This window comes from Oryzias latipes, chromosome 3 (assembly GCF_053564925.1).
Source record: "Oryzias latipes strain Hd-rR chromosome 3, Olatipes_Hd-rR_3.1".
NCBI classification, from domain to species: Eukaryota; Metazoa; Chordata; class Actinopteri; order Beloniformes; family Adrianichthyidae; genus Oryzias; species Oryzias latipes.
The window spans coordinates 8,310,574-9,464,006 of NC_136239.1; the positions used below are offsets into that span (position 1 = coordinate 8,310,574).

Below are 1,153,433 nucleotides of genomic sequence, written 5' to 3' on the forward strand. Positions count from 1 at the left end.
ATTTACTAGCTGCATGGACAGATAATTTGACTTATTTCTAGACAATTTCTACTAAAAAAATACATTTTTCTAGAATTAAGATGGTTGTTTTTTGCAGTGCAGGAGACTGCCTTAGAAAAGTGGGAAACTCTGTGAAACACAATGCATCGCACTGCCCTGGTAACCTTCAGAAAGAGGACCACAAAGACGCACGACTGGTTTTAAGCAAAGTCCTCTGTGATAATTCCAGTCATATAAGCCAAGTGTGCCGTCTTGGCAGAATACAATTGGCCACCAAGCCAGAGGAACCTACAAATTCTTAGGGCTATTTGGAGCAAGGCTCAACCGGTTGCCAGACACTGTGCAAACGAATATTGGCAGCAGCTCAGCAACAACATCCAGAAAACATCCATATCAGGGAACACAAGAGGCATGTACGACAGCATCAAGAAAGTGCTGGGCCCTAATCAGAGCAAAACAGCACGCCTCAAGACATCAACTAGAGAAATAATCTCCGACAAGCAACAACAGCTGGGGAGATGGGTGGAATACTACTCCGACCTCTACTCCAGATGGAACACGGTGACCTCCACAGCATTAGAAGCCATTGAATCCCTGCCAACCATGGAATAACTTGATGCAGAGCCAACAGTAAAAGAGCTCAGCAAGGCTGTTGATAAACTGGCCTCAAGAAAATCCCCAGGCAGCGACGGGATTCCTCCAGTCCTACTCAATAAGTTCAAGTGTTCCCTATTGCACCCTCTTCACGAAGTGCTCTGTCAGTGATAGAAAGAAGCAGCTTTACCGCAGGATATGCAGGAAGCCAAGATCATCACCCTCTACAAGAATAAGAGCCGGAAAAGTGTTTGCAACAACTACAGAGGCATCTGCCTTCTTAGCATCATAGGTAAAGTACACTGAACAAAAATATAAACGCAATACTTTTGTTATTGCTCCCATTTTTTATGGTATGAACTCAAAGATGCGAAATATTTTCCACATACACAAAATAACCACTTCTCTGAAATATTTACAAATCTGTCTAAATATGTGATAGTGAGCACTTCTCCTTTGCCAAGAAAATCCATCCCACCTCACAGGTGTGCCATATCAAGATGCTGATTAGACAGCATAATTATTGCACAGGTGTGCCTTAGACTGGCCACAAGAAGTGGCCACTCTGAAATCTTCAGTTTTGTTTTATTGGGGGGGGTCAGGGGGCCCAGACAACCAGTCAGTATCTGGTGTGACCACCATTTGCCTCATGGAGTGCGACACATCTCCTTCACATAGAGTTGATCTGGTTGTCTATTGTGGTTGTGGGGTTATGGTATGGGCAGGCATATGTTATGGGCGAAGAACACAGGTGCATTTCATTGATGGCCTTTTGAATGCACAGAGATACCGTGACGAGATCCTGGGGCCCATTGTTGTGCCGTACATCCAACAACATCACCTCATTTTGCAGCATGATAATGCACGGCCCCATGTTGCAAGGATCTGTACACAATTCTTGGAAGCTGAAAACATCCCAGTTCTTACATGGCCAGCATACTCACCGGACATGTCACCCATTGAGCATGTTTGGGATGCTCTGGATCGGTGTATATGACAGCGTGTTCCAGTTCCTGCCAATATCCAGCAACTTCGCACAGCCATTGAAGAAGAGTGGACCAACTTTTCAAAATCCTCACAAGATTGGCTGCCCACCAGAACTTCAGAGTTTGATCGAATCCTTCCACAGACATGAAGGGGAGAGAACAGTGCAGTTTAACGACAGTAGCTTCGAGCCTTTCAGCGCCAAGCAAGGCTCCATTGCGCTCCATTCCTATTTCACCTTCACTCCAGTCACAAGCCAACATGCTGTGTGACATGGAGTGGTGATATCATGCACCACGAATGCAGCAAAACAGAGGGAGAATGTACAGGCAGCAAGACCGGCCACTATACCTGCACTGACTGTTGCAGGAACCCAGCCAGGGAGGCAGTCTCAGGCAGGAATGCGCGAAAGCCAGCTCATTCCCATTTTATAAGTTGCCTGGTGCTCATTAGCAGCACCAGGATGGCTACACCTGGGAGCTTGATTAATTCATCCTGCCACACATAATAAGATCAACAAAACAATGGAAACATCACAACAAAAACAAAACAAGTAAAGCTAAGTTAGTTAAGAATCATGTCTAATCTGTTTAAAAGTGCAGTGATGTATGTCTTGAGCAATGGACATTTGACATGTGTTTATGAAGGCCAAAAATGCAGGTTCTTGAACACACATTTAGCACAAGACGTTCACACCGAATAAGCAGGGTGCGGCTTCTTTTCCTGTTTCCGCCACCAACAATATGAAGACGCAAGGTGCAAAATCACGCCAATCATGCTCCAGGCTTTTTCTTTCACTGCTCGATTCCGATACATGAAAGGCTTGGGCTTAATCAAAAGTCTTCCCCTACTCCTACGACTTCTCCCTAGCCCTCCAATTGTAGGGGCATTTGGAGGAGTACAGTTGTTTGAAAACGTTTTTTTAAGGAGCTGCCAAGCCCTCTGGCGCAAGGCTGTTCCGCACGGCGTAGAGAACGCTTTTCTTCACAAGGGTGTGCTCCGATGCACAGAAGTTTACATTTAAGTAAGTAATGACTTTTTGTTTTAGTGTGACTTTTTAAAGTTATAAAACTGATGTTATTTATTTCCAAGCGCTAGCAGCTCCGTGCTAATGTGGCTGACCAGTGACTCTTGATTCAATTCAATTCAATCCAATTTTATTTCCATAGCCCAAATTCAAAACAACAGTCGTCTCAATGGGCTTCGTACTGGTAATTGTGAAGTAAACATATAATCAAAAGGAACATAAATGCATAGAATTCATTAGGAGAATACTAAACTTAACTAACTAAAAAGACTAAACTAAACTGGGCGTCCCTCTCTTAGACCCTCTTTCGCAGTAAGGAAAAACTCCTAAAAAAATGGATTCCGGAAGAAACCTTAGGGGTGCACATGAAGGAGGGATCCGGCGATGAACCAGAACTCATAGAGAAGAATTAACTTATCTAATTCTACAACTACATATTTAAAAACCAGCATATGAGCTTCATCCAGATGAAGTTGGGGGACGGCTGGGGGCGAGAGACGAGCCAGAGGCAGGATCAACAGCAAAGTGTAGAAGCAGTATAGAGGCAAGCCAGAGACGAGCTACTTGGTCAGGTACAGGAGCACTGGACTCTGGAAGCACTCCCACGGAGGGGAGTGGGAAAGAGGGACAGTACATAAATCGCATTGCACCAAACAGAGGCATGGAAAACTAAATGATAAATAATGATCAAGAATAGAGGTGTTTGGAGAGCAGAAGTAGAAGAGAATAGAGGACAGAACCCCAGTGCACCATACTTTCCCCAGCCTCAAACTTCTAGCAGCCTACTAACAACTTTATTGTTATTGTTAAGTTTAATTTAGACTGTGCTTTTACAAATCCTAGGAACCACAAGCAGTCCTGCATTTTGTAAGCAAAGTGTTCTGTTTGGGTGGTAAGGCACTATGAGGTCTTTGATATAGGATAGGGTCATACCATGTAGGGCCTTTTAGGTTTGCAAGAGGATTTTGAACTTAATTCTAGATTATTATTCTAGATTAGTATTCTGGAATATGCAAAACAAAAACACAGATGAGTTCAGATTCTCAAAGATATTTATCACACTAATGTCCAAAAGTAACATTCCTGCCACCTGTCAATGTGAATCTTTTCATGCTAACATTCTGTTAGCTTTTAGTCTACTGGCTGTGATGCTTTAATGACCAACTCCAATTAAAATTGTGTTTTTAAAAAGTTCTTTAGCATTTTTCTGAAAATGGAGAACATTTATAAAATAATTTAAGACTAAAGCTTCATTTTTCTTTATTCAAATAATGATGGATCAGGAGCAGAAAAGGTAAACAAAAAGGTTCCCGCTCCTTCCAATCAGGAGTCCCAGGCAGCTTTAAGTTGCACAAACATGTAAAAACTGCACAATTTCCTCTGACTGCATCTACTCTACATAAATCCATTTCAGATCTTGACAGATGAGTTTTCATGGTTTCAACAGTTGTACTGGCTCATAACTATTAAGGTTACACAACTTAAATATAATTTTGTAGTTGATTCAACTATAAAGTATTAAGCTCTATCAACATTTATTCAAATTTAACTCAACAGTGCTCAATATTTTAAAGCTTATTTGTGTCCATCACTCAAAAATTTTAGGAGCCCTGAAGTATCGTCCTGACGTCATCAAGTTCTGGTGGGAGGGTTTTTCGTCTTCTCAACGTTAGCTCAGGTGGCCATGTTGGACTTACCGAATGCGAGTATGCGACGTTTGAAATTGAAAGTTGAGCATTTTATTTTTCTGCAATGCGTTGTGATTTCGTCCCGCTTCAAGATGCTCCCAACCTCTATTTTTTTCCATCAGCCTCATCGATGTTGTTTTCCTCAGCGGCGTCTTGTCTTCAGCCCTGATTTAATTTGGTAAGTATCATTCACGGTTTATTTTGAATGAAATGCTTTAAAAATGCTCTTATATATTAACGGAAATGTGGTTTACTGTTGTTTAAACATACGTGTTACGATAATTTTCTTCAAAAATAATTCTTCATAAAAACTCCCTTTAGCAGAAAAGTAGAAAACATTGTTTTTATTACAAATAAATAAAAGGGATAAGTGAGGTCGAAAAACAGAATGATTGTTGTCGTTTTGGAATTAAAAACACTAGAAAAATTGCTAAATGACAAAAGTATTGAGTCAATGGCTCTATAGATTTTGAACCAAGCCTTATAAGAAAAAAAACATAACATTTGAAAAAAGCTGCCATTCTATTGATTTAGTGAAAAAACATGTATTTTCAGGCCTAAACTGCTCTAATATTAGTTTTGCACATGTGGTTTAAAAAACTAGGGACTTCCTTTATGATATTGCAGTCTTTTTCATGAAAACATAGACAACATGTCTTCTTTTTTGATGCAGGCAATATGCATTGCAAAACTACATTATGTTGCCACTGATGGTGTTGATGCAGAAGAAGGGAAATATCAAACAGTTTCACCCTGTTTTCAAATCAGTTCAGCTTTTTCACTTCCCTGAGTTTCTTACAACCCACTGTTGCTAATCATTTCAAGGTTATTACAAAGCACGAATGCAATCACACAGAGGTAATCACAGTGCCAGTCTTGCTTTTTAATCCCTAAACAAAATCTGAAACGGCAAATGACTCCCTGCAATAAAACACCCTGAAAAGTGTAGCACGCCACTGCCTGAGAGCATGAAGGCCAAATTCATATTAACAGTAACAAGATTGGGAAACTTCAGTGACAAAATTGGATTAAAAGTGTTCAAATGGCTTTTACTATCTGAGATAGGATTTGCTATAGTTTTATTGTTTGTTAATCAATAGTTCAGAAATTGGATATATTGCGGGCCGTTAAAAATAAATAAACAGAAAACAAAAAATTTAAATAAATTTTAAATAAAAAAGAAGTGCGTTATGCAGAACAGCCAATCAAAAATCCCATGACACATACAGCATGTGAGCATGTGGGACAGGGATTGCCAAAATGCATGATTTTATGAGTGGTTTTTGCATGCTTTGCTGTATTTTCTTTCATAAACTTTTTATTCCATTTTTTTTTATTGAGTTTTTAAGAAACATTAACGTACAGAGCATAATTTCAAAAAGAAAGCGTGTTCGAACGACAACACAGCTCTGGGCTCCCTCCCAACCCAGACACAGAATATTCCCATATCCAGGTCATGCGTATACACACTCTTTCACACACATGCACACATACACACAGGACATAATAGAGATCCAGTCTCTACTCATGTTCACATGTACAAGCACACACACAAAAAAGGGGGGGGGGGGGGGTATTTGTATGATTGTTGAATTTGAATTTGAAATGCTCACATCTGAAGGGAGAACAAACAAAAAGATGATAAGATACGATTATGATGTTAAGATAAGATAAGACACAGAGAAAAAAAAGGTCAATAATAAAAATTGTGTGTGTGTGTGTGTGTGGGTGGGGGGGGGGGGGGTCAGTCAGTTTCTGCCTCTGGGAGTAATGTAAGTGTATCTGCCAGCCAGTGATAAAAATGGATGCCATGTCTCTTTAAACTTACTCAGAGATCCTTTGAGTGAGAACCTCAGCTTTTCCAGTTTAAGGTTTCTGCAGGTCCTTTACCCAGTAGTCATGTGAGGGGGGGTCAGAGAGCTTCCATCTAAGCAGAATCAATCGTCTGGCCAACAAGGTAGTGAATGCCAGAGCACATGTGCAAGGTACAAAGAGCTTCATATCAACCGCAAAAACCAAAGATAGCAGACACTGGATTAGGCAGTAGTGTTGTTCCACATGCCTGGCTGAGCGTGTTAAAAACATGTGCCCAGAAACTTCTTCATTTGGAACAGGCCCAAAACATATGGGTATGGTTTGCTGGCGAGTGTCCACAATGGTTGCACTAATCAGAGACGGATGTGTAAATTCTGGATAGTTTTGCATTTGTGTAATGTAAAATACTTTGCACTGGATCAAGACATGTCGGGCACATATAGAGGACGAATGTGTTCACTTTAAGGCTGTGTCCCATTGTTGTTCAGATAAAGTCACCTGTAATTCCTCTTCCCAGGTGGTTTTCATGAAGGAAATTGACTTACTGACTATTGTATCAATCATTCCAGTTAGAACTGAAATACAATTCTTCTGCTGTAGGTCCACCTCCAATAAGGTATCTAAAAAGGTTTCAGGGGGGTGGTTAGGGTAATGAGGGAATTGTTTCTTTACAAAATCTCTTGCCTAGAGGAAATGGAAAAAATCTGAGCCAGGCAACTTATACCTGGCTGAAAGATTAGCAAAGGTTGGGAAGATATCATTAGTATATAGGTCCTTAACTTTGTTAAGTCCTTTGCTATGCCAAATTTTAAATACCGCATCAGTGAGGGGGGGGGGGGGGGGTGAAATTACAATTCTTTAGGGGAGATAGTATTGAAGGACCATGCAGACTTGATGTTTTCTGTCCAGATGGCAACCGTTTCCTTTACAATTATGTTGTTTTAACAAGAGATTATGTCAATGGAAATTGCGAGCAGAGAACTGAGGGCAGTGAGTAAGGACCAGATCCCTTCTCCATTTGCACCCAGAGAGGCAGGGAGGTATCATTATCACACATCCAGTATAGGAGCTTCTGTATATTTGCTGCCCAGTAATATTGTCCAAAGTTGGAGAGGCCAAGACCTCCTTTGTTCTTAGGTGACTGTAATACAGATTTGCAGACTCTAGGTGTTTTCCCACTCCATAGGAAGTGAGAGATTCGTTTTTCCAGCTTGTCGAAAAAAGCTTTGATAATTAGTATAGGGATGTGCTGGATGAGATACAAGAATTTAGGAAGGATAGTCATTTTGATGAGATTCACCCGCCCAATCAGTGACAGAGATAAAACTGACCAACGATCAATGTCTTCCCCAATTATCTCCAAAAGGGATTCAAAGTTGCATCTTTTCATCTCGGTAGTGGAAGAAGATATATTCATTCATTCATTCTTTTTCTATACAATTTTGTCCCTTCTGGGGTCATGGGGCTGCCGGAGCCTATCCCGGCCACTTGTGGGCGAAGGCAGGGGACACCCTGGACAGGTCACCAGTCTGTCGCAGGGTACAATGTCCAACAATCACACATCCATTCACTCTCAGAGCCATACCTATGGTCAATTTAGAGTTGCCAATCAACCTATGAAGCATGTTTTTGGACGGTGGGAGGAAGCCAGAGATCCTGGAGAGAACCCACGCATGCACAGGGAGAACATGCAAACTCCACACAGAAAGGTCCCCCATTGATGTTGTTTTTCATGTCCCCCAGCCGGGTCTTGAACCGGGGGCCTTCTTGCTGTGAGGCAAGAGCGCTAACCACTGCGCCACCGTGCAGGAAGATATAATCAGTATCAGAGAATCAGAGATACTTTATTGATCCCACACGTGGGAAATTTGTTTGTCACCATAGCAACTGACAGCAGAGGGGAAAAAAGACTTAGAATTAAGTTAAAAAAAAGCAAGAACAAGAAAATGTAGCATAAATACAGACATCAAGGTATTATAATTTAAAAAGCTATTTACAGAACAGTGCAAGTAAAAAGATGTGCAAAAGAAATGTGCAAAATAGAAAACAACTAAATAAAGAGATAATAAAAAAATGTGCAAAGGTTATCTTTTGCATTGTGAGTTAAAATAAATAAATATATATCTGCCTAAATATTTAAAGCCAGTTTCCACTCGTTTAAAGGGGGCTACTGAATGAGGCATCTCTCTGGCTGGGGGCTTTAAAGGAAATTGTTCACTTTTCTGTTATTAACCTTACAACCCTAAAAGTGATCAGCATTGATCCAAAATGTCCAATAGTACGGGTAGAGAGTTCAGTGGGTCAGAAATATAAAGGAGAACATCGTCTGCACACAAACAGATAGCAAGCGGCTCTATCAAGATGGCAAATAGCGCAGGCGAAAGAGGGCATCCCTGTCTCGTACCCCTCCTGAGAGGAAAGGGAGGTGATAGTTATTTGTCCAAACTGATGCCATTGGAGACGAGTAAAGCAGCTTGACCCACTCAATAAAGTCATTGCCCAGGCCAAACCTGTGCATTGCTTCATATAGAAAGGTCCACTCAACGCCATCAAAAGCCTTCTCTGCATCAACTGACACTATGACTTCTGGTGCTAAGCGGCAAGGTGAATGGATAATGTTCAAGAGCCGTCTGGTGTTATGGTAAGAGTGGCGCCCAGTCATGAAGCCTGTCTGGTCTAGAGAGATTAATTTTGGCAACACCTGTTGAAGACGAGAGGCAAGAACTTTAGAAAGGATTTTAAAAACTACAATAAGCAGCGAGATGGGCCTGTAGCTACTGCAAAGGAGGGGATCTTTATCTTTTTGTAGAATCAAGAAAATGCTTGCTTCAAACAGAGTATTTGGAAGAGATGATTTCAAAAAGGCCTCATTGTACATTTCTTTTAAGACTGGTGCCAGAAGATCTGAATCGGCTTTAAAACTCAACAGAGAAGCCATCTGGACCGGGTGATTTACCTGAATTTAAAGATTTGATGGCTAGTTAAATTTCAACTATTGTGATCGATTCCCCCAAGCTTTTTGCATTCTCCTCATCTATCTGTGCGAATTCCGTCATTTGAAACATCTCTTGAGCGCTAGGTGGTGAGTTGGAAGTGTATAGCTTAGAGTAGAAGTTTGCAAATGCTTCATTTATTTCCCTGCGATCGGAAATGATTTCGCCCAAATCATGCTTGATATTAATTTGAAAGTTGCTTTAGCCCGAGCTTGATGGGCCAAATGTTTCCCCGCTTTATCACCGGATTCAAAAAAATTCTGTCTAGTCTTCACCAGCTGAGTCATAGCCGCTGTGGTGGTTATCAAATTAAGATTGGTCTGAAGTTTCACTCGTTCAGTATAGAGATTGGGATTTGGGTTAGATGAGTGTTTACTGTCAATATCTTTAATATTATTTAGTAAGTTGGTCTTTTGAGATGACTCCTCTTTTTTCAATTTGGAAACAAAGCTTATAAGCTGACCCTTCATGTAGGCCTTGTGTGTCTCCAAGAGAATGCCTGGGCGGATGACTGAAGAAGAGATGAACTTGTCTTGATGTTCGGAATGAACTGTGGTGGCAGGTGCGATGATGCGCCCAGGATCCCCCCGGGCCATAACCCGCCGGCGCACATCAGGGGGGCGGCGGACAGTGAAGACCGGATTCCCGTCCACAAACCGGGCGGGTGGAGGGGGCAAGGAAAGAGGGCACAAAGGACTGGGTACCACAGGCTTGAGGCGGGAAACGTGGAAAACAGGATGAACCCTCATAGAGCGTGGCAGGTGTAGTCTGACACTGGCAGGATTGATGATCGAATCCACAACAAAAGGTCCTATGTAGTGGGGGTCAATTTCCGTGACTCAGTGCGAAGCAGAAGGTCTTGGGTAGACAGCCAAACCTTCTGTCCAGGAGAGTAAACAGGGGCTGGGGAACGACGCCTGTCAGCAGTGGTCATGGCACGTTGGGAAGCATGGAGCAGTGACTGCCTAGTTGCAGGCCAGACCCTGTGACAACGGCCGACATGAGCCACCACAGAGGGAACTGCCAAGTAAGCCTTTTCAGAGGGGAACAGAGGAGGCTGATAGCCCAAGGAGGCTTCGAACCAGAAGACAAGCTGGATGTGGCGCCCAATCCCTGGTAAAAACATTTCCACACCTGGGAAGTGAATTGGGGGCCTCGATCCGAAACAATATCTGAGGGGATACCATGGAGACAAAACACATAGTCTACAAGGCATCTGGCAGTCTCCGTAGCTGTGGGCAGTTTGGGCAAAACTATGAAGTGATCAGCCTTAGAAAACCTGTCCACAATGACGGTGGATGATGGTGTTGCCTTTAGAAGTCGGGAGTCCGGCAACAAAGTCTAATGCAATATGAGTCCAAGGCCTAGAAGGGATGGGAAGTGAATTGAAAAAAGACCAGCGGGAGCCTGATGAGTTGGTTTACTGGTGGCGCAAATGGTACAGGCAGCAACGAATTCCTTAGTGTCAGCGATCATGGAGGGCCACCAGAAATCGCGTTTGACTTGGAGCAGAGTGCAACGGAAACCAGGATGGCAAGAAAACCTTGAGGCATGGACCCAGGTCAAGACCTGTGACCAGACCGACGCTGTAACGTATTGGTGATCTGCTGGTCAATGTCTGGGGTCCGGATCAGTGGCCAGGGCTTGTTGGATAACGGTCCTGATCTCCCAGGAGAGGCTAGCTAGCACACAAGAGGAAGAGAGGATTGGAACAGAGGGGATGACGGGGTCTTCGGAGGTACAGTATGTAAACAGGAGAGAGCGTCTGGTTTAATATTGCGTGACACTGGGCGAAAGGAAACAGTGAAGTTGACTCTGCTGAAGAACAAGGCCCAACAAGCCTGACGAGGATTGAGTCTCTTGGCTGTACTGATGTATTCAAGGTTCTTGTGGTCTGTCCAGACTAGGAAGGGATGTTCTGCACCCATCAACCAGTGGCGCCATTCTTTTAGAGCCAATTTAATGGCCGGCAACTCCCTATTCCCTACATCGTAATTACGTTCAGGAGCTGACAGTTTACGGGAAAGGAAGGCGCATGGGTGGAGCTTCCCATTATCAAGTGCGTTGGGAGAGGACCACTCCCGCCCCAGTGTCAGAGGCATCCACTTCCACCACAAACTGTCGGGAAGGATCGGCCTGAGCCAATACAGGTGTTGACGTGAACCGGTTCTTGAGGAGGTTAAAAGCATCCACACTAGTCAATGGACATGCTATGGTACTATATTTACGCGTAAAACGCCGATAAAAATTGGCAATCCCGAGAAACCTCTGAAGGTCTTTTTGTGACTTAGGTCGAGGCCATTCCTTAATGGCAGAGACCTTAGCAGGATCCATGATTACATGAACCTTTTCATTGACGAACCCCAAGAACGAGACTTTGAAGACATGAAACTCACATTTCTCAGCCTTAATATAGAGTTCATTCTCCAGGAGTCTTTGGAGAACCTGATGAACATGCTGAACATGTGATTCCAGAGAGGGGGAGTAGACTAGAATGTCATCCAAGTAGACAAACACAAATCGGTTAGGGAAATCTCTTAACACATCGTTTACCAGGGCCTGAAATACTGCTGGAGCATTGGTTAACCCAAACGGCATAACCAGATATTCAAAGTGACCTAAGGAGGTGTTGAAACCCGTCTTTCATTCATCCCCCTCCCGAACACGCACGAGGTGAAAGGCGTTACGGAGGTCTAGTTTGGTAAACATTGAAGCACCTTGGAGATATTCAAAAGCAAACAACGCTAAGGGGTATTTGTTCTTAATAGTAATGTTATTGAGTTGACGGTAATCAATGCAGGGACAAAGTGTTTTGTCCTTCTTTTCTACAAAGAAGAAGCCAGCTGCCAGGGGAGAAGAAGATGGTCTGATTATGCCGGCAGCTAGGGACTCTTTGATATTTTGTTCCATGGCTTTTAGTTCGGGTTTGGAAAGACTGAAAAGCCGGGAGGAGGGTAGGGTTGCACCCGGGAGCAATATTGTAGGGTCTGTGAGGTGAAAGGGCCGAAGCGTCTCTCCTTCAGGGGGGGTCTGGTGGCAAACTAGTAGTCTGCAGATCAGGAAGGGCGAAACGCAGACAGGTAGAGTGACAATAGGGACTCCAACTCAGAATACAGTTAGACTGCCAGTCAATGTGAGGGTTGTGTAAACAAAGCCAAGGGCGACCCAAAATGATCTGGCAGGAAGTGGCCTGAAAAACATAGAACTGGAGGGTTTCATGATGGTTGCCAGAAAAACATTGAGTCACTGGATTAATTTAAGAGGTTGTCCATTAGCTCCACTAGCCTTTAAGCAGGGATCCAGGGGATGAGTGTAAGCCCGGCTTCAATGGCTAAATCTTTATTAATGAAATTTCCCTCAGCCCCAGAGTCAATGAGAGCGACAACTGAACATGACCAGGAACCTGAAAGGGAGACAAAAAATTCAGTACTTGACAAGGATTGGGGAACAGCACCAGTACCCTTCAGTGTCTCCATAATCACTGAAGGGCCCTCTCTTTTGGCTTGAGGGGGCAGACTACCACTTGATGATCTTTGTTTCCACAGTAGAAACATTCTCCTCTTGTCCAATGCTCCTGTCTTTCCTTAGGTGCTAAACATGTTCTTCCTAGCCACATCGGCTCCTCAGGGGTTAATGCATGGGCCGCAAATTCGGCCAGAGGAAGGCTGGAAGGGGGCATGGCCGGACGTGGCATGGTTCTCGGGAAGGCTGGTAGGGACTTGTAGTACCGAGAACTGCGGCGCTCAATGAGGCGATAATCGATCCTGATTGAGAGAGTGATTAAAGAGAGTGAAAACATGCCGCCGGTGTGTGTGGCCTGCCTTCTGTCCCTTATTGGTGTTTGTATGATTCTGATCTTTTTGATAAGCTTTACACATATGACAACCTCCCTACTGGTATATGAACGACAGTCGCTTCTGGATTTCCAGTCTTTAATGAACGTTTTGGATTCACATCATTCCGGTGGATAAACATCTTTACCACTGTTTCTGGAGGGAATTCCAGCATTCCTCTGCCGCTCTTCCGCCGGGGCCCCTTCACCGTGGAAAAGACGCCACCGTCGTCCCGGTAAAAGAAGCGGCAAAATCGTGTACCTAAAGACTTGTTTAGGTCGTTTTACTGGACACACAAAGGCAAAGCTTCCTGCGCTTAAAAGTTTTTGCCCATCACGCCGCTCGCTGGAGCCTGCGATCAGCTTGCTGACACCTGTCATCGGTTTCGAGGAGCTGTCAAACGCTCGCAGGGCCTGCTCCCTCTGTCCTTTGCCGCCGAGGAATCAACCCCCGCAATCTACGACCTCTGTGCCAAGATGTTAGGGGATCCCGGCGGTCTGGGCCTTTAAGAATCACCATTGACACACTCAGGTTTGCGCTACTCGGGGTCCATTTCAAACAAGTCGTTTAATTTGAATGATACTTTCACATTAGAGTGATTGGACTTCCTGTGCCTCACGGAGACATGTCAGCGGGAGACGGACCACATCGCCCTGAACGAACTGTGCCCCCCCGACTGCTCCGCGCTGAGCACCCCCCACCTCTGGACAGGGTGGGGTTGGACTGGCTCTCATCCATCGGGACCTTTTCCCCAGCACCAAACTTAACTACGACTCGTTTGGCTCATTCGAACTTCAGATCATCAAGGTTGGATCTAACCCCCTGTTTTATTGCATTATAATTTACTGACCTCCTGGCCCTGCACGAGTTTTCTTGGATGAGTTTGCTGAGTTTTTATCTAGTATTATCATATTTGATAAAGTGCTTTTAGTGGGTGATTTTAATATTCATATTGATGATTCTTCTTGTGTTTTTGCATCAGAATTATCCATTTTAACTGAGTTATTTAATTGTATTCAGCATGTTACAGGTCCCACCCATATCAAAGGTCACACTTTGGACCTGATCTTTTCTCTAGGCATAGATATCGATCAGCTCTGTGTGAAAGACAGTCATGTAAGTAACCACAGTTGGATCTCTTTTAATATGACATTCCCTCTTCCACCCTCTCAGTCTCCTCTTATATCTCACCATCGTGTTCTAGGTCAGAATGTTGCTGATGGTTTTATTGACCTGTTTGACATGAATTCTTTTAAAAGTTTTTATGATATTGATTCTTTTATGCACTCTTTTAATTGTCATTGTGAGTCGATTTTGAACGAGGTTGCTCCAGTCAGATTGAAAATTGCCTCTTCTAAAATGGCTTTCCATGGATAAATCAAGAAATCCGCTGCTCCAGAAGGCTTTGTCGCAAGGTGGAGCGTTAATGGAAATCAAATAATTTGGAAATACACAGGTTGCATCTTAAAGATCTGATCTGTGCTCTAAATGAAATGATAAGACTGGCCAGATCAGCTTACTTTTCCAAACGTATTTCTACAAATAGGAAAAATTTTAAGGTTGTATTCAACACTCTAGATTCTCTAGTTGCACCTTGTGCCTCTAAATTCCCAAAGCTTTCTCAGCCTGACTGCAGTTTATTTCTTTAAGGTTTCTTTGCTAAGGTTTTGGATGTTGGAACAAACATCCCTCCTTTAGCCAGTATTCGGCTCTATCAGAGCCTTCATAGTTTGCAGTCTTGGTCTAATTTCTCTCCTGTGACAGTGGAGGATGTTCATTCTCTGCTGAAAAGGATCAAACCCTCATCCTAACCTCTTGACACAATTCCCACCTGTCTTTCTGAAAGTGTTCCAGAGTATAGGTTCTACTGTTGTTAACCTCATTAATCTTTCTTTGACTTCAGGATTAGTCCCTAAGCTCTTTAAGCATGCTTTAATAAATCCAGTTCTGAAAAAGCCCAATTTAGACCAGTCGGATCCAAAAAATTTCAGACCAATCTCAAAGCTTCCTTTTCTTTCTAAAATCTTGGAGAAAGTGGTCGCTGTCCAACTAAATATGTATCTGGAAGGACACAATATATCAGATTCTTTTCAGTCTGGCTTTAAGAAGAACCATTCCACAAAGACTGCTCTCCTAAGAGTTTCAAATGATGTGCTTATGGCAGCTGATTCAGGCCAGTATACTGTCCTCGTGCTTTTAGACTTGAAATCTGCTTTTGACACTGTGGATCATAACATTTTAATTGAATGTCTTCACATGACTACGGTCTCTCTGGGTCAGTTTTAAATTGGTTTATATTGTATCTTAGTGGAAGCACTTTTGATTAGGCCGTCGGTTTCTTCAAGCTCTGAAATTAAAAAAATAACTTGTGGCGTTCCCCAGGGTTCTGTATTTGGTCCTATTTTATTCATTATATATATGATTCCTCTCTGGAAACTTATTAATAAATTCAGCCACATCTCATATCATTTCTATGCAGACGATATCCCGCTCTACTGTTCTTTCACGGAAAATGATTACTACAAACTACAAAATTTGCTGAATTGCTTAACGAGCATTAAAACATGGCTGAACAGTAATCATTTAGTCCTAAATACCCAGAAAAACCGAGACGCTGATTTTTGCCCCTGAACATAAAATCCCTTCCATCAGACAACACCTTGGGTCTCTGAGCTCCTCCGTCCAGTCAAGCCTCAGAAATCTGATTGCAATCTGAACTGCAATCTGGGTGTTGTTGACAGTTCTATGTCCCTGGAAGGTCACTCAAAAAAGATGGTAAAAAACTGTTTTTATCATCTGAGGAACGTGGCAAAATTAAAAAGTATTTTGTTTCGATATGACCTGTAAACAATCATCCACGCTTTTATTTCCTCTCGTTTAGATTATTGCAACTCTCTTTTTACCTGTTTTAGCAAACTTTCACTAAACCGTCTTCAGCTTGTCCAAAACTCTGCAGCGAGGCTTTTAACAGGAACCAGTAATCGGACACACGTCACTCCTCTGTTGTCTGCTTTAGATTGGTTACTTGTCAAATTTCAAATTGAATTTAAAATACTACTTTTAGGTTTTAGAGCAGGGGTGTCCAAATCCAGGCCTCAAGGGCCGGCGTCCTGCTGGTTTTACAGAAACTCTGCCTCATCTGCTGTTGATTACCTGGATCAACTGTGTTTAGCAAATAAGAATCTTCAACAGCAGGTTGATTGGAAAACATATAGGACACCGGCTCTTGAGGCTTGGAATTGGACACCCCTGCTTTAGAGCCTTGCATGGTAAAGCTCCGACGTAATTATCTGACCTTTTAACCACATACTCTTCGGCCAGATCCTTGAGGTCTTCCAACCAGAATATTTTAAACATTCCAAAAACCCGCTTTAAGACTAGAGGAGATCTGTCATCTCAAGCCGCTGGTTCTCGTTTTTGGAACTCCCTCCCACTGTCGTTGCGTCAGATCGACTCCGTTGAGTGTTTTAAATCTAAGGTAAAGAAACGTTTTTATTCAGGAGAGCTTTTAGTTAATTTTATTCCTTGTTTTACCACGTTTTAATGTGTTTTATTATTATTATTATTATTATTATTTTATTTTATTACTTTTTGGTGTTCTTATATGATTTTATGCTCTTTGTAATGCACTTTGTGATTCGTTCCGGGAAAAGTGCTATAGAAATAAAGATATTCTATTCTATGGAGTGATATGACATTTATTTAGATACATACGTAAATTTGAGTTGTATAAACAATTATTGAGTTTTATAGACGTAAGAAATTAAGTTGAATAAATTTAACTCAATTACTTGTTACCAATAAGTAATTCATTTAAGTTGGCAAAATTGGATGAGTCACACGGAAAATCGAAACAAGATCAGAAACTCGTGCGTTTACTTTGTCTGTTCTTCTACTACAAGAAGAAACTCTTTCTTTTGATGATGCAGCCGTGTTATTTTTTTGATGGATGTACAATCTTCATACGCCGTCATTAAAACCTCAGATTCCGTCTCACTGAAATGTAGCGCTTTCTTTTTCCTTTTTCGTTTCCATGGTGACTCCAGAAATCGGCGATCCATTGAGAATCTATAATAATAAATATAATCTACCTGCTGTGCACGTCCATTAACCCAGTGTTACGAAATCGAGCGTAATTACGCCAACTCATATCCGGTCTTTTGGAACCGACATACCCAGAGTAAGCAAGTTCAGGCGGATTTCAGCCAGAGTTCAGGCTTAAAGTCAGGGTAGTTTAAACATGCTTCCTGGAATATCCCCCAGGGGATTCCTGTCTAGCTTCATTTTCAAGCACCAAGGAACGAAAGCTGCAATACAGTGATTCTAGAAGATCTATGACTTCCCTATTGTTAGGGTCAAATCTAGATAACTCAACAAGAAATGATAATAAAATTCGAGTATACTCATCAAGCTGCCTATAAAGTCTCTCCCGTGTGAAATCGTTGGGATCCTGCCTTTGGAAAGACTCGATAAATTGTAGGGCACTAATGAAAAAACGTTCCACCTCTTCTTCATTGCTTCTGGATGTAAAAAATATTGATACAAATAAAAAAGAAAAAAAGAGGGCCAAACGAGCAGACATTATAGAACACTGCCACTATCCGCCTTGGTGTTTAACAGCAGTAAACACGGATTTGCGTGGTCAAATTGGCCCCTCTTCAATTTTTAATGCACTCGTATTCGCAGCGTTACGACAACTGAGTCCTGTTGAATGGACGGAGACGTCCCCGTGGCATACCAGAATGCATTGCGTATGAGCCACAATGCTTTGCGGTTGAATTATTTGAAGATGGCGGACGGTTGCGCAAAAAAGAGGACTTAAAAATGTAAGTATATTAAAAAGTACCAAGTGTCTTTTGTAAAACATATTTGTAAATATGTAATATGACACTTGTAATATGTTATATTCCTCAATCGACAACCTACATTGTTTTGAAGCTCATCAATTTCGGTTATGCTAAAGCTAACGCTAACGCGAATTAGCGTCGAAGGCTCAAACAAACGCTGTTGATATTACATCAAAAAGCAGTGAGTTTTAACCGTAGTCATAGGTTTTTAACACATTTTTTAAATGCTCGGCAAGCTCGTGCCGGATGGGAGTAAGAGATCACACTGATGTTGTGAGGTGGAACCCTTTTAGGTGTTTTAGTTGCATGCTTTTGTGTGTGTTTTTCTTGCTGTTGTTCCACCTCACTAACATTAACTCCCAGACTGGACACACCTGAGACTGGACGCACCTGGGTGTCCAATCAGCAAATTGGCCATCCTATTTAACAACTGGCAGTGAGAGGAGGGAGAGCAGAGACGCCGGCTGTGGGTGACAACAGAGGCAGACGACACTGGAGCCGGTGGTGTAACCAGCCGAATGGGTTTTCCCCAGCAAAAGGGTGCTACAAAGCGACATGTACTCAGAGGCAGGGCGAGGAGCTCTGCCGGAGTGTGAGTACCGCCCTCCTGTCTAATGGCACCCCAAAGCAACATAAAGTTTGGCTCGGTCTTCTTCAAAGTACGTGGATACTGGCAGGATCTGTTTTTATATTGCAGGTGGCTGTTTTAAGGACTAACCTGCTGCACCTTTGAGTGGACAGTGGTGGCTCAGGAAGACCAAGAGAGGACTGTGGCCACCTGCAGGATCTGCCTCCCCTGGTGTTTTATGGACAGTTTTTCCATTCATTTTTATTTTTGTCAAAACATTTTTGTAGGGTTCTCTTTTATTGGTTTTAATTGCTTTTTTTAATCCTTTTTAAACAAAGGATTTTATTTGTCGTGGTTTTAAGTGTTTTACTGGGCTTGCTGTGATTCGCATGGTTTTTACTTGATTAAATTGCAATTGAACCCTTAATTCCTTTCTGGCGTTTGCTGTGTGGTGCTCTTCCCCTGGTCCTGAACCTTTTGCAGTATTCATTTAGTAGGCCCCCCTATTTGGCAAGGGTGGGGGCCGACACTTGATCAGATTTGTATTTATTTATCATTAAACTGAAATTGTTGTCATGTTGGGGTAAATGTTTTTGTTGAAAGAGAGGAGACAGGAGAGGAGGAAAGAGCAAGAAGGGACGAAGAGCGACAGGAGAGTCTGTTAAGCTTACATAAGTTGACAACATTGTTTAAAAAAATGTAACGTCATCGTTGTTTTTGCAATTTGTTTAATAAATGCAAGAACAAAAAGGAATTATTTACATGTATTATTTAAATCTGAGCCATTTTTAACAATCTCACAAGGATTTTCACATAAATATCAAATGAACAGATTTACAATTTCGTTTTATATGTTAACATTTACTTTTCTACATGTTAACAATAATTGTGGTCCTCCAGAGTCATGTGTGTCACAGTTGGAGCTGAAAGGAAAGCAGAGATTTTTCCTCGCAGACAGACGCCACTTTGCTTGTCCTGCATGTTCCTGGTGTCGTCCTGCTGTGGCCCAACATCTGTGGCTCCAAGCAGTCCCCTTCGCTGATGCGCAGATTGTGCAGAATTGAACTGCAGGCAATGATTTTCATTGCAACGGTTGGTTTTACTTCCAGTGCCCCCAGAAATATTGCTCTCCTCCTCATCTTTATCATGCCAAATGCTCTCTCTCCACCACAGAGCGTCTTCTGGAGTGGTGCTGTTTGTAACGGGCCTCAACCACATTCCTCATGGGTTCCCTGTAGGGTGTCAGCAGCATGATGGGATGTGCGATGCAGAGATACCCACCATCACCCAAAAAGATCCGTGGGTAATGTTTGATTTACAAAAATTGGGCTTTTACGTAGAACCCGTGAATCATGGATTGATCCAGGATTCCCAACAAAAATATCTATAAATTTGGCATTAGAGTCACATGGAGCCTGCATCTGAATGGAATAAAAAAGCTTCCTCTTAAAATAACAAGCTGCATTTTCCTTTAGGGGCTTTATTCTTATGTGGCAGCCATCGATGCTCCACACAACCTTTTGGAAGGGGGAAGACCAAGCGAGCTGCTCAAAATCAGAGGTAACTAATGGCAGTTCATTCCCACTGGGAAGCTGGATGACCCTGCTCATCAGCTTGAGGATGTGGTCTGCTGTCCTGTGGACAATGTCCCTCACAGTGGACCGTGTCATGTCAAAGGCCCTGGCTACTACACTGTAAGATGTGCCACACGCCAGCCAGAAAAAAAAAATACCAGGACCTCAGTCTCCTGTGACCCCCCAGAGTGTGAGGAACTCGAAGCTGCTCCACCAGATGCTCGATGGTCCTGCGGGTCAACCGAAAATCTGGTCTTATGTCTGACTGACCGTTAGCGTAAAGGGCCAGGACAGACACCCTTATGTTGGCAAAGCAGTAGAGACGTGGAAGACCCTGTAAAATGCAACATTATTTCATTGAGGAAATTAATTCTAATTTTTGACTGTTTCTATTTATTTTGATGTCTTACATTTTAGTTTATGAAGTATTTATGAATGCTGGAAAATCTCATGTTTTTTTTTTTTTTTTTGGCTGGGTTTATGGATTTTCATTTAAATTTTTAAAAATGAAAGTATTTGTATAAAACAAGTAATATGGTTTGACTCTAAATAAAAAATACTAAACTTTGAACTCACAAGTGTTTCATATAATTAGACTATACAACTCATAATCCAATGTTAGAAAAATGTTAAACTCTTACCCAGCAGACTGTGTAACCTTGAGCACGATTAGTAACAAATAATTAAGTTTAACTAAAAAAAAAATTAAGTTTAGCTCACAAGTTGTTCTTGTCTGGCCTGGGCATCCAGAGGAAATCTTCTGAGACCTCTGCTTCTCCTTGCCGCCCTGTGATGCTACCTATCTGCTCGTTTTCTATTTGATCTCACAAAAAACGGTTGAATTATTGCCAGGAACACAGGCAAATTCATATTCAAAGCCATTTTCAGTAAGGTGTAAGAAAACTACAGAAAAAAATGCCTCCTCGCAAGAGCCCGTAAATCGTTCAGCGGCACAAAAATAAAAAATAAATATTGGCATGGACTAATAACTTGGTTTATTTATGAACAAATACATTAAATCAACACCAATGTGTTTGTAATTTAATTATTTATAAATCGGCCACGTTTTCCATGTTTAGAACACAGCAGATTTGTAAATAGTCTTCGTAAAATGTTCATATTTATTATGTCTTTACTTTAACAAATTGGTGTCATTCTCCGCGTTAAATAGAAGTAGTTCGCCTCCAGACCAGGTGGTGGCAGTAATGCGCCACTTTGTTTTCGTGTCAAGCGCCTTATGAAATACACCCGAAAGAAAAAAGTAGTGAGCATGGGTGTCCGAATTGCTTTTAAAATTCACAGAACTATATAGAGTACTATATGGTGCTGCACTATATAGGGTTTTAGTAGTTAGGGATTAGGGTAGGAATTCGGACACAGCCCATGTTTTGACAGCTGTGTACTAAACGGGGTACTATCTCCAGTTACGGTATAATCCGGAAAAGATTCCAGGACGTTTCGCAACTGTAGCTGCAATTACAGGCGCATTGTTTACCCTTTTCTAAGCCTTTAAGTATGACGATTCATTGTAAGTGTCATCTGCACATCTATCTCAGAACATGGATGTGTTGGTGGAGCAGTCCGCTGAGCCCGCTCATGATGACGCAGAGTGGACTCTGGAAGTCGAAAATAAAAATGTATACCCAGACCCAGACCATGTTTTCCCTCAGGTGCAAACAATCTCTGCCTTAGCCAGTCTAATATAGTTTAAAGTTGTTACTTTGGTCCGAGTTGTTTTAGGCTGCTTATACACATCACCAGAGCAACACTTTTGACTGCCGTTAAATCTTGCGATAATCAGCCCACTTCCGTTTCTACTAAAATGCCTTCCGTTTCTATCCAAATTTTCAGTAGTATGTGTGAGAGGATTTTCGATAGTGTGTGTGTGAGAGGATTTTCGATAGTGTGTGTGTGAGAGGATTTCAGTAGTGTGTGTGAGAGGATTTTCGATAGTGTGTGTGAGAGGATTTTCGATAGTGTGTGTGAGAGGGTTTACGATAGTGTGTGTGAGAGGATTTCGGTAGTGTGTGTGAGAGGATTTATGATAGTATGTGTGAGAGGATTTTCGGTAGTGTGTGTGAGAGGATTTCGGTAGTGTGTGTAAGAGGATTTTCACATGTGTATGTGAGAGATTTCACATGTGCATGTGAGATATTTCACGTGTATGTGAATGAAAATATTTTCAGTTTTATGTATACAAGCATTTCACTGGTGTGTGTGCAAGATTTCACTAGTGTGTATGAGAGATTTCATATGTGTTTATGAATGCTAATTCGGAAAAACGTCGACCTCATATGTATCTGCTATGATTTTGTGTTGTTCAAAATTAAACGTTACTCCGGATAAGTATAGCAGATCCTCTAGCCTTAGCATTGAATTTTGAATGATATATTTGGGTAATCCAGTTTCTTTTTAAACCCATTACTTCTTTTTTACGCAGGTGGGTCTCCTGGAGAAAAATACTGTCACCTTTCAGCTGTTGCAAATGAGTTAAGACATTGTTGGATTGAATTGGAGTTCCGACACCTCTCACATTCCAAGATATAAATTAGCCATAGTGTTAGCCATACCTTATGATGTGTTGACTTGCCTTTAAACAAGTCTGTGATATTCCGGCACTGGAAAATGAAAGATAAAAGAAAAGAAAAAAATGCAACATACACACAAACCCAGACATACTGGCACTGACACTGGACCTGGATCACCTTAGAAAAAAAATAAAACATCTTCAGTGTCCATTGCACTGCGGGGCGGGGCTTTCACCCAGCCTTATAAACATAGCAAAATAGTAAAGGGAAGAGACAAACTGAAAAAGGGCTTCCTGTCAATAAAGACTCACTAAAGTGATTAAGGATATATTACTGTATGCAGATGCAATCCAATAAAAAGAGAAGAGAGAGAGAAATAAATAAAAAATAAACATCCTCCAGAATGTAAATTATGTATATATGTCAAGGCAAGAAACTTTACTGTTAAATGAACAAATTGCAAAACGCAGAACTTGTGAAATAATACACCATTTGTAAAGTAGGGACCGAAAATCTCCTGAAAAAACAGTCAAAGTTTCTTAGCTAGCTGGCTGGTGCAGTTTAATGTGGTTGTTGGCGTCTTCGGGTGAAGTTAGCCGCTTCCAGTCCCCCTCTTTGGTCATAGGGAAAAGCCTGTAGTGGAGACTGGGCCTGAGGCCCAAGTTGTACAGCTCTTTCTTTACTCCACGATAGGCAGAACGTTCCTCAAGGACCTCTGGGCAGTAGTCTTCCACAATGTGAAGAGGCGAGTCCTCGTACCGCAGTTTCCCTCTCTGCTCTCGAGCCTTTCGCACCAAGAGCTCGCGGTCTGGTAATTGTGAAAGCATGCTACCACGGCCCGGGGCCTAGCAGCAGGCCCCGGCTTAGGCAGCAGCACGCGATGAGCTCTGTCCAACTCCGGAGCAGTTTTCAGGACTTCTTTACCAAACACCTCCAGCATAATTTCTGAGAAGAATGTAGTGGGGCGAGGTCCTTCTGCATTTTCAGGGATCCCGATTATTCAAACGTTGCGGCGGCTCCTGCTCTCAAAGTCAACAAGCTTCGCCTTTAGCTTAGCATTATCCTCCATCACCACCGCTAGCTTTGCTTCCATGTCGTGTATATCCTTGCGTGAATCGGTGGCCGCGTCTTCCAGCGAGGAGAGTCTTTGATGGTGGTCTTCAATAGCAGACTGGATGTTATCAAACTTTGATTCCAGCCATGCAATGGAGTCATTGAAATCCGCTGAAAAAGACGCTCTGTGGTCTTCTAGTATAGCTTTTAGCATAGCCATGACAGGATCGTTGATGGTATCATCCTTGTTTTGTTGTTCTGTTCGCGATCTTGTTGTCATTTTTTTTAGTCAGAGGTTGTTTAGAAAATATTGAGTCACAGTTCCCTGCACTTATTTTAGTGGAGAGTGAGAAATTTAAAGCAGGGCTCCAGACTGCGACCAAATGGTCACATTTTGCAACCAAAATTTGAGAGTGTGCGACTAAATTTTACATCCAGTCGCACATGTGCTACCAGTAAATTTGCCTCCCCCACCCTTCGTATTTTTAATACACCAAACGTAGAAGGGGCACGTCAATGATCAATTAAATAATCAATGAGACGCGAGCCCACACGCACGCAGGCAGACACACACACCCGCACACATATTCATGAAACGCGAGCACACACTCGCGTGATACCTGTCTGTGAGTGGCTAAAATGCGTGTAGGGGGAGGGGCCTAGAAATATTCGCGAAGGAATATGGGAAGGAAACAGAGACAAATATCATCACAACCTGATATGTGCGCACGTCTGAGCTATGAGCAAACAAACTATTGATTCGTTCTTCCGACCTGCGACTAGTGTACCAGGGCCAGAGTCTACAGCAGGGGTCTTAAACTCGCGGCCCCCAAGATGATATTTTGCGGCCCCCGCCTTAATATGAAAGTTCAATTTTAATGCGGCCCGCCAGTTTGTATGAATGACACTTTTTCCTTGTCGTGCGCGGAGCTGACCAACCAATCACAGTGGGGTATATGACTCTTGGGGGGCGTGACAATGACAGGGTTTGAAAGCAGGAAACCTGACAGCCCCCTCCCCGGACCACATTAAGGAGTTCCATACTTTCCTTTAGAACGTATTTATTCGCTCGTAATTTTATAAATACATGCAGTCAGAGCTGAACTTTTCTCTGGGTCGCACAGACCCGGAGGAACGTTTAGGGTTTTGGTTAAGCGCGCGGCGGCGTGTAACCCCCGACCACAAACGGTTTATACACGGCTGTTAGGGCAGCTCACCGCTCCCGCGGGAGTCGGGTCAGCTGAGGAGAATAAATGTCCCACACCCACATGCGTGACAGCTAACGGGGCTTGAACTTTAAATATGTGCGAATGACAAAATTTAGTCTTAGACACACTGAAAACACGTTGGGGAAAATGCAACGATAGACGTGTTTAAGATGAACCAGCGCCGCACCTGGATCGTTGGGGAGACCAGGCAGGGGGGGTGGGGGGTGAAGGCGAATGAAGGACAACAGGAAATTGGAGTTGTCCTTACCATTCAATTTAGTTTTATGGCTTTGATTGCTACTTATTTGAATGTTTTGTAATGTATGTAGCCTTTTTTTAATCAATTGGTATTTTAAATTATTTTGATTGATCACTGAACTACAAAAATCATCAGGACACATGTCCCATAATGCATTGTTTTGTAGTCATCAGGGCAGCTTTCAGTCAGTGCAGTACTAAATTTCCAGCTGCGTTCGCTCAGGCTGGGGCCTTGCTCCCGCCCCTTTCTTGTGATTGATTGACAGGAGATGTTTGAGCAAAAACAAAAATATACGTCACACACCAGGTGATCTGTGCAGCGTTGAGTCCACCTGGGTGATCTCAAACACGCTTATTGTGCATATTGGCTGCACTTATTTGGTGTCACCATCATACATTTCCATCCGTTTTCTTTACTTATTTGTACTGTCATGACAGCGATGCTTTTGTCAGTTTACCTTGTTGTTGCATCTTCAAAAGTGCAGATTAAAATGTGACACTGAATTAGAAACAGCACATTGTAATTTTTGCATATATTATTAAAGTATTTATTAGTAATACAGTGGAAATTAGTAGATTTGGTTAGCATGTTGATTTACGGTATGCGCCCCTAAATTTTCTGGTTGTGCCCCTAAAATTTTCAGTTGGGGGCCACTGTGCTCCTAGTGAAAAAAGTTAGTCTGGAGCCCTGTAAAGGTAAAAGTGATTAAGGCAGGAGCCCAAACGCATCGGTTATTCCATCACTGTGGCCATCTACCCCCCCCTTCTATCACAAACTTTTTGCATGATGCGAGTGGACATGCCCCTTTGATGAGTAGCACCTGACCCTGATTAAGAGGAAATATAAGGAACCAGAGGAAGAAAACACAGAACGTCCCTCTCCGGAAGCAGGGCACCGGGGAGCTATTGGGCATGCGGGTCCCGGGAGCGATTGGACTTCTGGGGTTGCCAGATCTGCAATGCAATCTACACTCAAGGTCAGGACCTTGCCTGTTGTGTTAGTAAGCAAAGCAACACTGCAGACTGGTTGTAATAAGTAAGAAGGCTGGTGGCAGACTGGTTTTTCCATGCAGGGGTCTCAGCGCGTTAGAGGAAGGCCTGCCAGAAGTGACTCGGCGAAGGAGTGTGTGACCCTGGATACATGCAGAGGCAGACGGGGGGCTCTGCCTTCCGTGTGAGTAAATGAAAGTGTAGCCACGCTCCTCAGGATAGCCTATGGCAGCTTTGGTAGCTTCTGGTACTGGCAGGTGCTTTTGCCTGCAGGTCCTGATGCATGTGACGGAAGAGATTTCTGACCATCAACTGGAACAGCCGGCTCTGGGGACGAAGTCCGGCTGGGCGAGGACGTTCTTCGGTCAAGATTTGTGACTCTTAATTTAAGCTGCTTTAAATCTTGTGTTTGTAACTATTTCTTGGACTTTTTTACTCTAAAAATGGGACCCCATTCTTCCCTGCTTGACACTCAGCATCAAGGGGTTGGATTGTGGGGGTTAATCCACCAAATGGTTTTCTGAGCACCCATCCCCTGGGGGAGCTCACTGCTGCAAAACCATTAATAAAATGTTAACAAAGTTAATTGATACAATTGCAAAGCTTATAAGCAGTTTAGTAATATGGATTTTGAAGACAATGGTCTGACTTTAGATGTTAATAAATCTTATTAACACTTTCAGGTATTTGCAAGACATCCATAATGCTAATAAATATCTTACTAGCATCTGACACATTAATAAAGCCTATTAAATTGTTAAGTTAGTCAATATAACTTATTATATGAACACTTAGGCTTGTGTCAGACATCTATAATGCTAATAAATATCTTACTGGAACCCCAAACAATAATAATACTTCTTAATTTGTTAACAAAGGTTGTTAATAAATCTTATTAAGCTTATTAACACTGACAGATTTGTTAGGCACCTATAATATCAATAAATGCATCATCAGCATCTTAAAAACATTCTAATAATAATGCTTGTAAATGTGTTAACTAAGTAATTTAATAAACCTTATTAGACTTATTGTACTAATAAATGTCTTACTAACACCCTATAAATTAATTTATAATGCATGTTAGCGTGGGAACAAAGCTTGTTAAGGAATAACTTTTATACACTTAATATAAAGTGTTACCCAATTTTCAGCTTAGTGGGTCATTAATCCGTCTTGGAGGCACGGGGCTGCTGGAGCCTTTACACTTTTGGCCAGCAGCAGTTAACACACTGGGGAGGTCGTAAAACTATATCCAAAAAAAGAAATTGTTTATTGTGGTACGTTATCGTAAAAATCAGATGAGTTTCGGCCATGGGTTCTCAATTATGGTCCTTGGGATGTTCCACAATGTTTGTTTACCACTATAACTTTATTAGCAAGATCGAGTGATTTTAGAAATGATTGATTGAGATCAATTATTACGATCATCAGCACGATCAATAATGCATCGGGCCAAGTAAGAAACTATGGCTTTCCTTTAATATTTATGGATTAAAAATACATTCCAAAAAGCACTGCCAGAACATTTACAGAAATATTTTATTGCTTATCTCCTTCTTCCACACCACTGCTGTTACTCTTTGATTTTCAGATCACACATCCCAAGAGCGTAGGTGATAAGTCCATATTTTCCTCCATGAAAAAACTCAGTAAGCCCCGTTCAAGAAGTCCTAGATATTTCTGATATCAGGGCAGGACATACCTGCTGTGAATGACAGTTGACTGGCTGGTGTGACCAGTAGGATGGCAGGGTCTTATCGGGAAGCTGTCATTCCCAGGGAGAAAGCAGCACTCCTTTAATTACGATTAATCCAGGTAGAAGCCAGCCAGTCATATCGCAGATGTCACACTGGGTAACTAAATGTGGTTGTCAGACATGACTTGTGTTGGAATCTAAGGGTGCATTTCTGTTCAAACCACTGAGCTGTCACCATGTTTATCAGAGTCCAATGCAGTGTGACTGCTGGAAAGAGAGGGAAGAAAAATACCTCAAACAAGAAAGGGAAACTGACATCATTAAGAACAATTCTATTTTACTGGGATGCAGTCCAAATACCAGATTTACCATGAAGATAATAATAGTGAAAACTGTGATTTTTTACCCCTATTGCTTCATGGGTTTGCCTTGAAAAAACAATATCTTGTGAAAAAGGAAAGCTTGAGAGATAGAATTTAATTTTAACAGAGAAAGGCAGAACCAGAACTGTAAAGATTTAAAAAAAACTTAATTGCATTTCATTGAAAGAAATAAGTATTTACACCGACCCGTACTTTGTGGCAAAATCCTTTAGCAAACACCGAGGTTAGAGGTTTCCTGTAGTTGATTATCAGGTTTCTGCACATTTCAGGAGGAATTTTGGTCCACTCTTCTGTGGTGTGGTTTGAGTGTGGTCCACTCACTCTGCCAATGACTTCAAATGATCATTAAGATTTGGTGGCTGCTGCTTGAAACTCTGACCTTCAGCTTTATCTATACATTTTCTATAGCAGTGTTTTTCAACTGGTGTTCCGCGGCACACTAGTGTGCCGTGGGAGATGGTCAGGTGTGCCGTGGGAAATTACCCATTTTCACTGATCTAAAAACATTTACCATCTCCAGGATATCAGCTCTGTGTTCATCCAAACAGGTCCTGATAAAACACTGAGTAGTTAGGAATATGAAAGATCGTAAAATAATTTTTTCTTTGTGTTTATTTGATTCTATTAAATACATTTTGATAAGAATGACGGTGATTTAGCTGCAGCTACAGCTGTTTTCGGAAAAGTCCCGCCCCTTTAACTGTCTCCACCAATCATTCTTGGAGGCTTAATCCTATGTCATCAGTCTGATCAAGCAGAAGTGGTTAAAGTCTACTGTGACGGTGTAGCACCTAGGGCTGTGACGATAACCGCATCACCGCACTTTTTTTACGCACTTTTTTTTTTTTTTTTTTTACGTTTTGCATATGGTGCGTGTTTGGAACTATAATAAACACATTCATCTTTGCTGATAATTTCCTTTTTCTGCTAGTCCTGTGTTCAGACTTTCTTTCTTTCAGACTGTTGTCTCCTTTTCTCCCACGGCGCTCGTGCTCTCAGTGTCTGCCTTCGCGCTGCACGTGGCACGCGGCTCCGTTTACACAAACAGGCGCGTGCTTTCAGAAGCAAACATCCTTATTCTACAACAGAAGTTTCCGTCTCGTGAGGGAATACGACACATTTACTGCTTTCTAATTATTAATTTCCATTGTATTCATTTCCATTACAAGCTGCGTGCGTTCCTAAGTGCGCGACACGGCCGCCCACCGGAGGATTTTGTGTTGGGGGGGGGGGTGTTACTGTCCTCCTTCAATCCGTAACACCAAACATGAACGCGCGCTGTTAGATTTCCATGAAAATCACTACATGTTTTGTTTGGGAACTATTTTTTGCAGCGTAACGTTACGTGTCTATATAAACAAAAGCGGAGCCTCCTGCCCCGCCTTCTTCATGGGTGTAAGGCTTCATGGCAACCGGAGAGGTGACAAAGTGTCTGCAGTCTGTTTATTACTGGGCAATAAATAATATTCTGAGAAGATGTCTGTACCAGAGAGCACAGGTGAAACTTGTGTGCAGCTCCAGAGCGGTCCGCTGCAGAAGAATCAACACACACCCCCAACACACGTGTGCGCACCTTCCTCCTATTCCTACACAAGACGCTCCGCGCTCACACACAGTCAATCTACAACACCTATAGTAAGTTCACAAGTTAGATATGTAGTTGTTAGTTGTTGTCATTTGTTGTCATTGTTAACAAAGAATAGTACGTTGTAACTGTATTTATTTCCGATGCGGCCGCCGGGGGATTTTGTGTTTTTTTTTTTTTGGGGGGGGCTGCGGTTAACCGCGACACCGCGCCCCCTGGTGGTTCATCACCGCGGTGATGAAAAATTCGACACCGTCACAGCTCTAGTAGCACCATCAGCTGCTGCGTTCGCACACACACATGCACACGTGCGCAAACACACCCATGTGCGCATTGACACGCATACAGTGACACACGGACCTGCAAACACGTCATTCATTTACGTTGACTTACCTTTTTCTTTTGATCCCTGTTCCCCTACAGGTGGCCCTGGGTGCACACTGGGTTGCCGACTGTTTATCCTCACGCATACACGTACACAAAGCTCACACGCCACCATCATTAGAGTTCGTTTGTTTACCCGGAAGTAGTCACCGACACACCGGTTTATTTGACGCATCGGTCATTTGTATTTTATTTTAAAGGAGATTGATTTGATCCTTTGTAATTAAGAGATGATGTTTTTTTGGATGAAACTTTTTATTTCTGTATGTTTACTTATGTTTTGCAGAACAATGTAAAACTCCTTATTTTTGGACTAATGAAGAGCCACGCTTATGATTTAAAAAGAGGAACTGTTACAGGAAACAGGGAGTTGAATAGAGGAAGTCACATGCTGATGTGTCCTTGTGTTCTGTTCTATTAATGTTGGCCTGTTCCTGAAATTAAAACCCAGAAACTCTCACTTTGGCTCCTCTGCCTTTATTTCCCTGAGGGACCCATGACATAATTGGTGTCAGAAGTGGGATTTGCAGATGGCCGGCCACAAAATGGTGAGACACAAAGGTCTGCGTTCCCAGAAGGAAGAGATGGATGCAACATCAGACACAGTCCCTCCTTCGTTCCATTCATCCTCGGAGGAAGAGGAGGTGGATCCTGGTGCCTCTGCTGGTTCTTCAGGCCCGACCAAAGGCTCAAAAAGCAACTTGGCCGCCATGATAAGAGACTTTCTTCACGGACAGAATCAGCGAGAAGACCGCTTCATTGCTGCACTCCAAGGTTTGCAAGCCTCTATTTCCCAGTAAGAGCGCCATTCTGGTTGGCGGCAGAACGCCAGTCCCCATGCCGCTGTACCAAGCTCATCCACAGTGAGTAGCCACAGTGAGGTGTTGGATCTGCCAACACCAGCTGCAACGTCCCATCCACGGCATCCAGTGGCACAGTAGGACTCCAGCTGGTCAGACCAACCGCAGGGCGGCGCCAGTCTACAGTCACCTGATTGGAGACCTTACATGGAGCCAAAGGTCACTCAATATTAGACAGGTGAGGACATAGAAGATTATCTGCTACGCTGTTAATGGATTGTCAGAACATGGAGATGGCCAGATGATGGGGCATGTCGCCTGGTACCACTGCTGTCCGGGAAGGTGGTGGAGGCCTACACGGCAATGGACGAGCAGCAAGCCCACATCTACAAAGACCTGAAAGAAGCACTCCTGGTGAATTTGACATCTCAATTTGACATCTCGCCAGAGACTTATCATCAGCAATTCCGGTCTGTTGTGGTGCCATCCGGGGAGAATCCAACCGAGATGTACCACCGACTGGAGGGCCACTATGCGCTGGATCCGACCAGAGCAACACACGAAGGATCAGATCGGGGAGATCATCATTCTGGAGCAGCTGCTGCGTGTGCTTCCAAACAGCGGTGGCGCTGTTTCCTGTGACGTCATTTCCGGGTGAGCTATTCCCAGTACTAGTCGTGTCTGACTGCTGTCCTCTTGTTTGGCATTAGCTTGACTACTATTGCTTACTCTAAGGGTTATCTGGGTTAAAATTCACATCTAGTACCTTTTATTAGCGAATACACCACTGTTAAACCGCTTGCTGTTCACTTTCTATTTTTGCTAAATAAACCACTTCTCTTTACCTAAACACCGCTAGCCTTAGCTTAGAACCTAGCATGGCCACCACTCTTTCCACCTCTCCTCCTCTCTCCTGCCCCATGTGCCATATGTTTAGTGATGATCCTGCCTCCTTTAGTGAATATAGCGGTAGGTGTGTTAAGTGTAGTCTTTTTTTTTTTTAACTCTTTATTTAAAGATTTTCAATTTTTTATAGAAACACACATACATAAAAAAAAACAGCTTTAAAACTGTACAGTCGTAGAAGGTGAAATAAGTAAGAACCAAGTATATACATATATACGTACATATACAGATCTATACAAATGAGAGTAACATTAAACCTGCCAACCAGTGGCATGTGAAACACAGCTTGCTTATAGATTCCCTTAGTAAATTTTTTATAAAACAGACAACAACAAAAACCCAAATAAGTCAACGAAATAGACCAAAAATAACAAATGTTACGACATATATAAGTCAGAAATGGTCCATATATATATATATATATATATATATATATATTTGTATAAATACACAAACATACTCTTATAGGGAAAATAAACAACAACAAAACAGAACAAAAACACACTTAAATACACATACACTGCAGCTCCCTCTTAAAATCGCTGATCTATTCTTTAAAACCCCTTACCTCATGTAAATGGCAGACCCTCAATATATGTTATGAAAGGTGCCCACATTTTATAATATTTGCCCGTTGAGCCCTGTATATTATACCTAAGGTATTCCATTTGTAAACACATCATGGCTTCTCTCACCCATTGGACAAAGGAAGGGGGCTGTTCATCCTTCCACTTCACTAGAATTAGTCTACGTGCCAGGAGAGATAGAAAAGCTATTGCGTTCGTTTGATATGAATTTAGTCCATCTGTATTCGGGAGAGCACCAAACACTGTTGTGAATGGATTGGGATCTATTTTCCTCCCACACAGATTTGAAAATGTTTTAAAAACAGAATCCCAGATCTTATCTAAGGCAGTGCATGACCAAAACATGTGACTCATCGTAGCAGGTGAATGGTTACATCTTGGGCATCGATCGTCACTGCTGTTGTATATCCTTGCCAGCTTAGCCTTCGTTAAGTATTAGCGATGAAAAACTTTGAATTGTGTCAAACTGTGTCTAATGCAGATGGATGTTGAATGTATGAGGGTAAATCTTGTGTTTCAGATTTCCTCTGGAATCTCAGAATTCAGGTCTTGCTCCCAGGAGTTTTTCAACTGACTTAGTGATGTAGTGTCAATGTGATGTAGTTGGTTATATATTTGCGAGATCTGACCTCTGGTGGTGGGTTGAGATTGCAGGCAATTTTCGAGAGTACCGGGGAGTGGTTGTATTGGATAACTAGTAAAGTGTTTCCCTGCAAAACTGCGGACCTGTAGGTATCTAAAAAAATGAGACTTGGGGATATCAAAATTTTTACAGATGCTTTCAAAAGACATAAATGAACCATCAACAAATAAATCAGTAAAAAGGACTACTCCTTTTTTATGCTATGTTTTAAAACCAAAATCATTTAGGGCAGGTGGGAAAAATGGATTAGAGGAGATTGGTGAGTAAATGAGAGTCCGCTTAAACCCAAAGTGGCGACGACATTGGAACCAGATCTTAAGGGTGTTTATAATCACTGGGTTTCTGAAGCTAATTTTTTCAGTTATTGGCAATGAGGCACACATAAATGACACTGGTGACGCGGGGAGATCAGAGGTGATTTCCATGGTGGACCAAAGGGGTCCTCTGTTTTCTTTAAAAGTGCGGAGCCAAATTGATAGTTTTATAATATTTGCTGACCAGTAATAATATTTAAAATTTGGCAAGCCAAAACCACCTTCAGATTTAGAACGTTGCAATGTGGACCTACGTATTCTTGGGCATTTTTTATTCCATATAAATGAAGATATGAGTCCATCTAACTTCATAAAGAACACCTTAGGGAGAAAAAGGGGAATCATCTGGAAAAAATACATAAATTTAGGCAGAACTGCCATTTTGATCGTGTTAATTCGCCCTGCTAGAGAAACTGGTATAGCTGACCATCTGGCCAGATCTGCCTTTGTTTTCTCCAAAAGTGAGGAAAAGTTGTATTTAAAAAGAGTATTATAATTATTAGTAATTTGAATTCCAAGATAAGCCAATGATTTATTTTCCACTGTAAGTGGAAATTTTGAATAATCCAAGTCTCTTGCCAGTTGGTTAATAGGAAAAAGGATACTTTTTCCTAAATTCAGTTTGTACCCTGATAAAGATCCAAAGGAGCTAAGTAATTCTAACATCCTCGGAATAGACTCCTCTGGGTTCGTAATGTATAAAAGTAAGTCGTCAGCATACAATGAAGTTTTGTGTACCTCTCCACCCCGACTAATCCCATTAATTCCCTTGTCTGTTCGTAGGGCTATTGCCAGCGGCTCAATTGCAAAATCAAAAAGTAGTGGGCTCAACGGGCATCCCTGACGGGTGCCTCTATGTAAGGCGAAATACTCAGAGACGGTACTATTAGTGCGAACAGATGAGAGGGGCATTGAATACAAAGTTTTAATCCAGGATATGAACCCTGAACCAAAGCCAAACTTGCGCAGTACAGCCAGCAGATATCCCCACTCCACACAGTCGAAGGCCTTCTCAGCATCAAGTGAGACAATTAGCTCTGGAGAATCAACTGAGTGGGCGGAATATAAAATATTAAACAAACGCCTGGTGTTAAAATATGACTGGCGGCCAGCAATAAAGCCTGTCTGGTCTTCGTGAATAACACTGGGGGCTATTTTTTCCAGGCGAAGCGCTAGGACTTTGGTTAAAATCTTGTAGTCCACATTAAGTAGACTAATTGGTCGATATGATTCGCACTTCTGGGGGTCCCGGCCTTTTTTTAAGATTACTGAAATCGTGGCTTGGGATAATGTTTGAGGCAGTTTAGACGATGCATGAATTTCTGCAAACATCATGCAGAGTAGAGAGGCAAGTTTGTTAGAAAACACCTTGTAAAAGTCTGATGGAAATCCATCAGGAGCTGGAGCTTTGCCCTTCTGTAATGAACCAATTGCCGTCAATATTTCAGCCACAGAAATATGTCTCTCAAGTGTCTGTTGTTGATCTGATTCCATCGAAGGAATATTTAGTTTTTCCAAAAAAGCTTCAATTTCATCGGAATTACATGTACTTTGACTGGCATAGAGACTTTGATAGTAGTTCTTAAAAGCTGTATTAATTTGTTTGGGGTCCGTCACTATTTGAGTTGAGTCCGTTTTGATCTCTGTTATTGAATGATTAGAAATTGATTGTCGCAACTGGTGTGAGAGCAATCTGCTTGGTTTTTCCCCATGCTCATATACTTTTTGCCTTGTTCTGAGTAGTAACTTCTCTGTTGCTTTAATTGATAATGTTTCAAATTCAGATTGCAGCAAAAGCTTTTGTTTGTATAAATCAGGTGTTGGGTTGCTGGCATACTGCACGTCCAGATTTGCTATGAGCTTGGTTTATTCCCTAAGTCTCTCACCACACTTTTTGTTCTTTTGAGCTGTAAAAGAGATTATTTGCCCGCGTAAATATGCTTTAAGAGACTCCCATATTAGAGTTTTAGAAACATCGGGTGTGTCGTTTATTTCCAAAAAGAGATCAATGTGGGAGGAAATATATTTGCAAAATTCTTCATCTGATAACAAGGTTGAGTCAAATCTCCATACCCGTTGTTGCGGGGCATGAGCCGTGGGAAATGAAAGGTCTAATTGTACAGGAGCATGGTCCGAAATAACAATAGCATGATATTTACAATTAGTGATCCGAGAAGTAAAAATATTATCTACCAAAAAGTAATCGATCCTTGAGTATGAATGATGTACTGGAGAAAAGAAAGAGTAATGTTTTGCTGATGGCTCAATAATACGCAGCGGGTCAGAGACACCATAGTTTTGAATGAATGTGTTGAGAACAGAAACTGATTTAGGTATCGCTGCTGACTGACGTGTGCTTGATCTGTCAAGAATCGGATCAAGAACTAAGTTCAGATCTCCACCCATAATGAGGTGATGAGTGTCTAAACCTGTCAACTTGGCAATAAGCCTTGTGAAAAATTGTGGGTTGTCCCAATTAGGGGCATAGACATTAACCAAAAGAACAGGGGTGTTATACAATTTACCAGCCACAATAACAAAACGACCATTAGCATCCTGAATCACATTTGTACAGACAAATGAAAGTTTTTTTCTAATAAGTATGGCAACCCCTCTTGCCTTTGTGTCAAAAGCAGAGTGATGTGTCTGTGAAAAAAAGCTGTGTGTTAACTTATGAGCATCAGCGGAACGCAGATGCGTTTCCTGGAGAAAGACTATATCTGGTTTGAAACTCAGCAAATGTGTAAAGACTCTCCTCCGTTTGACCAGATTATTAAGCCCCTTTACGTTCCATGTAATAAATGTCACTGAGTTGGGCCCCACTGTTTGCCTTAGATTAGTAAGTTTACTTAGGTTTCATCCTCTCGGAAAGGTGCACACCCACACAAGGATGAGGTATATATATTTGGAGCTGTAACAAAAACAAAACAAAATCTACAAACCAAAAAATTAACACACATATTAAACACAATAAACCCGAATCTCCCCCCCTCCCCCCCAATGAGCTGGTGTACCATGTAAACCTGTCCAACCACTATATTCACCAACCACAATGCTCATTACAGAAAATACCTAGGATACAAAATATTCCCGTCTAACAGAATCTAAACTAAAATGTAACAAACCTCCCTCTCCAGAACACTCTCCTTCATTTTTCTCAGTCTTCCTGCTGGTTGTTCTGCATCAGATGTTTCTGGGTGTAGTCTTTGGCTGCAGCGGGATCTAGGAATATTTTCTCACCCAAGCTTGAAGAAATTCTCAGCCTCGCAGGGTACAGCATCCCATATTTCACACCCTGGCATCCTCGCAGCAGCTCTTTAACCTCTTTAAAGGCTCCTCTTCTCTTTGCCACTGTGGCTGGAAGATCAGGAAAAATAAGGATCTTGTTGCCATCATACTCCAGAGACTCTTTCCTAGCAGCTCTGCGAAGCACATCCAGCTTTTCTTGATAGTAGTGAAACTTCACTATCAGTGGCCGGGGTTGCTTTCCTTTGGCCGGGGTAGACTGCAGGCTGCGGTGCGCTCTATCCAGCGTGGGGGCCGAATCCATGCCCAAAACATCCTGAAGTAGCTTAGCCACCGAGTCAACAGGCCGCGTGCCAACTTCAAACTGCTCCTTTACCCCGAGAATGCGAATATTGCAGCGGCGTTGCCTTCCCTCCAGGTCCTCTGTCTTCTCCATCAGGGCCGTCACAGTAGCTTTTAAGCGGCACATTTCTTCCTCCATGTTCACCACTCTGTCGGAGTAGTTGTTTGTAGCATTCTCCAAGCTAGCTATCTGGGCCCGATTTTCTGCAATGCTAGCATCCAGTGGACTTAGCTTAGCATTAAATTTGCTTCTCAGACCTTCGAGTTGATCTTTGAAATCCCGTCGGAGCGACTCCATATTTTCGTTTAGCATTTGGCATTTAGATTAAATTTTGATATCCAGCGTAGCAATCTTAGCCAGTACTGTTTTCTCCGAGTTCGTGATAGCATCCATTAGCTTAGCTGTATCCGACGAGCCGGGGCTGCTCTCGGTAGCTTTGGCAGCCTCTAACTTTTTGGTGCTTCTTGATCCAGACATCATGAATGAACGTCTTCTGTTCGGTCTGAGAGAGCGTTTCTGGAGAAGGTGAATCAGTTCAGGACGATAGATGTTTAGTATTTAACCGAAAAATCGGGTATTTCTGCGGAGCCACAAGGCTTAACGTCTTCACATGTCGTTGCTCAAACCACGCCCCTGTTAAGTGTAGTCTTGTGTTAGACTTGGAGGCCAGGCTGGAGCAGCTTCCACTGTGCGCAGCTCCGCACAGTGGAAGCTAAGCCGGCTAGCCAGGTCGTTACTCGTAGCGCGGGCCGCACTACCAGGGCTAACTTAGTTAGCACCCCAGCGCCCTCCCAACAGCCGGGAGACAGTCAGGGGTTTGTACCGGTTGGGAGGAAACATAGTGCTAAACGCAAAGATTTAGAGCATCCGAGACTCCACGTTAGTAATAGGTTCTCCCCCCTCAGCGACACACCCGCTGAACACTCAACTCTGGTTATAGGCTCTTCTGAAGTTAGAAACGTGGAGCTCCCAGCGGCTACAGTCAGGTGTTATCCGGGGGCCAGAGTTGGTGACATCGAGGCGAACCTTAGGATGTTAGCTCAGAGTAAGTCCAGGTTCCGTCGAGTCGTGATTCACGCAGGCGGTAATGATGCCCGACGGAGACAATCAGAGGTGGTTAAGTTAAACGTAGCTTCGGTGTGTAAACTGGCTAAGACGATGTCCGACACTGTAATTTGCTCTGGTCCCCTGCCGAACTTAGTCAGTGATGAAATGTACAGCCGCTTTTCATCATTTAACCGCTGGCTTTCTAGATGGGGCCCAGAAAACGGCGTTGGTTTTGTGGATAACTGGAGCGCGTTTTGGGGGAAGCCCGGTCTCATGCGGAGAGACGGCGTCCATCCTACTCGGGACGGTGCCGCTCTTCTTTCTAGAAACATTTCTGCTAGCCTTAGTCTGTTAACCTGACAATCCAGAGACGAGACCCGGGCGCAGAGCAGCAATGTAAAACGCTCCTCTGAGCCTCCCTTAGGTTTAGTGCCGGTGCAAAACCCATGCAGGGAAAGTCAAGCAGGTTCGAGCTTTAGCTTATGTGCTGAAAGACAAATGAAAGGAGCGCGTCATAGAAACCTTAAAGTGACAGACAGCAGTTCTCACAAGCAGAATTATGATGTAATTAAATGCGGTTTATTAAACATTCGATCCATTTCCTCCAAGTACCTCTTAGTAAAATGAGTTAATCACTGATAACAACCTCAGTCTTTTAGCCTTAACAGAAACTTGGCTCCAACAGGATGACTATGTTAGATTGAATGAAGCAACCCCCCCCACTTATGCTAACTATCAGAAATCCAGGATTTCAGGGAAAGGAGGTGGTTTGGCAGTAATATCGCAGTCTAGCTTACTTCTCAGCCCTAAAGTTAAAAATGCTTATAATTCATAATTCAAACAGGAAAACTCGAAAACCTGTTTTACTCATAATTATTTATCGCCCCCCCCCCCCCCCCGGCCCATATTCAGAAATTTTAACTGAGTTTTCTGACTTCCTATCGACTATTGTCTTAGATTCTGATCAAATTATAATATTAGGGGATTTTAATATTCATGTTGATGACCCCAGTGACTGCCTAGGAAAGGCTTTTGCAGCTTTATTAGATGATGTTGGTTTCACCCAAAGTGTGAATGAACCCACTCACTGTCATAAGCACACCCTGGATCTTGTTCTAACCCATGGTATAGAGATCAGCCAGCTGAGTGTCCTTCCTCTTAACCCAATCATTTCTGATCACTTTATGATTACCTTCCAGTTTACACTGGAACATCCTTCTGCCCCAGTGAATAAGAAACAGCTTAGAAGAACCTTAACTGACCGTTCTGTGTCTGAGTTTAAACACACAGTTCAGCCAGTACTTAGTGATATTCTGAGAAAATACTCTGAGTCCAGCTCCCATAGCATCAGTCCTAGTATAAATTACCACTTTGTTAATGAGGCCTTACAAGCCCTCAGGAGTACACTCGATGTTGTTGCCCCCTTGAAACCTAATTTCGTTAGACAAAACCGAGTAGCACCGTGGTTAAACGCTGAAACTCGTTCTATTAAACAAGAAACCCGTAAGTTGGAAAGAGAATGGCGCCGCTCCGGTTCAGAGCAGTCTCTGGATATCTGGAAACATAGCCTATTAAATTATAAAAAAGCTCTGCGTAGAGCTAGAAGCCAGTACTTTTCAACCTTAATATCAGAGAATGGAAACAACCCAAGATTTCTTTTTAGCACTATTGCTAAATTAACTCGCAGTCAGAGCTCAGTAGAACCACATGTTCCTGTTTCTCTCAGCTCTGATGATTTTCTTACAATTTTCGATAGTAAAATCTCAAATATTAGACATAAGTTAAATCAAGTTATTCCTACTATCAGCCCAGAACAGGCTGAAGCGGTAGAAATGGAGGCATCCATAGAAACCTCTGTAACATTAGACTGCTTCACTATTGTGGATCAAGCGGAAATAACATCAATTATTACGTCCTCCAAATCCTCAACGTGTCTGTTAGACCCAATTCCCACTAGACTTTTTAAAGAAACTTTTCCCCTAATTAATGATCCCATATTAACAATGATAAATGCCTCTCTGGAAACGGGTTACGTGCCACAGTCTTTTAAATATGCAGTTGTTAAACCTCTTCTGAAAAAGCCCAGTTTGGATCCTAGCATCTTGGCCAACTATAGACCAATATCAAACCTCCCCTTTATTTCTAAAATCCTAGAAAGAGTTGTAGTTAAGCAGCTTTACTGCCACCTACAGGACAACAGCCACTTTGAAGACTTTCAGTCGGGGTTTAGACCTCACCACAGTACGGAAACTGCACTAGTTAGAGTCTCTAATGACTTGTTATTGGCCTCAGAAAAGGGTCTACTTTCTATTCTGGTCCTGTTGGACCTCAGTGCAGCCTTTGACACTATCGACCACGGTATTTTACTCCATAGACTAGAGCAGGACATAGGGACCAGAGGATCTGCTCTCCAGTGGTTTAAATCCTATCTGTCCGATAGGTATCAGTTCGTTAATGTAAATGGCCATTCCTCTCAGTGCACTCGAGTCAACTATGGAGTCCCACAGGGCTCAGTCTTGGGACCGATCCTGTTTACGCTTTATATGCTACCCCTAGGAAACATAATCAGGAAACACAGCATTAATTTTCATTGTTATGCCGACGATACACAGTTGTATTTATCCAGGAAGCCTGACCAGAATGACCAGATAGAGAAACTGAACGCCTGCATCAGTGACATCAAGACCTGGATGACAATTAATTACCTCCTCTTGAACTCAGAAAAAACTGAGGTCATTATACTAGGTCCTAAAAAACTCAGAGATACTCTGTCTGCTCAGATAGTCTCCCTGGATGGCATAAGTATAGCCCCTAATTCCACAGTTAGAAACCTTGGGGTTTTATTTGACCAGGATTTATCATTTAAGGCTCACATATCTCAGGCGTGTAGAACTGCCTTTTTTCACCTGCGGAATATTGCTAAGATCAGAAATATACTTTCTAAGAGTGATGCTGAAAAACTCATCCATGCATTTGTTACGTCGAGGCTGGATTACTGTAACACCTTGTTATCAGCGTGTCCTAAGAGTTCCTTAAGAAGTTTCCAGCTTGTTCAGAACGCAGCAGCAAGATTGTTAGCAGGAATTAGCAGAAGAGATCACATCACTCCTGTGTTAGTTTCGCTCCATTGGCTCCCAGTTGATTCAAAAATCAAGTTCAAGATCCTCCTGTTAACCTATAAGGCCTTACATGGAATGGCCCCGTCCTATATTAAGGACCTCATAGTCCCTTACTATCCAATGAGAACACTTCGCTCGCAAAATGGAGGACTGCTTGTGGTTCCTAGAATTAGTAAAAGTACGGTTGGAGGTAGAGCGTTAAGCCACCAAGCCCCTGTCTTATGGAATAAACTCCCAGCTCATGTAAGAGAGGCCGACTCAGTTTCTACATTCAAAGTTAGACTGAAAACATTCCTCTTTGGACAGGCTTATTGTCAGACTAGTTAGTATTTAGAGATTATTTAACTTAATGTTAATTTGTTTAAATTAAACTTAATAACTATTTCTTTTAAAAGGCTGCTAGAAGTTGAAGCTGGGGTAACTATGGTGCACTGGGGTTCTGTCCTCTTTTCTTTTCTACTTCTACGCTTCCTCTCCTCTATTCTTGATCATAATTTATCATTTAGTTCTCCATGCCTCTGTTTGGTACAGTGCGATTCATGTATTGTCCCTCTTTTCCTCTCCCCTCCTGGGGAGTGGGAGTGCTTCCAGACTCCAGTTGGCTCATCCGTGCTCCTGTTCCTGACCGTTTACCTCGCCTTTGCTCCCGCTCCTACACCTGGCTGTGGATCCTGCCTCTGGCTCATCTCTGGCTCATCTCTGCTCTGTACCTGACCGAGTACCTCGTCTCTGCTCCTGCTCCTACACCTGGCTGTGGTTCCTGTCTCCGGCTCGACTCGCGCCTTTGACTGTCCCCACAACCACGGCTGGATGAAGCTCGTCTACTGGACGTTTATATATGTAGTTGTAAATTTAGATAAGTTAATTCTTCTCTAAGAGTTCTGGTAAATCGCCTGTCCGTCCTGGGGGAGGATCCCTCCTTCATGTGGGCACCCCTGAGGTTTCTTCGTTTTTTCCGGAATCCGTTTTTTTTGGGAGATTTTCCTTACCGCGAAGGGGGGTCTAAGGGCAGGGATGCCAGTATAGCTTAGTCAGTTTGTTAGTTCATTTTTAGTATTTTCCTATTGAACTACTTGTATTCGTGATCCTTTTGAGTTCATGTTTTACTTTGAAGCCCATCGAGACGACTGTTGTTGTGATTTTGGGCTATACAAATTAAAATTGAATTGATTTGAATTGAATTGAGGACGTGGGTGAAGGAGCATGAACCAGAGGATGCTGCCCGGCTTGCACTGTAGTATCTCAACACTCGACGAGGGGTGTCTATAAGGCTGCCGGGGGGGGGGGGGGGGGGGGGGGGATCAGCGTCATCCAAGTCAAGCCGCTCCATCGAGACCTGCACAGAGAGACTTCCTTGTTAAACGTCTTGAAACCATAACAAGCACACAAACAGTTTTTAAATCGTTTCACTTAACTTTTATTACATCTTTTAGAAAAAACAGCTGCAACTTCCAGCTTTTTCTGCCACAATTATCACAAAAATGGAGGGGCTGTGGATCAATACAGACCATGAGTATTTAGTTCTCCATGCCTCTGTTTGGTACAGTGCGATTCATGTATTGTCCCTATTTTCCTCTCCCCTCCTGGGGAGTGGGAGTGCTTCCAGACTCCTGTTGGCTCATCCGTGCTCCTGTTCCTGACTGTGTACCTTGCCTTTGCTCCCGCTCCTACACCTGGCTGTGGATCCTGCCTCTGGCTCATCTCTGGCTCGTCTCTGGTCTGTACCTGACCGAGTACCTCGTCTCTGCTCCTGCTCCTACACCTGGATGTGGTTCCTGTCTCCGGCTCGACTCGCGCCTTTGACTGTCCCCCCAACCACAGCTGGATGAAGCTCGTCTGCTGGACTTTATATATGTAGTTGTAGATTTAGATAAGTTAATTCTTCTCTAAGAGTTCTGGTAAATCGCCTGTCCGTCCTGGGGGAGGATCCCTCCTTCATGTGGGCACCCCTGAGGTTTCTTCGTTTTTTCCGGAATTTGTTTTTTTTGGGAGTTTTTCCAGGGGGGGGTCTAAGGGCAGGGATGCCAGTACAGCTTAGTCAGTCTGTTGGTTCATTTTAGTATTTTCCTATTGAACTCTTTGTATTCGTGATCCTTTTGAGTTCATGTTTTACTTCAAAGCCCATCGAGACGACTGTTGTTGTGATTTTGGGCTATACAAATAAAATTGAATTGAATTGAATTGAATTACATGAAATCTTTCCACCTTTATCCACCTTTGTCATGGTAGGGAGAACACATCAATGCAAGGGTGGGGTCATCTAAGATAACACAAGGGTTAAAACAGTTTTTGCTTCATCATCTGGACAAAAACAAGCAGTAAGTGGTGAACTTTCTCTCTGAACTGATGATTTATTCAACCCATCGGAAAGATCAACATATATATATATCGCTTTATATCGTGTGACAAATAGATCTTTTTCTGTGAGCAAATCGATCCAAATTGGGAAAAAAAAACAAGAATTAAGAACTAAAAAATGGTGACTATTTATTTCTTTTGTAAGTGACCATGGTATAGGCGGGTTAATGGCCTTCGAAATATGCATCATAATTTTTTAACGCACTTCGTTCACGGAGGACGGTTCAGGCTTCCACGGCGTGCGTTAAAAAGTGATAATGCATACTTCGGGCATTGACCCTTACATATATTTATGACAGTATGAAATGACCACAAACTCCCTAGCATCTTAAAGCTTGTGTTTTAAGCTGTAGTGCAGAGATATAGTGATCAACCTCAAGATTACATGTTCATGGGTTGAAGTGTCCTTGGGCAAGACACCAAACCTCACGTTGCTCCTGTTGATTTCTATGGAAGCGATTATGTAGCATAAATAAAAAGCAAAGTCAAAACCAGAAATGCTTTTTCATTTTCAAAATGAAAAAGCATTTTTTGACTCAAAAATATAATGAAAAAGCAATCCACCAAAATGCTTTTTCATTTCCTTCCTCAACACAGCTTATTCTGTCACTTAATTAAAATGATAAATAAAATGGTATTTGACATTTCATTTTCAAGACGTTCTCTGGTAAATGTGTACCAAAATTCACTTAGAAATGTCTAATTTCTAAATGCTTTTTAATTTTCAAAATGTAGCTGCTTTTTCTGACTCAAAATTAAAAAGAAAAAGCAATATTTCAAAATGCTTTTTCATTTTATACCTAAAACCGCTTATTCTGTGTCATAATTAAAACGAAAATGCAAAGAGGGGATTGCATTTGCATTTTAACATCCACCCCGCGCACCTTGTCACAATATTCATTTTGAAAAAGCATTAGCAGAAGGGAGGCGGGGCGATGACGTCACTGCTTTTTCCGTGTGTCCGGCTGCTGACTGACGCACACACACGCACCAGGAGCAGACTGTGTTAGCGGCAGAGAAGAGGGTTTTGTGATGGTTGTGAACTTCTGATGAGTTTCCACAGCTTCTCAGGACTAAGTAGCTGCATGTCCGCCTTCTGCGGTCCTCCTCCTGACGCACCGCGGACAAGCTTTTTTCTTCGGACCGCCAGCTGCCTTCGCATAGCGAAGCGCGAAGCTCCCAACGAAATTCACCGCGAAGCTGCAGATAAATTTGTAAATATGTGGGAATCAGTCTTTATTTTGTTCTGGACACCACTGGAAACACAAATTCATATGATGGTTTCTCAGATCGCCGCAGCATTTCCGCCTTCAGCGATCGTCGGGAGCTTCGCGCTCCGCTATGCGAAGGCAGCTGGCTGTCCGAAGAACAAAGCTTGTCCGCGGTGCGTCAGGAGGAGGACCGCAGAAGGCGGACATGCAGCTACTTAGTCCTGAGAAGCTGTGGAAACTCATCAGAAGTTCACAACCATCACAAAACCCTCTTCTCTGCCGCTAACACAGTCTGCTCCTGGTGCGTGTGTGTGCGTCAGTCAGCAGCCGGACACACGGAAAAAGCAGTGACGTCATCGCCCCGCCTCCCTTCTGCTAATGCTTTTTCGAAATGAATATTGTGACAAGGTGCGCGGGGTGGATGTTAAAATGCAAATGCAATCCCCTCTTTGCATTTTCGTTTTAATTATGACACAGAATAAGCGGTTTTAGGTATAAAATGAAAAAGCATTTTGAAATATTGCTTTTTCTTTTTAATTTTGAGTCAGAAAAAGCAGCTACATTTTGAAAATTAAAAAGCATTTAGAAATTAGACATTTCTAAGTGAATTTTGGTACACATTTACCAGAGAACGTCTTGAAAATGAAATGTCAAATACCATTTTATTTATCATTTTAATTAAGTGACAGAATAAGCTGTGTTGAGGAAGGAAATGAAAAAGCATTTTGGTGGTTTGCTTTTTCATTATATTTTTGAGTCAAAAAATGCAGCTTCATTTTGAAAATGAAAAAGCATTTCTGGTTTTGACTTTGCTTTTTATTTGTGCTACATAATCGCTTCCATAGATAACAGGTTGGCACCAGTGTTAGAAAGTGGAGCTGCCATCAGTGTGTGAATGTGTGTGTGGGTAAATGGGACAGTGACTGGAAAACACTTTGGGCCTTAAAATAAGGTAGAAAAGTGATACATCAGTATATGCCATTTATCATTTAGTCAGGAACTCTATGTATGGACTTCGTGCTTAGACTTATTTGATACACAGTGGGCCATTGTTTGTTGTGGGAGTTATTTTCCAAATATTACCTGCAAAAAGAAAACATCTACAAAGTAGTCATCTCTTTTGCTTACAATTATATGTATGCTTCAAGGCTGTAAAACTCCTCACTACACCAAATACACTTTTCTCAGACAGACATGAACATTTTCACACTTTTCTCTCTCAAAGTTTAAATCTTCATAGAAAAAAAGTCCAGAATTATAGAAGGAAAATAAAATCTGCTAGAAATTAAAGATTTCTGTAAATCTGGAAAACTTTCCATTTTCTTTACTGTAGGTCACAAGAGGCAGGGCACAGAAGAGATTGATTGACAGTGGATCTTTTTTCAGATTATATTTGTATGTATATTTATTTTCCATATTAACAAAACATAACCTTCTCCAGCATTCAAGATGTAGCATCTGACCAACTGCACCAAACTACTGGAAAATATTCAGTACTTAACAGAAACAAGCTCCCCCCCAAACACACACACACACAAAAGAAAAAAGAAGACAATTTCAATCAGGCACTGAAACGTTCAGTCCACTCTCAGTGATACAATGAGGTTGCTTTTTAGAAAATAATTTCACAATAACACCAACTGTCAACCTGCAACACTCACTAACCTCAAACATGTAGATTTTAAACCTGTTTTCTTGAGTTTGAATCACAGGAGTTTTCTTCTTCACAGTAATAGAATTAATAGAATTAAATTAAATTAAACGGGGACCCTCCTCCTCTACTTTCTGTATTCAAATGAGCCACACATACTCTGGAATCAATAAGACATTGTTTTGTGGGAAACCCTGCTCTTCAACTCTACAGCAAAGTGTAGCTATTTACGGATCTAATGCAAATATTTTCTTGTTAATATCAGTGTGATAACATTCAGTCAATAGCAGTCAAGAAAATACTTTTTCTTGCAACTTGATCAGCAAGCCTGACCTTGTATTGGGTTCAATAAAATTAGCCTGGTAGTGGGTGGTCTGCTGCTGCATGGGAATAGCACAAACTGACCAGCCTTTTTTAGATTGTTTAGTCTCTAACCAACACTGCTGGGAGTGGCTTATCTGAAGACTTGCCAAACTGTTTTCTGATAATTGTCTTGTCAGCAAGAATGCTTTCCAATGCAAGCAGCAGAATAAAATCTTATTCCTCTGGAGCTGCTGTGGAAAACTGGAGTCAATTAATTTCTCCTCAGTTGGGGTCCCTCTTCTTCTACAAGGTGAACATTTCCTCCAAAGAAAAACATACTTACAATACCTAATAAAAGTTAGGATTTTTTATCTTTATTATGACCATGGAGCTTGATGGGGTAAATCAACGCAATAAATCTTCCCTTGAAAAATCCTTGTTAACCCTAGTCCTTATTTAAATGTCCATAACTACCTTCTTTGATTCGATGGTATCTCTGCACATTGGTTATGCATGTCCTTTCTTCCTTAATTGATTTGCTTGTAAACAGCCTATTAGTGCGAAGATTGCTTTAGGATTCAATACACTCATCTCATTAGAGTAGAAATTCATTAGGGCTGATTAATATAAAGTCTGAATGCAAATGATTATCCATGTTGGGATGCAAAGAAGTCCACTCTATTGAAAAATGTAATCAAGTTTTCATAATGATGGAAGAAACAATGCATTTAGGACCTTCATCGAACCCTGGAAAAATATACCATCGTTTCCATCAGCTGCTGTCCATCTGCGTGCTGTTTCCTGGGTATCACACATCGGAAGGCCAGTGGGCAGTGACAAAGTTTCAATGCCATCTGGACTCACACCATTCATGTCCTGGCAGCTGGCTGTCTCATGCCTAGATTATTTTTATCGACTGGCTTGTGGTAATAATGGTAATTGGTTTTAATTAGAGGTTCCGTACTTTTAAACACCTTTCTATTCCCTTCCTTTATCCCCGAACTAAACTGTTTCTCTACAGCAGAAAGGACATGTTGTCAAAGATCTTCATTAAAGAAATTAGTTCACATTTTGTCATGTTGTACATACACAAAATGCTCTAAAACCATAAACTGTTGATTAAACTGAAAGTGTGACCCATAGTAAGATGTTGTATAAATGTGTATAAAGGTTTGTATCTAAAATAACACAGAAGAGAATAGGACTGACTGGAAAGGACTTTACAGTTGTGAAGTGCTTATGCAATTAATTCAGCTGATTCTGTCACAGAAAAAACAGCTTTGCACTGGAAATAGGGATTTACATTATTATGGGAATCACATGAATTTGACAAAGAATTGATCATCATGTCATCTTTTTGATCAAATACTCTTGTGGCTAAAAAGCAACCCTTTACGTTATTAAAGAGTTGGATATCTGTGCAAAGCCGCTATGAAAAGCTGCATTTCTCCACATCAGTATCACCTAGCTCGCATTGAGTAGGATGGGAAAGAACCTGCAACCTGCAACTTTCTTTTTGTTGTGTTTGCAGCCGTTTTCATCATCACTCGCGTCGTGATCTGCCCTGTCGGGATCGTTTTTTTGACCCCGATATTCCCGATGGCCAGCTACAGCCGGTCAAGAGCGCGTCATATAGTGTTGCCGGCGAGATCTCCGGTGTTTAATGGTTAATAGAAATCATAATTATTCCTTTTTAAGTGCTGTGATATTTTGATTAGCAGGTGGTGAACAGAGTGGACGGAGTAAAATCTATTTGGTGTCTGTCCAAACTGTAGGCTTCATTTTCCCTGTGCAAAATTCAATGGGTTGATGTCAAACATATAGTCTTACTCTTTCCATTGATTCGTCTTCTATCTCCCCTCCCCTCAGGTGAAGAGTCTGGGTGTCATCCTAGATAGCTCATTATCTTTTCAGTCCCACATCAATAACATTACTCGGTCAGCACATTTCCATTTACGTAACATTAATCGTCTACGCCCCTCTCTCACTGTCTCCTCTGCGTCTATCCTGGTTCACAGTCTGGTCACTTCCCGTTTAGATTATTGCAATTCCCTCCTCTTTGATCTCCCCCAAAAAACCCTTAATAAGCTCCAACTGGTCCAGAACTCAGCTGCCCGCATCATCTCCAGAACACCCTCCTTGAGTCACATCACCCCGGTTCTCGACCAGCTGCACTGGCTCCCCATAGCCTCCAGAATCCAATTAAAACTCCTCCTGTTCACCTTTAAGTGAGCCTGTCCGGTATGATGGCGCCTGTGTTTGGCTGTTCCGCTGCCGGCAGGAGTCTATCCCGTAAAACTACGGTGTTGTTTTTTTTTGTGCTCCTTGTTTTATTCGGTTTTAATGATGTTTTAGCTGCTTTAGTCTACGATCGACTCACTCTCCTGTCTATCGGATTCGCGACGATCGGCAAAGATACTTCTTCTCCCCGCGTTGGCGTTCTCCGTTCCCTGCTCCCGCCGCTTCCAACCGGCGTCCTGACGGTGGGCCTGCAGGAGCTTCGCAGACCACAGAGGAGGAGGAGAGGGAAAAGAGCCGGGGTCCAAGTAAAGATCAGGCTGCAATGGAAGCGCGGAGTATCCAGTAAACGACGTCGAGCGTTTCTGGCCAGCTGTTTCCGGACGACTCCCTCCGTTCTAGAGGTTTTTCCCGAGTCCCAGCTCGATCATGCAGGGCCCACGTTCCTCAGGCCGTGCCACCCGAGGTATGTCCATCCAAACTCTTCAACTGCTTGGCCTCCTCTTCCCGCGGTGTATGGGTTATCCGATAGTCCGGGATCAAACCAAGGTTATTATAGTTAACGAAAACGAACGAAAAAACTAAAACTAGAACTGAAAAAACATTTTCGTTAACTGAAATAAAAATAAAAACCAGAGTTTTAAAAAAAAGGAAAACTAACTAAAACTGTTTGTTGTGTGTATAAAACGAACTGAAACTAAATAATATTGACCCCAAAAAATCCTTAGTTTTCGTCTTTGTTAATACATAAGTCTTTTGGGTTGAAATAAAATATTTACTTCACGCTGCTAGTTTTACTGTGTATTTGACCCCTACGGCATCACGTTGTCTGTGACGTCACATGATGTCTGTCAGACACTGCCGGCTAGCGTGGTCATAGACATTTACATGAGCGTGATGGCTGCATTAAAAGTTGGGAGAAAGCGGGAGAGTCCTATTTGGGACTTTTTTGGATATAACAGCATCAAAAACAAAAGCAAGTGCCTTGTAGTCGAAGCAGGAGACAACATTTGTGGAACGCTCCTCAAAGGGAAAAACCCTACGAAAAGTACATTTAAAAAGCGCACACAAAAACGCAAATCAACACTACCTACAAGCTAGCCTGTCGCCAGCCCTCCCCCGAAAAAGAAGCAAGAGCAGGTAACGTAATGCTGTTGTCGGCTGTTGTATTTTAATTTAAGGATGGTTGTCCTTGTGTCCTCTGAATAATAAGTGTTTCAAAATGTATCTTTGATTTTTTATTATACAATACTTATTCTGGTGATTTATAATCATGCACCTGACAAGTATCCTAATTTACAAAAAAAAAATGAAAAAACTAAAACTAACACTAAAACTAATAAAAACTAAACTAAAACGAATCAATTTCAAAAAATAAAAACTAATAAAAACTAGTAAAGCTGCCTCTAAAAACTAATTAAAACTAAATAAATTTAAAAACAAAAATTCAAAACGAAATAAAAACTAAAACTAATAAAAAATCCGAAACTATTATAACCTTCGATCAAACCCCCTCTACCTGCGCCCTCTGCCGCGGGTCGTCAGTGAAACAACTAGGGCCCCCGCCCCTTTGAGCTTGGCACTCCTCAATGCTCGATCCGTGGCAAACAAGACGTTTTTATTAAATGAGCTCATCGTTTCCAGAAACTTGGACCTAATGTTTTTAACGGAAACCTGGCAACGGAATTCTGACCACTCGTCTCTTATCGAACTCTGCCCGGCTGGGTACTCCTTCATCGGCCGGCCCCGGCGATCGGGGCCGGCCGATGAAGGCATGTAATGAGTGTATTGATGAAGGCATCTCGTCTGTCGCTCCTCGAACATTGGACAGTTTTCATCGTTTGAACTGCAGCTGATCAAAGTTGGGGACAAGATGCCTCTACATTGTGCCGTTGTCTACCGCCCACCTGGACCCAACAGTCTGTTTTTAAAGGAGTTCAGCGATTTCTTATCCTCCACTATGAAGCTGCCCAGTCTTATTATAGTAGGTGATTTTAACATACACATTGATGATGACTCTGACCTCTTTGCCAGAGGTTTTATCAGCGTCATGGACTCTTTTAACTTTACTCAACATGTGTCTGGGTCCACACATGCCAAAGGTCGCACTCTCTACCTTGTTTTTACATTAGGAGTACATATTGATAGTATCTTATCCGAAGACATTTTTATTTCTGATCATCACTGTATTTTTTTTAACTTGTCTTTTACTCTGTCGCTGCAGCCTGCGCGCAGAGAAATTAGTTCTCGCTTCCTAAACTCCTCCTCAGCCGATGTGTTTTCTGAAGCTTTTTACTTGGTTTTATCTTCAGGCACCGATGTTAATCTTTTAGTAGATCATTTTAACAGATACTGTGTGTCCATTCTAGACGACATCTGTCCTATTAAAACTAAACTAGCCCCTGTTATAAAGGCATCCCCTTGGCTAAATGACAGTATTCGTCACCTTAAGCGGTCGTGCAGAAAAGCCGAACGTCTTTGGAAAAAAAACCACCTAGCTGTACATTTGCTTCATCTGAAGGACCTTCTAGTCTACTTTAACAGTGCTGTCAGGGATGCGAGGTCAGTTTACTTCGCTAATCTTATCTCTAAAAGTAGAGGTAATACCAAGGTGTTATTTGACACCATTAGTAGCATTGTCACGCCCATTCTACCTGCTGCCCCCATTTGTTCGAACAATGATTGTGATAGGTTTTTATCTTTTTTTATCGGAAAAGTCAGATCAGTCAAAGGTTCTCTGCGTCCTGCAGCTGGGGCTGCTTCGGTCCCTAGCCCAGCACGGTCTGTAATTTTAGATAAGTTTCTACCTATCTCTTTATCTGAGCTAGTCAGCTTAGTTAGTAAAATAAAGATATCCTCCTGCTCTGTTGATGTGTTGCCCACATCTCTCTTTAAGGAAGTTTTTCAGTCTATTGGCCCCTGCGTCCTGACAATAATAAACTCATCTCTGCTGTCTGGACAATTCCCTGACTACTTCAAGAAAGCCGTCATTCGTCCTCTTCTTAAAAAACCTGAGCTTGATCCGTCCTCTCTCAGCAGCTACAGACCCATCTCCAACCTTCCATTTATTTCTAAAATTTTAGAAAAAGTTGTTGCCACACAGCTCACGGCTGCTTTGGAGAGTCACGGGATCCCCGATCAGTTTCAGTCAGGTTTTCGTAAAGCTCACTCTACGGAGACAGCCCTTCTTAGAGTCACGAATCTTATGTAGGTTTTTCCAAATTCAAATCCTTCTCAGCATTACTTAGCTGTGGTGTACCACAAGGGTCTGTCTTGGGACCATTATTGTTTAACTTATATCTGCTGCCTTTACAGCATATTTTAAGTTCTTTTAAGGATCTTTCTTATCATTTTTACGCCGATGATATTCAATTATATGTGTCTTTTAAACCACAGGATGTTGTTAAAATACAGACTCTACTCAAGTGTCTGGACTCTGTCAGGAGCTGGATGAGTGACAACTTTCTTCAACTAAATGAATCTAAAACCGAAGTCCTCGTCTGCGCTCCGGACAAATGCCTGCCTCAGATAGTCGAGAGCCTTGGTCCACTCGCATCTTTTATTAAACCCTCTGTGAGGAACCTCGGTGTTATTTTAGATCCTGTTTTATCTCTCGACTGTCATATTAACTCACTTGTTCGTTCCTGTTTTTATCATATGAAGAATATTGCTAAACTGAGTCATATTCTGTCACACTCAGAAATGGAGATGCTCATCCATGCTTTTATTTCAACACGCCTCGACTATTGCAACTCCATTTTCACATGTTTAAATGAAAAATCTCTGGAACGGCTTCAAGTTGTCCAGAACGCTGCTGCTAGGCTCTTAACAAAATCCTCTAAGTACTCACATGTCACCCCCTTGCTGAACCAGCTTCATTGGCTCCCCATCCGTTACCGAGTGCATTTTAAAATCCTGGTGCTAACATACAGAGCTTTGAAGAGCCAAGCACCGGTTTACATAACAAACCTCCTACTGCCTTACACTCCAAACAGGTCCCTGAGATCTTGTGACCAGGGTCTGCTGGTTGTTCCAAGAACTCGGCTGAAAACAAAAGGTGACAGAGCCTTCGCAGCAGTCGCTCCATCTCTCTGGAATTCCCTCCCCCTTAGCCTCAGATCTGTGGACTCAGTACTTTCTTTTAAAAAGCAGCTCAAAACATATCTTTTTAAAATGGCGTTCTCTTAACCTTGTCTTATTTCTTTATGTGTTTTACATTGTGTGTTTCGTGATTTTATGTTTACTGTAAAGCACTTTGTGATTCTATATCTTGAAAGGTGCTATACAAATAAAGCTTATTATTATTATTATTATTTAAGGCCCTCCATAACCTGGCCCCTCCTTATCTCTCCCACCTCCTCCATTTCAAAATCCCCTCTCATTCTCTTCGGTCCTCTCCCTTTGTTCAGCTCTCAGTTCCTCCGGCCCGCCTCGTCACCACGGGAAGCCGAGCTTTCAGCTGCTCTGCTCCCAAACTCTGGAATTCCCTCCCTCCTAATCTTAGTAACATAGACTCTCTTCCAACTTTCAGATCGAAACTCAAAACTCATCTGTTTATTTCTGCCTTCCCATCCTGATTCACTTTTGTCTTTATTATTTATTGTGCTTTTAATGTCCATTTTTAACCTTTGTTTTGTAAAGTGTCCTTGAGTTTCTTGAAAGGCGCTTTAAATAAAATGGATTATCATTTTTATTATTAATATTATTGTTATCTGTCCAGAGTTTATTTTTCTCTGACAAAACAATGCCTTCTTCTTTTACTGCCTAGCTACTGTATATAGCCACATGGAAGACCAAGTCTGGGTCCCCTTGTACTGGTCCAAGGCTCGGATAAAGTACAGGATTGTGTCAGGAGGAGCATCTGGCGTAAAAATCTTGGAGGCGCGCGCTTTTCAGTCGCCGCTGCTTTATTTTACTGGAGTTTTTTTAACCAGCCCCGTTACCACCATAATGCTGTCATGACACAAGTGGAAGGAGAGATACTCTCCCCCTCCATCCACTGCTGCTCCTTCTTTAAACACTGACAACAGTGTGGCAAGCCGGGGGTGTGACCCGCCTTTAGCCCCTAAGACTCATGGGAAATGGGGAATCGCGGATGTAAATTTCCTCATTATAACTGAGGGATGTAATGCTGATTATATGGTTACTGTTTGTAATTTTATGTATGATACCTAGATTGTAAATAAGTAAAAAAAAAAAACAATAAAAAAAACCATAACTGAGGAACTTATGAACAGAATATAGGTCCATGCTGTTTGGCGGATGTGGGTGTAGTCAAACACATGAGCTGATTCAATGCTTTTTGCTCCTACAATGTGCCAATGAATGACAGTAAGTCTGGGAGTCAGGACGTGATTTGTCAGGCTGAGCATATTGGGTGATGCATGCGGCTTGTATACTGACGCGGCTTGTGTATGTACTAAAGCAGTTAAATACGTGAAAATGGGTGGGTGCGGCTTGTAATCGGTTGCGCTCTATAGTCCTGAAATTACGGTATCTTTTTTTCTCTTCTGTAGAGAGCCACTTCAGGCTGTCATTCCCCTTTTCAAGCAAACTGTTAGGAAAAGACAAGACATTAGGATGGGCAGCAGGTGGGAGGCAGGTTCTTGGAAAGATCAATGCAATTTGCAAAGTACCTTACACACAATTTCAGGGTTGGATTGTTTCCAGCAGGGTAGCTGGTGAAGTTTAAAAGTCATGACTTAACCAAACTGACAAAATCTATGTCTTTTTAACCTTACTGTCAGTGAAGCCAGAAGCCAACTGTAAGAAAATCAAGCTTAACACAGATCATCGTCATGTGGGCAACTGAAAACAGATCTTAATCATTTGGCAATTTATCTAGATATTTTGGTGCAATTCTATAAAATAACCCTTTTTATTTCCCTTCTGCTTTACTGCAAGGCCACATAATTTTAGTTTCTTTGTGTTTTTCTGCTGTACATTAGCCAGTGTGGATGTGTGAAGATAAGATTAAATGACATATACTTCGGGTTTTTTTGTGTTTAAGTGCCAAATAAAACTGAATAAAAGAGACATAGATAAATGATTGTGTACATTGGATCTGAAGCATTGATTATACGGCAGAAGAGTTTAGATGAAATCCACCAATAAGCTAATTAACAAGCGAATGTTGCTTAAAATTTTACCCTTAAAAAAGTAAATTTGGTCAAGTGTTAACTTTAAGAATGAAAACTATTTATTTATGTGTTTATTATGAAGCAGCAGTCCGATTTTTGTGGGTTCTGGAATTATAAGAGGTGAGTCTAAGCCCCTCCCCATCCTCTCAACCTGCTTTTTATCCATCTGTTCACATCCTCTGCAGTTGCGAGTTGGTTATTAAGTAGGGGCACTCTAGCGCACATTTCATTAACTTTACGTGGAAATAGATGGTTTTAGTCTAAAAAAAACTGTGAAGGCCCACATTGCCCATAGGAAAAACCGTCACTGCTAAAGGGTAATACAGAGATGAGAAAGTCATACAATTACGCACTCTTATTCCAGCGAGAAATCCGAAACCAACTGAATATTTTTTTTTACTCTAAAAGAGACCAGAGTCCCCCATAAATAGATAAACAAATTCTAAAGTTTCTTTTATCTCACAGGTGTCATGGCTAGCGGGAAAAACAGACCCAAACGCTGGAAACCGGAAGAATACACAGGCGAGTAGATGATGGGTTATGAGTTTTAATGTTCGGTTCTAGGTTTTGTAGATGTTTGGGTGGAGTAGTCACGTCCGAGAGATTCCCACGAAGATGATTGAATGTGTCTGCAGCCCGTGGCGTCACTGGTGGATTAGCTTGAATCGGCGGCGGTTGGTGCGGCTTGAGTCGGCAGAGGCTCGTTGGTGTGACCGGGAGAATTCTGAGGCTTGGTTCCAGAAGCGAAGATGACTCAGGCGCCCACTCGTAGTAACGGATTCCTGTGGACAGACGGAGAACAGAGACTTAGGCGAGAGCTTGACAGCAGTAGCTGTGAGCGAGGTGACCATACTAAGCACCATAGAGGAGCAACGATCTGGCACTGGAGACTGGTCCTGGATCCCCTTAAGAAGGCAGGCGGCTGATGAGGTGAGTGGACGCAGCTGTGATGAGTCAGGAGCCAAGCAGAGAGGGGAGGGGGAGGAGTCTGACAGAGGCACCATGACAACAGGCTTTTTTTTCTTGTCACTCAATGTTTAGATCATTTCAGCGACAAATCTTCGAAAATCAGCCACAGGTTTGATGTAAAAATTCCGTTTTTGTCATGGTGCCTCTGTCAGACTCCTCCCCCTCCCAGCTCTGCGCTGCTCCTGACTCACAGCTGTGACTACTCACCTCATCAAGACACCTGCTTCTTAAGGAGACCCAGCTCCAGCATTCTACGCCAGTTCTTTAACCCTGATGATGCCTAATCTCTTTGAGATCCACGGCTGGCTCCCCTTGTCTTGCCTTGTCTTGTCTTGTCTTGTCTTGTCTTGTCTTGTCTTGGTAGTTGGGTGCTGAAACTTTTTTCTTCAAGGATTTGTGAACCTCACTGGTGTCCATGGATTACATGAAATCTTTCCACCTTTATCCACCTTTGTCATGGTAGGGAGGACACGTCAATGCAAGGGTGGGGTCATCTAAGATTGCACAAGGGTTAAAGGTGCTACATATTTACACATCATTTTTTAGAGACATTTGTAATCAGTTGTGTTTGTTGGTGTTGTACACTGACCAAAAATATAAACGCAACACTTTTTTTATTGCTTCCATTTTTTATGGTATGAACTCCATCCATCCATCCATCCATTTTCCTCCGCTTATCCGGGACCGGGTCGCGGGGGCAGCAGACTGAGCAGAGATGCCCAGACTTCCCTCACCCCAGCCACTTCCTCCAGCTCCTCTGGGGGGACCCCGAGGCGTTCCCAGGCCAGCCGAGAGACGTAGTCTCTCCAGCGTGTCCTGGGTCTTCCCTGGGGCCTCCGCCCAGTGGGACATGCCCGGAACACCTCTCCAGGGAGGCGTCCAGGGAGCATCCGGACTAGATGCCCGAGCCACCTCAGCTGGCTCCTTTCGATGTGGAGGAGAAGCGGTTCTACTCCGAGCTCCCCGCGGGTGACCGAGCTTCTCACCCTATCTCCAAGGGAGCGCCCAGCCACCCTACGGAGGAAGCTCATTTCAGCCGCTTGTATTCGGGACCTCGTTCTTTCGGTCATGACCCATAGCTCATGACCATAGGTGAGTATTGGAACGTAGATCGACCGGTAAATTGAGAGCTTTGCTTTTCGGCTCAGCTCTCTCTTCACCACGACGGATCGATAGAGCGACCGCATAACTACGGACGCCGCTCCGATCCGCCTGTCAATCTCACGCTCCGATCTTCCCTCACTCATGAACAAGACCCCAAGGTATTTAAACTCCTCCACCTGGGGCAAGGACACCCCACCGACCGAGAGATGGCAAACTACCTTTCTCCGGTCAAGGAGCATGGCCTCAGATTTAGCGGTGCTGACCCTCATCCCAGCCGCTTCACACTCGGCCGCAAACCGCCCCAATGCATGCTGGAGGTCCCGGTTCGATGAAGCCAACAGGACAACATCATCTGCAAAAAGCAGAGAGGAAATCCTGTGGTCCCCAAACCAGATCCCTTCCGGCCCCTGGCTGCGCCTAGAAATTCTGTCCATAAAAACTATGAACAGAACCGGTGATAAAGGGCAGCCCTGCCAGAGTCCAACGTGGACTGGGAAAAGGTCTGACTTACTGCCGGCTATGCGAACCAAGCTCCTACTCCGGTCATACAGAGACCGGACAGCCCTCAGTAAGGCTCCCCGGACCCCATACTCCCAGAGCACCCCCCACAGGATGCCACGGGGGACGCGGTCGAAAGCCTTCTCCAAATCCACAAAACACATATCGACTGGATGAGCGAACTCCCACAATCCCTCCAGCACCCTAGATAGGGTGTAGAGCTGGTCCACTGTTCCACGACCAGAACGGAAACCGCACTGTTGTTCCTGAATCCGAGGTTCGACTATCGGACGGACTCTCCTCTCCAGTACCCTGGCATAGACTTTCCCAGGGAGGCTGAGGAGTGTAATTCCCCTATGGTTGGAACACACCCTCCAGTCCCCCTTCTTAAAGAGGGGAACCACCACCCCTGTCTGCCAGTCCAGTGGTACGGTTCCCGACCGCCACGCGATGCTGCTGGTATGAACTCAAAGATGTGAAACATTTTCCACATACACATAACCAGCTCTCTGAAATATTGTTCACAAATCTGTCTAAATCTATGATAGTGAGCACTTATCCTTTGCCAAGACAATCCATCCCACCTCGCAGGTGTGCCATATCAAGATGCTGATTAGACAGCATGATTATTGCACAGGTGTGCCTTAGACTGGCCACAAGAAAAGGCCACTCTGAAATCTTCAGTTGTATCACACAGCACAATGCCACAGATGTCGCAAGTTTTGAGGGAGCATGCAATTGGCATGCTGATAGCAGGAATGTCCACCAGAGCTGTTGCTAGGGAATTGAATGTCCATTTCTCCACCATAAGCCGTCTCCAAAGGCGTTTCCGAGAATTTGGCAGCAAATCCAACCGGCCTCACAACCGCAGACCAAGTGTAACCACACCAGCCCAAGACCTCCACATCCAGCATGTCCACCTCCAAGATCGTCTGAGACCAGCCACTCGGACAGCTGTTGAAACAATCGGTTTGCATAACCACAGAATTTCTGCACAAACTGTCAGAAACCCTCTCAGGGAAGCTCATCTGCATGCTCGTCGTCCTCATCGAAGTCTCGACATCACTCCAGTTCGTCGTCGTAACCGACTTGAGTGGGCAAATCCTCACATGTGATGGCGTCTGGCACGTTGGAGAGGTGTTCTCTTCACAGATGAATCCCGGTTTACACTGTTCAGGGCAGATGGCAGACAGCGTGTGTGGCGTCGTGTGGGTGAGCGGTTTTCTGATGTCAATGTTGTGGATCGAGTAGCCCATGGTGGTGGTGGGGTTATGGTATGGGCAGGCATATGTTATGGGCGAAGAACACAGGTGCATTTCATCGATGGCATTTTGAATGCACAGAGATACCGTGACGAGATCCTGGGGCCCATTGTTGTGCTGTACATCCAACAACATCACCTTGTGTTGCAGCATGATAATGCACGGCCCCATGTTGCAAGGATCTGTACACAATTCTTGGAGGCTGAAAGCATCCCAGTTCTTGCATGGCCAGCATACTCACCAGACATGTCACCCATTGAGCATGTTTGGGATGCTCTGGATCGGCGTGTACGACAGCGTGTTCCAGTTCCTGCCAATATCCAGCAACTTCGCACAGCCATTGAAGAGGAGTGGACCAACATTCCACAGGCCACAATAGACAACCTGATCAACTCTGTGTGAAGGAGATGTGTCGCACTTCATGAGGCAAATGGTGGTCACACCAAATACTGACTGGTTGTCTGAGTCCCCTGACCCCCTCAATAAAACAAAACTGAAGATTTCAGAGTGGCCTTTTCTTGTGGCCAGTCTAAGGCACACCTGTGCAATAATCATGCTGTCTAATCAGCATCTTGATATGGCAAACCTGTGAGGTGGGATGGATTGTCTTGGCAAAGGAGAAGTGCTCACTATCACAGATTTAGACAGATTTGTGAACAATATTTCAGAGAACTGATTATGTGTATGTGGAAAATGTTTCACATCTTTGAGTTCATACCATAAAAAATGGGAGCAATAACAAAAGTGTTGTGTTTATATTTTTGGTCAGTGTAGTTTAATTTCATTGGAAGTATAGAAAGAAAAAGAATTTGCAGCATTGATAAAAAAAGGTTAGAGAGAAAATTATTGTCTTATGTTACATCTGTAAGAGTCCAGTGAGGTTGTGTTTTGTTTCGCGTCGCCGCAACCACCTGCTTTGCACAAGGGAAGCGTTGAGACGTTGCATTCAATAATTCAACATCCAAGTCACGGCCTCACGACCACAACCTAATCTTCCAATACCGCACAGACATCTGCAACAGGCTTCAATGTTAACAGGAATTCGTAATTTTTCTACACAATTTCCAAGTATTTGAATTCCTATTTTCACCAAAAGGAGGTGCTGTAGGCATGATCAATTAATTCACTTAATTTTTTTCCTCAGCCACCATTTCCATCACACATTTCCATCACACATGCTACCTGCAACCCCCCCTCCCCCAACCTGCCCCAAAGATCTGTGAAGGAGATGTGGTTAAACAGTTTCAGAAGCAGAAGATCAGGAATGCTCCAGGACCTGATGGAGTGTCTCCATCCTGACTGAAAGTCTGCGCTGTTCAGCTACTTGTTTGTTCTTGTTTATGTCATTTTAAAAAACATAGTAAAAACGATTTTTATGTGGTTTTGTTTAGAGATGAAGGTGCTTATCTATGCTTTATTTCATGTTAATTTGATTATTGCAACTGTATGTTTACATGTTTAGGTAAAGAATGTGTTGAACAGCTTCATGTTGTCTAGTGATGTAAGTTTTTAACCTAATTAAACCTAAACATGCCAGCCTTTTACTAATCCAGTTGATATGGTTCTCCATCTATGTCTAAGGCTATGTTCACATTGCAGGGCTTAATGCTCCAATTCCGATTTTTTTTGCAAGGCCGTTCATATTTCCAATTAAATGCAAACTTTTTGATCTCCTGTGTGACCGTGAAATGACCCAAAAGTGACTCGCATGAGCAGAGGAGTACTCAACCATGTTAACCATGGATGTCGAAAACAGTGTTAAACAGTATTAAATTCATTTTCACGAAGGAACCAGCACAATTACAATCCTCTCATTTTAAGAAGGCATTGGAGCCAGGATCGTCTGTACCCACTGTTGTGGAATGGGGATGTGTATGTGCTGGGGCCGCGCGCGTGTGGGTAGGAGAGAGGAGAAAGCGTGTGCAGCGCAGGAGGGAGTGAGAGGGTGCAGAAGAAGTGTGTTGGGGGCGCGCATTCATGTCGTGTGTTACGGAGGAAGGAGAATGGTAATAAAAGAAGGTTTCCCCCAGAATAAATGCTATTGACTCTTTATTAACCTGCTCTGGAGAATCTGAGGGTCCGAACGAGGAAGTGAGCCCCTTCTGTCCCCCGCGCTTCTGACCACCGTTGGAAAGGGAAAAAAAAGTCATCGCGGCAAAGGTTCAACACAGACCGGTCCGTGAAAATCTTGTCTGATGCTAAACTGGACCAGGCCCTGAAAAAGGTTGGAGAGTACTGGTCTACAGCATGTCCCATTCTAAATGCAAAGGGACAAGTTCAAAAACAAAACAATGTAACTATTTGATTGTGACAGGAAATTAATAATGTGATAAGTCTTGTAAGACTTTACTTCAGAGCACATGTTCTTTACCTGTTGCTAATAAAGAACAATTGGGTTTAAAATATAATTCACGATAACCTTAAAATCATTATTTATTTAACTATTCATTGAGTAAAGTTTATCTGGTTGCAGGGACAGTAGTCTAAGAAGAGATAACCAGGCCCCCGTCTCCATAGAAATGTCACTGGCTTCTTTTGCTGTAGAGGAACAATGGCGCCACATAAGGCTCTATATTTAAGGGAGTGCCTAGCCACTCTATCATCAGTCACGTGTATCTGTGATGTTATCTTTTTCTATCATTTTGTCAAAGCTATTGACCATAGGTTAGGGTAGGAACAAAAGCAAACTAGTAAATTGCTAACTTTGTCTTCTTTGCTTTGACTAATCGAAAGAACAACTGCCACATTTCTGCAGCCCCTGTATCTATCTCCCCATCAATTGATCTATTTTATTTCATCAATTTTAAAGTTATCTTAATGGTTTACAAACGTTTTCATTCTCTTGGGCCTTCTCTTGCGGACCCTGTGGTCCTCTGCGATTAGCCTCTTAGTTTTTCCTAAGGTGAGGACCGAAACACATGGTAAGGCCTTGTTCCACCATTATGGTTTTTGCCTGTGGAATAGCCAACCGAAGAGCCTCAGGGCCACAGAGACTGGAGTTCAGAAGACTGTTATTCCAACAAAAATACCAGCTAAAGCTCGTCTTTAGCGGTGTAGCTTTCATTGGGATCCGGTGTCAGACTGTGGAACAAGTGAACAAAACAATGAAGCTCAAAGACGCGAGTCTGTCTGCCATCGCACTACATGCCCCATGATGCATTTGGTTAAAGTGACAACATCTCAGCGTACAATGAGTCTTCTCTGTTAAACGTCTTGAAACCACAGTGAACACACAAACAGTTTTTAAATCTTCTTGATGAAATCAGAGGTCAACAGTTTAGTTCTCTTTCAAGGTTTGTGTTTACTAATGACAGCCAAACATCCCAGAGTTTGGTCGAAGTCATTCTTTTAACACTTATTTTAAACGTCTGGATTATTTAATATGTTAAACTTAAGAAAAAGTAGTAACAACATTTAAGAAACAGGATTAAGATAAAGTAGTCAACAGTCACATTTAAACTAAATTCAAACAATTTAATCATCTAAAAAGAAATAAAACAGTTTTGTTAAAGTTTTCAAAGACTTCATCTTTGATTAAGACAAGAGAAAAACTTCTAAAACTTCAACATGTTCACTTTTTGTGTATATAGCTACAGAAAACATGAATATAATGTTAGTCTTTTTGTGTAAATTTTATCAAACATATTGTGATCATTCAGTTGTTCAACAATTACAGTTGCATTTGCACTAACATTGAAATAAATAAACAAAAATGCATGTGAGATTACAGAGGGACTGTACATCAATACAGACTATGAGTTTCTCCTTTTTTCAATTTTTGGATGTGTGCTGTGGGATTTTTGTCAAGGATAAAGTGTGCCTTGGCTCAAGAAAGGTTGAAAAACACTGAGTTAAACCAGCAAAGTAAATTAATCAAAAGAAAAACCTGTAGTTCCTAAACTGGACTCCCTCTGGCACTTTGCTGTGCATAGAAATTCTGTCTATAATTTTTTTAAAGAGCCTGGCCACAGATGGCACACCTGCCAGAGTTGAACATAAACTAGAAACAGGTTTGACTTACCGTACTTCTGGCGATACAGACAAGGCTTTGTTGTAAAGAGACTCGACACCAATGTTTAGCCATGGACTCCCCAGCCCTACTACAGGGCTCTTTTGAAAATGACTTAGGGGCCATAGTCTCTTCCCTCTGACTAGCAGGAGTTGTTGTGAGGGGGGTGGGTGCTTGTACTCTTAAGATGCGTTCACCCCGACACGATAAGCACTGCAAATTTGCGTCGGCCACCTCTCGGCCACCGTAAGGCAAATTCTCTGCTCGCCGCCTGTCCAAAAAATGTGTTCCTGAGCTTGGAGCGGTGTCTGTTTCATTATTCAATGAATGGAAAACACGGATTATGTTGACAGATCAGTTTTATTTATTATGAAGAGTTCTACAAAACACGTCTGTAATCACGTCTCCATGTCTGGGTTCATGAGATCATTAAAAGATTCTCGTGAAAGGTACTAAGAGCTTCACTCTTGCAGCGAAAGCGGTGTCTGTATGACAGCCACTTCCACTGTGTTTCTGTGTCTCTGTGATCCAGTTTGAATGCTCGCTGTCCCCCATTAACCCGAGAGGGGAAAAAAAATTAGCTGACCTTTTTTTCATTACTGTCTCTATGAAAATAAGAAAAATATCACAAAGTTCAGAAGGTCCGAGCAACCTGCCTTCCCGCCTTCGTCCGACAGTAGCCGTGACAGGCTCCGGCAACCCAGCGACCCCAGTGGGTTGGAAAAATGGATAGAAGTTCAGGACAAAAGCACACGCATTTGATGTGTAGTCTACCCGCTAATTGATAGATTGGAAACGTCACGTGCCCAGAGCTGAGTCCCTTATTGGTAGATGGTGACCTGGTCAAAATTCAGATATTCGAACTCTGGCCACCTTGCCCAAATCGCACTGCGCTGCTCAACTATAGCTGCTGCTAGACATCCGCGTTGAGCCCACTGCTTGAAACACGGCGCAGGACCTAAGATCTTGTCTGAACTATTGACTTAACATTGAAACTTGCTGCCTCTGCTGCGCTAATCGTGTTCGGTGTGAACGCAGATTTAGAGAGCTCTCTTATTATTAGGGCCTACACTGAGGCCCTAGGTATGAGGGGTTGTACTTATAATAAAAGAACCCTTTCATCATAAGTCCTTATTGGCACGCTCTCAATCGAAATTTGTGGAACATTAATATTCATTCACTTAAATTGTTTCATTTTTAAACTAACACACTACAATGTAATATTGCTAACCAGATGAATTGATTACTGCAACAAAATCATTACTGGGTATTTGATAAAAATGTCATGGAGCTCAGCAAACTTGTTTTTCATGGGCCCAGACAACCTAAAATCTGGCCACGGTTCTACTGTGTTTGCTCCTACCCCTCCGACTCTCGAGTCTCCCTTTTTCTTCTTCCAGTGTTTTCTCTCTGTAGTCTACAAACAATGTAATGGGGACACCCTGTGAAACAGAGATAATATGCCACAGGCATCGACCTGTTTGTGAGGGTTTGTGTATTTTGGTTAAAACAAGTAGAGTCTGTGTCACAGCTCAGGTTTCTTGCATGATAATTGAAAGAAGATTTAGAAAGTTTTACTTTAGAATACATAAAGCATTGCGTGCAGCAATAATCACACATCACTAATTTTTATTTGACTTGACCAAATTAATTTTACTACTTTTTCTAGTTGAATCAGAGGAGGCACTGCCTCACCTGCTTTCCTGACTGCATATCACTGTGAATTTGCTTTTTTTTGTGTCCTTTTTTGAAAATTGCGTGACAAACTGGAATTACTATATATTTAACCCTTGTGCTATCTTAGATGACCCCACCCTTACATTGAAGGGTTTTCCCTTCCATGACAAAGGTGGATAAAGGTGTAAAGATTTCATGTAATCCATGGACACCATTGAAGATCACAAATCATTGAAAATAAAAAGGTTCAGCGCACTGTCTAGTGGGTCTAGATGACCCAACTCCCAATGTTAGAGTGCAGGATAGCACAAGGGTTACTCGTTCAAAAGTGGATTGAAGCCCTTTAGTACTTTGATTTTCAGTGTTGCAATAACATAGACCTCTTGAAAAGCAAAAGTGGCGTCTCATGCTCTCAAATAGCAACAATTTTATGTGGAAATGACATAACCTCTTATGTCTTTGATCATTTTTTTTATCCTGCCTTATACCATGGTCCAGTTGAATACTCGATTCTGATTGGCTGCTGGGTATGCATTAAAACCTGATAACCGCACGGTGAAGAAAGAAGTTCGACAAGCTAGCTTAAATGTTTTGCATCACTTCGCCGGCTTCTTTAAAACAACCTTTTGCGTCATCATCTGGACAAAAACAAGCAGTAAGAGGTGAACTTTCTCTCTGAACTGATGCTTTATTCAAGCCATCAGGACGATAAGCATATATATATCGCTGAAACTGACTGCAGCGGTAGTGCTGCGCGACGCGGACTATATGTTACGTGATGCGGCGCATCGCATCACTTCAGCATTTCCACATATAGTCGCATTTCTTTTTGTGAGAAATGCGATCCAAATTGAAAAAAAAAACAAGAATTAAAGCTACAAGTAGCATTTAGCGGGCCCGAGCACGTGCGACCGCATGGCACGAGCGACCGCCCTGTGAGCAACGCCCTGCTCGAGCCATTCTCGTCGTTTTTTCTTGTCCATTCTGGAGCTCCAAGCTATTGTTAACACGACAGCAGCCTGGGGGGGGGGGGGGGGGGGGGGGGGGGCTGTAATCTGTTGCCTTAAGGGACAAAGACTTTTGCATGTAGCATGAAAAAAATTCAAGCAATGATGATAATTGCTATCACTGTCCCTAAGGATGAGAACAATAGAACTCATTCAATTTCCACTACAATGTCTAGATGAGTGTCAGCTATGTCTGATAACTTGGCCAATTAGCTGGACCGGGATCTTGCAAAGTGCAGGTGGTTAACGTCCAGTGTGATGAGTCTGTGGACGGCAACAGTACAGCATAGCTTTTGGTTTCCACAAGAGAAGAACTCCTGACACATCTGCCCTAACAGACAACTACAAGAGGAGTTGAAATGTATAACACGGTGAAGGAGTTTTTGTGCAGAAAAAGGTACAATTAGAAAAGCTGGTAGCAGTGACTGCAGATGGGACTCCTGCTATGATCAATAGACAAACAGGTTTCATCACTCACTGTAAAGCTGACCCAGACTTTCCAAAATGTCTGCATTACTGCTGCGTCATTCCCCAGCAGGTCTTATGTGCAGAAGTGATTGGCTCTGGACATATAATGACTCTTATTCTGAAAATCGTAAACAACCTCAGCTGCAAAGCAAAACAGCACAGGATTTTTAAGGTGCTATTGGAGGAGATGTCTGTTGAATATGGTGAATATGAACATTGTGAATCTGAACTTGTATTCTTGACTGACATTACTGGAAAACTAAACCACTTGATCTGCGAGCTGCAAGACAATGGCAAAACAATTTTTTTTTGACCAGCCTGCCTGAGCCAGTGTTTTTCTTGTGGGGATCTTTTCTGCCAGGGCTTGTCAGCTTGGTCAGTGGATGTTGCTGCAGTTGTCTACCTTGCTGGGACAGCTGGAGTTAAACACAGCAGCTCACGGCTCTGAAGTGGACCCCGTTGCTGTCCCAGTCTGGATGGGCACTGTGGCGATGTTCCAATGGCCAGGCTGGCTCCTGGTATAAAGAGATTCCCAAATACCATTTCCTAACCGCAGAGCCAAGGATGTGTTTACATGTTTAGGTCAAAAATGTGATGGACAGCTTCATGTTGTCTAAACATGCCACCCTGTTATTAATCCAGTTGATATGGTTCTCCATCTGTGTCTAGGTGATAGAAAAGCATTTTTTTTATATTTAGAGCTCTAAGCAAACAAACAGTTGTCTATATAAAAGAGCTTTTACAATTGTGCACTTTTAGCAGGTCTCTGAGTTCATGTGAACAATGTATGGTGGATTTTCACAGACCTTGTTTAAAACTGAAGGTGAGAGAGACTTAGAGAAATGGCTTCATTGTTCTGGAGTTCTTTGTTTCATCCACAGAAAAGTAGAATTGGTGATTGATTTTGAAAAGCTGCTGAAAAAAGTATCTTTTTCAAATTGCAATTTCTAACTTGGGTTTTACATTTTGTGTTCCATTTTTTGTGCTTTAATTGGGAAGCATTTGTTATTTGTTTGGTGTTTTTAAGGTTCTGCAAATATACACATCATTTTTTAGAGACATTTGTTATCAGTTGTGTTTGTTGATTTGTAGTTTAATTTCATTGGATGTATAGATGTCGTGTGGGGGGGAGGCTCGAGAGCAGGTAGGACCCAGGCGCAGAGACGGGAGGCAAACGGGTTCAGGGCAAGTGGGTTTATTTAACTAACAAAAAGCGCTGCAGAGCAGGATGACAAAACTAAAAACAAAAACTTACTGTGGCATGGCAAGGGACATGGCCGCCAGACAAGAAGACGTGATCAACATGAGCAGAAGTTAATGGACCAGCACAGGAGGAAGGCAGAGACAAGACTTATATACAGACAGGGCAGACAAGACACAGGTGAACACGATTAGGGCAGATGGGGACCAAAGGAAGTAAAACTCAAGAAACATGACAAGACAGGAAACCTTTCAAAATAAAACAGGAAACAGAACCAAACAAGACAGAACAAGAACTAAAGCGAAAAAAAAGACAACAAACTGAAACCATGACAATAGAAAGGAAAAGAAGTTCAAACATTGATTATAAAAAAGGATATAAGAGATAAAAAAAAAGAAAAAGGAAAAGAAAAAAGATAAAATATTGATTTAATTGCATTTTGAATGAATAAAAAACAATGATTAATAGAATCAGAATCAGAATCAGGAATCAGAAAAAGTTTTATTGCCAGGTTCAGTAGAGCGCACTTTACAAAACGAGGAATTTGACTTGGTGTATAGTGCAATTAAGAATAAGTTAAAAATTAAGTTAACAACAACAACACACTATATACAGTAGAGTAAGGTGAATTAAAGTGGGAGCACAGATGGGCTGGGATGGTGGGGCCTGTAAGTGGCACCGACAGTCCTTTGGTGGGCGGGGGGGGGAGAGGGGGTCACCTGGGGGAGTTGGGGTTCTGTTCAGCAGGCTGGCTGCAGTGGGGAAGAAGCTGTTCTTGTGGCGCGAGGTCCTGGTCCTGATGGACCGGAGCCTCTTGCCAGAAGGGAGGGGCCGAAAGAGATTATGTCCTGGATGAGAGGGGTTGGCTACAATCCTGGCTGCCCGCCTCCAGGTCCTGGAGATGTGCAGCTCCTGGAGAGACGGGAGGTGGCAGCCGATCACCTTCTCTGCTGAGTGGATGACGCGTTGCAGCTTGGCCTTGTCTCTGGCCGTGGCCGCAGCGAACCAGACTGTAATGGAGGACGTGAGGGTGGATTCGATGATGGCGGTGTAAAAGTCTACCAGCATCTTTTCAGGGAGGTGAAACTTCTTCAGCTGCCTCAGGAAGTACATCCTCTGCTGGACCTTCTTAGTGATGGAGCTGATGTTCTGCTCCCACTTGAGGTCCTGGCTGATGATGGTTCCCAGGAAGCAGAAGGACTCCACAGAGGTCACCGGGGAGTCACAGAGGATGACAGGGGGGAGGGGGGCTGGGGCCTTCCTGAAGTCCACTGTCATCTCCACTGTCTTCAGAGCATTAAGCTCCAGGTTGTTAGCGCTGCACTATGACACCAGCCTGGCTATTTCACTCCTGTAGGCCGACTCATCTCCGTCAGAGATGAGGCCGATGAGTGTGGTGTCGTCAGCAAACTTCAGGAGTTTGACAGACAGGTGACCAGCTGTGCAGCTGTTTGTGTACAGGGAGAGTAACAGGGGTGAAAGGACACAGCCCTGGGGGGATCCGGTGCTTGTGGTCCGAGTATCTGAGACGAGCTTCCCCAGCCTCACTTACTGCTGTCTGTCCGTCAGGAAGTCTGTGATCCACCTGCAGGTGGAGTCAGGCACATTCATCTTGGAGAGTTTTTAATACTAAAGATGTATGAAAGACATACCGAAAAAATATGTCTTTCAGTGTTTAACTGGCTGTCTTTGGATTATGCATGCCTGAATAATGGTCATTCTTACTCCTCATCTCTCTGTTCACTGCTTGCTAATTTACATAGCAGGGGTCCCAGCAGGAGGGGGCGGGGTTGTAACACGACTCCTTCAGCAGAGCCAGGCTGAGAGAGGCTTTGACATGTAAGATGTTAGATGTTAGAATGCCAGATGTTAGAATGACCAGTTCATTTTATATCTATGAAAATATTCAGGTAGCTATGGGACATGTTCAGCTATAGGTGTGTGAAAATTGGTGTCGATTGTTGAAACATAAGTTACCATAAAAAAATGTTTGTTTGGAGTCTAGACAGATTTAACACAGGTTTTTGGATGAAAAAGGATTTTTTATAAATCATCTGTTACACTTTTAAGTCTGAAAAAAATATGGAAGGCAGCAAACACAGATCCCTACCGTTTTTAATTTTTTTGTGCTGATATTTGAAAGATAAGTTATGCCAAAAAATAGGTGTTTGCAGTTTTGCCTAAAAAGACGTTTTCGGACCTTTTTGGATCAAATGTTGTCTAAAAGTTCACCTGTAACTTCAATCATTCTGAATTTTTTTAGGAAAACTAAACCACTTCAACTGTGATCTGCAAGGCAATGGTAAAACTATATTTTTTATGGAACAGCCTGCAGGGTTTCTTGTGGGGATCTTTTCTGCCAGGGCTTGCCGGCTTGGTCGGTGGTTGTTGCTGTTACCAATCCAGTTGATATGGTTCTCCATCTGTGTCTAAGTGATATAATCAGAATCAGAATCGTTTATTGTCATTGTACATGGGGATACAATGAAATTGCAGCAGCCTTGGAGTGAAGGAGTTACATAAAATAAAAATAAAAATAGAATAGAAAAAGAAATACTGTATTTACAACTCTTAACAAAAAATGAACAATATGGACAGAAACTGTTAAATATTAAATATTTGTGAATAAAATAGAAAGGAATTACATGAGTTGCTGTGAGCACAGCTTAATAAATATCAAGTTATTGCACAGTGACCCGGTTAGACAGTCAGGATATTGCACGCATTGTAGTAAAATTAGAGTGAGGTGTGGTTGGTGGACGTATGTGCATTCCGTATGATAATTGCCTATGGAAAAAAGCTGTTTCTTAGTCTGTTTGTCCTGGTTCTGATGGACCTGTACCTCCTTCCAGAGGGCAGCAGTTCAAACAGAGGGAAAGCAGAATGGGTGGAGTTAGTGGTGATGCTAGTCACTCTGCTGAGGCAGCAAGACTGGTAAATGTCCTTCAGTGAGGGGAGGGGGCAGCCGATGATCCTCTGCGCTGTCTTTACCACTCTCTGGAGGCTCTGCCGTTCTGCTTCAGTGCAGTGGGAAAACCACACTTTGATGCCATAGGACAGAATGCTCTCAATGGTTGAGCGGTAGAACGTTACCAGCAGCTCCTTGCTGACGTCGTTCCTCCTAAGTTTTCTCAGGAAGTGCAGGCGTTGCTGGGCCTTCCTGATGACAGTCATGGTGTTGTTAGACCATGTGAGGTCAGCAGAGATGGTGGTGACCAGGAGGGTGAAGCTGTGGACCCTCTCCACACAGTTTCCATCGATGTAGAGTGGGGGTGGATCTGTTCTGTTTTTTCTGAAGTCCAGGATGATCTCCTTGGTCTTGGTGGTGTTCAGGATGAGGTTATTAGCCTGACACCACCTTGAGAGTTTCAGGACTTCGTCTCTGTAGGCCGTCTCGTCGTCCCCAGAGATCAGCCCCACAATTTTGGAGCACATTCATATGTTTTGTTTGTAAAAAAAAAAAGATAAAATATTAAGTTAATTGCATTTTACATGACTAGAAAAGCAATGATTATTCATAAAAATCTATGAAAGACATACAAAACAAATGAAAAAGCAGTCTGCCCTCCCTCTTGTGTCTAAACTATTGTCACCTCACTTCTGGGTTAGTTAGCATATAAACAGGCAGCTGGTGTGTGTGTGTGGGGGGGGGGGGGGGGGGGGTGAAATTTGACTCCAGCAACAGGGCGGATTGAGGAGCAGGCAGAGCATGAGGAAAAGACTGAAGCATGTAAGAGGAAATGACATCCTACAGTTGACCAGTTCATTTTATATCTGTAAAGAATATTCAAGAAGCATTTAGACATGTTCAGCTATATGCGTGTGAAACTTGGTGTGGATATTTGAAGCATAAGTAATTTTAAAACACACTTGTTTGGAGTCCAGACGGAAAAAGCACAGGTTTTGGGATGAATCAGGATTTTTTTAAAATCATCTGTTTCACCTGGACTTCTGAAAAAAATATGGAAGGCAGCAAACACAGATCCCTACATTTAAAAAAATAAATGGTGTTGATATATGATGATTAAGTTATGAAAAAAAATAGGTGTTTGTAGTTTTGCCTAAAAAGACGTTTTCGGACCTTTTTGGATGTAATGCTCTCTAAGATGTCACCTGTAACTTCAATCATTCTGAATTTTTTTAGGAAGCAGTAGCACATAAATGCCTATGAAAGTTGAATTCTTGGTGCTGATAACCTAAACAGAATTTATGCTAAAAATCTTTGTTCAGTCCAAAATTTCATTAAAAAAATCAAGTGATGAAGTTTCTCGTAGACCCTATAGTGTTACATATCAAAGCTGGAGGTTATTAAAGGCATCTAATTCTGAAATCTCAGCTTCCTGAGACAAACGGCTGATTTATAATAAATTTCTATTATTTGGGTGCACATAATCGACCACTTCCTGTTACGCAGGCACCGTCAGATGTACACCCATGAAACTTTACATGATGAGAGAGGACCCTTCTGAGTATCTCCAGTTTTAATTTCATGCACATCGGACAAAGCAAAGAGAAAATACAGGGCAGAATGTGCCCAATGCAATAACTAGGTGGCGCTATAGAGCTCGTCCAAGATTGTCATATCCATGGGTTCAGAATAGAAGCTTCATCATATCCATTGAATTTCAGTGAGATTGGACAAGGAATGTGCACGTGAGAGCAACTTTTGTGTGCATAGCGAGATGCCCAACTTTGCCGCTCTGTCACGACCACACCCCCGCATTGAAAGTTATGGTTTTTTGTCAGAGTAAACTTCAATGGCTTTTCAACAGGTGGACGTCATTTTCAGGTGTGTCGGCTCATCCTACTCAGAGCAGTGATGCTCCAAGTAAAACATGTCATTTCATCTTGCCAGCAGGTGGCGCTACACTTTTTCCAGATTTTTTCACTGCAGATGTGTTCAGAGTCAGACTACAATCATGCACAACAATTTTGGATCAGATTGGATTATGCATGGCTGAGTAATGGCCATTTTTCTTTTCATGGCGTGTTTTCGAAACGACCTCCAATTTTGACGCGCCGCCATGGTCACAAACATCCATAAAAACTTAAAAGCTTTGCAATTTAACATCGGACATGTGTCTAGTTTACAAAACCAAAGTTTGGAGTCATTACTCTCAAATCTCTAGGAGGAGTTCGTTCTAGAGCGAGGCCTGCAAATGACCAAAATACAGCAAAAATGACATATTGTCATCAAAATATCAGACTTCCTGTGCGACTGACAGCTTGGTCCCAAGAGACTTTTTTGTAGGTTTCTATCCGATGAACATGCCCTGTTAAAATCAGGTTTGTACTATAAAGCATATGGAGGTGCTTGCGAAAACAAATTTTGCAGGTGGCGCTATCGAGCCATTTTTGTTTACCTATGCCGTTCTCCTATAAAATATGAAATTTTTCGCGACTCCTGATGTGTATACAAAATTTGGTGAGTTTTGGGGTATGTTAAAGGCCTCAAAAAGGCGACGGAAAAGTCGGAAGAATAATAATAATAATAATTAAAGCTACAAGTAGCATTTAGCGGGCCCGAGCACGTGCGACCGCATGGCACGAGCGACCGCCCCGTGAGCAACGCCCTGCTCGAGCCATTCTCGTCGTTTTTTCTTGTCCATTCTGGAGCTCCAAGCTATTGTTAATACGACAGCAGCCTGGGGGGGGGGGGGGGGGGGGGGCTGTAATCTGTTGCCTTAAGGGACAAAGACTTTTGCATATAGCATGAAAAAAATTCAAGCAATGATGATAATTGCTATCACTGTCCCTAAGGATGAGAACAATAGAACTCATTCAATTTCCACTACAATGTCTAGATGAGTGTCAGCTGTGTCTGATAACTTGGCCAATTAGCTGGACCGGGATCTTGCAAAGTGCAGGTGGTTAACGTCCAGTGTGATGAGTCTGTGGACGGCAACAGTACAGCATAGCTTTTGGTTTCCACAAGAGAAGAACTCCTGACACATCTGCCCTAACAGACAATTACAAGAGGAGTTGAAATGTATAACACGGTGAAGGAGTTTTTGTGCAGAAAAAGGTACAATTAGAAAAGCTGGTAGCAGTGACTGCAGATGGGACTCCTGCTATGATCAATAGACAAACAGGTTTCATCACTCACTGTAAAGCTGACCCAGACTTTCCAAAATGTCTGCATTACTGCTGCGTCATTCACCAGCAGGCCTTATGTGCAGAAGTGATTGGCTCTGGACATATAATGACTCTTATTCTGAAAATCGTAAACAACCTCAGCTGCAAAGCTAAACAGCACAGGATTTTTAAGGTGCTATTGGAGGAGATGTCTGTTGAATATGGTGAATATGAACATTGTGAATCTGAACTTGCATTCTTGACTGACATTACTGGAAAACTAAACCACTTGATCTGCGAGCTGCAAGACAATGGCAAAACTATTTTTTTTTGACCAGCCTGCCTGAGCCAGTGTTTTTCTTGTGGGGATCTTTTCTGCCAGGGCTTGTCAGCTTGGTCAGTGGATGTTGCTGCAGTTGTCTACCTTGCTGGGACAGCTGGAGTTAAACACAGCAGCTCACGGCTCTGAAGTGGACCCCGTTGCTGTCCCAGTCTGGATGGGCACTGTGGCGATGTTCCAATGGCCAGGCTGGCTCCTGGTATAAAGAGATTCCCAAATACCATTTCCTAACTGCAGAGCCAAGGATGTGTTTACATGTTTAGGTCAAAAATGTGATGGACAGCTTCATGTTGTCTAAACATGCCACCCTGTTATTAATCCAGTTGATATGGTTCTCCATCTGTGTCTAGGTGATAGAAAAGCATTTTTTTTTATATTTACAGCTCTAAGCAAACAAACAGTTGTCTATATAAAAGAGCTTTTACAATTGTGCACTTTTAGCAGGTCTCTGAGTTCATGTGACCAATGTATGGTGGATTTTCACAGACCTTGTTTAAAACTGAAGGTGAGAGAGACTTAGAGAAATGGCTTCATTGTTCTGGAGTTCTTTGTTTCATCCACAGAAGAGTAGAATTGGTGATTGATTTTGAAAAGCTGCTGAAAAAAGTATCTTTTTCAAATTGCAATTTCTAACTTGGGTTTTACATTTTGTGTTCCATTTTTTGTGCTTTAATTGGGAAGCATTTGTTATTTGTTTGGTGTTTTTAAGGTTCTGCAAATATACACATCATTTTTTAGAGACATTTGTTATCAGTTGTGTTTGTTGATTTGTAGTTTAATTTCATTGGATGTATAGATGTCGTGTGGGGGGGAGGCTCGAGAGCAGGTAGGACCCAGGCGCAGAGACGGGAGGCAAACGGGTTCAGGGCAAGTGGGTTTATTTAACTAACAAAAAGCGCTGCAGAGCAGGATGACAAAACTAAAAACAAAAACTTACTGTGGCATGGCAAGGGACATGGACGCCAGACAAGAAGACGTGATCAACATGAGCAGAAGTTAATGGACCAGCACAGGAGGAAGGCAGAGACAAGACTTATATACAGACAGGGCAGACAAGACACAGGTGAACACGATTAGGGCAGATGGGGACCAAAGGAAGTAAAACTCAAGAAACATGACAAGACAGGAAACCTTTCAAAATAAAACAGGAAACAGAACCAAACAAGACAGAACAAGAACTAAAGCGAAAAAAAAGACAACAAACTGAAACCATGACAATAGAAAGGAAAAGAAGTTCAAACATTGATTATAAAAAAGGATATAAGAGATAAAAAAAAAAGAAAAAGGAAAAGAAAAAAGATAAAATATTGATTTAATTGCATTTTGAATGAATAAAAAACAATGATTAATAGAATCAGAATCAGAATCAGGAATCAGAAAAAGTTTTATTGCCAGGTTCAGTAGAGCGCACTTTACAAAACGAGGAATTTGACTTGGTGTATAGTGCAATTAAGAATAAGTTAAAAATTAAGTTAACAACAACAACACACTATATACAGTAGAGTAAGGTGAATTAAAGTGGGAGCACAGATGGGCTGGGATGGTGGGGCCTGTAAGTGGCACCGACAGTCCTTTGGTGGGCGGGGGGGGAGGGGGGGTCACCTGGGGGAGTTGGGGTTCTGTTCAGCAGGCTGGCTGCAGTGGGGAAGAAGCTGTTCTTGTGGCGCGAGGTCCTGGTCCTGATGGACCGGAGCCTCTTGCCAGAAGGGAGGGGCCGAAAGAGATTATGTCCTGGATGAGAGGGGTTGGCTACAATCCTGGCTGCCCGCCTCCAGGTCCTGGAGATGTGCAGCTCCTGGAGAGACGGGAGGTGGCAGCCGATCACCTTCTCTGCTGAGTGGATGACGCGTTGCAGCTTGGCCTTGTCTCTGGCCGTGGCCGCAGCGAACCAGACTGTGATGGAGGACGTGAGGGTGGATTCGATGATGGCGGTGTAAAAGTCTACCAGCATCTTTTCAGGGAGGTGAAACTTCTTCAGCTGCCTCAGGAAGTACATCCTCTGCTGGACCTTCTTAGTGATGGAGCTGATGTTCTGCTCCCACTTGAGGTCCTGGCTGATGATGGTTCCCAGGAAGCAGAAGGACTCCACAGAGGTCACCGGGGAGTCACAGAGGATGACAGGGGGGAGGGGGGCTGGGGCCTTCCTGAAGTCCACTGTCATCTCCACTGTCTTCAGAGCATTAAGCTCCAGGTTGTTAGCGCTGCACTATGACACCAGCCTGGCTATTTCACTCCTGTAGGCCGACTCATCTCCGTCAGAGATGAGGCCGATGAGTGTGGTGTCGTCAGCAAACTTCAGGAGTTTGACAGACAGGTGACCAGCTGTGCAGCTGTTTGTGTACAGGGAGAGTAACAGGGGTGAAAGGACACAGCCCTGGGGGGTTCCGGTGCTTGTGGTCCGAGTATCTGAGACGAGCTTCCCCAGCCTCACATACTGCTGTCTGTCCGTCAGGAAGTCTGTGATCCACCTGCAGGTGGAGTCAGGCACATTCATCTTGGAGAGTTTTTAATACTAAAGATGTATGAAAGACATACCGAAAAAATATGTCTTTCAGTGTTTAACTGGCTGTCTTTGGATTATGCATGCCTGAGTAATGACCATTCTTACTCCTCATCTCTCTGTTCACTGCTTGCTAATTTACATAGCAGGGGTCCCAGCAGGAGGGGGCGGGGTTGTAACACGACTCCTTCAGCAGAGCCAGGCTGAGAGAGGCTTTGACATGTAAGATGTTAGATGTTAGAATGCCAGATGTTAGAATGACCAGTTCATTTTATATCTATGAAAATATTCAGGGAGCTATGGGACATGTTCAGCTTTAGGTCTGTGAAAATTGGTGTCGATTGTTGAAACATAAGTTACCATAAAAAAATGTTTGTTTGGAGTCTAGACAGATTTAACACAGGTTTTTGGATGAAAAGGATTTTTTATAAATCATCTGTTACACTTTTAAGTCTGAAAAAAATATGGAAGGCAGCAAACACAGATCCCTACCGTTTTTAATTTTTTTGTGCTGATATTTGAAAGATAAGTTATGCAAAAAAATAGGTGTTTGCAGTTTTGCCTAAAAAGACGTTTTCTGACCTTTTTGGATGTAATGCTCTCTAAGATGTCACCTGTAACTTCAATCATTCTGAATTTTTTTAGGAAGCAGTAGCACATAAATGCCTATGAAAGTTGAATTCTTGGTGCTGATAACCTAAACAGAATTTATGCTAAAAATCTTTGTTCAGTCCAAAATTGTATAGGAAAAAAAGAGGTATGAAGTTTCTCATAGACCCTATTGTGTTACATATCAAAGCTGGAGGTTATTAAAGGCATCTAATTCTGAAATCTCAGCTTCCTGAGACAAACGGCTGATTTATAATAAATTTCTATTATTTGGGTGCACATAATCGACCACTTCCTGTTACGCAGGCACCGTCAGGTGTACACCCATGAAACTTCAGATTATGAGAGAGGACCCTTCTGAGTATCTCCAGTTTTAATTTCATGCACATCGGACAAAGCAAAGAGAAAATACAGGGCAGAATGTGCCCCATACAATAACTAGGTGGCGCTATAGAGCTCGTCCAAAGTTGTCATATCCATGGGTTCAGAATGGAAGCTTCATCATATCCATTGAAATTCAGTGAGATTGGACAAGGAATGGGCACATGAGAGCAACATTTGTGTGCATGGCGAGACGCCCAACTTTGCCGCTCTGTCAAGACCACACCCCTGCGTTGAAAGATATGTTTTTTATCAGAGTAAACTTCAATGGTTTTTCAACAGGTGGACGTCATTTTGAGGTGTGTCGGCTCATCCTACTTGGAGCAGTGATGCTCCAAGTAAAACATGTCATTTCCTGTTGTCAGCAGGTGGCGCTACACCTTTTCCGTATTCTTCCACTCCAGATGTGTTCAGAGTCGGACTACAATCATGCATACCAATTTGGGATCAAATTGGATTATGCATGGCTGAGTAATGGCCATTTTTCTTTTCATGGCGTGATTTCGAAACGCCTTCGAATTTTGACGTGCCGCCACGGTCACAAACAACCATAAAAACTTAAAAGCTTCGCAATTTAACATCAGACATGTGTCTAGTTTACAAAACCAAAGTTTGGAGTCATTGTTCACAAATCTCTAGGAGGAGTTCGTTCTAGAACGAGGCCTGCAAATGACCAAAACACAGCAAAAATGACATATTGACATCAATATAGCAGACTTCCTGTGCAACTGACAGCTTGGTCCCAAGAGACTTTTTTGTAGGTTTCCATCTGATGAACATGTCCTGTAAATATCAAGCTTGTATGTTAAAGAACATGGCGGGGCTCGCGAAAACAAACATTGTAGGTGGCGCTATTGAGTCATTTTTGTGCACCCATGCGAGAGCTGTATATCTAAGGTGGAGATATGTAAGAGACATCTCATTCTGAAATCTCAGCCTAGTGATACAAACGGTTGATTTTTTATGAATTTTTAATTATCTGACTGCAACGCAATCAACCACTTCCTGTTTGGCGGTGGCTTGCGCAAGCACCGTCAGGTGTACGCCCATGAAACTTTAAACAATGAGAGAAGACCCTTGTGAGTATCTCCTGTTGTAATTTTATGAACGTCTGACAAAGCACAGAGAAGAGAAAGGTCAAAATGTGACAAAAAATGTATTTGTTTATATCTAGGTGGCGCTATGGAGCTCGTCCAAGATTGTCATATCCATGGTTTCAGAATGGAAGCTTCATCATATCCATTGAAATTCAGTGAGATTGGACAAGGAATGTGCACGTGAGAGCAACTTTTGTGTGCATGGCGAGACGCCCAACTTCGCCGCTCTGTCACGACCACACCCCCGCATTGAAAGTTATGGCTTTTTGTCAGAGTAAACTTCAATGGCTTTTTAACAGGTGGATATCATTTTGAGGTGTGTCGGCTCATCCTACTTGGAGCAGTGATGCTCCAAGTCAAACATGTCATTTCCTCTTGCCAGCAGGTGGCGCTACACCTGTTCCGGATTCTTCCACTGCAGATGTGTTCAGAGTCAGACTGCAATCATGCACATAAATTTTGGATCAAATTGGATTATGCATAGCTGAATAATGGCCATTTTTCTTTTCATGGCGTGTTTTCAAAATGACCTCGAATTTTGACGCGCCGCCACGGTCACAAACAACCGTAAAAACTTAAAAGCTTTGCAATTTAACATCGGACATGTGTCTAGTTTACAAAACCAAAGTTTGGAGTCATTATTCATAAATCTCTAGGAGGAGTTCGTTCTAGAACGAGACCTGCAAATGTCCAAAATGCAGCAAAAATGACATATTGACATCAATATAGCAGACTTCCTGTGCAACTGACAGCTTGGTCCCAAGAGACTTTTTTGTAGGTTTCCATCTGATGGACATTCCTTGAAAAAATCAAGCTTGTATGTCAAAGCCTGTGGCGGGGCTCGCCAAAACAAATTTTGTAGGTGGCGCTATCGAGCCATTTTTGTGCACCCATGTCAGTCTCCCATAAAATATAAAATTTTTCGCGACTCCTGATGTGTGTGCGAAATTTGGTGAGTTTTGGGGTATGTTAAAGGCCTCAAAAAGGCGACTGTTCCGTCGGAAGAAAAATAATAATAATAATTAAAGCTACAAGTAGCATTTAGCGGGCCCGAGCACGTGCCACCGCCTGGCACGAGCGACCGCCCCGTGAGCAACGCCCTGCTCGAGCCATTCTCGTTGTTTTTTCTTGTCCATTCTGGAGCTCCAAGATAATGTTAATATGACAGCAGCCTGTGGGGGGGGGGGGGGGGGGGGGGGACTGTAATCTGTTTCCTTAAAGGACAAAGACTTATGCATATAGCATGAAAAAAATTCTTAAATCTAAGCCTCGTTTAGACCTGCTCAATTTCTCATCAAGTAGAAGAAGGTTTTTATCAGATTAAGAAACAAGCAATGATGATAATTGCTATTACTGTTCCTAAGAATGAGAACAATAGAACTCATTCAATTTCCACTACAATGTCTAGATGAGTGTCAGCTATGTCTGATAACTTGGCCAATTAGCTGGACCGGGATCTTGCAAAGTGCAGAGGGTTTACGTCCAGTGTGATGAGTCTGTGGACGGCAACAGTACAGCATAGCCTTTGGTGTCCACAAGAGAAGAACTCCTGACACATCTGCCCTAACAGACAACTACAAGAGGAGTTGAAATGTATAACACGGTGAAGGAGTTTTTGTGCAGAAAAAGGTACCATTAGAAAAGCCAGTAGCAGTGACTGCAGACAGGTTTCATCACTCACTGTAAGCTGTAAAGCTGACGCAGACTTTCCAAAATGTCTGCATTACTGCTGCGTCATTCACCAGTAGGCCTTATGTGCAGAAGTGATTGGCTCTGGACACATAATGACTCCTATTGTGAAAATCATAAAAAAAAACCTCAGCTGCAAAGCAAAACAGAACAGGATTTTTAAGGTGCTATTGGTGGAGATATCTGCTGAATATGGTGAATATGAATATGGTGAATCTGAACTTGTATTCTTGACTGACATTACTGGAAAACTAAACCACTTGATCTGCGAGCTGCAAGACAATGGCAAAACTATATTTTTTTATTGACCAGCCTGCCTGAGCCAGTGTTTTTCTTGTGGGGATCTTTTCTGCCAGGGCTTGCCAGCTTGGTCAGTGGATGTTGCTGCAGTTGTCTCCCTTGCTGGGACAGCTGGAGTTAAACATAGCAGCCTCACGGCTGTGAAGTGGACCCCGTTGCTGTCCCAGTCTGGGTGGGCACTGTGGTGATGTTCCTATGGCCAGGCTGGCTCCTGGTATGAAGAGATTCCCAAATACCGTTTCCTAACCGCAGAGCCAAGCATGTGTTTACATGTTTAGGTCAAAAATGTGATGAACAGCTTCATGTTGTCTATTGATGTAAGTTTAAACCTAAACATGTTTCCCTGTTACTAATCCAGTTGATATGGTTCTCCATCTGTGTCTAGGTGATAGAAAAGCATTTTTTTATATTTAGAGCTCCAAGCAAACAAACAGTTGTCTATATAAGAGCTTTTACAATTGTGGACTTTTAGCAGGTCTCTGAATACATGTGACCAATGTATAATGGATTTTCACAGACTTTGTTTAAAACTGAAGGTGACAGAGACTTTGGAGAAGTGGCTACATTATTCTGGACTTCTTTGTTTCATCCACAGAAGAGTAAAATATGTGATTGATTTTGAAAAGCTGCTGAAAAATGTATCTTTTTAAAATTGCAATTTCTAATTTGGGTTTTACATTTTGTGTTCCATTTTTTGTGATTTTATTAGAAAGATTTGTTATTTATTTGGTGTTTAAAGGTGGTACATATTGTATATACACAATCTTCTTAGAGACATTTGCTATATGTTGTGTTTGTTGTCATTGTAGTTTAATTTTATTGGATGTATTGAAAGGAAATGAAAAGAAGTTGCAGCATTGATTAAAAAAAGCATAAAAGAGACATTTACTGTCTGATGTTACATCTGTAGGAGTGTACTGAGGCTGGGTTTTGTTTTGGAGCACATTCATATGTTTTGTTTGTAAAAAAAAAAAAAAAAAGATAAAATATAAAGTTAATTGTATTTTGGATGAATAAAAAAGCAATGATTAGTGCTAAGGATGTATAAAAGACAAACAAAACAAAGGAAATTGCTGTAATTTAGTGTTGAACTAGGCTTTCTAACTGTTCTACTTTCTGTCTGCCACTCCTGGCTAATTTACATGTGAGCACACAGCCGGGGGTTGGGGGGGGGGGCTAACTCCACTCCTGCAGCAGGGGAGACTGATGAAAAGCTTGAGGATGTAAGATTGAATAAATAAAATCCTAGAGTTGACCAGTTCATTTTATAAATGTAAATATTTTTTATTTTGGTGCTGATAAACTAAACAGAAGTTATGATAAAAATATTTGCTTGAGTCAAAATGTCCCAAAATTTGCTTTTAGCACAATAGGGTGATTAAGGTGGTTAAATGTTTCTCGTACGTATAGTGCTGCTTTTCAAACGTGGAGCTTTGTAGGACGCATCTAATTCTGAAATCTCAGCTTCCTGAGACAAACGGCTGATTTCCTATAAAGCTTGATTATATGACTGCAACGGAATCGACCACTTCCTGTTTGGCAGTGCCTTACGCAGGCACCGTCAGATGTGCAGCCATGAAACTTGAGATGATGAGAGAAAAGCCTTCTGAGTATCTCCAGTTTTAATTTCATGCACATCGGAAAAAGCACATAGAAAATACAGGGCAGAATGTGCCCCATGCAATAACTAGGTGGCGCTATAGAGCTCGTCCAAAGTTGTCATATCCATGGGTTCAGAATGGAAGCTTCATCATATCCATTGAAATTCAGTGAGATTGGACAAGGAATGTGCACATGAGAGCAACATTTGTCTGCATGGCGAGACGCCCAACTTTGCCGCTCTGTCAAGACCACACCCCCGCATTGAAAGTTATGGCTTTTTATCAGAGTAAACTTCAATGGTTTTTCAACAGGTGGAGGTCATTTTGAGGTGTGTCGGCTCATCCTACTTGGAGCAGTGATGCTCCAAGTAAAACATGTCATTTCCTGTTGCCAACAGGTGGCGCTACACCTGTTTCGGATTTTTCGACTGCAGATGTGTTCAAAGTCAGACTACAATCATGCACAACAAATTTGGATCAGATTAGATTATTTATGGCTGAGTAATGGCCATTTTTCTTTTCATGGCGTGATTTCGAAACGACCTCAAATTTTGACGCGCCGCCACGGTCACAAACAACCGTAAAAACTTAAAAGCTTCGCAATTTAATATTGGACATGTGTTTAGTTTACAAAACCAAAGTTTGGAGTCATTGTTCAAAAATCTCTAGGAGGAGTTCGTTCTAGAACGAGGCTTGCAAATGACCAAAATACACCAAAAATGACATATTGACACCAATATAGCAGACTTCCTGTGCAACTGACAGCTTGGTACCAAGAGACTTTTTTGTAGGTTTTCATCTGATGAACATGTCCTGTAAAAATCAAGCTTGTATGTTAAAGAACATGGCGGGGCTCTCAAAAACAAACATGGTAGGTGGCGCTATTGAGCCGTTTTTGTTCACCCATACAAGTGCTGTATATCTAAGTTGGAGATATTTATGAGGCATCTCATTCTGAAATCTCAGCCTCGTGATACAAACGGCTGATTTTTTATGAATTTTTAATTATCTGACTGCAACGCAATCAACCACTTCCTGTTTGGTGGTGGCTTGCGCAGGCACCGTCAGGTGTACACCCATGAAACTTTAGACGATGAGAGAAGACCCTTATGAGTATCTCCTGTTGTAATTTTATGAATGTCGGACAAAGCACAGAGAAAAGATAGGTCAGAATGTGACATAAAATGTATTTGTCAATATCTAGGTGGCGCTATGGAGTTCGTCCAAGATTGTCATATCCATTGGTTCAGAATGAAAGCCTCATCACCTCTATTGAATTTCAGTGAGATTGGACAAGGAATGTGCACGTGAGAGCAACTTTTGTGTGCATGGCGAGACGCCCAACTTCACCGCTCTGTCACGACCACACCCCCGCATTGAAAGTTATGGCTTTTTATCAGAGTAAACTTCAATGGCTTTTCAACAGGTGGACATCATTTTGAGGTGTGTCGGCTCATCCTACTCGGAGCAGTGATGCTCCAAGTAAAACATGTCATTTCCTTTTGCCAGCAGGTGGCGCTACACCTGTTCTGGATTTTTCCACTTCTGATGTGGTCAGGGTCAGACTACAATCATGCATATCAATTTTGGATCAGATTGGATTTTGCATGGCTGAGTAATGGCCATTTTTCTTTTCATGGCGTGTCTTCAATATGACCTCCATTTTCGACGCGCCGCCACGGTCACAAACATCCGTAAAAACTTAAAAGCTTCGCAATTTAACATCGGACATGTGTCTAGTTTACAAAACCAAAGTTTGGAGTCATTACTCCAAAATCTCTAGGAGGAGTTCGTTCTAGAGCGAGGCCTGCAAATGTCCAAAATGAAGCAAAAATGACATATTGACCTCAATATATCAGACTTCCTGTGCGAGTGACAGGTGGGTCCTTTCAGACTTTTTTGTAGGTCTCCATCTGAAGAACATGCCCTGTAAAATTCAAGCTTGTACGTTAAAGCGTATGCGGGGCGTCGGGACAAAAGTCACTGTAGGTGGCGCTATCGAGCCGTTTTTGTGCGCCCATGCCAATCTCCTATAAAATACGAAATTTTTCGCGACTCCTGATGTGTGTGCCAAATTTGGTGAGTTTTGGGGTATGTTAAAGGCCTCAAAAAGGCGACTCTTCCGGTAGAATAATAATAATAATAATAATTAAAGCTACAAGTAGCATTTAGCGGGCCCGAGCACGTGCCACCGCCTGGCACGAGCGACCGCCCCGTGAGCAACGCCCTGTTCGAGCCATTCTCGTCGTTTTTTCTTGTCCATTCTGGAGCTCCAAGCTAATGTTAATATGACAGCAGCCTGTGGGGGGGGGGGGACTATAATCTGTTGCCTTAAGGGACAAAGACTTATGCATATAGCATTAAAAAAAAATTCTTAGATCTAAGCCTCGTTTAGACCTGCTCATTTTCTCATCAAGTAGAAGAAGGTTTTTATCAGATTAAGAAACAAGCAATGATGATAATTGCTATCACTGTCCCTAAGGATGAGAACAATAGAACTCATTCAATTTTCACTACAATGTCTAGATGAGTGTCAGCTATGTCTGATAACTTGGCGAATTAGCTGGACCGGGATCTTACAAAGTGCAGGTGGTTTAACGTCCAGTGTGATGAGTCTGTGGACGGCAACAGTACAGCATAGCTTTTGGTTTCCACAAGAGAAGAATTCCTGACACATCTGCCCTAACAGACAACAACAAGAGGAGTTGAAATGTATAACACGGTGAAGGAGTTTTTGTGCAGAAAAAGGTACCATTAGAAAAGCTGGTAGCCATACCTGCAGACGGGGCTCCTGCTATGATTGACCGACAAACAGGTTTCATCACTCACTGTAAAGCTGACCAAGACTTTCCAAAATGTCTGCATTACTGCTGCTTCTTTCACCAGTAGGCCTTATGTGCAGAAGTGATTGGCTCTGGACATATAATGACTCCTATTGTGAAAATCATAAAAAACCTCAGCTGCAAAGCAAAACAGAACAGGATTTTTAAGGTGCTATTGGTGGAGATATCTGCTGAATATGGTGAATCTGAATATGGTGAATCTGAACTTGTATTCTTGACTGACATTACTGGAAAACTAAACCACTTGATCTGCGAGCTGCAAGACATTGGCAAAACTATATTTTTTTATTGACCAGCCTGCCTGAGCCAGTGTTTTTCTTGTGGGGATCTTTTCTGCCAGGGCTTGCCAGCTTGGTCAGTGGATGTTGCTGCAGTTGTCTCCCTTGCTGGGACAGCTGGAGTTAAACACAGCAGCGTCACGGCTGTGAAGTGGACCCCGTTGCTGTCCCAGTCTGGATGGGCACTGTGGTGATGTTCCAATGGCCAGGCTGGCTCCTGGTATGAAGAGATTCCCAAGTACCATTTCCTAACCGCAGAGCCAAGGATGTGTTTACATGTTTAGGTCAAAAATGTGATGAACAGCTTCATGTTGTCTATTGATGTAAGTTTAAACCTAAACATGTTTCCCTGTTACTAATCCAGTTGATATGGTTCTCCATCTGTGTCTAGGTGATAGAAAAGCATTTTTTTATATTTAGAGCTCCAAGCAAACAAACAGTTGTCTATATAAGAGCTTTTACAATTGTGGACTTTTAGCAGGTCTCTGAATACATGTGACCAATGTATGGTGGATTTTCACAGACTTTGTTTAAAACTGAAGGTGACAGAGACTTTGGAGAAGTGGCTACATTGCTCTGGACTTCTTTGTTTCATCCACAGAAGAGTAAAATATGTGATTGATTTTGAAAAGCTGCTGAAAAATGTATCTTTTTAAAATTGCAATTTCTAATTTGGGTTTTACATTTTGTGTTCCATTTTTTGTGATTGTATTAGAAAGATTTGTTATTTATTTGGTGTTTAAAGGTGGTACATATTGTATATACACAATCTTCTTAGAGACATTTGCTATATGTTGTGTTTGTTGTCGTTGTAGTTTAATTTCTTTGGATGTATTGAAAGGAAATGAAAAGAAGTTGCAGCATTGATTAAAAAAGCATAAAAGAGACATTTACTGTCTGATGTTACATCTGTAGGAGTGTACTGAGGCTGGGTTTTGTTTTGGAGCACATTCATATATTTTGTTTGTAAAAAAAAAAAAGATAAAATATAAAGTTAATTGTATTTTGGATGAATAAAAAAGCAATGATTAGTGCTAAGGATGTATAAAAGACAAACAAAACAAAGGAAATTGCTGTAATTTAGTGTTGAACTAGGCTTTCTAACTGTTCTACTTTCTGTCTGCCACTCCTGGCTAATTTACATGTGAGCACACAGCCGGGGGTTGGGGGGGGGGGGCTAACTCCACTCCTGCAGCAGGGGAGACTGATGAAAAGCTTGAGGATGTAAGATTGAATAAATAAAATCCTAGAGTTGACCAGTTCATTTTATAAATGTAAATATTTTTTATTTTGGTGCTGATAAACTAAACAGAAGTTATGATAAAAATATTTGCTTGAGTCAAAATGTCCAAAAATTTGCTTTCAGCACAATAGGGTGATTAAGGTGGTTAAATGTTTCTCGTACGTATAGTGCTGCTTTTCAAACATGGAGCTTTGTAGGACGCATCTAATTCTGAAATCTCAGCTTCCTGAGACAAACGGCTGATTTCCTATGAAGCTTGATTATATGATCATGCTTCATGATCATTTATGAACATATATAGCTCGTCCAAAATTGTCATATCCATGGGTTCAGAATGGAAGTTTCATCAAATCTATTTAATTTCAGTGAGATCAGACAAGGAATGTGAACGTGAGAGCAACATTTGTGCATGGCGAGATACCCAACTTCGCCGCTCTGTCACGACCACACCCCCGCGTTGAAAGATTTGTTTTTCATCAGAGTAAACTTCAATGGTTTTTCAACAGGTGGACGTCATTTTGAGGTGTGTTTGCTCATCCTACTTGGAGCAGTGATGCTCCAAGTAAAACATGTCATTTCCTGTTGCCAACAGGTGGCGCTACACCTGTTTCGGATTTTTCCACTGCAAATGTGTTCAAAGTCAGACTACAATCATGCACAACAAATTTGGATCAGATTAGATTATTTATGGCTGAGTAATGGCCATTTTTCTTTTCATGGCGTGATTTCGAAACGACCTCAAATTTTGACGCGCCGCCACGGTCACAAACAACCGTAAAAACTTAAAAGCTTCGCAATTTAAGATCGGACATGTGTTTAGTTTACAAAACCAAAGTTTGGAGTCATTGTTCAAAAATCTCTTTTCTCTAGGAGGAGTTCATTCTAAAAGGAGGCCTGCAAATGACCAAAATACAGAAAAAATGACATATTGACACCAATATAGCAGACTTCCTGTGCAACTGACAGCTTGGTACCAAGAGACTTTTTTGTAGTTTTGCATTTGATGAACATGTCCTGTAAATATCAAGCTTGTATGTTAAAGAACATGGCGGGGCTCGCGAAAACAAACATTGTAGGTGGCGCTATTGAGCCGTTTTTATGCACCCATGCGAGTGCTGTATATCTAAAATGGAGATATGTAAGAGGCATCTTATTCTGAAATCTCAGCGTCGTGATACAAACGGCTGATTTTTTATGAATTTTTAATTATCTGACTGCAACGCAATCAACCACTTCCTGTTTGGTGGTGGCTTGCGCAATCATTGTCAGGTGTAAACCCATGAAACTTTAAACGATGAGAGAAGACCCTTGTGAGTATCTCCTGTTGTAATTTTATGAACATCGGACAAAGCACTGAGAAAATACAGGGCAGAATGTGCCCCATGCAATAACTAGGTGGCGCTATAGAGCTCGTCCAAACTTGTCATATCCATGGGTTCAGAATTGAAGCTTCATCATATCCATTTATTTTCAGTGAGATCGGACAAGGAATGTGCACGTGAGAGCAACATTTGTGTGCATGGCGAGACGCCCAACTTCGCCGCTCTGTCACGACCACACCCCCGCTTTGAAAGATTTGGTTTTTTATCAGAGTAAACTTCAATGGATTTTTAACAGGTGGATGTCATTTTGAGGTGCGTTTGCTCATCCTACTTGGAGCAGTGATGCTCCAAGTAACACATGTCATTTCCTGTTGCCAACAGGTGGCGCTACACTTATTCCATATTTTTCCACTGCAGATTTGTTCAGAGTCAGACTACAATCATGCACATAAATTTTGGATCAGATTGGATTATGCATGGCTGAGTTATGGCCATTCTTCTTTTCATGGCGTGTTTTCGAAACGACCTCCAATTTTGACGCGCAGCCACGGTCACAAACAACCGTAAAAACTTAAAAGCTTCGCAATTTAACATCGGACATGTGTTTAGTTTACAAAACCAAAGTTTGGAGTCATTATTCACAAATCTCTAGGAGGAGTTCGTTCTAGAAGGAGGCCTGCAAATGACCAAAATACAGCAAAAATGACATATTGACACCAATATAGCAGACTTCCTGTGCAACTGACAGCTTGGTACCAAGAGACTTTTTTGTAGGTTTTCATCTGATGAACATGTCCTGTAAATATCAAGCTTGTATGTTAAAGAACATGGCGGGGCTCGCGAAAACAAACATTGTAGGTGGCGCTATTGAGCCGTTTTTGTGCACCCGTGCGAGTGCTGTATATATAAGTTGGAGATATGTATGGGGGAATTTCATTCTGAAATCTCATCCTCGTCAGAAAAACGGCTGATTTTTTATGAATTTTTAATTATCTGACTGCAACGCAATCAACCACTTCCTGTTTGGCGGTGGCTTGTGCAGGCACCGTCAGGTGTACACCCATGAAACTTTACACAATGAGAGAAAACCCTTGTGAGTATCTCCTGTTGTAATTTTATGAACATCGGACAAAGCACAGAGAAAAGACAGGTCAGAATGTGACATAAAATGTATTTGTCAATATCTAGGTGGCGCTATAGAGCTCGTCCAAGATTGTCATATCCATTGGTTCAGAATGGAAGCCTCATCACCTCCATCGAATTTCAGTGAGATTGGACAAGGAATGTGCACGTGAGAGCAACTTTTGTGTGCACGGCGAGGCGCCCAACTTCGCCGCTCTGTCACGACCACACCCCCGCATTGAAAGTTATGGCTTTTTATCAGAGTAAACTTCAATGGCTTTTCAACAGGTGGACATCATTTTGAGGTTTGTCGGCTCATCCTACTTGGAGCAGTGATGCTCCAAGTCAAACATGTCATTTCCTCTTGCCAGCAGGTGGCGCTACACTTTTTCCAGATTCTTTCACTGCAGATGTGTTCAGAGTCAGACTAAAATCATGCATATCAATTTTGGATCAGATTGGATTATACATGGCTGAGTAATGGCCATTTTCCGTTTCATGGCGTGTTTTCGAAATGACCTCCAAGTTCGACGCGCCGCCACGGTCACAAACATCCGTAAAAACTTAAAAGCTTCGCAATTTAACATCAGACATGGGTATAGTTTACAAAACCAAAGTTTGGAGTCATTATTCATAAATCTCTAGGAGGAGTTCGTTCTAGAAGGAGGCCTACAAATGCCCAAAATAGAGCAAAAATGACATATTGACACCAATATAGCAGACTTCCTGTGCGACTGACAGCTTGGTACCAGGAGACTTTTTTGTAGGTTTCCATCTGATGAACATGTCCTGAAAAAATCAAGCTTGTATGTTAAAGCATATGCGGGGGCTCGGGACAAATGTCACTGTAGGTGGCGCTGTCGAGCCGTTTTTGTGCGCCCATGCCAATCTCCTGTAAAATACGAAATTTTTCGCGACTCCTGATGTGTGTGCCAAATTTGGTGAGTTTTGGGGTATGTTAAAGGCCTCAAAAAGGCGACTCTTCCGTCGGAAGAAAAAGAATAATAATAATTAAAGCTACAAGTAGCATTTAGCGGGCCCGAGCACGTGCGACCGCATGGCACGAGCGACCGCCCCGTGAGCAACGCCCTGCTCGAGCCATTCTCGTCGTTTTTTCTTGTCCATTCTGGAGCTCCAAGCTATTGTTAATACGACAGCAGCCTGGGGGGGGGGGGGGGCTGTAATCTGTTGCCTTAAGGGACAAAGACTTTTGCATATAGCATGAAAAAAATTCAAGCAATGATGATAATTGCTATCACTGTCCCTAAGGATGAGAACAATAGAACTCATTCAATTTCCACTACAATGTCTAGATGAGTGTCAGCTATGTCTGATAACTTGGCCAATTAGCTGGACCGGGATCTTGCAAAGTGCAGGTGGTTAACGTCCAGTGTAATGAGTCTGTGGACGGCAACAGTACAGCATAGCTTTTGGTTTCCACAAGAGAAGAACTCCTGACACATCTGCCCTAACAGACAACTACAAGAGGAGTTGAAATGTATAACACGGTGAAGGAGTTTTTGTGCAGAAAAAGGTACAATTAGAAAAGCTGGTAGCAGTGACTGCAGATGGGACTCCTGCTATGATCAATAGACAAACAGGTTTCATCACTCACTGTAAAGCTGACCCAGACTTTCCAAAATGTCTGCATTACTGCTGCGTCATTCACCAGCAGGCCTTATGTGCAGAAGTGATTGGCTCTGGACATATAATGACTCTTATTCTGAAAATCGTAAACAACCTCAGCTGCAAAGCAAAACAGCACAGGATTTTTAAGGTGCTATTGGAGGAGATGTCTGTTGAATATGGTGAATATGAACATTGTGAATCTGAACTTGCATTCTTGACTGACATTACTGGAAAACTAAACCACTTGATCTGCGAGCTGCAAGACAATGGCAAAACTATTTTTTTTTGACCAGCCTGCCTGAGCCAGTGTTTTTCTTGTGGGGATCTTTTCTGCCAGGGCTTGTCAGCTTGGTCAGTGGATGTTGCTGCAGTTGTCTCCCTTGCTGGGACAGCTGGAGTTAAACACAGCAGCTCACGGCTCTGAAGTGGACCCCGTTGCTGTCCCAGTCTGGATGGGCACTGTGGCGATGTTCCAATGGCCAGGCTGGCTCCTGGTATAAAGAGATTCCCAAATACCATTTCCTAACCGCAGAGCCAAGGATGTGTTTACATGTTTAGGTCAAAAATGTGATGGACAGCTTCATTTTGTCTAAACATGCCACCCTGTTATTAATCCAGTTGATATGGTTCTCCATCTGTGTCTAGGTGATAGAAAAGCATTTTTTTTTATATTTACAGCTCTAAGCAAACAAACAGTTGTCTATATAAAAGAGCTTTTACAATTGTGCACTTTTAGCAGGTCTCTGAGTTCATGTGACCAATGTATGGTGGATTTTCACAGACCTTGTTTAAAACTGAAGGTGAGAGAGACTTAGAGAAATGGCTTCATTGTTCTGGAGTTCTTTGTTTCATCCACAGAAGAGTAGAATTGGTGATTGATTTTGAAAAGCTGATGAAAAAAGTATCTTTTCAAATTGCAATTTCTAACTTGGGTTTTACATTTTGTGTTCCATTTTTGTGCTTTATTTGGGAAGCATTTGTTATTTGTTTGGTGTTTTTAAGGTTCTGCAAATATACACATCATTTTTTAGAGACATTTGTTATCAGTTGTGTTTGTTGATTTGTAGTTTAATTTCATTGGATGTATAGATGTCGTGTGGGGGGGGGGCTCGACAGCAGGTAGGACCCAGGCGCAGAGACGGGAGGCAAACGGGTTCAGGGCAAGTGGGTTTATTTAACTAACAAAAAGCGCTGCAGAGCAGGATGACAAAACTAAAAACAAAAACTTACTGTGGCATGGCAAGGGACATGGACGCCAGACAAGAAGACGTGATCAACATGAGCAGAAGTTAATGGACCAGCACAGGAGGAAGGCAGAGACAAGACTTATATACAGACAGGGCAGACAAGACACAGGTGAACACGATTAGGGCAGATGGGGACCAAAGGAAGTAAAACTCAAGAAACATGACAAGACAGGAAACCTTTCAAAATAAAACAGGAAACAGAACCAAACAAGACAGAACAAGAACTAAAGCGAAAAAAAAGACAACAAACTGAAACCATGACAATAGAAAGGAAAAGAAGTTCAAACATTGATTATAAAAAAGGATATAAGAGATAAAAAAAAAGAAAAAGGAAAAGAAAAAAGATAAAATATTGATTTAATTGCATTTTGAATGAATAAAAAACAATGATTAATAGAATCAGAAATCAGAAAAAGTTTTATTGCCAGGTTCAGTAGAGCGCACTTTACAAAACGAGGAATTTGACTTGGTGTATAGTGCAATTAAGAATAAGTTAAAAATTAAGTTAACAACAACAACACACTATATACAGTAGAGTAAGGTGAATTAAAGTGGGAGCACAGATGGGCTGGGATGGTGGGGCCTGTAAGTGGCACCGACAGTCCTTTGGTGGGCGGGAGGGGGGGTCACCTGGGGGAGTTGGGGTACTGTTCAGCAGGCTGACTGCAGTGGGGAAGAAGCTGTTCTTGTGGCGCGAGGTCCTGGTCCTGATGGACCGGAGCCTCTTGCCAGAAGGGAGGGGCCGAAAGAGATTATGTCCTGGATGAGAGGGGTTGGCTACAATCCTGGCTGCCCGCCTCCAGGTCCTGGAGATGTGCAGCTCCTGGAGAGACGGGAGGTGGCAGCCGATCACCTTCTCTGCTGAGTGGATGACGCGTTGCAGCTTGGCCTTGTCTCTGGCCGTGGCCGCAGCGAACCAGACTGTGATGGAGGACGTGAGGGTGGATTCGATGATGGCGGTGTAAAAGTCTACCAGCATCTTTTCAGGGAGGTGAAACTTCTTCAGCTGCCTCAGGAAGTACATCCTCTGCTGGACCTTCTTAGTGATGGAGCTGATGTTCTGCTCCCACTTGAGGTCCTGGCTGATGATGGTTCCCAGGAAGCAGAAGGACTCCACAGAGGTCACCGGGGAGTCACAGAGGATGACAGGGGGGAGGGGGGCTGGGGCCTTCCTCAAGTCCACTGTCATCTCCACTGTCTTCAGAGCATTAAGCTCCAGGTTGTTAGCGCTGCACTATGACACCAGCCTGGCTATTTCACTCCTGTAGGCCGACTCATCTCCGTCAGAGATGAGGCCGATGAGTGTGGTGTCGTCAGCAAACTTCAGGAGTTTGACAGACAGGTGACCAGCTGTGCAGCTGTTTGTGTACAGGGAGAGTAACAGGGGTGAAAGGACACAGCCCTGGGGGGAATCCGGTGCTTGTGGTCCGAGTATCTGAGACGAGCTTCCCCAGCCTCACATACTGCTGTCTGTCCGTCAGGAAGTCTGTGATCCACCTGCAGGTGGAGTCAGGCACATTCATCTTGGAGAGTTTTTAATACTAAGTCTAGACAGATTTAACACAGGTTTTTGGATGAAAAAGGATTTTTTATAAATCATCTGTTACACTTTTAAGTCTGAAAAAAATATGGAAGGCAGCAAACACAGATCCCTACCGTTTTTAATTTTTTTGTGCTGATATTTGAAAGATAAGTTATGCAAAAAAATAGGTGTTTGCAGTTTTGCCTAAAAAGACGTTTTCGGACCTTTTTGGATCAAATGTTGTCTAAAAGTTCACCTGTAACTTCAATCATTCTGAATTTTTTTAGGAAAACTAAACCACTTCAACTGTGATCTGCAAGGCAATGGTAAAACTATATTTTTTATGGAACAGCCTGCAGTGTTTCTTGTGGGGATCTTTTCTGCCAGGGCTTGCCGGCTTGGTCGGTGGTTGTTGCTGTTACCAATCCAGTTGATATGGTTCTCCATCTGTGTCTAAGTGATATAATCAGAATCAGAATCGTTTATTGTCATTGTACATGGGGATACAATGAAATTGCAGCAGCCTTGGAGTGAAGGAGTTACATAAAATAAAAATAAAAATAGAATAGAAAAAGAAATACTGTATTTACAACTCTTAACAAAAAATGAACAATATGGACAGAAACTGTTAAATATTAAATATTTGTGAATAAAATAGAATGGAATTACATGAGTTGCTGTGAGCACAGCTTAATAAATATCAAGTTATTGCACAGTGACCTGGTTAGACAGTCAGGATATTGCACGCATTGTAGTAAAATTAGAGTGAGGTGTGGTTGGTGGACGTATGTGCATTCCGTATGATAATTGCCTGTGGAAAAAAGCTGTTTCTTAGTCTGTTTGTCCTGGTTCAGATGGACCTGTACCTCCTTCCAGAGGGCAGCAGTTCAAACAGAGGGAAAGCAGAATGGGTGGAGTTAGTGGTGATGCTAGTCACTCTGCTGAGGCAGCGAGACTGGTAAATGTCCTTCAGTGAGGGGAGGGGGCAGCCGATGATCCTCTGCGCTGTCTTTACCATTCTCTGGAGACTCTGCCGTTCTGCTTCAGTGCAGTGGGAAAACCACACTGTGATGCCATAGGACAGAATGCTCTCAATGGTTGAGCGGTAGAACGTTACCAGCAGCTCCTGGCTGACGTCGTTCCTCCTAAGTTTTCTCAGGAAGTGCAGGCGTTGCTGGGCCTTCCTGATGACAGTCATGGTGTTGTTAGACCATGTGAGGTCAGCAGAGATGGTGGTGCCCAGGAGGGTGAAGCTGTGGACCCTCTCCACACAGTTTCCATCGATGTAGAGTGGGGGTGGATCTGTTCTGTTTTTTCTGAAGTCCAGGATGATCTCCTTGGTCTTGGTGGTGTTCAGGATGAGGTTATTAGCCTGACACCACCTTGAGAGTTTCAGGACTTCGTCTCTGTAGGCCGTCTCGTCGTCCCCAGAGATCAGCCCCACCACAGTAGTGTCGTCTGCAAACTTCACCACGGTGTTGCTGGTGTGGGCTGGTCTGCAGTCTGCTGTGTACAGTGTATACAGCAGAGGACTCAGCACACATCCCTGTGTGGAGCCTGTGCTCAGCGTCCGGGTGGAGGAGAGGTGGGGGTCAAGTTTGACTGTCTGTGGTCTGTTTGTCAGGAAGTCCTTGATCCACGAGCAGGTGAGTGGGTGGAGTCCTAGTTCAGACAGTTTGTTGACCAGAATGTCAGGAATGATTGTGTTAAAGGCTGAGCTATAGTCCACAAAGAGCATCCTGGCGTAGGTGTCTCTGTGTTCCAGGTGGCTCAGCGCAGTGTGGAGGGTGATGGAAATGGCATCATCCGTTGATCTGTTTGCTTTGTAAGCAAACTGGTGGGGGACGAAGATTGGAGGGAGGGAGTCTTTGATGTGTCCCAGGAGCAGCCGCTCCAGACACTTTGTGATGACAGCAGTGAGTGCAACTGGGCAGAAGTCCGTGAGGAAGGCTGTGGATGAGGACTTTTTGGGTATCGGGATGATAGTGGATGACTTCAGGCAAGCAGGGATGAAAGCCTGAGCTAGCGACAGGTTGAAGATTTTTGTGAAGACCTGGGAGAGTTGATCGGCGCAGGCCCGCAGAACCTTTCCGGGAACTCCATCAGGTCCCGCCGCTTTCCTGGGGTTTACCCTGCTGAACATCCGTGCCATCCGTGCCACGTCCATAAAGGCATTGTTTTTATATTTAGAGCTCTAAGCAACCAAACAGTTGTCTATATAAAAGAGCTTTTACAATTGTGCACTTTTAGCAGGCTGAAAAAATTATCTTTTTAAAATTGCCATTTCAAATTTGGGTTTTAAATTTTGTGTTCCATTTTTCTGTGCTTGTATTGGAAGGATTTGTTATTATTTTGTTTAAAAGTGCTACATATTGTATATACACATAATTTATTTAGAGAAATTTGCTATACGTTGTGTTTTTTGGTTTTGTAGTTTAATTTCATTGGATTTATATTAAGGAAAAGAAGTTGCAGCATTGATTAAAAAAGGATAAAAGAGACATTTACTGTCTAAGTCTTATGTTACATCTGTAGAACTGTACTGAGAGTTGGGTTTTGTTTTGGAGCACATTCATATGTTTTGTTTGTAAAAAAAAAAGATAAAATATTAGGTTAATTGCATTTTACATGACTAGAAAAGCAATGATTATTCATAAAAATCTATGAAAGACATACAAAACAAATGAAAAAGCAGTCTGCCCTCCCTCTTGTGTCTAAACTCTTGTCACCTCACTGCTGGGTTAGTTAGCATATGAACTGGCAGCTGGTGTGTGTGTGGGGGGGGGGGGGGGGGGGGGGTGAAATTTGACTCCAGCAACAGGGATGATTGAGGAGCAGGCTGCAGCATGAGGAAAAGACTTAAGCATGTAAGAGGAAATGACATCCTACAGTTGACCAGTTCATTTTATATCTGTAAAGAATATTCAAGAAGCATTTAGACATGTTCAGCTATATGCGTGTGAAACTTGGTGTGGATATTTGAAGCATAAGTAATTTTAAAACACACTTGTTTGGAGTCCAGACGGAAAAAGCACAGGTTTTGGGATGAATCAGGATTTTTTTAAAATCATCTGTTTCACCTGGACTTCTGAAAAAAATATGGAAGGCAGCAAACACAGATCCCTACATTTAAAAAAATAAATGGTGTTGATATATGATGATTAAGTTATGAAAAAAAATAGGTGTTTGTAGTTTTGCCTAAAAAGACGTTTTCGGACCTTTTTGGATGTAATGCTCTCTAAGATGTCACCTGTAACTTCAATCATTCTGAATTTTTTTAGGAAGCAGTAGCACATAAATGCCTATGAAAGTTGAATTCCTGGTGCTGATAACCTAAACAGAATTTATGCTAAAAATCTTTGTTCAGTCCAAAATTTCATTAAAAAAATCAAGTGATGAAGTTTCTCGTAGACCCTATAGTGTTACATATCAAAGCTGGAGGTTATTAAAGGCATCTAATTCTGAAATCTCAGCTTCCTGAGACAAACGGCTGATTTATAATAAATTTCTATTATTTGGGTGCACATAATCGACCACTTCCTGTTACGCAGGCACCGTCAGGTGTACACCCATGAAACTTTACATGATGAGAGAGGACCCTTCTGAGTATCTCCAGTTTTAATTTCATGCACATCGGACAAAGCAAAGAGAAAATACAGGGCAGAATGTGCCCAATGCAATAACTAGGTGGCGCTATAGAGCTCGTCCAAGATTGTCATATCCATGGGTTCAGAATAGAAGCTTCTTCATATCCATTGAATTTCAGTGAGATTGGACAAGGAATGTGCACGTGAGAGCAACTTTTGTGTGCATAGCGAGATGCCCAACTTTGCAGCTCTGTCACGACCACACCCCCGCATTGAAAGTTATGGTTTTTTGTCAGAGTAAACTTCAATGGCTTTTCAACAGGTGGACGTCATTTTCAGGTGTGTCGGCTCATCCTACTCGGAGTAGTGATGCTCCAAGTAAAACATGTCATTTCCTCTTGCCAGCAGGTGGCGCTACACTTTTTCCAGATTTTTTCACTGCAGATGTGTTCAGAGTCAGACTACAATCATGCACATCAATTTTGGATCAGATTGGATTATGCATGGCTGAGTAATGGCCATTTTTCTTTTCATGGCGTGTTTTCGAAACGACCTCCAATTTTGACGCGCCGCCATGGTCACAAACATCCATAAAAACTTAAAAGCTTTGCAATTTAACATCGGACATGTGTCTAGTTTACAAAACCAAAGTTTGGAGTCATTACTCTCAAATCTCTAGGAGGAGTTCGTTCTAGAGCGAGGCCTGCAAATGACCAAAATACAGCAAAAATGACATATTGTCATCAAAATATCAGACTTCCTGTGCGACTGACAGCTTGGTCCCAAGAGACTTTTTTGTAGGTTTCTATCCGATGAACATGCCCTGTTAAAATCAGGTTTGTACTATAAAGCATATGGAGGTGCTCGCGAAAACAAATTTTGCAGGTGGCGCTATCGAGCCATTTTTGTTTACCTATGCCGTTCTCCTAGAAAATATGAAATTTTTCGCGACTCCTGATGTGTATACAAAATTTGGTGAGTTTTGGGGTATGTTAAAGGCCTCAAAAAGGCGACGGAAAAGTCGGAAGAATAATAATAATAATAATAATAATTAAAGCTACAAGTAGCATTTAGCGGGCCCGAGCACGTGCGACCGCATGGCACGAGCGACCGCCCCGTGAGCAACGCCCTGCTCGAGCCATTCTCGTCGTTTTTTCTTGTCCATTCTGGAGCTCCAAGCTATTGTTAATACGACAGCAGCCTGGGGGGGGGGGGGGGGGGGGGGGCTGTAATCTGTTGCCTTAAGGGACAAAGACTTTTGCATATAGCATGAAAAAAATTCAAGCAATGATGATAATTGCTATCACTGTCCCTAAGGATGAGAACAATAGAACTCATTCAATTTCCACTACAATGTCTAGATGAGTGTCAGCTATGTCTGATAACTTGGCCAATTAGCTGGACCGGGATCTTGCAAAGTGCAGGTGGTTAACGTCCAGTGTAATGAGTCTGTGGACGGCAACAGTACAGCATAGCTTTTGGTTTCCACAAGAGAAGAACTCCTGACACATCTGCCCTAACAGACAACTACAAGAGGAGTTGAAATGTATAACACGGTGAAGGAGTTTTTGTGCAGAAAAAGGTACAATTAGAAAAGCTGGTAGCAGTGACTGCAGATGGGACTCCTGCTATGATCAATAGACAAACAGGTTTCATCACTCACTGTAAAGCTGACCCAGACTTTCCAAAATGTCTGCATTACTGCTGCGTCATTCACCAGCAGGCCTTATGTGCAGAAGTGATTGGCTCTGGACATATAATGACTCTTATTCTGAAAATCGTAAACAACCTCAGCTGCAAAGCAAAACAGCACAGGATTTTTAAGGTGCTATTGGAGGAGATGTCTGTTGAATATGGTGAATATGAACATTGTGAATCTGAACTTGCATTCTTGACTGACATTACTGGAAAACTAAACCACTTGATCTGCGAGCTGCAAGACAATGGCAAAACTATTTTTTTTTGACCAGCCTGCCTGAGCCAGTGTTTTTCTTGTGGGGATCTTTTCTGCCAGGGCTTGTCAGCTTGGTCAGTGGATGTTGCTGCAGTTGTCTCCCTTGCTGGGACAGCTGGAGTTAAACACAGCAGCTCACGGCTCTGAAGTGGACCCCGTTGCTGTCCCAGTCTGGATGGGCACTGTGGCGATGTTCCAATGGCCAGGCTGGCTCCTGGTATAAAGAGATTCCCAAATACCATTTCCTAACCGCAGAGCCAAGGATGTGTTTACATGTTTAGGTCAAAAATGTGATGGACAGCTTCATGTTGTCTAAACATGCCACCCTGTTATTAATCCAGTTGATATGGTTCTCCATCTGTGTCTAGGTGATAGAAAAGCATTTTTTTTTATATTTACAGCTCTAAGCAAACAAACAGTTGTCTATATAAAAGAGCTTTTACAATTGTGCACTTTTAGCAGGTCTCTGAGTTCATGTGACCAATGTATGGTGGATTTTCACAGACCTTGTTTAAAACTGAAGGTGAGAGAGACTTAGAGAAATGGCTTCATTGTTCTGGAGTTCTTTGTTTCATCCACAGAAGAGTAGAATTGGTGATTGATTTTGAAAAGCTGCTGAAAAAAGTATCTTTTCAAATTGCAATTTCTAACTTGGGTTTTACATTTTGTGTTCCATTTTTTGTGCTTTATTTGGGAAGCATTTGTTATTTGTTTGGTGTTTTTAAGGTTCTGCAAATATACACATCATTTTTTAGAGACATTTGTTATCAGTTGTGTTTGTTGATTTGTAGTTTAATTTCATTGGATGTATAGATGTCGTGTGGGGGGGGGGCTCGACAGCAGGTAGGACCCAGGCGCAGAGACGGGAGGCAAACGGGTTCAGGGCAAGTGGGTTTATTTAACTAACAAAAAGCGCTGCAGAGCAGGATGACAAAACTAAAAACAAAAACTTACTGTGGCATGGCAAGGGACATGGACGCCAGACAAGAAGACGTGATCAACATGAGCAGAAGTTAATGGACCAGCACAGGAGGAAGGCAGAGACAAGACTTATATACAGACAGGGCAGACAAGACACAGGTGAACACGATTAGGGCAGATGGGGACCAAAGGAAGTAAAACTCAAGAAACATGACAAGACAGGAAACCTTTCAAAATAAAACAGGAAACAGAACCAAACAAGACAGAACAAGAACTAAAGCGGAAAAAAAGACAACAAACTGAAACCATGACAATAGAAAGGAAAAGAAGTTCAAACATTGATTATAAAAAAGGATATAAGAGATAAAAAAAAAGAAAAAGGAAAAGAAAAAAGATAAAATATTGATTTAATTGCATTTTGAATGAATAAAAAACAATGATTAATAGAATCAGAAATCAGAAAAAGTTTTATTGCCAGGTTCAGTAGAGCGCACTTTACAAAACGAGGAATTTGACTTGGTGTATAGTGCAATTAAGAATAAGTTAAAAATTAAGTTAACAACAACAACACACTATATACAGTAGAGTAAGGTGAATTAAAGTGGGAGCACAGATGGGCTGGGATGGTGGGGCCTGTAAGTGGCACCGACAGTCCTTTGGTGGGCGGGGGGGGGGGAGGGGGGGTCACCTGGGGGAGTTGGGGTACTGTTCAGCAGGCTGACTGCAGTGGGGAAGAAGCTGTTCTTGTGGCGCGAGGTCCTGGTCCTGATGGACCGGAGCCTCTTGCCAGAAGGGAGGGGCCGAAAGAGATTATGTCCTGGATGAGAGGGGTTGGCTACAATCCTGGCTGCCCGCCTCCAGGTCCTGGAGATGTGCAGCTCCTGGAGAGACGGGAGGTGGCAGCCGATCACCTTCTCTGCTGAGTGGATGACGCGTTGCAGCTTGGCCTTGTCTCTGGCCGTGGCCGCAGCGAACCAGACTGTGATGGAGGACGTGAGGGTGGATTCGATGATGGCGGTGTAAAAGTCTACCAGCATCTTTTCAGGGAGGTGAAACTTCTTCAGCTGCCTCAGGAAGTACATCCTCTGCTGGACCTTCTTAGTGATGGAGCTGATGTTCTGCTCCCACTTGAGGTCCTGGCTGATGATGGTTCCCAGGAAGCAGAAGGACTCCACAGAGGTCACCGGGGAGTCACAGAGGATGACAGGGGGGAGGGGGGCTGGGGCCTTCCTGAAGTCCACTGTCATCTCCACTGTCTTCAGAGCATTAAGCTCCAGGTTGTTAGCGCTGCACTATGACACCAGCCTGGCTATTTCACTCCTGTAGGCCGACTCATCTCCGTCAGAGATGAGGCCGATGAGTGTGGTGTCGTCAGCAAACTTCAGGAGTTTGACAGACAGGTGACCAGCTGTGCAGCTGTTTGTGTACAGGGAGAGTAACAGGGGTGAAAGGACACAGCCCTGGGGGGATCCGGTGCTTGTGGTCCGAGTATCTGAGACGAGCTTCCCCAGCCTCACAGACTGCTGTCTGTCCGTCAGGAAGTCTGTGATCCACCTGCAGGTGGAGTCAGGCACATTCATCTTGCAGAGTTTTTAATACTAAGTCTAGACAGATTTAACACAGGTTTTTGGATGAAAAAGGATTTTTTATAAATCATCTGTTACACTTTTAAGTCTGAAAAAAATATGGAAGGCAGCAAACACAGATCCCTACCGTTTTTAATTTTTTTGTGCTGATATTTGAAAGATAAGTTATGCAAAAAAATAGGTGTTTGCAGTTTTGCCTAAAAAGACGTTTTCGGACCTTTTTGGATCAAATGTTGTCTAAAAGTTCACCTGTAACTTCAATCATTCTGAATTTTTTTAGGAAAACTAAACCACTTCAACTGTGATCTGCAAGGCAATGGTAAAACTATATTTTTTATGGAACAGCCTGCAGTGTTTCTTGTGGGGATCTTTTCTGCCAGGGCTTGCCGGCTTGGTCGGTGGTTGTTGCTGTTACCAATCCAGTTGATATGGTTCTCCATCTGTGTCTAAGTGATATAATCAGAATCAGAATCGTTTATTGTCATTGTACATGGGGATACAATGAAATTGCAGCAGCCTTGGAGTGAAGGAGTTACATAAAATAAAAATAAAAATAGAATAGAAAAAGAAATACTGTATTTACAACTCTTAACAAAAAATGAACAATATGGACAGAAACTGTTAAATATTAAATATTTGTGAATAAAATAGAATGGAATTACATGAGTTGCTGTGAGCACAGCTTAATAAATATCAAGTTATTGCACAGTGACCTGGTTAGACAGTCAGGATATTGCACGCATTGTAGTAAAATTAGAGTGAGGTGTGGTTGGTGGACGTATGTGCATTCCGTATGATAATTGCCTGTGGAAAAAAGCTGTTTCTTAGTCTGTTTGTCCTGGTTCAGATGGACCTGTACTTCTTTCCAGAGGGCAGCAGTTCAAACAGAGGGAAAGCAGAATGGGTGGAGTTAGTGGTGATGCTAGTCACTCTGCTGAGGCAGCGAGACTGGTAAATGTCCTTCAGTGAGGGGAGGGGGCAGCCGATGATCCTCTGCGCTGTCTTTACCATTCTCTGGAGACTCTGCCGTTCTGCTTCAGTGCAGTGGGAAAACCACACTGTGATGCCATAGGACAGAATGCTCTCAATGGTTGAGCGGTAGAACGTTACCAGCAGCTCCTGGCTGACGTCGTTCCTCCTAAGTTTTCTCAGGAAGTGCAGGCGTTGCTGGGCCTTCCCGATGACAGTCATGGTGTTGTTAGACCATGTGAGGTCAGCAGAGATGGTGGTGCCCAGGAGGGTGAAGCTGTGGACCCTCTCCACACAGTTTCCATCGATGTAGAGTGGGGGTGGATCTGTTCTGTTTTTTCTGAAGTCCAGGATGATCTCCTTGGTCTTGGTGGTGTTCAGGATGAGGTTATTAGCCTGACACCACCTTGAGAGTTTCAGGACTTCGTCTCTGTAGGCCGTCTCGTCGTCCCCAGAGATCAGCCCCACCACAGTAGTGTCGTCTGCAAACTTCACCACGGTGTTGCTGGTGTGGGCTGGTCTGCAGTCTGCTGTGTACAGTGTATACAGCAGAGGACTCAGCACACATCCCTGTGTGGAGCCTGTGCTCAGCGTCCGGGTGGAGGAGAGGTGGGGGTCAAGTTTGACTGTCTGTGGTCTGTTTGTCAGGAAGTCCTTGATCCACGAGCAGGTGAGTGGGTGGAGTCCTAGTTCAGACAGTTTGTTGACCAGAATGTCAGGAATGATTGTGTTAAAGGCTGAGCTATAGTCCACAAAGAGCATCCTGGCGTAGGTGTCTCTGTGTTCCAGGTGGCTCAGCGCAGTGTGGAGGGTGATGGAAATGGCATCATCCGTTGATCTGTTTGCTTTGTAAGCAAACTGGTGGGGGACGAAGATTGGAGGGAGGGAGTCTTTGATGTGTCCCAGGAGCAGCCGCTCCAGACACTTTGTGATGACAGCAGTGAGTGCAACTGGGCGGAAGTCCGTGAGGAAGGCTGTGGATGAGGACTTTTTGGGTATCGGGATGATAGTGGATGACTTCAGGCAAGCAGGGATGAAAGCCTGAGCTAGCGACAGGTTGAAGATTTTTGTGAAGACCTGGGAGAGTTGATCGGCGCAGGCCCGCAGAACCTTTCCGGGAACTCCATCAGGTCCCGCCGCTTTCCTGGGGTTTACCCTGCTGAACATCCGTGCCATCCGTGCCACGTCCATAAAGGCATTGTTTTTATATTTAGAGCTCTAAGCAACCAAACAGTTGTCTATATAAAAGAGCTTTTACAATTGTGCACTTTTAGCAGGCTGAAAAAATTATCTTTTTAAAATTGCCATTTCAAATTTGGGTTTTAAATTTTGTGTTCCATTTTTCTGTGCTTGTATTGGAAGGATTTGTTATTATTTTGTTTAAAAGTGCTACATATTGTATATACACATAATTTATTTTGAGAAATTTGCTATACGTTGTGTTTTTTGGTTTTGTAGTTTAATTTCATTGGATTTATATTAAGGAAAAGAAGTTGCAGCATTGATTAAAAAAGGATAAAAGAGACATTTACTGTCTAAGTCTTATGTTACATCTGTAGAACTGTACTGAGAGTTGGGTTTTGTTTTGGAGCACATTCATATGTTTTGTTTGTAAAAAAAAAAGATAAAATATTAGGTTAATTGCATTTTACATGACTAGAAAAGCAATGATTATTCATAAAAATCTATGAAAGACATACAAAACAAATGAAAAAGCAGTCTGCCCTCCCTCTTGTGTCTAAACTCTTGTCACCTCACTTCTGGGTTAGTTAGCATATGAACTGGCAGCTGGTGTGTGTGTGTGTGTGTGTGGGGGGGGGGGGGGTGAAATTTGACTCCAGCAACAGGGATGATTGAGGAGCAGGCTGCAGCATGAGGAAAAGACTTAAGAATGTAAGAGGAAATGACATCCTACAGTTGACCAGTTCATTTTATATCTGTAAAGAATATTCAAGAAGCATTTAAACATGTTCAGCTATATGCGTGTGAAACTTGGTGTGGATATTTGAAGCATAAGTAATTTTAAAACACACTTGTTTGGAGTCCAGACGGAAAAAGCACAGGTTTTGGGATGAATCAGGATTTTTTTAAAATCATCTGTTTCACCTGGACTTCTGAAAAAAATATGGAAGGCAGCAAACACAGATCCCTACATTTAAAAAAATAAATGGTGTTGATATATGATGATTAAGTTATGAAAAAAAATAGGTGTTTGTAGTTTTGCCTAAAAAGACGTTTTCGGACCTTTTTGGATGTAATGCTCTCTAAGATGTCACCTGTAACTTCAATCATTCTGAATTTTTTTAGGAAGCAGTAGCACATAAATGCCTATGAAAGTTGAATTCTTGGTGCTGATAACCTAAACAGAATTTATGCTAAAAATCTTTGTTCAGTCCAAAATTTCATTAAAAAAATCAAGTGATGAAGTTTCTCGTAGACCCTATAGTGTTACATATCAAAGCTGGAGGTTATTAAAGGCATCTAATTCTGAAATCTCAGCTTCCTGAGACAAACGGCTGATTTATAATAAATTTCTATTATTTGGGTGCACATAATCGACCACTTCCTGTTACGCAGGCACCGTCAGGTGTACACCCATGAAACTTTACATGATGAGAGAGGACCCTTCTGAGTATCTCCAGTTTTAATTTCATGCACATCGGACAAAGCAAAGAGAAAATACAGGGCAGAATGTGCCCAATGCAATAACTAGGTGGCGCTATAGAGCTCGTCCAAGATTGTCATATCCATGGGTTCAGAATAGAAGCTTCATCATATCCATTGAATTTCAGTGAGATTGGACAAGGAATGTGCACGTGAGAGCAACTTTTGTGTGCATAGCGAGATGCCCAACTTTGCAGCTCTGTCACGACCACACCCCCGCATTGAAAGTTATGGTTTTTTGTCAGAGTAAACTTCAATGGCTTTTCAACAGGTGGACGTCATTTTCAGGTGTGTCGGCTCATCCTACTCGGAGTAGTGATGCTCCAAGTAAAACATGTCATTTCCTCTTGCCAGCAGGTGGCGCTACACTTTTTCCAGATTTTTTCACTGCAGATGTGTTCAGAGTCAGACTACAATCATGCACATCAATTTTGGATCAGATTGGATTATGCATGGCTGAGTAATGGCCATTTTTCTTTTCATGGCGTGTTTTCGAAACGACCTCCAATTTTGACGCGCCGCCATGGTCACAAACATCCTTAAAAACTTAAAAGCTTTGCAATTTAACATCGGACATGTGTCTAGTTTACAAAACCAAAGTTTGGAGTCATTACTCTCAAATCTCTAGGAGGAGTTCGTTCTAGAGCGAGGCCTGCGAATGACCAAAATACAGCAAAAATGACATATTGTCATCAAAATATCAGACTTCCTGTGCGACTGACAGCTTGGTCCCAAGAGACTTTTTTGTAGGTTTCTATCCGATGAACATGCCCTGTTAAAATCAGGTTTGTACTATAAAGCATATGGAGGTGCTCGCGTAAACAAATTTTGCAGGTGGCGCTATCGAGCCATTTTTGTTTACCTATGCCGTTCTCCTATAAAATATGAAATTTTTCGCGACTCCTGATGTGTATACAAAATTTGGTGAGTTTTGGGGTATGTTAAAGGCCTCAAAAAGGCGACTCTTCCGTCGGAAGAAAAAGAATAATAATAATAATAATAATAATAACTCTAACAGATACAATAGGGTCCTTGCACTCCGTGCTCGGGCCCTAATAATAATAATAATAATAATAACTCTAACAGATACAATAGGGTCCTTGCACTCCGTGCTCGGGCCCTAATAATAATAATAATAATAAACATTCGAATTACAATAGGGTCCTTGCACTCCGTGCTCGGGCCCTAATTAAAGCTACAAGTAGCATTTAGCGGGCCCGAGCACGTGCGACCGCATGGCACGAGCGACCGCCCCGTGAGCAACGCCCTGCTCGAGCCATTCTCGTCGTTTTTTCTTGTCCATTCTGGAGCTCCAAGCTAATGTTAATACGACAGCAGCCTGGGGGGGGGGGGGGGGGGGGGGCTGTAATCTGTTGCCTTAAGGGACAAAGACTTTTGCATATAGCATGAAAAAAATTCAAGCAATGATGATAATTGCTATCACTGTCCCTAAGGATGAGAACAATAGAACTCATTCAATTTCCACTACAATGTCTAGATGAGTGTCAGCTATGTCTGATAACTTGGCCAATTAGCTGGACCGGGATCTTGCAAAGTGCAGGTGGTTAACGTCCAGTGTGATGAGTCTGTGGACGGCAACAGTACAGCATAGCTTTTGGTTTCCACAAGAGAAGAACTCCTGACACATCTGCCCTAACAGACAACTACAAGAGGAGTTGAAATGTATAACACGGTGAAGGAGTTTTTGTGCAGAAAAAGGTACAATTAGAAAAGCTGGTAGCAGTGACTGCAGATGGGACTCCTGCTATGATCAATAGACAAACAGGTTTCATCACTCACTGTAAAGCTGACCCAGACTTTCCAAAATGTCTGCATTACTGCTGCGTCATTCACCAGCAGGCCTTATGTGCAGAAGTGATTGGCTCTGGACATATAATGACTCTTATTCTGAAAATCGTAAACAACCTCAGCTGCAAAGCAAAACAGCACAGGATTTTTAAGGTGCTATTGGAGGAGATGTCTGTTGAATATGGTGAATATGAACATTGTGAATCTGAACTTGCATTCTTGACTGACATTACTGGAAAACTAAACCACTTGATCTGCGAGCTGCAAGACAATGGCAAAACTATTTTTTTTTTGACCAGCCTGCCTGAGCCAGTGTTTTTCTTGTGGGGATCTTTTCTGCCAGGGCTTGTCAGCTTGGTCAGTGGATGTTGCTGCAGTTGTTTCCCTTGCTGGGACAGCTGGAGTTAAACACAGCAGCTCACGGCTCTGAAGTGGACCCCGTTGCTGTCCCAGTCTGGATGGGCACTGTGGCGATGTTCCAATGGCCAGGCTGGCTCCTGGTATAAAGAGATTCCCAAATACCATTTCCTAACCGCAGAGCCAAGGATGTGTTTACATGTTTAGGTCAAAAATGTGATGGACAGCTTCATGTTGTCTTTTGATGTAAGTTTAAACCTAAACATGCCACCCTGTTATTAATCCAGTTGATATGGTTCTCCATCTGTGTCTAGGTGATAGAAAAGCATTTTTTTTTATATTTAGAGCTCTAAGCAAACAAACAGTTGTCTATATAAAAGAGCTTTTACAATTGTGCACTTTTAGCAGGTCTCTGAGTTCATGTGACCAATGTATGGTGGATTTTCACAGACCTTGTTTAAAACTGAAGGTGAGAGAGACTTAGAGAAATGGCTTCATTGTTCTGGAGTTCTTTGTTCATCCACAGAAGAGTAGAATTGGTGATTGATTTTGAAAAGCTGCTGAAAAAAGTATCTTTTTCAAATTGCAATTTCTAACTTGGGTTTTACATTTTGTGTTCCATTTTTTGTGCTTTAATTGGGAAGCATTTGTTATTTGTTTGGTGTTTTTAAGGTTCTGCAAATATACACATCATTTTTTAGAGACATTTGTTATCAGTTGTGTTTGTTGATTTGTAGTTTAATTTCATTGGATGTATAGATGTCGTGTGGGGGGGAGGCTCGAGAGCAGGTAGGACCCAGGCGCAGAGACGGGAGGCAAACGGGTTCAGGGCAAGTGGGTTTATTTAACTAACAAAAAGCGCTGCAGAGCAGGATGACAAAACTAAAAACAAAAACTTACTGTGGCATGGCAAGGGACATGGACGCCAGACAAGAAGACGTGATCAACATGAGCAGAAGTTAATGGACCAGCACAGGAGGAAGGGAGAGACAAGACTTATATACAGACAGGGCAGACAAGACACAGGTGAACACGATTAGGGCAGATGGGGACCAAAGGAAGTAAAACTCAAGAAACATGACAAGACAGGAAACCTTTCAAAATAAAACAGGAAACAGAACCAAACAAGACAAAACAAGAACTAAAGCGAAAAACAAGACAACAAACTGAAACCATGACAATAGAAAGGAAAAGAAGTTCAAACATTGATTATAAAAAAGGATATAAGAGATAAAAAAAAAGAAAAAGGAAAAGAAAAAAGATAAAATATTGATTTAATTGCATTTTGAATGAATAAAAAACAATGATTAATAGAATCAGAATCAGAATCAGAAATCAGAAAAAGTTTTATTGCCAGGTTCAGTAGAGCGCACTTTACAAAACGAGGAATTTGACTTGGTGTATAGTGCAATTAAGAATAAGTTAAAAATTAAGTTAACAACAACAACACACTATATACAGTAGAGTAAGGTGACTTAAAGTGGGAGCACAGATGGGCTGGGATGGTGGGGCCTGTAAGTGGCACCGACAGTCCTTTGGTGGGCGGGGGGGAGGGGGGGTCACCTGGGGGAGTTGGGGTACTGTTCAGCAGGCTGACTGCAGTGGGGAAGAAGCTGTTCTTGTGGCGCGAGGTCCTGGTCCTGATGGACCGGAGCCTCTTGCCAGAAGGGAGGGGCCGAAAGAGATTATGTCCTGGATGAGAGGGGTTGGCTACAATCCTGGCTGCCCGCCTCCAGGTCCTGGAGATGTGCAGCTCCTGGAGAGACGGGAGGTGGCAGCCGATCACCTTCTCTGCTGAGTGGATGACGCGTTGCAGCTTGGCCTTGTCTCTGGCCGTGGCCGCAGCGAACCAGACTGTGATGGAGGACGTGAGGGTGGATTCGATGATGGCATCGTAGAAGTCTACCAGCATCTTTTCAGGGAGGTGAAACTTCTTCAGCTGCCTCAGGAAGTACATCCTCTGCTGGACCTTCTTAGTGATGGAGCTGATGTTCTGCTCCCACTTGAGGTCCTGGCTGATGATGGTTCCCAGGAAGCAGAAGGACTCCACAGAGGTCACCGGGGAGTCACAGAGGATGACAGGGGGGAGGGGGGCTGGGGCCTTCCTGAAGTCCACTGTCATCTCCACTGTCTTCAGAGCATTAAGCTCCAGGTTGTTAGCGCTGCACTATGACACCAGCCTGGCTATTTCACTCCTGTAGGCCAACTCATCTCCGTCAGAGATGAGGCCGATGAGTGTGGTGTCGTCAGCAAACTTCAGGAGTTTGACAGACAGGTGACCAGCTGTGCAGCTGTTTGTGTACAGGGAGAGTAACAGGGGTGAAAGGACACAGCCCTGGGGGGATCCAGTGCTTGTGGTCCGAGTATCTGAGACGAGCTTCCCCAGCCTCACATACTGCTGTCTGTCCGTCAGGAAGTCTGTGATCCACCTGCAGGTGGAGTCAGGCACATTCATCTTGGAGAGTTTTTAATACTAAAGATGTATGAAAGACATACCGAAAAATATGTCTTTCAGTGTTTAACTGGCTGTCTTTGGATTATGCATGCCTGAGTAATGGCCATTCTTACTCCTCATCTCTCTGTTCACTGCTTGCTAATTTACATAGCAGGGGTCCCAGCAGGAGGGGGCGGGGTTGTAACACGACTCCTTCAGCAGAGCCAGGCTGAGAGAGGCTTTGACATGTAAGATGTTAGATGTTAGAATGCTAGATGTTAGAATGACCAGTTCATTGTATATCTATGAAAATATTCAGGGAGCTATGGGACATGTTCAGCTATAGGTGTGTGAAAATTGGTGTCGATTGTTGAAACATAAGTTACCATAAAAAAATGTTTGTTTGGAGTCTAGACAGATTTAACACAGGTTTTTGGATGAAAAAGGATTTTTTATAAATCATCTGTTACACTTTTAAGTCTGAAAAAAATATGGAAGGCAGCAAACACAGATCTCTACCGTTTTTAATTTGTTTGTGCTGATATTTGAAAGATAAGTTATGCAAAAAAATAGGTGTTTGCAGTTTTGCCTAAAAAGACGTTTTCGGACCTTTTTGGATCAAATGTTGTCTAAAAGTTCACCTGTAACTTCAATCATTCTGAATTTTTTTAGGAAAACTAAACCACTTCAACTGTGATCTGCAAGGCAATGGTAAAACTATATTTTTTATGGAACAGCCTGCAGTGTTTCTTGTGGGGATCTTTTCTGCCAGGGCTTGCCGGCTTGGTCGGTGGTTGTTGCTGTTACCAATCCAGTTGATATGGTTCTCCATCTGTGTCTAAGTGATATAATCAGAATCAGAATCGTTTATTGTCATTGTACATGGGGATACAATGAAATTGCAGCAGCCTTGGAGTGAAGGAGTTACATAAAATAAAAATAAAAATAGAATAGAAAAAGAAATACTGTATTTACAACTCTTAACAAAAAATGAACAATATGGACAGAAACTGTTAAATATTAAATATTTGTGAATAAAATAGAAAGGAATTACATGAGTTGCTGTGAGCACAGCTTAATAAATATCAAGTTATTGCACAGTGACCCGGTTAGACAGTCAGGATATTGCACGCATTGTAGTAAAATTAGAGTGAGGTGTGGTTGGTGGACGTATGTGCATTCCGTATGATAATTGCCTATGGAAAAAAGCTGTTTCTTAGTCTGTTTGTCCTGGTTCTGATGGACCTGTACCTCCTTCCAGAGGGCAGCAGTTCAAACAGAGGGAAAGCAGAATGGGTGGAGTTAGTGGTGATGCTAGTCACTCTGCTGATGCAGCGAGACTGGTAAATGTCCTTCAGTGAGGGGAGGGGGCAGCCGATGATCCTCTGCGCTGTCTTTACCACTCTCTGGAGACTCTGCCGTTCTGCTTCAGTGCAGTGGGAAAACCACACTGTGATGCCATAGGACAGAATGCTCTCAATGGTTGAGCGGTAGAACGTTACCAGCAGCTCCTGGCTGACGTCGTTCCTCCTAAGTTTTCTCAGGAAGTGCAGGCGTTGCTGGGCCTTCCTGATGACAGTCATGGTGTTGTTAGACCATGTGAGGTCAGCAGAGATGGTGGTGCCCAGGAGGGTGAAGCTGTGGACCCTCTCCACACAGTTTCCATCGATGTAGAGTGGGGGTGGATCTGTTCTGTTCTGCAAACTGGTGGGGGACGAAGATTGGAGGGAGGGAGTCTTTGATGTGTCCCAGGAGCAGCCGCTCCAGACACTTTGTGATTACAGCAGTGAGTGCAACTGGGCGGAAGTCCGTGAGGAAGGCTGTGGATGAGGACTTTTTGGGTATCGGGATGATAGTGGATGACTTCAGGCAAGCAGGGATGAAAGCCTGAGCTAGCGACAGGTTGAAGATTTTTGTGAAGACCTGGGAGAGTTGATCGGCGCAGGCCCGCAGAACCTTTCCGGGAACTCCATCAGGTCCCGCCGCTTTCCTGGGGTTTACCCTGCTGAACATCCGTGCCATCCGTGCCACGTCCATAAAGGCATTGTTTTTATATTTAGAGCTCTAAGCAACCAAACAGTTGTCTATATAAAAGAGCTTTTACAATTGTGCACTTTTAGCAGGCTGAAAAAATTATCTTTTTAAAATTGCCATTTCAAATTTGGGTTTTAAATTTTGTGTTCCATTTTTCTGTGCTTGTATTGGAAGGATTTGTTATTATTTTGTTTAAAAGTGCTACATATTGTATATACACATAATTTATTTAGAGAAATTTGCTATAGGTTGTGTTTTTTGGTTTTGTAGTTTAATTTCATTGGATTTATATTAAGGAAAAGAAGTTGCAGCATTGATTAAAAAAGGATAAAAGAGACATTTACTGTCTAAGTCTTATGTTACATCTGTAGAACTGTACTGAGAGTTGGGTTTTGTTTTGGAGCACATTCATATGTTTTGTTTGTAAAAAAAAAAAGATAAAATATTAAGTTAATTGCATTTTACATGACTAGAAAAGCAATGATTATTCATAAAAATCTATGAAAGACATACAAAACAAATGAAAAAGCAGTCTGCCCTCCCTCTTGTGTCTAAACTATTGTCACCTCACTTCTGGGTTAGTTAGCATATAAACAGGCAGCTGGTGTTTGTGTGTGTGGGGGGGGGGGGGGTGAAATTTGACTCCAGCAACAGGAAAGATTGAGGAGCAGGCTGCAGCATGAGAAAAAGACTGAACCATGTAAGAGGAAATGACATCCTACAGTTGACCAGTTCATTTTATATCTGTAAAGAATATTCAAGAAGCATTTAGACATGTTCAACTATATGCGTGTTAAACTTGGTGTGGATATTTGAAGCATAAGTAATTTTAAAACACACTTGTTTGGAGTCCAGACGGAAAAAGCACAGGTTTTGGGATGAATCAGGATTTTTTTAAAATCATCTGTTTCACCTGGACTTCTGAAAAAAATATGGAAGGCAGCAAACACAGATCCCTACATTTAAAAAAATAAATGGTGTTGATATATGATGATTAAGTTATGAAAAAAAATAGGTGTTTGTAGTTTTGCCTAAAAAGACGTTTTCGGACCTTTTTGGATGAAATGTTCTCTAAAAGTTCACCTGTAACTTCAATCATTCTGAATTTTTTTAGGAAGCAGTAGCACATAAATGCCTATGAAAGTTGAATTCTTGGTGCTGATAACCTAAACAGAATTTATGCTAAAAATCTTTGTTCAGTCCAAAATTTCATTAAAAAAATCAAGTGATGAAGTTTCTCGTAGACCCTATAGTGTTACATATCAAAGCTGGAGGTTATTAAAGGCATCTAATTCTGAAATCTCAGCTTCCTGAGACAAACGGCTGATTTATAATAAATTTCTATTATTTGGGTGCACATAATCGACCACTTCCTGTTACGCAGGCACCGTCAGGTGTACACCCATGAAACTTTACATGATGAGAGAGGACCCTTCTGAGTATCTCCAGTTTTAATTTCATGCACATCGGACAAAGCAAAGAGAAAATACAGGGCAGAATGTGCCCAATGCAATAACTAGGTGGCGCTATAGAGCTCGTCCAAGATTGTCATATCCATGGGTTCAGAATAGAAGCTTCATCATATCCATTGAATTTCAGTGAGATTGGACAAGGAATGTGCACGTGAGAGCAACTTTTGTGTGCATAGCGAGATGCCCAACTTTGCCGCTCTGTCACGACCACACCCCCGCATTGAAAGTTATGGTTTTTTGTCAGAGTAAACTTCAATGGCTTTTCAACAGGTGGACGTCATTTTCAGGTGTGTCGGCTCATCCTACTCGGAGTAGTGATGCTCCAAGTAAAACATGTCATTTCCTCTTGCCAGCAGGTGGCGCTACACTTTTTCCAGGTTTTTTCACTGCAGATGTGTTCAGAGTCAGACTACAATCATGCACATCAATTTTGGATCAGATTGGATTATGCATGGCTGAGTAATGGCCATTTTTCTTTTCATGGCGTGTTTTCGAAACGACCTCCAATTTTGACGCGCCGCCATGGTCACAAACATCCATAAAAACTTAAAAGCTTTGCAATTTAACATCGGACATGTGTATAGTTTACAAAACCAAAGTTTGGAGTCATTACTCTCAAATCTCTAGGAGGAGTTCGTTCTAGAGCGAGGCCTGCGAATGACCAAAATACAGCAAAAATGACATATTGTCATCAAAATATCAGACTTCCTGTGCGACTGACAGCTTGGTCCCAAGAGACTTTTTTGTAGGTTTCTATCCGATGAACATGCCCTGTTAAAATCAGGTTTGTACTATAAAGCATATGGAGGTGCTCGCGAAAACAAATTTTGCAGGTGGCGCTATCGAGCCATTTTTGTTTACCTATGCCGTTCTCCTATAAAATATGAAATTTTTCGCGACTCCTGATGTGTATACAAAATTTGGTGAGTTTTGGGGTATGTTAAAGGCCTCAAAAAGGCGACGGAAAAGTCGGAAGAATAATAATAATAATAATTAAAGCTACAAGTAGCATTTAGCGGGCCCGAGCACGTGCCACCGCCTGGCACGAGCGACCGCCCCGTGAGCAACGCCCTGCTCGAGCCATTCTCGTTGTTTTTTTCTTGTCCATTCTGGAGCTCCAAGATAATGTTAATATGACAGCAGCCTGTGGGGGGGGGGGGGGGGGGACTGTAATCTGTTTCCTTAAAGGACAAAGACTTATGCATATATTGTGAAAAAAATTCTTAAATCTAAGCCTCGTTTAGACCTGCTCAATTTCTCATCAAGTAGAAGAAGGTTTTTTTCAGATTAAGAAACAAGCAATGATGATAATTGCTATCACTGTTCCTAAGAATGAGAACAATAGAACTCATTCAATTTCCACTACAATGTCTAGATGAGTGTCAGCTATGTCTGATAACTTGGCCAATTAGCTGGACCGGGATCTTGCAAAGTGCAGAGGGTTTACGTCCAGTGTGATGAGTCTGTGGACGGCAACAGTACAGCATAGCCTTTGGTTTCCACAAGAGAAGAACTCCTGACACATCTGCCCTAACAGACAACTACAAGAGGAGTTGAAATGTATAACACGGTGAAGGAGTTTTTGTGCAGAAAAAGGTACCATTAGAAAAGCCAGTAGCAGTGACTGCAGACAGGTTTCATCACTCACTGTAAGCTGTAAAGCTGACCCAGACTTTCCAAAATGTCTGCATTACTGCTGCGTCATTCACCAGTAGGCCTTATGTGCAGAAGTGATTGGCTCTGGACACATAATGACTCCTATTGTGAAAATCATAAAAAAAACCTCAGCTGCAAAGCAAAACAGAACAGGATTTTTAAGGTGCTATTGGTGGAGATATCTGCTGAATATGGTGAATATGAATATGGTGAATCTGAACTTATATTCTTGACTGACATTACTGGAAAACTAAACCACTTGATCTGCGAGCTGCAAGACATTGGCAAAACTATATTTTTTTATTGACCAGCCTGCCTGAGCCAGTGTTTTTCTTGTGGGGATCTTTTCTGCCAGGGCTTGCCGGCTTGGTCAGTGGATGTTGCTGCAGTTGTCTCCCTTGCTGGGACAGCTGGAGTTAAACATAGCAGCTCACGGCTCTGAAGTGGACCCCGTTGCTGTCCCAGTCTGGATGGGCACTGTGGTGATGTTCCAATGTTCAGGCTGGCTCCTGGTATGAAGAGATTCCCAATTACCATTTCCTAACCGCAGAGCCAAGGATGTGTTTACATGTTTAGGTCAAAAATGTGATGAACAGCTTCATGTTGTCTATTGATGTAAGTTTAAACCTAAACATGCCACCCTGTAACTAATCCAGTTGTTGTGGTTCTCCACCTGTGTCTAGGTGATAGAAAAGCATTTTTTTATATTTAGAGCTCTAAGCAAACAAACAGTTGTCTATATAAAAGAGCTTTTACAATTGTGCACTTTTAGCATGTCTCTGAATACATGTGACCAATGTATAATGGATTTTCACAGACTTTGTTTAAAACTGAAGGTGACAGAGACTTTGGAGAAGTGGCTACATTATTCTGGACTTCTTTGTTTCATCCACAGAATAGTAAAATATGTGATTGATTTTGAAAAGCTGCTGAAAAATGTATCTTTTTAAAATTGCAATTTCTAATTTGGGTTTTACATTTTGTGTTCCATTTTTTGTGATTTTATTAGAAAGATTTGTTATTTATTCGGTGTTTAAAGGTGGTACATATTGTATATACACAATCTTCTTAGAGACATTTGCTATATGTTGTGTTTGTTGTCATTGTAGTTTAATTTTATTGGATGTATTGAAAGGAAATGAAAAGAAGTTGCAGCATTGATTAAAAAAAGCATAAAAGAGACATTTACTGTCTGATGTTACATCTGTAGGAGTGTACTGAGGCTGGGTTTTGTTTTGGAGCACATTCATATATTTTGTTTGTGAAAAAAAAAAAGATAAAATATAAAGTTAATTGTATTTTGGATGAATAAAAAAGCAATGATTAGTGCTAAGGATGTATAAAAGACAAACAAAACAAAGGAAATTGCTGTATTTTAGTGTTGAACTTGGCTTTCTAACTGTTCTACTTTCTGTCTGCCACTCCTGGCTAATTTACATGTGAGCACACAGCCGGGGGGGGGGGGGGGGGGGGGGCTAACTCCACTCCTGCAGCAGGGGAGACTGATGAAAAGCTTGAGGATGTAAGATTGAATAAATAAAATCCTAGAGTTGACCAGTTCATTTTATAAATGTAAATATTTTTTATTTTGGTGCTGATAAACTAAACAGATGTTATGATAAAAATATTTGCTTGAGTAAAAATGTCCAAAAATTTGCTTTCAGCACAATAGGGTGATTAAGGTGGTTAAATGTTTCTCGTACGTATAGTGCTGCTTTTCAAACGTGGAGCTTTGTAAGACGCATCTAATTCTGAAATCTCAGCTTCCTGAGACAAACGGCTGATTTCCTATGAAGCTTGATTATATGATCATGCTTCATGATCATTTATGAACATATATAGCTCGTCCAAAATTGTCATATCCATGGGTTCAGAATGGAAGTTTCATCAAATCTATTTAATTTCAGTGAGATCAGACAAGGAATGTGAACGTGAGAGCAACATTTGTGCATGGCGAGATACCCAACTTCGCCGCTCTGTCACGACCACATCCCCGCGTTGAAAGATTTGTTTTTCATCAGAGTAAACTTCAATGGTTTTTCAACAGGTGGACGTCATTTTGAGGTGTGTTTGCTCATCCTACTTGGAGCAGTAAAGCTCCAAGTAAAACATGTCATTTCCTGTTGCCAACAGGTGGCGCTACACCTGTTTCGGATTTTTCCACTGCAGATGTGTTCAAAGTCAGACTACAATAATGCACAACAAATTTGGATCAGATTAGATTATTTATGGCTGAGTAATGGCCATTTTTCTTTTCATGGCGTGATTTCGAAACGACCTCAAATTTTGACGCGCCGCCACGGTCACAAACAACCGTAAAAACTTAAAAGCTTCGCAATTTAAGATCGGACATGTGTTTAGTTTACAAAACCAAAGTTTGGAGTCATTGTTCAAAAATCTCTAGGAGGAGTTCGTTCCAGAACGAGGCCTGCAAATGACCAAAATACACCAAAAATGACATATTGACATCAATATAGCAGACTTCCTGTGCGACTGACAGCTTGGTCCCAAGAGACTTTTTTGTAGGTTTCCATCTGATGAACATGTCCTGTAAATATCAAGCTTGTATGTTAAAGAACATGGCGGGGCTCTCAAAAACAAACATGGTAGGTGGCGCTATTGAGCCGTTTCTTGTTCACCCATGCAAGTGCTGTGTATCTAAGTTGGAGATATGTAAGAGGCCTCTCATTCTGAAATCTCAGCCTCGTGATACAAACGGCTGATTTTTTATGATTTTTTAATTATCTGACTGCAACGCAATCAACCACTTCCTGTTTGGTGGTGGCTTGCGCAATCATTGTCAGGTGTAAACCCATGAAACTTTAAACGATGAGAGAAGACCCTTGTGAGTATCTCCTGTTGTAATTTTATGAACATCGGACAAAGCACTGAGAAAATACAGGGCAGAATGTGCCCCATGCAATAACTAGGTGGCGCTATAGAGCTCGTCCAAACTTGTCATATCCATGGGTTCAGAATTGAAGCTTCATCATATCCATTTATTTTCAGTGAGATCGGACAAGGAATGTGCACGTGAGAGCAACATTTGTGTGCATGGCGAGACGCCCAACTTCGCCGCTCTGTCACGACCACACCCCCGCTTTGAAAGATTTGGTTTTTTATCAGAGTAAACTTCAATGGATTTTTAACAGGTGGATGTCATTTTGAGGTGCGTTTGCTCATCCTACTTGGAGCAGTGATGCTCCAAGTAACACATGTCATTTCCTGTTGCCAACAGGTGGCGCTACACTTATTCCATATTTTTCCACTGCAGATGTGTTCAGAGTCAGACTAAAATCATGCATATCAATTTTGGATCAGATTGGATTATACATGGCTGAGTAATGGCCATTTTCCGTTTCATGGCGTGTTTTCGAAACGACCTCCAATTTTGACGCGCAGCCACGGTCACAAACAACCGTAAAAACTTAAAAGCTTCGCAATTTAACATCGGACATGTGTTTAGTTTACAAAACCAAAGTTTGGAGTCATTATTCACAAATCTCTAGGAGGAGTTCGTTCTAGAAGGAGGCCTGCAAATGACCAAAATACAGCAAAAATGACATATTGACACCAATATAACAGACTTCCTGTGCAACTGACAGCTTGGTACCAAGAGACTTTTTTGTAGGTTTTCATCTGATGAACATGTCCTGTAAATATCAAGCTTGTATGTTAAAGAACATGGCGGGGCTCGCGAAAACAAACATTGTAGGTGGCGCTATTGAGCCGTTTTTGTGCACCCGTGCGAGTGCTGTATATATAAGTTGGAGATATGTATGGGGGAATTTCATTCTGAAATCTCATCCTCGTCAGAAAAACGGCTGATTTTTTATGAATTTTTAATTATCTGACTGCAACGCAATCAACCACTTCCTGTTTGGCGGTGGCTTGCGCAGGCACCGTCAGGTGTACACCCATGAAACTTTACACAATGAGAGAAAACCGTTGTGAGTATCTCCTGTTGTAATTTTATGAACATCGGACAAAGCACAGAGAAAAGACAGGTCAGAATGTGACATAAAATGTATTTGTCAATATCTAGGTGGCGCTATAGAGCTCGTCCAAGATTGTCATATCCATTGGTTCAGAATGGAAGCCTCATCACCTCCATCGAATTTCAGTGAGATTGGACAAGGAATGTGCACGTGAGAGCAACTTTTGTGTGCACGGCGAGGCGCCCAACTTCGCCGCTCTGTCACGACCACACCCCCGCATTGAAAGTTATGGCTTTTTATCAGAGTAAACTTCAATGGCTTTTCAACAGGTGGACATCATTTTGAGGTTTGTCGGCTCATCCTACTTGGAGCAGTGATGCTCCAAGTCAAACATGTCATTTCCTCTTGCCAGCAGGTGGCGCTACACTTTTTCCAGATTCTTTCACTGCAGATGTGTTCAGAGTCAGACTAAAATCATGCATATCAATTTTGGATCAGATTGGATTATACATGGCTGAGTAATGGCCATTTTCCGTTTCATGGCGTGTTTTCGAAATGACCTCCAAGTTCGACGCGCCGCCACGGTCACAAACATCCGTAAAAACTTAAAAGCTTCGCAATTTAACATCAGACATGGGTCTAGTTTACAAAACCAAAGTTTGGAGTCATTATTCATAAATCTCTAGGAGGAGTTCGTTCTAGAAGGAGGCCTACAAATGCCCAAAATAGAGCAAAAATGACATATTGACACCAATATAGCAGACTTCCTGTGCGACTGACAGCTTGGTACCAAGAGACTTTTTTGTAGGTTTCCATCTGATGAACATGTCCTGAAAAAATCAAGCTTGTATGTTAAAGCATATGCGGGGGCTCGGGACAAATGTCACTGTAGGTGGCGCTGTCGAGCCGTTTTTGTGCGCCCATGCCAATCTCCTGTAAAATACGAAATTTTTCGCGACTCCTGATGTGTGTGCCAAATTTGGTGAGTTTTGGGGTATGTTAAAGGCCTCAAAAAGGCGACTCTTCCGTCGGAAGAAAAAGAATAATAATAATAATAATTAAAGCTACAAGTAGCATTTAGCGGGCCCGAGCACGTGCCACCGCCTGGCACGAGCGACCGCCCCGTGAGCAACGCCCTGCTCGAGCCATTCTCGTTGTTTTTTCTTGTCCATTCTGGAGCTCCAAGATAATGTTAATATGACAGCAGCCTGTGGGGGGGGGGGGGGGGGGGACTGTAATCTGTTTCCTTAAAGGACAAAGACTTATGCATATAGCATGAAAAAAATTCTTAAATCTAAGCCTCGTTTAGACCTGCTCAATTTCTCATCAAGTAGAAGAAGGTTTTTATCAGATTAAGAAACAAGCAATGATGATAATTGCTATTACTGTTCCTAAGAATGAGAACAATAGAACTCATTCAATTTCCACTACAATGTCTAGATGAGTGTCAGCTATGTCTGATAACTTGGCCAATTAGCTGGACCGGGATCTTGCAAAGTGCAGAGGGTTTACGTCCAGTGTGATGAGTCTGTGGACGGCAACAGTACAGCATAGCCTTTGGTGTCCACAAGAGAAGAACTCCTGACACATCTGCCCTAACAGACAACTACAAGAGGAGTTGAAATGTATAACACGGTGAAGGAGTTTTTGTGCAGAAAAAGGTACCATTAGAAAAGCCAGTAGCAGTGACTGCAGACAGGTTTCATCACTCACTGTAAGCTGTAAAGCTGACGCAGACTTTCCAAAATGTCTGCATTACTGCTGCGTCATTCACCAGTAGGCCTTATGTGCAGAAGTGATTGGCTCTGGACACATAATGACTCCTATTGTGAAAATCATAAAAAAAAACCTCAGCTGCAAAGCAAAACAGAACAGGATTTTTAAGGTGCTATTGGTGGAGATATCTGCTGAATATGGTGAATATGAATATGGTGAATCTGAACTTGTATTCTTGACTGACATTACTGGAAAACTAAACCACTTGATCTGCGAGCTGCAAGACAATGGCAAAACTATATTTTTTTATTGACCAGCCTGCCTGAGCCAGTGTTTTTCTTGTGGGGATCTTTTCTGCCAGGGCTTTCCAGCTTGGTCAGTGGATGTTGCTGCAGTTGTCTCCCTTGCTGGGACAGCTGGAGTTAAACATAGCAGCCTCACGGCTGTGAAGTGGACCCCGTTGCTGTCCCAGTCTGGGTGGGCACTGTGGTGATGTTCCTATGGCCAGGCTGGCTCCTGGTATGAAGAGATTCCCAAATACCGTTTCCTAACCGCAGAGCCAAGCATGTGTTTACATGTTTAGGTCAAAAATGTGATGAACAGCTTCATGTTGTCTATTGATGTAAGTTTAAACCTAAACATGTTTCCCTGTTACTAATCCAGTTGATATGGTTCTCCATCTGTGTCTAGGTGATAGAAAAGCATTTTTTTATATTTAGAGCTCCAAGCAAACAAACAGTTGTCTATATAAGAGCTTTTACAATTGTGGACTTTTAGCAGGTCTCTGAATACATGTGACCAATGTATAATGGATTTTCACAGACTTTGTTTAAAACTGAAGGTGACAGAGACTTTGGAGAAGTGGCTACATTATTCTGGACTTCTTTGTTTCATCCACAGAAGAGTAAAATATGTGATTGATTTTGAAAAGCTGCTGAAAAATGTATCTTTTTAAAATTGCAATTTCTAATTTGGGTTTTACATTTTGTGTTCCATTTTTTGTGATTTTATTAGAAAGATTTGTTATTTATTTGGTGTTTAAAGGTGGTACATATTGTATATACACAATCTTCTTAGAGACATTTGCTATATGTTGTGTTTGTTGTCATTGTAGTTTAATTTTATTGGATGTATTGAAAGGAAATGAAAAGAAGTTGCAGCATTGATTAAAAAAAGCATAAAAGAGACATTTACTGTCTGATGTTACATCTGTAGGAGTGTACTGAGGCTGGGTTTTGTTTTGGAGCACATTCATATGTTTTGTTTGTAAAAAAAAAAAAAAAAAGATAAAATATAAAGTTAATTGTATTTTGGATGAATAAAAAAGCAATGATTAGTGCTAAGGATGTATAAAAGACAAACAAAACAAAGGAAATTGCTGTAATTTAGTGTTGAACTAGGCTTTCTAACTGTTCTACTTTCTGTCTGCCACTCCTGGCTAATTTACATGTGAGCACACAGCCGGGGGTTGGGGGGGGGGGCTAACTCCACTCCTGCAGCAGGGGAGACTGATGAAAAGCTTGAGGATGTAAGATTGAATAAATAAAATCCTAGAGTTGACCAGTTCATTTTATAAATGTAAATATTTTTTATTTTGGTGCTGATAAACTAAACAGAAGTTATGATAAAAATATTTGCTTGAGTCAAAATGTCCCAAAATTTGCTTTTAGCACAATAGGGTGATTAAGGTGGTTAAATGTTTCTCGTACGTATAGTGCTGCTTTTCAAACGTGGAGCTTTGTAGGACGCATCTAATTCTGAAATCTCAGCTTCCTGAGACAAACGGCTGATTTCCTATAAAGCTTGATTATATGACTGCAACGGAATCGACCACTTCCTGTTTGGCAGTGCCTTACGCAGGCACCGTCAGATGTGCAGCCATGAAACTTGAGATGATGAGAGAAAAGCCTTCTGAGTATCTCCAGTTTTAATTTCATGCACATCGGAAAAAGCACATAGAAAATACAGGGCAGAATGTGCCCCATGCAATAACTAGGTGGCGCTATAGAGCTCGTCCAAAGTTGTCATATCCATGGGTTCAGAATGGAAGCTTCATCATATCCATTGAAATTCAGTGAGATTGGACAAGGAATGTGCACATGAGAGCAACATTTGTCTGCATGGCGAGACGCCCAACTTTGCCGCTCTGTCAAGACCACACCCCCGCATTGAAAGTTATGGCTTTTTATCAGAGTAAACTTCAATGGTTTTTCAACAGGTGGAGGTCATTTTGAGGTGTGTCGGCTCATCCTACTTGGAGCAGTGATGCTCCAAGTAAAACATGTCATTTCCTGTTGCCAACAGGTGGCGCTACACCTGTTTCGGATTTTTCGACTGCAGATGTGTTCAAAGTCAGACTACAATCATGCACAACAAATTTGGATCAGATTAGATTATTTATGGCTGAGTAATGGCCATTTTTCTTTTCATGGCGTGATTTCGAAACGACCTCAAATTTTGACGCGCCGCCACGGTCACAAACAACCGTAAAAACTTAAAAGCTTCGCAATTTAATATTGGACATGTGTTTAGTTTACAAAACCAAAGTTTGGAGTCATTGTTCAAAAATCTCTAGGAGGAGTTCGTTCTAGAACGAGGCTTGCAAATGACCAAAATACACCAAAAATGACATATTGACACCAATATAGCAGACTTCCTGTGCAACTGACAGCTTGGTACCAAGAGACTTTTTTGTAGGTTTTCATCTGATGAACATGTCCTGTAAAAATCAAGCTTGTATGTTAAAGAACATGGCGGGGCTCTCAAAAACAAACATGGTAGGTGGCGCTATTGAGCCGTTTTTGTTCACCCATACAAGTGCTGTATATCTAAGTTGGAGATATTTATGAGGCATCTCATTCTGAAATCTCAGCCTCGTGATACAAACGGCTGATTTTTTATGAATTTTTAATTATCTGACTGCAACGCAATCAACCACTTCCTGTTTGGTGGTGGCTTGCGCAGGCACCGTCAGGTGTACACCCATGAAACTTTAGACGATGAGAGAAGACCCTTATGAGTATCTCCTGTTGTAATTTTATGAATGTCGGACAAAGCACAGAGAAAAGATAGGTCAGAATGTGACATAAAATGTATTTGTCAATATCTAGGTGGCGCTATGGAGTTCGTCCAAGATTGTCATATCCATTGGTTCAGAATGAAAGCCTCATCACCTCTATTGAATTTCAGTGAGATTGGACAAGGAATGTGCACGTGAGAGCAACTTTTGTGTGCATGGCGAGACGCCCAACTTCACCGCTCTGTCACGACCACACCCCCGCATTGAAAGTTATGGCTTTTTATCAGAGTAAACTTCAATGGCTTTTCAACAGGTGGACATCATTTTGAGGTGTGTCGGCTCATCCTACTCGGAGCAGTGATGCTCCAAGTAAAACATGTCATTTCCTTTTGCCAGCAGGTGGCGCTACACCTGTTCTGGATTTTTCCACTTCTGATGTGGTCAGGGTCAGACTACAATCATGCATATCAATTTTGGATCAGATTGGATTTTGCATGGCTGAGTAATGGCCATTTTTCTTTTCATGGCGTGTCTTCAATATGACCTCCATTTTCGACGCGCCGCCACGGTCACAAACATCCGTAAAAACTTAAAAGCTTCGCAATTTAACATCGGACATGTGTCTAGTTTACAAAACCAAAGTTTGGAGTCATTACTCCAAAATCTCTAGGAGGAGTTCGTTCTAGAGCGAGGCCTGCAAATGTCCAAAATGAAGCAAAAATGACATATTGACCTCAATATATCAGACTTCCTGTGCGAGTGACAGGTGGGTCCTTTCAGACTTTTTTGTAGGTCTCCATCTGAAGAACATGCCCTGTAAAATTCAAGCTTGTACGTTAAAGCGTATGCGGGGCGTCGGGACAAAAGTCACTGTAGGTGGCGCTATCGAGCCGTTTTTGTGCGCCCATGCCAATCTCCTATAAAATACGAAATTTTTCGCGACTCCTGATGTGTGTGCCAAATTTGGTGAGTTTTGGGGTATGTTAAAGGCCTCAAAAAGGCGACTCTTCCGGTAGAATAATAATAATAATAATAATAATAATAATAATAATAATAAACATTCGAATTACAATAGGGTCCTTGCACTCCGTGCTCGGGCCCTAATAATTAAAGCTACAAGTAGCATTTAGCGGGCCCGAGCACGTGCCACCGCCTGGCACGAGCGACCGCCCCGTGAGCAACGCCCTGCTCGAGCCATTCTCGTTGTTTTTTTCTTGTCCATTCTGGAGCTCCAAGATAATGTTAATATGACAGCAGCCTGTGGGGGGGGGGGGGGGGGGGACTGTAATCTGTTTCCTTAAAGGACAAAGACTTATGCATATATTGTGAAAAAAATTCTTAAATCTAAGCCTCGTTTAGACCTGCTCAATTTCTCATCAAGTAGAAGAAGGTTTTTTTCAGATTAAGAAACAAGCAATGATGATAATTGCTATCACTGTTCCTAAGAATGAGAACAATAGAACTCATTCAATTTCCACTACAATGTCTAGATGAGTGTCAGCTATGTCTGATAACTTGGCCAATTAGCTGGACCGGGATCTTGCAAAGTGCAGAGGGTTTACGTCCAGTGTGATGAGTCTGTGGACGGCAACAGTACAGCATAGCCTTTGGTTTCCACAAGAGAAGAACTCCTGACACATCTGCCCTAACAGACAACTACAAGAGGAGTTGAAATGTATAACACGGTGAAGGAGTTTTTGTGCAGAAAAAGGTACCATTAGAAAAGCCAGTAGCAGTGACTGCAGACAGGTTTCATCACTCACTGTAAGCTGTAAAGCTGACCCAGACTTTCCAAAATGTCTGCATTACTGCTGCGTCATTCACCAGTAGGCCTTATGTGCAGAAGTGATTGGCTCTGGACACATAATGACTCCTATTGTGAAAATCATAAAAAAAACCTCAGCTGCAAAGCAAAACAGAACAGGATTTTTAAGGTGCTATTGGTGGAGATATCTGCTGAATATGGTGAATATGAATATGGTGAATCTGAACTTATATTCTTGACTGACATTACTGGAAAACTAAACCACTTGATCTGCGAGCTGCAAGACATTGGCAAAACTATATTTTTTTATTGACCAGCCTGCCTGAGCCAGTGTTTTTCTTGTGGGGATCTTTTCTGCCAGGGCTTGCCGGCTTGGTCAGTGGATGTTGCTGCAGTTGTCTCCCTTGCTGGGACAGCTGGAGTTAAACATAGCAGCTCACGGCTCTGAAGTGGACCCCGTTGCTGTCCCAGTCTGGATGGGCACTGTGGTGATGTTCCAATGTTCAGGCTGGCTCCTGGTATGAAGAGATTCCCAATTACCATTTCCTAACCGCAGAGCCAAGGATGTGTTTACATGTTTAGGTCAAAAATGTGATGAACAGCTTCATGTTGTCTATTGATGTAAGTTTAAACCTAAACATGCCACCCTGTAACTAATCCAGTTGTTGTGGTTCTCCACCTGTGTCTAGGTGATAGAAAAGCATTTTTTTATATTTAGAGCTCTAAGCAAACAAACAGTTGTCTATATAAAAGAGCTTTTACAATTGTGCACTTTTAGCATGTCTCTGAATACATGTGACCAATGTATAATGGATTTTCACAGACTTTGTTTAAAACTGAAGGTGACAGAGACTTTGGAGAAGTGGCTACATTATTCTGGACTTCTTTGTTTCATCCACAGAATAGTAAAATATGTGATTGATTTTGAAAAGCTGCTGAAAAATGTATCTTTTTAAAATTGCAATTTCTAATTTGGGTTTTACATTTTGTGTTCCATTTTTTGTGATTTTATTAGAAAGATTTGTTATTTATTCGGTGTTTAAAGGTGGTACATATTGTATATACACAATCTTCTTAGAGACATTTGCTATATGTTGTGTTTGTTGTCATTGTAGTTTAATTTTATTGGATGTATTGAAAGGAAATGAAAAGAAGTTGCAGCATTGATTAAAAAAAGCATAAAAGAGACATTTACTGTCTGATGTTACATCTGTAGGAGTGTACTGAGGCTGGGTTTTGTTTTGGAGCACATTCATATATTTTGTTTGTGAAAAAAAAAAAGATAAAATATAAAGTTAATTGTATTTTGGATGAATAAAAAAGCAATGATTAGTGCTAAGGATGTATAAAAGACAAACAAAACAAAGGAAATTGCTGTATTTTAGTGTTGAACTTGGCTTTCTAACTGTTCTACTTTCTGTCTGCCACTCCTGGCTAATTTACATGTGAGCACACAGCCGGGGGGGGGGGGGGGGGGGGCTAACTCCACTCCTGCAGCAGGGGAGACTGATGAAAAGCTTGAGGATGTAAGATTGAATAAATAAAATCCTAGAGTTGACCAGTTCATTTTATAAATGTAAATATTTTTTATTTTGGTGCTGATAAACTAAACAGATGTTATGATAAAAATATTTGCTTGAGTAAAAATGTCCAAAAATTTGCTTTCAGCACAATAGGGTGATTAAGGTGGTTAAATGTTTCTCGTACGTATAGTGCTGCTTTTCAAACGTGGAGCTTTGTAAGACGCATCTAATTCTGAAATCTCAGCTTCCTGAGACAAACGGCTGATTTCCTATGAAGCTTGATTATATGATCATGCTTCATGATCATTTATGAACATATATAGCTCGTCCAAAATTGTCATATCCATGGGTTCAGAATGGAAGTTTCATCAAATCTATTTAATTTCAGTGAGATCAGACAAGGAATGTGAACGTGAGAGCAACATTTGTGCATGGCGAGATACCCAACTTCGCCGCTCTGTCACGACCACATCCCCGCGTTGAAAGATTTGTTTTTCATCAGAGTAAACTTCAATGGTTTTTCAACAGGTGGACGTCATTTTGAGGTGTGTTTGCTCATCCTACTTGGAGCAGTAAAGCTCCAAGTAAAACATGTCATTTCCTGTTGCCAACAGGTGGCGCTACACCTGTTTCGGATTTTTCCACTGCAGATGTGTTCAAAGTCAGACTACAATAATGCACAACAAATTTGGATCAGATTAGATTATTTATGGCTGAGTAATGGCCATTTTTCTTTTCATGGCGTGATTTCGAAACGACCTCAAATTTTGACGCGCCGCCACGGTCACAAACAACCGTAAAAACTTAAAAGCTTCGCAATTTAAGATCGGACATGTGTTTAGTTTACAAAACCAAAGTTTGGAGTCATTGTTCAAAAATCTCTAGGAGGAGTTCGTTCCAGAACGAGGCCTGCAAATGACCAAAATACACCAAAAATGACATATTGACATCAATATAGCAGACTTCCTGTGCGACTGACAGCTTGGTCCCAAGAGACTTTTTTGTAGGTTTCCATCTGATGAACATGTCCTGTAAATATCAAGCTTGTATGTTAAAGAACATGGCGGGGCTCTCAAAAACAAACATGGTAGGTGGCGCTATTGAGCCGTTTCTTGTTCACCCATGCAAGTGCTGTGTATCTAAGTTGGAGATATGTAAGAGGCCTCTCATTCTGAAATCTCAGCCTCGTGATACAAACGGCTGATTTTTTATGATTTTTTAATTATCTGACTGCAACGCAATCAACCACTTCCTGTTTGGTGGTGGCTTGCGCAATCATTGTCAGGTGTAAACCCATGAAACTTTAAACGATGAGAGAAGACCCTTGTGAGTATCTCCTGTTGTAATTTTATGAACATCGGACAAAGCACTGAGAAAATACAGGGCAGAATGTGCCCCATGCAATAACTAGGTGGCGCTATAGAGCTCGTCCAAACTTGTCATATCCATGGGTTCAGAATTGAAGCTTCATCATATCCATTTATTTTCAGTGAGATCGGACAAGGAATGTGCACGTGAGAGCAACATTTGTGTGCATGGCGAGACGCCCAACTTCGCCGCTCTGTCACGACCACACCCCCGCTTTGAAAGATTTGGTTTTTTATCAGAGTAAACTTCAATGGATTTTTAACAGGTGGATGTCATTTTGAGGTGCGTTTGCTCATCCTACTTGGAGCAGTGATGCTCCAAGTAACACATGTCATTTCCTGTTGCCAACAGGTGGCGCTACACTTATTCCATATTTTTCCACTGCAGATGTGTTCAGAGTCAGACTAAAATCATGCATATCAATTTTGGATCAGATTGGATTATACATGGCTGAGTAATGGCCATTTTCCGTTTCATGGCGTGTTTTCGAAACGACCTCCAATTTTGACGCGCAGCCACGGTCACAAACAACCGTAAAAACTTAAAAGCTTCGCAATTTAACATCGGACATGTGTTTAGTTTACAAAACCAAAGTTTGGAGTCATTATTCACAAATCTCTAGGAGGAGTTCGTTCTAGAAGGAGGCCTGCAAATGACCAAAATACAGCAAAAATGACATATTGACACCAATATAACAGACTTCCTGTGCAACTGACAGCTTGGTACCAAGAGACTTTTTTGTAGGTTTTCATCTGATGAACATGTCCTGTAAATATCAAGCTTGTATGTTAAAGAACATGGCGGGGCTCGCGAAAACAAACATTGTAGGTGGCGCTATTGAGCCGTTTTTGTGCACCCGTGCGAGTGCTGTATATATAAGTTGGAGATATGTATGGGGGAATTTCATTCTGAAATCTCATCCTCGTCAGAAAAACGGCTGATTTTTTATGAATTTTTAATTATCTGACTGCAACGCAATCAACCACTTCCTGTTTGGCGGTGGCTTGCGCAGGCACCGTCAGGTGTACACCCATGAAACTTTACACAATGAGAGAAAACCGTTGTGAGTATCTCCTGTTGTAATTTTATGAACATCGGACAAAGCACAGAGAAAAGACAGGTCAGAATGTGACATAAAATGTATTTGTCAATATCTAGGTGGCGCTATAGAGCTCGTCCAAGATTGTCATATCCATTGGTTCAGAATGGAAGCCTCATCACCTCCATCGAATTTCAGTGAGATTGGACAAGGAATGTGCACGTGAGAGCAACTTTTGTGTGCACGGCGAGGCGCCCAACTTCGCCGCTCTGTCACGACCACACCCCCGCATTGAAAGTTATGGCTTTTTATCAGAGTAAACTTCAATGGCTTTTCAACAGGTGGACATCATTTTGAGGTTTGTCGGCTCATCCTACTTGGAGCAGTGATGCTCCAAGTCAAACATGTCATTTCCTCTTGCCAGCAGGTGGCGCTACACTTTTTCCAGATTCTTTCACTGCAGATGTGTTCAGAGTCAGACTAAAATCATGCATATCAATTTTGGATCAGATTGGATTATACATGGCTGAGTAATGGCCATTTTCCGTTTCATGGCGTGTTTTCGAAATGACCTCCAAGTTCGACGCGCCGCCACGGTCACAAACATCCGTAAAAACTTAAAAGCTTCGCAATTTAACATCAGACATGGGTCTAGTTTACAAAACCAAAGTTTGGAGTCATTATTCATAAATCTCTAGGAGGAGTTCGTTCTAGAAGGAGGCCTACAAATGCCCAAAATAGAGCAAAAATGACATATTGACACCAATATAGCAGACTTCCTGTGCGACTGACAGCTTGGTACCAAGAGACTTTTTTGTAGGTTTCCATCTGATGAACATGTCCTGAAAAAATCAAGCTTGTATGTTAAAGCATATGCGGGGGCTCGGGACAAATGTCACTGTAGGTGGCGCTGTCGAGCCGTTTTTGTGCGCCCATGCCAATCTCCTGTAAAATACGAAATTTTTCGCGACTCCTGATGTGTGTGCCAAATTTGGTGAGTTTTGGGGTATGTTAAAGGCCTCAAAAAGGCGACTCTTCCGTCGGAAGAAAAAGAATAATAATAATAATAATAATTAAAGCTACAAGTAGCATTTAGCGGGCCCGAGCACGTGCGACCGCATGGCACGAGCGACCGCCCCGTGAGCAACGCCCTGCTCGAGCCATTCTCGTCGTTTTTTCTTGTCCATTCTGGAGCTCCAAGCTATTGTTAATACGACAGCAGCCTGGGGGGGGGGGGGGGGTGGGGGGCTGTAATTTGTTGCCTTAAGGGACAAAGACTTTTGCATATAGCATGAAAAAAATTCAAGCAATGATGATAATTGCTATCACTGTCCCTAAGGATGAGAACAATAGAACTCATTCAATTTCCACTACAATGTCTAGATGAGTGTCAGCTATGTCTGATAACTTGGCCAATTAGCTAGACCGGGATCTTGCAAAGTGCAGGTGGTTAACGTCCAGTGTAATGAGTCTGTGGACGGCAACAGTACAGCATAGCTTTTGGTTTCCACAAGAGAAGAACTCCTGACACATCTGCCCTAACAGACAACTACAAGAGGAGTTGAAATGTATAACACGGTGAAGGAGTTTTTGTGCAGAAAAAGGTACAATTAGAAAAGCTGGTAGCAGTGACTGCAGATGGGACTCCTGCTATGATCAATTGATCAATAGACAAACAGGTTTCATCACTCACTGTAAAGCTGACCCAGACTTTCCAAAATGTCTGCATTACTGCTGCGTCATTCACCAGCAGGCCTTATGTGCAGAAGTGATTGGCTCTGGACATATAATGACTCTTATTCTGAAAATCGTAAACAACCTCAGCTGCAAAGCAAAACAGCACAGGATTTTTAAGGTGCTATTGGAGGAGATGTCTGTTGAATATGGTGAATATGAACATTGTGAATCTGAACTTGCATTCTTGACTGACATTACTGGAAAACTAAACCACTTGATCTGCGAGCTGCAAGACAATGGCAAAACTATTTTTTTTGACCAGCCTGCCTGAGCCAGTGTTTTTCTTGTGGGGATCTTTTCTGCCAGGGCTTGTCAGCTTGGTCAGTGGATGTTGCTGCAGTTGTCTCCCTTGCTGGGACAGCTGGAGTTAAACACAGCAGCTCACGGCTCTGAAGTGGACCCCGTTGCTGTCCCAGTCTGGATGGGCACTGTGGCGATGTTCCAATGGCCAGGCTGGCTCCTGGTATAAAGAGATTCCCAAATACCATTTCCTAACCGCAGAGCCAAGGATGTGTTTACATGTTTAGGTCAAAAATGTGATGGACAGCTTCATGTTGTCTAAACATGCCACCCTGTTATTAATCCAGTTGATATGGTTCTCCATCTGTGTCTAGGTGATAGAAAAGCATTTTTTTTTATATTTACAGCTCTAAGCAAACAAACAGTTGTCTATATAAAAGAGCTTTTACAATTGTGCACTTTTAGCAGGTCTCTGAGTTCATGTGACCAATGTATGGTGGATTTTCACAGACCTTGTTTAAAACTGAAGGTGAGAGAGACTTAGAGAAATGGCTTCATTGTTCTGGAGTTCTTTGTTTCATCCACAGAAGAGTAGAATTGGTGATTGATTTTGAAAAGCTGCTGAAAAAAGTATCTTTTCAAATTGCAATTTCTAACTTGGGTTTTACATTTTGTGTTCCATTTTTTGTGCTTTATTTGGGAAGCATTTGTTATTTGTTTGGTGTTTTTAAGGTTCTGCAAATATACACATCATTTTTTAGAGACATTTGTTATCAGTTGTGTTTGTTGATTTGTAGTTTAATTTCATTGGATGTATAGATGTCGTGTGGGGGGGAGGCTCGACAGCAGGTAGGACCCAGGCGCAGAGACGGGAGGCAAACGGGTTCAGGGCAAGTGGGTTTATTTAACTAACAAAAAGCGCTGCAGAGCAGGATGACAAAACTAAAAACAAAAACTTACTGTGGCATGGCAAGGGACATGGACGCTAGACAAGAAGACGTGATCAACATGAGCAGAAGTTAATGGACCAGCACAGGAGGAAGGCAGAGACAAGACTTATATACAGACAGGGCAGACAAGACACAGGTGAACACGATTAGGGCAGATGGGGACCAAAGGAAGTAAAACTCAAAAACATGACAAGACAGGAAACCTTTCAAAATAAAACAGGTAACAGAACCAAACAAGACAGAACAAGAACTAAAGCGAAAAAAAAGACAACAAACTGAAACCATGACAATAGAAAGGAAAAGAAGTTCAAACATTGATTATAAAAAAGGATATAAGAGATAAAAAAAAGAAAAAGGAAAAGAAAAAAGATAAAATATTGATTTAATTGCATTTTGAATGAATAAAAAACAATGATTAATAGAATCAGAAATCAGAAAAAGTTTTATTGCCAGGTTCAGTAGAGCGCACTTTACAAAACGAGGAATTTGACTTGGTGTATAGTGCAATTAAGAATAAGTTAAAAATTAAGTTAACAACAACAACACACTATATACAGTAGAGTAAGGTGAATTAAAGTGGGAGCACAGATGGGCTGGGATGGTGGGGCCTGTAAGTGGCACCGACAGTCCTTTGGTGGGCGGGGGGGGGGGGGGGGGGAGGGGGGGTCACCTGGGGGAGTTGGGGTACTGTTCAGCAGGCTGACTGCAGCGGGGAAGAAGCTGTTCTTGTGGCGCGAGGTCCTGGTCCTGATGGACCGGAGCCTCTTGCCAGAAGGGAGGGGCCGAAAGAGATTATGTCCTGGATGAGAGGGGTTGGCTACAATCCTGGCTGCCCGCCTCCAGGTCCTGGAGATGTGCAGCTCCTGGAGAGACGGGAGGTGGCAGCCGATCACCTTCTCTGCTGAGTGGATGACGCGTTGCAGCTTGGCCTTGTCTCTGGCCGTGGCCGCAGCGAACCAGACTGTGATGGAGGACGTGAGGGTGGATTCGATGATGGCGGTGTAAAAGTCTACCAGCATCTTTTCAGGGAGGTGAAACTTCTTCAGCTGCCTCAGGAAGTACATCCTCTGCTGGACCTTCTTAGTGATGGAGCTGATGTTCTGCTCCCACTTGAGGTCCTGGCTGATGATGGTTCCCAGGAAGCAGAAGGACTCCACAGAGGTCACCGGGGAGTCACAGAGGATGACAGGGGGGAGGGGGGCTGGGGCCTTCCTGAAGTCCACTGTCATCTCCACTGTCTTCAGAGCATTAAGCTCCAGGTTGTTAGCGCTGCACTATGACACCAGCCTGGCTATTTCACTCCTGTAGGCCGACTCATCTCCGTCAGAGATGAGGCCGATGAGTGTGGTGTCGTCAGCAAACTTCAGGAGTTTGACAGACAGGTGACCAGCTGTGCAGCTGTTTGTGTACAGGGAGAGTAACAGGGGTGAAAGGACACAGCCCTGGGGGGATCCGGTGCTTGTGGTCCGAGTATCTGAGACGAGCTTCCCCAGCCTCACATACTGCTGTCTGTCCGTCAGGAAGTCTGTGATCCACCTGCAGGTGGAGTCAGGCACATTCATCTTGGAGAGTTTTTAATACTAAGTCTAGACAGATTTAACACAGGTTTTTGGATGAAAAAGGATTTTTTATAAATCATCTGTTACACTTTTAAGTCTGAAAAAAATATGGAAGGCAGCAAACACAGATCCCTACCGTTTTTAATTTTTTTGTGCTGATATTTGAAAGATAAGTTATGCAAAAAAATAGGTGTTTGCAGTTTTGCCTAAAAAGACGTTTTCGGACCTTTTTGGATCAAATGTTGTCTAAAAGTTCACCTGTAACTTCAATCATTCTGAATTTTTTTAGGAAAACTAAACCACTTCAACTGTGATCTGCAAGGCAATGGTAAAACTATATTTTTTATGGAACAGCCTGCAGTGTTTCTTGTGGGGATCTTTTCTGCCAGGGCTTGCCGGCTTGGTCGGTGGTTGTTGCTGTTACCAATCCAGTTGATATGGTTCTCCATCTGTGTCTAAGTGATATAATCAGAATCAGAATCGTTTATTGTCATTGTACATGGGGATACAATGAAATTGCAGCAGCCTTGGAGTGAAGGAGTTACATAAAATAAAAATAAAAATAGAATAGAAAAAGAAATACTGTATTTACAACTCTTAACAAAAAATGAACAATATGGACAGAAACTGTTAAATATTAAATATTTGTGAATAAAATAGAAAGGAATTACATGAGTTGCTGTGAGCACAGCTTAATAAATATCAAGTTATTGCACAGTGACCCGGTTAGACAGTCAGGATATTGCACGCATTGTAGTAAAATTAGAGTGAGGTGTGGTTGGTGGACGTATGTGCATTCCGTATGATAATTGCCTATGGAAAAAAGCTGTTTCTTAGTCTGTTTGTCCTGGTTCTGATGGACCTGTACCTCCTTCCAGAGGGCAGCAGTTCAAACAGAGGGAAAGCAGAATGGGTGGAGTTAGTGGTGATGCTAGTCACTCTGCTGATGCAGCGAGACTGGTAAATGTCCTTCAGTGAGGGGAGGGGGCAGCCGATGATCCTCTGCGCTGTCTTTACCACTCTCTGGAGACTCTGCCGTTCTGCTTCAGTGCAGTGGGAAAACCACACTGTGATGCCATAGGACAGAATGCTCTCAATGGTTGAGCGGTAGAACGTTACCAGCAGCTCCTGGCTGACGTCGTTCCTCCTAAGTTTTCTCAGGAAGTGCAGGCGTTGCTGGGCCTTCCTGATGACAGTCATGGTGTTGTTAGACCATGTGAGGTCAGCAGAGATGGTGGTGCCCAGGAGGGTGAAGCTGTGGACCCTCTCCACACAGTTTCCATCGATGTAGAGTGGGGGTGGATCTGTTCTGTTCTGCAAACTGGTGGGGGACGAAGATTGGAGGGAGGGAGTCTTTGATGTGTCCCAGGAGCAGCCGCTCCAGACACTTTGTGATTACAGCAGTGAGTGCAACTGGGCGGAAGTCCGTGAGGAAGGCTGTGGATGAGGACTTTTTGGGTATCGGGATGATAGTGGATGACTTCAGGCAAGCAGGGATGAAAGCCTGAGCTAGCGACAGGTTGAAGATTTTTGTGAAGACCTGGGAGAGTTGATCGGCGCAGGCCCGCAGAACCTTTCCGGGAACTCCATCAGGTCCCGCCGCTTTCCTGGGGTTTACCCTGCTGAACATCCGTGCCATCCGTGCCACGTCCATAAAGGCATTGTTTTTATATTTAGAGCTCTAAGCAACCAAACAGTTGTCTATATAAAAGAGCTTTTACAATTGTGCACTTTTAGCAGGCTGAAAAAATTATCTTTTTAAAATTGCCATTTCAAATTTGGGTTTTAAATTTTGTGTTCCATTTTTCTGTGCTTGTATTGGAAGGATTTGTTATTATTTTGTTTAAAAGTGCTACATATTGTATATACACATAATTTATTTAGAGAAATTTGCTATAGGTTGTGTTTTTTGGTTTTGTAGTTTAATTTCATTGGATTTATATTAAGGAAAAGAAGTTGCAGCATTGATTAAAAAAGGATAAAAGAGACATTTACTGTCTAAGTCTTATGTTACATCTGTAGAACTGTACTGAGAGTTGGGTTTTGTTTTGGAGCACATTCATATGTTTTGTTTGTAAAAAAAAAAAGATAAAATATTAAGTTAATTGCATTTTACATGACTAGAAAAGCAATGATTATTCATAAAAATCTATGAAAGACATACAAAACAAATGAAAAAGCAGTCTGCCCTCCCTCTTGTGTCTAAACTATTGTCACCTCACTTCTGGGTTAGTTAGCATATAAACAGGCAGCTGGTGTGTGTGTGTGTGGGGGGGGGGGGGGGTGAAATTTGACTCCAGCAACAGGAAAGATTGAGGAGCAGGCTGCAGCATGAGGAAAAGACTGAACCATGTAAGAGGAAATGACATCCTACAGTTGACCAGTTCATTTTATATCTGTAAAGAATATTCAAGAAGCATTTAGACATGTTCAGCTATATGCGTGTTAAACTTGGTGTGGATATTTGAAGCATAAGTAATTTTAAAACACACTTGTTTGGAGTCCAGACGGAAAAAGCACAGGTTTTGGGATGAATCAGGATTTTTTTAAAATCATCTGTTTCACCTGGACTTCTGAAAAAAATATGGAAGGCAGCAAACACAGATCCCTACATTTAAAAAAATAAATGGTGTTGATATATGATGATTAAGTTATGAAAAAAAATAGGTGTTTGTAGTTTTGCCTAAAAAGACGTTTTCGGACCTTTTTGGATGAAATGTTCTCTAAAAGTTCACCTGTAACTTCAATCATTCTGAATTTTTTTAGGAAGCAGTAGCACATAAATGGCTATGAAAGTTGAATTCTTGGTGCTGATAACCTAAACAGAATTTATGCTAAAAATCTTTGTTCAGTCCAAAATTTCATTAAAAAAATCAAGTGATGAAGTTTCTCGTAGACCCTATAGTGTTACATATCAAAGCTGGAGGTTATTAAAGGCATCTAATTCTGAAATCTCAGCTTCCTGAGACAAACGGCTGATTTATAATAAATTTCTATTATTTGGGTGCACATAATCGACCACTTCCTGTTACGCAGGCACCGTCAGGTGTACACCCATGAAACTTTACATGATGAGAGAGGACCCTTCTGAGTATCTCCAGTTTTAATTTCATGCACATCGGACAAAGCAAAGAGAAAATACAGGGCAGAATGTGCCCAATGCAATAACTAGGTGGCGCTATAGAGCTCGTCCAAGATTGTCATATCCATGGGTTCAGAATAGAAGCTTCATCATATCCATTGAATTTCAGTGAGATTGGACAAGGAATGTGCACGTGAGAGCAACTTTTGTGTGCATAGCGAGATGCCCAACTTTGCCGCTCTGTCACGACCACACCCCCGCATTGAAAGTTATGGTTTTTTGTCAGAGTAAACTTCAATGGCTTTTCAACAGGTGGACGTCATTTTCAGGTGTGTCGGCTCATCCTACTCGGAGTAGTGATGCTCCAAGTAAAACATGTCATTTCCTCTTGCCAGCAGGTGGCGCTACACTTTTTCCAGGTTTTTTCACTGCAGATGTGTTCAGAGTCAGACTACAATCATGCACATCAATTTTGGATCAGATTGGATTATGCATGGCTGAGTAATGGCCATTTTTCTTTTCATGGCGTGTTTTCGAAACGACCTCCAATTTTGACGCGCCGCCATGGTCACAAACATCCATAAAAACTTAAAAGCTTTGCAATTTAACATCGGACATGTGTATAGTTTACAAAACCAAAGTTTGGAGTCATTACTCTCAAATCTCTAGGAGGAGTTCGTTCTAGAGCGAGGCCTGCGAATGACCAAAATACAGCAAAAATGACATATTGTCATCAAAATATCAGACTTCCTGTGCGACTGACAGCTTGGTCCCAAGAGACTTTTTTGTAGGTTTCTATCCGATGAACATGCCCTGTTAAAATCAGGTTTGTACTATAAAGCATATGGAGGTGCTCGCGAAAACAAATTTTGCAGGTGGCGCTATCGAGCCATTTTTGTTTACCTATGCCGTTCTCCTATAAAATATGAAATTTTTCGCGACTCCTGATGTGTATACAAAATTTGGTGAGTTTTGGGGTATGTTAAAGGCCTCAAAAAGGCGACGGAAAAGTCGGAAGAATAATAATAATAATAATAATTAAAGCTACAAGTAGCATTTAGCGGGCCCGAGCACGTGCGACCGCATGGCACGAGCGACCGCCCCGTGAGCAACGCCCTGCTCGAGCCATTCTCGTCGTTTTTTCTTGTCCATTCTGGAGCTCCAAGCTATTGTTAATACGACAGCAGCCTGGGGGGGGGGGGGGGGGGGGGCTGTAATCTGTTGCCTTAAGGGACAAAGACTTTTGCATATAGCATGAAAAAAATTCAAGCAATGATGATAATTGCTATCACTGTCCCTAAGGATGAGAACAATAGAACTCATTCAATTTCCACTACAATGTCTAGATGAGTGTCAGCTATGTCTGATAACTTGGCCAATTAGCTGGACCGGGATCTTGCAAAGTGCAGGTGGTTAACGTCCAGTGTGATGAGTCTGTGGACGGCAACAGTACAGCATAGCTTTTGGTTTCCACAAGAGAAGAACTCCTGACACATCTGCCCTAACAGACAACTACAAGAGGAGTTGAAATGTATAACACGGTGAAGGAGTTTTTGTGCAGAAAAAAGGTACAATTAGAAAAGCTGGTAGCAGTGACTGCAGATGGGACTCCTGCTATGATCAATAGACAAACAGGTTTCATCACTCACTGTAAAGCTGACCCAGACTTTCCAAAATGTCTGCATTACTGCTGCGTCATTCACCAGCAGGCCTTATGTGCAGAAGTGATTGGCTCTGGACATATAATGACTCTTATTCTGAAAATCGTAAACAACCTCAGCTGCAAAGCAAAACAGCACAGGATTTTTAAGGTGCTATTGGAGGAGATGTCTGTTGAATATGGTGAATATGAACATTGTGAATCTGAACTTGCATTCTTGACTGACATTACTGGAAAACTAAACCACTTGATCTGCGAGCTGCAAGACAATGGCAAAACTATTTTTTTTTGACCAGCCTGCCTGAGCCAGTGTTTTTCTTGTGGGGATCTTTTCTGCCAGGGCTTGTCAGCTTGGTCAGTGGATGTTGCTGCAGTTGTCTCCCTTGCTGGGACAGCTGGAGTTAAACACAGCAGCTCACGGCTCTGAAGTGGACCCCGTTGCTGTCCCAGTCTGGATGGGCACTGTGGCGATGTTCCAATGGCCAGGCTGGCTCCTGGTATAAAGAGATTCCCAAATACCATTTCCTAACCGCAGAGCCAAGGATGTGTTTGCATGTTTAGGTCAAAAATGTGATGGACAGCTTCATGTTGTCTAAACATGCCACCCTGTTATTAATCCAGTTGATATGGTTCTCCATCTGTGTCTAGGTGATAGAAAAGCATTTTTTTTTATATTTACAGCTCTAAGCAAACAAACAGTTGTCTATATAAAAGAGCTTTTACAATTGTGCACTTTTAGCAGGTCTCTGAGTTCATGTGACCAATGTATGGTGGATTTTCACAGACCTTGTTTAAAACTGAAGGTGAGAGAGACTTAGAGAAATGGCTTCATTGTTCTGGAGTACTTTGTTTCATCCACAGAAGAGTAGAATTGGTGATTGATTTTGAAAAGCTGCTGAAAAAAGTATCTTTTTCAAATTGCAATTTCTAACTTGGGTTTTACATTTTGTGTTCCATTTTTTGTGCTTTAATTGGGAAGCATTTGTTATTTGTTTGGTGTTTTTAAGGTTCTGCAAATATACACATCATTTTTTAGAGACATTTGTTATCAGTTGTGTTTGTTGATTTGTAGTTTAATTTCATTGGATGTATAGATGTCGTGTGGGGGGGAGGCTCGAGAGCAGGTAGGACCCAGGCGCAGAGACGGGAGGCAAACGGGTTCAGGGCAAGTGGATTTATTTAACTAACAAAAAGCGCTGCAGAGCAGGATGACAAAACTAAAAACAAAAACTTACTGTGGCATGGCAAGGGACATGGACGCTAGACAAGAAGACGTGATCAACATGAGCAGAAGTTAATGGACCAGCACAGGAGGAAGGCAGAGACAAGACTTATATACAGACAGGGCAGACAAGACACAGGTGAACACGATTAGGGCAGATGGGGACCAAAGGAAGTAAAACTCAAGAAACATGACAAGACAGGAAACCTTTCAAAATAAAACAGGAAACAGAACCAAACAAGGCAGAACAAGAACTAAAGCGAAAAACAAGACAACAAACTGAAACCATGACAATAGAAAGGAAAAGAAGTTCAAACATTGATTATAAAAAAGGATATAAGAGATAAAAAAAAAGAAAAAGGAAAAGAAAAAAGATAAAATATTGATTTAATTGCATTTTGAATGAATAAAAAACAATGATTAATAGAATCAGAATCAGAATCAGAAATCAGAAAAAGTTTTATTGCCAGGTTCAGTAGAGCGCACTTTACAAAACGAGGAATTTGACTTGGTGTATAGTGCAATTAAGAATAAGTTAAAAATTAAGTTAACAACAACAACACACTATATACAGTAGAGTAAGGTGAAGTAAAGTGGGAGCACAGATGGGCTGGGATGGTGGGGCCTGTAAGTGTCACCGACAGTCCTTTGGTGGGCGGGGGGGGTCACCTGGGGGAGTTGGGGTTCTGTTCAGCAGGCTGGCTGCAGTGGGGAAGAAGCTGTTCTTGTGGCGCGAGGTCCTGGTCCTGATGGACCGGAGCCTCTTGCCAGAAGGGAGGGGCCGAAAGAGATTATGTCCTGGATGAGAGGGGTTGGCTACAATCCTGGCTGCCCGCCTCCAGGTCCTGGAGATGTGCAGCTCCTGGAGAGACGGGAGGTGGCAGCCGATCACCTTCTCTGCTGAGTGGATGACGCGTTGCAGCTTGGCCTTGTCTCTGGCCGTGGCCGCAGCGAACCAGACTGTGATGGAGGACGTGAGGGTGGATTCGATGATGGCGGTGTAAAAGTCTACCAGCATCTTTTCAGGGAGGTGAAACTTCTTCAGCTGCCTCAGGAAGTACATCCTCTGCTGGACCTTCTTAGTGATGGAGCTGATGTTCTGCTCCCACTTGAGGTCCTGGCTGATGATGGTTCCCAGGAAGCAGAAGGACTCCACAGAGGTCACCGGGGAGTCACAGAGGATGACAGGGGGGAGGGGGGCTGGGGCCTTCCTGAAGTCCACTGTCATCTCCACTGTCTTCAGAGCATTAAGCTCCAGGTTGTTAGCGCTGCACTATGACACCAGCCTGGCTATTTCACTCCTGTAGGCCGACTCATCTCCGTCAGAGATGAGGCCGATGAGTGTGGTGTCGTCAGCAAACTTCAGGAGTTTGACAGACAGGTGACCAGCTGTGCAGCTGTTTGTGTACAGGGAGAGTAACAGGGGTGAAAGGACACAGCCCTGGGGGGATCGGGTGCTTGTGGTCCGAGTATCTGAGACGAGCTTCCCCAGCCTCACATACTGCTGTCTGTCCGTCAGGAAGTCTGTGATCCACCTGCAGGTGGAGTCAGGCTGTGTACAGTGTGTACAGCAGAGGACTCAGCACACATCCCTGTGTGGAGCCTGTGCTCAGCGTCGGTGGAGGAGAGGTGGGGGTCAAGTTTGACTGTCTGTGGTCTGTTTGTCAGGAAGTCCTTGATCCACGAGCAGGTGAGTGGGTGGAGTCCTAGTTCAGACAGTTTGTTGACCAGAATGTCAGGAATGATTGTGTTAAAGGCTGAGCTATAGTCCACAAAGAGCATCCTGGCGTAGGTGTCTCTGTGTTCCAGGTGGCTCAGCGCAGTGTGGAGGGTGATGGAAATGGCATCATCCGTTGATCTGTTTGCTTTGTAAGCAAACTGGTGGGGGACGAAGATTGGAGGGAGGGAGTCTTTGATGTGTCCCAGGAGCAGCCGCTCCAGACACTTTGTGATGACAGCAGTGAGTGCAACTGGGCGGAAGTCCGTGAGGAAGGCTGTGGATGAGGACTTTTTGGGTATCGGGATGATAGTGGATGACTTCAGGCAAGCAGGGATGAAAGCCTGAGCTAGCGACAGGTTGAAGATTTTTGTGAAGACCTGAGAGAGTTGATCGGCGCAGGCCCGCAGAACCTTTCCGGGAACTCCATCAGGTCCCGCCGCTTTCCTGGGGTTTACCCTGCTGAACATCCGTGCCATCCGTGCCACGTCCATAAAGGCATTGTTTTTATATTTAGAGCTCTAAGCAACCAAACAGTTGTCTATATAAAAGAGCTTTTACAATTGTGCACTTTTAGCAGGCTGAAAAAATTATCTTTTTAAAATTGCCATTTCAAATTTGGGTTTTAAATTTTGTGTTCCATTTTTCTGTGCTTGTATTGGAAGGATTTGTTATTATTTTGTTTAAAAGTGCTACATATTGTATATACACATAATTTATTTAGAGAAATTTGCTATACGTTGTGTTTTTTGGTTTTGTAGTTTAATTTCATTGGATTTATATTAAGGAAAAGAAGTTGCAGCATTGATTAAAAAAGGATAAAAGAGACATTTACTGTCTAAGTCTTATGTTACATCTGTAGAACTGTACTGAGAGTTGGGTTTTGTTTTGGAGCACATTCATATGTTTTGTTTGTAAAAAAAAAAAGATAAAATATTAAGTTTATTGCATTTTACATGACTAGAAAAGCAATGATTATTCATAAAAATCTATGAAAGACATACAAAACAAATGAAAAAGCAGTCTGCCCTCCCTCTTGTGTCTAAACTCTTGTCACCTCACCTCTGGGTTAGTTAGCATACGAACAGGCAGCTGGTGTGTGTGTGTGTGGGGGGGTGTGTGTGAAATTTGACTCCAGCAACAGGTCAGATTGAGGAGCAGGCTGCAGCATAAGGAAAAAACTGAAGCATGTAAGAGGAAATGACATCCTACAGTTGACCAGTTCATTTTATATCTGTAAAGAATATTCAATAAGCATTTAGACATGTTCAGCTATAGGCGTGTGAAACTTGGTGTGGATATTTGAAGCATAAGTAATTTTAAAACACACTTGTTTGGAGTCCAGACGGAAAAAGCACAGGTTTTGGGATGAATCAGGATTTTTTTAAAATCATCTGTTTCACCTGGACTTCTGAAAAAAATATGGAAGGCAGCAAACACAGATCCCTACATTTAAAAAAATAAATGGTGTTGATATATGATGATTAAGTTATGAAAAAAAATAGGTGTTTGTAGTTTTGCCTAAAAAGACGTTTTCGGACCTTTTTGGATGAAATGTTGAATAAAAGTTCACCTGTAACTTCAATAATTCTGAATTTTTTTAGGAAGCAGTAGCACATAAATGCCTATGAAAGTTGAATTCTTGGTGCTGATAACCTAAACAGAATTTATGCTAAAAATCTTTGTTCAGTCCAAAATTTCATTAAAAAAATCAAGTGATGAAGTTTCTCGTAGACCCTATAGTGTTACATATCAAAGCTGGAGGTTATTAAAGGCATCTAATTCTGAAATCTCAGCTTCCTGAGACAAACGGCTGATTTATAATAAATTTCTATTATTTGGGTGCACATAATCGACCACTTCCTGTTACGCAGGCACCGTCAGGTGTACACCCATGAAACTTTACATGATGAGAGAGGACCCTTCTGAGTATCTCCAGTTTTAATTTCATGCACATCGGACAAAGCAAAGAGAAAATACAGGGCAGAATGTGCCCAATGCAATAACTAGGTGGCGCTATAGAGCTCGTCCAAGATTGTCATATCCATGGGTTCAGAATAGAAGCTTCATCATATCCATTGAATTTCAGTGAGATTGGACAAGGAATGTGCACGTGAGAGCAACTTTTGTGTGCATGGCGAGACGCCCAACTTTGCCGCTCTGTCACGACCACACCCCCGCATTGAAAGTTATGGTTTTTTGTCAGAGTAAACTTCAATGGCTTTTCAACAGGTGGACGTCATTTTCAGGTGTGTCGGCTCATCCTACTCGGAGTAGTGATGCTCCAAGTAAAACATGTCATTTCCTCTTGCCAGCAGGTGGCGCTACACTTTTTCCAGATTCTTTCACTGCAGATGTGTTCAGAGTCAGACTACAATCATGCACATCAATTTTGGATCAGATTGGATTATGCATGGCTGAGTAATGGCCATTTTTCTTTTCATGGCGTGTTTTCGAAACAAGGTCGAATTTCTACGCGCCGCCACGGTCACAAACTTCTGTAAAAACTTAAAAGCTTTGCAATTTAACATCGGACATGTGTTTAGTTTACAAAACCAAAGTTTGGAGTCATTATTCACAAATCTCTAGGAGGAGTTCGTTCTAGAAGGAGGCCTGCAAATGTCCAAAATAGAGCAAAAATGACATATTGACATCAATATAGCAGACTTCCTGTGCGACTGACAGCTTGGTACCTACAGACTTTTTTGTAGGTTTCCATCTGATGAACATGCCCTGAAAAAATCAAGCTTGTATGTCAAAGCATATGCGGGGGCTCGGGACAAATGTCACTGTAGGTGGCGCTGTCGAGCCGTTTTTGTGCGCCCATGCCAATCTCCTGTAAAATACGAAATTTTTCGCGACTCCTGATGTGTGTGCCAAATTTGGTGAGTTTTGGGGTATGTTAAAGGCCTCAAAAAGGCGACTCTTCCGTCGGAAGAAAAAGAATAATAATAATAATTAAAGCTACAAGTAGCATTTAGCGGGCCCGAGCACGTGCGACCGCATGGCACGAGCGACCGCCCCGTGAGCAACGCCCTGCTCGAGCCATTCTCGTCGTTTTTTCTTGTCCATTCTGGAGCTCCAAGCTATTGTTAATACGACAGCAGCCTGGGGGGGGGGGGGGGGGGGGGCTGTAATCTGTTGCCTTAAGGGACAAAGAATTTTGCATATAGCATGAAAAAAATTCAAGCAATGATGATAATTGCTATCACTGTCCCTAAGGATGAGAACAATAGAACTCATTCAATTTCCACTACAATGTCTAGATGAGTGTCAGCTATGTCTGATAACTTGGCCAATTAGCTGGACCGGGATCTTGCAAAGTGCAGGTGGTTAACGTCCAGTGTAATGAGTCTGTGGACGGCAACAGTACAGCATAGCTTTTGGTTTCCACAAGAGAAGAACTCCTGACACATCTGCCCTAACAGACAACTACAAGAGGAGTTGAAATGTATAACACGGTGAAGGAGTTTTTGTGCAGAAAAAGGTACAATTAGAAAAGCTGGTAGCAGTGACTGCAGATGGGACTCCTGCTATGACCAATAGACAAACAGGTTTCATCACTCACTGTAAAGCTGACCCAGACTTTCCAAAATGTCTGCATTACTGCTGCGTCATTCACCAGCAGGCCTTATGTGCAGAAGTGATTGGCTCTGGACATATAATGACTCTTATTCTGAAAATCGTAAACAACCTCAGCTGCAAAGCAAAACAGCACAGGATTTTTAAGGTGCTATTGGAGGAGATGTCTGTTGAATATGGTGAATATGAACATTGTGAATCTGAACTTGCATTCTTGACTGACATTACTGGAAAACTAAACCACTTGATCTGCGAGCTGCAACACAATGGCAAAACTATTTTTTTTTGACCAGCCTGCCTGAGCCAGTGTTTTTCTTGTGGGGATCTTTTCTGCCAGGGCTTGTCAGCTTGGTCAGTGGATGTTGCTGCAGTTGTCTCCCTTGCTGGGACAGCTGGAGTTAAACACAGCAGCTCACGGCTCTGAAGTGGACCCCGTTGCTGTCCCAGTCTGGATGGGCACTGTGGCGATGTTCCAATGGCCAGGCTGGCTCCTGGTATAAAGAGATTCCCAAATACCATTTCCTAACCGCAGAGCCAAGGATGTGTTTACATGTTTAGGTCAAAAATGTGATGGACAGCTTCATGTTGTCTAAACATGCCACCCTGTTATTAATCCAGTTGATATGGTTCTCCATCTGTGTCTAGGTGATAGAAAAGCATTTTTTTTTTATATTTAGAGCTCTAAGCAAACAAACAGTTGTCTATATAAAAGAGCTTTTACAATTGTGCACTTTTAGCAGGTCTCTGAGTTCATGTGACCAATGTATGGTGGATTTTCACAGACCTTGTTTAAAACTGAAGGTGAGAGAGACTTAGAGAAATGGCTTCATTGTTCTGGAGTTCTTTGTTTCATCCACAGAAGAGTAGAATTGGTGATTGATTTTGAAAAGCTGCTGAAAAAAGTATCTTTTCAAATTGCAATTTCTAACTTGGGTTTTACATTTTGTGTTCCATTTTTTGTGCTTTATTTGGGAAGCATTTGTTATTTGTTTGGTGTTTTTAAGGTTCTGCAAATATACACATCATTTTTTAGAGACATTTGTTATCAGTTGTGTTTGTTGATTTGTAGTTTAATTTCATTGGATGTATAGATGTCGTGTGGGGGGGAGGCTCGACAGCAGGTAGGACCCAGGCGCAGAGACGGGAGGCAAACGGGTTCAGGGCAAGTGGGTTTATTTAACTAACAAAAAGCGCTGCAGAGCAGGATGACAAAACTAAAAACAAAAACTTACTGTGGCATGGCAAGGGACATGGACGCCAGACAAGAAGACGTGATCAACATGAGCAGAAGTTAATGGACCAGCACAGGAGGAAGGCAGAGACAAGACTTATATACAGACAGGGCAGACAAGACACAGGTGAACACGATTAGGGCAGATGGGGACCAAAGGAAGTAAAACTCAAAAACATGACAAGACAGGAAACCTTTCAAAATAAAACAGGAAACAGAACCAAACAAGACAGAACAAGAACTAAAGCGAAAAAAAAGACAACAAACTGAAACCATGACAATAGAAAGGAAAAGAAGTTCAAACATTGATTATAAAAAAGGATATAAGAGATAAAAAAAAAGAAAAAGGAAAAGAAAAAAGATAAAATATTGATTTAATTGCATTTTGAATGAATAAAAAACAATGATTAATAGAATCAGAAATCAGAAAAAGTTTTATTGCCAGGTTCAGTAGAGCGCACTTTACAAAACGAGGAATTTGACTTGGTGTATAGTGCAATTAAGAATAAGTTAAAAATTAAGTTAACAACAACAACACACTATATACAGTAGAGTAAGGTGAATTAAAGTGGGAGCACAGATGGGCTGGGATGGTGGGGCCTGTAAGTGGCACCGACAGTCCTTTGGTGGGCGGGGGGGGGAGGGGGGGGTCACCTGGGGGAGTTGGGGTTCTGTTCAGCAGGCTGACTCTAGTGGGGAAGAAGCTGTTCTTGTGGCGCGAGGTCCTGGTCCTGATGGACCGGAGCCTCTTGCCAGAAGGGAGGGGCCGAAAGAGATTATGTCCTGGATGAGAGGGGTTGGCTACAATCCTGGCTGCCCGCCTCCAGGTCCTGGAGATGTGCAGCTCCTGGAGAGACGGGAGGTGGCAGCCGATCACCTTCTCTGCTGAGTGGATGACGCGTTGCAGCTTGGCCTTGTCTCTGGCCGTGGCCGCAGCGAACCAGACTGTGATGGAGGACGTGAGGGTGGATTCGATGATGGCGGTGTAAAAGTCTACCAGCATCTTTTCAGGGAGGTGAAACTTCTTCAGCTGCCTCAGGAAGTACATCCTCTGCTGGACCTTCTTAGTGATGGAGCTGATGTTCTGCTCCCACTTGAGGTCCTGGCTGATGATGGTTCCCAGGAAGCAGAAGGACTCCACAGAGGTCACCGGGGAGTCACAGAGGATGACAGGGGGGAGGGGGGCTGGGGCCTTCCTGAAGTCCACTGTCATCTCCACTGTCTTCAGAGCATTAAGCTCCAGGTTGTTAGCGCTGCACTATGACACCAGCCTGGCTATTTCACTCCTGTAGGCCGACTCATCTCCGTCAGAGATGAGGCCGATGAGTGTGGTGTCGTCAGCAAACTTCAGGAGTTTGACAGACAGGTGACCAGCTGTGCAGCTGTTTTTGTACAGGGAGAGTAACAGGGGTGAAAGGACACAGCCCTGGGGGGATCCGGTGCTTGTGGTCCGAGTATCTGAGACGAGCTTCCCCAGCCTCACATACTGCTGTCTGTCCGTCAGGAAGTCTGTGATCCACCTGCAGGTGGAGTCAGGCACATTCATCTTGGAGAGTTTTTAATACTAAGTCTAGACAGATTTAACACAGGTTTTTGGATGAAAAAGGATTTTTTATAAATCATCTGTTACACTTTTAAGTCTGAAAAAAATATGGAAGGCAGCAAACACAGATCCCTACCGTTTTTAATTTTTTTGTGCTGATATTTGAAAGATAAGTTATGCAAAAAAATAGGTGTTTGCAGTTTTGCCTAAAAAGACGTTTTCGGACCTTTTTGGATCAAATGTTGTCTAAAAGTTCACCTGTAACTTCAATCATTCTGAATTTTTTTAGGAAAACTAAACCACTTCAACTGTGATCTGCAAGGCAATGGTAAAACTATATTTTTTATGGAACAGCCTGCAGTGTTTCTTGTGGGGATCTTTTCTGCCAGGGCTTGCCGGCTTGGTCGGTGGTTGTTGCTGTTACCAATCCAGTTGATATGGTTCTCCATCTGTGTCTAAGTGATATAATCAGAATCAGAATCGTTTATTGTCATTGTACATGGGGATACAATGAAATTGCAGCAGCCTTGGAGTGAAGGAGTTACATAAAATAAAAATAAAAATAGAATAGAAAAAGAAATACTGTATTTACAACTCTTAACAAAAAATGAACAATATGGACAGAAACTGTTAAATATTAAATATTTGTGAATAAAATAGAATGGAATTACATGAGTTGCTGTGAGCACAGCTTAATAAATATCAAGTTATTGCACAGTGACCCGGTTAGACAGTCAGGATATTGCACGCATTGTAGTAAAATTAGAGTGAGGTGTGGTTGGTGGACGTATGTGCATTCCGTATGATAATTGCCTGTGGAAAAAAGCTGTTTCTTAGTCTGTTTGTCCTGGTTCTGATGGACCTGTACCTCCTTCCAGAGGGCAGCAGTTCAAACAGAGGGAAAGCAGAATGGGTGGAGTTAGTGGTGATGCTAGTCACTCTGCTGAGGCAGCGAGACTGGTAAATGTCCTTCAGTGAGGGGAGGGGGCAGCCGATGATCCTCTGCGCTGTCTTTACCACTCTCTGGAGACTCTGCCGTTCTGCTTCAGTGCAGTGGGAAAACCACACTGTGATGCCATAGGACAGAATGCTCTCAATGGTTGAGCGGTAGAACGCTACCAGCAGCTCCTGGCTGACGTCGTTCCTCCTAAGTTTTCTCAGGAAGTGCAGGCGTTGCTGGGCCTTCCTGATGACAGTCATGGTGTTGTTAGACCCTGTGAGGTCAGCAGAGATGGTGGTGCCCAGGAGGGTGAAGCTGTGGACCCTCTCCACACAGTTTCCATCGATGTAGAGTGGGGGTGGATCTGTTCTGTTTTTTCTGAAGTCCAGGATGATCTCCTTGGTCTTGGTGGTGTTCAGGATGAGGTTATTAGCCTGACACCACCTTGAGAGTTTCAGGACTTCGTCTCTGTAGGCCGTCTCGTCGTCCCCAGAGATCAGCCCCACCACAGTAGTGTCGTCTGCAAACTTCACCACGGTGTTGCTGGTGTGGGCTGGTCTGCAGTCTGCTGTGTACAGTGTATACAGCAGAGGACTCAGCATACATCCCTGTGTGGAGCCTGTGCTCAGCGTCCGGGTGGAGGAGAGGTGGGGGTCAAGTTTGACTGTCTGTGGTCTGTTTGTCAGGAAGTCCTTGATCCACGAGCAGGTGAGTGGGTGGAGTCCTAGTTCAGACAGTTTGTTGACCAGAATGTCAGGAATGATTGTGTTAAAGGCTGAGCTATAGTCCACAAAGAGCATCCTGGCGTAGGTGTCTCTGTGTTCCAGGTGGCTCAGCGCAGTGTGGAGGGTGATGGAAATGGCATCATCCGTTGATCTGTTTGCTTTGTAAGCAAACTGGTGGGGGACGAAGATTGGAGGGAGGGAGTCTTTGATGTGTCCCAGGAGCAGCCGCTCCAGACACTTTGTGATGACAGCAGTGAGTGCAACTGGGCGGAAGTCCGTGAGGAAGGCTGTGGATGAGGACTTTTTGGGTATCGGGATGATAGTGGATGACTTCAGGCAAGCAGGGATGAAAGCCTGAGCTAGCGACAGGTTGAAGATTTTTGTGAAGACCTGGGAGAGTTGATCGGCGCAGGCCCGCAGAACCTTTCCGGGAACTCCATCAGGTCCCGCCGCTTTCCTGGGGTTTACCCTGCTGAACATCCATGCCATCCGTGCCACGTCCATAAAGGCATTGTTTTTATATTTAGAGCTCTAAGCAACCAAACAGTTGTCTATATAAAAGAGCTTTTACAATTGTGCACTTTTAGCAGGCTGAAAAAATTATCTTTTTAAAATTGCCATTTCAAATTTGGGTTTTAAATTTTGTGTTCCATTTTTCTGTGCTTGTATTGGAAGGATTTGTTATTATTTTGTTTAAAAGTGCTACATATTGTATATACACATAATTTATTTAGAGAAATTTGCTATAGGTTGTGTTTTTTGGTTTTGTAGTTTAATTTCATTGGATTTATATTAAGGAAAAGAAGTTGCAGCATTGATTAAAAAAGGATAAAAGAGACATTTACTGTCTAAGTCTTATGTTACATCTGTAGAACTGTACTGAGAGTTGGGTTTTGTTTTGGAGCACATTCATATGTTTTGTTTGTAAAAAAAAAAGATAAAATATTAGGTTAATTGCATTTTACATGACTAGAAAAGCAATGATTATTCATAAAAATCTATGAAAGACATACAAAACAAATGAAAAAGCAGTCTGCCCTCCCTCTTGTGTCTAAACTCTTGTCACCTCACTTCTGGGTTAGTTAGCATATGAACTGGCAGCTGGTGTGTGTGTGTGGGGGGGGGGGGGGGGGGGTGAAATTTGACTCCAGCAACAGGGATGATTGAGGAGCAGGCTGCAGCATGAGGAAAAGACTTAAGCATGTAAGAGGAAATGACATCCTACAGTTGACCAGTTCATTTTATATCTGTAAAGAATATTCAAGAAGCATTTAGACATGTTCAGCCATATGCGTGTGAAACTTGGTGTGGATATTTGAAGCATAAGTAATTTTAAAACACACTTGTTTGGAGTCCAGACGGAAAAAGCACAGGTTTTGGGATGAATCAGGATTTTTTTAAAATCATCTGTTTCACCTGGACTTCTGAAAAAAATATGGAAGGCAGCAAACACAGATCCCTACATTTAAAAAAATAAATGGTGTTGATATATGATGATTAAGTTATGAAAAAAAATAGGTGTTTGTAGTTTTGCCTAAAAAGACGTTTTCGGACCTTTTTGGATGTAATGCTCTCTAAGATGTCACCTGTAACTTCAATCATTCTGAATTTTTTTAGGAAGCAGTAGCACATAAATGCCTATGAAAGTTGAATTCTTGGTGCTGATAACCTAAACAGAATTTATGCTAAAAATCTTTGTTCAGTCCAAAATTTCATTAAAAAAATCAAGTGATGAAGTTTCTCGTAGACCCTATTGTGTTACATATCAAAGCTGGAGGTTATTAAAGGCATCTAATTCTGAAATCTCAGCTTCCTGAGACAAACGGCTGATTTATAATAAATTTCTATTATTTGGGTGCACATAATCGACCACTTCCTGTTACGCAGGCACCGTCAGGTGTACACCCATGAAACTTTACATGATGAGAGAGGACCCTTCTGAGTATCTCCAGTTTTAATTTCATGCACATCGGACAAAGCAAAGAGAAAATACAGGGCAGAATGTGCCCAATGCAATAACTAGGTGGCGCTATAGAGCTCGTCCAAGATTGTCATATCCATGGGTTCAGAATAGAAGCTTCATCATATCCATTGAATTTCAGTGAGATTGGACAAGGAATGTGCACGTGAGAGCAACTTTTGTGTGCATAGCGAGATGCCCAACTTTGCCGCTCTGTCACGACCACACCCCCGCATTGAAAGTTATGGTTTTTTGTCAGAGTAAACTTCAATGGCTTTTCAACAGGTGGACGTCATTTTCAGGTGTGTCGGCTCATCCTACTCGGAGTAGTGATGATCCAAGTAAAACATGTCATTTCCTCTTGCCAGCAGGTGGCGCTACACTTTTTCCAGATTTTTTCACTGCAGATGTGTTCAGAGTCAGACTACAATCATGCACATCAATTTTGGATCAGATTGGATTATGCATGGCTGAGTAATGGCCATTTTTCTTTTCATGGCGTGTTTTCGAAACGACCTCCAATTTTGACGCGCCGCCATGGTCACAAACATCCATAAAAACTTAAAAGCTTTGCAATTTAACATCGGACATGTGTCTAGTTTACAAAACCAAAGTTTGGAGTCATTACTCTCAAATCTCTAGGAGGAGTTCGTTCTAGAGCGAGGCCTGCAAATGACCAAAATACAGCAAAAATGACATATTGTCATCAAAATATCAGACTTCCTGTGCGACTGACAGCTTGGTCCCAAGAGACTTTTTTGTAGGTTTCTATCCGATGAACATGCCCTGTTAAAATCAGGTTTGTACTATAAAGCATATGGAGGTGCTCGCGAAAACAAATTTTGCAGGTGGCGCTATTGAGCCATTTTTGTTTACCTATGCCGTTCTCCTATAAAATATGAAATTTTTCGCGACTCCTGATGTGTATACAAAATTTGGTGAGTTTTGGGGTATGTTAAAGGCCTCAAAAAGGCGACGGAAAAGTCGGAAGAATAATAATAATAATAATAATAATAATAATAAACCTAACAGATACAATAGGGTCCTTGCACTCCGTGCTCGGGCCCTAATAACTCTTACAGATACAATAGGGTCCTTGCACTCCGTGCTCGGGCCCTAATAATAATAATAAACCTAACAGATACAATAGGGTCCTTGCACTCCGTGCTCGGGCCCTAATTAAAGCTACAAGTAGCATTTAGCGGGCCCGAGCACGTGCGACCGCATGGCACGAGCGACCGCCCCGTGAGCAACGCCCTGCTCGAGCCATTCTCGTCGTTTTTTCTTGTCCATTCTGGAGCTCCAAGCTATTGTTAATACGACAGCAGCCTGGGGGGGGGGGGGGGGGTGGGGGGCTGTAATTTGTTGCCTTAAGGGACAAAGACTTTTGCATATAGCATGAAAAAAATTCAAGCAATGATGATAATTGCTATCACTGTCCCTAAGGATGAGAACAATAGAACTCATTCAATTTCCACTACAATGTCTAGATGAGTGTCAGCTATGTCTGATAACTTGGCCAATTAGCTAGACCGGGATCTTGCAAAGTGCAGGTGGTTAACGTCCAGTGTAATGAGTCTGTGGACGGCAACAGTACAGCATAGCTTTTGGTTTCCACAAGAGAAGAACTCCTGACACATCTGCCCTAACAGACAACTACAAGAGGAGTTGAAATGTATAACACGGTGAAGGAGTTTTTGTGCAGAAAAAGGTACAATTAGAAAAGCTGGTAGCAGTGACTGCAGATGGGACTCCTGCTATGATCAATTGATCAATAGACAAACAGGTTTCATCACTCACTGTAAAGCTGACCCAGACTTTCCAAAATGTCTGCATTACTGCTGCGTCATTCACCAGCAGGCCTTATGTGCAGAAGTGATTGGCTCTGGACATATAATGACTCTTATTCTGAAAATCGTAAACAACCTCAGCTGCAAAGCAAAACAGCACAGGATTTTTAAGGTGCTATTGGAGGAGATGTCTGTTGAATATGGTGAATATGAACATTGTGAATCTGAACTTGCATTCTTGACTGACATTACTGGAAAACTAAACCACTTGATCTGCGAGCTGCAAGACAATGGCAAAACTATTTTTTTTGACCAGCCTGCCTGAGCCAGTGTTTTTCTTGTGGGGATCTTTTCTGCCAGGGCTTGTCAGCTTGGTCAGTGGATGTTGCTGCAGTTGTCTCCCTTGCTGGGACAGCTGGAGTTAAACACAGCAGCTCACGGCTCTGAAGTGGACCCCGTTGCTGTCCCAGTCTGGATGGGCACTGTGGCGATGTTCCAATGGCCAGGCTGGCTCCTGGTATAAAGAGATTCCCAAATACCATTTCCTAACCGCAGAGCCAAGGATGTGTTTACATGTTTAGGTCAAAAATGTGATGGACAGCTTCATGTTGTCTAAACATGCCACCCTGTTATTAATCCAGTTGATATGGTTCTCCATCTGTGTCTAGGTGATAGAAAAGCATTTTTTTTTATATTTACAGCTCTAAGCAAACAAACAGTTGTCTATATAAAAGAGCTTTTACAATTGTGCACTTTTAGCAGGTCTCTGAGTTCATGTGACCAATGTATGGTGGATTTTCACAGACCTTGTTTAAAACTGAAGGTGAGAGAGACTTAGAGAAATGGCTTCATTGTTCTGGAGTTCTTTGTTTCATCCACAGAAGAGTAGAATTGGTGATTGATTTTGAAAAGCTGCTGAAAAAAGTATCTTTTCAAATTGCAATTTCTAACTTGGGTTTTACATTTTGTGTTCCATTTTTTGTGCTTTATTTGGGAAGCATTTGTTATTTGTTTGGTGTTTTTAAGGTTCTGCAAATATACACATCATTTTTTAGAGACATTTGTTATCAGTTGTGTTTGTTGATTTGTAGTTTAATTTCATTGGATGTATAGATGTCGTGTGGGGGGGAGGCTCGACAGCAGGTAGGACCCAGGCGCAGAGACGGGAGGCAAACGGGTTCAGGGCAAGTGGGTTTATTTAACTAACAAAAAGCGCTGCAGAGCAGGATGACAAAACTAAAAACAAAAACTTACTGTGGCATGGCAAGGGACATGGACGCTAGACAAGAAGACGTGATCAACATGAGCAGAAGTTAATGGACCAGCACAGGAGGAAGGCAGAGACAAGACTTATATACAGACAGGGCAGACAAGACACAGGTGAACACGATTAGGGCAGATGGGGACCAAAGGAAGTAAAACTCAAAAACATGACAAGACAGGAAACCTTTCAAAATAAAACAGGTAACAGAACCAAACAAGACAGAACAAGAACTAAAGCGAAAAAAAAGACAACAAACTGAAACCATGACAATAGAAAGGAAAAGAAGTTCAAACATTGATTATAAAAAAGGATATAAGAGATAAAAAAAAGAAAAAGGAAAAGAAAAAAGATAAAATATTGATTTAATTGCATTTTGAATGAATAAAAAACAATGATTAATAGAATCAGAAATCAGAAAAAGTTTTATTGCCAGGTTCAGTAGAGCGCACTTTACAAAACGAGGAATTTGACTTGGTGTATAGTGCAATTAAGAATAAGTTAAAAATTAAGTTAACAACAACAACACACTATATACAGTAGAGTAAGGTGAATTAAAGTGGGAGCACAGATGGGCTGGGATGGTGGGGCCTGTAAGTGGCACCGACAGTCCTTTGGTGGGCGGGGGGGGGGGGGGGGGAGGGGGGGTCACCTGGGGGAGTTGGGGTACTGTTCAGCAGGCTGACTGCAGCGGGGAAGAAGCTGTTCTTGTGGCGCGAGGTCCTGGTCCTGATGGACCGGAGCCTCTTGCCAGAAGGGAGGGGCCGAAAGAGATTATGTCCTGGATGAGAGGGGTTGGCTACAATCCTGGCTGCCCGCCTCCAGGTCCTGGAGATGTGCAGCTCCTGGAGAGACGGGAGGTGGCAGCCGATCACCTTCTCTGCTGAGTGGATGACGCGTTGCAGCTTGGCCTTGTCTCTGGCCGTGGCCGCAGCGAACCAGACTGTGATGGAGGACGTGAGGGTGGATTCGATGATGGCGGTGTAAAAGTCTACCAGCATCTTTTCAGGGAGGTGAAACTTCTTCAGCTGCCTCAGGAAGTACATCCTCTGCTGGACCTTCTTAGTGATGGAGCTGATGTTCTGCTCCCACTTGAGGTCCTGGCTGATGATGGTTCCCAGGAAGCAGAAGGACTCCACAGAGGTCACCGGGGAGTCACAGAGGATGACAGGGGGGAGGGGGGCTGGGGCCTTCCTGAAGTCCACTGTCATCTCCACTGTCTTCAGAGCATTAAGCTCCAGGTTGTTAGCGCTGCACTATGACACCAGCCTGGCTATTTCACTCCTGTAGGCCGACTCATCTCCGTCAGAGATGAGGCCGATGAGTGTGGTGTCGTCAGCAAACTTCAGGAGTTTGACAGACAGGTGACCAGCTGTGCAGCTGTTTGTGTACAGGGAGAGTAACAGGGGTGAAAGGACACAGCCCTGGGGGGATCCGGTGCTTGTGGTCCGAGTATCTGAGACGAGCTTCCCCAGCCTCACATACTGCTGTCTGTCCGTCAGGAAGTCTGTGATCCACCTGCAGGTGGAGTCAGGCACATTCATCTTGGAGAGTTTTTAATACTAAGTCTAGACAGATTTAACACAGGTTTTTGGATGAAAAAGGATTTTTTATAAATCATCTGTTACACTTTTAAGTCTGAAAAAAATATGGAAGGCAGCAAACACAGATCCCTACCGTTTTTAATTTTTTTGTGCTGATATTTGAAAGATAAGTTATGCAAAAAAATAGGTGTTTGCAGTTTTGCCTAAAAAGACGTTTTCGGACCTTTTTGGATCAAATGTTGTCTAAAAGTTCACCTGTAACTTCAATCATTCTGAATTTTTTTAGGAAAACTAAACCACTTCAACTGTGATCTGCAAGGCAATGGTAAAACTATATTTTTTATGGAACAGCCTGCAGTGTTTCTTGTGGGGATCTTTTCTGCCAGGGCTTGCCGGCTTGGTCGGTGGTTGTTGCTGTTACCAATCCAGTTGATATGGTTCTCCATCTGTGTCTAAGTGATATAATCAGAATCAGAATCGTTTATTGTCATTGTACATGGGGATACAATGAAATTGCAGCAGCCTTGGAGTGAAGGAGTTACATAAAATAAAAATAAAAATAGAATAGAAAAAGAAATACTGTATTTACAACTCTTAACAAAAAATGAACAATATGGACAGAAACTGTTAAATATTAAATATTTGTGAATAAAATAGAAAGGAATTACATGAGTTGCTGTGAGCACAGCTTAATAAATATCAAGTTATTGCACAGTGACCCGGTTAGACAGTCAGGATATTGCACGCATTGTAGTAAAATTAGAGTGAGGTGTGGTTGGTGGACGTATGTGCATTCCGTATGATAATTGCCTATGGAAAAAAGCTGTTTCTTAGTCTGTTTGTCCTGGTTCTGATGGACCTGTACCTCCTTCCAGAGGGCAGCAGTTCAAACAGAGGGAAAGCAGAATGGGTGGAGTTAGTGGTGATGCTAGTCACTCTGCTGATGCAGCGAGACTGGTAAATGTCCTTCAGTGAGGGGAGGGGGCAGCCGATGATCCTCTGCGCTGTCTTTACCACTCTCTGGAGACTCTGCCGTTCTGCTTCAGTGCAGTGGGAAAACCACACTGTGATGCCATAGGACAGAATGCTCTCAATGGTTGAGCGGTAGAACGTTACCAGCAGCTCCTGGCTGACGTCGTTCCTCCTAAGTTTTCTCAGGAAGTGCAGGCGTTGCTGGGCCTTCCTGATGACAGTCATGGTGTTGTTAGACCATGTGAGGTCAGCAGAGATGGTGGTGCCCAGGAGGGTGAAGCTGTGGACCCTCTCCACACAGTTTCCATCGATGTAGAGTGGGGGTGGATCTGTTCTGTTCTGCAAACTGGTGGGGGACGAAGATTGGAGGGAGGGAGTCTTTGATGTGTCCCAGGAGCAGCCGCTCCAGACACTTTGTGATTACAGCAGTGAGTGCAACTGGGCGGAAGTCCGTGAGGAAGGCTGTGGATGAGGACTTTTTGGGTATCGGGATGATAGTGGATGACTTCAGGCAAGCAGGGATGAAAGCCTGAGCTAGCGACAGGTTGAAGATTTTTGTGAAGACCTGGGAGAGTTGATCGGCGCAGGCCCGCAGAACCTTTCCGGGAACTCCATCAGGTCCCGCCGCTTTCCTGGGGTTTACCCTGCTGAACATCCGTGCCATCCGTGCCACGTCCATAAAGGCATTGTTTTTATATTTAGAGCTCTAAGCAACCAAACAGTTGTCTATATAAAAGAGCTTTTACAATTGTGCACTTTTAGCAGGCTGAAAAAATTATCTTTTTAAAATTGCCATTTCAAATTTGGGTTTTAAATTTTGTGTTCCATTTTTCTGTGCTTGTATTGGAAGGATTTGTTATTATTTTGTTTAAAAGTGCTACATATTGTATATACACATAATTTATTTAGAGAAATTTGCTATAGGTTGTGTTTTTTGGTTTTGTAGTTTAATTTCATTGGATTTATATTAAGGAAAAGAAGTTGCAGCATTGATTAAAAAAGGATAAAAGAGACATTTACTGTCTAAGTCTTATGTTACATCTGTAGAACTGTACTGAGAGTTGGGTTTTGTTTTGGAGCACATTCATATGTTTTGTTTGTAAAAAAAAAAAGATAAAATATTAAGTTAATTGCATTTTACATGACTAGAAAAGCAATGATTATTCATAAAAATCTATGAAAGACATACAAAACAAATGAAAAAGCAGTCTGCCCTCCCTCTTGTGTCTAAACTATTGTCACCTCACTTCTGGGTTAGTTAGCATATAAACAGGCAGCTGGTGTGTGTGTGTGTGGGGGGGGGGGGGGGGGGGGTGAAATTTGACTCCAGCAACAGGAAAGATTGAGGAGCAGGCTGCAGCATGAGGAAAAGACTTAAGAATGTAAGAGGAAATGACATCCTACAGTTGACCAGTTCATTTTATATCTGTAAAGAATATTCAAGAAGCATTTAGACATGTTCAGCTATATGCGTGTTAAACTTGGTGTGGATATTTGAAGCATAAGTAATTTTAAAACACACTTGTTTGGAGTCCAGACGGAAAAAGCACAGGTTTTGGGATGAATCAGGATTTTTTTAAAATCATCTGTTTCACCTGGACTTCTGAAAAAAATATGGAAGGCAGCAAACACAGATCCCTACATTTAAAAAAATAAATGGTGTTGATATATGATGATTAAGTTATGAAAAAAAATAGGTGTTTGTAGTTTTGCCTAAAAAGACGTTTTCGGACCTTTTTGGATGAAATGTTCTCTAAAAGTTCACCTGTAACTTCAATCATTCTGAATTTTTTTAGGAAGCAGTAGCACATAAATGGCTATGAAAGTTGAATTCTTGGTGCTGATAACCTAAACAGAATTTATGCTAAAAATCTTTGTTCAGTCCAAAATTTCATTAAAAAAATCAAGTGATGAAGTTTCTCGTAGACCCTATAGTGTTACATATCAAAGCTGGAGGTTATTAAAGGCATCTAATTCTGAAATCTCAGCTTCCTGAGACAAACGGCTGATTTATAATAAATTTCTATTATTTGGGTGCACATAATCGACCACTTCCTGTTACGCAGGCACCGTCAGGTGTACACCCATGAAACTTTACATGATGAGAGAGGACCCTTCTGAGTATCTCCAGTTTTAATTTCATGCACATCGGACAAAGCAAAGAGAAAATACAGGGCAGAATGTGCCCAATGCAATAACTAGGTGGCGCTATAGAGCTCGTCCAAGATTGTCATATCCATGGGTTCAGAATAGAAGCTTCATCATATCCATTGAATTTCAGTGAGATTGGACAAGGAATGTGCACGTGAGAGCAACTTTTGTGTGCATAGCGAGATGCCCAACTTTGCCGCTCTGTCACGACCACACCCCCGCATTGAAAGTTATGGTTTTTTGTCAGAGTAAACTTCAATGGCTTTTCAACAGGTGGACGTCATTTTCAGGTGTGTCGGCTCATCCTACTCGGAGTAGTGATGCTCCAAGTAAAACATGTCATTTCCTCTTGCCAGCAGGTGGCGCTACACTTTTTCCAGGTTTTTTCACTGCAGATGTGTTCAGAGTCAGACTACAATCATGCACATCAATTTTGGATCAGATTGGATTATGCATGGCTGAGTAATGGCCATTTTTCTTTTCATGGCGTGTTTTCGAAACGACCTCCAATTTTGACGCGCCGCCATGGTCACAAACATCCATAAAAACTTAAAAGCTTTGCAATTTAACATCGGACATGTGTATAGTTTACAAAACCAAAGTTTGGAGTCATTACTCTCAAATCTCTAGGAGGAGTTCGTTCTAGAGCGAGGCCTGCGAATGACCAAAATACAGCAAAAATGACATATTGTCATCAAAATATCAGACTTCCTGTGCGACTGACAGCTTGGTCCCAAGAGACTTTTTTGTAGGTTTCTATCCGATGAACATGCCCTGTTAAAATCAGGTTTGTACTATAAAGCATATGGAGGTGCTCGCGAAAACAAATTTTGCAGGTGGCGCTATCGAGCCATTTTTGTTTACCTATGCCGTTCTCCTATAAAATATGAAATTTTTCGCGACTCCTGATGTGTATACAAAATTTGGTGAGTTTTGGGGTATGTTAAAGGCCTCAAAAAGGCGACGGAAAAGTCGGAATAATAATAATAATAATAATAATAATAATAATTAAAGCTACAAGTAGCATTTAGCGGGCCCGAGCACGTGCGACCGCATGGCACGAGCGACCGCCCCGTGAGCAACGCCCTGCTCGAGCCATTCTCGTCGTTTTTTCTTGTCCATTCTGGAGCTCCAAGCTATTGTTAATACGACAGCAGCCTGGGGGGGGGGGGGGGGGGGGGGGGCTGTAATCTGTTGCCTTAAGGGACAAAGACTTTTGCATATAGCATGAAAAAAATTCAAGCAATGATGATAATTGCTATCACTGTCCCTAAGGATGAGAACAATAGAACTCATTCAATTTCCACTACAATGTCTAGATGAGTGTCAGCTATGTCTGATAACTTGGCCAATTAGCTGGACCGGGATCTTGCAAAGTGCAGGTGGTTAACGTCCAGTGTAATGAGTCTGTGGACGGCAACAGTACAGCATAGCTTTTGGTTTCCACAAGAGAAGAACTCCTGACACATCTGCCCTAACAGACAACTACAAGAGGAGTTGAAATGTATAACACGGTGAAGGAGTTTTTGTGCAGAAAAAGGTACAATTAGAAAAGCTGGTAGCAGTGACTGCAGATGGGACTCCTGCTATGATCAATAGACAAACAGGTTTCATCACTCACTGTAAAGCTGACCCAGACTTTCCAAAATGTCTGCATTACTGCTGCGTCATTCACCAGCAGGCCTTATGTGCAGAAGTGATTGGCTCTGGACATATAATGACTCTTATTCTGAAAATCGTAAACAACCTCAGCTGCAAAGCAAAACAGCACAGGATTTTTAAGGTGCTATTGGAGGAGATGTCTGTTGAATATGGTGAATATGAACATTGTGAATCTGAACTTGCATTCTTGACTGACATTACTGGAAAACTAAACCACTTGATCTGCGAGCTGCAAGACAATGGCAAAACTATTTTTTTTTGACCAGCCTGCCTGAGCCAGTGTTTTTCTTGTGGGGATCTTTTCTGCCAGGGCTTGTCAGCTTGGTCAGTGGATGTTGCTGCAGTTGTCTCCCTTGCTGGGACAGCTGGAGTTAAACACAGCAGCTCACGGCTCTGAAGTGGACCCCGTTGCTGTCCCAGTCTGGATGGGCACTGTGGCGATGTTCCAATGGCCAGGCTGGCTCCTGGTATAAAGAGATTCCCAAATACCATTTCCTAACCGCAGAGCCAAGGATGTGTTTACATGTTTAGGTCAAAAATGTGATGGACAGCTTCATTTTGTCTAAACATGCCACCCTGTTATTAATCCAGTTGATATGGTTCTCCATCTGTGTCTAGGTGATAGAAAAGCATTTTTTTTTATATTTACAGCTCTAAGCAAACAAACAGTTGTCTATATAAAAGAGCTTTTACAATTGTGCACTTTTAGCAGGTCTCTGAGTTCATGTGACCAATGTATGGTGGATTTTCACAGACCTTGTTTAAAACTGAAGGTGAGAGAGACTTAGAAAAATGGCTTCATTGTTCTGGAGTTCTTTGTTTCATCCACAGAAGAGTAGAATTGGTGATTGATTTTGAAAAGCTGCTGAAAAAAGTATCTTTTCAAATTGCAATTTCTAACTTGGGTTTTACATTTTGTGTTCCATTTTTTGTGCTTTATTTGGGAAGCATTTGTTATTTGTTTGGTGTTTTTAAGGTTCTGCAAATATACACATCATTTTTTAGAGACATTTGTTATCAGTTGTGTTTGTTGATTTGTAGTTTAATTTCATTGGATGTATAGATGTCGTGTGGGGGGGAGGCTCGACAGCAGGTAGGACCCAGGCGCAGAGACGGGAGGCAAACGGGTTCAGGGCAAGTGGGTTTATTTAACTAACAAAAAGCGCTGCAGAGCAGGATGACAAAACTAAAAACAAAAACTTACTGTGGCATGGCAAGGGACATGGACGCCAGACAAGAAGACGTGATCAACATGAGCAGAAGTTAATGGACCAGCACAGGAGGAAGGCAGAGACAAGACTTATATACAGACAGGGCAGACAAGACACAGGTGAACACGATTAGGGCAGATGGGGACCAAAGGAAGTAAAACTCAAAAACATGACAAGACAGGAAACCTTTCAAAATAAAACAGGAAACAGAACCAAACAAGACAGAACAAGAACTAAAGCGAAAAAAAAGACAACAAACTGAAACCATGACAATAGAAAGGAAAAGAAGTTCAAACATTGATTATAAAAAAGGATATAAGAGATAAAAAAAAAGAAAAAGGAAAAGAAAAAAGATAAAATATTGATTTAATTGCATTTTGAATGAATAAAAAACAATGATTAATAGAATCAGAAATCAGAAAAAGTTTTATTGCCAGGTTCAGTAGAGCGCACTTTACAAAACGAGGAATTTGACTTGGTGTATAGTGCAATTAAGAATAAGTTAAAAATTAAGTTAACAACAACAACACACTATATACAGTAGAGTAAGGTGAATTAAAGTGGGAGCACAGATGGGCTGGGATGGTGGGGCCTGTAAGTGGCACCGACAGTCCTTTGGTGGGCGGGAGGGGGGGTCACCTGGGGGAGTTGGGGTACTGTTCAGCAGGCTGACTGCAGTGGGGAAGAAGCTGTTCTTGTGGCGCGAGGTCCTGGTCCTGATGGACCGGAGCCTCTTGCCAGAAGGGAGGGGCCGAAAGAGATTATGTCCTGGATGAGAGGGGTTGGCTACAATCCTGGCTGCCCGCCTCCAGGTCCTGGAGATGTGCAGCTCCTGGAGAGACGGGAGGTGGCAGCCGATCACCTTCTCTGCTGAGTGGATGACGCGTTGCAGCTTGGCCTTGTCTCTGGCCGTGGCCGCAGCGAACCAGACTGTGATGGAGGACGTGAGGGTGGATTCGATGATGGCGGTGTAAAAGTCTACCAGCATCTTTTCAGGGAGGTGAAACTTCTTCAGCTGCCTCAGGAAGTACATCCTCTGCTGGACCTTCTTAGTGATGGAGCTGATGTTCTGCTCCCACTTGAGGTCCTGGCTGATGATGGTTCCCAGGAAGCAGAAGGACTCCACAGAGGTCACCGGGGAGTCACAGAGGATGACAGGGGGGAGGGGGGCTGGGGCCTTCCTGAAGTCCACTGTCATCTCCACTGTCTTCAGAGCATTAAGCTCCAGGTTGTTAGCGCTGCACTATGACACCAGCCTGGCTATTTCACTCCTGTAGGCCGACTCATCTCCGTCAGAGATGAGGCCGATGAGTGTGGTGTCGTCAGCAAACTTCAGGAGTTTGACAGACAGGTGACCAGCTGTGCAGCTGTTTGTGTACAGGGAGAGTAACAGGGGTGAAAGGACACAGCCCTGGGGGGATCCGGTGCTTGTGGTCCGAGTATCTGAGACGAGCTTCCCCAGCCTCACATACTGCTGTCTGTCCGTCAGGAAGTCTGTGATCCACCTGCAGGTGGAGTCAGGCACATTCATCTTGGAGAGTTTTTAATACTAAGTCTAGACAGATTTAACACAGGTTTTTGGATGAAAAAGGATTTTTTATAAATCATCTGTTACACTTTTAAGTCTGAAAAAAATATGGAAGGCAGCAAACACAGATCCCTACCGTTTTTAATTTTTTTGTGCTGATATTTGAAAGATAAGTTATGCAAAAAAATAGGTGTTTGCAGTTTTGCCTAAAAAGACGTTTTCGGACCTTTTTGGATCAAATGTTGTCTAAAAGTTCACCTGTAACTTCAATCATTCTGAATTTTTTTAGGAAAACTAAACCACTTCAACTGTGATCTGCAAGGCAATGGTAAAACTATATTTTTTATGGAACAGCCTGCAGTGTTTCTTGTGGGGATCTTTTCTGCCAGGGCTTGCCGGCTTGGTCGGTGGTTGTTGCTGTTACCAATCCAGTTGATATGGTTCTCCATCTGTGTCTAAGTGATATAATCAGAATCAGAATCGTTTATTGTCATTGTACATGGGGATACAATGAAATTGCAGCAGCCTTGGAGTGAAGGAGTTACATAAAATAAAAATAAAAATAGAATAGAAAAAGAAATACTGTATTTACAACTCTTAACAAAAAATGAACAATATGGACAGAAACTGTTAAATATTAAATATTTGTGAATAAAATAGAATGGAATTACATGAGTTGCTGTGAGCACAGCTTAATAAATATCAAGTTATTGCACAGTGACCCGGTTAGACAGTCAGGATATTGCACGCATTGTAGTAAAATTAGAGTGAGGTGTGGTTGGTGGACGTATGTGCATTCCGTATGATAATTGCCTGTGGAAAAAAGCTGTTTCTTAGTCTGTTTGTCCTGGTTCAGATGGACCTGTACCTCCTTCCAGAGGGCAGCAGTTCAAACAGAGGGAAAGCAGAATGGGTGGAGTTAGTGGTGATGCTAGTCACTCTGCTGAGGCAGCGAGACTGGTAAATGTCCTTCAGTGAGGGGAGGGGGCAGCCGATGATCCTCTGCGCTGTCTTTACCATTCTCTGGAGACTCTGCCGTTCTGCTTCAGTGCAGTGGGAAAACCACACTGTGATGCCATAGGACAGAATGCTCTCAATGGTTGAGCGGTAGAACGTTACCAGCAGCTCCTGGCTGACGTCGTTCCTCCTAAGTTTTCTCAGGAAGTGCAGGCGTTGCTGGGCCTTCCTGATGACAGTCATGGTGTTGTTAGACCATGTGAGGTCAGCAGAGATGGTGGTGCCCAGGAGGGTGAAGCTGTGGACCCTCTCCACACAGTTTCCATCGATGTAGAGTGGGGGTGGATCTGTTCTGTTTTTTCTGAAGTCCAGGATGATCTCCTTGGTCTTGGTGGTGTTCAGGATGAGGTTATTAGCCTGACACCACCTTGAGAGTTTCAGGACTTCGTCTCTGTAGGCCGTCTCGTCGTCCCCAGAGATCAGCCCCACCACAGTAGTGTCGTCTGCAAACTTCACCACGGTGTTGCTGGTGTGGGCTGGTCTGCAGTCTGCTGTGTACAGTGTATACAGCAGAGGACTCAGCACACATCCCTGTGTGGAGCCTGTGCTCAGCGTCCGGGTGGAGGAGAGGTGGGGGTCAAGTTTGACTGTCTGTGGTCTGTTTGTCAGGAAGTCCTTGATCCACGAGCAGGTGAGTGGGTGGAGTCCTAGTTCAGACAGTTTGTTGACCAGAATGTCAGGAATGATTGTGTTAAAGGCTGAGCTATAGTCCACAAAGAGCATCCTGGCGTAGGTGTCTCTGTGTTCCAGGTGGCTCAGCGCAGTGTGGAGGGTGATGGAAATGGCATCATCCGTTGATCTGTTTGCTTTGTAAGCAAACTGGTGGGGGACGAAGATTGGAGGGAGGGAGTCTTTGATGTGTCCCAGGAGCAGCCGCTCCAGACACTTTGTGATGACAGCAGTGAGTGCAACTGGGCGGAAGTCCGTGAGGAAGGCTGTGGATGAGGACTTTTTGGGTATCGGGATGATAGTGGATGACTTCAGGCAAGCAGGGATGAAAGCCTGAGCTAGCGACAGGTTGAAGATTTTTGTGAAGACCTGGGAGAGTTGATCGGCGCAGGCCCGCAGAACCTTTCCGGGAACTCCATCAGGTCCCGCCGCTTTCCTGGGGTTTACCCTGCTGAACATCCGTGCCATCCGTGCCACGTCCATAAAGGCATTGTTTTTATATTTAGAGCTCTAAGCAACCAAACAGTTGTCTATATAAAAGAGCTTTTACAATTGTGCACTTTTAGCAGGCTGAAAAAATTATCTTTTTAAAATTGCCATTTCAAATTTGGGTTTTAAATTTTGTGTTCCATTTTTCTGTGCTTGTATTGGAAGGATTTGTTATTATTTTGTTTAAAAGTGCTACATATTGTATATACACATAATTTATTTAGAGAAATTTGCTATAGGTTGTGTTTTTTGGTTTTGTAGTTTAATTTCATTGGATTTATATTAAGGAAAAAAAGTTGCAGCATTGATTAAAAAAGGATAAAAGAGACATTTACTGTCTAAGTCTTATGTTACATCTGTAGAACTGTACTGAGAGTTGGGTTTTGTTTTGGAGCACATTCATATGTTTTGTTTGTAAAAAAAAAAGATAAAATATTAGGTTAATTTCATTTTACATGACTAGAAAAGCAATGATTATTCATAAAAATCTATGAAAGACATACAAAACAAATGAAAAAGCAGTCTGCCCTCCCTCTTGTGTCTAAACTCTTGTCACCTCACTTCTGGGTTAGTTAGCATATGAACTGGCAGCTGGTGTGTGTGTGTGTGGGGGGGGGGGGGGGTGTGAAATTTGACTCCAGCAAGAGGGATGATTGAGGAGCAGGCTGCAGCATGAGGAAAAGACTTAAGCATGTAAGAGGAAATGACATCCTACAGTTGACCAGTTCATTTTATATCTGTAAAGAATATTCAAGAAGCATTTAGACATGTTCAGCTATATGCGTGTGAAACTTGGTGTGGATATTTGAAGCATAAGTAATTTTAAAACACACTTGTTTGGAGTCCAGACGGAAAAAGCACAGGTTTTGGGATGAATCAGGATTTTTTTAAAATCATCTGTTTCACCTGGACTTCTGAAAAAAATATGGAAGGCAGCAAACACAGATCCCTACATTTAAAAAAATAAATGGTGTTGATATATGATGATTAAGTTATGAAAAAAAATAGGTGTTTGCAGTTTTGCCTAAAAAGACGTTTTCGGACCTTTTTGGATGTAATGCTCTCTAAGATGTCACCTGTAACTTCAATCATTCTGAATTTTTTTAGGAAGCAGTAGCACATAAATGCCTATGAAAGTTGAATTCTTGGTGCTGATAACCTAAACAGAATTTATGCTAAAAATCTTTGTTCAGTCCAAAATTTCATTAAAAAAATCAAGTGATGAAGTTTCTCGTAGACCCTATAGTGTTACATATCAAAGCTGGAGGTTATTAAAGGCATCTAATTCTGAAATCTCAGCTTCCTGAGACAAACGGCTGATTTATAATAAATTTCTATTATTTGGGTGCACATAATCGACCACTTCCTGTTACGCAGGCACCGTCAGGTGTACACCCATGAAACTTTACATGATGAGAGAGGACCCTTCTGAGTATCTCCAGTTTTAATTTCATGCACATCGGACAAAGCAAAGAGAAAATACAGGGCAGAATGTGCCCAATGCAATAACTAGGTGGCGCTATAGAGCTCGTCCAAGATTGTCATATCCATGGGTTCAGAATAGAAGCTTCATCATATCCATTGAATTTCAGTGAGATTGGACAAGGAATGTGCACGTGAGAGCAACTTTTGTGTGCATAGCGAGATGCCCAACTTTGCCGCTCTGTCACGACCACACCCCCGCATTGAAAGTTATGGTTTTTTGTCAGAGTAAACTTCAATGGCTTTTCAACAGGTGGACGTCATTTTCAGGTGTGTCGGCTCATCCTACTCGGAGTAGTGATGCTCCAAGTAAAACATGTCATTTCCTCTTGCCAGCAGGTGGCGCTACACTTTTTCCAGATTTTTTCACTGCAGATGTGTTCAGAGTCAGACTACAATCATGCACATCAATTTTGGATCAGATTGGATTATGCATGGCTGAGTAATGGCCATTTTTCTTTTCATGGCGTGTTTTCGAAACGACCTCCAATTTTGACGCGCCGCCATGGTCACAAACATCCATAAAAACTTAAAAGCTTTGCAATTTAACATCGGACATGTGTCTAGTTTACAAAACCAAAGTTTGGAGTCATTACTCTCAAATCTCTAGGAGGAGTTCGTTCTAGAGCGAGGCCTGCAAATGACCAAAATACAGCAAAAATGACATATTGTCATCAAAATATCAGACTTCCTGTGCGACTGACAGCTTGGTCCCAAGAGACTTTTTTGTAGGTTTCTATCCGATGAACATGCCCTGTTAAAATCAGGTTTGTACTATAAAGCATATGGAGGTGCTCGCGAAAACAAATTTTGCAGGTGGCGCTATCGAGCCATTTTTGTTTACCTATGCCGGTCTCCTATAAAATATGAAATTTTTCGCGACTCCTGATGTGTATACAAAATTTGGTGAGTTTTGGGGTATGTTAAAGGCCTCAAAAAGGCGACGGAAAAGTCGGAAGAATAATAATAATAATAATAATAATAATAATAAACCTAACAGATACAATAGGGTCCTTGCACTCCGTGCTCGGGCCCTAATAATTAAAGCTACAAGTAGCATTTAGCGGGCCCGAGCACGTGCGACCGCATGGCACGAGCGACCGCCCCGTGAGCAACGCCCTGCTCGAGCCATTCTCGTCGTTTTTTCTTGTCCATTCTGGAGCTCCAAGCTATTGTTAATACGACAGCAGCCTGGGGGGGGGGGGGGGGGGGGGGGCTGTAATCTGTTGCCTTAAGGGACAAAGACTTTTGCATATAGCATGAAAAAAATTCAAGCAATGATGATAATTGCTATCACTGTCCCTAAGGATGAGAACAATAGAACTCATTCAATTTCCACTACAATGTCTAGATGAGTGTCAGCTATGTCTGATAACTTGGCCAATTAGCTGGACCGGGATCTTGCAAAGTGCAGGTGGTTAACGTCCAGTGTAATGAGTCTGTGGACGGCAACAGTACAGCATAGCTTTTGGTTTCCACAAGAGAAGAACTCCTGACACATCTGCCCTAACAGACAACTACAAGAGGAGTTGAAATGTATAACACGGTGAAGGAGTTTTTGTGCAGAAAAAGGTACAATTAGAAAAGCTGGTAGCAGTGACTGCAGATGGGACTCCTGCTATGATCAATAGACAAACAGGTTTCATCACTCACTGTAAAGCTGACCCAGACTTTCCAAAATGTCTGCATTACTGCTGCGTCATTCACCAGCAGGCCTTATGTGCAGAAGTGATTGGCTCTGGACATATAATGACTCTTATTCTGAAAATCGTAAACAACCTCAGCTGCAAAGCAAAACAGCACAGGATTTTTAAGGTGCTATTGGAGGAGATGTCTGTTGAATATGGTGAATATGAACATTGTGAATCTGAACTTGCATTCTTGACTGACTTCTTCCACTTTCGGCTTCTCCCATCAGGGGTCGCCACAGCGAACAAGTCGCATGGTAAATTTGGCAATGTTTTACGCCGGATGCCCTTCCTGACGCAACCTTCTCAAACCGGGCTTGGAACCGGCAGAGGTAGAGAAGGGAACAGGGAGCAGCCCGGAGTCGAACCCAGGTTTCACGGATGGAAGGCGCCGCAAACCAGCACGAGCTAAACTGGCATTCTTGACTGACATTACTGGAAAACTAAACCACTTGATCTGCGAGCCTCAAGACAATGGCAAAACTATTTTTTTTTGACCAGCCTGCCTTAGCCAGTGTTTTTCTTGTGGGGATCTTTTCTGCCAGGGCTTGTCAGCTTGGTCAGTGGATGTTGCTGCAGTTGTCTCCCTTGCTGGGACAGCTGGAGTTAAACACAGCAGCTCACGGCTCTGAAGTGGACCCCGTTGCTGTCCCAGTCTGGATGGGCACTGTGGCGATGTTCCAATGGCCAGGCTGGCTCCTGGTATAAAGAGATTCCCAAATACCATTTCCTAACCACAGAGCCAAGGATGTGTTTACATGTTTAGGTCAAAAATGTGATGGACAGCTTCATGTTGTCTAAACATGCCACCCTGTTATTAATCCAGTTGATATGGTTCTCCATCTGTGTCTAGGTGATAGAAAAGCATTTTTTTTTATATTTACAGCTCTAAGCAAACAAACAGTTGTCTATATAAAAGAGCTTTTACAATTGTGCACTTTTAGCAGGTCTCTGAGTTCATGTGACCAATGTATGGTGGATTTTCACAGACCTTGTTTAAAACTGAAGGTGAGAGAGACTTAGAGAAATGGCTTCATTGTTCTGGAGTTCTTTGTTTCATCCACAGAAGAGTAGAATTGGTGATTGATTTTGAAAAGCTGCTGAAAAAAGTATCTTTTTCAAATTGCAATTTCTAACTTGGGTTTTACATTTTGTGTTCCATTTTTTGTGCTTTATTTGGGAAGCATTTGTTATTTGTTTGGTGTTTTTAAGGTTCTGCAAATATACACATCATTTTTTAGAGACATTTGTTATCAGTTGTGTTTGTTGATTTGTAGTTTAATTTCATTGGATGTATAGATGTCGTGTGGGGGGGAGGCTCGAGAGCAGGTAGGACCCAGGCGCAGAGACGGGAGGCAAACGGGTTCAGGGCAAGTGGGTTTATTTAACTAACAAAAAGCGCTGCAGAGCAGGATGACAAAACTAAAAACAAAAACTTACTGTGGCATGGCAAGGGACATGGACGCCAGACAAGAAGACGTGATCAACATGAGCAGAAGTTAATGGACCAGCACAGGAGGAAGGCAGAGACAAGACTTATATACAGACAGGGCAGACAAGACACAGGTGAACACGATTAGGGCAGATGGGGACCAAAGGAAGTAAAACTCAAGAAACATGACAAGACAGGAAACCTTTCAAAATAAAACAGGAAACAGAACCAAACAAGACAGAACAAGAACTAAAGCGAAAAAAAAGACAACAAACTGAAACCATGACAATAGAAAGGAAAAGAAGTTCAAACATTGATTATAAAAAAGGATATAAGAGATAAAAAAAAGAAAAAGGAAAAGAAAAAAGATAAAATATTGATTTAATTGCATTTTGAATGAATAAAAAACAATGATTAATAGAATCAGAAATCAGAAAAAGTTTTATTGCCAGGTTCAGTAGAGCGCACTTTACAAAACGAGGAATTTGACTTGGTGTATAGTGCAATTAAGAATAAGTTAAAAATTAAGTTAACAACAACAACACACTATATACAGTAGAGTAAGGTGAATTAAAGTGGGAGCACAGATGGGCTGGGATGGTGGGGCCTGTAAGTGGCACCGACAGTCCTTTGGTGGGCGGGGGGGGGGGGGGAGGGGGGTCACCTGGGGGAGTTGGGGTTCTGTTCAGCAGGCTGGCTGCAGTGGGGAAGAAGCTGTTCTTGTGGCGCGAGGTCCTGGTCCTGATGGACCGGAGCCTCTTGCCAGAAGGGAGGGGCCGAAAGAGATTATGTCCTGGATGAGAGGGGTTGGCTACAATCCTGGCTGCCCGCCTCCAGGTCCTGGAGATGTGCAGCTCCTGGAGAGACGGGAGGTGGCAGCCGATCACCTTCTCTGCTGAGTGGATGACGCGTTGCAGCTTGGCCTTGTCTCTGGCCGTGGCCGCAGCGAACCAGACTGTGATGGAGGACGTGAGGGTGGATTCGATGATGGCGGTGTAAAAGTCTACCAGCATCTTTTCAGGGAGGTGAAACTTCTTCAGCTGCCTCAGGAAGTACATCCTCTGCTGGACCTTCTTAGTGATGGAGCTGATGTTCTGCTCCCACTTGAGGTCCTGGCTGATGATGGTTCCCAGGAAGCAGAAGGACTCCACAGAGGTCACCGGGGAGTCACAGAGGATGACAGGGGGGAGGGGGGCTGGGGCCTTCCTGAAGTCCACTGTCATCTCCACTGTCTTCAGAGCATTAAGCTCCAGGTTGTTAGCGCTGCACTATGACACCAGCCTGGCTATTTCACTCCTGTAGGCCGACTCATCTCCGTCAGAGATGAGGCCGATGAGTGTGGTGTCGTCAGCAAACTTCAGGAGTTTGACAGACAGGTGACCAGCTGTGCAGCTGTTTGTGTACAGGGAGAGTAACAGGGGTGAAAGGACACAGCCCTGGGGGGATCCGGTGCTTGTGGTCCGAGTATCTGAGACGAGCTTCCCCAGCCTCACATACTGCTGTCTGTCCGTCAGGAAGTCTGTGATCCACCTGCAGGTGGAGTCAGGCACATTCATCTTGGAGAGTTTTTAATACTAAGTCTAGACAGATTTAACACAGGTTTTTGGATGAAAAAGGATTTTTTATAAATCATCTGTTACACTTTTAAGTCTGAAAAAAATATGGAAGGCAGCAAACACAGATCCCTACCGTTTTTAATTTTTTTGTGCTGATATTTGAAAGATAAGTTATGCAAAAAAATAGGTGTTTGCAGTTTTGCCTAAAAAGACGTTTTCGGACCTTTTTGGATCAAATGTTGTCTAAAAGTTCAGTTTAGGAAAACTAAACCACTTCAACTGTGATCTGCAAGGCAATGGTAAAACTATATTTTTTATGGAACAGCCTGCAGTGTTTCTTGTGGGGATCTTTTCTGTCAGGGCTTGCCGGCTTGGTCGGTGGTTGTTGCTGTTACCAATCCAGTTGATATGGTTCTCCATCTGTGTCTAAGTGATATAATCAGAATCAGAATCGTTTATTGTCATTGTACATGGGGATACAATGAAATTGCAGCAGCCTTGGAGTGAAGGAGTTACATAAAATAAAAATAAAAATAGAATAGAAAAAGAAATACTGTATTTACAACTCTTAACAAAAAATGAACAATATGGACAGAAACTGTTAAATATTAAATATTTGTGAATAAAATAGAATGGAATTACATGAGTTGCTGTGAGCACAGCTTAATAAATATCAAATTATTGCACAGTGACCCGGTTAGACAGTCAGGATATTGCACGCATTGTAGTAAAATTAGAGTGAGGTGTGGTTGGTGGACGTATGTGCATTCCGTATGATAATTGCCTGTGGAAAAAAGCTGTTTCTTAGTCTGTTTGTCCTGGTTCTGATGGACCTGTACCTCCTTCCAGAGGGCAGCAGTTCAAACAGAGGGAAAGCAGAATGGGTGGAGTTAGTGGTGATGCTAGTCACTCTGCTGATGCAGCGAGACTGGTAAATGTCCTTCAGTGAGGGGAGGGGGCAGCCGATGATCCTCTGCGCTGTCTTTACCACTCCCTGGAGGCTCTGCCGTTCTGCTTCAGTGCAGTGGGAAAACCACACTGTGATGCCATAGGACAGAATGCTCTCAATGGTTGAGCGGTAGAACGTTACCAGCAGCTCCTGGCTGACGTCGTTCCTCCTAAGTTTTCTCAGGAAGTGCAGGCGTTGCTGGGCCTTCCTGATGACAGTCATGGTGTTGTTAGACCATGTGAGGTCAGCAGAGATGGTGGTGCCCAGGAGGGTGAAGCTGTGGACCCTCTCCACACAGTTTCCATCGATGTAGAGTGGGGGTGGATCTGTTCTGTTTTTTCTGAAGTCCAGGATGATCTCCTTGGTCTTGGTGGTGTTCAGGATGAGGTTATTAGCCTGACACCACCTTGAGAGTTTCAGGACTTCGTCTCTGTAGGCCGTCTCGTCGTCCCCAGAGATCAGCCCCACCACAGTAGTGTCGTCTGCAAACTTCACCACGGTGTTGCTGGTGTGGGCTGGTCTGCAGTCTGCTGTGTACAGTGTATACAGCAGAGGACTCAGCACACATCCCTGTGTGGAGCCTGTGCTCAGCGTCCGGGTGGAGGAGAGGTGGGGGTCAAGTTTGACTGTCTGTGGTCTGTTTGTCAGGAAGTCCTTGATCCACGAGCAGGTGAGTGGGTGGAGTCCTAGTTCAGACAGTTTGTTGACCAGAATGTCAGGAATGATTGTGTTAAAGGCTGAGCTATAGTCCACAAAGAGCATCCTGGCGTAGGTGTCTCTGTGTTCCAGGTGGCTCAGCGCAGTGTGGAGGGTGATGGAAATGGCATCATCCGTTGATCTGTTTGCTTTGTAAGCAAACTGGTGGGGGACGAAGATTGGAGGGAGGGAGTCTTTGATGTGTCCCAGGAGCAGCCGCTCCAGACACTTTGTGATGACAGCAGTGAGTGCAACTGGGCGGAAGTCCGTGAGGAAGGCTGTGGATGAGGACTTTTTGGGTATCGGGATGATAGTGGATGACTTCAGGCAAGCAGGGATGAAAGCCTGAGCTAGCGACAGGTTGAAGATTTTTGTGAAGACCTGGGAGAGTTGATCGGCGCAGGCCCGCAGAACCTTTCCGGGAACTCCATCAGGTCCCGCCGCTTTCCTGGGGTTTACCCTGCTGAACATCCGTGCCATCCGTGCCACGTCCATAAAGGCATTGTTTTTATATTTAGAGCTCTAAGCAACCAAACAGTTGTCTATATAAAAGAGCTTTTACAATTGTGCACTTTTAGCAGGCTGAAAAAATTATCTTTTTAAAATTGCCATTTCAAATTTGGGTTTTAAATTTTGTGTTCCATTTTTCTGTGCTTGTATTGGAAGGATTTGTTATTATTTTGTTTAAAAGTGCTACATATTGTATATACACATAATTTATTTAGAGAAATTTGCTATACGTTGTGTTTTTTGGTTTTGTAGTTTAATTTCATTGGATTTATATTAAGGAAAAGAAGTTGCAGCATTGATTAAAAAAGGATAAAAGAGACATTTACTGTCTAAGTCTTATGTTACATCTGTAGAACTGTACTGAGAGTTGGGTTTTGTTTTGGAGCACATTCATATGTTTTGTTTGTAAAAAAAAAAGATAAAATATTAGGTTAATTGCATTTTACATGACTAGAAAAGCAATGATTATTCATAAAAATCTATGAAAGACATACAAAACAAATGAAAAAGCAGTCTGCCCTCCCTCTTGTGTCTAAACTCTTGTCACCTCACTTCTGGGTTAGTTAGCATATGAATAGGCAGCTGGTGTGTGTGTGGGGGGGGGGGGGGGGGGGGATGAAATTTGACTCCAGCAACAGGGATGATTGAGGAGCAGGCTGCAGCATGAGGAAAAGACTTAAGCATGTAAGAGGAAATGACATCCTACAGTTGACCAGTTCATTTTATATCTGTAAAGAATATTCAAGAAGCATTTAGACATGTTCAGCTATATGCGTGTGAAACTTGGTGTGGATATTTGAAGCATAAGTAATTTTAAAACAAACTTGTTTGGAGTCCAGACGGAAAAAGCACAGGTTTTGGGATGAATCAGGATTTTTTTAAAATCATCTGTTTCACCTGGACTTCTGAAAAAAATATGGAAGGCAGCAAACACAGATCCCTACATTTGAAAAAATAAATGGTGTTGATATATGATGATTAAGTTATGAAAAAAAATAGGTGTTTGTAGTTTTGCCTAAAAAGACGTTTTCGGACCTTTTTGGATGTAATGCTCTCTAAGATGTCACCTGTAACTTCAATCATTCTGAATTTTTTTAGGAAGCAGTAGCACATAAATGCCTATGAAAGTTGAATTCTTGGTGCTGATAACCTAAACAGAATTTATGCTAAAAATCTTTGTTCAGTCCAAAATTTCATTAAAAAAATCAAGTGATGAAGTTTCTCGTAGACCCTATAGTGTTACATATCAAAGCTGGAGGTTATTAAAGGCATCTAATTCTGAAATCTCAGCTTCCTTAGACAAACGGCTGATTTATAATAAATTTCTATTATTTGGGTGCACATAATCGACCACTTCCTGTTACGCAGGCACCGTCAGGTGTACACCCATGAAACTTTACATGATGAGAGAGGACCCTTCTGAGTATCTCCAGTTTTAATTTCATGCACATCGGACAAAGCAAAGAGAAAATACAGGGCAGAATGTGCCCAATGCAATAACTAGGTGGCGCTATAGAGCTCGTCCAAGATTGTCATATCCATGGGTTCAGAATAGAAGCTTCATCATATCCATTGAATTTCAGTGAGATTGGACAAGGAATGTGCACGTGAGAGCAACTTTTGTGTGCATAGCGAGATGCCCAACTTTGCCGCTCTGTCACGACCACACCCCCGCATTGAAAGTTATGGTTTTTTGTCAGAGTAAACTTCAATGGCTTTTCAACAGGTGGACGTCATTTTCAGGTGTGTCGGCTCATCCTACTCGGAGCAGTGATGCTCCAAGTCAAACATGTCATTTCCTCTTGCCAGCAGGTGGCGCTACACTTTTTCCAGATTCTTTCACTGCAGATGTGTTCAGAGTCAGACTACAATCATGCATATCAATTTTTGATCAGATTGGATTATGCATGGCTGAGTTATGGCCATTTTTCTTTTCATGGCGTGTTTTCGAAACAACGTCGAATTTCTACGCGCCGCCACGGTCACAAACTTCTGTAAAAACTTAAAAGCTTTGCAATTTAACATCGGACATGTGTCTAGTTTACAAAACCAAAGTTTGGAGTCATTACTCACAAATCTCTAGGAGGAGTTCGTTCTAGAAGGAGGCCTGCAAATGTCCAAAATAGAGCAAAAATGACATATTGACACCAATATAGCAGACTTCCTGTGCGACTGACAGCTTGGTACCTACAGACTTTTTTGTAGGTTTCCATCTGATGAACATGCCCTGAAAAAATCAAGCTTGTACGTTAAAGCGTATGCGGGGCGTCGGGACAAAAGTCAGTGTAGGTGGCGCTGTCGAGCCATTTTTGCGCACCCATGCCAATTTCTCATAAAATACGAAATTTTTCGCGACCCCTGATGTGTGTGCCAAATTTGGTGAGTTTTGGGGTATGTTAAAGGCCTCAAAAATGCGATTCTTCCGGCAGAAGAAAAATAATAATAATAATTAAAGCTACAAGTAGCATTTAGCGGGCCCGAGCACGTGCCACCGCCTGGCACGAGCGACCGCCCCGTGAGCAACGCCCTGCTCGAGCCATTCTCGTCGTTTTTTCTTGTCCATTCTGGAGCTCCAAGCTAATGTTAATATGACAGCAGCCTGTGGGGGGGGGGGGGGGGGGGGGACTATAATCTGTTGCCTTAAGGGACAAAGACTTTTGCATATAGCATTAAAAAAAAATTCTTAAATCTAAGCCTCGTTTAGACCTGCTCATTTTCTCATCAAGTAGAAGAAGGTTTTTATCAGATTAAGAAACAAGCAATGATGATAATTGCTATCACTGTCCCTAAGGATGAGAACAATAGAACTCATTCAATTTTCACTACAATGTCTAGATGAGTGTCAGCTATGTCTGATAACTTGGTGAATTAGCTGGACCGGGATCTTACAAAGTGCAGGTGGTTTAACGTCCAGTGTGATGAGTCTGTGGACGGCAACAGTACAGCATAGCTTTTGGTTTCCACAAGAGAAGAATTCCTGACACATCTGCCCTAACAGACAACAACAAGAGGAGTTGAAATGTATAACACGGTGAAGGAGTTTTTGTGCAGAAAAAGGTACCATTAGAAAAGCTGGTAGCCATACCTGCAGACGGGGCTCCTGCTATGATTGACCGACAAACAGGTTTCATCACTCACTGTAAAGCTGACCAAGACTTTCCAAAATGTCTGCATTACTGCTGCTTCTTTCACCAGTAGGCCTTATGTGCAGAAGTGATTGGCTCTGGACATATAATGACTCCTATTGTGAAAATCATAAAAAACCTCAGCTGCAAAGCAAAACAGAACAGGATTTTTAAGGTGCTATTGGTGGAGATATCTGCTGAATATGGTGAATATGAATATGGTGAATCTGAACTTGTATTCTTGACTGACATTACTGGAAAACTAAACCACTTGATCTGCGAGCTGCAAGACATTGGCAAAACTATATTTTTTTATTGACCAGCCTCCCTGAGCCAGTGTTTTTCTTGTGGGGATCTTTTCTGCCAGGGCTTTCCAGCTTGGTCAGTGGATGTTGCTGCAGTTGTCTACCTTGCTGGGACAGCTGGAGTTAAACACAGCAGCCTCACGGCTGTGAAGTGGACCCCGTTGCTGTCCCAGTCTGGATGGGCACTGTGGTGATGTTCCAATGTTCAGGCTGGCTCCTGGTATGAAGAGATTCCCAATTACCATTTCCTAACCGCAGAGCCAAGGATGTGTTTACATGTTTAGGTCAAAAATGTGATGAACAGCTTCATGTTGTCTATTGATGTAAGTTTAAACCTAAACATGTTTCCCTGTTACTAATCCAGTTGATGTGGTTCTCCATCTGTTTCTAGGTGATAGAAAAGCATTTTTTTATATTTAGAGCTCCAAGCAAACAAACAGTTGTCTATATAAGAGCTTTTACAATTGTGGACTTTTAGCCGGTCTCTGAATACATGTGACCAATGTATGGTGGATTTTCACAGACTTTGTTTAAAACTGAAGGTGACAGAGACTTTGGAGAAGTGGCTACATTGCTCTGGACTTCTTTGTTTCATCCACAGAAGAGTAAAATATGTGATTGATTTTGAAAAGCTGCTGAAAAATGTATCTTTTTAAAATTGCAATTTCTAATTTGGGTTTTACATTTTGTGTTCCATTTTTTGTGATTGTATTAGAAAGATTTGTTATTTATTTGGTGTTTAAAGGTGGTACATATTGTATATACACAATCTTCTTAGAGACATTTGCTATATGTTGTGTTTGTTGTCGTTGTAGTTTAATTTCTTTGGATGTATTGAAAGGAAATGAAAAGAAGTTGCAGCATTGATTAAAAAAGCATAAAAGAGACATTTACTGTCTGATGTTACATCTGTAGGAGTGTACTGAGGCTGGGTTTTGTTTTGGAGCACATTCATATATTTTGTTTGTAAAAAAAAAAAAAGATAAAATATAAAGTTAATTGTATTTTGGATGAATAAAAAAGCAATGATTAGTGCTAAGGATGTATAAAAGACAAACAAAACAAAGGAAATTGCTGTAATTTAGTGTTGAACTAGGCTTTCTAACTGTTCTACTTTCTGTCTGCCACTCCTGGCTAATTTACATGTGAGCACACAGCCGGGGGTTGGGGGGGGGGCTAACTCCACTCCTGCAGCAGGGGAGACTGATGAAAAGCTTGAGGATGTAAGATTGAATAAATAAAATCCTAGAGTTGACCAGTTCATTTTATAAATGTAAATATTTTTTATTTTGGTGCTGATAAACTAAACAGAAGTTATGATAAAAATATTTGCTTGAGTCAAAATGTCCCAAAATTTGCTTTTAGCACAATAGGGTGATTAAGGTGGTTAAATGTTTCTCGTACGTATAGTGCTGCTTTTCAAACATGGAGCTTTGTAGGACGCATCTAATTCTGAAATCTCAGCTTCCTGAGACAAACGGCTGATTTCCTATGAAGCTTGATTAAATGATCATGCTTCATGATCATTTATGAACATATATAGCTCGTCCAAAATTGTCATATCCATGGGTTCAGAATGGAAGTTTCATCAAATCTATTTAATTTCAGTGAGATCAGACAAGGAATGTGAACGTGAGAGCAACATTTGTGCATGGCGAGATACCCAACTTCGCCGCTCTGTCACGACCACACCCCCGCGTTGAAAGATTTGTTTTTCATCAGAGTAAACTTCAATGGTTTTTCAACAGGTGGACGTCATTTTGAGGTGTGTTTGCTCATCCTACTTGGAGCAGTGATGCTCCAAGTAAAACATGTCATTTCCTGTTGCCAACAGGTGGCGCTACACCTGTTTCGGATTTTTCCACTGCAGATGTGTTCAAAGTCAGACTACAATCATGCACAACAAATTTGGATCAGATTAGATTATTTATGGCTGAGTAATGGCCATTTTTCTTTTCATGGCGTGATTTCGAAACGACCTCAAATTTTGACGCGCCGCCACGGTCACAAACAACCGTAAAAACTTAAAAGCTTCGCAATTTAAGATCGGACATGTGTTTAGTTTACAAAACCAAAGTTTGGAGTCATTGTTCAAAAATCTCTAGGAGGAGTTCGTTCTAGAACGAGGCCTGCAAATGACCAAAATACAGCAAAAATGACATATTGACACCAATATAGCAGACTTCCTGTGCGACTGACAGCTTGGTCCCAAGAGACTTTTTTGTAGGTTTCTATCTGATGAACATGTCCTGTAAAAATCAAGCTTGTATGTTAAAGAACATGGCGGGGCTCTCAAAAACAAACATGGTAGGTGGCGCTATTGAGCCGTTTTTTGTTCACCCATGCAAGTGCTGTGTATCTAAGTTGGAGATATGTAAGAGGCCTCTCATTCTGAAATCTCAGCCTCGTGATACAAACGGCTGATTTTTTATGAATTTTTAATTATCTGACTGCAACGCAATCAACCACTTCCTGTTTGGCACTGGCTTGCGCAGGCACCGTCAGGTGTACACCCATGAAACTTTAGACGATGAGAGAAGACCCTTATGAGTATCTCCTGTTGTAATTTTATGAATGTCGGACAAAGCACAGAGAAAAGATAGGTCAGAATGTGACATAAAATGTATTTGTCAATATCTAGGTGGCGCTATGGAGCTCGTCCAAGATTGTCATATCCATTGGTTCAGAATGGAAGCCTCATCACCTCTATTGAATTTCAGTGAGATTGGACAAGGAATGTGCACGTGAGAGCAACTTTTGTGTGCATGGCGAGACGCCCAACTTCGCCGCTCTGTCACGACCACACCCCCGCATTGAAAGTTATGGCTTTTTATCAGAGTAAACATCAATGGCTTTTCAACAGGTGGACATCATTTTGAGGTGTGTCGGCTCATCCTACTTGGAGCAGTGATGCTCCAAGTAAAACATGTCATTTCCTTTTACCAGCAGGTGGCGCTACACCTGTTCTGGATTTTTCCACTTCTGATGTGTTCAGAGTCAGACTACAATCATGCATATCAATTTTGGATCAGATTGGATTTTGCATGGCTGAGTAATGGCCATTTTTCTTTTCATGGCGTGTTTTCAAAATGACCTCCATTTTCGACGCGCCGCCACGGTCACAAACATCCGTAAAAACTTAAAAGCTTCGCAATTTAACATCGGACATGTGTTTAGTTTACAAAACCAAAGTTTGGAGTCATTATTCACAAATCTCTAGGAGGAGTTCGTTCTAGAGCGAGGCCTGCAAATGTCCAAAATGGAGCAAAAATGACATATTGACCTCAATATATCAGACTTCCTGTGCGAGTGACCGGTGGGTCCTTTCAGACTTTTTTGTAGGTCTCCATCTGAAGAACATGCCCTGTAAAAATCAAGCTTGTACGTTAAAGCGTATGCGGGGCGTCGGGACAAAAGTCACTGTAGGTGGCGCTATCGAGCCGTTTTTCTGCGCCCATGCCAATCTCCTATAAAATACGAAATTTTTCGCGACTCCTGATGTGTGTGCCAAATTTGGTGAGTTTTGGGGTATGTTAAAGGCCTCAAAAAGGCGACTCTTTCGGTAGAATAATAATAATAATAATAATAATAATTAAAGCTACAAGTAGCATTTAGCGGGCCCGAGCACGTGCCACCGCCTGGCACGAGCGACCGCCCCGTGAGCAACGCCCTGCTCGAGCCATTCTCGTTGTTTTTTCTTGTCCATTCTGGAGCTCCAAGATAATGTTAATATGACAGCAGCCTGTGGGGGGGGGGGGGGGGGGACTGTAATCTGTTTCCTTAAAGGACAAAGACTTATGCATATAGCATGAAAAAAATTCTTAAATCTAAGCCTCGTTTAGACCTGCTCAATTTCTCATCAAGTAGAAGAAGGTTTTTATCAGATTAAGAAACAAGCAATGATGATAATTGCTATTACTGTTCCTAAGAATGAGAACAATAGAACTCATTCAATTTCCACTACAATGTCTAGATGAGTGTCAGCTATGTCTGATAACTTGGCCAATTAGCTGGACCGGGATCTTGCAAAGTGCAGAGGGTTTACGTCCAGTGTGATGAGTCTGTGGACGGCAACAGTACAGCATAGCCTTTGGTGTCCACAAGAGAAGAACTCCTGACACATCTGCCCTAACAGACAACTACAAGAGGAGTTGAAATGTATAACACGGTGAAGGAGTTTTTGTGCAGAAAAAGGTACCATTAGAAAAGCCAGTAGCAGTGACTGCAGACAGGTTTCATCACTCACTGTAAGCTGTAAAGCTGACGCAGACTTTCCAAAATGTCTGCATTACTGCTGCGTCATTCACCAGTAGGCCTTATGTGCAGAAGTGATTGGCTCTGGACACATAATGACTCCTATTGTGAAAATCATAAAAAAAAACCTCAGCTGCAAAGCAAAACAGAACAGGATTTTTAAGGTGCTATTGGTGGAGATATCTGCTGAATATGGTGAATATGAATATGGTGAATCTGAACTTGTATTCTTGACTGACATTACTGGAAAACTAAACCACTTGATCTGCGAGCTGCAAGACAATGGCAAAACTATATTTTTTTATTGACCAGCCTGCCTGAGCCAGTGTTTTTCTTGTGGGGATCTTTTCTGCCAGGGCTTTCCAGCTTGGTCAGTGGATGTTGCTGCAGTTGTCTCCCTTGCTGGGACAGCTGGAGTTAAACATAGCAGCCTCACGGCTGTGAAGTGGACCCCGTTGCTGTCCCAGTCTGGGTGGGCACTGTGGTGATGTTCCTATGGCCAGGCTGGCTCCTGGTATGAAGAGATTCCCAAATACCGTTTCCTAACCGCAGAGCCAAGCATGTGTTTACATGTTTAGGTCAAAAATGTGATGAACAGCTTCATGTTGTCTATTGATGTAAGTTTAAACCTAAACATGTTTCCCTGTTACTAATCCAGTTGATATGGTTCTCCATCTGTGTCTAGGTGATAGAAAAGCATTTTTTTATATTTAGAGCTCCAAGCAAACAAACAGTTGTCTATATAAGAGCTTTTACAATTGTGGACTTTTAGCAGGTCTCTGAATACATGTGACCAATGTATAATGGATTTTCACAGACTTTGTTTAAAACTGAAGGTGACAGAGACTTTGGAGAAGTGGCTACATTATTCTGGACTTCTTTGTTTCATCCACAGAAGAGTAAAATATGTGATTGATTTTGAAAAGCTGCTGAAAAATGTATCTTTTTAAAATTGCAATTTCTAATTTGGGTTTTACATTTTGTGTTCCATTTTTTGTGATTTTATTAGAAAGATTTGTTATTTATTTGGTGTTTAAAGGTGGTACATATTGTATATACACAATCTTCTTAGAGACATTTGCTATATGTTGTGTTTGTTGTCATTGTAGTTTAATTTTATTGGATGTATTGAAAGGAAATGAAAAGAAGTTGCAGCATTGATTAAAAAAAGCATAAAAGAGACATTTACTGTCTGATGTTACATCTGTAGGAGTGTACTGAGGCTGGGTTTTGTTTTGGAGCACATTCATATGTTTTGTTTGTAAAAAAAAAAAAAAAAAGATAAAATATAAAGTTAATTGTATTTTGGATGAATAAAAAAGCAATGATTAGTGCTAAGGATGTATAAAAGACAAACAAAACAAAGGAAATTGCTGTAATTTAGTGTTGAACTAGGCTTTCTAACTGTTCTACTTTCTGTCTGCCACTCCTGGCTAATTTACATGTGAGCACACAGCCGGGGGTTGGGGGGGGGGGCTAACTCCACTCCTGCAGCAGGGGAGACTGATGAAAAGCTTGAGGATGTAAGATTGAATAAATAAAATCCTAGAGTTGACCAGTTCATTTTATAAATGTAAATATTTTTTATTTTGGTGCTGATAAACTAAACAGAAGTTATGATAAAAATATTTGCTTGAGTCAAAATGTCCCAAAATTTGCTTTTAGCACAATAGGGTGATTAAGGTGGTTAAATGTTTCTCGTACGTATAGTGCTGCTTTTCAAACGTGGAGCTTTGTAGGACGCATCTAATTCTGAAATCTCAGCTTCCTGAGACAAACGGCTGATTTCCTATAAAGCTTGATTATATGACTGCAACGGAATCGACCACTTCCTGTTTGGCAGTGCCTTACGCAGGCACCGTCAGATGTGCAGCCATGAAACTTGAGATGATGAGAGAAAAGCCTTCTGAGTATCTCCAGTTTTAATTTCATGCACATCGGAAAAAGCACATAGAAAATACAGGGCAGAATGTGCCCCATGCAATAACTAGGTGGCGCTATAGAGCTCGTCCAAAGTTGTCATATCCATGGGTTCAGAATGGAAGCTTCATCATATCCATTGAAATTCAGTGAGATTGGACAAGGAATGTGCACATGAGAGCAACATTTGTCTGCATGGCGAGACGCCCAACTTTGCCGCTCTGTCAAGACCACACCCCCGCATTGAAAGTTATGGCTTTTTATCAGAGTAAACTTCAATGGTTTTTCAACAGGTGGAGGTCATTTTGAGGTGTGTCGGCTCATCCTACTTGGAGCAGTGATGCTCCAAGTAAAACATGTCATTTCCTGTTGCCAACAGGTGGCGCTACACCTGTTTCGGATTTTTCGACTGCAGATGTGTTCAAAGTCAGACTACAATCATGCACAACAAATTTGGATCAGATTAGATTATTTATGGCTGAGTAATGGCCATTTTTCTTTTCATGGCGTGATTTCGAAACGACCTCAAATTTTGACGCGCCGCCACGGTCACAAACAACCGTAAAAACTTAAAAGCTTCGCAATTTAATATTGGACATGTGTTTAGTTTACAAAACCAAAGTTTGGAGTCATTGTTCAAAAATCTCTAGGAGGAGTTCGTTCTAGAACGAGGCTTGCAAATGACCAAAATACACCAAAAATGACATATTGACACCAATATAGCAGACTTCCTGTGCAACTGACAGCTTGGTACCAAGAGACTTTTTTGTAGGTTTTCATCTGATGAACATGTCCTGTAAAAATCAAGCTTGTATGTTAAAGAACATGGCGGGGCTCTCAAAAACAAACATGGTAGGTGGCGCTATTGAGCCGTTTTTGTTCACCCATACAAGTGCTGTATATCTAAGTTGGAGATATTTATGAGGCATCTCATTCTGAAATCTCAGCCTCGTGATACAAACGGCTGATTTTTTATGAATTTTTAATTATCTGACTGCAACGCAATCAACCACTTCCTGTTTGGTGGTGGCTTGCGCAGGCACCGTCAGGTGTACACCCATGAAACTTTAGACGATGAGAGAAGACCCTTATGAGTATCTCCTGTTGTAATTTTATGAATGTCGGACAAAGCACAGAGAAAAGATAGGTCAGAATGTGACATAAAATGTATTTGTCAATATCTAGGTGGCGCTATGGAGTTCGTCCAAGATTGTCATATCCATTGGTTCAGAATGAAAGCCTCATCACCTCTATTGAATTTCAGTGAGATTGGACAAGGAATGTGCACGTGAGAGCAACTTTTGTGTGCATGGCGAGACGCCCAACTTCACCGCTCTGTCACGACCACACCCCCGCATTGAAAGTTATGGCTTTTTATCAGAGTAAACTTCAATGGCTTTTCAACAGGTGGACATCATTTTGAGGTGTGTCGGCTCATCCTACTCGGAGCAGTGATGCTCCAAGTAAAACATGTCATTTCCTTTTGCCAGCAGGTGGCGCTACACCTGTTCTGGATTTTTCCACTTCTGATGTGGTCAGGGTCAGACTACAATCATGCATATCAATTTTGGATCAGATTGGATTTTGCATGGCTGAGTAATGGCCATTTTTCTTTTCATGGCGTGTCTTCAATATGACCTCCATTTTCGACGCGCCGCCACGGTCACAAACATCCGTAAAAACTTAAAAGCTTCGCAATTTAACATCGGACATGTGTCTAGTTTACAAAACCAAAGTTTGGAGTCATTACTCCAAAATCTCTAGGAGGAGTTCGTTCTAGAGCGAGGCCTGCAAATGTCCAAAATGAAGCAAAAATGACATATTGACCTCAATATATCAGACTTCCTGTGCGAGTGACAGGTGGGTCCTTTCAGACTTTTTTGTAGGTCTCCATCTGAAGAACATGCCCTGTAAAATTCAAGCTTGTACGTTAAAGCGTATGCGGGGCGTCGGGACAAAAGTCACTGTAGGTGGCGCTATCGAGCCGTTTTTGTGCGCCCATGCCAATCTCCTATAAAATACGAAATTTTTCGCGACTCCTGATGTGTGTGCCAAATTTGGTGAGTTTTGGGGTATGTTAAAGGCCTCAAAAAGGCGACTCTTCCGGTAGAATAATAATAATAATAATAATAATAATAATAATTAAAGCTACAAGTAGCATTTAGCGGGCCCGAGCACGTGCGACCGCATGGCACGAGCGACCGCCCCGTGAGCAACGCCCTGCTCGAGCCATTCTCGTCGTTTTTTCTTGTCCATTCTGGAGCTCCAAGCTATTGTTAATACGACAGCAGCCTGGGGGGGGGGGGGGGGGGGGGGCTGTAATCTGTTGCCTTAAGGGACAAAGACTTTTGCATATAGCATGAAAAAAATTCAAGCAATGATGATAATTGCTATCACTGTCCCTAAGGATGAGAACAATAGAACTCATTCAATTTCCACTACAATGTCTAGATGAGTGTCAGCTATGTCTGATAACTTGGCCAATTAGCTGGACCGGGATCTTGCAAAGTGCAGGTGGTTAACGTCCAGTGTGATGAGTCTGTGGACGGCAACAGTACAGCATAGCTTTTGGTTTCCACAAGAGAAGAACTCCTGACACATCTGCCCTAACAGACAACTACAAGAGGAGTTGAAATGTATAACACGGTGAAGGAGTTTTTGTGCAGAAAAAAGGTACAATTAGAAAAGCTGGTAGCAGTGACTGCAGATGGGACTCCTGCTATGATCAATAGACAAACAGGTTTCATCACTCACTGTAAAGCTGACCCAGACTTTCCAAAATGTCTGCATTACTGCTGCGTCATTCACCAGCAGGCCTTATGTGCAGAAGTGATTGGCTCTGGACATATAATGACTCTTATTCTGAAAATCGTAAACAACCTCAGCTGCAAAGCAAAACAGCACAGGATTTTTAAGGTGCTATTGGAGGAGATGTCTGTTGAATATGGTGAATATGAACATTGTGAATCTGAACTTGCATTCTTGACTGACATTACTGGAAAACTAAACCACTTGATCTGCGAGCTGCAAGACAATGGCAAAACTATTTTTTTTTGACCAGCCTGCCTGAGCCAGTGTTTTTCTTGTGGGGATCTTTTCTGCCAGGGCTTGTCAGCTTGGTCAGTGGATGTTGCTGCAGTTGTCTCCCTTGCTGGGACAGCTGGAGTTAAACACAGCAGCTCACGGCTCTGAAGTGGACCCCGTTGCTGTCCCAGTCTGGATGGGCACTGTGGCGATGTTCCAATGGCCAGGCTGGCTCCTGGTATAAAGAGATTCCCAAATACCATTTCCTAACCGCAGAACCAAGGATGTGTTTGCATGTTTAGGTCAAAAATGTGATGGACAGCTTCATGTTGTCTAAACATGCCACCCTGTTATTAATCCAGTTGATATGGTTCTCCATCTGTGTCTAGGTGATAGAAAAGCATTTTTTTTTATATTTACAGCTCTAAGCAAACAAACAGTTGTCTATATAAAAGAGCTTTTACAATTGTGCACTTTTAGCAGGTCTCTGAGTTCATGTGACCAATGTATGGTGGATTTTCACAGACCTTGTTTAAAACTGAAGGTGAGAGAGACTTAGAGAAATGGCTTCATTGTTCTGGAGTACTTTGTTTCATCCACAGAAGAGTAGAATTGGTGATTGATTTTGAAAAGCTGCTGAAAAAAGTATCTTTTTCAAATTGCAATTTCTAACTTGGGTTTTACATTTTGTGTTCCATTTTTTGTGCTTTAATTGGGAAGCATTTGTTATTTGTTTGGTGTTTTTAAGGTTCTGCAAATATACACATCATTTTTTAGAGACATTTGTTATCAGTTGTGTTTGTTGATTTGTAGTTTAATTTCATTGGATGTATAGATGTCGTGTGGGGGGGAGGCTCGAGAGCAGGTAGGACCCAGGCGCAGAGACGGGAGGCAAACGGGTTCAGGGCAAGTGGGTTTATTTAACTAACAAAAAGCGCTGCAGAGCAGGATGACAAAACTAAAAACAAAAACTTACTGTGGCATGGCAAGGGACATGGACGCTAGACAAGAAGACGTGATCAACATGAGCAGAAGTTAATGGACCAGCACAGGAGGAAGGCAGAGACAAGACTTATATACAGACAGGGCAGACAAGACACAGGTGAACACGATTAGGGCAGATGGGGACCAAAGGAAGTAAAACTCAAGAAACATGACAAGACAGGAAACCTTTCAAAATAAAACAGGAAACAGAACCAAACAAGGCAGAACAAGAACTAAAGCGAAAAACAAGACAACAAACTGAAACCATGACAATAGAAAGGAAAAGAAGTTCAAACATTGATTATAAAAAAGGATATAAGAGATAAAAAAAAAGAAAAAGGAAAAGAAAAAAGATAAAATATTGATTTAATTGCATTTTGAATGAATAAAAAACAATGATTAATAGAATCAGAATCAGAATCAGAAATCAGAAAAAGTTTTATTGCCAGGTTCAGTAGAGCGCACTTTACAAAACGAGGAATTTGACTTGGTGTATAGTGCAATTAAGAATAAGTTAAAAATTAAGTTAACAACAACAACACACTATATACAGTAGAGTAAGGTGAAGTAAAGTGGGAGCACAGATGGGCTGGGATGGTGGGGCCTGTAAGTGTCACCGACAGTCCTTTGGTGGGCGGGGGGGGTCACCTGGGGGAGTTGGGGTTCTGTTCAGCAGGCTGGCTGCAGTGGGGAAGAAGCTGTTCTTGTGGCGCGAGGTCCTGGTCCTGATGGACCGGAGCCTCTTGCCAGAAGGGAGGGGCCGAAAGAGATTATGTCCTGGATGAGAGGGGTTGGCTACAATCCTGGCTGCCCGCCTCCAGGTCCTGGAGATGTGCAGCTCCTGGAGAGACGGGAGGTGGCAGCCGATCACCTTCTCTGCTGAGTGGATGACGCGTTGCAGCTTGGCCTTGTCTCTGGCCGTGGCCGCAGCGAACCAGACTGTGATGGAGGACGTGAGGGTGGATTCGATGATGGCGGTGTAAAAGTCTACCAGCATCTTTTCAGGGAGGTGAAACTTCTTCAGCTGCCTCAGGAAGTACATCCTCTGCTGGACCTTCTTAGTGATGGAGCTGATGTTCTGCTCCCACTTGAGGTCCTGGCTGATGATGGTTCCCAGGAAGCAGAAGGACTCCACAGAGGTCACCGGGGAGTCACAGAGGATGACAGGGGGGAGGGGGGCTGGGGCCTTCCTGAAGTCCACTGTCATCTCCACTGTCTTCAGAGCATTAAGCTCCAGGTTGTTAGCGCTGCACTATGACACCAGCCTGGCTATTTCACTCCTGTAGGCCGACTCATCTCCGTCAGAGATGAGGCCGATGAGTGTGGTGTCGTCAGCAAACTTCAGGAGTTTGACAGACAGGTGACCAGCTGTGCAGCTGTTTGTGTACAGGGAGAGTAACAGGGGTGAAAGGACACAGCCCTGGGGGGATCCGGTGCTTGTGGTCCGAGTATCTGAGACGAGCTTCCCCAGCCTCACATACTGCTGTCTGTCCGTCAGGAAGTCTGTGATCCACCTGCAGGTGGAGTCAGGCACATTCATCTTGGAGAGTTTTTAATACTAAAGATGTATGAAAGACATACCGAAAAAATATGTCTTTCAGTGTTTAACTGGCTGTCTTTGGATTATGCATGCCTGAGTAATGACCATTCTTACTCCTCATCTCTCTGTTCACTGCTTGCTAATTTACATAGCAGGGGTCCCAGCAGGAGGGGGCGGGGTTGTAACACGACTCCTTCAGCAGAGCCAGGCTGAGAGAGGCTTTGACATGTAAGATGTTAGATGTTAGAATGCCAGATGTTAGAATGACCAGTTCATTTTATATCTATATAAATATACAGGTAGCTATGGGACATGTTCAGCTTTAGGTCTGTGAAAATTGGTGTCGATTGTTGAAACATAAGTTACCATAAAAAAATGTTTGTTTGGAGTCTAGACAGATTTAACACAGGTTTTTGGATGAAAAGGATTTTTTATAAATCATCTGTTACACTTTTAAGTCTGAAAAAAATATGGAAGGCAGCAAACACAGATCCCTACCGTTTTTAATTTTTTTGTGCTGATATTTGAAAGATAAGTTATGCAAAAAAATAGGTGTTTGCAGTTTTGCCTAAAAAGACGTTTTCGGACCTTTTTGGATGTAATGCTCTCTAAGATGTCACCTGTAACTTCAATCATTCTGAATTTTTTTAGGAAGCAGTAGCACATAAATGCCTATGAAAGTTGAATTCTTGGTGCTGATAACCTAAACAGAATTTATGCTAAAAATCTTTGTTCAGTCCAAAATTTCATTAAAAAAATCAAGTGATGAAGTTTCTCGTAGACCCTATAGTGTTACATATCAAAGCTGGAGGTTATTAAAGGCATCTAATTCTGAAATCTCAGCTTCCTGAGACAAACGGCTGATTTATAATAAATTTCTATTATTTGGGTGCACATAATCGACCACTTCCTGTTACGCAGGCACCGTCAGGTGTACACCCATGAAACTTTACATGATGAGAGAGGACCCTTCTGAGTATCTCCAGTTTTAATTTCATGCACATCGGACAAAGCAAAGAGAAAATACAGGGCAGAATGTGCCCAATGCAATAACTAGGTGGCGCTATAGAGCTCGTCCAAGATTGTCATATCCATGGGTTCAGAATAGAAGCTTCATCATATCCATTGAATTTCAGTGAGATTGGACAAGGAATGTGCACGTGAGAGCAACTTTTGTGTGCATAGCGAGATGCCCAACTTTGCCGCTCTGTCACGACCACACCCCCGCATTGAAAGTTATGGTTTTTTGTCAGAGTAAACTTCAATGGCTTTTCAACAGGTGGACGTCATTTTCAGGTGTGTCGGCTCATCCTACTCGGAGCAGTGATGCTCCAAGTCAAACATGTCATTTCCTCTTGCCAGCAGGTGGCGCTACACTTTTTCCAGATTCTTTCACTGCAGATGTGTTCAGAGTCAGACTACAATCATGCATATCAATTTTTGATCAGATTGGATTATGCATGGCTGAGTAATGGCCATTTTTCTTTTCATGGCGTGTTTTCGAAACAACGTCGAATTTCTACGCGCCGCCACGGTCACAAACTTCTGTAAAAACTTAAAAGCTTTGCAATTTAACATCGGACATGTGTCTAGTTTACAAAACCAAAGTTTGGAGTCATTATTCACAAATCTCTAGGAGGAGTTCGTTCTAGAAGGAGGCCTGCAAATGTCCAAAATAGAGCAAAAATGACATATTGACATCAATATAGCAGACTTCCTGTGCGACTGACAGCTTGGTACCTACAGACTTTTTTGTAGGTTTCCATCTGATGAACATGCCCTGAAAAAATCAAGCTTGTACGTTAAAGCGTATGCGGGGCGTCGGGACAAAAGTCAGTGTAGGTGGCGCTGTCGAGCCATTTTTGCGCACCCATGCCAATTTCTCATAAAATACGAAATTTTTCGCGACCCCTGATGTGTGTGCCAAATTTGGTGAGTTTTGGGGTATGTTAAAGGCCTCAAAAATGCGATTCTTCCGGCAGAAGAAAAATAATAATAATAATTAAAGCTACAAGTAGCATTTAGCGGGCCCGAGCACGTGCGACCGCCTGGCACGAGCGACCGCCCCGTGAGCAACGCCCTGCTCGAGCCATTCTCGTCGTTTTTTCTTGTCCATTCTGGAGCTCCAAGCTATTGTTAATACGACAGCAGCCTGGGGGGGGGGGGGGGGGGGGGGGCTGTAATCTGTTGCCTTAAGGGACAAAGACTTTTGCATACAGCATGAAAAAAATTCAAGCAATGATGATAATTGCTATCACTGTCCCTAAGGATGAGAACAATAGAACTCATTCAATTTCCACTACAATGTCTAGATGAGTGTCAGCTATGTCTGATAACTTGGCCAATTAGCTGGACCGGGATCTTGCAAAGTGCAGGTGGTTAACGTCCAGTGTGATGAGTCTGTGGACGGCAACAGTACAGCATAGCTTTTGGTTTCCACAAGAGAAGAACTCCTGACACATCTGCCCTAACAGACAACTACAAGAGGAGTTGAAATGTATAACATGGTGAAGGAGTTTTTGTGCAGAAAAAGGTACAATTAGAAAAGCTGGTAGCAGTGACTGCAGATGGGACTCCTGCTATGATCAATAGACAAACAGGTTTCATCACTCACTGTAAAGCTGACCCAGACTTTCCAAAATGTCTGCATTACTGCTGCGTCATTCACCAGCAGGCCTTATGTGCAGAAGTGATCGGCTCTGGACATATAATGACTCTTATTCTGAAAATCGTAAACAACCTCAGCTGCAAAGCAAAACAGCACAGGATTTTTAAGGTGCTATTGGAGGAGATGTCTGTTGAATATGGTGAATATGAACATTGTGAATCTGAACTTGCATTCTTGACTGACATTACTGGAAAACTAAACCACTTGATCTGCGAGCTGCAAGACAATGGCAAAACTATTTTTTTTTGACCAGCCTGCCTGAGCCAGTGTTTTTCTTGTGGGGATCTTTTCTGCCAGGGCTTGTCAGCTTGGTCAGTGGATGTTGCTGCAGTTGTCTACCTTGCTGGGACAGCTGGAGTTAAACACAGCAGCTCACGGCTCTGAAGTGGACCCCGTTGCTGTCCCAGTCTGGATGGGCACTGTGGCGATGTTCCAATGGCCAGGCTGGCTCCTGGTATAAAGAGATTCCCAAATACCATTTCCTAACCGCAGAGCCAAGGATGTGTTTACATGTTTAGGTCAAAAATGTGATGGACAGCTTCATGTTGTCTAAACATGCCACCCTGTTATTAATCCAGTTGATATGGTTCTCCATCTGTGTCTAGGTGATAGAAAAGCATTTTTTTTTATATTTAGAGCTCTAAGCAAACAAACAGTTGTCTATATAAAAGAGCTTTTACAATTGTGCACTTTTAGCAGGTCTCTGAGTTCATGTGACCAATGTATGGTGGATTTTCACAGACCTTGTTTAAAACTGAAGGTGAGAGAGACTTAGAGAAATGGCTTCATTGTTCTGGAGTTCTTTGTTTCATCCACAGAAGTGTAGAATTGGTGATTGATTTTGAAAAGCTGCTGAAAAAAGTATCTTTTTCAAATTGCAATTTCTAACTTGGGTTTTACATTTTGTGTTCCATTTTTTGTGCTTTAATTGGGAAGCATTTGTTATTTGTTTGGTGTTTTTAAGGTTCTGCAAATATACACATCATTTTTTAGAGACATTTGTTATCAGTTGTGTTTGTTGATTTGTAGTTTAATTTCATTGGATGTATAGATGTCGTGTGGGGGGGAGGCTCGAGAGCAGGTAGGACCCAGGCGCAGAGACGGGAGGCAAACGGGTTCAGGGCAAGTGGGTTTATTTAACTAACAAAAAGCGCTGCAGAGCAGGATGACAAAACTAAAAACAAAAACTTACTGTGGCATGGCAAGGGACATGGACGCCAGACAAGAAGACGTGATCAACATGAGCAGAAGTTAATGGACCAGCACAGGAGGAAGGCAGAGACAAGACTTATATACAGACAGGGCAGACAAGACACAGGTGAACACGATTAGGGCAGATGGGGACCAAAGGAAGTAAAACTAAAGAAACATGACAAGACAGGAAACCTTTCAAAATAAAACAGGAAACAGAACCAAACAAGACAGAACAAGAACTAAAGCGAAAAAAAAGACAACAAACTGAAACCATGACAATAGAAAGGAAAAGAAGTTCAAACATTGATTATAAAAAAGGATATAAGAGATAAAAAAAAAAGAAAAAGGAAAAGAAAAAAAATAAAATATTGATTTAATTGCATTTTGAATGAATAAAAAACAATGATTAATAGAATCAGAATCAGAATCAGGAATCAGAAAAAGTTTTATTGCCAGGTTCAGTAGAGCGCACTTTACAAAACGAGGAATTTGACTTGGTGTATAGTGCAATTAAGAATAAGTTAAAAATTAAGTTAACAACAACAACACACTATATACAGTAGAGTAAGGTGAATTAAAGTGGGAGCACAGATGGGCTGGGATGGTGGGGCCTGTAAGTGGCACCGACAGTCCTTTGGTGGGCGGGGGGGGAGGGGGGGTCACCTGGGGGAGTTGGGGTTCTGTTCAGCAGGCTGGCTGCAGTGGGGAAGAAGCTGTTCTTGTGGCGCGAGGTCCTGGTCCTGATGGACCGGAGCCTCTTGCCAGAAGGGAGGGGCCGAAAGAGATTATGTCCTGGATGAGAGGGGTTGGCTACAATCCTGGCTGCCCGCCTCCAGGTCCTGGAGATGTGCAGCTCCTGGAGAGACGGGAGGTGGCAGCCGATCACCTTCTCTGCTGAGTGGATGACGCGTTGCAGCTTGGCCTTGTCTCTGGCCGTGGCCGCAGCGAACCAGACTGTGATGGAGGACGTGAGGGTGGATTCGATGATGGCGGTGTAAAAGTCTACCAGCATCTTTTCAGGGAGGTGAAACTTCTTCAGCTGCCTCAGGAAGTACATCCTCTGCTGGACCTTCTTAGTGATGGAGCTGATGTTCTGCTCCCACTTGAGGTCCTGGCTGATGATGGTTCCCAGGAAGCAGAAGGACTCCACAGAGGTCACCGGGGAGTCACAGAGGATGACAGGGGGGAGGGGGGCTGGGGCCTTCCTGAAGTCCACTGTCATCTCCACTGTCTTCAGAGCATTAAGCTCCAGGTTGTTAGCGCTGCACTATGACACCAGCCTGGCTATTTCACTCCTGTAGGCCGACTCATCTCCGTCAGAGATGAGGCCGATGAGTGTGGTGTCGTCAGCAAACTTCAGGAGTTTGACAGACAGGTGACCAGCTGTGCAGCTGTTTGTGTACAGGGAGAGTAACAGGGGTGAAAGGACACAGCCCTGGGGGGATCCGGTGCTTGTGGTCCGAGTATCTGAGACGAGCTTCCCCAGCCTCACATACTGCTGTCTGTCCGTCAGGAAGTCTGTGATCCACCTGCAGGTGGAGTCAGGCACATTCATCTTGGAGAGTTTTTAATACTAAGTCTAGACAGATTTAACACAGGTTTTTGGATGAAAAAGGATTTTTTATAAATCATTTGTTACACTTTTAAGTCTGAAAAAAATATGGAAGGCAGCAAACACAGATCCCTACCGTTTTTAATTTTTTTGTGCTGATATTTGAAAGATAAGTTATGCAAAAAAATAGGTGTTTGCAGTTTTGCCTAAAAAGACGTTTTCGGACCTTTTTGGATCAAATGTTGTCTAAAAGTTCACCTGTAACTTCAATCATTCTGAATTTTTTTAGGAAAACTAAACCACTTCAACTGTGATGTGCAAGGCAATGGTAAAACTATATTTTTTATGGAACAGCCTGCAGTGTTTCTTGTGGGGATCTTTTCTGCCAGGGCTTGCCGGCTTGGTCGGTGGTTGTTGCTGTTACCAATCCAGTTGATATGGTTCTCCATCTGTGTCTAAGTGATATAATCAGAATCAGAATCGTTTATTGTCATTGTACATGGGGATACAATGAAATTGCAGCAGCCTTGGAGTGAAGGAGTTACATAAAATAAAAATAAAAATAGAATAGAAAAAGAAATACTGTATTTACAACTCTTAACAAAAAATCAACAATATGGACAGAAACTGTTAAATATTAAATATTTGTGAATAAAATAGAATGGAATTACATGAGTTGCTGTGAGCACAGCTTAATAAATATCAAGTTATTGCACAGTGACCCGGTTAGACAGTCAGGATATTGCACGCATTGTAGTAAAATTAGAGTGAGGTGTGGTTGGTGGACGTATGTGCATTCCGTATGATAATTGCCTGTGGAAAAAAGCTGTTTCTTAGTCTGTTTGTCCTGGTTCTGATGGACCTGTACCTCCTTCCAGAGGGCAGCAGTTCAAACAGAGGGAAAGCAGAATGGGTGGAGTTAGTGGTGATGCTAGTCACTCTGCTGAGGCAGCGAGACTGGTAAATGTCCTTCAGTGAGGGGAGGGGACAGCCGATGATCCTCTGCGCTGTCTTTACCACTCTCTGGAGACTCTGCCGTTCTGCTTCAGTGCAGTGGGAAAACCACACTGTGATGCCATAGGACAGAATGCTCTCAATGGTTGAGCGGTAGAACGTTACCAGCAGCTCCTGGCTGACGTCGTTCCTCCTAAGTTTTCTCAGGAAGTGCAGGCGTTGCTGGGCCTTCCTGATGACAGTCATGGTGTTGTTAGACCATGTGAGGTCAGCAGAGATGGTGGTGCCCAGGAGGGTGAAGCTGTGGACCCTCTCCACACAGTTTCCATCGATGTAGAGTGGGGGTGGATCTGTTCTGTTTTTTCTGAAGTCCAGGATGATCTCCTTGGTCTTGGTGGTGTTCAGGATGAGGTTATTAGCCTGACACCACCTTGAGAGTTTCAGGACTTCGTCTCTGTAGGCCGTCTCGTCGTCCCCAGAGATCAGCCCCACCACAGTAGTGTCGTCTGCAAACTTCACCACGGTGTTGCTGGTGTGGGCTGGTCTGCAGTCTGCTGTGTACAGTGTATACAGCAGAGGACTCAGCACACATCCCTGTGTGGAGCCTGTGCTCAGCGTCCGGGTGGAGGAGAGGTGGGGGTCAAGTTTGACTGTCTGTGGTCTGTTTGTCAGGAAGTCCTTGATCCACGAGCAGGTGAGTGGGTGGAGTCCTAGTTCAGACAGTTTGTTGACCAGAATGTCAGGAATGATTGTGTTAAAGGCTGAGCTATAGTCCACAAAGAGCATCCTGGCGTAGGTGTCTCTGTGTTCCAGGTGGCTCAGCGCAGTGTGGAGGGTGATGGAAATGGCATCATCCGTTGATCTGTTTGCTTTGTAAGCAAACTGGTGGGGGACGAAGATTGGAGGGAGGGAGTCTTTGATGTGTCCCAGGAGCAGCCGCTCCAGACACTTTGTGATGACAGCAGTGAGTGCAACTGGGCGGAAGTCCGTGAGGAAGGCTGTGGATGAGGACTTTTTGGGTATCGGGATGATAGTGGATGACTTCAGGCAAGCAGGGATGAAAGCCTGAGCTAGCGACAGGTTGAAGATTTTTGTGAAGACCTGGGAGAGTTGATCGGCGCAGGCCCGCAGAACCTTTCCGGGAACTCCATCAGGTCCCGCCGCTTTCCTGGGGTTTACCCTGCTGAACATCCGTGCCATCCGTGCCACGTCCATAAAGGCATTGTTTTTATATTTAGAGCTCTAAGCAACCAAACAGTTGTCTATATAAAAGAGCTTTTACAATTGTGCACTTTTAGCAGGCTGAAAAAATTATCTTTTTAAAATTGCCATTTCAAATTTGGGTTTTAAATTTTTTGTTCCATTTTTCTGTGCTTGTATTGGAAGGATTTGTTATTATTTTGTTTAAAAGTGCTACATATTGTATATACACATAATTTATTTAGAGAAATTTGCTATACGTTGTGTTTTTTGGTTTTGTAGTTCAATTTCATTGGATTTATATTAAGGAAAAGAAGTTGCAGCATTGATTAAAAAAGGATAAAAGAGACATTTACTGTCTAAGTCTTATGTTACATCTGTAGAACTGTACTGAGAGTTGGGTTTTGTTTTGGAGCACATTCATATGTTTTGTTTGTAAAAAAAAAAAGATAAAATATTAAGTTAATTGCATTTTACATGACTAGAAAAGCAATGATTATTCATAAAAATCTATGAAAGACATACAAAACAAATGAAAAAGCAGTCTGCCCTCCCTCTTGTGTCTAAACTCTTGTCACCTCACCTCTGGGTTAGTTAGCATATGAATAGGCAGCTGGTGTGTGTGTGTGTGGGTGGGGGGGGGGGGGGGTGAAATTTGACTCCAGCAACAGGGCGGATTGAGGAGCAGGCTGCAGCATGAGGAAAAAACTGAAGCATGTAAGAGGAAATGACATCCTACAGTTGACCAGTTCATTTTATATCTGTAAAGAATATTCAAGAAGCATTTAGACATGTTCAGCTATATGCGTGTGAAACTTGGTGTGGATAATTGAAGCATAAGTAATTTTAAAACACACTTGTTTGGAGTCCAGACGGAAAAAGCACAGGTTTTGGGATGAATCAGGATTTTTTTAAAATCATCTGTTTCACCTGGACTTCTGAAAAAAATATGGAAGGCAGCAAACACAGATCCCTACATTTAAAAAAATAAATGGTGTTGATATATGATGATTAAGTTATGAAAAAAAATAGGTGTTTGTAGTTTTGCCTAAAAAGACGTTTTCGGACCTTTTTGGATGTAATGCTCTCTAAGATGTCACCTGTAACTTCAATCATTCTGAATTTTTTTAGGAAGCAGTAGCACATAAATGCCTATTAAAGTGTAGTCTTTGGTGCTGATAACCTAAACAGAATTTATGCTAAAAATCTTTGTTCAGTCCAAAATTGCATAGGAAAAAAAGAGGTATGAAGTTTCTCATAGACCCTTTTGTGTTACATATCAAAGCTGGAGGTTATTAAAGGCATCTAATTCTGAAATCTCAGCTTCCTGAGACAAACGGCTGATTTATAATAAATTTCTATTATTTGGGTGCACATAATCGACCACTTCCTGTTACGCAGGCACCGTCAGGTGTACACCCATGAAACTTCAGATTATGAGAGAGGACCCTTCAGAGTATCTCCAGTTTTAATTTCATGCACATCGGACAAAGCAAAGAGAAAATACAGGGCAGAATGTGCCCAATGCAATAACTAGGTGGCGCTATAGAGCTCGTCCAAGATTGTCATATCCATGGGTTCAGAATAGAAGCTTCATCATATCCATTGAATTTCAGTGAGATTGGACAAGGAATGTGCACGTGAGAGCAACTTTTGTGTGCATGGCGAGATGCCCAACTTTGCCGCTCTGTCACGACCACACCCCCGCATTGAAAGTTATGGTTTTTTGTCAGAGTAAACTTCAATGGCTTTTCAACAGGTGGACGTCATTTTCAGGTGTGTCGGCTCATCCTACTGGGAGCAGTGATGCTCCAAGTAAAACATGTCATTTCCTCTTGCCAGCAGGTGGCGCTACACTTTTTCCAGATTTTTTCACTGCTGATGTGTTCAGAGTCAGACTACAATCATGCACATCAATTTTGGATCAGATTGGATTATGCATGGCTGAGTAATGGCCATTTTTCTTTTCATGGCGTGTTTTCGAAACGACCTCCAATTTTGACGCGCCGCCATGGTCACAAACATCCATAAAAACTTAAAAGCTTTGCAATTTAACATCGGACATGTGTCTAGTTTACAAAACCAAAGTTTGGAGTCATTACTCTCAAATCTCTAGGAGGAGTTCGTTCTAGAGCGAGGCCTGCAAATGACCAAAATACAGCAAAAATGACATATTGTCATCAAAATATCAGACTTCCTGTGCGACTGACAGCTTGGTCCCAAGAGACTTTTTTGTAGGTTTCTATCCGATGAACATGCCCTGTTAAAATCAGGTTTGTACTATAAAGCATATGGAGGTGCTCGCGAAAACAAATTTTGCAGGTGGCGCTATCGAGCCATTTTTGTTTACCTATGCCGTTCTCCTATAAAATATGAAATTTTTCGCGACTCCTGATGTGTATACAAAATTTGGTGAGTTTTGGGGTATGTTAAAGGCCTCAAAAAGGCGACGGAAAAGTCGGAAGAATAATAATAATAATAATAATAATAATAATAAACCTAACAGATACAATAGGGTCCTTGCACTCCGTGCTCGGGCCCTAATAATAAACCTAACAGATACAATAGGGTCCTTGCACTCCGTGCTCGGGCCCTAATAATAACTCTTACAGATACAATAGGGTCCTTGCACTCCGTGCTCGGGCCCTAATAATAAACATTCGAATTACAATAGGGTCCTTGCACTCCGTGCTCGGGCCCTAATAATAATAAACATTCGAATTACAATAGGGTCCTTGCACTCCGTGCTCGGGCCCTAATAATAAACCTAACAGATACAATAGGGTCCTTGCACTCCGTGCTCGGGCCCTAATAATAATAACTCTAACAGATACAATAGGGTCCTTGCACTCCGTGCTCGGGCCCTAATAATAAACCTAACAGATACAATAGGGTCCTTGCACTCCGTGCTCGGGCCCTAATAATCCGAGTAAATACAATAGGGTCCTTGCACTACGTGCTCGGGCCCTAATAATAAACCTAACAGATACAATAGGGTCCTTGCACTCCGTGCTCGGGCCCTAATTAAGGACTAAAACCTGGTTAATATGTATTGCTTTTGTAAGTGACCATGGTATAAGCGGGTTAATGGCCTCTGAAGTGTGCGTTTATTACTTTTTAACGCATCACTTCGCGTCAGACGGTTCAGGCTTCCACGGCGTGCGTTAAAAAGTAATAACCGTACACTTCGTCGGCTATTAACCCTTACTTAATCACTTTTCCAAACAAAACAAAAAAAGTTACATCTGGCTTAATTGTGTTGTCTGAGATAATTTGGTTTAATATTACACCACCCCACCACCACCACCCTTTTCAATTTATGTTGTCTCAATCATAGTTTGTATGGAATTTTTTCTGTAGCATAATTAAAAGTAAATGTCAATACCAGAAATGCTTTTTCATTTTCAAAATAAAGCTGCATTTGTTGATTCAAAATTAAAAAGAAAAAGCAATCCGCCAAACCGCTTTTTCTTTTTCGTCTTCAACATCGTTTATTCTGTCACTTAATTAAAATGATGAAGAAAATGGTATCTGACATTTCATTTTCAAAAGGTTCTCTGGTAAATGTGTAGCAAAATTCAATTAGAAATGTCTAATTTGATCATTAAAATTGATTAACAAAAATGCTTTTCATTTTCACAATGGAACTGCATCAAATGACTCAAAATAAAAATAAATGTCAGTCCTTTAAAATGCTTTTTCATTTTCTACCTTAACATTGCTCATTTTTTGCTTTTGCATGCTTTTGCAGCAGAATGGACGGAGAGAGTACCAGGATGTGAATGAACCCAGACATGAAAACGAGATTATCAATGCTTTTGTGCTTTTTAAAATAAATAAATCTGATCTCTAAACATCCTCTATGTCTTCAATGCAATTTAATGAGACACACACAGACAGAATTGTGAATGTTTCTGCTGTAAATGCAACTATTGTTCGCATCCATGTTTATAAAGCTAGGAGCTGAGTCTGGTAGGCGAAGCAGCAATCCATGTTTATGAATGACTTATGACTTAAATAGTTATTTTGTTCGCACAAACTAATTAATTTGTAGGAACGGAATATTATATTGTGGGAACAAGATATTAATTTGTGGGGACGAGATATATTTCATTTTATCCATGTCAGGATACGGGTTCTGTACAAATCACAACCAATCACTCAATGCAAAATCATGTTAAAGATCACAATGACAATTTAAAAAAGCAAAACTAATAATGAAAATCAACATTACATTTTACAATTTAAAAGAAACGAAACAAATTAAAAATAAAACATTTTGAAACCAAAGTACTCATCAGAATTAAAAAAAATTAAAATGAAACGCAACAAGAAACAGGTCAAAACCCCACCCTTGAACCCAAATCCGTCCAGACGGGCAAAAGGGAATGGTATCCCACAATTCCTTGCGCTGCCAATCTAACAGCAGACCCAAAGTTACAACTGCTTAATTGAATTAATTTGAATGAAATTAAAATAACTGTCTGATAACTACGTTGACTGAACTCAAAAAAATGATTTATCTCAACTGAAGCAAATAATTAAGTTAGATCAATGAAAAAAAAAGTTTATTTGTACATCTATAATTGATCTAATCACCCTCTCAAGTATTATTCTTTATCCACTAAATCATATTCAAATGGACACACCATGCTCCTTCACTTTTCTAAAACCAACTAACCTACAACTAAACCTTCTCCAGACCAGGTTATGTTCAAAGCATGAGGTGCTATGGCAACTTGACATACCTCTATTTTTGAAACTGAAAACTGAGGTTATCCGCTTCCTTGGCCTTAAACTTCCTTGGAATCTCACATGACCTGCTTTTTGAAATACCCCCCTCCTCACTTAATTCGGGACAGACCCACAGTTTCACTGATTCCCTCCACCTTTACATACCCTTTGCGTCTTCACCACAACTAAAAACTCAAAGCTAGTTCTTTACCATGGTTTAATAAGCAGTGCTTATAAATCTCTGCCCATGCCGCCTCTTTGTGCTTCCTACCACAACTGCACATATTTAGTTCCAGTGTACAAGTCAGTTTTTAGGCGTCATAAGCATGAAGAGAGGAGAGTTAAAAATCTAGTCAACTGACAGTATTACATCTGTCCAAGCCTGCGTTCACTGAACTGATTGGGACTGCTTTTATGACAGTTGTGACGATATTGATGAACTCTGTGACACAGTTTCTACCTATATCTCCTATTGCTTGGATCTTAATACACGTCAAAAAAGGTTGTTTATCCAAAAAACAAATGCTTTACCCAGGACCTCAAAAAAAGTCAATCAATAAAACATTTAAAAATAAAAAATGAATAAAAAGGTCATTCTTTACAGGCACCCCTCTTGAAAAAAGGCCATCTCTAAAGACATAAAAAGGGTAATAAAAAAAGCCAAATTAAGCCAAAACTATAGTCTCTATTAACAAGAAGACTGAAAAAGCCAGGCAACATGTCAAACATGTCAAAGGTGTTTTAGACTCTGAATTACCCACTCGTTTTGAAAGTTAGGATTTTATACAGAACATTACAGCACTGAAATTCTCCCTTATACCACTGAATGACTTTGTGATGGATAAAAACCAGGTCACACCTCTATTAAAGAGAACCAACATAAAAAAAAGGCAGCTGGCCTTGATGCGCTTTGTGGGCGCACCCTGAGCTTCTGTGCTCACCAATTGGGTGGAGACTTTTCCACAATCTTCCAGATGTGTGCCAACAATTGTCAGATTCCGTCATGTTGGAAAAAATCAGCAGTAATTGCAATTCCTAAAACAAAAAATCCCAGAGATTTTTGTTCAGACCTATTGTTCTTACATCACTTGTCATTAAAGCTTTTTAAAAAGTTATGAAAGAGGAGATAAGGTTGTCAGTGCTCAGAAAAATTGACCCCCTATAATCAAGCCTGTAAATGCGTAGATGATGCAAAACGTTTTATTCCTGAGAACATTTACTAACATATAGAAAAAACAAAATCATACGCAAGACTTATTTGCAGATTTCTCTTCTGCTTTTAACAAGATACAACCGTATGTTTTAATCACACGGCTAGTAACTCATTTTAAACTTACCTGATCAGCTTTTGCTCTTGCTTTGGAACTTCTTAACAGAGCAAAAGCAGCACGTTTTAGAGAATGGATTTCTATCAGATGTCATGGTCTCAAACGCAGGTTGTGTTTTATCTCCCTTCCTTTTTATTCTCTACAAAACTGGTGTGATTAACATTTATTAGAGCTGAATGTGGAGAAAACAAAATAACTCATAATTGATTTCAGAAGAACTAAATTGAAACCCAAGAGCGCTTTATTCACGGGTGGGAGGTTGAAAACTATAACTACTAAGGCACTGTGTATTACTCCACCGTAAACTTTGACACAAACACAGAATTCTCAGTGAAGCGATGCCAACAAAGAAAACAGCTGCTAAGAAAGCAGGCCCCTTTTGTAACAAAATCTTAAGTATGTTGCTTGCTCTGCTGGACCCTGGGCAGTGCAGACCTTTTTATGTGAAGTCTCCATGTTCTGACCGTGTGTGTGTGTGTATTCTTCCTCCCACAGTCCAAAAACCTGCTTCAAACCCTTTCTTTGCCCAACAGTACCCGGGACTGGCTCTGGTGACTCGGAAGATGGATAGATGAAAAGTTGGATGGAATTAGTACCACGTTCAGATAAACGTGGTAGATATACATACATATAGGCACATAGATAAAGCTGTCATCCTCTAAACATTAAATTGTGTTTGACTAGGCTTCTTTTGCTACTCAGGGTAAACGAACAGAGTTTAACCACAAGGTGTGAGCCTTTTACCAGAAATGGTAAGAAGAGTCTGTATGACTCTTCTTACCACTTCTAAGTGCGACAAGCAAGAGAGCACACTAGCAACCAACAAGGGAGTTCCACCACTACAAGCAGTGGCTGACTCAACAGAAAATGTAGTGAGTTGAGCACTGAGAAATTTAATTGCTTTTGTACCTATGAGTCAAAATGGCTTTGTCAAATAAATCTGCCACTAATAGATACGAGTTCAGACACCTTGCACACTGTCTGAATCTGTTAACGACATTAACTTTGACTGATGAAGATAAAGTATTTAGGAGTTCAACAAACAGGTCTAAAACACAAGTGTTATCAGTGGCGGTTTTTGATATGGGCGATGTGGGCGGTCGCCCAGGGCGGCACTTCATAGGGGGCGACCATTTTTTATGGATTGAGTTTTTTTGGAGGATTTCTACTGTTGGTGTTGCACAAATTTAGGGAAATGCCAAATATTTTTGGAGTAATCCCACTGATGAGTTCTAAGATTTAGTCTTTAATGTTTTATAAGACCTAAACATATTAATCACAATAAGTTTTATTTTTTAGATCTAATCCCTCTGATATGCTTCACAAAGACACACACAGGACGTCACACATTAAGAAATTATTGCTAAAAATGAAGCAGGAGTCCAGCTCTAAAAAAATTTCTCTAAAAAATGATGAAAGAGCAAAAAAAATGGAATTATTTGATATAATTTCTTATTAATATTTCCAGGCTTTCTTTGCTTTTTGTCCTGCAGCATGTTCATATTTGTATAATTTTGACAGAATATATTTATATGGAGAACAAAATATTACAACTTATTTAAGGTTTAAGTTAACTTGTGTTCCTGTTTTTATTCATATTTATGTTCAAAAAGTTCAGTTTAAAAGGTTTAAAAGTTTAGCTTTAGTGTGTTCAGTAAACATTTATCTTCTTCGGCCCAAAACCTTAAGAGTGTTTTTAACTTAGGCCCCTGTGTGACTGAGTTTGACCCCCCTGTAATACGAGTCTAGAAAATTCATGCATTTTTTGTGTAAAATGGCTAAATAGAAGATAGGGAACACAGCAGGATGTTGTCAAATTTTGTATGTGTGTGTGTGTGGGGGGGGCGCTGGTGGGGTTACTCGCCCAGGGAGTAAGTTAGTGTAGAACCGCCACTGAGTGTTATTGTTCTGTAGTCCACTTTACCATGGTGAAAAGTTCTATGAGAGGTGTAAAAAATATGCTGAAACACCATGTCAGCTCTGTTGGCACAAAATTTCTCCCTCAAACGCTTTTGGACTATAATTCATAGGACAGCATGGCTAATATGCTTAAAAACAGCATATGTGGTGACATGCAAAAAAACTAACGTAAGCACCAAGTTTAGCCATTTACACCAGAACAACAGAGGCAGTCATTTTGACTGTTTTCAAAATTTACAAGATCATAAATTGGTTATAACTGACTTTTCCTAAATGCATGTATATTTTTGTCTAACATTGTTTTATTATTACAATTTCATAACACAAAAGACATCGAGTGTTTCTACCTCAAATGACCAAACCAGTCAAATTGACTCCATGCTTTTTACAGGAGGTGTCATATTTTTACTACTTGCCACATTTTCCTGATCTAGCTCCTACTATATTGTCTCTACTGTAGTTATATCTCCATTCTAAACCCGAAAGAGACTCATCAGGCTGTTATGTTTTGGTAACAGTGGAACCCTCAGATATTTGTCAATGTATTTTCAATGATTTGTTTTACCTATTCTTCCAAATACAACTAACATCAATATGACTGCCATGGTCATTCTAATAATAATCTACTAGTTCTGGAATTTCAGTAGACAACTGTTATAGCAGCGACTTGATCTTCACTGTTGCAACTCCCAACTAGTAAATCTGTTTTGTCCTGCACATTGAGAAAGTTTCACAATGAGTATTTTCTGTCACCACTTTCCTGTACACACACCTTCCAGAATGTCTTCAAAGTTGGAAATATGTGAAGTCAGATCTGTGGGCAGGGTGTAAGAATAATGTGTTCCCCCATCAGAACGAGCTACTCAAACCTCATGTACAACATATCCCCATTGCAGGTCATCGCTTGTCATCAGAGAATGAAAAAGATGCTGATCACACCAATAGAATCTCCACTCTATGTCGTAAAGCCTAACAATACAGAGATAAGCATCTACCTGCTGGTTACATGAACTACAGGTGTGCGCTGTTTTAGACAGTGCTGCAGCTGATAGTGGGCTACCTTTGCGTCAGGACAATTGCATTTGGCAGAATGAGCTTGCCCCCATTTCAGACTTTGGTCCTAGTGACACTCCTGTTCCTGGTGAGATCAGGGTCCCAGTGGACATTAACAGCAATCAGTTACATAATTTTTAAATGTGAGATAGACCCTTTATGGCAAAAGTGGTGTAGGACCCAAAATTCACAAGACTGGGCTTTTGGGGTAGCATAAACTTTATTAAATAAATAAAGAGAGACAAAACCATAAAACACTTAAATACGCTTAGGAGGTTTAACTAAAATGAGGATAACTGTTAATAAGTGTCAACTTGAACCGATGTAATGGGGACAAGGTGTCAAGGGGTGTGAATTCGGACACAAAAGCAGGACGGCAGAAGTTCGAATCAAAAGGATATTTTAATCCAAGGAAGGCTTCTTAAGCTCGTAGAGACCGAGGTCGAACAAGTAGAACGATCCGGTGACAAGTGAAATCAAAACAGGAGCTTATATACACACACATAAATGAAAACAGGTGGGTAAACAGGTGCCGGTGAAGACCGGGGTAAGTTACCTAAAGAACCAACAGAAGACAGAACATGAGTTAACAAAATAAAAGCCCGAACCCGGAAGTGAGACAAAGATGAACCGCCCTGGCCCCGGCTCCTGACAGTACCCCATCCTCAAGGGGTGCCTCTGGGCGCACCACCGGGCTTGTCAGGGTGACGCCTGTGGTACTCCCTGAGCATGCCTTTGTCCAACATCCTAGATGTGGGTTCCCAGGACCTCTCCTCAGGACCGTAACCTTTCCAGTCAACCAAGTACTGCAGACCCCGGCCCCGACGTCTGACGTCCATGATACGTTTGATCGTCCATGCGGGCAGACCGTCGATGATGCGAGGTGGCGGAGGTTGAGACGGAGGGGGCTGGAGAGGACTAGTAACATGGGGTTTGAGTTGGGAAACATGAAACACTGGATGTATGCGCATGGACCGAGGAAGGCGTAGTCGGATCGCCACAGGGTTGACGACCTTCTCCACCTCGAACGGTCCGATGAATCGTGGAGACAGCTTTCTAGACTCTGTCCGCAGCTTGATGTTGGCAGTGGACAGGAGTACTAACTGACCTGGCACGTAGGTAGGCGCCGGTAACCGACGCCGATCAGCCAGTCTTTTGTTGGCTGCGGACGAGCGAAGAAGAGCAGCGCGAGCCTCCCTCCAGATCCGTCTGCAGCGGCGGTAGAGGTGTTGTACCGACGGCACCGCCACCTCCTTCTCCTGCTCTGGAAACAATGGGGGTTGGTAGCCTAGAGAACCCTCAAATGGGGACATACCCGAGGCAGATGACGTCATCGAGTTGTGGGCATACTCAACCCAGGGCAGAAGGGTGCTCCAAGAGGTCTGGTGCCGGGAACAGATGCATCGGAGGGCCACCTCCAGGTCCTGATTGGTCCTCTCGGCCTGCCCATTTGACTGTGGGTGAAAGCCCGAAGAGAGACTGACCGTGGGACCAAAAGCTGCACAGAAACTCTTCCACACCTGTGAGACGAACTGTGGTCCACGGTCAGAAACGATATCAACTGGGATCCCATGCAGTCTGAACACGTGTTCCACAATGAGTCTGGCGGTCTCTGAGGCCGAAGGCAGCTTCTTCAGGGGCACGAAGTGAGCTGCCTTAGAAAATCGGTCCACAACAGTCAGGATCACAGTTCTGCCAGCAGATGAGGGCAGGCCGGTCACAAAGTCTAGGGCTATGTGGGACCAAGGGCGGCTCGGAACAGGTAAGGGATGCAGCAGGCCAGCTGGAGGTCGATTGTTGACCTTGTTTTGGGCGCAGATCGTGCAGGCAGAAACAAACTCCCGGGCATCCCTCGCCAAACTGGGCCACCAGAAACAGCGACGCAGGAAGGCGATCGTCCTGTGTACCCCGGGATGACAGGTAAGCCGAGTAGCGTGCGCCCACTGGAGGACCTGGCTCCTTACGGCCCTGGGAACATAGAGTCTGTTAGGGGGGCCCCCACCAGGGTCTGGCTCCCGGGCCTGTGCAGTCTTGATCTCCCTCTCCAGCTGCCAGGAGAGGGTACCCAGAACACAGGAGGCAGGAATTACAGTCTGAGGAAGGGAATCCTCCATAGCCGGTTCCAGTTGTCGGGAGAGAGCATCTGGTTTAATGTTCTTGGAGCCAGGGCGGTACGACACCACAAAATCAAACCGAGCGAAAAAAAGTGACCACCGTGCCTGCCTCGGGTTAAGCCGTTTTGCGGTCCTGATATAAGACAGATTTTTGTGGTCCGTCCAGACCACAAAAGGCTGTCCCGCCCCCTCTAACCAGTGCCGCCACTCCTCCAACGCCAGCTTGATAGCTAAAAGCTCCTTATCCCCCACGTCGTATTTCATCTCCGCCGGAGTAAGCCGGCGGGAAAAAAAAGCGCAAGGATGAAGCTTGCTGTCAGCACCCTGCCGCTGGGACAGCACAGCTCCAACCCCGACGTCCGAGGCATCAACCTCCACAATAAACTGGGCGGAGGGGTCCGGTTGGATGAGAACTGGGGCGGTGGTAAAAAGGTGTTTGAGCCGCCGGAAAGCGGCCTCTGCAGTCTCTGTCCAAACAAAAGGAGAGGAGGTGGAGGTCAAACCCGTAAGGGGGGCCGCGACCGAACTATAACCCCTAATAAAACGGCGTAGGTAATTGGCAAACCCCAGGAATCGTTGAAGCTGCTTCCGATTGACCGGAGCAGGCCAATCAACCACCGCGCTGACCTTAGCTGGGTCCGGTCGCACCTCCCCCTCCGCAATCACAAAACCCAAAAAAGACACACTGGAGGAGTGAAAATCACATTTTTCTGCCTTGACGAAAAGCTTGTTCTCCAATAGGCGCTGAAGAACCAGACGAACATGCCGCCTATGTTCGCCGGGACTCCTGGAGAAAACAAGAATATCATCAAGGTATACAAAAACAAAATGGTGAATGTAGTCCCTGAGTACATCGTTTATCATGCCCTGAAATACAGCTGGAGCATTAGATAGTCCAAAAGGCATCACCAGATACTCGTAATGTCCCAAATGCGTGTTGAAGGCGGTCTTCCATTCGTCTCCCTCCCTGATGCGAACCAAATGGTACGCATTCCGTAGGTCCAATTTGGTGAAACACCGGGCCTCCTGCAGCGTCTCGAAAGCGGAGTTCATAAGTGGAAGAGGATAATGGTTCTTTACCGTAATGGCATTCAAACCTCGGTAGTCAATGCATGGGCGTAATGTTCCATCCTTCTTCCCCACGAAGAAAAACCCCGCCCCCACAGGAGACGAAGAAGGTCTGATAAGGCCCGCCTGAAGAGAGTCAGTTACGTACTGCTCCATTGCCTCCCTCTCAGGTTTGGACAGACTATAGAGATGGTTCTTGGGCAGTGTGGCACCCGGCTGCAGTTCAATAGAGCAGTCATACGGTCTGTGCGGGGGCAAGGAGAGAGCCCGGAATTTGGAAAATACCTCCCCTAGGTCATGATATTCAGGAGGGACCTTGGAGAGGTCAGGTGAGGGCGGCTCCCCTACCGGGTCAGCGGAGTCAGACTCTGGATGCCGAGCTGAGCGTAAACAGGCCTCGTGACAATGAGTACTCCAACTGACTACGCGATTGGTTGGCCAATCGATGACTGGGTTGTGATTCAGAAGCCAGGGAAACCCTAGAACCACCGGATTATGAGGGGACTCAAAAAGAAAAAAACTGGTATGCTCGTGGTGGTTCCCAGAAAGGATGAGGTGAACAGGTTCAGTGATCTGGTTAACTGTGGCGACCACCTCACCGTTGAGGGAGATCACCCGCCAAGGGCGGGGAAGCGACTTGGTCCTAAGACCGGCCTGTCTGGCTAGCTCAGCATCCATAAGGTTCTGTTCAGCCCCAGAATCTAACAAGGCCCGAACAGGAAACCCCCCACCTTTAGACACAATGTGACCCTCCAAAAGACAGGAGGTGGACTTAGAATCGACGGGCACCTGGCCTCCGCTCGTCAGTGTGCCCACTTTTAATGACGAGCGGAAGCTTTTGGGCAGTTCTTACAGTAATGACCCCGCTGACCACAGTAAAGGCACTCACCTGCTGCCATCCTTCGTCTACGCTCAGTGGGGGACAAACGGCCACGACCCAGCTGCATAGGTTCCTCCAACGGGGCTGCAGGAGGCACTGTGGGGGTAACAGAAGACATATGAGGGGAGGGCTGGACGTAAACGTCAGGGTGTCCCCTGAACTGGGAAGCGTCCACCCGGCGCCCCCGCCGACGATCCTGCAGTCGATTGTCGATACGAATCACCAGGGCGATAAGAGGCTCCAGGGATGAGGGCAGCTCCAAGGGAGCTAAGTGGTCCTTCAGCTCCTCTGATAATCCCTCTAGAAAAGCGTCCGTAAGCGCTGCGGGGTTCCACCCGCTCTCTGAAGCGAGAGTCCGGAACTCAATAGCATAATCCGTCACCCGACGGTTACCTTGTGTCAGCCGCATCAGCGCCCGAGCCGCCTCTCTGCCGGGTTTCGTGTGTTGAAAAACCTGGGTGAAGGCGTCGAGAAAGGCAGAGAGAGAGGCGCAGGTCGCTCCTCCACGTTGCCACTCCGCAGTGGCCCATGCTCCGGCTCTGTCAGAGAGGTGTGAGATTATAAATGCCACCTTGGCCCGATCAGTAGGGAAACTGGCTGCCTGCAGCTCGAAATGAAGCTCGCATTGAGTGATAAACGCCCGACAATCCCCTGAGTCGCCGGAAAACCTCTCTGGTCGGGCCAGTTGAACCCCCGGGGCGAGTGACGTCGTCTGGACTGGAATCACCGGTGTCGGCGCAGAGGTAGAGTGAAGTGGCGGATGAGATGACGGCGGCTGCTGGAGCTGCTTTGCCAATGTCTCAATGCGATCACCGATCATGGTCAGCTGATGCTCCTGGCGCCCAGCCATCTCCAGCATACCTCGCCTGAGGTAATTTAGCTGTTCCTCCTGCTGGAGAATGACCCTCTCCTGGGCGTCGCTGCTCGTTCGTGGAACTCCTGCGTCCGCTGCGTCCATGATGACCGGATCGTAATGTCAAGGGGTGTGAATTCGGACACAAAAGCAGGACGGCAGAAGTTCGAATCAAAAGGATATTTTAATCCAAGGAAGGCTTCTTAAGCTCGTAGAGACCGAGGTCGAACAAGTAGAACGATCCGGTGACAAGTGAAATCAAAACAGGAGCTTATATACACACACATAAATGAAAACAGGTGGGTAAACAGGTGCCGGTGAAGACCGGGGTAAGTTACCTAAAGAACCAACAGAAGACAGAACATGAGTTAACAAAATAAAAGCCCGAACCCGGAAGTGAGACAAAGATGAACCGCCCTGGCCCCGGCTCCTGACACAAGGGGAACTAAACCTGAAGACAGAGCATTTATCTAAAAAAAGATCATTGAAATCAACCCGGCTAAAAGGCTCAATCGTCACATTGTATTTTCCTGTTTATCAAGGAACGCTGTGCCCCACAAGACATGTGTAACTTTTTGAGCTATAAATACTACAGTCAAATATTAACTCATATTTGACCCTTGTTGGCTATAAATGTTTGATACATCAATTATTTTGGAGCATGACACCATTCATTTTACTAGCACTGCGCGAAAAGAGCCAGAATCCTCAATATCTGTTGTGTATACTTTCTTAAATATCTAAATAATCTGGACCATTTCTAATGCATATCCAGACATGCAGCATATCTGAAGATATCCGGGCAAAAGATACTGGTTGTGTCTTATTTTGGTCATATCAAAGTTCCGAATATGACCTGAAGTCAAATCTGGAAATATCTGGAGTAAAGATACTGAAGAAGGTAAATATCTTGTAGTATCTGTAGTGTATACTTATCTAAGTGTTGAGGCAATTCTGGTGCATATCCAGACATGCAGCATATCTGAAGATATCCGGGCAGAAGATACTGGTTGTGTCTTATTTTGGCCATATCCAAGTTCCGAATATGACCTGAACTGAAATCTGGGAATATCTGGAGTAAAGATACTGAAGAAGGTAAATATCCTGTAGTATCTGTAGTGTATACTTATCTAAGTGTTGAGGCATTTCTGGTGCATATCCAGACATGCAGCATATCTGAAGGTATCCGGGCAGAAGATACTGGTTGTGTCTTATTTTGGTCATATCCAAGTTTCGAATATGACCTGAAGTCAAATCTGGAAATATCTGGAGTAAAGATACTGAAGAAGGTAAATATCCTGTAGTATCTGTAGTGTATACTTATCTAAGTGTTGAGGCATTTCTGGTGCATATCCAGACATGCAGCATATCTGAAGATATCCGGGCAATAGATACTGGTTGTGTCTTATTTTGGCCATATCCAAGTTCCGAATATGACTTGAAGTCAAATCTGGAAATATCTGGAGTAAAGATACTGAAGAAGGTAAATATCCTGTAGTATCTGTAGTGTATACTTATCTAAGTGTTGAGGTATTTCTGGTGCATATCCTCCGTAGTTACCATTGCCGCTGTAGGTACCATAACCGTTCGGCCTGGAACTTCCCTTTGGGGTCCTTCGACTAGTGCTGACGTCACATTATGTGATTGGCTGTGTGTTGGTCTGATGACGTGTCAGACAGTGATTGATCTGGACAATTTACGATACTATCTATCTATTTACCAAGGCTGTGTCCCACCAAGGTGGGGTAGCCTAGACAGGGCACACAATTTTAACTCCCTCCTTCTCTTCCCCAAACCCTCCGCCTTCAGTGTGTGCGTGTGTGTGTGCGTTGGTGTGTGTGTGTGACACTGGTCTAAGGCCTGGTCTAAGCCACACCACACTGCACCAGGGTCAGCTGCACACTCCAGTGTGGGCACCTCCACAGCAGGGCCTCAGCCAAGGCTGGTTTCCCCTTGCCGCTTCATCCCAAGACCAGACCTCTACCACACCCATCCATTCATTCATACACAAACTCTCGCCACCCATCCCTGTCCTGAGCAGCCTCTCTCCCCTGCACCACAGTCATCCCTCTTGCATTCAGCGCTCTCCTTACACCCTCCGTCCATCCCATTCGTGGTCTTCCTCTCATTCTCACTCCACTCACATCAGATTCATATACCCTTTTCACCAAACGCTCCCTTTCCATTCTTTCAACATGTCCAAACCATCCCAGTGCCTTTTGCTCTGCTCTATAAGCCAACTCTCGCATCACACCAGTTCTCTCTCGGATAACTTCATTTCTCATACGATCCATACGCGTCACACCACACATACTCCTCAAACATCTCATCTCAACTACATTCAGCTTCCTCTTTTCCGCCACTTTCAGACTCTGTTTCAGCCCCATATAACGCTGCAGGCACCACCACACCCTCATAGAATCTCCGTTTCGCATGCTTTTCCAGTGATCTACATTCAATCACTCTCTTCATCCCCCCCCATATCTTTCGTACTTCGTTCATTCTAAACTCTACCTCTTCCCCTATTCCACCATCCACAAAGACACACGACCCCAAATACTGAAAACACTCTACCTCTTCCAACAACTCCCCATTTAATGCTACATTCAATCTACGTTCACCCTTTAACCTCGTACACCTCATCACCTTACTCTTTCCCTTATTCACCAATTTACGATACTAATATTAATAATATTAATAAATAATATTATGACGTCTGTTGTAAACGAACAGAGCTGCGAGATAGTATTCGAAAGGTGCCTTTATTATTGTTATGATTATTATTGAATTCATGTTCTCTTATAGTTCTTTTTATCTGTGCACCCATTGCTTTATTATTGACAGAACGGACCCGGAAGGGCAACATTTAGCCGTGCTGACAAAAATTTCAGCCACGGCTGAACTTAAACTGGAGTAACGAGCGGATTGTGACAACATGTCTTTATAAAAATGACAAAGAATATTGTCATACACAATTTATGGGGGAAAACTCCTTTAGGTTACAAAAGGGAACGTGAAATGAAAATACGTAGAGCCCAAGCAGATGTCAACGCTACGTAGTTTGTCCAAGTGGGGTTTCCGTAGTGTGACGTTATACTCAGTCGAAAGGACCCCGAACGGAAGTTCCAGGCCGAAAGGTTATGGTACCTACACCGTATTTTGTGATTTGTGCAAAGGCGATACTGCATTAGGACATGTATTGTCTCTGGATATTATATGTATCACTTGTTTGATAAGTGCCTTGCCTAGCAATTTATGTGCACAAGATACTTCAAAAGCACATATATTTGAGAGTTTGCTCTGCACTTATATTTTCCCACAAATTTTTAAAAACAGGTGTGAAAAGTATTGACAAGTCAACCCAAGTTTGATTAAGATATACAGTAATATCCTCATTGCTTCATCAAAGGTAATAAATACAATGGCACTTCGGGCATACAACAAATTTTGTCATTTTCAACAGCCAATTTCTTCCTGAGCATGTATCAAGTGGCAGGAAAGTCTTTTGTGATGTTTTGTAAAACAGTATCTCATATTATACCAAAAAAACCCATAAGAAACCTTTTAAAAAACTTTAGGATCGTTTTTGGTAAGAAATCAATGATAACTGCTGCTCTGTTTAGTGTTTTCAGGGAGTGGGTGAAGAAAGTTTATTTTTTTTAACTTTATTGTTCAAAATGTAGGTACAGCCAGGAGAGCAAACATATTACATGCATTTTACACAAAAACATTCAGGTTTCCACAACTTTCATACAAACATACAGCTTTCTTAAGGCTTTCAGAGATTTAACTGAGATACATTTCAATTTGTTTGATTAACACGGGGGGGGGGGTGTAGAAGATGAATAGAATTAGCATTTATGAATATACAATTTGCCAAATATAATAATAACATTAATTATTAGTTTTTATTTGAGTCCAAGTTTTTATTATAAAACCCAAAAATTATATATTCGAATTTCAGAGTGAAGTTGGGGTGAATATGATTACTGATAAATTGTAAACACTTCTTCCAGAAAAAATTCTAATTTCAGTACAATTCCAAAAAAGAAGATTAATTGCTTTTGGATGTTCTTTGCAAAAGGGACAAATCAATTTTTTAATGTATCTTAGCATGAATTGATAAGTGGGGTAAATTTTGTGCATGATTTTAAAAAAAACTTCTTTCATTTTTTATTTTATTTATCATAGATTTTTGGGTCACACTCCAGCCCTTTCTCCAAATGCTGCCGGGAACAAAACGTCTTCAGTAGTTTCGAAGCCGCTAAACAACACGAGGAGAACGAACGGCCGTGACGTCTTACCCGAGCTCCAGTAAAGTGAAATTTGATTGGTCACGTTCTGCAACGCGACCAATCAGCTGTCAAGTTACAGCGCTCCGCGCCGCCATGACGCAGTCTGTTTGAAAACAATGGCGGCACGGAGCGTTAGGTCCGAAGATGAAGACGGAAAAAAAGAATAAAAGTTGACCGTAGGAGACATGGACACCCTCTAGTAAGCGAGGCCGACCGCGTCCTCACAACGAAAAAACCTCAGAGGATCCGGGAGGTGGCGGCAGTGACCCGGCCGAGCCGATAAGTTCAGGTAAAACTTTTGATCTAAATGGGCATGTTATTGGGGCTTGGAGGCTACGGGGTTATATTTAACCAATTCCGGGGCTATTTTAAATAGCAAAAAAAACCACATCCTTCCCTTTTTTCAGGAAAAGAGTCTTAATCTGAACTGAAGCGATTGAAACATAATCACAGAGGCTGGACGACGTGGAAAAAACCAAGAAGCAGCTACAAGAACACCGTATACGACCCCCCCTCGAAGTTTCCGTATGTATCTTCCGTGTGTAAAAATATTTTGTGCTGAAAAACTTCGCTTTTGTATAAAACTTCAAGTAACCCAGAAACATGTCATCACCTAACGGACAGACGTCGAGCAGCGACTTTAACGCGGTAAACAGCAGGACGTGACCGAACAGATTAAATGAAGTAAGTGCGTGGAGGGGATGGGGGATTGGGGGGTGGAATCCGCGGCACACGTCTGTGCAGAACCGGGGCCTGTGATCCGTATGGATCATGGATCATCCGCGCAGCCTAGTAGCTTCTCCTGGGATTCGGTGTCAGACCGTGAAACCTCATCACCCGCGGGACGTCATCACCGCGGACCCACACTTTATTTATTTATTTATTTATTTATTTATTTGAAGACACAGAGGACTCATGGTGTGTGATTTGAACTATAAACATATTCATCTTTGCTAATTATTGTGTATTCTCGTGCGGTTATGGACAAATCTTGGACACCCTGGGCACTATGTCAATTAGGTTTCTTTTAGGTTCTACGTGTTGGGCGGCCGCGGCGTCACTCCTCTCGATTCCCCCGCTGGAGCGGCAGACGTCGCCCCCCACCGTTGTGGGGCCTGTGTAGCGCGGGCAGCACGGAGACACGGGGGTCCACCGGCAGCTGCGCCCGAACCGGCTGCACAGGGTCCGAACGTCGGCTCCTCTCTCGCTAAGGGCGCCGGAGGAGGGAAAGGAGAGGCGAGGAGCCTGCGGGGCGAGGGTGGAGCGCAGGCGCGCCGATGTCTCTGCACTTCTGTCAAAAGTGGCAGGAAAATATACGTCTGTATGCGCTACGAGCTCCTCATGGGAGCGTGAATTCAGCGCGGCAGGAAACATCGTCACCCCGTTAAGATCCTCACTGATAGCTGACACGGTTATCATGTTGGTGTTCCGGTCACGCAACACGAAGACGGACGAATAAAAGCAGCAGCACGATTCATTAAGGCAGCCAAACAGACAAACACGTGTTCACTTTTTTTTTGCACTTTAAAAAAGGTTGTTCATGTTTAGCCTATGTTGAACCTTTCCTGCGAGGACTATTCTCTTTCTGACCGTGGTCGGAAAACGTTGGCGGATCTTCCTTTGGGGTTATAAGCTACATGCGTTCTTGAGTTTGCCACTCGGCCGCTGGGGTTTTTTATGTTGGGCAGGTGCCTGTATTCTAGAACATTTGCCATAACAGCAATGTTACTGTATCCTCACAGACTTCTTCTTTCTTTCAGATTCTTGTCCATCACAAACACAAGAACCTCGGAGAGCAGCTCCAGTGGAAGGTCCGGGCAGATGACAAGTATGTTTCTTTCTCACTATCGTTTTAGGAAACTTGACAATAACTCCAGTCAGTTATAAAATATTGTCTTTTCTTTAGCTTCAGAACACCGCATAATGAGGAGATGACGGCAGCAGTGAAAGATGTGGAACCAAATTGGAGTTTCCACCAATTTAGAAGTAAGCACATGAAGTTGGATTTACACAACTCGCCATAAGTTAGAGATAATGTGAGAGACTCAATGTCAATAATCAGTGTTACTTTCTTTTCAGAGATTTTTTGAATAGGATTGCAATTGTATTAGTGTGATAGACAGCTCATTTAGTGTTTCCATGTCTTAAGACCAAATACTAAGTTACAATAACGATATAGCATTGACAATGGATAATTAAGATAAGCCACTGTGACAGTCTGCATGGCACATTTTGAATATTCCACTTTGGAAACATGTTTGCAATATGTTGACCTCATCTTCTGTATATTTCATATTTCCATCGACTAGGAGCTTGCAATCGAGCTATTGACAGTCTCAAGTGCAAAGAGAGAGAATGGAGATAGAAGCAAGGAGGAGGTCAAAAGGAGGACCAGTCAGCATGATCAGGTGAGTTGTCCTATTTGTGACCTTGTTTCATTTACTCAGGTCATGCATGATCCAGTTGAACTGTGTATGTGTGTGTATGTTGTTTCCTCTAATTAAAATAATATTTTCCTTTCCTGTTGGTCCACAGCTCTTCAAAAAGAGGGTCAAAATTGCTGAGAAGATTCTCAATCAAGAGGATCTGTCATAAATAAAAAGAGCCAATGCAAACTATGTCAGCGACGAGGAAAGTGACGAGGACAAACCATCTTATTATCAAGCCTCGCCAAAGTGGTGCTCCACTAGGCTAACCATGGTGAGCTGAAATGCCATAAAACCTGGGATGAAAACTGGAGGAGTGGAATTGAGCCAAAATTACTCTTTAGACACTCAGCTGGCTTTACTGAAGGAAACCCACCACCAGTCAAGAGCTGCTATCTGGCAGAAGAGAAAAAAAGGATGCATGTTTGTTTGTGGTTTTTGACTTATTTATTTATTTTGTAATAAAATATTTTTGAGTAATACCGGTTTTCTGTTACCTTTTATTTCTTATATATTTTGGAGATGACTGGTATCTTGAAATATCCTGACTTACATCACTAGTGTTTGTTCTTCAGATTTGCCTGCTGGCCATATGTTCCAAATCCTAACTTCAGATATGACTGGTATACGGATATCAGATATCAACAGATATGACATGGAGAGAATCTGGAAATATCCTGAACTCAGATATCACTGGTGTTAGTTCTTCAGATATGCCTGCTGGCCATATGTTCCAAATCCTAACTTCAGATATGACTAGTATACGGACATCAGATATCAACAGATATGACATGGATAGAATCTGGAAATATCCTGACCTTGGATATCACAAGTGACGCATCTCATATCTGGAGAGAATCTCATCTCCAGATTCTATCAGAATAAAAGTGTCCCATACTCGGAGTTGATATGCTCAGGACATGAACTTAGAGACAGTCATGTCCGGAGAGTATCCACCGTAGATATCACCAGATATGGGGTATTTCTGAGGATATCCAGACAAATATATGTCCTGATTCTGGGGGCTTTTGCGCAGTGTAGGGTTTAGAGTTGCTGTGGCTACGTGGAAGTCATTTTGAGCAAATCAGTCTAAGGGTTCCTCAAAAGATTTTCTCTGGTATTCCTTTGTAGCCCAGGTAACTAGACCCTGTTGGAGAGGAGGGTATTTTTATCCTATCCTTTTACGATGTAATGCAAGTTGAGTTGATTTGAGAGCTTGGATCTTGGAGATGACCGGGAAAGAGCGCGAGTAAGTTGTTCTACTGTCTTATCTCTGTTTTTCTGAACAAAACAGTAATCTTTTGTGAAGATATCACCTCCCTGACAACCGGAGTTTTTTTGTTTCAAATTGACAAAGGATTGTATCAGCATGGATATTAGCCATGCTAATCATATCCACACACTGCAGAGAACTAAAATACGTATAATGATGAGCAACCCACACTGTAAAAAAAATTCTGTAGTTTTTACGGAAAAAAACTGGCAGCTGTGGTTGCCAGAATAAACCTGTAAAAAATACATCGACTATGTAAACAACTTTACACACTGTTAATATTACATAATTTATTGTTTTAATTTAAGTAAATAAGCTGTCATTTAAAATTATTTTCTGATAAAACCTACAGATAAATGTTGTGAATTTACTGGGCTATACTGTAATTCTAACAGTCATATTTTATAGAAAATACTGAATTTTAAGGTTAATTTGACCAATATTATGGGTGAAAATAACAGCAATAAACATTTATTTCACATAAAATGATGTCTTATCTACAGCAACCTGATGTCTCACAGTCTAGGATGTGTTTTTGTATTTACAAGATTATGACGTTAAATTTATACAATGTTCTGTAAAGTTGTTTACATTTTTACCGTATTTTCTACATTTTTATTCTGGCAACCACTGCTTCCAATTTATTTTCGTAAAAATAACAACATTTTTATTTTTTTTTCATGTTGTTTTTAAAAATGAAATCACAGTAACATACTCTTGTGTTTTACTTTTTTGAAACCAAGATACTTTTTACAAATAGAGAATATAAAATGTAATTTAGAAATTTGAACTTAGGTGTTTCCTAATCTCACTGATGAATTTAAAGCATTGCTCAACAATCCTGATTGCTTACTTTTTTCTTGAGGTCTATCACATTTGCTCATTAGCTTTGCTAAGACCTAAAAAGAAACAAAATGTACTGAAAATGTAACCCAGTATCAAAATATCTACTAACTGTGTAGCAAAATTCAAACTGAAGAATCACTTCAATACAAAGATGTCTCTACATTCATTTATTTTACTCAACCTTTCGCCTCTAAACACAGCAAATGTTTATCAATTGTAGATAATAAAACATTTTTAAAAAACATTGCACCTAAAACAGAAAACTATGTAATCACTTTTTTTGCAAATGATTACCAAAGAACAAAGAAACCTTAAAACTATGCTTGCAATGTTGCTTACAGTGTTTACACACCTCTCCACTCAAAATCCCTTCTTGTCCACTCTGGTCTCTCTCTCTCTGGGTTGATGGAGAAAAAGCATCTTCAGAAAGAGAGAAAAAAAAAGGGCCAAAGTTAGAAAGTAATGTGCAAGTCATTACTAATACACACTCGATGAAAGGGCTCACTTTAAATAAATATTAAGTTTGCGGGTGAACAGTTCCAGTATTCTAGAGCAGGGGTGCTCATTACGTCAATCGAGTTACCCAATAAACCGTGGGACATCAAAACTAAATACTCAAAAAAATACAAATATTACATTTTAAAACATTGCCGTCAGGGAATAATCCTCCTCAACATGATGTCACTTGATTGACATGAAAAATGGCCAGTCAAACATCCTCTGATACATGTCACTGCACATGCGTGTTCAACTACACTGAGTGCCAGATGTGTGATTGACTGGCAAATTGTGGCTAACATGGGAGAGAGCCTCTATTGGCCCAGCTGTGTGACAGGTCCCAGAAGAGGCTCAGTACGACCCGCAGGAGTGTTTATTTATCCTTAATTAGAAGCGAGACAGAGATGCCCCGTTTGATCAAGCCGTCCTGTCATGGCGACTGATGTTCAACTAATGTTCAACTGCAAAACTGACATGTAATCATATTTACCAACTATAGTCCTTCAGGAAAGGCCCAATAACTGCACCTGAAAAACCGAAACAAGAGAGAGAAAAAAATTAATTAAAAACTATGCAGAAATGTACAAAGACAAAATGGTTCAAGAGACATTGACATATTTATTGTCAGAACATTCCCCTGTGCCAACTTCCTGAATTTTCTATAAATTCTTGGTGTGTCCTGGCTAACAACCCTTAACTAAAACCTCTAAGACGGAAAAAATAAATAAATAAATAAAAACATCTTAATAGTCAGTCAAATAAAAATATGTAGATTTTAGACTTTCCAAAAAAATCTCAGTGATTTGACAACCCTCAGAGCCCAATATAAAATATAACTTTTATCAGCACTATAACATGCATATGAATGAACTTCACCTCTATTACAAAAAAACAACAACAACTCATAAATACTATTACAGAATATCATTACATTTTTTCCCACAGCTAAAAAGAATAACGTGTCATAAATCCCACATATCTGTGGAGTTTTCTACGAAGCTTCTGTCTGTGAGGATGAAACAAACATTTGCGCCACATTACAGCATGGCTGCATGTTAAGCTAACACATCGACGGTCTGCAGCAGAAAATACACGTAAACGATGACAAACCTGTTAGCATCGTATCTATTAGTGAAAGTAGCGTCAGTCCACAGCATTAAAAATACAAACACATGAGATTAACCTCGGCAAAATATCAAAATATTAGCGTTTTATAGAGTTTGGAAGGAATAGAAAACCTTACCGCATGCAGGTCTCTTCTGTTGTGGCTGTCAATCACGTATGGAAAGTTCCAGCAGGAGGAGGGCAGACTGTGCGCTCTTGTTGGTCCAATCAGCAAACAGAACCAGACTAATCTGCACAGTGATAGGGGGAGGTGAGGCGCCTAAAATTTGAAATTAAAGACTAACCCAGTTTTCTGGAGGGAATGTTGCATTGTAATTCCTGTGTTAAGGTAACAACTAATCGATCCCATATGTAAAAAACAAAAAAATATTGCATTAAAATAAGCAAAAGTGACAAATTAATATTTCACTAAAATAAAAAAAACTGTTTTTGAAAATTACAATTGTTTTTGTTTGTTTGAATGTTTGTTTTTACTCTCTTCATTCATTTCTATATTTAATGAAAAATGCCAAATGTTATTTAGAGCACAGATAAAGTAACTATTAATAATTGCCATTTGTAAAAAAAAAAAAAACCTTTTGGACTGAAATAAGCAAAAATGACAAATTAATGTTTCACTACATTAAAGAAACAGTTCTGTTCAATATAGAATTTTTTTTTGCTTGTTTGTTTTTGTCCTTTTTATTAATTTCCAATTTTTATATAAAAATGCCAAATCATGTTATTCAAACAGGCTGTGTTTATTTAAGGTAAACATGTTTAATGAGAACTAGTTAACATCCACATCTTTATGACTAAAAATTAACTCGAAGTTTGCACTTTTTTGGCCAATTCTGATCCACCCACCCATCCACCCATCAATCTTCTTCTGCTCATCCGGGGACCGGGTTGCAGAGGCAGCAGTCTAAGCAAAGATGCTCAGACTTCCCTCTCCCCAGCCACTTCCTCCAGCTCGTAGAGGGGGACCACATGGCATCCCATTCCAATTGAGAGACTTAGTCTCTCCAGTTTGTTCTGGGTCTTCCCTGGGGCCTCTGCCCATGCCTGGAAAACCTCCATAGGAAGGTGTCTAGAAGGTATCCAGACCAGATGCCTGAGCCACCTCAACTGGCTCCTCTTGATGTGGAGGAGCAGCGACTCTACTCCGAGATCTCTGGGTGACGAACCTTCTCCCCCCATCTCTAAGGAAGTGCCCAGCCACCCTGTGGAGGAAGCTCGTTTAAGCTGCTTGTATTCAGGACCTTGTTCTTTCGGTCGTGTCCCAGAGCTCATGGATCATGTAGATGAGTGTAGGAATGAAGATTGACTGTTAAATTAAGAGCTTTGCTTTCTGGCTTAGCGCAGTCTTTACCCCAACGGATCAGTATACTGACTGTCTAACGGCGTATGCCACTCCAGTCTGCCTATCGATCTCACGCTCCAATCCTCCTTTACTCGTGAACAAGACCTCAAGATATTTAAACTACTCCACCTGGGGCAGGAGGACTCCACCCATACAGAGAGGGCAAACTTTCGCAGATCAAGAACCATGGCCCCAGATTTAGCTGTAAAGCGGTCTCAGGCTTAGCACCGCTATGTCTGAGAACCTCATCCCAGCTGCTTCACACTGCTGCAAACCGCTCCAATGCATCCTGAAGGTCCTGTCTTGATGAACCCAACAGGACAACATCATCTGCAAAGAGCAGAGAAGAAAAGTGGTCCCTGAACTAGATCGCCTTCAAGCCCTGGCTACGCCTGGAAATTCTGTCCATAAAGACTATGAACAGAACCGGTGATAAAGGGCAGCCCTTTCTCACCAATAAAGATCTTTTTGCCCTTTATCTGACCTGTTCCACCGGTTCCATTTGCCCAAGTACAGAGGTATAGGTAAATGTTTAGTATATAAAGAAAATGATTTAAAAAAATGAATTAACAACTAATTACTAATATACTTATAAAAGTGTGGTCTCACGAAAAAAAGAATACATCAGCAATGAAAAACATTTACACACAGCAATGTCTTTTCTTAACAAAGGCGGACAAAATGGCGGACGGAGAAAACAGCAGTGGTGAGTCCAGACCAAAACTTGGGAAAAAACCCAAATCCAACCAATGATCTGGTCTCACAGTCTCTGAGTAAAGCTACTGGAATGATCACTGACCTCAAGGAAGACATCCGTCTTCTGAAAGCTGAGCTGGAAATGAAGGACGCTCTCCTGTCCAGATTCATGGACGTCTCCTTCGCTCAGTCTAAGCGGCTAACCTCGCTTAGCGCCGCACTCCAGGACACAGCTCCATGGGACCCGTCCACCTGCCCACGGCCTTCTTCATTCTCAACACCCAAGCAAAGATCCCTGGATGAAGAAGTGGTTGTCCGAAGGCCCAGAAGGAGGAGATCTGACGAGACCCGGAAGGCTCCTGTCCTGAGTCTCTCCAACCGCTTCTCCGGCCTGGCTACGGATTCTCCCGCTCCTTCCGCAGCGATCACAGCGGCACAGACTCCACCAGACCTGGGCTCCACTATGGATTTCCCCGCTCTACGGAGAGACGCCACTGTGATCCCGAAGGAGGACGGACGCATCGCGGTATGCAGCAACCCGGACCGGGCCTCGGGGATCACCGCTAAAGCCCCATCAGGATCAGACGAGCGTCTGGATCTCCCCGCGGGCTCCAGCTTCTTCCTCCCGCCGTCGGATCCTGAAGGAAGCCGTCCGCTTCCATTCCAGCAAGGCTCGGACCTCGCCGCCGCAGATGAACCACCGGCCGCAAGGTGAGGCCGCCGCTGCCGCTGTCGTCACGCAGGTACCTGTCGGCTCTGCACCTGCGCCCGCGTCTCCTCCTCCACTGTTCACACCGACAACGGCAATAATCGGGGACTCCATAATACGGAAGGTCCGCTTCTTTAACGCGGTCACACATTGTTTTCCGGGAGCCACAGTTCTGGATATTCTGGAGAAACTCCCAGACCTGCTGCGATCTTTCCCTTCCACAGTCAGGAGGCTGATTTTACATGTTGGTTTTAATGACACATCTTATCGAGAGTCTGAAACGACTAAAAAGGCGTTCATCAGACTTTTTAATTTTTTAAACTCTTGTCCATTGACTGTTTTTATCTCGGGACCCCTCCCCTCCCTCTCCCGCGGCCAGGGCCGCTTCAGCAGGCTGCTGAGTCTGAGCACCTGGCTCCACTCTGCTTCCAGTAGGAACAGATTTGTTTTTATTGACAATTTTAATCTTTTCTGGAACAGAACTTCATTCTATAAAACTAACGGGATTCACCCCAGTCCACTGGGCAGCAATATTTTAGCTGCCAACATCAGACACTCAGTCCAGACATCACCAGCCCCCATCATGCCCCCACCAGTCCAGATCTCCTCCTCATCCATGCAGACATCGGTCTGTGGAAGTGACTGACTGGATTTGGTATCACCTCCCCACATTCCCCAAAAAACTGCTTCGATTGACAGTGCTTCCTTGCCACGACCTCCAGCCCCCCCAGTCTATCCCATTAAGACCATTATTACAGACAGGTCTTCCATGAAGGGAAGTGCTGGGAGAAAAGCAAACGCTAACTGGCTTCGTCCACTAAAGGAATCACCAAAACCTGAGGAAGCAGCTTCCACAACCACTCCACCCCCCTCTCTTAACTTGGCACTTTTTAATATTCGATCTTTGTCCAACAAAACATTTATCATAAATGATTTTATCCATGATTATAAAATTGATGGACTCTTTTTAACTGAAACATGGCTGAGCACGGATGCATCTACTGTTCTCACAGAGGCCTCTCCACCCAATTTTAGCTTTGTTTTTTCAACCAGGGAGGGCAAAAAGGGTGGGGGTACTGCATCTATAATGTCCAACTCCTTTGCAGTAAAGCAGATTGCATTAGATGAGTACCCCAGCTTTGAACATCATGCCTTTGTTTTTAACAGCCCTCCAGTTTTATGCATCACAGTATACAGACCACCCAAACCAAGCTCTGTTTTTATTGAGGAGTTTTCTGAGTTCTTAGCATCTGTCCACACTTCTTTTAACATGATTTTAATAACAGGTGATTTTAACTTGCATATAGACGGGAAGTCGGACTATTGCACTACTCAGTTCTTGGACTTGCTCTCCTCTCTTGATTTTAAACAACACGTCATGCAGCCGACTCATAACAGGGGGCACACTCTTGACCTCGTCATCAGTCATGGTTTACCTACCAGTGTGTCCGCTGTTGTGGATCTGGCTGTATCTGACCATTACTGTGTGCTTTTTAACATCACTGGTTTTATAAAGCAAGAGACCTCTGTGAGAACGGTGAAGAAACGCTACTTGACTCCTGAAGTGGTCGAAAAGTTTATTACATCTGTTCGCTCCTACTCTCCGCTTGTTTTGCCGGCCCCCTGTGATCTACTCGTTGAAAATTTTAACAGTAAATTAAAATCCAGTCTCGACTCAGTAGCTCCACTAACGTCTAAAAAGATAAGAACCAAAGCCACACCCCCTTGGAGAACTGAAGAAATTAAACAATTGAAGAGACGTTGTAGATCTGCCGAAAGACTTTGGAGAAAACACAAACTTGAAATAAACTATCAATTATACCAAAACCAACTAAAACTATATAATCAAACCGTAAAACAGACCAGAAATTCATATTTTGCTAACATCATTTCTGTAAATAAGAATAACCCCAGAGTCCTTTTCACCACAATTGAGTCCCTGATCAACTCAAATGCAAACAAAAACACAATGCCAGCCTCCGCCTCATTGTGTGAGGACTTTGCAGACCACTTCAGGAGCAAGATCGATTCTGTCAGATCTAACATCATAAAAGAACAGAAAAGCCTCTCTATTGGTTATGTTGGCTTGATGTTACCTGAGGAAGCACTGGACAGTTTTGACCTGGTTGAAGCTGCAACACTTGGTCGAGTTTTCTCCCAAGTTAATCCAACAACTTGTTTTTTAGATCCCATCCCTACATCACTTTTTAAATCCTTTTACGGGACTTTTGAGAGTGAGATTTTAAATATCATGAACTCCTCTCTACAGACGGGTATTTTTCCTGCTGCCTTTAAAACGGCAGTGGTGAAACCGTTACTCAAGAAAACTAATTCAGACCCTTCAATTTTTAATAACTACAGACCTGTGTCCAACTTGCCATTTTTAAGTAAGGTTTTAGAAAAACTTGTTTTTATTCAGCTGAATGAGTTTCTCTCTCAAAACAACATTTTTGAGATAAACCAGTCTGGCTTTAGGACGAACCACAGCACAGAGACAGCCTTGTTAAAAATCGTTAATGATGTCAGATGTGCCTTGGATTCAGGTCAGATCTCAGTACTAGTTCTACTAGATCTAAGCGCAGCTTTTGATACTGTTGATCACCTGATCCTTGTTAACAGACTTAAAAGTCTTGGCCTTTCAGGGACTGTTCTCAAGTGGTTCGAATCGTATCTCATGGAGAGAAACTTTATGGTAAGCATGGACACGCACTTCTCTGGGGTCCATGAAATTAATTGTGGTGTGCCTCAAGGTTCCATCCTTGGCCCCTTGCTTTTTAACATTTACATGCTTCCTCTGGGGAATGTCATCAGAACCCACAACATCAGCTTTCATAGCTATGCTGATGATACCCAGCTGTACATAGCTATGTCTCCTGATGACACAAGACCAACAGAAGCACTTTTTAACTGTATTTTAGATGTAAAATTATGGATGGCAAATAATTTTCTGCAGCTCAACCAGGACAAAACGGAAATTTTAGTTATCGGTCCTGAAGCCAAGAGGGAGAAACAGTTTCTGAAGCTACAGGAACTTTCATTAAGTCATTCAGAAACAGTCAGAAACCTGGGTGTTATCTTCGACTCTAAGCTAACTTTTATCCCCCATATAAAACAGGTGGTTAAAACTGGTTTTTATCATCTCAAAAATCTGGCTAGAGTCCGCCCACTACTCTCTCTTGCTAATATGGAGATGCTAATGCATGCTTTTATCATGAGTAAAGTTGATTACTGTAACGCCCTGCTTGCTGGTCTTCCAAAAACAAATATTAGGAACCTTCAGCTTCTCCAGAATTCTGCTGCACGAGTTCTTACAAAGACCAGGAGGCGGGCTCACATCACCCCAATTTTGAAATCCCTGCATTGGCTCCCCATATGCTTCAGGATTGATTTTAAGATACTTTTAACAGTTTTTAAATGTCTTAACGGTCTTGCGCCTTCTTATTTATCAGATCTTTTAGTGAAGTATGAACCCTCGCGGACCCTGAGATCCTCTGGCACTGGTCTGTTAACCATTCCAACTGTAAAAACTAAAACCTATGGAGAGGCTGCATTTCAGCACTATGGCCCCCGTTTGTGGAACAGTCTGCCGGAGGACCTGAGAGCCGCAGAGAGCATTAATGCTTTTAAGAAAAGGCTCAAGACCCATCTTTTTAACCTGGCTTTTAGCTAATTTTTTACTACTTTTATGTATTTATTCAGTTATTTATTTATTTATATGTACTTTTTATTTTATTTATTTATCTATCCATTTTATCTTGTTTTATGAACTTGAATCTGATTTTAACGCGTTATTTTAATTTACCTTATTTTAATGTTTTATTGTTTTTATCAATATTTTTACTTGTTTATTCTCATTTTTATTCATTTTTATTTCCGGTGCTTCCTCAGCTGGAACCCCTCCTTCTGGGTCGGCTGCTGTTCAGCCACTGCAGCTCTAGATGGGGACCTGCATCACCACTTAGCTGTGGTGGAGCGGTCCCCGCCTGTGAAGCTGCATTTGGCTGTCTATGCCGCTGTTCACGGAGGGGGAGGTTCCAATTATTAGCGTTTCCAGCATCCTCTTTTTGTGCTCAGCTCACATTGTCCTTTGCCATCACTTAGGGGGTGGGAGGTGTGAAAGGAGTGGGGGGCTAGGTACGGGGAGGGGGGCCCCATTTATTTATTTATTTTTATTTTATTTATTTTTAAATCGTCAATGCTTGTTTTTATATTTTGTTGTGTTTTAATGTAAAGCACTTTGTGTTATATTTATATATGAAAAGTGCTTTATAAATAAAGTTTGATTTGATTTGATTTGAACAAAGGACAAATGTATTTTTCATATATTTATGCTGTTGGTGGCATGAGATTATATTGTTTTTTAAATGACAAATCAACTGTGTTTATTTTATTGTGACCCGTATATTTTACAAGGAAATATCTACATATTTAACATTTTTTTATTGTAAAAATAACAAAGAAATCTACTTATTTTAAATACTACATATGCACGTAAAAAATACACCATTTTGGTTTTTTCTCAGTTACGATAAAATTATGTTGGTATTTTACAAAAATGTACTGTAAATTTTACGGACGTTTTTTTACAGTGCACCTGAAGTCTGAACACAAGCAACTGATTACAATCTTGGGACCTTGGGTGCTATAGGGCAGTAACGGTACAATCAAGGTGTCATGATTTGAATTTGTTGTCTTGTTTTTGGTCCTTGTTCTGTCTTGTTTCTGTTTCCTGTTTTATTTTGAAAGGTTTCCTGTCTTGTCTTGTTTCTTGAGTTTTACTTCCTTTGGTCCCTATCTGCCCTGATCGTGTTCACCTGTGTCTTGTCTGCCCTGTCTGTATATAAGTCTTGTCTCTGCCTTCCCCCTGTGTTGGTCCATTATCCCTGTCTGGTGTTCATGTCATGCCATGTTCCTCGTTTCTTGTCCCTCGCCACGCCACAGTGAGTTTTGTTTTGTTTTTGTCATCCTGCTCTGCAGCGCCTTTTGTTTTTTCGCATTAAACCCCTTGCCCTTGAACCGTGTGCCTCCGCCTCTGCATTCTGGGTCCTACCGGCTCTCAAGCCACCCCCGCACATGACACAAGGTTTGGACAGTCTACTTTTCCACAGGTGCTGAGTCACCAGAATCATCCCAAAAAACTGGCTTGGGTTGAAATATTCAAACTTCAAACTCTATTGATTTTTATAGCGCCTTTCATTTTGGTTAAAAACACAAAGCGCTTAACATAAAAGCAGATAAAATAGTCATAAAATATGAAAACTATTTAAAACTGAAAACACAGGACAATCACACACAGATTGGACCCCTCCCTCACCATATTCCTCCATTCACCCACCCAGTTTCCCCAATAGAATCCTAAACAATAATATTGTTCTGATTTGGAGAATTTTAGATTTTGTTTGTTGCATATTGCGAACCAAGCTGTTATAACAGGTTTAAGGAAATAAATATAGAAATTTGAATACAACTAAACTTTAATTGTAAAAGTAATATAAAAGAAGGGTTTATTAAACTCAAAGAGTTTAAAAAAAACTTGCAAGGTAAAATTTGACAAGACCCCAGGTTAACCAATTTTGTTTCTACTTACAAAAAGACACAGCCCATGGTAAACCATTTTTATTTGGGTTATCTGTTTAAACTTTCCATGTTTGTATAGTTAGTCATTTTGTTGTTACTTATAACACTTACTATGACACTATAATACTGTTACTATATCAACTTATAATAAGCCAATGATTTAAAATCATTATTGTGGTCGGTTATTTTTAATTCTTTTTTCTATTTAACTGTTCCTCTGAACCTAGAATAACAGGAACAATCCAAATTCTTAAAGGTTTACAATATCATTTTCCATAAATAGAATCCTTTAGTCTACCATTTTTTAAATAGTTTAACTACTCAAACATCCATCCATTCATCTTCTGAACATGTTGAATTTCCATTTGGAGTCATGGGACCATCCTGGTTACTGTTGGTTGAAGTTGGTTTTAGTGTGTGGTTCACAACCACACACTCACATTCACACCAAGGGGCAATTTAGAATCCTTAATCCACCTATGAAGCATGTTTTTGGACTGTGGGAGGAAGCCAGCATGCCTGAAGAAAACCCACGCATGCAAACTCCAAACAGAAAATCCATCCATCCATCCATTCATCCATCCATCTTCCTCCGCTTATCCGGGACCGGGTCGCGGGTAAAGCAGTCAAAGCAAAGATGCCCAGGCTTTCCTCACCTCACCCTACGGAGGAAGCTCATTCCAGCGACTTGGATTCGGGACCTCCCTCTTTCCGTAATGACCCAGAGCTTATGACCATAGGTGAGTATTGGTACGAAGATCAACCGGTAAATTGAGAGCTTTGCTTTTTGGCTCAGCTCTCTCTTCACCACAACGGACCGATACAGCAGCCGCATAACTACGGACGCTGGCGCAATCCGCCTGTCAATGTCACGCTCCGATCTTCCCTCACTCGTGAGCAAGACCCCAAGGTATTTAAACTCCTCCTAGCCAGGATTCTAACCAGAGCTTTCAAGCTGTGACGCAATAGCACCAACCACTATGCCACCATGTAAAACCTCCACCCAAACAGTGCATCTTAAAATGCAGTGGATCAAATAAATTGAAATTTGGGTCATGCAGCACAGCAACTTGCTTGTTTAAAAAAAAGAACACTGTTGAAAGGTGTTTATATCTCTGTCAACATCTGAATTTTCCCAAAGTGTCTAAGGTTCTTCCAGGAGAAGTTCAGGCTGTGTACAGTAGAAGGCTATAAATCATGAGAAGACTTTTATTTTTGGTGACTGTCAGTCAAAAATAGCCTCAAACAAACAAAAGAAACCAAGGTCAAATTCTGACAGAACTGTTTTTTTCCCCTTGTACTATTTTTAGGGTAACGCTTTCTTTTACAGTACAGTACTTACAGTGTACATAAGTGGTATTTACATGGTACTTATAGTGTAACTACTGGGTACTTTCAGGGTACTTACATGGTACTTTCTATGGTACTTTACTGGGTACTTACATGGTACTTTTTGTGTCTACTCTGTACTTACATGGTACTTACTGTGTATTTATATGGTACTATTTGGTTCATACCTATGTGGTACATACTGGGTATTTATAATATTCTTACTGGGTATTTACATGTTGTGCAAAGGTGTCTTTTATGGTACTTACCACATGTAAGAAGAAGGTAAGTACAAATAAAGTACCTTTAGGTCTGCACTCGCTGCACGTTTCATGGTATTTACCATGAATTTACCACAGAAACTACCCCTTAAGTACACTGAAACTGTAACTGTAAAAGAAAGTCAGCCCTATTTCCACTCAACTACATGGTACTTTCATTACTAAATACCGGGTATGTTCACTTGAATATTACTTGGTACTTACCCCTTAAGTACAATGAAACTGTACTGTAAAAGAAAGTCAGCCCTATTTCCACTCTATTACATGGTACTTTCAGTAGTAAATGCTGGGTATGTACACGTATTACCATCCCGTACAGTGTACATGAACACACTTGGTCTTCTGACCTCACCACATGAGACAATGCTAACCTGTTGGTAAGGGTAAAGTAACTACATTGTGAAAAAATATTCTGGCCTGACTACTTCTTGTAACATGAGGCAAGTTTAAAGAGAAACAAGACAGCATTGAAAACAACAATCTTTAATATGATACATGTCTGCAGCATACAAAGTGTCATCACAATGAAATAGGTTTTAAGTACATAACAGTACAAAGGAGAATTCTAAAAAACACATTATTGGCCTGAGGGTCGTGCTTTTTGTCCATCAAAATTCTTTCAGCAGAGTTTGGTAACGGTGCAGGACTTCTTCAGGGTTTGTAACTGCAAGAAAATTCACAATATGAGCTCAAGTGAACATAAAAAGCATAACGACTTTGATGAAATACAAAATAAATTTTACTTATTTAATCATTTCTGTAATGAGTTTGATAAATTTCTGTGAATTCTTTATCGCAATTGTCAATTTCCATGCGGGAACCTCCCAAATGGATGAATAAAGTTGTCTATCTATCGCTTTGACTGTAATGCTTGAAATTAATCAATTATCCTCATTTATGAACATGACAATAAATTATTCACAACTTTATATTTTAGTTACATAAACAAGAACAACAAAAAAAAATCAAAGAAAAAAAAATTAAAATTGCCATAAAAAAATCTAATTTGTTTAGACAAAGAATGACAAAAGCAATGTTTTAATTGGCAATTGCTGTGTATTTCTTCTTTATAAATATTATTCGCACCTACAATTTGCATTAGCATGAAAAACATTGCAGTGTAAAAGAAAAGGAAAAAAGAAATAAATAGGCAATTTCAAATTCAACACAGTAACTCAAAAATATGTTTTAATTTTCAAACAGTTACATTCACTGTTGGGTGGTATTGTTGTCTCTATCATATTTGAAAATAAACAAATAAATAAAATAAAAACGGCGAAAGAAAAGAAAATGGGGAAAAGGCAGTTAAACTCTTCATTAATGTAAATAATTTGTCCACTTGGAGGATTTAACTTACTTTAGCTTACTCTCCTGTGGCTTCACGGATTCGTCTGCGATGTCTTCTTCACCACAGCTGATCTAAAGCGGTAAAAAGACGGAAGTACGTCATCATTATTTTAAATAAACGCCTTTCTTTGATTTTCCCAGAAAGACGTGCGCTCAGTCAAACGAGCACAGAACAACAGACTTTATCATGTAGGCTACGTGCTTGTTTTACAGGTGCCTCTCTCCTGGTAAGTAACAACAATGTTTGTAGATTTTCATTACAAACTTTGAAAATGTATACATGAAATAACTGAAATTATTGCAGTAAGGTAGACATGCTCTTACGTCACGTTTCAAACACAGAGAGATAGTGGCTTGAAATCACGAGGTTAGCTTCTTTATAAAGTTTGATCAGTTTAAATATTTACATGTAATTTATCCAATATTTTAAAAAAACAAAAACACTGGCTTACCTGCCAGATGAAGAGAAATTCAAACTGTTGCGCGCGCCTCGAGGCTCTCCAGATTAATCTGCACGTTCACTTTGGGGGTAGTTGTGCTGCATTCAAGTGCGCTGGGAATTTGCAACTTTACTTGCACCGACCTACTTAACAAAAACACACACTCGGGGTGTTTTTAGTGTTAAAAGTAAATATTTAGCCATGTTGTTTTACATATTTTCCTGACATCATATAATATATATTAAAACAAGTTCATTTTTAGAACAATATTTAAAAAAAGTTAAGTTTTGAATAATTTATTATCATGTTTTTAAATGAGGATAGTACTTGATTAATTTCAAGCATTACAGTCAAAGCGATAAAAAAATTCATGGAGATTTATCAAACTCATTACAGAAATGATTAAATAAGTAAAATTTATTTTGTATTTCATCAAAGTCGTTATGCTTTTTATTTTCACTTGAGCTCATATTGTGAATTTTCTTGCAGTTACAAACCCTGAAGAAGTCCTGCACCGTTACCAAACTCTGCTGAAAGAATTTTGATGGACAAAAAGCACGACCCTCAGGCCAATAATGTGTTTTTTAGAATTCTCCTTTGTACTGTTATGTACTTAAAACCTATTTCATTGTGATGACACTTTGTATGCTGCAGACATGTATCATATTAAAGATTGTTGTTTTCACTGCTGTCTTGTTTCTCTTTAAACTTGCCTCATGTTACAAGAAGTAATCAGGCCAGTATATTTTTGTTACAATGTAGTTACTTTACCCTTACCAACAGGTTAGCATTGTCTCATGTGGTGAGGTCAGAAGACCAAGTGTGTATATACACTGCACAGGAAGGTAATACATGTACATACCCAGCATTTACTACTGAAAGTACCATGTAATAGAGTGGAAATAGGGCTGACTTTCTTTTACAGTACAGTTTCATTGTACTTAAGGGGTAAGTACCAAGTAATATTCAAGTGAACATACCCGGTATTTAGTAATGAAAGTACCATGTAGTTGAGTGGAAATAGGGCTGACTTTCTTTTACAGTTACAGTTTCAGTGTACTTAAGGGGTAGTTTCTGTGGTAAATTCATGGTAAATACCATGAAACGTGCAGCGAGTGCAGACCTAAAGGTCAAGGCACTTTATTTGTACTTACCTTCTTCTTACATGTGGTAAGTACCATAAAAGACACCTTTGCACAACATGTAAATACCCAGTAAGAATATTATAAATACCCAGTATGTACCACATAGGTATAAACCAAATAGTACCATATAAATACACAGTAAGTACCATGTAAGTACAGAGTAGACACAAAAAGTACCATGTAAGTACCCAGTAAAGTACCATAGAAAGTACCATGTAAACACACTGTAAGTACCCAGTAAATTCCATAAAAAGTACCATGTAAGTACCCTGAAAGTACCCAGTAGTTACACTATAAGTACCATGTAAATACCACTTAAGTACACTGTAAGTACTGTACTGTAAAAGAAAGCGTTACCATTTTTAGGTATAAACAAGTAACAAAATGGGTTTACTAGAGATGTAGCATATTGTTACCATGTGAGTATTCATCCTTTAGTCCTTTCATAGATCTTTTTGTTTTTCAATCTGAAGCCGGATCTAAGACACACAGCGCCTTGCTGTCGTACCTATCATAATGTTGTTTGCTGCAAGAAACATAGCTTTCTTTGCGGTCTGCCATGTGTGTTTACTTCAGCTTGAAGAAAGTTGAAAGAAAAAGTAGGTCAAGCTTGGCACATGTGTTTCTATATTTGTCAAGCCAACAGTCTTGCAAGGACAATCACCCATCTTTTCAGAGCAGAGACATGCTGTGAGACCTGATAATTTTCCCTCGGTGACAGATTTTGTGGACAATACACAATCTGAAGTAGTTATGCCCATTTAATCCAAAACTTCTTCTTCTCTCACACCAGGCTTATGTTGAAAGAAATGTTGAATCTTTTCTTTTTTGGTTTTTGTTAAGGTGCCTCTTTTAGACACTAGTTTTGGTTTTTGTTAAGCGAAACTCAAAAATTCAGGAAACACAAAATTTGATTCTGTAGTGCAGCTCTAATATTTTCTTTTTCCATCTATCAGTCTTATTTACTTATTAAGAGTTTATCAGTCTAGTTTTTCTACATCACAGTGATTTTTTAGTTTGAGCAGAGAAGCCCTTTATTGATCTTAGGGTGCAGAAGGTCACGCTTAAGCCCTTCTCACACATTGCCATAATGAGTGTGTGGTTGTTTGTCTCAGTGGGGGCCCCATAATGGTCCCATCAACCCATCCAGAGTGTGCCCTGCATCTCACCCAAGGACTGCCTGATAAACATCAGCAGACCCTTGGGATCCTGAAGCCATGAATCTGCAGAAAATGAGCCAATATAACCTGAACACAAATCAGTGAATAAAAAAACAAGATATAGCTTTTAGAAACATTCAGGTGTGGCAGGAGTGAAGTTTCAACTGTTTCCCCTTCCTGTTTTATTTGTTTTTTTATTTAGACAGATATGTTTGTTCTCATAGACTAAACAATTAAAATTATATTATACAATGCAATTAAATCCATTCAGTTTTATTTAAATAGACCAATATTACAACAACGATTGTCTCAATGGGCTTTACACCGCTAATTGTATGAACATGAAATCAGTCATAAAATGCAAAACCTGATTGCTAAACTAAACTAAACAGATTAAGCTAAACTGGGCATCCCTGTCCTTAGACCACAAGTGTCAAACTCAAGGCCCGGGGGCCAAATGTGGCCCTCCATGTCATTTTATGTGGCCCGCGAGAGCATAAAAGTTTTTAATTTCTTAAAATAAAAATAGGTTTGTATTTATTCATATCTAGGGGAAACAGACTTGAAATATCGGATTGGGCAACTATACATAAGGACTTAAACACTGTCCATATAACCTAACCTGAGAGAATCAAATTTAAGAGGATTTATGCTAGAGTAACAAGCAAACATATGTTTTCTATGCAACTGTAATTTTCACTTGAAATAGTTATAATAAATAAATGAGTTATTTAATATTAAGGAGTAGTTACGTTTATTTTTCATTACAGTTAGTTACATCTATAAGTTATTTCTGGCCCTTTGAGGACAACCACTGTGCTGATGTGGCCCTCAGTGAAAATGAGGTTGACACCCCTGCCTTAGACCCTCCTTCTCGGTAAGGAAATACTCCCATAAAAAAAAAACACAGATTCTGGGAAAAAATTAGAAGAAACCTCAGGGATGCCAACATGAAGGCGGGATCCTCTTCCAGGACAGACAGGTGATGTACAAGAACTCTTTGAGAAGAATTACCTTATTTAACTTGACAACTACATGTTTAAATAGTCCAGCAAATGGGCTTCATTCAGATGGAGTTGGGGCACGTCTGGGCGAGGTCCACGGCCAAGTGTAGGAGCAGAGATGAGCCAGAGGTGAGGTCCACAGTCAAGTGCAGGAACAGAGACGAGTCAGAGGCAAGGTACATGGTCAGGTACATAAAGCACAGACGAGCAAGAGGCGAGGTCCACGGCAAAGTACAAAAGCATGAGCACAGCCAAGCCAGAGGCGAGGTACACGGTCAGGTACAGAGGCAAAGAGAACTAAGTGATAAATGGCCAAAAGTAGAGGAGAGGAAGAGAGAAGCAGATGAGAATAGAGGAAAGAACCCCAGTGCACCATACTTTCCCCAATTTCTAACTTATAGCGGTCTACTAGCAACAACTTGTTATTGAAAAACAATTGAAACATTTTGATAGTTGCATGTGCTATGCAAATGGTTTTAAATTTCCCCTTTGGAGAAAGCCATGTAGCTCTGTTGATAACCATTCCTGGGGGACCCTACTAGAGCAAATAAAGTTTCAGGATGAAAACCATTGAGATGACTATTGTAAATATTGGGCTATATAAATAAAATTGAATTGAATGGAATTGTATCGAAGAAACGTTGCACTGGGATGAGCTAATTCGATTAAAGGCTTCAGTGCTTCATGAAGCTTCATCTTCCCCATCACTCATAGGTTTTCCACAGTGTAATGCTATAACCATTAATGGTTAAATTCCATGGTATAAGCTCTGGCTTTTTTTCAGAATTCAATGGCATGCATGAGAAATCACAAAGTAGACTTTGTCCATCTTTTGTCACATAGTTAGTGGCACTGCGCCCCAACCACCTCACAGCCAACCAATAGGTCATTTCAAGTTGATCACCCGTCGTGCGTCCCGTTCATCAAACAATACATGATGTTTGTGTACATGTCTTTAGATTGCATAGAAAAAAACTATACAGTAAAAAAAAAATCAGAGACACGTGGATGATTATTCAGAGTTCTTCATATATAGTTACATATTAACTTTAAAAATCCAGCTTGACTTGTGTCTAAGGGTTGCAGTGTCCAAATCATTTATCATTTATTAAATCATTTTTAGTTTTGTTTTTGCTCCTTTTAACTTTTTTAATTTTTATCTCTTTCGAACATTTTGTTAGGAAGGGTATATTTTAGTCACAACTCCCCTTACGGCTGGATACCATCTGTATCTGTAACACTGCTGTATGCAAATTTCCATTCTCATACATCAGTGTTACAGCTGAGGCTGGTTCTGCCATATTTGTTAGTTTAACTTCTGCTTGATTGTCCAGAGCACCTGATTGAATGAGGATCTCCATTACTGTTTATACGGGCTTGTAACATTTGGATATTTTGTAAATGGCTTTTTAAATTTTTTTATGTAATAAATCCTGAATTACTTTTATTCCTGGGGTCCATGTGAGAGTTTGGGGGTCATTTTGAGTCATTGGACATTTTGTAGGTTTTTTTTTCCTTATTTATGTTACACCCGTTACAATCCCCTTGACTGGGGTGTAACAAGCAGTAATGTGTGAAGACCTAAAGTAACTTATGTTCAGCAATAACACAAATATATTGTTGTTCTATTTCTCTGGACCATTTCCCTGTAAGACGCTCCCCTTGCTTAATCCCTCATTTCATGGCCCCAATAGCTGCACTTCTGATTATAAGTGTAGGTGTTGGAGCTTTTTTTTTTTTTCGTTTTCTGCCATACAGAGTACAAGTGTCAAAAAGTGCTCTTATTTTTGGGTCAAGAAAGCGAAGCCCTTTTTATACCAGATGAAAGAGTTAGATGCAGTTTCAGGATCAGAATAAAATAACACCTTCAGGTGTTGTACGCAAAGATTCTACAGCCACCTTACTAGCCCTTGTGCTATCTTAGATGACCCCACCCTTGCATTGACATGTTCTCCCTACTATGACAAAGGTGGATAAAGGTGGAAAGATTTCATGTAATCCATGGACACCAGTGAAGATCACAAATCATTGAAAAAGAAAAAAGGTTCAGCGCACTGTCTAGTGGGTCTATGTGACCCAATTCCCAATGTTAAAGTGCCTAGGATAACACAAGGGTTACAGAAACTTGAAATTTGGGTATCACGTGGAAGAATTTACAGCTGTTGTGATAGGCGATGAAAGGTTTTCAACAGACACAGCAGGACACTCCTGCTTCATTATGCTCCTTCTGCTGCAATATTTAGACTCTCACCTTTCAAGTACTCAACATGGGTTGAGTTCATAAAGCATAATCTACAATATAGTTTTTAGGTCACTGTGTTTTATTAGAAAAAAAATATAGAGTCCTATACTGTTCATAATTAAATAAATAAATATTTAATTCAATAAATAAATATGACCTCATGCAAATACACAATCAACCAATAAATCTCTCATAAATATATAAAAAGATCATGAAATTGTGACAAACCTGCACACAGATTTTAAATTAGCCATTATATTATTCAATATATTTAATTTTGCTTTAAAAATCTGTTCATTATTTTAAAACAGCATTTTAAAATATTCATTTTAATCATGTTGAATATTATTATAATTCTACGTCTTTTTTTAGAACCACAGATTTCAAAATCAATATTTTCCAAAGTAGCTTTGTTTTTATTTCATATTGCTGTTTTTCAGAATGACTTATTTATTTCATGAAGAGCTTTTTCAGCAGAATGAGTCTGTCAATCAGTGAAAGTGGGCGGGATCTAAACGCTCATTGGCTCATCCATGGAAATCGACTCATATTCCTCGATACCCGCTCTGCGGTGTGCCAGTCAGAGAGGTGACATATTTCAGCGATATCCGCGCGGCTTTGCTGACATTAGAGATCAAATAGAGACAAACTATCTGTCTGCAGCAGAAGATGTAGACATGGACGACTCTGTTTTTGTAGTTTGAGGGTTTGTGTGGAGCAAAGGAGCTCCGGTCGTCCACGTCCACTCCTGACTCTTACGCCATTCACTCAGCTCTCCTTTGCTCTGCAGCTAACAGCTCTGCTTTTTTTTATACAACTTGCTCTGCTGTCTGAGCTCACAGATCCAGTCTGACGTCATCGTGCTTTACACTGTGTCGGCTGGCAGGAGGAGGCGAGCTGGCGGACCGACAGAGAGTCAGAGCAGGCAGCAGCGGATAGCGGAACAGGCCTGCTCGGGCCTCCTGAACCTTATGATATGTTTTCTATTTTCATTGAGACAATGATTATAAATCAGGTCCTCTGGTTTTCTTGTTCCCTCTCGGTGAAAATGTTGAACCTTTCCTGCGAAAGTTTCTCTTTCTGGTTGTAAAACGCAGCGGAGATCCGGGGTTTGATTTGGGGATAACTTCCCCGTTCTGACCTCTCAGAGCGGGTTATTAAAAGATTCAGTCTCTCTACTTTGGATATTCTTTTTTATTACTACTTTTCCGGCGAATTGAACAACAGACCCTTAACTTGCGCTCACACACACACACACTTTTGCGCTGGGCTCTCTGATTAACACGTAATTAAAACGTAGATTGAATGACTGCAGGACCTGAAGCAGAGCCTCTCTGGGATGATCTCATGAACTCAAACATGGAAACAATGTTATCATGTGAAACTATTCAAAATAAATAAACTGATCTTTAACACTCCGTGTGCATTGTGCATCCATGCATTTTAAATGAGATTAACACAGCCACAGCTCCATGTGGCTATCAGGCTAAAAACATTAGCTGGTAGCCCATCCCACACGCGGCATGTTGCGTTCATGGAACTCCAGTTCATAGAAGTTTTGTGGAACTCCAACAGCCACCCAGCCTAACTTAGACCACTACTAGATGTTCATGAGAAGATGACAATTGCCGAACCGACCACAAAATCACCCGAATTATGCACACTCGCCCAAAGCCACTTTTATCTGCAAATTTAGAACCAAAACTGCCCAATTTCTGGTAACACTGTGGATGTGTTGAGGTGCATACTCCCCCTAATGTTCATGAGTGTGCATTGCGCCGTTACGTTCGCTGAAGAATCTTCGATCGATGTAGTTAGGGTGCTTCTGCTCATGTCTGAGTAAAGGAGTAGCCAATCATAAAAGTGTCTCCGCCTTGTCTAGTTTGATTGACAGAGACATTCTCCTGAAAAAGCTCTTCATGAAATAAATAAGCCATTGTGAAAAACAGCAACATGAAATAAAAAAATAGCTACTTTGGAAAATATTGATTTTGAAATCCAAGGTTCTGAAAAAAGAAATAGAATTATAATAATATTCCACATGAATAAAATAAATATTTTAAAATGCTATTTAAAATATTGAACAGGTTTTTAAAGCAAAATGAAATATATTGAATAATATAATGGCTAATTTAAAAACTGTGTGCAGCTTTTTCACCATTTCATGATCTTTTTATATATTTATGAGAGATTTATTGGTTGATTGTGTATTTGCATGAGGTCATATTTATTTATTTAATTAAATATTTATTTATTTAATTATGAACAGTATAGGACTCCATAATCTCCGCCTTGTCTAGTTTGATGAACAGACAGTCTTCCTGAAAAAGCTCTTCATGAAATAAATAAGTCATTCTGAAAAACAGCAACATGAAATAAAAACAAAGATTTTGAAATCCGGGGTTCTGAAAAAAGACGTAGAATTATAATAATATTCCACATGATTAAAATGCATATTTTAAAATGCTGTTTTAAAATAATGAACAGGTTTTTAAAGCAAAATGAAATATATTGAATGATATAATGGCTAATTTAAAATCTGTGTGCAGGTTTTTAGATATTAAATATTAGATATTAGATGGGAGCTTCCCGCATGGAAATTGACATCTCCATCGCAAACAGCACTGGTTGACATACGAATAGGAAAGAGCAGGACACTAACCAGAAAAATTAGAACAGTAAAAACAGTAAGTAACAGTTTAGATATCTGCAAAACAGCATATACAAAAAAACAAACAAACAAACAAACACAAAAAAGTCATTCAGGCCCTTTCCCTTTCCTTTTCTGTCCCCCTCCCCCCTGCTAAGTGGTGGTTAAAGAGTTTGATGGCACGGGGGACAAAGGAGTTTCTCAGTCTATTAGTCCTGCACCTTGGGAGGAGCAGCCTCTTGCTGAAGGTGCTTCTCTGGCTACTGATGGTCGTGTGCAGAGGGTGGGTGGCATTGTCCAGGATACACGTTAGTTTTTTTAGTGTCTTTCTCTCTGCTACAGTAGCCAGGGTCCAGCCTTGTGCCAACCACAGAACCAGCCCGCCTGATCAGCTTCTCCAGCCTGGAGAAGTCTGTTTTTGAGGTGCTCCCCCCCCAGCACACCACAGTGTAGGTTAGAGCGCTGGTGACCACAGACTGGTAGAAGATCCCCAGGAGCTTCTTGCAGATGTTGAAGGATCTTAACCTCCTCAAGAAGTACATCCTGCTCTGGGCCTTCTTGTACAGCTGCCCCGTGTTGCTCGTCCAGTCCAGCTTGTTGTCCAGTCACAGCCCAAGATATCTATAGGTCTGCACAACCTCCACCTCCTCCACTCCTATCAGAACTGGTCTGTGGTTGGGTCTGTCCCTCCCAAAGTCGACGACCAGTTCCTTAGTCTTGGAGGTGTTGAGCTGTAGGTTATTTTTGTGGCTCCAGACAACAAAATCCTTCACCAGACTCCTGTACTCCTGTACTCCTCCTCCTCGTCGCCACTGTTTCACCCCACGATGGCTGTGTCATCTGCGAACTTCTGGATGTGACATGTGTCCGCGAGTTGTCGCAGAAGTCCGCGGTGTACAGGGTGAAGAGGAAACCCACGTTGCTGACCACGGTGTCAGACGTGATGTCCTTCAGCCTGACGTACTGTGGTCTGTCGGTCTTCCAGAGGGTGGGCACTCTCCCGAGTTGCAGGCTCAGGTTGAAGATGTGTTGTAGCGGCTCCCCGAGTTCAGCAGCGCAGGTCTTCAGAAGTCGTGGACACACCATATCGGGTCCTGCTGCCTTCCTGGGCCGGAGCTTCCTCAGCTCCCCCCTTACTTGGTCAGCCGTGAAACAGGGGAAGGGCTGTGAGGAGGATAGGTGGATTGGGGGGCTGTTCAGCTCCCGTGGAGGAGGAGAAGGTGCAGGTTGGGGGGTGTAACGCAGGAGAGGTGAGAGTGGGAGGGTGTGGAGAAGTGATAGCTGGTGGGGAGGAGAGGAGGGTGGGCTGCTGGTGACTGTGGGTGAAGATACGTCGGGGGGAGGGCAGGCTACAGTGACAGTGGGGAGTGGAGTGTTCTCACTGAACCTATTGAAAAACAGGTTCAGGTCGTTGGCTCTCTCTACACTTCCCCCCTCTGTGCTGGTCTTTGCTTTGTGTCCAGTGTTGGTTCTGACACCAGGAGCGACTCTGCACGCCGCATGTGGAGCTGCTGGCGGTGGGACTCCGGCCCTATTATCTGCCGAGGGAATTCACATCGGTTGTGGTGGTGAATGTGTATGTTCCTCCATCCGCCGATGCTGAGGCCGCCGCTGACGTCATCACTACCACCGTTTCCCGCCTGCAGACACAGCAGCCTAACTCTTTCTGCATCATCACTGGGGACTTCAACCACATCACCATGGACAGAACGCTTGGGGACTTCACTCAATATGTGAACTGTCCCACCCGGGAAAATAAAACTCTGGATCTGCTGTATGCAAATGCAAAGAAGGCATACAGAGCCACAGCCCTCCCCCCCCTCGGCAGGTCTGACCATAACCTGGTTCACCTCATCCCAAACTATGTCCCTATTGCCATGCGGGAACGTGTCCACAAAAAGGCTGTGAGGAGGTGGACCCCAGAAACGGAGCAGGCCCTGCAGGACTGTCTTGGGTCCACGGACTGGGACGCTCTTTGCACGCCTCATGGGGAGGACATTGATGGCATGACGGACTGCATCACAGAATATATTAAATTCTGTGAGGAGTCTGTTATGCCTACTCGAACTGTTCGATGCTTCCCCAACAACAAACCCTGGATCAGCTGTGACCTGAAGAACCTCCTGAACAGGAAGAAGAGAGCCTTCAGGTCTGGAGACCGTGAGGAGCTGAAGAGGGTGCAGCACCAACTTAGGGATCAGCTGAGGAACGGGAGAGATTCCTACAGGAGGAAGCTGGAATCCAAACTCCAGCAGGACAACATGAGAGCGGTGTGGTCTGGAATGAAGAAGATCACAGGATGTGGGGGGAGAAGCAGACCCATCAGAGGCAGCAAAGAGAGAGCTGACGAGCTTAACACCTTTTTCAACAGGTTTAGCTCTCTGAATGCCTCAACCTCCTCCCCCCCAACTCCACCACACCACCCCCCCGCTCCTGCTGCCTCTCAGCTGACTGACCTCCCCCCTCATGAACCCCCCACACCTCCTCACCTTCCTTCCCCCTCTAACACACCACACCTACTGGGCCCACAGTCCATCACCCCTCCCCCCAGTCCAACCACCACCCCCCTCCCTCCCTGTCTGACTGTAACAGCCTGCCAGGTGAAGAAACAGCTGGAGAAACTTAACCAGCACAAAGCAGCCGGCCCGGATGGCGTCAGCCCTCGTACCCTGAGGACCTGTGCCCACCAGCTGTCTGCGGTTCTCCAGCATCTCTTCAACCTGAGCCTCAGACTGGAGAAGGTGCCGCTCCTCTGGAAGACCTCCTGCCTGGTCCCCGTTCCTAAGAAGACGTCTCCATCTCACCTCGGGGATTTCCGTCCAGTTGCCCTCACCTCCCATGTGATGAAGGTGCTGGAGAGGCTGGTGTTGGCTCAAGTGAGACCGGTGGTGAGCTCTTCTCTGGACCCCCTGCAGTTTGCCTACCGGCCGCGCCTGGGGGTGGATGATGCTGTCATCCATCTGCTGCAGCGAGCTCACTCACACCTGGATGGTGGCGGAGGCATGGTGAGAATCACCTTCTTTGATTTCTCCAGTGCCTTTAACACCATCCGGCCTTCTTTACTGGGTGATAAGCTGCGGCTGATGGGTGCTGGTGCGTCCACCGTCTCCTGGATCACTGACTACCTGACAGACAGGCCACAGTTTGTCCGACTGGGCGGCGTCCTGTCTGACGTGGTGCTGAGTGGTGTGGGAGCCCCACAGGGCACTGTGCTCTCTCCATTCCTGTTCACCTTATACACCTCAGATTTCCAGCACAACTCAGAGTCATGTCACCTACAGAAATTCTCTGATGACTCTGTGGTTGTGGGGTGTATAAGCGGTGGACGGGAGGAGGAGTACAGGAGGCTGGTGGACGGATTTGTGGAGTGGGCTGGAGAGAATCACCTGCTGCTCAATGTGGACAAGACCAGGGAGATGGTGATCGACTTCCGGAGGAAAAGGACTGTCTTACAACCCCTCTGCATCCTGGGCAGGGATGTGGAAGCGGTGGAGGAGTACAAATATCTGGGTGTGACTATCGACAGCAGACTGAGCTGGAGGAGCCACAGTACTGCTGTGTACAAAAAGGCCTGCAGCAGACTCTACTTCCTGAGGAAGCTGAGGTCATTTGATGTGTGCAGCAAGATGCTGGGGATCTTTTACCAGTCTGTGGTGGCCAGCACCTTGTTCTCCTCTGTGGTCTGCTGGGGAAGCAGCATTGCAGTCAGTGACACCAACAGACTGAACAAGCTGATCAGGAAGGCGGGTTCTGTCATTGGCTGCAAACAGGAAACCTTTGAAGCAGTGATGGAGAGGAGGTCACTGAACAAGCTCTTATCCATCATGGACAACCCAGAGCATCCTCTCCACCCTGTTCTGGACAAACAGCGGAGCTCCTTCTCTAGAAGGCTCAGACAGCTCCGCTCCAAAACTGCCCGGTACCAGAAATCCTTCCTGCCAAATACTATAACCCTGTTCAATAATTCACAATGCAGAAGATAACCTTTTCCCCTTTTTTTTTTTTTTTCTCTTTTCTTTATTTTGCACATTTCTTTTGCACATCTCTTTACCTGCACTGTTATGTAAATAGCTCTTTAAATTATACCACATTTTCCTTGTTCTCTTTTTTATTTTTATTTATATTATTCTTACTCTTTTTTTCCTGTCAGTTGTTATGGTAACGAACAAATTTCCCACGTGTGGGATCAATAAAGTATTTCTGATTCTGATTCTGATTCTGATTCTTCCCAGACGTCCCTCATGTTGTTCTCCCTCAGCTTCTGCTCCACTTTCTTCCTGTAGCAGTCCTTTGCTTCTCCTCCTTGTCCTTAGTCCTGAAGGCCTTCTTCTTCCGGTTGAGGACAGCCTTGACTTCCTGTGTTACCCATGGTTTGTTATTTGGGTACATTTATTTCACAATTTCATGATCTTTTTATATATTTATGAGAGATTTTTATGAGATTTTTGTGTATTTGCATGAGGTCATATTTATTTATTGAATTAAATATTTATTTAATTATGAACAGTATAGGACTCCATAATAAAAACTCTATATTTTCCTGAAAGTCATAATCTGACTGAAAGGAAAAAAAATTAACAGTGCCTGGGTGGCGGGCCTGGGTGGCGGTCTTGGTCGCCCGGGGGGCAGTTGTTCCCTGCCTGTTCCCGTGTGGCGTTGGGGGGATTCCGGCTGCCGCTGCTGCTGCTGCGGGGGTCTGGGTGTGGGGGTGGCTGGGCGCTCCTCCTCCTTCTTTTCACATTCCACCATCCATTTTAGAAGAACATAAACACTCACCTGAGCACAGGTGTTAGCTCACCTTTGCACTAATAGTTTGCATGATTGAATGAATGAAATATTTCACACTAGTTGGTTTAAAGGCATAGGTATGCGTTAGTGAACACTATCTGTTTTGTGTACATGTTGACATGTGGACATTTTTTGCAGCTAGCAGTTGTGTTGAAAACATTTGAGTGTGTGTGGACAGGCCCCGCCCTTTTTGTACTACATTTGAACCGTACCGTAATGATAAACAACCAGTAAACCTGTCTGCTCAATGCAGCCAGGTTTACTGGTTGTTTATCGTAGCACACGACCATCAGTAGCCTCTCACTATCACCCCCCCCTCTCTAACATCCCTCTCTCTTCTTCCCTTCTTTCCTTTTCCGTCCGGTCCAACACCAAAGGTTTTCAAACATGGTTGAAATGAATAAAGTTTGGCCTCAATTACAAAAGGGGTTTATTCAGTCATGCCTTTGGTATGTCTGAAGATTAATAACCCCTCTTGTTAAAGTAAAATATGTCCAACACAAGAGGCCCTCAGCTCTCATCTGCCTGCCTAGCTGTTGGACAGGACAAGTTAAAAAAAAAAAAATTAACAGTGGGCAAGAAAAAATAAACTATTTAGGAAAATCACCACTATTTATTAAAAGTAAGATAGAAACATTTGTTTTATTTTAAACGAATACATTAACTTACACCTCTTGGGGAGCCAGTTTAGCTCGTGCTGGTTTGCAGCGCCTTCCGTCCGTGAAACCCAGGTTCGACTCCGGGCTGCTCCCTGTTCCCTTCTCTACCTCTGCCGGTGCCAAGCCCGGTTTGAGAAGGTTGCGTCAGGAAGGGCATCCGGCGTAAAACATTGCCAAATTTACCATGCGACTTGTTCGCTGTGGCGACCCCTGATGGGAGAAGCCGAAAGTGGAAGAAGACATTAACTTACACCTCTTATACATTAGGATTTGGAGACATTTAGACTAAAAGGCTGGGAAATAATAAAAAACTTAACAAGCAACACTTTAAAGAGTGAAGATTAAGATTTTTTAATTCTAAAGCAACCCTCACACCAGGCACATGGTGGATGTTTTTGAACATATTTAGAATGTAGTGTTAAGGCCCGTACACACCGGGACGAATATTCGCCAGCGTTTTTCGCCACGTTTTTTGTGTTCACACCCAGGCGCTTTTCGCTGACGATGAGCCGAGCGAACATGCAATTTCATTCCCTGACATGGCGCTTAATGTAAAACAGAAATACTCCTGTACACAAGGTGGCGCTGCGCAACTTTACGCTTCTTAAAGTCGCTTTTCACTCAGAAGAAGAGAGCAAGTATTTACGCGCTTGTCAGAATCAAACAAAAAAAACATGAATATTTCAAACACCAGTTGCTCCAACTGGTGCTTGGTTCGGGGATATTTTAGAATGTCCGTCATTATTTTTTCGCGGCTGTGTAGATGCAACTCGGCGTCTATCTTCTTCGCTGGTATGTGTGCTCAGCAAGGCAGTTTTGTGTTTGAGCGCCCCCAAGTTGTTTTTTACTATAACTTCAGAGGCTGCAGACACGTGTGCAAAAGCGCCATTCTCATTGGTCGAATATATTTCGACGCGACGCGTCAAACCAAAAAAACGAACCCGAGGCGTTTTTTAAAAAGTGACGCTTTGACGCGTGGCGTTTTTTCGCGTCGGTGTGCACACTCACATTGATGCCCTTTGTTTAGTCACAAAGCGTTAAACATCAGCGAAAATCGCGGGCGAAATTCATCCCGGTGTGAACAGGCCTTTAGTCTATGACTGCTGCTACCCGATACCAGCACATGTCTGCCCTCTACAGTGGAAAGGGGCCTGTTGTGAAATGTCTTGGAGTTGCATATCTGGTGAGTCTTTCTCCACGCTTTTTTTTTCACAGTTTAATTCCAATATATGAGAGACTTGGAGTCATATCATTCTGTCCGGGCGCAAAGAGCAATTATTTATTTCTCCTTCATGATCAACTTTCAAATGGTTGGGACTTACGTGAATTTAAAGGGACGTCATCTATACGTCACCACCAAATCCAAGTCCAAGACTGATCAAAGTGCAACAGCTTTAATTTTCAAGGCGCACTGAACGGGTGCCCGTTTTGTACGTATAAAGCCTGAAAACGATGGTAGAAACTTGTGAAGTGACACATGGACGCAAGAAATTTGAACGTGGAGGCCTGAAACACATGTTTAGACGCCTTTACATAGAGTTTTAAAGCAAAGTTGGTGCTTGAACGCATGTTGCTTAGAGTGGTGTGAACGCAGCTTTAGAGTTTGAATTAGAGTATCTGCAAAATTCTACAGGGCTGTTAGAAGAAATTTTATTTTTCATGAATTTCTTTAGTGAAAATAGAATAATTTTTCTGTTTCCAATAATGGAAAACCTTCTACATCTTTCCTGTTTTTATCGCAAATATCATACAAATAACAAAACAGTTATTTACAGGTTTTAGAGCTAGTGTACCCTGGCTCCTGAAATATTTATCAAACTCATGTGACTTCCATATAGTAAAATATTAAAGCTGTATGCTTTTTTTCTGAATGTTAAGTGAAGAGCTTAGAGTTCAGCTAAAAAACACCAACAGTAGCATTAGAAATGTGTTAAGCATTTCTCGTTTTTGCTGCATCAGTGTTACTTTATCTGTTCTCTTCAAACCTCTGCCTGCACAACGACCTGTGTGTTATTCAGCGGTCAACCCATGGCTATACTTTGTTATAACGAAGCTTCAAAGGCAGCATGCATTTCTAAATGTCCCGAGCTTAAACAATAAAGTATTGATGAGAAAAACAAACAACCTCTTCCAGACAAACCATCATCTCTGAATGCAGTTTCTTTTATTGTGCCAACATAAAACTGTCAGTAAATAAACAATTACATTTTATATTAAAAGAGTAGACATTGTTTTTATATAAAAAAATCAGCCCTTAGCAGTGAGGCATTCATCAACAGCTGATTTTGTTTACACATTTATTTAACCTTTTTTTTCCCCTAGATTTTACAGGCATTAAAGTTTAGACACTTTTTTAACCCTTGTGCTGTCCTAGGCGCTTTAACATTGGGAGTTGGGTCATCTAGACCCACTAGACAGTGCGCTGATCCTTTTTTCTTCAGTGATTTGTGAACCTCACTGGTGTCCATGGATTACATGAAATCTTTCCACCTTTATCCACCTTTGTCATGGTAGGGAGAACACATCAATGCAAGGGTGGGGTCATCTAAGGCTGCATTTACACTGCAGGTCTTGATGCCCAAATCCGATTTCCTGACTATATCCAATTTTTTTGACGACCCGCATCTTTTAAAAGTGCATTTACACTATAGAAGGCTGAAACTATCAAATGTAGACGTTTGAAAACTACGCAACGTAGCAGCATTTCCGCCTTCCGCGGACCTGGGCACTGACCGCACGGATTTAAAAAAATTATGAGTGGGCAGGCCCTTAATAATAATCATAACTGTAATAAATGCACATTTAGAAGATGCTTGTTGGTCCAAATGGCAAACGTTTAGCATGGCAAACCCTCCCCTTTTTGTTGTGTTCTTTTTGTGTGACTGCGGTTGTCATGGAGGCAACGCAGCGACGGAAGTAGGCGTTGCCTTCAGCGCTCCTGGATGAGGCAGGAGACGGGATGCGCGGGAGAGGAAAAAGGAGGGCTGCTCGGCCGGCTTATGTACTCTCTCTGAGTTTTGAATGAGGAAGTGTTTGCAGATGTTGTTCTGTACTAACAGTTTGATCCAAGCAAAGAAATAAACAGCTTCTAGCCTGTTCCAGAGCAACGGTGTCCCGCTTCATTAGTTACCGTTTACATCCTGACCGGGACCGGACCGGAAATAACAGCGGTTTCCGACGACGGTCTGAAGCCTGAGGCTGAAAGGTAACACGCTGATGGGGCTCCAGCTGTCCTCGAACAGCAAAATCAGCGCACAAAAGCACCTTAATAAGTCGTGTGATCTCAGTTGGGGGTGCCCTGAGTTGACGTCACTGACGTACGACTCGCATTTACTGGGGCATATCTGATTTGTCTGCTTACATGGCACACGAAAATTCACGTATCCGATTCGTATCCGATTTATTTCCACATATGAATGAGGCCTGAATCCGATCTGAGTAAAACGAAATCCATGCGCTTTTGTCCTGCTTACACGTTCACCGGTCATATCCAAATGTGCCACATGAGAGGAAAGAAATCGGAATTGGGTCATTTGAACCATGCAGTGTAAATGCGGCCTAAGATAGCACAAGGGTTTATTTACTTTCTGGTCTAAAATCATATTTTGAATGAAGCGCAAGATGTTTTTAACATGCTTCTGTGACATTCTTCTGACGATGGAGGACATATCCAGAGAAATTGATTTAGTAAAATCAAAATTGCATTACTGAGTATTTCTTTATTCAAATTGTTGAGATTCAGGAGCAGATGAAAAAATGCTGTTTGAAAAAGTTTATTTGTGACATAGAAAAAACAGTAAGTGCGCCACAAGAATCCCGCTTAGAGCCCTCAGCAATCGGTAGAGTAAGGGGAGTGTGGGTTGCTCTGCGCCAACAGTCCCGCCCTACACCATAATTTACAAATACATTCTTTAAAAATCAGACAATGGGATTTTCTGGATATTTGTTTTCACATTTTGTCACTTATAGTTGAAGTTTTTTTCTTTTTTTTAACTTGTCCTGTCCAACAGCTGGGCAAACAGATGAGAGCTGAGGGCCTCTTGTGTTGGACATATTTTACTTTAACAACAGGGGTTATAAATCTTCTGACAAACCAGGGGGGTATTCCAGAACGCAGGTTATGCTAGCTCCCACGGTAAGTTTGAGGCTAAGGAAGTTGATTATTCTCAGCTTTCGGTTCCAGAAATGGAGGTATGTTTCAGGGTAGGTCAAGTTGCCATGGCAACTCATGCTCTGAACATAATAACAGGCTCTAATAACACAAAATATTTTTTGTTAAGTCAGTTTAAAAAGAACACGTAGTTTTCAGACAGTTATTTTGCTTTCATTCAAATTAATTCAATTAAGTAACTTTGGTGCTGCTGTTAGATCGGCACGCAAGGGATTGTGGGATACCATTCCCTTTGCCTGTCTGGACGGATTTGGGTTTAAGTGTGGGTTTTTGACCAAATGTGTTTAGTTGTTTAGCTGTTTTACTGTGTTTTGCCGAGTTATTTTGTCCTACTTTGCCCAAGTCTCTGCACCATGAGGGAGAGGGAGGGAGAGGATGATGAGTTTATATAGCACCCCTACGGTCAAGGACCATATTGATAGTGTTGGAAAATTCCTAAATGTATGTACCAAGCGCATACTGTTTTGTTCTTTTTATTGTTATAAAAATGAGTATATCTGCCGTCTCAAACTTAGACATATGAGAGTTCAAGAATTATAATTCATTACGATGTAACAAAGATTACTTGAATTGGAGTAATATGACATTTAGTTAAATAAATATGTAAATTTGAGTTATGTTAACAATTATGGAGTTTTATAGACGTAAGAAATTAGGTTGAATAAATTTAACTCAATTACTTGTTACCAATAGAAGTAATTCATTTAAGTTGGCAAAATTGGATAAGTTTATATATATATATATATATATATATATATATATATATATATATATATATATATATATATATATATATATATATATATATATATGCGTCACATGAAAATGGAAATAAGATCAGAAACTTGTGCGTTCACTTTGTCTGTTCTTCTACTACAAGCAGAAACTCTTTCTTTTGCGGATGCAACCGTGTTACTTTTTTGATGGACGTATAGTCTTCATACGCCGTCATTAAAATCTTCAACTCCGGCTCACTGAAGTATAGCGCTTTCTTTTTTTCTCCACGCGTTTCCATGGTGACTCCGGAAATCGGCGATCTATTGAGAATGTCTTCATATACTTGACATGCACGTGCATTAACCCAGGGTTACCAAGTAGAGCGTAATTACGCCAACTCATATCCGGTCTTTTGGAACCGACATACCCCGAGTAAGCAAGTTCAGGCGGATTTCAGCCAGAGTTCAGGATTAAAGTCAGGCTAGTTTAAACATGCCTCCTGGAATACCCCCCAGAGGTATGTCTGAATAAACCCCTTTTGTTATCAAGGCCAAACTTTATTCATTTTAATCATATTTGAAACTCTTTTGTGTTGAACCGGACGGAAAAGGAAAGGGGGGAAGAAGAGAGCGGGATATTAGAGAGTGGGGGATAGGAGGGTGATAATGGGGGGGGGGGGGGGGGGGTAATACCATTAAGCAGCGTAAAGCAGCAAGTTTTTGGAAGGGTATACTGATTACAGTGAGGTTCAGATGTAATACAAGTTTTAAGGGCGGGGCCTGTCCACACACACACTCAAATGTTATAAACACCTGTTGGCTCAAAAAATGTTCACATGTCAACATGTACACAATACAAATAATGTTCACACACGCATACTTATGCCTTCAAACCAACTAGTGTGAAATATTTCAATCAATCACGCAAACTATTTATGTAGAGGCGAGCTAACACCTGTGCTTAAGTGAGTCTTTATGTCCTTCTAAAATGGATGATGGAATGTGAAAGGAGGGAGAGTGCCCAGCCATCCCCACACCAAGACCCCCGCCGCAGTGGTAGCGGTAGCCAGACCCCCCCCCCCCCCATCGCCCGCACGGCAGCAGATAGAGAACAACCGCCCCCCGGGCGATCCCATCCGTCACCCAGGCCAGGGCCAGCCGGACCGCCACGAGGCCCCCAGAGACGGAGAGCAGGGAGGCAAGGGGGGACAGAGAGTGCAGCCACGGCCCAACGAGGAGAGCAGCCCCCCCACCGCGCCGGGAGGGCCCAACGCAAGGCCCTGCCCGAGAGGAGCACCCACAACCCCAGACAGCACCTCATCACCACCCAGGAGTTCTGGGTATCAAAGTGCAAATAAAACCGTTGAAGTTTACCTATGATGAAAATTACAGTACTCTGTTATCTTTTTAAGTGGGAGAACTTGTACATTTGGTGGCTGACTAAATACTTTTTTGTCCCACTGTACCTTGGTAGTACCGTATTGGACCCCCTTTTGCCTTCAGAATGGCCTTAATCCTTGGTGGCATAGATTCAACAAGGTACTGGAAACATTTATCGGAGAGTTTGGCCAAATTGACATGATAACAATCATGCCAATCACCTGGTCCACCGCATCCCAAAGGTGATCTATTGGTTAATCTATTGGTTATTGGTCTGATGACAGTGGAGGCCATTGGAGTCCAGTGAACTCTTTGTCATGTTCAAGAAACCAGTCTGAGATGGTTCCAGCTTTATGGCATGGCGCCTCATCAGTAGATGGCACACATTTTTTTTGGACCATTCTCTGTAAATCCTAGAGATGGTTGTGGGTGAAAATGCCAGTAGATCAGCAGTTTCTGAAATACTCAAACCAGCCCATCTGGCACCAACAATAATGCCATGATCAAGGTAACCTTTATCAGCTTTCTTCCCCATTCTGATGATTGGTCTGAACTGTAGCAGATCATCTGGACCATGTCTATATGCCTAAATGCATTGAGTTGATGCCATGTGATTATAAATTTGCATTAACAATCAGTTGGACAGGTGTACCTAATAAAGTGGCCACTGAGTGTGTATGTATGTGTGCATAAAACAATATTAATTTTTTTTATTGTGAATTCCAGCAGTCTTATTTCCCCCTTATGTTGAAATCATACTATGATTGCTCTCAAAACTAGTTGGTGGAAGCCTCTGTGTTTTGGAGGTCATGTCTTGTTAAAAGAAGTGAGTGTTGGGGACGTTATCTTTGTTCGATTGGTTTGGTGGTGGTGGTGGTGGTGGGGGGGGGGGGGGTTGTCACAATGATTTGTCACAAGTACTTTTTGGATACTCCAAGGGGCAAAAGATAGTTCTTAGTTTTACACGTCAGGTTCCCAGTCTGGCAGGATAGACTTTTTACCTGAAATTTAAGGTGTTTTGACAGCATGTCAATTACAGTAGGTTTTTGCATTTATTTCTTGGGACCTGTTTTATGGTTCATGTTATTACAGCATCAGTCTAAAAAGATTATCAATTTTTCCCTTTCTCCCTTTTTCTGCAATCTCAAAAACTGTATTCATTGTTTCCTCATTTAAATTAGCTAGTTTTGGGGTCAATAGAGTAGGTTGTTTACAGCCTGAGTAAGCTAGAACAGACATGCATCCCAAAGCAGCCGTTATTCCCTCTCTGGGGACAAAAGGTGGAGTGTACACCACAACAGCTAAACAGGTAAGGTGTTTGCACTGAGCAGGTTACCCTGACAACCTAACAATGTACACATTAGAAGTTGGGGATAGAGGGATATGATTAGTGCTCCAGGGACTCAAAGAGGGGATAGAGCATCAGTGGTCACAGTGTCAGGATTTTTCAAGTGTAAGTGATAGGATGAATTTTGAAAGATACAATCAAGAATTTCTCTGATTGTACTAAAATGATATTACTGCCATGTAAAGATTTGGATTAGTCATTGTTTTATCTGAATCAAATTCATTTCCGAGGATCTCTTTGCCAACCTATTCCTGCATCCTGCACTCAGAAATCCTTTGAAAGCCTATTTCTCACCTCCAAACCTGGAAGTTTGTGCAGTCAGATGAGGGGGAATTTCACGGATGGACATCAGATTTTATCCTCAGCATTTCCATCCACGGCTTTCTTTTTATGCTCGCGGACAATACCCAGACGCTCGTGACGTGTGACGCTGCGCAGTGCAGGTTGGATGCTCCATCACACCATAAGCAAACTCGTTTTTTTCACAGAAGGATCCCCCGCGCTTGTGCTGTGGATCAGTCCTCCTTGCCCCATACATTCTAGCGAGGTTAGCGCGGCTTACAGCGCAGACGGACCAGACAGTGCGTTTGTGAGGATACGCCGCAGAGCGCACGGCTCATGCAAGATTCTGCTCCACGCAACTCCAACACAAATGGATATTTACGTGGCTCTTTTGTCCTTTTTCTGGTTCACCAAGCCAGGTGAGTACAAACCAGCCTGTATTCTCTTAACTTGGGTTTTCATGGCGTTTCGCACACTTATCAGTGTAAGATTGCTTTTTCTTGCATTCAAGTTATTATTATTATTTTTAATATTGTTAGCTTTTCAAAAGTAACCACGAGGACAACAATGTGTGCAGATATGCTTTTTAGTCCTGGGGGAGCACAGGTGGGTGATGCGAGCTGAAGATGCGGCGCTTTCATAGGTCGTGCTTTGCAGAAATCTTGTATTAGAATTGAAAGTACATGCTTTCTTCCCATAAAGTGCAACTGCTTGTTAAACGTGTGATTTTTGCGCACAAAACTTCACACCCTTTCCCCCGATCTCCCCTCTCCAGCTTTTGGTTTTGGATCAGGTCAGGACTACCAGATCGATATCATCCATGAACTTGACTCAGCAAACGCCACCTATGGTATTACCCAGGTGGCAGGACTTCACAACGGCAGCAAAGCTTTCATTTTTCGAGGTGAGTGCACGGTTTTCTTTGTGTTTTTTTTTCTTGCCTTTTTTTTGCGCCTCTCAAGTTCCAAACGCTGCTTTGGAACGCCCTTTTTGTTTGAACAATTAGTGAGAGTGAAGCCACGCGGCGTCACGCAACGAGCGGGGAGGCAGAGACAGACTCCTCCAGGGAGCCTCTGCTCATAATTACTCCACATTTTATCTACGTGCCAGCAGATGCTCGAAGCCTTGGTGGAAGCACGCATGAGCGCGCTGTCTACCTCTGATTTAGAAATACTTTTTAATGTTCTCCCGTGTTATCCCAGCAACCGGTGGCGTGGTGAGATCAGTCACTGTTCACGTGGGGACTCAGGAGGATGCCCCACGTGGGCTCCAATTAACCTGCAAACCAAACCGGCGAAACTAAAATCTCCAGGGTGATGACATAATTATTCCATGTTGCATTTTCCTGGTTTGAGAAATTTCATCCTGTGCAGTTAAACAAGTAATACTGGTTTGGAAAGGTGCTTTAAAAATAGGGTAATTTGACTATAATGTGTATATTTCATTGAGCAGATTTGAAATAAACCAAACAGTTTCCTCAGCTACATAGGCCGCTCTTATTTGGTTTCAACCTTTCACCAGAGATTTTTGTCACCACAAAATATGATAAAATAAAAGTTCTAATTTTTCTGCAATTAAATTCTAATTAAAATATCTATGTTTTTCGTTTCAATCATTTCTAAACAATAAGTCAGAAATTATCACCAAACTGTTACTTGAGTGTTACTGAGTTCCTTTTTTACTCACTTGGTTTATAATTAGTATTAATACTTAATACTTCTTTTTTTAATGCCTTAATGCTGTACTTTTAGTGGAACCCTTGGATACTTTACTCGCCCTTATTTTCCTCTCCTACATTTATCCTACATTTATTTATTGATATGATCTTAAAAAATGGAAAAATACAAGGTTTTGCTTAGACGATTTTGAATATTGTTTAGGAGGTCATTAGTTCTTCAGTTTCTTGTGTTTGCTATATTGTGTTCATGCATTCATACTCACATAAATGGGTGTCTGTGAGCAGAGTTTAAAAGGAGCCTCTGAGTGGACTTTATTAGCATTTTTTATCCAACTTCAAGAATCCACAACAATAACCCAGAAAAACTGAGAATATAAATCACATATTTTTGCATTGTTTGGCTGGGAGTGTGACTCTTGGGATTAAAAAAAAACAAACAAAAAAACCCCAAAAGGGCTTATAATTATTTTTTCGCTAACAGCCACTAGAGGGCACTCTGTGTTTGTATCAGTATTTGGTATTTACAGCAACGCAGAAGAAGAAGCGCCAGCCTCGGCAAGGTTTTTTGAAAGTGACAGATGAAGAATAATCCACCAGATTTTGTGATTTGAAGTAAAATGAACAGCTTAGTTGAGTTGTTGGCAAGTTCTTTATGCTATGGTTGTCTGAAAAATCGAACATATGTTCTTCTAATCCCCCTATGATTTGCCTTTCAAGTTGGAATGTTTTGGTTCACATTTTATGTTGTTAAAGAAGGTTCTTCTAAAGGTGTGATTTATATAGGTTTTTTTAAATCTTTATCCATTTTTAGGCCGATTTATTCTCGGCAGCTGCTTTTAGTCTGAAAAATACAAATATCAATGTTCTGTATTTAAAATAAGGAAATTCCTAGAGTTAAAATTTATACAACTCAGAGGAGGGATGTACTTTGTGTGTTTTCCTGTGGTTTTATATTTTGGGGAGCTTGGCTCAGCAAACTATTGGCTTCTCATAAATGAAGGCAGGGTAATCTGGTCCGGTCTGCTGATGTAAAATTTTCCAAGATCGGGGGCTGGAGGCCTGACAACCTTATTTTGACTTGATGCTCTTCTCACAAGCCCACATACCAGACTGACTTAATCTCTGTACAGTTATCAGGCTTCCAGCTTTTGGTAGAGCAGCCATGTGGCATGGAAACAGTCGGCTGCTTTAATGAAGAAAACTGGACCTGCTTGTGTTCCGACCTATTTAGCTCTTTTCTTATGCAGCTCTAGCGCTGCGATGGCCATGTAACCCAGATGGCACCAGTGAGCAAGTACTGCCAAAATGTTCAGTGGTGGCTGGAAACTATTAAAAATGAGACTTTGATGATCTAAGCTGCAGGAAAAAACACTCCACGACTGAACATGTGATATAAATCACAGTGGAACTGCTCAGTTGGACTGGTAGTGAGCATTTAACATGCCCTTGCTGTTTGTAGCTAGATTGTTAGCAGAGTAACAAATGATTAGAATTCAGAACGTCAGAATAAAAAAAAATGCAACTTGATCGACTCTAGTAGAGCATCCATCTATATTCCTGTTCAGGAATAGGCAAGGCAAGGCAAGGCAAGTTTATTTGTATAGCACAATTCGTACACAAAGTAATTCAAGGTGCTTCACAAAACAGAAAAATGCATTAAAATCACAATACATCATAGAAATAATCAACGTAAAATTTACTTTAAAAGAAAAGAAAAAAAATGATAATTGATTTAAAAATAAAGGAAGGAAAGGAAAGAAAAGTGCAGATAGGACCTTTCAGTCATATACACGGCTAAACAGAAATGTTTTAAGTCTAGATTTGAACATGAACACAGAAGAGGCCTGTCTTACGACTTCAGGGAAGCTGTTCCAGATTTTAGCTGAAGAATATTGAAACGCTAATTCCCCTTGTTTAGTTCTGACTCTGGGAATCAACAGGAGGCCGGCCCCTGAGGTCCTCAGAGTACGAGATGGTTCATATGGCACTAACATGTCAGAGATGTACTTTGGTGCTCGGCCATGGAGAGACTTGTACACAAGCAGAGCTGCTTTGAAGTCTATTCTTTGAGGTACAGGGAGCCAGTGCAGAGACCTGAGCACAGGACTAATGTGATCATACTTCCTGGTTCTGGTCAAGACTCGAGCAGCAGCATTCTGGATGTGCTGAAGCTGTTTTACAGCTCGTTTGGAGAGGCCGGTGAGCAGGCCGTTACAGTAGTCTAACCTACTGGAGACAAATGCATGAATAAGTATCTCCAGGTCTGGCTTTGACACTATGTTTTTGAATTTGGCAATGTTTTTCAGATGATAAAATGCAGCTGATGTTACTGACTTGATATGGCTGTTAAAGTTCAGGTCAGAGTCCATGATTACCCCTAGATTTCTGACTTGATTTGAGGGTTTAAGAGACAGAGAATGAAGGTAGCTGCTGACACTTTCTCTTTGTTTCTGTGGGCCAAAAATAATAACTTCGGTCTTGTTTGAGTTTAGCTGGAGAAAGTTGTTCTGCATCCACGCACTGATCTGTTGGAGGCAGTGGCTGAGTGAATCCACCGGCCCATATTCACTTGTTGTCAGTGACACATAGATCTGAGTATCATCTGCATAGTTGTGATAAGATATGTTATTACTGCGTATTAACTGCCCTAGTGGCAGCATGTAGAGGTTGAACAGAAGGGGTCCCAGGATCGATCCCTGGGGCACACCACAAGTCAAGGCCATGTAGTCTGAGACACAACTCCCAATTTCAACAAAGTATTTCCTGTCTTCCAGATAAGACTTGAGCCAACTTAGGGCAGATCCAGAGATGCCAACCCAGTATTGGAGTCTGTGCAAAAGGATCCCATGATCAACAGTATCAAAGGCAGCACTCAGGTCTAGCAGGATTAAGACAGTGACTTTGCCATCATCAGTGTTCAGGCGGATGTCGTTGGTTACCTTGATAAGAGCAGTTTCTGTGCTATGATGGGGTCTAAAACCTGACTGGAAAACATCAAATGAATTGTTTAATAAGAGAAAATCAGTGAGCTTTTTAAATGCCGTGAACCTTGTTATTAAAAAATACAGCAAACTCATTACATTTGGGTGTGCAAACCAGTTCTATTGGTAGCTGGGTTGGAGGGTTAGTTAATCTGTTTACTGTTGTGAACAGGACACGAGAGTTGCTGCTGCAACTTCCAATGATTTCAGAGAAGTACCTTTCCCTTGTTCTGCATAAGATCTGGTTGTAAGCGTACAACTCCCCCTTATACATTTCATAATGAACCTGGAGTTTTGACTTGCGCCACTTTCGCTCAGCTCTGAAAACTGTTGTTTCTGTACCCTGACTAGATCATCGTTCCTCCAGGGAGCTTTCTGTCTGTTTTCTCAATTTAACCTTCATAGGGGCAATGGCATCCAGAACATTCAAGATGCTAGAAGTAACAGAATTCAGCATTTCATCAACATTGGCACCAGAGGCATTTTCAGGGTTTATCATTTCTACAAACTGTGCCGTAGTGCTCTCATTTATTTGTCTCCTTTGGACAACTGCAGGGCCAGGCGGTGGTTTGGGAGCAACAGACAGGTCAAAGAATACACAGAAATGATCAGAGAGGGCGACATCAACCACACTGACATTGTAAATATTAACCCTCTTTGTGATGAGCAGGTCCAGAGTGTGCCCTCTGCTGTGGGTGGGGCAACTTACATGCTGAATTAGATCAAAGGTTTCAAGGACAGCATTGAGCTCTTTTGCATTTCTGTCATTGACATTATCAACATGAACATTAAAATCACCTGTAATGACTAGACCATCAAAGTCTGTGCGCACAACTGAGAGCATTTCAGTGAAATCATCAATGAAACTTTGGCTGTGCTGAGGAGGTTTGTACATGACTATGCAGAGTAAGGGAGGAGTTTGTTTTAACTCAATCTTAAAGGACACATACTCAAATGATGAAAACACACCAAATGATAGTCTGCGGGTTGCAATATTATCTCTAAACAGTGCAGAAACGCCTTCACCCTTTTTATTTTCTCGTATTTCCGATACATGTTTGTAGTTGGGGGGAGTTGATTCGACTAGAATAAACGGGTTCTGTGTTTCTTCACTATATTGTGGTTCACCTTTTGTGGTCTTGCTGTTTCAAAGACTTTTTTTTTAGCGTGACCTAGCATTCTTTTTTTTTTCAATCTCTTCCGTGCCTTGGGTCTTGCACAGAGATGCAGCACGTGCAGCTTGCCAGAGTTTTATAAATACTCATGGCAATCATATCTATGTTTTCATTTTATAAAACTATTGACAAACTGAAGACAATTGGATAGGTTGAATGCTGTGTGTTGACATTATTACACAAAGATAACGTATGCCACAGTAACACATCTAATCTGTTAAAGAACTTAAAACGGCAACAATCGGATCTACAAGAAAAAAAGTGTGCAAGTTAAAATGTTTTTTTTTTTCAGGTTAGTGTTAAGTATCCAAAGTTTTCTGGTTCCTGGCAGCAAATGGTTTTTCTTATTTTACTAAGCAGATCACCTACATAGGTCAATATTATTTATTTTTATGTAAAACCAATATATGCATTTTGTAAATAATTATTTTTCTGCCTTAGTTTTTTGTACCGAAAAAATACAGAAAATAGATGGATAGATAAAAACTTTATTAATCTCCCAAGGGAGAAATTCAGGTGTCCAGCAGCTAAACACACACAAACACACACAATAAATAACAATAAAATAATAGTTCATATCAGGCAGAACCCTATGAAATTTTGAATCTAACGGAATTGAGATTTTAGGGTATCGTTACACCCCTAGTTGTCACGGTAACGTGACTCTGATATAGACTGCAGCGGCATAGGAAAGCGATATATATGCTGATCGACTGATCGTCATGATGGGTTGAATAAAGCATCCATTTAGAGAGAAAGTTTATCTCTTACTGCATGTTTTTGTCCAGATGATGAAGCCATTTTTTTAAGAAGCGAGTGCTGTGATACAGAGCATTGAAGCTATGAGACTGGAACTTCTTTTTGGGCTGTGCGGTTATCACTGTGCTTTATCACTTTGTAACCCTTGTGCTATCCTAGGCACTTTAACGTTGGGAGTTGGGTCATCTAGACCCACTAGACAGTGCGCTGAACCTTTTTTCTTCAATGATTTGTGATCTTCACTGGTGTCCATGGATTACATGAAATCTTTCCACCTTTATCCACCTTTGTCATGGTAGGGAGAACACGTCAATGTAAGGGGGGGGGGGGGGGGGGGGGCTTCTAAGATAGCACAAGGGTTAGTGCACACCCAGCAGCCAATCAGAATCGAGTATTCACCCGGACCATGTTATAATGTATTTTAAAAAACGTAAGAATAGCAGGGATGTCAAAATTGGCTTCTTCAAATTCTTTCTCTGTGTCCCCAGCTTCAATAAAACCCCCTCCCACCGGTTGTCGCGGCTTTCTCCTGTGGGGCAGCTTTTGCTTTTTACTCGGAGTGTCTCTGAGTGATTTATTAATGATATGGAGACATGCAGCAACGCTTTTTACAGTTCTTCACAATAAACAAACCTGATCTCATCCTCTGCGTCCTCTGTGATGAGGTAGAGAAAAGCTTTTTAACGGAAGATCCTCCAACAAGTGTTGTGACTATTGGACAAGCAGAAACTGTGCCGCGTGTTAAAACAAAGACTGTGTATGCGTAATTGACATGCGAATTGCGTTTGTTGTGAAATGACAGTTTTTTTTTAAATGATGCATGCGTGAGGTGTCCACGGGGGTTGATCTGCAGTATGGCTAGTGATCTGCGCATATCAAGGATAATCCGTGATCCGTTGCACCCCTACATAAAATCATTCAATTATTCATCATCTACCGTTTTGTTTCTTTCGGAGTCACAGGGCTGCCGGAGCCTATCCCAGCCACTTGTGGGTGAAGGCAGGGTACACCCTGGACTTCGCCAGTCTGTCACAGGGCCACAATCACACACACATTCACTCTCACACTCACACCTAGGGAAAATTTAGAGTTTCCAATTGACCCATGAAGCATGTTTTTGGACAGTGGGAGGAAGCCGGAGACCCCGGAGAGAACCCAGGCATGCACGCGGAGAACATGCAAACTCCACACAGAAAGGCCCCCCATTGATGTTCTGTTGCAGGTCCATCAGCCGGGACTTAAACCGGGGGCCTTCTTGCTGTGAGGCGAGAGCGCCAGCCACTGCTCACTGTGCAGCCCCCCTAAATAAAATCTTACCTAAATCAGGCTTCACATATGTTTTTGGGTTTAAATTTGACTTCTATTCAATGTGTGACTTTGTTGCTTTTTAAAACCAACCTCCAGTGGTCATTTGGACTACAACATTTGGTATTTCTGAGTTTGCTTAAAGTTCAGGAACAATGGGTGTAATCAGCTGGAATAAGTATTGATTTAATGATCACATGAATCTGAGACATAAACAACAACCATCCCTGTTTTTAAAAAAGTGACAGTTGTAAATAATCTGCAAGTATTGGTTAAAACATTATTTCCCGCATCTTCATACAGGGAGGAAGTGTCTCATCAAAAGTTTTTTCTCATATGTCCTTTATAGGCTTTGCTGTTCTTGTTTGGTGAAAACACAAAAAAAGAATAATCAAAGAATTAGTGAGCATCAAAGCTCCACTTGGAGAAATGAGAGTACTCAGTTTCTCTATAACAATTACCACAATTTCTGCACTCTTCCCTTTTGAGGCATTGGCTGTTTTCCTCTTCTTTCTAAAGGAAGCAATCATGACCCATTATTGAAACAAGGGGGAGTATTTTGAATCAACATTCTGCAAAATTAAGCCTCCAAGGATCTTAATGACAGTCTGGACCCTCGGTGACTTTTTATATACTTATATTCATGCATTGGATTTATGCATTTGTGTTTCTTTGATGTTATTTACTGAATTGTCATCTATGGAGACTATGTGATGTAACATGTTCTAAAACATTTTTAGTTTTGCTCTTGTTCATTTATATTAAGCAATACAGACAAAAAAAGACAAACAATAAACAGATATATCAAACCTAATTAAGACATTTAGTCATAAATTAAATTGAAATGAAAGAAAATAACAAATAAATTCACATACACACAAATTTATTCACATATGCAAGTAGATGATGTCACTATAATTACTCTTAATCATAAATAGACATATTTGCATACACATAGAACACACAAATGATACATAAATACATTTAATATAATGATTGTCATATAGATTTTGATTAATTGCTTGAAAGGAAGTGGGGAGAATCAAATTTATACAACCCCACCCCCACTTCTCTGATATATACGTACATGGCAAATATCTCTGTGTATTGTCTTCTTGGTTTCTTAGTGGGAATATTATTCTTTTTGCATTGTTTAACTTCATGGATTTTTTCCCCCGGGTCACCAGCACGACACAGATCACCCTGTATGTTGTATGTTGTATGATCACCCTACTTGTATGTTTGTGTGGCAGTTTCTGGATGGTGACTCTGATGTTTGCAGTTTGCTTGCTTAGCCCCTTTTTGTGTTTTGTTGGAATAGAGAACAGCCTAAAATATTGGTCACTATCACTTTTTGGACTGGAGGTGGTCTACCTTTGTCTTACTAAGAGTTTGGCAGTTAAAATCAAGAAGACGTGGCTGCAGACATCAACATCCAGAACCAGTCATCTCGACTGGAACCTGAAGTTCCCCCATATGGCTAGAAAAAAACATTCTTTTAACTGGCGACCCAAAAAGTTACATTTTTTGTCATAAAATTGTTTACAATTCTAACACTTTTGGGTTAGGGTTAAGGTTAGGATAAGTTGTCTGCTTCCGGGCAATGATGTTGGATGCCATTTTGTCAGCAGCCAGCTCCTTCTCGCTGAAATGCTCTGTCCAAGCATTGTTCCCTCTTGCCCTTGCACTCCAAAATCTCCAAGTCTGTCTTATTCCTCTCATGGATTATCCTTATTTCTGTAGCACAAGTCCAGTTTAGTCTTTTTCTGTCTGGAATTGGCAAAAGCTGCGTTTGGATAGTTGACTTTCTATTGGTTGTCATAATGCCTCGGTAGTTCTTAGTGTGTGGTAGGCCTGGGCGAAAAATCGATATAATGAATTAATTCGAATTTTCTGTTACAGGCGATTTGAGTTCATATTACAAGTGTACCTAAAAATGATGTTTGTGAAGCATCTATTGTGCATTTTTGAAAAATGTATTGTGAATTTCTGAAAAATGTATTGTGTTTTTGTGATAAACATTTGTGAGAAAACACTTATTGTGCATGTGTGAATCATTTAGTGTGCATTTCCAAATTAATATTGCACATTTGTGTAAAATTACATTTGTGAATCAGAGCGTGTGTATTTGTGAAACAGGTTGTGTGCATTTCTGATTATTGAGACTGAATTAACTCCATACATATCGCCCAGCCCTAGGGTGGAGCAATTCAACCTAATTTAAGATAAGATGAGATAAAGATAAAGATACTTTGTTGATCCCAGCTTGGGAAATTCAGTTGTTGCAGCGTCGGCGTTAGGCTCAAGATACAAACATACACACAATAGACGACAACAGAGAACCAGAACAATCAATCACAATGAAACATCAGTGGAAAAGAACAGTTGTATTGCGTGCCACATCAGAAGAGAAAAAGAGACAGACCATAAATGACTTTATCTATTGCACATGGATGACAAGTTATAGAGTCCAATGGAGTGATGTATGAAAGATCTCCTGAAACAGTTTGTGTGACAGCGAAGCTGCCTTAGCCTGTTGGAGAAGGAGCTCCGCTGACCATCCAGTACAGGATGGAGAGGATGCTCAGGATTATCCATGATGGATACCAGCTCATTTAAAGTCCTCCTCTCCATCACAGATTCAAATGTGTCCATTTTACAACCAATTACAGAGCCAGCTCTTCGGATCAGTTTGTTCAGTCTATTACTGTCCCTAGCAGATATGCTGCCCCCCCAGCAGACCACCGAGAAGAACAAGGTGCTGGCCACAACAGACTGGTAAAAAATCTCAAGCATCTTGCTGCACACGTTGAAGGACCTTAGTCTCCTCAGGAAGTGGAGTCTGCTGCTGGCCTTCTTATACATAGCAGTGCTATTGCTCTTCCAGCTCAGTCTGTTGTCGATGGTTACTCCCAAGTACTTGTACTCCTCAACCTCTGCCACCTTTCTGCCAAAGATGCTGAGAGGCCGGGAAGCTGGTGGTTTCTTCCTGAAGTCCATCACCATCTCTCTGGTCTTTTCCACATTCCGCAGCAGGTTGTTTTCTCCAGACCATCTCACAAATCTATCCACAAGATCCCTGTACTCCTCCTCCCGCCCGCCATTAATGCAGCCAACAACAGCAGAGTCATCAGAGAACTTTTAAAGATGGTAAGACCCTAAGTTGTACTGGAAGTCACTGGTGTACAGAGTGAACAGGAATGGAGAGAGCACAGTTCCCTGTGGGGCCCCCACACTGCTTGTCACCACGTCAGACAGGACACTGCCCAGCCGGACAAACTGCTGCCTGTCTGACAAGTAATCAATGATCCAGGAGACCAAGGCGCTGCCCACACCCATCCGCTGCGGTGGTTTCAGGCTGGTCAGGTAGGCAAAAGGAAGATGAAGGAGAGGGGGGTTGATGGGGGGGTTGCATAATGAGGGGTGGGTGGTTGTACAGATGCCGGAGGGGGGGTAGGGTGGACCTGGGCAGTAGGAGAGCTAAATCTATTGAAAAAGATGTTCAGGTCGTTAGCACTTTCTCTGTCGCCCTCACATAATCTGCTACTCCCCCCGCATCCAGTAATCCTTTTCATCCCAGACCACACCTCTCTCATGTTGTTTTGCTTGAGTTTTGCCTCCAGCTTTCCCTTGTAGGTATTCTTCATTCCCTCAACTTGGCTCTCAGCTGGTGCTGCACCCTTTTCAGCCACTCCTTTTCATCCGACCTGAAGGCCCTCTTCTTCTCATTCAAAAGGGCCTTCAGGTCACTTGTGATCCACGGTTTGTTGTTGGGGTAACAGCTGACAGTCCTCGTGGGCATGATGGTGTTCTCACAGAATTTAATGTATTCCGTGATACAGTCAGTCGGGCTGTTGATGTCCTCACCGTGGGGCAGACAGAGAGCATCCCAGTCTGTGTACTTGAAGCAGTCCTGCAGGGTCTCCTCAGCCTCTGGAGTCCACTTCTTCACCCTCCTTTTGGACAGGGGCATTCTCCCGACCAAAGGAATGTATTTAGGAGAAAGCAGTACAAGATTGTGGTCAGACCTCCCAAGGGGGGGAGGGCTGTAGTGCTGTATGCTCCCAGGGTATTAGCATATAGCAGATCTAGGGTTTTGTTGTCACGGGTGGGGCAGTCCACATACTGCATAAATTCAGTAAGAGTCCCGTCCAAATTAACGTGATTAAAGTCCCCCGTGATAACTATAAATGCGTTTGGTTGTTGTTCCTGTAGCAGGGAGATGGTGTCGCTGATGACGTCAGTCGCGGCGTCAGCATCAGCTGATGGTGGAATGTAAACAGTAACCACAATGGCGGATGTAAACTCCCGGGGCAAATAGTAAGGCCGCAATCCGACCGCCAGTAGTTCAACGTTCGGGCTGCAGAGTCGCTACCTTGACACATACAAGTGTTGGATTGCACCATCGCTCGTTCACGTGGAGTATTAATCCCCCTCCTTTCTTCTTACCAGATGCAGCGGCGTCTCTGTCCGCTCGCACAGTCACAAAGCCAGGTAAAGCGACACTGTGGTCCGAGAGATGTGGATGGAGCCACGTCTCAGTGAAACATAATAAACTGCCCTCCCGGTATTCCCTCTGCGTGTTGATCGTTCCAGCCAGCTCATCCGTCTTGTTAGCCAGTGAGCGTACATTCCCCGTAATGATCGCCGGGACAGCGGGCTTATGTTTCCACTTCTTTGCCTTGACCCGGGCTCCAGCCCGGCATCCCCGCCGTCTTTTCAAGATTTCTCCAGTGATGTCGTTTCTTAAGCCCAGCGGCAGAAAGGGCCTGCTCAGAGCAAACAGCTGATCGCGGGGGTAAACAAAAGACTTGCCGCCGTGCGGGTTACACTCAGTTACGAGGAGTAACGAGAGTAGTAAAAAAAGTAGTCACAGAAGATTGAAGCGAATAAAATCCATGCTGTTGACTATGGTGATGTCTGAAGCAAGCAAAATAGAATGACAAAAGACAAAAAAGAACAAGACTAAAATAAATACAAAGGACAAAAAAACACGGAACGTCCTAAACAAACCGGAGCCGCTGCAACAGGCAGCCGCCTCTCTGCAGCGCCAGGAGTTTATTAATGTGCCCTTCTTTTGTTTGATTGTAAACAATATTGTTACAGATTGCTAGAAAATATGTAAAACAGCATTGAGTTCATGTCAACTGTAGTGTTAGTTTTAAAATGTGTCTTTGGCAAGACTTTTTTGTCATGAGTTTCTAATTACAAACACCAGCTGGTTTGTACCTTTCCTCCACCCCTGTTCTTTGTTTTGGGAGGAATATTGCACACAAATAAAGGTAATTCTCAAGAACAATTTAGAACAACCTCGGTCAAAAGACCCTAATTTTAACTATTGATCTGACCTTAACATGAAAAGAGAGGAAAATGCCAACAATGTTCATTCTTGAACTGATGGCGAGAAACAAAGCTCAGCTGATTGCAGGGAAATGTGACCATCAAATGGTATTCTTCTCTCTTATCAGCATGATTTTTTTCCATTCCTGGGACTTTTGAAGTACTGAATAAAGTTTCCCCAGACAACAACATCTGACCTAGTTTCTCGTCCTACATTTGAACCCAGATTGTCGGCCTCCTTACTTGGACCCTTCTAGAGTTGTTTCTCATTTAAATGAATTGTGGTAATTCATTTGTTTATTTTTTAGGTTATTTGAGAACACTTTGAGTCTGATGGCTTTACCTTAGGTTAAAGGTTAAAGTAAATCCCTTCAAACTTTCACTGTTTGTGCATTTGACTTGGACCACATCAAAAATAAATCAGTGGCTCATCTGTCTGTGTTGTTGTGTTGTAATGCTGAAGTGAATCAGAGCCGACCGAAGTCATTTCTGAACCCGAGCTACATGACAAAAATCTCAGGGTGGAGGAAGGAGTAAAAAAAAAGTCGTGATTAATTAGTGGTGAATTACAGAGAGAATGACATGTTGTCACTCATTCTTTATTCATCTTTCCATCCTCACCCGGATACAAAGATGACGGCGTTTCAAAAAGTGAAAGTGAAAACTTCCTATCTAAGTGTTACTGCCCTAAGTCGAATGGTGACTTGTGACTACAGATAAGCTTCTCTTATTGTTAATCGATCACTCAAGTCGTCTTTTTCCCGTGGAAACTCAGCTGCGTCGTCTTGACTTGTCGGAGTTCGGTTTCCAGCTTCCTCCACTTGTGAAACATGAATTCAGTCATCTTGAATTCTCTCGCAGCTGCTCCCACATTCTTCCGCGTAGCTGATAGCTTGCAGTTTAAACTGTGCTTCAGCCATGATGTAAACAATGTTGTTCTGCTCACACCCACACTTCCCTCCCCCGTTCTCATGACGTCTTCTTCTACGCCCCACAACAACACATTTGGTGCACCGCCTCATATGGGGCCCCCTACATTCTAGAGAAAAAGTACGTAAATGCACGTAAATGTGAGAATAAAATCAGCCTTTATTTTGTCGGGACACGACTGGAAACACAAATCCATGTGATTGTTTGAACAATTTCTAAGGACTGAGCAGCATTTCTGCTTTGAAAAGCTCACACCGCCCGAGGAAATATGGTTCTCCTCGGCTGCTCGTTCACATAGAGCTGCGGGACAGATGGCAGTCTGAAGCCTCCCACACGTAACAAAGCATCCTCCCCTCCGCTCAAACACAAAATGTTTGTCTGCTCGGAGACACGGTTCACTCTGTCCACCGGCAGCCAAGTGTGCAGGACGTCAGGGGGCACGAAGCGCTCCTCCCTGGTGCCCCCCTCGCAAGGCGTGTCGGAGAACATAGGAAGGAAGAGGCAAGGAGCCCGCGGGGCAAGGGCAGAGCGCAGAGCAGCCGGTCGGTCCTGTTTGAGCTCCAAAGCCTTTCTTTGGAGCGAAACATCTGTCTATGCATGACGTAAAACCAGAGCAGTAGTGACACAGGATCAGAATGAACTGTTTTTTAAACCAGCCCTGTTACTGTGTGTCACTGTTGTGGAAGGAAACTTCTGGCGCACGCGCTGCGCAGAGGTGTTCGGTGCTTATAAGTCACTGCTGCTCTCTTTTACTGTTTTTTTAAAATCTTTGTTTATTGAAATATTTTTATTAAACAGACATACAGAGTGTATAACAAAATATATATATAAAAAAGGAAGATGATGTATAAAAATAAAAAACACTCAATTGTCCACCCATCCCACCCACCCTTTTTAACAACCCCCAAAAGATCAGGCCAAACACAGGAAAAATAAATAAATAAATAAGGGGGGGGGGGAATAAGTAAACCACGTATGCATTTAGGAATGGGAAATTATGTTAAACAAACAAAAATAAAATAAACCGGGGTAACGCCCTTGACCGGTTGTTGCACCAGTGCTCAATCAGCCTCCAGATTGTGAGGAAATGTCAAGGAGTCCATATATTGAAGGACAGGGCTCCAGGTCTCATGAAATGCCCTGACTGAACCTTGAAGTGAGTACCTTAGCTTCCCAAGTTTGACATTATAAAGCAATTCACGGACCAACCGGACATGTGAAGTGTGACGGGGGAGCTTCCAATTCAGCAGGATCAGCCTTCGTGCTAATAAGGTGGTAAATGCAGTGCACTTGGCATGTCTGAAGTTGGGGGAAGACCAAATATTGCAGATATGGGATTTGGTGTGACGGAGTATATGTATGCTTTAGATAATGTATCAAATACATCCGTCCAAAATGCTACAAGCACTGAGCATGACCAAAAAATATGGGCATGATTAGCAGGAGAGAGGTACATCTGCTGCAGGCCTCACTAATAGAAGGATGTATTTTGGCCAGTCTGGCATTGGTATAATAGATCCCGTAAACAATCTTGCACTGAATCAGTCTATGGCGGGCACAAATCGAGGACAAATAGACAGGGGACAATGCTGACTTCCATTGTTATTCCGTCATGTTAATGTAACCCAGGTGATTTTCAGCCGTCCTCTGTTTCTCCTGCTCTCCCTCTGTCTGTTCTGCTACGTACGAGTTATCGCGAGATTTACGGGCTCCCGAGAATTCCCACGAGACCTTCATGGCTCTGCCTTTTTAAAAATGGTGCAGTTCAGTCTGTCATGGGTAATTGTGGGGAAGCTAGTTGGAGCAACTGCTAAGGTACGCTACTTTCGCTGTCTCAAAGCATTTTGCTGAGACTCATACGGTTTTAGGTACCTCTGTCTGTGTGTCTCCCTGCTTCTACTTTTTTAACAAAAATTACAAATGATGGAATATGTTTAACAAAAAATATTCTATTTTAACATTTCCTTTGGAAATTGTCGCTAACACAAAGTTCAACTAAATACAAGTTGTAAAATTGCAGATCAATGCAGAAGACGTTTTGTGAGCTACCGCTAGCTTGAATATCTCCTAAAGGGAAATACTAGAACGCACTCGGCAGAGCATTTTTGGTAGCAACAGCCTTGAAACGGATTTTACTGCGTTTGGTTTGATGCTCCAAGTTTAAAGTTACAACCACAGAGACAATAATCTAATTTTTTACTCACCAGCCAAGTTGACTTGGGGATAAAAAAATCTACCAACCAAATGAGTACATTATTTTACAAAGAAGAACTGTAACTGTTATTTTAAAAAATTACATTAAATGCAAACAGAGAGGAAGTCATAACATGATGAAAATATCAGATTTTTAAGAACTGCCACCCAGTCCAACTCAGTCCGCTACAATAACAATGTTATTAAAAAGAATCCACAGACTTATTGTACTTTAAAAGTATTAAATTTACATAAAATGCACACATTCACTGGTATTTTTAGCTTTAAACATTGTATGGCTCTTACGAAATTACGTTTAAAAACGTGTTGTTTATGACTGTCTCGGCCAAAAAGGTTCGCTGCTCTAGTTCTTTCTGGATCCGTTTAAAATACTCACATGTTCCACTGCTTTATCAGCTTAGACTAAAGGTTACATGGTGGCAACTAGCAGAGGTTACACGGTGGGGGCGCTTCTCGCGCTAGTATTATTAGTTCTTTTTCTCGCAGAAGTAGCTCCACTTTGCTTGCTGCTTTTTTCATTTCTGTGCTTTGCGACAGACCAGGGGACTGATTTTATCATCTACATTTTCCCAAATGAATCCTCTAAAACAACAAATTCAAAATATTTGACTAAATCGATTTCCGAGCCCTACTTAAATACCTGAAGGACAATGTTAACCTGACAATTTTAAAGTCACTTTTAGATGATGACTCTACAACTGCATCCCATTTGGGATCAGCGAATGGTTATGTGGGACTACATATACAGCAGGGGTGCTTATTACTTCGGGATCGACTGGTCGATCTTCAAGGACACGAGGGTAGATCGCAGGCCAGCAAAGATCAATTACCAAAAAAATAAAAATACATTTCTAAAGAATTTGTCAGCGTATCAAAATCCTTACGAGAAGTACAGTGGTGGAAAAAATTGTTGGTACCCATCAGTTAAAGAGAGAAAGTCCACAATGCTCACTGAAATGACTTGAAACGTTCAAAAGTAATAATAAATTAAAATTTATTGAAATTAAATAATCAAAATCAGCCATTACTTTTGAGTTGTTGATTAACAGAATTATTAAAAAAAAAAAACTAATGAAATAGGGCTGGACAAAAATGATTGTACCGTAACTTATTATTTTGTTGCACAACCTTTTGAGCCAATCACTGCAATTAAACAGTTTCTGTATTTGTCAATGAGCCTTCTGCACCTGTCGACAGGTATTTTGGCCCACTCCTCATGAGCAAACTGCTCCAGTTGTCTCAGGTTTGACAGGTGTCTTCTCCAAATGGTGTGTTTCAGCTCCTTCCATAGATGTTCAATCGGATTCAGATCTGGGCTCATAGAAGGCCACTTCAGAATAGTCCAACCCTTTTTTTTAGCCATTCTTGGGTGTTTTTGCCAGTGTGTTTTGGATCGTTGTCCTGTGGGAAGACCCATGACGTGACTAAGACCAAGCTTTCTGACACTAGGCAGCATATTTCTATCCAGAATGCCTTGATGATCTTTAGATTTTATTTTATCTTTCACAACTTCAAGACACCCTGTGCCAGATGCAGCAAAGCAGCCCCAAAACAGAACTGAGCCTCCTCCATGTTTCACAGTAGGGACAGTATTCTTTTCGTTGTATGCTTCATTTTTGAGTCTACGAACATAGAGCTGATTTGCCTTACCAAAAAGCTCCAGTTTTGTCTCATCTGTTCAAAGGACTTTTTTTCCAGAAGCTTTGTGGCTTGTCAACATGCATTTTTGCAAATTCCAGTCTCGCTTTTTTATGATTTCCTTTCAACAGTGGTGTCCTCCTTGGTCGTCTCCCATGAAGTCCACTCTGGCTCAAACAACAACAAATGGTGCGATCTGACACTGATGTACCTTGATCTAGGAGTTCCCCTTTAATGTGTTTGGAGGTTGTTCTGGGCTCTTTGGATACAGTTGGAACTATCCGTCAACTCAATTTGTCATCAGTTTTCCTTTTCCGGCCACGTCCAGGGAGGTTGGCTACTGTCCCGTGGGTCTTAAACTTCTGAATAGTATGCACCACTGTCGTCACAGGAACTTCAAGCTGCTTAGAGATGGTTTTATAGCCTTTACCTTTACAATGTTTGTCTATAATTTTGTTTCTAATGTCCTGGGACAATTCTCTCTTTCGCTTTCTGTTGTCCATGTTAAGTGTGGTCCACGCCTTTTCACCAAACAGCAACGTGACTATTTGCCTCCCTTTAAATAGACAGATTGACTGATTATGGGTTTGAAAAAGGCTGTGATGTCAATTAAAGGACATACCTGAGTTCATCATGACCGCCTGGGCAATTAGTTTTCAGTTTTTTATGGAGGTAGCATCATTTTTGTTCAGCCCTATTTCATTAGTTTTTTTTTTTTAATAATTCTGTTAATCAACAACTCAAAAGTAATGGCTGATTTTGATTAATTTTCAATAAATTTTAATTTATTGTTACTTCTTTTGAACGTTTCAAGTCATTTCAGTGAGCATTGTGAACTTTCTTTAACTGAGGGGTACAAACAATTTTGTCCACCACTGTACGTAACTTGAGATGCAGAACGGCAAATTGGACGTCCTCTGATACATACATACTCATGCGTGTTTTTGCGTGGGCGGCAGTTTAGCTAAGGCAGTAGAGCGGGTCGTCCAACAACCGAGCGTGGCTAGTCTGCAGCTCACCGCTCCCCCTAGTGGATGGGTCAAAATACGGAGAAGAATTTCCCCATTGTAGGATAAATAAAGTATCAATTATTATTATTATTATTATTATTATTATTATTATTATTATTATTATTATTATTATTATTATAATAATAACACACTTGTCGCAAATTCTGTCATCAAAGGCGCTACTTGCCCCACAGCACATCAAGTCCCAGGCAGAAGACCACTCCAGCCCACTGGAGTAGTCTTCTGGAGTGTTTATTAAGGCCCGCGTTAATTGCCCCGCGTGCCTCCGCAGTTCCCGCCCGATGGATCCGAGCCAAGTAAAGCAGCAGTGTTTTCCTCTAGCACGCCTTCTGGAGCGCTTCCCACGGAGCCAGCCGTGCTTTAGAAATGCCATGCTCCCCCCCATTGCACGGTTTACAGCAGAGCATGAAATACGATAGTCACTGGTTTCTGTTTTTGTAATAAAACACCTCATCTTTTAATACAAAAGTATCTCCTCACATAGATTTGTGTACTCCTACTGTGTAGTTTTTGTATTATCAGTACATAAACAATGCTTTGTACTAATAGTTCATAATACTATGTGCATTAAACAGTATTTTAGTCTCAAAATACTATATATATATAGATATATATATATATATATATATATATATATATATATATATATATATATATATATATATATATATATAGATATATAGATATATATATAGATATATATAGATATATATCTATATATATATATAGATATATATATAGATATATATAGATATATATCTATATATATATAGATATATATAGATATATATATATATATATATAGATATATATATATATATATATATATATATATATATATATATATATATATATATATATATATATATAGAGATATATATCTATATATATATATATATATATATATAAATATAAATATAGATATATATATAAATAAAATTAAACGGAACTCCTTAGCCTTCTTGGTCAATTAACCTTAACCCACAAAAACACTTCAGACTGGTATGAATATCTAAATATCAAAATTTAAAAAGCTTTTCTTTTTTCTGTTTTTTTTTCCTCTTAAAGCAAAAATTAGATGTGATGGAGCTCATCATTGGGGGGACGGCAAAGACTGAGTCTCATGCACTAAAAATCATCAAGGTTTTTTGTACCTTTAGATATGGAAAAAAGACCATACGTAACCTGTCAGTGATGTCACACACTTTGGGTTATGTTGAACCTTAGTAACTTTAGTAACAGGAAGTTTTTTTTTAACCTGAAAAATCCCTTGCAATTGTCATTTTAATACCTTTTATACAATAGACAGCGGTTTAATACTATTTCTGCTTTAAAGTAATTACTATAGCACCCAGCTTTAAATAAATGTTTCTTGTTGTTATTACTAAAATGTATTTAAAGTTAGTTACATGCTGTCCTTTTCTGAATAAGTGACTTAATGTTTTGGGGTTTGAAAAAAAGAGGGTTTTGGTTAAAAATAGCGCAGGACTTCAGGACATTCTTCGTTTATTTCTGTTTACACCAGACGGTTTTGGTCAGGGGTGCCCACACTTTTTCGGCATGCGAGCTACTTTTGAGAGGATTTATTAGTCTCACCTCCCTATGTCGTTGTGAGGGAAGCTTTTTTCAAGAGACAAATACAGCTTTGCACCATGCAAATAGACATAGTGAACATTTTAACCTTGCAGGCGTGTTATATTTCATAAGACAATAAAAAAGTAACATTTCAATGCGGTTTGCATAGTTAGCAAGGTTCTCAGCAAAGGTGAGAAACTGTAATGTGTACTTCAAAATCAAGAAGACCAAAAATAGTTAGGTGTTGTTTTTGCCTCTGTTCAGTGTTTTACAGCTTATCTAGTTTGAAAAAAATGCTACTATGTTGGAGGTAAAAGTTAGAAAGTTGCTGGTAGACAAAGTAAAATTATTTGACTTGCTGCTTTGCTGTTTTAAGAGTTGTACGTTAACCTTGTGGACTAATGCTGCTGTAACAAATATGTTAAAAGGTCCAGTAATGGTTCCCTGGATTGCAATTTTATTGATACACCCAGAAAGTCTGACTTAGATTCTTATTTAAGAGATCTTCAATCATGTGCTTTTGTTTACATGCTTTGGTTTGATTCAGAAATGTCTTTTTGAAAGGCAGTCTCTAGTCTACAGATCAAACGCGACGTTTAGGACTCGGTCTGGACCAACACTTTTTCCCAGTCTGAATACACCCCTAGATTAAGCGACCCTAACTTTTGCTAGTTTTATTTTTTACCTTCCTTCAGCAGACCAATTGTCATATGGTGTCATATGGTGGAGACAAACTTCCTGTCTGATGCATATCTGCATTGAAGTGGATGATTTTCCATATCTTAGCATGAGGCAGAGTTGAATAATCAGCTTTGTGGTTTTCAAACTGATTTATCAATAAGCAGGTTAAATGGATCAGCCCTGATTATGAATGAGATAGTGAATAAGGAAAATAAGTTTAGATTTAAAAAAGAAAAGAAAAATATTGATTATATTTAAATAAAGCACATTGGGACTCATTAGAATGCTAGAATTTCTATGCAAAGATAATAAAATCTGTTTACTTTGATGATCTTAGTTTGCCCTTTGTGGTACAATTTTACACAGTAATTGCATGAATTTAAAAGGGAGCCAGTTTAGCTTGTGCTGGTTTGCAGCGCCTTCCGTCCGTGAAACCACGGTTAAAATGGTTAAACTGCTAACAAGAAGCCTATTTTGGACCTTTTACTTCAAAAAATGTGAAACAGTTATCTTGAAATTGTTTCCCTTGTCTAGTTGATTGACAAAAAAGCTTCTACAAGCATAATTTCCTTCAACTTGTAGCACAGGAATTAGGAAAACAACCTGTAGTTTCACTAAAAGCTAATTTAACATTAAAGTTTAAAGCTAAGTCTACCAAATTTTGCATGCTGGAGTTGTAAAAATATGCCTAATTTGTATTTTATTTAGGGACCATATGCATAGATAAATATCTCTTTCTCAACAGCAAGTACTCCACAACGTTTTCTGCAAGTAAATAAAATGTAGATGCTTCATTAATTTTAAAAACTGCCAGAAAAACCGACTAACAAATGTTCAAACAGTAGAATGAATATGACGTATAGATGAAATGATGTTTACGTTTACATAAAAAATCCAAAGCATGACAACAGGGACTCACAATATGTGAATTTGCTCGGTTTCTCCTTCTAAGAAAACAACCAAAAACGCTCATTTCTACATGGAACCTTCTACGCTATCCTGCTTAGAATTTAGTAATGACTTTACCAACTCCACCTTAAAAAGAAAAACAAAATTCCCTTAAGGTTTTTAAGCTTGAATCATTAAAAAGCCTGACGAATGCTGTTGATTAAAACGCTCACCGTCTCTGAATACTGGAAAAAAATAAATGAAACACTTTAGTTCTCCAAAATCCAATCCAAAATACGGGAAAAAATAGTCTCTTCATTTTATGTAGAATGTTTTCCTGGCTTTCATCTTGCAGGCATGACAAGTGTGCAGTTTTATTTTGGATGCTGCATGTTTGAAACTGCTCTTCCATTTCTACGCTCTGGCTTTGGCTCGTATAATTGGCCCAATTTTTTAAAAATGTTTACATGATTAGCCAACAAGATTAACAACCACCTGACTAGATATGTTCATGCTTTCTACTGTGTGAAGCAAAACGACAAGAAAATATTTGTTTATGTGTCGCTAGGACACTGAAGAATAACAATTTAATTTGCAATGCCTGTTATAAGCATTTGTTTTAGAATAAATTACCCATGCCTTATGAAAATTGTATTAAATGAAATGTATAATAATAATTTTTATAAACATAATTTTCAAGTCTACACAATTATTTCCTGCTGCTGCTTGTTTCAGAGAATTCTTAGCTCACAATTTAAATCCAAACCTATGGATGGATGGATGGATGGATGGATGGATGGATGGATGGATGGATGGATGTACAGGGCTCCAGACTAACTTTTTTCACTAAGAGCACAGTGGCCCCTAACTGAAAATTTTAGGGGCACAACCAGCAAATATAGGGGCGCATACCGTAAATCAACATTCCAACCAAATCTATTAATTTCCACTGTATTACTAATAAATACTTTAATAATAGATGCAGAAATTACTATGTGCTGTTTCAAATTCAGTGTCACATTTTAGTCTGCACTTTTGAAGATGCAACAAGAAGGTAAACTGACAGCACCATCGCTGTCGTGTTAGTACAAATACTAATCAAAACGGATGGAAATTTATCTTGGTGACACCAAATAGGTGCAGCCAAGATGCACAATAAGTATGTTTGAGATCACCCAGGTGGACTCAACGCTGCACAGATCACCTGGTGTGAGACATATATTTTTGTTTTTGCTCCAACATCACCTGTCAATTCTCCTCAATCCTCAGCTGACCCGACTCCCGCGGGAGCGTCGTGCTGCCGTAACAGCCGTGCATAAACCTTTTGGTGCGCCTCTGTAACCGTAACCAAAACCTAAACCTTCCTCCGGGTCTGTGTGACCCAGAGAAAAGTTCAGCACGGACTGCATGTATTTAGAAAATTATGAGCGAATAGATACGTTCTAAAAAAGAAAGTAAGGAACTCCTTAATGTGGTCTGGGGAGGGGGCTGTCAGGTTTCCTGCTTTCAGGCCCTGTCATTGCCACGCCCCCAAGAGTCATATACTCCACTGTGATTGGTTGGTCAGCTCCGCGCACGACAATGAAAAAGTGTCATTCATTAAAACTGACGGGCTGCAGTAACATTAAACTTTCATATTAAGGCGGGGGCCGCAAAATATCATCTTGGAGACCGCAAATAGCCCGCGGGCCGCGAGTTTGAGACCCGTGCTGTAGAGTCTGGCACTGGTACACTAGCCGCAGGTCGGAAGAATGAATCAAGAGTTCGCTTGCTCAAAGCTCAGACGCACATATCAGTTTGTGATGATATTTGTCTCCGTTTCCTTCCCACAGATGTTTACGCGCGCGCGAATATCTCTAATCCCCCCCCCCACACGCATTTTAGCCACTCACAGTGGCTTTCCCTATTCTTCTCACATGCAGTGGCCGCCTCACAGACGGGTATCACGCGAGTATGTGCTCGCGTTTCATGAATATGTGCGCGAGTGCGTGTGTCTACCTGCGTGCGTGTGCGCTCGCGTCTCATTGATTATTTCATTGATCATTGACGTGCCCCTTCCACGTTTATGTATAAAAAATACGTAGGGTGGGGGAGGCATATTTACTGGTCGCACATGTGCGACTTGATGTAAAATTCAGTCGCACACTCTCAAATTTTGGTCGCAAAATGCGACCAAATGGTCGCAGTCTGGAGCCCTTATGTATGTATGTATGTATGTATGTATGTTTGTATGTATGTAATTAGGGTGGTCCCTTAAAAGTAGAAGTTGGAAATTCTAAGCTCCAACCCATGAAGTTGGTTGGATTAGCTGAGAAAACTCTCCTTGTGAATTTTTGTCTCAATTGGACAATATTTACCCATAACATCCAAGATGCATGAGTACATCAAGCTCAAGGCCCCAACTGACAGTGTGTTCAGTGAATGTCTCAGGCAATGGAAAGCAGAGGATACAGTGCTGGAGGACAGATCCTCATGGGAGGACAAACCCCTTCATGGGATGTACCACCGGACCATAACTGAAGTGGCTGATATCAAGAAGTCCTACCAATGGCTAGAAAGGGCTGGCCTACAGGACAGTACTGAAGCGCTCATCCTGGCAGCTCAGGAACAAGCCCTGAGCACCAGAGCAATAGAGGCTCAGATCTACCACACCAGACAAGACCCAAAGTGTAGGCTGTTTAAAGAAGCGCCTGAAACAATCCAGCACATAACTGCAGGATGTAAGATGCTGGCAGGTAAAGCATACATGAAGCGCCACAATCAAGTGGCTGGAATAATATACAGGAAGATGTGTGCAGAATATGACCTGAAAACCCCAAGGTCAAAATGGGAAACACCTCAGAAGGTGGTAGAGAATAAGAGGGCAAAGATCCTGTGGGACTTCCAGATCCAGACTGATAGGATGGTAATGGCGAACCAACCAGACATTGAAGTGGATAAAGAACAGAGGAAAGCCGTTGTGGTGGATGTGGCAGTGCCAAGCGATGAGAGGGAACATGAGAAACTGGAGAAATACCAGGGACTCAGAGAAGAACTGGAGAAAGCATGGAAAGTGAAGGTGACAGTGGTGCCTGTGGTAATTGGAGCACTCGGGGCTGTAACCCCCAAGCTGAAGGAGTGGCTACAACAGATACCTGGAAAGACCTCAGACCTCTCAGTCCAGAAAAGCGCAGTGTTAGGAACAGCTGAGATACTGCGCAGGACCCTCAAGCTCCGAGGCCTCTGGTAGAGGACCCTAGCTTGGAGGAGAAACCACCCGTGGAGGGTGAGAGGGGCGTTTTACAAAAAAAAAAATATATATATATATATATATACACATACATATTATGGTTACCAGCAGTAATTGCCAATTTAGATCCATTAGTGACCTCTGCCAGCCTCTACTCTGACTAACCTTTGTTGGAGGCCATCTGTTGTTTGGACAGCTGTAGATTTTCTGTTGGAAGTGATGGTTTGGTGGGTAAAAATAAATGGGCATCTTTAAATATTAAGCTAAATTTAATTGGTTGCTATTCCATGTGCTGGTGAACTCAGCAGGTTTTCTTGACCTCCTGCCATCATACGCTGAGCTGCTGCCATGCGATGGCCTGATTTAGACATTTAGATGAGCAAGCAGCAGAACAAAAGTTAATAAAGATGTGGCCGGTGAGGGAACAGCCTCTTTCTCTGTGAGCTATTTGCTTCTTCTTGGGCCTAAAGTTAAGGAAAGAAGCAGAAAGTATGACCAGACCACCTAAGGCAGATTGGACAAATATACGGTCCAAACCTTAAGAAAGCCTTAAGTGCACCTTATAACCCAGATCATTTTATGGATTAATTGTGGTTATTTTTTTTTAAATTTGCATATACAAAGGTAGGAGTTGTTGTGAATATGCTTACATGGCTAACGTGTAGCGTGTTACAAAAAGTTCTGGAGTTACTCTGAACGCATGTAATAAAGTCTGACTTAGCTTATTTCTGACTGTTTTTGTCTCATTAGATGCGCCTTATAGTTTGGCGCTCCTTAAATATGACATATGTTTGAGAATAGACCAATAATTGACGCGTGCCTTATAGAGCGGAAAATACGGTTCAAAAGTGATTGGACTTCCAATTAAATAAGCTGGAAGCATCAGAGTAAATAACACTGTATAATTTTAAATTAAAATTCATCCACTAATTGACGTCATTTGAAAACTACCAAGACATTTTTATTTTTTGATTATATGCATTTAGAGTGTATTTGCTATTATGTTATTTTCTATTGGATAATAAGCGAATGACAGAACTGTCAGCATTTTCAACCTTCTCCTTCCTAGTTGGGTTTGATGGTCAAGCTGTTAAGTTTCACCCCTTTTTAATCCAGCTGCTAAACCCCCAAAGGTGGTTCAGGTGTCTATGACGTTGTGTGTTAGACAAAGCAAAACTTTTGCCACTGCTGAAAGACAAAATATAATCAAAGCTTTCTAATCTGAAATGACAATGTACAGGTTTTCATTACTGTGGGATCATTTTATCTAGGGTTGTAAGGAAAATCAAACTGGCGTTTTATCTTGATATTTCACTTGTCGGTACTTGTATCGATTTTAAATGCTGTCAGAATGATATTACATTTTTGTATGTGTCCTTCAGCGTCTGACTCTTGTTTTTCACTTTAAACCCCGACAACTAGTTGGCGGCACAGCATACTGAGCCTCTTTGAGAGGCTCTACACTGCACCAACAAAAACAATAAGAACTCGCGAGAATCAGCTTGTGTTAACTGCTAAATGTTCAGTCAGCCTCACAGTTTTTGTTGTTATGAGACATGTACTACTTAGTTTTTGCTTGGGATGGGCATCGAACTGAAACTCTGTGCCACGTTGCAGCCAGTATCGTATAAAACTCGGATTGTGGTGCTTCATAGTGGGCTCCAGAAGAGAACGAGTGACATGAGATATGTCGTTATGCATTTCGTGCTTACTTTTTTTAAGCATGTGTTTAACTGTAAGCCAAAGCAGCAGATATGTTCATCATAAAAGGAGAACAAAAATGATGCTGTAGTTGTCAAAAGGTTGATGGTGAGTAACTTTTACAGGTCCAACTGACTGCAAATCATCTTGTTAGTGGACGAAACCTTTCAGTCTTTTGTGCTGGAGTACCCAGTGGTTTTCTCCTCGCATCAAGAGGGTCAGGTCCACACTTACCATCCACTTTCTAGGAGCTTTGTAAGTGATCTTTTGAATTCATGAGTCAGCTGCACTGAGAAGCTTCTTTTCCTCCATTTGAAATATTATTTTAAACACGAAACCTGTTGGTTAAAATAAATCCATTACTTTTTGTTCGAAAGCATTCTTTAGGGCCTAGCTATCCCAACAAAATTTGGTATTTTCCTTAATGAGTGGTGCTTTAACAGATTAATTCCATCTTATTTCATAAAAAAAATCCATAAATATTAAATATTGATCAGTAAAAGTCAAAATGTCAAAACGTGACTTACTGTAAATGGCTGTGCTGTGGCAGCCTCAAGTTTGTTAAATGAAAATGTAAAAATATTACTGATGAGGAATAGCAGCAGAAGAGTCAAACACTTGCTTTCTGCAGGGAAATGAAAGGCCTCTCTCCAGAGCTGATGATGGCCTGCATAGCTTTCTTTGTTTTGGTTAGATTCAGATGAATAAATATCTGGCCTCAGCAGCCTTGGACCTATCACAGTTTTACTTCCTGAAGACCAAACCTGCTTCTATTAATTAGCTAGCTATATTTCTGTCAGCAAAGCCATGCCTTCTTTCTTTTTCTTACAAACATTTTTGTTGATTAACTCAGTGGCATTTTGACAAATTGAAAGTCACTGCTGCAGATGTCCCTGTAAAGTCAAAGCCCCTGAATTTTTTTTAAAACTCTTAATGGTTCATTTTGGGTCTAAAGAATCAACTTGTTCTATCACTTAGTGCTAGTGTTTGTATCACATTAAAGCTAGAAATGTCAACTGAAGTGATACACACATGTTCAAGGGAAAACTACTTGAAACCAAAAATTTCTGTCTTTTTTCTTTTTTATCAAGGGTACCCTGGGTAACCATGGAGGCTGTAAGAATGAAAAGCGTGTGACTGAATGTTCTCTTTCTTCTGTGCATATCAGCCTTGTGCATGTAATTCCTGTTTTAGAAAGTCAAAATACACCAATCTTTGATTCTGTCAGTTGTAATGTTATCTTGCTTGTGTCAGGCAATGGGCAGACAGAAGCCTTGGCTCTTCAACAGAGCTGTCTGTTCTGTCATGGTGGAGATGAAACCAAGCTATTGGTACCAAAATGAAAGAAGAAAACGGCACATTAGAGAAACAAAATTGGCTCGTAATTACAGGCAATGCAGTAAAATTAAATCGCAGGTGCCTTAAGGGGGAGAAATAGGTGATGACATATTTTTGAAATCTAGATGAAAATAAACACACCAGTAGCATGACCTGGAGAGTTTTACTATTTTTGTCATGGCTTATTTGTGCCCCATTCCTGCAGTTTTTGGGTGAACCATAACAAAGGGAGAGATTTCTGACGCCTCGTTCTCGCCATGCTGGTTGCTATTTTTATCTCCCCTTTCTGAGTGCAGAGCGGAGTTGAATGTGGCACAGCTCTAGCAGACAGAGCCCCATACGGCCAGGCCTGAGAGGGTGTGTGTAATTCACAAGCTGTGAGCAACTAAGCCTGGCTACAACTCTTAAGCCCACAGCGCAAAGTCCCAGATGCTGAATCTAGTGAAGGCTATCAAACCTTTCATCTTTTATGTATTAGGTTCCTGGCTGTCCTACTGCTAGAGGAGGCAAGACACTGGTCCCACCTCACTGCAACCTCAGAGGAATTATCCCATTTGAATTATTCATCGTACATGAGTGCAATAGCTTTTAAAGAGACAGATGTGTTTCTGCTGCCCCTATGATGTCAAATTAATAAGAGGCCCAGATTGCTGGATTGAGAAACAACTAATGTAGGCACATTTGTAAAGGGTGATCATACCTGTAGCAGTGACAATAAACAGTTATGCTCTGCTAGTTATCAGATACCCTGCAGGAATAAGACAAATGTAAAAACACAACAACTCTTCACCATACAGAGAGAGCTCCATATATAAACACCACAGTGCCTGTGGTAATTGGAGCACTCGGGGCAGTAACCCCCAAGCTGGAGGAGTGGCTACATATATGTGTATACATATATTTCATTAAAATATGTTTCAAATATTCTTAATTTAAGTTAGAAGTCCTTTGCTTTTAGCTTCTCAGCATTGATGGAATGCTGTTGAACTTAATTTGGATCTAAATAGTGCAGTGCCAGCTAGAGCTGTGACGGTGTGCAATTTTTGATCACCGCGGTGATGAACCAGCAGGGGGCACGGTGTCGCGGTTAACCGCAGCCCCCCCCCCCCCCCCCCCCCCCCCCCCCCCAAAAAAAAAAAAAACAAACACAAAATCTCCCGGCGGCCGCATGACTAACTACTACCTATCTAACTAATGAACTAACTATGTAGGTGTTGTAGAATGACTGTGTGTATGTGTCAGCGCGCTGCATGTGTAGGAGGAAGGAGGCCACACAAGTGTGTTGGGGGTGCGTGTTGATTATTCTGTAGCGGACCGCTCTCGAGCTGCAAGCAAGGCTTCCCCTGTGCTCTCTGGTACAGACATTTTCTCAGAATATTATATATTGCCCAGTAATAAACGAGACTGCAAACACCTTTTCGGTAGCCATGAAGCCTGACACCCATGAAGAACATGGGGCAGGAGGCTCCGCCTTTGTTTATACTACCACGTTACGCGCTGCACAAAATAGTTCCCAAACAAAACATGTAGTGTTCAATACTTCAAAATGCTTCTTCATTTCTACTTTAAAACCGCTTATTCAGTGTCATAATTAAAACGAAAATGCAAAGAGGGTATTGCATTTTCATTTTAACATCCACCCTGCGAACATTGTCGCATTATTCAGTTCGAACAAGCATTTCCAGCAGGGAGGCGGGACGATGACGTCAGTGTTATCTCTGTGTGTCCGGCTGCTAAGAGACACACGCTTGGAGCAGTGTAGCTTTGTGTTAGGGGCAGAATCATAACAGTAATAAAAGCACATTTAGTAGTCCCCTGCAGCTTCGCGCTGATTTTGCTGTTTGATGACAGCTGGACTCCCATCAACAGCTATAGCAGATTTCGCCATGCTAAAACGTTTGCTGGTTGGACCCGCACGCACTCAGCGCGAAGCTAAGTACGTGTTGGTCCAACCATCTATCTTCTAAATGTGCTTTTATTGTTGTGTTTATTATTAAGGGGCCTGCTCGCTCATATATATATATTTTTTAATCTGTGCGGTCAGTGCTTTTTTCTTTTGTGCAAGGAGGACCCAAAAGAGGAGTTAGCATTATGCTAATATGTGCTAAAACATTAGCCGTGGAGGTACTTAAAACTCTGAACGGGCAATGAGCATCTTGGATGTAAATATGTGGGAATTATATCATCTTTTATTTTTAGGGAGCCGGTTTAGCTCGTGCTGGTTTGCGGCACCTTCCGTCCGTGAAACCAGGGTTCAAATCCGGGCTGCTCCCTGTTCCATTCTCTGCTTCTGTGCCGGTCCCAAGCCCGGTTGCTTTGAGAAGGTTGCGTCAGGAAGGGCATCCGGCGTAAAACATTGCCAAGTTAACCATGCGACTTGTTCGCTGTGGCGACCCCTGATGGGAAAAGCGAAAGAGACAGACAGACAGACATCATCCTTTATTTTGTTCTGGACACCACTGGAAACAAAAATTCATTTGATGGTTTCTCAAATCGTAGCAGCACTTCCGCCTTCGGCGATCGGGAGCTTCGGGTCGCGGGGCTTAGCGCTCCGTTATGCGAAGGCAGCTGCCAGTCCGAAGAAAAAAAGCTTGTCCGGGGGGGTTCGATGAACCGGGGTGCGTCCGCAGAAGGCGGAAAGGCTGCTACGTAGTCCTGACAAGCTGTGTAAAATCATCAGAAGTTCACAACCATCGCAAAGCCCTCTTCTCTGCCGCTAACACAAAGCTACACTGCTCCTAGAATGTGTCTCTTAGCAGCCGGACACACGGAGATAGCAATGACGTCATCGTCCCGCCTCCCCGCTGGAAATGCTTATTCGAAATTGAATAATGCGACAATGTCCGCAGGGTGGATGTTAAAATGAAAAATGCAACCCCTCTTTGCATTTTAAAGTATTGATTGATTTTTCATTTTAATTTTAATTTTGAGTCATGCAGTTACATTTTGAAAATGAAAAAGCATTTCTGTTAATTCATTTTAATTGTCAAATTACACATTTCTAAATGAATTTTGCTACATATTTACCAGAGAACTTTTTAAAAATGAAATGTCAAATACCATTTTCGTTATCATTTTAATTAAGTGACAGAATAAGCAGTGTTCAAGAAGAAAATGAAAAAGCATTTTGAAGGAATGGTTTTTCATTTTATTCTTCAGTCAAAAAATGCAGTTACATTTTGAAAATGAAAAAGCATTTCTGGTTTTACTTTTATTTTTAATTATGGTACAGACTCGCTTCCATAGTGTCCCGCACTCAAGAACGCACGCAGCTTGTAATGGAAATGAATACAATGGAAATTAATAATTAGAATGCAGTAAATTTGTCGTATTTCCTATTCCTATTCCTATTTATATGTGTGTGCTTCTGAAACCGCACGAGTGTGTGTTTGTGTGAAGAGGGAGCCGAGGAGGGAGTGAGAGCCGCGTGCAGCGCAAGAGGGAGTCAGAATCAGAATCAGAAACTTTATTGTCATCGTACATGGGGATACAATAAAATTGCAACAGCCATGAAATGATGGAGTTAAATAAAATAAAATAAAATAAAAATAGAATTAAAGCCGCAAGCGGCGTTGTATGGCCCGCAGACGCAACCCGCCTTCCACGCCCAACTCTACGCACCACCGCCCTCACCGCCCTCACCGCCCTCACCGCCCTCACCGCACACTTTTGATAATGGCTAGTCAAAACTGCATATGCTAATTATGCTAACTATGCTAGCTATGCTAATGTGGCTAAAAGTGCTAGCATTGCGATCAGCATCATCAACTGACTCAGAAAAACACATTACCTAAAATGCTAATTATGCTAACTATGCTAGCTATGCTAATGTGGCTAAAAGTGCTACCATAGCGATCAGCATCATCAACTGACTCAGAAAAACACATTACCTAAAATGCTAATTATGCTAACTATGCTAGCTATGCTAATGTGGCTAAAAGTGCTAGCATAGCGATCAGCATCATCAACTGACTCAGAAAAACACATTACCTAAAATGCTAATTATGCTAACTATGCTAGCTATGCTAATGTGGCTAAAAGTGCTAGCATAGCGATCGGCATCATCAACTGACTCAGAAAAACACATTCCTCCATTGGTGAGAGCTATATGCCATAAGTTGATAAAAAACCCACTTTTTTCAAAATGGCGGCTTTTTTGTTTATTTTATCTCCATAGCAACCATTTTATGTTTTGTTCCCCTTGAGAAGACGAACAGATTGACGTCAGTTTCGGACAAATCGGTAAAAGTAAACTTTTTGTCGTCCTTAGCAACAGTGGTTTTATGCTAACCACGCCCACATTCCTTATATGTCCATTTCCAGTCTTTTTCAATGTATTCAGTTTCAGGCATGGATGCATGCATTCAATTTTCACTGTATTGTATTGAAATGCATGGGAGTTATAACAGTGCGCCATTTTGCTAGCTTGCCACGCGCACGCCGTTCAAAATCTACAACTTCTAATTCCAACATTTTTTCCACAGTAGCTTGCCATTGATGCCCAAAAAGTTTCGAGACGATCGATAAAAATTCCATAGACAAGTTTACGTATGAATCCAGTGGCAAAGGTGTTTTTTATAGAAAATTCAAGATGGCCGCCTTTTCCCGATGTCAAAGGTCGACGAAACTCCAGAGGTAATTGTAGACTTATGCTACGGACATGCGAGTCAAATTTCGTGAAAATCGCTCAAAAAAAAGTTCCTTTTTCCCTATTGTGTAAAAACGCGAAAAACTCAAAATGGCCGATTTTGGCACAAAATGGCCGCCAAACCGTAGGTCGTGTCGCCATCACGTAATGATTTCAAAACTTTGTTTGGATATACCCGACAAAGTTATCTGGGTTTCGTTAGCCGATTCATAAAAAAAAAATCCGAAAATTTTTTTTTTAGCCGAGTCAGCACTTTTTTTTGCGATCGTTTTTTGTTTACCACGGCCACATTCCTTTATCGATTTTGTCGTATGTGACATCGTTTTGTTCAGTGTGGGCCAGGGAATCCTATATTTCATTTTCACGACATTCCGATAAAATATGTGCAAGCTAGCTAAAATGGCGACGGTTGCGAATTCGCCACGCGCACGCGTTTCAAAATCTACAACTTCTAATTCCAACATTTTGTCCACAATTGATTGCCATTGATGCCCAAGAAGTTTCAAAAAGATCGATGAAAATTCCTAGGACGAGTTTTCGTTTGTATCCATTGCTAAAGGTGCTATTTTTTGAAAATTCAAGATGGCCGCCCCTTGCCAAGGTCAAAGGTCAACAAAACTTCTTTGGTTATTGTAGAATCGTGCTAGTGGCATGTGTGTCCGATTTCGTGAAAATCGCTTGAACAAAAGTGTTGTTTTCCCATATTGTCAAAAAACACGAAAATCGCCATTTCTCTGAGTTAGCCACAAAATGGCCGCCAAGCCGTAGGTCGTGTGGCCATCCCATAATAATTTTATAACTTCTTTGGGATATTTCCAACACGCGTGTTTGGGTTTCGTTACTGTATTTCAAAATATTTTTTTTTGGCCCCATAAGCGATTTTCGGCCCATTCATTTTTTTTACGGGAACGCTCGCCGTGATGTCATCGTCGTGGGGGGGGTGACATTCTCTTTGCCGAAAATTCATTTTCAATTTATCCTAGGTGTGTGCCAATTTTGGTGAGTTTTCGGGTATGTGGCGGGGGTCAAATTTGAGCTCAAAGTATCCGTTAGAAAGAAGAAGAATAAAAAACAATATGGTCCTTGCAGTCAGTGACTGCTGCTGCGGGCCATAATAAAAAAACATTCGAAAAACAATATAGAAGTTTTTGCAGTCAGGTGGCCTATGTATTTCAATGCGGCCTGTCTTTTCCTATAGGCTGGGCATGTCTTTTTGGCTTTAAACCCGTCTTTTGAGGGCTTTTTTGGGCTTTTTTGGGTTTTTGTCGTCATTTTTGCGACTACAATTTTGACGTTTGTGCGTTGGTGTTGTGCGTGTGTGTGTGTATTTTTGTTGCGTTACACAATTGTCGTGTCGTTGTGTGCTTTGGCCGACTTTTGACCCCATTTTTTGGCGTTTTGACGCGTTGTTTTGACGTTTTGGACCTTTTTGAGTGTTCGACCCTCGTAGCAGTTACAATATGGTCTTTGCACTCTGTAAGTGCTGCGGGCCATAAATATTGTATTTACATCTCTAACAGAAAAATGAACAATATGTACAGAAAAAATGAACAATATGTACAGAACTGTAAAAAATTAAATGTGTATGGAAGAAAATAGAATGGAATGAGATGAGTTGCTGTGAGCACAGCATAATAAATATTGACTTACTGCACATAGACCCAGTTATTGCACAGAAGTCAAGATATTGCACACATGTGTAGTAGTCAGTGATTTAGGATTGTAAAAAATCAGAGTACGGTGTGGTTGTTGGAGGTATGTGTATTCCGTATGGTAATTGCCTGTGGAAAAAAGCTGTTCCTTAGTCTGTCCTGCATCAGATGAACCTGTACCTCCTTCCAGAGGGCAGCAGTTTAAACAGAGGGGAAGCAGGATGGGTGGAGTCATTGATGATGTTAGTCACTCTGCTGAGGCAGCGTGAATGGTAAATGTCCTTCAGTGAGGGGAGGGGGCAGCCGATGATCCTCTGCGCTGTCTTTACCACTCTCTGGAGGCTCTGCCGTTCTTCTTCAGTGGGAAAACAACACTGTGATGCCATGGGGCAGGATGCTCTCGATGGTTGAGCGGTAGAAGGTTACCAGCAGCTTCTGGCTGACATTGTTCCTCCTAAGTTTTTTCTCAGGAAGTGCAGGCGCTGCTGAGCCTTCCTGATGACAGCCATGGTGTTAATAGATCATGTGAGGTCAGCCGAGATGGTGGTGCCCAGGAGGGTGAAGCTGTGGACCCTCTCCACACAGTTTCCGTCGATGTAGAGTGGGGGTGGATCTGTTCTGTTTTCCTGAAGTCCAGGATGATCTCCTTGCTCTTGGTGGTGTTCAGGATGAGGTTGTTTGCCTGACACCACCTTCACCTTGACAGTTTCAGGACTTCGTCTCTGTAAGCCGTCTCGTCTTCTCCAGAGATCAGCCCAACCACAGTAGTGTCGTCTGCAAACTTCACTATAGTGTTGCTGGTATGGGCTGGTCTGCAGTCTGCTGTGTACAGTGTGTACAGCAGAGGACTCAGCACATATCCCAGGGGGGAGCCTGTGCTCAGCATCCGGGTGGAGAAGTGGGGACCAAGTTTGACTATCTGTGGTCGGTTTGTGAGGAAGTCCTTGATCCAGGAGCAGGTGAGTGGGTGGAGTCCTAGGTCGGACAGTTTGCTGACCAGAATGTCAGAATTGATCATGTTGTAGGCTGAGCTATAGTCCACAAAGAGCATCCTGGCGTAGGTGTCTCTGTGTTCCAGGTGGCTCAGCGCAGTGTGGAGGGTGATGGATATGGCATCATCTGTTGATCTGTTTGCTTCGTAAGCGAACTGGTGGGGGTCGAAGGTTGGAGGGAGGGAGTCTTTGATGTGTCCCAGGAGCAGCCGTTTCAGACACTTGGTGATGACAGGGGTGAGTGCAACTGGACGGTAGTCCGTGAGGCGGGCTGTGGATGACGACTTTTTGGGTATCGGGATGATAGTGGATGACTTCAGGCAAGCAAGGATGGAAGCCTGAGCTAGCGACAGGTTGAAGATTTTTGTAAAGACCTGGGAGAGCTGATCGGCGCAGGCCCGCAGAACCTTCCCGGGAACTCCATCAGGTCCAGCCGCTTTCCTGGGGTTTACCCTGCTGAACATCCGTGCCATGTCCTGTGCCTGCACAGTCAGGGGTTCGGAGCTAGAAGCAGAGTGAGGATGAGGTGATGGGGCTTCAGACTGCAGTGATGTGGTCTCGAAGCGTGAGAAGAACACGCTCAGTTCTTCTGCTAGTGCAGCGCTGGAGTGTGCCTTGGTGTTTGTCTGTCCCCTGAAGTTGGTCAGGTGCTGTAGTCCCTGCCACACCTGCCGAGGGTTGTTGTTGGAGAGGTGGTCCTCTATTTTCCTTTTGTAGTCCAACTTGGCCTTCCTGATCCCTCTCCTCAGGTCGGCTCTGGCGGTCTTGTACTGGTCTTTGTTCCCTGACCTGAAGGCAGAATCACGGCCTTTCAGGAGCGACCTGACCTCTTTGGTCATCCAGGGTTTTTGGTTGGGAAAGACCTGGATGCGCTTCACTTCCGTGACAGTCCCTATACAGAAGATGATGTATTCCAGCACGGCCTCTGTGAATACTGTCAGGTCCTGGTGTTCAAAAATGCTCCAATGTGTTCGAAGCAGTCCTGGAGCTGGAAGAGTTCATCCTAAGGCCAGGTTGTGATCACTGCGCAAAGCCCCCAAAATCAGGAGAAAAATTTGTCTGGATATCCTCAGAAATACCCCATACCTGGTGATATCTACGGTGGATACTCTCCGTACATGACTGTTTTTAAGTTCATGTCCTGAGCATATCAACTCCAAGTATGGGACACTTTTATTCTGATAGAATCTGGAGATGAGATTCACTCCAGATATGAGATGCGTCACTAGTGATATCCGAGGTCAGGATATTTCCAGATTCTATCCATGTCAAATCTGTTGATATTTGATGTCCGTATACTAGTCATATCTGAAGTTAGGATTTGGAACATATGGCCAGCAGGCATATCTGAAAAACAAACACTAGTGATGTAAGTCAGGATATTTCAAGATACCAGTCATCTCAAAAATATATAAGAAATAAAGGGTGACAGAAAACCAGTATTACTCAAAAATATTTTATTACAAAATAAATAACTAAATAAGTCAAACACCACAGACAAACATGCATAAACATGCATCCTTTTTTTCTATTCTGCCAGATAGCAGCTCTTGACTGTGGGTGGGTTTCTTTCAGTAAAGGCAGCTGAGTGTCTAATGCGTAATTTTGGCTCAATTCCACTCCTCCGGTTTTCATCCAAGGCTTTTTGGCATTTCAGCATCACCCTGGTTAGCCTAGTGGAGCGCCACTTTGGCGAGGCTTGATAATAAGTTGGTTTGTCCTCATCATTTTCCTCGTCGCTGACATAGTTTGCATTGGCTCCTTTTATAAATGACCTATATATATATATATATATGATCCTCTTGATTGAGAATGTCCTCAGCAATTTTGACCCTATTTTTGAAGAGCTGTGGACCAACAGGAAAGGAAAATATTATTTTAATTAGAGGGAACAACATACACACATATATACACGTATACACACACATACACAGTTCAACTTGACTATGCATGACCTGAGTAAATGAAACAAGGTCACAAATAGGACAACTCACCTGATCATCCCGACTGGTCCTCCTTTTGACCTCCTCCTTGCTTCTATCTCCATACTCTCTCTTTGCACTTGAGACTGTCAATAGCTCGATTGCAAGCTCCTAGTCGATGGAAATATGAAATGTACAGAAGATGAGGTCAATATATGCAAACATGTTTCCAAAGTAGAATATTTAAAATGTGCCATGCAGACTGTCACAGTGGCTTATCTTAATTATCCATTATCAATGCTATATCATTATTGTAACTTAGTGTTTGGTCTTGAGACATGGAAACACTAAATGAGCTGTCTATCACACTAATACTATTGCCATCCTATCCCAAAAATCTCTGAAAAGAAAGTAACACTGAATTCTTGACATTAAGTCACTCACATTGTCTCTAACTTATGGTGAGTTGTGTAAATCCAACTTCATGGTGGTGCTTACTCATTACTCCTCCTCATTACTCCTCATTGTGCGGTGTTCTGAAGCTGAAAAAAAAAAGACAATATTTAATAACTGACTGGAGTTCTTGTCAAGTTTCCTAATACAATAGTGAGAAAGAAACATACTTGTCATCTGCCCAAACCTTCCACTGGAGCCGCTCTCCGAGGTTCTTGTGTATGTGATGGACAAGAGTCTGAAAGAAAGAAGAAGTCTGTTAGGTTACAGTAACATTGCTGTTATTCGATCGACAAAGTGTTTTCCACACTAAGGAACGGGAAAGCGGACCCTTCCTGCCCGGACGGCACCCACGCGGCTGGATACACCATCGATCCATGGGGCAAGTGGAGGCTGGTGTGCCTGGTCCAGCTGTCTGTGGAGGATGTCGAGGACATGTACCTATTTGGATTTCTGATAATTGGATTCCTCGTAATTGGGATCGGAGGATTTCTAATTTATCAGGCGGTCTGGGAGCAGACGATGGAGAGAGGCAATCAATCAATGCTCCTGGGAAAGATTTTTCGGGGAGGAGAGACTCAGAATGAGAAACTTTTCACAAGCGGATCAAAAGCTCTGTGCTTGTCTTGCCCACTTAAGCAGATTGCTTGAGACCCCTGAACTTGTGCGGAAGATGGATGCCACCTTGGAGCAAGTTTCTGCCCGGATTTGAGGGAAGACTGGGCTAAATTCACCCACTTCTCATTCGGATCAATCTCTGCCTCACACAAAGCGAAGAGCCAGTCAAGGACTTTGCCGGCAGTACAAACAACCTGCTGGCGCCCAAAAGTATTTTATCTAATCAGACTCCCCGAAGGAGCTATGGAAACTGTCCTTGGCTCCACCAAAAACAAAGCCGCTTCTACAGAGTGGACTACAGCAGCTGTTCTTGAGGGTTGATAACTGCAACTCACCCCCTCCCTGCTTGTCCTCGGCTTCCCAACCCCCTCCCTACCTCCTCTGTGAGCTGCCCGGAAGATGTGCCTGGCTCACGGAGCTGCACCTGATGGACAGACTCATGGGGGGCCCCCCACTCCCGTCCACCACCGTTTCCCCCCTGAGCCTCATGTACTGTGTCTTTGTCTGATAATGTGCTATTTGTGTTTAAACGGTGTAGTTTTTTTCTTGTATCAACACATTGTACGCAGTGTAGGGATACGACTTTTTTTTGTCATCAAACCCAACCCCCGGCCCTCTTCGTGGTCCATCTGCATGCTATACAAAGGTGCGCCGGCGCAGGTCATCTAAGGCGCTCGGCTGCATTGTCCTCAGTAACCTCTCGAGATGTGTGTGTGTATCCTGTGTTGCTGTTTGTCTGACCTTCTTCATTGAGATGTACTGGAACTGAGTTTCTCCTTGTTGGGATTAATAAAGTTTTCATTCATTCATTCATTATGGCCAATGCTCTAGAATACAGGCACCTGCCCAACACAAAATCCCCCAGCGGCCGAGCGGCAAACTCAAGAACGCATGTAGCTTATAATGGAAATGAATACAATGGAAATTAATAATCAGAACACAGTATTTTTTATTAAACACATGAACAAAGAACAACTAACTAACTATATAGGTGTTGTAGAGTGAATATGTGTATGTGCTGAAACCCTGGTGTGTCAGCAGGCACTTGTATAGGAAGGAGGCAGCGCGTGCAGCGAAAGTGTTGGGGGTGCGTGTTCATGTTATTGGATGGAGTGAACGAGAACAGTAATAAAAGAACGTGGACCCCCGTGTCTCCATGCTGCCCGCGCTACAGAGGCCCCACGGCAGTGGGGGACAACGTCTCCAGCGGGGAAATCAGGAGGGAGTGACGCCGCGCCCGCCCCAACACGTAGAACCTAAAAGAAACTCAATTGACATAGTGCCCAGGGTGTCCAACATTTGTCCATAACCGCATGAATACACAATAATTAACAAAGATGAATATGTTTATATTAGGGTTGGGCGATGTCCCTTAAATTGGCCGTTGACGATGTTTGCTGTCAACCATCGGGATGGACGATGACATCGTCGGGGGGGGGGGGGGGGGGGGGGGGTTATTTTTACATTTTTCGTTCTTATATAACTGCTATTCGTTTTTTTGCTTTTTTCATTTTATTTCCCAAATAATGACTAATCCACGATGATCCAGTATAAACTGAGGGAAGTGACTTTAACAAAAAAAGTAACAAACAAAATAGAAAAGAAGTAGTCCGCTCCCGCACTTCACTAGTGAAGTGGACCGGCGGAGCGCGGACTTACAGCTTTGTGTTTGAGGGGAAGGGGGGGGGGGGTGCTTTGCTACATGAGCGCTATGTGTGGGAGATTTAAGACTGCGATCCGTCCCGCAGCTCTAGGGGTACTACCTACCGAACTCAGAACCGGGTCTAAACGTGTGTCTGAGCACAGCTCGTATCGTCAGCACACACAGCAGTTTGAGCTTCAAAGCAGAAATGTCGCTCAGTCCTTAGAAAACATTCAAACAATCACGCGGATTTGTGTTTCCAGTCGTGTCCCGACTAAATAAAGGCTGAGGTTATTCTTACACGTTTACGTGCAGCGCCACCCAAAGCTAATGTTGTTAGCCCGTGTTAGCATACTGCTAATCCTGGCTTCGTTCAGAAAAAGCACTGACCACACGGATTAAAATTTAAATGATGAGCGAACAGGTGTTTCATAATAACCGTAACATTATTAAAAGCACGTTTAGAAGATCATCTCGTATTTTACCGAGCTGACATGTCAATATATATAGCCGCTCGGCGCTGTTTAACAATGTTTTGTATTGAATTGTTACATACAATAAAGTTTGAAAAAAAAAAGCCGCTCGGCGGAGTTTATATCCTTCCGTTTTTCAAACCCTACTGCGCATGTGCGAATGATTTATTCCGACGGAAAGTGTGACCTTAGTGAACGTTTTTATATTCTGAAAACATTTTTCTGGGCCCATGTACACGGTTGGATTCTAATCTGACCATTGATCCCATCAAGATATTTTGTACATGTAACCGCGGCTTATGGTGTAGACGCGCAACGTGGCGGGGGCGTGGCATCACGATGGTGGTCTCTCCATCGGGATGTCAGTCACCCATCACGATGGACGATGATATCGTCCATCGGCACAACCCTAGTTTATATTTCAAATGACACACCATATGCAGTCCTGTAACTTCAAATAAATAAATAAAACTGTGGGTCCGCGGTGATGACGTCCCGCGGGTGATGCGGTTTTACGGTCTGACACAGAATCCCAGGAGAAGCTACTAGGCTTCAGGAAGATCCATGATCCATACGGATCACAGGCCCCGGTTCTGCACAGACGTGTGCCGCGGATTCCACCCTCAACCCCCCCCCCCCCCCCCCCCCCCTCCACACACTTCATTGAAATCCATCTGTACGGTCACGTCCTGCTGTTTACCGCGTTAAAGTCGTTGCTCGACATTTGTCCGTAGGTGATGACATGTTTCTGGGTTACTTGAAGTTTTATACAGAAGCGAAGTTTCTCAGCACAAAATATTTTTACACACTGAAGATACATACGGAAACTTCGAGGGGGGGGGGGGGGGGGGTGTTCGTATCAGGTGTCCTTGTAGCTTCTTGTTTTTTTTCCACGTCGTCCAGCCTCTCTATGATCCTGTTTTAAGCGCTTCAGACGAAGACTCTTTTCCTGAAAAAAGGGAAGGATGTGGGTTATTTTTGCTATTTAAAATAGCCCCCGGAATTGGTTAAATGTAACCTCATAGCCTCCAAATCCCGAATGTAAACATGCCCATTAATTTAGATTAAAAGTTTTACCTGAACTTATCTGCTCGGTCACTGCCGCTAACTCCCAGATCCTCTGAGGTCTGGTCGCCGTGAGGACGCGGTCGGCCTCGTTTACTAGAGGGTGTGCGCGCAACACAGTTGTCCATGTCTCCTATAGTCAACTTTTATTCTTTTTTTTCCGTCTTCATCTTTGGACCTACCGCTCCGTGCCGCCATTGTTTTCAAACAGATTGTGTCATGGCGGCGCGGAGCGCTGTAACTCGACAGCTCATTGGTCACGTTGCAGAGAACTTGACCAATCAAATTTCACTTAACTGGCGCTCGGGTAACACGTCACGGTTGTTCGTTCTCCTCCTGTTATTTTGCGGCTTCGAAGCTACTGAAGACATTTTGTTCCCAACAGTATTTGGAGGAAAGGCTGGAGTGTGACCCAAAAATCTATGATAAATAAAAAAATGAAATAAGTTTCTTTTAAAATCATTCACAAAATTTACCCCACTAATCAATTCATGCTAAGATACATTAAAACAATTGATCCTAACTGTCCCTTTTGCAAAGAACATCCACAAACAATTAACCATCTTTTTTGGAAATGTACTGAAATTAGAATTTTTTGGAAGAAGTGTTTACAATTTATCAGAAACCATATTCACCCCAACTTAAAATAATAAAAATAATTTTTGGCTTTCATAAGAAAAACTTGGACTCAAATAAAAACTAATAATTGATCTTATTATTATATTTGGCAAATTTTATATTCATAAATGCAAATTTTCTTCATCTTCTATCCCCCCCCCCGAGTTAGTCAAACAAATTGAAATGTATCTCAGTAACATCTCTAAAAGCCTTAACCAGAAAGCTGTATGTTTGTTTGAAAGTTGTAGAAACCTGAATGTTTTTGTGTAAAATGCATGTAATATGTATGCTCCCCTGGCTGCACTTACATTTTGTACAATAAAGTAAAAAACAATAAAAATAAACTGTCTTCACCAACTCCCTGAAAACATTTAAGCCACTAAACAGAGCAGCAGTTATCATTAGCCGCGGTTACATGGGCAAAATATCTTGACTGGATCATTGGTCGGGTTAAAATTCAACCGTGCACATGGGCACAGAAAACCTTTTTCTGATTAGAACAAACGTTCACATGGCCACATTTCAGTCGGAATAAATCATTTGGGCATGCGCATTAGTGTTAAAAAATCCCGGAAGAGGACTTGAGTCCCGTTGTAAACAAACCTTTGCTGTCACATACATTTATGCAGCAGCTCGGTAATATACGAGACGATCTTCCAAACATACTTTTATAAATGTTATGAATATTATGAAGTGCCTGTTCGCTCATCGTTTTATATTTAATCTGTGTGGACAGTGCTTTTTTTGTGGAAGAACAGAGCTGGAAAAACCCGTTGTTAGGACAGGCTAACACGCGCTAACAACATTAGCCTTTTGATGGACACAAAATCCAGGACCAACCATGCGGGAAAAGCTGAAATCTGCATCTTGGCTGGACGTTAATGTGTGGGAATAACATCAGCCTTTATTTTGTCAGGGCACAACTGGAAACACAATTCCACGTGATTGTTTGAACGGTTTCTAAAGACTGAGCGGCATTTTGCTTTGAAAAGCTCACACACCGCCCCAAAGTCGCAGTGTGAGCTGGCAGCTCGAGCTCTGCTCGGTTCTCGTGAGTCCGGCAGCCGCTAACCCAGAGCGGCGGTTCGGCTCGCAGTCCGAATTCTCACACATAATAAAACAACAAAACGCACACGTAACAAAGCTGCTCTGCTTAGAGAGGTTCACTCGGTCCACTGGCACCGGAGCCCGAACGCAGAGCCCAGACCTCAGTGGGCACGGAGCCCTCCTCCCCCGCAGCCCCCTCGTGAGGGGTGAAAGAGGGGAGAGCCAGCGGGGCGAGAGCGGAGCAGCACTTTTCACGGGGCCTCCGCAGAGCAGCTGGTCGGTCCCGCATGCGCTCCAAAGCTTTCTCTCAGCGAAACATTATCTATGCGTGACATAAACCAGAGCAGTAGTGACACACGATCGGATTGAACAATACATGAACAACGATCGGATACACAATCGGTATAACCAACCTATCTCGATCGGAAAGAAACTTTGATCTGAACGAGTCTGATCGGGGCAGAGTATTCCAAACGCCGCGTTTACATTACGCATTGTTCTTTCGATCAGGCGTTCTTTCCGATTACTTTTGCCCATGTAAACGATTGATTTCTTACCAAAAACAATCCTAAAAATTTTTAAAAGCTTTCTTATGTTTTTTTTATTGGTATAATATGTGATACTGTTTTACAAAACATCAAAAAAGACTTTCCTGCCACTTGAAGAAATTGGCAGTTGAAAATGACTACAACATTTTTTGTATGCCCGAAGTGCCATTGTATTTATTACCTTAGATGAAGCAATGAGGATATTACTGTATATCTCAATCAAACTTGGGTTGACTTGTAAATACTTTTCACTACTGTGAAACCTCGATTTTTTTTTAAACATTTGTGGGAAAATATTAGTGCAGAGTAGGGCTGCACGATATGAGGAAAACTCGCGATATGCGATATTGGTGATTAATATTGCGATAACGATATAATTTGCTGTATATAAACAAATATCAAACCAACCAAAAACATCATTTCCATTTCAATGCAACAGTATAAAAATTATACTCCAAATGACCCTTGTCGACATAAGAGGCAAACATCAAACATAAAAGGGCTCATCTGATTGATCAACAACGTAAACGGGTCCTTCCAATTGGTTAAATGCATAAAGGGATTTATTTCATTTAATCAATATTTCAAGCTGCCATGAGTTTGTTTTAGCACATTTAACCCTTGTGCTATCTTAGATGACCTCCCCCCTTACTTTGACGTGTTCTCCCTACCATGACAAAGGTTGATAAAGGTGGAAAGATTTCATGTAATCCATGGACACCAGTGAAGATCACAAATAATTGAAGTAAAAAGGTTCAGAGCACTGTCTAGTGGGTCTAGATGACCCCACTCCCGATGCTAAAGTGCCTAGGATAGCATAAGGGTCAAGGTAACCATTTATTGCGATTTTCACCGTCTTTTGCGGTATGCAGATTGCACAGCTTGATGTCGCGATAACGATAAATTTGCGGTATATTGTGCAGGCCTAGTGCAGAGCAAACTGAGTTTAACAGATCAGATGTGTAAATCAAATTTGTCATAAACAATATATGTCTGGAAAAAATATATGTGGTTATGAAGTTTCTTGTGCACATATATTGCCATGCAAGGCACATATCAAACAAGTGATACATTTAATCCAAAGATAATACATGTCCTAATGCAGTATCGCCTTTGCACATATCACAAAATATGGCAATGGTAACTACGGCGGAAATGCATCAGAAATGCTTCAACACTTAGATAAGTATACACTACAGATACTACAATTTTTTACTTTTTTCAGTATCTTTACTCCAGATATTTCCAGATTTGACTTCAGGTCATATTCGGAACTTGGAAATGACCAAAATAAGACACAACCAGTATCTTCTGCCCGGACATCTTCAGAAATGCTGCCTGTCTGGATATGCATCAGAAATGGTCCAGATTCTTTAGATATTTAAGAGAGTATCCCCAACAGATATTTATGGATTCTGGCTCTTTTCACGCAGTGGATGGTCTTGATGATTGACGTTGAGCTCCTTCTCAGAGGTGTGTAAGCAGGGGTTAAGAGCAGATAAGCAGGTGATCTGACTGGCCTAGGTGTGGAAGCTGAGTGGCTCTGTATGCATGTTTAATGTTTGTGTAAACATGATCTAAGGTATTTTTCCCTCTGGTTGGACACTTAACATGTTGGTAGAAATGAGGCTGAACAGACTTCAGGTTTGTCTGATTAAAGTCGCCAGCTATTACGTGAAAACCGTCAGGGTGAATCCTCTGTAGTCTGTGCATTGTGTATGTTAGCAGTGCGAGAGCTATGCTAGTGTTAGCATCGGGTGGTATGTAAACAGCTGTGATTAGCACGGCTGTTAGCTCTCTGGGTAGGTAGAATGGACGGCATTTAACGGAAAGGGACTCTAAATCCGGCGAACATTGTTTGTGGATTATTTGGCTGTCTTTTGACCAGTTATTGTGTATGTACATGCACACAGTGAGAGGCGCGGCGCAGGTAGTGAAGGAGAACAGTACTAAAAGGTTTCCCCGGAGCTACGGTATGACACAATTGACACACAAGCAAGCATAGTCCTTCAGCAAATGGTAAATGGTGTATACTTTTTTTGCACTTTACTACCTTCTTAGAAGACCCAAAGCGCTTTACAGTCACAGTTCCATTCACCCATTCACACACTCATGGCTGCTGAACACTGGCGCCAACCAATAACCACCACAAGCAATGTGGAGTTCAGTGTCTTATCCAAGGACACTTTGACAGAGGGCCAGACAAGGATGGGAGCCAAACCTGCAATCTTCCAATCAGAGGTTCACTGCTCTGCCTCTGCACCACAGCCGCCTGTAGTCAAGAGTGATACGATATGATATGATATTTTGTTAAGATCAGGGACAGATGCAATATCTAAAATCTGTCTACCTTTTTTAAATTTATGTATAAATCAGTTCCAGTCTGCTGGATTTGGATTGGATGCTGAATCCACAACAACACTGAGGTATATTGTTAGTGCAGGTTTGGGTGGAGGGAACAGTGTAAGTCAATGCAATGATAGGGTCATGAGTGGAGAAGTGGTTGTGAGCTGGTATTAATAACTGAGCACAGAATTAGCAAATACATCTTTCACATTCACTTCTACAAGTATTAGTTAAACTTAGTTGTTGTGAATGCAATGCATCAATTAGATTAAGTAGCTATTTTGATGTGAGCAAATTGACAATGAAGAACTTCTTTTTCTTTTAGCTTGGGCCACTTCAGCAAATCAGCTTCCTCTTTCTAACCCGTCTTCTGCCTTCTCTCTTCTAACATCAGCCACCTTCATGTCTGCTTTCACTGCATCCAGGAACCTCCTCTTTGGTCTTCCTTTGGTCTTCCTCTAGACCCCTTGTCTATCTCAGTCTGGCTTCTCTGACTTTATCTCCATGTCCCTCTCATGTAGTCATTCCCTATCCTATCCATCCTGGTAACTCCCAAAAAGAACCTCAGCATCTTCATATCTGCTATCTCCAGCTCTGCTTCCTGACTTTTCCTCAGTGCCACTGTCTGTAACCCGAACAAAAGGCTGACCTCACTACAGTTTTGTAGACCTTTTTCTTTCATTAGCACAAATCACACCAGACACTTTTCTCCACCCATTCTCCCCCCATTTCAACCTGCTAATCTTCATTCCTCTCCTTTCCAGGACAAACCTCCACCTCTCTAGCTTCTCCTTCGCCTGTTCCCTGCTCTCGCTAAAAATCACTTTATCCTCTGCAAAGATCATTATCCATGGTGATTCCTGTCTAATCTCATCCCCTTGAACTCTTCCGTCACCCCTACAGCACACCACTTACTTACAACCCTCATTGATGTCCTGCACTGCTCTAACATACTTCTCTGTGACTCCAGACGTCCTCATACGATACCACCATTCATATCTGGGCCATCAGCTTTCTCCAGATCTACAAATACACAGTGTATTTCTCTCTGACCTGACAATGAAGAACATGTCCTTAAAAATTTGAACAAGTGTCAGAAGATTACAGTGTTAGCACTCTCATGTGCACAGTTTTCACAAATCTTCCACAAATGAATGTATCACCTCTCTGAAATTGGGATTTTTTAAAATAGCCCTCATCCTTCTACAACCTGCAAACATCATGGTGCAGTCCCATTTTATTGATCTGTCTATTGTTAAAAAGAACTCAAGAAAGAAAGCAGCACAGACCGGGCTCTGGAAAAAACGCCAACAATTGTCTTGCTAAGCTTTATAGAAGATCTTCCCTCAGTCAACAGAACAGGCCAATTTCAGAATTAAAAAATGTAGAGATGACAAATGCCATTTCATGTCTTATGCTCCAGGCATCTGATTGCCTTGATGTTACACTTTAGTTTCAACAGGTTAAGCTTGCTGGATCAGCAGACATAAACTGCCTGAAAGTAAAATACTTGTGGCAAATCATCTGTTGTTGAAAGAATATCTCAAAGAAACAGAGTTTTCAGCTATTGTTCAAACCTGCCGCAGTATGGGGATGCTTTTCCTGAATTGTTTAAAATTCATGTAACAACTCTTTTAATGGATGTGTCTTGAGCCCCTAAGAAAAATTATTTCAGTGATTTTGGCTAGTGAAAGGTCCTAAGGGAAAAAGTTGGACACGGATGATTTTTTTGTCGAAAAATTTAGAAGACTGATTCTGAGGACCAGGGCTAACCAACCCTGGTCCTCAAGAGCCTCAAGCCTTCCTGGTTTCCAGGTATCCTTAGACTGCTTGATGCCGACAACCTAAATCAGGTGTGTTCAGTCAATCAGAAGTGGAATCACTTGAGTCAGCCAATCAGCAGAAAGATGGTCGAGAGCTGGAAACCAGGTAAGATTGTGGTTATATTTCCAAAACTCCTGCCTTATCTGCTGCTGATTATGTGAATCAGGTGTCTTTATCCAATATGGAGCTTCAGTGGCAAGATTCTGACACCCCTGTTTTAGAGGTAGAGGGGTTTTTTGTGTACAGGAAAAAAAAAGTAAAATAAAAAACATTTATACCATCCCACATTTTTTCCTGGAGGTTATGATCTAAAAATAATCTGATAGGGGGAAATCTGGGAAGTAGGCTCACATATGTTTTAAAACTCTAAAACTCCTCACTACACACTTAAGACATTTTCCTCAGATAGACATGGACATTTGCGTAATTTTATTCCTTGTTTAGTCTGAAATTCCAAACCTTCGTAGAAAAACAAATCAATTATTGTGGAAAGAAGACAAAGATGGGCTCTTCATGGAAGATTTTTGTAGCTGGCAAGCTAAATTTTTAAACATCATTGATTCTTTTAACTTTGATCGAGCTATCACTGGTTCAACCTATATCAAAGGTCATACACTAGACCAGGGGTCGGCAACCTTTTTTACTCAAAGAGCCATTTGGGACCACCCCTAATGAAAAGAAAGCACCCGGAGCCACAACCCGTTTTGACATCATTATATATATTATGCATGTATATCTTATTCAAAGGTGCTCATTACGTCAATCGCGATCGACCGGTTGATCTTCAATGACATGAGTGTAGATCGCGGGCCAGAAAAGATAAAAAAAAAAAGTACTTCTTTAAAATCCACCAGCCAATCAAAATCCTCACTGAGAAGTACGGGACTTGATTGACATGTAGATTGGCCAATCGGACATCGTCTGAAGCATACGTCGCTCCAAATGCACATTATGTTCTTTAAAGGATGATACCGCGGCCGCGTGTGAGAGGAGCTACTGGTTCTGGTCTGATCGCTGCATGGAGCGATGTGTTTGTCAATGCATGGTAGGCACTGAGAATGTGGAGAGATCAGGTTTTTTATTTTGAAGAGTTCTACTTGGTAATCATGTTTCCATGTTTGAGTTCATAAAATCATCCCAGGGAAAGTCTCTGCTTCAACTCCCGCAGGGAAAGCCGCGTCTCAATCTGACGCCCGTGTTTGCATCTCTCTGACAGAGTTTGAAGCCAAAGCCTATCCTTTGCCTCTCCACCTGCTTTTCCTCTCTACCTGTTCACACCCTCTGCAGCTGAGATTTGTTTCCCACGCGCTCCTCAGTGTATTCTACACAGAGAGCGCAAAATGACACGATAGTGAATGAAAGAAGGCGGCCCGCTGAAGAAATATTCAATAATGTACACATTTTTAATATTAGTCTGAACTATCTTTTATTTAGTTAAATCTTTAATTTTGCTAAATCAGTCCAGTAAAAAAAGAAACATTAACAAAAGTTGTGTTGGGCGGTTTTTGACTGGGTCTGGCGGTTTTCAGATGACTTTTGGGCTGGAAAACTGTGACTCTATCTGGCAACACTGGCGCGAACTCTCTGTCATCAGCGAGTTGGTCTCTGCCCCGCAGCACGTCAATTTCCCGGCAGAAGATCGGAGTGTTTATTGAAGCCGCCCCGCGTGTGTCCTCCTGCTATCAGCTCTGCAGTTCTTGCCCGATAAATACGAGCTCATTACGAAGCTGGTTTTTACGTGGCACTCGCTTCGTGCGGAGCCAGCAGCGGCTTTGAAATGGCATGAAAAATGAACAAACTAAAATAAAATTTAATTATTATAAAATACTCATTATTTTCCAAAGTCACAGGGAGCCACAACAGAAGGATGAAAGAGCCACATGTGGCTCCGGAGCCATGGGTTGCTGACCCCTGCACTAGACATTATTAACATTTGGGATCTCAGTCCCCAATGTGTCATGTATTGATTTTATCATGTCTGACCATAAGTGCATTTTATTTTCTCCAGAACTAAATAGTAAGCCTCCTGAGTTTAAGCCTAAATTCATTTACTCACATGTCTTCAACTCATCTACTGCAGCAAAATTTGGAAATGTTTTCTCGGCCCCTTGAATTTTAAATTCTGATGAAAACAGTACCGTAATTTCCGGACTACAAGCCGCTACTTTTTTCCTGCGCTTACAGCCCTGCGGCTTTTTCAGTGACGCGGCTAATTTATGGATTTAATTGGCGGCCGCCATGTACGTATTTTCGAAATCAGTGAATAGTTTGAATTCTCTAACACCAAGCACGAGGCATTTTTATTCAACACACCTCTTAGCAGCCAAACAGCATGGACTTGACTTCAGGTCTTAGACACTTCAGTCATGGTTCAACAAAATGAAACACGCATGCCCGGCCGCATCCCAGAATCCTTTGGGGCCATTAGACCCAACGTGCACGTGATCGCCGCTACATTATGACGAAGCTTTCAAGTTAAAAGCAATCGTTAAAAGCAGCGTAAAAAAAGTCCACCGTCACCAACGGGTTTGGAAAAGCCGGTTTGCTGCGTGACGGAGAGAACAGCGCATGGAGTGAATGTACACTCAGTTTACGGTTTCTAAGGAAACCGTAAAAGCGGAATTTTGCTTTGAAAAACTCACAGCCTCCGTGTGAGCTGGAGACATCTTCTCCTGCTGATTGAGCTGCGGGGCCGATGGCAGTCTGATGGCTCCCACACGTAACAACGCACCCGCCCCTCATACACAAAACGTACAGTTTTAAGTCCGATTGCTCTGCACAGAAACGATTTGCTCCATCCACCGGCGCAACGGGGACGAAGTGCTCCTCCTTGAAGCTGCCCTGGCCAGAGGTGTCGGAGTAGATAGGAAGGGGAGACAAGGAGCGCGCGGGGCGGGAGCGGAGCGCAGAGGCTTCTGAATTCTGACGCACGCGCCGCACTGAGGCGCGCGTATCGCGCTGAGGCGCGCGTATCGTGCTGAGGCGCGCGCTTTTCAGTCGCCGCTGCTTTATTTTACCGTTGTTTTCTAACCAGTCCTGTTACTCCCATAACGCTGCTGCGACACAAGCAGAAGGAGAGCTTTTCCCGTTCACCCCTCCATGCACTGCTGCTAATTCTTAAACACGTACAACAGAATGGCGAGCCGGGCGTTGGCCCCGCCTTTAGCCCCTAAGACTCATGGGAAATGTGGAATCGCGGATGTAAATTTCCTCATCATAACTGAGGCATGTAATGTTGATTATATGGTTACTGTTTGTAATTTTATGTTAGATACCTAGATTGTCAATAAGTAAAAAAAAAATGAAATAAAAACACCATAACTGAGGAACTTGTGAACAGAATAGAGATCCATGCTGTTTGTCAGATGTCGATACACTCAAATACGTGACCCAGAGGCAAAATTGGCACCACCCACAATGTGCTAATAAATTGCACTCACTCTGGGATGCTGGGCGTGATCTGTCAGGATGACAATATCGGCGCGGCTTGTACTCTGACGCGGCGTGTGTATGTATAAAAGAAGTCAAACACGTGAATATGGGTGGGTGCGGCTTGTAATCGGGTGCGCTTTGTAGTCCGGAATTTACGGTATTTTATCAAATTTTAACTCAGCATCTGCACTCATCCTAGACCAAATTGCCCCTTTTAGGTTGAGAAAAGTCCAAAATAGAAACTATCGCAGAGCTGAGCGCAAGTGGAAAGCTTCTAAATCAACTGTGGACTTGGAAAGCCGGAAAAATCAAATGAATAATGTTAACCGTTAAATGAAAAAGACAAGATCAGACGACTTCTTGCAATTAATTGATGCCAAAAGAAATAATCCCAGGGTGTTTTTCAAGGTCATAAATCAGCTAAGTGAAGCCCCACATACTAGCAATTTACCGACTTCCCCAGTAATCTGTGAGCAATTTGCTAATCATTTCATTAACAAAATTTCTAACATTACGTCCCAGATATCCATTACCAGATCTTCGTCACCTCCTATTCTGCCAACTCCACCTGCGAGGCCCACAGTGGTCTTTGAAGCCTTTCAGTCAATCTCCCTCAACTCTCTTTCTAAGATTGTTCATAAAATGAAACCATCTCATTGCTCTCTGGTACGGAGCCAGTGTCCTGACATTAAGATATAAAAATATATCTTGTTCCCACAGATTAATATCTTGTTCCCACAGATTATTATCTCGTTCGCACGAAATACTATTCCGTTCCCACAAGATACTATTGCGTTCCCTCAAAATACTATTCCGTTCCCTCGAAATGATTAACTCGTGCGAACGCAATAATTATGTCGTTCGAACGCAATAATTATTCACGTCATAAGTCATTCACGCAGATATGCTCTCTGTACGCCGGCAAAAGCCGCTTTCAGCGGTAACTCCCGTGTCTCTGTGACCCATATTCGTTCAAAAAAGGAACATGAAAAACAAAAATGATCTCTTTATTACCGTCTCAATGAATATAAGAAAAATATCAAAAGATTTATGATAACTAAGCTGCTTTGTCATATGATAGCTCCTGCTAGGCTACTACTACTAGCGCCGCCGCAGAGCTCTTTGATGTATGCCGGCATTTGGGCAACTGGCCATGGTGGACATGGTGATTGGCCAATCATTGGCCAATCACCATGTCCCTGTGACCAAGGTGTAACAACAAGGCCAATGATTGGCAGCAGAGCACGCTGGGAAACGTGACGTAGCGCTATTGTTGTTATGCTACGAGCTAAAGGTAAGTGTATTAGGCGAAGCAGCCAGCTAAATATGATATTTTTCAGATTTTCATCGAGAAAATAACAGATCGACCATTCTTGCTTTTATTTTTACCCCTATTGAATGCTCACAAAGACACGGAAGTAGCGGCAGGAAGCGGCTTTTGCAGCAAGATGACTGAGGGCGTACCAGATCATCATCATGTGAATGAACGTGAATACGATGGATGCTTTTGTGCTTTTTAAAATAAATAAATCTGTTCCCTAAACATCCTCCGTGTCTTCAATGCTATGTAATGAGACACACACAGACAGAAATGTGAAGATATCTGCTGTAAATCTATGACGTAAATTAATAACAGGATATGATCGGCTAGTCAGTTAGCATGTAGCCTAATAGCCTTCGAATGTAAAGCGACTGACTGCTAAAGTGATTCACCATACAACCAACACAAAAGAATGCCGGCATACATCAAAGAGCTCTGCGGCGGCGCTAGTAGTAGTAGCCTAGCAGGAGCTATCGTATGACAAAGCAGCCTAGTTATCATAAATCTTTTGATATTTTTCTTATATTCATTGAGACGGTAATAAAGTCATCATTTTTGTTTTTCATGTTCCTTTTTTGAACAAATATGGGTCACAGAGACACGGAAGTTACCGCTGAAAGCGGCTTTTGCCGGCGTACAGAGAGCATATCTGCGTGAATGACTTATGACGTGAATAATTATTGCGTTCGAATGGATTAATTATTGCGTTCGAACGACATTATTGTTGCGTTTGCACGAGTTAATCATTTTGAGGGAACGGAATAGTATTTTGAGGGAATGCAATAGTATCTTGTGGGAACGCAATAGTATCTTGTGGGAACGCAATAGTAACTTGTGGGAACGGAATGGTATTTCGTGCGAACGAGATAATAATCTGTGGGAACAAGATATTAATCTGTGGGGACAAGATATATTTTTATATCTTAATGTCAGGACAAGGGCTCCGTACTCTGGACATTATGCCAGTTAGATTTTTTAAAGAAACATATGGATCGTTTCTTAAAGTTAAACATTTGATTGTATTGATTTTATTGATTTCATTAATTTTACTGATTTGATCAATTTTATTGATTTGATCAATTTTATTGATTCTAACCACTATCACCGTTTCATGTGTGTGTGCTGGGTTTTACTTCTACATACTGGAAACTGTTTTTAATCCTGATTTTGTCTCATATTAATTGTACAGCACTTTGTAAACTGGATTTCGAAAAGTTCTATATAAATAAAGTTTATTATCACCGTAATTTCCGGACTATAAGCCGCTACTTTTTTCCTGCGCTTACAGCCCTGCGGCTTATTCAGTGACGCTGCTAATTTATGGATTTAATTGGCGGCCGCCATGAACGTACTTTCGGACTCAGTGCATGGTTTGAACTCTCTATCCAACTCCAAGCAACAAGTCATTTATTTTTCAACACACTTCTTAGCAGCCAAATAGCATGCACCTCACTTCAGGTCTTAGACACTTCAGTCATGGTTCAACAAAAAGAAACACGCATGCCCGGCCGCATCCCAGAATCCTTTGGTGCCGTTAGACCCAACGTGCACGTGATCGCCACTACAATATGATGCAGCTTTCAAGTTAAAAGCAATTGTTAAAAGCAGCGTGAAAAAATCCACCATCACCAACGGGTTTGGAAAAGCCGGTCAGCTGCTGACGGAAAAGCTGCAATCTGCAGCTGGGCTGCACGTAAATATGTGGGAATAACATCAGCCTTTATTTTGTCGGGACACGACTGGAAACACAAATTGATGTGATTGTTTGGACTGAGCGGAATTTTGCTTTGAAAAGCTCACAGCCTCTGTGTGAGCTGGAGACATGTTCTCCTGCTGCTCGTTCACATAGAGCTGCGGGGCCGATGGCAGTCTGATGGCTCCCACATGTAACAACGCATCCGCCCCTCATCCACAAAACGTACAGTATTAAGTCCGATTGCTCTGCACAGACACGATTTGCTCCGTCCACCGGCGCAATGGGGACGAAGCGCTCCTCCTTGGAGCCGCCCTGGCCAGAGGTGTCGGAGAAGATAGGAAGGGGAGACAAGGAGCGCGCGGGGCGAGCGCGGAGCGCAGAGGCGTCCGCTGAGCAACAGTGTTTGTTGTGGAAGGAAACTTCTGACGCACGCGCCGCGCTGAGGCGCGCGTATCGCGCTGAAGCGCGCGCTTTTCAGTCGCCGCTGCTTTATTTTACTGGTGTGTTTTTTTTAACCAGCCCTGTTGTTCCCATAATGCTGCCGCGACACAAGCGGAAGGAGAGCTGTTCTTCCGTTCGCCCCTCCATCCACTGCTGTTCCTTGCTCATTCTTAAACACGTACAACAGTGTGGCGAGCCAGTTTAGACCCGCCTTTAGCCCCTAAGACTCATGGGAAATGGGGGATCGGGGATGTAAATTTCCTCATCATAACTGAGGGATGTAATGTTGATTATATGGTTACTGTTTGTAATTTTATGCATGATACCTAGATTGTCAATAAGTAAAAAAAAAAAAAAAAAAAAACATAACTGAGGAACCTGTGAACAGAATAGAGCTGCATGCTGTTTGGCAGATGTGGGTGTATTTAAACACATGAGCCTGAGGCAAAGCTGACTCCTCCCACAGTGTGCTAATGAATTGTACTCAGTCTGGGAGTCAGGACGTGATTTGTCAGGCTGACCATGTTGCGTAATGCATGCGGCTTGTACACCGACGCGGCTTGTGTATGTACAAAAGAAGTTAAACACGTGAAAATGGGTGGGTGCGGCTTGTAATCAGGTGCGCTGTATAGTCCGGAAATTACGGTATTATTATTATTATTATTATTGAATGTATTCTGCACAGGAGACGGAGGAGATTGATTGACAAGGTCTACAGCCAACCAGGATGCAGAACACTTTTCACTGTGTTAAAACAAAAAAAAAAAAAACAACAAACAAAAATTATACAAAATTGCACTACAAACAGCAAGACAACAAAAGGCGAACCGCAATATAGTGTGGGACCACTGTACTGTATGTGATGGTCCCAAGTCCAAATAAATATTGAAGTTATATTATGTTCCTTATTTCTCTTTTGCCTACTTTTTTTCACTTAGCTACAAACGTCTTCAGTTTGCTTAGGTGATTTCAGAGAGGTGGAACCAGGGTTGTTTATATTCATGGTTTACACTACAATGTCTTTACCCCTCTTTTTTTTTTTGTGTATTACAAACAAGATTGGGAGCTTCAGCTATTTTGCATACAGTAACGCTCCTATCATGGCTAACATGTAGCATTTTACAAACAAGTTCTAGAGTTGCTGTGAACGCAGTTGTTAAAGTCTGACTGATGGACTTATCTCTGACTCTTTTGTCTCGCTTAATCCCCCTTTTAGTTCGGTGTGCCTTTATATGACATAACTTTGAAAATAGACCAGTCACTGAGGATGGACCTTATAATCCTTTTAATACTACAGTTCAGAAGAACAGCAGGCTTTTTTTACCTGTTTTTTTAAATACTTTACTTTTACTTTAAAAACTAATAATTACTAAATTCTTCTTGGACATTCTTTCCTATGATTTGATGTTTAAGTAGAAGCTGTATATATATGCTGGCATGCACTTACAATATAATAAAAAACATTAAACATAACACAAATAAAAAAAGAAAACAATATTTCAGAGGAGTCTTTGTTTGCAGCATTCAAAGTATATACGAGTTGTTCTACATTTTCTTTTAAGTCTTGGGTTTAAAAAATTCAAATGCCTGAGATTAAACAATTGCACCAAATGGTTCCCTGTTATAATAATGCCAGACATTGCTGTTCCCTGCAGAGTTCACTGCACAGCAGGGGACTGTATTCCTCATTTAACAATTCATTCCTTTTTTTTATTTCTAGTATAAAGACAACACTAAGTTTTTTTGTGTTTCTTCCTGCAGAACCTTTAAATTCTTCATATTCTTTTGGAAAACTAACAAGAAAAGGGTTTTAGTAGCCCTGCCTCATCAAATCCTAAATTTTTATTAGGTGTGGCTCATACAATGTAACATGCTCTCCTGTTCAATCCATACCTGCCAAGGCAGAGCAACTTCAGAGTGAAGCAATCATGCTCAATTTATTGGCATCTTAAACTGTTAAACTGAAGGTACAAAAACGGAGCTAGCAGCAGCTTTAGAAACCTGATATAATTAGCCTCGCTTTGTCCTGCCTGCAGCCATTGTCTTTGTTTTGATCATATCACAGGCGCTCTGTAATTACTTTCACATCCAGGCCATTGGCTTTGCAACCTTATTTGAAGTGAAATTTGTTCTGTTTGGACTAATTACAGCTGATGCCACTTTCAACATTTTTTGCGGCAGTCTAACATGATGGTGATGGCGATGCACTGCTGCAGATATGCTTGCTTTTGTGTTGGTTGTATGGTGAATCACTAGCCCCTTAAAAATTAGTCAAAAATCTTACCCCATAGGCAGATTTTCTTTAAATCCTAAAAAAATATTCCAATGGGGTAAGAAAATGGCCTTACCAAGAATTCTTTTTTTTTTTAGAATGCTTTCTCAAAAAATGATTATTTTCCTATTGAAAAACTGTCTTGATAAGATGATTTTTATTGCAAGACAAAAATAAGGCAGAATTTTACTTTCTTAAGATTCCGTTCTTGCAGTGCAGTTTTATCTGTGACAAAATATTGAATACTCGATATCAAGAGACTAGGGTTGTGCCGATGTCCATCGTGATGGGTGAGTGACATCCCGATGGAGAGACGCCATCGTGATGCCACGCCCCCACCACGTTGCGAGTCGACACCATAAGCCGCGGTTACATGTGCAAAATATCTTGATGGGATCAATGGTCGGATGAGAATCCAACCGTGTAGATAGGCCCAGAAAAATGTTTTCAGATTATAACAAACGTTCACTGAGGTCACACTTTCGGTCGGAATAAATCATTCGCACATGCGCAGTAGGGTTTGAAAAACCGGAAGAGGATGTGAGTTCCGCCGAACGGCTATTTTTTTTTTCAATACAAAACAATGTTAAACAGCGCAGAGCAGCTATATACATTGATATGTCAGCTCGGTAACATACGAGACGATCTTCTAAACGTGCTTTTAATAATGTTACGGTTATTATGAAACACCTGTTCGCTCATCATTTGAATTTTAATCCGTGTGGTCAGTGCTTTTTCTGAACGGAGCCGGAAAGAAGCCAGGATTAGCAGTATGCTAACACGGGCTAACAACATTAGCTTTGGGTGGCGCTGCAATCTGCATCCTGGCTGCACGCAAATATGTGGGAAAAACATCAGCCTTTATTTAGTCGGGACACGACTGGAAACACAAAGCCACGTGATTTTTGAACGGTTTCTAAGGACTGAGCGACATTTCTGCTTTAAAGCTTACAACGCCCCAAAGCCACTGTGTGTGTGTGCTGACGATCCGAGCTCTGCTCAGACACACACTTTTAGACCCGGTTTTGAGTTCGGTAGCTCGTACCCCTACATAGCGCTCATGTAACAGAGCGCACCCCCCCCCTTCCCCTCAAACACAAAGCTGTAAATCCACGCTCCGCCAGTCCACTTGACTAGTTAAGTGCGGGAGCGGACCACTTCTTTTCTATTTTGTTTGTTACTTTTTTTGTTAAAGTCACTTCCCTCAGTTTATACTGGATCATCGCGGATGAGTCATTAGTTGTCCATCGTCTATCCCGATGGTTGACAGCAAACATCGTCAACGGCCAATTTAGGGGACATCGCCCACCCCTACAACAGACCATTAACCTGAAAGCTTGTAATTTTATAATAAAATACATACTGTATATATATTTTTAACATAAAAAACAAGTTTTCTCAATATAGAATTCTGCACAGACTTCATTATGCTCCACAACTTCTGCATTGACTTAATCCTCAATGTTCCCCTCTTTGTATAAAATGTAAACTGGCCTAGGAACCTACTATCACTGTATCTGGAAATGTCCTTTGATCACTAGATTCTGGAAAAATATTGTAACAGAACTCAGCTGTATTTTTCACAAAACAATCCCTCTGAGCTAAGCATTATTTCTCCTTGGCGTGCCTGTGGAGTGACCACTATCTGGTCAGGAGATGGTTTTATTACATACATACCTGATGATCTAGTCAACATTCTTTATAAAGGCAGTCCAAACCTTGTCCTCTGATTGAACTAATAATAACCTGGTTACTCATGACATAGTCTATGTAATGTACTAGATGTATGTACCGTACATGTAACTAGCTGATGTGTTGCCTCCATGCTGTGACTTTGTTGTGCTGGAAATGTTTTTGTTTTTATTTTATTTTTATTTATTTATTTTTCTTCTACTGTTGCTGTTTGTTTTTCTCAAAATAACAATAAAAATGTTAAAACAAAAGAAAAACAAGTTTTCTCAAGAAACCCTTGCAAATTTCCAACTAGTAGTCAAATTTAACTCTTCCATTAAAAAAAAGTTTCACCCGCTTGCTTGCTTTTTTCTTTTCCCTTTTTCTTTTTTTTTTTTTTTACCATGGTTCAAAAGTAAAAAAAAAAAAAAGTTAGCTTCATCAGCTTAGAAATTGTGCACTGATGCGGTCACAGCATTTCATGGATTAACTGTCAACATCAGTGAGCTGGTTGTCAGGACAACACTAACGTGGTAGTTCTAATTTGCTGGTAAAGTACCACAGCAGCAGCACATAGCAACTTCAAGTCAAAACATTTCACTTTAAACTCAAGATGAATACAGTAACCTGAAGGAGAATCTGTATATCTACGTTGCCATGTTAATGCTCCACCAGACAGATATCTGATTTTCATGCTTGAAGTGCAAGTAGAAGTTTATGTAGCTTTGGGTAAAGACAGCCTTTCATCTCATAAAAGTTTTTGAAATTAGATTTGAACATTAAAGACGTGCTCATTAGTTCTACCTCTGTCACTTCAGGTGAGGTGATTCAGTCCACACCAGTCATCAAAGCAGATCAGTGTCCTTTACTCAACACACTTTACGTCATAGTCCTAAAGGAAATAAGGATTTGAAAAGTTGTAGTAACATGTAGTTTACACATTTGTTTAGGTAATTTCTTTCCTTTACAAACATAACATCGGTGAGCAGTGGAATTGCAGTTTTAGTGTACTCAGTGTTGTGCCTGTGAGAGAAATAATCATTCAAAGTTTGGCAAATATTTGTTTGGACTGTGGTTTGTCACATTTGCAAATTAATTACGGTAATACAAATCTGAGATAATTTGGCAAATTTACTTTTATTTTTTAAGGATAGGTGGATTTGACAGAAGTGTTGCAGAAACCCCCAACTCTTTCAAGGACAATTGTATGAAAGAACAGTTATCTTTGCAGACTGAAGTGATGGAAATAACCCACATCAAAGAGTCACTCTATTGAAAATGGTCTTTGTACTGTTTTAAACATGTTCTTGTGGCGTTTTTCTGATCATGAAGGACATAGATAAAGAAAATCAAGCTTAAAATTGTATTTATTTGTGATGTAGAAAATTTGCTGCCCACAGTTAGGAGGTAAATGTTTAATGAACTTCTTCCACTCAGCAGAAACTGTCCTAGAAAACAACACAGTTTTTTGAATGGTGCTAAAAACATCCTAATTATAACTCAAAGACCACTGGGAACACTTATGAACTCACACATGAGCTCAAAAAATTATTGATGTGGGACTTAAATGACTTTCTAAACAAGCAACACAGCTGTACAAATATATGTACAAAAACATCAACAGCTCCTAAAACAACACATTTCAAATGAACGAAAGCTGACTGCTTTTGAAAGCAAGCTGTGAAGTTTTGCTTCTTTTCTTCACTTCAACCTTTAAATGTCTTCCAGTTCTGTCTCTGAGGCAAGAGAAAGCAGGCAAATGATGGCTGCTTTGAAGCAAACATTAGAGATGTTTTTCCATTTAAGAGCAAACAAGATAAAAATAGTGTGAGTGCTGTAGATGTTTAGACTAGTTCAGCATATTAACAAAGAAGTAAAACATGTAATTGAAAAACGTGTTAATTTTGGCATTCTTTAAAATTGTGTCAGACATGATCCATTGGATCATTTTACCCAAAAGACCTTGAAACTGTTGGATGGCCCATCTGGGGACTCTAAATTTGTTCTCAGGGTGTATTTATATGACCAGAAAAGTCATGTAATTTCTAAATTCTTCTATTTAGGTGAAATGAAAGTAGAAAAGTACAGGGAAAAAAGGTAACTGAACAGTAGGGTTGTACATCCTTGTACAACCTTTATCCACACTGCTTTTCTCATCTTTGTTTATAGATTGTTGGTGTTAAACTCAAGCTTTCTGTCCAATGTTGATATGGTGCAGCTTTTTACCAAATCGTTTCAACCAATACTGTCAAGTTTAGTTAATTTCTCAGCCATTGGGAGTGTCTCCACCCGGGCCAGACATGCCCATGTCAATAACAAACACCCACCTCACCTCATTCATTGTTGAAAAAGCTCACAAACCTTCATCTTTGTTTGGTCTGATTCCACTCCAGTTCCAGAAACCAAACTGAAAGACACAACCGGTATGAACTAATCCTGAATTGAAGTAATCTTTTATGTTGAATGCTGATTATAGGTTTCAAGTTAAAATACAGAGCATTTTGATGTGTTTGACATGTTAAATTTATTGAAAATTTCAATTGAAATACTGATTTATGTCTTTTAAGGGTTTCAATCTATCATTATGTTGATCATCTATCAAACAGCTAACAAAATAACCATAAAAGCAGAGCAAAGTAGATGAGTGGTTGAGTTGATTCCACATCCTTTGGAAAACAAGGTCTTTCGAGAATGGCAGGAGCTGGAGGAGACCAAAAGACTCGACAAATACCTCGTGCTTGACAGAAAAAAAATCATTTTAATTGCATCAAATTAATAAAAGCAAAGGCCTTCTTTGTAAAACTGCAATATGGTTTGAATATTTAATGTTGGTAAAAATACTGTGGGATTTTGTTTACTAGAGTCACATTATTTTCTACCATTTTGCCATTTTGAATGTGAAACTGTCTGTTTGTGTTGCTTATGATCCAAATATTGATTTTATAATTTTCTTTTACTAAGTTTTAGGTACATTTTTTATACTGTTTTCAATTAAAAGTCAAAATCTGCTTTTTCCACTGACTCTGTGTGACAACAATAATCAACATAGGCATATGCCGGATGGATATTATAGTATTAAAAAGACACTGTAACTGTTTCATGATTGCTTTGAGTTCTGTTTGCAAGTAATAAAGCTCCATCTTGTCATAGTTAGTTCTTTTTGGAACATTGCCAGCAGAGGCACAGATCTGATGCTCCACGGTTTTGAAGCAAATATTGAGTTTTTTGGCACATAATTTATATTTTAGGTGATACATGAGTTTTTTTTTAATTCACTGAAAAATATGAATCTGTTTAAGATGAATAAACTGTATTCACTGCTATCTCAAATTAATTTTCTTTAAGAATAAAAACTCACTTGAAAAACTGTCCCAAAATGATGGTGAAACTACTTTAAATCTATTAAAAAGACGATGTAAAGATTTCTTTATTTAGATGGAAACCATTTTTGCTGCTTGTAACTGCTCCACATCCCCAAATGGTGTGGCCTGCTGAATCACATTTTGAGCACTTCAGAGGTCAGTAGCTTCTAAACGTCTTTCCATGGAAGGACTCCATCAAATAATGATGAGTAGAATTGTAAAGTTAACTTCCAATGCTAGTTTAAGAAACTGGTTGCAGTTTGAAAACATTTGCAATAGGCCTGCATGATAAATTGCAAATGTATCCTTAACGTAATTTCAGTCTGTGCAATTCAGGTATCACAAAAGACAGTGAAAACTGCGATAAATGTTTGTCCTAAATGGTTAACTACATGCTAAAACAATCTTATGGCGGTTTAAAATTTTTGACAAATGAAATAGAGCCCAACAAATTTGACCAATCCAATGGACCCCTTCACGTTAATGACCAATCAAATGTAGCCCTTTCATGTTGGATGCCCACCTATCATGTTTTATGGGGGTCATTATGAATTATATATACTTTTTTTTTTAAATAAAACTGTTGCTTAAAGTGGAAATGATGTATTCCTTGTTTATTTGTTTTGCTATTTGTTCATATATTGCAAGTTTTATCATCATTGCAATATTGATCACAACTATCGCAAATTGCAAGTTTTCTTCATATTGTGCAGCCCTAATTTGCCATGTAGATGGAACAAACAGGAATGCAGCATCATACATGGATGGTCATTTAGCTTAAATTATCCATGATTGCCAAAAGAAACTTTTACAGCTTAGACATTTTGCCATCTACCAAACCATGAGGATTCACCATCCAAATCATTCCTACCTCATGAGGATGGTTCAACTTTTCAATGTTTGCCCCGATGCTGTATCTTGATGACAATTCCTCCAGAGAGCCTTAACAGCACAAAGCATTGCCCAGCTTTCTGGAGCACTACAAAAGAGAGTCATTTTTCAGGCTCAGGTTCTGCTCAGCCAAGCTGTCTACGCCCGACAGAGCTAAATGTTTGCCGTGAAGATGGTGCAGACATCTGGAGTGCTATTTGTTGTAAGAATTCATTGTTGCCGATTTCACTTTCAGCCACAACACAGTCAGCTCTTAAACTCTATGACTCTTTGCTCAAATGGCACCCCATGGGAACAATCTGTCCCGGACACATTTTTAGAGCACAAATACTGTAGATATTACTCCACAAAGAAGCTAGTTTACATTTCCAGCCTGTATTTGATGAGTTGCCTCCTGGCTACTTTGCCTCTGTGTAAAAGATGAAAACAGAAAACAGAGGGAGGGCTAGTTTTTTTTTAGTTTTTTCTCTTTTTTCTCTTATTTGTAATTTCTGTAACAGTGGAACTGTTTCCCTCCATTATACTAAAAATGATTGAATGTGCAGGTGTAACAAAAAATAGTTGTATGATGTACACCTTTCACTTTATTCAAGATTTACGATCAAGTACCCCTTTTTTATTTTGTAAACTTGTGCATACATTATGTGGCACTTACTATCAGTGTAACAACTAACTCTTATTTGAACGTCAGTAATTACTAAAGTGTGGTTTTGCCCAATTTCTTTAAAAAAATTCTAGCTAACATCCAAAAACAACAAATAACCTTGTGCAAACAGTTATTTGGTCATCATTACACAACAAGCACGATTCAAAATCTGATTCATTTATAATGGGCATTACATTCCTTTTAGATGTATTATATTTTAAAGTCAGAGATATGAGTGTACAGTGATCCCTTGCTATAACGTGGTTTACTTTTCACGGTTTCGTTACTTCACGGATTTGCATTGTGCATTGTGTTCTACATTCTGATTGTCTAAAAAGTCACTCCGCTTCTTCTCTACCTGTGCGTCAATAACGTTGCAGTTTAATATGTACACATGCGTAAAACAGCTTGCCAAATTTACATTACGTACAAGCAAATTCTCTTGCAATTTCGAGTTTCTGTAAAACCCATAGAAAAAAGAGCGATAACAACTACATATCACTATGTTCTTCACACTTCTTCTAACACACAACATGAATGTGCGCCCACTCTGCCCCGCTCATTCTCTACTTCGCTGCATGCGCCCTCTCTTGTCTCTTACACACACACACACACACGTGGCCCCAACACATACACATCCCCATTCCACAACAGACGGTACAGACGATCCTGGCTCCAATGCCTTCTTAAAATGAGAAGATTGTAATTGTGCTGGCTCCTTTGTGAAAATAAATGTAAAAATGCAAAAAGAGCTCCGCTGTTGACAACACTGTTTGTCATGGTTTGGGCTTCTTTCTATTGGTTTTTGCTTTCTGTCTTGTTTTAGTCATGTTTGAGTTCTGTTTCCTGTTTTATTTTGAAAGGTTTCCTGTTTTGTCAATGTTCTTGAGTTTTACTTCCTTGGTCCCAATCTGCCCTGATCATGTTCACCTGTGTCTTGTCAGTCCTGTCTGTATATAAGTCTTGTCTCTGCCTTCCTCTTGTGCTGGTCCATTAAAGTCTCTAATGTCTCTTTCATGACTGTCTTCTGCCATGTTTCCATGTTTATCCCCACAGTGAGTTTTAGTTTTGTTTTCCTGCTCTGCAGCGCTTTTTGTTTAATAAACCCCTTGCCCTGGAACCTTGTGCTCCCGTCTCTGCATTTGGGGTCCTTCCTGCTCACCAGTCCCCCCAACCTGACACTGTTGTTGACATCTATTGTCAAGGTTAGCTACTTCCGCAAACAACGAGCAACGTCGTTCACCGTTGAGTACTCTTATGTGAATGCAGGTCACTTCTGGGTAATTTCACGGTCACACAGGAGATCACAAAAATTCGCATTTAATTGGAAATGAGAATGGCCTTGCAAAAGGATTTTTTTTTTAAAATCGGAATTGAGCATTATGCCCTGCAGTGTGAACGTAGCCCATGTCTCAAGGAAATTTCTTTCTGAACCTCTCACAGTATAATTAATTTTTTTTTTTTTTATTTGAGATAGTACAGCACGCCCCTAATCCAATGTGTCACTGTGGGTGGAGCAACATCCTTCCACTTTAAAAGAATTAGGCGTCGAGCCAGAAGGGGTGAAAAAACAATTAGTTCCTGACCCCTAGTAGGCAATTTGGGGTTTTATCCCTAACCCCAAAAAGGAATAGTGGATTTAAAGAAACTTTATGTCATGGTTTTGAGTTTGTCTTGTTTTTCGTCTTAGTTCTTGTTCTGTTTTGTTTTCTGTTTCCTGTTTTATTTTGAAAGGTCCTGTCTTGTCTTGTTTCTTGAGTTTTACTTCCTTTGGTCCCCATCAGCCCTGATCGTGTCCACCTGTGTCTTGTCTGCCCTGTCCGTATATAAGTCTTGTCTCTGCCTTCCTCCTGTGCTGGTCCATTAGCTTTGTCATGGTGTTTTCTTGTCATGCTGTTTCTTGCCACGTTCCATGTTTCATGTTCCTCGCCACGTCAAGTAAGTTTTTGTTAGTTCTGAAAACCTGCTCTGCAGCGCTTTGTGTTTGGTTTTTGTTATCATTAAATCCTTTAGTCTCTACTCCTCGTGCCTCCGCCTCTGCTACTGGGTCCTACCGGCTTTCGAGCCTCCCCCCGCACACGACACTTTAGTTCCAAATACAGCAGTCAATGCTTCACCAACTTTGCCCCAAAAAACTTGTATTTTGGGACATAACCAAAACATTTGAATCAGATCAGCCTCTCCGGTTTTACATTTGTCACATATAGGGTCGATATTTGGGTAAATTTTTGCAGATTTGGATTTATGAAGGTGAATCCTGTGAACCACTTTAAACTGAATAAGACTATGCTTGGCGCACATTGAGGAGAAGTGAATCTTTCTCAAAACATCGTCCCACTCTGATTCACTGATCTTAATTTGAAGATCAGTCTCCCAACCCCTTTAAATGACCGACATTGAAGTTGTATCTAGACTTGAAATCAGGCATATCATTGCTGAAATGTCTTTCTTTTTGAGGGGATCAGAAATCATGATCTCATCCATTGCAATGTTTGGAGGTTTGTCTGGGAACCCTGGGATGGAGACTGAAACAAAGTGACGAATCTGCAAGTGTCTAAAGAAATGAGAAGTTGGAAGGTTGTACTTATCAGATATCTGCTGAAAAGATGCAAACTTATTTTCATGGAATAAATGATCAAGAGTTTTCAGTCCTTGTTGCCACCTGAGAAATGTAGAGTCTTGGGCTGAAGGTGGGAAGAAACCATTAGGTGAAATTGGGACTAGTAAGCTCATTCTTAACAGATCAAAGTGTTTCCTAAATTGTAAGCAAATTTTAACAGAATTAACTATTGAATTGCTTAATGGCAAGTTTTTACTTAGAGGAAGAGATGCCCCAATTACATGTAGCAGGGAAATAGGGTTAGAAGAAAGTCTTTCCATCTTTACCCATGTTGGTCCAGCACCATCTGAATCTTTACCCCAGAAGGAAAGACAGCACAAATTGGTAGCCCAGTAATAGTAGCGAAAATTGGGAAGACCTAGACCACCTTCCTGCTTTGGTTTCAACAAATGTTCTTTACGTAAACATTCCTTTTTACCATTCCAAATAAACTATGAAATTATTGAATGAAACTTTTTATAATAGGCATTAGAGATTAACTACGGAACCTGTGTCCTGACATTAAAAAATTAAAATATCTCGTTCCCACAGATCAATATCTTTTTCCCACAAATTAATATATTGTTCGTACGAAATACTATTTCGTTCCCACAAAATAATATTGCATTCCCTGGAAATACTATTTTGTTCCCTCGAAATGATTAACTCGTGCGAACAAACGAATTAATTCGTTCGAACGCAATAATTATTCCCGTCATAAATCATTCATAAACACGGATATGCTCTCTGTCCGGCCGCAAAAGCCGCTTTCAGCGGTAACTTCCAGTTTTCTGTGACCCACATTTGTTCAAGAAAGGAAAAAGGAAAACAAGAATATTCAATGTATTATTGTCTCAATGAATATAAAAAAAATATCAAGATTTATGATACGTAGGCTTGGTACTTTGCCATACGATTCACCGGACATAGCTCCTACTAGCTCCGCGGCGGAGCTCTTTTGCTTGTTATGCCGGCATTTGTTCGGCTAGCAACGCTGCTATGTCTGCTCTGTTAATAGCTGCAGAGGCGCAGTGATCAGATGATTCTGCTGTTTTTTCAGCCTGTTTAGCGTTCTTGGGTGGCATTTTGGGACAGAATAGAAGCAAGGAGATTTCTTTGGCTGCTCAAATGTTGTTAGGTGTTGTAGACGTCCGTTTGTGGAGTTAAGATGAAAAAAGTAGTGGGCAGCAGAAAAAAACACGTCCTACCGCATGCTCGCCAAACCGGAAGTCCAACATCAGCCTTTATTTTGTCTGGACACAATGGAAAATGAATTCACATGATTGTTTACATGGTTTCTCAGGACTGCGTGGCATTTCTCCATTCTGTTAGCTCACACACGGTCTTAAAGCCCCTACTCTGCTCGGAGACACAATCCTCCCGGGAGACATGGTTCTCACGAGTTCGGCGGCTCGATCACGCAGAGCGGCCAGATGGACTGCAGTCCGAAACCTCATCCGGAGGGCATACCCTAACGAAGCACCCTCCCCTGCCCGCAAACACGAATCTATGAGTAAGGCTGTTGTGCTCAGAAACATGCTTCGCATGGAGCAGGCGACCGGTCCTGTTTGCGCTCCAAAGCTTTCTCTGGAGCTCCACACCGTCTATGCATGATGCAAAGCCAGCACAGCAGTGATCCACGATCGGAATAAACTGCTTATATGTACCACGATCGGATCAACAGTTGACATAACCCACCTATCTTGATCGGAAAGAATTTTTATTTTTTTCCCCAAACTTTGTTTTATGCAGAAATTGTACAAAATGTCCATCAATTCACAGACACCAGTCGAAATAAAAGTACTTTTGCACAATCTTCTATTCTTTAATAAGTTAAATAAAATAAAAAACTGAAAACAAAACAAAAACAACAAAAATCAAGAGAAAAATAAAAATAAAAACCGCACCAACCCTCTCTATTAAAGCTTTAGAAAATAGATTCCAACAATTGTAACTTAACACATGCCCAGATTTCTCAGAAGAGTAAATTAAAATAAGCAAGAAGTAAACCAATCCATGAGATAGAATCAGACAAAAGGGAGCCCCCAGAAGAAGTGACTTATTCTGGAAAAGAATAGAATTGTATTTGCTGTGTCGTTTGGAATAATGGACGCTACCTTTGTTCAAATTTATCAGAGAACCCATTCAATGTCATTCTTATCTTTTCCAACTTGAGGAAGTACAGAACACCCTTGAGCCACTGCGAAGATGATGGGGAGTGTGGTGATTTCCACTTTAACAGAATTACTCTCCCTGCAAGAAGAGTCATAAAGGCGAGGGAGTCCTTTTGAGATTTTAATAGGTCAGGTGGCCCTGTAAAAATTCCAAACAAAGCAAAGCAAAGCAAATAAGGCACTCAGAGGGTTTCGACCGGATAGCTGATATCTGATTGTAAATAAGAGAAATGGACCCTTTCAAAGAAGAAAAAGAAGGCAAGAGTGAAGAAACTATGGTCGAGGTTTCAGATAAATAAAGGAAATGAAGGAAAAGTACTATTAACAAAACTGCGGGCTTGTAAATATCTGAAAAAATGTTGCTTTGGGAGGGAGAATCTTTCTGAAAATTGTTGGAAAGAGGCAAAAACATCGTCAATGAACAGATCTTTAAAGGTCCCTAAACCAAGATCGGCCCATTTTAAGAAGACGTTGTCAACAAGAGATGGCGTAAAGAAAGGATTAGCTGCTAAAGGGGCATTATGCGAGTAGATTTGTAATCCAAAAAAACGCTTAAATTGAGTCAGAATCTTAAGAGATGTTTTAACTATATAATTCTTAGAATATTCTCTTACTGGGTAATGTATAGTAGAATAAAACAGCGAATTGAGAGACTCTGGCTTTACCGAGTTCAACTCCATGGTTAACCAGTCTAAAGGCCCGTACACACCGGGACGAATATTCGCCAGGCGTTATTCGCCAGCGTTTTTCGCCACTTTTTTTGTGTTCACACCCAGGCGATTTTCGCTGACGATGAGTGGAGTGAACATGAAATTTCATTCCCTGACATTAGATGGCGCTTAATGTAAAACAGAAATACTCCTGTACACAAGGTGGCACTGCGCAACTTTACGCTTCTGAAAGTCGCTTTTCACTCAGAAGAGAGCAAGTATTTACACGCTTGTCAGAATCAAACAAAGAAAACATGAATATTTCAAGCATCAGTAGCTCCAACTGGTGCTTGGTTCGGGGATATTTTAGAATGTCCGTCATTATTGCTTCGCGGCTATGTAGACGCTACTTGGCGTCTATCTTCTTCGCTGGTATGTGTGCTCAGCAAGGCAGTTTTGTGTTTGAGCGCCCCCAAGTTGTGTTTTACTGTAACTTCAGAAGCTCCAGACACGTGAGCAAAAGCGCCATTCTCATTGGTCGAGTAGATTTCGACGCGACGCGTCGAAAAAAAAACGAACCCGAGGCGTTTTTTTTTTTTTGACGCTTTAACGCCTGGCGTTTTTTCGCGTCGGTGTGCACACTCTCGTTGGTGCCCTTTGTTTAGTCACGAGGCGTTAAACGTCGGCGAAAATCGCCGGCGAAATTCGTCCCGGTGTGAACAGGCCTTAAGGTGGCAGAAGCTCTGGATTTTAACCAATTTTTAAAAATTCTTATGTTGGATGCCCAATAGTAATACCTAAAATTAGGCAGGGCCATTCCTCCAAGCACTTTGGGCCTCTGTAAATAGTGCTTTGACCGTCGTGAATTTTTTTTATCCCAAAGAAATTCAGACACAAGAGAATCAACTTGGGAGAAAAAGGAGCTAGTCAAAAAAATAGGTAAGCACTGAAATAGATACAGAAAGCAAGGCAATATGTTTATCTTGACACAATTAATGCGTGCTACTAAAGACAACTCAAGCAAAGACCAGCGTTCAAAATCTTCTTTCGTTTTTGACAAAAGGGGGATTAAGTTTGCTCTAAATAAGTCTTGTGGTTTTTTTTGTCACTTGAACTCCAAGATGTAAAAAGCTGTCATTTGCCACTTTAAAAGGGAAATTTTGCAGGGAAGATGCATTAATACGCGAGTTCAGGGGGAAAATTTCACTTTTGCTCAAATTAAGTTTATATCCTGATAGCTTCCTAAAATCAGATAGCTGACTCAATATCACAGGTATTGACCGGTTGATGTCAGAGACATAGAGAAGTAGGTCATCTACATACAATGAGACCTTTGCCTCCACCCCATATCGATGCACTCCTCTAATGTTCAAGTTATTGCAAATAGCAATAGCCAAGGGTTCTATCGCTAGAGCAACGGAAAGAAATTTTGATCTGAAGTAGTCTGAGCGTAGTAGTCTGAAAGTATTTCGAATGACGTGTTTGCATGATGCATTTTTATTCTGATACTTTTGTTCATGTAACTGCAGCTATTTTAAGTGCCAATATTATTATTTTATTAAATAGGGGAATGATAGAAAGTTGGGGTGGGCTTACTCCGCGGCAACAGTTCCACCCACAACTTAAAGGCGATTTTCTAATGAACTACTGCCACTACTGTAAAACATCACAGTTTATTTTTTTATTTTTGCAAAACTCCATTGTCATCATCAAAAGACCACTGGTAAGGTTTTTACAATAGATTAAAAAAAAGATTAAAGTTGGATTTTAAACAATAGGAATTCCTACAGTGCAGTGTTCCTTTGTTTATTGCAGCCCTTTTAACGTTCTAAAAACACCCCACGGTTGCTGAAATCCACAAAGAAGGATTACAGAAGTTTTAAGGCTGTAAATCTCCTCACTACACAATTTCTACATTTTTTTAAGACATGATCATTTTCACACTTTTCTTTCTTGTTTAAACTCTCAAAGTACAAACCTTAATAGAAAAATAGTCCAGTATTATGGAATAAAAACAAAAATCTGCTTTGATTGGAGATTTGTGTCAATTTTGCAAACTGAAGGCATTCTGCACAAGAAACATGACAGGAAAAAATTGACTGACAATAGTCTACAAAGTAGTCTACATATTCCACATACAACAAAAGCATGAAAAACAGCACTGAATAAAATCAGAACAACAGCTAGATTGGGAAAGGTGAACCATAAAATAGCAAGGGACTAATGGTTTACAGTAAGTGTAACTACTGATAACAAAATACATCAAACTGGAGGTTGTTCTTGTATCTCCATCTAGAAGATGCCAACGTTTTATTGGGCTGCTTTGAACTTGCTGTATCTACAACTTCTTCCACCTGTTTGGTGTTCATGTCCTCGTGTGTCCCACACTAGGACATAAACACCAAACAGGTGGAAGAAGTTGTGCACACTGCAGTGCTCTGGCATGTGTGTAAAACAACATTGGCTCCGATTGGCTGTAATCATAATTGCTTATCCCTTCGTTAACCCGCCTAGTTCCCCCTTCTGACAGAAAGACACATTGTGGCACAACAAGTGGTGTATTTGGATTGCACAGTCTATTAAATAAATGTATCATAACACGCTGATTTGACATTTAGTACTCAGTATTTTTGTAAAAACACACAAGTTTTAGGAGACAGCATTTCTGTTGGAACAATGCAAAAAATACATTTCACTTCTTACAGCTGTAACTGCAGGAAACAGGAAGGGGTCGTTGTCATAATGAGACCTCAGACCAACACAATGTCATTTATGTAAAACGTCTTGCGATTGTTTTTGCCTCATACCTTTGAGGTATGAAGGGTATTTGATGGAAGAATAGCCAGATGCCCTTGGGTGGCCATCGGCTGCATTATCTTTCTATGCGTGTCCTGCTCTGATTGTATCTCTTGGCTCTGCTCTGCATGCTGCCTAGTTTGGGCCACTTGTTTGCCCCAGTCCTGTTGTTTTTTCTTTTATCTAATCCCCTCCTTTTAAAAGGATAAAGAAAGGCAGCAGGGCTCACAGAGAGGTAAACCATGTGTCTCTGGCTGTCAGGCCTGTTGCTGTTTGGGATTAAAGAGTCTGCAGTAAGTATGATGGCATAATGATGAGGCTATTTCCCAGTTTGTTGCTTTAGTCAACAGAAAATGACATGGTTGCAAAGAAGTTTCTAGAATCAGGGTGATTTATCACAGATATAATAAGACATAAAAATTCACCCAGCTTTATCTTGACACAATATTTTTCAAGCATGCAGTGCATGGCTAATTGAGATAAATAGCTGTGTGAACAGTGCTGCTGACAGGATGGGGAATGGCTGTTTGTGAGTCTGAGTCAGAGATCAGCTGTTTCTCACAAGAAGCACTATAGAAAAAATAGTAATATGTAATAAAGCTGTGTGGAGGGTCCTGCCCAGGCTTTCCTGAATGTCTGTGATGACCTCTAAAAAGACATTACACGTTGAATGAGAAGTGTATAAAAGCCTCATCATGCAGAACCTCTATGGGTCGTCTGTCCACTAACTGTTGTATTTTTGTGAGCAGGTCTGAACCAGGATCGGGTCAGAATCAGGCGAGCTGCTCGTCCCTAGAGCCACAGTAAACAGAAAAAATAACTTTAAAAAACAAAACAAAAAAATAACAGGCTGATTTTTGGGTTAAAAAAATTAAATGTAGTGACTATCGACCTGGGTCACCGCCACGACTCCTGCCTGTGTGTTATCTGATCCAACACAATACAAACAATGTTCCGACCCAGGTAGGACAACGATGAGGAATTTTGAGAAAATTGAAGTTCATGAAGAATACAGTAAATTTAATGACACCTGGGATGATTTGTTTGCTTTCAACGACTTTACCAGTATGATTAATATGTAATGAGGAATTAGCAAACAACAAAGTCTCAAATGTAGCAAGACATTCCAGAATAAACACGCAGCTTTTGCCCAAAAACATCCTGATCCAGATGAGAAAAGAATTTGTTTGTTGACAAAAATCTAGTGGAGAATTAATTATGACATATTTACCAGTTTTGTGGCCTCTCTGGAAATAGACTGACCAAAAATATAAACGCAACACTTTTGTTATTGCTCCCATTTTTTATGCTATGAACTCAAAGATGTGAAACATTTTCCACATACACATAATAACCAGTTCTCTGAAATATTGTTCACAAATCTGTCTAAATCTGTGATAGTGAGCACTTCTCCTTTGCCCAGACAATCCATCCCACCTCGCAGGTGTGCCATATCAAGATGCTGATTAGACAGCATGATTATTGCACAGGTGTGCCTTAGACTGGCCACAAGAAAAGGCCACTTTGAAATCTTCAGTTGTATCACACAGCACAATGCCACAGATGTCCCAAGTTTTGAGGGAGAGTGCAATTGGCATGCTGAAAGCAGGAATGTCCACCAGAGCTGTTGCTAGGGAATTGAATGTCCATTTCTCCACCATAAGCCGTCTCCAAAGGCGTTTCCGAGATACAATTACAACGTACTAAGCCTGCACAATATACCGCAAATTTATCGTTATCGCAACATCAAGCTGTGCAATGTGCATACCGCAAAAGACGGCGAAAATCGCAATAAATGGTTACCTTAAATGTGCTAAAACAAACTCATGGCAGCTTGAAATATTGAACAAATGAAATAAATCCCTTTATGCATTTGACCAATCGGAAGGACCCATTTACATTGTTGACCAATCAGATGAGCCCTTTTATGTTTGATGTTTGCCTCCTACGTCGACGAGGGTCATTGGGAGTATAATTTTTAAACTGTTGCAGTGAAATGGGAATTATGTTTTTGGTTGTTTTGCTATTTGTTCATATACCGCAAATTATATCGTTATCGCAATATTAATCACCAACATCGCATATCGCAAGTTTTTCTCATATCGTGCAGCCCTACAACGTACTATTCTTTATTAACAAATAACAGTAACAACTAACTACTACCTATCTAACTAATGAACTAACTATGTAGGTGTGACTTTGTGAGCGCGGTGCGTCTTGTGCAGGACTAGGAGGAAGAAGCGCGCACACGTGTGTTGGGGGTGCGTGTTGATTCTTCTGCTCTCTGGGTGCACGTGAGCCTTCACTTGTGCTCTCTGGTACAGACATCTTCTCAGAATATTATATATTGCCCAGTAATAAACAGGCTGCAGACACTTTGTCACTTTTTTGGTAGCCATGAAGCCTGACACCCATGAAGAACGCGGGGCAAGAGGCTCCGCCTATGACACATAACTTTATGCTGCACAAAATAGTTCCCAAACAAAAAATGTAGTGATATTCATAGAAATCTAACAGCGCACGTTCATGTTTGGTGTTAGAGAGTGAAGGAGAACAGTAATATACCCCCCCCAACACAAAATCCTCCGGTGGGCGGCCTGTCGCGCACTTAAGAACGCATGCAGCTTGTAATGGAAATGAATAATTAGAACGAAATACATTTGTCCTATTTCCTCGCAAGACAGAAACTTCTTTTATATAATGAGGATGTGTGTGTGTTTCTGAAACAGCGCACGTGTGTGTGTGTCAGTAGAGTGCGCACGTGCCGCGTGCTTCTGGAGACACTGACAGCCGCACGCGCGCAGGTGGGTGCAACGAGGAGAGAAGAAGAAGAGTGATTGTCGAGTTATTTCTTTTCATTTTCAATGCTGCCCAACTCGAATGGCTCAGGAGACAACGGAGGACGCTGGACAACTCCACTCATTTTAACTTCTTTTTATTTTCAACAAAGAATGGATGAGAGCTTGATAACCTTGAAATAAAACAGAAAATAATTAAACAGATATCAGAAATGTTTGTCAGAAATGTACTGTTATTTTAAACTTTTGCAAATATTGTGCCATTTAACTATTTCACTTGTTGAATAATGTTCCCACAAATATCAGACTAGAAATGAAATTGAAATAAACATACCAATGGCGTCACCGAAGTCATCCAAGCATTGAAATGTTTGTTGCTCAGCTCATCATGACTGCCAGACAAATGGTAAAAGGTTTCCCATAGAAACCCTTTATGTCTGAACACAGGACTAGCATAGAAAGTAAATTATCAGCAAAGATGAATCATGTTTCATGTGTTTATTTTAGTTCCAATCACGCACCATATGCAAAACTTCCAAAAAAAAAAAAAAAACTTAAAAAAAAAAGTGCGGTGATGCGGTGACGACCTCATCACCGCGCGGTGATGCGGTTACCGTCACAGCCCTATCTATCCCTACTCTAGCCTAAAGCACTTTGTGATAAAATAAATAATCTGTATTATATATATGGAATAGTGTTCATTGTAAATTTGTATATGTCATTTCCAAACTAAGATCTGTTTTTAGCATGAATTGTTAGCTTTGGAAGTACAACCTAAAGCTTTCAAAAAATTTGAAGCCTTAAATATTAACGATGCTTTTGCATGCACATTCAAAGCTCTGATATGATTTTTTTTTACTATTTTTTTAAATTTATGTTTCATAACTAAAATGCTGTAGATCCATCTAAACTACACCACCAAAATCCCCTACCACACCAGCATAATTCTCCGTTCAACTTTTAAATTTTCACTCTGGCCAGGGACAGTATGCACAGAGTAAAGCTGATAATTAAAACATTTGTTTGAATCATGTCTAAAACTTTTTCACATATAAAGTCTGTCCTCAGATTAAGTGTTACATGTTAGGAAGTGCATGTATTCTTCTTGATCTCAATACATTTGTATTAAACGTACATGTCTGTTCCCATATTAATTGCTGATTTAGATCTTAAATGTTTAGAATAAAATTAATCCCAACTCTAACCCAGGCAAAACTGTTGCTTAGTGTTTTCAAAAATGTGTACACTTTCCTTATGATATCGTAAAAGACAAATTAATCAGAAAAGGGATACACAGAGGGGGAAGCATTTTATATCATCTGCTAATTTTCTATGTTAATCCATCGACAAAGGAATAATCAGTCTGTAGTTTTATTAGTCGCTCTGTTTAATCACTGGTACACATCAGTAAAAGTGAAAAAAATAAAAACAATTCAGAAGAACTCAGTTAAAAATGTCTTAACAAAATGCTCTTTTTTATTTATTGAAAGTTTTTTTTTAATGTCATTTTCATTTAAGTAGGTATTTGTTTACTAAACCGTCGTTGGCAATTGCTGGCAATGCTAAAAATATGGTGACTCAAAAAATTATTTCTGGTCACTAATCTTAATTTGCTTCGAGCCTTTCTTTGCTGCATTTGTCATTAGTGTGTTGGACTACTTTACTAATACAGATTGTTATTACAATTGGCTGGCAAAGCTGATTCTCACATAAGGTTTGGCGCACCTTTTTAGTACCTCTAATTTTCTGGGATGATGGTGGACTTAAAACAAAAGGAGACCTGTCTTGTGACATAAACCAAATAATTGAAATAATCTCAAAAAACGACATAAGTAGCTACACTTAAACGTGACAAAACTATAAATTAAGGGAGAAACTATTAGGGTCAGAAACAGATTATCTGACAAAGAGGAACTGACTTAAAAATATTTATTCTAATTTTTAAGTAACTTAATTAACTATAACTAAGTAATTAAGCAGACAGCCGTGGATAACCAGCAACTTTAAAAATCCACACCAATGAAAATCATGTTTTTGGTGTCTTTAAAATGTTGTAATGTCTTTCTCATGATAAACAACGTATATAAATTACATTTCCGAGTATTTCTTTTATTCAAATCGTCATAGATCAGGAGCAGATAAAAAAGCTCCAAGTTATGATGCAGCATCTGAAATTAGTGGGTAAAATTCTCCCTGCTCTGCTCCATTCTAATGTAGACTTGTAGACAAATAGATCCTTGCAGGTCTTTGTTTATCTCATCTGAGCAGGCATCTGGATTAAAACTTTTTGGCTGGATAGCTCCAAGGTTGCTAGCCCTTTTTGTTGCTCTGCTAATGTTAGCTTGGTGTAGTAATGGGGTGTAAACTAGGGGGAAACAGTGTAAACAAAGGGATAAGTGAATATTTTTAGAGGGTGACTTCTGCACCAACAGTCCCGTCCAAAACTCAGAGGTGACTTTAAGATGAACTACTGCTGCTCTGCAGAAAAAAAAAGACCACTGCAACGCTATTACAGTTGATTAAACATGTTTGGGGTGTGTCACACAGCCACCATTTTACAATTTGCACACTGTCTGTGGATTAAAACTGGTTATATGTGGAAAAGAGTGAGAAAGGTTGTGGTTCTGAAATTTTGACAGATGCATCACAATTTGTCCATGTTCTCAGATGTCTGCCGAGGGTTGACGTGACTTTACATGAAATTATCAGTTGAATGGTCAGTTGAGACTTATGCAATTTAAGCGTAGTTTGGTAATTTATATGAAATTACTGCGTGAATCGTCCGCAAATGTGCGTGATTTTTCGAGATGGATACACAAATTTGTGGCTTTACATGACCGTTCGTTCCATCCATGTCCATGTATGCCTAATGGACTTTTCACGCATATACATAACTTGCATATAGTCCACATAATGCATAACTTTGATATCTTGCATACGGCAGACATATCACATTCAAATTGCGTAATTGAAGCTCTAATCACTAATTAATTGCACATAAATAGAGCAATAATCACGCACAGCTCATGCACGATTGGCATATTGTGTGACAAGTATATAAATCGAAATATCTTTCAGCCCTCCAGCAGAAGAATACTAAGTGGTGCTTGCTTCCATGGTTTTTGTCACGGTTCAGCTTTTTTTATAAAATGTTTTAGTTTCTGCCACCAACCCCAGTCTCCTGCATTTTCATCTCCAGTTTCTGTCATTAGATTTTAGACAGCATTCATTATCCTCAACATACAACAACTATGTTCATGCCCATAAGCTTGATTTATGTTCTCATTTACCAAAAGACTTTGCCGTGTTTCACTTGTGCACATGTCTTGAACTGAATAAGGGAATATGCTGCAGGATGGTAGTCCTGTGCGACATAGTGTTTCTAACAAGTTTATCTTGGTGACTAGGATTCCAGCTGCCTTGAGATCATTAACAAGATTCTCCAATTAAGTTCTCAACGGATTCATTGTGATTTCTCTTTGGAAAATTGAAACTTTCAAGGGTCACAATTGGAAGGAACCTGGGCAGGGGGTCATTGTTTCTTGCATTTGTGGATGATCATACTAACTGTAATATTATCCATAAGCTGAGCAGTAATGATCTTGCTTCCATTTCCCAGATCTTTGGTGTTGGCCATGCGGAGATTTAGGAAAATTAAATGATTTGGTTTTTGGACAGGTTTGTTTTCCTCACTAACAAGCTGAGTCTAAGATCTCAATTTGCTACCTGGACAACTGGAAGCCTAAAATCATGCGGATTAATTGGGAGTTTTATGTTTCTTTCACTAATGAAAGTGCGAAATAACAAAGGAATATGTTTAGAAATGCTAATTTTTGTTTTCTGTAGTCATCCTTAACTGTTTAAATGCACTTTTCATTTGAAATCAAGACTATTTATCTACTATTCAGGGGTAGGGTTGGGCGATGTCCCCTAATTTGGCCGTTGACGATGTTTGCTGTCAACCATCGGGATGGACGATGACATCGTCGGGGGGGGGGGGGGGGGGGGTATTTTTACATTTTTCATTCTTATATAACTGCTATTCGTTATTTTGCTTTTTTCATTATATTTCCCAACTAATGGTTAATCCGCGATGATCCAGTATAAACTGAGGGAAGTGACTTTAACAGAAAAAGTAACAAGCAAGATAGAAAATTAGTGTAGTCGCTCCCGCACTTAATTAGTGAAGTGGACCGGCGGAGCGCGGACTTAAAGCTTTGTGTTTGATGGGAAGGGGGGGGGGGGTACATGAGCGGTATGTGTGGGAGATTTAAGACTGCAATCCGTCCCGCAGCTCTAGGGGTACAAGCAACCGAACTCAGAACCGGGTCTAAACGTGTGTCTGAGCACAGCTCGGATCGTCAGCACACACAGCGGTTTGAGCATCAAAGCAGAAATGTCGCTCAGTCCTTACAAAACATTCAAACAATCACGTGGATTTGTGTTTCCAGTCGTGTCCCGACTAAATAAAGGCTGATGTTATTCTTACACGTTTACGTGCAGCGCCACCCAAAGCTAATGTTGTTAGCCCGTGTTAGCATACTGCTAATCCTGGCTCCGTTCAGAAAAAGCACTGACCACACGGATTAAAATTCAAATGATGAGCGAACAGGTGTTTGATAATAACCGTAACATTATTAAAAGCACGTTTAGAAGATCATCTCGTATTTTACCGAGCTGACATGTCAATATATATAGCCGCTCGGTGCTGTTATCGTTTTGTATTGAATTGTTACATTCAATAAAGTTTGGAAAAAAAGCCGCTCGGCGGAAGTTGTATCCCCTTCCGGTTTTCAAACTGCGCATGTGCGAATACTGCGCATGTGCGAATGATTTATTCCGACCGAAATTGTGACCTTAGTGAACGTTTTTATATTCTGAAAACATTTTTCTGGGCCCATGTACACGGTTGGATTCTAATCCGACCATTGATCCCATCAAGATATTTTGTACATGTAACCGCGGCTTATGGTGTCGACGCGCAACATGGCGGGGGCGTGGCATCACTATGGTGGTCTCTCCATTGGGATGTCAGTCACCCATCACGATGGACGATGATATCGTCCATCGGCACAACCCTATTCAGGGGAGCAGCTGTACCAAGTCATCCAAGTTGTTTCCTTTCTTGACTAAAACATTTTTTTTAATCTTTACATTTCAACATTAAAATGGTATCTGCATGTGCATAGTACATAATAACAAACATGCTGCTTGCAATTGCAATTTGGAAAGCAATCAAAAGAGAAGTCCATAAATCATCATGTAATGCACCTCCAACAAGGTTTTTATTCATTATTGTTATTATAGTGACAGCAGATGACTGTACACCATGTGGCTGGCTTATATTTCTCTCCAAGCTTCATTCTTATTTACAGAAGTCAAAATGCACTCAGTTTGATGGCTTGCAGAAAAGAGCCATTAGCTCTGTCAGAGGACATGCAATGAGAGCCTGCCTGCAGAATGTAGTTCTTCCCATCAGATAAGTGACAAATAACAGCACACCAATACAAACATGAGAGAGCATACAGGGCTTGAAAAGTGTTTACAGTCAGATTAGCTTCTTGCAAAAGGAAGGAAAGGTTGAAGTGAATCATCAATGTTTTATTGATTCGGTCGTATGAATTTTTCACCAGCTGAGGAGCTCTTCAAATGCATGTCAAGCCATCTTAGATTTAAACTTGCTGACAGCACAACTGTGTTTGTACATTCATGTCCTTCATGTGCTTCCTAGGATATTTCTCTTATCTGGGTGTAAACTACTAAAGAACACGTTCTACCTTTTAGGTGTTTGTGCTATTTTGCATAGATCACCAGTATGATCACACCTTTCTGTTAGTTTTCAGCATATTTTCCCTATGTTATAGAAAAAGAGCACATTTTGTTTTGTTTTTTAAAAGCAGGATTGTGGATGTAACAAAACTCTTACTTTACTCAGTCCTGCCCAATTACCCATTTTTGGAATATTTGGGTGAAGTTAACTCCAGCCAATTTGACAAAGCCACTTCAGGCTTTATTTTCTTTGGTTCACAATCTGTGGGTAATGTCAGAGAAAATCAATTCAGGAAACATAAATCTATGATTACAGGCAAGAAAAAGTTGCACTGTTGTCTTTTGACATGCCATTTTTAGTTTTAGTCTAACTCTTCAATTCATTGATAATGTTTTAGAATACTTGCATTTTAAGCCATGGTTAATTCTTTTATATTCAATCCTTTCTTTTTATAGCCCAGTCTCTTTCTTTTACTCTCCAGTGTGTGAAGCACTTAGAAATAAGGCTCGGCAATTAATCGGTTGGTAACGCTTTCTTTTACAGTACAGTACTTATAGTATACTTAAGTGATATTTACATGGTACTTTTCATGGGACTTACTGGATACTTACATGGTACTTGCTGTGTATTTATTTGGTACTATTTGTTCATACTTATGTGGTACCCACTGGACATTTATAATATACTTACTGGGTATTTACATGTTGTGCAAAGGTGTCTTTTGTGGTACTTATCACATGTAAGAACAAGATAAGTGCAAATAAAGTACCTTGAATTTAAGTCTGCACTCATATGTTTCATGGTATTTACCATGAATTTACCACAGAAACTACCCCTTTAAAGTCAGCCCTATTTCCCCTCAGCTACATGGTAATTTCAGTACTAAATGCTGGGTATGTTCACTTGAATATTACTCATGGTAAGTACCACAAAAGACACCTTTACACAACATGTAAATATAAGTATATTATAAATACCCAGTAAGTACCACACACGTACCACACACGTATGAACCAAATAGTACCACATAAATACACACCAAGTACCATGTAAGTACCCAGTAAGTCACATGAAAAGTATCATGTAAACACCTTGTAAGTACCCAGTAAATTCCATAAAAAGGACAATGTAAATACCCCATAAGTACACTGTAAGTACTGTACTGTAAAAAAGCGTTACCCAGTTATTGATTGTCAGAGGGGCTGTAGGCGCAAACTGGCAGCCAAGACTCTGATAGTCTGCCGTAGGGCAGCTTTGGCTACATCAGTAGCTTACCATCACCAAGTATGACGAGGACTGAATGAATTAGGGACACATTTTAAGTGCTTTGAGCGTCTGCAAAAGCACAGATAAATCTAATCCATTATTATTTAGAAGGAATTTCTGGTATGGGGCTAGCACATCTAATAAAGCAATAGAAAAACAGCAAATGTGGAGAAGCAAAAACTTATTGTACTGAGAGTAATACTTAAAAAATTGCTTTTTTCCATTTTATACTTTTTTTTAAAGAAAATTGTTAATAATGGCGTACGGTTCGGGTTTGTATTAAGTATTGTAGTATCCCTAATATTTACAAGTTTCATAGTATTTAATAATTAATAAATTAATTACAAAATTAGAGGCATCATGTTACCATTTATCGTCATTCAGACGGTTTCCTATAATTACAACACACTCTATTATCATTTATTGCCGACAAATAAACAATGACATACTGTACATTCATCAGACACTTTTTTAGGTGTACCTTGCTAGTACCAGGTTGGACACCCTTTTGCTTTCAGAACTGGCTTAATCCTTGGTGGCATAGATTCAATAAGATTGGATGTAGGGCTTTTTGGAGACTGTTTCAACAATTCCAACCTGACAACATCTCATGTTATGAAGCCATTAAATTCAACGTGCTTTTTAAACGTTTAAAAAATCAGCCATCTTTGAGTAGTATTATTTGATAAAACACCAATTTGACTTGAAACACAAAACAATGTTTTTTTCCCAATATTTAAAATGTGTTTTTTATGACTTTTATTCTGTTTTCTCTGACATGCAAATGTAGCTTTAGTTAAAATAAAAGATATGTGGTGGAAAACTCCAACCACAGAGAAAAGATCCAAACCTTTACAATAATGTTATATGACATAAGCTGCCAAAATTGTTTGTCTTTAGGTGAAGAAAACTTCCCTTTTAAAAAGATATTTTATTATCCCTAAGGTTGTTTCTTTATGTATCAGAGGAAAGTTATTGCCTGCAGTGAGCCAGCTGCAACTGAAAGAAGTATTTGATGCAAACATGTCCTTTATAGGGACTTTTCAAGATAATTTGAGGTTATTTTATGTGAGACCCAGCAAGTGGGTGTAGGTTGTAACCATCGGTTGTTCCACAGTTTGCTTTTATTGAAAAATAGAAAGGCCAGATCTCACTATTTGAAAAAAAACATTTTTTCGTGTAGTTTTATGTAAAAATTTCTTTTTGAATAACTCAAACATAATTTTCTGCCAAAGCTCATCTGAAGCTACATTCACACAGGGTGCATCAACTCACATTCAAGTGGCCACCTTCAATGAAAAGTCTATGAAAATGCATATAATCCCTCGTTTTGGGCTCACGTTCATGCATCGCTCCACAAGTTTTTAAGTCCAGTTTTGGGCTCTACGTACAAAACTGGCTTTCATTGATTGTGCGCTGGAAATTCAACCAGTTGAAATTTCAACTGCTAAATCATGAAAACGCTGAACTTTGACCAATAAGATAGTGACGTTGGGGGGGGGGGGGGGGGGGGGGGTCCTTTTTAAAACCCAGTAGTGCCAACTGTTGAAAGCAGTTTAAACAATTAATTTTTTATTCTTATTTTGTCATCTGACGGATTTTTACTTTATTACTTTATTACTTTATCATCCACCAAATTTAATTCTCTTCTTTGTTTCAGAAAAACAGGAAATCCATAATACCATAAATCCATAAATCCTTAAATCCATAAATCCTTAAATCCATGAATCATTTGAAGAAAAATAGTCAATTGGATTATTTGCAAAAGTAACGAGCAGTATTGGAGGCATGAGGCTGGTTGTATTTCCTAGCGGAACTCTTTTTGCTTGTTTATTTAAATTTCTTACATTATAACAACTAAGGTGAAATATTTTTTAAATCCATTGGACATGAAATAAAACTTGGAAAATATTCTGAAAATATCAGATTTAGTGATATAGTTTAAGAATTCAGCGTTAAGTCATTTACCCACATGTCTGCGATTCTGGAAACTATTTTTTCATTAAACAATTTGGTTGATCTGAAATGAGGTGCTTGATTGAAGGAACAGTTTGCGTCATGGAAAACTCTTTTAGTCCTGCCTATGTGGACCAATTAGCCTAGAAAAACTCTGCAGGCCTACTGTTTAAGTCATTTATAATGGATGAAAAACTTATTTTATTGTAAGTTGAATAAGCTTCTTCATTGACAAAACCTGATAAACAAAATAATTCAAATTGCTTGTCTTTTGTGCCCCAGTTTAAATGTGCTGCAGTGGTTTGGACAAATGTTGCCTACAGTTTTTTCAATAAACCTTGCAAAGTTGTAACATATCTTTAAATGTAAAACAGGACCTGCTTCCTGGTTTTCAAGGTAATTTGATTTGATTGGATTTCTTTTTATTTTCACAATAAAATATTTAAAAAGATGTTATAACAGAATAAACAGAAAGTGAGGTAGAAGAAAAATCCTATTACATTCTAAAAAGATAAACATTGATCCAACTTACTTGAATCTCTTCAATTGGTAACACGTAATTGGATCAAGTTTATTCAACTGAATGTTTTGTCAATCCAACTCAATTTAATATGTTGATACAACTTAAATTTTTTGTTACTTTTTAAAACTTTTTGTTCATACAACTTAATGTGACACATTTTTCTAAAGTTTCAACCAATAGTCCTTGTAATTTCCATATCAAAGACATGAGTGCCCAGCAATGTCTCACATTACAAGGCAGGAACTCACGTGTCATAAACTCTGTCTTTAATATTGGGACATACGGTGTTTTACCGCACAAGAGGGTTGGTCATCAACTCATGGTGCAGAAAGAAATAAACATAACAGTTTATATTACCAGTTAAAACAGAGTAAAACAGCTAGACAACAAAACACTTGAACAAAAACTCACACTTAAACCCCAATCTGCCCAGAAAGGCAAAGAAAATGGTATCCCATGATTATTTTCGCTGCCTTACGTTATGATGTCATGACGCATTGACAGCTTCACACCACAGTGACACCAACTTAATTGAATTAAGTTGATTGAAACTAAAATAACTATGTCAGACAACTAAGTGTTATTATTAACTTGAATGAAAAATTATTTATTTATTTTCACCAAACTAAATAATTAAGTTAGATCAATGTAAAAAAGTTCATCTTTTCAACTACAGCCCAAATACTCTTTTTAGAGTGTACAGTAAACCCTTGATTTTCGCGGGGGTTACGTTCCAAATAGAACCCTTGTTAAGCAAAACCCGTGAAGTAGAAACCTTTATTTTTTTTACAATTATTATACAATGAAATACACTATTATACATTGAAAAGAAAGAACAAACCATTTAACAGGCTAAAGCAATTGTTTTTTTTAAACAAATAAAAGTACTTTATAAACGTTTTTTCAACAAATAACTTCTGTAGTGTGCTGTCAAATAATAATTTCAATCATTGATAAGAACAGAAGGCTTTAAATTGCGGAGATTAGCCCCGCCCACCGCGACCCGAGTGGATTAAACGGGAGAAAATTTAAAATGATTTTGAAAAAAATAAAAAAGTACAGTGGGACAGATAGTGACTCCGGTCTTTTTCACTGCTCTTCATACTGAGCCGCTGCATCCTGACTCTGCTCTGCAGCGTTTTTTCCTTTTGAAGCCCGCGGTGCAGCTGCAGGTGTGTTTGTTCGGGAGAGGAACATAGTGATAGGCAGTTGTTGTCGCTCTTTTTTCTTCTTTGCAAAAAGATCCTTATACACCGACATGCCCCCATCGATTATGTTGGAGAACTGTAATGAACGGCTCATCAAAGGGTCCCATTCTTGAGCTACTCTGAAGTTCAGTGGCCATTCTCACCATGGTTGCTAAGCGACCAAGTGTTAGTCATTCCTCCTCATCTTTAGCCACACTTGTGTCCTCTTCTTCCTCTTCTCCTTCATCGTCGCTTTGTGGCGTTGTCATTTCTGCCAGGTCTGCATCGGTCAGCGGATGTGCGTCTGCATCAATCAGGGTTTATGTCATCCGGACACATGTCATTAAAGCCGTCTCCTCCAAGCTGTTTTGCAAGATTCACAGCTGCATCTACGGCAGAGCGATGAACCTCGTCAAGCGAGCCTCCGGTTGGGTTTTGCACTGCCTCTGGCCAGAGTTTTTTCCAGCAGGCATTCAAAGTTTCAGTTTTCATCTCCTGAATGGCCCTCTGAATGTTTTGGAGACATGATGCGATGGTGTATCCACGCCAGTAGTCCTTTAGTGAGGAATCTTGATCCGAATCCATAGCGTCAACAAGATGTTGCAGGGTGTTGCGCGTATAGAGAGCCTTGAAAGCACGGATGATGCCTTGGTCCATGGGCTGAATCAGGGATGTAGTGTTTGGCGGCAGAAATTTGATTTGCACACAATCATATGCCAAATCATCAGCATGACCTCCGGCGTTGTCAACGAGCAGAAGCACTTTAAAGTCTAGTCCCTTTCCTCTCAAATAACACTTGACCTGCGGGATAAAACAGTTTTTGAACCAATCCAGATTGAGCGCTTTTGTCATCCAAGCCTTTGCATTGTACATCCAGCAAACGTGCAAATCATCCTTATTTTTGTTTTTCAGTGCTCTGGGATTTTTAGACCTATAAATAAGCCCTGGTTTAATCATGAAACCTGCAGCATTTCCGCACTTAACGAGAGTCAAACGATCTTTTTGAGCTTTAAATCCTGGGGCTTTGGCTTCTTCCTGCATGATGAAGGTGCGGGAGGGCATTCTTTTCCAAAATAAGCCAGTCTCATCTATGTTAAAAATTTGTTCAGGTTTATATCCCCCTTCCTCAATGATCGCTTTGAATTTATTGTTCACGAACGCTTCTGCTTCAGCCGCATTGCAGAGGCCATCTCTCCGTGCAGAGAAACATTTCTAAGTCCAAAGCGTTTCTTAAAGTTTTCAAACCAGCCCTTGCTGGCATTAAATGCGCAGGGTTCTGCGTGAACAGCACTTGTTGATGGCCCGGCATCCTCCTCCTCTTCCCTGTCACTCTCAGCAAAGTTTTGATACAGCATTCTCGCTTTTGTGCAGATAACGCTTGTCTCTAACGTAATGTTTTTTTTCCTGCAGTCATTAATCCACAAAGCTAATGCAGACTCCATCCTTAACATGGTCTTGTTGCGGACAGTTGCAACCCTTTTTGCATCCTTATTAAAACTTATAGCTGCTGTCGTCCTTATGTTTTTTTCTTCCTTCTTTATGGAACGAACGGAAGATTAATTAATTCCGTAATGCCGACCTACAGCCGCATAGCTTTTACCTTCCCTAAGCATTTCCAGAAGTTTAACTTTATCTGCGATAGATAGCATCTTCCGCTGCCTTTTGGGTCCTGCTGCAGGTGCTTTTGTCGGTCCACAGCGTTTTGTCGACATTTTGGGTTTTAGAGAAACTCAAAATTGCAAAAGAATTTGCACGTATGTATTGCAAATTTGGCTAGCTGTTTCACGTACGTGTACTGTACATATTAAACTGCAACGTTATTGACGCACAGGAAGAGAAGAAGCGGAGTGACTTTTTAGCCAATCAGAATGCAGAACACAATGCACAATCCAAATCCGTGAAGTAGCGAAACCGTGAAAAGTAAACCGTGATATAGCAAGGGATCACTGTAATTCCTACCCTTAATTGTACAATATTATAGAAATACATATTTACATATTAAACATATACTTAACATATAATTTATTCTCCTATAGGCACTAAAGAATTTAAGAAACTTAAACGTCAAGAAGTCATGATTGTTCGTACGTTGTCCCATCAGGCTTCTCATTTTTCCAAGTTTCCAAAATATTCGATTTTTTAAAAAGGATGATACCACGGTCGCGTGTGGGCGGAGCCACCAGCTGAAGTTACGGTCTGATCACTGCATGGAGGGATGTGTTTGTCAATGCATGGTAGACACGGAGAATGTAGAGATCAGGTTTATTATTTTGAAGAGTTCTACTTGGTAATCATGTTTCCATGTTTGAGTTCATAAAATCATCCCAGGGAAAGTCTCAACTCCCGCAGTGAAAGCTGCGTCTCAATCTGACGCCGTGTTTCCATCTCTCTGATAGAGTTTGAGGCCAAAGCTCCTCTTCCGCCTCTCCACCTGCTTTTCCTCTCTACCTGTTCACCTGTTCACATCCTCTGCAGCTGAGAGTTGGTTTCCCCGCTCTCCTCAGTGTGTCCTACACAGAGAGTGCAAAAAACGATAGTCGGGCGCTCCAGCACAGCACAAGGATGAAAGAGCCGGACGCAGGTTATAGCGGGGATAGAGCGGGTTAAGCAAATGAATGGAAGAAGGCGGCCCGCTGAAGAAATATTCAATATTGTACACATTTTATGATTAGTCTGAACTATCTTTTATCTAGAAAAATGTTTTATTTTGCTAAATCAGTCCAGTACAAAAAAAACATCAACAAAAGCTGTGTTGGCCGGTTTTTGGCTGGGTCTTGCGGTTTTCAGATGACTTTTGGGATGGAAAACTGTGACTCTATCTGGCAACACTGGCGCCATCTCTCTGTCATCAGAAAGTTTCTCTGTCCCGTGGCACGTCAAGTTGCCGGCAGAAGATCACTCCGGACCGCGTGTCTCCTCCTGCTATCACCTCTGCAGTTCTCGCCGGTAAATACGAGCTTATTAAGGAAGCTGGTTTTGACGTGTTACGCGCTTCGTACGGAGCCAGCAGATGAACAAACTTAAATAAAATTTAATTATTATAAAATACTCATTATTTTCCAAAGTCGCAGGGAGCCACAACAGAAGGATGAAAGAGCCACATTTGGCTCCGGAGCCATGGGTTGCCGACCCCTGATTTAGGTATATCGTTTTGCGTGAGACATTAAACTCCATTAAACTTTTTTTGTTTCATGTTTAAAATTTGATTAAAGTTAAAGGTGATTAACAATAGAGTTTTAACATAAGAATCTGCAACTCATTTCAATAGAAAAGATTGGTGGATTGACTTAACAACCTCAAATGAAAGCAATGAAATGTAATTATAGATAAAACTTTTATTTAATTTCCTCCTCTGGTAAGTAGGCTTCTTTTGTTCCAAATATTTTTTGCCATGATAAAACATGTTTGAATGTTAAAACGATTTAAAAAATCTAATTTGAAAGATAAACCTTATCATTTTTGAACGTTTACAAGGACTTGGTCAGGTTTTCTTTGCCAAAGACACTTTCTTCATCTGTGGTCGGTGCTAATGACAATCATAGATTGTTCACATCAGCTGCTTTTAATGGAGAACCCCTGCTTTTATTGTTGTCCATTTTAACAATATTCTCCTCCGCTTTTAGGGTTAATGAGCTAATTACTGGGTGTGGGGAAACCATCCCAAAACTCATTTGCACAAAATTGAGTTCACTTAGGTTGTTTTACAGCTTTTTATTGAGCTGGACTCATTACCAAGATGTGTTGGTATTGATCATGGCTGTGAAGGGTTTCAGCTTCACTGTAAAAAATAAATGAATAACATAAATGTTGCTGACTCTACATGAATTTAGTTTTGTTGTTTTTTTGTGCATTAAATGTATTTCTATAAGTTAACCTTGAGCTGCGGGGATGTCAGTCAGATATAAGTAAAGAGTCCTGATTCTGGTACTAACTTCAAACCATGAAAATCGGACCAAAGTCTCATTAGAGGATTAGAGGAGATGATCTAATGTCTGCTTCTGTTCAGAGAGCTTGCAGTTTGAAGAAGTGTAGGGCGGGGGAAGTGGCCCTCCATCAACTGCGCTGTGACAGTTGGGAGGCAGAGTGTGAGGCCAAGCAGGCTACTGTCACCCTTGGGAGATTTAAAAGCTCTTTGCAGAGACAACTGCAGGTTTTTTTTCCTCTGGGCTGTCTGTCATGTAAAGCTGCCAGTGTGAAACCTCTAGAGCAGCTTGCTGAAAACTGCAACCAGGCAACCAGAACAGAAGACACATCTGTGTGCACGTGCAGATTCTTTAGCAGTGATCAAAACAATAGGAACACCCCTGTCATGCAGCAAAATTTGTTATGCAGCTCTGAGAAGCTTTTAGAATATTAGTCTAGCTTGGAAATTTCATGATGCTTTTTCCAAGAACAGAAGGAAATTTATGTGAGAAATGTCCCTTAGCCTTCTTTAGCTTTATTTCTGCGCGACTTAAACCCCCTGCAAAATCTATAGAGGCCTGGCATGCATCTTTCTAAAGTTGAAATTATATTGGCTAAAGGCTGACCGACAATTCTCAATAGAATAATTCTGTCAGAAAACGATGAAAATTGGCAAATTTTTACATCAGAATTTGGTAGAATATATCAGACTTGTAGTTTGTAAAAGATTGTACATGAGTAAAAGTACTATTACTTCAATAGGATATTCAAATATGATATTATTGTATTTAAAGATTTTTTGGATTGTTCTCAGTGTTTGATCACTTTTCATTGACAAACATGAGTTAACTGATTTGAATAATGGATATCTGACAGTGTTCTACAAGTATACTCAGTCTATCTAAAAGTGAGGCAGTATAACTGAAGTTTCCTTTTTATTTACTATCTATATACTGTATATTGATTGATTGATATCTTCTTAACTTGAAATATTCCAATTTAGTCTGAAGAAGCATTCCGTTAGTATACTTCCCACACTACATGTACATGGTCAATAGTAGACTTGCTATACTTATATTTAATGAATACTCAGGTAAAAAAATTAAAAAAAAAAAAATCAAAAGTACTTGAAGTTGTCCCGACTGATCCGTGTAAAGGAAAGAATGAGTGGGGCCATGTATTGTCAGATATTGAGTGAAAACCTTCTACATCAGCAAGATGAAGTTGAAACATGGCTGGGTCTTTCAGCATGACTACGATCCCAAACAAACTGCCCGGGTATCAAAGGAGTGACCTCAAAAGAAGCATTTCAAGGTCCTGGGGCCTCATTTATAAAACTTTGCGTAGGATTTGCGTCAGAAGTGGCGTACGGATGAAACATAGGACGTGCGTACGCACAGAAATATTCGGATTTATAAAACCGTGCGCACGCACATCCTACGCATCTTTCCCTTTATAAATCACAACCAATTCTAAATGCAGCGCAGCTTTTGCGGCTACATGACACGCCCATAGTTGCCCATAAATAGTCCGTGAAACGCCCACAAATGAATATTCATGGCTTGCTAAATCATGGCAAACACAGAGGGGAAATCAAAAAAACGTAACTTCACTCAATGTGAAGTAGAAGTTATCGTTGGCGAGGTGGAAAAGAGGAGAAAAGTGTTGTTTGGAGGGCACAGTGTGGGCATTACTAATGCCAAAAAGGCACGTGAGCGGCAAACGGTGGCAGACGCCGTAAATGCTGCAGCCTCACAACCTCGGACCGTGGCCGAAATAAAAAAGAAATGAAAGAAATGATCGGACATCAAAGTCGAGGCAAAAAACGTCTAGCGCTGCATCGGCAGAGTGTGTCCGCCACGTGGGGGGGGGGGGGGGGGGGGGGGGGGGGGGGGGGGGGGGGGGGGGGGCGGAGCTGACCCCTCTTGATGAGAAACTGGCCGCTATTATTGGGGAATCCCTATTAAGTCCCCCTTATCGGCGTCCTCCTCCGCCTCAGTCACCTGACTGAGACGGAGGGGACGCCGACGCGCCAGGGTCAGGGTGACACAGGTAAGAGAAATAATTCAAATGAATGCAGTCAAGTCACATGTATGCAGGCTACACAATTACAGATTATTAATATAGAAAATTTTTATTTTAGTTGCTGGGTGTTCCAGCGGGGCCAGTGGTTACGATGCTGCAGCTGAGCAGCCGTCTGGCCCCAGCGTCTCCACTGCACGCGGCTCTTAACCCTCCAGCAGTGGGCGCGTCCTCACCGATGCAGTCCTTGAAATGCAGAGGGAAGTCAGTAGTTCAATCAGAGAGGTGGCCAAGGAGTTGGGCGAAATCAAGATCGCCCTGACTGAAATAAACTGCACGATGAGGGAATTCTTAAATAAATAATATTTTCCACACCCCTTTTTCTTTACAAGCGACGCATCACTTCCAAACGCTGGCGCACAGCAGCAGCAAATGGCTCAAATGCGTGGGGATGGGGTTCAGGGTCGGGGCCAACACAGCAATCAGCGCCAGGGGGTAGAGGCACGTTTTTAAGCTGTGCCACATTGTGTAGCACACCACATGCCAGCACGATTTGGCACACACTGTCACTTTCACGTGTTTCTTCCATCTGCCGACGGTGTCGCCGTTTCTCATTTCACCCGTTTTTGTGCGTACGCCTGGGTCAGAGCTTGCGTGGAGGACCGCACATTTTCCCGTCAAGTTTGCTTTTTATAAATCTCAACTATTGCGTAGAGAGTGGCGTACGCCTTCTTTTGTGCGTACGCAACGTTTATAAATGAGGCCCCTGGAGTGGCCTATCTATAGTCTCCATATCTCAACCCCATAATAAATCTTTGGAGGGAGTTGACAGTCCGTGTTGCCAAGCAACAGCCCGAAAACATCACTGCTGTAGAGAAAATCTGCATGGAGGAATGGTCCAAAATTCCCGCAACAGTTTGTGAAAACCTTGTGAAGACTTACATAAAACGTATATAACAAAGTATTGAGTTGAACATTTGTTATTGACCAAATACTTACTTTCCACAATAATTTACAAATAAATTCTTAAAAAACCAAACAATGTAATTTTCTGGATTTTCTTTCTCATAGTTGAGGTATACCTATGATGAAAATTACAGGCCTCTCTAATCTTTTTAAGTGGGAGAACATGCACAATTGGTGGCTGACTAAAACCATTTTTGCCCCACTGTACAAACAAATCAGTGCAGTAGAAAATGTAGGGTTACTTCTGGGATTATTTGACATTTTTTGTCAATGCCCCAAGACACATGGAACTCCAAAAATTTTTTTACCTGTAAGTTTATTACTTTGTTTTTTGTAAAGTCCATCTTCTTGTTTTAGTCAAATGTTTACAGAGAGGACAGCATGCATGTTGCCAGTGAAAAGAGTTGTTAAAAGCTAATAATCTTTTTTCTTCCAGATGTAGGGAGAGCTGTTCAGGCCCCTCCGCACATAATGGAAAAATTGGTGCAGCTCTTCAGGAGCAAAAGTGAGTTCACCTTCCTAGCCTCCATCCAGCAGAAGTCTTCCTCATCAGGAGTCATATTCTCAATCCACGAGTCAGAACACAGGTAATCCATCTGTAACCCTCGTCATTAGATTTTTACCTCCAGCTTTGTTTCTGCACTGCTTTGCATTGATTACTGAACAGGAAATACAATTTCTTGAAGAAGAGGCTTATTGTTTGGGTCCCTAAATGGATGTCAAATAATAGTACTGTGGTGCATGGAAAACAAGGGAGGACGATTAGCTTCATCCATTGTGGGTCCTTAAGCAAGACCCTTTGCGCCACGGCCTAACTATGTATCCACGAGGGGGCCCCAAGTATGGGTCCCCCTGTGCTGGTCCCAAGGCCAGATAAAATACAAGGCTGTGTGAGGAAGGTCATCCAGTAAAAATATTTCTGATAAACCACCTGTGCCACTCAGTGGAAGCTGATTCGCTGTAGCCTCCCCTGACGGGATGTGCCAAAAGGTGAAGAACAACAATTATGGCATTAGGCTGATAACCATAAACCTTGCCCAGCTGTTTAAGGTTAGATCAGTGTTTTTCACCCTTTTTTGAGCCAAGGCACACTTTATCCTTGACTAAAATCCTGCGGCACATCAGCATCCAAAAATTAAAAAAGCAGAAACTCTATAGTCTGTATTGATGTACAGTCCCTCCGCAATGTTTTTTCTAAAAGATGTCACAAAAGTTAAGTTAGTTTTCAGTAATAATTTTCAACTAAATTATTTGACATTTAACCCTGGTAGTTGTTTTACCCTTTAGTTTATCAACATGCAATTTTATGTAACCTCACAAAAAAAAAAAATATTCTTTCTAAATTGTGATTTATCTTATATATTTTTTTTCAATGTTGGTGCCAAGGCAACTGTAATTTTTGAGCAATTATATGATCACTGTATATTTGATGAATTTTACACAAAAAGACTAACATTATGTATGTATAGTTTTTCTCTTGTCTTAATCAAAGATGAAAATGTTAACAAAAATGTTTTATTTCTTTTTAGATGATTAAATTTTTTTAATTCAATTTATATGTGTCTGTTGGCCACTTCCCCTTAATCCTGTTTCTTAAATGTTGTTATTACTTCTTCTTAAATTTAACAAATAAAATAATCCAGACGTTTTTAGAAAAGTGTTTTAGTTAGAAAAATGACTTGGACCAAACTCTAGGATGTTTGCCTGTTAATAAACACAAACCGTGAAGGTGAACTAAACTGTTGACCTCTGATTTCATCAAGAAGATTTAAAAAATGTTTGACGTGTTCGTTGTGGTTTCAAGACGCTTGACAGGGAAGACTCATTGTACGCTGAGATGCTGTATTTTTATCCCGATGCATCATGGGAGATGTAGTGCGTATCTGCCACCGATCACAGAGACTGTCTGAGCTTCATTGTTTTGTTCACTTGTTCCATGGTCTGACACGGGATCCCGCAGAAAGCTACACCGCTAAAGACGAGCTTTAGCTGGTATTTTTGTTGGAACTGAGAGACTTTATGAGCAGAATCGGAACAAGGAAGTTAAGACTTTAGCCACTTCTGATTGGTCAGACTGATGATGTATGATTAAACCTCCAAGAAAGATTGGTGGAGACAGTTAAAGGGGCGGGACTTTTCCGTAAACAGAGCTGAAGCTGCAGCTAAATCGCGGTACCATCATTCTTATCAAAATGTCTTTAATAGAATCAAATAAACACAGAGAAAAAATATTTTACGATCTTTCATATTCCTAACTACTTAGTGTTTTATCAGGGCCTGTTTGGATGAACACAGAGCTGAAATCCTGGAGATTGTAAATGTTTTTAGATCAGAGATTGGGTAATTTCCCACGGCGCACCTGACCATCTCCCACGGCACACTATTGTCCCGCGTCACACTGGTTGAAAATCACTGGGTTAGATGGAGGTGTTAGGTGTATACAAAATGTATATGCATTTTGTTTCCCATCAAACTGAACAGGAACTACTACTCAAAATGTGAGTCACTTACTGTACATTACTGAGTTTGCAGTATGTAAAAGGTTTTCTGAAATGAGCTACCATACCTGATTGGCAAAGAAAATCTAAACAAATTCCAAACTAGGACTGCTGTATGTCGAGCAGTGGTCAGTTTCCTATCAAAAGATCAAAGGAGGTGGTATGCACATCAAGAAGAAATATGATGGATGCAGTGAAATAAAGTGAAGGTGCTATATAAGTGCAGACCATTTACCATTTGTCTTGGCGGATACAAGGAATGTTATAGATTTTGTGGCAGTGCACTGAATGTTACTGAGGAAAGTAATGGCTTTAAGACAGCAGGGAGTGGGAGCTGTGATCTCACTCCCATCCCCTTGAGACATTCGACAACTGTGAATTATTTTAAAGGGCAAGGAACATTGATTTTGCTCTCGTCTTCTGAAGGTAAAAGCCTTTGATTCTCTAAAACATGTAGTCAAAGTGAGCTTGTGGGTGAATTTTTACCATACACTGTATGTGTTAGCTGGGAAAAAAGACAAAGCAAAATCTACAAAGAGATTTTTTCTTCTTCTTTTTTTTCCAGTATTTGGGACTCCAAGCTCTGCAAAGAGATATTCGATAGATATGCTTATGCATTTTGCAAGTCTTGGTCAAAAACTAAGTTGTGTCATGCTACCTCAAAGTAAAAGTATTTTACACCACACCATGACATAATAAGTGCAAACATAATTAATCCCAGAGCAACAATAGATCCTTAGTTCAGACACAAAAAACGTAAAATTAAATGTAAAACATGTAATGTAGAATATTATGCTTCAGTCACAACTGCTCTGTACTATTTGGCTCGGGGTGAAAAATGGGCAAATCTGTAAGAGGCATGCCAGTGGCTTGCAGGTTATATCAAAGTCGTAGATTGCTAGGTGAGCCCATAGGGAGAAAATGTTCATGTATATTTTTCTCCTAGCATACTGCAAGCGACAGGTCATAGCGAACAATTAAACACTTAAGGCTAAAAAGGGGGAGATAGGTGAGACACAGGTACGATGCAAAGATTTTTTAATTTTTTTCATCTCCCAAATTGCAGACTGCGCAGAGAACCCGTTAGTGCTGTTCAAGTGAAAGGTGTGTCCCTTGTGCTTTCCTTGTGCAACCTGGCTGTTAAAAAGAAGGAAATTACATAGAGTGTAGTTTGTGTGGGCATCCTACGCGCACTTATGCGTCTTGTACAGCGTGCAGCATTTGCACGCGGTCAGTAATGAGCCAGTGTAGTGTGCGCACCTTACGTATTGCTGCGTAAAGGGCAACCACCGGTACATCATAAGTGCATGCAACATGCATTATCCTTTCAAAACTGCATGATACACTTACCACACACACCATAATTGTTTATACCATTTTCCTGACGTCGCCTGAAGTGGCCGCACGAGCCTCGAGGAAGTTACAGGACACACCTGCGCTCCTCCCTCAGATAGTCGTTCCTGTCTACGACATTCTACGGGCCCGGATAGCCCAAAAACCCACAGCAACCATCTGGGTCAACCCCCGTGATTGTGACTAAGTCTTTAGTCACATTCACGGGGGTTGCATGCAAAGAAAGATTGTTATTTTTACTACTAAATGATAGCAACAATGAAGAAATTGTAATCTGCAAGTTTTGAATTATAGAAAGGAATGGTGTTCTGATAATAATAATAAAAATAATAATAATAATGGATTAGATTTATCTGCGCTTTTTCTTGGTGCTCAAAGTGCTTACAATTTGTCCATTATTCATTCACTCCTCAATCATACTTGGGGATGGTTATAAGTTAAATGAATAAATGGAAAGCTCACAAGTTAATGCCAAAAAGAGCTGAACATTTCCACTTTTTTGAGAGTCATGTTGTGTTCAAACCAAATCCCAAATTAGATTTTTCACATTTACCATTTGAAATTCGGATAAGGAATTGTCATGAGTCAGTTAGATTTGTTAAGGTGGTTACATCAAAATTACTTTATTGCATGTGGTGTCGGAAACATAACCCACCAGGAAAAACAATAATCAGTTTTTAACCATGTTTAAGTCAAATGACTTGCTAAAACATCTGATTTCAAAAAAATAATAACAAATCTCACTCTTTATTAAGATCAGCTAGTCAAGTGTGTCTGACTAGAAGAAGTGGCAAACAGGTTACACGATTTAAATCTTTTCTTACCTTCTGTTTCTGTTTTAAACAACAATTTCTTAATAATAAAGAATTTAGAGTATTATTTCAGTGCACTTTCTGAATATGTTTCATTTAGCCCTCAGCCTGAATTTCTTAAGCCTCAGGTGCTTTTAGAAACCCCACTCTCAATTTGTGTACCCACTACTGTGCTTTTAAGTTGACCCTGAGAATTGCATTTTAGGACTTATACCACTATTTCTCCATCGGCTGCATTCTATTTCTCTGTGACATAACGTGTGTTACACATAATGTGTAATCGTGGCACAGTGGGTTAGACAAACAACATCGAACCAAAGCTTAACGGGGCCACTTGACTGTTCTGCCCTCCCCCTCCAGGCACAATGACATGCCTCATGCAGCATATGCATCTCAGAGGACTGCTGAAAATGAGCAGATGTTCTCACACTAACTCAAGTGTCAAATATTTATTTTTTAATAGTAGTTTGGACTCTTCCTTAGTTTAAATGTACATATGATATAACATCTTCTTCTTGTAGAATGTTTTATGATTTACATACATAAATTATAATGAATTTATTTAATTGTTCATATTTTTCCCAAAAGAAACTGTGTAATGAAAAACTACAACTCAAACAAAAATACTAGAAATATCAACACAAAAAAACTAACAGTTCATTTGTAAAATAAAATAAAAAAACTGTGCTAGATTTCATAAAAAAAAAGAACATTTCATATTTGCTTCTTACAATGGAGTTTTAGGGCCACGGTGAGGAAAAACAAATTTGGCCAACGTGACGATTAATTAAGATTAATCTCGTCAAGACGAGTTTTTTTCTCGTCATGACGAGAAAAAAACTCGACACGAAGTTTCGAGAAAAAACTCGTCGTGTCGAGATAAAAAACTCGTCGTGTCGAAATAAAAGTTGAAATAAAGTTAGGAAAAAGTTAGAAAATAAAGTAGATTTACGCGGTCAAATGAGAGTGGAAGCGCTACAGCATAACAGCTCTTAGTTATAGACAGTGAGTATATGAATAATTAATTACATTACACTTCAACAAACTATTGTCAGGTTGATTATCGTAAATTAGTTATACTTTTGATAGGATAATAATCCGCAAAATCTATTTACTAGGACCTGGCAAAATTATATAGAACCGAAGAGAGTTTCATGCTGTCCTTGAGAGCAATGTTTGGGTGATGGATATAGTCTAGCACAGAATATGCTGCTTCACAAACACAGCTGTAGGCACATTGTTGTCAGGAAAAAGTTGAAAGATATTTCCAGACAACAGATCATCCATTAGTCCACAGGTAAAAGGTAAAACTGCCATGTGAAAGTTTCATCTTAAATTTCTAGATCTTCGTTTTGTCTTTTTTTAATTGTTATTATTATTTGTTGGCTCCTACAAGTAAGTGGTTAATTAGGAGATATTTAATAGAAACTGTGGCTAACGAGTGAAAGCTACAATTCTCCAGGTCTCCTGGATTGACACAGCCCACTAGCGACATGTATAGAAAAATATTCTGTTTGTATTATTTTACAAACTTAACATTCACAGTCCATTAACAAATGAGGTACTTTTCAAAGTTGTCACATTTAGCTAAAGAGGAGGAAATATCCGTACATTGTTCCTATAGTCTTGCAACTTGACAGACTGTGTTCATGACTGTACATGTTCAGTTTAATGTGAATTATTTTTTCAGTATGTATGTTCACACATTTCTCCACTCAGTATGTTTGCAGTTCTGCAACGTTTATTTCTTTTAACAGACTTGTTGCAAATAAATTACATATACAACTTGGTCATGCACACTGTTGGTTTTTTTTTTTGTTCTTTTTGTTGATGCACAAAAAGATCACAAACTTTTCGGTACAAGTTTTTTTAATTGTTCATCAAGTTGAAGGAGGGAGTTAAGTGCACATTTTGAAATGCAAATACAATCCCTAAACATTTAGGATAGAACATTTAGCCCAGTAGGATATTGCTTATCTGTTAGAAACATATTCATTATTTCCATCTTTCACAACAGGTACATGTTGCCTTGAATATCTTAATCAAAGTAACATTGTTAAGATGTAGCTAACTACTTCAAATTTATATAATGAAAACAGTTAAGATAATGGAACTCACAAAGACCACAACTACCCTCACATAGCAATTTCAAACATGTTATAATTAAACTGAAACATTTACTTTAAAAATAACAGTTTAATTTTCTGTGTATTTCTATTGACTAAAATGAGCATCTATTCAATTCATCTATTGTACTGATGAATTTTCCACTCAAAAATGGCTGTAATGCATTTAGTTATAGTCGGTTTGAATACTGCTTTCAGTAGCCTGTACAGAGTCTTGCATTATGAAATCTGCAGAACAGCTACTTCAGAGCTCAGAACCCTAGACCGTCCTCAAATAGTCATCAGAATTTCCGTTCTCAATAAGGTGTACAGTTCAGCAGCGGAAAATGCATCTTTGGGCACATCCCATCCATTTTCTGCCATCAAAAGACAGCAGGGCTCAAACACAGTTTCATCACATGGGTATTGGCCTTTGGGGGTACACTCTTGCTTGCAAAGGGCCACTTCCATCATGTCAACAGTTTTCGTTCTGTCCTCAGCATTGTACATCTCTGGAACTGTGTTCAGAAGAATAGGACGGCCCCCAACAACACAATGGCCTGCCTTTGCTCATATCTTGTGTGAATTCCAGGTCCTCACGACTTCATCCAGTTCATCCTTTAACAAACAAACAAAAAAAGGTATTGTATATAACTACCGTATGCATTACACAACACACAATCCAATCACGATAATACATAGGAATAACGTATGATTTACTGATATAATGACACGGTGCAATGATATTAGTTAAAAATGAACTGACAGTTTGTTAGTGGGCGCTCTCCAAGGTGCAAAGAATGAAGCTTTTAAACCTTGAATCTTACTTTAAATTATTTAAGGAGACTCCTGATGTGATTAGATGTGTTGAACAAATCAAGAATGTATTGTCAGTAGCAAATTAATGAACACCTCACCTAAATTTTAAATATTTTACAGAAATTGTATAAAGATGAAATCTGAGGAAAGAAACTAAGGCGTCTTTTATTCTTTCTCTGACATCTCGCCTTTGTTTTGCAGTTTTGCAGATTTTTCTCATTGTTACTGTGGCTCGAGGCCCGTAACATTATCATAACATTGAAAACGGCATACGAAGGCTAACACCGTTAACATCGCTACCTTACAAGCATTTTACGTGGTGACATTCTTTTAACCCTTGTGCTATCGTAGGCACTTTAACAATGGGAGTTGGGTCATCTACACCCACTAGACCAGAGGTGGGCACTGAGGGCCGCATTCCTGCATGTTTTCCAGCATACCCTGCTCTGGCATGTTCTGATTGGCTGGACACACCTGAACCAGGTAATCAGCCATGAGTAGGGCAAGGATGTCTGGAAATCATGCAGACACACCGGCCCTCGAGGCCTGGAATTGCCCACCCCTGCACTAGACAGTGCTTTGAACAATTTTTCTTTAATGATTTGTGATCTTCACTGGTGTCCATGGATTGCATGAAATCTTTCCATCTTTATCCACCTTTGTCATGGTAGGAATACCACGTCAAAGTAAGGGTGGGGTCATCTAAGATAGCACAAGGGTTAAACTGCTAAAACTGATCACCTATCATCTGAACATTAATTATTACATGACTCACAGACTAATATATTCCAGGGTCCAGATGAGAATGAAAAAGATGATTAACAACAACAGCTGATATGTGTTTAACGTTGGTTTTAAAATCACCATCATGTTCTCGATGTGTCCATTCTCAGTGTCTCGGTCAGCGCGTACTCTCTCGGGGCATCCTCTCAATTGATCAATGAAAGTAATGAAATAGTCCCCAATTACTTTGGGGTCGTTGTTGGTTGTGTAGGCTTCCAGCCACAAAACATAACGACTGAAGCCGTCAATGCAACCATTTATGGCAATGTCTTAGGGATTCAGTTTGTCGTAAGAATCCACATGCCACAGAGCGTTGGGACCTTTGTTGTGGTAATGCCTGCGTTTCAGACGCTGCCTCCGCCTGAGTTCCACACCTTCTGGGTCAAATAGCTTGATCAGCTGCCTAACTGTATCTTGTGAAACCACGTATCCTCTCTGAATTGCACGCAAGGGTAACCATCGGTATCCTTGCATCTGTCCAGTACTGGTTATTTCCGTTTGCAGGAATGCGGCAACGTCTTCCAAGTTGGAGTGGTTTCTACTCCTGAATAAACGCAGTTTCTGACACAACCTATTCAAAGTACGAATACTTGTTAAAATGCGATGTTTATGTGCTAAAAGGGAAAGAATTTCTTTGTTGCTAAAGCCAACTCTGAAGTAAAAAGCCACTAGCCCACTAACATTAGCCATAACACTGAATACTCCTGAAAGACTCAGCTTCGCTTCTCTCGCGCAACATTGCGACTTTAATCTCGAAAAAACTTTATTTCGACTTTTATCTCGACACGAGTTTTTTCTCAAAACTTTGTGTCAAGTCACGAATCACTCGTCACGTTGGCCAGAATTCTTTTTCCTCACCGTGGCCCTAAAACTCCGTTGTAGCTTCTGAAGAAACCAAGTCTCAGAAAAAAACTTAGACTTGAAGATCAATTTCGATGAAAATTATGTTTTTGATCTTTTGAACATGCTCTTGTGTGGGTGGTGGTGGGCTGCTCGTCCGGGGCTGGAGCTTGCACTCTCTGTTTATTCAAATATACATCTGGTGTGTTGGAAGATTCATAACCCTATGTTGTAAAAGTAAAATACAGTAAACCCTTGTTTTTCGCGGGGGTTACATTCCAAAAAAGAACCTGTGATAGGCAAAATCCGTAAAGTAAAAACCTCTATTTTTTTTTTTTACAATTATTATACAATTAAATACTCTATTATACATTGAAAAGAAAGAACAAACAGGCTCAAGCATTTTTTTCACAAATAAGAGTACTATAGAAACGTTTTTTTCAACAAATAACTTCTGTATTGTACTGTCAAATAATAATTTTAATCATCAATGTGAACAGAAGGCTTCAAATTGTGGAGATTAGTCCCGCCCACTGCGACCTGAATAATTGGATTAAACGGGAGAAAATTTAAAATTATTATGAAAAAAATACAAAGTACAGTCGGACAAATAGAGACTCAGGTGTATTTCACTGCTCTTCAGACTGAGCCGCTGCAACCTGAATCCACTCTGCAGTGTTTTCTTCATTTGAAGCCCAGGTGTGTTTGTTCAGGAGAAGAACATAGTGATAGGCAGGTGTTTTGGCTCTTTTTTCTATGGATTTTAGAGAAACTCGAAATTGCAAGATGATTTGCACGTACGTGTTGTAAATTTTGCAAGCTGATTTACGTACGTGTACATATTAAACTGCAACGTTATTGACACACGTAGAGAAGAAGCGCAGTGACTTTTTAGCCAATCAGAATGCAGAACACAATGCACGATGCAAATCTGTGAAGTAGCGAAACCGTGAAAAGTAAACCGCGTTTTAGTGAGGTATATCTGTATGTCCAAAACAAAAGGCCTTCAGCTCTCATCTATTTGTTTAGCTTTTGGACAGGACAAGTTAAAAAAAAGAAAAAAATAGAACATGCTGTTGTGGCTCTTAGGATTGATCTACTCTCCTTTTCATTTTTATTTATTTTCTTTATTTTTGCTCCTGACATTGAATTGGAGGCTTGTTCCAGGTAGGATCAACTCCACAGCTGCGGGGGGCAGTATAGAGAGAACATGAGTCCTACCCTACCAGTAAGGTGGATGTAGGAAGCAGTATTAACTTACATGACATTGTGCAGGTGAGGGTTATGTCTGGCAGTCATGGTGAGCTCCTGAGGGACAAACATTGCAATGCTTAGGTGAAGACATTGGTATGTTTAGTTCAATTTCATATTGCATATTCTGATATTTTTGGGAACAGTATTCAACAAGTAAAACAGTTAAACAGCACCATAATTGCAAAAGTTTAAATTAACAATATTATCTTAATATATATTCCTGATATTTGTTCAATTATGTTCTGTTTATATCAAGGTTATCAAGCTCTTATCCATTCTTGATGGAAAATAAAACAAGTTATATGAGTGGAGTAGTCCAGTGTCCTCCGTTGTCTCCTGAGCCTGGTCGAGTTAGGCAGGCATTGAAAATGAGAAAAACTAACTCGACAGTGGCATTTTTATGATGATGGAGGACCTAGGCTACGTTCACTCTCCAGGCTGAAACGACCCAATTCCGAATTTTTTGCCCCTATGCGACCTGTATCTGATCTTTTCATGACCGTCTGAACGACACAGATCCGATCTTTTCAAATGCGACCTCCACATGTATCCGACCCGTACGTCATTGATACGCTACAAAAGTGATCATTCTGTGTTGACGTAGGCGGGAACTAAAACATAAACATCAACCATGGCGGACGATGCTGCTGAAACCAGTCAGTGGAAGGGAAGCGAGTTCACTGATTTAATTAATATTTGGGGTGACATCTCTATTAAGGCCAAACTCGAGGGCTCTTATCGCAACCAGGCGGTTTTTGAAAAAAATTTCCAGCGAAATGGCCGAGTGTGCTGGTGGACCTTTCCCGCGATGACTTTTTTTCTTTTCCGACCGTGGTCAGAAGCGTGGGGGAGACCTTCTACAGGGCTGAAGGCGGATTGTCCTTCGGGGTTCACTTCCCCGTTCGGACCCTCAGATTCTCCAGGGCGAGTTAATAAAGAGTCAATAGCAGTTCTGCTGGGGGGAGACTTCTTTTATCATTGTTCTCCTCCACCATAACACACAACATGAATGCACTGCGGGCCCAGCACATACACATCCCCATTCCACAACAGTGGGTACAGACGATCCCGGCTCCAATGCCTTCTTAAAATGAGAAGATTGTAATTGCTGGCTTCTTTGTAAAAATAAATGCAAAAAGAGCCTTGACAACACTGTTGTTGACATCCATTGTTAGCGTTAGCTACTTCTGCAAACAACGAGTGACGTCGTTCACCGTTGAGGACTCTTCTGCGCATATGGGTCACTTCTGGGTCATTTCACAGTCACACAGGAGATCACAAAAGTTTGCATTTAATTGGAAATGTGAACGGCCTTGCAAAAAAATTTCATTTTTTTCATAAAATCGGAATTTAGCATTAAGCCCTGCAGTGTGAATGTAGCCATATATTAGGAACATTAATCTAATTCTGAGTGTAAATGTAAACCAGCTAATTTGCACTGAGTTGCATTTATTTTGGTTGGCGCTTGTTGTGCGAGTCAGACTGTTACGCTGCGACTGTAATTAAATTTGGCGAGATGGACAGAGCCTTGACTGGCTTGGTGGAGACTTGTGCGTCTTTGTGACCACGGATTTGCTCTGAACCCCTGAATCCTCTCTTCAGACCTTATTAGAAGTCTCTGCTGATGCCCATTCTTTTCCATTATAGCACTGGGCTGCTGCTCCGGCAGAAAAGCCATCATCACTGTAGCAACACAACTGAGCCGCATCCAATCGTACATTCCTTACTAGGGTATTTTTTCCCAATACCATATTCATGCAACAGCCTCTGCTAAGTCCATCTTTATAATATAATATCCCTTCTTCTTCCTTCCACTCATTCTCAGCCTGCCTTATTCTCAAGGTAAAAGTGTCTTTTGAATACAGGCATTTCTCAGAGCCCATCCCGTTTTTTTTTTCTCCTTGTGCCCAGCTCTAGGAAGATGCAGGAAGGTTTATTTCTGTTCTGTTGAGCAGAATACTACAAAGGAAACCATTTCTGCCCAGATAGCAATTTTCTTGGTCCCTGGAATGCTCTTATTGTCAGCAAGTGGCAATAGCCCTGTGATGAACTAACTCAAAGTCTTCACTCTGTACCGCTCTTCCCTCCTGAGCGCTGGAAGAGCAGAGATGTTCAGTCTTTGTCTCCTTCCATGTGTCACCTCATAAGTGCTTGCCAGGCACTGTTACATGAAAGATACTGCAGAAGAAGGGCTTTTTTGTGTCTGCTTTCAGCTGAAGAAAATGGAAATGAGTGGATAAAAGTTGGAAGCACTAAATGATTAGTTGACTGGGAATTATCGTATGCTTTTTTTTCACGCAGTTCTCATCAAGTTTCATACCATATGTCAGCATATTCATTATGTTTTGCAGCAAAACATCTTGCTTTTCACATTCTATTGTCTCATTTCCTTAAACCAGTTAAGCTAAAGACCAAGTGAAGGTTCATATTTCTCTTAGACATATTTATTAATATTTAATACATGATTTTAAAACTCTCAGATGTTTGATGCTAAAGTTTTTAAAATTTTCTTAGATTTTACAATTTTTTCCGCACCATAGGGAGCACCATCAAGAAATGGTCTATTTTCAAACTTATGTCATTTATAAGGGACACTGCAATATAATGCACTTTAAGTGAGTGAAAAGAGTCAGAAATAAGTCCATCAGTCAGGCAGGCAGACTTTATTACCTGTGTTTACAGTAACTCTAGAACTTGTTTGTAACACGCTGGACGTTAGCCACATTAGCGTGTGACAATGTCACATTATACTGATGTGTGCAAGACATAGTTAAGAAAATTCTTTTGACATGGTGCCGTCAGGAATTTATGTTTTGTATATAAAAACGTATGTATGTACTCCTGCTGTGGGGAGAAAAGGGTTGCCTGTTTTTTTCATGTAAATTACTCCATAAACAGAAAAGAATCAAAACTAAATAATGGGGAATGTCATCAAAAGACTATATAAGGGGGTGATGACGAGACCGCACCGGCCAGCTGACTTCCTCGAAAACGCCGATGAGGGGTGTGGCGCGAGGATCTCCCCTGTCACCTGCAGGCCGCGAATGACAGCTCCACAGGTGGATGTTTGGAGTGAATTCTCTGACTTTTTCGGATGCTGATGGCTAGCGGAAAAAGAAAGAAACCCACCGGAGCCGGATCATTAGATCGACGGAGGAAGCATTACCGGGAGGCGCGGTTCCCACAGCAAACGTGTTTCGTGATCGGGAGCAGGAGAGTTTGCTGCGAGAGGCCACGTCAGCGATCCTGGAAGAACGCTGGTGAGATCGAACCATTTTTTTTTTAGTTACTGGTATACCAGAAAATAGCAATCGCTATAGGGCTATTTTTTTCTTTCTTTATTGACTCTCCTCATTTTTTGGAATTATTGACTTTCCGGAAGAATTAAACTCTATGAATGACTAAGGCTGAGCACGCCTAATCACCTGAATGTTTGTTTTTGAATGGAACGATGATCATATTGTTTGAACTGACTCTACCTTAATTTTGGCTGTTGATTAATGCACGGGTTGTGTCTGAAATTTTCTGTTATCTGCAAATTGTTTCTCCGCATTAAGACGCTCTTTTGTGTTTAACCCCCTTTCGTGTATTTATTTATTAGTAACAGGACTAGTTATCCTAGTGAATTGTTACAAGCGTATTCACAATACTTGTAACTCCAGACCTTTGTAAATTGGAAAAAAACAGACTTATACTAAAAAAACGTTACTGTGACTACACTGACTCCCAAACTTGTTAGCATCACAGTGTTGATAGTATCACAGTGTTTGTGTTTGTGATAATCACACACACATACAAAAAACTAAAAAAATCAATACAACGCCGCTTCATGTTAGCTGCATTAGCATATTTTCAAAGCATAGAGCCTTGTTTGCAATTTGTAAAAAAACAGCCTAATACCACTTAAACATACGTTACTGGGACTATGCTAACTGCCAGCCTTGTTAGTAGCACGGGAAAAAATAAAAAAGAAAGACAGTCCAACACCACTACATGTTAGCTGCATTAGCATATTCCCAATAACACCCAACCTTTTTTGCGATTCGTGAAAAAAACAAAAACATATATATATGTATTTTTTTAAATGAAGGTTTTAAAGTGTGTCTTAGAGTGTGGAAAATGCAATAAATAAATGCAACATGTTATAAAACTGGAACCTGCTGAAACCCAAACTGAGCTCCTGACAGCAAAAACTTGCAACAAATGCACTCTTAAAAATTGAAATTGATATTTCTTAACTGAAAATTTTCAAGTTTCCCTTTTATATATTCTTTGTATTGAGTTTTCTTTGTTTTGGACAATAGAGTGATGACCTTTTTTTCCTCAGATGCAACATTAGATTTATTCACCGCTTAATTTTTAAAATACTCCTGTGAGTTTATTATTAGTGACGGAGAGACTCTGGATGCCCCTGAATAAACTGAGCTTACTCCACTTGTCCAGCTGTCTGCAGTCTCTAGAGAGCTTTGTGGGTTTTTAGCTGGATTTCTCCTATTCCTTGCAATGTAAAAGCACTTTCTTTTGGGGCATAAATTCAAAAAGCTCAGCTTCCGCCTCAGGAGCTCCATCCAACCTGGCTTTTTCAAATTGATATTTTCTTCACTTGCCTCTATGTCTCTTTTCTGTCTGGATATACAAACAAAATCACAAAAGAAAAGTCAGGAAGGGAAGTCAGAACACAACCAGAATTGCCTTCCATTGTTTATTATAAAGCTTGTGTTAAATCAAACTGCTTTGAACAAACTTTTGCTTTCCAATCTAGAGAAAAACAAGCAGAGAGAGATACACTTCCCATCAGGAAATGCTTTGTATCACTCATCATGGCATTAAGTAGACACTTTCCTTCCCTGCAGCAGAAGGAGATCGGTGTAGGCTTTGTAGCCGTTTCCATGACAACGCCTCACATCGTATATTAAATCATCTACTTCTAGTGAAGAGCAATTTAACCCTAACAAAATTAGATTAAAGCACTAATGATTGATTGAATATTTCTAATATTTCTAATTGTCCATGGTATAAGTAGGATGATGCCCTTCGAGATGTTCATTATCAAAAAGGGACCTTGCAAAAGTCGTGGTTCACCCGTCCCCATTAACTGTCTGATAATACTGATCATTTTTGATTATGGACACCTCATTGGACGTCATCCCTTACATATTACTGCAGAAAGCAAACATGATGACTGTTGTTAGATTTTTCCCAGCAGTGACTGAAAAGCTGTTTCGAATACAAGGGAGACTTGAGTCTGTAACTTGAGTTGCACTTCAGTGCCATGAAATGATGTGAGAGAACTCACAGATAAAAACATAAAGCTTAATGAATTGCAATTTATAAAAAATATATAAAAATTAACTCATTAAATTGACGAGGCAGGAGAATCAAAGTTTGAGGCATCTGTGTAAAAAAAAAAAAAACATGTCATGGACCTCATTGAAAAAGGGATGAAGAAGGACACTTGGAGACCTCATTCAAACAGGCAGCCATGATTTGGGGTTTCCCTCAGGACTCCCCTGGATCAACCAGCAGACCTCCTGGAAACAGACATGATGAGGGGCTTCCTGCAGACCCTCTCAGATCAGGCAGCCAACCCTTCCCACATTCATTTTCATGTCATCTTATTTGACATAAGTCAATTGTTTTGCATCACTGTTTTTCCATAACTCCCCACTTGGAGGGATGATAGGGGTGAGGGAAGAATTTGGATTTGGCCTTGTACCTCCCGACCTTGTTTGCAATGCGTACAAAGCAGATTCATGCCGCTACATCAAATGTTACTGTGACAGCTCTTACTCCCAACCTTGTTAGTAACTCTTAAAAAACACAGTCAAACATTGCTTCATGTTACTCGGCATTAAGTTACTCACAAAAACACCCAACCAAACATTTCGACAGAGTGCCATCTACCTCTTAAAATTGCTTTGACATAACAATCGCTATTACCTTCTTTAAAAAAAAGCTTCTAAGTTTGTCTTATAATGCGAAAAATACCGTAATACACATTACTCTTTGACAACGTAAAGTTTGAGTCTGGAGTCTGGAGGATAAAGTGCAGTTATGAGAGTCAGGACTTGCTGGGAAACCTGGACTTGAATGACACATTAATATTTTATTTACCTGTTTTTTTAAATAAATCTGGATTGTTGTCATTACAAAGCTGCTCAGAATTACGTTTATGCCACGGGAATGGAGAGCTGTACCTTTCGGGATATGTTTACCAGCCGCCCCTGAGTGATAACGGTTCCGCCTTTTTGCTTGTTCATCATCTGTTCAAATCTGACACCATCATAACCCCTTTCAACAACTTGTCCTGTAAATAGGGCGACACTGACACCGTCCAAACCATGAAAATGAGAATTTATTTTCTCCTTTACATCATTGATTTGCAAACCTCACGAAGAGTTCAACCTCTGTTCCATTGCCAGTGATGTGAAGGAAGCCCTCCCTATATTGATGGTCATCCTGTAAAAGCTCAGTGCCATGTCACCCATGTCTGCTGAGATTTTCCAGGTCAGTACCTTATGCATTTACAAGCATAGTATCATCTTTCCATTCCCAGGACAATCTCCAGAGGGCTGACCCCCCCTATTGAGCAGATAATTGGCTGTCAGCTGCCACCTATAAAATAGCTGCATGACACTGGAGGTGAATAAAAAGGACAGGATAATATAGAGCCAATCCAGCACTCTTTGGCAGCCATTCATTTCTGAAACTTTACTCTCATTATGCCGCTGTATTTTGATGAAGACCACTTGTCACTTCTATGGCTTCTTCCCTGAGCTGACAAAATACTTTTCAAAGCTCTTTTACTGCCCGCAGTCCTCATCTCATTGGACATGGTGCCATCCTGTCACTCTGGGAGTTTGTGACTCGGTACTTTAAAGACTGCTTGTGGAGAAATAATCTTGGACACCTTCATCCGCCCCTATAGGCACGTCCCTCAAGTCAGATCACGCGCCCCTCGAGGCACACACCTCAAGAGTTCACAGTGTCAAGTTTGGGCCGTATATTGGTTTGTCGCAGAGACTTCCGGGAAATTTCTATTTCTATTTTGGAATTTGAGATTTGAACATCAACACAAAATGGCAAATGCTCTACTTTGCCTACTAAGTACTGAGTAAAGAATTTGGTAAAAGAATTTAGACACAGCCTCTGTTAATTGTCTTGAAGCACAATGAACGCACACATCAGTTTGTTCCAACAGTTTTCAAATCTTCTAGATGAAATCTTGGCAAATAGTTTAGTTCTCCTTCAAGGCTTGTGGTTATTCTTAAGAGCCAGACATACCAGTGTTTGGTCCAAGTCATCTTTCTAACTGAAACTTTTTTTCAATAATGTTTGGTTTGAAGGACAATTTCTATTTCTTATGAAATGCACAGCACCACGGGGCGGCCGTGATGCAATTCCTGCGATTCCTGCCTGCCCGCCCATATGTCAAAGTGTCCTTGGGCAAGACACTGAACCCCACCTTGCCTCTGGGGGAAGGTTGGTGCCAGTGTTCGGCAGCGGAGCCGCCACCAGTGTGTGATTGTGTGTGTGAATGGGTGAATGGGACTGTGACTGTAAAGCGCTTTGGGCCTTTGAAGCAGGTAGAAAAGCGGTATTAACACGGTTCAGGCTTCCACGGCGTGCGTTAAAAAGTGTTAATGCATACTTCAAAGGCCATTAACCCGATTATACCATGGTCACTTACAAAAGAGAGAAATAGTAACCCGTTTTTGTCAGGTTCTTGTTGGGGACAGCCAAAAGAAACAAACTCAAGAGTGAAGAACAATTAGTCAGACTTATTGTCCTGGGTAGCAGTCTGCAGACCTGAAGGAGCTTTGGCAACCTCCCGCCAGCAGGGGGAGCAGGACTTCTAGTCTCACAGCCGTGAGAGGAAATGAGCAGACAGAGCAGGGAGGGGGGAGAGAGTCTGGATGCCGGTGATGAGTGGTAAACACTCGGAGACCTCAGCAGAGGAATCTCCACTTTATAAAGTCAATAGAATGTCTTGGGCTTACATGGGAAATCCGTGTGGACTTAGCAATGGAGGCGAGGCGAGGCGGGGCGAGGCGAGGCAATGACGTGACAGGCGCATTTTATAGGTAGGGCCCGCGTCGATGAACCGAGCAGGAGCAGGAGGCACTAGAGGACTGGAGCAAACCGGCTTGACCCTGGACACATGAAATGTGGGATGGACACGAAGAGATCTGGACAATCGTAGTCGTACAGCTACAGGATTGATCACCTTGGTTATAGGAAAAGGTCCAATAAATCGAGGCGCTAGTTTCTTGTTCTCCACTCGAAGGGGCAGATCAGCCGTTGACAACCAGACCTTCTGACCAACCTGATAATTAGGCGCCGGAGTTCGTCTCTTATTAGCAGCAGTGCAATAACCCTCGACGGTGCGTAGGAGCACTCGTCGAGCTTGTCTCCAAGCCTTGTGGCACCGGTGGACTGAAGCATGAGCAGAAGGTACAGCCACAGACCTCTCCTGGGAGTAAAACAGAGGGGGTTGATAACCGTAAACGACTTGAAACGGGGACAGGCTAGTAGCAGTAGAAGGGAGAGAGTTATGTGCGAATTCTGCCCAGACGAGGTTACCAGACCAACTCGAAGGGTTACAGCCACTCAAAAGTCGCAGAGAGGTCTTCAGTTCTTGGTTGAGTCGCTCGGTCTGGCCGTTGGACTGAGGATGGAAACCAGACGACAGACTGACAGAAACATTAAGGAGACGACAAAACTCAGACCAGAATTTTGAGGTGAACTGTGGGCCCCGGTCAGAGACGACATCTCTGGGGATGCCATGCAGACGAAAAACATTCTGAAGGAGATTTTATTTATTCAAAATGGAAGGGGAATGAAATGGACCATCTTGGAGAAACGGTTCTCTACAGTCAGGACAACAGAGTTACCATCAGCGAGGGGCAGACCAGTGACAAAATCTATGGAGATGTGGGACCATGGTCGCCGGGGAACCGGGAGGGGATGCAGATAACCCGCCTGAGGTCTGTTAGTGGGCTTGACTTGGGCACATTCCGGGCAAGCAGACACATACTCTTGGACGTCCTCCTTAAGAGTGGGCCACCAAAAACGCTGTTTAACAAGGTTGTAGGTGCGCTTACGACCCGGATGGCAGAACAGGCGAGAAGCATGGAACCAGTTCAACACCTTGGATCTTAGGGTGTCAGGTACAAAAATACAGTCTGTGGGACAGGCAGATGGAGAGCCAGTGTTGATGGTGGCTGCCGTTACCTCCTCCTCGATGTCTGTAGCGAGCACTGCCAACCGTGCCGATTGGGGTAAGATGAACTCCGGTGGAGGTACAGTTACTGGCTCCCCCTCCCTCCTGGACAAGGCGTCAGCCTTTGTGTTCTTGGATCCGGGCCTGTAGGACAGGGTGAAATTGAAACGATTGAAAAACAGAGCCCATCGTGCCTGACGGGAGTTAACTCTCTTTGCAGACTTCAGGTACTCCAGATTCTTAAGGTCTGTATAAACCAGAAATGGAAGTTCAGTCGCCCTCTAACCAATGACGCCATGCCTCCAATGCCTCTTTAATGGCCAATAGCTCCTTGTCACCCACATCATAGTTGTATTCGGCACTGGTTAACCGCCGTGAGAAAAGGGCACATGGGTGGATCTTCTGGTCCAGACCAGACCTCTGAGACAGTACTGCCCCAACCCCAACGTCAGAAGCATCCACCTCCACTATAAACTGTTTAGTAGGGTCAGGGGTAATCAGAACTGGAGCAGATGTAAACAGATCCTTTAATGTCTGAAACGCCTTTTCAGCCGCCTCATCCCAGGAAAAGGTCCTCTTGGATGAAGTTAGGGCATGTAATGGAGCAGCCACCCGACTATAGTCCTTTATAAACCGCCGGTAAAAATTGGCAAAACCCAAAAACCGTTGGAGCTGCTTGCGGTTGTCCGGTTTAGGCCAGCTAAGGACTGCTTGAACCTTACTCGGGTCCATCTTCACCTTACCCCCCTCGATAACCAGGCCCAGAAATGAAGTGGTGGAAGCGTGAAATTCACATTTCTCAGCCTTGACGAACAGTCTATTCTGAAGGAGCCTCCGGAGAACAGCACGAACATGCTGAATGTGTTCTACCTTGGAGCAAGAAAATATCAGGATGTCATCTAAGTAGACAAACACAATTTTTTTTATCATGTCACCTAGGACATCATTCACAAGTTTCTGGAAAACAGCTGGTGCATTGGTAAGACCAAACGGCATAACTTGATATTCAAAATGACCTGAGGGAGTGTTGAAGGCCGTCTTCCATTCATCTCCAGTTCTCATTCTGACCAGATGGTAAGCATTGCGCAGGTCCAGTTTGGTGAAGATCTCTGTTCCCTGGAGAAGTTCGAAGGCAGAAGACATCAGAGGAAGAGGGTACCTGTTGCGTATAGTGATCTGGTTCAGGCCTCGGTAGTCTATGCATGGGTGTAGACCTCCATCCTTCTTCTTAACGAAGAAGAACCCAGCACCAGCAGGGGAAGAGGATGGGCGGATCAGACCAGCTGCCAGTGATTCCTTGACGTACTTCTCCATTGCCTCCCTCTCGGGACCTGACAGGGAATATAAATGTCCTCTTGGTGGTGACGTACCTGGTCGTAGGTTGATAGCACAGTCATAAGCCTTGATCTTGTTAAACACCTCCTTGAGATCATGATAGACCGCAGGAACTCTGGACAGACCAGGATAAGTCTCTACGGTGGTGACTCTTTGACCTGGTGAAGGAGTTTCTACAGAACAAAGACAATTAGTAAGACAATCCGACCCCCATCCCAAAACTCCTCCAGATAACCAATCGATCTGAGGGTTGTGTTCCTTCAACCAGGTAAGGCCCAAAAGAAGAGGTGAGTTTGTTCTTTTATTGACATGAAATTTTATTTGTTCAAAATGGTTATCAATTTGCATCTTGATCGGTTCAGTGATCAAACGACTTGACGTGATGATGTGGCCATCAATTGCTCTGACACATAAAGGTTAAGGTAAAGGGAAAACTCTGATACCCCACTTTCTGACGATGTCTTCAGATATGAAATTACTATCAGAACCGGAATCAATGAACACAGTCTCTTGGAAAATTTCTCCTCTGACATGAAAGAAAGCCCGGGTCTGTTGATCTGAGCTAGAGGAGGAGGACATAGAACGGCTCACACACGTCTCCTCCTTGCGTGTGGAGCCTTGTCTTTTGCTGGACAGACATTGACTAGATGGTCTGGAGACCCACAGTAGAAACACAGTCCTTCATTAACACGCCTCTCCCTCTCCTCCCGAGAGAGGCTGGTTCGACCCAACTGCATAAGCTCTTCCCCCTCTGCTTGGCGATGAACCAGAGGTGACGGTCTAGTGGCAACATGACGCGGTTGGAAAAGGCTGTGAGGACCAGGTCTCTGCGCCCTCTCCTCTTTCCTCTCCTGAATCCGGCGATCAATACAAGAGGCTAGGGAGATGAGGTGGTTGACGTCTTGAGGCGGCTCACGAGCTGCCAGCTCATCCTTAACCTGCTCAGAAAGACCCTGGTAGAACATATCAAATAAAGCATAGTTGTTCCATTGGCTGTCAGCTGCCAGTGTCCGAAACCTGATGGCATAGTCATTTACAGATTCCTTTCCTTGGCGTAAACGGGACAACTGGTGTGCTGCGTCCTGCCGGGGCTTAACTGGGTCAAAAACCCGACTCAGCTCAGCCGAAAACCCCTGGTACGAGGAACAAATCTCAGAACCCCTCGACCATTCTGCAGTAGCCCACTGAGCCGCGCGCCCCGTCAGAAGGGAGATGACATATGCCACCTTGGCCTTCTCACAGGAAAAGGATGAGGAGTGCAAAGAAAACTGGATCTCACACTGAGTCAAAAAGGTGCGACACGAAGTTGGGTCCCCATCGTATCTCTCCGGAGGTTGGGTATGAGGTACAGGTGCAGGTCGACTCACAGGTCCAGCTAGTGTCGCACTGGCTGCAATACTGGCTTCGTTAAGTCTTTTGGTAATCTCCTTAAATTCAGCTGACAATTCCCCCAGCTGGGTCTCGGAATTGTAGATTGCCGACTCCACTCATGCCCTCCACTCCTGAGTTGCTTCTGGGTCCGTCATGGCCGGAACGTTCTGTCAGGTTCTTGTTGGGGACAGCCAAAAGAAACAAACTCAAGAGTGAAGAACAATTAGTCAGATTTATTGTCCTGGGTAGCAGTCTGCAGACCTGAAGGAGCTTTGGCAACCTCCCGCCAGCAGGGGGAGCAGGACTTCTAGTCTCACAGCCGTGAGAGGAAATGAGCAGACAGAGCAGGGAGGGGGGAGAGAGTCTGGACGCCGGTGATGAGTGGTAAACACTCGGAGACCTCAGCAGAGGAATCTCCACTTTATAAAGTCAATAGAATGTCTTGGGCTTACATGGGAAATCCGTGTGGACTTGGCAATGGAGGCGAGGCAAGGCGAGGCAATGACGTGACAGGCTTAACGATCCGTGGAAAGTTTAGCAGGAAGGCTGGAAGAAGTTACAAGTGAAACTAACGTTCCGGCAATGGATGAATCACAGGAGCGAACTTATGAAGGAGCCCGACCAGGTGTCGGACATAGAGCGTGATTGCTCCCACCGGAAACCAGACCAAACAAGGTAAGTGCTGCAGAAGTCATGACAGTTTTTAGTCCTTAATTCTTGTTTTTTTCCAATGTGGATCACTTTTCTCACAAAAAGCGGACTATTTGTTATGTCGTGCCACACCACGTAACAAATAGTCTGCGTCGCGCCGCACTACCGCTGCAGTCAAGACTCGGTGATATAAAGTGATATAGTATATATGCTGATCTTTCCGATGAGTTGAATAAAGCATCAGTTCAAAAAGAAAGTTCACCTCTTACAGCTTGTTTTTGTCCAAATGATGAATCAAAAGGTTGTTTTAAAGAAGCTGGCGCAGTGATAGAAAACATTTAAGCTAGGTGACCGGAACTTATTTTTTCACCGTGCGGTTATCCTGTGGTTTATCACTTTTTAATGCACACCCAGCAACCAATCAGAATCGAGTATTCACCCAGAACATGGTATAAAAGTAAACGCCATTTACCATTTGGAAATTTTGTTTAAATAGAAATAATAAAAAAGTGAAAGAAACAGCATTAAGGTTAAAAATGAAAAAATGTAACTATCCAAAAAGAAAACATTTTTGTTATGTTACATTTTCAATTAGGATTAAGCTGCACCTGTCTACAAGCCGCATGTGCCCACATTGAAACATGAATTGTAGAATGAGGATGTGCTGAAACCACGCGCCGCCTGTATAAGAAAGAGGGGAGAGCGCTGCAGCGGACGGAGGGGAGAGCTTGTGCAGCGCAAGAGGGAGGCTCTCACTCACTCTTGCGCTGCTCATGCTCCTTCCTCTTACACACGCAGGGCGCTGACACACATACACATACTCATTCTAAAACACCTTTATAGTTAGTTCATTAGTTAGATAGTTACTGTTATTTGTTAATAAAGAATAGTGCGTTGTAATTGTTACTTGTATTTGCGACGCTGCCGCCAGGGGATTTTGTATGGGGGGGGTAAACCGCTACATGGCAACTCCTGCTGCTTCATTACCGCGGTGATCAAAAATTCCACACTGTCACAGCTCTATTTCAAACAGTGCCTGTGACGTGGCAGTAACACGGCAGCAGTATGGTAATAACAGCACTAACAGGGCTGGTTAAAAAAACCATACTGGTAAAAGTCACTGAGAGCAGCAGTGACTAATAGGCCTCCTGTGCTCTGAAACCATGAAAGTCTTCCTCCTCAGTGTCGGATTGGAATAGCGTCAGATATTCTTCGCCACACACTCTCTCAGTTTGTCCTACGTTGTCACTGTCAGTGTCACTGTCATCCGAAGGCAAATTCACTCCTGAGCTTGCGCTGTCCTCTCCGTCACGCAGCAGACCGGTCTATATTCCTGCATAGTAGCCCAAAATCTATAATTTATGGTAACATTTTAGTATAAAACAAACATTTTAGAATTTTTTCGCCAAAAACATTATAATTCTCTGAAGTCTGGGATTGTGATGTCTTATTGTATTTTCCCTAACTGACAAACATCAGTTTTTTTTCCCTCTCTGGTTGACAGACACTACTATTCTTTATCAATGGACTGCCTGCTGAGAGACCAACACCCCACCCCCTATTAAATATGGCGTAGCACTGGCATATAATAGCTACTACTAAATACTTCATAAAATAAACACTTGCTATGAAGGGGAGCTAATGCCTTTGATGATTATTTCATGAGTTATAGCAGGAAAACAGTGTTTTTGCTCACTAGGTGATTCCAGGCCTCTCAAAACCCTGAGGAGGCTTTTATCAGTGGAAGAGGAGAAGCTTGGAGAGCTCTCCTTTTTTCCATTTTGCTTCTTGTTGGATGCAAATTATTCCTCTTCTCCAGCGGACAAGTGTAAGCAGCTGTGGCTTGTGCAGCATGATTGAGACATTCGGGTTGATTTCAACTGATGTATTAATTTAATACCAGAGCGGTGAAACGCAGCGGGAACACCCAAACCCACTGGTCAGACCTCTGCTTTTTTTTCTTCACAGACACACACACAAAAGGGAGGACGCCCGCACAGCCTTTCAAAAAGAAGTGGAGAAACATTTCTCTGCAATGCTTGTTAATTTACTGAGTGATAATTGTTTTAGTACTGGCACAGAGTACTCCGTGCAGGGCTGATGGGTAATAAGATGTGTTCTGATGTCGGGATTGAGAGGAACCCTTATGACGCCACTTATTTCTTATCACAACCTTCTTTCATTTCCTTTGCCCTGTTGTGGCTGAATGTTGGCATGTAAACGTAAAATGATGATTTATAAAGAGCATAAGAATGAAATTATTCAGATAAGAAACGATTTTGTTATTAAATCAAAATTAATTCGTTTTGTATAAAATGTAGACAGTTAATATTAAAGGTGTCAAATAATCTCTTTAATTGCGATAAAGTAATTACAGACAAGATAGCATGTTTTTTTTTATCATTTTAAGCTTATTTTTAATCTATAACTATTGTTGTGTTCTCAAATATAAAACAAAGCTCTAGCTGTTGTGCATTTTATTTGAACTCAGTTGAAAATGTGTCTTACATCGCTCCCGTTGCCCCTATACAGTGCCTGTGTCTGCTGTGATGTCATTTGATGACATTCAGAGACTCTTTCTTTGTAGTGGGTCTTTAAGGCGTTGCTATGCTGCTAAATGCAGTCTTGTGATCTTTTTTCTGCCTGCCATGCGAGTATTGGTACAGGAAGATTTGCAGGTATCTAAGCAGCCAATAGCATCCTTGGTGTGTGGGATTACACTGAAAATCCTTTGAGGTAATCTGCTGGTTGCACTCAGTTTTTGGCCTGTTTGGAATGATCTGTACTGGGTTGGACTAGTACAATTTCAAATGACTTAAAATGAAACTGATTATAACAAATGTCAAAATGTTGTTTCTTTTGTGCTTGAATGTTGCGTTTGCATTCTGTGTGTAGCTCCATGACTCTTTGAGGAACTGGCATGTATAAATAAACTGAATTGAAGTGACTTAAGTGCATTCTTTGGGGCTGGACTGTGTTGAAAGCTTTGGGAAAATCAAGTGCTGCCTGCTATCCTGATAAGAGGGTCATGGGGAGGTTGATGACTCAACTCTGATCCTGAGGTGGTAACCACAGCACAGTGAATTGGTGGGACTTGGATGATCTGGAATGTTACAACACCTGTTCTGTGATCTTCGAGGTCAGATATATCAGTATTTTTAGGTGCAGAACATGATGCACTGTGTCTTCCAGGCCACTGAAACGTTCTCCTGGTCAGGGTTAAAGTCAAGAGTGCTGCAGAAATCCCAGGTTACCTGGCACTAAATGTCTAAACGTGAAGCATTGTTCATGTCAATTTTAAAGACTAGAGTTGCTTTATAAATCCAAATTAATATGTTTCCAAGTCTAGTTCAGTTACCTTGTGAAAGTTGTCTTATGCTGAATTAATAATATTCATACAGTTCTATGGAGGGGAGCCAGTTTAGCTCGTGCTGGTTTGCGGCGCCTTCCGTCCGTGAAACCAGGATTCAAATCCTGGCTGCTCCCTGTTCCCTTCTCTGCATCTGTGCCGGTCCCAAGCCCGGTTGCTTTGAGAAGGTTGCGTCAGGAAGGGCATCCGGTGTAAAACATTGCCAAGTTAAGGCCTGTTCACACCGGGACGAATTTCGCCGGCGATTTTCGCCGACGTTTAACGCCTCGTGACTAAACAAAGGGCACCAACGAGAGTGTGCACACCGACGCGAAAAAACGCCACGCGTTAAAGCGTCAAAAAAAAAAACGCCTCGGGTTCGTTTTTTTTTTTCGACGCGTCGCGTCGAAATCTACTCGACCAATGAGAATGGCGCTTTTGCTCACTTGTCTGGAGCTTCTGAAGTTACAGTAAAACACAACTTGGGGGCGCTCAAACACAAAACTGCCTTGCTGAGCACACATACCAGTGAAGAAGATAGACGCCAAGTAGCGTCTACACAGCCGCGAAGCAATAATGACGGACATTCTAAAATATCCCCGAACCAAGCACCAGTTGGAGCTACTGGTGCTTGAAATATTCATGTTTTCTTTGTTTGATTCTGACAAGCGTGTAAATACTTGCTCTCTTCTTCTGAGTGAAAAGCGACTTTAAGAAGCGTAAAGTTGTGCAGCGCCACCTTGTGTACAGGAGTATTTCTGTTTTACATTAAGCGCCATCTAATGTCAGAGAATGAAATTGCATGTTCACTCCACTCATCGTCAGCGAAAATCGCCTGGGTGTGAACACAAAAAACGTGGCGAAAAACGCTGGCGAATAACGCCTGGCGAATATTCGTCCCGGTGTGTACGGGCCTTTAGCCATGCGACTTGTTCGCTGTGGCGACCCCTGATGGGAAAAGCCGAAAGGGAAACAACAACATACAGTTCTATGGAGGAAATAAAGGAATTTACTATCTCAAAAACAAATGTGTTAAGGCTTTTTTCATGCTTTAAATTTCCCCCTTTAGTTATGTGACATGTAGATTATCAATTTGACTAAAGATTGTCAATTTTTCAAATAATGATAGCTGTGACTTTAGTCTTTATTATTTAATATTCAATAGGTTTAAAGATAGCACAGAAAATATGAAAAGATGAAGTTGAAAATGAAACAGAGGGAACAATTAAGAGGAGGCTGGGCTCATTACAAATTTAAGCATAGTGTGATTGTAGAAAACAGAAAACCAAATTTACACACTAAAGACCCACTTCAATGAAAACTGTGTTTTTGTGGCATTTTTCTGAGAATGGAGGGCACATATCGAGAAAATTAAGCTCAAATTAAACGGATATTGCATGTCTAAGTATTTCTTTATTCACGTAATTGTGAATAAGCAGCAGATGAAAAAAATCCTGGGTGAAAAAGATTGTTTGTTGCATAAATGCCCTCAGCAGCCCACAGTCTCCCTGCTTCATTTCCGGATTTTCCAATATTTTTGCTCCATTGGCCACACCTTTGCTTCTTCAAACAATTGTAACTTTAACATTCTTTTGGCTAAAGACACCGTTCAAACATTGAAATGTTGACAAGGCTTTGGACTTCAACATAAGGTTAAAAATTATTATGGGATTGCAACACCACCTACAGTTTGACTGCCATTTTGTGCCAAAATGTGAGGCAATTTTAAATTTCTTCAAACTTTCACCTATTTTAACCATTCTACTATTACAATGTTCAACCCTTTCAGCTTATTCCTTTCAGCTACGACGTTTGGTCTTTCAAATCTTCAAACTTTTCAAGATATTCCAGGATATTCCAGGATTTTCCAAGATTATTGCTTCATTTAAATACAAGGATAATCCTTGAAAACCTTTGTTTCTTTTAACTATTGTAACTTCAACATGCTTTTAGCTAGAGACACCGTTCAAACATTTAAATATTCACAAGGCTTTGGACTTCAACATAGGTTTTGAAATTATTATGGGATGGCAACACTACCTACCGTTTGAAGGCCATTTTGTGACAAAATGTGAGGCAATTTTAAACTCCTTCAAACTTTCACCTATTTTAACCATTCTACTATTTCAATGTTCAACTCTTTCAGCTTATTCCTTTCAGCTATTACTTTTGGTCCTTCAAATCCGTGACCCTTTCAAGATATTCCAGGATTTTCCAAGATTTTCGCTCCACTTAAACACATTGAGAATCCTTGAAAACCTTTGGTTCTTTCAACCATTGTAAATTCAACATGCCTTTAGCAAGAGACACCGTTCAAACGTTAAATTGATCACAAGGCTTTGGACTATAAAATAGGTTTAGAAATCATTATGGGATGTTGACACAACCTACTGTTTGGTGTCCATTTTTTGACAAAATCTAAAGCAAATATTGCAATAAACTTCATCCATGGCTGGAACTGAACATATTGAAATTCACTGGATCTGTACTTATAAGGAATGTGGGCGTGGTTAGCAAACAAACTTCGTTGCTAAGGACGTCCAAAGGTTTACTTTTTCCGATTTGTCTGACACTGACGTCGATTGGTTCGTCATCCCCATGCGACCCAAACATAAAATGGTTGCTATGGAGATAAAATTATTAGAAAAGCCGCCATTTTGAAAAAAGTGGATTTTCTATCAATATCAGAACATGTAGCTTTTACCAATATGATACTCTCAAACAATGTCTTTTTTTGAGTCAGTTGATGATGCTGATTCCAATGCTAGCACTTTTAGCCATTTTAGCAACATCTTCAAATTTTCAACAGTCCAGCCATTTTTTCAACAATTTCCGCTTTAATGCTTAACTCCTACAAATTTTGACCTATTTTAGCCATTCTACTTTACAATGTTCAACTTTTTCAGCTTATTCCTGCTAGGAATTTTGATCCTTTAACTTTTCAAGGTTTTTCCAGTACAGTTCAGCCATTTCTTCAGCAAATTTAGCTTTCATTCAGCAGTACAGCTTTCAACCCTGCATTTTCTTCTGGAAATGCAGCTCCTTCTAGTTTCAGTTGGTTTACACTTTTTTTGTTATGTATATGATTCCACATGTGTTGATTCCAAGTTTTCAGAATCAGAATCAGAATCAGAATCCTTTTATTGTCATACGCACAGCTTTTACACCGACATACGAAATTACTTCCAGTGCAACCCGAACAAGATCAGACATACAACAAATACACATACAGTTCGAGTTTTACTGAGGCAGCTGCAGCGACTGCGCACCTTTTTCTTAGGATGGGTAAAGATGGTTACAATAGGTGGGTAGGGTGATGATTGGTGACAAAAAAAGTCGTATCTCAACACTGTGATACAATGTGTAGGTACAAGAAAAAAACACCGTCTGAACACAGAAGCACATATTCTCACAGCCACGCAGTACACAAGGATCACTGGGAGGGTTGGATAGGGGGGTGTGTTACACTCCGGTCGCAGCTGCTCCTCACGGGCGCTCGCGTCTCCAGGAGTGCTCACTCGGGGGCGGGGGGTGAGTTCCGAGGAATGTCGAGGTCAAGGGGGGGGAAGCAGCAGCATCGGCCTTCAGCACAGCGGCGGTTTTCACACTCTGAGAGCGAATGATGTTTTGGTTGGAGCCAAGGAGTCTCAGCTCGGGGGGGGGGGGGTCCGATTAGATTAGATTTTCCGGCGCCAGCAGGTTGTTTGCTCTGCTGGCTGTGTCCTTGACTGGTCTTGCACTGAGAGGCAGATTTGATTCAAAATGTGGGCAATTTAGACCAGTCTAGCCTCAATTCGGGCAGAAACGCGCTCCAAGTTGGTATCCATCTTCTGCACAAGTTCAAAGATCGAGAGCATCCTGCTTAAGTGGGCAAGACAAGCACAGAGCTTTTGATCCACTTGTGAAAGTTTCTCGTACTGAGTCTCTCCTCCCCGAAGAATCCTTCCATAGAGCTCAGACGAATCGCCTCTCTCCGTCTTCTGCTCCCAGACTGCTTGATAGATCAGAAATCCTCCGATCCCAATGATGAGGAATCCAATTATCATGAATCCAAAGAGGTACACATCCTCAACGTCTTCCACAGACAGCTGGGCCAGGCACACCTGCCTCCACTTGCCCCATGGATCGTTGGTGTATCCAGCCGCGTGGGTGCCATCTGGGCAGGAAGGGTCCGCTTTCCCGTTCCTTAGTGTGGAAAAAACTCTGTCGATCGAATTCAAAGACCAGCTGATCAAATCCATCTTTAGAGTGTAAAAAGAGCAGGAGTAGCAGCAGGCAGAAAGATGCAGCTCCAGGGAAGCTTGTTATGTATATGATTCCACATGTGTTGATTCCAAGTTTTGATGCCTTCAGTGTGAATCTAGAATTTTCATAGTCATGAAAATAAAGAAAACTCTTTGAATGAGAATGTGTGTCCAAACGTTTGGTCTGTACTGTATATAAATATATATATATGCAGGTTTGCTCTGTTTATTACAAATACTATGGACAATAAGTGTATTATTTGTATAAAAATAGAAAAATACTTCTTAAACGTCATAACTGTATTACATTTTGTTGCATGATCTGTCATTTAACTGTTGTATATTTTGTTGCACAACTCTATCATTCAAGCTTTGGTGAGGAATTTTATAAGGGGGTTTTAGACAGAGAATCATTGAGGCCATAGATGCTATGCATTTACGGAACAAATTATACTAAAAAGAAAAGTGTCAGTGTCATAGAAATACGTGCAAATACATAATTCAGTTCTGTTGATGAAAACATAAAGTAGTGTTTTGATTTCTATAAAGTTTCTTTAGTTTTTGGTTTGTTTTAGGCTTTGGTGAAACATACTTTTTCGTTTATTGATGATAAACTGTTTTTGTATTCATACATTATTTTCTTAATGATTACTTTCCTCAGCTCAGCATTTAAACCTAGTGCACAGTCGCATCATTTCTCTTTTCCTCTGCAGTTACTTTGAGCTGGAGAGCAGCGGTGTGAGGGAGGAGATCCGCTACCACTACCGATTCAAAGGCAAGCCGCGCTCCGAGATCTTCCCCTACCGTCTGGCTGATGGTCAGTGGCACAAGATCGCTCTCACCATCAGCGCCTCTCACCTCCTGCTGTACGTGGACTGCAACAGGTAACACAGGCTTTCATTTTAACATGCTCCTTTGAAGTGACAACTCTAATGAGTTTTCTGTGTTTATCAGATGTAAATATTTGTTTGAAAGCATGTCTGCAAGGATGACAGCTTGTTCACAGTACAGGCATTAAAAACATCCAAATACAAAGTAACCCAGAACTCAGAACGTGAGTTGAGACTTTTTTTTTTTTTATAGCAGTGCTGATTGTAAGTTTCCAGAATCTAGTGAAACGTGTGAGGGCATCCACCAGGTTCCTCTAGGATTTTTGGGTCCAGGAATCACAAAAATGTCAAGAAATAAAGCACAACTGTTTCAATGCTTCAAACAAAACCAGCAAGAGACTCGCTGTCAGGCGGCAACAACTTCCAGCCTCATGCCCACCAGTCTCCTCTCAGCGTGGACCGGGTTCGGTATGTTGCCTGAGCCTCGTCTCCAAGTCCACTCCCCTTTGCGTTTTTACCTAAGTCCCAAACATGGTCTTTTATACTGACCAGGTGTGACTAAACATAGCTGAGTGTCATCATGTCACTAGTCTGTTTAGTTCCAACTCTGTTTAAATACTCAAAAAATAAGAAAATACAGCATCCAAGCATGCACAAACAAACAAACAAAAAACATAAAAACAAACAAGTCAAAAACCATTTCAATAAAACACAATGAGTTGCATGGTTAAACAGTTTACTTTCTGACATCTCCAAAGGAGGTTCCATCCATTCAGATTAACATGATCTTCTTTTTAGACATTAGGAATGCCTCTAATCTAGTATGAACACATGCATATCTTTTAAACAAAAAAAGAAAAAAAAGATCAAAACATTTTTGCAGTATATTACTTGAACATTTTAATAATAACAAAAAATAATGATGGATGTTTTTAGTATGTGATATTTATATCTTTTAAAGCCAATTTTGAACACATGATATTAAGTCATATAGTTTAAAAGCAGCTGGATGGCTCATTTGGCTGCATGTTGGACTGGCACATAAGAAACCAGGGGGCACGATGAGCTTTATCCCCTTAGTCTCCCTCTAAGGGAGACTAAGGGGATAATCCTCCGGCATAGAAATCTTTGCCAACCATTATTATGTCACATTCACTCTACTTGACCATTTAACTGGACCATTTGAAATTCTTCTGTGAAGTACCTAACAAGGTATTTTCTACCACGTCAGTCATGATTCTACCCATCCCCCAGAATTTCAAGAACCTGCGTTAAGGGTGTTCTTGGATACGCGTCACATATACAGTGACAGATCATAGTATAAGTTTCCAGAACAATTGGTCAGAATGCCACCATACAAAACCTTATTAAGCTATTTGAAATACAGACAGTCTGAAGTACAGACTTGACTGCAGGAGCGCTGTGGCTGTATGATCTGTTGGAATGAGGTGATCTGACTTCAAGACTGAGTTGGCCAGAAATCTCATTATTTTCTTCATTGCTGGATTCTGTTTAATATTTCTACTTTTTTAAGATTAATTTCTTTTTCATTGCATGTTGGACCCCACAGGAATAAAAGTAATTCAACTGCTCTGTAAGAATTTGAATCATTCCCTAAGACTGTTTTCTTTTTATTATAATTCCTTTGTAAATGATGCACATGATGATTGATGGACAGTAAAGGTCTATCAAATTGGTGTAAAGACATGCACCTCACATGCGAGGACGTCTCCTGCTGGGAGTCAGACAAGCATAACCTGCAGCGTTCCTGCTGTAAGAGCACAAAGTGAATACAGAGGGAAATTTCATTAGGTTAAACTCTGTCATTTCTTGTGAATGAAAACCTGAATGATGCACTTGAGATTTGCTATGAAAGCCATCAGGCCGCTGTTTTGTTAATTAATTCAAACAGCAGTGGCTGTCTTTTAGATTAGACTGGAATGGAAATAAGAAGACATTACAGCAGCGATGTCCAAATCTAGGCCTCCAGGGCCGCTGTCCTTCCTTTCTGACAACATCATTAGAGCTGCAGACTGGTGGAACACAGCAGATGAAATTAATCAGCAACAGCAGCAAGCTCTGGAAGAGAAGCAGGACAGTGGCAGTGACGCCATCCTCTAAGTTTTGGATTTTATACCCAGGATGCTGCAAATTTATCAGTGTTGGAAATGATCTGAAACATTCAAAAACAATATATATATAAAGACTTAAATACTGTTTAAAAAACATAGCATTATGAACTATTAGTACATAACATTGTTTATGTATTGATAATTCAAAAATTACTCAGTAAGCGGCTGGGTAGCTCGGTTGGTAAGGTGAGAGGCTACAATGCAGGGTTTAATTCCCGGAGGGGGATAAACAATGGTACTGGGTCCATTACCATATCAATGGCGAGCAATTAACATCACCCAGTGAGGGTCCTTAGGCAAGACCCTTAATGCTACTGCCTCCTGAGCGCGGTTAGGCTGCAGCTCACCGCTCCCCCAGGGGATGGGTCAAATGTGGAGAAAAATTTCCCCATTTTGGGATAAATAAAGTATCAATTATTATTATTGTTATAAAGAGTAAACAAATATTTGTGAGGAGATACTTTTGTATTAAAGGATGAGGTTTTTTATTTCAAAAACAGAAATCAGCCACTATCATATTTCATGCTCTCCTGTAAACAGCGCAATGGGGGGAGCATTGCATTTCTAAAGCGCGGCTGTCTCCGTGGGGAGCGTGCCACGGGAAAAAATTGCTGCCTTAGTGGGCTTAGATCCATCGGGCAGGAACTGCGGAGACACACGGGGCGATCCGGGCCTCAATAAACACTACAGTTGTCCGGAGTGGTCTTCTGCCAGAGACTTGACGTGCCATGGTGCAAGTAGCGACTTTCTGATAACAGACAGAATTTGTGCATTGACATATGTTATCAGAGGATGTTTGGCTGTTCTGCATGTCAATAAAGTCACATACTTCTTGGTGAGGATTTTGATTTGCTGACGGATTTTTTTTAGAAACATGTTTTTAATTTTTTGGTTACAAATCTTCGTGGACCATCTACCCTCACTGGCCGATTACGATCAACGTAATGAGCACCCAATTTAGACAAAGGCGAATAAAGAACAATTTCTTGTTACTGGAAAAAATCCTAATCAACATTAGTATAGAAAAACGGTCCATCCACCTTCTAAACCCATTTTGTCCTAATCGGGCTCACGGGGCTGCCGAAGCCTAACCCCGTCACTTCTAGGCGAAGGCAGGGTACATCCCGGACAGGTCGCCAGTCTGTCGCAGGGCCACAATCACACACACATACACACTCAAATTCAACCTAGGAACAATTTAGTCACCAGTTAACATATGAAGCATGTTTTTGGACGGTGGGAGGAAGCCGGAGTCCTCGGACAAAATCCATGCATGCAAACTCCACACAGAAAGGTCCCCCATTGGTGATTCTATTTAAGGCCCCCAGTCGAGACTTGAACCGGGGGTCTTCTTGCTGTGAGACAAGTATAAAGAAAAGCAGAAGCATAACAGTAATACTGCAGGTATTGTGGGATGAGTAAATGTAACAAAAATATTTTAGGTCGGATTTAAAAATAGATACAGTTTATTTTATGTCATTGGGAAGCTGGTTCCATCTGTCTGCTGCATTACAGGTGAAAGCAGCTTTAACCATATTTGCTTCTGGTTTTAGGTCCTACAAGCTGACTGCATCCTGCAGATGTCACAGACAGAGATCGAACTGACAGATTTTTAGACTTCACATAATTTAATAGATTATAAATTAGCAGCGGCATCCTTAAGTCATTGTCAGGCTAACAAGCAAAGAGTGGGGTTTTTGTACTGGAATGATTGGATAATTTTTCTGTTCCTTGTATAATCTTCTGAATCTTCTTCTTCTGAAATAACTGCAGTTTTCTAAAACACTTCAGTAACCCTTGTGCTATCCTAGGCACTTTAACTTTGGAACTTGGGTCATCTAGACCCACTAGACAGTGCTCTGAACCTTTTTTCTTCAATGATTTGTGAACGTCACTGGTGTCCATGGATAACATGAAATCTTTCCACCTTTATTCACCTTTGTCATGGTAGAGAGAAATAGAAATAGAAAATAGAAATATCTTTATTGTCATTGTACATGTACAACGAAATTACAGTGCAATTTTTCCGGTGAATAATAAAAAAGTCAAATTAAAATAAAAAACGAAAACTGCGAAATAAGACAATATAAGATAAAAAAATATAAAAATAGGACACGTCAATGTAAGGGTGGGGTCATCTAAGATATCACAAGGAAATGGACAATAAAAAAATAAAGAGTTAAAGATATTTTCAATAGGTATTTCTTTAGTTCATTTATGCTTTATGTAAACATTTTTAAGTACTATCTAAAACCAAAGGTTCAAACACACCTGCTCTTTTTTAATGTTCTTGATAAATTAATGTATCATGTGAATTATCAGTGTAAGCATGAACAGTTTTTTTTTTCATTTCAATAATAGAGAACACAGAATCTTATCTAGAATCCCAATGAATAGTTCCCTCCCTTTCAGACTAACCCCATCCATCAAGACGGCTTACACTTTATTCTTCAACGTGTACCTGTTATCTGTGTACCTCCAAGCTGGAGGCAGTGAGGGACTGTTACAGGGCTTTTGCTTTTGATTCAGTGTAGATGTTGAATCAGAAACTGTTGATTTCATGGATGTTCGTCTGTTGGTTTGAACACCCTCAGCAGTCCCTGTGCATGGTTCTTCAAATGAAAACATGGCAGATTTAAAAGGATGCATACAACATGCTGTCTGCTCAGTATTACAGTTCTCTCAGATGATGCTATCGGAAAACATTCAAACATTAAATAAAATTAAAAAAAGGAATTGAAATTATTTAGATCAAAAACTAATAGCAAGCTAAGTCTGTCTCTTAAATTTGCCAGTGTAAGAGCAAAGCTATTGCTTATGACCCCACCTTAATCACTTCACAACTTCAACTTAAATGAAATCAACTTTCTGAGCTTTAGTGTATTATAATGTTCATTACTCACCATAAACAACCCCAAATTGGTATTTTGATCCATTCACGCATTTCTGAGAATTCCTCTAAAAACCAGCCCCTCCCAATCCACGAAAACAAGCAGGTCCTCACATTGCGATTTCATAAAGTGAAGAACAGCCCCTTCCAGGAAAAGTCTGCGCTGCCAGCACCACCTCCAGGCAAACACACACATACACTTTCTCCACAGAGCTAGCAATGATCAGCAAAAATGTTTCCATTTATATGCACAATAAGCAAATCCATCCATCCATCTTCCTCCGCTTATGGATACCGGGTTGCGGGGGCAGCAGTCTAAGAAGAGATGCCCAGACTTCCCTTGCCCCAGCCACCTCCTCCAGCTCCTCTGGGGGGTCCCCGAGGCGTTTCCAGGCCAGCCGACAGACATAGTCTCTCCAACGTGTCCAGGGTCTTCCCCGGGGCCTCAGCCCAGTGGGACATGGCCGGAACACCTCTAAGCAAATCTATCTTTGCAAAAGTTCAGATGTTTTTTTTCTTGGGTGAAACACAGATATGCTGCCGAGGCCGGCTCTAGGTTGACAACATGTAATGGGCAGCACCCATGCAGAGCTGTGTAAGATATTATCATAATATGGATATTGTTTGCTATAAAAGGTTTAACAATAGCATGGTATAGATTAGATTTGTTTATTAGATTAGATTTGTTTATTAATCCCACGAATGGGAAATTTCCTTGTCACAGTAGCATGTAGTTTGGCACAATAGACCGTTAAGCCTTAGTCTCATGCACTTCTACAAGGGGATTGACCCGTATGGGTGCTGCAGGTTTTTAAAGGGTCATAGACAAAACCTGCAGTATCTTTAAGGGAGCGCAGGTGTGTCTTGCAGTTTCCTTGCGGCTCATATGGGCACCTCAAAAGGGAAGTTAATATAATGGAACTTTGGAGGCTGTTGTGTGTGTGGTAAGGGTATTGTGAAGTATTCCTCAGGCTAGTATATTTACATGCAGTTATGACGCACGGGTGATGCTGTAGTACAGTAGTCTAATCGTTAGTCTACTGGCCTCTTACTGACTAAGCAGGGAAGTTGTATGTACGGGGTGTGCAGGAGATACGTAAGTACCAATAGGACGCCCACACAAACTACACTCTTTTGTCTAATTTCCTCAATCTTAACTGCCAGGTTGCATGCAGGGTCGTGCAATGGACGCACAAGAAGCACGCACTTATCATTTGAACACCGCCTTCAGCTACCTGCGTTCAAGCAACCACTTGTAATAAAAACTATATGTAAACATGCGTATATACGTGTTTTGGGCTTCACCGCTCAAAACTCTCATGTTTACACGTTGCTATGGCTATTTTCGGGCTCTAAGTACAAAACAGTTGAACCCGCATTGTAATTAAACCAGGTCGAACTCTAACCAATCAGGGAGTTGGATTTGGTAGTGACAAATGAATGGCGTCCATTTTTGTTCATGGAAGTGCCAACCGTTTGAAAATTGATAACAGAAGAGGGTTTATTATTTGTTGGAATTAAACGACACCAAGTCTTTCAGATATCGAAATAGAGCTGTAAAAGAAATAGCCTGAAGCGAGATTTGCAAGATTTGCGCCACTTTGTTATTTCGCACCAAGTTCCAACTGTAGGTGGCAGAAATGAGCTAGAATTATGGGGAACCAACAGTCCAGTGTGAACACCATGGGCCAACCATGGGCTCATGAATGCCTGGTGTGAGTGTAGCATTAGACTTAGGGTTAGCCATCTGGTGTCTTTTTCTAAAGTCGTCTATAAAGACAAAGTTTGACTGCAGTTCTAGCTACATTTACATTATTTATCTGTCAACTTGTCCCCTTTTGAAAGCCATTCAATTCAATTTTAGTTGAACTGTTGTGTTCCTTAATTTTCCAGCATAAATTACAGGGGCATTTCTCACACTTCTTCCCAGTAAAATGATCTTTTTCAATGTTCAATTAATTTTTTTTTTGTCAAGCGCTATTAAACTAGAACAGATTTAGTTTAGAAAAATCCCAAAAGTTAATTTATTTGAAACCAGAACATTGTCAAAGTGGTCTTTTGCCCAAATTTTATAAATTTGGTTTTTACAAACAGATCTGCAATATTAGTCTTTAATCTACACAAGTCTTGCATGCTGTTCTTTTAAGGAAAATCAGCTCCACTCAATCATTTAAATAGTTTCCACTTAGCATGCTCTGACTAGTCCTTTGAACAAAGAAAATGAGTCAGACTGCCTCTGATTTAGCGGTGTTTGAGTAAAATTAGAGCCAAGGGAAATCTGTAGCTTAAAGCCTGTGAAGCTCAGTAGGTTCAGTTCAATAAGACAGGCTGCACGGAAGAATAAATTTCATTTTAAAGACGTGCAAAGAAAGAATCTGAGCTATATTTTTTGCACAAAGGAAGGAGATAAAGGATAGGACAAACCATTATACTATCATTGAGGTGGCGGCTGAGTGGAGTTGGCTGGAGGCAGTTCAAGAATCATGGGTAGGAGGGTCCATTATTTTTTAAGACAGCAGCACGCATACCGGGTTTGACAGCGTAAAAAAGCAGGTCTGACAAAGAGTTTAGACAAAACAAAAGGTTTGGCTTTAATGAGAGCAAGATTAAACAGATCTTCATGAATGATTTTTTATCTAAAAGCTTCACCTGATGAAGATTTGTCACAGGAGTACAGACTGAAATCCCACATCATGCTTTACTACATCTAATTTCTTTTTGCATTTTCTGCTCTTAAAGTCACCTTGTGGCTCTTCAGTCCTGGAAGTCAATGTCTCTCTAATGGATTCAGATTGCTCAATTGGGATTGAATTAGTTTGACATCAGTTATTTTTCTGTCCAGACGGAGCTAATTATATGTGTATGTGGCCTGCTTAATCTCTTCTACTGACTCAGAATCCTTTCGTATTGTATTAACAGGATTCAATCTCTGTCTTTCATTTTCATTTATTGAGGGGTACGCATTGCTCTGTCAAAATGTCATTTAAAAATGTATTATAAAATGTATTATTAATATTTTTTAAGAGTTGCAGAGTGTTGGGTGTTATTGTGAATATGCTAGTAAGTAATGTGTATCTGTGTCGGACTGTGTTTTTTTTTTTTAACTAACAAGGTTGGTAGTTAGTGGGGTCACAGTAATGTCAATCATGGTGGGATCAGCTGTTTTTTTAAGTGTTGCAAATAAGGTTGCGAGTTACAGATAATGTAAATACTTCAATGTGGCAATGTGCTTGTAACCCTTGTGCTACCCTAGGCACTTTAATGTTGGGAGTTGGGTCATCTAGACCCCACAACAGTGCGCTGAACCTTTTTTCTTTAATTTGTGATCTTCACTGGTGTCCATGGATTACATGAAATCTTTCCACCTTTATCCACCTTTTTCATGGTAGGGAGAACACGTCAATGTAAGGGTGGGGTCATGGGATAGCACAAGGGTTAATGGGGCTAACCTGTCATAGTCCTGTTATCAAAGTTAATAAAGTCTGAATAAAGACTTGTCTCTAACTCCTTTGTCTCACTTAATGTGCTTTATTGTTCTAAAGTTCTGAAATAAACCATTTATTAATATTTTGGGCCATAAATTGCGGAAAATACGATAATTTCTTCATATAGCTTAATTCACTTTGCATGCTGTTCAAGACAAAACTGTAACACAAATTTCGGAAAAAAATAGTTATTAGTTAAAAAAAATGAATGACTTAATAAAAACTTATAGAAATGATGAAATTCACAAAACATTTAAAGCTTGAACATTTGCTTTTTCAATGCAATATTTCTGCAGATTTGGCTGTCCTTTTACTTGCTCTGAGCAGATTTCGACAGTCTTGATTAAAGTAACCTTCACTTTTTTAGGGCAATTCATTTTTCAGTTTTCCTCATTGATTTGCTTTAAAAAATCAAACATATACTTTTAGTGATAGGTGGCTCTTTTATACCCTGTTTTTTTGTTATGAAAATTGAAACTGTCACATCACTATTTTTGACTAATATTTTTTCCTGGTACGGCTTAACACAACCTTGGAAGACGATCTGTTTTAAACATCAATAACAGGTCTTGATCTTCTATCAGTGTCTGAAAAAACTCTTTGAAAACTCCTAAAGGATTACTACATTTTTCATTTCACTCTTTTCACATTTTAAGCAAAAAGGGAAAGCAAGTAACCACTTCTATGTGCTCTTATTTTCTCAAATACAAATTTAGATGTGTTTATGAAAAACTAACAACAACACCCCACCACCACCACCACCACCACCACACATTATGAAACATAACATAAAATTTAAATAAGGAATTTGGATTGGAATTGGAGTTGGAATTTTGGAATAGAGTTGTTGCTAACGTGAGGAAATGATATTTTGGGGATCTATCCATGCTAGTGACCACCCCACTCATGATCACAGAGGATGTCACTTCAGGATTCCCTGTATCAAAGTAAGCAGTCAGAACCTAGAAATCCCACAGCAAATAACCCTGTTCACAGGCTCAGTCATTGGCCTGGAAGATCCCAGTGAAAAAAGCACTGGAGTTAAAAACACAATCTTAAAAGAATAATGTACGTAACAGTAACAACAAAAATAAAAAGAAACCTATCAAACAACAGAATCATCAAAAGTATATGTTAATGATCAAATCAAATTAAATCACCGGCTAAAAGCGCTTAAGACGTGCCAAAGCTGTGGTTAAACTGCAGGATCTTTGTTTTTCTTTCAATCAAATACAGTTTTTTTTTTCTTTTTACAAATCACTAACATTTACTGCTGTTCTGACTGCCTGCTGTTGGTTAACAAAAAGTCACCTGTCCAGATGATAAATGAATTTTCATTTTTTGCTTCAGCAGCATTTCAGGCTTATATCAATGGATGGCACAGACATTTAGACATAATGGCATGCACTGAAATAAGATAAAAATTGTATACACTCAGATGTGTGTAGTGCGGATAGAGCTGCAGTCTGCTCTCTTTCCCAGCCAATGACTCCTTAAGTTCTCCACCTCCACCTGCCATTTTTTAGATGCAGTTGGTTCCAGCAAACAGTACATGTAGGTCGTTTCTCTGTCACACCTACATTGGTCTGATATTACCAGCATTAGTGACGCTGCAGAGCTCAGACAAGGTCAGACCTTTTCATAACTGCTGTATGTAATTGTAGTTTATGAATTTCTCCTCCTCATACAGAGCCGTGATTTTTCTGTACCTGAATACCTAATCACAGTGCTGACATTGGCTGTCTGTCACAGTGTGCTTGTCTGGAACTTACTGAAGGTCATCACTGGTGTTTCCCTGAAGTCTTTCCTCCCACTCTGTGTGCAGTACTTCCTGCTGGCCTTCCACTTCTCTTTGGTTCTTCTTACTTGGTGCAGCCAAGCTTCTGCACGTGTGATCTTCAGATCTTATGTAAAAACATATCCAGAGGTGATAGATTCATAAACACACACAATGTCATTTTATAAATCCATAATATAATAGAATTTACACGTTTGTCTTTTAAACCTACTGTAAGTGGGTCATGTTTCATGACAGCATGTCTGATGAATCTGATGAACAGTTGAATTCTGTATACTGTGTTGGCCTTGCTTGTCCAAATCTCATTACCCAGATGGATGAGAAAAAAAATCTGGCTTCCTCTGTGAGTGTATGTCGAAGCTAAAGGGGTTTGCATTGGGATTCACCTGAATGAAAAACGCAAACCCAAAAGACCCAATGATCATTACAGTTTGCTGTTAAATCAAATCAAATTAAATCAAGTGGTATTGAATTGGATCAAATCAGACCAAACATTATTTATAAAATAAAGTTTTTCATGTGTTGAGCAGCTCATTGAGCTCAACACGTGCCTCTATTACAAGCAATAGAGGCACAACAACTTGAATACCACCCCCTGCCCTGTTGACACATAACCCCATGACTGTAATTATAAAACACTTGTGATAGAAACTTACAGTTGTCTATTTTTGGTTAAACTGCAAGATCTTTGTTTTTTAGTCAATTAAATATAGTTATTTTACAAATCACTAAGATCTACTGCTGTTCTGTCTGCCTTCTGTTGGTAAAAAAAAATCACCTGTCCAGATGATAAATGTATTTTCCTTTCTTGCCTCAGCGGCATTTCATGTTCATATCAATGAATGTGAATGTATGTCAAAGCTGAAGGAGTTTACATTGTTTTTATTCACTGTGTACTCAGTATATGTCTGGTTTTCTTATCTTCAGACATACTGTAGTCTAATCTATTTTAATTGCAACTACTGTTAAGTGTTTAAACTAAAGTAAGGAAGTCTTTGTGCCCCTTGGAAAATATATTTTTGTTGAAGAGACGATTCACACACAATCTTAAATTATAAATAAGACTGCACAGCACTGATAAAATACCATTTTAAAACCATTAGTTCTCTGTTAAATTTAGTTCATGATCATTTGTTAATTTAATGTTGATTCATTTGTTTCCATTTACATTGCATATATTTATAAAAAACAGTACTGTATTTTCTGAACTATAGGGTGCACTGTCAGTCTTTTTTAAGATTTATATCATGTATAATGCTCACTGAACTATAAGGTATTTTAACCGAGACAAAAGAGCCAGCGATTAGTCTGTCAGATTTTTCTATTGAATTGTAGAACTTGTTTGTTGCACGTTGGAGGCCACGTTAGAGGCCTTAGCATATTCAAAACACCTGTAACTTCCGACCTTGTCTGCAACACGTAAAAAACCGACTGGTACAGCTAAAACAAACGTTACTGTGTCTACGCTAACTTTCAACCTCGTTAATAACATGTTTAAAAAAAGCACAGTCCGACACCCGCTGCACGTTAGCTGCATTAGCATATTTACGATAACTCCCAGCCTTTTGTGCAACTCATAAGAAAAAATAGACTGATATTATTTATTTATTTGTTTATTTTAACCTGTCCTGGGGGTATTCCAGAAAGCCAGATTAAACTACCCTGACTTTAACCCTGAACTCTGCCTGAAATCCGCCTGAACTTCCTTACTCTGGGTATGTTAGTTCCAAAAGACCGGCTATGATTTAGCGTAATTACGCTCAGCTTGGCAACCCTGGATTAATGCATGTGCACGGCAAGTACATGAAGGCATTCTCAATGGATTTCCAATATCCCGAGTCACCATGGAAACGTGTGGAGAACAAAAGAGAGTGCTATACTTCAGTGAGACGGAGTCTGAGATTTTAATTACGGCGTATGAAGTATATACGCCCATCAAAAAAGTAATATGGCGGCATCAGCAAAAGAAGAGTTTCTGCTTGGAGAAAAATAACGGACAAAGTAAACGCAGGAGTTTCTGATCTTATTTCCAATTACATTGTGATGTTTGGATATACAACTTATAAAACTTAAATGAATTGAATCAATTGATAACAAGTAATTGAGTTAAATTTATTTAATTTCTTATGTCTATCCAACTCAATAGTTCTTTATACAACTCAAGTTTACATATTTATCTAACTAAATGTCATATTACTCCAATTCAATTAATGTCAGGGTGGGTGTGTGGACACAAGGGCAGGACGCCAGAAGGTAGGTTTACCAATGATTTAATTGAGATCAAACTCGAACTCGGAAGTAGTGATCAAAATGATCTGGTGACATGTACTGGACAACACACAGAATATATACACAACAGTGGAATGGGAAAGGTACATGGTACAACAAAAAGAAACACCCATGCTCAGCCCTATTTTGGCCACATCCCACGATCCCTTGCTGCTATTAGACCCAACGTGCACGTGACGCAGCTTTCAAGTTATAAGCAATCGTTTAAAGCAGTGTGAAAAAATCCACCATAAATAACGGGTTTAGGAAAGCCGGTCTGCTGCGTGACGGAGAGGAAAGCGCAAGCTCAGGAGTGAATTTGCCTCAGAGTGACACTGACAACAACGAAGGAGAGACTGAGAGAGTATGTGGCCGAGAGTGTGTGGCCAAGAATGTCTGACGCTATTCCAATCCGACACTGAGGAGGAAGATTTCCATTATTTCAGTGCACAGGAGGAAGATGAAGAAAGCTCTCAGTGACTTTTACCATCATGTTCTTTACACCAGCCCTGTGCTGTGTTACTACCATATTGCTGCCGTGTTACTGCCGTGTCACAGGCACTGTTTGGAAAGAAAAGTTCAGGTATATTATTAAAATTTGAAAACTCTTTCTGTGTACCGTCTTTCTTTGTAAATATTTCATGTGTTGAACCTTTCCTGCGATTACTTTTTGCCTTTTTTTCCTCTCCGCCGAAGGCGGATCTTCTTTCTGTTGTTCACTTCCCCGTTCGGACCCTCAGAGCCTTCAGAGTGGGTTAATAAAGAATCATTCATGTTCTTCTGGGGGAAACCTTCATTTATTACAGTTCTCCTTCACTCTTTATAACAAACATAAACACAGACACCCAACACACTTTCGCTGCTCTTGCACTCCCTCTTGTGTTGCATGCGCTTTTTCTTATTATAAATTGGCAGCCGTGGTGCAGTGGTAGGGCGGTCGACCACCAATCGTAAGATTGCAGGTTCGATTCTCACCTTGCCTGTGACTGTGTTGAAGTGTCCTTGGGCTGAACCGCTGAACCGCTGAACCTTTTTTCTTCAATGATTTGTGAACCTCACTGGTGTCCATGGATTACATGAAACCTTTCGACCTTTATCCACCTTTGTCATGGTAGGGAGAACACGTTAATACAAGGATGGGGTAATCTAAGATAGCACATGGGTTAAATATGTTGGTGGAATTTGACAAATTCTTTCAACCTCTGAAGGACAATTCAAAAGTGTGATAAACAGCTTATTAGGACCTCATGATTTAAGTGTTGCAGAGGACATCCAGGACACTCCAGCTGTTTATTTCTTCTGAAAACTGTGTTTAAAATTCCTAACACACGGCCAACTCTGTATGAAATAACCTGTTAATAAATTCTGCTAGAACTAACAGCTGAACCATTAGAACCTGGATCTTCAAATGCAGAAACATCTACGTGGCCTTAATGAACCAAAAACGAACGAAAAAATGAACTGACCGATCCCATGTTTCACTTCTTTTGACCCATAAATCTACGTGAAACATTTTTGCTGTCAATGGAATCATCAAGTCATACAGGATTCTGAGGCCTTAAAGCAGCGGTTAATTTAAGATTTAATTTAAGACCCACTTTGATGATCATTTTATCTATTGTCAACGTATTCCTGGCGGTCTTTTAATTACAATTGTGCCATTTTTAGCCAACATTGAAAAACCTGTGTTGTTTTTATTACATAGTTTCTGCAGAGCGGCAGTAGTTCATTAAAAATATGTCTCTAAATTGTGGTCCGGTGCAACCCTGCCCCCCTTCCCCTCTCCATGGTGGAGCACAGCGGGAGGCTTGTGGCCCGCACAGTGTATTTTCTACATTAAAAATACGCCCTTTATATACTGCATTTTTTTCATCAGCTCCTGATTCACAATTTGAATAAAGAAACATTCAGAAGTATAAGCTTAATTTTCTCTACATATGTCCTACATCGTCTGAAAAATTCCTCAAGAACATGTAGGAAAAGCATGAGAAATTCAGATCAGTGATCTTCTGAAGCATACAAGTGAAGTAGGATAAAGAAATTAGATTAAAGCATGACACAACAAAAGGACAACTGCGTACCAGAAATTGTGTTTTGGCAAACAAGGCTTGAATTTAAAAAAGGCCTCTCATTTAAATTCAAGCCACTTTGATTCAATACACTGTCATAACCTCAGGTAGTCATCAACTTTCTAGAACAGACTGTGACATCCATTTACTCAAAATGAATAATGGACAGGCTGTGTGCTGGTATCAAAGGGGTTAATAAGCCAATGGTAAGAGCCTGATGTTAAGATTTACCTTCCTTAATAATTAGTTAGTGCAGGTTAAAAAAATGTCGCCAAAAGATTTACGGCAAATAAGGGGGATGAACATAAAAAAGACATCTTGGCAAATTTAGTCACCAGAGGCTTGTATTTTAGTTGTATTTAGAACACACCATGTTCAAAAGTTAAAGTTAAAGTCCCAATAGTTGTAAAATTTGTTCTCCGCCTTTGACCTATCCCTTGGTGGAAAGGTGAGCTGCAGACACAACCGCGCCCTGCACCCATTTGGTGGCTTAGCCCACCCCATCCAACCCCTTAATGATGAGTGTCAAGCAGGGAGGAATTGAGTCCCATTTTTAAAGACCCACTCTGACGAAAATGTTGTTTTTTAAACATTTTCTTGTGGAATTTTTCTGATGGAGGACGTAGATTTAGAAGATTAAGCTTATTTAAATGCATTTCTGAGTATTTCTTTATTCAAATTGGTGTGAATCAGGAGCAGATGAAAAAAAAGCTGTTTGAAACAGATCCTGTTAGTTACATAGCCCTACTATACAGCCGGCTAGCTGTAATATTGAATTTAATAAAAAAAAAAGGTATAATCATAAATAAAGGACCAGTGAGAACGCTTTTAGAATTCATCAAAGGATTATTAGAAAGGGATTTTGATGTACTTGGCATGACTCAACCATAGATTTTGACATATGATCTTCTAGTCTCACTGAATTAGTTGGTAAAAAATTGGGACAGACTTTCTTTAAAGAAGGTCTCGGGATTTCTCATAATTTTTAAAATGAGGAGGACTTATAATGTGTTCCTTCTTCCCTGTCTGTTTTAGCACAAGTACTTCGAAGAGCAAGTATCTGTTTAAGTATCTATACTCATCATTGCTGAAGTTTAAGCTGCTATATATAAATGAATGTAGCATACAATCCATATAACTGCTTTAAATTTTAAATAAGAATTTTTAGAAATAAGTTTCATGTGTTAGATCTTATACACAGTTGATATCTATGTTACATAAACGCCGTCAAATTCTTCATGAACCTTCTGCTGTCTTTCTGCCCAAGTCTTTGACTTTTTATTTACAGTTTTCTTGTGTTTCTGAGCTTCACTGTGCTTCTGTGTGGGGGTGATGAAGGGTGTTGTTACTGTTCCTCCTTTAAGCTTAGCATGGACCATCCCACCTCCTACAGACTGTCTAGCACAGGCCCCATGTGGCAGCCAGCCAGGAGGAGCACCATCCACCAAGGAGACCCAGGGGACGCTTACATAAACTCTCATCTTACTTTCTGTTTTAGCTGTTTTTAATATATATATATATATATATATATATATATATATATATATATATATATATATATATATATATATATATATATATATATATTAACTGCTACAGTGGTTGTTGCATATCACAAGAACAACCCCACAAGACTTTTTATCAGAAGATGAGGGCATTATTGAGGTGAAGTAATTACAGTCAGCCAACATAGAGAAGAAGCTGGCATACAGTTCTATTGGGAATTGGATGGCAAAGCCAGATTATACTTTTATTTCCATCTGCACACAGTCCTTCAGGTAAAACCAGTCCTATTCCCAGCAGCAACCTTGGGGTAAAAGAATTTGGGTAATTTTATCCATTAAACATGATATATCTGCCATCTTGGTAGGATATGTTCTAGTTTCAGGCCAATTTCTTTGTCTTCTTCAGCCCAAATGCTCCAGTTAGTCTTTTTTCCTTTGCTTTTCCTTGACTTTATAGGTTTCACATGTTGCTGAGATACAGAGAGGGACTTGTTGAAACCCTCCTCATAAAGGCAGCACCTAGATTTTCACAGAGTAGTTTTGGGATTCTCCGTTAGTCAGGAAGACAACTTAACACTGATCAGAAGTACTGACTTGAATCTTGCCATCTAGAAGTCTTGAAATGCTTAATCCAGGCATCTATCAAACTCTTTGGCTGGTGAGCTGTACCCTGCACTCAGAAATACAGTCTGGCTCACAGCAGCATTTAAGTCACATGGGACAGACTGACAGATGCCTTTTTTTAGAAATAGAAGCTGTGGAGCAGCATTGACAGCTTCCTGAATATTAAGCAGCAGTTCTTTCTTGAGATTGGGGTAAACCAGGACACTTAACACGACTTCCTTCCATCACAAAAGTCATCATCTGCACTTTACTAAGGATTACACATTAATTTACTGTTTAAAATCTCAAGTAATTAACAGATGGCAGTTTACGAGGATGGAAGTGAAGCCTTTACCCTGCCTGCCAACAAAAGACAGATGAAAGGCGATTGGTTAAATAGTCCAATGTGAAAATACGTCTGTCTGGAAGCAGCATAACCATCATGAACACAATAAAAGAGAATGAACAGACCATTTGGAATGATTTATTGAGTATGGACAAAACATAATTAACACATGATTCAGATATTTTTTAGGCCTTCAGAGAAGGCCTTTGAGGCCCTGATGGCCCACCACTTTGTAATAATTTCTGGTGATATAATGCTAAATCAGCTTTACGATGGTGCAGTGGTTAGCACTCTTTCCTCACAAGAGTGGTCCAAGTCCTGGATGGGGACCTGAAACAGAATTACCAATGGGGGACCTTTCTGTGTGGAGTCTGCCTGTAGTTTGCATAGGCTCCGGCAACCCTGTGATCCCAAAAGGGACAAAATAAGTTTGGAAGATGAATGAATAACGCTAAATTTAGCTTTGACAATGTTTTTAATTTAGTGATATGCATTTTAGGTTGTATAGTTTATTTGCTGATTGTACTTCGTTCAAGATCACTTTTTTAGTTATACAAAGAAACTTTTAACTTTTTTTGTCAGCTGCAGGACTGGTAGTCCAGCCAATGTGCAAATATGAATATTGGTGACAGAGTGCAGTGGAGTGAGACTGACATTCACATGTGAGGAGAGCAGTCTCAGCTCGACCTCCTCTGTCAGGAAGAGAGGATTGGGATTGAGGGGGAAGAACATATTCAAGGGCAGTCATCCTGGTGTTTGGCTGTATTGGATCAGTGTCGCTGTCAGGGATGTAGAACTTGGGTAAACTTGTTTTTTTTTGCCTGTTTTGTCAACATAAAATTCTCTTCTGGTTTGTTGTTGACAGGATTTATGAGCGGGTGATAGACCCTCCTCAGATGGAGCTCACCTTGGGCAGTGGAGTGTGGCTAGGACAGCACAGCCACAAGCATGGTCTGTTCAAGGTATGACACAAAGAACACACCCACACAGACTCTGACACAACTGAGCATGCTCCACATCAAATACTGCCTGGTAGAGTTTGCCACAGCAGAAGTAGGCAGTGAGGAGGAAGAAAGACAAGAGTGAGATCCAGGTTTAACGCTGGGGGCCCACAGATCCTCTTTGAGTCCTCAGCACTTTTCTGCTTGTGCTTTGAATTGCGTATTCCCAAGGCCAATGTGATGCCAAATTTTCGCTGCTCATTTTCTCTATATCCAGCATGCTCTCACAGACAAGGGGACACACTGGAGTATCACCAGGACATGCACACACACTTTATATTCATAGTTCTCCTGCCCACCTGCCATGCAATCAATGGACCTCCTGTTTTTTTTCCTTGTGACATATTGATTAGCCACGTAGCCCTACTGTGGGGAAAATTATTTCTCCTCCACATGCTTTGATATAATCGCTGCTACTCTACTGTGCTATTCTTTCCTGCCTGTTTGCTTTCTTTTATTCATCTCTTCCGTAAAAAGGCTTCAGAGAGCCTCATTTTAATAGTCCATCCGTACCTACCTCCAAACCATAGTTTGCACCAGCCTCCATGTGCAGATATGCACATGGAGATCTTTATGACAGAAGCAGAGATACTGTACAGGTAAGTTGTCACAGGAAACACAAAAAAAACAATGTACACATTTGCAGCTTTTTGATTCAAAGATACACTGTACCAATTTACAGGGACCATTTGGAAATATCCCCTCTTTTAAAAATAAAGTGAGTATTCAATGGAAATGACTAGGGGCCTCAATTATAAACGTGTCTAGTCAGAAAAAAGCAGGTGGAACTGTGGGTTTCTTATACAGCTTAGGCCTTTGTCAAAATTGCCCTTACAGAAAAAATGGGCAAATCTTTACAGGGCATGCAGGTGGCCCGCAGAAAATATCAAAGTGGTAGACCACTTGGTAGCCTGTAGATTAAAAATGTTCATGCACATTTTTTTCTACTCAGATACGGCAGGTGACAGGTTATCGCAAACACCTAAACAAAACATAAGGTTAAGTAAGGGGAAAGTATGTGGGATGCAGGTATCTCGTTTAGATTTTTTCTTTTTTCAACCATGCCAAAGTCCCGTGTGAGGACTGCGTTGGTGCGCGCTCCCTTTGCTGCTTGACTGTAAGGATTTAAGAACTTTAAATGTAGTTTGTGTAGACATCCTATGGGCGTCTTAGGGGTACTCATGTGCTTCACACCTGCACACCCAGCATTTGCCAGTGCACCAATACAATACATGCACCTTACTAAGGACTAAAATGTATTGCAAAGAGCACTGCTTGACAGCTTTACCGGGATGTAATGAATAAGACTGGGTATCACCAATAATTTCCAGAATTGATTTGATTCAATTCACCAGAGCCTGGATCAACTCGATTCACATTTTTTTCGATCCAATTTTTCTTGTAACTGGACCATTTTGGATTTGGACTTGTTTATTGTGTTAGTTACAAAGTTTAAAACTCAATAATTGTCAAACATGTACTACAAAGCTGTACATCTATTATCTTCAATATTTTTGTTTTGCTTTTTGCTGTATCTGTTAGTTATTTAATTTTAATAAATACAAATTTCAACATCACTTTTGATTAATTTGCTTCAGCTGTTTTAAAGCTGAAGGTCTAGTGAAAGGAACAAAGGGAATGAAAAGCAGCACTGCAGACAGGAGAGGAGCACAGATGAGTAGTTACAATCTATCCTACTTGGGACTGGAGTGGTGTAATGATGGGATGGGCTAACTAGGCCGTTAAATAAAACACATTGAGCCTTTGCAGTGCTTTGAGATGTTGCTCATCCTCTCACTGGCTCCTCGTGGGAGCCTCTCCATTTTTGCTAGCAATTGTAAAAAATTATCTTTATCTGGAATCCATTGTGCCTTGAAGGCCAACTCCTCTGGGATCCCCAAAACTCGTTTGGAACTAGGGCTTTGGTGTGCTCCACGCACCACTGGACAGTAATGAATCTAACATAAGCTGTGATAGAATTGTAACCCTACTCGATTTACTTAGTATTTTATTAACACTTAAGTTTGTCTTTATTACCGCTCACTTTATATAGTGTAATTTCCACTGGTGGCAGTCAAAATTTTAAATGTTGGTCTTTAGAATTTGTTAAGAGTTTTTTTTTTTTTAAATTTGTTAGGAGTTATCATCCTGTCATTGTTTTTATCTTTGACGTTTTTTTTCCCAACATTTGCTCAAAGCACCAAGTGAGAGGGAAAAAAAGATGTGCGAGAGGTAAAAAGAAAAAAAAAGACTGAAATTAATTGCAGTTGTTAAAACTGTATTTAAACTAACTTCCAACAGTTAGTGTGTACCCAGGAAGATGAAGCTGGTGAAGAGCTATGTTGAAACACATTATCTCGGTGAGTAGTTATCGCATTATGTCACATTAAGCTGCTGTATCCACTGGAAAGTGTATCGATTGATTAAAAAAAGTGATATGTAAACCAAGTGTTATAGAAAAAAACTAGTTGAGGTAACTATGAACATATGTGATCAATTTGATGTGTATTGTTTTGTTAAGTTGAATGCGTGAAGTCTCCTCAGTTCGCCACGTGTTGCTGGCTAGCTACACGCTAAGCTAGTTTTGACTTGTTTTTATGCGTTAAATTATTTCATTTTGGTGTGTATGTTGAGTTAAAGCTCCTAAAAAGGGAAAATGACTGTGAAATAATGTTAAAGGGACATTATATATGGACAATATTTAAGGATTTTCTGCAAATTTGTGCATTTTCTTGGTGTTATCTGGATCCCCGACCTTCCTGCGTTCACCTAATCTCTTCTAAAGAAAAGAGAGAAAAATTGGACTCAGGTACCTAAAGAAATATAATTGTTTTTTTGAGATCTCAGTTTTATTTGAACCTCCTTGTCGGTGGCAACTCGCTTTTTTGTTTTGTTGTGAAGTGTTAATAACAAGTAATTCAGTCAGTTTCTGCAGACTGTATTTCGCGTTATACCATGGTCCGGGTGAATACTCGATTCTGATTGGCTGCTAGGTGTGCATTAAAAAGTGATAACCGCACGCCCCAAAAAAAAGTTCCGGTCACATAACTTAAATCTTCTGTATCACTGCAGCATAGCGATCCAAATCCAAAAAAAAACAAGAATTAAGTACTAAAAACTGATGAATATTTATTTCTTTTGTAAGTGACCATGTTATGAGTGGGTTAATGTGCATTATCACTTTTTAATGCACTTCACGGAAGCAGCCGTCCTGCGCTTCACGCCGGATGGTTCAGGCTTCCACAGCGTGCGTTAAAAAGTGATAATGCATACTTCGTCGGCCATTAACCCTTAATTATTTTATTGTCTGAAAAAACTATTTGTTTTCTGGTGCAACTGTTAATCGTAGTATGACTTCTATGGGGTGGAATGTTCCCAGCTAAATAGCAGAATATATGACAGTAACCAATCTGCTCATTGAACCTAGACTAAGAGTAACTCAATTTGAAGATATTTAGAGCTGCCACACACAGCACCACCACCTAGGGGTTACAGGACCACGGGACTTGTTACAAGGGAGTATGAAGGTCCAGAGCTTACTTCTGGTGTGTTGTGCTTGTTTGACCTCACCTATAATAATAATAATAATAATAATAATAATAATAATAATAATAATAATAATAATAATGATGGATTAGATTTATCTGCGCTTTTCCAGATGCTCAAAGCGCTTACAATGTCTCCATTATTCATTCACTCCTCATTTGCTCAAGTTCGTGCCTATGGTCCTTCTGACCATTACGGGGACATTCATTCACATTCACAAACCAGTGGAGCCACACTGAGCTTTGTCTTCTTTGTTGAATGATTTACTCTTTTTGTTTCATGTTTGGCTTTTACTTTTTTTCTGCATTACCCTGCAGGCAGCTCAAGCTTTTGAACACTACCCGCTTTTCAGGACACACAGTGTAGCTTCTCCTTTGCATCTCTAAAAACTTTTTTTCATGTCTTCTGTTTTCCCAACATACTCCAGAAGTTTAAAATGAAGTGTTTTGATTAAGTTAAATAGTACAACAGGAACAGGATTGATACTCTTTACATTCAGTGCAACCAGACATGAGTTTGATCTGCTTTTGCATTGCCTAAATTATTTAACGTATTTTATGCACCATAAGGCACACTGTCAATAAATGCTCTATTTTCAAACGTAGGTCATATATGAGGTGCACCAAACTATAAGGCGCATTAAGTGAGACAAAAGAGTTAGAGATAAGTTGTTCAGTTAGTCAGACTTTACTAACTGCATTCATAGTAATCCTAGAACTTGTTTGCAACACGCTACATGTTAGCCCAATAGGAGAATTAGCGTTAGCATATTCAAAATACTCATTACTCTCAACCTTGTTTGCAACACGTAAAAGAAACAGACTGATAGCACTAAAATAAACTTTACTGTGACTCTGTTTATGCAAAACCTTGTTAGTAAGACATAAAAAAAGACATTAATTCAAAAAATGAATTTGCGAACTGCATTATAGAGACATCGAGGACAGTTACAAGTACCTTGGAATTCCACAGGCAAATGGCAACCTGGAACAGGCAACAAGGAAAGCTGCAACAGCTAAATACCTCCAACGAGTAAGGCAAGTCCTGAGAAGCCAGCTCAATGGCAAAAATAAGACCCGGGCAATAAACAGCTACGCACTGCCAGTTATCAGATACCCTGCAGGAATAATAAGATGGCCAAAGGAAGAGATACAGACCACGGATGTTAAAACACGAAAGCTCCTCACCATGCATGGAGGGTTCCATCCCAAATCCAGCACCCTGAGACTGTATGCTAGCCGCAAGGAAGGAGGCAGAGGACTAGTGAGCGTAGAAGCCACTATCCAGGATGAAACATCCAAGATCCATGAGTACATCAAGCTCAAGGCCCCAAATGACAGTGTGCTCAGTGAATGTCTCAGGCAATGGAGAGCAGAGGATACAGTGCTGGAGGACATATCCTCATGGGAGGACAAACCCCTGCATGGGATGTACCACCGGACCATAACTGAAGTGGCTGATATCAAGAAGTCCTACCAATGGCTAGAAAGGGCTGGCCTACAGGACAGCACCGAAACGCTCATCCTGGCAGCCCAGGAACAAGCCCTGAGCACCAGAGCAATAGAGGCTCAGATCTACCACACCAGACAAGACCCAAGGTGTAGGCTGTGCAAAGAGGCGCCTGAAACAATCCAGCACATAACTGCAGGGTGTAAGATGCTGGCAGGGAAAGCATACATGGAGCGCCACAATCAAGTGGCTGGAATAATATACAGGAACATGTGTGCAGAATATGAACTGGAAACCCCAAGATCAAAATGGGAAACACCTCCGAAGGTGGTAGAGAATGAGAGGGCAAAGATCCTGTGGGACTTCCAGATCCAGACTGATAGGATGGTAATGGCGAACCAACCAGACATTGTAGTGTTGGACAAAGAACAGAGGAAAGCCGTTGTGGTGGATGTGGCAGTGCCAAGCGATGGGAACATCAGGAAGAAGGAACATGAGAAACTGGAGAAATACCAGGGACTCAGAGAAGAACTGGAGGAAGCATGGAAAGTGAAGGTGACAGTGGTGCCTGTGGTAATTGGAGCACTCGGGGCAGTAACCCCCAAGCTGGAGGAGTGGCTACAACAGATACCTGGAAATACCTCAGACCTCCCAGTCCAGAAAAGCGCAGTGCTAGGAACAGCTAAGATACTGCGCAGGACCCTCAAGCTCCCAGGCCTCTGGTAGAGGACCCGAGCTTGGAGGAGAAACCACCCGCGGAGGGTGAGAGGGGAGTTTGTTTTTATATATATATATATATATATATATATATATATATATATATATATATATATATATATATATATATATATATATATATATATGTAACAAACGGTGTGTTGGAAGTTGGGTGGGGGTGGGGGGAAGGAGATGGAAGCAGTATCTCATTTTAAATTATTCACTAATCATTCAGATGTGTGCTCAGTGCTCCTCTATAACCCAAGTGGGACAGACATCTGTGATCTACACCATTTTCATTTTCTGTGACATTGATGAGTTGTCCTTTGCTATCCACATCTCACACGTTTTGTGTGTAAAAGAATGTGTCTTTTCCTCTCTGCTTCAAGCCTCGTTTTTCTATAAGACTGGTGTTTGTATACCGACCTGCCAATGAACTGTAACTTAATTTTACATGCGCATAAGGCTAAAGTGATGGTGAAGATGCTTAAAGTGGCGGATTTTGATGTCTCCACATTTCATCAGTAGTACATGGAAGGAGAACGGAAATTATTTTCATTCCCTAACTTTGATGTCCACATGTATGTATCTTGGTGTTCTATAAGGTCTGTTTTCTACCATAAGCTAAGTTTTTTTAGCTTGTTCATTGTGGTTATAAACAAGGCTCTATTTTCCAGTCATGCTTTTCTGGAGAGAGCCTGCCATTCAAAGTGATTGACACACAGTCTATTATAAGAATCTATATTACATTCATTTCTGCCTGTGTGAAATTCTGCTATTAAACTAGAAATGGATGTGTTGTGTGATCCTGCATATCCTAGTAAAACATTTGCAGTGTTTGATTTTCTCTACTTTCAAATTCCACACTTTTACAAACACAAGCCAAAGCTCTGGAGCAGTTGTTTACTGTTTTGGGCAAGACTTAGATGAAGAATTTTTAAAATACAAGAAGTCTAAATGAAACAATCTAATCATAGTTTTTGATAAATGGCAATGTAAGAAAGTTTAAAAAAACCCAGCTAGGATGACAATTTATAACTGTTAAAAATTTAGAATATCTATTGTCAGTTTATCTTGGATGACATTAAAGACCCAGTCCAATAGAAACTGTTTTGTGGTGTTTTTAATATGTTCTAGTGGCTTTTTCTGATGATGGAGAACAAATAAAAAGGAAATTAGGCTCATAGAATTGTAATATTTCTGTGTTCAAATGGTTGTGAATCAGAAGCAGGTGAAAAAAAGGCTGTTTGAAAAAGCTGGTATTAGTAGTAGTAGTAGTAAATACATCCACTATCAGACAAATAGATCCATTAATGTCTTTATTTTCCTCATCCTAGCTGGCACCTGGCTCAGAACTGTGTAGCTGGTAGCTCCAATATTGTTCACCATTTTTGTTACACAACTAATGTTGTGTTAGGGTTGTGAGGGTCTGTAAGCTAGCGGGACAGCTTGTACATAGATGGATGTGAAAAATGAGGGCGGACTTACTCCACACCAACAGTTCAGCCCACAACCCAGATGGGAATTTCTACTGAATTGAAATTTCTACTAACCTTATATTATTGAATCCATAGTATTCTATGATGAACACTTTGATGATTTATAAAAAATAAATACATACACTGGTGGACAATATTGTTTGTACCCCTCAGTTAAAGGAAGAAAGTCCACAATGCTCACTGAAAGGACTTGAAACGTTCACAAGTAACTATAAATTAACATTTATTGAAAATTAAATAATCAAAATCAGCCATTACTTTTGAGTTGTTGATTAACAGAATTATTACAAAAAAACAAACTAATGAAACCGGGCTGGAAAAAATTGATGGCACCTCCAAAAAAAACTGAGAACTAATTGCCCTGGGGGTCATGATGAACACAGGTATGTCCTTTAATTGACATCACAGCTGTTTTCAAAGCCACAATCAGTCAGTCTGCCTATTTAAAGGGAGACAAATACCCTAAATTCCGGACTATAAAGCGCACCCGATTACAAGCCGCACCCGCCCATTTTCACGTGTTTAACTACTTTTAAACATACATAAGCCGCGTCGTAGCATAAGCCGCATGTATTAAATAGCATGGTAGACCTGACAAATCACGTCCTGACTCCCAGCATAGGTAAGGTTCAATACCACACTGTGGGAGGAATCAACTTTGCCTCAGGGTCATGCATGAAAATAGACTGCATCTGACAAAAAGCATGGACCTCTATTCTGTTCACAAGTTCCTCGGTTATGGTTTATTTATTTTTTTTTATTTTTTTTAGTTTTTTTTACTTATTGACAATCTAGGTATCACACATAAAATTACAAACAGTAACCATATAATCAACATTACATCCCTCAGTTATGATGAGGAAATTTACATCCCCGATCCCCCATTTCCCATGAGTCTTAGGGGCTAAAGGCGGGGCCAACGCCCGGCTCGTCACACTGTTGTACGTGCTTAAAAATGAGCAAGTAGCAGCAGTGCTTGGAGGGGTGAAAAGGAACAGCTCTCCTTCCACTTGTGTCGCGGCAGCATTATGGTACTAACAGGGCTGGTTAAAAAAAAAAGTAAAATAAAGCAGCAGCTACTGAAAAGCGCGCGCCTCAGCGCGATACCAGCGCCTCAGCGCGGCGCGTGCGTCAGAAGTTCCGCGGACGCCTCTGAGCTCCGCGCTCGCCCCGCGCGCTCCCCTTCCTATCTTCTCCGACACCTCTGGCCAGGGCGGCTACAGGAAGGAGGAAATCGTGTCTGTGCAGAGCAATCGGACTTAAGACTGTACGTTTTGTGGATGAGGGGCGGATGCGTTGTTACGTGTGGGAGCCTTCAGACTGCCATCGGCCCCGCAGCTCTATGTGAACGAGCAGCAGCCAGGAGAACATGTCTCCAGCTCACACGGAGGCTGTGAGCTTTTCAATGCAAAATTCCAGGCAGTCCTCAGACCGTTAAAACGACCACGTGGATTTGTGTTTCCAGTCGTGTCCCGACAAAATAAAGGCTGATGTTATTCCCACATGCGCTGTTCTCTCCGTCACGCAGCTGACCGGCTTTTCCAATCCCGTTGGGGATGGTGGATTTTTTTCACGCTGCTTTTAATTTGAAAGCTGCATCATATTGTAGTGACGATCACGTGCACGTTGGGTCTAATGGCACCAAAGGATTCTGGGATGCGGCCGGGCATGCGTGTTACGTTTTTTGAACCATGACTGAAGTGCCTAAGACCTGAAGTGACATCCATGCTGTTTAGCTGCTTAGTTTGTTGAAAAATAAATGACTTGTGCTTGGTGTTAGATGAAGGAGTCAAACCATTCACTGAGTCCGAAAGTCCGTACATGGCGGTCGCCAATTAAATCCATAAATTAGCCGCGTCACTGAATAAGCCGCAGGGCTGTAAACGCAGGAAAAAAGTAGCGGCTTATAGTCCGGGAATTACGGTAGTCACGTTGCTGTTTGGTGAAAATGTGTGGACTACACTGAACATGGACAACAGCAAGCGAAGGAGAGAATTGTCCCAGGACATTAGAAACAGAATCCTCTCTCTCTGTGTGGGGTGGGTGGGTGGTGCCCGGGCCTGGGGCGCCTGGCGCCTCCAGCACCCCAGGCCCCAGTGGCCTGGGGTGGGGGCTGGGGGACAGCTGTTTGATCACCGGGGGACAGTCTACCAGCTGTCCCCAACTTACCCCCTTCCTCATATAACCTCATATTAGGGTGAGGGGGTGGGGGGTCTAGCCTGCGATGCGCCTTGGGGGGGGGGGGGGGGGCTACTTGGCAGTGGCCCCCCTCCTATGGTTGCCGTATGGAGTGGGCCCCCCCTCTTTCGGTTTTATTTGCACCTTAGACATGTAGGGTCCTTGGTAGAGGGGGTGCTTGGACATCACTGCAAGCAAGCAGCAGATGTCCTCCTGGCACCCTACCCACCAATTTTAACCGCACCTTAGACATTTAGGGCCCCTTGGTGGGGAGGGTTAGGGGACATCACTGTGAGTAATCAGGAGATGTCCCCTTAGTGCCCTACTCGCCAATTTTAACTGCACCCCCCTTAGTACACACACCCCTCCCCCTTCAATATATACATTCCAACATAAACACACACACATGCACACACACACCCTCTCAAACACACATACACGCACACACATTTTGCAAGGAAGGTGGGACCTGGGTCCATCTGTCCCCTACCCCTTCCCTGGTGGGGGGTGCGGGCCCCTTGGCGATGGCGGCCGTGTCCCTTGGGTGCCGGCTCCCTGGGCCCGGCGGTGCTCTCTCCGCACGGTGGGGGGGTTCATATTACACCTGAGCCGGGGGTGTTCGTGTCCCTCGGGGGTGGGTCCTGGTCCTTGCCCCTGAGCGCTGGGCCCCGCCAAACTTCCAACATGGCCGAGCCTGGTCGGGCCATATTCATAACACCCCTTGTGGGCCACCCTTTTTTCCCCGGGGTTCCCCCCTCCTGGGCGGGGGCGGCGGGCCCCTGCCTTGCTCCTCCCTGGACCAACCGTGGGCCGGGTGGGTGGCTGCCTGGAGTGTGGAGTGGGTCTCCCTTGGGGGGTCCTGGCTCGTACCTGGGGTTGGGGCGGGGGGATGCCCGGAACTCCTGGGTGGTGGTGGGGTGCTCGTCTGGGGCTGTGGGCGTCCTTCTCCGGTGGGGCCCTGCGTTGGGCTCTTCCGGCGCGGCGGGGGGGCTGCTTTCCTGGCTGGGCTGGGGCGGTGCTCTCTTTCCCTCCGCGCCTCCCTGCTCTCTGGCTCTGGGGGCCTCGCGGCGGTCCTGCTGGCCCTGGCCTGGGTGGCGGTCTTGGTTGCCCGGGGGGCGGTTGTTCCCTGCCTGTTCCCTTGTGGCGTTGGGGGAATTCCGGCTGCCGCTGCTGCGGCGGGGGTCTGGGTGTGGGGGTGGCTGGGCGCTCCTACTCCTTCCTTTTCACATTCCACCATCCATTTTAGAAGAACATAAACACTCACCTGAGCACAGGTGTTAGCTCACCTTTGCACTTATAGTTTGCATGATTGAATGAATGAAAGATTTCACACTAGTTAGTTTAAAGGCATAGGTATGCGTTCGTGAACACTATCTGTTTTGTGTACATGTTGACATGTGAACATTTTTTGCAGCTAGCAGGTGTGTTGATAATATTTGAGTGTGTGTGAACAGGCCCCGCCCTTTTTGTACTACATTTGAACTGTACCGTAACGATAAACAACCAGTAAACCTGTCTGCTCTATGCTGCTTCATGGTCTCACCCCCCCCTTTCACTATCACCCCCCCCCCCCCCCCCCCCCCCCGACATCCCTCCCTCTTCTTCCCTTTCCTTTTCCGTCTGGTCCAACACCAAAGATTTTCAATCATGGTTGAAATGAATAAAGTTTGGCCTCAATTACAAAAGGGGTTTCTTCAGTCACACCTTTGGTTTGTCTGAAGATTAATAACCCCTCTTGTTAAAGTAAAATATGTCCAACACAAGAGGCCCTCAGCTCTCATCTGCCTGCCTAGCTGTTGGACAGGACAAGTTAAAAAGGAAAAAAAAAAGAATTATAGCCAAACATCGTAAAGGTAAAGGCTATAAAACCATCTCTAAGCAGCTTGAAGTTCCTGCGACGACAGTGGCGCATATTATTCAGAAGTTTGAGACCCACGCCACAGTAGCCAACCTCCCTGGACGTGGCCGGAAGAGGAAACTGATGACAAATTGAGTTGACGGATAGTTCCAACTGTATCCAAAGAGCCCAGAACAACTTCCAAAGACATTAAAGGAGAACTCCCAGATCAAGGTACATCAGTGTCAGATCGCACCATTTGTCGTTGTTTGAGCCAGAGTGGACTTCATGGGAGATGACCAAGGAGGACACCACTGTTGAAAGGAAATCATAAAAAAGCGATACTGGAATTTGCAAAAATGCATGTTGACAAGCCACAAAGCTTCTGGAAAAAAAGTCCTTTGAACAGATGAGACAAAACTGGAGCTTTTTGGTAAGGCACATCAGCTCTGTGTTCGTAGACTCAAAAATGAAGCATACAACGAAAAGAACACTGTCCCTACTGTGAAACATGGAGGAGGCTCAGTTCTGTTTTGGGGCTGCTTTGCTGCATCTGGCACAGGGTGTCTTGAAGTTGTGAAAGATAAAATGAAAGCTCAAGATTATCGAGGCATTCTGGATAGAAATATGCTGCCTATTGTCAGAAAGCTTGGTCTCAGTCACATGCCATGGGTCTTCCCACAGGACAACGATCCAAAACACACTGGCAAAAACACCCAAGAATGGCTAAAAGAAAAGCGTTGGACTATTCTGAAGTGGCCTTCTATGAGCCCAGATCTGAATCACATGCCATTTGGTGAAGACACCCGTCAAACCTGACACAACTGGAGCAGTTTGGTCATGAGGAGTGGGCCAAAATACCTGTCGACAGGTGCAGAAGGCTCGATGACAAATACAGAAACCATTTAATTGCAGTGATTGCCTCAAAAGGTTGTGCAACAAAATATTAAGTTTTGGGTAGCATCATTTTTGTCCAGCCCTATTTCATTAGTGATGACTGATCACTGATTTTGATTATTTAATTTTCAATATGTTTTAATTTATTATTACTTTTGAACGTTTCAAGTCATTTCAGTGAGCATAGTGGAATTTTTTTCTTTAACTGAGGGGTACCAACAATTTTGTCCACCACTGTATATCCTCTGCCTTCGCCCACAAGTGGCCGGGGTAGGCTCCAGCAGCCCCATGACCCCGAAAGGGACAAAACAGGTTCAGAAGATGAGAGAATGAATATTTACATAAACGTTTTCAAATGGCAAATCAATCAAACACAATGCTTTGAGGTTTGTATTCGCCAATCTAGTGAGCATCAATGTGCTCTAGATTTTTAGAGGCATCAAGGAAATTTCCATGTGTCTGTATTTTGGAAATGTAGATTCAGGCCCCCCGAAAAAAATGTCAAACACCCAAGTGCGCTAAGTAGTTAGGGAACTTGGACACAAACATGTAAGAGATTTTTTACTTATCTTCATTCAACCCTTTTACAATCACTATTACCAAAGAGTCATGAAGACATCACCATGTGGTCCAACCAATACATGCTTTTCTCTTCTTGTTTTGGATTCACATTTGTGTTTTTAGAGTTAAGATTTACATTTCTGATTCAGAATATGGCTTATGGTGCAGGTTTTGTTATTCATACATTTTAGCTTTGTCTGTTTTAAACTTTTACAAAAAACAAACTTAATTGTTAGCTCATAAAGTGATCCGAAAGGAAAGAACCACCATATGCAATTTGCACACAGAATAGATTGTTATATCCACTATAGATCAGCAAAGCTAAACTGTTCATTACAACTTACAACATATTTTACTCTTAATCATATTTTGTTTATTGATATAAACAACTGCAATTGAAATATCTGTCTTGGTGATTAACATTTTTCACTTCTACTTGCCCCTTCCCCCTTTTTCCCTAGGGAATTATTCAGGATGTGAAGCTGATCTTTGCTCCCAATGGCTATATCACACAGTGTCCAAGTCTTAACCGCAGTAAGTACCATGACAGAATTTATGCATGAAACTAGACTGAAAGAATGCCCTAAAGGGCTGACATGAAAACACAACTAAAATGGCTAAAAACAGAAAATCTGATTTCATAAACTGATACCATGGACAAATTGAATATTTTGTTTTACATTTAATCCAAATAAATAAGTGAGGAGACTTAAATTTCTTGGCATGGTATCTGAATGAGATGGATTTACAAATATGTATTAGCCAATAAATGAAAGCGTTACAGTGTTATAATTAAAATGATTGATTTGAAACTCTGTCTTAGCTAGAAAAGAGATGTTTTGTGATGATATCCTTTGCGTCATCATAAAACAGCTGGTAGCAAGAAGTCGAAAAGTTATTTATTCATTTATTCATTTAAAGACAAACTGTTTTTACAGTGACTGATCAGTTTTTGTGATGCTAAATAAACTCACAAGAACAAGTTGCATTCAGCAATTACTTCAGCAAGAGTCACCATGAGGGAAATGTGAGGAGAGAAAATTGTAGTGAACCAATCCTTCCTCCTTCTTAAGCTTTGGAATTGCAGGGCAAAGGGCTCATAATAAAAGATTCCAAAGAAAATCAAATGATGCAAATGTAGAGGGAAGAGTGCAACAAGCGTAAGAGGTAAAGGTGTGTAAGTGCACACGAAACGCTTTCTGTAAGTTGTGTATGTATTGATGTGAAGCTGCTTCTCATCTCCAAGATGCTCTGAAGTATTTTGGCAGATCAAAAAAAGGCTGGTACTTTTTAATAAAAACAGTTGAAACCTAAAAATAGATTTGTGGAATAAACAAGCTTCCTATGTTTAATTTAAAGCTAGACATGTGCAGCATACCTTAGACCACATGTGTCAAACTCTAGGCCCGGGGGCCAAATGTGGCCCTCCTTGTCATTTCATGTGGCCCGCGAGAGCATAAGAGTTTTTATCTTCTTAAAATGAAAAATAGAAATCGGTGTGTATTTATTCATATCTAGGGGGAATTGAACTTAAACTATCGGATTGGGCAACTAAACATTAGGACTTAAACACTGTCCATATAAGCTAACCTGACAGAATCAAATGTAAAAGGATTTATGCTAAAGTAACAAGCAAACATATGTTTCTATGCAACTGTAATTGTCACTTTAAAGAGTTACAATAAATAAATAATGAGTTATTTAACATGAAGAAGTAGTTTCATTTATTTTTCATTACATTCGGTTACACGTATAAGTAATATCTGGCCCCTTGAAGACAACCACTATGCGGATGTGGCCCTCTGTGAAATGTAGTTTGACACCCCTGCCTTAGACAGATCATTTGTGAAGACACCCATGAGATCCTGAAAATTATGTGAGAAGGACATGTTGGCTGAGTCCGAATTGACTCTCTACCCCTCTGGAGCCTCCCCATTGCTCCAATTGTAAGTAGTTAGGAGTAGCTGTAGTGGTGTCCGAAAGTTTTGGATTTATTTTTTTTTAATGGAGAAGCCATAGAAGCTTAGGGCTGGCTAACCCTCCGTTAGTAGTAGTGATCTGTGTTGCGCTGTTGTTTTCCCAGCGCTGGTAGCTCTGTGCTAACATAGATGAGCGGTAACTATTGATGACGTCATCAAGTGGTAGTAATGTCCAGATTTGAAGACACTATTTTTTCCATATCTCTCGGCTTGGAGGGATAAAGGTAAGGTTAGGGAGAAGTTTTAGGGGTAGAATTCGGATTCAGCCATTGACCCATCTTAACAACATTACGCAATCACTAAGTTGAGTTTACCCACTCCAAATAAAAGAGTGTTGGTTTCAACATGAGTTTCTGGTGTCTATCATGCCAGTGGTTTTATACTTTGTATGTGTTTGGTCTAAATATGTCTGTATTTTTTTTCTTATTTCACTATTCTGTTGCATCCTGTTTGCCTGTTGAGCCTGTCCAACTTGCAGCGACTTCCTTAACCTTGTGCAAGGCATCATGGACCTGCAGGACGTACTTGCCAAGATGACCCTAAAGGTAAGCTCATGGTACATCTTCCCACAAAGAAATGTCTCCAACTTCCAGAAAGAGAGCTAAGATGTCAGCTATGGATACTGTGTCCTGTTGATGCTTGTTAAAAATACTTAAAAAATGTTGCACATAGATCTTCAGGAGACTGGTTTGTTACAAAAATGATATATTTGCAGAATTTAAAAAGTGTACAATTTTGCTTTGCTGTTCTCTTTTCCCTGTCTGAATACACCCTTAATGAAGTTGTAGAACTTGTAGAGCTCCAATAATTACCTCACCCTGCTATTAACTATTATTCACAAGAATCCTTTGTGGATGTTCCTTTAAACTCTTCAAAGGATTCTTGTGAACTTGAACTTTAGGTTTCAATGTAACTCGTTCAAAATTTAAAAAAAATAAGAATGTTTGAAGAAGAATAAAAAGTCTGTGGTTATAGTCTGAGCTTAAACTATTTAAAATGGAAGCTAGCTGTATTACATTTTGTACTATCCCACTGTTTTTATTTGAGTTTATATCAATGTTGTTAAAAAAAATAAGGAATTTTCTTTTATTTATTTATATCCCTGTCGCAGCAGTAAAAGGCATCAGGCACATAGAAGTGTAAAGATTCAAGAAAAAAGTTAAAAAACTGCATTTGCATATGCAACTGCAAGCTGCATTTGCAGAAGAAAATGCAGGGTTGAATGTAATATTGCTGAATGAAAATGAAACTTAAAGGGTAATAATTGGCACTAAAAAAATAAAGGAATTATTAAAGTTGCCCATAAATAAAGTGAAAACAGCCCAATAACAGAAGATATATTTTTGTGAAAAATGCCAGCGCCAGGTCTCGAACCACCGAGCTTCTGCACCAAGGAAGAGAAACAGAAACAGAAAAAAAATGAATGCTTTATAGCGTTCAACCAATAAAGAGAAACAGGAAAACAATGGGTTGAATACTTTATAGAAGGGTTGCACGATAATATGGGATACTGATATTTATCGGACTATAGTGGACAGTATGACGTCACGCCGATAGTTCCGATAAGAAAAAAATTCAGATAAAATGGACCGATACTTAAAAGTGCCAGCAGGGTGTCTGCTCACCCCGCCCATCCTGCAAGCTTCTGTAGCGTCTAAGTGCTGTCACCCTTTCAGCACCTGCGCTAGAGACCTCTGTCTGCAACATGGCACAGCACTCACACGTGGATTTATTTTACCATGTCTCAGACTAACGACTTACTTATTGTTTGCAAAATGTTTTCGGCAGGAGTGTCACAAGTAAGGAAAAAAAGTTCAAGCTTTTAACACCACAAGTCTCACAAACCATTTAAAAATTCATCCCGGGGATTTGCGGAAAGAATCTGAAGCTGCTGCCATTACTAGCGCTAGCGCTCATTCGGAAAAAAAAGGAAGGCGTCTGGGCAGGCAGATGACTGTTGCATAAGCGTTTGACAAGTATTTAAAAAATATTGGTTGAGTATCGGTATCTGCTACAAGAGGCAGGAAAATATCGGGTATCAGTTGTAAAAGTCATTATTGTGCATCACTACTTTATAGCATTCAACCAATAAAGAGACACAGGAAAAAAATGTGTTGAATACTTTATAGCAGGGGTCGGGAACCTATGGCTCGCGAGCCATATATGGCTCTTTTGATGGTCACATGTGGCTCGCAGACAAATCTTTAATTCAAATTTTTTTTCTTCATTAGACCAGTCCTTCTCGTGCGCGATGCGATGGCAGAGGCGCGCAGTAGTAGCGGTGCTTAGAGAGACAAATCTGCGCCAGCACTAGTATAAGTTTAAAATTGTCTATTAATTCACAGAGTTTGTACCACCCGGAAACCTGTGAATTGCCGTGCCTAAAACTGCGCGCTCCCGTCTCTGAGAAAGAGCGCGCAGATGCGGGGACGGGATGTGTGAGGGAGAAAGCAGAGGGTGGGGGTGAGGGGTTGTGGGGACAGGCAGCAGGTGAATCGCGCAGGGATGGTAAAAACGTAAAACCCGCTGCCCGTCACTCACTGCAGCGTGTGAGTGTGTGTTTGGCTCCAGGTCCGCATGTGAGCAGTCTGTCTCACATCTACAAAACATTCATACCAACCTAAGATCACGTTTAAAGTCTCAACGCCTGCATGAAGCAGAAACTCACCAAGTAAACCAGACTAGACCATCAGCAAAACTACCACGAGAAATACTCATCATTTATTAGAAACAGCATAACAATATTATTAAAAAGAATCCACAGACTTATTGTACTTTAAAAATGTTGAAATTACATCAAATGCACACATTCACTTGTATTTTAGTTTTAAACATATTGTCGCGGACTGAGTTGGATGGCTGTTGGGCCGCGTTAAAAGTTCTGGAGTTCATGGAACGCATCGATCAAGCAGAGATCTGATTGGCCCTCAGTTCTGTCGCTCAGCCTGTTGTTAGGTAGTTTGGACCAATGGGGTTCAGCTATGGGCCGAATAAGGGAAAGGGGAGGGCTGCAGCGGGAGCAGGTGAATATAAAGTTGGGAGAAGCGCTCTCGTCTCGGCGAGAGAGATTCAGGAGTTGCTGAATTAATTGTTCGGCGTTTGTTGCGGTCTGCAGTAACCCGAATAAAGAACCTTAAAAGAGGTTAAGTCTCCGTGCCTCAGTGTGGGAACGGGACACTACATTATTGTATGGCTCTTTCGAAATTACATTTCAAAATATGTGGCGTTTATGGCTCTCTTGGCCAAAAAGGTCCCCGACCCCTGCTTTATAGCATTCAGTTAATAAACATCAGCCATAACTAGGGATGTCCCGTTCAGGTTCGGCCAGATCCAATTCTGAATCATTTTATTTTGAGTATCTGCCAATACCGATACCCTGGTCAGATACTTTTGTAACACATTTTAAAAAATGAACATTTAACGCACAGCCTGATATCAAGAAGTCCAACCTCCACTTCGCAGCGGATGGTTCAGGCTTCCACGGCGGGCATTAAATGATAAGTGATAATGCACACGGCCATTAACCCTTACATATCGCAGAATCAATTATTTTTCCGTCGCCCCTAGGAGGAGTGTACGGTGATGCAGTGGTTAGCGCTCTTGATGCACAGCAGTGCTTCTCAATTATTTTTTGCAAGGCCCCCCTAGGAAAAAGAAAATGTTTCATGTGCCCCCCTTAACCCCCCACCCCCCCTACACACTCCCTGCGGTGACAATCTATTAGGTTAGTATCTATAAGAATTGTGTGTGTATACTTGAAATTGTATCTTTTAACAACAAAAGAAAAAAGCAATATAAATTAATTTAGACAAATATTAACTTTTGTTTTGCCACACAGAAACCCTGTTATAGTCTAAAAGAGAAAAGAAGCTTAAAGTGCCTGAAATAAAAATAAATCTGTTATTCCTTATTTAAACTAAAAACATTTTGACCAACTGAACCATCTGATGTTGAGAAAAATAATTCAATCAATAAATAATATTAAATATAAATTGATCTGAAACATTAACACGGCAGCACCAATATATTTAACGTTTTTAGTTTGAAGAAATAGGTAAAAAACATTGTGTGGATTTTTTTCTATATAATCGATTGTTTTTTATGATCTAAAAAAGAGCAACTGTTTTACTGCATTACCTGCTGTCTTTGCTTACCTGCTGTCCTGTTAAATACTGACACCTACTACATGACAGTTGACAAAGAATACATTGATGGAAAATAAAGAGACAACATCAAAGTGTCTACAATAGTTAATAAAGAATGACATTACTAGCATGAGCTGAGTAAAAGGCACGTGATTAGGGCTGCATCTATTGATTCTTTTTGTAATCGATTAATCTAGCACTTAATCGATCGATTAATCGAGTAATCGGATAAAACGATTTGTGTGTGTTTTTGAACAACCAAAACAAATCTTACATAACAAAAATGATGTGGTTGTAAAATTAACAAGCATTTGATTTTAAAGATCCGCTCTGATGCAAATGTAACTTTTGGTGTTTTTAAGTTGGTCTTGAGAAGTGGCGGAGCTAGAACATTTTGTATGGGGGGGGACAGAAGACTTTGAAAGGGTGGCACAACACCAAAGTGGAAGGCCAATAAAAATAAAAGAATCAGGAAAACATATTTGATCTTTATCATTGTTTATATTTCGTGTAAAAATAATGCTTTTGTTATTTCTGCAATGCTTAAAGAAGCCTCGCGGTCCGCCGAAAGGCGAGCTACCGCCTGTCCCAGCCCCTGCCTCTCGGTGCCCGAGCCCGAGCCGCGGAGCGGCTAACGCCGCCCCTCGCTCGCTGCCAGCGGCACGCGCGGGTATGCCAGCTCTATTTTGCAGTAGAGACACTGCACCTTGTTCTGTTCTTTATTAACTGTGTAATGATCCCACACTTTAGACAATTTCTGCCGTTTATTTATAGATCTATTCTCTGCCATCGCGCCAACTAAATTCAAAAGGTCTGTGTGAATAAACTGTCTGTGTGACACAATCAAATCCCTGCGCCGCGCGTATGGTGCGCGTCATAGGAATTTAACGAGGCTTCGAGGCAGAGTATTTGCCTCGAGGAATTTTTGTAATCGAGTAACTCGAGTAACTCGAGGAATCGTTTCAGCCCTACACGTGATTATCCTGGTGTTGCACAATACCTCCGTGTGCGCGTTCCACCTCGCAGCCTGAGCCCACTACCCCTCCCCTCTCCTTCTCACACATGCAGCCGCGTATGACAGGAGACAGGAGCAGGTGCAGGGATGAGATTTCAGGCTGATACAAACTCTGTGATATAACAGATTATAGGAAACCAATAGTGGCGCAGATTTTTCCCCAACCACTGAGCCGCTGTCACCAGCGCCTCCCGTTAAATTTGCAACTTGTATTACCTGTGCCTAAAACTGCTACCGATGCCATCGGGGAGCGCGCCCCACTATTTGAGAAGCACTCATTTACAGCAATAAGGCCTCCGTTTTAAACTAAGACTTAAAACAGAACACAAATGGGGGGACATTTCTGTGTGAAGTTAGCATGTTCTCCCCGTGCATGCGTGGGTTTTCTCTGGCGACTCCGGCTTCATCCCACCATCCAAAAACATGCTTAATATGTTAATTGGTTACTCTAAATTGTCACTAGGTGTGAATGTGATGTGCATGGGTGTATGATTTGTGGCCCTGCAACAGACTGGCGACCTGTCCAGGATGTCCCCAGCCCTCGCCCATGATTATCTGGGATAGGCTCCGGCAGCCCTGTGACCCCAAAAAGGACAAAAACAGGTTTAGAAGATGAAGGAATGAATGAAAGAATGATCCCTAGGAGTTAATTTTGCTTAGCTGGAGCTCTGTCAAGGACGGAGAAAAAGGGGTGGGCATTAGGGGGTTATGTATCCTTCTCCCACAGCTGCACCATCTCATAGCCTTATTTTTAAAATTGGCTGTACTGTACAGACCAGTTCAGAGAAATCAAAAATATCATCTAACATAACATTCTTATTAAATAATTCAAACATACAAACACAACTATTAAAAAATCGCACAAAAAACGCCCCTCTCACCCTGCCCTGGGTGGTTTCTCACCCAAGCTCGGGTCCTCTGCCAGAAGCCTGGGAGATTGAGGGTCCTGCGCAGTATCTTAGGTGTTCCTAGCACTGCGCTTTTCTGCACTGAGAGGTCTTTGATCTTTTCAGGTATCTGTTGTAGCCACTCGTCCAGCTTGGGGGTTACTGCCCCGAGTGCTCCAATTACCCATGGCACCACGTTCATTTTCCATGCTTTCTCCAGTTCTTCTCCGAGTCCCTGGTATTTATTCAATTTCTCATGTTCCTTCTTCCTGATATTGCTTGGCACTGCCACATCCACCTCAATGGCTTTCTCTCTGTTCTTTATCCACCACTACAATGTCTGGTTGGTTCGCTATTACCATCCTATCAGTCTGGATCTGGAAGTCCCACAGGATCTTTGCCCTCTCATTCTCTACCACCTTCAGAGGTGTTTCCCATTTTTACCTTGGGGTTTCCAGTCCATATTATGCACACATGGTTCTGTATATTATTTCAGCCACTTGATTGTGGCGCTCAATGTATGGTTTCCCTGCCAGCATCTTACACCCTGCAGTAATGTGCTGGATTGTTTCAGGCGCCTCTTTGCACCGCCTACACCTTGGGTCTAGTCTGGTGTGGTAGATCTGAGCCTCTATCGCTCTGGTGCTCAGGGCTTGTTCCTTAGCTGACAGGATGTGTGCTTTAGTGCTGTCCTGTAGGCCTGCCCCTTCTAGCCATTGGTAGGACTTCTTGGTATCAGCCACTTCAGTTATGGTCTGTTAGTACATCCCTTGCAGGAGTTTGTCCTCCCGTGAGGATCTGTCCTCCAGCACTGCATCCTTTGCTCTCCCTTAACTGACACATTCACTGAGCACACTGTCTTTTGGGGCCTTGAGCTTGATGTTTTCATGGATCTTGGATGTTTCATTATGGATAGTGGCTTCCACGCTCACTAGTCCTCGGCCTCCTGCCAAGAGTTTTCAAAGCAGTAATCAAAGCAAAAGGTGGCTACTTTGAAGAACCTAGAATATAAAATATTTGCAGTTGTTTCACACTTTTTGTTATGTATATAACTCCACATGTGTTAATTCATAGTTTTGATGCCTTCAGTGTTGACTCTACAATTTTCATAGTCATAAAAATAAATGAAACTCTTTGAATGAGAAGGTGTGTCCAAACTTTTGGTCTGTACTGTGTGCATGTATGCATATATATATATACATTTTTGTTTGGCAAAATATATTTTTTTCTCATTTATTTTGGCAGTTTGATAAAGTTGGTAGCCAAAATGAGAAGCAGAGTGACAGAAAATGTTACACTCTTTAAGTTTTGAATTAAATAAATTATATTTTAGGTAAACTTTGAATCAACTCACCTCCGGCAAAGCAAATCCTTGACCAGCTGTATTACACATTTTGATCATCCCACCTTTTATTAAGGTCCACTCAGCTGACTAACTTTATATCTTACCTTGACAATCACAGGGAAATTGTCCTGGACATGCCACAGAGGATATGAACTAAGGGCATAAATAAGCACACAGTGTCAACACTGAAAAAAAAATCTCACTGCAGGCTCTGAGCACAACAGTCAAGTGGTAATTATTTGGACTTTTTCTGCTGCTACGACACTTGTGCTTTGTCTGAAGAACGTTGCAGCACTTAAATATGATGGTAAACTTGGTAGAGAATTAATAAATAAATAAAAACTAAAAAAGGTCAATTTGTGATTTTGAAAAGATATAAACAGAGGTAAACTGAAAGAAAAAGGCCCTTGAGCTGATCTAAAAAAGCCTTTGGAGAGTGATTACAAAAACAAAGCTGGAGCAATAATTGATTGATTAATGAAACATGGCATGACTGTAGAAAAGACATGAACAGAATGGACTGTGTGATAAAAATAAAATGCATTTTCTGCACTTAGGGCGCACCAGGTTATAAGATGGACCATCAATGGATGATTATTCTTTCACTTATAGGTCAGATAGACCTAAAAGGCACCCCGAACTAGAGTGCGCTTTGTGGGACAAAAAGTCTAAGATAAGTCTGTTAATCAGTCAAATGTTATTAACTGTGTTAACAGTAACTCTAGAAATTGTTTGTAGCACGCTACATATTGCCCGCATTAGGAGTGTTAGCCGTTAGCTGTAACTCCCAACCTTATTTGCAACATGTAAAATCACGTTATTACCGACAACGTATTCACAATACCAGCCACCCTTGTTTGCAGCAGAAGTAATCCATAGTGGGATTGGAAAAGCCCAGGACTTGAAAGCACAGTAGCTGCGATTACATGTGCAAAATAACTTTAATCTGACCATAGATCGGATAAGAATTGAACTGTGTACATGGGTCCAGAAAAACTTTATCAGATTTTAACAAACATTGACATACACTACACTTTCGATTGGAATAAATAAGTTTGACATGCGCAGAACTATCTAAAATACTAGAAAGGTCATAGAAGAAGAAATGGCAAGTTCAGTTGTAAACAAACAAAGCTGCGGCATAGAGGAAGATGATGTTCTAAACTTGCTTTTATTATTGTTATGATTATTATTATGTGCCTGTTTGCTTATAATGTTTCTAAATATATGCGGCCAGTGCTTTATTCTGGGCCAAACAGACCTGGAAGAAGGATTAGGATTAAGCAAATACGTGCCAACAACATTTAGCTTTATATGCACTTAAAATCCATGCGGGCAATGCCGCAATGTACTTTTTGGCTGCATGTAATTACTGTACTGTATGTGGGAATAACATCAGCCTTTTATTTTGTCTGGACACAATTGGAAACACTAATTCACATGATTGTTGGCACGATATCTCAGGACTGTGCTATTCAAAAGCTGCCTCCACCAGCTCACACACCGTTCCAAAGCCGCTCATCTTCTTGGAGACAGTTCTTCTGGGAGACACGGTTCTCCTGAGTCTGTCTGCTGACTCACGCGTAGCAGCCGGACGGACTGCGGTCCGAAGCTTACTCACACACTTTCAGTGCGCCTTATAGTGCAGAATATATGATACTTTGAAATTAAAAACGTTACGATATCTCAGGACCGTGCTATTCAAAAGCTGCCTCCACCAGCTCACACACCGTTCCAAAGCCGCTCATCTTCTTGGAGACAGTTCTTCTGGGAGACACGGTTCCCCTGAGTCTGTCTGCTGACTCACGCGTAGCAGCCGGACGGACTGCGGTCCGAAGCTTACTCACACACTTTAAGTGCGCCTTATAGTGCAGAATATATGATACTTTGAAATTAAAAACGTTTTAAGAAAAGCAAAGAAGTAATGAAGAAGAGATAGAAAAATTCCAGGGAAATGATTCAGAAAATGGTAGCTGCTACGGCTCGGCAGGAGGCTAACAGGCAGAGAGAGTCGCTTGTGGGGGCAAATGAAGAGACTATGAGCCATTTCAAACATTTAACATATGCATGAACTATTCATACAGTTGTGTTGATGGACTTTGTGTGCTGGTCTGATTGAGTGGGTGCACTGTGTGCTGGGGAAGTGCCATCAGGTGGGAGTGGAGGATGCAAAGACACCTCAGTGGGGGGGTTGAGCTATAAAATCGATGCTGGTGTCAAATAAAGGTGAAATGAAGTCCATTACCCTACTACGCCTCCTCCTTCAGAGCACAGCGTGACCTTTTGCCACCTGACCTCACTGTGAGTACAAGCCACAGTGGGGAAGGTGCAGTTGTCTCCAGCTGAAAATGGATTTGCCTGCTCTGTGGAAAATTGAAGGTTCAGCATGAGGTGAATAATTGCTGTTTCCTTGGACCGTAAAGTCAGGTCTCAAGGTGAGCTGAGGTGACACTAAGTTCCTCGTTTGTGGATTATCAAGGTGGCATTTGCATTATTGTTGACTTTTATCAAAGGTAGCAGCTCACAAGTTGAAATCAGGGAGATAAACGACACCGACTGACAGTCTCTATTCTCAAACGTTTGTTCTCTTTTTTAAGAAAAATGCCACAAGTACATGTCAAAAAACAACAACATGATTTTCATTGGAGGGGGACATTAAATGTGAACAAACTCTTAAAGATAACAGTATTTTTTTTCTTTTCAAAAATAGATATCCTAAAAGGCCTATACCATGCTATTCTTAAGGCTTTTAAAGTAGACTATATATATATATATGATAATATATTCTCACTAAAGAACATTTTTTTTAATGAATATGAGTTATTTTAGCAAGCTATTTTCCAACCTGAAAGTAAGACAACTCTTTCTCTCTTTGGCAGTGATGTTCCCTCATGTCCATAAATATAAACATGGGGGATCTCTGGGATTGGGAGGGGCTGGTGCTCAGAGAGCAGGTTTTAGAGAAATACTAAGAAATGCGTGAATGGAGCAAAATCCCACTTTGGGGTTTGTTTTTTGTGAGGAATTAACATTATAATACACTTAAAAGCTCAAAAAGATGATTTTACAAAATGTAGGCCTTTTTAAATATTTGCAATATTTAAAAAAAAAAAAGCAAAAGGGGAATACACCTTTCACAAGCTTGCAATTCTAACGCCCTTAAAAGTCTGCCACGTCAAATTCCAAAAGAATTTCCCAAGTGACTACCTAATGATGCTCAAGGAATTATTAGGCAATACTTTGAAATCCTTAGGAGGAGTTTAAATTTGTAGAAGGGACTGATGATGAATTTTTAGAAAAATTGAAAGATGGTAGCCTCTTCCTGAAGTCAAATAATTTTAAACAGGACAGGGGACAGGACACAGCTCTGCAACTCAGAACTTGTGTAGCTCTCCAGTCAGACTTCTTTAAAGAACTAAAATGCTTCAGTGACATGTAGCATTTTGTTTTGTTTTTTGATTTCCTGAGAAGCTTCTGTGATTCCTCGACTTTTGCCTCTGACACCAAAGTTCAACTCAAAGGGGAAATGAAAATCATGGGTGTCATGTATGAAACATGCAAAAAAATCGGGGTACACGTCGCCTGCTGCTCAAAAGCTCTTATTCCTAGAGCAAAAGCTGATGGAACTGACTCATTTAGTATAAAGATTGAAAAAAAATAATTCTCCTTGATTTATTGTTTTTGTTAATGTTGTCATGGCTACAGAACACTTTTCGACCCAGACGCTGGAACCCGGAAGAAACACAGAGGAGGACGAGCGTGGCAGGTAAGGGGTTTTAATCAACAGGTAGGTGAGAGATCGAGAGCAGGATCTTGAGTTCCCAACGAGCGAAGAGCAGACTTCGGTGGCGTCACTGGTGGATTCTTTTGCAGACCTTCCCAGGAGTCGACGTCGGAGGAGGTCCGAGAGATAGCGGACGGCAGAGGCTCGAGGTGTGACCAGCAGGAGAAGACAGAGGGAGGGCTCCGGACTGAGGCAGATTCTGGCGACCACTTGTGACAATGGATGATGCCTGAATGGGAATGTTACGGGTCGAAAGCCATACCCTTTGGCCTGGTTGGTAATTAGGTCCCACCACCCTGCGACGGTTGGCGATCTAGCAGTTGCTCTCCTTGGTGCAGATGAGAGTGGCCTTTGTCTGAGTCCAGATGCGTTGGCAACGCTGAAGGTGATGTTGGACGGAAGGCACTGTCAGATCCAATTCCTGTGATGGAGACACAGAGGTGGTGAGTACCCGAGGGTGGTTTCAAAAGGAGAGATCCCAGTGGCAGATGAGGGGTGAATATTGTGGGCATACTCAATCCAGACGAGGAATCGGGACCAGTCCTGTTGATTCTGTGCCCCAGACAGCGGAGAGCTGCCTCCAGTTCCTGGTTCGCTCTCTCCGCTTGGCCATTAGACTGGGGATGGTATCCAGAGGTGAGGCTGACCATGGCCCCCAAGGCCGTACAGAAGGCCTTCCAGACCTGGGAGATGAACTGGAGACAATGTCCACTGGGATGCCATGATGGCGGAAAATGTGACTGACCATAATTTCCGCTGTGGCGGTGACAGTGGCAGTGGGGAGCTGGGGGAGTGGAATGAAGTGAGCCATTTTTGAGAATCGACAACTGTGAGGATGACAGTGTTCCCATGAGATGGGGGTAACCCGGTGACGAAGTCCATGGCTATGTGGGACCAAGGTCGGTTGGGAGTGGGGGGCGGATGGAGCAGCCCCGCAGGAGCAGAGGATGACGATTTAGACCGTGCAGAAGTAGTGCAGGCCGCGATGTACTCACGTACATCCTTGTCCATGGATGGCCAGTGGAACCACTTGCGGATGAGATTAAAGGTCCGGTGTACCCCTCCATGGCAAGCCATCCGGGAAGCGTGACCCCAGGCGATTACTTCAGAACGGAGATCGGATGGCAAGTACAAGGTACCCCTAGGGACAGGAGGGTGATTATTGTCTTTAGCGAGTGCTTGAAGTACCCTGGTCTTGATGTCCCATGTCAGGTTTCCAATGATCCAGGTGGAAGGAAGGATAGTGGAGGTGGACTGTTCAGAGGGGGTGTATTTCCGGGATAGGGCGTCGGGCTTGACATTACGAGATCTGGGTCTGTAGGTGATTGGAAATTGGAAGCGATCAAAGAAGAGACACCATCGAGCTTGCTTGGAGTTTAGCCTCTTGGCGGAACGGAGATAAGCCAGGTTTTTGTGATCGGTCCATACTATGAATGGCTGCTCGGCCCCCTCCAACCAGTGACGTCACTCTTCCAGCACCAGCTTGATGGCCAAAAGCTCCCGGTTCCCCACATCATAATTCTGTTCAGCAGGAGACAATTTCCGTGAAAAGAAAGCACAGGGTTTCAACTTGCCAGTGACGGCTTCCTTTTGGGATAAAACGTCCCCCACTCCTGAGTCCGAAGCATCCACTTCCACCACGAATTGCAGAGAGGAGTCAGGCTGGATGAGGATGGGGGCTGTAACAAAGAGACTCTTTAATTTTTTAAAGGCTTGTTGAGCTTCCGTGGACCGGAGGTAGGGATGATTAGTGGAAGTTAGACGTGTAAGAGGGGAGGCAATACTGCTGTAGTTACTTATAAAACGTCTGTAGAAGTTTTCGAATCCCAGGAATTGTTGGAGTTTCTTTCGGCTGTCAGGTGGCGCCCAGTTAGCAACTGCCTCAATTTTGGATGGGTCAGGTCGAATGCAACCCGCCTCGATGATGTAACCTAAGAACTGGACAGTGGTCACATGAAACTCACATTTTTCAAATTTAACAAAGAGCTGATTTTCTGATAGTCTCTCGAGTACGAGACGCACGTGGTGTTCATGCTGGGGCTGGTCGTTGGAATAAATAAGAATGTCATCTAAATAAACGAATACAAAGCGATTAATGAAATCGCGGAGGATGTCGTTTACTAACCTTTGGAAAACTGCCGGGGCGTTGGTGAGGCCAAAAGGCATGACCACATATTCATAATGCCCAAGGGGAGTGTTAAAGGCAGTCTTCCATTCCTCGCCATCTTTGATGCAGACCAAATGATAGGCGTTGCGTAGGTCTAATTTAGTGAAGATCCGGGCCTCCTGAACAGAGTCAAAAACGGATGAAATCAATGGCAATGAATAACTAGTTCGCGGTAGTTGATGCATGGTCTGAGTGTCTTATCCTTTTTTTCCACAAAAAAGAAGCCTGCTCCCACAGGGGAGGAGGACGGTCGTATGTGGCCCAGGGAGAGTGTTTCTTGGACATACTGTTCCATAGCAGCTCGTTCGGGACCGGATAGATTGAATAATCGGCCCTTGGGCAGCAGAGCACCTGGCAGGAGATTTATAGCGCAATCATAAGGTCTATGCGGGGGCAGAGCACTAGCCTTAGATTTACTGAAAATGGTCTTTAAGTCATGATAACACGGCGGATTAGCAGTAAGATCGACCTGACTAGGACTCTCCACACAATGAGGGGACACATTGGGGACGGCAGAAAGTAAACAGTTGGCGAGGCAGTAGGGGCTCCATTGAGTGATGGTCCCCTGAGACCAGTTGAATTGAGGGTTATGTAGTTTGAGGCAGGAAAACCCCAGCACTATGGTAGTGTGAGCAGACTGAGTAACGAGGAAACGAATGGACTCCCTATGATTACCTGACACGACGAGTAAATGGGCTTGGTGCGGTGAGTGATGCGCGATAGGTGTTGACCACCCAGACCAGAGGCTTCAATAGGGATGTCCAGTGGTTCTGTGGGTATCGACAAACGGTTAAACAGATGATGATCAATAACGCTCTGTTCTGCCCCAGAGTATATGAGGGCCTTTAAATCGTGGACGACAAGATCACAACATAGCTTGACAGGAATTAACAAAGACTCTTCACCAAAATACTTGGAGACTGGCTCCCTCGTGGCCTGTCGTTTAACGAGGGGCTTGGGAGTTTAAACGAAGAGGGCATGTGGAAACTAAATGACCTTTTGTTCCGCAGTAGAAGCATGCTCCTTCGTCGCGCATCTTGCGGCGTTCTTCCTCGGACAACCTCGAATGACCGATCTGCATAGGTTCCTCCGGAGGTTTTATAGAAATGGGGATTTCCGTGTGTATGCTATGATCGGCAGGTGGAGCACCTAATGGCTTGGCGATGGGGCGAGGAGGAGGATGAGTGCGTTCTCTCTGACGCTCCCGTAGTCTAAGGTCCGATCTGAGCGCCGCGGAGACCAACTCTTCAAATGAACGTGCTTCGGGTTGAGAGCAGAGATGATCTTTAATCTGTTCATTCAACGATTGGTAAAAAAACACCTTTTAGGGCCACGTCGGGCCAGCCAGCTTCAACCGCCAGGATTCGAAAGTCGACAACATGGTCACTAACCGGTCGACTCCGCTGCTTAAGAGCGAGAAGCCGCCGGCTCACTTCTTCCTGTCTTCGGGGTTGGTCAAAGATCAAACAGAACTTGCTGATGAAACGTTCGTACGTGAGGTGACTAATAGGGTTGGCAGAGAGAAAAGCTTGGGCCCACTGGAGTGCTTTATTACCTAGAGAATTTATAATGAGAGTTATCTTACTGTGGTCTGTTTGGTAGTAACAGGGGGCTTGTTGACATATCAGTTGGCACTGCAGTAAAAATCCTCCGCAGGCTTCCATGTCCCCGAAGAAAGTCGGAAGTCTTCTGAAGCGGATGGAGATCCGGAACCGGAAGAGGTAGGATTGATGGGAGCCTGAGCTGTGGGAGCCAAGACATGGGTAAATTGTCCAGTTAATTCAAGTAAGGTCTGAGTCATACCGACGAGGCGGTGAAAAAGGTCTTGTTGGGCAGCGGCCATTTGTGCATAAAGCAACAAGTTTACTGGTTGTTAATCATTATGGTAAGGTTTAAATGAAAAAAAACAAAAAAAAGGGCGGAGCCTGTCCACACACACACTCAAATGTTATAAACACACCTGTTAGTTGCAAAAATGTCCACCTGTCGACATGTACACAAAACAGATAATGTTCACACGCATACTTATGCCTTAAAACCAACTAGTGTGAAATATTTCAGTCATTCAGTCTGTTGAGCTAACACCTGTGCTCAGGTGAGTGTTTATGTTCTTCTAAAATGGATGGTGGAACGTGAAAAGAAGGAGGGAGAGTGCCCAGCCATCCCCACCCCAAGACCCCCACCGCACCAGCAGCGGTAGCCGGAATCCCCCCAACGCCACACGGGAACCGGCAGGGATCAACCGCCGCCCGGGCGACCAAGCCCGCCACCCAGGCCAGGGCCAGCAGGGCCGCCGCAAGGCCCCCAGAGCCAGAGAGCAGGGAGGCACGGAGGGAAAGAGGGCGCCGCCCCAGCCCAACCAGGAGAGCAGCCCCCCCGCCGCGCCGGGAGAACCCAGCGCAGGGCCCCACCGGAGAAGGACGCCCACAGCCCCAGACGAGCACCCCACCACCACCCAGGAGTTCCGGGCATCCCCCCGCCCCAACCCCAGGTACGAGCCAGGACCCCCCAAGGGAGACCCACTCCGCACTCCAGGCAGCCATCCGCCCGGCCCACGGTTGGTCCAGGGAGGAGCGAGGCAGGGGCCCGCCGCCCCCGCCCAGGAGGGGGGAACCCCGGGGAAAAAAGAGGGCCCACAAGGGGTGTTGTAAATATGGCCCGACCAGGCTCGGCCACAGTTGGAAATTTGGCGGGGCCCAGCACTCAGGAGCAAGGACCAGAACCCACCCCCCCAGGGAAACGAACACCCCCGGAACGAACACATCAGATGTAATGTGAACCCCCCCACCGCGCGGAGAGAGCACCGCCGGGCCCAGGAAGCCGGCACCCCGGGGACACAGCCGCCGTTGCAAAGGGGCCCGTACCCCCCACCAGGGAAGAGGCAGGGGACAGATGGTCCTAGGTCCCACCTTCTTTGCAAAATGTGTGTGCGTGTATGTGTGTTTGAGAGAGTGTGTGCGTGCATGTGTGTGTGTTTATGTTGGGATGTATATATTGAGGGGGGAGGGGTGTGTGTACTAAGGGGGGTGCGGTTAAAATTGGCGGGTAGGGCACTAAGGGGACATCTCCTGATTACTCACAGTGACGTCCCCTCACCCTCCCCACCAAGGGGCCCTAAATGTCTAAGGTGCGGTTAAAATTGGTGGGTAGGGTGCTAGGAGGACATCCGCTGCTTGCTGGCAGTGATGTCCAAGCACCCCCCCTACCAAGGCCCCTACATGTCTAAGGTGCAAATAAAACCAGGTAAGGGGTTTTAATCAACAAGTAGGTGAGAGATTAAGAGCAGGATCTTGAGCTCCCAACGAGCCAAGAGCAGACTTCGGTGGCATCACTGGTGGATTCTTCCGCAGACCTTCGGAAGGAGTCGACGTCGGAGGAGGTCCGAGAGATGGCAGGAGACGGCAGAGGCTCAAGATGTGACCAGCAGGAGAAGACAGAGGGAGGGCTCCGGACTGAGGCAGATTCTGTCGACCACTTGTGACAATGGATTCCTGGAAGTAAGTAGAGATAGAAGTTAGGCGCAGGCTTGACGAAACAAAGCAACAAGAACGAGACGTGATGACCAACTATGCACCATCAGGGGCAACGGACTGGCGAAGAATGATGATCCTGAAACTCCTTATGAAGGTGGGTGAGGGGATGCGGTAAACGGTCGCAGCTGGGATGAATCAGGAGCCAAGCGGAGAGGAAAGGGGGAGGAGTCTGACAGAGGCACCATATCAAATGTCTTGTGTTTGGGAACAGTCTAGACGTGGGTCAAAAACAGAAAAAAACGCTCTTCTGGTTCTGTTGATTATTTTTTTTTTTGTAAATCCTATGATTTAAAAATTCATTTATCAGGGATAAGTTCACGCCCTGTTTAATCTGATGGCTTTGCTCTTCTTCAATAAAAAGAAAATAATGTCAATAAAGTAAAAACAAATACACTTTTACTGTATATCTGTTCCTCCCTCTGATTACGTCCTCAGAATTGCATAATCAAGTGTAAATGTCACGGTGGTGGGGCTCGAGAGCTGGTAGGACCCAGAATGCAGAGGCGGAGGCACACGGTTCAAGGGCAAGGGGTTTAATTACAAACAAAGGGCGCTGCCGAGAAGGATGACAAAACCAAAAAACAAAAACTCACTGTGACGTGGCATGAGACAAGGAACAAGGAACGAGGAACATGGCATGACATGACATGAACACCGGAACAGGAATAATGGACCAACACAGGAGGAAGGCAGAGACAAGACTTATATACAGACAGGGCAGACAAGACACAGGTGGACACGATCAGGGCTGATGGGGACCAAAGGAAGTAAAACTCAAGAAAACAGACAAGACAGGAGACTTTCAAAATAAAACAGGAAACAGAAACAAGACAGAACAAGGACCAAAAACAAGACAACAAGTTCAAATCATGACAGTAAATGCTGAACCTAGTGCCCAGTTTTCTGCAGTCCAGATTCTGTCGGGATGGATGTTAAGGTGTTTGACTCTTTTAGTGTCTACAACAGGGGTGTCAAACTCATTTTCACAGAGGACCACAACAGCATAGCGGTTGTCCTCAAAGGGCTAGATGTAACTTGTACATGTCACTTAATGTAATGAAAAATAAACGTAACTACTTCTTAATGTAAATAACTCATTATTTATGTATTTAACTTTTTAAAGTGACAATTGCAGTTGCATAAAAAAACATAGGTTTGCTTGTTACTCTAGCATAAATCCTTTTACATTTGATTCTGTCAGGGTAGATTATATGGACAATGTTTAAGTCCTAATGAATAGTTGCCCAATCTGTTATTTCAAGTCCGATTCCCCCTAGATATGAATAAATACACATCAATTTTTATTTTTATTTTAAGAAATTAAAAAATTTTATACTCTCACAGGCCACATGAAATGACATGGAGGGCCACACTTGGCCCCCGGGCCTTGAGTTTGACAGACGTGGTCTATAACATTCTTTGTTTTGAATTTTGAGAGGCCGTGGCTTCTTCGATCTTGTTTCAATTTTCAGATTTTGTTGTACTGTTGCAGTGGTCCTGGTGCGGCGGCATCTCAAAGGGGGACGCTAGTCACCCGGTGGGGGAAGGCTGGGAGGGGAGGAGCGGGGAGTAATGTTTGGACGTCTGAATTTTTTCCGCGGCGGAACATGAACAAAGCACACTTTGGGACCGCATATCCACAGGTCTTACATCTCTTACATTAACCTAATCATAACTGTGAATTCGAAACCGTAATTTTTGTTGTTAATGGCGGTTTTAACGTCTTATAAGAACTGTAAACCTGACCAGACGTTGACGCATTTCGCACATGCAACCGTTACGGATTGGATACCTACACCTGCCTATATCTGCAACTGTGATCAAATTTGTTGTAGAAAGGAGAAAAGCACGTGTTGTGGGATCTGTGTGTGTGTGCGTGTGTGTGTGTGTGTGTATGTGTGTGCTGAAACTGGTGTGACTGCTTGCGCAGAGCAGGAAGGGAGGGGTGAAGAGCGCGTGTGAGTGTGTGGAACGTGTGCACATGCAGTAAGTCGCCGTTTTGGAGTTAAGAAATTAAAGTAATAAAGAAAGTTCATCTTAAAAAACTGAGAAGAAAGTGAACCCCGAAGGAAGATCAGCCTTCAGTCCTAGACAAGAACTCCCCTGCGTCTTCCGACCACTGTCAGAGAACGTGCGGCAGAAGACATTGCTGTTCAGGAAGTTCCCCTTTGTTTTCTATCACGGCCTCATCTTTTCTTAAAGTAGTGCCATAATCCTAACCCATCTGCCTTTTTGTAGAACTGGTGGACTGGTTTGATGGCCCATTAACCATTTCTGGAATGTGTTAGAATACTGCAGACCACCCCCAGTCTAGAAACAGGTTTTCAGAGAATTTTTATGCTGCGTTCACACCAAACACAATCCCGCATCAAATTTTCATTCTTCACTTATTAAATTTAATGCTTACTGCTTGTCCAAAAATGTATTTATGATATTGATGCTGCAAGTGGGAGGAGCTACTGTCCAAAGCTTTTAGCCCATCACTAAATGGAAGCGTTCACTGTATATCTTATGTGGACTTATTGAGCAGGTCGTCCAACGATCGAAGGATTGGCGGCTCAATCCCCGGTCCCCCCAGTCAACTGTTGTTGTGTCCTTGGTCAAGACACTTCACCCTCTTTGCCTCCAGTGTAGCTCCACTGGTGTGTGACTGTGGATGAATGTCCCGGAGATGGTCAGAGGTCAGTAGGTGCGAACTGGCAGCCACGCCTCTGTCAGCCTGCCCCTAGGGCAGCTGTGGCTTCATAGGTAGCTTACTATCACCAAGTATGGATGAGTAGTGAATGAATAATGTACACATTGTAAGCGCTTTGAGCGTCTGGAAAAACGTAGATATATCCAATCCATTATTATTATTATTATATTTCATATCCAATCAAATCCAAGCATGGAAGACACCGATGAATTCTAGAGATCAGGTTTATTTATTTTGATGAGTTCTACAAAAGCATCGGTAATCATGTCTCCATGTCTGAATTCATGAGATCATTCAGAGACTCTCCCAGAACGGTTTCTTCACCATTTACTGCAGGAGCTTCATCTTAATGATGTCCGCTTTCAGGGGTACTTCTGTCTCTCTGTCATAAAATTAAGAACAAAATTAAAAGAACTTTTATTATCATTAAGATACAAATAAGAAGAATATCATAATGCATGGGAGGGGAACAAACGAGATTGATCATCTTTTTGGTTTTGGGCTCCACCTGCTGATCACGTCATCAACAAAATCATCAAAAATCACACACATTTTTGTCCAAAGTTCAAATGTTTGAACTCTGGAAACATCGCACCACACTGCCTAAAACATGCTGCCGCTAGACTGCCGAGCCTGACGGTCAAAACGCACCGTAGGACGTTTCAATGCGTCTGCACATTGACCTAGCAGTGAAAGTGGACACCCCTGTCATGTGAATCCTCTTCAAAATAAACTGAGACTTTATAACAGCAGTTGGTTTCCATTCTAACCTGACGAAAAATTGAAAAACACATTTTGGAAATCAGGACCTAAAACCTTTTTTAAATTTCCATGAGACGATTGTCTTTAGAAGAACAATACAAATATAATTAGGTAATGTGTGTTAGTGGGAAACAACTTTGTGTTCTCGTCTTTATTTCTAAACACTTTTAGTGACTGTCTGTCAGTCCTGCAACAGATTTTGTTCACTGTTTATTAGGATTCCTATGCTGGTCTTTTGGTCGGGATACAGCCTGGAGTTGCACTCTCTTTTCTAAAAACATCAACATCGTCAATAAAGTCTTTGGGGATTGCTGTGTACTTGAAATAATTATCTTTTTGAACATCCTTTCTGTTTCTGTGAATTTAAAATGGCTAGGGATCTCCTACAGAGTGCAGCAGTTTTTTTTCTTTTTCAGCATACTCTTTATTTAATTCAGATGCTTTTGTCTTGGAGTCATTAACTAAAATTATGGATTAACCACTGGGCTATAAAAAACTGCAGACAGTTGTTTAAGTAATTTTTGCAGTCTGGTTGTCACTGAAAGTTTCTATCTCTTCAGCATTTGGAATTGTTGTCTTTGTTTCTTAAGAATCCAAATTAGAAGTGGTTTAGCAAAAGCTTATTTTGTCCTCAAAAAAAAAATGAATGAATGAACCAACCAACCAACCACCTAAAAAAAACAACCAATCAACCCAACAGCCAACCAACCACCCACCTAACAAACAAATCAACCCCTCTAAATCAACCAACCACTCAACAAAAAAATTAATTTGGGATGTGTAAATATCACTGAATTACCTAAAACCATCAGGAAAGTCAAATATCTGGACTTCCGTTAGAGGTGTAGAGAGATTAAAGAGAGTCAACTCTGCCGACGTTGACTGCAGCACATTTATTTTATTCAAAAAGAGCTGATTATTATTAAAAAATAATAATCAGAAAAAAAGGATAAGGGTGCAAGAACAGAGATGGATGAAGGCAGCATAGAAGCTGTCAATCTTTTCTGCCTTTTCTGTGAAGAGTTTTTGCCTGAGGTGCTGGGCTTGAGCTGAATCCTGATCACTTATCCCATGTACTTATATTAAGTGGTTAGTGGAAAAGCAGGTACCTGTAAAACCCCAAGCAGGGTAAAGAGGGTAAAGAGAATGCATGATGGCTGAACATATGTCCCACTATTGAAAGATCTTGTGATTGTACTGAATCTGTTTGCAGCTGAACTATGCTGAGTCAAGGCTGACTCAACTTGAAGGCTGTCACTGCGAGAGGACCTGCAGCGCCAATGGCATTGTGTACCGGGATAAAGAGCTGTGGGTGGAGACTAAAAACTGCAGGAATTGTGCATGTAATGTGAGTATTGGATTCATCCTTCCATTGAGGAATAAAGTCTTATTTCATTTAGTAATAGTAGTAGTAGTACCCTTTTTTATTTTGGACAAGTGAAAACAAGTGTAAAATAACAAAAGACAAAAACGAGACAAAAATTATATAAAAAAAACAAGAAAATTATATAAAACAAGACAAGACAAAATTATATAAACACAAGTCCAAAAGGGAGTGAGAAGAAGAAAAATCTTATAAACTCTCACCCCCTTTACCTTGAGTCCTTACTTTCCTAACTAAACCCAGTACTCCCACCATCAAAGTCCAGTGCCCTACCCAAGTGTATATTCGGTTACAGTGCACAAGTAATTCTTATTTCCAAAAAACATGCAAATGAATAACAAAACAATCTCAAAGTATGCAGATTTACAAATGCTGACTTTCTGTATTTTTTTGTATTTGTACATATTTGTCCATGATCATATTTCTGTATTTATACTTAAACTCTTTTATGTTTGGACATTGTTTCAAGCATTTACTGGTTCTGTTCCACAACTTCAACCCACAAATTGAAACACAGAATCTCTTTTTATTTGTACGTGCTTTATGTATGAGAAATTTTTTTTTCCCTAAAATTATATTTTTCCTCTCTTTTAATAAATAACCTTTGGCTATCGTCGGTAATAAATTGTTTTCGGCCTTAAATATTATTTGAGCGTTACAATACTCTACTAGATCGTAGAATTTGAGTAATTTTGATTCTATGAATAATTTATTTGTGTGCTCAAGGTAACTGACTTTGTGTATGATTCGTATTGCTCTCTTCTGAAGTATTGAAAGTGAATGTAACATTGTTTTATAGTTGTTCCTCCAAACCTCTACACAATAAGAAAAATATGGTAAAACCAATGTACACTATAACATGTGGAGTGATTTGTGGTCAAGAACCAGTTTAGCTTTATTCAAAACAGAAATACTTCTGGATAGTTTAGTTTGTAAGTAGCTAATATGTGCTTTCCGGGTTAGTTTGTCATCAGTTATGACCCCAAGAAATTTAGTTTCTTAAATTCTTTCAAGTTTCACCCCACTTATGTGCATGTCAATGTTAATATTCTTACCTTTATGGTGACCAAATAACATAATTTTTGTTTTACTTAAATTTAGTGAAAGTTTGCTTACATCAAACCACAGCTTCAGATTTTCCATCTCCTTCTTAACATTTTCTATGAGTTGCTGCAGCTCATTCCCATCACAAAACACATTTGTATCATCAGCAAATAAAACTAGCCGTTATTTGTTAGAAACCTTAAATAAATCATTTATATATAAAATAAACAATATTGGTCCCAGAACCGACCCCTGAGGGACACCACAAACAATATCCAAACATTGGGAACAAGCACCTTCAACCTTTACAAACTGTTTTCTGTTGCTCAAATAGCTTCTGATCCAGTCTAGCACTAACCCCCTAATGCCATACTGTTCCAATTTATTAATTAACATAGCGTGGTTAATTGTGTCGAAAGCTTTTTTTAAATCAATAAATACCCCGATTACGTGTTTTTTATTATCAATTGCATTTGTAATATTTTCTGTTACATTCATCAGGGCCAGTGATGTTGATCGATTTGACCTGAACCCATACTGTCCTTCGTCCAGTATGTTGTGCTTTTCGATGAAAGAGTTTAATCTGGTTATGAACATTTTTTCCAGTATCTTTGATAACTGCGGTAACATAGAAACTGGCCTATGGTTTGTGAAGTGATGCTTGTTCCCGGTTTTGTACAGTGGTATAACTTTTGCTATTTTCATTTGATTAGGAAATGACCTGTTAAGAATGATAAATTAAAAATATATTCTAATGGTTTCAGAATTCCACTGATTGTTTTCACCAAAGCCATATCAATGCCATTAACATCAGTAGAGATTTATTTATTATTAACATGGACAACATGGTGAATATCATAATCCCAACGCAGTACAAAGGTAATGTATGATTTATGCTTTAAAATAGGCATTTTGACTCTTTTTTCTTTGTGTTTTTGTTAATTTGCTCCCATTATAAAAAACACATCATTTGTTTGGGTATGCCATCAGCTCCTCAAAATCATGGGTTAGTCGTTTAGTTCATCCTATAATTCCTGTAAGAGCATTGCTATCATCGCCATCATTCTTACATTTTGGTGGTTTTGCATTGTGATTCCTTCAAACTGAAATGAACTAAAATGAAAAAAAATGTGGCTTTAAGTGTTTGTATTTGTCTTTTGTATGGTATAAGTGAATGTAATTTTTTTGCTAGTTATTTCCTCTTTGACCACTTTGGTCATCAGAAGATCTGTAAAACAAGCTTTATAGATGTGTTGTTTTTTTTGGTGATCGTTCTTTCTGCACTGATTTCAGCTTTCATTTTAATTCTAAACTGCATGGTGGTCACCTGACTAGCTCATATGTGTTAAAACTAACCTTTGCAGTTATTTTCCTGAAATAACCAAAAGTACAATAATCCAGAAGTCCTGTAGCATATTACAAATATTTGAAGTTAAGAAGTCACTATTACATAAAAATAAGTAATCTGTTTTGAATTAAAGTTTGAAAGCAATAGGCACAACACTGTAAATAAATATTATTATGACTTCTAATGACTTGTTTCAACCTGCCCATTTTTCCACTGTTCTCTGACTTCTGCAAACCATCCAAAAAAAAACACCCCTAATAAGCATTTTTGGCACTCCACACTTTTACCTAAGGCTCAGAATTTCAAACTTGTTTAATCAGGTCATCCTGGGCTTCTGGGAGTTCGAGTAGCTGCATCACTGCACAGGAAGCACAGGCTAAAGTTTAGACATTCTGGTTACCTCCCATGGACATGTCATTACCTGATAACCACTGGGTGCTTGAGAAATCGTAAAAGGACGTAAAATGAAGAGGTGCTTGCAGGAGAAAAATGAGTTCTGTCCCTCAGGGCATGAGTAATAGCTGACAATATTAGGATCCTCAAAAAGCTGTTATAGATTTAGAGATGTCTGGGTCTTATGCCACCTTGAAGGTTGGCTACTAAACCTTAATGGTGTTTTGTTGATTTTGTTATTACTTATGTTTAAACTTAACTTTAAATTTTTCAAAAGTGCTTGAAGTCTGAAATTGAATTTTTCCTTCAATCCAGACATCATTAGAAAGCAGTTCTTTCTTTAATAAAGAAAACACTGGAATCTCAGACTTTAATTCCTTTGTTCTCAAACACAAACCTCAAACAAGAACTAACTTGTTTTCCTGCTTTCATCACGAAGATTTGCAAACTGTTAGAACAGTTGTTTGCATTTGAATTGCTTCATGACAGTTAACAGCAGCACAGTAAGAAACGCTGGAACATTAACCCAATGCCTTGCAGGAGACGTAGTGAAAACCAGTGGTGCTGATTCCGGACAGACTCACGTCCCCGAGTGTCATTATTTTATTCACCTTTTACACTACACAGCCCTGGGTCTGCACAGACGTGTCTGTGGATTGCCTCCCCCTTCTCCCTTCTCTTTCACATCGAATGGGATTTGTGCATCAAACTCCCGTTCTTTGCCTTTGTTTTCACATGTTAAAAGTCGCTGCTGGACATTTGTCTGAAAGTATGCTTAGAAACCTGACGCTCCCGCCGTGTGTGGGAGGAGCTACCATCCAATGTTTTTCTTACCCTACTAATAAAAGACACGGACAATTATGAGACACTAGTGTTCCGCAGCATAGTTAAGGGAAAGTGGAAGCTAAAAAAATAAAATTTGTAATTTAAGAAATTTTAATTTAAAAAATTTGACATTTGGCTGCCTATCCCAGCCACTTGCGGGCGAAGGCAGGGAACATCCTGGACATGTCGCCAGTCTGTTGCAGGGCCACAATCACACCCATGCACTCTTACATTCACACCATGGACAATTTAGAGTAACCAATTAACCTATGAAGCAAGTTTTTGGACGGTGAGAGGAAGCCGGAGTCCCCGGAGAAAACCTACGCTTGCAAGGGGAGAACATGCAAACTCCACACAGAAATGTCACTCACTGTGAGGCAAGAGTGTTAACCACTGCGCCACCGTGCTGTGAAAACCATTTACAGAAAAATGAGAATTGGAAAGGGGCAGGTGTGCTGCCATACTTCTGCATGCTTCTCAATAAAAGTATGTACTGTAGTACCACACTGAAGAAAACATGAGTTCAAAGGGAAGTTTTCAATAGTGCCACAAGCAAGTTTCTTTTCTGTCAAACTAAACTTCAGGTTGAGGATTATATTGACACGTTTTTAAATGGTTTTTTTTCTTTTCAATAAAACATAATTTCCCTGCAGAATGGAGTGGTGGAGTGTCGCAGGATTTTCTGTCCTCCAGCAAATTGCTCAGAAGACATGCTCCCAGTGCATGTTGAAGGAACCTGCTGCAAAATATGCAGACGTAAGTATCAAATATCAACAGCGCACATACCTTTGTTGACGATTGTAAAAAAATTAAAGAAAAAGAAAAAACTTAATTTCAGAACCCATAAAACCCTAGTCAACTACATAGCTAAAAGCTTTGTCTCTGCGCAAACTAATATAGCCTAAGACAGGGGTGTCAAACTCATTTTGGTTCGGGAGCCACATTCAACCCGTCTGATCTCAAGTGGGCCGGACCAGTAACGTAAAGCTTTGTTTTAGTTTTTTTTTTACTTAATTGGAAAGCATGCCTCAACCAACATGGTAGCCTAATCATTTCCTATTGCACATTCATTCACACAGGCCAATGGATCTTAAATAAAATTAATTTCACTTAAAAAAAAGGTCTATTCATTTTTATACAGACTGAATATTTTACATCTGAAACTGAAGCAATCCCGATGATAAACTCAAAAGGGGGTACGGGAAAAAAGAAATGCCTGCCTAAATTGTAAATGACCAAACCATTAAAAAATTACACAAAATTAAACTTGCAAACATTTGTTAACATATGAGTTGGGAGTTAACCTCCCTTTCTCTCTTGAACCTTCGCCTGGCCAGCAATGTCAGGATTTAAATCCTGTGCAGCAACACATTTACTGTCATTCAAGTGTGCAAAACACAGTGGCAAGACCTGCCTACATCGTGATCTTCAATGGGGCGCCATCAGTGGCGTCACATGACCAGTTCACTCCAACATCATCCAGCACAGTAACTAGAGAGCTGACTATCTCATCAGCTCATCATTCTTATAGCAACATAACATTGGTGAGGCTCACAGGGAGCTGAACTACCCAGACGCAGAGCTGTTAGCCTGTGCTTTTGGCACATGCAGATATATGCTGTTTTTCCTGTTTTGCTTTTCCTTCGCTCGCCCTAGTGGTGGAATTGTGCATTTCGGTTATTTAAAAAAAAAATCATAACTTGCCACAGGAATGGACTAGAAACATGCTTTCTTTTTTAAACATCCTTTTGATTTTTAGTCTTCATGTGTGGGCCAGACTAAAGCACCTGGAAGGCCGTATGTTTGACACCCCTGGCCTAAGAGCTACTTTTAAAAATTTAACTTCTAAGTTGAACAAGACTGTTAAATCTTACATTAATTTTTCATTAAATGTAATTAATACAGAAGCAGCATGCTTCTAAAGCTAAATATACCCCATTTGTTGTTCACTGTTTGAACTTCTTTTAGTAATTTAAAAAAAAAAACTCTTTTGTGTTTCTCACATCTATGCAGAGATCATAGACCTGGTGTTATTGAAAAGATGTCTTATTTTATTGATATATATACTTTATATAATTATATTTTTTGCAGATGTGTTTTAGCACTTTGGGTTATTGAAAACTCCAATACTTTTGTCTTGTTTTTTCCTGTTGTATTTGTTCAGCAAGCTATTTTATGTGTATACTTTGTGGGGCTACAAAATACACGGGATGAGGAAGACTTGAAACTGGCGATATTTGTAATTACTGTATTTTCACGACCATAGGGCGCAGTCTCAGTTATGGCTGGTTTTGCGGTATTTTACACATACAAAAGGCGCGCAAGGGTTTTAAGGCGCGGGCACGTTTACGAATACTGGTAAAACATGCATGCTAGTGTGTGTTTAAAAAAGGCAGCGGGAGGAAAACTGAGTTGGTTGTGATTTATTTTTTATTTTTTCAGTCATCAATCAGCATCCAAAAATCCATTAAAGTCCTCATCTTCTGTATCTGAAAGAACCAGCTGGGCTAAATTTCAATCAAACACGCCAGGCTCCCTTTGATCATTGTTAGAGTCTGTCTCGTTGCCGTGCGGCCCCTCATAAATGATGATGCTGCGTTTTCGGCACTTTGACAGCAGTGCAAGCGGACGCGTTACCCAAAGCTTCTCCATTAACAAAATGTGGCGTAACTCGCCCGGTGCTGCCTCCCACAACAATAAAAGCCGTGCCCCGTTGTGCGTATCCTACCGTGCTGCTCCCGTTCTTCTTGACAGTGTGACTCACCGGGATGTCGAAAATCCTCGGCACTTCGTCCATGTTGGTGATGTGGCTGGGCTGGATCTTTTTACTGCAGTATAAGCGGAAGATGAACAGCTGTTCATTGTAATCCACTAGAAGTTGCTGCTGCACCGTAATCCTCGCCCGGATTGAAAGATGATGGCGTTTCATAAAACAAAAGCAAAAGCTTGTCGATATTTTATTCATTCATTCATTTTCTATTCCGTTTTTCCTACTTGTGGGCGAAGGCAGGGGCCACCCTGGACAGTTTGCCAGTCTGTCGCAGGGTAGAATGTCCTCAATCACACACCCATTCACTCTCACACTCACACCTAGTGACAATTTAGATCAACCATTAACCTATGAAGCATGTTTTTGGACTGTGGGAGGAAGCCGGAGTCCCCGGAGAGAACCCACGCATGCACGGGGAGAACATGCAAACTCCACACAGAAAGGTCCCCCATTGATGTTCTGTTTCAGGTCCCCCAGCCGGGACTTGAACCAGGGGCCTTCTTGCTGTGAGGCAAGAGCGCTAACCACTACACCACTGTACAGCCCTTGTCGATAAATGTTTGATTTATAGTGTCTGCATATTACTCTGCCATAGAGAAAAGATAATAAAATACACACATAGTCATATATCCATTCACTCATTCTTACTGAGTAAAAACACTCTATTTTAAACCGGTTTTCTTTTATTCATCAGTTTATCCTTATTTTAAAATGTTATCTATTAAACGAAGGATCCAACCAGTAGGAATGACAAATTGCTTAATTTTCTGATAGGTGTAGATGATTCTCCGATGTTTTTAAAGTTTGTGTGGTGTCCCAGCTATTGCGCATCAGAACTTTCTGGAAACCTTATCAGTGCTCATCTCTCAAAACAATTCCCATCTCTCGGAGGGACATAGGTTTTTTAGTTCTGCTAAAGTTCCGTCAGTATTGTCTTTTGTTACCCTCTCTTTTCTGGATTTTGCCTTTCTTTTTAGTGTATCTTTTGGGTGCAGACATTGCAAGCTTTTAAATCCTTCTGTTTTTTATATGTTGAGTGTCAAAGTGTTAGCTGGAGGGGGTTCTTTTGAAAAGATTTTGCCCGGAAAAGAGGAGTTATGCTGTTACTCCTCCCATATTGTCACTGGAAGTCCCCCTGGGTATTCTTTTTACACTTGTAAATTATTTCCTGACTTTAGAATGTCTGACTCAGATAACCTCTTGGGGCTTCCTGAACCGATTGGCAGCAAAAATGCTTTTTTATTCCGATTTAACTTTATTTACAGTACTTTGTTAAGAAAAACATTACTCTGCTGCACATGATGGTAACACTGTAATTTAAAGCAGCAAGCCTCATTTTTTGTGGAAAGATCTACAATTGTTCTGAGTGTTTGACTAAAGTTCATTGGCTGCTTTTTGATTTTTCTCATTTCTAATGGACGCATTTCCAATTTTTGCTATTTTGCCCTAAAAAGATTAAACTAAATTAAAAAAAACACGTGATTTGAGGGATAATGCAGGACGAGGTGTTCATTGTCAGAAATTAATGGACGACACGGAAGCCTGAACCATCATTACATTTTTCATGTACCGCTGTGAGAAGGAAAGAGAAAAGGACAGGAGAATGAGTTGAAAAACGAACAAGAAGATTTTTGATGTGTTATCTGGTTAGGTCATGTAGCCATAGGGTTGAAGGTGAACTGGAGAATGCTGGTTTATCGTTAGCTTCAGCTAACGTAAAGAAACCCAATGTGCAGAAAAACACTACGAGAAGAGAATGGAGTTCTGTAGCTTTCCTCCTAAAACACAGTTCCATGTACCACTCTCACTCAAGAGCAGTGTCTACCCCAGAAGAACACACAACTAGATAGGTAGATAGATAGAGAGAGAGAGAGAGAGAGAGAGAGAGAGAGAGAGAGAGAGAGAGAGAGAGAGAGAGAGAGAGAGAGAGAGAGAGAGAGAGAGAGAGAGAGAGAGAGAGAGAGAGAGAGAGAGAGAGAGAGAGAGAGAGAGAGAGAGAGAGAGAGAGAGAGAGAGAGAGAGAGAGAGAGAGAGATACTTTATTAATCTCCCAGAGAAATTCAGGTGTCCGGAGAGATACTTTATTAATCTCCCAGAGAAATTCAGGTGTCCGGCAGCAAAACACACAACCACACACAATAAATAACAATAACATGGCAGTTCATAAAATAGCAGTTCATATTAGGGAGATTCGTTAAACAGCCTGATAGCTGAAGGGACAAATGATTTCTTCAGGTGCTCTGTACTGCAGCGCAGTGAAAGGAGCCTAGTACTCCGTGTGCTCTTTTCTGCAGACATCGTGTTGTGCAAAGGATGTCTGGGAGTGTCCAGGATGCTTTGTGTTAAGGCCCTCATCCTCTTCTGCAGCACAGTTCCCACAGAGTCCACCCTCCTGATCACAGATGCACACCTCTTTATCAGTTTGTCAAACCGATTGTAATCCCTTTTGGTCTAACTTCCACCCCAGCATACAGCCCCATTAGAAAACAGCACTCGCCTCAACCGACTAATAAAAGAGGACCGGTACACAAATCAAAGGACCATAGCTTTCTCAGGAAGAACAGCCTACTCTGTCCTTTCTTGTACAGAGCCTGAGCCTGCTCTGTCCAGTCCAGTTTGTGATCAAGGTGCACACCCAAGTCAACTACCTCGATTTTTCTTCCATCAATGATCACTGGTTGGTGGGAGGGCTTCCTACCAAAGTCAACAATCATCTCCTTGGTCTTAGGTGTTCACCAGGAAGTGAATCTGGTGATGAGCTCCCTGTACTCACTCTCTTCCCTTCCCGTCCCTTCCCTTTACACACGCCACAACACCGGTTTTGTCCGAATACTTCTGGACATGAGAAGCTGCAGATGCATAATTAAAGTCAGGAGTGTAGAGTGTGAGAAAAGGCGAAAGTACAGTTCCCTGTGGTGCACCAGTGTTGCTAATCAATGTCCCAGATACACAGTCTCCCAGTCGGACAAACTGTAACCTTAGAGTCAGATAGTTGTGGATCCAGGGCTCAAAAACAGGATCAACTCCCATCCTCTCGAGCTTCCCCTTCAGCAGCTGAGGCTGGACTGTATCAAACGCACTTGTGAAGTCAAAAAACATCACCCTCACATAGCTGCCAGCCCCTTCCAGAAAGGAGAGCGCCCCATATACAGGACTGCATCTTCCACTTCCATATTGTCCTGATAGGCAAACTGAAGGGGGTCCAGCGCCCCCTCTACCTGAGGTTTGAGCCGCCAGAGTAGCAGCCTCTAAAAAGTCTTCATTATGACAGATGTCAGGGCAACTGGTCTATAGTCCTTCATCCCTGCAGGCCTTGTCACCTTAGGCACTGGGACAAGGCATGAGGTCTTCCACAAGCCAGGGACACATCACGTCTGAAGACTCTTGTTAAAGGTGGTTTGAAGAGGTACCGCCAGCTCTGACGCACAATCCTTCAGCAGCCGAAGTGATATTCCGTCAGGACCAGCAGATTTCCGACCATTGAGTCTACTGAGCTCTATGCACACCTCTTCTACACTTATTAGTGGCACAGCATCAGGGCTGGAGCTGGAACTGGAGCTGGAGCAGGCGCCGCTACCAGGTGGAGAAGAGGAGCCGGTCACAGCTGCATAGATCGAAGAGCTGCCGCTAGATGGTAACGAGGAACCGGTCACAGCAGCAGAGGTGGAAAAACCGCTGCTAGGTGGAGACGAGGAGCAGGTCTCAGAAGCAGAGGTAGATGTGGAGAAACCACCACAGGGTAGAGTAGAGGAGCAGGTTACAGCCACGGAGGTGGAGGTGCTGCCACTGGATGGAGAACAGGAGCAGGTCACAGCTGTTGATGAAGAGAAACCGCCGCTGGATGAAATAAAGGAGCAGGTCACAGCTGCAGAGGTGTAGGAGCCGCCACTTGTTGGGGAAGACGAGCAGGTCACAGCACCATAAATGGGACAGCCGCCCCTTGGTGGAGTAGAGAAACCGGTCACAACAGCAGAAGTGAAGGATCCGGCACTGGGTGGAAAAGGGAGCCGGTCACAGCAGCAATTGTGAAGGGGCCACTGATGGCTGGGCATGGGTGAGAGTGTACTGAGTGAAACCTATTATAAAAATGGTTAAACTCATCCGCCATGGCCACAGTACATCCCCTCTCCTTAAAGTCAGTAATGGCTCTCGTGCCACTCCATACCTCCCGAGTGTTCTCTGCAGCTTCCTCTCAAGCCCAAATTTGTACTCCCTCCTAGCGCGCCTTATGGCTCGTCTCAGACCATGTTGAGCCACCCACACTGCCGATCACCAGTCTTAAAGGCCTGCTTTTTCAGATTTAACAGGTGCTTCATACTGGTCTTAATTCACGGCTTGTTATTGGGAAAGCAGCGTACCTTTTTAGAGGCACTGCCACATCTGTATAGAAATTGATGTAATTAGTGACACACACCACAGCCGGATCGATGTTACTGGATTCAAAACAGTCCCTCAGCAGTCCACTCCCTAAAGCAGGGGTTGGGAACCCATGGCTCGGAAGCCATATCTGGCTCTTTTGATGGACACATCTGACTTGCAGACAAATCTTTAATTATTAAAAAAAAAACAAGTTTAATTAAACCAGTCCTTCTTGAGCGATGCGATGCCAGGGGGCGCGCTGTTGGAGAAAAAAGAATCTGCGCCACTATCAGCTTACTATTATCTGTTATATCACAGAGGTTGTACCAGCCTGAAACCTGCAAATTGCCGTCCCTGCAGCTGCACGCTCCCGTCTTTGGGAAGGAGCCGCATGTTTGAAGGAAAAGGGGAGAGGCAGTGGGCTTAGGCAGCAAGGTTAATCAGTGCACTGATCAGAACACGCTGCCCGTCACATACCACGCACAGCAGCGTGTGAGTATGGCTGTACTGACAATGTTTGGCTTTACTCAGTCCGCTACAATAACAATGTTGTTAAAAAGAATCCACAGACTTATTGTACTTTAAAAGTGTTGAAATTGCATAAAATGTATTTTACGTTTTAAACATTGCATGGCTCTCACAAAATTACATTTAAAATATGTCGTGTTTATGGCTTTCTCGACCAAAAAGGTTTCCGACCCCTGGCTTAAAGGTTCTGGTAGCCTTAGGCAGTCTCATCACACATGGCTTATGGTCTGAGCTGAATGAGTTTGTGATCAGACCTGCCAAGCGGGGGCAGAGCCGCTACAGTGGAGGCAGATCTTAAATTCACATAACACAGGTCCAGAGTGTTGTTGTGTCTAGTTCAGAGGTGGGCACTGAGGGCCGCAGTCCTGCATGTTTTCCAGCATACCCTGCTCTGGCATGTTCTGATTGGCTGGACACACCTGAACCAGGTAATCAGCCATGAGTAGGGCAAGATTATTGGCTGGACACACCTGAACCAGGTAATCAGCCATGAGTAGGGGAAGAGTATCTGGAAATCATGCAGACACACCGGCCCTCGAGGCCTGGAATTGCCCACCCCTGGTCTAGTTGGACAATTCACATATTGTGTGAAAACCCCTAAGTCATAGCTCACATCCACATGATTGAAGTCCCCTGATATTATGATGAGCGCCTCTGAGTGTGCAGACTGAGCCTTCACCAATGTAAACAACAATGGCGACTACGTTGGAAAATTCTCGTGGGAGACTGTGTGGTCTTATACCAACCACCAAGAGTTCCACATCACGAGTGCAGATCTTGTTTTTGACCGTGATGTGACCGGGATGGCATCACTTGTTGCTGACCAGCACAGCAAGTCCACCACCCTTCGTTTTCTGCATAGTTCCTCTGCTCTGTCCACTCTGACCAGTGCGTAGCGGGGGATAACAGCTGAGTCGGGGATCACGTCAGTTAGCCAACTCTCCGTGAGCAGATATAAACTCACTCGGTAAGCCTCGTCAGCTTTTACCAAGGCCACCATCTCATTGCATTTGTTCGGTTGAGAGTTTACATTCCCCATGATAATCAATGGCACAAAGGGCTTGTTTCTCCACTTTCTAGCTCCAGCACGGCCCCCATGGAAGGGCTTCTTAATCTCCGGAGGGATCAGATGTTTAAATTCGTTTGATGTGTGTCATACACTAAGGAGGACATCTCTCGAGTACTTGTACATGCACATTTTGGTCAAAAAAGGGAGAAGAAAAAGCACAAAAGAACCCACATTCAAAAGCAAAACGCAGCGCTACACAAACTTGCTGCCACCACATTTGGCGCATCCGGGAAATCCTAACAACAGTTACTGAGAACCTGAAACGAAAATACATCCGAGGGGAAACAACTGACTGCTAAAATGTTCCACTTCCTTGGGATATTACAACATTATATACATATATGCTGAAAGCCATGTTAAAGCTGAGGTCACATATACAACTATCTGCAACTACCACCGCGGGAGGCATTGGCAGAATCTTCAACATTAGCTGCCGCCGCCTGCTTTTTCTTAAAGTAATTGGTGTAGTCATGCATTCAGAATGCAGTCAGGCGGGGATGACGTCTTTACAAAATCGGGCAACATTTGGGTGGTCACAGCCAGATCTCCGGCTGGCAGCAGCTCTGACTGGACGATGTGTAAATGTCTCCGGACGGAGCCGTCCATATCAAGTGCCACCCACTGCCAACTGCCCAGTAGCCCGTGGCATTGTTCCCTGCGTGCTTGCGCAATGGCGCACTGCTAGCTCATTCTCAGCACACATTTTACTATATAGCTACAAAAAGAAATTCATTGGAGACGTGGCGTTCACGAACGAACCGAACGGATCATTAACATGAGCGATGGGAATGGACTCTCGGTCAGTTGGGAACTGTTCTTTATTTCCTGTTTCCCCAACTTTCACACATTCACATAAATACTCAAACAAGCTCATCCTTCTGATTTCAGATGCAAATATCACATGAGTTGTGCACATCCGAATATACATGAGTACCTTGCAAAAAAAGGAGGAAAGTAGACCCTCAGAGTCGCAGAGTGTGCAGTGCTTTGGGGTGGGGGGTTCAGTGTGCTCAGGGAGCTTGTTAGTGTGCACAGACGCACAAATGAATTAATATGAGCATTCCTGCCACCTTGTGACCTCCAAATGTACCAGGGCGGTTGCTGACCGATGACAAAAAATCGTCCGGTCGCCATTGCGTTTAAACTTTTTCTCAAAACCGCAGCGGCCGCAGCGCTGTGATTAAAAATACGACTGCCGACGCCCGATCACAAGTGCCACCACACATTTATTAGACTGTTGTTCCAATTATTCCTATTATCCATTTCATCATTTTTTTAATAGCCTAGTACTAGAGTATTTAATTGTTATAAGGGGATTTGATGGATGTTAAAGTGTGGGTGACATGGCCTATTTTAATAAGCCAAAATATAGTAAATAGTTTCTATTTCATGTTGCGATTGTTTTTAATATTTTTCGAAAAAGAATAAATAGCGAAAAACGCAATATAAACAACGAGGACGGCCGCCGGCTTCACGCATTCCGCCGAATTCGCGCCGCCCTGTTTGTGACGTAACGAAAGGAAGACAAGGCAGACAACATGGCTAGCACCGATAGCGAAGCACAGAGTGATGCTACCGTCTCTATTAGCGATTTATCATCAGATGAACAGAAAGATGAAGAGGAAAGTTGCGGAGATTATCATGATGATGAGTCACTTTTGCAACCGTATCGATTCGAACCCTTTTGCGAAAGTGAGGAGGATATAGCAGAAAGTAGTAGGTCTAGTGATCATGCCGATCATGACGATAGCCAGCATGAAGATTCGGCTAGACTCCAGTAAGTCTAAAAAATGTATAAAATTAAATTACTCCACTTACCCTAAAATATACTCAAAATGTCCCCTTTTGGCCTAATCTAAACAAAGGTAAACACTGGTTTTCAACCCAATTTACAAAATAAATGTCACAAAATAAAAGTTTCCCAGATGGTACTACTCTTTAGTTAACAAAGTCACTGTATACCATTAACAACTGTGGAACATTAACAGTTTTACCCGTTTGAACCCGTTTGAAACCTTTTCTCGTGCGCGCGCGCGCGCTCACACACACACAGTTCAGTTTACTCACGGTACCGGCACCTCAAAAGCAAAAGAAAAAAAACGTTGCAGGCCTGTTGCTTCTCTTGCAAAACATTGAGTGCGTTGAAATACTCCAGTTGGATCCAAGGACAACAGAAAACACGACTACTTCGCCTCAATGTGATCCATCGTGATGCACACTAGCTTAGCAGCCTCCGCTCCCGACTCCAGCGCCGTCCTCTCCGACCCAGAAAACGGCTCGCTCGCTTCCAGCTCACCCGCCTTTCCTCGACTCAGAAGCCAAGATCCTCCTCCCAACTCTCCGTTCAAAATTCTTCGTTTGTGTCCCGGTTTTTGTCCCTTCGAAAACGCAGACTTCTCTCCTGCAGATCTGGAGGGAAAAATCCTTCGCCGTCCACCTTCTTGAACTTTCCCCTTTTCAGCAGCGTTTCTTGTTTGGGAATTTTATACACAGATACACTTTCAGTAGATGTATTGCTACATCCAGCTGCCACACAACGACTTGGCATGTTGATGATTAACAGATTTAAACACGAGAGAAACGAAGACTACCGGTTTTGTTTACATGCTGTCCGAAGCGGAACTGCGAAAATCAACGCCTTTCATGACGTCACAGGTCATATCGGGTTCACTTCCAGCCTGCGCTCTAGCGGCAGATCCAAATCTCTGATTCCTTCGAAAGATGTCTATTATTCATATGCTTCGGATTTTTTTCGACGCGAACTATTGGTATCAATAGAATCAGCGTTTAAAGGGCTTTTTTATTTGACAAAGTTGTTCAAAGCATGGCATCCACACTTTAACGGGCTCACTGTGATTTTTAAAAAGGCAAATCAATTCGGTTGGTGAATGAGATTTGTTTTTTTTTTTCAACATTACACAGCTCTAAACGTTTAATAACTTGCCATTCTTTTTTTAATCAGTCATTAATAAAATCACCTTGATTGTTCCTTTGAGGCTATAATTGTTGAGATTATAGAGCTGTGAGAGCTATAGAGCTTCAGAGCTGTTTGTGATTAATGTGCTGCTGGCACACTGAAAGCAACCACTGGAAGCATAAGGACCACAAATGTCTCCATGAACACTGAAGTGGGAGCCTTATTTCAAATAAGCAGCACAAAAAAGTGTAGAAATTGCTTGGAGAATCATAGATAACTGCACCTCTCTTATTATGCAGCAAAATCTTGAGACTCCCTAAAGTATAACATGTCTGAATAATACCAGCCCTCAATTCCCCTTCTTACCCATCATTCCTAGCACTCTATTCAGAGAGAGCTCTGGCACAGACGTATTTCTGAGCTGTGGATGAGCGTTCAGCAGTCCAGCAGCATGGAGAAAAGCAGGATGGCCTATAATTTGCTTCACCCACTATTTCTGCCTTTTTTACCTAAGGAATAGGCTGAGGCATTCTAATGTTGTATTCTTAAAAATGCTGTTACATTTCCTCTCTCTGATTATGTACAACAGCCAAGGAGAACTTTTTTTAACTGAATTAACCATATTAACAACCCTCACTGTGAATTTTTCTTTTCCGTAAGGTGATTTTGAAAGTATGTGTTGTTGAATGTAGTCCTACTACAGATGGTGTTTGGAATTAAATCATTTTCTTGAACCTCCCAGTGAAAGTTCTATCACAAATGATGTTTAATAAAAACTGTCATTTCTTATCTCCAGCTAAATGTAACTACATGGGACAGACATTTTCTGAGGGCCAACGCTTTCTATCCAGGAGCTGCAGGGAATGCAAGGTATCCCTCCATCACACCCAACTCCATTCTTTCTGCAGGATCCCATCACCAGCCACTTCTTTTTTATATGAAAGTGCAATGATTGCATGTGGTGGACTGCTTGGTGAGTGATTCAATTAGCCAACAGGCTTTATTAGTTTCCCACCCCCTCACAATCTGTTTAATTTGCCTTTTTTTGCTCTAATGGTCATATAGTGAGTGAATTAGAATAACTTATGAGCACAGCAACACAAAGAACTGCTCTGAATTGAACTTCATCAATGTGGGGGTTATAATGGCAGTCATTATTCGAGCACAGCATAGAATAGAGGTGAGCTTTCACTGCTGAAAAGCAATTTATCCTTGAAGGGACTGTTTTAAGGAGAAAATGATCTTTTTATTGGTGTAAATGCTGACAGAGGGGCTCTTAGGGAATTCCTGGACTATTTATTAGTACTCCTGGAACATCAGTGCAGTCTGAAAGCTTTGCTTTAACTAGTTCAGCCATCCTTCCTTAAAATATTGCTAAACCAATTTACAGACAGATTTTGGCAGGTTTTTAAAAGTGTAATGAATGTAAATAAGTCAAAATGTTAGATTAAAATTTGAACTACATAACTTAAAAACTTCATGCTGTTTTAGTTTTTTCTACTTTAGCTATTTTACAAAAAATATAATCAAATTCCTAGAAAAAAAAAAAAACTAGGAACCCTAGCAGAACTCTTGTGTTGCAGGACAAAAGCTTTTGAAAAAGCGTTTTCCATGAAAGGGAGTAAAGACATGCAAATTTATTCTTTGTCTAATTCTTATCACAACTGCTACTCGTCATGCCATAATTGAAACAAAATCCAAGCGGTTCACACATTGTTCTTTCCAGCTTTGCCAACATTTACATCTGTGATAATGTTGTCCAATATTCACCCTGAACACTGCTCATTGAATTCGAAATGTCTGCTGCACAATTATCAGTCAGGCAGCCAAGTGTCCAGATGTTCTCTGGAGTAAACCATGCTTACCTGTCTTGTCTTCTGCCACACAAAAAAAGATGTCCAACATTGGAATTTGTTGGCACTTTAGACATTACACAATCATTACACATTACACATTACAAATTCTGAACAGCTAATTTTGCATCCCTGAAACCACAGTGGTCAAAGCAGCTTTACTAAGGATGTGTTTGCTTATTAGATCAAGAGCCTTCTTTGCCTGTTTTCCAGATAGAAATGTTTAACCTGACGGGAAGTGTGAAGCCGTGTTCAATTTTGAGGAAACCTTTAGTTAAAAAGAGAAGTGCCAAGGCATATTTGCGTTTCTGCTAAAACAAAAAGGCTGAATTATAGAGATGGCAGACAGACAAGACAACAGAGATTACAGGGTTTTACCACACTGATTAATACAGGCCTGCAGGACTGTGGGGCTGAAATAGCTGAACTTGTTTCCTCTGTCTGAAGAGTGACAGGTTAAAGTGAGGTTAGTTGGTTGCGGTAATAATATTGGGTAGTCAAGCCAGGTGTCTTAAACTACAGCTGCTCTGATGTTTTTGAGGGTCGCGGCAGTGTTCTCATTTGCACTTCATTCATTCTCTAGTTCCAGTAGTAGTGGTAAAACTTTTGAATAAAGAGTAAAAAGAAGTATAAATGAATTATTAGAAATGAAAAATATACAATTTGGAATTTAAAAAAGATTGACAAATAAATTTGATTTCTATCTTTTTGTAGTAATAGTTTTAAAAAGCAGTTGAAAAAAATGTTAATTATTGATTGGCCAATGGTAATTTAAAGTGTTTTTTTCCCAAAATGCAAACAGAACTATGTAATTCCATTGTTTTGTTGGGAAAACCTTTTCATTTCACACATTTAAAAAGGTCATTTAATTTTCAATAACTACTGGAACATCCTTTTTTCTTTTTACATTCTTATAAAGAACAACTGAATGAACACAATATTGAGACTATACTGACACTGCGAGTGATTGATATTGATGGAAGGCAGCCATGGTGCAGAGGTAGAGCAGTCAACCTTTGATGAGAGGATCGCAGGTTTGGATTCTGTCAATATGTCCATAATTCATGCACTCATCATTCATATTTGGTTGGTGATGGTAAGCTACTGATGTAGCCACAGCTACCCTGGGGCAGACTGACAGAGGTGTGACTGCCAGTTCGCGCCTATGGCTCCTCTGACCATCACCAGGACTTTCATACGCATTCACACAGCCACACTGGAGGACACAACAGATGACTGGGGGTAGCAGGGATCGAACCGCTGACCCTGCGATCATTGGACTCAACCACTTGAGCCACTGCCTGTATTATTCTTTTTTGATTATAAAAACAAATTTGGCCAGCACTGTAGCGCTGTCTTATATTTCCAGAACGGCCTGATGATGAAAGTGACGGAAACCTGTCCAGAGCTCAACTGTACCATCAGCGAGCAGATCTTACCAGAGGGCAGGTGCTGCAATGTTTGCAAAGGTATATTGTCCCTCTTACCACACCGTAGAAATGCTGCAGTCATTGGATGCATTGCATGTCATGGTCTTGTTGCAGGAACTCCAGCAGTAAAACCTCAGTCTCACAGCTTCCTTGTTTTTATCTCTTATGTTGCTACTGAGCTACAAAACTAAATTGTAATTGATTGCATTATGACAAATTGTGTTGTATTTTGCAAAGTTAAATGATCTGTTTGTAAAAAAAAGATTTTAAAAAATTACTTGGGTATAGGGTTCTTTTAAGGTTTTAAAAATTATTTTCTCAAAATTTTGGATTAAAGCATAAATTGCACAAGTATGTTTCAAAATGCATTAGAAGCTAAAAGGGCATGATGCTAGATGATGCGAGATGCTAAGAGACAAAAGAAGAGAAATTAATTGGAGCTGGAGAATTTTCTTTACAATAAAAAGGAACAATCTCCAGGCTCCATGTTCTTTTTTCTTCTTTTATTCACTTTCCTAAGTCATTAAAACTCAGCCTTTATTATGACCGGCAGCAGCAGCTGTCACTGACTGCAAGGACAATTTTGTTTTCGCAATGACAGTCAAACAATCAGAAAGCTTAAAAACAAAAAACATCCAAGCGCCAGACAAAAAACCCACGTCAAAAGCCCAAAAAGAAAGGGCAACTGTGTAGTACAGGGGTGGGCAAACTACAGCCCGCGGGCCGGATCTGGCCAGCCTCCATGTTTGGTCCTGCCCACTGAACAATATCAGAGATCTATGTTTTTTTTAATTTACTGTAAATTCCGGACTACAAAGCGCACCCGATTACAAGCCGCACCCACCCATTTTCACGTGTATAATTACTTTTATACATACACAAGCCGCGTCAGAGTACAAGCCGCACATGTGTTAGGCGACGTACAGATCACGTCCTGAATCCCAGAGTGAGTGCAATTCATTAGCACACCGTGGGTGGAGTTAGCTTTGACTCAGGGTCATGTATTCGAATATGTCAACATCCGTCAAACAGCACGCACCTCTATTCTGTTCACAAGTTCCTCAGTTATGGTGTTTTTATTTCATTTTTTTCTTTTTTTTTACTTATTGACAATCTAGGTATCATACATAAAATTACAAACAGTAACCATATAATCAACATTACATCCCTCAGTTATGATGAGGAAATTTACATCCGCGATTCCCCATTTCCTATGAGTCTTAGGGGCTAAAGGCGGGGCCAACGCCCGGCTCGCCATACTGTTGTGCGTGTTTAAGAATGACCTAGTATCAGCAGTGCATGGAGGGGTGAACGGGAAAAGCTCTCCTTCCGCTTGTGTCGCGGCAGCGTTATGGGAGTAACAGGGCTGGTTGAAAAAATACACCAGTAAAATAAAGCAGCGGCGACTGAAAAGCGCGCGCCTCAGCGCGATACGCGCGCCTCAGTGCGGCGCGTGCGTCAGAAGTCAGAAGCCTCTGCGCTCCGCACTCGCCCCGCGCGCTCCTTGTCTCCCCTTCCTATCTACTCCGACACCTCTGGCCAGGGCGGCTTCAAGGAGGAGCACTTCGTCCCCATTGCGCCGGGGGAAGGAGCAAATCGTGTCTGTGCAAAGCAATCGGACTTAATACTGTACGTTTTATGTATGAGGGGCGGATGCGTTGTTACGTGTGGGAGCCATCAGACTGCCATCGGCCCCACAGCTCTATAAGAGCAGCAGGAGAAGATGTCTCCAGCTCACACGGAGGCTGTGAGCTGGAGACCACTCAGTCCTTAAAAACCGTAAAAATGATCACGTCTATTTGTGTTTCCAGTCGTGTCCCGACAAAATAAAGGCTGATGTTATTCCGACATATTTACGTGCAGCCAGCGGAGTCACTATGACTCAGAGGTAAATTCACTCCTGAGCATGCGCTGTTCTCTCTGTCACGCAGCTGACCGGCTTTTCCAAACCCGTTGGTGATGGTGGATTTTTTTACGCTGCTTTTAACGATTGCTTTTAACTTGAAAGCTGCATCATACTGTAATGGCGATCACGTGCACGTTGGGTCTAATGGCACCAAAGGATTCTGGGATGCGGCCGGGCATGCGTGTTTCGTTCTGTTGAACCATGACTGAAGTGTCTAAGACCTGAAGTCAAGTCCATGCTGTTTGGCTGCTAAGCGGTGTGTTGAAAAATAAATGCCTTGTGCTTAGTGTTAGATAGAGAATTTGAACCACTCACTGAGTCCTAAAGTACGTGCACGGCGGCCGCCAATTAAATCCATAAATTAGCCGCGTCGCTGAATAAGCCGCAGGGCTGTAAGCGCAGGAAAAAAGTAGCGGCTTATAGTCCGGAAATTACGGTAGCCACACAATCAAGACCCTCATAGAACGTGACATTTTGTTCCACTGTTCTGCAGTCTGTGCCCCGACCTGAAACCCTCTAAAATCCCTGTCAAATAGAACAGAAGACAGTCTACTGTCTGCGGCAGGGGTGGGCAAACTACGGCCCGCGTGCTGGATCCGGCCCGCCTCCATCTTTGGTCTGGCCCACTGAACAATATCAGAGACCCATATTTTTTTTAACCTGCCACAGGATCAAGACGTGACATTTTATTCCCCCCTTCTGCAGTCTGTGCTCCAACCTGAAACCCTCTCAAAATCTCTGTCAAAGAGAACAGAAGACAGTCTTCCCTTTCTACGTCGCAGTTCATCTTTGCCGGTTTAGCTCGTTCTTTTTAAGAGCTATTATGCTGCTTTTTTCAAACAGCACACCCTGTTCTGTGTCCTGATTGGCTGGAGACCTTGTCAATCAATCTCCTACGTGCCGTGTCTCCTGTACAGAAACGCGGAGCTCTTCAGATCAGAAATCTGTGATCGATCAGATCTTTGTTTTCATTCTAAGAACCTGGACCACATTTCTATGAAGGTTTGAGAGTTTAAACAAGAGAAAAGGGTGAAAATGTTCATGTTTGTGTGAGAAAAGTGTATTTAGGCAGTGAGGAGTTTTACTGCCATAAATGTCTGTAATCACTCTCCCTGGATTTCACAGATCACGGTTATTTTTAGAACGTAACTCCTGCAATAAATGAGGGAAATCTGTACTGGTGAAAAGGTAACGCAGATATATGTGCAGCTACAGCAGAAGACAGAGAAATGTGCTTTTTTCATTACTGGATAAGAAACAAAAATCCCTTAAAGTCTTTTTTAGGATTATGACGGGAGAGGATCCACTATTTGTTTTTGTTTTTTTTAAATGTATATTTTTCCTGAATTTTTGTCTTTGAAAATTATAGTGTCATGTGGTCATCATTTTATTTCATAAATAATGTTATTTATTAAGGATCATGAATTAATGAAACTTTATTCATACAGCATTTCACAACTCCTTGAAGGTACCAAGGGGCTTCACAATAAAAAAGAGATCTAAAATGGAAACAAAAGTTTTAAACAAAAAAAACTCTAGAATATTCTGTTTTAGAATATGATTTTCAATCCAAATGTTTTCATCTACATTCATTTTTTTTTTTTTTTTTTTTGTTGTTGTGGACTTGTTCTGTCCAACAGCTGAGCAAACAGATTAGAGCTGAAGGCTTTTTGTGTTGGACAGGTTTTACTATCACAAAAAGAGGTTATATAGCTTAGAGAAACCAGGGTGTAGATTTGTATAAACCCCTTTTTGTTGTATTATTTTTTATTTATTTGTTACATTTAGTGTGTGTGGGGAGGGAGAGGGGAAGAATGTGATGGGGGGGGGGTGTGTGTGAAGGGAGTAAAAGGAAAAGAGGTGAGAAAGTGAGGGATACAAGTACTGATTTGAATAAGTTATTATTTTAAGCTGTAACAATTATACCAGATCTGCTGGAAATACAAATATTACATCAAAGGTGAAATTCTGACACTAAGATGAGTGGAAAACATGTGTCCATCAATACACTGTGGGTTAGGACGAGGGATGAAGCAGACAGGGAGCAGTGTGGCAGTGTGCACATGCACGTGGGGGTGGAGATACATACATGCTGCCGAAGTGAACCGTGTGGTTATAAGGGGAACCAGATCCTACCCAGCCAGACCAGGAGAGGGGAGAAGAGACCCCCAGGCCAGGAACCCCCCCGGCACCGGACCCAGGCAGCCCGGGAGGGCCAGGGACGACGACAGGGCCCCGAGAACCCATGGGCCGCCGACCACCCAACCGGCGCCCCGCCTCCGCGAGCCAGCCTCGGCACCCGGCCCGAGCATCCCAGAGATCGCCGCGCACCCACAGCCACCCCCATAACCCTATCCTCTACAACCCTCCTCCCCCGCCATATTATCTAAGCCCCCTTCCCCAACCCCCTAAATACCCTCCCCCCTCTGTAATGGGGTAGGAGAGCCACAGAGGATCAGAATCAGAATCACTTTATTTGCCAAGTACAGCGCATGTACAGGGAATTTGACTTTGGTTATTTGTGCTCTTGTGCAAACTAGCAAGGTAAAAGGATAAATATTAAAAAGATAAATAATAAAAATATGTAAGATGTAAGGTAGCTGTATGAATAAATAAACATAACTAAATAAAGGAATGGATTAAAATAAAAAAGTCAAAAAATGCAGCAGCAGTAATTCCAGTTTGACAGTTTGTGGTTGTACAGTGTCCCTGAGTAGTCCGGAGTCAGGAGTTCATAAGAGTGACAGCTCGGGGGAAGAAGCTGTCTTTGTGGCGAGTGGTTTTGGTTCGCATTGTTCTAAAGTGCCGTCCTGATGGGAGGAGACTGAAAAGGCAGTGTCCAGGATGAGAGGGGTCTTTTACGATCCTGCCAGCCCGCTTCCTGGCTCTGGATCGGTCACTGTAAACCCGAATAAGTTCAGTGAACTTAAAATTTTTGAGGAAACAGATTACATAATAATTTTTAAGTTGACTTACTTAAAAAGTATAAGTTATTTGAACTTAAAATCTTTGAGTTGAATAAATTAAAACAATTTAACTAAAACTAAACTATAACTTTTTATTTAACTAACTTAAAGATTCTTACTTTACTGAACTAGAATATTTTGTTTTTATTGAACCTTAATACATTAGTTAATTAACTAAAAAACTTTAATATATCTCAACTCAAAATTAATCATTTGAAGTCTAAACTAGTCTTATTTGTCCTTCTTAGTCAGGGCCATTCTTACAAAAGAAAAACTGAGGCAGAATTGCAATTGCAAGTTTATTTTTGAACCACCTTACAAAAGTACATTTGAACAACTTATGGTACTAGAAAGTGTAAAACCCTGCACAATTTGTGTAAAAAAAAGTGCACAAGCCATAAAAAAAATCAGTCTTCAAGAAAAGCAAAAAATGAGCACCAATCTTTTTTACACCATTTCCTTATACAACTTTATAAAAAAGAGCATTCTTACATTTCAAGAAAAGCAAAAATTGTGTACCCTTTTCCCACATAAAACTGTATTTTCTTAGTCTGCCCTTTCCCTACAAACATTAGCGCTCCAAAAAATACCCATTTAGGAATGTCGCCTACCACAAGCTCATCTTCCACCACAACTGCTGTACTGAGCGGACAGATATGAACTGAACTTGTATTGTTGTTGCTGACGGTCAGAATGCCAACAGAGGTGCTGCTGATGTCTGCCTCTGGTGACTAATCTGCAAAGAAAAAAAACCAGTGTAGTATTAAAGAAAGAATTGATCATTTGAGGGAAGGAAACTTTATGCAAAAACTACAACCTGAAATTTACATTTTAAGAGAAGGTCAGAAATTACACATCAGGAAAATGATTAAAGTTGATTTAAATTAATGATTTCAAGCATTGTAGTCAGAGCAATAAATAATTTACACATATTTATCAAACTCATTACAGAAATGATGAAATGCATAGATTAAAAAGACAAAAAAAATAAAACAAAACATAAAAGTCACTTAAATCACATTTGCTTAATTCAATACAGTGATCTTTAACTAAAGTCATGTAGAGATTGATTTATTGCTTGAAAAGGATCTGGAAGAACAGAGCGTATATAATACGAAATCAAATGAAATCAAAATAAGGCTACTTGTAAGAGTCCTCATGATTCCATAAGGCACTGTACACAAAAAAATAAACAAAATCTTTTGTAACATGACAATCTGAAAACAGGATCACATTTAGTTACCCAAACGCCACCCCTCCCTCCACCTAACCAGTTTCACCAATATAACTCTCAGCTTGTGCCTGATGGTCAGCACCTTTCAGGACACGTCCAGGAATTCCATCCGGCCCAGCTTCTTCCCTAGTATTCACCCTCTGGAACTCTTTCCTGATGTCATGCTCTCACAGTTAGCACTCGTTACTCTCCACCAGGTTGTGTCTTTGTTATGGGGCAGTTTTTCAACTACAGCACAGAACATCTCCATAAAAATGACACAACCTGCTGGAAAGAATGTCACCTTCTTGCCAATGCAACTTAAGAGCAAAGATTCAGTTCAGTTTTATTTATATAGTCCTATGTCACAACAAAAGTCGTCTCCATGGGCTTCATACCGGCAATTGTACAAGAACATGAAATCATAATACATTAGGTATTGGCTAAACTAAACTAAACAGACTAAACTAAACTGGGCATCCCTGCCATTAGACCCTCTTACACAGTTAGGAAAAACTCCTTTATAAAAAATAAAACAAAGACTCCTCCCCCAGGACGGACAGGCGATGTACCAGAACTCTTTGAGAAAAAATTACATTTTCTAGTTCAACAACTGCATTTTTAAAGTCCAGCAGATTGGCTTCATCCAGATGAAATAGAGGACGGCTGTGGGCCAGAGACGAGCCAGAGGCGAGGTCCACGGTCCACGGTCAGGTACAGGAGCACAAATGAGCTGGAGTGCAATATTTTAGGAGACCATTTGCTTTGCCACATAACATTGCTTTGGCACGACTTTCTGGTTAAGTTGTATTACCCACACAGCTGGAGTATTAACCAGCACACTGTCACTGGTACTATTTAGTGAATAAAACATTATCCGTCATAAAGTACTTACATTCCAAACTTTGAAGAACTGTGGGTCCTCCTCACGTTTGTATATGGGAAGCCAGTACAGGACAGGAGTACCTTTGACATCAGCAGTCTGCTCTTGCTGCACAGAGAAAAAGACAAATTAATATGGCAAACATATTCAAATGACTGCACCCTTTGGTCTGGCTCAGTTCAGTTCATCTAGTCTTTTTAATAATCTTAAAATTGTACAGTTATTTCAAAAAATAGACCAAACATAGGATGACATTAAATTCATATTTACAAATGCATTGGCATCAACGTTGATGTTTTTTTCTCCAGTGAAGTAAACATTTACAGTCATTCACTGAATTAGAAACGCTCAGTGATTAATATAAACCGATCCAAGTCAGCCCCTTCTTTTAGCCATACTAATGCATAATGTTGATTATGCCATGCAGTTACACCTCACCTGTTTATCATAGAGGTGCAGAAAGTCACAAAGGCTACGTTCACACTGCAGGGTTTAATGCTCAATTCGGATTTTTTGAAAAAATCCGAATTATTTGCTAGACCGTTCACATTTCCAAGTAAATCCGAACTTTTGTGATCTCCAGTGTGACCGTGACACGACCCAAACGAGACCCGCATGCGCAGAAGCCAGAAGAATACTCAACGGTGAACGACGTCACTTGTTTGCGGAGCAGATGTCAACAACAGTGTTGTCAAAAGCGGAGCTCTTTTTGTAATATTAAATTTATTTTCACGAAGGAGCAGCACAATTACAATCTTCTCATTTTAAGAAGGCAATGGAGTCTGGATCGTCTGTACCCACTGTTGTGGAATGGAAATGTGTATGTGTTGGAGCCGCTCGCCCGCGTGTGTGCAAGCGCGTGCCGCGATAGAGAATAGGGGGGGGCAGTGTGTGCGCGCATTCATGTTGTGTGTTACGGAGGGCGGTAATAAAAGAAGGTTTCCCCCAAAATAAATGCTATGGACTCTTTATTAACCCGTTCTGGAGAATCTAAGGATCAGAACAGGGAGGAGGAGGAGGATCGCCCGGGTCCCCCACGCTTGAGCACGGTCAAAGGGGAGAAAGAAAAAAAAGTTATCGCGGTAAAGGTTCAACACCACGCTCTGCCATTTATCTGGAAATTTTTTCAAAAACCGCCCAGTTGCGATAAGAGCCCTGGAGTTTGGCCTGAAAAGAGCGATCAGCCCAAATATTAATCCAATCGGGGATCTCGCTTCCCTTCCACTGACGGGTCTCAGCAGCATCGTCCACCATGGTTGATGTTTACGTTCTCGTTCCTGCCTACTTTAACGCAAAATGATGACGTTTGTTGCGTGTCGATGACGTATAGTTCGGAATCAAGTCGCCTGGCCGGTCAGACGGCGGTCGCAATTGAAAAGAACGGCTACAATTCGGAATCAGGACGGCAAACCCACGGGGCCTGGGTCGCAATTGAAAAGATCGGATCTGTGTCATTCAGACTGTCATGAAAAGATCGGAATTGGGCCGCTTAGGGGCAAAAAATTCGGAATTGGGTAGTTTCAGCCTGCAGTGTGAACGTAGCCATAGAGCCTTCCGGTTCGTGCTGCCTTCTGTCTCAAAAAGATCAGCATCCGTGGCGTCTGTCTGTCCAGGTCAAAATAAAACGGTTTTCGCAGGTTGACATTTGTGATGCGATGAAACTCAGCTCACATCTACAAAAAAAAAATTAAAATGTTAAACACAATTTAAAGCTTTTTCAAGCTACTGGTAGCTTGGAAAAACCGCTGCATTTTACAATAGCCTCAATACTCTGTCCACAATATGTAATCTAGGATGCATATTAATATTTTTTTAATATTTGTGCATTAGCTAGAATGACATATTATTTCAGAGGATGTTTAAGGAAGAGACAAAACAGTTATATTAAAATATTTGACATTATGAAACACAAATCACAACCAAACCAGTGGCCAAAATACCGCTTTTTGAGTCTTAAGCAAACTATATGATACATTTAGTACTCTAACTCGAGCCCAATTCAGGACAAAGTTATAACTGCTACATAACATTAAGGTAGCTTTGACATTTTTCCTTATTTATAATTAATTTAATTTGTCAATAAAGTCAAATGTTCTCCATAGCCGGAGGATTCATTGGACTGGGAGCTGCTCGTGTCTTAAATATTGCAGCCATGTTAATTACAATCAAAACTTACCTTTGCTCTTATTTTTCAAACGAACCGCCGGTTCACTAAAAGAAGATACGAGAACATGTTAGCGTAAGGCAGCTAGCTTAGCCCACATTTGCATTTATTAGGTTACTACGTGAAATACAAGTTACACAAAAAAATAACGATTACCAAATCGCAGAGCCTATGGTAAAAAGTAGTAGAAAAAAAAGGCAATTCCCACTGAGTCGTATATGTGGCTGTGGCAGCCGCTCTGCCAGAGCTAGCGGTTAGCTAGTAGTAACGGTTAGCTAGCTAGTAGTAACGGTTAGATAATTTAAATTGTGCGCCAACCAACTCGGTAAACGTAAAACTTGAAACTTTGCCCCAACAACTTCTTTTAACCACAAGCAATAATTCTCTGATGACATGATACTGCAAAACATACATAATTGTTTAATTCAGAAAAAATATTCGAAGATACATACAAACTCGTGGAGCACGTCATGAATACAAAGGATATACTAGAAGGAACATCAAAAGAAGCAACAAATATATAATACAGAGGCGAAAGTCATAAAATACAATAAAAAATAAAATAATACGACTTACCTAGACGTATGTGCGTTATCGACTTGTGCCAGCTGCCGCTCGCATCAGACCTCCGCCATCTTGAAGACTTCTGTGTCTGAGTTCACGTTCATGGGCGTACATTATGACGTCATCACGTCTCATTACTCATAAGTTTTGACTCCAAGGTTTCATTTACTCAAAATGTTTTAGTCCAATAAAGATATAACTGTGGCAAAAGTTGAATCGGCTTAAAGGTTTTAAGCTGACTCAACTTGTTTGTTACTTTTGAGTTCAGTGATCATAAAACTTTTGAGCTCATTGGACTATCCGGGTTTACAGTGTACAGATCCTGAATGGGGGGAAGGCTGGAACCAATAATCCTCTCAGCAGATCTAATGATTCTCTGTAGTCTGTTCCTGTCTGGTAGCTGAACCAAACCAGACCGTGATGGATGTGGTCAGGACAGACTGGATTATTGCCGTGTAGAAGATGGTCAGCAGCTCCTGAGGCAGGTTGAACTTCTTGAGTTGTCACAGGAAGAACAACCTCTGCTGAGCCTTTTTCCGGACCAAGTCAATGTGAGCGGTCCACTTAAGGTCCCGTGAGATGGTGGACCCCAGGAACCTGTGTGAGTCTGTTGAGGGGACAGTGCTTTTGAGAATTGTGAGTGGGAGTGGTGGTGGGGGGGGGGTTCCTCCTGAAGTCCACTGTCATCTCCACTGTTTTAAGTGGGTTCATCTCCAGGTGGTTCTGGCTGCTCCAGAAGACTAGCTGCTCCACTTCTCCTCTATATACAGTCTCATCGCCGTCCCGGATGAGCCCAATGACTGTGGTGTTGTCTGCAAACTTTAAGAGTTTCAGAGAGGGGGCTCCTGATCTGCAGTCATTGGTGTAGAGGGAGAAGAGCAGAGGGGAGAGAACACACCCCTTGGGGGGCGCCAGTGTTCAGGATCCGGGTGCTGGATGTGAAGCGACCCAGTTTCACCTGCTGCCTCCTATCGGTGAGGAAACTTGTGATCCACTGACAGGTGGGGAGAGGCACGGCAAGCTGGGACAGCTTGTGGTGGAGGAGCTCTGGGACAATCGTGTTAAATGCAGAGCTAAAGTCCACAAATAGAACCCGTGCGTAGGTGTCTGCAAAGTCGAGGTGGTGCAGGATGTAGTGGAGAGCCATGTTGACTGTGTCATACCCTGACCTGTTTGCTCTGTAGGCAAACTGCAGGGTGTCTAGCAGAGGCTCTGTGATGACCTTCAGGTGGTTCAGCACCAGTCGTTCAAAGGATTTCATGACTACCGAGGTCAGGGCGACTGGTCTGTAGTCATTTAGTCCTGTGACTGGGGACTTCTTGGGGACTGGAATGATGGTGGAGAGTTTGAGACAAGCAGGTACCACACACATCTCCAGGGAGCTGTTGAAGATCCTGGTGAAGATGGGAGCTAGCTGGTCAGCACAGACTTTCAGGCAGGAAGGAGAGACTCCATCGGGTCCTGGAGCCTTCCTGATCTTCAGCTTCTGGAACTGTTGACGCACATCTCGTTCACAGATCATCAGTGTGGATGAGGGGGAAGGTGTGGGGGAGGTTGGGATTGCAGGTAGATCCTGTGTGATGGCAATGGTGGCTGAGGAGAAAGGTGATGTTCTTTCAAACCTTGAGTAGAAGTCGTTAAGCTCCTCAGCCAGGTGGTAACTGTCTGAGGGGCGGGGGGGGATGGTCTCCGGTAGTTGGTCATGGTCTGCAGGCCTTTCCAAACTGCAGAAGAGTCGTTGGCAGAAAACTGGTCCGTCAGCTTTGCAGTGAAGGACCTCTTTGCGGCCTTGATCTCCTTTGTAAGCTTGTTTCTAGCCTGCTTATACCGGTCCCGATCACCACTCCTGTAGGCCTCTTTTTTGTCCTGACGTAGCTGCCTCAGTTTAGCAGTGAACCAAGGTTTTTTGTTGTTGTATGTGCAGAAGGTTTTAGTCTGCACACACATGTCCTCACAAAAACTGATGTAGGATGTGACAGTGTCAGTGAGTTCGTCCAGGTCTGAGGCAGCAGCCTCGAAGACGCTCCAATCAGTGCAGTCAAAGCAGGCTTGCAGTTGCATCTTTGACTCATCTATCCATATCTTCACAGTCTTCACTGTGCCTATAGGTTGGGATAAGATAGACTAGGCAGTGGTCAGAAAGTCCCAGGGCAGCGCGGGAAACAGAGTGATATGCGTCCTTTATTGTTGTGTAGCAGTGGTCCAAAATGTTCGAGTTCAAGTCACGTGCTGTTTATATTTGGGTATTTCAGCCTTGAGGTTTGCTCTGTTAAAATCCCAGAGTGTAATCATCAGAGAGTCGGGGTGGTTTCTTTCAACCTCTGTGATCTGGTCAGCGAGTTGCTGTAACGCCTCCGTTACGCACGCCTGTGGTGGAATGTAAACACCGACCAGCACGAACGACGAAAACTCCCGCGGAGAATAGAATGGTCTACAGTTTATGAAAAAAGGCTCCAAGTGCGGGCTGCATGTCTTCTTTAGCACAGTGACATCTGTTCACCAACCTTCGTTTATATAGAAGCACGTTCCGCCTCCCTTTGATTTCCCCAACAGCGCAGTGTTGCGGTCCGCGCGGTGCAGCTGGAAGCCCGGTAGGTGAAGTGTGCTGTCCGGGATGTGTTCACTGAGCCAGGTTTCAGTAAAGCAAAGGGCGGAGGAGCAGCGAAAATCCGAGTTTTTTTTTTTTAGGAGAAGCAGCAGTTCATCCACTTTGTTCCTATCCTATCCGTGTGAGTGAAAACAGGATTAAAAAGTCTGGCACTGGACTGCCCGATGTGCAAAAGCTCCTCTCTGCTGAATGTAACCGCAGTGGTAGAGCGGAGAGCGGGAGGATCCCAGCGAACCAGCCCCCAGGTCCATCCCACCCATGCACTCTCGCACACATACTCACAATCTTCTGGTTACCTCCGCCGCCACGCAGTAACCCCCTCCGTCCGACCGACCCCCCAGCGTCGCATGCCCGACCAATTACCGCAGCCGACAGGATACCCACAAGCCCGGCCGCCCTGAGAGGACCAGGCGGGTGAAGACCGGCCGCCCCTCCCCGATCCCACCCATGTATGGAGGTGTGGGTGTGCTGTGTGTGTGCTGCAGGTAAAATAGGAGGTCTCCAGTGTGGGGGGCCCCACCGCTGCCAAGCCACAGAGCCCCCCCACTCCGGGGTCCCTCTGTGTGTGGTGTGTATTTGCTGTGTGTGTGCTGCTAACATGCAGTGTGTGTGTCTAAAGTTAAAATTGTGGGGGGGACCAGTGAAAGATGAGCACGGATATTTCACCGTGCCCCCCCTCCACCAGACCCTCCCCACAAGGCCCTAGATGAATCAGGGTGGCTAATATGCAAGTAAAACTGGGATGGAGGGCAGGCGCCGACGCGACCCCAGAAAGAAACACCCCCAGTGAGCCCCGCCAGCATACCCCACCCATCCAGTTCCCGGAGCACTATGTGACTGTGTTCAACATTTGTTTGGGTGAGAGCGGGGAGGAGTGGCGGATGGGCACAACCGGGGGAAGAAGGCTCCACCGAGCGACCGGCCCCCCAGCCGGCCGCGATAGGCGCCCCCCCTCCCAGGGCGGCCAGGCAGTCAGGAAGCGGCAAGCCAGCCGCAGATGGAGGCTGGTAGCGTCGAGAGACAGCCAGCAAGGAAGGGGCCCGGTGCCAAAACGGTTGGGCAGGAGGTCCAGCACCACCATTCATCCCCTGACCTCCCTAAGGGATAGCACACCGCCCCCCCCTTAATTAAAAAAAGAAAAATATAATAATAAGAATAATAAATAATAATAAATACTGTGATATATATATAAAAAAACGCCCCTCTCACCCTCCGCGGGTGGTTTCTCCTCCAAGCTCGGGTCCTCTACCAGAGGCCTGGGAGCTTGAGGATCCTGCGCAGTATCTTAGCTGTTCCTAGCACTGCGCTTTTCTGGACTGAGAGGTCTGAGGTCTTTCCAGGTATCTGTTGTAGCCACTCCTCCAGCTTGGGGGTTACTGCCCCGAGTGCTCCAATTACCACAGGCACCACTGTCACTTTCACTTTCCATGCTTTCTCCAGTTCTTCTCTGAGTCCCTGGTATTTCTCCAGTTTCTCATGTTCCTTCTTCCTGATGTTCCCATCGCTTGGTACTGCCACATCCACCACAACGGCTTTCCTCTGTTCTTTATCCACCACTACAATGTCTGGTTGGTTTGCCATTACCGTCCTATCAGTCTGGATCTGGAAGTCCCACAGGATCTTTGCCCTCTCATTCTCTACCACCTTCGGAGGTGTTTCCCATTTTGATCTTGGGGTTTCCAGTTCATATTCTGCACACATGTTCCTGTATATTATTCCAGCCACTTGATTGTGGCGCTCCATGTAAGCTTTCCCTGCCAGCATGTTACACCCTGCAGTTATGTGCTGGATTGTTTCAGGCGCCTCTTTGCACAGCCTACACCTTGGGTCTTGTCTGGTGTGGTAGATCTGAGCCTCTATTGCTCTGGTGCTCAGGGCTTGTTCCTGGGCTGCCAGGATGAGTGCTTCGGTGCTGTCCTGTAGGCCAGCCCTTTCTAGCCATTGGTAGGACTTCTTGATATCAGCCACTTCAGTTATGGTCCGGTGGTACATCCCATGCAGGGGTTTGTCCTCCCATGAGGATCTGTCCTCCAGCACTGTATCCTCTGTTCTCCATTGCCTGAGACATTCACTGAGCACACTGTCATTTGGGGCCTTGAGCTTGATGTACTCAAGCATCTTGGATGTTTCATCCTGGATTGTGGCTTCTACGCTCACTAGTCCTCGGCCTCCTTCCTTGCAGCTAGCATACAGTCTAAGGGTGCTGGATTTGGGATGGAACCCTCCATGCATAGTGAGGAGCTTTCGTGTTTTAACATCCGTGGTCTGTATCTCTTCCTTTGGCCATCTTATTATTCCTGCAGGGTATCTGATAACTGGCAGTGCGTAGCTGTTTATTGCCCGGGTCTTATTTTTGCCATTGAGCTGGCTTCTCAGGACTTGCCTTACTCGTTGGATTTAGCTGTTGCAGCTTTCCTTGTTGCCTGCTCCAGGTTGCCATTTGCCTGTGGAATTCCAAGGTACTTGTAACTGTCCTCGATGTCTGCTATTGTTCCTTCTGGGAGTGAGAGCCCTCCTGTGTGGACTACCTTGCCTCTCTTAGTCACCATCCGGCTACATTTCTCGAGCCCGAATGACATCCCAATGTCAGTACTGTAGATCCTGGTGGTGTGGATCAGGGAGTCAATGTCACGCTTGCTCTTAGCATTTAGCTTGATGTCATTCATGTAGAGGAGGTGACTGATGTTGGCCCCATTTCTGAGTCGGTATCCATAGCCAGTCTTGGTGATTATTTGACTGAGGGGGTTGAGACCTATGCAGAACAGCAGTGGGGACAGAGCATCACCTTGGTATATCCCACATTTGATGGACACTTGTGCAAGTGGCTTCCCATTGGCTTCAAGGGTGGTTTTCCACAGCGTCATTGAGTTTCCTATGAAGGCTCTTAGAGTCCTGTTGATGTTGTACAGCTCCAAGCATTCAGTGATCCATGTGTGTGGCATCGAGTCATAGGCCTTCTTGTAATCAATCCAGGCTGTGCACAGGTTGGTGTGTCGTGACTTGCAGTCTTGAGCGACTGTTCTGTCGACCAGGAGTTGGTGTTTGGCTCCTCTGGAGTCTCTACCAATGCCCTTCTGTGTGTTACTCATGAATTGATCCATGTGCCTATTTATCTTGGTTGCAATGATGCCTGACATGAGCTTCCATGTTGTGGACAGACAGGTTATTGGCCGGTAGTTGGATGGGACTGCACCCTTTGAGGGATCCTTCTGGATCAGGATCGTTCGCCCTTCTGTTAGCCATTCGGGGTGAGTCCCATCTCTTAGCAGCTGGTTCATTTGTGCTGCCAGGCGCTCGTGGAGTGTGGTAAGCTTCTTTAGCCAGTAGGTATGTATCATGTCAGGGCCCGGTGCTGTCCAGTTCTTCATACCTGAGACTCTTTCTTGGATGTCTGCCACTGTGATGGTTACTGGATTCTGTTCAGGGAGGTTGCTATGTTCTTTTCTCAGAGAGACCAGCCACTGGGCATTGCTGTTATGTGCTGTCTGTTTCTCCCATATACTTTTCCAGTACTGTTCAGTTTCTAGCCTTGGTGGGTCTGCTCGGCTGTTTTGACCCTGCCACTGAGCGTACACTTTTGCAGGTTGAGTTGCGAAGAGCCTGTTTATTTGTCTGGCTTCATTGTCTCTTGTGTACCTCTTTAGGCGGCTGCTCAAGGCTAGGAGCCTTTGTTTGGCAGTTTCCAGTGCTTCAGGTATGGGCATCTGGCTGTATCTCTTAGGTACTTGCTTTCTCATTGTACCTCTTTGAGCCTCTGTCAGCTTACTCACATCCTTCCGAGTTGCCTTGATTTTGGCCTCTAACCGTTGCTTCCATGGTGGGTACTGTTTTCTTCCATGGTTGCTCTTGTAGCCAAGCATCTCAAGGATCACTGCTGCTGAAGTGTAAACCAGTTCATTGGTTTCTGTGATGGTTGTGGTAGGAATTGCCCTCAATGCTTCATTCACAGTTTCTAGTAGACTTTCAGGTACGTCACTTAACCGTTGTAGCTGGTGTCGGGGTTGCCTAGTGTTCATTGTAGACACGATCTTGTCTTTCAGGTCAGTTGCTGCCTCGCTCAGCGTAATTGTGGTTGTTGGGGCTGTGTACCCAATCTCAGGGTGGGAGTGTGGCATAACCTCCTCTCTGACCTGTTGTTCTGGCTCTCCCGTGGCATTATATTGTATCGCTTCAATCTCAAGTTGTGATAGGAGTTGCCGTTTGTGGATGTTAGAGCACTGAGCTACCAGTTGTTTGGCAGTTAGCCTTGATTGTGGGTTTCAAAGCATCCATTCATTCCACATTCTCTGCATGTAACCCCTCTGGGTGGGATTACTTGAGTAGTAGCATTCTAACAGAACCTTGTTCTCACATCTAGTCCATTTCCGGCTTGTTCCAGTAGCCCACTTTACATCAGGGTGCTCTGGTCCCTCAGCACCTGACGCAGACCTTGTTTGGCCGGGCGACGTCTGAGCCGTCATTGTTATGGTAATTACCCCATTTCCATGGTAATTGCCCCCATTTCATTGCCATTTTTTCCATTACCATTAATTGTTCGTTCCGCCCTGGGAATCGAACCCGGGTTTCCTGCACGACAGTCCTACACCTTACCAACCGAGCTACCCAGCCATATATATAAAAAATTAAATTAAATAATAATAATAAAATAAAATAAACCCAGCCAAGTGAGCCCCTTAACCCCTCCTGTGAATGCAACGTCGACCCCCGGGAGGCCAGGCCGTGCGCCAACTACTGGCCACGGGTGAAACACCGGCCACGGGCAGACGACCCCAGGCCCCAGAATCCCAAGCTCCCCCCCAGCCCCCGCCACGGCGACCAGCCACCCGGCCACCGTTCCCGGTCAACCGCACTGCCTACCCTGCGCCCAGAAGGCATCAGCCCAGGACGAAGGCATCAGCCCAGGATTTTTCTTTTTTTTCATCTACATTCCATGTTATATCATTCTTACTCCACACATCTGCTCGTGGTCCGGCCCTTCTATCCAATTTTAGAACCCAATGTGGCCCGCGAATTAAAATAATTGCCCACCCCTGGTCTACGGGAACTATTGCAATCTAGCTTGCACATTTTTTGGAATTTTTATAGATCGTCTCGTCACGTCTCGGGCATCAATGGCAAGCCAATGTGGAAAAATTATCAATTCAGAATTTCTAGATTTTAAACAGTGTGCACGTTGTGACCTTGCAATTGTGGCGTACTGTTATAACTCGCATGTTTTTCAGTGGAATACTGTGAAAATTGAATGCATGCATCCATGGCTGGATCTGAACATATTGAAAAAACACTGTGTTTGGACATATAAGGAAGGGGGGCGTGGTCACAAAAGACCTCCATTGCTAAGGACATCCAAAAGTGTACGTTTTCAGATTAGTCTGAAACTGACGTTCATCTATTCGTTATCCCCAGGCGACCAAAACATAAAATGGTTGCTATGGAGATAAAATCAACAGAAAAATTAAAAAAAAAAGTGGATTTTCTATCAACTTATCACATGTACCTCTTACCAATATGATTACCTTAAGCAATGTGCTTTTCTGAGTGAGTTCATGATGCTGATCGCAATGCTACCACTTTTAGCCACATTAGCACAACTGGCATAGTCAGCATCCTAAGCAATGTCATTTTCTGAGCTACATCAAAGATTGTTTCTCCTGAAAATTAAACTTCATTCATTTTTTTAATTAATGTACCCTGACAAGCGGAACTTATTTAAGATACTGAGTTATAGGAAATGTACACTTACACAATTACACTTTTTGGGCATATTTTTGTTCTGGCATGAATTTATTGGAACACCTTTTCCTGACAATCTTTGCAGCTGTCTCAGGTGTCATAAATAATCATCTCACTGTTGACTTCATGTCGTATGGAAATGGCTTTATGGCCCTTTCTTGAATGACAGACAGCAGTAACTGCCTCTGGCTTGATAACATTTTTCCCCTGTTATTGATTGTCAGACAGCTCAATGCTGTAGACAAAAAAAAAAAAGAGAAAGCATATATTTTTAGAAGATCAATAAATCTCTTATTTTTCTCAGGTTTAAATGAAAACTTGTTTCAAATAGTTGTATGTAACCACTTCTTTTTAAAAACAGTAATGTTAGTTTTTTTACTGTGAATAAAAGAAAGATTTTACAGGCAATGATCAATATGTCCTTTTAGTTGTAGAGTGTCTTTTTTATTTATCTGAAGAGAACCATATTTTCTTTAGAAATTTGCTTTGTATTAGTTCTTTTTTGCAGTTAAAAATATAAGATGACTTTAAATGTTTGTCTGGATGCACCTTCTGTCTCCTTCTGACTTAACAGCAAAATTAATTGCTCTTTTTGCCTCTCTTTTGCAGGTTACGACTTTTGTGCAGAGGGACTAATTTGTGGAGAAAACTCTGAGTGTAAAAACAGGAATACTAAAGCAGAGTGCGAATGCAAGAGTGGCTATGCTTCCATCCATGGGGATTCTACTTATTGTGAAGGTAGGACCTGATTTTTTTCTGGGCTTTGGCTGTTTAGTGGCTAATGGGACCAACTTATTTAATTTATTAGCTCACAAAGCTAAAAAATGCTTCTTGGGTATGCTGGTGTGTCTTTGCATACCTATAATAGGAACCTGCCGTTGAAGTGTAAGCTCTGGAAATGAGATATTTTTATTTATATTTAATTAAATAATTTAAATCCCCCCAAAAATATCTAATATAAAATGCTGCATGAATATGAACTACCAACAACGTTAAAACAAATTGTGCATTTTCTTCTCTCTCTGCTGACGTCAAATGACCACATCACCTATTACTAGATTTGCTGCGTTGAGATCCATGACAGGGGGCGTATTTTGTTTTGAAAGGAACTTGTGTGAACTCTGTCAAAAGTTATCAACTATTACATCTTTTGAATAAAAGGCCATTTTCTTTTCATGTTTTATTTATGCCAAAAAATAACAAACTTGTTAAAAATTTGCCCTGCGAAGTGCAAAATTGATTTTTGACCAGTTTGTGAGGCTAAAGGCTATACTCAGGACAACACAAATGCTGAGTCTTGGATGGGAATTAATCATTCCATAGGACTTCAACCATCTGGACAAAGTCCATCAGAGGGTTTTCAGTGTGTTATAAGCTTCCTGAGTGGGTTCTTAATACTTAGAAAGGATGAAGCTAATGGTCTTATTTGGTTAAGAAGCTTAGCAACTTCATGTGTGGACTGAAATTCTTGCTCTTTTTTACATTTTTTTTATTTGAGTCCACTGTATTGAGTCCACTAATACAGTATTTTTTAGAACCACATAAATCAGGATTCCCTGAACATCACTTGAGCTGGTCACCATGGGTATACCAGTCTTTTTTGATATGCAGTACAAAGAGTTTACCCTCAGCTGTCTTATACCACATGAGTAAGGGGCTGGGAAGCTCTGATTATTAGATCAGCTATGTAATTCACCCAGGCATCGGAACAGTTTGGCTTCTGCAACTCTCTCCGTATTTGAGGACTGCATGCTAAAGACAGCTCAGGCGTCTGTGTAACTGGATTAGCAAGATTTGACTGTACAGAATGATGACATTTGGCATGGCTTCACTGTCACTTCCAACTTGAATTGGTTTTACGGTAACACATCCCACACAAGAGGTGGAGCCACTACAGTCACATCACTATATACATTTACTCATTTCTTTTAACATTTATGACTATTTTATTGCAAACTACTAAAGATCTTAAAAAGATGTAATAAGTTGAAAATGTATATCTTTTTATATGTGAAGTCAAACATAGTAGACTTTGGAATTTATTATTTAATTTAAGCAATCAAAACAGAAATACTAAAGAAGGCAAACAAAAGAGATGTGTATCTATACATAGATGTATCAAACTTTGGATGGTTAATCGTGACTTGATTGGAAACTTTATAAAACTAAAGTAATAAAAAATGAAGATATATCCACATACATATGTAAATGATTAATCTTGATCATAAATAGTCATATTTATACTTTGAAATTATATTGTAAGTTTAATTTATGTATTGATCTTGATAACACTGTGGTTTAAACTATCCAAGCTCTGTACTGTAGGGAAGACCCATTTCATAAAAATGGATTATTTTTTTCCTCGAAAACATGTGCTTTTCCATGTGCTCTTTTCATTTTCTCATCATGGTTTTTGCTGGTTATTCCCCTTGTTGTCAGTCCATAAATATGCTTATACCATGGTCCGGTTGAATACTCGATTCTGATTGGCTGCTGGGTATGCATTAAAACCTGATAACCACACGGTGAAAAAAGAAGTTCGGTCAGCTAGCTTAAATGTTTTGTATAACTGCGCCGGCTTCTTTAAAACAACCTTTTGCTTCATCATCTGGACAAGAACAAGCGGTAAGAGGTGAACTTTCTCTCTGAACTGATGCTTTATTCAAGCCATCGGGACGATCAGCATATATATATATATATATATATATATATATATATATATATATATATATATATATATATATATATATATATATATATATATATATATATATATATATCGCCGAAACTTGACTGCAGCGGTGGTGCTGCGCGACGCGGAGTCACGCATCGCATGACATATAGTCCGCTTATTGTTAGAAAAGCTATCCAAATCGGAAAAAAATAAACAAGAATTAAGGACTAAAACCTGGTTAATATGTATTGCTTTTGTAAGAGACCATGGTATTAGCGGGTTAATGGCCTTCGAAGTGTGCGTTTATTACTTTTTAAACGCACAGACGATTCAGGCTTCCACGGCGTGCGTTGAAAAGTAATAACCGCACACTTTGTCTGCCATTAACCCTTACATGTTAGATAAAGTGGAGAATCCAAACATACTATGGGGACAAATGTGCTTTTGTGTTTTATTGCACATAAAAGAATGGAAGAATGTTTTTCTTGATTCCCATCAATATTACTTTGGAGCCAGTGAGTACGTACATCCCTTGATAATATTTTGGACAATAGGCTGTCCCAAAAAAAAACTGTCTACATGTTTTGCAGCAACAGATTGCTGGGCATATTCTGAAGGATACTGCTTTGTCAGATTAGACACCCTTTTATACCAGATTCAAAATGACTGATTTTGCAGTTTTAATTAATAATATAAATGTAATATATAATATCCACATAAAATGAACAAAGAATTTATGTATTTTTTACATTCAAAACATCTAGCAGAGATTGGATAAAAGTTTATTGTCCGGAACGAGAGACTAAAAAAATAAAGTCTCATTAACAGACTGTCGAATCACCAGGTCTGTGCGAGGTTGATCACCTGATTCAGGTGTTTTAGCTCTTCAGTTTTGCACATGAATTAGTTTTACTGAAGCACAGAATTAAGTGGAACATGCAGAGCAGTGGTCTGTCAGGTGCAGGACTGAGAAAACGTTGTTTTTCTATCAAATATGTAGAACTTTAATATATCCCAAATTATTTTAAAGCAACTCAGGGCTTTTTTTGTGTTTAGACTTTGGCCATATTAGCTCTTTACAGTCATTTTTACAACCTGGCTTTTACAGTTAAAGTTTAATTTTTCTTGTTGTTCCTACAAAGAGGAGAGATTCTGACTTTTTCTTTAAAGAATTCTGTTTTTAATCTCAGACTTCTGTGGTTTACATCAATATTCTGTGTTTAACTTTAGAATTCTTACTTATTAATTTCAGAACCCTGACTTGTTGCTACAGATGTCTAACTTTAATTTGAGTTTTTCTTTTTTTAGATTATATTTAAAATTCTGGGATTTAATGCAGAAAGAGGGCAAAGAGAAAAAAGCTCAGAATTTTGAAAATGAAATCAAAATAATTAAATTAAAAAGTCAAATCTGGGAAAAAAATCTAAATTATTAAGAAAGACATCAGAATTCCTAGAATAAATTCTGCATTTTGAGATTAAAATCAAAATTCAGAAATTTAAAATTAGAACTAGAGACCAAGTTTTTATTTTGAAATTATAATCAGCATTCTGATATTCCAAATTAGATATCTGGGAAAACATTCAGAATTCTGAGATCAAACTCAACATTTGATGAAGACAGATAAATCTGTATTTTCTCCATGGCCCTAATCATCTTGTGAGAATGAAATCTGACGTTTTACCAAAACATTCAGTAAACTTGAACATTTAGACTCAAAGGAAACATGGCTTTGAGTTGACAGCCGCTCTGAGCCCTGATTCATTTTAGGCCTTACAGATTTTGACATTGGGAAGAAGCAAGCTTGCAGTTGCTCAAAAGCTGTTTTGGAAGAATATCATGCAGCATATTGATTCTGCTTACTGCAGCATGTATGGCACTTGTTTGAACACCCGGGTGAGGAATTTGGAGACTTTTTTAATATCCCAAAATATGGATTGTGTTTTCATGCAGAAAATATGTATGTATATGAATACTAAAAGACACTAATTGTGATGTGTTTTTTTCCTAATATTTCCCACCAAAGCTCATATTTATTTATTCTATGCAATTTATTTGGCTGCAATTGACTATACTTTCTGAATGAAGGATTGGACATTGGATTTATCTAAAAAAATCTTCTCTTCTCATGTGTAGGACTTTTTTCTGATCCTGAAAGGAGAGATGGGAAGAGGAAGAGAGAAGGGTGAAAAGTAGAGTGGGATGTTAAAAAAATGAAAGGGGCTTGAAGAGATTAGAGGATGATTAAAAAGTAGGAATTACAAAAATAGGTTTATCATTTAAATTGTCATATGTAGATGTTAGTCAAAAGGGAGGTGCATGTCCACAGACACATTCATCCACATACTCAAATATTTCAAACATACCTGTTTGCCCCAAAAAGAGCTCCACACACATGCATGTCAACGTACACAATACAACTACAGCTCAATTCAATTCAATTCAATTTTGTTTGTATAGCCCAAATTCACAAAACAGTCGTCTCGATGGGCTTCGTATCGGTAATTGAAAAGTAAAACATAAAATCAAATGAATCATGATTACATAGAATTCAGTAGGAAAATAATAAATTGAACTAACAAACTGACTAAACTAAACTGGACATCCCTGCCCTTAGACCCCCCCTAAGAGGTAAGGAAAAACTCCTAAAATAAAACGGATTCCGGAAAAAAACGAAGAAACTTCAGGGGTGTACACATGAAGGTGGGATTCTCCCCCAGGACAAACAGGCGATTACCAGAACTAATAGAGAAGAATGGACTTATCTAACTCTATAACTACATATTTAAAGTCCAGCAGACGAGCTTCATCCAGACAAGGTTGGGGGGACAGTCGGGGGCCCGAGTCGAGGATCCACAGGATCCACAGCCAGGTGTTGGAGCATGAGCAGAGACAAGGTACACGGCCAGGTACAGAGCGGAGACGAGCCAGAGGCAGGATCCACAGCCAAGTGTAGGAGCAGTAGAAGGAGGCGAGCCTGACACGAGGTACGCGGTCAGGTACAGGAGCACGGATGAGCCAACTGGAATCTGGAAGCAGTACAGGCAGTACATGAATCGCACTGCACCAAACAGAGGCATGGAGAACTAAATGATGAATATTAATCAAGAGTAGAGAAGAGAAGAAGGGTAGAAGTAGATGAGAAAAGAGGACAGAACCCCAGTGCACCATAGTTACCCCAGCCTCAAACTTCTAGCAGCCTACTAACAACTAATTGTTATTAAGTTTAATTTAAACACAGTAACATTAAGTTAAATAATCTCTGAATATTAGCTAGTCTGACAATAAGCCTGTCCAAAGATGAATGTTTTCAGTCTAACTTTGAATGTAGAAACTGTGTGGGCCTCTCTTACATGAGCTGGGAGTTTATTCCATAAAACAGGGGCTTGGTGGCTAAACGCTCTACCTCCAACTGTACTTTTATTAACTCTAGGAACCACAAGCAGTCCTGCATTTTGGGAGCGAAGTGTTCTATTTGGATAGTAAGGCACCATGAGGTCTAACCTCACACGCACATACTTGTGCATCCAAACCAATACATGTCAAGAATTTATTTCATCACGCATACTATTAGTGCAAAGGTGAGCTGACACATGTGCTCAGGTCAGTGTCTGTGCTCTACTGGAGGATGATGGAATGTAAAAAGAAGGTCACCTCCGTTGAGATCAAGGCAACAGTGGTAGCCAGCATCCCCCAGACACCTGTACAGAAAGGCAGATCAAGGGGAACCGCCCCCTGGGGCAATGAATGTCAACCACCTAGATCAGGGCCAGAGGGACAGCCACAGGGGCGCCCAGCGCCAGAGAGCAGGGAGATGCAGGAGCACAGAAAGCACAAACCCCCACCCTGTTAGAGAACAGCCTCCCCTGCTCTGCCAGGGCCTTGGCACAAGTCCTGCAGCCCCAGACAAGCAGCCCAGCATTATCCAGCAGTTTTAAGGATCCCCCCATCCCGACACCCCAGGCATGAACCAGGGTCTCCCGAGGAAGACCCACCTCACGCTACAGGCAACCTCCCAGCAGAGAGTATGGCATAGATGTAGGCTGAGGCCACTCCCGCTCAGGGATCTTCCTCCTTGCGCGGAGAGAGGACCACCAGGCACAGGAAGCCAGCACCCAGGGACATGGCCACCACTGCTGAGAGCCTGGTTCTCCCAACAAGGGATGGATTAGGGGACAGAAGATTGCTGGCCCCACCTTCCTTGTATAAGATGTGTGTGTGCTTTTGTATTGGAGTGATGGGGTAAGAAGTATATGTAATAAAAGATGTAGTTAAAATTGGTGGGTAAGGCACTGTGAGAACACCTCCTGTTTGCTGGCAGTTGTGTCCAAGCACCCTTTTTCATAATGTGGTGAATCAGTAACAGACAAACAACTTTGGTTTGAAAAATCTCTCTTTTGTGATGCAGCAAATGAAATGGGTGGGCCAAAGTTTCCCTGCTCTGTTATCCGCTTGTAGACAAAGAGATCCATGAATGTCTTTGGCTACGTTCACACTGCAGGGCTTAATGCTCAATTCCGATTTTTTGAAAAAATCCGAATTGTTTGCTAGACCGTTCACATTTCCAAGTAAATCCGAACTTTTGTGATCTACAGTGTGACCGTGAAACGACCCAGAGTTGACCCGCATGCGCAGAAGAGTACTCAACGTCGAATGACGTCACTCGTTGTTTGCGGAAGTAGCTTAGGTTAACATGGATGTCAACAACAGTGTTGTCAACAGCGGAGCTCTTTTTACATTAATACATTTATTTTCACAAAGGAGCCAGCACAATAAAAATCTTCCCATTTTTAAGAAGGCATTGGAGCCAGGATCGTCTGTAACCACTGTTGTGGAATGTATTGGGCCCACGCGCGCGCGCGTTTGTGTAAGGGACAGGAAAAGAGCACGTGCAGCGAGAGAGAATGGGGGGGCGGCAGTGTGGGCGCGCATTCAAGTTGTGTGTTACGGAGGAAGGACAACGGTAATAAAAGAAGGTTTCCCCCAGAATAAATGCTATGGACTCTTTATTAACCCATTCCGGAGAATCCTGGAGAATCTAAGGGTCAGAACAGGGAGGAGGAGGAGGATCCGCCTTGGGTCCCCCGCGCTTCTGACCACGGTCGGGAAGGGGAGAAAGAAAAAAAGTACTCGCGAGAAATGTTCAACACCACGCTCGGCCATTTAGCTGTTAATTTTTTTCAAAAACCGCCCGGTTGCGATAAGAGCCCTGGAGTTTGGCCTGAATAGAGCTGTAACCCCAAATATTAATCCAATCCGTGACTTCGCTTCCCTTCCACTGACGGGTTTCTTCAGCATCGTCCGCCGTGGTTTCGTTCCCCCCTATTTCAACGCAGAATGATGACGTTTGTTGCGTATCAATGACGTACGATACAGATTTAGGTGGCCTGGCCGGTCAGACGGCGGTCGCAATTGAAAAGATCGGCTACGTTTCGGATTCAGGACGGCAAACCCAAGAGGCCTGGGTCGCAATTGAAAAGATCGGATCTGTGTCATTCAGACTGTAATGAAAAGATCGAAATTGGGTCGCTTAGGGGCAAGAAAATCGGAATTGGGTCGTTTCAGCCTGCAGTGTGAACGTAGCCTTTGTTTTCCTCGTCCCAGCCGGAAGTTGTCTCTGAACTGTGCGGCTCAATAGCTTCAAAATTGCTCACCATTTTGTTGCACCACTGATGTTAGCTTGGGGTTGAGAGGCTGTAAGCTAGCAGAAGAAAGTATAAACAGAGGAATGATGGGATCTCAGCAGAGGCCGTGCCAACGGGTTTCATGATTTTGGCTAAAAATGTGGGAACCCTTTGAAAAAATAAATCAAAAGATGATTGGAGTGGGTCTTAAATATATTACTAAAGAAACTTTATTAAAAATTACCAGTGTGGGTCAGTTTTGGCTTTTTTTCTAATAGGAAGAGAAAGTATTACAGAGTGGCACATTCACCAATTGAGTTAAAGTGCCAGCAATGACAGTTTATAAAGCAAGTAAAATGTATTTAAAACCCAATGAAGAGATGACTGAGCCTCCCAATATTCACTTTTAAACAGACTTTGTCTGTGGATATTAAATTGTCACACACAGCCCTTTCTCGACTTCCCAGATTATTATTAATCTCTTGTGAAATGAAAAGAAAAGTTTGTCGGCCTAAATTCTCTGCTTCATGAACTGATAGATGAAAACTACTCCCAGTTTACTATTCCTCGACGAAAGCCAAAAAAATGCCTGTGGTTATGATTGGCAGATGGCTTTAAAAATCAATTATCTTCCAACACATAACATATAATGATGCAGTGAAAAATACACTTCAACACCCAGATAAAAAAAGAATACTATTTTTGGAAAACCTCTGTAAAAATAATTTTTTAGCCAATCAATCACAGTAATTACTATGATGAACCTGCCTCTTGTGTTTTCTTAAACAGCTTTCAACAGACGGGAGCAAGATTAGCTCAAGGTTCAATTCCATAATTTTTCCCAGCACATCTTTATTTAAGAAAAAGGTACACCTTGCCCTGTTTGTAAGCAACATGTAAGGACAAAAATTAAATTTATAGGCCATGCGGCTGCTAAACTGGGATTTGTTTTTGAGTAAATACATTTATATAAGCATATTTTAAATGAGATGGGGTGTAATTATGTAAAGCCCCCCGTTTGATGTAGTATTACCATATTCTTAAGCCTTTATTTAGCCCTTTCTGCTGCCCTCTTTAAAATAATGTAGCAGCTGTGTTTATCGATCTTGTCATGTTTAATTTGTTTAAAAAGGAACGACCCACTAAGACCTGTGTCCCCTTCCTCACATTTGGAAAACATTTGAATGTTGTTCCATTAAAATAGAAAATCAGCTGCCTTATAAATAGCTGCTTTTTTAGAAAAGAAATCCTCTTTACATACACACTGTCATATGTATTTAAAAAGCTTCCTCACGTAAACTATAAGAACAGGATTTGATCCTTTAACTACTGTTTGCGAACATAAACCCTGTTGATAGGATCGGCATAAAAATAAAAAGGGTTTAATGTAAACAGTTATATGATGGACTTTAGACTCAGTTCTTTCATAGTCACAGTTTTGCTTTGTGTTAGACTCAAACACAGAAATGAGTCATACAATACAAAAACACTGTAGAACATTCCCTTATGTGTGGGGTTTGTGGGTATATTTTTTCTGAAATCCTGGTTTTGGGGGTTTGTGTGGTGAAACCCCAAAATAACCAAATAAATACTTGAAATCAATTAAACATTCGACCTTGAATCTTTATTATATTAAAGTTTAATTTCTTGAATGTAATTATGAAAATAAATACTCTTCTCAATGATATTTGAATTTTTAGAAAAAAGTTTGTCTATGTATTGAAAAAAAGAAAACAAAACCTCACCCTCCGTGGGTGGTTTCTCACGCAAGCTTGGATCTTCTACCAAAGGCCTGGGAGCTTTAGTGTCCTGCGCAGTATCTTAGCTGTTCCTAGCACTGTGCTTTTCTAGACTGAGATATCTGAGGTCTTTCAAGGGAGCTGCTGTAGCCACTGCTCCAGCTTGGGGGTTACTGCCCCGAGTGCTCCAATTACCCGTGGCACCACTGTCACCTTCATGTTCCATGCTTTCTCCAGCTCTTCTCTGAGTCCCTGGTATTTCTCCAGTTTCTCATGTTCCTTCTTCCTGATGTTTCAGTCTCATCTTCCTTCTTCCTGATGGTTCAGATGTGATACTGCCACATCCACCACAACGGCTTTCCTCTGTTCTTTATCCTCCACAACAATGTCTGGTTGGTTCGCCATTCCCATACCACAGGATCTTTCATATCTCATTCTACCACTTTCTGAGGTTTTTCCCATGTAGACTTTGGGTTTTCCAGTCCATATTCTGCACACATTTTCCTGTATACTATTCCAGTTAAATAAAAAGCAAACATTATATGTGCTTCATCCGCTTGATTCAAACTAACCCTGCTTTTTTTGGGGCCTTTTAATCACATTCTTACAACTTCAAATAAGTGAAAAACTGATTATGTAGTATCTTTCAGCAGAATTTTGAAAAAAGAAAGAAAGTCTTTCTTCTATATCAATTAAATATGAGCAACAGCCAAGAGCTGTTAATTAAATGCACTTGATTGACTGAATAGTATATCTAAACATCTCTACAGACACATTGTTGGCAGTTTGCTCTGAATCTTTCAGATGTGGATATGCCAAGGAGGAAAAGCTTAGTTATGATCTGAGAAGAGTACCGGCTGCTTCTTATCTCTCTGGGGAAGACTTTTACAGTCATTTCTAAACAAGTGGAAGTTTGTTATTTAACTGAAGGAAACATATTCATAAGCAGGAAGGAATTGGGACCATTGGCATCTTTTTTTCCCATAACTGGATGTCTTTGTAAGTGCCAGAAAGTCTCTGTCAAACACATCAGCACAGAAGGTCAAGCTGACAATTTTGCATCTAAAAAAACTAAAATGCTTTTTATAAACACAGGATAGATGTAAAGATGCCTGACAACATTGCAGTGAATCGTTTTGGGAAAGACCAAGGACTGTTTGTTATCAAAAATATACAGTTATCTCCCTGGGAGCTAAAATTCCTGAGAAATTCTTTCCCTAGAGAAGACTACAATACCAGAGGAAAATGTGAAAAGAATGACAAAAACATAATAAATATATGATGATGATTGAGACTATCACAGGTGAGAGCATTTTTAAATTCCTTTGAATCATTATGTATCCCACAGACAATGCCTTTCCAATTTTTTTTCTGTTACTTAAAATAATTTGGTAATATGTATTAGGGCATACTGGTTTATTAGTCGCACCTTGAATGAATGGTCTATTTTCAAAATGTTGTCATAAATAAGGCACTCCGAACTATGAATTGCATTAAGCGAGAAAAAAGAATCTGAAATAAATCCATCAGACTTTATTAACCATGTTCACAGTACTCAGTAACTTTACCAATTGTTTATAACACGCTACATGTTAGCCATATTAGAAGCGTGATCTGCGTTAGCGTATTCATAACACCTGTAAACTCCCAACCTTGTACACAACACGTAAAAAAAAAACAGACTGATAGCACTGAAACAAACATTACTGTGACTATGCTAACGCCCAACCTTGTTTATAACAACTACAACTCTATAACCCACATTTCAGACTCACAAGAACACCCAACCAAACATTTTGACAGACCACCATGTACCTCTCAAAATCGTTTCAACATCAGTCAGCACAACCAAAAATAATCCATATATAAGCGCTCCTGTCATTTTTTGGAGAAAAAAAACAGTTTTTAAAATGCGCCTTATAGTGCAAAATTGTTTTTCTGTGTCTCTTACCAAATTAAATAAATAAACCCAATTTATTTTTGTAGATGTGATCTTTACCTTATAATTCGCCTGTCGAAGAAGTCTTGGCAAGTAAAGGTTTTTTTTCATAACCATTTTCTGCTTTCATGCAGGTTCACAACAAATGTTAATCATAATGCTTCTTTGACGCTTTACATTTAATTATTTTTTTCACTGTATTTTCAGTGACAATAGATCCACCATCTCATGCATTAAAAAATAGTACTGCTTCTAACAAACACACTGCCTACACTGCAAAAAACCACCATCTTAATTCTAGAAAGTAATAATTCTAAAAGTATTTGTATGGAAATGGACTAGAAATAAGTCAAATTATCTGCCAGTGCAGCTAGTAAATTTTACTTAACAAGATGTCTTTATTTAAGAAGAAAGATTTAACCCTTAGTAAATAGGTTTAATCTTGAAATTAGGGAAAAACACTTATTTTAAGTAGTAATTAAAGACAAAAGATCTAAAGACCCCGATATAGGAGCTTGATTCAAATTTCTTGCCTACTAAAATTCAGAAAATAAATCTTGAAAGAAGCTGTTGCAAGCTGGTTTTTTTCTCATTTCAATACTAAAAATAATGAAAACAAATTAACTTGTGGATTCTTTTATTCAACTTACAAATTGAGATTTGTGTTACAATACCGAAAGGCACTTGGAATACAACTGTTTCTTCAACAACACAAGTAGAATAACCATCTAAAGAACAGACATACACAAAAGAACAGACATACACATCAAACTGCAAAAGCAGTTTTTTTTCCAAAAAATGATTTACTTTAATGCTCTTATATGTGGTGGTGGTGTCCGGCTCGTGAATTGAATCCTGAAGGATCTCTGTCTGAATGACAGAAATTAGGGTGGCCACACATTTTGGGGAGGGCCAGATGTAGTGTGCAGTAATATGCCATTAAAAAAAATCAGACCCTCATGAAGCGTTTCTTTTTCAAACGTAACTGGCATCAAATCAATAGCAACGATGGATCTGCTGCCATCGAACACCAAGACTGGACTTGACAGGCCTTTCTTCTGGATGAAGACGTTTGGATCTTCTGTTGGCTATAAAGCAGACAAAACATTTTTTCTTTAGTATCTTCAATGTAGTAATTTCTTTGTGTATCTGCTTATGACAAAAAAAATGTTTTACCTCCAGAACATGCAGTAAAGCTTCACTAGCACACCCCAGTTTCTTTGATGGAGGAGCCACTGAGGGAAAGAGAATGGGAAGGGCCTTCACCAGAGCAATGTTGGCTTCCACTGAAACACAATATATTCAATTTTACTTCTCGAAGAAGAAACACATATAACCTAGTGTTTTCTCATAAGAAGCATTCACACATCTAACTACAGGCATGTATCACAAAGACATAAACTTACTTTTATAGCTGTTGATTGGTGGCTTTTTTGCCTTCTTCTAAACTCCGTAAAATGACTTCCTCAAAAAATTCATCATTTTGGGGATTAAGGATTATACGCATTTCTCCAAGCGCCTGCAGTGACATACCAAATGGTGGAAAAAAAATGTAAAATTTTATTTTATACTTTTTACTTAATACTTGCATGATGCAGTTCTTTGGATAAACATCCAATATGGATTAAGCTCTGGTATCCTCTCTTATGGTCCCACAATCAATGTAAGCTTGTCTGGCCTGAAACTCCATATCCAAATATTGGTATACATCATCCTGGTTGGGGTTCTACTTTTTGTACATTTCCTGTTTTTCATGCCTTGCTTGTACTTGCAGATTATCCTTGTTCAATAGAATTGATCAAAATTTGTGTTTTAATTTTTGCTTACAAGTAATCACAAACTTAAAAATCTATTAAAGTCACAGTTTTTATAAAATGCCATTTTTTTTACATAAATATATCAGTGATATCAACTTAAAATCAAATATGTTAAATTATAACAATTTAGTAACCCTTTACACCAGAGCTTTAGCTCCAGTGTTGACATTCTTTGAACTAGGTTGAAAACGGTTCATGCAATTAATCAGAATCCTTTTATTGTCATTGTACATGGTGATACAATATAATTGAAGCAGCCTTGGAGTGGTGAATAAAATAAAATTAAATACAACAAAATAAAAAATGAAAAGACTGTAACTCACATGTCTAAAAAAAAAAGTACAATATGTACAGAAACAATTGAATATTAAATACGTATGAAAAAATAGAATGGAATGAGTTGAGTTGCCATTAGCGCAGCATAGTAGATACAGTCAGGACCATAAATATTTGGACAGAGACACATTCTTTCTAATTTTGTTTCTGTACATTACCACAGTGAATTTTAAATCAAACAACCCACATGCCTTGGAGTACAGACTTTCAGCTTTTATTCCATGGGTTGAACAAAAAGATTGCATAAAAATGTGAAAAATTAAAGCATTTTTTAAACACAATCCTTTCATTTCATGGGCTCGTAAGTAATGGGACAGATGAAATAACTGAAAACAAACTGCTCATTACTACTATCTGGTTGAAAACCCTTTGTTGGAAATGACAGCCTGAAGTCTTGAACTCATGGACATCACCAGATGCTGGGTTTTCTCCTTCTGAATGCTCTGCCAGGCCTTTACTGCAGCAACTTTCAGTTGCTGTTTGTTTGTGGGCCTTTCTGTCTGAAGTTTAGTCTTCAACAAGTGAAATGCATGCTCAATTGGGTTAAGATCAGGTCACTGACTTGGCCATTCAAGAATATTCCACTTCTTTGCTTTAATAAACTCCTGAGTTGCTTTGGCTGTATGTTTTGGGTCGTTGTCCATCTGTATTATGAAACGCTGCCCAATCAGTTTGGCTGCATTCACCTGGATCTGTGCAGACAGTATGTCTCTGAACACCTCAGAATTCATTGGGCTGCTTCTGTCCTGTGTCATGTCATCAATAAACAATAGAGTCCTAGTGCTACTAGCAGCCATGCACGCCCAGGCCATCACACCGCCTCCAGTGTTTTACTGATGATGTAGTGTGCTTTGGATCATGGGCTTCTCCGCGCCTTCTGAATACTTTTCTCTTGCCATCATTCTGGTAGAGGTTAATTTTGGTTTTATCTGTCCAAAGAATGTTTTTTTCAGAACTGTCCTGGCATTTAGATGCTTTTTAGCTAAGTCCAATCTAGCTTTCCTATTCTTGAGGCTTATGAGTGGCTTGCATCTTGCAATGTACCCTCTGTATCTACTTTCATGCAGTCTTCTTTTTATGGTAGACTTGGATATTGATACGCCTACCTCCTGGAGAGTGTTGTGAGCGGGTTCCTCTTCACCATGGACATGATTCTGTGATCATCCACCACTGTTGTCTTCCGTGGAAGTCCAGGTCTTTTTGCATTGCTGAGTTCACCAGTGCTCTCTTTCTTTCTCAGGATGTACCACACTGTTGATTTTGCCTCTCCTAATACTGTTGCAATTTCTCGAATGTTTTTTTTTCTGTTTACTCAGCTTAATGATGGCTCCTTTCACCTGCATGGAGAGCTCCTTTCACCGCATTTTGTCTGTTTACAGCAAAATCTTCAAAATGCAAGCATGAGTCCTCTAATCAACCCCAGGCCTTTCATCTGCTTTACTCATAATGACATAACAAGGGAATTGCCCACACCTGCAATAGCATGGAAGTCAATTGTCCAATTACTTACGAGCCCATTACATGAAGGGATTGTGTTTAAAAAATGCTTTAGTTTTTTCACGTTTTTATGCAATATTTTTGTTCAAATCATGGAATAAAAGCTGAAAGTCTGCACTTCAATGGCATCTGAGTTGTTTGATTTAAAATTCACTGTGGTAATGTACAGAAACAAAATTAGTTGACGCGCACAGAAGTCCAATAACAAAACACCACTCGGGTTCAGATCAGGGGGTGCATTACTACCAATCACGCCCCTCCAGGTGCCATTGTCATTGCCCACGTGGGCATTGAAGTCACCCAGGAAGACAATGGAGTCCCCCGTTGGGGCACTTTCCAGTACCCCTTCGAGGGCCACCAAGAAGGCCTGGTACTCCAAACTGCTGTTCGGCCCATAAGCCGAAACCACAGTTAGAGACCTGTCCCCCACCCGGAGGCGGAGGGACATGACCCTCTCGTCCACCGGGATGAACTCCAACACTTGGCGGCTGAGCTGGGGGCTCACGAGTAAGCCCACACTAGCCCGCCGCCTCTCACCTTGAGCAACCCCTCTCTAAGATAAGATAAGATAAGATATTCCTTTATTCGTCCCACGATGGGGAAATTTCCTTTTTGCGGCAGCAGTACAGGGCAGAGAGAGAGCAATATATAAAAGAAACAAACTATGGAGTCAATATACTCACATATATACACAATATACACATACATTTCCAAAAAAAATTGCACAGGATGAATATATATCGGTTATTGCACAGGATAAAAGAAATATGACAGAGCCGATGATGTTGTTCAACGTGGTTCACTGGGAGCAGTTAAGGTTGTACAGTCTAACGGCAGCAGGTAGAAACAACCTGCGGTGTCGCTTCTTCAGACACTTAGGATGTCTCAGTCTGACGCTGAAGGAGCTGCACAGAGAGGACACGGACTCATACATGGGGTGGGCGTCGTTCTCCATCATGGATGATAGCTTAGCTACCATCCTCCTCTCTCCCACCTCCTGCATTGAGTCCAAAGGCAGCCCCAGAACGGAGCTGGCCTTCTTCACAAGCTTCTCCAGCCGCTTCCTTTCTGCAGCCGAGATGCTGCTACACCAGCAAACCAATCCATAAAAGATGGCTGATGCCACTACAGAGTCATAAAAAGTCTTTAGGAGTGATCCCTGCACTCCAAAAGACCTCAGTCTCCTCAGCAGATAAAGTCTGCTCTGTCCTTTTTTGTACAGTGCTTCTGTATTGTGTGACCAGTCCAGTTTATTGTTGAGGTGAACACCCAAGTACTTGTATGAATCCACTCTCTCTATGTCCCTTCCTTGGATGTTCACCGGTGCTATTGTAGAGTGAGTGTGCCTGCGAAAGTCTACCACCAGCTCCTTGGTTTTCCCTGCATTAATCTGGAGGTAGTTCCGCTGGCACCAGTCCACAAAGTTCTGAATCAGCTCTCTATACTCTCTGTCATCGTCATCCATGATTAGTCCGACAACGGCAGAGTCATCCGAGAACTTCTGCAGGTGACAAGATGCTGAGCTGGACATGAAGTCTGCGGTGTAGATAGATAGATAGATGACTTTATTAATCCCACAATGGGGAAATTTCATTTATCTGTGGCAGCAACACGACATTCGGAAATAATCTATATAATATAACATCAATAAAGGACATCACAAATTACATTTATATTAGATAATTAAAAATATTACTAAAATTGTTATGAAAAATTATTATCAAAAATGAGATTCTTATTCAATAAAGAAATAAATATTAAATAAATACAGCTGCAAAAGTGTAAAAAACATGCGGTCTGCAAAACATATAAACTGTAAAAAAACATTACAAATTTTTTCAAAATACAGAAATAACTAATGAAGTTCACACCAAGAACAAAAACAAACAACTGTTCAGGAACAAAAAACAATTTAAAATTGAAAAACAACAACTACAACAAAAGTAAATGAATCAATGACTAAACTAAACAGAAAAACACCCCTGGGACCGTGGAGTGTCACTGTAACACAGTGTTGTACAGTCTGATGGCTGTGGGGAGGAATGACCTGCGGTAGCGCTCCTTCTTACACTGAGGGTGCAACAGTCTTGTGCTGAAGGAGCTGGTCAGCGCCTCTACAGTTTTGTGCAGGGGGTGGGAGGGGTTATCCATGATGGATGTCAGCTTAGCTAACATCCTCCTGTCCGCCACCTCCTCGATGGACTCAAGTGTGCAGCCCAGGACAGAGCCGGCCCTCCTAACCAGTTTGTTAAGCCTCTTCAAGTCTTTGCCTGCACTGCCCCCCGCCCAGCACACAATTCCATAAAGGACCACTGAGGCCACCACAGTGTCGTAAAAGGTCCTCAGCAGCTGTCTGCACACGCCAAAGGACCTCAGTCTCCTCAGCAGGTGAAGGCGACTCTGGCCCCTCCTGTACAGAGCATCCGTGTTGTTGGACCAGTCCAGTCTGTTGTTCAGGTGAACACCCAGATATTTAAATGTGTCCACGACCTCAATATAGTGTAGACAGTGAACAGGAACGGAGCCAGAACTGTTCCCTGCGGTGCTCCTGTGTTACAGACGATCATGTCAGACTCACAGTGGCGAGACCTCACGTACTGCAGTCGGTTTGAGAGGTAGTCCAGCATCCATGCAGACAGATGCTGGTCCACGCCCATGTGCACCAACTTGTCCCTCAGCAGCAGCGGTTGAATGGTGTTGAAAGCGCTGGAGAAGTCGAAAAACATGACTCTCACAGAGCTCCCAGTCTGGTCCAGGTGTGACAGAGCTCTGTCCAGGAGGAAGATGACAGCATCCTCAACTCCGATGCCGGGCTGGTAGGCGAACTGCAGCGGGTCCATTGACTGGCTGACCATGGGACGAAGATGTGTGAGCACCAGCCTCTCCATCGTCTTCATCAGATGAGAGGTCAGCGCCACCGGTCTGTAGTCCTTGAAGTCAGTCGGCCGGGATGTCTTTGGAACCGGGACCACGCAGGATGTCTTCCACAGCTGTGGCACCTTCCCCAGCTTCAGCCTCAGACTGAACATGTACAGCATAACGCTGCACAGTTCATCTGCACATGTCCTGAGGAGCCTGGGGCTGATGCCATCTGGGCCCGACGCTTTCCTAGCCTTTGTTCTGCTGAGCTGCTTTCTCACCTGGGCTTTTGTGAGTGGCAGTGTGGGGGTTGGTGAGGGGAGGGGGCTGCGGGCTGAGTCGTCAGAGGTGTCAGGATGAGGCACAATAGGGGTAGGGGTCGTTGAATGCAGAAGGGATGGAGACAGGGTGGGCAACTAGTCGAATCTATTGAAAAACAGATTCAGGTCGTTGACCCACGTCTGGTCCCCCTCAGCCTGAGTGCTGGGCTCATTGTATCCAGTGATAGTCCTCAGCCCTCGCCACACCCCGCTGACGTTGTTTTGCTGCAGCTTCTCCTTCAACTTCCTCTTGTAGCTCGTTTTTCCCTGTCTGATGTTGCGTCTCAGCTCCTTCTGAACAGCCCTCAGCTCCTCTTTGTTGCCTGATTTAAAGGCCCTCTTCTTCTCCTTCAGGAGAGCCTTTATCTCAGGAGTAATCCATGGTTTATTGTTGGAGAAGCAGCGTACTTTCCTGGTGGGTACGGTGTTCTCCACGCAGAAGTTGATGTAGTCCGTTTTACAATCTGTTCGACGGTCAATGTCCTCCCCATGTGGACCACACAGTTCCTCCCACACTGTAGTTTCAAAACAGTCCTTCAGAGCCTCATCAGTCCATGTCCTCACAGTGCGGTAGACAGCTGGTTGCCTGCATACACAGGGTTTGTACACAGGCAGGAGATGAACCAGGTTGTGGTCAGATCTTCCCAGGGGGGGCAGAGCAGTTGAAGTGTATGCCTCCTTGGAGTTGGCATACAGTAAGTCCAGTGTTCTGTTGTCTCTGGTGGGACATGAGATGTATTGGGTGAGTGTTGGCAGTGTGGATGATGGAGGGGCATGGTTGAAATCTCCAGAGATGAGGAGAAGGGCATTAGGACTCTGGGTTTGAAGTCTATTCACCACAGAGTGCAGGACATCACACGGTTCATCGCCATTAGCAGAGGGGGGGATGTACGTAGCGATCACAATGACATCTGAAAACTCCCTCGGCAGGTAGAATGGCCTCATGCTAACGGCTAGCAGTTCAATGTCCTTAAAGGACTTAAAGGACTGTCCTCTAAGGACTGAGTTTCAGAGCCCAGGCTATGTGCGGACGTGAGCCTGACTATATCTCAACCTCTCGCACCAGCTCAGGCTCCTTCCCTCCCAGAGAGGTGACGTTCCCTGTGCCAAAAGCCAAGTTCCATGACCAGGGTCTGGGTCGCCGAGGCATCCGCCCTCGACTGCCACCCAAACCACAATGCACCCGCCCCTTTTGAGGTCTCCTACGGGTGGTGGGCCCATGGGAGAGTTGTCCCACGTCGCTCCTTCAGGCTGTGCCTGACCAGGGCCCGTGGGAAGAGCCCTGGTCACCAGGCGCTCGCCTGCGAGCCCCAACCCCGGGCCTGGCTCCAGAGTGGGGCCCCGGTGAGGCTAATCCGGGCGACGTAATCGGTTCCTTGATTTTTCTTTTCATCAGGGGGCACTGAACCGCTCTTTGTCTGGCTCGTCACCCAGGACCTGTCTGCCATGGGAGACCCTACCAGGGGCTTAAGCCCCCACAGCTTAGCTCCTGGGATCACTCGAACTCTCAAACTCCCCCACCACGTTAAAGTGGCGGTTCACGGGGGGGAAAAACAAAATAAAAAAACAAATTCATAGACAGGATTTCACATCTCAGACTGTAAGAAATAAAAATAGGATTTTTGTTTAATACTGTCACTAATTCAGTTTTTTGGTCTGCAGTGTTAAAATAGAGATTTATTGGCTCAATGAAACACTGGATGCAACAAAGCAACAAATAGAAACCATTTAGTCAGGAAATGAGTCAACAGGTTTGGATTTATTTCCAGCATTGGCAAACCAACACTGCCTGGCTGTGCCAAAAATAGATTTGTACTTGTATACTGAGTCTCTAGTCTGGAGCAAACTCCCTCTCAATCTTGTTTTGGAGTTGTTTAATGTGAAATGCCTTCAGAGAAACGTGAGAACACAGGTGGTGAAGAATGAGACAGGTCTACTTGGCAACAGACTTCGTCATACTTCTTTGTCATATGTCTTTTAACATGGTGACTTTCATTAGATTGATGTTGGCATGTACTAAAGCAATATAAAACTATAGATATTTCTTCTTTGAATAACCTGGGTGAATCACAAATACAAAATCCACTATTTTGCCTGTACTGGCTTTCTTTTTTCCAAACAACTACCTGAATGAGGACAAACTAATTTATTTCAGGAGCTGCCCTCGCTTTCACTTTTTTTCTATATCTAGTCTTCTTAGTAACACAAACTTTTGTTCAAGTTTTGTTTAAGCCAGGGGTGCCCATTACGTCGATCATGATCGACCGGTCGATCTTCAAGGTCATGAGAGTAGATCGCAGGCCAGGAAAGAAATAACAAAAAAAAATGTACTTCTAAAAAAATCCACCAGCCAATCAAAATCCTCACCGAGAAATGCCATGCTTCCCGCATTGCACAGTTTACAACAGAGCATGACATTCGATAGTCGCTGCTATCTGTCTTTGTAAAAAAACGCCTCATCTGTTAATACAAAAGTATCTTTGTGTAATCTTACTGTGTAGTTTTTAATCATCAGTATATACATATATATTTATAGGTAGATCTTCAAGACATTGTCGATTCAAAAGTAGCTCACACGCCAAAAAAGTGTGAGCACCCTGGCTTGGAGGGAGCTACCCAGCCCCCCCAAGTAACTTCGCCCCTGAGTTTACGAGTATTTAGTAATGAAACCTAAAGAGATACAGTTCATGGCTTAGTCACAACGGCCCTTACAGATTGGTACAGGCTGTCTGTGGACAAAACATGGGCACATCTGTGGTGGTCCGAAAAAAATATCAAAGTCGTGCTTGAAGCACCTCTCTGTATCTCTGTGCTTTGCTTTGACTCTGTCACTAACACAGTTGTGAGCTTGTTCTTCTAGCCACAGGGCCTAATCCTCCAGATGCTGGAGGATGTTGAGCACAGCAGCTTTTTTACCACTCAGACATGCACTGGCTGTTAATTGAGACAATAAGAGGACATGCTCAATTTTTTTTACTCAGCCAGTGAAGCGGGAACAATTGTGAAGTTGCAAGATTTGGATGTATGTGTTGTTGTTTCTAGATCAAAAAGATCAGTCCTGTGTGGCGCTCTCAAAAACACAGAGGACTCATTATGATTAAAGATTTGTAAGAATCCATTGATCTTTGTGTAACATCATAATGTTTTTGGAAATCTTAGTATAAATAAATGTAAATATAGAGTATAAATATATATCTGTAGAATAAATAAACAAATCAGATGAAGGTCAGCACTTTTTCTACTTTTTGACCATATTGATTTCTTCATATAATGCTTGTTAAATCATGCACGTGTGTGGTCTGAAAAGTATTTCTAAGCTTTATATTACAGTTTGCCTTACTTTTAGGAATAGACAATATATAGTCGTAATATTAATTTAACCTTAGTTTTACATCTAACCTCTTATGTGGGATAACTGGTCCTTTGCTCTGATGATAGATGTGGCCCTCATGCTGGACACAGTGGGTCTAGGGTACACCTGTTTGTTACCCTTTCAATTGATTCCTGTTTTGGTCTGAACAAATGTTTAAAATTCTCATTCGCTGAAATCAATTTAAAGAGGAAAACGACAAATCTATACTATTCTTGAACTGAAAAAAATTCCAAAGTCTTTTCATTTTACTCCGAGAGCAGATCTAAGTGCTGTTTGGTTAAAATAAATGGCAGCATGTGACACAATGAGCAGCAACTGCACTCTGTTCTGCACAGGAACTGACAGAGGAACCACTTCAAGGTGGAAGACCCACTTTTTCACGACTATCTGCTCTTTGTTGCTTTGCATCTTTACAGTCATTTAATACTATTACTGATCTGTGATGAACTGTACAAAAATGCAACTAACTGTTTTATGAGAGATATGGTAAGAACAAATATATTGTATGTTCTATTATGAGAGATGACGCAAATACTTCTGTAGTGATTCATATTCCAGAAATATCTATGTAGCAGTTGTTTTAACTGCACAGTGTAAACACCGGTCAAGCTTTATAATTTTTTTAGCATAGTAAGCTCGATGCCAAGCATCAAAAACATCGATGATGCTTTTCTCTCAGAGATAAGTAGTTAAGGAAAGGTCAAGCCGAGGAAAACAAAACACACAAAGATATGAGGGGCCGTACAAGATATATTAAAAACCACTCACACACATTGGGGTAAAAAGTATTTAGTTTGCCCCCAATTGTGCAAGCTCTCTTTTTAAGTGGGAGAATTTGAACAATTTGGGGCTCACTAAATACTTTTTTGGCCCACTGTACACTCACTCATATACATACATTCTCACTTATATGTAAAATAAGTATATAATTTAAAATAAGTATATATGTATGCAAAAGACTGAGAATATATGTATGTGAGATTGAATTTAAGTCAATGTATGTATGTGAATGAGTATATACAGTACAGACCAAAGTTTGGACACATCTTCTCATTCAAAAAGTTTTCTTTATTTTCATGACTATGAGAATTGTAGATTCACACTGAAGGCATTAAAACTATGCATTAACATGTGGAATTATATACATAACAAAAAAGTGTGAAACAACTGACACTATGTCATGTTGTAGGTTCTTCAAAGTAGCCACCTTTTGCTTTCATTACTGCTTTGCACACTCTTGGCATTCTTTTGATGAGCTTCAAGAGGTAGTCATCTGAAATGGTCAACCAACAGTCTTGAAGGAGTTCTCAGAGATGGTTAGCACTTGTTGGCCCTTTTGCCTTCACTCTGCGGTCCAGCTCACCCCAAACCATCTCAATTGGGTACAGATCTGGTGACTGTGGAGGCCAGGTCATCTGGCGCAGCACCCCATCACTCTCCTTCTTGGTCAAATAGCCCTCCTGTGTGAGTGTGCTAAGGGCAGGACCGGGAGAGAGTTCAGCTTCCCAACAGCCTGGTGGAGAGACTGTCTCTGAGCCTGTTGGTCCTGGCCTGAAGACTACGTAGTCTCCTCCCGGATGGCAGCAGACTGAAGAAGCTGTGGGATGGATGGGTCGGGTCATCTGCAGGGAGATCTTCTCCAGGGCCCAAGGCTGATCTTCACATACCCCTTCGAGCCTCCAGAGAGGATTAAGCCAAAACAAAACAAAAAACAGTCTCAGTTCTTTAAGAGGAACTTTCTTCTTTACTTTTTTTTCTTAACTCCAAAAACCGCTGCTGACTGCGCGTGTATGCATTCCACACACTCACGCGCGCTCGTCCCCCCCTCACTTCATGCACCGCGCGATCTCAGACACACCTGCACACACACACACATACACACATCCCACAACACGTGCTTTTCTCCATAAGTGACGTAAGACCCATGGATATACGGCCCCGAAGCGGGGTTTGTTTATGTTCCGCCGCAAAAAAAAATTTCAACGTCCAAGGTGAAAGTGAGACATCATTGTCTAATCAGTTGTTTTTTCTAGTATATCATAGTCACAATAAATTATGCCGTCCATGAAGTGATGAAGACAAGAGTGGCTGCATCTTAAGCGGAGCACAGGTGTGTCTTGCGGTTCCATTAAGGCTCGTTTGGCCACTTTAAAGAAAACCATGAAAAGGAAATGTGCGATTGTTGTGCGTATGGTAAATGGATCACTTAGTATTTTTAGGGCTAATGGACGTTGCATACATTTATGATGAATGGGTGATGCTGTGGTACAATTTCATTATGCCACACTCTAGTGTGAACGGTGTGAAGATAGTATTAGAGAAGTAAAACCTATAATACCTATTGGGTGTGAGTATTTGAGAAACAGGATTTGGCTGTACTCAGGGCATCATGAAAATGAGTCTTAACAAAAATGTAAATATTATAAATGATTCAATACAGCAGAGGTCTTAAGGTATGGAGCTTCAGAAAGAGTAATACATTGGCTAAATGCTCTAAACCATATAGTGGAAATATGGGCAGAGACAGTGAGAAGAGTAGCGGAAGATTATCTCAGTGTGCAGGAGGGTGAGTATGACTAAAGGAGATCAAAGAGACATGGAGGTGCCAAGTTTTGTGGAGCCTTGAAGGTGATGAGCAGAATCTTAAAATAAACTCCAAAATGGACCAGTAGCCAGTAACATTGCTTGAGGACACAACTGATGTGTTTGATGCGAGAAGTTCTGGATACAGCAGAGTTTTGATGTAGCTGGTTTTAGAAGGAGGCTTACTTATGTCAAACATCAAAGATAAGGGGTTAAAGGTTTATAGTTATCAATGGTAGTATGAAAAATGATTTGAAATAATATTACATAAAGAGAATTAGACTAAATGTGTTTTATTACTTTATGTTTTCTTGCATCTATAAATCAAGAGTGTATTTTGAGATTAGTCTACACACCATGCACCACTGCTTAAATTGTTTAAGACACTTGTTATTTTGAATGGGGAATATAGCTCTGAATAGCAAAGGAGAGAACTTCTCCATGACCCCATTTGAACTGAATCACATTTAAATTCAGAGCTGATCTAATAACCTTTCTGACATTTGTATCCTTCAAGCTTTTTTTCCATGACTGCAGAAAAAAGCACTTGCAAAATTATTCTCTATGTCTTTACAAATGCACATTGTAGCAGGCTACGTGAAAATTGGGACATTTGTCTTAATACAATTTGTTGTTGCAACTTTGTTCTCAGACTTAAAAGCTTAACTTCTTATGCATTTTCATTGGAAAATCTATACAAATTCATTTTGTTTGAAAAACAAATATTTTCAGATTGTCCCTCTGGTGATAATTGGAGGCAGTTTTGTTTAATTTCAGAGGACAAATTCAGCTTGTCAACTTAGAGTATACTCTCAAATACAATGAGTTTCTCATTGATTTGAGACAACTCTGTCTCAGTGGATGCCATTCTCATGGCAGGGGCCCTTATTTTCAATGTGAAGTCAAGGTATAGACACGGTGGTCCTGCGGTACCGTATTTTCACAAGCAGCATAGGGCTCGGTAGGTTATGGCAGATTTTTCGGTATTTGACACATACAAAAGGAGCACCAGGTGTCAGGGCGCAGTTATGTTAAAATATACCGGTAAAACATGCAAGCTATTGTGTGTTTAAAAAAGGCAGCGGGAGCAAAACTGAGAAGGTTATGACTTATTTTTTCAGTCCTCAATCAGCATCCAAGAATCCATCAAAGTCCTCGAAGAACAGTGCAAGCAGATGCGTGTTGAACCTTTCCTGCTTTGTATGCACACCAGACAATTACAATCGCGCGCGTCGTGCAAGGTCAGAAACACCAGTTTTAGCGCACACACACACACACCACATGTAGCACAAGCATCTATAATCGCGACATAACTCGCCTGGCGCTGCCTCCCACAACAATAAAAGCTGACTTTTCGTGCCCCGTTGTGCATATCGCTACCGTGTTAGAGTCGTTCTCAACAGTGTGACTCACCGGGATGTCAAAGTTGATCTTGTAATCCGCTGGAAGTCGCTACGACACCGGAACCCTCGCCCGAATGGAAGGATGATGGTGATTTATAAAACGAAAGTAAAAGCTTCCTCTGCAAGCGTTACTGCCCTCAGTCGAATGGGGCTTTCTGATCGATAATCCATCACTCCGGTCGGCTTTTTTCTGCAGAAACTCAGCTGCGTCAACTTGACTTGTCGGAGTTCATTTTCTTCTTCCACTTGTGAACCAATTCAATTCAATTCAATTTTACTTGTATAGCCCAAATTCACAACAAACATTTATTTATTAATTTTGAATTCTCTCGCAGCTGCTCCCATGTTCCTCCGCATAGCTGATACCTTGCATTTTAAACTGTGCTTCAGCCATGTTGTAAACAATGTTGTTCACGGCCACACTTCCCTCCCCCGTTCTCATGCTGTCTTCTTAGACGCCCCCTACATTTTGGAGAAAATTTAAGACTTTTAAGTGCGCTTTATGGTCGTGAAAATATGGTACATATTTTACGTTAGGCATGATGTGGCGGTCTGGAAGCAGTGTGTTTCGGGTGACATGACGCACTGTTTCTAGAGTTCCAATATCTGAACTTTGGTGAAGAATTTGCATAGTGTCAACCAGTCAACTCTGCTTTGGCGTGACGCTTTGATGATGTAAACAGCAGTTGGAGTCCAAAACCAACATGGAGGAACAGCTGAATATGTCCATTTATGCTCTTCTCATACCTCATGAAATTTTCTTATTTGTATCAAGACAACAATAACATTGTTCTCTAATCTTATTCTTACTTTTATAGATTTTCCTCCTTGGACCAATACGGGACATGAAGCGCATTCGGTGTCAAGTACAGTGTTAGAGGTTTATTGATGAAGATTTACCTAATTAAGTAATGTGAAAGGGCTTTTTTGGTTCATACTCTAAAGTCCTTCAATGCATAGTGTAATTAGCTAGTCATCATTTAAAATATGCAATCTGTTGTATGTACTGTATGTTCTAATGCTGCTGTCAAAAAAAGAAGTAAAGGTAAATGTGCAGTTTGAATGCAGCTTAAATTACTAGGTTTACTGCTGACAACTGTTCCTATTTTTGTACTCGTTGTTCTAAGTAGTTGACGCTGCTTTGTTACTTCGGTCACTTTTATATTGATAAATCAACAAGCAGACACTTCTCACTAATTTTACGTTGTTATCTGACAATAGGGTGGAAGTATCGCTGTTACTGGAAGAGAGGATGCTGTGATTTGATATATTTGAGTAGAGAGTGCCAGAAAATGAGGCTTGATTCATTGAAATGAGCTCCTCTTTGATCTTTTGTGTTTTGCATTCTGACTTTTCCCCTCCATTGCCAAGTAACAGTTGATGGCTCTGTATCCTGCTAACAACAGAGTTATGACCTGGATAAAATATGAGTGGAAAATGGGAAACAATCGGTGTTTAGCTCTGATAGAAAGACCAATGACATTGCTTTTTGTCTACTGTTGCAGTTAAAGTATGATTTGACACTTTTAAATAGATTTTTGTATAATACATATGCAGATGTTAGAGATGTTTGCATTAATTTGTTCATTAGATGAGCTACAGAAGTTCTTTTTTGTGTTTAAGACATTCTGATTCCAGGAAATCCATACTGAACTGCCGAACAGTTGGCCCAAAAAGAATACTTTGTTTTGCTGATATATTCATGCCAATTCCATCCTCTGTCATGATTTGGCAGAGTCTGGCAAAGTATATTTGATTGCTAAACATGCCTGGTTGCAATTGTCCAAAGCGTAAACCAAATTTCAAACAGCAGTGCTCCCTACTAAGCAAATAAGAAAATCCAAACAACATACATACATTTAGCTTTACCCTGCCATGGGCTGGCAAAATGTGAAGGGTGTACCTCGCCTTTGCCCAACATTGACTGGGATAGGCTTCAGCAACCTCTTGATCCTAAAGGGGATTGAGTGGGTTAAGAAAATGAATGACTAGAAATCTAGCTTCAAATGAACTTTGTTTTCACATCAATTGCCCATTGAGCCTCTTTTTCTTGCTGTTTATTAGTATATGGTAAACTAATATGAAACGTTAAAGTGTGAAGCTTTGTAGAATGTAGTATGGGAGTGAAAAGTACAATTCATGTTTTAACATTGGTAACACTAGATCTGCTCTGTAAAGCTACGGACATGTGACGCACATTGAAGAAAATGCTAAACACGAGTATAACTATGGTGTTCACACTGGGCAAGCATAGGGGGGGGTCTTCTTTTTTTACTGTTTACTAGCATATGTTCGCCACCCACATTTTAAGAGGCTTGGCATTGGAAGAGGCTTGGTGTGAAATTTACAAAGGGTGCTAATCTCGTGAATTTTGCTCCAGCTCTATTCCGATATACACTGTGTCACCATAACAATTACACTATGTTCGCTCACCTGCCTTGACTCACATATGAGCTCACATATACCATTAGTTCCCAGTGGCGGACAATGCATTAAACACCTGTGACCTCAGAAGTGCTACGTCTGGATCACTCAGTCCCTCATTAACCATTTTTATGCATCTAAATAAACTGAATAAACAAAACAGTAAACAAATCTCATTGTGCAACTACAGCCAGCACAAAACATTGAAAACAACCACATAGAATTGAAATATTATTTACTATATTTATCATTTCAATCATCAAAAAAATCAGATTATTTGAAGTCAAAATCCACCCTCCTCTCTTTCCTCAAAAACAGTTTGATCACCCTGTCATATAGATTAGTGATCCCTCGCTACAACACGGTTTGCTTTTCACGGTTTCGCTACTTCACGGATTTGCATCGTGCATTGTGTTCTGCATTCTGATTGGCTAAAAAGTCACTCCGCTTCTTCTCTACCAGTGCGTCAAAAACGTTGCAGTTTAATATGTACACGTACGTGAAACAGCTTGCCAAATTTACATTACGAACGTGCAAATTCTCTTGCAATTTCGAGTTTCTCTAGAACCCATAGAAAAAAGAGCGACAACTGCCTATCACTATGTTCTTCTCCCGAACAAACACACCTGCACCTGCGGGCTTCAAAAGACGAAAACACTGCAGAGCGGAGTCAGGATGCAGCGGCTCAGCCTTAAGAGCAGTGAAATACACCTGAGTCACTATTTGTCCCACTGTACTTTGTATTTTTTTCATAATCATTTAAAATTTTCTCCCGTTAAATCCAATTACTCGGGTCACGGTGGGTGGGGCTAATCTCCGCGATTTGAAGCCTTCTGTTCACATTGATGATTCAAATTATTATTCGACAGTACAGTCTTCTTTCTCTTTCGGCTTTTCCCATCAGGGGTCGCCACAGCGAATCATCCTTTTCCACCTCACTCTATCATGAACATCTTCTACCCTAACATTAGCCAACTTCATGTCCTCTGTTTATTCGACAGTACAGTACAGAAGTTAATTGTTGAAAAAACATTTTATTTGTGAAACAAATGCTTGAGCCTGTAAAATGGTTTGTTCTTTCTTTCTTTTCAATGTATAATAGAGTATTTAATTGTATAATAATTAAAAAAAAGAGCGGTTTCTACTTCACAGATTTTGCCTATCACGGGTTCTTTTTGGAACGTAACCCCCGCGAAAAACAAGGGTTTACTGTAGAGCGTTTCAGTTCCATCAAGAAGTCCTTTTATATTGCCATCAAGGCCAGTGCTGAGAGCCAAGTCTGTCCAGTTGTGTTTTTGCGTGGTTTTAATTCGCTTTAGAGACAAAAATGTCTGCTCGACAAACCAAGTGGACACAGGAATGGTCAGCACCAAACACACAAATCGGTATGGCTGTTTCACGATCTCACTCAGATTTTTCTGATGAAGGAAATCAAGGAGATCAGTGGGAGATTATCCTGCAAAATGCTCCATGGCGTACAATACAGTCAGCTCTGTTTTTAACAGAGATGGTTTAAAAAGTGCTCCGCAGCTCTGTGTCAAACTGGACAAGGTTGCACGTGACTTCCTGAAACGTCTTTCCAATCAGGTCTGAATCCTGTGACTATGCCTAAACCTGCTAGAAGGCCTCTCCCCCTTCCACACTCACGGTGCAACATAAAGAAACAAACATTACAGGAAGAATAAACTGAGGTGGAACAACAAAACTGCCATATGAAAAGAAACATGGGCAAACAGAAACGCTCATGCTTAGCCCTAATTAGATCAAGAGACCGCGTCCCACAATCCCCTGCTGCTAACAGACCTAAAATGCACATGACCGCCACTACAATATTACTTTTTTTAAACTTTATTGTACAAAACGAAAGTACAATACAAAACACAAATTTACAAATTAAACTTCAGATATGCCAGGGGAGCATTCTTTTGTTCGAATCCTCAAAATAAAAATGACATCAACAATCAGATTTCTTTATTACATTTTTTAATTTTATCAAAGCAATGAAACATAATTCACTGATATTGTAGCGACCTGGGGGCCTTCAGCCCCTAAGGCTCATGGGAAGTGGGGAGTTTTGGGGTAAAACCCTGAGTGAGAGTGTTGTGAATTGAAGTGAGGTCCATGCTGTTTTTAGCTGTTTGCGTGTGCTAGAATAAGTGGGCTTGATCCAGAGAAGGAATGTTGGTGAGCTTTCTGCTTATGTCATCTTGAAATCATCCGGGGTCGTGTGTTGTATGAGGCACGGACAGCTCTACGATGACGCCGCTACGCTAGCATTTTGGCTTTATCTTCCCTGTTAAAATGACGTCCCGGCTGGGTCGTTACAACATTGTAATGAAGTTAAACTTGCACAACAGAGCAGTCACGTGACGCGTCGTATCCGCAGAATGCACTGCAGGGCAAATAAACATTTAATCGTTAATAATGCTCATTGTGTATTTGTAGCAACTTAGTCATTTTGATAGCAGGCTAATAAAGCTAATATAGATACACATTGCATGTGTTGCCTTCATTATAAGGCTTAAATAGGGCTTTTAATGTTTTGCGGCTCCAGACATATTTGTTTTTTGTTTTTTTCGTCCAATTTGGCTCTTTCAACATTTTGGGTTGCCGACCCCTGCACTAGACAGTGCGCTGAACCTTTTTTTCTTCAATGATTTGTGAACATCACTGGTGTCCATGGATAACATGAAATCTTTCCACCTTTATCCACCTTTGTCATGGAAGGGAGAACACATCAGTGTAAGGGTGGGGTCATCTAAGATAGCACAAGGGTTAGGAGACCTTCACAACTCATGGCGAAGGCCCTTACCCTGCCTGGCAACAAAGGACAGCTGGAATGCGATTGGTTAATTGCTCCAATGTGAAAATACGTCTCTGGAAGTAGCATAACCATGGCCGGCCCTCCCTATATGGGAATTACGCAGCCGCGTAGGGCCCCCGTCACCACCAGGGCCCCGAAGTGGCGAAAAAAATAAAATTAAAAAAGACCCAAATCTGGCAACCCATTTCATAGAACTTCCGTACCAACGTGCGCTCTAAATGCTGTGCAAGAGAATGTTGCCTGCACTTTAATGATCCTCCCCTTCAACACACCTGAGCCAATCTGGCAACCCAAATAATGACGTCACGCCGCTCTTAGCAACGATTGGTCAACATCAATGCATCTGAGCCTGGTACAGTGTGCATTTACGAGCGCATTTTGTCACGCTGATCAAAGCGACCACAAGAAAACTTCACGCCAAAGAGACTTTATCCATCAGGCGGTGAAAAAAGAGAGAAGAAGAAGAAAGCGGAAGAACTTCAACATCAATCACAAGGTAAGATTGGAGTATGTTGGGGCCGTGTTTTTACGTGTTCCTGCCTTTCTGTGCACCTGCGCGATTTACGTAAAATTACTAATCGATGTTGAGGTGAAGTTTGCACATAAACAACCCCATTTGTCTTAATTTCCAATGGAAAACTCGAAAATAATTCTGATACCCAAGTTTCCAAGATGAGGTCGGACATGGCCTTCCAAAAAAAGCGCAGAGAAAAAGTAAATAATGATGATGGTATGGTCGCGGATACGTGTTTTAACTCACGTTATCCTATTGTTTAATAGCTTTGCTAACACATTTAGTGTGTTCTGCATTTTCCGGTTTATGTCAGTATAAAAACTGCTGTTTATCTGTTATAGCAGGTCAGGTAGTCTGACTTTTTCAACAATGTCTTAAAGTGCTGCATTAGCATGAAATATGGAGAATCAAAACTGCCAAATACAAATAGTAAATAAATGTTCTCATTTATAAAGTACAATCAAAATAAATGTATTAGTTTTAAAATTATGAAAATACAAAAGAAAAGATAAAGAAGTGTATACATGCTTATATTTCCATTTATACTCAAATTATTGTTCACATTTATTATTTATAAATGGGAACATTTATTTCTTATATGTATTTTGCAGTTTTGGTTGTACATAATGATGATGTTTTGCACAGATCCGTCTCAGCCGACAGTTTCTTCTGCTCTCTAAAAGTATCAAAAAGTATTGGGGGTGCAGCATCCATATCCCAAAATGTTCCTGACATCACTGAAGATGTCATCTAAGGTCATTATAATAGTTTGTAAAGTAATTAAAAAAACAGTGTCTGCATAACCCCTTTTTTCATAAACAGCAGCTGAAGAGAATGGAGTCCCAAGTTGTCCATAATTAAATAAATAAATATGACCTTGTGTAAATACACAATCATGAAATTATGAGAAACCTGCACACAGATTTTAAATGAGCCATTATATTATTATTATTTTGCTATAGTTATTTTATTAGCTTTATCATTAATTATTGCATAATAATAATTCTTGTTTTTTTAGCTGCAGAAGAAACTCCTGTCACCACATCTTCTGTTGAAAAGGAAAACATTGATGCTGCTGCTGTTAAGTTCAAATCTAGCCAATATGGGACCTATATCAAACTTATTGTTTCATAATTACTTAAAAGAAAGTCGTGCATTTGTGCACAAACACACACACACACACACACAAAAGTGAAGGCACGTCTTTCCAACATTCTGCTTCCAGCGTCACAGCAACTGTTATATTTTTTGGATTGGACTGTTTGACTTTTCACTGTTTGCTTTTGTTGAAGTTATGTATCTTATGTTACAGAGGCTCCAAGAGAGGCGTGTATGGAAGAGGAGCCTACTGGATCCAAAACTCCACCAACTTCAAATCCAGTTGGTCCAGCTGAATGGCCAACCACACTCTCTGATCCAGTCAGAATGTATTTGGAGCAAAGAGGTCCTTTTCAGACTGATAAAGACTTTGACTTTCCAAAATCACCCTCATTGAGCTGTTGTGTTCTTTATTTTGGATTGTTTTGATATTTGATTCGTTATTTCGTTATTAAGTTGCAGTTTTGAATAAGTTGGAGTTTTGTGAATGTCATTTGTTGAGTCCCCAATGTTACATTAAAAAATTATATATATATATATATATATATATATATATATATATATATATATATATATATATATATATATATATATATATATATATATATATATATATATATATATATATATATATATATATATATATATATATACACACACACACACACACACACACATTTGTCATTCACATTTTTTTCTTTGCACTTTTAAAACTGGTTTGGCACCACTTGCACATTAAGTGGTTATCCAACATGCAGGCAATATACTGTATTCAATTCTTCAGCAGCAACAAAAATAAATTAAAAAAAACTATTAATAGAGCAGGGGTCACCAACCCTGTGCCTTTTGCAGCTATTACAGCTTCAACTCTTCTGGGAAAACTGTCTACAAGGTTGAGGAGTGTGTTTATAGGAATTTTGGAGCATTCCTCCAAAAGTGCATTGGTGAGGTCACACACTGATGTTGGTGGAGAAGGTCTTGCTTTCACTCTCTGCTCTAATTCAACCCTAAGGTGTTCTATTGGGTTCAAGTCAGGACTCTGCAGGTCAGTCAAGTTCATCCACACCACACTATGTCATCCATGTCTTTATGGACCTTGCTTTGTGGACAGTTATTTTGGAAGATGAAGGGGCCCGGATCCAAACTATTCACACAACATTGGGAGCATGGAATTGTCCAAAATATATTGGTATCATGAAGCATTCAGAGTACATTTCACTGGAACTAAGGAGCAGAGCCCAAGTCCTGAAAAACAACCCCACGCGATAGTTCCTCCGCCACCAAATTTCAAACTCAGCACAATGCAGTCCAAAATATATATATTTTGGCAACCTCCAAAACCTTGCTTTCTTGGCAACCTCCAAAACCAGACTTGTCCTTCAGATTGCCAGATGGAAACGCGTGATTCATCACTCCAGAGAAGGCATGTCCAGTGCTCTAAAGTCCAGTGGCGTCGTGTTTTACACCAACGCTTTGCATTGCACTTGATGTGTGACTTGGATGCAGCTGCTCGGCCATGGAAACCCATTCCATGAAGCTCTCTGCATATTGTACTTGGGTTAATCTGAAGGCCACATGAAGTTTGGAGCTCTGTAGCAACTGACTGATCCCTCTGTCACTTTACGTGGTCTATCACTTAGTGGTTGAGTTGCTGTTGTTCCCAAACTTTTCCATTTTGCTTTAATAGACCTGACTGTGTGATATTTAGGAGCAAGGAAATTTCACCACTGGTTTTTGGACAGGTGGTATCCTATGACTGTTTTACACTGGAATTCCCTGAGCTCTACAGAGTGGCCTATTCTTTCACCAATATTTGCAAAATCAGTCTACATGCCTGAGTGCTTGATTTTATACACCTGTGGCCAGGCCACTTCATTAAGACACCTGATTCTGACATTTGGATGGGTGAGCCAATACTTATGGCAATATAGTGTATGAAAGGCTTGGTGTCATAATTCTGTCTGAGCACAAACCAATTATTAATTTCTCTTCCATCGTCAATTTTCAAAAGGTTGGCACTTCCATGAAATAATACTTCACCAGGGAGGGCAGAGTAAACCTGTCTCAAGTCTTGGGGAAACACAAGCGGGGAACCAGAACATTGCCACATTGACGGTTGGAGTCAGCAGTTCCCTGCTAAGGTTGCCTAACAAAGTCTATTTACTGAAAAGAAAATAAGCCAGAAATAAAGACTACAAAGCTCCAACCCCAAACTAAAATAACAAAACCCATCTGTATAAGATTGCTGAGGACAAATAGGGTGGAAAAAAGAAACAAACCAGCTCAGATTTCTCTGGCTACCTCTCTGGTTGAGGCCTCCTCTGTCTTAAATACCCAGCAGGTGCCAATCAGGAACATAGGCCCCACCTGTCAGTGTTACTCTCCTGAAAGGAGAAAGAAGGAAAACGAGACGAGCTGTTTCCTCATTGAGAGCATTTACTCGAATGAATCATATTTTCAAGCACTTTAAAATATTAAACATAGCTTACAAGTGAACATAGCTAAACATTTTAACTTCTGTGTCGCTGCATTCAAAATGGCAGGTGCACGCTATTCAGCCGCGTGCTTGAAAATTGAGCAAGCAAACGTATCTTTCTCCACTCAAACATGAACTAACCTAAAAAGCATGTCAAGCATTTTCTGTGACGCTAAAGTTTTAACGCCATGTGAGGCCATCAGCTGATACTTGCATGGTGGATTTCATGGGAGGTTTAGTATAGGCTGGGGAAGTGGTGTTGTTAATTAAACTCTGGATTGCTTTTTCCTTTTCTTTTAATGACAACTTGAGTGCCTCTAGCTCTCTTTGGAGTTTCTCCCGCTCAGCATTGTTAAGGGAGTCATCCTCTTTGGTTTCTTGACCCATTTGTACTGTTTCTATGATGTCTTTTACATGGAGTAAATCTGACATGCCCTCATCTTCCAGTTCGGACAACTCAATAAAATCAAGGTGTTTTATAACATGGGAGATTAGTTGAGTACGAGTTCTGTCGGCAACATGTTCCTTTGTAGGCCCAGAAATCTGAAGTTCTTCACATACTTTGACCAACTGCTCCACACTCAATTGGTATAGCGCCCCTATGATTTCCAAATGCAGTTTTTCCAGTTCAGATTCCATCTTATTTCTGATCTTTTTGCAGTAAAGGACTTAACTGGCATATGTTGCTCCAAGTGGTTGCTGTCTGACGTCCTTTCAGCCTTCGACTGGGTAGTTTTTCGGGATGATTAGCAAAAGAGCTCCACACGCGGTCGGGGGGAAACCCTCGCGCTGCACATCCCAGCGGTGCCTCCAAAATGTTACTCTCCTGAAAGGAGAAAGAAGGAAAACGAGACGAGCTGTTTCCTCATTGAGAGCATTTACTCGAATGAATCATATTTTCAAGCACTTTAAAATATTAAACATAGCTTACAAGTGAACATAGCTAAACATTTTAACTTCTGTGTCGCTGCATTCAAAATGGCAGGTGCACGCTATTCAGCCGCGTGCTTGAAAATTGAGCAAGCAAACGTATCTTTCTCCACTCAAACATGAACTAACCTAAAAAGCATGTCAAGCATTTCTGTGACGCTTTCAAGAACAAACTGACAGTTTATATTCAAGACATATTCTAAACAAATTAATAATTACCTGAAAGGAGAAAAAAGGAAAACGAGACGAGCTGTTTCCTCATTGAGAGCATTTACTTGAATGAGTGAAACAAGCCGCGTTCACCCCCTACTGGTCGTTCTATGCATAAACAATCAATAACTGAATAGTAAGAGGATTAAAGACAGAAAACATTCATAGGCGAATGGAGTGATTTTTCCCGTGATATTAACCTAATAGGTACCACATCAGGTGAGCAAAATGTCAGGGCATGGAAAAATATGTGACACCGTAGCAGAAAGATTTAACAAAAAGGTAATATTTAAACAGGTAAAGAGCTGTGTTTGATTACATAGGAGGACTGGATGAAGAAACCTGAGGGACAGAAGAGGGAGTGAAGACTGCATGGCGGCTACACATGACATCCTCATAGTTTCTGTATTTAGAATTGAATGCTGAAATTTAGGATCTTCTGTCTGATTTGCATGGTGGTGTAGTTTTGGGACACGAAAGATTTTAAAGTGGAAGCGACTGCTTAAGAGAGAGTTGAGCCTTTGAAGGTGGCAGCATGCAGACAGTGGGGGGTTGTCACAGGATGTTTCATCTTAAAACAACGTAAGGCTAAATGAGGCTTTAGGCAGATCTGGGAGCCACCACTGATCAGTGTTGGTTTGGTCTGTCTGGGCTTGACAAGGAAAAGATTTAACGAGAAAGGCATGTTCCCTCTCCACTGAGAGGTATTTAATACTCTGAAGTGCAACATCAAAGCTAAAAAGACTGCTCTATTTAGGAACAAGACTCACTGGAATGCAGAAGCTGTACTCGGAACAGAAAAACACCTGAGAGTTATTAGACTTTTGATGGAGGTACAGAGATTTCATCTAACAAAATACACCTTTTTTTCTTTTCTAGTTATACCTATGGGAATCATATGACTTTAGTATGCTTTCTTTCTATGTTGTTAATACTTCAAAATTATTTTTTGAGAAATTTAACAGTGTACTAATGGTAATTTTCCAATATTAACAATTCAAATTGTTCACAATATGCAAATGTTTATGTGATTTACAGATAATAAATAAATTAATAAAGAAGAGAACAAGGTGCAGTGTCTCCACTGCATAATAGAGCTGGCATACAGCATTCAGCATCTGAACAGAAGACATCTGCGCGACCGCCAGATAGAGTCACAGTTTTCCAGCCCAAAAGTCATCTGAAAACCGCCAGACCCCGCAAAAACCCGCCCAACGGGGGGGGGGGGGGGGGGGGGGGGGGGGGGCTTTTTCACAGCTACCTGTCCAGTCTAAAAGCACAATCATATCTATCTATCTATGATTGGGAGAAACAACAATAGTGTGGCCACCCGGGGGTTAGCGCTGCCTTCAGCCCCAAGGGCTCATGGGAAGTGGGGAGCTTTAGGGTGAAACCTTGAGTCAGAGGGTTGTGTACTGAAGTGACCTCCATGCTGTTTGGGCTGTTTGGGAGTGCGAGAATAAATGGGCTAGATGCTCAAAAGGAGACTTTGCCTCTCTTCCTGTTTATTTCTGCTTGAAACTGATCGGGGTCGTGCGGTGTATGGGGCACGGTCAGCTCTCCAACGAAGCCATCTAAATTAGCAGTTGGCTTTAGCTACCCCACGAAAGTGACGGTCCGGCTTGATCGTTACATTGGTGTCAGAGTGGGATGCTTAGCCGCTGCTACACCATGGAGAGCATCGCCATGGAGGATGAGACGGAGCAGCTGATCCTGGTGGCAGTCTGGGGCAAGGGAGGAGTAAGGGCGATAACACCACCCTGATGGATTGAGCACCCACCGTCATCCGCAGCCTGGCCCTGCCCGGCACCAACGTTAGAACATCCGGACCAGACTGTGATGACGGTGCGCAGCCCAGCTGAACCTTCACGACGTAATGGTTCAACACCGCTGGAACCACACCTGGCTCAGGTCAACCTGGCGACCGGCCATGAGGGCTAGACGCCGAAGGGGACTTCTCACACACCCAGGCCTGGCGTTAGAGGGCGCTGCACTGCTGGACCTCCCACCTGCGGAGCTGCGAGACCTGTCAGCGCGGACAGCAGAGCTTCGCTTTGGGGAGGAGGGTTTGATGAAACAGACCCTTCAGCAGCCGGAGTCTCGCCGCCATAGTGACGACGACGATTGCCTGGGATGCCTGGGGGACCTTCTACTGCTGGTGTGCAGTTCTTCACTTGGAGAGAGTCTGCTCCCCCATGGTGACGTGCACCCTGATGGCGGTGCTTCCACGGAGGCGGGGACTGGTTCTCCTGGCTGGGCACATACTGGCATGGAACTGTGTCAGTTGCAGATGTGCTAACCCAGCCAGTTAAGAGGAGGACTGTACACGGTGGCGGTCGAAACCCAGGATTGTGCGACGGAGTCTTCAGCCAGTGTGTTCCTGTGTTTTGCTAATTGTGTGGTGTTATTCAGTAATGCAGTTATGTGAGGGTTGTGGGGACACTAACCCTCTTAGGTGAGGGCAGTGTGGCGACCCGGGGGTTAGCGCTGCCTTCAGCCCCAAGGGCTCATGGGAAGTGGGGAGCTTTAGGGTGAAACCTTGAGTCAGAGGGTTGTGTACTGAAGTGACCTCCATGCTGTTTGGGCTGTTTGGGAGTGCTGGAATAAATGGGCTAGATGCTCAAAAGGAGATTTTGCCTCTCTTCCTGTTTATTTCTGCTTGAGACTGATCGGGGTTGTGCGGTGTATGGGGCACGGTCAGCTCTCCAATGAAGCCATCTAAATTAGCAGTTGGCTTTAGCTACCCCACGAAAGTGACGGTCCGGCTTGATCGTTACAATATACAGCTTTTGTAGATTTTTTTCCCCTACTGGACTGATTAAGTACCCGATGCGGTGATTTTTCAAAATAAAACATTTCTCAAAATCAAAGATAGTTCAGACTATTGATAAAAGGAGTACAGTATTGAATACTTCTTCAGCGGACCGGCCTTCTTCCATTCATTTTCTTAACCCGCTATAACCAATGTATAACCTCTTCCATCCTTGTGCTGCGCTTTGGCGCAAGCGCAGCACTACCGACCGTGTCAACATGCTCCTATCACCGTATTTTGCGCTCTCTGTGTTGGACACACTGGAGGAGCGCGGTGGAAAACAACTCTGAGCTAAAGAGGATATGAACAGGTGGAGCGGAAAAGCAGGTAGAGAGGCGGAGGAGGGGCGTCGGCTTCAAACTGTCAGAGAGATGGAAACACGGGCGTCGGATTCAGAGACTTTCTGGGTTGATCTCATGAACTCAGCATGGAAAACATGATTACCAAGTAGAACTCTCCAAAATATTAAACCTGATCTCTCCACATTCTCCACATTCTCTACCATGCATCGATACACACAGACATGCAGCGATCAGACCATAATGTTAGCTCGTAACTCCGCCCACACGCGACCGTGGTCTCAGCTTCAAACAACGCAACTTCTGAGAGGAGGGGCGGGGCAGCAAACCCCCAACAATAGGTTAGATGACAGAACCCATTATGCGTCTCTGCCTGGAGCGTTTACGGAGCTTCAGAACATAAGACTTCAACAGCCACCCAGCCTAACGTACTCCGCTATTATATATTCATGAGTGGAAAAAACCCGCCGAACAGACCCTAAAACCGCCCAAATTATGCCGAAGCCATTTTTACCCGCAAATTTAGAACCAAAACCGCCCAATCTGGCAACACTGCCGCTGGAACCCCGACGCCTTACCCGCGCACAGCGAGCGAGGGGCGGCGTCAACCGCTCCGCGCCCCCTCCGCGGCGACCAGCGCGGGCCGCGGATGGGGCTCCGATAGGCAGGGGCTGGGACAGGCGGTAGCTCGCCTTTCGGCGGACCGCAAGGCTTTTTTAAACATTGCAAAAATAACAAAAGCATTATTTTTTACACGAAATATAAACAATGATAATGATCAAATATGTTTTTCTGATTCTTTTATTTTTTATGGCCTTCCATTTTGGTGTTGTGCCACCCTTTCAAAGTCTTCTGCCCCCCCCCCCCCCCCCCCCCCCCCCCCCCCCATACAAAATGTTCTCGCTGCGCCACTTCTCAAGACCAACTTAAAAACACCAAAAGTAAAATTTGTATCAGAGCGGATCTTTAAAATCAAATGCTTGTTCATTTTATAACCACGTCATTTTTGTTATGCATTATTTGTTTTAATTGTTCAAAAACACACACAAATCGTTTTATCCGATTACTCAATTAATCGATCGATTAAGTGCTAGATTGTGCTAGATGTTAGATTAATCGATTACAAAAAGAATCGATAGCTGCAGCCCTACTCACCTTAGACATTGACAAAACTATGAATACAAACGTAAGAAACTTCAAAGTAAAAAAGGAGGTCTGTTATACCATCCAAAAAACATTCTTTACTAAAGGATCCATATTCTTTACAAAATGTATGAAGGGTTGCCATATATTTTCAAATTCTTCTTCTATGTCTTTTAAAATATATGTAAGTCTTCTTAAAGGGACCCCTGACAAAATGTGTTGGAACCATTGGGTCATGCTTGGACTGTGTTTTTCCAGCATTTGACACACATTTTTGCATGACTCAAACTGAGATTTATAAACGCTCTCTCCCCTTTGTTGTAGCTATGTATTATTGGAAATATACCTGAATTAAAAAAAACTTTGGCTCCAGTGGGATCTGCTTTAAACAGTTTTTCTTTATTGTAACTTCTTCACAAAATGTTTGTATACCTTTGCATTCCCAAGAACAGTAGAAGTATGTTCCTTTAGTTTCCATACATTTGAGGCAAACATTGGTATATTTTTGCTATACGTATTTAAATCTACTGATGTTGCATATATACAAATTGTAGGAAAGAAATCTTCACTTTTCAGTTCTTTCCATCCATGCATGTTCGATAGTCGAGAGTGGTAAAGCAAACCAAGGATTCAACCAGATTAAAAATACACAAAGTTTATTTCCCTGACAATAGTTCTAGCACAGATTAAAACATTAGTGCAGATTAGGGCTGCACGATATGAGGAAAACTCGTGATATGGGATATTGGTAATCAATATCGCGATAACGATATAATTTGCGGTATAAAAACAAATCAATCAACCAAAAACATCATTTACATTTCACTGCAACAGTTTAAAAATTATACTCCAAATGACCCTTGTCGACGTAGGAGGCAAACATCAAACATAAAAGGGCTCCATCTGATTGATCAACAAGGTAAACGGGTCCTTCCGATTGGTTAAATGCATAAAGGGATTAATTTCATTTGTTCACTATTTCAGGCTGCCATGAGTTTGTTTTTGCACATTTGAGGTAACCATTTATTGCGATTTTCGCCGTCTTTTGCGGTATGCAAATTGCACAGCTTGATGTCGCGATAACGATAAATTTGCGGTATATTGTGCAGGCCTAATGCAGATATATCTGGATTCCCAAGTTCAGACCTACTGACGCACAAGTTACATGCGAATTACTCGCAGATTTTCTTGAGAGCAACAGAGAAGTACCAAAACAGTCTTTTAAACATGTGTGTTGAAACTCCTCCTCTGGTCGCTCTGATTCGTCAGCTGATAGCCCGCCTGCTTCCTCTGGCCAATAGCTGGAGTATGAGCCTCTGGATTCGTTCCTCCCTGCCGTCGGACCAGATGGATGCACTCAGTTCATCGATGAAAAGAGTCCCCATCAATCATTCCTGGATAACCTTAGGTTCCATTACCTGCATCCAGGGTGAAGGTCGGCTCCAACCTCCACATGAGAACACGAATTTGAACACTTTCCCAAGGATAAGATGTTCAACCCAGATAGTAGAAATGTAGTCCATGACATATTTATTGCGTCTCTGGTAACTCCTAGATTTGCAAAAAGAAGTCCTAGTTGCTGCTGCAATTACAAAGCACAAGTGAAGGTCACTGGAGAATAAGTCCTAAAAGAGTTCAAAATGAGTTCACTTTACACTAAAGATAAAGCTGTAAAATAATAAAGAATAAGATATTAAAACATACATTTTCTACAGCATTAACCATCTGAATTGTATTAATTTTAGTCTCGAGTGGTTCTAGACTCATGGAAGCCTTTCCCACTATCCAGTCAGTTAAACACCTCCACACAAGGAATGACAGACACCAAGATGGGTTTTCTTCCGATTATATGGCAGGTGTAAAACTGTATGAATACAGGACATATTCAAAATGTTATAAAAATGTACAACTCCAAAATAAGTCTGTTTTTTAGACAAAATATACATCTACAGGGAATGCCTTCTTAAACTTAGAACATCACCAAAACACAGCAACTTGTCTGGCGTGGCTTCAACTCTTTTCTGCTCCTCTGTCGGGACTTCGACTCTGCTCTGCTCCTCATGCTCTGAGCGGAGCATGCTAATGTGCTACTTAAAGGGGCAGTGCACACAAAAACATTATGGCAAAGCCAAAACACTCTCCGTCTGGTATCTTAAGGATGCCACAACTAAACTAACTCATACGTCACCACGTAACAACAGAATCATCTCAGAGATGGGTCGATAATAAGTCTTAACAGTCCCTTGGTTAGCAACTCTAACCTCCGCTTTTCTCACAACTCCATCTTCACTTGCAACTTTCTTGATCATGATTCCAATGGGCCACTCATTTCTTCTGACTTGTTTGTCTTTCAGAAGTTCAACATCTCCTTCTTTGATCTCAGTCTTTTTGTGATGCCATTTTTGGCGAGTTTGGAGGGTGCACAAGTACTCCTTCCGCCACCTGCTCCAAAAGTGGTCAGCGAGGAACTGAACACGCTTCCAGTGACTCTGAAGCATGTTCTTGTGGTCAATGTCGTCACAAATTGGAGGAAGAGCTGCAGATTTTTGTGTGAACGACATGGCAGGAGACAGAATGTGTGGATGCTCCGGGTCCGATGAAACTGACACTATTGGGCAAGCGTTGATCAAAGCCGTGACTTCAGCAAGCAGCGTCGACAAGATTTCATGGGTGAGCTGAGAATGCCCAGCTTGTAGCAACAAACTGTCCAGTATGCGCCTTGCCATGCCAATCATACATTCCCATACTCCACCCATATGGGATGAATGAGGAGGGTTGAATACCCATGTGCACTTGTGCTCTTGCAAATACTGTCGCACCTTGTCTTGGTTAGACACTGAAGCTGTGATTTCTTTCTGAGCTCCTATAAAATTAGTGCTAAAGTCAGAGCGTAGCTGCTTTGCAGGGCCTCTCAGAGAAAAGAAGCGCCTCAGCGCACAAGCAGATAAATAGCACAGCCCATTGTTTGCTGTTTGCTTGTCCTCCTCTTGTACGCCTTGAAAACACTTCCCAGGGGCCAAAGATGTCAACACCCATGTAAGTAAAAGGGGGCTCCATTTTAAGATGTTCTGTTGGTAAGTCACTCATTAATTGCTCCTCAAACTTCCCTCTTAAACTTTTGCATGAGACACACTTGTTTATAACTTTCCCAAGGCACCTTTTAGCTCCAACAATCCACTAGCCACTTTCTCTGACTGCTCCTTCGGTGAAGTGCCTGCCTTGATGGTTGACCCTTTCATGATGGTGTTGCACAAGCAGGGTAGTTATGTGGTGGGTTCCTGGCAAAATGATAAGTCTTGTTTCTTTTGCTTCCAAGCCAGAGTGAGAAATGCGGCCACCAACTCTCAGAAGGCCGTCTTTTCCAATGATGGGATTAAGCTTTATCAGTGGGCTCATTTTGGCCAGATTTTGTTTTGCTGCAAAACATCTGATTTCATCTGGATAAGTTTCTTGCTGGAAATTCTTTATGATTACATTTTCAGCTTTCTCCAGCAGTTCACATGTGATGGCTGTTTTGCAGATATGCCACCCAGAACACTTTTCACTGGTCTCGGAATCACTGTGCGATGTGAATCAAGTTTGCCACAGTTCTCTTCAGTGACATCCATGAAGAATAACGTTCACAGCGTCTTGTGTCCAATCCAGATTTTGTGACATTTGTGCAGAGAGTGTTTACTTCTGGGCGCACCTCTGCATCATTATCTGGGTCCAGTAGATCATATCGTTCTGATTGGGTCTCAGCACAGCTGTGCAGGAAGGGTGGGCCTGTTAACCACGACGTATTCTGCAACTCTGAGGCTGGAACGGAGCGTGAACCATGGTTAGCAGGGTTTTTAGCGGTCGTGACAAAGTGCCATTTTTCAGGTATTGTTGACTCTCTGATGCGTCTGACACGATTGGTTACATAAACGTAGAAGCGCCTCGACAGGTTATTGATGTAACCCAAAACCACCTTGCTGTCAGTGTAGAAGTGAGTCTGGTGTATTTGGTAATCAATCTCTTCGATTATCTCTTCTGACATTTCCACAGCCATTACTGTTGCGCAGAGTTCGAGCGTGGAACTGTAGGTTCCGGTCGAGGGGCCAGTTGTGTCTTTCCAAGGACAAAGCCAACTTCTGTTCTGCCATCAGGAGCGGTAACTTTGAGATAAGCAACTGCTCATATTGCTTTCATTGCGTCTGAGAAGATACACAGCTCCACATGTTTGGCTTGGGAGAATGGGATGTTAGTGTACGTACGTGGAATTTGTAGATCTCTGAGGCACTGAAGAGACTGCTGCCATTCAATGCTGCCATTCAATCCACCTCCCTCTCATGTCTTCAGGTAGCTCAGCGTGAAAGTTCTCTGAGGAGAAGCCGGCCTTGAATAATGACTGGAGACAAAAACCCGAGAGGATCAAAAACACTATTAACTGTTGACAGAACCCCTATTTGTGTGTATGGTTTGTCTGTCTGAGGAATGTGAAAAGTGAAATAGTCAAACATTATGTTCCATTTAATGCCAAGGCTTCGCTGGTCGGGAAGTTCATCCTTGAACAGATCCAGAGCCTGGAGATCTTTCGCTCTGTCCTCTACTGGAAAAGCGTCCATCACTTCAGCTTTATTGGAAGCTATTTTGAGGAGCTTGAGGTTTGATGCTGCAAGCATTTCTTGGGTTCTTTTGACAAGATCGATGGCTTCCTGCTCAGTGGGAAGAGATTTTAAACCGTCATCCACGTAAAAGTCTCTGTCGACAAAGTGACGCACATCTGCCCCATATTTTCTTCACCTTGTTCTGCTGCTTTTCTCAGGCCATAAGTTGCTACTGCAGGGGAGGGGCTATTTCCAAAAACATGGACACACATTCTGTAGTCCACTGTGTCCTTTTCTGGATGGTTGTCTTTGTGCCACACAAATCTCAAGACATTCCTGCAATTTTCTCTTACCAAAAAGCAGTAAAACATCTTGTTGACTGTCTGCAGTTACAGCAACCTTATCCTTTCTAAACCTCACTAGTACACCAAGTAGACTGTTGGTTAGATTGGGACCTGCAAGCAGTATGTCATTGAGTGAGGCACCTGCAAACTGGGCACTGGAATCAAATACCACTCTTATTTGTTTTTGTTTTTTTATTTTTATTTTTTTAACTTGTCCTGTCCAACAGCTGGGAAGGCAGATGAGAACTGAGGGCCTCTTGTGTTGGACATATTTTACTTTAACAATAGGGGTTATTAATCTTCAGACAAACCAAAGGTATGTCTGAATAAACCCCTTTTGTAATTGAGGCCAAACTTTATTAATTTCAACCATGTTTGAAAATCTTTGGTGTTGGACCGGACGGAAAAGGAAAGAAGAGAAGAAGAGAGAGGGATGTTAGAGAGAGGAGGGGTAGGAGGGTGATAATAGGGGGGGAGGGGGGATAAGACCATGAAGCAGCATAAAGCAACAAGTTTACTGATTGTTTATCATTACGGTAAGGTTCAAACGTAGTAAAAAAAAGGGCCGGGCCTGTCCACACACACTCAAATGTTATCAACACACCTGCTAGCTGTAAAAATGTCCACATGTCAACAAGTCAACATGTACACAAAACAGATAGTGTTCACACGCATACTTATGCCTTAAAACCAACTAGTGTGAAATATTTCATTCATTCTATCACGCAAACTATTAGTGCAAAGGTGAGCTAACACCTGTGCTCAGGTGAGTGTTTATGTTCTTCTAAAATGGATGGTGGAATGTGAAAAGAAGGAGGGAGAGTGCCCAGCCATCCCCACACCAACACCCCCGCTGCAGCAGCAGCGGCAGCCGGAACCCCCCCAATGCCACACGGGAGCAGGCAGGGAACAACCGCCCCACGGGCGACCAAATCCGCCACCCAGGCCAGGGCCAGCAGGACCGCCGCGAGGCCCCTAGAGCCAGAGAGCAGGGAGGCACGGGGGGAAAGAGAGCGCCGCCTCAGCCCAACCAGGAGAGCAGCCCCCCCGCCGCGCCGGGAGAGCCCAACGGAGGGCCCCACCGGAGAAGGACGCCCACAGCCCCAGACGAGCACCCCATCACCACCCAGGAGTTCCGGGCATCCCCCCGCCCCAACCCCAGGTACGAGCCAGGACCCCCCAAGGGAGACCCGCTCTGCACTCCAGGCAGCCACCCTCCCGGCCCACAGTTGGTCCAGGGAGGAGCAAGGCAGGGGCCCGCCGCCTCCGCCCAGGAAGGGGGCAACCCGGGGAAAAAGGGGGCCCCTAAGGGGTGTTGTAAACATGGCCCGACCAGGCTCGGCCACAGTTGGAAATTTGGTGGGGCCCAGTGCTCAGGGGCATGGACCAGAACCCACCCCCCAGGGACACGGACACCCCCGGCTCAGGTGTAATGTGAACCCCCTCCCTAAGCGGAGAGAGCACCGCCGGGCCCAGGAAGCAAGCACCCAGGGGACACGGCCGCTGTTGCTAAGGGCCCCGTACCCCCCACCACGGAAGGGGTAGGGGACGGATGGTCCTAGGTCCCACCTTCATTGCAAAATGTGTGTGCTGGTATGTGTGTTTGAGAGGGTGTGTGTGTGCATGTGTGTGTGTTTATGTTGGAATGTATATATTGAGGGGGGAGGGGTGTGTGTACTAAGGGGGGTGCAGTTAAAATTGGCGGGTAGGGTGCCAGGAAAACATCTGCATCTGCTGCTGCTTGCTGGCAGTGATGTCCAAGCACCCCCCCCCCCCCCCCCACCAACGGCCCTACATGTCTAAGGTGCAAATAAAATCGAAAGAGGGGGGGCCCACTCCATACGGCAACCATAGGAGGGGGGCCACTGCCAAGTAGCCCCCCCCAAGGCGAATCGTAGGCTAAACCCCCCACCCCTCACCCTGATAGGAGGTTATATGAGGAAGGGGGTAAGTTGGGGACAGCTAGTAGACTGTCCCCCGGTGGTCAAACAGCTGTCCTCCCCCAGCATAGGGGCCAGGTCCACCCAGCCCAGGGGCTCCATCCCCGGAGGTGCCGACACCCCAGGCCCAGCACCGCCCACCCCACACAGAGAGAGAGGAGCCAGAAAGCGTCGCCCCCCCCCGGAGCAAGTCCAGGCCCCCACCCCCAAACGCCGGCCCTAGAAGAGCTCTGGTCAGGCCTCGACGGGACCGAGGCAGCCAAACGGCCTGGGCAACCGCCGATTGCCTCAGCTGAGACCCCGACCCGTCAACCCCCCATGTCCCGTACCAATAGTGGGCTCCCCCTCCCCCCCAGAACGCCCCCCCACAGGACAGGGCCGACAAGCCCCCCACCCCAGACCCCGCAGCCGAAGCGGATGACACCCAGAGCGACCGGGGGTCCCAAGAGGGTTGTCCCGTCCCAGAGCCAGGGAAGGGCCGATCCCATCCAGTGCCGCTGGGCTACCCCCCCCAAGCAGGGCCCCCCGCCAACCCCCCCAGCACAGACAAAGGGACCACCCCCCCAAGCCAAGCCAGACCACCACTCCACCCCCCACCCCCACCCCTACCACCACGCACCCCCACACCCAAGCCCAGAAGACCACGCAGCACCCCAGCCCACCCCATCCAGGCACCGGACTCGACCCCCCGACCAACGGAGCCCTCACCACCCCCCGCCAGGCAGCGGAGGCCCCGACCCCCACCCCGAACCACGGCAGAAGGGCAAGGAGCAGCGACGACCAGGCCCCCCCACCCCCTAAGTCATGGAGTTGGCTATGGGAGACCAGAGAGACTGAATTCTTTCAAAGTTACTTGAACTTTGGGCTGACATTTTTTCCAAGCTGATATGATCAAGCAGCAGATTTCTGTGTTGACTTATATTTATATTTTTCTTGTTTTTCCAATTTATTAAAATAGTTATTTTTAGCAATACAAAGAGTTATGAAAATGATAGATACTAATCCTCCTTCTATATCAATGGCACTCATGTCACCAAGCACACAAAGTGACGGTGAAGCCGTGATTGAAACCTTAAGCCAGACTGATAGATCGGCACATACCTGCTGCCAGAGAGCCTGGACAGGCGTGCAGAACCACAGTGCGTGCATGTAACTCTCGGGTAGATTACTGTCACAGTGCTCGCAAATGTCTGAGTTACTGAAACCCATCTTGAACATCCTCGGTCCAGTGTAGTAAATTCTGTGAAGAGTTTTGAAATGGATTAGCTGCAGATTTGGACTTTTTGTCAGTTTAAAGGTGTTTAGACAAAGTTCTGATCAGAAGCTTTCATCTGTGCTGATGCTCAAATCCGCCTCCCATTTTGTTGTCGGAAGTGAAATATTATTATCTAAATTACAAAAAAGTTTGTATATTTGGAGATAGTTTTATTCATTGAGAAATTAATCAGAGTGGTAACTACATCTGGTAGCTTTAAATCGTTGTCTCTGTATTTAAACTTTTTAGTAATAATTGATTTAAGTTGCTGATATTCCAAGAAGTTATTTAGTCCATGTTTGTCTTGAAGTTCCTGGGGAGTTATGAATCTTCTATTAATAATTACATGCTCTAGTTGTTTTATGCAACCTGCTTGCCAAGCTGGGAAGTGGATCATTTTTTTGTTTATAAGGATGTCTGGGTTGTTCCAGATGGGTGTCATTTTGCACGGTTGAATTGATGATTTTGATATTTTGAGAAATTCCCACCAGGCTGTTAAAGTGGTGTTTATATTAATACTTTGAAAACAATCCTGTTTTTTAACTGTTTGGCTAATAAATGGTAGATCTAACAGGTTGACATTTCCACATAACGCCTGTTCCAAGTCTAACCATGAGTTGGTTTCTGGATTATTTTTTAACCATTTTAAGATGTATTGTAATCTATTTGCAAGAAAGAACTTGTGGAAGTTAGGTATTTCTAAGCCTCCACAGCTTTTTGTAGATTTTAAAGTTTTTAGACTGATTCTTGCAGGTTTATTGTTCCATAAAAAGCTAGATATGGATGAGTCTAATGTTTTGAACCATTTTAATGGCGGTTGTGTGGGAATCATTGAGAATAGATAACTAACTTTGGGTAAGATTTTCATTTTTACCGTGGCTACCTTGCCCATAAGGGACAGAGGCAGGTTGGTCCAGCGTGTTAGATCATCCTGTATGTTTTTCAGTAATGGGGTGTGGTTTAGCTGCACCAGTTCTGATAGTTTGGGGGAGAAATTGATACTTAGCTATTTAATATTTCCTGCCTTTGCTTTGGTTTGGATGAACTGCATGAAGAACGTGAAGGGAGGAAAACTTACTTTATACTCCTCTTTGTAACGTGAGCCTTCCATCATCCATCTGTCCTGTAGACCGTATGGAAGCTTCTCTACGATTGGACTGATGCCCCTTGCAGTGTCAAGATATGACAGTCCATTTAAATATCCCTCTTGTTTGGCTGAATTAATCTCAAACAATAAATCGCTAAGGTCCCTTAGCTTGTGATTATCCTGTGGACCTATTTTAGGAAACTGGTCAAGTTTGACAAAGAGAGCGCCTTCTATAGCTTCTGGGGAGCCATAGGTCTCTTCTAGTCTGTCCCAAATATGCTACAAGGCAACTGATGGTTTCCGTATGTTCATTGCTTTAATGCGACGTGCCTGTTTAGCTGACTCTGGGCCCAATGATTTAATGAGTAAATCTATTTCTTCTCCTGCTCGAAGATCAAGTGTTTCGATGTTGTGAATGAATGACGATTTCCATGACAGTAATTTTCTGCTTTGTCATCAAATCTGTCAAGCTCAGATCTTAAAAGCTGACTTTTCACTAGAAACTTTGCCAGCTCATTTGTGTCACTGGAGTGGCCAGCAGAGGGCAGACCATGGCAATCGTTATCATAGGATCTTTTTTGGGTAGCTCGGTTGGTAAGGTGAGAGGCTACAATGCAGGAATCCAGGGTTCGATTCCCGGAGGGGAATGAGCAATGGAACTGGGCAATTACCACATCAATGGTGAGCAATTAACATCACTCAGTGAGGGTCCTTAGGCAAGACCCTTAACGCTACTGCCTCCCGAGCGCGGCTCAGCTGCAGCTCACCGTTCCCCCAGGGGATGGGTCAAATGCGGAGAAGAATTTCCCCATTGTGGGATGAATAAGGTATCAATTATTTATATTATTTTTTTTAATATTCTGTAATTTAATAAATTGCCGCTCCTGCACATGTATTGCTGGGAAAAAATTACTTGAATGATCTGCTGCTTCCAAACTAGCAACTGCAGCTTCCATTACTTCTGCCTCTGCAGCTGCAACTTGTGCTTCACCTTCCTTTTCCAATGCATGAAGTGTTGCTTCTAGTCTGGCTTTTTCCAATTTAATCTCTATTTCTTTCTTTGGAAATGCGGCTCTGGCCTGTGCGGCTTCTGCTTTGGCACTTGCTGTAGCCGCGGCTAATGCTACGCTCGGCGCTGAAGATCTGCTCGATCGTGCAGCCACAGATCTAACTTATAGTTCGACTTCCTCCATAGTTTGTGTTGATTTGCTGTGTCTTTGTACCAACTTGATATTGCTGCGTGTGTCCAGCTGATCCTGGAACAGGGATGGCAGCCGGGGTTGAGAAGTTTGTCGAACTGTCTCCCTTTTCACTGTTCTGGACTCATGGAAGCCTTTCCCACTATCCAGTCAGTTAAACACCTCCACACAAGGAATGACAGACGCCAACATGGGTATTCTTCTGTTTTATATTGCAGGTGTGAAACTGTATGAATACAGGACATGTTCAAAATGTTATAAAAATGTACAACTCCAAAATAAGTCTGTTTTTTAGACAAAATATACACCTACAGGGAATGCCTTCTTAAACTTAGAACATCACCAAAACACAGCAACTTGTCTGGCGTGGCTTCAACTCTTTTTTGCTCCTCTGTCGGGACTTCGACTCTGCTCTGCTCCTCATGGTCTGAGCTTGCTAATGAGCTTCTTAAAGGCCCGTACACACCGGGACGAATATTCGCTAGGCGTTATACGCTAGCGTTTTTCGCCACGTTTTTTGTGTTCACACCTAGGCGATCAGAATAATACAAAGAAAACATCAATATTTCAAGCACCAGTAGCTCCAACTGGTGCTTGGTTCGGGGATATTTTAGAATGTCCGTCATTATTTCTCCGCGGCTGTGTAGACGCTACTTGGCGTCTATCTTCTTCGCTGGTATGTGTGCTCAGCAAGGAAGTTTTGTGTTTGAGTGCCCCCAAGTTGTGTTTTACTGTAACTTCAGAAGCTCCAGACACGTGTGCAAAAGCGCCATTCTCATTGGTCGAATAGATTTCGACGCGAGGCGTCAAAAAAAAAAAAAAACGAACCCGAGGCGTTTTTTTTTTTTGACGCTTTGACGCGTGGCGTTTTTTCGCGTCGGTGTGCACACTCTCATTGGTGCCCTTTGTTTAGTCACAAGGCGTTAAACGTCAGCGAAAATCGTCCCGGTGTGAACGGGCCTTAAAGGGGCAGTGCACACAAAACACTTAGCATATGAGAGTGTTAGTGCAGCGGAGCCGCCACCAGTGTGTGAATGTGTATGTGACTGGGTGAAAGATCTCCTACTGTAAAGCGCTTTAGGCCTTGTTGGTAGAAAAGCGCTATATAAGTATACGCAATTTACCATTTACCATTCCTCATTTGTAATTTTTTTTCTTCTTTCCGAGCCTTTACTTTGTATTCTGAACTTTCGTTTGAATTAGACCAGGGTTCGGCAACCCAAAATGTTGAAAGAGCCAAATTGGACGAAAAAAACAAAACAAATATGTCTGGAGCCGCAAAATATTAAAAGCCCTATTTACGCCTCATAATGAAGGCAACACATGCAATGTGTATCTATATTAGTTATATTAGCCTGCTATCAAAATGACTAAGTTGCTTAAAGCATATAATGAGCATTATTAACGATTAAGTGTTTATTTGCCCTGCAGTGCATTCTGCAGAGAGGACGCGTCACGTGATTGCTCTGTTGTGCAAGTTTAACTTCATTACGATATAATATCGTCCGTCACTTTAGCGGGGAAGATAAAGCCAAAATGCTAGCCTAGTATTGTCATTGGAGGACTGTCTGTGCCCATACACCACACGATTTCAGAGGGTTTCATGTTGAAATGAACAGTAATCTTGCCATAAATCCTTTTCAGGATCAAGCCCGTTCATTCATGCACACATTAACAGCCAAAACAGCATGGACGTCACTTCAATTCACAACACTCTCACTCAAGGTTTTACCCCGAAACTCCCCACTTCCCATGAGCCTTAGGGGCTGAAGGCGGGGCTAACCCCCGGGTCGCTACAATATCAATGAATTATGTTTCATGCTTTGGTAAAATTAAAGAAATGTAATAAAGAAATCCGATTTTCGATGTCATTTTTATTTTGAGGATTCGAACAAAAGAATGCTCCCCTGGCATATCTGAAGTTTAATTTGTAAATTTGTGTTTTGTATTGTAACAAAAACTTTTGTTTTGTACAATAAAGTTTAAAAAAAAAGTATTATTTTAGTGGCGGTCATGCGCATTTTGAGCGTTTCTGTTTGCCCACGTTTCTTCTCACATGGCAGTTTATTTGTTCTACCTTAGTTTATTCTGTCTGTTATGTTTGTTTCTTTTTGTTGCACCGTGAGTGTGGAAGGGGGAGAGGTTGATGACTCCTGTGCAATGTTCTATGTGGTGCATGTTTTCAGTAAAGGGGCTTGTAATGCCAGAAATGAGATTTTATGCTCTCAGCTAAGCTTTCTGCCTGCTCCTCCTTGGAACTGTTTGGAGATGTGCCTTGTATGGGACACGGACATATCTCCAGCGCAGCCAATTGATTGACAGCTCAACTCCCAGACATTTTGGCTCCCGTTTTGTCCTCTGCAAGTAACGTATCTGCTTGGCGTTAAAAAGTTTTTTTTCTACGCATTCCTACGGCATTGGAAAACGTTAATAATGTTTGTGTCTTGTTTTTCCTCTTACAGAAACCATATTAAAATAAATATATTTCTATCCCCCACCTTTTTACATTTTCAAACATTTTTGAAAATGCTCCAGGGAGCCACTAGGGCTAATTCACCCTCGAATTAGACAAAAACATCTTAGAAAACTCAGAAATGGCGCCTTTTTTGGGACAGTCGCTCACCATAAATGTTTCTAAAATTGAACATTGTGGGATGCTGAGGATGTTCTGTGTTTTTCTTTAAACGTTTCTGACCTGGAGAAATTTCACTGTTAAGCTTTTTTGTGAGTCCTTGGCCTGAATCACTTGAGACAGAATGTCCTTCTTATGCTCTCATTTAACCTCTTTATCGCCTTCTTTTCTCTTCCCATCAGTGTAAAGCTGCTGTTTTCCTGGAGGTGTTTATTGTACAGCGCTCAAGAGTGAAGTGTTCACAACTCAGCTCTGTATTGTACATCCTCACCTTGGGGTTCTGACCATGATAAAACCTATGGAAAAGGATTTGTATCTGTTTTACTTTTCCATCCCAGAAGGTAATTGAATTAAGGCCAGGAACCGTACTTTTCACTTTTTGCTTTCTGCTATTTGGCCATTTGTTTGCCACTTTATATTCTGCTGCATTTATTTATTTTTACATGCTAGTCAGAGGAAATTCACAGAATTTCTCCAATTGTGTTGTTTGCCTTGAAATATTTCCTCTTAGAGCTGCTCACATTGATTTGCCCTTCTTGTCACCTCCTGTAACTTCATGCTGTGCTCCACACGCACTAAAAGCACAATGCTAAACACGGGTTTGCTCCTGTGCCAGTGCAACAATACTAGACTTCAGAGCAGCAGCTGAAGGAATCTACCCCAGCTCTGCCCCTCCCACCTACTCCTTTGCTCCTCAGCTGCTATATAAGATATTTATAAGCATTTCAATAGTTTTCTTCCATTGTCTAATATCTGAGGTGAATGCTGTCATGTTACTCTATAAAACAGGCTGCTGCATGTGCACAGAACTCTGCCGCATTCAGGCACATTTCTGTTCAGACCCTTGTAGGATTTGTTTTAAATTATTAATTGCCTTTCTTGTTATTAACCAGCTTGCATAGCCTCCTGAGTACAGGGCTCTGAGTTTGACATGGAAAAGAAACAGCAAGACACTGATTACATTTCCACCATAACTGCCTGAAGCCACGAGCATCACTTAGAAGGAAGTTGATTAATTGTTGTATATATAAAAAATACAAAAACTTTTTTTGTACAGTATTACATCTGCAAAAAGAAAGCTTTACTCGAACGAATCCATTTTAATGGTGTTTTTAATGTTTTTGAAGTCCAGCAATGCTTCATGTAAAAGCAATAAATCTGACATTAGAGTGCAGCTGTATCTATAGCAACCTGTGCTGTTCCAACTACCAAATTCAAATTGTTGCCTTTTGCTGTCAGAAAGGAAGCCCCATCTTGACAAACTTGATCAAATTATTGTAGCATGTATGTCATTTGGGCATGGCCTTTGTCTTTTGACATTTCAACAGTGAAAAACAAAAACCACATCAGTGCAAGCCAAATGATATCTCTTAGGAAATTCTTTAAATAAAGCACCTTTTGGGGCAGGTTTGCACCCCTTGATTCCCTTTATAGGAATGTGCGCTTCTCATTGCAGCCATATAGTGTGCTAGTCTTGATGTAAAATGTTTTAATCTCATTTACACAGATCTGTTGAAGTGACTCATGAAGGAACAGAGATCCTTAATTATAGAACTGGCACAATTCAGGCCTAAAATTTGCTCAGGGCAAACTTAAGCACATCTTATAATAATCCATGCTTCCGGAATGCAAAGTTCCTGCTTTGTATTCAGTGAGTCACAGTTTAGATTTAGCATTTTTGGAACATAAACTGAGAATGCATTAAGTGTCGCATAACTGCATTAAAGAATCATAACAGTTTTGATAAGTCATATCTGAGTTTGGATTGGAATGGTTATACATGCCTAACAAAAAGTCATTAGGTGAACAAAATTAGGTACAGTAACCATTTGCTCCATAACATTATTTCTTTACTGTTTCACAGTGTCGGAGACATACTGAAATTAAAGATATAAGTAGGATTTAGCGGGCCCGAGCACATGCGACTGCCCCACGAGCAACGCGCTGCTTGAGCCGTTTCGCGTCGCCTCGACCACCCGCCTCGAACAAAGTAAGCGTCAAGACGTCGTATTCGGTAATCCAACATCCAAGTCATGGCCTCACAACAACAACGTAATCTTCTGAAACTGCACACACATCTGCAAAAGACTTTAAACAGTGTTTACAGGAGATATAGTAATTTTTCTACACAATTTCCAAATATTAGGCTGAATTCTTATTTTCACCTAAAGGGGGCACTGTAGGCATGATCAATGATAAGCATATACAGTTGTGGCCAAAGATTTTGAGAACTACATAAAAATTGGAAATTGGAAAAGTTGCTGCTTACTGTAATTTCCGGACTATAAGCCGCTACTTTTGTCCTGCCCCTACAGCCCTGCGGCATATTCAGTCTTCTTTCTCTTTCGGCTTTTCCCATCAGGGGTCGCCACAGCGAATCATCGTTTTCCACCTCACTCTATCATGGACATCTTCTACCCTAACATTAGCCAACTTCATGTCCTCTGTTAAGACATCCATGTATCTCCTCTTTGGCCGTCCTCTTGCCCTCCTGCCAGGCAGCTCCATCTCCAACATCCTTCTACCAATATATCCACTATCCCTCCTCTGAACATGTCCAAACCATCTCAGTCTGGCTTCTCTGACTTTGCCGCTAACACAGGCAACATGAGCCGTCCCTCTGATGTACTCGTTCCCCTGCGGCATATTCAGTAACGCGGCTAATTCGTGGATTTATTTGGCGGTTGCCTTGATCGTTCTTTCGGTCTTGGAGCATAGGCTGAATGCGTGCTCCAACTTCAAGCAACAAGCTAATTATTTTTCAACACACCTCTAAGCAGCCAAACAGCATGGACCTGACTTCAGGTCTTAGACACTTCAGTCATGCTTCAACAAAAAGAAACACGCATGCCCAGCCGCATCCCAGAATCCTTTGGTGCCATTAGACCCAACGTGCATGTGACCGCCACTACAATATGATGCAGCTTTCAAGTTAAAAGCAATCGTTAAAAGCAGTGTGAAAAAATCCACCATCACCAAAGTGTTTGGAAAAGCCGGTCAGCTGCGTGAAGGAGAGAACAGCGCATGCTCAGGAGTGAATTTACCTCAGTCACAGTGACACTAGATAATCTATTTAGCAGCTCCGTAATATACGAGATGATTTTTTGAACGTGCTTTTATTATTGTTATGATTATTATGAAGCGCCTGTTCGCTCATCATTTTAATTTTAATCTGTGTGGTCAGTGCTTTTTTTGTGGCAGAACGAAGCCGGAAGAACGGTTAGGAGAAGGCTAACATGCGCTAACAACATTTAGCCTTTAATGAACATAAATCCATGCGGGAGATGCCGCAATCTGCAGCTTGGCTGAACGTAAATATGTGGGACTAACATCAGCCTGTATTTTGTCGGGACACGACTGGAAACACAAATCCACGTGATCGTTTGAACAGTTTCTAAGGACTGAGCGGAATTTTACATTGAAAAGCTCACGCCGCCCCAAAGCCGCTGTGTGAGCTGGAGACATGTTTTCCTGCTGCTCGTTCATATAGAGCTGCGGGACAGATGGCAGTCTGAAGGCTCCCACACGTAACGACGCATCCTCCCCTCATACACAAAACGTATTCACTCCGATTGCTCTGCACGGACACGGTTCGCTCCGTCCACCGGCAGCCGCACGCAGCGACCGGACACAGCGGGGACGAAGCGCTCCTCTCTGGAGCCCCCCCTCGCGAGGGGTGTCAGAGAAGATAGGAAGGGGGAGACAAGTAGCCCGCGGGGCGAGAGCGCAGAGGCCTCCGCGGAGCAACAGTGTGTCACTGTTGTGGAAGGAAACTTCTGGCGCACGCGCTGCGCAGAGGCGCGCGCTTTTCAGTCGCCGCTGTTTTATTTTACTGGTTCGTTTTTTTTAACCAGCCCTGTTACTACCATATTGCTGCCGCAACACAAGCAAAGAGGAGAGCTGCTCTCCCATTCTCCCCTCCTACCACAAACTACCACAACAGTGTGGCGACCCGGGGGTTAGCCCTGCCTTAAGCCCCTAAGACTCATGGGAAATGGGGAATCGCGGGTGTAAATTTCCTCATCATAACTGAGCGATGTAATGTTGAATATATGGTTACTGTTTGTAATTTTATGTATGATACCTTAATTGTCAATAAGTAAAAAAACTAAACTAAACAAAAAAAAACATAACTGAGGAACTTGTGAACAGAAGTGAGGTGCATGCTGTTTGGCAGATGTGGGCATGTTCAAATACATGAGCTGATGCTGACTCCTCCCATAGTGAGGTCAAAATCTGCCTGAGACCTGGAGTCAGGACATGCTCTGTCAGGCTGATTGTGTTTCTTAATGCGTGCAGATTGTACACTGATGTGGCTTATGTATGTATGAAGGAAGCTCAATTTGTGAAATTGAGTGGTTGCGGCTTGTAATTGGGTGCGCTCTATAACCCGGAAATTATTGTAAGTTTTTTTTTAATAGCAATTTGCATATACTCCAAAATGTTATGAAGAGTGATCAGATGAATTGCATTCTCCTTTCTTTGCCATGATAAAGAACTTAATCCCCCAAAAATACTTTCCACTGCATTTCATTGCTGTCAATAAAGAACTGCTGAGATCCTTTCAGTCATTGTCTTGGTAACCCTTGTGCTATACTAGGAGAACACGTCAATGTAAGGGTGGGGTCATCTAAGACCTCAGGTGAGATTGTTGCCAAGGACAAGGCTGGAGATCATTCTCTCAAGCTGATTGGGTTAGAGTGGCAGACTTGAAAAGAGGGTGATGCTTTAAATCATTGTTGTTCCATTGGTAACCACGGTGACCTGCAAAGAAACACGTGCAGCCATCATTGCGTTGCATAAAAATGGTTTCACAGGTGATTATTTTGTGACTAAGATTGCACCTAAATCAAAAATGTATTGGATCATCAAGAACTTAAAGGAAAGAGGTTCATTTATTTTTAAGAAGGCTTCAGGGATCCCAAGAAAGTCCAGCAAGCACCAGGATAACCTCCTAAAGAGGATTCAGCATCTGGATCTGAGTGCCACCAATACAGAGCTTGCTCAGGAATGGCAGCAGGCAGGTGTGAGTGCATCTGCATGCACAGTGAGGCCAAGACTTTTGGAAGATGGCCTTGGCTGGACGCAACTGTTAAGCAATGAAATAAAGGAAGCCAAACAAAGCAGCAAAATGTGCCTCTGATGCCCCTGAATAAAAACCCATAAATTAAAACCAAATAATAACTATTAAGAGGCACAGACAAAATAAAATTTCAAGGGAGGAGGATTGCCTGCAGAGGGAAACATTAGCAGCGGTTACCTGTACAAAATATCTTGATCGGATCAAAGATCGGATTAGAATTTAACCGTGACAAGCTGAGCTGCCACTGTAGGAAAATATCTTTCGCTCTGAGATTTTTCCACGCATGTTCTATTAGTCGGGAGAGATATAAGACCAAGATTCAGCCGGATAAAGTCACAGAAGGTTTATTCCCTAACAAAAGTTCTAAGACAGAATTAAAACAGATCTGGGTCCTCATTTTAGAAGGCCTTCAAAACGCAAGAAGTTACAGGCGTTTTACATGAAAGGCCACAAGAGAGAAGAAGACAATAAAATTATGCTCTGCTCAGACTTTTAAAGACAATTCGGGTTTCCTCCTCCCGCGGAAAACATGACGTCGAATCTCCGCCCTGGAACACTGGCATTGGCTGATCGATGATCCGTCTCCTCCTTCAGCCAATCGTAGAGGGTCATTCTCCGTGACCAGTTCCTCTCCTCAGGGAATGACTTTAAAGGGACACCTAGTGTTGCAGTAAACTCCGTCCCTTCCTGTCCACCACAAATCAGATTGACAGCAAGAAATCCATGGAGAGCCCTGGTTAAAGATCAACCTTTTTGTTCTTCCCTGGAACCGGACATCTAGAGAAGTTCTCACAGCTATAATCTATTCCTCGTGGTTTAGATTAGACATTTCTGATGACTGCTGTTGAACAATGCCCGAGAGGTCAACATCCCCCTCCTCTGTAGGGGAATGACTGACAGCTGTTGTCCGTGAAACATCCTAAGGAATGTGAGGTCAATGAAGTCAGGATGCACACAGTTCTACACACTTAATCTATGAAACTAAAACTTCAAGTAATATAGATAAAACAGAAAACGTAATAAAATAAGACAGAGAAACCCTTCTAAAGTGAGGACCAAAAATATAATTTCCTTCAGTTCCCTCTCTTGGCCTCATGAAGTGAGGCCACACAAAAATAAAAACACATTATCACATTACACAATCAAAACATATCAGCATACATTCAGACAGAAACATTCTTGTATATTATACACTGAAAAAAAGGAGACAACCGTCTCTTGGATTAATCTAAGCATATCTGGTGCATTTAAAACAATTTCTACATGTTTTCGAGTGAAATGTGACTGTATAATGTATAATCTACATGAAATGAAGAGATTACACATGGATTTGTTCACATCACTTTGGAATGAAGCAACTCGGTTATGTTGCAATACTAATTATCGGGATACCGCACGGGATTTCATCTCGCGCGCTAAGGATTGTTGGAAAAAGAAGGCAACCATCTCAGTCAAATCCGATGCCTCGTGGTACGATACGTCACACCGCAACTTTCCCGGTAAGTCTTGAATTTCTAAATGAATTGTGACAAAATCTGAGTCAAATGTAGCTTAATGTCTCAGGAGTGACTACATAACGTTAACGTTGAAATAAGATGACGTTATCACTCTGTTTTATTTGAATTTGTCTTTTGAGCTGGAGCGGTCAACCGCGTCGTCACATTTTTGCGGCGCTCCTAACATATTTTGGTCTTCTGTGTGATTTTTTTTTTTTCTTCAATTAATCGAGGTTTACATTGTGTGTTACCGGCACATTAGTGTTTGGAGAGATTTACATCGAACAGCGTCTGCTAAGTACGACGAAATTTTGGGGCCACGCTGAAATTTATTTTTGTGGAGGATCATTAGGATGATATTTTTCTTCCTCACTTAGCAAAAACAGTCGAAATGTCAAGATTATATTCGAAATAAAGTCAAAATATAATGTAAGAGTGTCGTAGCCCTTGCGGAGAAAAGGGGTGGGTTGAGCGTGAAAGCGAGAGAGAACGGGAGCGCGTAGCTAGACTGAAAATTTGTAGCTGGATATCTACTGTATGCCGAGTGTAAATCGTGGACAAATAAAGTGAAGAGACTCCTCATCCAGCCGTGGTCCGAGTCGTCTGTCCACCAGCTAATTTCTCTGGACGCGGGGTCTCAAACACGAACGCAGCTCGTCCCTGGAGTGGAGCTGAGCGGCTCCCTTGCGTTTACGGTCATCAAGCGGTGAGCAGTAAAGTTAATTTCGAGAATAAAGTCAAAGTGTCATTCTTCTCACTAATAAATGCAGTTTCTAATACAATCTTGTTATGTTGAGAATGAGACGCTACTGCTGGGTTGTGATAAAACTTAACGTTTACTAAAAAATGCTGCGTTACCCGGAAGTCATGGCAACAGTTACATACACAACAACAACAAAAAAATAATACACAAATGTTCTGTGTGGCCCTAAAACTCTGTCCTTGCTAAGTGCTTACTTAGTTGGCTGCATTATTTTAATTACTCCTCCCCTGTTTTGCTTCAGATTGACAAACTCAAGTCATCTATTCACCTGGAGTCAGCTGAAAGGCGTGGGCTCAAGTGTTTGTGGTAAGAGCAAGAAGTTGTATTTGCTTTTAAAGCTTTCAATGCATTACATCTACTTTAAGTTGCTTTGCAAATTAGCGACAAATGAGTTATGTTTATCTCAGGAATGTATTTTTGAGTCAATTACAATTTTGTCCTCACTATAAGTTAATCATGTTTTGTTTCCCACTTTACAGTGAACAGTGCTACTAGTGTTCCAGTGACAGAGTGAATGTGGCAATGCAAGGCCTGCCCTTCAGTTTTTCAAAGTAGGTCCCACCTTCTGAAGCATTATCGAGTAAGACATGTGCATTATGGAAAAAACAGTCGTATTCCATGTGTTCATGAAAGCTGTCCATGCACTTTTAGAACGTGGAATGCACTATTAATTCATTTGAATAGATGCCATGTTATTAAAACTAGTCACCATCATTCAGAGAGATGTACTTATAGCTGCCACTTGTGTCCCTGTAAGGATCTTGTGTCTCATCACGGTCATCATGGCCAGATTTGTTCCTTGTTCCTCGGTTTACATATGATGCAGAAATTAAGTTGGAGAAGGCCCATGTAGCTTTCAAAGAAAATGGGATGCTGCTGATTCCTGATCCAAAGCTGAAGTCTGACATATTGGAAGGGTTGATCCAGGAGGTAGTCAAACACACAGTATATCCCACAGACAGAAAGTTTGACCAAGTTGCAGAGGCACTCATCCTGAGGCATCCATGTTTAAAAGAAAAGGGCTCACCCAGTGGCTATGCAGGATGGAAGATGAGCCTCAAATACAAATTGTCAAACTACCGCACACATCTCAGGAAAGTAGGATGTCCTGAGGTATGTGTGAATGCTTTGAAACATAAACCAGCGGAGAAATGTTCTCCTGCTTATGATGTTAAGAGACCAAAGAGGGGTGAAGTGGATTACTGTCCCCCTTTTCCACTTGGAGAAAGTGAACAGTCCCTTGAGACAATAAGGATCGAACTTCTTTCAGATGTCAAGAAGCGCAACAACAGAGATGCAATAAAGGATAAAATGAACAAAACCTTTTCATTAAGAAGACAAGAAGTAATTTATGATGCTCCCATGATCAGCGAGCTACAAGAGAGATGGCCAGCTCTTTTTGATCCAGCAGAGGTAATTAAAAAAATTAAGCCTCGACAAGTTGTCGTAGAGGATGTGTTCATCTAAAGACAATGCTTGATAATGCTTATTAATGTTATTTCAGATAAACGCAGAGTTCAAGCGCATTACAACCATGCCTCTACAGTCAAGGTTTCTGTCGCAGCTTGACTTTCTGTCTGAAAGTCTGCTGAGAGTGTTTTCAAAGCGATCAGGGAAGCAGGGCAAAATGTTGAAAGACATGACAGACAGGATGATGGTAAGAACTTGTCAATTATCAAACTTTTTTAACTATCAAGTGTAAATTGCAGTCAAGACTTGTATAAATAAATCCATTGCAAAATCACGACTTCCTCTACCTGAGAGTACTGATGATCTGTCATTTTTAACGCGCATACACTGTCTATTGAAAACTTGAGTTCAAATTTCTGTATTTTCTTTTGTATTTCTTAAGGATGACGTGGATGCTAGAAGGGAGTCCCTAATTAAAGGACTTTGCCTCTATTTGAATGAGAATCCTGACATCTTGGTGCATGAGTACATGGTGAGTGTTATAAGTAGATTACTGATTTGCTACATTTTTAAATGTATTCAGTGCACTCTGTGATCCTAAAAACTATTGTAAAGCTTAACATTATTCATTTGAGCTAGAAGTTGTCGATTTTATTTTTCCTCCCAAATGTGCTATTGATGGCGGGGAATCTACCGCAACAATAATTTACTATGCTGCTCACATGTTTAAACTATAGCATGAGTACTTTTGCATTCAAAAGATCAGTTTAAAAAAAGCAATCTTCAATAAATATTTTCTTTGCCCAGGACATGACTGACGTCTCCACTCTAAGTGCCATTGAGAAAACAACAGCGGGAGTCTATGTTGCCAAGGAGACACCAGGCAAGGACTTTCCTGATGTTGGCATCATCATCGAAGGTGTGGTGATACTTCAGGACCTGGATAATGTGGCCCTTGCAACAGCCATGCTGTTTGAACTTTTTTACTGCTTCAACATGAGTTACCCGGCACAGCTCCGCTACACTTTTGAGGTGATTCAAAAGGTGGTCATGGAATTGGATCCGACTGAACTCTCGAGAAAAGCCCAAAACTTAAAGACAAAACTTCAATAAGGAAAGATCATTGTTGTGCAGGTCACATGTTTAACTAAAGGTAAGAGGACAGTTATAGTTCACATACGCCCTCTTCCATTTTGGACATTCAATTTCTAGGTGAATGATCAGCAACCCAAAAACCATCACATTGTTCAGTGTAGTGTTTATTATGTGGGATGGTTATAACTGTTTATCTGCCATGGAAAAGTAGTGCCAGTTTTTTCTGTTTGATTGGCATTGTATTTCAATTTAGTTTTTCCAAGTGACAAAAGGATGATTGTACACAATCTGAAAAGGTTTTAGTTTTAAAAAAAAAGTTTTAATACTTCTAAGGCTATTTTGAATCAAGATGTCACAATACCAGTGTTGAAATTTTGGACACTTGCTGTATTTTTGACTGTTTTTTGTACTGTGGCTTTTGAAATAAAGCTTTGACATGCAACTGTTAATTTTTGTCATTTATTTGAGTAAAAATGAGTAATGTTAACAGAAAGGTATTTGCAGTTGTACAAATGATTTATTTTAATAACTAATGATTTTTTTTAATGGTAGCATCATTGTTTTGAAATATTACTAGTTCTTACAGGCAGTTATATTAGAAAAAACAATACATATTTAATTTAAAGGTCTTATGTATTTGACATTAGGATAGAATTCAAAATTGTAATATGAACAATAAGTTGTATTTAAGTAAGCAGATAGTTTTGGAGTAAACATTACTGAATAGTGTTGAAATAAAGTGATGAGATTGTGACCAATTAAACTGATCCAAGAGCTCAAATTACATTGTGGTAACATGTCTCAATCACATATTTTTAACACAAAATAATCAGTTTTGTTGAATGACATTTACTTGTGTTAATTTAACTTGATCGTTTAACTTGCTGTGAAAGCAAAACATCTGTGTGCAACCACTGTCCACTATTGAATTAAGTAAATCGAACATACTTTTTTTTTCAGTGTAGTATAAAAAGTATAAAAATATAAAAGAGAGCAAAGACAATCAAAATAACACTTCCTGTAAGAAAAGAACACCTGGAATTAAGGGGAGAAATTGAGACATATTAAGGCAGAACAAAAATCACACCGGCAACGAAAGAGTAAAAATAGAAATGTTAAACATGACATCAAGCGTAATTCAGAAAAGTTCTTCCATGTCCTCCATGGGGGTCCCATCGGAGAAGCTGCAATTCATATGGCCCACATAAATAAGAATAGCAATATTCTTAGTTAATATTCTTAGTTAGTTAGTTAGTTAGTTAGTTAGTTAGTTAGTTAGTTAGTTAGTTAGTTAGTTAGTATTGCAACAAAATCCAAAAAGTCATTCAGGGCCTTAACCACTCGTGTCCTCCTCCTGCATGTCCCACAAGCTCTGGCAAGCTTGGACCTGGCCTCCTATGGACTTCTGAATAAGCCTGGTAATTATTCAATCTGACACATGTGATACAACAGAACGGCTGCAAAAGAGCTTGGGGTGTCTCCCCAAGATGAGTCTGCTGTGGATCTAAATATTGATTAGGGTTAGGGTCAGAAACTTAAAAAATAAAACAAAAGACAATAATAAAATAAAACAATGACAAAACACGACAAGACAAGAATAAAAATGCACAAAAGAGATGTGATGGAAATGTCCACCACTTTGTCCTCTCCATAGTCTGCTTCTCCTCGTGCCGTTTTCATGAAAAACATAGGTGGGAGTATGCAAATTCAAGATAAAGACAAGTTTATTAGGGGCTGTCGTCTAATGACCCATGTGGTGGATTCTAACTCCACCAGCATTCCTTATCACCTCAGGACAGTGTGGTAAAACCCCTTCATCCTCGCTGTGGATGAGATAACCAGATGAACAGACACACAAAGCTCTAAAAAGGTAAAAAGGTCTATCAAAATTAACATTTAAACCTTCTTTCTAAACAAATACATTCAAACGATGATAATTGAAACAAAGATAATTGAAACCATGATAATACTAAAACAATTTCCTGCAACGAATCATTAATACCTCCTTTCCACCCTCTCTTGGCCTGGGGGAAACCCCAGGACACTAGTTGGGTGAAACCATGCAAATCTAAACAAAGATAAGGCATAAATACACAAACTAGAGCAATTGAAAGTAAAAATATAGCAAACAGTTTTGTGCATCGGTAAGGTGAACAAGCTGTTTGTCCACATTCCTATGGAAGGCAAGAGAACAACATAAAGAAATGGAACCACGTATTGTCGTTGCCTTACTGCCATAAGGTTAGTCACACCCTCGTCATTTATCATCAACCTCAAGGGGCCCATGTGTTTCACAAAACAAAGAAGTGTCCACTACAACCACAAGAAAACCAACATGTCCAAACTATTTCCAGATGTTTATGCTGCAAAGTAGACATCCTACGCTCTATATACATTGAACAACCTATGCCAAAAACAGTTCTGCCTAAAAATGAGACTTCCCTTCTGCTAAAGTGCAAATTCCTGTTGCATTTCAAAACTCAAACATACAACTGCAACAGAAGATCTTTTATTACTCACAGGCAGGTTTCAACAGTCTGTTCAGCTAGCTGCTACCTTCTAGTAGCACAATATCTTGTCAGAGAGACTGCAAACAGTGACTGAAAATGCCAGGAAATTTTATTAACACCTATGTACTAAAATGCGAATAACTGTCTGCTATTTTCACGTAATGGAATGCAAAAATAAGGGTTTGCTAAATCAATGGCAGTGAACAACACACATTGTTGAGCTAAAGTTGACAGCATGCAATATGGATCAGGAACGGGTAGAACTAGAGTAATAGTGACATAATTAACAGTCCTTAAATCATATGCTATGCAATAAATTTTACCATCTGCTTTCAAGACCAGTCTAAAAGAAGTACTACGAAGAATGTGAATGCTACACCAGAGTTCCACAAACCAGTCAAAGTTTCCTTCATCCCTCCATCTGCTTCCTGCACCAGCATTACTGAAATCTAAAAACTTGTGCTCCTGCAATTACCTGAAGCACCACTAGGGAAGCGTGGAACATGAACCAACATCAAATGAACCTGTGGAGCATGAAGCATCAGAGAGCGTGTTTAACAGCACCTCTGCATCTTCATGAGCTGTCTTCTGTCTGCCACGATGTTTGTCAATACAGAAATGGTCCAGAACTCAGGAATTTGTCGTTGGATGAACGGTTAACCTGTACATTTTTATTGAGGGAGGAAAGTGAACACCTGAAAAAACACAATTCTACCAATGTGTTGTTAATGCCCCACTTAGTCATAGGACTGAGTTGCAGAGCCTCATGACCAGGGGGTGCTAATCCTATGTGGGATACAGCTGTGTCTGACAGCTAGTATCATTGCATTTGTGAGTGTATGAATGCACAATAAACCGCTTACCCTCAGGGCAACTATATGTCAGTGTAGTTCAAATGCCACGTGTGGCCTTCTACCTGCTGAAATATTACCGTGTACTGTCAATCATAGAGTGTGCAGGTCAGACCATTCGGAGGCGGAAATAGAGCTTTGAGGACAGGAGTCATGGCTTTCACACCTGAAACCCATGAAACCACCTGGCGTTTCAGGGCCCTCTGGTTGTCTGCAGTGGGGGTTGGCTGTGGGGTCTGGCATGGCATCCAGTCTGCTGGCTCCTGTTTTTGACAAGACTGTCCCGTCCCAACAGATTCACAGGCGTGTTTAGTGAATGCATACATGAATGTTCCACCATCTGGACAAAAGTCAGTCGGATGGTCTTTTGCAGGTTTTGAGGAGTCATTTGTTCATTTGTCAGAGCAGGTAGTGTCCACTAGAGTCATCAGTGGTTACTTCTCATCTTGGAAAAGACAATGGCTCCTGCATCATCAAGTGGTATTGTCCGACTTGCCCTGTGGTCCTCGCCACGGTGGAGGAGGGGCTTGGAGTGGTCGTGGGTACTGTTCATTTTTCCTCCAGACCCTCTGCCTCTGGGTCTGTGCATTCTGCTGTTGGGTACCTCGTTGTGGGCTATCACATGCCCAAGGGTTTGGAGTGCCACAGATGCCATTTCCAGATGTTGCTAGGGTCTCCTGGGTGGCTCACGTGTCCCAGGGTTTTCACCATGTTCTCCTGTCCCCGACTTACGAATGGCTGAGCATGACACGTCACTTCTGCTCTCTCTGAGGGCATAAAACTCAAAATTCATGTTATTATTTTTAAACACCATTTATCATGTGTGGATTTTTCAGCTGCTCAACTCCTCCCTTTCTCCTTTCTATTACCTGCAAATGTGCAGTAATACTTTACATGATTGAAGTAGTTATCTTAACCTCAGGGTCAGTCACCTCTGACTCGGCCCCCTTCAGGCTAACTGAGATCCTTTTGGGGGAGGTGTGAGCATCTGCTCATGCTTTTGTACCCCTTATGCAGAAGAATGTTCTGCATGAAGATTTATGAGGGTTAAGGAGGGGTCTGGACTTCACTCGTATCTGGGCTGACTTTCCTGCAAACATAAAGTTATGTGCTTCTAAGGACAAAAATTTAGAAAAATCATTAGTGTCCTGTTCAGGTTAAATGTCAACACCGTGGCTGCAAAAGTCAGTTGATCAGCGATAAAAGCCTATTCAAGAAAAAATCCCTAAATCTGTCTGTGACCAATATAACGGGTGCGGAGCAAAATGTTCAAAAAATACACTTTCTTAGACACATTCTAACAGCTATTTATTCAGTTCTTTATCAAAAAGCAAGATCAATTGAGCATTACAGTTTAACATTAACACCCTTAGTTCGACTTGTCCTGAAGGGCTTGCTGGTCCTAATAAGAATCTAGATAATCGCTAAAAATAACAATCTGACCAATCCAAACTTTTCCTTAAAGCTGCAGAACCTACAATTGCTAAAATACAGTAACATCTTTATCTTTCAAACTTGAATGCAAACCAAAACTGAGTGCCTCTTAGTACTAACCACCACAGTTCATACTGTGGCGGCTGATCGCAAAAATTCTACAAAGTATAAATGTTCTAACACACAAAATGTCCTTTATACTACAGCACTTTTATGACCTGCAGATCATCCTACCATCATCCATGCCACAGACGGGAACTGCTTACAGAGGGGAAAAAAGGGGGGGGTGTTACATGGGGGGTCATCATGTCGTGTAATTACTTCTTTTTCCTGCTAACAATTAAAACACTTCTCTTACACTGTCATAGAAGGCCTTTGTTTGTTCAATGCTGTTGCTGAGCACTGTCCATGTTCTATATACAAAATTGTGCACCTTTCATTCTGATCATCATGGGAATTAAGAATTCCAATTAGTGTAAAATGAATGTTACAACATTAGGTAATGGTTAAACCTCCTCAAATAGTTTTGGGTGGAGCTGCACTCTCCCAACAACCTCTGCTCTTTGTCACCTAGAAGATGACAGCACCAACCTCTTTCTGTGAAAAATGAACTGCTTGAACCTTTCTATTCTCCATTCAGTTTTCCTTATTTAATCAAAAACACAATTCACACTCTAAACCACAAGAGGTTTGTTAAAACACAGACAATCAAGACGCAGACAATAACTTCTAACAATTTTCTCAAAACCAAACCAAAAGACAAAACAAATTAGGTACCTTACACATAAAAAATAAACCATTTCACTGAAATGAATCTTTTCTAACTAGTGTTAATATTTCCCCTTCTCTTTTCTCATCTTTCTCTTATAACAATTTTCAAATATTCTTGATTCTGATTCAAACGAACAAAACCGCCAGTCATGAGCTTCACATTCAAACATTCACAGCTGTGCACTTCACAAAAATCCTAACGATCTGGGAAATATCAAAACAAACATACAAACAAAATCAAACATTGCAAAAATTCTGTTTTAAGGGAGTCTGAGTCTAAAAGAACCAAATGCTTATAACTAATTTCAATAAAACGTCTTGAGCAAAACTGAACTAAATCTTGGTAATTAGGAAATACAAATAAATGAGAGAAAGATATTCAAAATATAAAAACCGAAATAATTGCAAAATTATTTTACACAAAATGTTTTAGACCGATGCTACCTTACCATGTTTTTGAAAAGATTTGGGGAACCTCCCGAGAAAGTAGTTTTCGTTCGAACAGAGCCGGCTGCTGCAGCCATGCATGCAGTCATCTCCTCGCCGTGGTGGCAGAGGCTTCCATCGGAAGCGCAGCGCTACTTAAAAACCTTTTTCTGCGAACTGAAAACCCACTGAAATTTGTTTTTAAACGACGTCTTACAACCAAGGTCATGACCACGCTCGATAACGACGATCCCCGCCATGATTTTACCGCAGATTAGATCCCAAACTCTAACTGTAAAAGTTTAGCGTGTTTCGCCATTACGATTTCCGGGGACGCCGGCTCGCCGGCCACGTGGTACTAACAAAGCCAATCATAGACATCGACACATTCGAAAGCAACTAAAACCTCCAGTCATTGGTTCATTCGACGTAAACAAGATGGCTGCGGCCATAGACACAATAAACAAGGAAATGTGGAAATAAAGTAAAAATTCACAGATTTCAAACACTTTTTCATCCCATTGTTTCCAAAATCTCATACATTCCATTCCATTCATCCACATTCAAGTCATTTTCACCGCTGTTGTCAAGTCAAATCGTCACCGTCGTCTGTCGTCGTATTGTCTGTTCCACCCCAGTCGTATTTTGTCCGGACAAAATGCATCATATACCTCATATTTTCCTTTGATGTTAATTTCGAATCCTTCTCTGGTCACTCTCCATCTAAAAAAATAATTTGTCGAGGCCGCTGCCCCGTTAGTGTCTTCCAAATTACCTAAACGCGCAAAAATTAGTTCCTATACTACACTGTTTTTACGCCTTGGGCGTCTCTAGGACAAACAGACGGAACCTTATGTATTTTTAAATACATTACCTCAAACACAACCGATAAACCTAGGATACCTTTTCTGTACTGTTGTTGCACACTAGGTGTCACAAACTAACAGTCAACCATCCCTTTAAAGTTTGGGTCAACTTTTATTTATGTATTTATCTATTTATTTATCTATTTATTTATCTATTTATTTATCTATCTATCTATTTATTTATTTATTTATTTATTTATTTATTTCGGGGGAAACTCTACCGCCCACTCACTCGAGATCTCGTTCAATTTGAGTTATTCAACTATGAGATAACTAAATCAATATGCAGAATTTTGCAGCAGGCTTCTGCTTACTTGTTTTTGAATGCGGCCGCGTGAGAAGTCGACCAAGTGGACGGGAGGAAGCGTGCCCAGACTTTACACTGAAAGTCTCAAAAAATACGAAAAATACGTCACCGGCTCGATCCGTGTTCCGTTCCCCGACTTCACGTTTCGGGTCACCAAGTTGTAGGAAAATATCTTTCGCTCTGAGATTTTTCCACGCATGTTCTATTAGTCGGGAGAGATATAAGACCAAGATTCAGCCGGATAAAGTCACAGAAGGTTTATTCCCTAACAAAAGTTCTAAGACAGAATTAAAACAGATCTGGGTCCTCATTTTAGAAGGCCTTCAAAACGCAAGAAGTTACAGGCGTTTTACATGAAAGGCCACAAGAGAGAAGAAGACAATAAAATTATGCTCTGCTCAGACTTTTAAAGACAATTCGGGTTTCCTCCTCCCGTGGAAAACATGACGTCGAATCTCCGCCCTGGAACACTCGCATTGGCTGATCGATGATCCGTCTCCTCCTTCAGCCAATCGTAGAGGGTCATTCTCCGTGACCAGTTCCTCTCCTCAGGGAATGACTTTAAAGGGACACCTAGTGTTGCAGTAAACTCCGTCCCTTCCTGTCCACCACAAATCAGATTGACAGCAAGAAATCCATGGAGAGCCCTGGTTAAAGATCAACCTTTTTGTTCTTCCCTGGAACCGGACATCTAGAGAAGTTCTCACAGCTATAATCTATTCCTCGTGGTTTAGATTAGACATTTCTGATGACTGCTGTTGAACAATGCCCGAGAGGTCAACATCCCCCTCCTCTGTAGGGGAATGACTGACAGCTGTTGTCCGTGAAACATCCTAAGGAATGTGAGGTCAATGAAGTCAGGATGCACACAGTTCTACACACTTAATCTATGAAACTAAAACTTCAAGTAATATAGATAAAACAGAAAACGTAATAAAATAAGACAGAGAAACCCTTCTAAAGTGAGGACCAAAAATATAATTTCCTTCACCACATACATAGATACTGTATGTGGCTGCTCCGTAAAATACAAAATGATCTTCTAAACGTGCTTTTATTATCGTTATAGTTATTATGAAGCGCCTGTTCGCTCATCATTTTATTTTTGTTTTGTGGGATCAGTGCTTTTTTTGTGTTGCGTAATGGAGCTGGAAGAAGGGGTAGGAGAAGGCTAACATGCACTAACAACATTTAGCCTCCGGCACCCGAGCCTGGGCCGCGCAGGGTCCAGACGTCACGGGGCACGAAGCGCTCCTCCCCGCCACCCCCCTTGCGAGGGGTGTATTAGAAGGGAGAGGCAAGGAGCCAGCGGGACGAGGGAGGAGCGGCGCTCCGCGATTCGCACCAGGCGTCCGCAGAGCAGCTGGTCGATCCTGTTTGAGCTCCAAAGCCTTCTCTGGAGCGAAACAACATCTGTGCATGACGTTAAACCAGAGCAGTCGTGACACACGATCGGAATGAACTGTTTACATGCACAATGATCAGATCAACAATCCGCATAACCCACCTATCTCGATCGGAAAAGGAATTTTGATCCGAACGAGTCTGATCGGGGCAGACTATTCTGAACGGCGTGTTTACATCACGCATTTTTCTTCCGATCAGGCGTTCTTCCCGATTACTTTTGTCCATGTAAACGCAGTTATTAACCTGACACTAGAGCTGCAGGTGAGGGGAGGGGGGCTGACATCTGATACTCGGGGGAGAAAAGGGTTGTAGCTGCAAATTTAAGCAGAAAAAAGCAGTTGAAAACTAATTCAAAGAAAAATAATTCTAAAGTTCACCTGTTCATTTTAAAATTCTGAAAATAATTAAGGACCATTCAGACACGAACACCTATATGTCTATGAAGTTTGATGTCGTTAGCTGAAAGATAAGTTAGGACACAGATACTTACATTTTTCTTTAAGTTTGGTGTTTGTAGCTGAATGTTAATTAATAAAAAAGATAGGTGTAGTTTTGCCTTAAAGAGATTTTCCCGGACCTTTTTAGATGAAAAAATGTCTCAAAATTCATCTGTAACTTTTTTAATTCTGAAAATATTTAGGAAGCAGTAGCACATAAAACCTATATTTCTGGGCAGTTTGGTGCTGATAGCTTTTAAAGAAAAGTTATGATAAAAATTATCTGTTCGAGTCCAACATTTCAAAAATCACTCTCAAAAATCAAGTGAGGAAGTTTCTTGTAGCCCCTATAGTGCTGTGTATCAAAGGTGGAAATTTGTAAGAGACATCTAATTCAAAAATCTTAGCTTCCTGAGAAAAAGGGCTGATTTTTTTAAATGAATTTTTATCATATGAGTGCAGCGCAATCAACCACTTCCTGTTTGGCGGTGGATTACGCAGGCACCGTCAGATGTACGCCCATGAAACTGCAGAATATAAGAGAAGACCCTTCTGAGTATATCCAGTTTTAATTTCAACAAAGTACTGGGAAAAGACAAGTCAGAATGTGACAAAAACTATGTTTTTCAATAACTAGGTGTCGCTATGGAGCTTGTCCAAGAATGTCCTTGGGTTCAGAATGGAAGCCTCATCAATCTATTTAATTTCAGTGAGATCGGACAAGGAATGTGCACATGAGAGCAATTTTTGTGTGAATGGTGAGACGCCCAACTTTGCCCCTCTGTCACGACCACACCCCTGCGTAGAAAGTTATGGCTTTTTGTCGGAGTAAACTTCAATGGCTTTTCAATAGGTGGATGTAGTTTTGAGGTGTGTCGGCTCATCCCACTTGGAACAGTGATGCTCCAAAACATGTAATTTCCGGTTGCCAGCATGTGGCGCGACACCTGTTCCGGATTCTTCCACTGCAGATGTGTTCAGGGTCAGACTACAATCATGCACATCAATTTTGGATCAGATTAGATAATGCATGGCTGAGTAATGGCTGTTTTTCTTATGGCGTGTTTTCAAAACGAACTTTTGTAGATTTCCATCTGATGAAGATGTCCTGTCAAAATCCTGTTTGTACGTTAAAGCATATGGCGGGACTTGCGAAAACAAAATTTTGTAGGTGGCGGTACCGAGCCATTTTTGTGTACCCATGCCGGTCTCCCATAAAATACGAAATGTTTTGCGAATTCTGATGCGTGAACAAAATGTGGTGAGTTTTTGGGCATGTTAAAAGTTAAAGTTAAAAAGGCAATTCTTGCTGCAAGCTGGAGCTGCAAGCTGCTGTTAACATGACAGCAGCCTGTGGGTGGGGTTGGGGGCTGTAATCTTTTGCCATTCAGGACAAAGACGCTTGCACATAGCATGAAAAAAAATTCTTAAACCGAAGCCTCGTTTAGAGCTGCACATTTTTTCATCAAGACGAAGAAGGCAATTTCAGATGGAGAAGGTGTCAAACAAGCAATGATGATAATTGCTAACAATGTACAGAGATAAATGGAACTGATCTTATTCCCACTCTCTCTGACATCCAACTGGGGGCATCTACAATGTCTAGAGTTTAGCATCAAGTGCGACGAGTCTGTGGACAGCCACACTACACCACAGCTGTTGGTTTTTATCCAGATGGTGGTTGAAGATTTCTCCACAAGAGAAGATATCCTGACACAACTGCCCCTATAGACAACTACAAGGGCAGTGGAAATTTATAAGGTGGTGAATGAGTTTTTCGAGCAGAAAAACATACCATTCGTAAAGCTGGTAGCAGTGACTGCAGACGGGGCTCCTGCTATGATCGGCAGACTAACAGGTTTCATTAATCACTGTAAAGCTGACCCAAAAGTTTTGAGAATGAAAAAAATCTTGGACATTGGAAAAGTTGCAGCTTAAATTTTATAACAGCAATTTGCATATGCTCCAGACTGTTATGAAGAGTTATCATTACTGTTTTAAATAACTTGCCAGTGTATTTTATTGCTCTCATTAAAGGACCTGCTGAGATCATTTAATTTGTTCATTGACAGAATTAAAAGCAGCAAGGCAAAGATGGGATATTGTTTACCTAAGGCATGACAAGTTGATCATCCAGCCTCATACCAGGACACCAACTCCCTCGATGTATATTCAAAAAAGTTCATAGTGTCTGCATGTATTAGATCATTTCTTACTGTAATTGCCGGGTTATAGAGCACACCTGATTACAAGCCACACCCTCCCAATTTAATGAGGATTAACCACTTTTTACATACACATGCTTTACTTGTATACAAGCTGCATGATGTGGCAATCCAAGTGGCATGTCACTGAGACCATAGTAGTCTCAGAGAGGGAGGAGTAACTAGTAGTTTAACCTATTTATTCGAACACACCCACATCTGCCAAACAGCATGGTGCTCACTTCAGCTAACAGGTCCCTCACTTATGGTCTTGAAAGTCACACTCAGATTCCCCTCTTTCCATGAGTCTTAGGGGTTTATGGCAGCACTGATCCCGCAGGTTTTTTTTTAGCCGCCCGCTCCCGCCCGCAGCACAATTTAAACCGCCCAATCCCGCGAGATTTGGGTTGGGTCCCGCGGGACCGGGCGGGACCCAATCCCAATGCAGCCCTCTAACAGAGTGGAGAGACAGAGTGGAGAGACAGAGTGGAGAGACAGAGTGGAGAGACATATGTTGATGTGTCCTTTGTGGAGCAGTGGATGTGCTCTGTTCTTGTATTAAAAACAAGAATACTTTTCACCTTGGCGCCTCTGCCTTTATTTCCTGTCAGGACCAACGACAGTGAGAGTATTTGTATATTCTCTTTTTACCAATTTGATATATGTGTATGTGTATATATTTATTAATCTATTTTTATTTATTTATTTATCATTTTTATTTTGGGGGCCGGTTTAGCTCGTGCTGGTTTGCGGCGGCTTCCGTCCATGAAACCAGGGTTCAAATCCGGGCTGCTCCCTATTCCCTTCTCTGCTCCTGCGTAAAACATTGCCAAGTTAGCCATGCGACTCATCCTCAAGGGAGGGTTGTTTCGCTGTGGCGACCCCTGATGGGAGAAGCCGAAAGTGAAAGAAATTTTTTCCATTTATTTATTTTAATGTATTTATTCACATTTACCATTTTATATGTCTTTTAAGGTTTATTTATGTACTTATTTGTTCCTGTTTTTTTTATTCTATTTTAATTTTTATTTTATTAATTTTACATTTTAGTTGTAACTCCAGTGTTTTCTTCAGAGGGATCCTCCACATCAGTGACTGACTTCTCAGTGAACGGCATCTCTGCAATGGGATCTCCCGGGACTGGCTCTTTGTCCAGATCTGGGGGGTCCTGTCATAGTGTACTCTGTGAACTTGGGTGGGGGTTCACTGATGTGGACATGTCCCCAAAACATCTTATCCCAATTTCAGTACAAAGCCAGGTTTCTACATTGCATCATTTTATCATTCTTTTTATCATGGAGTGTGTGTGTATGTATGTGGGGGTGGGGTTAGGGGGTCAGAATTGTGTTTATTTTAAACAAATATTTCAAACAAAATATTTTAAACAAAATATTTGTTTGTCTTTTCTTCTTGTTTTTAAATTTGATTATGTTTTTATGTTAACCATTTTGAGTAGCTCTCATTGTAAAAGTGCTATACAAATAATGTTTGATTTGATTTGATTGAATCCTGCCAAAATAGAATGACTTTACAGAGGGCCAAACCCTTAAAAAAGTGAATGGGGCTAAAATCACTTATGGGGTTAAAAAAATGTTTATTTCATATATATTCAATACATATTTCAAAACGGATTAACAATACCAAAACATGCATCTCAGGATATTCAAAGGAAGTTTTGCAATTATTATGGGATGGCCACAGGATGTGCAGCTTGGCAGCCATTTTGTAGCAAAGAGGGAAATTTGTTTGTTTTCACATTTTCCCACATTATGTGGACAGAAAAATTTTCTTCCAACAATCTTCAGAATATTAACACACACATCACCAGATTGAGTCTAAAACTAAAGTGTTTTTGACCATTAACCATCATGATTTTCAAAAAAGAAAAAAAAATCAGCATAACTTTCTAAGGATTCTGATCTATTGCCTCATAACTCAACTAAGCATCATTCGGAAGCTTCTTGGCAAAAAAGTGTTGGAAATAAATTTTGTAGATTTTCAATGGTGTTAGTGTTGCTTCCACACGTACACTTTGAACATTTTATGCATGACTTGTTGGCTCAAGCTGAACGAAATTATATAAAATGAACATAGAATGAATGTGAACGTGGTTAACAAAAAGCCTGCATTGCCAAGGAAAACCAAAACTTCACTTTTTACTGTTTGTCACTCCAAGGGGACCAAAAAATAAAATGGTTGCAGTGGAGAAAAAAACAAACAAAAGAAAAGCAGTGATTTAAAAAAAAAAAGTGTTTTCTATGAATATGTCATATACAACTCTGACCAGGGTAGATGGGGAAAAGAAGGAAGAGTAAGGCCTGTGTAGCAGCTGCTAAGCCAGTATAGGGCTGATCAAAGGGGGTGCCTGCTATACAACAGCACTCGCAACTCAAATGTTTTTTCTTTTTTTCCATTTTTTTATCGGACCATTTCATGAACGGTTTCCATTAAAGTATTCTGACTTAATTTTAATGTAGAACTTTACACTTATGTTTTGGTGTGGAATTTCATGCCAGCGCAGTGCTCGATCCCAAACACACTCCCAGGATAACAAAGGAGTGGCTTCATAAGAAGCATTTCAAGGTCCTGGAGAGGCATAGGTATAGTCTCCAGATCTCAAACCCATAGAAAATCTTTGGAGGGAGTTGAAAGTCTGTGTTGCCCATCAACAGCCCCAAAACATAACTGCTCTAGAGGAGATCTGCATGGAGTAATGGGCCAAAATACCAGCAACAGTTTGTGAAACCTTGTCAAAGTCAAAGTCAAAGTCAGCTTTATTGTCAAATATGCTGCATCCATAAGACATACAGCACAGATGAAATTGCTTTTCTCTCACCCCACAGTGCAAGAAGCATATAAAATAATAAATAAACAACATAAAAAATAGATAAAAAGACAGTAATAAAAAGAAGAATAACAGTAATCTAAACAGTGCAAAAGAGCAATGACATGGATAAAGTGGCAGTTTAAAGTGACGACAGTGCTGAGAACAGTAAGTGGATGAGTCAGTGGTGGCAGTCTTTGGTGAAAATGTTGTTCTGAACTGTAGTGACAGTTTTCAATGTGAGCTCGTAGGACGGACTGGAGGGGGCAGAGGAAGAGGGCAGGGAGGGAGTTGAGAGTCCTTATCGCCTGGTGGAGGAAACTGTCCTTGAGTCTGCTGGTTCTGGCTTGCAGACTTTGCAGCCTCCTCCCTGATGGCAGCAGGTTGAAGTGTCTCTGGGATGGGTGGAAGGGGTCCCCTGCAATTCTGATGGCTTTGCGGGTGAGGCGGGAGCGGTAAATGTCCGAGAGGCAAGTAAGAGGGACACCAACTATTTTCTCAGCTTTCTTCACAATGTGCTGCAGAGTCTTCCGGCAGGACGCGGTGCAGGCTCCGTACCACACGGTGATACAGCTGGTCAGGATGCTCTCGATGGCGCCCCTGTAGAAGGTCTGCATGATGCGGGGAGGAGCTCTGGCCCTCTTCAGTTTGCGGAGGAAGTACAGGCGTTGTAGGGATTTCTTGGCCAGTGATGCAGTGTTGTGGTTCCAAGACAGGTCGTCGGAGATGTGCACCCCCAGGAACTTGGTGCAGCTCACCCTTTCCACAGCAGCACCATTGATGACTAGTGGAGCGCGCTGGGTGGGAGTTCTCCTGAAGTCCACAACCATCTCCTTTTTTCTTCTCCACATGCAGATGGAGATTGTTGTCTTTGCACCACAGAGCCAGCCTGCTCACCTCACTCCTGTAGGGGGTCTCATCGTTGTTGTTGATGAGAGCCACCACTGTTGTGTCATCCGCAAATTTGATGAAGAGGTTGGAGCTTGATGTTGTAAAAACTTACAGATAATTTGATTGCTGTCATTGCCAACAAAGGGTGTATAACAAAGTATTGAGTTGAACTGAACTATTGTTGACCAAATACTTTTCAACCATAATTTACAAATTAATTCTTCCAAAATCTGACCATGTGCTTTTCTAGATTGTCTTTCTCATTTTGTCACTCATAGTTGAGGTGTACCTATAATGAAAATTTCAGCCCTCTCTCATTTTTTAAGTGGGAGAACTTGGACAACTATTGGCTGACTAAATACTCTTTTGCTCCACTGTAGGCATCCTTGTGACCCTGAAAGAATTATACCGGGTTAAGAAAATGGATGAAAATCCATGGAAAATGGATTTTCAAAGACATGAAAAGATCGTCATATTCTATCATTATGAAGGCTAATTTATTGCAGAAAAGGCTGTCTGTCTTTTTAATTTAAAGAAAGATTAGTTTGATATACTTGTGGCTCGGTGTGATTTAAAAACAGTTATTAAATGTTTGATGATTTGCTTCACCTGCATATGAAAGGGAAGATAAGAGATCTAGCAAATGCTTTTGCTTCCAAATACAACTTTGAACTTTTGGGAAGCTTGCCTCATGCGTGTGAATGGGATTTTTGCGCTGTGGGAACAGGAAGAAAGAAATCTAAAATACAAACATGAATGTGGGGTCTAGGCCTCTTGCAAACAAACACATACCAGTGCAGCAAGAAAATGGGTTTTGCCACGGACAATAGGAGATGAATGGAGAAGTGCTCAGAGTAAATGGGGTGATTTCCATGATGAAATCGAGCGATAAAAATGCAGAGGAGACATCACTTTTCCTCTTCTCTATGGCTGCTTGTTCTCTGGTTTCTGCCCCCATCCCCCTCCCTCAATTTATCATGACATCACAGTGATGGAGAACAGACACTCCTGCAGCAGATGAGGTGGAAACTGGCTGCTCAACTAAAACCATTCAGACAAAGCTGGCTGAAGTTATGTGCTTAAATCTGTCGTAAACTATTCTTCCTCTGTGTGACCTTGAAGAAAAGGGGTTCCTGTCACTCTGGACTATAGAGCAGCAACTCATCTGTCAATCTGCATGGATAAGAAATGATTCAGACTTCTTGGGATTTAAATGCATCAGCACAGGAATTATTTATTGGACAAAGGCAGGTGCAAAGCCAGGAGCACATAGAAATATGTCCATTAGAGTGAGTTTGGTTGCTTTTCTATGGTTTAAGATGTATTTCGTACTTATTTCCAAAAGCTAATGGCTTTAAAAACAGCTCTCAATAAACCAACCGACTTCATTCTCACCAACCAAAAGATAGTGTTTAAGTGAATTTTAACAAATGACGTGTCTGTATTTTACAAATATTTATGCTCTTACTTTACAAATTACAAATATAAAACACATTAATCCCGGTAGTTTCGTTCAAAACCTGCAATAGGTAAAATATGCAAAGTAGGATTACATGCCCAGCCAGCAAAGCCAAGTGTGTGAGGAGTAAAACAAAGAAAGTGGTACAATGAGACAATTACTCATTATTACAGAGAAAAGAAGCCAAAGGATCTTTAATCTGTGCTCAAACAACTGAACCACAAATGCCAGAAAGACCAAACTACAAGTTGAAATTGTGATCTTTCCCTCGTTTCCCTGCTGGCTTGCAAACGAGGCACAAACACCTGGGCAATTATGTTAGTTTCAGATATACTGGTGGGTTTACTTAAATTTAGATGCCAAATATGTCAGTACAATTTTCAGGCTGGCACTGGTTGGCACTTTTACCTCAAAGCAAGAAGGCCCTGGTTCAAGTCCCAGCTGGGACCCTTCTATGTGGAGTTTGCATGTTCTCCTCGTGCATGCCAGGGGCACTCCTGCTTTCCAGCTTCCTCCCAAAGTCCAAAATCATGTTTACTCTAAATCAGGGGTGCGACCGGTCGATCTTCTAGGAAATGAGGGTAGAATGCAGGCAAGGAAAGATAAATAACCAAAAAAATTAAAAAATATTTCTAAAAAAATCTATCAACGAATCAAAATCCTCACAGAGAAGTACAGGACTTGATTGATATTCAGAATAGTCAATCGAACATCCTCTGATACATACGTCACTGCACATGGGGGTTTAAATACACTTAGCACAAATTCTGTCTGTAATCAGAAAGTGGTTACTTCCCCTACAGCATGTCAAGTCCCCAGAAGACCACTACAGCCCACTGGAGTGTTTATTGAGGCCCGGATCACCCTGCGTGCCTCTGCAGTTCCTGCCCGATGGATCTGAAACAACTAAAGCAGCAGTGTTTTCTGTGGCAAACGCTTCCCACGAAGCCAGCCACACTTTAGTAATTGCAATGCTCCCCTCATTGCACGGTTTACAGTAGCGCGTAGATTGCGATAGTCGCTGCTTTCTGTTTTTGAAATAAAACACCTCAATTTTTAAAACAAAAGTATCTCCCCACAAATATTTGCATATTCTTACAGTGTAGTTTTTCTCTTAAAAAAAAAAAAAAAACGCCCCTCTCACCCTCCGCGGGTGGTTTCTCCTCCAAGCTCGGGTCCTCTACCAGAGGCTTGGGAGCTTGAGGGTCCTGCGCAGTATCTTAGCTGTTCCTTGCATTGCGCTTTTCTGGACTGAGAGGTTTGAGGTCTTTCCAGGTATCTGTTGTAGCCACTCCTCCAGCTTGGGGGTTACTGCCCCGAGTGCTCCAATTACCACAGGCACCACTGTCACCTTCACTTTCCATGCTTTCTCCAGTTCTTCTCTGAGTCCCTGGTATTTCTCCAGTTTCTCATGTTCCTTCTTCCTGATGTTCCCATCGCTTGGCACTACCACATCCACCACAACGGCTTTCCTCTGTTCTTTATCCACCACTACAATGTCTGGTTGGTTCGCCATTACCATCCTATCAGTCTGGATCTGGAAGTCCCACAGGATCTTTGCCCTCTCATTCTCTACCACCTGTTTCCCATTTTGACCTTGGGGTTTCCAGTTCATATTCTGCAAACATGTTCCTGTATATTATTCAAGCCACTTGATTGTGCGCTCCATGTATGCTTTACCTGCCAGCATCTTACATCATGCAGATATGTGCTGGATTGTTTCAGGCGCCTCTTTGCACAGCCTACACCTTGGGTCTTGTCTGGTGTGGTAGGTCTGAGCCTCTATTGCTCTGGTTTCTCAGGGCTTGTTCCTGAGCTGCCAGGATGAGCGCTTCAGTGCTGACCTGTAGGCCTGCCCTTTCTAGCCATTCTTGATATCAGCCACTTCAGTTATGGTCTGGTGGTACATCCCATGCAGGGGTTTGTCCTCCCATGAGGATTTGTCCTCCAGCACTGTAATCTCTGCTCTCTATTGTCTGAGACATTCACTGAGCACACTGTCAGTTGGGGCCTTGAGCTTGATGTATTCATGCATCTTGGATGTTTCATCCTGGATAGTGGCTTCTACGCTCACTACTCCTTGGCCTCCTTCCTTGCGGCTAGCATACAGTCTCAGGGTGCTGGATTTGGGATGGAACCCTCCATGCATGGTGAGAATCTTTCGTGTTTTAACATCCGTGGTCTGTATCTCTTCCTTTGGCCATCTTATTATTCCTGAAGGGTATCTGATAACTGGCAGTGTGTAGCTGTTTATTTCCCGGGTCTTATTTTTGCCATTGAGCTGGCTTCTCAGGACTTGCCTTACTCGTTGGATTTAGCTGTTGCAGCTTTCCTTGTTGCCTGCTCCAGGTTGCCATTTGCCTGCGGAATTCCAAGGTACTTGTAACTGTTCTCGATGTCTGCTATTGTTCCTTCTGGGAGTGAGACCCCCTCCTGTGTGGACTACCTTGCCTCTCTTTGTCACCATCCGGCTGCATTTCTCGAGCCCGAATGACATCCCAATGTCAGTACTGTAGATCCCGGTGGTGTGGATCAGGGAGTCAATGTCACGCTCGCTCTTAGCTTATAGCTTGATGTCATCCATGTAGAGGAGGTGACTGATGTTGGCCCCATTTCTGAGTCGGTATCCATAGCCAGTCTTGTTGATTATTTGGCTGAGGGGGTTCAGACCTATGCAGAACAGCAGTGGGGACAGATCATCACCTTGGTATATCCCATATTTGATGGACACTTGTGCAAGTGGCTTCCCATTGGCTTCAAGGGTGGTTTTCCACAGCTTCATTGAGTTCCCTATGAAGGCTCTTAGAGTCCTGTTGATGTTGTACAGCTCCAAGCATTCAATGATCCATGTGTGTGGCATTGAGTCATAGGCCTTCTTGTAATCAATCCAGGCTGTGCACAGGTTGGTGTGTCGTGACTTGCAGTCTTCAGCGACTGATCTGTCGACCAGGAGTTGGTGTTTGGCTCCTCTGAAGTCTCTACCAATGCCCTTCTGTGTGTTACTCATGAATTGATCCATGTGCCTATTTATCTTGGTTGCAATGATGCCTGACATGAGCTTCCATGTTGTGGAGAGACAGGTTATTGGCCGGTAGTTGGAGGGGACTGCACCCTTTGAGGGATCCTTCTGGATCAGGATCGTTCGCCCTTCCGTTAGCCATTCGGGGTGAGTCCCATCTCTTAGCAGCTGGTTCATTTATGCTGCCAGGCACTCGTGGAGTGTGGTAAGCTTCTTTAGCCAGTAGGCATGTATCATGTCAGGGCCCGGTGCTGTCCAGTTCTTCATACCTGAGACTCTTTGTTGGATGTCTGCGACTGTGATGGTTACTGGATTCTGTTCAGGGAGGTTGCTATGTTCTTTTCTCAGAGAGAAATTAAAAAGAGAGGCTAGGAGCCTTTGTTTGGCAGTTTCCAGTGCTTCAGGTATGGGCATCTGGCTGTATCTCTACCTCTTTGAGCCTCTGTCAGCTTACTCACATCCTTCCGAGTTGCCTTGATTTTGGCCTCTGTTTTCTTCCATGGTTGCTCTTGTAGCCAAGCATCTCAAGGATCACTGCTGCTGAAGTGTAAACCAGTTCATTGGTTTCTGTAATGGTTGTGGTAAGAATTGCCCTCAATGCTTCATTCACAGTTTCCAGTAGACTTTCAGGTGGTACATTACTTAACCGTTGTAGCTGGTGTCGGGGTTGCCTAGTGTACATTGTAGACATGATCTTGTCTTTCAGGTCAGTTGCTGCCTCGCTCAGCGTAATTGTAGTTGTTGGGGCTGTGTACCCAATCTCAGGGTGGAAGTGTGGTATAACCTCCTCTCTGACCTGTTGTCCTGGCTGTCCCGTGGCATTGTATTGTATCACTTCAATCTCAAGTTGTGATAGGAATTGCCGTTTGTGGATGTTAGAGCACTGGGCTACCAGTTGTTTGGCAGTTAGCCTTGATTGTGGGTTTCGAAGCATCCATTCATTCCACATTCTCTGCATGTAACCCCTCTGGGTGGGATTACTTGAGTAGTGGCATTCTAACAGAACCTTGTTCTCACATCTAGTCCATTTCCGTCTTGTTCCAGTAGCCCACTTTACATCAGGGTGCTCTAGTCCCTCAGCACCTGACGCAGACCTTGTTTGGCCGGGAGACTGAGCCGGCATGATATGTGGTTCATTGTCTCTCATGTTGTGAGGTAGGCATTAGCATTAAGGGTCTTGCCCAAGGACCCTCACTGGGTGATGTTAATTGCCCGTCATTGTTATGGTAATTGCCCCATTCCCATTGCCCTTTTTCCATTACCATTAATTGTTCATTCCGCCCTGGGAATCGAACCCGGGTTTCCTGCATGACAGTCCAACCATACCAACCGAGCTACCCAGCCGGTTGGTATGTATATATATATATATATATATATATATATATATATATATATATATATATATATATATATATATATATATATATATATATATATATATACACACAGTTCAGACCAAAAATTTGGATACACCTTCTCATTCAAAGAGTTTTCTTTATTTTCATGACAATGAAAATTGTAGATTCACACTAAAGGCATGACAAAAAAGTGTGAAACAACTGAAAATATGTCATATTGTAGGTTCTTCAAAGTAGCCACCTTTTGATTTGATTACTGCTTTGCACACTTTGAATGTTTGAAAGTTTGAATGTTGTTAATTTTCATGGGCAAAATGCAGACACGCTGCTGAGGCCAGCTCTAGGTTGACGTTACGAAGTTGGCAACAACCGCACAGAGAGAAAGGCGGAGCCTTAGAGTTCTAGTCGTCGTACTTCTGGTTAGAAAAAGAGCTCTGGAAAATAACTAATTTCTCGTAAAAAAATAAACGTTCTTTAGTGTAGAATATTATCATATATATGGAAACAGTTTATTCTGAAAGGTTTAAGAAACGCATTATATAGACCCTTTAATGACCTGTTCCAATCAAAATTGTTTTAATTGTTCCTGTGGCCTTTTTCTGATGATGGAGGACATTTTTAAAGAAAATGTAGCTAAAAATTGTAATTTAGAGTATGTCTTTGTGCAAATCATTGTGAATCTGGAGCAGACAAAAAATGAAAAAGAGCATATTTATGATGTTGAGAACATGCTGTGTGGGCCACAATCTACCTGCTACTAGCTCTCAGCAATATGAAGGGGAAGTGGAGGGTTGCTTTGTGTCAATGGTCCTGCTCACGACTTATAAGCGAATTTGTGATGAACTGCTGCAGAAACTATATCCTAGAACACGATCCATGTTTTTTTATTTTGGCTAAAAACAACATATTCACAAATGAATACCGCTGGGAACACTTTTAGAATAGCTAAAAAGATGACTGGAGTGGGACTTTAAGGATCTTCTCAGAAATCAATTCTCACTCTTACTCAAAGGCTTATTTACATTTTTTCTCCTTTTTGTCTGAGTAAACATAGGTGAGAAAGAAGGTACTTGTGCCACGTAAAAATGTCATGTTTTTATCTGCTTTTGTTCAGGATCAAGGATCATTCCCATGATTGTGTAACAGCAAAATGGTGTAATTTTCTTTTCTTTTCTTCTGCCATCAGCTTGATATTGTACCTGTCATTTTACTCTTAGCCTGTAGGAAAATGGCTTCAATCTTCACATCACATTGAGGAAAGAAATTGAAGTCTGGATTTGATTTGCGATGGCGTAAAATTTCTCAAGACAAAAATCACAAATGTTAGTAAATGTTAAAGTATTGAGGTTTCTTTTTTTTTTTTTCTTTTCCGTTCAGCAACATCAAAGCTTCACAGGTTGAATGTCTGAACCTTTTTTAATCAATTTAAAGATTAAATCAGCTTACTATAACCTTAAAATTACATCTTAAGGCGGAAGTGTTCTTGATTTAATATATTTAACAACACATGCTAAAAAATGGACATTAGAGGCTTCTAAGATGACAGAAGTATTGTTATTGTGGAACAAATCTAAAAATATGTACTGTATGACCTGTCTGTATGTTATTATTAGAAAACCAACAAAGTACAGAGACGGAAAAAAATAAGTAAATGCAATTTGTGTTCTTTTTGTTCTTGAAATGGAAATCTTGAATTTGCCAAAAGTGTATAGGTCATATTTATGAATGTGTAAGTGAAGTGGGAAAAACTTCTACATTGGTGTTTTAAATAGGTGACTGTGTCACCAATCAAAATAGATATGTGACTATAGGGAACGAGGTAAATAATGACGTAAGCACTATTTTATTTAATTTTTCTTTGTTGGAGAGTAAAACCTATTAATATAGTCTTTTTTCTGTAATGAATTACAACAGTTTGCTCCGTGTTTTCCAGCATTATGTGGTAGGTATAATGATGGTTGTCAACTAATGAATATTTTTTACAGTAGGTGTTGGTTTTATTATGAGTATTAGGTTTATTAATTAGTATAAAGACCACCATCAAAGAAAAAATGTGAAAACAATTGTAAAGTTAATGAGAGAAAAGTCAAAGTTTTAGGGGAATAAAGTTGTGAGAACATTTTACTAGAATAAAATCATACATTAATTATTAAAAAAAAACGTAATATTCAAGAAAAAAAGTATTTTGAATATAAAGTTGTAATTTCATGACAATAGACAAAATATTTTTTTAAAGTAAGGAAGTCATCGAAACTCTTGAGCAGCTTGATGTCTGTCAGATTTCTCTGAATAGTCTGCAACCTAAAATTAATTTGTGATGCTTGATTGTTTTTGTTGAAGCAGATTAAATTTTATTTAAAAAAAAGCATGACTGAAAAAAACACAATTTTTTAAACAACAAGTATGACTTTTTGAAGCATAAATTTACAACTTTACATATGGTAATTGTTAAAAAAAATGTTAAATAATTGTACGACTTTATTTTCATAAAATTTTCACTTTTTTTTTACAATTTTACAAAATAAAAATCCTACAATTATGACTTTTTTCTGATAATTCTATTAATTAATTTTCATACATTTGTATATTTTTTTCTTTCATGGTGGCCTTAATACTTTGTCATACTTTTCCTTGATTTACTGTCCAATAAAAGGAGGAAGGGGAACGAGAGCCCAAATGCTAATTTAGAAGCTGCGTTGACCGTCCATCTGTTAACAAACTTAAAACGGCATCACCTGACTGCAACAATTGGGTTTACAAGAAAAAAAATGTGCAAGTAAAATTGTTTTTTTTCAGGCCAGTATTAAGTACCCAAAGTTTTTGGTTCCTGGCAGCTAAAAGTTTTTCTTTTTTTATTAGGCAGATCACCTACATAGGTCAATTTTATTTATTTTTATGTAAAACCTATAAATGCATTTTGTAAGTAAATTTTTCTTCCTTAGTTTTTGTACCGAAAGAAAATACAGAAAATGGATAGATAAAAACTTTATCAATGTCCCAAGGGAGAAATTCAGGTGTCCGGCAGCAAAACACACACAAATACACACAACAAATAATAATGCAATAATAGTTCATAAGAAAGCAGTTCATATATAGGCAGATTTGTTAAACAGCAGTAAGGAACCGAAATGTACCGAACCGAGCCCTTAGAAATTCTGAATCGAACCGAGTTGAGATTTTAGCGTATCGTTACACCCCTAGTGTTTCACTATCCTATTTAGGAGGTAGCATAAATGTGTTTTTTAGACAATTGCAGTGGAATGAATGTAATCTTTAAAGAAAGTAATCTCATAGTTACTAGATTGTAGAGTAGATGGTGTCAGATGAAATTGGTGTTATTCTACACGTTAAAGGGCATGTACCATGCTATTCTTAAGCCTTTAATAGTAAACAATATCCACGTTCATGATAATATATTACCTTTGGCACACAAAAGAACACATTTTTTATTAAATATTAGTTACTTTCACTAGTTATTCTTACATTTGCTCCTTGTGGGTGCTGTCCATTTAATGACCTCAACCTAGAGTTGCGGCGTGTCTGCATCTTGTCCACAAAAACAATCATCCAAACCTTTGTAAAGATGGATGTGCATATTATGCATATAAAAGAAGAGAGTTTTTGCCAAACACAGCTAGCTCCACAGAAACTGTTTTGTGCGTGTTCACTAGCCTGAGGGCAGTGCTGGCAGTGCAGACTCTTACTGGAAGGGGCTGTTCTTCACTTGTCTCGATCAGCTTCTGAGGACCCACTCGTTTCCGTTGGTTGGGAGGGGCTGGTGCTCCGAGCGCAGGTTTTTGGAGAAATACTCTGGAATGTGTGAACGGATCAAATTACCGTTTTGGGCTTTCTTTTCATGAGGAACAAACATTATAATACACTTAAAAGCTCAAAAAATTGATTTTGTATGATATAGGCCCTTTAAACTGGAAAGGATTCATCTCACCTCAGCATACTGCTCCTTCTTCCTTTCCCCACACTGACAGAGATTACTCCTCTAAGGTTGAAAGAAAGTTGTTGCTTCCTGTCATTAATCTCAGTCTGCCCCTTTATGCCCTGTGTCCTTGTAAAAAGGTCTCAAACTTGCAAATTCTATGTCTTGCACTCACACATGAAAATGGGAACTTTCTCTCCATCCTTTGGCTCCTTGATAGAGTCGAAGGATGCAGCTCACGCAACATGAAAAAAAGATAAGCATGGAAAGGCTGACCTGGTACTCAACCCAAATGCACCCTATCTGTGACTCCCTGCCTTGCCAGGAGACAACCTCTCCCAGGGGGGGTGACAAAAGTTCACCGCAGGGGTTGAAGACAGAGGACAGGAAAGGTCTGGAAAAACAAAGTTCACAGCCTTTCAGAGAGAAAAACAAGAGCTACCAAACAAAAAGGGGTTACGCTTGATTTAACATCCTTACAAAAGTGTAAAGACTGGAATTTTACAAGGTGAGAGGTGTAAGCACCATGCTTTTTTAACCATATTTTCAGACACCAGTTTAAGATTGATATTGTTTAAGTCTTTAGTAAATATATTTTATGAAACTAAAATACCATTTCAGCTTCTATGTTTTGATATTTAAATACCAAAAATACAAGTTAATACCAAGTTAATAATGTTAAAGGAGTCATTAGTTGTCAAGTTTAGGGAGTCTGGATGTCATACATGTTTAGTATAACTATTAATTGTGCTTTGTCTGAGGCTTGGAATGTCCCCATTTTTGAAAACTTGAGCATTTCAAAATGCTGGTTGGCTCAAAAATAGTAACTGTTAGGACAACACACTACCAGTAGAGATTTCAGTATCAAATGCACCATGTCTGTGTGCTACTATCAGTGACATTTAATTGCACTTGATGTTTTAGCATTGGAGCAGATCTCATTATAAGTCGTTATTATTCCGCTCATTTGTGCTAGCGGCGTATTCCATTATGGGCTTCTCATTTCCCTGTTTGTCCTTCAGATTGGGTTGAATGTCAGCTGCTTGGGGCATCAGGATCCTGTATCAATTCAAACTTTTAAGGTGGCAACAGTGGAGGTATGGTTGATAGGATCGGGGCAGTGTGCTGGTCAAGAGGAAAAGCAGCAGCTGCATGGAAGCTGGGGGGAGGGGACAGTAAGGATGAAACTGTGAGGATTAAGAGTGAAAAATTAATGATAAGTTTAATGCAGAAAGAGGATAGGGTTGTTACTTTACACTCAAACAATATAAAGAATTTTAACAAAACATGGTGTTTTTTTTTTATTTCTTGTAGAAATTTATGTGTCTCTAATGCCTGAATTTGGGTTGTAGGAATCAAAGATTTTTGAAAACAGAGACTCTGTAGACCTCACTGATACACTTTTTTCCTAAACCTTTATTTAGTACAAGCATTCACAGAAAATTAATGATTCATGGATATTCGTCCAATTTTGATGTGTGATCACTAGTCAGTAAAGGGTTGGTACTTGCATCTAACTAATGAATAGATGGTAGCCTAAGAGCACAATATCATAGCATTACCCGTAAATCACAAGTGCATTCAACTTACAAATACTTCACAATATAAACTCACCACACGCATGATAATGTCCATTAGTCTCAAGGGAGCTGCAAGACACACCTGTGCTCCCCTAAAAATGCAGCCACTCCTCTCTACAACACTCCACGGGCCTGGATAACCCAAAAACCTGCAGACGCCATAGTGTTCTACCACCGCACAGGTGCATGTGACTATAAGGCTTAAGATCCAACAACTGCTAAAGGGAAAAACTAGCTTTAAATGACTCCATTAGGACCCAAGAGACCTTAGACTAGAGTTTGTCCATCTTATAAATGTGATCATGTAAAAACAGATGGTGTTGCACTTAGGATGTGACACTTTGAAAGACAAAAGAAAATGATCAGTTAAAGTTCAAATAAATGATTTAGGAGTGATACATGTAATGTGACCACCCAAAATCCTCTTTATGTGTTTATTTTGTCAAAATGGATTGTGCTCACTTTATATACTTTCTAACATGCCATCCACATACACAGATAACTAACTGGTATATTTGGCATTGCACCATATATCCTTAAATAACTTCTGTTGTGCACTTAAATAATACAAATAAAACAGGTTTATTGAACTGATCTTGACATATTTGTGTAAGTCGTAATTTTGCTTAATTTTTTTTACGTTTTCCTTTGTGTTGCACCTTGAAAAAAACTGAGGTGTAAACGACTGCCTTTTTATATGAACTGCACTGATACAAACTTTTGCTGTTTGAAAACAAGGGTCTAAACATCCTTTTTCTGACAGTTTCAGTATTTTATAGCTACAGAGAAAATGTATATTCTACATTTTTATTTCTTTTTTTCCAAATTGGGTTATGATTGACGTTTAGAAAAGAAAAAGATTGAAATTTGAGCGGATGCGTACTGCATTCTGAAGGTTATGACAGTCATTGAAACAGAAAATGCTTTTCAAAGCTAAGAAAAAGTCTACCTTAGTACATATGGCAAAAAACAGTGTTGATTTTGATACCCTTTCAACTACTTTACTGCGGAATATACCATGGTCCGGGTGAATACTTGATTCTGATTGGCTGCTGGGTGTGAATTCAAAAGTGATAATCTGTCATGATTTGCAAGAAACCGAGACAGACCCAGACGCTGGAACCCGGAAGGAAAACAGGAGAGTGTAAGGTAAGTTAGATGATTTATTTTTGCAGGACGTAGATCCGATGGCGAGGAGGACGGCTGATGACAGCAGGTGAGTAGTAGAATGAGAAACGGGAATTCCTGGCTTGAAGTCGTGGCGTGGCTGGAGGTTTTCTGCAAAGGCTGTGCTGGAGGGTAGGCATGAACAAGAATTGTGGCATGAAAGAGGAGGCCCAATAGCTCTAGAGGCAAATACCAGGTTAAAACTCGTGGCGAGTTTGTTTCCTGAAAGCAAGACATAGGAAATAATAAGCTTGAGGCAAAACATCAAGAGCAAGAACATGAGTGACCAGACTAGGCACCATGGACGAGCAACAAACTGGCGATGAATGCTGGATATGGATCTCCTTAAGAAGGCTGCTATGGAAGCGATTATGTAGCATAAATAAGAAGCAAAGTCAAAACCAGAAATGCTTTTTCATTTTCAAAATGAAAAAGCATTTTTTGACTCAAAAATATAATGAAAAAGCAAACCACCAAAATGCTTTTTCATTTCCTTCCTCAACACAGCTTATTCTGTCACTTAATTAAAATTAAAATGAAAATGGTATTTGACATTTCATTTTCAAGAAGTTCTCTGGTAAATGTGTAGCATAATTCATTTAGAAATGTCTAATTTGACATTCAAAAGGGATTAATTGAAATGCTTTTTAATTTTCAAAATGTAGCTGCATTTTTTGACTCAAAATTAAAAAGAAAAAGCAATACTTCAAAATGCTTTATCATTTTATACTTCAACACAGCTTTTTCTGTCACTTAATTAAAATGATAAATAAAATGGTATTTGACATTTCATTTTCAAAAAGGTCCCTGGTAAATGTGTAGCATAATTCATTTAGAAATGTCTAATTTGACAATTAAAATGGATTAACAGAAATGCTTTTTAATTTTCAAAATGTAGCTGCATTTTTTGACTCAAAATTAAAAAGGAAAAGCAATATTTCAAAATGCTTTTTCATTTTATACCTAAAACCTAAAACTAATTAAGATCCAGGAATCCAGGTTTGAGCAGGCCAGGTCCAGCGGTTTTTGAACAGGACCCTGTTTTACGTAATCTTAATGTGAAAAATGCAGCAGAATGTTCCTTTAGTGCCCTCGCGAATCAGAAGCTGTGAATCGTAAGCCAACTTTAGCGTCGTCTGACGCACGGATTTAAAAACATATGATCGAGCAGAGCAGGCCGTAAAATATTAGCATAACTGTAATAAAAGCACATTATGAAGATCAGTCTTTATTTTGTTCTGGACACTACTGGAAACACAAATTCATATGATGGTTTCTCAGATCGCAGCAGCATTTCCGCCTTCAGCGATCGTCGGGAGCTTCACGCTCCGCTGTGCGAAGGCAGCTGGCGGTCCGAAGGAAAAAGCTTGTCCGCGGTGCGTCAGGAGGACTGCAGAAGGCGGACATGCAGCTACTTAGTCCTGAGAAGCTGTGGAAACTCATCAGAAGTTCACAACCATCACAAAACCCTCGTCTCTGCCGCTAACACAGTCTGCTCCTGGTGCGTGTGTGTGCGTCAGTCAGCAGCCGGACACACAGAGAAAGCAGTGACGTCATCGCCCCGCCTCCCCTCTGCTAATGCTTTTTCGAAATGAATATTGTGACAAGGTGCGCGGGGTGGATGTTAAAATGCAAATGCAATCCCCTCTTTGCATTTTCGTTTTAATTATGACACAGAATAAGCGGTTTTAGGTATAAAATGAAAAAGCATTTTGAAATATTGCTTTTTCTTTTTAATTTTGAGTCAAAAAATGCAGTTACATTTTGAAAATTAAAAAGCATTTCTCTTAATCCATTTTAATTGTCAAATTAGACATTTCTAAATGAATTATGCTACACATTTACCAGGGACCTTTTTGAAAATGAAATGTCAAATACTATTTTATTTATCATTTTAATTAAGTGACAGAAAAAGCTGTGTTGAAGTATAAAATGATAAAGCATTTTGAAGTATTGCTTTTTCTTTTTAATTTTGAGTCAAAAAATGCAGCTTCATTTTGAAAATTAAAAAGCATTTCTATTAATCCATTTTGAATGTCAAATTAGACATTTCTAAATGAATTATGCTACACATTTACCAGAGAACGTCTTGAAAATGAAATGTCAAATACCATTTTCATTTTAATTTTAATTAAGTGACAGAATAAGCTGTGTTGAGGAAGGAAATGAAAAAGCATTTTGGTGGTTTGCTTTTTCATTATATTTTTGATTCAAAAAATGCAGCTTCATTTTGAAAATGAAAAAGCATTTCTGGTTTTGACTTTGCTTTTTATTTATGCTACATAATCGCTTCCATAGGCTGCAGGTAGATGAGTTGAGTGGAAACAGCTTGGAGTCCTCAGGAGAGAGCAGAGAGGGGAGGGGGAGGAGAGCTGCTAGAGGCACCATGACATAATCCCCAGTGATAATGTACACCTAAAAAAGAAGTCCCGGTCACATAGCTTAAATGTTCTATATCACTGCGCTGGCTTCTTTAAGACAAACTTAAGCTTCATCATCTGGACAAAAACAAGTGGTAAGAGGTGAACTTTCTCTCTGAACTGATTTTTTATTTAACCCTTGTGCTATCCTAGGCACTGTAACATTGGGAGTTGGGTCATCTAGACCCACTAGACAGTGCGCTAAACATTTTTTCTTCAATGATTTGTAAACCTCACTGGTGTCTATGGATTACTAAAAATCTTTCCACTTTTATCCACTTTTGTCATGGTTGGGAGAACACGTCAATGCAAGGGTGGGGTCATCTAAGATAACACAAGAGTTAATGTGTCATGACTATCATCATATATTGCTTTCCTTTGCCGCTCAGGCAAGGTCAGTGTGCCAGCTCAGCACGTTGTGACCATGGTATAAGTGGGATAATGGCCTTCATAGTGTGCATTATCAGAAATGAACGCACCGTAACCCTTGTGCTATCCTAGGCACTTTAACGTTGGGAGTTGGGTCATCTAGACCCACTAGGCAGTGCAATGAACCTTTTTTCTTCAATGATTTGTGATCTTCAATGGTGTCCATGGATTACATGAAATCTTTCCACCTTTATTCACCTTTGTCATGGTAGGAAAAACACGTCAAAGTAAGGGTGGGGTCATCTAAGATAGCACAAGGGTTAAGGTAACATGCTTTCATGGCACGCGTTAATTTCTGAACCGGTGTGTCTGAGTTCGCGCGGCGCTGAAAGGGAGGAGGGACACTGCATGTGAGTGCATAGAGCGCATACACGCGCGATCAGTTGTCGTAGCTGAGAAAAAAAATAAAGAATAATCCTCTAAAAGAACTGAGACTGGTTCTTTTGCTTAACCTGCTTTGGAGGCCCTGAGGGTCCAAACAAAGTGGATGAACCCCAGAGGAAGACCAGCCTTCGGTCCTTGAGAGAAGATCTCCCCTGCGTCTTCAAACCATGGTCAGAGAACAAAGCAGGAAAGATCCAACATGTCTCTGCTTGTGCTGTTCTTCGAGCTTTCGTGGAGCCGCACAGCAACGAGATGGAATCTGATTGTGACGAAAGGGAACCTGGTATGTTTGATAAAAATTTAGCCCAGCTCGTCATTTCAGATAAAGAAGATGAGGACTTTGACGAATTTTTGGATGCTGATTGATGACTGGAAAAAAATTAAATAAATCACAACCAACTCAGTTTTGCTCCGGCTGCCTTTTTTAAAACAAACACTTGCATGCATGTTTTACTGGTAGGTTGTAATGTGCCTGCCCCCCAAAACCTGGTGCGCCTTTTGTATGTGTTAAATACAGAAAAAACACCCATAACTGAAACTGCGCCCTATAATCCAGTGCACCCTATAGTCGTGAAAATACGATACCTCTTGGATTTGGATTTGTTGTATATCATGGTTATAAAAACAGTGTCATATTTGCTCTGCTGTTTTTTTTTTTTTTATAATATATTTTTAATTATAAGCTTTGGCCAATTTTTTGGCACTGAGCAAATCGATCAAACGCTCTCAAAAATGACATGTAGCTAAAAAAAAAAAAAAAAAATGACGTAGCTAAAACAAAATATGGACCAAAACTAAAAGAAAACTGGACAAAACTGCATCTACTCCAGTTACTTTAACACACTGAACTTATGAGTTTTTGCATTTTAATGACTTCAGCTTTTTATCTGTGTGGGAAATTCTTGTCAGGCAGCTTTAAGTTACATCAGCAGCTGTTTCCCAAGAGGTGCTAGTGTTGACTTTAGTCAATACTTCTATAAGTTGTAGGTGAACTAATTTTAAAAGTCTGACATTGGTTTAAAGCTTAAAAAGATAGAAAAAACATAATCTTGTGGCTTTTTAGCACATACGGTCATGTTTGGAACATGAGTCGCTCTGCCATTGTTCATCAGGAGAGTTTTCCTCCTATGTCCTCCAGCTGCTCTCTGCTGTCAGGTGGAACCAGAGGGGCTGGCCTTAATTACGAGGAAGAGGTTCTCTGTGACACTGATGAAGGCGTTGTCTGTGCCATCACCAAGGCCGGGGCCAAGCAGGGCACTCATCCCACCCTGTTGCCTTTTCCTGGAACAATGGAGGCCAGAGCTGACCATCTGCTGCTCATGCCCTCCCAACAGCCTGGGCATAGGGGACGAAAAACTCTGTGTTTGTTTGTGGGTAAAAACTGCTCTCTGTCCTCCTCTTCTGATCTACCTTCACTGGGCTGTTGTCCCACTGGGCCCATGAGAAAAATGGGGCACACCCATACATTCATATACTCAATTAAAATGTGTAGCAACTTTTTTCCTAACTTCAATGAAGTCGTGTAAATTAAAATGTACTTTTGTCTGGTGTCTGATTTATAAAATGTTACTCCTGCTAACGAAAAAAACAGTGTAAAAGTAAAAAAAGTCTGAACAACAATTTGACAAAATGTTCTCAGTAGGCTCGCAAATAAAACAATCAACTATTATGCTGAGGCGTATTCCATTCCCAGAGCAAATTAACTGTTCATTTTATTTTTCTTATTTGACATTGTTTTGTGTTTCCTGAATGCCTCATAAGTATGAAAGCATTTGTGTTGCATAATTAAAAATAAAAGTCAAAACCAGAAATGCATTTTCATTTTCAAAATGTAACTGCATCAAATGACTCAAAAATAAAATGAAAAATCATTACTTCAAATGATTTTTCATTTTATACTTAAAAACGCTTATTCTATGTCATAATTAAAATGAAAATGCAAAGAGGGGATTGCATTTTCATTTTCACATCCACCCTGCGAAAGTGTCGCATAATTCAATTCGACTTAGCATTTCCAGAGGGGAGGTGGGGCGATGACATCAGTGCTATCTCCGTCTGTCCAGCTACTAAGAGACACAGACATACACTAGGAGCAGTGAGGCCAGGCTTGTAGCTTTGTGTTAGCGCCTTGCAGGGGAGAGGGCTTTGTGACGGTTGTGCACTCTTGATGATTCTACACAGCTTCTCAGGACTATGTAGCAGCATTTTAACCTTCCGAGGTCCTCCTTCGGACGCACCGCGGTTTGTCGAAACTTCCCACCGGACTAGCTTTGTCTTCGGACCTGCAATCCCCGCGATCAGAAACTCCAGATTGCCAAAGGAGGAAGTGCTACTACGCAGATCTGAGAAACTCAAAACTATGAGTTCTTAAGTTATTTTTTCTCAGACACGGTTTGTGTTTGTCAACATACCTTATGTTTCAGCAGAATCACTTCCGCCTTCGTCAGAGTCGTCATCAGGTAGTAGTGTGTGACGTCTATAAAAAAAGATGATTGTGGCTGAGGTGGAGAAACCTGTCAGATTTTGAAAAGTGACTCCGCCCCTTGATGTCCGTTTTTGCTGGAGGATGTTACTCCAGGTATTAAAGAGCAGGAAGGCACACATTATTTTCCCCATAATAAAATAAATAATACATTTAAAAATTATTTTTAGTAAAGTATTTTGTGTTTTATCAAAAATCATGAAACAGTATTATCATTTAAAGATGGCAGACAAAAGAAACATGTCTATGAAGACTCTCATTCATCCAGGTTGGTTCCATTGTAGTAGGTTTAGGGGATGTCATCTGGACTTGGTTTTTAAAGTTAGAAGACGTTTCGCCTCTTATCCAAGAGGCTTTGTCAATTTAAGTCCAGATGACATCCCCTAAACCTACTACAACAGACAAAAGAAACAAATTTCATGTCGGTTTAGCTAGTTTTTCCCTACATTAGAATATTTACTGCTTAAAAATACTATTTGGATTCTGCTCTTGCCGTACTTTATAATACCTCAGAAATAGAGGGGATATTTAACTTTCAGTTTTTCTGAGTAAACTCATCATTAATGGTTCTATAATATGTCATTTCATCTCTGCCATAAAGTGAAAGGGCGTAAAGACAACTGAGCGGGTGTATTCAGGAACTGAGTGAGTGAACCTTAAAACCACGCAGGCGCAATTCTAACCGAGCGACCACGTATTTTAAAACTGCACCGCTGCAATCCTAACTGAGCGGGGATCCTGCTCGGTCAGTTCTTCTTTGTGCCTTCAGCCGGATTTACACTCAGTGTTAAGGGGGCGTTTTTTCACTTGGGGGGCGGTGTTCAGGGGTGTGTTTGTCACTTGGGGGCAGTAACCTTTCTGGTTGATCTGATTGGCCGAAGTTGCAGTAGGACAATAAGGTCATGATTAGTCAGTACAGGAGGTTTGGTGACAGAAGCTTTAGTATCTTCAGAGCTATTGTGCACATATATTATGATTCATATCTCTATTAAATTTTAAAAACTATATGCAATAAAATAAAAGTAGAGATTGACTTTCTCACAAAATTTAGCATAATAATAATAATGTAGCATGACTATGCTGATGCGTCGTCATTACCAGTTCATATAAATATAGACGTATTTTTAAAAGTTTATAGATTTTTACAGAATGGTGTTTCTTTGTTGACGGCCCCTTGGCAGCCGGCACTGTGCTGTTTCTGCATTCACTGCTTGAAGCGAACAATTCTGATTAAAAGGCAATAAAAACAATATTTTTTCTTTAGACATGCTTTTGTAGTTCACTCTCTGTGTTAATACAAAAGGATTGAGATACTTGCTGACACATTTGAACGTTTATCGGAAGAGGTATTGAAGCAGGGAGTCTGAATCTGTGAAGATCTAATTTACTGGTTGTGAAAGTACTGTATATAGAAAATATGATTAAAGGCAGAGAGCCGCATGCAGCTCGAGAGCCGCCTGTTAACCCCCCCTGCTCTGAAAAATGAAAGTCCCACCCCGCTGCCTTGTCGTATTAGACATACAAATTTCAAATATCAGATTAACCAGAAAGGTTACTGCCCCCAAGTGACAAACACACCCCTGAACACCCCAAGTGACAAAAACGCCCCCTTAACACTGAGCGTAAATCCTACTGAAGGTGCAAAGAGGAACTGACCGAGCAGGATCCCGCTCAGTTAGGATTGCAGCAGTGCAGTTGTATAATATGGGGATGCTCGGTTAGAATTGCGCCTGCGCGGTTGTGCCCTTTCACTTTATGGCAGAGATGAAACACCATACTATAATACAACAGACTGAGTCATCAACGTACATGTTTTTATTACTATTTTTTTTTTACAGATTGATATTTTTTGCTTCTTTTTTGGTATTAACAGTAATTATTTTATCTTTTTATGAGGATGTGTAAATGTCCTCACCTCTTCACCTTTGTTTGACAGATTTTTCTTTTAACTCCATCTCTGCTTCTTCTTCTGTGTCTTTCTGCACACTAACCAAACATTGTTTAGCTTTTGAAAGTCCCAATGCACGCTTTAACAATTTGCTTAACACCAACATCATGCCACCTCACTCTCCTTTCTTTTTTTTCCAGTCTTTTAGAAGGTTACTGGTGACTAATGGGCTATCAGGTTTTATATGCAGGTACTTAGCAATGACCTATTAGTGTTACCTGGCAACTACCCACTCATATTTGAAACGTGCCAGTGATCTAAAACAAAAGTTTTTACTTTAAGCACTTTAGGCAGATGACTGCCCAGTTTGGCTGTTAGCAGACCTAAAAGGGATTATTTTACGAGAGCCTGATTCAGTAAGAGGGCAACTTTTTTCTGCTGCTGCAGAAGCAAAAAAAACCTTCACACGCAAAAAGGAGTTGTCTGGGGTGAAAGAGTTCACAGAGAAGTTGTGCTTACCACCAAAAAAGGGGAAAGAAAACTATTTTGCTTTCTAGGAGATGGAGTTAGTTTGCAGTAGAGCCTGGTGCAGAAGCCAACTTGATTACGTCCAAATTTATCTTAAATTGCTGACCATTTGCACACAAATAATTCTGTCAGTCTACTCAAACAAAACGTGTCTGGTGACACGTGTAGAAAAAGTACTAAAGCAAAAGTTTAAATGTGAAAGCATTGTTTGCTTTTTTATTCTTCTAGACTGGAAATGTGCTTCTGACAGTATGTGTGTCTTGTAATGGACACACTTGTTAGCTCAAATGGATTAGCTCAAACTAGGCCTGCACAATAAATTTATTGTTATGGCAATATCAAGCTGTGCCATAAGCATATCGCAAAAGACAGTGAAAATTGGGATAAATGGTTAACTTAAACGTGCTAAAACAATCTTAAGGTAGATTGATTATTTAACGAATCAAATAAATTGCTTTACGCATTTGACCAATCGGATGGACCCCTACGCGTAGTTAACCAATCCGAATGGAACAGTTTGAATTTTTGAACTAAAGTTTGAGTTAACAAAGAAAAAGACTATTTCAGGTCATTTTTTGTAAATTGGGATGACAATTCTTGATCTCTGAGATTTAACCTGACTTCCATGTTAAAAATGTCTGAGCCCAGCTGCTCTTTTCCTTGTATATTGTATATCTACCTCTCTTCCGTTCCTCATCTTATCAGCTGCAGCACCGTGTCCTGATAACCAGCTTATCATTGGAAATGCTTGTGAGCTGGCAGGCATGTGCTTCCAGTGGGATCTCCATTCGGATAAAACACACTCTGCCTTTAAATAATTTGTGTGTGAGCATTGCAGTTGCATTGAGTGTGCTTGTTACAGGCTGCAGGAAAATTGTGCTTATAGCTAAGTACGGCTGCAGCATTACTAGAAAACCTAAACATTAAGTAATGAGGAGAACATTGTGTTTCACAGGATTCTCTTCAAAATGTGTTAGCAATAAGAAGAAAAAAAAAACAGATTGTAGCTGCAGTTAGAAAGGCAAAACGATTTGTTTCAAGTCCAGAGCTGAAATTGGCTGAGCTGCATTGTGATGTACCTTTTTAAAGGAGGTACAGGTCAGCTTAAATTCATATAGAAAAAGAAATATCAGTGTTATTTATTGCTTTAAAACTGCCTGCTTCCAAGCCTTTAAATCAGTGTCATCTGAGCTGCAGCTGCAACAGGAGTGTTGACAGCTCTCTGTGGGATCAGGAAAGCTTTGTAAAATGGATGAGGTGTGTTTGATCGCCGGGCAGACTTGGACGCTCATTAGAACAGATCAGACACTGCTACTATGGTTTGCCTTCGTCTTTGATGTGCAACACATATTTCTGTTTTGACAAAGCAAATCCTGTTGCTTTCACTGTTACATTTTGCAACAACAAGACTTCAGCTGTGAAGTAATCAGTTAGACTGAGGTGGGACACTGTGCTGCTTCCTATTGGCTAATATATTGATTTATGTCAGTGTGGGTGCCTTGGAAAAGTGCTCAAAGCTTTGCTGTAAATATACCTGTGAGAATCTCTGCCAAAACGCACACGACACCTGTCATCCAGGTAAACCGTGTTGCTCTGTCTGACACACAGGGACTTCGTCACAGCTGCAGCCTTCACAGCTCCTCTGAAAATGTCAGTGTGCAGTTCCCTTGAATGGCAGTTCCTCGTTGGAGTTGCCCCATGACAGAGAGATTAAACCACCACTCTTGTGCAGTTTCCGTCTTCTGATAGATAGTTGTACCTTTCGCTTATTTCACGTACAATCTGCTCCCTGCCAGACAGTGCGAATAGCGTGCTTCCTACAGTAGTAGGCTCTAATCAGCTCAGCCGACACAACTCCTGCTCCTGCGGCGTCCTCTGGAGGGGCAAACATGACAACAGATGCTGCTGTACTCCACATGTATTTAGACTAAATACATCAGCAGTTCTTTTTGTCCTCTGAACTCAAGAGGGGATCTGCAGAAAGGTGCAGACCTGAGTGGCATTCTTGTGGATTTGATTTTTGTTTGTTTTGTGGTTTGTATACAGCCCAAAAATATAAGAGGCTTTACTTTTTGTGTTGAGCCACATGAGGCTTCTGCACTCCCTCATGATGGAAAAGAACCCCCATCATTGAAATCTTTTCAAGTCCAGAATAAAATAGCAGTTCTTGGTGCTGGTTGTCTAAGGTACTACCTCTCTAGGGAGAAAAGAGTCTGATTTCCAGGCTCACTTTCCTGCTCCATGAGTTGTTTGCAATTGACACAGTGTATTTCACATAATCAACACAGTGTGTTATTGCCAAATGCTATAAATGTGCTTTGAAGAATGTAGAATAGCTTGTCGTTCCACCTAATCAGTAATGCTAGACAAAAAGCACACAAGTCTGACACTTGGAAATCTGCAGAACAATTCTCTGAGTCATCAGAAAGAAAAAAAAGAAAACCTGCTATCTATTTTGAATTATCCCAAGTGACAAAAACACCCCCTTAACACTCAGGGCAAATCCAAGCAAGCGCGCAAAGGAGAATTGACCGCACGGGATCACCGCTCAGTTATGATTATAGGCGTGCAGTTGTAAAATGCGGGGTCGATCGGTTAGAATTGTGCCTGCGCGATTGTAAGGTTCGCTCACTCTGTTCCTGAATACGCCCGCTCAGTTTTCTTTATGGCAGAGATGTAACGCCATACAAAATACAGAAAAGTAACACTACTCACCAACAGCTGTGAGCCGCTGCGTCCGTACACGTCACCATCTTGAGTCAACTGGTCAAATTGTTGAGGGTCCTCTGATCTAACTTTTTTTACATCTTACTTTGTCATTTTACCATTTTACAAGTTGGTTAAAAAATGTCCAAGAAAACACATCCAATATTTGAAAGGAATTTTTAACTTTTTCTTTAGGCTGGTGAGACCAGTCGTTGAGGAACCTGTTCCATTCTAACTTAAAAAAAAGGTTTTCAAAAATGTAAAAAAAGGAGTTGTGAAATGTATTTGAGTGGGTCATTGGCTAAAAATGAAAGTTTTACAGCAAAGAAAAATTTTGCCACAGCTTTTATTGAACATAGCATTTTAAGGTCATTTCTCAAACACACAGACATACAAACTGCACACACACAAACACGCACACACACCACAACGGAGTGTCAACTAACTGAGTAAATATCTTTTTTACAGTTCAATGTAACATTGACAGTTTTGTCTGGAGAACTTTAACATTAAAGTTTTCAAGTGTATCAGGAGTGATTAGCCCTTTTCTGTGCTTTCACACTACGAAAATGGTACACAGTACTCCCTAACACTTGCTGCAGATGGGTAAGTGGGAAATGTGATGAAAACTATCTTTAGAAAGCGAAGGATGTGTAAAAATATTTAACATGCATGTTTCCTTGTCTCAGAGATCCCCTCTTTGTTTTTGATGTTTTTTTAACATGTTCTTGTGGCATTTTTCTGATGGTGGAGGACATATATGGAGAAAATAAAGCTCAAAATTGCACTTATGCGTATTTTTTATTTATTTTTTTGTGAATTAGGAGCAGACCAAAAATGCAGTTTTAAAAGGAGCTTATTTGTGACATAGAAAATACTGAACAGGCCATACGCTCCACTAGTTCTCAGCAGCAGGGAGGGGATGGGGAGAGGGGCGGAGTTGCTCCCCACCAACTGTCCTGCCCACATTTCAGAGGCAAATTCTAATGAACACATGCTACTCTGCTGAAAGTATGTCCTAGAAAACGACACAGGATTTTTTGATCTAGGCTAAAAACAGCATAATCATAACTAAAAATGATAATAATGTGCTTTTTCTGATGTTCAAAGTGCATCCATTCGGCATGTATCTCCACCCCCACGTGCACATGCACACTGCCACACTGCTCCCTGCCTGCTTCATCCCTCCTCCTAACCCACAGTGTATTGATGGACAGATGTTTTCCACTCATCTTAGTGTCAGAATTTCACCTTTGATGTAATATTTGTCTTTCCAGCAGATCTGGTATAATTGTTACAGCTTAAAATAATAACCTATTCAAATCAGTACTTGTATCCCCCACTTTCTCACCTCTTTTCCTTTTACTCCCCCCCCCTCACATTCTTCCCCTCTCCCTCCCCACACACACTAAATGTAACAAATAAATAAAAAATAATACAACAAAAAGGGGTTTATACAAATCTACACCCTGGTTTCTCGAAGCTGTATAACCTCTTTTGTGATAGTAAAACCTGTCCAACACAAAAAGCCTTCAGCTCTAATCTGTTTGCTCAGATGTTGGACAGAACAAGTTAAAAAAAAACAAAAAAACAAACAAAACAAAGTGCATCCATTATTCATTTACTCCTCAATCATGCTTCGTGATGGTAAGATGCCAATGTAGCCACGGGGTGGACTGATAGGGGCGTGGCTTTCATTGCCCACTCTGACCATCACCGGGATATTCATATGCATTCACACACATGTGGGGCCACACTGGAGGAGGGAGGGTGAGGTTGCCCAAGGATCCAACAGTAGTTGACTTGGGAAGCAGGGATTGAACCGCTAACCCTTTGATCATTATACAGTTGAACGACAGCTGTCCTTGGGCTAGAGATTGAACCCCACATTATTGTTGGTTATAGGTTGGCACCAGTGTTCGGCAGCGGAACTGCCATCACTTTGTGAATGTGTGTATGTATGGGTAACTGGGACTGTCACTGTAAAGCTCTTTGGGCCTTCTAAGAAGACAGCTATCATGCCTGTAAAAGACAAACAAAAATAGCAATGATGTATTAAAATTTATAGTATAACTTTGGTAAACATTTTTGCTCAGATAATCACTTTGCAATCCATCGGCATCTGGCAAACCTTTTGAACAGGGGTGTAGCAGATACATGCTAATAAGCGGAAAACTTGGCCGGTGTTTCTTTTTTTTTACTTTCAGCATGCAAATATTCAGCAATTGCATTTCCAAATTTATTTTTGTTTCTTTCTCTTTACCAGATGCACAAATGCTTAGGAGGGGGTTAAGCTGGCACGTGTACTCACAGGGTCAAATCGCACCTTATTTTTAACTGCTTTCCTCACATGTCCCTGACCTACATCAGAACATGAATAAAGCAGCAGAGAGAAGAACAGAGTGAACTTGGAAAAGAGGATGTCAGGGGGGTGGGGGAGGAATGACACTCTGGCAAATCCAGAAAAATACATTTTCCCCTGTGAAATGATGGTTCCAGTTCTGTCAGCAGACCTCACCAGCAACAGTACTCCCACAGGAGGCTGCACAGGGTGAATAACATGTGCAACAACACATATGTACACAAAAGGGAGATGAGGCTGTGCAGCAATGACACGTAAACCTTGTGCTATCCTAGGCACTTTAGCATTGGGAGTTGGGTCATGTAGACCCATTAGACAGTGCGCTGAACCTTTTTTCTTCAATGATTTGTGATCTGCACTGGTGTCCATGGATAACATGAAATCTTTCCACCTTTATCCACCTTTGTCATGGTAGGGAGAACACATCAATGTAAGGGTGGATGTAACAAAGATCTCCTTCGTTACTTTAGTAAAGTTATAGGTATGGTACGTGGGCACACAACATTGTAAAAGGTAACATTTAAAAACAGAAATAATTGTCACATTTTATAGGTTTGAATAAGGGTTTATTGGGGTCTGCATGATTTTAGTTTCCTGTGTGGTGTGTAGATGAATTGGCAGCTACCTGGAAGAAAGGAATGTTAGTTTCATTATAATTAGGTTAAGATGTGACTGCAAGATGGACTCACCTGTGTTTGTCTTTTCCAGTGTGCTCCAGCAAAACCCTTCCCCTAGGAACAGATCTATATTTAAGGTTCCGGGAGAATCTATTCAGAGGCCTGCGGGGGGATTCATTGTATTTGGGAGATATTTGTTGTTTTAATGTTTCTACCTGATGCTTTAAATTAGAGTAATAAAAATGAATTGGATTTTAGAATTTGTTTAAGGAATTTAGAATAAAGAATTTAGCCGTTTTTATATGAATTGTAGATTTCAGTAAAGGTAAACCTCCCTCCAGGAAGGAGGAGATGGTATGCTTAATTAGTATTTAAACCACCTGTAATTTTAGTGGCGAGGCCCCTTGCGTTTGTGAATGTGTTGGACAAATAAATATCTTTACTAATTTAACCCAACCTCTGAGAACTTCCTACACTCCCACTGCTCAAAGGCCAGCCGGTGACAGTGGGGTCATCTAAGAAAGCACAAGTTAAAAAGCATCATTGTGAGTCTGACCTCACACTAGATGCTTTTCTTGCTCATAATGAAAGTTGACAAACGCTTTCGACTTTGAAATATTGAGGCTGCATGTCTGTGTGACATCAAAGGGCAGCTGGCATCACATTCGAACAACGCTTTAGAGGCTTTCACCACTAAAGGGTACTCAAAGGACAGGCTTTCAGGGCCAAGTGTGCTTGGGATAAAAATTATTCAGGTTTAGTTTTGTATTCTCAAACTTTATAAACAAGGTTCTTGTTTTTTGATGTAGGAGATCAATGTTTTTAATGCTTAAAGCCATCACTGCTTTGTGTGTCTACAAACCCCTTCTGTTTCTGTCCGGGTATGCAATTCAGCACTCCCACTGCTTTTAAAAATTGAAATTTTGCAAGAGGAGCTTCTGGGTGTTGCATGTAACTCAATAACATGTATCAACCACTTTGGTTTTTCTAAGACAAACAAGTGTGAGTTAAACACCTTGGAGCTGGTTTGTTCAGGGACATGGAAATGTACTCTACAAATACTGCCCTCCCCACCAAGTGTGTCATTTAAAGGCGGCAAGGCTTTCTTACCTCAGAAATCAGGGATTCTGCTGCCCTGCACCAACACACACACATACACAAGTGTGCCATTTTGCACAATGCCTCCTCTGTGTGTTTCCGATCCCATTTCATCAGCAGTCATCCAGCTTGGGTAATGCTTCCCTGAGCTGTGCGGTCTTATGCTCATACAATGTCTTTTAAGCTACCGTAATTTCCGGACTACAAGCCGCTACTTTTTTCCTGCGCTTACAGCTCTGCGGCTTATTCAGTGACGCGGCTAATTTATGGATTTTATTAGCGGCCGACATGTACGTACTTTGGAACTCAGTGAATAGTTTGAATTCTTTATCTAACACCAAGCACAAGGCATTTATATTCAACACACCTCTAAGCAGCCAAACAGCATGGACTTGACTTCAGGTCTTAGACACTTCAGTCATGGTTCAACAAAATGAAACACACATGCCCGGCCGCATCCCAGAATCCTTTGGTGCCATTAGACTCAACGTGCACCAGATCGCCGCTACAATATGATGAAGCTTTCAAGTTATAAGCAATCGTTAAAAGCAGCGTACAAAAGTCCACCGTCACCAACGGGTTTGGAAAAGCCGGTTTGCTGCGTGACGGAGAGAACAGCGCATGGAGTGAATTTACACTCCATTTACGGTTTCTAAGGAAACCGTAAAAGCGGAATTTTGCTTTGAAAAACTCAGAGCCTCCGTGTGAGCTGGAGACATCTTCTCCTGCTGATTGAGCTGCGGTGCCGATGGCAGTCTGAAGGCTCCCACACGTAACAACGCACCCGCCCCTCATACACAAAACTTACAGTATTAAGTCCGATTGCTTTGCACAGAAACGATTTGCTCCATCCACCGGCGCAACGGGGACGAAGTGCTCCTCCTTGAAGCCGCCCTGGCCAGAGGTGTCGGAGTAGATAGGAAGGGGAGACAAGGATCGCGCGGGGCGGGAGCGGAGCGCAGAGGCGTCCGCGGAGTGAAGAGGCTTCTGAATTCTGACGCACGCGCCGCACTGAGGCGCGCGTATCACGCTGAGGCACGCGCTTTTAAGTCGCCGCTGCTGTATTTTACCGGTGTGTTTTTTAACCAGCCCTGTTACTCCCATAACGCTGCCGCGACACAAGCGGAAGGAGAGCTGTACCCGTTCACCCCTCCATGCACTGCTGATACTTGCTCATTCTTAAACACATACAACAGTATGGCGAGCCGGGCGTTGGCCCCGCCTTTAGCCCCTAAGACTCATGGGAAATGGGGGATCGCGGATGTAAATTTCCTCATCATAACTGAGGGATGTAATGTTGATTATATGGTTACTGTTTGTAATTTTATGTATGATACCTAGATTGTCAATAAGTAAAAAAAAAATGAAATAAAAACACCATAACTGAGGAACTTGTGAACAGAATAGAGGTCCATGCTGTTTGACAGATGTCGATACACTCAAATACATGAGCCAGAGGCAAAGCTGGTACCACCCCCAATGTGCTAATGAATTGCACTCACTCTGGGATGCTGGCCGTGATCTGTCAGGATGACAATATCGCCTAACACATGCGCGGCTTGTACTCTGTCGCGGCTTGTGTATGTATAAAACTAATTAAACACGTGAAAATGGGTGGGTGCGGCTTTTAATCGGGTGCGCTTTGTAGTCCAGAATTTACGGTACATTAGAAAGATAAGAATTCTGTGTATGAAGAGAAGATGTAATTTATCATGATATTAGCTCTACATTATGGATGTCAGGGGAGTTGTTGCTCTCCCCTGATTTCTGTCCGCTTCATAAAAGCGTCCTCGTGTCATTCGCTTTTTTTTGCCTGCTCTTCTCGCTTTCTTGCTTTTCTGCTGCCATTATTTGTCCTCTAAGTTTGTTTTTATCACCAATGCCTGTCTTACTAATATCAAAAGAAGTTATATGTATATGTATATATATATAAAGAGAGAGAGAGAGATGCTAAAGAGGCATAAATTCAATTTTCCAAATATGTGATAAATCAGTCATATTTTAACGCTTTTTTTTACACAAACTGTTTTTTTTTTCCTATAATAAAGTTCACCTTAATTTAAAAACTGCATTTGTGTATTGTTTGAATTATGGAACCCTAGTTTAACATTTTGGCTTTGTCCAAATTTGAGGGCTGCATTCTACCTGGGCTGCATTTGAAGGCACCGCGCCACAACAAGTTAAGTCCAAATTCAACAGCCAATGAATACGGCCTTCTTTTTTCCCAATTTCAAGGATTGGTCTGGTGTATCATTTTATGCTGCACATATCCCAAGATGCATTGCGGCCGAAACCGATTTTCTGATAACAATGTGAAGCATGTGAAGCGGGACACAGAGTTGGAGAAAATTACACCTTTAAATGTAAGTAAACACTTTTAAGTGATAAGTTAATGGTTTGAGAATTGATATAAAACATTTTAAAGTTATTTTGATTTGAAAATTTTACAATAAAAGTGCTTATCATAGCGATCTTGGCTCAAACGCCAGATCCTGCAGTTTTTCCTCCGTTGTTCGTTTTTTTGTTTCGTTTAAAAAAAAACGTAATTGTATATCTTTTTACAGACCAAAGAACAGACAGCAGCTTTTATAAAGTTCCGGGGAAAGAACGTTAATCTGTTCACTGGTGCCAACTTTTTCGGGCGCTGTGGCTTGAAGGTAAAAACCTCAATTTTTCCACGTCTTTGTCACAGTAGAGTTACAGCCTTTTGTGTTTTGATATGAAACATATGTTTGAGAGGACTTAACTCTGTTATCTCTACCTCTTTGTTTTGTGTGTTTTTCAGGACAATCTTGGAGAAAATATAGCTGCAGGACACATGAGGCTGTGGAGAGAGGCAGAAGAGCACAAAAGAGGAGGGAGACTTTTGACTGACTTTTCAGTCTCTTGGGAAAAAAATGTTCGACAAATGAAATAAACTATCAATGTTTTCTGAGAATAAATTAATTAATAAATGAAGTTGATATGTGATATCTTAAAAATGAGAGGTTTTTTAATAGAAATAAAGGAATACATCTAAAACAGAAGTTGTCATGAATTCATTGTAACACTTTTATTTAGAACTATTTACAAAGTTGGTCGACATAGATGGGGTGCTGCAATGGAGCCCCAGGGCTGGGACTTTCTGGTTGGTGATCGGAACATCTTGCAGGGTGGTCTGCTGCTGAGAGAGTTTCGGGATGCAGCATCACTGTACATCAACAGGGTTTGCAGAGCTGGCTGTCGATGGATGCTGCGTGACCAAAGATTATTCTGCAGTGGAGAGGTCTAAGCAGGTTAAAGAGAAGATAATAGTCTGGTTCACTACTCCTCTCTGACTCACGTGACACGTTACTACGTGACAGGACATTCGCCGATGTAACGGCTGTAATTATCTAAAGGCTAGACTCGTCCAAATTCAGAGCCATTTACATTTCATGAAAATGGAACGTACCATTGTGGTGTGAATTACACACAGATATGGCATATTGGTGATGCTGTTTTATGATGCATTTGTGCCACACTCTATTCATTAATGAGGTGTGTGCACTGGCTCCTTGCTTAACACATACAGTGGTGGATAAAATTGTTGGTACCCCTCAGTTAAAGAAATAAATTCCACAATGCTCACTGAAATGACTTGAAACGTTCAAAAGTAACAATAAATTAAAATTTATTGAAAATTAAATAATCAAAATCAGCCATTACTTTTGACGTGTTGATTAACAGAATTATTTAAAAAAAAAACTAATGAAATAGGGTTGGACAAAAATTATGGTACCCATAATTTAATATTTTGTTGCACAACCTTTTGAGGCAATCACTGCAATTAAACAGTTTCTGTATTTGTCAATGAGCCTTCTGCACCTGTCAATAGGTACTTTGGCCCACTCCTCATGAGCAAACTGCTCCAGTTGTCTCAGGTTTGACGGGTGTCTTCTCCAAATGGCATGTTTCAGCTCCTTCCGCAGATGTTAAATGGGATTCAGATCTGGGCTAATAGAAAGCCACTTAAGAGTAGTCCAACGCTTTTCTCTTAGCCATACTTGGGTGTTTTTGGCTGTGTGTTTTGGATCGTTGTCCTGTTGGAAGACTCATGACCTGCGACTGAGACCAAGCTTTCTGACACTAGGCAGCACATTTTTATCCAGAATGCCTTGATAATCTGGAGACTTCATTTTACCTAGCACAACTTCAAGACACCCTGTGCCAGATGCAGACCTGCACAAGGGTTAACTGAAGGGTACCAACAATTTTATCCACCACTGTACAAATGCTGCATGCAAGCCGTGTGCAGGTAATACGTAAGTGCCCGTGGGATCCCGACACAAACTACACTGACTAATTTCCTCATTTCTATATGTTAGGCTGGGAGCATGGAGCACTCAACAAGCTTGCAATGATGCCTACGTCTCACCTACTTTACCCCTACCTCCCCTTGCGTGTTGCATAAGTGTTCACTATGACCTATCGTCTGCAACATGTCCATAGAAAATAATGTGCATGAACATTTTGACTCTCTAGAATCTTAAAATTTCATGAGGGCCACTTCTGTGCCCCATACAGGTTTGCCCATTTTTTGCCTGCAGACAGCCCATATCCACCCGCTGTGACTAAGACATTAGTCAGAACACAGCATTAACCAGAGTTTCCTGTTTTCCCTTCTTAAATGGTGTTAGATATGTGCCAGCAAAGAGGCAAATATCGGTGATTTGGTTTAAGCTTAAAGAGGTTAAAGGAACAAATGCGATTAGCCATGTTTTCTGCAATGTAATTACTGCAGCAGTTGATTGAACTCCTTCCACTTGCCTCTCTTGCCTCAAGAGTCTGTCTTTAAAGAAGTGCCAGGGAGTTCTTCATTCGCTGTACCTCTTGTTTCTCCACAGATATTGATGAGTGTGCAACGCAGATGCATTACTGTCAGGCCAACACGGTGTGCGTCAACCTTCCCGGCAGCCATCGATGTAACTGTTTGCCAGGTTTGACCAGAGTGGATGAATACTCCTGCACCGGTATGTCTGCCCACAATTTTGATGTTAACCAACAGTTGTGTTGCAGTGCTGGTTAGAGATAAACTCTTTAGAGTATTGGTTGCTTCAATGACTTATGCAGATTTTAATGTTTCTCTGGAATTCACTGAAGAGGCTTTCTTGAATTTCTCTAATTCCTCATCTTTACAGAGGTAGAACCATCCTCATTTCCAGAGAAAGGTCTTTGAAAATAATGGATGGATTAATTGGTTTATTCAATATCTGGAATTATCCGTTATGTCACTTTCTTTTATTTGTAAACTGTAAAACTTTGTGATGCTACATTCACCTGTAGCGTGTTTAAGAATGTGCTAAAAGCACATTCTTTAACACACGTTTAGCCCATGATGTTCACACTGGACAACCAGGGAGGGGCTTCTTATTATTTGCTATTTTGCACTAACTCTGCCCACAAAATCACCAGCTACCCCCTGCCCAATCTAGAGGACATCACCAGCTCTAGCTCCACGAGCAGAACCAAACATATCATCAAGGACTCCCAACATCCCAACCACCACCTGTTCCAACTGCTGCTGTCAGGCAGGCCGTACAGATCACACAAGGCACGCACCGATAGACTAAAGAACAGTTTTTTTCCCCAGAGCAGTCAATCTCCTAAACAAATTATGAACCGTCAAAAAATCTGTAACAACAAAATACCAATCATGTGCAATATTAGAAGTCTATAGTCTATAGTGCAATAATTGTTTTGTGCAATACATCTATGGTATGTATATATGTATATATCCATAGTTCCACAAATTCTTCTATTGTTTTTCTCTTTTATTCCATATAAATATGTATGTTACTTTAGTTATATTGCCCAATTGAATTTCCCCAATGTGGGATCAATAAAGAATATCTTATTTTTCTCATTTTCAAACAGCTGGAGAGCACGGGGATTTTCTTTGTCACAAGATTCCTGTGTAACAATGACAACAAAGGATTTCTGATTTCACTAATAAACAGGTCAGAAAAGGCTTGATGTGAATATCCAAATGAAAACAAAGAAACAGCTGAGACATGAGTGCTTTGGAAACGTTTTGATTTTGCTTTTATCAGCACATGAATCACACCTTTTTCTATCCTGCTGTGAGGTGGGAAAAGCATTCTCACAGAATGGTGGAGAACATATCTGTACACCTGTTCTTCCTCCTTATCACCTTGTCAGGTAGTAAAGCAAGCGAAACAATTTTGACTAAATTTACAGGCTAAGAGAAACTGAGATTGACAGTCATCTGCTTTTATCAAGCTCAATCACTGCCACAAAATGATGATTACTGACAGATGAACATAAAGTCAAGTGGTGTAGTCAAGCTGCTGCGAGTACATTAAGACACAGACACAGATAAGGACACAGATAAATGAAATTTCCCCATTGTGGGATTAATAAAGTAATCTATCTATCTATCTATCTATCTATCTATCTATCTATCTATCTATCTATCTATCTATCTATCTATCTATCTATCTATCTATCTATCTATCTATCTATCTATCTATCTATCTATCTATCTATCTATCTATCTATCTATCTATCTATCTATCTATCGAATTTGGAAGTACAACTGCACTAAAATCGTACTCATTTTGTATTTGTTAGACTGATGATCTTTTTGGTTGCACTCATTGCTTTCCCATTTCCTTGTTTGTTTTATGATTTGCAAATCTTTGGAGGGTTTGGTTATAATTCTAAAATCTAGTTTTCCCAATATTTTTTAATTATGAAGAATTCATGTATACTACTTTATGAGGCGCACCATCAATGAACGGTCTCATTTCGAAATTATGTCATATATAATGTACACTTAACTGTAAGGCGCATAAAGCAAGACAATAGAGTCAGAGATAGATAGAGGCGTAGACGTGGCAGACCCAGATGCTTAAACCCGGAAGTAAACTCTCGACCAGAAATAGTTTGCAAAGAGTCTTTAATTCTCCTGAGGCTTTACAGAGTCTCCAAGAGAGCGTAGCTTGAATAATTTTTGGATTAAGCTCTGACGTCCCAGGAGCGAGGTGGACCGTGGAACCTGAGGAGCGTGATGTGGGGAGCCAAGGACGGCGGAACCAACTGGAGGTGGAACAGGACGCCGAGGACGGCTCTGCCGCGGGAACCAGCGTGACCAGTGGGAGATGAACCTGAAGGTGAGCACAAGCGAGGTAAGTAACGTGACTTGACTTGGTTTGGAATATACTAAAAGGCCAGTAATAAGCACCGGAGTGAGTATAACAAACTGGCGCTGGATACTGGAGAGGAGAACCCTTAAGGCAGGCAGGAGATGAGGAGATGCAGGACAGCTGGTTCAAATCAGTAGAGCAGGAGCAGGAGTGCTGGGAGGGGGAGGTGGCTGACACAGGCACCGTGACAGTAACCCCCCCCTCAACGACCGCCTCCAGGCGGTCCGGGACGGCGATCCGGGTGGGCCCGGAAGAAGTCGTCCAGGAGGGAACGGTCAAGAACCAGGGAACGGTCCAGAACCAGGGAGCGGGAGATCCATGAGCGCTCCTCTGGACCGTAGCCCTCCTAGTCCACCAGGTACTGGAAGCCGCGACCCCGGCGGCGGACGTCCAGGATCCGACTAACGGTGAAGGCAGGAGCGCTGTCGATGACCCGGGCGGGTGGTGGGGAAGCGGACGGCGGGCAAAGTGGACTTTCCTGAAAGGGCTTGATGTTTGAGATATGGAACGAGGGGTGCACCTTTAAAGCCGCCGGGAGCCGCAGTCTGACACAGGTTGGGTTAATGATTCTCTCAATGGTATAAGGACCAATATAACGGGGCACCAGTTTACGAGAGGTAGATTGTAGGGGTATATTCTTGGAGGAAAGCCAGACTTTTTGACCAGGTTGGTAGTCGGGACCCGCTCTCCTGCGACGGTTGGCGATCCGGCAGTTACTGTCCCGTGTGCGCAGGAGAGCAGCCTTGGCTTGGCGCCAAACGCGTTGGAGGTGGTGTTGCACAGACGGGACGGCTAAATCTAGTTCATGAGAGGGGAACAGAGGGGGAGAATAACCGAGAGAGGCTTCGAATGGCGACATACCGGTGGCAGCGGAGGGATGGTTGTTATGTGCGTACTCAATCCAAACGAGGAACTTGGACCACCTGGAAGGGTTCTGGGCCGCCAGACAATGGAGTGCGGCCTCCAACTCCTGATTTGCTCGTTCAGCTTGGCCATTACACTGGGGGTGGTGTCCCGAGGTCAGGCTTACGGTGGCGCCAAGAGCAGAGCAAAAAGAACGCCAGACCTGGGACACAAACTGGGGACCACGGTTTGAAACAATGTCTTTTGGTATCCCGTGATGCCTGAAGACCTGGTGAACTAGAACGTCAGCCATTTCGGTGGCCGTAGGAAGTTTAGGTAGGGGAATGAACTGACCGGCTTTGGAAAAACGATGGATTATGGTGAGAATAACTGTATTACCTTGGGAAGGCGGTAACCCAGTGACGAAGTCTAATGCGAGGTGGGACCAAGGGCGCTCAGCGATGGGCAGAGGGTGGAGGAGGCCGGTGGGAGGTGAATTGGAGGACTTGGATCTGGCACACACCGTACAGGTGGCGACGAACTCCCTGGTATCCTGCTCCATGGAAGGCCAGAAAAACCTGCGTTTCATGAGATTAAGAGTCCTTTGGACACCCCCATGGGAGGATAGCCGGGACGTGTGCCCCCACACCAGGACATCTGAACGGAGTGAGGAGGGAACTTACGGAGTATTAGCGGGGGGAGGAGGATGGTCGGGTTCTTCGCCTTGGGCCTGCTGGACACGAGTTTCAATATCCCAGGTAAGGTTACCAATGACACATGTAGGGGGTATGATGGGAACCGCCTCATGATGATCGTGGGTGCTGAATATGCGCGAGAGGGCATCTGGTTTTATATTGCGACTACCGGGACGATATGTGATGGTGAAAGTGAAGCGATCAAAGAAAAGACACCAACGGGCCTGACGAGAATTAAGGCGTATAGCTGTACGGAGATAAGCAAGGTTTCTATGGTCGGTCCATACAATGAAGGGATGCTCAGCCCCCTCAAGCCAATGACGCCACTCTTCTAGCGTGAGCTTAATGGCAAGGAGTTCGCGGTTGCCCACGTCATAATTTTGTTCCGCGGGGGACAGCTTACGCGAGAAGAAGGCGCATGGCTTGAGTTTGCCTGTGGTGTCTTCACGTTGGGAAAGGACGGCTCCGACCCCAGAATCTGAAGCGTCAACCTCTACGATAAATTGACATCGCGGGTCGGGTTGTATATGAATAGGATCGGTGACGAACATTCTCTTTAGGGTTTCAAAGGCGTTTTGAGCCTCTGGGCTCCAAATGAACGGTTGATTGATGGACGTGAGTTTGGTGAGGGGGGCGGCGAGACTGCTATAGTTCCGAATGAACCTTCGATAAAAATTAGCGAAACCAAGAAAAGGTGGCAGTTGTTTACGTGAGCTGGGAGTCTCCCAGTTAGCGACTGCGGAGACTTTTGCCGGATCAGGACGGATGTTGCCGGCTTCAATAATAAAACCGAGAAAGGAAACGGTGGAGACATGGAATTCACACTTCTCGGCTTTAAAAAAAAGTTGGTTCTCTAGGAGACGTTCGAGAACTTGGCGTACATGGAAGGTGTGGAGTTCAGGATTGGGTGAATAAATGAGAATGTCGTCGAGATTGACAAAAACAAATCTATTAAGAAAGTCACGGAGGACGTCATTGACTAGGTGTTGGAAGACTGCTGGGGCGTTAGTGAGCCCAAAGGGCATCAAATACTCAAAATGCCCAAGCGGGGTGTTAAACGCAGTTTTCCATTCGTCCCCCTCCTTCATGCGAACCAGGTGATACGCGTTTTGGAGTTCTAATTTCGAAAACACACGCGCTTCTTGAACAGAGTCTAAGGCGGAGCTGATGAGTGGCAGGGGAATATTTGTTTTTAACAGTGATTTGGTTTAACTCACGGTAGTCGATGCAAGGGCGCAGGGTCTTGTCCTTCTTCTGGACAAAGAAAAACCCCGCCCCGACGGGAGAGGATGAGGGGTGAATATGACCTGAGGCGAGAGACTCATGAATGTATTTCTCCATCGGGAGCTTTTCTGGACCGGACAGATTAAATAAACGGCCCTTGGGAAGGGTGGCGCCGTTTAGTAGCTCGATGGAGCAGTCGTAAGGTCGGTGAGCGGGTAAGGCACCCGCCTTACTTTTGCCAAAAACAGCCTTGAGGTCGTGATAAGAAGGGGGTACCTTGGAGAGGTCGATTTCTTCTGGAGTGGAATAATGATCAGGGGGAACCGCGGGGACGGCGGAGCGGAGGCAGTTGGCGAGAAACTGAGTGCTCCAGTTGGTGATGTGATGGTTCACCAAGTCGAACTGAGGGTTGTGTCGGCGTAGCCATGGAAATCCTAGAATGACAGGAGACTGAAGAGATTGCGTAATATAGAATTGGGTGACTTCATGGTGATTGCCGGAGGTGATGAGATGTACAGGCTTGGTGCGGTGGGTGATGCGCATGAGTAGCTGGCCACCCAGGCCTGCCGCTTTGACAGGGTGATCCAGCGGTTCAATGGGGAGACTGAGCTTGGACACCAGTAGACAGTCAATAAAACTCTGTTCAGCTCCAGAGCCAATGAGAGCTCGACATTCATGAGTGTGAGATTGATGACTTAATTTGACAGGTACATAAAGGAAATGACTTTCCTGATTAGCAGTAGGTGAAGCCTCCTGCGGCCTGTCTTCTAATGGGGGGCTCTCGAGTTTAAACGCAGCGTGCATTGTTGTACATGGTGAACAGATTGACCACAAAAAAAACAGGTACCCTCCTCCAGGAGTGAGCTGGAAAAGACCGATCTGCATCGGTTCCTCCAAGGAGCGGCTGATGTTTTCTCTTGGGGGGAAGGAAGATGGTTCTGACCTGGGAAGCTGAGGGGCAGAGTTAGTGGTGGTCTTCTTTTCAGAACGATTACGTTCAACCTGCCGTTCCCGAAGCCGCACATCCGAACGTAGGGCCGCAGTGACCAGCTCCTCGAAGGTGCGAGCCTCGGGCTGTGAACATAGATGATCTTTGATTTCGTCGTTCAATGACTGGTAAAAAATCCCTTTAAGGGCGATGTCCGGCCAACCAGCCTCTACCGCTAGGATACGAAAGTCAATGAGGTGATCACTTACAGATTGACTGCGTTGTTTTAACCCCAGAAGGCGGCGAGTAGCCTCCTCTGCTTTGCGGGGTTGCGGGATCAACGTGGAGTGAGGCGTGGGCGCCGAGGACGGCGGGACCAGCGTGGAACGTGGAGAGGAGCTCTGCCGCGGGAACCAGCGTGACCAGTGGGAGATGAACCTGAAGGTGAGCACAAGCGAGGTAAGTAACGTGACTTGTCTTTCTCAGGGACGGGAGCGCGCAGTTCCAGGGACGGCAGTTCGCAGGTTCCGGCTGGTAAAAACTCTGTGAAATAATAGATAATAGTAAATTGATAGTGGTGCAGATTTTTTTTTCTCCAAGCACCGCTACTACTGCAGTGCTGCTGTAATGGCATCTGAGGTGGACCTGTGGGGGGGAGTGTAGTGTGTTTGGGATGCTGCTCTGAATGTGGGTCAGCACCTCTCTCTTTAAAAGCACTTCATAATGATTGGAGTGAGTGCTACTGGTCTGTAGTCATTTGGGAGGGCTCTTTTTGGGGAGGAGGACAATGGTAGTAGTCTTGAAGCAGGTGGGGACGGTTCTCTGTCTGAGGGAGAGGTTGAATATGGAGGTGAGAATGTCTGTCAGCTTGTTAGCACATGCTCTGAGTGCTCGTCCAGGAATGTTGCTTCCCTCTGTACTGCCTCTGCTGTGATGGCCTTTCTCAAGCCGTACTTCGCAGCTTTGTACTTAGTCTTACTGCTAGATTTAAATGCAGTGGAGCGATTTTGATTTGATTTGAAATGGTTTATTTCAAGCAATTAAGTACAAATAATACACAACAGCAATATAATAATCAGTTATACATTCATACAGTAACTAATCAAACTTAGGATAATTATACATATTAATAAATATTGCTTGAAAGGGAGTGGAAGGAAGCGAACTTATATAATCCCACCCCGTTATACTGTAACCATTTTATTACATGATTTATCAATATCCGGTTCCCAGTTTTTATCAGACAGAATTAAAAATCATAAGATATCGATAAAGCACATGACAAAGATGAATTACTTAAGTATTACGTCAAAAATAACTATTTTAGAAATCAACATGGCAAATGCAGACCAGTCATCTGAAATATATGCAGATTATGTTACTTATAAAAGCCATTCATATGAATAAAACATAATACTATATCAGTAAAGTAGACAACACTGTTTCAGCAATTTACATAGCAAAATTTCATCAAGTATCAAAAGTTAAAAACATGTGCAAAATTATGCTACATTAGGAAAGATTTTTGAATCAATTTATCAATTTTTTGGAGAAAGTGAAGTAATATCATTAAAAGTCAATCAATTTAACAATTTTCAATAAGTGATTAATCATTTGTTTTACTTTTTTTAATATTTTTTTGTATTTTTATTTTCTTTTTTTTTTTTTTTATAATAAAGTAATGCTGTAGGGGAAAAGTAAAAAAAGGGTCCATAACTGGCGATTGTCCCTGACTGATAACACCTGATCTTCTGGGTTCAAAACAGAGTTAATAGTTCTCTTTGATGTTATGACTGCAGACATTAGATTCAGGTCCATATCCTTCTTCAGCTGATATCAGCGACGGTGAAAGTTGAGGTCAAGTTGTCTGCAGGTCAGAACTCTGCTGTTATTCAGGTTACGTCAGTCATACAGAAAAAGTGAGGAATCCAGGTGTCATATTTCTTGAAATTATTTGGCTCTTTGGTTTATTATTCCATGTTGTTTCAGACGACCGTGATCAAACACTTCTCAAAGTCCTTCATGGTGTTCACAACCAGAACCTTGGATCGGTCCTCTGGACCGAGCGGTTTGACGTAAATCCTGCAGCCTTTAACCCAAGTGTTCTCAATCTGCTTACGCTTCCTGAGAAGCCGTGCATGTTTTGAGATTTCAGCATTCCTTCTGGTCAGATGGTCGTTCAGATAAGCAGCAGATCCCTTCAGATTCTTCCTTTGATTCATCAAAGCTAGCTTGTGTTTGTGATTCACAAACCTGATGAGGATCGCTGGTTTATCCGTCTCCTTTCTCCTGGGGAGCAGGTGGCAGGTCTCGATGGTATTGAGATCCAGGGAAATCCCTTTAGATGTGAGAAATGAATAAATTTGCTGCTCCAAAGACTCTGCCCCGATCACCGTATTAGCAATGCTAGCTACGCTAGCGCTAGCATTAGCAGTGCTTGCTCCTGCATTCAGTTTCGCTTGAGGCTTGATGATCGGTACTCCAGTGAGAATGACTTATTCATCCTTACTTGCTGTTCCACATCGTCCAGTCTTTTCTCCAGAATCTCGACTCGGTTTTCTCGCTGCTCGTTTTGAGCCCGAAATCTTCGGAACTCTTCCATCATTTCCCAAAGTGGCGTTAGCTTAGCCGACACTTGTTCCATAAAACTTTTCAGCGTTTCTTGAATAATGTCAAGAGTCTTTTTGAGGTCTTCGTATTCCTGGGGTTTCTTCGGGGGCATGGTCAGCTCTCTTTTTTGGGGAAAATCAACCTTTTAAGTAGTTCGAAGATAGTTGTATTCGCAGAGAGGCACGCCACGCGCCCTGCCCGTAACCCGGACCGGCGATCATGCAGCATGTGGCACACATGACTGTTTATCTAGGGCTTCTGGTTAGGAAACTTCCTGACTTGGAGGGTGGCCACGATGTTCTCCACACAAGTGCTGATGTATCCAGTCACATAGTCAGCATAATCCTGTATGCTGACAGAAGAGTCCTCCAGAGTGGCTGCAGCTTTAACCCTTGTGCTATCCTAGGCACTTTAACGTTGGGAGTTGGGTCATCTAGACCCAGTGACAGACAGTGCGCTGAACCTTTTTTCTTCAATGATTTGTGAACCTCACTGGTGTCCATGGATTACATGAAATCTTTCCACCTTTGTCCACCTTTGTCATGGAACACATCAATGTAAGTGTGGGGTTATAGGATAGCACAAGGGTTAAACAGAACTAATAGGCACAGGTACAATGCACAGGAGGGTTGGGGGTGTTGAAACATGAACAACTGTTACAACGGGTACTTAACTCTGTAAGAAGCTGCTTGCAAAGGTGCATTAGGGTCACTTCAGTTTCACGCAAGCTTTGAGTTTTACTGCATTAGACTGATTAGCTGATCTGAGCCTCGACTGGGCTTCTAAGGGTAGGTGGATCTGAAGAAAAAAAGTGCTTTATCAGGAGTATAAATGTAAGAAGTCCCACTCCAATCATTTTCTAATATATTTTCAAAGTGTTCTCAGTGCTCTTTTAATTATGATTATGCAGTTTTTAACCAAAATACAAAACGCTGTGTCCTCTTCTTCTAGGACATAGTGGCAGAAGTTCACCACAGAGTTGTGGGCGGGACTGTTGGGTTGGACCCCCCACCTCCCCCCCCTCCCTTTGATTTTACTTAGAGCAGGGATCTTCTGGTATTTTCTATGTTACAAATAAGCTATTTTTTTATTTGCTCCTGATTCACAACAATTTGATTAAAGAAATACTCAGGAATGCATTTTTAGCCTAATTTCTTAATATATGTAAAGAAAGATCAAAAAGAATGCCACAAGAACATGTTAAAACCACCACAAACACAATTTTCATTAGAGTGGATCTTTAAAGAAAGGACAGAGTCAAAAAATGTAACAGCAACCAAGTGTCCCAAAGTACCCTGACACAGCCAGCTCCTATTATCTTGGGATGTTATAAGAGGAACTAACAGGGATGACTAATGATATGGATTCCTTTCCTCTTTTGTATTTTGACCCTTTCTTTGTTGCTCTTTGTCTTTGTTGGTTGCGACTCAGACTTAAACCCAACCATTTCCATTTGTGCAAGGACATTTTAGTCATGACAGGCTGAAATAAGGAGAAAATGTAAAGGTCACTGCTGAAAGCCTTTTGTGTGGTTCTGAATAGCTCCACTTGTTTGTTATTATCTTTCTGCTGCAGGTATAATGCCTGCTTCTTATTAGACATCAATGAAGCATTTGACTTTAGAAATTTTTAAAATGTATTACAATTACCTATTCTTAACATAACTACCTTAGCTGCAACTTCTTTCGATTATTAATTGCAGTGGTGGGAATCTTAAGCCACCTCACGATTCGCTTACGAATCAGGAAGCAACATTTCAATAATGAAACTATTATCAATGGATCTTGATTTTGTGCATTTTTAAAAAAATCTTTTCTCTTCACCACAAGACAGGGGACTAATATGATAATACTGAATAAACCCCTTTTGTAAATGAGGCCAAACTTTATTAATTTCAAACATGTCTGAAAATCTTTGGTGTTGGACCGGACGGAAAAGGAAAGAGGGGAAGAAGAGAGAGGGACGTTAGAGAGAGGGGGGGTAGGGGGTGATAATAGGAGGGGAAGGGGGATAAGACCATGAAGCAGCATAAAGCAACAAGTTTACTGGTTGTTAATCATTATGGTAAGGTTTAAATGTAAAAAAAAAACAAAAAAGAAGTAGATCAGTAGATCAGTAGATCAGCTTTAAGCCTTTTACATCGGAGCTTTAACTCCAGTGTTGACATTCTTTCGACTACCATAACTCCTCAACTGCTTACGCAATTATAGTATTTTCAGCTGATTTTGAAGTGGACAAAAGCATCTTTGTAACGGTTTACAGTAGTAAAGTATTTACACAATGAATGTCCACTATTTTCCTTTTGTAGTCCAACTTGGCCTTCCTGATTCCTCTCCTCAGGTTGGCTCTAGCAGTCCTGAACAGTTCTTCGTTCCCTGACCTAAAGGCAGTGTCAAAGCTTTTTAGGAGTAGCTTGACCTCTCTGGTCCTCCAGGGTTTTCGGTTGGGGAAGTCCCAGATGCGTTACACTTCCATAACAGTCACCATGCAAAATGTGATGTATTCCATCACGGCCTCTGTGAATACTATCAGGTCCTGGTGTTCAAAAATACTCCAGTCAGTGTGTTCAAAGCAGTCCTGGAGCTGGAAGAGCGCATCCTCAGGCAAGTTGTGATGGTCTTGACGAGTTAGGCTGTGCTCTTTCTCAGAGGTGTGTAAGCAGGCGGCGGATGGATATAACTTAAATCTCATTTCTACGACATACATTTATTGTGTAGCTAGAAAGCTTTCTTGTTATTTTCTGACTGTTCAAAAGCTTTCAATTCTAAAAAAAAAAAAGGTGGTATATTAGTGTAAGCATTGTTCTCCTAAACAAGGATTAATAGAATTCTACTTTCTGCTCCATGGAAATGTAATATTAAGAAGACAGTCACTAAAAAAGGTTCACAACTTTTTTAGAATGTTACTCAACTCTAAGACAACCATGATGAATTCAATACAATTTTATTTATATAGCCCAATATTACAAAAATAGTAAAGTAAACTGGGCATCCCTGCCCAGTTTAGACCTTCCTTCGCAGTAAGGAGAAACTCCAAAAAAAAAAAATCCGACGTAACCTAAGAGGTGACCACATGAAAGAGGGATCCTTCCCAGGAAAGACAGGTGATGTACCAGAACTCTTAGAGAAGAATTAGCTTATCTAACTACAACTACAGGTTTAAACAATGCAGCAGATAGGCTTCATCCAGATGAGTTGGGGGACGAATATATTTATAAAGAATGGGTAAACAATTCTGACAACTCATTTTGGTTGTCATCAGATTAATAAATCACTTAAGTTTCCATAATTTGACCATGATTATTGTACTTTTGCAATAACATTAAGATGGGAACAATAATTTCTGCATTTACTGCAGCCCTTTTAAGAAGACTGAGTATAACTGGTTTTCTTATAGCAGGGGTCAGCAATGTTTCTGACATGAAATGACATTTCAAAATGTTCTCCTTAACAGCTGTGCCATCAGCAATTATAATGTGAACTACAAAACAATGAAATACAAAAACATTTCAAATATATCTGACATTCTTTTGATTCACAGACAGCAGGTCAAAGCTTTTTTAAACACATTTTGGCATAAACTCAAAAAAGTGCTTTAATAACAATAGTACACAAGGAAAAAAGCCAAAGTTGAAATAATATTGCAACTATGTTTGTTTGAAGCCAAAAGTACTGCATTTGTTGTATGTCATACCTACAGCAATAGGATTGGATATGTCAGAACAAAATACCATCAATATATATTAGAACATTATAAGCAATAACATCAAAATAAATGAAGCAAATGCTTTTGGCTTATTCATCTTTTGTTACATTACGAGACAGAGCCTGAGTAACTTCATGTGCAGTGTGACAAAAAAATATTTAGTCAGCCACCAATTGTGCGAGTTCCCCCTCTTAAAAAGATGACAAAAGGCCTGTAATTTTCATCGTAGGTATACCTCAACTATGAGAGACAAAATGAAGAAAGAATTTCAGAAATTCACATTATCTGATTTTTAAAGAATTTATTAATAAATTAGGGTGGAAAATAAGTATTCGGCCAAAAACAAAAGTTCAACTCTATACTTTGTTACATACCCTTTCTTTGCAATGACACCAGTCAAACACGTTCTGTAATTCTTCACAAGGTTTTCACAAACTGTTGTTTTGGCCCATTCCTTCATGCAGATCTCCTCTAGAGCAGTGATGTTTTGAGGCTGTCGCTGGGCAACACAGATTTCAACTCCCTTCAAAGATTTTCAATGTGGTTGAGATCTGAAGACTATAGCTAGGCCACTCCAAGACCTTGAAATGCTTTTTACGAAGCCACTTTGTGCAAAGTATGAACCTGGTTCAAGACATAACCTGGCTTCGTTAGAATAGTGTGAAGAATGACACGTAACGATTTGGCAATGTATCACAATAGTTCATTTGGCGATACTTACATCGATTCAAAATGCTGTCAGGACGATATTTATGTAATTATTTATGAGCGTCCTTCAGTGTCTGACTCTTCTTTTCCACTTTAACCTCCGACCGCTAGTTGGCGGTAGAGCACACGGAGCCTCTTTGAGCAGCTCTACACTACAGAAAACAACAGCTTTTTTCGTTTTTTAAGACATGAACTACTTAATTTTTACTTGGGATGGGAACCGAACCGAAAGTCTGTGCTCCCAGTTGCGTATAAAAACGCAGATTGCAGTGAGTGATGCACTGCAGCTGCACAGTGGCTAATAGGCTAATGCACTTAGCATCAACCAAAATGCTATCGGCAAAGCGGGCCAAAGTTCTGCAGAACCTCCAAGCATTTGATTCTAGTTTAGCGACCCGACTGATCAGACTGATGTGTGCAATGCACTAAAAAAAGGCTGACATTGTGGGGGTTACTGTTACTACCGGTAGTTTACTTCCGCGTGTGAGAAAACGTGGCTGCAGCGGTGCAGTGCAGACTTATATGTAAACAAAGTATCTTAGCCACATTAAAGCGTCCCCCTTCATCCTGTCATGCTGCCTCATCATCACACTTTGTTTCTGGAAAGGATTAGTGCCCCCCCCCCCCCCCCCCCCCCTATTTTTGAGGTACCATTCTGGCTCTTGAACTGTTTAAAAGTACTGGAGAAGCTACATTGAGCAATATTGAAAATAAACAGCACTTTATTAACTTAATCATACTTTTAACACCTTATTGGTTGAGGCACATTTATTCGATTTTTTTTTCTTATACTGAAATATCATTTGTTGTGAAAATCAGACTGTTCCCTTTCTATATTTTAGGATACCAAAATAAAATCACTATGAATTTTGTTGGGTAAGAGCAACTTATATATAAAATACAGTTGCAGTGCCTAACATTGTTAATTAAACTGAATTTGACAATTTTATTACAATGGAAGATGTATTGAAATTCAGGTAGAGTCTTTTCTAAGTCATTCTTTTTTTAAAAAAGAAAGAAAATGTGTTTTGGTACAATATCGGGATATTTATCGTATAATGGGGCATGTATCGGAATCCGTATACACACCCCTAATGACACTCACAAAAAAGTTACAACAAATGTGGTCTATGCCACTGCTCAAAGTGAGATTTGAAAAAAATGGTTACGCCTTTATCTATCATATATGAAATTAAGCCACTCTTTATAAAACACAAAAAACTACTTTAAGGCCTTCATATTCATTTTTGTATTCCCTTACAATGAGTTGAGCCTGTGTCTTTCTACATCTGCTGTTTATCCACAGTGCTGCGCTGCTGCAAGTCTACCAAATTACCCCCTTTATTTTTAGGTTTATTTTTAAGTTATAAATTTTGGTTGTTCTCTATCTGCTACCATGCCAGTGTTGAGGGGTTCTAGATGCCGCTGCTGCTGTGGCGGGGGTCTAGGTGTGGGGATGGATGGGCACTCTCCCTCCTTCTTTTTACATTCCATCATCCACTTTAGAAGAACATAAACACACACTCGAGCACAGGTTACCTTTGCACAAATAGTTTGCGTGATTGAATGAAATATTTCACACTAGTTGGTTTGAATGCATAAATATGCATGTGCAAACATTATTTGTTTTGTGTACATGTTGACATGTAAACATTTTTGGAGCCAACAGGTATGGTTTTAACATTTGAGTATGTGTAGTCAGGCCCCACCCTTCTACATTTGTGTTACATCTGAACCATAATGATTATAAACATCCAGCACTCTCCTACCCCCCCTCCCCCCCAACATCCCTCTCTCTTCTTCCCTCCTTTCCTTTTCCGTCCGGTCCAACACAAAAGATTTTAAAATATGATAAAAATGAATAAAGTTTGGGTTTATTCAGACATACTTCTGGCTTGTCAGAAGATTCATAACACCCTGTTGTAAAAGTAAAATATGTCCAACACAAGAGGCCTTCTACTCTCAACTGCTTGCTCAGCTGTTGGACAGGGGGAGTTCAAAAAATAGTTAAAAATTTGCAACATTTAAAGTCATGAATTTAAAACTTTAGAACACTTTACTAAATTAAAGTGTTTTTGAAACAATTTATGACTTTTTTCACCTAAATGTGAATAAAGTCATAAATTTAGCTTATGACTTTTAAAGTCGTAAATTTACGACTTCAAAGTCGTAAATTAAAAAAAATAATGTTTGTAAACTGGCACTAATACTCCGTTGTAAGGAGCAGATAAGGCTGTTTAGTTTTTATTCCAATTTAAGCTATGAAGACCAGCTTCAGTTCCAAACATTCAAAATGTTTTGAAATTAAAATATACTATTTTCTGGTTCATCCAGAAATATGTGTATTCATTTTCTCCCATGATTATCTCTATTGATAATGCTTATTTTTTTTTCTAAACTTTTCCGAAAGCTGCTTGCATCTTTACTATTGCTACTTTTCAGGCAAATCATCATAGAAGACATAATTATCATCCTGGCATCCGAGAAAATAAGTATGTCTGACTTCAGCTTTACTAAAATGCCTGACATTATAACAGAATTTATCATAAAAAAAAGCCGCCAACACCCCAATGACGCCACACAATTCCCAAAGTCTGACTATTGCTTTGAGCTTTTTTTGCATTTATTATCTGCCAGCAAATTGCCACATGGACTTAAGCCCTGGTCCTACAGCAAATTCATCACCAAGAAAATTGAAGGGAGATTTTAATTTAAAAAAATGAAAAGCTAATGACTGTGTTCAAAATGCTTTCATCTCGGGACCATAGATGTGCATTTAATATTGCTTTGACTTTCCAGGTGCATGGTGGTTAAGGTTTCCTGTAGTTCTGAATAATAGACCTGTTATTTGGGAAAGGACTGTCACAGCCTAACATTATTCAGCCTGATTTATTTAGGTGAGATTACACAAACAAATGTGATGTTATATTGGTTGCCCTGACTAAAAGAGAACTGTCAGAGTTTTTGCTAAGGGTGTAACAAATAATCGAGTTAATTGATGAAGGGATTTATATTCATATGATCTAATCAAATCAATCTGGCTGAGGCAAGTTGTTAGTTAAATTGACTTGTACTATTATAAAATCATTTCAAAATGAAATAAATTGATTAAATTAGAAAATAACTTTTGGATCGAGTTAAAGTTGTTTTTACTATACCGTAAAAACCTACCCAGTTTTTTTGCTAAAGAAGTCTTGGATCCACTTGAGGTCAGTGAATCTGATCCAATCTGATGGTTCAAAATGAACTAATAACAACGGTGAATGAGATCAGCAACAACAAATTATGATAAGAATCAAAACGTTAAAATGAATCGTTGCACCCCAAGTTTTCACAGGCTGTTTTTATATCAATTTATTTACAGGGGTTATCTCTTTACTCAGGTTCATTATACTGATCGATACTCAGCTTATCTTCTTAATCCTCCCGTCTGTCTTTCTTAGATTTTATATTTACTGTTGTCACTGTTTGGAGGATGAATCAAGAAGCTGCCATTTTGCTTCATGCATCATTCACCTAATGAAGACCCTAGATAGACTGATCCTGAATCACCTCCAGCCCCTAGTGAGGTCAGTGCTTGACCCCCTGCAGTTTGCATATCAACCTGTCATCGGAGCGGATGATGCTGTCATCTACTTGATGCACAGAACTCTGCTACACCTCGAGGAATCTGGAAGCACTGTCAGAATCATGTTCTTCGACTTCTCCAGCGCCTTCAATACCATTCAACCATCACTGCTGAGGGGAAAGCTGGAAGCTGCGGGGGTTGACAACCAGCTGACCTCGTGGATTGTTGACTACCTCACCAACAGACCACAGTTCGTGAGGCTCCAGGACTGTGTGTCTGCCCAGGTGGTCTGCAGCACGGGGGCACCACAAGGGACAGTGCTCTCTCCTTTTCTCTTCACCCTCTACACATCTGACTTCCACCATGACTCAAACAGCTGCCATATCCAGAAGTTCTCCGATGACACAGCCATCGTTGGACGCGTGTCAGTGGGAAACGATCTGGAATACAAGAAGGTGATCAAGGACTTTGTGGACTGGTGTGAACTCAATCACCTTCACATCAATGCCACCAAAACGAAAGAGATGGTAGTCGACTTCCGGAAAAAGGCTTCTCAGCTTCCCCCCGTAGTCATTCAGGGACTGGACATCGAGAGGGTGGATGTGTACAAATATCTTGGTGTTCACATCAACAATAAACTGGACTGGTCAGACAACACAAAGGTCCTGCACAAGAAGGGCCAGAGTCGCCGCCACCTCCTGAGGAAACTGAGGTCCTTTGGTGTGTGCAGGCCACTACTCAAGACCTTCTATGAGAATGTCGTTGCATCAGCAACTTTCTATGCTGTGATCTGCTGGTGTGGAGGCATTAGTGAAAGGGACTAAAAGAAACTGGACAAGCTGGTCAAGAGATCTAGCTCTGTCCTGGGCTGTCCCCTGGACTCAGTAGACTCTGTAGGTGAGAGGAGGATGCTGACCAAGCTGTCCAGCATCCGGAACAACCCCTCCCAACCCCTGTATGCGACGGTGAGGACTATGAGGAGCTCATTCAGCCAGAGACTGTTGCACCCACAGTGCAAAAAAGAGCGTTACCGGAGGTCCTTCATCCCAACAGTAATCAGACTATACAATAACACGGTCTAGGACTGATGAAAACCGCTACTGCTATTTATTGCCTTATTTAATCCATTATTTATACTGTACTTTTACTTCCACATTGTATTATTTTTATTCTTACTCATTGCTACTTTGTTTTCCGCACTTTCCAACTGCTATTTTTTCTTGTTTTTGGCTGCTGTGACAACCCAATTTCAAGTCCTATCTATCTATCTATCTATCTATCTATCTATCTATCTATCTATCTATCTATCTATCTATCTATCTATCTATCTATCTATCTATCTATCTATCTATCTATCTATCTATCTATCTATCTATCTATCTATCTATCTATCTATCTATCTATCTATCTATCTATCTATCTATTCACTACAAATAATATTTTAAATTCCTATCACTGGAAAGTCTGCATCGCCTTGAGATGTATTACCAGTTTAATGAAAATGCAATTAAGTTAAGTTCCAATTATACATGTACAGATTGTGGAAATCAGGTGTGACGAGTGTGGCAACCTGTCCGTGGAAATCGACTGTTCAGAAATGAAGGGTTTGCTGTCAAACTGGTCTGGCACCAGAGAGGTTAATAATCCCATCAAGCACAGTTTTGAAAGAGCGGGAAATATTTCTGATAAGTTTTCCTCCCTATCTATTCGTAATTGCATCTAAGAAGCTGGTGTTTTATTAGCTTCCCAATGAAGGTTTGATGTAGGGAGTGTGTCTTCCATGCCGTCATTAAAACTGCACATCTGTCCACGGTGATGTGCGTGTTCTCTTTATGCTGCTACTCTGTAAGCCTTGTCTCTCCTTTGATGCATTGTTTGCCTGCTTGCTTGGCTGAATACAAATTGAGATTAGTAGAAAAACAATGCTCTGCAGCTAATTCTGGTATAGATTTACTGACAGAAAATATTAGAGGAACATGCTTTCTCTAATGTGAGTTGCTGCCTAAGCAGCTTCATTGCCCTGAGCTGTATATTGTATTGAGTGTTAATTTTAATATGCTCCAGATGGAAGGTACAAACTGGGAGGTGAGGATTCGATAAAGCAAAGGCTGCTGATTGAAAGTGTTTGCCCAGCTATAAGTGAATAGATTTGCAACATAATGACAACCACTAGTTTTTTAGTGCAAGGTCATTACTACTTCATGTTAATGACATCATATGAGGAGTCCCCCGTACTCAGCTGCTGTACAAATTTCTCGCCGGGTAACATCTTATGTGCATTCTTGACTTGTTTTATGAAGAGACGACTTGGTACTTTCACGTGTGGTGAACAGTTTTGATCATAGGCTTGCCAGGAGTCAGCACAAAGGCAGAAAAAGGGGTTGGATGCTCCCATTTGTAAAACCTCTCCCGGGGTGAAAATGCTTTCATCTGCCTAATTCAGAATTTTAATAAGAAAATGTCTGAAGCTACCTTCACATGTTCCCTCGGCAACACTCTATGTATAAAACGCACATCCATTAAACATCCGCTGCAAGTTAAACTAGATTAAATTTGACCAATCAGGGACCCAGGGTGGATACAGCTGAGCCTATCCATTCATCTTTCAATCCTGCTGTATTGCTTTTATGGTCACAGGGTTGCTGGAGCCAACCCAGCTATAGCTGGGTAAAGGCAGGGTACAACTTGAACTGGTAACCCTGGTAGGGTCAGAGTCACCCTACCACGCATCCTCTCATTTCCTCTTATTTCCTAGAGACAATTTAGAGTGACCAATAAACCTATGTAGCATGCTTTTGGACCAAGGGAGGAGAAAACCCATCCATGACCAGGAAGACAATTCAAACTTCACACAAAAAGGTCTCAACATGGGATATGAACTATAGCCTTCTCGCTGTGAGGTAAAAGTGCTAACTACTACTCTGCTGTGCAGTCCAGCTAGCAAAGTGCTAGCATTGCGATCAGCATCATCAACTCTCTCAGAAAATCACATTACCAAAAATGCTAATTATGCTAACCATGCTAGTTATGCTAACATAGCTAAAAGTGCTAGCTTAGCGATCAGCATCATCAACTGACTCAGAAAAACCCATTGCTCCATTGGTGAGAGCTATATGTCATAAGTTGGTAAAACACTTTTTTCAAAATGACCGCTTTTCTGGTGATTTTATCTCCATAGTAACCATTTTATGTTTTGGTCGCCTCGGGAAGATGAACAGATCGACATCAGTTTCAGACTAATCGGAAAAGTAAACTTTTTGTTGTCCTTAGCAACAGTGGTTTTATGCTAACCACTGCCACATTCCCTAATATGTCCATATCCAGTGTTTTTCAATGTATTCAGTTTCAGGCATGAATGTATGCAGTCAAATTACACAGTATTCCATTGAAAAACATAGGAGTTATAACAGTGCGCCACTTTGCTAGCTTGCCACACGCACGCCGTTCAAAATCTACAACTTTTTTTTTTTTTTAACTTGTCCTGTCCAACAGCTGGGTAGACAGATGAGAGCTGAAGGCCTTTTGTGTTGGACATACTTTACTTTAACAACAGGGGTTAATCTTCTGACAAACCAGAGGTATGTCTGAATAAACCCCTTTTGTAATCGAGGCCAAACTTTATTCATTTTAATTGTTTTTGAAAATCTTTTGTGTTGGACCGGGCGGAAAAGGAAAGGAGGGAATAAGAGAGAGGGATGTTAGAGAGGGGGGGATAGGAGGGTGATCATAGGAGGGGGGAGGGGGCTAAAACCATGAAGCAGCATAAAGCAACAAGCTACTGGATGTTTATCATTACGGTAAGGTTCAAATAGAATACAAATCTCAAAGGGGCGGGGCCTGTCCTCACACACAGTCAAATGTTATAGACACACCTGCTAGCTGCAAAAATATCCACATGTCAACATGTACACAATACAGATATTGTTCACACATGCATACTTATGCCTTTAATCCAACTGTGTGAGATATTTCATTCAATCACGCAAACTAGCAGTGCAAAGGTGAGCTAACACCTGTGCTCAGTTGAGTGTTTATGTTCTTCTAAAATGGATGATGGAATGTGAAAAGAAGGAGGGGGAGTGACCATTCATCCCCACACCAAGACCCCCGCCGCAGCAGCCGCGGTAGCCAGAAGCCCCCAACACCACGTGGCAGCAGGCAGAGAACAACCGCCCCCTGGGTGACCACGTCCGCCACCCAGGCCAGGGCCAGCAGGACTGCCACGAGGCCCCCAGAGCCAGAGAGCAAGGAGGCATGGGGGGAAAGAGAGTGCCGCCCCAGCCCAACCAGGAATGTGGCCCCCCCGCAGTGCCAGGAGGGCCCAACGCCGGGCCCAACCCAAGAGGGGTGCCCACAGCCCCAGACGAGCACCCCATCACCACCCAGGGGTTCTGGGCATCCCCCCGCCCCAACCCCAGGTACGAGCCAAGACCCCCCCAAAGGAGACCCGCTCCGCGCTCCAGGCAGCCATCCACCAGGCCCACGGTTGGTCCAGAAAGGTGCAAGACAGGGGCCAGCCGCCCCCACCGAGGAGGGGGGCACCCCAGGGAGAAGGGGGCCCACAAGGGTTGTTGTTGACATGGCCCGACCAGGCTTGGCCACAGATGGAAGTTTGGCGAGGCCCAGCACCCGGCGGCAAGGACCAGAACCCACCCCACAGGGACACAGACACTTCTAATTCCAACATTTTTTCACAGTAGCTTGCCATTGATGCCCAAAAGGTTTCGAGATGATCGATGAAAATTCCTATGAGAAGTTTACGTTTGAATCCAGTGGTAAAGGTGTTTTTATTGAAAATTCAAAATGGCGGCCTTTTCCCAAGGTCGAAGATCGACAAAACTACAGAGGTGATTGTAGACTTATGCTAGGGGCATGTGTGTCAAATTTCCGGAAAGTCGCTCGAAAAAAAGTTCATTTTTCCATATTGTGTAAAAATGCAAAAATCTCAAAATGGCAGATTTTGGCACAAAATGGCTGTTAAACTGTAGGTCGTGTTGCCATCACGTAATGATTTCAAAATGTTGCTCGGATATACCCGACAAAGTTATCTGCATTTCGTTAGCCTATTCTTAAAAAAAAATCCGAAAATTTTATTTTTAGGCGAGTCAGTACTTTCTTTGTGATAGTTTTTTGTTTACCACGGCCACATTGCTTTATCGATTTTGTCGTATGTGACATCGTTTTGTTCAGTGTGGGCCAGGGAATCGCATGTTTCAGTTTCAGGACATTCCGATAAAATATGCGCGAGCTAGCTAAAATCGCAACAGTTGCGAATTCGCCACTCGCACGGATTTCAAAATCTACAACTTCTAATTCCAACATTCTGTCCACAGTAGCTTGCCATTGGTGCCCGAGAAGTTTCAAAAAGATCGATAAAAATCCGTAGGACGAGTTTTCGTTTGTAACCGTTACTAAAGGGGCTTTTTTTTTTTAAAATTCAATATGGCTGCCTTTTCCCAAGGCCAGGTGTGTATCCGATTTCGTGAAAATCGCTCAAACAAAAGTATCGTTTTCCCATATTATCAAAAAACACGAAAATCGCCATCTCTCTGAGTTCGCCACAAAATGGCCACCTAGGTCCTGTGGCCATCCCATAATGATTTCATAACTTCTTTGGGATATCTCCAACACGCGTGCTTTGGTTTTGTAGCTCTAATTCGAAATTTTGTTTTTCTGGCCACATAAGCGATTTTCGGCCCATTCATTTTTTTGACGGGAATGCTCGCCGTGATGTCATCGACTTCGGGGGGGTGACGTTCTCTTTGCCGAAAATTCATTTTCAATTTATCCTAGGTGTGTGCCAATTTTGGTGAGTTTTCGGATATGTGGCGGGGGTCAAATTTTTGCTCAAAGGCGCGATAAGAAATAATGAAACGAAGCAGAAACAATATAGAAGTTTTTTGAGGTCAGGTTTCCTATGTATTTCAATGCGGTCTGTCTTTTACTAAAGGCTGGGCATGTTTTTTTGGCTTTAAACCCGTCCTTTGAGGGCTTTTTGGGGCTTTTTTGTGTTTTTTTTGTCATTTTTGCGATTACAATTTTGACGTTTGTGCGGTGGTGTTGTGCGTGTGTGTGTATTTTTGTTGAGTTACACAATTGTCATGTTGTTTTGTGCTTTGGGCGACTGTTGACCTCATTTTTTGGTGTTTTGACGCGTTTTTTTGACGTTTTGGACCTTTTTGAGAGTTCGACCCTCGTAGCAGTTACAATATGGTCCTTGCAGTCTGTGACTGCTGCGGGCCATAAATACGAACCCCATTGCAGGATCAAAGTTTTTATTCAGACTACAAAACGAATGCTGATGCTGCTCTGCATCTCACTTCAGCGGGAACATTCATACTCGCTGACACATTTCCCAACACTTTTTTTTGAAATCGTTTTTTTGTGTTTACAGCTAGCCTCTTTTTATGTCCATGGAAATACTGTAACTTATTCCAAAACTGACAAACACATTTCCCCTTTTTGACTATCCAGTTTGTTAGAACTAAAAATAAACAGCAGCAACAGGATTAAGAACAAAAAGAAGATCTGCATCAAAATTGTGCTATTATTCTGAGAACTCCTGGTTATGAATAGCTCCTATATTGTGTCAATGCAAGTGGGCTTTGAAGCAATGCAGTAAACTACTGGTGTATATTTAATCTTTAATGTACTCATATGGTTTGCTAATAGGGACGAGTGGAATTAACTTTCTTTCAGGTAAATAGAAAACTGCTTTTGAGCTGCAGCAGCTACGTTGCTACAGGAAAATATGAGCCTTTTTCTTGAATTTTTTTTTAAATCTTTGTGCTTTGCTGTTAATGTTGTGCATACAATAGTTTGTCTCACAGCATTTGACAGATATCTGAAGTTTACCATACTGCAAGACTGTGGGTTTTATTTTGGACATTTTGTAAAAACAAAATGGTGAAGAAAAAACCATAAAATGCAAAAATGAGAAAGGAGACCTTGAGATTTCTGCTGCACCCTTTTTTTATGGGATTGCAACTGATCATTAAATTTCATGTTTCTGAAAAGTTATGGTTGACATTATGAATAAATTCGATGGTACAAATGTAGGTGACTAGGACATGCTTTGGGAGTTTTTTAGATGGAGTAAAAGTGAATCATGAGGGGTTAGCTTTACTCCTTTAATGCTCACACAGCCAGGAGAAGAACGTGAAGATTTAATATGATTTTGTAAAGATAATCCGGTGCCCACCGCCTAAGGATTTGTAAAGGGATCAAAAGTTAGATCTGGTTCAAGTGTATTGTGTTGTGTTTTATTACTTCGGTATATAGCAGTCGTGCTCAGTACGTCGATCGACCGGTCGATGGTGAATGATGTGACGGTTGGTTTATTTATCAAAGATAAATTATTTGTGTAGCATAATTAAAAATAAAAGTAAAAACCAGTAATCCTTTTTCATTTTCAAAATGAAGCACATTTAGAAGATACGTGTGTTGGTCCAACCAGCAAATGTTTAGCATTGCAAAATCTGCTAGAGCTGTTGATGGGGCTCCAGCTGTCCTCGAACAGCAAAATCAGCGCAAAGCTGCAGGAGACTATCTTCTAAATGTGCTTTTTTTACTGTTAGGATTATTATTAAGGGCCTGCTGACACATAATATTTTAAATCTGTGCGGTCAGTGCTTTTTTTGGCTGCAAGGACCCGGAAAAAGGGTTAGCATTAGGCTAATACGTGCTAAAAACATTAGCCGTGGAGGAACCTAAAACTCTGTGCGGGCAATGCCGCAATGAGCAACTTGGATGTGAATGTGTGGAAATTACATCAGCCTTTAGTTTGTTCTGAACACCACTGGAAACACAAATTTATATGATGGTTTAGAGTTTCTCAGGTCTGTGTAGCAGCATTTCCTCCTTCTGTGCTTCGAGGCGTCCCAGGACTAGCTTCGTCTCCGGGCAAGCGGGCCGGGTTTAGCTCTGTCCAAAGAAAAACCTAGTCCGGGAGAATCTTCGAACCGTGGGCCGAGGCTTCATCCGAGGCCTAGCGGGTGCATCCGGCTGCGGACTGCAAGGCTTTTGAAGGAGGCTGTGGTCCTTAACTTCGGACCGCTGAAGGCGAAAACGCTGCTGTGTAGTCCTGAGAAGCTGTGTGCAATCATCAGGAGTGATCAACCGTCACAAAGCCCTCTCCCCTGCCGCTAACACAAAACCACAAGCCTGGCCACACTGCTCCCAGTGTATGTCCATGTCTCTTAGCAGCCGGACAGACGGAGATACCACTGTGGTTATCGTCCCGCCTCCCATCTGGAAATGCTAGGTCGAATTGAATTATGCAACACTATTCACAGGGTATTTTCGTTTTAATTATGACACAGAATAAGCGGTTTTTAAGTAGAAAATGAAAAAGCATTCTTAAGTATTGAAGTATTAGTATTTTTCATTTTCATTTTTTGTCATTTGATGCAGTTACAATTTGAAAATGAAACAGTATTTCTGTTAAGCCATTTTAATTGGACAAATTAGACATTTCTAAATTCAGCAGATTTATTAGAATTAGAAAATAAAATAAAAACTCTGGAGACTGCTTATGCTGCTTCTGCACAGGAACACATACTGGGCGACCTGAAAAATTTAAAGCTGCAGTTAAATGACATCATCAATAAACAAACACAATTCCAGATACAAAGGCTTCGACTGGAAAGATATGAAAACTCAAATAAATCTGGCAAATTTCTAGCTAATCAGCTTAAAATTAATAAAGAAAAATCAACAATCACTTCTATTATGGACCAAACAGGGAATGTCACCCATGACCCGGTAAAAATTAATAATGCGTTTAAAGACTTTTATCAAAACTTATACACTCCACAGATCAATCCATCAGAACAAAGCATCAACTCATTTCTCAACAATATAAACCTGCCCAAGTTAAACGAAGATCAAATCACAAATTTAGACTCTCCGCTCTCGTTGTCTGAGCTTCATGAAGCTCTGTTACTTATGCCTAATGGTAAAGCACCAGGGCCTGACGGCTTTCCTGCAGAGTTTTATAAGGAATTCTGGGAACAACTGGCACCAACGTTTTATAAAACGGTAAAATTTATCAATGAAAGCCAATCTCTACCACCTAACATGAACTCTGCCAACATTATCCTTCTTCTAAAACCAGACAAAGATCCCACGAGTCCTTCAAGCTATCGCCCCATTTCTTTAATTAATGCAGATGTTAAAATTATCTGCAAAGCACTAGCACAGAGAATAGAAAAAGTCACTCCTCACATAATTGACTTTGATCAAACTGGATTCATCAAAGGCAGACACTCGGATGACAATGTCCGCAGACTCGTTAACATAATAGACTTTGCCACCATCAAAAACCAGGAAATGACTATACTATCACTGGATGCTGAAAAAGCCTTTGATAGAGTAAATTGGAAGTTCCTCATTGCTGCCCTCCATAAGTTTGGGTTTGGAGAATCATTCATCAATTGGATCAAAATATTATATCACAACCCCAATGCATCAGTTAGAACTAATAAACAGACTTCCAACAGGTTTTTTCTTGGAAGAGGAACTAGACAGGGTTGCCCACTCTCCCCCTCTCTTTTTGCAATATTTATCAAGCCTCTAGCTGCAGCAATAAGACAGAATGAGAGTATTAAAGGAATTAAAACCAAACACAGCCATCATAAAATTAGTCTCTATGCAGATGACATATTACTGTTTTTAAGTAATATACATTCTGTAAATGAAACGGCAACAATCATTAATGAATTCTCTTCTATATCAGACTATTCCATTAATTGGAATAAATCTGTTTTATTACCACTGAACAGTAATGCGGAGCAAGGACTCACAATACCAGTTAAATCAGGCAATATAAAATATCTAGGTATTTATTTTCCCCCCAAAATATCAGAACTGGTGTAGCTAAACTACACCCCATTACTGAAAAACATACAGGACGATCTAACACGCTGGACCAACCTGCCTTTGTCCCTTATGGGCAAGGTAGCCACGGTTAAAATGAAAATCTTACCCAAAGTTAATTATCTCTTCTCAATGATTCCCACACAACCGCCATTAAAATGGTTCAAAACATTAGACTCATCCATATCAAGCTTTCTATGGAACAATAAACCTGCAAGAATTAGTCTAAAAACTTTAAAATCTGCAAAAAGCTGTGGAGGATTAGAATTACCTAACTTCCACAATTACTTTCTTGCAAATAGATTACAATACATATTAAAATGGTTAAAAAATAATCCAGAAACTAACTCATGGTTAGACTTGGAACAGGCGTTATGTGGAAAGATCAACCTGTCAGATCTTCCATTTATTAGCCAAATAGTTAAAAAACAGGATTGTTTCAAAAGTATTAATATAAATGCCACTTTAACAGCCTGGTGGGAATTTCTCAAAATATCAAAATCATCAATTCAACCGTGCAAAATGACACCCATCTGGAACAACCCAGACATCCTCATAAACAAAAAAATTATCCACTTCCCAGCTTGGCAAGCAGGGGGCATAAAACAACTAGAGCACATAATTATTGATAGAAGATTCATAACTCCCCAGGAACTTCAAGACAAACATGGAATATATAACTTCTTGGAATATCAGCAACTTAAATCAATTATTACTAAAAAGTTTAAATACAGAGACAACGATTTAAAGCTACCAGATGTAGTTACCACTCTGATCAATTTCTCAATGAATAAAACTCTTCCAAAATATACAAACTTTTATGCAATTTAGATAACAATATTTCACTTCCGACAAGAAAATGGGATGCGGATTTGAGCATCAGCACAGATGAAAGTTTTTGGTCAGAACTTTGTCTAAACACCTTTAAAATAACAAAAAGTCCAAATCTGCAGCTAATCCATTTCAAAACTCTTCACAGAATTTACTACACTGGACAGACGATGTTCAAGATGGGTCTCAGTAACTCAGACATTTGTCAGCACTGTGACAGTAATCTACCCGACAATTACATGCATGCACTATGGTTCTGCACGCCTGTCCAGGCTCTCTGGCAGCAGGTATGTGCCGATCTATCAGTCTGGCTTAAGGTTTCAATCACAGCTTCACCGTCACTTTGTGTGCTTGGTGACATGAGTGCCATCGATGTAGAAGGAGGATTAGGCTCTATCATTTTCATAACTCTTTGCATTGCTAAAAAAACTATTTTAATAAATTGGAAAAGCAAAAAAAATATAAATATAACTCAACACAGAAATCTGCTGCTTGATCATATCAGCTTGGAAAAAATGTCAGCCCAAAGTTCAAGTAACTTTGAAAGAATTCGGTCTCTCTGGTCTCCCATAGCTAACTCCGTGACTTAGGGGGTGGGGGGGGCCTGGTCGTCGCTGCTCCTTGCCCTTCTGCCGTGGGCCGGGGTGGGGGTCGGGGCCTCCGGTGCCTGGCGGGGGGTGGTGGGGGCTCCGTTGGTCGGGGGGTCGGGTCCGGCGCCTGGGTGGGGCGGGCTGGGGCGCTGCGTGGTCCTCTGGGCTTGGGTGTGGGGGTGCGTGGTGGGGGGGTGGGGTGGTGGTCTGGCTTGGCTTGGGGGGGTGGTCCCTTTGCCTGTGCTGGGGTGGTTGGCGGGGGGCGCTGCTCGGGGGAGGGCCCAGCGGCACTGGATGGGCTTCCCATCTACACCTGGGGCTGGGATCGGCCCTTCCCTGGCTCTGGGGCGGGACGGGACAACCCTCTTGGGGCCCCCGGTCGCTCTGGGTGTCATCCGCTTCGGCTGCGGGGTCTGGGGGGGGGGGGGGTCTTGTCGGCCCTGTCCTGTGGGGGGGCATTCTGGGGGAAGAGGGGGGGCACTATTGGTACGGGGAAGGGGGGGTTGACGGGTCGGGGTCTGAGGCCATCAGCGGTTTCCCCGGCCGGTTGACTGCCTCGGTCCCGTTGAGGCCTGACCAGAGCTCTTCTAGGGCCGGCGTTTGGGGGTGGGGGCCTGGGCTTGCTCCGGGGGGGGCGGCGCTTTCTGGCTCCTCTCTCTCTGTGTGGGGGGGGGTGGTGCTGGGCCTGGGGTGTCGGCGCCTCCGGGGGTGGGGCCCCTGGGCTGGGTGTGGGGGTGCGTGGTGGGGGGGTGGGGTGGTGGTCTGGCTTGGCTTGGGGGGGTGGTCCCTTTGCCTGTGCTGGGGTGGTTGGCGGGGGGCGCTGCTCGGGGGAGGGCCCAGCGGCACTGGATGGGCTTCCCATCTACACCTGGGGCTGGGATCGGCCCTTCCCTGGCTCTGGGGCGGGACGGGACAACCCTCTTGGGGCCCCCGGTCGCTCTGGGTGTCATCCGCTTCGGCTGCGGGGTCTGGGGGGGGGGGGGGGGTCTTGTCGGCCCTGTCCTGTGGGGGGGCATTCTGGGGGAAGAGGGGGGGCACTATTGGTACGGGGAAGGGGGGGTTGACGGGTCGGGGTCTGAGGCCATCAGCGGTTTCCCCGGCCGGTTGACTGCCTCGGTCCCGTTGAGGCCTGACCAGAGCTCTTCTAGGGCCGGCGTTTGGGGGTGGGGGCCTGGGCTTGCTCCGGGGGGGGCGGCGCTTTCTGGCTCCTCTCTCTCTGTGTGGGGGGGGGTGGTGCTGGGCCTGGGGTGTCGGCGCCTCCGGGGGTGGGGCCCCTGGGCTGGGTGGGCCTGACCCCCTTGCTGGGGGGGGGGGGGGGGGCGGGGGACAGCTGTTTGACCACCGGGGGACAGTCTATCAGCTGTCCCCAACTTACCCCCTTCCTCATATAACCTCATAATAGGGTGAGGGGGTGGGGGGCTTACCCTGCGATGAGCCTTGGGGGGGGGGTTTACTAGGCAGTGGCCCCCCCTCCTATGGTTGCCGTATGGAGTGGGCCCCCCCATTTCAGTTTTATTTGCACCTTAGACATGTAGGGCCCTTGGTAGGGGGGGTGCTTGGACATCACTGCCAGCAAGCAGCGGATGTCCTCCTAGCACCCTACCCGCCAATTTTAACCGCACCTTAGACATTTAGGGCCCCTTGGTGGGGAGGGTGAGGGGACGTCACTGTGAGTTATTCAGGAGATGTCCCCTTAGTGCCCTACCCGCCAATTTTAACTGTACCCCCCTTAGTACACACACCCCTCCCCCCTCAATATATACATCCCAACATAAACACACACACATGCACACACACAACCTCTCAAACACACATACACGCACACACATTTTGCAAGGAAGGTGGGACCTAGGTCATTCTGTCCCCTGCCTCTTCCCTGGTGGGGGGTGCGGGCCCCTTTGCAACGACGGCCGTGTCCCCGGGGTGCCGGCTTCCTGGGCCCGGCGGTGCTCTCTCCGCGCGGTGGGGGGGTTCACATTACATCTGAGCCGGGGGTGTCTGGTCCCTGGGGGGTGGGTTCTGGTCCTTGCTCCTGAGTGCTGGGCCCCGCCAAATTTCCAACTGTGGCCGAGCCTGGTCGGGCCATATTTACAACACCCCTTGTGGGCCCTCTTTTTTCCCCGGGGTTCCCCCCTCCTGGGCGGGGGCGGCGGCCCCTGCCTCGCTCCTCCCTGGACCAACCGTGGGCCGGGCGGATGGCTGCCTGGAGTGCGGAGCGGGTCTCCCTTGGGGGGTCCTGGCTCGTACCTGGGGTTGGGGCGGGGGGATGCCCGGAACTCCTGGGTGGTGGTGGGGTGCTCGTTTGGGGCTGTGGGCGTCCTTCTCCGGTGGGGCCCTGCGTTGGGTTCTCCCGGCGTGGCGGGGGGGCTGCTCTCCTGGTTGGGCTGGGGCGGCGCTCTCTTTCCCTCCGTGCCTCCCTGGCCTCTGGCTCTGGGGGCCTTGCGGCGGCCCTGCTGGCCCTGGCCTGGGTGGCGGGCTTGGTCGCCCGGGCGGCGGTTGTTCCCTGCCGGTTCCCGTGTGGCGTTGGGGGGATTCCGGCTGCCGCTGCTGCTGCGGTGGGGGTCTTGGGGTGGGGATGGCTGAGCACTCTCCCTCCTTCTTTTCACGTTCCACCATCCATTTTAGAAGAACATAAACACTCACCTGAGCACAGGTGTTAGCTCACCTTTGCACTAACAGTTTGCATGATTCAATGACTGAAATATTTCACACTAGTTGGTTTTAAGGCAAAAGTATGCGTGTGAACACTATCTGTTTTGTGTACATGTCGACAGGTGGACATTTTTGCAGCTAGCAGGTGTGTTTATAACATTTGAACGTGTGTGTGGACAGGCTCCGCCCTTTTTTTTTTTTTTTTTTACTACATTTGAACCTTACCATAATGATTAACAACCAGTAAACTTGTTGCTTTATGCTGCTTCATGGTCTTATCCCCCTTCCCCTCCTATTATCACCCCCTACCCCCCCTCTCTCTAACGTCCCTCTCTCTTCTTCCCCTCTTTCCTTTTCCGTCCGGTCCAACACCAAAGATTTTCAGACATGATTGAAATAATAAAGTTTGGCCTCAATTACAAAGGGGTTTATTCAGACATACCTTTGGTTTGTCTGAAGATTAATAATTCAATTCAATTCAATTTTATTTGTATAGCCCAAAATCACAACAACAGTCGTCTCGATGGGCTTCGAAGTAAAACATGAAATCAAAAGGATCACGAATACAAAGAGATCAATAGAAAAATACTAAAATGAACTAACAAACTGACTAAGCTATACTGGCATCCCTGCCCTTAGACCCCCCTTCGCGGTAAGGAAAAACTCCCAAAAAAACCGGATTCCGGAAAAAACGAAGAAACCTCAGGGGTGCCCACATGAAGGAGGGATCCTCCCCCAGGACGGACAGGCGATTTACCAGAAATCTTAGAGAAGAATTAACTTATCTAAATCTACAACTACATATATAAAAGTCCAGCAGACGAGCTTCATCCAGCCGTGGTTGTGGGGACAGTCAAAGGCGCGAGTCGAGCCGGAGACAGGAACCACAGCCAGGTGTAGGAGCAGGAGCAGAGGCGAGGTACTCGGTCAGGTACAGAGCAGAGACGAGCCAGAGATGAGCCAGAGGCAGGATCCACAGCCAGGTGTAGGAGCAGGAGCAAAGGCGAGGTAAACGGTCAGGAACTGGAGCACGGATGAATCAACTGGAGTCTGGAAGCACTCCCACTCCCCAGGAGGGGAGAGGAAAAGAGGGACAATACATGAATCGCACTGCACCAAACAGAGGCATGGAGAACTAAATGATAAATTATGATCAAGAATAGAGGAGAGGAAGGGTAGAAGTAAAAACAGGAAAGAGGACAGAACCCCAGTGCACTATAGTTACCCCAGCTTCAACTTCTAGCAGCCTTTTAAAAGAAATAGTTATTATTAAGTTTAATTTAAACAAATTAACATTAAGTTAAATAATCTCTGAATACTAACTAGTCTGACAATAAGCCTGTCCAAAGAGGAATGTTTTCAGTCTAGCTTTGAATGTAGAAACTGAGTCGGCCTCTCTTACATGAGCTGGGAGTTTAATTTTTATTAAGTGAAAGAATAAGCAATGTTGAAGAAGAAAATTAATAAGCATTTCTGGTTTTGACTTTTATTTTTAATTATGCTACACAAATGCCGGGTCCCTGGTGGAAGACCACTCGGTCCCACAGGAGCATTTATTGAGGCCCGGGCCGGTTCCCGTGCCTCCACGATTGGAATTTAGACGGAGCTGCCCTGTCTGCCCCAGTCGTCCTGCCACGGCGCCTGCTGCCGGGTCCGCGGTTCCCACCCGAGAGATCGTGGGTCACTAAGGCAGTATCCACAAGCATGTGCTTCTCAAGCCCTGTCCACAAAGCAGGGGCCGCCTTTCGCTCAGCCATGGTTAAGCCAGCCGCGCTTTCAAAATGTCACGCTGAAAGGGTCAAAACCATTCAAATTTCTACACCCTTTACGACACACATGCCTTTATATAGATAAATTGTGATATGGAGGGTATTGTAAGGCTTGAATCTTGGTGCAGATAGGTGCTATAAGACAGAAAGCACCATTTGCAGTTTGTTTTGCATCTTGAGGCAAAATGGCACAAACAACATGGAATACGTTTATGTGTGATTTTATTTTTATTTTAATGAGAGATTTTATCATACACCTTGTGTGGCTGTTTTGCAGCATTCCATATTTACAAGGTCAAATTATAGAAGAAAAATGTTATTCTGCTTTCAAAATCTCATCAAGAAATCTTTGTTGGCTCAGTCTGAGTTAATGCTGGTTGTGGTAATTTTCAAAGGACTCAATCTTTATTTGAGAAAAATATCCTGCAGAGGGATGTGTGAAAATAAGCTATAAAGTGATATGATCTTAGGTTAAAACATGTTGTTTGTAAGATGACAAAAATAATCTCAGCTACCACTCATCTCCTTCAATTACGTGATGACAGTGCAAAAGCCCCGCTGACTGTGAAGGGCGCTGTCCGTCGTCCTGATTATCAGTTATTATGCATGGTTAGTTGAGCGCTTCAGGGGTCACCTCAACATGTCCAGACCTGATACTACATCACTCTCTAATCATCAGTAATTAAACCACATCTGACAGAGACGGGCAGTATTCTCTTATTAGGGGGTTCTTGTCTTCTGGAGAACCACTGAGAAAACTACTTGCAATATAATACCTCTGCAGCGATACAATCATTTATTATTGGGATGGTTTATTGTATTGCAGAGAAAAATGCTCAGGGATAGTCTGTGAGATTGCCCTAAACCAGGGGTGTCAAACTCATTTTGGTTCGGGGCCACATTCATCCTGTATGATCCCAAGTGGGCTGGACCAGTAACATAAACGCAAAAACAGCTTTGCTTTTTTTTTGGTGGCCTATGGATCTCTAATAAAATGAATTTCACTTTGAAATTCTTTTACACAGACTGTATATTTTACATCTGACACTGAAACAATCCCGGTAATAAACTCAAAAGTGGCTACATAAAAAAAAATGAGGTAACGCTTTCTTTTATAGTGTACTTAAGTGGCATTTACATCAAATCCAATCAACCTTTATTTATATAGCACTTTTTCAACAACATATGTCACTCAAAGTGCTTTGCATAAAATACAATAAAATTTAAAAACAAGATAACAAGACAAACAGTGCGACCCCCTCCCCCCCCCCCCCCCCCCCCCGCAAAAACACACACACACACATACGCACACCAGGATAAAAATAAATAAATAAATAAACAAAAAATGATAAAATGAGCGAATGTAGAGACCTGGCTTGGTCCTGAAGTGGGGAAACGATATTTTGGGGACATGTCCACATCAGCGACCCCCCAACCCAAGTTCACGGAGAACACTACCACAGGACCCCCCAGATCCGATCAAAAGAGTCGGACCCGGGAGATCCCACTGCAGCGACCCCACTCACTGAGAAGGGTCAGTCACCGATGTGGAGGATCCCTCAGAGGAAAACACTGGAGTGTAATAAGATGTAAAAGGAATAAAATTAAAATTAAAATATATTTAAAACATGAACAACAAACAAATAATTACATAAACCTTAATAGTTATATGAAATGGTAAGAGTGACTTAAAAATAAATAAATAAATAAATGTATTTACATACACATATAACACTAGTAAAAAGAAAAAAAATGAATAATTAAAATATCAAATAAATTCCTAAAATTCAACTAAAAGCTAAATTAAAAAGGTAGGTCTTAAGCCTTCCTTTAAAAACATGAACATTCTCTGCGGCCCTGAGGCTCTCTGGGAGGCTGTTCCACAGGCGAGGTCCGTAAAAACTGAATGAGGCTTCGACGTATGTTTTAGTTCTAACTTTTGGAATAACCAAAAGGCCGGTATCACAGGACCTCAGGGTGCGTTAGGGCTCATACTTTAAAATCATGTCAGATAAATATGAAGGCCCAAGACTGTGAAAACATTTGTAAACCAATAAAAGAACTTTAAAATCAATTCTGAAATGCACAGGGAGCCAATGCAGAGATTTTAAAACCGGAGTAATGTGTTCCCGCCCCCTGGTCCTCGTCAACACGCGTGCCGCTGAATTTTGCAGCAGTTGAAGATTTGCTATTTTTGTTCTGGGAAGACCAGAGAGCAGGGCATTACAGTAATCTAGTCTGCTGGTAATAAAAGTATGCATCAGCACCTCTGTACTGGCAAGAGAGAGAAATGGGCGGACTCTGGCTATATTTTTTAGATGATAAAATCCTGTTTTTTTTAATATTTTTAATTTGTGGGATAAAATTCATCTCAGAGTCAAAAATGACACCCAGGTTTCTCACACACTGAGAAGTTTTGTAGTTCTTTAGTTTAGATAAAACTATCTCTCTCTTGTCTTCAGAACCGATCACTAAAACCTCCGTTTTGTCCTGGTTTAGCTGTAGGAAGTTATCTGCCATCCATGACTTAATGTCTAAAATGCATTTTAAGAGTGTGTTGATCGACTCTTCATCATCAGGAGACACAGCGATGTAGAGTTGAGTGTCATCAGCGTAGCTATGAAAACAAACGCCATGCCTCCTGATGACATCCCCCAGTGGCAGCATATATAGATTAAAAAGTAGTGGGCGCAAGTATACATACTTACATAAAAACTTTGATCTGTGAGATAGGAATAAAACCACTTTAGTACGGTACTAGAGATGACCAAACCTCTCAGCCTGTTGAGTAAAATACTGTGATCTACAGTGTCAAATGCAGCACTGAGATCCAGTAGTACCAGAACTGAGAGTTTCTGACAATCCAGATTACATCTAATGTCATTTACTATTTTGACAAGGGCAGTCTCTGTGCTGTGGTTTGTCCTAAAACCAGATTGATATTTTTCAAAGATGTTATTTCTATTTAAAAACTCATTAAATTGGATTAAAACAGTTTTTTCAATTATTTTACTTAAAAATAGCAAGTTGGATACTGGACGATAATTGTTATAGTTGCTTGGATCTAACTTACTCTTCTTCAGAAGAGGCCTCACCACTGCCGTTTTAAAGGCAGCAGGGAAGACACCTGTCTGAAGAGAGTAATTTACTATATTTAAAAGCTCAAACTCAAACAAGTCATAAAATGTTTTCAACAACGATGTGGGGATTGGGTCTAAAAGGCAGGTGGTTGGCTTTAATTGGGAGAAAACCTGACCAAGTGCCACAGCATCAACCAGGACAAAACTTTCCAGTGTTTCCTCTGATAAATGCAATGCCATAGATTCATTAAAATCAACACCTTTTTGAGTTAAGAGAGTAGTTCTAATAGCATTGATTTTACTCCTGAAGTGGTCTGCAAAACTCTCACATACAGCATCTGAGGCTGCTATGGAGGACCTTTGAGAGTCTCTTTTAGTTAAACTGTCTATTGTTTTAAAGAGAACTCTAGGATCATTTTTGTTTTGTAAAATTAAGTTTGAGAAGTGGAGGGTTCTGGCTTTTTTTATTGCATGACTGTACATCATTTGCTGTTCTTTGAAAATTTCGCGATGTACAGTTAACTTCGTTTTTCTCCACTTCCTCTCCGCTCTCCTGCATTCACGTTTCATGGCTCTGATTGGTTCGTTCTTCCAGGGTGCTGTAGCTTTAGTTTTTAGTTTTTACGTGGAGCTACAGCATCAATGGCTGACTGTAGTTTGTTGTTAAAATGTTCAACCAAAAAATCACATGATGCATTTAAAATCTGAGCGGGAGTTTGATGTAAAATATTAATAAAATTTGCAGCCACATCAGGAGTTATGTATCGTTTCCTCACAGTTCTCACTGGAGCTTCCTGTCGAGTAAAACTGGTGATATTAAAAAATATACAATAGTGATCTGACACAGCCATGTCAACAACAGAGGACACACTGCAGGACAGGCCATAGGTTATCACCAAGTCTAGAGTGCGCCCCCTGCTGTGGGTAGGCTGTGTGACATGCTGTGTGAAATCCATGCAGTGCAAAAGGTTGAGAAACTCCTTTGCATGAGCATCACTATCTTTATCAACATGTAGATTAAAATCACCAGTTATTAGAACTCTACTATATTTGGAGTGTTTTATTGATAAAAATTCAGAAAATTCTTGAATAAAACAGGAGGGAGGCTTTGGTGGTCTGTATACAGTAACACGTAAGATAGACGGGCTGTTAAAAGAAAATGCATGATGCTCAAATGAGGAGTAGCTATTTAGTGTGATTGTTTTGGTTGCAAATGAGCCACGAGCAATCGATGCAGTGCCACCACCTTTTTTATCTCCCCTGGTAGAAAATAAAAAGTTAAAATTTAGTGGGGAAGCCTCAGTGAGAACAACAGGAGCATCAGTACCCAGCCAGGTCTCTGTTAAAAGAAGGCAATCTAAATTGTTGTCTAAAATGAGCTCATTCATGATAAAAGATTTGTTTAAAAGAGAGCGAATGTTTAAAACAGCAAAGTTCAAAACAGTGTGTGTGTGCAGATTGATTTATCTTTTTTGTCCGGTAATGTGTGAATGTGATGGAGATATCTAACTGTGGATATGGTGGATTTGATCTGGGGATGTTTGTGAGATCTGCTTGTTATGTGAACTGGGATATGTTGTGTGATAACCGTGGTTTTAACTGAGGATGGGTGCCGGTGGTCCAGTCAGTCAGTGAGCAGTTTAGCAGAGCGGAGTGTGAGTTCAATGTTCATGGACAGAAGTTGAGATCCTGTTTGGTTTGGGTGGATGCCGTCTGGTTGGTACTTATTGTGTAACTACTGGGTAGTTTCAGGGTATTTACATGAAACTTTTCATGGAATTTACTGGGTACTTACAGTGTATTTACATGGTACTTTTTATGGGACTTACTGAGTACTTACATGGTACTTTTTTTGTGTCTACTCTGTACTTACATGGTACTTACTGTGTATTTGTGTGGTACTATTTGGTTCATACCTATGTGGTACATACTGGGTATCTTTAATATACTTACTGGGTGTTTAGATGTTGTACAAAGGTGTCTTTTGTGGTACTTACCACATGTAAGAACAAGGTAAGTACAAATAAAGTACCTTGACCTTTAAGTCTGCATTCATATGTTTCATGGTATTTACCATGAATTTACCACAGAAACTACCACTTAATTACAATGAAACTGGACTGTAAAAGAAAGTCAGCCCTATTTCCATTCAACTGCATGGTACTTACAGGAGTAAATGCTGGGTTTGTTCACTTGAATATTACTTAGTACTTTCCCCTTAAGTACAATGAAACTGGACTGTAAAAGAAAGTCAGCCCTATTTCCACTTTATTACTTGGTACTTTCAGTAGTAAATGCTGGCTATGTTCACGTATTACCTTCCCGTACAGTGTACATACACACTTGGTCTTCTGACCTTACCAAATGATATAATGCTAACTTGTTGGTAAGGGTAAAATAACTGCAATGTAAAAACATATTGTGGCCTGATTACTTCTTGTAACATGTGGCAAATTAAAGAGAAACAAGACAGCAGTGAAAAGAACAATCTTTAACATGATACACTTCTGCAGCATACAAAGTGTCATCACAATAATATTTGAAGTGTATCATGTTAAAGATTGTTCTTTTCACTGCTGTCTTGTTTCTCTTTAATTTGCCACATGTTACAAGAAGTAATCAGGCCAGAATATGTTTTTACAATGCAGTTCCTTCACCCTTACCAACAAGTTAGCATTATATCATTTGGATAGGTCAGAAGACCAAGTGTGTATATCCACTGTACTGGAAGGTAATACGTGAACATACCCAGCATTTACTACTGAAAGTAGCAATTAATAAAGTGGAAGCTGTAAGTATCCAGTAAATTCCATAGAAAGTACCATGTAAATACCCTGAAAGTACCCAGTAGTTACACAATAAGTACGATGTAAATACCCTATATACACACTGTAAGTACTGTACTGTAAAAGAAAGGGTTACCCAAAATGAAGGACCCTGCCTACAATGTAAATGTGCAAATCAATGAAAAATTAAACTAAATGAAACTTGCAAACATTTGTGAACGTAAGAATTTTGAGTTAATCTCCCTTTCGCTCCTGAAACTTCACCCGCCAATATCAGGATTCAAGTTCTGTGCAGAAACACATTTACTCATTCATTCGGGTGTGCAAAACACAATGAAATGTCCAAGAATCTTTTTCTGGTTTGCTGCCTGAATTTTGTGGCAACACCTGCTTTCTTTCTGACCTTTAATGGGGCGCCATCACTGACATCACGTGACCAGTTCACTCCAACATTTTCCAGCACAGTAGAGAGCTGACTATGTCATCAGCTGTTGTGTCCATCAACTCAAGAATCTCCGCTGTGACGGTCTCTTTACCATTTCTAATAAATATTCACAGCTATAATATATCTGTGATGTTAGAGTTTTCATTAATAGTGACAGAAAATACAATAAATTACTTGATTCTTTCATTTGGCCGACAAAGTCTCCTTGGAGATGTTGTATCTGCAATAGTAATCCTTGACAGACTCATGTTGGCAAAGGTCAACTGCAGCCTTCAGCTTTTTTCAATAAGTTCACCATCCGAAAATGGTTTGGATCTATCGATCACTGCTCCATCACTGACGTCACGGCTGCAGTAAATGCAGACGTTTTTTTGTCAGTCCAGCTAATACTTGAGAAATCTTCTCTTTTCTTAAGTCCAAATGCTAAACTTTTCATTATGGTGCTCATCGCCAGAAGAGCACGTTACTTGAAAAAGCAGGGGAAAATTCAAGGAACCTGGGTGAAAGACTGTAAAATTAGTGCCAAACTCTGTGGCTCCCCTGAGCAGTCCAAGGTTGTTCTTATCAGGAGCCTGCAAGATTTAGAAAAATATTTACCCACTACAGTCTAAACAAGAGATACGTGAAGATGCTGGTCTTACGAGATGAGGAGACAAACTCTACTATCCATGGCTTCTAAAAAAAACAACACTTTTTCTTCAACAGTCACCTGCAACCACAACTCTCAGAGAGATCTGAGCAAACCGACCTTAAAATATTCAGTGATAGTGACAACAACCTTCAAGACATCGACCCTGATCAATTCTTTTCCACTGTTAACATTGACTGCAAATATTACAGCATAGATGTCTTTAAAAACTCTGTTAACCCAGAAGAAAAACTGTCAATCATTCACTTTAACAGCAGAAGCATGTATACCAACTTTGAAGACATCAAGGACTATTTACAGAACATCGGGCATTCCTTTGATATCATAACCATATCTGAGACTTGGTTCAGCCGCAACAAGGACGCTGACTTTGAATTGGAAAACTATGAACTTAACTATGTGAAAAGAGTAAACAAAAAAGGTGGAGGAGTCGCAATATATGTGGAAAAAAATATGAAGTTTATGGTAATTGATAAATTGTCTGTCGCAGTGGATGGAATACTGGAATGTCTTACAATTGAAATATGTAACAATTCAGGGAAAAATGTCATTATAAGCTGTTTTTTTAGGTCGCCAGGGTCAAGCTTAGAAGTGTTCAGTGACTGGATGGAAAAGATGTTTACCTCTCTAGATAACAAAATATTATACATCTGTGGAGACTTCAATATCGATCTGATAAACCCCAGCAAACATAAAGCCACCGACGACTTTATCAGCAGAATGTATGCTATGAGTTTAAATCCAACCATAACAAAACCCAGCAGAATCACTACTCAAAGTGCTACTCTTATTGATAATATTTTTACAAATAATATGGAATACACTCATATGAGTGGACTAATGATATGTGACATAACCGATCATTTACCAGTTTTTGCACTATTTGACATCAATGTGAAGACAAAGAAAATTATAAAAGAACCAGTCTACAAAAGGTTAAGAAATGAAAAAAACATGAATGCTTTAAATAATGGCTTATCCAGACAAAACTGGAACTCTGTATAAAGACAGAAAGATGCCAATATCGCTTATAAATGTTTTTTAGAAACATTTAGCTCACTTTACAATAAGAATTGTCCACTTTATAAATTCAAGAACAAATTTGCCAAATGCCCTTGGTTAACCACCGGTCTACAATCCTTGTAAAAAGAAAAATAACCTCTATAAAAAATTCTAAAAACAGAGGACAGGAGAAACTGAACAAAGATATAAGTCAATCAATCATCAATGTAGCAGCAAACGGTCTCAATAATTATTTTGTAAACGTGGGTCCAGAGTTGGCAGCGGAAATTCCAAAATGCAAAACTAGCATAGAGAATAATCCACCAATCGAAAGGATCCCACATTCAATCTTTCTCTCTGATGTGAACGAAAATGAGCTGATGTCAGTTGTGAATAATTTCAAGAGTAAAAACTCAAAAGATTGTGAGGATATAGATATGAAGGTGGTGAAAAAAGTAATTGATAGTGTATCTAAGCCTCTAACATACATATGTAACTTATCATTACAAACTGGGAGATTCCCAAACCAAATGAAAATAGCCAAAGTGATTCCTATCTATAAGAGTGGAGACAAACACCAATTTACAAACTATAAACCTGTTTCTCTTCTTCCACAATTCTCAAAAATTTTAGAAGAAATATTCAATGATAAATTAGCTTTATTTTATTGAAAAACACAACATTATAAATGAAAACCAATATGGTTTTAGAGAAAATAGATCAAACTCATTGGCTATCATTGATGCTGTGGAGGAAATCACAAATGCTCTGGACAAAAAGAAATATGCAGCTGGAATTTTCATTGACTTAAAAAAAGCATTTGACACTCTCAATCATGACATCCTACTTGACAAACTGGAAGTGTATGGGATAAGAGGACTAGCACTAACTTGGGTCAAAAGCTATTTAACGGGAAGAAAACAATTTGTCAAGATTGATGAATATACATCAGAAACCAAAGAGATAAGTTGTGGTATCCCACAAGGATCAATCCTGGGCCCGCTGCTATTCAATATTTACATAAATGATATATTCAATGTTTCAAAGCTTATGAAACTCATATTATTTGCTGATGACACAGATATATTCTTTTCTACAGACAATCATAGGGAACTTATCAATGTGGTAAACACAGAGTTAAACAAAATAAAATTATGGATGGATTACAACAAATTATCTTTGAACCTAGATAAAACCAAAGTGATGTTTTTTGGAAACCACAACGCAAATAAAGAGCTCTCAATTGAAATAAATAATGTCTTAATCGAAAGGGTTACAGAAATCAAATTCTTAGGGGTTTTTATCGATGATAAACTAAGTTGGAAGCCACACATCAGACACATACAAACTAAAGTCTCAAAAAGTATTTCAATCGTAAATAAATCTAAACATATATTAGGATACAACAGTAGATATTTATTGTACTGCTCCTTAATATTACCATATTTCACCTACTGTATAGAAATTTGGGGGAATAATTACAAGAGTTCACTTCATCCTCTCTTTTTACTTCAAAAACGAGCCGTCAGAATTGTACATTAAGCCGGATATCTTGATCAAACAAACAATTTATTTTATCAATCAAGACTTTTAAAACTGCATGACCTTGTGGATTTTTACACTGCGCAACTTTTTTACAGAGCCAGTTGGAAATCGCTACCATTCAATATCCAAAAACAGTTCTCAGAAAATGAAGGAGGCTGCAGACTGGGGGGATGTAGGAACTTCAAGATCAAATTGATAAGAACCACAAAGAAAAGTGTGTCGGTGTGTGGCACTAACCTTTGGAATGGTTTACGTAATGAGCTAAAAAAATGTTCAAATATTCAAATATTCAAGAAAATGTATAAAGAAACTCTTATTTCAGGATATGAAGATAACATATACATGTGTGAACTTGATTGTGGTGAAATAATCAAAGCTCTTTTAATTATAACCACTGAGTGTTACATTGTAATGTGCAATAATAATTACTGAAATGTTTAAATTACAATCAATAATCTATTGATTTTGTTTACTTGATCTGCAATGTGTAACAATAATTTCTGGTTTAATGTTATCATGTGTTCTAAGGATAATCAATAATTATTACATATCGGTACCGTAACTGTTTACTGAAATCATGAATGAATGTTATTTTGAAGATCATCAATCATTACTAGGCACTGGATTTTGTCACTTCAAGAGAATCTATCTGATCAGAACCGTATTTAAAACACTGTAAAACTATCAAATGAATGAACTCAGTAGGGGTGGGATTATATAAGCTTGCTTCTTCCCACTCCTTTTCAAGCAATAAATCAAACTCTACTTATACTTCTGTTAATGATCACTGTATTTAATTGAGCAAATGTGATTTAAGTGACATTTTTGTTTTATTTTCTGTCTTTTTAATCTATGCATTTCATCATTTCTGTAATGAGTTTGATCAATATGTGTAAATTCTTTATTGCTTTGACTACAATGCTTGAAATAAATCAATAAAATCATAAAATCTAAATATTTGTTGAGCACTGCGTCCTATTGATGACATACCAAGCATGCAGGTTTTGCAGTCAGCTCCTTGAACAAATACAACTCTTTCCATTTTTCCTGGAAAGCTATCAATGTAACAGTGGTGAGGCTCACGAGGAACCAAAGTACATCTGACCTGGACACAGAGCTGTTAGGTTTCACTGTTGGCACATGCAGAGATATGCTGTTTCAACTGTTTTGCTTTTCCTTTGTATGGAGTGATATTTCTGCCACCACGTTGCACACAAAACTTTCTAAGACACAAGTGAAAATATTAAATATTTGCTTTTCAATTCTTTTTTATTTTGCTTTCAATTTTTTTCTTTTTGCTTTCACAATTTTTTTGCTGTCAAAAACTTTTTTTTGCTTTAAAAAACTTTTTTTGCGTTTGCAAAACACTGGTTTTCACATGCGTTGTGTAAAATCTCGCTTTTTCCTATCTTTGATTTTCCTGACTCCTCTGAACGTGACTTATGGAAGACAATTAAACATTTTTAAATGAATTTTGCTCCACATTTACCAGAGAACTTTTTGAAAATTAAATGTCAAATACCATTTTCTTTATCATTTTAATTGAGTGATAGAATAAGCAGTGTTGAAGAAGAAAATGAAAAAGCATTTAGGTGGATTGCTTTTTCATTGTAATTTTGAGTCATAAAATGCAGCTTCATTTTGAAAATGGAAAAGCATTTCTGGTTTTGACTTTTATTTAGAGATGGACTTTGGCTTTTTTATTGATGGCATTTGTAAATCTGCTACAGAATGGTTACTGATCTAGGGTCCAGAATGTTGATTGCATTAAAATTTAATTTATGCTGAAAGTTTTTATATTTTTTATAAATGTATACATTTTTGTTTGTTTTTGATGTTTTTCTCGTAAAGAGCTGTGCCTTGCATCATTATGTGGTTGTGTTTGCGAGGGTTTGGTAAGGATTATATTTCAATAAACAAAAAAAAAAGACATCGACTTTATGTAGGTTCTGTTCTAACGGGATTCTGCCGTTTCAATCATTCTGGCCCGTTTCTCTCAGAGTAAAACCCAGAAGGAGCAGCAGCAGCTAAAATAAAACCGAGTTTTGTATTTATTCATGTCAGGGTAGTGACCAACGTGTTTAAAATGTCTGCAGCAGAAAAAAACATCCGTGGAAATTTTATGTAAATATTCTGTCAATTTTTAATCACTATCATTGCACCACTTTGCAAAAAAAAGCAATTTACAAGTGATGTCAACAAATTTGGTTTTCACTGCCTTAATAAAAGTCAGTGTAAGTGTGAAAGATCTATATTAACTAAACACTCTGGTCTCCCTGCTGTTCTGTTGGCTTCCCATCCTTTTGGACCCTTTCCAGATTGAGTGTTGCATGTGAGAGCATGGGTCTACCAGCTGCTTCCTCTGTTTGCTGATGAAATTAACATTTCACCAGCTTTGAAATATCATAATTCTTTGGCAGATTATCAGCATACCACACTCTTTTAACATCTGACCCAGATTTGTATCTCTACGTTGGTGCTGGATGTATGTTTTCTATGTGATGTACTTTATTTATGGTCAGTAAATAATTACCAGTAGTTGATGTGTTTGCACTGTTCCTTTTCCTGTAATTTTTAGGACTTTGTGTGTAATTCAGTTGGGGAAAAAATATATTTTTCAGGAATACACGTAAAATCTATTGAAAAAATTCTAAAACAGCTACAAGCATTTAAAGTTTCACAACTTTGATTCAAAGGTTTTAACTGGAGTCACCTTCTGGAATGAATACCTTTGATTTACAAGTTTTTTGTAAATGCACCAGTGCTCTGCAGTTATGATTTATTTTAACATTGTAGAAAGATGAAAACTTGAGAAACTTTGACCACTCATAATGCCATTTGTATAAAAAACCTGTGTTAAAGTCCTACTCCATCATCTTCTGATCTTTTATAAAAGTGTTCCCAGTGCTTTTTCATGTCGTTTTTTGCCCAAATCCAAAAACCTGTGTTGTTTTTAAAGAAAACGTTTTTGCAGAGCGGCTGGAGTTTATTAGAAATTTGGCTTTGTGTTGTGAGCGGAACCCTTGGCACAGAGCAAGGTTTCCCCCTCTTCCCATCACCCCTATCTGAGCTATCTGTTAACACACATACCAATAAGAAGATAAAGTAAAAAGATTGTATGTGAGTTTCTTAGTGGACTCTCTCGCCTCACATTGAGAAGGTTTGAATCCCGGCAGGGACATTTCTGTGTGAAGTTTGCATGTTCTCCTAGTGCTTGTGTGGGTTTTCCCGTTTCCATTTCACAGTCCAAAAACATGGTTTCTTGGTTAATTATGTTTCTAATTTGTCTCTTGGTGTGCATGTGAGTGTGAGGCCCTGCAACTGATTGGTGACCTTTTTAGGGTGTACCCCGCCTTCACCCAACAGTAGCTCAGTTGCCTTGTGACCCTGAAAGGGATTCATTAGGTTCTAAAGATGGATGGATGGATTATATTTGCACAGTTTGAAGTTATTTCCAATAGTGGGGGTGCTTCATGGTGGTTTATTTTGGTGTGTTTTTGTCCTGAGCTCAGCCCCTCAGCATGGGTAAATTCTCCTGCTGAATAATTTCAGCTTGGCCTGCCCAAACTGACGCTGCAATAATAGACATCTGTGTCCATCAGTGCTTTGATTGAGAATCTCCTTCATCAGCTCATATCCTTCAACACACAAAATATTTAATCATATAGACCAGCATTAATGAAGTCTGTTTTTTTCCTACCCCTTCAAACAAAATTGTCCTTATCCCACCAGCTCTACAAACAGTCAATTTCCTTTTAGAGCTCAGTGTTGGGAGGAACTCCATGGAACAAGAAAAGCTAAATAATTTCTACTCAACGCTTCATGGATTCAAGCACCACTGATTAATTAAGCAGAATGTATTAGTCATGACTCCCACCAAAGCTTTTTTATATTAATGAGGTGTGTGTTTGAGGTGGAGTGTGGCTAGTGCTCAAGCCGCTGTGGGCAGAGTCCTGACAGTCACTTTCCCACAACGCTTATAACTTAATCAGGTGCATGAGCAATGCAGCTGTAGTGTTGAGTATTCTCACTGCAGCCTCATCAAAGCCTGTCCTTTGATGTATTGTTAATTATCATTAAATTATTTTGCAGTCTGGTTGAAGATAAATCAACTGTAGCTTAATCTGTTTGATAAACTCAGCACTCAGTCTAAAATCAATAAACATGTTTCAAAAAACCTACTAATCTCATATTTATGAACAGAATCCATCTATAAACAATGTTGTAGCCTGTTAAAATAATCTTTAGCCCCTTGAGTTAGTTCTGCTTGTGTTGAAGAGTTCATTATTTTTTTACACCAGTGGCAGCAACCTGAGGTCAGCCCAAAGAGGAATTAATTTAGGAATTAAAAATGCTGATTCCAGGAGGACTCGCATGTTGCTACAGTCTGACAAAACAATGAAGAAGAAGGTTCCTTTCAAAATGAAATAAAAATGTTGACCAAAGATATTATTCCTCCCACCTGAACATAAATAAGTTGAGTAAAATGAAACCGGACAGTGCCCCAAAGCCACTGTGTGAGCTGGCGGTCCGAGCTCTGCCCGGACATACACTTTTACCAGAAAGTCCGGTTCTCCTGAGTTTGGAAGCTCGTTCACGTAGAGCTGTGGAATGGATCGCAGTCTGAAGTCTCCCACACGTAGCGCACAGGTAACAAAGCATCCTCCCTTCCCCTCAAACACAAAGTCCGTCTGCTCTGCTCAGAGACACAGTCCCCCGGTCCACTTGACTAATCAAGTGCATAAGCAGACTAATTCTTTTCTATTTTGTTTGTTATTATTGTTATTTTTTTTTGTCAAAGTCACTTCCCTCAGTCTATACTGGATCATCGCGGATGAGTCATTAGTTGGGAAATAAAATAAATGAAGTAATAAAGTGAAATAACTAATAATATTTATATAATAATGAAAAATTATAAATACCCCCCCCCCCCCCCCCGAAGATATCATCGTCCATCCCGATGGTTTACTGCAAACATCGTCAACTGCCAATTTAACCCTTGTGCTATCCTAGGCACTTTAACATTGGGAGTTGGGTCATCTAGACCCACTAGACAGTGCTGTGAACCTTTTTTCTTCAATGATTTGTGATCTTCACTGGTGTCCATGGATTACAGGAAATCTTTCCACCTTTATCCACCTTTGTCATGGTAGGGAGAACACGTCAATGCAAGGGTGGGGTCATCTAAGATAGCACAAGGGTTACGGGACATCGCCCAAGCAACTTGACTCGACTTTTTCTGCGGAGTAAGCTTGTCTTTCATTTCTCATCATCCCTTTGTTTACGCTCTTTTATGCTAGCTTACAGCCCCTCACACCGCCAACCTAATATTAAAAATTTTCAATCTATATTACATCCAGCCATACAATTTTTAGCCAGATGCCAGCTCAGACAAGGAAAACTAAGACATTAATGTACATTTTTGTCTGCAAGTGTTTGCATTGGACGAAACAGGTAGCTTGTGGCCCTCCCAGACCATTTTCTAGGTCATGAAATGGCAGTTTTTTATGAGGCCAGAACAGTCTCATAATTCAGAATTGCACACACTCCGAGTCACAAATGCACACACTTCGATTCACAAATGTCATTTTATGCAAACGTGCTAAATAAATTTGGAAATGCACACGTTGTGTTTCACAAATGCACACCCTGTGTTTCACAAACACACACATTGTGTTTCACACATGTGCACTGAATGTTTTACAAATGCACAATAAGTGTTTCTCACAAATGTGCACACTGTGTTTCACAAAAACATTTTAGAAATTCACAATAAATGTATCAGAAATGCACAGTAGGTGCTTCACAAACATGATTTTTAGGTACACATGTGATGTGAACTCACAGATCATACGAATTGCAGAATGTGCATTCAAAATCCCGTTCTTGTTTGTGAATCTCCCCACATGTGTGAGAGATTTTTCTACGGTGAATATTGAGACTCTTCTGACGGAGCAGGTCAACTAATGTCACCATTGGCTAGTGAATCTGTCAATCAAACTCATCAGGAAAGCAGGCGGGTTCGCTTTTAGCCAATCGAATGGCCCCTTACACTTTTTCTACGCTTTCGTGCAGGTGGCAAAAGCCCCGCCCATATTTGATTCTGTACCAGTCGGTCGTTAGCATTTTAGCCTTAGCGTGGCTTGTTGGTTTAATGCCTTCGGTCGTCAAAAATTACTGGCTTGCGCAACTTTTCAGTGGACCTGGAAGCAAGACAACAGTGATTGAATGCACTTGACATAGAATCCATCGAATTCTGTACTGGTCATGAGATTTACAATGAACGTTTCACTCGGGATTGTTTGTACGTTATCCTTCTCTTAGCTTTGATGCTAGCGTCATTTCAACACTCAGACGGTTCCCTTCGGTCTTGATCATATGAAGGTGGAGGAGAAAAATCTTCAACTTCCACAGAAGGTTCTGTGGAGAAAGTGGCATCACTTTGCTTCGTACCACGCAGTGGGACTACATTACCTCAAGTTCATCTCACTGTCAATCACAGATAACCAATACATCTCCCCTGCTCCCCAAGTCACTTTGCTGGACCTTAATTTTAATTTTTTAATAATTCAAATGTCATTAATTTGATATTGTAACCATATTTCTGCTTCTAACCTCTTGGCCAGGTCACCCTTGCAAAAGAGATCCTCATCTCTAAGGGTTTTATAACTGGTTAAATACTAAACAACAAAAGATGGTCACAGAACAACAAAGTGCAAACATTCACCCTTTATTGTCGAGTAAAATTCAGTGAAAACATGGACAGACTAAAACATCAAAATTTAAGCAGATACGGGGGGGATCTCTACTGATTTGAATTTTATTTATACTGGAATTAATTTTCATAACATCCTTACATACAATGAAGTCCCTTGAACAATACAGCAGTATTTATTTGAACTTTGTCTTGTTCCCCTCAGTCTCTCTTCTTCTGTATGTAATTATGTCGCCTAAATTAAGTTCTAAACAAACGGGACAGTAAGGATATAGGTCCACTCCCAAACGGTCTGAATTCCACAATGGATTGATGTCGTCTTGCAGTTCCAACATTTGTGGACCCAAAAAAGGACTGTCCCATACCAGGACATTGATCCCAGGATGAGGTTCAGTCATGGATCCACTCTCCTCCCATTGAATCTCTGGAACTAGCATACCCTGCCAAAAAAAAAAAATTACTGTTTATGAAAATTGCGGTTTAAAAAAAAAAAAGTTTTAGATTATGTAGGCACAGTGACCGACTAATAATTACTTATATTGTTGCTGGCAGGCAGACCTCATATCTCCATAACTGTTTTTAATTTGCAAATAAGTGATCTTTAAAGAGTAGTGACATTAGTACATCTGATACAGGGCTCCAGACTAACTTTTTTCACTAGGAGCACTGTGGCCCCCAACTGAAAATTTTAGGGGCAAAACCAGAAAATTTAGGGGCGCATACCGTAAATCAACATGCTAACCAAATCTACTCATCTCCACTGTATTACTAATAAATACTTTAATAATAGATGGAGAAATTACAATGTGCTGTTTCAAATTCAGTGTCACATTTTATTCTGCACTTTTGAAGATGCAACAAGAAGGTAAACTGACAGCACCGTCGATGTCATGACAGTGCAAATAGTAAAGAAAACAGATGGAAATCTATCTTGGTGACACCAAATAAGTGCAGCCAAGATGGACAATAAGCGTGTTTGAGATCACCCAGGTGGACGAAACGCTGCGCAGATCACCTGGTTTAACCCTAAAAGCATCAGTGTTTAACAACATCGCTCCAATCAATACTTTTTATTAAAATAACTAAATCCGGCATGTTTTCCCCTTAGTTCCATCTGAATCATGTTAAGAACCTACAGATAGGCTATAGACGCTAGCTTGAACCGCCACGGGCTTGAACTCACAAGGCAGACTTACACAACTTGAGTCGAAAGCCGGCTAGTTTCGAGGCCCCTGGTTGGTTGTAGTTACTTATGTTGTGTGAAAAGCTGGTATGACAAGTATAAAACTTGACAAAACCATCATAAGACTTCCCCCGCTTTAAACCCATAAAATATATGACTGCCAGGCTAAGCTAAGCAAAGCTAAGCTAATTTGCAGTGGGGGAACTCTGCAAATGACTCGGCTGAAGTGTTCATAAAGCATTCACACATGTCACTTGCTAAGGAGAACGCTTCTACTTAGTATTCAATAACATTACAGGACGTACAACGAGGGAATGATCAAATAAATGCATTACTTACGGGCTAAGACTGATCCCGTTCGGAAAACCTCTCCGCCATGTTTGCCGCCCGCGTACTTTCAAGTGCTGTGCTGAACAGCTCCCTCCCTCGTCAGTTTGAAAGTGAGGAGTGTAAGGGGCCATTCGATTGGCTAAAAGCGAACCCGCCTGCTTTCCTGATGAGTTTGATTGACAGATTCACTAGCCAATGGTGACATTAGTTGACCTGCTCCGTCAGAAGAGTCTCAATATTCACCGTAGAAAAATCTCTCACACATGTGGGGAGATTCACAAACGAGAACGGGATTTTGAATGCAGATTCTGCAATTCGTATGATCTGTGAGTTCACATCACATGTGTACCTAAAAATCATGTTTGTGAAGCACCTACTGTGCATTTCTGATACATTTATTGTGAATTTCTGAAAAGTTTTTGTGAAACACAGTGTGCACATTTGTGAGAAACACTTATTGTGCATTTGTAAAACATTCAGTGTGCATGTGTGAAACACAATGTGTGTGTTTGTGAAACACAGGGTGTGCATTTGTGAAACACAACGTGTGCATTTCCAAATTTATTTAGCACGTTTGCATAAAATGACATTTGTGAATCGAATTGTGTGCATTTGTGACTCGGAGTGTGTGCAATTCTGAATTATGAGACTGTTCTGGCCTCATAGTTTTTATGCTCCTGATTTACAAAGATGTGAATAAAGAATAATCAGAAAAGCTTTTTCCTCTTATTTTTCTTTTTATATATCCTCTATCATGAGAAAATGCTACAAGAACATGTTAAAAACACCCAAACACCGTTTTCATTGGAGTGAGTCTTTAGCGCATCCCTTTATTTTTTGCTATCCAAGGTACTTTAACGTTGGGAGTTGGTACATCAGACCAGTCCTTCGGGTGCGATGCGATGCCAGAGGGGCACAGGAGTAGCGGTGCTTGGAGAAAAAAAATCTTCGCCAGCATTATCAGTTTACTATTATCTATTATTTCACAGAGTTTGTACCAGCTGGAAACCTGTGAATTGCCGTGCCTAAAACTGCGCGCTCCCGTCTCTGAGAAAGAGCACGCAGTTGCGGGGATGGAATGTGTGAGGAAGAAAAAAGAGGTTGGAGGTGGGGGGTTGTGGGTACAGGCAGCAAGGTGAATCGCGCAGGGATTGTAAAAGTGTAAAACCCAACTGCCAGCAAGCAGCAGATGTTCTCCTAGCACCCTACCCGCCAATTTTAACCGCACCTTCGACATTTAGGGTCCCTTGGTGGAGAGGGTGAGGGGACATCACTGTGAGTAATCAGGAGATGTCCCCTTAGTGCCCTACCAGCCAATTTTAACTGCACCCCCCTTAGTACACACACCCCTCCCCGCGCAATATATACATTCCAACATAAACACACACACATGCACACACACACCCTCTCAAACACACATACACGCACACACATTTTGCAAGGAAGGTGGGACCTAGGACCATCTGTCCCCTACCCCTTCCCTGGTGGGGGGTACTGGGCCCTTGGCAACGGCGGCCGTGTCCCCTGGGTGCCGGCTTCCTGGGCCCGGCGGTGCTCTCTTACACCTGAGCCGGGGGTGTTCGTGCTCCTGGGGGGTGGGTTCTGGTCTTGCCCCTGAGCGCTGGGCCCCGCCTAATTTCCAACTGTGGCCGAGCCTGGTCGGGCCATGTTTACAACACCCCTTGTGGGCCCCTTTTTCCCCGGGGGCCCTCCTCCTGGGCGGGGGCAGCGGGCCCCTGCCTTGCTCTTCCCAGGACCAACCGTGGGCCAGGTGGGTGGATGCCTGGAGTGCGGAGTGGGTCTCCCTTGGGGGCTCCTGGCTCGTACCTGGGGTTGGGGCGGGGGGATGCCCGGAACTCCTGGGTGGTGATGGGGTGCTCGTCTGGGGCTGTGGGTGTCCTTCTCCGGTGGGGTCCTGCGTTGGGCTCTACCCGGCGCGGCGGGGGGGCTGCTCTCCTGGTTGGGCTGAGGCGGCGCTCTCTTTCCCCCCGTGCCTCCCTGCTCTCTGGCTCTGGGGGCCTCGCGGCGGTCCTGCTGGCCCTGGCCTGGGTGGCGGATTTGGTCGCCCAGGGAGTGGTTGTTCCCTGCCTGCTCCCGTGTGGCGTTGGGGGGGTTCCGGCTGCCGCTGCCGCTGCGGCGGGGGTCTTGGTGTGGGGATGGCTGGGCACTCTCCCTCCTTCTTTTCACATTCCACCATCCATTTTAGAAGAACATAAACACTCACCTGAGCACAGGTGTTAGCTCACCTTTGCACTAACAGTTTGCGTGATAGAATGAATGAAATATTTCACACTAGTTGGTTTTAAGGCCTAGGTATGCGTGTGAACACTATCTGTTTTGTGTACATGTTGACTTGTTGACATGTGGACATTTTTGCAGCTAGTAGGTGTGTTGATAACATTTGAGTGTGTGTGGACAGGTCCGGCCCTTTTTGTACTACATTTGAACCTTACCGTAATGATAAACAACCAGTAAACTTGTTGCTTTATGGTGCTTTATGGTCTTATCCCTCCTCCCCTCCTACCCCCCCCCCCCCCCCCCCCCCCCTAACATCCCTCTCTCTTCGTACTTTCTTTCCTTTTCCGTCCGGTCCAACACCAAAGATTTTCAAACATGGTTGAAATTGATAAAGTTCAATAAAGATTAGTAACCCCCATTGTTAAAGTAAAATATGTTCAAAACAAGAGGCTCTCAGTTCTCATCTGCCTGCCAAGCTGTTGGACAGGACAAGTAAAAAAATAAAAATAAAACTAAAACCCGCTTCCCGTCACTCACTGCAGTGTGTGAGTATTTGTTTGGCTCCGTGTCTGCATGTGAGTAGTCTTTCTCATATCTACAGAACATTCAGACCAACCTAAGATCACGTTTAAAGTCTCAACGCCTGCATGAAGCTGAAACTCACCACGTATCAACCAGACTACACCATTAGCAAAACTACCACGAGAAATAATCATCATTTATTAGCAACAGCATAACAAAGTTATTAAAAAGAATCCACAGATTTATTGTACTTTAAAAGTGTTGAAATTACATCAAATGCACACATTCATTGGTATGTCTAGTTTTAAACATATTGTTGCGGACTGAGTTTAACTGGGTGGCTGATGGGCCGCGTTGTAAGTTCTGGAGTTCATTGAACGCATCAAGCAGAGATCTGATTGGCCCAGTTCTGTCGCTCAGCCTGTTGTTATGTTGTTTGGACCAATGGGTTTTAGCTATGGGCCAAATAAGGGAAATGGGAGGGCTGGAGTGGGAGCAGGGGAATATAAAGTTGGGAGAAGCACTCTAGTCTCGGCGGGAGAGATTGAGGAATTGCTGAATTAATTGTACAGCGTTTGTTGCGGTCTGCAGTAACCAGAATAAAGAACCTTAAAACAGGTTAAGTCTCCGTGCCTCAGTGTGGGAAAGGGACACTAGATTATTGTATGGCTCTCTTGGCCAAAAAGGTTCCCAACCCCTGATCCAGACCCACTAGACAGTGCTTCTTCAATGATTTGTGATCTTCACTGGTGTCCATGGTTACATAAAATCTTTCCACCTTTATCAACCTTCGTCAGGGTAGGGAGAACACGTCAATGTAAGGGAGGGGTCATCTAAGATAGCACAAGGGTTACGTGAACCCATTTATAAGTTTGATGATATTAGGAGGGATCATACGTGCTTAACGTTGTGGATCATGCCGTCACCAATGTTCATGACATTCCACAGTCACAATAACTGGCTCTTGGTTCATGAAATGACAAAAAAGGAGAAGAAGCTGGAGAAAGGTGGAACGTGTAGTTGAAAGGTCTGTGCCATGCAGCATTTACCCAGATATCCTTTAAGCTGAATCAGATTTTCCTGCACATATTAGGAAAATTTACGTCTTCAGGTTGTAAAAAAAATATGTCAGGTGTTTTTAAAAGAGCTTTACTAACATACTAATAACTATAATAATTATAGCACCTTTACAGATAAAATTCACAAAGTGCTTCACAGTAAAACACGGTAAAACACCGAATATAAAAAAGATTAAATAAAAAGCAATTTTAAAAAGAGGTTTTTAGCTGCCTTTTAAAAGAAAACACTGAATCTGCAGATCTGAGGCTGAGAGGAAGGGAGTACCAGAGGGATGGAGCCACTGCTGCAAAGGCTCTGTTGCCCTTAGTACAAGGGTTAAGGGAACCCAGTTTAAAACTATCCTAGGCACTTTAACGTTGGGAGTTGGGTCATCTACCCACTAGACAGTGCTCTGAACCTTTTTTCTTCAATGATTTGAATCTTCACTGGTGTCCATGGATTACATGAAATCTTTCCACCTTTATCCACCTTTGTCATGGTAGGAAGAACAAGGGTGGGGTCATCTAAGATAGCACACGGGTTAAAAACCAGCAGACCCTGGTCACATGATGTACGACTGGTGCTTGGTTATTAAGAGCTGTGCATGTTAAAACCAGGATTTTAAAATGCACTCGGAAACTGATGGATGAATTGGTTAAAAGCCTTGCAGCAGCGTTCTGGACAACCTGGAGCCATTCTAAAGATTTCTTGCTTAAACATGTGAAGATGGAGTTGCAGTAATCAAGATGAGAAGTTATAAAAGCGTGGACTAGCATCTCCATCTCAGAACGTGACACAATTAGACTCAGTTTTGCAATGTTTTTAAGATGATAAAGACAAGAAAGAACAAGTGACCCGACATGAGAGTGAAGGGATGAAACCGGGTCTACAGTCACCCCAAGGTTCCAGACAGATGGCTTAAAAAGGAAGCCAATGGACCGAGCCACTTGATTATCTGGGGGAGGAAACTGTCAAGAGCACAGACTAGGACCTAGGGGTGTTTATTGCCAAGAGTCTGGCGATACAATACGTATCCTGATTCGCGCCCCGCGATACGATACGTATCCCAATATTTTACCGAAACATATTTTCTTTTCTTTTTTTTTTTAAATGTGACTTGAAAAACTCTACCTGAATTTCAATATCTTCCACTGTAATAAAATGGTCAAATTCAGTTTATTTAATAATCACAATGTTAAGCACTGCAACTGTATCTCATATGCATTCACCAAGGCAAATTCATAGTGCTTTTATTTTGGTAAGTTCAAATATAGAAAGGGAACAGTCCACATTGTCTTGATTTCCACAACAAAATATTTTTCAGTATAAGAAAATACAAAGAATGAATGTGCCTCAACCAATAAGTTTCTATTATGGAAAGAAAATGCTGTTTATTTTCAACATTGCTTAATGTAGATTCTCCAGTACTTTTAAAAGGTTCAGGAGCCTGAATGATGCTTCATAAATAAAGGGGGTGGGGGGCACATACTGATTCTTTCCAGAAACAATAAAGTGTGATGATGAGGCAGCATTGCAGAACAAAGGAAAGTTGCTGTAACCCATGTGCTAACCTAGGCACTTTAACATTGGAAGTTGGGTCATCTAAACCCACTAGACCAGGGGTGTCAAGGATATTGACACATCAATATGTATCCGGCCCACCAGATGGTTAAATCCGGCCCAGTCATGAAGAGTAAAAATTATAAGAATGTTTAAAAAAACAAGCATTTTCTAGTCCATACCTGTGGCGAGTTATGATTTCTTAACCCTTGTGCTGTCTTAGATGACCCCACCCTTACTTTTACATGGTCTCCCTACCATGACAAAGGTGGATAAAGGTGGAAAGATTTCATGTAATCCATGGACACCAGTGAAGTTCACAAATCATTGAAGAAAAAAGGTTCAGCACACTGTCTAGTGGATCTAGATGACCCAACTCCCAACGTTAAAGTGCCTAGGATAGTACAAGTGTTAAGGGAACCCAGTTTAAAACTAAGGGCAACAGAGCCTTTGCAGCAGTGGCTCCATCTCTCTGGTACTCCCTTCCTCTCAGCCTCAGATCTGCAGATTCAGTGTTTTCTTTTAAAAAGCAGCTAAAAACCTCTTTTTAAAATTGGGTTTAAAAGGGTTACAGAAATAACCGAAATGTGCAATGCAGTTTATTATAAGGATTGATTGAATGTTAGATGTAAAATATTCAGTCTGAATAAAATTAAATAAACCAATTTTTTTAAGTGAAATGCATTTTATTTTACATCCATTGGTCTCTGTGAATGAATGTGTAATAATAAGTGATTAGGCTATAATTTTGGCTGAGGCATTTTTTCCAACTGAGTAAAAAAAAAGAAAAAAAATGTTTTTTGCTTTTATGTTACTGGTCCGGCCCATTTGGGATCAGACGCCTTGAATGCGGCCCCCGAACCAAAATGAGTTTGACATCCCTGCACTAGACAGTGCGCTGAACCTTTTTTCTTCAATGACTTGTGAAGCTCACTGTTGTCCATGGATTACATGAAATCTTTCCACCTTTATCCACCTTTGTCATGGTAGGAATAACATGTCAATGTAAGGGTGGGGTCATCTAAGATAACACAAGGGTTAATGTGACAAAGGTGCTTTGTTTACACATCAGTCTTTTCTGCTGAACCTTTGCAGCCACGCTTCTCACACGCGGAAGTAAAACTGGTAACGCTCCTCGCCACGATGTCAGCCTTTTTTCAGAGCGTTGAACACATCCCTCTGATCCATAAGGTCGCTGAACTAGAATCTATTGCTGGGAGGTTCTGCAGAATTTTTGCCCGCTTTGTCGATTGCATTTTAGCCGATGCTAAGCGCATTAGCCTATTAGCCGCTGCCGTGCTTCACTTGTAGATAGATAGATAGATAGATATAAACTTTATTAATCTCCCAAAGGAGAAATTCAGGTGTCCGGTAGCAAAACACACAACCACACACAACAAACAACAGTAAAAAGACAGTTCACAAAATAATATCAGTTCATATCAGGCAGGTTCATTAAACAGCCTGATAGCTGTAGGGACAAATGAGTTCTTAAAGCGCTCTGTCCTGCAGCGCAGTGAAAGGAGTCTATTACTCCGTGTGCTCCTCTGACCTGACATCGTGTTGTATTTATCTGAGCCGCTAAAAAGCATAGCAATCCACATTTTTATATTGTAACGACCCAGCTGGTACATCACTGTAGCGGGAAAGCAATAGCCAAGCTGCTTATTAACTGGCTAAGTTGGAGAGCTGTCCGAGCCCCATTCACCACCTGACTCCGAACAGTCTCAGATAGAGAGAAGCAAAGAGAGAGGCAGATTCCGTAATCTCCATTCTGGCATCAAAGCCCATTAATTTGAACACACACAAACAGCCAAACAGCATGGACGTCACTTCTGCTTCCAGCCCTCTCACTTATGGTTTTACCCCATGATTCCCCACTTCCCATGAGTGTTAGGGGCTGAAGGCGAGGCTAACCCCCAGGTCGCTACATTGCCCCCACCTAAGAGGGTTAAGTGTCCCCACAACCCTCACATAGCTGAGAACCAAACCACACAGACAGCAAAACACATGAACACACTGGCTGAAGACTCATGCTCTCAATCCAAACCACCACTGTGTAACAGTCTTCCTCCCAGCTAGCTGGTTTCGCACATCTGTTACTGACACACTTCCGTGCCAGTATGTGCCCAGCCAGCAGAATCAAACACTGTCCCCGCAGCGGTGGCAGCACCACCATCAGGGTGCACGTCACCTTGAGGAAGTAGACTCTCTCCGAGCAAAGAGCTGCAGATCATCGGCGAAGGTCCCCAGGCGTTCGTCGTCCCTACAGCGACGAGACTCCAGCTGCTCTCGGTTCTGTTCTGTCGAACCCTGCTCTCCAAAGCGTCGCTCTAATACTGCTGTCAGTGCCGACAGGTCTCACAGCTCTGCAGATGAGAGGTCCAGCAGTACCTGGAGTGTAGCGCCCTCCAACGCCAGGCGTGGGTGTGTAACAAGTTTCCTCGGGACTCCAGCCCTCATCGCCAGCCGCCAAGTTGACCTGAGCCAGGTGTGGTTTCAGTGGTGTTAAGCCACTGCATCGTGAAAGTTTTACTGGGCTGCGCACTGTCATCACAGACTGCTCTGGACGGTTCATCACTTGCGTGGAAACCCGACTCGCAGGGACAGGCTGCAGTTGACGGCAGGTGCTCGTACCTTTAGGTAGATGATTTCGCCCTTGCTCCTCCCTTGTCCTGAGTTGCCTCCAGGATGTGAATTTGTCCCTCCATCTCAGCCATCTCTTGCTCCATGTCGTAGTTCTCCATGGCGTAGCAGTATCGGCTGAGGATCCCACTTCTGACACCAATGTACCCAGCTGGTACGTCACTATAGCCAAACTGCTACTGAAGTGGCTTCATTGGAGAGCTGTCCATGCCCCATATACCGCACGACTCTGAACAGTCTCAGAGAGGAAGAAATAGGCAGATAAGCTAAGTCTCAGTCTTAGGGGCTGAAGGCGGGGCTACTGGCAGCAACATGGCACAGAGTTTCTGTTTGGTATCCATCCCAAGTAAAAACGAAGTAGTTCATGTCTCATAACAACGAAACAAGCTGCCTCTGGCTGCAGTTTTCCTGTTGTATTGTGTGGTGTGGAGCTGCTCAAAGCCTTCGTGTGCTCTGCTGCCAACTAGCGGTCGGAGTGTGAAGTGGACAACAAGAGTCAAACACTAAAGGACACTCAGAAGTAATTAAAGAAATATCATCCTGTCAGCATTTTGAAACGATGCAAGTATCGCCAAATGAAGTATCGCGATATTTTGCCAAATCGATTTTTTCTTACACCCCTACTATGACCTCATTTTTGGCTTCATTTAGTTGGAGAAAGTTGTTATTCATCCAACTCTTGACTGAATCCAGACACCTGTACAAAATCTGTTTTAAAAACATCCTAGGGTTTAAAAGACAGATAAAGCTGAATATCCTCAGCATTAAAATGAAAAGAAATATCATTAAAAGAACTTAGAATATGCTGCAAGGGCAGCAGATTTAAATGAACAATAAAGGTCCCAAAACTGTTACATGCATAAACTGTGGTTCTGCACACCTGTCCAGGCTCGCTGGCAGCAGGTATGTGCTGATCTATCAGTCTGACTTAATGTTTCAATCACGGCTTCACCATCACTGTGTGTGCTTGGTGACATGAGAGCCATCGATACAAAAGGAGGATTAGTATATGTAATTTTCACAACTGTTTGTATTGCAAAAAAAAATTCTAAAAATAAGGAAAATATTAATGTAAATCAATACAGAAGTCTGCTTGATAATAGCTTGGAAAAAATGTCAGCCCCAAGTTGTAGTTATTTGGAAAGAATTCAGTCTCTCTGGTCCCCCATTGCAAACTCCATGACCTAGGGGGTTGGGCGCCGCAGGGTCTTCCGGACTTGGGTGTGTGTGTGTGTGTGTGTGGGGGGGGGGGGGGGGGGGGTTAGGGCGGGTGCTTGGTAAGGGTTTATGGCCTACTCTCCACGCAGGGAGAGGCATCCCTGTGCTCTCTGGCAAGACCAAGAGCCGGCGATCACATTACATCTGAGCCTTGGGGTGTCTGTGTCTCTGTGGTGTGGGTTCTGGTCCTTGCCGTTGTGGCGGCCTTCTCTAAAACTCCAACTATGGGTGATCCTGGTTGGGCCAAGTTCATAACACTCCTTGTGGCCCCCCACCACCCTTGGGCATCTTCTTCCTGGGCAGGGGTGGCTGTCCCCTGCCTCGCTCTCTCCTGGACCAACCGTGGGCTGGGTGGCTGGCTGTCTGGAGTGTGGAGTGGGTCCGAAATCAGAAATATTTCTCTGGATGTTTTTTGTCCATGTCTCATCAAACCAATTATGAAGGCTGCAATACCTGGAAGTGTACTCTATTCAAAGCCCTGTAATTTCAGAATTATGTGTATTCATAGACATGCTACACATGTTGCACTTCATGCTTTTGGTCCCAATAGTAGTTCTGAAGTATAGGGAGGATAAAAAGGCAGCATGGTTTTTAGAATGTTTGATGTTACTGACATAGCTCCCACTTCAAATCCACTGTGAAGATGCCAGGCAGAAAAGATGTTTGGAAAGATGGCTCAGTGTTAACATAAGATAATCTCTGTTGATTCATTTCCTTCCCCAGGTAGCTGTTTGACCTCTTCTCATGGCAGTGTTTCTTGTGCCACTCTGCTGGTAAAGAACTCTGACTCTCAATTTTTTTCCAAACTTTTCTGAATGTGTTCTTCCTCTGTCTCACCCCCACAGAACATGATGAGTGTGCAAGTGGCAAAAATGTGTGTGATGAAAATGCCATCTGCACCAACACCATCAGAGGACACCTGTGCACCTGCAAGCCAGGCTACGTGGGCAAGGGCACCATCTGCAAGGGTAAGGTCTTGCCCTGGAACAGCCCTCCAGACACACAAACACAGACCCAAACTTTCCTTCACATCCGATCAGAGCTCATTCCCTGCCCCGTAATGACATGGTTCAAGCCTCCCTCAAGTCACTAAGCTAGAAAGCAGCTGCAGCAGAGATGATGAAAATGAAAATTGATTTTGGGCCAGTTTCAGGCTGTATTTGAACGTGTGTGCAACTGCTCACTCATTCTTTTCCCTGTTCGCTGTTGATTGTTGCCCTTGTCTGCTGCTCTGGCTCTACAGCTGAATCTGAGCAAGTGTTATTTTTCCCCCTCCAGTATATTTGAACCACATCTTCATTTGGAGACATTTTGTTTATACCAAAAACACTCTGATTTGCTGTTGCAAGGTAACTAAAATGCATAAATTTCATACATTGAGAAAAAAAATGCCCATTTAAAAGCAGTTCTCAGCAGCCTTCTCAGTAATTACATGATCACAGAGAAACTGCTTGAAACTCTAAAATGGTTTTGAGCATGGTTCAGTAGGAGATCCTTTAAGAGAAGTTCTGCCATTTTTTCCTTTGACATTCAGCAGACAATAGACCAAGAGTAAGAGAAGATGTCGGACATTTGAGCTTGCGCACCATAACGGAACTAGAAAGCTTTGCATTCAGCGGTCATGTCCTTTTAGCATAATGTCCTCACAACAGTCTTTGCATAATGTTATTGTTTTTTTTTTTTTGCTTTAGTATTTAAACTTTAGTCCACATCTCATCATTGAGCCTTTGCCTTTTTTTTCATTTTTTGTATGAAAACCACACTAATGGAAACTAAACCCCCACAGCTTTCACTGAAATAAAATATCACGCAGTCAAAATGAACTAACTGCTTTTTTAAGGTTAATGCTCTGGCCACCCAGTTGAAATGTAAAGTGATAGTTTATTAAGGGTTAATGTTTGGCAGTTACTGAATCAGAAGTTAACTTCAGTTCAGAACACGATGGTGAGATATTGATTGATTTGGTTGATTAATTGATTCCAAGCATTGTTGTCAAAGCAATGAAGAATTCACATAGATTTATCAAACTACACAAATGATGAAATGCATAGATTAAAAAACAGAAGAAAAAACACTTAAGTCACATTTGCCTAATTAAATATATTGATCATTAACTAAGTCATGTAGAGCTTGATTTATTGCTTGAAAAGGAGTGGGAAGAAGCGAGTTTATATAATCCCACCCCTACTGTGTTAATTCATTTTAATTGTTTTACATAGTTTTTGTAATCCGGTTTTGATCAGATACATTCTTTTCAATTTACAAAATCAAGTTCATATTAATGATTGATTATCTTCAGAAAACATTCATACATAATTTCAGTAAACATTAACGGTAACCAATATGTAATGATGTAGGAATTAAATTCACTACATTAACGTGGTTTATGAGTGATTTTAATCTCCCTTGGTGTAGCACACATCCAATTGAATGATCAAACTGTAAATACAGAATGTTGAAAAAAAACAACAATAATAATAATAATTCTTGGAAAACATAAACAAATATATATATTAAACAGCTGTTAAACTGCTCCAAAATATTCCATTGTACAGACATAACCAATATTAAATTTTACATACACATTTTCAGTCATCTATAGCAAACTGACACAACTGACAAACTGACAAACTGTGAATACTGCACTAAATCCACTCATCACTCAAAAAAAACCAAAACAGCAGATCTAACTCTTACCACGCTGGGGAGAGGATCACAAATTCTGATAAATGTTGCTGTTTCTTTAAAATTTTTTTTTTTCCTCCACTGCATCAAAACAAAGGCTAGAAGCTTTGAAACTGCTCCCGCGGCAAATTCAAAATGGCGGCGCCCACAACATCAACTACGGTGGCTCTTAAATGCCAAAATAGGCAGGCGCCCAACAAACATAAATTAAAGCGGCCTCTAGCGGCCTTAACATCCCGGCCCCGATGAGCGATTGCGAAAGTAAATCGCTCATCCCTAGTTTCTACAATTCCCAAATGTATTAAAGAATCAAATTTATAGTACTAAATACTACACTAAATAAAACACAGGCAATTGCATGTGTGGCAGAATCAAATTTTAACAAGTGCTCATATATTCAAGTCTCTTATGCATCAGTCATAGCACCCAAAAGTCACAGATGGCAGTATGGAACTAGTCCTTGGGCGGTTAAGTCTTTGATTTATTTAGATTCGCCCACCAGATTGGCCTCCAGCAGACAAATCTTGGCAGTAGGACGATCAAGTTCACCTGAAGCTGTTTTCACTCGAACACTTCGAACTAGTCCATCTTCACCCGGGTGAGTAGCAACCACGAGCCCTAGGGGCCAGCTGTTGCGTGGAGTGTTCTCATTGAGGATGAGAACCAGATCGCCAAATTGCAAGTTGCGCCTAGGATGAAGCCATTTCTGACGCTTCTGGAGTGTGGGTAAGTATTCCTTCAGCCATCTCATCCAGAAGACGTCAGCGAGGAACTGAACCTGACGCCAGCGACGTCGGTATAAGTCCTTCTTTACAAAGGCGCCAGGTGGAAGAGACGGACCTGCGCGAAGTAGCAGTAGGTGGTTGGGTGTCAGTGGTAAGTGGTCAGTAGGGTCCTCGCTTAGCTTGGTGATGGGGCGGCCATTGACGATAGCTTCAATGGTGCAAAAGAGCGTGGCTAGCCCTTCATCATCAAGTGGCTGAAGTGCGATGACAGCGTTGAGCACAGAGCGAACAGATCGTATCAGCCTCTCCCAGACACCACCCATGTGTGAGGCACCTGGTGGGTTGAAGATCCACTTGATGTTGCTCTGCAAAAGGTGGTCTGCTATCTTTCGCTGGTTCCACTCAGCGACAGCCTGACGAAGTTCGCGCAGACCTCCAACAAAGTTGGTTCCATTATCAGATCTGATTTCTTTGGGTTCGCCTCTCCTGGCGATGAACCTCTGCAGAGCATTGAGAAAGGAATCAGTATCGAGGGTGTTTGAGACCTCCAGGTGGATAGCTCTGGTTGTAAGGCACGTGAATAGGCATCCGTACCTCTTGAGTTCGCTGCGGGCTCGCTTTACCAGCAGAGGGCCGAAATAATCGACGCCAACGCGGCTGAAGCATGGTTCACTTGGAGTTACTCTCGAGTCAGGCAAGTTTGCCATCTGCTGGTGGTCAGGTACTGCCTTCGGCTTGCGACACACCATGCATGATTTGAGGACAGCATTGAGAGCATACCGTGCCTTTAAAATCCAGAAGCGTTGGCGAATTTCTGAGAGAACCCGTTCCATGCCTGAGTGCCCGAGCAGAAGGTGGTAGTGTTTGATGAGTAACTTGGTGACATGATGGTATTTAGGTAGTATGACTGGATGCTTTGCTTCAAAGGGGATCGGTGCATTCACAAGACGTCCTCCCACACGTAGTAGATCCGTCTTGTCATCCTTGAATGGCTTGAGACTGGCGATGCAGCTTGATGGAATTTCACCAGAACCGAAGCATGAGCCCTGTATATTCTGGAGTATAGCTACTTCTGCAGCTTGTATCTCCTCAACGGTGATAGGTTCTAGGAGTTGCTTGCCTGGTTTCTTGCGTAGCAGGCTTTTCAGCCGTAGCAAAATGGCTACTGCACGTCTTAGACGGTGCCAGTCACAATATCGCTCTAGCAGGTTGTCCAAACCATCAGCTGTTTTGCAACTGGCCATGTACACTGCTTTGGTTTGTTTGATCTCGGCTATCTCAGGTAGGCTGCCCAGCTTGGGCTGAGTGGGCCAGTCTTCCTCTGAGCCTTGAAGAAACGATGGTCCTGAGACCCATCGTTCACTTGACAGGATGTCACTGGCAGACATTCCTCTCGAGACATCATCTGCAGTGTTGGATGCTGTGTCAACATATTTCCATTGATGACGCTCGGTGTGTTCCTGAATCTTTGCTATGCGGTTGGCAACAAAGGTGGTAAAGTGTCGTTCTTGATTGTTAATGTAGTGAAGCACAATAGTGCTATCAGTCCAGAAGAAGGTATGATCCACAGGAATTTCTAGGTGGAGTTTGATATGCTGGTCCATATCAGTTGCAGTGACAGCAGCGAGCAACTCCAGGCGCGGTATGGTGGTTGGGTTTAATGGGGCCAACCTAGCCTTGGACATGATGAGTGTGCACCTGTTGTTCACCCTGAGGTAGGATATAGCACCGTATGCAGCCTCTGAGGCATCAGAGAAGTGATGCAGCTGGACTTCTGAAGAATTGCCAGGCATTGTTATTCTGAGGCATCTGGGAATAGTCAGAGCAGATAGGAGGGGTAGATCTGTCAACCACCTCCTCCACTGATCTGCAATGGCTTCTGGAAGTTGTGCATCCCAGTCCAACTTCTGACGACACAGCTCTTGGAAGAGCAATTTTGCTTTTAGTACGAAAGGACTTGCAAACCCCAAGGGGTCGTAGACGGAGCTGGTTGCGGACAGCAGACCTCTTTTTGTTGCTGGTCTGCTGATGGGTCTAGCATCAAAGGTGAAACAGTCCTGCTCCGCATTCCACAATACACCCAAGATGCGCTCATAAGGTAAGTCGTCCTGATCAAGGTTGAGCTCGCACACAGACTTGGCCCATTCATCAGCTGGGATAGATTTCATCACCCTTTTAGAGTTGCTCAACCACTTAGTAAGCTTGAAGCCCCCGTTGGCAAGTAGTTGACGGAGTTCTGAGGCGAGTGCGATAGCCGCGTCCTCTGTGGGTAAGGACTTCAAGCAGTCGTCGACATAGAAGTTCCTCTTCACGGTTTGGACCGCATCTTCACCGTAGCTGCCCTTGTTGTCTTCTGCAGCTCTTTGTAGGGCAAAGGCAGCAGCACTTGGACTCCATACACCCCCGAAAAGGTGAGCAGTCATGCGATATTGTTTGGGTGGTTTGTTTGGGTCATCATCTTGCCACCACAGGAACCGAAGTGCATCTCTTTGGTTTGGTGGTACTCTGACCTGGTAGAACATGCCTTCAATGTCGGCGTTCAGTGCAACAGGCTCTTGTCTGAACTTTAGAAGTACGCCCAGTAATTTATTAGTCAAATCTGGGCCTTGATGTATGCGGTCGTTCAGAGAAGCTCCTTGGTAGCGAGCAGCACAGTCATAGACTATGCGCACCTTGCCTGGTTTTTTAGGGTTTAGCACAGGATGGTGTGGCAAGTACCATATGGCTCCATCTACACCATCTTTATCTTTCACTTCCTCAGCATACCCTTTCTGCAAGGAGTCATTAATGCTCTGTTTGTACATCTGTTTCAGGTCTGGATCCTTAGTCAACCTTTTCCCTAATAGGTCCAGCCTGTGCTTGGCCATTTGGTAGTTGTTTGGTAGTTGAGGAGGATGCTGTTTGAAAGGTATGGGCAACACATAATGTCCATCTTCTTTGGTAACGTTCCTCTTCCAAAGTTCCAGAACTTCTCGGTCAGAAGCTGATGGTAAGTCGCTATTCACATGAGCCGGATCATCAAGCTTCCAGAACTTTTCCACAACTTGCTGCAGAGCTGTCTCCGCTTGAGTGCAGTTAGCTGAAAAGGTATCTAGGACACCAGAGACTGGACCATTGAGAGTCCATCCGAGACCAGTCAAGGTTGCATAGGGCTCACCTGCCTCACCGCGTCGGACTTCACGTGGGGCCAGTATGTCAGGTTGGTCAAGCCCAATTAGCAGGTGAACCTCATCGGCTAAATCAATGTCCCCAGGACATATGTTTTCAGCGATGTCCTGTTGATGGGTAAACTGAGATATTTCCTGCACCGTGACCAGGTTGTTAAGGCTGATGTTCAGGCGGTCACGACTGAGAACACCCTTCAGCAGGTAAGATTCTCTGCGTTGATGGTCTTCCACCCGTAAATCCACAGACAGGGTGTCAACGTTGACATTCTTTGACTCCATAGTACTCAGTTTAATGTTCATCCTATGTGTCTCAAGCCGTAGTGCACGAATCAGCTGCTTGGAGCAGAAGGTGCCATTTGCGCCATTATCTAGAAGGGCGAAGGCGTTGATCGAGAAGTGGTTGTCTGGATCGGAGACCACAACTGGTAGAATGGGTAGAGCAACTTTCTGCCCATTAGGGTGGTTACGCTTCCTGGTAGCAGTGGCCTGGATCTCTGGTTGTTGGTTTGCAGTTGGTTCTTCTACACTGGCTGTAACAGGTGGGTTGTTGTTGGTTGTTGTGGTAGATTGGTTGTTGTTGGTTGTTGTCGCTACTATTGCAGAATGAAGCCAACTGTTATGCCTTTGTCCACACCCAGGCACCTTACAAACCCATTTGCGGGTGCAGGTTTCTCTAGCATGCCCCGTCATGAAGCAGTTTTGGCAAAGTTTTTTCTGTCGCACCAGTGTCAGCCTGTCTTGTACTGTCATGCCTCTGAAAGAGGAGCACTGGTTAAGAAAGTGTTCTCCGCTGCACTTGGGACATTTGAGGGTACCACCTTTGACCTTGGAGCTGGTGGCCTCTGACTCTGTGGCAAAGGACTGTGCCTTCATCGGCTTTGATGATGACTTGGATGATGTGCTGGTTGACATGCTGTGGGTGAGGAGAGATCCAAAGATGGGATCTGATCTCTTCTCAGCTTCCTCTTCAACAAGTTTAACAACATCATCCAGCTTTGGAAGGCGGCCCGATCTTGTGATCTCATAATTAAATGTCAGCCACTTCTTCTTGAGATCATATGGCAGTTTCTCTACTATTTGTAGCAGTGCACGCCCTCCATTTAATTCCTCCTCACACTTCATGGCTTTTAGTGTGTCTCTGCAGCTGCGGAGGGTGTCAGCGAAGCCTTGCAGCTGTGTGATGTCCTTTATCGACTTGTAAGTCAGAACCTTGCCAATCCAGGCCTGGGAAATGGTGTATGGATTGCCGAATCGTTTCTTGAGCGTTGCCATGGCTTCAGTATAACCCACACTTGGCACAGGGTGATACAGACAGTGGCAGATGGCCTCCCTAGCTTAGCCGAAAGTGTAGTGATGGAGCCGAATAAGCTTTTCTTCATCTGGGACTGTGTCCTTATCGACCAGGGTGGTGAACAGTCGCATGAACTGCCAGTATTTCAGTGGCTCTCCATCAAACTTAATAATATCAGCAGGAGGTAGTCGCATTGTGTCAATATGTGCCTGGTGTTGTCGCCGTGACAACTCTAGCAGTTCGGCTACTGATGTTTCATTGTTGGCCGATGCCCCTAGTGGTGATGAAGGACCCAGGTTTCTTGTACTTGACTGCAGTTGCAATTCACTACATTAACGTGGTTGTTGAGTGGTTTTAATCTCCCTTGGTGTAGCACACATCCAATTGAATGATTAAACTGTAAATACAGAATGTTGAAAAAAAAACAACAATAATAATAATAATTCTTGGAAAAGATAAACAAATATATATATTAAACAGCTGTTAAACTGCTCCAAAATATTCCATTGTACAGACATAACCAATATTAAATTTTACATACACATTTTCAGTCATCTATAGCAAACTGACACAACTGACAAACTGACAAACTGTGAATACTGCACTCAATCCACTCATCACTCAAAAAAAGCAAAACAGCAGATCTAACTCTTACCACGCTTGGGAGAGGATCACAAATTCTGATAAATGCTGCTGTTTCTTTAATTTTTTTTTTTCCTCCACTGCATCAAAACAAAGGCTAGAAGCTTTGAAACTGCTCCCGCGGCAAATTCAAAATGGCGGCGCCCACAACATCAACTACGGTGGCTCTTAAATGCCAAAATAGGCAGGCGCCCAACAAACATTAATTAAAGCGGCCTCAAAACAAATAATCTTTGATTATTATTATTAAAACATATTATCACATTAAACCAGTAATTATTACCACACATTGCAGATTAGATAAAGAAATTCAATAGCTTATTGATTGTAATTTAAAAGATTTCAGTAATCATTTCCGGTTTGGCGGATGAGTGATTGGACGCAGGCGTCTGCTCTCCCGAACTTTTATAGCTTTTATAAGTCAAAACCCTAACTATTTGACCCTGCCCAAACGCGTTGTCGTTACAACTTGACAAGCAAATTTTGACCATAATCATGTCGCGAAAAAACACAAGAGAAGAAGAAAGGGAGGAAGAGAGTAATGTCGGAGTCTTCACGGCGGTGCTAACGGCTAAGCTAACGGAAACCAAAGCGGAGCTGCTGGCTGAAATCAAAGACACATACACTAAGTATGATCCAAACTGATCAGTGTTCAAGCCTCCGTTGGTGACCATTCTGAATCCATTGTCCAATTGGAAAGAGCAGCGGATTCTACCGCTGCTGAAGTGGCTGAGATTCAGTCCTACTTTCTTTTCTAACTTCGGACAATGCTAAGCTAAAGGCTAAGCTAGTGGATGCTGAAGGACGTAGCCGCCAGTGGCGCCACCAGGGGGTGGCCAGGGGTGGCCACGGCCACCCCTCTCCGACACCTGGCCACCCCAGTGGCCACCCCAGTAGCCACTATAAGCTGTGGTAGCATCAGTTGTGCGTTTCATCCCAAATGCACAGCCAGCAAGCGGGCAAGTCGCTCTGATCACCTAAACCGGCCCTCACCCCCTCCCCTCCCTGCTGCCTTTGAGTGCGCAGACAAGAGGAGCCGCTGGATGCAGAATGAATAAGACGCGTGGTTCACTTCCGCGTTCGAACCCTCAGATCCTCGGTCAGACAAAAGAACCAGTCTCAGTCACTAAAGATGAACTTTCTTTATTACTTTTTCTTTAAGTCAAAAACGGCGACTGACCGCGCGTGTACGCGCTCCACACCCTCACGCGCTCTCCCCCCTCTCTTCCTGCATTGTGCGAGCACCGGTTTCAGCACGCACACACACGCGTGCGCGCGTGAACGCACGCACGCACACACAATCACACATCCCAAAATGCTACGTTTCTTTTCCTGTTAAATATTTTCCGTGGGTCTTTAACAATCTGTTTACTGTACTTTAGATCTGAATAGATAGATAGATAGATAGATAGATAGATAGATAGATAGATAGATAGATAGATAGATAGATAGATAGATAGATAGATAGATAGATAGATAGATAGATAGATAGATAGATAGATAGATAGATAGATAGATAGATAGATAGATAGATAGATAGATAGATAGATAGATGACTTTATTAATCCCACAATGGGGAAATTCCATTTATCTGTGGCAGCAACACGACATTCAGAAATAATCGGTATAATATAACATCAATAAAGGACATCACAAATGACATTTATATTAAATAATTAAAAATATCACTAAAATTATTGTGAAAAATTATTATCAAAAATTAGATTCTTATTAAATAAAGAAATATATATTAAATATTAAATAAACACAGCTGCAAAGGTGTAAAAAACATGCGGTCTGCAAAACATGTAAACCCAGTGTGCAAATACTTGGTGCAAATACGCCACATCATCAGCGGTGGTAGATGTGTCATTACTTTTTATTAATAAGTAAAAAAAGGATGTCCCTGTCACAAGCCACTCATTTTCATGGCACTATTTAAGCACCGGTTGTTGTGTTACCGCAACATTTTGATGTGTTTTTGTTTCCACAGAGTTACCTATAGTCATTAGTTGATGCTTGTGTCTGTCCATTTTCAGAGAATGAAGAGAAATTCAACATATATTCTTATTTTAAGAATAAAAGTGCAGCAGAAGGAGTGAAAGAGATGGTAGGGGAGCAACAGAGGAGTAGTGAGAAGGAGGAAGATGAGACAGAGCAGCATAAATGACAGAAGAGAATGAGGAAGACAAAGATGAGACAGCATCAGAGGAGGGACAGTCAGCATCATTGGTCAGAGAAGCAAGGCAGAACTCAGCATAAGGGGCTCCACCTGTTCCTGGACCAACTGGTGAAGTTAGAATTATGTTACCCTAATAATAAAAATGTTTCATGATTATTAGTCTGAATAGAAATGTCAACAGATATAATTAACAATTAGAAGGATATTTTTATTATTATTTCAGAACAACAGATTAATTTTTTTGTTTATTATAGATATCTCTCAGTCAAGAGCCGAACACCCCAAGCAGACACACCTAAGCATTAAATATAAACAAAAAAATAAATAAATATATATCAGTAGTAGTATGTACTAATGGTATCTACTAGTATCTATTAGTTATTATTAAGTTCATGTTCTACAAAATATCAGTAGGCATTTATCTTTCTGTTGGTTTTCTAAAGGTTGTTTTACTACGTTTGGTAGAATGAATTTTAAAAATATAGCTCATGGTTTTTGTGTGCCACCCCAAGATTAAATGTGGCCACCCCCATGAAAAATTTCTGGAGGCGCCACTGGTAGCCGCCGCTGTAACATTCGCATTGTCAGGCTACCTTAAAACATCGAAGGCTCTGCGCCCACTGCCTTCTTCTCGCAGCTACTTTTTGAAGTGCTTGGTGCAGACATTTTGACATCTTTCCCAGACGTAGAAAGAGCACACCACTCGCCTGTTGCTAAACCCAGGCCTTCAGAGAGACCGCGGCATGTCCTGGTTTGCGTTCACCGTTTCCAGACCAAGGAGCTTGTGGTGCGGACAGCGCGCAGACTATGAGGGAAGCTGACCTATAAGGGCTCTCCTATTCAAATCTTTGAGGATTACTGCCCGGAGGTTTTGGAGCCGCGTGCCCAATACCGGGACGTGATGAAGAGGCTTTATGGAAAAGGCTTTAAACCGGCCCTGAGGTACCCGGCAAGGCTGTCTTTTGTGCTGAAAGACGGCTCCAGGAAACATCTCCCCTCCGTTAAGGATGCCACAGACTTTCTTTCTCATCATTGCGGAGAGTAGGGGCCAGAGGTGAGCAGACGGTTCAAGTGGTCACAAAGCTATGCATGGCAGCAGACCTAAAACAATTTATTAAAAAAAAAAAAACTGTTGTAATTATGCAACATTTTGTCTATCTAATGTTCTCCGTGTTAAGGAGTTACCACTGTTCTTCTTTTCATATTGAAAGGTTTAATTAAAAAAAAAGGAAAAAAATATTATTGTTATTAATTTTTATTTTTTTAATCCCTTAACTATTTTTCCTTTTTTTTTTTTCTTCATCGCATTCAAGTTCGGTTCCCGCTTTGCCTTATCATAGTTAGTGCTTTTTCTCTCAACTTATTTAAAATTTAGACATTTCTTTTGTTATTTCCATTGTTTACTGCTATTTATGTCCTATTGTTGACTTTCTTTCCCTATATATATATATCTATATATCTATAGATATATAGATATATATATATATTTTTTTTAATAATTAACTAATAATTTAATTTAATTTTTTACTGCTTTATCAGAATTTCACCAGTAGATGCATACAGTCTGAGTGCAACACGCATTTCAGTTTATCCTTCAAATTTGACTTAACCTTTTTTTTGTAATAGGGGAATTGCAAATATGTAAGTTTAGATTGACCTCGGAAGTTCTTCAGGGACGCCTCAGTGCAAATCTTTTGGTGTGTGGGGAAGTGCTATGGGGATGAATAGGCCTTTTTTTCTCTGTTGTCTATCTACATGGAGTACATGCTTCTGAACAGAAAACATGACTTATTTCGTCAAATAAGGTAAACGGGTCGCTGAGACTCATCTCCTGGAATGTTAAGGGGACTGGGAGTTTAATTAATCTGGGACGGGTGATGACGCATTTGAATCATCTTAAGGGTGACATTTGCCTCCTCCAGGAAACACACCTGCTAAACAAGGAAGTTCCTAAACTGAAAAAGAATTGGATAGGAGAGGTTTATCATTGATCATTTAATGCTAAATCGCGTGGTACAGCTATAGTTATTCGCAAGGGTATTCCGTTTAATTTGAAGAAGTCTGTCCTGGACCCAAACAGCAGATATGTTATGATCTCTGGTACACTTCACCACAACCATTATCTTTTTTTTTTTTTAGAACTTAAATTTTATTCAAACTTCTTGCAACAGAGCATTACACACGGTTGTCTCCATGGTTTCCACAATAATCAACCTTAACACAGTGGGTACATTCAAACTAGGATACACACAGGAAGTTGAATTACTATAAGACTCTTCACCTTAAACAGAAATATAAAATCTAAACATGACAGCATTTGACTAGCTAGAGGTATTATCAACCTGATGACAGTATCAATGATTTTGCTGGGCCCCATCTTACATTAAAGTTTTGCATTTGATGTCTTAATAGGAAAGTTATTCTTTCCATTTGAAAGAGATCTCTTACTTTCTGAATCCAGGTATCTAGGGTGGGTGGCTCTGTTTTCATCCATCTAATTGTAATGCATTTTAATGCTGCTGTAAAAAGTACATTTAGAAGGTATGATTCTGTCCGCCCTCGTATCTGTGCTGGGATGATACCAAGAAGCGCTACCATCAAATCTCTTGGTTTATCGACTTGAAATATCTGTTTTATAGCTCTGTACATCTCATCCCAAAAATTTTGCAGTTTAGGGCAAGTCCAGAAAACATTTGTATGGTTGGCCACCGCTGATCCACAGTTCCTCCAGCACAGGCTTGGTACATTAGGATTCATCTTGGATACAATGTCTGGGGTTAGGGTTTCACACCACACACTGACCTGCCAAGACGTACACACACAAACACACAATCAAAGCCATGTTATTTCCCATAACCCAGTCCTCTCCTTACAATACAACAGCGCTGGATTAAACGGCGCCGTTTTCAGTCTTGAACGTTTTTTCTGTATTTAACGTTAACACATACCGATGAAACGTGCATGCTGGTGTGTGTTTACAAAAGGCAGCGAGCGCAAAACTTAGTTGGTTGTGATTTATTTTTTCAGTCATCAATCAGCATTTAACATCCATCAAAGTCCTCATCTTCTGCATCTGAAACAGCTGGGCTACATTTCTATCAAACACGCCGGCTTCCCTTTCCTCATCAGAGTCCGTTTCTGTGCCGTGCGGCTCCAAAGAACAGTGAAAGCAGACACCTCAGGCCAAGTTTAAGTCCTGCAGTCCCAAGGTGTGGCGTAACTCGCCAGCGCTGCGTCCCGGTAAGGGGGGAGGATGGACAGCTTTCATTGTTGGAAAAAAACACTGCTGGAGGTTGCTGCGCTCAGCCTCGAGTCGATTTTCCAACGCAGGCAACCTCCTTTTCTGGGGAAATTCAGCTGCTGCTGCGTCTTCTTGTCTTGCCGGAGTTGGTTTTCCAGCGTCCTCACTTGCGAACCATGGATTCATCATTTTAAATTCTCTGGCAGCTGAGGTTCGATAAGTAGAAAGATCTTCACAGATTCGGACTTCCTGCTTTAATAACTCTTCTGATAAACGTAAAGTGTTAGCAAGTATCTCAATCCTTTTGTATTAACACAGAGAGTGAACCACAAATGCATTTCTGAAGAAAAAAGATCGTTTTTTTGCCTATTAATCAGAATTGTTCACTTGAATGCAGACATGCAGCAGCTGGCTGCCAAGGGACCGTCAACAAAGTGCAACCTCTGTGAACTGTGAAACACCATTCTGTAAAAATCAATAATCTCACCAAAAATAATTAATGTCTATATTTATATGAACTGGTAATGAAGACTCGTCAGCATATCCGTGTTACAGTAAATATTTTGGAGGAAAGTCCATCTTTATTTTATCTTGTTGCATATACTTTTTCAAATTTTAATAGATATGAAACATGACTAAAGTTATAGGTAGTTATAAAGATACTGAAGCTACTGTCACCAAACATTCTGTACGGACTAATAATGACCTTATTCTCATACTAAAATATATATCATAAATGTCAATAGTTCACTTTGTTTATTTTTATGAATTTTTCATATTTACAAATGGATCCAATTTGGTCAAAAATCCCTCAATAGCTCTGAAGATGCTAGATTTTTATTTTACATAATCTTTATTGTAGTAGGAAAATAAGGTTATGATTAGTCAGTTCAGTAGGTTTTGTGACAGTAACTACAGCATCTTCAAAGCTATTGAGGATTTTTGACCAAATCTGATCAATATTTAAATATGAAAAATTCCTAACAATTAACAACGTGAATTATGACATAATCTTTATTGCAGTAGGACAATAAGGTCATGATTAGTCAGTACAGGAGGTTTGGTGACAGAAGCTTTAGTATCTTCAGAGCTACTGAGCATTTATGTTATGATTCATATCTCTATTAAATTTTAAAACCTATAAGCAATGAAATAGAGGCTGACTTTCTAACAAAATTTAGAATAATAATAATAATGTAGCATGACTATGCTGACGAGTCTTCATTACCAGTTCATATAAATATAGACATGTATTCGCTTTTTAAAAGTTTACTGATTTTTACAGAATGGTGTTTCACAGGGTACGCACTTTATTGTCGGTCCCGTAGCAGCCGGCTCGCTGCTCTGTTTGCGTTCACAGCTTAAAACGAACAATTCTGATTAAAAGGCAATAAAAACGATATTTTTTCTTTAAAAATGCTTTTGTAGTTCACTCTCTGTGTTAATACAAAATGATTGAGGTACTTGCTAACACATTTGAACGTTTATCAGAAGAGTTATTGAAGCAGGAAGTCCGAATCTGTGAAGATCTAATTTAACCAAACTGCAGCTGCTTGATTTCCGTGCTCCTCCGCGTAGCTGATAGCTTGCAGTTTAAACTGTGCCTCATAATCTGACAACATGCCTAAGATTCACCCTGAGACCAAAGCATTGATTATCATGAGGCTGAAGACCAGATCCACTGCTGAGGTGGCTGACACCTTCAATGTATCTCAGCGTCAAGTATAAAGAATAAGAAAAAGATTTGAAGAGACTGGAGATGTTTTTGACAAGCCCAGGTCCGGCAGACCCGCAAGACAACTGCTAGGGAGGACCGTTTGTTGGTTCGAAAATCCAAGGCCAGCCCCTTTTCCACTGCAGCAGAGCTCCACCAGGCCTAGTCACCTCAAGTCCCTGGGTCAACCAGAACAGTTTGTAGAATGCTGTCTCAAAATGGCCTCCATGGTCAAATCAGTGCCCAGAAACCAGCACTAAACAAAAGGCAATTGAAAAAACGTGTGGCATTTGCCAAGGCCCACATCCTGCTAAAAGGATGGACGCTGGAAAAGTGGCAGAAGGTGGATTTCTCAGATGAGTCTTCAGTTGAATTACATCACAGCCGCCGCAAATATTGCAGGAGACCAACTGGAGCCCGCATGGACCCAAGATTCACCCAGAAAACAGTTAAGTTTGGTGGCGGAAAAATCATGGTCTGGGGTTACATCCAGTATGGGGGGTGTGCGAAACATTTGCAGGGTGGAAGGCAATATCAATAGCCTAAAATATCAAGAAGTATTAGCTACGTCTTACATTCCCAACCACAAAAGGGGTCAAATTCTGCAGCAGGATGGTGCTCCACCGCATACTTCCACCTCTACATCAAAGTTCCTTAAGGAAGTAGATCAAGGTGCTCCAGGACTGGCCAGCCCGGTCACCAAACATGAACATCATTGAGCATGTCTGGGGTAGAATGAAAGAGGAAGCATGGAAGACGAAACCAAAGAATCTTGATGAACTCTGGGAGGCATGTAAGACTGATTTCTTTGCTATTCCTGATGACTTCATCGATAAATTGTATGAATCATTGTCAAACCGCATGGATGCTGTCCTTCAAGCTCATGGAAGTCATACAAAATATTAAATATGGATCTCACAGTAGCACTACTTAATTCACTGATGTTATGCAACATATTTTTGTTTTTGAAGTAAATTATTTGTTAAATTTTCACATCACTCTCTGTAGGCGACAAAACTTTTGTCTTGCCAAAATGTGACCTTTCTGTGTTCGTTAAATGATCAATCTTTCTTCAGTGAAGCAATTTTATTTTAGCATATTGAACATAATTTTGGAGAGTTTTAGCTTTCATATGAGACATTTCTAAAACCAATGGATTCATTAACAGTGAGATTATACACTTTTGTTTCTACAAAATGGATAAGCAACAAGACTTTTGTCAGGGACTGTAAATGAGCTTTTGAAATTCGGGGTGTCTTGCATGCCCAAATAAAGGAAGTAAGAACAGAATCAATTAATTTAAAAAATGAATTATTGAGAAAGATAGGCAGACACTGAAACAAATATAGAAATTTAGGAAGTAAAACCATTCTGGTAAAGCCGGAAAATTGACCAAAAGTTTTTATCACGTCAAAAAGAGGAGGAATAGATTCTTCCATATCGGACAGTGTAAGGACAACATCATCTGCGTACAGGCCAATTATGCTCTCGGAGGTGCCATGCTTTATCCCAACAATGTCCTGGTTTGCTCTAATAGCGACAGCGAGCGGTTCAAGTGCAAGAGCAAAGAGGTTTGGAGAGAGACAGCAACCCTGCCTGGTGCCGCGGTGTAATTGGAAAGGGGTAGACCTATTGTTATTAGTAATCACACAGGATTTGGGGCGAGAATAAAGCATTTTTATCATGGTCATAAATCTGTCCCCGAAACCGAACTTCTGGAGTGCACAAAACATATAATTCCACTCTATTTGATCAAAGGCCTGCTGGGCAACCAAAGAGAGAACGGCAGCACGAGGGAGTTTCGTGAAAAAAAAAAATCCCTGTAAGCTGCATAAAAAAGCCGAACAAAGCGGCAAGTCCCACTCACGAATAGGGGGCTGCTGGATGACAGAGCACGCTGGCGTCCAAACATGAAGAAAAAGAGAGAAAAATAAAAAAAAAACACCCACTCACTGCGTCCATTAAACTAGATGTAAAATAACAATATGTAAACCTACATTTTAAACATATACATCTAGAAAATCGCGTATAAAGCCTATCCAAAGAAGAATCGAGCTATGCAAATTAATATTCAAATATTCTATAAGAAGAAAGAAAACGACTCATTAGTCTTTTTAACTTAGGAGTTGTTCCCTAGGGAGGTAACAAACCATTCAGCATCTGCTGGAGAGGTGAACACCTACACCTCGTTGTTGTAGACCGTATAAAGTTTGGCTGGGAATCTTAAGGAGCATTTTGCACCAGCTTCAATCAGCTTCTTCTTCACGGTGTTGAAAGCTTGACGTTGTGATGCAACCTCTGCTGTGTAATCCGGGAAGATAATGGAGAGGAGCCTGTTGTCTGCTGAGTCGAAGGATTTTAGCCCCGTCGCGGTCATGATGGATTTTGACGATGAAGGCCTGGGGAGGCTTGCCGTCCTGCGGCTTCGGCTTTAGGCTACGGTGAGCATGGTCAATTTTAACGGGCTTGGCAAAGTTATTCTGGCCGAGTAGTTCGGGTATCAGCCGTGTCACAAACTCAGTAGGATTCGCCTTCTTTTCTCCCTCTCTTATTCCCACAATCCGGATATTCTGGTTTCGAGAGCGGCTCTCCAGGTCATTTATTTTTGACTTCAGGTGACTGTTAGCCGCCTGTAGCTCAGCACATGTAGCTTCCAATGCGGTGATGCGAACATCCGTCTGGGACAAAATTTCCTCCATGTCGTCCAGCCGTCGCTGTCCGCGCCCATCATCTTTCTTGGGTCCCATGATCTTCAAAAATGAAGCTGAAGGATCTTACGACAACTTAGGCTTTAGTTTGGCGAAAAACTTAATTGTATATGTAGGGAAAAAAGCGTATATAGAAGACCGATGCAGAGCCTCGGGAAAACACGTCTACTCCATCACTGCACACGAGCGGCCCCCCGTCCGCCACCAATCTTAACTAAACAAAAAGCCTCCTTATACAGAAGAGCCAACAAAGAAGTAAAAAAACCTCAGAAACCACGTACGAGAAAAAGATTGTCCATAATACATCGGTCAGGCACATCTCACTGATCTCTGTGAATGATCACACCCAAAACATTCTTAAGTCTATTGGACAGGACCTTAGAAAGCAACTTATAGTTTGTACAGAGCAAAGCAAGCGGTCTCCAGTTTTTCAGGAGAGTTAAGTCCCCTTTTTTAGGAAGAAGAGAGAGAACAGCGTGACGGCATGAGAAAGGTAACAATCCAGTCTTTGAGCAATCCTTGTACACCTCTAGTAGATCCGGGCCCAGGCACTTCCAGAAGTGTTTATAAAAATCCGCCGGCAGCCCATCCAAACCAGGAGACCTCCAAAGCGCCATCTGACCCACAGCAGCAGTCAATTCCTCCATGGAGATTGTAGAATCCAAAAGATCCCTGTTTGCGTCACTCAGCCGTGGGAGTCAGCAGCTGATCCACACAGGCGCTGTCACAGTCCTCTTTTCCTAATAAGCCGCTATAAAAATCCACCGCAATAATTCTCATGGCAGCCGGACTCGTAGTAACAGTCCCATCATGAAGGCGCAGACAGACCATCTGTTTCTTCTTAGAAACAGATTTCTCCAGGTTGAAAAAGAACGACGTGGGAGCATCCATGTCTCTGATGGTGGTAAACCGAGCTCGTACTAAAGCTCCCTTAGCCCTTTCATGGAGAAAGGAACTTAATTCCCCACGTCTGCTCTTAAATAATTGACCTTGTGAAGCACTATGAGTCTAACAAGTGTTTTCTAACCTAGAGATTTCTTTTTCCAAAGCAGATATTGCTCTCTTAGTTGTAACTGTGGAATGACTTGTATACTGTTGACAGAAAACCCGTATTTTTGCTTTACCCACCTCCCAGCACTGGCTAACAGAAACAAAATCAGATCTTCTACATCTCCAAAGCTCCCAAAAAAACTCAAATTTCTCACAAAAAACTCTGTCTAGTAGAAGCCTCACATTAAAATGCCAGTATGAACTTCCTTTTGTAGAAGATCCAAGGTGTAATTCTAGTGTTATCATATGATGATCACTAAATGCAACTGGATAAATGGAACATCCAGAAACCCTGTTTCTAAAACTGCCTGTGATATAAAATCTGTCCAGTCTAGCGAGGCTCAATTTCCCACCCACATTCCTGGCCCACGTATATTGTCTGGTTTGGGGATTATTAAGCCGCCACACATCAACCAAAGAAGAGTCAGAAACAATCTTAGATAAAACCGAGGATGACTGGAAATGAGGTTCTGCACCTGTCCTATCTAAAGTAAAATCCAACTTGCAGTTCCAGTCACCGCCCATCACTATAACATCCCCTGGATCACAGTTTTTCAAAAAAAACCTCTTAAGTGAGGAAAAAAGGAATTCTATAAGCACCTTCTGCAGGTGCATAAAAGTTAATCAAATAAAAATTAAACCCGTTCAGTTCAACCCTCACAGCAAGGAACCTGCCCGCGGCCACCTCACTGACGGATAAGATATTAAAACTCAGCCTAGGTGAAAAAATAACCGCCACCCCAGCAGAGAAGAATGTACCATCAGAAAAAAAAGACTGACCCCTCTGCTTCAGTTGTCACATCACTATGAGTCTCCTGTAAAAACAAAATATCCAAAGCCTTATCTTCAAAAATATTTTTAATTATCGCCCTCTTTTCCGTATCCCTCCCACAATTTATGTTCAAAGAGCCTGTCTTAACTGTAAGCAAAGAGTGAAGGAGGAAAAGTGAAAGAAACAACAGTAAAGATAACACCCACACACCCACACAAACACAGTCATAACTATGTTAACATTTTAACCTTTTTCTTCATTTTCAACCTTATGCCCAGCGTTTCCCCACTCAAAGCACTTCAGACTCCCCGTGCTGGCGTAGACCAAGTAACTGCCATCCCCGTGCTTTACGTGGAAGGACACATCCAGAGTCTGAGCAGAAGAGCTCAGAAACATGAAAACCTGTCTGCGGAAGGACTGCGCATGCTTCAGTTTCTCACTCCTGCATCCTAAACCCACAGTTCGGAAACCGCTGGCAAACTCTCCATAACGCTGCAGCTCTTTCTCTAGAGCGTCGTTGGGAATGAACGGGGGAACACCCGAAACAATACCGCGGTCAAGTGAGCCGACATCTGCGCAAGTGCGGTCACGCCAGCCGTCACTGACTCTTTGCATGCGCGTTTACATCATAGTTTACGGTACACACGTCCAGCGAGCTGGAAAGACGGCATAAAGCGCTGATATCACCCATATCACAGTTACCCATTATAGAAATGACATGTACTGTACTCTGAAATAAATGAGAGTTATTGCATGCCCTGTATCGTTATTTAATGTAAAAATGTTTTCATTTGGATTGCATGTCTGTTCATTCCATAATAAACCACCAGAAATGACGTGTTTTGTCTGAAATATAATCAATCAGACAGATTCTAAAAGTGAGATTTAACACTGACAAGAGTGTTTTGTGGGTTGTTGAGCATGACATGGAATGGAATCAAGCAGAAATGAAGAAACTCCAAGTAAAATCACATCTGGTCCTGTCAACTCTTTCTAAAGTTGCTACATTTAAGGTGACGCTAAACTTTCACTGGATTATTGTTGGTAATAATGTTCACTAACATCACAGCAAGTTTGAAAAAGAATGACTGGAGAATATTAGAGATATTAAAGTTATAAAACAATTCGGGTCTCCTCATTCACAGACAGTCAGTAATATGTAAACCCTACAAAATGTTACTTCTTTCAAAGGTGACGCAAAACGTTCACTGGATTATTATTGGTAATAATGTTCATGATCATTACAGCAAGTTTGAAGGAAAATGACTGGAGAAAATGGAAGATATTGACATTATAGTCTGATACAGGCTCAGTCAAATGTAGTTAAAGTGTAATATGTGAACCATACAAAAGGGCTTTTTATCAAAAGGTGACGCAAAACTTCTACTGGATTATTGTTGGTAATGATGTTCACTAACATCACAGCAAGTTTGAAGAAAAATGACTGGAGAAAATTAGAGATTTTGACATTATAGTACACCTAAGCATCCTGCTTGTATAGTTAAAATAAAACTTGTGAACCATTCAAAAGGGCACTTTATCAAAAGGTGACGCAAAACTTTCACTGGATTATTGTTGGTAATGATGTTCATGATCATCACAGCAAGTTTGATGAAAATTGACTGGAGAATATTAGAGATATTGACATTATAGTCTAATTCATCCTCCCTCATAGTTTAACATTTGAACCATTCAAAATACCACTTCTTTCAAAGGTGACACAAAACTTTCACTGGATTATGGTTAATAATGATGTGATGAATGTAGAAAAGTAAAGATATTGACATTATAGACCAATTCTGGTCTCCTCATTCATAGTCGGAGTATTACATGTTTATAAACCTCAATATTAGGTAAATACACGGTTAGAGTATGTTTTTGCAGTCATTTTTCTTCAAACCTGCTGTGATGATCATGAACGACATTACTAACATTAATCAAGTGAAAATGTTGCGTCACCTTTTGATAAATGTGCATTTTGAATAGGTAATACGTAATAATTTAACTATAAAGGCAGGATGCTTAGGAGAACTATAACTTTAATTTCTCTAATATTCTCCACTCATTTTTCTTCAAACCTGCTGTGATGATAATGAACATCATCCCCAACCTTAATCCAGTGAAAGTTTTGCGTCACCTTTGAAAAAAGTGGTATTTTGGATGGTTCACATGTTCTATTATGACTATGTAAGAGGAGGCCTGAATTGGTCTATTATGTCAATATCTTTACTTTTCTACAGTCAATTTTCATCAAACTTGCTAAGATGATCGTGAACATCATTAGAAACCATAATCCAGTGAAAGTTTAGCGTCACCTTACAAAAAAGTAGCATTTTGTAAGGTTTACATATTACACACTGTCTGTGAATGAGGAGACCCGAATTGTTTTATAATTTTAATATCTCTAATTTTCTCCAGTCATTTTTCTTCAAACTTGCTGTGATGTTAGTAAACATTATTAACAACAATAATCCAGTGAAAGTTTTGCTTCACCTTACAAAAAAGTAACATTCTGTAGGGTTTACATATTATTGACTGTCTGTGAATGAGGAGACCCGAATTGTTTAATAACTTTAATATCTCTAATATTCTCCGGTCAATTTTCATCAAACTTGCTGTGATGATCATGAACATCATTACCAACCATAATCCAGTGAAAATTTTGCGTCACCTTTGAAAAAGGTGGTATTTTGGATGGTTTAAATGTTTTACTTTAACCACAAAGGCTGGATGCTTAGGAGAACTATAACTTTAATATCTCTAATATTCTCCGGTCAATTTTCTTCAAACTTGCTGGGATGATCATGAACATCATTATTAACCAAAATCCAGTGAAAGTTTTGTGTCACCTTTGAAAGAAGTGGTATTTTGAATGGTTCAAATGTTAAACTATGACTATGTATAAGGGAGGATGAATTAGACTATAATGTCAATATCTCTAATATTCTCCAGTCAATTTTCATCAAACTTGCTGTGATGATCATTAACATCATTAACCAACAATAACAGTGAAAGTTTTGCGTCACCTTTTGATAAAGTGCCCTTTTGAATGGTTCACATGTTTTATTTTAACTATACAAGCAGGATGCTTAGGTGTACTATAATGTTAAAATCTCTAATATTCTCCAGTCATTTTCCTTCAAACTTGCTGTAATGATCGTGAACATTATTACCAATAATAATCCAGTGAAAGTTTTGCGTCACCTTACAAAAAAGTAACATTTTGTAGGGTTTACATATTACTGACTGTCTGTGAATGAGGAGACCCGAATTGTTTTATAACTTTAATATCTCTAATATTCTCCAGTCATTTTTCTTCAAACTTGCTGTGATGTTAGTAAACATTATTAACAACAATAATCCAGTGAAAGTTTTGCGTCACCTTACAAAAAAGTAACATTTTGTAGGGTTTACATATTATTGACTGTCTGTGAATGAGGAGACCCAAATTGTTTTTTAACTTTAATATCTCTAATATTCTCCAGTCATTTTTTTTTCAAACTTGCTGTGATGTTAGTAAACATTATTACCAACAATAATCCAGTGAAAGTTTAGCGTCACCTTAAATGTAGCAACTTTAGAAAGAGTTGACAGGACCAGATGTGATTTTACTTGGAGTTTCTTCATTTCTGCTTGATTCCATTCCATGTCATGCTCAACAACCCACAAAACACTCTTGTCAGTGTTAAATCTCACTTTTAGAATCTGTCTGATTGATTATATTTCAGACAAAACACGTCATTTCTGGTGGTTTATTATGGAATGAACAGACATGCAATCCAAATGAAAACATTTTTACATTAAATAACGATACAGGGCATGCAATAACTCTCATTTATTTCAGAGTACAGTACATGTCATTTCTATAATGGGTAACTGTGATATGGGTGATATAAGCGCTTTATGCTGTCTTTCCAGCTCGCTGGACGTGTGTACCGTAAACTATGATGTAAACGCGCATGCAAAGAGTCAGTGACGGCTGGCGTGACCGCACTTCCACAGATGTCGGCTCACTTGACCGCGGTGAAACAATGACCCGCGTCGACGGCACCGCGAGCGGGGACACCTGCAATAACTCCCCGCCCACAGTGATGCCACACGCGATCAAGTCAGACACCAAACGCTCCTCTGTCAGAAAAACAATCACTCATTTGTTCACCCGGGAAGCATAAGTGATGTTAGCATGAATGACTAAATCTCCCACAGCAAGGAGAATTGTCTCCACGGACACCTGCGGGTCGGGTTTGGAACCGGATCCCATGCCTCAGGGACAAGGAGGACGCCATCCCGGCGAGGCGGGTGAACCACTGATCCCCCAAACTCACCAGTGAAAGTCGTTAAAATCAGCAAATAACTCCAAATAGAAAACGAAAAAAAGGAGCACTGAACCACACAAACTGTCAAACTCTCAAACTCACTCACCCACACCGTCCATGCTGTCGCCGCTACCAATCTCCCAGCATGCATTGCAAGAAAGAAAGAAAGAAACAAATGATCAAAATTGACCATAAATAAGTGAAAACAGCACAATAACAAAAAAAAGATATGTTTGTGAAAATACATGTGCCGGGTATCAAACTAGCAAAGTTGTACACCACAGTTCACGTGTCATGACAATATGCCACCAACCAGGTAAAACATACAGGACATATAATCCCTGTAAACCTTGATTATTTAGAAAGGTTTAAGGATTTGAAAGACCAAAAGTCATAACAAGAAAATTTTAATAGTTAATAGTTAAAATAGTTGAAAAATTGTAGGAGTTAAGTGCCAAAAAATGGCAGAAGAAACTATATTAAACTAGAAGTAAATGCAGGATTGTATGGAGCCTGTAACCTGACATGGATAAAATAATAAATATCTTGTTCCCACCAAATTAATATCTCGTTCCCACACAATAATTGTTTTGGATTCATTGAGCTGAGCTCAATGAATCCAAAACATGTGCGTCCAGGAATTGTGGGATTCCATTTTCTTTGTCTATCTGGGCAGATTGGGGTCTAAGTTTGAGTTTTTGTCCATGGGTTTTATTGTCTAGCTGTTTTACCCTGTTTTACCTAGTGATTTAAACTGATATGTTTTATATCTTTTCTGCACCATGAGTTAGAGTGTGGGAGAGGATGATGACCAAACCCCTTGTGCGGTAAACTGTTCATGTAACTTAAAACAGAATTTGCATGATTTGAACTCCTGTCTTGTCATGTGGGACATTACTGCGCATTACATGTCTTTGATGTGAAAATTAAAAGACCCATTGGTTGAAACTTTGGAAAACCTTATCATTGTCAGATGTATAAATAAAATTAAAGCAAAAAATTAAGTAATATCAACATAAATTGTGTTAGGTAGTCATACAAATTTAAGTTGAATAAACTTAATTTAAGACTGTTCAGTGAGCAACAATATTAATTTAAAGTTGGGTCCAACTGCAGTTTTTAGATTGAATCAACTTAAATTTATTAGTTTGAACCTAAGTACATTAAGTAGGACCAATATGATTCATTTTTGTTCAAGTAACGCTATCTAATCATGTGGAAAGCATTTCCATAATTTTTTTATGTTCATTCAAAGTGAACGTTTTTTGAGTGTAGTTTACCTGCTTTGTTTTATCCTTATTCAATAAAGGAACATAATGTTACACATTGTGTTTTCATATTTTAATGGAATGTGTATTATTTTGTATGACAGAGTACTAGGGCCCCACTGAGGAAAAAGGATAAAGTCATAAATTTATGAGACTGGTTCTTTCTGCAGAAAAGCAACGTATTCTTTTTACAGTTTTGATAGTTATGACAATGTGATACTTCATATTCTGGCACATCAGCATGTCTTTAGTTTAAGAAACCATACTGAGGTACAATTTCACGAAATGCCCCACATCTGTCATTTTAACAACTATCCTCCTTTAAAACAACTGGTTACAATATTATGACTTGTCTATTTTTCCCCTCTGTGGCCCTAATATTCTATCATTTTACATATAGCCTTATAGTCTATGGGAAACTGTAATTTATCTAATGATAGCAACATCATCTAAAACTCATTATTTATCCAAAATGATTGAAATTAATGATCACAAACGTTTAAATAATGACAGTGGGTCTAGTTATATGTGATAACAATGTATAGTGAGCAGTGAAATAACTATTGGTTTCCATTTGTGGCGACTGCTGACTGACGTTAGGGATGAGATTAAATAGATCCTGGAATTTAGCCTGGTCTGGAGCAGGCTAGCTCCACAGAATAAATCTCCATGGTAATTTATACCATAACATATCCTCCTGCCCCCTATCCAGCTTTAGTGCAACCGGATTGGGGATCAATTGAGCCAGGATCACCAAGATATCCTGGCTTAATCCCTTATCCTACTTTTGTGCAACAGGCCCCAGGTCTTGAGGACCAAAAATATGACAGAGTAAGACTTCAGAGTTTATTTGAGGATCAGAGCAGGCTGGAACTTGACACCAGAGGGCGCTGAGGCAGACTTGTGGGTAATGAGGAATGAGAGGAGGAGGGGAACAGAGCAGAGTCCAGAGCAGGTATTGGAATGAGGAAGTCCGTGAACACAGTTTGCAGAAGAGGAAAGTCTTACTGCTTGGTATCTTGAGAGGGGACTTGGCAAAGTAAATGGAGGTCACAGGCAGGTAAGTTGATAATTGAAAACTTGGAATCAGACAGGCTGAAGACTGACACCACAGAGTAGAGGGCTGCATTGGGGTTGGGTCCCGCCGGGTCCCGCGGGACCCCAAATCTCGCGGGATTGGGCGGTTTGATTTGTGCTGCGGGCGGGAGCGGGCGGCTACAAAAAAAACCTGCGGCATCAGTGCTGCCATGAATATCTCACGAATATATATTAGCGGACTACGTTAGGCTGTGCGGCTGTTGGATTCTTATGTACTGAAGCTCCGTGAAGGCACCAGGTAGAGACGCCCAATGGCCACTGTCATCTAACCTGTTGATGGGGGTGTGCAACGCCCCGCCTCTTACTAAGAGCGCGCTTCAGGCCGTCTGTCTGCGCGCGCACACACACACACTTTTAACCGATCAGGATTTGTGAAAATATATTTAATAATTAATTTGCAAATTACACAAAAGAGGAATGCATGAAAAGATGAGGCTGGAGGAGGGACATGAATCTCTTTAATAATATCAATACAAATACGTGTTTTTTTCCTGCGGGACGGGAGACGATACAAAATCAATGCATCTCTATTACTGTGCGGGACTAAATTCTATGAGTTTTGCGGGTGCGGGCGGGAGTGGACATACATATTGCGGGTGCTGGCAATTTTTTTCACTCTACAATAATTAAAAACACATAACACATAAAAACAGTAGGAACAATTTATTGAGCAATTCAAAAATATTGAGTACAAACTTCTGATTAATCCCATACTACATGTTGACTTAACATTTTCAAAAGTCCCATACAATCAGCCCTCTATGTACCCCATTAAAAAAATCTACAAAGTAGCACATCGACGACATCACAGCAGCAACGTGGTGCGTGCAGTGTACGCAGAGGTACACAGACACCAAGACGAGCACTTGCAGCAATGTTGGAGGTGTTTTCAGCTAAGTTCAAATAAAAGGTTGATGCAAGTAAACAGTTGGACCTTTGTTTTTTTTTTTATATTTGAGACCATGACAATAGTTATAGATTAAAAATGGGATAAATGTCACTAAAAAAAAAATAACACACCTGTAATTAATTAATTGCGAATACTAGGATAATTAGACATCCCTTGTAAGTACGCTAACACTTCTAACGTGGCTAACATGTAGCATGTTACAAGCTAGATCTAGAGTGTTTATTAGCTGTGACCACAGCTAATAAAATTTGACTGACTGAGTTATCTCAGACTCAAACTATAGTTTGGTGCGCATTCTATATGACGTAAGTTAAAAAAAAAAGATAATTTATTGACGGTGTGCCTCAGAATAATAATGTAATCTGGTGAGCCCCATAGTGTGTTAAATGCAGGTGTCTTATTTTCTATCCAAACCATATAGGTCAACAGCATTGGTGGCTGTTGTTAACCCAGGGCACAACTGAGCAGAAAAGTTCTGTTTATGTTTGAGATGATTGATTTGGCTTAGGTTGACACAACCTTCTGCATACACCCGGGCTTGAAACCTGCGCACAAAAGCTTTGGGTTGTGTTCCCTTGTAGTTGCATTCACTAAAGCCAAATTAAACCTAAAAGAATCATCATAACTACATTTCTTTTCTCTCAGAATGTTGTTTTTCAAAATTGCGTTTGTAAAATTTTTTGCTCAATTGACATAAATACAGTCAAGTGAAGACGCCTTGCATTAAAAGGAGGGGTATGCTGGCGGGGCTCACTGGGGATGCCCCTCTCTGGGTTCTCGTTGGCACCCGCCCTCCTCCCCGCTTTTTACTTGCATATTAGACACTCTGATTTATCTAGGGCCTTGTGGAGAGGGTCTGGTGGAGGGGGGCACGGTGAAACATCCGTGCTCACCTTTCGCTGGCCCCCCCCACAATTTTAACTTCCTCTGTAGACACACACACTGCATGCTAGCAGCACACACACAGCAAATACACACCACTCACAGAGGGACTCCGGAGTGGGGGGCTTTGCGGCTTGGCAGCGGTGGAGCCCCCCACACTGGTGACCTCCTATTTTACCTGCAGCACACACACAGCACTCCTACACCTCCATACATGGGTGGGGTCGGGGGGGGGGGGGGGGGGGCGGCGGCCGGTCTTCACCCGCCTGGTCTTCTCAGGGCGGCCGGGCTTATGGGTATCCTGTCGGCTGCGGGAAGGGTCGGGCATACGGCGCTGGGGGGGGGGGGGGTTGCTGTGTGGCGGCGGGGGTAGGGAGGGTAACCAGATGATTGTGAGTATGTGTGTGTGAGTGCATGGGTAGGACGGACCTGGGGGCTGGCTCGCTGGGACCCTCTGGGGCTTTCCCTCCCCATCACAGAGAGGGGAGGGCACTGAGAGGGTCGTGGAGGGGGGCTCAGACATTATGGCGGGGGGGGGGGGGGGGTTGTAGTGCATAGGGTTTTAGGGTTATGGGGGGTGGCTGTGGGTGCGTGGCGATCCCTGGGTTGCTAAGGTCGCGTGCCTGGGCTGGCTTGCGGAGACGGGGCGCCGGTCGGGTGGTGGCCGGCTCATGGGTTCCGGGGGCCCTGGCTTCGTCCCTGGCCTTTGTCTCGGTGTCCGGCGCCCGGTGGCCCCCATGGCTGCCGCCTGGTACGGCTAAGCGCTCTTGTCTTGTGGCCTGGGTGCCGGACACTGGGTTCGCTTGTGCCTCTGGGAATTGGGGGCGCCCCTGTAGGGGGGCCCTCTCTATGCCTGGCTGGTGGGGTGGGCGGTCCCCTCCTCCTCCCCTCCCGGGCTGCCTGGGTCCGGATGCTGGGGGGGCTTCTGGCCTGGGGGGCTCTCCTCCCCTCTCCTGGTCTGGCTGGTCTGGCTGGGTAGGATCTGGCTCCCTTTATGAACACACGGTTCACGTCGGCAGCATGCATGTATCTCCCCCCCCACATGCACGTGCACACTGCCACACTGCTCCCTGTCTGCTTCATCCCTCCTCCTTACCTACAGTGTATTGATGGACAGATTTTTTTCGCTCATCTTAGTGTCAGATTTTCACCTTTTATGTAACATTCGTCTTTCCAGCAGATTTGGTATAATTGTTACAGCTTAAAATAATAACTTATTCAAATCAGTGCTTGTATCCCCCACCTTTTCACCTTTCTTCCTTTTACTCTCTTCCACCCTCCCCTCACATTCTTCCCCTCTCCCTCCCCACACACACTAAATGTAACAAATAAATAAAAAATAATACGACAAAAAGGGGTTTATACAAATCTACACTCTAGTTTCTTGAAGCTATATAACCTCTTTTTGTGATAGTAAAACCTGTCCAACACAAAAAGCCTTCAGCTCTAATCTGTTTGCTCAGCTGTTGGACAGAACAAGTTAAAAAAAAAAAAAAAGGCCTGTTTAAATTCAAATGATCTGAAAGTTACAACGGTGAAATATTTTATACTCTGTGTGCCTTTCCTCACCCCTCAGACTCTGCCTTTCAGTCAGCCTATCTCTTTAAATAATAAAAGCTTGCCTTTTGTCATGTCCCTCGGAGAACAAAGGTTGGGCTGCAACTGTTCAGACGAAGTATACTATAAGATAATCTTTGCTTCTGCGTCTGGTTTAATTTTCAGCAGCCCATTGTTGAACTGTGCTCACCAGCAGAATGACTGAGCTAATCTTGTTAATGGTCCGTTTCATTCCCTGGGAAGGGTTTCGACAAACAAAAAGGATTTAATAGAGAGGATTTGAAGAGTGAATCTAAACAGCAGGACAAAAGACCAAGCCATGCTTTTTCATTTTTGTATCAGAGATAATCACTGAAAAAAACATTTTGTAACCATCTAACTGTTAACACCCAAATGGTGCTTTCAGTGTGATAGAGGTAGAAGAGGGGGCGGAGGCTTCATTTCCTCCACAACAGAAAACCGTTTAATTTTCTGTTTTCATAATTATTGCTTCCCCTCATCCTTATTAATAAGCCCGTCTAGTTGTTCCTCTGCTGTGTAGTTCTGTGCTAGAGGGCATGATTTTTTTCCAGTAGCAATTAATTGAGCAAAACTACAGCATCTGAGGCTATGATTAATTTTAAAATGTGAAAAACGGATTAAAGAAAAACAGACTCTTGTTTTTGAGGCTTTGTAGCAATTTTTTGAGGCACTTCTTTTTAGTACCTCCCTTAAATGCAGCATTCTCAGCAGCAAAATTCATTTCAAGCTTTCTTCTCTATTACATTCACTCTTGTGACAGAATTTAATGTATTTACAAAACATTTCTGGAAGGCTGGCCTCATTATGTCAGCTCTGTGGTGTTTTTTTGTCTTTGTTCAGCCTTGATTTACTATCACGGATTAATAAATCAGCAAGATTATCCTCTGATTTACTTAAAAATGTTTGTCAGTGATGGTGAATGGCAGGAAAAAGAGAAAAAGCCCTTATGTCTCAGTTGCCACCATGAAATGTAACTCTCAATATGACATACAAAACACAACGACTGGAAAAAAAGAGGTAAATGACTTTTATTACTAAAAATAATTGCAGGTTTGAGATCAAAATGCAAATCGTAAACTTTATCTCTTTATTTGATTTTTCGAAATCCAGATATTACTAAATAAATCGATTCCATAGTATCAAAAAAGCAAAAATCGACCTATGTGTAATGGTGCCTCTGTCAGACTCCTCCCCCTCTCCCCTCTGCTTGGCCTAATTCACCGCAGCTGCCGCCACTCTACTCATCAGCCTGCCAGATCTTCATAAGGAGCTCCAGGACCAGTATTCAACGCGAGTTCGTTGCCTCTAATGGAATACCTACTCCCACGAGTGGACGGCAAAGCTGATTCGCCGAGCAGAAACCCTCCTGAAACTCACCTTCTCAGTGGAGCCTTTGGTCGAACATCAAGCCACGTCTCACGCCACGGTCCGGTTCCTCAAGCGGTACCTCCTGTCCTCGTCTGGTGTTCAGATCCCCGGACTCCCTCCAGCCACGTCGCCTCCCTGCCGTACCAAGATTACATCACCAGCTGAATCAATAAACCCACTTCTTGCCATAACTCACCTCCTGTCATCATTCCGGGTTCCAGCATCTGGGTCTGCCTAGCCAGTCATGACACTATGGTTGAGATGGAAACGGAAGAAAGAGTGGCATCCCTGCCCTTAGATCTCCCTTCTCCTAAAAGCAGCGGTATATGAGCAGCGTCTTGACGCTAAAAAGCCAGAGGTTCTCAAGTAAAACATAAACATTTAAACATACATCACATTTTCCCCAAACGTGTTGTTACAAAGATGTTTACTTTTGGATGCACTTTAAGTTCTTTATGTATTTATCCCTGGTCATTTATTTTGAAAGCAGTTTATGTCTTAAATAGGGCTGTCAAAAATAGCGCGCTAACGACGTTAATTAGTTGTTTGCTGTTAATTACGTCAATTTTTTTAACGCATTTCACGCATGCGCAGTGTGACAAATTATTCAGGTCAGGAAAGTCAGGGAAGTGGTCGGGAGCTTGAGGCGAGATGGAGCAAGGTGAGCAAAGTGGGCCTATGAACGGATTCAAATACAAAAAGAATGATGATGGTACAGTTAACAAGTCCAAGGTTGTCTGCAAGATTTGTAACAAGGAGTTTCAATTTCACCGGAGCTGTTCAAGCTTGAGGTACTATGTCAAGGCCAAACATGCGTTTGCTGGGCCGTCAGGTTCAGCAAGTGGTTTGCGCCAGACCACGCTGAATGTTCGCAGGCCATTAACAAAATCAACCTCCGATCATTTGACCAACACAATAGCAAAATGGATTGCAAAGGATTGCAGACCCATTAGCATTGTAGAAGACTCTGGTTTCCTTGATGTTTTGCAAGTGGCATCTCAAGACTCATCCTATAAGCCACCGTCAAGAGCCACAGTTATGACGAAAATCCACGCCCTTTATGAATGCGAAAAAGAAAAAAGGAAAGAGGTCTTGGCTCAAGTAAATTATATCGCCCTAACAGGAGACCATTGGACATCAGTGAGTAACGACAATTACCTCGGAGTTACTGCACATTTCATCAGTGACACGTGGGAACTGAAGTCTTTTGCGCTGACTATATTAAAAACTGAGGAGCGTTGTTTTGCAGAGGCTTTTAAAGAACAGTTCCTGTCTGTTGCACGTAAGTGGGACATCGAGGGCAAGACGACAACGATTGGGACTGACAGTGCACGGAACATGGTTGCTACAATTCGACTTACACGCGATGAACACATGAACTGTGTCGCTCACATGGTGCAGAGATGTGTCACAGTGAGTCTTGCTGACAGCGGCTTTGCAAATGCTTTGGCCAAGGCTCGCAAAGCTGTCGGTCATTTTAAGCACAGCCCAGCAAATGCTACGGAGCTTCAAGCACAACAAGTCATCCTGGGAAAGAAGCAAGAGCCGTTGATCCAGGATGTTCCAACACGTTGGAATTCGACGCTGGAAATGGTCAAGCGTGTGAGCAGAAATAAAGAGGCTGTCATCGCAGCCCTGGACAATCAGGAGCACAAACTGATTTTGCCGACCGCAGCAGAGTGGGATAAACTGCAGAGGCTGGAGACTCTTCTGGAGCCATGCAGGTAAATCAGTCTGTAACTTATCAAATAACATTGCTTCGATTATTTTCTGGAATTAATGAAACCAAGTCAAATATCAATAACATGTATACATGTCTGTACGTAGTGTTAATTTCGTCAGGCGGGACGAAATATGTTCGTCAACGACCTATTTTTATGACAAAACGAGACAATGGCAAGACTGCTCCACTGTCCAAAAACGCTCACTAAGAGTAAATTAACATGAATTTGACGAAAAAAGACGAGACAAAAATGTTTTGCATCAAATAAAATCTCTCTAATTTTTGTCTGCTTTTTTATCAGCTGTTACACCTTTAAAATATTCAGAACGAGTTCGGATCCCACTTAAAGCGAGGATATTTGGGAAAAGACTAAGAATAAATTAAAAATAGGTGGCAAAATTAACACTATATGTATGTAAAAATAATATTAATAATAATAACTTGTTGGTAACCACTGTTTTACTACTACTAATAATAATAATACACTGTCTCTGTGTGCATGTGCGTATTTGTGTGCATAGGTATGTAACTGAGCTTCTGGGTGAAGAGGCCTATGTCTCCTGTTCTGTGGTACTCCCTTCTCTTTGCCACTTGCGTCTCAAGATGGAAGCCTGTGATGAGGACCCTGCATATGTGGTGAGATTCAAGACCAAGTTCAAGGAGGACCTAGCATCCCGTCAGGAACAGCTCAACAATGCATGGCTCCAGATTGCTACAGTTTTGGATCCTCGTTTTAAAGACTTGAAATGCCTGCCCAAGAAAGACAGGGAAGCAGTGTGGACCACACTTGAAGGGATGCTGCAACAAGAATCACCCAGAAAGTCTTCACAGACACATGATGATGGACCACCCAGGAAGAAAATAAGCCTTCTGCAAATGGGCTCAGATTCAGAGTCAGACGAGGACGAGGTCCAACCTGCCATACAGAGGTACAGAGCAGAGCCCACCATTAAATTGGAGGACTGCCCCTTGAGGTGGTGGGCATCTCATTCAAGAGCCCATGAGAAACTGGCCACACTAGCTCACAAATATCTGGCCACTCCTGCAACCACTGTTCCCTGTGAACGGCTTTTCTCAGTTGCAGGTCACATTGTTAACAAAAAAAGGTCAGCTTTACTTTCAGAAAACGTAAAAATGTTAGTTTGCCTCAGCAACTGGCTGAAAGATAAGGCGGCTCAGTAGATTTGAAAGGTGATGTTCAAACCAAAAGACCAGTTTCAGTGCAACATGTTATTAGCAACTTTGAGCAAGTGGGTTAAAGAATGGAGGAAAAGGTCAAATATTGTTCTTTGGTTTGAAAAGTTTTATTAAACATGTTTTTTTTCCAAATAAAAACACAACAGATGACACAAATTGTGCGAAAATGTGGTAGGCCACTGTTATGATTTGACTTCCTTTATTTCTTTCTGTTCTTCTTCTTCTTCTTTCTCTTTCGGCTTTTCCCATCAGGGGTCGCCACAGCGAATCATCCTTTTCCACCTCACTCTATCATGAACATCTTCTACCCTAACATTAGCCAACTTCATGTCCTCTGTTAAGACATCCATGTATCTCCTCTTTGGCCGTCCTCTTGCCCTCCTGCCAGGCAGCTCCATCTCCAACATCCTTCTACCAATATATCCACTATCCCTCCTCTGAACATGTCCAAACCATCTCAGTCTGGCTTCTCTGACTTTGTCGCTAACACAGGCCACATGATGTCTCTCTGATGTACTCGTTCCTTATCCTGTCTAACCTGGTCACTCCTAAGGAGAACCTCAACATCTTCATCTCCGCTACCTCCATCTCAGCCTCTTGTCTCTGTCTCACTGCTACCGTCTCTAACCCATAGAGCAGAGCTGGTCTCACCACTGTCTTGTACACCTTTCCTTTGAGTCTTGCTGGCACTCTTCTGTCACACAACACTCCTGACACTTTCCTCCACCCGCTCCAACCTGCCTGCACTCGCCTCTTCACCTCTTTTCCACACTCCCCATCACACTGAACTGTTGACCCCAAGTACTTAAACTCCTGCACCTTCTTCACCTCAGCCCCCTGTAACCTAACGCTTCTACCTTGATCCCTCTCGTTCAGACACATGTATTCTGTCTTACTACGACTGACCTTCAAGCCTCTTCTTTCCAGAGCAAACCTCCACCTCTCTAGCTGTTCTTCCACCTGCTCTCTACTCTCACTACAAATTACAATGTCATCCGCAAACATCATTGTCCAGGGAGATTCCTGTCTTACCTCGTCTGTCAGCCTGTCCATCAGCATAGCAAACAAAAAAGGACTCAAAGCTGATCCTTGGTGTAGTCCCACCTCCACCTTGAACTCCTCTGTCTGACCTACAGCACATCTCACCACCGTCATACTTCTCTCATACATGTCCTGAACTACTCTAACATACTTCTCTGCCACTCCAGACGACCTCATACAGTACCACAGCTCCTCCCTCGGCACCCTGTCATACGCCTTCTCTAAATCTACGAACACACAATGCAGCTCCTTCTGACCATCTCTGTACTTTTCCATCAACATTCTCAAAGCAAAAATGGCATCAGTGGTGCTCTTACGGGGCATGAAACCATACTGCTGCTCACAGATCTCCACCTTCTTCCTAAGCCTGGCTTCCACTACTCTTTCCCACAGCTTCATTGTGTGGCTCATCAACTTTATTCCTCTATAGTTGCTGCAGTTCTGAGTGTCACCCTTGTTCTTAAAGATCGGAACCAGAACGCTTCTCCTCCATTCCTCAGGCATCTTCTCACTCTCTAAAATCCTATTGAACAACCTCGTTAGAAATTCCACTGCTGTCTCTCCTAGGCACTTCCATACCTCCACAGGTACGTCATCAGGACCAACGGCCTTTCCGCTCTTCATCCTTTTCAGAGCCTTCCTAACCTCATCCTTTCCAATCTCTGCTACTTCCTGCTCCACAACAACCACATCTTCCTCCCTTCTTTCCCTGTCATTTTCCACGTTCATCAGCTCCTCAAAATACTCCTTCCATCTTTTCTGTACACTCTCCTGGGTTGTTAGCACCTTTCCATCTCTGTCCTTTATCACCCTTATCTGTTGCACGTCCTTCCCATCTCTGTTTCTCTGTCTGGCTAGTCTGTACAAGTCCTTCTCTCCTTCCTTTGTGTCTAACCTGTCATATAGCTCATCGTAAGCTTTCTGTTTGGCCTTTGCCACCTCTCTTTTCACTCTACGCTGCGCTTCCTTGTACTCCTGTCTACCTTCCTCAGTCCTTTCTACATCCCACTTCCTTTTAGCCAACCTCTTCCTCTGGACGCATTCCTGTACTTCCTCATTCCACCACCAAGTCTCTTTACCGTCTTTCCTCTTTCCAGATGACACACCTAGCACCTTCCTACCTGTTTCCCTGATAATCTCTGCTGTAGTTTCCCAGTCATCTGGAAGCTCATCCTGACCACCCAGGACCTGTCTCAACTTCTGCCTAAATTCCTCACAAGTTTCTTCATTCTGTAGCTTCCACCACTTGGTCTTCTTTTCTGTTTTCCCTCCCTTCTTCTTCCTGACCTCCAGAGTCATCTTACACACCACCATGCGGTGCTGTCTGGCTACACTCTCTCCTACCACCACTTTGCAGTCATTAACCTCTCTCAAATGACCTCGTCTACATAGGATGTAGTCCACATGAGTACTCCTACCTCCACTTCTGTATGTCACTCTATGTTCCTCTCTCTTCTGGAAGTAAGTGTTGACTACAGCCATTTCCATCCTCTTCGCAAAGTCCACCACCATCTGTCCCTCCAGATTCCTTTCCTTCACACCAAACCTGCCCATCACCTCCTCATCACCTCTGTTGCCCTCACCAACATGCCCATTAAAGTCTGCTCCAATAACAACTCTCTCACCTCTGGGGATACTCTCTTTGACCTCATCCAACTCACTCCAGAATCTCTCCTTCACTTCTAACTCACAGCCAACCTGTGGCGCATACCCACTGACTACATTCACCATCACCCCTTCAATTTCTAACTTTAGGCTCATCATCCTGTCTGAGACTCTTTTCACCTCTAGAACACTGTTTACAAACTCCCCCTTGAGAATCACTCCTACCCCATTTCTCTTCCTATCAACACCATAATAGAACAGTTTGTATCCTCCTCCAATACTACGTGCCTTGCTGCCCTTCCACCTTGTCTCCTGCACACACAGTACATCTACCTTCCTTCTCTCCATCATGTCTGCCAGCTCTCTGCTTTTCCCTGTCATTGTGCCAACGTTAAGAGTCCCTATTCTCAAACCTATGTTCCTGCCTTTTCCCTTCTCTCTCTGGCCACGGACCCTTCTGCCTCCCCTCTTTCTTCGACCAACAGTAGTCAAATTTCCACCGACACCCTGTAGGTTAACAGCATCGGTGGCGGTCGTTGTTAACCCGGGCCTCGACCGATCCGGTATGTGTAAAGTGTTGTGGATGATTCGCATGGTTATTTTGGCAATTTTTATGCCGGATGCCCTTCCTGACGCAACCCTCTCTATTTATCCGGGCTTGGGACCGGCACAGAGGCAACTGGCTTGCAACCCCTGTGGCAAGATTTATTTCTTTCTGTTCAATACTGTTAATTGTACATCCTGGTTAAGAGGAATGACAAAGAGGAAGCAATGGGACATTCCAAAACAACGTTATGGTGTGTAGTCTGTTTCAGCTTGATTTAAACCCCAATTATTTGGCTGTGTTAATAAACAGACATAATATGAAAATTATGTATCTGTGTCCTATTATTTATCTTTTGGTATGCAACTCAGGAAAAAAATGGTTAGGATTCAGGTGTAGTTGCAAAAAGTGATTAATCCTGATTAATCCACTGAAAATTCTGATTAATTTGATTAAAAATTTTAATCATTTGACAGCCCTAGTCTTAAATAACTTAAAGGAAAGTTCTTAGCTACTTGACTTTTTTTCTGGGAGAATTCTTTTTTTTCCCACCACATTTGCACTAAATGGTGTCATTTATTTCAACAAAGACACTATAATTTGTTCACAGAATTAATATCTGATTCACAGCTATTTTTATAAATTAAGCAATGGCTATGGTTTTGTTTTTCAAAAGTTAATACCAATGTACCTGGCAGCTACTAACTAACTGGCAGCTAATAACTATCATTATCGGGAGCAATGTATCGCAAATCGTATTGTATCGTGAGGTACCCAGTGATTCCCAGCCCTAATTATGGCCCGCAGCACTCACAGAGTGCAAGGACCATATTGTAACTGCTACGAGGGTCGAACACTCAAAAAGGTCCAAAACGTCAAAAAAACGCGTCAAAACGCCAAAAAATGGGGTCAAAAGTCGCCCAAAGCACACAACGAGACGACAATTGTGTAACGCAACAAAAATACACACACACACGCACAACACCAACGCAAAAACGACAAAATTGTAGTCGCAAAAATGACGACAAAAACACAAAAATGCCCAAAAAAGCCCTCAAAAGACGGGTTTAAAGCCAAAAAGACATGCCTAGCCTATAGTAAAAGACAGGCCGCATTGAAATACATGGGAAATCCTAACCGCAAAAACTTCTATATTGTTTCTGCTTCGTTTCATTATTATTCTTCTTGCACGCTAACGGCGTCTTTGAGCTTAATTTTGACCCCCGCCACATACCCGAAAACTCACCAAAATTGGCACACATCTGGGATAAATTGAAAATGAATTTTCGACAAAGAGAACGTCACCCCCCCGAAGTCGATGACATCACAGCGAGCGTTCCCGTAAAAAAAATGAATGGGCCGAAAATCGCTTATGGGGCCAAAAAAAAATATTTTGAAATACAGTTACGAAACCAAAACACGCGTGTTGGATATATCCCAGAGAAGTTATGAAATCATTATGGGATGGCCACACGACCTACGGCTTGGCGGCCATTTTGTGGCGAACACAGAGAAATGGCGATTTTCGTGTTTTTTGACAAAATGGGAAAACGACCCTTTTGTTTAAGCGATTTTCACGAAATTGCACACACATGCCAAGACCATGATTCTACAACTACCAATGAAGTGTCGTTGACCTTTGACCTTGGGAAGGGGCGGCCATCTTGAATTTTCATAAAAAAGCACCTTTAGTAACGGATACAAACGAAAACTCGTCCTAGGGATTTTTATTGATCTTTTTGAAACTTCTCAGGCATCAATGGCAAGCTACTGTGGACAAAATGTTGGAATTAGAAGTTGTAGAATTTGAAACGCGTGCGCGTGGCGAATTCGCAACCGTCGCCATTTTAGCTAGCTCGCACATATTTTATCGGAATAGCCTGAAACTGAAATATGCGATACCCTGGCCCACACTGAACAAAACGATGTCACATACGACAAAATCGATAAAGGAATGTGGCCGTGGTAAACAAAAAACGATCGCAAAAAAAAGTGCTGACTCGGCAAAAAAAAAATTTTTCGGATTTTATTTTTAAGAATCGGCTAATGAAACCTAGATAACTTTGTCGGGTATATCCAAAGAAAGTTTTGAAATCATTACATGATGGCGACACGACCTACGGTTTGGCGGCCATTTTGTGCCAAAATATGCCATTTTGAGTTTTTCGCGTTTTTACACAATATGGAAAAATGAACTTTTTTTCGAGCGATTTTCACGAAATTTGACTCGCATGTCCCTAGCGTAAGTTTACATTCACCTCTGGAGTTTCGTCGACCTTTGACCTCGGGTAAAGGCGGCCATCTTGAATTTTCTATAAAAAACACCTTTACCACCGGATTCAAACGTAAACTTGTCGTTGGAATTTTCATCAATCGTCTCAAAATTTTTTGGGCATCAATGGCAAGCTACTGTGGAAAAAATGTTGGAATTAGAAGTTGTAGATTTTAAACGGCGTGCGCGTGGCAAGCTAGCAAAGTGGCGCAGTGTTATAACTCCCATGCATTTCAATACAATACAGTGAAAATTGAATGCATGCATTAATGCCTGAAACAGAATACATTGAAAAACACTGGATATGGACATATAAGGAATGTGGGCGTGGTTAGCATAAAACCCCTGTTGCTAAGGACAACAAAAAGTTTACTTTTACCGATTTGTCCGAAACTGACGTCAATCTGTTCGTCCTCCCGAGGGGACCAAAACATAAAATGGTTGCTATGGAGATAAAATCAACCAAAAGCGGCCATTTTGGAAAAAGTGTTTTTTTATCAACTTATGACATGTAGCTCTGACCAATGGAGGAATGTGTTTTTCTGAGTCAGTTGATGATGCAGATCGCTATGCTAGCAATTTTAGCTATGTTAGCATTACTAGCATAGTTAGCATAATTAGCATTTTAGGTAATGTGTTTTTCTGAGTCAGTTGATGATGCTGATCGCTATGCTAGCACTTTTAGCCACATTAGCATAGCTAGCATAGTTAGCATAATTAGCATTTTAGGTAATGTGTTTTTCTGAGTCAGTTGATGATATTGATCGCTATGCTAGCACTTTTAGCCACATTAGCATAGTTAGCATAGTTAGCATAATTAGCATTTTGGATAATGTGTTTTTCTGAGTCAGTTGATGATGCTGATCGTTATGCTAGCACCTTTAGCCACATTAGCATAGTTAGCATAATTAGCATTTTAGGTAATGTGTTTTTCTGAGTCAGTTGATGATGCTGATCGCAATGCTAGCACTTTTAGCCACATTAGCATAGCTAGCATAGTTAGCAAAATTAGCATATGCAGTTTTGACTAGCCATTATCAAAAGTGGGCGGTGAGGGCGGTGGTGCGTAGAGTTGGGCGTGGAAGGCGGGTTGCGTCTGCGGGCCATACAACGCCGCTTGCGGCTTTAATTTATAGTTCAAACAGTATGGTTAAAAAAAAAAAAATAACAAAAATTGTTCATGTGCATCAATGCACACTGGTTTTTTGCAAAGACTTGTGAGTAATTTCCAAGGCACTTGATTTTGGAATTGTAGATTAAGACAGCTCTACAAAATGGCTAAGGCACTATGGTGCACTAAGAAGCGAGTAGTGAAGGAATTTGGACACAACCATTTTTAAACTCTTGTTAAAGGCCGTGTCACAAAGCAACTACGTACATTTTGCACATATTGCACGAAATGTTGGTCTTTTGTAATATATGCGTGATATCCATAATTCATAAGTGTATCTTGTGTTTGTCTTTTGCCGATGAGTGCAAATGTCCATCGAGGGTTTCAGCCGACAGGTCTTTGCTTAAATTTGGTTTTGAGCTGTTCAAAATTTTTGGTTGGTTGAGAATACAGTTTGTGTATTTTAAGCAGTTTATATGCAATTATTACATACATTTTACGCAACTGTTCGTGATTTATGTGTGATGCGTACGCAAATTTGTGACTTGCAAATAGATTACAATACATATTAAAATGGTTAAAAAACAATCCAGAAACCCACTCATAGCTAGACTTAGAACAGGCGTTATGTGGAAAGATCAACCTGTCAGATCTACCATTTATTTGCCAAACAGTTAAAAAAAACAGGACTGCTTCCAAAGTAATAATATAAATGCCACTTTAACAGCCTGGTGGGAATTTCTTAAAATATCAAACTCTTCACTTCAACCGCGCGAAATGACCATCATCTGGAACAACCCAGAGATCCTTATAAACCTGGGGTGGGCAAACTGTATCTGGCCCACCTCCATGTTTGATCCGGCCCACTGAACAATATCAGAGACCCATCTCTTTTATTTCATTTTTTAATTTTTATTATCAAGAGCCCTTCTCCAGTCTGTGCTCCAACCTGAAACCTTCTATAATCCCTGTCAAATACAACAGAAGACAGTCTTCCTTTCTACGTCGCAGTTCATCTTTTCTGGTTTAGCTAATTCTTTTAGAGCGATTATGCTGTTTTTTTAAACAGCGCACCCTGTTCTGTGTCCTGATTGGCTGGAGACCTTGTCAATCAATCTCGTCCATGTCGTGTCTCCTGTACAGAAACGCGGAGCTCTTCAGATCTATAGAAATCTGTGATCGCGATCAGATTCTTTGTTTTTTCATTCTAATATCCTGGACCTAATTTCTATGAAGGTTTGAGAATTTAAACAAGAAAAGAGGGTAAAAATGTTCATGTCTGTCTGGGAAAAGTGTAGAAAGTGGGCAGTGAGGAGTTTTACTGCCATAAATGTCCTTAATCATACTCCATGTATTTCACCGATCACGGGTAATTTTTAGAACGTAACTGATGCAATAAACGAGGGAACCCTGTGCAGGTGAAAAGGTAATGCAGATATATGCTTAGCTGCAGCAGAAGACATAGAAATTTGCTTTTTTCATTATTACTGGATGAGACACAGATATCGGATGAAAAGACATAGCTGCTCAGTTTAAGCGCAAAGTGATACGTGTAGGGAGCTGCAGCCCTCAAAGTGTCAGTGGGAAAATGACGGCAGAGGATCCACTATTTATTGTATTATCTTTATAATGTATCAGTGTATTTTTTTTCTGACCTTTTGTCTTTGAAAAATCACAGTTATTTGGCCGTTTTTTACTTAATCTTCTTTCTCTTTCGGCTTTTCCCATCAGGGGTCAAGCGAATCATCCTTTTCCACCTCACTCTATCATGAACATCTTCATCTTCATTAGCCAACTTCATGTCCTCTGTTAAGACTTGCATATATCTACTCTTGCCCTCCTGCCAGGCAGCTCCATCTCCAACATCCTTCTACCAATATATCCACTATCCCTCCTCTGAACATGTCCAAACCATCTCAGTCTGGCTTCTCTGACTTTGTCGCTAACACAGGCAACATGAGCCGTCCCTCTGATGTACTCGTTCCTTATCCTGTCTAACCTGGTCACTCCTAAGGAGAACCTCAACATCTTCATCTCCGCTACCTCCATCTCAGCCTCTTGTCTCTGTCTCACTGCTACCGTCTCTAACCCAAAGAGCAGAGCTGGTCTCACCACTGTCTTGTACACCTTTCCTTTGAGTCTTGCTGACACTCTTCTGTCACACAACACTCCTGACACTTTCCTCCACCCACTCCAACCTGCCTGCACTCGCCTCTTCACCTCTTTTCCACACTCCCCATCAGACTGAACTGTTGACCCCAAGTACTTAAACTCCTGCACCTTTTTTACCTCAGCCCCCTGTAGCCTTACGCTTCTCCCTTGATCCCTCTCGTTCAGACATATGTATTCTGTCTTACTACGACTGACCTTCATGCCTCTTCTTTCCAGAGCAAACCTCCACCTCTCTAGCTGTTCCTCCTCCTGCTCTCTACTCTCCCTGCAAATTACAATCATCCGCAAACATCATTGCCCACAAGAAGGGACTCAAAGCTGATCCTTGGTGTAGTCTCACCTCCACCTTGAACTCCTCTGTCTGACCTACAGTACATCTCAACACCATCATTCTTCTCTCATACATGTCCTGAACTACTCTGACATACTTCTCTGCCACTCTAGACAACCTCATACAGTACCACAACTCCTCCCTCAGAACCCTGTCATACGCCTTCTCTAAATCTACGAACACAAAATGCAGCTCCTTCTGACCATCTCTGTACTTTTCCATCAACATTCTCAAAGTAAAATGGCCTCAGTGTTGCTCTTACGGGGCATGAAACCATACTGCTGCTCACAAGTCACCACCTTCTTCCTAAGCCTTTATTCCACTACTCTTTCCCACAGCTTCATTGTGTGGCTCATCAACTTTATTCCTCTATAGTTGCTGCAGTTCTGCGTGTCACCTTTGTTCTTAAAGATCGGGACCAGAACGCTCCTCCTCCATTCCTCAGGCATCTTCTCACTGTCTAGAATCCTATTGAACAAACTCGTTAGAAATTCCACTGCTGTCTCTCCTAAGAACTTCCATACCTCCACAGGTACGTCATCAGGACCAACGGCCTTTCCGCTCTTCATCTTTTTCAGAGCCTTCCTAACCTCATCCTTTCCAATCTCTGCTACTTCCTGCTCCACAACAACCACATCTTCCTCCCTTCTTTCCCTGTCATTTTCCTGGTTCATCAGCTCCTCAAAATACTCCTTCCATCTTTTCTGTACACTCTCCTGGGTTGTTAGCACCTTTCCATCTCTGTCCTTAATCACCCTTATCTGTTGCACATCCTTCCCATCTCTGTCTCTTTGTCTGGCTAGCCTGTACAAGTCCTTCTCTCCTTCCTTTGTGTCTAACCTACCATATAGCTCATCGTAAGCTTTCTGTTTGGCCTTTGCCACCTCTCTCTTCACTCTACGCTGCACTTCCTTGTACTCCTGTCTACCTATCTCAGTCCTTTCTACATCCCACTTCCTTTTAGCCAACCTCTTCCTCTGGACGCATTCCTGTACTTCCTCATTCCACCACCAAGTGTCTCTACCGTCTTTCCTCTTTCCAGATGACACACCTAGCACCTTCCTACCTGTTTCCCTGATAATCTCTGCTGTAGTTTCCCAGTCAGGGGTTTTCAGTTGATTAGCACTCTGTGCTAATCAACTGAAAACCCGACTGAAAGCTAAAAGGGTTTTGACTTAACGCGTGATTCCACAAGCATTTTCCGTGTCATAAGGTGTTGTTTAAGAAATTTGTTAAAGAAAAGTACCTGGTGCATAGCATTGACATTACTGTAAAAGCCAGTTACCAAACACACCAAAGGCCCAATCTCTACCTGAGAACCAAAAGGTGTAGAGTCTCCAGGCTCTACAACACTTTAGTTCAGATGTTTAGCCCTTGTGTGTCAAGTGGTCATAACAGATTTAAAATAAAAGCAACAAAGCCACCCCGGGTACAGGGTCCAGGGAACCCAAAGCGCTGCAACACAGGCGCGCAGGACGTGGTACCAGTTAAAAGTACCGTATTTTCCGGACTATAAGTCGCTGCGGAAATAAGTCGCACCAGCCCAAAAATGCATTATAAAGTAGAAAAAAACACAGATAAGTCGCACTGAACTATAAGTCGCATTTTGACAAGAAATTTATTTGACAAAATCTGAGACCAAGATATAATAACTTGCACAAACTCATATGACACAATCTAGCAGACTGTTTATCTCCTTCACAGTAATTCTTTCTCATATTTATTTATTCCTTTCATGAAGCATCATTGGCCAACTAATACTCTGTTTTCATCCTGTATTTGTAGAAACAGTTGTCATTTTTATTGCATTTCTTAATCTATGAAATCATTGGAAAATAGAATATTGTGTTTTTAGCCTTCAAGATCTTACTGTAAAAAAATGTTTGCTGATTCTCTGAGTCACTTAACATACTCTTAATACTTAACATACCTCATACATCAAATTGACCCAGGAACATCATCTCTGTTCCTCACAAATGAACATAACAGGAGGGTTAAAAATGTATTTATTTTAATTTATTTCTAATATAAGTCGCTGCGGAGTATAAGTCGCACCCCTTGCCAAACTATGAAAAAAAGGGCGACTTGTAGTCCGGAAAATACGGAAATTTTATTTACACTAAAATGTATTAAAAACAAGGAACTCAATCACACTGGGGAGGGAGAAATGGGAGGAAACCCTTCGAGGGCCGAGGCTTACCAACGGAGCACTGGGCAGACCCACGTGGAGGAGATTGACAACCAAAATAAAACAGAAATCACCCCACTCTGCGGCATGCACACACGTGGAAAAATCCGAACACGCTCCAATTGAGCCTCCGCTGTTGTCGCCCAACACGCTTCGTCCCTGCACTCGGCCCTAAGAAAAGAAGGGGGGAAAGAAATGTAAAAAACAAGGATCTGCAATATTTTTTTAAAGAAAGAAAGAAAACAAAAACAAAAAAGCACAATCAATGCCCACCGTCACACAAACACACGCTCACAATAAAAACAGATAAAAACGGGATAAACCAGCACAACACAGCAGCGGCCCTTGGGAAGGGCGCAACACCTCTCACCAGGTCCTCAGTCCAATGACCATGGAGAAAAAGAGGGGCTGACGGCACTCTGTTGGCTGCTGCAAAGGTCAAGAAGATGAAAGTCCGGGCTCGGAGTGTGGCCTGAAGTCCACTGGCAGGAGCTGGAGCACCAAAGGCCTAGAGCAGGGGTACCTATGGCTCGCGAGCCATATATGGCTCTTTTGATGGTCACATGTGGCTCGCAGACAAATCTTTAATTATACTTTTTTCTTTTTCTTTCATTAGACCAGTCCTTCTCGGGCGCAATGCGATGCCAGAGGCGCGCAGTAGTAGCGGTGCTTGGAGAAAAAAATCTGCGCCAGCGCTATCAGTTACTATTATCTATTATTTCACAGAGTTTGTACCACCCGGAAACCTGTGAATTACCGTGCCTAAAACTGCGCGCTCCCGTCTCTGAGAAAGAGCGCGCAGATGCGAGGACGGGATGTGTGAGGGAGAAAGCAGAGGGTGGGGCTGAGGTGTTCTGGGGACAGGCAGCAGGTGAATCGCGCAGGGATTGTAAAAACCTAAAACCCGCTGCCCGTCATTCACTGCAGCGTGTAAGTGTGTGTTTGGCTCCGTATCTGCATGTGAGCAGTCTGTCTCACATCTACAGAACATTCAGACCTACGATCACGTTTAAAGTCTCAACGCCTGCATGAAGAAGAAACTCACCACGTATAAACCAGACTAGACCATCAGCAAAACTACCACGAGAAATACCCATCATTTATTAGCAACAGCATAACAATGTTATTAAAAAGAATCCTCAGACTTATTGTACTTTAAAAATGTTGAAATTAAATCAAATGCACACATTCACTTGTATATTTAGTTTTAAACAAATTGTCGCGGACTAAGTTGGATGGCTGTTGGGCCGCGTTAAAAGTTCTGGAGTTCATGGAACGCATCGATCAAGCAGAGATCTGATTGGCCCTCAGTTCTGTTGCTCAGCCTGTTGTTAGGTAGTTTGGACCAATGGGGTTCAGGAAAATGGGAGGGGCTGGAGCGGGAGCAGGGGAATATAAAGTTGGGAGAAGCTCTCTCGTCTCGGCGGGAGAGATTCAGGAGTTGCTGAATGAATTGAACGGCGTTTGTTGCGGTCTGCAGTAATCAGAATAAAGAACTTTAAAAGAGGTTAAGTCTCCGTGCCTCAGTGTGGGAAAAGGACACTACATTATTGTATGGCTCTTTCGAAATTACATTTCAGAATATGTGGCGTTTATGGCTCTCTTGGCCAAAAAGGTTCCCGACCCCTGGCCTAGAGCATGCAGCCTCTGGTTGAAGCAAGGTGTAATTGCTGTGTGCTTAAAATTCAGCAAAGCCAAACAAAAGCAGCTGTGTGCCTCTGTGGCCCCTAAATACAAACAAAAACCTGTTGAAATACAATTGATAAATATTAAAACCAATAGGCAGAGGCTCAGACCAAACAAACTGATCACCTGAGCAGGGAGGAGAAACTCATCCACGCCTTACGCTCACTGGGGCGTGGAGGGGAGCTCTGGATGCCAGAGCTCTTTTCTTTATCAGCTAAGGAACACATTTTGTTTAGCCCTTGTGCTATCCTATGACCCCACCCTTACATTGACGTGTTATCCCTACCGTGACAAAGGTGGATAAAGGTGAAGAGGATTTCATGTAATTCATGGACACCAGTGAAGATCACAAATCATTGAAGAAAAAAGGTTCAGCGCACTGTCTTGTGGGGTCTAGATGACCCAACTCTCAATGTTAAAGTGCCTAGGATAGCACAAGGGTTAAGTTATAATCAGGATCAATGCAACCCAGAATAATATTTATTTTGCGTTAAGTAAAATAGCCAAGGTTCTCTATTTAGTTGCAATGGTGTAACAAGGTTGTACTATCATAATCCTGTTTACTTTTTTACTAGCAGGATTTTTTTACCGCTTGACTTCTCAACCATCGCAATTTCAATGGTTTCTTCTGATATCTAAAAACCCTGGGCACCACATGCTTTTTGAAATCTATTTAATCTTTCTTTACTGTTTCACTCTGCGTTAAACTTGTGCACAAATGCACTGGTGTGTGTGTGGGTGGGGTATAAAGTGGGGTGTAAGAAAAAATCGATTCTGCAAAATATCGCGATAGTTCATTTGGCGATACTTGTATCGATTCAAAATGCTGCCATGACAATATTTTTTTAATTATTTCTGAGCGTCCTATAGTGTCTGATTCTTGTTGTCCATTTCACCCTCCGACCGCTAGTTGGCAGCAGAGCACAGGGAGCCTCTTTGAGCAGCTCCACACAACACAAGACAACAGGAAGACTGCAGCCAGAGGCAGCTTGTTTCGTTGTCATGAGACATGAACTACTTCGTTTTTTCTACTTGGGATGGAAACCAAACAAACTCTGTGCCATGTTGATGCCAGTAACATATAAAAACGTGGATTGCGTTGCTTTTTAGCAGCTCAGATAAATACGAGTGAAGCACGGCAGCAGCTAATAGGCTAATGCGCTTAGCGTCGGCTAAAATGCTATCGGCAAAGCGGGCTAAAGTTCTGCAGAACCTCCCAGCAGTAGATTCTACTTTAGCGACTTGATGGATCAGAGGGATGTGTACACCGCTCTGAAAAAAATTGGCGATGAGCGTTACTAGCGTTACTAGCCTGGCTGCAAAGCTGCAGCAGAGCAGATTGATATGTAAACAAAGCACCTCTGTCACATTAAAGTGACTTTCCTTCATTCTGTCATGCTGCCTCATCGTCACACTTTATTGTTTCTGGAATGAATCAGTGTGTCCCCCCCAACCTGTCACGAGCGGGCCTTCGCAGATGCCTGGCCCGAGCCGGCCTTCGCAGACCCTGAGCCCGAGCCCCCAGCACCAGACGCCTGGCCCGAGCCCCCTGCTGGCCGGACTGGCCCCATTTGCTGGTCACACACTCCATGCTGGACGGGGCTTCCGGCCGTCCTCCGGACCCCTTTCGTCGGACGGCGCGGGTTCCTGGCCGTCCTCCGGACCCGTCTCGCCGGATTGTTTGGTCTCCCGGCCGTCCCCCAAAGTCTGCTGCCCGTGGCAGTCCGTTCTCCGGACCCCCTCCTCATGGGCTGTTTTGTGGAACCTCGGTGCGGTTCCTTGAGGGGGGGGTTATGTCACGGTTTTAGGTTTTTCTGCTTTTGTGTTCCAGTTGTTTTTTGTTCTGTGATGTTTTAAGTTTAACTTCCTGTTTTATTTTGTAAGGTTTCCTGTTTCGTTGTTGTGGGTTTTACTATGAGTCCCCATTAGTCCTGGGTGTTTCCACCTGTGTCTTGTTGTCTGCATGTATTTAAGTCTGGTCATTCCCTTCCTCTTCAGCTCGTCCATAGTTTGTAGGTTAATGTTCCCGGTTTCTAGTGTTTCAAGTATAATTCGAGTTTTGAGTTTTTAATTTATTTATTCGTTTATTTAACAGGGACAGTGCACATTAAAAGCATCACTGCAATGCGCCAGAATTAGCCCAAAGGCTATTTTTCATCCGTAGTCCCCGGACAGGTGTTAAAAATTGTCAACCTAAAAACATCAATTAAGTACATTAATTAAAATATACATTTACAATTAAATTATCATCTAAAATACATATACTAATAAAAACATGCACATAGTGAAAACATAAAAAACAAGTATAAAAGACACAAAGGTGATACAGGGGAGGAGGAAGGGCAGGTGTTAATCCAGTTCAATGTGAACATGTTTGCTGTGATATGAGCCAGTTTTTTAGGTTCTTTTTAAACAGAGTGTATGTGGTGATGTGTCTTATGATGTGAGGGACAGAGTTCCATTCCTGTGCTGCTGTTACGGAGAAGGCGCTCTGGCTGAAGGCACTTCTCCTCAGAGGAACTATACAGTCTTGTTGACCCAACCCTCGAGTCACTCTTTGGGAGGATCTTATTTTAACAAACTGACTGAGTGGAGGGGATGACAGACCGTTAATGATTTTATAGAATAGGCATAGTTTTGTATACTTGATGAAATTCTCCCAGCTTAACAGTTTGTGTTTTTGTAAAATGTCACAGTGATGATGTCTTATTGGTTTTCTATCCAGTACTTTAAGTGTTTGTTTGTAAAGTGACTCCAGAGGTTTTAATGCTGATTTGTTTGCCTGTGACCATGTAGTGAGACAGTATGTCATGTGTGTTAAAATCATTGCATGCATTGTGGCAGCTTGCAGTGACAAATTTGCCCTAATAAATCTAAAATTGGACAGGTTAAACCTCACACGGTTACAAATTTTTTGAATTTGTGATTTAAAATTGAAAGTTGTATCAATTAAAATCCCAAGGTATTCAAACTTTTCAACAATGTCTATTTTCTTTCCTGCCACAAAAACATCAGCCAGAATATTTTTATGTTTGGGTTTGTTTTGGAAAAGAACATTGCAACTGTTTTGTTTACATTGAGACATAGACTTGACTGCTCCAACCATTTTGCCACATGTCCCATCGTTTCAGTGAGCTTCTCTGCCACTTCAGATGTGTTATTGCCATGTAAATAAATGACAGTATCATCAGCATACATCTGAGTGAAGGCATTTGAACAAACAGAGGGCAGATCATTGATGTAGAGTGAAAAAAGTAAAGACCCTAGAATAGAACATTGCGGGACACCTGTAGAGATAGGGAGAGGTGAGGAATGATAGTGATTTATCCTAACTGACTGGGATCTATTTGACAAATATGATTCTATCCATTTTATGGTACTAGAGGAGAAATTGAATTTGGTTAGTTTAGTCAGTAGCTTTTTAGGATTTATAGTGTCAAATGCTTTTTTTAGATCAAGAAACACAGCCCCAACTACACCCCCCTTATCCAACGGCTGTTTTATGTTTTCTGTGAAAAAGCAGTTGGCTGTCTCTGTTGAGTGCAGAGCTCTAAAACCAAACTGCATTGGATGAAGAGAAAAAGATGTATTGTTGAGGTGTTCAAGGATTTGTTGAGCAATATGTTTTTCAGTGATCTTGGACATTGTGGGTATGATGCTGATGGGCCTGTAATTTGAAAGCAACATGGAGTCGCCATTTTTGTAGATTGGAATCACCACTGATGACTTCCATGCGCTTGGAAATATGGATTCAGAGATGGATTGATTGAGAATAGTGGTTAAGGGAGATGTTAAGGATGAGCAGAGTTCTTTGAGCACAAAAGTATCCATACCGAATATGTCTTTTGTTCTGCTTGACTTAAGAGACATGATTGTTTGTGCGACTTCAGTTTCAGTGACAGTCATTAAGTTAAGTATAGGCTTGGTCTTATTTATGGAACAAACATGCAAATCATTAGCTTTAAAACGAGCAGCAATTAAGGAAACAGATTCAATGAAACCTCTGTTGAAGGCATCTGCAACTGTGTCTGGATCATTAGCAGTTTGTCCATTTACCTTTATTTCTAAACCTTTTTTACATTTTGTGTCCTATCCTTCAAGTTTTTTCAATTGGCTCCATGTTTTTTTGGAATCCCCTTTGGCATTCTTAATTATTGTCAAGAAAAAATCAGCCTTGGCCTTCCGTATGCTTTTTACCACTTTATTTCTCAATGTTGTAAATAGATATCTTGAACTATGAGATTTACTTTTGATTGCATTTTTCAGTGCTAAATCCCTCTCTTTCATCAATTTTGTAATGTCAGAATTTATCCAGGGTAGCTGGTTTTTATTTTGTTTGATTTTGATTCTTGAACTGAAGCTTTTAATTATTTCTTTAAGTGTTTTTGTGAATAATTCACAGTCCCTTTCACAGTCAGTTTTCTTTAATATCTGATTCCAGTCGGTTTGATCAACCAAAATCCTCCTTTATTTTTTTTGGGATCCCAATGAAGTCGTGTTCTGTGGCAGAGAAATTAAATCTTTTCTTTGATAGCTTTCTATCTACCAGGAGGAGATTATGGTCAGAGAGGCCAGCTAACATGTTGTATGTCTTAGTTATTCTTTCTGGACGGTGGCTAAATATCTAGCCTGCTCTGCAGTGGTTCGCTGTGTCGCTGAGATTCTGGTATATCTAAAGCCTTATTCACATGCACCGGTATGGGGGATTGACCGGTAGGGGTTTTTAGGTTGTCCAGGCCTGTCAAGGTGTCGTACAGAAGAGCAGCCGCATCCTGTGGGGAGCGGAGGTGTGTCTTGCCCCTTGAGGCTCGTACAGCCACCTCAAGTGACATCATGAAAATGAAACACGGGCCTGTCATGCATGTGGGAAAGGAATTTTAAAGTATTTTTAAGGATAATGGGAGTTTACACGCACTTCATGTACAGGTGATGGTGTGGTACGATGCCCTTACACCACACTCCAGTCATTAGTAAGGTCCCCTTGCCCTTTAGTGATCACATGCAAATGCCACACGCACGAGGTGTGCAGGAAGTGCCCACAGGACACCCAAAGGATGCCCCCATAAACTACACTGATTGCCCCGATGCCTCGGATGTCCCGATCAGATTTTTTTGGGCCCGATCAGATTCAGAGTCATTTCATTTTGAGCATCAGCTTAAACAGAGTCATGATCGGATACTTCTTTTAACACATTTAAAGAATGAACAAAAAAAAACAGCTTTAGGTTGTCCCCTATTTTTCTATTTAACCCTCACTCTATTGTGGTTTGACAAACCAAAACTGTTTTTGTGGGAATACAAAGAAACTGGGACTTCAATTTGTGAAAGTAGAAGGAAACAATTCTGGTAATAGAAACACAGTAAATGTCTTATTAAACATCACAGCAAGATATTCATTAAAAAATTTGGATGGCTCTTTGTTTAAAAAATGTTTAAATTGTGAACCAAGATGAGCTTCTTCTGTACTTAAGTTTACCTTAATCATTCTTATAATTGTTCTTATTCAGAGTTATGAAGAACATTTCAAGACTGTTTTAGAAAAAAACAAATTCATTCATTATCTTACTTATATTGTATTTATATTTTGATGTGTCAATAATTAAAGTGAGTTTAACCAACTGCATTTACTAAAGGAAAAATCTTTTTTTTTATATAACTGTTTTGAATCAGTTCAAGATGCATTTTAATATCTTTATATTTTGATGGACTTTCTTTTCTGAAGAATAGAATAAAATATATCTTTAGTATAATATAATAGAATCATTCTTTTGTCTTGTTCAGGCATTTCATTTTTTTTAATACTACGATAGACTAAGCTGAATGGCATCCACAGAGCTGTGTTAAGATTGTACTTGAAATAGCTTCAAAAAGTATTCACAGAGGCATAAACATGGATCATTGTATTGTAATTTTAGCATTTGAACTACTGAGGAAAAAGAAGCAGCAGCTGTCTCTTGACGTGACGGAATGACACTTCATGTGCCGTTTTTTTACAAGCTGGCACTTTCATTAATGAGGCTTTGTCACCTATGAGACATGTACACATCTATGCCGAACTTGTATACCAGTTTGGCATACTACTGATTTTCTTAGCTGTCACCTTAGCCACCTTGCTTCTTTCTTCTCTTATCATCTACTTCCCTCTACTCATTTACCCTTTCTCCTCCTCATGCACTGTCAGCCCTGCTGCTGAGACTTTTAAAGCACTAATTAGACAGAGCCGGAATTTGAATTAGAAAAAAAACACCAAAAATTAATTATTTAACCAATTAATCAAGTATACAAACTATATTCATTTTTGTGCTTTATGGGAGATCATTTTATTTGCTAAACATGATTGATGACAGGAATAAAGTCTAATCCTAAATAGAAAATATAATTCGTCTTTACAAAAGATTTGTTATAGCTCTAAATGTGCCTCAGATCAACCATCTGTTATCAAAAAATTATTCCAGTTTAGTCAATTACTTTTAAGTAATGACGATAAATGATATTTAACCCTTTTGCTATGCTAGGCACTTTAACGTTGGGAGTTGGGTCATTTAGACCCACTAGACAGTGCGCTGAACCTTTTTTCTTCAATGATTTGTGATCTTCACTGCTGTCCATGGATTACATGAAATCTTTCCACCTTTATCCACCTTTGTCATGGTAGGAATAACATGTCAATGTAAGGGTGGGGTCATCTAAGTCATCTATATATACATAAGATATGTATATATATGACATATTTTTGGATCTGGATATTATCTATCTATCTATCCATCTATCTATCCATCTATGTATCCATCCATCCATCCATCCATCTATATATACACTGACCAAAAATATAAACGCAACACTTTTGTTATTGCTCCCATTTTATTATGGTATTAACTCAAAGATGTAAAACATCTTCCACATACACAAAATAACCAGTTCTCTGAAACATTGTTCACAAATCTGTCTAAATCTGTGATAGTGAGCACTTCTCCTTTGCCAAAACAATCCATCCCACCTCGCAGGTGTGCCATATCAAGATGATGATTAGACAGCATGATTATTGCACAGGTGTGCCTTAAGGTCCGTACACACTGGGATGAATTTCGCGCGCAATTTTCGCCGACGTTTAACGCCTCGTGACTAAACAAAGGGCACCAATGAGAGTGTGCACACCGACGCGAAAAAACGCCACGCGTCAAAACGTCAAAAAAAAAAAAAACGCCTCGGGTTCGTTTTTGTTTTGACGCCTCGCGTCGAAATCTATTCCACCAATGAGAATGGCGCTTTTGCACATGTGTCTGGAGCTTCTGAAGTTACAGTAAAACACAGCTTGGGGGCGCTCAAACACAAAACTGCCTTGCTGAGCACACATACAAGCGAAGAAGATAGACGCCAAGTAGCGTCTACACTGCCGCGAAGAAATAATGACGGACATTCTAAAATATCCCCGAACCAAGCACCAGTTGGAGCAACTGGTGCTTGAAATATTCATGTTTTCTTTGTATGATTCTGACAAGCGCGTAAATACTTGCTCTCTTCTTCTGAGTGAAAAGCGACTTTAAGAAGCGTAAAGATGCGCAGCGCCACCTTGTGTACAGGAGTATTTCTGTTTTACATTAAGCGCCATCTAATGTCAGGGAATGAAATTGCATGTTCACTCGGCTCATCGTCAGCGAAAATCGCCTGGGTGTTAACACAAGAAACGTGGCGAAAAACGCTGGCGAATAACGCCTGGCGAATAACGCCTGGCGAATATTCGTCCCGGTGTGTACGGGCCTTTAGACTGGCCACAAGAAAAGGCCAATCTGAAATCTTCAGTTGTATCTCACAGCACAATGCCACAGATGTCGCAAGTTTTGAGGGAGAGTGCAATTGGCATGCTGATAGTAGGAATGTCCACCAGAGCTGTTGCTAGGGAATCGATTGTCCATTTCTCCTCCATAAGCCGTCTCAAAAGGCGTTTCCGAGAATTTGGCAGCACATCCAACCGGCCTCACAACCGCAGACCACGTGTAACCACACCAGCCCAAGACCTCCACATCCAGCATGTCCACCTCCAAGATCGTCTGAGACCAGCCACTCGGACAGCTGCTGAGTCTAAGGCACACCTGTGGAATAATCATGCTGTCTAATCAGCATCTTGATATGGCACACCTGTGAGGTGGGATTGATTGTCTTGGCAAAGGAGAAGTGCTCACTATCACAGATTTAGACAGATTTGTGAAAAATATTTCAGAGAACTGGTTATTTTGTGTATGTGGAAAATGTTTCACATCTTTGAGTTCATACTATAAAAAATGGGAGCAATAACAAAAGTGTTGAATTTATATTTTTGGTCAGTGTATATATAACCGGCTGGGTAGCTCGGTTGGTATGGTACAGGACTGGCACGCAGGAATTCAGGGTTCGAATAAACAATTAATAACATAATGGTGAGAAATTAACATCACCCAGTGAGGGTCCTTGGGCAAGATGGTACTGCCTACCTCATAACATGAGAGACAATGAATCACATGTCAGACGTCGCCTGGCCAAAAACAGGTCTGCGTCAGGTGCTGGGGGATCAGAGCAACCTGATGGAGAGTGGGCTACTGGAACAAGGTGGAAATGGCACAAGGTTCTGTTAGAATGCTACTACTCAAGCAATCCCACTCAGAGGAGAATGTTGAATGAATGGATGTGTCCAAACCCACAATCAAGACTAACTGCCAAACACCTGGTAGCTAATATCCACAAACAGCAACTCCTGTCACAACTTGAGATTGAAGCGGTACAATCCAATTGCAATATCACCACGGGGGAACCAGAACAGCAGGTCAGAGAGGAGGCTATACCACACTCCCACCCTGAGCTTGGGTACACAGCCCCAACAACCACAGATACGCTGAGCGAGGCAGCAACTGACCTGAAAGACAAGATAATGTCAAGAGTGAACACTAGACAACCTCAACACCAGTTAGAACGGTTAAGTGATGTACCGCCTGAAAGTCTCCTGGAAGCTGTGAATGAAGCATTGAGAGCAATCCCTACCACAACAATCCCAGAAACCAATAAACTGGTTTACACCTCAGCAACAGTGATCCTTCAGATGCTTGGATATAAGAGTAACCCTATATATCTATAGATATATATATATATATATATATATATATAGAGAGAGAGAGAGAGAGAGAGATTTTTAAATAAAACCATGATACACATGTAAACTTGCTAAGTAAGTAGAAAGTAAATTCCGGACCTTTTTTCACAGTACTTCCAATGTAGTTTTTCTTTACCTACTATCTTGTTACACATGGTAAATACCATGAAACATACAATGAGTACAGACGTAAATTCAAGGTACTTTATTTGTACTTAACCTTGTTCTTACATGTGGTAAGTACCACAAATACCCAGTAATTCTTCTTCCTCTTTCGGCTTCTCCCATCAGGGGTCGCCACAGCGAACAAGTCGCATGGTAAACTTGGCAATGTTTTACGCCGGATGCCCTTCCTGACGCAACCTTCTCAAACCGGGCTTGGGACCGGCACAGAGGTAGAGAAGGGAACAGGGAGCAGCCCGGAGTCGAACCCTGGTTTCACGGACGGAAGGCGCCGCAAACCAGCACGAGCTAAACCAGCTCCCACAAATACCCAGTAATTATATTCTAAAAACCCAGTAGGTACTACATAAGTATGAACCAAATATTACCACATTAATACACAGCAAGTACCGTGTAAGTACTGAGCAGACACAAAAAAGTACCATGTAAGTTCCCAGTAAGTCCCATACAAAGTACCATGTAAATACCCTTTATGTACCCAGTAAATTCCATAAAAGGTACCATGTAAATACCCTGTAAGTACCCAGTAGTTAAGCAATCAGTACCATGTAAATACCACTTAAGTACACTGTAAGTACTGTACTGTAAAAGAAAGCATTACCGTTTATTTATATGTACTTTCAAACTAATAAGAGCATACAGTAAATACAAATCAATGCCTCATATTTCTATAGGGTGAAATAAGTAAGGCTTTGTGGCTCTTACTCAGACGTTTTGACCGTTTACATGCTCCACGATCGGATAAACGATCGATATAACCCACCTATCTCGATCGGAAAGAAATTCTGATCCGAATACAATACTTTGCATTGAGCTCAGTTCAGTGCAGTTCATAAGTATGCTGTGGTTGATTGAGTGAATGAGAGTCAGGTGTGCAGAATCCAGGAAGTGTGGCTAGGACTCTGCCGATGGTTCCCGCCAGAGGGGGAGACAGAGTTTTGGATTTAGATTATACATCGTCCTCACTTGATTAGTGTTAATGACTGCCTCTATATTGAAGACCCTGGTTTCCAGTGCTACATTGTCAGGTCATTTGCCGTGTCACTTTTTTTGTTTCTTCATGGGTTTTTGACACATTTTAACATTTCAAACAGGTTTAGTAATATTAAAGTTTCTGCCACCAAGCCTGGTCTCTTGCATATTGACTCCTAAATGGAGAGAAATTAGACACAGTCGGATTTGTGCGTGCGTAATTCTTGATTTGTGCGTAAATTAAGATTTGTGTATGCATATTCTTGCTTTGTGCGTGCGTAAATTAGGATTTGTGCATAAATTTGGATTTGTGCGTGATTTGTTACTCACATAATATGTTTTGTGTATAAGTTTAAAAAATATAAAAAAATACAAAATGCAATTTACGTATGCACAAATTAAGATTACAACAGCTTGAAACTACTTACACACACACACATCTTTAAAAAACACACACGAATCCCTTGTTACGCACACTCGAAGCCAAAGTTACGCACGGATCTACCGTGAGACTGTTTTCACGTCTCACAAATTCGTCCGTAAGTGCTGCGTTTAAATACCAGTGGAATGCTCGGTCATTAGAATTTTCCTATCAGTAGATCCGTGCGTAACTTTGGCTTCGTGTGTGCGTAACAAGGGATTCGTGCGTGTTTTTTAAAGATGTGTGCGTGTAAGTAGTTTCAAGCTGTTGTAATCTTAATTTGTGCATACGTAAATTGCATTTTGTATTTTTTTCATATTATATTTTTTTAACTTATACACAAAACGTATTATGTGAGTAACAAATCACGCACAAATCCAAATTTATGCACAAATCCTAATTTACGCATGCACAAAGCAAGAATTACGCACGCACAAATCCGACTGAGTCTAATTTCTCTCCATACTCCTACACCAATTCCTGACACATAAAATTCTCATAACAATTTTGCAGTGATTCTTCATGTCTTATGTTACTTTTTCACACATGTTCTTAAAATTGTCACAGGTATTAGGATATTTTCAGGTAAATGTTGTTTAGTGTTTACTGACTGCCAGCAGGAGGGCCCCCTGTGCAAGAGCAGGTTAAAGATCAATTACTTGTTATCCATTGAAATGATTCAGTTGGGGAAAGCATTTTGCATCACAATGTACTCGGAAATAAGATTAGAAACTCGTGCATTTACTCTGTCCGTTATTTTTTGCCAAGCAGAAACTCTCTCTTTTGCTGATTCAGCCATATTACTTTTTTTTTTTTAGTTATGATGGGGGCATACTCTTTATATGCCTTTATTAAAACTTCTGACGCCGTCTCACTGAAGTATGAAGCTGTCTGTGCCTCCATGTGTTTCAATGGGGACTCCGGAAATCGGCAATTCATTAAAAATGTCCTGTTGTACTTGCCGCACATGCACATTAATTCAGGGTTACCGAGAGGAGGTTAATTAACCAAACTCATAACCAGTGTTTTGGAACCGGCATAACCTGAGGAAGAAAGTTTAGGCTTACTTAAGTGAGAGTTCAGGGTTTGAGTCAGGGTAAGGTGACCTTGCTTTCTGGAATACCCCTCTGTTGCTGTCATCAGGAAACCTTTCTGATCAGAGTCAAAATATTGTTTGACGAAAGCCCTGCAGTTTACAAGCTAAGATTTACATCTTCATGTTTAATCCAAGTTAAAAAAAAAACAATTCAAATTGGGCTTGAACATTTGATATATAAACATGACTAAGATGCCTTAATACATACGAATAGTTTGAAAAAAAAGAATGAAATAGCCGTCATGTTTCTTAACCAGTAAGAAATTCAAACAAACTGCCTCTCTGTTTTTTAAATGAAGAATCATTTAGCGCAGTTGCGCGGTGGTTAGCGCTCTTGCCTCATAGCAAGAAGGCCCCCGGTTCAAGTCCCGGCTGGGGGACCTGAAACAGAATACCACTGGGGAACCTTTCTGTGTGGAGTTTTCATGTTCTCCTAGTCCCGTACGTTTTCTCCGGAGACTCCGGCTTGCCCCCACCGTCCAAAAACATGCTTCATAGGTGAATTGATTACTCTAAATTGTCCCTAGGTGTGAATGTGAGTGTGATTTTGGCCCTGCGACAGACTGGCGACCTGTCCAGAAGGTCCCCTGCCTTCCCCCACAAGTGGCCGGAAGCCCCATGACCCCATAAGGGGGCAAAACGGCTTAGAAGATGAATGAATGATCAGGTGAGGAAACAAATGGTTGTCAGTTTGATCATGCAATCCACTATACAAACCTGAGCTACATTTTAGAGTGGGAAATCTCTAGAAGCAGCTGGTTAAAATAACTGTCGTGTCAGCAGTATTGATTGAGCACCTTTTCATCTCTCTTTAGATGCATTAAGGCAGTTAAAATGCCTCTTAATGTGTCTTTAATCCATGCCAACTGCCTGGCCCTGGCTTTTCTTGTGCAGCCGTTACCTGTACAGTTCAGTAAATGAAGCTATGGAGATCAAAGCCAAAGGTGAACTGCCTTTTACTTCACTGCATAACAAAGTGTAGTGTTATCTGATAAATGCTTTCCTGTAAATGTTTTATGACCTGTCCAACTCCTCCTTAGAGCTCACCACTGTACTTCTACTAAGCACAGTGTTGTTTATTTATTTACAAGGGATTTGCTAAATTTATGCACACAAATTATAGCAGTCGGAAGAGACAGGAGACATCTACAATTATGTTGTAGATAAGTCAGTAAAGAAGCAGTTAAGCATCAATTATTCTTTTAATTTCTAATTTAGCAAATGTTTGGAGAAGAAATTCGCATTGTATATTACATTCTCTCGCATTAAAATTTAGTGTAATATTGTCAGAAAGGTATATTTTTGCAATCAGCAATACCACAAAAACACAAACTACTAAACAAACAAAAAACAAGAAGTGTGAGCCAGTTAGGACCAGCAATTCCACCCAATCAAAGAGCACAAGAAAATAGTGTCAATGTAAAGTCAATGATACAAATGCAATCTGAGGACCTGTAGTGCTATTTGAGCGACTGGCATTTGTCTAGCACAGGGGTCGGGAACCTATGGCTCGCGAGCCATATATGGCTCTTTTGATGGTCACATGTGGCTCGCAGACAAATCCTTAATTATACTTTTTTTTTTTTCATTAGACCAGTCCTTCTCGGGCGCGATGCAATGCCAGAGGCGCGCAGTAGTAGCGGTGCTTGGAGAAAAAACTATCAGTTTACTGTTATCTATTATTTCACAGAGTTTGTACCACCCGGAAACCTTTGAATTGCCTCCCTGAGGAAGAGCGCGCAGTTTTGGGGACGGGATGTGTGAGGAAGAAAGCAGAGGGGGTGGGGGGTGGGGGGGGACCGGCAGCAGGTGAATCGCGCAGAGATGGTAAAAACGTAAACCTGCTGCCCGTCACTCCTGCAGCGTGGGTGTGTGTGTTTGGTTCCATGTCTGTCTCACATCTAAAGAACATTCAGACCTACGATCACGTTTAAAGTCTCAACGCCTGCATGAAGCAGAAACTCACCACGGATAAACCAGACTAGACCATCAGCAAAACCACCACGAGAAATACTCATCATTTATTAGCAACAGTATAACAATGTTATTAAAAAGAATCCACAGACTTATTGGACTTTAAAAGTGTTGAAATTACATCAAATGCACACATTCATTTGTATATTTAGTTTTAAACATATTGTCGCGGACTGAGTTTAACGTGGCTGTTGGGCCGCGTTAAAAGTTCTGGAGTTCATGGAACGCATCGTTCAAGCAGAGATCTGATTGGCCCTCAGTTCTGTCGCTCAGCCTGTTGTTAGGGAGTTTGGACCAATGGGGTTCAGCCATGGGCCGAATAAGGAAATGTGAGGGCTGGAGCAGGACGGGGGAATATAAAGTTGGGAGAAGCGGTCTCTTCTCGGCGGGAGAGATTCAGGAGTTGCTGAATTGATTGTACGGCGTTTGTTGCGGTCTACAGTAACCAGAATAAAGAACCCTAAAAGAGGTTAAGTCTCCGTGCCTTAGTGTGGGAAAGGGACACTACATTATTGTATGGCTCTTTCGAAATTACATTTAAAAATATGTGGCGTTTATGGCTCTCCTGGCCAAAAAGGTTCCCGACCCCTGGTCTAGCAGCAGTGCAGTTTGCGCAACGCAATTTGAAAGTTTGACAAGAGTTTAATTATCAGGGACGTTTTCAGTCACTCGATTAGCGAGTGAAATACAAATCTAACATAGCAGATTGATATGGTGTCAATTCAGCGCCTGAAGTATTGCACATCACACCGTAAAACCTGGAATATATACCCCAAATCCGAGAATTAAAAATGCATAAACTGAGAACCAAAACACACAATTTGCAACCAAAAGATAAAACCCAAAGCACAATTATATTTCTCAGTTGCCGATTTGTTTTCTCGCCATTCTGAAATCATCTTTTTGAGTTGCAGTTTTATTTGGAAATCGTCTTTTTGAGTCGTGCTTTTATTTTTAGGGCCCGAGCACGGAGTGCAAGGACCCTATTGTAATTCGAATGTTTATTATTATTATTAGGGCCCGAGCACGGAGTGCAAGGACCCTATTGTAATTCGAATGTTTATTATTATTATTATTATTAGGGCCCGAGCACGGAGTGCAAGGACCCTATTGTATCTGTTAGGTTTATTATTATTATTATTATTATTATTATTATTCTTCCGACTTTTCCGTCGCCTTTTTGAGGCCTTTAACATACCCCAAAACTCACCAAATTTTGTATACACATCAGGAGTCGCGAAAAATTTCATATTTTATAGGAGACCGGCATAGGTAAACAAAAATGGCTCGATAGCGCCACCTGCAAAATTTGTTTTCGCGAGCACCTCCATATGCTTTATAGTACAAACCTGATTTTAACAGGGCATGTTCATCGGATAGAAACCTACAAAAAAGTCTCTTGGGACCAAGCTGTCAGTCGCACAGGAAGTCTGATATTTTGATGACAATATGTCATTTTTGCTGTATTTTGGTCATTTGCAGGCCTCGCTCTAGAACGAACTCCTCCTAGAGATTTGAGAGTAATGACTCCAAACTTTGGTTTTGTAAACTAGACACATGTCCGATGTTAAATTGCAAAGCTTTTAAGTTTTTATGGATGTTTGTGACCATGGCGGCGCGTCAAAATTGGAGGTCGTTTCGAAAACACGCCATGAAAAGAAAAATGGCCATTACTCAGCCATGCATAATCCAATCTGATCCAAAATTGATGTGCATGATTGTAGTCTGACTCTGAACACATCTGCAGTGAAAAAATCTGGAAAAAGTGTAGCGCCACCTGCTGGCAAGAGGAAATGACATGTTTTACTTGGAGCATCACTACTCCGAGTAGGATGAGCCGACACACCTGAAAATGACGTCCACCTGTTGAAAAGCCATTGAAGTTTACTCTGACAAAAAACCATAACTTTCAATGCGGGGGTGTGGTCGTGACAGAGCGGCAAAGTTGGGCATCTCGCTATGCACACAAAAGTTGCTCTCACGTGCACATTCCTTGTCCAATCTCACTGAAATTCAATGGATATGATGAAGCTTCTATTCTGAACCCATGGATATGACAATCTTGGACGAGCTCTATAGCGCCACCTAGTTATTGCATTGGGCACATTCTGCCCTGTATTTTCTCTTTGCTTTGTCCGATGTGCATGAAATTAAAACTGGAGATACTCAGAAGGGTCCTCTCTCATCATGTAAAGTTTCATGGGTGTACACCTGACGGTGCCTGCGTAACAGGAAGTGGTCGATTATGTGCACCCAAATAATAGAAATTTATTATAAATCAGCCGTTTGTCTCAGGAAGCTGAGATTTCAGAATTAGATGCCTTTAATAACCTCCAGCTTTGATATGTAACACTATAGGGTCTACGAGAAACTTCATCACTTGATTTTTTTAATGAAATTTTGGACTGAACAAAGATTTTTAGCATAAATTCTGTTTAGGTTATCAGCACCAAGAATTCAACTTTCATAGGCATTTATGTGCTACTGCTTCCTAAAAAAATTCAGAATGATTGAAGTTACAGGTGACATCTTAGAGAGCATTACATCCAAAAAGGTCCGAAAACGTCTTTTTAGGCAAAACTGCAAACACCTATTTTTTTTCATAACTTAATCATCATATATCAACACCATTTATTTTTTTAAATGTAGGGATCTGTGTTTGCTGCCTTCCATATTTTTTTCAGAAGTCCAGGTGAAACAGATGATTTTAAAAAAATCCTGATTCATCCCAAAACCTGTGCTTTTTCCGTCTGGACTCCAAACAAGTGTGTTTTAAAATTACTTATGCTTCAAATATCCACACCAAGTTTCACACGCATATAGCTGAACATGTCTAAATGCTTCTTGAATATTCTTTACAGATATAAAATGAACTGGTCAACTGTAGGATGTCATTTCCTCTTACATGCTTAAGTCTTTTCCTCATGCTGCAGCCTGCTCCTCAATCATCCCTCTTGCTGGAGTCAAATTTCACACCCCCCCCCCCCCCACACACACACACACCAGCTGCCAGTTCATATGCTAACTAACCCAGAAGTGAGGTGACAAGAGTTTAGACACAAGAGGGAGGGCAGACTGCTTTTTCATTTGTTTTGTATGTCTTTCATAGATTTTTATGAATAATCATTGCTTTTCTAGTCATGTAAAATGAAATTAACCTAATATTTTATCTTTTTTTTTTACAAACAAAACATATGAATGTGCTCCAAAACAAAACCCAACTCTCAGTACAGTTCTACAGATGTAACATAAGACTTAGACAGTAAATGTCTCTTTTATCCTTTTTTAATCAATGCTGCAACTTTTTTTCCTTAATATAAATCCAATGAAATTAAACTACAAAACCAAAAAACACAACCTATAGCAAATTTCTCTAAATAAATTATGTGTATATACAATATGTAGCACTTTTAAACAAAATAATAACAAATCCTTCCAATACAAGCACAGAAAAATGGAACACAAAATTTAAAACCCAAATTTGAAATGGCAATTTTAAAAAGATAATTTTTTCAGCCTGCTAAAAGTGCACAATTGTAAAAGCTCTTTTATATAGACAACTGTTTGGTTGCTTAGAGCTCTAAATATAAAAACAATGCCTTTATGGACGTGGCACGGATGGCACGGATGTTCAGCAGGGTAAACCCCAGGAAAGCGGCGGGACCTGATGGAGTTCCCGGAAAGGTTCTGCGGGCCTGCGCCGATCAACTCTCCCAGGTCTTCACAAAAATCTTCAACCTGTCGCTAGCTCAGGCTTTCATCCCTGCTTGCCTGAAGTCATCCACTATCATCCCGATACCCAAAAAGTCCTCATCCACAGCCTTCCTCACGGACTTCCGCCCAGTTGCACTCACTGCTGTCATCACAAAGTGTCTGGAGCGGCTGCTCCTGGGACACATCAAAGACTCCCTCCCTCCAATCTTCGTCCCCCACCAGTTTGCTTACAAAGCAAACAGATCAACGGATGATGCCATTTCCATCACCCTCCACACTGCGCTGAGCCACCTGGAACACAGAGACACCTACGCCAGGATGCTCTTTGTGGACTATAGCTCAGCCTTTAACACAATCATTCCTGACATTCTGGTCAACAAACTGTCTGAACTAGGACTCCACCCACTCACCTGCTCGTGGATCAAGGACTTCCTGACAAACAGACCACAGACAGTCAAACTTGACCCCCACCTCTCCTCCACCCGGACGCTGAGCACAGGCTCCACACAGGGATGTGTGCTGAGTCCTCTGCTGTATACACTGTACACAGCAGACTGCAGACCAGCCCACACCAGCAACACCGTGGTGAAGTTTGCAGACGACACTACTGTGGTGGGGCTGATCTCTGGGGACGACGAGACGGCCTACAGAGACGAAGTCCTGAAACTCTCAAGGTGGTGTCAGGCTAATAACCTCATCCTGAACACCACCAAGACCAAGGAGATCATCCTGGACTTCAGAAAAAACAGAACAGATCCACCCCCACTCTACATCGATGGAAACTGTGTGGAGAGGGTCCACAGCTTCACCCTCCTGGGCACCACCATCTCTGCTGACCTCACATGGTCTAACAACACCATGACTGTCATCAGGAAGGCCCAGCAACGCCTGCACTTCCTGAGAAAACTTAGGAGGAACGACGTCAGCCAGGAGCTGCTGGTAACGTTCTACCGCTCAACCATTGAGAGCATTCTGTCCTATGGCATCACAGTGTGGTTTTCCCACTGCACTGAAGCAGAACGGCAGAGTCTCCAGAGAATGGTAAAGACAGCGCAGAGGATCATCGGCTGCCCCCTCCCCTCACTGAAGGACATTTACCAGTCTCGCTGCCTCAGCAGAGTGACTAGCATCACCACTAACTCCACCCATTCTGCTTTCCCTCTGTTTGAACTGCTGCCCTCTGGAAGGAGGTACAGGTCCATCTGAACCAGGACAAACAGACTAAGAAACAGCTTTTTTCCACAGGCAATTATCATACGGAATGCACATACGTCCACCAACCACACCTCACTCTAATTTTACTACAATGCGTGCAATATCCTGACTGTCTAACCGGGTCACTGTGCAATAACTTGATATTTATTAAGCTGTGCTCACAGCAACTCATGTAATTCCATTCTATTTTATTCACAAATATTTAATATTTAACAGTTTCTGTCCATATTGTTCATTTTTTGTTAAGAGTTGTAAATACAGTATTTCTTTTTCTATTCTATTTTTATTTTTATTTTATGTAACTCCTTCACTCCAAGGCTGCTGCAATTTCATTGTATCCCCATGTACAATGACAATAAACGATTCTGATTCTGATTATATCACTTAGACACAGATGGAGAACCATATCAACTGGATTGGTAACAGCAACAACCACCGACCAAGCCGGCAAGCCCTGGCAGAAAAGATCCCCACAAGAAACACTGCAGGCTGTTCCATAAAAAATATAGTTTTACCATTGCCTTGCAGATCACAGTTGAAGTGGTTTAGTTTTCCTAAAAAAATTCAGAATGATTGAAGTTACAGGTGAACTTTTAGACAACATTTGATCCAAAAAGGTCCGAAAACGTCTTTTTAGGCAAAACTGCAAACACCTATTTTTTTGCATAACTTATCTTTCAAATATCAGCACAAAAAAATTAAAAACGGTAGGGATCTGTGTTTGCTGCCTTCCATATTTTTTTCAGACTTAAAAGTGTAACAGATGATTTATAAAAAATCCTTTTTCATCCAAAAACCTGTGTTAAATCTGTCTAGACTTAGTATTAAAAACTCTCCAAGATGAATGTGCCTGACTCCACCTGCAGGTGGATCACAGACTTCCTGACGGACAGACAGCAGTATGTGAGGCTGGGGAAGCTCGTCTCAGATACTCGGACCACAAGCACCGGATCCCCCCAGGGCTGTGTCCTTTCACCCCTGTTACTCTCCCTGTACACAAACAGCTGCACAGCTGGTCACCTGTCTGTCAAACTCCTGAAGTTTGCTGACGACACCACACTCATCGGCCTCATCTCTGACGGAGATGAGTCGGCCTACAGGAGTGAAATAGCCAGGCTGGTGTCATAGTGCAGCGCTAACAACCTGGAGCTTAATGCTCTGAAGACAGTGGAGATGACAGTGGACTTCAGGAAGGCCCCAGCCCCCCTCCCCCCTGTCATCCTCTGTGACTCCCCGGTGACCTCTGTGGAGTCCTTCTGCTTCCTGGGAACCATCATCAGCCAGGACCTCAAGTGGGAGCAGAACATCAGCTCCATCACTAAGAAGGTCCAGCAGAGGATGTACTTCCTGAGGCAGCTGAAGAAGTTTCACCTCCCTGAAAAGATGCTGGTAGACTTTTACACCGCCATCATCGAATCCACCCTCACGTCCTCCATCACAGTCTGGTTCGCTGCGGCCACGGCCAGAGACAAGGCCAAGCTGCAACGCGTCATCCACTCAGCAGAGAAGGTGATCGGCTGCCACCTCCCGTCTCTCCAGGAGCTGCACATCTCCAGGACCTGGAGGCGGGCAGCCAGGATTGTAGCCAACCCCTCTCATCCAGGACATAATCTCTTTCGGCCCCTCCCTTCTGGCAAGAGGCTCCGGTCCATCAGGACCAGGACCTCGCGCCACAAGAACAGCTTCTTCCCCACTGCAGTCAGCCTGCTGAACAGTACCCCAACTCCCCCAGGTGACCCCCCCTCCCGCCCACCAAAGGACTGTCGGTGCCACTTACAGGCCCCACCATCCCAGCCCATCTGTGCTCCCACTTTAATTCACCTTACTCTACTGTATATAGTGTGTTGTTGTTGTTAACTTAATTTTTAACTTATTCTTAATTGCACTATACACCAAGTCAAATTCCTCGTTTTGTAAAGTGCGCTCTACTGAACCTGGCAATAAAACTTTTTCTGATTTCTGATTCTATTAATCATTGTTTTTTATTCATTCAAAATGCAATTAAATCAATATTTTATCTTTTTTCTTTTCCTTTTTCTTTTTTTTTATCTCTTATATCCTTTTTTATAATCAATGTTTGAACTTCTTTTCCTTTCTATTGTCATGGTTTCAGTTTGTTGTCTTTTTTTTCGCTTTAGTTCTTGTTCTGTCTTGTTTGGTTCTGTTTCCTGTTTTATTTTGAAAGGTTTCCTGTCTTGTCATGTTTTTGAGTTTTACTTCCTTTGGTCCCCATCTGCCCTAATCGTGTTCACCTGTGTCTTGTCTGCCCTGTCTGTATATAAGTCTTGTCTCTGCCTTCCTCCTGTGCTGGTCCATTAACTTCTGCTCATGTTGATCACGTCTTCTTGTCTGGCGTCCATGTCCCTTGCCATGCCACAGTAAGTTTTTGTTTTTAGTTTTGTCATCCTGCTCTGCAGCGCTTTTTGTTAGTTAAATAAACCCACTTGCCCTGAACCCGTTTGCCTCCCGTCTCTGCGCCTGGGTCCTACCTGCTGTCGAGCCTCCCCCCCACACGACATCTATACATCCAATGAAATTAAACTACAAATCAACAAACACAACTGATAACAAATGTCTCTAAAAAATGATGTGTATATTTGCAGAACCTTAAAAACACCAAACAAATAACAAATGCTTCCCAAATAAAGCACAAAAAATGGAACACAAAATGTAAAACCCAAGTTAGAAATTGCAATTTGAAAAGATACTTTTTTCAGCAGCTTTTCAAAATCAATCACCAATTCTACTCTTCTGTGGATGAAACAAAGAACTCCAGAACAATGAAGCCATTTTTCTAAGTCTCTCTCACCTTCAGTTTTAAACAAGGTCTGTGAAAATCCACCATACATTGGTCACATGAACTCAGAGACCTGCTAAAAGTGCACAATTGTAAAAGCTCTTTTATATAGACAACTGTTTGTTTGCTTAGAGCTGTAAATATAAAAAAAAATGCTTTTCTATCACCTAGACACAGATGGAGAACCATATCAACTGGATTAATAACAGGGTGGCATGTTTAGACAAAATGAAGCTGTCCATCACATTTTTGACCTAAACATGTAAACACATCCTTGGCTCTGCGGTTAGGAAATGGTATTTGGGAATCTCTTTATACCAGGAGCCAGCCTGGCCATTGGAACATCGCCACAGTGCCCATCCAGACTGGGACAGCAACGGGGTCCACTTCAGAGCCGTGAGCTGCTGTGTTTAACTCCAGCTGTCCCAGCAAGGGAGACAACTGCAGCAACATCCACTGACCAAGCTGACAAGCCCTGGCAGAAAAGATCCCCACAAGAAAAACACTGGCTCAGGCAGGCTGGTCAAAAAAAAATAGTTTTGCCATTGTCTTGCAGCTCGCAGATCAAGTGGTTTAGTTTTCCAGTAATGTCAGTCAAGAATGCAAGTTCAGATTCACAATGTTCATATTCACCATATTCAACAGACATCTCCTCCAATAGCACCTTAAAAATCCTGTGCTGTTTTGCTTTGCAGCTGAGGTTGTTTACGATTTTCAGAATAAGAGTCATTATATGTCCAGAGCCAATCACTTCTGCACATAAGGCCTGCTGGTGAATGACGCAGCAGTAATGCAGACATTTTGGAAAGTCTGGGTCAGCTTTACAGTGAGTGATGAAACCTGTTTGTCTATTGATCATAGCAGGAGTCCCATCTGCAGTCACTGCTACCAGCTTTTCTAATTGTACCTTTTTCTGCACAAAAACTCCTTCACCGTGTTATACATTTCAACTCCTCTTGTAGTTGTCTGTTAGGGCAGATGTGTCAGGAGTTCTTCTCTTGTGGAAACCAAAAGCTATGCTGTACTGTTGCCGTCCACAGACTCATTACACTGGACGTTAACCACCTGCACTTTGCAAGATCCCGGTCCAGCTAATTGGCCAAGTTATCAGACATAGCTGACACTCATCTAGACATTGTAGTGGAAATTGAATGAGTTCTATTGTTCTCATCCTTAGGGACAGTGATAGCAATTATCATCATTGCTTGAATTTTTTTCATGCTATATGCAAAAGTCTTTGTCCCTTAAGGCAACAGATTACAGCCCCCCCCCCCCCCCCCCCCCCCCAGGCTGCTGTCGTATTAACAATAGCTTGGAGCTCCAGAATGGACAAGAAAAAACGACGAGAATGGCTCGAGCAGGGCGTTGCTCACGGGGCGGTCGCTCGTGCCATGCGGTCGCACGTGCTCGGGCCCGCTAAATGCTACTTGTAGCTTTAATTATTATTATTATTATTATTCTACCGGAAGAGTCGCCTTTTTGAGGCCTTTAACATACCCCAAAACTCACCAAATTTGGCACACACATCAGGAGTCGCGAAAAATTTCGTATTTTATAGGAGATTGGCATGGGCGCAGAAAAACGGCTCGATAGCGCCACCTACACTGACTTTTGTCCCGACGCCCCGCATACGCTTTAACGTACAAGCTTGATTTTTACAGGGCATGTTCTTCAGATGGAGACCTACAAAAAAGTCTGAAAGGACCCACCTGTCACTCGCACAGGAAGTCTGATATATTGAGGTCAATATGTCATTTTTGCTCCATTTTGGACATTTGCAGGCCTCGCTCTAGAACGAACTCCTCCTAGAGATTTGTGAATAATGACTCCAAACTTTGGTTTTGTAAACTAAACACATGTCCGATGTTAAATTGCGAAGCTTTTAAGTTTTTACGGATGTTTGTGACCGTGGCGGCGCGTCGAAAATGGAGGTCATTTTGAAAACACGCCATGAAAAGAAAAATGGCCATTACTCAGCCATGCAAAATCCAATCTGATCCAAAATTGATATGCATGATTGTAGTCTGACCCTGACCACATCAGAAGTGGAAAAATCCAGAACAGGTGTAGCGCCACCTGCTGGTAAAAGGAAATGACATGTTTTACTTGGAGCATCACTGCTCCAAGTAGGATGAGCCGACACACCTCAAAATGATGTCCACCTGTTGAAAAGCCATTGATGTTTACTCTGATAAAAAGCCATAACTTTCAATGCGGGGGTGTGGTCGTGACAGAGCGGCGAAGTTGGGCGTCTCGCCATGCACACAAAAGTTGCTCTCACGTGCACATTCCTTGTCCAATCTCACTGAAATTCAATAGAGGTGATGAGGCTTCCATTCTGAACCAATGGATATGACAATCTTGGACGAGCTCCATAGCGCCACCTAGATATTGACAAATACATTTTATGTCACATTCTGACCTATCTTTTCTCTGTGCTTTGTCCGACATTCATAAAATTACAACAGGAGATACTCATAAGGGTCTTCTCTCATCGTCTAAAGTTTCATGGGTGTACACCTGACGGTGCCTGCGCAAGCCAGTGCCAAACAGGAAGTGGTTGATTGCGTTGCAGTCAGATAATTAAAAATTCATAAAAAATCAGCCGTTTGTATCACGAGGCTGAGATTTCAGAATGAGAGGCCTCTTACATATCTCCAACTTAGATACACAGCACTTGCATGGGTGAACAAAAAACGGCTCAATAGCGCCACCTACCATGTTTGTTTTTGAGAGCCCCGCCATGTTCTTTAACATACAAGCTTGATTTTTTACAGGACATGTTCATCAGATAGAAACCTACAAAAAAGTCTCTTGGGACCAAGCTGTCAGTCGCACAGGAAGTCTGCTATATTGGTGTCAATATGTCATTTTTGCTGTATTTTGGTCATTTGCAGGCCTCGTTCTAGAACGAACTCCTCCTAGAGATTTTTGAACAATGACTCCAAACTTTGGTTTTGTAAACTAAACACATGTCCGATCTTAAATTGCGAAGCTTTTAAGTTTTTACGGTTGTTTGTGACCGTGGCGGCGCGTCAAAATTTGAGGTCGTTTCGAAATCACGCCATGAAAAGAAAAATGGCCATTACTCAGCCATAAATAACTAATCTGATCCAAATTTGTTGTGCATGATTGTAGTCTGACTTTGAACACATCTGCAGTGGAAAAATCCGAAACAGGTGTAGCGCCACCTGTTGGCAACAGGAAATGACATGTTTTACTTGGAGCATCACTGCTCCAAGTAGGATGAGCAAACACACCTCAAAATGACGTCCACCTGTTGAAAAACCATTGAAGTTTACTCTGATGAAAAACAAATCTTTCAACGCGGGGGTGTGGTCGTGACAGAGCGGCGAAGTTGGGTATCTCGCCATGCACAAATGTTGCTCTCACGTTCACATTCCTTGTCTGATCTCACTGAAATTAAATACATTTGATGAAACTTCCATTCTGAACCCATGGATATGACAATTTTGGACGAGCTATATATGTTCATAAATGATCATGAAGCATGATCATATAATCAAGCTTCATAGGAAATCAGCCGTTTGTCTCAGGAAGCTGAGATTTCAGAATTAGATGCGTCCTACAAAGCTCCATGTTTGAAAAGCAGCACTATACGTACGAGAAACATTTAACCACCTTAATCACCCTATTGTGCTGAAAGCAATTTTTTGGACATTTTGACTCAAGCAAATATTTTTATCATAACTTCTGTTTAGTTTATCAGCACCAAAATAAAAAATATTTACATTTATAAAATGAACTGGTCAACTCTAGGATTTTATCTATTCAATCTTACATCCTCAAGCTTTTCATCAGTCTCCCCTGCTGCAGGAGTGGAGTTAGCCCCCCCCCCCCCCCCCCCCCCCCCCCGGCTGTGTGCTCACATGTAAATTAGCCAGGAGTGGCAGACAGAAAGTAGAACAGTTAGAAAGCCTAGTTCAACACTAAATTACAGCAATTTCCTTTGTTTTGTTTGTCTTTTATACATCCTTAGCACTAATCATTGCTTTTTTATTCATCCAAAATACAATTAACTTTATATTTTATCTTTTTTTTTTTTACAAACAAAATATATGAATGTGCTCCAAAACAAAACCCAGCCTCAGTACACTCCTACAGATGTAACATCAGACAGTAAATGTCTCTTTTATGCTTTTTTAATCAATGCTGCAACTTCTTTTCATTTCCTTTCAATACATCCAAAGAAATTAAACTACAACGACAACAAACACAACATATAGCAAATGTCTCTAAGAAGATTGTGTATATACAATATGTACCACCTTTAAACACCAAATAAATAACAAATCTTTCTAATACAATCACAAAAAATGGAACACAAAATGTAAAACCCAAATTAGAAATTGCAATTTTAAAAAGATACATTTTTCAGCAGCTTTTCAAAATCAATCACATATTTTACTCTTCTGTGGATGAAACAAAGAAGTCCAGAGCAATGTAGCCACTTCTCCAAAGTCTCTGTCACCTTCAGTTTTAAACAAAGTCTGTGAAAATCCACCATACATTGGTCACATGTATTCAGAGACCTGCTAAAAGTCCACAATTGTAAAAGCTCTTATATAGACAACTGTTTGTTTGCTTGGAGCTCTAAATATAAAAAAATGCTTTTCTATCACCTAGACACAGATGGAGAACCATATCAACTGGATTAGTAACAGGGAAACATGTTTAGGTTTAAACTTACATCAATAGACAACATGAAGCTGTTCATCACATTTTTGACCTAAACATGTAAACACATCCTTGGCTCTGCGGTTAGGAAATGGTACTTGGGAATCTCTTCATACCAGGAGCCAGCCTGAACATTGGAACATCACCACAGTGCCCATCCAGACTGGGACAGCAACGGGGTCCACTTCACAGCCGTGAGGCTGCTGTGTTTAACTCCAGCTGTCCCAGCAAGGGAGACAACTGCAGCAACATCCACTGACCAAGCTGGCAAGCCCTGGCAGAAAAGATCCCCACAAGAAAAACACTGGCTCAGGCAGGCTGGTCAATAAAAAAATATAGTTTTGCCAATGTCTTGCAGCTCGCAGATCAAGTGGTTTAGTTTTCCAGTAATGTCAGTCAAGAATACAAGTTCAGATTCACCATATTCAGCAGATATCTCCACCAATAGCACCTTAAAAATCCTGTGCTGTTTTGCTTTGCAGCTGAGGTTGTTTACGATTTTCAGAATAAGAGTCATTATATGTCCAGAGCCAATCACTTCTGCACATAAGGCCTGCTGGTGAATGACGCAGCAGTAATGCAGACATTTTGGAAAGTCTGGGTCAGCTTTACAGTGAGTGATGAAACCTGTTTGTCTATTGATCATAGCAGGAGTCCCATCTGCAGTCACTGCTACCAGCTTTTCTAATTGTACCTTTTTCTGCACAAAAACTCCTTCACCGTGTTATACATTTCAACTCCTCTTGTAGTTGTCTGTTAGGGCAGATGTGTCAGGAGTTCTTCTCTTGTGGAAACCAAAAGCTATGCTGTACTGTTGCCGTCCACAGACTCATCACACTGGACGTTAACCACCTGCACTTTGCAAGATCCCGGTCCAGCTAATTGGCCAAGTTATCAGACATAGCTGACACTCATCTAGACATTGTAGTGGAAATTGAATGAGTTCTTTTGTTCTCATTCTTAGGGACAGTGATAGCAATTATCATCATTGCTTGAATTTTTTTCATGCTATATGCAAAAGTCTTTGTCCCTTAAGGCAACAGATTACAGCCCCCCCCCCCCCCCCCCCAGGCTGCTGTCGTATTAACATTAGCTTGGAGCTCCAGAATGGACAAGAAAAAACGACGAGAATGGCTCGAGCAGGGCGTTGCTCACGGGGCGGTCGCTCGTGCCATGCGGTCGCACGTGCTCGGGCCCGCTAAATGCTACTTGTAGCTTTAATTATTATTAGGGCCCGAGCACGGAGTGCAAGGACCCTATTGTAATTCGAATGTTTATTATTATTATTATTATTAGGGCCCGAGCACGGAGTGCAAGGACCCTATTGTAATTCGAATGTTTATTATTATTATTATTATTAGGGCCCGAGCACGGAGTGCAAGGACCCTATTGTAATTCGAATGTTTATTATTATTATTATTATTATTATTATTCTACCGGAAGAGTCGCCTTTTTGAGGCCTTTAACATACCCCAAAACTCACCAAATTTGGCACACACATCAGGAGTCGCGAAAAATTTCGTATTTTATAGGAGATTGGCATGGGCGCAGAAAAACGGCTCGATAGCGCCACCTACAGTGACTTTTGTCCCGACGCCCCGCATACGCTTTAACGTACAAGCTTGATTTTTACAGGGCATGTTCTTCAGATGGAGACCTAAAAAAAAGTCTGCAAGGACCCACCTGTCAGTCGCACAGGAAGTCTGATATATTGAGGTCAATATGTCATTTTTGCTTCATTTTGGACATTTGCAGGCCTCACTCTAGAGCGAACTCCTCCTAGAGATTTGTGAATAATGACTCCAAACTTTGGTTTTGTAAACTAAACACATGTCCGATGTTAAATTGCGAAGCTTTTAAGTTTTTACGGATGTTTGTGACCGTGGCGGCGCGTCGAAAATGGAGGTCATTTTGAAAACACGCCATGAAAAGAAAAATGGCCATTACTCAGCCATGCAAAATCCAATATGATCCAAAGTTGATATGCATGATTGTAGTCTGACTTTGAACACATCTGCAGTGGAAGAATCTGGAAAAGGTGTAGCGCCACCTGCTGGTAAAAGGAAATGACATGTTTTACTTGGAGCATCACTGCTCCAAGTAAGATGAGCCGACACACCTCAAAATGATGTCCACCTGTTGAAAAGCCATTGATGTTTACTCTGATAAAAAGCCATAACTTTCAATGCGGGGGTGTGGTCGTGACAGAGCGGCGAAGTTGGGCGTCTCGCCATGCACACAAAAGTTGCTCTCACGTGCACATTCCTTGTCCAATCTCACTGAAATTCAATAGAGGTGATGAGGCTTCCATTCTGAACCAATGGATATGACAATCTTGGACGAGCTCCACAGCGCCACCTAGATATTGACAAATACATTTTATGTCACATTCTGACCTATATTTTCTCTGTGCTTTGTCCGACATTCATAAAATTACAACAGGAGATACTCATAAGGGTCTTCTCTCATTGTTTAAAGTTTCATGGGCGTACACCTGACGGTGCCTGCGCAAGCCACCGCCAAACAGGAAGTGGTTGATTGCGTTGCAGTCAGATAATTAAAAATTCATAAAAAATCAGCCGTTTGTATCACGAGGCTGAGATTTCAGAATGAGAGGCCTCTTACATATCTCCAACTTAGATACACAGCACTTGCATGGGTGAACAAAAAACGGCTCAATAGCGCCACCTACCATGTTTGTTTTTGAGAGCCCCGCCATGTTCTTTAACATACAAGCTTGATATTTACAGGACATGTTCATCAGATGGAGACCTACAAAAAAGTCTCTTGGGACCAAGCTGTCAGTCGCACAGGAAGTCTGCTATATTGATGTCAATATGTCAGTTTTGCTCTATTTTGGTCCTTTGCAGGCCTCGTTCTAGAACGAACTCCTCCTAGAGATTTTTGAACATTGACTCCAAACTTTGGTTTTGTAAACTAAACACATGTCCGATCTTAAATTGCGAAGCTTTTAAGTTTTTACGGTTGTTTGTGACCGTGGCGGCGCGTCAAAATTTGAGGTCGTTTCGAAATCACGCCATGAAAAGAAAAATGGCCATTACTCAGCCATAAATAATCTAATCTGATCCAAATTTGTTGTGCATGATTGTAGTCTGACTTTGAACACATCTGCAGTGGAAAAATCCGAAACAGGTGTAGCGCCACCTGTTGGCAACAGGAAATGACATGTTTTACTTGGAGCATCACTGCTCCAAGTAGGATGAGCAAACACACCTCAAAATGACGTCCACCTGTTGAAAAACCATTGAAGTTTACTCTGATGAAAAACAAATCTTTCAACGCGGGGGTGTGGTCGTGACAGAGCGGCGAAGTTGGGTATCTCGCCATGCACAAATGTTGCTCTCACGTTCACATTCCTTGTCTGATCTCACTGAAATTAAATAGATTTGATGAAACTTCCATTCTGAACCCATGGATATGACAATTTTGGACGAGCTATATATGTTCATAAATGATCATGAAGCATGATCATATAATCAAGCTTCATAGGAAATCAGCCGTTTGTCTCAGGAAGCTGAGATTTCAGAATTAGATGCGTCTTACAAAGCTCCACGTTTGAAAAGCAGCACTATACGTACGAGAAACATTTAACCACCTTAATCACCCTATTGTGCTGAAAGCAAATTTTTGGACATTTTGACTCAAGCAAATATTTTTATCATAACATCTGTTTAGTTTATCAGCACCAAAATAAAAAATATTTACATTTATAAAATGAACTGGTCAACTCTAGGATTTTATTTATTCAATCTTACATCCTCAAGCTTTTCATCAGTCTCCCCTGCTGCAGGAGTGGAGTTAGCCCCCCCCGGCTGTGTGCTCACATGTAAATTAGCCAGGAGTGGCAGACAGAAAGTAGAACAGTTAGAAACCCTAGTTCAACACTAAAATACAGCAATTTCCTTTGTTTTGTTTGTCTTTTATACATCCTTAGCACTAATCATTGCTTTTTTATTCATCCAAAATACAATTAACTTTATATTTTATCTTTTTTTTTTTTTTTTTTTTTAAATATATGAATGTGCTCCAAAACAAAACCCAGCCTCAGTACACTCCTACAGATGTAACATCAGACAATACATGTCTCTTTTATGCTTTTTTAATCAATGCTGCAACTTCTTTTCATTTCCTTTCAATACATCCAAAGAAATTAAACTACAACGACAACAAACACAACATATAGCAAATGTCTCTAAGTACATTATGTACCACCTTTAAACACCAAATAAATAACAAATCTTTCTAATACAATCACAAAAAATGGAACACAAAATGTAAAACCCAAATTAGAAATTGCAATTTTAAAAAGATACATTTTTCAGCAGCTTTTCAAAATCAATCACATATTTTACTCTTCTGTGGATGAAACAAAGAAGTCCAGAGCAATGTAGCCACTTTTTTATTCATTCAAAATGCAATTAAATCAATATTTTATCTTTTTTCTTTTCCTTTTTCTTTTTTTTTATCTCTTATATCCTTTTTTATAATCAATGTTTCAACTTCTTTTCCTTTCTATTGTCATGGTTTCAGTTTGTTGTCTTTTTTTTCGCTTTAGTTCTTGTTCTGTCTTGTTTGGTTCTGTTTCCTGTTTTATTTTGAAAGGTTTCCTGTCTTGTCATGTTTCTTGAGTTTTACTTCCTTTGGTCCCCATCTGCCCTAATCGTGTTCACCTGTGTCTTGTCTGCCCTGTCTGTATATAAGTCTTGTCTCTGCCTTCCTCCTGTGCTGGTCCATTAACTTCTGCTCATGTTGATCACGTCTTCTTGTCTGGCGTCCATGTCCCTTGCCATGCCACAGTAAGTTTTTGTTTTTAGTTTTGTCATCCTGCTCTGCAGCGCTTTTTGTTAGTTAAATAAACCCACTTGCCCTGAACCCGTTTGCCTCCCGTCTCTGCGCCTGGGTCCTACCTGCTCTCGAGCCTCCCCCCCACACGACATCTATACATCCAATGAAATTAAACTACAAATCAACAAACACAACTGATAACAAATGTCTCTAAAATTTGATTTGTATATTTGCAGAACCTTAAAAACACCAAACAAATAACAAATGCTTCCCAAATAAAGCACAAAAAATGGAACACAAAATGTAAAACCCAAGTTAGAAATTGCAATTTGAAAAAGATACTTTTTTCAGCAGCTTTTCAAAATCATTCACCAATTATACTCTTCTGTGGATAAAACAAAGAACTCCAGAACAATGAAGCCATTTCTCTAAGTCTCTCACCTTCAGTTTTAAACAAGGTCTGTGAAAATCCACCATACATTGGTCACATGAACTCAGAGACCTGCTAAAAGTGCACAATTGTAAAAGCTCTTTTATATAGACAACTGTTTGTTTGCTTAGAGCTCTAAATATAAAAAAAAATGCTTTTCTATCACCTAGACACAGATGGAGAACCATATCAACTGGATTAATAACAGGGTGGCATGTTTAGACAACATGAAGCTGTCCATCACATTTTTGACCTAAACATGTAAACACATCCTTGGCTCTGCGGTTAGGAAATGGTATTTGGGAATCTCTTTATACCAGGAGCCAGCCTGGCCATTGGAACATCGCCACAGTGCCCATCCAGACTGGGACAGCAACGGGGTCCACTTCAGAGCCGTGAGCTGCTGTGTTTAACTCCAGCTGTCCCAGCAAGGGAGACAACTGCAGCAACATCCACTGACCAAGCTGACAAGCCCTGGCAGAAAAGATCCCCACAAGAAAAACACTGGCTAAGGCAGGCTGGTCAAAAAAAAAATAGTTTTGCCATTGTCTTGCAGCTCGCAGATCAAGTGGTTTAGTTTTCCAGTAATGTCAGTCAAGAATGCAAGTTCAGATTCACAATGTTCATATTCACCATATTCAACAGACATCTCCTCCAATAGCACCTTAAAAATCCTGTGCTGTTTTGCTTTGCAGCTGAGGTTGTTTACGATTTTCAGAATAAGAGTCATTATATGTCCAGAGCCAATCACTTCTGCACATAAGGCCTGCTGGTGAATGACGCAGCAGTAATGCAGACATTTTGGAAAGTCTGGGTCAGCTTTACAGTGAGTGATGAAACCTGTTTGTCTATTGATCATAGCAGGAGTCCCATCTGCAGTCACTGCTACCAGCTTTTCTAATTGTACCTTTTTCTGCACAAAAACTCCTTCACCGTGTTATACATTTCAACTCCTCTTGTAGTTGTCTGTTAGGGCAGATGTGTCAGGAGTTCTTCTCTTGTGGAAACCAAAAGCTATGCTGTACTGTTGCCGTCCACAGACTCATCACACTGGACGTTAACCACCTGCACTTTGCAAGATCCCGGTCCAGCTAATTGGCCAAGTTATCAGACATAGCTGACACTCATCTAGACATTGTAGTGGAAATTGAATGAGTTCTATTGTTCTCATCCTTAGGGACAGTGATAGCAATTATCATCATTGCTTGAATTTTTTTCATGCTATATGCAAAAGTCTTTGTCCCTTAAGGCAACAGATTACAGCCCCCCCCCCCCCCCCCCCCCCAGGCTGCTGTCGTATTAACAATAGCTTGGAGCTCCAGAATGGACAAGAAAAAACGACGAGAATGGCTCGAGCAGGGCGTTGCTCACGGGGCGGTCGCTCGTGCCGTGCGGTCGCACGTGCTCGGGCCCGCTAAATGCTACTTGTAGCTTTAATTATTATTATTATTATTATTCTACCGGAAGAGTCGCCTTTTTGAGGCCTTTAACATACCCCAAAACTCACCAAATTTGGCACACACATCAGGAGTCGCGAAAAATTTCGTATTTTATAGGAGATTGGCATGGGCGCAGAAAAACGGCTCGATAGCGCCACCTACACTGACTTTTGTCCCGACGCCCCGCATACGCTTTAACGTACAAGCTTGATTTTTACAGGGCATGTTCTTCAGATGGAGACCTACAAAAAAGTCTGAAAGGACCCACCTGTCACTCGCACAGGAAGTCTGATATATTGAGGTCAATATGTCATTTTTGCTCCATTTTGGACATTTGCAGGCCTCGCTCTAGAACGAACTCCTCCTAGAGATTTGTGAATAATGACTCCAAACTTTGGTTTTGTAAACTAAACACATGTCCGATGTTAAATTGCGAAGCTTTTAAGTTTTTACGGATGTTTGTGACCGTGGCGGCGCGTCGAAAATGGAGGTCATTTTGAAAACACGCCATGAAAAGAAAAATGGCCATTACTCAGCCATGCAAAATCCAATCTGATCCAAAATTGATATGCATGATTGTAGTCTGACCCTGACCACATCAGAAGTGGAAAAATCCAGAACAGGTGTAGCGCCACCTGCTGGTAAAAGGAAATGACATGTTTTACTTGGAGCATCACTGCTCCAAGTAGGATGAGCCGACACACCTCAAAATGATGTCCACCTGTTGAAAAGCCATTGATGTTTACTCTGATAAAAAGCCATAACTTTCAATGCGGGGGTGTGGTCGTGACAGAGCGGCGAAGTTGGGCGTCTCGCCATGCACACAAAAGTTGCTCTCACGTGCACATTCCTTGTCCAATCTCACTGAAATTCAATAGAGGTGATGAGGCTTCCATTCTGAACCAATGGATATGACAATCTTGGACGAGCTCCATAGCGCCACCTAGATATTGACAAATACATTTTATGTCACATTCTGACCTATCTTTTCTCTGTGCTTTGTCCGACATTCATAAAATTACAACAGGAGATACTCATAAGGGTCTTCTCTCATCGTCTAAAGTTTCATGGGTGTACACCTGACGGTGCCTGCGCAAGCCAGTGCCAAACAGGAAGTGGTTGATTGCGTTGCAGTCAGATAATTAAAAATTCATAAAAAATCAGCCGTTTGTATCACGAGGCTGAGATTTCAGAATGAGAGGCCTCTTACATATCTCCAACTTAGATACACAGCACTTGCATGGGTGAACAAAAAACGGCTCAATAGCGCCACCTACCATGTTTGTTTTTGAGAGCCCCGCCATGTTCTTTAACATACAAGCTTGATTTTTTACAGGACATGTTCATCAGATAGAAACCTACAAAAAAGTCTCTTGGGACCAAGCTGTCAGTCGCACAGGAAGTCTGCTATATTGGTGTCAATATGTCATTTTTGCTGTATTTTGGTCATTTGCAGGCCTCGTTCTAGAACGAACTCCTCCTAGAGATTTTTGAACAATGACTCCAAACTTTGGTTTTGTAAACTAAACACATGTCCGATCTTAAATTGCGAAGCTTTTAAGTTTTTACGGTTGTTTGTGACCGTGGCGGCGCGTCAAAATTTGAGGTCGTTTCGAAATCACGCCATGAAAAGAAAAATGGCCATTACTCAGCCATAAATAACTAATCTGATCCAAATTTGTTGTGCATGATTGTAGTCTGACTTTGAACACATCTGCAGTGGAAAAATCCGAAACAGGTGTAGCGCCACCTGTTGGCAACAGGAAATGACATGTTTTACTTGGAGCATCACTGCTCCAAGTAGGATGAGCAAACACACCTCAAAATGACGTCCACCTGTTGAAAAACCATTGAAGTTTACTCTGATGAAAAACAAATCTTTCAACGCGGGGGTGTGGTCGTGACAGAGCGGCGAAGTTGGGTATCTCGCCATGCACAAATGTTGCTCTCACGTTCACATTCCTTGTCTGATCTCACTGAAATTAAATACATTTGATGAAACTTCCATTCTGAACCCATGGATATGACAATTTTGGACGAGCTATATATGTTCATAAATGATCATGAAGCATGATCATATAATCAAGCTTCATAGGAAATCAGCCGTTTGTCTCAGGAAGCTGAGATTTCAGAATTAGATGCGTCCTACAAAGCTCCATGTTTGAAAAGCAGCACTATACGTACGAGAAACATTTAACCACCTTAATCACCCTATTGTGCTGAAAGCAAATTTTTGGACATTTTGACTCAAGCAAATATTTTTATCATAACTTCTGTTTAGTTTATCAGCACCAAAATAAAAAATATTTACATTTATAAAATGAACTGGTCAACTCTAGGATTTTATCTATTCAATCTTACATCCTCAAGCTTTTCATCAGTCTCCCCTGCTGCAGGAGTGGAGTTAGCCCCCCCCCCCCCCCCCCCCCCCCCCCCGGCTGTGTGCTCACATGTAAATTAGCCAGGAGTGGCAGACAGAAAGTAGAACAGTTAGAAAGCCTAGTTCAACACTAAATTACAGCAATTTCCTTTGTTTTGTTTGTCTTTTATACATCCTTAGCACTAATCATTGCTTTTTTATTCATCCAAAATACAATTAACTTTATATTTTATCTTTTTTTTTTTTACAAACAAAATATATGAATGTGCTCCAAAACAAAACCCAGCCTCAGTACACTCCTACAGATGTAACATCAGACAGTAAATGTCTCTTTTATGCTTTTTTAATCAATGCTGCAACTTCTTTTCATTTCCTTTCAATACATCCAAAGAAATTAAACTACAACGACAACAAACACAACATATAGCAAATGTCTCTAAGAAGATTGTGTATATACAATATGTACCACCTTTAAACACCAAATAAATAACAAATCTTTCTAATACAATCACAAAAAATGGAACACAAAATGTAAAACCCAAATTAGAAATTGCAATTTTAAAAAGATACATTTTTCAGCAGCTTTTCAAAATCAATCACATATTTTACTCTTCTGTGGATGAAACAAAGAAGTCCAGAGCAATGTAGCCACTTCTCCAAAGTCTCTGTCACCTTCAGTTTTAAACAAAGTCTGTGAAAATCCACCATACATTGGTCACATGTATTCAGAGACCTGCTAAAAGTCCACAATTGTAAAAGCTCTTATATAGACAACTGTTTGTTTGCTTGGAGCTCTAAATATAAAAAAATGCTTTTCTATCACCTAGACACAGATGGAGAACCATATCAACTGGATTAGTAACAGGGAAACATGTTTAGGTTTAAACTTACATCAATAGACAACATGAAGCTGTTCATCACATTTTTGACCTAAACATGTAAACACATCCTTGGCTCTGCGGTTAGGAAATGGTACTTGGGAATCTCTTCATACCAGGAGCCAGCCTGAACATTGGAACATCACCACAGTGCCCATCCAGACTGGGACAGCAACGGGGTCCACTTCACAGCCGTGAGGCTGCTGTGTTTAACTCCAGCTGTCCCAGCAAGGGAGACAACTGCAGCAACATCCACTGACCAAGCTGGCAAGCCCTGGCAGAAAAGATCCCCACAAGAAAAACACTGGCTCAGGCAGGCTGGTCAATAAAAAAATATAGTTTTGCCAATGTCTTGCAGCTCGCAGATCAAGTGGTTTAGTTTTCCAGTAATGTCAGTCAAGAATACAAGTTCAGATTCACCATATTCAGCAGATATCTCCACCAATAGCACCTTAAAAATCCTGTGCTGTTTTGCTTTGCAGCTGAGGTTGTTTACGATTTTCAGAATAAGAGTCATTATATGTCCAGAGCCAATCACTTCTGCACATAAGGCCTGCTGGTGAATGACGCAGCAGTAATGCAGACATTTTGGAAAGTCTGGGTCAGCTTTACAGTGAGTGATGAAACCTGTTTGTCTATTGATCATAGCAGGAGTCCCATCTGCAGTCACTGCTACCAGCTTTTCTAATTGTACCTTTTTCTGCACAAAAACTCCTTCACCGTGTTATACATTTCAACTCCTCTTGTAGTTGTCTGTTAGGGCAGATGTGTCAGGAGTTCTTCTCTTGTGGAAACCAAAAGCTATGCTGTACTGTTGCCGTCCACAGACTCATCACACTGGACGTTAACCACCTGCACTTTGCAAGATCCCGGTCCAGCTAATTGGCCAAGTTATCAGACATAGCTGACACTCATCTAGACATTGTAGTGGAAATTGAATGAGTTCTTTTGTTCTCATTCTTAGGGACAGTGATAGCAATTATCATCATTGCTTGAATTTTTTTCATGCTATATGCAAAAGTCTTTGTCCCTTAAGGCAACAGATTACAGCCCCCCCCCCCCCCCCAGGCTGCTGTCGTATTAACATTAGCTTGGAGCTCCAGAATGGACAAGAAAAAACGACGAGAATGGCTCGAGCAGGGCGTTGCTCACGGGGCGGTCGCTCGTGCCATGCGGTCGCACGTGCTCGGGCCCGCTAAATGCTACTTGTAGCTTTAATTATTATTATTATTATTATTCTACCGGAAGAGTCGCCTTTTTGAGGCCTTTAACATACCCCAAAACTCACCAAATTTGGCACATACATCAGGAGTCGCGAAAAATTTCGTATTTTATAGGAGATTGGCATGGGCGCAGAAAAACGGCTTGATAGCGCCACCTACAGTGACTTTTGTCCCGACGCCCCGCATACGCTTTAACGTACAAGCTTGATTTTTACAGGGCATGTTCTTCAGATGGAGACCTACAAAAAAGTCTGAAAGGACCCACCTGTCACTCGCACAGGAAGTCTGATATATTGAGGTCAATATGTCATTTTTGCTTCATTTTGGACATTTGCAGGCCTCACTCTAGAGCGAACTCCTCCTAGAGATTTGTGAATAATGACTCCAAACTTTGGTTTTGTAAACTAAACACATGTCCGATGTTAAATTGCGAAGCTTTTACGTTTTTACGGATGTTTGTGACCGTGGCGGCGCGTCGAAAATGGAGGTCATTTTGAAAACACGCCATGAAAAGAAAAATGGCCATTACTCAGCCATGCAAAATCCAATATGATCCAAAGTTGATATGCATGATTGTAGTCTGACTTTGAACACATCTGCAATGGAAGAATCTGGAATAGGTGTAGCGCCACCTGCTGGTAAAAGGAAATGACATGTTTTACTTGGAGCATCACTGCTCCAAGTAGGATGAGCCGACACACCTCAAAATGATGTCCACCTGTTGAAAAGCCATTGATGTTTACTCTGATAAAAAGCCATAACTTTCAATGCGGGGGTGTGGTCGTGACAGAGCGGCGAAGTTGGGCGTCTCGCCATGCACACAAAAGTTGCTCTCACGTGCACATTCCTTGTCCAATCTCACTGAAATTCAATAGAGGTGATGAGGCTTCCATTCTGAACCAATGGATATGACAATCTTGGACGAGCTCCATAGCGCCACCTAGATATTGACAAATACATTTTATGTCACATTCTGACCTATCTTTTCTCTGTGCTTTGTCCGACATTCATAAAATTACAACAGGAGATACTCATAAGGGTCTTCTCTCATCGTCTAAAGTTTCATGGGTGTACACCTGACGGTGCCTGCGCAAGCCACCACCAAACAGGAAGTGGTTGATTGCGTTGCAGTCAGATAATTAAAAATTCATAAAAAATCAGCCGTTTGTATCACGAGGCTGAGATGTCAGAATGAGAGGCCTCTTACATATCTCCAACTTACATACACAGCACTTGCATGGGTGAACAAAAAACGGCTCAATAGCGCCACCTACCATGTTTGTTTTTGAGAGCCCCGCCATGTTCTTTAACATACAAGCTTGATTTTTACAGGACATGTTCATCAGATGGAAACCTACAAAAAAGTCTCTTGGGACCAAGCTGTCAGTCGCACAGGAAGTCTGCTATATTGATGTCAATATGTCAGTTTTGCTCTATTTTGGTCCTTTGCAGGCCTCGTTCTAGAACGAACTCCTCCTAGAGATTTTTGAACAATGACTCCAAACTTTGGTTTTGTAAACTAAACACATGTCCGATCTTAAATTGCGAAGCTTTTAAGTTTTTACGGTTGTTTGTGACCGTGGCGGCGCGTCAAAATTTGAGGTCGTTTCGAAATCACGCCATGAAAAGAAAAATGGCCATTACTCAGCCATAAATAATCTAATCTGATCCAAATGTTGTGCATGATTGTAGTCTGACTTTGAACACATCTGCAGTGGAAAAATCCGAAACAGGTGTAGCGCCACCTGTTGGCAACAGGAAATGACATGTTTTACTTGGAGCATCACTGCTCCAAGTAGGATGAGCAAACACCTCAAAATGACGTCCACCTGTTGAAAAACCATTGAAGTTTACTCTGATGAAAAACAAATCTTTCAACGCGGGGGTGTGGTCGTGACAGAGCGGCGAAGTTGGGTATCTCGCCATGCACAAATGTTGCTCTCACGTTCACATTCCTTGTCTGATCTCACTGAAATTAAATAGATTTGATGAAACTTCCATTCTGAACCCATGGATATGACAATTTTGGACGAGCTATATATGTTCATAAATGATCATGAAGCATGATCATATAATCAAGCTTCATAGGAAATCAGCCGTTTGTCTCAGGAAGCTGAGATTTCAGAATTAGATGCGTCTTACAAAGCTCCACGTTTGAAAAGCAGCACTATACGTACGAGAAACATTTAACCACCTTAATCACCCTATTGTGCTGAAAGCAAATTTTTGGACATTTTGACTCAAGCAAATATTTTTATCATAACTTCTGTTTAGTTTATCAGCACCAAAATAAAAAATATTTACATTTATAAAATGAACTGGTCAACTCTAGGATTTTATTTATTCAATCTTACATCCTCAAGCTTTTCATCAGTCTCCCCTGCTGCAGGAGTGGAGTTAGCCCCCCACCCCACCCCCCGGCTGTGTGCTCACATGTAAATTAGCCAGGAGTGGCAGACAGAAAGTAGAACAGTTAGAAAGCCTAGTTCAACACTAAAATACAGCAATTTCCTTTGTTTTGTTTGTCTTTTATACATCCTTAGCACTAATCATTGCTTTTTTATTCATCCAGAAAACAATTAACTTTATATTTTATCTTTTTTTTTTTTTACAAACAAAATATATGAATGTGCTCCAAAACAAAACCCAGTCTCAGTACACTCCTACAGATGTAACATCAGACAGTAAATGTCTCTTTTATGCTTTTTTAATCAATGCTGCAACTTCTTTTCATTTCCTTTCAATACATCCAAAGAAATTAAACTACAACGACAACAAACACAACATATAGCAAATGTCTCTAAGAAGATTGCATATATACAATATGCACCACCTTTAAACACCAAATAAATAACAAATCTTTCTAATACAATCACAAAAAATGGAACACAAAATGTAAAACCCAAATCAGAAATTGCAATTTTAAAAAGATACATTTTTCAGCAGCTTTTCAAAATCAATCACATATTTTACTCTTCTATGGATGAAACAAAGAAGTCCAGAATAATGTAGCCACTTCTCCAAAGTCTCTGTCACCTTCAGTTTTACACAAAGTCTGTGAAAATCCACCATACATTGGTCACATGTATTCAGAGACCTGCTAAAAGTCCACAATTGTAAAAGCTCTTTTATATAGACAACTGTTTGTTTGCTTGGAGCTCTAAATATAAAAAAATGCTTTTCTATCACCTAGACACAGATGGAGAACCATATCAACTGGATTAGTAACAGGGAAACATGTTTAGGTTTAAACTTACATCAATAGACAACATGAAGCTGTTCATCACATTTTTGACCTAAACATGTAAACACATCCTTGGCTCTGCGGTTAGGAAATGGTACTTGGGAATCTCTTCATACCAGGAGCCAGCCTGAACATTGGAACATCACCACAGTGCCCATCCAGACTGGGACAGCAACGGGGTCCACTTCAGAGCCGTGAGGCTGCTGTGTTTAACTCCAGCTGTCCCAGCAAGGGAGACAACTGCAGCAACATCCACTGACCAAGCTGACAAGCCCTGGCAGAAAAGATCCCCACAAGAAAAACACTGGCTCAGGCAGGCTGGTCAATAAAAAAATATAGTTTTACCAATGTCTTGCAGCTCGCAGATCAAGTGGTTTAGTTTTCCAGTAATGTCAGTCAAGAATACAAGTTCAGATTCACCATATTCAGCAGATATCTCCACCAATAGCACCTTAAAAATCCTGTTCTGTTTTGCTTTGCAGCTGAGGTTTTTTATGATTTTCACAATAGGAGTCATTATATGTCCAGAGCCAATCACTTCTGCACATAAGGCCTACTGGTGAATGACGCAGCAGTAATGCAGACATTTTGGAAAGTCTTGGTCAGCTTTACAGTGAGTGATGAAACCTGTTTGTCGGTCAATCATAGCAGGAGCCCCGTCTGCAGGTATGGCTACCAGCTTTTCTAATGGTACCTTTTTCTGCACAAAAACTCCTTCACCGTGTTATACATTTCAACTCCTCTTGTAGTTGTCTGTTAGGGCAGATGTGTCAGGAGTTCTTCTCTTGTGGAAACCAAAAGCTATGCTGTACTGTTGCCGTCCACAGACTCATCACACTGGACGTTAAACCACCTGCACTTTGCAAGATCCCGGTCCAGCTAATTGGCCAAGTTATCAGACATAGCTGACACTCATCTAGACATTGTAGTGAAAATTGAATGAGTTCTATTGTTCTCATCCTTAGGGACAGTGATAGCAATTATCATCATTGCTTGTTTCTTAATCTGATAAAAACCTTCTTCTACTTGATGAGAAAATGAGCAGGTCTAAACGAGGCTTAGATTTAAGAATTTTTTTCATGCTATATGCAAAAGTCTTTGTCCTTTAAGGCAACAGATTATAGTCCCCCCCCCCCCCCCCCCCCCCACAGGCTGCTGTCATATTAACATTAGCTTGGAGCTCCAGAATGGACAAGAAAAAACGACGAGAATGGCTCGAGCAGGGCGTTGCTCACGGGGCGGTCGCTCGTGCCAGGCGGTGGCACGTGCTCGGGCCCGCTAAATGCTACTTGTAGCTTTAATTATTATTATTATTATTATTCTACCGGAAGAGTCGCCTTTTTGAGGCCTTTAACATACCCCAAAACTCACCAAATTTGGCACACACATCAGGAGTCGCGAAAAATTTCGTATTTTATAGGAGATTGGCATGGGCGCAGAAAAACGGCTCGATAGCGCCACCTACACTGACTTTTGTCCCGACGCCCCGCATACGCTTTAACGTACAAGCTTGATTTTTACAGGGCATGTTCTTCAGATGGAGACCTACAAAAAAGTCTGAAAGGACCCACCTGTCACTCGCACAGGAAGTCTGATATATTGAGGTCAATATGTCATTTTTGCTCCATTTTGGACATTTGCAGGCCTCGCTCTAGAACGAACTCCTCCTAGAGATTTGTGAATAATGACTCCAAACTTTGGTTTTGTAAACTAAACACATGTCCGATGTTAAATTGCGAAGCTTTTAAGTTTTTACGGATGTTTGTGACCGTGGCGGCGCGTCGAAAATGGAGGTCATTTTGAAAACACGCCATGAAAAGAAAAATGGCCATTACTCAGCCATGCAAAATCCAATCTGATCCAAAATTGATATGCATGATTGTAGTCTGACCCTGACCACATCAGAAGTGGAAAAATCCAGAACAGGTGTAGCGCCACCTGCTGGTAAAAGGAAATGACATGTTTTACTTGGAGCATCACTGCTCCAAGTAGGATGAGCCGACACACCTCAAAATGATGTCCACCTGTTGAAAAGCCATTGATGTTTACTCTGATAAAAAGCCATAACTTTCAATGCGGGGGTGTGGTCGTGACAGAGCGGCGAAGTTGGGCGTCTCGCCATGCACACAAAAGTTGCTCTCACGTGCACATTCCTTGTCCAATCTCACTGAAATTCAATAGAGGTGATGAGGCTTCCATTCTGAACCAATGGATATGACAATCTTGGACGAGCTCCATAGCGCCACCTAGATATTGACAAATACATTTTATGTCACATTCTGACCTATCTTTTCTCTGTGCTTTGTCCGACATTCATAAAATTACAACAGGAGATACTCATAAGGGTCTTCTCTCATCGTCTAAAGTTTCATGGGTGTACACCTGACGGTGCCTGCGCAAGCCAGTGCCAAACAGGAAGTGGTTGATTGCGTTGCAGTCAGATAATTAAAAATTCATAAAAAATCAGCCGTTTGTATCACGAGGCTGAGATTTCAGAATGAGAGGCCTCTTACATATCTCCAACTTAGATACACAGCACTTGCATGGGTGAACAAAAAACGGCTCAATAGCGCCACCTACCATGTTTGTTTTTGAGAGCCCCGCCATGTTCTTTAACATACAAGCTTGATTTTTTACAGGACATGTTCATCAGATAGAAACCTACAAAAAAGTCTCTTGGGACCAAGCTGTCAGTCGCACAGGAAGTCTGCTATATTGGTGTCAATATGTCATTTTTGCTGTATTTTGGTCATTTGCAGGCCTCGTTCTAGAACGAACTCCTCCTAGAGATTTTTGAACAATGACTCCAAACTTTGGTTTTGTAAACTAAACACATGTCCGATCTTAAATTGCGAAGCTTTTAAGTTTTTACGGTTGTTTGTGACCGTGGCGGCGCGTCAAAATTTGAGGTCGTTTCGAAATCACGCCATGAAAAGAAAAATGGCCATTACTCAGCCATAAATAACTAATCTGATCCAAATTTGTTGTGCATGATTGTAGTCTGACTTTGAACACATCTGCAGTGGAAAAATCCGAAACAGGTGTAGCGCCACCTGTTGGCAACAGGAAATGACATGTTTTACTTGGAGCATCACTGCTCCAAGTAGGATGAGCAAACACACCTCAAAATGACGTCCACCTGTTGAAAAACCATTGAAGTTTACTCTGATGAAAAACAAATCTTTCAACGCGGGGGTGTGGTCGTGACAGAGCGGCGAAGTTGGGTATCTCGCCATGCACAAATGTTGCTCTCACGTTCACATTCCTTGTCTGATCTCACTGAAATTAAATACATTTGATGAAACTTCCATTCTGAACCCATGGATATGACAATTTTGGACGAGCTATATATGTTCATAAATGATCATGAAGCATGATCATATAATCAAGCTTCATAGGAAATCAGCCGTTTGTCTCAGGAAGCTGAGATTTCAGAATTAGATGCGTCCTACAAAGCTCCATGTTTGAAAAGCAGCACTATACGTACGAGAAACATTTAACCACCTTAATCACCCTATTGTGCTGAAAGCAAATTTTTGGACATTTTGACTCAAGCAAATATTTTTATCATAACTTCTGTTTAGTTTATCAGCACCAAAATAAAAAATATTTACATTTATAAAATGAACTGGTCAACTCTAGGATTTTATCTATTCAATCTTACATCCTCAAGCTTTTCATCAGTCTCCCCTGCTGCAGGAGTGGAGTTAGCCCCCCCCCCCCCCCCCCGGCTGTGTGCTCACATGTAAATTAGCCAGGAGTGGCAGACAGAAAGTAGAACAGTTAGAAAGCCTAGTTCAACACTAAATTACAGCAATTTCCTTTGTTTTGTTTGTCTTTTATACATCCTTAGCACTAATCATTGCTTTTTTATTCATCCAAAATACAATTAACTTTATATTTTATCTTTTTTTTTTTTACAAACAAAATATATGAATGTGCTCCAAAACAAAACCCAGCCTCAGTACACTCCTACAGATGTAACATCAGACAGTAAATGTCTCTTTTATGCTTTTTTAATCAATGCTGCAACTTCTTTTCATTTCCTTTCAATACATCCAAAGAAATTAAACTACAACGACAACAAACACAACATATAGCAAATGTCTCTAAGAAGATTGTGTATATACAATATGTACCACCTTTAAACACCAAATAAATAACAAATCTTTCTAATACAATCACAAAAAATGGAACACAAAATGTAAAACCCAAATTAGAAATTGCAATTTTAAAAAGATACATTTTTCAGCAGCTTTTCAAAATCAATCACATATTTTACTCTTCTGTGGATGAAACAAAGAAGTCCAGAGCAATGTAGCCACTTCTCCAAAGTCTCTGTCACCTTCAGTTTTAAACAAAGTCTGTGAAAATCCACCATACATTGGTCACATGTATTCAGAGACCTGCTAAAAGTCCACAATTGTAAAAGCTCTTATATAGACAACTGTTTGTTTGCTTGGAGCTCTAAATATAAAAAAATGCTTTTCTATCACCTAGACACAGATGGAGAACCATATCAACTGGATTAGTAACAGGGAAACATGTTTAGGTTTAAACTTACATCAATAGACAACATGAAGCTGTTCATCACATTTTTGACCTAAACATGTAAACACATCCTTGGCTCTGCGGTTAGGAAATGGTACTTGGGAATCTCTTCATACCAGGAGCCAGCCTGAACATTGGAACATCACCACAGTGCCCATCCAGACTGGGACAGCAACGGGGTCCACTTCACAGCCGTGAGGCTGCTGTGTTTAACTCCAGCTGTCCCAGCAAGGGAGACAACTGCAGCAACATCCACTGACCAAGCTGGCAAGCCCTGGCAGAAAAGATCCCCACAAGAAAAACACTGGCTCAGGCAGGCTGGTCAATAAAAAAATATAGTTTTGCCAATGTCTTGCAGCTCGCAGATCAAGTGGTTTAGTTTTCCAGTAATGTCAGTCAAGAATACAAGTTCAGATTCACCATATTCAGCAGATATCTCCACCAATAGCACCTTAAAAATCCTGTGCTGTTTTGCTTTGCAGCTGAGGTTGTTTACGATTTTCAGAATAAGAGTCATTATATGTCCAGAGCCAATCACTTCTGCACATAAGGCCTGCTGGTGAATGACGCAGCAGTAATGCAGACATTTTGGAAAGTCTGGGTCAGCTTTACAGTGAGTGATGAAACCTGTTTGTCTATTGATCATAGCAGGAGTCCCATCTGCAGTCACTGCTACCAGCTTTTCTAATTGTACCTTTTTCTGCACAAAAACTCCTTCACCGTGTTATACATTTCAACTCCTCTTGTAGTTGTCTGTTAGGGCAGATGTGTCAGGAGTTCTTCTCTTGTGGAAACCAAAAGCTATGCTGTACTGTTGCCGTCCACAGACTCATCACACTGGACGTTAACCACCTGCACTTTGCAAGATCCCGGTCCAGCTAATTGGCCAAGTTATCAGACATAGCTGACACTCATCTAGACATTGTAGTGGAAATTGAATGAGTTCTTTTGTTCTCATTCTTAGGGACAGTGATAGCAATTATCATCATTGCTTGAATTTTTTTCATGCTATATGCAAAAGTCTTTGTCCCTTAAGGCAACAGATTACAGCCCCCCCCCCCCCCCCCCCCGGCTGCTGTCGTATTAACATTAGCTTGGAGCTCCAGAATGGACAAGAAAAAACGACGAGAATGGCTCGAGCAGGGCGTTGCTCACGGGGCGGTCGCTCGTGCCATGCGGTCGCACGTGCTCGGGCCCGCTAAATGCTACTTGTAGCTTTAATTTGAGTTGCGCTTTTATTTTTTGCAGTTTTTATTCTAAAACCTGTCGACACGTAAAATCAGTGTCACGTCAGTCAAGGGGTGGGGAGGCGGGAGATTTCCGACATCCAGAAGCTCATTGGCTACCGAATAACTCAGAGTCTTACGTCAACATTCCAGTTTTGAAGGTACCGGTAAGTTTTTCATGTTTTTCAAATCATCTACTATATTAAACGATCAAACATGTACTTTATGTAACTGGAGGACGCCAGCACAGCCAGATGAATTTAACCAGTAGCTGCTAGTGAAAAAAGACGTTAGAAAGTAAGATGTTGTCTAAAAAACTATCGCCATTCAAATGTTCAGTCATGTCAAACCTGGGAATAATTGTCCGTGAATTGTCACTAGGATTAATCATTTATTTTTTTCAGGAAGTGCATTAATGTGTAACCTATAAGGTTTCTCAACATTTCCCTTAGGGATTACAGAATCAGAGCAGAGAAAATAGTAGTAGACCAGCAAAAAAAATGCTTAGTATGATTTTATTCCCCTTAAAATTATTCTACAATAAACATCCATAGAAATATTAGTTATTGTAAAATTAGGTGGTGATTTTAAAATGGACTAATCCTGTAATCCTGTGTTGAACAACAACTCCAACAGTTTCCGTCTGCCTGGTTTAACCCTTGTGCTATCTAAGATGACCCCGCCCTTACAGTGACGTGTTCTCCCTACCATGACAAAGGTGGATAAAGGTGGAAAGATTTCATGTAATCCATGGACACCAGTGAGGTTCACAAATCATTAAAGAAAAAAGGTTCAGCGCACAGTCTAGTGGGTCTAGATGACCCAACTCCCAATGTTAAAGTGCCTAGGATAGCACAAGGGTTACGGTAGACTGTCGTCCAATGTCCACAGCATCCGGTAGATGGAGGAGAAACAGAATGTTTTCTTGCAGGTCTTTGTACAGCATTGCATTGTATGTGGAGGGTTGCAATCATTAACATCAGCACTGGTTTTAGTGTCAGATCAAATGGAATAAACATCACTGTCTACAACTACAGGGTAAAGAAACAAAAACAACACAGTACAAGCACTTCCACGCCCTTTTCTTCTGTTTTGAACACTGTGTTCCCTACAGTGTATTCTGAACAACGGCAATACATTGTGATTGTTCTATGACATATCCTATTCACTGCCACACTTTTGGATGTATACTTTAAGTCTTTTGTACAAGAAAGAATTAAAGAATTGATTTTGCAAGCAGATTCACTGTTGGATCTTTAACCCACAGTCTACCAAAATGAAAGAAGCTCAGTGTGAAATATCTGCATATGTTTTTTTTTCTTCAGCATTAGAAAATAGAACCTTGCAAACATTGAATCCAGCTTCAATATTGGTGTGAATTTCAGGCATACAATTGCTCATGATTAGTCAGTTCTTTCTCTAAAACAAAATAAAGAATCCAAGCTAATGAGAGCAAAAGGCAATCAATAAAAATGTTTGGAGCTCTACATAATGTGGAACTGAGGTTAGTGCTCTTGCCTCACAGCAAGAAGCCTCTGGTTGAAATCCTGATGGTGTCCATTCTATGTGCATGTGAGGGTTTTCTCCGAGTCCTACCACAGTCCAAAATGATGCTTCATAGTTTAATTGGTAGCTCTAAGCTCTGAATTACCCCTAGGTGTGTGACCTTTTCAGGGTGTACTCCACCTTCACGCACCTGGGATGGGTCAAGCAACCCCATCACCCTAAAAGGGATTAAGCGCATTCTAAAAATAGATGAATTTTCCATCTAAAATTTTTCTCCTAAAAATAGGATCTTGGGGCATAATTTTCATGATTGTCTTTTGAGAGGAACTTGTTTTAGTCTAGTGGTGTGGATGTGTGAATAAGACTGTGACTATTAAGAGTACAGGTCATTTACTTTAGTAGCTAGACGAACTTGGGTCCACATATTTAGTAAAAAATTCATTTTTGATACAAAAAAAGCATATTAAATGTCATCTGACTTTGTTACAGTGGCTCTTTGAAATGCTGTTTTGTTTTTTGATTTGTTAATTCTTTACTGAATTGACTAATGTTGGAGACAGTACATGTTTGTTAACCTTTTTTAGGTGAACATATTTTTTTAAACATAATTCTAGAAAAATATTCCTTTGAGGAAATCCTCTTCAGCTACTCACTAATGTGCATTTTATTTCTTTGTGACATTTCTGAATTCCACATGATTGTTTGGTATCAAGACAGCTCTGTACATGGAGTTTCAGTTTTCCTTAAAAAAACAACAACAACAAAGCAAATCAACACAAAATAAGACTTGGTTGTTGTGCGGATACTGGATTTGAAGATGAAGTGGGCCTCAAAGAAGATCTGGCTCTTAACTTCATAGGATGCCCTGGTGATTCCCCTTCATCTTTAAGTCATAAGTTCCATAGGCGAATGGCATTTTGCTGATGACAGTGAAATCATAATAAGGAGTGAAGATAAATTGAGTAAATGTAACTGTAATTAATTTTCATGTGTTAAGTTTATTAGTACAGAGGAAATCAAGCTTCTAATGAGAGCCAGATAGAAGTTTTTAACCCTTGTGCTATTTTACGTAGATGACCCCATCCTTACATTGACGTGTTCTCCCTACCATGACAAAGGTGGATAAAGGTGGAAAGATTTCATGTAATCCATGGACACCACTGTGAAGCTGAAGAAAATCTTTTTATTTTTAAGAGTTGCTCAAATCTGGAATGCTGATTGGACATTTGTTTACTGCAATCCTGTAGAAGTAAAAGCTTTGATATTTAGGGCCCGAGCACGGAGTGCAAGGACCCTATTGTAATTCGAATGTTTATTATTATTATTATTATTAGGGCCCGAGCACGGAGTGCAAGGACCCTATTGTATCTGTTAGGTTTATTATTAGGGCCCGAGCACGGAGTGCAAGGACCCTATTGTAATTCGAATGTTTATTATTATTATTATTATTATTATTATTATTATTATTCTACCGGAAGAGTCGCCTTTTTGAGGCCTTTAACATACCCCAAAACTCACCAAATTTGGCACACACATCAGGAGTCGCGAAAAATTTCGTATTTTATAGGAGATTGGCATGGGCGCAGAAAAACGGCTCGATAGCGCCACCTACACTGACTTTTGTCCCGACGCCCCGCATACGCTTTAACGTACAAGCTTGATTTTTACAGGGCATGTTCTTCAGATGGAGACCTACAAAAAAGTCTGAAAGGACCCACCTGTCACTCGCACAGGAAGTCTGATATATTGAGGTCAATATGTCATTTTTGCTCCATTTTGGACATTTGCAGGCCTCGCTCTAGAACGAACTCCTCCTAGAGATTTGTGAATAATGACTCCAAACTTTGGTTTTGTAAACTAAACACATGTCCGATGTTAAATTGCGAAGCTTTTAAGTTTTTACGGATGTTTGTGACCGTGGCGGCGCGTCGAAAATGGAGGTCATTTTGAAAACACGCCATGAAAAGAAAAATGGCCATTACTCAGCCATGCAAAATCCAATCTGATCCAAAATTGATATGCATGATTGTAGTCTGACCCTGACCACATCAGAAGTGGAAAAATCCAGAACAGGTGTAGCGCCACCTGCTGGTAAAAGGAAATGACATGTTTTACTTGGAGCATCACTGCTCCAAGTAGGATGAGCCGACACACCTCAAAATGATGTCCACCTGTTGAAAAGCCATTGATGTTTACTCTGATAAAAAGCCATAACTTTCAATGCGGGGGTGTGGTCGTGACAGAGCGGCGAAGTTGGGCGTCTCGCCATGCACACAAAAGTTGCTCTCACGTGCACATTCCTTGTCCAATCTCACTGAAATTCAATAGAGGTGATGAGGCTTCCATTCTGAACCAATGGATATGACAATCTTGGACGAGCTCCATAGCGCCACCTAGATATTGACAAATACATTTTATGTCACATTCTGACCTATCTTTTCTCTGTGCTTTGTCCGACATTCATAAAATTACAACAGGAGATACTCATAAGGGTCTTCTCTCATCGTCTAAAGTTTCATGGGTGTACACCTGACGGTGCCTGCGCAAGCCAGTGCCAAACAGGAAGTGGTTGATTGCGTTGCAGTCAGATAATTAAAAATTCATAAAAAATCAGCCGTTTGTATCACGAGGCTGAGATTTCAGAATGAGAGGCCTCTTACATATCTCCAACTTAGATACACAGCACTTGCATGGGTGAACAAAAAACGGCTCAATAGCGCCACCTACCATGTTTGTTTTTGAGAGCCCCGCCATGTTCTTTAACATACAAGCTTGATTTTTTACAGGACATGTTCATCAGATAGAAACCTACAAAAAAGTCTCTTGGGACCAAGCTGTCAGTCGCACAGGAAGTCTGCTATATTGGTGTCAATATGTCATTTTTGCTGTATTTTGGTCATTTGCAGGCCTCGTTCTAGAACGAACTCCTCCTAGAGATTTTTGAACAATGACTCCAAACTTTGGTTTTGTAAACTAAACACATGTCCGATCTTAAATTGCGAAGCTTTTAAGTTTTTACGGTTGTTTGTGACCGTGGCGGCGCGTCAAAATTTGAGGTCGTTTCGAAATCACGCCATGAAAAGAAAAATGGCCATTACTCAGCCATAAATAACTAATCTGATCCAAATTTGTTGTGCATGATTGTAGTCTGACTTTGAACACATCTGCAGTGGAAAAATCCGAAACAGGTGTAGCGCCACCTGTTGGCAACAGGAAATGACATGTTTTACTTGGAGCATCACTGCTCCAAGTAGGATGAGCAAACACACCTCAAAATGACGTCCACCTGTTGAAAAACCATTGAAGTTTACTCTGATGAAAAACAAATCTTTCAACGCGGGGGTGTGGTCGTGACAGAGCGGCGAAGTTGGGTATCTCGCCATGCACAAATGTTGCTCTCACGTTCACATTCCTTGTCTGATCTCACTGAAATTAAATACATTTGATGAAACTTCCATTCTGAACCCATGGATATGACAATTTTGGACGAGCTATATATGTTCATAAATGATCATGAAGCATGATCATATAATCAAGCTTCATAGGAAATCAGCCGTTTGTCTCAGGAAGCTGAGATTTCAGAATTAGATGCGTCCTACAAAGCTCCATGTTTGAAAAGCAGCACTATACGTACGAGAAACATTTAACCACCTTAATCACCCTATTGTGCTGAAAGCAAATTTTTGGACATTTTGACTCAAGCAAATATTTTTATCATAACTTCTGTTTAGTTTATCAGCACCAAAATAAAAAATATTTACATTTATAAAATGAACTGGTCAACTCTAGGATTTTATCTATTCAATCTTACATCCTCAAGCTTTTCATCAGTCTCCCCTGCTGCAGGAGTGGAGTTAGCCCCCCCCCCCCCCCCCCCCCCCCCCCCCCCCCCCCCCCCCCCCCCCCCCCCCCCCCCCCCCCGGCTGTGTGCTCACATGTAAATTAGCCAGGAGTGGCAGACAGAAAGTAGAACAGTTAGAAAGCCTAGTTCAACACTAAATTACAGCAATTTCCTTTGTTTTGTTTGTCTTTTATACATCCTTAGCACTAATCATTGCTTTTTTATTCATCCAAAATACAATTAACTTTATATTTTATCTTTTTTTTTTTTACAAACAAAATATATGAATGTGCTCCAAAACAAAACCCAGCCTCAGTACACTCCTACAGATGTAACATCAGACAGTAAATGTCTCTTTTATGCTTTTTTAATCAATGCTGCAACTTCTTTTCATTTCCTTTCAATACATCCAAAGAAATTAAACTACAACGACAACAAACACAACATATAGCAAATGTCTCTAAGAAGATTGTGTATATACAATATGTACCACCTTTAAACACCAAATAAATAACAAATCTTTCTAATACAATCACAAAAAATGGAACACAAAATGTAAAACCCAAATTAGAAATTGCAATTTTAAAAAGATACATTTTTCAGCAGCTTTTCAAAATCAATCACATATTTTACTCTTCTGTGGATGAAACAAAGAAGTCCAGAGCAATGTAGCCACTTCTCCAAAGTCTCTGTCACCTTCAGTTTTAAACAAAGTCTGTGAAAATCCACCATACATTGGTCACATGTATTCAGAGACCTGCTAAAAGTCCACAATTGTAAAAGCTCTTATATAGACAACTGTTTGTTTGCTTGGAGCTCTAAATATAAAAAAATGCTTTTCTATCACCTAGACACAGATGGAGAACCATATCAACTGGATTAGTAACAGGGAAACATGTTTAGGTTTAAACTTACATCAATAGACAACATGAAGCTGTTCATCACATTTTTGACCTAAACATGTAAACACATCCTTGGCTCTGCGGTTAGGAAATGGTACTTGGGAATCTCTTCATACCAGGAGCCAGCCTGAACATTGGAACATCACCACAGTGCCCATCCAGACTGGGACAGCAACGGGGTCCACTTCACAGCCGTGAGGCTGCTGTGTTTAACTCCAGCTGTCCCAGCAAGGGAGACAACTGCAGCAACATCCACTGACCAAGCTGGCAAGCCCTGGCAGAAAAGATCCCCACAAGAAAAACACTGGCTCAGGCAGGCTGGTCAATAAAAAAATATAGTTTTGCCAATGTCTTGCAGCTCGCAGATCAAGTGGTTTAGTTTTCCAGTAATGTCAGTCAAGAATACAAGTTCAGATTCACCATATTCAGCAGATATCTCCACCAATAGCACCTTAAAAATCCTGTGCTGTTTTGCTTTGCAGCTGAGGTTGTTTACGATTTTCAGAATAAGAGTCATTATATGTCCAGAGCCAATCACTTCTGCACATAAGGCCTGCTGGTGAATGACGCAGCAGTAATGCAGACATTTTGGAAAGTCTGGGTCAGCTTTACAGTGAGTGATGAAACCTGTTTGTCTATTGATCATAGCAGGAGTCCCATCTGCAGTCACTGCTACCAGCTTTTCTAATTGTACCTTTTTCTGCACAAAAACTCCTTCACCGTGTTATACATTTCAACTCCTCTTGTAGTTGTCTGTTAGGGCAGATGTGTCAGGAGTTCTTCTCTTGTGGAAACCAAAAGCTATGCTGTACTGTTGCCGTCCACAGACTCATCACACTGGACGTTAACCACCTGCACTTTGCAAGATCCCGGTCCAGCTAATTGGCCAAGTTATCAGACATAGCTGACACTCATCTAGACATTGTAGTGGAAATTGAATGAGTTCTTTTGTTCTCATTCTTAGGGACAGTGATAGCAATTATCATCATTGCTTGAATTTTTTTCATGCTATATGCAAAAGTCTTTGTCCCTTAAGGCAACAGATTACAGCCCCCCCCCCCCCCCCCCAGGCTGCTGTCGTATTAACATTAGCTTGGAGCTCCAGAATGGACAAGAAAAAACGACGAGAATGGCTCGAGCAGGGCGTTGCTCACGGGGCGGTCGCTCGTGCCATGCGGTCGCACGTGCTCGGGCCCGCTAAATGCTACTTGTAGCTTTAATTATTAGGGCCCGAGCACGGAGTGCAAGGACCCTATTGTATCTGTTAGAGTTATTATTATTATTATTATTATTATTCTTTTTCTTCCGACGGAAGAGTCGCCTTTTTGAGGCCTTTAACATACCCCAAAACTCACCAAATTTTGTATACACATCAGGAGTCGCGAAAAATTTCATATTTTATAGGAGAACGGCATAGGTAAACAAAAATGGCTCGATAGCGCCACCTGCAAAATTTGTTTACGCGAGCACCTCCATATGCTTTATAGTACAAACCTGATTTTAACAGGGCATGTTCATCGGATAGAAACCTACAAAAAAGTCTCTTGGGACCAAGCTGTCAGTCGCACAGGAAGTCTGATATTTTGATGACAATATGTCATTTTTGCTGTATTTTGGTCATTCGCAGGCCTCGCTCTAGAACGAACTCCTCCTAGAGATTTGAGAGTAATGACTCCAAACTTTGGTTTTGTAAACTAGACACATGTCCGATGTTAAATTGCAAAGCTTTTAAGTTTTTAAGGATGTTTGTGACCATGGCGGCGCGTCAAAATTGGAGGTCGTTTCGAAAACACGCCATGAAAAGAAAAATGGCCATTACTCAGCCATGCATAATCCAATCTGATCCAAAATTGATGTGCATGATTGTAGTCTGACTCTGAACACATCTGCAGTGAAAAAATCTGGAAAAAGTGTAGCGCCACCTGCTGGCAAGAGGAAATGACATGTTTTACTTGGAGCATCACTACTCCGAGTAGGATGAGCCGACACACCTGAAAATGACGTCCACCTGTTGAAAAGCCATTGAAGTTTACTCTGACAAAAAACCATAACTTTCAATGCGGGGGTGTGGTCGTGACAGAGCTGCAAAGTTGGGCATCTCGCTATGCACACAAAAGTTGCTCTCACGTGCACATTCCTTGTCCAATCTCACTGAAATTCAATGGATATGATGAAGCTTCTATTCTGAACCCATGGATATGACAATCTTGGACGAGCTCTATAGCGCCACCTAGTTATTGCATTGGGCACATTCTGCCCTGTATTTTCTCTTTGCTTTGTCCGATGTGCATGAAATTAAAACTGGAGATACTCAGAAGGGTCCTCTCTCATCATGTAAAGTTTCATGGGTGTACACCTGACGGTGCCTGCGTAACAGGAAGTGGTCGATTATGTGCACCCAAATAATAGAAATTTATTATAAATCAGCCGTTTGTCTCAGGAAGCTGAGATTTCAGAATTAGATGCCTTTAATAACCTCCAGCTTTGATATGTAACACTATAGGGTCTACGAGAAACTTCATCACTTGATTTTTTTAATGAAATTTTGGACTGAACAAAGATTTTTAGCATAAATTCTGTTTAGGTTATCAGCACCAAGAATTCAACTTTCATAGGCATTTATGTGCTACTGCTTCCTAAAAAAATTCAGAATGATTGAAGTTACAGGTGACATCTTAGAGAGCATTACATCCAAAAAGGTCCGAAAACGTCTTTTTAGGCAAAACTACAAACACCTATTTTTTTTCATAACTTAATCATCATATATCAACACCATTTATTTTTTTAAATGTAGGGATCTGTGTTTGCTGCCTTCCATATTTTTTTCAGAAGTCCAGGTGAAACAGATGATTTTAAAAAAATCCTGATTCATCCCAAAACCTGTGCTTTTTCCGTCTGGACTCCAAACAAGTGTGTTTTAAAATTACTTATGCTTCAAATATCCACACCAAGTTTCACACGCATATAGCTGAACATGTTTAAATGCTTCTTGAATATTCTTTACAGATATAAAATGAACTGGTCAACTGTAGGATGTCATTTCCTCTTACATTCTTAAGTCTTTTCCTCATGCTGCAGCCTGCTCCTCAATCATCCCTGTTGCTGGAGTCAAATTTCACCCCCCCCCCCCCCCCCACACACACACACACACACACCAGCTGCCAGTTCATATGCTAACTAACCCAGAAGTGAGGTGACAAGAGTTTAGACACAAGAGGGAGGGCAGACTGCTTTTTCATTTGTTTTGTATGTCTTTCATAGATTTTTATGAATAATCATTGCTTTTCTAGTCATGTAAAATGCAATTAACCTAATATTTTATCTTTTTTTTTTACAAACAAAACATATGAATGTGCTCCAAAACAAAACCCAACTCTCAGTACAGTTCTACAGATGTAACATAAGACTTAGACAGTAAATGTCTCTTTTATCCTTTTTTAATCAATGCTGCAACTTCTTTTCCTTAATATAAATCCAATGAAATTAAACTACAAAACCAAAAAACACAACGTATAGCAAATTTCTCAAAATAAATTATGTGTATATACAATATGTAGCACTTTTAAACAAAATAATAACAAATCCTTCCAATACAAGCACAGAAAAATGGAACACAAAATTTAAAACCCAAATTTGAAATGGCAATTTTAAAAAGATAATTTTTTCAGCCTGCTAAAAGTGCACAATTGTAAAAGCTCTTTTATATAGACAACTGTTTGGTTGCTTAGAGCTCTAAATATAAAAACAATGCCTTTATGGACGTGGCACGGATGGCACGGATGTTCAGCAGGGTAAACCCCAGGAAAGCGGCGGGACCTGATGGAGTTCCCGGAAAGGTTCTGCGGGCCTGCGCCGATCAACTCTCCCAGGTCTTCACAAAAATCTTCAACCTGTCGCTAGCTCAGGCTTTCATCCCTGCTTGCCTGAAGTCATCCACTATCATCCCGATACCCAAAAAGTCCTCATCCACAGCCTTCCTCACGGACTTCCGCCCAGTTGCACTCACTGCTGTCATCACAAAGTGTCTGGAGCGGCTGCTCCTGGGACACATCAAAGACTCCCTCCCTCCAATCTTCGTCCCCCACCAGTTTGCTTACAAAGCAAACAGATCAACGGATGATGCCATTTCCATCACCCTCCACACTGCGCTGAGCCACCTGGAACACAGAGACACCTACGCCAGGATGCTCTTTGTGGACTATAGCTCAGCCTTTAACACAATCATTCCTGACATTCTGGTCAACAAACTGTCTGAACTAGGACTCCACCCACTCACCTGCTCGTGGATCAAGGACTTCCTGACAAACAGACCACAGACAGTCAAACTTGACCCCCACCTCTCCTCCACCCGGACGCTGAGCACAGGCTCCACACAGGGATGTGTGCTGAGTCCTCTGCTGTATACACTGTACACAGCAGACTGCAGACCAGCCCACACCAGCAACACCGTGGTGAAGTTTGCAGACGACACTACTGTGGTGGGGCTGATCTCTGGGGACGACGAGACGGCCTACAGAGACGAAGTCCTGAAACTCTCAAGGTGGTGTCAGGCTAATAACCTCATCCTGAACACCACCAAGACCAAGGAGATCATCCTGGACTTCAGAAAAAACAGAACAGATCCACCCCCACTCTACATCGATGGAAACTGTGTGGAGAGGGTCCACAGCTTCACCCTCCTGGGCACCACCATCTCTGCTGACCTCACATGGTCTAACAACACCATGACTGTCATCGGGAAGGCCCAGCAACGCCTGCACTTCCTGAGAAAACTTAGGAGGAACGACGTCAGCCAGGAGCTGCTGGTAACGTTCTACCGCTCAACCATTGAGAGCATTCTGTCCTATGGCATCACAGTGTGGTTTTCCCACTGCACTGAAGCAGAACGGCAGAGTCTCCAGAGAATGGTAAAGACAGCGCAGAGGATCATCGGCTGCCCCCTCCCCTCACTGAAGGACATTTACCAGTCTCGCTGCCTCAGCAGAGTGACTAGCATCACCACTAACTCCACCCATTCTGCTTTCCCTCTGTTTGAACTGCTGCCCTCTGGAAAGAAGTACAGGTCCATCTGAACCAGGACAAACAGACTAAGAAACAGCTTTTTTCCACAGGCAATTATCATACGGAATGCACATACGTCCACCAACCACACCTCACTCTAATTTTACTACAATGCGTGCAATATCCTGACTGTCTAACCAGGTCACTGTGCAATAACTTGATATTTATTAAGCTGTGCTCACAGCAACTCATGTAATTCCATTCTATTTTATTCACAAATATTTAATATTTAACAGTTTCTGTCCATATTGTTCATTTTTTGTTAAGAGTTGTAAATACAGTATTTCTTTTTCTATTCTATTTTTATTTTTATTTTATGTAACTCCTTCACTCCAAGGCTGCTGCAATTTCATTGTATCCCCATGTACAATGACAATAAACGATTCTGATTCTGATTATATCACTTAGACACAGATGGAGAACCATATCAACTGGATTGGTAACAGCAACAACCACCGACCAAGCCGGCAAGCCCTGGCAGAAAAGATCCCCACAAGAAACACTGCAGGCTGTTCCATAAAAAATATAGTTTTACCATTGCCTTGCAGATCACAGTTGAAGTGGTTTAGTTTTCCTAAAAAAATTCAGAATGATTGAAGTTACAGGTGAACTTTTAGACAACATTTGATCCAAAAAGGTCCGAAAACGTCTTTTTAGGCAAAACTGCAAACACCTATTTTTTTGCATAACTTATCTTTCAAATATCAGCACAAAAAAATTAAAAACGGTAGGGATCTGTGTTTGCTGCCTTCCATATTTTTTTTCAGACTTAAAAGTGTAACAGATGATTTATAAAAAATCCTTTTTCATCCAAAAACCTGTGTTAAATCTGTCTAGACTTAGTATTAAAAACTCTGCAAGATGAATGTGCCTGACTCCACCTGCAGGTGGATCACAGACTTCCTGACGGACAGACAGCAGTCTGTGAGGCTGGGGAAGCTCGTCTCAGATACTCGGACCACAAGCACCGGATCCCCCCAGGGCTGTGTCCTTTCACCCCTGTTACTCTCCCTGTACACAAACAGCTGCACAGCTGGTCACCTGTCTGTCAAACTCCTGAAGTTTGCTGACGACACCACACTCATCGGCCTCATCTCTGACGGAGATGAGTCGGCCTACAGGAGTGAAATAGCCAGGCTGGTGTCATAGTGCAGCGCTAACAACCTGGAGCTTAATGCTCTGAAGACAGTGGAGATGACAGTGGACTTCAGGAAGGCCCCAGCCCCCCTCCCCCCTGTCATCCTCTGTGACTCCCCGGTGACCTCTGTGGAGTCCTTCTGCTTCCTGGGAACCATCATCAGCCAGGACCTCAAGTGGGAGCAGAACATCAGCTCCATCACTAAGAAGGTCCAGCAGAGGATGTACTTCCTGAGGCAGCTGAAGAAGTTTCACCTCCCTGAAAAGATGCTGGTAGACTTTTACACCGCCATCATCGAATCCACCCTCACGTCCTCCATCACAGTCTGGTTCGCTGCGGCCACGGCCAGAGACAAGGCCAAGCTGCAACGCGTCATCCACTCAGCAGAGAAGGTGATCGGCTGCCACCTCCCGTCTCTCCAGGAGCTGCACATCTCCAGGACCTGGAGGCGGGCAGCCAGGATTGTAGCCAACCCCTCTCATCCAGGACATAATCTCTTTCGGCCCCTCCCTTCTGGCAAGAGGCTCCGGTCCATCAGGACCAGGACCTCGCGCCACAAGAACAGCTTCTTCCCCACTGCAGTCAGCCTGCTGAACAGTACCCCAACTCCCCCAGGTGACCCCCCCTCCCCCCCCCCCGCCCACCAAAGGACTGTCGGTGCCACTTACAGGCCCCACCATCCCAGCCCATCTGTGCTCCCACTTTAATTCACCTTACTCTACTGTATATAGTGTGTTGTTGTTGTTAACTTAATTTTTAACTTATTCTTAATTGCACTATACACCAAGTCAAATTCCTCGTTTTGTAAAGTGCGCTCTACTGAACCTGGCAATAAAACTTTTTCTGATTTCTGATTCTATTAATCATTGTTTTTTATTCATTCAAAATGCAATTAAATCAATATTTTATCTTTTTTCTTTTCCTTTTTCTTTTTTTTTATCTCTTATATCCTTTTTTATAATCAATGTTTGAACTTCTTTTCCTTTCTATTGTCATGGTTTCAGTTTGTTGTCTTTTTTTCCGCTTTAGTTCTTGTTCTGTCTTGTTTGGTTCTGTTTCCTGTTTTATTTTGAAAGGTTTCCTGTCTTGTCATGTTTCTTGAGTTTTACTTCCTTTGGTCCCCATCTGCCCTAATCGTGTTCACCTGTGTCTTGTCTGCCCTGTCTGTATATAAGTCTTGTCTCTGCCTTCCTCCTGTGCTGGTCCATTAACTTCTGCTCATGTTGATCACGTCTTCTTGTCTGGCGTCCATGTCCCTTGCCATGCCACAGTAAGTTTTTGTTTTTAGTTTTGTCATCCTGCTCTGCAGCGCTTTTTGTTAGTTAAATAAACCCACTTGCCCTGAACCCGTTTGCCTCCCGTCTCTGCGCCTGGGTCCTACCTGCTGTCGAGCCCCCCCCCCACACGACATCTATACATCCAATGAAATTAAACTACAAATCAACAAACACAACTGATAACAAATGTCTCTAAAAAATGATGTGTATATTTGCAGAACCTTAAAAACACCAAACAAATAACAAATGCTTCCCAAATAAAGCACAAAAAATGGAACACAAAATGTAAAACCCAAGTTAGAAATTGCAATTTGAAAAGATACTTTTTTCAGCAGCTTTTCAAAATCAATCACCAATTCTACTCTTCTGTGGATGAAACAAAGAACTCCAGAACAATGAAGCCATTTCTCTAAGTCTCTCTCACCTTCAGTTTTAAACAAGGTCTGTGAAAATCCACCATACATTGGTCACATGAACTCAGAGACCTGCTAAAAGTGCACAATTGTAAAAGCTCTTTTATATAGACAACTGTTTGTTTGCTTAGAGCTGTAAATATAAAAAAAAATGCTTTTCTATCACCTAGACACAGATGGAGAACCATATCAACTGGATTAATAACAGGGTGGCATGTTTAGACAACATGAAGCTGTCCATCACATTTTTGACCTAAACATGTAAACACATCCTTGGCTCTGCGGTTAGGAAATGGTATTTGGGAATCTCTTTATACCAGGAGCCAGCCTGGCCATTGGAACATCGCCACAGTGCCCATCCAGACTGGGACAGCAACGGGGTCCACTTCAGAGCCGTGAGCTGCTGTGTTTAACTCCAGCTGTCCCAGCAAGGGAGACAACTGCAGCAACATCCACTGACCAAGCTGACAAGCCCTGGCAGAAAAGATCCCCACAAGAAAAACACTGGCTCAGGCAGGCTGGTCAAAAAAAAATAGTTTTGCCATTGTCTTGCAGCTCGCAGATCAAGTGGTTTAGTTTTCCAGTAATGTCAGTCAAGAATGCAAGTTCAGATTCACAATGTTCATATTCACCATATTCAACAGACATCTCCTCCAATAGCACCTTAAAAATCCTGTGCTGTTTTGCTTTGCAGCTGAGGTTGTTTACGATTTTCAGAATAAGAGTCATTATATGTCCAGAGCCAATCACTTCTGCACATAAGGCCTGCTGGTGAATGACGCAGCAGTAATGCAGACATTTTGGAAAGTCTGGGTCAGCTTTACAGTGAGTGATGAAACCTGTTTGTCTATTGATCATAGCAGGAGTCCCATCTGCAGTCACTGCTACCAGCTTTTCTAATTGTACCTTTTTCTGCACAAAAACTCCTTCACCGTGTTATACATTTCAACTCCTCTTGTAGTTGTCTGTTAGGGCAGATGTGTCAGGAGTTCTTCTCTTGTGGAAACCAAAAGCTATGCTGTACTGTTGCCGTCCACAGACTCATTACACTGGACGTTAACCACCTGCACTTTGCAAGATCCCGGTCCAGCTAATTGGCCAAGTTATCAGACATAGCTGACACTCATCTAGACATTGTAGTGGAAATTGAATGAGTTCTATTGTTCTCATCCTTAGGGACAGTGATAGCAATTATCATCATTGCTTGAATTTTTTTCATGCTATATGCAAAAGTCTTTGTCCCTTAAGGCAACAGATTACAGCCCCCCCCCCCCCCCCCCCCCCAGGCTGCTGTCGTATTAACAATAGCTTGGAGCTCCAGAATGGACAAGAAAAAACGACGAGAATGGCTCGAGCAGGGCGTTGCTCACGGGGCGGTCGCTCGTGCCATGCGGTCGCACGTGCTCGGGCCCGCTAAATGCTACTTGTAGCTTTAATTATTATTATTATTATTATTATTCTTCCGACTTTTCCGTCGCCTTTTTGAGGCCTTTAACATACCCCAAAACTCACCAAATTTTGTATACACATCAGGAGTCGCGAAAAATTTCATATTTTCTAGGAGAACGGCATAGGTAAACAAAAATGGCTCGATAGCGCCACCTGCAAAATTTGTTTTCGCGAGCACCTCCATATGCTTTATAGTACAAACCTGATTTTAACAGGGCATGTTCATCGGATAGAAACCTACAAAAAAGTCTCTTGGGACCAAGCTGTCAGTCGCACAGGAAGTCTGATATTTTGATGACAATATGTCATTTTTGCTGTATTTTGGTCATTTGCAGGCCTCGCTCTAGAACGAACTCCTCCTAGAGATTTGAGAGTAATGACTCCAAACTTTGGTTTTGTAAACTAGACACATGTCCGATGTTAAATTGCAAAGCTTTTAAGTTTTTATGGATGTTTGTGACCATGGCGGCGCGTCAAAATTGGAGGTCGTTTCGAAAACACGCCATGAAAAGAAAAATGGCCATTACTCAGCCATGCATAATCCAATCTGATCCAAAATTGATGTGCATGATTGTAGTCTGACTCTGAACACATCTGCAGTGAAAAAATCTGGAAAAAGTGTAGCGCCACCTGCTGGCAAGAGGAAATGACATGTTTTACTTGGAGCATCACTACTCCGAGTAGGATGAGCCGACACACCTGAAAATGACGTCCACCTGTTGAAAAGCCATTGAAGTTTACTCTGACAAAAAACCATAACTTTCAATGCGGGGGTGTGGTCGTGACAGAGCTGCAAAGTTGGGCATCTCGCTATGCACACAAAAGTTGCTCTCACGTGCACATTCCTTGTCCAATCTCACTGAAATTCAATGGATATGAAGAAGCTTCTATTCTGAACCCATGGATATGACAATCTTGGACGAGCTCTATAGCGCCACCTAGTTATTGCATTGGGCACATTCTGCCCTGTATTTTCTCTTTGCTTTGTCCGATGTGCATGAAATTAAAACTGGAGATACTCAGAAGGGTCCTCTCTCATCATGTAAAGTTTCATGGGTGTACACCTGACGGTGCCTGCGTAACAGGAAGTGGTCGATTATGTGCACCCAAATAATAGAAATTTATTATAAATCAGCCGTTTGTCTCAGGAAGCTGAGATTTCAGAATTAGATGCCTTTAATAACCTCCAGCTTTGATATGTAACACTATAGGGTCTACGAGAAACTTCATCACTTGATTTTTTTAATGAAATTTTGGACTGAACAAAGATTTTTAGCATAAATTCTGTTTAGGTTATCAGCACCAGGAATTCAACTTTCATAGGCATTTATGTGCTACTGCTTCCTAAAAAAATTCAGAATGATTGAAGTTACAGGTGACATCTTAGAGAGCATTACATCCAAAAAGGTCCGAAAACGTCTTTTTAGGCAAAACTACAAACACCTATTTTTTTTCATAACTTAATCATCATATATCAACACCATTTATTTTTTTAAATGTAGGGATCTGTGTTTGCTGCCTTCCATATTTTTTTCAGAAGTCCAGGTGAAACAGATGATTTTAAAAAAATCCTGATTCATCCCAAAACCTGTGCTTTTTCCGTCTGGACTCCAAACAAGTGTGTTTTAAAATTACTTATGCTTCAAATATCCACACCAAGTTTCACACGCATATAGCTGAACATGTCTAAATGCTTCTTGAATATTCTTTACAGATATAAAATGAACTGGTCAACTGTAGGATGTCATTTCCTCTTACATGCTTAAGTCTTTTCCTCATGCTGCAGCCTGCTCCTCAATCATCCCTGTTGCTGGAGTCAAATTTCACCCCCCCCCCCCCCCCCACACACACACACCAGCTGCCAGTTCATATGCTAACTAACCCAGCAGTGAGGTGACAAGAGTTTAGACACAAGAGGGAGGGCAGACTGCTTTTTCATTTGTTTTGTATGTCTTTCATAGATTTTTATGAATAATCATTGCTTTTCTAGTCATGTAAAATGCAATTAACCTAATATTTTATCTTTTTTTTTTACAAACAAAACATATGAATGTGCTCCAAAACAAAACCCAACTCTCAGTACAGTTCTACAGATGTAACATAAGACTTAGACAGTAAATGTCTCTTTTATCCTTTTTTAATCAATGCTGCAACTTCTTTTCCTTAATATAAATCCAATGAAATTAAACTACAAAACCAAAAAACACAACGTATAGCAAATTTCTCTAAATAAATTATGTGTATATACAATATGTAGCACTTTTAAACAAAATAATAACAAATCCTTCCAATACAAGCACAGAAAAATGGAACACAAAATTTAAAACCCAAATTTGAAATGGCAATTTTAAAAAGATAATTTTTTCAGCCTGCTAAAAGTGCACAATTGTAAAAGCTCTTTTATATAGACAACTGTTTGGTTGCTTAGAGCTCTAAATATAAAAACAATGCCTTTATGGACGTGGCACGGATGGCACGGATGTTCAGCAGGGTAAACCCCAGGAAAGCGGCGGGACCTGATGGAGTTCCCGGAAAGGTTCTGCGGGCCTGCGCCGATCAACTCTCCCAGGTCTTCACAAAAATCTTCAACCTGTCGCTAGCTCAGGCTTTCATCCCTGCTTGCCTGAAGTCATCCACTATCATCCCGATACCCAAAAAGTCCTCATCCACAGCCTTCCTCACGGACTTCTGCCCAGTTGCACTCACTGCTGTCATCACAAAGTGTCTGGAGCGGCTGCTCCTGGGACACATCAAAGACTCCCTCCCTCCAATCTTCGTCCCCCACCAGTTTGCTTACAAAGCAAACAGATCAACGGATGATGCCATTTCCATCACCCTCCACACTGCGCTGAGCCACCTGGAACACAGAGACACCTACGCCAGGATGCTCTTTGTGGACTATAGCTCAGCCTTTAACACAATCATTCCTGACATTCTGGTCAACAAACTGTCTGAACTAGGACTCCACCCACTCACCTGCTCGTGGATCAAGGACTTCCTGACAAACAGACCACAGACAGTCAAACTTGACCCCCACCTCTCCTCCACCCGGACGCTGAGCACAGGCTCCACACAGGGATGTGTGCTGAGTCCTCTGCTGTATACACTGTACACAGCAGACTGCAGACCAGCCCACACCAGCAACACCGTGGTGAAGTTTGCAGACGACACTACTGTGGTGGGGCTGATCTCTGGGGACGACGAGACGGCCTACAGAGACGAAGTCCTGAAACTCTCAAGGTGGTGTCAGGCTAATAACCTCATCCTGAACACCACCAAGACCAAGGAGATCATCCTGGACTTCAGAAAAAACAGAACAGATCCACCCCCACTCTACATCGATGGAAACTGTGTGGAGAGGGTCCACAGCTTCACCCTCCTGGGCACCACCATCTCTGCTGACCTCACATGGTCTAACAACACCATGACTGTCATCAGGAAGGCCCAGCAACGCCTGCACTTCCTGAGAAAACTTAGGAGGAACGACGTCAGCCAGGAGCTGCTGGTAACGTTCTACCGCTCAACCATTGAGAGCATTCTGTCCTATGGCATCACAGTGTGGTTTTCCCACTGCACTGAAGCAGAACGGCAGAGTCTCCAGAGAATGGTAAAGACAGCGCAGAGGATCATCGGCTGCCCCCTCCCCTCACTGAAGGACATTTACCAGTCTCGCTGCCTCAGCAGAGTGACTAGCATCACCACTAACTCCACCCATTCTGCTTTCCCTCTGTTTGAACTGCTGCCCTCTGGAAGGAGGTACAGGTCCATCTGAACCAGGACAAACAGACTAAGAAACAGCTTTTTTCCACAGGCAATTATCATACGGAATGCACATACGTCCACCAACCACACCTCACTCTAATTTTACTACAATGCGTGCAATATCCTGACTGTCTAACCAGGTCACTGTGCAATAACTTGATATTTATTAAGCTGTGCTCACAGCAACTCATGTAATTCCATTCTATTTTATTCACAAATATTTAATATTTAACAGTTTCTGTCCATATTGTTCATTTTTTGTTAAGAGTTGTAAATACAGTATTTCTTTTTCTATTCTATTTTTATTTTTATTTTATGTAACTCCTTCACTCCAAGGCTGCTGCAATTTCATTGTATCCCCATGTACAATGACAATAAACGATTCTGATTCTGATTATATCACTTAGACACAGATGGAGAACCATATCAACTGGATTGGTAACAGCAACAACCACCGACCAAGCCGGCAAGCCCTGGCAGAAAAGATCCCCACAAGAAACACTGCAGGCTGTTCCATAAAAAATATAGTTTTACCATTGCCTTGCAGATCACAGTTGAAGTGGTTTAGTTTTCCTAAAAAAATTCAGAATGATTGAAGTTACAGGTGAACTTTTAGACAACATTTGATCCAAAAAGGTCCGAAAACGTCTTTTTAGGCAAAACTGCAAACACCTATTTTTTTGCATAACTTATCTTTCAAATATCAGCACAAAAAAATTAAAAACGGTAGGGATCTGTGTTTGCTGCCTTCCATATTTTTTTCAGACTTAAAAGTGTAACAGATGATTTATAAAAAATCCTTTTTCATCCAAAAACCTGTGTTAAATCTGTCTAGACTTAGTATTAAAAACTCTCCAAGATGAATGTGCCTGACTCCACCTGCAGGTGGATCACAGACTTCCTGACGGACAGACAGCAGTATGTGAGGCTGGGGAAGCTCGTCTCAGATACTCGGACCACAAGCACCGGATTCCCCCCAGGGCTGTGTCCTTTCACCCCTGTTACTCTCCCTGTACACAAACAGCTGCACAGCTGGTCACCTGTCTGTCAAACTCCTGAAGTTTGCTGACGACACCACACTCATCGGCCTCATCTCTGACGGAGATGAGTCGGCCTACAGGAGTGAAATAGCCAGGCTGGTGTCATAGTGCAGCGCTAACAACCTGGAGCTTAATGCTCTGAAGACAGTGGAGATGACAGTGGACTTGAGGAAGGCCCCAGCCCCCCTCCCCCCTGTCATCCTCTGTGACTCCCCGGTGACCTCTGTGGAGTCCTTCTGCTTCCTGGGAACCATCATCAGCCAGGACCTCAAGTGGGAGCAGAACATCAGCTCCATCACTAAGAAGGTCCAGCAGAGGATGTACTTCCTGAGGCAGCTGAAGAAGTTTCACCTCCCTGAAAAGATGCTGGTAGACTTTTACACCGCCATCATCGAATCCACCCTCACGTCCTCCATCACAGTCTGGTTCGCTGCGGCCACGGCCAGAGACAAGGCCAAGCTGCAACGCGTCATCCACTCAGCAGAGAAGGTGATCGGCTGCCACCTCCCGTCTCTCCAGGAGCTGCACATCTCCAGGACCTGGAGGCGGGCAGCCAGGATTGTAGCCAACCCCTCTCATCCAGGACATAATCTCTTTCGGCCCCTCCCTTCTGGCAAGAGGCTCCGGTCCATCAGGACCAGGACCTCGCGCCACAAGAACAGCTTCTTCCCCACTGCAGTCAGCCTGCTGAACAGTACCCCAACTCCCCCAGGTGACCCCCCCTCCCGCCCACCAAAGGACTGTCGGTGCCACTTACAGGCCCCACCATCCCAGCCCATCTGTGCTCCCACTTTAATTCACCTTACTCTACTGTATATAGTGTGTTGTTGTTGTTAACTTAATTTTTAACTTATTCTTAATTGCACTATACACCAAGTCAAATTCCTCGTTTTGTAAAGTGCGCTCTACTGAACCTGGCAATAAAACTTTTTCTGATTTCTGATTCTATTAATCATTGTTTTTTATTCATTCAAAATGCAATTAAATCAATATTTTATCTTTTTTCTTTTCCTTTTTCTTTTTTTTTATCTCTTATATCCTTTTTTATAATCAATGTTTGAACTTCTTTTCCTTTCTATTGTCATGGTTTCAGTTTGTTGTCTTTTTTTTCGCTTTAGTTCTTGTTCTGTCTTGTTTGGTTCTGTTTCCTGTTTTATTTTGAAAGGTTTCCTGTCTTGTCATGTTTCTTGAGTTTTACTTCCTTTGGTCCCCATCTGCCCTAATCGTGTTCACCTGTGTCTTGTCTGCCCTGTCTGTATATAAGTCTTGTCTCTGCCTTCCTCCTGTGCTGGTCCATTAACTTCTGCTCATGTTGATCACGTCTTCTTGTCTGGCGTCCATGTCCCTTGCCATGCCACAGTAAGTTTTTGTTTTTAGTTTTGTCATCCTGCTCTGCAGCGCTTTTTGTTAGTTAAATAAACCCACTTGCCCTGAACCCGTTTGCCTCCCGTCTCTGCGCCTGGGTCCTACCTGCTGTCGAGCCCCCCCCCCACACGACATCTATACATCCAATGAAATTAAACTACAAATCAACAAACACAACTGATAACAAATGTCTCTAAAAAATGATGTGTATATTTGCAGAACCTTAAAAACACCAAACAAATAACAAATGCTTCCCAAATAAAGCACAAAAATGGAACACAAAATGTAAAACCCAAGTTAGAAATTGCAATTTGAAAAGATACTTTTTTCATCAGCTTTTCAAAATCAATCACCAATTCTACTCTTCTGTGGATGAAACAAAGAACTCCAGAACAATGAAGCCATTTCTCTAAGTCTCTCTCACCTTCAGTTTTAAACAAGGTCTGTGAAAATCCACCATACATTGGTCACATGAACTCAGAGACCTGCTAAAAGTGCACAATTGTAAAAGCTCTTTTATATAGACAACTGTTTGTTTGCTTAGAGCTGTAAATATAAAAAAAAATGCTTTTCTATCACCTAGACACAGATGGAGAACCATATCAACTGGATTAATAACAGGGTGGCATGTTTAGACAAAATGAAGCTGTCCATCACATTTTTGACCTAAACATGTAAACACATCCTTGGCTCTGCGGTTAGGAAATGGTATTTGGGAATCTCTTTATACCAGGAGCCAGCCTGGCCATTGGAACATCGCCACAGTGCCCATCCAGACTGGGACAGCAACGGGGTCCACTTCAGAGCCGTGAGCTGCTGTGTTTAACTCCAGCTGTCCCAGCAAGGGAGACAACTGCAGCAACATCCACTGACCAAGCTGACAAGCCCTGGCAGAAAAGATCCCCACAAGAAAAACACTGGCTCAGGCAGGCTGGTCAAAAAAAAATAGTTTTGCCATTGTCTTGCAGCTCGCAGATCAAGTGGTTTAGTTTTCCAGTAATGTCAGTCAAGAATGCAAGTTCAGATTCACAATGTTCATATTCACCATATTCAACAGACATCTCCTCCAATAGCACCTTAAAAATCCTGTGCTGTTTTGCTTTGCAGCTGAGGTTGTTTACGATTTTCAGAATAAGAGTCATTATATGTCCAGAGCCAATCACTTCTGCACATAAGGCCTGCTGGTGAATGACGCAGCAGTAATGCAGACATTTTGGAAAGTCTGGGTCAGCTTTACAGTGAGTGATGAAACCTGTTTGTCTATTGATCATAGCAGGAGTCCCATCTGCAGTCACTGCTACCAGCTTTTCTAATTGTACCTTTTTCTGCACAAAAACTCCTTCACCGTGTTATACATTTCAACTCCTCTTGTAGTTGTCTGTTAGGGCAGATGTGTCAGGAGTTCTTCTCTTGTGGAAACCAAAAGCTATGCTGTACTGTTGCCGTCCACAGACTCATTACACTGGACGTTAACCACCTGCACTTTGCAAGATCCCGGTCCAGCTAATTGGCCAAGTTATCAGACATAGCTGACACTCATCTAGACATTGTAGTGGAAATTGAATGAGTTCTATTGTTCTCATCCTTAGGGACAGTGATAGCAATTATCATCATTGCTTGAATTTTTTTCATGCTATATGCAAAAGTCTTTGTCCCTTAAGGCAACAGATTACAGCCCCCCCCCCCCCCAGGCTGCTGTCGTATTAACAATAGCTTGGAGCTCCAGAATGGACAAGAAAAAACGACGAGAATGGCTCGAGCAGGGCGTTGCTCACGGGGCGGTCGCTCGTGCCATGCGGTCGCACGTGCTCGGGCCCGCTAAATGCTACTTGTAGCTTTAATTATTATTATTATTATTATTCTACCGGAAGAGTCGCCTTTTTGAGGCCTTTAACATACCCCAAAACTCACCAAATTTGGCACACACATCAGGAGTCGCGAAAAATTTCGTATTTTATAGGAGATTGGCATGGGCGCAGAAAAACGGCTCGATAGCGCCACCTACACTGACTTTTGTCCCGACGCCCCGCATACGCTTTAACGTACAAGCTTGATTTTTACAGGGCATGTTCTTCAGATGGAGACCTACAAAAAAGTCTGAAAGGACCCACCTGTCACTCGCACAGGAAGTCTGATATATTGAGGTCAATATGTCATTTTTGCTCCATTTTGGACATTTGCAGGCCTCGCTCTAGAACGAACTCCTCCTAGAGATTTGTGAATAATGACTCCAAACTTTGGTTTTGTAAACTAAACACATGTCCGATGTTAAATTGCGAAGCTTTTAAGTTTTTACGGATGTTTGTGACCGTGGCGGCGCGTCGAAAATGGAGGTCATTTTGAAAACACGCCATGAAAAGAAAAATGGCCATTACTCAGCCATGCAAAATCCAATCTGATCCAAAATTGATATGCATGATTGTAGTCTGACCCTGACCACATCAGAAGTGGAAAAATCCAGAACAGGTGTAGCGCCACCTGCTGGTAAAAGGAAATGACATGTTTTACTTGGAGCATCACTGCTCCAAGTAGGATGAGCCGACACACCTCAAAATGATGTCCACCTGTTGAAAAGCCATTGATGTTTACTCTGATAAAAAGCCATAACTTTCAATGCGGGGGTGTGGTCGTGACAGAGCGGCGAAGTTGGGCGTCTCGCCATGCACACAAAAGTTGCTCTCACGTGCACATTCCTTGTCCAATCTCACTGAAATTCAATAGAGGTGATGAGGCTTCCATTCTGAACCAATGGATATGACAATCTTGGACGAGCTCCATAGCGCCACCTAGATATTGACAAATACATTTTATGTCACATTCTGACCTATCTTTTCTCTGTGCTTTGTCCGACATTCATAAAATTACAACAGGAGATACTCATAAGGGTCTTCTCTCATCGTCTAAAGTTTCATGGGTGTACACCTGACGGTGCCTGCGCAAGCCAGTGCCAAACAGGAAGTGGTTGATTGCGTTGCAGTCAGATAATTAAAAATTCATAAAAAATCAGCCGTTTGTATCACGAGGCTGAGATTTCAGAATGAGAGGCCTCTTACATATCTCCAACTTAGATACACAGCACTTGCATGGGTGAACAAAAAACGGCTCAATAGCGCCACCTACCATGTTTGTTTTTGAGAGCCCCGCCATGTTCTTTAACATACAAGCTTGATTTTTTACAGGACATGTTCATCAGATAGAAACCTACAAAAAAGTCTCTTGGGACCAAGCTGTCAGTCGCACAGGAAGTCTGCTATATTGGTGTCAATATGTCATTTTTGCTGTATTTTGGTCATTTGCAGGCCTCGTTCTAGAACGAACTCCTCCTAGAGATTTTTGAACAATGACTCCAAACTTTGGTTTTGTAAACTAAACACATGTCCGATCTTAAATTGCGAAGCTTTTAAGTTTTTACGGTTGTTTGTGACCGTGGCGGCGCGTCAAAATTTGAGGTCGTTTCGAAATCACGCCATGAAAAGAAAAATGGCCATTACTCAGCCATAAATAACTAATCTGATCCAAATTTGTTGTGCATGATTGTAGTCTGACTTTGAACACATCTGCAGTGGAAAAATCCGAAACAGGTGTAGCGCCACCTGTTGGCAACAGGAAATGACATGTTTTACTTGGAGCATCACTGCTCCAAGTAGGATGAGCAAACACACCTCAAAATGACGTCCACCTGTTGAAAAACCATTGAAGTTTACTCTGATGAAAAACAAATCTTTCAACGCGGGGGTGTGGTCGTGACAGAGCGGCGAAGTTGGGTATCTCGCCATGCACAAATGTTGCTCTCACGTTCACATTCCTTGTCTGATCTCACTGAAATTAAATACATTTGATGAAACTTCCATTCTGAACCCATGGATATGACAATTTTGGACGAGCTATATATGTTCATAAATGATCATGAAGCATGATCATATAATCAAGCTTCATAGGAAATCAGCCGTTTGTCTCAGGAAGCTGAGATTTCAGAATTAGATGCGTCCTACAAAGCTCCATGTTTGAAAAGCAGCACTATACGTACGAGAAACATTTAACCACCTTAATCACCCTATTGTGCTGAAAGCAAATTTTTGGACATTTTGACTCAAGCAAATATTTTTATCATAACTTCTGTTTAGTTTATCAGCACCAAAATAAAAAATATTTACATTTATAAAATGAACTGGTCAACTCTAGGATTTTATCTATTCAATCTTACATCCTCAAGCTTTTCATCAGTCTCCCCTGCTGCAGGAGTGGAGTTAGCCCCCCCCCCCCCCCCCCCCCCCCCGGCTGTGTGCTCACATGTAAATTAGCCAGGAGTGGCAGACAGAAAGTAGAACAGTTAGAAAGCCTAGTTCAACACTAAATTACAGCAATTTCCTTTGTTTTGTTTGTCTTTTATACATCCTTAGCACTAATCATTGCTTTTTTATTCATCCAAAATACAATTAACTTTATATTTTATCTTTTTTTTTTTTACAAACAAAATATATGAATGTGCTCCAAAACAAAACCCAGCCTCAGTACACTCCTACAGATGTAACATCAGACAGTAAATGTCTCTTTTATGCTTTTTTAATCAATGCTGCAACTTCTTTTCATTTCCTTTCAATACATCCAAAGAAATTAAACTACAACGACAACAAACACAACATATAGCAAATGTCTCTAAGAAGATTGTGTATATACAATATGTACCACCTTTAAACACCAAATAAATAACAAATCTTTCTAATACAATCACAAAAAATGGAACACAAAATGTAAAACCCAAATTAGAAATTGCAATTTTAAAAAGATACATTTTTCAGCAGCTTTTCAAAATCAATCACATATTTTACTCTTCTGTGGATGAAACAAAGAAGTCCAGAGCAATGTAGCCACTTCTCCAAAGTCTCTGTCACCTTCAGTTTTAAACAAAGTCTGTGAAAATCCACCATACATTGGTCACATGTATTCAGAGACCTGCTAAAAGTCCACAATTGTAAAAGCTCTTATATAGACAACTGTTTGTTTGCTTGGAGCTCTAAATATAAAAAAATGCTTTTCTATCACCTAGACACAGATGGAGAACCATATCAACTGGATTAGTAACAGGGAAACATGTTTAGGTTTAAACTTACATCAATAGACAACATGAAGCTGTTCATCACATTTTTGACCTAAACATGTAAACACATCCTTGGCTCTGCGGTTAGGAAATGGTACTTGGGAATCTCTTCATACCAGGAGCCAGCCTGAACATTGGAACATCACCACAGTGCCCATCCAGACTGGGACAGCAACGGGGTCCACTTCACAGCCGTGAGGCTGCTGTGTTTAACTCCAGCTGTCCCAGCAAGGGAGACAACTGCAGCAACATCCACTGACCAAGCTGGCAAGCCCTGGCAGAAAAGATCCCCACAAGAAAAACACTGGCTCAGGCAGGCTGGTCAATAAAAAAATATAGTTTTGCCAATGTCTTGCAGCTCGCAGATCAAGTGGTTTAGTTTTCCAGTAATGTCAGTCAAGAATACAAGTTCAGATTCACCATATTCAGCAGATATCTCCACCAATAGCACCTTAAAAATCCTGTGCTGTTTTGCTTTGCAGCTGAGGTTGTTTACGATTTTCAGAATAAGAGTCATTATATGTCCAGAGCCAATCACTTCTGCACATAAGGCCTGCTGGTGAATGACGCAGCAGTAATGCAGACATTTTGGAAAGTCTGGGTCAGCTTTACAGTGAGTGATGAAACCTGTTTGTCTATTGATCATAGCAGGAGTCCCATCTGCAGTCACTGCTACCAGCTTTTCTAATTGTACCTTTTTCTGCACAAAAACTCCTTCACCGTGTTATACATTTCAACTCCTCTTGTAGTTGTCTGTTAGGGCAGATGTGTCAGGAGTTCTTCTCTTGTGGAAACCAAAAGCTATGCTGTACTGTTGCCGTCCACAGACTCATCACACTGGACGTTAACCACCTGCACTTTGCAAGATCCCGGTCCAGCTAATTGGCCAAGTTATCAGACATAGCTGACACTCATCTAGACATTGTAGTGGAAATTGAATGAGTTCTTTTGTTCTCATTCTTAGGGACAGTGATAGCAATTATCATCATTGCTTGAATTTTTTTCATGCTATATGCAAAAGTCTTTGTCCCTTAAGGCAACAGATTACAGCCCCCCCCCCCCCCCCCCCCCAGGCTGCTGTCGTATTAACATTAGCTTGGAGCTCCAGAATGGACAAGAAAAAACGACGAGAATGGCTCGAGCAGGGCGTTGCTCACGGGGCGGTCGCTCGTGCCATGCGGTCGCACGTGCTCGGGCCCGCTAAATGCTACTTGTAGCTTTAATTCAAAATGAAATCTAAAAGAAAAAAATATTTTGTAGTTCGTCCGGATCAAATGTACATCAATGTTAGCACAAGTCTTTTTTTCCCCTTTTTTATCAATAAACACACAAAGGATTTTCATATATAAAAGCTTCAGTAGTACTGTGATGAGGTGAAATCCCATTCCCAGAGGTACTTGCAGATGAACTGCTTAGTGTTTTTTCTTTCTTTCTTTTCTAAGTTGAATAATATGAATGACTGTGCAAAAAGAATTCTGCCATGCTTTATGTTAGGCTTCACACGAAAATAAGAATAAATATTTTGGATGTTTTTAAGCCATTAAAAAGTCTAAACTTAAGTGGAAATAAAACATTAATGCAATACTTTATTTCTGTTATGAGGTAATACAAACATTTAGTCTTGTGTCGTTGCTCTATTATATCCACCTTGAAGCATTTTATTTGTGTCCTCTAGCTTTTTGTGAGGAAGGCTGCCGGAGTGGAGGTACCTGTGTATCTCCAAACACCTGCGTGTGTCCTTCAGGATTTACAGGACGCCACTGTGAGACAGGTAAGAGCCTTTAAATCCTACGGCTGGAAATTTACACCTTTCTTTCTGGCTTGTGTAGGTTTTTCTTATAACCAATGTTCAGCTGAAGCTACTTCCACACTGGCCTCAGCAATGGGCGTTCAAGCAACCACTTTCAATGAAAAGTCTAAGAAAATTTGTGTTTTGTGCTTGCACTTTCAAAACTGCATCATTTACACATCGCAATGCAAGTTTCTACAACACGTTTTGGGCACTACGTACAATACGCACATCCATTGGATGTTGAAACGTTGAACTTTGATCAGTCAGGGACTTAATTTTGGTATTGACAAATGGATGATGTTCCCTTTAATTCACATTAATATCTGAAGTTTTTGCCCAGACAGAAATGTATGTATTTCATATACCAGAATAGAGCTGTGAAATAAAATGCCTGAAACAAGATTTACGAGATTTGCACCACTATGACATTTCACACCAAACCTCTTCCAGCTGTACACTGTCAGAAAAAATGTGCAAGGTTTGTACCTTTAGAGGTACAATGGCTTGTCACTGGGGCAGTACCCTCAAGGGTACACCTGTTGTACCCTTTCATATTGGTACGTATCTGTACCCTTTCAGTATGTACCTTTCAAAGGCAAATATGTACCTCTGTGGACTAAATTGTACCTTATAGTGCCATAGTACCATAATGTACCTTTAAAAAAGGTGCAAATTTGTTTTTTAAGGGTACTGCCCCAGTGACAAGCCTTTTGTACCCTTTGATGGAAAATTTGTACCAGATACAGCACATTAAAAGACCAGTATACTGTCTAACGCATTTATGATATATTCAAAACAATTACAATTCTGACATTTTTCACAGTATGAATGTTTTAAGATCCACAGTGTCACAACACGATGCATATATTTACAATTATTAGCAATTTTACAATAGTGAAAAATCTATATTTTTCCTTCAGTTCATATTGCATTCATTGTAACTATAACCTTAACATTTGATCAATTGTAAACAGCACATGGCACTTCATTAACCATTTTTAAACCATGAAATAAAACTTGTGACATTAACAAAAGCAGCACTAGACCTCATTTTAAGTACATCTTTCTAATGCATTCTACATTTTCTAAAAATAGATAATAAAAAAAGTAAACTTGATAACCAAGTTTAAATGCATATTAGTCATTTTAACTTAACATTTTAACTCGAATGGAGGTGGTGCTTTTTTGTCATTCAGTGATTCTGTTAATAAAATAAATAAATGAAAAAAGGAGAAAAAGCAAAAATACTGATAATTATACGAATTCTAATAAGAAAAACTATAAAACACACTAAAGATTACCAAGGATTACGTTTTATGTCAATACCTAGTAGCTCCTCTGCAAGCATCTCTTCTCTTGCTTCTTTGTATACTTTGGCCAATGGAGCTTTTCTTTGAACAAGCTCAAGCACCTTTGGCACAATACTGGTAAAGGCGTCCTTGAAGCGCTGGCTTAAACTGACAGGTGATGGATGCATTCGGTCAACTTTATCAAACAACTGAAAATTGACAAAATCAGAAAATTAATCATTCACTTTCACTAAAACAAACAAAAGACATAAAACATTCTAATATTCTTTGTTGCCTCTTTCATTGCCATTTCCCTTTAGTTATCTCATTGTATAAATATTACTTGGCTTGAATGACTATATATTTATATATAGGTTTAGAAAATTACAATGTTTTTACAATAGAGTTAAAGCTGTTAATGATCATTTTAGCATATGTCTCAGTTTATATTGACATTCAAAATTTATTTTAAGCTGAAAATGGATTTGAAATGTCACTGACCCCTGATGTTGTCTTGTTGTTGCCTTTAATAAAGGGTACTTCTTAAGTATATCCTCCACAGTCATTCCATCTCTTATCTCCCTTCTTCGCCATGCAAAGGTTTGCTGCATTCAGTCTTTGACCACCAAGGTCTCTGGTCGCACTGGATATGCAGGACATTCACATGACCTTCAAAGGATGATGCGTCCTCACCAATGACAGCAACCACCTATTGGATCAAATTTAAAAGTCCATATTAATAATGATAAAAATACAACTGCAAGCAGTGATTACAGGGTTTAAAGCACTTTAAGATGATGTTTAAAGACAGTTTGTGTGGAGTGTTTTGGAGTTGATCAGAAATTAACTTCTGAGTTGTAGGTGGGGCTATTGACACAGTAGTAACCCTCTGCTGATGTCTGATCATCCCTTTGTTTACGCCCTCTCCCGCTAGCTTACAGTCCTTCTAACCCCAAACAAGCATTAGGGGTGCAACAAAAATGGTGAGCAATATTGAAGCTTTCCGGCCATAGTTTAGATCAAGCTCAGACAAGTATGATGAAGATGTTAATGGATCCGTTTGTCTGCAAGTTGACGCATCAGAATAGAGCAGAGCAGAGGGACTCGGACCCACCTCATTTCATGTGGTGCGTAACAATATAGAGCTTCCTCAAACTGCATTTATTTTGTCTGTTTCTGTCTGTTCATCCCAATTTGAGTGAATACTCAGATGTGCAGTTTTAAACGTGTTCTTTTAAACATGCCCATCATGAGAAAAATACTGCGACATGTTAAAAACACCCAAACTTCAAATTTATTTTAATGGGGGACCCACTCCAATGAAAGTTTTTTTTAAAAATGTAGCATTTTTATGCCATATTGTTATGGCTGCGTTTCTGAGTATTTATTTTCTCAAATTGGGATAAATCAGGAGCAGATGAAAAGATGTACTTTGAGAAAGCTTGTAGTTGTTACGTACAAGCTACATTTGGCAGGCCAGAAGCTCCCTGCTCCGCTTGTCTTCATTCTCCTCGTCTGAGTTGGCATCTGGCTCACATCTATAAGGCTGGATAGCTCCAATATTGCTCACCAATTTTGTTGCTTGGGGGTTGTGAGGGACTGTAAGGTAACAGGAGCGTAAACAATGGCATGATGGGAAATTAAGGCCGGTTAACTCTGCAATAACAGTCCTGTCAAGAACTTGAAGGTGAATATCAATTGAACTGCAGAAACCATGTCCCAGAAAACATTTTTCCCCCTCAAAAACTGCATAATCACCAATTCAAGACCACAGGGAACGCTTTTACAATTAATTAAAGTAGCTCGAAGTGGTACTTTAAATGTCTGTCTTTGTATAGTCAATATCTTGTTAATATGCCAGTGATGAAAGTCAGGCAAGGAAAAAATCCCTGAACTTTTCTTTGAGCAACATGGCGCGCGCGGAGCGAAATTTTTGAGAAATACATGGTCTTGCTGGTCCTAAAAAAGAATTTGGATAATTGCTAAAAGTAACACAATCCTACAATCTGAGCTTTTCCTTAAAGCTGCAAAACATACAATTGCTAAAATATTGTAACATCAAAGCCCCAAATGGCCAAAAGAACACCAGTAACTATGAAATTCTATGAAAGTACCTCATTTATTTGAACGATTTCTGCTTTAGAAATACTGTTTTCTCAAACCATAATTACATCAAAATATGGGATCTCCTTTAAACTATCTTTCTATATCATAAAAATATATCAATTCTTTAACACCAATACTTAGTAATCTGAGCAAAACTGAACTAAATCATGGTAATTAGGAAATACAAATAAATTAGATAGAGAAATGTGTTCAAAATAAGAAAACTGCTTACATGCATTTCTTTATTGATCTATAGAAAAGCAATGAACTCTACATCTTTTACACACTCCATGGCTGTACACAGAGGCCAGTTTACACCTTTCGCGGTTTCTTTGCAACTGGTGTTTTTCTTTTAGACTGGCTGAGGATTTTCCTCTTAATCTGTTTTGCCTTCTGGTGGACATTGCTCACTTGTTTTTTTTGTGTGGATTTACTAGACTCCACCCCCATTGCTCTTCTCCTTTCTTCTTGCTCTTCTTGTCTCTTCGCCATTTTTCTCTTGTATCGTCTGTGAGCTGTCTGAAGGTAGTGGCACTGGACTCTGTCCACAGGGGCTTCCGATTATCCTGCCGATGGTACACATCCAGTGCCGACGCATTCTTTGACTTTAAACTGTACCTCACCTGCATGTATGTATGATAGGTCTCAACATGTAATCTGTTTGACTTTTTGTCGACAATGTCATTGAGACCACTGAATGAGGACTCAATTTTGGGTCCTGTGAAAATGCTAAGAGCAGCCTTAACAACCTTAGGAGAGATATGGATACTGCCCTTTGTTCATCACCTGCCACCACCAGTGATCTAAACGAAATGCGTCTCCAACTGGGGGCAGGTCGTTAGTCACATTGTGATCCTTGAACATTCCAAATCAAATGGATTTATCACAGTAGGAAAGTTCAACTTAAGTCTCTGCATTGCTTTGCAAGCACTGTCATTCCCCAGAACACAGGGATCCTGAGCTGAGAGCCTGCGCAGTAAACTGTTGGCAATCGGAAATTTACTGAGGAGCATCTCTCCTGCAGACTGGTAAGCCTCTAATGCTTTATTCCTGAACTGTTAAGGAAAAGTAACTCTAGAAGATCCTGGCACACTGACAGGAAGCGTCGACAACATTTCCATGCCTGGACCAACTTTTTCCTCAATTTTTTTCGGTTTCAGATCCTACATAAATATCTTTTGTAGGTCTTATAATGGAGGTGTCATGCAGATCAAGCTTCTTCAGATCTGAGCTTTTCATTTTCTTCTTCTATGTTCTACAATCCTTTCCTTTCGGTCCTTTCCTTCAGATGTCGATCCTTTAACAGAAAGTTAATTAAGTTTGTAAATGTCATGATTGCCTAAAGGTTTTATGAAATAAACCAAGATCTACTTTAGTTCACTGATGGAGTATTTTGAAACATCTTAGGGTTAACTTATATTAACTGCCCAAAGGAAATAATATTAGCTGTCCTGAAAAAAACCCATAAAATTTACACTTATACTATACCTTTTAGCTTAAACTGCTGTTGTATTTCCTTAATGGCTTTCTTGGATCGGTCTGTGCATTTCTTCGTAGGCACCCTGTAATATGCAAATGTATGGATAAATGTTTTGTTCTACTGTGTTGGATCAACTTCTAAAGATCAAATTATACTAACCATGCTCATGCATTAATTAATTTCTCATGCTTCTCTGTTTACAGGCAATCAGTCTGTGTTAGTTCTAAAACTTGCATACTGAACCATTTTAGTTTGAGAGAGATACATTGTTTGGTTCATCATTGAAGAAAAAGTGACTAATAAATTTGTATGTATTCTCTTAGATCTATTCCTCAATATCTAGTTACTTTATATCTTTCCATGCCATCATTCCATCATGTTGCACTAACATTCCACTTATTCTGTAAATATTATATATATTAACCATCTTGAAATTAGTAACATAAAATTCATAAATTTAAAGTGATTCTGCATGTAATCATTCTTATGAATAGTAATTAAAATAATGAATTTTGGGTAACATAAATCCAGCAACAATGACATCAACAATTTTAACTATTGTAAAAATCTTATTAAGTTTATAATAACTTTTAATGGCAACAAGAATAGACAACAAATAATTTCAACAGTGACAATGTAAACACAAAAAACCATGATCATAATATTGCTCACCTGAAGGTCTTTGGACACAAAGGGATAAGACAAGACAGCGACAACAGGCATAAGGTCCACAATGACAGCACAGGTGTCAAACACACTGACAGCCACCTATGGGGCACTCTTTGTAGAGGTGTCCTGAAATGTGAGAGAAATCAAAATAAATGATCAAATAGGTGACAGATAATCAAATAAAGTATTTAATATGCCTGACACAAACCTTTCAGTATATATTTTTTTCAGATTCAGGACAAAGTCTAATAGAATAACTGATTAAGATTTAAAGAAGTCAAACTTATTCAAATCTTTGATCAAATTATTGTTCTATTTTTTATCTTTACCTGTAATGAGTATCCAAGATTGAGGAAATGTCTTGTGCATATTCTCGCACATCCGGGCCAAACTTGAATTCTGTGTACATATCATCACACAAGCGCTCCACTTCTCTCCCAAAGGGTGCACAAATTTTTTTAACAATGTTGTGCACATGATGACACACATTTCCATTGATGTCTAGAAGATGGGGTGCCAGGCTACGAAGCTGGGTTTCAAAAACTGATATTTTGTCTCTCATGTAGTTTGCTGAATCTGAGAGGCTTGATATCAAGTTTGAGAGAGGGATATTCTCTTCAGTGAACTTTTTGGTGACGACCTCAGTCACTATTTTGGCTGTGGCGCGTTTAATGGGAGCCGACAGGAGTGGCTCTGTGACAGACTCCCCTTTGGACTCATCAAATCAAATCAAATCAAATCAAACTTTATTTATAAAATAGCGCTTCTCATGCACTTTGTGCAGCTCGAAGCGCTTTAACACTAAAAACAGTAAACACACAACATTACAATAAAAACCCCAACCCACCCTTCACCCTTCCCACTTCCCTCCATTAAACCACATGACCCATGGCTCCCACGTACAATGAATTATGACTATGTAACTGTAAAATAAATAAATAAATAAATAAATAAATAAATAAATAAACAAACAAACAAACAAACAAACAAACAAACAAACAAACAAACAAACAAACAAACAATCAAACAAACAAGTATGGCTTGGCTCTGCTGTGAGGAAACAGTATCTGGGAATCCTTTCATACCAGGAGCCAGCCTGGCCAACGGAACATCGCCACAGTGCCCACCCAGACCGGGACAACACCGGGGTCCCCCTCACAGCCATAAAGCTGTAAAATTAGACCCCAGCCGCCCCAGCAAGGGCAACAACTGCAGCAACAACCGCTGATCAAGCCGGCAAGCCCTGGAGGAAAAGATCCCCTCAAGAAACACTGGGGCTAAAATCATAAGATGCTAAAATTAAAAACATAAAAAAGAAGAAGAAAAAAAAAAAAAAAAAAAAAAAAAAACATAAAATTGAGAATAAGATGCATAAAATTAAAATAAATACATAAAATAGCCTATACTAAAACTAATAGAATAAATTAGCAGTTAAAATCAACTAAAAGCTAAATTAAAAAGGTGAGTCTTGAGCCTCTTCTTAAAAACCTCTACAGTCTCTGCAGCCCTGAGGCTCTCCGGAAGGCCGTTCCACAGGCGAGGACCATAATGGCAGAACGAAGCCTCACCATAAGTTTTGGTCCTCACCTTGGGAACAACTAAGAGGCCAGCACTGGAAGACCTCAAGGTCCGCGAGGGATCATATTTTAAAAGAATATCATTTAAATAAGAAGGCCCAAGACCATAAAAACATTTATAAACCATTAAAAGAATTTTAAAATCAATCCTGAAACGCACAGGGAGCCAATGCAGCGATTTTAAAACCGGTGTAATGTGTTCCCGCCCTCTGGTTCTCGTCAGAACTCGTGCCGCTGAGTTCTGTAGAAGTTGTAAGTTTGAAAGAGACTTTTTGGGTAAACCAGAGAGCAGGGCATTACAATAATCTAAACGACTGAAAATAAAAGCATGCATTAGTACCTCTGTGCTGGCAAGAGAGAGGACTGCATTACGGACATGTACATAGACCTTTCATTGCTAAGGCTGTCATAAACATGGCATAATGGCGCAAAGCCATTTTCTTTGCGCGACAGAGCAAAAAATTGGTTGCATAAGCACTTCACCACCAAAAAGTGTTGTTTATCAGCACAAGGCTTGTTTTTCTCTGCTTCAGAATCCACTGGATTTACACTATTGGGTAGAGGAGTTACTGTAGTCTAAAGAATCTAAGCACTGGACCTTAAGCTCTGGTGTTAGAGGGTTAAAGCCTGTACATCTGATGTTTTAGAATTTTTTGATCCATATTTCCTGATCTAAATTCTGCAGCCTTCTGTTTATTTGAATGCCTTGAAACAAAGCGAGGTAGTCGATGAACAGCCCTCAATTCCTTTAAGTATTTGCTACATTTTGGATTTAAGTGAATGGAGATGTGACTGAAGGTCAAACCTTTCCAAGGAGTGTGTGCAGGTCAGGTTTTACTCCCAGAATAGTAGCAGCTCTGGTTCAGGAGCAATGCTAACAGCATACTTGATAGATGAGAGAGATTTACTTTCCATTAAGGTGGACAGACCTTACACCCCAGCGCTGTAGTTTGTATGTAAGCTGCAAGCAAAAGACAAAATGAGCTGAATAGGAAATGTTGGAAAAAAATAGACAGGAAATTCACAAGAAAAGCTATTCTGCTTCCAAATGATATGATTTTATTTGTTTTTTACTTTCACTCCTGCTGCGGCCATAAGCTGCAGAGATGCTGAGTTTCTGACTGCTCCTTTTGCAGCGGTGATTTGATCTGCTTTTATCAGCCTTCACTCTTGCTCTAGCGGATGTAAAAAAAAAAAGGCAAACATTGAATGACAGAGAAGAGTGAGGGCTTCAGGTTCATGTTTTTTAACCTGCAAAGAAAAAAATGAACTAATTCCAACTTGTGTTTACATCTTCAGATATTGATGAATGTGCAGAGGGCCTCATTGAATGCCACAACCATTCCAGCTGTGTCAACCTGCCCGGCTGGTACCACTGTGAATGCAGAAATGGTTTCCATGATAATGGCTCATACGAACCTGATGGGAGCTCCTGCATTGGTGAGAGTGATTTTTTTTTTGTATTTGATTTGATTTGATTTATTGATTTATTTCAAGCATTATTTCAAGAATTTACTCATTACAGAAATGTTAAAATGCTTGGTTTAAAAAGACAGAAAATAAAACAAAACCAAAAAGTCACTTAAATCACATTTTGCTTAATTAAATACAGTGATCATTAACTAAAGTCAAGTAGAGCTTGATTATTTGCTTGAAAAGGAGTGGGAAGAAGCGAATTTATATAATCCCACCCCTACTGTACTAAGGGTGGGATTTAAGCCAGACAGAACTGATCTGAATATCCTAGTTGAGGGAAAACTGTACTACATAACATACAGCAAAGGAAATATTCCTCCCTGCCATACGATGTATTTATCCAAATGCACCAAAACTGTTGTTGGTCAGTTGGGACACTACGGGCAATGCTAACAACAACAATGTGCAATATGACAATAATATTGTGGGCAATAAGGATCAGTCTGAGCAATAGTAACAATTACAATATGTCACAAAACAATACATCACAATACAGTGGTGGACAAAATTGTTGGTACCCCTCAGTTAAAGTAAGAAAGTCCACAATGCTCACTGAAATGACTTGAAACGTTCAAAAGTAACAATACATTAAAATTTATTGAATATTAAATAATCAAAATCAGCCATTACTTTTGAGTTGTTGATTAACAGAATTATTTAAAAAAACAAACTAATGAAATCGGGCTGGACAAAAATTATGGTACCTCCAAAAAAAACTAAGAACTAATTACCCAGGGGGTCATGATGAACTCAGGTATGTCCTTTAATTTACATCACAGCTGTTTTCAAACCCATAATCAGACAGTCTGCCTTTTTAAAGGGAGAACTCCTAGATCAAGGTACATCAGTGTCAGATCGCACCATTTGTTGTTGTTTGAGCCAGAGTGGACTTCATTGGAGATGACCAAGGAGGACACCACTGTTGAAAGGAAATCATAAAAAAGCGAGACTGAAATTTGCAAAAATGCATGGTGACAAGCCACAAAGCTTCTGGGAAAATGTCCTTTGAACAGATGAGACAAAACTGGAGCTTTTTGGTAAGGCACATAGCTCTATGTTTGTAGACTCAAAAATGAAGCATACAACGAAAAGATCACTGTCCCTACTGTGAAACATGGAGGAGGCTCAGTTCTGTTTTGGGGCTGCTTTGCTGCATCTGGCACAGGGTGTCTTGAAGTTGTGCAAGGTAAAATGAAATCTCAAGATTATCAAGGCATTCTGGATAAAAATATGCTGCCTATTGTCAGAAAGCTTGGTCTCAGTCGGAGGTCATGGGTCTTCCAACAGGACAACGATCCAAAACACAAAGCCAAAAACACCCAAGAATGGCTAAGAGAAAAGCGTTGGACTATTCTGACGTGGCCTCCTATGAGTCCAGTTCTGAATCCCATTGACACCAACTAAACAACAGAAAAGACACGTAATAAAAATATCTACAATAGTTAGTAAACAATGTTAGTAAACAATGACATTGATGACCAAAATAATGACCAACTCCATCGTGCTCTTTTCCTTTCAGTCCGACTCACAGGCTGTCCATGCACAGCTGAACCATCCTCTGCTACCAAATTTTGTTGCACTCTTGAAAGAGATGAGGAGGCTGTTTGGTAGACTTCAGGTGTTTATTTGTCCACCGACATGAAAAGGCAACTGCACTTTCTGTAGAGGGATGGAGGGAACGGTGTCTGCTTCCGTGTCCTCTTTGCGTGGTGATGAAGAAACGTAGAGCCACTTTCTCTTTTGTGCATAACAGGCACATTTATTCACATGAGAAAGACGTAGTACATACACACCGAACATTGCACATGCGCAGCTCTGCTGCAGAATCACCCGACATCACTGTGAACAGGTTACCGTAAAGCACCTTGTATGAACACACACATAAACACTGGTTCTAACTTTACCATAACACATTGAATAAGGGCGCACTTTAATCTTTACATCTTAACACCCCCACTCGAACTTAGCTCACTGTGTTAAATTTTGATTCTTTTATCTGTTTCACATTAACATATTAAACACCAAACAAATTCTGGGAAAACCTTTGTAATTTCAGCTTTGTTGCTGGCTTAGTCATCACATCGGCTCATTTTATCAGTTGGACAGTAGTTTAACAAAACTTTACCACTTGTCACGATCTCTCCGATGAAATGGTATTTAATGTCAATGTGCTTGCACCTCTGTCTGTTAACAGGGTTTTTAGCTAGAGCTATGGTGCCTTGATTGTCTTCAAACACTTCTGTCTTTGCATAGCTGCATCCATCTAGGTCAGTGAGTAACTGCTCTAAGTAAATGACCTCTTGTAAAGCTGCTGCAAGAGACATGTACTCTCCTTCACATGTTGAAAGTGCCACTGTGGGTTGTCTTTTTGTTTTCCAAGAGATGAGTGAGCTTTTCTCACTCAGACTCACACAGTACCCTGAAACATTGCGCCTATCCTTTTCATTAGAAGCCCAGTCAGCGTCACAGTAAACCCGGAGGCCTAAAATACCTGAAGAATTTTTGTTAAAGCACAACTCCTTTTCCTGAGTACCTTTAAGATACCTGAGAACATGTTTAACACTGTTCCAGTGTTCTTTTGTAGGATCCCCAAAATGTTGAGAGAGTCTGCTCACAATATGACCCAGGTTCGGCCAAGTACAAGTTGACAAGTAGATTAGACGTCCTACTGCTTCCCTGTACTTCCTTACGTCTGTCATTTTCTTTCCGTTGTCAGAATAGATCAGTTTCTGTTCACAAGGTGTCTCCCTTGGTTTGCAGTCTTCCATTCCAAATCTTTCTAAGATCTTATTTATGTATCTTTTCTGCGACATTTTGACTTGGTTTTCGTTTTGATGGAAATCAATACCCAAAAAGTGTTTCAATCTTCCCAAATACTTCATTTTAAATCTGTCAGTTAACATTTGCTTTACATCACTTAGAGCCAGTTGGCTGCTTCCAGCCAGAATAATATCATCAACCCAAATCACAAGGATCACTTTTTCATCCTCCCTTTTCATAGAATAGAGACAGTGATCTGCAGGATTCCGTTCAAAACCGTTTTCCGTCAAATACTTGTGTAGCAATAAGTTCCAGTTTCGACCTGATTGTTTTAGCCCGTAAAGTGACTTATGTAGCTTACACACCAGTTTTTGACCTGATTTCATTTTCTTCTCAAAACCTTCTGGTTGATCCACAAATATTTCACAGTCTATTGGAGCATGCAAATAGGCTGTCTTTACATCCATTTGGTGTAGGATTAAACCTTCCTGTGCTGCTTTTTGCATCACTATCCTTACACTTGTCATGTCTGCAGTGGGTGAAAAAGTCTCACTGAAATCTGTCCCTTCTTTTTGGTTATAGCCTTTAGCCACAAACCTTACTTTAAATTTATCACCTCCGTCAACGTCTGTTTTAACTGCGTAGACCCACCTTCCCCCCACTGCTTTCCTGCCTGCAGGTAACTTAGTGAGGGTGAAAGTCTTGTTGTCTTTCAGTGACTTCATTTCTTCCTCCATAGCAATCTTCCATTGCTCTGACTCTGCTGATGCTACTGCTTCCTGGTAGGTATTGGGGAGATCACATACTGCTCTGTAAAAGAAATCTACACACATTTGGAGATTGTCGTTACATTCAGTGTCATAGTCTTGGAGATAAGCCGGTTTCTTTTTGGTTCGAGTCGGATTCTTTCTTTGAGCTGTCTCCCGGGGTTTCCCCACAAAGGAATGCTCTGCCTCTACTGGGAGAGTTTCAAGAACCTCACAGTCAGTGTCAACATTTTTATCCATTTCTTTTTCCATTTCTGTTGGATCATCATCATTTGTTCCTCTAGGAAACATTCCATCAACACACTCCAAAAATGGCTCTGTTGTTTGTGTTTCTTTTTCACTTGTAGCCCTATTAATGAACTTTGCCAGTCTGTGCTTCTGAACTTTACTCTCATTCGGGTAGTAGACTAGGTAAGCTGGGCTATACTTGTCATATCCAACAAAAACTCCTTCATTACATCTTGATTCAAACTTCCCTTTATCTTGTTTGTAAGCCAAACATGTGGAGCCAAATTTATGCATGTTAGCAATATTTGGTTGTTTTCCTGTAAACATCTCTGTAACACCTGTTCCTGATGTAAGCTGCTGTCTGCATTGCGTAGTTCCAAAACTTATCTGGCAACCCGCTTTCCATCAGTAAACATCTGCTCATTTCCAAAAGAGTACGCCAGCCCCTTTCTGCTGTGCCATTTTGATGAGGTGAGTACGTTGCAGACCTCTCGTGTCTGATTCTGTTTTTGGTCATAAGGGTCTGAAAATCTTGACTTGTGAATTCAGTGCCATTGTCAGAACGAATGCACCTTATTTCACCGTATGGTGCTACATCAGCTATAAACTTTTCAGTTGCACAAACTGCATCACTTTTACCTTTAAGAAAGTATACAAAAATGGTACCCGGGTAGTCATCAGTAAAAGACTGTGCGTATCTGTACCCATCTAAACTAGTTTGCATAGGACCAGCTAGATCTGTATGTACAAGTTGTAGTGGTTTTTCAGCCTTTACATCTGGTTCCCGGTTTATCATTTGAGTGGTTTTACCTTCTGTACACACTCTGCATGGGTTCACCTGTTTATGCACAACCCCTTTTACTTCCATTCCTTTCACCACACCTTGTAACTTTCTTATGTCATCAAAATTGCAATGACCCATGATTTCATGCCAACCTTGAATATCATGAATAGCTTTACATTTGTCATTGTCATCTTCAATAGTGGGTAAATAGTACAGTTTTTCATTTTCATGAATATCAAACCTGCATCTGCTCTTCGTTATCAGGTGGCTTTCTCCTTTCTTGAATGTGATGGTTGTCCCCTCACTTGCTGCTCTTGCCACTGAGAAGATGTCATGGGGGTACGTTGGCATGAAGAGGGCATCTCTCAGATATGCCCGGTGCTGCTGTCCAGTGCAGTCTACCAGGTGTATCAACGCTGTTCCTCTGCGTTGCGCTGTCCCGTTGACCTTCGTCCCGTCAGCTAACTCCACTGTGTGCCTCTCTGGATTGAAGGACTCATTAAAGTCGATGAATTTCCTGATGTCATTCACGATGTGGGATGTGGCGCCTGCGTCGACCATGATGCCCTTCATCTTCACTTTGCTTGCTGGTGTCTCTGCTTTGGCCTTGAAGAAGTGGTCTGTGCTTCCACTCACGTCCTCCGTCACCTTCCAGACGTCGTCTTGTCTCCCCTTTTTCTTACATATTGTCTCTTTATGTGTGTTACTTTTGCAAAAGTTGCACCACACCTTTTGTTGGCATCTTCTTGCAATGTGTCCTCTTTTTCCACATTTGTAGCATGTCACTTCAGCCTCTTCTTCTTTTCTGTGGTAAGTGCGTGCTTTATTTTTCGTCTGTTCTTGTTTCGCGTAGGTTTTCATCATGTTATCTGTTGATTCTGCCTTGCTCATTTTTTCTGCCTCTTCATAGACTCTTAACCTCCTCTTGAAGTCTGTGAAAGTTACTTTATCTTCATTCTGAGTTATGTGTACGGCGAGTGGTTTAAATGAGTCGGGGAGTCAACCTAGGATCATGGCGATGAGCAGTCCGTCACTCATATTCTCCCCGGCATCACGTAGAGCTGTGATCGTGTTTTCCGCCCTTATCATGTAATCTGTCACGCACTCATTTTCGGCCATCTTCAACCTCGCTAGCGCTGTGTAGAGGTTTATGATTCTGGGTTTACTCTTCCCCGAGTAGTGGTCTCTCAGAATCTTCAGAGCTTCTCTGCCTCTGTCCGCGGCTTCATGTCTGATGAGTGACAAGCTCTTATCGTCGATTAGCCGTATTAACTCCGCATAGCAGTCGATATTCTTGCTTTGATCATTAGCTAGTTGCTCTTCAGTCACAGGTTCATTAAGGATGGTTTCCTTAAGCCTCAAGCTGTGTAAATGTCCGAGAAAACGTGTTTCCCACAGTTCGTATCTTTCCTCTGAACCGTCAAATACTAGCTGGGCTGTTTGAAGGCTTGCTAGTCTGTTAGCCATGTTGTTAGTTTTTCACGCCTTTTTCGTGTGTCGCTCCGTCAGCTCTTTTCTTTAGCAAACTTCTCTTTAGCTCTTTCTTTCATTTCTCCAAATTTCACCTTTCTTAACGGCAGCTTGAATACTTAGCAAGTCCGTTAGACGTTTAAAGAATCCGCTTGATACTCAGCGTTCATTCATTCCTCCGTACGTACCGGTGAAAATGTCCGCCTGGGCCCATAACCTGTAGAGGGATGGAGGGAACGGTGTCTGCTCTCTTTGTCCTCTTTGCGTGGTGATGAAGAAACGTAGAGCCACTTTCTCTTTTGTGCATAACAGGCACATTTATTCACATGAGAAAGACGTAGTACATGCTCCTCGGATCATGGAGTCTGTCATACACACCGAACATTGCACATGCGCAGCTCTGCTGCAGAATCACCCGACATCACTGTGAACAGGTTACCGTAAAGAACACACACATAAACACTGGTTCTAACTTTACCATAACACATTGAATAAGGGCGCACTTTAATCTTTACATCTTAACACTTTCCTTCCTCATTTTAGTTCATAAACCACGAACTCTGTTAACGTGCTGGTCTCTCTCAGAATCTCTCTTTTCCTCTCAGCATTTTTCAAGCACCACGTGGTGGCGTCTTAACCCTTGTGCTATCTCAGATGACCCCAACCTTACCCCAACCCGCTTTCTTATTTCATATCATTACGCACACAAAAAAACCCAACTTATTTTAATTTATCAATATCTAAATCAAAATTCTTTGCATTTTATGTTTCGACCTTAATGAAAGAGAGTGACTTATTGTCCACTTAAACCAGTGGTTATCTGTATATAAAATATCTATCCACACCTTTAAAGAGCATGATCTCTTTGCCATGACAAATAGTTCTCTTTTCAATGACACCAGGTGCAAGCTGATACAGTGCCTTACGTATTCGGCCCCCTTGAACTTTTCAACCTTTTGCCCCATTTCAGGCTGCAAACATAAAGATATAAAACTGTATTTTTTTGAGAAGAATCAACAAGTGGGACACAATCATGAAGTGGAACAAAATTTATAGGATATTTCTAACTTTTTTAATAAATAAAAAACTGAAAAATTGGGCATGCAAAATTATTCAGCCCCTTTACTTTGAGTGCAGCAAACTCTCTCCAGATGTTCAGTGAGGATCTCTGAATGATCCAGTGTTGACTCAAATGACTAATAATGATAAATAGAATCCACCTTTATGTAATCAAGTCTCAGCATAAATGCACCTGCTCTGTGATAGTCTCAGAGGTCCATTTAAAGTGCAGAAAGCATCATGAAGAACAAGGAACAAACCCTTGGCAGGGCCGATATATTGTTCTGGAGAAAATTTCCCATGCTTTAAACATCCCAATGAGCACTGTGCAAGCGATAATATTACAATGGAAGGATTATCAGACTACTGCAAATCTACAAAGACCCGGCTGTCCATCTAAACTATCAGCTCAAACAAGTAGAAGACTGATCAGAGATGCACCCAAGAAGCCCATGATCACTCTCGATGCAAAGATCTACAGCTGTGGTGGGAGAGTCTGTCTATAGGACAACAATCTGCAAAAATCTGGCCTTTATGGAAGAGTGGCAAGAAGAAAGCCATTTCTTAAATATATCCATAAAAAGTGTTGTTTAAGGTTTGACACAAGCAACCTGGGAGACACACCAAACAAGTGGAAGAAGGTGCTCTGGTCAAATGAAAGCAAAATCAAACTTTTTGGCAACAATGCAAAAGGTTATGTTTAGCGTGAAAGCAACACAGCTCATCACCCAGGACACACCATCCCCATTGTCAAACATGGTGATTGGGCCTGGTTTTCTTCAGCAGGGACAGGGAGGATGATTAAAATTGATGGGAAGATGGATGGAACCAAATACAGGACCATTCTGGAAGAAAACCTGATTGACTCTGCAAAAGACCTGAGACTGGGACGGAGATTTGTCTTCCAACAAGACAATGATCAAAAGCATAAAACAAAGGCACTCTCCCTCCTTCCTTTTACATTCCATCATCCATTTAAGAAGAACATAAACACTCAATTGAGCACAGGTGTTAGCTCACCTTTGCACAAATAGTTTGCATAATTGAATGAAATGTTTCATACTAGTAGGTTTGAAGGCATAGGTATGCATGTGGGAATATTATTTGTTTTGTGTACATGTTGACAGGTGAACGTTTTTGGAGCCAACAGGTATGTTTGTGGCATCTGGGTGTGTGTGTGTGGACAGGCCCCGCCTTATAGACTTGTAGTACATCTGAATCTCATGAGTATAACCATCCAGAAACTTGTTGCTTAGGACTTAGGCCCCTTTGTGGCTAGATAGTTGGGTAGTAGCGTGAAGGGTCTTGCAGAAATTACGTATATCCTAGAAAATGACACTGTTTTTCGTTTTTTGGCTAAACAGCAAAATTATAATTAAAAACCACTTGGAACAGTTTAAAACAGATCAAAAACTGATTGCAGTGGGACTTTAAAGGGGCTACACCATGCAAAATCTTTTTTTTTTTTTAGCTTTTAAGTGTATTATAAAGTTCATTCCTTACCATAAACAACTACAAAGCAGTATTTTGATCTGTTCACCAGCACCAGCCCTTCCCAATCCATGAAAACGAGTGAGCTCTAACGAGCTGACGTAGTAAAGTGAGAACAGCCCCTTCCAGGAAGAGTCTTGACTCACAGCATCACCCCCAATCTAACACAAAAACCTACTTTTTCTCAGGAGCAAGTGGTGATCAGCTAAAAGATTTTGTAAAGCTCCAAAATATCATCATCCATCGTTGCAAAAGTTTGGATGTTGTTTGATTTGTGGATAAAACACAGACACACTTGCAGATGGGGGCTTCAGGTTGACGTCATGAAATGAGCGGCACCTACAAGGAGTAAAAGGCAGGGCCTCAGAGATCCAGTCGTTTTAATTCCGGGTTGGAAAACAACTCAGGAAAATAACTAATATTTAATTAAAAATTGTTTTTAGTGTGGCAAAGATAATATTATCATATACATGGATAGTTTTAACCCTTATGCTATCCTAGGCACTTTAACGTCGGGAGTTGGGTCATCTAGACCCACTAGACAGTGCGCTGAACCTTTTTTCTTCAATGATTTGTGATCTTCACTGGTGTCCATGGATTACATGAAATCTTCCACCTTTATCCACCTTTGTCATGGTAGGGAGAACACGTCAATGTAAGGGTGGGGTCATCTAAGATAGCACAAGGGTTAATATCAAAGGCTTAAGAATATCATGGCAAAGGCCTTGTAAAGGAAAGACCTCATAATGGAATGGGAAGTTTAGGAAAAAGGAGATCAATCAAGTGAGATGGATATTTTAGAGGGTTTAATGCATCAATACAATGATTTTGGCACTTCTATCCTTGTTCTCCACTGTTTTCCAGATTTAAAGACACAGTGTTATAACATTTTAACAACAAAGTTCATATAACTTTTGAAATTAGTCTTTTCTTAGATTTTTGTCTTTCTTTCTGTTCATTCAATCTCAAAGACAAATACATAAATAACATAGGGTCACAATATACTAAATCAGGGGTGTCAAACATATGGCCCGCGGGCCGTATCCGGCCCACCAGTTGGTTTAGTCCGGCCCACACATGAAGAGTAAAAATCATAAGGATGTTTAAAAAAAGAAAGCAAGTTTCTAGTCCATTCCTGTGGTGAGTTAGGATTTTTTTAAAGAAATAACCGAAATGTGCCATTCTGCCACTAGGGGGAGCAAAGGAAAAGCTTAACAGGTGAAACAACATAACTCTGCATGTGCCAAAAACCAAACTTAACAGCTCTGTGTCTGGGTAGGCAGTAGTTTGGTTCTTTTGTGAATAAAGTAATCCAAAAGCGAAAAAAAAAGGGGGATGAAGTACTAAAACTGAATGAATATTTATTTGTTTTGTAAGTGACCATGGTATAAGCACTTCACGGAAGCATCAGGCTTTTACAGTTTGGGTTAATTTTTGATAATGCTTGATAATTTTTGATAATTACTTTTGTTGTCATTCAGATCTACCAACGCCTGCTTTATCCATATAAAACCACTAAATATTAAACCATAGTGTCTGCTAGTTGTGATGGCTTTCCTAAATTTTAATAGATCAGAACTCAGCTCTTGGACTGCTTCTCTTTCAGCTTTTATTGCTGGAATTGGTTTATGCCTGTTTCAAGCAATTAAAACAAACAACAAGAAAAATGTAGGTCTATTGGAGTAATATTTGATCATTTAAATTCACAGTTCCATTTTATGAAGTTGCAAAAATCATTTTATTCAAAGGTTAATGGCATTAGCTCATTAAAATAGAAATAAGTTCTGTTTAAATAGCTGTTGAAATGGTTTTATGGATATTTCTATAAATTCACAAAAAAATATATTTCAGTCAAATTGGTGTGTAATTCATCAATTTAGTTTATCTCAACTGATGAAAAATAGACAGTGTGCAAAAAAGCAAGAGCTATAACAACTTAGAAAATCTATTTTTTCTTTCCATACTAACTGTTAGCTTCCTTTTGGTGCAGTTGAACATTTTCAAAGTTAAAAACTTAAAATAAGAACTATTTTGGTATGTGTTTCTATACAGAAAAAGCTCCTCTGGAAAAAAAGCCTATTCCATCACTAACTCTAACATCACTTAATAGTCAGAGATGTCTTTCTACTTTACATAGATCTCTTTAAGGCAGGGGTGTCAAACATACGGCCCGCGGGCCGTATCCGGCCCACCAGGTGGTTTAGTCCGGCCCACACATGAAGAGTAAAAATCATAAGGATGTTTAAAAAAGAAAGCAAGTTTCTAGTCCATTCCTGAGGCGAGTTATGATTTTTTTTAAAGAAATAACCGAAATGTGCAATTCTGCCACTAGGGGAGCAAAAGAAAAGCTTAACAGGTGAAACAACATGACTGCATGTGCCAAAAACGAAACTTCACAGCTTTGTGTCTGGGTAGGCTGTAGTTTGGTTCCCTGTGAGCTTCATCACTGAAGGATGATCAGTAGTGACACCCTAATGACCAAAATGTTGTCAAAAAGAAAAAACAGGTTGAAGTGAAGTCCTGAGCTTTCCAGGAAAATGGAAAGCGTTTTATTTGTTCACAGAGCTGAATGCAAACCTGCAAGCTTGGTATATCATCAACAGGTTCTCCACGAATATAACATTCAGCACCACTATGAGACTCTCCACAAAGAAAAGTTTCACCATTTGCAGTTAAGAAAAAAAAAGATTTAGCAACTATTAGCTGGACCGATAAATAACCATCTGGATTTACTGCAGCCGTGACGTCAGTGATGGAGCAGTGAAAGCTAGCTACCTTATTGCAAACAAATTGGAGCAAACATCCAATTCATTTTCTGATGGTGAACTTATTGAAAAATGCTGAAGGCTACAGAAGTTTTGTTCCCAAAAAGCAGTTGACCTTAAACATGAGTCTGTCAAGAATTACGATCAGATCCAACATCTCTGAGGAAACATGGGCAGCCATATGAAGGAATCCAGTCATTTATTGTATTTTCAGTCACTATTGATGAAAGCACCAACATTACAGATATGTACAGCTGAGCATATTTATTAAAGGTGTTGAAAAGACCGTCACATTGGAGTTTCTGGAGTTGATGGACACAACAACAACTGATGACATAGTCAGCTCTCTAGTTACTGTGCTGGACAATGTTGGAGTGAACTGGTCATATTAAGTAATTTTGGTCACTGATGGCGCTCCATCAAAGGTCAGGAAGAAGGCAGGTGTTGCCACAAAATTCAGGCAGAAACCAGGAAAAGATTCTTATAATAATGAATGATAATAATAATGGACATTTCATTGTGTTTTGCACACTTGAATGACAGTAAATGTGTTTTACACAGGATTTGAATCCTGATATCTATAGACGGGTAAAGTTTCAGGACAGAAAGGAGGTTAACTACAAACTCTTATGTTAATAAATGTTATCAAGTTTAATTTAGTGTAATTTTTTCATCGTTTGGACGTTTACATTTTAGGAAGATGTTTTCATTTTTTTCTGGATTTATTATCAGGATTGCTTCAGTGTCAGATTTAAAATATTCAGTCTGTATAAAATTGAACAAACCAATATTTTTAAAGTGAAATTAATTTTATTTAAGATCCATTGGCCTCTGTGAATGAATGTGTAATAAGAAATGATAAGGCTACCATGTTGGTTGAGGCATGTTTTCCAATTAGGTAAAAAAAACAAAAATAAAGCTTTATTTTGCCTTTACGCTACTGGTCCGGCCCACTTGAGATCAGATGGGTTGAATGTGGCCCCCGAAACAAAATGAGTTTGACACCCCGGTACTAAATTATATCAATCTTATTTTTTTCTGTGCTAATAAAAACAAAAATTTAAATGGCTGTGCTTGTATAATAAAACTTGAGTGCATTCTAACTTAATTTAAATAAACAAAACAAAGACCTTTTTTTAACAGATGGACAATAAGGTTTTTTTTGCAAAAAAAAATGAAATAAGACACTTTAGAATCGGATCAGCTGGAAGCGTTTGATTTTGGCATGTAGGAGTTAGCGATTTCTTTATTTGCGCCTCTCACTGTCACACCTCCTTACTTCTCAGTAGGACTGTGGACTTCACGCAGGAAGTGTCTGGACATCAGGGTCCTGCCTGTCTGATGTGGACATCTCCGTTCGGCATCTTGTGGTGCAATGAGCAGCTCTGGCTATTTCACGAGTTGTTTTGTTGCACTCTGAATCTTGTGGAAATGAAAGCAGAGCCGCTGCATACATAAGCCCATCTGCTTTATGACTCTGGAAGAAAGCTTCATGTGCTCATCTCAGACTATGTTTATTATAGATCATGCTTTAGGGGCCACAGGTGCATTTAATAAACAGATAGTGAAGAAAGATGGGGATAATACAACATAAATTCTCCGCATGTCCCTGCAAGACAGGCTTTGTTCATCATTTTCTCTGTTTCTGTGACCTTTCCATATGGCCCGCCTGCAGACACATCAAGAAATATGGCTTAAATACTCAAATACTGTGCTTTTGATGGCTTCTAATTACAAACATCTGTCAGAAGGATTTAGCTGTTTTGTGTGTATGACTACACGTTGTAATGTACTAACACACGATTAGTGCTTCCATGTGTGACAAAAAATTTGGTTGTGAGTGAAAGTTTTACATATGGTTTCCTCTGCTCTGCTGACTTCTCCAAAGGGCTTTTGTGTTTGATTCGAACTCTGCTTTTCACAGCCTGAGTGTAACACACTTCCTCAGTCTGTGAGCTGCAGCTTCTGGCATGAAGAGCATTAATCCTTCATGAGCAGAAGTACAGTGTGTTTGACTGGCTGATGGGAATTTCATTTAACATATGCAAATAGTCTGTCAAGGGGCACAATACATTTTTGGTCAAGCTATTTTCCATTTGAAGAACTGATAGTGCGACCAATTAGACTGCATATTCTGCAGCGTAAAGGAGTATTGTTGCTGCTGGGGTGTCAAACCCTGCCAAGCTTAATGTCAACCAAGATACCTCCTGGAGACCACTTACCACTGCTTAAAAAAAAAATAGAAAAAAAAAATTCTGTCTTGTGGTGCTTACTGTAAACTAGAGGAATCCAAACTGTTTATGAAATGTAAAACTTTTAAAATTTTCCCCTTTTTCCTATGATGCAATGTTGCTTAAAGTTCATTATTTTACCTTTTAAATACTGATCAGACCACAATACATCTCCCATTATTCATTGGGTTAATGAGACAAAATATACAAAATGTAAAACTTTTGAAACTTTCCCCTTTTTCCTATGATGAAATGTTGCTTAAAGTTAATTATTTTACCTTTTAAATACTGATCAGACCACAATACGGCTCCCATTTTTCATTGGGTTAATTAATGAGACGGCATCTCTGCGCTACTGTTAACTCTCATGAAGCACAACAAACATTGAACAGTATGTCGTAAAAGTTTAAAATTTTCTTGATGACATAGAAATAAAATATTTTTGTCAATTGAGTGTATGGCGGCCATCTTTGAAAATGGCTACAATTTTGGATTGTTCTGGTGTCAGATGTTTTCTAAAAAGGGGATCCTAATATATATCCATGCCAAATTTGGTGCTTGTATCATGAAATGGACAATTTGTCTAAATTATCAATCCTAAACATATCTGCATATGTGAAAGAATTTTTGGAGGTTTACTGGAAAGAAATGTATACTAAAGCTGCGGTGACATGCCACCGCGAGGTGGGGAGCCACACTGCAGAGGGTGGCAGTTCAGTGACACTCAATTGGGCAGAGATGACGCCATTGCAAATTGGGTGACAGGCGGTCAAAGCCGAATCGCCGGCCGGCAGCAGCTCTGACTAGAGGATGTGTAAATATCTTCTGATGGCAACTGTCCATATCAAGTGTTACCAGCTGCCATCCACCCTGTGGCCCGAGGCAAATTTGCATGCTTGCGCAATGGCGCACTGCTAGAACATTCTTAGCACACAGCAAAATATGTGCAGAGCACAAAATAAAATTACCCAGTACTTACATTTACATAAAAAATGAAGTTACAAACTGAAATTCATTGGATATGTGGCATTCACGAATCAACCGAAAGGATCATTAAAATGAACGACGGGAATGCACACACGGTCAGTTGGAAACCGTTCTTTATTATGGCCTGCAGCAGTCACAGACTGCAAGGACCATATTGTAACTGCTACGAAGGTCGAACACTCAAAAAGGTTTAAAACGACTAAAAAAACTCAAAACGCCAACGAACCAGGTTAAAGGTCGCCCAAAGCACAAAACAGCATGACAATTGTGTAATGCAACCAAAATACACACACACACACACGCACAACACCACCACAAAAACGTCAAAATTGTAGTCGCAGAAATGACGACAAAAACACAAAAAAGCCCTCAAAAGGAAGGGTATAAAGCCCAAAAGACATGCCCAGCGTATAGTAAAAGACAGGCTGCATTGAAATACATAGGAAACCTTACCGCAAAAACTTTCATATAGTTTCTGCTTCATTTTTTATTATTCCGCTTTCTATCTGTGCCTTTGAGCTCAAATTTGACCCCCGCCACATACCCAAAAACTCACCAGAATTGGCACACACCTGGGATAAATTGAAAATGAATTTTCGGCAAAGAGGACGTCACCCCTCCGAAGTCAATGACATCACGGCAGGTGATCCCATAAAAAAAATGAATGGGCCGAAAATCACTAATGGGGCCAAAAACATTTTTTCGAAATACAGGTACGAAACCAAAACACGCGTGTTGGAGATATCCCAAAGAAGTTATGAAATCATTATGGGATGGCCACACGACCTACAGCTTGGCGGTCATTTTGTGGCAAACTCTGAGAATAGGCGATTTTCGTGCTTTTTGACAATATGGGAAGACGAGACTTGTGCCTTCATTCTACAATAACCAAAGAAGTTTCGTTGACCTTTGACCTTGGGAAGAGTTGGCTACTTGAATTTTCAAAAAAAAGCACCTTTAGTAACAGACACAAACGAAAACTCATCCTAGGGATTATTTAGTGATCTTCTTGAAACTTATTGGGAATCAACGCCAAGCTACTGTGGACAAAATGTTGGAATTAGAAGTTGTAGATTTTGAAAGGTATGCGCGTGGCGAATTCGCAACTGTTGCGATTTTAGCCAGCTCGCACATTTTTTATCGGAATGTCGTGAAAATGAAATATGCGATTCCCTGGCCCACAATGAACAAAACGATGTCACATACGTCAAAATAGATAAAGGAATGTGGACGTGGTAAACAAAAAATAAATGGAAAAAAAGTGCTGACTCGGCTAAAAGAAAATAAATTCTGAATTTTTTTTTTAAGAATCGACTAACGAAACCAAGATAACTTTGTCGGTTATATCCAAACAACGTTTTGAAATCATTACATGATGGCGACATTACCTGCTGTTTGGCGGCCATTTTGTGCCAAAATCTGCCATTTTGAGATTTTTGCGTTTTTACACATTATTAAAAAATCAACTTTGTTTTGAGCAATTTTCATGACATTTGACTCACATGTCCCTAACGTAAGTCTACAATCACCTATGGAGTTTCGTCGACATTTGACCTCGGGAAATAGCCGCCATCTTGAATTTTCTATTAAAAACATCTTTAGCATCAGATTCAAACGTAAACTTGTCGTTGGAATTTTCATCGTTCGTCTCAAAACATTTGGGCATGAATGGCAAGCTACTGTGGAAAAATTGTTGGAATTACAAGTTGTAGATTTTGTGAGCGAGCTGTCAACATGGCGCACTGTTATAACACCTATGTTTTTCAATGTAATACTGTGAAATTTGAATGCATGCATAATGTCATGAACTGAACATAATGAAAAACACTGGATATGGACATATAAGGAATGTGGACCTTGATCAAATGTGGGCCTTGATCAAATGTGGGCGGTGAGGGCGGCGGTGGTGAGTAGAGTTGGGCGTGGAAGGAGGGTTGCGTCTGCGGGCCATAAAACGCCGCTTGTGGCTTTAATTATGGCCCGCAGCAGCAGTCACTGACAGCAAGTACCATGTTGTTTTCGCAGTTGGAACAACTTCGCCGCCTTTCGGGCGGCCGTGGTGCAGCGGTACGGCGGTCGACCCATGATCGTAAGATTGCAGGTTCGATTCCTGCCTTGCATGCCCATGTGTCAATGTGTCCTTGGGCAAGACACTGAACCCCACCTTGCCTCTGGTGGGAGGTTGGCGCCAATGTTCGGCAGCGGAGACTGGGACTGTGACTGTAAAGCGCTTTGGGCCTTCGTAAGAAGGTAGAAAGCGCTATATAAGTATACGCCATTTACCATTTACCATCTTTCAGCCAGAATGTGACCCCCGCCGCATGCTCGAAAAGTCACCAAAACGTGCACACACCTGGAATAAATTGAAAATGAATTTTCCACAAAGTCAACGTCACCCACCCGAAGACGATGACATCACGACCAGCAACCCCGTCAAAAAAATGAATGGGCCGAAAATCGCGTATGGGGCCGAACAAAATGTATGTCAAAACACAGCTGCGAAACCAAAACACACGTGTTGGGGATATCCCAAAGAAGATTTGAAATCATTATAGGACGGCCACACGACCTACGGCTTGGCGGCCATTTTGTGGCAAACTCTGAGAATTGGCGATTTTTGTGTTTTCCCACGATATGCGAAAACTACGCTTTTGTTTGAGCGATTGTCACGCAATTGCACACACTTGCTGCCAGCAACTTCTCGGGCATCAATGGCAAGCTACTTTTGAACGGCGTGCGCGTGGCAAGCTAGCAAAGTGGCGCATTGTTATAACTTCTATGTTTTTCAATGGAATACTGTGAATTTTGAATGCATGCATTCATGCCTGAAACTGAATACATTGAAAAACACTGGATATGGACATATTAGGAATGTTGGCCGTGGTTAGCATAAAACCACTGTTGCAAAGGTAAATAAAAAGTTTAAGGCAACCAAAACATAAAATGGTTGCAATGGAGATGAAATCAACAGAAAAAGCCGCCATTTTGAAAAAGTGGGTTTTTTACTAACTTATGACATATAGCTCTCACCATTGGAGCAATGTGTTTTTCTGAGTCAGTTGATGATGCTGATCGCTATGCTAGCACTTTTACCTACATTAGCATGGTTAGCATAGTTAGCAGGATCAGCATTTAGAGCAATGTGATTTTCTGAGAAAGTTGACGATGCTGGACGGAATGCTAGCACTTTTAGCCACATTAGCATAGTTAGCATAATGAGCAAATGCAGCTTTGACTAGCCTTGATCAAAGTCGGGCGGTGAAGGCGGTGAAGGTGGCGGTGGTGCGTACAGTTCGGCGTGGAAGGCGGGTTGCGTCTGCGGGCCATACAACGCCGCTTGCGTCCTTAATTTCCTTTTTTTTCCCTCCATCTCCCGCTCATCCTTCTTATTTCGTCCTTCTTATAATTAAAATTATGAGTTTCCTTGGTCAATATACACAACATTCAGGTGTCAATACTCATTGGCTTTGACCTTGAAAAGCTGTAGCTATAAATCCAGAGCTAGCCGTGGAAAAGAAAGTTCATTCCAAAGTATTTAATTTTTTTTTATGTTAAGTTTCCTTAATTTTACATACCGTAATGTCTTGTCTGTTTACGTGATCAAAATGAATCTGTATGATTCTGTAGATATCATCAGATTCTATAGATTTCTGTAGAGAAAAGCGGCTTATCGTGTTGGCTTTGCTCTGACATGCAACAAATTATCAACATGAAGTTTTGCATTACGCCGCTAAAACGCTCTTTCTTCACAACAGAATAGAGTTCTGTGAGAGGTTAATTCCCCTTAAAGCAGGGGTGTCAAACTCATTTTGTTTCGGGGGCCACATTCAACCCGTCTGATCTCAATTGGGCCGGACCAGTAGCGTAAAGGCAAAATAAAGCTTTATTCTTGTTTTTTTACCTAATTGGAAAACATGCCTCAACCAACATGGTAGCCTTATCATTTCTTATTACACATTCATTCACAGAGGCCAATGGATCTTAAATAGAATTAATTTCACTTTAAAAATATTGGTTTGTTCAATTTTATACAGACTGAATATTTTAAATCTGACACTGAAGCAATCCTGATAATAAATTTAGAAAAAAATGAAAACATCTTCCTAAAATGTAAACGTCCAAACGATGACAAAATTACACTAAATTAAACTTGCAAACATTTGTGAACATAAGAGTTTTGAGTTAACCTCCTTTCTGTCCTGAAACTTTACCTGTCCATAGATATCAGGATTCAAATCCTGTGCAGAAACACATTTACTGTCATTCAAGTGTGCAAAACACAATGAAATGTCCATTATTATTATCATTCATTATTATAAGAATCTTTTCCTGGTTTCTGCCTGAATTTTGTGGCAACACCTGCCTTCTTCCTGACCTTTGATGGAGCGCCATCAGTGACCAAAATTACTTAATGTGACCAGTTCACTCCAACATTGTCCAGCAGTAACTAGAGAGCTGACTATGTCATCAGTTGTTGTTGTGTCCATCAACTCAAGAAACTCCACTGTGACGGTCTCTTCAACACCTTTAATAAATATGCACAGCTGTACACATCTGTAATGTTGGTGCTTTCATCAATAGTGACTGAAAATACAATAAATGACTGGATTCCTTCATATGGCTGCCCATGTTTCCTCAGAGATGTTGGATCTGATCGTAATTCTTGACAGACTCATGTTTAAGGTCGACTGCTTTTTGGGAACAAGACTTCTGCAGCCTTCAGCATTTTTCAATAAGTTCACCATCAGAAAATGGATTGGATGTTTCTCCAATTTGTTTGCAATAAGGTAACTAGCTTTCACTGCTCTATCACTGACGTCACGGCTGCAGTAAATCCACATGGATATTTATTGGTCCAGCTAATAGTTGCTAAATCTTTTTTTTTCTTAACTGCAAATGGTGAAACTTTTCTTTGTTGAGAGTTTCATAGTGGTGCTGAATGTTATATTAGTGGAGAACCTGTTGATGATATACCAAGCTTGCAGGTTTGCATTCAGCTCTGTGAACAAATAAAACGCTTTCCATTTTCCTGGAAAGGAAAGGAGGACTTCACTTCAACCTGTTTTTTCTTTTTGACAACATTTTGGTCATTAGGGTGTCACTACTGATCATCCTTCAGTGATGAAGCTCACAGGGAACCAAACTACTGCCTACCCAGACACAGAGCTGTTAAGTTTCGTTTTTGCCACATGCAGAGTTATGTTGTTTCACCTGTTAAGCTTTTCTTTTGCTCCCCCTAGTGGCAGAATTTCGCATTTCGGTTATTTCTTTAAAAAAATTATAACTCGCCACAGGAAAGGACTAGAAAATTGCTTTCTTTTTTAAACATCCTTATGATTTTTACTCTTCATGTGTGGGCCGGACTAAACCACCTGGGGCCGTATGTTTGAAACCCCTGCCTTAAAGATATCTATGTGAAGCAGAAAGACATCTCTGACTATTAAGTGATGGGTTAGAGGGCTGGGAGAAGGGAATTGGCTTTTGTGTGTCTGTATAGAAACACATACCAAAATAGAGATAAACTAAATTGATGAATTACACACCAATTTGACTGAAATATATTTTTTTGTGAATTTATAGAAATATCCATAAAACCATTTCAATAGCTGTTTAAACAGAACTTATTTCTATTTTAATAAGCTAATGCCATTAACCTTTGAATAAATTGATTTTTGCAACTTCATAAAATGGAACTGTGAATTTAAATGATCAAATATTACTCCAATAGACCTACATTTTTCTTGTTGTTTGTTTTAATTGCTTGAAACAGGCATAAACCAATTCCAGCAATAAAAGCTGAAAGAGAAGCAGTCCAAGAGCTGAGTTCTGATCTATTAAAATTTAGGAAAGCCATCACAACTAGCAGACACTATGGTTTAATATTTAGTGGTTTTATATGGGTAAAGCAGGCGTTGGTAGATCTGAATGACAACAAAAGTAAACCAAAGAATAGAGACCAGTGTAGATGTGTGGAGTCTTTCCTGACCTAAAATTGGACTAAAAGCAAGACTAAACTGGAATTTTCACAAATGTTTAGAAAGACTTTAGCACAGAAACACGAGGCTGGAAAATCAGAATAAGGCACACTTAAAAAACTTTTTTTTTTTTTTAAAAACGAGAGTGCGCCTTATAATCTGGAACACTTTATGTAAGGGATAATGGCCTAGGATGAGTGCGTTATCAAAAATTAACCCAAACTGTAAAAGCCTGATCCGTCCAACGTGAAACAGAGGACGGTTGCTTCCGTGAAGTGTTTATACCATGGTCACTTACAAAACAAATAAATATTCAATCAGTTTTAGTACTTCATTCTCGTTATTTTTTCGCTTTTGGATTACTTTATTCACAAAAGGCGGACTATGTGTCACAGTAACATGACAACACGCCACTAATCCATCATTGACCTCGACTGGCCGACCTCGCAGTGGCAAAGGAAAGCAATATATATGCTGATCGTCACAGAGCAACTAAAAGCCATTCAGGGGCAGAAAAAGTGCTTGATGTACACAGATATTGTGATATCTGCTTGTAGAATAGTATTCAAACAGATTCAGTGATATTGAGAAACTGGAGCCCTGTGTGACATCTATTGTGAAACCTTTTCTGGATGTGGACATTAGTGAGTTTTCAGATCAGAGTAAACCTCAGTGGATACATTCTAGCTTACAGCTCTCTGTTGAGTCTATGCAGTGCCAGGCTTCTCATTGACAGATTCTTATATGAAACTCTGTTTCATTTTGTAAAAGTAGCTCAAAGAGCATAAAAACTTTGGGACCCCTATTCTAGAGTTACAGTGAACACAGTTGATAAAGTCTGACTGACTGACAGGCTTGTCTCGGTTTATGTGTCTTAAGGGCTGTACACACCGGGACGAATATCGGTGCACGTTATTCGCCAGTGTTTTTCAACACTTTTTTGTGTTCACACCCAAGCGATTTTCACTGACGATGCGCCGAGTGACCATGCAAATTCATTCCCTGACATTAGATGGCGCTTAATGTAAAACAGAAATACCCCCGTACACAAGGTGGCGCTGGTTAACTTTACGCTTCTTAAACTCGCTTTTCACTCAGACGAAGAGAGCAAGTATTTACGCGCTTGTCAGAATCATACAAAGAAAACATGAATATTTCAAGCACCAGTAGCTCCAGCTCCAGTTCCAGCAATGAAGAAATTATTGTTCTGTTGAATGATGAAAGATGCAAATTTTGGGTACATTAAATAGTTACGAGAAGAGAATAATATGGGGAGTTTTATCGACTGGTACAAGTGCTGAAAATTTATCATGAGCGTTTTTGGGGATATTTTAGAATGTCCGTCAGTGAGTGCATCTTCTTCATCTTATTTCTTCGCGGCAGTGTAGACGCTACTTGGCGTATATCTTCTTCGCCGTTACGTATGTGTGCTCAGCAAGACAGTATTGTGTTTGAGCGACCCCAAATTGTGTTTTACTATAACTTCATAAGCTCCAGACACGTGTGCAAAAGCGCCATTCTCATTGGTCGTATAGTTTTTGACGTGGCGCGTCAAACCAAAAAAACGAACCCGAGGTGAAAGAAAAAAGCCTGGAGCAAGATTTGACATTTGACATTCCACTTTGACGTTCTGTGCCAAGCCTCTTCCAACTGTGAGTACATGCGTTAGTATCGTGTAGTGACATACTAGTGTCAACACCATATGCTAAAGGCACGTTCTATAACCCACGATCAGCATATTCTCAAGCATTTGTCACATGTTCAGTGTGAACATAGCTTTAGAGTTTGGTGTACCTCATGGGACTATTTGACTTTCAATAAGTTTGGGGGAAAAAAATACACATCTGTATTCTGGTGCAACCTATAGTGCAGGAAATACCTTTAGAAAAAAATGACCTCACTGACATGACTACGTCAAAAGAGACAGAAAGGTCTCCCTGGTTTTTCAACTCCTTTTCCCATACAGACTTTAGCTCATGCAACGCTCCAAGTGAGCTGCAGTGACACATGGCAGTGGTTAGTGTCAGCGGGCAGCAGCACTTCTGTCAGAAACCTCTATGGTCTTTTTCTGTCTGAACAGCTCACACTTAGTGAGTGGAACAAGTGAAATGTCATGACTTAGTAAAAGGTGAAGACAAATGTTTGGTGTGAAAATTTGACAGTAACCTTGACCTGGTTTGTTTTTGGCTCTGTAAAGAGAAAATGAGGAAGACTTCAGGTGTGGTACTCTCTAGCTATTGTCTAAGTATGTTGAAATTGTAATTTATGTGTTTTTTTTTTACAGAAATGAACTGCATAATGAGACTTAATTTAAAGCCAAATTACATTTTTAATAGTAATTATTTGGCAAAAAAACACGTTTTTATGTATGTATGTATGTAAGTATGTATGTATGGGGGTGAATGGAAAAATATTAATTTCTTTTGAAATGCACAGTTTGAGGGAATATCTACAATGAATTCATGTTTGATAACATTTACAAATGTCATTTATTCAAACTTTCACATTCCACAGAAATTGTAAGTAAATGTAAAACAATACAAACTGAATTAAAGCCGCAAGCGGCGTTGTATGGCCCGCAGACGCAACCCGCCTTCCACGCCCAACTCTACGCACCACCGCCCTCACCGCCCACTTTTGATAATGGCTAGAGTCAAAACTGCATATGCTAATTATGCTAACTATGCTAGTTATGCTAATGTGGCTAACAGTGCTAGCATTGCGATCAGCATCATCAACTGACTCAGAAAAACACATTATCTAAAATGCTAATTATGCTAACTATGCTAACTATGCTAATGTGGCTAAAACTGCTAGAATAGCGATCAGCATCATCATTTTTTCCAAATGGCGGCTTTTCTGTTGATTTGATCTCCATAGCAACCATTTTGTGTTTTGGTCGCCTTTTGATGACGAACAGATCGATGTTAGTTTCAGACAAATCGGCAATAGTAAACTTTTTGTTGTCCTTAGCAACAGTAGTGTCATGCTAACCACGCCCACATTCCTTATATGTCCATATCCAGTGTTTTTAATTGTGTTCAGTTCCTGCTATGGAAGCATGCATTCAATTTTCACTGTATTCCAACGAAAAGCATGGGAGTTACAACAGTGCGCCACTTTGCTAGCTCGCCACGCAGACGCCGTTCAAAATCTACAACTTCTAAATCCAACATTTTTTCCACAGTAGCTTGCCATTGATGCCCAAAAAGTTTCGAGACGATCGTTGAAAATTCCAACGACAAGTTTACGTTTGAATCCGCCAATAAAGGTAATATTTATAGAAAATTCAAGATGGCCGCCTTTTCCCGAGGTCAAAGGTCAACAAAAGGACATGCCAATCAAATTTCGTGAATATCGCTCGAAAAAAAGTTCATTTTTCCATATTGTGTAAAAACGCGAAAAACGCAAAGTGGCAGATTTTGGCATTACTAAAGGTGCTTTTTAAAAAAAAATCAAGATGGTTGCCTCTTCCCAAGGTCAAAGGTCAACGAAACTTCTTTGGTAGTTGTAGAATCATGCTGGTGGCATGTGTGTGCAATTTCGTGAAGATCGTTCAAACAAAAGTGTAATATCAGTGCGCGACTTTGCGAGTTCGCCATGTGGACGGCTTTCAAAATCTACAACTTCTGATTGCAACATTTTTTCCAGAGTAGCTTGCCGTTGATGTCCAAAAAGTTTCGAGACGATAGCTGAAAATTCCAACGACAAGTTTACGATTGAATCCAGTGGTAAAGGTGTTTTTTAAAGAAAATTCAAGATGGCGGCCTTTTCCCGAGGTCAAAGGTCGACAAAACTCCAGAGGTGATTGTAGACTTAGGCTAGGGACAAGGGGGGCAAAATTTCATGAATATCGCTCGAAAAAAAGTTCCTTTTTCCATATTGCGTAAAAATGCGGAAAATCTCAAATGGCAGATTTTGGCACAAAATGGCCGCCAAACCCTAGGTCGTGTCGCCTTCACGTAATTCTTTCAAAATTTTGTTTGGATATATCCGACAAAGTTATCTGGGTTTCGTTAGACGATGCTAGCCGAGCCAGCACTTTTTTTTGCGATCGTTTTTTGTTTCCCCTGCCCACATTCCTTTATCGATTTTGTCATATGTGACATCATTTTGTTCAGTGTGGGCCAGGGGATCGCATATTTCATTTTCACAACATTCCGATAAAATATGTGCAAGCTAGCTAAAACGGCGACGGTTGCAAATTCGCCACACGCACGCCTTTCAAAATCTACAACTTCTAATTCCAACATTTTGTCCACAGTAGCTTGCCATTGATGCCCGAAAAGTTTCAGGAAGATCGATAAAAATCCCTAGGACGAGTTTTCGTTTCTATACGTTACTAAAGGTGCTTTTTAAAAAAAAAATCAAGATGGCTGCCTCTTCCCAAGGTCAAAGGTCAACGAAACTTCTTTGGTAGTTGTAGAATCATGCTGGTGGCATGTGTGTGTAATGATTTCAAAACTTCTTTGGGATATCCCCGAAACGTGTGTTTTGGTTTCGCAACTGTATTCTGAAGTACATTTTGTTTGGCCTCATACGCGATTTTCGGCCCATTCATTTTTTTGACGGGATCGCTGGCCGTGATGTCATCGTCTTCGGGGGGGTGACGTTGACTTTGTGGAAAATTCATTCGCAATTTATCCCAGGTGTGTGCACGTTTTGGTGACTTTTCAAGTATGCGGCGGGGGTCACATTCTCGGTGAAAGGCGGCGAAGTCGTCGTTCCAACTGCAAAAACAATATGGTCCTTGCAGTCAGTCAGGGCCATAATTATGCATATATTTATCTCTTAGTATAAAGTTATTGGCGTAACTAATACCACACAACAGCATTGTGAGTTTTTTATTTACAAACTTACATGAACTTCCTAAAAAAAGAGAGTCATGGAATTTTTTTATATATAAATACAATACATACATATTTGCAAATGTACCAGTTGGAGTTTGTCTTATTTTTTCTGAATTATGGCTTATCTGACTGAGTTTAAATTTGACTTCTGATTTTAATATTTTAAGAAGTGTAATACAGAGAATCATTATTTAATTGTAAAAACTAACCTTTCTGATTGTGTCTTCTTTTTTTGTGTCCTTCAGACATTGATGAGTGCAGTTTGCAGACACACACCTGCTGGAATGACAGTGTATGCGTGAACCTACCCGGAGGCTATGACTGCGTGTGCGTATCTGGTCCGGGTTGCAGTGGCGTCTGTCCACAGGAAGAAGGAATCAGACGCAACGGAGAAGACTGGAAGCCAAATTTTGACCACTGTGCTATATGCTCCTGCAAGGTATTAAAGGAAATAACGCACTTTAAATTAAACTCACAACATGTTACAGAAAAGGTTTAGTTCTATTACAAATGGGTTTTTATATTGTTTATGCACATTTATTTTTTACATTTGTACAGTACATCTCAACCAAAAGCAAAAGTTTACGACCTCCGTACAGAAGGATTTGTGACAGTAGCTTCAGTATCTTTATAACTACTGATAACTTTAGTCATGATTCAAATCTATTAAAATCTGAAAAAGTATATGCAACAACATAAAATAAAGATGGACTTTCCTCCAAAATATTTATTGTAACACGAATATGCTGATGAGTCTTCATTACCAGTTCATATAAATATAGACATTTGTTATTTTTGGTGAGATTATTGATTTTTACAGAATGGTGTTTCACAGTTCACAGAGGTTGCACTTTGTTGACGGTCCCTTAGCAGCCAGCCTTTGTAACGTGAATTAAAACATTAACCAACGACCCAAAACCGAGGTAAGAAAGTGCAGCGGATTTTTTTGTGCTGTAAATTTTTCTCATGTGAAATTCACTGCATTTGTTGCAGTTTTAATGCTTTTAATCCACGTTACAGCCGCCGTTCCTTTTCTATTAAAGACCCAAAATGAAAGTCCCGCCCCGCTGCTTGACATGCAAATTTTAGCCAATCAGATCAACCAGAAAGGTTCTTGCCCCCAAGTGACAAACACACCCCTGAACACCGCCTCACAAGTGACAAAAACACCCCCTTAACACTGAGCGTAAATCCAGGTGAGCGCGCAAAAAGGATCTGACTGCACAGTAAATCTATGTGAGCGCGCAAAAAGGATATGACCACACAGTAAATCCAGGCGAGCGCGCAAAAAGGATCTGACCGAGCAAGATCACTGCTCAGTTAGGATTGTAGCCATGCAATTGTGAAATACGGGCTTGCTTAGTTAGAATTGCGCCAGCACGGTCCTAAATACCAGACACCATTAAGCATCTCGGCGGAAACTCACGGTAAACATTAGTTCTACCTCGGCGCAAAGTTTTAAACATTAATTATTTTAAACATTTGGGGGGGAAAGATAAATAAACAAAAAAAAAAAAAAACGAAATGGTACAAAAGTGATCCGAACCAAAGTTGCCGTACCGAAACGATTCGGTCCAACTGCGTGTACCGTTACACCCCTAGAGAACAGTGGCTTAATCAACTGTACTGACTGATCTATTTGCACTTTTTTTCTTGCAAATAAAATTATATTTGTTATAGCTAAAGAATATTTTTTTTTTTTTATTTGGATATGACAACCTATTCTCATAATAATTATGGATAACCCCAAAATTAGTCAAAGCCTAGATTTTGCCTTATTTTTATTCAAACAACAAATTTATTTAGAGGTATAAACCCATCCATCCATCTTTAGAACCTGCTGAATCACTGAAACCCAGCTACTGTTGGATGAAGTTGGAGAACATCAGGTAACCAGTCTGTTATAGGGACCACAACCACAAATTAACTCCCACACACTGATTGGATATTACACCGAAGAAAATGTGTAAAACCATCACTACGGGGGGAAAAATCTAAGAGTGACTTGTCCAACATGTTCCAGGGAATAACTTTCGGTTTCATTTAAAAAAAAAAAACACTCATCATGAATTTGAGGAAATCAGTGGCGATTTCTTTAAGACTGCAAGGGAAGCTCGGCTTCCTTTATAATGTCACAGAATTAATGGTCAAATATGTACTATTGTACATACATTTTATTGACTAAAAATGCGTTAGAAAACGCTCATCTCAAAGACGAGTTCGTTCAGAATCAGTTACATATAGCAGGTCGGCTGACTCGATTTCCTTCTCATACGTTCCCGCTGCATCACAGTGCCTTTCTCTATAGGAGCCCAGCGTCCATTGACTTCAATGGGGCTGCTTTTTCAGCGCTTCGAAACTAGACGGTCATTGGATAAACGCTGCGATTATGTCCAGCCCATGGACGCTCAGCGTTTCTGGGGGTGAATGGGGAGTGGGCTGGCCCGGACTCCGAGCTTCTGCGTGATGATTGGAGGGTCTGTTGAAAGACTGCATCTCCTTTTGACTGACAGCGATTCTGTACTATAAGGAATCACTGAATCCCATCGCGGATTTCTCAATTTCAGTTGAAATAAAAACTGCTACAACCTATTTCTTTGATATTTGCCTGGCGAAATTGCTTGATTTTCATTATACATTTTACACAATTATACACCACATTCCTTGTTTCAGTTTTACAGAGTTTAATTTTTTTTTAGATCGTTCATTCATGAATTCCTTCATTCATTCATTCATTCCTTCATTTAACGTTAGTAGGCTAGACTAGTGTCGTGGGGGAAACTGCGCACAATATTGAGTTTGTGTTCAATTTGTACACATATGAACAAATCTTCTCTGAAACTGATGTGGTCTTTATGCCAAAACAGCAGATCTCACATCAGACCCACGAGATGAGCCCATGAGAAAGCGCTGTCTGACCCAATTGCAGGATTCCCAAGTGCGATACAGAAATCTGTACATGGCCATCCTTGATAACATCTTGGAGCAGATTCCTCTACGTTTTTCAAATTTGGAAAGCATGCTCTTCTTCGAATTAGTCAATCCAGGGAAATTTGATGACATGAGACAGGTACTTCCAGAGGAGGCCTTCCAAAGTTTCCTGAAAGGTTATGGCCATCACTTGATTTAGGAAGACTGAGGTCAGAACTTCAAGTCCTGTATTCAGATCAGGACTTGCAGGGTAACAGGGGAAAGCTGTGTGATTACTTGGTGTTCCTTAAAGACATGGAGTTGGACAGTGCAATGCCTCAGCTTTACAAACTGTTCTCATAAGTGGCAACAATTGGAGCTACATCTGTAGGTGTAGAAACACCCGTGACACGATGGGCCAAGGCCGTTTAACCCTTGTGCTATCTTAGATGACCCCACCCTTACATTGACGAGTTCTCCCTACCATGACAAAGGTGGATAAAGATGGAAAGATTTCATGTAATCCATGGACACCAGTGAAGATCACAAATCATTGAAGAAAAAAGGTTCAGCGCACTGTCTAATGCAGGGGTCGGCAACCTAAAATGTTGAAAGAGCCAAATTGGACGAAAAAAAACAAAAAACTATGTCTGGAAAATATTAAAAGCCCTATTTAAGCCTTACAATGAAGGCAACACATCCAATCTTCCACTTTCGGCTTCTCCCATCAGGGGTCGCCACAGCGAACGAGTCGCATGGTAAATTTGGCAATGTTTTACGCCGGATGCCCTTCCTGACGCAACCTTCTCAAACCGGGCTTGGAACCGGCAGAGGTAGAGAAGGGAACAGGGAGCAGCCCGGAGTCGAACCCGGGTTTCACGGACGGAAGGCGCCGCAAACCAGCACGAGCTAAACTGGCTCCGAAGGCAACACATCCAATATGTATCTATATTAGCTATATTGACCTACTATCAAAATGACTAAGTTGCTACAAATACATAATGAGCATTAATGATTAAATGTTTATTTGCCCTGCAGTGCATTCTGCGGAGAAGTCATGTGACTGCTCTGTTGTGCAAGTTTAACTTCATTACAATATCAATGAATTATGTTTCATTGCTTTGATAAAATTAAAGAAATGTAATAAAGAAATCCGATTTTTGATGTCATTTTTATTGTGAGGATTCGAACAAAAAGCAACAAAATGGAACGTGCGTGACGTGCCCCTCTCTGGGAACTAAATAGAGGGCAATAAAACGCAGCCTGCGTTTATAAAAAAGAAAACAACAGCAGCTTTTGAAAAGGTAAAGTATATAAAATCAAATTAATACAGTTAAGTTTGATTTCTGAGCAAATTCCAAGCAAGTCAGTGCAAGGGTAAAACGCAGCAGTGTCCTCTTCTTTCGCTGTACATCTCTGGCAAAGACAGTCAGCATGCGCTCGAATGACAAAACAGCTTCAAGCATTTGCGGCGCCTGGAGACTTTTATTCAGCTCATTTAGGTGGCTTGTCACAGTCATATCCACCAAAAAGTGCAGCTTTTCGAGCCACTCAGTATCTTCCAGTTGCGGGTAGTTCAGGTGTTTGCTTTTCAGGAATGTTTTCAAGTGTTCGAAACAGACGACAAAGTGACGCTAAACGTCACCCCTGGGGCCTGTTGCACAAAAGTAGGATAAGGGATCAAGCCAGGATATCTTGGTGATCCTGGCTCAATAAATCCCCAATCCGGTTGCACTAAAGCTGGATAGGGGGCAGGAGGATATGCTATGGTATAAATTACCATGGAGATTAATTCTATGGAGCTAGCCTGCTCCAGACCAGGCTAAATTCCAGGATCTATTTAATCTCATCCCTAATGTCAGTCAGCAGTCGCCACAAATGGAAACCAATAGTTATTTCACTGCTCACTATACATTATCACATATAACTAGACCCACTGTCATTATTTAAATGTTAGTGATCATTAATTTCAATCATTTTGGATAAATAATGTTTTAGATGATGTTGCGATCATTAGATAATTTACAGTTTCCCATAGACTATAAGGCTATATATAAAATGATAGAATATTAGGGCCACAGAGGGAAAAAAAGACAAGTCATAATATTGTAACCAGGTGTTTTAAAGGAGGACAGTTGTTAAAATGACAGATGTGGGACATTTCGTGAAATTGTACCTCAGTATGGTTTCATAAACGAAGACATGCTGATGTGCCAGAATATGAAGTATCACATTGTCATAACTATCAAAACTGTAAAAAGAATATGTTGCTTTTCTGCAGAAAGAACCAGCCTTATAAATTTATGACTTTATCCTTTTTCCTCAGTGGGGCCTGTTGGAAATATAATCTGTCGCTTTGAGATTACTTTCCTTGTTGCATGTTCAATAAAGTCGAGAAGGAGAAAACCACGGGATTCAACCGGATTAAGTTTAACAAATTTATTCCCTAACAATATTTCTAAAAACAGAGTAAAACAAAATAAAACAGATCATCTGGGTTCCCAAAGTTTCAGAGCTTACACAGCGCCGAATTACAAACGTCTTAACGTGTCAGCCTGTTGGGAACAGCGAAAGTTCCTCCGTCCAGCTGTTTTAACATCTCGGTTTCAGCCTCCTCCTCCGTAACACAGCATGGCGTCCAGACTCCTCCTCTGGATGCTCGGATTGGCTGGCAGGGAGCCTGCCTTCCTCCGTCAGTCCATATTTGGAATTACAGCTTTTGGTCCTTGCTTCCTGCTTCAAACGTCCAGGGGGGTTATTTCACAGACGGACCTCTGTCCGACCACCAACTGTGTCCCCATGGGGGTCCAGCACAGTCGCCCGGATCCTTCTCCACAGGCAGTCAGTCCCAACTGTTTGTTCTTCTCATGCGAGTTGGCACCTTCAGGGTTTCCCATGATTAGAATTGAACCCTGGAGATAATTTAATTCTGGTCCATGTCAGATCTACAGTTAAGGCTTCCAGATGGTCTTAGAAGATCAAAGACTGTTTTCTCCTGGAGGGGGTTGGAGGTTGGAGCTGCATTCCTGAAACCTCTCACATATGCAACTATAGGAAGCAACTTCAGAGTTGAAAGGATGTTAAAGCACACACTTCAGCAAATGACTTATCTTCAATGTAATAAAAATTTAAGACTGACAACCCTAATGAAATTACCAAAGAATATAAATTCCTTCAGGCCCTAGAACTCTGTCATATAAACAAATACACATTCAATATGAATATAAAAACACAATGTATAACATTATGTTCCTTTACTGAATAAGGACAAAACAAAGCAGGTAAACTACACTCAAAAAACGTTCACTTTGAATGAACATAAAAAAATTATGGAAATAATTTCCACATGATTAGATAGCGTTACTTGAACAAAACTGAATTATATTGGTCCTACTTAATGTATTTAGGTTGGGTCAACTTAATTTACTTAGGTTCAAACTAATAAATTTAAGTTGATTCAATCTAAATACTGCAGTTGGACCCAACTTTAAATTAATGTTGTTGCTCACTCTCAAAAGAAAGAAGTTGATCCAACTTAATTGAATCACTTCAATTGGTCACACCTCATTGAATTAAGTTTATTCAATTTAAATTTGTATGACTACCCAACACAATTTATGTTGATCTAACTTAAATTTTTATTTTTTGCTTTAGTTTTATTTATACATTTGACATTGATAATGTTTCCCACAAATTACATCCAATGGGACTTTTAATTTTTATATCAAAGACATGATTTACGCAGTGAAGTCCCACATCACAAGACAGGACCTCAAATACCGCGAATTCTGTCTTAAGTATCAGAACATTAACATTTTTGCCGCACAAGGGGGTTGGTCATCATCCTCTCCCACACTCTAACTCATGGTGCAGAAAAAAAATAAACATAACAGTTTAAATCACTAGTTAAAACAGAGTAAAAAAGCTAGACAATAAAACCCATGAACAAAAACTCACACTTAGACCCCAATCTGCCCAGATAGACAAAGAAAATGGTATCCCACAATTCCTTGCGATTACTAATGTATCCAATTTAATGGTATCATATTGACTCAACATGACTGAAATTAGTAACTTTTAAATGGATTATTTTTATGTACGATCGACATGATTCATTCACGTAAGATTTACAAACACAAAATTTTCTGGTTGAAATGACAAGTAACATTTTTGTAAACTTAATTGGCTGTAATTTCCTTTTTTTGAGTGTGCTTTATCACTGTGGCAGTGTTGCCTTTCTTCTTAATTATATCTTTTACCTCTTCGTATGCCTCCATGAGGATTTGTGCTTCCGACGGGGAAAGGTACGCGGCTCTAGTTGACATGGTAAATCAGTTAATCTGTGATCTGTGGCGGGGTCTATTTGAGTGAGCTGTGAGCGTGCACCTATCCAGGATTGGTTTAACCTGGCTTAATGAATCCGTGTCTGCTCACCTTGGCTTGGTCTTTGTGCAACCAATTAAGTCTGGACGCACATGTTTTGGCTTTATTGAGCTCAGCTGAGTCATTTATCCCGGATGTCTTAATTCTACTTTTGTGCAACAGGCCTCTGGACAGCCATCGGTCCTTGTTGTGTAGCAGATCAGAATATTCGCTTTCAACTTCATCAAGCAATGCACGGAACTGACGGTGGTTCGATTTACATCAGCCACCTGCCTAGCAGTCTGCTAAAAGTTTAAAGTAAAAAAAAAAATGCCCTGCTGGTCGCAGGCTATGACGTAAATCTTCGTTGACAGAAATGTTGAAATTTAATATTGTAGTGGCGGTCATGTGCATTTTAGGTCTGTTAGCAGCAGGGGATTGTGGGATGTGATCTCCTGATCTAATTAGGGCTCAGCATGAGCGTTTCTGTTTGCCCAAGTTTCTTTTCATATGGCAGTTTTGTTGTTCCACCTTAGTTTATTCTTCCTGTTATGTTGTTTCTTTATGTTGCACCATGAGTGTGGGAGGGGGAGAGGTTGATGACCCTGTGCAATGTTCAATGTGGTGTGTGTTCAAAATAAATGTGCTTATAATGCTGGAAAGGAGACTGCGCTTTCAGCTTCTCTTTCTGCCTCCTCCTCTCTGAGACTGTTCGGAGTAGTGCGGTGTGTGGAACACAGAAAGTTCTCCAGTGCAGCCAGTTGACTGACAGTTCAAATTATTGACAACCCTGCTCACGTATTTCCCGCTGCAAGTGACGTACCTGCTGGGCGTTACAACATTTATTCTACACATTCTTACAGCATTGGAAAACGTAAAGAATGTTTGTGTCTTGGTTTTCCTCCTACAGAAACCATATTAAAACAAAAAATATATTTCTCTCCCCCATCTTTTTACATTTTCAAACATTTTTGAAAATGCTCCAGGGAGCCACTATGGCAGCGTTAAAGACCCGCATGCGACTCCTAAGCTGCGGGTTGCCGACCCCGGGTCTAGTGGGTCTAGATGACCCAACTCCTAATGTTAAAGTGCCAAGGAGCAAGGGTTAACCCTTGTGCTATCTTAGATGACCCCACCCTTACATTGACGTGTTATTCCTACCATGTCAAAGGTGGATTAAGGTGGAAGGATTTCATGTAATCCATGGACACCAGTGAAGATCACAAATCATTGAAGAAAAAAGGTTCAGCGCACTGCCTTGTGGGTCTAGATGACCCAACTCCCAACGTTAAAGTGCCTAGGATATCACATGACAGCAGCCTAGCTCTGCTGGCCATTGAGAGGACACGGGTCAAGTCACTCGAAAAAACTCGTAGTTGGTACGACAGGGTCACAGACCATTTTCTTGAAAAGGAACGTAGGGCAGAATTTACTTTTAAATAAATAGACAATTTTATGATCAGCTTCCCCTCCCTGACATACCAGTAGCCGCCACTGGAGGAAATGTAGGCGATCATTTTTATTAAACATAACCCTGTTTCCATGAAGTTTAATTAAATCCTTCTTCTTCTCTCATTCATTCATCTTCTTAACTGTTTTGTCCCTTTCGGGGTCACGGGGCTGCCGGAGCCCCCGGGCACTTCTGGGCTAAGGCAGGGGACATCCTGGAAAGGTCACCAGTCTGTCGCAGGCCAACAATCACACACCCATTGACACTCAAACTCAAACTCAAACTTTATTTATTTATATAGCGCCTTTCATTTTGGTTAAAAACACAAAGCGCTTAACATAAAAACAGATAAAACAGTCATAAAAAATGAAAGTTGTTCATTACAGAAAACAAAGGACAATCCCACAAAGAAGGTACCCCTCCCTCACCACCCCCCGCCCCCATCCCCACCCACCCAGTTACCCCAGTAGAACAGTGAACAGAAACAAATAACTGCAGTTGAAGAAGGTCTGGCTTGGTACTGCTGTGAGGAAACGATATCATGGGGATCCATTCATTCCAAGGCCCAGCCCGACCACAGGGGCCATTACCGCAGCGCCCGCCCAACACAGGGCAGCCCAGGGCCCCATCCATGGCTATTAGACCACAGAGTGGGACCCCAGCCCGCCCAACCAGAACGGGCACCACAGCAACGGCATGCCTTACAGGTCAAGCTGGTGGTGCCCAAGAACGATGGATCCCCCAGAGGAAACACTGGAGTAAAAAAACATCAGAATAAAAAATAAAAATGATCATAAAATATCAACAATAAAAATAGAAAAAGATAAAAAATAAAATAAGATATAAGAATGTTAGTAATTAAAAAATAAAAAACGTCAGTGATTAAAACATAACCTAAGTATCATTGGTAAAATAACAATAAAAAGATTTGCATATAAGAAACAAAGATAATAATAGTCCTTACAAGAAAATAAATAATTAAATAGATAAATAAATAAACAAATAAATATGTAAATAAATACCTCAATTAATAAATAGATGAATAATAAAAGACATAAGGAATGATCAAAGTCATATAAAAGCCAGACTTAGGGATTACCATGGTCCGGGTAATTTCTCGATTCTGATTGGCTGTTGGGTGTGCATGAAAATGTAATAACCCACGCCTAAAAAAGAAGTTCAGGTCACATATCTTAAATGTTCTATATCACTGCGCTGGCTTCTTTGCTCCATCAACTGGACCAAAACAGACGGTAAGAGGTAAACTTTCTCTCTGATCTGATGCTTTATTTAACCCATCGTGACGATTAGCATACATATCCACTTCTTCTCTACCTGTGTGTCAATAACGTTGCAGTTTATTATGTACACGTACGTAAAACAGCTTACCAAATTTATATTACGCACATGCAAATTTTCTTGCAATATCGAGTTTCTCTAAAACCCATAGAAAAAAAGAGCGACGACATCAGCCTATCACTATGTTCTTCTCCCGATCAAACACACCTGCACCGCGGATTCAAAAGAAGAAAACACTGCAGAGCGGAGTCAAGATGCAGCGGCTCAGTCCGAAGAGCAGTGAAATACACCTGAGTCACTATTTGTCCCACTGTACTTTGTATTTTTTTCGTAATCATTTTAAATTTTTTCCCGTTTAATCCAATTACTCGGGTCGCGGTGGGCGGGGCTAATCTCCGCGATTTGAAGCCTTCTGTTCACATTGATGATTAAAAGTATTATTTGAGACTTCCGGTTATGGCGACCACCTGAGCAGACGCAATAGTCACTGCTCTGCTATCCCGACACTTAAATCCTGCGAAAATACTCCAATCTCCCCCAAAACTTAGGTAAAGGGGTTTGAGAACATAAAAGGAATGCAGAGGGGCAACAAACAAAGGCCGAATACCAACAACCAGCCAAAGCTGACGGACTTTCAAACTCGGAGCAGTTCCCAAAGAACTGAGGCTGGCAACATGGCTGAAGGTAAAGGAGAACGGAACCCGGAGTTGGAGAGATCCAAAGCTGATGAGATCCTGGCTGCCATTGGAGCTATGAGGGATGAGTTCACAACTCGTTTTGATGGAATCGGGACCGCAATCGGAGATATAAAAAAAGAAATGAGTGAGTTCACAGAACGAATCTCGCAAGTGGAGATGCGCACATCACGTGCAGAAGAGGATGTCGCCAGCCTACAGGCCAAAGTGAGCGCGCTGGAGTCCAAACAAAGAGGGATGGAAGACAAACTCCTGGACTTGGAAACCAGATCCAGACAAAATAATCTGAGGCTGGTCGGGCTGCCGGAGGGGGCCGAAGGAGAAGACCCGTACACATTCCTGGAGAAGTGGATCCCGGAGGCATTAAATATGCAGGCGCGAGAAGCGACGGTGAAGATCGAGCGAGCACACCGGGTCGGACCAGCGAGGGAACCTGGAGCGCCACCGAGAACATTAATAATGAAGTTCGCAGATTACAGGGAGAAGCAAGCGGTCGCGGTGGCAGCAAAAAACAGCAAAGACATAAAATATAAAGGAAAACAGGTTCGATTTTTCCCGGATTTAGCCACGGGGCTTCACCAGCTGAGGAAGCAGTTTGACCCGGTGCGCCGGGAGCTGCGTAACCGGGGCATTCGGCACGGGCTGATTCATCCTGCAAAACTGCTGGTGACCTACAAAGATCGCACCCACACCTTCAAAAGTCCAGCTGAAGCACAGAAGTTTGTCGAGAATATCCAGGAGGACACAGCGTAAATATATACCCACGGAGATGTCATATATGTGTATTATTATTTAGTGAATAAGCAAGTAATATCGGGGATACCTTTAAAGTTTGTGGCAACAGTTAACGGGGGAGGGAAAGATCATGTTGATAATGAAGATAAGTGGAAAATAATCAGTGAATAAATCTGTTAGAGAACATTTCAGGGTAGAGCATGGAGTGTTACTACACGAGATAGCACCAGTGTTCAAACAAAGACGATGGTGAGTGGAGGGACCGATCCTCGCAGGCGTGGAACGGTCCAAGGCGATAACGGGAGACGACTTTCAGGGGGGAGGAGGAGGGTTTTCTTATTTAAACAAAGGGAAAGGGGATTTGTTTTGATGCATGTTCAAGCATCCAGGGTTTTCTGTGCCTCTCTACAAAAAAGTGTCAAGTTAATATGTATGTCGTAGTTGAAAATGACACAAGAAGTAAAAATTAAATTTGTTTCTTGGAACTGCAGAGGTCTTCAAAATCCAAACAAAGTTAAACAAGTCATGAACAGAATAAAAGATATGGATGGTCAGGTGGTATTTCTGCAGGAAACTCATCTTCTTGATAAAGATTTGAAAAGTATTAAAAGAAGATGGCAAGGTAGTGTATTTACAGCCCCATTTTCCTCTAATGCAAGAGGAGTTATGATATTAATCCGTAATACAGTTCCTTTTCAAGTAAAAAATATAATAAAAGATAAATGGGGAAGATATCTAATCATTCAAGGTCAATTACTTTTAGAGGATTTATGTTTTGTAAATGCTTATGGCCCTAACATAGATGATGCTAATTTTTTTGAGGATGTTTTTCTTACAATAGCGTCACTCACAGGACAATATATCATAGCAGGTGACTTTAACTGTACTCTAGACCCTAAAATAGATAGATCAACAGGAACAGATCAATCTCACAATAAATGCAGAACGGTTATTCAAGGTTATATTAAAGAGTTGAACTTACTAGACATATGGAGAGAATTAAATCTTAATGATAAGGGCAACTCCTGCTACTCTAGTAAATATAAGACATTTTCCAGGATTGATTATTTCCTAATCTCTTTAGAATTATGTCATAAAATTAACAGGTGTTTTTATGAGTCCATTGTGATCTCAGACCATGCTCCATGTTGTTTAGTATATATGGATAAAAATATTATTAAAGACCCACCCCGGTGGCATTTCCAGCATAAATGGTTACAGGACAAAGAATTTATCAAATATATAGGAAAACATATTGATGAGTATTTCAAATTAAACACGGCGCAGACGTCTGCATGTATAAGATGGGAAGCTTTCAAAGCGGTTCTTAGAGGTCACATCATTAGCTATACAGGTTCAAAATCAAAAAAGTGGAGAGGGGAGAGACAACAGTTGGAACACAAGATTAAAACGCTTCAGGAAAAGGTCAACAAAGAAAATAATTTGCAACTGATAAACGAGTTAGCAACTTTAAGAGCAGAATATAATAAACAATCAGCTGGTCGAGCAGCAGCAAGTCTCTTAAGGCTGAAACAATCCTTCTATGATCAAGGTGACAAGGCAGGCAAACTGCTGGCTTGGCAGATAAAACAATTGGAGTTTAAAACACCAATAACATCTATTATATCAAATGACACAACTCTTGTAAATCCCACTGAAATTAATGAAGCATTTAGAGAATACTATAGTGAGTTATACAATGCAGAAGAGAAAAATACTGAAAACATAAACAATTTCTTAGATCAGTTAACCATTCCACCTATATCTGATGACAAAAGAGAGGCTTTAAATCTGGAAATCAGCAAAGAGGAGATTGGACATGCTATTGATAGTCTCAAATCAGGAAAAAAAGCAGGTCCAGATGGTCTCCCAGTTGATTTGTATAAAGAATTTAAAAATAAACTAATAACACCCATATTTGAAATGCTCCAAGAAGCATTTAGAAATAACAATCTCCCCCCATCAATGAACAGTGCGTTGATAATTCTATTACCTAAACCAGGAAAACCCTCAAATAAATGTGAAAATTTTAGACCAATAAGTTTGTTAAACGCTGACCTTAAAATAATCTGTAAACTCTTGGCAACACGACTACAGAATGTGTTGCCAAGCATTATTGATAGAGACCAAAATGGCTTTATATCTGGAAGGCAAGGATTTCACAACGTGAGAAGGGTTTTAAATATTATTCATTATAACACAAATAAAGCAGAAACAGGTTTATTGGCACTAGATGCTGAAAAGGCCTTTGATAAGGTCCATTGGCCTTTTCTTTTTAAGGTTATGGACAAATTTGGATGTGGAACCAACTTTAAAATGTGGGTCCAGATCATATATAAAAATGCCAAGGCAAAAATCTTGACTAACAGGAACACTTCACAGTCAATAAACATAACAAAAGGCTGCAGGCAGGGGTGTCCATTGTCACCTTTGCTATTCACAATGGCAATCGAACCACTAGCAGTAGCAATACGATCCCACACTGGGCTACATGGAATCACGGTGGGTTCAGTTGAACACAAAATAGCTTTATATGCAGATGATGTGATTGTGTTTCTCTCTCAATTAAGAAAATCAATACCTTCTTTAATGGAAATAATCAGAAAATATGGTGATGTCTCTGGATACAGGGTTAACCAAACAAAATCCTCTATTTTATTACTTAATGAAGAAGAAAGAAAAAATCCAACTTCTGAAATTATCCAATTTAATGTAGTTGACAATTTCAAATATCTGGGAATTAACATCAGACCAAGACTAGAACAGGTAGTAGAATCAAATTATGATCCTTTAATGGAAAAGATAAACAGCTCCATAGAGAAATGGATGACACTACCAATTTCAATAATGGGAAGAATAAATATATTAAAGATGAGTGTACTCCCAAAACTGATTTATCTTTTTCAAAACATACCCCTGCCACCACCTCTAGACTTATTTTCAAAACTAAAGAAACTTTTCGCCAGGTTTATATGGAACAACAAAAAAGCAAGACTCCGTCTGACGTTACTATATCTTCCCTTTGACAGAGGAGGACTAAAAAGTCCAAACATTGAATGGTACCACTGGGCTGCACAGATTAGATCTATAATGTTTCATTTTACAGTCAAAAATACACCTCATTGGGTTGAAATGGAATCCCATGATCTAAAGCTGCCCCTCCCATTATTTCTTAACTCAAACACCTCAAAAAAGCTGCGCAAAGAGACAAAGAACCCAATTCTTAAACACATGATACACATATGGTTCAGAGTCTTAAATTACATGAACCAAACTCAACCATTATCACAATACAGCCCAATTTGGGGGAACAAATTCTTCACCCCAGGTAGAGCGGATGCCACCTTTAAAATATGGGCAGCAAAGGGTCTTTCCGCCATCCGGGACTTATATTCTCCAGATTCTGATATCATGATGTCATTTGAAGAATTAAAAAATAAATATGACTTAAGCAAAAAACATTTTTATAAATTTCTCCAGGTCAGAAACTTTGTTAGGAAAACACAGAAGACCCTCAATAAACCACCAAGCTCAATTTTAGAAAAGTTCATGGTGAGAGACAGTTCCAAAAAAGGTGCCATTTCTGAATTTTATAATCTGTTTTTGTCAAATTCAAATGAAAGTTCACAATACAAAGTAAATGCTTGGAAAGAAGATCTCCAAAAACAAATTACAAATGAGGAATGGGAGGCTGCTTGTGCTGGAGCTCAAAAGGTGTCAATTAACTCGAGACTAAAATTAACACAATACAAATGGTTGATGCGTACATATGTAACACCAGCGGATTTAAATAAATATAACAGAAATATACCAGATGTTTGCTCCAAATGTATGGAAATGAAAGGAACGTTCTTCCACTGTACTTGGGAATGCAAATGTATACAAACTTTTTGGGAAGAGGTGAAAGTCACAATAGAGAAAATTACTTTAAAACAGATCCCACTGGAGCCAAAGCTTTTCTTATTAGGTATATTTCCTAAAATACATCACTACAACAAAGGTGAGAGGGCATTTATAAATCTCAGCTTGATTCATGCTAAAATGTGTATTGCTAAACGCTGGAAAAACACTCACAGTCCAAGCATAAACCAATGGTTCCAACAAATGCTGTCAGGGGTCCCTTTAGAAAGAATTACATATATTTTGAAAGACAAAGTAGAAGAATTTGAAAATATATGGCAACCTTTCATACACTTTGTAAAGAATATGGATCCTCTGGAATAGAATGTTGATTGTTAATTTTGGATGGTACACAGACCTCTGTTTTTTAATTTTTATTTATTATTTTTTTCTTCTCTTAATTTTAAGTGTGTTAAGGTTATATTCTTCATTTTGTCAATATCCAAGGAGAGGCACTCTTGTTCTTGGGGTGGGGAGGCGGGGGGGGGGGGGGGGGGGTTAAAAAAGACTGTGAATAAGAGAAAGCATTACCTAAAAACTGTTGATAAAGTTGCAATTTTTGTAATGGCTGACTCAAGTGAAATTTATAATTGTAAATTGTGTTTCTGTATTTTTATGACTTGGAAAATTCAATAAAAAGAATGTGGCAAAAAAAAAAAAAGTATTATTTGACAGTACAGTACAGAAGGCATTTGTTGAAAAAAATGTTTCTAAAGTACTTTTATTTGTGAAACAAATGCTTGAGCCTGTAAAATGGTTTGTTCTTTCTTTTCAATGTATAATAGAGTATTTAATTGTATAATAATTGAAAAAAAAAGGTTTCCACTTCACGGATTTTGCCTATCACGGGTTCTTTTTGGAACGTAACCCCCGCGAAAAACATGGGGTTTACTGTATATGGCAGTTTGGGGATGTGTTTTGGTTTTGGACATCCTGGCATGTGATGGAGGTTATCACTGATCTTATGACTAAGACCGAGTTACTACATAATGCATACATTGTTTTTACTGTTACCAAGCGGCATCCTACTCACTGTGTTCCTATATGCAAATAATCTATGTGGTGCTTCCTCTGAAATTCATGTGCATGTATAAAATCATCAGGTTCACCCACACTGTAAACCCTAATGAGTTGACTGAACTTAAAAATTATTTTGTAACAGATTACACAACAGTTTTTAAGGTATATTATCAAAACTTTTAAGTTAACATTTATATTTTCAGTTGGCTTAAATTTGTATTATTTCATTTTAAAAATATTAAGATTCCTCAACTTATAAAAAAGAGATTATTTACTCAAAGTTTTTAATATTTTCCAACTAAAAAAATGCTTTAACTTACTACATTTTTATAATATTACTCAACTCATAAAATATGTAAAATTTACTCAAATGTCTTATAAATGATCTAATTCATTAAATGTGTAGCATTGAAAATATTTAAAATTCTTCAGCATAAAATGTTTGGACTTGAAATGTATTCTAAACAGAGGTATTGATACTGCCCCACTACAACATTTAAAAAGCTAACATTGATTAAAAAAAAACAACAACAAACATGAAGTCATACAATAGTGATTGCTTAATACACTTTTTTTAATTGCTCTTGTAAAAAAATGCACACATTTCAAGAGGATAAAGAAACAATCAGTGCAATAAAACTGCATTATAAGAGTGCAACACAACATATGAACAAAAAGTGTTGGTTTTGTAGTGTACGGCAGAAAAGGCAAATGATCACAACAAAAACATTACTAGCATAACATTTAAATCAACTAATTGTCCATTCTGGGAGACTCACTCAAACATTCTTCAGCGTCAAAAAAAGTCATTTCAGTGGTTTGTTGTCCTCACGGCACATGACAGCGTTCTGAATAAATGTGAAGGCAAGTTCAAGTTTTTTGGGGAACTGTAGATCCAGAGCATAAATGTACACGAAGAGTAGAAGAAATGAGTCAGGTAGATCAGTGGGACCACTGACGGCAGCATCAGGAGCATCACCAAGACAACTGAGAGGAGAGCCACAGCAGTTTCTGTGAGGTCTGGTCATCTGGAGACTAGAGAACAAAAAACACAGATGAGTTCAGACCCAAAAGTAACATTCCTGCCACCTGTCAATGTAAATCTTTTCATGCTAACATTCTGTTAGCTTTTAATCTACTGGCTGTGATGCTTTAAGGACCAACTACTATTAAAATTGTGTTTTTAAAAAAATCTTTAGCATTTTTCTGAAAATGGAGGACATTTATAAATAATTTAAGACTAAAACTTTGTTTCGAAGTATTTCTTTATACAAATAATGGTGGATCAGGAGCAGAGGAAAATCAGGAGCAGGTAAAAGTCTCCCTGCTCTGCTCCTCCTTACTGCCTCATCTACGTCTTTGTTTTCCTCGTCTGAGTTGCATCTGCCTCCAAAATGTGCAGCTGCATAGCTCCAGTAATGCTGCCATTTATATTGTGCCGCTAATGTTAGCTTGGGACTATTAGGTTAACTTCAACTTGTTTTAAAATTTCTTATGATTGAGATTTTATTGAATGAAAGTTATATGTATATGTATATATATATATATATATATATATATATATATATATATATATATATATATATATATATATAAAAAAAAACTTGCCCCTATCACCCTTTCGTGGGTGGTTTCTCACTCAAGCTCGGGTCCTCTACCAGAGGCCTGGGAGCTTGAGGGTTCTGCGCAGTATCTTAGCTGTTCCTAGCACTGCGCTTTTCTGGATTGAGATGTCTGAGATCTTTCCAGGTATCTGTTGTAGCCACTCCTCCAGCTTGGGGGTTACTGCCCCGAGTGCTCCAATTACCACAGGCACCACTGTCACCTTCACTTTCCAGGCTTTCTCCAGTTCTTCTCTGAGTCCCTGGTATTTCTCCAGTTTCTCATGTTCCTTCTTCCTGATGTTCCCATCGCTTGGCACTGCCACATCCACCACCATATATATGTATATATATATATATATATATATATATATACGTATATATATATATATATATTAAAATGATGGTACTGTAGGAAAAATATAATCTGTTGCTTTGAGATTACTTTCCTTGTTGCATGTTCAATAAAGTCGAGAAGGAGAAACCACGGAACTCGGCCGGATTAAAGATTAACACATTTATTTCCCTAACAATATTTCTAAAAACAGAGTAAAACAAAATATAACAGATATCAGGTTTCCCAAAGTTTCAGAGCTTGCACAGCGCCAAATTACAAACGTCTTAACGTGTCAGCCTGTTGGGAACAGCAAGTTCCTCCGTCCAGCTGTTTTATCATGTCGGTTTCAGCCTCCTCCTTCGTAAAACAGCATGGTGTCCAGACTCCTCCTCTGGACGCTCGGATTGGCTGGCAGGGAGCCTGCCTACCTCCGTCAGTCCATGTTAGGAGTCATCATCCGTCTCCCGCGTCTGAAGTCACCTCCCAGACTGACATGGTCCCGCAACCAAATGGCTCCTTAGGTGGTCCCCCCCATGTGGCCGGATCCTTCTAGCATCCAGTAGACAATACACCTTTGTTCCCCACGCGTGAGCAGATGCCTGTGGCGGTTCCCAGGGATTGAGATGATTGATTTATGATCCAAGTCAGACCTACAACCAAATGGCCTCAGAAGATCAAAGACCGTTTTCTCCTGAAGGGGATGAGTTCGAAGCTCAAGCATCACAACCTCTTTACATATACAATGTTCAGGAAGCCCCTTTGAAATTCAAAGTGTGGGAACCTCACACAGTAAACCTGTAAGAAAACCTTCAATGAAATAAAGATAAGATGAAAGCCTAGGAGAAATGAGGACCACAAAAAATAAATTCCTTCAGTACCCATAACTTTATATTTTGTTGCACAACCTTTTGAGGCAATCACTGCAATTGAAGGGTTTCTGTATTTGTCAATGAGCCTTCTGCACCTGTCAACAGGTATTTTGGCCCACTCCTCATGAGCGAACTGCTCCAGTTGTCTTAGGTTTGACCGGTGTCTTCCCCAAATGGCATGTTTCAGCTCCTTCCATAGATGTTCAATGGGATTCAGATCTGGGCTCATAGAAGGCCACGTCAGAATAGTCCAACGCTTTTCTCTTAGTTTTCTCTTGTTTTTGGCTGTGTGTTTTGGATCGTTGTCCTTTTGGACAGCTCCTCACCTTCCTCTTTGTTGTAGGAATTGGAAAAGAATGGATAGCCTCCACCTTCCCTATTTGAGGTTTGATTTTCCCAAACCCCATGACAAAGCCCAAATACTCCACTTCTTTTTGCACCACAGCACACTTCCTTGGGTTGATTGTCAGTCCAGCTAACTTGAGTCGTTCCAACATCGCTTGAAGATGAGACACATGGTCCTCCCATGAATGACTGTACACCACCACATCATCCAGATATGCTGCAGAAAACTCAGACACATCTCTCAGAATATAGTTCATCAGCCTTTGGAACGTTGCTGGCGCCCCTTGCAGACCAAAGGGCATGACTTTAAATTGGTACATACCAAACGGTGTTCTAAAGGCTGTTAGCTCCTTTGCCTCCGGTGCTAGAGCGACCTGCCAATAACCTCTACTCAGGTCCACTGTCGTGATATACGTCGCTGCACCCACTTTCTCCAGAAGGTCATCCACTCTGGGCATTGGGTAAGGATCAACATTGGACACATAGTTAAGGTATCGGAAGTCTATACAAAATCTCAGTGAGCCGTCCCTCTTTGGCACCAAAACCACAGGGCTACACCACTCGCTGTTTGAAACATCAATGATCCCCAATGACAGCATCAGATCAAGTTCTTCGCGAAGCGTCTTCACCAATCGCTCGGGTATCCGGTAGCTCTGTTGTCGGCTAGCAGCATCTGTCTTCAGCTTGATCTGGTGGTGGACCAAAGATGCAAATCCTGGAGTCTCCTGAAAAAGTTCTGGATCCAACAGTGGTTTTATCCTTTCCTGCTGTTGAGGGGAGAGATGGGACAGATCAACTGCACAAGATTCTCCAGAGCTCGTTGGAAAGAATTTTTCCTGTGGCTCTTCATCTTTTGTCACGGTAGCAAACAGTTGCTGTCGGACAGATTCTTTACGACTGCGAAAGACTTTTAGCAAGTTCACGTGAAAAGTTTGATGTTTCTTTTGGCTGTCTGGCATAAACAGTTCATACGTGTTTTTACCAACTTGTCTGGTGATCTCATATGGGCCATGCCATCTCGTCAGCAACTTATTCTCACTGGTAGGGAGCAATAGCAAAACCTTTTGGCCTGGATTAAGAACTCTGTCTCTGGCTTTTGGTCATACCAGGTCTTTTGACGTACCTGGGCCGCTTTCATGTTCTCCTGCGCAAACTTTGCCATCTCCTCCAGACGTTCCCTCATCTTGATCACGTAGGAGATGACACTGTCACCGTCTTGCCTCGGCTCTTCCCAGAACTCTCTCAATAGATCCAGTGGCCCCCTCACTTGGCGTCCATACAGCAGTTCAAACTGTGAAAATCCTGTTGACTCCTGCGGCACTTCTCGGTAAGCAAACAGTAGATATGGTAGCCACTGGTCCCAGTCAGCCCCTGTGTTGGAGACAAACTTGCGAAGCATGGTTTTAAGAGTCTGGTTGTATCTTTCTACCAACCCGTCCGTTTGGGGATGATAAGGGGTGGTCCTACTTCCTTTAACCCCTAACAACTTATAAACCTGCTGCAATAAGTTAGAAAGGAAATTTGTGCCACAGTCAGTGAGAATTTCTCTGGGTAGTCCTACCCTTGAAAATAGTTGCAAAAGACAGTTAGCAACATACTTTGCCTTAACAGAGCAGAGGGCAAAAGCTTCAGGATAACGGGTGGCATAATCACGAACAACTAATATGTATCGGTTACCTGCTGAGCTTTTCTCTAAAGGGCCAACAACGTCCATCCCTATACTCTCAAAGGGTGTTTCAATAACTGGCATAAGTTGCAACCGTGCTCGAGTTACTCCTTTTTCTGAGGCCAACTGACACACCTCACACGAATTGCAAAATTCTAGGATTTGCACATACATTCCAGGCCAGAGAAAACGGTAACTGATCCTGTTTAATGTCTTTTAAAACCCTATATGACCTGCCCATGGAATAGAGTGGCCCATTTCCATAACAGTTGCCATAAACTCCTGTGGAAGTACTAATGCCTCGACTGGTCCCTTTTTCTGATACAAAATACTCCCCTTCACCACATATTGCACCTCATCCAGGCAGCTAACCTGTCCTTGTGGTAGGCCATCGGTTTCGGTTACTTTATCCCACCAAGCTTTTAGTGTTGGATCTTCTTTTTGTAGCGTACCTATATCTGTGGGGATATTAAACTCCATTCCCTCTATTGGTTTCGGAAGCTCTGACTGTACCCGCATCCACTGACCTTTGAACTTCTCCCGTCGCTTTTCTGATCATGTCTTCCTGGGCTTAAACTGGGCCTCAAGCTCTTCATCAAAAAATGGCATCTCCCTCAGTGCTTCTTTTACACTCTGAGATCTGGTTACTACAAAACAGGAGTTTCATGGCTCCGGTTCTTGACCTGTTTTTATTTCTATCCCAAATGGCTCACTTAGTGTCACACTCGCACCCTCATTGTTACTGGTTCCAGCAGTCAGGTTAGTGTCAGTGTGATGGATAAGATCACACAGAGTAGGAAGATCTTTTACCAGTATAACTGGATATGGTAGTGATGGTACCACACCTACTGAAAACACAAAAGTCTGACCACCTACGGTCAGGTACACCTCTGCAGTAGGATAATCATGCTCATCTCCATGTATGCAACTTATTGTAGTTGTTTGCTGGCTTAGCTTTTCAGGAAGTTTTCAGTCACTAGTCTCAGCTTGGCAGAGACTAGTGACTGAAAACTTCCTGAGTCGAGTAAGGCTTCACACTGCTGTCCATTTACTAATACTGGAACCATACAACTATTCCTCTCAACCGCCATTTTGTTTTCGGGTCTTGGGACTAGACAGAGAGAAGGTTTGGATTTCAATGCTGGACAAAAGTACTGAGTGTGACCCAACCCATTACAATTGTAACACCTCACTTCTTTTTTAATAGGCTTGATGGGCACTGTTCTAGTATGGCTAGTGTTCTGGGGTCCAGACTGTCTGGCACTGAAAGTCTTTTCACCCTGCCACTGACCAACCCCTTGATCACCCCCAGTGGACTTACTTGGTTGGGCATAGCAGGTCCCCCGGCCAAAGGGATGATGCTGAGTCCCTTTTCTGGCTGATGTGAAGACTTCTGCCAGGCGAGCTGCTTCCTCTGCTGTTTTCGGGTCATGCTCACGGATCCAGACCTCCAGCTCGGGATGTACCATCCTCCAAATTTGTTCAAGAATTATCTGCTTGGATTTTTCCTTGACCAACAATTTTTCCGGTTTGATCCATCTCAGGAACAGATCTTTCAAGCGCACGTAGAGTTCTCTTGGTGTTTCTCCTTCCTCGATCATTAAAGATCGGAATCGACGGCGATAAGTGTCTGCTGTAATTTCATATTTGGCTAAAATGGAGTCCTTCACTTTTTCATAGTCAACTGAGTCAGTAATGTCCATGAGCACATAAGCAGTCCGCGCTTTTCCAGTGAGCAGTGGAACTAGTCGAATAGCCCAGTCCTCTTTTGGCCAACGACACACCTGTGCCATTCTTAATGATCAACCCTTATTCAAACCTATAAAATGTGACATATATTTCTGTTTTAAATGTTACTTTTTAAAATGTTGTGTGCCCACGTACCATACCTATAACTTTAATAAAGTAACGAAGGAGATCTTTGTTACAGTTCCTTACCACCCAAACAGAACACTTCGCTCACAAAATACACAACTGCCTGTGGTTCTTAAAATTTGTAAAAGCACAGTTGAAGGTGGAGCCTTTAGCCACCAAGTTCCTGTGTTATGGAATAATCTCCCAGCTCATGTAAGAGAGGCCAGGTTCCTACATTCTAAGTTAGGCTTAGACATTCCTTTTGGGACAGGCTTATTGCCAGACTAGCTAGTAATCAAATAATATTTAACTTACTGTTAATATGTTTAAATTAAACTTAACAACAACAATTAGTTGTTAGTAGGCTGCTAGAAGTTTGAAGCTGGGGAAAGTATGGTGCACTGGGGTTCTGTGCTCTCTTCTCATCTACTTCTACTCTCCTTCTCTCCTCTATTCTTGATCAATATTTATCATTTAGTTCTCCATGCCTCTGTTTGGTGCAGTGTGATTCATGTACTGTCCCTCTTTCCCACTGCCCTTCTGGAAGTAAAGGCGAAGCATCTCCGATTATTAAAGATAAACCAAGTCCAGTTGACTGGTTTTATACCTACTACTACAATGTTGTTTGCAAAACATTTATTGCGTTCGAAGGTCTTACTACCTTAAAGGTGAATTTGGCGCTTTATAAATTGACTGTATTCAATTTAATAAGTACTTAGTTTTGTTGTCTGTTCTTTAACAACAAATTTACAATAAATCTGGACACACTAATGGCATAAAATTACTAAGATAACAGCAAAATAGCAATAATGTTCTGTTGAAGAAACAAGTGTGGCATTGGAATTCAAGTCATGTCTAACTGCTGGAATTAAAATGAAGAGCTTGCTCTTGTAACCCTTGCGCTATCCTAGGCACTTTAACATTGGGAGTTGGGTCATCTAGACCCACTAGACAGTGCGCTGAACCTTTTTTCTTTAATGATTTGTGAATCTCACTGGTGTCCATGGATTACACGAAATCTTTCCACCTTTATCCACCTTTGTCATGGTAGGGAGAACACGCCAATGTAAGGGGGGGGGGGGAGGTCATCTAAGATAGCACAAGGGTTAAATGCATCCTGCCAATACATTACAATTGGCTATAGTTTTAAAGTCGAGGGCCATAACTGTAAAGACTAAGTTCATCCTCAGCAACACCACTGAGCTGAGCTCTCTGTGCAGCTCAACAGTATGCATCGATAAAACATTGGCTTTGTTTGACCTTTTAACAGTACGCTGAGTGATTTTTGCTGCCATCATACTTTTCCCGACATCCATTTTATAGAAAGTAATTGCATCTCTGTAGCCAATTGGTTCCATGACCGACAGCGCTGACTCTGTTCAGTAAAAAGCTCCATAATGTTTTCTCCAGGTAGATATATTAATAAAACAACATCGACTTGGAAAGAATTTAAATCGTAGCATTTGTATTCATGACATGCTGCCAAACGTGTAATATTATACTTCCTCATTAGATATATATGCTGTTTGAAAATAGAAATTTAAAGAAATGCAATAAAAGCTGTCAAGTGAGCGACCTTGGGAGCATTTCGGTAAGACAACTCAGGCAGGCTTTACTTAGGCCACTCCCCTAGGGCGGGTCAGTTAATCAACTCACTTGTGCAGCATCCTATTTAAGTCCAGGTGTGTAAGTTGTTCATCCTTCTTTACTGCAGCACTGCGTTCTTTGCCCCACCCTCCTCCCCGGCTTCCACCTGTGAGCTCCGTTAGGGGTAGTTATTACCCAAAAGTTTATGGAAATTTCTCTCTCTTGGAATTGCACGGAGTTTTATGCCAAACCAAAGGAAAGTGAAATGCAAAGTTAAAGGAAAGTGAAATGCAAAGTTAAAGGAAAGTGAAATGCAAAGTTAAAGGAAAGTGAAATGCAAAGTTAAAGGAAGTGAAATGCAAAGTTAAAGGAAAGTGAAATGCTTACTTGGAGGAATGCGAAATGCTTACTTGGAGGAATGCGAAATGCTTACTCAGAGGAAAGTGAATGCTAACTAAGGAAAGTGAATGTCAAAGAATGTGAAAGCAACAAGTATGTGGAAGCAAACTAAAGATGTGAAAATAAATATTATTACTACTGCATGAGTTGTCTGACTGAAATAAATGCTGGGTACTTCACTGAAATGATCATTGAACAGAATAGACGGAGGCTGTATAACCTCTGCCAAGGCCAAATAAAACATTCATATTTAATACCACAATGTAATGTAATTGAGTTTGATTCATGCCCTACACAGAAATTCCATGTGCAACATGTGTTTTTCTTTCTTTTTCTTTTTTTGCGAGTCCAGTGGAAAAGAAACAAACATTTTTGACCACAAACACTTCTAACCTTTTCCAAAAGTTGCATTCTGACCAATTCTGGAAATGTGCAGGTTTTTTTAAGAAAAATCTTTAAATACTTTCACCAGTTTTCAAATAAATCAAAATACGCACATCTTGCATCTGCTACTGCTTTATAATAAAACATTTTGTAGCCTTTTATTTTTTTCAGTTTACTTCTTTAGTTGTCTTATGAAAAGAAGGGGTTACTTTTAAAACAGTTTTTATGCAAAGTATTGCTCATAGGCTTTTATTCTAGTCAGGGATTTCATAGATTTCTATTATAGCATTATAAATGACATTAAAGAGGTCTACATATTCTTGGAAAATATGAAATGATCACATTGTGTTTACATCCAGAATGAAATTCTGTATGTTGAATTAGATAATAAAATATAGAGGGAATACTGAATAACATTGTTATTTTAAAAAAAAATTAAAATAAATCCACCTCCTGTTCTAAAAATGCTGACACATGAATTCAGTTTTCTCAGTAAACCTTTGTTATTTCAGCTAATAAAGAACTAGATGCTGAATGACTTAAAACCGATTTGAAAAATGTTGTGGGGTTATTTTAATGTCTTATTTAATGACTGATGTTTCTGTTGTAAATATAATCTAAATATTTGAACGGTATTAGATCGGTACATACATTAGCCATTAATTCTCTGCTTCGCTCCAATCTTACTGTATGTGTGTTGTAGCAAGGATATTTGGAAAACGCTAAGGACCAAATTATTAAATGCTGTCAATGTATTTTTTTATTTTTTATATATATATATGTAACACTTTCTCCTACTTCTTTATTTTTGTGTTAATTACCTTTTTCTACAGTAGCTCTGCATCCCTGGAACTTCATTCTGTATACTGTGTGCTTTTTATGCGAGAATGTAAAGTCATAATTTGATTTATGTTCTGTAGGACGGACAAACATACTGCAGAAGGAGACCTTGTAACTGTGAAGACCCAGACGAGGATCTGTTATGTTGTCCGAGCTGTGACAACAAGCCAGTTAATCAGTGTTTGGACCAGAGCGGACGAGCGCTCTACCGCAGCGGAGCGTCTTGGATGTATGGTTGCCAGCAGTGTCGCTGCATGGTCTGTACACAAGCATACAACTGACACAAATTCAAACAGGGTGTGTGCTGTCTTAAAAAATATGTGAAGTTTTTGTAAAGAAGTTCTCTACTCAAAATAAGTTAAAGATATAGTGAAAAACTCAATGGATGTTGTAAACACTTCACAGATTTTCATGTCAGGGAGGTAACTGTATTACGATGACAGATACACCTCATTTAGTGTTTACCACATAATGCTCTCACTGTGTTCTGTGTGTCTGAATTATTTTGGCCAAAACCCCCCAAAAAAATAAATGAAGAAAAGAAAATGTTTTTAATGTGGCATCAATTCTGTGGGGATAAAAAGCTGATTAAGCCAGTAAGTCATTCCAAGTACATAATTCAAACAGCCATGAACACACAATGTCACTTAACAGAAGAGCAGCACCACCTGGCCATGGAGCGCCTTCAGGTTTTTTCTAGGCAGTCAGTTGTTGCAGGTGAACTTGGTGAGTTGCAAAGTGTCATCGACAGACTTTCATCAAGACACAGAACTACTAGCAGAGTTTGTGACAGACCCAGGGGTAGAGCTTCGCCAGAGACAGATCACCACAATGACCAGTAACTAAGGACCTCTGCACTCAGACATGGTCCATCAAACGACACACAGCTGCAGGTTTGTTTATCAGATGTGAGGGGTACTACAGTTTTCAGAAAAAACATTCAACTCCACTGCTTTGACTTCAGTGATAGACGATCGTTGCAGGTGACTCCACTGTCACCAAGACACTGCCACAAACGTTTGAAGTACAAGACCATGTGACCTTGACAATGCAGCAGTGGTCTACCATCCTCTTCACTGATGAGTGTCGGGTCACCTCGCACATCAGTGATGGTCAATCAGCATAGATGGTAAAAGCGAAGTGAGCAATACACTGAGGTCAACATGGTCCGCAGGGTTGGCTTTGGGGGAGGAGGTGCAAAAGTCAGGGCAGGGATCACTTGCCAGTGCACGCCTGACTTGGTGATAGTAGATTTTCCAGCCACTGTTCGTTCTTACCTCAGAGACATCATAGAACCCATTATCCCCCAGTTCCGACAGCAAGCCCTCAACCTTCAATTCATGGATGATAATGCTAAACCATATGGTGCCAGAATTGTCACAGCTGGACTTCAGGAAGTGGAAGTGCTTCATATGGTTTGGGCAGCAATGACCTCTGACCAGAACCTCATAGAACATGTCTGGGCAAAAACAGAGACTGGATGATCAGACCCCACCCCTAAGTGACCTGTAGAACTGCATACAGCAATTGTGGAAGAGTGGAACGCCTCAGAACAACATCATGAGGCCAGTGAGGAGCAGGAGACGACGTTGTCATATTGATAAATGGTGGAAATAGCCATCATTGACATGGGCAATGTTTATTTGGGTCTATCTTTATTACTGTCTTAATTATTTGGGTAAGGGTGTACTGTGAGTAGTGTAGATGACACAGGCAGAATCTTGATGTTGCAAAGAGACACGTTTTCTCCCATGGTGTCCGTGGCATGCTGCTTAGATTGTGTTTGAGAAACCTAATAACTATTATCTTTGCCTTTATGAAAAGGCAAACCCATCACCCTGTGAGCGTTACCTAATCCGACACAGCACACATGGCAATATCTTTCATCTTCTTTTTGTGGACTGCACCACTGCAGGTTGGGGAGGTGGAATGCTGGCCTTTGGTATGTCCCGTGTTGATGTGCGAACACACAACAATGGCGGAAGGCGAGTGTTGCCCACGCTGCATCAGAGACCCCTGCCTGGCTGAAAACCTGTCCTATGATATCCAGGAGACGTGCAAGGATCCCACAGGCGCCACCCGCCTCAGCGGGGACACATGGGCCATGCCCCAGTCACCCTGCACCACCTGCAGGTGTAAGGTATGTATGGAAATAAAATAAAAAAAAAAACAGACAACAGTTAGTTTTACAACACAACTTCACTAAAAACTGTTTTTTTTTCAAAGTTGAACTCCTTTAACCCTTGTGCTATCTTAGATGACCCCACCCTTCCATTGACGTGTTATCCCTACCATGACAAAGGTGGATAAAGGTGGAAAAATTTCATGTAATCCATGGACACCAGTGAAGATCACAAATCATTGAAAAAAAAAGGTTCAGCGCATTGTCTAGTGACCCATTTCCCAATGTTAAAGTGCCTAGGATAGCACAAGGGTAAACTGAGTCATATTCATTTCTCACTTTCTGCCCCTTGGGCAAATCAGTGCAACAAATAAGTCGCATGCACTGAGAACTGGATGTCTCAGTGCAGGTCTCAGATTACAGGAGAAATCTGTTTAGTCATTGACATACACAGCCATAACTCAGTTTACACACACACAATTTCATAGGGACACGATCACAACTTTCATCCAGCTGCTCCTCCACTGAAAATGAGTTGAGTGTCAGCAGTGCTTCTAATTCAAATGATGTTGGGAAACTTGCTTATTTTGTTTATATGCCAGAAAAACAGATTTCTTTGGCAAAAGTTGGCCAAACCAGAATTCCTCCAAACCCTAAAGTGGTTGTAACAGTGTTCTTATAAACAGTTTATTGAGTGTTTTGCAGCCCCCCAATCTAAAGTGTGACCAAACAGGGGTTGATCTTTACAAGCCATTTATAAATTGCTTGTGGACAGTTACTGCCCCTTGGAAAGGGCAGATTCTGAGTGCAAACATTTTGAAGTTTATTAAAATTTGTTTAGTTTGAAATGTTATAAGGCATTAAGGCACAATCTGTAAAGGACAATACATGTGTCTCTTCTTTTACATTGTTGTGATGTGTTGAAGAGTTATGTTTGTGGCTTTAGTTAGTGTTATAAAGGTCATTAATAAGGTTCATATTCTGTACCTTGTGGTTCTTTGTGGCAAAACACAGCCCACAGTTTAGGAGGCTGCAAAACACTGAAACTGTCAATGAAGGTTCTCGTTCATCCAGGTGGTGTAGTCTGGAGGTTGAGTCATATCAGCTGGACTTGTAAATCCACCTTGACATGGGAACTGTTAATATATTTATTAATCCCATACAAGCAATTTATATATATTTTTTAATAGACTTTATTGCACATTATGCCATTTTACTAGGATTTACTTTTAGGTATGCAATTAGATCAAATACACATATGTATAAAAAAACAAGAAAGAAATAGAAATAAGATGGGGGGGGGGGGGGGGGGGTAAACTCCATGAGAAAATGTTGAATCTATCACATACAGACAAGGTTTTGATTGCTTTTTGCTTCTTAAAATTACGAATACTATTAATATACTGATTTAACTCAGAAAAGAATACATTGAAACAGGGTTTTCGACCTGAGAATTTGCATTTATGAATATGAAATTTGGCCAAAATGAGCAAGAGATTTAAAATTAAACCAGTCCTTTAGTATATTTTTTTATATTAGACATATTTGATACAAGACATCTTTCCAAATTAAAACAAAACAAGAATCAATTTAATCATTAATGAAATCACACATCTTCTGCCAAAACACTTAACATTAGGACAATACCAGAATAGATGGATTTCTGTTTCAGGGGAATTGCAGCAAAAACTACAGAGTGTATCAATGTTTAATCTAAATCAGGGGTGTCGATCTCTTTTTGGTTCGGGGGCCAAATTCAACCCGTCTGATCTCAAGTGGGCCGGACCGGTAACATAAAACAAAATAACAGCTTTGTTTTTGTTTGTTTTTCTCAGTTGGAAAAAATGCCTCAACCAACATGGTAGCCTAATCACTTATTATTACACATTCATTCACAGAGGCCAATGGATCTCAAAATAAATGAATTTCTCTTAAAAGAAAAAGGTCTATTCAGTTTTGTACTGACTTAATATTTTACATCTGACACTGAAGCAATCCCGATAATAAACTCAAGAGGAGCTACGCAAAAAAAAAATGAAACACCCTGCCTAAAAAGAAAACTTTTTTTCCTGGAAAGCTCAGCAATCCACTTCTTTTTGACACCATTTTGGTCATTATTGTGTCACTACTGATTATTCTTATAGCAACACAACAGCCTTGAGGCTCGCAGGGAAACAAACTGCATCTTACCCAGAAGCAGAGCTGTTAGGTTTCACCTTTGGCACGCGCCAACATATGATGTTTCGCCTGTTTTGTTTTTCCTTTGCTCCCCCTAGTGGCAGAATTTCGCATTTCGGTTATTTCTTTAAGAAATCATAACTCGCAACAGGAATGGACTAAAAACGTCCTTTTTTTTTAAACATGCTTATGATTTTTGCTCTTCATGTGTGGGCCGGACTAAACTACCTGGCGGGCCGTATGTTTGACACCCCTGATCTAAATCTATTTTGAATAAACATTTTAGCTGGTATATTCTGTAAGCAATTTATAAATGGCTTGTAAAGATCAAATCCTATTTTGTCACGCTTTAGATTGGGGGGCTGTAAAACACTCAAACTGTTAATAATAAAACTGTTGTTATATTTATTAATCCCATACAAGCAATTTATAAATAGCTTGTGAATAGGATTAACAAATGCAAATTAATGTCTTTATAAGCAGCTTAATACCACATTACTCATGCTTGTTAATGTCTTATAAGTAGTTTATTAAGGAATATTAATGTATTTATAAAGAGCTTATTTAAACTTGTAAGTCAGTTGTAAGACATTTACAAATGCTAATTATTGTACTTATAAGCAATTTACTACAACATTACTAGTACTTGTTAATGTCTTATGAATAGTTTATTAAGGACTTATTATAAAGCGTTACCCCCAATTTCTTTTTACCTGGAAACAATTGAATATGTCCTAAGGGTCAGATCTAAATGTAAAGAAACACCAAGCTAGATAGAAACAGTATGTTTTGGTTAAATTTACAAAAAGTTGGAAACTGTCAAGTTGTTTAAACACAACTTTTTTATGTTTATAATTTTAACCCTTTAACACCAGAGCTTTTGCTGCAGTGTTCTTTACATTCTTTTAAATCAAGGAACTCTCAAAATGTTTAAGCAATTAGCTTACAAAAGTGAAGTGTTTGCGCAATCAATGTAAATCAGCTAAAATGAGGGAAGAACTTGCTCATCTGCCCCTTTTACATTTTTTTGCAAATCAATTTTGGAGTAAAAAAAGAAAATCATACGCACACGTACACACCTACACACACAAACACAGATTGTTCCGTGTCTTTAATCGAAAGTCATGTTTCTTTTGTTTTTGTTTTGAATTTTGGTAAAGAAAAAAATCTCACATCCTTTTAAACTATATACTATACCTTAATACTAAACTATACTAAACTAAACTCTACAATTTACCATACTAAATTGATTTAAGCTAAACTGGTTTACTATTTAAAGTGGGCAAACTTAAGAAATGTCAAAAGTGGTTGTTGTGGCCGATCCTTTTGTAACTTGGTTCTGCTTTTTGCATGAATGAAGATCCCAGCAGACATAAAACAATCAGAGAGCTGCTTTGAAATGTTGTGTTCGGTGTCAATTTCACTTTTGTGAGCGTGTATTTTTTTAGGGTGTATTCCGACTGGACCTATTTGGTTCACTTAAAGTGAACCAGAGTTAATTTCTCCCAAAATTCCGGAACAAATTTTCTGTCTGAGCAGACCCAAGAGGACCCTGGTCCAGTATCAGGAACTGCTCTCTGACCCATCTTTCGAGGTGGTCTTGGTTAATTTCCAATCGCACTGAGCTTAGGACTGCTCTGAGATTCCTCGGTCTGAATACAATCCATTCTCTGAGAGGAACAACCGGACCAAAACAACCACCGTGGCCAACATAAACAGAAGAGGAAAGTAGCAACAAATGAGCCGTGGACTGACACAAAGCAAGGATTGTTGTGTTATCAAACAGAAAAAAAGAGTCCAACTGTTTATTTTTTGGAATCTTTATTTTACCACAAACATTTCACATTTCACTTTCTGTGTCTCATTATGCGGCACAATTCAGGTCTTTGACTATTGGTAGTCAAAGCCTGGTGGAGAAAGGTTACCTTCCGAATTGGCCTGCGTCAAGAGTGACATAGACGGATGTAACAGAGAATCGGGCAATTTTTCAAAATAAAACATTTTTCAGATTCCGAAATAAATAAAACGGAATTCATGTAAGTTATTTTATTTTTTTTGTGCGGCCCGGTAACGGTCCGCGGCCTGGGGGTTGGGGACCATTGATCCAGACCCCACAAGACTTATTTTTAGGACATAGCAGCCCTAAAACTTTTTTCTTCAATGATTTGTGATCTTCACTGGTTTCCATTGATTACATGAAATCCTCTCCACCTTTATCCACCTTTGTCATTGTAGGGATAACATGTCAATGGTCATCTTGACCCCATCGGATAGCGCAAGGGTTTAGGACTTGAGTTTCAGAGTCCAGGCTGTGTGTAGGGGTGAGCCCAACCTCTTGCACAAGCTAAGGCTCCTTTCCTCCCAGGGAGGTGATGTTCCAAGTCCAAAAAGCCAAGTTCCATAACCGGAGTTTGGGCCGCAGAGGCACTCGCCTTTGACTGCCACCTAAACCACATTGCACCAGCCCCACATCGTTCTTTCAGGCTGAGCCCGACCAAGGCCCGGGGGGAGAGCCCTGGTCACCAGGCGCTCGCATGCAAGCCCCAACCCCAGGCCTGGCTCCAGGGTGGGGCCCTGGTGACGCCAATCCAGGCTATGTAATTGAGTCCTTGATTTTTCTTCTCAAGAGGGCTTCTGAATTGCTCTTTGTCTGACTCGTCACCCAGGACGTGTCTACCATGGGAGACCCTACCAGGGGCTTAAGCCACAGACACATTAGCTCCTGGGATCACTTGAGCTCTTAAACTCCTCCACCAAGTTAACGTGGCAGTTAACGGAGGAGTGTCTGATTTCCATGACAAATAGTTTTTTTGGATAAGAAACATAGAATAAATGCATTTTAAACAAACAGGTTCTGAAAGTATGATTGCGGAAATAAAGTGTTGTTTATTTTCAACATTGCTTAATGTAGCTTCTCTGGTACTTTTAAACGGTTCAGGAGCCTGAATGGCGCTTCAAAAAGGAAGGCAAAAAACACTCATTCTTTCCAGAAACATTAAAGTACAATCAGGCAACATGACAGGGTGAAGAGAGCAGTTTAACCCTTGTGCTGTCCTATCACCCCACCCTTACATTGACGTTGACCATGACAAAGGTGGATAAAGGTGAAGAGGATTTCATGTAATCCATGGACACCAGTGAAGATCACAAATCATTGAAGACAAAAGGTTCAGCGCACTGTCTAGTGGGTCTAGATGACCCAACTCCCAATGTTAAAATGCCTAGGATATCACAAGGATAATGCGGCAAAGATGCTTTATTTACATGACAGTCTGCACTGCAGCGCTTCAGCTCAGCTTTGTCACCTGCTGAACTAAACACGTATTTCACTGACATTTTGTCGACAGCCTTTTGACTTATTCTTCGTACATGAGCCGCTGCGCAGCTGTAGTGCTTCACTCGTTCTTAACTGAGCCCACTGCAAAGCACCGCAATCCGCAGTTTTATGGCAGACACATGGCACAGAGTTTCTGTACGGTACCCATCCCAAGTAAAAACTAAGTGGTGCATGTCTCATAACAACAAAACAGGCTGCTATTCGCTGAAATCCTGTAGTCGTTTTGTGCGGTGTAAAGTTGCTCAAAGAGGCTCAGTGCACGGTGCTGAAAACTAGTGGCTGACCAATCAGGAAAGGCTGCTTGACAGCAGTCTCATTACAGACCAAAGGCAAATCAAGCAGACTGTGTTAGGTTGAGTGGAAGGTTCCCAAAGCAGAGACTAAAGCCGAGGGCAGGTTGACAATTTATTCCTCAGGAACAAAAACTAAACCAGACAGGCTGCTGAATTCACGGAGCTAGACTGATATACAGGACTGGTACTAAGAGCTGCTAAATAGTAATCATCTGGCAGGAAGAAAGAGAAAGGTGCAGGCTTTTAAAGACATGCTGATGAGATGAGAATCAGGGGTGCAATGTAGAGAGGCACCAGGTTAGCCATGCCCCCCTGTTCCGCACTGATCATAACAGACTGGGTCTGGAACAAATGGTTTTCTCAATCTGAATACACCCTTAACCCTTGTGCTATCTTATGACCCCACCCTTTCATTGATGTGTTATTCCTACAATGACAAAGATGGATAAAGGTGAAGACGATTTCCTGTAATCAATGGACACCAGTGAAGATAACAAATCATTGAAGAAAAAAGGTTCAGCGCACTGTCTTGTGGGGTCTAGATGACCCAACTCTCAATGTTAAAGTGCCTAGGATAGCACAATGGTTACAGACACTCACAACTCAAACATTTTCCTTTACCTTAAGGAACCGTTTATGTGCTCAGTCTACAATTGTCTTTTGGTTTGACACCTCTTTGTCAAATAACCCAACACATCTTCTCAGAATGTGCATATTTTAAATTTCCTGAAAGTGATTCAGACTCTAAAGTGGTGTCGTGTGTGAAAGGTTCCGGTGTTTCATGCTCTCTTTGTGGTTCTGTGTTGCTCAGAATGGGAACGTTTGCTGCTCCATGGATCTCGACTGCCTTCAGAACAACTAAAGCTCTCCTCCCCTTTCTTCCACTGCTGGGCTGCCACACAGCCTCCACCATCTCACGAATCTCCCTGTGGATTCACAACACAGATTTGCGTGTGTATGTCAGCGTTTGCACAGAAAACACACAGGACAGACTTGGCGCAGAGGCTGTGCTTTTATGCCGTAACTGTGACAGCGAAGTGTGAGCAAGTGTGGGTGTGTGAGACTCAAGAGGGAAACTGAGGCCATTATCCCTCCCACAACAGTCGCCGTGTTATATCTTGAGTTTGATCCCCCTTTATGAAGCAATAGTGAGATTTGGATTTGATTTGAGGCAGTAAAAAAAAACCATTGGATATGGGTTGTGTTACTTAGGCTACGTTCACACTGCAGGCTGAAACGACCCAATTCCGATTTTTTTGCCACTATGCAACCCCATTCCGATGTTTTCATGACAGTCTGAACGACACAGATCCGATCTTTTCAATTGCGACCCAGGCCACTTGGGTATGCCGTCCTGATTCCGAAACGTATACGATCTTTTCAATTGCGACCGCCGTTTGACCGGCCAGGCGGCTTGATTCTGAACCATACGTCATCGATACGCAACAAACGTCATCATTTTGCGTTGAAGTAGGCGGGAACGAAACATAAACAACAACCATGGCGGACGATGCTGCTGAGATCAGTCAGTGGAAGGGAAGCGATGTCCCCGATTGGATTAATATATGGGGTGACAGCTCTATTCAGGCCAAACTCCAGGGCTCTTATCGCAACCGGGCAGCTTTTGAAAAAACTTCCAGCTAAATCTGGCCGAGCGTGGTGACTTTTTTTTTCCTCCCCTTTCCGACCGTGATCAGAAGCGCGGGGGACCCAAGGCGGATCCTCCTCCTCTTCCCTGTTCTGACCCTTAGATTCTCCAGGATTCTCCAGAGCGGCTTAATAAAGAATCAATATCATTTATTCTGGGGGAAACCTTCTTCTGTTACCGTTCTCCTTCCTCCGTAACACACAACATGAATGCGCGCCCACACCCCCCCCCCCCCCCCCCCCCCCATTCTCCATCGCTGCACGCGCTCTTCTCCTGTCTCTATGGCGCTCGCGGCCTGAACACATCCTCATTCTACTACAGTGGGTACAGACGATTTGCAAAAACAGCTCCACTGTTGACAACACTGTTGTTGACATCCATTGTTCACGTTGGCTCCGCAAACAACAAGTGACGTTGTTCACCGTTGAGTACTCTTCTGCGCATACGGGTCAGTTTTGGGTCGTCTCACGGTCAGAGTGGAGACAACAAAAGTTTGGATTTACTTGGAAATGTGAACGGTCTTGCAAAAAATTAGGATTTTTTCAAAAAATCCGAATTGAGCATTAAGCCCTGCAGTGTGAACGTAGCCTAAGTCTGTGAGTTTTGTCTTTCAATTTTAAACAGAAGATTTAAATGTAAACACATTTATTACAAGATAGTGGATTCATCAGCCATCCCATCAACATCCATAAATCAACTGTCAGTAATGCTCATGCAAATGTCATTTTCTCTTGCTTAAGCAGAGGAAAGGACCAAAAAGAACAGAAAATATTTCAAATAGATCTATCATCATTAACTAGGTGCTGTCAAGAGAAGTCTTAGAATTTTTTAAACTCTCCTTAAAAGTAGCTGCTTAGGTTAAAACTAAAAGAAAAATGACATTTTATTTAACTGATAAATTTTAAATGAATTCCAGAATGACTAATCATAGTTTAATGGCATTAACTGATAGACTATCTATTGCCATCTATTTATTTATCGTAACTTATATTCCTTTGATTTGTTTTAGGTTTCATCCCGACTTTTACTAGCTCAGGGGTTCTCTAAAAGTTTTGATAACGGAGGGCCAAATTTGGAACCCAACTCATGTTCGTGAAAAAGCCTTGTTCTTTCAAAATACAGTCTCCCACCCTTTGTCACTCAATAGCTTGCACTGTTTTACCTTTCCTCAATCTTAACTACGAAGCTAGCTTCTGTAGCTGTTCCACCAGATTTGGACATTGTCTGCTGTACAGCATTGTTTCTTTTTAGTTGTTCAAGTTTACCGGTGCGCTCCTTGCCAGTAAATTTGTGGAAGTTTTTTATGTTTTTTTTACCAATTGGCGATTTATGTTGAACTCTTAAGCATGGCATTAACCTTCTTGCAGTTCAGGCACATTACATTCAGAGTCTCCCTGTGCCAGTACCCAGCCCGGATAAATAACAGGGTTGTGTCGGGAAGGGCTTCAGCTTAAAAACCTCTGCCAAACCACCTGTGCAAATCAGTGAAACCAGTTTCGCTGTGGTGACACCTGACAGGATGTGCTGAAAGGTGAACAACTTTATCCAACCCATGAGGTTCGACAAAGTGTATGTTAGTCTACTGAACTTGAAAAAACGCCTTTTCTCTTCTCCAACATGTCGTTTTTTTCTAGAGGCAGAGTGATGTCGCCTACCCCCCAGTGGTGCCATTATAGCACTACATCGTAGACTTCTGGGAATAATTTCCACAAAATCCTATAGATATTGCCAGCGACCACAAAATGGAGATTCATTTTTTCCAACCACTATACAGTTAAAGAACAATACAATCAATTAAAATTTGTTGTGGGCCACCAAAAATTTTGCACTTTGAGTACCTATAAAGCTGATGTAATGCGCTCTTGTTCCCAGGTTTTGCTGGGTTTTTTGTTTAGTTTAAATTTTTCTAAATACATTTAGCCAGTGATCTGATTGGATCCACTTTACTTTTAAACAGGCTCAACTTGTATCCTTGCATTCCAGATTTCTTCATTTTATTGCATCACAGTTGGAAAGTTTAACACTTCAAAAATGAGAAACAGATAAGAATTTAACATCTGTATCATTTCTCACCTGACTGAGGTGAGCTGAAAGGATTTTTGCACACACCTACTAAACAGGGAAATTTCTGTAGCTTGTTTTTCCTCTCTCTTTTTTTGTGGACAATTTTTAAACATCTGTGTGTTTTCACTTAGTTTTTTTAAAAGTCTTTGCGAACGTATCTTCTTCTTCTTTCTCTTTCGGCTTTTCCCATCAGGGGTCGCCACAGCAAATCATCCTTTTCCACCTCACTCTATCATGAACATCTTCTACCCTAACGTTAGCCAACTTCATGTCCTCTGTAAAGACATCCATGTATCTCCTCTTTGGCCGTCCTCTTGCCCTCCTGCCAGGCAGCTCCATCTCCAACATCCTTCTACCAATATATCCACTATCCCTCCTCTGAACATGTCCAAACCATCTCAGTCTGGCTTCTCTGACTTTGTCGCTAACACAGGCAACATGAGCCGTCCCTCTGATGTACTCGTTCCTTATCCTGTCTAACCTGGTCACTCCTAAGGAGAACCTCAACATCTTCATCTCCGCTACCTCCATCTCAGCCTCTTGTCTCTGTCTCACTGCTACCGTCTCTAACCCATAGAGCAGAGCTGGTCTCACCACTGTCTTGTACACCTTTCCTTTGAGTCTTGCTGGCCCTCTTCTGTCACACAACACTCCTGACACTTTCCTCCAACCGCTCCAACCTGCCTGCACTCGCCTCTTCACCTCTTTTCCGCAATCCCCATCACACTGAACTGTTGACCCCAAGTACTTAAACTCCTGCACCTTCTTCACCTCAGTCCCCTGTAACCTAACGCTTCTACCTTGATCCCTCTCGTTCAGACACATCTATTCTGTCTTACTACGACTGACCTTCATACCTCTTCTTTCCAGAGCAAACCTCCACCTCTCTAGCTGTTCCTCCACCTGCTCTCTACTCTCACTGCAAATTACAATGTCATCCGCAAACATCATTGTCCAGGGAGATTCCTGTCTTACCTCGTCTGTCAGCCTGTCCATCAGCATAGCAAACAAAAAAGGACTCAAAGCTGATCCTTGGTGTAGTCCCACCTCCACCTTGAACTCCTCTGTCTGACCTACAGCACATCTCACCACCGTCATACTTCTCTCATACATGTCCTGAACTACTCTGACATACTTCTCTGCCACTCCAGACGACCTCATACAGTACCACAGCTCCTCCCTCGGCACCCTGTCATACGCCTTCTCTAAATCTACGAACACACAATGCAGCTCCTTCTGACCTTCTCTGTACTTTTCCATCAACATTCTCAAAGCAAAAATGGCATCAGTGGTGCTCTTACGGGGCATGAAACCATACTGCTGCTCACAAATCTCCACTTTCTTCCTAAGCCTGGCTTCCACTACTCTTTCCCACAGCTTCATTGTGTGGCTCATCAACTTTATTCCTCTATAGTTGCTGCAGTTCTGCGTGTCACCCTTGTTCTTAAAGATCGGGACCAGAACGCTTCTCCTCCATTCCTCAGGCATCTTCTCACTCTCTAAAATCCTATTGAACAACCTTGTTAGAAATTCCACTGCTGTCTCTCCTAGGCACTTCCATACCTCCACAGGTACGTCATCAGGACCAACGGCCTTTCCGCTCTTCATCCTTTTCAGAGCCTTCCTAACCTCATCCTTTCCAATCTCTGCTACTTCCTGCTCCACAACAACCACATCTTCCTCCCTTCTTTCCCTGTCATTTTCCTCGTTCATCAGCTCCTCAAAATACTCCTTCCATCTTTTCTGTACACTCTCTTGGGTTGTTAGCACCTTTCCATCTCTGTCCTTAATCACCCTTATCTGTTGCACGTCCTTCCCATCTCTGTCTCTCTGTCTGGCTAGCCTGTACAAGTCCTTCTCTCCTTCCTTTGTGTCTAACCTGTCATATAGCTCATCGTAAGCTTTCTGTTTGGCCTTTACCACCTCTCTCTTCACTCTACGCTGCGCTTCCTTGTACTCCTGTCTACCTTCCTCAGTCCTTTCTACATCCCACTTCCTTTTAGCCAACCTCTTCCTCTGGACGCATTCCTGTACTTCCTCATTCCACCACCAAGTCTCTTTACCGTCTTTCCTCTTTCCAGATGACACACCTAGCACCTTCCTACCTGTTTCCCTGATAATCTCTGCTGTAGTTTCCCAGTCCTCTGGAAGCTCATCCTGACCACCCAGGACCTGTCTCAACTTCTGCCTAAATTCCTCACAAGTTTCTTCATTCTGTAGCTTCCACCACTTGGTCTTCTTTTCTGTTTTCCCTCTCTTCTTCTTCCTGACCTCCAGAGTCATCTTACACACCACCATGCTGTGCTGTCTGGCTACACTCTCTCCTACCACCACTTTGCAGTCATTAACCTCTCTCAAATGACCTCGTCTACATAGGATGTAGTCCACCTGAGTACTCCTACCTCCACTCCTGTATGTCACTCTATGTTCCTCTCTCTTCTGGAAGTAAGTGTTGACTACAGCCATTTCCATCCTCTTCGCAAAGTCCACCACCATCTGTCCCTCCAGATTCCTTTCCTTCACACCAAACCTGCCCATCACCTCCTCATCACCTCTGTTGCCCTCACCAACATGCCCATTAAAGTCTGCTCCAATAACAACTCTCTCTCCTCTGGGAAAACTTTCTATGACCTCATCCAACTCACTCCAGAATCTCTCCTTCACTTCTAACTCACAGCCAACCTGTGGCGCATACCCACTGACTACATTCACCATCACCCCTTCAATTTCTAACTTTAGGCTCATCATCCTGTCTGAGACTCTTTTCACCTCTAGAACACTGTTTACAAACTCCCCCTTCAGAATCACTCCTACCCCGTTTCTCTTCCTATCAACACCATGATAGAACAGTTTGTATCCTCCTCCAATACTACGTGCCTTGCTGCCCTTCCACCTTGTCTCCTGCACACACAGTACATCTACCTTCCTTCTCTCCATCATGTCTGCCAGCTCTCTGCCTTTCCCTGTCATTGTGCCAACGTTAAGAGTCCCTATTCTCAAACCTATGTTCCTGCCTTTTCCCTTCTCTCTCTGGCCACGGACCCTTCTGCCTCCCCTCTTTCTTCCACCAACAGTAGTCAAATTTCCACCGACACCCTGTAGGTTAACAGCATCGGTGGCGGTCGTTGTTAACCCGGGCCTCGACCGATCCGGTATGTCTGAAGTGTTGTGGATGATTCGCATGGTTATTTTGGCAATTTTTACGCCGGATGCCCTTCCTGACGCAACCCTCTCTATTTATCCGGGCTTGGGACCGGCACAGAAGTTACTGGCTTGCAACCCCTGTGGCTAGATTCTTTGCGAACGTATCTAAATCTAAATATTTACAATAATTAAATATGATGTATTTTTTTAAGTAATTGTCTACATTGTTTATATGTTTAGGAGGGAATTAATAGTGTTAGGACTGAAGATAAACAAATCACACACACACACTGTCTTTTACACAACCGGAACCACGGTCCGGTAAAATGACATTTTTTAACCCGAAAACACATAATATTTTGTATTGCTAAATGTTTAAAAAAAAATTTAACTGGGGTTTAGAAATGCATATATTTTAAAATCATCAGGTCACTTCTTGTATAGTGGTGTATTAAGTTAATTTGAGAAATTTTCTTGGGAATAAAATGGTGTTTATGCTTGTTTACATTGCACATTGAGAGAAACAAAGTAGACACATCATAATACTGTTGTAAAAGTTTATTTTTATTTTTTAAAGACCAATCCTAATTCTATAAAATCTCCTGACTCACTTTTCATCAATAAATACGTTTTAGACAATTCTCCTGGAAATTAGATTAAAATGTAAAATACTAAATACAGAAAATCCATTCTGCTAAATAAAGAAAATAAATTAAAAAAAACCCGTCCTTGCACTGAGGCACAACTGTCCCAATCTACCAATACATCTGCCACTGCCCGCCCTTCCTTCACTCTCTCCTTTGATGAAAAAGACCATCAGATGCTCACATGTAACCACAGTGAACATGTTACCATGTGTAAATGCCGTGTGGCGGTGCACAAAAGATTCCTGCAGGCCAGAAGAAGCACCAGCCATTGATTAAATAAGCACAGCTCGTAGCTCGTCTGATGCTTCCTGCTTCTCTTAGGGCTCTTCAGCTCAGCACCATATGGCATGTGGTGGCAGAGGAACAAAAGAAAAAATGGAGGAAAAGATGATGAGTGCGGATGATAAAAGTCACGCAGGTGCAAATTTGAGCACACCAGTAGGTCACCAAGTGTTGAATCTGTTTACAGATAGTCAGGCTTATTAAATGAGGAGAGTCCAGTCTTTTTCCACAGCTATGACTTTCGCCAGCCTGTGTCTGTCTGCAAGAATCTCAAGTAAAAGTCTGTCTTTCCAAAAGTCTGGTGAAGACCCACTCCAACCATCTTTTATCTATTGTAAAGCGTTCCCAGTGGTCTTTTAGTGATGATTATGCTGTTTTTAACCAACCATCCATCTTCCTCTGCTTATCCGGGACCGGGTCGCAGAGGTAGCAGTCTAAGCAAAGATGCCCAGACTTCCCTCGCCCTGGCCACTTCCTAAAGCCCCTCTGGGGGGACCCCAAGCCGTTCCCAGGCCAGCCGAGAGACGTAGTCTCTCCAGCGTGTCCTTCCCCAGGGTCTCCTCCCAGTGGGACATGCCCAGAACATCTCCCCAAGGGAGGCGTCCAGGAGGCATCCGGACTAGAACTTCAACTTTAACTGGCTCCTTTCGATGTGGAGGAGAAGGGGTTCTACTCCGAGCTCCCCGCGGGTGACCAAGCTTCTCACCCTATCTCTAAGGGAGCGCCCAGCCACCGTACGGAGGAAGCTCATTTCAGCCGCTTGTATTATATGCTTGTTTTAAACCAATTTTTTTTTTTAAAAAGTCATTTTATAGGACAGTTTCTGCAAAGCGGCAATAATTGAATATAAATTCACCTCTGAGTTGTGTCATAGGCACAGAGCAACTTCACCTCCCTTCCCTCCCCATTACGGATGGCTCTCTGTTTACATGTTAACTTACAGCCCCTCACAGCTTCAACCTAACATTAGCAGTGCAGCAAAAATGGCGAGAAATATAGGAGCTAAATGGATCTACAAGTAGCAGGGAGCTTGTGGCCCACCCAGCGTATTTTCTACATATCAAATACACTCTTTTTCTCCCTGCTTTTTTCTGTCTGCTCCTGATTTACTACAATGTCAATAAAGAAACACTCAGAAATGCAATCTTGAGCTTAATTTTCTTTATGTATGTCTGCCATCATCAGAAAATGTCACAAGAACATTGTAAAATGCCGAAAACATGGTTTTCATCAGAGTGGGTCTTTAATATCCCTTCTGGAAAAAAAAAAAAAATCAGAAAACTTTTAATCTCTCTGTGAATCTCAAACAAGACACTTTAGAGGAGAAACGGCTGGCTCCAACTATGCAGTGTTCTGTTTGGTTCACCTGCACACTCTTAGCATAGCTACAGACATCAGGACACAGTTTTCTACCTCAGAAAAAAATACATATTTCCTGCTTCAGGATAAAAAAAGCCACCAGAGGTTGAGATACACTTTTGGAGTTAAAATGACACTTTCATTCAGTGAAATCGAAGTTTGTTTCATGTGAATAGAGAAAAGTCGACACATAGAAACAATTAATATTGCTTAAAATCTTGGAATGGATACTGAAACAACTGACTAAGCAGCATGACTTTAGCTTTGATTTAGTAAAAAAAAAATTTCGGCGCAGCCTTGCAGAGATGTGTAACTGCAGCTGAAAAGAGCGAGCACAAAAGCCGCAGCAAGGCAAGATTTACGGTACACATCCGCTTCATTTAGTTTTTTTTTCTTGTATTTAGTCGTTCTTTTGATTTATTCACTTCTGCGATCCTGATTGTTAAAATGAGATTATCAGCAGGGTTCAATGGAGAAGCTTATGCATATTAATTAGGAATTGACGACAGTTTTAGAGATTTCCTCACCAGAGTTTAAAGTCAAAATAGGCTCAAACAGTGCCTGCAGTTTCATTCTTTTAATTACAAGAAGGTCGTTTAAAAAGCTTCCTTTTATAAGCAGAAGTGAATGGTGATAGTTCGTGTTTGGGCCATTGACAGTATAAAAGAACTGGAAAAAGTGACTCCTCCCCTCTAGCGTTCCAATCAGGAAGTACCCGCTGGTTCCAATAGGTGAAAATTCCATAGACTAGAATTGACTTTATTTCGTTGGAGGGAAAGGTAAGGAATTTCTTATGGGTGACATCTAGGAATGCCACAGTAGTTGCCCACAGTTTTTTCTATTGAACTGAATCGTGGGGAAAGTAAATCGTTGCATCCCTACTGAATACCAGTATATGTTGACTGTGTCAAATATGTGTATCGATTTATTATTTATTGTTTTATTACATTACACCAGGTTTAGTAAAAAGCTGAAAGTTTTTCTTTATTAATTGCTTATTCGCAAATTAAAAAAAAGATTTATTTTTCTGAATTTTTGTTTTTCCCTGTTGTTTTTTTGTTATACCCATGCCATATATCATACCAAAACAAAATTGTGATGCAAAATCAAGATTGGAACCGAATCGTGAATAAAAAGCATGGTTGCATCCCTACTCACACTCACTTGGTCTAGTTTTCACATATAGTCAATGATTTGGCCACAGAAGGCGTGATTCATGAGCACAGCTGTCATGTATGTTTTTCCAACACAACTTTATGTGGTTCACTTGATCATTCCTACCCTCCTCGTAACTCATATAAATGTAACTGTCATCTTTGTGCTCATGTCGCACACAAGGGTGATCTAAAAAAAAAAAAACGGCATCATCCATCAAACACGTCCATCCAAAGGAATGTTTGTGGAAACCACCTTTTTCTTTTTTTCTCTCTGTTCACCAATTTGATATAAAAACAAACAAACATGATACCTTATACAGTTTTTTAAACCTCATTTTGCTCTTGTCAATTTCTCTTTTTCTTTTTGTGCAAAAGTTCTGTTTTACTGTAAATACAGGATAATTGGAAAGGTTGTGTAAAAAGGTTATGATATGTGAATCACTTAGTCCCACAAATTCTTAGAATCTGCGTGTTATAAGCTGAATATAAGAGAGAAACAACATTTCTGTTGTTTTTACTGGTTCTTTATTTTTCTATTCTTGCCTTAACCCTTTCAGCATCTCTCCTAGTTTGTCTTGTCATTGTTTTAGGCCATAACTTGTCTTGAGTGTGTAAATACAAACCTCACCGAATCTCAAAGGAAACTGAAAACTCTGCTGACGTGCGAGTGACTTTTCCAGCAGACTTTGAATAAATTGTTCCCAGCACACTCTCACCCTTATAAGATCTGAACAGTAAAACGGGATGAGATCCACACAAAAATGGAAATATGTACGTATCTAAAGAAAAAAACTGTTGTAGAAAATGATTTTTTTCCCTTGATTCAGATCTTAAGAAACTCGATAAAAACAGGGTTTTGTGTTCTTTTTGGACTAAAAAGTTGCAGATCTTTTAGCTTGTTAATGTGTTTAATTGTCAACCATGATGGAGGAATCACAGATGTTTTCCTTGTCTCTTCTTCAGTGTGGTTAACATAGTTGTACTAAAAGGGTTAAGTGTCATTTAAAGACTGTACTGTGATAAGAGTTTGTTGTAAAGAAAAAAAAATCTTTGGTTAATAAACATTTAATTTTATTATTATTATTTTATTCCTGGTATTTGTAACAGAAAATGTTGGAAGGCAGGTTGTCTCAATATAATAAAGGAAGCCCATTGAGATGACTATTGTTGTAAACAGTGGGCTTTATAAATAAAATTGAATTGAATTGAATTGAACATAAGGTAAACATGAAGTTGACCTGATTTCATCTCATTTGAAAGCAACACTTCTAAGCCTCAACAAAGAATACCTGCCAAACATACAGTCCAGGAAAAAAGTCTTTCGTTTCCACTTTTATCAGTGCTGCCATTTTTGAATTCCACCAGGATGAGTGTGAAAGTCTAAATGGCAGCTGAGATGAGAAGATCCTTCCAATGGTTTAATGGAGTTCTGTTGTTGCAATAACGCGGTCCGGTGCTGCAAAGATTTGAGAGAAAGACAAAGTTTTACTACAAATTGCCACAACAAATCGAATATGTAAGATATAAAAGAAGAAAAGTATAACAGTTCACCTATCTTAACTTTTGTCAAAAGTTTTGTTATTCCAGTTTTAAGTAACAACAATCAATGGAACTGTCACCTACTGCTGCATTCGCAGCACCGGTAACCGACATCCGCTTAAAGGAGTTGAACATCAACATCGTTGACAGTTCGGACAGGATCAACCAGGAACACGAACTGACCCAGTCACGGAGCCTCCTCTAGCCAGCTAGACTTTGAACGCTACAACCACCCTTTGGCAGTCCACGCAGCCGGTTCACACCATCACCTACACCCAGGTTTAACCAACCATGGATGTCGGCTCAGAATACGACTACACCCAGGCCACTCGTTAACAAGACGAGAAAGCAATGAGAAAGGTGAAAGAGGCCAACGGTCATTGTTGAGAGGAACACTTGGGCTGCAAACAAGTTGCACTAAGCTCTGGTTTTGTTTTGCAGCAACTCCAGTCACCGAAGTCCTCATGGTGGATGACACCGTTGTATATGGTTCGGAGGAGATCTACCCTGAATCCAATCTGAACTGCCAGCTTTGAACGCAACAACCATCATCCAGCAGACTTCGCAGCTGCTCTACAACATCGGTAGCTCACTGTTATCACCTGAGGATGCATGCTTGGTTTACAGCTGCTTCATGGCCTCTGCCAAACACAGCTAGAAAGCAACTAGAAAGCGAGAGCAAGTGGTGTTTTTATTTAGTTTTTTTGGGGGGGGTTTGCACCTACAGGTGGACTTCATAAGCCCCAGTGGCGTCAGTATTCGCAATCTATTCTCACTTTCACGGCACTTTTCCTATGTTTTTTCTCAGGCAGACTTCGAAAGCTTCTGACGACCTATGTCCTGATCCCCATCGTTGTAGTGGGTCTCGCAATTTGCCTAGCTCTCTGGATCTGGAGCATGTAAGGGAGTACAAGGAGATGCGCTCCTGGTTGTACCTTTCTGAAATCTTCATTTTTTTACATTTTATCTTGTCCTCTGGAAATTAATTTGTTTTCCAAAATGTGTTTTCTTTACATTTCAGTTTGTTTTCAGGAAATAACTTTTGTTTTCAAATGTGTTTTCATTTTTGTTTTTTGCGTTTAGGTTTCTGAAATTTGTTTCTGTTTTTTAAAATTGTAAAATTTTATTTTAACATTTGTTTTGCTTTTTTAACTGTCATTGTGATCTTTAAATGTTTTTGTATTGAGTGATATGTTGATGTGCTTTCCACTTCAGGGGTACCATGGGCAACAGACCTGTGGAAATCTCTTAATCATAAATGCTGAACCGAGTAGCTTCAAGGAGAAACACTTTAATGAAAAGCAGTCAATTGACCCACTGTTAGTCAGTCGAAAAACATGTGTTTTCCCTCTGCCATGCTGATGGCTGGCATTCATGGTTCTAAACTCTCTGTATGTCCCTGAAAGATTTCCCTTGTCTGGGTTGAGGCCTCACCCAAAGGTGCTTTCCACCTTTGGGTGGAACCCAATCCACCTTTGGGTGGAAAGCACCTGGTACCTTGAAAATATCCATAGTTGAAAAGAGGTTGGCAACAACTCATCTCCTGCAGGCCAGAAAAATACATTCAGCATCTTTACATGAGTGATCACACATAAAATGTCACAACTGGAAATTGTTTTTTTTCCGTCAACTCTAATCTAACTTTAAATCTAATGTTTTGCTGCTCTGATAGATTTATTTGGAACAGCAAAGAGGTAATAGGAGTGTGGCATCACTTCAGCAGCCACCAGCAGGCCAGTCAGTCACTTTCAAATCAGCCTTTATAATCACCAAATTAAAATGCTAAAAGCATAAGGTCACAAAAGCAACAACTGAAAGTGGTTTACAGGTTTTAAGTTAAGTGATTTGAATTTAAATTTAATAGAAGAAAGACAGGTCCAGGGAAGTTAAAGCAAATAATGCAAATAAAAAGTCAAGTAAATATGCACATATAGAAAGTAAAGTCAATTTACTTGACTTGTACTGTTGTAATTACATGCTCATGTAGACGCAACAATAACAGGGAGGATTAAGCAGCTTTGATGCCATATTAACATTCTCTTAATCAATGCATACAATTAAGGATTGAAGCCAAGAAAGTCACAGGTTGCATAATTGATAGCACTTACCTCTCGTTTCCGAGTATCCTTCCGGGTTCCAGCGTCTGGGTCCCTCTGAAATCCCGCGTGAGCATGACAGAACGAACTGGCCATACTCCGGACCCAGCTGACCCGGAAGGACTCCGCCACGCCATTTCTATCCAAGGGAATCTCCTAAGTCGCCAAGCTGACGCCCTCACTCAAATGTCCGCGGCTCAGCAAGAACTCTTCCGCCGTCTCGACAGTATTACTCAAACTCTCACAGACTTAACCGGACAACCTTCAAATTCCGCTGCCTCAGCTCAAGCGGCTATTTCCGTCAACAACCCGACTTCCGCTGCCGCCATGAGCCCCGAAAAATTCCGCCTCCAGCCGGAACCATTCAGCGGCGATGTTGCAGCCTGCGGAGGATTCCTCCTACAATGTCGGCTCATTTTTCAGCAGGCCCCCAGATTCTATCAGTCGGATCACAGCAGAATTTCTCTAATAGTGAACTCCCTCCGTAACAAAGCGCTCCAGTGGGCCCAGGCTTTTTTGGCTTCTAATCCCATATCCCATCTGCCGTTTGAACGCTTTATCGGAGAATTTCGTCTTGTGTTCGATCAGCCCCGTAAACAGGAGGAAGCCACCCGACGGTTGCTGAGTTTAAAACAAGGCCATCGCTCGGTAAGTGAACATCTGATCGATTTTCGTATTTTAGCGGTGGAGGCCGGCTGGCCTGACCCCGCCCTCAAGGGCATATTCTATCAATCCTTGAGCGAAAAAATTAAGGATCATTTATGTTCACAGCCCGAAGCTGATACCTTTGAAGAGCTTGTCTCTGCAGCCCTCCGATCTGACGTCCGGCTGCGTGAACGTCATGCTGAACGAAGCCATAAGCCACCTGTTTTTCCTCAGAACCATGGAGCTCTAAGTCAGGCGTTTCCATTACCCGTACACGAGTCTCCAGCGCATGTTTTTGACGAGCCCATGCAAGTAGGGCATTCAAAGCTAACAGCTGAGGAACGGCAGAAACGTCGTGAAGAAGGCCTGTGTTTCTATTGCGGCCATCCCGGTCATCTGGTTTCTCAATGTAGTAAACGTTTAAACTCCAGAACCCCTCGTTAGATGACAGGTCACGGGGGGTCGAAATAATTCATGTCAAAGAAACTAAATTTTTGTATGTGCCTGTCAAAATCGTTCATCAAAGTCTAGTCAACGATTTTAATGCACTCATCGATTCAGGCGCTGAACATAGTCTTATCGATTCGCAACTCGTTAACCACCTCTCGTTACCTTTCGAACCCCTCGAGTCACCTATTAACGCCGCCGGGTTAGGTGGCAAACAACTTTCTCGCATCACGTCTCGTACTAAGCCGCTCCTCATTCTTACCTCTGGCAAACATAGAGAATACCACCAGTTTTTTATCACGCAGTGCCCTCAGACCCCCATCATCCTGGGTTTCTCCTGGCTACACACTCACAACCCACACATCGATTGGGCCGTCCCTCGCATCGCCAACTGGAGTACCTATTGCATGGCTAACTGCCTTCATTCCGCCATTCCCTCCACCATCTCCACTACCTCGGAGTCAAAAGAAAATATCGACCTGTCTAAAGTACCTTCCTGCTATCATGACCTCAGAACTGTATTTTGTAAATCTAAAGCCAGTGCTCTCCTCACATAATTCACTTCGACCAGACTGGATTCATCAAAGGCAGACACTCGGATGATAATGTCCGTAGACTAGTTAATATAATAGACTTTGCCACCATTAAAAACCAGGAAATGACGGTACTATCGCTGGATGCTGAAAAAGCCTTTGACAGAGTTAATTGGAAGTTCCTTATTGCTGCCCTCCAGAAGTTTGGTTTTGGAGAAGCATTCATCAATTGGATCAAAATATTATATCACAACCCCAATGCATCAGTTAGAACTAATAAACAGACTTCAAACAGGTTTTTTCTTGGAAGAGGAACCAGACAGGGCTGCCCACTCTCTCCTTCTCTTTTTGCTATATTCATTGAGCCTTTAGCTGCAGCAATAAGACAGAATGAGAGCATTATAGGAATAAAAACCAAACACAGCCATCATAAAATTAGTCTTTATGCGGATGACATATTACTGTTTTTAAGGAATTTACATTCTGTAAATGAAACAGCAATGATCATAAATGAATTCTCTTCTATATCAGACTATTCCATTAATTGGAATAAGTCTGTTTTATTACCACTCAACAGGAATATGGAACAAAGACTCACAATTCCAGTTAAAACAGGAAATATCAAATATCTGGGTATCTACTTTTCCCCCAAACTATCAGAACTGGTGCAGCTAAACCACACCCCATTACTGAAAAGCATACAGGACGATCTAACACGCTGGACCAACCTGCCTTTGTCCCTTATGGGCAAGGTAGCCACGGTTAAAATGAAAATCTTACCCAAGGTTAATTATCTCTTCTCAATGATTCCCACACAACCGCCATTAAAATGGTTCAAAACATTAGACTCATCCATATCAAGCTTTCTATGGAACAACAAACCTGCAAGAATTAGTCTAAAAACTTTAAAATCTGCAAAAAACTGTGGAGGATTAGAATTACCTAACTTCCACAAATACTTTCTTGCAAATAGATTACAATACATCTTAAAATGGTTACAAAATAATCCAGAAACCAACTCATGGTTAGACTTGGAACAGGCGTTATGTGGAAATATCAACCTGTCACAGCTACCATTTATTAGCCAAACAGTTAAAAAACAGGATTGTTTCAAAAGCATTAATATAAATGCCACCTTAACAGCCTGGTGGGAATTTCTCAAAATATCAAAATCATCAAGTCAACCGTGCAAAATGACACCCATCTGGAACAACCCGGACATCCTTATTAACAAAAAAATGATTCACTTCCCAGCTTGGCAAGCAGGGGGCATAAAACAACTAGAGCACGTAATTATTGATAGAAGATTCATAACCCCCCAGGAACTTCAAGACAAACATGGAATAAATAACTTCTTGGAATATCAGCAACTTAAATCAAGTATTACTAAAAAGTATAAAATTAAAGACGACGATTTAAAGCTACCAGATGTAGTTACCACTCTGATTAATTTTTCAATGAATAGAACTCTCTCCAAAATATACAAACTTTTATGTAATTTAGATAACAATATTGCCCTTCCAACAAAAAAATGGGATGCAGATTTGAGCATCAGCACAGATGAAAGCTTCTGGTCAGAACTTTGTCTAAACACCTTTAAACTGACAAAAAGTCCAAATCTGCAGCTAATCCATCTCAAAACTCTTCACAGAATTTACTACACTGGACAGAGGATGTTCAAGATGGGTCTCAGTAACTCAGACATTTGCGAGCACTGTGATAATAATCTACCCGACAGCTACATGCACGCACTGTGGTTCTGCACTCCTGTCCAGGCTCTCTGGCAGCAGGTATGTGCCGATTTATCAGTCTGGCTTAAGGTTTCAATCACTGCCTCACCGTCACTTTGTGTGCTTGGTGACATGAGTGCCATCGATATAGAAGAAGGATTAGCATCTATCATTTTCATAACTCTTTGTATTGCCAAAAAAACTATTTTAATAAATTGGAAAAACAAGAAAAATATAAACATAAGTCAACACAGAAATCTGCTGTTTGATCATATCAGCTTGGAAAAAATGTCAGCCCAAAGCTCAAGTAACTTTGAAAGAATTCAGTCTCTCTGGTCTCCTGTGGTTGACTCCATGACTTAGGGGGTGGGGGGCTTGGTCGTCGCTGCTCCTTGCCCTTCTGCCGTGGTTTGGGGTGGGGGTCGGGGCTTCCGGTGCCTGGCGGGGGGCTCCGTTGGTCGGGGGGTCGGGTCCGGTGCCTGGGTGGGGCGGGCTGGGGCGCTGCATGGTCCTCTGGGCTTGGGTGTGGGGGTGCGTGGTGGGGGGGTGGGGTGGTGGTCTGGCTTGGCTTGGGGGGGTGGTCCCTTTGCCTGTGCTGGGGGGGGTTGGCGGGGGGCCCTGCTCGGGTGGGGGGGGCCCAGCGGCGCCGGATGGGCTGCCCATCTGCACCTGGGGCTGGGATCGGCCCTTCCCTGGCTCTGGGACGGGACGGGACAACCCTCTCGGGGCCCCCGGTCGCTCTGGGTGTCACCCGCTTCGGCTGCGGGGTCTGGGGTGGGGTGGGGTGGGGGGCTTGTCGGCCCTGTCCTGTGGGGGGGCGTTCTGGGGGGGAGGGGGGGCCCATTATTAGTATGGGTCGGGGGGGCTAGCGGGTCAGGGTCTCCGCTGAGGCAATCAGTGGTTGCCTCGGCCGGTTGGCCTCCTCGGTCCCGTCGAGGCCTGACCAGAGCTCTTCTAGGGCCGGCGTCTGGGGGTGGGGGCCTGGGCTTGCTCCGGGGGGGGGGCGACGCTTTCTGGCTCCTCTCTCTCTGTGTGGTGTGGGTGGTGCCGGGCCTGGGGTGTCGGCGCCTCCGGGGGTGGGCCCCTGGGCTGGGTGGCCCTGGCCCCTTTGCTGGGGGTGGGCTGGGGGACGGCTGTTTGACCACCGGGGGACAGTCTACCAGCTGTCCCCAACTTACCCCCTTCCTTATATAACCTCATATTAGGGTGAGGGGGTGGGGGGTCTAGCCTGCGATGCGCCTTGGGGGGGGGCTACTTGGGAGTGGCCCCCCTCCTATGGTTGCCGTATGGAGTGGGCCCCCCCTCTTTCGGTTTTATTTGCACCTTAGACATGTAGGGTCCTTGGTAGGGGGGGTGCTTGGACATCACTGCAAGCAAGCAGCAGATGTCCTCCTGGCACCCTACCCGCCAATTTTAACCGCACCTTAGACATTTAGGGCCCCTTGGTGTGGAGGGTGAGGGGACATCACTGTGAGTAATCAGGAGATGTCCCCTTAGTGCCCTACTCGCCAATTATAACTGCACCCCCCTTAGTACACACACCCCTCCCCCTTCAATATATACATTCAAACATAAACACACACACATGCACACAAACACCCTCTCAAACACCCATACACGCACACACATTTTACAAGGAAGGTGGGACCTGGGTCCATCTGTCCCCTACCCCTTCCCTGGTGGGGGGTGCGGGCCCCTTGGCGATGGCGGCCGTGTCCCTTGGGTGCCGGCTCCCTGGGCCCGGCGGTGCTCTCTCCGCGCGGTGGGGGGGTTCATATTACACCTGAGCCGGGGGTGTTCGTGTCCCTGGGGGGTGGGTCCTGGTCCTTGCCCCTGGGCGCTGGGCCCCGCCAAACTTCCAACATGGCCGAGCCTGGTCGGGCCATATTTAAAACATCCCTTGTGGGCCGCCCCTTTTTCCCCGGGGTTCCCCCCTCCTGGGCGGGGGCGGCAGGCCCCTGCCTTGCTCCTACCTGGACCAACCGTGGGCCGGGTGGGTGGCTGCCTGGAGTGCGGAGCGGGTCTCCCTTGGGGGGTCCTGGCTCGTACCTGGGGTCGGGGCGGGGGGATGCCCGGAACTCCTGGGTGGTGGTGGGGTGCTCGTCTGGGGCTGTGGGCGTCCCTCTCCGGTGGGGCCCTGCGTTGGGCTCTTCCGGCGCGGCGGGGGGCTGCTTTCCTGGCTGGGCTGGGGCGGCGCTCTCTTTCCCTCTGCGCCTCCCTGCTCTCTGGCTCTGGGGGCCTCGCGGCGGTCCGGCTGGCCCTGGCCTGGGTGGCGGTCTTGGTCGCCCGGGGGGCGGTTGTTCCCTGCCTGTTCCCGTGTGGCGTTGGGGGAATTCCGGCTGCCGCTGCTGCTGCGGCGGGGGTATGGGTGTGGGGGTGGCTGGGCGCTCCTCCTCCTTCTTTTCACATTCCACCATCCATTTTAGAAGAACATAAACACTCACCTGAGCACAGGTGTTAGCTCACCTTTGCACTAATAGTTTGCATGATTGAATGAATGAAAGATTTCACACTAGTTGGTTTAAAGGCATAGGTATGCGTTCGTGAACACTATCTGTTTTGTGTGCATGTTGACATGTGGACATTTTTGCGGCTAGCAGGTGTGTTGATAATATTTGAGTGTGTGTGAACAGGCCCCGCCCTTTTTGTACTACATTTGAACCGTACCGTAACGATAAACAACCAGTAAACCTGTCTGCTCTATGCTGCTTCATGGTCTTACCCCCCTTCCCCTCCTATTATCACCCTCCTACCCCCCCCTCTCTCTAACGTCCCTCTCTCTTCTTCCCCTCTTTCCTTTTCCGTCCGGTCCAACACCAAAGATTTTCAAACATGATTGAAATTAATAAATTTTGGCCTCAATTACAAAAGGGGTTTATTCAGACATACCTTTGGTTTGTCTGAAGATGAATAACCCCTCTTGTTAAAATAAAATATGTCCAACACAAGAGGCCCTCAGCTCTCATCTGTTTGCCTAGCTGTTGGACAGGACAAGTTAAAAAAAAAAAACAAAAAAAAAAAAGCCAGTGCTCTGCCACCCCATAGACCCTATGACTGCGCCATAGAACTGCTTAACGGCGCTCCCCTCCCTAAAGGAAAACTATACAACCTCTCCGGTCCTGAAAGAGAAGCCATGGAAACATACATTCAAAAGGCTCTTTCTCACCACCACATCCGCCCCTCAACGTCCCCGGTCGGCGCAGGGTTTTTCTTCGTAGAGAAGAAGGACAAGACCCTGAGACCCTGCATTGACTATCGTGAGTTGAACCAGATTACAGTTAAAGTCACTCCCGCTCATTGACTCTGTTTTTGATTCTGTCCAGGAGGCTAAAATATTTTCCAAACTTGATCTCCGTAATGCTTATCATCTTGTTCGCGTTCGTGAGGGCGACGAGTGGAAAACGGCCTTCAAAACTCCCCTGGGCCATTATGAATATCAGGTCATGCCGTTCGGCATCGCGAACGCCCCCGCTGTTTTCCAACGGCTTGTGAATGACGTACTTCGTGACTTCTTAAATAGGTTTGTTTTCGTCTACCTGGACGATATATTAATTTATTCGTCCAGTCTAAGCCAGCATGAACATCACGTTCGTTTAGTCTTGGAGCGATTACTTGAGAACCAATTATTCGTAAAGGCTGAAAAATGCGAATTTCATACGTCATCAGTCCCCTTTTTGGGGTATATCATCGAAGCAGGTAACATTCGACCTGACCCTGCAAAAATAGAAGCTGTCACTCAATGGGAGATCCCACAGACCCGCAAAAAGCTACAGCAATTTTTGGGCTTCGCAAACTTCTACAGAAGATTCATCCGAAACTACAGTGGCATTGCTGCCCCCCTCACTCAGCTTACTTCAATTAAAAGACCCTACGTTTGGACCCCTGCTGCCGATGTGGCTTTTAAAAAACTCAAGGAACTTTTTGTCACGGCGCCCATTCTTATACAACCTGATGTCAAGAAACCATTCATTGTCGAAGTGGACGCCTCCGATTCTGGAGTAGGGGCTGTACTATCACAACATGACGGACCCACCGGCAAGTTAAAACCTTGTGCGTATTTTTCCCGCAAATTGAGCCCAGCAGAACATATCTAGGATGTGGGCAACCGGGAGCTTCTGGCCATCAAATTAGAGTTGGAAGAGTGGCGCCACTGGCTGGAGGGGGCAGAACAACCTTTTATAGTCTGGACGGACCATAAAAACCTCGCATACTTACGCAGTGCTAAACGTTTGAATTCCCGCTGGTGTTTGTTCTTTGACCGATTTAATTTCAACATCACTTACCGACCTGGCAGTCGCAATATCAAGCCGGACGCCTTATCCAGAAAATACTCTGTTACCGAACCCACCTCGGTGTCCACCATCATCCCTACCTCCTGTTTTATAGGTAATCTCACCTGGGAGATCGAGAACATGGTCCAACAGGCCCAGGATGAGATACCTGATCACGCTACCTGTCCACCTGGAACTCTGTACGTACCTGACTCTCTTAGATCGGAAGTGTTGACGTGGGGGCACGCTTCTCGGATTGCCTGTCATGGGGGAGTTCGCAGGACCATCAACCTACTGAGACGGCGGTTTTTCTGGCCTTCTTTGGAGAAGGACGTCCGAGAATACGTGGCTGCTTGCTCAGTCTGTGCTCGTTCCAAGAACTCTACTTCGCCCCCCCTGGACATTTGTTGCCGCTGTCGACACCCAGTCGCCCTTGGTCGCACATCGCGGTGGATTTTGTCACCGGCCTGCCTCCATCCCAAGGCCACACTGTAATACTCACCGTCATTGATCGCTTTTCTAAAGCCGTCCATTTCATTCCTCTAGCACAACTTCCCTCGGCTTCCGACACTGCAGATATCAAGGTCAATCATGTGTTTCGTTACCATGGCATACCTTGTGACATCGTGTCCGACCGCGGACCCCAATTCACGTCCCAAGTGTGGAGGTCTTTCTGCTCCGCCCTTGGAGCCACGGTCAGTCTCAGTTCAGGTTACCATCCGCAGTCCAACGGGCAAGCTGAGAGGTCCAACCAAGAGTTGGAGGCAGCTCTCAGATGTTTGGTGGCACAAAACGAATCGGACTGGTCCAAGTACCTTATCTGGGTGGAATATGCTCACAACACCCACTCCTCCACCGCTACAGGCATGTCCCCCTTTGAAGCCTCCTTAGGGTTCTCACCACCTCTGTTCCCTTCTCAGGAACTCGATCTGGCGGTGCCCTCGGTCCAGCTCCATCTACGACGGTGCCAAGACGTTTGGCGTCAGGCCAGGGCAGCTCTCCTGCCCACCAGGGAGAGCAACTGCCAGATCGCTAATCGTCGCAGGGTGGTGAGTCCCGATTACCGTCCTGGGCAGAAGGTATGGCTGTCATCTCGCAACATCCCCATTCAGGCGTCGTCACGTAAGCTGGCTTCCAGATACATCGGCCCTTACGTGATTGACCGCATCATCAATCCCTCCTGCGTCCGTCTGCGCCTGCCTGCTGCTCTGAAAGTTCACCCCTCGTTCCACGTTTCTCAGATAAAGCCTGTCTGCAATAGCCCTTTGTGCTCGCCGTCCGTTTCCCCACCACCCACCCGGGTCATTGACGGCGCGCCTGCCTTTACGGTCAGTCGTGTGTTGGACGTCCGGCGCCGTGGTAGAGGCTTCCAATTTCTCGTGGACTGGTTGGGGTACGGTGACCCTACTGACCCTAGCAGCATTGTGCCTCTGATAAGAAAAGTGTTCTATCCATGTCTATAAAAGAAACATTCTCTGTAGGACAAATATGTTATTGTGTGTATCTTTTATGCTGTTACCCGTTGTTGGATGAATGGTGAAATCTTCAGTTCTTACAATAGTAAAGCTGACTCCTGACGAGTCACTGCCTCACCAGCCATCAACCTTACCGAACGTCACTGTTCCACAGCACAGAAACAGCCCACCTCAAGATCACGATGACCTTGTTGCGTTTCCATCTTCCTCCTCCTCCTGTTAGATCTGAGTGTGGTGTTTGACCGCATCTCCCACCCCATCCTTCAGAACAGACTTTCAAAACGTGCCTTTTTCTTAAAGCATTCAGTACATGACATTTAAACTACAGTTTTAACTGTTGACTTATTTGTGTTGATGTAGAAAAAATCTTTTTTCAAACTTTTGACATTCTTGACAAAAAAAATGATTTTTGATAACAAAAAACACTCAAAAGGCAAAGTTCTTATTTTTATGGTCAAAACAAGTGTTTCATTGTCACATTGTAAATTCAAAAGTCAAAACGGTCAGAATTTGAGCAAAATGCTTTATTTACACTTTTGACATCTTTTGACTGACAAAATAATTTTTAAGTTAAGAACGCACTCAAAAGTCAAAGTTCTCATTTTGAGCCCAAGAAAGTGTTATCTTTTGTTACATTGTAAGTTGAAAAGTCAAAAAAAGTCAGAATTGGACCAAGAATGATTTTTTCACACTTTTGGCACTTTTCACTCACTCAACAGGCAAAGTTCCCATTTGTAGGACAAAACAAGTGTTTCATTGTCACATTGTAAGTTGAGAAGTCAAAACGTCAGAATTTGCGCAAAAATGTTTTTTCTCCACACTTTTGGTGCTTTTGACTGACAAAATGATTTTTGAGCACCAAACGAACTCAAAGGGCAAAGTTCTCATTTGTACCTCAAAGCAAGTCTTTCATTGTCACATTGTCAGTAGTAAAGTCAAAACAGTCTGATTTTATACAAATTGTTTTTTTCACACTTTTGACACCTTTTTACTGACAAAAAGGATTTTTGAGCATTAAACACATTTAAAAGGCAATGTTCTCATTTGGAGGTCTAAACAAGTGTTTCATTGCAACATTGTAAGTTGAACAGTCAAAACAGTCAGAATTGGACCAAGAATGCTTTTTTCACACTTTTGGCACTTTTGACTGACAAATTGACTTTTGAGCACAAAATGCACTCAACAGGCAAAGTTCTCTTTCTAGGACAAAACAAGTGTTTCTGACATGGTGCCCCTGTCTGTTACCTGCCTCCTCCCCCTTCCTGCTCTGCCGTGGAAGCTACCAGCTGGTTCCACTTACCTCGTCATCATCCCTGCCTTCTTAAGGAGATCCAGGACCTTTCTTCGACGCCAGTTCGTTGTTCCTCTCACGGTGCATAGTCTGGCCTCACGTGTCTTGTATCTCACCTTGGTTTTTTGCCTAGCTAATTTGTGCCTCTCCGTTCCACTCTCAGGGATCCTCGTCACGAGTATTCCATCGGGTCGCAGCTCACCAGCCTCACTCTCCATCCTCCTTACGGATCCAGCGGAATCCACATGCTCAAGCTTCATCTGCCTCAACTCTCCAGTCAGCCGTCACGCCACATCAAGAACATTAAGAACTCTGTTACAGACTCTCCTTCAGAGAATTAAATCCTCTAGCACTTACCTCTCGTTTCCGAGTATCCTTCCGGGTTCCAGCGTCTGGGTCCCTCTGAAATCCCGCGTGACCATGACAGTTTCATTGTCACATTGTAAGTTGAAAAGTAAAAAGTCAGAATTTGAGCAAAAATGTTTTTTTCACACTTTTGGCACATTTGACTGACAAAATGATTTTTGAGCACCAAACGCACTCCAAGGGCAAAGATCTCATTTGTGTGTCAGAACAAATTTTTCATTGTCACATTGTAAGTTGAAAAGTCAAAATCGTTAGAATTTGAGCAAAAATGTTTTTTCCACACTTTTAGCACTTTTAACTGACAAAATGATTTTTGAGCATCAAAAGATCTTAAAACAAAGTTCCTTATTTGTGTGTCAGAACAAGTGTTTCATTTTCACATTGTAAATTCAAAAGTCAAAACAGTCAGAATTTGAGCAAAAATGCTTTTTATCACAATATTGGGACTTTTGACTGACAAAATGATTTTTGAGCACCAAACGCACTCAAAGGAAAAGTTCTCATTTGTATGTCCAAGCAATTGTTTCATTGTCACATTTTAAGTTGAAAAGTCAAAACGTCAAAATTTACGCAAAAATGTTTTTTCTTGACACTTTTGGCGCTTTTGATTGACTAAATGATTTTTGACAACCAAAACTAATCAAAAAGCAAAGTTTTCATTTGTATGTCAAAACAAGTGTTTCATTGTCACATTGACATGTTCCCCCTAAAATGCCAGATTTGGACCAAAATTCCTTTATTTTACCTTTTGGCACTTTTAACTGACAAAATGATTTTTGAGCATAAAAATGCTTTTTTCACACTTTTTGCACTTTTAATGGACAAAACGATCTTTGACCACACGAGGCACTTAAAAGGAAAAGTTCTCATTCGTTTGTCAGAAAAAAAGTGTTTTATTGTCCCATTGTAAGTTGAAAAGTCAAAAAAGTCAGAATTGGACCAAAAATGCTTTTTTTACACTTTGGCACTTTTGACTGACAAAATTATTTTTGAGCACAAAAGGCACTCAAAAAGTTCTCATTTGTAAGTCAGAACAAGTTTTTCATTGTCACATTGTAAGTTGAAAAGTCAAAATCATTAAAAGTTAAGCAATATTGATTTTTTCACACTTTTTGCACTTTTGATTTACAAAATGATTTTTGACCACCAAACGCAATCAAAAAACAAAGTTTTCATTTGTAGGTCAAGACAAGTGTTTCATTGTAACATTTTAAGTTAAAAAGTCAAAATTTTTTAGAATTTGAGCAAAAATGCTTTTTTTCAAACTTTTGGCGCTTTTGACTGACAAAATGTTTTTTAGGCACTAAAAAGGCAACGTTCTCATTAGTAGCTTAAAACAAGTGTTTCATAGACACATTGTCAGTTGAAAAGTCAAAATCATTAGAATTTTAGCAAATATGCTTTTTTCACACTTTTTACAGTTTTGACTGACAAAATGATCTTTGAGCATGAAACGCACTTAAAAGAGAAAGTTCTCATTTGTAGGTAAAAAAATGTGTTTCATTGTCACATTGTAAGTTGAAAACTCAAAACAGCCAGAATTGAACCGAGAATGCTTTTTCACACTTTTGACTGACAAAATTATTTTTGAGCACCAAACGCACTCAAAAGGATAAGTTCTGATTTGTGTGTCAGAAAAAGTGTTTTGATGTCACAGTATAAGTTGAAGAGTCAAAAAAGTCAGAATTTGCGCAAAAATTCCTTTTTTTACACTTTTGGCATTTTTGACTTACAAAATTATTTTTTAGCACCAAACGCACTCAAAAGTCAAAGTTCTCATTTGTAGATCAACAAGTGTGTCATTGTCACATTGTAAAATGAAAAGTAAAAAGGCAGATTTTGATCCAAATTCCTTTGTTTTACCCTTTTGGCACTTTTGAGTGATAAAATGATTTTTGACCACTTAAAAGGAAAAGTTCTCATTTGTAGGTCAAAATAAGTGTTTTATTGTCACATTATAAGTTGGAAAGTCAAAACGTCAGAATTTGTGCGAAATAAAATGTTTCCACAATTTTGGCGCTTTTGACTGTATAGAAAATGTATGTTTTCATATCTCATTTTTTATTATGTCACAGCTTAATCTTTTGTGTGAAGTGAACTCATTTTGAACTCTTAAGACTTATACTCCTGTGACATTCCTCTATGCTTTATGGTTGCAGCAGTAAACCTTCCCCCTGCAAACCCCTGTGAAGAAATAGGATTCTTTGTGCAAATCTTGGAGTTATCCAGAGAAGCAATAAATATGCCATGGACTACATTTCTACCACTTGGGTTGAACATCTTATTCTTGGGAAAGTGTTCAAATTCATGTTCTCATGTGGAGGTTGGAGTTGACCTTCATTCTGGATGCTGGTAATGGAACCTAACGTTATCCAGGAATGATTGATGGGGACTCTTTTCATCGTTGAACCGAGTGCACCCTCATATCTGGTCCGACGGCAGGGCAGAACGAATCCAGAGGCTGATACTCCAGCTATTGGCCAGAGGAAGCAGGCGGGCTATCGGCTGACGAATCAGAGCGACCAGAGGAGGAGAATCAAACACATGTTAAAAGGACTGTTTTGATAGTTTTCCATTGTTCTCGGGAATACCTACAAGTAATTTGCATGTAACTTATGCGTCTGTAGGTCTTTTAACTTGAGAATCCAGATATCTGCAACATTGTCTTTTAATCTATTTTATAATTATTGTCAGGGCAATAAACTTCGTGTATTTTTAATTCGGTTGAATCCTTGTTTGCTTTACCACTCTCGACTACTGAACACGCATGGATGGAAAGAACTGAAAAGCGTAAGATTTTTTTCCTACAACTGACAAAAGGATTTTTGACTACCGAACGAACTCAAAGGGCAAAGTTCTCATTTGTGGGTCAAAACAAGTGTTTCATGGTCACATTGTAAGTTGAAAAGTCCAAAACAGTCAGATTCTGAAAAAAAAGCCTTTTTTCTCACACTTTTGGAACTTTTGACTGACAAAATGATTTTTGAGCACAAAAGGTACTCAAAAGGCAAACTTCTCATTTGTAGGTCAAAACAAGTATTTCATTGTCACATTGTAAGTTGAAAAGTCAAAATTGGTAGAATTTGAGCAAAAATTGTTTTTTTCACACTTTTGGCATATTTCACTAACAAATTCATTTTTGAGCACAAAAGGCAATGTTCTCATTTGTAGGTCAAAACCAGTGTTCCATTGTCACATTGTAAGTTGAAAAGTAAAAACAGTCAGAATTTGAGCAAAAATGCTCTTTTTCATTCTTTGGCACTTTTGACTGACAAAATGATTTTTAAGCACAAAAGGCACTCAAAAGGCAAAATTCTCATTTGTAGGTCAAAACAAGTATTTTATTGTCAAATTTTAAGTTGAAAAGTAAAAACAGTCAGAATTTGAGCAACAATGCTTTTTCATTCTTTTGGCACTTTTGACTGACAAAATGTTTTATGAGCACAAAAATGCTTTTTTTAGCCTTTATGTCACTTTTGACTGACAAAATGATTTTTTAACAAAAGGCACTTAACCCCCTGTGCTGTCTTAGATGACCCCACACTTACTTTGACGTGCTATTCCTACCATGACAAAGGTGGATAAAGATGGAAAGATTTCACTTAATCCATGGACACCAGTGAGGTTCACAAATCATTGAAGAAAAAAGGTTCAGAGCACTGTCTTGTGGGTCTAGATGACCCAACTCCCAATGTTAAAGTGCCTAGGATAGCATAAGGGTTGAAAAGGCAGAGTTCTCATTTGAAGGTCAAAACAAGTGTTTACTTGTCACATTGTAGGGTGAAAAACCAAAACAGAATTTGAGCAAAAATGCCCTTTTTTCATTCTTTTGGCACTTCTGACTGACAAAATGATTATGACCACAAAAGGCACTCAAAATGTCAAGCTCGACGCATGGATGCAAAAGCAGGAACACAGAGGTAAGTTGAATCAAATTTTTGCTTGCTTGCTTTGTTTCTTTCTTTCTTTCTTTCTTTCTTTCTTTCTTTCTTTCTTTCTTTCTTTCTTTCTTTCTTTCTTTCTTTCTTTCTTTCTTTCTTTCTTTCTTTCTTTCTTTCTTCCTTCCTTCCTTCCTTCCTTCCTTCCTTCCTTCCTTCCTTCCTTCCTTCCTTCCTTCCTTCCTTCCTTCCTTCATCCTTCCTTTCTTTCTTTCTTTAATCTCGAAGCAGAGACTCGAAGCACAAAGAATGCAAAACAATCCCGTGACAGACACTGGGTAGAAGGAACTTAAATACACAGCAATGATGAACAACAGGTGTGTGAACAGGTGCAATTCATAAACAGAAGTAAAGGTGGAGGCAACACAAACGGGAGAAACCGGGGGGGTATTCCAGGGGCCTGTTTCAGAAAGGAGGTTCAACCAACTCTGAGGTTAAACTTGAACTCTGAGTTGGTCAATCGAGAGATTAACAACTCTGAGTTTTCTGTTTCAGAGAAGCTGATCCGAGTTAGGTCAATCAACTCTGAGTGGACTGATTCAGAGTTAAGCGTCCCCACCGCGACTATAAGAAGCCATTATCAATGGAGCGCAGATATTACGAGTCACCATGGCAACCGTGAAAACAAAGAGGTCTGCATATTTTTCGCCAGCTGAACTTGACGTGCTGCTGCAGAGTTACAGTGAATATGAGCACATATTCTGGAAGAAAAGCAACACCGCTGCATCTGCAAAACAGAGACAGTTAGCGTGGAAAAACATAGCTGCTCAAGTTAATGCGTAAGTTTGCATTTAAATCATTGTTATAAAATATTGGCTGTAATAACTTTTTAAGTAGCGTAAGGTGTGAAATAAAAAATGGGGATATCTAGGTGTACTTTTGAAGTGTTATTCCTGGTGTAATTGCATGAAATGCTGCATAGTGTACAGAACCAATCTGAGGGAAAATGCATTTGACGTCGGTAATGTTTAGAGGACTTTTTTGTTAACCTTCCCCTCTTGGTCAGTTTAATATTAATACATGCAATTGTGTTTTAAAAGTGAACTTTTGTCTACTGTTGAACCTTTCGCTGCGCGAAGACTTCTCCTTTCTTTTCTCTCGTCTTTCTGACCGACCGTGGTCAGAAGCGCAGGGGAGATTTCCTTCAGGGCCGAAGGGAATTCTCCTTCGGGGTTCACTTCCCGTTCGAAACCCTCAACCTCCAGAGCGGATTAAGAATGACTCCAAAGCAGTTATTCTGGGAATGACACCTTCTCTTTATTTAACTAAGTGCTCCGTTCTCCGAACACACAATATATACCACGCACACACCTCCGCTCCGTGCTCACCCCCCCCATCTGCACCTGCACTCGCCCCTCCCCTTCTCTCTCGTGGCTCGCACCCCGCTCAGCACACACACACTGCAACACTACCCTTGTATTGATCAAGTGGTATAGGTTTATATGGGATTAAGAAAGTAAGCAGTACTAGCAAATTGTGTTTCCAAAAAATAATTTTTACATTAATCTAATTCAATGTCCCTGGTTTCATTTTCATGTAGATGCAATCCTGCAGGAATTAAAAGAACATGGCAGCAGCTAAAAATGAAGTATAAAAACATAATTCAATCAGGTCAAATTTGAGCATGTCATGGATGTAGGCTTTGTTGACAATATTTGACATATGAAACATCTTCATAGCAATACATATCTAATGTTGTTTTCATTGTATATATGTAATTGACTGCAACGAAAAACGGTAACGCTCAAACAAAAACGTATGGGGAAATGACAAAAAAATCGAGTCTAGGTCTCAAAATCCTCGCACGGCGTAAATGTAATTCTCTATGAATTAATGCAGCCTCCTCGTCTATTGGGTCCTCCAAAAAAGGACAAGCCATTCTTGTCACTTAGACCATCTCTGTGTGACGGAAATTTGGACAATGAAGGTTAAAGCAAAAAATACCGCTTCGTCTTTAAAAAGGGGAGGGGACCGGCAGAAACTTTGAGTTTAGAGGATAAAACCTGCTACCGACCAGGTTAGGTTCACAGCGTAAGTAACCATGGACACTGACTCCGAGTATAAGTTACCTCTCTTTCAGAAACGGGTTTGACTTACTCTGCTTTCTCTGGTTTAACAAACCTCCCATTCTGAAATGGAAAACCCAGGGTTTCCCTGATTTCAGGGTTAACGCACTCAGAGTTTACACTTAACCTCCTTTCTGAAACAGGCCCCAGGAAGCATGTTTAAACTAGCCAGACTTTGAGCCTGAACCCTGGCTGAAATCCGCCTGAACTTGCTTACTCGGGGTATGTCGGTTCCAAAAGACCGAATATGAGTTGGCGTAATTTGGCGGCGTGATTTCTGGAGTCACCATGAAAACGCGTGGAGAAAAAAAAAAGAAAGCGCGACACTTGAGACGGAAGTGAAACGGAGTCTGAGATTTTAATGGCGGCGTATAAAGATTATAAGTCCATCAAAAAAGTAACACGGCTGCATCATCAAAGAAAAGAGTTTCTGCTTGGAGAAAAATAATATATATATATTATTTAGTTATAGATAGATAGATAGATAGATAGATAGATAGATAGATAGATAGATAGATAGATAGATAGATAGATAGATAGATAGATAGATAGATAGATAGATAGATAGATAGATAGATAGATAGATAGATAGATGACTTTATTAATCCCACAATGGGGAAATTTCATTTATCTGTGGCAGGAACATGACATTCAAAAATAATCTATATAATATAACATCAATAAAGGACATCACAAATGACATTTATATTAAATAATTAAAAATATTACTGAACTTCTTATGAATATATATATATATATATATATATATATATATATATATATATATATATATATATATATATATATATATATATATATATATATATAACTTCAAACTTAAATAAATTTCTTCTATTAGTATTAAATAATTTAGTTTAATTTCTTACATCTATAAAACTCAATAATTGCTTATACAACTCAAATTTACGTATTTATCTAACTAAATGTCACATTACTCCATTAATCTTTTTTCCATCTTTATTACTTATATTTCTTGAACTGTCATATGTCTAACTTTGAGCCGGCAGATATGCTCATTTTTTTTATCAATAAAAAGAACGGAAAATTTTCTCGGAGTGCAAACACTCAATAAAGAATTTTCCGTCACTGTTATTACTGTTACTAATGGTACGGGTGCTATATAAACTCATCATCCTCTCCTTCACTCTTACTCATGGTGCAGAGACGTAAGCATAGTAGGACAAAATAACTCGGCAAAACACGGTGAAACAAAGTAAAACAGCTACACAACTGAACACATTTTGTCAAAAACCCACACTTAAACCCAAATCCGTCCAGACAGGCAAAGGGAATGATATCCCAGAATCCCTTGCGGTGCCGATCTAACAGCATCATCAAAGTTACACCTACTTAATTGAATTAATTTGAATGAAAGTAAAATAACTGTCTGAAAACTACATGTTATTTTTAAGATGACCTAACAAAAAAATGATTTATCTTAACTGAAGCAAATCATTTAGTTATATCAAAGTAAAAAAGTTTATCTTTCCAACATCCATATGTGGTATTATCACCCTCTCACGGGGGAAAAAGTATTATCTGAGCTTCTTCATCCACTAAATCATCTTTAAATGGACACGCCATGCTGCTTCACCTCTCTGTAAACAAACTAAACTTCAACTAAACCTGCTCCGGACCAGGGGGGTATTCCAGGAAGCATGTTTAAACTAGCCTGACTTTAAGCCTGAACTCTGGCTGAAATCCGCCTGAACTTGCTTACTCTGGGTATGTCGGTTCCAAAAGACCGGGTATGAGTTGGCGTAATTGCGCTCGACTTGGTAACCCTGGGTTAATGCTCGTGCACGGAAGGTACATAAAGACATTCTCAATAGATCAACCTAATTTCTTTCGTCTATAAAACTCAATAATTGTTTATACAACTCAAATTTATGTATTTATCCAACTAAATGTCATATTACTCCAATTCAATTAATATTTTTTCCATCGTAATTAATTATATTTCTTGATCTCTCATATGTCTAAGTATGAGCCGGCAGATATACTCATTTTTATAACAATAAAAAGGACGGAAAAAAATGCACGTTGCGCTCAATGTCGTTAAAGAATTTGTCCGTCTTTGTCATTCCCCCATGGAACAGTAGGGGTGCTATATAAACTCATCATCCTCTCCTTCATTCTTACTCATGGTGCAAAGACATAAGCAAAGTAGGACAAGATAACTCAGCAAAACCTGGCAAAACACAGTAAAACAACTAAACAACTAAAAAAATGTGGTCAAAAAGCCACACTTAAACCAAAATCCGTCCAGACAGGCAAAGGAAATGGTATCCCACAATCCCTTGCGGTGCTGATTTAACAGCAGCACCAAAGTTACACCTACTTAATTGAATTAATTTGAATGAAAGTAAAATAACTGTCTGATAAATACGTGTTATTTTTAAACTGACTTAACAAAAAAAAGATTTTTAATTATCTTAACTGAAGCAAATAATTAAGTTATATCAAAGTGAAAAAGTTGAATTTTCCAACATCCATATGTGGTCTTATCACCCTCTCATGGTGGAAAAAGTATTATCTGAGCTTCTTCATCCACTAAATCATCTTCAAATGGACACGCCATGCTGCTTCACTTCTCTGTAAACAAACTAACCTTCAACTAAACCTGCTCCCGACCAGGTTATGTTCAGAGCATGAGTTGCTATGGCAACTTGACCCACCCTGAAACATACCTCAATTTCTGGAACCGAAAACTGAGGTTATCAACTTCCTTAGCCTCAAACTTACCGTGGGAGCTAGCATAACCTGCTTCCTGGAATACCCCCCAGGTTATGTTCAGAGCATGAGTTGCCATGGTAATTTGACCTACCCTGAAACATACCTCTATTTCTGGAACCGAGAGCTGAGGTTATCAACTTCCTTGGCCTCAAACTTATCGTGGGAGCTAGCATAACGTGCTTTCTGGAATACCCCCCGGAAGTAACCAAAATAAAGGCCCATAGAACCCGGAAACCCCACAAACAATCTAGAATGCGAAACAAACTAACCCGCCCTAGCCCCTGAACCTCACACAAAAGGCAAAGTTCTCATTTGTAGGTCAAAACAAGTGTTTATGAGGTCCTTTGGCGTGTGCAGACAGCTGCTGAGGACCTTTTACGACACTGTGGTGGCCTCAGTGGTCCTTTATGGAATTGTGTGCTGGGCGGGGGGCAGTGCAGGCAGAGACTTGAAGAGGCTTAACAAACTGTTTAGGAGGGCCGGCTCTGTCCTGGGCTGCACACTTGAGTCCATCGAGGAGGTGGCGGACAGGAGGATGTTAGCTAAGCTGACATCCATCATGGATAACCCCTCCCACCCCCTGCACCAAACTGTAGAGGCGCTGACCAGCTCCTTCAGCACAAGACTGTTGCACCCTCAGTGTAAGAAGGAGCGCTACCGCAGGTCATTCCTCCCCACAGCCATCAGACTGTACAACACCGTGTCAAAGTGACACTCCACGGTCCCAGGGTGTTTTTTCTGTTTAGTCATTGATTCATTTACTTTTGTTGTAGTTGTTGTTTTTCAATTTTAAATTGTTTTTTGTTCCTGAACAGTTGTTTGTTTTTGTTTTTGGTGTGAACTCCATTAGTTATTTCTGTATTTTGAAAAAAATTGTAATGTTTTTTTACAGTTTACATGTTTTGCAGACCGCATGTTTTTTACACTTATGCAGCTGTATTTATTTAATATTTATTTCTTTACTTAATAAGAATCTCATTTTTGATAATAATTTTTCATAATAATTTTTGTAATATTTTTAATTATCTAATATAAATGTCATTTGTGATGTCCTTTATTGATGTTATATTATATAGATTATTTCTGAATGTCGTGTTGCTGCCACAGAAATGAAATTTCCCCATTGTGGGATTAATAAAGTCATCTATCTATCTATCTAAAGTGCCTAGGATAGCACAAGGGATGAAAAGGCAGAGTTCTCATTTGAAGGTCAAAACAAGTGTTTACTTGTCACATTGTAAGTTGAAAAGTCAAAACAGTCAGATTCTGAGAAAAAAAGGCTTTTTTCCTCACACTTTTGGAACGTTTGACTGACAAAATGATTTTTGAGCACAAAAGGCACTCAATTGGTAAACTTCCTATTTGTAGGTCAAAACAAGTGTTTCATTGTGACATTGTAAGTTGAAAAGTCAAAAAAACAGAATTGGACCAAATATGCTTTCTTTTTTACACTTTTGGTATCTTTGACTGACAAAATGATTTTTGAACACAAAAATGCTTTTTTTACACTTTTTGCACTTTTGACTAACAAAATAATTTTTGAGCACACAAGGCAGAGTTATCATTTGAAGGTCAAAACAAGTGTTTCATTGTCACATTATATGTTGAAAAGTAAAAAGCATTAGAATTTAATCAAAAATGTTTTTTTACACTTTTGGCACTTTTGACTGACAAAATGATTTTTGAGCACAAAAGGTACTCAAAAGGCAAACTTCTCATTTGTAGGTCAAAACAAGTATTTCATTGTCACATTGTAAGTTGAAAAGTCAGAATCGGTAGAATTTGAGCAAAAATTGTTTTTTTCACACTTTTGGCACATTTCACTAGCAAATTGATTTTTGAGCACAAAAGGCAATGTTCTCATTTGTAGGTCAAAACCAGTGTTCCATTGTCACATTGTAAGTTGAAAAGTAAAAACAGTCAGAATTTGAGCAAAAATGCTCTTCATCACACTTTTGGCACTTTTGACTGACAAAATGATTTTTGAGCACAAAAGGCACTCAAAAGGCAAAATTCTCATTTGTAGGTCAAAACAAGTATTTTATTGTCAAATTTTAAGTTGAAAAGTAAAAACAGTCAGAATTTGAGCAAAAATGCTTTTTCATTCTTTTGGCACTTTTGACTGACAAAATGTTTTACAAGTGTTTACTTGTCACATTGTAAGGTGAAAAACCAAATCAGAATTTGAGCAAAAATGCTCTTTTTCATTCTTTTGGCACTTCTGACTGACAAAATGATTTTTGAGCACAAAAGGCACTAAAAAGACAATGTCTTCATTTGTAGGTCATAACAAAACAATGGGAGTTGTTTTAAGTTGAAAAGTAAAAAAAGTCAGAAATGGATCAAAAATGCGTTTTTTCACACTTTTGGCACATTTCACAGACAACATGATTTTTGAGCACAAAAGGCACTCAAAAGGCAAACTTCTCATTTGCAGGTCAAAACAAGTGTTTCATTGTCACATTGTAAGTTAAAAAGTCAGAATTGGACAAAATATTTTTTTTTCTCACACTTTTGTACGGTGGCCCAGAAGGGTCACAACACAACACATTAACTTTACACACAACACATTAACTTTACACACAACACATTAACTTTACACACAACACATTAACTTTACACACAACACATTAACTTAACACACAACACATTAACTTTACACACAACACATTAACTTTACACACAACACATTAACTCACAACACAACACAATAACTCACAACACAACACATTAACTCACAACACAACACATTAACTCACAACACAACACATTAACTCACAACGGAAGTAAAGCTGCAATGGAAGTGCTTTTATTCTGAAATTTCCACTGGGCTGAGTAGTTAACTGCCTAACAGAAAGTAACGTCACAGTGAGCTGTGGAGGGAGCATGTTTCTTCTACAAGAGAAGCTAGCAGCAGCGTTGCCAGATTGGGCGGTTTTGGGTGTAAATTTGCAGTCAAAAATGCATAATTTGTGCGGTTTTAAGGTCGGTTCAGCGGGTTTTTTCCCACTCATGAATATATAATAGCGGCCTACGTTAGGCCGTGTGGCTTTTGGAGTTCTACTGAAGCTCCGTGAACGGCAGAGCTTAATGGACCGGGCTCTGTCATCTAACCTGTTGTTGGGGGAGTGCAACGCCACGCCTCTTAGAAATTGTGTTCATTAAAGCCTGACAGTGCGATCTTATGAGGGGCCGTGTAAGACATTATTTATTCTGAACCATTCACATTCATACATTCTTGCTCTCACAGTCATATATACTCTCTTTCGCATACATATATTCTCTTACGCATCCATATATATTCTCTCTCTCACATTCATACATTCTTGCTCTCACAGTCATATATACTCTCTTTCGCATACATATATTCTCACTTGCACATCCATATATTCTCTCTCTCGCATGCATATATATTCTCTTACGCATTCATATATTCTCACTTGCACATCCATATATTCTCTCTCTCGCATGCATATATATTACTTTACACATACATACATTCTCACTCTCATTGTCACTCTTAAAAAAGAATGTATGTATGTGAAATACAAGTATATATGTACGTGTGAGGAAGAGTTTATATATGTGTGTGAGAGAGGAGTATGCATGAAACGGAAGTGACTTTGCATGAAAAGGAAGGCACTTTGAATGAAAAGGAAGGCACTTTGAATGAAACGGAAGGCAGATGATTTCTCGTGCTCTGATTGCACGAGAGGCCGCCACCTCCCATTTTGAACCCACTCTAAACCCTATCACTTGTACTGACTCATAACTATTAAGGTTACACAACTTAAATGTCATTTTGTAGTTGATTCAACTATAAAGTATTAAGCTCTATCAAGATTTTTTCAAATTTAACTTAACAGTGCTAAATATTTTAAAGCTTATTTGTATCTAGCACTCAAAAATTTTAAGATCCCTGAAGTAGCGTCATAACATCATCACGTACTGGTGGGAGGGTCTTTCGTTTTCTCTACGTTAGCTCAGGTGGCCATGTTGGATTTGCCGAATGCGAGTATGCGACGTTTGAAATTGAAAGTCGAGCATTTTATTTTTCTGCAAAGCGTTGCGATTTCGTCCCGCTTCAAGACGCCCCAACCTCGGGTTTTTTTTTCCATCCGCCTCATCGCTGATGGTGCCATCTTGTCTTCAGCCCTGATTTAATTTGGTAAGTATCGTTCATGGTTTATTTTGAATGAATGCTTTAAAAATGCTCTTATACTACCGTAAATGTGGTTTACTGTTGTTTAAACATATGTGTGTTATGATTGTTTTAGAGATTAATGTGGAAATGTATACATGATTAGTTTGTCATAGCAGACGTATGGCGAGCCAAACCCAAAATGCATTTCTGCCCGTAAGTTACGACAGTGATGAGTTTTTTGTTTTTTTTCAGAGGTAGAAATGATCTGTTATGCTGCAATCACACTAAACGTGATCCGCGTGTGAAATTCGCGTTGGAGGCCTCTGTCTGTGGCTAAAGTTTGCTGCTGGACATTTGTCCAAAAATGTCACTCAAAGCCTCTAACGGTTGTGTAGGAGGAGCTACCGCCAACAGTTTTAAGCCTGGTTGCTACATGGAAGCATTGGGTTTTAAATGCAGTTTTAAGCTTTTATAAATCACTGATCTCCATTATAAAAAAGGTTTTTGTAAAAATAAATTAATCAACGTTCTCGTGTTGTGTTCAGGTACCGAACTACAGAGTGTTCAGTGTTTCACCTCCAGGTAGACGCCAAGGCCAGCCAGGTAACTTGTCTCAGTTATTTGTCTAGCGCTATTTAAAAAAAAAACAAAAAATGCAATAGGTTGTGTAGTGCAATAAATGTTTTTTGATCAGAATATAATTGAAACATTTTTTAACATTGAAAAATCTCTTTTGGACTTTTTCAGTTACTGAACTTCAGAAAGTTCACCAGAAAGTCACCATTTCACCAGAAAAGAGGTGTCAGTGGGTGAGTTTTATACTTATTTAATACATTCATCCTGAACTATTACCATTATTAGATTTTGTGAAGAAACTGGATTTTCTAGAAAGGACTGTATTTGTATTAGTTCGTAACCCCGTCAGTTTCTTGCACACAGAAATAATGAATAACGACTCAGAGACAGTTACTTATCTTTTGTAGATTTACTCCGCACAAAGACCACAGATTTGTACGCAGGGTTACAGACAGATGAACAAAGTGTATTCAAAGTCTGAACAAAGGGGTTCAGCAAAAGGCCTGGCATATATACCTTGCATTTGCATATTCAGAACCTCATTCGATGGATCATGGTGTGAAAAACACACCCACAGACTGTTGCAGGCTAGATGCTCGAAGGTCAGAGCACCTAAAGTGTCAGATCTCTTGCAGACATTTGCCAGAACGCATACACCAGAACACACAAAGATGAAAAAGGGAGGATGTTAAAGGAATGTTGCGAGACAATAGTCTTGGTTGTGCTCTGTCTGGAGTGTAATATAATTTTGAGATGATAATACATAGTAAATCGAGGTTAAGCCATTAATGTAATAAAAGGTAAAAGTTAGTTTAATAAAATGCAAAAGGGAGTGTCTAACTATTCTGTTTCTAATCATTCCTAACATACCCCGCTGTTTATCATATCAAAATTATCAAAATTGTGCACAGAAAGTCAGCAGAACTCTTCTCATCATCAACCATATACCACTTCATGAAGAATTTCAGTATAGGCATCATATCGGCTCTGCATCGAAAACAAAGGTGTAGATACAGGTAAATACACAAGAACATTAAAATCAACGTGAATAAATGAGTATATCAGAGGTGGTAGGTGATACATGAGTGTTGATGCGAAAACCTCCAGGGCTAAACTTATACCATCTGTGTGAAACATTCAGTGAGCAGTCAGGGAGGGCAAAACTCATCAACGGCTCTGTGCCCCTCAGCAGCCATCACTAAGGATACGCATGCATCACCAGTCCAAACCTCGGCACAAAATCATTAATTAAAGTTACATAGAACAAGAAACAAATTAAGAAATAAAGAAAATAAACAAATTCAAATCAAACAAAAGAAAAAGAATAAAATAAATCTGTAAAGACCAGTTTCAACCACGAGCGGATGCGAATTAGGTTAATTGTAGGCATAATGCTGATAGAGTTGGCCTGACAGCGATCATTCATTTGATACATGTAATCAAACAGGTGACGAAAAGAAAAAAAGAAAAACAACACACAGAGGACCGGAGTGACTAGTTTTATCAGTACACTCCACCAGAAGTAAAACAATAAAGTGGGGACCCAGACCAGTAGGCGTCAGTCATCTGAGAAGAAATTTGTGATTTAAGGGCCTTGACCTCACTGATGATGTGAGTGAGATCTCCAGAGGAAGAGGGAATAAAAGTTGAAGATGAAACCACGAGCAACAGCTGGACCCATGTTAGCTGGTTCGAAGCTCACTGTAGCTGGAAGAGAGGAGCGCTAGAGGAAACACACCAGGGAGTTCCCCTCACCAGGAGTAGTGTCACACTGCGGCGGCTCCGTAGTTGGACTTCAACCAGGGGTGTGTCTCAAAATGTCAGTCTCATAGGCTCTCAGCAATTTACAGTGGCTTACGTGAATCCAGGAGGGTCAGTCAGCAATGTGTACTGCAGTTGGCATGAGGAGGAGAACCTTGAAGGGTCCTGTCCACTACCGTTGTGACCAATCAGTCCGTTGAATGGCCTTCGAGTAAAGCAGGTCACCAACAGGGGCCTTCTGGTCGGGATGCAGAGTCTGTGGGGAGGAGAGCTGGAGGCAGACTCAATGTTTTCCTTTGTTCTCACAGCTTTCTTCAAACAATCATGTAAATCATCAATGGTGTCAGTAGAGCCAGGCATGAGAGTAGAAAAAAAATCAGGAAAAAAATAAAATAAATAAAAATTAAAAAAAAAAAAAATAATTGTGAAAAAACACATTGAAAGTGAAACAGACAAGAACTGCGTCTCATTTTAACAGCACGCACCATGAGCAGGCTGATAACAGTTTGACTAATGGGAAAGCTTGGACAGAAGAGAGTGGAGCATACTGCATGTGATTCTGGAGAATTCGCACAAGAGAATCACAGGTCACGTTGTTTCAACTATCAGCCGCGCAAGCAGCTGCAGCTTACAGCGAGTGAGTGAAGGTGGGGGGCTGATCAGATAAGGTGGTGAGGTCCAGGGAGAGAAATAATTTTGCTAGAAACAGAAACTAAATGTCCCAAAAAATTTTAACCTGAGTTTGGGCCAGCTGGAGTTTGGTTTTACCGCACTTATTGCCCTGAGAGTTGAAACTTAGAAAAATTAGCAGACATGTCCATTAAAAAAAAAAATGCAAGGCGAGTTAGTGAACCAGAGATCCTCAGGAATGCTTTTAAGGGGTCAATCCTGATTTACAAGCAGAAATGCAGGGACCTGATCAGTGGGGTCAGAAGGCTGCAATCAAACGTTTTATGAGCAGGGGAGAGTGAACTAAAAAAAGGGAAGGCGACATCCGCCATCTGAGTCTGATCATGTTTATGCAAGAGGGAGGTGTGTCCTGCACAAACTCATCCACGTCTGCTTTGTAAGAAATGATACTTTCTATAGCTTTTTCTGAACATCTACCCTAGTCCATGTCCTAAACACTAAAATACACACTAAAATACACAGTAAAACACATCCTATCATTATTCGGAGAGCAGAGAAAGCTGTTATATCTGCTTACAACGGAGAAATCACCCCTCCTTTCTGCGAGTTCTCATCAGCCTGTCTGAGGCTCGGGCACGCGCACTCTGATCTGTGAAGGTGCTCCCCCTCCTTCTACTCTGTCCTGCACTTTGATATGCTTAACGTTCTATGAAATCCATAATCTTTAACCCATTTATCCAAATACTTGATTAATGTCTGATCCTGACTTTCCACATACTTCCAAACTTTATGAAAAGCTTTCTGGACCTGATCAATGTGCCGTCTTTCTTTTTAGTGAGACTTTGTGAATGAGCCCCACCCATCTTTTTGAGGTTTTTGATCGACGATCAGCCACAACGTTCTCAGGAATTCATAGACCACACCATGCTTCTACAAGAGCTAAATCCCTTGCGGATGTGGCTGTCCTGAGAACCAGCTTCTCAATTTCAATCACAAACCAGAGCTCCCACCCAAGTAACCCGTTTTATGGATTCTCCAGCACTGAATCTAATCAGCAGAAAAAGCTTGGAGAATCAGAAAAGAAACCTAATTATTTGTCAACTGAGTCACTATTTTGTTTTAGAACGAGGCATTAATCAAAGTGAGCACACACCACAGGAGCTGTCGAAGAGAGCACACTCAGACACAGACAGAGAGGCATGAGAAGCATCACACACACATAGTTTCCCCGGAGCTCCGCTTATTCCATGTGCGGCCCACACAGGACCTTCAGCACAAAATTTTGGACACACAGTCCTGTCGTTGGACACACAGTCCTTTCGTTGTCCTTATAGGACAGTTAGCGCTAAATTTTGGACACACAGTCCTTCCGTTGGACACACAGTCCTTCATTCGTCTACACAAGACGTTTAGCCTACAAAAGGCTCTATTAGTCGGTACACGCGGCGGTACCTACACTTCAGACTCGGGCACGCGCAGCACCCTGACTGCAAGCGCCGCTCTGTTCAGCGTGCCCGCGCAGCAGTCAGGCTGCAGCCGTGTCTCTATTCTTCCCCCAAAGTTGATGCACGCACACACAAAGACACAGACACATTCAAAGTAAGGCCCTAACAAGTAAAAAGAGGACAGACTTTCTGTGTGGCGTACTCACTTCAAGAAATGAACCTCGTTATTTGATGAGGGTCCGACGTGGCCGAGGGCAAAACTGGATCCGGGGCGAGGGCCGCTGATCCTGAAGGCGGATGTGTCAATGCTGAGGCTGTGATCTCAGACCGCATGCGGTTTTCAGGCAACCCCCCCCAGGGGTTCCAGCGATGTCCAGGGCGTCAGTCGGCCGGCTCAGAAGGACCAAATGTGAAGAAACTGGATTTTCTAGAAAGGACTGTATTTGTATTATTTCGTAACCCCGTCAGTTTCTTGCACACAGAAATAATGAATAACGACTCAGAGACAGTTACTTATCTTTTGTAGATTTACTCCGCACAAAGACCACAGATTTGTACGCAGGGTTACAGACAGATGAACAAAGTGTATTCAAAGTCTGAACAAAGGGGTTCAGCAAAAGGCCTGGCATATATACCTTGCATTTGCATATTCAGAACCTCATTCGATGGATCATGGTGTGAAAAACACACCCACAGACTGTTGCAGGCTAGATGCTCGAAGGTCAGAGCACCTAAAGTGTCAGATCTCTTGCAGACATTTGCCAGAACGCATACACCAGAACACACAAAGATGAAAAAGGGAGGATGTTAAAGGAATGTTGCGAGACAATAGTCTTGGTTGTGCTCTGTCTGGAGTGTAATATAATTTTGAGATGATAATACATAGTAAATCGAGGTTAAGCCATTAATGTAATAAAAGGTAAAAGTTAGTTTAATAAAATGCAAAAGGGAGTGTCTAACTATTCTGTTTCTAATCATTCCTAACAGATTTATACGGCAGCATGGAAACATTTATGCACATTTTAACTAGCCAAAGGTCTAAATAGAGCTGAAATTATTTACAATTTAACTAAACATATTTAGATTGCAGGCTGAAGGTGGCACAATGGAATGGAGGTGCAAGTTGTGTTCTGTTACTTTGGCACTATGCAGTACTACATATAATACTGCAGTACTACATAGCCAATATTCCAAAGTGTTTCCACTGCCATGTATGTGGAGACACTTTGGAATATTGTCATGTCTTTATGCCAGTATATTACAATAATAAAATGATGTTGCATTAGCACCATTCCATCATTTGAAACCATGAAAACTCATCTGTCAAGATCTGAAATGGATTTATGTAGAGTAAATGCAGTCAGAGGAAATTGTGCAGTTTTTACATGTTTGTGTAACTTAAAGCTGCCCTTTTCTGAGACTAAGTCCACCAAAACAGACAGGAACTGGCCAGCTTGGTTAGGATTTATGACCTCCAGGTGAATTTCTAATGTGCATAATTCAAAAACGGATAACAAATCATTTGTAAACAGCTGTAAGAAGCCAAGGTGTAACTTGCCTTAAAAATGACTTTGGGTCTTTGACCTGAAGTGGATCATGCCATGAACACTGTATTGTCCTCTTGCTAGAAATAGACATCTAGAAAAGGTATCATTTTATTATTTCTTAAAGTTCCTTAAATAAATATTGGAAGTGTTTGCCCTTCATTTGCTTCAAAGGTAATGGATATTTCTTTTTATTCTTTTAGGACCAGCGTGACGTGAACATGAGACGGGCACTTGTCCTCCTTGCACTTCCTGTTTATCTGCATGAAGATGCCTCCAACTTCTTCAAGACCTGTACAGTAAGTGCACACGACTCCCTGTCAATGGTTTTCACTAATCCTTTAATATTGATTGAGATTTTATTGAGTGACATAATAAATAGGGCAATTATTTGTAGTTTGTAAACTGAGTGATATTTTTAAATGGTTTTAAAAATGAGACGGAAGATGAAAGGCGAACATCAGGGACTCCTGATTGGAAGGAGTGGGAACCTTTTCGTTTACCTTTTCTGCTCCTGATCCATCATTAATTGAATAAATAAAAAATGAAGCTTTAGTCTTAAATTATTTTATAAATGTCCTCCTTCAGAAAAATGCTAAAGAACTTTTTAAAAACACAATTTTAATTGGAGTTGGTCCTTAAAACATCATAGCCAGTTGATTAAAAGCTAGCAGAATGTTAGCATGAAAAGATTCCCATTGACAGATGGCAGGAATGTCAGTTTTGGACATTAGTGTGATGAATATCTTTGAGGGTCTGAACTCATCTGTGTTTTTTGTTTTGTATTTTCCAGAATACCAGACCTCATAGACACTTCTGTGGGTATCTTCTCAGTTGTCGTGGTGATGCTCCTGATGCTGCCGTCAGTGGTCCCACACATCTGGCTGACTAATCTCTTCTAACTCTTCGGGGACATCTATGCTCTGGACCTACAGCACCCCAAAAAACTTGAACTTGCCTTCATATTTATTCAGAATGCTGTCTTGAGCCTTGAGGACAGCAAACCACTGAAAGGACATTTATTGACGCTGAAGAATGTTTCGTTGAGTGAGTCTTCCAGAATGGACTATTTGTTGGTTTAAGTGTTATGTAACTAATGTGTTTTGTTGTGATCATTTGCTTTTTCTGCCGTACAATACAAAACCAACTCTTTTTGTCAATATGTTGTGTGGCACTCTTATAATGCAGTTTTATTGCACTGATTGTTTCTTCATCCTCTTGATATTTGTGCTTTTTTTTTAAAGAGCAATTAAAAAAAGTGTATTAAGCAATCACTATTGTGTGGCCTTCACGTTTGTTGGTTTTTATCAATGTTAGCCTTTAAAATGTAGTGGGGCAGTATCAATATCTCTGTTTAGAATACATTTTAAGCTGAAGAATTTTAAATATTTTCAATGCTACACATTTAATGAGTTAAAGAATTTATAAAGCATTTGAGTGAATTTTACATATTTTATGAGTTGAGTAATATCTTCTTTCTCTTTCGGCTTTTCCCATCAGGGGTCGCCACAGCGAATCATCCTTTTCCACCTCACTCTATCATGGACATCTTCTACCCTAACATTAGCCAACTTCATGTCCTCTGTTAAGACATCCATGTATCTCCTCTTTGGCCGTCCTCTTGCCCTCCTGCCAGGCAGCTCCATCTCCAACATCCTTCTACCAATATATCCACTATCCCTCCTCTGAACATGTCCAAACCATCTCAGTCTGGCTTCTCTGACTTTGTCGCTAACACAGGCAACATGAGCCGTCCCTCTGATGTACTCGTTCCTTATCCTGTCTAACCTGGTCACTCCTAAGGAGAACCTCAACATCTTCATCTCCGCTACCTCCATCTCAGCCTCTTGTCTCTGTCTCACTGCTACCGTCTCTAACCCATAGAGCAGAGCTGGTCTCACCACTGTCTTGTACACCTTTCCTTTGAGTCTTGCTGGCACTCTTCTGTCACACAACACTCCTGACACTTTCCTCCAACCGCTCCAACCTGCCTGCACTCGCCTCTTCACCTCTTTTCCACACTCCCCATCACACTGAACTGTTGACCCCAAGTACTTAAACTCCTGCACCTTCTTCACCTCAGCCCCCTGTAACCTAACGCTTCTACCTTGATCCCTCTCGTTCAGACACATGTATTCTGTCTTACTACGACTGACCTTCATGCCTCTTCTTTCCAGAGCAAACCTCCACCTCTCTAGCTGTTCCTCCACCTGCTCTCTACTCTCACTGCAAATTACAATGTCATCCGCAAACATCATTGTCCAGGGAGATTCCTGTCTTACCTCATCTGTCAGCCTGTCCATCAGCATAGCAAACAAAAAAGGACTCAAAGCTGATCCTTGGTGTAGTCCCACCTCCACCTTGAACTCCTCTGTCTGACCTACAGCACATCTCACCACCGTCATACTTCTCTCATACATGTCCTGAACTACTCTGACATACTTCTCTGCCACTCCAGACGACCTCATACAGTACCACAGCTCCTCCCTCGGCACCCTGTCATACGCCTTCTCTAAATCTACGAACACACAATGCAGCTCCTTCTGACCTTCTCTGTACTTTTCCATCAACATTCTCAAAGCAAAAATGGCATCAGTGGTGCTCTTACGGGGCATGAAACCATACTGCTGCTCACAGATCTCCACCTTCTTCCTAAGCCTGGCTTCCACTACTCTTTCCCACAGCTTCATTGTGTGGCTCATCAACTTTATTCCTCTATAGTTGCTGCAGTTCTGCGTGTCACCCTTGTTCTTAAAGATCGGAACCAGAACGCTTCTCCTCCATTCCTCAGGCATCTTCTCACTCTCTAAAATCCTATTGAACAACCTTGTTAGAAATTCCACTGCTGCCTCTCCTAAGCACTTCCATACCTCCACAGGAACGTCATCAGGACCAACGGCCTTTCCGCTCTTCATCCTTTTCAGAGCCTTCCTAACCTCATCCTTTCCAATCTCTGCTACTTCCTGCTCCACAACAACCACATCTTCCTCCCTTCTTTCCCTGTCATTTTCCACATTCATCAGCTCCTCAAAATACTCCTTCCATCTTTTCTGTACACTCTCCTGAGTTGTTAGCACCTTTCCATCTCTGTCCTTAATCACCCTTATCTGTTGCACGTCCTTCCCATCTCTGTCTCTCTGTCTGGCTAGTCTGTACAAGTCCTTCTCTCCTTCCTTTGTGTCTAACCTGTCATATAGTTCATCGTAAACCTTCTGTTTGGCCTTTGCCACCTCTCTCTTCACTCTACGCTGCGCTTCCTTGTACTCCTGTCTACCTTCCTCAGAACTTTCTACATCCCACTTCTTTTTAGCCAACCTCTTCCTCTGGACGCATTCCTGTACTTCCTCATTCCACCACCAAGTCTCTTTACCGTCTTTCCTCTTTCCAGATGACACACCTAGCACCTTCCTACCTGTTTCCCTGATAATTTCTGCTGTAGTTTCCCAGTCATCTGGAAGCTCATCCTGACCACCCAGACCCTGTCTCAACTTCTGCCTAAATTCCTCACAAGTTTCTTCATTCTGTAGCTTCCACCACTTGGTCTTCTTTTCTGTTTTCCCTCTCTTCTTCTTCCTGACCTCCAGAGTCATCTTACACACCACCATGCGGTGCTGTCTGGCTACACTCTCTCCTACCACCACTTTGCAGTCAATAACCTCTCTCAAATGGCCTCGTCTACATAGGATGTAGTCCACCTGAGTACTCCTACCTCCACTTCTGTATGTCACTCTATGTTCCTCTCTCTTCTGGAAGTAAGTGTTGACTACAGCCATTTCCATCCTCTTCGCAAAGTCCACCACCATCTGTCCCTCCAGATTCCTTTCCTTCACACCAAACCTGCCCATCACCTCCTCATCACCTCTATTGCCCTCACCAACATGCCCATTAAAGTCTGCTACATGCCCATTAAAGTCTGCTACATGCCCATTAAAGTCTGCTATATGAGTTGAGTAATATATCAGAAAGAAATGGTTTTGTATGTGAACAGTATTAAATCTTCCACTAACAAAAAAGCTGTCAGAACAGTTGAAACATGGTCTCTCCTGAAACTTTAACAGATTCCTTTGCCTTATTATTTTTGTTTTCTTTTTGCATAACCTGTTTTACATGGTTATCATTATGTTTATTCTCATGGCGAACGTGAAGATTGTATTTTGCACACAGTGGAGTTTTGTGTTTGGTATTTTGTATGTGCAAGATATTGTTAATAAAGTTTATCTAAAAAAAAAAACGAACCGGCAAGAAGTAGCCACGGGGGTCCTGCAGCCATCGGAACCTTAACAAATATTTCATCTCCACCTCACCGTTGCCTTTTTTAAGAAATGACAGCTGGTTTTCCCACATTTATATGTAGTTATGGATCGAAAACAAGAGGAATTTGTTTTAATGTAAATGCGTGTTCCGGCGTCTACAGGAAGTGTCGCCAATAATTCACGCAAAGGCTCATGGGGGCTAGGAATAAGGTGGATACGGATTTTCTGTTTCGGTGGCACTTCTATTACCATTATTGGTATTTGAGACATTCCTTTGTGTCTCTAGAGATGCAGACAGATTTGTGACCACTTGAGGTGAAGATAAAATATTTCTTAAGGTTCCGATGGCCTTCTTATTGGTTCATGTTAGCGTCTGTTCAAAATGGGAGGTGGCGGCCTCTCGTCCAATCAGAGCACGAGAAATCATCTGCCTTCCGTTTCATGCAAAGTGCCTTCCTTTTCATTCAAAGTGCCTTCCTTTTCATGCAAAGTCACTTCCGTTTCATGCATACTCCTCTCTCTCACACACATATAAACTCTTCCTCACACGTACATATATACTTGTCTTTCACATACATACATTCTTTTTTAAGAGTGACAATGAGAGTGAGAATGTATGTATGTGTAAAGTAATATATATGCATGCGAGAGAGAGAATATATGGATGTGCAAGTGAGAATATATGTATGCGAAAGAGAATATATGTATGCGAAAAAGGGTATATATGACTGTGAGAGCAAGAATGTATGAATGTGAATGGTTCAGAATAAATAATGTCTTATACGGCCCCTCATACGATCTCTCCACATTTGTCGTGTCAAGAGTTGGGGACCGCGTGCGTGTGTGAGAGGAAGAGGGAGGGGAAGAAAGGAGAGGAGCACGTGCAGGGACTGGGAGGGTGTGTGGATGGGTGGGGGGTGTTGGGGACCGAGTGAGTGTGAGAGGAGGGGGCTGAAGAACGGAGAGGAGCGGAGCACGTGCAGCGACAGAGAGGGGTGTGAGTGCAGCACGGAGGAGTGTGTGTTAACATTGTGTAGCTTCTCTTGTAGAAGAAACATGCTCCCTCCACAGCTCACTGTGACGTTACTTTCTGTACTCAGCCCAGTGGAAATTTCAGAATAAAAGCACTTCCATTGCAGCTTTACTTCCGTTGTGAGTTAATGTGTTGTGTTGTGAGTTAATGTGTTGTGTTGTGAGTTAATGTGTTGTCTTGTGAGTTAATGTGTTGTGTTGTGAGTTGTTGTGTTGTGAGTTAATGTGTTGTGTTGTGAGTTAAAGTGTTGTGTTGTGAGTTAATGTGTTGTGTTGTGAGTTAATGTGTTGTGTTGTGAGTTAATGTGTTGTGTGTAAAGTTAATGTGTTGTGTTGTGAGTTAATGTGTTGTGTGTAAAGTTAATGTGTTGTGTGTAAAGTTAATGTGTTGTGTGTAAAGTTAATGTGTTGTGTGTAAAGTTAATGTGTTGTGCTGTGACCATTCTGGGCCACCGTACTTTTGGCACTTTTGACTGACAAAATTATTTTTGAGGACAAAACGCAGTAAAAGGCAAAGTTTTCATTTGTAGATAAAAACAAATGTTTTTTTTGTCACATCTTAAGTTGAAAAGTCAAGATCGTTAGATTTGAGCAGAAATGCTTTTTTCACTCTTTTGGCTGATTTGACTGACAAAATGATTTTTGAGCACAAAAGGCAAATTTCTCATTTGTAGGTCAAAACTCGTTTTCCTTTGTCACATTGTAAGTTGAAAATTTAAAATCATTTTTAAAGTCAATTTGAAAATTGTTATTTTCACACTTATGTTACATTTCACTGTAAAAATGATTTTTGAGAACAAAAGGCAATGTTCTCATTTGTAGGTCAAAACCAGTGTTTCATTGTCACATAATAAGTTAAAAAGTCATAACAGTCAGAATTTGAACAAAAATGCTTTTTTCACAATGTTGGCACTTTTGACTGAAAAAAATATTTTTGAGCACGAAACGCACTCCAAAGGGCAATGTTCTTATTTGTTTGTCAAAAAAAACGTTCTATTGTCATATTGTAAGTTGAAAAGTCATGAAAAATTGAGCAAAAATGCTTTTTTCACACTTAAACACCATTAAGGTTGTAGGAAAAAAAAATCCTCCGCTTTTCAGTTCTTTCTGATATTTATGTACAATATGCACTCAAAAGTGAAGAAAGTGTTGTATCTTGTCACCTAGTAACTGGAGAAGTCCAAACAGTGCTATTCTGAGCTGAAAACGCTTTTCTGACACCTTTGAATGAAAAACTGATTTTTGTGGTCAAAATCCACTCATAAGTGAAGAAAGTGTTATTTCTCGACACCTTGCAAGTGGAGAAGTCCAAACCGTGCTGTTTAGAGCTGAAAACGCTTTTTTGACACTTTTGAATGAAAAACTGTTTTTTGTGGCCAAAATGCACTCAAAAGTCAAAGTTCTCATTTGCAGTTGAAGAACGTGTTATATCTTGTCACCCTAGTAACTGGAGAAGTCCAAACAGTGCTGTTTAGAGCTGAAAACGCTTTTTTAACACTTTTGAATGAAAAACTGATTTTTTAGTACAAAATGCACTCAAAAGTGAAGAAAGTGTTATTTCTTGTCACATTGTAAGTGGAGAAGTCCAAACAGTGCTGTTTAGAGCTGAAAACGCTTTTTTGACACTTTTGAATGAAAAACTGTTTTTTGTGGCCAAAATGCACTCAAAAGTCAAAGTTCTCATTTGCAGTTGAACAACATGATATATCTTCTCACCTAGTAACTGGAGAAGTCCAAACAGTGCTATTTGGAGCTGAAAACGCTTTTTTGACACTTTTAAATGAAAAACTGATTTTTATGTACAAAATGCACTCAAAAGTGAAGAAAGTGTTATTTTTTGTCACCTTGTAAGTGGAGAAGTCCAAACAGTGTTGTTTAGAGCTGAAAACGCGTTTTGACACTTTTGAATGAAAACTGTTTTTTATGTACAAAATGCACTCAAAAGTGAAGAAAGTGTTATTTTTTGCCACCTTGTAAGTGGAGAAATCCAAACAGTGCTGTTTAGAGCTGAAAACGCTTTTTTGATACTTTTGAATGAAAAACTGTTTTTTGTGGCCAAAATGCACTCAAAAGTCAAAATTCTCATTTGCAGTTGAAGAAAGTGTTATATCTTGTCACCTAGTAACTTGAGAAGTCCAAACAGTGCTATTTGGAGTTGAAAACGCTTTTTTGACACATTTGAATGAAAAACTGTTGTTTATGGAAAAATGCACTCAAAAGTCAAAGTTCTCATTTGCAGTTGAACGTGTTATATCTTGTCACCTTGTAAGTGGAGAAGTCCAAACAGTTATGTTTAAAGCTGAAAACGCTTTTTTGACACTATTAAATGAAAAATGATTTTTATGTACAAAATGCACTCAAAAGTCAAGAAAGTGTTATTTTTTGTCACCTTGTAAGTGGAGAAGTCCAAACAGTGCTGTTTAGAGCTGAAAACGCTTTTTTGACACTTTTGAATGAAAAACTTTTTTGTGGCAAAAATGCACTCAAAAGTGAAGAAAGTGTTATTTCTCGTCACCTTGCAAGTGGAGAAGTCCAAACAGTGCTGTTTAGAGCTGAAAACGCTTTTTTGACACTTTTGAATGAAAAACTGTTTTTTATGGCCAAAATGAACTCAAAAGTCAAAGTTCTCATTTGCAGTTGAACAACATGTTATATCTTGTCACCTAGTAACTGGAGAAGTCCAAACAGTGCTATTTGGAGTTGAAAACTTGTTTTGACACTTTTGAATGAAAAACTGTTTTTAATGTACAAAATGCACTCAAAAGTGAAGAAAGGGTTATTTTTTGTCACCTTGTAAGTGGAGAAGTCCAAACAGTGCTGTTTAAAGCTGAAAATGCTTTTTTGACACTTTTGAATGAAAACTGATTTTTATGTACAAAATGCACTCAAAAGTCAAGAAAGTGTTATTTTTTGTCACCTTGTAAGTGGAGAAGTCCCAAAACAGTGCTGTTTAGAGCTAAAAACGCTTTTTTAACACTTTTGAATGAAAAACTGATTTTTTAGTACAAAATGCACTCAAAATTCATGAAAGTGTTATTTTTTGTCACCTTGTAAGTGGAGAAGTCCAAACAGTGCTGTTTAAAGCTGAAAATGCTTTTTTGACACTTTTGAATGAAAACTGATTTTTATGTACAAAATGCACTCAAAAGTCAAGAAAGTGTTATTTTTTGTCACCTTGTAAGTGGAGAAGTCCAAACAGTGTTGTTTAGAGCTGAAAACGCTTTTTTGACACTTTTGAATGAAAACTGTTTTTTATGTACAAAATGCACTCAAAAGTGAAGAAAGTGTTATTTTTTGCCACCTTGTAAGTGGAGAAATCCAAACAGTGCTGTTTAGAGCTCAAAACGCTTTTTTGATACTTTTGAATGAAAAACTGTTTTTTGTTGCCAAAATGCACTCAAAAGTCAAAATTCTCATTTGCAGTTGAAAAAAGTGTTATATCTTGTCACCTAGTAACTTGAGAAGTCCAAACAGTGCTATTTGGAGTTGAAAACGCTTTTTTGACACATTTGAATGAAAAAACTGTTGTTTATGGCCAAAATGCACTCAAAAGTCAAAGTTCTCATTTGCAGTTGAACGTGTTATATCTTGTCACCTCGTAAGTGGAGAAGTCCAAACAGTTATGTTTAAAGCTGAAAACGCTTTTTTGACACTATTAAATGAAAAATGATTTTTAAGTACAAAATGCACTCAAAAGTCAAGAAAGTGTTATTTTTTGTCACCTTGTAAGTGGAGAAGTCCAAACAGTGCTGTTTAGAGCTGAAAACACTTTTTTGACACTTTTGAATGAAAAACTTTTTTGTGGCAAAAATGCACTCAAAAGTGAAGAAAGTGTTATTTCTCGTCACCTTGCAAGTGGAGAAGTCCAAACAGTGCTGTTTAGAGCTGAAAACGCTTTTTTTACACTTTTGAATGAAAAACTGTTTTTTATGGCCAAAATGCACTCAAAAGTCAAAGTTCTCATTTGCAGTTGAACAACATGTTATATCTTGTCACCTAGTAACTGGAGAAGTCCAAACAGTGCTATTTGGAGTTGAAAACGCGTTTTGACACTTTTGAATGAAAAACTGTTTTTAATGTACAAAATGCACTCAAAAGTGAAGAAAGGGTTATTTTTTGTCACCTTGTAAGTGGAGAAGTCCAAACAGTGCTGTTTAAAGCTGAAAATGCTTTTTTGACACTTTTGAATGAAAACTGATTTTTATGTACAAAATGCACTCAAAAGTCAAGAAAGTGTTATTTTTTGTCACCTTGTAAGTGGAGAAGTCAAAAAACAGTGCTGTTTAGAGCTAAAAACGCTTTTTTAACACTTTTGAATGAAAAACTGATTTTTTAGTACAAAATGCACTCAAAATTCATGAAAGTGTTATTTTTTGTCACCTTGTAAGTGGAGAAGTCCAAACAGTGCTGTTTAAAGCTGAAAATGCTTTTTTGACACTTTTGAATGAAAACTGATTTTTATGTACAAAATGCACTCAAAAGTCAAGAAAGTGTTATTTTTTGTCACATTGTAAGTGGAGAAGTCCAAACAGTGCTGTTTAGAGCTGAAAACGCTTTTTTGACACTTTTGAATGAAAAACTGTTTTTTGTGTCCAAAATGCACTCAAAAGTCAAAGTTCTCATTTGCAGTTGAACAACATGTTATATCTTGTCACCTAGTAACTTGAGAAGTCCAAACAGTGCTATTTGGAGCTGAAAACGCTTTTTTGACACTTTTAAATGAAAAACTGATTTTTATGTACAAAATGCACTCAAAAGTGAAGAAAGTGTTATTTTTTGTCACCTTGTAAGTGGAGAAGTCCAAACAGTGTTGTTTAGAGCTGAAAACGCTTTTTTGACACTTTTGAATGAAAACAGTTTTTTATGTACAAAATGCACTCAAAAGTGAAGAAAGTGTTATTTTTTGCCACCTTGTAAGTGGAGAAATCCAAACAGTGCTGTTTAGAGCTCAATACGCTTTTTTGATACTTTTGAATGAAAAACTGTTTTTTGTTGCCAAAATGCACTCAAAAGTCAAAATTCTCATTTGCAGTTGAAGAAAGTGTTATATCTTGTCACCTAGTAACTTGAGAAGTCCAAACAGTGCTATTTGGAGTTGAAAACGCTTTTTTGACACATTTGAATGAAAAACTGTTGTTTATGGCCAAAATGCACTCAAAAGTCAAAGTTCTCATTTGCAGTTGAACGTGTTATATCTTGTCACCTTGTAAGTGGAGAAGTCCAAACAGTTATGTTTAAAGCTGAAAACGCTTTTTTGACACTATTAAATGAAAAATGATTTTTATGTACAAAATGCACTCAAAAGTCAAGAAAGTGTTATTTTTTGTCACCTTGTAAGTGGAGAAGTCCAAACAGTGCTGTTTAGAGCTGAAAACACTTTTTTGACACTTTTGAATGAAAAACTTTTTTGTGGCAAAAATGCACTCAAAAGTGAAGAAAGTGTTATTTCTCGTCACCTTGCAAGTGGAGAAGTCCAAACAGTGCTGTTTAGAGCTGAAAACGCTTTTTTGACACTTTTGAATGAAAAACTGTTTTTTATGGCCAAAATGAACTCAAAAGTCAAAGTTCTCATTTGCAGTTGAACAACATGTTATATCTTGTCACCTAGTAACTGGAGAAGTCCAAACAGTGCTATTTGGAGTTGAAAACTTGTTTTGACACTTTTGAATGAAAAACTGTTTTTAATGTACAAAATGCACTCAAAAGTGAAGAAAGGGTTATTTTTTGTCACCTTGTAAGTGGAGAAGTCCAAACAGTGCTGTTTAAAGCTGAAAATGCTTTTTTGACACTTTTGAATGAAAACTGATTTTTTAGTACAAAATGCACTCAAAATTCATGAAAGTGTTATTTTTTGTCACCTTGTAAGTGGAGAAGTCCAAACAGTGCTGTTTAAAGCTGAAAATGCTTTTTTGACACTTTTGAATGAAAACTGATTTTTATGTACAAAATGCACTCAAAAGTCAAGAAAGTGTTATTTTTTGTCACCTTGTAAGTGGAGAAGTCCAAACAGTGTTGTTTGGAGCTGAAAACGCTTTTTTGACACTTTTGAATGAAAACTGTTTTTTATGTACAAAATGCACTCAAAAGTGAAGAAAGTGTTATTTTTTGCCACCTTGTAAGTGGAGAAATCCAAACAGTGCTGTTTAGAGCTCAAAACGCTTTTTTGATACTTTTGAATGAAAAACTGTTTTTTGTTGCCAAAATGTTCTCAAAAGTCAAAATTCTCATTTGCAGTTGAAGAAAGTGTTATATCTTGTCACCTAGTAACTTGAGAAGTCCAAACAGTGCTATTTGGAGTTGAAAACGCTTTTTTGACACATTTGAATGAAAAAACTGTTGTTTATGGCCAAAATGCACTCAAAAGTCAAAGTTCTCATTTGCAGTTGAACGTGTTATATCTTGTCACCTTGTAAGTGGAGAAGTCCAAACAGTTATGTTTAAAGCTGAAAACGCTTTTTTGACACTATTAAATGAAAAATGATTTTTATGTACAAAATGCACTCAAAAGTCAAGAAAGTGTTATTTTTTGTCACCTTGTAAGTGGAGAAGTCCAAACAGTGCTGTTTAGAGCTGAAAACACTTTTTTGACACTTTTGAATGAAAAACTTTTTTGTGGCAAAAATGCACTCAAAAGTGAAGAAAGTGTTATTTCTCGTCACCTTGCAAGTGGAGAAGTCCAAACAGTGCTGTTTAGAGCTGAAAACGCTTTTTTGACACTTTTGAATGAAAAACTGTTTTTTATGGCCAAAATGAACTCAAAAGTCAAAGTTCTCATTTGCAGTTGAACAACATGTTATATCTTGTCACCTAGTAACTGGAGAAGTCCAAACAGTGCTATTTGGAGTTAAAAACTTGTTTTGACACTTTTGAATGAAAAACTGTTTTTAATGTACAAAATGCACTCAAAAGTGAAGAAAGGGTTATTTTTTGTCACCTTGTAAGTGGAGAAGTCCAAACAGTGCTGTTTAAAGCTGAAAATGCTTTTTTGACACTTTTGAATGAAAACTGATTTTTACGTACAAAATGCACTCAAAAGTCAAGAAAGTGTTATTTTTTGTCACTTTGTAAGTGGAGAAGTCCAAAAACAGTGCTGTTTAGAGCTGAAAACGCTTTTTTAACACTTTTGAATGAAAAACTGATTTTTTAGTACAAAATGCACTCAAAATTCATGAAAGTGTTATTTTTTGTCACCTTGTAAGTGGAGAAGTCCAAACAGTGCTGTTTAAAGCTGAAAATGCTTTATTGACACTTTTGAATGAAAACTGATTTTTATGTACAAAATGCACTCAAAAGTCAAGAAAGTGTTATTTTTTGTCACATTGTAAGTGGAGAAGTCCAAACAGTGCTGTTTAGAGCTGAAAACGCTTTTTTGACACTTTTGAATGAAAAACTGTTTTTTGTGTCCAAAATGCACTCAAAAGTCAAAGTTCTCATTTGCAGTTGAACAACATGTTATATCTTGTCACCTAGTAACTTGAGAAGTCCAAACAGTGCTATTTGGAGCTGAAAACGCTTTTTTGACACTTTTAAATGAAAAACTGATTTTTATGTACAAAATGCACTCAAAAGTGAAGAAAGTGTTATTTTTTGTCACCTTGTAAGTGGAGAAGTCCAAACAGTGTTGTTTAGAGCTGAAAACGCTTTTTTGACACTTTTGAATGAAAACAGTTTTTTATGTACAAAATGCACTCAAAAGTGAAGAAAGTGTTATTTTTTGCCACCTTGTAAGTGGAGAAATCCAAACAGTGCTGTTTAGAGCTCAATACGCTTTTTTGATACTTTTGAATGAAAAACTGTTTTTTGTTGCCAAAATGCACTCAAAAGTCAAAATTCTCATTTGCAGTTGAAGAAAGTGTTATATCTTGTCACCTAGTAACTTGAGAAGTCCAAACAGTGCTATTTGGAGTTGAAAACGCTTTTTTGACACATTTGAATGAAAAACTGTTGTTTATGGCCAAAATGCACTCAAAAGTCAAAGTTCTCATTTGCAGTTGAACGTGTTATATCTTGTCACCTTGTAAGTGGAGAAGTCCAAACAGTTATGTTTAAAGCTGAAAACGCTTTTTTGACACTATTAAATGAAAAATGATTTTTATGTACAAAATGCACTCAAAAGTCAAGAAAGTGTTATTTTTTGTCACCTTGTAAGTGGAGAAGTCCAAACAGTGCTGTTTAGAGCTGAAAACACTTTTTTGACACTTTTGAATGAAAAACTTTTTTGTGGCAAAAATGCACTCAAAAGTGAAGAAAGTGTTATTTCTCGTCACCTTGCAAGTGGAGAAGTCCAAACAGTGCTGTTTAGAGCTGAAAAAGCTTTTTTGACACTTTTGAATGAAAAGCTGTTTTTTATGGCCAAAATGCACTCAAAAGTCAAAGTTCTCATTTGCAGTTGAACAACATGTTATATCTTGTCACCTAGTAACTGGAGAAGTCCAAACAGTGCTATTTGGAGCTGAAAACGCTTTTTTGACACTTTTAAATGAAAAACTGATTTTTATGTACAAAATGCACTCAAAAGTAAAGAAAGTGTTATTTTTTGTCACCTTGTAAGTGGAGAAGTCCAAACAGTGTTGTTTAGAGCTGAAAACGCTTTTTTGACACTTTTGAATGAAAACTGTTTTTTATGTACAAAATGCACTCAAAAGTGAAGAAAGTGTTATTTTTTGCCACCTTGTAAGTGGAGAAATCCAAACAGTGCTGTTTAGAGCTCAAAACGCTTTTTTGATACTTTTGAATGAAAAACTGTTTTTTGTTGCCATAATGCACTCAAAAGTCAAAATTCTCATTTGCAGTTGAAGAAAGTGTTATATCTTGTCACCTAGTATCTTGAGAAGTCCAAACAGTGCTATTTGGAGTTGAAAACGCTTTTTTGACACATTTGAATGAAAAACTGTTGTTTATGGCCAAAATGCACTCAAAAGTCAAAGTTCTCATTTGCAGTTGAACGTGTTATATCTTGTCACCTTGTAAGTGGAGAAGTCCAAACAGTTATGTTTAAAGCTGAAAACGCTTTTTTGACACTATTAAATGAAAAATGATTTTTATGTACAAAATGCACTCAAAAGTCAAGAAAGTGTTATTTCTCGTCACCTTGCAAGTGGAGAAGTCCAAACAGTGCTGTTTAGAGCTGAAAACGCTTTTTTGACACTTTTGAATGAAAAACTGTTTTTTATGGCCAAAATGAACTCAAAAGTCAAAGTTCTCATTTGCAGTTGAACAACATGTTATATCTTGTCACCTAGTAACTGGAGAAGTCCAAACAGTGCTATTTGGAGTTGAAAACTTGTTTTGACACTTTTGAATGAAAAACTGTTTTTAATGTACAAAATGCACTCAAAAGTGAAGAAAGGGTTATTTTTTGTCACCTTGTAAGTGGAGAAGTCCAAACAGTGCTGTTTAAAGCTGAAAATGCTTTTTTGACACTTTTGAATGAAAACTGATTTTTACGTACAAAATGCACTCAAAAGTCAAGAAAGTGTTATTTTTTGTCACCTTGTAAGTGGAGAAGTCCAAAAACAGTGCTGTTTAGAGCTAAAAACGCTTTTTTAACACTTTTGAATGAAAAACTGATTTTTTTAGTACAAAATGCACTCAAAATTCATGAAAGTGTTATTTTTTGTCACCTTGTAAGTGGAGAAGTCCAAACAGTGCTGTTTAAAGCTGAAAATGCTTTTTTGACACTTTTGAATGAAAACTGATTTTTATGTACAAAATGCACTCAAAAGTCAAGAAAGTGTTATTTTTTGTCACATTGTAAGTGGAGAAGTCCAAACAGTGCTGTTTAGAGCTGAAAACGCTTTTTTGACACTTTTGAATGAAAAACTGTTTTTTGTGTCCAAAATGCACTCAAAAGTCAAAGTTCTCATTTGCAGTTGAACAACATGTTATATCTTGTCACCTAGTAACTTGAGAAGTCCAAACAGTGCTATTTGGAGCTGAAAACGCTTTTTTGACACTTTTAAATGAAAAACTGATTTTTATGTACAAAATGCACTCAAAAGTGAAGAAAGTGTTATTTTTTGTCACCTTGTAAGTGGAGAAGTCCAAACAGTGTTGTTTAGAGCTGAAAACGCTTTTTTGACACTTTTGAATGAAAACAGTTTTTTATGTACAAAATGCACTCAAAAGTGAAGAAAGTGTTATTTTTTGCCACCTTGTAAGTGGAGAAATCCAAACAGTGCTGTTTAGAGCTCAATACGCTTTTTTGATACTTTTGAATGAAAAACTGTTTTTTGTTGCCAAAATGCACTCAAAAGTCAAAATTCTCATTTGCAGTTGAAGAAAGTGTTATATCTTGTCACCTAGTAACTTGAGAAGTCCAAACAGTGCTATTTGGAGTTGAAAACGCTTTTTTGACACATTTGAATGAAAAACTGTTGTTTATGGCCAAAATGCACTCAAAAGTCAAAGTTCTCATTTGCAGTTGAACGTGTTATATCTTGTCACCTTGTAAGTGGAGAAGTCCAAACAGTTATGTTTAAAGCTGAAAACGCTTTTTTGACACTATTAAATGAAAAATGATTTTTATGTACAAAATGCACTCAAAAGTCAAGAAAGTGTTATTTTTTGTCACCTTGTAAGTGGAGAAGTCCAAACAGTGCTGTTTAGAGCTGAAAACACTTTTTTGACACTTTTGAATGAAAAACTTTTTTGTGGCAAAAATGCACTCAAAAGTGAAGAAAGTGTTATTTCTCGTCACCTTGCAAGTGGAGAAGTCCAAACAGTGCTGTTTAGAGCTGAGAAAGCTTTTTTGACACTTTTGAATGAAAAGCTGTTTTTTATGGCCAAAATGCACTCAAAAGTCAAAGTTCTCATTTGCAGTTGAACAACATGTTATATCTTGTCACCTAGTAACTGGAGAAGTCCAAACAGTGCTATTTGGAGCTGAAAACGCTTTTTTGACACTTTTAAATGAAAAACTGATTTTTATGTACAAAATGCACTCAAAAGTAAAGAAAGTGTTATTTTTTGTCACCTTGTAAGTGGAGAAGTCCAAACAGTGTTGTTTAGAGCTGAAAACGCTTTTTTGACACTTTTGAATGAAAACTGTTTTTTATGTACAAAATGCACTCAAAAGTGAAGAAAGTGTTATTTTTTGCCACCTTGTAAGTGGAGAAATCCAAACAGTGCTGTTTAGAGCTCAAAACGCTTTTTTGATACTTTTGAATGAAAAACTGTTTTTTGTTGCCATAATGCACTCAAAAGTCAAAATTCTCATTTGCAGTTGAAGAAAGTGTTATATCTTGTCACCTAGTATCTTGAGAAGTCCAAACAGTGCTATTTGGAGTTGAAAACGCTTTTTTGACACATTTGAATGAAAAACTGTTGTTTATGGCCAAAATGCACTCAAAAGTCAAAGTTCTCATTTGCAGTTGAACGTGTTATATCTTGTCACCTTGTAAGTGGAGAAGTCCAAACAGTTATGTTTAAAGCTGAAAACGCTTTTTTGACACTATTAAATGAAAAATGATTTTTATGTACAAAATGCACTCAAAAGTCAAGAAAGTGTTATTTTTTGTCACCTTGTAAGTGGAGAAGTCCAAACAGTGCTGTTTAGAGCTGAAAACACTTTTTTGACACTTTTGAATGAAAAACTTTTTTGTGGCAAAAATGCACTCAAAAGTGAAGAAAGTGTTATTTCTCGTCACCTTGCAAGTGGAGAAGTCCAAACAGTGCTGTTTAGAGCTGAAAACGCTTTTTTGACACTTTTGAATGAAAAACTGTTTTTTATGGCCAAAATGCACTCAAAAGTCAAAGTTCTCATTTGCAGTTGAACAACATGTTATATCTTGTCACCTAGTAACTGGAGAAGTCCAAACAGTGCTATTTGGAGTTGAAAACGCGTTTTGACACTTTTGAATGAAAAACTGTTTTTAATGTATAAAATGCACTCAAAAGTGAAGAAAGGGTTATTTTTTGTCACCTTGTAAGTGGAGAAGTCCAAACAGTGCTGTTTAAAGCTGAAAATGCTTTTTTGACACTTTTGAATGAAAACTGATTTTGATGTACAAAATGCACTCAAAAGTCAAGAAAGTGTTATTTTTTGTCACCTTGTAAGTGGAGAAGTCCAAACAGTGCTGTTTAGAGCTGAAAATGCTTTTTTAACAATTTTGAATGAAAAACTGATTTTTTTAGTACAAAATGCACTCAAAATTCATAAAAGTGTTATTTTTTGTCACCTTGTAAGTGGAGAAGTCCAAACAGTGCTGTTTAAAGCTGAAAATGCTTTTTTGACACTTTTGAATGAAAACTGATTTTTATGTACAAAATGCACTCAAAAGTCAAGAAAGTGTTATTTTTTGTCACCTTGTAAGTGGAGAAGTCCAAACAGTGTTGTTTAGAGCTGAAAAAGCTTTTTTGACACTTTTGAATGAAAAACTGTTTTTTGTGTCCAAAATGCACTCAATAGTCAAAGTTCTCATTTGCAGTTGAACAACATGTTATATCTTGTCACCTTGTAACTTGAGAAGTCCAAACAGTGCTATTTGGAGCTGAAAACGCTTTTTTGACACTTTTAAATGAAAAACTGATTTTTATGTACAAAATGCACTCAAAAGTGAAGAAAGTGTTATTTTTTGTCACCTTGTAAGTGGAGAAGTCCAAACAGTGTTGTTTAGAGCTGAAAACGCTTTTTTGACACTTTTGAATGAAAACTGTTTTTTATGTACAAAATGCACTCAAAAGTGAAGAAAGTGTTATTTTTTGCCACCTTGTAAGTGGAGAAATCCAAACAGTGCTGTTTAGAGCTCAAAACGCTTTTTTGATACTTTTGAATGAAAAACTGTTTTTTGTTGCCAAAATGCACTCAAAAGTCAAAATTCTCATTTGCAGTTGAAGAAAGTGTTATATCTTGTCACCTAGTAACTTGAGAAGTCCAAACAGTGCTATTTGGAGTTGAAAACGCTTTTTTGACACATTTGAATGAAAAAACTGTTGTTTATGGCCAAAATGCACTCAAAAGTCAAAGTTCTCATTTGCAGTTGAACGTGTTATATCTTGTCACCTTGTAAGTGGAGAAGTCCAAACAGTTATGTTTAAAGCTGAAAACGCTTTTTTGACACTATTAAATGAAAAATGATTTTTATGTACAAAATGCACTCAAAAGTCAAGAAAGTGTTATTTTTTGTCACCTTGTAAGTGGAGAAGTCCAAACAGTGCTGTTTAGAGCTGAAAACACTTTTTTGACACTTTTGAATTAAAAACCTTTTTGTGGCAAAAATGCACTCAAAAGTGAAGAAAGTGTTATTTCTCGTCACCTTGCAAGTGGAGAAGTCCAAACAGTGCTGTTTAGAACTGAAAACGCTTTTTTGACACTTTTGAATGAAAAACTGTTTTTTATGGACAAAATGCACTCAAAAGTCAAAGTTCTCATTTGCAGTTGAACAACATGTTATATCTTGTCACCTAGTAACTGGAGAAGTCCAAACAGTGCTATTTGGAGTTAAAAAAGCGTTTTGACACTTTTGAATAAAAAACTGTTTTTAATGTACAAAATGCACTCAAAAGTGAAGAAAGGGTTATTTATTGTCACCTTGTAAGTGGAGAAGTCCAAACAGTGCTGTTTAAAGCTGAAAATGCTTTTTTGACACTTTTGAATGAAAACTGATTTTTATGTACAAAATGCACTCAAAAGTCAAGAAAGTGTTATTTTTTGTCACCTTGTAAGTGGAGAAGTCCAAACAGTGCTGTTTAGAGCTGAAAACGCTTTTTTAACACTTTTGAATGAAAAACTGATTTTTTAGTACAAAATGCACTCAAAATTCATGAAAGTGTTATTTTTTGTCACCTTGTAAGTGGAGAAGTCCAAACAGTGCTGTTTAGAGCTGAAAAAGCTTTTTTGACACTTTTGAATGAAAAACTGTTTTTTGTGTCCAAAATGCACTCAAAAGTCAAAGTTCTCATTTGCAGTTGAACAACATGTTATATCTTGTCACCTAGTAACTTGAGAAGTCCAAACAGTGCTATTTGGAGCTGAAAACGCTTTTTTGACACTTTTAAATGAAAAACTGATTTTTATGTACAAAATGCACTCAAAAGTGAAGAAAGTGTTATTTTTTGTCACCTTGTAAGTGGAGAAGTCCAAACAGTGTTGTTTAGAGCTGAAAATGCTTTTTTGACACTTTTGAATGAAAACTGTTTTTTATGTACAAAATGCACTCAAAAGTGAAGAAAGTGTTATTTTTTGCCACCTTGTAAGTGGAGAAATCCAAACAGTGCTGTTTAGAGCTCAAAACGCTTTTTTGATACTTTTGAATGAAAAACTGTTTTTTGTTGCCAAAATGCACTCAAAAGTCAAAATTCTCATTTGCAGTTGAAGAAAGTGTTATATCTTGTCACCTAGTAACTTGAGAAGTCCAAACAGTGCTATTTGGAGTTGAAAACGCTTTTTTGACACATTTGAATGAAAAACTGTTGTTTATGGCCAAAATGCACTCAAAAGTCAAAGTTCTCATTTGCAGTTGAACGTGTTATATCTTGTCACCTTGTAAGTGGAGAAGTCCAAACAGTTATGTTTAAAGCTGAAAACGCTTTTTTGACACTATTAAATGGAAAATGATTTTTATGTACAAAATGCACTCAAAAGTCAAGAAAGTGTTATTTTTTGTCACCTTGTAAGTGGAGAAGTCCAAACAGTGTTGTTTAGAGCTGAAAACGCTTTTTTGACACTTTTGAATGAAAACTGTTTTTTATGTACAAAATGCACTCAAAAGTGAAGAAAGTGTTATTTCTCGTCACCTTGCAAGTGGAGAAGTCCAAACAGTGCTGTTTAGAGCTGAAAACGCTTTTTTGACACTTTTGAATGAAAAGCTGTTTTTTATGGCCAAAATGCACTCAAAAGTCAAAGTTCTCATTTGCAGTTGAACAACATGTTATATCTTGTCACCTAGTAACTGGAGAAGTCCAAACAGTGCTATTTGGAGTTGAAAACGCTTTTTGACACTTTTGAATGAAAAACTGTTTTTAATGTACAAAATGCACTCAAAGTGAAGAAAGGGTTATTTTTTGTCACCTTGTAAGTGGAGAACTCCAAACAGTGCTATTTTGAGCTGAAAACGCTTTTTTGACAATTTTGAATAAAAAACTGTTTTTTTGTGGCAAAAATGCACTCAAAAGTCAAAGTTCTCATTTGCAGTTGAAGAAAGTGTTATATCTTGTCACCTAGTATCTTGAGAACTCCAAACAGTGCTACTTGGAGTTGAAAACGCTTTTTTGACAAATTTGAATAAAAAACTGTTGTTTGTGGCAAAAATGCACTCAAAAGTCAAAGTTGTCATTTGCAGTTGAAGAACGTGTTATATCTCGTCACCTTGTAAGTGGAGAAGTCCAAACAGTGCTGTTTAAAGCTGAAAACGCTTTTTTGACACTTTTGAATGAAAAACTGTTTTTTGTGGCCAAAATGCACTCAAAAGTGAAGAAAGGGTCATTTTTGTCACCTTGTAAGTGGAGAAGTCCAAACAGTGCTGTTTACAGCTGAAAACGCTTTTTTGACGTTTTTGAATGAAAAACTGTTTTTTGTGGCCAAAATGCACTCAAAAGTCAAATTCATTTGCAGTTGAAGAAAGTGTTATATCTTGTCACCTAGTAACTTGAGAAGTCCAAACAGTGCTATTTGGAGTTGAAAATGCTTTTTTGACACAATTGAATGAAAAACTGTTTTTAATGTACAAAATTAACTCAAAAGTGAAGAAAGTGTTTTTTTTGTCACCTTGTAAGTGGAGAAGTCCAAACAGTGCTGTTTAAAGCTGAAAATGCTTTTTTGACACTTTTGAATGAAAACTGATTTTTATGTACAAAATGCACTCAAAAGTCAAGAAAGTGTTATTTTTTTTCACCTTGTAAGTGGAGAAGTCCAAACAGTGCTATTTGGAGTTGAAAACGCTTTTTGACACTTTTGAATGAAAAACTGTTTTTAATGTACAAAATGCACTCAAAAGTGAAGAAAGGGTTATTTTTTGTCACCTTGTAAGTGGAGAACTCCAAACAGTGCTATTTGGAGCTGAAAACGCTTTTTTGACAATTTTGAATAAAAAACTGTTTTTTTGTGGCAAAAATGCACTCAAAAGTCAAAGTTCTCATTTGCAGTTGAAGAAAGTGTTTTATCTTGTCACCTAGTAACTTGAGAACTCCAAACAGTGCTACTTGGAGTTGAAAACGCTTTTTTGACAAATATGAATAAAAAACTGTTGTTTGTGGCAAAAATGCACTCAAAAGTCAAAGTTGTCATTTGCAGTTGAAGAACGTGTTATATCTCGTCACCTTGTAAGTGGAGAAGTCCAAACAGTGCTGTTTAAAGCTGAAAACGCTTTTTTGACACTTTTGAATGAAAAACTGTTTTTTGTGGCCAAAATGCACTCAAAAGTCAAAGTTCTCATTTGCAGTTGAAGAAAGTGTTATATCTTGTCACCTAGTAACTTGAGAACTCCAAACAGTGCTACTTGGAGTTGAAAACGCTTTTTTGACAAATTTGAATAAAAAACTGTTGTTTGTGGCAAAAATGCACTCAAAAATCAAAGTTGTCATTTGCAGTTGAAGGACGTGTTATATCTCGTCACCTTGTAAGTGGAGAAGTCCAAACAGTGCTGTTTAAAGCTGAAAACGCTTTTTTGACGTTTTTGAATGAAAAACTGTTTTTTGTGGCCAAAATGCACTCAAAAGTCAAATTCATTTGCAGTTGAAGAAAGTGTTATATCTTGTCACCTAGTAACTTGAGAAGTCCAAACAGTGCTATTTGGAGTTGAAAATGCTTTTTTGACACAATTGAATGAAAAACTGTTTTTAATGTACAAAATTAACTCAAAAGTGAAGAAAGTGTTTTTTTTGTCACCTTGTAAGTGGAGAAGTCCAAACAGTGCTGTTTAAAGCTGAAAATGCTTTTTTGACACTTTTGAATGAAAACTGATTTTTATGTACAAAATGCACTCAAAAGTCAAGAAAGTGTTATTTTTTGTCACCTTGTAAGTGGAGAAGTCCAAACAGTGCTATTTGGAGTTGAAAACGCTTTTTTGACACATTTGAATGAAAAACTGTTGTTTATGGCCAAAATGCTCTCAAAAGTCAAAGTTCTCATTTGCAGTTGAACGTGTTATATCTTGTCACCTTGTAAGTGGAGAAGTCCAAACAGTTATGTTTAAAGCTGAAAACGCTTTTTTGACACTATTAAATGAAAAATGATTTTTATGTACAAAATGCACTCAAAAGTCAAGAAAGTGTTATTTTTTGTCACCTTGTAAGTGGAGAAGTCCAAACAGTGCTGTTTAGAGCTGAAAACACTTTTTTGACACTTTTGAATGAAAAACTGTTTTTTGTGGCAAAAATGCACTCAAAAGTGAAGAAAGTGTTATTTCTCGTCACCTTGCAAGTGGAGAAGTCCAAACAGTGCTTTTTAGAGCTGAAAACGCTTTTTTGACACTTTTGAATGAAAAGCTGTTTTTTATGGCCAAAATGCACTCAAAAGTCAAAGTTCTCATTTGCAGTTGAACAACATGTTATATCTTGTCACCTAGTAACTGGAGAAGTCCAAACAGTGCTATTTGGAGTTGAAAACGCTTTTTGACACTTTTGAATGAAAAACTGTTTTTAATGTACAAAATGCACTCAAAAGTGAAGAAAGGGTTATTTTTTGTCACCTTGTAAGTGGAGAACTCCAAACAGTGCTATTTGGAGCTGAAAACGCTTTTTTGACAATTTTGAATAAAAAACTGTTTTTTTGTGGCAAAAATGCACTCAAAAGTCAAAGTTCTCATTTGCAGTTGAAGAAAGTGTTATATCTTGTCACCTAGTAACTTGAGAACTCCAAACAGTGCTACTTGGAGTTGAAAACGCTTTTTTGACAAATTTGAATAAAAAACTGTTGTTTGTGGCAAAAATGCACTCAAAAGTCAAAGTTGTCATTTGCAGTTGAAGAACGTGTTATATCTCGACACCTTGTAAGTGGAGAAGTCCAAACAGTGCTGTTTAAAGCTGAAAACGCTTTTTTGACACTTTTGAATGAAAAACTGTTTTTTGTGGCCAAAATGCACTCAAAAGTGAAGAAAGGGTCATTTCTTGTCACCTTGTAAGTGGAGAAGTCCAAACAGTGCTGTTTACAGCTGAAAACGCTTTTTTGACGTTTTTGAATGAAAAACTGTTTTTTGTGGCCAAAATGCACTCAAAAGTCAAATTCATTTGCAGTTGAAGAAAGTGTTATATCTTGTCACCTAGTAACTTGAGAAGTCCAAACAGTGCTATTTGGAGTTGAAAATGCTTTTTTGACCAAATTGAATGAAAAACTGTTTTTAATGTACAAAATTAACTCAAAAGTTAAGAAAGTGTTATTTTTTGCCACCTTGTAACTTGAGAAGTCCAAACAGTGCTATTTGGAGTTGAAAACGCTTTTTTGACACATTTGAATGAAAAACTGTTGTTTATGGCCAAAATGCACTCAAAAGTCAAAGTTCTCATTTGCAGTTGAACGTGTTATATCTTGTCACCTTGTAAGTGGAGAAGTCCAAACAGTGCTGTTTAAAGCTGAAAACGCTTTTTTGACACTTTTGAATGAAAACTGATTTTTATGTACAAAATGCACTCAAAAGTCAAGAAAGTGTTATTTTTTGTCACCTTGTAAGTGGAGAAGTCCAAACAGTGCTGTTTAGAGCTGAAAACGCTTTTTTAACACTTTTGAATGAAAAACTGATTTTTTAGTACAAAATGCACTCAAAATTCATGAAAGTGTTATTTTTTGTCACCTTGTAAGTGGAGAAGTCCAAACAGTGCTGTTTAGAGCTGAAAACGCTTTTTTAACACTTTTGAATGAAAAACTGATTTTTTAGTACAAAATGCACTCAAAAGTGAAGAAAGTGTTATTTCTCGTCACCTGGCAAGTGGAGAAGTCCAAACAGTGCTGTTTAGAGCTGAAAACGCTTTTTTGACACTTTTGAATGAAAAACTGTTTTTTATGGCCAAAATGCACTCAAAAGTCAAAGTTCTCATTTGCAGTTGAACAACTTGTTATATCTTGTCACCTAGTAACTGGAGAAGTCCAAACAGTGCTATTTGGAGTTGAAAACGCTTTTTGACACTTTTGAATGAAAAACTGTTTTTAATGTACAAAATGCACTCAAAAGTGAAAAAAGGGTTATTTTTTGTCACCTTGTAAGTGGAGAACTCCAAACAGTGCTATTTGGAGCTGAAAACGCTTTTTTGACAATTTTGAATAAAAAACTGTTTTTTTGTGGCAAAAATGCACTCAAAAGTCAAAGTTCTCATTTGCAGTTGAAGAAAGTGTTTTATCTTGTCACCTAGTAACTTGAGAACTCCAAACAGTGCTACTTGGAGTTGAAAACGCTTTTTTGACAAATTTGAATAAAAAACTGTTGTTTGTGGCAAAAATGCACTCAAAAGTCAAAGTTGTCATTTGCAGTTGAAGAACGTGTTATATCTCGTCACCTTGTAAGTGGAGAAGTCCAAACAGTGCTGTTTAAAGCTGAAGACGCTTTTTTGACACTTTTGAATGAAAAACTGTTTTTTGTGGCCCAAATGCACTTAAAAGTGAAGAAAGGGTCATTTCTTGTCACCTTGTAAGTGGAGAAGTCCAAACAGTGCTGTTTACAGCTGAAAACGCTTTTTTGACGTTTTTGAATGAAAAACTGTTTTTTGTGGCCAAAATGCACTCAAAAGTCAAAGTTTTCATTTGCAGTTGAAGAAAGTGTTATATCTTGTCACCTAGTAACTGGAGAAGTCCAAACAGTGCTATTTGGAGTTGAAAACGCTTTTTGACACTTTTGAATGAAAAACTGTTGTTTGTGGCAAAAATGCACTCAAAAGTCAAAGTTGTCATTTGCAGTTGAAGAACGTGTTATATCTCGTCACCTTGTAAGTGGAGAAGTCCAAACAGTGCTGTTTAAAGCTGAAGACGCTTTTTTGACACTTTTGAATGAAAAACTGTTTTTTGTGGCCCAAATGCACTTAAAAGTGAAGAAAGGGTCATTTCTTGTCACCTTGTAAGTGGAGAAGTCCAAACAGTGCTGTTTACAGCTGAAAACGCTTTTTTGACGTTTTTGAATGAAAAACTGTTTTTTGTGGCCAAAATGCACTCAAAAGTCAAAGTTTTCATTTGCAGTTGAAGAAAGTGTTATATCTTGTCACCTAGTAACTTGAGAAGTCCAAACAGTGCCATTTGGAGTTGAAAATGCTTTTTTGACACAATTGAATGAAAAACTGTTTTTAATGTACAAAATTAACTCAAAAGTGAAGAAAGTGTTTTTTTTGTCACCTTGTAAGTGGAGAAGTCCAAACAGTGCTGTTTAGAGCTGAAAACGCTTTTTTAACACTTTTGAATGAAAAACTGATTTTTTAGTACAAAATGCACTCAAAATTCATGAAAGTGTTATTTTTTGTCACCTTGTAACTGGAGAAGTCCAAACAGTGCTGTTTAGAGCTGAAAACGCTTTTTTAACACTTTTGAATGAAAAACTGATTTTTTTAGTACAAAATGCACTCAAAAGTGAAGAAAGTGTTATTTCTTGTCACATTGTAAGTGGAGAAGTCCAAACAGTGCTGTTTAGAGCTGAAAACGCTTTTTTGACACTTTTGAATGAAAAACTGTTTTTTGTGGCCAAAATGCACTCAAAAGTGAAGAAAGGGTCATTTCTTGTCACCTTGTAAGTGGAGAAGTCCAAACAGTGCTGTTTACAGCTGAAAACGCTTTTTTGACGTTTTTGAATGAAAAACTGTTTTTTGTGGCCAAAATGCACTCAAAAGTCAAAGTTTTCATTTGCAGTTGAAGAAAGTGTTATATCTTGTCACCTAGTAACTTGAGAAGTCCAAACAGTGCTATTTGGAGTTGAAAATGCTTTTTTGACACAATTGAATTTTTTTTTCTCTTTCGGCTTCTCCCATCAGGAGTCGCCACAGCGAACAAGTCGCATGGTAAACTTGGCAATGTTTTACGCCGGATGCCCTTCCTGACGCAACCTTCTCAAACCGGGCTTGGAACCGGCACAGGGGTAGAGAAGGGAACAGGGAGCAGCCCGGAGTCGAACCCTGGTTTCACGGACGGAAGGCGCTGCAAACCAGCACGAGCTAAACCGGCTCCTCTTTTGACACAATTGAATGAAAAACTGTTTTTAATGTACAAAATTAACTCAAAAGTGAAGAAAGTGTTTTTTTGTCACCTTGTAAGTGGAGAAGTCCAAACAGTGCTGTTTAGAGCTGAAAACGCTTTTTTAACACTTTTGAATGAAAAACTGATTTTTTAGTACAAAATGCACTCAAAATTCATGAAAGTGTTATTTTTTGTCACCTTGTAAGTGGAGAAGTCCAAACAGTGCTGTTTAGAGCTGAAAACGCTTTTTTAACACTTTTGAATGAAAAACTGTTTTTAATGTACAAAATGCACTCAAAAGTGAAGAAAGGGTTATTTTTTGTCACCTTGTAAGTGGAGAAGTCCAAACAGTGCTGTTTAGAGCTGAAAACGCTTTTTTGACACTTTTGAATGAAAAACTGTTTTTTGTGGCCAAAATGCACTCAAAAGTGAAGAAAGGGTCATTTCTTGTTACCTTGTAAGTGGAGAAGTCCAAACAGTGCTGTTTACAGCTGAAAACGCTTTTTTGACGTTTTTGAATGAAAAACTGTTTTTTGTGGCCAAAATGCACTCAAAAGTCAAAGTTTTCATTTGCAGTTGAAGAAAGTGTTATATCTTGTCACCTAGTAACTTGAGAAGTCCAAACAGTGCTATTTGGAGTTGAAAATGCTTTTTTGACACAATTGAATGAAAAACTGTTTTTAATGTACAAAATTAACTCAAAAGTGAAGAAAGTGTTTTTTTTGTCACCTTGTAAGTGGAGAAGTCCAAACAGTGCTGTTTAGAGCTGAAAACGCTTTTTTAACACTTTTGAATGAAAAACTGATTTTTTTAGTACAAAATTAACTCAAAAGTGAAGAAAGTGTTTTTTTTGTCACCTTGTAAGTGGAGAAGTCCAAACAGTGCTGTTTACAGCTGAAAACGCTTTTTTGACGTTTTTGAATGAAAAACTGTTTTTTGTGGCCAAAATGCACTCAAAAGTCAAAGTTTTCATTTGCAGTTGAAGAAAGTGTTATATCTTGTCACCTAGTAACTTGAGAAGTCCAAACAGTGCCATTTGGAGTTGAAAATGCTTTTTTGACACAATTGAATGAAAAACTGTTTTTAATGTACAAAATTAACTCAAAAGTGAAGAAAGTGTTTTTTTTGTCACCTTGTAAGTGGAGAAGTCCAAACAGTGCTGTTTAGAGCTGAAAACGCTTTTTTAACACTTTTGAATGAAAAACTGATTTTTTAGTACAAAATGCACTCAAAATTCATGAAAGTGTTATTTTTTGTCACCTTGTAACTGGAGAAGTCCAAACAGTGCTGTTTAGAGCTGAAAACGCTTTTTTAACACTTTTGAATGAAAAACTGATTTTTTTAGTACAAAATGCACTCAAAAGTGAAGAAAGTGTTATTTCTTGTCACATTGTAAGTGGAGAAGTCCAAACAGTGCTGTTTAGAGCTGAAAACGCTTTTTTGACACTTTTGAATGAAAAACTGTTTTTTACGTACATAATGCACTCAAAAGTCAAAGTTCTCATTTGCAGTTGAACAACATGTTATATCTTGTCACCTAGTAACTGGAGAAGTCCAAACAGTGCTATTTGGAGCTGAAAACGCTTTTTTGACACTTTTAAATGAAAAACTGATTTTTATGTACAAAATGCACTCAAAAGTGAAGAAAGTGTTATTTTTTGTCACCTTGTAAGTGGAGAAGTCCAAACAGTGTTGTTTAGAGCTGAAAACGCTTTTTGACACTTTTGAATGAAAACTGTTTTTTATGTACAAAATGCACTCAAAAGTGAAGAAAGTGTTATTTTTTGCCACCTTGTAAGTGGAGAAATCCAAACAGTGCTGTTTAGAGCTCAAAACGCTTTTTTGATACTTTTGAATGAAAAACTGTTTTTTGTTGCCAAAATGCACTCAAAAGTCAAAATTCTCATTTGCAGTTGAAGAAAGTGTTATATCTTGTCACCTAGTAACTTGAGAAGTCCAAACAGTGCTATTTGGAGTTGAAAACGCTTTTTTGACACATTTGAATGAAAAACTGTTGGTTATGGCCAAAATGCACTCAAAAGTCAAAGTTCTCATTTGCAGTTGAACGTGTTATATCTTGTCACCTTGTAAGTGGAGAAGTCCAAACAGTTATGTTTAAAGCTGAAAACGCTTTTTTGACACTATTAAATGAAAAATAATTTTTATGTACAAAATTAACTCAAAAGTGAAGAAAGTGTTTTTTTTGTCACCTTGTAAGTGGAGAAGTCCAAACAGTGCTGTTTAGAGCTGAAAACGCTTTTTTAACACTTTTGAATGAAAAACTGATTTTTTAGTACAAAATGCACTCAAAATTCACGAAAGTGTTATTTTTTGTCACCTTGTAAGTGGAGAAGTCCAAACAGTGCTGTTTAGAGCTGAAAACACTTTTTTGACACTTTTGAATGAAAAATTTTTTTGTGGCAAAAATGCACTCAAAAGTGAAGAAAGTGTTATTTCTCGTCACCTTGCAAGTGGAGAAGTCCAAACAGTGCTGTTTAGAGCAGAAAACGCTTTTTTGACACTTTTGAATGAAAAACTGTTTTTTATGGCCAAAATGCACTCAAAAGTCAAAGTTCTCATTTGCAGTTGAACAACATGTTATATCTTGTCACCTAGTAACTGGAGAAGTCCAAACAGTGCTATTTGGAGTTGAAAACGCTTTTTGACACTTTTGAATGAAAAACTGTTTTTAATGTACAAAATGCACTCAAAAGTGAAGAAAGTGTTTTTTTTGTCACCTTGTAAGTGGAGAACTCCAAACAGTGCTATTTGGAGCTGAAAACGCTTTTTTGACAATTTTGAATAAAAAACTGTTTTTTTGTGGCAAAAATGCACTCAAAAGTCAAAGTTCTCATTTGCAGTTGAGGAAAGTGTTTTATCTTGTCACCTAGTAACTTGAGAACTCCAAACAGTGCTACTTGGATTTGAAAACGCTTTTTTGACAAATTTGAATAAAAAACTGTTGTTTGTGGCAAAAATGCACTCAAAAGTCAAAGTTGTCATTTGCAGTTGAAGAACGTGTTATATCTCGTCACCTTGTAAGTGGAGAAGTCCAAACAGTGCTGTTTAAAGCTGAAAACGCTTTTTTGACACTTTTGAATGAAAAACTGTTTTTTGTGGCCAAAATGCACTCAAAAGTGAAGAAAGGGTCATTTCTTGTCACCTTGTAAGTGGAGAAGTCCAAACAGTGCTGTTTACAGCTGAAAACGCTTTTTTGACGTTTTTGAATGAAAAACTGTTTTTTGTGGCCAAAATGCACTCAAAAGTCAAAGTTTTCATTTGCAGTTGAAGAAAGTGTTATATCTTGTCACCTAATAACTTGAGAAGTCCAAACAGTGCTATTTGGAGTTGAAAATGCTTTTTTGACACAATTGAATGAAAAACTGTTTTTAATGTACAAAATTAACTCAAAAGTGAAGAAAGTGTTTTTTTTGTCACCTTGTAAGTGGAGAAGTCCAAACAGTGCTGTTTAGAGCTGAAAATGCTTTTTTGACACTTTTGAATGAAAACTGATTTTTATGTACAAAATGCACTCAAAAGTCAAGAAAGTGTTATTTTTTGTCACCTTGTAAGTGGAGAAGTCCAAACAGTGCTGTTTAGAGCTGAAAACGCTTTTTTAACACTTTTGAATGAAAAACCGATTTGTTAGTACAAAATGCACTCAAAATTCATGAAAGTGTTATTTTTTGTCACCTTGTAAGTGGAGAAGTCCAAACAGTGCTGTTTAGAGCTGAAAACGCTTTTTTGACACTTTTGAATGAAAAACTGTTTTTTGTGGCCAAAATGCACTCAAAAGTGAAGAAAGGATCATTTCTTGTCACCTTGTAAGTGGAGAAGTCCAAACATTGCTGTTTACAGCTGAAAACGCTTTTTTGACGTTTTTGAATGAAAAACTGTTTTTTGTGGCCAAAATGCACTCAAAAGTCAAAGTTTTCATTTGCAGTTGAAGAAAGTGTTATATCTTGTCACCTAGTAACTTGAGAAGTCCAAACAGTGCTATTTGGAGTTGAAAATGCTTTTTTGACACAATTGAATGAAAAACTGTTTTTAATGTACAAAATTAACTCAAAAGTGAAGAAAGTGTTTTTTTTTGTCACCTTGTAAGTGGAGAAGTCCAAACAGTGCTGTTTAAAGCTGAAAATGCTTTTTTGACACTTTTGAATGAAAACTGATTTTGATGTACAAAATGCACTCAAAAGTCAAGAAAGTGTTATTTTTTGTCACCTTGTAAGTGGAGAAGTCCAAACAGTGCTGTTTAGAGCTGAAAATGCTTTTTTAACACTTTTGAATGAAAAACTGATTTGTTAGTACAAAATGCACTCAAAATTCATGAAAGTGTTATTTTTTGTCACCTTGTAAGTGGAGAAGTCCAAACAGTGCTGTTTAGAGCTGAAAACGCTTTTTTGACACTTTTGAATGAAAAACTGTTTTTTGTGGACAAAATGCACTCAAAAGTGAAGAAAGGGTCATTTCTTGTCACCTTGTAAGTGGAGAAGTCCAAACAGTGCTGTTTACAGCTGAAAACGCTTTTTTGACGTTTTTGAATGAAAAACTGTTTTTTGTGGCCAAAATGCACTCAAAAGTCAAAGTTTTCATTTGCAGTTGAAGAAAGTGTTATATCTTGTCACCTAGTAACTTGAGAAGTCCAAACAGTGCTATTTGGAGTTGAAAATGCTTTTTTGACACAATTGAATTTTTTTTTCTCTTTCGGCTTCTCCCATCAGGAGTCGCCACAGCGAACAAGTCGCATGGTAAACTTGGCAATGTTTTACGCCGGATGCCCTTCCTGACGCAACCTTCTCAAACCGGGCTTGGAACCGGCACAGGGGTAGAGAAGGGAACAGGGAGCAGCCCGGAGTCGAACCCTGGTTTCACGGACGGAAGGCGCTGCAAACCAGCACGAGCTAAACCGGCTCCTCTTTTGACACAATTGAATGAAAAACTGTTTTAATGTACAAAATTAACTCAAAAGTGAAGAAAGTGTTATTTTTTGTCACCTTGTAAGTGGAGAAGTCCAAACAGTGCTGTTTAGAGCTGAAAATGCTTTTTTAACACTTTTGAATGAAAAACTGATTTGTTAGTACAAAATGCACTCAAAATTCATGAAAGTGTTATTTTTTGTCACCTTGTAAGTGGAGAAGTCCAAACAGTGCTGTTTAGAGCTGAAAACGCTTTTTTAACACTTTTGAATGAAAAACTGTTTTTAATGTACAAAATGCACTCAAAAGTGAAGAAAGGGTTATTTTTTGTCACCTTGCAAGTGGAGAAGTCCAAACAGTGCTGTTTAGAGCTGAAAACCTAACTTTTGACACTTTTGAATGAAAAACTGTTTTTTGTGGCCAAAATGCACTCAAAAGTGAAGAAAGGGTCATTTCTTGTCACCTTGTAAGTGGAGAAGTCCAAACAGTGCTGTTTACAGCTGAAAACGCTTTTTTGACGTTTTTGAATGAAAAACTGTTTTTTGTGGCCAAAATGCACTCAAAAGTCAAAGTTTTCATTTGCAGTTGAAGAAAGTGTTATATCTTGTCACCTAGTAACTTGAGAAGTCCAAACAGTGCTATTTGGAGTTGAAAATGCTTTTTTGACACAATTGAATGAAAAACTGTTTTTAATGTACAAAATTAACTCAAAAGTGAAGAAAGTGTTTTTTTTGTCACCTTGTAAGTGGAGAAGTCCAAACAGTGCTGTTTAGAGCTGAAAACGCTTTTTTAACACTTTTGAATGAAAAACTGATTTTTTAGTACAAAATGCACTCAAAATTCATGAAAGTGTTATTTTTTGTCACCTTGTAACTGGAGAAGTCCAAACAGTGCTGTTTAGAGCTGAAAACGCTTTTTTAACACTTTTGAATGAAAAACTGATTTTTTAGTACAAAATGCACTCAAAAGTGAAGAAAGTGTTATTTCTTGTCACATTGTAAGTGGACAAGTCCAAACAGTGTTGTTTAGAGCTGAGAACGCTTTTTTGACACTTTTGAATGAAAAACTGTTTTTTGTGTCCAAAATGCACTCAAAAGTCAAAGTTCTCATTTGCAGTTGAACAACATGTTATATCTTGTCACCTAGTAACTGGAGAAGTCCAAACAGTGCTATTTGGAGCTGAAAACGCTTTTTTGACACTTTTAAATGAAAAACTGATTTTTATGTACAAAATGCACTCAAAAGTGAAGAAAGTGTTATTTTTTGTCACCTTGTAAGTGGAGAAGTCCAAAGAGTGTTGTTTAGAGCTGAAAACGCTTTTTGACACTTTTGAATGAAAACTGTTTTTTATGTACAAAATGCACTCAAAAGTGAAGAAAGTGTTATTTTTTGCCACCTTGTAAGTGGAGAAATCCAAACAGTGCTGTTTAGAGCTCAAAACGCTTTTTTGATACTTTTGAATGAAAAACTGTTTTTAATGTACAAAATGCACTCAAAAGTGAAGAAAGGGTCATTTCTTGTCACCTTGTAAGTGGAGAAGTCCAAACAGTGCTGTTTACAGCTGAAAACGCTTTTTTGACGTTTTTGAATGAAAAACTGTTTTTTGTGGCCAAAATGCACTCAAAAGTCAAATTCATTTGCAGTTGAAGAAAGTGTTATATCTTGTCACCTAGTAACTTGAGAAGTCCAAACAGTGCTATTTGGAGTTGAAAATGCTTTTTTGACACAATTGAATGAAAAACTGTTTTTAATGTACAAAATTAACTCAAAAGTGAAGAAAGTGTTTTTTTTGTCACCTTGTAAGTGGAGAAGTCCAAACAGTGCTGTTTAGAGCTGAAAACGCTTTTTTAACACTTTTGAATGAAAAACTGATTTTTTAGTACAAAATGCACTCAAAATTCATGAAAGTGTTATTTTTTGTCACCTTGTAAGTGGAGAAGTCCAAACAGTGCTGTTTAGAGCTGAAAACGCTTTTTTAACACTTTTGAATGAAAAACTGTTTTTAATGTACAAAATGCACTCAAAAGTGAAGAAAGGGTTATTTTTTGTCACCTTGTAAGTGGAGAAGTCCAAACAGTGCTGTTTAGAGCTGAAAACGCTTTTTTGACACTTTTGAATGAAAAACTGTTTTTTGTGGCCAAAATGCACTCAAAAGTGAAGAAAGGGTCATTTCTTGTCACCTTGTAAGTGGAGAAGTCCAAACAGTGCTGTTTACAGCTGAAAACGCTTTTTTGACGTTTTTGAATGAAAAACTGTTTTTTGTGGCCAAAATGCACTCAAAAGTCAAAGTTTTCATTTGCAGTTGAAGAAAGTGTTATATCTTGTCACCTAGTAACTTGAGAAGTCCAAACAGTGCTATTTGGAGTTGAAAATGCTTTTTTGACACAATTGAATGAAAAACTGTTTTTAATGTACAAAATTAACTCAAAAGTGAAGAAAGTGTTTTTTTTGTCACCTTGTAAGTGGAGAAGTCCAAACAGTGCTGTTTAGAGCTGAAAACGCTTTTTTAACACTTTTGAATGAAAAACTGATTTTTTAGTACAAAATGCACTCAAAATTCATGAAAGTGTTATTTTTTGTCACCTTGTAAGTGGAGAAGTCCAAACAGTGCTGTTTAGAGCTGAAAACGCTTTTTTAACACTTTTGAATGAAAAACTGATTTTTTAGTACAAAATGCACTCAAAAGTGAAGAAAGTGTTATTTCTTGTCACATTGTAAGTGGACAAGTCCAAACAGTGTTGTTTAGAGCTGAGAATGCTTTTTTGACACTTTTGAATGAAAAACTGTTTTTTGTGTCCAAAATGCACTCAAAAGTCAAAGTTCTCATTTGCAGTTGAACAACATGTTATATCTTGTCACCTAGTAACTGGAGAAGTCCAAACAGTGCTATTTGGAGCTGAAAACGCTTTTTTGACACTTTTAAATGAAAAACTGATTTTTATGTACAAAATGCACTCAAAAGTGAAGAAAGTGTTATTTTTTGTCACCTTGTAAGTGGAGAAGTCCAAACAGTGTTGTTTAGAGCTGAAAACGCTTTTTGACACTTTTGAATGAAAACTGTTTTTTATGTACAAAATGCACTCAAAAGTGAAGAAAGTGTTATTTTTTGCCACCTTGTAAGTGGAGAAATCCAAACAGTGCTGTTTAGAGCTCAAAACGCTTTTTTGATACTTTTGAATGAAAAACTGTTTTTTGTTGCCAAAATGCACTCAAAAGTCAAAATTCTCATTTGCAGTTGAAGAAAGTGTTATATCTTGTCACCTAGTAACTTGAGAAGTCCAAACAGTGCTATTTGGAGTTGAAAACGCTTTTTTGACACATTTGAATGAAAAACTGTTGTTTATGGCCAAAATGCACTCAAAAGTCAAAGTTCTCATTTGCAGTTGAACAACATGTTATATCTTGTCACCTAGTAACTGGAGAAGTCCAAACAGTGCTATTTGGAGTTGAAAACGCTTTTTGACACTTTTGAATGAAAAACTGTTTTTAATGTACAAAATGCACTCAAAAGTGAAGAAAGGGTCATTTCTTGTCACCTTGTAAGTGGAGAAGTCCAAACAGTGCTGTTTACAGCTGAAAACGCTTTTTTGACGTTTTTGAATGAAAAACTGTTTTTTGTGGCCAAAATGCACTCAAAAGTCAAAGTTTTCATTTGCAGTTGAAGAAAGTGTTATATCTTGTCACCTAGTAACTTGAGAAGTCCAAACAGTGCTATTTGGAGTTGAAAATGCTTTTTTGACACAATTGAATGAAAAACTGTTTTTAATGTACAAAATTAACTCAAAAGTGAAGAAAGTGTTTTTTTGTCACCTTGTAAGTGGAGAAGTCCAAACAGTGCTGTTTAGAGCTCAAAACGCTTTTTTGATACTTTTGAATGAAAAACTGTTTTTTGTTGCCAAAATGCACTCAAAAGTCAAAATTTTCATTTGCAGTTGAAGAAAGTGTTATATCTTGTCACCTAGTAACTTGAGAAGTCCAAACAGTGCTATTTGGAGTTGAAAACGGTTTTTTGACACATTTGAATGAAAAACTGTTGTTTATGGCCAAAATGCACTCAAAAGTCAAAGTTCTCATTTGCAGTTGAACGTGTTATATCTTGTCACCTTGTAAGTGGAGAAGTCCAAACAGTTATGTTTAAAGCTGAAAACGCTTTTTTGACACTATTAAATGAAAAATAATTTTTATGTACAAAATGCACTCAAAAGTCAAGAAAGTGCTATTTTTTGTCACCTTGTAAGTGGAGAAGTCCAAACAGTGCTGTTTAGAGCTGAAAACACTTTTTTGACACTTTTGAATGAAAAACTTTTTTTGTGGCAAAAATGCACTCAAAAGTGAAGAAAGTGTTATTTCTCGTCACCTTGCAAGTGGAGAAGTCCAAACAGTGCTGTTTAGAGCTGAAAACGCTTTTTTGACACTTTTGAATGAAAAACTGTTTTTTATGGCCAAAATGCACTTAAAAGTCAAAGTTCTCATTTGCAGTTGAACAACATGTTATATCTTGTCACCTAGTAACTGGAGAAGTCCAAACAGTGCTATTTGGAGTTGAAAACGCTTTTTGACACTTTTGAATGAAAAACTGTTTTTAATGTACAAAATGCACTCAAAAGTGAAGAAAGGGTTATTTTTTGTCACCTTATAAGTGGAGAACTCCAAACAGTGCTATTTGGAGCTGAAAACGCTTTTTTGACAATTTTGAATAAAAAACTGTTTTTTTGTGGCAAAAATGCACTCAAAAGTCAAAGTTCTCATTTGCAGTTGAAGAAAGTGTTTTATCTTGTCACCTAGTAACTTGAGACTTCCAAACAGTGCTACTTGGAGTTGAAAACGCTTTTTTGACAAATTTGAATAAAAAACTGTTGTTTGTGGCAAAAATGCACTCAAAAGTCAAAGTTGTCATTTGCAGTTGAAGAACGTGTTATATCTCGTCACCTTGTAAGTGGAGAAGTCCAAACAGTGCTGTTTAAAGCTGAAAACGCTTTTTTGACACTTTTGAATGAAAAACTGTTTTTTGTGGCCAAAATGCACTCAAAGTGAAGAAAGGGTCATTTCTTGTCACCTTGTAAGTGGAGAAGTCTAAACAGTGCTGTTTACAGCTGAAAACGCTTTTTTGACGTTTTTGAATGAAAAACTGTTTTTTGTGGCCAAAATGCACTCAAAAGTCAAAGTTTTCATTTGCAGTTGAAGAAAGTGTTATATCTTGTCACCTAGTAACTTGAGAAGTCCAAACACTGCTATTTGGAGTTGAAAATGCTTTTTTGACACAATTGAATGAAAAACTGTTTTTAATGTACAAAATTAACTCAAAAGTGAAGAAAGTGTTTTTTTTGTCACCTTGTAAGTGGAGAAGTCCAAACAGTGCTGTTTAGAGCTGAAAACGCTTTTTTAACACTTTTGAATGAAAAACTGATTTTTTAGTACAAAATGCACTCAAAATTCATGAAAGTGTTATTTTTTGTCACCTTGTAAGTGGAGAAGTCCAAACAGTGCTGTTTAGAGCTGAAAACGCTTTTTTAACACTTTTGAATGAAAAACTGATTTTTTAGTACAAAATGCACTCAAAAGTGGAGAAAGTGTTATTTCTTGTCACATTGTAAGTGGAGAAGTGCAAACAGTGCTGTTTAGAGCTGAAAACGCTTTTTTGACACTTTTGAATGAAAAACTGTTTTTTGTGTCCAAAATGCACTCAAAAGTCAAAGTTCTCATTTGCAGTTGAACAACATGTTATATCTTGTCACCTAGTAACTGGAGAAGTCCAAACAGTGCTATTTGGAGCTGAAAACGCTTTTTTGACACTTTTAAATGAAAAACTGATTTTTATGTACAAAATGCACTCAAAAGTGAAGAAAGTGTTATTTTTTGCCACCATGTAAGTGGAGAAATCCAAACAGTGCTGTTTAGAGCTCAAAACGCTTTTTTGATACTTTTGAATGAAAAACTGTTTTTTGTTGCCAAAATGCACTCAAAAGTCAAAATTCTCATTTGCAGTTGAAGAAAGTGTTATATCTTGTCACCTAGTAACTTGAGAAGTCCAAACAGTGCTATTTGGAGTTGAAAACGCTTTTTTGACACATTTGAATGAAAAACTGTTGTTTATGGCCAAAATGCACTCAAAAGTCAAAGTTCTCATTTGCAGTTGAACGTGTTATATCTTGTCACCTTGTAAGTGGAGAAGTCCAAACAGTTATGTTTAAAGCTGAAAACGCTTTTTTGACACTATTAAATGAAAAATAATTTTTATGTACAAAATGCACTCAAAAGTCAAGAAAGTGCTATTTTTTGTCACCTTGTAAGTGGAGAAGTCCAAACAGTGCTGTTTAGAGCTGAAAACACTTTTTTGACACTTTTGAATGAAAAACTTTTTTGTGGCAAAAATGCACTCAAAAGTGAAGAAAGTGTTATTTCTCGTCACCTTGCAAGTGGAGAAGTCCAAACAGTGCTGTTTAGAGCTGAAAACGCTTTTTTGACACTTTTGAATGAAAAACTGTTTTTTATGGCCAAAATGCACTCAAAAGTCAAAGTTCTCATTTGCAGTTGAACAACATGTTATATCTTGTCACCTAGTAACTGGAGAAGTCCAAACAGTGCTATTTGGAGTTGAAATCGCTTTTTGACACTTTTGAATGAAAAACTGTTTTTAATGTACAAAATGCACTCAAAAGTGAAGAAAGGGTTATTTTTTGTCACCTTGTAAGTGGAAACTCCAAACAGTGCTATTTGGAGCTGAAAACGCTTTTTTGACAATTTTGAATAAAAAACTGTTTTTTTGTGGCAAAAATGCACTCAAAAGTCAAAGTTGTCATTTGCAGTTGAAGAACGTGTTATATCTCGTCACCTTGTAAGTGGAGAAGTCCAAACAGTGCTGTTTAGAGCTGAAAACGCTTTTTTGACACTTTTGAATGAAAAACTGATTTTTTAGTACAAAATGCACTCAAAATTCATGAAAGTGTTATTTTTTGTCACCTTGTAACTGGAGAAGTCCAAACAGTGCTGTTTAGAGCTGAAAACGCTTTTTTAACACTTTTGAATGAAAAACTGATTTTTTAGTACAAAATGCACTCAAAAGTGAAGAAAGTGTTATTTCTTGTCACATTGTAAGTGGACAAGTCCAAACAGTGTTGTTTAGAGCTGAGAATGCTTTTTTGACACTTTTGAATGAAAAACTGTTTTTTGTGTCCAAAATGCACTCAAAAGTCAAAGTTCTCATTTGCAGTTGAACAACATGTTATATCTTGTCACCTAGTAACTGGAGAAGTCCAAACAGTGCTATTTGGAGCTGAAAACGCTTTTTTGACACTTTTAAATGAAAAACTGATTTTTATGTACAAAATGCACTCAAAAGTGAAGAAAGTGTTATTTTTTGTCACCTTGTAAGTGGAGAAGTCCAAACAGTGTTGTTTAGAGCTGAAAACGCTTTTTGACACTTTTGAATGAAAACTGTTTTTTATGTACAAAATGCACTCAAAAGTGAAGAAAGTGTTATTTTTTGCCACCTTGTAAGTGGAGAAATCCAAACAGTGCTGTTTAGAGCTCAAAACGCTTTTTTGATACTTTTGAATGAAAAACTGTTTTTTGTTGCCAAAATGCACTCAAAAGTCAAAATTCTCATTTGCAGTTGAAGAAAGTGTTATATCTTGTCACCTAGTAACTTGAGAAGTCCAAACAGTGCTATTTGGAGTTGAAAACGCTTTTTTGACACATTTGAATGAAAAACTGTTGTTTATGGCCAAAATGCACTCAAAAGTCAAAGTTCTCATTTGCAGTTGAACAACATGTTATATCTTGTCACCTAGTAACTGGAGAAGTCCAAACAGTGCTATTTGGAGTTGAAAACGCTTTTTGACACTTTTGAATGAAAAACTGTTTTTAATGTACAAAATGCACTCAAAAGTGAAGAAAGGGTCATTTCTTGTCACCTTGTAAGTGGAGAAGTCCAAACAGTGCTGTTTACAGCTGAAAACGCTTTTTTGACGTTTTTGAATGAAAAACTGTTTTTTGTGGCCAAAATGCACTCAAAAGTCAAAGTTTTCATTTGCAGTTGAAGAAAGTGTTATATCTTGTCACCTAGTAACTTGAGAAGTCCAAACAGTGCTATTTGGAGTTGAAAATGCTTTTTTGACACAATTGAATGAAAAACTGTTTTTAATGTACAAAATTAACTCAAAAGTGAAGAAAGTGTTTTTTTGTCACCTTGTAAGTGGAGAGGTCCAAACAGTGCTGTTTAGAGCTCAAAACGCTTTTTTGATACTTTTGAATGAAAAACTGTTTTTTGTTGCCAAAATGCACTCAAAAGTCAAAATTTTCATTTGCAGTTGAAGAAAGTGTTATATCTTGTCACCTAGTAACTTGAGAAGTCCAAACAGTGCTATTTGGAGTTGAAAACGGTTTTTTGACACATTTGAATGAAAAACTGTTGTTTATGGCCAAAATGCACTCAAAAGTCAAAGTTCTCATTTGCAGTTGAACGTGTTATATCTTGTCACCTTGTAAGTGGAGAAGTCCAAACAGTTATGTTTAAAGCTGAAAACGCTTTTTTGACACTATTAAATGAAAAATAATTTTTATGTACAAAATGCACTCAAAAGTCAAGAAAGTGCTATTTTTTGTCACCTTGTAAGTGGAGAAGTCCAAACAGTGCTGTTTAGAGCTGAAAACACTTTTTTGACACTTTTGAATGAAAAACTTTTTTTGTGGCAAAAATGCACTCAAAAGTGAAGAAAGTGTTATTTCTCGTCACCTTGCAAGTGGAGAAGTCCAAACAGTGCTGTTTAGAGCTGAAAACGCTTTTTTGACACTTTTGAATGAAAAACTGTTTTTTATGGCCAAAATGCACTTAAAAGTCAAAGTTCTCATTTGCAGTTGAACAACATGTTATATCTTGTCACCTAGTAACTGGAGAAGTCCAAACAGTGCTATTTGGAGTTGAAAACGCTTTTTGACACTTTTGAATGAAAAACTGTTTTTAATGTACAAAATGCACTCAAAAGTGAAGAAAGGGTTATTTTTTGTCACCTTATAAGTGGAGAACTCCAAACAGTGCTATTTGGAGCTGAAAACGCTTTTTTGACAATTTTGAATAAAAAACTGTTTTTTTGTGGCAAAAATGCACTCAAAAGTCAAAGTTCTCATTTGCAGTTGAAGAAAGTGTTTTATCTTGTCACCTAGTAACTTGAGACTTCCAAACAGTGCTACTTGGAGTTGAAAACGCTTTTTTGACAAATTTGAATAAAAAACTGTTGTTTGTGGCAAAAATGCACTCAAAAGTCAAAGTTGTCATTTGCAGTTGAAGAACGTGTTATATCTCGTCACCTTGTAAGTGGAGAAGTCCAAACAGTGCTGTTTAAAGCTGAAAACGCTTTTTTGACACTTTTGAATGAAAAACTGTTTTTTGTGGCCAAAATGCACTCAAAGTGAAGAAAGGGTCATTTCTTGTCACCTTGTAAGTGGAGAAGTCTAAACAGTGCTGTTTACAGCTGAAAACGCTTTTTTGACGTTTTTGAATGAAAAACTGTTTTTTGTGGCCAAAATGCACTCAAAAGTCAAAGTTTTCATTTGCAGTTGAAGAAAGTGTTATATCTTGTCACCTAGTAACTTGAGAAGTCCAAACACTGCTATTTGGAGTTGAAAATGCTTTTTTGACACAATTGAATGAAAAACTGTTTTTAATGTACAAAATTAACTCAAAAGTGAAGAAAGTGTTTTTTTTGTCACCTTGTAAGTGGAGAAGTCCAAACAGTGCTGTTTAGAGCTGAAAACGCTTTTTTAACACTTTTGAATGAAAAACTGATTTTTTAGTACAAAATGCACTCAAAATTCATGAAAGTGTTATTTTTTGTCACCTTGTAAGTGGAGAAGTCCAAACAGTGCTGTTTAGAGCTGAAAACGCTTTTTTAACACTTTTGAATGAAAAACTGATTTTTTAGTACAAAATGCACTCAAAAGTGGAGAAAGTGTTATTTCTTGTCACATTGTAAGTGGAGAAGTGCAAACAGTGCTGTTTAGAGCTGAAAACGCTTTTTTGACACTTTTGAATGAAAAACTGTTTTTTGTGTCCAAAATGCACTCAAAAGTCAAAGTTCTCATTTGCAGTTGAACAACATGTTATATCTTGTCACCTAGTAACTGGAGAAGTCCAAACAGTGCTATTTGGAGCTGAAAACGCTTTTTTGACACTTTTAAATGAAAAACTGATTTTTATGTACAAAATGCACTCAAAAGTGAAGAAAGTGTTATTTTTTGCCACCATGTAAGTGGAGAAATCCAAACAGTGCTGTTTAGAGCTCAAAACGCTTTTTTGATACTTTTGAATGAAAAACTGTTTTTTGTTGCCAAAATGCACTCAAAAGTCAAAATTCTCATCTGCAGTTGAAGAAAGTGTTATATCTTGTCACCTAGTAACTTGAGAAGTCCAAACAGTGCTATTTGGAGTTGAAAACGCTTTTTTGACACATTTGAATGAAAAACTGTTGTTTATGGCCAAAATGCACTCAAAAGTCAAAGTTCTCATTTGCAGTTGAACGTGTTATATCTTGTCACCTTGTAAGTGGAGAAGTCCAAACAGTTATGTTTAAAGCTGAAAACGCTTTTTTGACACTATTAAATGAAAAATAATTTTTATGTACAAAATGCACTCAAAAGTCAAGAAAGTGCTATTTTTTGTCACCTTGTAAGTGGAGAAGTCCAAACAGTGCTGTTTAGAGCTGAAAACACTTTTTTGACACTTTTGAATGAAAAACTTTTTTGTGGCAAAAATGCACTCAAAAGTGAAGAAAGTGTTATTTCTCGTCACCTTGCAAGTGGAGAAGTCCAAACAGTGCTGTTTAGAGCTGAAAACGCTTTTTTGACACTTTTGAATGAAAAACTGTTTTTTATGGCCAAAATGCACTCAAAAGTCAAAGTTCTCATTTGCAGTTGAACAACATGTTATATCTTGTCACCTAGTAACTGGAGAAGTCCAAACAGTGCTATTTGGAGTTGAAATCGCTTTTTGACACTTTTGAATGAAAAACTGTTTTTAATGTACAAAATGCACTCAAAAGTGAAGAAAGGGTTATTTTTTGTCACCTTGTAAGTGGAAACTCCAAACAGTGCTATTTGGAGCTGAAAACGCTTTTTTGACAATTTTGAATAAAAAACTGTTTTTTTGTGGCAAAAATGCACTCAAAAGTCAAAGTTCTCATTTGCAGTTGAGGAAAGTGTTTTATCTTGTCACCTAGTAACTTGAGAACTCCAAACAGTGCTACTTGGATTTGAAAACGCTTTTTTGACAAATTTGAATAAAAAACTGTTGTTTGTGGCAAAAATGCACTCAAAAGTCAAAGTTGTCATTTGCAGTTGAAGAACGTGTTATATCTCGTCACCTTGTAAGTGGAGAAGTCCAAACAGTGCTGTTTAAAGCTGAAAACGCTTTTTTGACACTTTTGAATGAAAAACTGTTTTTTGTGGCCAAAATGCACTCAAAGTGAAGAAAGGGTCATTTCTTGTCACCTTGTAAGTGGAGAAGTCTAAACAGTGCTGTTTACAGCTGAAAACGCTTTTTTGACGTTTTTGAATGAAAAACTGTTTTTTGTGGCCAAAATGCACTCAAAAGTCAAAGTTTTCATTTGCAGTTGAAGAAAGTGTTATATCTTGTCACCTAGTAACTTGAGAAGTCCAAACACTGCTATTTGGAGTTGAAAATGCTTTTTTGACACAATTGAATGAAAAACTGTTTTTAATGTACAAAATTAACTCAAAAGTGAAGAAAGTGTTTTTTTTGTCACCTTGTAAGTGGAGAAGTCCAAACAGTGCTGTTTAGAGCTGAAAACGCTTTTTTAACACTTTTGAATGAAAAACTGATTTTTTAGTACAAAATGCACTCAAAATTCATGAAAGTGTTATTTTTTGTCACCTTGTAAGTGGAGAAGTCCAAACAGTGCTGTTTAGAGCTGAAAACGCTTTTTTAACACTTTTGAATGAAAAACTGATTTTTTAGTACAAAATGCACTCAAAAGTGGAGAAAGTGTTATTTCTTGTCACATTGTAAGTGGAGAAGTGCAAACAGTGCTGTTTAGAGCTGAAAACGCTTTTTTGACACTTTTGAATGAAAAACTGTTTTTTGTGTCCAAAATGCACTCAAAAGTCAAAGTTCTCATTTGCAGTTGAACAACATGTTATATCTTGTCACCTAGTAACTGGAGAAGTCCAAACAGTGCTATTTGGAGCTGAAAACGCTTTTTTGACACTTTTAAATGAAAAACTGATTTTTATGTACAAAATGCACTCAAAAGTGAAGAAAGTGTTATTTTTTGCCACCATGTAAGTGGAGAAATCCAAACAGTGCTGTTTAGAGCTCAAAACGCTTTTTTGATACTTTTGAATGAAAAACTGTTTTTTGTTGCCAAAATGCACTCAAAAGTCAAAATTCTCATTTGCAGTTGAAGAAAGTGTTATATCTTGTCACCTAGTAACTTGAGAAGTCCAAACAGTGCTATTTGGAGTTGAAAACGCTTTTTTGACACATTTGAATGAAAAACTGTTGTTTATGGCCAAAATGCACTCAAAAGTCAAAGTTCTCATTTGCAGTTGAACGTGTTATATCTTGTCACCTTGTAAGTGGAGAAGTCCAAACAGTTATGTTTAAAGCTGAAAACGCTTTTTTGACACTATTAAATGAAAAATAATTTTTATGTACAAAATGCACTCAAAAGTCAAGAAAGTGCTATTTTTTGTCACCTTGTAAGTGGAGAAGTCCAAACAGTGCTGTTTAGAGCTGAAAACACTTTTTTGACACTTTTGAATGAAAAACTTTTTTGTGGCAAAAATGCACTCAAAAGTGAAGAAAGTGTTATTTCTCGTCACCTTGCAAGTGGAGAAGTCCAAACAGTGCTGTTTAGAGCTGAAAACGCTTTTTTGACACTTTTGAATGAAAAACTGTTTTTTATGGCCAAAATGCACTCAAAAGTCAAAGTTCTCATTTGCAGTTGAACAACATGTTATATCTTGTCACCTAGTAACTGGAGAAGTCCAAACAGTGCTATTTGGAGTTGAAATCGCTTTTTGACACTTTTGAATGAAAAACTGTTTTTAATGTACAAAATGCACTCAAAAGTGAAGAAAGGGTTATTTTTTGTCACCTTGTAAGTGGAAACTCCAAACAGTGCTATTTGGAGCTGAAAACGCTTTTTTGACAATTTTGAATAAAAAACTGTTTTTTTGTGGCAAAAATGCACTCAAAAGTCAAAGTTCTCATTTGCAGTTGAGGAAAGTGTTTTATCTTGTCACCTAGTAACTTGAGAACTCCAAACAGTGCTACTTGGATTTGAAAACGCTTTTTTGACAAATTTGAATAAAAAACTGTTGTTTGTGGCAAAAATGCACTCAAAAGTCAAAGTTGTCATTTGCAGTTGAAGAACGTGTTATATCTCGTCACCTTGTAAGTGGAGAAGTCCAAACAGTGCTGTTTAAAGCTGAAAACGCTTTTTTGACACTTTTGAATGAAAAACTGTTTTTTGTGGCCAAAATGCACTCAAAAGTGAAGAAAGGGTCATTTCTTGTCACCTTGTAAGTGGAGAAGTCCAAACAGTGCTGTTTACAGCTGAAAACGCTTTTTTGACGTTTTTGAATGAAAAACTGTTTTTTGTGGCCAAAATGCACTCAAAAGTCAAAGTTTTCATTTGCAGTTGAAGAAAGTGTTATATCTTGTCACCTAGTAACTTGAGAAGTCCAAACAGTGCTATTTGGAGTTGAAAATGCTTTTTTGACACAATTGAATGAAAAACTGTTTTTAATGTACAAAATTAACTCAAAAGTGAAGAAAGTGTTTTTTTTGTCACCTTGTAAGTGGAGAAGTCCAAACAGTGCTGTTTAAAGCTGAAAATGCTTTTTTGACACTTTTGAATGAAAACTGATTTTTATGTACAAAATGCACTCAAAAGTCAAGAAAGTGTTATTTTTTGTCACCTTGTAAGTGGAGAAGTCCAAACAGTGCTGTTTAGAGCTGAAAACGCTTTTTTAACACTTTTGAATGAAAAACTGATTTGTTAGTACAAAATGCACTCAAAATTCATGAAAGTGTTATTTTTTTTCACCTTGTAAGTGGAGAAGTCCAAACAGTGCTGTTTAGAGCTGAAAACGCTTTTTTGACACTTTTGAATGAAAAACTGTTTTTTGTGGCCAAAATGCACTCAAAAGTGAAGAAAGGGTCATTTCTTGTCACCTTGTAAGTGGAGAAGTCCAAACATTGCTGTTTACAGCTGAAAACGCTTTTTTGACGTTTTTGAATGAAAAACTGTTTTTTGTGGCCAATATGCACTCAAAAGTCAAAGTTTTCATTTGCAGTTGAAGAAAGTGTTATATCTTGTCACCTAGTAACTTGAGAAGTCCAAACAGTGCTATTTGGAGTTGAAAATGCTTTTTTGACACAATTGAATGAAAAACTGTTTTTAATGTACAAAATTAACTCAAAAGTGAAGAAAGTGTTTTTTTTGTCACCTTGTAAGTGGAGAAGTCCAAACAGTGCTGTTTAAAGCTGAAAATGCTTTTTTGACACTTTTGAATGAAAACTGATTTTTATGTACAAAATGCACTCAAAAGTCAAGAAAGTGTTATTTTTTGTCACCTTGTAAGTGGAGAAGTCCAAACAGTGCTGTTTACAGCTGAAAACGCTTTTTTGACGTTTTTGAATGAAAAACTGTTTTTTGTGGCCAAAATGCACTCAAAAGTCAAAGTTTTCATTTGCAGTTGAAGAAAGTGTTATATCTTTTCACCTAGTAACTTGAGAAGTCCAAACAGTGCTGTTTAGAGCTGAAAACGCTTTTTAACACTTTTGAATGAAAAACTGATTTGTTAGTACAAAATGCACTCAAAATTCATGAAAGTGTTATTTTTTGTCACCTTGTAAGTGGAGAAGTCCAAACAGTGCTGTTTAAAGCTGAAAATGCTTTTTTGACACTTTTGAATGAAAACTGATTTTTATGTACAAAATGCACTCAAAAGTCAAGAAAGTGTTATTTTTTGTCACCTTGTAAGTGGAGAAGTCCAAACAGTGCTGTTTACAGCTGAAAACGCTTTTTTGACGTTTTTGAATGAAAAACTGTTTTTTGTGGCCAAAATGCACTCAAAAGTCAAAGTTTTCATTTGCAGTTGAAGAAAGTGTTATATCTTTTCACCTAGTAACTTGAGAAGTCCAAACAGTGCTGTTTAGAGCTGAAAACGCTTTTTAACACTTTTGAATGAAAAACTGATTTGTTAGTACAAAATGCACTCAAAATTCATGAAAGTGTTATTTTTTGTCACCTTGTAAGTGGAGAAGTCCAAACAGTGCTGTTTAGAGCTGAAAACGCTTTTTTGACACTTTTGAATGAAAAACTGTTTTTTGTGGCCAAAATGCACTCAAAAGTGAAGAAAGGGTCATTTCTTGTCACCTTGTAAGTGGAGAAGTCCAAACAGTGCTGTTTACAGCTGAAAACGCTTTTTTGACGTTTTTGAATGAAAAACTGTTTTTTGTGGCCAAAATGCACTCAAAAGTCAAAGTTTTCATTTGCAGTTGAAGAAAGTGTTATATCTTGTCACCTAGTAACTTGAGAAGTCCAAACAGTGCTATTTGGAGTTGAAAATGCTTTTTTGACACAATTGAATGAAAAACTGTTTTTAATGTACAAAATTAACTCAAAAGTGAAGAAAGTGTTTTTTTTGTCACCTTGTAAGTGGAGAAGTCCAAACAGTGCTGTTTAGAGCTCAAAACGCTTTTTTGATACTTTTGAATGAAAAACTGTTTTTTGTTGCCAAAATGCACTCAAAAGTCAAAATTCTCATTTGCAGTTGAAGAAAGTGTTATATCTTGTCACCTAGTAACTTGAGAAGTCCAAACAGTGCTATTTGGAGTTGAAAACGCTTTTTTGACACATTTGAATGAAAAACTGTTGTTTATGGCCAAAATGCACTCAAAAGTCAAAGTTCTCATTTGCAGTTGAACGTGTTATATCTTGTCACCTTGTAAGTGGAGAAGTCCAAACAGTTATGTTTAAAGCTGAAAACGCTTTTTTGACACTATTAAATGAAAAATAATTTTTATGTACAAAATGCACTCAAAAGTCAAGAAAGTGCTATTTTTTGTCACCTTGTAAGTGGAGAAGTCCAAACAGTGCTGTTTAGAGCTGAAAACACTTTTTTGACACTTTTGAATGAAAAACTTTTTTGTGGCAAAAATGCACTCAAAAGTGAAGAAAGTGTTATTTCTCGTCACCTTGCAAGTGGAGAAGTCCAAACAGTGCTGTTTAGAGCTGAAAACGCTTTTTTGACACTTTTGAATGAAAAACTGTTTTTTATGGCCAAAATGCACTCAAAAGTCAAAGTTCTCATTTGCAGTTGAACAACATGTTATATCTTGTCACCTAGTAACTGGAGAAGTCCAAACAGTGCTATTTGGAGTTGAAATCGCTTTTTGACACTTTTGAATGAAAAACTGTTTTTAATGTACAAAATGCACTCAAAAGTGAAGAAAGGGTTATTTTTTGTCACCTTGTAAGTGGAGAACTCCAAACAGTGCTATTTGGAGCTGAAAACGCTTTTTTGACAATTTTGAATAAAAAACTGTTTTTTTGTGGCAAAAATGCACTCAAAAGTCAAAGTTCTCATTTGCAGTTGAGGAAAGTGTTTTATCTTGTCACCTAGTAACTTGAGAACTCCAAACAGTGCTACTTGGATTTGAAAACGCTTTTTTGACAAATTTGAATAAAAAACTGTTGTTTGTGGCAAAAATGCACTCAAAAGTCAAAGTTGTCATTTGCAGTTGAAGAACGTGTTATATCTCGTCACCTTGTAAGTGGAGAAGTCCAAACAGTGCTGTTTAAAGCTGAAAACGCTTTTTTGACACTTTTGAATGAAAAACTGTTTTTGTGGCCAAAATGCACTCAAAAGTGAAGAAAGGGTCATTTCTTGTCACCTTGTAAGTGGAGAAGTCCAAACAGTGCTGTTTACAGCTGAAAACGCTTTTTTGACGTTTTTGAATGAAAAACTGTTTTTTGTGGCCAAAATGCACTCAAAAGTCAAAGTTTTCATTTGCAGTTGAAGAAAGTGTTATATCTTGTCACCTAGTAACTTGAGAAGTCCAAACAGTGCTATTTGGAGTTGAAAATGCTTTTTTGACACAATTGAATGAAAAACTGTTTTTAATGTACAAAATTAACTCAAAAGTGAAGAAAGTGTTTTTTTTGTCACCTTGTAAGTGGAGAAGTCCAAACAGTGCTGTTTAAAGCTGAAAATGCTTTTTTGACACTTTTGAATGAAAACTGATTTTTATGTACAAAATGCACTCAAAAGTCAAGAAAGTGTTATTTTTTGTCACCTTGTAAGTGGAGAAGTCCAAACAGTGCTGTTTAGAGCTGAAAACGCTTTTTTAACACTTTTGAATGAAAAACTGATTTGTTAGTACAAAATGCACTCAAAATTCATGAAAGTGTTATTTTTTTTCACCTTGTAAGTGGAGAAGTCCAAACAGTGCTGTTTAGAGCTGAAAACGCTTTTTTGACACTTTTGAATGAAAAACTGTTTTTTGTGGCCAAAATGCACTCAAAAGTGAAGAAAGGGTCATTTCTTGTCACCTTGTAAGTGGAGAAGTCCAAACATTGCTGTTTACAGCTGAAAACGCTTTTTTGACGTTTTTGAATGAAAAACTGTTTTTTGTGGCCAAAATGCACTCAAAAGTCAAAGTTTTCATTTGCAGTTGAAGAAAGTGTTATATCTTGTCACCTAGTAACTTGAGAAGTCCAAACAGTGCTATTTGGAGTTGAAAATGCTTTTTTGACACAATTGAATGAAAAACTGTTTTTAATGTACAAAATTAACTCAAAAGTGAAGAAAGTGTTTTTTTTGTCACCTTGTAAGTGGAGAAGTCCAAACAGTGCTGTTTAAAGCTGAAAATGCTTTTTTGACACTTTTGAATGAAAACTGATTTTTATGTACAAAATGCACTCAAAAGTCAAGAAAGTGTTATTTTTTGTCACCTTGTAAGTGGAGAAGTCCAAACAGTGCTGTTTACAGCTGAAAACGCTTTTTTGACGTTTTTGAATGAAAAACTGTTTTTTGTGGCCAAAATGCACTCAAAAGTCAAAGTTTTCATTTGCAGTTGAAGAAAGTGTTATATCTTTTCACCTAGTAACTTGAGAAGTCCAAACAGTGCTGTTTAGAGCTGAAAACGCTTTTTAACACTTTTGAATGAAAAACTGATTTGTTAGTACAAAATGCACTCAAAATTCATGAAAGTGTTATTTTTTGTCACCTTGTAAGTGGAGAAGTCCAAACAGTGCTGTTTAGAGCTGAAAACGCTTTTTTGACACTTTTGAATGAAAAACTGTTTTTTGTGGCCAAAATGCACTCAAAAGTGAAGAAAGGGTCATTTCTTGTCACCTTGTAAGTGGAGAAGTCCAAACAGTGCTGTTTACAGCTGAAAACGCTTTTTTGACGTTTTTGAATGAAAAACTGTTTTTTGTGGCCAAAATGCACTCAAAAGTCAAAGTTTTCATTTGCAGTTGAAGAAAGTGTTATATCTTGTCACCTAGTAACTTGAGAAGTCCAAACAGTGCTATTTGGAGTTGAAAATGCTTTTTTGACACAATTGAATGAAAAACTGTTTTTAATGTACAAAATTAACTCAAAAGTGAAGAAAGTGTTTTTTTTGTCACCTTGTAAGTGGAGAAGTCCAAACAGTTATGTTTAAAGCTGAAAACGCTTTTTTGACACTATTAAATGAAAAATAATTTTTATGTACAAAATGCACTCAAAAGTCAAGAAAGTGTTATTTTTTGTCACCTTGTAAGTGGAGAAGTCCAAACAGTGCTGTTTAGAGCTGAAAACACTTTTTTGACACTTTTCAATGAAAAACTTTTTTGTGGCAAAAATGCACTCAAAAGTGAAGAAAGTGTTATTTCTCGTCACCTTGCAAGTGGAGAAGTCCAAACAGTGCTGTTTAGAGCTGAAAACGCTTTTTTGACACTTTTGAATGAAAAACTGTTTTTTATGGCCAAAATGCACTCAAAAGTCAAAGTTCTCATTTGCAGTTGAACAACATGTTATATCTTGTCACCTAGTAACTGGAGAAGTCCAAACAGTGCTATTTGGAGCTGAAAACGCTTTTTTGACAATTTTGAATAAAAAACTGTTTTTTTGTGGCAAAAATGCACTCAAAAGTCAAAGTTCTCATTTGCAGTTGAAGAAAGTGTTTTATCTTGTCACCTAGTAACTTGATAAACTCCAAACAGTGCTACTTTGAGTTGAAAATGCTTTTTTGACAAATTTGAATAAAAAACTGTTGTTTGTGGCAAAAATGCACTCAAAAGTCAAAGTTGTCATTTGCAGTTGAAGAACGTGTTATATCTCGTCACCTTGTAAGTGGAGAAGTCCAAACAGTGCTGTTTACAGCTGAAAACGCTTTTTTGACGTTTTTGAATGAAAAACTGTTTTTTGTGGCCAAAATGCACTCAAAAGTCAAAGTTTTCATTTGCAGTTGAAGAAAGTGTTATATCTTGTCACCTAGTAACTTGAGAAGTCCAAACAGTGCTATTTGGAGTTGAAAATGCTTTTTTGACACAATTGAATGAAAAACTGTTTTTAATGTACAAAATTAACTCAAAAGTGAAGAAAGTGTTTTTTTTGTCACCTTGTAAGTGGAGAAGTCCAAACAGTGCTGTTTAAAGCTGAAAATGCTTTTTTGACACTTTTGAATGAAAACTGATTTTTATGTACAAAATGCACTCAAAAGTCAAGAAAGTGTTATTTTTTGTCACCTTGTAAGTGGAGAAGTCCAAACAGTGCTGTTTAGAGCTGAAAACGCTTTTTTAACACTTTTGAATGAAAAACTGATTTGTTAGTACAAAATGCACTCAAAATTCATGAAAGTGTTATTTTTTTTCACCTTGTAAGTGGAGAAGTCCAAACAGTGCTGTTTAGAGCTGAAAACGCTTTTTTGACACTTTTGAATGAAAAACTGTTTTTTGTGGCCAAAATGCACTCAAAAGTGAAGAAAGGGTCATTTCTTGTCACCTTGTAAGTGGAGAAGTCCAAACATTGCTGTTTACAGCTGAAAACGCTTTTTTGACGTTTTTGAATGAAAAACTGTTTTTTGTGGCCAAAATGCACTCAAAAGTCAAAGTTTTCATTTGCAGTTGAAGAAAGTGTTATATCTTGTCACCTAGTAACTTGAGAAGTCCAAACAGTGCTATTTGGAGTTGAAAATGCTTTTTTGACACAATTGAATGAAAAACTGTTTTTAATGTACAAAATTAACTCAAAAGTGAAGAAAGTGTTTTTTTTGTCACCTTGTAAGTGGAGAAGTCCAAACAGTGCTGTTTAAAGCTGAAAATGCTTTTTTGACACTTTTGAATGAAAACTGATTTTTATGTACAAAATGCACTCAAAAGTCAAGAAAGTGTTATTTTTTGTCACCTTGTAAGTGGAGAAGTCCAAACAGTGCTGTTTACAGCTGAAAACGCTTTTTTGACGTTTTTGAATGAAAAACTGTTTTTTGTGGCCAAAATGCACTCAAAAGTCAAAGTTTTCATTTGCAGTTGAAGAAAGTGTTATATCTTTTCACCTAGTAACTTGAGAAGTCCAAACAGTGCTATTTGGAGTTGAAAATGCTTTTTTGACACAATTGAATGAAAAACTGTTTTTAATGTACAAAATTAACTCAAAAGTGAAGAAAGTGTTTTTTTTTGTCACCTTGTAAGTGGAGAAGTCCAAACAGTGCTGTTTAAAGCTGAAAATGCTTTTTTGACACTTTTGAATGAAAACTGATTTTTATGTACAAAATGCACTCAAAAGTCAAGAAAGTGTTATTTTTTGTCACCTTGTAAGTGGAGAAGTCCACACAGTGCTGTTTAGAGCTGAAAACGCTTTTTTAACACTTTTGAATGAAAAACTGATTTGTTAGTACAAAATGCACTCAAAATTCATGAAAGTGTTATTTTTTGTCACCTTGTAAGTGGAGAAGTCCAAACAGTGCTGTTTAGAGCTGAAAATGCTTTTTTGACACTTTTGAATGAAAAACTGTTTTTTGTGGCCAAAATGCACTCAAAAGTGAAGAAAGGGTCATTTCTTGTCACCTTGTAAGTGGAGAAGTCCAAACAGTGCTGTTTACAGCTGAAAACGCTTTTTTGACGTTTTTGAATGAAAAACTGTTTTTTGTGGCCAAAATGCACTCAAAAGTCAAAGTTTTCATTTGCAGTTGAAGAAAGTGTTATATCTTGTCACCTAGTAACTTGAGAAGTCCAAACAGTGCTCTTTGGAGCTGAAAACGCTTTTTTGACAATTTTGAATGAAAAACAGTTTTGTATGTACAAAATGCACTCAAAAGTGAAGAAAGTGTTTTTTTTTTGTCACCTTGTAAGTGGAAAAGTCCAAACAGTGCCGTTTGGAGCTGAAAACGCTTTTATGACATTTTTGAATGAAAAACTGATTTTTATGTATAAAATGCACTCAAAAGTCAAAGTTGTCATTTGCACTTGAAGAACGTGTTATTTCAGTCAGACAACTCTTGCAGTAAGAAATATTTATTTGACATTTTTCCACATTCTTTAAGTTGGCATTCACATATTTTCGTTTGGCATAAGGCTCCGTTCAATTCCATAAAACTTCCATAAAATTCCATAAAATTTCCATAAAACTTTCGGGTAACAAAACCCCCCTTTACGGAGCCCACAGGTGGAAGCCGGGGAGGAGGGTGGGGCGAAGAATGAGTGCTGAAGGTAAGAAAGAATGAACAACTGCGCACCTGGCTTAAATAGGACGCTGAGCAGGTGAGTTAATTAACTGAACCGCCCTGGGGTATTTACCTGAAAACACTGCTTCGAGTATCTGCCCGAAATACGATAAATCGTCATTTCAGTCAGACAACTCTTGCAGTAAGAAATATTTATTTGACATTTTTCCACATTCTTTAAGTTGGCATTCACATATTTTCGTTTGGCATAAGGCTCCGTTCAATTCCATAAAACTTCCATAAAATTCCATAAAATTTCCATAAAACTTTCGGGTAACAAAACCCCCAACACTAAAATCATCCAGAAGAAGAGAAAATGTGAATGTATAATCAGTGTGTAATAAAATGGGGTGTGTTTTCGGCAGCATTCCATTTTCATTTCATTTCCCAGTATGACTGCTATGTGTGACCCGGCACCATTGACCGTTTGGGCCGCCCCCGTTCGAGTACAGCGCCACGAAGGGAACATGCTATCTAGTGGATCTGCTATGTGTGACCCGGCACCATTGACCGTTTGGGCCGCCCCCGTTCGAGTACAGCGCCACGAAGGGAACATGCTATCTAGTGGATCTGCTATGTGTGACCCGGCACCATTGACCGCTTGGGCCGCCCCCGTTCGAGTACAGCGCCACGAAGGGAACATGCTATCTAGTGGATCTACTATGTGTGACCCGGCACCATTGACCGTTGGGCCGCCCCCGTTCGAGTACAGCGCCACGAAGGGAACATGCTATCTAGTGGATTTGCTATGTGTGACCCGGCACCATTGACCGTTGGGCCGCCCCCGTTCGAGTACAGCGCCACGAAGGGGACATGCTATCTAGTGGATCTGCTATGTGTGACCCGGCACCATTGACCGTTGGGCCGCCCCGTTCGAGTACAGCGCCACGAAGGGGACATGCTATCTAGTGGATCTGCTATGTGTGACCCGGCACCATTGACCGTAGGGTCGTTCGTGGAAACCACTAGAGGAACATACTATCTGAAAGAGAGAGGGAAAGAAATAAAAGGGGAGCCAACATAAAATTACTTATACGTGATCTTAGAACGTAAGCTCACTTCCGCAAAACGCTGTGCAGAACTATAATTTAAACCGCCAAACAACCCGTATGATACACTAACTTAACATCCAATCCAAAGCTTCCGATGGCATATGACATGCTTAACAGCCATTATTGGAACTTCTATTAAACCAAGAACAAGTTTGATGGCCATAAACTCTTCCATTTTGGCAACTATATATACACGCGCTTAAGTAACATCCATTATTTCGAAGCTCCCAACGACAGTACCACGAACGAGCTTAATAGCCATAATTTTCTCCATTTGGCATACCAATTATAAGCGCTCAAGGAACATCCATATAATGAGGTTCCATCCCAATATTAAGAACGAGTTCAACGCCCATAATTACTATGCTTCTTTGGCATACTACAAACAAATGAGCTTAAGAACCAGATTCGAGCTCCTCGCATACTATGATACAACTTAGAGCAACCTAAATTTTGAGGCTTCCACCTGGCTATAATTTTCTTTTAACATCTATAATCGAAGAATTTACATTCATTCTGCGGTTGACATTGATTAATTAATTCAGTCAGAAGTGTCATTGGAATGCAGAGGAGGTCCAACGCCCCGTCACTTTCAGTGCAGCAATAGGTACGTCGAGCAGTCATCGTTGCAGCACCAGATCAAGGAATGCATGGGTGACATCATTTCCTGGAAACGGAGAAGCTGATCGGGGCGTAGGTGTTCGCAGGCTCAGGATGCGATTCATAGATAAAAACAAAGCAGTATTAGTCTTGACAAGAATATATAAATAACCCAGAAACTGATCAGTTTCAAAATGATTGAGATAAATTAAATAACAGTGCTTTTAAAAAACAAATCTGAGAAAGTGAAATTTAGTAGATAGTAAAGGTAAAGACCCATTGTGGATTTATCGCACCCTAGAAACCACCATAATTACAAATTCCAACAGTGAAATGATAGTGAAATATATGACCTGCACGAAATCTTAACACCAATTTTTTATATATTCCAATGATGAGAAAAGTAACCTTTGACAGTTTCAGAGGGACGCACCTTCAGGAGGCCATCGAGGAGTAGTAGATGGGAAGAGTAGCCAAGGAGATTTGTAGATGAGGAAGGTCAACATCCCACGTGGCAAAGGATTACAGCTCGGCTGGATTTGATGCCTTGTATTTGATATAAGTGGTTCTCAAATTTTTTAATTAGCCAAGGGCGACTGGATACTGCAAAAGAGAACTTGAGAGCCATGAGGGATCATAGGTTTTGATAGTATTTTTGCTAGACTGAACCTTAAGCATTTAGAGGCGGAGTATAACAAGCCTCTAAATGGGGATGCATCTAGCAGAGTGTCATCTGCTTAAAAAAAGCAGATAGAAGACTGACTTGTGGACACAAAATTTAACTCTTGAACTAAGCTTGAGAGCGCAAGTGATATATATTTCCTCCGGTCAGGGTAGAAGTTGCTCAAGGTGTTATTTAAACATTAACCAAGTCAACCGATGACACAATACTATCATTTAATATTGAAACAGCCTTAATATAATCTCCAAGGATTAAATAACCGGACGACCCCTTAAGAACCATCAGAGCCGTAGATTCTGGCGGCCGGACAAACACAAACCACTCTTCTTAAATCCTTTTCCCCCAAACCAGAAGGCGCAGACTCAGGAGAACAAGTGGAGGGAGCCTGAAGACACAACAGGTATCACAAAACCACTCCAGGCATAGAGAGGGAAAGATCAAACAAAACACGAAAATCCAGAACAGGAACACGTGGCCCAGGATCGAACAACCCAGAACAAGAACACAAGATGAACGGATGACCATAGGACCAAAGCTACAGCAAATGTCAGGTGGCCCAATCATTGACGAATCATATCCAACCAAAATTTGAATAAACGACATGCTGCACAAAAGCTAGAGATGACATAATGGGGAGAGACAAGCATCAATGAACCACCCAAATCTATAGAAGAAAAAGAAATCCGGACGGGTGGAGGACCGTACATTATAGATAACGTGGAAACCCAATTTTGAAAATAAAGTTTTTTTTTTTTTTTTTTTTTTTTTTTTTTACAGAGATTCAAAAGACCAGGGATACAGAGGAAAATTGGCCACCAAGAAATCATCGATAACATGCAAAATGAAGGGCACCCATCGCCTACAAATATCCAGTACAGGGCGATAAAGTCGATTTTATGAGGACTGCCACGACAACGGAAAGGTAAACCGGCAAACACCTCGAGCGTCAACTGAAGGCCAAGAGACGCCACTGAGAGGCATAGAGGCAGAACAGTGAGACCAGTGACAGTCATCCTCAGCCTTATATCGCGTTCGGAGGAAAATCGTGGAGACAGCATGGGGAGCTGAAGAAAATATATACCAATCCTGAAGGCGCATGGGGAACCAGGCCACTGATGCCCAGAAGATTAACTGCGAGGCGCTAGCAGGTCCAGATCAAGTCACGTCAACCTGAACACTTCCTAGGGGCCACCCTCAGTGGCGGCTTTGAAAACGATGCCCCGGAAGAATCCATCACATAGCCCCCACAAACCTCCAACCAAACTAGAGAGAGAATAACAAATTAACTGTCCAGCCGAGAAAACAAGGCCGCGACGAGACCGACACACTCACTAATGCGGCCGACGCAAGTCCCTGAGGACAGGGCAGGACCCACTGGGGTACACAGAGCGGGGAAAAACAGGCGAAGCAGAACCAGATGCAGAATGTGCGGGGGCAATGAACGAGGATCGCTGAGTGAATAAAATGAGCCATAGACGCTGCATAAGAGAGACCAATCATAGGGAAAAATGTCCACAGAGCAGAGACGGGTCCAAGAGACACTGATTCACATTCTAACTAACCAGCAGCTACAACAACGAAGAAAACAAACAGAAGAAACGCCATAATAATAAAGCCAGCATCAAATTAAAGATAAGATTTACACACAGCTCCCAAAGAACAAAACAGCAACAGAAAACAAATGCTAAAAGCCACGATAAATTCAGCCAGCATGAGAAACCTGTCCAAACGAGGACTGCCAGCCTTCACAACCACAGAAAGGACCCCACAACCCCTGAAAAAAAACAACCGGACGACACAGAACTACGCAGCAGAAAAGGAATCAGAAGCGCATCATGAAGGACCCGGAGTCAAAACCACAATTCCCAGGGTCCTTAGGGGCGTGACGTCACCGAAGTAAACAGGAAGTGAGACGCAGCCATAGAAAACTACACGGGAAAAGTACCGCATGACGCTCACCGTGGATAATTGGGGTGACCACGGCAGACGAGAAGACCCGGACTACTCCTGATCGGGGGGCACGGACATCCAGAACATCGCGGAAAGCACACCCCTTGCAGATGCACGCGACTGCGGCGAAACGAACGCGCTGTGCGCCGTCAGCCGCCCGCGGATCGGAGGAGAAATTAAGGAGAGCAGACGCGGCGAAACGAAAACCCCACATCAGAAAGATGGGGATCATCCATCCGAAGGACGGGGGAACACAGCAAGACGCCGAAAGAGACGGAGACCCGCGGCCTCGGAGACCGGCGAAGAATGAGCGCTGAAGGTAAGAAAGAATGAACAACTGCGCACCTGGCTTAAATAGGACGCTGAGCAGGTGAGTTAATTAACTGAACCGCCCTGGGGTATTTACCTGAAAACACTGCTTCGAGTATCTGCCCGAAATACGATAAATCGTCATTTCTTGTCACCTTGTAAGGGGAGAAGTCCAAACAGTGCTTTTTACAGCTGAAAACGCTTTTTTGAAACTTTTGAATGAAAAACTGTTTTTTGTGGCGAAAATGCACTCAAAAGTCAAAGTTCCCATTTGCAGTTGAAGAACGTTTTATTTCTTGTCACCTTGTAAGTGGAAAAGTCCAAACAGTGCAGTTTAGAGCTGAAAACGCTTTTTTGACACTTTTGAATGAAAAACTGATTTTTATGTATAAAATGCACTCAAAAGTCAAAGTTGTCAATTGCAGTTAAAGAACGTGTTATTTCTTGTCACCTTGTAAGGGGAGAAGTCCAAACAGTGCTCTTTGGAGCTGAAAACGCTTTTTTGACAATTTTGAATAAAAAACTGTTTTTTTGTGGCAAAAATGCACTCAAAAGTCAAAGTTCTCATTTGCAGTTGAAGAAAGTGTTTTATCTTGTCACCTAGTAACTTGAGAACTCCAAACAGTGCTACTTTGAGTTGAAAACGCTTTTTTGACAAATTTGAATAAAAAACTGTTGTTTGTGGCAAAAATGCACTCAAAAGTCAAAGTTGTCATTTGCAGTTGAAGAACGTGTTATATCTCGTCACCTTGTAAGTGGAGAAGTCCAAACAGTGCTGTTTAAAGCTGAAAACGCTTTTTGACACTTTTGAATGAAAAACTGTTTTTTGTGGCCAAAATGCACTCAAAAGTAAAGAAAGGGTCATTTCTTGTCACCTTGTAAGTGGAAAAGTCCAAACAGTGCTGTTTACAGCTGAAAACGCTTTTTTGACGTTTTTGAATGAAAAACTGTTTTTTGTGGCCAAAATGCACTCAAAAGTCAAAGTTTTCATTTGCAGTTGAAGAAAGTGTTATATCTTGTCACCTAGTAACTTGAGAAGTCCAAACAGTGCTATTTGGAGTTGAAAATGCTTTTTTGACACAATTGAATGAAAAACTGTTTTTAATGTACAAAATTAACTCAAAAGTGAAGAAAGTGTTATTTTTTGTCACCTTGTAAGTGGAGAAGTCCAAACAGTGCTGTTTAGAGCTGAAAACGCTTTTTTAACACTTTTGAATGAAAAACTGATTTGTTAGTACAAAATGCACTCAAAATTCATGAAAGTGTTATTTTTTGTCACCTTGTAAGTGGAGAAGTCCAAACAGTGCTGTTTAGAGCTGAAAACGCTTTTTTGACACTTTTGAATGAAAAACAGTTTTTTGTGGCCAAAATGCACTCAAAAGTGAAGAAAGGGTCATTTCTTGTCACCTTGTAAGTGGAGAAGTCCAAACAGTGCTGTTTACAGCTGAAAACGCTTTTTTGACGTTTTTGAATGAAAAACTGTTTTTTGTGGCCAACATGCACTCAAAAGTCAAAGTTTTCATTTGCAGTTGAAGAAAGTGTTATATCTTGTCACCTAGTAACTTGAGAAGTCCAAACAGTGCTATTTGGAGTTGAAATGACGATTTATCGTATTTCGGGCAGATACTCGAAGCAGTGTTTTCAGGTAAATACCCCAGGGCGGTTCAGTTAATTAACTCACCTGCTCAGCGTCCTATTTAAGCCAGGTGCGCAGTTGTTCATTCTTTCTTACCTTCAGCGCTCATTCTTCGCCGGTCTCCGAGCCCGCGGGTCTCCTTCTCTTTCGGCGTCTTGCCGTGTTCCCCCGTCCTTGGGAAGGATGATCCCCATCTTTCTGATGTGGGGTTTTGGTTTCGCCGCGTCTGCTCTCCTTAATTTATCCTCCGATCCGCGGGCGGCTGACGATCCGCGGGCGGCTGACGGCGCACAGCGCGTTCGTTTCGCTGCGGTCGCGTGCATCTGCAGGGGGTGTGCTTTCCGCAATGTTCGGGATGTCCGTGCCCCCCGATCAGGAGTAGTCCGGGTCTTCTCGTCTGCCGTGGTCACCCCGATTATCCACGGTGAGCGTCTTGCGGTACTTTTCCCGTGTAGTTTTCTATGGCTGCGTCTCACTTCCTGTTTACTTCGGTGACGTCACGCCCCTAAGGACCCTGGGAATTGTAGTTTTTCTCCGGGTCCTTCATGATGCACTTCTGATTCTTTTTCTGCTGCGTAGTTCTGCGTCGTCCGGTTGTTTTATTTTTTTCAGGGGTTGTGGGGTCCTTTCTGTGGTTGTGAAGGCTGGCAGACCTCGTTTGGACAGGTTTCTCGTGCTGGCTGAATTTATCGTGGCTTTTAGCATTTGTTTTCTATTGCTGTTTTGTTCTTTGGGAGCTGTGTGTAAATCTTGATTGTCTTTAATTTGATGCTGGCTTTATTATTATGGCGTTTCTTCTGTTTGTTTTCTTCGTTGTTGTAGCTGCTGGTTAGTTAGAATGTGAATCAGTGTCTCTTGGACCCGTCTCTGCTCTGTGGACATTTTTCCCTATGATTGGTCTCTCTTATGCGTCTATGGCTCATTTTATTCACTCTGCGATCCTCGTTCATTGCCCCCGCATGTTCTGCATCTGGTTCTGCTCCGCCTGTTTTTCCCCGCTCTGTGTACCCCAGTGGGTCATTCCCTGGCTTCAGGGACTTGCGTCGGCCGCATTAGTGAATGTGTCAGTCTCGTCGCGGCCTTGTTTTCTCGGCTGGACAGTTAATTTGTTATTCTCTCTCTAGTTGGTTGGAGGTTTGTGGGGGCTATGTGATGGATTCTTCCGGGGCATCGTTTTCAAAGCTGCCACTGAGGGTGGCCCCTAGGAAGTGTTCAGGTTGACGTGACTTGATCTGGACCTGTTAGCACCTCGCAGTTAATCTTCTGGGCATCAGTGGCCTGGTTCCCCATGCGCCTTCAGGATTGGTATATATTTTTCTTCAGCTCCCCATGCTGTCTCCACGAATTTCCTCCGAACGCGATATAAGGCTGAGGATGACTGTCACTGATGGTCTCACTGTTCTGCCTCTATGCCTCTCAGTGGCGTCTCTTGGCCTTCAGTTGGCGCTCGAGGTGTTTGTCGGTTTACCTTTCCGTTGTCGTGGCAGTCCTCATAAAATCGACTTTATCGCCCTGTACTGGATATTTGTAGGCGATGGGTGCCCTTCATTTTGCATGTTATTGATTATTTCTTGGTGGCCAACTTTACTCTGTATCCCTGGTCTTTTGAATCTCTGTGGAAAAAACTTTATTTTCAAAATTGGGTTTCCACGTTATCTATAATGTATGGTCCTCCACCCGTCCGGATTTATTTTTCTTCTATAGATTTGGGTGGTTCATTGATGCTTGTCTCTCCCCATTATGTCATCTCTAGCTTTTGTGCAGCATGTTATTTCTTCGAATTTTGGTTGGATATGATTCGTCAATGATTGGGCCGCCTGACATTTGCTGTAGCTTTGGTCCTATGGTCATCCGTTCATCTTGTGTTCTTGTTCTGGGTAGTTCGATCCTGGGCCACGTGTTCCTGTTCTGGATTTTCGTGTTTTGCGTTTGATCTTTCCCTCTCTATGCCTGGAGTGGTTTTGTGATACCTGTTGTGTCTTCAGGCTCCCTCCACTTGTTCTCCTGAGTCTGCGCCTTCTGGTTTGGGGGAAAAGGATTTAAGAAGAGTGGTTTGTGTTTGTCCGGCCGCCGGAATCTACAGCTCTGATGGTTTTTAAGGGGTCGTCCGGTTATTTCATCCTTGGAGATTATATTAAGGCTGATTCAATATTGAATGATAGTATTGTGTCATCGGTTGACTTGGTTAATGTTTAAATAACACCTTGAGTAACTTCTACCCTGACCGTAGGAAATATATCACTTGCGCTCTCAAGCTTAGTTCAAGAGTTAAATCTTGTGTCCACAAGTCAGTCTTCCATCTGCCTTGTTTAAGCAGATGATACTCTGCTAGATGCATCCCCATTTAGAGGCTTGTTATACTCCGCCTCTAAATGCTTAAGGTTCAGTCTAGCACAAATACTATCAAAACCTATGATCCCTCATGGCTCTCAAGTTCTCTTTTGCAGTATCCAGTCGCCCTTGGCTAATTGAAAAATTTGAGAACCACTAATATCAAATACAAGGCATCAAATCCAGCCGAGCTGTAATCCTTTGCTACGTGGGATGTTGACCTTCCTCATCTACAAATCTCCTTGGCTACTCTTCCCATCTACTACTCCTACTCCTCGATGGCCTCCTGAAGGTGCGTCCCTCTGAAACTGTCAAAGGTTACTTTTCTCATCATTGGAGTATATAAAAAATTGGTGTTAAGATTTCGTGCAGGTCATATATTTCACTATCATTTCACTGTTGGAATTTGTAATTATGGTGGTTTCTAGGGTGCGATAAATCCACAATGGGTCTTTACCTTAACTATCTACTAAATTTCACTTTCTCAGATTTGTTTTTTGAAAAGCACTGTTATTTAATTTATCTCAATCATTTTGAAACTGATCAGTTTCTGGGTTATTTATATATTCTTGTCAAGACTAATACTGCTTTGTTTTTATCTATGCATCGCATCCTGAGCCTGCGAACCCCTACGCCCCGATCAGCTTCTCCGTTTCCAGGAAATGATGTCACCCATGCATTCCTTGATCTGGTGCTGCAACGATGACTGCTCGACGTACCTATTGCTGCACTGAAAGGGACGGGGCGTTGGACCTCCTCTGCATTCCAATGACACTTCTGACTGAATTAATTAATCAATGTCAACCGCAGAATGAATGTGAATTCTTCAATTATAGATGTTAAAAGAAAATTATAGCCAGGTGGAAGCCTCAAAATTTAGGTTGCTCTAAGTTGTATCATAGTATGCGCGGAGCTCGAATCTGGTTCTTAAGCTCATTTGTTTGTAGTATGCCAATGAAGCATAGTAAATATGGGCGTTGAACTCGTTCTTAATATTGAGATGGAACCTCAATTATATGGATGTTCCTTGAGCGCTTATAATTGGTATGCCAAATGGAGAAAATTATGGCTATTAAGCTCGTTCGTGGTACTGTCGTTGGGAGCTTCGAAATAGTGGATGTTACTTAAGCGCGTGTATATATAGTTGCCAAAATGGAAGAGTTTATGGCCATCAAACTTGTTCTTGGTTTAATAGAAGTTCCAATAATGGCTGTTAAGCATGTCATACGCCATCGGAAGCTTGGGATTGGATGTTAAGTTAGTGTATCATACGGGTTGTTTGGCGGTTTAAATTATAGTTCTGCACAGCGTTTTGCGGAAGTGAGCTTACGTTCTAAGATCACGTATAAGTAATTTTATGTTGGCTCCCCTTTTATTTCTTTCCCTCTCTCTTTCAGATAGTATGTTCCTCTAGTGGTTTCCACGAACGGGAGCGACCCTACGGTCAATGGTGCCGGGTCACACATAGCAGATCCACTAGATAGCATGTCCCCTTCGTGGCGCTGTACTCGAACGGGGCGGCCCAACGGTCAATGGTGCCGGGTCACACATAGCAGATCCACTAGATAGCATGTCCCCTTCGTGGCGCTGTACTCGAACGGGGGCGGCCCAACGGTCAATGGTGCCGGGTCACACATAGCAAATCCACTAGATAGCATGTTCCCTTCGTGGCGCTGTACTCGAACGGGGGCGGCCCAACGGTCAATGGTGCCGGGTCACACATAGTAGATCCACTAGTTAGCATGTTCCCTTCGTGGCGCTGTACTCGAACGGGGGCGGCCCAAACGGTCAATGGTGCCGGGTCACACATAGCAGATCCACTAGATAGCATGTTCCCTTCGTGGCGCTGTACTCGAACGGGGGCGGCCCAAACGGTCAATGGTGCCGGGTCACACATAGCAGATCCACTAGATAGCATGTTCCCTTCGTGGCGCTGTACTCGAACGGGGGCGGCCCAAACGGTCAATGGTGCCGGGTCACACATAGCAGTCATACTGGGAAATGAAATGAAAAATGGAATGCTGCCGAAAACACACCCCATTTTATTACACACTGATTATACATTCACATTTTCTCTTCTTCTGGATGATTTTAGTGTTGGGGGTTTTGTTACCCGAAAGTTTTATGGAAATTTTATGGAATTTTATGGAAGTTTTATGGAATTGAACGGAGCCTTATGCCAAACGAAAATATGTGAATGCCAACTTAAAGAATGTGGAAAAATGTCAAATAAATATTTCTTACTGCAAGAGTTGTCTGACTGAAATGACGATTTATCGTATTTCGGGCAGATACTCGAAGCAGTGTTTTCAGGTAAATACCCCAGGGCGGTTCAGTTAATTAACTCACCTGCTCAGCGTCCTATTTAAGCCAGGTGCGCAGTTGTTCATTCTTTCTTACCTTCAGCGCTCATTCTTCGCCCCACCCTCCTCCCCGGCTTCCACCTGTGGGCTCCGTAAAGGGGGGTTTTGTTACCCGAAAGTTTTATGGAAATTTTATGGAATTTTATGGAAGTTTTATGGAATTGAACGGAGCCTTATGCCAAACGAAAATATGTGAATGCCAACTTAAAGAATGTGGAAAAATGTCAAATAAATATTTCTTACTGCAAGAGTTGTCTGACTGAAAATGCTTTTTTGACACAATTGAATGAAAAACTGTTTTTAATGTACAAAATTAACTCAAAAGTGAAGAAAGTGTTTTTTTTGTCACCTTGTAAGTGGAGAAGTCCAAACAGTGCTGTTTAAAGCTGAAAATGCTTTTTTGACACTTTTGAATGAAAACTGATTTTTATGTACAAAATGCACTCAAAAGTCAAGAAAGTGTTATTTTTTGTCACCTTGTAAGTGGAGAAGTCCAAACAGTGCTGTTTACAGCTGAAAACGCTTTTTTGACGTTTTTGAATGAAAAACTGTTTTTTGTGGCCAAAATGCACTCAAAAGTCAAAGTTTTCATTTGCAGTTGAAGAAAGTGTTATATCTTGTCACCTAGTAACTTGAGAAGTCCAAACAGTGCTATTTGGAGTTGAAAATGCTTTTTTGACACAATTGAATGAAAAACTGTTTTTAATGTACAAAATTAACTCAAAAGTGAAGAAAGTGTTTTTTTTGTCACCTTGTAAGTGGAGAAGTCCAAACAGTGCTGTTTAAAGCTGAAATTGCTTTTTTGACACTTTTGAATGAAAACTGATTTTTATGTACAAAATGCACTCAAAAGTCAAGAAAGTGTTATTTTTTGTCACCTTGTAAGTGGAGAAGTCCAGACAGTGCTGTTTAGAGCTGAAAACGCTTTTTTAACACTTTTGAATGAAAAACTGATTTGTTAGTACAAAAAGCACTCAAAATTCATGAAAGTGTTATTTTTTGTCACCTTGTAAGTGGAGAAGTCCAAACAGTGCTGTTTAGAGCTGAAAATGCTTTTTTGACACTTTTGAATGAAAAACTGTTTTTTGTGGCCAAAATGCACTCAAAAGTGAAGAAAGGGTCATTTCTTGTCACCTTGTAAGTGGAGAAGTCCAAACAGTGCTGTTTACAGCTGAAAACGCTTTTTTGACGTTTTTGAATGAAAAACTGTTTTTTGTGGCCAAAATGCACTCAAAAGTCAAAGTTTTCATTTGCAGTTGAAGAAAGTGTTATATCTTGTCACCTAGTAACTTGAGAAGTCCAAACAGTGTTCTTTGGAGCTGAAAACGCTTTTTTGACAATTTTGAATGAAAAACTGTTTTGTATGTACAAAATGCACTCAAAAGTGAAGAAAGTGTTTTTTTTGTCACCTTGTAAGTGGAAAAGTCCAAACAGTGCCGTTTGGAGCTAAAAAAGCTTTTATGACATTTTTGAATGAAAAACTGATTTTTATGTATAAAATGCACTCAAAGGTCAAAGTTGTCATTTGCACTTGAAGAACGTGTTATTTCTTGTCACCTTGTAAGGGGAGAAGTCCAAACAGTGCTTTTTACAGCTGAAAACGCTTTTTTGACACTTTTGAATGAAAAACTGTTTTTTGTGGCGAAAATGCACTCAAAAGTCAAAGTTCCCATTTGCAGTTGAAGAACGTTTTATTTCTTGTCACCTTGTAAGTGGAAAAGTCCAAACAGTGCAGTTTAGAGCTGAAAACGCTTTTTTGACACTTTTGAATGAAAAACTGATTTTTATGTATAAAATGCACTCAAAAGTCAAAGTTGTCAATTCCAGTTAAAGAACGTGTTATTTCTTGTCACCTTGTAAGGGGAGAAGTCCAAACAGTGCTCTTTGGAGCTGAAAACGCTTTTTTGACAATTTTGAATAAAAAACTGTTGTTTGTGGCAAAAATGCACTCAAAAGTCAAAGTTGTCATTTGCAGTTGAAGAACGTGTTATATCTCGTCACCTTGTAAGTGGAGAAGTCCAAACAGTGCTGTTTAAAGCTGAAAACGCTTTTTGACACTTTTGAATGAAAAACTGTTTTTTGTGGCCAAAATGCACTCAAAAGTAAAGAAAGGGTCATTTCTTGTCACCTTGTAAGTGGAAAAGTCCAAACAGTGCTGTTTACAGCTGAAAACGCTTTTTTGACGTTTTTGAATGAAAAACTGTTTTTTGTGGCCAAAATGCACTCAAAAGTCAAAGTTTTCATTTGCAGTTGAAGAAAGTGTTATATCTTGTCACCTAGTAACTTGAGAAGTCCAAACAGTGCTATTTGGAGTTGAAAATGCTTTTTTGACACAATTGAATGAAAAACTGTTTTTAATGTACAAAATTAACTCAAATGTGAAGAAAGTGTTTTTTTGTCACCTTGTAAGTGGAGAAGTCCAAACAGTGCTGTTTAAAGCTGAAAATGCTTTTTTGACACTTTTGAATGAAAACTGATTTTTATGTACAAAATGCACTCAAAAGTCAAGAAAGTGTTATTTTTTGTCACCTTGTAAGTGGAGAAGTCCAAACAGTGCTGTTTAGAGCTGAACACGCTTTTTTAACACTTTTGAATGAAAAACTGATTTGTTAGTACAAAATGCACTCAAAATTCATGAAAGTGTTATTTTTTGTCACCTTGTAAGTGGAGGAGTCCAAACAGTGCTGTTTAGAGCTGAAAACACTTTTTTGACACTTTTGAATGAAAAACTGTTTTTTGTGGCCAAAATGCACTCAAAAGTGAAGAAAGGGTCATTTCTTGTCACCTTGTAAGTGGAGAAGTCCAAACAGTGCTGTTTACAGCTGAAAACGCTTTTTTGACGTTTTTGAATGAAAAACTGTTTTTTGTGGCCAACATGCACTCAAAAGTCAAAGTTTTCATTTGCAGTTGAAGAAAGTGTTATATCTTGTCACCTATTAACTTGAGAAGTCCAAACAGTGCTATTTGGAGTTGAAAATGCTTTTTTGACACAATTGAATGAAAAACTGTTTTTAATGTACAAAATTAACTCAAAAGTGAAGAAAGTGTTTTTTTTGTCACCTTGTAAGTGGAGAAGTCCAAACAGTGCTGTTTAAAGCTGAAAATGCTTTTTTGACACTTTTGAATGAAAACTGATTTTTATGTACAAAATGCACTCAAAAGTCAAGAAAGTGTTATTTTTTGTCACCTTGTAAGTGGAGAAGTCCAAACAGTGCTGTTTAGAGCTGAAAACGCTTTTTTAACACTTTTGAATGAAAAACTGATTTGTTAGTACAAAATGCACTCAAAATTCATGAAAGTGTTATTTTTTGTCACCTTGTAAGTGGAGAAGTCCAAACAGTGCTGTTTACAGCTGAAAACGCTTTTTTGACGTTTTTGAATGAAAAACTGTTTTTTGTGGCCAACATGCACTCAAAAGTCAAAGTTTTCATTTGCAGTTGAAGAAAGTGTTATATCTTGTCACCTATTAACTTGAGAAGTCCAAACAGTGCTATTTGGAGTTGAAAATGCTTTTTTGACACAATTGAATGAAAAACTGTTTTTAATGTACAAAATTAACTCAAAAGTGAAGAAAGTGTTTTTTTTGTCACCTTGTAAGTGGAGAAGTCCAAACAGTGCTGTTTAAAGCTGAAAATGCTTTTTTGACACTTTTGAATGAAAACTGATTTTTATGTACAAAATGCACTCAAAAGTCAAGAAAGTGTTATTTTTTGTCACCTTGTAAGTGGAGAAGTCCAAACAGTGCTGTTTACAGCTGAAAACGCTTTTTTGACGTTTTTGAATGAAAAACTGTTTTTTGTGGCCAAAATGCACTCAAAAGTCAAAGTTTTCATTTGCAGTTGAAGAAAGTGTTATATCTTGTCACCTAGTAACTTGAGAAGTCCAAACAGTGCTATTTGGAGTTGAAAATGCTTTTTTGACACAATTGAATGAAAAACTGTTTTTAATGTACAAAATTAACTCAAAAGTGAAGAAAGTGTTTTTTTTGTCACCTTGTAAGTGGAGAAGTCCAAACAGTGCTGTTTAAAGCTGAAATTGCTTTTTTGACACTTTTGAATGAAAACTGATTTTTATGTACAAAATGCACTCAAAAGTCAAGAAAGTGTTATTTTTTGTCACCTTGTAAGTGGAGAAGTCCAGACAGTGCTGTTTAGAGCTGAAAACGCTTTTTTAACACTTTTGAATGAAAAACTGATTTGTTAGTACAAAATGCACTCAAAATTCATGAAAGTGTTATTTTTTGTCACCTTGTAAGTGGAGAAGTCCAAACAGTGCTGTTTAGAGCTGAAAATGCTTTTTTGACACTTTTGAATGAAAAACTGTTTTTTGTGGCCAAAATGCACTCAAAAGTGAAGAAAGGGTCATTTCTTGTCACCTTGTAAGTGGAGAAGTCCAAACAGTGCTGTTTACAGCTGAAAACGCTTTTTTGACGTTTTTGAATGAAAAACTGTTTTTTGTGGCCAAAATGCACTCAAAAGTCAAAGTTTTCATTTGCAGTTGAAGAAAGTGTTATATCTTTTCACCTAGTAACTTGAGAAGTCCAAACAGTGCTCTTTGGAGCTGAAAACGCTTTTTTGACAATTTTGAATGAAAAACTGTTTTGTATGTACAAAATGCACTCAAAAGTGAAGAAAGTGGGTTTTTTTTTGTCACCTTGTAAGTGGAAAAGTCCAAACAGTGCCGTTTGGAGCTGAAAACGCTTTTATGACATTTTTGAATGAAAAACTGATTTTTATGTATAAAATGCACTCAAAAGTCAAAGTTGTCATTTGCACTTGAAGAACGTGTTATTTCTTGTCACCTTGTAAGGGGAGAAGTCCAAACAGTGCTTTTTACAGCTGAAAACGCTTTTTTGACACTTTTGAATGAAAAACTGTTTTTTGTGGCGAAAATGCACTCAAAAGTCAAAGTTCCCATTTGCAGTTGAAGAACGTTTTATTTCTTGTCACCTTGTAAGTGGAAAAGTCCAAACAGTGCAGTTTAGAGCTGAAAACGCTTTTTTGACACTTTTGAATGAAAAACTGATTTTTATGTATAAAATGCACTCAAAAGTCAAAGTTGTCATTTGCAGTTAAAGAACGTGTTATTTCTTGTCACCTTGTAAGGGGAGAAGTCCAAACAGTGCTCTTTGGAGCTGAAAACGCTTTTTTGACGTTTTGAATGAAAAACTGATTTTTATGTATAAAATGCACTCAAAAGTCAAAGTTGTCATTTGCAGTTGAAGAACGTGTTATTTCTTGTCACCTTGTAATGGGAGAAGTCCAAACAGTGCTCTTTGGAGCTGAAAACGCTTTTTTGACACTTTTGAATGAAAAACTGTTTTTTACGTACATTATGCACTCAAAAGTGAAGAAAGTGTTATTTTTTGTCACCTTGTAAGTGGAAAAGTCCAAACAGTGCTGTTTAGAGCTGAAAATGCTTTTTTGACATTTCTGAATGAAAAACTGTTTTTTGTGGCGAAAATGCTCTCAAAAGTCAAAGTTCCCATTTGCAGTTGAAGAACGTGTTATTTATTGTCACCTTGTAAGTGGAGAAGTCCAAACAGTGCAGTTTAGAGCTGAAAACGCTTTTTTGACACTTTTGAATGAAAAACTTATTTTTATGTATAAAATGCACTCAAAAGTCAAAGTTGTCATTTGCAGTTGAAGAACGTGTTATTTCTTGTCACCTTGTAAGGGGAGAAGTCCAAACAGTGCTCTTTGGAGCTGAAAACGCTTTTTTGACACTTTTGAATGAAAAACTGTTTTTTACGTACATAATGCACTCAAAAGTGAAGAAAGTGTTATTTTTTTGTCACCTTGTAAGTGGAAAAGTCCAAACAGTGCTGTTTAGAGCTGAAAATGCTTTTTTGACACTTTTGAATGAAAAACTGATTTTTATGTACAAAATGCACTCAAAAGTCAAAGTTGTCATTTGCACTTGAGGAACGTGTTATTTCTTGTCACCTTGTAAGGGGAGAAGTCCAAACAGTGCTCTATGGAGCTGAAAACGCTTTATGGACACTTTTGAATGAAAAACTGTTTTTTATGTACATAATGCACTCAAAAGTGAAGAAAGTGTTATTTTTTGTCACCTTGTAAGTGGAGAAGTCCAAACAGTGCTCTTTGGAGCTGAAAACGCTTTTTTGACACTTTTGAATGAAAAACTGTTTTTTGTGGCCAAAATGCACTCAAAATTGAAGAAAGTTTTTATTTATTGTCACCCTGTAAGGGCAGAAGTCCAAACAGTGCTCTTTGAAGATGAAAACGCATTTTTGACCTTTTGAATGAAAAACTGATTTTTATGTACATAATGCACTCAAAAGTGAAGAAAGTGTTTTTTTTTGTCACCTTGTAAGTGGAGAAGTCCAAACAGTGCAGTTTAGAGCTGAAAACGCTTTTTTGACACTTTTGAATGAAAAACTTATTTTTATGTATAAAATGCACTCAAAAGTCAAAGTTGTCTTTTGCAGTTGAAGAACGTGTTATTTCTTGTCACCTTGTAAGGGGAGAAGTCCAAACGGTGCTGTTTAGAGCTGAAAACGCTTTTTTGACACTTTTCAATGAAAAACTGATTTTTATGTATAAAATGCACTCAAAAGTCAAAGTTGTCATTTGCAGTTGAAGAACGTGTTATTTCTTGTCACCTTGTAAGGGGAGATGTCCAAACAGTGCTCTTTGGAGCTGAAAACGCTTTTTTGACACTTTTGAATGAAAAACTGTTTTTTACGTAAATAATGCACTCAAGATTGAAGAAAGTGTTATTTCTTGTCACCTTGTAAGTGGAAAAGTCCAAACAGTGCTCTTTGGAGCTGAAAACGCTTTTTTGACACTTTTGAATGAAAAACGGATTTTTATGTATAAAATGCACTCAAAAGTCAAAGTTGTGATTTGCAGTTAAAGAACGTGTTATTTCTTGACACCTTGTAAGGGGAGAAGTCCAAACAGTGCTCTTTGGAGCTGAAAACGCTTTTTTGACACTTTTGAATAAAAAACGGATTTTTATGTATAAAATGCACTCAAAAATCAAAGTTGTGATTTGCAGTTAAAGAACGTGTTATTTCTTGTCACCTTGTAAGGGGAGAAGTCCAAACAGTGCTCTTTGGAGCTGAAAACGCTTTTTTGACACTTTTGAATGAAAATTGTTTTTTGTGGCGAAAATGCACTCAAAAGTCAAAGTTCCGATTTGCAGTTGAAGAACGTGTTATTTCTTGTCACCTTGTAAGTGGAGAAGTCCAAACAGTGCTCTTTGGAGCTGAAAACGCTTTTTTGACACTTTTGAATGAAAAACGGATTTTTATGTATAAAATGCACTCAAAAGTCAAAGTTGTGATTTGCAGTTAAAGAACGTGTTATTTCTTGTCACCTTGTAAGGGGAGAAGTCCAAACAGTGCTCTTTGGAGCTGAAAACGCTTTTTTGACGTTTTGAATGAAAAACTGATTTTTATGTATAAAATGCACTCAAAAGTCAAAGTTGTGATTTGCAGTTAAAGAACGTGTTATTTCTTGTCACCTTGTAAGGGGAGAAGTCCAAACAGTGCTCTTTGGAGCTGAAAACGCTTTTTTGACGTTTTGAATGAAAAACTGATTTTTATGTATAAAATGCACTCAAAAGTCAAAGTTGTCTTTTGCAGTTGAAGAACGTGTTATTTCTTGTCACCTTGTAAGGGGAGAAGTCCAAACAGAGCTCTTTGGAGCTGAAAACGCTTTTTTGACACTTTTGAATGAAAAACTGTTTTTTACGTACATAATGCACTCAAAAGTGAAGAAAGTGTTATTTTTTGTCACCTTGTAAGTGGAAAAGTCCAAACAGTGCTGTTTAGAGCTGAAAATGCTTTTTTGACATTTTTGAATGAAAAACTGTTTTTTGTGGCCAAAATGCACTCAAAAGTCAAAGTTCCCATTTGCAGTTGAAGAACGTGTTATTTCTTGTCACCTTGTAAGTGGAAAAGTCCAAACAGTGCTGTTTAGAGCTGAAAACGCTTTTTTGACACTTTTGAATGAAAAACTGTTTTTTGTGGCGAAAATGCTCTCAAAAGTCAAAGTTCCCATTTGCAGTTGAAGAACGTGTTATTTATTGTCACCTTGTAAGTGGAGAAGTCCAAACACTGCAGTTTAGAGCTGAAAACGCTTTTTTGACACTTTTGAATGAAAAACTTATTTTTATGTATAAAATGCACTCAAAAGTCAAAGTTGTCATTTGCAGTTGAAGAACGTGTTATTTCTTGTCACCTTGTAAGGGGAGAAGTCCAAACAGTGCTCTTTGGAGCTGAAAACGCTTTTTTGACACTTTTGAATGAAAAACTGTTTTTTACGTACATAATGCACTCAAAAGTGAAGAAAGTGTTATTTTTTGTCACCTTGTAAGTGGAAAAGTCCAAACAGTGATCTTTGGAGCTGAAAACGCTTTTTTGACACTTTTGAATGAAAAACTGTTTTTTATGTACATAATGCACTCAAAAGTGAAGAAAGTGTTATTTTTTGTCACCTTGTAAGTGGAGAAGTCCAAACAGTGCTCTTTGGAGCTGAAAACGCTTTTTTGACACTTTTGAATGAAAAACTGATTTTTATGTATAAAATGCACTCAAAAGTCAAAGTTGTCATTTGCAGTTGAAGAACGTGTTATTTCTTGTCACCTTGTAAGGGCAGAAGTCCAAACAGTGCTCTTTGGAGATGAAAACGCATTTTTTACGTTTTGAATGAAAAACTGATTTTTATGTATAAAATGCACTCAAAAGTGAAGAAAGTGTTATTTCTTGTCACCTTGTAAGTGGAGAAGTCCAAACAGTGCAGTTTAGAGCTGAAAACGCTTTTTTGACATTTTTGAATGAAAAACGCTTTTTTGTGGCGAAAATGCACTCAAAATTCAAAGTTCCCATTTGCAGTTGAAGAACGTGTTATTTCTTGTCACCTTGTAATTGGAGAAGTCCAAACAGTGCTCTTTGGAGCTGAAAACGCTTTTTTGACACTTTTGAATGAAAAACTGTTTTTTACGTACATAATGCACTCAAAAGTGAAGAAAGTGTTATTTTTTGTCACCTTGTAAGTGGAAAAGTCCAAACAGTGCTGTTTAGAGCTGACAATGTTTTTTTTGACATTTTTGAATGAAAAACTGTTTTTTGTGGCCAAAATGCACTCAAAAGTCAAAGTTCCCATTTGCAGTTGAAGAACGTGTTATTTCTTGTCACCTTGTAAGGGGAGAAGTCCAAACAGTGCTCTTTGGAGCTGAAAACGCTTTTTTGACGTTTTGAATGAAAAACTGATTTTTATGTATAAAATGCACTCAAAAGTCAAAGTTGTGATTTGCAGTTAAAGAACGTGTTATTTCTTGTCACCTTGTAAGGGGAGAAGTCCAAACAGTGCTCTTTGGAGCTGAAAACGCTTTTTTGACGTTTTGAATGAAAAACTGATTTTTATGTATAAAATGCACTCAAAAGTCAAAGTTGTGATTTGCAGTTGAAGAACGTGTTATTTCTTGTCACCTTGTAGGTGGAAGAGTCCAAACAGTGCTGTTTAGAGCTGAAAATGCTTTTTTGACATTTTTGAATGAAAAACTGTTTTTTGTGGCCAAAATGCACTCAAAAGTCAAAGTTCCCATTTGCAGTTGAAGAACGTGTTATTTCTTGTCACCTTGTAAGTGGAAAAGTCCAAACAGTGCTGTTTAGAGCTGAAAACGCTTTTTTGACACTTTTGAATGAAAAACTGATTTTTATGTATAAAATGCACTCAAAAGTCAAAGTTGTCTTTTGCAGTTGAAGAACGTGTTATTTCTTGTCACCTTGTAAGGGGAGAAGTCCAAACAGTGCTCTTTGGAGCTGAAAACGCTTTTTTGACACTTTTGAATGAAAAACTGTTTTTTATGTACATAATGCACTCAAAAGTGAAGAAAGTGTTATTTTTTGTCACCTTGTAAGTGGAGAAGTCCAAACAGTGCTCTTTGGAGCTGAAAACGCTTTTTTGACACTTTTGAATGAAAAACTGATTTTTATGTATAAAATGCACTCAAAAGTCAAAGTTGTCATTTGCAGTTGAAGAACGTGTTATTTCTTGTCACCTTGTAAGGGCAGAAGTCCAAACAGTGCTCTTTGGAGATGAAAACGCATTTTTTACGTTTTGAATGAAAAACTGATTTTTATGTATAAAATGCACTCAAAAGTCAAAGTTGTGATTTGCAGTTGAAGAACGTGTTATTTCTTGTCACCTTGTAAGGGGAGAAGTCCAAACAGTGCTCTTTGGAGCTGAAAACGCTTTTTTGACACCTTTGAATGAAAAACGCTTTTTTGTGGCGAAAATGCACTCAAAATTCAAAGTTCCCATTTGCAGTTGAAGAACGTGTTATTTCTTGTCACCTTGTAATTGGAGAAGTCCAAACAGTGCTCTTTGGAGCTGAAAACGCTTTTTTGACACCTTTGAATGAAAAACTGTTTTTTACGTACATAATGCACTCAAAAGTGAAGAAAGTGTTATTTCTTGTCACCTTGTAAGTGGAGAAGTCCAAACAGTGCAGTTTAGAGCTGGAAACGCTTTTTTGACATTTTTGAATGAAAAACGCTTTTTTGTGGCGAAAATGCACTCAAAATTCAAAGTTCCCATTTGCAGTTGAAGAACGTGTTATTTCTTGTCACCTTGTAATTGGAGAAGTCCAAACAGTGCTCTTTGGAGCTGAAAACGCTTTTTTGACACCTTTGAATGAAAAACTGTTTTTTACGTACATAATGCACTCAAAAGTGAAGAAAGTGTTATTTTTTGTCACCTTGTAAGTGGAAAAGTCCAAACAGTGCTGTTTAGAGCTGAAAATGTTTTTTTGACATTTTTGAATGAAAAACTGTTTTTTGTGGCCAAAATTCACTCAAAAGTCAAAGTTCCCATTTGCAGTTGAAGAACGTGTTATTTCTTGTCACCTTGTAAGGGGAGAAGTCCAAACAGTGCTCTTTGGAGCTGAAAACGCTTTTTTGACGTTTTGAATGAAAAACTGATTTTTATGTATAAAATGCACTCAAAAGTCAAAGTTGTGATTTGCAGTTAAAGAACGTGTTATTTCTTGTCACCTTGTAAGGGGAGAAGTCCAAACAGTGCTCTTTGGAGCTGAAAATGCTTTTTTGACGTTTTGAATGAAAAACTGATTTTTATGTATAAAATGCACTCAAAAGTCAAAGTTGTCTTTTGCAGTTGAAGAACGTGTTATTTCTTGTCACCTTGTAAGGGGAGAAGTCCAAACAGTGCTCTTTGGAGCTGAAAACGCTTTTTTGACACTTTTGAATGAAAAACTGTTTTTTACGTACATAATGCACTCAAAAGTGAAGAAAGTGTTATTTTTTGTCACCTTGTAAGTGGAAAAGTCCAAACAGTGCTGTTTAGAGCTGAAAATGCTTTTTTGACATTTTTGAATGAAAAACTGTTTTTTGTGGCCAAAATGCACTCAAAAGTCAAAGTTCCCATTTGCAGTTGAAGAACGTGTTATTTCTTGTCACCTTGTAAGTGGAAAAGTCCAAACAGTGCTGTTTAGAGCTGAAAACGCTTTTTTGACACTTTTGAATGAAAAACTGTTTTTTGTGGCGAAAATGCACTCAAAAGTCAAAGTTCCCATTTGCAGTTGAAGAACGTGTTATTTATTGTCACCTTGTAAGTGGAGAAGTCCAAACAGTGCAGTTTAGAGCTGAAAACGCTTTTTTGACACTTTTGAATGAAAAACTTATTTTTATGTATAAAATGCACTCAAAAGTCAAAGTTGTCATTTGCAGTTGAAGAACGTGTTATTTCTTGTCACCTTGTAAGGGGAGAAGTCCAAACAGTGCTCTTTGCAGCTGAAAACGCTTTTTTGACACTTTTGAATGAAAAACTGTTTTTTACGTACATAATGCACTCAAAAGTGAAGAAAGTGTTATTTTTTGTCACCTTGTAAGTGGAAAAGTCCAAACAGTGCTCTTTGGAGCTGAAAACGCTTTTTTGACACTTTTGAATGAAAAACTGTTTTTTATGTACATAATGCACTCAAAAGTGAAGAAAGTGTTATTTTTTGTCACCTTGTAAGTGGAGAAGTCCAAACAGTGCTCTTTGGAGCTGAAAACGCTTTTTTGACACTTTTGAATGAAAAACTGATTTTTATGTATAAAATGCACTCAAAAGTCAAAGTTGTCATTTGCAGTTGAAGAACGTGTTATATCTCGTCACCTTGTAAGTGGAGAAGTCAAAACAGTGCTGTTTAAAGCTGAAGACGCTTTTTTGACACTTTTGAATGAAAAACTGTTTTTTGTGGCCCAAATGCACTTAAAAGTGAAGAAAGGGTCATTTCTTGTCACCTTGTAAGTGGAGAAGTCCAAACAGTGCTGTTTACAGCTGAAAACGCTTTTTTGACGTTTTTGAATGAAAAACTGTTTTTTGTGGCCAAAATGCACTCAAAAGTCAAAGTTTTCATTTGCAGTTGAAGAAAGTGTTATATCTTGTCACCTAATAACTGGAGAAGTCCAAACAGTGCTATTTGGAGTTGAAAACGCTTTTTGACACTTTTGAATGAAAAACTGTTGTTTGTGGCAAAAATGCACTCAAAAGTCAAAGTTGTCATTTGCAGTTGAAGAACGTGTTATATCTCGTCACCTTGTAAGTGGAAAAGTCCAAACAGTGCTGTTTAAAGCTGAAGACGCTTTTTTGACACTTTTGAATGAAAAACTGTTTTTTGTGGCCCAAATGCACTTAAAAGTGAAGAAAGGGTCATTTCTTGTCACCTTGTAAGTGGAGAAGTCCAAACAGTGCTGTTTAGAGCTGAAAACGCTTTTTTGACACTTTTGAATGAAAAACTGTTTTTTGTGGCGAAAATGCTCTCAAAAGTCAAAGTTCCCATTTGCAGTTGAAGAACGTGTTATTTATTGTCACCTTGTAAGTGGAGAAGTCCAAACAGTGCAGTTTAGAGCTGAAAACGCTTTTTTGACACTTTTGAATGAAAAACTTATTTTTATGTATAAAATGCACTCAAAAGTCAAAGTTGTCATTTGCAGTTGAAGAACGTGTTATTTCTTGTCACCTTGTAAGGGGAGAAGTCCAAACAGTGCTCTTTGGAGCTGAAAACACTTTTTTGACACTTTTGAATGAAAAACTGTTTTTTACGTACATAATGCACTCAAAAGTGAAGAAAGTGTTATTTTTTGTCACCTTGTAAGTGGAAAAGTCCAAACAGTGCTCTTTGGAGCTGAAAACGCTTTTTTGACACTTTTGAATGAAAAACTGTTTTTTATGTACATAATGCACTCAAAAGTGAAGAAAGTGTTATTTTTTGTCACCTTGTAAGTGGAGAAGTCCAAACAGTGCTCTTTGGAGCTGAAAATGCTTTTTTGACACTTTTGAATGAAAAACTGATTTTTATGTATAAAATGCACTCAAAAGTCAAAGTTGTCATTTGCAGTTGAAGAACGTGTTATTTCTTGTCACCTTGTAAGGGCAGAAGTCCAAACAGTGCTCTTTGGAGATGAAAACGCATTTTTTACGTTTTGAATGAAAAACTGATTTTTATGTATAAAATGCACTCAAAAGTGAAGAAAGTGTTTATTTCTTGTCACCTTGTAAGTGGAGAAGTCCAAACAGTGCAGTTTAGAGCTGAAAACGCTTTTTTGACATTTTTGAATGAAAAACGCTTTTTTGTGGCGAAAATGCACTCAAAAGTCAAAGTTCCCATTTGCAGTTGAAGAACGTGTTATTTCTTGTCACCTTGTAATTGGAGAAGTCCAAACAGTGCTCTTTGGAGATGAAAACGCATTTTTTACGTTTTGAATGAAAAACTGATTTTTATGTATAAAATGCACTCAAAAGTGAAGAAAGTGTTTATTTCTTGTCACCTTGTAAGTGGAGAAGTCCAAACAGTGCAGTTTAGAGCTGAAAACGCTTTTTTGACATTTTTGAATGAAAAACGCTTTTTTGTGGCGAAAATGCACTCAAAAGTCAAAGTTCCCATTTGCAGTTGAAGAACGTGTTATTTCTTGTCACCTTGTAATTGGAGAAGTCCAAACAGTGCTCTTTGGAACTGAAAACGCTTTTTTGACACTTTTGAATGAAAAACTGTTTTTTACGTACATAATGCACTCAAAAGTGAAGAAAGTGTTATTTTATGTCACCTTGTAAGTGGAAAAGTCCAAACAGTGCTGTTTAGAGCTGAAAATGTTTTTTTGACATTTTTGAATGAAAAACTGTTTTTTGTGGCCAAAATGCACTCAAAAGTCAAAGTTCCCATTTGCAGTTGAAGAACGTGTTATTTCTTGTCACCTTGTAAGGGGAGAAGTCCAAACAGTGCTCTTTGGAGCTGAAAACGCTTTTTTGACACTTTTGAATGAAAAACTGTTTTTTATGTACATAATGCACTCAAAAGTGAAGAAAGTGTTATTTTTTGTCACCTTGTAAGTGGAAAAGTCCAAACAGTGCTGTTTAGAGCTGAAAATGCTTTTTTGACATTTTTGAATGAAAAACTGTTTTTTGTGGCCAAAATGCACTCAAAAGTCAAAGTTCCCATTTGCAGTTGAAGAACGTGTTATTTCTTGTCACCTTGTAAGTGGAAGAGTCCAAACAGTGCTGTTTAGAGCTGAAAACGCTTTTTTGACACTTTTGAATGAAAAACTGTTTTTTGTGGCGAAAATGCTCTCAAAAGTCAAAGTTCCCATTTGCAGTTGAAGAACGTGTTATTTATTGTCACCTTGTAAGTGGAGAAGTCCAAACAGTGCAGTTTTGAGCTGAAAACGCTTTTTTGACACTTTTGAATGAAAAACTTATTTTTATGTATAAAATGCACTCAAAAGTCAAAGTTGTCATTTGCAGTTGAAGAACTGGTTATTTCTTGTCACCTTGTAAGGGGAGAAGTCCAAACAGTGCTCTTTGGAGCTGAAAACGCTTTTTTGACACTTTTGAATGAAAAACTGTTTTTTACGTACATAATGCACTCAAAAGTGAAGAAAGTGTTATTTTTTGTCACCTTGTAAGTGGAAAAGTCCAAACAGTGCTGTTTAGAGCTGAAAACGCTTTTTTGACACCTTTGAATGAAAAACTGTTTTTTACGTACATAATGCACTCAAAAGTGAAGAAAGTGTTATTTCTTGTCACCTTGTAAGTGGAGAAGTCCAAACAGTGCAGTTTTGAGCTGAAAACGCTTTTTTGACACTTTTGAATGAAAAACTTATTTTTATGTATAAAATGCACTCAAAAGTCAAAGTTGTCATTTGCAGTTGAAGAACTGGTTATTTCTTGTCACCTTGTAAGGGGAGAAGTCCAAACAGTGCTCTTTGGAGCTGAAAACGCTTTTTTGACACTTTTGAATGAAAAACTGTTTTTTACGTACATAATGCACTCAAAAGTGAAGAAAGTGTTATTTTTTGTCACCTTGTAAGTGGAAAAGTCCAAACAGTGCTGTTTAGAGCTGAAAACGCTTTTTTGACACCTTTGAATGAAAAACTGTTTTTTACGTACATAATGCACTCAAAAGTGAAGAAAGTGTTATTTCTTGTCACCTTGTAAGTGGAGAAGTCCAAACAGTGCAGTTTAGAGCTGGAAACGCTTTTTTGACATTTTTGAATGAAAAACACTTTTTTGTGGCGAAAATGCACTCAAAATTCAAAGTTCCCATTTGCAGTTGAAGAACGTGTTATTTCTTGTCACCTTGTAATTGGAGAAGTCCAAACAGTGCTCTTTGGAGCTGAAAACGCTTTTTTGACACCTTTGAATGAAAAACTGTTTTTTACGTACATAATGCACTCAAAAGTGAAGAAAGTGTTATTTTTTGTCACCTTGTAAGTGGAAAAGTCCAAACAGTGCTGTTTAGAGCTGAAAATGTTTTTTTGACATTTTTGAATGAAAAACTGTTTTTTGTGGCCAAAATGCACTCAAAAGTCAAAGTTTCCATTTGCAGTTGAAGAACGTGTTATTTCTTGTCACCTTGTAAGGGGAGAAGTCCAAACAGTGCTCTTTGGAGCTGAAAACGCTTTTTTGACGTTTTGAATGAAAAACTGATTTTTATGTATAAAATGCACTCAAAAGTCAAAGTTGTGATTTGCAGTTAAAGAACGTGTTATTTCTTGTCACCTTGTAAGGGGAGAAGTCCAAACAGTGCTCTTTGGAGCTGAAAATGCTTTTTTGACGTTTTGAATGAAAAACTGATTTTTATGTATAAAATGCACTCAAAAGTCAAAGTTGTCTTTTGCAGTTGAAGAACGTGTTATTTCTTGTCACCTTGTAAGGGGAGAAGTCCAAACAGTGCTCTTTGGAGCTGAAAACGCTTTTTTGACACTTTTGAATGAAAAACTGTTTTTTACGTACATAATGCACTCAAAAGTGAAGAAAGTGTTATTTTTTGTCACCTTGTAAGTGGAAAAGTCCAAACAGTGCTATTTGGAGTTGAAAACGCTTTTTGACACTTTTGAATGAAAAACTGTTGTTTGTGGCAAAAATGCACTCAAAAGTCAAAGTTGTCATTTGCAGTTGAAGAACGTGTTATATCTCGTCACCTTGTAAGTGGAGAAGTCCAAACAGTGCTGTTTAAAGCTGAAGACGCTTTTTTGACACTTTTGAATGAAAAACTGTTTTTTGTGGCCCAAATGCACTTAAAAGTGAAGAAAGGGTCATTTCTTGTCACCTTGTAAGTGGAGAAGTCCAAACAGTGCTGTTTAGAGCTGAAAACGCTTTTTTGACACTTTTGAATGAAAAACTGTTTTTTGTGGCGAAAATGCTCTCAAAAGTCAAAGTTCCCATTTGCAGTTGAAGAACGTGTTATTTATTGTCACCTTGTAAGTGGAGAAGTCCAAACAGTGCAGTTTAGAGCTGAAAACGCTTTTTTGACACTTTTGAATGAAAAACTTATTTTTATGTATAAAATGCACTCAAAAGTCAAAGTTGTCATTTGCAGTTGAAGAACGTGTTATTTCTTGTCACCTTGTAAGGGGAGAAGTCCAAACAGTGCTCTTTGGAGCTGAAAACACTTTTTTGACACTTTTGAATGAAAAACTGTTTTTTACGTACATAATGCACTCAAAAGTGAAGAAAGTGTTATTTTTTGTCACCTTGTAAGTGGAAAAGTCCAAACAGTGCTCTTTGGAGCTGAAAACGCTTTTTTGACACTTTTGAATGAAAAACTGTTTTTTATGTACATAATGCACTCAAAAGTGAAGAAAGTGTTATTTTTTGTCACCTTGTAAGTGGAGAAGTCCAAACAGTGCTCTTTGGAGCTGAAAATGCTTTTTTGACACTTTTGAATGAAAAACTGATTTTTATGTATAAAATGCACTCAAAAGTCAAAGTTGTCATTTGCAGTTGAAGAACGTGTTATTTCTTGTCACCTTGTAAGGGCAGAAGTCCAAACAGTGCTCTTTGGAGATGAAAACGCATTTTTTACGTTTTGAATGAAAAACTGATTTTTATGTATAAAATGCACTCAAAAGTGAAGAAAGTGTTTATTTCTTGTCACCTTGTAAGTGGAGAAGTCCAAACAGTGCAGTTTAGAGCTGAAAACGCTTTTTTGACATTTTTGAATGAAAAACGCTTTTTTGTGGCGAAAATGCACTCAAAAGTCAAAGTTCCCATTTGCAGTTGAAGAACGTGTTATTTCTTGTCACCTTGTAATTGGAGAAGTCCAAACAGTGCTCTTTGGAGATGAAAACGCATTTTTTACGTTTTGAATGAAAAACTGATTTTTATGTATAAAATGCACTCAAAAGTGAAGAAAGTGTTTATTTCTTGTCACCTTGTAAGTGGAGAAGTCCAAACAGTGCAGTTTAGAGCTGAAAACGCTTTTTTGACATTTTTGAATGAAAAACGCTTTTTTGTGGCGAAAATGCACTCAAAAGTCAAAGTTCCCATTTGCAGTTGAAGAACGTGTTATTTCTTGTCACCTTGTAATTGGAGAAGTCCAAACAGTGCTCTTTGGAACTGAAAACGCTTTTTTGACACTTTTGAATGAAAAACTGTTTTTTACGTACATAATGCACTCAAAAGTGAAGAAAGTGTTATTTTATGTCACCTTGTAAGTGGAAAAGTCCAAACAGTGCTGTTTAGAGCTGAAAATGTTTTTTTGACATTTTTGAATGAAAAACTGTTTTTTGTGGCCAAAATGCACTCAAAAGTCAAAGTTCCCATTTGCAGTTGAAGAACGTGTTATTTCTTGTCACCTTGTAAGGGGAGAAGTCCAAACAGTGCTCTTTGGAGCTGAAAACGCTTTTTTGACACTTTTGAATGAAAAACTGTTTTTTATGTACATAATGCACTCAAAAGTGAAGAAAGTGTTATTTTTTGTCACCTTGTAAGTGGAAAAGTCCAAACAGTGCTGTTTAGAGCTGAAAATGCTTTTTTGACATTTTTGAATGAAAAACTGTTTTTTGTGGCCAAAATGCACTCAAAAGTCAAAGTTCCCATTTGCAGTTGAAGAACGTGTTATTTCTTGTCACCTTGTAAGTGGAAGAGTCCAAACAGTGCTGTTTAGAGCTGAAAACGCTTTTTTGACACTTTTGAATGAAAAACTGTTTTTTGTGGCGAAAATGCTCTCAAAAGTCAAAGTTCCCATTTGCAGTTGAAGAACGTGTTATTTATTGTCACCTTGTAAGTGGAGAAGTCCAAACAGTGCAGTTTTGAGCTGAAAACGCTTTTTTGACACTTTTGAATGAAAAACTTATTTTTATGTATAAAATGCACTCAAAAGTCAAAGTTGTCATTTGCAGTTGAAGAACTGGTTATTTCTTGTCACCTTGTAAGGGGAGAAGTCCAAACAGTGCTCTTTGGAGCTGAAAACGCTTTTTTGACACTTTTGAATGAAAAACTGTTTTTTACGTACATAATGCACTCAAAAGTGAAGAAAGTGTTATTTTTTGTCACCTTGTAAGTGGAAAAGTCCAAACAGTGCTGTTTAGAGCTGAAAACGCTTTTTTGACACCTTTGAATGAAAAACTGTTTTTTACGTACATAATGCACTCAAAAGTGAAGAAAGTGTTATTTCTTGTCACCTTGTAAGTGGAGAAGTCCAAACAGTGCAGTTTTGAGCTGAAAACGCTTTTTTGACACTTTTGAATGAAAAACTTATTTTTATGTATAAAATGCACTCAAAAGTCAAAGTTGTCATTTGCAGTTGAAGAACTGGTTATTTCTTGTCACCTTGTAAGGGGAGAAGTCCAAACAGTGCTCTTTGGAGCTGAAAACGCTTTTTTGACACTTTTGAATGAAAAACTGTTTTTTACGTACATAATGCACTCAAAAGTGAAGAAAGTGTTATTTTTTGTCACCTTGTAAGTGGAAAAGTCCAAACAGTGCTGTTTAGAGCTGAAAACGCTTTTTTGACACCTTTGAATGAAAAACTGTTTTTTACGTACATAATGCACTCAAAAGTGAAGAAAGTGTTATTTCTTGTCACCTTGTAAGTGGAGAAGTCCAAACAGTGCAGTTTAGAGCTGGAAACGCTTTTTTGACATTTTTGAATGAAAAACACTTTTTTGTGGCGAAAATGCACTCAAAATTCAAAGTTCCCATTTGCAGTTGAAGAACGTGTTATTTCTTGTCACCTTGTAATTGGAGAAGTCCAAACAGTGCTCTTTGGAGCTGAAAACGCTTTTTTGACACCTTTGAATGAAAAACTGTTTTTTACGTACATAATGCACTCAAAAGTGAAGAAAGTGTTATTTTTTGTCACCTTGTAAGTGGAAAAGTCCAAACAGTGCTGTTTAGAGCTGAAAATGTTTTTTTGACATTTTTGAATGAAAAACTGTTTTTTGTGGCCAAAATGCACTCAAAAGTCAAAGTTTCCATTTGCAGTTGAAGAACGTGTTATTTCTTGTCACCTTGTAAGGGGAGAAGTCCAAACAGTGCTCTTTGGAGCTGAAAACGCTTTTTTGACGTTTTGAATGAAAAACTGATTTTTATGTATAAAATGCACTCAAAAGTCAAAGTTGTGATTTGCAGTTAAAGAACGTGTTATTTCTTGTCACCTTGTAAGGGGAGAAGTCCAAACAGTGCTCTTTGGAGCTGAAAATGCTTTTTTGACGTTTTGAATGAAAAACTGATTTTTATGTATAAAATGCACTCAAAAGTCAAAGTTGTCTTTTGCAGTTGAAGAACGTGTTATTTCTTGTCACCTTGTAAGGGGAGAAGTCCAAACAGTGCTCTTTGGAGCTGAAAACGCTTTTTTGACACTTTTGAATGAAAAACTGTTTTTTACGTACATAATGCACTCAAAAGTGAAGAAAGTGTTATTTTTTGTCACCTTGTAAGTGGAAAAGTCCAAACAGTGCTGTTTAGAGCTGAAAATGCTTTTTTGACATTTTTGAATGAAAAACTGTTTTTTGTGGCCAAAATGCACTCAAAAGTCAAAGTTCCCATTTGCAGTTGAAGAACGTGTTAATTCTTGTCACCTTGTAAGTGGAAAAGTCCAAACAGTGCTGTTTAGAGCTGAAAACGCTTTTTTGACACTTTTGAATGAAAAACTGTTTTTTGTGGCGAAAATGCACTCAAAAGTCAAAGTTCCCATTTGCAGTTGAAGAACGTGTTATTTATTGTCACCTTGTAAGTGGAGAAGTCCAAACAGTGCAGTTTAGAGCTGAAAACGCTTTTTTGACACTTTTGAATGAAAAACTTATTTTTATGTATAAAATGCACTCAAAAGTCAAAGTTGTCATTTGCAGTTGAAGAACGTGTTATTTCTTGTCACCTTGTAAGGGGAGAAGTCCAAACAGTGCTCTTTGGAGCTGAAAACGCTTTTTTGACACTTTTGAATGAAAAACTGTTTTTTACAGACATAATGCACTCAAAAGTGAAGAAAGTGTTATTTTTTGTCACCTTGTAAGTGGAAAAGTCCAAACAGTGCTCTTTGGAGCTGAAAACGCTTTTTTGACACTTTTGAATGAAAAACTGTTTTTTATGTACATAATGCACTCAAAAGTGAAGAAAGTGTTATTTTTTGTCACCTTGTAAGTGGAGAAGTCCAAACAGTGCTCTTTGGAGCTGAAAACGCTTTTTTGACACTTTTGAAAGAAAAACTGATTTTTATGTATAAAATGCACTCAAAAGTCAAAGTTGTCATTTGCAGTTGAAGAACGTGTTATATCTCGTCACCTTGTAAGTGGAGAAGTCCAAACAGTGCTGTTTAAAGCTGAAGACGCTTTTTTGACACTTTTGAATGAAAAACTGTTTTTTGTGGCCCAAATGCACTTAAAAGTGAAGAAAGGGTCATTTCTTGTCACCTTGTAAGTGGAGAAGTCCAAACAGTGCTGTTTACAGCTGAAAACGCTTTTTTGACGTTTTTGAATGAAAAACTGTTTTTTGTGGCCAAAATGCACTCAAAAGTCAAAGTTTTCATTTGCAGTTGAAGAAAGTGTTATATCTTGTCACCTAGTAACTGGAGAAGTCCAAACAGTGCTATTTGGAGTTGAAAACGCTTTTTGACACTTTTGAATGAAAAACTGTTGTTTGTGGCAAAAATGCACTCAAAAGTCAAAGTTGTCATTTGCAGTTGAAGAACGTGTTATATCTCGTCACCTTGTAAGTGGAGAAGTCCAAACAGTGCTGTTTAAAGCTGAAGACGCTTTTTTGACACTTTTGAATGAAAAACTGTTTTTTGTGGCCCAAATGCACTTAAAAGTGAAGAAAGGGTCATTTCTTGTCACCTTGTAAGTGGAGAAGTCCAAACAGTGCTGTTTAGAGCTGAAAACGCTTTTTTGACACTTTTGAATGAAAAACTGTTTTTTGTGTATAAAATGCACTCAAAAGTGAAGAAAGTGTTTATTTCTTGTCACCTTGTAAGTGGAAAAGTCCAAACAGTGCTGTTTAGAGCTGAAAATGTTTTTTTGACATTTTTGAATGAAAAACTGTTTTTGTGGCCAAAATGCACTCAAAAGTCAAAGTTCCCATTTGCAGTTGAAGAACGTGTTATTTCTTGTCACCTTGTAAGGGGAGAAGTCCAAACAGTGCTCTTTGGAGCTGAAAACGCTTTTTTGACACTTTTGAATGAAAAACTGTTTTTTATGTACATAATGCACTCAAAAGTGAAGAAAGTGTTATTTTTTGTCACCTTGTAAGTGGAAAAGTCCAAACAGTGCTGTTTAGAGCTGAAAATGCTTTTTTGACATTTTTGAATGAAAAACTGTTTTTTGTGGCCAAAATGCACTCAAAAGTCAAAGTTCCCATTTGCAGTTGAAGAACGTGTTATTTCTTGTCACCTTGTAAGTGGAAGAGTCCAAACAGTGCTGTTTAGAGCTGAAAACGCTTTTTTGACACTTTTGAATGAAAAACTGTTTTTTGTGGCGAAAATGCTCTCAAAAGTCAAAGTTCCCATTTGCAGTTGAAGAACGTGTTATTTATTGTCACCTTGTAAGTGGAGAAGTCCAAACAGTGCAGTTTTGAGCTGAAAACGCTTTTTTGACACTTTTGAATGAAAAACTTATTTTTATGTATAAAATGCACTCAAAAGTCAAAGTTGTCATTTGCAGTTGAAGAACGTGTTATTTCTTGTCACCTTGTAAGGGGAGAAGTCCAAACAGTGCTCTTTGGAGCTGAAAACGCTTTTTTGACACTTTTGAATGAAAAACTGTTTTTTACGTACATAATGCACTCAAAAGTGAAGAAAGTGTTATTTTTTGTCACCTTGTAAGTGGAAAAGTCCAAACAGTGCTCTTTGGAGCTGAAAACGCTTTTTTGACACTTTTGAATGAAAAACTGTTTTTTATGTACATAATGCACTCAAAAGTGAAGAAAGTGTTATTTTTTGTCACCTTGTAAGTGGAGAAGTCCAAACAGTGCTCTTTGGAGCTGAAAACGCTTTTTTGACACTTTTGAATGAAAAACTGATTTTTATGTATAAAATGCACTCAAAAGTCAAAGTTGTCATTTGCAGTTGAAGAACGTGTTATTTCTTGTCACCTTGTAAGGGCAAAAGTCCAAACAGTGCTCTTTGGAGATGAAAACGCATTTTTTACGTTTTGAATGAAAAACTGATTTTTATGTATAAAATGCACTCAAAAGTGAAGAAAGTGTTATTTCTTGTCACCATGTAAGTGGAGAAGTCCAAACAGTGCAGTTTAGAGCTGAAAACGCTTTTTTGACATTTTTGAATGAAAAACGCTTTTTTGTGGCGAAAATGCACTCAAAATTCAAAGTTCCCATTTGCAGTTGAAGAACGTGTTATTTCTTGTCACCTTGTAATTGGAGAAGTCCAAACAGTGCTCTTTGGAGCTGAAAACGCTTTTTTGACACTTTTGAATGAAAAACTGTTTTTTACGTACATAATGCACTCAAAAGTGAAGAAAGTGTTATTTTTTGTCACCTTGTAAGTGGAAAAGTCCAAACAGTGCTGTTTAGAGCTGAAAATGTTTTTTTGACATTTTTGAATGAAAAACTGTTTTTTGTGGCCAAAATGCACTCAAAAGTCAAAGTTCCCATTTGCAGTTGAAGAACGTGTTATTTCTTGTCACCTTGTAAGGGGAGAAGTCCAAACAGTGCTCTTTGGAGCTGAAAACGCTTTTTTGACACTTTTGAATGAAAAACTGTTTTTTACGTACATAATGCACTCAAAAGTGAAGAAAGTGTTATTTTTTTTCACCTTGTAAGTGGAAAAGTCCAAACAGTGCTGTTTAGAGCTGAAAATGCTTTTTGGACATTTTTGAATGAAAAACTGTTTTTTGTGGCCAAAATGCACTCAAAAGTCAAAGTTCCCATTTGCAGTTGAAGAACGTGTTATTTCTTGTCACCTTGTAAGTGAAAAAGTCCAAACAGTGCTGTTTAGAGCTGAAAACGCTTTTTTGACACTTTTGAATGAAAAACTGTTTTTTGTGGCGAAAATGCTCTCAAAAGTCAAAGTTCCCATTCGCAGTTGAAGAACGTGTTATTTATTGTCACCTTGTAAGTGGAGAAGTCCAAACAGTGCAGTTTAGAGCTGAAAACGCTTTTTTGACACTTTTGAATGAAAAACTTATTTTTAAGTATAAAATGCACTCAAAAGTCAAAGTTGTCATTTGCAGTTGAAGAACGTGTTATTTCTTGTCACCTTGTAAGGGGAGAAGTCCAAACAGTGCTCTTTGGAGCTGAAAACGCTTTTTTGACACTTTTGAATGAAAAACTGTTTTTTACGTACATAATGCACTCAAAAGTGAAGAAAGTGTTATTTTTTGTCACCTTGTAAGTGGAAAAGTCCAAACAGTGCTCTTTGGAGCTGAAAACGCTTTTTTGACACTTTTGAATGAAAAACTGTTTTTTATGTACATAATGCACTCAAAAGTGAAGAAAGTGTTATTTTTTGTCACCTTGTAAGTGGAGAAGTCCAAACAGTGCTCTTTGGAGCTGAAAACGCTTTTTTGACACTTTTGAATGAAAAACTGATTTTTATGTATAAAATGCACTCAAAAGTCAAAGTTGTCATTTGCAGTTGAAGAACGTGTTATTTCTTGTCACCTTGTAAGGGCAGAAGTCCAAACAGTGCTCTTTGGAGATGAAAACGCATTTTTTACGTTTTGAATGAAAAACTGATTTTTATGTATAAAATGCACTCAAAAGTGAAGAAAGTGTTATTTCTTGTCACCTTGTAAGTGGAGAAGTCCAAACAGTGCAGTTTAGAGCTGAAAACGCTTTTTTGACATTTTTGAATGAAAAACGCTTTTTTGTGGCGAAAATGCACTCAAAATTCAAAGTTCCCATTTGCAGTTGAAGAACGTGTTATTTCTTGTCACCTTGTAATTGGAGAAGTCCAAACAGTGCTCTTTGGAGCTGAAAACGCTTTTTTGAAACTTTTGAATGAAAAACTGTTTTTTACGTACATAATGCACTCAAAAGTGAAGAAAGTGTTATTTTTTGTCACCTTGTAAGTGGAAAAGTCCAAACAGTGCTGTTTAGAGCTGAAAATGTTTTTTTGACATTTTTGAATGAAAAACTGTTTTTTGTGGCCAAAATGCACTCAAAAGTCAAAGTTCCCATTTGCAGTTGAAGAACGTGTTATTTCTTGTCACCTTGTAAGGGGAGAAGTCCAAACAGTGCTTTTTGGAGCTGAAAATGCTTTTTTGACGTTTTGAATGAAAAACTGATTTTTATGTATAAAATGCACTCAAAAGTCAAGGTTGTGATTTGCAGTTAAAGAACGTGTTATTTCTTGTCACCTTGTAAGGGGAGAAGTCCAAACAGTGCTCTTTGGAGCTGAAAACGCTTTTTTGACGTTTTGAATGAAAAACTGATTTTTATGTATAAAATGCACTCAAAAGTCAAAGTTGTCTTTTGCAGTTGAAGAACGTGTTATTTCTTGTCACCTTGTAAGGGGAGAAGTCCAAACAGTGCTCTTTGGAGCTGAAAACGCTTTTTTGACACTTTTGAATGAAAAACTGTTTTTTACGTACATAATGCACTCAAAAGTGAAGAAAGTGTTATTTTTTGTCACCTTGTAAGTGGAAAAGTCCAAACAGTGCTGTTTAGAGCTGAAAATGCTTTTTTGACATTTTTGAATGAAAAACTGTTTTTTGTGGCCAAAATGCACTCAAAAGTCAAAGTTCCCATTTGCAGTTGAAGAACGTGTTATTTCTTGTCACCTTGTAAGTGGAAAAGTCCAAACAGTGCTGTTTAGAGCTGAAAACGCTTTTTTGACACTTTTGAATGAAAAACTGTTTTTTGTGGCGAAAATGCCCTCAAAAGTCAAAGTTCCCATTTGCAGTTGAAGAACGTGTTATTTATTGTCACTTTGTAAGTGGAGAAGTCCAAACAGTGCAGTTTAGAGCTGAAAACGCTTTTTTGACACTTTTGAATGAAAAACTTATTTTTATGTATAAAATGCACTCAAAAGTCAAAGTTGTCATTTGCAGTTGAAGAACGTGTTATTTCTTGTCACCTTGTAAGGGGAGAAGTCCAAACAGTGCTCTTTGGAGCTGAAAACGCTTTTTTGACACTTTTGAATGAAAAACTGTTTTTTACGTACATAATGCACTCAAAAGTGAAGAAAGTGTTATTTTTTGTCACCTTGTAAGTGGAAAAGTCCAAACAGTGCTCTTTGGAGCTGAAAACGCTTTTTTGACACTTTTGAATGAAAAACTGTTTTTTATGTACATAATGCACTCAAAAGTGAAGAAAGTGTTATTTTTTGTCACCTTGTAAGTGGAGAAGTCCAAACAGTGCTCTTTGGAGCTGAAAACGCTTTTTTGACACTTTTGAATGAAAAACTGATTTTTATGTATAAAATGCACTCAAAAGTCAAAGTTGTCATTTGCAGTTGAAGAACGTGTTATTTCTTGTCACCTTGTAAGGGCAGAAGTCCAAACAGTGCTCTTTGGAGATGAAAACGCATTTTTTACGTTTTGAATGAAAAACTGATTTTTATGTATAAAATGCACTCAAAAGTGAAGAAAGTGTTATTTCTTGTCACCTTGTAAGTGGAGAAGTCCAAACAGTGCAGTTTAGAGCTGAAAACGCTTTTTTGACATTTTTGAATGAAAAACGCTTTTTTGTGGCGAAAATGCACTCAAAATTCAAAGTTCCCATTTGCAGTTGAAGAACGTGTTATTTCTTGTCACCTTGTAATTGGAGAAGTCCAAACAGTGCTCTTTGGAGCTGAAAACGCTTTTTTGACGTTTTGAATGAAAAACTGATTTTTATGTATAAAATGCACTCAAAAGTCAAAGTTGTCTTTTGCAGTTGAAGAACGTGTTATTTCTTGTCACCTTGTAAGGGGAGAAGTCCAAACAGTGCTCTTTGGAGCTGAAAACGCTTTTTTGACACTTTTGAATGAAAAACTGTTTTTTACGTACATAATGCACTCAAAAGTGAAGAAAGTGTTATTTTTTGTCACCTTGTAAGTGGAAAAGTCCAAACAGTGCTGTTTAGAGCTGAAAATGCTTTTTTGACATTTTTGAATGAAAAACTGTTTTTTGTGGCCAAAATGCACTCAAAAGTCAAAGTTCCCATTTGCAGTTGAAGAACGTGTTATTTCTTGTCACCTTGTAAGTGGAAAAGTCCAAACAGTGCTGTTTAGAGCTGAAAACGCTTTTTTGACACTTTTGAATGAAAAACTGTTTTTTGTGGCGAAAATGCCCTCAAAAGTCAAAGTTCCCATTTGCAGTTGAAGAACGTGTTATTTATTGTCACTTTGTAAGTGGAGAAGTCCAAACAGTGCAGTTTAGAGCTGAAAACGCTTTTTTGACACTTTTGAATGAAAAACTTATTTTTATGTATAAAATGCACTCAAAAGTCAAAGTTGTCATTTGCAGTTGAAGAACGTGTTATTTCTTGTCACCTTGTAAGGGGAGAAGTCCAAACAGTGCTCTTTGGAGCTGAAAACGCTTTTTTGACACTTTTGAATGAAAAACTGTTTTTTACGTACATAATGCACTCAAAAGTGAAGAAAGTGTTATTTTTTGTCACCTTGTAAGTGGAAAAGTCCAAACAGTGCTCTTTGGAGCTGAAAACGCTTTTTTGACACTTTTGAATGAAAAACTGTTTTTTATGTACATAATGCACTCAAAAGTGAAGAAAGTGTTATTTTTTGTCACCTTGTAAGTGGAGAAGTCCAAACAGTGCTCTTTGGAGCTGAAAACGCTTTTTTGACACTTTTGAATGAAAAACTGATTTTTATGTATAAAATGCACTCAAAAGTCAAAGTTGTCATTTGCAGTTGAAGAACGTGTTATTTCTTGTCACCTTGTAAGGGCAGAAGTCCAAACAGTGCTCTTTGGAGATGAAAACGCATTTTTTACGTTTTGAATGAAAAACTGATTTTTATGTATAAAATGCACTCAAAAGTGAAGAAAGTGTTATTTCTTGTCACCTTGTAAGTGGAGAAGTCCAAACAGTGCAGTTTAGAGCTGAAAACGCTTTTTTGACATTTTTGAATGAAAAACGCTTTTTTGTGGCGAAAATGCACTCAAAATTCAAAGTTCCCATTTGCAGTTGAAGAACGTGTTATTTCTTGTCACCTTGTAATTGGAGAAGTCCAAACAGTGCTCTTTGGAGCTGAAAACGCTTTTTTGACACTTTTGAATGAAAAACTGTTTTTTGTGGCCAAAATGCACTCAAAAGTCAAAGTTCTCATTTGCAGTTGAAGAAAGTGTTATATCTTGTCACCTAGTAACTTGAGAACTCCAAACAGTGCTACTTGGAGTTGAAAACGCTTTTTTGACAAATTTGAATAAAAAACTGTTGTTTGTGGCAAAAATGCACTCAAAAATCAAAGTTGTCATTTGCAGTTGAAGGACGTGTTATATCTCGTCACCTTGTAAGTGGAGAAGTCCAAACAGTGCTGTTTAAAGCTGAAAACGCTTTTTTGACGTTTTTGAATGAAAAACTGTTTTTTGTGGCCAAAATGCACTCAAAAGTCAAATTCATTTGCAGTTGAAGAAAGTGTTATATCTTGTCACCTAGTAACTTGAGAAGTCCAAACAGTGCTATTTGGAGTTGAAAATGCTTTTTTGACACAATTGAATGAAAAACTGTTTTTAATGTACAAAATTAACTCAAAAGTGAAGAAAGTGTTTTTTTTGTCACCTTGTAAGTGGAGAAGTCCAAACAGTGCTGTTTAAAGCTGAAAATGCTTTTTTGACACTTTTGAATGAAAACTGATTTTTATGTACAAAATGCACTCAAAAGTCAAGAAAGTGTTATTTTTTGTCACCTTGTAAGTGGAGAAGTCCAAACAGTGCTATTTGGAGTTGAAAACGCTTTTTTGACACATTTGAATGAAAAACTGTTGTTTATGGCCAAAATGCACTCAAAAGTCAAAGTTCTCATTTGCAGTTGAACGTGTTATATCTTGTCACCTTGTAAGTGGAGAAGTCCAAACAGTTATGTTTAAAGCTGAAAACGCTTTTTTGACACTATTAAATGAAAAATGATTTTTATGTACAAAATGCACTCAAAAGTCAAGAAAGTGTTATTTTTTGTCACCTTGTAAGTGGAGAAGTCCAAACAGTGCTGTTTAGAGCTGAAAACACTTTTTTGACACTTTTGAATGAAAAACTGTTTTTTGTGGCAAAAATGCACTCAAAAGTGAAGAAAGTGTTATTTCTCGTCACCTTGCAAGTGGAGAAGTCCAAACAGTGCTTTTTAGAGCTGAAAACGCTTTTTTGACACTTTTGAATGAAAAGCTGTTTTTTATGGCCAAAATGCACTCAAAAGTCAAAGTTCTCATTTGCAGTTGAACAACATGTTATATCTTGTCACCTAGTAACTGGAGAAGTCCAAACAGTGCTATTTGGAGTTGAAAACGCTTTTTGACACTTTTGAATGAAAAACTGTTTTTAATGTACAAAATGCACTCAAAAGTGAAGAAAGGGTTATTTTTTGTCACCTTGTAAGTGGAGAACTCCAAACAGTGCTATTTGGAGCTGAAAACGCTTTTTTGACAATTTTGAATAAAAAACTGTTTTTTTGTGGCAAAAATGCACTCAAAAGTCAAAGTTCTCATTTGCAGTTGAAGAAAGTGTTATATCTTGTCACCTAGTAACTTGAGAACTCCAAACAGTGCTACTTGGAGTTGAAAACGCTTTTTTGACAAATTTGAATAAAAAACTGTTGTTTGTGGCAAAAATGCACTCAAAAGTCAAAGTTGTCATTTGCAGTTGAAGAACGTGTTATATCTCGACACCTTGTAAGTGGAGAAGTCCAAACAGTGCTGTTTAAAGCTGAAAACGCTTTTTTGACATTTTTGAATGAAAAACTGTTTTTTATGGCCAAAATGCACTCAAAAGTCAAAGTTCCCATTTGCAGTTGAAGAACGTGTTATTTCTTGTCACCTTGTAAGGGGAGAAGTCCAAACAGTGCTCTTTGGAGCTGAAAACGCTTTTTTGACGTTTTGAATGAAAAACTGATTTTTATGTATAAAATGCACTCAAAAGTCAAAGTTGTGATTTGCAGTTAAAGAACGTGTTATTTCTTGTCACCTTGTAAGGGGAGAAGTCCAAACAGTGCTCTTTGGAGCTGAAAACGCTTTTTTGACGTTTTGAATGAAAAACTGATTTTTATGTATAAAATGCACTCAAAAGTCAAAGTTGTGATTTGCAGTTAAAGAACGTGTTATTTCTTGTCACCTTGTAAGGGGAGAAGTCCAAACAGTGCTGTTTAGAGCTGAAAACGCTTTTTTGACACTTTTGAATGAAAAACTGTTTTTTGTGGCGAAAATGCTCTCAAAAGTCAAAGTTCCCATTTGCAGTTGAAGAACGTGTTATTTATTGTCACCTTGTAAGTGGAGAAGTCCAAACAGTGCAGTTTAGAGATGAAAACGCTTTTTTGACACTTTTGAATGAAAAACTTATTTTTATGTATAAAATGCACTCAAAAGTCAAAGTTGTCATTTGCAGTTGAAGAATGTGTTATTTCTTGTCACCTTGTAAGGGGAGAAGTCCAAACAGTGCTCTTTGGAGCTGAAAACGCTTTTTTGACACTTTTGAATGAAAAACTGTTTTTTACGTACATAATGCACTCAAAAGTGAAGAAAGTGTTATTTTTTGTCACCTTGTAAGTGGAAAAGTCCAAACAGTGCTCTTTGGAGCTGAAAACGCTTTTTTGACACTTTTGAATGAAAAACTGTTTTTTATGTACATAATGCACTCAAAAGTGAAGAAAGTGTTATTTTTTGTCACCTTGTAAGTGGAGAAGTCCAAACAGTGCTCTTTGGAGCTGAAAACGCTTTTTTGACACTTTTGAATGAAAAACTGATTTTTATGTATAAAATGCACTCAAAAGTCAAAGTTGTCATTTGCAGTTGAAGAACGTGTTATTTCTTGTCACCTTGTAAGGGCAGAAGTCCAAACAGTGCTCTTTGGAGATGAAAACGCATTTTTTACGTTTTGAATGAAAAACTGATTTTTATGTATAAAATGCACTCAAAAGTGAAGAAAGTGTTATTTCTTGTCACCTTGTAAGTGGAGAAGTCCAAACAGTGCAGTTTAGAGCTGAAAACGCTTTTTTGACATTTTTGAATGAAAAACGCTTTTTTGTGGCGAAAATGCACTCAAAATTCAAAGTTCCCATTTGCAGTTGAAGAACGTGTTATTTCTTGTCACCTTGTAATTGGAGAAGTCCAAACAGTGCTCTTTGGAGCTGAAAACGCTTTTTTGACACTTTTGAATGAAAAACTGATTTTTGTGAACAAAATGCACTCAAAAGTGAAGAAAGTGTTATTTTTTGTCACCTTGTAAGTGGAAAAGTCCAAACAGTGCTGTTTAGAGCTGAAAATGCTTTTTTGACATTTTTGAATGAAAAACTGTTTTTTGTGGCCAAAATGCACTCAAAAGTCAAAGTTCCCATTTGCAGTTGAAGAACGTGTTATTTATTGTCACCTTGTAAGTGGAAAAGTCCAAACAGTGCTGTTTAGAGCTGAAAACGCTTTTTTGACACTTTTGAATGAAAAACTGTTTTTTGTGGCGAAAATGCACTCAAAATTCAAAGTTCCCATTTGCAGTTGAAGAACGTGTTATTTCTTGTCACCTTGTAATTGGAGAAGTCCAAACAGTGCTCTTTGGAGCTGAAAACGCTTTTTTGACACTTTTGAATGAAAAACTGATTTTTGTGAACAAAATGCACTCAAAAGTGAAGAAAGTGTTATTTTTTGTCACCTTGTAAGTGGAAAAGTCCAAACAGTGCTGTTTAGAGCTGAAAATGCTTTTTTGACATTTTTGAATGAAAAACTGTTTTTTGTGGCCAAAATGCACTCAAAAGTCAAAGTTCCCATTTGCAGTTGAAGAACGTGTTATTTATTGTCACCTTGTAAGTGGAAAAGTCCAAACAGTGCTGTTTAGAGCTGAAAACGCTTTTTTGACACTTTTGAATGAAAAACTGTTTTTTGTGGCGAAAATGCTCTCAAAAGTCAAAGTTCCCATTTGCAGTTGAAGAACGTGTTATTTATTGTCACCTTGTAAGTGGAGAAGTCCAAACAGTGCAGTTTAGAGCTGAAAACGCTTTTTTGACACTTTTGAATGAAAAACTTATTTTTATGTATAAAATGCACTCAAAAGTCAAAGTTGTCATTTGCAGTTAAAGAACGTGTTATTTCTTGTCACCTTGTAAGGGCAGAAGTCCAAACAGTGCTCTTTGGAGATGAAAACGCATTTTTTACGTTTTGAATGAAAAACTGATTTTTATGTATAAAATGCACTCAAAAGTGAAGAAAGTGTTATTTCTTGTCACCTTGTAAGTGGAGAAGTCCAAACAGTGCAGTTTAGAGCTGAAAACGCTTTTTTGACATTTTTGAATGAAAAACGCTTTTTTGTGGCGAAAATGCACTCAAAATTCAAAGTTCCCATTTGCAGTTGAAGAACGTGTTATTTCTTGTCACCTTGTAATTGGAGAAGTCCAAACAGTGCTCTTTGGAGCTGAAAACGCTTTTTTGACACTTTTGAATAAAAAACTGATTTTTGTGAACAAAATGCACTCAAAAGTGAAGAAAGTGTTATTTTTTGTCACCTTGTAAGTGGAAAAGTCCAAACAGTGCTGTTTAGAGCTGAAAATGCTTTTTTGACATTTTTGAATGAAAAACTGTTTTTTGTGGCCAAAATGCACTCAAAAGTCAAAGTTCCCATTTGCAGTTGAAGAACGTGTTATTTATTGTCACCTTGTAAGTGGAAAAGTCCAAACAGTGCTGTTTAGAGCTGAAAACGCTTTTTTGACACTTTTGAATGAAAAACTGTTTTTTGTGGCGAAAATGCTCTCAAAAGTCAAAGTTCCCATTTGCAGTTGAAGAACGTGTTATTTATTGTCACCTTGTAAGTGGAGAAGTCCAAACAGTGCAGTTTAGAGCTGAAAACGCTTTTTTGACACTTTTGAATGAAAAACTTATTTTTATGTATAAAATGCACTCAAAAGTCAAAGTTGTCATTTGCAGTTGAAGAACGTGTTATTTCTTGTCACCTTGTAAGGGGAGAAGTCCAAACAGTGCTCTTTGGAGCTGAAAACGCTTTTTTGACACTTTTGAATGAAAAACTGTTTTTTACGTACATAATGCACTCAAAAGTGAAGAAAGTGTTATTTTTTGTCACCTTGTAAGTGGAAAAGTCCAAACAGTGCTGTTTAGAGCTGAAAATGTTTTTTTGACATTTTTGAATGAAAAACGCTTTTTTGTGGCGAAAATGCACTCAAAATTCAAAGTTCCCATTTGCAGTTGAAGAACGTGTTATTTCTTGTCACCTTGTAAGTGGAAGAGTCCAAACAGTGCTGTTTAGAGCTGAAAACGCTTTTTTGACACTTTTGAATGAAAAACTGTTTTTTACGTACATAATGCACTCAAAAGTGAAGAAAGTGTTATTTTTTGTCACCTTGTAAGTGGAAAAGTCCAAACAGTGCTGTTTAGAGCTGAAAATGCTTTTTTGACATTTTTGAATGAAAAACTGTTTTTTGTGGCCAAAATGCACTCAAAAGTCAAAGTTCCCATTTGCAGTTGAAGAACGTGTTATTTATTGTCACCTTGTAAGTGGAAAAGTCCAAACAGTGCTGTTTAGAGCTGAAAACGCTTTTTTGACACTTTTGAATGAAAAACTGTTTTTTGTGGCGAAAATGCTCTCAAAAGTCAAAGTTCCCATTTGCAGTTGAAGAACGTGTTATTTATTGTCACCTTGTAAGTGGAGAAGTCCAAACAGTGCAGTTTAGAGCTGAAAACGCTTTTTTGACACTTTTGAATGAAAAACTTATTTTTATGTATAAAATGCACTCAAAAGTCAAAGTTGTCATTTGCAGTTGAAGAACGTGTTATTTCTTGTCACCTTGTAAGGGGAGAAGTCCAAACAGTGCTCTTTGGAGCTGAAAACGCTTTTTTGACACTTTTGAATGAAAAACTGTTTTTTACGTACATAATGCACTCAAAAGTGAAGAAAGTGTTATTTTTTGTCACCTTGTAAGTGGAAAAGTCCAAACAGTGCTGTTTAGAGCTGAAAATGTTTTTTTGACATTTTTGAATGAAAAACGCTTTTTTGTGGCGAAAATGCACTCAAAATTCAAAGTTCCCATTTGCAGTTGAAGAACGTGTTATTTCTTGTCACCTTGTAAGTGGAAGAGTCCAAACAGTGCTGTTTAGAGCTGAAAACGCTTTTTTGACACTTTTGAATGAAAAACTTATTTTTATGTATAAAATGCACTCAAAATTCAAAGTTCCCATTTGCAGTTGAAGAACGTGTTATTTCTTGTCACCTTGTAATTGGAGAAGTCCAAACAGTGCTCTTTGGAGCTGAAAACGCTTTTTTGACACTTTTGAATGAAAAACTGATTTTTGTGAACAAAATGCACTCAAAAGTGAAGAAAGTGTTATTTTTTGTCACCTTGTAAGTGGAAAAGTCCAAACAGGGCTGTTTAGAGCTGAAAATGCTTTTTTGACATTTTTGAATGAAAAACTGTTTTTTGTGGCCAAAATGCACTCAAAAGTCAAAGTTCCCATTTGCAGTTGAAGAACGTGTTATTTATTGTCACCTTGTAAGTGGAAAAGTCCAAACAGTGCTGTTTAGAGCTGAAAACGCTTTTTTGACACTTTTGAATGAAAAACTGTTTTTTGTGGCGAAAATGCTCTCAAAAGTCAAAGTTCCCATTTGCAGTTGAAGAACGTGTTATTTATTGTCACCTTGTAAGTGGAGAAGTCCAAACAGTGCAGTTTAGAGCTGAAAACGCTTTTTTGACACTTTTGAATGAAAAACTTATTTTTATGTATAAAATGCACTCAAAAGTCAAAGTTGTCATTTGCAGTTAAAGAACGTGTTATTTCTTGTCACCTTGTAAGGGCAGAAGTCCAAACAGTGCTCTTTGGAGATGAAAACGCATTTTTTACGTTTTGAATGAAAAACTGATTTTTATGTATAAAATGCACTCAAAAGTGAAGAAAGTGTTATTTCTTGTCACCTTGTAAGTGGAGAAGTCCAAACAGTGCAGTTTAGAGCTGAAAACGCTTTTTTGACATTTTTGAATGAAAAACGCTTTTTTGTGGCGAAAATGCACTCAAAATTCAAAGTTCCCATTTGCAGTTGAAGAACGTGTTATTTCTTGTCACCTTGTAATTGGAGAAGTCCAAACAGTGCTCTTTGGAGCTGAAAACGCTTTTTTGACACTTTTGAATGAAAAACTGATTTTTGTGAACAAAATGCACTCAAAAGTGAAGAAAGTGTTATTTTTTGTCACCTTGTAAGTGGAAAAGTCCAAACAGTGCTGTTTAGAGCTGAAAATGCTTTTTTGACATTTTTGAATGAAAAACTGTTTTTTGTGGCCAAAATGCACTCAAAAGTCAAAGTTCCCATTTGCAGTTGAAGAACGTGTTATTTATTGTCACCTTGTAAGTGGAAAAGTCCAAACAGTGCTGTTTAGAGCTGAAAACGCTTTTTTGACACTTTTGAATGAAAAACTGTTTTTTGTGGCGAAAATGCTCTCAAAAGTCAAAGTTCCCATTTGCAGTTGAAGAACGTGTTATTTATTGTCACCTTGTAAGTGGAGAAGTCCAAACAGTGCAGTTTAGAGCTGAAAACGCTTTTTTGACACTTTTGAATGAAAAACTTATTTTTATGTATAAAATGCACTCAAAAGTCAAAGTTGTCATTTGCAGTTAAAGAACGTGTTATTTCTTGTCACCTTGTAAGGGCAGAAGTCCAAACAGTGCTCTTTGGAGATGAAAACGCATTTTTTACGTTTTGAATGAAAAACTGATTTTTATGTATAAAATGCACTCAAAAGTGAAGAAAGTGTTATTTCTTGTCACCTTGTAAGTGGAGAAGTCCAAACAGTGCAGTTTAGAGCTGAAAACGCTTTTTTGACATTTTTGAATGAAAAACGCTTTTTTGTGGCGAAAATGCACTCAAAATTCAAAGTTCCCATTTGCAGTTGAAGAACGTGTTATTTCTTGTCACCTTGTAATTGGAGAAGTCCAAACAGTGCTCTTTGGAGCTGAAAACGCTTTTTTGACACTTTTGAATGAAAAACTGATTTTTGTGAACAAAATGCACTCAAAAGTGAAGAAAGTGTTATTTTTTGTCACCTTGTAAGTGGAAAAGTCCAAACAGTGCTGTTTAGAGCTGAAAATGCTTTTTTGACATTTTTGAATGAAAAACTGTTTTTTGTGGCCAAAATGCACTCAAAAGTCAAAGTTCCCATTTGCAGTTGAAGAACGTGTTATTTATTGTCACCTTGTAAGTGGAAAAGTCCAAACAGTGCTGTTTAGAGCTGAAAACGCTTTTTTGACACTTTTGAATGAAAAACTGTTTTTTGTGGCGAAAATGCTCTCAAAAGTCAAAGTTCCCATTTGCAGTTGAAGAACGTGTTATTTATTGTCACCTTGTAAGTGGAGAAGTCCAAACAGTGCAGTTTAGAGCTGAAAACGCTTTTTTGACACTTTTGAATGAAAAACTTATTTTTATGTATAAAATGCACTCAAAAGTCAAAGTTGTCATTTGCAGTTGAAGAACGTGTTATTTCTTGTCACCTTGTAAGGGGAGAAGTCCAAACAGTGCTCTTTGGAGCTGAAAACGCTTTTTTGACACTTTTGAATGAAAAACTGTTTTTTACGTACATAATGCACTCAAAAGTGAAGAAAGTGTTATTTTTTGTCACCTTGTAAGTGGAAAAGTCCAAACAGTGCTGTTTAGAGCTGAAAATGTTTTTTTGACATTTTTGAATGAAAAACGCTTTTTTGTGGCGAAAATGCACTCAAAATTCAAAGTTCCCATTTGCAGTTGAAGAACGTGTTATTTCTTGTCACCTTGTAAGTGGAAGAGTCCAAACAGTGCTGTTTAGAGCTGAAAACGCTTTTTTGACACTTTTGAATGAAAAACTTATTTTTATGTATAAAATGCACTCAAAAGTCAAAGTTGTCATTTGCAGTTGAAGAACTGGTTATTTCTTGTCACCTTGTAAGGGGAGAAGTCCAAACAGTGCTCTTTGGAGCTGAAAACGCTTTTTTGACACTTTTGAATGAAAAACTGTTTTTTACGTACATAATGCACTCAAAAGTGAAGAAAGTGTTATTTTTTGTCACCTTGTAAGTGGAAAAGTCCAAACAGTGCTCTTTGGAGCTGAAAACGCTTTTTTGACACTTTTGAATGAAAAACTGTTTTTTATGTACATAATGCACTCAAAAGTGAAGAAAGTGTTATTTTTTGTCACCTTGTAAGTGGAGAAGTCCAAACAGTGCTCTTTGGAGCTGAAAACGCTTTTTTGACACTTTTGAATGAAAAACTGATTTTTATGTATAAAATGCACTCAAAAGTCAAAGTTGTCATTTGCAGTTGAAGAACGTGTTATTTCTTGTCACCTTGTAAGGGCAAAAGTCCAAACAGTGCTCTTTGGAGATGAAAACGCATTTTTTACGTTTTGAATGAAAAACTGATTTTTATGTATAAAATGCACTCAAAAGTGAAGAAAGTGTTATTTCTTGTCACCTTGTAAGTGGAGAAGTCCAAACAGTGCAGTTTAGAGCTGAAAACGCTTTTTTGACATTTTTGAATGAAAAACGCTTTTTTGTGGCGAAAATGCACTCAAAATTCAAAGTTCCCATTTGCAGTTGAAGAACGTGTTATTTCTTGTCACCTTGTAATTGGAGAAGTCCAAACAGTGCTCTTTGGAGCTGAAAACGCTTTTTTGACACTTTTGAATGAAAAACTGTTTTTTACGTACATAATGCACTCAAAAGTGAAGAAAGTGTTATTTTTTGTCACCTTGTAAGTGGAAAAGTCCAAACAGTGCTGTTTAGAGCTGAAAATGTTTTTTTGACATTTTTGAATGAAAAACTGTTTTTTGTGGCCAAAATGCACTCAAAAGTCAAAGTTCCCATTTGCAGTTGAAGAACGTGTTATTTCTTGTCACCTTGTAAGGGGAGAAGTCCAAACAGTGCTCTTTGGAGCTGAAAACGCTTTTTTGACACTTTTGAATGAAAAACTGTTTTTTACGTACATAATGCACTCAAAAGTGAAGAAAGTGTTATTTTTTTTCACCTTGTAAGTGGAAAAGTCCAAACAGTGCTGTTTAGAGCTGAAAATGCTTTTTGGACATTTTTGAATGAAAAACTGTTTTTTGTGGCCAAAATGCACTCAAAAGTCAAAGTTCCCATTTGCAGTTGAAGAACGTGTTATTTCTTGTCACCTTGTAAGTGAAAAAGTCCAAACAGTGCTGTTTAGAGCTGAAAACGCTTTTTTGACACTTTTGAATGAAAAACTGTTTTTTGTGGCGAAAATGCTCTCAAAAGTCAAAGTTCCCATTCGCAGTTGAAGAACGTGTTATTTATTGTCACCTTGTAAGTGGAGAAGTCCAAACAGTGCAGTTTAGAGCTGAAAACGCTTTTTTGACACTTTTGAATGAAAAACTTATTTTTAAGTATAAAATGCACTCAAAAGTCAAAGTTGTCATTTGCAGTTGAAGAACGTGTTATTTCTTGTCACCTTGTAAGGGGAGAAGTCCAAACAGTGCTCTTTGGAGCTGAAAACGCTTTTTTGACACTTTTGAATGAAAAACTGTTTTTTACGTACATAATGCACTCAAAAGTGAAGAAAGTGTTATTTTTTGTCACCTTGTAAGTGGAAAAGTCCAAACAGTGCTCTTTGGAGCTGAAAACGCTTTTTTGACACTTTTGAATGAAAAACTGTTTTTTATGTACATAATGCACTCAAAAGTGAAGAAAGTGTTATTTTTTGTCACCTTGTAAGTGGAGAAGTCCAAACAGTGCTCTTTGGAGCTGAAAACGCTTTTTTGACACTTTTGAATGAAAAACTGATTTTTATGTATAAAATGCACTCAAAAGTCAAAGTTGTCATTTGCAGTTGAAGAACGTGTTATTTCTTGTCACCTTGTAAGGGCAGAAGTCCAAACAGTGCTCTTTGGAGATGAAAACGCATTTTTTACGTTTTGAATGAAAAACTGATTTTTATGTATAAAATGCACTCAAAAGTGAAGAAAGTGTTATTTCTTGTCACCTTGTAAGTGGAGAAGTCCAAACAGTGCAGTTTAGAGCTGAAAACGCTTTTTTGACATTTTTGAATGAAAAACGCTTTTTTGTGGCGAAAATGCACTCAAAATTCAAAGTTCCCATTTGCAGTTGAAGAACGTGTTATTTCTTGTCACCTTGTAATTGGAGAAGTCCAAACAGTGCTCTTTGGAGCTGAAAACGCTTTTTTGAAACTTTTGAATGAAAAACTGTTTTTTACGTACATAATGCACTCAAAAGTGAAGAAAGTGTTATTTTTTTTCACCTTGTAAGTGGAAAAGTCCAAACAGTGCTGTTTAGAGCTGAAAATGTTTTTTTGACATTTTTGAATGAAAAACTGTTTTTTGTGGCCAAAATGCACTCAAAAGTCAAAGTTCCCATTTGCAGTTGAAGAACGTGTTATTTCTTGTCACCTTGTAAGGGGAGAAGTCCAAACAGTGCTCTTTGGAGCTGAAAATGCTTTTTTGACGTTTTGAATGAAAAACTGATTTTTATGTATAAAATGCACTCAAAAGTCAAGGTTGTGATTTGCAGTTAAAGAACGTGTTATTTCTTGTCACCTTGTAAGGGGAGAAGTCCAAACAGTGCTCTTTGGAGCTGAAAACGCTTTTTTGACGTTTTGAATGAAAAACTGATTTTTATGTATAAAATGCACTCAAAAGTCAAAGTTGTCTTTTGCAGTTGAAGAACGTGTTATTTCTTGTCACCTTGTAAGGGGAGAAGTCCAAACAGTGCTCTTTGGAGCTGAAAACGCTTTTTTGACACTTTTGAATGAAAAACTGTTTTTTACGTACATAATGCACTCAAAAGTGAAGAAAGTGTTATTTTTTGTCACCTTGTAAGTGGAAAAGTCCAAACAGTGCTGTTTAGAGCTGAAAATGCTTTTTTGACATTTTTGAATGAAAAACTGTTTTTTGTGGCCAAAATGCACTCAAAAGTCAAAGTTCCCATTTGCAGTTGAAGAACGTGTTATTTCTTGTCACCTTGTAAGTGGAAAAGTCCAAACAGTGCTGTTTAGAGCTGAAAACGCTTTTTTGACACTTTTGAATGAAAAACTGTTTTTTGTGGCGAAAATGCCCTCAAAAGTCAAAGTTCCCATTTGCAGTTGAAGAACGTGTTATTTATTGTCACTTTGTAAGTGGAGAAGTCCAAACAGTGCAGTTTAGAGCTGAAAACGCTTTTTTGACACTTTTGAATGAAAAACTTATTTTTATGTATAAAATGCACTCAAAAGTCAAAGTTGTCATTTGCAGTTGAACAACGTGTTATTTCTTGTCACCTTGTAAGGGGAGAAGTCCAAACAGTGCTCTTTGGAGCTGAAAACGCTTTTTTGACGTTTTGAATGAAAAACTGATTTTTACGTACATAATGCACTCAAAAGTGAAGAAAGTGTTATTTTTTGTCACCTTGTAAGTGGAAAAGTCCAAACAGTGCTCTTTGGAGCTGAAAACGCTTTTTTGACACTTTTGAATGAAAAACTGTTTTTTATGTACATAATGCACTCAAAAGTGAAGAAAGTGTTATTTTTTGTCACCTTGTAAGTGGAGAAGTCCAAACAGTGCTCTTTGGAGCTGAAAACGCTTTTTTGACACTTTTGAATGAAAAACTGATTTTTATGTATAAAATGCACTCAAAAGTCAAAGTTGTCATTTGCAGTTGAAGAACGTGTTATTTCTTGTCACCTTGTAAGGGCAGAAGTCCAAACAGTGCTCTTTGGAGATGAAAACGCATTTTTTACGTTTTGAATGAAAAACTGATTTTTATGTATAAAATGCACTCAAAAGTGAAGAAAGTGTTATTTCTTGTCACCTTGTAAGTGGAGAAGTCCAAACAGTGCAGTTTAGAGCTGAAAACGCTTTTTTGACATTTTTGAATGAAAAACGCTTTTTTGTGGCGAAAATGCACTCGAAATTCAAAGTTCCCATTTGCAGTTGAAGAACGTGTTATTTCTTGTCACCTTGTAATTGGAGAAGTCCAAACAGTGCTCTTTGGAGCTGAAAACGCTTTTTTGACACTTTTGAATGAAAAACTGTTTTTTACGTACATAATGCACTCAAAAGTGAAGAAAGTGTTATTTTTTGTCACCTTGTAAGTGGAAAAGTCCAAACAGTGCTCTTTGGAGCTGAAAACGCTTTTTTGACGTTTTGAATGAAAAACTGATTTTTATGTATAAAATGCACTCAAAAGTCAAAGTTGTGATTTGCAGTTAAAGAAAGTGTTATTTCTTGTCACCTTGTAAGTGGAGAAGTCCAAACAGTGCAGTTTAGAGCTGAAAACGCTTTTTTGACGTTTTTGAATGAAAAACGCTTTTTTGTGGCGAAAATGCACTCAAAATTCAAAGTTCCCATTTGCAGTTGAAGAACGTGTTATTTCTTGTCACCTTGTAATTGGAGAAGTCCAAACAGTGCTCTTTGGAGCTGAAAACGCTTTTTTGACACTTTTGAATGAAAAACTGTTTTTTACGTACATAATGCACTCAAAAGTGAAGAAAGTGTTATTTTTTATCACCTTGTAAGTGGAAAAGTCCAAACAGTGCTGTTTAGAGCTGACAATGTTTTTTTGACCTTTTTGAATGAAAAACTGTTTTTTTAGGCCAAAATGCACTCAAAAGTCAAAGTTCCCATTTGCAGTTGAAGAACGTGGTATTTCTTGTCACCTTGTAAGGGGAGAAGTCCAAACAGTGCTCTTTGGAGCTGAAAACGCTTTTTTGACGTTTTGAATGAAAAACTGATTTTTATGTATAAAATGCACTCAAAAGTCAAAGTTGTGATTTGCAGTTAAAGAACGTGTTATTTCTTGTCACCTTGTAAGGGGAGAAGTCCAAACAGTGCTCTTTGGAGCTGAAAACGCTTTTTTGACGTTTTGAATGAAAAACTGATTTTTATGTATAAAATGCACTCAAAAGTCAAAGTTGTCTTTTGCAGTTGAAGAACGTGTTATTTCTTGTCACCTTGTAAGGGGAGAAGTCCAAACAGTGCTCTTTGGAGCTGAAAACGCTTTTTTGACACTTTTGAATGAAAAACTGTTTTTTACGTACATAATGCACTCAAAAGTGAAGAAAGTGTTATTTTTTGTCACCTTGTAAGTGGAAAAGTCCAAACAGTGCTGTTTAGAGCTGAAAATGCTTTTTTGACATTTTTGAATGAAAAACTGTTTTTTGTGGCCAAAATGCACTCAAAAGTCAAAGTTCCCATTTGCAGTTGAAGAACGTGTTATTTCTTGTCACCTTGTAAGTGGAAAAGTCCAAACAGTGCTGTTTAGAGCTGAAAACGCTTTTTTGACACTTTTGAATGAAAAACTGATTTTTATGTATAAAATGCACTCAAAAGTCAAAGTTGTCTTTTGCAGTTGAAGAACGTGTTATTTCTTGTCACCTTGTAAGGGGAGAAGTCCAAACAGTGCTCTTTGGAGCTGAAAACGCTTTTTTGACACTTTTGAATGAAAAACTGTTTTTTACGTACATAATGCACTCAAAAGTGAAGAAAGTGTTATTTTTTGTCACCTTGTAAGTGGAAAAGTCCAAACAGTGCTCTTTGGAGCTGAAAACGCTTTTTTGACACTTTTGAATGAAAAACTGTTTTTTATGTACATAATGCACTCAAAAGTGAAGAAAGTGTTATTTTTTGTCACCTTGTAAGTGGAGAAGTCCAAACAGTGCTCTTTGGAGCTGAAAACGCTTTTTTGACACTTTTGAATGAAAAACTGATTTTTATGTATAAAATGCACTCAAAAGTCAAAGTTGTCTTTTGAAGTTGAAGAACGTGTTATTTCTTGTCACCTTGTAAGGGGAGAAGTCCAAACAGTGCTCTTTGGAGCTGAAAACGCTTTTTTGACACTTTTGAATGAAAAACTGTTTTTTACGTACATAATGCACTCAAAAGTGAAGAAAGTGTTATTTTTTGTCACCTTGTAAGTGGAAAAGTCCAAACAGTGCTGTTTAGAGCTGAAAATGCTTTTTTGACATTTTTGAATGAAAAACTGTTTTTTGTGGCCAAAATGCACTCAAAAGTCAAAGTTCCCATTTGCAGTTGAAGAACGTGTTATTTCTTGTCACCTTGTAAGTGGAAAAGTCCAAACAGTGCTGTTTAGAGCTGAAAACGCTTTTTTGACACTTTTGAATGAAAAACTGTTTTTTGTGGCGAAAATGCACTCAAAAGTCATAGTTCCCATTTGCAGTTGAAGAACGTGTTATTTATTGTCACCTTGTAAGTGGAGAAGTCCAAACAGTGCAGTTTAGAGCTGAAAACGCTTTTTTGACACTTTTGAATGAAAAACTTATTTTTATGTATAAAATGCACTCAAAAGTCAAAGTTGTCATTTGCAGTTTAAGAACGTGTTATTTCTTGTCACCTTGTAAGGGGAGAAGTCCAAACAGTGCTCTTTGGAGCTGAAAACGCTTTTTTGACACTTTTGAATGAAAAACTGTTTTTTACGTACATAATGCACTCAAAAGTGAAGAAAGTGTTATTTTTTGTCACCTTGTAAGTGGAAAAGTCCAAACAGTGCTCTTTGGAGCTGAAAACGCTTTTTTGACACTTTTGAATGAAAAACTGTTTTTTATGTACATAATGCACTCAAAAGTGAAGAAAGTGTTATTTTTTGTCACCTTGTAAGTGGAGAAGTCCAAACAGTGCTCTTTGGAGCTGAAAACGCTTTTTTGACACTTTTGAATGAAAAACTGATTTTTATGTATAAAATGCACTCAAAAGTCAAAGTTGTCATTTGCAGTTGAAGAACGTGTTATTTCTTGTCACCTTGTAAGGGCAGAAGTCCAAACAGTGCTCTTTGGAGATGAAAACGCATTTTTTACGTTTTGAATGAAAAACTGATTTTTATGTATAAAATGCACTCAAAAGTGAAAAAAGTGTTATTTCTTGTCACCTTGTAAGTGGAGAAGTCCAAACAGTGCAGTTTAGAGCTGGAAACGCTTTTTTGACATTTTTGAATGAAAAACGCTTTTTTGTGGCGAAAATGCACTCAAAATTCAAAGTTCCCATTTGCAGTTGAAGAACGTGTTATTTCTTGTCACCTTGTAATTGGAGAAGTCCAAACAGTGCTCTTTGGAGCTGAAAACGCTTTTTTGACACTTTTGAATGAAAAACTGTTTTTTACGTACATAATGCACTCAAAAGTGAAGAAAGTGTTATTTTTTGTCACCTTGTAAGTGGAAAAGTCCAAACAGCGCTGTTTAGAGCTGAAAATGTTTTTTTGACATTTTTGAATGAAAAACTGTTTTTCGTGGCCAAAATGCACTCAAAAGTCAAAGTTCCCATTTGCAGTTGAAGAACGTGTTATTTCTTGTCACCTTGTAAGGGGAGAAGTCCAAACAGTGCTCTTTGGAGCTGAAAACGCTTTTTTGACGTTTTGAATGAAAAACTGATTTTTATGTATAAAATGCACTCAAAAGTCAAAGTTGTGATTTGCAGTTAAAGAACGTGTTATTTCTTGTCACCTTGTAAGGGGAGAAGTCCAAACAGTGCTCTTTGGAGCTGAAAACGCTTTTTTGACGTTTTGAATGAAAAACTGATTTTTATGTATAAAATGCACTCAAAAGTCAAAGTTGTCTTTTGCAGTTGAAGAACGTGTCATTTCTTGTCACCTTGTAAGGGGAGAAGTCCAAACAGTGCTCTTTGGAGCTGAAAACGCTTTTTTGACACTTTTGAATGAAAAACTGTTTTTTACGTACATAATGCACTCAAAAGTGAAGAAAGTGTTATTTTTTGTCACCTTGTAAGTGGAAAAGTCCAAACAGTGCTCTTTGGAGCTGAAAACGCTTTTTTGACACTTTTGAATGAAAAACTGTTTTTTATGTACATAATGCACTCAAAAGTGAAGAAAGTGTTATTTTTTGTCACCTTGTAAGTGGAGAAGTCCAAACAGTGCTCTTTGGAGCTGAAAACGCTTTTTTGACACCTTTGAATGAAAAACTGATTTTTATGTATAAAATGCACTCAAAAGTCAAAGTTGTCATTTGCAGTTGAAGAACGTGTTATTTCTTGTCACCTTGTAAGGGCAAAAGTCCAAACAGTGCTCTTTGGAGATGAAAACGCATTTTTTACGTTTTGAATGAAAAACTGATTTTTATGTATAAAATGCACTCAAAAGTGAAGAAAGTGTTATTTCTTGTCACCTTGTAAGTGGAGAAGTCCAAACAGTGCAGTTTAGAGCTGAAAACGCTTTTTTGACATTTTTGAATGAAAAACGCTTTTTTGTGGCGAAAATGCACTCAAAATTCAAAGTTCCCATTTGCAGTTGAAGAACGTGTTATTTCTTGTCACCTTGTAATTGGAGAAGTCCAAACAGTGCTCTTTGGAGCTGAAAACGCTTTTTTGACACTTTTGAATGAAAAACTGTTTTTTACGTACATAATGCACTCAAAAGTGAAGAAAGTGTTATTATTTGTCACCTTGTAAGTGGAAAAGTCCAAACAGTGCTGTTTAGAGCTGACAATGTTTTTTTGACATTTTTGAATGAAAAACTGTTTTTTGTGGCCAAAATGCACTCAAAAGTCAAAGTTCCCATTGGCAGTTGAAGAACGTGGTATTTCTTGTCACCTTGTAAGGGGAGAAGTCCAAACAGTGCTCTTTGGAGCTGAAAACGCTTTTTTGACGTTTTGAATGAAAAACTGATTTTTATGTATAAAATGCACTCAAAAGTCAAAGTTGTGATTTGCAGTTAAAGAACGTGTTATTTCTTGTCACCTTGTAAGGGGAGAAGTCCAAACAGTGCTCTTTGGAGCTGAAAACGCTTTTTTGACGTTTTGAATGAAAAACTGATTTTTATGTATAAAATGCACTCAAAAGTCAAAGTTGTCTTTTGCAGTTGAAGAACGTGTAATTTCTTGTCACCTTGTAAGGGGAGAAGTCCAAACAGTGCTGTTTAGAGCTGAAAACGCTTTTTTGACACTTTTGAATGAAAAACTGTTTTTTACGTACATAATGCACTCAAAAGTGAAGAAAGTGTTATTTTTTGTCACCTTGTAAGTGGAAAAGTCCAAACAGTGCTGTTTAGAGCTGAAAATGCTTTTTTGACATTTTTGAATGAAAAACTGATTTTTATGTATAAAAATGCACTCAAAAGTCAAAGTTGTCTTTTGCAGTTGAAGAACGTGTTATTTCTTGTCACCTTGTAAGGGGAGAAGTCCAAACAGTGCTCTTTGGAGCTGAAAACGCTTTTTTGACACTTTTGAATGAAAAACTGTTTTTTACGTACATAATGCACTCAAAAGTGAAGAAAGTGTTATTTTTTTTCACCTTGTAAGTGGAAAAGTCCAAACAGTGCTGTTTAGAGCTGAAAATGCTTTTTGGACATTTTTGAATGAAAAACTGTTTTTTGTGGCCAAAATGCACTCAAAAGTCAAAGTTCCCATTTGCAGTTGAAGAACGTGTTATTTCTTGTCACCTTGTAAGTGGAAAAGTCCAAACAGTGCTGTTTAGAGCTGAAAACGCTTTTTTGACACTTTTGAATGAAAAACTGTTTTTTGTGGCGAAAATGCTCTCAAAAGTCAAAGTTCCCATTCGCAGTTGAAGAACGTGTTATTTATTGTCACCTTGTAAGTGGAGAAGTCCAAACAGTGCAGTTTAGAGCTGAAAACGCTTTTTTGACACTTTTGAATGAAAAACTTATTTTTAAGTATAAAATGCACTCAAAAGTCAAAGTTGTCATTTGCAGTTGAAGAACGTGTTATTTCTTGTCACCTTGTAAGGGGAGAAGTCCAAACAGTGCTCTTTGGAGCTGAAAACGCTTTTTTGACACTTTTGAATGAAAAACTGTTTTTTACGTACATAATGCACTCAAAAGTGAAGAAAGTGTTATTTTTTGTCACCTTGTAAGTGGAAAAGTCCAAACAGTGCTCTTTGGAGCTGAAAACGCTTTTTTGACACTTTTGAATGAAAAACTGTTTTTTATGTACATAATGCACTCAAAAGTGAAGAAAGTGTTATTTTTTGTCACCTTGTAAGTGGAGAAGTCCAAACAGTGCTCTTTGGAGCTGAAAACGCTTTTTTGACACTTTTGAATGAAAAACTGATTTTTATGTATAAAATGCACTCAAAAGTGAAGAAAGTGTTATTTTTTGTCACCTTGTAAGTGGAGAAGTCCAAACAGTGCTCTTTGGAGCTGAAAACGCTTTTTTGACACTTTTGAATGAAAAACTGATTTTTATGTATAAAATGCACTCAAAAGTCAAAGTTGTCATTTGCAGTTGAAGAACGTGTTATTTCTTGTCACCTTGTAAGGGCAGAAGTCCAAACAGTGCTCTTTGGAGATGAAAACGCATTTTTTACGTTTTGAATGAAAAACTGATTTTTATGTATAAAATGCACTCAAAAGTGAAGAAAGTGTTTATTTCTTGTCACCTTGTAAGTGGAAAAGTCCAAACAGTGCTGTTTAGAGCTGAAAACGCTTTTTTGACATTTTTGAATGAAAAACGCTTTTTTGTGGCGAAAATGCACTCAAAATTCAAAGTTCCCATTTGCAGTTTAAGAACGTGGTATTTCTTGTCACCTTGTAAGGGGAGAAGTCCAAACAGTGCTCTTTGGAGCTGAAAACGCTTTTTTGACGTTTTGAATGAAAAACTGATTTTTATGTATAAAATGCACTCAAAAGTCAAAGTTGTGATTTGCAGTTAAAGAACGTGTTATTTCTTGTCACCTTGTAAGGGGAGAAGTCCAAACAGTGCTCTTTGGAGCTGAAAACGCTTTTTTGACGTTTTGAATGAAAAACTGATTTTTATGTATAAAATGCACTCAAAAGTCAAAGTTGTCTTTTGCAGTTGAAGAACGTGTTATTTCTTGTCACCTTGTAAGGGGAGAAGTCCAAACAGTGCTCTTTGGAGCTGAAAACGCTTTTTTGACACTTTTGAATGAAAAACTGTTTTTTACGTACATAATGCACTCAAAAGTGAAGAAAGTGTTATTTTTTGTCACCTTGTAAGTGGAAAAGTCCAAACAGTGCTCTTTGGAGCTGAAAACGCTTTTTTGACACTTTTGAATGAAAAACTGTTTTTTTATGTACATAATGCACTCAAAAGTGAAGAAAGTGTTATTTTTTGTCACCTTGTAAGTGGAGAAGTCCAAACAGTGCTCTTTGGAGCTGAAAACGCTTTTTTGACACTTTTGAATGAAAAACTGATTTTTATGTATAAAATGCACTCAAAAGTCAAAGTTGTCATTTGCAGTTGAAGAACGTGTTATTTCTTGTCACCTTGTAAGGGCAAAAGTCCAAACAGTGCCCTTTGGAGATGAAAACGCATTTTTTACGTTTTGAATGAAAAACTGATTTTTATGTATAAAATGCACTCAAAAGTGAAGAAAGTGTTATTTCTTGTCACCTTGTAAGTGGAGAAGTCCAAACAGTGCAGTTTAGAGCTGAAAACGCTTTTTTGACATTTTTGAATGAAAAACGCTTTTTTGTGGCGAAAATGCACTCAAAATTCAAAGTTCCCATTTGCAGTTGAAGAACGTGTTATTTCTTGTCACCTTGTAATTGGAGAAGTCCAAACAGTGCTCTTTGGAGCTGAAAACGCTTTTTTGACACTTTTGAATGAAAAACTGTTTTTTACGTACATAATGCACTCAAAAGTGAAGAAAGTGTTATTTTTTGTCACCTTGTAAGTGGAAAAGTCCAAACAGTGCTGTTTAGAGCTGACAATGTTTTTTTGACATTTTTGAATGAAAAACTGTTTTTTGTGGCCAAAATGCACTCAAAAGTCAAAGTTCCCATTGGCAGTTGAAGAACGTGGTATTTCTTGTCACCTTGTAAGGGGAGAAGTCCAAACAGTGCTCTTTGGAGCTGAAAACGCTTTTTTGACGTTTTGAATGAAAAACTGATTTTTATGTATAAAATGCACTCAAAAGTCAAAGTTGTGATTTGCAGTTAAAGAACGTGTTATTTCTTGTCACCTTGTAAGGGGAGAAGTCCAAACAGTGCTCTTTGGAGCTGAAAACGCTTTTTTGACGTTTTGAATGAAAAACTGATTTTTATGTATAAAATGCACTCAAAAGTCAAAGTTGTCTTTTGCAGTTGAAGAACGTGTAATTTCTTGTCACCTTGTAAGGGGAGAAGTCCAAACAGTGCTCTTTGGAGCTGAAAACGCTTTTTTGACACTTTTGAATGAAAAACTGTTTTTTACGTACATAATGCACTCAAAAGTGAAGAAAGTGTTATTTTTTGTCACCTTGTAAGTGGAAAAGTCCAAACAGTGCTGTTTAGAGCTGAAAATGCTTTTTTGACATTTTTGAATGAAAAACTGATTTTTATGTATAAAAATGCACTCAAAAGTCAAAGTTGTCTTTTGCAGTTGAAGAACGTGTTCTTTCTTGTCACCTTGTAAGGGGAGAAGTCCAAACAGTGCTCTTTGGAGCTGAAAACGCTTTTTTGACACTTTTGAATGAAAAACTGTTTTTTACGTACATAATGCACTCAAAAGTGAAGAAAGTGTTATTTTTTTTCACCTTGTAAGTGGAAAAGTCCAAACAGTGCTGTTTAGAGCTGAAAATGCTTTTTTGACATTTTTGAATGAAAAACTGTTTTTTGTGGCCAAAATGCACTCAAAAGTCAAAGTTCCCATTTGCAGTTGAAGAACGTGTTATTTCTTGTCACCTTGTAAGTGGAAAAGTCCAAACAGTGCTGTTTAGAGCTGAAAACGCTTTTTTGACACTTTTGAATGAAAAACTGATTTTTATGTATAAAAATGCACTCAAAAGTCAAAGTTGTCTTTTGCAGTTGAAGAACGTGTTATTTCTTGTCACCTTGTAAGGGGAGAAGTCCAAACAGTGCTCTTTGGAGCTGAAAACGCTTTTTTGACACTTTTGAATGAAAAACTGTTTTTTACGTACATAATGCACTCAAAAGTGAAGAAAGTGTTATTTTTTTTCACCTTGTAAGTGGAAAAGTCCAAACAGTGCTGTTTAGAGCTGAAAATGCTTTTTTGACATTTTTGAATGAAAAACTGTTTTTTGTGGCCAAAATGCACTCAAAAGTCAAAGTTCCCATTTGCAGTTGAAGAACGTGTTATTTCTTGTCACCTTGTAAGTGGAAAAGTCCAAACAGTGCTGTTTAGAGCTGAAAACGCTTTTTTGACACTTTTGAATGAAAAACTGTTTTTTGTGGCGAAAATGCTCTCAAAAGTCAAAGTTCCCATTCGCAGTTGAAGAACGTGTTATTTATTGTCACCTTGTAAGTGGAGAAGTCCAAACAGTGCTCTTTGGAGCTGAAAACGCTTTTTTGACACTTTTGAATGAAAAACTGTTTTTTACGTACATAATGCACTCAAAAGTGAAGAAAGTGTTATTTTTTGTCACCTTGTAAGTGGAAAAGTCCAAACAGTGCTCTTTGGAGCTGAAAACGCTTTTTTGACACTTTTGAATGAAAAACTGTTTTTTATGTACATAATGCACTCAAAAGTGAAGAAAGTGTTATTTTTTGTCACCTTGTAAGTGGAGAAGTCCAAACAGTGCTCTTTGGAGCTGAAAACGCTTTTTTGACACTTTTGAATGAAAAACTGATTTTTATGTATAAAATGCACTCAAAAGTCAAAGTTGTCATTTGCAGTTGAAGAACGTGTTATTTCTTGTCACCTTGTAAGGGCAAAAGTCCAAACAGTGCTCTTTGGAGATGAAAACGCATTTTTTACGTTTTGAATGAAAAACTGATTTTTATGTATAAAATGCACTCAAAAGTGAAGAAAGTGTTATTTCTTGTCACCTTGTAAGTGGAGAAGTCCAAACAGTGCAGTTTAGAGCTGAAAACGCTTTTTTGACATTTTTGAATGAAAAACGCTTTTTTGTGGCGAAAATGCACCCAAAATTCAAAGTTCCCATTTGCAGTTGAAGAACGTGTTATTTCTTGTCACCTTGTAATTGGAGAAGTCCAAACAGTGCTCTTTGGAGCTGAAAACGCTTTTTTGACACTTTTGAATGAAAAACTGTTTTTTACGTACATAATGCACTCAAAAGTGAAGAAAGTGTTATTTTTTGTCACCTAGTAAGTGGAAAAGTCCAAACAGTGCTGTTTAGAGCTGAAAATGTTTTTTTGACATTTTTGAATGAAAAACTGTTTTTTGTGGCCAAAATGCACTCAAAAGTCAAAGTTCCCATTTGCAGTTGAAGAACGTGTTATTTCTTGTCACCTTGTAAGGGGAGAAGTCCAAACAGTGCTCTTTGGAGCTGAAAACGCTTTTTTGACACTTTTGAATGAAAAACTGTTTTTTACGTACATAATGCACTCAAAAGTGAAGAAAGTGTTATTTTTTTTCACCTTGTAAGTGGAAAAGTCCAAACAGTGCTGTTTAGAGCTGAAAATGCTTTTTGGACATTTTTGAATGAAAAACTGTTTTTTGTGGCCAAAATGCACTCAAAAGTCAAAGTTCCCATTTGCAGTTGAAGAACGTGTTATTTCTTGTCACCTTGTAAGTGGAAAAGTCCAAACAGTGCTGTTTAGAGCTGAAAACGCTTTTTTGACACTTTTGAATGAAAAACTGTTTTTTGTGGCGAAAATGCTCTCAAAAGTCAAAGTTCCCATTCGCAGTTGAAGAACGTGTTATTTATTGTCACCTTGTAAGTGGAGAAGTCCAAACAGTGCAGTTTAGAGCTGAAAACGCTTTTTTGACACTTTTGAATGAAAAACTTATTTTTAAGTATAAAATGCACTCAAAAGTCAAAGTTGTCATTTGCAGTTGAAGAACGTGTTATTTCTTGTCACCTTGTAAGGGGAGAAGTCCAAACAGTGCTCTTTGGAGCTGAAAACGCTTTTTTGACACTTTTGAATGAAAAACTGTTTTTTACGTACATAATGCACTCAAAAGTGAAGAAAGTGTTATTTTTTGTCACCTTGTAAGTGGAAAAGTCCAAACAGTGCTCTTTGGAGCTGAAAACGCTTTTTTGACACTTTTGAATGAAAAACTGTTTTTTATGTACATAATGCACTCAAAAGTGAAGAAAGTGTTATTTTTTGTCACCTTGTAAGTGGAGAAGTCCAAACAGTGCTCTTTGGAGCTGAAAACGCTTTTTTGACACTTTTGAATGAAAAACTGATTTTTATGTATAAAATGCACTCAAAAGTCAAAGTTGTCATTTGCAGTTGAAGAACGTGTTATTTCTTGTCACCTTGTAAGGGCAGAAGTCCAAACAGTGCTCTTTGGAGATGAAAACGCATTTTTTACGTTTTGAATGAAAAACTGATTTTTATGTATAAAATGCACTCAAAAGTGAAGAAAGTGTTATTTCTTGTCACCTTGTAAGTGGAGAAGTCCAAACAGTGCAGTTTAGAGCTGAAAACGCTTTTTTGACATTTTTGAATGAAAAACGCTTTTTTGTGGCGAAAATGCACTCAAAATTCAAAGTTCCCATTTGCAGTTGAAGAACGTGTTATTTCTTGTCACCTTGTAATTGGAGAAGTCCAAACAGTGCTCTTTGGAGCTGAAAACGCTTTTTTGACACTTTTGAATGAAAAACTGTTTTTTACGTACATAATGCACTCAAAAGTGAAGAAAGTGTTATTTTTTGTCACCTTGTAAGTGGAAAAGTCCAAACAGTGCTGTTTAGAGCTGAAAATGTTTTTTTGACATTTTTGAATGAAAAACTGTTTTTTGTGGCCAAAATGCACTCAAAAGTCAAAGTTCCCATTTGCAGTTGAAGAACGTGTTATTTCTTGTCACCTTGTAAGGGGAGAAGTCCAAACAGTGCTCTTTGGAGCTGAAAACGCTTTTTTGACGTTTTGAATGAAAAACTGATTTTTATGTATAAAATGCACTCAAAAGTCAAAGTTGTGATTTGCAGTTAAAGAACGTGTTATTTCTTGTCACCTTGTAAGGGGAGAAGTCCAAACAGTGCTCTTTGGAGCTGAAAACGCTTTTTTGACGTTTTGAATGAAAAACTGATTTTTATGTATAAAATGCACTCAAAAGTCAAAGTTGTCTTTTGCAGTTGAAGAACGTGTTATTTCTTGTCACCTTGTAAGGGGAGAAGTCCAAACAGTGCTCTTTGGAGCTGAAAACGCTTTTTTGACACTTTTGAATGAAAAACTGTTTTTTACGTACATAATGCACTCAAAAGTGAAGAAAGTGTTATTTTTTGTCACCTTGTAAGTGGAAAAGTCCAAACAGTGCTGTTTAGAGCTGAAAACGCTTTTTTGACACTTTTGAATGAAAAACTGTTTTTTGTGGCGAAAATGCTCTCAAAAGTCAAAGTTCCCATTTGCAGTTGAAGAACGTGTTATTTATTGTCACCTTGTAAGTGGAGAAGTCCAAACAGTGCAGTTTAGAGCTGAAAACGCTTTTTTGACACTTTTGAATGAAAAACTTATTTTTATGTATAAAATGCACTCAAAAGTCAAAGTTGTCATTTGCAGTTGAAGAACGTGTTATTTCTTGTCACCTTGTAAGGGGAGAAGTCCAAACAGTGCTCTTTGGAGCTGAAAACGCTTTTTTGACACTTTTGAATGAAAAACTGTTTTTTACGTACATAATGCACTCAAAAGTGAAGAAAGTGTTATTTTTTGTCACCTTGTAAGTGGAAAAGTCCAAACAGTGCTCTTTGGAGCTGAAAACGCTTTTTTGACACTTTTGAATGAAAAACTGTTTTTTATGTACATAATGCACTCAAAAGTGAAGAAAGTGTTATTTTTTGTCACCTTGTAAGTGGAGAAGTCCAAACAGTGCTCTTTGGAGCTGAAAACGCTTTTTTGACACTTTTGAATGAAAAACTGATTTTTATGTATAAAATGCACTCAAAAGTCAAAGTTGTCATTTGCAGTTGAAGAACGTGTTATTTCTTGTCACCTTGTAAGGGCAGAAGTCCAAACAGTGCTCTTTGGAGATGAAAACGTATTTTTTACGTTTTGAATGAAAAACTGATTTTTATGTATAAAATGCACTCAAAAGTGAAGAAAGTGTTATTTCTTGTCACCTTGTAAGTGGAGAAGTCCAAACAGTGCAGTTTAGAGCTAAAAACGCTTTTTTGACATTTTTGAATGAAAAACGCTTTTTTGTAGCGAAAATGCACTCAAAATTCAAAGTTCCCATTTGCAGTTGAAGAACGTGTTATTTATTGTCACCTTGTAAGTGGAAAAGTCCAAACAGTGCTGTTTAGAGCTGAAAACGCTTTTTTGACACTTTTGAATGAAAAACTGTTTTTTGTGGCGAAAATGCTCTCAAAAGTCAAAGTTCCCATTTGCAGTTGAAGAACGTGTTATTTATTGTCACCTTGTAAGTGGAGAAGTCCAAACAGTGCAGTTTAGAGCTGAAAACGCTTTTTTGACACTTTTGAATGAAAAACTTATTTTTATGTATAAAATGCACTCAAAAGTCAAAGTTGTCATTTGCAGTTGAAGAACGTGTTATTTCTTGTCACCTTGTAAGGGGAGAAGTCCAAACAGTGCTCTTTGGAGCTGAAAACGCTTTTTTGACACTTTTGAATGAAAAACTGTTTTTTACGTACATAATGCACTCAAAAGTGAAGAAAGTGTTATTTTTTGTCACCTTGTAAGGGGAGAAGTCCAAACAGTGCTCTTTGGAGCTGAAAACGCTTTTTTGACACTTTTGAATGAAAAACTGTTTTTTACGTACATAATGCACTCAAAAGTGAAGAAAGTGTTATTTTTTGTCACCTTGTAAGTGGAAAAGTCCAAACAGTGCTGTTTAGAGCTGAAAATGCTTTTTTGACATTTTTGAATGAAAAACTGTTTTTTGTGGCCAAAATGCACTCAAAAGTCAAAGTTCCCATTTGCAGTTGAAGAACGTGTTATTTCTTGTCACCTTGTAAGTGGAAAAGTCCAAACGGTGCTGTTTAGAGCTGAAAACGCTTTTTTGACACTTTTGAATGAAAAACTGTTTTTTGTGGCGAAAATGCTCTCAAAAGTCTAAGTTCCCATTTGCAGTTGAAGAAGGTGTTATTTATTGTCACCTTGTAAGTGGAGAAGTCCAAACAGTGCAGTTTAGAGCTGAAAACGCTTTTCTTGACACTTTTGAATGAAAAACTGATTTTTATGTATAAAATGCACTCAAAAGTCAAAGTTGTCATTTGCAGTTGAAGAACGTGTTATTTCTTGTCACCTTGTAAGGGGAGAAGTCCAAACAGGGCTCTTTGGAGCTGAAAACGCTTTTTTGACACTTTTGAATGAAAAACTGTTTTTTACGTACATAATGCACTCAAAAGTGAAGAAAGTGTTATTTTTTGTCACCTTGTAAGTGGAAAAGTCCAAACAGTGCTCTTTGGAGCTGAAAACGCTTTTTTGACACTTTTGAATGAAAAACTGTTTTTTATGTACATAATGCACTCAAAAGTGAAGAAAGTGTTATTTTTTGTCACCTTGTAAGTGGAGAAGTCCAAACAGTGCTCTTTGGAGCTGAAAACGCTTTTTTGACACTTTTGAATGAAAAACTGATTTTTATGTATAAAAGGCACTCAAAAGTCAAAGTTGTCATTTGCAGTTGAAGAACGTGTTATTTCTTGTCACCTTGTAAGGGCAGAAGTCCAAACAGTGCTCTTTGGAGATGAAAACGCATTTTTTACGTTTTGAATGAAAAACTGATTTTTATGTATAAAATGCACTCAAAAGTCAAAGTTGTCATTTGCAGTTGAAGAACGTGTTATTTCTTGTCACCTTGTAAGGGGAGATGTCCAAACAGTGCTCTTTGGAGCTGAAAACGCTTTTTTGACACTTTTGAATGAAAAACTGTTTTTTACGTACATAATGCACTCAAGATTGAAGAAAGTGTTATTTCTTGTCACCTTGTAAGTGGAAAAGTCCAAACAGTGCTGTTTAGAGCTGAAAACGCTTTTTTGACACTTTTGAATGAAAAATTCTTTTTTGTGGCGTAAATGCACTCAAAAGTCAAAGTTCCCATTTGCAGTTGAAGAACGTGTTATTTCTTGTCACCTTGTAAGTGGAGAAGTCCAAACAGTGCTCTTTGGAGCTGAAAACGCTTTTTTGACACTTTTGAATGAAAAACGGATTTTTATGTATAAAATGCACTCAAAAGTCAAAAATGTCATTTGCAGTTGAAGAACGTGTTATTTCTTTTCACCTTGTAAGGGGAAATGTCCAAACAGTGCCGTTTGGAGCTGAAAACGCTTTTATGACATTTTTGAATGAAAAACTGATTTTTATGTATAAAATGCACTCAAAGGTCAAAGTTGTCATTTGCACTTGAAGAACGTGTTATTTCTTGTCACCATGTAAGGGCAGAAGTCCAAACAGTGCTGTTTGGAGATGAAAACGCATTTTTGACGTTTTGAATGAAAAACTGATTTTTATGTATAAAATGCACTCAAAAGTGAAGAAAGTGTTATTTCTTGTCACCTTGTAAGTGGAGAAGTCCAAACAGTGCTTTTTACAGCTGAAAACGTTTTTTTGACACTTTTGAATGAAAAACTGTTTTTTGTGGCCAAAATGCACTCAAAAGTCAAAGTTCTCATTTGCAGTTGAAGAACGTGTTATTTCTTGTCACCTTGTAAGGGGAGAAGTCCAAACAGTGCTCTATGGAGCTGAAAATGCTTTTTTGACACTTTTGAATGAAAAACTGATTTTTGTGAACAAAATGCACTCAAGATTGAAGAACGTGTTATTTCTTGTCACCTTGTAAGTGGAAAAGTCCAAACAGTGCTTTTTAGAGCTGAAAATGCTTTTTTGACATTTTTGAATGAAAAACTGTTTTTTGTGGCCAAAATGCACTCAAAAGTCAAAGTTCCCATTTGCAGTTGAAGAACGTGTTATTTATTGTCACCTTGTAAGTGGAAAAGTCCAAACAGTGCTGTTTAGAGCTGAAAACGCTTTTTTGACACTTTTGAATGAAAAACTGTTTTTTGTGGCGAAAATGCTCTCAAAAGTCAAAGTTCCCATTTGCAGTTGAAGAACGTGTTATTTATTGTCACCTTGTAAGTGGAGAAGTCCAAACAGTGCAGTTTAGAGCTGAAAACGCTTTTTTGACACTTTTGAATGAAAAACTTATTTTTATGTATAAAATGCACTCAAAAGTCAAAGTTGTCATTTGCAGTTGAAGAACGTGTTATTTCTTGTTGGAGCTGAAAACGCTTTTTTGACACTTTTGAATGAAAAACTGTTTTTTATGTATAAAATGCACTCAAAAGTCAAAGTTGTCATTTGCAGTTGAAGAACGTGTTATTTCTTGTCACCTTGTAAGTGGAAAAGTCCAAACAGTGCTCTTTGGAGCTGAAAACGCTTTTTTGACACTTTTGAATGAAAAACTGTTTTTTATGTACATAATGCACTCAAAAGTGAAGAAAGTGTTATTTTTTGTCACCTTGTAAGTGGAAAAGTCCAAACAGTGCTCTTTGGAGCTGAAAACGCTTTTTTGACACTTTTGAATGAAAAACTGTTTTTTATGTACATAATGCACTCAAAAGTGAAGAAAGTGTTATTTTTTGTCACCTTGTAAGTGGAGAAGTCCAAACAGTGCTCTTTGGAACTGAAAACGGTTTTTTGACACTTTTGAATGAAAAACTGATTTTTATGTATAAAATGCACTCAAAAGTCAAAGTTGTCATTTGCAGTTGAAGAACGTGTTATTTCTTGTCACCTTGTAAGGGCAGAAGTCCAAACAGTGCTCTTTGGAGATGAAAACGCATTTTTTACGTTTTGAATGAAAAACTGATTTTTATGTATAAAATGCACTCAAAAGTGAAGAAAGTGTTATTTCTTGTCACTTTGTAAGTGGAGAAGTCCAAACAGTGCAGTTTAGAGCTGAAAACGCTTTTTTGACATTTTTGAATGAAAAACGCTTTTTTGTGGCGAAAATACACTCAAAATTCAAAGTTCCCATTTGCAGTTGAAAAACGTGTTATTTCTTGTCACCTTGTAATTGGAGAAGTCCAAACAGTGCTCTTTGGAGCTGAAAACGCTTTTTTGACACTTTTGAATGAAAAACTGTTTTTTACGTACATAATGCACTCAAAAGTGAAGAAAGTGTTATTTTTTGTCACCTTGTAAGTGGAAAAGTCCAAACAGTGCTGTTTAGAGCTGACAATGTTTTTTTGACATTTTTGAATGAAAAACTGTTTTTTGTGGCCAAAATGCACTCAAAAGTCAAAGTTCCCATTTGCAGTTGAAGAACGTGTTATTTCTTGTCACCTTGTAAGGGGAGAAGTCCAAACAGTGCTCTTTGGAGCTGAAAACGCTTTTTTGACGTTTTGAATGAAAAACTGATTTTTATGTATAAAATGCACTCAAAAGTCAAAGTTGTGATTTGCAGTTAAAGAACGTGTTATTTCTTGTAACCTTGTAAGGGGAGAAGTCCAAACAGTGCTCTTTGGAGCTGAAAACGCTTTTTTGACTTTTTGAATGAAAAACTGATTTTTATGTATAAAATGCACTCAAAAGTCAAAGTTGTCTTTTGCAGTTGAAGAACGTGTTATTTCTTGTCACCTTGTAAGGGGAGAAGTCTAAACAGTGCTCTTTGGAGCTGAAAACGCTTTTTTGACACTTTTGAATGAAAAACTGTTTTTTACGTACATAATGCACTCAAAAGTGAAGAAAGTGTTATTTTTTGTCACCTTGTAAGTGAAAAAGTCCAAACAGTGCTGTTTAGAGCTGAAAATGCTTTTTTGACATTTTTGAATGAAAAACTGTTTTTTGTGGCCAAAATGCACTCAAAAGTCAAAGTTCCCATTTGCAGTTGAAGAACGTGTTATTTCTTGTCACCTTGTAAGTGGAAAAGTCCAAACAGTGCTGTTTAGAGCTGAAAACGCTTTTTTGACACTTTTGAATGAAAAACTGTTTTTTGTGGCGAAAATGCTCTCAAAAGTCAAAGTTCCCATTTGCAGTTGAAGAAGGTGTTATTTATTGTCACCTTGTAAGTGGAGAAGTCCAAACAGTGCAGTTTAGAGCTGAAAACGCTTTTTTGACACTTTTGAATGAAAAACTTATTTTTATGTATAAAATGCACTCAAAAGTCAAAGTTGTCATTTGCAGTTGAAGAACGTGTTATTTCTTGTCACCTTGTAAGGGGAGAAGTCCAAACAGTGCTCTTTGGAGCTGAAAACGCTTTTTTGACACTTTTGAATGAAAAACTGTTTTTTACGTACATAATGCACTCAAAAGTGAAGAAAGTGTTATTTTTTGTCACCTTGTAAGTGGAAAAGTCCAAACAGTGCTCTTTGGAGCTGAAAACGCTTTTTTGACACTTTTGAATGAAAAACTGTTTTTTATGTTTATAATGCACTCAAAAGTGAAGAAAGTGTTATTTTTTGTCACCTTGTAAGTGGAGAAGTCCAAACAGTGCTCTTTGGAGCTGAAAACGCTTTTTTGACACTTTTGAATGAAAAACTGATTTTTATGTATAAAATGCACTCAAAAGTCAAAGTTGTCATTTGCAGTTGAAGAACGTGTTATTTCTTGTCACTTTGTAAGGGCAGAAGTCCAAACAGTGCTCTTTGGAGATGAAAACGCATTTTTTACGTTTTGAATGAAAAATTGATTTTTATGTATAAAATGCACTCAAAAGTCAAAGTTGTCATTTGCAGTTGAAGAACGTGTTATTTCTCGTCACCTTGTAAGGGGAGATGTCCAAACAGTGCTCTTTGGAGCTGAAAACGCTTTTTTGACACTTTTGAATGAAAAACTGTTTTTTACGTACATAATGCACTCAAGATTGAAGAAAGTGTTATTTCTTGTCACCTTGTAAGTGGAAAAGTCCAAACAGTGCTGTTTAGAGCTGAAAACGCTTTTTTGACACTTTTGAATGAAAAATTGTTTTTTGTGGCGTAAATGCACTCAAAAGTCAAAAATGTCATTTGCAGTTGAAGAACGTGTTATTTCTTTTCACCTTGTAAGGGGAAATGTCCAAACAGTGCCGTTTGGAGCTGAAAACGCTTTTTTGACACTTTTAAATGAAAAACTGATTTTTATGTATAAAATGCACTCAAAGGTCAAAGTTGTCATTTGCACTTGAAGAACGTGTTATTTCTTGTCACCATGTAAGGGCAGAAGTCCAAACAGTGCTGTTTGGAGATGAAAACGCATTTTTGACGTTTTGAATGAAAAACTGATTTTTATGTATAAAATGCACTCAAAAGTGAAGAAAGTGTTATTTCTTGTCACCTTGTAAGTGAGGAAGTCCAAACAGTGCTTTTTACAGCTGAAAACGTTTTTTTGACACTTTTGAATGAAAAACTGTTTTTTGTGGCCAAAATGCACTCAAAAGTCAAAGTTCTCATTTGCAGTTGAAGAACGTGTTATTTCTTGTCACCTTGTAAGGGGAGAAGTCCAAACAGTGCTCTATGGAGCTGAAAATGCTTTTTTGACACTTTTGAATGAAAAACTGATTTTTGTGAACAAAATGCACTCAAGATTGAAGAACGTGTTATTTCTTGTCACCTTGTAAGTGGAAAAGTCCAAACAGTGCTTTTTAGAGCTGAAAATGCTTTTTTGACATTTTTGAATGAAAAACTGTTTTTTGTGGCCAAAATGCACTCAAAAGTCAAAGTTCCCATTTGCAGTTGAAGAACGTGTTATTTATTGTCACCTTGTAAGTGGAAAAGTCCAAACAGTGCTGTTTAGAGCTGAAAACGCTTTTTTGACACTTTTGAATGAAAAACTGTTTTTTGTGGCGAAAATGCTCTCAAAAGTCAAAGTTCCCATTTGCAGTTGAAGAACGTGTTATTTATTGTCACCTTGTAAGTGGAGAAGTCCAAACAGTGCAGTTTAGAGCTGAAAACGCTTTTTTGACACTTTTGAATGAAAAACTTATTTTTATGTATAAAATGCACTCAAAAGTCAAAGTTGTCATTTGCAGTTGAAGAACGTGTTATTTCTTGTTGGAGCTGAAAACGCTTTTTTGACACTTTTGAATGAAAAACTGTTTTTTACGTACATAATGCACTCAAAAGTGAAGAAAGTGTTATTTTTTGTCACCTTGTAAGTGGAAAAGTCCAAACAGTGCTCTTTGGAGCTGAAAACGCTTTTTTGACACTTTTGAATGAAAAACTGTTTTTTATGTACATAATGCACTCAAAAGTGAAGAAAGTGTTATTTTTTGTCACCTTGTAAGTGGAGAAGTCCAAACAGTGCTCTTTGGAACTGAAAACGGTTTTTTGACACTTTTGAATGAAAAACTGATTTTTATGTATAAAATGCACTCAAAAGTCAAAGTTGTCATTTGCAGTTGAAGAACGTGTTATTTCTTGTCACCTTGTAAGGGCAGAAGTCCAAACAGTGCTCTTTGGAGCTGAAAACGCTTTTTTGACACTTTTGAATGAAAAACTGTTTTTTATGTACATAATGCACTCAAAAGTGAAGAAAGTGTTATTTTTTGTCACCTTGTAAGTGGAGAAGTCCAAACAGTGCTCTTTGGAGCTGAAAACGCTTTTTTGACACTTTTGAATGAAAAACTGATTTTTATGTATAAAATGCACTCAAAAGTCAAAGTTGTCATTTGCAGTTGAAGAACGTGTTATTTCTTGTCACCTTGTAAGGGCAGAAGTCCAAACAGTGCTCTTTGGAGATGAAAACGCATTTTTTACGTTTTGAATGAAAAACTGATTTTTATGTATAAAATGCACTCAAAAGTGAAGAAAGTGTTATTTCTTGTCACCTTGTAAGTGGAGAAGTCCAAACAGTGCAGTTTAGAGCTGAAAACGCTTTTTTGACATTTTTGAATGAAAAACGCTTTTTTGTGGCGAAAATACACTCAAAATTCAAAGTTCCCATTTGCAGTTGAAAAACGTGTTATTTCTTGTCACCTTGTAATTGGAGAAGTCCAAACAGTGCTCTTTGGAGCTGAAAACGCTTTTTTGACACTTTTGAATGAAAAACTGTTTTTTACGTACATAATGCACTCAAAAGTGAAGAAAGTGTTATTTTTTGTCACCTTGTAAGTGGAAAAGTCCAAACAGTGCTGTTTAGAGCTGACAATGTTTTTTTGACATTTTTGAATGAAAAACTGTTTTTTGTGGCCAAAATGCACTCAAAAGTCAAAGTTCCCATTTGCAGTTGAAGAACGTGTTATTTCTTGTCACCTTGTAAGGGGAGAAGTCCAAACAGTGCTCTTTGGAGCTGAAAACGCTTTTTTGACGTTTTGAATGAAAAACTGATTTTTATGTATAAAATGCACTCAAAAGTCAAAGTTGTGATTTGCAGTTAAAGAACGTGTTATTTCTTGTAACCTTGTAAGGGGAGAAGTCCAAACAGTGCTCTTTGGAGCTGAAAACGCTTTTTTGACTTTTTGAATGAAAAACTGATTTTTATGTATAAAATGCACTCAAAAGTCAAAGTTGTCTTTTGCAGTTGAAGAACGTGTTATTTCTTGTCACCTTGTAAGGGGAGAAGTCTAAACAGTGCTCTTTGGAGCTGAAAACGCTTTTTTGACACTTTTGAATGAAAAACTGTTTTTTACGTACATAATGCACTCAAAAGTGAAGAAAGTGTTATTTTTTGTCACCTTGTAAGTGGAAAAGTCCAAACAGTGCTGTTTAGAGCTGAAAATGCTTTTTTGACATTTTTGAATGAAAAACTGTTTTTTGTGGCCAAAATGCACTCAAAAGTCAAAGTTCCCATTTGCAGTTGAAGAACGTGTTATTTCTTGTCACCTTGTAAGTGGAAAAGTCCAAACAGTGCTGTTTAGAGCTGAAAACGCTTTTTTGACACTTTTGAATGAAAAACTGTTTTTTGTGGCGAAAATGCTCTCAAAAGTCAAAGTTCCCATTTGCAGTTGAAGAAGGTGTTATTTCTTGTCACCTTGTAAGTGGAGAAGTCCAAACAGTGCAGTTTAGAGCTGAAAACGCTTTTTTGACACTTTTGAATGAAAAACTTATTTTTATGTATAAAATGCACTCAAAAGTCAAAGTTGTCATTTGCAGTTGAAGAACGTGTTATTTCTTGTCACCTTGTAAGGGGAGAAGTCCAAACAGTGCTCTTTGGAGCTGAAAACGCTTTTTTGACACTTTTGAATGAAAAACTGTTTTTTACGTACATAATGCACTCAAAAGTGAAGAAAGTGTTATTTTTTGTCACCTTGTAAGTGGAAAAGTCCAAACAGTGCTCTTTGGAGCTGAAAACGCTTTTTTGACACTTTTGAATGAAAAACTGTTTTTTATGTACATAATGCACTCAAAAGTGAAGAAAGTGTTATTTTTTGTCACCTTGTAAGTGGAGAAGTCCAAACAGTGCTCTTTGGAGCTGAAAACGCATTTTTTACGTTTTGAATGAAAAATTGATTTTTATGTATAAAATGCACTCAAAAGTCAAAGTTGTCATTTGCAGTTGAAGAACGTGTTATTTCTCGTCACCTTCTAAGGGGAGAAGTCCAAACGGTGCTGTTTAGAGCTGAAAACGCTTTTTTGACACTTTTCAATGAAAAACTGATTTTTATGTATAAAATGCACTCAAAAGTCAAAGTTGTCTTTTGCAGTTGAAGAACGTGTTATTTCTTGTCACCTTGTAAGGGGAGATGTCCAAACAGTGCTTTTTGGAGCTGAAAACGCTTTTTTGACACTTTTGAATGAAAAACTGTTTTTTACGTACATAATGCACTCAAGATTGAAGAAAGTGTTATTTCTTGTCACCTTGTAAGTGGAAAAGTCCAAACATTGCTGTTTAGAGCTGAAAACGCTTTTTTGACACTTTTGAATGAAAAATTGTTTTTTGTGGCGAAAATGCACTCAAAAGTCAAAGTTCCCATTTGCAGTTGAAGAACGTGTTATTTCTTGTCACCTTGTAAGTGGAGAAGTCCAAACAGTGCTCTTTGGAGCTGAAAACGCTTTTTTGACACTTTTGAATGAAAAACGGATTTTTATGTATAAAATGCACTCAAAAGTCAAAAATGTCATTTGCAGTTGAAGAACGTGTTATTTCTTTTCACCTTGTAAGGGGAAATGTCCAAACAGTGCCGTTTGGAGCTGAAAACGCTTTTTTGACACTTTTGAATGAAAAACTGATTTTTATGTATAAAATGCACTCAAAGGTCAAAGTTGTCATTTGCACTTGAAGAACGTGTTATTTCTTGTCACCATGTAAGGGCAGAAGTCCAAACAGTGCTGTTTGGAGATGAAAACGCATTTTTGACGTTTTGAATGAAAAACTGATTTTTATGTATAAAATGCACTCAAAAGTGAAGAAAGTGTTATTTCTTGTCACCTTGTAAGTGAGGAAGTCCAAACAGTGCTTTTTACAGCTGAAAACGTTTTTTTGACACTTTTGAATGAAAAACTGTTTTTTGTGGCCAAAATGCACTCAAAAGTCAAAGTTCTCATTTGCAGTTGAAGAACGTGTTATTTCTTGTCACCTTGTAAGGGGAGAAGTCCAAACAGTGCTCTATGGAGCTGAAAATGCTTTTTTGACACTTTTGAATGAAAAACTGATTTTTGTGAACAAAATGCACTCAAGATTGAAGAACGTGTTATTTCTTGTCACCTTGTAAGTGGAAAAGTCCAAACAGTGCTTTTTAGAGCTGAAAATGCTTTTTTGACATTTTTGAATGAAAAACTGTTTTTTGTGGCCAAAATGCACTCAAAAGTCAAAGTTCCCATTTGCAGTTGAAGAACGTGTTATTTATTGTCACCTTGTAAGTGGAAAAGTCCAAACAGTGCTGTTTAGAGCTGAAAACGCTTTTTTGACACTTTTGAATGAAAAACTGTTTTTTGTGGCGAAAATGCTCTCAAAAGTCAAAGTTCCCATTTGCAGTTGAAGAACGTGTTATTTATTGTCACCTTGTAAGTGGAGAAGTCCAAACAGTGCAGTTTAGAGCTGAAAACGCTTTTTTGACACTTTTGAATGAAAAACTTATTTTTATGTATAAAATGCACTCAAAAGTCAAAGTTGTCATTTGCAGTTGAAGAACGTGTTATTTCTTGTTGGAGCTGAAAACGCTTTTTTGACACTTTTGAATGAAAAACTGTTTTTTACGTACATAATGCACTCAAAAGTGAAGAAAGTGTTATTTTTTGTCACCTTGTAAGTGGAAAAGTCCAAACAGTGCTCTTTGGAGCTGAAAACGCTTTTTTGACACTTTTGAATGAAAAACTGTTTTTTATGTACATAATGCACTCAAAAGTGAAGAAAGTGTTATTTTTTGTCACCTTGTAAGTGGAGAAGTCCAAACAGTGCTCTTTGGAACTGAAAACGGTTTTTTGACACTTTTGAATGAAAAACTGATTTTTATGTATAAAATGCACTCAAAAGTCAAAGTTGTCATTTGCAGTTGAAGAACGTGTTATTTCTTGTCACCTTGTAAGGGCAGAAGTCCAAACAGTGCTCTTTGGAGCTGAAAACGCTTTTTTGACACTTTTGAATGAAAAACTGTTTTTTATGTACATAATGCACTCAAAAGTGAAGAAAGTGTTATTTCTTGTCACCTTGTAAGTGGAGAAGTCCAAACAGTGCAGTTTAGAGCTGAAAACGCTTTTTTGACATTTTTGAATGAAAAACGCTTTTTTGTGGCGAAAATACACTCAAAATTCAAAGTTCCCATTTGCAGTTGAAAAACGTGTTATTTCTTGTCACCTTGTAATTGGAGAAGTCCAAACAGTGCTCTTTGGAGCTGAAAACGCTTTTTTGACACTTTTGAATGAAAAACTGTTTTTTACGTACATAATGCACTCAAAAGTGAAGAAAGTGTTATTTTTTGTCACCTTGTAAGTGGAAAAGTCCAAACAGTGCTGTTTAGAGCTGACAATGTTTTTTTGACATTTTTGAATGAAAAACTGTTTTTTGTGGCCAAAATGCACTCAAAAGTCAAAGTTCCCATTTGCAGTTGAAGAACGTGTTATTTCTTGTCACCTTGTAAGGGGAGAAGTCCAAACAGTGCTCTTTGGAGCTGAAAACGCTTTTTTGACGTTTTGAATGAAAAACTGATTTTTATGTATAAAATGCACTCAAAAGTCAAAGTTGTGATTTGCAGTTAAAGAACGTGTTATTTCTTGTAACCTTGTAAGGGGAGAAGTCCAAACAGTGCTCTTTGGAGCTGAAAACGCTTTTTTGACTTTTTGAATGAAAAACTGATTTTTATGTATAAAATGCACTCAAAAGTCAAAGTTGTCTTTTGCAGTTGAAGAACGTGTTATTTCTTGTCACCTTGTAAGGGGAGAAGTCTAAACAGTGCTCTTTGGAGCTGAAAACGCTTTTTTGACACTTTTGAATGAAAAACTGTTTTTTACGTACATAATGCACTCAAAAGTGAAGAAAGTGTTATTTTTTGTCACCTTGTAAGTGGAAAAGTCCAAACAGTGCTGTTTAGAGCTGAAAATGCTTTTTTGACATTTTTGAATGAAAAACTGTTTTTTGTGGCCAAAATGCACTCAAAAGTCAAAGTTCCCATTTGCAGTTGAAGAACGTGTTATTTCTTGTCACCTTGTAAGTGGAAAAGTCCAAACAGTGCTGTTTAGAGCTGAAAACGCTTTTTTGACACTTTTGAATGAAAAACTGTTTTTTGTGGCGAAAATGCTCTCAAAAGTCAAAGTTCCCATTTGCAGTTGAAGAAGGTGTTATTTATTGTCACTTTGTAAGTGGAGAAGTCCAAACAGTGCAGTTTAGAGCTGAAAACGCTTTTTTGACACTTTTGAATGAAAAACTTATTTTTATGTATAAAATGCACTCAAAAGTCAAAGTTGTCATTTGCAGTTGAAGAACGTGTTATTTCTTGTCACCTTGTAAGGGGAGAAGTCCAAACAGTGCTCTTTGGAGCTGAAAACGCTTTTTTGACACTTTTGAATGAAAAACTGTTTTTTACGTACATAATGCACTCAAAAGTGAAGAAAGTGTTATTTTTTGTCACCTTGTAAGTGGAAAAGTCCAAACAGTGCTCTTTGGAGCTGAAAACGCTTTTTTGACACTTTTGAATGAAAAACTGTTTTTTATGTACATAATGCACTCAAAAGTGAAGAAAGTGTTATTTTTTGTCACCTTGTAAGTGGAGAAGTCCAAACAGTGCTCTTTGGAGCTGAAAACGCATTTTTTACGTTTTGAATGAAAAATTGATTTTTATGTATAAAATGCACTCAAAAGTCAAAGTTGTCATTTGCAGTTGAAGAACGTGTTATTTCTCGTCACCTTCTAAGGGGAGAAGTCCAAACGGTGCTGTTTAGAGCTGAAAACGCTTTTTTGACACTTTTCAATGAAAAACTGATTTTTATGTATAAAATGCACTCAAAAGTCAAAGTTGTCTTTTGCAGTTGAAGAACGTGTTATTTCTTGTCACCTTGTAAGGGGAGATGTCCAAACAGTGCTTTTTGGAGCTGAAAACGCTTTTTTGACACTTTTGAATGAAAAACTGTTTTTTACGTACATAATGCACTCAAGATTGAAGAAAGTGTTATTTCTTGTCACCTTGTAAGTGGAAAAGTCCAAACAGTGCTGTTTAGAGCTGAAAACGCTTTTTTGACACTTTTGAATGAAAAATTGTTTTTTGTGGCGAAAATGCACTCAAAAGTCAAAGTTCCCATTTGCAGTTGAAGAACGTGTTATTTCTTGTCACCTTGTAAGTGGAGAAGTCCAAACAGTGCTCTTTGGAGCTGAAAACGCTTTTTTGACACTTTTGAATGAAAAACGGATTTTTATGTATAAAATGCACTCAAAAGTCAAAAATGTCATTTGCAGTTGAAGAACGTGTTATTTCTTTTCACCTTGTAAGGGGAAATGTCCAAACAGTGCCGTTTGGAGCTGAAAACGCTTTTATGACATTTTTGAATGAAAAACTGATTTTTATGTATAAAATGCACTCAAAGGTCAAAGTTGTCATTTGCACTTGAAGAACGTGTTATTTCTTGTCACCTTGTAAGGGCAGAAGTCCAAACAGTGCTGTTTGGAGATGAAAACGCATTTTTGACGTTTTGAATGAAAAACTGATTTTTATGTATAAAATGCACTCAAAAGTGAAGAAAGTGTTATTTCTTGTCACCTTGTAAGTGGAGAAGTCCAAACAGTGCTTTTTACAGCTGAAAACGCTTTTTTGACACTTTTGAATGAAAAACTGTTTTTTGTGGCGAAAATGCTCTCAAAAGTCAAAGTTCCCATTTGCAGTTGAAGAACGTGTTATTTATTGTCACCTTGTAAGTGGAGAAGTCCAAACAGTGCAGTTTAGAGCTGAAAACGCTTTTTTGACACTTTTGAATGAAAAACTTATTTTTATGTATAAAATGCACTCAAAAGTCAAAGTTGTCATTTGCAGTTGAAGAACGTGTTATTTCTTGTCACCTTGTAAGGGGAGAAGTCCAAACAGTGCTCTTTGGAGCTGAAAACGCTTTTTTGACACTTTTGAATGAAAAACTGTTTTTTACGTACATAATGCACTCAAAAGTGAAGAACGTGTTATTTTTTGTCACCTTGTAAGTGGAAAAGTCCAAACAGTGCTCTTTGGAGCTGAAAACGCTTTTTTGACACTTTTGAATGAAAAACTGTTTTTTATGTACATAATGCACTCAAAAGTGAAGAAAGTGTTATTTTTTGTCACCTTGTAAGTGGAGAAGTCCAAACAGTGCTCTTTGGAACTGAAAACGGTTTTTTGACACTTTTGAATGAAAAACTGATTTTTATGTATAAAATGCACTCAAAAGTCAAAGTTGTCATTTGCAGTTGAAGAACGTGTTATTTCTTGTCACCTTGTAAGGGCAGAAGTCCAAACAGTGCTCTTTGGAGATGAAAACGCATTTTTTACGTTTTGAATGAAAAACTGATTTTTATGTATAAAATGCACTCAAAAGTGAAGAAAGTGTTATTTCTTGTCACCTTGTAAGTGGAGAAGTCCAAACAGTGCAGTTTAGAGCTGAAAACGCTTTTTTGACATTTTTGAATGAAAAACGCTTTTTTGTGGCGAAAATACACTCAAAATTCAAAGTTCCCATTTGCAGTTGAAAAACGTGTTATTTCTTGTCACCTTGTAATTGGAGAAGTCCAAACAGTGCTCTTTGGAGCTGAAAACGCTTTTTTGACACTTTTGAATGAAAAACTGTTTTTTACGTACATAATGCACTCAAAAGTGAAGAAAGTGTTATTTTTTGTCACCTTGTAAGTGGAAAAGTCCAAACAGTGCTGTTTAGAGCTGACAATGTTTTTTTGACATTTTTGAATGAAAAACTGTTTTTTGTGGCCAAAATGCACTCAAAAGTCAAAGTTCCCATTTGCAGTTGAAGAACGTGTTATTTCTTGTCACCTTGTAAGGGGAGAAGTCCAAACAGTGCTCTTTGGAGCTGAAAACGCTTTTTTGACGTTTTGAATGAAAAACTGATTTTTATGTATAAAATGCACTCAAAAGTCAAAGTTGTGATTTGCAGTTAAAGAACGTGTTATTTCTTGTAACCTTGTAAGGGGAGAAGTCCAAACAGTGCTCTTTGGAGCTGAAAACGCTTTTTTGACTTTTTGAATGAAAAACTGATTTTTATGTATAAAATGCACTCAAAAGTCAAAGTTGTCTTTTGCAGTTGAAGAACGTGTTATTTCTTGTCACCTTGTAAGGGGAGAAGTCTAAACAGTGCTCTTTGGAGCTGAAAACGCTTTTTTGACACTTTTGAATGAAAAACTGTTTTTTACGTACATAATGCACTCAAAAGTGAAGAAAGTGTTATTTTTTGTCACCTTGTAAGTGGAAAAGTCCAAACAGTGCTGTTTAGAGCTGAAAATGCTTTTTTGACATTTTTGAATGAAAAACTGTTTTTTGTGGCCAAAATGCACTCAAAAGTCAAAGTTCCCATTTGCAGTTGAAGAAGGTGTTATTTATTGTCACCTTGTAAGTGGAGAAGTCCAAACAGTGCAGTTTAGAGCTGAAAACGCTTTTTTGACATTTTTGAATGAAAAACTGTTTTTTGTGGCCAAAATGCACTCAAAAGTCAAAGTTCCCATTTGCAGTTGAAGAACGTGTTATTTCTTGTCACCTTGTAAGTGGAAAAGTCCAAACGGTGCTGTTTAGAGCTGAAAACGCTTTTTTGACACTTTTGAATGAAAAACTGTTTTTTGTGGCGAAAATGCTCTCAAAAGTCAAAGTTCCCATTTGCAGTTGAAGAAGGTGTTATTTATTGTCACCTTGTAAGTGGAGAAGTCCAAACAGTGCAGTTTAGAGCTGAAAACGCTTTTTTGACACTTTTGAATGAAAAACTTATTTTTATGTATAAAATGCACTCAAAAGTCAAAGTTGTCATTTGCAGTTGAAGAACGTGTTATTTCTTGTCACCTTGTAAGGGGAGAAGTCCAAACAGGGCTCTTTGGAGCTGAAAACGCTTTTTTGACACTTTTGAATGAAAAACTTATTTTTATGTATAAAATGCACTCAAAAGTCAAAGTTCTCATTTGCAGTTGAAGAACGTGTTATTTTTTGACACCTTGTAAGGGGAGAAGTCCAAACAGTGCTCTATGGAGCTGAAAATGCTTTTTTGACACTTTTGAATGAAAAACTGATTTTTGTGAACAAAATGCACTCAAGATTGAAGAAAGTGTTATTTCTTGTCACCTTGTAAGTGGAAAAGTCCAAACAGTGCTGTTTAGAGCTGAAAATGCTTTTTTGACATTTTTGAATGAAAAACTGTTTTTTGTGGCCAAAATGCACTCAAAAGTCAAAGTTCCCATTTGCAGTTGAAGAACGTGTTATTTCTTGTCACCTTGTAAGGGGAGAAGTCCAAACAGGGCTCTTTGGAGCTGAAAACGCTTTTTTGACACTTTTGAATGAAAAACTGTTTTTTACGTACATAATGCACTCAAAAGTGAAGAAAGTGTTATTTTTTGTCACCTTGTAAGTGGAAAAGTCCAAACAGTGCTCTGTGGAACTGAAAACGCTTTTTTGACACTTTTGAATGAAAAACTGATTTTTATGTATAAAATGCACTCAAAAGTCAAAGTTGTCATTTGCAGTTGAAGAACGTGTTATTTATTGTCACCTTGTAAGGGCAGAAGTCCAAACAGTGCTCTTTGGAGATGAAAACGCATTTTTGACGTTTTGAATGAAAAACTGATTTTTATGTATAAAATGCACTCAAAAGTGAAAAAAGTGTTATTTCTTGTCACCTTGTAAGTGGAGAAGTCCAAACAGTGCTCTTTGGAGCTGAAAACGCTTTTTTGACACTTTTGAATGAAAAACTGTTTTTTGTGGCCAAAATGCACTCAAAAGTCAAAGTTCTCATTTGCAGTTGAAGAACGTGTTATTTTTTGTCACCTTGTAAGGGGAGAAGTCCAAACAGTGCTCTATGGAGCTGAAAATGCTTTTTTGACACTTTTGAATGAAAAACTGATTTTTGTGAACAAAATGCACTCAAGATTGAAGAAAGTGTTATTTCTTGTCACCTTGTAAGTGGAAAAGTCCAAACAGTGCTGTTTAGCGCTGAAAACGCTTTTTTGACACTTTTGAATGAAAAACTGTTTTTTGTGGCGAAAATGCACTCAAAAGTCAAAGTTCCCATTTGCAGTTGAAGAACGTGTTATTTCTTGTCACCTTGTAAGTGGAGAAGTCCAAACAGTGCTCTTTGGAGCTGAAAACGCTTTTTTGACACTTTTGAATGAAAAACTGATTTTTATGTATAAAATGCACTCAAAAGTCAAAAATGTCATTTGCAGTTGAAGAACGTGTTATTTCTTTTCACCTTGTAAGGGGAAATGTCCAAACAGTGCCGTTTGGAGCTGAAAACGCTTTTATGACATTTTTGAATGAAAAACTGATTTTTATGTATAAAATGCACTCAAAGGTCAAAGTTGTCATTTGCACTTGAAGAACGTGTTATTTCTTGTCACCTTGTAAGGGGAGAAGTCCAAAAAGTGCCGTTTGGAGCTGAAAACGCTTTTATGACATTTTTGAATGAAAAACTGATTTTTATGTATAAAATGCGCTCAAAGGTCAAAGTTGTCATTTGCACTTGAAGAACGTGTTATTTCTTGTCACCTTGTAAGGGGAGAAGTCCAAACAGTGCTCTTTGGAGCTGAAAACGCTTTTTTGACACTTTTGAATGAAAAACTGTTTTTTACGTACATAATGCACTCAAAAGTGAAGAAAGTGTTATTTTTTGTCACCTTGTAAGTGGAAAAGTCCAAACAGTGCTGTTTAGAGCTGAAAATGCTTTTTTGACATTTTTGAATGAAAAACTGTTTTTTGTGGCCAAAATGCACTCAAAAGTCAAAGTTCCCATTTGCAGTTGAAGAACGTGTTATTTCTTGTCACCTTGTAAGTGGAAAAGTCCAAACGGTGCTGTTTAGAGCTGAAAACGCTTTTTTGACACTTTTGAATGAAAAACTGTTTTTTGTGGCAAAAATGCTCTCAAAAGTCAAAGTTCCCATTTGCAGTTGAAGAAGGTGTTATTTATTGTCACCTTGTAAGTGGAGAAGTCCAAACAGTGCAGTTTAGAGCTGAAAACGCTTTTTTGACACTTTTGAATGAAAAACTTATTTTTATGTATAAAATGCACTCAAAAGTCAAAGTTGTCATTTGCAGTTGAAGAACGTGTTATTTCTTGTCACCTTGTAAGGGGAGAAGTCCAAACAGGGCTCTTTGGAGCTGAAAACGCTTTTTTGACACTTTTGAATGAAAAACTGTTTTTTACGTACATAATGCACTCAAAAGTGAAGAAAGTGTTATTTTTTGTCACCTTGTAAGTGGAAAAGTCCAAACAGTGCTCTTTGGAACTGAAAACGCTTTTTTGACACTTTTGAATGAAAAACTGATTTTTATGTATAAAATGCACTCAAAAGTCAAAGTTGTCATTTGCAGTTGAAGAACGTGTTATTTCTTGTCACCTTGTAAGGGCAGAAGTCCAAACAGTGCTCTTTGGAGATGAAAACGCATTTTTGACGTTTTGAATGAAAAACTGATTTTTATGTATAAAATGCACTCAAAAGTGAAAAAAGTGTTATTTCTTGTCACCTTGTAAGTGGAGAAGTCCAAACAGTGCTCTTTGGAGCTGAAAACGCTTTTTTGACACTTTTGAATGAAAAACTGTTTTTTGTGGCCAAAATGCACTCAAAAGTCAAAGTTCTCATTTGCAGTTGAAGAACGTGTTATTTTTTGTCACCTTGTAAGGGGAGAAGTCCAAACAGTGCTCTATGGAGCTGAAAATGCTTTTTTGACACTTTTGAATGAAAAACTGATTTTTGTGAACAAAATGCACTCAAGATTGAAGAAAGTGTTATTTCTTGTCACCTTGTAAGTGGAAAAGTCCAAACAGTGCTGTTTAGCGCTGAAAACGCTTTTTTGACACTTTTGAATGAAAAACTGTTTTTTGTGGCGAAAATGCACTCAAAAGTCAAAGTTCCCATTTGCAGTTGAAGAACGTGTTATTTCTTGTCACATTGTAAGTGGAGAAGTCCAAACAGTGCTCTTTGGAGCTGAAAACGCTTTTTTGACACTTTTGAATGAAAAACTGATTTTTATGTATAAAATGCACTCAAAAGTCAAAGTTGTCATTTGCAGTTGAAGAACGTGTTATTTCTTGTCACCTTGTAAGTGGAGAAGTCCAAACAGTGCTCTTTGGAGCTGAAAACGCTTTTTTGACACTTTTGAATGAAAAACTGTTTTTTGTGGCCAAAATGCACTCAAAAGTCAAAGTTCTCATTTGCAGTTGAAGAACGTGTTATTTCTTGTCACATTGTAAGTGGAGAAGTCCAAACAGTGCTCTTTGGAGCTGAAAACGCTTTTTTGACACTTTTGAATGAAAAACTGTTTTTTGTGGCGAAAATGCACTCAAAAGTCAAAGTTCCCATTTGCAGTTGAAGAACGTGTTATTTCTTGTCACATTGTAAGTGGAGAAGTCCAAACAGTGCTCTTTGGAGCTGAAAACGCTTTTTTGACACTTTTGAATGAAAAACTGATTTTTATGTATAAAATGCACTCAAAAGTCAAAGTTGTCATTTGCAGTTGAAGAACGTGTTATTTCTTGTCACCTTGTAAGTGGAGAAGTCCAAACAGTGCTCTTTGGAGCTGAAAACGCTTTTTTGACACTTTTGAATGAAAAACTGATTTTTATGTATAAAATGCACTCAAAAGTCAAAAATGTCATTTGCAGTTGAAGAACGTGTTATTTCTTTTCATCGTGTAAGGGGAGAAGTCCAAACAGGGCTCTTTGGAGCTGAAAACGCTTTTTTGACACTTTTGAATGAAAAACTGTTTTTTACGTACATAATGCACTCAAAAGTGAAGAAAGTGTTATTTTTTGTCACCTTGTAAGTGGAAAAGTCCAAACAGTGCTGTTTTGAGCTGAAAATGCTTTTTTGACATTTTTGAATGAAAACTGTTTTTTGTGGCCAAAATGCACTCAAAAGTCAAAGTTCCCATTTGCAGTTGAAGAACGTGTTATTTCTTGTCACCTTGTAAGGGGAGAAGTCCAAACAGGGCTCTTTGGAGCTGAAAACGCTTTTTTGACACTTTTGAATGAAAAACTTATTTTTATGTATAAAATGCACTCAAAAGTCAAAGTTCTCATTTGCAGTTGAAGAACGTGTTATTTTTTGACACCTTGTAAGGGGAGAAGTCCAAACAGTGCTCTATGGAGCTGAAAATGCTTTTTTGACACTTTTGAATGAAAAACTGATTTTTGTGAACAAAATGCACTCAAGATTGAAGAAAGTGTTATTTCTTGTCACCTTGTAAGTGGAAAAGTCCAAACAGTGCTGTTTAGAGCTGAAAATGCTTTTTTGACATTTTTGAATGAAAAACTGTTTTTTGTGGCCAAAATGCACTCAAAAGTCAAAGTTCCCATTTGCAGTTGAAGAACGTGTTATTTCTTGTCACCTTGTAAGGGGAGAAGTCCAAACAGGGCTCTTTGGAGCTGAAAACGCTTTTTTGACACTTTTGAATGAAAAACTGTTTTTTACGTACATAATGCACTCAAAAGTGAAGAAAGTGTTATTTTTTGTCACCTTGTAAGTGGAAAAGTCCAAACAGTGCTCTGTGGAACTGAAAACGCTTTTTTGACACTTTTGAATGAAAAACTGATTTTTATGTATAAAATGCACTCAAAAGTCAAAGTTGTCATTTGCAGTTGAAGAACGTGTTATTTATTGTCACCTTGTAAGGGCAGAAGTCCAAACAGTGCTCTTTGGAGATGAAAACGCATTTTTGACGTTTTGAATGAAAAACTGATTTTTATGTATAAAATGCACTCAAAAGTGAAAAAAGTGTTATTTCTTGTCACCTTGTAAGTGGAGAAGTCCAAACAGTGCTCTTTGGAGCTGAAAACGCTTTTTTGACACTTTTGAATGAAAAACTGTTTTTTGTGGCCAAAATGCACTCAAAAGTCAAAGTTCTCATTTGCAGTTGAAGAACGTGTTATTTTTTGTCACCTTGTAAGGGGAGAAGTCCAAACAGTGCTCTATGGAGCTGAAAATGCTTTTTTGACACTTTTGAATGAAAAACTGATTTTTGTGAACAAAATGCACTCAAGATTGAAGAAAGTGTTATTTCTTGTCACCTTGTAAGTGGAAAAGTCCAAACAGTGCTGTTTAGCGCTGAAAACGCTTTTTTGACACTTTTGAATGAAAAACTGTTTTTTGTGGCGAAAATGCACTCAAAAGTCAAAGTTCCCATTTGCAGTTGAAGAACGTGTTATTTCTTGTCACCTTGTAAGTGGAGAAGTCCAAACAGTGCTCTTTGGAGCTGAAAACGCTTTTTTGACACTTTTGAATGAAAAACTGATTTTTATGTATAAAATGCACTCAAAAGTCAAAAATGTCATTTGCAGTTGAAGAACGTGTTATTTCTTTTCACCTTGTAAGGGGAAATGTCCAAACAGTGCCGTTTGGAGCTGAAAACGCTTTTATGACATTTTTGAATGAAAAACTGATTTTTATGTATAAAATGCACTCAAAGGTCAAAGTTGTCATTTGCACTTGAAGAACGTGTTATTTCTTGTCACCTTGTAAGGGGAGAAGTCCAAAAAGTGCCGTTTGGAGCTGAAAACGCTTTTATGACATTTTTGAATGAAAAACTGATTTTTATGTATAAAATGCGCTCAAAGGTCAAAGTTGTCATTTGCACTTGAAGAACGTGTTATTTCTTGTCACCTTGTAAGGGGAGAAGTCCAAACAGTGCTCTTTGGAGCTGAAAACGCTTTTTTGACACTTTTGAATGAAAAACTGTTTTTTACGTACATAATGCACTCAAAAGTGAAGAAAGTGTTATTTTTTGTCACCTTGTAAGTGGAAAAGTCCAAACAGTGCTGTTTAGAGCTGAAAATGCTTTTTTGACATTTTTGAATGAAAAACTGTTTTTTGTGGCCAAAATGCACTCAAAAGTCAAAGTTCCCATTTGCAGTTGAAGAACGTGTTATTTCTTGTCACCTTGTAAGTGGAAAAGTCCAAACGGTGCTGTTTAGAGCTGAAAACGCTTTTTTGACACTTTTGAATGAAAAACTGTTTTTTGTGGCAAAAATGCTCTCAAAAGTCAAAGTTCCCATTTGCAGTTGAAGAAGGTGTTATTTATTGTCACCTTGTAAGTGGAGAAGTCCAAACAGTGCAGTTTAGAGCTGAAAACGCTTTTTTGACACTTTTGAATGAAAAACTTATTTTTATGTATAAAATGCACTCAAAAGTCAAAGTTGTCATTTGCAGTTGAAGAACGTGTTATTTCTTGTCACCTTGTAAGGGGAGAAGTCCAAACAGGGCTCTTTGGAGCTGAAAACGCTTTTTTGACACTTTTGAATGAAAAACTGTTTTTTACGTACATAATGCACTCAAAAGTGAAGAAAGTGTTATTTTTTGTCACCTTGTAAGTGGAAAAGTCCAAACAGTGCTCTTTGGAACTGAAAACGCTTTTTTGACACTTTTGAATGAAAAACTGATTTTTATGTATAAAATGCACTCAAAAGTCAAAGTTGTCATTTGCAGTTGAAGAACGTGTTATTTCTTGTCACCTTGTAAGGGCAGAAGTCCAAACAGTGCTCTTTGGAGATGAAAACGCATTTTTGACGTTTTGAATGAAAAACTGATTTTTATGTATAAAATGCACTCAAAAGTGAAAAAAGTGTTATTTCTTGTCACCTTGTAAGTGGAGAAGTCCAAACAGTGCTCTTTGGAGCTGAAAACGCTTTTTTGACACTTTTGAATGAAAAACTGTTTTTTGTGGCCAAAATGCACTCAAAAGTCAAAGTTCTCATTTGCAGTTGAAGAACGTGTTATTTTTTGTCACCTTGTAAGGGGAGAAGTCCAAACAGTGCTCTATGGAGCTGAAAATGCTTTTTTGACACTTTTGAATGAAAAACTGATTTTTGTGAACAAAATGCACTCAAGATTGAAGAAAGTGTTATTTCTTGTCACCTTGTAAGTGGAAAAGTCCAAACAGTGCTGTTTAGCGCTGAAAACGCTTTTTTGACACTTTTGAATGAAAAACTGTTTTTTGTGGCGAAAATGCACTCAAAAGTCAAAGTTCCCATTTGCAGTTGAAGAACGTGTTATTTCTTGTCACATTGTAAGTGGAGAAGTCCAAACAGTGCTCTTTGGAGCTGAAAACGCTTTTTTGACACTTTTGAATGAAAAACTGATTTTTATGTATAAAATGCACTCAAAAGTCAAAGTTGTCATTTGCAGTTGAAGAACGTGTTATTTCTTGTCACCTTGTAAGTGGAGAAGTCCAAACAGTGCTCTTTGGAGCTGAAAACGCTTTTTTGACACTTTTGAATGAAAAACTGTTTTTTGTGGCCAAAATGCACTCAAAAGTCAAAGTTCTCATTTGCAGTTGAAGAACGTGTTATTTCTTGTCACATTGTAAGTGGAGAAGTCCAAACAGTGCTCTTTGGAGCTGAAAACGCTTTTTTGACACTTTTGAATGAAAAACTGTTTTTTGTGGCGAAAATGCACTCAAAAGTCAAAGTTCCCATTTGCAGTTGAAGAACGTGTTATTTCTTGTCACATTGTAAGTGGAGAAGTCCAAACAGTGCTCTTTGGAGCTGAAAACGCTTTTTTGACACTTTTGAATGAAAAACTGATTTTTATGTATAAAATGCACTCAAAAGTCAAAGTTGTCATTTGCAGTTGAAGAACGTGTTATTTCTTGTCACCTTGTAAGTGGAGAAGTCCAAACAGTGCTCTTTGGAGCTGAAAACGCTTTTTTGACACTTTTGAATGAAAAACGGATTTTTATGTATAAAATGCACTCAAAAGTCAAAAAAGTCATTTGCAGCTGAAGAACGTGTTATTTCTTTTCACCTTGTAAGGGGAAATGTCCAAACAGTGCCGTTTAGAGCTGAAAACGCTTTTATGACCTTTTTGAATGAAAAACTGATTTTTATGTATAAAATGCACTCAAAGGTCAAAGTTGTCATTTGCACTTGAAGAACGTGTTATTTCTTGTCACCTTGTAAGGGGAGAAGTCCAAACAGTGCCGTTTGGAGCTGAAAACGCTTTTATGACATTTTTGAATGAAAAACTGATTTTTATGTATAAAATGCACTCAAAGGTAAAAGTTGTCATTTGCACTTGAAGAACGTGTTATTTCTTGTCACCTTGTAAGGGGAGAAGTCCAAACAGTGCTCTTTGGAGCTGAAAACGCTTTTTTGACACTTTTGAATGAAAAACTGTTTTTTACGTACATAATGCACTCAGAAGTGAAGAAAGTGTTATTTTTTGTCACCTTGTAAGTGGAAAAGTCCAAACAGTGCTGTTTAGAGCTGAAAATGCTTTTTTGACATTTTTGAATGAAAAACTGTTTTTTGTGGCGAAAATGCTCTCAGAAGTCAAAGTTCGCATTTGCAGTTGAAGAACGTGTTATTTCTTGTCACATTGTAAGTGGAGAAGTCCAAACAGTGCTCTTTGGAGCTGAAAACGCTTTTTTGACACTTTTGAATGAAAAACTGATTTTTATGTATAAAATGCACTCAAAAGTCAAAGTTGTCATTTGCAGTTGAAGAACGTGTTATTTCTTGTCACCTTGTAAGTGGAGAAGTCCAAACAGTGCTCTTTGGAGCTGAAAACGCTTTTTTGACACTTTTGAATGAAAAACTGATTTTTATGTATAAAATGCACTCAAAAGTCAAAAATGTCATTTGCAGTTGAAGAACGTGTTATTTCTTTTCATCGTGTGAGGGGAGAAGTCCAAACAGGGCTCTTTGGAGCTGAAAACGCTTTTTTGACACTTTTGAATGAAAAACTGTTTTTTACGTACATAATGCACTCAAAAGTGAAGAAAGTGTTATTTTTTGTCACCTTGTAAGTGGAAAAGTCCAAACAGTGCTGTTTTGAGCTGAAAATGCTTTTTTGACATTTTTGAATGAAAACTGTTTTTTGTGGCCAAAATGCACTCAAAAGTCAAAGTTCCCATTTGCAGTTGAAGAACGTGTTATTTCTTGTCACCTTGTAAGTGGAAAAGTCCAAACAGTGCTGTTTAGAGCTGAAAACGCTTTTTTGACACTTTTGAATGAAAAACTGTTTTTTGTGGCGAAAATGCTCTCAGAAGTCAAAGTTCGCATTTGCAGTTGAAGAACGTGTTATTTATTGTCACCTTGTAAGTGGAGAAGTCCAAACAGTGCAGTTTAGAGCTGAAAACGCTTTTTTGACACTTTTGAATGAAAAACTTATTTTTATGTATAAAATGCACTCAAAAGTCAAAGTTGTCATTTGCAGTTGAAGAACGTGTTATTTCTTGTCACCTTGTAAGGGGAGAAGTCCAAACAGTGCTCTTTGGAGCTGAAAACGCTTTTTTGACACTTTTGAATGAAAAACTGTTTTTTACGTACATAATGCACTCAAAAGTGAAGAAAGTGTTATTTTTTGTCACCTTGTAAGTGGAAAAGTCCAAACAGTGCTCTTTGGAGCTGAAAACGCTTTTTTGACACTTTTGAATGAAAAACTGTTTTTTATGTACATAATGCACTCAAAACTGAAGAAAGTGTTATTTTTTGTCACCTTGTAAGTGGAGAAGTCCAAACAGTGCTCTTTGGAGCTGAAAACGCTTTTTTGACACTTTTGAATGAAAAACTGATTTTTATGTATAAAATGCACTCAAAAGTCAAAGTTGTCATTTGCAGTTGAAGAACGTGTTATTTCTTGTCACCTTGTAAGGGCAGAAGTCCAAACAGTGCTCTTTGGAGATGAAAACCCATTTTTGACGTTTTGAATGAAAAACTGATTTTTAAGTATAAAATGCACTCAAAAGTGAAGAAAGTGTTATTTCTTGTCACCTTGTAAGTGGAGAAGTCCAAACAGTGCTTTTTACAGCTGAAAACGCTTTTTTGACACTTTTGAATGAAAAACTGTTTTTTGTGGCCAAAATGCACTCAAAAGTCAAAGTTCTCATTTGCAGTTGAAGAACGTGTTATTTTTTGTCACCTTGTAAGGGGAGAAGTCCCAACAGTGCTCTATGGAGCTGAAAATGCTTTTTTGACACTTTTGAATGAAAAACTGATTTTTATGTACAAAATGCACTCAAAAGTGAAGAAAGTGTTTGTTTTTTTGTCACCTTGTAAGTGGAGAAGTCCAAACAGTGCAGTTTAGAGCTGAAAACGCTTTTTTGACATTTTTGAATGAAAAACTGTTTTTTGTGAACAAAATGCACTCAAGATTGAAGAAAGTGTTATTTCTTGTCACCTTGTAAGTGGAAAAGTCCAAACAGTGCTGTTTAGAGCTGAAAACGCTTTTTTGACACTTTTGAATGAAAAACTGTTTTTTGTGGCGAAAATGCACTCAAAAGTCAAAGTTCCCATTTGCAGTTGAAGAACGTGTTATTTCTTGTCACCTTGTAAGTGGAGAAGTCCAAACAGTGCTCTTTGGAGCTGAAAACGCTTTTTTGACACTTTTGAATGAAAAACGGATTTTTATGTATAAAATGCACTCAAAAGTCAAAAAAGTCATTTGCAGCTGAAGAACGTGTTATTTCTTTTCACCTTGTAAGGGGAAATGTCCAAACAGTGCCGTTTAGAGCTGAAAACGCTTTTATGACCTTTTTGAATGAAAAACTGATTTTTATGTATAAAATGCACTCAAAGGTCAAAGTTGTCATTTGCACTTGAAGAACGTGTTATTTCTTGTCACCTTGTAAGGGGAGAAGTCCAAACAGTGCCGTTTGGAGCTGAAAACGCTTTTATGACATTTTTGAATGAAAAACTGATTTTTATGTATAAAATGCACTCAAAGGTAAAAGTTGTCATTTGCACTTGAAGAACGTGTTATTTCTTGTCACCTTGTAAGGGGAGAAGTCCAAACAGTGCTCTTTGGAGCTGAAAACGCTTTTTTGACACTTTTGAATGAAAAACTGTTTTTTACGTACATAATGCACTCAGAAGTGAAGAAAGTGTTATTTTTTGTCACCTTGTAAGTGGAAAAGTCCAAACAGTGCTGTTTAGAGCTGAAAATGCTTTTTTGACATTTTTGAATGAAAAACTGTTTTTTGTGGCCAAAATGCACTCAAAAGTCAAAGTTCCCATTTGCAGTTGAAGAACGTGTTATTTCTTGTCACCTTGTAAGTGGAAAAGTCCAAACATTGCTGTTTAGAGCTGAAAACGCTTTTTTGACACAATTGAATGAAAAACTGTTTTTAATGTACAAAATTAACTCAAAAGTGAAGAAAGTGTTTTTTTTGTCACCTTGTAAGTGGAGAAGTCCAAACAGTGCAGTTTAGAGCTGAAAACGCTTTTTTGACACTTTTGAATGAAAAACTTATTTTTATGTATAAAATGCACTCAAAAGTCAAAGTTGTCATTTGCAGTTGAAGAACGTGTTATTTCTTGTCACCTTGTAAGGGGAGAAGTCCAAACAGTGCTCTTTGGAGCTGAAAACACTTTTTTGACACTTTTGAATGAAAAACTGTTTTTTACGTACATAATGCACTCAAAAGTGAAGAAAGTGTTATTTTTTGTCACCTTGTAAGTGGAAAAGTCCAAACAGTGCTCTTTGGAGCTGAAAACGCTTTTTTGACACTTTTGAATGAAAAACTGTTTTTTATGTACATAATGCACTCAAAAGTGAAGAAAGTGTTATTTTTTGTCACCTTGTAAGTGGAGAAGTCCAAACAGTGCTCTTTGGAGCTGAAAACGCTTTTTTGACACTTTTGAATGAAAAACTGATTTTTATGTATAAAATGCACTCAAAAGTCAAAGTTGTCATTTGCAGTTGAAGAACGTGTTATTTCTTGTCACCTTGTAAGGGCAGAAGTCCAAACAGTGCTCTTTGGAGCTGAAAACGCTTTTTTGACACTTTTGAATAAAAAACTGATTTTTATGTATAAAATGCACTCAAAAGTCAAAGTTCTCATTTGCAGTTGAAGAACGTTTTATTTTTTGTCACCTTGTAAGGGGAGAAGTCCAAACAGTGCTCTATGGAGCTGAAAATGCTTTTTTGACACTTTTGAATGAAAAACTGATTTTTATGTACAAAATGCACTCAAAAGTGAAGAAAGTGTTTGTTTTTTTGTCACCTTGTAAGTGGAGAAGTCCAAACAGTGCAGTTTAGAGCTGAAAACGCTTTTTTGACATTTTTGAATGAAAAACTGTTTTTTGTTAACAAAATGCACTCAAGATTGAAGAAAGTGTTATTTCTTGTCACCTTGTAAGTGGAAAAGTCCAAACAGTGCTGTTTAGAGCTGAAAACGCTTTTTTGACACTTTTGAATGAAAAACTGTTTTTTGTGGCGAAAATGCACTCAAAAGTCAAAGTTCCCATTTGCAGTTGAAGAACGTGTTATTTCTTGTCAGCTTGTAAGTGGATAAGTCCAAACAGTGCTCTTTGGAGCTGAAAACGCTTTTTTGACATTTTTGAATGAAAAACTGATTTTTATGTATAAAATGCACTCAAAGGTAAAAGTTGTCATTTGCACTTGAAGAACGTGTTATTTCTTGTCACCTTGTAAGGGGAGAAGTCCAAACAGTGCTCTTTGGAGCTGAAAACGCTTTTTTGACACTTTTGAATGAAAAACTGTTTTTTACGTACATAATGCACTCAAAAGTGAAGAAAGTGTTATTTTTTGTCACCTTGTAAGTGGAAAAGTCCAAACAGTGCTGTTTAGAGCTGAAAACGCTTTTTTGACATTTTTGAATGAAAAACTGTTTTTTGTTAACAAAATGCACTCAAGATTGAAGAAAGTGTTATTTCTTGTCACCTTGTAAGTGGAAAAGTCCAAACAGTGCTGTTTAGAGCTGAAAACGCTTTTTTGACACTTTTGAATGAAAAACTGTTTTTTGTGGCCAAAATGCACTCAAAAGTCAAAGTTCCCATTTGCAGTTGAAGAACGTGTTATTTCTTGTCACCTTGTAAGTGGAAAAGTCCAAACAGTGCTGTTTAGAGCTGAAAACGCTTTTTTGACACAATTGAATGAAAAACTGTTTTTAATGTACAAAATTAACTCAAAAGTGAAGAAAGTGTTTTTTTTGTCACCTTGTAAGTGGAGAAGTCCAAACAGTGCAGTTTAGAGCTGAAAACGCTTTTTTGACACTTTTGAATGAAAAACTTATTTTTATGTATAAAATGCACTCAAAAGTCAAAGTTGTCATTTGCAGTTGAAGAACGTGTTATTTCTTGTCACCTTGTAAGGGGAGAAGTCCAAACAGTGCTCTTTGGAGCTGAAAACGCTTTTTTGACACTTTTGAATGAAAAACTGTTTTTTACGTACATAATGCACTCAAAAGTGAAGAAAGTGTTATTTTTTGTCACCTTGTAAGTGGAAAAGTCCAAACAGTGCTCTTTGGAGCTGAAAACGCTTTTTTGACACTTTTGAATGAAAAACTGTTTTTTATGTACATAATGCACTCAAAAGTGAAGAAAGTGTTATTTTTTGTCACCTTGTAAGTGGAGAAGTCTAAACAGTGCTCTTTGGAGCTGAAAACGCTTTTTTGACACTTTTGAATGAAAAACTGATTTTTTATGTATAAAATGCACTCAAAAGTCAAAGTTGTCATTTGCAGTTGAAGAACGTGTTATCTCTTGTCACCTTGTAAGGGGAGAAGTCCAAACAGTGCTCTTTGGAGCTGAAAACGCTTTTTTGACACTTTTGAATGAAAAACTGTTTTTTACGTACATAATGCACTCAAAAGTGAAGAAAGTGTTATTTTTTGTCACCTTGTAAGTGGAAAAGTCCAAACAGTGCTGTTTAGAGCTGAAAATGCTTTTTTGACATTTTTGAATGAAAAACTGTTTTTTGTGGCCAAAATGCACTCAAAAGTCAAAGTTCCCATTTGCAGTTGAAGAACGTGTTATTTCTTGTCACCTTGTAAGTGGAAAAGTCCAAACAGTGCTGTTTAGAGCTGAAAACGCTTTTTTGACACAATTGAATGAAAAACTGTTTTTAATGTACAAAATTAACTAAAAAGTGAAGAAAGTGTTTTTTTTGTCACCTTGTAAGTGGAGAAGTCCAAACAGTGCTGTTTAGAGCTGAAAACGCTTTTTTGACACTTTTGAATGAAAAACTGATTTTTATGTATAAAATGCACTCAAAAGTCAAAGTTGTCATTTGCAGTTGAAGAACGTGTTATTTCTTGTCACCTTGTAAGGGGAGAAGTCCAAACAGTGCTCTTTGGAGCTGAAAACGCTTTTTTGACACTTTTGAATGAAAAACTGTTTTTTACGTACATAATGCACTCAAAAGTGAAGAAAGTGTTATTTTTTGTCACCTTGTAAGTGGAAAGGTCCAAACAGTGCTCTTTGGAGCTGAAAACGCTTTTTTGACACTTTTGAATGAAAAACTGTTTTTTATGTACATAATGCACTCAAAAGTGAAGAAAGTGTTATTTTTTGTCACCTTGTAAGTGGAGAAGTCTAAACAGTGCTCTTTGGAGCTGAAAACGCTTTTTTGACACTTTTGAATGAAAAACTGATTTTTTATGTATAAAATGCACTCAAAAGTCAAAGTTGTCATTTGCAGTTGAAGAACGTGTTATTTCTTGTCACCTTGTAAGGGCAGAAGTCCAAACAGTGCTCTTTGGAGCTGAAAACGCTTTTTTGACACTTTTGAATGAAAAACTGATTTTTATGTATAAAATGCACTCAAAAGTCAAAGTTCTCATTTGCAGTTGAAGAACGTTTTATTTTTTGTCACCTTGTAAGGGGAGAAGTCCAAACAGTGCTCTATGGAGCTGAAAATGCTTTTTTGACACTTTTGAATGAAAAACTGATTTTTATGTATAAAATGCACTCAAAGGTAAAAGTTGTCATTTGCACTTGAAGAACGTGTTATTTCTTGTCACCTTGTAAGTGGAGAAGTCCAAACAGTGCAGTTTAGAGCTGAAAACGCTTTTTTGACATTTTTGAATGAAAAACTGTTTTTTGTGAACAAAATGCACTCAAGATTGAAGAAAGTGTTATTTCTTGTCACCTTGTAAGTGGAAAAGTCCAAACAGTGCTGTTTAGAGCTGAAAACGCTTTTTTGACACTTTTGAATGAAAAACTGATTTTTATGTATAAAATGCACTCAAAAGTCAAAGTTGTCATTTGCAGTTGAAGAACGTGTTATTTCTTGTCACCTTGTAAGGGGAGAAGTCCAAACAGTGCTCTTTGGAGCTGAAAACGCTTTTTTGACACTTTTGAATGAAAAACTGTTTTTTATGTACATAATGCACTCAAAAGTGAAGAAAGTGTTATTTTTTGTCACCTTGTAAGTGGAAAGGTCCAAACAGTGCTCTTTGGAGCTGAAAACGCTTTTTTGACACTTTTGAATGAAAAACTGTTTTTTATGTACATAATGCACTCAAAAGTGAAGAAAGTGTTATTTTTTGTCACCTTGTAAGTGGAGAAGTCTAAACAGTGCTCTTTGGAGCTGAAAACGCTTTTTTGACACTTTTGAATGAAAAACTGATTTTTTATGTATAAAATGCACTCAAAAGTCAAAGTTGTCATTTGCAGTTGAAGAACGTGTTATTTCTTGTCACCTTGTAAGGGCAGAAGTCCAAACAGTGCTCTTTGGAGCTGAAAACGCTTTTTTGACACTTTTGAATGAAAAACTGATTTTTATGTATAAAATGCACTCAAAAGTCAAAGTTCTCATTTGCAGTTGAAGAACGTTTTATTTTTTGTCACCTTGTAAGGGGAGAAGTCCAAACAGTGCTCTATGGAGCTGAAAATGCTTTTTTGACACTTTTGAATGAAAAACTGATTTTTATGTACAAAATGCACTCAAAAGTGAAGAAAGTGTTTGTTTTTTTGTCACCTTGTAAGTGGAGAAGTCCAAACAGTGCAGTTTAGAGCTGAAAACGCTTTTTTGACATTTTTGAATGAAAAACTGTTTTTTGTGAACAAAATGCACTCAAGATTGAAGAAAGTGTTATTTCTTGTCACCTTGTAAGTGGAAAAGTCCAAACAGTGCTGTTTAGAGCTGAAAACGCTTTTTTGACACTTTTGAATGAAAAACTGATTTTTATGTATAAAATGCACTCAAAAGTCAAAGTTGTCATTTGCAGTTGAAGAACGTGTTATTTCTTGTCACCTTGTAAGGGGAGAAGTCCAAACAGTGCTCTTTGGAGCTGAAAACGCTTTTTTGACACTTTTGAATGAAAAACTGTTTTTTATGTACATAATGCACTCAAAAGTGAAGAAAGTGTTATTTTTTGTCACCTTGTAAGTGGAAAGGTCCAAACAGTGCTCTTTGGAGCTGAAAACGCTTTTTTGACACTTTTGAATGAAAAACTGTTTTTTATGTACATAATGCACTCAAAAGTGAAGAAAGTGTTATTTTTTGTCACCTTGTAAGTGGAGAAGTCTAAACAGTGCTCTTTGGAGCTGAAAACACTTTTTTGACACTTTTGAATGAAAAACTGTTTTTTACGTACATAATGCACTCAAAAGTGAAGAAAGTGTTATTTTTTGTCACCTTGTAAGTGGAAAAGTCCAAACAGTGCTCTTTGGAGCCAAAAACGCTTTTTTGACACTTTTGAATGAAAAACTGTTTTTTATGTACATAATGCACTCAAAAGTGAAGAAAGTGTTATTTTTTGTCACCTTGTAAGTGGAGAAGTCCAAACAGTGCTCTTTGGAGCTGAAAACGCTTTTTTGACACTTTTGAATGAAAAACTGATTTTTATGTATAAAATGCACTCAAAAGTCAAAGTTGTCATTTGCAGTTGAAGAACGTGTTATTTCTTGTCACCTTGTAAGGGCAGAAGTCCAAACAGTGCTCTTTGGAGCTGAAAACGCTTTTTTGACACTTTTGAATGAAAAACTGATTTTTATGTATAAAATGCACTCAAAAGTCAAAGTTCTCATTTGCAGTTGAAGAACGTTTTATTTTTTGTCACCTTGTAAGGGGAGAAGTCCAAACAGTGCTCTATGGAGCTGAAAATGCTTTTTTGACACTTTTGAATGAAAAACTGATTCTTATGTACAAAATGCACTCAAAAGTGAAGAAAGTGTTTGTTTTTTTGTCACCTTGTAAGTGGAGAAGTCCAAACAGTGCAGTTTAGAGCTGAAAACGCTTTTTTGACATTTTTGAATGAAAAACTGTTTTTTGTTAACAAAATGCACTCAAGATTGAAGAAAGTGTTATTTCTTGTCACCTTGTAAGTGGAAAAGTCCAAACAGTGCTGTTTAGAGCTGAAAACGCTTTTTTGACACTTTTGAATGAAAAACTGATTTTTATGTATAAAATGCACTCAAAAGTCAAAGTTGTCATTTGCAGTTGAAGAACGTGTTATTTCTTGTCACCTTGTAAGGGGAGAAGTCCAAACAGTGCTCTTTGGAGCTGAAAACGCTTTTTTGACACTTTTGAATGAAAAACTGTTTTTTATGTACATAATGCACTCAAAAGTGAAGAAAGTGTTATTTTTTGTCACCTTGTAAGTGGAAAGGTCCAAACAGTGCTCTTTGGAGCTGAAAACGCTTTTTTGACACTTTTGAATGAAAAACTGTTTTTTATGTACATAATGCACTCAAAAGTGAAGAAAGTGTTATTTTTTGTCACCTTGTAAGTGGAGAAGTCTAAACAGTGCTCTTTGGAGCTGAAAACGCTTTTTTGACACTTTTGAATGAAAAACTGATTTTTTATGTATAAAATGCACTCAAAAGTCAAAGTTGTCATTTGCAGTTGAAGAACGTGTTATTTCTTGTCACCTTGTAAGGGCAGAAGTCCAAACAGTGCTCTTTGGAGCTGAAAACGCTTTTTTGACACTTTTGAATGAAAAACTGATTTTTATGTATAAAATGCACTCAAAAGTCAAAGTTCTCATTTGCAGTTGAAGAACGTTTTATTTTTTGTCACCTTGTAAGGGGAGAAGTCCAAACAGTGCTCTATGGAGCTGAAAATGCTTTTTTGACACTTTTGAATGAAAAACTGATTTTTATGTACAAAATGCACTCAAAAGTGAAGAAAGTGTTTGTTTTTTTGTCACCTTGTAAGTGGAGAAGTCCAAACAGTGCAGTTTAGAGCTGAAAACGCTTTTTTGACATTTTTGAATGAAAAACTGTTTTTTGTGAACAAAATGCACTCAAGATTGAAGAAAGTGTTATTTCTTGTCACCTTGTAAGTGGAAAAGTCCAAACAGTGCTGTTTAGAGCTGAAAACGCTTTTTTGACACTTTTGAATGAAAAACTGATTTTTATGTATAAAATGCACTCAAAAGTCAAAGTTGTCATTTGCAGTTGAAGAACGTGTTATTTCTTGTCACCTTGTAAGGGGAGAAGTCCAAACAGTGCTCTTTGGAGCTGAAAACGCTTTTTTGACACTTTTGAATGAAAAACTGTTTTTTATGTACATAATGCACTCAAAAGTGAAGAAAGTGTTATTTTTTGTCACCTTGTAAGTGGAAAGGTCCAAACAGTGCTCTTTGGAGCTGAAAACGCTTTTTTGACACTTTTGAATGAAAAACTGTTTTTTATGTACATAATGCACTCAAAAGTGAAGAAAGTGTTATTTTTTGTCACCTTGTAAGTGGAGAAGTCTAAACAGTGCTCTTTGGAGCTGAAAACACTTTTTTGACACTTTTGAATGAAAAACTGTTTTTTACGTACATAATGCACTCAAAAGTGAAGAAAGTGTTATTTTTTGTCACCTTGTAAGTGGAAAAGTCCAAACAGTGCTCTTTGGAGCCAAAAACGCTTTTTTGACACTTTTGAATGAAAAACTGTTTTTTATGTACATAATGCACTCAAAAGTGAAGAAAGTGTTATTTTTTGTCACCTTGTAAGTGGAGAAGTCCAAACAGTGCTCTTTGGAGCTGAAAACGCTTTTTTGACACTTTTGAATGAAAAACTGATTTTTATGTATAAAATGCACTCAAAAGTCAAAGTTGTCATTTGCAGTTGAAGAACGTGTTATTTCTTGTCACCTTGTAAGGGCAGAAGTCCAAACAGTGCTCTTTGGAGCTGAAAACGCTTTTTTGACACTTTTGAATGAAAAACTGATTTTTATGTATAAAATGCACTCAAAAGTCAAAGTTCTCATTTGCAGTTGAAGAACGTTTTATTTTTTGTCACCTTGTAAGGGGAGAAGTCCAAACAGTGCTCTATGGAGCTGAAAATGCTTTTTTGACACTTTTGAATGAAAAACTGATTCTTATGTACAAAATGCACTCAAAAGTGAAGAAAGTGTTTGTTTTTTTGTCACCTTGTAAGTGGAGAAGTCCAAACAGTGCAGTTTAGAGCTGAAAACGCTTTTTTGACATTTTTGAATGAAAAACTGTTTTTTGTTAACAAAATGCACTCAAGATTGAAGAAAGTGTTATTTCTTGTCACCTTGTAAGTGGAAAAGTCCAAACAGTGCTGTTTAGAGCTGAAAACGCTTTTTTGACACTTTTGAATGAAAAACTGTTTTTTGTGGCGAAAATGCACTCAAAAGTCAAAGTTCCCATTTGCAGTTGAAGAACGTGTTATTTCTTGTCAGCTTGTAAGTGGATAAGTCCAAACAGTGCTCTTTGGAGCTGAAAACGCTTTTTTGACATTTTTGAATGAAAAACTGATTTTTATGTATAAAATGCACTCAAAGGTAAAAGTTGTCATTTGCACTTGAAGAACGTGTTATTTCTTGTCACCTTGTAAGGGGAGAAGTCCAAACAGTGCTCTTTGGAGCTGAAAACGCTTTTTTGACACTTTTGAATGAAAAACTGTTTTTTACGTACATAATGCACTCAAAAGTGAAGAAAGTGTTATTTTTTGTCACCTTGTAAGTGGAAAAGTCCAAACAGTGCTGTTTAGAGCTGAAAATGCTTTTTTGACATTTTTGAATGAAAAACTGTTTTTTGTGGCCAAAATGCACTCAAAAGTCAAAGTTCCCATTTGCAGTTGAAGAACGTGTTATTTCTTGTCACCTTGTAAGTGGAAAAGTCCAAACAGTGCTGTTTAGAGCTGAAAACGCTTTTTTGACACAATTGAATGAAAAACTGTTTTTAATGTACAAAATTAACTCAAAAGTGAAGAAAGTGTTTTTTTTTTGTCACCTTGTAAGTGGAGAAGTCCAAACAGTGCAGTTTAGAGCTGAAAACGCTTTTTTGACACTTTTGAATGAAAAACTTATTTTTATGTACATAATGCACTCAAAAGTGAAGAAAGTGTTATTTTTTGTCACCTTGTAAGTGGAAAAGTCCAAACAGTGCTGTTTAGAGCTGAAAATGCTTTTTTGACATTTTTGAATGAAAAACTGTTTTTTGTGGCCAAAATGCACTCAAAAGTCAAAGTTCCCATTTGCAGTTGAAGAACGTGTTATTTCTTGTCACCTTGTAAGTGGAAAAGTCCAAACAGTGCTGTTTAGAGCTGAAAACGCTTTTTTGACACAATTGAATGAAAAACTGTTTTTAATGTACAAAATTAACTCAAAAGTGAAGAAAGTGTTATTTTTTGTCACCTTGTAAGTGGAGAAGTCCAAACAGTGCAGTTTAGAGCTGAAAACGCTTTTTTGACACTTTTGAATGAAAAACTGATTTTTATGTATAAAATGCACTCAAAAGTCAAAGTTGTCATTTGCAGTTGAAGAACGTGTTATTTCTTGTCACCTTGTAAGGGGAGAAGTCCAAACAGTGCTCTTTGGAGCTGAAAACGCTTTTTTGACACTTTTGAATGAAAAACTGTTTTTTACGTACATAATGCACTCAAAAGTGAAGAAAGTGTTATTTTTTGTCACCTTGTAAGTGGAAAGGTCCAAACAGTGCTCTTTGGAGCTGAAAACGCTTTTTTGACACTTTTGAATGAAAAACTGTTTTTTATGTACATAATGCACTCAAAAGTGAAGAAAGTGTTATTTTTTGTCACCTTGTAAGTGGAGAAGTCTAAACAGTGCTCTTTGGAGCTGAAAACGCTTTTTTGACACTTTTGAATGAAAAACTGATTTTTTGTGGCGAAAATGCACTCAAAAGTCAAAGTTCCCATTTGCAGTTGAAGAACGTGTTATTTCTTGTCAGCTTGTAAGTGGATAAGTCCAAACAGTGCTCTTTGGAGCTGAAAACGCTTTTTTGACATTTTTGAATGAAAAACTGATTTTTATGTATAAAATGCACTCAAAGGTAAAAGTTGTCATTTGCACTTGAAGAACGTGTTATTTCTAGTCACCTTGTAAGGGGAGAAGTCCAAACAGTGCTCTTTGGAGCTGAAAACGCTTTTTTGACACTTTTGAATGAAAAACTGTTTTTTATGTACATAATGCACTCAAAAGTGAAGAAAGTGTTATTTTTTGTCACCTTGTAAGTGGAAAGGTCCAAACAGTGCTCTTTGGAGCTGAAAACGCTTTTTTGACACTTTTGAATGAAAAACTGTTTTTTATGTACATAATGCACTCAAAAGTGAAGAAAGTGTTATTTTTTGTCACCTTGTAAGTGGAGAAGTCTAAACAGTGCTCTTTGGAGCTGAAAACACTTTTTTGACACTTTTGAATGAAAAACTGTTTTTTACGTACATAATGCACTCAAAAGTGAACAAAGTGTTATTTTTTGTCACCTTGTAAGTGGAAAAGTCCAAACAGTGCTCTTTGGAGCCAAAAACGCTTTTTTGACACTTTTGAATGAAAAACTGTTTTTTATGTACATAATGCACTCAAAAGTGAAGAAAGTGTTATTTTTTGTCACCTTGTAAGTGGAGAAGTCCAAACAGTGCTCTTTGGAGCTGAAAACGCTTTTTTGACACTTTTGAATGAAAAACTGATTTTTATGTATAAAATGCACTCAAAAGTCAAAGTTGTCATTTGCAGTTGAAGAACGTGTTATTTCTTGTCACCTTGTAAGGGCAGAAGTCCAAACAGTGCTCTTTGGAGCTGAAAACGCTTTTTTGACACTTTTGAATGAAAAACTGATTTTTATGTATAAAATGCACTCAAAAGTCAAAGTTCTCATTTGCAGTTGAAGAACGTTTTATTTTTTGTCACCTTGTAAGGGGAGAAGTCCAAACAGTGCTCTATGGAGCTGAAAATGCTTTTTTGACACTTTTGAATGAAAAACTGATTCTTATGTACAAAATGCACTCAAAAGTGAAGAAAGTGTTTGTTTTTTTGTCACCTTGTAAGTGGAGAAGTCCAAACAGTGCAGTTTAGAGCTGAAAACGCTTTTTTGACATTTTTGAATGAAAAACTGTTTTTTGTTAACAAAATGCACTCAAGATTGAAGAAAGTGTTATTTCTTGTCACCTTGTAAGTGGAAAAGTCCAAACAGTGCTGTTTAGAGCTGAAAACGCTTTTTTGACACTTTTGAATGAAAAACTGTTTTTTGTGGCGAAAATGCACTCAAAAGTCAAAGTTCCCATTTGCAGTTGAAGAACGTGTTATTTCTTGTCAGCTTGTAAGTGGATAAGTCCAAACAGTGCTCTTTGGAGCTGAAAACGCTTTTTTGACATTTTTGAATGAAAAACTGATTTTTATGTATAAAATGCACTCAAAGGTAAAAGTTGTCATTTGCACTTGAAGAACGTGTTATTTCTTGTCACCTTGTAAGGGGAGAAGTCCAAACAGTGCTCTTTGGAGCTGAAAACGCTTTTTTGACACTTTTGAATGAAAAACTGTTTTTTACGTACATAATGCACTCAAAAGTGAAGAAAGTGTTATTTTTTGTCACCTTGTAAGTGGAAAAGTCCAAACAGTGCTGTTTAGAGCTGAAAATGCTTTTTTGACATTTTTGAATGAAAAACTGTTTTTTGTGGCCAAAATGCACTCAAAAGTCAAAGTTCCCATTTGCAGTTGAAGAACGTGTTATTTCTTGTCACCTTGTAAGTGGAAAAGTCCAAACAGTGCTGTTTAGAGCTGAAAACGCTTTTTTGACACAATTGAATGAAAAACTGTTTTTAATGTACAAAATTAACTCAAAAGTGAAGAAAGTGTTTTTTTTTGTCACCTTGTAAGTGGAGAAGTCCAAACAGTGCAGTTTAGAGCTGAAAACGCTTTTTTGACACTTTTGAATGAAAAACTGATTTTTATGTATAAAATGCACTCAAAAGTCAAAGTTGTCATTTGCAGTTGAAGAACGTGTTATTTCTTGTCACCTTGTAATGGGAGAAGTCCAAACAGTGCTCTTTGGAGCTGAAAACGCTTTTTTGACACTTTTGAATGAAAAACTGTTTTTTACGTACATAATGCACTCAAAAGTGAAGAAAGTGTTATTTTTTGTCACCTTGTAAGTGGAAAAGTCCAAACAGTGCTCTTTGGAGCTGAAAACGCTTTTTTGACACTTTTGAATGAAAAACTGTTTTTTATGTACATAATGCACTCAAAAGTGAAGAAAGTGTTATTTTTTGTCACCTTGTAAGTGGAGAAGTCTAAACAGTGCTCTTTGGAGCTGAAAACGCTTTTTTGACACTTTTGAATGAAAAACTGATTTTTTATGTATAAAATGCACTCAAAAGTCAAAGTTGTCATTTGCAGTTGAAGAACGTGTTATTTCTTGTCACCTTGTAAGGGGAGAAGTCCAAACAGTGCTCTTTGGAGCTGAAAACGCTTTTTTGACACTTTTGAATGAAAAACTGTTTTTTACGTACATAATGCACTCAAAAGTGAAGAAAGTGTTATTTTTTGTCACCTTGTAAGTGGAAAAGTCCAAACAGTGCTGTTTAGAGCTGAAAATGCTTTTTTGACATTTTTGAATGAAAAACTGTTTTTTGTGGCCAAAATGCACTCAAAAGTCAAAGTTCACATTTGCAGTTGAAGAACGTGTTATTTCTTGTCACCTTGTAAGTGGAAAAGTCCAAACAGTGCTGTTTAGAGCTGAAAACGCTTTTTTGACACAATTGAATGAAAAACTGTTTTTAATGTACAAAATTAACTCAAAAGTGAAGAAAGTGTTTTTTTTGTCACCTTGTAAGTGGAGAAGTCCAAACAGTGCAGTTTAGAGCTGAAAACGCTTTTTTGACACTTTTGAATGAAAAACTGATTTTTATGTATAAAATGCACTCAAAAGTCAAAGTTGTCATTTGCAGTTGAAGAACGTGTTATTTCTTGTCACCTTGTAAGGGGAGAAGTCCAAACAGTGCTCTTTGGAGCTGAAAACGCTTTTTTGACACTTTTGAATGAAAAACTGTTTTTTACGTACATAATGCACTCAAAAGTGAAGAAAGTGTTATTTTTTGTCACCTTGTAAGTGGAAAGGTCCAAACAGTGCTCTTTGGAGCTGAAAACGCTTTTTTGACACTTTTGAATGAAAAACTGTTTTTTATGTACATAATGCACTCAAAAGTGAAGAAAGTGTTATTTTTTGTCACCTTGTAAGTGGAGAAGTCTAAACAGTGCTCTTTGGAGCTGAAAACGCTTTTTTGACACTTTTGAATGAAAAACTGATTTTTTATGTATAAAATGCACTCAAAAGTCAAAGTTGTCATTTGCAGTTGAAGAACGTGTTATTTCTTGTCACCTTGTAAGGGCAGAAGTCCAAACAGTGCTCTTTGGAGCTGAAAACGCTTTTTTGACACTTTTGAATGAAAAACTGATTTTTATGTATAAAATGCACTCAAAAGTCAAAGTTCTCATTTGCAGTTGAAGAACGTTTTATTTTTTGTCACCTTGTAAGGGGAGAAGTCCAAACAGTGCTCTATGGAGCTGAAAATGCTTTTTTGACACTTTTGAATGAAAAACTGATTTTTATGTACAAAATGCACTCAAAAGTGAAGAAAGTGTTTGTTTTTTTGTCACCTTGTAAGTGGAGAAGTCCAAACAGTGCAGTTTAGAGCTGAAAACGCTTTTTTGACATTTTTGAATGAAAAACTGTTTTTTGTGAACAAAATGCACTCAAGATTGAAGAAAGTGTTATTTCTTGTCACCTTGTAAGTGGAAAAGTCCAAACAGTGCTGTTTAGAGCTGAAAACGCTTTTTTGACACTTTTGAATGAAAAACTGTTTTTTGTGGCGAAAATGCACTCAAAAGTCAAAGTTCCCATTTGCAGTTGAAGAACGTGTTATTTCTTGTCAGCTTGTAAGTGGATAAGTCCAAACAGTGCTCTTTGGAGCTGAAAACGCTTTTTTGACATTTTTGAATGAAAAACTGATTTTTATGTATAAAATGCACTCAAAGGTAAAAGTTGTCATTTGCACTTGAAGAACGTGTTATTTCTTGTCACCTTGTAAGGGGAGAAGTCCAAACAGTGCTCTTTGGAGCTGAAAACGCTTTTTTGACACTTTTGAATGAAAAACTGTTTTTTACGTACATAATGCACTCAAAAGTGAAGAAAGTGTTATTTTTTGTCACCTTGTAAGTGGAAAAGTCCAAACAGTGCTGTTTAGAGCTGAAAATGCTTTTTTGACATTTTTGAATGAAAAACTGTTTTTTGTGGCCAAAATGCACTCAAAAGTCAAAGTTCCCATTTGCAGTTGAAGAACGTGTTATTTCTTGTCACCTTGTAAGTGGAAAAGTCCAAACAGTGCTGTTTAGAGCTGAAAACGCTTTTTTGACACAATTGAATGAAAAACTGTTTTTAATGTACAAAATTAACTCAAAAGTGAAGAAAGTGTTTTTTTTGTCACCTTGTAAGTGGAGAAGTCCAAACAGTGCAGTTTAGAGCTGAAAACGCTTTTTTGACACTTTTGAATGAAAAACTTATTTTTATGTATAAAATGCACTCAAAAGTCAAAGTTGTCATTTGCAGTTGAAGAACGTGTTATTTCTTGTCACCTTGTAAGGGGAGAAGTCCAAACAGTGCTCTTTGGAGCTGAAAACGCTTTTTTGACACTTTTGAATGAAAAACTGTTTTTTACGTACATAATGCACTCAAAAGTGAAGAAAGTGTTATTTTTTGTCACCTTGTAAGTGGAAAAGTCCAAACAGTGCTCTTTGGAGCTGAAAACGCTTTTTTGACACTTTTGAATGAAAAACTGTTTTTTATGTACATAATGCACTCAAAAGTGAAGAAAGTGTTATTTTTTGTCACCTTGTAAGTGGAGAAGTCTAAACAGTGCTCTTTGGAGCTGAAAACGCTTTTTTGACACTTTTGAATGAAAAACTGATTTTTTATGTATAAAATGCACTCAAAAGTCAAAGTTGTCATTTGCAGTTGAAGAACGTGTTATTTCTTGTCACCTTGTAAGGGGAGAAGTCCAAACAGTGCTCTTTGGAGCTGAAAACGCTTTTTTGACACTTTTGAATGAAAAACTGTTTTTTACGTACATAATGCACTCAAAAGTGAAGAAAGTGTTATTTTTTGTCACCTTGTAAGTGGAAAAGTCCAAACAGTGCTGTTTAGAGCTGAAAATGCTTTTTTGACATTTTTGAATGAAAAACTGTTTTTTGTGGCCAAAATGCACTCAAAAGTCAAAGTTCCCATTTGCAGTTGAAGAACGTGTTATTTCTTGTCACCTTGTAAGTGGAAAAGTCCAAACAGTGCTGTTTAGAGCTGAAAACGCTTTTTTGACACAATTGAATGAAAAACTGTTTTTAATGTACAAAATTAACTCAAAAGTGAAGAAAGTGTTTTTTTTGTCACCTTGTAAGTGGAGAAGTCCAAACAGTGCAGTTTAGAGCTGAAAACGCTTTTTTGACACTTTTGAATGAAAAACTGATTTTTATGTATAAAATGCACTCAAAAGTCAAAGTTGTCATTTGCAGTTGAAGAACGTGTTATTTCTTGTCACCTTGTAAGGGGAGAAGTCCAAACAGTGCTCTTTGGAGCTGAAAACGCTTTTTTGACACTTTTGAATGAAAAACTGTTTTTTACGTACATAATGCACTCAAAAGTGAAGAAAGTGTTATTTTTTGTCACCTTGTAAGTGGAAAGGTCCAAACAGTGCTCTTTGGAGCTGAAAACGCTTTTTTGACACTTTTGAATGAAAAACTGTTTTTTATGTACATAATGCACTCAAAAGTGAAGAAAGTGTTATTTTTTGTCACCTTGTAAGTGGAGAAGTCTAAACAGTGCTCTTTGGAGCTGAAAACGCTTTTTTGACACTTTTGAATGAAAAACTGATTTTTTATGTATAAAATGCACTCAAAAGTCAAAGTTGTCATTTGCAGTTGAAGAACGTGTTATTTCTTGTCACCTTGTAAGGGCAGAAGTCCAAACAGTGCTCTTTGGAGCTGAAAACGCTTTTTTGACACTTTTGAATGAAAAACTGATTTTTATGTATAAAATGCACTCAAAAGTCAAAGTTCTCATTTGCAGTTGAAGAACGTTTTATTTTTTGTCACCTTGTAAGGGGAGAAGTCCAAACAGTGCTCTATGGAGCTGAAAATGCTTTTTTGACACTTTTGAATGAAAAACTGATTTTTATGTACAAAATGCACTCAAAAGTGAAGAAAGTGTTTGTTTTTTTGTCACCTTGTAAGTGGAGAAGTCCAAACAGTGCAGTTTAGAGCTGAAAACGCTTTTTTGACATTTTTGAATGAAAAACTTTTTTTTGTGAACAAAATGCACTCAAGATTGAAGAAAGTGTTATTTCTTGTCAGCTTGTAAGTGGAGAAGTCCAAACAGTGCTCTTTGGAGCTGAAAACGCTTTTTTGACACTTTTGAATGAAAAACGGATTTTTATGTATAAAATGCACTCAAAAGTCAAAAATGTCGTTTGCAGCTGAAGAACGTGTTATTTCTTTTCACCTTGTAAGGGGAAATGTCCAAACAGTGCCGTTTGGAGCTGAAAACGCTTTTATGACCTTTTTGAATGAAAAACTGATTTTTATGTATAAAATGCACTCTAAGGTCAAAGTTGTCATTTGCACTTGAAGAACGTGTTATTTCTTGTCACCTTGTAAGGGGAGAAGTCCAAACAGTGCCGTTTGGAGCTGAAAACGCTTTTATGACATTTTTGAATGAAAAACTGATTTTTATGTATAAAATGCACTCAAAGGTAAAAGTTGTCATTTGCACTTGAAGAACGTGTTATTTCTTGTCACCTTGTAAGGGGAGAAGTCCAAACAGTGCTCTTTGGAGCTGAAAACGCTTTTTTGACACTTTTGAATGAAAAACTGTTTTTTACGTACATAATGCACTCAAAAGTGAAGAAAGTGTTATTTTTTGTCACCTTGTAAGTGGAAAAGTCCAAACAGTGCTCTTTGGAGCTGAAAACGCTTTTTTGACACTTTTGAATGAAAAACTGTTTTTTATGTACATAATGCACTCAAAAGTGAAGAAAGTGTTATTTTTTGTCACCTTGTAAGTGGAGAAGTCTAAACAGTGCTCTTTGGAGCTGAAAACGCTTTTTTGACACTTTTGAATGAAAAACTGATTTTTTATGTATAAAATGCACTCAAAAGTCAAAGTTGTCATTTGCAGTTGAAGAACGTGTTATTTCTTGTCACCTTGTAAGGGGAGAAGTCCAAACAGTGCTCTTTGGAGCTGAAAACGCTTTTTTGACACTTTTGAATGAAAAACTGTTTTTTACGTACATAATGCACTCAAAAGTGAAGAAAGTGTTATTTTTTGTCACCTTGTAAGTGGAAAAGTCCAAACAGTGCTGTTTAGAGCTGAAAATGCTTTTTTGACATTTTTGAATGAAAAACTGTTTTTTGTGGCCAAAATGCACTCAAAAGTCAAAGTTCCCATTTGCAGTTGAAGAACGTGTTATTTCTTGTCACCTTGTAAGTGGAAAAGTCCAAACAGTGCTGTTTAGAGCTGAAAACGCTTTTTTGACACAATTGAATGAAAAACTGTTTTTAATGTACAAAATTAACTCAAAAGTGAAGAAAGTGTTTTTTTTGTCACCTTGTAAGTGGAGAAGTCCAAACAGTGCAGTTTAGAGCTGAAAACGCTTTTTTGACACTTTTGAATGAAAAACTGATTTTTATGTATAAAATGCACTCAAAAGTCAAAGTTGTCATTTGCAGTTGAAGAACGTGTTATTTCTTGTCACCTTGTAAGGGGAGAAGTCCAAACAGTGCTCTTTGGAGCTGAAAACGCTTTTTTGACACTTTTGAATGAAAAACTGTTTTTTACGTACATAATGCACTCAAAAGTGAAGAAAGTGTTATTTTTTGTCACCTTGTAAGTGGAAAGGTCCAAACAGTGCTCTTTGGAGCTGAAAACGCTTTTTTGACACTTTTGAATGAAAAACTGTTTTTTATGTACATAATGCACTCAAAAGTGAAGAAAGTGTTATTTTTTGTCACCTTGTAAGTGGAGAAGTCTAAACAGTGCTCTTTGGAGCTGAAAACGCTTTTTTGACACTTTTGAATGAAAAACTGATTTTTTATGTATAAAATGCACTCAAAAGTCAAAGTTGTCATTTGCAGTTGAAGAACGTGTTATTTCTTGTCACCTTGTAAGGGCAGAAGTCCAAACAGTGCTCTTTGGAGCTGAAAACGCTTTTTTGACACTTTTGAATGAAAAACTGATTTTTATGTATAAAATGCACTCAAAAGTCAAAGTTCTCATTTGCAGTTGAAGAACGTTTTATTTTTTGTCACCTTGTAAGGGGAGAAGTCCAAACAGTGCTCTATGGAGCTGAAAATGCTTTTTTGACACTTTTGAATGAAAAACTGATTTTTATGTACAAAATGCACTCAAAAGTGAAGAAAGTGTTTGTTTTTTTGTCACCTTGTAAGTGGAGAAGTCCAAACAGTGCAGTTTAGAGCTGAAAACGCTTTTTTGACATTTTTGAATGAAAAACTTTTTTTTGTGAACAAAATGCACTCAAGATTGAAGAAAGTGTTATTTCTTGTCAGCTTGTAAGTGGAGAAGTCCAAACAGTGCTCTTTGGAGCTGAAAACGCTTTTTTGACACTTTTGAATGAAAAACGGATTTTTATGTATAAAATGCACTCAAAAGTCAAAAATGTCGTTTGCAGCTGAAGAACGTGTTATTTCTTTTCACCTTGTAAGGGGAAATGTCCAAACAGTGCCGTTTGGAGCTGAAAACGCTTTTATGACCTTTTTGAATGAAAAACTGATTTTTATGTATAAAATGCACTCTAAGGTCAAAGTTGTCATTTGCACTTGAAGAACGTGTTATTTCTTGTCACCTTGTAAGGGGAGAAGTCCAAACAGTGCCGTTTGGAGCTGAAAACGCTTTTATGACATTTTTGAATGAAAAACTGATTTTTATGTATAAAATGCACTCAAAGGTAAAAGTTGTCATTTGCACTTGAAGAACGTGTTATTTCTTGTCACCTTGTAAGGGGAGAAGTCCAAACAGTGCTCTTTGGAGCTGAAAACGCTTTTTTGACACTTTTGAATGAAAAACTGTTTTTTACGTACATAATGCACTCAAAAGTGAAGAAAGTGTTATTTTTTGTCACCTTGTAAGTGCAAAAGTCCAAACAGTGCTGTTTAGAGCTGAAAATGCTTTTTTGACATTTTTGAATGAAAAACTGTTTTTTGTGGCCAAAATGCACTCAAAAGTCAAAGTTCCCATTTGCAGTTGAAGAACGTGTTATTTCTTGTCACCTTGTAAGTGGAAAAGTCCAAACAGTGCTGTTTAGAGCTGAAAACGCTTTTTTGACACAATTGAATGAAAAACTGTTTTTAATGTACAAAATTAACTCAAAAGTGAAGAAAGTGTTTTTTTTGTCACCTTGTAAGTGGAGAAGTCCAAACAGTGCAGTTTAGAGCTGAAAACGCTTTTTTGACACTTTTGAATGAAAAACTTATTTTTATGTATAAAATGCACTCAAAAGTCAAAGTTGTCATTTGCAGTTGAAGAACGTGTTATTTCTTGTCACCTTGTAAGGGGAGAAGTCCAAACAGTGCTCTTTGGAGCTGAAAACGCTTTTTTGACACTTTTGAATGAAAAACTGTTTTTTACGTACATAATGCACTCAAAAGTGAAGAAAGTGTTATTTCTTGTCACCTTGTAAGTGGAGAAGTCCAAACAGTGCAGTTTAGAGCTGAAAACGCTTTTTTGACACTTTTGAATGAAAAACTGATTTTTTATGTATAAAATGCACTCAAAAGTCAAAGTTGTCATTTGCAGATGAAGAAAGTGTTATTTCTTGTCACCTTGTAAGTGGAGAAGTCCAAACAGTGCTTTTTACAGCTGAAAACGCTTTTTTGACACTTTTGAATGAAAAACTGTTTTTTGTGGCCAAAATGCACTCAAAAGTCAAAGTTCTCATTTGCAGTTGAAGAACGTGTTATTTTTTGTCACCTTGTAAGGGGAGAAGTCCCAACAGTGCTCTATGGAGCTGAAAATGCTTTTTTGACACTTTTGAATGAAAAACTGATTTTTATGTACAAAATGCACTCAAAAGTGAAGAAAGTGTTTGTTTTTTTGTCACCTTGTAAGTGGAGAAGTCCAAACAGTGCAGTTTAGAGCTGAAAACGCTTTTTTGACATTTTTGAATGAAAAACTGTTTTTTGTGAACAAAATGCACTAAAGATTGAAGAAAGTGTTATTTCTTGTCACCTTGTAAGTGGAACAGTCCAAACAGTGCTGTTTAGAGCTGAAAACGCTTTTTTGACACTTTTGAATGAAAAACTGTTTTTTGTGGCGAAAATGCACTCAAAAGTCAAAGTTCCCATTTGCAGTTGAAGAACGTGTTATTTCTTGTCACCTTGTAAGTGGAGAAGTCCAAACAGTGCTCTTTGGAGCTGAAAACGCTTTTTTGACACTTTTGAATGAAAAACGGATTTTTATGTATAAAATGCACTCAAAAGTCAAAAATGTCATTTGCAGTTGAAGAACGTGTTATTTCTTTTCACCTTGTAAGGGGAAATGTCCAAACAGTGCCGTTTGGAGCTGAAAACGTTTTTATGACATTTTTGAATGAAAAACTGATTTTTATGTATAAAATGCACTCAAAGGTCAAAGTTGTCATTTGCACTTGAAGAACGTGTTATTTCTTGTCACCTTGTAAGGGGAGAAGTCCAAACAGTGCCGTTTGGAGCTGAAAACGCTTTTTTGACACTTTTGAATGAAAAACTGTTTTTTACGTACATAATGCACTCAAAAGTGAAGAAAGTGTTATTTTTTGTCACCTTGTAGGTGGAAAAGTCCAAACAGTGCTGTTTAGAGCTGAAAATGCTTTTTTGACATTTTTGAATGAAAAACTGTTTTTTGTGGCCAAAATGCACTCAAAAGTCAAAGTTCCCATTTGCAGTTGAAGAACGTGTTATTTCTTGTCACCTTGTAAGTGGAAAAGTCCAAACAGTGCTGTTTAGAGCTGAAAACGCTTTTTTGACACTTTTGAATGAAAAACTGTTTTTTGTGGCGAAAATGCTCTCAAAAGTCAAAGTTCCCATTTGCAGTTGAAGAACGTGTTATTTATTGTCACCTTGTAAGTGGAGAAGTCCAAACAGTGCAGTTTAGAGCTGAAAACGTTTTTTTGACACTTTTGAATGAAAAACTTATTTTTATGTATAAAATGCACTCAAAAGTCAAAGTTGTCATTTGCAGTTGAAGAACGTGTTATTTCTTGTCACCTTGTAAGGGGAGAAGTCCAAACAGTGCTCTTTGGAGCTGAAAACGCTTTTTTGACACTTTTGAATGAAAAACTGTTTTTTACGTACATAAAGCACTCAAAAGTGAAGAAAGTGTTATTTTTTGTCACCTTGTAAGTGGAAAAGTCCAAACAGTGCTCTATGGAGCTGAAAATGCTTTTTTGACACTTTTGAATGAAAAACTGATTTTTATGTACAAAATGCACTCAAAAGTGAGGAAAGTGTTTGTTTTTTTGTCACCTTGTAAGTGGAGAAGTCCAAACAGTGCAGTTTAGAGCTGAAAACGCTTTTTTGACATTTTTGAATGAAAAGCTGTTTTTTGTGAACAAAATGCACTAAAGATTGAAGAAAGTGTTATTTCTTGTCACCTTGTAAGTGGAAAAGTCCAAACAGTGCTGTTTAGAGCTGAAAACACTTTTTTGACACTTTTGAATGAAAAACTGTTTTTTGTGGCGAAAATGCACTCAAAAGTCAAAGTTCCCATTTGCAGTTGAAGAACGTGTTATTTCTTGTCACCTTGTAAGTGGAGAAGTCCAAACAGTGCTCTTTGGAGCTGAAAACGCTTTTTTGACACTTTTGAATGAAAAACTGTTTTTTATGTACATAATGCACTCAAAAGTCAAAAATGTCATTTGCAGCTGAAGAACGTGTTATTTCTTTTCACCTTGTAAGGGGAAATGTCCAAACAGTGCCGTTTAGAGCTGAAAACGCTTTTATGACCTTTTTGAATGAAAAACTGATTTTTATGTATAAAATGCACTCAAAAGTCAAAGTTGTCATTTGCAGTTGAAGAACGTGTTATTTCTTGTCACCTTGTAAGGGGAGAAGTCCAAACAGTGCTCTTTGGAGCTGAAAACGCTTTTTTGACACTTTTGAATGAAAAACTGTTTTTTACGTACATAATGCACTCAAAAGTGAAGAAAGTGTTATTTTTTGTCACCTTGTAAGTGGAAAAGTCCAAACAGTGCTCTTTGGAGCTGAAAACGCTTTTTTGACACTTTTGAATGAAAAACTGTTTTTTACGTACATAATGCACTCAAAAGTGAAGAAAGTGTTATTTCTTGTCACCTTGTAAGTGGAGAAGTCCAAACAGTGCTGTTTAGAGCTGAAAACGCTTTTTTGACACTTTTGAATGAAAAACTGTTTTTTACGTACATAATGCACTCAAAAGTGAAGAAAGTGTTATTTTTTGTCACCTTGTAAGTGGAAAAGTCCAAACAGTGCTCTTTGGAGCTGAAAACGCTTTTTTGACACTTTTGAATGAAAAACTGATTTTTATGTATAAAATGCACTCAAAAGTCAAAGTTGTCATTTGCAGTTGAAGAACGTGTTATTTCTTGTCACCTTGTAAGGGCAGAAGTCCAAACAGTGCTCTTTGGAGATGAAAACGCATTTTTGACGTTTTGAATGAAAAACTGATTTTTACGTACATAATGCACTCAAAAGTGAAGAACGTGTTATTTCTTGTCACCTTGTAAGTGGAGAAGTCCAAACAGTGCAGTTTAGAGCTGAAAACGCTTTTTTGACACTTTTGAATGAAAAACTGTTTTTTGTGGCCAAAATGGACTCAAAAGTCAAAGTTCTCATTTGCAGTTGAAGAACGTGTTATTTTTTGTCACCTTGTAAGGGGAGAAGTCCCAACAGTGCTCTATGGAGCTGAAAATGCTTTTTTGACACTTTTGAATGAAAAACTGATTTTTATGTACAAAATGCACTCAAAAGTGAAGAAAGTGTTTGTTTTTTTGTCACCATGTAAGTGGAGAAGTCCAAACAGTGCAGTTTAGAGCTGAAAACGCTTTTTTGACATTTTTGAATGAAAAACTTTTTTGTGAACAAAATGCACTCAAGATTGAAGAAAGTGTTATTTCTTGTCACCTTGTAAGTGGAAAAGTCCAAACAGTGCTGTTTAGAGCTGAAAACGCTTTTTTGACACTTTTGAATGAAAAACTGTTTTTTGTGGCGAAAATGCACTCAAAAGTCAAAGTTCCCATTTGCAGTTGAAGAACGTGTTATTTCTTGTCACCTTGTAAGTGGAGAAGTCCAAACAGTGCTCTTTGGAGCTGAAAACGCTTTTTTGACACTTTTGAATGAAAAACGGATTTTTATGTATAAAATGCACTCAAAAGTCAAAAATGTCATTTGCAGTTGAAGAACGTGTTATTTCTTTTCACCTTGTAAGGGGAAATGTCCAAACAGTGCCGTTTGGAGCTGAAAACGCTTTTATGACATTTTTGAATGAAAAACTGATTTTTATGTATAAAATGCACTCAAAGGTCAAAGTTGTCATTTGCACTTGAAGAACGTGTTATTTCTTGTCACCTTGTAAGGGGAGAAGTCCAAACAGTGCCGTTTGGAGCTGAAAACGCTTTAATGACATTTTTGAATGAAAAACTGATTTTTATGTATAAAATGCACTCAAAGGTAAAAGTTGTCATTTGCACTTGAAGAACGTGTTATTTCTTGTCACCTTGTAAGGGGAAATGTCCAAACAGTGCCGTTTGGAGCTGAAAACGCTTTTATGACATTTTTGAATGAAAAACTGTTTTTTGTGGCCAAAATGCACTCAAAAGTCAAAGTTCCCATTTGCAGTTGAAGAACGTGTTATTTCTTGTCACCTTGTAAGTGGAAAAGTCCAAACAGTGCTGTTTAGAGCTGAAAACGCTTTTTTGACACAATTGAATGAAAAACTGTTTTTAATGTACAAAATTAACTCAAAAGTGAAGAAAGTGTTTTTTTTGTCACCTTGTAAGTGGAGAAGTCCAAACAGTGCAGTTTAGAGCTGAAAACGCTTTTTTGACACTTTTGAATGAAAAACTTATTTTTATGTATAAAATGCACTCAAAAGTCAAAGTTGTCATTTGCAGTTGAAGAACGTGTTATTTCTTGTCACCTTGTAAGGGGAGAAGTCCAAACAGTGCTCTTTGGAGCTGAAAACGCTTTTTTGACACTTTTGAATGAAAAACTGTTTTTTACGTACATAATGCACTCAAAAGTGAAGAAAGTGTTATTTCTTGTCACCTTGTAAGTGGAGAAGTCCAAACAGTGCAGTTTAGAGCTGAAAACGCTTTTTTGACACTTTTGAATGAAAAACTGATTTTTTATGTATAAAATGCACTCAAAAGTCAAAGTTGTCATTTGCAGTTGAAGAAAGTGTTATTTCTTGTCACCTTGTAAGTGGAGAAGTCCAAACAGTGCTTTTTACAGCTGAAAACGCTTTTTTGACACTTTTGAATGAAAAACTGTTTTTTGTGGCCAAAATGCACTCAAAAGTCAAAGTTCTCATTTGCAGTTGAAGAACGTGTTATTTTTTGTCACCTTGTAAGGGGAGAAGTCCCAACAGTGCTCTATGGAGCTGAAAATGCTTTTTTGACACTTTTGAATGAAAAACTGATTTTTATGTACAAAATGCACTCAAAAGTGAAGAAAGTGTTTGTTTTTTTGTCACCTTGTAAGTGGAGAAGTCCAAACAGTGCAGTTTAGAGCTGAAAACGCTTTTTTGACATTTTTGAATGAAAAACTGTTTTTTGTGAACAAAATGCACTAAAGATTGAAGAAAGTGTTATTTCTTGTCACCTTGTAAGTGGAAAAGTCCAAACAGTGCTGTTTAGAGCTGAAAACGCTTTTTTGACACTTTTGAATGAAAAACTGTTTTTTGTGGCGAAAATGCACTCAAAAGTCAAAGTTCCCATTTGCAGTTGAAGAACGTGTTATTTCTTGTCACCTTGTAAGTGGAGAAGTCCAAACAGTGCTCTTTGGAGCTGAAAACGCTTTTTTGACACTTTTGAATGAAAAACGGATTTTTATGTATAAAATGCACTCAAAAGTCAAAAATGTCATTTGCAGTTGAAGAACGTGTTATTTCTTTTCACCTTGTAAGGGGAAATGTCCAAACAGTGCCGTTTGGAGCTGAAAACGTTTTTATGACATTTTTGAATGAAAAACTGATTTTTATGTATAAAATGCACTCAAAGGTCAAAGTTGTCATTTGCACTTGAAGAACGTGTTATTTCTTGTCACCTTGTAAGGGGAGAAGTCCAAACAGTGCCGTTTGGAGCTGAAAACGCTTTTTTGACACTTTTGAATGAAAAACTGTTTTTTACGTACATAATGCACTCAAAAGTGAAGAAAGTGTTATTTTTTGTCACCTTGTAGGTGGAAAAGTCCAAACAGTGCTGTTTAGAGCTGAAAATGCTTTTTTGACATTTTTGAATGAAAAACTGTTTTTTGTGGCCAAAATGCACTCAAAAGTCAAAGTTCCCATTTGCAGTTGAAGAACGTGTTATTTCTTGTCACCTTGTAAGTGGAAAAGTCCAAACAGTGCTGTTTAGAGCTGAAAACGCTTTTTTGACACTTTTGAATGAAAAACTGTTTTTTGTGGCGAAAATGCTCTCAAAAGTCAAAGTTCCCATTTGCAGTTGAAGAACGTGTTATTTATTGTCACCTTGTAAGTGGAGAAGTCCAAACAGTGCAGTTTAGAGCTGAAAACGTTTTTTTGACACTTTTGAATGAAAAACTTATTTTTATGTATAAAATGCACTCAAAAGTCAAAGTTGTCATTTGCAGTTGAAGAACGTGTTATTTCTTGTCACCTTGTAAGGGGAGAAGTCCAAACAGTGCTCTTTGGAGCTGAAAACGCTTTTTTGACACTTTTGAATGAAAAACTGTTTTTTACGTACATAATGCACTCAAAAGTGAAGAAAGTGTTATTTTTTGTCACCTTGTAAGTGGAAAAGTCCAAACAGTGCTCTTTGGAGCTGAAAACGCTTTTTTGACACTTTTGAATGAAAAACTGTTTTTTATGTACATAATGCACTCAAAAGTGAAGAAAGTGTTATTTTTTGTCACCTTGTAAGTGGAGAAGTCCAAACAGTGCTCTATGGAGCTGAAAATGCTTTTTTGACACTTTTGAATGAAAAACTGATTTTTATGTACAAAATGCACTCAAAAGTGAGGAAAGTGTTTGTTTTTTTGTCACCTTGTAAGTGGAGAAGTCCAAACAGTGCAGTTTAGAGCTGAAAACGCTTTTTTGACATTTTTGAATGAAAAGCTGTTTTTTGTGAACAAAATGCACTAAAGATTGAAGAAAGTGTTATTTCTTGTCACCTTGTAAGTGGAAAAGTCCAAACAGTGCTGTTTAGAGCTGAAAACACTTTTTTGACACTTTTGAATGAAAAACTGTTTTTTGTGGCGAAAATGCACTCAAAAGTCAAAGTTCCCATTTGCAGTTGAAGAACGTGTTATTTCTTGTCACCTTGTAAGTGGAGAAGTCCAAACAGTGCTCTTTGGAGCTGAAAATGCTTTTTTGACACTTTTGAATGAAAAACTGTTTTTTATGTACATAATGCACTCAAAAGTCAAAAATGTCATTTGCAGCTGAAGAACGTGTTATTTCTTTTCACCTTGTAAGGGGAAATGTCCAAACAGTGCCGTTTAGAGCTGAAAACGCTTTTATGACCTTTTTGAATGAAAAACTGATTTTTATGTATAAAATGCACTCAAAAGTCAAAGTTGTCATTTGCAGTTGAAGAACGTGTTATTTCTTGTCACCTTGTAAGGGGAGAAGTCCAAACAGTGCTCTTTGGAGCTGAAAACGCTTTTTTGACACTTTTGAATGAAAAACTGTTTTTTATGTACATAATGCACTCAAAAGTGAAGAAAGTGTTATTTTTTGTCACCTTGTAAGTGGAAAAGTCCAAACAGTGCTCTTTGGAGCTGAAAACGCTTTTTTGACACTTTTGAATGAAAAACTGTTTTTTATGTACATAATGCACTCAAAAGTGAAGAAAGTGTTATTTTTTGTCACCTTGTAAGTGGAGAAGTCCAAACAGTGCTCTTTGGAGCTGAAAACGCTTTTTTGACACTTTTGAATGAAAAACTGATTTTTATGTATAAAATGCACTCAAAAGTCAAAGTTGTCATTTGCAGTTGAAGAACGTGTTATTTCTTGTCACCTTGTAAGGGCAGAAGTCCAAACAGTGCTCTTTGGAGATGAAAACGCATTTTTGACGTTTTGAATGAAAAACTGATTTTTACGTACATAATGCACTCAAAAGTGAAGAACGTGTTATTTCTTGTCACCTTGTAAGTGGAGAAGTCCAAACAGTGCAGTTTAGAGCTGAAAACGCTTTTTTGACACTTTTGAATGAAAAACTGTTTTTTGTGGCCAAAATGGACTCAAAAGTCAAAGTTCTCATTTGAAGTTGAAGAACGTGTTATTTTTTGTCACCTTGTAAGGGGAGAAGTCCCAACAGTGCTCTATGGAGCTGAAAATGCTTTTTTGACACTTTTGAATGAAAACTGATTTTTATGTACAAAATGCACTCAAAAGTGAAGAAAGTGTTTGTTTTTTTGTCACCATGTAAGTGGAGAAGTCCAAACAGTGCAGTTTAGAGCTGAAAACGCTTTTTTGACATTTTTGAATGAAAAACTTTTTTGTGAACAAAATGCACTCAAGATTGAAGAAAGTGTTATTTCTTGTCACCTTGTAAGTGGAAAAGTCCAAACAGTGCTGTTTAGAGCTGAAAACGCTTTTTTGACACTTTTGAATGAAAAACTGTTTTTTACGTACATAATGCACTCAAAAGTGAAGAAAGTGTTATTTTTTGTCACCTTGTAAGTGGAAAAGTCCAAACAGTGCTCTTTGGAGCTGAAAACGCTTTTTTGACACTTTTGAATGAAAAACTGATTTTTATGTATAAAATGCACTCAAAAGTCAAAGTTGTCATTTGCAGTTGAAGAACGTGTTATTTCTTGTCACCTTGTAAGGGCAGAAGTCCAAACAGTGCTCTTTGGAGATGAAAACGCATTTTTGACGTTTTGAATGAAAAACTGATTTTTACGTACATAATGCACTCAAAAGTGAAGAACGTGTTATTTCTTGTCACCTTGTAAGTGGAGAAGTCCAAACAGTGCAGTTTTAGAGCTGAAAACGCTTTTTTGACACTTTTGAATGAAAAACTGTTTTTTGTGGCCAAAATGGACTCAAAAGTCAAAGTTCTCATTTGCAGTTGAAGAACGTGTTATTTTTTGTCACCTTGTAAGGGGAGAAGTCCCAACAGTGCTCTATGGAGCTGAAAATGCTTTTTTGACACTTTTGAATGAAAAACTGATTTTTATGTACAAAATGCACTCAAAAGTGAAGAAAGTGTTTGTTTTTTTGTCACCATGTAAGTGGAGAAGTCCAAACAGTGCAGTTTAGAGCTGAAAACGCTTTTTTGACATTTTTGAATGAAAAACTTTTTTGTGAACAAAATGCACTCAAGATTGAAGAAAGTGTTATTTCTTGTCACCTTGTAAGTGGAAAAGTCCAAACAGTGCTGTTTAGAGCTGAAAACGCTTTTTTGACACTTTTGAATGAAAAACTGTTTTTTGTGGCGAAAATGCACTCAAAAGTCAAAGTTCCCATTTGCAGTTGAAGAACGTGTTATTTCTTGTCACCTTGTAAGTGGAGAAGTCCAAACAGTGCTCTTTGGAGCTGAAAACGCTTTTTTGACACTTTTGAATGAAAAACGGATTTTTATGTATAAAATGCACTCAAAAGTCAAAAATGTCATTTGCAGTTGAAGAACGTGTTATTTCTTTTCACCTTGTAAGGGGAAATGTCCAAACAGTGCCGTTTGGATCTGAAAACGCTTTTATGACATTTTTGAATGAAAAACTGATTTTTATGTATAAAATGCACTCAAAGGTCAAAGTTGTCATTTGCACTTGAAGAACGTGTTATTTCTTGTCACCTTGTAAGGGGAGAAGTCCAAACAGTGCCGTTTGGAGCTGAAAACGCTTTAATGACATTTTTGAATGAAAAACTGATTTTTATGTATAAAATGCACTCAAAGGTAAAAGTTGTCATTTGCACTTGAAGAACGTGTTATTTCTTGTCACCTTGTAAGGGGAAATGTCCAAACAGTGCCGTTTGGAGCTGAAAACGCTTTTATGACATTTTTGAATGAAAAACTGATTTTTATGTATAAAATGCACTCAAAGGTAAAAGTTGTCATTTGCACTTGAAGAACGTGTTATTTCTTGTCACCTTGTAAGGGGAGAAGTCCAAACAGTGCAGTTTAGAGCTGAAAACGCTTTTTTGACACTTTTGAATGAAAAACTGTTTTTTACGTACATAATGCACTCAAAAGGGAAGAAAGTGTTATTTTTTGTCACCTTGTAAGTGGAAAAGTCCAAACAGTGCTGTTTAGAGCTGAAAATGCTTTTTTGACATTTTTGAATGAAAAACTGTTTTTTGTGGCCAAAATGCACTCAAAAGTCAAAGTTCCCATTTGCAGTTGAAGAACGTGTTATTTCTTGTCACCTTGTAAGTGGAAAAGTCCAAACAGTGCTGTTTAGAGCTGAAAACACTTTTTTGACACTTTTGAATGAAAAACTGTTTTTTGTGGCGAAAATGCTCTCAAAAGTCAAAGTTCCCATTTGCAGTTGAAGAACGTGTTAATTATTGTCACCTTGTAAGTGAAGAAGTCCAAACAGTGCTCTTTGGAGCTGAAAACGCTTTTTTGACACTTTTGAATGAAAAACTGTTTTTTATGTACATAATGCACTCAAAAGTGAAGAAAGTGTTATTTTTTGTCACCTTGTAAGTGGAAAAGTCCAAACAGTGCTCTTTGGAGCTGAAAACGCTTTTTTGACACTTTTGAATGAAAAACTGTTTTTTATGTACATAATGCACTCAAAAGTGAAGAAAGTGTTATTTTTTGTCACCTTGTAAGTGGAGAAGTCCAAACAGTGCTCTTTGGAGCTGAAAACGCTTTTTTGACACTTTTGAATGAAAAACTGATTTTTATGTATAAAATGCACTCAAAAGTCAAAGTTGTCATTTGCAGTTGAAGAACGTGTTATTTCTTGTCACCTTGTAAGTGGAAAAGTCCAAACAGTGCTGTTTAGAGCTGAAAACGCTTTTTTGACACTTTTGAATGAAAAACTGTTTTTTGTGGCGAAAATGCTCTCAAAAGTCAAAGTTCCCATTTGCAGTTGAAGAACGTGTTAATTATTGTCACCTTGTAAGTGGAGAAGTCCAAACAGTGCAGTTTAGAGCTGAAAACGCTTTTTTGACACTTTTGAATGAAAAACTTATTTTTATGTTTAAAATGCACTCAAAAGTCAAAGTTGTCATTTGCAGTTGAAGAACGTGTTATTTTTTGTCACCTTGTAAGGGGAGAAGTCCCAACAGTGCTCTATGGAGCTGAAAATGCTTTTTTGACACTTTTGAATGAAAAACTGATTTTTATGTACAAAATGCACTCGAAAGTGTTTGTTTTTTTGTCACCTTGTAAGTGGAGAAGTCCAAACAGTGCAGTGTAGGGCTGAAAACGCTTTTTTGACATTTTTGAATGAAAAACTTTTTGTTGTGAACACAATGCACTAAAGATTGAAGAAAGTGTTATTTCTTGTCACCTTGTAAGGGGAAATGTCCAAACAGTGCCGTTTAGAGCTGAAAACGCTTTTATGACCTTTTTGAATGAAAAACTGATTTTTATGTATAAAATGCACTCAAAAGTCAAAGTTGTCATTTGCAGTTGAAGAACGTGTTATTTCTTGTCACCTTGTAAGGGGAGAAGTCCAAACAGTGCTCTTTGGAGCTGAAAACGCTTTTTTGACACTTTTGAATGAAAAACTGTTTTTTACGTACATAATGCACTCAAAAGTGAAGAAAGTGTTATTTTTTGTCACCTTGTAAGTGGAAAAGTCCAAACAGTGCTCTTTGGAGCTGAAAACGCTTTTTTGACACTTTTGAATGAAAAACTGTTTTTTATGTACATAATGCACTCAAAAGTGAAGAAAGTGTTATTTTTTGTCACCTTGTAAGTGGAGAAGTCCAAACAGTGCTCTTTGGAGCTGAAAACGCTTTTTTGACACTTTTGAATGAAAAACTGATTTTTATGTATAAAATGCACTCAAAAGTCAAAGTTGTCATTTGCAGTTGAAGAACGTGTTATTTCTTGTCACCTTGTAAGGGCAGAAGTCCAAACAGTGCTCTTTGGAGATGAAAACGCATTTTTGACGTTTTGAATGAAAAACTGATTTTTACGTACATAATGCACTCAAAAGTGAAGAACGTGTTATTTCTTGTCACCTTGTAAGTGGAGAAGTCCAAACAGTGCAGTTTAGAGCTGAAAACGCTTTTTTGACACTTTTGAATGAAAAACTGTTTTTTGTGGCCAAAATGGACTCAAAAGTCAAAGTTCTCATTTGAAGTTGAAGAACGTGTTATTTTTTGTCACCTTGTAAGGGGAGAAGTCCCAACAGTGCTCTATGGAGCTGAAAATGCTTTTTTGACACTTTTGAATGAAAAACTGATTTTTATGTACAAAATGCACTCAAAAGTGAAGAAAGTGTTTGTTTTTTTGTCACCATGTAAGTGGAGAAGTCCAAACAGTGCAGTTTAGAGCTGAAAACGCTTTTTTGACATTTTTGAATGAAAAACTTTTTTGTGAACAAAATGCACTCAAGATTGAAGAAAGTGTTATTTCTTGTCACCTTGTAAGTGGAAAAGTCCAAACAGTGCTGTTTAGAGCTGAAAACGCTTTTTTGACACTTTTGAATGAAAAACTGTTTTTTACGTACATAATGCACTCAAAAGTGAAGAAAGTGTTATTTTTTGTCACCTTGTAAGTGGAAAAGTCCAAACAGTGCTCTTTGGAGCTGAAAACGCTTTTTTGACACTTTTGAATGAAAAACTGATTTTTATGTATAAAATGCACTCAAAAGTCAAAGTTGTCATTTGCAGTTGAAGAACGTGTTATTTCTTGTCACCTTGTAAGGGCAGAAGTCCAAACAGTGCTCTTTGGAGATGAAAACGCATTTTTGACGTTGTGAATGAAAAACTGATTTTTACGTACATAATGCACTCAAAAGTGAAGAACGTGTTATTTCTTGTCACCTTGTAAGTGGAGAAGTCCAAACAGTGCAGTTTAGAGCTGAAAACGCTTTTTTGACACTTTTGAATGAAAAACTGTTTTTTGTGGCCAAAATGGACTCAAAAGTCAAAGTTCTCATTTGCAGTTGAAGAACGTGTTATTTTTTGTCACCTTGTAAGGGGAGAAGTCCCAACAGTGCTCTATGGAGCTGAAAATGCTTTTTTGACACTTTTGAATGAAAAACTGATTTTTATGTACAAAATGCACTCAAAAGTGAAGAAAGTGTTTGTTTTTTTGTCACCATGTAAGTGGAGAAGTCCAAACAGTGCAGTTTAGAGCTGAAAACGCTTTTTTGACATTTTTGAATGAAAAACTTTTTTGTGAACAAAATGCACTCAAGATTGAAGAAAGTGTTATTTCTTGTCACCTTGTAAGTGGAAAAGTCCGAACAGTGCTGTTTAGAGCTGAAAACGCTTTTTTGACACTTTTGAATGAAAAACTGTTTTTTGTGGCGAAAATGCACTCAAAAGTCAAAGTTCCCATTTGCAGTTGAAGAACGTGTTATTTCTTGTCACCTTGTAAGTGGAGAAGTCCAAACAGTGCTCTTTGGAGCTGAAAACGCTTTTTTGACACTTTTGAATGAAAAACGGATTTTTATGTATAAAATGCACTCAAAAGTCAAAAATGTCATTTGCAGTTGAAGAACGTGTTATTTCTTTTCACCTTGTAAGGGGAAATGTCCAAACAGTGCCGTTTGGATCTGAAAACGCTTTTATGACATTTTTGAATGAAAAACTGATTTTTATGTATAAAATGCACTCAAAGGTAAAAGTTGTCATTTGCACTTGAAGAACGTGTTATTTCTTGTCACCTTGTAAGGGGAGAAGTCCAAACAGTGCCGTTTGGAGCTGAAAACGCTTTAATGACATTTTTGAATGAAAAACTGATTTTTATGTATAAAATGCACTCAAAGGTAAAAGTTGTCATTTGCACTTGAAGAACGTGTTATTTCTTGTCACCTTGTAAGGGGAAATGTCCAAACAGTGCCGTTTGGAGCTGAAAACGCTTTTATGACATTTTTGAATGAAAAACTGATTTTTATGTATAAAATGCACTCAAAGGTAAAAGTTGTCATTTGCACTTGAAGAACGTGTTATTTCTTGTCACCTTGTAAGGGGAGAAGTCCAAACAGTGCAGTTTAGAGCTGAAAACGCTTTTTTGACACTTTTGAATGAAAAACTGTTTTTTACGTACATAATGCACTCAAAAGGGAAGAAAGTGTTATTTTTTGTCACCTTGTAAGTGGAAAAGTCCAAACAGTGCTGTTTAGAGCTGAAAATGCTTTTTTGACATTTTTGAATGAAAAACTGTTTTTTGTGGCCAAAATGCACTCAAAAGTCAAAGTTCCCATTTGCAGTTGAAGAACGTGTTATTTCTTGTCACCTTGTAAGTGGAAAAGTCCAAACAGTGCTGTTTAGAGCTGAAAACACTTTTTTGACACTTTTGAATGAAAAACTGTTTTTTGTGGCGAAAATGCTCTCAAAAGTCAAAGTTCCCATTTGCAGTTGAAGAACGTGTTAATTATTGTCACCTTGTAAGTGAAGAAGTCCAAACAGTGCTCTTTGGAGCTGAAAACGCTTTTTTGACACTTTTGAATGAAAAACTGTTTTTTATGTACATAATGCACTCAAAAGTGAAGAAAGTGTTATTTTTTGTCACCTTGTAAGTGGAAAAGTCCAAACAGTGCTCTTTGGAGCTGAAAACGCTTTTTTGACACTTTTGAATGAAAAACTGTTTTTTATGTACATAATGCACTCAAAAGTGAAGAAAGTGTTATTTTTTGTCACCTTGTAAGTGGAGAAGTCCAAACAGTGCTCTTTGGAGCTGAAAACGCTTTTTTGACACTTTTGAATGAAAAACTGATTTTTATGTATAAAATGCACTCAAAAGTCAAAGTTGTCATTTGCAGTTGAAGAACGTGTTATTTCTTGTCACCTTGTAAGTGGAAAAGTCCAAACAGTGCTGTTTAGAGCTGAAAACGCTTTTTTGACACTTTTGAATGAAAAACTGTTTTTTGTGGCGAAAATGCTCTCAAAAGTCAAAGTTCCCATTTGCAGTTGAAGAACGTGTTAATTATTGTCACCTTGTAAGTGGAGAAGTCCAAACAGTGCAGTTTAGAGCTGAAAACGCTTTTTTGACACTTTTGAATGAAAAACTTATTTTTATGTTTAAAATGCACTCAAAAGTCAAAGTTGTCATTTGCAGTTGAAGAACGTGTTATTTTTTGTCACCTTGTAAGGGGAGAAGTCCCAACAGTGCTCTATGGAGCTGAAAATGCTTTTTTGACACTTTTGAATGAAAAACTGATTTTTATGTACAAAATGCACTCGAAAGTGTTTGTTTTTTTGTCACCTTGTAAGTGGAGAAGTCCAAACAGTGCAGTGTAGGGCTGAAAACGCTTTTTTGACATTTTTGAATGAAAAACTTTTTGTTGTGAACACAATGCACTAAAGATTGAAGAAAGTGTTATTTCTTGTCACCTTGTAAGGGGAAATGTCCAAACAGTGCCGTTTAGAGCTGAAAACGCTTTTATGACCTTTTTGAATGAAAAACTGATTTTTATGTATAAAATGCACTCAAAAGTCAAAGTTGTCATTTGCAGTTGAAGAACGTGTTATTTCTTGTCACCTTGTAAGGGGAGAAGTCCAAACAGTGCTCTTTGGAGCTGAAAACGCTTTTTTGACACTTTTGAATGAAAAACTGTTTTTTACGTACATAATGCACTCAAAAGTGAAGAAAGTGTTATTTTTTGTCACCTTGTAAGTGGAAAAGTCCAAACAGTGCTCTTTGGAGCTGAAAACGCTTTTTTGACACTTTTGAATGAAAAACTGTTTTTTATGTACATAATGCACTCAAAAGTGAAGAAAGTGTTATTTTTTGTCACCTTGTAAGTGGAGAAGTCCAAACAGTGCTCTTTGGAGCTGAAAACGCTTTTTTGACACTTTTGAATGAAAAACTGATTTTTATGTATAAAATGCACTCAAAAGTCAAAGTTGTCATTTGCAGTTGAAGAACGTGTTATTTCTTGTCACCTTGTAAGGGCAGAAGTCCAAACAGTGCTCTTTGGAGATGAAAACGCATTTTTGACGTTTTGAATGAAAAACTGATTTTTACGTACATAATGCACTCAAAAGTGAAGAACGTGTTATTTCTTGTCACCTTGTAAGTGGAGAAGTCCAAACAGTGCAGTTTAGAGCTGAAAACGCTTTTTTGACACTTTTGAATGAAAAACTGTTTTTTGTGGCCAAAATGGACTCAAAAGTCAAAGTTCTCATTTGAAGTTGAAGAACGTGTTATTTTTTGTCACCTTGTAAGGGGAGAAGTCCCAACAGTGCTCTATGGAGCTGAAAATGCTTTTTTGACACTTTTGAATGAAAAACTGATTTTTATGTACAAAATGCACTCAAAAGTGAAGAAAGTGTTTGTTTTTTTGTCACCATGTAAGTGGAGAAGTCCAAACAGTGCAGTTTAGAGCTGAAAACGCTTTTTTGACATTTTTGAATGAAAAACTTTTTTGTGAACAAAATGCACTCAAGATTGAAGAAAGTGTTATTTCTTGTCACCTTGTAAGTGGAAAAGTCCAAACAGTGCTGTTTAGAGCTGAAAACGCTTTTTTGACACTTTTGAATGAAAAACTGTTTTTTACGTACATAATGCACTCAAAAGTGAAGAAAGTGTTATTTTTTGTCACCTTGTAAGTGGAAAAGTCCAAACAGTGCTCTTTGGAGCTGAAAACGCTTTTTTGACACTTTTGAATGAAAAACTGTTTTTTATGTACATAATGCACTCAAAAGTGAAGAAAGTGTTATTTTTTGTCACCTTGTAAGTGGAGAAGTCCAAACAGTGCTCTTTGGAGCTGAAAACGCTTTTTTGACACTTTTGAATGAAAAACTGATTTTTATGTATAAAATGCACTCAAAAGTCAAAGTTGTCATTTGCAGTTGAAGAACGTGTTATTTCTTGTCACCTTGTAAGTGGAAAAGTCCAAACAGTGCTGTTTAGAGCTGAAAACGCTTTTTTGACACTTTTGAATGAAAAACTGTTTTTTGTGGCGAAAATGCTCTCAAAAGTCAAAGTTCCCATTTGCAGTTGAAGAACGTGTTAATTATTGTCACCTTGTAAGTGGAGAAGTCCAAACAGTGCAGTTTAGAGCTGAAAACGCTTTTTTGACACTTTTGAATGAAAAACTTATTTTTATGTTTAAAATGCACTCAAAAGTCAAAGTTGTCATTTGCAGTTGAAGAACGTGTTATTTTTTGTCACCTTGTAAGGGGAGAAGTCCCAACAGTGCTCTATGGAGCTGAAAATGCTTTTTTGACACTTTTGAATGAAAAACTGATTTTTATGTACAAAATGCACTCGAAAGTGTTTGTTTTTTTGTCACCTTGTAAGTGGAGAAGTCCAAACAGTGCAGTGTAGGGCTGAAAACGCTTTTTTGACATTTTTGAATGAAAAACTTTTTGTTGTGAACACAATGCACTAAAGATTGAAGAAAGTGTTATTTCTTGTCACCTTGTAAGGGGAAATGTCCAAACAGTGCCGTTTAGAGCTGAAAACGCTTTTATGACCTTTTTGAATGAAAAACTGATTTTTATGTATAAAATGCACTCAAAAGTCAAAGTTGTCATTTGCAGTTGAAGAACGTGTTATTTCTTGTCACCTTGTAAGGGGAGAAGTCCAAACAGTGCTCTTTGGAGCTGAAAACGCTTTTTTGACACTTTTGAATGAAAAACTGTTTTTTACGTACATAATGCACTCAAAAGTGAAGAAAGTGTTATTTTTTGTCACCTTGTAAGTGGAAAAGTCCAAACAGTGCTCTTTGGAGCTGAAAACGCTTTTTTGACACTTTTGAATGAAAAACTGTTTTTTATGTACATAATGCACTCAAAAGTGAAGAAAGTGTTATTTTTTGTCACCTTGTAAGTGGAGAAGTCCAAACAGTGCTCTTTGGAGCTGAAAACGCTTTTTTGACACTTTTGAATGAAAAACTGATTTTTATGTATAAAATGCACTCAAAAGTCAAAGTTGTCATTTGCAGTTGAAGAACGTGTTATTTCTTGTCACCTTGTAAGGGCAGAAGTCCAAACAGTGCTCTTTGGAGATGAAAACGCATTTTTGACGTTTTGAATGAAAAACTGATTTTTACGTACATAATGCACTCAAAAGTGAAGAACGTGTTATTTCTTGTCACCTTGTAAGTGGAGAAGTCCAAACAGTGCAGTTTAGAGCTGAAAACGCTTTTTTGACACTTTTGAATGAAAAACTGTTTTTTGTGGCCAAAATGGACTCAAAAGTCAAAGTTCTCATTTGAAGTTGAAGAACGTGTTATTTTTTGTCACCTTGTAAGGGGAGAAGTCCCAACAGTGCTCTATGGAGCTGAAAATGCTTTTTTGACACTTTTGAATGAAAAACTGATTTTTATGTACAAAATGCACTCAAAAGTGAAGAAAGTGTTTGTTTTTTTGTCACCATGTAAGTGGAGAAGTCCAAACAGTGCAGTTTAGAGCTGAAAACGCTTTTTTGACATTTTTGAATGAAAAACTTTTTTGTGAACAAAATGCACTCAAGATTGAAGAAAGTGTTATTTCTTGTCACCTTGTAAGTGGAAAAGTCCAAACAGTGCTGTTTAGAGCTGAAAACGCTTTTTTGACACTTTTGAATGAAAAACTGTTTTTTACGTACATAATGCACTCAAAAGTGAAGAAAGTGTTATTTTTTGTCACCTTGTAAGTGGAAAAGTCCAAACAGTGCTCTTTGGAGCTGAAAACGCTTTTTTGACACTTTTGAATGAAAAACTGATTTTTATGTATAAAATGCACTCAAAAGTCAAAGTTGTCATTTGCAGTTGAAGAACGTGTTATTTCTTGTCACCTTGTAAGGGCAGAAGTCCAAACAGTGCTCTTTGGAGATGAAAACGCATTTTTGACGTTGTGAATGAAAAACTGATTTTTACGTACATAATGCACTCAAAAGTGAAGAACGTGTTATTTCTTGTCACCTTGTAAGTGGAGAAGTCCAAACAGTGCAGTTTAGAGCTGAAAACGCTTTTTTGACACTTTTGAATGAAAAACTGTTTTTTGTGGCCAAAATGGACTCAAAAGTCAAAGTTCTCATTTGCAGTTGAAGAACGTGTTATTTTTTGTCACCTTGTAAGGGGAGAAGTCCCAACAGTGCTCTATGGAGCTGAAAATGCTTTTTTGACACTTTTGAATGAAAAACTGATTTTTATGTACAAAATGCACTCAAAAGTGAAGAAAGTGTTTGTTTTTTTGTCACCATGTAAGTGGAGAAGTCCAAACAGTGCAGTTTAGAGCTGAAAACGCTTTTTTGACATTTTTGAATGAAAAACTTTTTTGTGAACAAAATGCACTCAAGATTGAAGAAAGTGTTATTTCTTGTCACCTTGTAAGTGGAAAAGTCCGAACAGTGCTGTTTAGAGCTGAAAACGCTTTTTTGACACTTTTGAATGAAAAACTGTTTTTTGTGGCGAAAATGCACTCAAAAGTCAAAGTTCCCATTTGCAGTTGAAGAACGTGTTATTTCTTGTCACCTTGTAAGTGGAGAAGTCCAAACAGTGCTCTTTGGAGCTGAAAACGCTTTTTTGACACTTTTGAATGAAAAACGGATTTTTATGTATAAAATGCACTCAAAAGTCAAAAATGTCATTTGCAGTTGAAGAACGTGTTATTTCTTTTCACCTTGTAAGGGGAAATGTCCAAACAGTGCCGTTTGGATCTGAAAACGCTTTTATGACATTTTTGAATGAAAAACTGATTTTTATGTATAAAATGCACTCAAAGGTAAAAGTTGTCATTTGCACTTGAAGAACGTGTTATTTCTTGTCACCTTGTAAGGGGAGAAGTCCAAACAGTGCCGTTTGGAGCTGAAAACGCTTTAATGACATTTTTGAATGAAAAACTGATTTTTATGTATAAAATGCACTCAAAGGTAAAAGTTGTCATTTGCACTTGAAGAACGTGTTATTTCTTGTCACCTTGTAAGGGGAAATGTCCAAACAGTGCCGTTTGGAGCTGAAAACGCTTTTATGACATTTTTGAATGAAAAACTGATTTTTATGTATAAAATGCACTCAAAGGTAAAAGTTGTCATTTGCACTTGAAGAACGTGTTATTTCTTGTCACCTTGTAAGGGGAGAAGTCCAAACAGTGCAGTTTAGAGCTGAAAACGCTTTTTTGACACTTTTGAATGAAAAACTGTTTTTTACGTACATAATGCACTCAAAAGGGAAGAAAGTGTTATTTTTTGTCACCTTGTAAGTGGAAAAGTCCAAACAGTGCTGTTTAGAGCTGAAAATGCTTTTTTGACATTTTTGAATGAAAAACTGTTTTTTGTGGCCAAAATGCACTCAAAAGTCAAAGTTCCCATTTGCAGTTGAAGAACGTGTTATTTCTTGTCACCTTGTAAGTGGAAAAGTCCAAACAGTGCTGTTTAGAGCTGAAAACACTTTTTTGACACTTTTGAATGAAAAACTGTTTTTTGTGGCGAAAATGCTCTCAAAAGTCAAAGTTCCCATTTGCAGTTGAAGAACGTGTTAATTATTGTCACCTTGTAAGTGAAGAAGTCCAAACAGTGCTCTTTGGAGCTGAAAACGCTTTTTTGACACTTTTGAATGAAAAACTGTTTTTTATGTACATAATGCACTCAAAAGTGAAGAAAGTGTTATTTTTTGTCACCTTGTAAGTGGAAAAGTCCAAACAGTGCTCTTTGGAGCTGAAAACGCTTTTTTGACACTTTTGAATGAAAAACTGTTTTTTATGTACATAATGCACTCAAAAGTGAAGAAAGTGTTATTTTTTGTCACCTTGTAAGTGGAGAAGTCCAAACAGTGCTCTTTGGAGCTGAAAACGCTTTTTTGACACTTTTGAATGAAAAACTGATTTTTATGTATAAAATGCACTCAAAAGTCAAAGTTGTCATTTGCAGTTGAAGAACGTGTTATTTCTTGTCACCTTGTAAGTGGAAAAGTCCAAACAGTGCTGTTTAGAGCTGAAAACGCTTTTTTGACACTTTTGAATGAAAAACTGTTTTTTGTGGCGAAAATGCTCTCAAAAGTCAAAGTTCCCATTTGCAGTTGAAGAACGTGTTAATTATTGTCACCTTGTAAGTGGAGAAGTCCAAACAGTGCAGTTTAGAGCTGAAAACGCTTTTTTGACACTTTTGAATGAAAAACTTATTTTTATGTTTAAAATGCACTCAAAAGTCAAAGTTGTCATTTGCAGTTGAAGAACGTGTTATTTTTTGTCACCTTGTAAGGGGAGAAGTCCCAACAGTGCTCTATGGAGCTGAAAATGCTTTTTTGACACTTTTGAATGAAAAACTGATTTTTATGTACAAAATGCACTCGAAAGTGTTTGTTTTTTTGTCACCTTGTAAGTGGAGAAGTCCAAACAGTGCAGTGTAGGGCTGAAAACGCTTTTTTGACATTTTTGAATGAAAAACTTTTTGTTGTGAACACAATGCACTAAAGATTGAAGAAAGTGTTATTTCTTGTCACCTTGTAAGGGGAAATGTCCAAACAGTGCCGTTTAGAGCTGAAAACGCTTTTATGACCTTTTTGAATGAAAAACTGATTTTTATGTATAAAATGCACTCAAAAGTCAAAGTTGTCATTTGCAGTTGAAGAACGTGTTATTTCTTGTCACCTTGTAAGGGGAGAAGTCCAAACAGTGCTCTTTGGAGCTGAAAACGCTTTTTTGACACTTTTGAATGAAAAACTGTTTTTTACGTACATAATGCACTCAAAAGTGAAGAAAGTGTTATTTTTTGTCACCTTGTAAGTGGAAAAGTCCAAACAGTGCTCTTTGGAGCTGAAAACGCTTTTTTGACACTTTTGAATGAAAAACTGTTTTTTATGTACATAATGCACTCAAAAGTGAAGAAAGTGTTATTTTTTGTCACCTTGTAAGTGGAGAAGTCCAAACAGTGCTCTTTGGAGCTGAAAACGCTTTTTTGACACTTTTGAATGAAAAACTGATTTTTATGTATAAAATGCACTCAAAAGTCAAAGTTGTCATTTGCAGTTGAAGAACGTGTTATTTCTTGTCACCTTGTAAGGGCAGAAGTCCAAACAGTGCTCTTTGGAGATGAAAACGCATTTTTGACGTTTTGAATGAAAAACTGATTTTTACGTACATAATGCACTCAAAAGTGAAGAACGTGTTATTTCTTGTCACCTTGTAAGTGGAGAAGTCCAAACAGTGCAGTTTAGAGCTGAAAACGCTTTTTTGACACTTTTGAATGAAAAACTGTTTTTTGTGGCCAAAATGGACTCAAAAGTCAAAGTTCTCATTTGAAGTTGAAGAACGTGTTATTTTTTGTCACCTTGTAAGGGGAGAAGTCCCAACAGTGCTCTATGGAGCTGAAAATGCTTTTTTGACACTTTTGAATGAAAAACTGATTTTTATGTACAAAATGCACTCAAAAGTGAAGAAAGTGTTTGTTTTTTTGTCACCATGTAAGTGGAGAAGTCCAAACAGTGCAGTTTAGAGCTGAAAACGCTTTTTTGACATTTTTGAATGAAAAACTTTTTTGTGAACAAAATGCACTCAAGATTGAAGAAAGTGTTATTTCTTGTCACCTTGTAAGTGGAAAAGTCCAAACAGTGCTGTTTAGAGCTGAAAACGCTTTTTTGACACTTTTGAATGAAAAACTGTTTTTTACGTACATAATGCACTCAAAAGTGAAGAAAGTGTTATTTTTTGTCACCTTGTAAGTGGAAAAGTCCAAACAGTGCTCTTTGGAGCTGAAAACGCTTTTTTGACACTTTTGAATGAAAAACTGATTTTTATGTATAAAATGCACTCAAAAGTCAAAGTTGTCATTTGCAGTTGAAGAACGTGTTATTTCTTGTCACCTTGTAAGGGCAGAAGTCCAAACAGTGCTCTTTGGAGATGAAAACGCATTTTTGACGTTGTGAATGAAAAACTGATTTTTACGTACATAATGCACTCAAAAGTGAAGAACGTGTTATTTCTTGTCACCTTGTAAGTGGAGAAGTCCAAACAGTGCAGTTTAGAGCTGAAAACGCTTTTTTGACACTTTTGAATGAAAAACTGTTTTTTGTGGCCAAAATGGACTCAAAAGTCAAAGTTCTCATTTGCAGTTGAAGAACGTGTTATTTTTTGTCACCTTGTAAGGGGAGAAGTCCCAACAGTGCTCTATGGAGCTGAAAATGCTTTTTTGACACTTTTGAATGAAAAACTGATTTTTATGTACAAAATGCACTCAAAAGTGAAGAAAGTGTTTGTTTTTTTGTCACCATGTAAGTGGAGAAGTCCAAACAGTGCAGTTTAGAGCTGAAAACGCTTTTTTGACATTTTTGAATGAAAAACTTTTTTGTGAACAAAATGCACTCAAGATTGAAGAAAGTGTTATTTCTTGTCACCTTGTAAGTGGAAAAGTCCGAACAGTGCTGTTTAGAGCTGAAAACGCTTTTTTGACACTTTTGAATGAAAAACTGTTTTTTGTGGCGAAAATGCACTCAAAAGTCAAAGTTCCCATTTGCAGTTGAAGAACGTGTTATTTCTTGTCACCTTGTAAGTGGAGAAGTCCAAACAGTGCTCTTTGGAGCTGAAAACGCTTTTTTGACACTTTTGAATGAAAAACGGATTTTTATGTATAAAATGCACTCAAAAGTCAAAAATGTCATTTGCAGTTGAAGAACGTGTTATTTCTTTTCACCTTGTAAGGGGAAATGTCCAAACAGTGCCGTTTGGATCTGAAAACGCTTTTATGACATTTTTGAATGAAAAACTGATTTTTATGTATAAAATGCACTCAAAGGTAAAAGTTGTCATTTGCACTTGAAGAACGTGTTATTTCTTGTCACCTTGTAAGGGGAGAAGTCCAAACAGTGCCGTTTGGAGCTGAAAACGCTTTAATGACATTTTTGAATGAAAAACTGATTTTTATGTATAAAATGCACTCAAAGGTAAAAGTTGTCATTTGCACTTGAAGAACGTGTTATTTCTTGTCACCTTGTAAGGGGAAATGTCCAAACAGTGCCGTTTGGAGCTGAAAACGCTTTTATGACATTTTTGAATGAAAAACTGATTTTTATGTATAAAATGCACTCAAAGGTAAAAGTTGTCATTTGCACTTGAAGAACGTGTTATTTCTTGTCACCTTGTAAGGGGAGAAGTCCAAACAGTGCAGTTTAGAGCTGAAAACGCTTTTTTGACACTTTTGAATGAAAAACTGTTTTTTGTGGCCAAAATGCACTCAAAAGTCAAAGTTCCCATTTGCAGTTGAAGAACGTGTTATTTCTTGTCACCTTGTAAGTGGAAAAGTCCAAACAGTGCTGTTTAGAGCTGAAAACACTTTTTTGACACTTTTGAATGAAAAACTGTTTTTTGTGGCGAAAATGCTCTCAAAAGTCAAAGTTCCCATTTGCAGTTGAAGAACGTGTTAATTATTGTCACCTTGTAAGTGAAGAAGTCCAAACAGTGCTCTTTGGAGCTGAAAACGCTTTTTTGACACTTTTGAATGAAAAACTGTTTTTTATGTACATAATGCACTCAAAAGTGAAGAAAGTGTTATTTTTTGTCACCTTGTAAGTGGAAAAGTCCAAACAGTGCTCTTTGGAGCTGAAAACGCTTTTTTGACACTTTTGAATGAAAAACTGTTTTTTATGTACATAATGCACTCAAAAGTGAAGAAAGTGTTATTTTTTGTCACCTTGTAAGTGGAGAAGTCCAAACAGTGCTCTTTGGAGCTGAAAACGCTTTTTTGACACTTTTGAATGAAAAACTGATTTTTATGTATAAAATGCACTCAAAAGTCAAAGTTGTCATTTGCAGTTGAAGAACGTGTTATTTCTTGTCACCTTGTAAGTGGAAAAGTCCAAACAGTGCTGTTTAGAGCTGAAAACGCTTTTTTGACACTTTTGAATGAAAAACTGTTTTTTGTGGCGAAAATGCTCTCAAAAGTCAAAGTTCCCATTTGCAGTTGAAGAACGTGTTAATTATTGTCACCTTGTAAGTGGAGAAGTCCAAACAGTGCAGTTTAGAGCTGAAAACGCTTTTTTGACACTTTTGAATGAAAAACTTATTTTTATGTTTAAAATGCACTCAAAAGTCAAAGTTGTCATTTGCAGTTGAAGAACGTGTTATTTTTTGTCACCTTGTAAGGGGAGAAGTCCCAACAGTGCTCTATGGAGCTGAAAATGCTTTTTTGACACTTTTGAATGAAAAACTGATTTTTATGTACAAAATGCACTCGAAAGTGTTTGTTTTTTTGTCACCTTGTAAGTGGAGAAGTCCAAACAGTGCAGTTTAGAGCTGAAAACGCTTTTTTGACATTTTTGAATGAAAAACTGTTTTTTGTGAACACAATGCACTAAAGATTGAAGAAAGTGTTATTTCTTGTCACCTTGTAAGTGGAAAAGTCCAAACAGTGCTGTTTAGAGCTGAAAACGCTTTTTTGACACTTTTGAATGAAAAACTGTTTTTTGTGGCGAAAATGCACTCAAAAGTCAAAGTTCCCATTTGCAGTTGAAGAACGTGTTATTTCTTGTCACCTTGTAAGTGGAGAAGTCCAAACAGTGCTCTTTGGAGCTGAAAACGCTTTTTTGACACTTTTGAATGAAAAACGGATTTTTATGTATAAAATGCACTCAAAAGTCAAAAATGTCATTTGCAGTTGAAGAACGTGTTATTTCTTTTCACCTTGTAAGGGGAAATGTCCAAACAGTGCCGTTTGGAGCTGAAAACGTTTTTATGACATTTTTGAATGAAAAACTGATTTTTATGTATAAAATGCACTCAAAGGTCAAAGTTGTCATTTGCACTTGAAGAACGTGTTATTTCTTGTCACCTTGTAAGGGGAGAAGTCCAAACAGTGCCGTTTGGAGCTGAAAACGCTTTTTTGACACTTTTGAATGAAAAACTGTTTTTTACGTACATAATGCACTCAAAAGTGAAGAAAGTGTTATTTTTTGTCACCTTGTAGGTGGAAAAGTCCAAACAGTGCTGTTTAGAGCTGAAAATGCTTTTTTGACATTTTTGAATGAAAAACTGTTTTTTGTGGCCAAAATGCACTCAAAAGTCAAAGTTCCCATTTGCAGTTGAAGAACGTGTTATTTCTTGTCACCTTGTAAGTGGAAAAGTCCAAACAGTGCTGTTTAGAGCTGAAAACGCTTTTTTGACACTTTTGAATGAAAAACTTATTTTTATGTATAAAATGCACTCAAAAGTCAAAGTTGTCATTTGCAGTTGAAGAACGTGTTATTTCTTGTCACCTTGTAAGGGGAGAAGTCCAAACAGTGCTCTTTGGAGCTGAAAACGCTTTTTTGACACTTTTGAATGAAAAACTGTTTTTTACGTACATAATGCACTCAAAAGTGAAGAAAGTGTTATTTTTTGTCACCTTGTAAGTGGAAAAGTCCAAACAGTGCTCTTTGGAGCTGAAAACGCTTTTTTGACACTTTTGAATGAAAAACTGTTTTTTATGTACATAATGCACTCAAAAGTGAAGAAAGTGTTATTTTTTGTCACCTTGTAAGTGGAGAAGTCCAAACAGTGCTCTATGGAGCTGAAAACGCTTTTTTGACACTTTTGAATGAAAAACTGATTTTTATGTATAAAATGCACTCAAAAGTCAAAGTTGTCTTTTGCAGTTGAAGAACGTGTTATTTCTTGTCACCTTGTAAGGGCAGAAGTCCAAACAGTGCTATTTGGAGATGAAAACGCATTTTTGACGTTTTGAATGAAAAACTGATTTTTACGTACATAATGCACTCAAAAGTGAAGAACGTGTTATTTCTTGTCACCTTGTAAGTGGAGAAGTCCAAACAGTGCAGTTTAGAGCTGAAAACGCTTTTTTGACACTTTTGAATGAAAAACTGTTTTTTGTGGCCAAAATGGACTCAAAAGTCAAAGTTCTCATTTGCAGTTGAAGAACGTGTTATTTTTTGTCACCTTGTAAGGGGAGAAGTCCCAACAGTGCTCTATGGAGCTGAAAATGCTTTTTTGACACTTTTGAATGAAAAACTGATTTTTATGTACAAAATGCACTCAAAAGTGAAGAAAGTGTTTGTTTTTTTGTCACCATGTAAGTGGAGAAGTCCAAACAGTGCAGTTTAGAGCTGAAAACGCTTTTTTGACATTTTTGAATGAAAAACTTTTTTGTGAACAAAATGCACTCAAGATTGAAGAAAGTGTTATTTCTTGTCACCTTGTAAGTGGAAAAGTCCAAACAGTGCTGTTTAGAGCTGAAAACGCTTTTTTGACACTTTTGAATAAAAAACTGTTTTTTGTGGCGAAAATGCACTCAAAAGTCAAAGTTCCCATTTGCAGTTGAAGAACGTGTTATTTCTTGTCACCTTGTAAGTGGAGAAGTCCAAACAGTGCTCTTTGGAGCTGAAAACGCTTTTTTGACACTTTTGAATGAAAAACGGATTTTTATGTATAAAATGCACTCAAAAGTCAAAAATGTCATTTGCAGTTGAAGAACGTGTTATTTCTTTTCACCTTGTAAGGGGAAATGTCCAAACAGTGCCGTTTGGAGCTGAAAACGCTTTTATGACATTTTTGAATGAAAAACTGATTTTTATGTATAAAATGCACTCAAAGGTCAAAGTTGTCATTTGCACTTGAAGAACGTGTTATTTCTTGTCACCTTGTAAGGGGAGAAGTCCAAACAGTGCCGTTTGGAGCTGAAAACGCTTTAATGACATTTTTGAATGAAAAACTGATTTTTATGTATAAAATGCACTCAAAGGTAAAAGTTGTCATTTGCACTTGAAGAACGTGTTATTTCTTGTCACCTTGTAAGGGGAAATGTCCAAACAGTGCCGTTTGGAGCTGAAAACGCTTTTATGACATTTTTGAATGAAAAACTGATTTTTATGTATAAAATGCACTCAAAGGTAAAAGTTGTCATTTGCACTTGAAGAACGTGTTATTTCTTGTCACCTTGTAAGGGGAGAAGTCCAAACAGTGCAGTTTAGAGCTGAAAACGCTTTTTTGACACTTTTGAATGAAAAACTGTTTTTTACGTACATAATGCACTCAAAAGGGAAGAAAGTGTTATTTTTTGTCACCTTGTAAGTGGAAAAGTCCAAACAGTGCTGTTTAGAGCTGAAAATGCTTTTTTGACATTTTTGAATGAAAAACTGTTTTTTGTGGCCAAAATGCACTCAAAAGTCAAAGTTCCCATTTGCAGTTGAAGAACGTGTTATTTCTTGTCACCTTGTAAGTGGAAAAGTCCAAACAGTGCTGTTTAGAGCTGAAAACACTTTTTTGACACTTTTGAATGAAAAACTGTTTTTTGTGGCGAAAATGCTCTCAAAAGTCAAAGTTCCCATTTGCAGTTGAAGAACGTGTTAATTATTGTCACTTTGTAAGTGAAGAAGTCCAAACAGTGCTCTTTGGAGCTGAAAACGCTTTTTTGACACTTTTGAATGAAAAACTGTTTTTTATGTACATAATGCACTCAAAAGTGAAGAAAGTGTTATTTTTTGTCACCTTGTAAGTGGAAAAGTCCAAACAGTGCTCTTTGGAGCTGAAAACGCTTTTTTGACACTTTTGAATGAAAAACTGTTTTTTATGTACATAATGCACTCAAAAGTGAAGAAAGTGTTATTTTTTGTCACCTTGTAAGTGGAGAAGTCCAAACAGTGCTCTTTGGAGCTGAAAACGCTTTTTTGACACTTTTGAATGAAAAACTGATTTTTATGTATAAAATGCACTCAAAAGTCAAAGTTGTCATTTGCAGTTGAAGAACGTGTTATTTCTTGTCACCTTGTAAGTGGAAAAGTCCAAACAGTGCTGTTTAGAGCTGAAAACGCTTTTTTGACACTTTTGAATGAAAAACTGTTTTTTGTGGCGAAAATGCTCTCAAAAGTCAAAGTTCCCATTTGCAGTTGAAGAACGTGTTAATTATTGTCACCTTGTAAGTGGAGAAGTCCAAACAGTGCAGTTTAGAGCTGAAAACGCTTTTTTGACACTTTTGAATGAAAAACTTATTTTTATGTTTAAAATGCACTCAAAAGTCAAAGTTGTCATTTGCAGTTGAATAACGTGTTATTTCTTGTCACCTTGTAAGGGGAGAAGTCCAAACAGTGCTCTTTCGAGCTGAAAACGCTTTTTTGACACTTTTGAATGAAAAACTGTTTTTTACGTACATAATGCACTCAAAAGTGAAGAAAGTGTTATTTTTTGTCACCTTGTATGTGGAAAAGTCCAAACAGTGCCGTTTGGAGCTGAAAACGCTTTTATGACATTTTTGAATGAAAAACTGATTTTTATGTATAAAATGCACTCAAAAGTAATAGTTGTCATTTGCAGTTGAAGAACGTGTTATTTCTTGTCACCTTGTAAGTGGAGAAGAAAAACAGTGCTCTTTGGAGCTGAAAACGCTTTTTGACACTTTTGAATGAAAAATTGATTTTTATGTATAAAATGCACTCAAAAGTCAAAGTTGTCATTTGCAGTTGAAGAACGTGTTATTTCTTGTCACCTTGTAAGTGGAAAAGTCCAAACAGTGCTGTTTAGAGCTGAAAACGCTTTTTTGACACTTTTGAATGAAAAACTGTTTTTTGTGGCGAAAATGCTCTCAAAAGTCAAAGTTCCCATTTGCAGTTGAAGAACGTGTTAATTATTGTCACCTTGTAAGTGGAGAAGTCCAAACAGTGCAGTTTAGAGCTGAAAACGCTTTTATGACATTTTTGAATGAAAAACTGATTTTTATGTATAAAATGCACTCAAAAGTCAAAGTTGTAATTTGCAGTTGAAGAACGTGTTATTTCTTGTCACCTTGTAAGGGGAGAAGTCCAAACAGTGCTCTTTGGGGCTGAAAACGCTTTTTTGACACTTTTGAATTAAAAACTGTTTTTTGTGGCCAAAATGCACTCAAAAGTGAAGCAAGTGTTATTTATTGTCACCTTGTAAGTGGAAAAGTCCAAACAGTGCGGTTTTGAGCTAAAAAACGCTTTTATGACATTTTTGAATGAAAAACTGATTTTTATGTATAAAATGCACGCAAAAGTCAAAGTTGTCATTTGCAGTTGAAGAACGTGTTATTTCTTGTCACCTTGTAAGGGGAGAAGTCCAAACAGTGCTGTTTAGAGCTGAAAACGCTTTTTTGACACTTTTAAATGAAAAACTGTTTTTTGTGGAGAAAATGCTCTCAAAAGTCAAAGTTCCCATCTGCAGTTGAAGAACGTGTTATTCCTTGTCACCTTGTAAGTGGAGAAGTCCAAACAGTGCTCTTTGGAGCTGAAAACACTTTTTTGACACTTTTGAATGAAAAACTGATTTTTATGTATAAAATGCACTCAAAAGTCAAAGTTGTCATTTGCAGTTGAAGAACGTGTTATTTCTTTTCAACTTGTAAGGGGAGAAGTCCAAACAGTGCTCTTTGGAGCTGAAAACGCTTTTTTGAAACTTTTGAATGAAAAACTGTTTTTTACGTACATAATGCACTCAAAAGTGAAAAAAGTGTTATTTTTTGTCACCTTGTAAGTGGAGAAATCCAAACAGTGCAGTTTAGAGCTGAAAACGCTTTTTTGACATTTTTGAATGAATTACTGATTTTTATGTATTAAATGCACTCAAAAGTCAAAGTTGTCATTTGCAGTTGAAGAACGTGTTATTTCTTGTCACCTTGTAAGGGGAGAAGTCCAAACAGTGCTCTTTGGAGCTGAAAACGCTTTTTTGACAATTTTGAATGAAAAACTGTTTTTTATGTACATAATGCACTCAAAAGTGAAGAAAGTGTTATTTATTGTCACCTTGTAAGTGGAGAAGTCCAAACAGTGCTTTTTACAGCTGAAAACGCTTTTTTGAATCTTTTGAATGAAAAACTGTTTTTTGTGGCCAAAATGCACTCAAAATTGAAGAAAGTGTTATTTCTTGTCACCTTGTAAGTGGAGAAGTCCAAACAGTGGTTATTACAGCTGAAAACGCTTTTTTGACACTTTTGAATGAAAAACTGTTTTTTGTGGCCAAAATGCACTCAGAAGTGAAAAAAGTGTTATTTACTGTCACCTTGTAAGTGGAGAAGTCCAAACAGTACTCTTTGGAGCTGAAAACGCTTTTTTGACACTTTTGAATGAAAAACTGATTTTTATGTATAAAATGCACTCAAAAGTCAAAGTTGTCATTTGCAGTTGAAGAACGTGTTATTCCTTGTCACCTTGTAAGTGGAGAAGTCCAAACAGTGCTCTTTGGAGCTGAAAACGCTTTTATGACATTTTTGAATGAAAAACTGATTTTTATGTACAAAATGCACTCAAAAGTGAAGAAAGTTTTTTTTTTGTTACCTTGTAAGTGGAAAAGTCCAAACAGTGCTGTTTGGAGCTGAAAACGCTTTTATGACATTTTTGAATGAAAAACTGATTTTTATGTATAAAATGCACTCAAAAGTCAAAGTTGTAATTTGCAGTTGAAGAACGTGTTATTTCTTGTCACCTTGTAAGGGGAGAAGTCCAAACAGTGCTGTTCAGAACTGAAAACGCTTTTTTGACACTTTTGAATGAAAAACTGATTTTTATGTATAAAATGAACTCAAAAGTCAAAGTTCTCATTTGCAGTTGAAGAACGTGTTATTTCTTATGACCTCAGAGCTGAAAACGCTTTTTTGACACTTTTGAATGAAAAACTGATTTTTATGTACATAATGCACTCAAAAGTGAAGAAAGTGTTATTTTTTGTCACCTTGTAAGGGGAGAAGTCCAAACAGTGCTCTTTGGAGCTGAAAACGCTTTTTTGACACTTTTGAATGAAAAACTGATTTTTATGTACATAATGCACTCAAAAGTGAAGAAAGTGTTATTTTTTGTCACCTTGTAAGGGGAGAAGTCCAAACAGTGCTCTTTGGAGCTGAAAACGCTTTTTTGACAATTTTGAATGAAAAACTGATTTTTATGTATAAAATGCACTCAAAAGTCAAAGTTGTCATTTGCAGCTGAAGAACGTGTTATTTATTGTCACCTTGTAAGTGGAAAAGTCCAAACAGTGCTGTTTAGAGCTGAAAACGCTTTTTTGACACTTTTGAATGAAAAACTGCTTTTTGTGGCGAAAATGCACTCAAAAGTCAAAGTTCCCATTTGCAGTTGAAGAACGTGTTATTTCTTGTCACCTTGTAAGTGGAGAAGTCCAAACAGTGCCGTTTGGAGCTGAAAACGCTTTTATGACATTTTTGAATGAAAAACTGATTTTTATGTATAAAATGCACTCAAAAGTCAAAGTTGTCATTTGCACTTGAAGAACGTGTTATTTCTTGTCACCTTGTAAGGGGAGAAGTCCAAACAGTGCTCTTTGGAGCTGAAAACGCTTTTTTGACACTTTTGAATGAAAAACAGTTTTTTATGTACATAATGCACTCAAAAGTGAAGAAAGTTTTTTTTTTTGTCACCTTGTAAGTGGAAAAGTCCAAACAGTGCAGTTTAGAGCTGAAAACGCTTTTTTGACATTTTTGAATGAAAAACTGTTTTTTGTGGCCAAAATGCAGTCAAAATTGAAGAAAGTGTTATTTATTGTCACCTTGTAAGTGGAAAAGTCCAAACAGTGCTGTTTAGAGCTGAAAACGCTTTTTTGACACTTTTGAATGAAAAACTGTTTTTTGTGGCCAAAATGCACTCAAAAGTCAAACTTCCCATTTGCAGTTGAAGAACGTGTTATTTATAGTCACCTTGTAAGTGGAGAAGTCCAAACAGTGCTCTTTGGAGCTGAAAACGCTTTTTTGACACTTTTGAATGAAAAACTGATTTTTATGAATAAAATGCACTCAAAAGGCAAAAATGTCATTTGCAGTTGAAGAACGTGTTATTTCTTTTCACCTTGTAAGGGGAAATGTCCAAACAGTGCCGTTTGGAGCTGAAAACGCTTTTATGACATTTTTGAATGAAAAACTGATTTTTATGTATAAAATGCACTCAAAGGTCAAAGTTGTCATTTGCACTTGAAGAACGTGTTTTTTCTTGTCACCTTGTAAGGGGAGAAGTCCAAACAGTGCCGTTTGGAGCTGAAAACGCTTTAATGACATTTTTGAATGAAAAACTGATTTTTATGTATAAAATGCACTCAAAGGTAAAAGTTGTCATTTGCACTTGAAGAACGTGTTATTTCTTGTCACCTTGTAAGGGGAAATGTCCAAACAGTGCCGTTTGGAGCTGAAAACGCTTTTATGACATTTTTGAATGAAAAACTGATTTTTATGTATAAAATGCACTCAAAGGTAAAAGTTGTCATTTGCACTTGAAGAACGTGTTATTTCTTGTCACCTTGTAAGGGGAGAAGTCCAAACAGTGCAGTTTAGAGCTGAAAACGCTTTTTTGACACTTTTGAATGAAAAACTGTTTTTTACGTACATAATGCACTCAAAAGGGAAGAAAGTGTTATTTTTTGTCACCTTGTAAGTGGAAAAGTCCAAACAGTGCTGTTTAGAGCTGAAAATGCTTTTTTGACATTTTTGAATGAAAAACTGTTTTTTGTGGCCAAAATGCACTCAAAAGTCAAAGTTCCCATTTGCAGTTGAAGAACGTGTTATTTCTTGTCACCTTGTAAGTGGAAAAGTCCAAACAGTGCTGTTTAGAGCTGAAAACACTTTTTTGACACTTTTGAATGAAAAACTGTTTTTTGTGGCGAAAATGCTCTCAAAAGTCAAAGTTCCCATTTGCAGTTGAAGAACGTGTTAATTATTGTCACTTTGTAAGTGAAGAAGTCCAAACAGTGCTCTTTGGAGCTGAAAACGCTTTTTTGACACTTTTGAATGAAAAACTGTTTTTTATGTACATAATGCACTCAAAAGTGGAGAAAGTGTTATTTTTTGTCACCTTGTAAGTGGAAAAGTCCAAACAGTGCTCTTTGGAGCTGAAAACGCTTTTTTGACACTTTTGAATGAAAAACTGTTTTTTATGTACATAATGCACTCAAAAGTGAAGAAAGTGTTATTTTTTGTCACCTTGTAAGTGGAGAAGTCCAAACAGTGCTCTTTGGAGCTGAAAACGCTTTTTTGACACTTTTGAATGAAAAACTGATTTTTATGTATAAAATGCACTCAAAAGTCAAAGTTGTCATTTGCAGTTGAAGAACGTGTTATTTCTTGTCACCTTGTAAGTGGAAAAGTCCAAACAGTGCTGTTTAGAGCTGAAAACGCTTTTTTGACACTTTTGAATGAAAAACTGTTTTTTGTGGCGAAAATGCTCTCAAAAGTCAAAGTTCCCATTTGCAGTTGAAGAACGTGTTAATTATTGTCACCTTGTAAGTGGAGAAGTCCAAACAGTGCAGTTTAGAGCTGAAAACGCTTTTATGACATTTTTGAATGAAAAACTGATTTTTATGTATAAAATGCACTCAAAAGTCAAAGTTGTAATTTGCAGTTGAAGAACGTGTTATTTCTTGTCACCTTGTAAGGGGAGAAGTCCAAACAGTGCTGTTCAGAACTGAAAACGCTTTTTTGACACTTTTGAATGAAAAACTGATTTTTATGTATAAAATGAACTCAAAAGTCAAAGTTCTCATTTGCAGTTGAAGAACGTGTTATTTCTTATGACCTCAGAGCTGAAAAAGCTTTTTTGACATTTTTGAATGAAAAACTGTTTCTTGTGGCCAAAATGCACTCAAAATTGAAGAAAGTGTTATTTAGTGTCACCTTGTAAGTGGAAAAGTCCAAACAGTGCTGTTTAGAGCTGAAAACGCTTTTTTGACACTTTTGAATGAAAAACTGTTTTTTGTGGCGAAAATGCACTCAAAAGTCAAAGTTCCCATTTGCAGTTGAAGAACGTGTTATTTCTTGTCACCTTGTAAGGGGAGAAGTCCAAACAGTGCTCTTTGGAGCTGAAAATGCTTTTTTGACACTTTTGAATGAAAAACTGTTTTTTGTGGCGAAAATGCTCTCAAAAGTAAAATTTCCCAATTGCAGTTGAAGAACGTGTTATTTCTTGTCATCTTGTAAGTGGAGAAGTCCAAACAGTGCTTATTACAGCTGAAAACGCTTTTTTGACACTTTTGAATGAAAAACTGATTTTTATGTACATAATGCACTCAAAAGTGAAGAAAGTGTTATTTTTTGTCACCTTGTAAGGGGAGAAGTCCAAACAGTGCTCTTTGGAGCTGAAAACGCTTTTTTGACACTTTTGAATGAAAAACTGATTTTTATGTACATAATGCACTCAAAAGTGAAGAAAGTGTTATTTTTTGTCACCTTGTAAGGGGAGAAGTCCAAACAGTGCTCTTTGGAGCTGAAAACGCTTTTTTGACAATTTTGAATGAAAAACTGATTTTTATGTATAAAATGCACTCAAAAGTCAAAGTTGTCATTTGCAGCTGAAGAACGTGTTATTTATTGTCACCTTGTAAGTGGAAAAGTCCAAACAGTGCTGTTTAGAGCTGAAAACGCTTTTTTGACACTTTTGAATGAAAAACTGCTTTTTGTGGCGAAAATGCACTCAAAAGTCAAAGTTCCCATTTGCAGTTGAAGAACGTGTTATTTCTTGTCACCTTGTAAGTGGAGAAGTCCAAACAGTGCCGTTTGGAGCTGAAAACGCTTTTATGACATTTTTGAATGAAAAACTGATTTTTATGTATAAAATGCACTCAAAAGTCAAAGTTGTCATTTGCACTTCAAGAACGTGTTATTTCTTGTCACCTTGTAAGGGGAGAAGTCCAAACAGTGCTCTTTGGAGCTGAAAACGCTTTTTTGACACTTTTGAATGAAAAACAGTTTTTTATGTACATAATGCACTCAAAAGTGAAGAAAGTGTTTTTTTTTGTCACCTTGTAAGTGGAAAAGTCCAAACAGTGCAGTTTAGAGCTGAAAACGCTTTTTTGACATTTTTGAATGAAAAACTGTTTTTTGTGGCCAAAATGCAGTCAAAATTGAAGAAAGTGTTATTTATTGTCACCTTGTAAGTGGAAAAGTCCAAACAGTGCTGTTTAGAGCTGAAAACGCTTTTTTGACACTTTTGAATGAAAAACTGTTTTTTGTGGCCAAAATGCACTCAAAAGTCAAACTTCCCATTTGCAGTTGAAGAACGTGTTATTTATAGTCACCTTGTAAGTGGAGAAGTCCAAACAGTGCTCTTTGGAGCTGAAAACGCTTTTTTGACACTTTTGAATGAAAAACTGATTTTTATGAATAAAATGCACTCAAAAGGCAAAAATGTCATTTGCAGTTGAAGAACGTGTTATTTCTTTTCACCTTGTAAGGGGAAATGTCCAAACAGTGCCGTTTGGAGCTGAAAACGCTTTTATGACATTTTTGAATGAAAAACTGATTTTTATGTATAAAATGCACTCAAAGGTCAAAGTTGTCATTTGCACTTGAAGAACGTGTTATTTCTTGTCACCTTGTAAGGGGAGAAGTCCAAACAGTGCCGTTTGGAGCTGAAAACGCTTTAATGACATTTTTGAATGAAAAACTGATTTTTATGTATAAAATGCACTCAAAGGTAAAAGTTGTCATTTGCACTTGAAGAACGTGTTATTTCTTGTCACCTTGTAAGGGGAAATGTCCAAACAGTGCCGTTTGGAGCTGAAAACGCTTTTATGACATTTTTGAATGAAAAACTGATTTTTATGTATAAAATGCACTCAAAAGTCAAAGTTGTCATTTGCACTTGAAGAACGTGTTATTTCTTGTCACCTTGTAAGGGGAGAAGTCCAAACAGTGCTCTTTGGAGCTGAAAACGCTTTTTTGACACTTTTGAATGAAAAACAGTTTTTTATGTACATAATGCACTCAAAAGTGAAGAAAGTGTTTTTTTTTGTCACCTTGTAAGTGGAAAAGTCCAAACAGTGCAGTTTAGAGCTGAAAACGCTTTTTTGACATTTTTGAATGAAAAACTGTTTTTTGTGGCCAAAATGCAGTCAAAATTGAAGAAAGTGTTATTTATTGTCACCTTGTAAGTGGAAAAGTCCAAACAGTGCTGTTTAGAGCTGAAAACGCTTTTTTGACACTTTTGAATGAAAAACTGTTTTTTGTGGCCAAAATGCACTCAAAAGTCAAACTTCCCATTTGCAGTTGAAGAACGTGTTATTTATAGTCACCTTGTAAGTGGAGAAGTCCAAACAGTGCTCTTTGGAGCTGAAAACGCTTTTTTGACACTTTTGAATGAAAAACTGATTTTTATGAATAAAATGCACTCAAAAGGCAAAAATGTCATTTGCAGTTGAAGAACGTGTTATTTCTTTTCACCTTGTAAGGGGAAATGTCCAAACAGTGCCGTTTGGAGCTGAAAACGCTTTTATGACATTTTTGAATGAAAAACTGATTTTTATGTATAAAATGCACTCAAAGGTCAAAGTTGTCATTTGCACTTGAAGAACGTGTTATTTCTTGTCACCTTGTAAGGGGAGAAGTCCAAACAGTGCCGTTTGGAGCTGAAAACGCTTTAATGACATTTTTGAATGAAAAACTGATTTTTATGTATAAAATGCACTCAAAGGTAAAAGTTGTCATTTGCACTTGAAGAACGTGTTATTTCTTGTCACCTTGTAAGGGGAAATGTCCAAACAGTGCCGTTTGGAGCTGAAAACGCTTTTATGACATTTTTGAATGAAAAACTGATTTTTATGTATAAAATGCACTCAAAGGTAAAAGTTGTCATTTGCACTTGAAGAACGTGTTATTTCTTGTCACCTTGTAAGGGGAGAAGTCCAAACAGTGCAGTTTAGAGCTGAAAACGCTTTTTTGACACTTTTGAATGAAAAACTGTTTTTTACGTACATAATGCACTCAAAAGGGAAGAAAGTGTTATTTTTTGTCACCTTGTAAGTGGAAAAGTCCAAACAGTGCTGTTTAGAGCTGAAAATGCTTTTTTGACATTTTTGAATGAAAAACTGTTTTTTGTGGCCAAAATGCACTCAAAAGTCAAAGTTCCCATTTGCAGTTGAAGAACGTGTTATTTCTTGTCACCTTGTAAGTGGAAAAGTCCAAACAGTGCTGTTTAGAGCTGAAAACACTTTTTTGACACTTTTGAATGAAAAACTGTTTTTTGTGGCGAAAATGCTCTCAAAAGTCAAAGTTCCCATTTGCAGTTGAAGAACGTGTTAATTATTGTCACTTTGTAAGTGAAGAAGTCCAAACAGTGCTCTTTGGAGCTGAAAACGCTTTTTTTACACTTTTGAATGAAAAACTGTTTTTTATGTACATAATGCACTCAAAAGTGAAGAAAGTGTTATTTTTTGTCACCTTGTAAGTGGAAAAGTCCAAACAGTGCTCTTTTGAGCTGAAAACGCTTTTTTGACACTTTTGAATGAAAAACTGTTTTTTATGTACATAATGCACTCAAAAGTGAAGAAAGTGTTATTTTTTGTCACCTTGTAAGTGGAGAAGTCCAAACAGTGCTCTTTGGAGCTGAAAACGCTTTTTTGACACTTTTGAATGAAAAACTGATTTTTATGTATAAAATGCACTCAAAAGTCAAAGTTGTCATTTGCAGTTGAAGAACGTGTTATTTCTTGTCACCTTGTAAGTGGAAAAGTCCAAACAGTGCTGTTTAGAGCTGAAAACGCTTTTTTGACACTTTTGAATGAAAAACTGTTTTTTGTGGCGAAAATGCTCTCAAAAGTCAAAGTTCCCATTTGCAGTTGAAGAACGTGTTAATTATTGTCACCTTGTAAGTGGAGAAGTCCAAACAGTGCAGTTTAGAGCTGAAAACGCTTTTTTGACACTTTTGAATGAAAAACTTATTTTTATGTTTAAAATGCACTCAAAAGTCAAAGTTGTCATTTGCAGTTGAAGAACGTGTTATTTCTTGTCACCTTGTAAGGGGAGAAGTCCAAACAGTGCTCTTTCGAGCTGAAAACGCTTTTTTGACACTTTTGAATGAAAAACTGTTTTTTACGTACATAATGCACTCAAAAGTGAAGAAAGTGTTATTTTTTGTCACCTTGTATGTGGAAAAGTCCAAACAGTGCCGTTTGGAGCTGAAAACGCTTTTATGACATTTTTGAATGAAAAACTGATTTTTATGTATAAAATGCACTCAAAAGTCATAGTTGTCATTTGCAGTTGAAGAACGTGTTATTTCTTGTCACCTTGTAAGTGGAGAAGAAAAACAGTGCTCTTTGGAGCTGAAAACGCTTTTTGACACTTTTGAATGAAAAATTGATTTTTATGTATAAAATGCACTCAAAAGTGAAGAAAGTGTTTTTTTTTGTCACCTTGTAAGTGGAGAAGTCCAAACAGTGCAGTTTAGAGCTGAAAACGCTTTTTTAACATTTTTGAATGAAAAACTGTTTTTTGTGGCCAAAATGCACTCAAAAGTCAAAGTTCCCATTTGCAGTTGAAGAACGTGTTATTTCTTGTCACCTTGTAAGGGGAGAAGTCCAAACAGTGCTCTTTGGAGCTGAAAACGCTTTTTTGACACTTTTGAATTAAAAACTGTTTTTTGTGGCCAAAATGCACTCAAAAGTGAAGCAAGTGTTATTTATTGTCACCTTGTAAGTGGAAAAGTCCAAACAGTGCGGTTTTGAGCTAAAAAACGCTTTTATGACATTTTTGAATGAAAAACTGATTTTTATGTATAAAATGCACGCAAAAGTCAAAGTTGTCATTTGCAGTTGAAGAACGTGTTATTTCTTGTCACCTTGTAAGGGGAGAAGTCCAAACAGTGCTGTTTAGAGCTGAAAACGCTTTTTTGACACTTTTGAATGAAAAACTGTTTTTTGTGGAGAAAATGCTCTCAAAAGTCAAAGTTCCCATCTGCAGTTGAAGAACGTGTTATTCCTTGTCACCTTGTAAGTGGAGAAGTCCAAACAGTGCTCTTTGGAGCTGAAAACACTTTTTTGACACTTTTGAATGAAAAACTGATTTTTATGTATAAAATGCACTCAAAAGTCAAAGTTGTCATTTGCAGTTGAAGAACGTGTTATTTCTTTTCAACTTGTAAGGGGAGAAGTCCAAACAGTGCTCTTTGGAGCTGAAAACGCTTTTTTGAAACTTTTGAATGAAAAACTGTTTTTTACGTACATAATGCACTCAAAAGTGAAAAAAGTGTTATTTTTTGTCACCTTGTAAGTGGAGAAGTCCAAACAGTGCAGTTTAGAGCTGAAAACGCTTTTTTGACATTTTTGAATGAATTACTGATTTTTATGTATTAAATGCACTCAAAAGTCAAAGTTGTCATTTGCAGTTGAAGAACGTGTTATTTCTTGTCACCTTGTAAGGGGAGAAGTCCAAACAGTGCTCTTTGGAGCTGAAAACGCTTTTTTGACAATTTTGAATGAAAAACTGTTTTTTATGTACATAATGCACTCAAAAGTGAAGAAAGTGTTATTTATTGTCACCTTGTAAGTGGAGAAGTCCAAACAGTGCTTTTTACAGCTGAAAACGCTTTTTTGAATCTTTTGAATGAAAAACTGTTTTTTGTGGCCAAAATGCACTCAAAATTGAAGAAAGTGTTATTTCTTGTCACCTTGTAAGTGGAGAAGTCCAAACAGTGGTTATTACAGCTGAAAACGCTTTTTTGACACTTTTGAATGAAAAACTGTTTTTTGTGGCCAAAATGCACTCAGAAGTGAAAAAAGTGTTATTTCTTGTCACCTTGTAAGGGGAGAAGTCCAAACAGTGCTCTTTGGAGCTGAAAACGCTTTTTTGACACTTTTGAATGAAAAACAGTTTTTTATGTACATAATGCACTCAAAAGTGAAGAAAGTGTTTTTTTTTGTCACCTTGTAAGTGGAAAAGTCCAAACAGTGCAGTTTAGAGCTGAAAACGCTTTTTTGACATTTTTGAATGAAAAACTGTTTTTTGTGGCCAAAATGCAGTCAAAATTGAAGAAAGTGTTATTTATTGTCACCTTGTAAGTGGAAAAGTCCAAACAGTGCTGTTTAGAGCTGAAAACGCTTTTTTGACACTTTTGAATGAAAAACTGTTTTTTGTGGCCAAAATGCACTCAAAAGTCAAACTTCCCATTTGCAGTTGAAGAACGTGTTATTTATAGTCACCTTGTAAGTGGAGAAGTCCAAACAGTGCTCTTTGGAGCTGAAAACGCTTTTTTGACACTTTTGAATGAAAAACTGATTTTTATGAATAAAATGCACTCAAAAGGCAAAAATGTCATTTGCAGTTGAAGAACGTGTTATTTCTTTTCACCTTGTAAGGGGAAATGTCCAAACAGTGCCGTTTGGAGCTGAAAACGCTTTTATGACATTTTTGAATGAAAAACTGATTTTTATGTATAAAATGCACTCAAAGGTCAAAGTTGTCATTTGCACTTGAAGAACGTGTTATTTCTTGTCACCTTGTAAGGGGAGAAGTCCAAACAGTGCCGTTTGGAGCTGAAAACGCTTTAATGACATTTTTGAATGAAAAACTGATTTTTATGTATAAAATGCACTCAAAGGTAAAAGTTGTCATTTGCACTTGAAGAACGTGTTATTTCTTGTCACCTTGTAAGGGGAAATGTCCAAACAGTGCCGTTTGGAGCTGAAAACGCTTTTATGACATTTTTGAATGAAAAACTGATTTTTATGTATAAAATGCACTCAAAGGTAAAAGTTGTCATTTGCACTTGAAGAACGTGTTATTTCTTGTCACCTTGTAAGGGGAGAAGTCCAAACAGTGCAGTTTAGAGCTGAAAACGCTTTTTTGACACTTTTGAATGAAAAACTGTTTTTTACGTACATAATGCACTCAAAAGGGAAGAAAGTGTTATTTTTTGTCACCTTGTAAGTGGAAAAGTCCAAACAGTGCTGTTTAGAGCTGAAAATGCTTTTTTGACATTTTTGAATGAAAAACTGTTTTTTGTGGCCAAAATGCACTCAAAAGTCAAAGTTCCCATTTGCAGTTGAAGAACGTGTTATTTCTTGTCACCTTGTAAGTGGAAAAGTCCAAACAGTGCTGTTTAGAGCTGAAAACACTTTTTTGACACTTTTGAATGAAAAACTGTTTTTTGTGGCGAAAATGCTCTCAAAAGTCAAAGTTCCCATTTGCAGTTGAAGAACGTGTTAATTATTGTCACTTTGTAAGTGAAGAAGTCCAAACAGTGCTCTTTGGAGCTGAAAACGCTTTTTTGACACTTTTGAATGAAAAACTGTTTTTTATGTACATAATGCACTCAAAAGTGAAGAAAGTGTTATTTTTTGTCACCTTGTAAGTGGAAAAGTCCAAACAGTGCTCTTTGGAGCTGAAAACGCTTTTTTGACACTTTTGAATGAAAAACTGTTTTTTATGTACATAATGCACTCAAAAGTGAAGAAAGTGTTATTTTTTGTCACCTTGTAAGTGGAGAAGTCCAAACAGTGCTCTTTGGAGCTGAAAACGCTTTTTTGACACTTTTGAATGAAAAACTGATTTTTATGTATAAAATGCACTCAAAAGTCAAAGTTGTCATTTGCAGTTGAAGAACGTGTTATTTCTTGTCACCTTGTAAGTGGAAAAGTCCAAACAGTGCTGTTTAGAGCTGAAAACGCTTTTTTGACACTTTTGAATGAAAAACTGTTTTTTGTGGCGAAAATGCTCTCAAAAGTCAAAGTTCCCATTTGCAGTTGAAGAACGTGTTAATTATTGTCACCTTGTAAGTGGAGAAGTCCAAACAGTGCAGTTTAGAGCTGAAAACGCTTTTTTGACACTTTTGAATGAAAAACTTATTTTTATGTTTAAAATGCACTCAAAAGTCAAAGTTGTCATTTGCAGTTGAAGAACGTGTTATTTCTTGTCACCTTGTAAGGGGAGAAGTCCAAACAGTGCTCTTTCGAGCTGAAAACGCTTTTTTGACACTTTTGAATGAAAAACTGTTTTTTACGTACATAATGCACTCAAAAGTGAAGAAAGTGTTATTTTTTGTCACCTTGTATGTGGAAAAGTCCAAACAGTGCCGTTTGGAGCTGAAAACGCTTTTATGACATTTTTGAATGAAAAACTGATTTTTATGTATAAAATGCACTCAAAAGTCATAGTTGTCATTTGCAGTTGAAGAACGTGTTATTTCTTGTCACCTTGTAAGTGGAGAAGAAAAACAGTGCTCTTTGGAGCTGAAAACGCTTTTTGACACTTTTGAATGAAAAATTGATTTTTATGTATAAAATGCACTCAAAAGTGAAGAAAGTGTTTTTTTTTGTCACCTTGTAAGTGGAGAAGTCCAAACAGTGCAGTTTAGAGCTGAAAACGCTTTTTTAACATTTTTGAATGAAAAACTGTTTTTTGTGGCCAAAATGCACTCAAAAGTCAAAGTTCCCATTTGCAGTTGAAGAACGTGTTATTTCTTGTCACCTTGTAAGGGGAGAAGTCCAAACAGTGCTCTTTGGAGCTGAAAACGCTTTTTTGACACTTTTGAATTAAAAACTGTTTTTTGTGGCCAAAATGCACTCAAAAGTGAAGCAAGTGTTATTTATTGTCACCTTGTAAGTGGAAAAGTCCAAACAGTGCGGTTTTGAGCTAAAAAACGCTTTTATGACATTTTTGAATGAAAAACTGATTTTTATGTATAAAATGCACGCAAAAGTCAAAGTTGTCATTTGCAGTTGAAGAACGTGTTATTTCTTGTCACCTTGTAAGGGGAGAAGTCCAAACAGTGCTGTTTAGAGCTGAAAACGCTTTTTTGACACTTTTGAATGAAAAACTGTTTTTTGTGGAGAAAATGCTCTCAAAAGTCAAAGTTCCCATCTGCAGTTGAAGAACGTGTTATTCCTTGTCACCTTGTAAGTGGAGAAGTCCAAACAGTGCTCTTTGGAGCTGAAAACACTTTTTTGACACTTTTGAATGAAAAACTGATTTTTATGTATAAAATGCACTCAAAAGTCAAAGTTGTCATTTGCAGTTGAAGAACGTGTTATTTCTTTTCAACTTGTAAGGGGAGAAGTCCAAACAGTGCTCTTTGGAGCTGAAAACGCTTTTTTGAAACTTTTGAATGAAAAACTGTTTTTTACGTACATAATGCACTCAAAAGTGAAAAAAGTGTTATTTTTTGTCACCTTGTAAGTGGAGAAGTCCAAACAGTGCAGTTTAGAGCTGAAAACGCTTTTTTGACATTTTTGAATGAATTACTGATTTTTATGTATTAAATGCACTCAAAAGTCAAAGTTGTCATTTGCAGTTGAAGAACGTGTTATTTCTTGTCACCTTGTAAGGGGAGAAGTCCAAACAGTGCTCTTTGGAGCTGAAAACGCTTTTTTGACAATTTTGAATGAAAAACTGTTTTTTATGTACATAATGCACTCAAAAGTGAAGAAAGTGTTATTTATTGTCACCTTGTAAGTGGAGAAGTCCAAACAGTGCTTTTTACAGCTGAAAACGCTTTTTTGAATCTTTTGAATGAAAAACTGTTTTTTGTGGCCAAAATGCACTCAAAATTGAAGAAAGTGTTATTTCTTGTCACCTTGTAAGTGGAGAAGTCCAAACAGTGGTTATTACAGCTGAAAACGCTTTTTTGACACTTTTGAATGAAAAACTGTTTTTTGTGGCCAAAATGCACTCAGAAGTGAAAAAAGTGTTATTTACTGTCACCTTGTAAGTGGAGAAGTCCAAACAGTGCTCTTTGGAGCTGAAAACGCTTTTTTGACACTTTTGAATGAAAAACTGATTTTTATGTATAAAATGCACTCAAAAGTCAAAGTTGTCATTTGCAGTTGAAGAACGTGTTATTCCTTGTCACCTTGTAAGTGGAGAAGTCCAAACAGTGCTCTTTGGAGCTGAAAACGCTTTTTTGACACTTTTGAATGAAAAACTGATTTTTATGTACAAAATGCACTCAAAAGTGAAGAAAGTTTTTTTTTTTGTTACCTTGTAAGTGGAAAAGTCCAAACAGTGCTGTTTGGAGCTGAAAACGCTTTTATGACATTTTTGAATGAAAAACTGATTTTTATGTATAAAATGCACTCAAAAGTCAAAGTTGTCATTTGCAGTTGAAGAACGTGTTATTTCTTGTCACCTTGTAAGGGGAGAAGTCCAAACAGTGCTGTTCAGAACTGAAAACGCTTTTTTGACACTTTTGAATGAAAAACTGATTTTTATGTATAAAATGAACTCAAAAGTCAAAGTTCTCATTTGCAGTTGAAGAACGTGTTATTTCTTATGACCTCAGAGCTGAAAACGCTTTTTTGACATTTTTGAATGAAAAACTGTTTCTTGTGGCCAAAATGCACTCAAAATTGAAGAAAGTGTTATTTATTGTCACCTTGTAAGTGGAAAAGTCCAAACAGTGCTGTTTAGAGCTGAAAACGCTTTTTTGACACTTTTGAATGAAAAACTGTTTTTTGTGGCGAAAATGCACTCAAAAGTCAAAGTTCCCATTTGCAGTTGAAGAACGTGTTATTTCTTGTCACCTTGTAAGGGGAGAAGTCCAAACAGTGCTCTTTGGAGCTGAAAATGCTTTTTTGACACTTTTGAATGAAAAACTGTTTTTTGTGGCGAAAATGCTCTCAAAAGTAAAATTTCCCAATTGCAGTTGAAGAACGTGTTATTTCTTGTCATCTTGTAAGTGGAGAAGTCCAAACAGTGCTTATTACAGCTGAAAACGCTTTTTTGACACTTTTGAATGAAAAACTGTTTTTTGTGGAGAAAATGCTCTCAAAAGTCAAAGTTCCCATCTGCAGTTGAAGAACGTGTTATTCCTTGTCACCTTGTAAGTGGAGAAGTCCAAACAGTGCTCTTTGGAGCTGAAAACACTTTTTTGACACTTTTGAATGAAAAACTGATTTTTATGTATAAAATGCACTCAAAAGTCAAAGTTGTCATTTGCAGTTGAAGAACATGTTATTTCTTTTCAACTTGTAAGGGGAGAAGTCCAAACAGTGCTCTTTGGAGCTGAAAACGCTTTTTTGAAACTTTTGAATGAAAAACTGTTTTTTACGTACATAATGCACTCAAAAGTGAAAAAAGTGTTATTTTTTGTCACCTTGTAAGTGGAGAAGTCCAAACAGTGCAGTTTAGAGCTGAAAACGCTTTTTTGACATTTTTGAATGAATTACTGATTTTTATGTATTAAATGCACTCAAAAGTCAAAGTTGTCATTTGCAGTTGAAGAACGTGTTATTCCTTGTCACCTTGTAAGTGGAGAAGTCCAAACAGTGCTCTTTGGAGCTGAAAACGCTTTTTTGACACTTTTGAATGAAAAACTGATTTTTATGTACAAAATGCACTCAAAAGTGAAGAAAGTTTTTTTTTTTTGTTACCTTGTAAGTGGAAAAGTCCAAACAGTGCTGTTTGGAGCTGAAAACGCTTTTATGACATTTTTGAATGAAAAACTGATTTTTATGTATAAAATGCACTCAAAAGTCAAAGTTGTAATTTGCAGTTGAAGAACGTGTTATTTCTTGTCACCTTGTAAGGGGAGAAGTCCAAACAGTGCTGTTCAGAACTGAAAACGCTTTTTTGACACTTTTGAATGAAAAACTGATTTTTATGTATAAAATGAACTCAAAAGTCAAAGTTCTCATTTGCAGTTGAAGAACGTGTTATTTCTTATGACCTCAGAGCTGAAAACGCTTTTTTGACATTTTTGAATGAAAAACTGTTTCTTGTGGCCAAAATGCACTCAAAATTGAAGAAAGTGTTATTTAGTGTCACCTTGTAAGTGGAAAAGTCCAAACAGTGCTGTTTAGAGCTGAAAACGCTTTTTTGACACTTTTGAATGAAAAACTGTTTTTTGTGGCGAAAATGCACTCAAAAGTCAAAGTTCCCATTTGCAGTTGAAGAACGTGTTATTTCTTGTCACCTTGTAAGGGGAGAAGTCCAAACAGTGCTCTTTGGAGCTGAAAATGCTTTTTTGACACTTTTGAATGAAAAACTGTTTTTTGTGGCGAAAATGCTCTCAAAAGTAAAATTTCCCAATTGCAGTTGAAGAACGTGTTATTTCTTGTCATCTTGTAAGTGGAGAAGTCCAAACAGTGCTTATTACAGCTGAAAACGCTTTTTTGACACTTTTGAATGAAAAACTGATTTTTATGTACATAATGCACTCAAAAGTGAAGAAAGTGTTATTTTTTGTCACCTTGTAAGGGGAGAAGTCCAAACAGTGCTCTTTGGAGCTGAAAACGCTTTTTTGACACTTTTGAATGAAAAACTGATTTTTATGTACATAATGCACTCAAAAGTGAAGAAAGTGTTATTTTTTGTCACCTTGTAAGGGGAGAAGTCCAAACAGTGCTCTTTGGAGCTGAAAACGCTTATTTGACAATTTTGAATGAAAAACTGATTTTTATGTATAAAATGCACTCAAAAGTCAAAGTTGTCATTTGCAGCTGAAGAACGTGTTATTTATTGTCACCTTGTAAGTGGAAAAGTCCAAACAGTGCTGTTTAGAGCTGAAAACGCTTTTTTGACACTTTTGAATGAAAAACTGCTTTTTGTGGCGAAAATGCACTCAAAAGTCAAAGTTCCCATTTGCAGTTGAAGAACGTGTTATTTCTTGTCACCTTGTAAGTGGAGAAGTCCAAACAGTGCCGTTTGGAGCTGAAAACGCTTTTATGACATTTTTGAATGAAAAACTGATTTTTATGTATAAAATGCACTCAAAAGTCAAAGTTGTCATTTGCACTTGAAGAACGTGTTATTTCTTGTCACCTTGTAAGGGGAGAAGTCCAAACAGTGCTCTTTGGAGCTGAAAACGCTTTTTTGACACTTTTGAATGAAAAACAGTTTTTTATGTACATAATGCACTCAAAAGTGAAGAAAGTGTTTTTTTTTGTCACCTTGTAAGTGGAAAAGTCCAAACAGTGCAGTTTAGAGCTGAAAACGCTTTTTTGACATTTTTGAATGAAAAACTGTTTTTTGTGGCCAAAATGCAGTCAAAATTGAAGAAAGTGTTATTTATTGTCACCTTGTAAGTGGAAAAGTCCAAACAGTGCTGTTTAGAGCTGAAAACGCTTTTTTGACACTTTTGAATGAAAAACTGTTTTTTGTGGCCAAAATGCACTCAAAAGTCAAACTTCCCATTTGCAGTTGAAGAACGTGTTATTTATAGTCACCTTGTAAGTGGAGAAGTCCAAACAGTGCTCTTTGGAGCTGAAAACGCTTTTTTGACACTTTTGAATGAAAAACTGATTTTTATGAATAAAATGCACTCAAAAGGCAAAAATGTCATTTGCAGTTGAAGAACGTGTTATTTCTTTTCACCTTGTAAGGGGAAATGTCCAAACAGTGCCGTTTGGAGCTGAAAACGCTTTTATGACATTTTTGAATGAAAAACTGATTTTTATGTATAAAATGCACTCAAAGGTCAAAGTTGTCATTTGCACTTGAAGAACGTGTTATTTCTTGTCACCTTGTAAGGGGAGAAGTCCAAACAGTGCCGTTTGGAGCTGAAAACGCTTTAATGACATTTTTGAATGAAAAACTGATTTTTATGTATAAAATGCACTCAAAGGTAAAAGTTGTCATTTGCACTTGAAGAACGTGTTATTTCTTGTCACCTTGTAAGGGGAAATGTCCAAACAGTGCCGTTTGGAGCTGAAAACGCTTTTATGACATTTTTGAATGAAAAACTGATTTTTATGTATAAAATGCACTCAAAGGTAAAAGTTGTCATTTGCACTTGAAGAACGTGTTATTTCTTGTCACCTTGTAAGGGGAGAAGTCCAAACAGTGCAGTTTAGAGCTGAAAACGCTTTTTTGACACTTTTGAATGAAAAACTGTTTTTTACGTACATAATGCACTCAAAAGGGAAGAAAGTGTTATTTTTTGTCACCTTGTAAGTGGAAAAGTCCAAACAGTGCTGTTTAGAGCTGAAAATGCTTTTTTGACATTTTTGAATGAAAAACTGTTTTTTGTGGCCAAAATGCACTCAAAAGTCAAAGTTCCCATTTGCAGTTGAAGAACGTGTTATTTCTTGTCACCTTGTAAGTGGAAAAGTCCAAACAGTGCTGTTTAGAGCTGAAAACACTTTTTTGACACTTTTGAATGAAAAACTGTTTTTTGTGGCGAAAATGCTCTCAAAAGTCAAAGTTCCCATTTGCAGTTGAAGAACGTGTTAATTATTGTCACTTTGTAAGTGAAGAAGTCCAAACAGTGCTCTTTGGAGCTGAAAACGCTTTTTTGACACTTTTGAATGAAAAACTGTTTTTTATGTACATAATGCACTCAAAAGTGAAGAAAGTGTTATTTTTTGTCACCTTGTAAGTGGAAAAGTCCAAACAGTGCTCTTTGGAGCTGAAAACGCTTTTTTGACACTTTTGAATGAAAAACTGTTTTTTATGTACATAATGCACTCAAAAGTGAAGAAAGTGTTATTTTTTGTCACCTTGTAAGTGGAGAAGTCCAAACAGTGCTCTTTGGAGCTGAAAACGCTTTTTTGACACTTTTGAATGAAAAACTGATTTTTATGTATAAAATGCACTCAAAAGTCAAAGTTGTCATTTGCAGTTGAAGAACGTGTTATTTCTTGTCACCTTGTAAGTGGAAAAGTCCAAACAGTGCTGTTTAGAGCTGAAAACGCTTTTTTGACACTTTTGAATGAAAAACTGTTTTTTGTGGCGAAAATGCTCTCAAAAGTCAAAGTTCCCATTTGCAGTTGAAGAACGTGTTAATTATTGTCACCTTGTAAGTGGAGAAGTCCAAACAGTGCAGTTTAGAGCTGAAAACGCTTTTTTGACACTTTTGAATGAAAAACTTATTTTTATGTTTAAAATGCACTCAAAAGTCAAAGTTGTCATTTGCAGTTGAAGAACGTGTTATTTCTTGTCACCTTGTAAGGGGAGAAGTCCAAACAGTGCTCTTTCGAGCTGAAAACGCTTTTTTGACACTTTTGAATGAAAAACTGTTTTTTACGTACATAATGCACTCAAAAGTGAAGAAAGTGTTATTTTTTGTCACCTTGTATGTGGAAAAGTCCAAACAGTGCCGTTTGGAGCTGAAAACGCTTTTATGACATTTTTGAATGAAAAACTGATTTTTATGTATAAAATGCACTCAAAAGTCATAGTTGTCATTTGCAGTTGAAGAACGTGTTATTTCTTGTCACCTTGTAAGTGGAGAAGAAAAACAGTGCTCTTTGGAGCTGAAAACGCTTTTTGACACTTTTGAATGAAAAATTGATTTTTATGTATAAAATGCACTCAAAAGTGAAGAAAGTGTTTTTTTTTGTCACCTTGTAAGTGGAGAAGTCCCAACAGTGCAGTTTAGAGCTGAAAACGCTTTTTTAACATTTTTGAATGAAAAACTGTTTTTTGTGGCCAAAATGCACTCAAAAGTCAAAGTTCCCATTTGCAGTTGAAGAACGTGTTATTTCTTGTCACCTTGTAAGGGGAGAAGTCCAAACAGTGCTCTTTGGAGCTGAAAACGCTTTTTTGACACTTTTGAATTAAAAACTGTTTTTTGTGGCCAAAATGCACTCAAAAGTGAAGCAAGTGTTATTTATTGTCACCTTGTAAGTGGAAAAGTCCAAACAGTGCGGTTTTGAGCTAAAAAACGCTTTTATGACATTTTTGAATGAAAAACTGATTTTTATGTATAAAATGCACGCAAAAGTCAAAGTTGTCATTTGCAGTTGAAGAACGTGTTATTTCTTGTCACCTTGTAAGGGGAGAAGTCCAAACAGTGCTGTTTAGAGCTGAAAACGCTTTTTTGACACTTTTGAATGAAAAACTGTTTTTTGTGGAGAAAATGCTCTCAAAAGTCAAAGTTCCCATCTGCAGTTGAAGAACGTGTTATTCCTTGTCACCTTGTAAGTGGAGAAGTCCAAACAGTGCTCTTTGGAGCTGAAAACACTTTTTTGACACTTTTGAATGAAAAACTGATTTTTATGTATAAAATGCACTCAAAAGTCAAAGTTGTCATTTGCAGTTGAAGAACGTGTTATTTCTTTTCAACTTGTAAGGGGAGAAGTCCAAACAGTGCTCTTTGGAGCTGAAAACGCTTTTTTGAAACTTTTGAATGAAAAACTGTTTTTTACGTACATAATGCACTCAAAAGTGAAAAAAGTGTTATTTTTTGTCACCTTGTAAGTGGAGAAGTCCAAACAGTGCAGTTTAGAGCTGAAAACGCTTTTTTGACATTTTTGAATGAATTACTGATTTTTATGTATTAAATGCACTCAAAAGTCAAAGTTGTCATTTGCAGTTGAAGAACGTGTTATTTCTTGTCACCTTGTAAGGGGAGAAGTCCAAACAGTGCTCTTTGGAGCTGAAAACGCTTTTTTGACAATTTTGAATGAAAAACTGTTTTTTATGTACATAATGCACTCAAAAGTGAAGAAAGTGTTATTTATTGTCACCTTGTAAGTGGAGAAGTCCAAACAGTGCTTTTTACAGCTGAAAACGCTTTTTTGAATCTTTTGAATGAAAAACTGTTTTTTGTGGCCAAAATGCACTCAAAATTGAAGAAAGTGTTATTTCTTGTCACCTTGTAAGTGGAGAAGTCCAAACAGTGGTTATTACAGCTGAAAACGCTTTTTTGACACTTTTGAATGAAAAACTGTTTTTTGTGGCCAAAATGCACTCAGAAGTGAAAAAAGTGTTATTTACTGTCACCTTGTAAGTGGAGAAGTCCAAACAGTGCTCTTTGGAGCTGAAAACGCTTTTTTGACACTTTTGAATGAAAAACTGATTTTTATGTATAAAATGCACTCAAAAGTCAAAGTTGTCATTTGCAGTTGAAGAACGTGTTATTCCTTGTCACCTTGTAAGTGGAGAAGTCCAAACAGTGCTCTTTGGAGCTGAAAACGCTTTTTTGACACTTTTGAATGAAAAACTGATTTTTATGTACAAAATGCACTCAAAAGTGAAGAAAGTTTTTTTTTTTGTTACCTTGTAAGTGGAAAAGTCCAAACAGTGCTGTTTGGAGCTGAAAACGCTTTTATGACATTTTTGAATGAAAAACTGATTTTTATGTATAAAATGCACTCAAAAGTCAAAGTTGTCATTTGCAGTTGAAGAACGTGTTATTTCTTGTCACCTTGTAAGGGGAGAAGTCCAAACAGTGCTGTTCAGAACTGAAAACGCTTTTTTGACACTTTTGAATGAAAAACTGATTTTTATGTATAAAATGAACTCAAAAGTCAAAGTTCTCATTTGCAGTTGAAGAACGTGTTATTTCTTATGACCTCAGAGCTGAAAACGCTTTTTTGACATTTTTGAATGAAAAACTGTTTCTTGTGGCCAAAATGCACTCAAAATTGAAGAAAGTGTTATTTATTGTCACCTTGTAAGTGGAAAAGTCCAAACAGTGCTGTTTAGAGCTGAAAACGCTTTTTTGACACTTTTGAATGAAAAACTGTTTTTTGTGGCGAAAATGCACTCAAAAGTCAAAGTTCCCATTTGCAGTTGAAGAACGTGTTATTTCTTGTCACCTTGTAAGTGGAAAAGTCCAAACAGTGCTGTTTAGAGCTGAAAACGCTTTTTTGACACTTTTGAATGAAAAACTGCTTTTTGTGGCGAAAATGCACTCAAAAGTCAAAGTTCCCATTTGCAGTTGAAGAACGTGTTATTTCTTGTCACCTTGTAAGTGGAGAAGTCCAAACAGTGCCGTTTGGAGCTGAAAACGCTTTTATGACATTTTTGAATGAAAAACTGATTTTTATGTATAAAATGCACTCAAAGGTCAAAGTTGTCATTTGCACTTGAAGAACGTGTTATTTCTTGTCACCTTGTAAGGGGAGAAGTCCAAACAGTGCCGTTTGGAGCTGAAAACGCTTTAATGACATTTTTGAATGAAAAACTGATTTTTATGTATAAAATGCACTCAAAGGTAAAAGTTGTCATTTGCACTTGAAGAACGTGTTATTTCTTGTCACCTTGTAAGGGGAAATGTCCAAACAGTGCCGTTTGGAGCTGAAAACGCTTTTATGACATTTTTGAATGAAAAACTGATTTTTATGTATAAAATGCACTCAAAGGTAAAAGTTGTCATTTGCACTTGAAGAACGTGTTATTTCTTGTCACCTTGTAAGGGGAGAAGTCCAAACAGTGCTTATTACAGCTGAAAACGCTTTTTTGACACTTTTGAATGAAAAACTGATTTTTATGTACATAATGCACTCAAAAGTGAAGAAAGTGTTATTTTTTGTCACCTTGTAAGGGGAGAAGTCCAAACAGTGCTCTTTGGAGCTGAAAACGCTTTTTTGACACTTTTGAATGAAAAACTGATTTTTATGTACATAATGCACTCAAAAGTGAAGAAAGTGTTATTTTTTGTCACCTTGTAAGGGGAGAAGTCCAAACAGTGCTCTTTGGAGCTGAAAACGCTTTTTTGACAATTTTGAATGAAAAACTGATTTTTATGTATAAAATGCACTCAAAAGTCAAAGTTGTCATTTGCAGCTGAAGAACGTGTTATTTATTGTCACCTTGTAAGTGGAAAAGTCCAAACAGTGCTGTTTAGAGCTGAAAACGCTTTTTTGACACTTTTGAATGAAAAACTGCTTTTTGTGGCGAAAATGCACTCAAAAGTCAAAGTTCCCATTTGCAGTTGAAGAACGTGTTATTTCTTGTCACCTTGTAAGTGGAGAAGTCCAAACAGTGCCGTTTGGAGCTGAAAACGCTTTTATGACATTTTTGAATGAAAAACTGATTTTTATGTATAAAATGCACTCAAAAGTCAAAGTTGTCATTTGCACTTGAAGAACGTGTTATTTCTTGTCACCTTGTAAGGGGAGAAGTCCAAACAGTGCTCTTTGGAGCTGAAAACGCTTTTTTGACACTTTTGAATGAAAAACAGTTTTTTATGTACATAATGCACTCAAAAGTGAAGAAAGTGTTTTTTTTTGTCACCTTGTAAGTGGAAAAGTCCAAACAGTGCAGTTTAGAGCTGAAAACGCTTTTTTGACATTTTTGAATGAAAAACTGTTTTTTGTGGCCAAAATGCAGTCAAAATTGAAGAAAGTGTTATTTATTGTCACCTTGTAAGTGGAAAAGTCCAAACAGTGCTGTTTAGAGCTGAAAACGCTTTTTTGACACTTTTGAATGAAAAACTGTTTTTTGTGGCCAAAATGCACTCAAAAGTCAAACTTCCCATTTGCAGTTGAAGAACGTGTTATTTATAGTCACCTTGTAAGTGGAGAAGTCCAAACAGTGCTCTTTGGAGCTGAAAACGCTTTTTTGACACTTTTGAATGAAAAACTGATTTTTATGAATAAAATGCACTCAAAAGGCAAAGTTGTCATTTGCAGTTGAAGAACGTGTTATTTCTTGTCACCTTGTAAGGGGAGAAGTCCAAACAGTGCTGTTCAGAACTGAAAACGCTTTTTTGACACTTTTGAATGAAAAACTGATTTTTATGTATAAAATGAACTCAAAAGTCAAAGTTCTCATTTGCAGTTGAAGAACGTGTTATTTCTTATGACCTCAGAGCTGAAAACGCTTTTTTGACATTTTTGAATGAAAAACTGTTTTTTGTGGCCAAAATGCACTCAAAATTGAAGAAAGTGTTATTTATTGTCACCTTGTAAGTGGAAAAGTCCAAACAGTGCTGTTTAGAGCTGAAAACGCTTTTTTGACACTTTTGAATGAAAAACTGTTTTTTGTGGCCAAAATGCACTCAAAAGTCAAATTTCCCAATTGCAGTTGAAGAACGTGTTATTTCTTGTCATCTTGTAAGTGGAGAAGTCCAAACAGTGCTTATTACAGCTGAAAACGCTTTTTTGACACTTTTGAATGAAAAACTGATTTTTATGTACATAATGCACTCAAAAGTGAAGAAAGTGTTATTTTTTGTCACCTTGTAAGGGGAGAAGTCCAAACAGTGCTCTTTGGAGCTGAAAACGCTTTTTTGACAATTTTGAATGAAAAACTGATTTTTATGTATAAAATGCACTCAAAAGTCAAAGTTGTCATTTGCAGCTGAAGAACGTGTTATTTATTGTCACCTTGTAAGTGGAAAAGTCCAAACAGTGCTGTTTAGAGCTGAAAACGCTTTTTTGACACTTTTGAATGAAAAACTGCTTTTTGTGGCGAAAATGCACTCAAAAGTCAAAGTTCCCATTTGCAGTTGAAGAACGTGTTATTTCTTGTCACCTTGTAAGTGGAGAAGTCCAAACAGTGCCGTTTGGAGCTGAAAACGCTTTTATGACATTTTTGAATGAAAAACTGATTTTTATGTATAAAATGCACTCAAAAGTCAAAGTTGTCATTTGCACTTGAAGAACGTGTTATTTCTTGTCACCTTGTAAGGGGAGAAGTCCAAACAGTGCTCTTTGGAGCTGAAAACGCTTTTTTGACACTTTTGAATGAAAAACAGTTTTTTATGTACATAATGCACTCAAAAGTGAAGAAAGTGTTTTTTTTTGTCACCTTGTAAGTGGAAAAGTCCAAACAGTGCAGTTTAGAGCTGAAAACGCTTTTTTGACATTTTTGAATGAAAAACTGTTTTTTGTGGCCAAAATGCAGTCAAAATTGAAGAAAGTGTTATTTATTGTCACCTTGTAAGTGGAAAAGTCCAAACAGTGCTGTTTAGAGCTGAAAACGCTTTTTTGACACTTTTGAATGAAAAACTGTTTTTTGTGGCCAAAATGCACTCAAAAGTCAAACTTCCCATTTGCAGTTGAAGAACGTGTTATTTATAGTCACCTTGTAAGTGGAGAAGTCCAAACAGTGCTCTTTGGAGCTGAAAACGCTTTTTTGACACTTTTGAATGAAAAACTGATTTTTATGAATAAAATGCACTCAAAAGGCAAAGTTGTCATTTGCAGTTGAAGAACGTGTTATTTCTTGTCACCTTGTAAGGGGAGAAGTCCAAACAGTGCTGTTCAGAACTGAAAACGCTTTTTTGACACTTTTGAATGAAAAACTGATTTTTATGTATAAAATGAACTCAAAAGTCAAAGTTCTCATTTGCAGTTGAAGAACGTGTTATTTCTTATGACCTCAGAGCTGAAAACGCTTTTTTGACATTTTTGAATGAAAAACTGTTTTTTGTGGCCAAAATGCACTCAAAATTGAAGAAAGTGTTATTTATTGTCACCTTGTAAGTGGAAAAGTCCAAACAGTGCTGTTTAGAGCTGAAAACGCTTTTTTGACACTTTTGAATGAAAAACTGTTTTTTGTGGCCAAAATGCACTCAAAAGTCAAAGTTCCCATTTGCAGTTGAAGAACGTGTTATTTCTAGTCACCTTGTAAGTGGAGAAGTCCAAACAGTGCTCTTTGGAGCTGAAAACGCTTTTTTGACACTTTTGAATGAAAAACTGATTTTTATGTATAAAATGCACTCAAAAGGCAAAGTTGTCATTTGCAGTTGAAGAACGTGTTATTTCTTGTCACCTTGTAAGGGGAGAAGTCCAAACAGTGCTGTTCAGAACTGAAAACGCTTTTTTGACACTTTTGAATGAAAAACTGATTTTTATGTATAAAATGAACTCAAAAGTCAAAGTTCTCATTTGCAGTTGAAGAACGTGTTATTTCTTATGACCTCAGAGCTGAAAACGCTTTTTTGACATTTTTGAATGAAAAACTGTTTCTTGTGGCCAAAATGCACTCAAAATTGAAGAAAGTGTTATTTATTGTCACCTTGTAAGTGGAAAAGTCCAAACAGTGCTGTTTAGAGCTGAAAACGCTTTTTTGACACTTTTGAATGAAAAACTGTTTTTTGTGGCGAAAATGCACTCAAAAGTCAAAGTTCCCATTTGCAGTTGAAGAACGTGTTATTTCTTGTCACCTTGTAAGGGGAGAAGTCCAAACAGTGCTCTTTGGAGCTGAAAATGCTTTTTTGACACTTTTGAATGAAAAACTGTTTTTTGTGGCGAAAATGCTCTCAAAAGTAAAATTTCCCAATTGCAGTTGAAGAACGTGTTATTTCTTGTCATCTTGTAAGTGGAGAAGTCCAAACAGTGCTTATTACAGCTGAAAACGCTTTTTTGACACTTTTGAATGAAAAACTGATTTTTATGTACATAATGCACTCAAAAGTGAAGAAAGTGTTATTTTTTGTCACCTTGTAAGGGGAGAAGTCCAAACAGTGCTCTTTGGAGCTGAAAACGCTTTTTTGACACTTTTGAATGAAAAACTGATTTTTATGTACATAATGCACTCAAAAGTGAAGAAAGTGTTATTTTTTGTCACCTTGTAAGGGGAGAAGTCCAAACAGTGCTCTTTGGAGCTGAAAACGCTTTTTTGACAATTTTGAATGAAAAACTGATTTTTATGTATAAAATGCACTCAAAAGTCAAAGTTGTCATTTGCAGCTGAAGAACGTGTTATTTATTGTCACCTTGTAAGTGGAAAAGTCCAAACAGTGCTGTTTAGAGCTGAAAACGCTTTTTTGACACTTTTGAATGAAAAACTGCTTTTTGTGGCGAAAATGCACTCAAAAGTCAAAGTTCCCATTTGCAGTTGAAGAACGTGTTATTTCTTGTCACCTTGTAAGTGGAGAAGTCCAAACAGTGCCGTTTGGAGCTGAAAACGCTTTTATGACATTTTTGAATGAAAAACTGATTTTTATGTATAAAATGCACTCAAAAGTCAAAGTTGTCATTTGCACTTGAAGAACGTGTTATTTCTTGTCACCTTGTAAGTGGAGAAGTCCAAACAGTGCTCTTTGGAGCTGAAAACGCTTTTTTGACACTTTTGAATGAAAAACAGTTTTTTATGTACATAATGCACTCAAAAGTGAAGAAAGTGTTTTTTTTTGTCACCTTGTAAGTGGAAAAGTCCAAACAGTGCAGTTTAGAGCTGAAAACGCTTTTTTGACATTTTTGAATGAAAAACTGTTTTTTGTGGCCAAAATGCAGTCAAAATTGAAGAAAGTGTTATTTATTGTCACCTTGTAAGTGGAAAAGTCCAAACAGTGCTGTTTAGAGCTGAAAACGCTTTTTTGACACTTTTGAATGAAAAACTGTTTTTTGTGGCCAAAATGCACTCAAAAGTCAAAGTTCCCATTTGCAGTTGAAGAACGTGTTATTTATAGTCACCTTGTAAGTGGAGAAGTCCAAACAGTGCTCTTTGGAGCTGAAAACGCTTTTTTGACACTTTTGAATGAAAAACTGATTTTTATGAATAAAATGCACTCAAAAGGCAAAGTTGTCATTTGCAGTTGAAGAACGTGTTATTTCTTGTCACCTTGTAAGGGGAGAAGTCCAAACAGTGCTGTTCAGAACTGAAAACGCTTTTTTGACACTTTTGAATGAAAAACTGATTTTTATGTATAAAATGAACTCAAAAGTCAAAGTTCTCATTTGCAGTTGAAGAACGTGTTATTTCTTATGACCTCAGAGCTGAAAACGCTTTTTTGACATTTTTGAATGAAAAACTGTTTTTTGTGGCCAAAATGCACTCAAAATTGAAGAAAGTGTTATTTATTGTCACCTTGTAAGTGGAAAAGTCCAAACAGTGCTGTTTAGAGCTGAAAACGCTTTTTTGACACTTTTGAATGAAAAACTGTTTTTTGTGGCCAAAATGCACTCAAAAGTCAAATTTCCCAATTGCAGTTGAAGAACGTGTTATTTCTTGTCATCTTGTAAGTGGAGAAGTCCAAACAGTGCTTATTACAGCTGAAAACGCTTTTTTGACACTTTTGAATGAAAAACTGATTTTTATGTACATAATGCACTCAAAAGTGAAGAAAGTGTTATTTTTTGTCACCTTGTAAGGGGAGAAGTCCAAACAGTGCTTTTTGGAGCTGAAAACGCTTTTTTGACAATTTTGAATGAAAAACTGATTTTTATGTATAAAATGCACTCAAAAGTCAAAGTTGTCATTTGCAGCTGAAGAACGTGTTATTTATTGTCACCTTGTAAGTGGAAAAGTCCAAACAGTGCTGTTTAGAGCTGAAAACGCTTTTTTGACACTTTTGAATGAAAAACTGCTTTTTGTGGCGAAAATGCACTCAAAAGTCAAAGTTCCCATTTGCAGTTGAAGAACGTGTTATTTCTTGTCACCTTGTAAGTGGAGAAGTCCAAACAGTGCCGTTTGGAGCTGAAAACGCTTTTATGACATTTTTGAATGAAAAACTGATTTTTATGTATAAAATGCACTCAAAAGTCAAAGTTGTCATTTGCACTTGAAGAACGTGTTATTTCTTGTCACCTTGTAAGGGGAGAAGTCCAAACAGTGCTCTTTGGAGCTGAAAACGCTTTTTTGACACTTTTGAATGAAAAACAGTTTTTTATGTACATAATGCACTCAAAAGTGAAGAAAGTGTTTTTTTTTGTCACCTTGTAAGTGGAAAAGTCCAAACAGTGCAGTTTAGAGCTGAAAACGCTTTTTTGACATTTTTGAATGAAAAACTGTTTTTTGTGGCCAAAATGCAGTCAAAATTGAAGAAAGTGTTATTTATTGTCACCTTGTAAGTGGAAAAGTCCAAACAGTGCTGTTTAGAGCTGAAAACGCTTTTTTGACACTTTTGAATGAAAAACTGTTTTTTGTGGCCAAAATGCACTCAAAAGTCAAACTTCCCATTTGCAGTTGAAGAACGTGTTATTTATAGTCACCTTGTAAGTGGAGAAGTCCAAACAGTGCTCTTTGGAGCTGAAAACGCTTTTTTGACACTTTTGAATGAAAAACGGATTTTTATGTATAAAATGCACTCAAAAGTCAAAAATGTCATTTGCAGTTGAAGAACGTGTTATTTCTTTTCACCTTGTAAGGGGAAATGTCCAAACAGTGCCGTTTGGAGCTGAAAACGTTTTTATGACATTTTTGAATGAAAAACTGATTTTTATGTATAAAATGCACTCAAAGGTCAAAGTTGTCATTTGCACTTGAAGAACGTGTTATTTCTTGTCACCTTGTAAGGGGAGAAGTCCAAACAGTGCCGTTTGGAGCTGAAAACGCTTTTTTGACACTTTTGAATGAAAAACTGTTTTTTACGTACATAATGCACTCAAAAGTGAAGAAAGTGTTATTTTTTGTCACCTTGTAGGTGGAAAAGTCCAAACAGTGCTGTTTAGAGCTGAAAATGCTTTTTTGACATTTTTGAATGAAAAACTGTTTTTTGTGGCCAAAATGCACTCAAATGTCAAAGTTCCCATTTGCAGTTGAAGAACGTGTTATTTCTTGTCACCTTGTAAGTGGAAAAGTCCAAACAGTGCTGTTTAGAGCTGAAAACGCTTTTTTGACACTTTTGAATGAAAAACTGTTTTTTGTGGCGAAAATGCACTCAAAAGTCAAAGTTCCCATTTGCAGTTGAAGAACGTGTTATTTATTGTCACCTTGTAAGTGGAGAAGTCCAAACAGTGCAGTTTAGAGCTGAAAACGTTTTTTTGACACTTTTGAATGAAAAACTTATTTTTATGTATAAAATGCACTCAAAAGTCAAAGTTGTCATTTGCAGTTGAAGAACGTGTTATTTCTTGTCACCTTGTAAGGGGAGAAGTCCAAACAGTGCTCTTTGGAGCTGAAAACGCTTTTTTGACACTTTTGAATGAAAAACTGTTTTTTACGTACATAATGCACTCAAAAGTGAAGAAAGTGTTATTTTTTGTCACCTTGTAAGTGGAAAAGTCCAAACAGTGCTCTTTGGAGCTGAAAACGCTTTTTTGACACTTTTGAATGAAAAACTGTTTTTTATGTACATAATGCACTCAAAAGTGAAGAAAGTGTTATTTTTTGTCACCTTGTAAGTGGAGAAGTCCAAACAGTGCTCTATGGAGCTGAAAATGCTTTTTTGACACTTTTGAATGAAAAACTGATTTTTATGTACAAAATGCACTCAAAAGTGAGGAAAGTGTTTGTTTTTTTGTCACCTTGTAAGTGGAGAAGTCCAAACAGTGCAGTTTAGAGCTGAAAACGCTTTTTTGACATTTTTGAATGAAAAGCTGTTTTTTGTGAACAAAATGCACTAAAGATTGAAGAAAGTGTTATTTCTTGTCACCTTGTAAGTGGAAAAGTCCAAACAGTGCTGTTTAGAGCTGAAAACGCTTTTTTGACACTTTTGAATGAAAAACTGTTTTTTGTGGCGAAAATGCACTCAAAAGTTAAAGTTCCCATTTGCAGTTGAAGAACGTGTTATTTCTTGTCACCTTGTAAGTGGAGAAGTCCAAACAGTGCTCTTTGGAGCTGAAAACGCTTTTTTGACACTTTTGAATGAAAAACTGTTTTTTATGTACATAATGCACTCAAAAGTCAAAAATGTCATTTGCAGCTGAAGAACGTGTTATTTCTTTTCACCTTGTAAGGGGAAATGTCCAAACAGTGCCGTTTAGAGCTGAAAACGCTTTTATGACCTTTTTGAATGAAAAACTGATTTTTATGTATAAAATGCACTCAAAAGTCAAAGTTGTCATTTGCAGTTGAAGAACGTGTTATTTCTTATCACCTTGTAAGGGGAGAAGTCCAAACAGTGCTCTTTGGAGCTGAAAACGCTTTTTTGACACTTTTGAATGAAAAACTGATTTTTATGTATAAAATGCACTCAAAAGGCAAAGTTGTCATTTGCAGTTGAAGAACGTGTTATTTCTTGTCACCTTGTAAGGGGAGAAGTCCAAACAGTGCTCTTTGGAGCTGAAAACGCTTTTTTGACACTTTTGAATGAAAAACTGTTTTTTATGTACAAAATGCACTCAAAAGTGGAGAAAGTGTTTTTTTTTGTGACCTTGTAAGTGGAAAAGTCCAAACAGTGCCGTTTGGAGCTGAAAACGCTTTTATGACATTTTTGAATGAAAAACTGATTTTTATGTATAAAATGCACTCAAAAGTCATAGTTGTCATTTGCAGTTGAAGAACGTGTTATTTCTTGTCACCTTGTAAGTGGAGAAGAAAAACAGTGCTCTTTGGAGCTGAAAACGCTTTTTGACACTTTTGAATGAAAAATTGATTTTTATGTATAAAATGCACTCAAAAGTGAAGAAAGTGTTATTTTTTGTCACCTTGTAAGTGGAAAAGTCCAAACAGTGCCGTTTTGAGCTGAAAACGCTTTTATGAGATTTTTGAATGAAAAACTGATTTTTATGTATAAAATGCACTCAAAAGTCAAAGTTGTCATTTGCACTTGAAGAACGTGTTATTTCTTGTCACCTTGTAAGTGGAGAAGTCCAAACAGTGCTCTTTGGAGCTGAAAACGCTTTTTTGACACTTTTGAATGAAAAACTGATTTTTTTGTACAAAATGCACTCAAAAGTGAAGAAAGTGTTATTTTTTGTCACTTTGTAAGTGGACAAGTCCAAACGGTGCTGTTTACAGCTGAAAACGCTTTTTTGACACTTTTGAATGAAAAACTGTTTTTTGTGGCCAAAATGCACTCAAAAGTGAATAAAGTGTAATCTATTGTCACCTTGTAAGTGGAAAAGTCCAAACAGTGCCGTTTTGAGCTGAAAACGCTTTTATGACATTTTTGAATGAAAAACTGATTTTTATGTATAAAATGCACTCAAAAGTCAAAGTTGTCATTTGCAGTTGAAGAACGTGTTATTTCTTGTCACCTTGTAAGGGGAGAAGTCCAAACAGTGCTCTTTGGAGCTGAAAACGCTTTTTTGACACTTTTGAATGAAAAATGTTTTTTATGTACAAAATGCACTCAAAAGTGAAGAAAGTGTTATTTATTGTCACCTTGTAAGTGGAAAAGTCCAAACAGTGCTGTTTAGAGCTGAAAACGCTTTTTTGACACTTTTGAATGAAAAACTGCTTTTTGTGGCGAAAATGCACTCAAAAGTCAAAGTTCCCATTTGCAGTTGAAGAACGTGTTATTTCTTGTCACCTTGTAAGTGGAGAAGTCCAAACAGTGCCGTTTGGAGCTGAAAACGCTTTTATGACATTTTTGAATGAAAAACTGATTTTTATGTATAAAATGCACTCAAAAGTCAAAGTTGTCATTTGCACTTGAAGAACGTGTTATTTCTTGTCACCTTGTAAGGGGAGAAGTCCAAACAGTGCTCTTTGGAGCTGAAAACGCTTTTTTGACACTTTTGAATGAAAAACAGTTTTTTATGTACATAATGCACTCAAAAGTGAAGAAAGTGTTTTTTTTGTCACCTTGTAAGTGGAAAAGTCCAAACAGTGCTGTTTAGAGCTGAAAACGCTTTTATGACATTTTTGAATGAAAAACTGTTTTTTGTGGCCAAAATGCACTCAAAAGTCAAACTTCCCATTTGCAGTTGAAGAACGTGTTATTTATTGTCACCTTGTAAGTGGAGAAGTCCAAACAGTGCTCTTTGGAGCTGAAAACGCTTTTTTGACACTTTTGAATGAAAAACTGATTTTTATGTATAAAATGCACTCAAAAGGCAAAGTTGTCATTTGCAGTTGAAGAACGTGTTATTTCTTGTCACCTTGTAAGGGGAGAAGTCCAAACAGTGCTCTTTGGAGCTGAAAACGCTTTTTTGACACTTTTGAATGAAAAACTGTTTTTTATGTACAAAATGCACTCAAAAGTGGAGAAAGTGTTTTTTTTTTGTCACCTTGTAAGTGGAAAAGTCCAAACAGTGCTGTTTGGAGCTGAAAACGCTTTTTTGACACTTTTGAATGAAAAACTGTTTTTTATGTACAAAATGCACTCAAAAGTGGAGAAAGTGTTTTTTTTTTGTCACCTTGTAAGTGGAAAAGTCCAAACAGTGCCGTTTGGAGCTGAAAACGCTTTTATGACATTTTTGAATGAAAAACTGATTTTTATGTATAAAATGCACTCAAAAGTCAAAGTTGTCATTTGCACTTGAAGAACGTGTTATTTCTTGTCACCTTGTAAGGGGAGAAGTCCAAACAGTGCTCTTTGGAGCTGAAAACGCTTTTTTGACACTTTTGAATGAAAAACAGTTTTTTATGTACATAATGCACTCAAAAGTGAAGAAAGTGTTTTTTTTGTCACCTTGTAAGTGGAAAAGTCCAAACAGTGCAGTTTAGAGCTGAAAACGCTTTTTTGACATTTTTGAATGAAAAACTGTTTTTTATGGCCAAAATGCAGTCAAAATTGAAGAAAGTGTTATTTATTGTCACCTTGTAAGTGGAAAAGTCCAAACAGTGCTGTTTAGAGCTGAAAACGCTTTTTTGACACTTTTGAATGAAAAACTGTTTTTTGTGGCCAAAATGCACTCAAAAGTCAAACTTCCCATTTGCAGTTGAAGAACGTGTTATTTATTGTCACCTTGTAAGTGGAGAAGTCCAAACAGTGCTCTTTGGAGCTGAAAACGCTTTTTTGACACTTTTGAATGAAAAACTGATTTTTATGTATAAAATGCACTCAAAAGTCAAAGTTGTCATTTGCAGTTGAAGAACGTGTTATTTCTTGTCACCTTGTAAGTGGAAAAGTCCAAACAGTGCTGTTTAGAGCTGAAAACGCTTTTTTGACACTTTTGAATGAAAAACTGTTTTTTGTGGCGAAAATGCTCTCAAAAGTCAAAGTTCCCATTTGCAGTTGAAGAACGTGTTAATTATTGTCACCTTGTAAGTGGAGAAGTCCAAACAGTGCAGTTTAGAGCTGAAAACGCTTTTTTGACACTTTTGAATGAAAAACTTATTTTTATGTTTAAAATGCACTCAAAAGTCAAAGTTGTCATTTGCAGTTGAAGAACGTGTTATTTCTTGTCACCTTGTAAGGGGAGAAGTCCAAACAGTGCTCTTTCGAGCTGAAAACGCTTTTTTGACACTTTTGAATGAAAAACTGTTTTTTACGTACATAATGCACTCAAAAGTGAAGAAAGTGTTATTTTTTGTCACCTTGTATGTGGAAAAGTCCAAACAGTGCCGTTTGGAGCTGAAAACGCTTTTATGACATTTTTGAATGAAAAACTGATTTTTATGTATAAAATGCACTCAAAAGTCATAGTTGTCATTTGCAGTTGAAGAACGTGTTATTTCTTGTCACCTTGTAAGTGGAGAAGAAAAACAGTGCTCTTTGGAGCTGAAAACGCTTTTTGACACTTTTGAATGAAAAATTGATTTTTATGTATAAAATGCACTCAAAAGTGAAGAAAGTGTTTTTTTTTGTCACCTTGTAAGTGGAGAAGTCCCAACAGTGCAGTTTAGAGCTGAAAACGCTTTTTTAACATTTTTGAATGAAAAACTGTTTTTTGTGGCCAAAATGCACTCAAAAGTCAAAGTTCCCATTTGCAGTTGAAGAACGTGTTATTTCTTGTCACCTTGTAAGGGGAGAAGTCCAAACAGTGCTCTTTGGAGCTGAAAACGCTTTTTTGACACTTTTGAATTAAAAACTGTTTTTTGTGGCCAAAATGCACTCAAAAGTGAAGCAAGTGTTATTTATTGTCACCTTGTAAGTGGAAAAGTCCAAACAGTGCGGTTTTGAGCTAAAAAACGCTTTTATGACATTTTTGAATGAAAAACTGATTTTTATGTATAAAATGCACGCAAAAGTCAAAGTTGTCATTTGCAGTTGAAGAACGTGTTATTTCTTGTCACCTTGTAAGGGGAGAAGTCCAAACAGTGCTGTTTAGAGCTGAAAACGCTTTTTTGACACTTTTGAATGAAAAACTGTTTTTTGTGGAGAAAATGCTCTCAAAAGTCAAAGTTCCCATCTGCAGTTGAAGAACGTGTTATTCCTTGTCACCTTGTAAGTGGAGAAGTCCAAACAGTGCTCTTTGGAGCTGAAAACACTTTTTTGACACTTTTGAATGAAAAACTGATTTTTATGTATAAAATGCACTCAAAAGTCAAAGTTGTCATTTGCAGTTGAAGAACGTGTTATTTCTTTTCAACTTGTAAGGGGAGAAGTCCAAACAGTGCTCTTTGGAGCTGAAAACGCTTTTTTGAAACTTTTGAATGAAAAACTGTTTTTTACGTACATAATGCACTCAAAAGTGAAAAAAGTGTTATTTTTTGTCACCTTGTAAGTGGAGAAGTCCAAACAGTGCAGTTTAGAGCTGAAAACGCTTTTTTGACATTTTTGAATGAATTACTGATTTTTATGTATTAAATGCACTCAAAAGTCAAAGTTGTCATTTGCAGTTGAAGAACGTGTTATTTCTTGTCACCTTGTAAGGGGAGAAGTCCAAACAGTGCTCTTTGGAGCTGAAAACGCTTTTTTGACAATTTTGAATGAAAAACTGTTTTTTATGTACATAATGCACTCAAAAGTGAAGAAAGTGTTATTTATTGTCACCTTGTAAGTGGAGAAGTCCAAACAGTGCTTTTTACAGCTGAAAACGCTTTTTTGAATCTTTTGAATGAAAAACTGTTTTTTGTGGCCAAAATGCACTCAAAATTGAAGAAAGTGTTATTTCTTGTCACCTTGTAAGTGGAGAAGTCCAAACAGTGGTTATTACAGCTGAAAACGCTTTTTTGACACTTTTGAATGAAAAACTGTTTTTTGTGGCCAAAATGCACTCAGAAGTGAAAAAAGTGTTATTTACTGTCACCTTGTAAGTGGAGAAGTCCAAACAGTGCTCTTTGGAGCTGAAAACGCTTTTTTGACACTTTTGAATGAAAAACTGATTTTTATGTATAAAATGCACTCAAAAGTCAAAGTTGTCATTTGCAGTTGAAGAACGTGTTATTCCTTGTCACCTTGTAAGTGGAGAAGTCCAAACAGTGCTCTTTGGAGCTGAAAACGCTTTTTTGACACTTTTGAATGAAAAACTGATTTTTATGTACAAAATGCACTCAAAAGTGAAGAAAGTTTTTTTTTTTGTTACCTTGTAAGTGGAAAAGTCCAAACAGTGCTGTTTGGAGCTGAAAACGCTTTTATGACATTTTTGAATGAAAAACTGATTTTTATGTATAAAATGCACTCAAAAGTCAAAGTTGTCATTTGCAGTTGAAGAACGTGTTATTTCTTGTCACCTTGTAAGGGGAGAAGTCCAAACAGTGCTGTTCAGAACTGAAAACGCTTTTTTGACACTTTTGAATGAAAAACTGATTTTTATGTATAAAATGAACTCAAAAGTCAAAGTTCTCATTTGCAGTTGAAGAACGTGTTATTTCTTATGACCTCAGAGCTGAAAACGCTTTTTTGACATTTTTGAATGAAAAACTGTTTCTTGTGGCCAAAATGCACTCAAAATTGAAGAAAGTGTTATTTATTGTCACCTTGTAAGTGGAAAAGTCCAAACAGTGCTGTTTAGAGCTGAAAACGCTTTTTTGACACTTTTGAATGAAAAACTGTTTTTTGTGGCGAAAATGCACTCAAAAGTCAAAGTTCCCATTTGCAGTTGAAGAACGTGTTATTTCTTGTCACCTTGTAAGTGGAAAAGTCCAAACAGTGCTGTTTAGAGCTGAAAACGCTTTTTTGACACTTTTGAATGAAAAACTGCTTTTTGTGGCGAAAATGCACTCAAAAGTCAAAGTTCCCATTTGCAGTTGAAGAACGTGTTATTTCTTGTCACCTTGTAAGTGGAGAAGTCCAAACAGTGCCGTTTGGAGCTGAAAACGCTTTTATGACATTTTTGAATGAAAAACTGATTTTTATGTATAAAATGCACTCAAAGGTCAAAGTTGTCATTTGCACTTGAAGAACGTGTTATTTCTTGTCACCTTGTAAGGGGAGAAGTCCAAACAGTGCCGTTTGGAGCTGAAAACGCTTTAATGACATTTTTGAATGAAAAACTGATTTTTATGTATAAAATGCACTCAAAGGTAAAAGTTGTCATTTGCACTTGAAGAACGTGTTATTTCTTGTCACCTTGTAAGGGGAAATGTCCAAACAGTGCCGTTTGGAGCTGAAAACGCTTTTATGACATTTTTGAATGAAAAACTGATTTTTATGTATAAAATGCACTCAAAGGTAAAAGTTGTCATTTGCACTTGAAGAACGTGTTATTTCTTGTCACCTTGTAAGGGGAGAAGTCCAAACAGTGCTTATTACAGCTGAAAACGCTTTTTTGACACTTTTGAATGAAAAACTGATTTTTATGTACATAATGCACTCAAAAGTGAAGAAAGTGTTATTTTTTGTCACCTTGTAAGGGGAGAAGTCCAAACAGTGCTCTTTGGAGCTGAAAACGCTTTTTTGACACTTTTGAATGAAAAACTGATTTTTATGTACATAATGCACTCAAAAGTGAAGAAAGTGTTATTTTTTGTCACCTTGTAAGGGGAGAAGTCCAAACAGTGCTCTTTGGAGCTGAAAACGCTTTTTTGACAATTTTGAATGAAAAACTGATTTTTATGTATAAAATGCACTCAAAAGTCAAAGTTGTCATTTGCAGCTGAAGAACGTGTTATTTATTGTCACCTTGTAAGTGGAAAAGTCCAAACAGTGCTGTTTAGAGCTGAAAACGCTTTTTTGACACTTTTGAATGAAAAACTGCTTTTTGTGGCGAAAATGCACTCAAAAGTCAAAGTTCCCATTTGCAGTTGAAGAACGTGTTATTTCTTGTCACCTTGTAAGTGGAGAAGTCCAAACAGTGCCGTTTGGAGCTGAAAACGCTTTTATGACATTTTTGAATGAAAAACTGATTTTTATGTATAAAATGCACTCAAAAGTCAAAGTTGTCATTTGCACTTGAAGAACGTGTTATTTCTTGTCACCTTGTAAGGGGAGAAGTCCAAACAGTGCTCTTTGGAGCTGAAAACGCTTTTTTGACACTTTTGAATGAAAAACAGTTTTTTATGTACATAATGCACTCAAAAGTGAAGAAAGTGTTTTTTTTTGTCACCTTGTAAGTGGAAAAGTCCAAACAGTGCAGTTTAGAGCTGAAAACGCTTTTTTGACATTTTTGAATGAAAAACTGTTTTTTGTGGCCAAAATGCAGTCAAAATTGAAGAAAGTGTTATTTATTGTCACCTTGTAAGTGGAAAAGTCCAAACAGTGCTGTTTAGAGCTGAAAACGCTTTTTTGACACTTTTGAATGAAAAACTGTTTTTTGTGGCCAAAATGCACTCAAAAGTCAAACTTCCCATTTGCAGTTGAAGAACGTGTTATTTATAGTCACCTTGTAAGTGGAGAAGTCCAAACAGTGCTCTTTGGAGCTGAAAACGCTTTTTTGACACTTTTGAATGAAAAACTGATTTTTATGAATAAAATGCACTCAAAAGGCAAAGTTGTCATTTGCAGTTGAAGAACGTGTTATTTCTTGTCACCTTGTAAGGGGAGAAGTCCAAACAGTGCTGTTCAGAACTGAAAACGCTTTTTTGACACTTTTGAATGAAAAACTGATTTTTATGTATAAAATGAACTCAAAAGTCAAAGTTCTCATTTGCAGTTGAAGAACGTGTTATTTCTTATGACCTCAGAGCTGAAAACGCTTTTTTGACATTTTTGAATGAAAAACTGTTTTTTGTGGCCAAAATGCACTCAAAATTGAAGAAAGTGTTATTTATTGTCACCTTGTAAGTGGAAAAGTCCAAACAGTGCTGTTTAGAGCTGAAAACGCTTTTTTGACACTTTTGAATGAAAAACTGTTTTTTGTGGCCAAAATGCACTCAAAAGTCAAATTTCCCAATTGCAGTTGAAGAACGTGTTATTTCTTGTCATCTTGTAAGTGGAGAAGTCCAAACAGTGCTTATTACAGCTGAAAACGCTTTTTTGACACTTTTGAATGAAAAACTGATTTTTATGTACATAATGCACTCAAAAGTGAAGAAAGTGTTATTTTTTGTCACCTTGTAAGGGGAGAAGTCCAAACAGTGCTCTTTGGAGCTGAAAACGCTTTTTTGACAATTTTGAATGAAAAACTGATTTTTATGTATAAAATGCACTCAAAAGTCAAAGTTGTCATTTGCAGCTGAAGAACGTGTTATTTATTGTCACCTTGTAAGTGGAAAAGTCCAAACAGTGCTGTTTAGAGCTGAAAACGCTTTTTTGACACTTTTGAATGAAAAACTGCTTTTTGTGGCGAAAATGCACTCAAAAGTCAAAGTTCCCATTTGCAGTTGAAGAACGTGTTATTTCTTGTCACCTTGTAAGTGGAGAAGTCCAAACAGTGCCGTTTGGAGCTGAAAACGCTTTTATGACATTTTTGAATGAAAAACTGATTTTTATGTATAAAATGCACTCAAAAGTCAAAGTTGTCATTTGCACTTGAAGAACGTGTTATTTCTTGTCACCTTGTAAGGGGAGAAGTCCAAACAGTGCTCTTTGGAGCTGAAAACGCTTTTTTGACACTTTTGAATGAAAAACAGTTTTTTATGTACATAATGCACTCAAAAGTGAAGAAAGTGTTTTTTTTTGTCACCTTGTAAGTGGAAAAGTCCAAACAGTGCAGTTTAGAGCTGAAAACGCTTTTTTGACATTTTTGAATGAAAAACTGTTTTTTGTGGCCAAAATGCAGTCAAAATTGAAGAAAGTGTTATTTATTGTCACCTTGTAAGTGGAAAAGTCCAAACAGTGCTGTTTAGAGCTGAAAACGCTTTTTTGACACTTTTGAATGAAAAACTGTTTTTTGTGGCCAAAATGCACTCAAAAGTCAAACTTCCCATTTGCAGTTGAAGAACGTGTTATTTATAGTCACCTTGTAAGTGGAGAAGTCCAAACAGTGCTCTTTGGAGCTGAAAACGCTTTTTTGACACTTTTGAATGAAAAACTGATTTTTATGAATAAAATGCACTCAAAAGGCAAAGTTGTCATTTGCAGTTGAAGAACGTGTTATTTCTTGTCACCTTGTAAGGGGAGAAGTCCAAACAGTGCTGTTCAGAACTGAAAACGCTTTTTTGACACTTTTGAATGAAAAACTGATTTTTATGTATAAAATGAACTCAAAAGTCAAAGTTCTCATTTGCAGTTGAAGAACGTGTTATTTCTTATGACCTCAGAGCTGAAAACGCTTTTTTGACATTTTTGAATGAAAAACTGTTTTTTGTGGCCAAAATGCACTCAAAATTGAAGAAAGTGTTATTTATTGTCACCTTGTAAGTGGAAAAGTCCAAACAGTGCTGTTTAGAGCTGAAAACGCTTTTTTGACACTTTTGAATGAAAAACTGTTTTTTGTGGCCAAAATGCACTCAAAAGTCAAAGTTCCCATTTGCAGTTGAAGAACGTGTTATTTCTAGTCACCTTGTAAGTGGAGAAGTCCAAACAGTGCTCTTTGGAGCTGAAAACGCTTTTTTGACACTTTTGAATGAAAAACTGATTTTTATGTATAAAATGCACTCAAAAGGCAAAGTTGTCATTTGCAGTTGAAGAACGTGTTATTTCTTGTCACCTTGTAAGGGGAGAAGTCCAAACAGTGCTGTTCAGAACTGAAAACGCTTTTTTGACACTTTTGAATGAAAAACTGATTTTTATGTATAAAATGAACTCAAAAGTCAAAGTTCTCATTTGCAGTTGAAGAACGTGTTATTTCTTATGACCTCAGAGCTGAAAACGCTTTTTTGACATTTTTGAATGAAAAACTGTTTCTTGTGGCCAAAATGCACTCAAAATTGAAGAAAGTGTTATTTATTGTCACCTTGTAAGTGGAAAAGTCCAAACAGTGCTGTTTAGAGCTGAAAACGCTTTTTTGACACTTTTGAATGAAAAACTGTTTTTTGTGGCGAAAATGCACTCAAAAGTCAAAGTTCCCATTTGCAGTTGAAGAACGTGTTATTTCTTGTCACCTTGTAAGGGGAGAAGTCCAAACAGTGCTCTTTGGAGCTGAAAATGCTTTTTTGACACTTTTGAATGAAAAACTGTTTTTTGTGGCGAAAATGCTCTCAAAAGTAAAATTTCCCAATTGCAGTTGAAGAACGTGTTATTTCTTGTCATCTTGTAAGTGGAGAAGTCCAAACAGTGCTTATTACAGCTGAAAACGCTTTTTTGACACTTTTGAATGAAAAACTGATTTTTATGTACATAATGCACTCAAAAGTGAAGAAAGTGTTATTTTTTGTCACCTTGTAAGGGGAGAAGTCCAAACAGTGCTCTTTGGAGCTGAAAACGCTTTTTTGACACTTTTGAATGAAAAACTGATTTTTATGTACATAATGCACTCAAAAGTGAAGAAAGTGTTATTTTTTGTCACCTTGTAAGGGGAGAAGTCCAAACAGTGCTCTTTGGAGCTGAAAACGCTTTTTTGACAATTTTGAATGAAAAACTGATTTTTATGTATAAAATGCACTCAAAAGTCAAAGTTGTCATTTGCAGCTGAAGAACGTGTTATTTATTGTCACCTTGTAAGTGGAAAAGTCCAAACAGTGCTGTTTAGAGCTGAAAACGCTTTTTTGACACTTTTGAATGAAAAACTGCTTTTTGTGGCGAAAATGCACTCAAAAGTCAAAGTTCCCATTTGCAGTTGAAGAACGTGTTATTTCTTGTCACCTTGTAAGTGGAGAAGTCCAAACAGTGCCGTTTGGAGCTGAAAACGCTTTTATGACATTTTTGAATGAAAAACTGATTTTTATGTATAAAATGCACTCAAAAGTCAAAGTTGTCATTTGCACTTGAAGAACGTGTTATTTCTTGTCACCTTGTAAGTGGAGAAGTCCAAACAGTGCTCTTTGGAGCTGAAAACGCTTTTTTGACACTTTTGAATGAAAAACAGTTTTTTATGTACATAATGCACTCAAAAGTGAAGAAAGTGTTTTTTTTTGTCACCTTGTAAGTGGAAAAGTCCAAACAGTGCAGTTTAGAGCTGAAAACGCTTTTTTGACATTTTTGAATGAAAAACTGTTTTTTGTGGCCAAAATGCAGTCAAAATTGAAGAAAGTGTTATTTATTGTCACCTTGTAAGTGGAAAAGTCCAAACAGTGCTGTTTAGAGCTGAAAACGCTTTTTTGACACTTTTGAATGAAAAACTGTTTTTTGTGGCCAAAATGCACTCAAAAGTCAAAGTTCCCATTTGCAGTTGAAGAACGTGTTATTTATAGTCACCTTGTAAGTGGAGAAGTCCAAACAGTGCTCTTTGGAGCTGAAAACGCTTTTTTGACACTTTTGAATGAAAAACTGATTTTTATGAATAAAATGCACTCAAAAGGCAAAGTTGTCATTTGCAGTTGAAGAACGTGTTATTTCTTGTCACCTTGTAAGGGGAGAAGTCCAAACAGTGCTGTTCAGAACTGAAAACGCTTTTTTGACACTTTTGAATGAAAAACTGATTTTTATGTATAAAATGAACTCAAAAGTCAAAGTTCTCATTTGCAGTTGAAGAACGTGTTATTTCTTATGACCTCAGAGCTGAAAACGCTTTTTTGACATTTTTGAATGAAAAACTGTTTTTTGTGGCCAAAATGCACTCAAAATTGAAGAAAGTGTTATTTATTGTCACCTTGTAAGTGGAAAAGTCCAAACAGTGCTGTTTAGAGCTGAAAACGCTTTTTTGACACTTTTGAATGAAAAACTGTTTTTTGTGGCCAAAATGCACTCAAAAGTCAAATTTCCCAATTGCAGTTGAAGAACGTGTTATTTCTTGTCATCTTGTAAGTGGAGAAGTCCAAACAGTGCTTATTACAGCTGAAAACGCTTTTTTGACACTTTTGAATGAAAAACTGATTTTTATGTACATAATGCACTCAAAAGTGAAGAAAGTGTTATTTTTTGTCACCTTGTAAGGGGAGAAGTCCAAACAGTGCTTTTTGGAGCTGAAAACGCTTTTTTGACAATTTTGAATGAAAAACTGATTTTTATGTATAAAATGCACTCAAAAGTCAAAGTTGTCATTTGCAGCTGAAGAACGTGTTATTTATTGTCACCTTGTAAGTGGAAAAGTCCAAACAGTGCTGTTTAGAGCTGAAAACGCTTTTTTGACACTTTTGAATGAAAAACTGCTTTTTGTGGCGAAAATGCACTCAAAAGTCAAAGTTCCCATTTGCAGTTGAAGAACGTGTTATTTCTTGTCACCTTGTAAGTGGAGAAGTCCAAACAGTGCCGTTTGGAGCTGAAAACGCTTTTATGACATTTTTGAATGAAAAACTGATTTTTATGTATAAAATGCACTCAAAAGTCAAAGTTGTCATTTGCACTTGAAGAACGTGTTATTTCTTGTCACCTTGTAAGGGGAGAAGTCCAAACAGTGCTCTTTGGAGCTGAAAACGCTTTTTTGACACTTTTGAATGAAAAACAGTTTTTTATGTACATAATGCACTCAAAAGTGAAGAAAGTGTTTTTTTTTGTCACCTTGTAAGTGGAAAAGTCCAAACAGTGCAGTTTAGAGCTGAAAACGCTTTTTTGACATTTTTGAATGAAAAACTGTTTTTTGTGGCCAAAATGCAGTCAAAATTGAAGAAAGTGTTATTTATTGTCACCTTGTAAGTGGAAAAGTCCAAACAGTGCTGTTTAGAGCTGAAAACGCTTTTTTGACACTTTTGAATGAAAAACTGTTTTTTGTGGCCAAAATGCACTCAAAAGTCAAACTTCCCATTTGCAGTTGAAGAACGTGTTATTTATAGTCACCTTGTAAGTGGAGAAGTCCAAACAGTGCTCTTTGGAGCTGAAAACGCTTTTTTGACACTTTTGAATGAAAAACGGATTTTTATGTATAAAATGCACTCAAAAGTCAAAAATGTCATTTGCAGTTGAAGAACGTGTTATTTCTTTTCACCTTGTAAGGGGAAATGTCCAAACAGTGCCGTTTGGAGCTGAAAACGTTTTTATGACATTTTTGAATGAAAAACTGATTTTTATGTATAAAATGCACTCAAAGGTCAAAGTTGTCATTTGCACTTGAAGAACGTGTTATTTCTTGTCACCTTGTAAGGGGAGAAGTCCAAACAGTGCCGTTTGGAGCTGAAAACGCTTTTTTGACACTTTTGAATGAAAAACTGTTTTTTACGTACATAATGCACTCAAAAGTGAAGAAAGTGTTATTTTTTGTCACCTTGTAGGTGGAAAAGTCCAAACAGTGCTGTTTAGAGCTGAAAATGCTTTTTTGACATTTTTGAATGAAAAACTGTTTTTTGTGGCCAAAATGCACTCAAATGTCAAAGTTCCCATTTGCAGTTGAAGAACGTGTTATTTCTTGTCACCTTGTAAGTGGAAAAGTCCAAACAGTGCTGTTTAGAGCTGAAAACGCTTTTTTGACACTTTTGAATGAAAAACTGTTTTTTGTGGCGAAAATGCACTCAAAAGTCAAAGTTCCCATTTGCAGTTGAAGAACGTGTTATTTATTGTCACCTTGTAAGTGGAGAAGTCCAAACAGTGCAGTTTAGAGCTGAAAACGTTTTTTTGACACTTTTGAATGAAAAACTTATTTTTATGTATAAAATGCACTCAAAAGTCAAAGTTGTCATTTGCAGTTGAAGAACGTGTTATTTCTTGTCACCTTGTAAGGGGAGAAGTCCAAACAGTGCTCTTTGGAGCTGAAAACGCTTTTTTGACACTTTTGAATGAAAAACTGTTTTTTACGTACATAATGCACTCAAAAGTGAAGAAAGTGTTATTTTTTGTCACCTTGTAAGTGGAAAAGTCCAAACAGTGCTCTTTGGAGCTGAAAACGCTTTTTTGACACTTTTGAATGAAAAACTGTTTTTTATGTACATAATGCACTCAAAAGTGAAGAAAGTGTTATTTTTTGTCACCTTGTAAGTGGAGAAGTCCAAACAGTGCTCTATGGAGCTGAAAATGCTTTTTTGACACTTTTGAATGAAAAACTGATTTTTATGTACAAAATGCACTCAAAAGTGAGGAAAGTGTTTGTTTTTTTGTCACCTTGTAAGTGGAGAAGTCCAAACAGTGCAGTTTAGAGCTGAAAACGCTTTTTTGACATTTTTGAATGAAAAGCTGTTTTTTGTGAACAAAATGCACTAAAGATTGAAGAAAGTGTTATTTCTTGTCACCTTGTAAGTGGAAAAGTCCAAACAGTGCTGTTTAGAGCTGAAAACGCTTTTTTGACACTTTTGAATGAAAAACTGTTTTTTGTGGCGAAAATGCACTCAAAAGTTAAAGTTCCCATTTGCAGTTGAAGAACGTGTTATTTCTTGTCACCTTGTAAGTGGAGAAGTCCAAACAGTGCTCTTTGGAGCTGAAAACGCTTTTTTGACACTTTTGAATGAAAAACTGTTTTTTATGTACATAATGCACTCAAAAGTCAAAAATGTCATTTGCAGCTGAAGAACGTGTTATTTCTTTTCACCTTGTAAGGGGAAATGTCCAAACAGTGCCGTTTAGAGCTGAAAACGCTTTTATGACCTTTTTGAATGAAAAACTGATTTTTATGTATAAAATGCACTCAAAAGTCAAAGTTGTCATTTGCAGTTGAAGAACGTGTTATTTCTTATCACCTTGTAAGGGGAGAAGTCCAAACAGTGCTCTTTGGAGCTGAAAACGCTTTTTTGACACTTTTGAATGAAAAACTGATTTTTATGTATAAAATGCACTCAAAAGGCAAAGTTGTCATTTGCAGTTGAAGAACGTGTTATTTCTTGTCACCTTGTAAGGGGAGAAGTCCAAACAGTGCTCTTTGGAGCTGAAAACGCTTTTTTGACACTTTTGAATGAAAAACTGTTTTTTATGTACAAAATGCACTCAAAAGTGGAGAAAGTGTTTTTTTTTGTGACCTTGTAAGTGGAAAAGTCCAAACAGTGCCGTTTGGAGCTGAAAACGCTTTTATGACATTTTTGAATGAAAAACTGATTTTTATGTATAAAATGCACTCAAAAGTCATAGTTGTCATTTGCAGTTGAAGAACGTGTTATTTCTTGTCACCTTGTAAGTGGAGAAGAAAAACAGTGCTCTTTGGAGCTGAAAACGCTTTTTGACACTTTTGAATGAAAAATTGATTTTTATGTATAAAATGCACTCAAAAGTGAAGAAAGTGTTATTTTTTGTCACCTTGTAAGTGGAAAAGTCCAAACAGTGCCGTTTTGAGCTGAAAACGCTTTTATGAGATTTTTGAATGAAAAACTGATTTTTATGTATAAAATGCACTCAAAAGTCAAAGTTGTCATTTGCACTTGAAGAACGTGTTATTTCTTGTCACCTTGTAAGTGGAGAAGTCCAAACAGTGCTCTTTGGAGCTGAAAACGCTTTTTTGACACTTTTGAATGAAAAACTGATTTTTTTGTACAAAATGCACTCAAAAGTGAAGAAAGTGTTATTTTTTGTCACTTTGTAAGTGGACAAGTCCAAACGGTGCTGTTTACAGCTGAAAACGCTTTTTTGACACTTTTGAATGAAAAACTGTTTTTTGTGGCCAAAATGCACTCAAAAGTGAATAAAGTGTAATCTATTGTCACCTTGTAAGTGGAAAAGTCCAAACAGTGCCGTTTTGAGCTGAAAACGCTTTTATGACATTTTTGAATGAAAAACTGATTTTTATGTATAAAATGCACTCAAAAGTCAAAGTTGTCATTTGCAGTTGAAGAACGTGTTATTTCTTGTCACCTTGTAAGGGGAGAAGTCCAAACAGTGCTCTTTGGAGCTGAAAACGCTTTTTTGACACTTTTGAATGAAAAATGTTTTTTATGTACAAAATGCACTCAAAAGTGAAGAAAGTGTTATTTATTGTCACCTTGTAAGTGGAAAAGTCCAAACAGTGCTGTTTAGAGCTGAAAACGCTTTTTTGACACTTTTGAATGAAAAACTGCTTTTTGTGGCGAAAATGCACTCAAAAGTCAAAGTTCCCATTTGCAGTTGAAGAACGTGTTATTTCTTGTCACCTTGTAAGTGGAGAAGTCCAAACAGTGCCGTTTGGAGCTGAAAACGCTTTTATGACATTTTTGAATGAAAAACTGATTTTTATGTATAAAATGCACTCAAAAGTCAAAGTTGTCATTTGCACTTGAAGAACGTGTTATTTCTTGTCACCTTGTAAGGGGAGAAGTCCAAACAGTGCTCTTTGGAGCTGAAAACGCTTTTTTGACACTTTTGAATGAAAAACAGTTTTTTATGTACATAATGCACTCAAAAGTGAAGAAAGTGTTTTTTTTGTCACCTTGTAAGTGGAAAAGTCCAAACAGTGCTGTTTAGAGCTGAAAACGCTTTTATGACATTTTTGAATGAAAAACTGTTTTTTGTGGCCAAAATGCACTCAAAAGTCAAACTTCCCATTTGCAGTTGAAGAACGTGTTATTTATTGTCACCTTGTAAGTGGAGAAGTCCAAACAGTGCTCTTTGGAGCTGAAAACGCTTTTTTGACACTTTTGAATGAAAAACTGATTTTTATGTATAAAATGCACTCAAAAGGCAAAGTTGTCATTTGCAGTTGAAGAACGTGTTATTTCTTGTCACCTTGTAAGGGGAGAAGTCCAAACAGTGCTCTTTGGAGCTGAAAACGCTTTTTTGACACTTTTGAATGAAAAACTGTTTTTTATGTACAAAATGCACTCAAAAGTGGAGAAAGTGTTTTTTTTTTGTCACCTTGTAAGTGGAAAAGTCCAAACAGTGCTGTTTGGAGCTGAAAACGCTTTTTTGACACTTTTGAATGAAAAACTGTTTTTTATGTACAAAATGCACTCAAAAGTGGAGAAAGTGTTTTTTTTTTGTCACCTTGTAAGTGGAAAAGTCCAAACAGTGCCGTTTGGAGCTGAAAACGCTTTTATGACATTTTTGAATGAAAAACTGATTTTTATGTATAAAATGCACTCAAAAGTCAAAGTTGTCATTTGCACTTGAAGAACGTGTTATTTCTTGTCACCTTGTAAGGGGAGAAGTCCAAACAGTGCTCTTTGGAGCTGAAAACGCTTTTTTGACACTTTTGAATGAAAAACAGTTTTTTATGTACATAATGCACTCAAAAGTGAAGAAAGTGTTTTTTTTGTCACCTTGTAAGTGGAAAAGTCCAAACAGTGCAGTTTAGAGCTGAAAACGCTTTTTTGACATTTTTGAATGAAAAACTGTTTTTTATGGCCAAAATGCAGTCAAAATTGAAGAAAGTGTTATTTATTGTCACCTTGTAAGTGGAAAAGTCCAAACAGTGCTGTTTAGAGCTGAAAACGCTTTTTTGACACTTTTGAATGAAAAACTGTTTTTTGTGGCCAAAATGCACTCAAAAGTCAAACTTCCCATTTGCAGTTGAAGAACGTGTTATTTATTGTCACCTTGTAAGTGGAGAAGTCCAAACAGTGCTCTTTGGAGCTGAAAACGCTTTTTTGACACTTTTGAATGAAAAACTGATTTTTATGTATAAAATGCACTCAAAAGGCAAAGTTGTCATTTGCAGTTGAAGAACGTGTTATTTCTTGTCACCTTGTAAGGGGAGAAGTCCAAACAGTGCTCTTTGGAGCTGAAAACGCTTTTTTGACACTTTTGAATGAAAAACTGTTTTTTATGTACAAAATGCACTCAAAAGTGGAGAAAGTGTTTTTTTTTTGTCACCTTGTAAGTGGAAAAGTCCAAACAGTGCTGTTTGGAGCTGAAAACGCTTTTATGACATTTTTGAATGAAAAACTGATTTTTATGTATAAAATGCACTCAAAAGTCAAAGTTGTCATTTGCAGTTGAAGAACGTGTAATTTTTTGTCACCTTGTAAGTGGAGAAGAAAAACAGTGCTCTTTGGAGCTGAAAACGCTTTTTTGACACTTTTGAATGAAAAACTGATTTTTTTGTACAAAATGCACTCAAAAGTGAAGAAAGTGTTATTTTTTGTCACTTTGTAAGTGGACAAGTCCAAACGGTGCTGTTTACAGCTGAAAACGCTTTTTTGACACTTTTGAATGAAAAACTGTTTTTTGTGGCCAAAATGCACTCAAAAGTGAAGAAAGTGTTATTTATTGTCACCTTGCAAGTGGAAAAGTCCAAACAGTGCTGTTTACAACTGAAAACGCTTTTTTGACACTTTTGAATGAAAAACTGTTTTTTGTGGCGAAAATGCACTCAAAAGTCAAAGTTCCCATTTGCAGTTGAAGAACGTGTTATTTCTTGTCACCTTGTAAGTGGAGAAGTCCAAACAGTGCTCTTTGGAGCTGAAAACGCTTTTTTGACACTTTTGAATGAAAAACGGATTTTTATGTATAAAATGCACTCAAAAGTCAAAAATGTCATTTGCAGTTGAAGAACGTGTTATTTCTTTTCACCTTGTAAGGGGAAATGTCCAAACAGTGCCGTTTGGAGCTGAAAACGTTTTTATGACATTTTTGAATGAAAAACTGATTTTTATGTATAAAATGCACTCAAAGGTCAAAGTTGTCATTTGCACTTGAAGAACGTGTTATTTCTTGTCACCTTGTAAGGGGAGAAGTCCAAACAGTGCCGTTTGGAGCTGAAAACGCTTTTTTGACACTTTTGAATGAAAAACTGTTTTTTACGTACATAATGCACTCAAAAGTGAAGAAAGTGTTATTTTTTGTCACCTTGTAGGTGGAAAAGTCCAAACAGTGCTGTTTAGAGCTGAAAATGCTTTTTTGACATTTTTGAATGAAAAACTGTTTTTTGTGGCCAAAATGCACTCAAATGTCAAAGTTCCCATTTGCAGTTGAAGAACGTGTTATTTCTTGTCACCTTGTAAGTGGAAAAGTCCAAACAGTGCTGTTTAGAGCTGAAAACGCTTTTTTGACACTTTTGAATGAAAAACTGTTTTTTGTGGCGAAAATGCTCTCAAAAGTCAAAGTTCCCATTTGCAGTTGAAGAACGTGTTATTTATTGTCACCTTGTAAGTGGAAAAGTCCAAACAGTGCTCTTTGGAGCTGAAAACGCTTTTTTGACACTTTTGAATGAAAAACTGTTTTTTATGTACATAATGCACTCAAAAGTGAAGAAAGTGTTATTTTTTGTCACCTTGTAAGTGGAGAAGTCCAAACAGTGCTCTATGGAGCTGAAAATGCTTTTTTGACACTTTTGAATGAAAAACTGATTTTTATGTACAAAATGCACTCAAAAGTGAGGAAAGTGTTTGTTTTTTTGTCACCTTGTAAGTGGAGAAGTCCAAACAGTGCAGTTTAGAGCTGAAAACGCTTTTTTGACATTTTTGAATGAAAAGCTGTTTTTTGTGAACAAAATGCACTAAAGATTGAAGAAAGTGTTATTTCTTGTCACCTTGTAAGTGGAAAAGTCCAAACAGTGCTGTTTAGAGCTGAAAACGCTTTTTTGACACTTTTGAATGAAAAACTGTTTTTTGTGGCGAAAATGCACTCAAAAGTTAAAGTTCCCATTTGCAGTTGAAGAACGTGTTATTTCTTGTCACCTTGTAAGTGGAGAAGTCCAAACAGTGCTCTTTGGAGCTGAAAACGCTTTTTTGACACTTTTGAATGAAAAACTGTTTTTTATGTACATAATGCACTCAAAAGTCAAAAATGTCATTTGCAGCTGAAGAACGTGTTATTTCTTTTCACCTTGTAAGGGGAAATGTCCAAACAGTGCCGTTTAGAGCTGAAAACGCTTTTATGACCTTTTTGAATGAAAAACTGATTTTTATGTATAAAATGCACTCAAAAGTCAAAGTTGTCATTTGCAGTTGAAGAACGTGTTATTTCTTATCACCTTGTAAGGGGAGAAGTCCAAACAGTGCTCTTTGGAGCTGAAAACGCTTTTTTGACACTTTTGAATGAAAAACTGATTTTTATGTATAAAATGCACTCAAAAGGCAAAGTTGTCATTTGCAGTTGAAGAACGTGTTATTTCTTGTCACCTTGTAAGGGGAGAAGTCCAAACAGTGCTCTTTGGAGCTGAAAACGCTTTTTTGACACTTTTGAATGAAAAACTGTTTTTTTATGTACAAAATGCACTCAAAAGTGGAGAAAGTGTTTTTTTTTGTGACCTTGTAAGTGGAAAAGTCCAAACAGTGCCGTTTGGAGCTGAAAACGCTTTTATGACATTTTTGAATGAAAAACTGATTTTTATGTATAAAATGCACTCAAAAGTCATAGTTGTCATTTGCAGTTGAAGAACGTGTTATTTCTTGTCACCTTGTAAGTGGAGAAGAAAAACAGTGCTCTTTGGAGCTGAAAACGCTTTTTGACACTTTTGAATGAAAAATTGATTTTTATGTATAAAATGCACTCAAAAGTGAAGAAAGTGTTATTTTTTGTCACCTTGTAAGTGGAAAAGTCCAAACAGTGCCGTTTTGAGCTGAAAACGCTTTTATGAGATTTTTGAATGAAAAACTGATTTTTATGTATAAAATGCACTCAAAAGTCAAAGTTGTCATTTGCACTTGAAGAACGTGTTATTTCTTGTCACCTTGTAAGTGGAGAAGTCCAAACAGTGCTCTTTGGAGCTGAAAACGCTTTTTTGACACTTTTGAATGAAAAACTGATTTTTTTGTACAAAATGCACTCAAAAGTGAAGAAAGTGTTATTTTTTGTCACTTTGTAAGTGGACAAGTCCAAACGGTGCTGTTTACAGCTGAAAACGCTTTTTTGACACTTTTGAATGAAAAACTGTTTTTTGTGGCCAAAATGCACTCAAAAGTGAATAAAGTGTAATCTATTGTCACCTTGTAAGTGGAAAAGTCCAAACAGTGCCGTTTTGAGCTGAAAACGCTTTTATGACATTTTTGAATGAAAAACTGATTTTTATGTATAAAATGCACTCAAAAGTCAAAGTTGTCATTTGCAGTTGAAGAACGTGTTATTTCTTGTCACCTTGTAAGGGGAGAAGTCCAAACAGTGCTCTTTGGAGCTGAAAACGCTTTTTTGACACTTTTGAATGAAAAATGTTTTTTATGTACAAAATGCACTCAAAAGTGAAGAAAGTGTTATTTATTGTCACCTTGTAAGTGGAAAAGTCCAAACAGTGCTGTTTAGAGCTGAAAACGCTTTTTTGACACTTTTGAATGAAAAACTGCTTTTTGTGGCGAAAATGCACTCAAAAGTCAAAGTTCCCATTTGCTGTTGAAGAACGTGTTATTTCTTGTCACCTTGTAAGTGGAGAAGTCCAAACAGTGCCGTTTGGAGCTGAAAACGCTTTTATGACATTTTTGAATGAAAAACTGATTTTTATGTATAAAATGCACTCAAAAGTCAAAGTTGTCATTTGCACTTGAAGAACGTGTTATTTCTTGTCACCTTGTAAGGGGAGAAGTCCAAACAGTGCTCTTTGGAGCTGAAAACGCTTTTTTGACACTTTTGAATGAAAAACAGTTTTTTATGTACATAATGCACTCAAAAGTGAAGAAAGTGTTTTTTTTGTCACCTTGTAAGTGGAAAAGTCCAAACAGTGCTGTTTAGAGCTGAAAACGCTTTTATGACATTTTTGAATGAAAAACTGTTTTTTGTGGCCAAAATGCACTCAAAAGTCAAACTTCCCATTTGCAGTTGAAGAACGTGTTATTTATTGTCACCTTGTAAGTGGAGAAGTCCAAACAGTGCTCTTTGGAGCTGAAAACGCTTTTTTGACACTTTTGAATGAAAAACTGATTTTTATGTATAAAATGCACTCAAAAGGCAAAGTTGTCATTTGCAGTTGAAGAACGTGTTATTTCTTGTCACCTTGTAAGGGGAGAAGTCCAAACAGTGCTCTTTGGAGCTGAAAACGCTTTTTTGACACTTTTGAATGAAAAACTGTTTTTTATGTACAAAATGCACTCAAAAGTGGAGAAAGTGTTTTTTTTTTGTCACCTTGTAAGTGGAAAAGTCCAAACAGTGCTGTTTGGAGCTGAAAACGCTTTTTTGACACTTTTGAATGAAAAACTGTTTTTTATGTACAAAATGCACTCAAAAGTGGAGAAAGTGTTTTTTTTTGTCACCTTGTAAGTGGAAAAGTCCAAACAGTGCCGTTTGGAGCTGAAAACGCTTTTTTGACACTTTTGAATGAAAAACTGTTTTTTATGTACAAAATGCACTCAAAAGTGAAGAAAGTGTTATTTATTGTCACCTTGTAAGTGGAAAAGTCCAAACAGTGCTGTTTAGAGCTGAAAACGCTTTTTTGACACTTTTGAATGAAAAACTGCTTTTTGTGGCGAAAATGCACTCAAAAGTCAAAGTTCCCATTTGCAGTTGAAGAACGTGTTATTTCTTGTCACCTTGTAAGTGGAGAAGTCCAAACAGTGCCGTTTGGAGCTGAAAACGCTTTTATGACATTTTTGAATGAAAAACTGATTTTTATGTATAAAATGCACTCAAAAGTCAAAGTTGTCATTTGCACTTGAAGAACGTGTTATTTCTTGTCACCTTGTAAGGGGAGAAGTCCAAACAGTGCTCTTTGGAGCTGAAAACGCTTTTTTGACACTTTTGAATGAAAAACAGTTTTTTATGTACATAATGCACTCAAAAGTGAAGAAAGTGTTTTTTTTGTCACCTTGTAAGTGGAAAAGTCCAAACAGTGCTGTTTAGAGCTGAAAACGCTTTTATGACATTTTTGAATGAAAAACTGTTTTTTGTGGCCAAAATGCACTCAAAAGTCAAACTTCCCATTTGCAGTTGAAGAACGTGTTATTTATTGTCACCTTGTAAGTGGAGAAGTCCAAACAGTGCTCTTTGGAGCTGAAAACGCTTTTTTGACACTTTTGAATGAAAAACTGATTTTTATGTATAAAATGCACTCAAAAGGCAAAGTTGTCATTTGCAGTTGAAGAATGTGTTATTTCTTGTCACCTTGTAAGGGGAGAAGTCCAAACAGTGCTCTTTGGAGCTGAAAACGCTTTTTTGACACTTTTGAATGAAAAACTGTTTTTTATGTACAAAATGCACTCAAAAGTGGAGAAAGTGTTTTTTTTTTGTCACCTTGTAAGTGGAAAAGTCCAAACAGTGCTGTTTGGAGCTGAAAACGCTTTTATGACATTTTTGAATGAAAAACTGATTTTTATGTATAAAATGCACTCAAAAGTCAAAGTTGTCATTTGCAGTTGAAGAACGTGTTATTTCTTGTCACCTTGTAAGTGGAGAAGAAAAACAGTGCTCTTTGGAGCTGAAAACGCTTTTTGACACTTTTGAATGAAAAATTGATTTTTATGTATAAAATGCACTCAAAAGTGAAGAAAGTGTTATTTTTTGTCACTTTGTAAGTGGAAAAGTCCAAACAGTGCCGTTTTGAGCTGTAAACGCTTTTATGAGATTTTTGAATGAAAAACTGATTTTTATGTATAAAATGCACTCAAAAGTCAAAGTTGTCATTTGCACTTGAAGAACGTGTTATTTCTTGTCACCTTGTAAGTGGAGAAGTCCAAACAGTGCTCTTTGGAGCTGAAAACGCTTTTTTGACACTTTTGAATGAAAAACAGTTTTTTATGTACAAAATGCACTCAAAAGTGGAGAAAGTGTTTTTTTTTTGTCACCTTGTAAGTGGAAAAGTCCAAACAGTGCTGTTTGGAGCTGAAAACGCTTTTATGACATTTTTGAATGAAAAACTGATTTTTATGTATAAAATGCACTCAAAAGTCAAAGTTGTCATTTGCAGTTGAAGAACGTGTAATTTTTTGTCACCTTGTAAGTGGAGAAGAAAAACAGTGCTCTTTGGAGCTGAAAACGCTTTTTTGACACTTTTGAATGAAAAACTGATTTTTTTGTACAAAATGCACTCAAAAGTGAAGAAAGTGTTATTTTTTGTCACTTTGTAAGTGGACAAGTCCAAACGGTGCTGTTTACAGCTGAAAACGCTTTTTTGACACTTTTGAATGAAAAACTGTTTTTTGTGGCCAAAATGCACTCAAAAGTGAAGAAAGTGTTATTTATTGTCACCTTGCAAGTGGAAAAGTCCAAACAGTGCTGTTTACAACTGAAAACGCTTTTTTGACACTTTTGAATGAAAAACTGTTTTTTGTGGCGAAAATGCACTCAAAAGTCAAAGTTCCCATTTGCAGTTGAAGAACGTGTTATTTCTTGTCACCTTGTAAGTGGAGAAGTCCAAACAGTGCTCTTTGGAGCTGAAAACGCTTTTTTGACACTTTTGAATGAAAAACGGATTTTTATGTATAAAATGCACTCAAAAGTCAAAAATGTCATTTGCAGTTGAAGAACGTGTTATTTCTTTTCACCTTGTAAGGGGAAATGTCCAAACAGTGCCGTTTGGAGCTGAAAACGTTTTTATGACATTTTTGAATGAAAAACTGATTTTTATGTATAAAATGCACTCAAAGGTCAAAGTTGTCATTTGCACTTGAAGAACGTGTTATTTCTTGTCACCTTGTAAGGGGAGAAGTCCAAACAGTGCCGTTTGGAGCTGAAAACGCTTTTTTGACACTTTTGAATGAAAAACTGTTTTTTACGTACATAATGCACTCAAAAGTGAAGAAAGTGTTATTTTTTGTCACCTTGTAGGTGGAAAAGTCCAAACAGTGCTGTTTAGAGCTGAAAATGCTTTTTTGACATTTTTGAATGAAAAACTGTTTTTTGTGGCCAAAATGCACTCAAATGTCAAAGTTCCCATTTGCAGTTGAAGAACGTGTTATTTCTTGTCACCTTGTAAGTGGAAAAGTCCAAACAGTGCTGTTTAGAGCTGAAAACGCTTTTTTGACACTTTTGAATGAAAAACTGTTTTTTGTGGCGAAAATGCTCTCAAAAGTCAAAGTTCCCATTTGCAGTTGAAGAACGTGTTATTTATTGTCACCTTGTAAGTGGAGAAGTCCAAACAGTGCAGTTTAGAGCTGAAAACGTTTTTTTGACACTTTTGAATGAAAAACTTATTTTTATGTATAAAATGCACTCAAAAGTCAAAGTTGTCATTTGCAGTTGAAGAACGTGTTATTTCTTGTCACCTTGTAAGGGGAGAAGTCCAAACAGTGCTCTTTGGAGCTGAAAACGCTTTTTTGACACTTTTGAATGAAAAACTGTTTTTTACGTACATAATGCACTCAAAAGTGAAGAAAGTGTTATTTTTTGTCACCTTGTAAGTGGAAAAGTCCAAACAGTGCTCTTTGGAGCTGAAAACGCTTTTTTGACACTTTTGAATGAAAAACTGTTTTTTATGTACATAATGCACTCAAAAGTGAAGAAAGTGTTATTTTTTGTCACCTTGTAAGTGGAGAAGTCCAAACAGTGCTCTATGGAGCTGAAAATGCTTTTTTGACACTTTTGAATGAAAAACTGATTTTTATGTACAAAATGCACTCAAAAGTGAGGAAAGTGTTTGTTTTTTTGTCACCTTGTAAGTGGAGAAGTCCAAACAGTGCAGTTTAGAGCTGAAAACGCTTTTTTGACATTTTTGAATGAAAAGCTGTTTTTTGTGAACAAAATGCACTAAAGATTGAAGAAAGTGTTATTTCTTGTCACCTTGTAAGTGGAAAAGTCCAAACAGTGCTGTTTAGAGCTGAAAACGCTTTTTTGACACTTTTGAATGAAAAACTGTTTTTTGTGGCGAAAATGCACTCAAAAGTTAAAGTTCCCATTTGCAGTTGAAGAACGTGTTATTTCTTGTCACCTTGTAAGTGGAGAAGTCCAAACAGTGCTCTTTGGAGCTGAAAACGCTTTTTTGACACTTTTGAATGAAAAACTGTTTTTTATGTACATAATGCACTCAAAAGTCAAAAATGTCATTTGCAGCTGAAGAACGTGTTATTTCTTTTCACCTTGTAAGGGGAAATGTCCAAACAGTGCCGTTTAGAGCTGAAAACGCTTTTATGACCTTTTTGAATGAAAAACTGATTTTTATGTATAAAATGCACTCAAAAGTCAAAGTTGTCATTTGCAGTTGAAGAACGTGTTATTTCTTATCACCTTGTAAGGGGAGAAGTCCAAACAGTGCTCTTTGGAGCTGAAAACGCTTTTTTGACACTTTTGAATGAAAAACTGATTTTTATGTATAAAATGCACTCAAAAGGCAAAGTTGTCATTTGCAGTTGAAGAACGTGTTATTTCTTGTCACCTTGTAAGGGGAGAAGTCCAAACAGTGCTCTTTGGAGCTGAAAACGCTTTTTTGACACTTTTGAATGAAAAACTGTTTTTTATGTACAAAATGCACTCAAAAGTGGAGAAAGTGTTTTTTTTTTTGTCACCTTGTAAGTGGAAAAGTCCAAACAGTGCCGTTTGGAGCTGAAAACGCTTTTATGACATTTTTGAATGAAAAACTGATTTTTATGTATAAAATGCACTCAAAAGTCATAGTTGTCATTTGCAGTTGAAGAACGTGTTATTTCTTGTCACCTTGTAAGTGGAGAAGAAAAACAGTGCTCTTTGGAGCTGAAAACGCTTTTTGACACTTTTGAATGAAAAATTGATTTTTATGTATAAAATGCACTCAAAAGTGAAGAAAGTGTTATTTTTTGTCACCTTGTAAGTGGAAAAGTCCAAACAGTGCCGTTTTGAGCTGAAAACGCTTTTATGAGATTTTTGAATGAAAAACTGATTTTTATGTATAAAATGCACTCAAAAGTCAAAGTTGTCATTTGCACTTGAAGAACGTGTTATTTCTTGTCACCTTGTAAGTGGAGAAGTCCAAACAGTGCTCTTTGGAGCTGAAAACGCTTTTTTGACACTTTTGAATGAAAAACTGATTTTTTTGTACAAAATGCACTCAAAAGTGAAGAAAGTGTTATTTTTTGTCACTTTGTAAGTGGACAAGTCCAAACGGTGCTGTTTACAGCTGAAAACGCTTTTTTGACACTTTTGAATGAAAAACTGTTTTTTGTGGCCAAAATGCACTCAAAAGTGAATAAAGTGTAATCTATTGTCACCTTGTAAGTGGAAAAGTCCAAACAGTGCCGTTTTGAGCTGAAAACGCTTTTATGACATTTTTGAATGAAAAACTGATTTTTATGTATAAAATGCACTCAAAAGTCAAAGTTGTCATTTGCAGTTGAAGAACGTGTTAGTTCTTGTCACCTTGTAAGGGGAGAAGTCCAAACAGTGCTCTTTGGAGCTGAAAACGCTTTTTTGACACTTTTGAATGAAAAATGTTTTTTATGTACAAAATGCACTCAAAAGTGAAGAAAGTGTTATTTATTGTCACCTTGTAAGTGGAAAAGTCCAAACAGTGCTGTTTAGAGCTGAAAACGCTTTTTTGACACTTTTGAATGAAAAACTGCTTTTTGTGGCGAAAATGCACTCAAAAGTCAAAGTTCCCATTTGCAGTTGAAGAACGTGTTATTTCTTGTCACCTTGTAAGTGGAGAAGTCCAAACAGTGCCGTTTGGAGCTGAAAACGCTTTTATGACATTTTTGAATGAAAAACTGATTTTTATGTATAAAATGCACTCAAAAGTCAAAGTTGTCATTTGCAGTTGAAGAACGTGTTATTTCTTGTCAACTTGTAAGGGGAGGAGTCCAAACAGTGCTCTTTGGAGCTGAAAACGCTTTTTTGACACTTTTGAATGAAAAACTGTTTTTTATGTACAAAATGCACTCAAAAGTGGAGAAAGTGTTTTTTTTTTGTCACCTTGTAAGTGGAAAAGTCCAAACAGTGCTGTTTGGAGCTGAAAACGCTTTTATGACATTTTTGAATGAAAAACTGATTTTTATGTATAAAATGCACTCAAAAGTCAGAGTTGTCATTTGCAGTTGAAGAACGTGTAATTTTTTGTCACCTTGTAAGTGGAGAAGAAAAACAGTGCTCTTTGGAGCTGAAAACGCTTTTTTGACACTTTTGAATGAAAAACTGATTTTTTTGTACAAAATGCACTCAAAAGTGAAGAAAGTGTTATTTTTTGTCACTTTGTAAGTGGACAAGTCCAAACGGTGCTGTTTACAGCTGAAAACGCTTTTTTGACACTTTTGAATGAAAAACTGTTTTTTGTGGCCAAAATGCACTCAAAAGTGAAGAAAGTGTTATTTATTGTCACCTTGCAAGTGGAAAAGTCCAAACAGTGCTGTTTACAACTGAAAACGCTTTTTTGACACTTTTGAATGAAAAACTGTTTTTTGTGGCGAAAATGCACTCAAAAGTCAAAGTTCCCATTTGCAGTTGAAGAACGTGTTATTTCTTGTCACCTTGTAAGTGGAGAAGTCCAAACAGTGCTCTTTGGAGCTGAAAACGCTTTTTTGACACTTTTGAATGAAAAACGGATTTTTATGTATAAAATGCACTCAAAAGTCAAAAATGTCATTTGCAGTTGAAGAACGTGTTATTTCTTTTCACCTTGTAAGGGGAAATGTCCAAACAGTGCCGTTTGGAGCTGAAAACGTTTTTATGACATTTTTGAATGAAAAACTGATTTTTATGTATAAAATGCACTCAAAGGTCAAAGTTGTCATTTGCACTTGAAGAACGTGTTATTTCTTGTCACCTTGTAAGGGGAGAAGTCCAAACAGTGCCGTTTGGAGCTGAAAACGCTTTTTTGACACTTTTGAATGAAAAACTGTTTTTTACGTACATAATGCACTCAAAAGTGAAGAAAGTGTTATTTTTTGTCACCTTGTAGGTGGAAAAGTCCAAACAGTGCTGTTTAGAGCTGAAAATGCTTTTTTGACATTTTTGAATGAAAAACTGTTTTTTGTGGCCAAAATGCACTCAAATGTCAAAGTTCCCATTTGCAGTTGAAGAACGTGTTATTTCTTGTCACCTTGTAAGTGGAAAAGTCCAAACAGTGCTGTTTAGAGCTGAAAACGCTTTTTTGACACTTTTGAATGAAAAACTGTTTTTTGTGGCCAAAATGCTCTCAAAAGTCAAAGTTCCCATTTGCAGTTGAAGAACGTGTTATTTATTGTCACCTTGTAAGTGGAGAAGTCCAAACAGTGCAGTTTAGAGCTGAAAACGTTTTTTTGACACTTTTGAATGAAAAACTTATTTTTATGTATAAAATGCACTCAAAAGTCAAAGTTGTCATTTGCAGTTGAAGAACGTGTTATTTCTTGTCACCTTGTAAGGGGAGAAGTCCAAACAGTGCTCTTTGGAGCTGAAAACGCTTTTTTGACACTTTTGAATGAAAAACTGTTTTTTACGTACATAATGCACTCAAAAGTGAAGAAAGTGTTATTTTTTGTCACCTTGTAAGTGGAAAAGTCCAAACAGTGCTCTTTGGAGCTGAAAACGCTTTTTTGACACTTTTGAATGAAAAACTGTTTTTTATGTACATAATGCACTCAAAAGTGAAGAAAGTGTTATTTTTTGTCACCTTGTAAGTGGAGAAGTCCAAACAGTGCTCTATGGAGCTGAAAATGCTTTTTTGACACTTTTGAATGAAAAACTGATTTTTATGTACAAAATGCACTCAAAAGTGAGGAAAGTGTTTGTTTTTTTGTCACCTTGTAAGTGGAGAAGTCCAAACAGTGCAGTTTAGAGCTGAAAACGCTTTTTTGACATTTTTGAATGAAAAGCTGTTTTTTGTGAACAAAATGCACTAAAGATTGAAGAAAGTGTTATTTCTTGTCACCTTGTAAGTGGAAAAGTCCAAACAGTGCTGTTTAGAGCTGAAAACGCTTTTTTGACACTTTTGAATGAAAAACTGTTTTTTGTGGCGAAAATGCACTCAAAAGTTAAAGTTCCCATTTGCAGTTGAAGAACGTGTTATTTCTTGTCACCTTGTAAGTGGAGAAGTCCAAACAGTGCTCTTTGGAGCTGAAAACGCTTTTTTGACACTTTTGAATGAAAAACTGTTTTTTATGTACATAATGCACTCAAAAGTCAAAAATGTCATTTGCAGCTGAAGAACGTGTTATTTCTTTTCACCTTGTAAGGGGAAATGTCCAAACAGTGCCGTTTAGAGCTGAAAACGCTTTTATGACCTTTTTGAATGAAAAACTGATTTTTATGTATAAAATGCACTCAAAAGTCAAAGTTGTCTTTTGCAGTTGAAGAACGTGTTATTTCTTATCACCTTGTAAGGGGAGAAGTCCAAACAGTGCTCTTTGGAGCTGAAAACGCTTTTTTGACACTTTTGAATGAAAAACTGATTTTTATGTATAAAATGCACTCAAAAGGCAAAGTTGTCATTTGCAGTTGAAGAACGTGTTATTTCTTGTCACCTTGTAAGGGGAGAAGTCCAAACAGTGCTCTTTGGAGCAGAAAACGCTTTTTTGACACTTTTGAATGAAAAACTGTTTTTTATGTACAAAATGCACTCAAAAGTGGAGAAAGTGTTTTTTTTTGTGACCTTGTAAGTGGAAAAGTCCAAACAGTGCCGTTTGGAGCTGAAAACGCTTTTATGACATTTTTGAATGAAAAACTGATTTTTATGTATAAAATGCACTCAAAAGTCATAGTTGTCATTTGCAGTTGAAGAACGTGTTATTTCTTGTCACCTTGTAAGTGGAGAAGAAAAACAGTGCTCTTTGGAGCTGAAAACGCTTTTTGACACTTTTGAATGAAAAATTGATTTTTATGTATAAAATGCACTCAAAAGTGAAGAAAGTGTTATTTTTTGTCACCTTGTAAGTGGAAAAGTCCAAACAGTGCCGTTTTGAGCTGAAAACGCTTTTATGAGATTTTTGAATGAAAAACTGATTTTTATGTATAAAATGCACTCAAAAGTCAAAGTTGTCATTTGCACTTGAAGAACGTGTTATTTCTTGTCACCTTGTAAGTGGAGAAGTCCAAACAGTGCTCTTTGGAGCTGAAAACGCTTTTTTGACACTTTTGAATGAAAAACTGATTTTTTTGTACAAAATGCACTCAAAAGTGAAGAAAGTGTTATTTTTTGTCACTTTGTAAGTGGACAAGTCCAAACGGTGCTGTTTACAGCTGAAAACGCTTTTTTGACACTTTTGAATGAAAAACTGTTTTTTGTGGCCAAAATGCACTCAAAAGTGAATAAAGTGTAATCTATTGTCACCTTGTAAGTGGAAAAGTCCAAACAGTGCCGTTTTGAGCTGAAAACGCTTTTATGACATTTTTGAATGAAAAACTGATTTTTATGTATAAAATGCACTCAAAAGTCAAAGTTGTCATTTGCAGTTGAAGAACGTGTTATTTCTTGTCACCTTGTAAGGGGAGAAGTCCAAACAGTGCTCTTTGGAGCTGAAAACGCTTTTTTGACACTTTTGAATGAAAAATGTTTTTTATGTACAAAATGCACTCAAAAGTGAAGAAAGTGTTATTTATTGTCACCTTGTAAGTGGAAAAGTCCAAACAGTGCTGTTTAGAGCTGAAAACGCTTTTTTGACACTTTTGAATGAAAAACTGCTTTTTGTGGCGAAAATGCACTCAAAAGTCAAAGTTCCCATTTGCAGTTGAAGAACGTGTTATTTCTTGTCACCTTGTAAGTGGAGAAGTCCAAACAGTGCCGTTTGGAGCTGAAAACGCTTTTATGACATTTTTGAATGAAAAACTGATTTTTATGTATAAAATGCACTCAAAAGTCAAAGTTGTCATTTGCACTTGAAGAACGTGTTATTTCTTGTCACCTTGTAAGGGGAGAAGTCCAAACAGTGCTCTTTGGAGCTGAAAACGCTTTTTTGACACTTTTGAATGAAAAACAGTTTTTTATGTACATAATGCACTCAAAAGTGAAGAACGTGTTATTTCTTGTCACCTTGTAAGGGGAGAAGTCCAAACAGTGCTCTTTGGAGCTGAAAACGCTTTTTTGACACTTTTGAATGAAAAACTGTTTTTTATGTACAAAATGCACTCAAAAGTGGAGAAAGTGTTTTTTTTTTGTCACCTTGTAAGTGGAAAAGTCCAAACAGTGCTGTTTGGAGCTGAAAACGCTTTTTTGACACTTTTGAATGAAAAACTGTTTTTTATGTACAAAATGCACTCAAAAGTGGAGAAAGTGTTTTTTTTTTGTCACCTTGTAAGTGGAAAAGTCCAAACAGTGCCGTTTGGAGCTGAAAACGCTTTTTTGACACTTTTGAATGAAAAACTGTTTTTTATGTACAAAATGCACTCAAAAGTGAAGAAAGTGTTATTTATTGTCACCTTGTAAGTGGAAAAGTCCAAACAGTGCTGTTTAGAGCTGAAAACGCTTTTTTGACACTTTTGAATGAAAAACTGCTTTTTGTGGCGAAAATGCACTCAAAAGTCAAAGTTCCCATTTGCAGTTGAAGAACGTGTTATTTCTTGTCACCTTGTAAGTGGAGAAGTCCAAACAGTGCCGTTTGGAGCTGAAAACGCTTTTATGACATTTTTGAATGAAAAACTGATTTTTATGTATAAAATGCACTCAAAAGTCAAAGTTGTCATTTGCACTTGAAGAACGTGTTATTTCTTGTCACCTTGTAAGGGGAGAAGTCCAAACAGTGCTCTTTGGAGCTGAAAACGCTTTTTTGACACTTTTGAATGAAAAACAGTTTTTTATGTACATAATGCACTCAAAAGTGAAGAAAGTGTTTTTTTTGTCACCTTGTAAGTGGAAAAGTCCAAACAGTGCTGTTTAGAGCTGAAAACGCTTTTATGACATTTTTGAATGAAAAACTGTTTTTTGTGGCCAAAATGCACTCAAAAGTCAAACTTCCCATTTGCAGTTGAAGAACGTGTTATTTATTGTCACCTTGTAAGTGGAGAAGTCCAAACAGTGCTCTTTGGAGCTGAAAACGCTTTTTTGACACTTTTGAATGAAAAACTGATTTTTATGTATAAAATGCACTCAAAAGGCAAAGTTGTCATTTGCAGTTGAAGAACGTGTTATTTCTTGTCACCTTGTAAGGGGAGAAGTCCAAACAGTGCTCTTTGGAGCTGAAAACGCTTTTTTGACACTTTTGAATGAAAAACTGTTTTTTATGTACAAAATGCACTCAAAAGTGGAGAAAGTGTTTTTTTTTTGTCACCTTGTAAGTGGAAAAGTCCAAACAGTGCTGTTTGGAGCTGAAAACGCTTTTATGACATTTTTGAATGAAAAACTGATTTTTATGTATAAAATGCACTCAAAAGTCAAAGTTGTCATTTGCAGTTGAAGAACGTGTTATTTCTTGTCACCTTGTAAGTGGAGAAGAAAAACAGTGCTCTTTGGAGCTGAAAACGCTTTTTGACACTTTTGAATGAAAAATTGATTTTTATGTATAAAATGCACTCAAAAGTGAAGAAAGTGTTATTTTTTGTCACTTTGTAAGTGGAAAAGTCCAAACAGTGCCGTTTTGAGCTGTAAACGCTTTTATGAGATTTTTGAATGAAAAACTGATTTTTATGTATAAAATGCACTCAAAAGTCAAAGTTGTCATTTGCACTTGAAGAACGTGTTATTTCTTGTCACCTTGTAAGTGGAGAAGTCCAAACAGTGCTCTTTGGAGCTGAAAACGCTTTTTTGACACTTTTGAATGAAAAACAGTTTTTTATGTACAAAATGCACTCAAAAGTGGAGAAAGTGTTTTTTTTTTGTCACCTTGTAAGTGGAAAAGTCCAAACAGTGCTGTTTGGAGCTGAAAACGCTTTTATGACATTTTTGAATGAAAAACTGATTTTTATGTATAAAATGCACTCAAAAGTCAAAGTTGTCATTTGCAGTTGAAGAACGTGTAATTTTTTGTCACCTTGTAAGTGGAGAAGAAAAACAGTGCTCTTTGGAGCTGAAAACGCTTTTTTGACACTTTTGAATGAAAAACTGATTTTTTTGTACAAAATGCACTCAAAAGTGAAGAAAGTGTTATTTTTTGTCACTTTGTAAGTGGACAAGTCCAAACGGTGCTGTTTACAGCTGAAAACGCTTTTTTGACACTTTTGAATGAAAAACTGTTTTTTGTGGCCAAAATGCACTCAAAAGTGAAGAAAGTGTTATTTATTGTCACCTTGCAAGTGGAAAAGTCCAAACAGTGCTGTTTACAACTGAAAACGCTTTTTTGACACTTTTGAATGAAAAACTGTTTTTTGTGGCGAAAATGCACTCAAAAGTCAAAGTTCCCATTTGCAGTTGAAGAACGTGTTATTTCTTGTCACCTTGTAAGTGGAGAAGTCCAAACAGTGCTCTTTGGAGCTGAAAACGCTTTTTTGACACTTTTGAATGAAAAACGGATTTTTATGTATAAAATGCACTCAAAAGTCAAAAATGTCATTTGCAGTTGAAGAACGTGTTATTTCTTTTCACCTTGTAAGGGGAAATGTCCAAACAGTGCCGTTTGGAGCTGAAAACGTTTTTATGACATTTTTGAATGAAAAACTGATTTTTATGTATAAAATGCACTCAAAGGTCAAAGTTGTCATTTGCACTTGAAGAACGTGTTATTTCTTGTCACCTTGTAAGGGGAGAAGTCCAAACAGTGCCGTTTGGAGCTGAAAACGCTTTTTTGACACTTTTGAATGAAAAACTGTTTTTTACGTACATAATGCACTCAAAAGTGAAGAAAGTGTTATTTTTTGTCACCTTGTAGGTGGAAAAGTCCAAACAGTGCTGTTTAGAGCTGAAAATGCTTTTTTGACATTTTTGAATGAAAAACTGTTTTTTGTGGCCAAAATGCACTCAAATGTCAAAGTTCCCATTTGCAGTTGAAGAACGTGTTATTTCTTGTCACCTTGTAAGTGGAAAAGTCCAAACAGTGCTGTTTAGAGCTGAAAACGCTTTTTTGACACTTTTGAATGAAAAACTGTTTTTTGTGGCGAAAATGCTCTCAAAAGTCAAAGTTCCCATTTGCAGTTGAAGAACGTGTTATTTATTGTCACCTTGTAAGTGGAGAAGTCCAAACAGTGCAGTTTAGAGCTGAAAACGTTTTTTTGACACTTTTGAATGAAAAACTTATTTTTATGTATAAAATGCACTCAAAAGTCAAAGTTGTCATTTGCAGTTGAAGAACGTGTTATTTCTTGTCACCTTGTAAGGGGAGAAGTCCAAACAGTGCTCTTTGGAGCTGAAAACGCTTTTTTGACACTTTTGAATGAAAAACTGTTTTTTACGTACATAATGCACTCAAAAGTGAAGAAAGTGTTATTTTTTGTCACCTTGTAAGTGGAAAAGTCCAAACAGTGCTCTTTGGAGCTGAAAACGCTTTTTTGACACTTTTGAATGAAAAACTGTTTTTTATGTACATAATGCACTCAAAAGTGAAGAAAGTGTTATTTTTTGTCACCTTGTAAGTGGAGAAGTCCAAACAGTGCTCTATGGAGCTGAAAATGCTTTTTTGACACTTTTGAATGAAAAACTGATTTTTATGTACAAAATGCACTCAAAAGTGAGGAAAGTGTTTGTTTTTTTGTCACCTTGTAAGTGGAGAAGTCCAAACAGTGCAGTTTGGAGCTGAAAACGCTTTTTTGACATTTTTGAATGAAAAGCTGTTTTTTGTGAACAAAATGCACTAAAGATTGAAGAAAGTGTTATTTCTTGTCACCTTGTAAGTGGAAAAGTCCAAACAGTGCTGTTTAGAGCTGAAAACGCTTTTTTGACACTTTTGAATGAAAAACTGTTTTTTGTGGCGAAAATGCACTCAAAAGTTAAAGTTCCCATTTGCAGTTGAAGAACGTGTTATTTCTTGTCACCTTGTAAGTGGAGAAGTCCAAACAGTGCTCTTTGGAGCTGAAAACGCTTTTTTGACACTTTTGAATGAAAAACTGTTTTTTATGTACATAATGCACTCAAAAGTCAAAAATGTCATTTGCAGCTGAAGAACGTGTTATTTCTTTTCACCTTGTAAGGGGAAATGTCCAAACAGTGCCGTTTAGAGCTGAAAACGCTTTTATGACCTTTTTGAATGAAAAACTGATTTTTATGTATAAAATGCACTCAAAAGTCAAAGTTGTCATTTGCAGTTGAAGAACGTGTTATTTCTTATCACCTTGTAAGGGGAGAAGTCCAAACAGTGCTCTTTGGAGCTGAAAACGCTTTTTTGACACTTTTGAATGAAAAACTGATTTTTATGTATAAAATGCACTCAAAAGGCAAAGTTGTCATTTGCAGTTGAAGAACGTGTTATTTCTTGTCACCTTGTAAGGGGAGAAGTCCAAACAGTGCTCTTTGGAGCTGAAAACGCTTTTTTGACACTTTTGAATGAAAAACTGTTTTTTATGTACAAAATGCACTCAAAAGTGGAGAAAGTGTTTTTTTTTTGTCACCTTGTAAGTGGAAAAGTCCAAACAGTGCCGTTTGGAGCTGAAAACGCTTTTATGACATTTTTGAATGAAAAACTGATTTTTATGTATAAAATGCACTCAAAAGTCATAGTTGTCATTTGCAGTTGAAGAACGTGTTATTTCTTGTCACCTTGTAAGTGGAGAAGAAAAACAGTGCTCTTTGGAGCTGAAAACGCTTTTTGACACTTTTGAATGAAAAATTGATTTTTATGTATAAAATGCACTCAAAAGTGAAGAAAGTGTTATTTTTTGTCACCTTGTAAGTGGAAAAGTCCAAACAGTGCCGTTTTGAGCTGAAAACGCTTTTATGAGATTTTTGAATGAAAAACTGATTTTTATGTATAAAATGCACTCAAAAGTCAAAGTTGTCATTTGCACTTGAAGAACGTGTTATTTCTTGTCACCTTGTAAGTGGAGAAGTCCAAACAGTGCTCTTTGGAGCTGAAAACGCTTTTTTGACACTTTTGAATGAAAAACTGTTTTTTGTGGCCAAAATGCACTCAAAAGTGAATAAAGTGTAATCTATTGTCACCTTGTAAGTGGAAAAGTCCAAACAGTGCCGTTTTGAGCTGAAAACGCTTTTATGACATTTTTGAATGAAAAACTGATTTTTATGTATAAAATGCACTCAAAAGTCAAAGTTGTCATTTGCAGTTGAAGAACGTGTTAGTTCTTGTCACCTTGTAAGGGGAGAAGTCCAAACAGTGCTCTTTGGAGCTGAAAACGCTTTTTTGACACTTTTGAATGAAAAATGTTTTTTATGTACAAAATGCACTCAAAAGTGAAGAAAGTGTTATTTATTGTCACCTTGTAAGTGGAAAAGTCCAAACAGTGCTGTTTAGAGCTGAAAACGCTTTTTTGACACTTTTGAATGAAAAACTGCTTTTTGTGGCGAAAATGCACTCAAAAGTCAAAGTTCCCATTTGCAGTTGAAGAACGTGTTATTTCTTGTCACCTTGTAAGTGGAGAAGTCCAAACAGTGCCGTTTGGAGCTGAAAACGCTTTTATGACATTTTTGAATGAAAAACTGATTTTTATGTATAAAATGCACTCAAAAGTCAAAGTTGTCATTTGCACTTGAAGAACGTGTTATTTCTTGTCACCTTGTAAGGGGAGAAGTCCAAACAGTGCTCTTTGGAGCTGAAAACGCTTTTTTGACACTTTTGAATGAAAAACAGTTTTTTATGTACATAATGCACTCAAAAGTGAAGAAAGTGTTTTTTTTGTCACCTTGTAAGTGGAAAAGTCCAAACAGTGCTGTTTAGAGCTGAAAACGCTTTTTTGACACTTTTGAATGAAAAACTGTTTTTTGTGGCCAAAATGCACTCAAAAGTCAAACTTCCCATTTGCAGTTGAAGAACGTGTTATTTATTGTCACCTTGTAAGTGGAGAAGCCCAAACAGTGCTCTTTGGAGCTGAAAACGCTTTTTTGACACTTTTGAATGAAAAACTGATTTTTATGTATAAAATGCACTCAAAAGGCAAAGTTGTCATTTGCAGTTGAAGAACGTGTTATTTCTTGTCACCTTGTAAGGGGAGAAGTCCAAACAGTGCTCTTTGGAGCTGAAAATGCTTTTTTGACACTTTTGAATGAAAAACTGTTTTTTATGTACAAAATGCACTCAAAAGTGGAGAAAGTGTTTTTTTTTTTGTCACCTTGTAAGTGGAAAAGTCCAAACAGTGCTGTTTGGAGCTGAAAACGCTTTTATGACATTTTTGAATGAAAAACTGATTTTTATGTATAAAATGCACTCAAAAGTCAAAGTTGTCATTTGCAGTTGAAGAACGTGTTATTTCTTGTCACCTTGTAAGGGGAGAAGTCCAAACAGTGCTCTTTGGAGCTGAAAACGCTTTTTTGACACTTTTGAATGAAAAATGTTTTTTATGTACAAAATGCACTCAAAAGTGAAGAAAGTGTTATTTATTGTCACCTTGTAAGTGGAAAAGTCCAAACAGTGCTGTTTAGAGCTGAAAACGCTTTTTTGACACTTTTGAATGAAAAACTGCTTTTTGTGGCGAAAATGCACTCAAAAGTCAAAGTTCCCATTTGCTGTTGAAGAACGTGTTATTTCTTGTCACCTTGTAAGTGGAAAAGTCCAAACAGTGCCGTTTTGAGCTGAAAACGCTTTTATGAGATTTTTGAATGAAAAACTGATTTTTATGTATAAAATGCACTCAAAAGTCAAAGTTGTCATTTGCACTTGAAGAACGTGTTATTTCTTGTCACCTTGTAAGTGGAGAAGTCCAAACAGTGCTCTTTGGAGCTGAAAACGCTTTTTTGACACTTTTGAATGAAAAACTGATTTTTTTGTACAAAATGCACTCAAAAGTGAAGAAAGTGTTATTTTTTGTCACTTTGTAAGTGGACAAGTCCAAACGGTGCTGTTTACAGCTGAAAACGCTTTTTTGACACTTTTGAATGAAAAACTGTTTTTTGTGGCCAAAATGCACTCAAAAGTGAATAAAGTGTAATCTATTGTCACCTTGTAAGTGGAAAAGTCCAAACAGTGCCGTTTTGAGCTGAAAACGCTTTTATGACATTTTTGAATGAAAAACTGATTTTTATGTATAAAATGCACTCAAAAGTCAAAGTTGTCATTTGCAGTTGAAGAACGTGTTATTTCTTGTCACCTTGTAAGGGGAGAAGTCCAAACAGTGCTCTTTGGAGCTGAAAACGCTTTTTTGACACTTTTGAATGAAAAATGTTTTTTATGTACAAAATGCACTCAAAAGTGAAGAAAGTGTTATTTATTGTCACCTTGTAAGTGGAAAAGTCCAAACAGTGCTGTTTAGAGCTGAAGACGCTTTTTTGACACTTTTGAATGAAAAACTGCTTTTTGTGGCGAAAATGCACTCAAAAGTCAAAGTTCCCATTTGCTGTTGAAGAACGTGTTATTTCTTGTCACCTTGTAAGTGGAGAAGTCCAAACAGTGCCGTTTGGAGCTGAAAACGCTTTTATGACATTTTTGAATGAAAAACTGATTTTTATGTATAAAATGCACTCAAAAGTCAAAGTTGTCATTTGCACTTGAAGAACGTGTTATTTCTTGTCACCTTGTAAGGGGAGAAGTCCAAACAGTGCTCTTTGGAGCTGAAAACGCTTTTTTGACACTTTTGAATGAAAAACAGTTTTTTATGTACATAATGCACTCAAAAGTGAAGAAAGTGTTTTTTTTGTCACCTTGTAAGTGGAAAAGTCCAAACAGTGCTGTTTAGAGCTGAAAACGCTTTTATGACATTTTTGAATGAAAAACTGTTTTTTGTGGCCAAAATGCACTCAAAAGTCAAACTTCCCATTTGCAGTTGAAGAACGTATTTATTGTCACCTTGTAAGTGGAGAAGTCCAAACAGTGCTCTTTGGAGCTGAAAACGCTTTTTTGACACTTTTGAATGAAAAACTGATTTTTATGTATAAAATGCACTCAAAAGGCAAAGTTGTCATTTGCAGTTGAAGAACGTGTTAGTTCTTGTCACCTTGTAAGGGGAGAAGTCCAAACAGTGCTCTTTGGAGCTGAAAACGCTTTTTTGACACTTTTGAATGAAAAACTGTTTTTTATGTACAAAATGCACTCAAAAGTGGAGAAAGTGTTTTTTTTTTTGTCACCTTGTAAGTGGAAAAGTCCAAACAGTGCTGTTTGGAGCTGAAAACGCTTTTTTGACACTTTTGAATGAAAAACTGTTTTTTATGTACAAAATGCACTCAAAAGTGGAGAAAGTGTTTTTTTTTGTCACCTTGTAAGTGGAAAAGTCCAAACAGTGCCGTTTGGAGCTGAAAACGCTTTTTTGACACTTTTGAATGAAAAACTGTTTTTTATGTACAAAATGCACTCAAAAGTGAAGAAAGTGTTATTTATTGTCACCTTGTAAGTGGAAAAGTCCAAACAGTGCTGTTTAGAGCTGAAAACGCTTTTTTGACACTTTTGAATGAAAAACTGCTTTTTGTGGCGAAAATGCACTCAAAAGTCAAAGTTCCCATTTGCAGTTGAAGAACGTGTTATTTCTTGTCACCTTGTAAGTGGAGAAGTCCAAACAGTGCCGTTTGGAGCTGAAAACGCTTTTATGACATTTTTGAATGAAAAACTGATTTTTATGTATAAAATGCACTCAAAAGTCAAAGTTGTCATTTGCACTTGAAGAACGTGTTATTTCTTGTCACCTTGTAAGGGGAGAAGTCCAAACAGTGCTCTTTGGAGCTGAAAACGCTTTTTTGACACTTTTGAATGAAAAACAGTTTTTTATGTACATAATGCACTCAAAAGTGAAGAAAGTGTTTTTTTTGTCACCTTGTAAGTGGAGAAGTCCAAACAGTGCCGTTTGGAGCTGAAAACGCTTTTATGACATTTTTGAATGAAAAACTGATTTTTATGTATAAAATGCACTCAAAAGTCAAAGTTGTCATTTGCACTTGAAGAACGTGTTATTTCTTGTCACCTTGTAAGGGGAGAAGTCCAAACAGTGCTCTTTGGAGCTGAAAACGCTTTTTTGACACTTTTGAATGAAAAACAGTTTTTTATGTACATAATGCACTCAAAAGTGAAGAAAGTGTTTTTTTTGTCACCTTGTAAGTGGAAAAGTCCAAACAGTGCTGTTTAGAGCTGAAAACGCTTTTTTGACACTTTTGAATGAAAAACTGTTTTTTGTGGCCAAAATGCACTCAAAAGTCAAACTTCCCATTTGCAGTTGAAGAACGTGTTATTTATTGTCACCTTGTAAGTGGAGAAGTCCAAACAGTGCTCTTTGGAGCTGAAAACGCTTTTTTGACACTTTTGAATGAAAAACTGATTTTTATGTATAAAATGCACTCAAAAGGCAAAGTTGTCATTTGCAGTTGAAGAACGTGTTATTTCTTGTCACCTTGTAAGGGGAGAAGTCCAAACAGTGCTCTTTGGAGCTGAAAATGCTTTTTTGACACTTTTGAATGAAAAACTGTTTTTTATGTACAAAATGCACTCAAAAGTGGAGAAAGTGTTTTTTTTTTGTCACCTTGTAAGTGGAAAAGTCCAAACAGTGCTGTTTGGAGCTGAAAACGCTTTTATGACATTTTTGAATGAAAAACTGATTTTTATGTATAAAATGCACTCAAAAGTCAAAGTTGTCATTTGCAGTTGAAGAACGTGTTATTTCTTGTCACCTTGTAAGGGGAGAAGTCCAAACAGTGCTCTTTGGAGCTGAAAACGCTTTTTTGACACTTTTGAATGAAAAATGTTTTTTATGTACAAAATGCACTCAAAAGTGAAGAAAGTGTTATTTATTGTCACCTTGTAAGTGGAAAAGTCCAAACAGTGCTGTTTAGAGCTGAAAACGCTTTTTTGACACTTTTGAATGAAAAACTGCTTTTTGTGGCGAAAATGCACTCAAAAGTCAAAGTTCCCATTTGCTGTTGAAGAACGTGTTATTTCTTGTCACCTTGTAAGTGGAAAAGTCCAAACAGTGCCGTTTTGAGCTGAAAACGCTTTTATGAGATTTTTGAATGAAAAACTGATTTTTATGTATAAAATGCACTCAAAAGTCAAAGTTGTCATTTGCACTTGAAGAACGTGTTATTTCTTGTCACCTTGTAAGTGGAGAAGTCCAAACAGTGCTCTTTGGAGCTGAAAACGCTTTTTTGACACTTTTGAATGAAAAACTGATTTTTTTGTACAAAATGCACTCAAAAGTGAAGAAAGTGTTATTTTTTGTCACTTTGTAAGTGGACAAGTCCAAACGGTGCTGTTTACAGCTGAAAACGCTTTTTTGACACTTTTGAATGAAAAACTGTTTTTTATGTACAAAATGCACTCAAAAGTGGAGAAAGTGTTTTTTTTTGTCACCTTGTAAGTGGAAAAGTCCAAACAGTGCCGTTTGGAGCTGAAAACGCTTTTTTGACACTTTTGAATGAAAAACTGTTTTTTATGTACAAAATGCACTCAAAAGTGAAGAAAGTGTTATTTATTGTCACCTTGTAAGTGGAAAAGTCCAAACAGTGCTGTTTAGAGCTGAAAACGCTTTTTTGACACTTTTGAATGAAAAACTGCTTTTTGTGGCGAAAATGCACTCAAAAGTCAAAGTTCCCATTTGCAGTTGAAGAACGTGTTATTTCTTGTCACCTTGTAAGTGGAGAAGTCCAAACAGTGCCGTTTGGAGCTGAAAACGCTTTTATGACATTTTTGAATGAAAAACTGATTTTTATGTATAAAATGCACTCAAAAGTCAAAGTTGTCATTTGCACTTGAAGAACGTGTTATTTCTTGTCACCTTGTAAGGGGAGAAGTCCAAACAGTGCTCTTTGGAGCTGAAAACGCTTTTTTGACACTTTTGAATGAAAAACAGTTTTTTATGTACATAATGCACTCAAAAGTGAAGAAAGTGTTTTTTTTGTCACCTTGTAAGTGGAGAAGTCCAAACAGTGCCGTTTGGAGCTGAAAACGCTTTTATGACATTTTTGAATGAAAAACTGATTTTTATGTATAAAATGCACTCAAAAGTCAAAGTTGTCATTTGCACTTGAAGAACGTGTTATTTCTTGTCACCTTGTAAGGGGAGAAGTCCAAACAGTGCTCTTTGGAGCTGAAAACGCTTTTTTGACACTTTTGAATGAAAAACAGTTTTTTATGTACATAATGCACTCAAAAGTGAAGAAAGTGTTTTTTTTGTCACCTTGTAAGTGGAAAAGTCCAAACAGTGCTGTTTAGAGCTGAAAACGCTTTTTTGACACTTTTGAATGAAAAACTGTTTTTTGTGGCCAAAATGCACTCAAAAGTCAAACTTCCCATTTGCAGTTGAAGAACGTGTTATTTATTGTCACCTTGTAAGTGGAGAAGTCCAAACAGTGCTCTTTGGAGCTGAAAACGCTTTTTTGACACTTTTGAATGAAAAACTGATTTTTATGTATAAAATGCACTCAAAAGGCAAAGTTGTCATTTGCAGTTGAAGAACGTGTTATTTCTTGTCACCTTGTAAGGGGAGAAGTCCAAACAGTGCTCTTTGGAGCTGAAAATGCTTTTTTGACACTTTTGAATGAAAAACTGTTTTTTATGTACAAAATGCACTCAAAAGTGGAGAAAGTGTTTTTTTTTTGTCACCTTGTAAGTGGAAAAGTCCAAACAGTGCTGTTTGGAGCTGAAAACGCTTTTATGACATTTTTGAATGAAAAACTGATTTTTATGTATAAAATGCACTCAAAAGTCAAAGTTGTCATTTGCAGTTGAAGAACGTGTTATTTCTTGTCACCTTGTAAGGGGAGAAGTCCAAACAGTGCTCTTTGGAGCTGAAAACGCTTTTTTGACACTTTTGAATGAAAAATGTTTTTTATGTACAAAATGCACTCAAAAGTGAAGAAAGTGTTATTTATTGTCACCTTGTAAGTGGAAAAGTCCAAACAGTGCTGTTTAGAGCTGAAAACGCTTTTTTGACACTTTTGAATGAAAAACTGCTTTTTGTGGCGAAAATGCACTCAAAAGTCAAAGTTCCCATTTGCTGTTGAAGAACGTGTTATTTCTTGTCACCTTGTAAGTGGAAAAGTCCAAACAGTGCCGTTTTGAGCTGAAAACGCTTTTATGAGATTTTTGAATGAAAAACTGATTTTTATGTATAAAATGCACTCAAAAGTCAAAGTTGTCATTTGCACTTGAAGAACGTGTTATTTCTTGTCACCTTGTAAGTGGAGAAGTCCAAACAGTGCTCTTTGGAGCTGAAAACGCTTTTTTGACACTTTTGAATGAAAAACTGATTTTTTTGTACAAAATGCACTCAAAAGTGAAGAAAGTGTTATTTTTTGTCACTTTGTAAGTGGACAAGTCCAAACGGTGCTGTTTACAGCTGAAAACGCTTTTTTGACACTTTTGAATGAAAAACTGTTTTTTGTGGCCAAAATGCACTCAAAAGTGAATAAAGTGTAATCTATTGTCACCTTGTAAGTGGAAAAGTCCAAACAGTGCCGTTTTGAGCTGAAAACGCTTTTATGACACTTTTGAATGAAAAACTGCTTTTTGTGGCGAAAATGCACTCAAAAGTCAAAGTTCCCATTTGCAGTTGAAGAACGTGTTATTTCTTGTCACCTTGTAAGTGGAGAAGTCCAAACAGTGCCGTTTGGAGCTGAAAACGCTTTTATGACATTTTTGAATGAAAAACTGATTTTTATGTATAAAATGCACTCAAAAGTCAAAGTTGTCATTTGCACTTGAAGAACGTGTTATTTCTTGTCACCTTGTAAGGGGAGAAGTCCAAACAGTGCTCTTTGGAGCTGAAAACGCTTTTTTGACACTTTTGAATGAAAAACAGTTTTTTATGTACATAATGCACTCAAAAGTGAAGAAAGTGTTTTTTTTGTCACCTTGTAAGTGGAGAAGTCCAAACAGTGCCGTTTGGAGCTGAAAACGCTTTTATGACATTTTTGAATGAAAAACTGATTTTTATGTATAAAATGCACTCAAAAGTCAAAGTTGTCATTTGCACTTGAAGAACGTGTTATTTCTTGTCACCTTGTAAGGGGAGAAGTCCAAACAGTGCTCTTTGGAGCTGAAAACGCTTTTTTGACACTTTTGAATGAAAAACAGTTTTTTATGTACATAATGCACTCAAAAGTGAAGAAAGTGTTTTTTTTGTCACCTTGTAAGTGGAAAAGTCCAAACAGTGCTGTTTAGAGCTGAAAACGCTTTTTTGACACTTTTGAATGAAAAACTGTTTTTTGTGGCCAAAATGCACTCAAAAGTCAAACTTCCCATTTGCAGTTGAAGAACGTGTTATTTATTGTCACCTTGTAAGTGGAGAAGTCCAAACAGTGCTCTTTGGAGCTGAAAACGCTTTTTTGACACTTTTGAATGAAAAACTGATTTTTATGTATAAAATGCACTCAAAAGGCAAAGTTGTCATTTGCAGTTGAAGAACGTGTTATTTCTTGTCACCTTGTAAGGGGAGAAGTCCAAACAGTGCTCTTTGGAGCTGAAAATGCTTTTTTGACACTTTTGAATGAAAAACTGTTTTTTATGTACAAAATGCACTCAAAAGTGGAGAAAGTGTTTTTTTTTTGTCACCTTGTAAGTGGAAAAGTCCAAACAGTGCTGTTTGGAGCTGAAAACGCTTTTATGACATTTTTGAATGAAAAACTGATTTTTATGTATAAAATGCACTCAAAAGTCAAAGTTGTCATTTGCAGTTGAAGAACGTGTTATTTCTTGTCACCTTGTAAGGGGAGAAGTCCAAACAGTGCTCTTTGGAGCTGAAAACGCTTTTTTGACACTTTTGAATGAAAAATGTTTTTTATGTACAAAATGCACTCAAAAGTGAAGAAAGTGTTATTTATTGTCACCTTGTAAGTGGAAAAGTCCAAACAGTGCTGTTTAGAGCTGAAAACGCTTTTTTGACACTTTTGAATGAAAAACTGCTTTTTGTGGCGAAAATGCACTCAAAAGTCAAAGTTCCCATTTGCTGTTGAAGAACGTGTTATTTCTTGTCACCTTGTAAGTGGAAAAGTCCAAACAGTGCCGTTTTGAGCTGAAAACGCTTTTATGAGATTTTTGAATGAAAAACTGATTTTTATGTATAAAATGCACTCAAAAGTCAAAGTTGTCATTTGCACTTGAAGAACGTGTTATTTCTTGTCACCTTGTAAGTGGAGAAGTCCAAACAGTGCTCTTTGGAGCTGAAAACGCTTTTTTGACACTTTTGAATGAAAAACTGATTTTTTTGTACAAAATGCACTCAAAAGTGAAGAAAGTGTTATTTTTTGTCACTTTGTAAGTGGACAAGTCCAAACGGTGCTGTTTACAGCTGAAAACGCTTTTTTGACACTTTTGAATGAAAAACTGTTTTTTGTGGCCAAAATGCACTCAAAAGTGAATAAAGTGTAATCTATTGTCACCTTGTAAGTGGAAAAGTCCAAACAGTGCCGTTTTGAGCTGAAAACGCTTTTATGACATTTTTGAATGAAAAACTGATTTTTATGTATAAAATGCACTCAAAAGTCAAAGTTGTCATTTGCAGTTGAAGAACGTGTTATTTCTTGTCACCTTGTAAGTGGAGAAGTCCAAACAGTGCCGTTTGGAGCTGAAAACGCTTTTATGACATTTTTGAATGAAAAACTGATTTTTATGTATAAAATGCACTCAAAAGTCAAAGTTGTCATTTGCACTTGAAGAACGTGTTATTTCTTGTCACCTTGTAAGGGGAGAAGTCCAAACAGTGCTCTTTGGAGCTGAAAACGCTTTTTTGACACTTTTGAATGAAAAACAGTTTTTTATGTACATAATGCACTCAAAAGTGAAGAAAGTGTTTTTTTTGTCACCTTGTAAGTGGAGAAGTCCAAACAGTGCCGTTTGGAGCTGAAAACGCTTTTATGACATTTTTGAATGAAAAACTGATTTTTATGTATAAAATGCACTCAAAAGTCAAAGTTGTCATTTGCACTTGAAGAACGTGTTATTTCTTGTCACCTTGTAAGGGGAGAAGTCCAAACAGTGCTCTTTGGAGCTGAAAACGCTTTTTTGACACTTTTGAATGAAAAACAGTTTTTTATGTACATAATGCACTCAAAAGTGAAGAAAGTGTTTTTTTTGTCACCTTGTAAGTGGAAAAGTCCAAACAGTGCTGTTTAGAGCTGAAAACGCTTTTTTGACACTTTTGAATGAAAAACTGTTTTTTGTGGCCAAAATGCACTCAAAAGTCAAACTTCCCATTTGCAGTTGAAGAACGTGTTATTTATTGTCACCTTGTAAGTGGAGAAGTCCAAACAGTGCTCTTTGGAGCTGAAAACGCTTTTTTGACACTTTTGAATGAAAAACTGATTTTTATGTATAAAATGCACTCAAAAGGCAAAGTTGTCATTTGCAGTTGAAGAACGTGTTATTTCTTGTCACCTTGTAAGGGGAGAAGTCCAAACAGTGCTCTTTGGAGCTGAAAATGCTTTTTTGACACTTTTGAATGAAAAACTGTTTTTTATGTACAAAATGCACTCAAAAGTGGAGAAAGTGTTTTTTTTTTGTCACCTTGTAAGTGGAAAAGTCCAAACAGTGCTGTTTGGAGCTGAAAACGCTTTTATGACATTTTTGAATGAAAAACTGATTTTTATGTATAAAATGCACTCAAAAGTCAAAGTTGTCATTTGCAGTTGAAGAACGTGTTATTTCTTGTCACCTTGTAAGGGGAGAAGTCCAAACAGTGCTCTTTGGAGCTGAAAACGCTTTTTTGACACTTTTGAATGAAAAATGTTTTTTATGTACAAAATGCACTCAAAAGTGAAGAAAGTGTTATTTATTGTCACCTTGTAAGTGGAAAAGTCCAAACAGTGCTGTTTAGAGCTGAAAACGCTTTTTTGACACTTTTGAATGAAAAACTGCTTTTTGTGGCGAAAATGCACTCAAAAGTCAAAGTTCCCATTTGCTGTTGAAGAACGTGTTATTTCTTGTCACCTTGTAAGTGGAAAAGTCCAAACAGTGCCGTTTTGAGCTGAAAACGCTTTTATGAGATTTTTGAATGAAAAACTGATTTTTATGTATAAAATGCACTCAAAAGTCAAAGTTGTCATTTGCACTTGAAGAACGTGTTATTTCTTGTCACCTTGTAAGTGGAGAAGTCCAAACAGTGCTCTTTGGAGCTGAAAACGCTTTTTTGACACTTTTGAATGAAAAACTGATTTTTTTGTACAAAATGCACTCAAAAGTGAAGAAAGTGTTATTTTTTGTCACTTTGTAAGTGGACAAGTCCAAACGGTGCTGTTTACAGCTGAAAACGCTTTTTTGACACTTTTGAATGAAAAACTGTTTTTTGTGGCCAAAATGCACTCAAAAGTGAATAAAGTGTAATCTATTGTCACCTTGTAAGTGGAAAAGTCCAAACAGTGCCGTTTTGAGCTGAAAACGCTTTTATGACATTTTTGAATGAAAAACTGATTTTTATGTATAAAATGCACTCAAAAGTCAAAGTTGTCATTTGCAGTTGAAGAACGTGTTATTTCTTGTCACCTTGTAAGGGGAGAAGTCCAAACAGTGCTCTTTGGAGCTGAAAACGCTTTTTTGACACTTTTGAATGAAAAACTGTTTTTTATGTACAAAATGCACTCAAAAGTGAAGAAAGTGTTATTTATTGTCACCTTGTAAGTGGAAAAGTCCAAACAGTGCTGTTTAGAGCTGAAGACGCTTTTTTGACACTTTTGAATGAAAAACTGCTTTTTGTGGCGAAAATGCACTCAAAAGTCAAAGTTCCCATTTGCTGTTGAAGAACGTGTTATTTCTTGTCACCTTGTAAGTGGAGAAGTCCAAACAGTGCCGTTTGGAGCTGAAAACGCTTTTATGACATTTTTGAATGAAAAACTGATTTTTATGTATAAAATGCACTCAAAAGTCAAAGTTGTCATTTGCACTTGAAGAACGTGTTATTTCTTGTCACCTTGTAAGGGGAGAAGTCCAAACAGTGCTCTTTGGAGCTGAAAACGCTTTTTTGACACTTTTGAATGAAAAACAGTTTTTTATGTACATAATGCACTCAAAAGTGAAGAAAGTGTTTTTTTTGTCACCTTGTAAGTGGAAAAGTCCAAACAGTGCTGTTTAGAGCTGAAAACGCTTTTATGACATTTTTGAATGAAAAACTGTTTTTTGTGGCCAAAATGCACTCAAAAGTCAAACTTCCCATTTGCAGTTGAAGAACGTATTTATTGTCACCTTGTAAGTGGAGAAGTCCAAACAGTGCTCTTTGGAGCTGAAAACGCTTTTTTGACACTTTTGAATGAAAAACTGATTTTTATGTATAAAATGCACTCAAAAGGCAAAGTTGTCATTTGCAGTTGAAGAACGTGTTAGTTCTTGTCACTTTGTAAGGGGAGAAGTCCAAACAGTGCTCTTTGGAGCTGAAAACGCTTTTTTGACACTTTTGAATGAAAAACTGTTTTTTATGTACAAAATGCACTCAAAAGTGGAGAAAGTGTTTTTTTTTTGTCACCTTGTAAGTGGAAAAGTCCAAACAGTGCTGTTTGGAGCTGAAAACGCTTTTTTGACACTTTTGAATGAAAAACTGTTTTTTATGTACAAAATGCACTCAAAAGTGGAGAAAGTGTTTTTTTTTGTCACCTTGTAAGTGGAAAAGTCCAAACAGTGCCGTTTGGAGCTGAAAACGCTTTTTTGACACTTTTGAATGAAAAACTGTTTTTTATGTACAAAATGCACTCAAAAGTGAAGAAAGTGTTATTTATTGTCACCTTGTAAGTGGAAAAGTCCAAACAGTGCTGTTTAGAGCTGAAAACGCTTTTTTGACACTTTTGAATGAAAAACTGCTTTTTGTGGCGAAAATGCACTCAAAAGTCAAAGTTCCCATTTGCAGTTGAAGAACGTGTTATTTCTTGTCACCTTGTAAGTGGAGAAGTCCAAACAGTGCTGTTTAGAGCTGAAAACGCTTTTATGACATTTTTGAATGAAAAACTGTTTTTTGTGGCCAAAATGCACTCAAAAGTCAAACTTCCCATTTGCAGTTGAAGAACGTGTTATTTCTTGTCACCTTGTAAGTGGAGAAGTCCAAACAGTGCTCTTTGGAGCTGAAAACGCTTTTTTGACACTTTTGAATGAAAAACTGATTTTTTTGTACAAAATGCACTCAAAAGTGAAGAAAGTGTTATTTTTTGTCACTTTGTAAGTGGACAAGTCCAAACGGTGCTGTTTACAGCTGAAAACGCTTTTTTGACACTTTTGAATGAAAAACTGTTTTTTGTGGCCAAAATGCACTCAAAAGTGAATAAAGTGTAATCTATTGTCACCTTGTAAGTGGAAAAGTCCAAACAGTGCCGTTTTGAGCTGAAAACGCTTTTATGACATTTTTGAATGAAAAACTGATTTTTATGTATAAAATGCACTCAAAAGTCAAAGTTGTCATTTGCAGTTGAAGAACGTGTTAGTTCTTGTCACCTTGTAAGGGGAGAAGTCCAAACAGTGCTCTTTGGAGCTGAAAACGCTTTTTTGACACTTTTGAATGAAAAATGTTTTTTATGTACAAAATGCACTCAAAAGTGAAGAAAGTGTTATTTATTGTCACCTTGTAAGTGGAAAAGTCCAAACAGTGCTGTTTAGAGCTGAAAACGCTTTTTTGACACTTTTGAATGAAAAACTGCTTTTTGTGGCGAAAATGCACTCAAAAGTCAAAGTTCCCATTTGCAGTTGAAGAACGTGTTATTTCTTGTCACCTTGTAAGTGGAGAAGTCCAAACAGTGCCGTTTGGAGCTGAAAACGCTTTTATGACATTTTTGAATGAAAAACTGATTTTTATGTATAAAATGCACTCAAAAGTCAAAGTTGTCATTTGCAGTTGAAGAACGTGTTATTTCTTGTCAACTTGTAAGGGGAGGAGTCCAAACAGTGCTCTTTGGAGCTGAAAACGCTTTTTTGACACTTTTGAATGAAAAACTGTTTTTTATGTACAAAATGCACTCAAAAGTGGAGAAAGTGTTTTTTTTTTGTCACCTTGTAAGTGGAAAAGTCCAAACAGTGCTGTTTGGAGCTGAAAACGCTTTTATGACATTTTTGAATGAAAAACTGATTTTTATGTATAAAATGCACTCAAAAGTCAGAGTTGTCATTTGCAGTTGAAGAACGTGTAATTTTTTGTCACCTTGTAAGTGGAGAAGAAAAACAGTGCTCTTTGGAGCTGAAAACGCTTTTTTGACACTTTTGAATGAAAAACTGATTTTTTTGTACAAAATGCACTCAAAAGTGAAGAAAGTGTTATTTTTTGTCACTTTGTAAGTGGACAAGTCCAAACGGTGCTGTTTACAGCTGAAAACGCTTTTTTGACACTTTTGAATGAAAAACTGTTTTTTGTGGCCAAAATGCACTCAAAAGTGAAGAAAGTGTTATTTATTGTCACCTTGCAAGTGGAAAAGTCCAAACAGTGCTGTTTACAACTGAAAACGCTTTTTTGACACTTTTGAATGAAAAACTGTTTTTTGTGGCGAAAATGCACTCAAAAGTCAAAGTTCCCATTTGCAGTTGAAGAACGTGTTATTTCTTGTCACCTTGTAAGTGGAGAAGTCCAAACAGTGCTCTTTGGAGCTGAAAACGCTTTTTTGACACTTTTGAATGAAAAACGGATTTTTATGTATAAAATGCACTCAAAAGTCAAAAATGTCATTTGCAGTTGAAGAACGTGTTATTTCTTTTCACCTTGTAAGGGGAAATGTCCAAACAGTGCCGTTTGGAGCTGAAAACGTTTTTATGACATTTTTGAATGAAAAACTGATTTTTATGTATAAAATGCACTCAAAGGTCAAAGTTGTCATTTGCACTTGAAGAACGTGTTATTTCTTGTCACCTTGTAAGGGGAGAAGTCCAAACAGTGCCGTTTGGAGCTGAAAACGCTTTTTTGACACTTTTGAATGAAAAACTGTTTTTTACGTACATAATGCACTCAAAAGTGAAGAAAGTGTTATTTTTTGTCACCTTGTAGGTGGAAAAGTCCAAACAGTGCTGTTTAGAGCTGAAAATGCTTTTTTGACATTTTTGAATGAAAAACTGTTTTTTGTGGCCAAAATGCACTCAAATGTCAAAGTTCCCATTTGCAGTTGAAGAACGTGTTATTTCTTGTCACCTTGTAAGTGGAAAAGTCCAAACAGTGCTGTTTAGAGCTGAAAACGCTTTTTTGACACTTTTGAATGAAAAACTGTTTTTTGTGGCCAAAATGCTCTCAAAAGTCAAAGTTCCCATTTGCAGTTGAAGAACGTGTTATTTATTGTCACCTTGTAAGTGGAGAAGTCCAAACAGTGCAGTTTAGAGCTGAAAACGTTTTTTTGACACTTTTGAATGAAAAACTTATTTTTATGTATAAAATGCACTCAAAAGTCAAAGTTGTCATTTGCAGTTGAAGAACGTGTTATTTCTTGTCACCTTGTAAGGGGAGAAGTCCAAACAGTGCTCTTTGGAGCTGAAAACGCTTTTTTGACACTTTTGAATGAAAAACTGTTTTTTACGTACATAATGCACTCAAAAGTGAAGAAAGTGTTATTTTTTGTCACCTTGTAAGTGGAAAAGTCCAAACAGTGCTCTTTGGAGCTGAAAACGCTTTTTTGACACTTTTGAATGAAAAACTGTTTTTTATGTACATAATGCACTCAAAAGTGAAGAAAGTGTTATTTTTTGTCACCTTGTAAGTGGAGAAGTCCAAACAGTGCTCTATGGAGCTGAAAATGCTTTTTTGACACTTTTGAATGAAAAACTGATTTTTATGTACAAAATGCACTCAAAAGTGAGGAAAGTGTTTGTTTTTTTGTCACCTTGTAAGTGGAGAAGTCCAAACAGTGCAGTTTAGAGCTGAAAACGCTTTTTTGACATTTTTGAATGAAAAGCTGTTTTTTGTGAACAAAATGCACTAAAGATTGAAGAAAGTGTTATTTCTTGTCACCTTGTAAGTGGAAAAGTCCAAACAGTGCTGTTTAGAGCTGAAAACGCTTTTTTGACACTTTTGAATGAAAAACTGTTTTTTGTGGCGAAAATGCACTCAAAAGTTAAAGTTCCCATTTGCAGTTGAAGAACGTGTTATTTCTTGTCACCTTGTAAGTGGAGAAGTCCAAACAGTGCTCTTTGGAGCTGAAAACGCTTTTTTGACACTTTTGAATGAAAAACTGTTTTTTATGTACATAATGCACTCAAAAGTCAAAAATGTCATTTGCAGCTGAAGAACGTGTTATTTCTTTTCACCTTGTAAGGGGAAATGTCCAAACAGTGCCGTTTAGAGCTGAAAACGCTTTTATGACCTTTTTGAATGAAAAACTGATTTTTATGTATAAAATGCACTCAAAAGTCAAAGTTGTCATTTGCAGTTGAAGAACGTGTTATTTCTTATCACCTTGTAAGGGGAGAAGTCCAAACAGTGCTCTTTGGAGCTGAAAACGCTTTTTTGACACTTTTGAATGAAAAACTGATTTTTATGTATAAAATGCACTCAAAAGGCAAAGTTGTCATTTGCAGTTGAAGAACGTGTTATTTCTTGTCACCTTGTAAGGGGAGAAGTCCAAACAGTGCTCTTTGGAGCTGAAAACGCTTTTTTGACACTTTTGAATGAAAAACTGTTTTTTATGTACAAAATGCACTCAAAAGTGGAGAAAGTGTAATCTATTGTCACCTTGTAAGTGGAAAAGTCCAAACAGTGCCGTTTGGAGCTGAAAACGCTTTTATGACATTTTTGAATGAAAAACTGATTTTTATGTATAAAATGCACTCAAAAGTCATAGTTGTCATTTGCAGTTGAAGAACGTGTTATTTCTTGTCACCTTGTAAGTGGAGAAGAAAAACAGTGCTCTTTGGAGCTGAAAACGCTTTTTGACACTTTTGAATGAAAAATTGATTTTTATGTATAAAATGCACTCAAAAGTGAAGAAAGTGTTATTTTTTGTCACCTTGTAAGTGGAAAAGTCCAAACAGTGCCGTTTTGAGCTGAAAACGCTTTTATGAGATTTTTGAATGAAAAACTGATTTTTATGTATAAAATGCACTCAAAAGTCAAAGTTGTCATTTGCACTTGAAGAACGTGTTATTTCTTGTCACCTTGTAAGTGGAGAAGTCCAAACAGTGCTCTTTGGAGCTGAAAACGCTTTTTTGACACTTTTGAATGAAAAACTGTTTTTTATGTACAAAATGCACTCAAAAGTGAAGAAAGTGTTATTTATTGTCACCTTGTAAGTGGAAAAGTCCAAACAGTGCTGTTTAGAGCTGAAAACGCTTTTTTGACACTTTTGAATGAAAAACTGCTTTTTGTGGCGAAAATGCACTCAAAAGTCAAAGTTCCCATTTGCAGTTGAAGAACGTGTTATTTCTTGTCACCTTGTAAGTGGAGAAGTCCAAACAGTGCCGTTTGGAGCTGAAAACGCTTTTATGACATTTTTGAATGAAAAACTGATTTTTATGTATAAAATGCACTCAAAAGTCAAAGTTGTCATTTGCACTTGAAGAACGTGTTATTTCTTGTCACCTTGTAAGGGGAGAAGTCCAAACAGTGCTCTTTGGAGCTGAAAACGCTTTTTTGACACTTTTGAATGAAAAACAGTTTTTTATGTACATAATGCACTCAAAAGTGAAGAAAGTGTTTTTTTTGTCACCTTGTAAGTGGAAAAGTCCAAACAGTGCTGTTTAGAGCTGAAAACGCTTTTATGACATTTTTGAATGAAAAACTGTTTTTTGTGGCCAAAATGCACTCAAAAGTCAAACTTCCCATTTGCAGTTGAAGAACGTGTTATTTATTGTCACCTTGTAAGTGGAGAAGTCCAAACAGTGCTCTTTGGAGCTGAAAACGCTTTTTTGACACTTTTGAATGAAAAACTGATTTTTATGTATAAAATGCACTCAAAAGGCAAAGTTGTCATTTGCAGTTGAAGAACGTGTTATTTCTTGTCACCTTGTAAGGGGAGAAGTCCAAACAGTGCTCTTTGGAGCTGAAAACGCTTTTTTGACACTTTTGAATGAAAAACTGTTTTTTATGTACAAAATGCACTCAAAAGTGGAGAAAGTGTTTTTTTTTTGTCACCTTGTAAGTGGAAAAGTCCAAACAGTGCTGTTTGGAGCTGAAAACGCTTTTATGACATTTTTGAATGAAAAACTGATTTTT

The 1,153,433-nt window shown here is 40.0% G+C and overlaps 2 protein-coding genes and 5 long non-coding RNA genes across 14 annotated transcripts; 4 read left to right on the forward strand and 3 right to left on the reverse strand.

Moving 5' to 3' along the window:
• Positions 1-214,539: 214,539 nt before the first annotated feature.
• Positions 214,540-217,347, forward strand: LOC105357755 (uncharacterized). The gene is made up of 6 exons (XR_002872737.2): positions 214,540-214,730; positions 214,849-214,966; positions 216,202-216,269; positions 216,348-216,427; positions 216,751-216,849; positions 216,977-217,347. It is a non-coding gene; the product is annotated as an uncharacterized LOC105357755 (long non-coding RNA).
• A 13,663-nt stretch (positions 217,348-231,010) lies between these two features.
• On the reverse strand, positions 231,011-232,441 carry LOC144991154 (uncharacterized). The gene is made up of 3 exons (XR_013655084.1): positions 232,343-232,441; positions 231,901-231,962; positions 231,011-231,207 (listed from the first exon to the last, which is right to left on the reverse strand). It is a non-coding gene; the product is annotated as an uncharacterized LOC144991154 (long non-coding RNA).
• Positions 232,004-233,015, forward strand: LOC144991155 (uncharacterized). The gene is made up of 2 exons (XR_013655085.1): positions 232,004-232,117; positions 232,820-233,015. It is a non-coding gene; the product is annotated as an uncharacterized LOC144991155 (long non-coding RNA).
• Positions 233,016-253,646: 20,631 nt separating this feature from the next.
• On the forward strand, positions 253,647-857,376 carry LOC101158260 (protein kinase C-binding protein NELL1). Of its 7 annotated transcripts, none has more exons than XM_078944996.1 (24): positions 253,647-254,294; positions 254,651-254,779; positions 346,965-347,115; positions 377,879-378,049; positions 395,957-396,053; positions 409,238-409,310; positions 411,218-411,300; positions 432,302-432,436; positions 436,736-436,838; positions 448,522-448,595; positions 450,948-451,047; positions 469,655-469,783; positions 580,039-580,164; positions 640,183-640,305; positions 761,700-761,795; positions 770,237-770,377; positions 796,026-796,219; positions 822,114-822,290; positions 823,949-824,173; positions 830,775-842,163; positions 842,245-842,702; positions 852,446-854,372; positions 854,455-854,733; positions 856,817-857,376. In XM_078944996.1, exons 1-20 carry the CDS (start codon positions 254,042-254,044, stop codon positions 830,823-830,825), a joined length of 2,631 nt encoding a protein of 876 aa, XP_078801122.1. In that variant the 5' UTR covers positions 253,647-254,041; the 3' UTR covers positions 830,826-842,163; positions 842,245-842,702; positions 852,446-854,372; positions 854,455-854,733; positions 856,817-857,376. The 7 variants fall into 7 exon arrangements, with proteins under 7 accessions (XP_078801122.1, XP_078801123.1, XP_078801124.1 ...); XM_078944997.1 differs by having other exon boundaries at positions 852,446-853,659; positions 854,101-854,372; positions 854,455-857,376; XM_078944998.1 differs by having other exon boundaries at positions 852,446-852,574; positions 854,280-854,372; positions 854,455-857,376.
• On the reverse strand, positions 456,166-458,447 carry LOC111946925 (uncharacterized). The gene is made up of 3 exons (XR_002872738.2): positions 458,415-458,447; positions 457,989-458,084; positions 456,166-456,616 (listed from the first exon to the last, which is right to left on the reverse strand). It is a non-coding gene; the product is annotated as an uncharacterized LOC111946925 (long non-coding RNA).
• Positions 527,187-533,263, forward strand: LOC111946924 (sterile alpha motif domain-containing protein 3-like). Of its 2 annotated transcripts, XM_078945002.1 has the most exons (6): positions 527,187-529,549; positions 530,551-530,615; positions 530,789-531,722; positions 531,814-531,966; positions 532,162-532,251; positions 532,527-533,263. In XM_078945002.1, the coding sequence occupies exons 3-6, from the start codon at positions 531,180-531,182 to the stop codon at positions 532,830-532,832; spliced, it is 1,092 nt and encodes a 363-aa protein (XP_078801128.1). In that variant the 5' UTR covers positions 527,187-529,549; positions 530,551-530,615; positions 530,789-531,179; the 3' UTR covers positions 532,833-533,263. The 2 variants fall into 2 exon arrangements, with proteins under 2 accessions (XP_078801128.1, XP_023808099.1); XM_023952331.2 differs by having other exon boundaries at positions 527,187-530,615.
• An 11,156-nt stretch (positions 857,377-868,532) lies between the features above and the next one.
• LOC111946927 (uncharacterized) lies at positions 868,533-872,967 on the reverse strand. Its single transcript, XR_002872740.2, has 2 exons — positions 872,181-872,967; positions 868,533-870,155 (listed from the first exon to the last, which is right to left on the reverse strand). It is a non-coding gene; the product is annotated as an uncharacterized LOC111946927 (long non-coding RNA).
• Between the last annotated feature and the right edge of the window lie 280,466 nt (positions 872,968-1,153,433).

Coding starts and splice junctions, on each gene's coding strand:
- LOC101158260 (XM_023952325.2), top strand. CDS start 254,042: ATGCTCCATCACACCATAAGCAAACTCGTTTTTTTCACAGAAGGATCC. Junction 254,780..346,964: donor CAAAGCTTTCATTTTTCGAG/GTGAGTGCACGG, acceptor TTTTTCTTCCAG/ATGTAGGGAGAGCTGTTCAG. Junction 448,596..450,947: donor GGAGCTGCAGGGAATGCAAG/GTATCCCTCCAT, acceptor TTATATTTCCAG/AACGGCCTGATGATGAAAGT.
- LOC111946924 (XM_023952331.2), top strand. CDS start 531,180: ATGCTGCTGATTCCTGATCCAAAGCTGAAGTCTGACATATTGGAAGGG. Junction 531,723..531,813: donor CTCTTTTTGATCCAGCAGAG/GTAATTAAAAAA, acceptor ATGTTATTTCAG/ATAAACGCAGAGTTCAAGCG. Junction 532,252..532,526: donor TCTTGGTGCATGAGTACATG/GTGAGTGTTATA, acceptor TTCTTTGCCCAG/GACATGACTGACGTCTCCAC.